General features: G+C 44.5%; 8 protein-coding genes and 2 long non-coding RNA genes across 27 annotated transcripts; 6 read left to right on the top strand and 4 right to left on the bottom strand.

Moving 5' to 3' along the window:
- Positions 1-9927: 9927 nt before the first annotated feature.
- Positions 9928-104613, bottom strand: ANAPC5 (anaphase promoting complex subunit 5). 4 transcript variants are annotated; one of them, XM_033955653.1, is made up of 18 exons: positions 104216-104613; positions 100882-100961; positions 88089-88198; positions 86253-86463; positions 82808-82874; positions 82156-82257; positions 73889-74079; positions 69764-69845; positions 69375-69464; positions 61648-61829; positions 57023-57158; positions 39053-39127; positions 27522-27643; positions 23938-24045; positions 18632-18779; positions 17046-17208; positions 11792-11924; positions 10116-10246 (listed from the first exon to the last, which is right to left on the bottom strand). In XM_033955653.1, exons 1-17 carry the CDS (start codon positions 104414-104416, stop codon positions 11794-11796), a joined length of 2199 nt encoding a protein of 732 aa, XP_033811544.1. In that variant the 5' UTR covers positions 104417-104613; the 3' UTR covers positions 10116-10246; positions 11792-11793. The 4 variants fall into 4 exon arrangements, with proteins under 4 accessions (XP_033811543.1, XP_033811545.1, XP_033811546.1 ...); XM_033955652.1 differs by lacking the exon at positions 11792-11924 and having other exon boundaries at positions 9928-10246; positions 104216-104606; XM_033955654.1 differs by lacking the exons at positions 11792-11924; positions 104216-104613 and adding an exon at positions 104156-104215 and having other exon boundaries at positions 9928-10246.
- Positions 104614-107985: 3372 nt separating this feature from the next.
- RNF34 (ring finger protein 34) lies at positions 107986-175416 on the top strand. Of its 3 annotated transcripts, none has more exons than XM_033956048.1 (7): positions 107986-108176; positions 117644-117862; positions 129589-129993; positions 132483-132542; positions 170579-170680; positions 170843-170912; positions 173739-175416. In XM_033956048.1, exons 1-7 carry the CDS (start codon positions 108171-108173, stop codon positions 173924-173926), a joined length of 1050 nt encoding a protein of 349 aa, XP_033811939.1. In that variant the 5' UTR covers positions 107986-108170; the 3' UTR covers positions 173927-175416. The 3 variants fall into 3 exon arrangements, with proteins under 3 accessions (XP_033811939.1, XP_033811938.1, XP_033811937.1); XM_033956046.1 differs by having other exon boundaries at positions 107997-108176; positions 170579-170780; positions 170883-170912; XM_033956047.1 differs by lacking the exon at positions 170843-170912 and having other exon boundaries at positions 107989-108176; positions 170579-170780.
- Positions 175417-188946: 13530 nt separating this feature from the next.
- On the bottom strand, positions 188947-525302 carry KDM2B (lysine demethylase 2B). 9 transcript variants are annotated; one of them, XM_033955541.1, is made up of 23 exons: positions 525249-525302; positions 516739-516839; positions 499342-499486; positions 493533-493611; positions 480324-480370; positions 440532-440710; positions 433074-433180; positions 419750-419843; positions 415367-415520; positions 402724-402839; positions 377391-377517; positions 351396-351850; positions 314156-314242; positions 286529-286753; positions 285683-285826; positions 255434-255556; positions 251039-251293; positions 243468-243506; positions 238372-239042; positions 235687-235850; positions 233357-233518; positions 204714-204932; positions 188947-190193 (listed from the first exon to the last, which is right to left on the bottom strand). In XM_033955541.1, exons 2-23 carry the CDS (start codon positions 516757-516759, stop codon positions 190012-190014), a joined length of 3795 nt encoding a protein of 1264 aa, XP_033811432.1. In that variant the 5' UTR covers positions 516760-516839; positions 525249-525302; the 3' UTR covers positions 188947-190011. The 9 variants fall into 9 exon arrangements, with proteins under 9 accessions (XP_033811432.1, XP_033811430.1, XP_033811429.1 ...); XM_033955539.1 differs by lacking the exon at positions 516739-516839 and having other exon boundaries at positions 525235-525282; XM_033955538.1 differs by lacking the exons at positions 516739-516839; positions 525249-525302 and adding an exon at positions 500614-500810.
- LOC117365294 lies at positions 440704-461876 on the top strand. The gene is made up of 2 exons (XR_004540396.1): positions 440704-440893; positions 461412-461876. It is a non-coding gene; the product is annotated as an uncharacterized LOC117365294 (long non-coding RNA).
- On the top strand, positions 500977-559072 carry ORAI1 (ORAI calcium release-activated calcium modulator 1). Of its 2 annotated transcripts, none has more exons than XM_033955549.1 (2): positions 500977-501107; positions 556856-559072. In XM_033955549.1, the coding sequence occupies exon 2, from the start codon at positions 556862-556864 to the stop codon at positions 557417-557419; it is 558 nt and encodes a 185-aa protein (XP_033811440.1). In that variant the 5' UTR covers positions 500977-501107; positions 556856-556861; the 3' UTR covers positions 557420-559072. The 2 variants fall into 2 exon arrangements, with proteins under 2 accessions (XP_033811440.1, XP_033811439.1); XM_033955548.1 differs by lacking the exon at positions 500977-501107 and adding an exon at positions 525571-525881.
- A 5228-nt stretch (positions 559073-564300) lies between these two features.
- Positions 564301-595568, bottom strand: MORN3 (MORN repeat containing 3). Of its 4 annotated transcripts, none has more exons than XM_033957267.1 (6): positions 595331-595568; positions 594671-594826; positions 589526-589683; positions 576950-577109; positions 573310-573494; positions 564301-564503 (listed from the first exon to the last, which is right to left on the bottom strand). In XM_033957267.1, the coding sequence occupies exons 2-6, from the start codon at positions 594813-594815 to the stop codon at positions 564435-564437; spliced, it is 717 nt and encodes a 238-aa protein (XP_033813158.1). In that variant the 5' UTR covers positions 594816-594826; positions 595331-595568; the 3' UTR covers positions 564301-564434. The 4 variants fall into 4 exon arrangements, with proteins under 4 accessions (XP_033813158.1, XP_033813157.1, XP_033813156.1 ...); XM_033957266.1 differs by lacking the exon at positions 564301-564503 and adding an exon at positions 565487-566801 and having other exon boundaries at positions 595392-595568; XM_033957265.1 differs by lacking the exon at positions 564301-564503 and adding an exon at positions 565489-566801.
- A 31910-nt stretch (positions 595569-627478) lies between these two features.
- Positions 627479-705161, top strand: TMEM120B (transmembrane protein 120B). The gene is made up of 12 exons (XM_033957328.1): positions 627479-627757; positions 650479-650597; positions 659279-659395; positions 662794-662853; positions 674350-674445; positions 683021-683110; positions 690724-690789; positions 692328-692389; positions 692576-692668; positions 696658-696722; positions 698182-698250; positions 703521-705161. Exons 1-12 carry the CDS (start codon positions 627695-627697, stop codon positions 703629-703631), a joined length of 1011 nt encoding a protein of 336 aa, XP_033813219.1. The 5' UTR covers positions 627479-627694; the 3' UTR covers positions 703632-705161.
- A 15642-nt stretch (positions 705162-720803) lies between these two features.
- RHOF (ras homolog family member F, filopodia associated) lies at positions 720804-733765 on the bottom strand. Its single transcript, XM_033954072.1, has 5 exons — positions 733509-733765; positions 731679-731766; positions 728127-728236; positions 724376-724510; positions 720804-721834 (listed from the first exon to the last, which is right to left on the bottom strand). The coding sequence occupies exons 1-5, from the start codon at positions 733605-733607 to the stop codon at positions 721667-721669; spliced, it is 600 nt and encodes a 199-aa protein (XP_033809963.1). The 5' UTR covers positions 733608-733765; the 3' UTR covers positions 720804-721666.
- LOC117364647 lies at positions 729466-755050 on the top strand. The gene is made up of 3 exons (XR_004540290.1): positions 729466-729527; positions 731583-731756; positions 754347-755050. It is a non-coding gene; the product is annotated as an uncharacterized LOC117364647 (long non-coding RNA).
- Positions 755051-772091: 17041 nt separating this feature from the next.
- SETD1B (SET domain containing 1B, histone lysine methyltransferase) lies at positions 772092-942067 on the top strand. The gene is given in 19 exon segments (XM_033954071.1): positions 772092-774518; positions 774736-774890; positions 775346-775444; positions 775964-776234; positions 790910-791022; positions 797232-797543; positions 797545-798387; positions 848784-849548; positions 876384-876557; positions 876732-876819; positions 876922-877139; positions 891973-892066; positions 894530-894964; positions 897333-898922; positions 917956-918119; positions 923838-923969; positions 928849-928968; positions 932637-932774; positions 941127-942067. Coding segments are annotated over 19 exon segments (5949 nt in total). The 5' UTR covers positions 772092-774454; the 3' UTR covers positions 941301-942067.
- Positions 942068-950479: the final 8412 nt, after the last annotated feature.

The following is a 950479-nucleotide window of genomic DNA, read 5'->3' as shown; positions in this document are numbered from 1 at the left end:
CTGAAACATACTGGAGCTTTCTGGACCCTTATTTGCATAAGACTGGTGGAGCTGTGGACTGTTGTTGGGAGAGGAATCCAGGGATAGAACTTAAACATGTGGAATACAAACTGATCTCTAGTATATAAATTGTTTTATTGATGTTTGAATTTAAACTGGTTTGTTAATCTTGAGTGGAAAGGAGGCCCAGACTCAGGACCCTGTAAGCAGTCACCAGCATGAGGGTCATTGGACCTCTTGAGTCATCTAGGCCAGGGGTAGGCAATTCTGGTCCTCGAGAGCCGGAGCCAGGTCAGGTTTTCAGGATATCCACAATAAATATGCATGAGATGGATTTGCATCTTAAGGAGGCAGTGCATGCAAATCCATCTCATACATATTCATTGTGGATATCCTGAAAACCTGACCTGGCTCTGGCTCTCGAGGACCGGAATTACCTACCCCTGAATTCTAGGCTTACAAATTCTTCTGGTTAAATCAGGGGTGTCAAAGTCCCTCCTCGAGGGCCGCAAGCCAGTTGGGTTTTCAGGATTTCCCCAATGAATATGCATGAGATCTATTTGCATGCACTGCTTTCATTGTATGCTAATAGCTCTCATGCATATTCATTGGGGAAATCCTGAAAACCCGACTGGATCGCAGCCCCCGAGGAGGGACTTTGACACCCCTGGGTTAAATGAAGGATTCATCTTGCTTGCAGACTGCTGGGACATCCTTTGGGATTACTGTGTGGACCCTTATGGATAGTGGAGGACCTCTATCTGCTGCAACTAATATAACAAGTTCAAAGTTGTTACAACACATACAGATTGTGAAAAATTACAGGAGGATCTTGGGAAATTGGAAAACTGGGCATTCAAATGGTATATAAAATTTAATTTGGACAAATGCACTGGTGCATATTGTGAAGAATAACCCAAATCACAGTTACCAGAAGCTAAGGTCCACCTTGGGAATCAGCACCCAAGAAAAAGATATAGGTGTCTTTGCAGACAATACACTGAAATCTTTCACCCAATGTGCATCAGCGACCAAAAAAGCAAAGATACAAGAAATGATTAGAAAAGAGATGGTAAATAAGACTAAGAATGTTTGAATGCCTTTGTATCACTCCACGGTACAACCTCACCTTAAGTATTGCATTCAGTTCTGGTCACCGTATCTCAAAAAAATTGGAGTATAGCGGAATTATAAAAGGTTAAAAAACGAGCAACCAAGATGATAAAGGGTATGGACCTCTTCTTGTATGAAGAAAGGCTAGAGAGGTTAGGGCTCTTCAGGTTGGAACAGAGCTGAGGGGAGATATGATTGAAGTCTACAAAATCCTGAGTGGTGTAGAACAGGTACAGGTGGATTGATTTTATTATCCATCAAAAATTACAAAGACTAGGGGACAGCTGATTAAGTTGCAGAGAAATACTTTTAAAACTAATAGAAGAAATTATTATTTTTTCACTCAAGGGAATAGTTAAGCTCTGGAATGCATTGCCAAAGTATGTGGTACGAGCGGTTAATGTAGCTGGTTTTAAAAAAGGCTTGGACAAGTTCACCTATTGAGACAGACATGGGAGAAGCCACTGCTTGTCCTGGGATCTGGAGCATGGAATGTTGCTACTATTTGGGTTTTTGCCAGGTACAGTATAATCTCGTTATAATGAACTTGCTTATAGCGGACGAGGTCCGCTAGTCCCGTCCGTGCACCTTTATAAACATGCAGAAAATCATCGCATATAGCGGACTCGCATATAACAGACTTTCGGATATAATGGACAACCAATTTGGTCCCCAGAGCCCTTTTTAGCTGTAGTTTTGTTTGGCTATAACAGACATGCAGGCTCCGTCTACAAGGCGCGTGGCGTGCCGGTGATATAGTATCAAAATGCAGCCCAGAAGAAAATGACAAAATATTTTTCTTTCCAGTACAATATGACATAATGCTTTAGAACATCTTTTAGTGTTCTGGTTTTGCAATCATTTCGTGCCATACCAATATTTTGTTGAGTTTTGTTCTTGATGTTGCGATTGTACGTTGTTTTAAGTTGACCTAAATAAAGTTTTTTTAAAAAAATGCAACTGGATATAACAGACTCTGGATATAACAGACTGTTTTTCCAGGTCCCTTGAAGTCCGTTATAACGCGATTATACTATACTTGTGCCATGGATTGGTCACTGTGGAAACAGGATACTGGTTTATGGAACACTGGCTATTCTTATGTTCTTATTTCCCAAATTGAGAGATGTAGGAAATATGTTAGTCTATTAACTCCTTAAATCTTAATACCACCAGACCCACTCACAAACTAAAATTATCCTTTCCTTCATTAAAAGGCATTTCCTGTGCAGGAAAACTAGGGACCTTCCTCCCCTTCAGATTCATTGAGCTCTGGAACAACTTTACCTCCCCCCTCCGGATCCTGAGCTCTCTCCAACTCTTCCGCAAACATCTGAAAACCTGGCTGTTTTCAAAAATGTAATACTTACCCCCATCTTTGGCATCCTAAGCCCCCCAAATATCCTTCTCACTATACCCTTTAACCTTCATTGGAGGTCCTTTCTCTCTCAACTCTTGTAAACCGTGCCAAGCTCTACGATTGTGGAAATGATGCGGTATATAAACCTAAGGTTTAGTTTAGTTTATTTCTATACATTCATTGTTGAAATCCTTTATTTACTATACCACTTTTAACTATGGTAGTACAGCAAGGCAGGGCACAATCTACAATTTCAAGTATAAAATAACAGTAAAGAACTATAGTTTATGAAAGGAAAGAATCATCCATACTTACATCAACATACATTCCTACTTATTCCAGGGAATATGACTGTCAGATTCTGGGAAGACCTTTTATTAATCTAAGAAGGCTCGTTTGAATAACCATGTTTTGACTGCAATTTTTAACTTTATTTATTCCATAAAGCTGGTGCCAAAAAAGAAGAATGCACTGTGACCTACTGAGCAACAGTGGAGGGAGCAGCAGGAGAAAGGAAGAACAGAGAACAGGGAGGAGCTGATAAAGAGAAAGAGCCTGTGAAAGATAAGTGGAGGAAACAGTACATAGAGGAAAAAAGGAGAGAAGGCAGAAGCATTTTAAGAGGGACAGGGTGAGGAGGGAAGAGATGCCTAAGGAAGGGAAAAGGGGGAGGAACTGAAGGGCAGCTGCAAAAAGTGTTGGGGGAGAGTATCTGGAGGGAGGGAGGGAGAAAGGAAGGAAAAAGAGAAATGATATTTGGAGTGGGTGTGAAACAGAAAGAGTGTAGAGTCTGACAAAAGAGGTAAGTGACTTCACTTTTTCCATGGAGAAATAGAGGAGAGGATTTGGAAGGAGCTAGGAATGGGTCGAGAGGGAGTGGAGAGACTAAGGACTGTAAAAGAGGTATGTGTGTGAGGAAATGAGCCAGAAGGTTTGAAAGAGGCTCCTGGGTAGGGGTTAAGAAAAGGTCTGGATGCTAGGAGGGGTTGAAGAATGACAAGAGCGGGTGAAGGAAAGAGTCAGGGGAAGGTTGATAAAGTATTGAAAAGTGGTGAGAACAGAAGATGGAGGTGGGGCAACTGGCAAGCGAGTGAGTGAATGGACTGAGAAAGGAGAGGACAGGGTTGATGGATTAGTGAGGGGGTGTGAGATGAAAATTTGGTAGGTAGTTGAAAGGTAAAGGGGGGGGGGGAATTGGGACTTGGATACCGCCTTTTTGTAGTTACACAATTACACTCAACATGGTTTACCTATATATGGGTACTTATTTCGTACCTGGGACAATAGAGTATTAAGTGGCTAACCCAGGGTTACAAGGAGCAGCTCTGGAATTGGATCCCAAAACCAACAGCTCTACTGCTATGCCACTCCAAAAAGGGAGTGGGGTTGAGGATTGGAGGGAATGAAAGATTACAGATAAGTAAAAAAAGGCAGAAAAGAGAAATAAAGGGTAGATCAGTGTCAGATGCAGAGAAAGAAGGGAAGGAGACAAGGGGAGAAGAAATGGAAAGAACATAGACCTTAGTACAGGGGTCTCCAAAGTCTTTCCTTGAGGGCCGAATCCAGTCGGGTTTTCAGGATTTCCCCAATGAATATGCATTGAAAGCAGTGCATGCACATAGATCTCATGCATACTCATTGGGGAAATCCTGAAAACCCGACTGGATTCGGCCCTCAAGGAGGGACTTTGGAGACCCCTGCCTTAGTAGATCAACACAAGGAAAGGGGACAAAAATCTGATTAGAAAAATAAAATTCCCTTACAACAAAGGTGAAAGTTTGAAAATGTTTTCTTCTATGGGAGTTGAAAAGGGAACATCTTGGTTCCACTGTTTGTGATTGTGGATCAGAACTAGACTGTGTGCTACAGAACTGGAAGTGTAGGATGTATTGTATATTGATATTCTATTTCTGGTGAGAATCCAAATTCCCTCATGTACAGAAGAGGTTGTAGAATAATTCTATCGGTTACCATGGTACTTTTACAGGGTGCCTGAAACTAGCTAGAATGATTCTTTTTGCAAAGACAGCCCCAGGCATTTTCTTCTAGTGTTTTTACAGGAGGGGAGGGGATGATGAATGGAAATATTGCCACCTCAAATATTTCTGTCTGGAAATGCTATTGCTCCTATGTAGGGGCAGTGAACATTTTTTGTTTAATGGGAGAGGCTAAACAAATCAATCTCTGGCTCTATCCCAAATTTTCTAGTGCTAATGCTGGGTTGGGCAAAATATTGATAGGGTTGTGGCCCACCCTATTCTATACTGCTCCACCTCCAGCCCTCTCCTTGTGCTGGGATAATTGAAAGACATGGAAATGGTGGGGGGAGGGAGTGGCACATGGAAGCAGGGTCAGCACAAGGGCTCTAGGCCAGGGCTTCTCAACTTGGTCCTGGAGTACCCCTTGCCAGTCAGGTTTTCAGGATATCCACACTGAATTGGCATACACTGCCTCCATTATATGCAAATTTATTTCATGTATATTCATTGTGGATATCCTGAAAACCTGACTGGCAAGGGGGTACTCCAGGACTCAGTTGAGAAACACTGCTCTAGGCAAACCTTTAGCCTTGCACCACCCCCCAATGTTAACTTTTAAGGCCTTTAGGCAACTCTACTCCTTGACATTTTGATAAACTCACCATTCATATTCACCTCAGTACCATCCTCTCCATAAGAATCCTGTACAAATGTCACCAAATATAAAGCCTATAAATCTTGAAATAACTTAGAGTGAAGCTTAATAACTTAATTCTTCAATCCATGCAACATGGATTGAAGGACAAATGTACAACTGGACACCATATTTTTTTATTTTTTTTTAATCTTTATTGAATTTTCAAAGCTAACAAAAATGCAATACAGTATCTATACAAATAATAGTAATCATATATGCACTTATAATCAATCATCACATTTTCAAATATTAAGGGCTCCTTTTACGAAGCCGCATTAGCGGCTTTAGCGCACGCAACTTTTAATCACGCGCTAACCCGCGCTAGCCGAAAAACTACCACCTGCTCAAGAGGAGGCGGTAGCGGCTAGTGCGTCCGGCGGTTTAAAGCGCACTATTTCGTGTGTTAAACCGCTAACGTGGCTTCGTAAAAGGAGCCCTAAATGTTCAGACTCTTTTACTAAAGTGTGTTAAGCACTTAATAGATGGTACAAACGCATTAAGGGGCTGTGAGGTAGTTTGCTTGTTACCAAGTGTTATGTATTCTGATTTTTTTTCTCAGAGGGAGAGCGGTGTGGGCGGAGAGTGGGGGTGGAAGCATTAGCCAGCAAGCATGTTATCCTTAGTACAAGCAGTCACCGTGTTAAGAATGAGTTACGTTTTTAAAGCTGTTCTTAAGTCGGATTTGTATGCAACTCAGAACTTGTAGATTTTAAGATTCTTGATGCTTACCTCTGCTCCCAGCTGACAAAAGGGCCAACTGTCCCTAGCCAGTGTTCCCTCTATGGAACAAACAAAAATACACTTATGGTGAGTGAGACCTGGAGTGTCAGATATGACCAGTATAAGCAAGAGCGCTTCCACGGTCTGTCAATTCTTCATACATCCCCAATCATCATAATGAAATGCTTTTATAGAAAAAAAATTTTTTAAATGATTTTTTTCTTTATCATAATTATCAGTGCTTCTATCTAAGGTTTTAAAGAACTTATCTTTAAAAGGCTGTATCTTCAATCCATTATAGGTAATGAAGGAACATATCGTATATTCCAGCGTTCCATGCAATTCAATACTCCCCTCTGCCAACGCGTTTCGCAGAGCTTTATCAAGGCTAGGGGCACTAAAAAACATAAACAATCAACCCATTAGGAGATAGAAAAAAGAAAATATACCCAATACAATCTAAATAAACGTGTACTGTGAACTAAATGAAGCACAAACCTGCATAATTGAAAGTATCCTAAATGTATTGACAAGCGGCAACTGTAAAATGGCCGCGGCGTCTTTTTTCACTCACTATTAAAGGGGCCGCCCCTGACGTCATACCTACAAGTTAATAGCTGAGGTCAACCTGTGCTAACCAATCCGAAGATTCATTTAATCCTTCCGGAGCCATGATAAAGCTCTGCGAAACGCGTTGGCAGAGGGGAGTATTGAATTGCATGGAACGCTGGAATATACGATATGTTCCTTCATTACCTATAATGGATTGAAGATACAGCCTTTTAAAGATAAGTTCTTTAAAACCTTAGATAGAAGCACTGATAATTATGATAAAGAAAAAAATCATTTAAAAAATTTTTTTTCTATAAAAAGCATTTCATTATGATGATTGGGGATGTATGAAGAATTGACAGACCGTGGAAGCGCTCTTGCTTATACTGGTCATATCTGACACCCCAGGTCTCACTCACCATAAGTGTATTTTTGTTTGTTCACTTTTTGATTCATACTATACGTTTGTGAGGATGGCCCTCTATGGAACAGCATGCACAACCACACACTTTTTAATGTGGCTGTGCACCATTCATGAATCTGCTACAGGAGAAGTGTAGGAGTCTATGCCACTGGAAATACTGCTCGGTGAAATCCAATGAAGTCACAACTGCGTTCTTAAGTACGTACTTAAGTCGGGCATCTGTAACTCGGGGACTGCCTGTACATGCTAACTGGAGCAATTAATACCTCCAATATAGGAGGTGGTAAGTAGTACTGCACACCAATGGTTACATTAACATACATGGAATGGGGGAAGCCACTGCTTGCCCTGGATCTGCAGCATGGAATGTTGCTACTCCTTGGGTTTTGGCCACCGTGAGAATGCACTACTGGGCTTGATGGACCATTGGTCTGATCCAGTAAGGCTATTCTTATGTTCTTAAGCTGCAAATTATAAAAAAAAAAAAAAAAAAAGAGGAAACACCCCCAAAAGGTGCCACATTAAATCTGAGCTTTGCATGTGGTAAAATCCTGCATCACAACACATTAATCCCAGATTTTAACGTTTAGTAATAGGGCCCCACTGTATCCTGTATGCACACATAGGGCAATTTTCAAAAGCCACACACCTGGACTATTTGAAAACTGCCCTCTTCCCTATTGGCTCTTTGAATTTGTTATAAGAACATAAGAATTGCCGCTGCTGGGTCAGACCAGTGGTCCATCGTACCCAGCAGTCCGCTCCCGCAGCGGCCCTTAGGTCAAAGACCAGTGCACTAATTGAGTCTAGCCTTACCTGCGTACGTTCTGGTTCAGCAGGAACTTGTCTAACTTCGTCTTGAATCCCTGGAGGGTGTTTTCCTCTATAACAGCCTCCAGAAGAGCGTTTGTTTTCCACCACTCTCTGGGTGAAGAACTTCCTTACGTTTGTACGGAATCTATCCCCTTTTAACTTTAGAGAGTGCCCTCTCATTCTCCCTACCTTGGAGAGGGTGAACAACCTGTCTTTATTTACTAAGTCTATTCCCTTCATTATCTTGAATGTTTCGATCATGTCCCCTCTCAGTCTCCTCTTTTTTGCTGATAAATCCATTGGCTCTGCTTTACCTCCCCTGATGCCACCATAGGTGATCATTTATTTATTTTTCCATTTTTCTAGACTGTTCTCCCAAGGGAGCTCAGAATGGTTCACATGAATTTATTCAGGTACTCAAGCATTTTTCCCTGTCTGTCCCGGTGGACTCACAATCTATCTAATGTACCTGGGGCAATGGGGGATTAAGTGACTTGCCCAGGGTCACAAGGAGCAGCATGGATTTTAACCCATAACTTCAGGGTGCTGAGGCTGTAGCTTTAACCCCTGTGCCACACTCTCCCCTAAAGATCAAGCCACACTCTGCCTAATGGTCAAGCCAGTCCTGTGTGGAAAGGATGAGGAAGAACAGCAGAAGGGCAGGAGAAAGGTTGGCCCTGCTCCACCCTGGTTACAGGGGGCCAAAGAATGGAACACACATTGACTCAGTCTCCAGTCCATATGCCGTAACCGTAAACTACCACCTCTTTTGTAAAAAGAAAAGGAACATCTGTAGGACAAGAAGTGATTTTTTTTTTTGGAGGGGGGGCAGAAGTGTTCACTGGAGAGGGCCACTTGGTCATTTTTTTTTTAAGTTGACAGCCCTACATGCATTGCATCGGTTGCAACCCCATTCCTTCTTCTCAGGGATACTGATACTATGATATGCAGAGGGCAAAGAGACTGAAGTGGGGAGGGGATAGAAACCTGGTTTGAGGGACAGAGTTGGACGGAAGAGTGGGAAAAAGGGGATGTTATATTGGAGCTGGGCTCCTGAACTCCAATCATTATACTGGGACCGCATAGTCCCCACTGTACATAAGGAGCAGCTTCATGCTAAACTCCAAATTGTCTTCCAAATTAAGCAACTGACCCCGACCTATGGCTCCACCACAACACCTGACATGGTCCCAGGTTACCTTTAAAACTCCAACAGAGAGACAAAATTATGCCAAAATAAAAAGAAAGTACAGGATATCCACAATGAATATGTATGAGATGGATTTGCATGCACTGCCTCCTTGAGATGCAAATCTATCTCTTGCATATTTATTGTGGATATCCTGAAAACCTGACCTGGCTCCGGCTCTCGAGGACCGGAATTGCCTACCCCTGGTGTATACCAATGGAAAACTAATAAAAAAATGTATATTGAAAAAAAAGAAAGAAAATACAACAGGGCTGGCAGGTTTCTGACCAGGGGTAAACCCTGTCTCTCTGTAGGTAGCAACTTCTGAGGGTGGTGCCTGAGTGGAGAGAGACAGAGAGAAAAACACCCCTCTCATGCACATTAGGATCAACAGGAAGAGCTTACTCCCATGACTAGAACTGCAACCGGATACAAGCCAGACCAGCTTACAGACGGGCTCCAGAAAACCAGATCAAGCATGGGGAGGCCACGAAAGAGGGGAAAGGGGAATCTGGGTAAAAGAGAGGCAGAGAATATAAATTAAGTAAACAAGGCACCCAGCAGAGAACTAGAAAGGGAAAAAGAAAGCAGAAAGGCATGGAGGAAAAGGAAAAGAGAGATGAAAGAGTGCAATAGAGAAGGGATAGGGATCCACAGAGAGCAGGAGGAGACAGAGGCTGTAAGGATATGTGTGAACACAACAGAGGAGCTAGTTTTTGGTGTGAAGGATGAGTGAATCTCTCTTTCAGCTGTAAGTGGTCCAAGGACTGAATGGAAGGAGAAATGGATCAAAGAAAGGACATGTCCCCCCCCCCTTAAGGGTACTCCAACTCTCCCTGATGCCAGTTCTGGTCAGGTGTCCATAGTCTTAGCAGATTGGTTCAGATCACAAGTTGGCTGGAGCTAGGGCTAAGGCTGTAGGCTTGTGTGCTGTCTTCAAGATAGATGGCCACACCCAGATTTACAGCACCCTAAAAGCTTTTTGCTATGCACTTATTCTCAAAATATAACATGCAAAAAATACTTTACTGACTGCCCATAAAATGGCAGAAGTCTACCTTTCATCACAGCTTCCGAAAATGTCATATATGTAGTTGTTTATTCCGATATCAAATGTTTATTTGTCAAACAAACAAAACAATCAGGGAAAGGAAAATCCAAGGAAAGGCTAATTTTACATTTATTCCTCAAAGGCAGTTTATTAAAGATACCCCATGAGAAGGAAGCTCCTGATGTAGCTGGCGAAAAAGCATGGCACACTGGTTTCTCTCTTGTGTCCTTCCCAGGGTATTAAAGAGCCTGGCCTGAACGTAGAGAACATCACGGATTTGTGCTTTGCAGTCCACTTTGGCAAAATATGTTTTGGCTTCATTTAAATTCAGAATTGCCGATTGTAGGGCTGTTGGACAAAGAGAAAAGAATATTTAAAATTCATAAGCTTCAAATAATTTTACCTTTTGACAGGACTGTAGAAACACAGAAATAGGATAAAAACCAAATGGCCCATCCAACCTATTTCCTGGAGGGAAGACAGTGTGTGAGCCTACCTTCCCCCGCAACAGCTAATTTTATTTTATGTTTATTTTGTATCCTTTATTCATTTTTAAACATATACAATAAGTTAAATACAGAGTAAATTAATCTTTTTATCGTCAAATATATTTTATTGAGCACCAAGAAAACAACAATCCAATACAAGAACAAGGATCAACAAGGCAGCTCAAAGATTTGCACCCAATAATCAGCAATCCCACCCCTCCAACCCAACTCACAACCCATCCCTCCCCCCTCCCACTCTCACTGATGCCAAAAAACAGTTGTAATAAAAAGGGGAGGCTAGCAGTTCAAAATGCGGCTATGAGCCACAATTAATCTTTTTATAATATAGACATCACTTAAAAATTTTCAAATATTCATGCTTATTAATACCCTCCCCTCACCAAAACTTTTCCAACAATTTTTCCAACCTTATTTACCTCCCACCCCTCCCCCTTCCCTGGATGTGCATATTATCTAATAACAAACCATAACTATAGAGATTCTTCAAAGGACGTCAATGGGCCCCAAATTAATTTAAAGTTTTCATTATTCCCTAATATAGCAGCAACACTTTATTATTTATAGCTCGCTTTAACAAGGCGGATTATAACCTTACATACATAAAAAAAATATACGACATAAAATTGTACAATACAGAAAACGTTTCAAATAAAGTGATATTGTTGTCATTCTGAAGACATTTGTGTGTGGGGGGAGGGCGGTTGGGGTTTCCTCATGTTGGGCTGATGTCTCATGTCTCTGCTTTTTTGTGATCTGTAATGGATAGGGGGGGATAGGATGGGGGGGGGAGTCAGTTTTGCAAGGTACCTTTATGTTGAATGGTAGAGCACAAATGTTTGGACTTCTGTCTATTTACCAACTTCACTATGATATTGTAATATGGTCTTGCTCTTACCATGTATTTACTGTTTCATTTGTTATTCTTCAAATAAAATAGAACAAATTCAAAGTGAAAAAGAGATGCTTGAATTCTAATATATCCTTAGTAACAAAGTACAAATTTAGATTATTAGGTCTAAAATTTGACTTTTGTGCTAATGCTACTGACTGAGGGAATTGGGCCACAGGAGTTTTGTGTTGATGCCTTTATAACTGGTTGACCTGGAGCACCTCCTCGACCCATTTTATAGTGTAATTTTATCTTACTTGGAGCTTTCAGTTATCATATTCTGGGCCAGATGTCTTTCCCAAAAAAGCCTCTTGGATATCCTGAAAACTTCAAGTGGCTAGGACAGTAAACCAAAGTTATTTAATGTAATTTATTTTTTAGGATAAAATATGATTATTGACTTTTCAATGTAATACAGGATTATTGAATATTCAAATCATTTAAGGCCATACATCTGGCTCAATGCGAAAGGGTCCAAAGGTAAGGATTCCAAACCTTCAAAAAGGTCCGTTTCGCCTCCAGCCAGCATTGGCATCTCTAGCTTCCAAGAGACCTGATTTCTCCAGTGCCAAAATCCCAGTGGGCAATCTGGTAGCCCGGTGTTCTTCAACCTTTTTACACCTAAGGACTGGCAGAAATAAAATAATTATTTTGTGGACCGGAATCGGTTCGCAGACCTGTAGTTGAAGAACACTGGGCTAAGTCGTGGGCAAGACCCCGCCCATCTCTACCCAATCTCCACCCCAGACCTCACCCCATTCATTTTTCATAGATACACACAATATAATTTTATTAACTACACAGAATGGTTAACCACAAAATTAAACTACACAAAGCACACTGACAGCAGATGTAAATTCTCAAAATTGACATAATTCAATCACAAAATTCAAAAATAAAAATCATTCCCCTACCTTTGTTGTCTCCCTCCCTCCATGCTATGCCTTACCTTCTGGCTTGCTCCCGCCTGGCCATTTTATGCCATCCCGGTGTTATCTTCAGGCCGGCTCCCTCTTCCTCACTGATGCAGTGCACAAAGCTGCGGGCAGCTGCTCCTTGCGCGTCCCACGCCTCATCTGGAAGCCTTCCCTCTGACGTTGCGACGTCAGAGAGAAGGCTTCCGGTTTAGGCACAGGACGTGCATAGGAGCCACTGCCCATGGCTTTGTGCACTGAATCAGTGAGGAAGAGGGAGCTGGCTCAAAGATAATGCCGCATCAATCGCACTGTGGACCGGCAGTTGAAGAACACTGTTTTGGGCCTGATGCACATGCTGGTCCTGTGGACCTGCAGGAAATTGCTGTGGACCGGCACCGGTCCACGGACCGGTGGTTGAAGAACACTGTTTTGGGCCTGATGCACATGCCGGTCCTGTGGACTTGCAGGAAATTGCTGTGGACCGGCACCGGTCCACGGACTGGTGGTTGAAGAGCACTGTGGTAGCCGGCATTGCATGAGACATTTATGGTCCACCTTATGCAATTTTTGAAAGAAGAACTGAGCTCCCATCCTAAGGATTCCACAATTAGTTATCTTACCAAATAAAACCCCCAGAGGAGAACTTAAGCATCTCTTTTTTTTAACTCTGCTTCCTTCCCACTCATGAGTCTAAGTTAACTGGGGCCCAGTTGTGCTGCTCTGTCTCAGAGCTCCATCTGGACTTCACACCAGTACATGGAAAGTATGAATACAGAGAATGAACAGGCTCAGGTCAAACAGCAAAGAAAAGGCACAGGACCACTTATTCTAAACCATGGGAAAAACAACATGTTAGGAGAAAACAAGAGATTTAAGAATGCAGAATTAAGAAACAGGAAGGCTATTTTGAAAATTATAACTAGTGCCATCAACATGCTTTATCCATACTGAACTAGTCAAAGCTCTAGGATAAAACTGTTTGGATTTTACACTCTCTTTCTGTTGTGGTACTCTTCGAAGTCAGAAGTGCATTGCAGAACCTCCTTTCCAGTGTAATTATTTATTTATTTGGGTTTTTTAAAATCTTTTTTATTGAGATTTTCAGAATAAACAAACAAGATATAAACAAAACATACAGTAATTAATTAAAACATGAAACCATCTAGTTGTACGTATCACAGTTAATATATAGAAAAATATTAATTTTAAAACAATACAACCAGTATCTCATGTCAAACATAGAAGGCGAGGCCAGTACATATAATTTCAGCTGAAAATATACATGTGAAGCACAGTAGAGAGTTTCCAATGAGCAACACAAAAATTACATAAATTAAAATGAAAAGAAGTGACACAATATATAACTTTGAAATTTTGTTCTTAAGTACTATATGTCAACGATCTAAAACACAATAGGATTGGACAGGGCTCCATACTCTATGGAATGAATTAATAGAATGGTGTTTTCCAACAATAACACTTTCAAATTTAGAAGTTATGCATATAGTGTTCCACCATACAATAAATTCCACTTTAGATAAGTCCTTCCAACAGTGCAAAATATTTTTTATTGCCAGAAACAGCAGGATATTGAGCAACTGAGCATTGGGTTCAGATTTTTTTAACTGCCTTTTCATGAAGAGATTCACCCAAAGTGATCAGGTACTCTTAAGTATTTTCCTTATCTGTCCCAGCAGGCTCATAGTTACCAGAATCACAGACGTTAGGTACACAGGTGAATCCCTTTGGGTAAATTTGGCCAGGGGAAAGGACAAATGCCTGTACCTTGGCATAGTATACAGACCTCCAAGACAACAGGAAGACCGTGATATGGAATTAATCGAGGACATAGAGAATATCACTTTGCAGGGGGACACAGTATTGCTGGGTGACTTCAATATGCCTGATGTGAATTGGAACACAATTTCCTCTGTGACCAGCAGCAGCAAGAGGCTATTAAACTCTATAAAGGGAGAAAGTCTCAAGCAAATGGTTTTGGAGCCAACTAGGGAACAGGCGATTCTAGACCTAATACTTACCAACGGAGAAAGTGTCACAGAGGTCTCAGTGGGAGACATGCTTGCGTCCAGTGACCACAACATGGTATGGTTTAACCTCAGAAAAGGTTTCACCAAATCCAACACATTAACCAAGGTCCTTAGCTTCAAGGACACCAACTTCGAGAACATGGGGGAACCAAGCAGAGACAGATAATGTAGAGGAAATGTAGTCAACACTGAAAGTTACTATACAAGAAGCAACAAACCGATTTATAAAATCAGTAAGTAAACGACGAAGAAATAACAAACCGCAGTGGTTCTCTACGGAGATCTCCAACCTCATAAAAGAGCATTCATCTCCTTCAAACATTCAGGGAAGCAGGACTCCAGGGAAGGCTATCTGGCCAAGTCAAGAGCCGTCAAAACGGCAGTCAGGCAGGCCAAATTGCAGATGGAGGAGAATCTAGGAAAGACCATCAAAAAGGGCAATAAAGCATTCTTTAGGTATATTAGTGATAGGAACAGGAACACAGGAGGGATAGTACGCCTTATGAAACCAGACGGGAGCTATGTAGAATCGGACTCCGAGAAGGCTAAACTATTAAATGAATACTTTTGCTCAGTCTTCACCCGTGAGGCGCCGGGATCCAGCCCTCAGCTACCAACAGGGGATAGCTCGATAGACCCGTTTTTCAACTTCGAGTTTACGCCCAGTAGTGTCTACAGTGAACTATCCAAACTCAAGGTTGACAAAGCTATGGGGCCAGACAACATACACCCCAGAGTACTCAGGGAGTTAAGAGACACCACTATCAACACTCTTCAATCTCTCCCTTAGCAAGGGAAGAGTCCCGCTAGACTGGAAAACGGCTAATGTCATTCCACTACATAAAAAAGGATGCAGGACGGAAGCCACGAACTATAGACCAGTGAGTCTCACATCAATAGTGAGCAAACTAATGGAAACTCTAATCAAACACCAATTGGATACGGTCCTGAACGAGGGGAATCTGTGAGATCCCCGTCAACATGGATTCACAAAGGGGAGGTCTTGTCAATCCAACCTAACCAGCTTCTTTGACTGGGTGACGAGGAAGCTGGATATTGGGGAGTCCCTGGACGTCGTGTACTTAGATTTCAGCAAAGCATTCGATAGCGTACCACACCGCAGGTTGTTGAGCAAGATGAACTCTATAGGTTTGGGTGATACCTTGACTACATGGGTGGGGGACTGGCTAGGAGGTAGACTTCAGAGGGTGGTTGTGAATGGCTCCCCCTCAGAAATGACAGAGGTGATCAGTGGAGTACCGCAAGGCTCGGTCTTGGGCCCAATCTTATTCAATATCTTCATAAGGGACTTGGCTGAGGGGCTTCAGGGTAAATTAACGTTATTCGCCGATGATGCCAAATTATGCAATATAGTAGACAAGAACACAACAGGACCTGACATCAAATCCAAGACCGATAGTATGGCACATGACCTCCTCCTACTGGAGAATTGGTCCAGGACCTGGCAACTAAATTTCAACGCCAAAAAATGCAAGGTCATGCATCTTGGCAACAAAAATCCATGTAAGACTTACAGTCTTAATGGTGAGATCCTAGAGAGAACTGTAGCAGAACGTGACTTAGGGGTAATCATCAGTGAGGACATGAAGACTGCAACTCAAGTGGAGAAAGCTTCATCTAAGGCCAGACAAATCATGGGTTGCATACGCAGGAGTTTCATTAGCCGTAAGCCCGAAGTCATAATGCCATTATATAGGTCCATGGTGAGATCCCATCTGGAATATTGTGTGCAGTTCTGGAGACCACATTACCGCAAAGATGTGCTGAGACTTGAGTCGGTCCAGCGAATGGCCACACGGATGGTAACAGGGCTCAGGGAGCTCCCATATGAGGAACGGCTGAATAAATTGCAGCTCTACTCCCTAGAGGAACGCAGGGAGAGAGGGGACATGATCAAAGCATTCAAATACCTCACGCGCCGTATCGAGGTAGGGGAGGATATCTTCTTCTTCAAGGAACCCACGTCAACACAAGGGCATCTGTGGAAAACCAGGGGAGGGACAATGCATGGCAACACCAGGAAGTACTTCTTCACCGAGAAGGTGGTAGATCGATGGAATAGTCTTCCGATATAGGTAATTGAGGCCAGCAGTGTGCCTGATTTTAAAGCTAAATGGGATCGAAAGGTGGGATCTCTTCACAAAGGGAGGTAGGGGAGGGTCATTGGTGTGGGCAAACTTGATGGGCCTTGGCCCTTATCTGCCGTCACTTTCTATGTTTCTATGTAACTGTGGTACCTGGATCAATGGAGTGTTAGGTGACTTGCCCAGAATCACAAGGCTGGGATTGAACTCACAACCTCAGGGTACTGAGGCAGCAGCTCTATCCACTAGACCAGTGTTTCCCAACCCTGTCCTGGAGGACCACCAGGCCAATCGGGTTTTCAGGCTAGCCCTATTGAATATGCAGGGAGCAGAGTTGCATGCCTATCACTTCCATTATATGCAAATCTCTCTCATGCATATTCATTAGGGCTAGCCTGAAAACCCGATTGGCCTGGTGGTCCTCCAGGACAAGGTTGGGAACCACTGCACTAGACCACCCTTCCACTCCACTCATAAGACCAGACCCCCGTCCCTTATCATACTTAGATAACATCCAAGTGTGCATGGAATTGTCTTCCTTACATGCTGATTTCCATTCATCAGGTACATTTAGTCTATCTGTTGTGTACTTATTTTTTAAGAGGTTTGCATTTACAGCTATTTCAAAATCCCAACACACCTCAAACCTTCAGTTCTAATGCAATATGTTATACTGTACCTTCCGTTTTCTTTTCTAGTGTATAGGAAGCTGCAGACGCAACCTGGCATTTGGCCACTAGAAACATGGCACGGCCTTTGTCCAGTACAGACCCGTGAGCGAGGATCGGTTCTATTGCCATATGCAGGATGTTCAGAGCTTGCTCAGGTATGCCAAGTATTAACTGTACAAAGATAAAGACTTAATTAATATCTGAGGATCTACAGAACTGCTTTCAAAATGTTTTTACAGGAAGAATGACAAGGACTATAGTCCATCCCAACTAAACATCTGACGCATCTCGGTGACACTCAGAATGAACCATTCATGCTCATGCACCTATTCCACGAACAGGACCCTTAATACCCCCCTCCTTCAATGAACTGAAACCTCCTACCCCCTCACACTGTTTCTTCCCCCTACGATTCTCTCTCTCCCTATCCTTTTAACCACAACCACATCGTTGCCTGTAACTTTGATAAATTGATGTGATTCCGCTTGTAATCTCTGATCTTTGTTTAATTGATGTGAACTCCCTGGGTATGGCGGTATACAAGAATAAAGTTATTATTTGACAGCAAATAGAAAAGCAGAAGTGCTGATCCTTGAAAGCATCAAGGGCCTGATATTCAGCCAGTGGCAATCAGTGTTTTGCTGACCACCACAGGCGTTATCCCCAGAAATTCAATGCCGGAACATGTCTGTGCTCCAGCATTGAATTTCTAGGTTTTATGGAATTAAGTGAAAAAATAGCCGGTAAACTGCAATATATTCAGTACTTACCCCCCTTCCTTTTCATTAAACTGCGATAGCGGTTATTAGCGTAGGGAGCCGTACTGAATGCTCCTATGAGCGTCGGGAGCAGCGTGGCTCCCTGCACTAATAACCACTATTGTGGTTTAGTAAAAACAGGGGGGGGGTAATTGGCTATTGAGAACTGCATAAAGAAAGGATGTATTATGTGCTTCCATGGCTGGTTAAGTGCTGAATATTGACACTTAACCAGGTAAATGCTGACTTTGCACCCAGAAACCCCAACAAAATAGCTTGTTCCAAGTTTGACGCTATCCAATTAAGTGCTGGATAGCTCTGAACGAGTCATTTAACCAGCCAAGAGCTATTTCTGACCAGTTAAGTGCTTTAAATATCAACACACACCCCTCCCCAATTTCTAACAAAAATGAGAAGAGCAAAGAAACTTGTGGCTGTATGCACGCACAGTATATTTCACTGACCTGAGACTTAACAGTTTAATATGAGGCAGACAAGTAAAGTAAGGGGTATTAAAAACAATAAGAGAGATTTATGTCTATTTCTTCAGTATATGTCCAAAATGTCTGGCTGGTAAGCAGCACCCACAGAACAAATAATTACCAACCATTCCTCTAAATCCTACACAGTACTCTTCATACACAATAGGCCAGGTCATTCAAAAAAGTGAGTAGCCACTAGGAAGGTCAGCTGGTTTGAGGGGGAGACACTTTCTTTGAAATATTTCACATTTAGATTGTGTTTATTAGGTTAAACATTTATATCTGGGATGGAGAAAACTTCTAAACTGAATGGACACCCATGTAGATTTTGGTTTTCTGCACAGAGCAGCTCACCTGTGAGAAGGCCAAGTTCAGTATATTCTCAGAGGCCAAGGACTGCAGGCGGTACTCCCGGGAAAGGGCCAGTGCCTGCAACAGGACCGGTAGTGCTAAGGTATGGCCTGAGGACCTCCAATACAGCTGTGCAATGGCCACAAGAACCCTAGTCACAAGAATTGGGAAAATGCTTTTATTTAAAAAAACCCCCACAAAACCCTGCCATTTCTGATCTTTTAATACCTTCAGGGATTCGATCACATTAAAAACAAGCTCCTTATTCATGGATTTACTCTGAATGGAATAAGACGCTACTAACTGTATGGTTTTTTTATATGATCATTGGCCTAAATAATTGGTTCACAGTCATTCGTGCGCGGGACAAAGACATGCCGACATTTGAGCCCAGACAATTGGGCGCAAGATTCCAGTGCGCCTCCGGAAAAGGTAATTTTAAAGAGCTCCAACACTTAATAGTGTTTGCACTGCCGTTGGGGGAGGGGGGGTTTGGGGAGGTTGGAACCCAAATAATAAAAAGGAAAGGACATATATAATCCAATTGTAACTCAAAAGTATGCCCTATTGGAATAAACCCAGGGACCCACTGTGACACTACAAAGTCCACTCACTGCATTCTCACAAAGACCCACTCTCACACACAACCCAGAAAAGAATATCAAAAATTGTGGAGAAAAAGCCTCAGTTCAGCTTCATCTGGCAAAAAAACTCCATTTCCAAAAACATAAATAAGTAAGGTCCAAATTAGTGTCAATCAAGACACAGCAGTGAAAGACACAATAGTAGCCCACATGGGAGCCACCAAAAAACATTAGCATGCCAAAACTACAAAAACTTTCAAAAGTGTGAGTGTAGCAAATAGCACATAAAACAGTTTTAATCACAGTCAATGGCTAGCAGGATAAATCAAATAACTTAGCTGCAGACGGTCTCCAAGCTGTCTTCCACACACCCGAATGTTGTCAGCCTGCTCAGGCCCCGCAGCCACTCCTACCCGATGGGGAACTCTCCGTTTCGTGAGCCGCGTCAGGGGAATGAATCTCAGCCTACTGCACCTGCAACTGAAAAGGCTGTTGAAGTGCTCAAACTGCTCACATCCAAACACAAAAGGACTCAGGTTTCTCCCTTTTTGAAGAGGTTTGCTGCAGAGTGTCCCTACGCCCAAGTTTTTCACGTGTTTGGGATATGTGCAGTTTGTACACTTGGGAAGACTCTATGGTCGTTGGCATAGTAGGCTGAAACTATTCCTCTGACACAGCTCAGCGAAATGGCGATTTCATCGTCGGGCAGGAGTGGCTGCGGGGCAGAGTTTGCTGGCGCCGTATAGGTGCTTGGAAGACAGCTTGAACACCGTCTGCAGCTAAGTGACTTTGGTGTTTCCTGCTTGCCTTTGACTCTGTTGAGAATCTAATGTGTGCTATGGACTGTGCTCATACCTGTGAATGCTTTGAATTTTTGGCGTGCTGAATGTTTTGTGGAGGCCCCTGTGAAGGCTACTTCCGTGTCTTTCACTGTTGTTCTGTTAGACACTATTTTGACCCTGTTTTTCTTTGAATTTGAAGTGGAGTTTTTTGCCAGATGAAGATAAACTGAGGCTTTTTCTCCACAAGTTTTTGTTTTTTTCTGATTGTTGTGGTTGGATTTGAATGAACGGGTCTGTGTGTGTATGCAGTGACTGTACCTTGTAGTGTCTCTATGGGTTCCCCAGTTGTTTCCAATAGGGCATATTTTGAGTGGTATAGGGTTATTTATGTCCTTTTCTTAGACTTACTTAGGGTTACATCTCCCCCAACGGCAGCACAAACAGTATTAAGTAAAGGGGGGGGTTTCTCCCCACACCCCATCAGAGCTCTTTAAAATTAACTTTTACAGCGGTGCACTGGAGTCTTGCACGCAATTGTCTGTGCCGAAATGTCAGCGCAGCTTTGTCCGGCGCACTTTTGTCCCGTCACCAAATAATTAGTTTAGTTTTCTCATACACCAGTTTCCAGACATTTAAAATGCTGTTTGTTATTCTGGGGTGGAGGTGTAATACAACCAGCCCCAGGAGGGGAATAGAGCAGGCAGGTCAGTGTGAGTGTATGCTCTCATGCCCTGAGCTGCTGGAACATGTTCTCCCACCCAGCATATAATCTCTGAGGTTTGAAGGTGCGATTATTGTTGGGCTTCCAGGGCTCAAAGGGACGTGCCAGATGAAGCAGAGTAGAAGGCCCAGAAGCAGCGTGTGTAGAGTGATGCAGACGCTGCTGGAATTGGCAGGTTTGTCGGGACCGCGGGAAGGGAAATGGGGGGGACGGTAAGGGACTAAGGGAGCCGGCCAGACTGCGGGAAGGGAAAGGGGGGTAGAGGAAATGCTGCTGCTGCACAGGGAAATGGTGGGGGGTCAGGGAAATGGAGGGGGAGGGAATGCTGCTGCTGTGGCTGCTGATAAAGATTTATGCCAAGATTACAGCAGAGAGACTGAGTGGAACTTTGGGACAGCTGGTACACAAATAACAGGCAGGTTTTATAGATGATATTTAGCAAGATTCAAATGTTGGATTCTATTTGTTAAATAGAGGCCTACAATTCAGATTGTAAATTAAACTCTATATGGACATAATTTTACTTAGAGGAGCTTGGCTAATATAACAAAAGAAGTATGTCTCATACATAGACTTCAGAGTACAGGTTCACATCCTTTATCCAAAACGCTCGGAATCAAAGACATTTTGAATTTTAGAATTTTTATGGGTTTTGGAATGATATGTCACCAATGGCCATAGATTCATATTCGTTGCCTACTGCAGCCCTGCAGGCTTCTTTCTGCTGCCTCCTGCCTTGCTGACATCATTTCCTCTTTCCTTCCTGGCTGGATAGCAGAAAGAAAGACAGACAGCAGGAGGAAGGGAAACAGAAAGAAAAGAAGAAAGACACAGGGGCAGGGAGAGACACAGAAAGACAGACAGACAAAGGGGGGCCAGGGAGAAAGACAGACAGAAAGAAAGACAGCGGGAGGGAGAGAGAGTCAGAAATAAAGACAGACAGACACATATTCTAGCACCCATTAATGTAACGGGCTAAAATACTAGTAAGTTTATAAAGCTTTTTCCATGTTTAAAGCTTGTTTTACAAACAGAAAAAGGTTTTTATAAAATTTCACAGCTGCAAAGGTGCATATGACACAGGAACATGGAAAGTGAGTATCTTTTACATAAGTCAGTATATAGGCATTCCTGGCAAAATGACACAGTGGTGTATGTACATGTAGAGTACACACACATGGTTACACTTTTTTGGAGCAGGTGTAAAAGGCGTGCATTTCTGGCACTCGTTCTGGGTAACTATTTTAGAAAAGGCATATAGGTTGTTAAGTTGCCTTTAGAAAATAGGCTTCAAGTGCCTTTTTGCCGATAGCCACAGCCACCCTCTTATAAAATTAACCCCCGAATATCTACTGTAACATTCCTAGCTCAGATATTCAGTCATCAACCATTTGCTGCATTACCTTAGCAACAAATCAAAATTTCAAAAGGCACCTCTGTCTTTTTCATTGTAAAATATATTTGCTTCGTTTAGAGTTTGAGAAATTGCTCAGAAATCGCTCAGATGTGTCCCAATGCCCAGCTTAGAAAAACTTCCTAAATAAAGGATATATATGTTCAAAAGGGATCCAGCAACAGTGGCATGTATGTAACTGCTACACAGATGACACAGGTTTGATTCCTGGGTCAGTCTTTCCACTCCCCAAGCTGACCAAGGGTCAGATCTCCAGCATTGTGGTGGCTAAATTAGGGTCCATGACTAAAGGGGATACTCCTGGCCAGGGACTATGGCTGTCACAGTTGCACCAAGTGATCTGGGAGAAAAAATAAATTCAGGTAGCTACAAAAACTTGTGCTGCCAGAACGTAGCCTGGTTCCAATTGGACTGGAAACCAAGAAAACAAGAAGAAATGCACCTCCCTCCCCCCAAAAAAGAAATCCATAACATTATTTTTTTTTTTACAGTTTTATTGAGACTTTCTATACTGCTTTTAACTGGCAATGCTGAGCAGAGTGGTGTACAATCTAAAATCAGACAACAGGATTCACTGATCAAAGACACCGACACAAACATTGTCCAAAAGGAGATGAACTAGGAAAGCTGAAAGAGAAAATGACTGAATACAGATGTCAAAAAGAACACGAATTAAACCATTTCAGTCTAAATTCAATTTATGTCCACTTACAATCTTGGCTTGCTGTCTGGAGATTAAAATACTGCAATGAAAAAGGTCTCAGAAAATGCTTTTTCTTTCTTAACAACTCTATATTGAGGAGTGGAGGAAAAACTCAACACCCCACTTATTAAAATATGTTTGAGGACATCTGCCCAGATGAAAAGAAAAAGCCTCGGCTCTCAAGTGAATCATGTATGTTTAGTTCTACCTAATAAACATCAGCGGCGTAAAAAACTTTCACCTATGGAGCGCGTTCAAACACGAGGGTGAACTTGACCACAAAGTCATAAATCCAACTTAAATGTGGGTCCCTCCCATTCCCGCCAACGCTAATGATTGGAGAAGGTGAAACCACAGAACTGTGACTACTAAAACAGCCCTAAAGAAGTGGTCTTATTTCCACAAAAAGTTAGCAGGAATGGGAGGGACCCACATTTAAGTTAGATTTATGATTTTGTGGTCAAGTTCATCTTGGTGTTTGAGCTCACTCCATAGGCAAAAGTTTTTTTTAAAATGGCAATGATGTTTATTAGGTAGAACTAAGGGGAGAGGAGAGGGGGATGTATTAGGGGAAGGAGGGTAGGTGGATGGGGTTTGAAGGAATTTACTTGTTGCAATGTTCTGGTTACCAGGTTGTTCTTCACCTTTACTTGTTGTGTCTCATAGAATTAGCTGGGTGAAAGGGGGGGGTGTCTCACGCTTATTGTAAAACACTTTGAATGACAAGGGTTGCATTGTTCTTGTGGAATCGTATATCATCATCAATAAAAAACATTTAAACATATTAGGTAGAACTAAACATACAGTGGTTCACTTGAGAGCCAAGGCTTTTTCTTTCTCAAACATATTATACTAAGTGGGGAGAGTCAGCGGATAGAGTATTTTCTTTCTTAACAGCATAATATTCATATTTTATTGCCTTCACAATCTCTATTGCTTTGTCCTTCAATAAAAGTGTTAGCGCTGCATTGCAGTGTAAAACCCAGTGTGGGAGTAATGAGCAAGCAGCAAAGGAAACACAGGCAAAGTTAAGTGGTGTTTTGTAGGCAGACTGCGGGTTTTCAGCTTCAAAATTTCATATTCCAGAATACAGCAAATTACGTACCTAATTATCATTTCAGTGTTCTTTATTTTCTGACAGTGAGTCAAGAGAGTCTGTAGGATGCCGTGCGCCTTGGAGGTCTGATTTTGAGCTTTCAACACAATTGCTTTCCTGCAATGAAAACGTCGGGACTCGTGTTACTGCCAGAATTGTTGCAGTTAGAAGAGGCATTATGGGAATATTTTCCCCTGTCAAATCAGGGTTCTTACTGGGAAATATTACAAGGGACTCCAGATGCTGTTTTAGCACAGGCACGTTTGTGAAAAGGAAGACTGTGGTGTGCTACTGTTTTTTTTTTATATAGCTTGGTTGCTTAGTTCCACTGTCTTGGAGATGCTTTGAAGGTATTGAGTTTTGGTGTACTGTGTTGCAGCGTTTCCCATTTCTTAATGCTTAAAGCTGGAATGAAAACAGTTCTGGTTGAATAAGACCTTTTTAAGCCAGTGATCGACTGTAGTCTATGGCGTTAAAGCAGAAAGTAAACTGGACAGACCTGGTGGGTCTTTTAATGGCTCCTACTATATAGTGGAGCTTAACAAGAACCGTCTCGGCCTGCATAGCTTTGTTGCTGCAACAGAGAGAGGTCAAACTAAAGACATCAAATCACTATCACAAGCTTGTATTCAAGTATATAATAGCATTTCTACATAAATACATCACCACCTCACATTTGTTCTAGGCTTTCTGATTTTACTTTGATTTTCCTCTGTGAACTGCTATCAAAGCTATGCAGGATGCCAATATGTTACAGGTACAGTTCTTGTTTTCAAATATCTCCTTCCCTCAGCCCACTTTTGGCTAGTCTGTAACTTCCTTACAGTTTAGTCATGCTGGGGTCCAGGGCAGAAATTAAGGCATGATCCCCTCCCCCAATCTCCCTATCTACCATTATATATAAAACAACTTTAAATGACCAAAATTGAACTGGGATCCCTGAAAAGTTAAACTTGGCAAGTACTGCAACAATGGAGAAATAAAACCAGAAATGCATTTCACTTTGTACTGAACACAATCAGTGGTGTAGCCATGAGGCAGGGGGGAACTGGGCCAACCCTTAGGCCCCCAAACTTAGCCTTTTCTCTTGCTGTGGCTGGCAAGAATCCTCAAACCCTGTCAGTTGAAGACCACTTCCTTCTCCAGTTTGGTGACCAGAACTCTTCAAACTCTGCAGCCAGCAGCAATGTTCTGCTGTGCCCACTGCACATTTAAGTTGAAACAATTTTATTGAACAAGCCAATTAAAAAACCCCATAAAAACAGCACAATGAATACAGTAGAAGATACATTTGTTCAAGAACTATACAGCAATTATCCCCCGGTCCCAATGGCCCACTCCCATCCTCCACCCAACCCCTATCCCCTGCCCCTCACAACAAAGAACCAGAATATAACAAAGAATAATAAGCTACCAGAAGAACCCAGCACAAGAGATGACGTAAGAAAAATGCTGCAGGCACAAGGAAAGAGTAACCAGCAATTTGGTAACAAAGAAAGAACAAGTATCCCAGCCCACCTAGCGGAGGAGGCCTGAACAAGACCAAAGCGAAAGTTTGACATTTAGGGCCCTGGACTCTGATGCATAGGACCTCCAAACCCCCCAAAAAAACACAACAAAAAACTAAAACACATCAAAGACTCAAGGCAAACAAAACAGACAAACAAAATAAACCCCCCCAAAACCCAGAAAATACCAAGCTGGGGAAAGACCGCCAACCCCTCACCGCTCAAGGCAAATTAAGCAGGCAAGGTATTAAGGATCATACTACAGGTTCCCACTGCGCATTTAAAGCCCAATTAAAAGCATTTTATTTCTCTCATAATTTTTTTTTACATTATGGGGACCCTATTTTATTTTTTTCTCTTTCCTTATTTTCCTTGCAATTCTTATTGTAATTTACCATATTTTTTTATTCCCTTATTTTATACTTATTGTAAATCGCTTAGATTTTAACATTTTTGTTTTATATTTGTGGTATATTAAATAAATTGAACTTGGTTTTTACACCTGCATGGAAACGGACCATATAGGGGTGGGGATGAGGCCAACAGTGGCAGCTGGCTGCAGAGCTTAGAGAGTTCTGGCCACCAGACTGGAGGAGGTGTTTAGCTAACAGGGCTTGGGGATCCCAGTTGACTCAGATATTTATATTGTGCATAATCTGGTGCCCACCCACTTTGGCTGCATTCTCCCCCCCAATCAACCGTCTGGCTAAACCACTGAACACAACAGAAAAACATCTGCGAGGCATATATTCCAAGGATAACATATTCCAGTTAATAAATTAAAAACAAAACATTTTTTTCATCTTTGTTGTCTAGATACTATTTTTCCATCATGTTTGATCTCAGTTTGTCTTTTTGTTTGTTTGTTTCTCTTCTCTTTCCAATGGCTCCAGTCCATTTATCTTTTCTTCTCTCTGCCGTCTTGTTCCATTCTTTCCCTTTTTACTTTTCTGCTACTTCTTGTTCATTCAAAATCACCCTCATTCTTACCCTTCTCCAAATCTTAATTTTCCATCTCCTTCTCTAATGCCCTAGTTCTCTTATTTCCCATCTCACTTTTTTCCCAGTCTCTTCTACTGCCTATTACTATGTTTCTATGTCTGTACTCACTATCTTCCTCTCACTCATCTCCTTGCCAATCCCTGCCTCCCCCACATGGTTTTCACCATTTCCAGTATCTCTTCTCCCTCTCCTTCCCTCCACCCTTATAACTCAATATCTCATCTCCCCAACCCTTTCACTCCCCCATAGCATCTTTCTGTCCCACCTGTCCCCCTCCTATTTCCCCCACCCTTAGCGTTCCATCATTTCTCCTCCTCTCTCCCCTGCCATAGTCCAACATTGCTTCATCTCTCTTTCTGCTGTTCTTACCTTATCCAGCATCTGCATTAATTTCCTCCCTTCCCCTCAGGTCTTACAGTTCTCATTCTCTCTGCCCTGCCGCCTTCCCTCCTGTACTTTCTTCCATCCCTGATTTAATCTCTCTCTTTCCGTTCCTGACTCTCCTCCCATCCAGCATCTCTCCTTTTCTCCCCTCTGTTTCCAGGTCCATCATTTCTCCTCCCCAGGTATGGCATTCCCCCAGTCTACCTTCCCCTTCTTTCCATCCCAGTCCTCTCCCTCCCTTCCCCTCTTCTTCCTGTCTACCTTAAAACATTTATTTCCATATGGGGAACACTGTACCATAGCGATTCTGAGTCACTGCCTGTGGTCTCCTCAGAGCTTTCCCTGTACTTGAACTTCCTGTTTCTGCTTAAGCAGAATGTAACAGAATGAAAGTACCAGGGAGGCCACAGGCAATGTATCTGAATTGCTGCCACACCAGCGAAACCCTGGGAAAAGAAATGCCTTTAAGGTAGAGCAGGAAGGTCAGAGGAAGGGAGAGAGATGTTGAACAGAGGTGGGGAAAAGGAGAAGAGATACTGGACCACGAGGCCCCTGGAGTTGTAGGGCCCAGGACATCTGCCTCCTCCCCTTTCCAAATGCCCTGGGTTTATATACCCCATGCTTACTATTAAGTAAAGAGTTACAATCAATCAATAAGATGCTCAGCACAAGTTGAGCTGAACAATGGCTGTCTCGTACCTGTACATCCCCTCTATACTATTGAGGGCTGCAATTCCTGGCACCAGGGATTCCGCTACATGATATTTGCCGTCATTCATGGCTTTGTCAAATTGTATTTTCTGATCAAACAGCATCCAGAGCTCAGATTGCAAAACAAAAACACAGAACCATTCACTTACACAATAACGAGCAAGCACAATTTGTACTGTTTTAGCTTCTACCTCTGGCTCTGCCAAATCCTCTAAGCCAACGTTTGCCTTGATTAAATCCTTATTTATTTAATTTGAAATGTAATGTGAGTTGTTACAAACTGCATCATAACTATTGGGACATGAGTGGTATAAAATACAAACAATAAAATGCTTATATTATTATTACATTAATGTTACAGATTCCTTAAGATACATAGAAATATAGAAAACTGAAGGCAGATAAAGACCATATGGCCTATCCAGTCTGTCCATCCATATCTACTCTCCCTTAGAGATCCTATGCCAGTGTTCTTCAATAAAAGGCTCAGGGACCAAGAGCAGCCCTTGAAGTCCTTGGTGGCGGCCCTCATCATCATTCTGAATTGTGAGCATTGTATTACACTTATGGCTCCTTTTACAAAGCCGCGCAACAACAGCCCCGAAGCCCTTTAAATCTCTATGGGCTTCGGGGCCATTAGCATAGCGCAGCTTTGTAAAAGAGGCCATTAGTGAAGATTGACAACATCTAATTTCGTCCAGTTTTTGACGTTATCGTTTATGCTATTAGTGACTGTACTGTAATTGAAAGTATGTTGTAATTAACTGTACTGTCTCTGAACTATTGGGAATGTTTTATTTGTTAACCGCTTAGTCATAGGCGGGCTAGAAATTTTAGAAATAAATAAATTCTGGCTTTTTTTTCTGCTACTCTTTGCCTCTACCCATGCTCATGGGAGAAAAAGCTGCCAGCTTGAAGGACTAGAGAGCCTTTCTCAGTAAATGAAGAGAATGCTTTTTAAAATGCTTACCTCCCTGAGGATACCCTCAATAAAAACTTTGAAACCAGCCTGTTGGGGCAGATATCATTGACACCTTGACACACACTGGACAGCAGTGTCACAGCCTTGCATGGGAAGTTATCTGGCAGTCTCGCCTTCAGCTTATTTGGAACCAAAGTGGGCCTGACTTAAAAAAATAGTGAAGGCCTCTGCCCTAAGCACTTGTCCCAAGCTTGCTGGAATTCAGATTCAGTTTTTGACTCTGCTATCAGGAGGCTGCTCCACGAATTCACCACCCTTTCCATGAAGAAATATTTCCTCAGATAACTTCAGTGTCTGTCCACTTTCACCTTCATCCTATGCCCCCTCATTCCAGAGCTTCCTTCAAATGAAAGAGACTTGCCTCCTGGGCATTAATATCATGTAGGTATTTAAATGTCTCTGTCATATCTCCCCTCATAAATCTATCAAAACCAAAACATAATAAATCAGTTGAGGAAAGGTTTGTTTACTTCTTTGCATGTACTGTATTTTTCGCTCCATAAGACGCACTTCCCCCCCCAAAAAAAATGGGTGGAAATAAGGGCACGTCTTATGGAGGGAATACTCACTTCCCCCGGTACCTTTTTTTTTTTTTACTTCCCTCACTGGACGGCTGCTCTCTCTTCTGGCAGAGCGGTGCAGAAGGCAGGCACGAGCTTTTCGCGTTCCTGCCTGGGCCAGCGCCTCTACTTAAATGGCTGCCGTCAGTTCTCACGAGTCGGAAGAGATCAGCCGTCCAGCGAGGGAAGTTAAAAAAAAAAAAAAAGGTACCCGGGGGGAGGGGCTGCCTACCAGTACACCTGCTCGTCCAGCAAGGGAAGTAAAGAAAAAAGGTATCAGGGGGGTGGGGCTGCCTACCACTAGACTTGCCTTGTACTCTGTCCTGACCACCACTAGACCACCAGATGGGGGGACAGGGTACAGGGCAGGGTGGTGGGCAGAATTTTTTTTCCTTGGTTTTTCCTCCCGTAAAAGGGGGTGCGTCTTATAGAACGAAAAATACGGTAGTTTCTATATTATCCTTTGCATGATACATTTGTGTATGTATGTAATAAAAAAAATATAAAAACAAAACCAGACTCCCTTTTAAACCCCCTTAATAATAACCATAAATAATTTTTCAGTTCTATGCTTTCTAGTGTTTTGTGTGTTATATATTGATTATTTTTGTTTTATGATTTAGGGCTCTTTTTATAAAGCCGCAGTAGCAGCTGCTGCTGAGGTAATCGAACCAACGCCTACAGGGATTTCCAAGTTTATAAAACATTTGATATACCGCCTATTCAGGTTTCTAGGTGGTGTGCATAAATAAAAAGCATAAAGTACATATTAGTTAGATTAAATTAATAAAATCTGGTGTTGCATAAAGTACATGTAAACAAACTAAATGAATAAAAGCAGACCTACTGGGTTTGTTAGTTTGACAGACAAACTAAGACAAACTGGAACGAATGGAAAAGGGGAGGAAGTACAATCTTGAAAGAAAAGAACATTAAGAGGGAGAAACAAAACAGGGGAAGAGAAGAGAGGCACAGCTTAGCTATTATTTAGTCCTTAAAAGGACTGTTATAGTTCAAAGGCATCAACGAAAAGGAAAGCTTTAAGTTTGGACTTAAAATAGTTTAGGGTTCTCTCTTCTCTCAAATATTTTGGCATGAGATTCCAGAGAGACGGGGCGGTTATTGAAAAGATGTTGGATCGCACAGTGTTAATATGCTGCAGCGAAGGAATGGTAAGCAAGTTCTGCATAAGAACATAAGCATCGCCTCTGCTGAGTCAGACTATAGGTCCATCTTACTCAGCAGTCCGCACTCGCGGCGGCCCCCCAGGTCTGTGACCTGTAGTGATTCTTTACTTAAGACATTTTATCCTTTATAGTACCCCTCTAACTATACCCCTCAATCCCCTTTTCCTTCAGGAACATGTCCAACCCCTTTTTGAAACCCAAAATTGTACTCTGCTCTACCACCTCCTCCAGAAGCGCATTCCAGGTATCCACCACCCTCTGAGTGAAGAAGAACTTCCTAGCATTTGTTCTGAATCTGTCTCCCTTCAATTTTCTTGCATGCCCTCTTGTTTTTGTTTCCCCTGCCAGTCTGAAGAATCTGCCCCTCTTTACCTTCTCTATACCCTTTATGATCTTGTAAGTTTCTATCATGTCCCCTCTAAGTCTCCGTTTTTCCAGGGAAAAGAGCCCCAGTTTCTCCAGCCTCTCAGCATATGAGAGGCCTTCCATGCCCCTTATAAGAACATAAGAAACGCCTTCGCCGGATCAGACCCTAGGTTCATCTATTCTGGCGACCCGCACACGCGGAGGCCAAGCCAGGTGCTCCCAGATGGAGACCCTGGTCACCCGTATCCATCAATGTGTTTTGTAAGGAGGTATACATCCAACTTACACTTGAAACCCAGAATGGTAGTCTCTGTCACCACCTCTTCCGGGAGAGCATTCCAAGCGTCCACCACCCGCTGTGTGAAACAGAACTTCCTGACATTTGTCCTGAGCCTGCTGCCCCTCAGCTTTATCATCTTTGTTGCTCTTCTCTGGACCCTCGAGTGTCGCCATATCCTTCTTAAGGTACGGCGACCAGTATTGAATGCAGTATTCCAGATGCGGGCGTACCATTGCCCGATATAGCGGCAGGATAACTTCTTTGGTTCTGGTAGCAATTCCTTTTTTAATAATTCCCAACATTCTGTTCGCCTTCTTGGAGGCTGCTGCACATTGTGCTCCCGACTTCAATGATTGGTCCACTAAGACCCCCAAGTCCCTTTCTAGGTTGCTCTTCCCCAATACCATCCCCCCCATCTTGTAGCTGAACATCGGGTTTCCTTTCCCTATGTGCAAGACTTTACATTTCTCTACATTGAAGCACATTTGCCATTTATTTGCCCATTCACTCAGTTTGTTCAAGTCCCTTTGTAGTTCTGTACATTCTTCAACAGTTCTAACCCTACTGGAGAGTTTTGTGTCGTCCGCAAATTTTATAACTTCGCACTTCGTCGCCACTTCCAGGTCATTAATGAATATATTGAACAGCAGTGGTCCCAGCACTGACCCCTGCGGGACACCGCTTGTGACTGCTTCCCAGTCAGAGTAGTGTCCTTTTACTCCTACCCTCTGCTTCCTGTCCGCCAACTAATTACAGATCCATCTGTGCACTTCTCCTTCCACCCCATGGTTCCACAGTTTCCTTAGCAGGCGCTCCTGGGGTACCTTGTCGAAGGCTTTTTGAAAGTCCAGATATATGATGTCTATGGGGTCACCTTTGTCCAATTGTTCGTTAATCCCCTCGAAGAAGTACAGTAGGTTCGTTTGGCAGGATCTCCCTTTACAGAAACCATGCTGGCTGGTTTCTCATCAGATTATTTCTTTCTATATGCTCATTTATGCTGTCTTTGATTAATGATTCGGCCATCTTCCCCGGGACTGAGGTCAAGCTCACCGGTCTGTAGTTTCCCGGGTCACCTCTGGATCCCTTTTTGAAGATAGGTGTAACATTCGCTATCCTCCAGTCCTCCGGGACTACCCCTGTTTTCAAGGATAGGTTGCAAATCTTCTGTAGTAACTCCACTATTTCGTCTCTGAGCTCCTTCAATATTCTCGAGTGGATTCCATCAGGTCCCGGTGATTTGTCAGTTTTTAGTCTATCTATCTGTTTGAGTACGTCCTCCTGGCTCACCTCTATTGATAATAATTTTTCCTCTTGATCCACCTTGAAGGTTTTTTCCGGTTCTGGCACGTTGGTTCTGTCCTCTTTTGTGAAGACTGACGAGAAGAACGTGTTTAATCTGTCTGCTACCTCCTTTTCCTCCTTTACCTTTTTTGCCTCCCTCATCCAGGGGTCCCACTTCCTCCCTTGCCGGTTGTTTTCCTTTCACATATCGAAAGAATGGTTTAAAATTTTGTGCCTCCTTGGCAAGTCTCTCCTCGTACTCTCTTTTCGCTGTTCTGATCACACGGTGACATTCTTTTTGATGTTTCCTGTGCTCTTTCCAGTTTTCCTAAGTTTTATCCTTTTTCCACTTCTTGAATGATTTTTTCTTGTTTCCTATCACCTTCTTAACTTCATTGGTTATCCATGCTGGGTCTTTTGTTTGATTCTTTTTGCTCCCTTTTCTAAATCTGGGTATATACAGGTTTTGCGCCTCATTTACCATGTCCTTGAATAAGGTCCAGGCTTGCTCCACCGTCTGTGTTTTCCTGGAGCTGTTCTTGAGTTTTCTCCTTACCATTTGCCTCATAGCGTCATAGTTCCCTTTCTTGAAGTTAAACGCTGTTGCAATGGTTCTCTTCCCCTTTGGCATTTCTATTTCCACTTTGAATCGGATCTTGTTGTGATCACTGTTTCCTAATGGTCCTACTACTTCCACTTCTTGGGTAGGTCTTTCAACCTGCTGAGGATTAAATCCAGTATAGCTGTCCCTCTTGTTGGTTCCTTGACAAGCTGCTCCAAGAAACAGTCTCGTACTGCCTCCAGGAACTCCATTTTCCTTGAACATCTTGAGGCTCCATGGCTCCAGTCTATCCCGGGATAGTTGAAATCTCCCATAATTATGGTGTTTGCGTTTTTACATTCTCGTCTCAATTCAGCCCTCAGTTCTTCATCCATTGCTTCTGTTTGTCCAGGTGGGCGATAGTACAGTTCCATCTTTATCTTGGTTCCCTTTCTTCCTGGTATTTTAACCCTTATTGATTCCAGCTGGTCCTTTGTCACTGCTGCATCCACTCCGGTTGAGTGAATGGTATCCTTTATATAAAGTGCTCCTCCTCCCCCTTTTTGATGCATCCTGTCTCTTTGGTAGAGCTTGTATCCTGGTAGTACTATATCCCATTTGTTTTCTTCGTTCTACCATGTTTCCGTGATTGCTATGATGTCCAGGTTCTCATCTTTGGCCATGATTTCTAGTTCACCCATTTTGTTCTTCAGGCTTCTTGCGTTAGTGTACATACAATTTAAGTCTTGATATTTTTGTTTTTTTGTTACTTTCCCTTGTGATTTGTTGTTCGCACTGTCCCCTTCCTGTCCTGCAGACTCCTGTTTAATGTCTCTTATGTTTTCCCCTTGTAATACGTTCTTATTTTCCTCCTTATGCTCCTTCCCTTCCTCCTGTTTCTTTTCATCTTTCCCTTGTAGTAGACTCTTCCTAACCTCCTCTTGGTTCGTCTGGCTCTGTCGGTCTTTCATCGCCTGTTGTGTATCTTTGGTGTCTTCCCAGCACATTCCCCACCCAGTATCCTTTCGGGATACTGTCTTCCGAATCATCGACGCCTGGTCAACTGTCGGCTTTCCCCTTCTTCTTAGTTTAAAGCTTGTTCTATTCCTTTCCCGACGTTGTTTGCTAATAGTCTAGTTCCCGCTGTGCTCAGGTGTAGTCCATCTCTCCTGAATAGCTTATTCTTGCCCCAAAACAATGCCCAGTTCCTCACGAAGTGGAAACCCTCCTCTTCGCACCATCTCCTCATCCACACATTAATTGATTGTAGTTCCGTCTGCCTCTTCACATCAGCCCTCGGTACTGGTAGGATCTCTGAGAACGCTATCCTCTGTGTCCTCATCTTCAGCTTCCTTCCCAAGATTTTGAACTGTTCGGTTTAGGGAATGAGCAGGGTTTAGGGAATGAGCAGTCTGCTAATGAATTCTGGGAGGTTGCTAGAACGAGGTTTAAATATTATTAATAACATTTTGCAAGTGATTCTGTGCTCTACTGGAAGCCAATGCGCTTTGATCAATAGAGGGGATACATGGTCAAACTTTTTTGCATGGGCATCAGAATGTTTGCTGCACGGTAGCCGCGGCTTTGTAAAAGGAGAGGCTAATTTTTATGGATGTCATAAACTGTATCACGCCTCAGACTGCTTCCTTGCTAGGCAGATTACAAATGTCTATACATATACTTGTATCTTCCCCCCACTATTGAAAAGATTTAAGCAACTGCTGTCCCTTCCTATTTAAGGACACTCTTGTTTTAAGCAAATCGTGTTTCCCCGAAAATAAGATACTGTCTTATATTAATTTGGGGCCCAAGATAGACACTAGGTCTTATTTTCGGGGATGTCTTATTTTTTTCATGTAATGATCATCTCTCCCTTCCTCTCCTTCATCCCAATTCTTCCTATTTCCTTTCTTCCTCCCCTCATCCATCCTCTTGTGCAGTGTCTTTCTATCCCTCCCTCCCATCCCTTGTGCAGCAGAACCCTTGCAGCTTCTACCCCTCCCTTCCTCCCATTCCCCCATGTAGCATCTTTCTATCCCCCCACCGCCCCCGCGCACCCCTGCTGCCCCATCTCTCCCTCCCATCCAAATCGTGAGACAGGAATCTAATATAATAAAGAGCTAGCCGCGCATGCGCACTCCTATTTGCGTGTTCTGTGCGCTGTAGGTATGTGGCCTAAGGAGTGCGCATGCGCGCTAATACGTCACCAGCCTATCGCCTCCACAAGCCAGACCGCAGCCAGACGACGTTCTCCGTTTCTCCTGCTGCCGCCGCCGATCTCCATTTCTCCTTTGCCGCCCACCCCCTTCTCTTCCCGCGGGCACGAATGACGATTCCAGCAGCATGTACATCAGTCTCCACACGCTGCTTCGGGCCCTTCTACTGCCCTGATTTGCTCTGCCGCGTCTCTGATGATGTCATCAGGGACGTGCCAGAGTAAATCAGGGCAGTAGAAGGGCCCGAAGCAGCGTGTGGAGACTGATAAAAGCGCTGCTGGAATCACCACCTTTGTAGTCCGGCCCGCGGGAAGGGGAAGGGGAAGGGAAAGGGGGGGGGTAGAGGAAACGCTAATGCTGCTGCACAGGGAACTGGTGGGGGGGGGAGGGAAATGGAGGGGAAGGGAATGCTGCTTTGGACAGACAGAGAGAGGAAGGGAAACACAAAGAAAATAAGAAAGACACAGGGGCAGGTGCTCAGGGAACTGGTGTGGGGGGGAGGGAAATGGAGGGGGATGGAATGCTGCTTTGGATAGACAGAGAGAGGAAGGGAAACACAAAGAAAATAAGAAAGACACAGGGGCAGGTGCACAGGGAACTGGTGTGGGGGGAGGGAAATGGAGGGGGATGGAATGCTGCATTGGACAGACAGAGAGAGGAAGGGAAACACAAAGAAAATAAGAAAGACACAGGGTAGGTGCACAGGGAACTGGTGTGGGGGGATGGAATGCTGCTTTGGACAGACAGACAGAGGGAGGAAGGGAGACAGAAAGGAAAGAAGAAAGACACAGGGTCAGGGAGATACACAGAAAGACAGACAGGCAAAGGGGGCCAGGGACAGAGACAGACAGAAAGGACAGCGGGAGCCGCGTCAGGAGGGGTGCGGGATGCGGCAGTGGAAACTTTTCCAATGGGTGCAACTGGGCAGCTGTCGGGAACCTCTGATCAGGGGCAGAGCAAGGTAAGAGTATCATAGGGATAAGAAGGAGGAGGGAGGATAAAAAAGGAAGGGATGCCTACTGCTGGACAGGGGGAGAAGGAAAGAGATGCTGATGGACAGGGGAGGTGAAGAAAAAGGAACGGAGGACTAATGTTGGACAGGGGGAGAAGGAAAGAGGTGCTGCTGGACAGGGGGGAGGTAAAACAAAGGGAGAAGGGCTGCTGCTGCATAAGGAGAGCAGTGAAGGGGTGGTGGTGGACACAGTGGAGGTAAAAGGAAGGGAAAATGGACAGGGGGAGCAGGCAAGGGGTGGTGATGGACAGCCAAGGAAAAAGAAAGGCAGAAAGAAAGAAAGCGGCTAAGGAGAGAGAGAGAAAAAAAGACAGACACACACACATATGTTCTAGCACCCGTTAATGTAACGGGCTTAAAGACTAGTACCTTATAACAGCATTGGCAGCAATCTACACAGCTGCTTCATGGCCTTCTATCTCCCAGGTGTAGATTGCTGCCGACGCTGTTATAAGGTATTCCTGTCTCGCGATTTGGATGGGAGGGAGAGATGGAGCAGCAGGGGGGGGGTGTGCGGTGGTGGGTGAAGCGCTGCTGCTGGCGACTAGGGCTTATATTAAGACCTACCCTGAAAATCATGCTAGGAGTTATTTTTGGGGAAACACGGTATTATTAAATTCTTTTTTTTTTGGGGGGGGGGGGTTTGGAGGTTTTTGCCTTTCAACTGTTAGAGATTTGGGGATCAATATTCAAAGAAATTTAAAAGGCCAGGAGTGGCTTGTGCAGTGCTATCAGAGGAATTTAGTGGTGTTTTATTGGCTAGTGTTACTGAATTCCAAAACCAGCTAGTTTGTGTGTGGTCCAAGGCGGATTTTGGGCAGAGTGGAAGCAGCTGGCTAGCTGAATATCAGCTGGTGCCTAGTTAACGTCTGTGTCAGCAGTCATAGAAACATAGAAGATGACGGCAGAAAAGGGCTACAGCCCATCAAGTCTGCCCACTCTGCTTACCCACCCCCTGTCTATGCCCTAATGACCCAATTTCCTTATCTTGACCCTCGTAGGGATCCCACATGGGTATCCCATTTATTCTTAAAGTCTGGCACGCTGTCTGCCTCGATCACCTGCACTGGAAGCTTGTTCCAATGATCAACCATTCTCTCTGAGAAGAAATACTTTCTGGTGTCGCCATGAAATTTTCCGCCCCTGAGTTTGAGCGGGTGCCCTCTTGTGGCCGAGGGTCCCTTGAGAAAGAAAATATCATCTTCCACTTCGACACGTCCCGAGGTACTTAAATGTTTCGATCATGTCTCCCCTCTCCCTACGTTCCTCAAGAGTGTAGAGCTGCAATTTGTTCAGTCTCTCTTCGTTCGAGAGACCCTTGAGCCCCGAGATCATCCTGGTGGCCGTCCGTTGAACCGATTCAATTCTGCGCACATCTTTACTGTAATGTGGCCTCCAGAATTGCACACAGTACTCCAGATGAGGTCTCACCATGGCCCTGTACAATGGCATTATGACTTCAGGCTTTCGGCTGACGAAACTTCTATTGATACAACCCAATATCTGCCTTGCCTTAGATGAAGCCTTCTCCACTTGATTGGCAGTTTTCATGTCTGCACTGATGATTACTCCTAAATCTCGTTCTGCTGAAGTCCTAGTTAAAGTTTCTCCGTTCAAGAAGTACGTCCTGCATGGATTTCCGCTTCCAAGGTGCATGACCTTACATTTCTTAGCATTGAAGCCTAGCTGCCAGGTTGAGGACCAACTTTCCAATGTAAGCAGGTCCTGCGCCATATAATTCTGTATACTGCATTCACTTACTATATTACATAGTTTGGCGTCATCGGCGAATAGTGTTATTTTACCTTGAAGCCCTTGAGTCAGATCCCCTATGAATATGTTGAAAAGGAGTGGACCCAGGACCGAGCCCTGCGGCACTCCACTGGTCACCTCCAATGTTTTAGAGAGGGTACCATTAACCACCACCCTCTGAAGTCTGCCACTCAGCCAATCATTGACCCATGCAGTTAGTGTCTCTCCTAACCCCATCGATTCCATCTTGCTTAGCAGTCATACCCAGATATTCAGTGCTGGGAGTTGTGCATGCACTGACGGTTTGTAAGCCACCCACTGCTGCAGGCTGAATATTGACCCATTTGGGTTTATTACCTTTGAAGGTATCTTTGCAAGCCAATCATGTATGAGAACTCACTGACTGTAAGCTGCTGTTATAGCACAAACAGTCTTTTAACCTGATGAGAGGAGGCATTCCGGGGGATTTTTATGGGCAGAAATAAAAAAATAAGCATGGAGATTATATATTCAACTTTACATGCTTCATTCTCTATAAAATAAAAATTTACCCCTGCAAGCTGATGAGGTTTTCCTTTAAAAATATGTGGCAGGCCAGTGCCGCAAAGAATCTTTACCCTGCATGCTTTGCAAGTGCAAAATACACCCAACAGAACTGTGCAAAACTGGTGTGGTCATTTCAAAATTAAGTTCCCATGCTTGTCTCTTTTTCCTCATATTAATCACATTTAGGCATCGTTTACAGAATTGCGGCTAGCAGTGTCTATGTAAAACTTAGGCGTCTGAAATGTAGGCGAAGGTTTTAAAGGCCTATATTTCAGTTTTTGGAGAATTGCACTCAGCGGCACCTCACACTGCACCTATAGAAATGCCCATTTAGGCATCGCTAAGCACCATTCAATAAGTGCTTATCGCCCAATTAATATATATATATATATATATTTTTTTTTTTTAGCAATTACTGAGCCTGGTACTTCTACTACTTATATAGTACTGAAAGATATACACAGCACTGTACATTTTGACATTTATAGATGGTCCCTGTTAAGGGTATTTAGCAATTACTAAGCCTATTAAGGGTATTTTGCCAATTAAGTTAGGCGCCCTTTATAGAATCAGCCCCTTAATGAACAGAGATTTGACGCTAATGCCGGTAGCACATCTCAAATGGAAGCCTTCACAGAGGATACGCAACAGTAATTTCCCCAAACTGTTTTGACCTAGAAAAAAAACCTAAAACTTAACCTCGTCTACTAATCACTAGGTCCTCCCCCACCCATGCCATTCCAGCAAGGAGTGCAGTCTACCAGCTTCTTTTAGAGAGTGGACTGGGCATTACCTTTGCATGCTGACTACTCGGAGGAAATCTTTCCTTTAAATGTTTCAAAATTTCAGAAGCTGCAGCAAAGCAACCCTGCAACAACAAAGAAACAAAACAAAAACATAGCATTCCTTGGTAAACAAAGCAGGATTCAAAAGTGGACTTAGAATTCTCAGCTATCATACTGTTCAATTTTCAGTAATTATGGATTGGAATCTAACCTGCACGGTGGGACCTCGACCCTTAATCTAGAGGCATAACTATACAGTCAAGTCACATTATTATGACCACCGCCTACCTCTGACATCAGGGACACACAGTCAATGAACGAATACATGTGTTATGCACAGACTTTGTGGGTATATCGGGTGGGATGCCAACAAGTTTCCTATATGTAGCTGCTACACCATGAACGAGAAGCAACCCCCAGTTTAAGAAGATATACAATGATGATTCTATAGACCTAGAAACCTTCTCATCTGGCATCGCTCAACTAACAAAACCTGCAAAAAAATAAACAATCTCCATCGATGATAGCGCCACACAGGAGTCAAATCCCTCTACGACAGGGGTGTCAGACTCAATCACATAAGGGGCCGAAATCTAAAACATAGGCTAAGTCGCAGGCCAAATTTTTTATTAAGATACTTAGGGGTCCTTTTATTAAGGTACACTAACTGATTTAGCGTGCGCTAAACGCGCACCTTAATAAAAGGACCCCTTAGTCTTAGTAAAGTATAGGGTTACAACATCTCCAACCCCATGCCGGCTCTGGTGATGTAAACAAAATAAATAAAAAAGACTTTTCCTCTCTCTTTTAGGTCCTAGTTCATGCCTGCTGTCTAACACCCGCTCTGGCAGGTTACACATTTCAAATCTGACATATTGTAATCACGAAACAGAAAATAAAATTATTTTTTCTACCTTTTGTTTGGTCATTATTCAAATCGTTTCCTTCTTTCACTGTGCTAACCATCCATCTTCCATCTCTGTCCTCCCCTTCCCTCCCCTGGAGGTCTAGCATCTTTCATTTTTTTGTCTCCATCCCCGCAGCTGCAGCAATGGACCCCACCATCCCCAGACCCACCATCTCTCCTTTTCTCACTACCCTGTCATCCAGCATCTCTTCCTCCTTCCCCACCACCCCAGGGTCCACCATCTCTCCCTTTCTCTTCCCAACTATCCTCCTATCCAGTATCTCTATCCCTCTCTTGTGTCCAAACTTCTCTCCCTTTCTGTTCCTTCCCTCCCTCCATCCCATTGTCCACCATCTCTCTCCCTCTCCTCTGTTTTTAGACTCATTATTTCTTCACCTCCCCCCCGCCCTCAGTCCGGCATATGGACATCTCTTTGGATCCCGCCTTCCCTCCCTCCCTGTACTTCTACACCAGGGCCCGCCCCCCACCCCGAAGGCCTGCATGTTTTCCCCCTTCTTCTTCCCAGTCTCACCTTTGAGATTTGGCCGGCTGTTCCTTCCCTCCCTCCATCCCGGCTCCCCGGTCTCATCTTCAAAGCAGCCTGCATAAGATCGCCAGTCGGCTGTAGTGAACCTTGCAGGCTGCCCTCTGCCACGGTCCTGCCCTTCCTCTGTTATATGGGATCACGGCAGAGGGAACGTGCTGCGGAGGTCGACGGCAGCCTGCAAGGTTCTCTACAGCTGACCAGCGATCCTCTGCAGGATGCTCTGAAGATAAGACCAGGAAGCTGGGATGGAGGGAGGGAAGGAATGGCGGGCCAAATTGCAGGACAAATTTAATTACCCTGCAGGCCTGACACTCCTGCTCTATGACAACCTAGTCACAACCAGAGTGATTAAACAACACCCTCACAATCCACCCTTTCCCTGGTTCACCGATCAGCTAAGAACAAAAAAAAGAGAGCTGAGAAAATCCAAAAGAAAATGGTGCAAAACAAAATACCTCGTCGATAAGACTAAATGGAAAGAACTACATGAGCAATACAAACAGGCCGTCCTTGAAGAGAAACAGATTTACTACTCCCAGCAACTACTAAAGTCTCTAAACAGATAAAGAAACCTATTTTTGTTGACAAAAGAGATTTTTTACCTCATCCCAAGGAAATGATCAACTCTTAAACACCAATCTGGATAATGAGACACTCTCTACCTTCTTCGCAGACAAAATTGATAAAATACGTTCCAACCTTGACTGTTCCACCCAACACACTCTTCAACCTTACATCGACCCCCCTCTTCACCAAAACACCACCAGCAATAACAGAACCCATCTGCCACAAAGAACTTAGTGGAATTGCAGACACAATCCGGCCCTCAAACTTCATCTTGGACCCCTGCTCATCACATCTAATAATGTCAGTCAAAGACTCCTTTATAAACTCTATCCTTCCACTCATGAGCACCTCACTACAAACAGGATAAGTGCCTGAAAGTTGGAAATCAGCAATCATAATAAGGTCAACCTGCTGACCCTAAAAAAAAAAAAAAAGCATCCCTTGACTCAAGCACACCAACCAATTTCAAGCCTGTCTCCTGCCCTACATATCTAAGATACTGGAACAAGCAGCACTAACCCAGCTACAAACATTCATCGACAAACGGGAGGCCCTTTCATTCCAGTAAAGCTTAAGAAAACACCACAGAACTGAAACCATCTTACTTGATATCATAGATGACTGCTGGCATCTGCTGGATAAGGGAAATGACATCCTACTTGTCTTGCTTGACCAAGTGCAGCTTTTGATACAATCAATCACTCCATCCTCCTCGCCTGCTTCGTAGAAATCAGATACAGTACTACACTGGTTCAAATCCTTTCTGAGTCAAAGATCCCAAAGAGTACTACTTGGAACTAATCTATCTAAACTGAAACAAATCAAATATGGACTACCACAGGGGGCCCTATTATCCCCTCTTTTCAATCTCTACATCAAACCAGTACTTGACATAACCCAAAACTACCAAATCAAAATCCACTCTTTCGCTGATGACATTCAAACTATACCTACCACTAGTAGCAAATTGTGACACCCAGACCACAACTGCTTATCCGAAATTGAACATTGGATGACCTTGTAGAAACTTCAACTGAACGCTTCCAAGACTAAACTACTATGGATTAGGAAAGAAAAATGCTCCTACACCCGCCCTTCCCTAACCTGGGGATCAATTACCTTGATGGCAAAAGACGAAGTACAGAGCCTAGGAATTACTCTCGACTCAAAATCACTCTCCAAACACATCTCATAAGTAGTCTCTTCATCCTTCTACTTTCAGCTCCGAAAGATAAGAAACTACTTCACGGAACAAGACTTCACCCAACTACTCTAATGCCTTTGTCCTTATATGCCTGGATTACTGCAGCACTTTATTCAACGGTCTTACAGCAAAAAACACCAAATGACTACAGCGAGTTCAAAATGCAGCAATAAGGCTACTGAAAAACCTACAAGCCTATGACCCAGTCTCTCCATCACTGATATCGGCCCACTGGTTGCCCATAACCAAAAGCTGCATTTTCAAAGATCTAGTGTTGGCTTATAAATCCCTCTACAACATGACACCCAAATACTTCTCAGACAAACTTCCTCTCTACACCCCAAAAAAACCCGCTATGCTCCCAAGATGAAATACGCCTACATACACCATCAGGATACTCTTGCCATCTCCAGACAGTCTGGAAATGATCCTATTCCCATTTCTTACCAAACCTCTGGAACAGCCTACCTCCTCATATTAGAGCCCTTCTCGAGGACTTCTTAACTTCAGAAGAGCTGTAAAAACCTACCTTTTTTGCCTAGTCACTCCATCAACCGTTCACCAGCATCAGTACGTAATCCTATATGAAGATATATTGCAACACACCGTATATAAACCCTATATTATAACACTGTGAATGTAAACTGTAACCCATTCTGAGCTCTTTGGGGAGGATGGGATATAAATCTAAATAAATAAATAATAGTTCTCATTTGCAAAGCACTAGCCCCCCTTTTTTTTCCATTATGCTGAGGTGAAATCAGAGTTTTTCTGGATAAAAAGTTAGCTTTCTTTTATTCTCTCCTTCCTCTTTTATGACTCAGATCTCTAAACAGTGAAACTCCTCTTACCTTCTGTTCTGCTTTATAATACGTTGCAGTTATGTGCTTTGGCAAAGCTCAAACAGCACTTCACCCCTACGGTGAGGTCTTTAAACACCACTAAAAGGAAATTCACCGCGTGATATCCTCAATGGGACTCTAATGAACACATTGTCCCTTTCTTGTGAACAAACAAGAATTCATACCTAAGAACTCAGTAAATCAAAAACAAGGCCACAATGCTCCAAGCACTCTAACTGTCAATTTGGCAATTACTAGTCTTCTAATCTTATCTTGTGGTGGACCGGAGAGGCATTATATATATATCTCAGACAAGGAAAGGTATATTTTTATTTAACTTATATTCTGCATATCTACTATGCAATTAATGTTCGATATTCAGCTCTTATATTTCTTCAGATATGTTAAAGGGAAGCAGTCGGCAAGGGAAGAGGTGGGACCGCTGGATGATGGAGATAGGAAAGGAGTGGTGAAGGAAGAAAAAGAAGTGGCAGATAGACTAAACATCTTCTTTTTGTCAGTATTTACAAAAGAGGATACATCCAACGTGCTGAAACCTGAAAAAATATTCACAGGAGATCAAGCAGAAAAATTAACATCAATGGAGGTAAGCCTCAAGGACGTACTTTTCAAAAAGTTTATCCAGATATCTTAACCCAACCCTTCCCCCTCCTCCTAGATAAATTCTCCACCAAAACCTCCACTTAAATAATCTCTTCCTCCCCAAAACACCAACCAAGTATTCAGTTCCCTGAAATGCAACGCAATCTTATTTGTACTCTAACTATAATCTATTTGTTATATCACACAGTAACATACAGTCAATTTAATATCCAATTTGCAAGTTCTTCCGGAATTAATCCAGGTACCTCTCCTCCCTTGTAACCAAAAAAACAAACAAACCCCAAAACTGTTGTAATTTCACTGGAAATGTCCAGTTAGCTCTTTTGTAATCTGCCTTGAACTGCAAAGTATAGGCGGAATAGAAGTCCCTAATGTAATGTAATGTAATAAGCAGATAGATAGATTAAGAAGTGACAAATCTCCGGGCCCGGACGGAATCCACCCTAGGGTTTTGAAGGAACTAAAGGAGGAAATAGCGGAACTAATACAGCAGATTTGTAACCTATCCCTGAAAACAGGCGTGATCTTGGAGGATAGCTAATGTTACACCCATCTTTAAAAAAGGATCAAGAGGTGACCCGGGGAACTATAGACCGGTAAGTCTGACCTCGGTTCCGGGGAAGATGGCAGAAGCACTGATAAAAGAAAGTATTGATGAACATCTAGATAGAAACAAACTGATGAAAACAAGCCAGCACGGCTTCGGCAAAGGAAGATCGTGCCTAACGAACTTATTGCACTTCTTCGAAGGAATTAACAAACAAATGGACAAAGGGGACCCCATAGACATCATATACCTGAATTTCCAAAAGGCCTTTGGCAAGATACCCCATGAACGCCTACTATGGAAACTGAAGAACCGTGGGGTGGAAGGAGACGTTCATAAATGGATCAAAAATTGGTTGGCGGGTAGGAAGCAAAGGGAAGGAGTAAAGGGCCACTACTCTGACTGGAGGAGGGTCACGAGTAGTGTTCCGCAGGGGTCGGTACTCAGACCGCTGCTGTTCAATATATTTATAAACAATCTAGAAACAGGGACGAAATGCGAAGTAATAAAATTCGCAGACGACACCAAACTATTTAGTGGAGTTGAGACTAAAGAGGACTGCAAGGAATTACAAAAGGACCTGAATAAGCTAGAAGAGTGGGCGATGAGATGGCAGATGAAGTTTAATGTAGAGAAATGTAAAGTCTTGCATGTAGGGAACAGAAACCTGAAGTACAGCTATACGATGGGAGGGCTGGTAATGGGTGAAAGTACCCAAGAAAAGGACTTGGGGGTATTAGTGGACAACACAATGAAGCTGTCGGCACAGTGCACAGCGGCCTCTAGGAAGACAAATAGAATGCTGGGTATTATCAAAAAAGGCATTATAACAAGATCGAAAGAGGTCATCCTGCCGTTGTATCGGACAATGGTGCGCCTACATCTGGAGTACTGCGTCCAATATTGGTCGCCTTACCTTAAGAAGGATATGGCGATACTCGAGAGAGTTCAGAAAAGAGTGACACGATTGATAAGAGGTGTGGAAAACCTTTTAAATGCTGAAAGATTAGAGAAACTGGGGCTCTTTTCCCTGGAAAAGCGGAGACTTAGAGGGGACATGATAGAGACTTACAAGATCATGAAGGGCATAGAGAAAATGGATAGGGACAGACTTTCAGAAACTACAAGAACGAGAGGGCATTCGGAAAAATTAAGAGGGGACAGATTTAGAACCAATGCTAGGAAGTTCTTCTTCACCCAAAGAGTGGTGGATGCCTGGAATGCGCTTCCAGAGAATGCGATAGGACAGGGTACGGTATCAGGGTTCAAGAAAGGATTGGATGAATTCCTGAAGAAAAAAGGGATAGAAGGGTATAGAAAGAGGATTAAATACAGGTTTCTGGACCTGATGGGCCGCCGTGTGAGCAGACTGCTGGGCAGGATGGACCCCTGGTCTGACACAGCAGAGGCACTGCTTATGTTCTTATATAGTATTAATACCTTGCTCAATTATCAGTATCAACAATATATTATAAATGTTGAGGGGCATGATCAGCCTAAGCCGCTAGTCGCCCAAAATCGGCTAAGGAAAATATCCATTCCTGAAAAATACGTCCAAAATATTTTTCCCCCAAAAAAATCATCTAGTTGGACGACCAGCCGTTTGATCGTCCAGACCGCTAAGTCCAAAAATTTGTCCAAGTCAAAAACGCCCAGAACAAGACCTTTTGGACGTGGGCAGGGTCAGCAAAGTGATGGACTGGACACCCAAACATTGCACCAGAGTAGTGGGGTACCTTACAGGGCACTGCTGTGAACTACACAAAAAGGGTGCCACATAAACATCTCACAACTCCCTTATAGGTCAGGGTGAGCCCCCCAAAACACCGCCAGAACCTACTAGACCTACCTGTCCACCACCCCAATAGCCCTTATGGCTGCAGGTGCCACTTATATGGCAGTGCAAAAGAGTTTTGACGGGTGCACGTTTCACCATGAATGCAGTGATTAGAGTGGCTTATGGGTCTGGGTCCTCCACTCCATGGTTCACTAACCCACTCCCAATACCACTTAAGCCACCTCTGTGCAGCTCTACTAGGCTTTCCTATGCCAGGCTGCCAGGTGCTGATGTTCTGGAGGCAGATCACTGATCACTGGGGCAGTGTGTGGGGGTCTGTACTTTGTCCATGCAGTGGTTATCTTGTCACTTTGGATACCTTTTTGCCACTTAGACCTGTTTTTACATGGCCTAAGTCACAACGTACAACTTCCGTCCAGGCAGCCTTGTTAAAGTTTCGGTTATACTTGCAGTACGACTAAGTTTAGATCAGCCCACGTCCCGCCCAAATCCCGCCCTCACCACGCCTCCTAAAACACCCCTTTTAGCTCTGGTCGTACAGCAGCATTGACAAGGTCTAAGTCGTTTTTACGTACGTCTAAAACCCGTTTTGATTATAGTCACTTGGACGACTCGTCTTTTAGATCGTCCAAGTACTGATTTAGGAGGGTTTTTAGATGTATTTATTTCTTTGATTAAGAGCCCCATATTCTCTCACTTCTATTTGTATCTACTATGCACAGCACAACAGTACACACCTAATTAAATTAAAATAAAAACCATACAATACGACTAAGTAGTGTACGTACACAGTGGGAAATGAAACACATAAAAATGCTCAGCCACATAAAAGGGATAATTTTATAACTGGATGCCTATGTGAGAGTCCACAAAGCTCTCTATATTAAGACTAGTTTTTATTATAAAGTCAATATCTTTATGAAATAGGCTCCCAAAACCACAGGAACATAAGAATAGTCATACTGGGTCAGACCAATGGTCCAACCAACAATGGCCAATCCAGGTCACAAGTACATGGCAGAACCCCAAATAGCAACATTCCATGCTATCAATCCCAGGGCAAGCAGTGGCTTCCACCATGCCTCAATAGCAGACTTTGGACTTTTCCTCCAGGGAATTGTCAAAATCGTTTCTAAACCTAGCTATGCTAACCACTGTTACCACATCCTTTGGCAATAAGTTTCAGAGCTTAATAGTACAGAAAAGCCCATAGACAAGCAGAGCTGTGGAGTTGGTACACCAAATCTTTGACGCCAATTTCTCTATTTTTCTACTGTCTGACTCCAACTCCTAATGATATTAGGCCTTATGTTTTCTGTTCTAGATTTAAAGTACTGCTAAATATAATTTTAGATCCAGGACAAAGACATGTATATCTAGTATAAAATGAAAAATTTACCATATATTATAAAGTTTTTATTTTGAAGCTAGAGTCGGAGTCAGTACATTTTTACTGACTGACTCCACCCAAAATTACCTCCAACTCTGAGTCCACAGCTCTGTGCACAAGTTTACATCTGCTCCCAAAAAGATATAAATATGCAAGTGTCTCTCTACATGTCGTAGCCACATGTTGTATATAGAGCATATGTACATCACCACTCAGCCCACATTATACCCAGAGAACATCTATGTGAATATCCATGTGTCTATGTACGTGTGCTTGTAGCCACACACTTTTATAGAAGTCCTTGTGTGTATAAAACAGACTCTACATGCAGAAAAACTAGAAATTCACCCACCAAAATGCTCATCCAGAGGGCAATTTTCAAAGTGTTTAACCATGCACAATAAACTTTTGAAAAGCAACCAGACTTATGCTTAACCACAAGGAAAAGGAGTTTTTCTGAGTGCGATGGAAGTAAAGCTTAACCACAAGGAAAAGAGGTTTTCCTGATTGTGACGGAAGTGAAGCTTAAACACAAGGAAAAGGAGTTTTTCTGAGTGCGACAGAAGTGAAGCTTAGCCACAAGGAAAAGGAGTTTTTCCTGAGTGCGACGGAAGTGAAGCTTAATCACAAGGAAAAGGAGTTTTTCCTGAGTGCGACGAAAGTGAAGCTTAACCACAAGGAAAAGGAGTTTTCCTAGAGTGCGACGGAAGTGAAGCTTAACCACAAGGAAAAGGAGTTTTCCTAGAGTGCGACGGAAGTGAAGCTTAACCTCAAGGAAAAGGAGTTTTTCCTGAGTGTGATGGAAGTGAAGCTTCTGAGTGTGACGGAAGTGAAACTTAACCACAAGGAAAAGGAGTTTTTCTGAGTGCGACGGAATGAATACAAGCACAGAGATTTAATTTTAAGATTTCCACACATACTTTTCCTAGCAGGTGCAAACAGGGCTGTGTTATATTATGTTGGGGCTTAGGTCAGAAATTTGGAAGGGCCCTGCAGTCTGTTGGCAGGTTATGCCTTCTTCAGCTTTGGGTGGGCTTGAAGCTCCTTGTGACATGGGGGCTCAGGGCTAGTGTTGCAGGGATGCAGAGGTCTAAGAGTCCCATGGAATTTGGATGGTTCAAAAGGGAAACATCTCTTTGAAAATGAGCTGATAGGTCTGTAAGTATAAAGCATCCATGTGTCAGCAGGCCCTGCTCACCAGTTACCATCACCACTGCTTCGTTTTCCCAGCCCTTTACTTCCGGGGCCTATTTTAAACTTACAGGATTATTCTGGCCAGTGAATAACAGAGTGCTGCTCATCCAAAAGGTCTTTCTCTTGCTTATAAAATTATCAGGAGACCCAATTTCACCATAAAACCTTCAAACTCAAACAACTGAATGCTATCCAGCAACTCTACACCACCTCCAGGTATTTTTTACAAAGTAGATTTTCAAAACATAATAATAAACTATAGAACATAATGTACCAAAGGCTCGATATTGAATGTGGGCACTTGGATAATTGTTCATTAAAATGTCTGCAATACTGCCTTTCACAAAAACAAGTACCAAAACTGTTTACCAATAAAAACTGTATAATCAATGATGTCGGCTGATAAATAGCACTGCTGAAGATTATACAAGTGGTAACTGTGTCACTGCCGATAAGTGCAATTTAGGCCTGCTTTTGTTTTGAATATGCTTGGGACTGATATCTGTAGGCAGTGGTAGAAACAGGATTCAAAGAAATAAGATACAAAAAGGAAGTGGCGGTAGAAGCTGCTTTTGGTTTAAGCAGTAGAGAACCAGAAAGGAAAAATTCAAACTGGGCAGCCTGAATAGCTCTTTATTTGCCATCTGCTGCTGTGTTGCTTTGCATTAAGTGTTGTATGATAACAGGGCTCTCTATAAGTATAGGTGGGATGCTCTTGTCTATAAAAGCATAGTGCTGTACATGATGGTTCTGGTAGTTGAAGGACACATATAAGTAGGGGTGGACTAAGAACTTTCCTGCATAAGAGCATGAAATATAAAGCATTATATATTAGCAGAGCACTTGAATGTCAACATAATATCTATCAAAACGTAAAAAGCAATGTTACTTACCGTAACAGTTGTTATCCAGGGACAGCAGGCAGCTATTCTCACTAGTGGGTGATGTCATTCGACAGGGCCCCGATAAGGACGTCTCACAAGCATGTCTTGCTTGAAGAAACTCAGAAGTTTTGAGATGCCCGCACCGCGCATGCGCCAGTGCCTTCCTGCCCGATGGTCCGGGCGTGTCTCCTCAGTTCAGGTAGCTAGCAGAGAAGCCAACCCAGGGGAGGTGGCTGGGACGTGAGAATAGCTGCCTGCTGTCCCTGGATAACAACTGTTACAGTTAGTAACATTGCTTTATCCCAGGACAAGCAGGCAGGTATTCTCACTAGTGGGTGACCTCCAAGCTAACCTCAATGGGATGGTGGGAGAGTTGGCAACTTAGGAGAATAAATTTTGTAACACTGTTTGGCCAAACTGTCCATCCCTTCTGGAGAAAGTATCCAGACAATAATGAGAGGTAAATGTATGAACCGAGGACCAAGTGGCAGCCTTACAAATCTCCTCAATCAGTGTCGATCTGAGGAAGGCTGACCTTATGGGCTGTGACCTTACAGGAAAGGGGTAATCCAGCCTGGGCATAGCAGAAAGAGATACAAGCCGCCATCCAGTTGGAGATGGTGCGCTTCGATACAGGTCGTCCCAACTTGTTTGGATCAAAGGAGACGAAAAGTTGGGGAGCAGTTCTGTGTGGTTTGGTGCGATCCAAGTAGAAAGCCAAAGCACGTTTACAGTCCAGAGTGTGAAGAGCTGATTCTCCAGGATGAGAATGAGGCTTTGGAAAAAACACAGGAAGCACAATGGATTGGTTGAGATGAAATTCAGAGACCACCTTAGGTAGGAATTTCGGATGAGTGCGGAGGACCACCTTGTCATGATGAAATACTGTGAAAGGTGGGTCCGCCACCAAGGCCTGAAGCTCACTGACCCTGCGAGCAGATGTGAGGGCCACCAGAAAAACCACTTTCCAAGTGAGAAACTTTAGTGGAGCCTTTCTCAGAGGCTCAAAAGGAGGTTTCATAAGCTGAAAAAGGACAACATTGAGATCCCAAACCACTGGAGGCGGTTTGAGAGGAGGATTGACATGAAAAAGTCCTTTCATAAATCTGGAAACCACAGGATGAGAGGAGAGAGGTTTCCCTTGTAGAGGCTGATGGAAAGCCGCAATAGCACTCAGGTGGACTCGTATAGATGTCGACTTGAGACCAGACTGAGACAGGTGTAGAAGATAGTCCAATACAGAGGATAGAGAGGCTCGTTGAGGCTCCTTGGAATTGGAAACACACCAAGAAGAAAATCTAGTCCACTTCTGGGAGTAGCATTGACGAGTAGCAGGCTTCCTGGAAGCCTCCAAGACATCCCTCACCGCCTGTGAAAACTGGTGAGGGGTTACGTTGAGAGGAACCAAGCTGTCAGGTGGAGAGACTGCAGGTTGGGATGAAGCAGTGAACCCTGATGTTGAGTAAGCAGTGAAGGAAACACTGGAAGAAGCACCGGCTCCCTGCTGCTGAGTTGAAGTAGAAGGGAGAACCAAGGTTGCCTGGGCCACCGAGGAGCAATCAGAATCATGGTGGCATGATCGGATCTCAACTTGACCAAAGTCTTTTGAATGAGAGGAAATGGAGGAAACGCATACAGGAAGCGATTCCCCCAATCCAGTAGAAAGGCATCTGCCTCGAGGCGATGAGGAGTGTAGATCCTGGAGCAAAACTGAGGCAGTTTGAAGTTGTGGGGAGCCGCAAATAGGTCTATCTGAGGCGTCCCCCATTTTGCAAAGATCTGATGAAGGGAGTTGGAATGGAGAGTCCATTCGTGAGGCTGGAGGAGACGACTCAAGTTGTCCGCCAGGACATTGTCCTTTCCCTGAATATAGACAGCTTTGAGGAAGGTGTTGTGGCGAAACGCCCAATCCCAGATTTTGAGAGCTTCCTGGCAGAGGGAGGCCGAGCCTGTGCCCCCCTGCTTGTTGACATAATACATGGCAACCTGATTGTCGGTGCGAATGAGGACCACCATGTCGTGAAGCAGATGTTGAAAAGCTTGAAGAGCATTGAAGATGGCTCTGAGCTCCAGAAGATTGATTTGATGGAGTCGGTCCGCACTGGTCCAGAATCCCTGAGTGCGAAGCCCATCCAGATGCGCTCCCCAGGCATAGGTCGAGGAATCGGTTGTGAGAACCTTCTGGTGGGGAGGAGTGTGAAACAGCAAACCTCTGGATAGATTCGAAGAGGTCATCCACCAAATTAGAGACTGCTGAAGAGCAGGAGTGACGATAATGTGTCGAGTCAACGGATCCGACACCTGAACCCACTGAGAAGCCAGGGTCCACTGAGGAATTCTGAGATGGAGTCTGGCCAACGGCGTCACATGAACTGTAGAGGCCATGTGGCCCAGGAGGACCATCATGTGTCTCGCCGAGATGGACTGGCGAGAAGATACAGACTGGCAGAGATGAAGAAGAGCATCCATGCGCTGAGGGGGAAGGAATGCTCTGAGACGTATGGTATCCAGGATCGCCCCGATGAAGGGGAGCGACTGTGTAGGTTGTAGGTGAGATTTGGGAAAGTTGATCTCGAATCCCAAGCTCTGCAGGAACAGAATCGTGGACAGGGTCGCCGAGATGACCCCTGAGGCCAAGGGAGCCTTGATCAGCCAGTCGTCGAGGTAGGGAAATACCTGAAGACCCTGGTTCCGGAGTGCAGCAGCCACCACTACCAGACACTTCGTAAATACTCTGGGAGACGAGGACAGGCCGAAAGGAAGTACTCGATACTACAGATGCAGATGTCCCACCCGAAATCTGAGGAATTTGCGTGAGGCCGGATGAATGGGAATGTGAGTGTAGGCCTCCTTGAGATCCAGAGAGCATAACCAGTCGTTCTGCTCGAGGAGGGGGTAGAGAGAAGCAAGGGTCAGCATTCGAAACCTCTCTTTGACTAGGAATTGGTTGAGGACCCTGAGGTCCAAAATGGGTCGCAGGTCGCCCGTCTTCTTCGGAACAAGGAAGTACCGGGAGTAAAACCCCTGGTTCAGTTGGTCCGACGGGACTGGCTCTACGGCACGAAGCCGGAGCAAAGCCTGAGCTTCCTGAAGAAGAAGGGCGGTCTGTGTCAAGTTGGAAGGATACTCTCTTGGAGGGTGGTCTGAAGGGACCCGATGGAAATGAAGAGAGTATCCTTCCCTGACGATAGTAAGAACCCAGAGGTCGGAGATTATGGCCTCCCAACGAGGATAAAAATGATGGAGGCGCCCTCCGATGGGAAAAACAGGGGGAGGCAGAATGAGGTTGGTTATGCTCTCGATGAAACAGTCAAAAAGGCTGAGTGGCCTTAGGGACAGCAGGCGACTGAGACTTTGGCTGACCCTTCTGAGGAGGCTGCCGCTTCGCCGGTTGCCTCGCAGGCGGAGTTTGCCTCGGTTGATAACGCTGCTGATAAATCAACGGTGGGCGAGAGGGTCGAGACTGTTGAGGCTTAGGCTTCGGCCTAAGAATGGACTGGAAGGACTTTTCATGATCAGACAATTTCTTCGTGACTGTCTCGATGGATTCGTCAAAAAGATCCGCCCCAGCACACGGGATGTTTGCCAGGCGGTCCTGAAGATTCGGGTCCATGTCAATGGTCCGCAACCAGGCCAACCGGCGCATCGCCACAGAGCAGACTGCTGCTCGGGCCGAGAGCTCGAAAGCATCATAGGCAGATTGCATCAACTGAAGACGAAGCTGGGACAGCGAAGCAACCACTTCCTCAAACTCAAACCGAGCCTGGGACTCGATGTATGGTGTGAATTTCCAAAGCACAGGCAGAAAAAATTCCAAGTAGGCGGCAAAGTGGAAATTGTAATTCAGGACTCGGGACGTCATCATCGAATTCTGATAGATGCGTCGACCAAACTTATCCATGGTTCTGCCCTCGCGTCCCGGAGGCACTGAAGCATAGACCTGGCCAGGATGAGACCGCTTGAGCGAGGATTCGACCAGGAGGGACTGGTGAGAAAGCTGAGGACCCTCGAAGCCCTTATGATGCACCGTGCGGTACCGAGCATCCAATTTTCCAGGGACCGCAGGGATAGAGTAAGGAGACTCAAAGCACCTCATGAAGGTCTGGTCGAGGAGCTTGTGCAGAGGGAGGCGCAAGGACTCGGCTGGAGGATGAGGCAAGTGCATGGTGTCGAGGTACTCCTTGGAGTATCGAGATCCAGCATCGAGAGTAATGTCCATGTCATCCGCCATCTGTCTGAGAAATGAGGAAAAAGACAGTTGGTCCGCCGTCGCCGGTTTACGAGAAGGGCTAGAAGAAGACGAGGCTTCGGGTTCCATAGAGGCCTGTGAGCAACAGGGTGAGTAGAAAACCTCGGGTTCCTCGAACTCCGGGCCCAGAGGAGGAGACCCAGCCGAAGCAGCATACCCCAACCGAGGCAATTTCTTCTGGGGCGAGATGGTCGAGTGTCGAGAGGAATGCCTCGAAGAGTGTCTGGATCGATGCCCCTCACGATGCCTGGAAGGGGATCGAGCCTGTCTGTGAGAAACCTGGTCAGAAGCCTCCAAGGAGCAGATCGGACTCGAGGCCATCGATCGAAGAGGCGGAAGAGCTGGTGCCTCCCCCGACGCCACCCATGCTTGATAGGGGGTTCGGAAGAACTCGTCCTGCTTTCTGCTATGCCCAGGACTGGGAGGCCTCGAAGGTGGACGCCACACAGTGTCACGAGGCAGGATAACAGGTTCCAATGGAGGCAAGTCACTAAGGGAAGCCTTCCTCGAGGGGATAGGCTCCAAGGGAGGCATATCACTAAGGGAGGCCTTCCTCGAGGGAATCGGTTCCAAAGGAGGCATAGCACTAACCGAGGACCGCCTCGAGGACCCGGACACCGCTTGCCGCTCCTCCTCGCCGAGCAACGAGGTTGTGCGGTGCGGCGGAGGAGGAGGGGGCGGGCTGCCCCTCGGAACCGGAACTGGGAGGTCACCCTGGATCGAGGCAATCAGCCGGAGTCCCATGGTGGTCATGAGTTCCACAAACTGAGCCTCCAGTATGGACCGCAACGAAGCCGATATGGAGGGATCCGCACCAAAAGGGGGCCCTTCCGCACGGTCTCCGCGATCTTTCGGTGCCGGGTGCTTCTGCTTGCCAGCCTTCGGCACATTAAGCACCACCGGTGGAACTGTAGGGGGCCGATACCTGCTCCGAGGAGACGGAGGAAGGCACCGGCGCCGAAGTCGAAGCTGAAACCGGCGTGAATGATGCCGGTTTCAGAAGGCCCGAAGCAGCCGGGGAGGCAGAGGGCTTCGCCAATGAAGTCGAAGCACCAGTCGATGTCGATGTCGAAGCTGACGGATCCAACGAAGCTTCCATCTTGAACATGGACTCCCACAGCAGACAGCGGCGCTTAAACGCTCTCACTGTCAACGTGGAGCAAGGCCGGCATGATTTCGGGAAGTGATCCGGTCCCAGACACTGTAAGCAGCGTCGATGAGGGTCCGTGAGCGAAATCGCACGCTGGCACTTGCTACACTTTTTAAAACCGGTGATCGGCCGGGACATAGGCCGGAAAAGCTCCGCCGCAAGGTTGAAGGCGCGGGGCCCCAGCCACGCGGCCGACCCGGTGTCGGAAGAAAAAATTTTTTTTTTTTTTAAAAAGAAATAAACAGATGCACAGGAGAGCCAAAAGAACTCAACCCGCAGCAAAACAGAAGGCAAAAAAAGAGATTCAATGGGCGCAAAATTGAAGACAGACTTTTCAGCTCCGCGGAAGAAAAAAAACTGAGGAGACACGCCCGGACCATCGGGCGGGAAGGCACTGGCGCATGCGCGGTGCGGGCATCTCGAAACTTCTGAGTTTCTTCAAGCAAGACATGCTTGTGAGACGTCCATATCGGGGCTCTGTCGGATGACATCACCCACTAGTGAGAATACCTGCCTGCTTGTCCTGGGATAAAGTATGATACAGGCAGTCTCCGAGTTACAGACAAACTGACTAAAGTACGATTCATACTTAAGAACACAGTCGTGGCTTCATTTGATTTCACTGAGCATATTTCCAGTGGCACAGCCTCCTACACTTTTCCTGCAGCAAATTCAGGAATGGCCACATTAAAAACAGTGTGTGGTTGTGCATGCTGTACGTTAGAGGGAACACTGCAGTAGGGACAGTTGGCCCTTTTGTCAGCTGGGAGCAGAGGTTAGGGTTAGGGTTATCTTAAAATCTACAAGTTCTGAGTTACATACAAATCCGTCTTAAGAACAGCTTTAAAAACATAACTCGTTCTTAACCTGGGGATTGCCTGTACTCAAAACATACAAAGGTGAATCAAAAATTAAAGGCAATTGTAAAATTACGCGATAACCGGAACAGAGCTAGCGAAATGTAACATATGTACTCATACAGTGCAACGCTTGGCCTTTAGTCGTGTGGCAACCATGAGGTCAGAAATATGAACGCTCCATTACAAGATAGAACCATTGAATAACATTGTTTTGGCCCATCAGGGACTTCCTTAGGCTCCTCCCCGTGCATCACATAATGCACCAGGGAGGGGCCTAAGGCCTGTGCAATTCACAGGAGGCCGGAGGAGCAGAATGGTCTGACTGGGCACCCCTCCTGGTCCTGACGTAAAGGTACGGTGGGGAGGGGGCCTCGATGGCAGGAGGGAGTGGGCAACTCTCCTGCCGGGTTTTTTCAGGGGTGGGAGGTATTAGCGGGCAGGAGGGAGTGGGCATCCCTCCTGCCATATCTAAGTTCAGTTTGGGGAGGGAGTGGGCCAATGGCAAGAGGGAGTGGATATCCCTCCTACCGTTTTTTTTGGGGGGAGCATGCCTGGAATAGTCACTCGGGGGGGGGGGGGAATGGTCGGCTTTTTTTAATGGGACAGATGGTGCACATTTAAGTTGCGCAGAACATCTGTCCCATTAAAAAAAAAAGCAGAAGCTCTGACAGCAGTGACAGGAGGCTGCATCTCCTGTCATTACTGTCAGGGCTCTTCACTGACTCAATCGCTCACTGAGTTGGTATGCAAATGATTTGCACCTCCGTGCAAATCATTTGCATGCAAACTTGATAGTGAATCAATCACTGTTTGAAAATTGACCAGAGAATCGGCAAACAGCGATTGAGTCGCTATCTTTAGTGAATCTGGCCTAAGTCCTTTAGAGAATCACACCTAGCGACACCTAAGTTTTTCTTCACCCCTAAACACGCCTACTATTTTTTTGTAGAATCGTGCCTAAAAGGATAGATGCCCGTCTCCTAATAATTTTTTTTTTCCAATTATGAGCTTGTTAAAGCTCATAATTGAAGCTAATTTACTAATTAAGTTAGGCACTTATTTTTAAGTACCTCTTAAAGAATTTCCCCCTAAGGGACTACTACAATGCACTGAAACAGAAGATCAGAAACCCAACACTGACCAAAGATCTCCCTCTGGAAACTAGGAGACAACATCCCCAGTTGTTAAACAGGACTCCCTGGCCCAACATCTCACCTGCTCAGCATGCAGTGCAGCCAGGTGACACAGCACCACAGCAAAGGATTCTGTGTTATTCTGGTGTACACCCACGTTTACAGCCTCCAGACTGTTCATACTCAGCAGTATCTGGGCTTGCTGAAGTGCCATGGTACTGCAAAGCAAGAAATATTGTTAGCAAAAGTGCTACATTAGCCTCTGAGTCTATCTGAAAGGGCGAATATTGAGATTATTTTTGCATCTCATTATACTCCTGGTGAGGAGATAAAATAAAACCTGTAACAAAGCTTTTAAGCCAGGTTGACTTTATCTGGCTTTGGCCATTGTTTTAGAAGCATATCTTCATATACCATATATACTTGAATATATGCTGACCCAAATATAAACCCAGGTAACATTTTTCCCCCAAAAAGGAGGAAAAAAGGTTGACTCGAATATAAACAAGTCATCATTTATACGTGGTTGTTGCTACATGATTTTGAGTCAATGTTGATCCATGGCAATCCCATGTCCTGAGCTGTATTCGTTTTTCAGTCAGGTGGCAAATTGTTGCTAGAGGGGAGTCCAATCTTGCTAAGCAGAATGTCCTTCTCTAGTGATCTCTCTCATCCACATGATATGTCCAAATTATGAATGTCAAAGTCCTGTCATTTGAGCTTCCAAGGAAAGCTTAGGTGTGAATTGGTCTTTGGGCAGGCAACAATATAGGCAGTATTCTTTATCGGCATCACAATTTAAAGACATTTGATTTATTCCTCTTGATTCTTCACTGTTTAGCTTTCATATCCAAATGATGTTATTGAAAAAAACACAGCTTGGACAAACTGACTCTCAGTATGTAGAGATATATCTCTGAATCTAAAAGGGGTGAAAGTGGGTAAATAAACAACAATAAATAAGTTGCTTTCTTGTTAGGCTGAGAGTATTATCTCAACGGAAGAAAAAGCCTCAGGTTTGTTCTGGCAGAGCATAAATGCTCAAACCTCCTCTGCCCACATCATCGGCAGAAAACACTTCTGTAGAGAATATACAATTGCCACTATGCTCATCTTAAGTGTGGGACTGAGATGTTATATAGCAACATTGGCAACTGCATTATAGGTCTTTTAAGTGGCGTCTTGTTTACTAGCCAACGTTTCACGGTATACAACCGTTTCTTCAGGGCTTCCTGACTCCCATTTTCTTCACACAGGTCTGTGAAAATAATGATCAAGCAGCATCAGGTGTTCCGGTATACCCATGTTTCTTAACGTGACCCAGAGTTGTTCATGATCTACACAAAGACCTTGATGTAGTCAATGAAACACATGTGTTCTTTTTTCCTTTCAAGAATCCATTTCCCATCCATGGTGTCTCTTGCTCCTGGCATTTTCCTAAAACCTTCTTGTACTTCAGGGAGTTCTTGTTCCAGGTATGGTTGTAGTCTCTACTAAAGTAGAATCTTACTGCAATGTGCTCTCTGTATAACTGTGCGATAATTTTCATAGCAAGGTGTTCAAGCTGGTCTAGTGGGACCACCTTTCTTCAGTATTAGTAAGAATATAGATCCTTTTCAGTCAGCAAAAATGTTGTCTTTTAAATTTCCTGGAATAGCAATGTAAGTATTGTAATAATTGCATCTGATTGTCATAGTACTTCAATCGGAATGTCATCTATGCCTAGTACTTTGGGTTGTTTTGGGGGTTTTTATAAAGCTGCTGCCTTGACATCTTTCATCACCAATTGTTCCTGATTGTAAAAGTGCAGGTTGAAATAGTTTAATCACTTGATCTTTACGGTATGACTCAGTATATTCTTTCCACCTTTTCTTGATCTTCTCAACATCACTGAGCATCAATTACTGAGCATCTTTTAGCATTCCAGTTCTAGACTGGAATTTTCCATCAACTCTTGAAATTAAGAAAGTCGAACTTATTCTTCCTCTAAATATTTTCTGATTCTAGCTCTTTCTACACATTGTTGTAGTACTTCTTCTTATCTTGTGCCCCATTGGAAATTTTCAGGATGTGGTAAGAGTGGTTAATGTAGCTGGTTTAAAAAAAGGTTTGGACAAGTTCCTGGAGGAAAAGTTCATAAACTGCTGTTGAGACAGACATGGGAGAAGCCATTGCTTGCCCTGGATCGGTGGCATGGAATGCTGCTACTATTTGGGTTTTTGCAGGTACTTGCGACTTGGATTGGCCTCCGTGAAAACGGGATACTGGGCTAGATGGATCATTGGTCTGATCCAGTAAGGCTATTCTTATGTTCTTACCTTTTTCTCTTCCGACTTTGACTATTCTACTTTTTTGAGCAATTTTGAAAGTTTCTTCAGTCATCCATTTTGGCCTTTTCAATTTTTACTTTCTCTGAGTACAACTTTCTTGATGTGTTCCTAATTGCAGGGATGTCCAAGTGCCAATTTTCAAAACCATTTTTCTGGACGTCTAGAGGGACTTCTTAGTCACTGTGCATTCAGAGTTTAAAAGGGCGTGTTAGGAGGCGTGCTATGGGCAACTTAAACTTGGACATTTTGCTGTGATAATCAAAGCATTCGCATGATGTCCTAGACAGAACTTAGATGTTTTCACCTAGACCTGTTTTAGAAGCGACTAAGTGCCACAAAGGTTCCCAAACTGACTCGATGACCACTGGAGGTAAGTAGGCATGATCCCTCCTACACTCCATCTCCTACCCCCAAAATTTCTGAAAAAAACAGTACATACTGTCTCTAGACACCAGAATCTTCTATGGGAATGTCTAGTAGAGTAGCATACAGGTGTCTTAAATAGTCTAGTGGGTGGGCTAGTGAACCATAGAGAGAAGGACCAGACCCATAAGCCCCTCTAACCACTACATTTATAGTAGAAAGTATGAGGCCACCAAAACCCTACTCTACTACCATATAAGTGCCACCTGCAGCCATTGAGGGGGTAGACAGGTGGGTACTGTAGGTATTAGGGTAGTTTAGCGGAGCTCACCCTAAATTATAAGGGGGTTATGGCGAGAGGTAAATTGTGACACCCTTTTTAATCCCGACTTCTCAGCCCGACAGGCATAGGCTGCCATAATAAGTGTCCCCTCCTGATGAAGAGTCGAAACTCGAGTCGGGAGGTCATGGAGTTTTATTTGAGTTGATACAGTAGTAGCGTTGCACGACTATACTGCGGTGGAAAGAGTACCCAACCTGAATACATTTAAGGTTAAAGGTTGGGTAAGGGGCAGTAAAATTTGCTATGATGGTCCTGATTCTAACCGCAGTTTGGTGTCATCACTAAACATATGGTTAGGTGGTCTGAGCACTTTTACTAATTCATACTTATATTAAATCATATAAGGGCTGTGATTGATTAGGAGATAGTCTTGTGTTATGTCATTTTTCTATCATTTATTGCATTCCCTTTCCTTTTTCAATTTTCTTTAATTTTGTGATCAGCACAGAAAGCAAACACTTTGGGCAGTATATCAAGAATAAAATAACATCCTATATAATAAAACCCTAAGAGTTTTGTGTTCCCTGCCGCCGTGGTGTGTGATCCGTGGCCGTGTTCCACTTTAGAACCCGGCGGCAGGGAACACTCTGGCCACTCCCCTCCTCCCGCCCTCACACACCAACCACTGCTGCTGGAGGAAGCTGCAGGCACCAGCGGCGCCAGAGCCACATCATCGCTGCCCAGTACCGCTGCCGACGCCGCTCTTCGAAGGAGCCTGGTGAGAATAGCGGCCGCCTGTAGCAAACCTCGCAGGCTGCTCAGCACCTCAGTAGCACGTTTCCTCTGACGTACGCGATCGCGTCAGAGGGAACTTGCTACTGAGGTGCATAGCGGCCTGCGAGGTTCGCTACAGCTGGCCGCTATCCTCACCAGGCTGCAAACGAACATGCTGGACATGGGGAGCAGGTAAGGGGCGCTGATGGGCCGGGGAGCAGGGAAGAGGGACAGGGGGAGCACGGAAGAGGTGCTGATGGGCCGGGGAGCAGGGAAGAGGGACAGGGGGAGCACGAAAGAGGTGCTGATGGGCCGGGGAGCAGCGAAGAGGGACAGGGGGAGCACAAAAGAGGTGCTGATGGGCCGGGGAGCAGGAAAGAGGGACAGGGGGAGAACGGAAGTGGTGGAGCAGGAAAGAGGGACAGGGGGAGAACGGAAGTGGTGGACAGCGGGGGAACAGGAAAGAGGCTGCAAATGAACATGCTGGACAGGGGGAGCAGGAAAGGGGCGCTGATGGACCGGGGAGCAGGGAAGAGGGACAGGGGGAGCACGGAAGAGGTGCTGATGGACCTGGGGGAAGGGAAGAGGAACAGGGGGGAGCACAAAAGAGGTCTGATGGACTGGGGAGCAGGGAAGAGAGACAGGGGGAGCACAGAAGAGGTGCTGATGGACTGGGGAGCAGGGAAGAGGGACAGGGGGAGCACAGAAGAGTTGCTGCTGGACACGGGGGACATAAAAGGAAGGGAGAACAGCTACTGTTGGACAGGGGGAGCTGGCAAGGGGTGGTGGTGGACAGCGGAGGAAAAAGAGACAGAAAGAAAGAAAGACAGACAGACAGAAAGCAGCCAAAGAGAGAGAGAGAGAGAAAGACACATCTATTCTAGCACCCGTTAATGTAAGGGGCTTAAAGGCTAGTGAGAAAAATAATTCTGGCAGAGATTGTGATGATAATAGTACCTTTGACCATAAAGTCGCCAGATTGCAGTTTTCTGTGCGATGCTAATGTCAATGAGTTCTGACAAACTGTGTTTCCAGTGCAACAGATCCAAATCCTTCAGTGCATCCATCAGTTTGTTTGCAGTCTTCCCTGCAAATGCCCTCTGCTGAACCAAGGACTGTATCCCAAGAGAAGCTAGGTACTAGAGTGGATCAGGGAGGATAAGACAGATTAAATACTGAAAACAAAGGCCACAAGTTTAGCTGGTGAATTAATCAATACTGCATGGTGCTACCTTAAGGGTTATTTGTACACTTTGAAATGGAATCTAAGGGCTCCTTTTACGAAGCCGCGTTAGCAGTTTTAGCGCACGCAGCTTTTACGCGGCAAGATCTAATGCCAGCTCAATGCTAGTGTTAGCGTCTAGCGCGGGCAGCAGTTTAGCGCTCGTTAAACCGCTAACGCAGCTTCGTAAAAGGAGCCCTTAGTAGACCGACATCTTGCACTAAATCCTTCTGTGGAATTTCTTTCTTTACAATATTTTGCAAAGGAGATGCCACCATTTATTTTAATTTTTTACATCACTTATTCCCCACTGCAGACAACAGTTAGAACATGGATCACCTTTCATACAATATGATTAACTAGCTCTTTGCAGGTTTTTTGGCTGGCTTTGGTTTTGCTTTAACTAGAGAATGACAAGGGAACAAATTTGTCCTGTCCCTGCAGGATCTCAATATTCCCATTCTGTCTGCATGACTTTTGTCCATGTCCCATTCATGCAAGCTCTGCCTTAATCGCACAAGCCTCAAACACTTATGATTTTTTTAAAATTTAAATTTACACATAATAATAAGGAAAAGATTACAAAAAGAAAAATAGAATTCATAGTTACAAAACCTCTAGTCCACATCATGGGAGAGTAACCTGATCAGTAAGGAAATTAAAACATAATCATGATTAAACACTCAACTATCAATGGTGCTTGAATATTTCATCAAACTCCTATTCCTATTGAAGTCTAATGGTAATTATGTATTAGTTTCATGCAATTGCAAAAATTGTTCAAGCTGTACTGAATCCCAGAATATATATTCACAATCTTTAAATTTCAGAATACATTTACATGGAAATTTGAGATAGAATGTAGCTTCCAAGGCAACTACTCTTGGTTTCAGATCCAAAAAAGCCTTCCTTTTCATCTGAGTTGCCTTGGTAACATCTGGAAAAATTAAAACTCTATATCCATAGAATTTTACATGTTTGTTTTGAAAATAAGCTTTCATTATTAAAGATTTGTCTATTTTCCTTGCACATGTCATCAATAAGGTTGATCTAGTATATACTGTACTCCCCCGATATTCGCGGGGGTTCCGTTCCAGGAACCCCCGCGAATCTTGAAAAACCACGAATACGGTTTTCAGCAGGGGAGACAGGAGAGGGCAGCCGGAGCGGCAGGAGAGAGCAGCCGGAGCACCGGCAAGTGAAGTAAATCACTCACGGTATGCGCCGACCGCCTCTTCCTACACTAAAGTTGGGCCTCACCAATCAGGAACTGCTTTGACACGCAGCACCTGATTGCTGAGGCCCGACTTTAGTGCAGGAAGAGGCGGTCGGAGAATACCACGAGTGATTTCCTTCACTTGCCGGCGCTCCGGCTGCTCTCTCCTGCCGCTCTCTCTTGCCTGGTCATTCGCAGTTGGAAAATACTAGGAATCTTCCAGGAAACCCGTCAGATCGAACTCTATTGGTTCTAATTGATCTGTTCCAAGATCAGCTGAAACTTTTTTCTTCTGTGGGATATAGTAGGAATTTGATATGGGGAGAGCCTCTGCGTCAGTCAATTTCAAAACCTCTTTAAAATATTTACGTAACAAAATATCTGATGTTAACAAATGAGTTTTTGGAAAATTGACTAGGCGCATATTCCTTGCCCTCAACATATTCTCCATGAGTTTAAATCAAGTATGGGTAAGATGTGAATCTTTAACAAATGAAGAGGTAACTGCTTGCAAAGTTGTAATTTGAGATTCAGTTGTTACAATACATTTCTCCAAAACTTTCAGATTATCATCCACATTTCCTGAAAGAGGTGTTGTAGAAAGGGGTTGTTTCTGACCTGCTGGGAGTTCAGTGCTCCGTTCAATACCATCAGAGGAGGTGATTTTGGGTGCCATTTTTCCACGGGCATCCGTGGAGACAGATGCCCCCACATCATCGAGGCCCTTCACCTGCAGGTGAAAAGTGAACCACTACTGTGGTGCATGGCCGCAGGGGCGTGCCCTGAGGGGCATGCCAGGCCCCTTAGGAGCCCCTTTGGAGACGCAGGAGACACAGGAGATACGGGGAGTCGTCATTGAAGATAAGTGTGAATTTACTTTTTTGATTTCTAGCTTTCAATGGGGAAGAGAAAAGTGAAGGCTAAAGTTTCAACACTTATCTTATCTGGCCCCATGGATAGACACCTTGTACCACCTAGTCTGACTGGCCAAAATTGAACTCTGAATCATTCTCAGGGGAATCTTTCAGCCCTTTGGAGCGTACTCCTCCGCCTTCTCCAAATATATCTGGAGGGAGTGACCCATGGATTGGGTCTACTTCTCTTCCGACTGGCTCACCTGTGTTATTAACATCCTCCCTATTTACCTTTGAGTAGATGCCTAAGGTCTTTTCCCTCCAGGAGGAGGCCTTATTAATACAGGAGAGCCGGGAGCAGGGGGAGAGGGGGGCGGGAAGATCACAGTGCCATGATATCCGAGCATTCTTTTTTCACAAACAAAAATGATGTTGCTGAGAGAGAGGGTTTAGTGCTGCATGTGGGTTGTTCTTACACTCATCTCGGGTTAGGCTGGGAACCCGGAATGATAGCTTTCATACACGGAATGGCATAATAGTAATGTGTCTTTCCACCTACTCATGTCGCTAAAAACTACATTGCGCATCATGTCCTGGAATGTATCGGGCATCACGTCCCCCATTAAAAGAACTAAAATTTTGAACCAGTTAAAGACTTATAAAGTCAATATTACTTGCATACAGGAAACCCGATAGACAGATATAGAACATTTGAAATTAGGTCGCTCCTGGGTGGGGCGGTATTTGCAGCCTCTTCCCCACATAAAAAAACAGGGGTGGCGATATTGATTAACAAAACCCTACCTTACACAGCAACACTGGTTGAGAGTGACCTGCAAGGCCGTTATTTGTTACTTTATCTTAAAGTTGGCACTTATTCGTTCTACCTTTTGAACGTCTATGCCCCTAACTTATATGATCATTCCTTTTTTGAACGGCTGACTGCGTTATTGTTAGAGCGGATGGATTCACCGGTGTACATAGCGGGGAACCTTAATCAAGTTCTCGATCAAAATCTCGACCGCTCCAATCCTGGGGACCTCAGAGGGGGAGTGGGAACCCGTGGTATCCCCTATCTCTGTGCGGCCCTGGATCTGGTTGATCCTTGGCGTACACTTCATGTTAATGAGCGAGATTATACCCATAGATCCCGGGCTCATGGGACGCAGACCCGCATTGATTATATACTTATCACTCAACATTCTTTTCTTAATATTGACTCTGCGGGCATTAGTCCCTCAATAATTTCCGATCATGCGTTGATTTGGATATATGTAAATGTGGGCTTTGGGCTGCGTGGCCCTGTGCATTGGTGCTTCCCTAGCTATTTGTTTCAAGATAATCACTTTCGAACGTATTTACAGAATAAGTGGGAGGAGTTCTTAGAATTCAATGGCCAACATTGCCATGCCCCAAAATTGTTTTGGAACACAGCAAAAAGTGGTGTTGCGGGGGGTTTGCATAACTTATGTCATTGCACGCAATCAACAGCTATCTAAGGGCATCCTACGACTAGAACGTGAATTGGCGGCAGCCAAACGTCAATACACTCTTCGTCCATCCCCTGCCGCGAAAGAAAATTGGCAATCTATTGAGACCGCTCTTAATTCTTATATACATGAACGTACAGTCAAAATGTTATTTTATCAGATGTTCAAATATCATAAATATGGGAATCAGTCAGGAAAATTGTTAGCGAATTTAACCAAACAGGCAAGGAGACAGCGTTTTATCATGGGCCTGAAAGATGAATTGGGTCACCTCCAACATAAAACTGATCGGATAGCAGGGATTTTGCTGGAACATTTTCGGCATATATATACAAGAGGGGATTCGAGTTCCGGTCCGCTAATCCCAGACTATATAACCGATTCTGGTATGCCCATCTTGACGGATCAGGAGGTCGAGTCCCTAAACCTACCTATTACTATTAGAGAATTACAAAGGGCAATCCAACATCAACGCAACTATTCGGCTCCCGGTCCCGATGGTTTTACAGCCGAATTTTACAAACTTCTGATCGGCGCACCTCTGCGAGACTATTATAAGCAGGTTATAGATCAGGGGGAGTTCCCCGGGGAAGCCAATGTGGCACTGATTACACTGATTCTAAAACCGGGAAAAGAGGCGACTTCCTCAGACTCTTATCGCCCTATTTCCCTTTTGAATGTGGACATTAAAATCCTAACCAAACTTCTAGTGGATCGCTTATCTCAAACCCTTTCAAATCTCATAGGACCGGAGCAGGTTGGTTTTGTGAAAGGTTGACAGGAGACTCACAATGTCCATAAGGCTATTCTGACAGTAGCACATGCTCAGACCCGAGCAATGTCCATGATACTTCTTAGTCTGGACGCGGCTAGAGCCTTTGACCAAGTGGATTGGCAGTATTTATTTGGGGTACTGGTCTATATTGGGATGAAAGGGTGATACCTGCAAGCAATACGAGCATTATGTGCGTTCCCAAGGGCTTGCTTGTTGGTTAATGATGTTATTACTGAAACTTTCCCCATTGAACAGGGAACTCGACAGGGCTGCCCTTTATCGCCTCTTCTCTTTTTGTTATATTTAGAGTTGTTCCTGCGGACGGCTATTGCAAACACTGGAATAGCAGGGGTGGCCTTTCCAGATCATACGATAAAGGTATTAGCTTTTGCAGATGATCTACTATTTACACTAACCCATCCACGCACTTCTATTGCCCAGCTCCTGCAATCACTTGAGGAATTTCGATTTTATTTGGGTTTTTCCTTTAATTTTCAAAAATCTACAGCATTGGCGATCCCGTCTTCCTTACAGGATACCTGGAATGGTGATTTTCCATTTACCTGGGCCCCTACTTCTATTAAGTATTTGGGGGTGTGGATACCTAGAGAGCTTGCTACTTTATACACTTGTAATATAGCTCCTTTATTAGATGACACACTGAGGCATTTGCAACTGTGGACCACATTCCCCTTATCTGTGGCGGGACGTGTGGCCTTGTTTAACAAGGTAATATTCCCAAAATGGTTATATAGGTTCCAGGTACTTCCACTCTTATTATCCCATGCTCATAACCACCAGCTTATTAGAGGGCTTCAGCACTATATATGGGGTGGGGAAAAAACCACATATGACTTACTTTTGGATGTGCCTCCCACGAGATAGTGGAGGTTAATGGGTTGTTGAATATACACTGGTATGTCCTGGCCTGCCAGATGCAACATATTAACGACTGGTTTAGAGGCATCTCCTATTTTACTGCTACTCGATTAGAATTGTCTCTGGTAGCCCCTTACTACATTAGTAGTTTTTTGCATTCCACTGCTGCGGTATTCCATCCCCTGGTGGCATCTTATCCTGTTTTTGCCCCGGTGAGATGGCCGTGGCACTGGGTATGTAAAAGTGCTAGGCTCTCTTCTGTATTTTCCCCATATTTACCCATTCAAGGCAATTGTGACTTTTTACCCGGTCTCTAAAATGAGACTTTCAGGCTCTGGTCTACTCCGGGATTACAGTTCATATTCCAGCTGTTCAATGAAGCCGGTCATCTGGCATCTTTTTCCTCTTTACAAACCACGTTTGATTTGCCAGCTAGGGACATGTTTGCTTACTACCAAGTTCGACATTATGTCCACTCCTTGCCAGACGACCACTTGGTGGAAGAAGATTGCAGAGAGGCCATATCAGAACTTTTTAGTCTCTCCGCTCAACAATTGATACCACTACGCTTTCATCATGTGGGCATACGGGACGCACAACCAGACCCTAATTTAGACGTTGTGACAGCTTTATGGGCAGAGGACCTGCAGTGTACCTTGACAGCAATGCAGATACAGCGAGTGCTAAAATCCATGAGAAGGGTATCTGCTAATGTTACACATTGGGAACTACAATTAAAGTTTGTACTACATCTGTTTATATCTCCCATATGAGCTTATCGAATGGGCATTACTTTAGTGCACACTTGTCCTAAATGCTCTTGTGTCAATGCCTCTTTGGGCCACATGTTCTGGACCTGCCCACGTATTTCCCAGTTCTGGCACAGCTTGGGACACTACACTACATCTCTGTAGGGCCAACGTTGGACGCCGGCCCCACAAGCACTTTTTGGATATTATATCATTGCTTCGCCGAAACCTAAAGGACTGGCCGCTTTTCTTGCATGGGGGATGCTCCTTGGTAAGAAAGCTATTTTGCCCAACTGGTTGTCCCTTGAACCTCCGTCTTATGCCCAATGGAGATCGTTGATGATTGTACATGCCTCCCTGGAGCGTAGACAACTTGGGGATCTGGATTCTACGCTTGGACAGCAATTTTGCTCTATCTGGGAACACTTTTGGATAGACCTTACTCCACGTGCCGCAGTAGACTTTTGAATTTATGAATTGTCTTTGCTCTCTCTCCTTGTGGCTCTTCTATTGATGATGATGTGTGGGTTTGTGGGGATGGTTGGGGTACTGCAGTATTTTGTGCACATTATTGAGAACCTTGTTGCTTGTTTTTGTATTATTTGATAGCACTTTATTGAAAAACTTTAATAAATATATTTACACATAAAAAACACAGGAGAGCCGGGAAGAGCCTCAGGATGTTTCCTTGAAAGACTTGTGGGCGATTAATACTAGAGTGGAGGGGCTATTGAAGTCGGTGGTAAATCGGAATATTAAATTTTCAGAAGAAGTGGTACATAAATTAGGAACTGTGGATCAAACACTTATGATTTTAAAGTGTTCGAGGCTTGCGCAGATAAGGACAGAGCTTGTGGGGATGGAACAGGGACAGGGAAAAGATGGTATTTGTGAACTGTTCAGATCACATGGACTATTTTTCACCATGTAACTGCAAAACTTAAGCACAAGAACAATGGAGCATGAGAACAATGGATTTTTGTATACTGTCTCAACCTGTAGCTCAGATCAGTTTACAATAACAAAGTAACAAAGCAAATATCCTAAATAACCAAACTCTGACAAGTGACCACCAATGACTAAAGAACTTATCCAAAGATTTAGTGCAAATAATTATTATGCAACCAGGATTTCAGTAGCTTTTGAAAAGTGTTCCATAAGCTCAGCAGCACAGAACCAAATAATTTGTTATGAGAAGATGAGAGCCTCAAAGATGAGACTACAGGTAACTCAAACTTCTTCTTTTACAAACCCTAAAAGAGAATCAGTGCCCCCTAAACCTGACCAAAGAACCTTCACATGAATAGGCTGCACAGCTATCTGAGAAAATATTGGCCAGTGAGAAGCTGCACTTTGAGGCTAGTGTTTTCTCTGTCTCCATCTGCTGGTAGGCGTGTATAACCCACCCATCTAAACTGGTCTGGAGGAATGAAAAGGGACCAGGCATAACTACAGACTAAAGAAAAATGTGTACAAAGTCAGCCTGGGGTAATACACACCGGTAAGCCAAAGTGTACCGTTTTCTTCACATGTTCTAAGAGAACACAGCTCTCCGAGCCCTTTTTCTGCTCCAATATGTAAAGCCAACTCTGGAAAGGAAGGGAGAAATACATTACCCAGAGAACAAAAACTGCTCTACTGTTAACTAAGATTTCAAAGCCGTCGGTGGGAGGATGAGCTTTATATATAACCCTCTGAAATAAAAACTGTTTAGAAATCCTAAAATGAGATATCCCTGTCCCAAAGCCTCACTAAAACATCAGCATTCTCACTGAAATACTTGTAGGTTACTCTAGCGTAATACATTGTTAAGTGCTACCTCTAAGACAAAAGTATGCTATCGCTCAGATTCCTGCTTTATCTTTGCACTAAAGCGCGGCTACCTTACCAAGCAGTGCTGCAGGCACACATGGTCATTGGACTCCTGCGCAATTCTGATCGCTTCCTGCAGGGCAAGTTCAGCCTGCTGACTAAAGAAATATGACATTATTATGAGTTCTGTTAGAAACATAATGCATAGGCTCCAATCTTCTTTGCCACACACAGGACTGGACTATTCTTCAAAAAATAGACAGCCTTATCAACAGCAGAGCCTCCAACTTGTAGCAATATTTAATTTTTCTAACCTGGCAGGTATTTTTCCCTTCTCCTTTGTACTTCCAGGTCGGTCGGAATCAAGGCTGGAATTTGCTACCATGAGCCTTCATTGGTAAATACCTGGGGATCGGGGCTTTTCTTCTCATTTATATCCCTCTCATCCCAATTTAATCCAGTCATTGCACTGAGGAATCTAGTCAGTTGGCAATAATGTTGTCCTTTAAATTTCCTGGCATAGCCTTGTAAGTAGTGTAATAACTGAATCTGGGGACAGGACTCGATATACCACTTTTTTTTACATATTTTAGACAGGTATTTATTTTGTACTTGGGGCAATGAAGTGTTAAGTGGGAATCGAACACACAACCTCAGGGTGCTGAGGCAGCTGCTCTAACCACTAGGCCATGCCTCCACTCCTAATATTCCAGTTGGAATGCCATCTATGCACCAGGCCTTCTTCAGGAAACCTTGCAACCATGAACCTTGAATGTGGCCTTTTAGTGTAACCAAACAAAGAAGTGAAGAGTTCTTCCCTCGATATATGACAAACAAACCAAAAGGCAAGCGAGATGCCCAAAGATTCAACAAACGGGACTGTTTATTAATGAAAGCCTCAATATCCAAGTCACAATCTCTGTACATCTCGCTTGCCTTTTTGGTTTGTTTGCCTTTTAGTATAAAACAATTTTTATTGATGACTAAACAATAAAGCAATAGCAAAATACAACTGGGCTTTTTTTGTCAATAGACCCACATCACCCCCCCACCCCCAAATCTGTGGACAAAAAATATCTCTGGTATGCATGAAAAACTATCAATCTACAACATAAAAACAGACGAAAGAACATTCACAACAGCTACCAAAATAACCAACCCCCCCTCCCCCACCCTAGTAAGACTCTTAACCCTTTTAGGACCAAGGGACATATTTGTCCCATAACTTTAAAATCCTATAAATTTTGATTGGGATAGTCTACAGTTCTAAATTTGATATGTACGGATTCCATATGATACTGCCTTTATGTAAACAAACTGGTTCCGACATTCATTCATTAGCGTCGTTGCTAGATTGACGAGAAGATTCACTTGCCACACTGTCCATAAGCCAGAAGTGTGATTTAAAAAAAAAAAAAAAAAATAATGATATTTCACAAAAAAAAAATCAATTTTTTGGCATCTGCAAGCCCTTTTTACCATAAAAATGTCATCAAACCACAAAAATTGGCCTACGATCCTTATGGTCCTGAAAGGGTTAACACAGAAAGCAAAAAAAGGGATCAGACAGAAACACCAAAATAGGGATAACAAAGGTAGATATTCTCCCAAATAGAATTCCCCAGGGGCCATGAAATATGATCTAGAAACTACAAAGAGAGTATAAGGGATGTGGGAAATACCTAGAGAGAACCCCGATGTAAAAGGTAAACCAAAATACGAAGAGATACAAAAACCCCCACATGCTGCCCCTAGGGGTCTACATCTCCCAACCTATTCAGAAAGGGAGTGCAGGTAAGTCTCCTGTGCCTCCCAAATGATCAACTGAGAAATATGTGCCCTCCAGAAGTGGTCCAGACTTGCAGGATTGTTGCATGCCTTAATAAGCTCAGTTTCCGAATCCATTGCAGAGTCCCCTGTTCCCTAAGGCTACTAGTCCCTAGCAAACCCAATAACAGAAACTCAGGGGCACAGGGCACTACCTGGCCCAATATTCGCTGCATATATGCACATATCCTCTTCCAAAAAGGGTGCACAGTTGGGCATGTCCAAATAAAAAAATGAAATAAAAGTAGCACTTTCCAGAGAGCATTTTAAGCAAAGATCTCTGGTAAGATCGTCCATATGATGAAGCCCTATTTAAAAAAAATGATACCTACATTTTCTTAGGGAGGCACTATAGTAGGTATGGTTCTCAAGCTAGCCCCCACATCACAATGGTCCAACGAGACTCCTAAATCTTGTTCTCAGCTATGTCTCAAGATAACTCCTGATAAGAGGGGAAATTACCCTCAGGATCTAACATGTGTTCTAAAAAGGATATTTCTGACTCCTTAAGAACATAAGCATCGCCTCTGCTGAGTCAGACCATGGGTCCATCACGCCCAGCAGTCCACTCCTGCGGCGGCCCCCCCCAGGTCTATGACCTGTAAGTGATCTTTTTACCTAAAACATTTTATTCCCTAATCATTTAATATCTTGTATAGTAACCATCTAACTATACCCTTCAATCCCTTTTTCCTTCAGGAAATCACCTAATCCCTTTTTGAAACTCAATATCGTACTCTGTCCTACCACCTCCTCTGGAAGCACATTCCAGGTATCCACCACCCTTTGAGTGAAGAAGAACTTCCTAGCATTCCCAAAGGGAAAAAGCTCTGTTCTCCATCTCCGGAGGGAATTCCCCCGAATGGGCAAAAGATCAGAGATCTGCAGATTACCCTCCAAACTGAGGACCAACGTACGCCAAGCATCTCTCAAGGGCCGCACCGCCCAACTTAATCTAAGATGAGATGGAATGAGGCGCAATGGAGCCAGCAATAGGGAAGCAAAATGATACGGAGCCAAAAAAAAGCCCACTCGAAAGAAAGGTGACCATAGTCCTGCCTCCCCCGCAACCAATCACAAAGATGTCTCAATAAGCAGGAATCATTATAAAGCTTAAGATTAGGCAGCCCCAATCCACCTCGCTCCTACCCTCCAAATAACTGGGATAAGGAAAGATTGGGCTTTCTACCTGCCCAACAAAACTTTCAAAGCAGTTTGTATAAACTTGCCAGATCCCCCATCTGTAGTTTCAGAGGGAGGACTTGTAGCAAGAACAGCTCCTTGGGAATACAGACATCTTATAAAGACTAATCCGGCCTGTGAGCAATAACAGGAGGGATGCCCAAGTCTCCAACTGCATCCGTGCACTTTCAAGATGTTCTACATTAAGCTCATATAGATCAGTGATCTGGCTTGGGAGCAATATGCCTAAATCGTGATTTTTTACACATTTTCCAAACTTGAAAAACAGCAATTTTAGGATTTTTCAGGAAGGGGAACATCCAGAAACACTCAAAACCCCACTTTTCCAACCTCCCCCGATGTCTCTCACAGGCTATCAGCCTGTGAACTCACTGTGACCTGACAGGATCCCTGCTGCAAACCTGCTTTCAGCTCTCTCACAGAGCTGTATGAGAATTTCACTGCCACAATGCTGGGAATTGGTCCTCAAAGTTGATCTTTGGGCTGCCAGTCACACTCCTCTGTCTGACCATATCTCCACCTTTTCAGACCAATGGATGCACACTGGGACGGGCAGAGGCGTGAAGACACAGTCGGAAACACTGCCAAGCCTCCTAAGGGCGCCTAACAGCCTGCGCTTGACCCCCACTTAATAGTAAGTGAGACACTTCAGGGACGGCCCTGAGTTCCTAATAAAACTATGTAGGCTGGCCAACAGGTACCCAAAAAGGGATCAGCCTGTCAGCCTGACAGACCGAAGTCTGTGAATTCTCAAGCAGGAAGAGCTTCAAATTCGCAGTAAGCATGAAATTACCTGAAAAGGGGATGAAATTACATTGAATTTAAAATAATAAAATGGGGAGAGTAGAGCACACATAACTGCAGTCATGTGTCCAGAAGGAAAAACTGTAGAGGGCGCTAAACTGCACAGTGAAGTACACCAGAGGCAGAGTGGAAAATCCGTGGTGGATTCTTTCTGCAGCATGCGGGTATGAGGAAATAACCCAGCTGTCTAGAATGTCTCACCTATTGCACTGGAAAAATCCATAACCTACCATTAGAGCAGCTCTTCAGTTAGGTAAACTGCAATAGAGCCAATTATTTTCCATATTCCTCTCTTCTATTCCACGTGGGAACCTACCTTTGTTTCTTAAATATAAAAACTACTAGCATTTGGAGGGGGACAGCTTACTAGTGGCCAAATCTGCAATGCAAGGCAGCCAGGTTGAGAGCAGCATATCTCAGACTCCGTCCGTAGCCATCCTCGCCATTGCTCTTGCTCTCTGCTCCGGTGAGAATCAAACGGTCAAAGTAATGCAGCAGACTATGGGTTGAGCTGAAGACATCTTGTACCCGAAGACTGTTTAAGTAGCTTAAATAATGCTAAAAGGAAGGATGAAACAAGGCAGTCACAATTTAAAGCAATAAGGTGAAACTCCTGAAAAGTGTTTTCTCATGGCTCTATGGATCTTGCACTAAGGCAGTCTGGTTTTCAGGATCTCTCAAATATCCATCAGATACTTATGCTTTGATTAATGCCACTGCATGCAAAGACCCCTCATGCAGGTATCCTGAATACCAAACTAGCTGGCTGAGTTCAGAAGACTGGGTTAAGAATCAAGGCCCTAAGGCAGAAGGTCTCAAGTCAATCCTACAGGGCTCCAATCCCTCCCAACCAGTGTGATTTTCAGGATATCCATTATTAATTGAGTTTTATTTAATCTTTCATCTCCCTGCTTTTAATTTCCTTATTTTTATTCTTATTTTATTTTGCTAGATATGTATATATTTATAATACTGTTCAATTTCTCTATTTTCCTAGGCACTTTAGCTTAGAATGTGAGCCCATCTGGGACAGAAAGGGAAGTTTTTTCATAAGTCGATGCAATTTATATAAATTGTAATTTGCTCAGAGCTGTGGATGTAGCGGAATATAAATTTTTTAAACAAATAAATAATATGCATGAGATACATTTACATATGTTGGATTTAAGGAAGTAAGCCATAAAAAGCACAAAATATGGGTTGGCATCCAAAGTTTATTCAATAAACTTTAGATGCCAAACCATTCTCAGAGGCCCTTTGTGCTTTGACTTGGTTTCCTGTACTTTGGACTCCTTTTCTTTCATTTGCCAGGATCTAAGGAGGCTCAGTCAATAAACACTGAAGGGGTAATTAACTCAACTGCGATGTTGTTGTTGAGTGACAAAAGAAGTAACTGTGACTGATAAGAAAGTCACTCCATAAATAATATTGAAAATATATTTTTTCACTCAATATTTATCAAATTACAGATACAATAGAACTCTGCTCAGAGACATGAAGGCTGATCTCTCCGCCTCACCCACCAATCATTGCAGTGTTCAATAGAAATTCACTCCAAATTATTCTGTTGCTAGCTATTGCAGCTATGCTAGAGCTTCTGTCACAAATTTTATAGTACAAAAAATGTTAGTACTTAGCTTAGACAGATAACTGGTTCCGACGTGCCACGTTTCGGTACTGCGTCAGGGAACCGACAAACAAATACAGTTTAAACTGGAGGTGAAGTCACACTAAAGCACTGTTTAAAGTTGCCATTCAAACCTTGTTGCTTCTAATGGTGAACCAGTCGGAACCAGTTATCTGTCCAAGCTAAGTACTAACATTTTTTGTGACAGAAGCTCTAGCATAGCTGCAATAGCTGGCAACAGAATAATTTAGGAACACACGACGTGGAGTGAATTTCTATTGAACACTGCAATGATTGGTGAGCGAGGCGGAGAGATCAGCCTTCATGTCTCTGAGCAGAGTTCTATTGTATCTGTAATTTGATAAATATTGAGTGAAAAAATATATTTTCAATATTATTTATGGAGTGACTTTCTTATCGGTCACAGGATCTAAAGGAGGCAGCAGACTTAAGCAAAATGAAATCCTGAAATTCCAACCAGCTGGGGGAGGGGAACCCAGAGGACCACTGCGCTAGCGTCTCAGCAACGAAGTTAAAGGTAAGAGGCAGAGGGATTTATAAACACACCACCAAAACTTGGAGGTAACTTTATAAAGAATTTTCTATATCTAAAATAGGTTTCACACACAAAACGTGACCATTATAAAAACTGTACAGAGATATATAAGAGTTGTGTAAAAAGTAGAAACACACCGGGGAATTCTGTATAGGTCGCGCATAATTAGGCACTAGAATGATGTGTGCTACGCACAAATTCCACACCTAACTATGGGCACAAGCATTTATACATGTCAAAGGGTGGTGTAAAAGCTTGCGCAAAACTAATAGCAGTTAGACACAGAAATGCAGATGTTGTATAACACTGCATCAAAATTCTAGGAATGCCTGTGACCCACCCATATCCCTCCCCCCTCTGGAGTTGCACACTGTGAACATTAGGTGCACATGTTTTAGAATAAGATGTAGGACAGATCTGCACATAACTCTAATGACTGTGCCGGTAACTGGGGATTCTATCAGCTGGTTCAACACAGCAGCATAGAGGGACCATTCTAAGGCTGTCCACTGGTGCCAAGTCACTTGAGAAAAAGCATAACAGGTTCTGAGGGAACTGTGTTTTCTTTCATCTCTCCTAACTGCTGCTCTTCCTGGGGATTCTATCAGCTGGTTCAACACAGCTTTCCCTTTCCAGGCTCTTGTCCAGCAGCAGAAGGGGGAAGCCATCAGCGCAATGCAGCACGGTCCTGACGTGATCACCAGCGGTGGATTGATGCTGGCGTCGGAGGATCTCCTGTGGCCTGCCCTCTCTCCCCCTCTCCTCGGCAGACTTGCATTCCTGCAGCTGCGTTGTTGGACACATCGAAGGGAAATTGAACTTCACTTCAGGGATCTGCTGTCGGCAGCGCCTGGCCTTGCCTGTCCAGTGACTGGTGTCATGGTGGTCTTCATTGGAGTGGTTACTGGTCCTGCTTCTTTGGTGGCGACCGGTTAACCTGGTTCTGCAGACTGAACTTACTATCAAGCTGCCTCAGAGACCTTTCTATCTCTTAAATATATGTTTTATTTTTTATTTATCTTCTTTCATTATTTCTATTTCTTTGATTTTTGATCTTGGAAATGTATTTCTTATTTTTATTTTAATCAGGTAGATTGTGAGCCTTTGGGACAGATAGGGTAGTTTTTCTCAAGTACCTAATTTCATTTTAGTTTGATACATTGTAAACCACTTAGGTCAGCAAAATGCAGGAGCAGTATATCAAATCTTAAATAAACATAAACATGATTGATTATGCCATAATTATGCCGGTCTTAATAACTCCATATTGTAACACTGCTACAGAAGCCCCTGTAACTCTGTATTTTAACACCTCGCAGAAGCTCTTTGCAATTCTGTATTGTAACACCTTTACAGAAGCTCATGCAAACCGCTCTGAATTGACTCCCCAGTCTTAGTAGCGGTATAGAAGCTCACAATAAACAATTTATATACCGCCAATACCTCCATGAAGTTCACAGCAGTTTACATAAATAATTATGAAGATACAAATTATTAAATAGTATTACAATATTTAGGAAAAAAATCTTGACACATTCAAAGGCTCACTAAAGAGTTTTCTATTCAAAGACGCCTTTGAACTGTAAAGTTTCCAGCTCCTCTTAGGCTTAAGATCCAAACCATGGCCGAGGACCACTCTGGCCATGATGAACTTCAGTTTGACCCCTTCCCTATTGTTTTAGCCCTTTAGGTTCTCTTTTCTCAAATCATTGTAGTTCAAACACCTTACCTAACGTATTCAATATGTCCACCCTTGTCTCCGTCAGAATGTACTACATGTCTTTTTTTAAAAAAAAGATTTTATGTCTTCCCCCCGTTTTATTGTACATCGCCTAGAAGCCATGATAGGCGATTAATCAAAATTTTAATAAACTTGAAACTTGATTAACAACAAATTCTTGAAATAGATAGGTCTTTAGGTCCTTTTTTAAAATCTTAAAATTAGATTGTTGGTTAATATTAGTCGGAATAGTTTTCCAAAGTTTTGCTACTTGATAAGCCGAGGTGGAGTTAAAAGATCTATTGTATCTTATACAGTGGTGCCTCACACAACGAACTTAATTGGTTCCAGGAGCAAGTTTGTTATGTGAAACGTTCGTTATGTGAAACGCGTTTTCCCATAGGAATACATGTAAAAAAAAATAATTCGTTCTGCAGCATAAAATATGCTAAGATGACATAAAAAAAGATAAATTTTTGGTTATTATTTTTATTTAGATACATCTAAAAACATAATTGTTTTTTAAAACAACACACATTTTTTAAATTTAAAGACAGACTAAGTAGAGTCTAATTTTACAGTGAGAGAGGGCAGAGTCTCAGCGGCAAAAACTGGGACTTAACAGTTCATTTTTTTTTTTTTCTACCGTGTTTCCCCGATGATAAGGCAGGGCCATCAAATAAGACAGCCCCCCCTTTTTAGAAAAAAATGTAAAATAAGGCACCCCCCCGCAAATAAGCCACCCACCGATACCTGCGCTTACCCGAATCGGGTGGTACGGTGGGTGACTCCGTGTGGTCCTTGGCACCCCCGACACGATCGGGGCAAGAGGGAGCTCAAGCCCTCTTGCCCCCCCCGACTCCCCGACACGATCGGGGCAAGAGGGAGCTCAAGCCCTCTTGCCCCCCCGACTCCCCGACACGATCGGGGCAAGAGGGAGCCCAAGCCCTCTTGCCCCCCCGACTCCCCGACACGATCGGGGCAAGAGGGAGCCCAAGCCCTCTTGCCCCCCGACTCCCCGACACGATCGGGGCAAGAGGGAGCCCCAGCCCTCTTGCCCCCCCCGACTCCCCGACACGATCGGGGCAAGAGGGAGCCCAAGCCCTCTTGCCCCGCCGATTCCCCAACTCCCCGACAATATCGGGCCAGGAGGGAGCCCAAGTCCTCCTGGCCACGGCGACCCCCTAACCCCACCCTGCACTACATTACGGGCAGGAGGGATCCCAGGCCCTCCTGCCCTCGACGCAAACCCCCTCTCCCCCCAACGACCGCCCCCCCCCAAGAACCTCCGACCGCCCCCCCAGCCGACCCGCGACCCCCCCTGGCCGACCCCCACGACACCCCCAACCCCCTTCCCCGTACCTTTCTGTAGTTGGCCGGACAGACGGGAGCCAAACCCGCCTGTCCGGCAGGCAGCCAACGACGGAATGAGGCCGGATTGGCCCATCCGTCCCAAAGCTCCGCCTACTGGTGGGGCCTAAGGCGCCTGGGCCAATCAGAATAGGCCCGGGAGCCTTAGGTCCCTCCTGGGGGCAGGGCCTGAGGCACATGGTCGGGTTGGGCCCATGTGCCTCAGGCCCCGCCCCCAGGAGGGACCTAAGGCTCCCGGGCCTATTCTGATTGGCCCAGGCGCCTTAGGCCCCACCAGTAGGCGGAGCTTTGGGACGGATGGGCCAATCCGGCCTCATTCCGTCGTTGGCTGCCTGCCGGACAGGCGGGTTTGGCTCCCGTCTGTCCGGCCAACTACAGAAAGGTACGGGGAAGGGGGTTGGGGGTGTCGTGGGGGTCGGCCAGGGGGGTCGCGGGTCGGCTGGGGGGCGGTCGGAGGTTCTTGGGGGGGGCGGTCGTTGGGGGGAGGGGGGGTTTGCGTCGAGGGCAGGAGGGCCTGGGATCCCTCCTGCCCGTAATGTAGTGCAGGGTGGGGTTAGGGGGTCGCCGTGGCCAGGAGGACTTGGGCTCCCTCCTGGCCCGATCGTGTCGGGGAGTCGGGGGGGCAAGAGGGCTTGGGCTCCCTCTTGCCCCGATCGTGTCGGGGAGTCGGGGGGGCAAGAGGGCTTGAGCTCCCTCTTGCCCCGATCGTGTCGGGGAGTCGGGGGGGCAAGAGGGCTTGGGCTCCCTCTTGCCCCGATCGTGTCGGGGAGTCGGGGGGGCAAGAGGGCTTGAGCTCCCTCTTGCCCCGATCGTGTCGGGGAGTCGGGGGGGCAAGAGGGCTTGGGCTCCCTCTTGCCCCGATCGTGTCGGGGAGGCGGGGGGGCAAGAGGGCTTGGGCTCCCTCTTGCCCCGATCGTGTCGGGGAGTCGGGGGGGCAAGAGGGCTTGAGCTCCCTCTTGCCCCGATCGTGTCGGGGAGTCGGGGGGCAAGAGGGCTTGAGCTCCCTCTTGCCCCGATCGTGTCGGGGAGTCGGGGGGGCAAGAGGGCTTGGGCTCCCTCTTGCCCCGATCGTGTCGGGGAGTCGGGGGGGCAAGAGGGCTTGAGCTCCCTCTTGCCCCGATCGTGTCGGGGAGTCGGGGGGGCAAGAGGGCTTGGGCTCCCTCTTGCCCCGATCGTGTCGGGGAGTTGGGGGGGGGGCAAGAGGGAGCCAGGCGGAGAGAGGGCAGTTAAGCGCAGTGCCTGCGCGGAAGGATGCAGCTCGGGCGACTTCGTTGTGTGAAACGAAGTTCGTTGTACGAATCAAGACATAAAGTTCGTTGTGCGCAGCGTTCGCTGTGCGAGGCGTCCGTTATGCGAGGCACCACTGTATTCTTAGTGTCATTATTTCTCAAATTCAAAGATGGATTATTGGAAAAATTAAAGGAGGGACAGGGAAGATATGATTCAGATGTTCAACCACTTGAAAGGTATTAACGTAGAACAAAATCTTTTCCAGAGAAAGGAAAATGGTAAAACCAGAGGGCATGATTTGAGGTTGAGGGGTGGTAGACTCAAGAGTAATGTTAGGAAATTCTTCTTTATGGAGAGGGTGATTGATACATGGAATACGCTCCCAAGGGAGGTGGTGGAGAGGAAAACAGTGACAGAGTTCAAACAAGCGTGGGATGAACACAGAGGATCTCTAATCAGAAAATAATGGTATATATTGAAGAACTAAAGCCAGTACTGGGCAGACTTGCATGGTCAGTGACCATATATGGCCGTTTGGTTGAGGATGGGCTAGGGAGGGCTTTGACACCTGGGATGGTTTAGATGGGCTAGAATGAGCTTTGATGGAGAAATCAGTAGATCGAACCTAAGCACAGTACCAGGCAGAGCTTTGGGTTCTGGCCCAGAAATAGCTAAGAAGGAAAATTTTAATTAAATCAGTATTTTAAAGAGAGGGTAAGGTTGGACAGACTGGATGGACCATTCGGGTCTTTATCTACTGTCATTTACTATGTTACTATGTAATCTGGAGTTTCTCCAAAATGTATTTTAAATAGTAAAAACAATAGAATTTTATAAAGTTTTTGCCCTTCTGTACAAAGCCAGTGTAGTTCACATAGGTAAGGTGTAATCTTGTCACTTTTCTTCAATCTGAAGATTAATCTAATGGCTGTATTCTGTAGTTTGGAGGGGGTTTTTTATTATAAATTTTGGGCAATCTTGGTGACATTGCAATAGTTCAATTGAGACAAAACTAAAGATTGTACTAATAGGCAGAATTGATAATTATCTAAATACTTTCTAATCCTTCTGAGTTTCCAGAAAAGACCAAAAGACTATTTTATTAACAAGCTGACCTGAGGTAATAGTGAAAAATTGTGATCAAAATGAACTCCTAATATTCTTATTACGTAAGCCAGTGGAAAAATCAATCTTATTTATGGTTATAACTTTAGTATCGCAATTCATGTTAGGATGGTTTAACAAACATATTTTCATTTTATCCTTATTTAAGTTGATAACTCAACATTCAATTCTCTAACAACTTCATGCAGTAATTCAGTTTTAATTTAATATGATCTAACAAACATGAAAAAGGAATGAGAACAGTACTATCATCTGCATATAAAAATGACATAAATTAAGTGCTTCTTAATGCCAATTATTGATTGCTATCATCAAGATCATGAGAGGTATCGAGAAGGTAGACAGAGATAGATTCTTCAGACTAATGGGGACCACAAGTACAAGGGGGCACTCGGAGAAGCTGAAAGGGGACAGGTTTAGAACCAATGCTAGGAAGTTCTTTTTCCTAGGCACTCAGAGGGTGGTGGACACATGGAACGCACTGCCGGAGGTTGTGATAGGACAGAGTACACTACAGGGTTTTAAAGAAGGATTAGATAAATTCCTGAAAGATAGGGGGATTGAGGGATACAGATAGAGGTAGAGATGGGATATAGAGAGAGTATAGATAGAGACCAAGGGGATTTAAGGGTTCAGACAATGATCACCGTACAGGTCATGGGCCTGATGGGCCACCGCGGGTGCGGACTGCTGGGCGCTATGGACCTCTGGTCTGACTCAGCAGAGGCAACTTCTTATGTTCTTAATTTAGCCAATTAAGCAACCTGTACAGAATCCCTTGCACTGTGCCTACTCTTACACGACTGGCATATAGGCTTTCCTGGGGGCATAATTTGGGTGGACCTGGGCAGAGCTGCAATGTATACTGATGTTTTGTAAAGAGAGTACAGTACATGCATGTGAAGCACATGCAAACTTATGCAAAAGCGCTTGTGTGCTTAGCTCTGGGAGCCCCTATATGGAGCCAAGCGTGAAATATTTTATGCATTTTCTGGAAAGACTTACTGCTTCTGCAAAATCTGGGTTAAATTTCAGCAAACTGTTCAGTTCCTTCTGGAGAGAAGCTGGAGAGAGAGCTTTGTTCTCATCACTCTTTAACAGTGAAGCCTGTGATCAAACAATACTGGCGTTATTAGGAAGAAATTCTTTTATAGAGATGCGTGTGAAAAAATTCAGATACCTGGACGTTATAAAAGCTTGCTATATATACTCAAATATAAGTCGATCTGAATATAAGTTGACACCCCTCCCCCCCATAAAAGGAGGAAAAATGGTTGACTCGAATATAAATCGGCCAGCTTAATATTCAAGTGTCCTGCCCCGTCAGGCTTTGCACCCAGCATCCTTCCATCCTCTCCTGTCAGGCTTTGCACTCTGTCCTCCTCCCTGCCCTATCTTCCTATCTCTGCCGATCGCTGGTGGAGGTGCAGCGGGCAGGAGCAAGCTTTCTGAACTCCTGCCCCGCTGCTAACCGGTTGCGCGTATCTACTTAGTCCATCTCAGCGGCATGAGCAGCAGCGTGATTTGGCGCTGCTTCTCGGTGCTGAGCAGCTTCCTTACTGGCTCCTGTGTCATTCTCTACTGTAGTCAACCCATATATCCTATCAATGCCTAAAACCAGCACTAAGATTTCTGGCAAGTTTGAACAGTAACATACCTGCTGAGATAGAAAATATTCTGCTTGCTTTTGGGAGAGGGGCCCAGCACATGTCATCTCTTCTTCACTGTAATATGATTATTTTAAAAATGTTAGCAGAAATATGTACGTATTCATTTTTTTTTTTTCAATTTATAAATTGCCCAACAAAGGTAAGTATAACAACCAAAACAAATAAAAAAAGCAAAGACACAAAAGTAAAACATAATAAAAAAAGAGCTATTCATATCAGCCCCCCCCCCCAAAAAAAAAGAAAAACACATTCAAAAACTAAGGGCTCCTTTTACTAAGGTGTGCTAGCATTTTTAGCGCGCGCGCTATTCCGCGCATTAAAGCCTTAATGCAGCTTAGTAAAGGGAACCTTAAATTATATTAAGCCAGCGTAATTCCAGGATTGTAATATTAAAACAACCAGGGTTTCACATTCCTAAAAACCCAATATTCCCTACAGATCTGAAATTCTGAGGAAGAGAATTCCAATACTTAGGGGTTATGTAAGAAAAGGACCATTTAATTACCTCTATTATTACATTCTCCTAAGATCCAGAAATTCAGTTCCAGCGCCATATCCAGCCACTGGCATTGAATTTCCAGTCATAAGAACATAAGAATTGCCGCTGCTGGGTCAGAGCAGTGGTCCATCATGCCGAGCAGTCCACTCAAGCGGCGGCCCTTAGGTCAAAGATCAGTGCACTAATTGAGTCTAGCCTTACCTGCGTATGTTCTGGTTCATCAGAACTTGTCTAACTTTGTCTTGAACCCCTGGAGGGTGTTTTCCCCTATAAAACCCTCCGGAAGAGCGTTCCAGATTTCTACCACTCTCTGGGTGAAGAACTTCCTTACGTTTGTACGGAATCTATCCCCTTTCAACTTTAGAGAGTGCCCTCTCGTTCTCTGTACCTTGGAGAGGGTGAACAACCTGTCTTTGTCTAAGTCTATTCCCTTCATTATCTTGAATGTTTCGATCATGTCCCCCTCAGTCTCCTCTTTTCAAGGGAGAAGAGGCCCAGTTTCTCCAATCTCTCATTGTACGGCAACTCCTCCAGCCCCTTAACCATTTTAGTCGCTCTTCCCTGGACCCTATTTTTGGCTGGCTAGGACATAGCCGGCTAACTCTCAATGACCAAAAACATACCACTCTTTTAGGTGGTTGTCTATGGCCACTGAATTTAGGTGGTGAACCGCTGAATACTGGCAGTGACTGGCTATGATATGCAACACTGGGCAATTTGGACACTGGGATATTCAGCATAAGATTGTTGGCTATTCCCTACTAAATATCGGTAGATAGCTGTTATGGTGCTATTTAGACATCTGGGAGCTGTTCCAGCACTGAATATCGAGCCCTATGTGTTTAACACAGAAATTAAATGTGGCTACAGTCACCACAGTGCATTAAAGTATATTAAACATCTCTCACAGCTTTGTAACTAGATTCCCTTTATGCATTAACTAATCAAGTAGGAATTCTCTTCCCACAGATTTTAGTATTTTTAATTTAAAAGTGCTTTCAGAATGACAATCACTCTGACTATCATAACCCTCTCAGATATCCATATCTTTGTAAGACCCAGCTACAGAAGACATTTATCCCCCTTATATAAGTGTGGGAGTCATTCTATAAATGGGCACCTGACTGGTGCATATTCTAAAAAGGAAAATAGGTGCTTACTTTCTTTTATAGACTACTAGAGTAACCAGTCATATACAGTATAGGCCTGTCATACAGCTGGTGTAACTGTATAGACCTCTGTCTCTCAAACTATGTGACAAGGTACAGTGGTATGCCCTGAAGAGATTCCAGGTATGCAAGAAATTCCAGAATTTTACTTTAATTTAAAAAAATTCCCTACATAAGTAGAACAGATGACATGCACATTGCGTTCACAAGAGTCTATCAATATTACGAGTGTCTATGTGCGTAAGGATACAACCGCCCAGACAAGCATCATTCTTTGACGTGATTGGTCCTTGAAATGGAAAGTAATTTCTTTTTATTTTTTATGCAGTAGTTACCAATCACGTCAAAGGATCTTTACTGAGAACAGTGGTCAAGAATGGTAGTGAGACATTACTAAGGACTAAAGAGTTGCACGAGGACAGAAATCCCACCCATCCCCACCCGTCCTCACCAGGATCCTCTCCGTCCCCACCCGTCCCCGTCAGGATCCTCTCCGTCCCCACCCGTCCCCGTCAGGATCCTCTCTGTCCCCACCCATCCACGCAAGGAATTACCTCCATCCCCGCCCATCCCCATAAAAAGCAGCAATTACTTCTGACAGGATCATCAATTCCACAGTTTCTTTTGTGTTTGTGCTGCTGTTTTCCTTGTGGAATCTCTTTGGTGGAACCCTTTTTTTTTTTTCTGTTCAAGTAATTAACTTATAAACCCCCTCTTTTACTAAGGCTGACGTGTCTATTCTATTATATGGACGAACCCTGCTTCCAAAGCCTTCCATCCCCGTGGCTAGAGGGGGATCCCCGTGGGAGTCCCGTGGGTTAGGGGGGGATTCCCACGATCCCCATTCTTGTGCAGACCTCTACTAGGGACTCTGCCTTGATAAAGAGTCTCCGCGAAACATGTCAGTGTAACTGTCCCTAGACGAGATCACGGAAGAAAAGCTAAGTACTAGCAATATAAGTCATTAAAATATTTATATTATAATAAGATGTTAAAAACCTTTATAGAACTATAATGGTAAAATGAAATAGAAAGATCCGGTGAAGATCTAACACTTAAAGCTTTGTGTCATGAAAGTTTATTGAACACAGAGTGGTGTTGCTGAGGATCTGAGTGAATTTAAAGAGCATTTACAACAGAGGATACTTTTAAGGAGGTATCTTTGTTGTGCAATAGACAATTGAAGATCGAGTGCTCTTAAAAGGAAAGAGAAAGCGTGGTTTGAATTGATGTATTTACAGGACAGCACTAAGGGGCCGATTCTATAAACGGTGCCTACAAAATAGGCGCCGGCCGCACGTCAATCACCCTTAGGTGCCGTTTACAGAATCGCAGCTAGTGGCGTCTCTGTAAAAAAAACAAAAAACAGGCATCTGAAATATAGGCGAGGGTTTCAAAGCTCTGCATTTCAGGCGTCTATGTTTTTGGAGAATCACACTTAACGGCATCTAAGTTATGCTCCGCCCATAGAAACGCCCACTTAGGCACTAGGCGCTGCTAAGCGCTATGTGATAGGCGCCTGTCTTTTATAGCATTGGATTGGTGCCAATCGCACAATTAAAATTGTTTTTCCAATTATTGAGCCTATTAGGGGAATTTTGCCAATTAAGTTAGGTGCCCTTTAGGCAGAATTTTGGTTTTTACATGACTTTTTATAGACTTACCCCTCAAAGTGCTACAAAATGTTACAGTCCAGTGGATGATGTTATAATATCTGGAAAGCAGGCCTGCAACTAGAACAACTCTACATACATAGCTTGCTACCTTAGAGGAAGATCAAGCTCTTCTTTCCCCATTCTTCCATCTGTGATCTCAGAGTTTGTCATATCCATGTCTGCTTCTTCATTCCCTGCGGCTGTGGCAGGTGCGGCTGCCTTCTCAGCCTCAAAATAATTCTGGAGTGCAGTGTACAGCTTATAGACCTGACTGAAGGACAGCTTGTTGTATGCCAAGATCATGTGACGCAGGAACAAACCTACAGGAAAAGCAAAGAAATTTGTAGAGAATGACACAGGGGCAAATTTTCCATGTCCCCACGGGATCTCTCTATTCCCGTCCCTTCCCCACTCCTGCAAGCTCCGCCCTCATCTGCACAAGCCTCAAACACTTTAAAATCAGAAGTAGCAACATTCTAGAGTTCAGATTGTGATGTCATAATGCCTCATTACACCAATGCCTAAGCTCCGCCCTCATCTGCACAAGCCTCAAACACTTTAAAATCATAAGTAGCAACATTCTAGAGCTCAGATTGTGATGTCATGCCTCATTCCACCAATGCCTAAGCTCCGTCCTCATCTGCACAAGCCTCAAATACTTTAAAATCATAAGTAGCAACATTCTAGAGCTCAGATTGTGATGTCATAATGCCTCATTCCACCAATGCCTAAGCTCTGTCCTCATCTGCACAAGCCTCAAACCCTTTAAAATCATAAGTAGCAACATTCTAGAGCTCAGACTGTGATGTCATAATGCCTCATTCCACCAATGCCTAAGCTCTGTCCTCATCTGCATAAACTTCAAACACTTTAAAATCATAAGTTTTTGAGGCTTGGACAGTTAAGGCCGAGCTTGCAGGAATGGGACAGGGACGGGGATACTGAGAGCCTGTGGAGATGGGGACAAATTTGTTCCCGTGTCATTCTCTACAAAGAAACATTCTGTCACAGAGCAAATGATTTAGTTCTATATATTACTTCTAGTCAGACAGCTTTAAATCAGGTTCACTTATATTTCAGAACAGAATTGAGTGAATGGCTGGATTCAAAAAAGAGATATCAGTGTAGAAAAGACTGGCTGGACACTGAATACCTATTTTGAAAACTTTGGCACTGGTTGCCTATTGAATTTATTTATTCATTCATTTTTATAGCCCTTCCTCCCCAGGAGCCCAGAGCGGGTTACACAGAGTTTTCAGGACAATACATTACAGAGTCAATAACATGCTACAAGATCAAAACACAAAGCTATAGAATCAATAACTTACAACTTATAGAGAATGTGACTAAGAACACATGCTTTGCAGAATCTAAGAAAATAATGGTACATTAAATGTAATATTCTGCATTTGATTTATAAGTCATTGAGTGCTGATGCTCATTTTGAGCTTCCTGGGGAGAACAGTAAAGAAAATTGAATGAATGAATTTAATTATGTTGAAAATATATAGACCATCACGTCCGTTGAGATCTATGATTGTGGGTTGCTAGATGTTCCAACATTCTGCCAAACTCATTTTGAAGAGTCCTTTTTTTCCTAATTCTTTATTATTTTTCAAATCTTACAATAAGTGTAACAATAAATACAACACTTTTTACTTCAATATCACACTTAATATTCTATTAATTTGATCTATTTCAAAATTATTTCCCCCCTCCCTCCTAAACAATCACAATGACTGACATATATAGTTTCTATAATGACCCTCAATTCAATATATCTAAATTTATTATCTTATCAAACCTGGACCTATACTGTGGAATCCTCTTATATACCAATTAAGATTAATCTCAAAATTTCAGCTTGGTGTTCTCTCTCTCTGAACACAACCCACTTGTCTCTGGATTCATCTGTTGCTGATGACAAGGAAATATGATTACTTACCTACCACGCTTGTTTTATGAACCTCTGGTTCTGTCCCTGTAAAAGAATCGCCAAGGTCGTCAAAAAACTGCTCCATATCTTTCAGTTCTCCTTCAGCCATTAGTTTAATTCTAGAACACAGAGAAAAGCAAACACAACAGGAAGGAATTAAAAGAGCTGTATGTCTAACAGCGCTATAGAAATATAATCTAATCAGGATTTCTTAAATCACACTTATCCAGTACAGGTTCAAAGCGATTTACAAGACAAGAGGCCCCTGCAGCATCATGGGGAACAGGTTATACTGTTATAATTAAAAGAGCTATACGTCTAAATGCGCTATAGAAATGATAAATAGTAGTAGTACCCCCAAGAGCTTTGTCATGGAAGGAGAAAAAGGGTAAAGTTGGTCCTTTCAAGGAAGCTGCAGGGGTGGCAAGGGCGCAAGTTCAGTCACCCCAGGACAGTCTAGAGTCGGGGTCTCAAAGTCCCTCCTTGAGAGCCGCAATCCAGTCGGGTTTTCAGGATTTCCCCAATGAATATGCATTGAAATCAGTGCATGCAAACAGATCTCATGCATATTCATTGGGGAAATCCTGAAAACCCGACTGGAATACGGCTCTCGAGGACCGGAGTTTCCTACCCCTGGTCTAGAGCAAGGGTTCTTAATCTGGGGTCTGTGGACCCCTAGGGGGTCAATGGATGAGATTCAAGGGGTCCATGAGGGTCAGATAAAAATTAACATTTATATTCACTATATGGCCCGGTACTGTTGATTTTTCTCGCAGATAACGAGAGAGTAGATGTAATAGTAATGGTAGTGGAAAACGTAGTAATAGTAGCAGATCTGTTTTAATTTGCACAAAAGAATTGTACAGTGGCACCTCGGTTTACGAGTGCACCAGTTTGCGAGTGTTTTGCAAGACGAGCAAAACATTCGCAAACTTGGTGCCTTGTAAACCGAGCTTGCCTCGCTGTACGAGCGCCCCCCCCCCGCGATTCGGCATCCCCCCCGCTCGCTTTGCCCCCCCCTCTTTCCCCCCCCGAGCAGTCAATGACACCCTTTACCCGACTTGGCACCAGTGCCCGAAGATCCTACCTCTTCTGGCGCGGCCTGGGCTGTGCATCGGAAATCCTCCTTCTTCTGGGCTGGGCTGGGCTGGCTTTGAGCATTTGCACATGCTCAAAGCCTTCTGGTCTCGCTCTCTCCGAGATTGAGAGCGAGACCAGAAGGCTTTGAGCATGCGCAAATGCTCAAAGCCAGTCCAGCCCAGCCCAGCCCAGAAGAAGGAGGATCTCCGATGCACCGCCCAGCCGCGCCAGAAGAGGGAGGATCTTCGGGCACTGGTGCCAAGTCGGGTAAAGGATGTCATTGACTGCTCGGAAGGGGGGGGCAACGCGAGCGGGGGGGGATGCCGGATCGCAGGGGGGGGGTTTGGAACAGCGTCGGATTCCTCAAGGGGGGGAGAATGGAGCAGCGCTGGTAGCCTTGGGGGGGGGGGAGGAGGTGGAACCAATCAAAGCAGTTTCCCTTACTTCCTATGGGGAAACTTGCTTTGATATACGAGCAATTTGGTTTACGAGCATGCTTCTGGAACGAATTATGCTCGTAAACCAAGGTTCCACTGTATTTCATAATTATAATGAATGGCTAATGAGTGCTTTTTAGATTAAAGTTTAATAATATTTTGTGTTTGTCATATACTTATGAGACAATCAAATCTCGATAAATAAAGTACATTATATTCACTGCGTGCAAAGTTGTGTTTATTTGAAAATTTCTGGGGAAGAAGGTCCATAGCTTTCATCAGATTCTTAAAGGGGTCTGTGACTCAAAAAAGGGTAAGAATCACTGATCTAGAGAGACAAGATGGCGTCGTAGTGGAAGGATGCTCAGAGTTCTCCTCCTGCCAGAAAGTTTTTTCTTCGTGCTACAGCTCTCCGAGCAAAATTTGTTATGCCTAAGATACGAGGCAGGGTGGCTGTTTCAGCCCGACAGCCGGAACCTACCTTAACAAGGCAAGGACTACTCACGAGTTTCTTCACATCCTCGCCTCGGGGCAATCCTGCTGAGCCAGATGCGAAGGAAGCGTCGGCACTAGGAAGCGAGATCTCGCTTAGTCCCACAGGACCTGCACCTCCCTTGCAGCTGCAAGAGAGGGGAACTTCTGCAGCAATGTCGGCTGTGTACTCTCCACTGCTCCTGGAGCTATCGGGCTTGTCGGCTTCACCAGAACTCGTGGTTGGGAGATCTTTAGTCAATGGAGCTCCAGCGGAGAGAGGGGAATTACCAACATTACAGCCCCTTGTTAGACCCGCTGACACTATTTGGACTGCGTTAATCTCCCTTTACAAGGTATGTCTGGGAGTCTCTCCTCTTGTTCAGGTTCAATCTTTGCGGTTAGAAAAATTTGAAGAGGATTTGAAGTCCCAGGGAGAAAAAGACAACTGGAGGATTATGCAATCTCATCCTCTGTTTCAGGAAGATCAACTTAGAATAGCCTTTTCTCGTGAAAAGAATTTAAAAGACTTGCTAAGTCCAGCACTCTCTACACAAACTTCCAGCTGTACTGCCAGTTTGCTCCCTAACGGGTTTTTTAAATGTGTTTTTAAGTGTTCGTTTTGTGAAGTGGTCGTTCCCACAAAGTTTTTTGTCAACCCTAAGAATGGGAGAAAATTCACTATAGGTCATTTTTTGACCTGTTCTTCTGACCACATCATCTATGCCAGTGTTTTTCAACCGCTGTTCCGCAGTGTGCCGCGAGATGTTGCCTGGTGTGCCGTACGGTCAGGGCCGCCATCAGGGCAGTACCACCAGTCTAGGGAGAGGGGCGGTCCGCCCCACGTGGACAGGAGAGAGCTGGACGGGAGACCCGCGGAACTCAATACATCTCGAGCCGCTAGGCTCGTCTTCTGTTCCTGCCTGCCCTGCAGCTAACATATAGCCGATCGCAAGCGTTCCCCGATGTCAGCGCTGACGTCGGAGGGAGGGCTTAAGCAAAGCCTGCCCTCCGACGTCAGCGCTGACGTCGGAGAATACTTCCGTTCGGCTATTTGTGCGCGGCAGGGCAGGCAGGAAGCAGAAGACAAGCCTCGCGGCTTGAGCTTCGTTTTGCTGAGAAAGTTGCAAAAATGGGCTGGGAGGCAAACACGGAACACAAAAGGGGGGAGGGAGTGCGTTTTGGACACAAGGCATGAACTTGGGAGAGAGGAAGGGAGGGAAAGAGATGCTGAGGTGGGGGAGGGAATGGGTTTTTGGACACAGAAGGCAGGGACTTGGGAGAGAGGAAGGGAGGGAAAGAGATGCTGAGGTGGGGGAGGGAATGCGTTTTTGGACACAGAAGAAATGGACTTGGGAGAGAGGAAGGGAGGGAAAGAGATGCTGAGGTGGGGGAGGGAATGCGTTTTTGGACACAGAAGAAATGGACTTGGGAGAGAGGAAGGGAGGGAAAGAGATGCTGAGGTGGGGGAGGGAATGCGTTTTTGGACACAGAAGAAATGGACTTGGGAGAGAGGAAGGGAGGGAAAGAGATGCTGAGGTGGGGGAGGGAATGCGTTTTTGGACACAGAAGAAATGGACTTGGGAGAGAGGAAGGGAGGGAAAGAGATGCTGAGGTGGGGGAGGGAATGGGTTTTTGGACACAGAAGGCATGGACTTGGGAGAGAGGAAGGGAGGGAAAGAGATGCTGAGGTGGGGGAGGGAATGCGTTTTTGGACACAGAAGAAATGGACTTGGGAGAGAGGAAGGGAGGGAAAGAGATGCTGAGGTGGGGGAGGGAATGGGTGTTTGGACACAGAAGGCATGGACTTTGGAGAGAGGAAGGGAGGGAAAGAGATGGTTGTGTACACGGGGAATAGAAGAAAGGAGAATTTTTGGTCATAGGGAGGGAGTGAGGTACAGATAGTGGCATACCAGGGTGGGGGGGGGGGGCGGTCTGCCCCACCCCGGGTTTACGTCCCAAGGGGGGGCACAGCTGGCCACCCTCCAGTGTTGTCCCTAGGCCGGCAAACTGCGGCTCTTTAGCCACTTGAGTGCCACCGCCGCCATCGGGAACAGGCCGGCGCCAAGTTCTCCCTGCTTTTCCCTGTGGGGCCGGCCAACTCTCGCCACTCGCGTCAATTCTGACGTCGGAGAGGACGTTCTGGGCCAGCCAATCGCTGCCTGGCTGGCCTAGAACGTCCTCTCTGACGTTAGAATTGACGACGGGTGGCGAGAGTTGGTCGGCCCTGCGGGGAAGAGAAGCAGGGAGAACTCGGTGCCGGCCTGTTCCCTATGGCGGCAGTGGCAGCCTATTCCCCAGTGGCGGTGGCAGCATTATAAAATACTTTCTTTGTGTTTATTTGATTCCTATATATTTATATATAGTCAATATAGGCACAGTTACATTTTTTAACTTTTTCTAATGGTGGTGTGCCTCGTAATTTTTTTCATGAAACAAGTGTGCCTTTGCCCAAAGAAGGTTGAAAAACACTGATCTATGCCATCATTTGCCCTTGCAACCTGTGGTACATTGGCATGTCTACTAGACCTTTTAAACAGAGACTTGCAGAACACAAATCTAATTTAAAACATGCAAAAACATCTGCTCCTCTAGTTGAACACTGCATGGATAAAGGGCACAAGTTTAAAGACCTGAAATGTTTTTGCTTTGACACTATTGCACAAACACCATGGGGAGGTAATAGGCAAAAGAAACTCCATCAGACAGAATGCAAATGGATTTTCTCTTTCAATACATTAAAGCCAAATGGCTTGAATAGCTCTATTGATTGGTACGCTTTCCTTTAATAACATCACAAACAGTTTTCTAAAAATGTATGAATGAAGGGCTTATGACGTCAAAGCCGATTTGAATAAAGAGCATGCGCACTTTTGTGTATTTGCCGATGCCATTTTTTGATCTGCAAGGGTAGGTCACGCTGCGAGCGGTGAGTACCGATATTAAGTTTTAAACTTGGTTAAAAGTGTTTTAAAATATGATTGATCAAACAGACTCACATTGTTTATATCTGTTATTGTTGTAGCTCGAATATACTGACCCCAGAAGAAGCCTCAGTGGCGAAACGGGTCCCGTCGGGCCGATAATTCGAGCCCAGCTGACAAGCGACTGCCAAATAAGATAAGTGTCGCTAAAGTTATTTTGCATGAAACATAAAAATTTAATGAGTTTTAAAAGCATTTAAAAAATATTCAAAAAAATTGGTTTTGAAGCCCAATGAAAGACAAAGTGCTGACCTATGCTGATGTCCTAGTCAGAAACTTAGAAATTAACTTAATACATAATGTGACCATTTATTTTTTTCCTCAAAATGGGACAGGACCCCTGGATCCATTCCGGATCCCATTAAATATAGTGCAAAATATAGACAGCAGATATAAATTCTCAAAAGTGACACATTTTGATCACTAAATTTAAAATAAAATCAAGCAACAAAGTTCATGATCTGCAAGCCCTGATGTTAGAGGCAGATCTAGATATTGTCGCTATCACAGAGACATGGTTCAGTGAATCACATGGATGGGATGCAAACATACCGGGATATAATCTTTTTAGGAAGGACAGAGATGGTCATAAAGGTGGAGGAGTAGCTCTCTATGTAAAGATCAATATCCAAGTGACCGAAATGCAAGGGACCTGGGGAGAGGAAGAAGCGATATGGATTGCTCTGAAAAGAGAAGACGGAACTTCTATCTACGTGGGTGTAGTCTACAGACCTCCGACTCAATCGCAGCAAATTAATAAGGATCTGATTGTAGATATCCAAAAGTTTGGAAGGAAAGAGGAGGTTCTGCTGTTGGGAGATTTCAACCTGCCGGATGCGGACTGGAATGTTCTGTCTGCGGAATCGGAAAGAAGTAGGGAGATTGTGGATGCCTTTCAAGAGGCTCTGCTCAGACAAATGGTGACGGAACCCACAAGGGAAAAAGCGATATTGGATCTGGTCCTCACAAATGGAGAGAGTATCTCTAATGTTCGAGTGGGTGCTCACCTAGGTAGTAGCGATCATCAAACGGTTTGGTTTGATATAACGGCTAAAGTGGAGAGCGGCCGCACGATACTTAAAGTCCTAGATTTCAAACGTACGGACTTTAATGCTATGGGAGAGTACCTGAAGAAAGAGCTGTTAGGATGGGAGGACATAAGAGAAGTGGAAAAACAGTGGTCTAAGCTGAAAGGAGCGATAAAAATGGCTACGGACCTTTATGTGAAGAAAATCAATAAAAACAAGAGAAAAAGGAAGCTGATATGGTTCTCCAACCTAGTGGCTGAGAAAATAAAGGCAAAAGAGTTGGCGTTCATGAAATATAAAAAAAACCAAGACGAGGAGAGCAGAAAGGACTACAGGGTGAAACTGAAAGAAGCCAAGAGAGAGATACGTTTGGCGAAAGCACAGGCGGAAGAACAAATGGCTAAAAATGTAAAAAAGGGAGACAAAAATTTTTTCAGATATATTAGTGAAAGGAGGAAAATGAAAAAAGGAATTGCTAGGCTAAAAGATGCTGGGAACCAATATGTGGAAAGTGATGTGGAGAAAGCGAATGTGCTAAACAAATACTTCTGTTCTGTGTTCACAGAAGAAAATCCTGGAGAAGGACCGAGATTGTCCAGCAAAGTTACACGGGAAAATGGAATAGATTCTGCGCCGTTCACGGAGGAGGGTGTTTATGAGCAACTTGAAAAACTGAAGGTGGACAAAGCGATGGGACTAGACGGGATCCATCCCAGGATACTAAGGGAGCTCAGAGAGGTTCTGGCGAGTCCTATTAAAGACTTGTTCAACAAATCTCTGGAGACGGGAGTGATTCCTGGGGATTGGAGGAGAGCGGATGTGGTCCCTATTCATAAAAGTGGTCACAGGGATGAAGCAGGAAACTACAGGCCTGTGAGCCTCACTTCAGTTGTTGGAAAAATAATGGAAGTTTTGCTGAAAGAAAGGATTGTGTACTTCCTTGAATCTAATGGGTTACAGGATCCGAGGCAACATGGCTTTACAAAAGGTAAATCGTGCCAAACGAACCTGATTGAATTTTTTGATTGGGTGACCAGAGAGTTGGATCGAGGACATATGCTAGATGTAATTTACTTGGATTTCAGCAAAGCCTTTAATACAGTTCCTCATAGGAGGCTGTTGAACAAACTTGAAGGACTGAAGTTAGGACCCAAAGTGGTGAACTGGGTCAGAAACTGGCTGTCGGACAGACGTCAAAGGGTAGTGGTTAATGGAAGTCGTTCGAAGGAAGGAAAGGTGAGTAGTGGAGTCCCTCAGGGATCAGTGCTGGGGCCAATCCTGTTCAATATGTTTGTGAGTGACATTGCTGAAGGGATAGAAGGAAAAGTGTGCCTATTTGCAGATGATACCAAGATTTGTAACAGAGTAGACACCGAAGAGGGAGTGGAAAAGATGAAAGAGGATCTGCAAAAGTTAGAGGAATGGTCTAATGTCTGGCAACTAAAATTCAATGCAAAGAAATGCAGAGTAATGCATTTGGGGATTAATAATAGGAAGGAACCGTATATGCTGGGAGGAGAGAAGCTGATATGCACGGACGGGGAGAGGGACCTTGGGGTGATAGTGTCCGAAGATCTAAAGGTGAAAAAACAGTGTGACAAGGCAGTGGCTGTTGCCAGAAAGATGCTGGGCTGTATAAAGAGAGGCGTAGTCAGTAGAAGGAAGAAGGTGTTGATGCCCCTGTACAGGTCATTGGTAAGGACCCACTTGGAATATTGTGTTCAATTTTGGAGACTGTATCTGGCGAAGGACGTAAGAAGACTTGAGGCGGTCCAGAGGAGGGCGACGAAAATGATAGGAGGCTTGCGCCAGAAGACTTATGAGGAGAGACTGGAAGCCCTGAATATGTATACCTTAGAGGAAAGGAGAGACAGGGGAGATATGATTCAGACGTTCAAATACTTGAAGGGTATTAACGCAGAACAAAATCTTTTTCAGAGAAAGGAAAATGGTAAAACCAGAGGACATAATTTGAGGTTGAGGGGTGGTAGATTCAAGAACAATGTTAGGAAATTCTACTTTACGGAGAGGGTGGTGGATGCCTGGAATGCGCTCCCGAGAGAGGTGGTGGAGAGTAAAACTGTGACTGAGTTCAAAGAAGCGTGGGATGAACACAAAGAGTCTAGAATCAAAAAATAAGATTAAATATTGAACTAAGGCCAGTACTTGGGCAGACTTGAACGGTTTGTGTCTGTATATGGCCGTTTGGTGGAGGATGGGCTGGGGAGGGCTTCAATGGCTGGGAGGGTATAGATGGGCTGGAGTAAGTCTTAACAGAGATTTCGGCAGTTGGAACCCAAGCACAGTACCGGGTAAAGCTTTGGATTCTTGCCCAGAAATAGCTAAGAAGAAAAAATTAAAAAATTTAAATTGAATCAGGTTTGGCAGACTGGATGGATCATTCGGGTCTTTATCTGCCGTCATCTACTATGTTACTATGTTATTTTTCCTACCTTTATCTGGTGATTTCATGACTCTCTGGTTGCACTTTCTTCTGATTGTGCATCCTCTCTTTCATTTTTTTCTCTTTCTTTCTGTCTCCCTGTCCCCCCAAGCCACCTTACTTCATCGACCCCCCGACAAGCCAAGCCACCCTGCTTCCCCCAACAAGCCAAGCCACCCTGCTTCCTCGACGCACCCTAGCCAAGCCAACCTGCTTCCCCTACCCCCTGACAAGCCAAGTCACCCTGCTTTCCCCGCCCCCCGACAAGCAAAGCCAGCATGCTTCCCCTGCCCCCCTGACAAGCCTCCACACACCCTGCTTCCCTGACCCAGCAACATCAAGGCACGTGCAGCGAATGCACTGCATAAGCGCCAAGCCTACAAGTCTTCTCTGCGCCCCCCCCCAAAGGCAATTCTGACGTCGGAGAGGAAGTTCCGGGGAATTGACATCGGGAAGAAGGCTTCTGGGTGGCAAGCAGCAGCGGCGGCGGACTGGTGGTTTGAATCGGTGCTGGAGGGAGGCTGGTAAGCAGCGCCGGACCGGGGGGAGGTTTGAATCGGGCACTGGAGGGAGGCTAGCATTAGCGTGGCAGGGAGGGAGGGGAAGCTATCGCCTGTCCCGTTGTCCCCGCGCACAGCTTCGGTATGCTGTCCCTGAAAACGGGACATTTTGGAATCCCGAAGCTGTGTGTGGGGACAATGGGTCAGGGGATCCAAAAACGGGACTGTCCCATTCAAAACGGGACGTATGGTCACCTTATTAATACATCAACTCTACAAAAGAAACCCATAGAGAGAATTCATACAGACCATGCAGGGACAAATCCCTACCTTACGAACCAGTCAACAGACCCTACAGTCAAATTCCCACTGTCTATGCTGATGGATGTGCAAATCAAATGAGAATAATAAACCACTCCAACTACCAATTATCCACTATAAGATAACTGTCTAAAAGACTCTCATTCTGCCTTTCCAGATGAATTCAATTATTCGCAGATCTAGAAGAGGCTTTTTAAAATTGTTTTAGGAAACTCCACTTGGAAGTAATTCTCCGCAAAAGAGAGACCTCACAGGTCAATACAATTCAAAACAAAAGAATATACATTTCACCCTCCCCCCAAGATGGACAAAATAATAAATTAGATCACTGAATGGAGCATTTCAGACAAAGGGTGAAATCACAAGTCTCCAACAAATAACAAAAAATTCTGTAAAATCTTTCTTCATTAGAACGAGCTGCCATAAAAAGCCTACAAAATAATTGAAACATTGTCATCAAACCTGCAGACAAAGGAGGCTCTGTAGTGATTATGGTCACACAGAAGTACAACACAAACAGCTCTCAGACTGTAATAGGAAACTGACAAAGTTGTCCACACAGGATTATACAAAACAATTAAAAGATCCTATCAAGCCACTTTCAAAGCAAGCACAGCTCCATCTATATGCTATTTATGATCTATAAATCCCGACAAACCAATGTTTATGTGTATTAAAATGCTTATATACCACCCTTCGAGTCGTCACCAGAAAGGAACTAGAATAAAAATAGGACAGACTAACAAGAGAGAGGAAAACAAATCAAGAAGTAGCAGCACTAAAGATTTTTTCTCCCTGACGCAGCAGTTTGGGACCACAAAACACTGCAGCATTGAAGTTACTGCGATTGCAATGTTTGATGAGGACTTCATGCTGCCTATTTAATCCTCCCCCCCTTTAAATAAGCTGTGATAGAGGTTTCCACTGCGGCCTGGAGCACTAAATGCTCTGACACTCATAGAATTCTACGAGTGTCGGAACAGCATTAGAGCATTTAGTGCCCCGGGCTGCAGTAGAAGGGGGGGGAGACAAACAATGCAGCCGGCAAGCACTCTGCGAGACACCACTGATCCTCCTATGAATGCCTAAAGGCCTGCGCTCAAACCCCCTGCAAAACACTTATGCAGGCTGGCTAACAGGCACCACCAGGGATTGGCCTGTCAGCTGCAGACCAGAGTCAGCTTCATCTCTATGTAGGCAGAGCTGGACCAAGGAAGAAAGCTCCAAGCACAAAAAATCACCGGTGGCAGGAGGGAGTGGATATCCTTCCTGCTGAATTTTTTAACGAAGGGAAGTGGGGGTAGGGTTGGTTTGGGGGGGTGCCTGGCATTCCTCCTGCCAATCTTCAATTGGGGGGGTGTTGGTTCGGGGGTGTCTGGAGTTCGGAAGGGCAGGGGCAGGTGGCAAGAGGGAGTAGGCATCCCTCCTGCCATTCGTGGTGTCGGCGGGAGGGAGGGACTGTCATCAGGAGGGGGGGCTTTTTTCTTTTTTATGGGGGTAGATATTGTGGGCAACACATGCACAACATATGTGCCATTTAAAAAAAAAAAAAAAGAAAGCAAAAAGCCCCAACAGTTGAGTGACAGGAGGCTGATTTGGGGCTTCCCCTGCCACTCAGCTGTTTGAGCTTCCCCAAACCAGCTCCGCGCATGGTTCAGTCTCTCTCACAATGACTGATCAGACGGGATTCCGGCGAGCCTCTGTGCAAATCATTTGCATGGAAACTTGTTGGAACATCAGTCGCGCTGTTCCAGAGTCAGCCCAAAAAGCAGCCAACAGCGACTCACACGGTCTTAATGACTGTGTTTTGTGCATCTAGCCCTTAGACAGCATGGCCACACATTTTGGTACCTAGATTTCAATGATAGTTGGAGGTGAAAGAAGAATACTGTCCAATTAAGAGTTGCATGAACTGAGGTTTGGGAAAAGAAAGGGAACTGTGTAAGGACGCACAAAAACATGACTGGCAGAGGAGATCCCTGAACATTATTACAAAATATTATTATATTGTATGATTTTGCATTGCTGCTATGAAGCTTGTAAACCAATATTCAAAAACAAGGACTGGAGAAATATGCTCAACAACATCTTACCAAAACATTCACTCACTTCAGTAAATAAAACACCAAGGAAGAGAAAAGAAGTAAAAAACCTCAAATATTACCGGGGACAACAGCCACCGATAACAGCAAAAAGTAAGCAAAAGTGCATTTAAAGTGCATTTAGCAAAAGTGCATTTAGCTCTACTTTTGCAACATCCTCACTGACAGAAAAAAAAACAAGACTTCTTATCAAAGAAAATCAAACCACAAAAACTGTCTCTACATTAAAGATAGAGCTGGTACATCAAAAACTGTAGTGATAGTAAAAGTAGTTTAACTTAACTCACATACACTTCTTCCTCAGTATTTGCGGTTTTATTACTCACGACTTCGATTATTCGCGGTTTTTATCTTGCTGGCTCCACCTCGTACATCATCCCGGAGTGCCGATAAAAAGTTTGGCACTTTTTTCCAGCATTTACAGCATGCAGAGAGAGAAATTTGCTTTTTTTCCAACACTTGCTTCAGTATTGCCTCTCCTTCGGGAATAGGTCATGTCTCCCACCATATTCGCAGTATGGCTACAAATGCTTCAATACTGTATAGTTACTGTCCAATAGAATGCAAAAACTGCATTAAATAAGTTGTTTTATCAAAACAATGACAAATTTGAACAGATAGTTTTATTCGCGATTTCATTATATTCTTGAGGGACTTAACAAAAAGACCGCAAATAATACAGAAAAAATTATTTGTAGGTTTTTTTTTGTATTCACAGCCTAGCTTTGCCCCTAATCTTCGTGAATAGGGAGGGAGAAGTGTAGTCATAGCAGTATTCAAATGAAGAAAATTTTGATCCCCCGAGAGTGGTCATCATAGAGAAAGGTACAGTGAGAGTTGAAATTTTGATAGTGATGGTTTGATTTCATAGATGATCCCATGAGCAGCAGCAGAGATTGCCGCAAAATGATGGCCACTTTCGGCGGATCAAAGATTTTCTTCAGCTGAGTACCGTTAAGACTACTTGAGTCATGTTTGACTACTGTTACTACAACAGTTTTGATGTACCAGCTCTATCTTTAATGCAGAGACAGTTTTTATGGTTTGATTTTCTGTGATAAGAAAGTTTTTTTTTTCTGCCTCTGAGGATGTTGCAAAAGTAGAGCTAAGCTTCAAAAGCACTTTTGCTTACTTTTTGCTGTTATCAGTGGCTGTTGCCCCTGTAATATCTGAGGCTTTTCCCTTAGTTGTGAATAATGCTGTGTCATCCTTAGTGTTTAATTTACTGGAGAGAGTGAATGTTTTCGTAAGAGGTTATTGCTGCAATGATACACTAATTAATCCAAAATGTCCTCTAATTCAAGGATCAGTATTCTAACCTGAGACTACGCTCCATGGAGAAGTGTGTTCCAGCATAGGTTCTGTGATGAAGTTTAGATGAGATAAAACACAAATATTCTATTTGCCTACATTCTGGTGTTAATATCATCAAATACCTTATTTTCACCGAATTGGCCAATGTGGGACAACACTCATCAACAGCTTTCAGCAATCGTGAAAGCGTCATATCAGGACCCTGATAAAGGAAAGATAAGTTAAAAGCTGAGCAAATAAAAATGGATCCACATGCAGAGGTCTATGAAACAGATCACAGAAAAACAAGATATCTAAAAGCCTATATGAGTCCACTATTGGACACATATTAAACATGAAAATGTTAATTTTGCAAGAAAGACGACAAACAGATCAAACAACAAAGGAGAGAAAACTAAAAGAAAATGTATTACAACATGTACAAAATAATAAGGTATTAGGCACCCTATGTGAACCTTCAGCCTTGAGCTATCCCCTCTTATCAACTTACCTACAGCATTCTCTCCTACTCGCTAGGACCACTTTATCAACAAGTGTTTCCTTCTATGGCTGCAGCATCTCTAGCATGTGGCACAGCAACCCTATCATTTTCTTCTCTCTCACTCTGGCCTGCATACCCCTTCCTTTGTCCTTACCCATAGCACACTCAGCATCCCTTCCCACCTCTCTCCTTACTCATCATCTCCTCATTCCTGTCTTCCCCTCAGCATTCTCTTCTCTCTTCAATCCACTCCTTGTTCAGCATCACTCCAATTTTTTGTCCTCTTGCCACAGTACTCAGAAACCCCTTTCTCTACCCTATCATCACTGTTCCAGCACCAGCACCTCCTACTCTGCCTTACTCTCACCCACCCTGCACCCTCTTCCCATCACACCACCAGCTCAGCATCCTCTTTAACCCCGTTACCTCCTCACTCAGGTTTCCCACCTCAACAGCTACCAAGCATTCATTTCCCCCCACTCTTTCCATTCTTATTTTCTGCAGTTCTGGGACTCCTACACTCTAGCTGTTGGCAAGATGAGCACCATCAGCAGCCCAGCACTGCCAATGCAAACATTCTGATACTGTTGAGCTGGCATGTCTGACATACTGATGGCTGATTTTGCAATATTTTACAAATTTTAGAGGTCAATGTCAAGCCTGCCTGAAAAGTGGGTGGGTAGCATGTGGAGATTTCCAGAAATTTTGCTGCCTTTCCTCCCAATGTTGATATTCTATGTTCTCCTAATGGAACTGCAGGCCTTGCCTGTTCTGCAAAAGAAGATATATTTACTATCTAGCCTTAATATTTCAAAACTGGATCCACCTTGAACCTTGAATAAGCAGAAAACAATGCCAAAATTAAACTGGACTTTTTTTTTTTTTTTTTACACAAAAGACACAGAGACTCAAAACCAAAAACCAAAACCAACAGCCTGATATACATTTCCTAAAGAGGATTATGAACCCTACACCTTATGCAACCAGTTCCCACATACTTATAGACACATTTCAGACTGATATTCACCTCTTAACAAATAATGAGCTCTAACAGCTCTTTATAAGTTGCTGTTGTGCAGTCAGATGTAATTAACAAGTTCAGCTAAAAAACATACTGTAGGGCCAAGCCATCTATTAATTTCCTCATGATATGTCAACTTAAACATCTTTAATGCAGTAACAGATTTATATTCTCCATTTTACAGACCAATGCTAGAACAAATTGGATCACAACATAAATATAAAACAAAACATAATATAAAATGATTAATAACAGATAAAATGTAAGTATATTTTACCAAATTACCATATGTAATAGAAGTAGAAAGTGTAATTAAATAGGTTATAACAAATAATACTGGAATTCTAAAAATTCATCTTTTAAAAATGTTCAAATCAAGTCAACTTAATATTGTAAAACTAACATAATTTCATGCAGAAGTGCCCTGTTTGACCAATATTTTGCTTTTGGCAATATTTATAAATTAATAGTGGACTTTGATATGCTACTTAATAATATCACACCAGCTAAATATACCCCCTCTTTTACTAAGGTGAGCTCATCGAATTAGTGCACACTAAACGCTAATGAGTCCATAGACTAACATGCACGTGTTAGCGTTTAGCTAAATCAATTAGCACGCGCTAATCAGTTAGCGCACCTTAGTATAAGAGGGCCTTAGTTGTTTTTCAAATAAAATTGAATAACACAGTGATTGTCTACCCTGACTTTATTATTGTTTTCCACCAGTATAATAACATAACATAAAAAATGTTATTTATATACCACAATACACTGTGAAGTTTGATGCAGTTAACATGAGTTAAGTAGAAGACTGTACACGAGAGGTGAGGATACAAGTACAAATAACATAGGATGTTGACAATGTCAGAATCAAATGTAATAATGGTAATGTAATATGAAAATAAATATTGGTGAGGATATACATACAAATAACACAGGATCATGACAAGGTCAGAGTCAAATACAATTTTGGTAAGGTAATACAAGAAGAACTTGAGTAGATGAACAGTTTCGAATGTCAGTACAGATATGGGGACTCAGAAGGGAGGGGGGGGGTGCCTGTAGTAAGATTTGAAAGAGTCTGAGCATAGAGCTTTTTCGTCTTGAGGAGCATGTGAGACATGCAAAGAGGGCTCTACAAATTCCTAGTAGAGCACTAAACCCTGTGTCCTTTTTGCATGTCTCACATGCTGCTCCAGATGAAAAAGCTCTGTGTTCAGACTCTTTCAACTCTTACTATCGGCGCCCCCCCCTCGCCTTCTCCTTCTGGGTCCCCAATGTATCTATATCTGTACTAACATTCGAAACTGTTCATCTACTCAAGTTCTTCTTGTATTACCTTACCAAAATTGTATTTGACTCTGACCTTGTTATGATCCTATGTTATTTGTACTTGTATCCTCACCTCTTGTGTACAGTCTTCTACTTAACTCATGTTAACTGCATCAACTTCACAGTGTATTGCAGTATAAAAATAAACCTTTTTTGTTATGTTATTATACTGGTGGAAAACAATCATAAAGTCAGGGTAGACAACCACTGTGGTATTCAATTTTATTTTTTTTAAACTATATTTAGCCGGTATGATATTAAGGGCTCCTTTTACTAAGGTGCACTAGCGTTTTTAGTGCACACTAACCCCATGCCACGTGGCTAGAATTAGCGTCTAGCACGTGCAGCATTGAAGCATGCACTATTCCGCTCATTAAAGCCCTAACGCAGCTTAGTAAAAGGAGCCCTAAGTAGCACTTCAATGCCCACCATTAATTTATAAACATTGTCAGTGAAAGAGGGCACTGCTGCATGAAATTATATTTATTTTCTGGGTACTGAATACCAGGCTCTGGGAAATCCATAACGCATTAGAGTCTGCCGGGAGATCATAACGAACCTATATGAAAGGCTAAACGACTGTGTAGTAAAGAGATAAAGCGATCAGAGCGCTCCGGACCTGTAGCAGTGGCAGGATTAACTTGTTCAGCTGCCTTTTCTCTATCAGGCTGATCTGCGTGCATTTGGTCATGTCACTGAGCAGCACCAGCACCGCAATCTTGTAAGGCGTGACCCAGTCCTTAATGCCGAACACGTTGGCGTGCACCACTCCATTAGTCATCATTGGGTTAAAGTACAAGCTTTCATGGACGCTGGCCATAATTGGACCGAAAACAGCCGGTCCCTTTCCCCCTCCACAGTGCACGGACCGTTCCCTCACCGCTCGCAGATTCCTCAGAAAAGGCGGCGGGCGCCCGCCAAGGACCCGACGAATAAGAACTTCCGGTCGCGTGCTGTCGCGTACTCAACCGGGATTGGCTCTCTGCGCTGTCTGCTTCGCGGTGCGTCGCTCAGAGGGATCCGGAGGGGGATAGGGAGGCAGTCCTGCAACAATTGGAGTCAGGAGGGAAGATATGACTTTACGATGTGTGTTTAGGAGTTCAGTTAGACCAGGCTTGTCCAGCCTATGGCCCTGAGAAGATTTGTAATTCATGTGGTGCTGAACTCAAAACGCACAACAAATTTTCCCTCACCCTGCAAAAGAAAAACAAAATACACCTGGTAGTGTAGACAAATCAAAAGCTAGGGTCCTGTCACTCTCTCCTCTCCCTCACAGCTTGTCAGAATCATTCTCTCCGTTCAGGCGATCTACATTACTTTTCTCCAACCAGTCCCTCAGCCAGCATCTATATCACACTTTTTTCCTTCATTATTTTTTTGTCACTTTCCTCAAATTTTTTTTTTCTTCCTGGCACCTCCTTATCCTCTTTCCCTCCCTATTCCCTCTGCACTTTTTGTTCTCTCCTTTTCCACAGACATAACAATGTTTTATACAGTATTTGGAAGCATGGAGTTTAATAGCTCTCTCCCTACTCCCTAAGTCTTTTTTTTAGCCTGTTTTGCTTCTAATTCCCCCTTGACCAAATTTATATTTCCCTACACTCCCCAGCAAGCTGCAATGCAATTTTCCTTAACCAGTTCCTGTTTGATGCAGGTTTAGCTCACCCATCCCTTCACTGCTTCTCACTCTTCTCTACAGATAAGACTTCCTTTTTTTTATAGGTTTAACTCATCTTCAATTTGTGATTCCCTATTGATCTCAGGATTTCCCTGGCTCCAGGCACATTCCTGTTTTATGAAATTGCTTCTCCATCCCCTTTTGCACTGCAGCACTTCCTCTGATGCTCACAGATTCCAGGCCAATGGCCACCTCTCTCTGCCTGTAGAATCTACAGTACATGAGATTCTTTGCCACATGCTCATCCTAAGCTCTGGAAGCCCAGCAAGGATCACAGTTTGAAACCTCAGTTTACAAGTCGAGTGGGAAAACATATTCCAGCAGCCCAGGGCATAGAAGTATTCTGTCATACTAAGCCACTATATTTGGGCTTCCCTACATTATATTGCTCCAGTGGCCAATCATCCAGATCAGGGAACAGAGTTGAGATCTGGGAGATGCCTGCAGAGTTTTACTAAGGGACAAGAACAAGGATTTAGCAATGAAACATGAGGAACGCCAAGGAGCTAAACCAAGAAACACACAGAGTTTATGAGACAATATGTCCCTTCTCTTCCTCCCTCCAACTTTGCCAATGATCTCTTGCCACCTCTTCCTACTGCTGCTGCAATGCTACTTATTTAGGCTCACATAGCCCAGTGTCCTTCTACCTACTGTGGGATATATAATGGGGTATAATATTTTAAAATTTTTATGAGGAATTGGAACCCTGCTACTCTCTATTCCCCTTCAGTTCAGTGCCTGACATAGCTCCTCTCAATACCAGAGCTGCCAAGAGAAAGTAAGTTTTAAAAGGGAGATTTTCAGTTCATGGAATTCCATGCTTCCACAATCTTGTTCACTTTCTCCATTCTCCTGATGAAATACCTTATTTATCCCTGTGACTGCAATGTTGGAAGAAAAGAGCAGATATCCAAAACTGACCCAGCTCAATTAGAAGTATAATGCATTCCTGCTCAGTGATTTTTGGGCTCGCTCAACTGATTGATTCAAACCATGTCTCCAGAAATTTGAAAATTATCTTTGCTTGTTCTTGATTTTTTTTTTTCTTTCTAGTTTCACCTCTTCTGCCACTTCCATCCCTCCAACCTGATCCTCTCGCTTCTCAGAAGCCTTTTTTTTAAACCCCCTGCTCTTTGAACCCCACATAGTTCTTCTCCATGCCCTCATCTCTGTTTTTCTTTCTTCAGCCCATCCCTCACCTATTTATCTTTGTACAGTTACCAAACATCCGGGTTTGTGGCTTTTGGGGACGGGGTTAGAGGCAGAATGGGGTGGGGGCCATGCATCCGGGTTTCTCCATCTTCAAATTTGGTAACCCTATCTTTGTATCATATCCCAATCCCATGCCTCCCCAGCTTGCATTCACGTCAGCACTGGTCTCCCTTTCATAGTCCACATGTTTTCCCTCAGCCTCTCTTCCCGTCACAACCCTCTCTCAGTGCCTATGCTACTCTTGGCTTCCTCATTCCTTTCCCAGATCCTCCCTCAGCACTTTTCCTCTCTGTGGTAGACCTAAGGGAGGAAGCAGGAATTTTGCCCTAGATACCAGCTATGTGGGTACTGTGGTTTCTTGAGTACCCCCAATATTCTTTCTAGCACTGCCCAAACAGAGCTGAAATTTTTCCAATATAGAGCTGCAAGGAAAAACAGGAAGAAAGGTAGTCTCTGTAGCTACTGCTCACACCTCCCCCTGCAGTCCATTGGTCAGACATTATTTAGTTAGTGAATAAATCAATAGGTTGGAAAAGCAGGATGAAATGCTGGTAATGGTATCTCCTAAACCACTGGTCTCGCCTTCCCCTGCAGCTTATTGGCTGACTAAGGAATATCTGATCAATGGGTTAATAGTAGGGAACAGAGAAGAGCTGAAGTAGGTCAAACAGGCTTTATCCACTATGAGTCAGATCTCTGTAAGTTTGAGCAGAGCAGTGTCATCATACGTTTGGCTTGGTCTCATGGTTTAATTTTCATGATACTTGAAACCATGAGATCAAAGTGAACTTCTGGCACCATGTAGCTCAGTCTTGCAGAAAGCTGAGTCACATTGGGGAAGCAAGAAGCCCATAGTTTGTTCTGCAACTGAAACCAGGTGAGAGGAAAGACAGGGTAAAACTTTGGGGGGTGGGGGGGACATGAGAGATAGCAAGTAGACTGGATGAAGGCTGTGGGTAGATGAGAGAGAGAGAAAGAGAGACTGTCTGGGAGGGGCCCACATACTTTTGCTACTATTTTACAAATAAGAAAATACAATGGTGCGTGCTTGGTCCTTCTGAATGTTACAAAATAGAAAATGTGGCCCCTGCTAGAAAATGGTTGGATAAGTTTAGACAGAATGGCTGTATAAAATGTTTTCCTGTTTTAATCCTCCCCTCTTTAATGCATTTCTTCTCTGAGAGGCAAATTGATAGCTACCGCTGGCTTTCATTCAGCTTGAAATCCTACTAGGGCTCTTGGCCAGAATGGAAAAAGAGAAGAGCCAGATGTTAACCCCACTCCTTCCACAGAAGGAAGAAATCTAAGGACACTGCAGTTTATTGGGCCACAGTGACATAGCAGGCAGGCACTTCAAGCCTCTGGAATAACCCGTTCGGCTTAGGGAGGGCCCAGAGCTGTTACCCCGACGACAAGACACGCCTTGTTTGTCTGCCTCGCTCTCTCTCCCGCACCTTAGCCCCGCCAACTTGGTGGGCGGGGCCTTGATGGGCAGAGAAAGGCGGATCCACTCGTCTCCTCCGGCTGGTTCGACTGGCTCTTGATGCCGTCAGTCGCGCGGTGGGTCCGGGTCGTTGAGGCGTGCTGACGTAGGACGTCGCGATGGAACGTTGAAGGCTGTGGCGGATGGTCGTCCGGTGGAGTTCCGTGTCCCGGAGGAGAACCCGCGGAAGAGGTTGTCATGAAGGTAAAAAGGCCGCGGTGTCCGGGAGCTGACTGCGCGGGTTTGGTGCGATAGGCCCTGGCTCGGGACTGGGGTAGTTCGCGCCACAGAGGAGTTCGGGTGCAGCTTGGTTCTTCTTTTCCTGGCCTTCTCTCTGCGGGTCCAGCCAGTCCCCGTTTTGCCCTTCGGTTTCCTTTCCCTAGTGATGCGTTTTAGGTCTTTAAGTACTGTTTAGAACTATTACTATTCTACCCCCCCCTCCCCTCCCTCCGGTACACGATTTCAGCACGTGACTGGAGGTCAACGTACGCCTCTAGTCAGTGGCCACCTTGAGTGAAGACAAGTACAGTTTACATTCACAGTGGTACAATATAGGGTTTACATACATATCTTCATATAGGATTACTTATTGATGCTGGTGAAGGGTTGAGGGAATGACTAGGCAAAAAAGGTTGTTTTTTTACAGCTTTTCTAAAGTTAAGAAGTTCTTTAAGGGCTCTGATTTGAGGAGGTAGGCTGTTCCAGAGGTTTGCTAAGAAATGGGAAGAGGATCGTTATCTAAGTTGTCTGGAATGGGAAAGTGGAAACTCATGCAGACAGAATGAGAGGTAGTAATTTAGGATAACCCTATAGGTTGTATTGCTCTCTTCTGTTCAGGGCTTTGGCATAATTTATCTAAGTCACTGCTTTGAAATCCCTGTGGGCAGTGGCATAGTGAGGGTGAGTGGCACCCCACCCCCTTCCCTTACCACATACCTCTTATTTTCCTGGCTGCCCATGTTGTGTCGGCTCTCCCTCTGACGTAACTTCTTAGGTGCAGGAGCCAGAAGTGACCTCAGAGAGAGCTGACACAGGCAGCGAGTTTGTGATGCTGCTCATGCTAGGAAAATTAAAGGAAGGAAAGGGGCACACGTGTGTGGCAGGGGGAGCAGAGAGGAGGATGAGTGCCGGCACCCCCACCAAGATGGTGCCTAGGGCAGACCGCCCTCCCCTGCTTACTACACCACTGCTGTGGGGCTGTTCTGTATGCATCTTTCAAGAGAGTTGTATAATTTTATAGTAACATAGTAAAGTCCGAAATGGTCTGTTAGATCTACCCAGTGAGGTACCCAGTGTTAATCTGTGCAGGTTACCCCCTACAGTCTTCATTTAGATTTGTAACTGCTGCTGCTGTTATGTAATCCACTTGTAGTGAATTATAAATAGAAGCTGGTTTTCCAATATGAAATGTAATTGAATGTGTTTGTGTTAAGTCTAATGAGATCAACAGTGTGTGAATAAATGACTGTTTGTACTGGGGACGGATGTGAGAGGGAAAGGAATACAAAATGATGGATATTCTGTACAATCTGCTTTCTATGCTATTTCTTTCTTCCTTCTGTCTAAAGTTGCCTTGACAAACACTGGGTAAGACCTATGTGTTCTATCAGATCAGCAACCAAAGGAAACAGAGGCTCTTAGATCAGTTTATATCCCAAATGGATGATTATGCCTTTGTAATCTGTCTTGAAAGAGAGTTCTTGGGAGACCATGGCAGGTGAGGGTTTGCCTGAAGAATCCCACGAGTGTTCACCAAGTGCCTAGTTGTAGTAGTAGCAGCAGCTCTGTGGAACCATGGGCTCCAGGTGTTGCCGTACCTGGACGACTGGCTCATCAAGGATTCCACAGCTCAAGGGGTTATTGTAACGACCCTACGGACTACGTGGTTTCTACAAAGTTTGGGGTTTGAAATCAACTTTTCCAAATCCCAGCTACAGCCCTCTCAGAATTTATAGTTCATCAAAGCTGACCTGAACACTGTCCGATTCAGAGCATTTCTTCCTCAACAACATCAGGATGCTCTATTCGTCTCTGCCACAGGGTGTCTTCCTTGACTACAATTTCAGCAAGACACATGATGGTTCTCCTAGGTCACATGGCCTCTACAGTTCACGTGACTCCTTTTGCCAGACTTCACCTCAGAATTCCTCAGTGGACCCTGGCATCTCAGTGGGCGCAGGCTTGTGACCCACTTTCTCAACACATTACAGTAACTCCTTTGTTGAGACAGTCTCTACACTGGTGGATGTTCTCTTCCAGTCTCTCCAGAGGTTTACTGTTTCAAATGCCCCCTCAACAGAAGGTCCTCATGACAGATTCCTCGACCTATGCTTGGGGGGGGCTCATCTCGACGGTCTCCATATTCAAGGCCATTGGTCCAGCATGGACCATCAGTGTCGCATCAATCTGTTGGAACTCAGAACGATCTTCAGTGTTCTCAAAGCTTTTCAGCATCTTCTTCACGACCAGTTAGTCCTCATTCGGACAGACAACCAAGTCGCCATGTCCTATGTCAACAAGCAGGGAGGAACAGGATCTCTCCTTCTTTGTCAGGAAGCTCAAAAGGTGTGGACCTGGGCAATCCATCACAACACCTTCATGAAAGCTGTCTGAATTCAAGGAGAGAAAAACTGTCTGGCAGACAAATTGAGTCGTCTTCTGCAGCTTCACAATTGGACACTTAATTCCGTGCCTTTCCATCACATTTTTGCTCAGTGGGGAATTCCTCAGATAAATTTCTTTGCATTTCCCCACAACAACAAACTGCCTCTGTTTTTCTCCAGGATATACTCTCCTCACCGCCTTGAGGCAGATGCTTTTCTTCTGGATTGAACGTCTCTGTTCCTCTATGCGTTCCCTCCATTCCCTCTGATTCTCAAGACTCTTGTTAAACTCAAACAGGAGCATGCCACCATGCTTCTGATAGCTCTTCGGTGACTCAGGCAACCTTGGTACTCCCTTCTACTTCAACTCAGCACCAGGGAACCTCTGCTTCTACCAGTATTTCCCTCTCTGCTTACATAGTCAAGGGTCTCTACTTCATCCCATCCTGCATTCTCTACACCTTACAGCTTGGTACCTCTTCACTTGACTGCCTCTCTACAGTTGTCTCAGTCTGTACAGGACATTCTAGAGGCTTCTAGGAAGCCTACCACTAGACAATGCTACAATCAAAAATGGACTAGATTTTCTGCTTGGTGCACCATTCATCACAAGGAGCCTCAATCAACCTCCTTGCCTGCAGTTATGGATTACCTGTTGCACTTGTCTCAGCCAGGCCTCAAATCCACATCCATTTGAGTCCATCTCAATTCAATTGCTTATTTTCATCAGCCTGTCAAAAGGAAACCCCTCTCTGCTCATCCTGTGGTTTCCAGATTTATGAAAAGACTTTTCCATGTCAACCCACCTCTCAAACCACCTCCCGTGGTTTAGGATCTCAATGTTATTCTTGCTCAATTGATGAAGCCTCCTTTTGAACCAATGGAAAGTGTTTTTTTCTCATTGCTCTTACGTCTGCTCACAGAGTCAGAGAGCTACAAGCTTTGGTTGCAGATCCACCTTTCATAGTATTCCATCATGACAAGGTGGTCCTCCGTTCTCATCCTAAATTCTTACCTAAAGTGGTTTCAGAATTTCATCTCAATCAGTCCATTGTACTTCCAGTGTTTTTTTTTCCAAAGCCTCATTCTCATCCTGGAGAATCAGCTCTTCATACTTTGGACTGTCAGCGTGCTTTGGCTTTCTATTTGCAAAGAACTACGCCACACAGATCTGCACCTCAACTTTTTGTCTCCTTTGATCCAAACAAGTTGGGACATCCGATTTCCAAGTGCACCATCTCCAACTGGTTAGCTGCTTGCATCTCTTTCTGCTATGCTCAGGCTAGACTGCATCTACAGAGTCGAGTCACAGCCCATAAAGTCAGAGCCATGGCGGCATCAGTAGCTTTCCTTAGATCTACTCCTATTGAGGAAATCTGTAAAGCTGCCACTTGGTCCTCGATTCATACCTTCACCTCTTATTATTGTCTGGATGCTTTTTCCAGACAAGATGGCCATTTTGGCCAGGCAGTGTTACAAAATTTATTCTCTTGAATTGCCAGCACTCCCATCATCCCATTCTGGTTAGCTTGGAGGTCACCTATATGTTGAGAATAGGCTGGCCTGCATGTCCTGGGATAAAGCACAGTTACTTACCGTAAAACGTGTTATCCAAGGACAGCAGGCAGCTATTCTCACAACCCACTCACCTCCCCTGGTTGGCTTCTCTGCTAGCCATCTGAAATGAGGCCCGCGCCCTTGCGTGGGTGGGAAGGCACTCGCACATTTGTGGTGCGGCAGTCGCAAACTTTCTAAGTTCTGTAAGCAAATCAGCTTGAGAAACTGTCTGCATTGGGGCTCTGTGGATGATGTCACCCACATGTTGAGAATAGCTGCCTGCTGACCCTGGTTAACACTTGTTACGGTAAGTAACTGTGCTTACAGTACTCTGCATCTAAAGGCTGTGCCGTTTCTTAGCTAAGTTTCTAAAGGCCTCTGTTCCTAAAGGCAAATCTTCTCTGTCTCTTTCTACACTGCTTAATAACTAATAACCTCTGTCCTCTTTGGCCTCGAGGTTTCTTCAAATGTCCAAGCAGTGTTTCATAAACAAGCAGCTCTACTTTCTTATCAGAGTAAAGAGCACTGTAATTATAAACATGACATTCTTTTCTCAAGAATTTGATTTCGTAGCAGAACTCTGCTCTATGACTAACATTTTACAATGTATGCAAAACCCTGCTCTCGCAAATATTTCATAGTATATATTTTCTGAAGGGGGGCCCTCTATCTTTACCTCCTCTGCCCTCCTCCATACCTCCTCTGCCCTCTCCCATTTTTCCCTCAATGTTTTCAGCCCCCTCTGCCCTCCTGAGAACATCTTTCACTCCCTCTTCTGCCCCTGCACTACTGCAAGTCCATCTCTCCCTCTTCCTCCCTCTCCATCGCTCTCTGTCCCCTACCCATCCGCCCTATTCCAAGTTACTCTTCCTCTCTCACCCCTTCCTTCTATTATCTCATCCCTAACATCTCTTCTTTCCTTCTGCCATCCCTTCCGAGTCCTCTCTTAAGACTCTCTCTCAAGTCTGCCATTTTTTCCTCCCTGCTTTCTAGCAGCCCCAAACATCTGTCCCTTCTGCCTCCAGTCCAGAACCACTTGCTCACACTCTCTCTTCCCCCACTGCCTTCATGCTACCCTACCACACCAGGCCGCAATCTGGTATCTTGCCCCTTCCTTCCTCAACCTCCTTCAGCTTTCACTTCCCGCCTTCTCGACTCTCCCTCTTTAATCGGGAGCTTTAGCTGTTGCCTCTGCTGCATCCATGCCCCAGAATCTGTCCTCCTCTCCGTCTGGCATCTCTCCTTCCCCCATTCTGCTGCTGCCATAGAATCTACCTTATTTGCCCTTCAGAAGTTACTGGCGGAGCGATTCACATAGGCCAATGACACCAGCATCTCCTTCTACTGCGCCTGCTCCTGAGGAAATAGGAAGTTATGTCAGAGAGTGCAGATCACAGTAGTAAAAAGAAGATGCCGGGGTTGGCAGCCTATGTGAATCACTGCTGCCAGTAACTTCTGAAATGCAAATAAGGTAGATTCTGGGGGGGAGGGGGAAGGAGAGATGCTGACTAGGAGAGAAGGTCAGATGCCGAGGCAGGGGTATGGGGCAGGCAGCAGCTGAAGCTCCCAATTAAAAAGGGAGAGACTCGGAGGAGGGAAGTAAAAATTAGCCACCCCCTAAAGCAGTGGTCTCAAACTCAAACCCTTTGCAGAGCCACATTTTGAATTTGTAGGTACATGGAGGGCCGCAGAAAAAATAGTTAATGTCTTATTAAAGAAATAACAATTTTGCATGAGGTAAAACTCTTTATAGTTTATAAATCTTTCCTTTTGGCTAAGTCTTAATAATAATATTGTCATTTATAGCTAAAGAGACATATGATCAAGAAACTGTTTTATTTTACTTTTGTGATTACGATAAACATACCGAGGGCCTCAAAATAGTACCTGGGGGGCCGCATGTGGCCCCCGGGCCGCGGGTTTGAGACCACTGCCCTAAAGAGTGCTCCCTGAGCCTGAGGCCCTTGCCTCAGTTGGCCTCATAAGGCTGCTTCTGAGAGAGATAGATAGTGTTATGTGGTCAGTGAAGGAAGTTTGAAATGGACCAAGTTGGTCTCATTAAGAACTAGATGTTTTCATGAAAAAAATTTGTTGGAATCTGTCAGTTTTGCTGCAGCCTGAAAACTGTAACCACTGAAACTATTTAGCAAGTTATGGTAGATAATTGAAAAATCCCTGTCTGGTTAGATTCTTTGTATTTTTTTGGGTAGTGTGAACTCCTAATTCTAAGGTCCATAAGACGAATACTATTGCACATTAAAAAGTCTGTGAAATGCCTTGAAAAAACCTGAAAATGATTCAAGAAAACTTATTGAAGGATAAGGGAGGGGGGGTATAAAAAAAAAGGTTCATAATAAATTATAACTTTAGAAACAAAAAGGGGTCCTTTTACTAAGATGCGCTAAACGCTAACATACCCATTATATTCTATTAGTGTTTAGTGCGCGCTAAATCGGCTAGCACGCCTTAGTAAAAGAGGGGGAAGTGCTGTAACTTACACCTTTTCCCCAAAACTGCATTAGTTAACATCCTTTCCTGGCCAAGCTCCACTGGCTTCCGATAATTGCCAGGGTCCACTATAAATGAACCTGTTTAACTTTCAAAATCCTATATGGTATCCTCCCTTCCTTTATCCCTCTTTCTTGGAATTCCTCAAACCCTAATACCACCAGATCCTCCCACAAATTAAAACTATCCTTCCCCTCGCTAAAAGGCATTTCCCACACAGGAAAGCTAGGGACCTCCCTCCACTTCAAAATCACTGAGCTCTGGAACAACCTTCCTCCCCTCTTCGGAACTTGAGCTCTCTCCAAGTTTTCCGCAAACATCTGAAAACCTGGCTTTTCTCAAAAAATGTAAGTCTCCCTCCAACTTAGGAATCAAGGAAACTCTTATATCTTGGCATGCCAAGTCCTCTAAATTTTCTTCACACTTCTACCTCTAACCCTCTGTTGTAGTTCCTTCCTATTTCTCCTACTGTAAACCGCGTCGAGCTCTACGAACGTGGAGATGATGCGGTATACAAACCTAAGGATTAGATTAGATTAGAATGAGTTACGTTTTTAAAGCTGTTCTTAAGTTGGATTTGTATGTAACTCAAAACTTGTAGATTTTAAGATTCTTGCTGCTTACCTTTGCTCCCAGCTGACAAAAGGGCCAACTGTCCCTACCAGTGTTCCCTCTAAGGTACAGCAGGCACAACTACACACCGTTCTTAATGTGGCTATGCACCATTCCTGAAAATGCTGCAGGAGAAGCGTAGGAGTCTATGCCACTGGAAATACTGCTCAGTGAATCAAATGAAGCCACAACTGCGTTCTTAAGTATGAGTCGTACTTAAGTTGGATGTCTGTAACTCGAGGACTGCCTGTATTAAAATTAGCCCTGAATTCATTCCCCAGACTTCCAGGATTTATTACATTCTAAGAATAAGTAGGGAAAGAATGGAGACCATGGCTTATGATATTTCCAATCCGTGTGTGTGTGTGTGTGTAATGTACCGTATTTCCCCATGTATAGGCCGCGGCCTATACATGGGTTTTACAAATCTTTGCAGTGGGTGCGGCTTGCTTAAATGGGGCGGCTTATCTAAAGACATTAAAACTCACTGTTAGATAAGCCGCCCCTTTAGAGGCTGCTTATCCTGAACTTTAAAGAAAAATCACCCCCTTAAATACCTGAGCAAACTGGACGTTGGTGGAAGTATAGAGATTCATTGTTTGTTATGAATTGCAAAGTTAGAAAGTTATGATGTTTTAAGAGTTTGCCCCCCCTAAGAAGAGGAAGCAATTCTTTCTTATGAGACCTAAAATAATTGGGCCTTATTTTTTTTGAGCTTTTTATGTACGTCTATAATCTAGTATCGGCCTATGAGAGAGATGTGGGGTTTTTTTTTTCCATATAAATTTTTATAAATTTTCCATTAGTAAACACCAGTACAAAAATATACAAACAATAACCCGCAGTATAACGGATAATATTAAGCCAGCCACAATGGTTCTTCATGGAGGCTTTAAAGAAGAGAACAAATAACAGGAGAAACTAAACAACCCCCCACCCTCCCTCCTCTGAGAGCTCCAGCATGAAGAATTCAAGAGAGAATACTATGTGCTCTATGAGACAAGCTATCCCATACAGGTGACCGAATATCTTACTGTTTCCGTAATCTAGGTGAACCTTGTTTAGTGTCCAAATATTCCATTTTCAACAATATAAATGTTTCTCCATAAGGTAAAAGTGGGAGTTTCAGAATGTCTCCAATGCAAAAGAATACATTTTCTTGCTAATAAAAAAGCCTTGTGCAGCAATACATTTCCTCCCTTAGATAAGCCCAAGGACCAGACTTGAGAAAACAGCAGGATATCTGCTCTCAAGGAGATTTGTTTACGCAGTATGGTTTGTAAATAGAATCCAATAAAGGGACCAGAAAGTTTGTATCCTTTCACAGGGTCAGAACATATGGAGCAACAAAATTGTTTTAAATTTCAGACAAGCGGGACACTTCCAAGCTTACTGGGGAACCCTGTCAGATGTGCTCAGGACTCAAAGCTAGGATTGACACTTAGTCTGATGTTTCAGAATTCTACTGATTTTGACATTCATGTCTTGTGAAGAGAAAAATAAATTAATAATTTCAGGAAGACTACACTGCTAAAATTGTGCAGTTACCAAGATACAAGAACTTTCAGTTAACCACCTCAGAGAGAGAGAGAAGGAGGATGAGTATAGTGAATTACAGGGTAATGAAGGTTTATTTAGCTTTGTTTAGTACCTCAAATGCAAACACCTTCTGTTACACATTGCTGCCCTCTGCTGGTGGTGAAGAAGCTCTGGGACCTGATGACAGTAGAAGAGTAGAACTGAATGACTAGGAGGTGGATTCCCCTTATACACTGGGAAAGTCAAGACAGCTGTCCTTTGAACACAATCCTCTGATAGCCGTAGCAATGCAGCATCACATTAGCTTATTAAACACAATTGAGAGATACCTTAACTCCTAATGGTTTCCAGGCGTCCTGTTTCTCAGCCATTGCAGCTTTCGTTCCTCTTCATCAGGATCTTGAGGCACACAGTAACATCTCCAGTTAGAATAACTCCCCCAAACCATACATTTAAATAGACATATTTTCTGTCCAGAGCCCATTTTTTAATTCAGACTTTCAAGACTAGCAATCCATGAATATGACTATGGAGCTTTAATCCTTCATGGAATACAAGGCTCTTATCCAACAAAATCTAATAGGTTACAGGTTTCATTTATTTGATATACGTAAAAGGAACCCTTGGATTCACTTATAACACAAATATCTTAGATTCCAATGTTTACATTATATGTGGGTCTACATTTTATTTCAATGTAAAATCAGATTTTTAATTATCAAAATACACTTGGTATTGCTTGGTTGTCAGATTTTCAACATGCACTAATTTTGCTCTCAGATCTGTGGAGTTCTTCAGCTATATATGTGTAAGTGTATTTTGTTGCTCAATCTTCTCTTTTATGTATTTCAGGCGGGGGCTACCTCCATGTGGGCTTCATGTTGTGGTCTGCTGAATGAAGTCATGGGGACTGGTGCTGTTCGTGGCCAGCAGCCTGGGTTTGGAGGAGGCACTGGTCCCTTCAGGTTTGCACCAAATACAGATTTCCCAGCTTATCCTCCTGCGGCAACAGGAGGAACAAATATCGTGTGCAAAGCGTGTGGTCTGACATTTTCCATTTTTAGAAAGAAGGTGAGTATGCAGAGGGTCAACAGCAAGAACAAAAAGAAAAAAAATATAAAGAGCCTCTAAAAATACCTCTTAATGTTAATTGGAGGGGTGTAAAATGAGTACAAATATGCTAAAATTCAAACTGCTTTTGCTGACAGTTCGGACTCTAAAAACAGTGGGGAAAGATTCCTCTTAGCAGCCAGTAGAACTATTTGAGACATGCATAGTGACAGAGTAATTTTTTTGGTTACCAGGTTATGCAGTGGACATACTGTATAATCATCCTCTATTGTTATAGCTGCAGTAGGAGTTTCTTGACATGTAATACCTTTATATTTCTTCTTTTGCAACCCATTTTCTTGCTTGAAACCATTTTCTAGTGCAATGTCTCTAGTAGTTGTTGCAGAAGGATGTCTCGCATTTTTCAACTCTTCCTCCTTCCTAGAAGGCTTTGCCATGCTCCCTCTGTTTTCACATCAGCAAACAAGTTGAGAAGGTGTCTTTCCGAATTTTGTGGTTTTGGAGCTTTCTGGAACCAGGGGTCCTTTGTGTAAAAAAAAATTTTCTCCCAGGCCATTCTTGGTGCTAGAATTGCTGCCTGGCAGCCTTCTTGGAGGCTTTGGATGATGAGGAATCCTCCCAAATGGTTCTGTTGGGAGTGAATTATGTGGTGGATGCTCTTTATGACATTATTAGGGTCATGAGCAAGGCTTCTGCTTTTTTTCTATCTCTGCTCTCTGAATGCTCTGGATCAGGCAGTGGGTGGGAAATTCAGCCTCGAAGGCCATGCTTAGCAGGCTGCCTTTCAAAGGAGAGATGCTTTTTGTTAAGGACCTTGACAATCTTATGGCTAGTGTGCAAAATCATTGTCTGAAAACCTTACTGGATATTAGACTTTGGGCTGCTCAAGGCTCCAGGCAAGGGAATTTTTGAAGATTTCGCTTGTAAAAAATCTGTAATCGAGCAGGATATAATAAGACACTGGATATGTCTTTTATGTAAGTCTGCACAGATGGGAGCATAAGTCTTATGCAACAATGAGACACATGCTGAATAATCCTGGGAATGCAACACAGACTTACTTTCATAGGTAAGAGGGTATCTACTATGGATCAACCAAATAATTTCCATTTTGTATGCATAGTTCAAAAGCTTGAATATGACTACCCTCGGGCGATCATCCAATGCATGCTTCAGACCAAGCCAGTGGGCCTTTTCAGTACATAATGGGCCTGCAGTAGATTGAAACTGTAACAAGGTAACCAGTTAATTCTCCAGAAACCCTCTCGGTTCTGCCTCTGGAATAGTTAGTTATCCCAGGACAAGTAGGCAGCCTATTCTCACATATGGGTGACGTCATCCATGGAGCCCGGATGCGGACAGCCTCGCAAGCAGACTTGCTTGTAGAAAAGTAGAAGTTTCAAGTCAGCCGCACTGCATATGCGCGAGTGCCTTCCTGCCCAGCGCAGGGCGAGTCTCCTCAGTTCTCAGTTTTCCGTGGAGCCGAGAAGTCCGTCTTTGACATTCTGCATTTAACTTTGTTACTTTGTGCCTTCTCTCACCGCGGTTTGTGTTTCTTTTCTTCATGAATCGCTGTGTTAATTTCTTTCTTTTCAGTTAAAAAAAAAAAAAGAGACTTTTCCTCCGTTCGACTGGCGGGGCAGGCTGCTCAGCCGCAGCCTGCGGGCTTTGGTCGCTGTGGCTATCTTCCCTCCTATGTCCTGGCCAACAACGGGCTTCAAGAAATGTAGCCAGTGCCAGCGTGCGATTTTCCCTCATGGACCCACACCGTTGGTGCCTCAAGTGCCTTGGGCCTGACCATAATCCGAAGTCGTGCGAGCGATGTGAAACTCTTCAACCTCGAGCCCTTAAATGTGTCGGATTTTAGTGAAGAAACTTTTCAGGATGGACTCTTCAGTCACACCCTTGACTTCGAGTGCGGCCTCGGTTCCACCTTCCACCGAGGGTCCTCCTGCTTCACGACTCTGACCTTGAGCCTCATCAGACCTTCCTCGTTTGGGACGTCTATTACCTCGAGTAAACATGTTGTATCTTCCCCTGAACCCTCAGGTCAGATAGCTCAGCAGAAAGTTCCGGCAGTGGTCCTCAAGCTTTCCAAGACTTCTAAGTCGAAGCACATTTCCACTGCCACTTTGGAGCCTATAGCCGCAGCAAGTGGTCTGGTTTCAGATGCGGATCCATCTTTGCCAGCTTCTTTCCAGACCATGTTAGAGAAGCAATTTGTTTAGTTACTGACCAAATTTGGGCTGATGCTGTCTTTTCTAATCCAGCCTGGGCAACCTGCAGACTTCCGCAAGTTCGAGCCTCTACCTATGCCTCGAGCTGAACCTTTACACTCTATGCAGGGAGCAGAGTCTTTGTGAGTGTCTGGTCTGGCATCTATGCAAGGAGTACATTCTTTGCGAGTGCCTCGACAGGAATCCTCACACTCCATACAAGGAGCAGGGTCTTTGGGAGTGCTTTGAGATTCCTCCATCAAAACTCCTGAACTTCGATCTACAGCTTCTAACCCTATTCATTCACTGGTAGCAATGCCTGCTTCCATCTCTAGGGCGAAGTCTCCTCGATCCTCGAGACCTGCTTCTACACACCACTCTCGTCGTCGATCGAGGCCTTCATTGAGGCATACCTCCAGGCATAGCTCTTCTTCCAAAGAGCGTCCTTCTTCATCTAAGCCTTATTCCACACCTTCCAGCTCTTCCAGACCATTGACTCCTCGATCGAGGTCTCCGCTTCCAGACCTTGAGGAATCAGCTGCCTCCATTGCCTCGTCCAAGTCTCCATATTCTTTTGAGGATCATTTTCCCGGTGAGGCTTCACCTCCGACCCAGGCCGCCTCGAGGTCATCGAGTCCCTCTCGAGGCAAGGCATTGGCAGATCGGCTGTCTTTCTCTTCTTTTCTTCGTCAGCTGGCTGATGACCTGGAACTTCAATTTGTTGCTGGTTCTAAATACTCTAAGGAGTATCTAGAGGTCATGCATCTCCCTCAACCTCCTGCAGAGTCACTTAAGCTTCCTCTTCACAAGCTTTTGTCTCAGACTTTCACACGCTGCCTGGAGACTCCTTATACCATTCCTGCTGTTCCAGGCAAATTGGACTCCAGTATAGAACTCTGCATTGCAAAGGATTTGAGAATTCGTAGTTGTCTCACCAATCCCTGCTTGTGGAGTCCTCCTTAAAAAGATCCCATTCTTCCAGAGTTTATGCTACCATTCCTTCTGGAAGGGAAGGGAAAACTATGGACAAGTTCGAACGTCGCTTTTACCAAAATGCTATGATGTCCTCAATTATAATTTTAATTTTGTTACTTATCTCAAGTTCCTCATTGATCTTCTTCCCAAATTTCTCAGCTATTTGGATACATAGAAGCACTTCAAATTCCAAGAACTTCTGGATCTCAGGGCTCTCAACAAATTTTTAGTCAAAGAAAAATTTTGCATGTTGTCCCTGGCGTCCCTTTACACCCCTGCTAGATCAGAACAATTGGTTATACTCTCTGGATCTCAAGGAGGCTTATACTCAAATTCCCATTCATCCGGCTTCCTGTCAATATCTCAGATTTCGGGTGGGGAATCTGCATTACCAATGCAAAGTGCTATCCTTTGGCCTGGCTTCATCTCCCAGAGTGTTCACGAAGTGCCTAGTGGTGATAGCAGCAACTCTTAAGGAACCATGGTCTTCAGGTGTTCCCCTACCTAGACTGGCTCATCAAGGATTCCACATCTCAGGGGGTTATTGTAGCGATCCAATGGACTACGTGGTTCCTACAAAGTTTGGGATTCAAAATCAACTTTCCCAAATCCCAACTTCAGCCCTCTCAAAATCTACAGTTCATCGGAGCTGTTCTGGACACTATCTAACTCAGAGCATTCCTTTTGCAACAAGGTTTGGAAGCTCTCCTTCAACTCTTGTCATGCAGTGTCTTCCTGCTCTTCAATCTCAGCGTGACACATGATGGTACTCCTAGGTCACATGGCCTCCACAGTACACGTGACTCCTTTTGCCAGACTTCACCTCAGAATTCCTCAGTGGACCCTGGCATCTCAGTGGATGCAAGCTTGAGACCCACTCTCGACACAGTCACTCCTTCGTTGAGACAGTTTCTCTGTTGGTGGATGCTCTCTTCCAATCTCTCCAGAGGCTTGCTGTTGCAAATGCCCCCCCATCAGAAGGTCCTCACAACAGATCCTTCGACCTACGCTTGGGGGTCTCATCTCGATGGTCTCCGTACTCAAGGCCACTAGAACAGTACGGACCGTTAGTGTCACATCAATCTGTTGGAACTCAGAGCGATCTTCAATGCTCTCAAAGCTTTTCAACATCTTCTTCATGACCAGGTAGCCCTCATTCGGACGGACAACCAAGTCGCCATGTACTATGTCAACAAACGGGGGGGGGGGGGGATGGGGGATGGGATCTCCCTCCCTGTGTCAAGAAGTTCTGAAGGTTTGGGACTGGGCAATCCTCCACAACACCTTCCTCAAAGCTGTCTACATCCAAGGGGTGAAAAATTGCTTAATGGACAACTTGAGTCGTCTTCTGCAACCTCACGAATGGGCACTCAATTCCTCGCCTCTTCATCACATTTTTTCGCAGTGGGGACCGCCTCAGATAGATCTCTTTGCAGCTCCCCATAACCACAAACTGCCCCAGTTGTGCTCCTGGATATATTATCCTTATCGCCTCGAGGCAGATGCTTTCTTCCTGGAATGGACAAATCTTTTTCTATATGTATCCCCTCCATTCCCAAGACTCTTGTCAAGTTGAAGAACGATCATGCCACCTTCGGTGGCCGAGGTAACCTTGGTACTCCCTTCTACTTCAACTCAGCAGCAGGGAGCCATACCTTCTACTAGTTTTTCTGTCTCTGCTTACACAAAGTCAAGGATCTCTGCTTCATCCCAACCTGCAGTCTCTATACCTGACAGCTTGGTACCTCTCAGCATGATGACTCTTCAGTTTTCTCAACCTGTAAAAGACATTTTAGAGGCTTCTAGGAAGCCTGCCACTAGACAATGCTACCATCAAAAATGGACTAGATTTTCTACATGGTGCATCTCTCACGATAAGGAGCCTCAAGATTCCTCCTTATCTTCTGTTCTAGATTATCTTTTGCACTTATCCATCTCTGGCCTCAAGTCTACATCAATCCGAGTCCATCTCAGTGCAATTGCTGCTTTCCATCAGTCTCTTGAAGGGAAACCCCTCTCTTCTCATCCGGTGGTTTCCAGATTAAATGAAAGGACTTTTCAATGTCGAACCACCTCTCAAACCGCCTCAATGTTATTCTTGCTCAATTGAGGAAGCCTCCATTTAAATCAATGTCTGCGGCTCATCTGAACTATCTCACTTGAAAAGTGGTGTTTCTTATTGCCCTCACATCTGATCGAAGAGTCAGTGAGCTGCATGCGTTAGTTGCTGATCCATCTTTCACAGTTTTTCATCATGACAAGGTGATCCTCTGTACTCATCCTAAATTCTTACCTAAAGTGGTTTCAGAATTGCATCTCAATCAATCTATTATACTTCTAGTGTTTATTCCAAGGCCTCATTCTCATCCTGAAGAATCAGCTCTTCATACTCTGGACTGTAAACGTGCTTTGGCCTTCTACTTGGAACGTACCAAACCACACAGAACTGCTCCTCAACTTTTTGTCTCCTTCGATTCAAACAAGTTTGGACATCCAATCTCTAAGCGTACCATCTCCAACTGGCTGGCTGCTGTATCTCTTTCTGCTATGCCCAGGTTGGATTACAACTACGGAGTCCAGTCACAGCCCACAAAGTCAGAGCAATGGCAGCTTCAGTGGCTTTCCTCAGATCCACACCTATTGAGGAAATTTGCAAGGCTGCTACCTGGTCCTCGGTTCATACTTTCACTTCTCACTATTGTGGATATTTTCTCCAGGCGGGATGGCCATTTTGGCCAGAGAGTATTACAAAATTTATTCTCCTAAGTTGCCAACGCTCCCACCATCCCATTCTGGTTAGCTTGGAGGTCACCCATATGTGAGAATAGACTGCCTGCTTGTCCTGGATAAAGCACAGTTACTTACCGTAACAGTTGTTATCCAGGGACAACAAGCAGCTAGATATTCTCACAACCCACCCACCTCCCCTGGTTGGCTTCTCTGCTAGCTATCTGAACTGAGGAGACTCGCCCTGCACTGGGCAGGAAGGCACTCGCGCATGTGCGATGCGGCTGACTCGAAACTTCTACGTTTCTACAAGCAAGTCTGCTTGCGAGACTGTCCGTGTCCGGGCTCCGTGGATGACGTCACCCATATGTGAGAATAGCTGCCTACTGTCCCTGGATAACAACAGTTACGGTAAGTAACTGTGCTTTTCAGGTAATCCTGTTAGATGAAAGTTGCCTTGATGTGATTGATTTTTTGATGTCATCTATTTTCTATGTTCCCAAGGTAGCAGCAATGACGCTGGTTCTTCAAAATCCTGACAAAGACCTCTCGGGGAGTAAGAAATAGGACTGGGGCCCAGGAGCTTGTCTCAGTCTTACCTGCTCTTCAGCAGGGCATCATATGACCCCTATAATAATACTTAAAGCATTCCCAACTACTTTTTTTTTTCTTGATACATTTTAGGCTTACCATGTGTTAAAATCCTATGCTATAGCATATTAAGCCAAAAATTAGGGGCCCCTCTACAAAAGAAAACCTGCAAATTTAAACAAACTTAATGCTATCACATGTTAATGGTCAAATTAGTGTGTGGTAATTGTTGGCATGCCCACTATCTCATACAGTTAACACATTGCTTTGACTACTAAGAAGCCATAGAATCTACTTCACTTAACCATATATGCATTAATTTATTATTATTTATCACCACAATTCATCCCAATTATAAATACCAATTTACAATAATACAATGAGAGCCCTCCCCCCACCATAGCAAGTGTTTCAGGCAATGTCCTGTTTTTTCACAACTTTCTTCTAATACAGATGTTCAGTGTTCCACACCAACATTCACTATGCTGCTTTATCAGTCTTCAACGTGCGACTTCCTGGATCCCGGTCAGAAGACCTGGCTGAAAATACTTTTCATGAGGTCGAATCTCAGAAAACTCCTAGTTGTGCCCATTGTGATGATAACTAATAATAAATTAATGCATATATGGTTAAATGTAGATTCTATGGCTTTTTAGTAGTCAAAGTATTGAAGTAATTGAGGCTGTAGTAGTTGTGTATTTTAGTCCCGCTGTGTGTATATATAGTCATGTGAAAAAATTAGGACACACCATGAAATATTCAATTCTTTCTTAAGAAATGTTCGTATATTGATGTCAGATCTTTTTTGTATTTATTTCTGGAAAAGAAAGTGATATAATTGCAGGTAAACAACACAACTTTTCCTTGATTTACTCATGAAACAAAAGATATCCATATCCATATATATGATGGTCTGCTCAATCTCTCTCCTGCTCCTGGTTTCATCTGTGTGGTGAGGGGCCTGCATACAGTAGCTCAGATTGACTTTGCCAAGCTTGCCTGCGCTCCTATTTTGGCTGTGCCACTTCAGCTGAGCGAAGGGATTAGCTTGCTCTCCCCCTCAAAAGAAAAAAAAAATCTATAGATGTCACCTCATGTGGGGTTCCAACCCAGATTTGGGGAATGACTGATTTTAGTTTCATCTGGTGCATAGCAGTTGTGTTTAATAGCTCTGGCTGACTGTCCTTTTGAATTGTGGCTTTTGATGCTGTTTTATACCATCTTTCTGGCCTCCAACCTCTAATGTTAGCTCTTGCTGTTCTTGGGGCAAAACGAGTCCATTATGAATTGGTATACAGCACAGTGCAGTAATGCTGTGAATTGCACTGATGCATCAGGCTGATTTATTTAAGAGTAATGCATACCTGAGGTTTAATGGACTGTTTCTGATAGGTTAAGGGGCTGGAGGAGTTGCCGTACAGTGAGAGATTAGAGAAACTGGGCCTCTTCTCCTTGAAAAGAGGAGACTGAGAGGGGACATGATCGAAATATTTAAGATACTGAAGGGAATAGACTTAGTAGATAAAGACAAGTTGTTCACCCTTTCTAAGGTAGAAAGAATGAGAGGGCACTCTCTAAAGTTGAAAGGGGATAGATTCAGTTCTTCTTCACCCAGAGAGTGGTAGAAATCTGGAATGCTCTTCCGGAGGGTGTTATAGGGGAAAACACCCTCCAGGGGTTCAAGACAAAGATAGACAAGTTCTGCTGAACCAGAATGTACGCATGTAAGACTGGACTCAATTAGTGCACTGGTCTTTGACCTAAGGGCCGCTGTGGGAGCGGACTGCTGGGCACGATGGACCACTGGTCTGATCGAGCAGCGGCAATTCTTATGTTCTTATTAGACTTGGCTAAACATTTCTTTTTCTCCTTTTCCATAGAGTGTTCTTTGCCCTTTAAAGAGCAGTGTAAATGGCACTTTTCTCTCCATTTTGCATATTAGAATACTGATGTAGTTTTGAAAAAACTCATAAAATCAACAAATTTTATGTAATTTACACACACTATCTTTAATTCTCCTTTTCAAAATTGATCCATAACCTGTTAACTGCATATTATGTATGTTTAATCTGTAACCCGTTCTGAGCTTGTTGGGGAGAACGGAATATAAAACGATTTAAATAAATAAAGATTTGTTTTTTAAGAGGACCAGTTCCCTAAAGAGATGTTATCAATCCTTTTTATAGCATATACCCAAGTCACACGGCTTCCACAGGAATACTTAGGTAATAATCCCTAGTGAACCCACCTGTCTGCTCATGGCAAAAGCTCTATCCATAGAGGATTACTGCCGTTAGAATTGCAAAACAGTTCTATTTACTTCTCCAATTACAATTTTCCATGGCAGGTAGCAGAGTGGGTTGCTTTGTAGTTTCACATGGCAGTGGGTGGTTTCTTGAGACTTTTACTAAGCATAAACCAGAGTAGTGACTCGGGCACCTTGGCATGCAATGCCCAGTTACAGCACTGTAGGCAAGAGCAGTTTTAGTTTTAACAGGGATATTTTATTCAGGTTTTATTTCATTAAACTTCCGTTATAGTTATATTACACAAGTGCTTCTGCTTACCTCACCCACAAAATCCTAAGTTAGAGAGCACATTGATCACTGTCCAAGAACTGAAGCAGAGCGTGACCTAGGGGTGATCGTCAGTGAGGACATGAAGGCTGCCAATCAAGTGAAGCAAGCTTCCTCCAAAGCAAGGCAAATCATAGGTTGCATACGCAGGAGTTTCGTCAGCCGTAAGCCTGAAGTCATTATGCCATTGTATAGATCCATGGTGAGACCACACCTGGAGTACTGTGTGCAATTTTGGAGGCCGCATTACCGAAAAGATGTGCTGAGACTAGAGTCGGTCCAGAGAATGGCAACCCGGATGATCGCGGGTCTCAAGGATCTCCCTTACGAGGAAAGGCTGGATAAGTTACAGCTCTACTCACTCGAGGAACGCAGAGAGAGGGGAGACCATGATCGAGACGTTCAAGTATCTCATGGGTCGTATCGAAGTGGAAGAAGATATCTTCCTTCTCAAGGGTCCCACGGCAACCAGGGGGCACCCGTGGAAAATCAGGGGAGGGAAACTGCACAGTGACACCAGGAAATTCTTTTTCACTGAAAGAGTGGTTGACCGCTGGCATAATCTTCCACTTCAGGTCACTGAGGCCAGCAGCGTGCCTGATTTTAAGGCCAAATCGGATAGATACGTGGGATCTATTCACTGAGTTAGGTGGGGAAGGGTCATTGCGGTGGGCAGACTTGATGGGCCATGGCCCTTATCTGCCGTCTATTTCTATGTTTCTATGTATCTTCTGTTTTCCCTTGCTGTAAATGTTGTTTCTCTGAATTTGTCTTACTTCTTTCTATGTACTTATAAAGTCCCACTAATATACCCATAGCACTGCCTCTAATGCAGCAGTCTCAAACTCAAACCCTTTCAGGGCCACATTTTGGATTTGTAGGTACTTGGAGGGCCGCAGAAAAAATAGTTAATGTCGTATTAAAGAAATGACAACTTTGCATGAGGTGGATAATCCAAAATGTGGATTATCTGAAATTATCAGAAGCAATTAAGGAAAGATTTATAAATTAACATAGAAACATAGAAGATGAAGATGACGGCAGAAAAGGGCTACAGCCCATCAAGTTTGCCCACTCTGCTTACCCACCCCCTGTCTATGCCCTAATGACCCAATTTCCTTATCTTGACCCTCGTAGGGATCCCACATGGGTATCCCATTTATTCTTAAAGTCTGGCACGCTGTCTGCCTCGATCACCTGCACTGGAAGCTTGTTCCAATGATCAACCACTTTCTCTGTGAAGAAAATACTTTCTGGTGTCGCCATGAAATTTTCCGCCCCTGAGTTTGAGCGGGGGCGGAAAATTTCATGGCAACACCAGAAAGTATTTCTTCACAGAGTGGTTGATCATTGGAATAAGCTTCCAGTGCAGGTGATCGAGGCAGACAGCGTGCCAGACTTTAAGAATAAATGGGATACCCATGTGGGATCCCTACGAGGGTCAAGATAAGAAAATTGGGTCATTAGGCTTAATTGCTTCTGATCATTTCAGCTATACACAGCTGAAAGCAGTGCAACATGCAGAAAGTAAAAAACTATCAAAGTATCAACTGCAAGAGACAAGATTTTGAACCAACTATTTTGAGGCCCTCGGTATTATAAAGAATGATTCTTTATGGAAAACTTGTGCCTTAAGTATCCGGTGATTGAGTCTGTAACCGTCTTCAGCTCTCATTTCCTCCAGCACCGGACACATGCACAAGCCGCACAGCCTCCAGTGGTTACCTTAAGTTCTGGAACGTTGCCCGCCTCACTGCTGTAACCTCATGCGAGCGCTTTATTGCGTCTGTACACGATTGTCCTCTCCATTCCATCTCCCAGTCGTGTATAGACGCAGGAAAGCACTTGCGTGAGGTTACAGCAGTGAGGCGGGCAATGTTCCAGAACGCAACTGCTGGACACTTAAGGCACAAGTTTTCCATAAAGAATCATTCTTTATAATACCGAGGGCCTCGCAACAGTACCTGGAAGGCTGTGAGTTTGAAACCACTGCTCTAATGGAAGAAAAATATTTAAACAGTACCTGGCATGTCAGATGTATGACTCTGCACTTAACTCCTTCACTGTAGGGACTTTAACCAATAAGACGACGCCTTTAATAATTGTTGGTGACATCATAATGTGCTCCAGGTACACTCAAGTTATCTGAGTCGGTTGAGCAGACAGTACAGAGGATTAAAAGTAAAAGTCAGCTTTCTTTTATTTAAAAGCCAATTATGTAAGTTTATTGGTGTTAGCATTTTTATGAGCACAGGAGCCCATTTCAGGGTGTGGATGAAAAAAAATTGATGCACTTCTTAAGCGCTGAAGGCAAATTGCCCACAACGTACTCGGGGCATGTGTCAAAAATCGTGACATCATAGCCAATATGGACAAATCATATGCAGTAAGTGTGTGGGAGTTTGTGAATTGCTGCTTCCCGAGATTGGGGGTTGAATCACAATGGAGCTACTGAAAGAATTTGAAAAATAGCAATAATAATTTTGACTGGTGCTGCTGTTTGTATGTTCCTTTTCCTTTTAATGTGCACTGTTATATATTTAGGTTCAGCCATAAAGCAAGTCATTGAGCATCAGGTAGCATGTTATATTCTTGAGAGATATATGACATGTCATGTCTGTCTTGATATTTATTTCCTCAGCATGTGTGTCGGGAATGCAAGCAAGATTTTTGCTCGCTGTGCTCAGTTTTACAAGAAAATCTGCGACGATGCTGTACATGTCACTTATTACAAGAAACGGCATTCCAGCGTCCCCAGTTAATGCAGCTGAAAATCAAAGATCTACGCCAGTACTTGATGCTTAGAAACATCCCTACAGAAAGCTGTCGAGAGAAAGAAGACCTGGTGGATCTTGTTTTGTGCCACTGTGGATCAGGTGCTGATGATGATATGGACACGAGTAGTGTGCATTCATCCAGGTCACAGACTTCTAGTTTTTTTACACATCCATTTTTCTCAACATACTCGGCCAGTTCTCCATCGATGGCATCATCTCAGGGAGAAAACGCTGAAAGGGAGAACCCAGGGAATGAAGCGCTTCCCCAGGTACAATATGATTTTTATGTAGACTTGCTTCTGAAAGTACTTTTTCCTTTACCATGACATTGCTTAACATAAAATGCTTAAACTTTTGAGAGAGGAACTTGTTGGGAAATATAGTAGTCTTAACAGTAAATTTAACTTTTAGGAGGGAGGTAAGAGATTTTATTACAAACAATGAAAACGGACATGCTACTGTTTTCAGACTCATGGTTTAATCTGTGCTACCTTTTAAACTTTTTTTGGGGGGGATGGAATCATCATGCGGCATTGGAGCCTTAAGTTGAAAATACCCTAATGCAAATTGTTCTAGGGCCCAAAAATCCCAGTGAAATAACCCCAGCTTTTTGTTGAAAATATTTAATCGGCCAGGAGCATTGGGCTGCAAAGACATGTCTTGATTTGGTCCCAGGATGCAAGAGCAGATCTCTGCCCCGCCCCAACCTCTTCCCCAACTTTAAGGTAGCCTTTGCTCCTTAAAAGGGCTACGCGAACATCACTTGTGGTCAAGGGGGGGTGGGGTGTCCAGGAGAGTTGCACTGTTAACTCCTGCCCAGTCCTTCACATGTTTGTTATGTTTTAATTAAAAAGTTTAATAGACCGCTTTCCTTATTCAGGCTTAAGTGGTTTAAAATTCTAAAAAATAAAAAATCAAACAATACTATAAAAACAAAGAACTCCATCAGCATAATAGAAAAGATCTAGAGAATAGTTAAGCTCTGGAACACATTTCCAGAGGTTGTGGTAAGAGTGGATAGCATAGCTGGTTTTAAGAAAGGTTTGGACAAGTTCCTGGAGGAAAAGTCCATAGTCTTATTGAGAAAGACATGGGGGAAGCCACTGCTTGCCCTGGATCGGTAGCATGGAATATTGCTACTCCTTGGGTTTTGGCCAGGTACTAGTGACCTGGATTTTAGCCACCGTGAGAACGGGCTACTGGGCTTGATGAACCATTGGTCTGACCCAGTAAGGCTATTCTTATGTTATATTCTTATCCAGTCTCAGTCACAATCACTCAACTTCTATTCTGGAAAGATCCCTTTAAAGACAGGAAAGACTGCTGGGAAGGGAGACTTGTTGTTTGGTAGTAGGATATAAGAGTTCAGTCCTCTATGGTGGATAGATGTTATTGTAAACATTATTTTATGTTTTGCTTTTTCGGACACTGTATCGGTTCAATAAAAATATTTAAACAGGAAAGACGTCTTTACATTGTTACTCAGACTAAAAGCCTCCCTAAAAAGATAAGATTTCATTAAACTCTTTAATTTTATATAGTTCTCCGTGAATTTCATGCAGAAGACTGTTCAGCCAGAAAAAAAGCCCAGTGTGCCTTAGATAACTGTGGCAGGCTTAGCTTGAAATCTTGTAGACCTCGTGTATCCATTTATTTAAATAACAGATTGGTTTTCCCATAAATATTTATGTACCAAAATGGTGCTGACCCCTAGCAGTAGTCGCCAATGGGCAGGTACTCCTGTTCAGTCCAGCGCCACATCCAAAATGGCTCGGGCCCCAAGCAGTAGTTATAATTTTAGATGAAATACTAAACTGGGTAGGAGTGACTGGCATTGCTTTTGCCAGAGGATACCCCCCTCACCAACACACACCGCTAATGATGTTTAAGGTAGCCCTTTGAAGGGGCAAGGGCTACCATAAAAATGGAGGGTAGGAATGGGCAGGGCCTTAGGCCAAGTGAGGGGGGGGGGTGAGATTCTGCTCTGGTGTCCTGGGAGCATCAGAATGCATCCTCGTAGTCCAGTGTTCTCGGGTACGTGGACTAATGCTGCTGGAGAGAGGTGACTTGCAAGCAGTGTTCTTTTACCACAAAATCCAACCTGCTGTACCAGATCCTGCAGGTTGCTGAATCCCACAGGGAATCAAGTAGTGGCAAAAGGTGATTTTTTTTTTTTTTTTTTTTTAACCATACCTTGATGAATTCAGGGAATAGTTTGACCAAGAAGATTATCATGCTCATATATTTTAAGACTGTATGCTGTTCTGTACTTATGGAAAGATTTTTATCTTTTACAGCCTAATTTTACTGAAGGTGGGGAAGGGAAGGTAGAATTAATGGGGTCTGCTTCCTCAAATGGAGAAAGAGAGCCCTCATGTGTTCCCAGTCACTTTCAGGAGGACTGGGGCTGGCCAGTAAGTCACCAATGGTAGACAAGGGCTGTCTTTTTACTTTCTCCCTTTTAATTGTCTTATAGCCACAAGAACAACAAGCTTCAGTAAATCTTATTGTGGTTTTTAAAATTGTGCCAGGTTTTAAATTGTGCTCCGCATTGAGGTGCTGTAAGTTAATCTAAACAGGCGTGATCTTGATCTAGCTTGCTTCTCTTTCGTAAACTGGCATGTCACATGAATTTGTGCTTAAAGTCCTCCATCTCCAGTATCTTTGAATCCATTACTTGTTCTATCATGATTATTTTGCCAGTTGAGTTTGAAATAATTATAGGGAAGTCATACAATTAAATTCATTTTGTGTGCAGGAAAGAAGTGAAACCACCTCCATAATTTACGAAGTAGAAGAAGAAAACAATGAAGGACAGGTGAGAATCAAAGGTTCCATCTCATTTGAAACTCATGACAAAATAGCTTTTTAATATGTTGACCAGTCAGCATACCCTGTATCATCTAATTCAACAGACCTTAGAGAGAGGACGCATGTGGGTCTGCTTTGTGCCTATATCAGAAAAATTTTCACTAAAAACTCTAAAATATACCATAGAATGCTGCGGCCAAGCTCATCTTCGCTAAAAGTAAATTTGACCATGTCTCCCCGCTCCTGGCCAAGCTCCACTGGCTTCCGATTATCGCCAGGGTCCACTATAAATGCGCCTGTTTAACTTTCAAAATCCTATATGATATCCTCCCTCCCTTTATCCCTCTTTCTTGGAATTCCTCAAACCCTAATACCACCAGATCCTCCCACAAATTAAAACTATCCTTCCCCTCGCTAAAAGGCATTTCCCACACAGGAAAGCTAGGGACCTCCCTCCACTTCAAAATCACTGAGCTCTGGAACAACCTTACCTCCCCTCTTCGGAACTTGAGCTCTCTCCAAGTTTTCCGCAAACATCTGAAAACCTGGCTTTTCTCAAAAAATGTAAGTCTCCCTCCAACTTAGGAATCAAGGAAACTCTTATATCTTGGCATCCCAAGTCCTCTAAATTTTCTTCACACTTCTACCTCTAACCCTCTGTTGTAGTTCCTTCCTATTTCTCCTACTGTAAACCGCGTCGAGCTCTACGAACGTGGAGATGATGCGGTATACAAACCTAAGGATTAGATTAGATTACACCATCACTGGGGAAGAGGGTAAAGGGGTTCCCTTCATTTTTTAATGTAGAGATGCAGCTTTCTTTCTTTATTTTTTTTAATTTCTTTATTCTTTTTCAAACTTACATCAAGTGCACAAAAAGAACAACATGAAATACTATCGTATAACACTTGAACATCATACATTATATTCTTAATATGTAAATTAATTAAAAACCCTCCCCTCTCCCATCTTTCTATACAATCATTAAAACTATCATATTCCTTCAAAATTTCAATTTCGCTACATCTTATCTTCCAATTCCCCAACCCCCCTATGTATATTATCAAAGAAAACTGATGCCTATTAAGTACAAAAATCAACCATCGGTCTCCATATCTTTAAAAATTTTTTATAACTTCCTTTCTGTATTGCAATTGCTCTTTCCATCTTGTAAATATGACACAGGGAATTCCACCAAAACGTATAATTTAGATTACTATAATTTTTCCAATTGTTAGTAATATGTTGCATAGCAACACCCGTCATTATCATCAAAAGCTTATTGTTATAAGAACATAAGAACATAAGCAATGCCTCTGCTGGGTCAGACCTGAGGTCCATCTTGCCCAGCAGTCCGCTCACGCGGCGGCCCAACAGGTCCAGGACCTGAGTAGTAATCCTCTATTTATACCCTTCTATTCCCTTTTCCAGCAGGAAAATGTCCAATCCTCTCTTAAATCCCAGTACTGTATTCTGCCCTATAACGTCCTCTGGAAGCGCATTCCAAGTGTCCACCACACGTTGGGTAAAGAAGAACTTCCTGGCATTTGTATTGAATCTGTCCCCTTTCAACTTTTCCGAATGTCCTCTTGTTCTTTTATTTTTTGAAAGTTTGAAGAATCTGTCAAAAAATAAAAGAACAAGAGGGCATTCGGAAAAGTTGAAAGGGGACAGATTCAATACAAATGCCAGGAAGTTCTTCTTTACCCAACGTGTGGTGGACACTTGGAATGCGCTTCCAGAGGACGTTATAGGGCAGAATACAGTACTGGGATTTAAGAGAGGATTGGACATTTTCCTGCTGGAAAAGGGAATAGAAGGGTATAAATAGAGGATTACTACTCAGGTCCTGGTGCTGATGATTGACTTTTTTTCCTCATAGACATACCGAACAGAACAGTATCATATGATATTTCCACATGATTTTCCAATCAGCAGTTTATTTGAGACCAAATTGAATTCCAAAAATTCCTAATGCAGGGGCAATAAAAAATTAGATGATCCAATGTCCCCACTTCTAGATTACAGTGCCAGCATCTATTAGATGGTAGAGATGCAGCTTTCTGTTGTCTAATGTGCGCCGCATACATTCTCTATCATAGCATCTTCTTGAGGGATCTTCGCTTACTAACAATTCAGTTGGTTGGTAAAGTCATCGCATTATACCTGTACTATATCTGCCTTTTTTTTTCCAGCCCTAAGCCATGCCAGTTTGTTTTTTAATTTTGTATTTAAGGAAAACATTTTCTTCTTAACAAATGCATATACATAATTTGAATGTGCTAAGAATATAATATAAATAATTTTAATTCTGATGATCTTAAGGTTGAAAAGGTGATGGCGAAAGCTAGAAAGATGCTAGACTGCATAGGAAGATGGATGGCCAGAAGGAAAAAGGAGGTATTGATGCCCCTGTATAAGACTGGGGAGACCTCATTTAGAATATTGGGTACAATTCTAGAGACCGCACCTTCAAAAATATATAAACAGGATGGAGACGGTCCAGAGGAAGGCTACTAAAATGGTCAATGGTCTTTGTCATAAGACGTATGGGGGCATACTTAAAGATCTCAATATGTATACTTTGGAGGAAAGGCAGGAGAGGGGAGATATGATAGAGACGTTTAAATACCTACGTGACATACATGTGCATGAGGCGAGTCTTTCTTTCATTTGAAAGGAAACTCCAGAGTGAGAGGGCATAGGATAAAGTTAAGAGGTGATAAGCTCAGGCGTAATCTAAGGAAATATTTTTTTTTACAGAAAGGGTGGTAGATGCGTGGAATAGGCTCCTGGTAGAGGTGGTGGAGACCAAGACTGTGTCTGAATTCAAGAAAGTGTGGGACAGGCACATGGGAATCTTTTAGGGAGAGGAGGAGATAGTGAATGCTGCAGATGGGCAGACTGGATAGGCCATTTGGCCTTTTATCTGCCATCATGACTCTTTAACTGGTGCTAGTTTCAAGCAATTTGGAGATGGGGTGTTCTTTTAAAACCTCCTGTATTTAAGGTAGTAGTCTTCATTAATCTTTTAAAGTGGGACCATTGTGGATCCAAACAAGCTAAAAGAGGACTGCCAAATATCTTTCACTTTTTTTTTTTAATATCTTTATTATGGTAACATATCAATGTTGCATGAAAGACGAGTGATATAATTCAGCACAAGAACAAACTCAGACCGTAGTACAGCACATCCAGAAAAATTCTAGAGGTAAAGGGAGAACAATATATAAACAGTATAGGATGCTAATGTCTCGCATCCTCAAATCAACACAATTTCATACAAGAAATATTTCCATAACATAATAAAGGAAAGGAAATAATGAAATGTCTTAGAAGTCGCACCCATGTTGCACATTTTCATACAATCATCATCAGAAACCCTAATCTAGTCAGCCAGAACACTCGCATCCATCCCACCCAGTACCACCATCCCAGCCCCAAAACTCACCAGCCATACTCCCAACAAGCATCACACACGCACTTCCCACACATACTAATCCCCCATCCTGAGTTGCCCATATCAAGGTAAGGACAAATATAGAGGTTAGCATGATTTCCTTCAAAACTCTTGTATTAGTAACAAAAGTTAAGCACTGCTGCCATAGAAACCAGTAACAAAGACATTCAGTAGTCTGTCATGTCCCCTTTAGACTAATTTCAAATCTCACCACTTGCTTCATCATGGAACCCCAGACATTGGAAAGGGGGGGGGGGTCTATGTCCTCTTAAGATAACCACCTTTACCTACAGCAAGACTAAGGTGACAAATCTGCAGGCAGACTGATACCTGACATTCTGATAAGTCATTGATCCCCCAGCAGGAAGGTCATATAGTCCCATGAATGAGGAAGGGCATGTGTCCAAATTGTCAGCCTAGGGCACTTGAGAAAAGTATGAAGAAAAGTGCCCACATGAATTTTACATCGACTACAGTGGGGATCAGGCCACAAATCTATTGGCGAACCCCTCACTCGGGTGAAATAAGCCCAATTCAAGAGTTTAAAATGAGTTTCCTGCAAGATTGAGGCCTTAAAGCCCAATTCAAGAGCTTAAAATATCTCCTGCATCTATTAGCGACTGATCCAGTTTTCGTTCCCAATACCTTGCCAGTTGGGTTATGCTAGAAGTGTCTAGGGTGTCCTTAGCCACATTATACCACAATGATAATTTGTTAAAAGTACTGGGTAATATGAAAAATATTCTTATCCGGTTTAGTACCTTCCACCAGGAAGCCCCATTGCATCTAGAGTTGTACATAATAATGCTTGGCTTGTAAGTAAACCCAAAAATGAGAAGTGGGAAGTACCCACTTCTCTCTTGTTTGGTCAAAAGAAGGAAATTGAATCATGCTCCTGTATGGGTGGAGTGTAAGGGTCTCAGGATACAATCTGGTAGAAGATTTTGGCGTTTAAATGAATCTCTTTTAGGGGACCCTATTATATTGCAAGAAGTGCGGGATTCTATTGTGGAATATATACACATAAATGATAATGGGGAAGTAGGAGATGGGATCCTTTGGGATGCCTTGAAGGCGGTAATTAGGGGTATTTTTGTTAAATGGGGAGCCCGTAAAAAAAGGGATAGAGCTAGGCGCTCTTTGGGCCTCCGTGAACGATTGATGGAATTAGAAAAACAACATAAATCTGATCCCTGTCCCAGGGTATATGAGGAATTGAGTAAGGCACGGTTGGACTTACATCAACTACAACTTGAGGATTTAGCATTTAGGAAGACGCAATTGAAACAGGCTTTGTTTGAGAATGGAAATCGGTCTAGCGCTATGCTGGCCCGATACTTACGAGCCCGTAAGGTTTCCACTACCATACAGTGCATTCGTGGTACAGAGGGGGGACAGATATAGGACTGATAAAGATATTCAAAAACGATTTGTAACTTTCTTTGCAGAGTTGTATGGTGGGGACACCTTGAATAAGGGATCTGAGATTACTGACTTTCTGAACATGGTTCCGTTGCCTAGACTATCTGTTTCGGAACAGGAGGGGTTGGATCTTCCAATAACGGAGGGGGAAGTGTTAGGGGTTATAAAGGGTTTAAAAGGGGGTAAATCTCCGGGCTTGGATGGGCTGCCGAATGTGTTCTATAAGACTTTTAGAGAGCAGATTATTTCCTTGCTGATAAGGGTTGGTAATGGGGTGCGAGATGGGGGCTCTCTGTCTTCTTCCATGGGAGAGGCAGGGATTACGGTTTTGTTAAAACCAAGAAAGGATCCAGAGCAGTGTGGAGCATATCGTCCCATCTCCTTATTAAACGTAGATGCCAAAATTTTGGCCAAAGTGTTGGCTTTGAGATTGGGACGGGTGTTACCGGAACTTGTCCATGTTGATCAGGCTGGATTTATCCAGAGGCGTCAAGTGGGAGATAATATTCATCGAACATTACATTTGATTTGGGAGGCCCAGCAACAGCATAATAAAATGGTCTTACTATCAATAGATGCTGAAAAGGCCTTTGATCAAGTGAGCTGGGAATTTTTGTGTGCAGTCATGGACAGGATGGGCATAGGGGGAATGTTTGAGAGATGGATACGGATTTTTTATTTGGGGCCCAGAGCTTGTATTAAAATTAATGGATTTTATACAGATTTTTAAAATATTTTTAGAGGGACTAGACAGGGTTGTCCATTATCCCCTTTACTATTTGCTTTGTATTTAGAACCCTTGGCTTGTTATATTCGAGAATTGGGAACAATTAGGGGAATTCATTTGGGGGGGAGGGAACATAAATTAGCGTTATTTGCGGGTGACATTCTGTTATATGTGAAGGATCCGGAGGTTTCCTTTCCTGAGATCCTTGAAGTGTTTAGAAAATTTAGAGGTATATCTGGCTTTACAATCAACATGGACAAGTCCGAGTTCTTGAACATTTCCTTGGAGGAGGAGGAGGCAATGTGGTTGGTTGATAACTTCCCGGTGCGGCGAGCAGGGGCTCATATTCGTTATTTAGGTATTCTGATTCCTACTGATTTATCGCGTCTTTATGACCTTAATTATTCTAGGATAGTACGTTTAGTGCGGCTGGATATGCAAACTTGGAAGGGGCTATGGTTGTCCTGGTGGGGACGTATTGCGGTTATCAAAATTAATATCTTACCCCGTTTATTATTTTTATTTCAAACACTCCCTATTGAGGTAAACGATTATTGAAGGTATTGCATAAGGAATTTCGCTTTTTTATCTGGCAAGGGAAGCACCCCAGGTTGAGTCAACAGGTGCTTTGGTCTGCTCGGGAAGACGGGGGTAGGGCAATGCCTAATTTGTATTGGTACTATGAAGCGGCACAACTTCGCTTTATACTTGATTGGAGGATAGCGGTATTTAAGCCTGGGGTTCAAATAGAGCAAAGTTATGTTCCTCATTGTGCCCTACACACTTGGTTGTGGTCTTCTCTGTCGGTGTCTGAGCAGTTGCAGGGACAACGGAATCCATTTTTTGTCATCTGATACGGGTTTGGGGTTCCCTGTGTCAAAAGGAGAGGGGTGATAGAGGGGTTTCTACTCTTGCTCCACTTGCGGGGGAACCGCGGTTTCGTGCAGGAATGGAAAGGGGGGCTTTTCGGAGATGGGAATCTCAGGGTGTTACTATATTTAGGGATGTACTTATTGGGGTTTTTTTTGCCTACTTTTGAGGGGTTAGTGGCTAAAAAGCCAGGGTTGGGGGGTGAATTTTTTGCATATATGCAGTTGAGGCATTTTTTGATTTCGGTTGGTTGGGATAAGGGAATTCCTCAGGGATCTGAACATTTGGAAAATTTATGGGTGTTATTGAGTAGAGTGCCGAGACCGATTTCCATTCTATATAAATTTTTGCGAGGTAGGGAGGTGATTTCCCTTCCTTTCAAGCTACATTGGGAACGGGACCTTCGTCTTCAATTTTCTGTAGAGGATTGGTCCCGTATTTGTGCTGAGGTGCAGAGCTTCTCATTGTATTTTAGTGCAAGAAAATGCATATAAAATCTTAACACGCTGGTATTATACACCTGAACGGTTACATTTTATGTACCCACTGGTTCCTGATTCCTGCTGCAGATGTGGTAGGGGTCCTGGTTCTTTTTTGCATATTTGGTGGGAGTGTGGGGTGATCCAGAAATTTTGGATGCTGGTTACTCACTCTTTGTCAGTGTGGATCCAGGATCCCATACAGATTTTACCCCAGGTGTGTCTGCTCGGGTTGCATAATGTTAGAAACGCTCCTTGGCAGACAAAATTGGTCCGAATGGGGTTGGCAGCAGCCAAATGTTTGATAGCGCAGTATTGGAAGAAGTTAGTTGCTCCATCAGAGGAGGAATGGTTGGAAAAATTACGAAAACTCGCCCAGATGGAATGCTTAGCTGCTCAGCACTATGGTTATTATGAACATCAGAAGCGGACTTGGGACAACATATTTCATTGTATTTGATCCTATCTTTTTGTTGAGTGGGAGGGGGGGATTGGGGGGGAGGGGTGGGGTGGTTGTTTGGGAATCTCTTTGAAGAACCAACAAGGGGACTTCCTCATAGTGTGTATTTTGTTGATTCCTCTTTTTATTTTATTTTATTTTATGATGGGTTGAAGGATTGGAGTGTACTAGTGAACTGTTTACTTTTTATGCTATATTGAGTGGCTGTAGTATTCTACAGTAATGTACTTGTGGTGATTATATTGTTTTCTCTTTATTATAAAATTCTAATAAAAATTGAAAAATAAAAAAAAAGAAGGAAATTGACATCCCCCCTGCCCCCCCCCCCCGCTTCCAAGAGATGAAAAAGAATGGAACAGCCCCTCACTGCTCACAAAGAAAAGAGGAAAACCCCCAATCCCGGAGAGATATGAGGATTACCCACATATCCTAAAAGTGGAGATGCCCATGCGGACCTACCCTGCCTCTTTCGCCACTAGTCCCAGGTAGCTCGAAAGGGTTTAAGAAATAAGATGAAATCGACAGGTAGGGTGAGACCCGCTTTAATATGCAGTAGATTAAGAAAACCATACGAACCGTTGTATCTTAAAATTATTGTCCTTGGCCAACAGGGCCTTGCACAACCTCTTTCAGAACCAAATGCTCGCCTCCTCAATATATTATTATTTTAGCTATTAAGAACATAGTGCATTCCTGGAAGAATTTATCAAAAGTAGAATTCACGGTCTGGTGGAACACTGTATGCATCACTACCAAATTTAAAGGTGCAATCGCAGGAAAACATCAATCAAATGGTGAATTTTTTAAATCTGGAGCCCTGTCCAAAATTACTGCGTTATGGACCATTGATATACAATAATTTAGAATAGTGTTCTTCAACCACTGGTCCATGGACTGGTGCCGGTCCACAGAAATTTCCTGCCGGTCCACAGGGCCGGCATGTGCATCAGGCCCAAAACTGTGTTCTTCAACTGCCGGTCCATGGTGCAAACGATGCATTGTTAATAAGATTATATTATGTATATACAGTGGTACCTCAGTTTACGAATGCACTAGTTTGCGAGTGTTTTGCAAGACGAGTAAAACATTCGCAAACTTGGTACCTCGTAAACCGAGCTTGCCTCGCTGTACGAGCACCCCACCCCCGTGATTCGGCATCCCCCACAGCGATCCGGCATCCCCCCGCTCGCGTTGCCCCCCCTCCACCGCGATCCTACTTCCCCCCTCCCCCCCCCCCCCCCCGAGCAGTCAATGACACCCTTTACCCGACTTGGCACCAGTGCCGGTGCCCCAAAATCCTCCCTCTTTTGGCGCGGCCTGGGCTGGGCAGTGCTTTGGAGATCCTCCTTCTGGGCTGGGCTGGGCTGGGCTGGACTGGCTTTGAGCATTTGCGCATGCTCAAAGCCTTCTGGTCTCGCTCTCAATCTCGGAGAGAGCGAGACCAGAAGGCTTTGAGCATGCGCAAATGCTCAAAGCCAGTCCAGCCCAGCCCAGCCCAGCCCAGAAGAAGGAGGATCTCCGACGCACCGCCCAGCCGCGCCAGAAGAGGGAGGATCTTCGGGCACCGGCACTGGTGCCAAGTCGGGTAAAGGATGTCATTGACTGCTCAGGGGGGGGGGAGTAGGATCACGGTGGAGGGGGGGGCAACACGAGCGGGGGGGGGGATTGGAACAGCGTCGGATTCCTCAAGGGGGGGGAGAATGGAGCAGCGTCGGTAGCCTCGGGGGGGGGGAGGAGGAGGTGGAACCAATCAAAGCAGTTTCCCTTACTTCCTATGGGAAACTTGCTTTGATATACGAGCAATTTGGTTTACGAGCATGCTTCTGGAACGAATTATGCTCGTAAACCAAGGTTCCACTGTATATGAAAAATGAATGGAAAAAATAGTGTTAGAATAAGGACTATGGGGGGCAGGGTCTGGCCCATGACTTAGCCCAATGTTCTTCAACTGCCGGTCTGCAGACCAATGCTGGTCCACAAAATCTAATCTAATCTAAACCTTAAGTTTATATACCGCATCATCTCCATGAGAATGGAGCTCGACACGGTTTACAAGAACTTAAAATAGTGGGTAGAGAAGAAGAAAAAGGATTACATGAACTTATGTGTAGAAGGGGGAGAGAAAGGAGGGAAGGATAAATAATTCTTTTATTTCTGCCGGTCCTTAGGTGTAAAAAGGTTGAAGAACACTGATTTAGAACATATTACTTAAGACATATAGGGCTTCTTTTATTAAGCCACGCTAGCGGGGTTAACGAGTGTGACTTTTTTTCTTCACGTGCTAACCCCCGCGCTGGCCTAAAAATTACCACCTGCTCAAGAGGAGGTGGTAGCAGTTAGCGCGGCCGGAGGTTTAGAGCGCGGTATTACACGCGTTAAACTGCTAGCGCGCCTTTGTAAAAGGAGCCCATAATGATTACTTTTTGTTGGGTTAACATGATGCTCGTTGAGTGTACTCCTTCTTACTCACAATATTTCTCCTTCACTTTGTATTACTTCATGTATGTTATTACATAATCGTATGTATATACTATCATGATTTGTACAGTTAAATGGTAAGTCTGTTAATTTATATCATAATAAAATCTATTAAAAAAACAACAAAACATATGGGTGGCTCCAGGCTTTGATCAAAGTAATGAGAAAAAATTTCTGTACACACAGAGAAAATTCATGAACCCCCTAGAACATTGCCTTCGAAGTATGAACCCTTTTCTTTAAAGTTTATCTCAGACTCGCCTTAAATATCTCGCTGTCTTATCTACCGATGGAATTCACTCCCCTAACATCATGTCCCTTGTACATCAGTCTAGAACTACAAGTATGTATTGCCCCTGATTTTTGTACCCTGCTTAGAAGTATGATAAGCAGAATAACAAAGTTTAAATAAACGTGGAAACTTGGATACATTCAGCCCCCCCCAGGACTTTGCTAAGAATGAGCTTGATGTAGGCAATACGGGCAGTCTTTATCGCGTCACAAGAATCTCCTCACCAAAGCCTTGAACTCGAGTTCATCCCTCCTCTTAATCCATATGGGTAGAACCTGGCGAGGGTACAATATTTTAGGCAGTATTACTATCTTAAGCAATGCTACCCTACCCAAGAGGGACAAGGGTAGCAAGGGTAGGGACAAGGGTAGAAGCTGATCCAACCTGATCAGCTTCTTTGAATGGGTGACGAGGAAGCTGGATGTTGGTGAGTCCCTGGACATCGTCTACCTGGATTTCAGCAAAGCATTTGATAGCGTACCACACCGCAGGTTGCTGAGCAAGATGAGTTCTTTAGGTTTGGGCGACACATTGATCAAATGGGTTGGGAACTGGCTTGGAGGTAGGCTTCAGAGGGTAGTGGTGAATGGCACCCCCTCCGAAATGTCAGAGGTGATAAGTGGAGTGCCACAGGGCTCCGTCCTGGGCCCGATCTTGTTCAACATCTATATAAGAGACTTGACAGAAGGGCTCTGAGGTAGAATAACATTATTCGCCGATGATGCCAAACTAAGCAATGTAGTGAGCAAAAACACAACAGACAAAAATTCAATGGTAGACGATATGATGCATGACCTACTTCTACTGGAGCGCTGGTCTAGGTCCTGGCAACTCAGTTTCAATGCCAAAAAATGCAAAGTCATGCACCTGGGAAGCCGAAATCCATGCAAGATTTACACCCTAAATGGCGAGATCTTGACAAGAACTGAAGCAGAAAGAGACTTAGGGGTGATTGTCAGGGAAGACATGAAGTCTGCAAATCAAGTAGAGCAAGCTTCATCCAAAGCAAGGCAAATCATAGGTTGCATACGCAGGAGTTTCGTCAGCCGTAAACTTGAAGTCATTATGCCACTGTATAGATCCATGGTGAGACCGTACCTAGAGTACTGTGTGCAATTCTGGAGGCCACATTACCGCAAGGATGTGCTGAGACTGGAATCGGTCTAGAGAATGGCCACCAGGATGGTCTCGGGACTCAAGGAGCTCCCATACGAGGAGCAGTTAGGGAAGTTGCAGCTCTACTCACTCAAGGAACGTAGAGAGAGGGGAGATATGATCGAGACATTCAAGTATCTCACGGGCCGCATCGAGGTGGAAGAGGATATCTTCTTTTTCAAGGGTCCCGAGGCAACAAGGGGGCATCAGTGGAAAGTCAGGGGCGGGAAACTGCACGGTGACACTAGGAAGTTCTTCACCGAAAGGGTGGTTGATCGCTGGAATAGTCTTCCACTACAGGTTATTGAGGCCAGCAGCGTGCCAGATTTTACGGCCAGATGGGACAGACATGTGGGATCTATCCGCAAAGATAGATAGGGAGGGTCATTGGAGTGGGCAGACTTGATGGGCCATGGCCCTTATCTGCCGTCTATTTCTATGTTTCTATATTTCTATGTTAAGGGGAGATCCATCCATTTCATACACAGTCCCTTTAGCTGTGTAAGGACCCTTGATATGTTTTGCTGGAGGGATAAAGATAGATCCCCCAAGTACTTAAGTGAGTGAGTCAAGGGCTTAATAGGTAACTCATCATACCACAGCTCCCAGCCTCTGCCACGTAAAGGCAAAACATCCAATTTACTGCGGTTTACCCTAAATCCCGAAAAAGTAGCAAGTAGTTGTACCCATTGTAAATACTGAGGTAAGTTAATGGGAGCACGATTTACATACAGAAGCATGTCTTTGGCGAACACTTAGCCTACGTTCTTGGGATGCTACCCGGATGCCTTCCAAATTGGGGTTCTGCTGTATTCGTGCCACCAAAAGCTCCAGTGCCGATACAAATAATAAAGGGGACAGTGGGCACTCCTGACGTGTCCCCCTCCAAAGTTCAAACAGTAAGGTCAACTTGCCATTTATCATAAGCTGGGCCTGAGGTTTATGGTACAATGCCTGCACTCATTCCACAAATCTACCCCCAATCCCAGATTTGTTTAACATAAAAACATAGTAACATAGTAGATGACGGCAGATAAAGACCCGAATGGTCCATCCAGTCTGCCCAACCTGATTCAATTTAAATTTTTTATTTTTTAAAATTTTTCTTCTTAGCTATTTCTGGGCAAGAATCCAAAGCTTTACCTGGTACTGTGCTTGGGTTCCAACTGCCAAAATCTCTGTTAAGACTTACTCCAGCCCATCTACACTCTCCCAGCCATTGAAGCCCTCCCCTGCCCATCCTCCACCAAACGGCCATACACAGACACAGACCGTGCAAGTCTGCCCAGTAACTAGTCTAGTTCAATATTTAATATTATTTTCTGATTCTAAATCTTCTGTGTTCATCCCACGCTTCTTTGAACTCAGTCACAGTTTTACTCTCCACCACCTCTCTCGGGAGCGCATTCCAGGCATCCACTACCCTCTCCGTAAAGTAGAATTTCCTAACATTGCCCCTGAATCTACCACCCCTCAACCTCAAATTATGTCCTCTGGTTTTACCATTTTCCTTTCTCTGGAAAAGATTTTGTTCTACGTTAATACCCTTCAAGTATTTGAACGTCTGAATCATATCTCCCCTGTCTCTCCTTTCCTCTAGGGTATACATATTCAGGGCTTCCAGTCTCTCCTCATACATCTTCTGGCGCAAGCCTCCTATCATTTTCGTCGCCCTCCTCTGGACTGCCTCAAGTCTTCTTACGTCTTTCGCCAGATACGGTCTCCAAAACTGAACACAATACTCCAAGTGGGGCCTCACCAATGACCTGTACAGGGGCATCAACACCTTCTTCCTCCTTCTACTGACCACGCCTCTCTTTATACAGCCCAGCATCCTACTGGCAGCATTCAGGAAACACTATCAAATGCCTTCTCAATATCTAAACTGGCCCAAACCACCTCAGTATCCCATCCCTTAGACTCTTGTATCGCTAATATGGTCTTACAAAGGTTCAAGGATGCATATCGACCAGGCCACAAATCCCACTTGATCCTCGCCCACCTGGAGAGGCAGATAGTTCAGCCGTTTTGCCAAAATGGCCGCCAGGAGTTTGACATCCTGTGGATGGGCTGGGGAGGGCTTCAATGGCTAGGAGGGTGTAGATGGGCTGGAATGAGATTTGACAGAGACTTCGACAGTTGGAACCCAAGCACAGTACCGGGTATAGCTTTGGATTCGTGCTCAGAAATAGCTAAGAAGAAAAATTTTAAAAATTTAAATTGAATCAGGTTGGGCAGACTGGATGGACCATTCGGGTCTTATTTGCCGTCATCTACTATGTTACTATGTATGTTACTATGATTCAGAAGGGATATTGGCCTATATGACACCAGTTGTTCAGTGTCTTTACCGGGCTTGTGGAGTAAGATGATGTGGGCCATGTTGGATCTACCTATATTGCCTACCACAGATGCATCTGTGAAAATAGATTGCAGAGGCTGCACAGCCATATCATTAAGAATTTTATAAAATTCTAGTCTCATACCATCTGGACCTGGAGCTTTGGGGGTCAGTTTCCTAATGGTCAATCTAATCTCTTCAGATGTGAATGGTTTGTTTAAAGCCCCCAACTGTTCTGCTGTCGAAGAGGGAAAATGAAGGCCCTGAAAGAAGGAATCCCTAGACTACCTGACTCTGGCTATATACAAGGTGGTACAAACTGATCTGCATCCCGAACACTCCCGATTAGCAGTTTCTTATGAGAGGGCGTACCAAGTTAGTCAATAATTTCCCTGATTTCTGAACCCACCTGTACAATTTATATCTTTTAAAATATAAATCTTACTATGCTCTAAGGGTAAGAATCTGATCCAGCTCCTTGTGAAATTCTTGGATTTTCTGTATGGATTTGTCATCCAATTGGGAAACATGAACTCTATGCAAGGCCTGTAGTTCTTGGGATAGTTTCAGCAGAGTGCCCGCCCTAGCTCACCACTTCTCCGCCACATATGCTATAATATGGCCACGAAGAACCACCTTGGCAGCTTCCCAATTGATGGTGGGAGACATATCAGCAGGTGAATTGGTATGCAGGAATTCTTGAAATTTAGCCCCGAGATAAACATGAAAATCTGAATCCCTATATAAATGGGGGGGAAAATTTCCACACTCTGTCCTGCTCCCTATTTAGCAAATTGAGAGTGATCGTAACCGGGGCATGATTGGAGACAGTAGGCACCTCAATTGTTGCTTCCGCCACAGAGGACAAGAGTGATTGGGAGGGAAATATGTAATCTAGCCATGCATACACCTTGCGGGGATGAAATTAGAAGGAATAATCATTCACTGGGGTATAGCACCCTCCAAGTATCTACTACTCCCAACTGATCCATAAGTTAGTTCACTTATCTATAAGCATGATGTGCGTCCTCAACTTGAGGAGGTTTACAATCCAGCAAAGGATTGGTTGTGATGATAAAATCCCCACCTATCAGCAGCTTTTATGGGTTGGGTAGCCTGACAAAATGACCACTAAATCAGTGAAAAAACTATGGTTGTAGACATTGGCTGCATACACATTACACAAAACAACTATCATACCCCACAGCTTTCCCACTACCACAACATATCTGCCATCCTTATTTGCAATTTCCTTGTGCACATGGAGAGGCAGTTGCCTATGCAAGAGAATAGCCACACCCCTCTGCCTCCCATTGAAAGAGGAGTGCCAATTTTCCCCGCCCAACCCCTTCTGAGCTTAGCATGTTCTGTCGCTGTTAGAGGTGTTTCTTGTAAAATGCAGTGCCTGCATGCATCTTTTGTAACAAAGACAATATTTTGGTTTTTTTAACCCAAGGAAAAAATGAAGTATCCCCTAGCTAGACCCCCCTCCCTGCTGTCTTTGGAGAAACCCCTGTCCCACCTTCTATCCCATCAGTGGCAACAACAATAAACCCCCCTCCCCCATCACACAATCCTCCAAGCACGTGCACAACCACACACAATCATACCTAACCAGAATAGACCAAAGCCAGATTCTTGCCTCCCCACCCCCGCCCTCCTTCCTTATCACTGATATAGCATGTCCAAAAATCAGTCTGTGACCTCCGGGGGTTGCCTTGAGAAAAAAAAGGCATAAAAAACATAGCTACTGAGAAGTCCTTCTGTTTGTCCAAAAAAAAAATAAAAATTGGAAATCCCTCACCAAATGAGAGACGATTCATTGAAAGGTCCAAACTTCCATAAATGAAACAAACAGCATAGAATGCATCCCAACTCTTCACCTTGCTGATCAAAATAATACCGTCCAACAACATTGGGGGGGGGGGGGGGGAGGAGGAAATGGCATATAACCAGCATAGGGGATACACTTGTCCTTACTCCATAATGTAGATGATAGTCCAACTCGGGATCCACTAGCATCTTCTGGGGCAGTCACTGTATAAAGGTTTCTAGTTCCTGAGGCTTATCAAAGAAGAGATTTTTTTCCCCTGGTAGTTGAGATGCACCCTGCCCGAAGACCCCTCTTGTAGAGAGTAGGAGTCATTGCTCTCCTGCATGCCGCCACTGCTAATGAGAAATCGTGGAAAAGCTGTTCTCGTACCGTAATTGCTTGCTTTCCCTGTGTTGTTGCAAGATCAATTCTTTATCCACATAGTTAAGGAAGCATATGATCACCGGTCTAGGTTTGGTGTCCTGATCCTTACATGGACCAACCCGGTGCATGCGTTCAGGTGGAAAGCAGATGGCCCCGCGCCCACATTGAGTGCCTTCAGCAGCCAGTCCTCAAGCCATATGCGTAAGTTTCCCTCCTGTATAGATTCCGGCAGACCGACCGTTCAGAGGCTGTTGTGCCTCACCCTATTTTCCTAATCTTTCACTCTGTCTGTTAATTGGAGGACGGTGTGCTCCAGAGCTTGCATGCGGGTGGTCAGTGAATCAGCTGTGGCCTCCTGCTGAACCAGCCAGTCTTCCAGCTAAAGCACCTGAGTGTTGAAAGCTCCCACACTATCCTTAATTTCCTGAATAGTCATTTGCAGTCCAGAAAGTTTGTTATACATAATAGTGGTAAGGTGCTTTTTTAGTTCCTGCACTGTGGCTTCGCTTAGATTCACTGTGGGGGTAATAGGCCCATTGCTGGGGGTGCTCTCCATTGCCATTTTGGAAGAAGGACGGCCTAGGTTATTACAAGGGCCACGTGTTCCTCAATGTGGCATAACCCTCCAACAAAAATTATCCTGGTGTAGCATGGTGGTACAATTTGGGTAGGAAAGGGCAAGGAAATTAGCAGATTAATCGGAGCAGCTCCCGGAGCCTCACCTTGGGTTGTCTAATTAGAACATTCTCATCATGTGACCCCCACCAAATATCTTTCCATGTGGGGATGCTGACCATTGTGCATCGACATCCATACCTTTCAGCCCCATTTCCCCTTAAAACATTTTTTCAGTGGGGGTGTTAAGGAGGTAGGCATTTTTCTAAATGCATTTTCTTCTATTGAGGAAATACCTGAAAATGCAAATAGCTCTCCTTCCCCCTTCCCCTTCCCCTTCCCCTTCCCCAAAATGATGATAGGGGCTGCCCAGAGATCTTCAGGGATTAAAGAACACTGATTTAGTACCATCAACTAATTTGCAGATCTGTGAGGTAAGGCTAGGATGGAGCATGAGAGACCAAGTGAAAATCCTTGGGGTGACAACACAATATAAGTAACCCTCAGGCTTGGTGTACTCAAGTCTGAAAGAAATAATGAAGAAAAAGAAGCCAGTGCAAAGCCTTAAGCTAACAACAATTAGGATCCAGCTACTTGCCAGGAGAGGCATAACACTCCGTCGTGGTGGTTGTCTGGCTATTTAATTTGTTCTAATTGTAGATCAGTCCCTGGTTGCTTTTTTCCTATCTTCTCTTAACTGGTTTTTGACATGTGTTGTCTTTCTCTTCCACTACATCCATCTCTGATATTTTCCGCTTAGGTAGTAAAATAGAAGAAAGCTGTCTATTCATATTTCATTCATTCTTAATATCCAGTTTTCAATCTCTTTTCCTCATCTAGGACCGGGTCCCGTTTGCTAACTTTTCCCTCTCTTCCCCCCAGCCATACAGCTGCATCTCGCTCTTTCCTCCCACCCATTCAGCAGCATCTCTCTCTCACCATGTCGCATTGGCTCTTTCTTCCTCCCATTCAAAATTGCCCCTCTCTCTCAGCCCCCATTGATCTTCTGTCTCCCATCCCTCAACTTCAGTATTGCTGGTCTTTCCTCCCATCCACTCACTAACACCTCTGCTGGGCCACTGCCTACCTAAGTCCACAGTAGTAAATGGGAGCCTCCACCTTACCTTTCTTGTCCTTCCCTTCCACAATCTCCCATGCATAGGGCCCAGAATCCTATGTGCATCACTGCTGGGGAGGGGAAGTTAGCGGTTGGGGCTGGGAAGGCTTAGCCTCCTCAAGACTCTTTTATATGGAGCACCTGTGCTGGGGGGAAGGGTTGGATTAAACTTTTCTCACCTTTATACTCCCTGTCTGTACAGCTCAGCCATTGCTCTGATAATCCTTATCAGACTCGAATATGTCAGGTGGCTTAATATTCAAGTGCCCTGCCCTGCCAGGATCTGCACCCAGCACTCCTTCCCTCCCCTGTCAGACTGCACCCAGCCCCCTTCCCTACATTCCTTGTCAGGGTCTGCACCCTGCCCTGCCAGGTACTGCACCAAGCCCCCTTCCCTCCCTCCTCCGTCAGGCTGTGCACCAAGCCCCCTCCCTGCCATTCACTGCACACAGCCCCCTTCCCAGGTTCTCCACCCTGTTTCCCCCTCCCTGTTCTGTCCATCATACCTCCTCTGCCGCTGGAATCCCTGGTGGTCCAGAGGTGTAGCTGGCAGGAGCGAGCTTTCCACGCTTCTGTCCCACTACTAACCCGGTCAGTCACTACCGCAACTTCCGGTTTCAGCCGCTGACTGGTACCGAGCAGGAGCGACTTCCTGAATGGCTCCTGCGAATTGTAAAATAGCACCTAAGTAGGCACCTACTTTCTTTTCTTAAGTTTTGCTTTTGAAACAAGTGTAAGTCAGTAGGTGTCACTTTTGAGTGGAGGCTGTGAATGCAGCATTCCCAGCTCTAATATGCTGGGAAGCCAAAACTAAGGCTGGAAATAGAAGCTGTGCAATGCTGGGCCATCTAGCTATCTTTTGCTGCGTTCCTTGATTAGTATTTGTAGTTCAAAGGAAACATATTTTAATGAAGCCCAACTCAAATGTAACATCTCAATTTTAATGCAAATACTTATCTGTTTGACCGAGGTTTCTGATGTTGGTCACACTAGCTCTTGAGTTGCCAGATTACTTAAATTTGAATGGGCTGGTAATCACTGATGTCATAATTTTGACATGACTTCAGGCAGTTTACATCAGACAGTTAAAACAAACAAAAAAAAAGCTGTATAATTTAAGTAATGTAGGGTAATGTAGGGTAGTAATTCTAGCCTTGCTACAACTATTCAGATAAACTCTTTCAGCTTCAGGCAGGGAGAAGGCGATTCTTAAATTCCATAAAACTAGAAAACATAAATTTTACTGGCGGATGAAATGGAGAGACGAATAGCTGGGACAAAGTCCATAAATCGCTTCAGAGATGGATTGAGGCCACCTTTGAATATTCGGCTGAACCAGGTGAAAAGGCGTTGTTTTCAAGGGCTCTCGGAGAGGTAGCAAGAATCTGCAAGTTTAGCTGAGAGCTATTGTGTACCTTTCAGTGAAGTATTCCAAGTTTTACAGATAGTTGCAATGTTTATTATAGACACTGAGTAACATAACACACAAGCATGAGAGCTATGACTAGAGAACACTCCTTAGCACGTTTGCTTTTTCCTCATCACTCTCCGCATACGAGGTTTGACAATTGAAGTTCACGAACTTGCCTCTGTGCACTTACGTTGGCAGCACTGAACAAACAACTCGGTAAGGTCTCACAGCTGTGTTCGTGTCGACATGTGGCGGTGTCATCACAAGAATGTTGGAGCTTGAATTGGAGCAATGAACAATCATTAAATTTCTTGTTAAACTTGGCAAGAGTGGAAGTGAAATCGGGGACATGTTCAGTTTTATGGAGAAAATGGCAGTGTACAAATTGTTTTTCTGAGGGGAGAGAAAGGGTCACCAGTGGGAAAAAAGGTCAGGACAGCCAGTAACAAGCAAAACGGACAAAAACATTTCAAAAATTTGTCGAATTGTGTGTCGAAATCGTCGGCTGACTGTGAGAAGCATAGTAGATCAAGTAAACATTGATGATGATTATTTTTAGATACCGCCTAACCCAAAAATGGTTCTGGGTGGTTTACAACAAATAAGCACAAGTCATACAGTGAAGAGTAATTTTAAAAGGAAAACCCAATTCAAACAAAATACAATAAATAAGATTTGGTCCTATAGTAGAAAATATGATTTAAAAGAAAAATGCAATTTAAAAGAATGGTTCTAAGCAGATTACAACAAATAAGAACTGACCATACAGTAAAAATACAATTTAAAAGAAGATACATTGCATGACGGAAGCATAGAATTATTAAACGAAACAACCAGTTAGGAAACAAATTTTTCAAACAGTTAGGTCTTCAGTAGTTTTCTAAAATAAAGATAAGAAGAGGATCCTAGCATAATTTTACCAAACCAATCATTCAGTTTGGTAACTTGAAAGGAGAGTTCTCTCCAGAAATCTTTTGTAACAACATAATTTAGCGGAAGGAAATGTAAACAGACAAACTCTGCGTGTGACCTTATTTGGGTGGTTCAAAGAAAAATGGGAAACAAGGTATCCAGATGACAAACCAAAAATTGATTTGTAACAAATGCAGGCAAATTAAACAAAACTCTGGCCTCAATCGGCAGCCAGTGGAGTTTCAAATAATATGGTGTAATATGCTCCCATTTTTTTCAATCCAAAGATCAATTGAACTGTGGTGTTCTGAACCACTCTCAATTTTCTTAAAAGCACCCAAATAAATAACATTACAATAATCAAGAATACATAAAACGGATGACTGCACTAACAGATGGAATGAAGCTTCATCAAAGTATATCTTAATAGTGCGAAGTTTCCAGAGCACAGCAAAGCATTTCTTCAATGATAGATCAGTATGATGTTCTAAAGTGAGATGTTTATCTATAGTCACTCCCAATATTTTTATAGACTGTTCTATAGTATAGTTAATGCCATTCAAGTGAATTGATGTTTCTTTAATCTTGTCATTGGGGGTTGCAAGAAAAAATAGATAGAGAAACAGGAAAATCTTAACTGAAAATCTTTGGCATGAGAAAGGTGTGTGCAAAAATGGTCCCGAAGGAGCTCACCGATGAACAAAAGCAAAGGAGAGTTGAAGTTTGCCAAGACCTTTTGGAGAGGCAAGACTATGTTTTGGGCTGTGTTATCACTGCTGATGAAACATGAGTGTACCAATATGACCCTGAAACAAAGCATCAAAGAGCACAATGGAAGTCGGCCAATTCTCCACAACCAAAAAAAGTTCTGCCAGTCCAAATCAAGAGTCAAAATGATGTTACTAACTTTTTTGATATTAGAGGGATTGTTCATTATGAATTTGCACCAACTGGACAAACTGTTAACCAAGTTTACTATTTGGAAGTGCTGAAAAGGCTGTGTGAAAAAGTGACCTTTTTGCCAACAACTCATGGCTCTTGCATCATGACAGTGCACCAGCTCACATGGCACTGTTTGTGAAATAGATTTTAGCCAGGAAACACATAGCTGTATTGGAACACCCTCCCTACTCACCTGATCTGGCCCCCAATGACTTTTTTCTTTACCTGAAGATAAAGGAAATCGAAAGGAGACATTTTGATGACATTCAGGACATCAAGGGTAATATAACAGCTCTGGGCATTCCAGAAAGAGTTCCAATATTGTTTTGAAGGGTGAACTAGGTGCTAGCGTCAGTGCATAGCTTCCCAAATGGAGTACTTTGAACGGAGTACTTTGAAGTACGTAGAACTTAATTATCAGACCTCGTAGTGGTTCATACCTTCTTTCAGTCTCGTAATTTAATTTTGTCTTCTTCCTTTCACTAATATACCTGAAAAATGTTTTGTCTCCTTTTTATATTTCTAGCCATTTGCTTTTCCGCTTATGCTTTTACCTGACTTATCTCTCTTTTGTCTTCTTTCAGTTTCAGCTGATATTCCTTTCTGTACTCTTCTTGAGTTTTTGTATATTTCATGAACGCCAACTCTTTAGCCTTTTTTTTTTTTTCACCACTAGTTTGAAGAACCATATTGGTTTCCTTTTTCTCTTATTTTTATTTATTCTCTTCACATGAAGATCAGTAGCCCTTTTTATTGCTCCTTTCAACTTGGACCACTGTTTTTCCACTTCACTTATGTCCTCCCATCCAGTCAACTTTCTTCAGGTACTCCCCCATTCTACTAAAGTCTACATGTTTGAAATCCAGGACTTTTGAGTTTTATGTGGCTGTCCTCCACTTTGGTTGTTATATCAAACCAAACCGTATGATGATCATTACTTCCCAGATGGGCATTTGGACATTAGAGATTCTGTCACCATTTGTGAGTACTAGATCCACTATCGCTTTTTTTTTCTCATGGATTCTGTCACCATTTGTCTGAGCACTAGATCCACTATCGCTTTTTGTTTTTCTCGTGGATTCTGTCACCATTTGTCTGAGCATTGCCCCTGGAAAGGCATCCAGGATCTCTCTGCTTATCGACTTATCTATAGCAACCTTATTTCTATTAAGTTTATTGAGCTGTAATGTTAATATTTTATGTAAATGCATCATCTCTTGTGCACAATTGTAGTTTTAAAAATGAATAAAGAATTGAAAAAAAAAAAATAGCAATCCATCCAGGCATCATTTTTCTGAGCCTCATTATGCCAGTCTACTCATAGATGCTCTTATCCCAGGACAAATAGGCATGATATTCTCACATGTGGGTGACGTCATCTACGGAGCCCCGATGTGGACAGCATTTCAAGCAAACTTGATTGAAGATTCAAGCTTGCTGGCTGCACCACGCATGTGTGCCTCCTGCTCCACTAGAGGGCGCATCCCCTCCTTGTGGTCTCCAGTTCGATTTTTTCCGCTGTGCTAAGAAGACACGTTTTTCTTAGCGCTGCCCTAGTACCTTCTTTGCACCGCGATTTATTACTTTTTTTTTTTTCTTTTTTTTTTTTTTTTAAATATCATGTTTATTAAGACAAGAAACGCATGGACAGCCACTTACATCAATGATACAGCGTAAAGGCAATACAGAAGTATAAGAAAACATAGCAATGTACCTGGGGAATTGAGCCACAGATCATCAGTTCAATACGCCCACCCAAACAAACATAATATAAGCGGGTCATAAGCGTAAACAGGAACATAAGAATGCACAGGTGATGTAGTATGAAAATGATGCCCAACACCCCGGCTAATATCAATCAGCTAGCTATAAGGGATAACAGTGAACCGTCCAGCATCCCTCGCTCAAAATTTCTAATTAGAGAAACTGCAACATCAACAAGGATCCCCAAACGATCCACCACAATCGCACATCATGCATACCCCAGTCAAATCACACACACCACCAAACATACCTCAAACAGCCCAACGGACACACACTTATACGTCTTTATTGTATTCTTGTTGACTTGAGTCACCTGAGCAAGAAAGGAATGGTACTCAATTATGCAAGACTGAAATATACAATTAATTATTCAAATTTTGTGACCTGCTTCACCCTACCCGAGAGAGGAATACATGATGTAAACATGAAAATACAGAGTTATGATATACAGAGTCATGATATACAGAGTCATGATATACAGAGTCAGGATATACAGAGTCATGGGAGACGTGCACGAACACATACAATGCAGGAGCCCTCTCTACTGAGTGGCTAAGCAATCCGAGCTAGAGATTCCCTCCAAAGGGAGCAATAGTGTTTCCAATGGGGCTGGGGACGGGACGCATAAGTGTCCAATTCAAACCGTGCTTGGAGTTGCATCCTCGCTGTCCACATGCAATAGGTCGGAACCTCTTCAGAAGCCCAAAACTTTAAGATGAGTTGTTTGCCCACAAGGAGCGCGTGGAGGATGTATTTGTGGGCTGAAAACTCCAGTCCTTGTTGGTTGAAATCCGTGATATCTCCCAGTAACAGGGTGGGTGGATTCCAGGGTACGGCATGCTGCAAGACAGCCGCCAAGTGGAGCTGTACCTGACTCCAAAAGTGCAGTTTGGGGCAAGTGAAAAATGAATGAACATAGTCACCCTTGTGGGATGTACATTTAGTGCATGTGTCAGTACCCCACAAGCCCATGTGATAGCCTCTAGCTCTAGTGATGTAGGACCTATGTAATATTTTGTATTGTGTTTCCTGCAGGCCCGCGGCCTTCACATGTAAGTATAGGGTTTGAAATAGGGGTTTAAGGTCGTCTATAGACACCTGCATGCCAAGCTCTGTGGACCACTCACCCCCCAAGATACGTAGGCATCCCTCTCCGAAATGATCTCTCCCCGCCTTATACCATGTAGAAATCTTGTTAGAGGCAGTAGGGGTGGCAAGAAAAACCAAGTCCAAAGGGCCACTTCTCCAGTTATCCCCATGCGCACGTGCCCAGGAGTGAAAATAGTGGTGAATTTGCAAATAAGTGTACATGTGTGCAGGGGGTAGGTGCCATGCCATCCGCATTTGTGCAAAGGAAGGGAATTCCCCCCCACCTAAGGCCAAGACATCCCCCACAGTCGTGGTACGGGCGGTTCGATCCCCCAGTCCCGCCAGGCCCCCCACTCCGGATGCAAAGTTAGGATTCCAGAGGAGAGAGAGAAATGGGGATACAGTAGGCGATCTATTCTGAAGAGTTCGCCACCAGCAACATGCCCGCCTGAATGGAAGGAGGAAAGGTAAGATAGTGGAGCGGGGCTGTGCACCCCCTCTCCCCGTTCCATGAAGGAAGGAGGAAAAGGACCAGGGCAAGCAGCATTCCTCTAGTAAGGATTCAGGTGAATAGCGGCGCGATGAAACCAGTTGCTCATGAATCCAGCGAAGGAGTGCGGCTACGTTATATATACGGAGGGATGGCAAGCCCAGGCCCCCACGATCTCGACTCTGGGTCAGTTTAGTGGAGCTCTCCTCCCCCTCCACACAAAGGAGCAAATAATTGACTGATAGGCATGCTCATCTGCACGGGTAACCCAAACGGGTATAGTTTGTAGTGGGTAGAGTAATTTCGGGAACATCACCATTTTAACCAAGGCCACACGCCCCAAAAGCGAAAGAGGCAGCGATTGCCATTTAAGACATAAAGTTTTGATCCGTCCGATAGTAGCAGATATGTTAGCCTCGTACAACTTGAGCGGATCTCTATAAAGCATAATACCTAAGTACTTCAGCTTTCCCGGGGCAATACCTACACCAAGACTCCTACACCATGGCTCCATCTGTGAGCCTCCTAACAAGAGAGCGTCCGTTTTCTCAAAATTAATTTTTAAACCAGAAAAGACTCCATACGCACGAATGAGGGACATCAGGGCGGGCATTGTCCGGTCAGCATTGTTAACATATAAGAGCATGTCATCCGCGAACATACTGATGCGAAATTCATTGGAGCCCACCCTCAGACCCTCCAACTCTACGTCTTGGCGAATACGAGCCGCCAGAGGTTCAAGCGAGAGAAGGAAGAGGAGGGGCGATAGCGGGCAACCCTGACGAGTGCCCCGTCCCAGAGGAAATGGGTGAGAGAGTCCTCCATTCACTAGGAGTTGGGACGTGGGGCGATGGTACAGAGCTGATAACCAGGCGATGAAGTCCCCCTTGATCCCGAATCTGCCAAGCGTCCGAAAGAGATGGGGCCAAGAGACCATATCGAACGCTTTTTCTACATCCAAGCTAGTGATAAGCGCCTTGTCGGAGGTGGCGCGAGGGTGTTGTAACACTGCAAGGACCCGTAAGAGATTCATGGATGCGTGCCTGCCAGGCACAAAACCAACTTGGTCTTCATGGATGAGCGCGGGTAAGAATTTATTGAGACGCGACGCTAAGATGCTAGCCAAAAGTTTTACATCCTGGTTAAGAAGGGAGATGGGGCGGTAAGACCCCAAAGCATCAAGTGGGTGCCCGGGCTTAGGGAGAATAATAATGTGTGCCCTGTTATGTGAGTCTCCGGGAGGAGTAACACCTCGGAGTCCCATAAAGTATTGTTGTAGAGAAGCTAGTGCCGGGGGGTCCAATAACTTATAGAATTCGGGGCCGAAGCCATCTGGGCCCGGAGTTTTGGCCAGCTTGAGCTTTTTAATAGCAGTCTGCAGTTCTTCTCCTAGAATAGGACCATTAAGGGCATGGCATTGATTGTCCATCAAAGTAGGTAGACAGAGGCCCTGAAAGAAACAATCACTAGCAGTTTTGTCATAAGGTTGCGCGGTGTATAGGTCTGTGTAGAATTGCACGAATTGTTCTGTGACGGCCGAGTGAGTAACATGCGTAACGCCTCGTTTATCTTTAATAGAAGTAATGATATGGCGGGTTTTGTGTGGGCGCACCAAGTTAGCTAGTAATTTCCCCGTTTTATCCTCCCAGCGGTAAAGTTTGTATTTGTAACAGTAGATATTACGGTTAGCCCTTTGATCTAACAGGAGGTTAATTTTTTGCTTGACGTCACTCATGGCCTGTTTGGATACGTCGTCCAGACGAGAGATATGAAGAGAGCAAAGGCTGGCAAGGTCCCGCGACAGAGCCAAGAGTTCCCCGTCCCGCTTTTTGTTCAGGGACGCTGTGTAGGCCAGTATGTAACCTCGCATGACCGCTTTAGCCGCCTCCCAGTAGACAACGGGGTCCACATCTGTTGGTAAATTAGTATTATGGAACTCCTCCCACCATTTTTGAAAGAATTCTCGAAACTCCGCATCCTTGTAAAGGAATGGGGACATCCGCCAGATACGCCCCTCGGCCTGAGACCCGAAATGTAAGTCAAGGCTGAGCAGAGCATGATCAGATACAAGAGGTGGTAAGAGGTTCGAGGCTGATAGGTTCGGAAATAGAGAGGCTGAGATTAGAAAATAGTCAATGCGCGAATGAGACATGTGAGGGTGAGAGTAGAAAGAGAAATCAAGTTCAGTGGGGTGTAGCGTGCGCCAAGCGTCCAACAATCCCAGTTCTTTAATAAGGAAGTTTACTCCCCTAGTGAAGTGGCCCCTTGGTACCGGTCTGGCCAGCCTACAATCCCATTGGGGGTTTGCAACAAAATTAAAATCGCCTCCCATGATGACCGGTTGAGGCATGAGGGGTGCCAAATGACCCACCACTGAGGTGAAGAAAGCATGAGAGTAAGAGTTAGGGGCGTAAATATTGCATAAAATTAGAGGTTTGCCCCATAGTTCACCTACCAGAATTAGAAACCTCCCATTGGGGTCATCAATTTGGCTGTGCATGTGAAAGGGTATATTCTTATGAATGAGGATAGCCACTCCGCATTTCCGATTAGTAAATGAGGCCGAGTGTACCTGACCCACCCAGCCCCTACGCAGTTTCCCATGCTCCCCAGAGCTCAGATGGGTCTCCTGTAAGAATGCTATGTCAGTGTGTTCACGCTTAAGATATGCTAAGATTTTTGTACGCTTAATGGGTGAATGAATTCCATCTACATTCAGTGATTTAACATGCAATTGTACCATTGAACTTACAGATATGCATATAGTAAACAGTAAATGACCATAGAACGAGCGGTGGAGGCCGTCCCAGCCAATGCCTCCACTCACTCATGAAATACCGATGTAACTTGCTCAGGCTATAATAGTGACTCAGCTTAGAAAAACCCATACAGTCATCCAGACAACCTGCAGACATACCCCACACACAAACCCGATTCATACCCACATACAATCCCCCATTCAAGCTCACCCATCCCCCCCTCCCCGTCTCTTCCCTCCCCCAAACCCCAGCATGGAAGGCCATGCTAATACCAGAAAATACAGAAAATAGGAAACAAGAAACAGCTCTGGGCCATGCCCTCAGAGGATAAGAACAATAACGCATAGAAAACTTTGTGAGCATGCTGCGTGCTCTGGTGAAGCACAATGAGGCTCCGAAAAGCAGTATCACCCTTGGGAGGGTTCAAGAGTTCAAGCAGTCCCTCTAAACCCCCAAGTACTACCCAACACTGCAGCGCTGAAGCACTGTACATAGATATCTACAGAAGCGGGAATGTATGCTGCAGCGACAGGTCCCCCGGATAACAGAGGGTGGATAGATAGAGAGGTGCCTGCGCCTCGTCGCCCCTATTCATACATACATATCAGCTCGGCGCAGCAGGCATGGCCTCCCAAGGAAACGGGATAAATGCTCCGAGACATCTGTCCCCCTGAGTGGCTGTGCTTCTCCTCCAGAGGGCAGCAGTAATCTATCATGGATGAGGCGAAAGAGCCGGTAAGCACTGGGTTCGCCGTTGCTCCTGCAGCAGGCTAAGTTCCTAGTTCGGGAGCGTGCCGCAATAGGTGAGGTGTTTGGGCACAGCAATCCCACCACGCTCCCGGCAATGCACTGGGTCCCAAGGAATCTCGAAAGGTACAAGAAAAAGAAAGGAAAAGAAATGAAAAAGGGCACCTTGGATTCTCCGCCAAGTATCCACCTTTCACCTGCAGTTAACTTTCCGTCCGGTCCTCTCACCCCGGGTAGGTGTGCCAGAGTTGAGGATAGATCAGAGTGGCAATCGCTTCTGAAGAGGGGCAGGCAGATTGCGGTTGAGGATGCTTGGTCGCCGGCAGGTACCGGGGACACCATGCCAGTGCCGGCGGTGTCGCGGAGCAGTGAAGGTTGTTGATGAAGACAGGGGCACGTGCTGGGTATAGTGCAGCAGCATCACAAGCCATGACCAGGGAACGCATTGGTGATCTTTTAGGCCATCTCTGGCTCCGCACGCGGAGGCGCCGGTAGGTCCTGTATGAATCGCTCCAGATCTCGCGGGGATTCAAAGTAGTGGATCTTATTGTTGTAAGAGACCAGGGCTCTGGCGGGGTAAAGCAAGGAGACCCTTATTTTTCTTTGATAGAGAGTATTGCAATGGGGTGCCATGGCTCGACGTCTTGAGGACACCTGGGGGGAAAAGTCTTGGAAGACCAGAATTTTATGTCCCTCATAGACAAAGCCAGCCCCCCGCCGAAAACAGGCTAGGACACGTTCCTACATGGCGAAGTTAAGGAAGCAGGTGAGGACTGGCCGAGGTCGATGCTCTCCCTCACGCTGGGGGCCCACCCGATGGGCGCGTTCAATCAGGACCTTCTCCCCCGTCTCGCTGAGGCACAACACTCCCGGCAGCCACGATTCCAGGCAGGTCCATAGGTCGACATCCCGAACAGTGGAGGGCAGCCCTATGAACCGTAAGTTGTTTCTGCGGTTCTGATTTTCATGATCCTCCAGTCTGTCCAGGCAGGTAGTTTTTGCAGTCTCCAGGACCCTCAGGCGCTCCTCAAAGTTTGCTGCCCGGTCCTCTTGCTGAGCCACCCGGTCCTCCACCCTCTGTAGTCTGCCCGCTTGTGTCTCCATTGTCTCCCTAAAATCCTCCATAAAGGTTTGGATTTTTGCTAGCTTGTCCTCCATAACAAGAGTTAGGGACTTAGTGAGCTCTTGTATGGCCGCTTCTTGAATTGTAAACATGGGGACCTCGTGGCTGTCCGCCATCTTAGAATCCGTCGGCCTCACCTTCCTGCGCGTGTCTCGCTGCGCCCTTGCAGTCATGCCGGGCTCCAAACACTCCCTGAAAGCGCTCCGTACACTCCGAACACCAACAGAGAAATGTCGGTCCGCGGGGCGCCGGGATCCGAAGCGATTGCGGCGTGCTAAAGTAAGATTTAATTCGGCATGGCCCGGAGCTGTATGGAGGCACGTCCGCTCAGGTACGCGGCATCACGTGCCTTTTTTTTTCTTTTCTACCGCTAAAATTCGCTGTGCATAACAAATTTTTTCTTTCTTCCTGCTCATCGCGCTTTTCACGCCTTTTTCTCGCGATTCGGGGGCTCCCGGATCGCCGCGACCGCGAGGCCTGATTGGCCGCGGCCGCCTGGATGTCCCGGCCCATTACGGGCTTTAAAAAGTGCACCGGGTGCGAGCGTCTTCTATCTCTCACAGACCCGCATCGCTGGTGCATCCTTTGCCTGGGGGCCGACCATCCAACGGAAACTTGCCCCCGGTGTGCAACTTTTCAACAGCGGGCGCTCCGCTGCCGCCGGGCCCACATGGCAGAGCTATTTGCTACCGATCAACCCTGGACCTCGGCCTCGAGATCGGCCCCGGCCTCGATCTCGGCCTCGACTACATCGGCCCCGCCTCGGGACTCGACTTTGAAGACCTCGAGCTCTCATAAGTCCTCGGCCCCGGGTAAGTCCCCTCTTCCTTCCTCAGGTTCCACATCGTCAAAGAAGCCAACCTCGGGGACAATGGCCGGACAGAGTGGAAACTCCTTACCCACGGCCCCGGCGAAAACCCTGAAGACCTCGGGACGTGCCTCCATCCCTCGGGAATGCTCCGAAGCGAGATCGCCCCCGGTGGAGAGCACAGCGGCCTTGGACATGCCATCGATGCTGTCCGTGCCAGTATTCCAGGAACTGCTCCGAGCAATGATCACAACGGAGCTATCCGCTGCTATGGCTCACCTGCAACCGGCCTCGGCCTCGACCTCGCACGCGCCGGACCAGCCTGAGCAACGCGCCGAGACCCCTCGAGGAAAACCGTGCCGTTCTCGTCGCCTCTCCTCTTCATCGATTCCTCTCCGAGGCATTCGAAACGAAAATCGAGACCCCTCTCTAAGAAGGCCCGGAGTTTCCCTCCGGCTCGAGGGCGCACCCCCTCGACTCGATCGGGGGAGCCGCTAAGGGTCACTGAGCTGTCTCTCACCAACCCACAGCTCCTACTGACTCCCCCTCGGTCCGGGGCTCCGGTCCGAGGCCCTAGGCTTTCGCCGAGGGAGTCCAGGGAGGGATCCCCGACCAGGCACCGATCGGTACCCAGAACCCCGGCGTCGTCCCCGAGGGGCTCCTCGAGGCGATGCAGGTCCTCGACCCCGGAGCGCTTCCACAGCGCGTCTCCGGTATCGGACCGAAGGTCTGAGCGAGAACCCCGCTATTCGAGGGAGGCTTCTCCTTCCTTCTCAGCCAAACGGAGGTCTCGGTCACCGTCCCCGCAAGGGGCCACGGGACCCCATCGACCATCCTTCACGAGGTTCGTCCAGGACATGGGACGTGCCCTTGACTTGGACTTACAATCTGACTCAAGGTCCTCCAAGGAATACCTGGCGGAGCTGGATATGCCTTCCCCGCCCCGAGAGTCCCTCCGGCTACCACTGAACCCGGTACTCGGGCAGACCCTTATCAGGAACCTCGAAACTCCTTACATGGTGACGGCGGTCCCATCTAAAATGGAGTCTAAGTACCGGACGGTACCTCACCCGGGGTTTGAGCAACCACAGCTGTCCCACCAATCCCTGCTGATGGAGTCATCTCTGAAAAAAGCTCACCCCTCGAGGGTGTCCACGGCGGTCCCTCCTGGACGCGAAGGCCGGACACTGGACAAATTTGGACGCCGGTTGTATCGGAACTCTATGATGACCGCCAGAGTCCTGAACTACACCTTCACTTTTTCTTCCTACCTGAAGCACCTCATTGGGCGGCTTGCCTCCTTCTCGGAGAGCTTACCCACCCCTCGCCAGACAGAGTTCAGCCTCCTCCTCGAGGATTTTTCCAACCTCAGACTACACCTGTTCCACGCCACTTATGACGGCTTCGAGCTATCTTTGAGAGTCGCAGCCTTCGCGGTGGCCATGCGCCGACTGGCATGGCTACGACTCGTCGATATGGACCCCAACCTGCAAGATCGACTAGCCAACCTCCCTTGCGTTGGGAAGGAACTTTTCGACGACACCATCGAGGCTGCTACGAAACGGTTGTCTGAACACGAACGTTCCTTTGCGTCTCTTGTCCGACAGAAGCCTAAACCACAGGCATCTCGCTCTTTCCGGGGATTACCTCGACGCTACCCCCAGAAGTCCATACCGGCCTTCTCCAGACCACCGCCGTGACGCCCCCAGGCTCACGCTAGGGCTCCACTAAAGTCACAGCCCACGGCGTCGGCGAAGCCATCTCCGTCCTTTTGACGGAATGGGCGGACGGGGGCGGGCCCCCTCCGCACCTCTACCGGACCCCCTCCCCATCGGGGGCCGCCTTCAAGCCTACTACCCTCGCTGGAAAGCCATCACGTCGGACTCATGGGTCCTTGGCGTGATCTCATCAGGATACTCGCTCAACTTTCAAGAGGTACCCCCCGACAGCCCACCGAGCGCATGCCCTCCCAATCGAGCGCAGTTGCCCCTCCTCCTCTCCGAGGCACAGGACCTCCTCCGCCTGCGGGTGGTGGAACCGGTCCCCCAAAATCAAAGGGGCCAAGGGTTTTACTCCCGTTACTTCCTGGTACCGAAGAAGACGGGAGACCTGCGCCCGATCCTAGACTTAAGGCGCCTGAACAAGTTTCTGGTACGGGAAAAGTTCCGGATGCTTTCACTTCCGATTCTTTACCCCTTGATCGGCGAGGGCGATTGGCTCTGCTCCCTCGACCTGAAGGAGGCCTACACCCATGTTCCGGTGCACCCTGCTTGCCGCAAGTTCTTGCGTTTTCAGGTGGGAGACCTTCACCTGCAATATCGGGTCCTCCCCTTCGGCCTGTCCTCGTCCCCCCGAGTCTTCACGAAGTGCCTCGTAGTGGTCGCGGTTGCATTGCGCTCCCGAGGTATGCAGGTATTCCCCTACCTGGACGATTGGTTGATCAAAGACTTGACCAGGGAGGGGGCTATCTCAGCGACCCAACAGACTATTACTTCTCTTCAGTGTCTGGGGTTCGAGATAAACTTCCCAAAATCCCAACTATGCCCCTCTCAATCCTTACAATTCATCGGGGCCGTGCTGGACACGGTCCGCCTTTGCTCCTTCCTCCCTCCTCAGCGCCGGGAGGCATTGGTAAACCTGAGCCGACAAGTCTCGAGATCGAACTCGGTCTCGGCACGACAAATGATGACGCTCCTCGGCCACATGGCCTCCACAGTCCACGTTACCCCGCTTGCTCGCCTTCATCTGCGGTTACCACAGTGGACTTTGGCATCACAATGGCGACAGGATCGGGACCCGATCAACCGCCACGTGACAGTGACTCCTTCCTTGCAAAGATCGCTCCGTTGGTGGGCCGACTCTTCAAATCTTTCCAAGGGTTTGCTCTTTCTCGCCCCTCCACACCACAAGGTCCTAACCACGGACTCGTCGGAGTACGCTTGGGGGGCTCATGTGGACGGTCTCCGCACTCAAGGTCTGTGGTCCGCAGAGGACCATCGCTGCCACATCAACGTGTTGGAACTCCGGGCCATCTACCTCGCCGCAGTGGCCTTCCAACACCTGCTTCGCGACCGGGTGGTTCTCGTCCGTACAGACAACCAGGTGGCAATGTACTACGTAAACAAGCAAGGAGGGACGGGGTCTTGGTCCCTCTGCCAAGAAGCTCTACGGCTCTGGGAATGGGCGATCTCCCAAAACATCTCCCTTCGAGCGATTTACATCCAAGGAGAACAAAACTGCCTGGCGGACAGGCTCAGCTGCCTCCTCCAGCCACACGAATGGTCCCTGCATGCCCAGGTACTGCGACAGGTGTTCGACACGTGGGGGACCCCACAGATAGATCTGTTCGCCTCCCCCGACAATCAAAAACTGCCTCTCTTCTGCTTGAGGATATACTCCCCGGACCGCCTCGAGGCAGATGCTTTCCTCCTAGACTGGGAGGGAAAGTTTCTTTATGCGTTCCCGCCATTTCCTCTGATTCTGAGAACGCTGGTCCATCTGAAGTCGGTAAGGGCCACTCTGATCCTCATCGCCCCTCGATGGCCTCGCCAGCCCTGGTTTTCCCTACTACTTCAACTCAGTGCCAGGGAACCTCTACTTCTGCCTGTCTTTCCCTCTCTGCTATCACAGAGTCGGGGCTCACTGTTACATCCCAATCTTCAGTCTCTTCATCTGACTGCTTGGTTTCTTTCCCCCTGAATCCCTTCTCTGTATCTCAGTCGGTCAGGGAAGTGTTGGAGGCCTCTCAGAAAGTCTCGACTAGACTCTGCTATTCTCAGAAGTGGACTAGATTCTCGTCCTGGTGTTCATCTCACCGCCAGGACCCGGTGTCGGTCCCAGTGTCCTTGGTTCTAGAGTACCTGCTTCATTTATCTCACTCGGGCCTAAAGACCAATTCCATTCGAGTGCACCTTAGTGCGATTGCTGCCTTTCACCAGCCCCTGGAAGGGAAAGGCTCTCTCACTCCATCCCTTGGTCTCTCGTTTCATGAAAGGTCTTTTGAATGTTCATCCGCCATTCAAACCACCTCCGGTGGTTTGGGATCTCAATGTAGTTCTGGCTCAACTGATGAAACCCCCCTTTGAGCCCATGGATAAATGTCACCTTAAATTTCTCACTTGGAAAGTGATCTTCCTACTTGCACTCACGTCTGCCCGAAGAGTTAGTGAGCTGCAGGCTTTGGTAGCGGACCCACCTTTCACTGTATTCCATCACGACAAGGTGGTTCTCCGCACCCACCCTAAGTTCTTACCTAAGGTGGTGTCTGATTTCCATCTCAACCAGTCCATTGTTCTACCTGTGTTCTTCCCCAAGCCCCACTCTCATCCCGGAGAAGTGGCGCTTCACACTCTCGACTGCAAGCGGGCGTTGGCCTTCTACCTCCAACGCACCCAATCTCATCTGACGGCCCCCCAATTGTTTTTGTCCTTCGACCCTAACAGGTTGGGGCGCCCAGTTTCCAAGCGCACCCTGTCCAACTGGTTGGCTGCTTGTATTTCTTTCTGCTACGCTCAGGCTGGTCTCGCGCTGCACGGTCGAGTGACGGGACATAAGATCTGAGCGATGGCAGCTTCGATAGCTTTCCTCAGGTCCACGCCCATCGAGGATATCTGCAAGGATGCCACGTGGTCTTCGGTTCATACTTTCACCTCACACTGTCCAGAAGCGATGGCCGGTTTGGCCAATCGGTCTTACGTAACCTATTTGCTTGAATAGCCAACCTTCCCTCCATCCCGTGTCAGTTAGCTTGGAGGTCACCCACATGTGAGAATATCATGCCTGCTTGTCCTGGGATAAAGCACAGTTACTTACCGTAACAGGTGTTATCCAGGGACAGCAGGCATATATTCTCACAACCCACCCACCTCCCCGGGGTTGGCTTCTTTGCTGGATATGTGAACTGGAGACCACGAGGAGGGGATGCGCCCTCTAGTGGAGCAGGAGGCACACATGCGTGGTGCAGCCAGCAAGCTTGAATCTTCAATCAAGTTTGCTTGAAATGCTGTCCGCATCGGGGCTCCGTAGATGATGTCACCCACTTGTGAGAATGGATAACACCCACATGTCCCTGGATAACACCTGTTACGGTAAGTAACTGTGCTTCGTCAGCAGAGACAACAGAAACAGCAAATGTATCCTCCTTTAAACTCTCGGCAGTCCTTTTGACTTTCTCATGGAGAGTATAACTCTTCCTTTCTCCCTTTCAGCAGAATTACCAGTGGGGGGGGGGGGGGGGGGAGGGGAGGGTGGATCCACCATTTTTATCAATGCTGGACTGAACAGAATTTTCCCATCTTTAATTTCTCATTGTTTTTCATCTCTTATAAAAATAACTGATGTAGATTTCTAATAATAATAATTATATGGATTGAGTGTATAAAGTGAATGTTGATTGGAGCTTCAGTAATGAATGTCCATATGAAAATATGTGTGTGAATTATATTCAAATAGAATTATGTTTTATAGAAAATATATGGGTTGCTGTTTTAATCTTTAGAATAGTGTAATGAAAAATTCAACTAGTAGGGACCGTTGACCTTTTTCTTGCCCCTGGGACTGTTGGCATAGAAGTTATTCTACTTCAGTATCTTTCTTTCAGTTCTTGAGGGCTGGTTACTGACACGTTTCTTTGTTTTAATTTTACATAATGTATTAAGTTAGGTATTAGAAAACTTTGAATCCTGTGTAGCCTGGCTAGGTGACCTCTTAATCCTAGCTTTTTGAAACCTGAATCTTTTGCATTTTATTTTAGAGAAACAGTGAAAGAATGGAAAAGATATCCTCAAAGCTAGATTTTAAAATATAAATCTTTCCTACTTTAAGAATATTTTTATGCTCTTTTCTCTCTTTGTGTGAGTAATATTTTCTCATGTCTTTAGATTAGATTGCTCTGTTAAACCTTAGAAAGAAATGCAGTGTGTCAGTTTCACCGAGATAGAGGAATCCAGTATTAGGGTCAGAAAGCTTCTTTTGATTCATTTTTTAAGAGTACATATCATATGATTTTATATATTTCCAATACTTATTTTAGTTCTTTATAAGCTATTTAAGAATTAATTTTCTTTACAGAAATGTACTTTTTTCTATAATTTTCTTTATAATGTATTGTTTCATAGGTCAGGAATGTCTTTGTCTAGATCAGTGGTTCTTAACCTGGGTTCGACCGAACCCCAGGGGTTCGGTGAGTCAGTCTCGCGGGTTCGGTGGAGGTCAAAGTACACCTCCGACTCATATAGCGCTTCGGTCACGTTCAGTCATCTATCAGTTATTCAGTGATTTTGATCGTGTACTCGGTTTCTTGATCTATCAATCTGTAACTAACGCCTTATATACATCAATCAATTCCTGATCAAAATTTGTGATTTAACTGATAGATGATCGAACGTGACCGAAGCGCTTATGATTCGTGATGATACGCCCCGCTTGTCCATAATTGGCTGCAGGTGATCACGCAACATCGCTTGGCCTATCTGTGCTGCAGGGGTTTTGATGCGCACAGTAGTCGAATTGTAACTGTTGTGATGGTACGTCGTGTGATACCTATCTTAATATTTTAATCCCTTACTAACTACTGTCGAGCAAAATACGAAAGTGGTCGGACGAATATGTACAATATGGATTCACATGTATAACGGAACGTGATGGGAGTCAGCGTCCTAATTGCATGATTTGCAATGCCAAGTTGAGTAATTCTAGTCTAGCTCCGGCAAAACTAAGGGAATAAAGAAGGGTTCGGTGAACACGCATATGAAACTGGTGGGGTTCAGTACTTCCAACAAGGTTAAGAACCACTGGTCTAGATCATGTATAAGAATAGTCCTGTCTTATGGCTTATATGGAAATGCTGACCAAGTATTGGGGGATTGGAGAGATGATGTACCACAGTTATTTCAACAGTATTATACAAGAGGGTGCTCAGCTTTGGCACTTTGAGAAATCCTCCACAAAGATATGGATTAAAGTCTTGTGAGAATATACTCCCTCCACAAATATAAAATATTATTTGTGGAGTTTTAATTATAAAAATAACTGCAATTATTAATTAGCATTTTTCATAGAAGTTGATCCTCCAGGGATTGCTCCCAGTTCCATATGCAGGACCCAAGAGGCAGGCAGAGCTTCGAAGTCTCAATGTGAGGTTGAGACGATGGTGCAGGGATGAAGGATTTAGATTTTTAGCCTTGTTTTCTGTTTAGCTATTCGTTAAGACTGATTGTAATGGAGACTTCACAGCCCACTTGTACTGTAGCGAAAAGTCAGTGTCTCAGTCTCCACCTGCTGGCAGAGGAGTGCTGGAGGGACTAAGACCCTCTTTTTTTTTTTTTACTAAGGTGAGCTAAATGTTTTATCGCGCGTTTAGTGTGTGCTAACCACTAACGCATTCATAGGATAAAATGCACGCGTGGGCGTTTAGTGTGCTAAAAAAGCATATAGCGCACCTTAGTAAAAGAGGGGGTAAAAGAAAGAAAATTTCTCCATAAAACTCTTTTGAATATTTTGCCTGAACAAAGTTAAAAAGCAGTGTTTTGTATGGGATCTTGGAGATGGGTAGTAGGAACTACTTGCTTCACTCAGAGAGGACCCTCTGTTTGTTTTCTATAGCAGCTTCCACCCAGGACAAAACAAATCAAAGCAAGGTTCTAGATCTATTTTGTGTGATACATAAGCTAAAAGAGCAGGGATGGTGGCTTAAAGAAGTACTCTGGATTAGATGTGCAACTGGCTAGCTCTTCCCTACTCTTTCTCACATCAAGCAAGTTGAAACTTGAAATAAGCATGATGCCTTTTTTTTTTTGTTCAAAACCCTAACCAGTTGACTGATAAGGACCGGTGTCAGGTCAAAAGCGCGCCAGGACAAAGGCGCGCCCAGACAATTGAGTGCAGCGCACGCCGCCGTGCCGCTCTAAATTACTGTTTTTAGTGCTCCGACGGGGGGGCGTGGGGGGAACCCCCCCACTTTACTTAATAGACATCGCGCCGCGTTGTGAGGGGTTGTAACCCCCCACATTTTACTGAAAACTTCACTTTTTCCCTGTTTTTAGGGAAAAAGTTCAGTTTACAGTAAAATGTGGAGGGTTACAACCCCCCAAACCCCCATAACACCGGCGCGATGTCTATTAAGTAAACTGGGGGGATTCCCCAACAAAACCCCCCGTCGGAGCCCCTAAAAACTGTAATTTAGAGTGGCGCGGCGGCGCGCGCTGCGCTCAATTGTCGGCGCGCGCTTTTGTCTTTCGCGCCGTTGTCTATGAACCATAAGGACCTCTTAGTTGACCTACCTCAAACTCTGTGATTTCTGGTCATTTTTCCTGCCATCTATGCCAGTCATGTATAGATGTGTATTGACTTTTATCTTTTTTAACCACTGACAAATGTTTGTTTCAGACAACTGGGCTGTCGCGAAAACGGGCCAGAGCATCTCTATCTGACCTGTCAAGACTTGAGGATATTGAAAACCTGAGTGTTCGACAGCTTAAGGAAATCCTGGCACGTAATTTTGTTAATTATTCTGGCTGCTGTGAAAAGTGGGAACTGGTAGAGAAAGTGAACAGACTGTACAAAGAAACAGAAGAGAATCGCAAATCGCGTAGGTTGAGCTCTTCTCTTTCCATCTCCCAACTTTCTGCTTTCTCCTCATCTTGATTGCAGGTTCATAATCTTTCTTCCCTGCTTTCTTTTGTTTCTCCAGTGGAACATCTAGATGGTGATGGTATTCTTGGTGAGTACCTTTCCTAAATATGAGACTACTTTACATGTTTGGGTCTTGTAGTAGTCACTTCATATAGGCCTGTGCTGTTTTCAGCATCAGTTTGGTTTTCTAACAAAACTGGTTGCAAAAAATGTAAAGAGAAGTACCAAATATCAGTTGTTTGCATTCTGAGCCCACCAAAATCCTTAAAGGTGACCCGTTCCCATACCGTAAATGTTTGAAGGCTTACTTCTTTCAGAAGGCTTTTTAAAATTTGTGACGGGTTTTGACTTTATTAGAATTTGACATTATTGCTATATTTTGACAAATTTAATTCTTTCTTTTTTAAAATTGTGTGATTTGTGTATTTGGGGTTGTTTAAAAGAATTGTATGTTAGTATTTTAATATCCGAGTATGTTTGTTTACCTATGTTTAAGTGTTTTCTTCGTAACCTGGCAGGATAGGAATGTTTTAAATAAAAAATTAATGACCCACTGGGACAGATAAGGGTAATACTTGAGTACCTAACTGTAAACCGCTTAGATAATTTTGACAGGCGGTATATAAATACCTAAAATAAATAAATAAAAATACCAGACAGGTGTCTTTACATTGTATTCCATGTTTACTAAATTAACCTCTGGGATGTCATCAAAGTTAATAACTGCCTAAATGATAACTAATCTACTCCTGAAAAAAATATTGTAACTCATCCTAAAATAATTGAAAATGCAGTGGTATTCTACAAATTGGGTACTAATGCACTGCTTTGGACATTGTACCCTATATACTCGAATATAAACCGGGATTTTGGGGCCAAAAAATTAGCCCAAACATGGGGGTCCCAGTTTATATTCGAGCCAGCACCCCCCTCCTAGAATTATTGCAGGCTGCCGCCAGGCTCTACATCCTGCCCCCTTCCCTGCCGATCCCTGGTGGTTCAGAGGTGCAGCGGGCAGGAGCAAGCTTTCTACGCTCCTGTCCCGCTGCTAATCAGCTGCCGCAAGATTGGGTTTCTTTGGCCACTAAGCGGCACTGAGCAGGAGCATGATTTGGTGCTGTTGCTCAGCGACTGGCTTGGGAGGAAGCTGCTCAGCACCAAGCAGCAGTGCTAAATAGCACTCTTCCTGTAGAAACCTGATCTCTTGGCAGCCAGTTAGCAGCGGAAAGCTCGCTCCTGCCCACTGCACCTCTGGACCACCAGGGATCGACAGAGGATGAACGAGGATAGGGCAGGGAGGAGGGGCAGGGAGGGGTCTGGGTGCTGTGCCTGACAGGGCAGGGCACTTGAATATTAAGCCGCTCGACTTATATTCAAGTCAACCATTCTTCCTCCTTTTGGGGGGAAATTGGTACCTCGACTTATATTCGGATCAGCTTATATTTAATAAGAGTATAAATGATAATTTCCTCTATTCTTCCTGGTAGCAACATGGGACTATTTTTAAGGCCATAGTACATGGCTGAGATTGATTCATTTGTGTCCAGGGAGAAATGGAAGACAACAGCTGCAGCTATGGTAACCCCTGATTGCTAGCAAATGGTTTTAAGGGGGGATAAAGTTAATCAAAACCATCTGGGGCTGACTTAAGAAAAAAGTAATAGTGCCCAGCAGCTGATTTTTCTTTCTCTCATAGCCTTGCTGTACAACTTGTCTGCTTCTATACTAAATGCCTTGGATATTGCTGATTTTAAAGGGGCAAGCTTAGTTTGAACTACCAAGTTTGGCATGGCAATGTGGGTATCAGGCCACAGGGGATTATGTCATGGAACATTTTAATACCATTTAAACTCCCTTCTGCACACCAAGCAACAGTCAAGATAAAGTTAGACAAGTTCCTGCTGAACAAGGACGTATGCTGATAGGGCTAGTCTCAGTTATGGTGCTGGTCTTTGACTAGAGGGTTACCGCGTGAGCGGACTGCTGCATGATAGACCACTGGTCTGACCCAGCAGCGGCAATTCTTGTTATGTGGTGGGAGGTTTTTGTGCATGACATACAACACATTAACTTGGAAAGGAGGTATGTTGTATTTCTATAAATACAGACTTTGGTTCTTGCTAAGCAGAGAAATCATAATAACCTTTTTTGAGGTGGGGCCAGAGACGGATTTGTTCAGCCTAGTTGATGATATACGGATTGGGTCATGTCCATAGTGGCTTATCCTGTTCTGTTTTCATTGCTGTGTGTGTGCATGGTCACAAGGGAAGGGATGGTAGGCATGCAATGCATAGGAGAATAGTAGGAAAGTGAGGAGCTAACAGGTACTTTTAACTCTATTTGCTGGTTAGTTTTCAATACAAGTACAAAGAATGTTTTACTATTAATATTTGAGTGGGATACATGACCAGTGCTATGGCTGAGGCTGTATCCTGTTAGCTGTACAACGTAGGTTGGTGTTATCACTTTTTTTTCTTTCCTTTATCATTACAAGTGAGCCAGCAATTGGAGATTTCCATACCTAAAGCACTGGTATACAGGGTTGGTGCTGGGAGGCTGTTTTAGCTATGGGTAAAGCCATCTGCCAAGGGTTGTAAATTTAAAAGATTTCAAGAACGTCTGCTGTCCTTTCAGGCAGCACTATGGGATAAGGATTTGAATTTCTTAATTATGTCGACTGACTTATCTACAATTTCGACGTGTCTTAAAAACGTATCTTTTTACTGAATTTTGAAAATTAGGCATGCTCTGCCTTTCTTCTCATTTTTTTGTGAACCACATAGAACTTAGAGGTATTTGCGGTATAGAAGTGAGTTTTATGTTATGGATTGAAGCCTAGTTGGGTGGTTGTGGTTTTTTTTTTTTCTCAGCCTTTTGCAAAACTTTCTGACCCTATTCTCTTCCTTTCTTGCAGATGGGGAGAAGGCACAGGTGATGACTAATGAGGATAATCTCTGTCGGATCTGCATGGATGCAGTGATTGACTGTGTTCTCCTGGAATGTGGCCATATGGTGACCTGTACCAAGTGTGGAAAGAGAATGAGCGAGTGCCCTATCTGTCGGCAGTATGTTGTCCGCGCTGTCCATGTATTCAAATCTTGAAACTTGAGACCAAAAAAATTGGGCAGAGCGTGCAACTTGTGACTTGTTTGAAGTATTTTAATGATAAAGATGGATAAAACAGTTATAGCCCATGCTTGGATTCTATAGTAGAGCTTTTGATTTCAATAGGAGATGTAAAGTGTGATTCATATCTTTTGGCTAGAATTAATATTGTGTTTCAGATTAATTGGAAACACAGTTTCTGTGGTACACAGGGACCTGAAACCTGCATATGGCATGAAGCCTATCTGCATCGCTTTGCTAAACGAGCAACATACAGAAGCCAACTGTTTTTACAGCTCATTTTAACCAGCAGTTTCCACATCTGTTGAAGCTCAGCTGCTCTGTGTGTATGAGCATAATGTATATAGGCTTGACTCTGGTTTGCATTGTCATCATAATTAGATCTGACTTCATGCGAGTCCAAAAGAGTTGGATCCTCACATGCAGTTGGAGATCTTGTATTGTACATTTGATTCTTTGGACCAGGGTTAGCCCTTCTCTGGTATCTGGTATGAGTTTGGTGCTCTGTTGTAGATAGCGGCTGCTCCTTTTTTTTTTTTTTTTTGGGGGGGGGGGAGAATAGAGATGTGTAACTACTCAGACAAAGAGTAGATGGTACTTTTTTTAATTGGGAAAGGAATGGATAGCTGTATACTACCCCAATTCCTTCTCTAGCTTGTTTCCAAGCAGTGTTCCTTCAAGAACGGAGGTAGGGTGCAGGAGCTATCAGTCACCCCAGCTCCAAGCCATTGCTGATTAGCAAAAATATTAGGAGTATATTACTTCATTTCATTCATACATTAGGAGCAGCTGAGTTTCTGGGTTAAAAACAACTTATGCTGTATTGTCAGCTGTTGCTCTCTTCTGAAGAATACCCCCCTCCTTTTCTTGCTTTGTACACTGTAAGCAGTGTCATTTTTAGGTGAGTAAACTGTTGTACAAATGAAAGGTTGACATTTAGTCTGGTCAATACCAACACCATGCCTTTGCAATAGTGGCTCCACGGAACCTGTAGGGACTAGGTAAGTAAGTATATACAGTCGTTTTCTCTCATAAAGCTGGGCCAAACTTCAGGCGCAGAACTGGAAGTCTAGGTTCAAAGCTTCCCAAAGGCTGGGAAACATTAACTGTGCTCCCTGTCTAACTTTATGCCCTTCCTGTAATACAGTACTAAGCATTTGTGTCCAGTCTTTAGAAGTGGATGTGGTTTTTTCCCCACTAATTTAGGTTAAAATCTAAAATTCAGCACCACCTTCCTGTGGCAGCATAAGTGAAAAGTTTGGGCCCCTGCACTATAAGGAAAATGTGGCATGCTGGCGCCTAGATTCTCTGTGTGCTGGAGGCAGGTATGATCCAGTGCCTCTAAGGGAGTTTTAGGATAGTAGATCCTGTTTTTCAGTCTTGGTTTGTTCTGAGGTTCTACAACTTGTAATCCTGTAATTAAACAGTACTAGTGAAGTTGATAAGGATCTGGGGCAAATGTTTCTGAGTGCTAGAGTACAGCAGTAATGACCAGTGGGACTTAATTTGCCCAACCAACAGCTACTAAAATTGAAGTCCATGTGCTAGACCACATTTGGTTTTGGACAGTGTAGTAATGAAGTGCACAGAACTCTATGTAGATGGCAAGGAGAGTTACATACATGTAAAGACATTCTTGCAGTGTTGTGCTGAAAATGTGATCAGGATCATAGTATTTGTCTGAAGAGAACATTATTAAAATAGGCTGAAAACAAGTAAATGCCAGGTACGTGATGCTCAGTGAGAGCCTAAGCCAGGCGCTTCGAGTGGAGGACGCCTGCTTACAGCGTCTCTATACTAGGCTTTGCCTCCATATATCCCTGTGAGCTGGTGGCCAAGTTGGCTCTGAACCAAAGGCTACTGCAAAATCTGACACCATAAAAACTCTGGATCCTTTTCTCAATTAAAAAAATATTAAGAATGAAAAACCACAGTAATGGTTTCTAGTCTAGATTCCACAAGCTGACACATCCTAAGCATTTGTGTTGCTAATCTGGAGTGAGGACAAGCTTTTTAATTATTCACTTTTTTTAAAAACACATTTAAGTGCAACTATAAGCCTGCAAGCTCGTTTTCAAAGGATGTTATCTTTGAAAAGCAGGTACTAAGCACATTATGTATTTTTACAGTAATTTGAACAAAAGGGGCATCAAGTCTCCCCCAGCACCCCTGTAAGTCTCTTAACTCAATTTTTATACAGGTAAAAAGTAACAGTGTAGAATGGGAGCAACTTTCAAACCTTGTTTGCACTTTAAAAGTTTACTACTCATCACATATAACACAAATACAAAACTACTTGGTCTGTAAATAAACTCTGCCCAGCTTGTGTTTCCAGCGACTTCCCCATTCTTTGCAAAACTGTTAAGAAGACCCATTGTGTGGTTTGGATAAGTCAGCTGAAAATGTCTAGATTCCATTTATTTGATCTGGGCTCTTTTTTTATGAACATATATGTACTAATTTTCTCCAAATGCTGCCTTACCTGATTTGGTACCTTATTTCATGCTTATTCATCTGTTGTGGTCTGCTCTTGTGTGTTACTATTGAGGACACATGGGTATTTTAGTTTGCCTTTTAAAGCTGAAAATTAATCCTAATTGAAGGGCTTAAGTTTTGGAAATAAGCCTTTCAATTGCATGTACTAGTTCTTATCTTAAGTTTACAATAATTGGTACCTGAAGATATTTGTGAACATGTCTGTTTATCTTAATAGTTGGCCCCATGCCCCTCTAAGCTTTAATGGCAACATGCTTTAGTAAATATAGTTAAAGCATGCACAATATTCACCTTGTGTGTAAAACAGCTATATCACACAATAATTGGACTAAACATAAGAACTGCCGCTGCTGGGTCAGACCAGTGGTCCATCGTGCCTAGCAGTCTACTCCCGCGGTGGCCCCTAGGTCAAAGACCAATGCCCTAACAGACCAGCCCTACCTGCATACGCTCCGGTTCAGCAGGAACTTGTCTAACTTTGTCATGAATCCCTGGAGGGTGTTTTCCCCTATAAGAGTGTTCCAGTTTTCCACCACTCTCTGGGTTTGTACGGAATCTATCCCCTTTTAACTTTAGAGAGTGCCTTCTCGTTCTCTCTACCTTGAAGAGGGAGAACAACCTGTCTCTATCTACTAAGTCTATTCCCTTTAGTATCTTGAATGTTTTGATCATGTCCCCTCTGTCTCCACTTTTCAAGGGAGAAGAGGCCCAGTTTCTCTAAACTCTCACTGTACGGCAACTCCTCCAGCCCCTTAACCATTTTAGTCATTATCTGGCCCCTTTTGAGTAATAATAATAATAATAACTTTATTTTTATATACCGCCAGCTATCTTGCGACTTCTAGGCGATTTACAATATAAGAAACTGTAAATACAATAAAGAGAAACTATACGTACAATGAATTAAAGAGTATAGCAGTGTACATCTCGTACAACGAATTATAGAGAATAGCAATATACATCTGATGACATTAATAATGTTAACGACAGTTTGTGTGTTGCAAGGCCAGGAAGTGCCAAGCTGTTTACACAGTAGTAGACATATTCTGTAAATTGAATAGAGTGTTCATGGTTAGTGATTAGGGGTTGGGGTTAAACAGTTTGCAAGTTCAGGTATGTGATGATGTTACGAGGAGGGTTGATGTTCCGGTTCGTAGTACCGTGTCCTTCTTTATGTACTGCAACCAGTGCTGGACACAGTATTCCAGGTGAGGGTGTATCATAGCCCGGTACAGCGGCATGATAACCTCTGATCTGTTTGTGATCCCTAGCATCCTTTTTGCCACTGCACATTGTGTGGATGGCTTCATCGAACTGTCAACCAGCACTCCCAAGTCTCTTTCCTTGGGGGTGGGGTCTCTCCAAGTAATGCCACAGACATCCTGTATTTGTGTATAAGATTTGTTACCGACATGCATCACTTTAGACTTATCCACGTTGAATCTCATTTGCCATGTCGCGGCCCATTTCTCAAGCGTGTTTGTCACGTTGCAGATCTTTGCTACTCTGAATAACTTAGTGTCGTCTGCAAATTTAACCACCTCACTTGTACCAATTTCCAGGTCATTTATAAATATGTTGAAGAGCATGGGTCCAAGCACTAAACCCTGCTGCACTCACCATTCATATCCTGTCTTTTGACAGACCTCTTGTATGCTGGAAACATTTGGCTTGTGGTTCTGTATTTTAAAACTAAAGTTAGGTTTTACCATATTTTTCACTCCATTACTCACTTTTCCCCCCAAATGTGGGTGGAAATAAGGGTGCATCCCATGGAGCGAATACCCAAAGTACCCTCCCCCCCCCGTACTTTTTTTTTTTTTTAACTTCTGGCGCCTTCACTCACAGAGCGCGGCACACAAGGCTGGCTGCCTGCCTGGTCCCCGCTTCCCTGAGAACGGCCGGCAGATGTGGCTGCCTCTTCTCTCTTCTGTTGTTTCACGGGAAGCGATGCAGGACCAGGTAGGCAACCTAGTGCGCTGCTGTGCTGCGTGAGAACAGAAGAGGAGGCAGCAGTGTCTGCCATTCTTGGGGGAAGCAGCAGGGCTCTGAGTGAAGGCGCCAGAAAAAAAAAAAAAGGTACGCGCGAGGGCCAGGCTGGGGCTTGCTTACCTGCTTAATTAAAAATAGGGAGGGAGTGGGTGGTGGAGAGGACAGCCTGCCTACCTACCTGCCCTGTCCTACCACTAGACCAGCAGAGGGGGGACAGGGTGCAGAGCCTGGCAGGGAGAATTTGGTTCAGAATGGTTTTTTTTTTTTTGTTCTTGTTTTCCTCCTCTAAATCTAAATCTAGGGTGCATCTAATGGAGTGAAAAATATGGTATATTAGATTTCTCTTTACCCAGCATGGGGGCTGCTTTTTCTTACATCTACAACGCGATAGTGCAGTGGTTTGCAATAAGTTAAGTTAATCTCCTGTTTGGAGAGGTGAAAGTCACAGAGCTGTTGTCATACTTGTTCCCTGTCTAATAATGAAACATTTGTTAAGAGATTGGCTTGACCTTTTGTGGCTGAAGCAAGTTGCCATTTTTTTGTTCAGTTTAAAGAATGATTAAAGAAATTATCAAAAACCATTAAGGTTTTTTAATTGGTCCTTGCTGGCTGTAGGCAGTTGCTGTACCTTCCCCACTCAACATTTCAATCAAGACTGCATTTAATAATGATCAGATGAAAAGCATTTCACTATTAAAGAAACAAATTTTACATGTAGCTAATTTCTACTGCTATTTTAATGTCATCAATGTAAAAATGTTCAACTTTTATTTTTCAGAAGAGAGCAAACTGTTCTAATAGCCTTTATATAACAGTGGATAATTATAAGAGATTTGGTAATAACATTCCCACTTAAGAGATTCTACAGGAGGTTGTAATTTTGTAAGTGTTGATTTGAACTTAATAAAGGTTTATAATGGATTACAGTATTTATTTGTTTTACCTGGCCTAAGGGTAGGGTCCTTGTTTATGTTTAACTTTTCCGTAGCTGACTTACCTTCATACCAGAGTTGCACAGGGACAGAAATTTCAGCCCTCACCACAAGTAATCTCCATTCCTGCCTAAACTCATAAAAAAAAAGTAGTGTAGCAGGGGTGGGGCTTGAGGTCACATTCACCAATTACCAGTCACCACACTTGGCACTTGCCGAGTGCAACCTCCTAGTCTCACCCCCTGATCAGAAGCGATAGGGGCCTGCCACCATACTGCTGCAGAACCTGTGTTCATCCCCATGGAATTCCTGCTAACACTGGTCCTGTGGACATATTCAGCTTTTAATTTATTGTGAACTGGCTTGTCTCCCTTTGGCACTTGGCGTTCAGACTGATCCTAACTGCAGTGAAACCACAACTTAACTCCAGCTTGTTCTTTTAAGTGCCACCTTGGACACTATGCTAGTCATAATGTATACAATGAAATTTAGTTATCTGTTAATTCCTTTACTTTAGTCCTACTGCACACACCTGCATAACTGGGTTGTATCCCCTTCCATTCCTACCCATAGATAGAAGTAGAGGAACTGATTCATCACCTATATATAAATGGTGGGGCCATGCCTCATGAAACTGCTGGGCTTGGACCCCCCTCAAACAAAGAAAAAAAATTTAGTCCAGTGGACACCCACCCAAAGCCCAAATACATTGTTGGTGGTCAAGTGGCTGAGCTGGGCCTCTCTAGCTGGATGGCCCGCCATGCTTCTGCTCTCCCCCACTCCCAAAAGTGAGTGGGCCAGGTCACTCACCATCACAGGAGACCTGGCCTGAGCACTGGAGATAAAAGTGTTTGTACTCAGGGAGTTTGCTGGACCACCAGGGATATATTTTTTTTAAAAGAGGGGTGATTAGGTTCCCTGGTATGCACACAAGCAGTGGTATACCTAGAAGGGTGGAGCACCACCTCCAGGCAGCTCAGGGGTGCTGGAGCAGTTGCAGTCTGCCTGCTTGTGGCTGTTGGTTCCCTGCACCAGAACGGGAAGTTAATGTCAGAGGGGGCAGGGGCTGGTAAAGGCAATGGCCATGCACAGGCAGACTGTGACCTAATCCCCTACCCTTGGTATACCACTGAACAGCTCTTGTGGGCATGCCCCTGGAAGTCCTGACCCCTTTGGTGGCCAATACTCAACAGTAACAGTGTGCATATAATTTGCATGCTGTTTATGTTGAGCATGTCACTAAAAAACAGACCAGTATTTCTCTAGCACTGGCCTTTTGTTCATCTGCCAAGGTAGCATGCTACAGCTATCCTCAGGTGAAACCAGTTGAGCCCCTGCATGAATCAGTACACTTGCAGGCCTGAAGGTTCCTACAAATGCTGGTGGCCTCCCACCTTTCTCCAGTAAGTAATAGAAGCCTTTGATGGGCCCCTGGCCCTTATAGATACGCCATGTAGAAGGACAAACATTTCATTAGAAAGATGAGCATTTTGTTTTCTGCAAATACCAAAGCAGAACAGTGGACATCTAAAAGGACAAATCGCCAACAAAAAGAGAGCACATTAAGTACCAATTTGGTACTTAATGTGGTACAAAAAGGAGGTCAAAAAGCAAAGTTGCTTACCTTTAACAGGCTCTCGAGGACTGGAGCTCCTGACCCCTGGCCTGGAGGAAGGAAAGCCCTTGCAGCATCTGTGTTTAAATGAGCTCCAATAAATGCAAGGGAGCATGTTGAAATAAGGCTGGACTTTTGGAAGTTGATCATGAACCCTAGTGATAGTAGTTAGAGCCATGGTTTGGATGGTTTATCAGCAAAAAGAGAAAAGTCACTCTGTATGCCTTAACAACAACAAATGTTGATAATGCTTCTTTTGCTGTAATTGAAACTTATGCTAAGAGACATGAAGGCAAAAATACCACCTCACCACCCAATCATTGCATTGTTCAATACAGTATCAAGATGATGATGTTAATCACTATTGGATTTCTAAAAGCCAAGCTGGCTACAACTTTATCGTCGCTTAGAGAGACTGGTTCCAACGTGCCACGTTTCGGTCCTGCTTCAGGGAACCGATGTAGTTTTACTGCACCCGTCAACACTGGGTAATGAAGTCTCATGTAGTTTCAGAAAATCGCATACTGACTGCAAAGTTTTACTCCCTCTTAAAAATCCAATGGCTAAGAGGGAGTAAAACTTTGAAGTCAATATGCGATTTTCTGAAACTACATGAGACTTCATTACCCAATAGTTAAGAAGAAAAAATTTAAATTGAATCAGGTTGGGCAGACTGGATAGACCATTCAGGTCTTTATCTGCCGTCATTTACTATGTTACAAAATATCTGTGCCATTGAAAAAAAATGAAACCCCTCCAAAAAAACTACAGGCAGACCTCTCAGTAACCCAGTTACCGACACCAGTCATTTTTTCCAATAGCTAAAACCCCTGGGGTTTTTTTTTTTTTTTTTTGCATAGCCAAGCGCTATTAGTGCATCAATTGCTTGGCTACTTTGCATGGGGTTTTAGTTAATTTGCATGGCTGGATCAGAAAATGGGTGATACATAGGAAAAACACACCATGAGCCGTTTTGTACATCGGGTTGGTAAAAGCAATCGTCACTAAAGCTGTTAAAACAGGTTTAGCAACGACTGTTGACTTTAATGTATCTAGCCCAATATGAGAAGTTATCTATATTAACTAGCAGACAGCATTTAATTTTAAGTGTCCAACATTAGAGCAAAGAGGTGTAAAAATCTAAAGGTGGGAGAGTAATGTATACAGTATGATTATTTTTGAAAATTTCAAGGCAGAAAAACAATGCGACAAGGTTGTGATTGAGGCGGAGAGATAGGCTGTTTGGGACTTTATAATTTGTAGATAAACAGGAAATGGATCTGGGGAGGGGGTAGGAGCAACAGAAGGTAGGCTGTCTGGGAGGGCCTTAAGTAGACCTATATGCAGAGGTATAACCCCAGCTATTGCAGTGATAAGTCCTGCAATGACCTATACAGGACATTATTTATCATATTCAGGCATAGAGACCATACCTTAGAATATTAACGGTAATATAAGTAAGACCTAGTTTTAGAAAGCACATAGGCACCTATACAAATATAAGTCATGTAAAATGTTTCACATCTCAAATGCCTACATAAATTAGTGTACTTTATGGCTCCACCCATGTACATGCCTATTAGAAGTAGTACACACCATGTCAGATGTATTTTTATGCTGGTTGAAATTTAGAACAGGGCAATTATATGTTTACAAAATTACCCCCCAAAGAAGGAAGAGTCAGTAGAGAGAGAAAGCAAGGAAAAGAGTTTTCAGTCTATACCAGAAATTATACAAGAGCTATGAGAATCTAAATGTGTTTATCCAATTCATCAGATTGTTAACAGAAAGGCAGTAATGCACAAATGTTTTCCAAAAGGAAAGCTAGGGGCCACTATATGGAAAGTAAAAAGGTGGTAAACTCAGGAGCAACCTTGGGAAAAGGTGGTGAAGACAAACAGTGAGGGAATTAAAAATGGAGTGGGATACATACAGCCAAACAGATTCATTATCCCAGGACAAGCAGGCAGCATATTCTATACATGTGGGTGACGTCATCCACGGAGCCCCGATGCGGACAGCTTTTCAAGGAAACTTGATTGAAGATTTCAAGTTTGCTGGTGCTGCACCACGCATGTGTGTGCCTTCCTGCTCCACTAGAGGGTGCAGCCCCTCCTCGTGGTCTTCAGTTCTTAGTTTTCGGTGGAGCCAGAAAGCCCTGTCGTTTTTCTCTCTGTGTTAAAGTGCCTTTCTAGAACCGTGGCTTCTTTATTTTGTGCGGGAGTCGCTGTGCGCCTTTTTTTCTGTCGTTTCGAGTTGTTTTTTTCTTTCCTTCGATCGAGTTCGGCATCCAGGGGCTCCCGGTTTGCCATGGCCGCAGCCCTTTTCTCTATGTCCCGGCCTCTTACCGGGTTTAAAAAGTGCTCTCAATTACCGACTCTCACCATTGGTGCATCTTGTGCCTGGGAGTGGACCATCCTATGGACACTTGTCCCTGGTGTGCCACGTTCCAGAAGCACGCCCTGTGTCGTCGACGGGCCCGCATGGCTGACCTGTTTGCTGTGGAGCAGGCCCTGGTTGCGGCCCCGATCTCGGCCTCAGCCTATATGTCGGCCTCGAAGACCTCGGGCCAGGCGAAGCTGGCCTCGGCCTCGAAGAGCCCGCCTCGACCTCGAGGGCATCGGCGTCGGGTAAGTCCCCTTTTCCTTCTTCAGGGTCTGCGCCGGTGAGGAAGCCAACCTTGGAGTCTCCGGCCATCCATAGTGGGAGTGTTCTTCCTCCGGCCTCGTCAAGGCAGTCTAAGTCCTCCAAGCGTGCTTCCGCCTCCAGGGAATACTCACTCGGGGTCGCCCTCGGTGGAATGCACCGCTGCACCTGACATGCCAGCTATGGTTACGGTGCCTGTGTTCCAGGATATACTTCAGGCCATGATATCCTCGGAGCCCTCCTCGGCGTTGGCCCGCTTAGCTTCGACCTCGGTCTCGCAGGCGATGGACCAGCCTGAGTGTCGCGTCGAGGCCCCTCGGGGCAAGGTGCGCCGGTCTCGGCATCTTTCCTCTTCGGATTCTTTGCCCCGGCCCATGAGGCGTTCCTCGCCTTTGGGACGCCTGAAGCCAAAGCACCGGTCGGAGCGTGCCTCGACCCCATCTCGCCGCTTGGCAAAGCGACCCCAGGACTCCCCCCCCCCCTGAGGCGGGGCCGGTCCCCAGGCTGTCGCGCTGCCAGGGTTCTCCAGGTCTCGGAGTTGTCCTTGTCCAACCCTCGGTTGTTCAAGTTGCCTCTCCGGGAGGCCCCGGTTTCGGGGAGGTCCCCTTCTTTTTCTCGAGGCGTGTCACCTCGGCACCAGGGGGCCTCGGTGCCCCAGACCCCGGGGTACTCGCTTCGGGTGCCCTTGAGGCGTCGGCGCTCCTCGATTCCGCCGCGTTCCCTTGGTGGGGCGTCCTGGATCTCGGGGCAGGAGGACACTGATCGGCCACCTCATTATTCTCGGGAGGCTTCTCCCTCTTTCTCGGCGGCGCCTCGGTCTCGCTCGGCCTCCCCCCTCGAGGGTCGGCTGGCTGATCGTCCGTCCTCCTTCACGAGGTTCGTGCACAACATGGGGACGGCTCTCCACCTCGACCTCCAATCTGACTCCAAGTACACAAAGGAGTTTTTGGAGGAGTTGGACCAGCCTTGTCCTCCTTGGGAGTCCTTGCGGCTCCCTTTGAATCCGGTGCTGCGCCAGGCTTTCTTCTGGAATCTGGAGACCTGCTGTGCGGTCCCGGCCATCCCATCCAAAATGGAGTCTAAGTACAGGACCGTCCCTTGCCCGGGTTTTGAGAAGGTGCAACTTTCCCACCAGTCTTTGCTGGTTGAGTCTTCCCTGAAGAAGTCTCACCCCTCCAGAGTCTCCGCTGCTGTCCCGCCGGGATGGGAGGGGAGGACGATGGACAAATTTGGCAGGCGCCTCTACCAAAATTCTATGATGGCCAACAGGGTCTTGAATTATAATTTCACCTTTACCTCGTACCTTAAGGTACTGGTCAAGTCCTTGCCCGCCTTCCAGGGTGACTTGCCTGCCTCTCGTCGGGCGGAGTTTGGGCGCTTGGTGGACTCTCTCTCGCAGCTTTGTCTCCACTTGTTTCATATGGCTTACGATGCTTTTGAACTGTCCTCCCGGGTCTCCGCCTTTGCGGTGGCCATGCACCGGCTGGCGTGGCTCCGCATAGTTGATATGGACCCTAACCTCCATGATCGTTTGGCCAATCTTCCTTGTTTGGGGAATGAACTGTTTGACAACTCGATTGAGGTGGCCACGAAGCGCCTCTCGGAGCACGAGCGTTCCTTTGCATCGTTGGTGCGGGCCAAGCCAAAGCCCACTCCTCCTAAGACTTATCGGCTGCCGCCCAGGCGGTACCCGCAGAAGCAGACGCCTGCCTTCTCTCGCCCGCCTCCTCGGCGGCAGCAGCAGCAGCGGGCTCCTCCTAAATCTCAGACCTCTGCTGTGTCTAAGCCCGCGCCGTCTTTTTGACTGGTGAGGCGGAAGGGGGCTGCCCCCTCCGCCCTCAACCCCGCCCCTCTTCCTATCGGGGGCCGTCTTCGGGCTTTCTACCAGAATTGGACTCGCATCACCTCGGACGCTTGGGTCCAGACTGTGGTCCGGGAGGAGTATTCGCTGAACTTCCAGGAGTTGCCTCCAGACAGTCCTCCCCCGTCATGTCTGTTTCGAATCGAGCGCAGCTGCCCTTGCTTCTTCTGGAGCCTTGGGCTCTTCTTCGCCTTCGGGCGGTGAAGGAGGTTTCCCTTTCTCAGAGGGGACGGGGATTTTACTCCAGGTACTTCCTGGTCCCCAAAAAGACCGGGGATCTCCGCCCTATTCTGGACCTCCGGAAGCTGAACAAATTCCTAGTTCGGGAAAAGTTCCGGATGTTCTCGCTTCCTGTCTTGTATCCCTTGATGAACGAGGGGGACTGGTTGTGTTTCCTCGATCTGAAAGAGGCCTATACGCACGTGCCCGTCCATCCGGCCTGTCGCCGGTTCCTTCATTTTCAGGTCGGGGACCTCCACCTTCAGTACAGGGTCCTCCCGTTTAGGCTTGCCTCCTCCCCCCGGGTCTTCACAAAGTGCCTTGTGGTGGTGGCGGCGGCTCTGCGGTCGAGGGGCCTTCAGGTCTTCCCGTACCTCGACGATTGGTTGATCAAAGCCTCAACGGAAGAGGGGGTTATTTCAGCGACCCGTCAGACTATTACCTTCCTTCAGAGTCTTGGGTTCGAGGTGAACTTTCCGAAGTCTCAGCTGTGCCCCTCTCAGTCCCTCCACTTTAACGGGGCCGTGCTGGACACGGTTCGCCTCCGGTCTTTCCTGCCTCCCTCTCTGTGGACTTTGGTCTCGGACAGCAGATGATGGTCCTCTTGGGACACATGGCTTCCACTGTGCATGTCACACCGTTCGCGCGGCTGCATCTCAGGTTCCCTCAGTGGACTCTGGCCACTCAGTGGCGGCAGGATCGGGCTCCCGCTTCTCTTCCAATTACGGTGACGCCTTCCTTGAGACGCTCACTCTGTTGGTGGACCAACTCTTCCAATCTTTCTCGCTCCTCCGCATCACAAGGTCCTGACGGATGGACTCCTCGGCGTATGCTTGGGGGGCTCATCTCGAAGGCCTGCGTACACAGGGCCTTTGGTCGAGCGCAGACCATCGTTGCCACATCAACTTGTTGGAGCTTCGGGCCATTTACCATGCCGTAGTGGCCTTCCGCCACTTGCTTCAGGATCGGGTGGTTCTGGTCCTTACGGACAACCAGGTGGCGATGTATTACGTCAATAAGCAGGGGGGTACGGGGTCCTTGTCCCTCTGCAAGGAAGCTCTTCGCCTTTGGACATGGCATTCCGCCACAACATCTTTCTGCGGGCGGTTTACATCCAGGGCGAGCACAACTGCCTGGCGGACAAGTTAAGTCGCCTTTTGCAGCCGCACGAGTGGTCTCTTCATTCCCAGACGCTGCGTCAGGTGTTTCTTCGGTGGGGGACTCCGCAGATAGATCTGTTCGCTTCCCCCCTCAATCACAAGTTGCCTCTCTTCTGTTCGAGGATGTACTCTCCAGATCGTCTCGAGGCAGATGCGTTCCTCTTGGATTGGGAGGGCCGGTTCCTTAATGTGTTCCCGCCTTTTCTTCTGATTCTGAGAACGCTTGTGCATCTCAAGTCGGCTCACGCCACCGTGATCCTGATTGCTCCTCGGTGGCCTCGGCAGCCATGGTTCTCCCTGCTTCTTCAACTCAGTGTCAGAGATCCTCTTCTTCTACCTGTTTTTCTTTCTCTGCTGTCTCAGAGTAGGGGTTCGCTGTTGCATCCCAATCTACAGTCTCTACTTCTGACGGCTTGGCTCCTTTCCACCTGACTCCTTCCTTTGGGTTGTTTCGGTCGGTGAGGGATGTCTTGGAAGCTTCTCGGAAGGCTTCTACCAGGCAATGTTATTCTCAGAAGTGGACGAGATTCGTTACGTGGTGTGCTTTGAATCATGTGGAACCTCTGTCTGCTTCTTTGTCCTCGGTTCTGGATTATTTGCTTCATTTGTCTCAGTCTGGTCTCAAGACAAATTCTGTCCGTGTCCATCTTAGCGCGATTGCTGCCTTCCATCAGCAGCTTGATGGAAAGTCGCTCTCTGTCCACCCCTTGGTTTCTCGTTTCATGAGGGGTTTTTTGAATGTCCATCCTCCTCTCAAGCCTCCCCCTGTGCTTTGGGATCTGAATGTGGTTCTTGCTCAATTGATGAAACCACCATTTGAGCCCATGGATAAAGCTCATCTGAAGTTTCTTACTTGGAAGGTGATCTTTCTGTTTGCTCTCACATCTGCTCGCAGGGTTAGTGAGCTGCAGGCTTTGATAGTGGACCCGCCTGTACTGTCTTTCATCATGACAAGGTGGTTCTGCGCACTCATCCCAAGTTCTTGCCTAAGGTGGTGTCGGATTTCCACCTTAATCAGTCTATTGTCCTTCCAGTGTTTTTTTCCTAAGCCCCATTCTCATCCTGGTGAGGTGGCGCTTCACTTTCTTGACTGTAAAAGAGCGTTGGCTTTCTATCTCCAACACACCCAGTCTCATCAGAAGATTCCTCAACTTTTCTTATCCTTTGATCCTAATAGGTTAGGGCGTCCTGTTTCCAAGCGCACCTTGTCCAACTGGTTGGCTGCTTGTATTTCTTTCTGCTACGCTCAGGCTGGTGTCTTGCTGCATGGTCGGGTTACAGGACATAAAGTCCAAGCGATGGCGGCTTCTGTCGCTTTCCTCAGGTCCACGCCAATTGAGGAGATTTGCAAGGCTGCCACTTGGTCTTCGGTTCATATTTTCACCTCACACTACTGTCTGGATACTTTGTCCAGGAGCGACGGCCGGTTTGGCCAGTCGTTTTTGTGTAATCTGTTTTCCTAAATTGCCAACTTCCCTCCGTCCCTTTTTTGGTTAGCTTGGAGGTCACCCACATGTAGAGAATATGCTGCCTGCTTGTCCTGGGATAAAGCACAGTTACTTACCGTAACAGGTTTTATCCAGGGACAGCAGGCAGATATTCTCGCAACCCTCCCACCTCCCCGGGGTTGGCTTTTTTGCTGGCTATCTGAACTGAAGACCACGAGGAGGGGATGTGCCCTCTAGTGGAGCAGGAAGGCACACACATGTGTGGTGTAGCACCAGCAAACTTGAAATCTTCAATCAAGTTTGCTTGAAAAGCTGTTCGCGTCGGGGCTCCGTGGATGATGTCACCCACATGTAGAGAATATCTGCCTGCTGTCCCTGGATAACACCTGTTACGGTAAGTAACTGTGCTATCTGTGCAGTGAAAAAAGTTACACTTTTTGTCATCTGCTTTTATTTGTTAAAATAAAAAAGGTGATGCTGCTTTTGGTGTATTTATATCATTGCAGCTTGAGGGGTACCTGCGGCTGATGTCTCTATTTGATCTTTCATTCTAGGTCTACATGTACCGGTTCAACCATAACATAAAAAAATATATGTAAGATATTTTAAAAAAATTCCAACCTTGTCTTGAACAGAATCATTTAGGTCTTTACTTTTTTTTTTTTTGAATAAATTGCATATACAAATTCAGCAAAAGGTAAAACCATGTCAGGAAGGTTTACGAAAACACCACCTTACAACAATGGCACTTATGAAGGCAGTTTTGTGTTTTTCTTTTTACAATCAAGAAATAACCATATTATAAATCTTAAAAACAAGACCAACTTTCACATCAATTTAAGGGTGGGGGGGAGACCCAAATCTGATCATTTATCGAATTGGCGCCATAAATTAATTTCACAGGTCATGCTGTAAGAGGAGTGCCCCTCCATTCCCACTGGTGCCAAAGATGAAAACTTGAAATTCTGGAAAAATTAATTCTGTACAGGGAAAAATGATAAAAAAAAAAAAAAAATGAATAGTACCTTACACTATAATTTACACCTTGTTTCCACCTCATGCTTCTGCTACTTCTGAAGTTTATTAAAAGCCAGATCCCAACTTCCATGAATGCACGCTTTCAACAGAAAGTGCCTACCTTGTGTTTCCTGATTTGGAAAGAGATTTCAGATGAACATTTACCTATGAAGTGGAGAATACATTCTCTCCTACAGCAAGTAAATTTAAAAAGTGACACAAAAAACCAACACTGGTATGCATTCAACCAATTGCATATATACTTTTTCAACAATCTTGTACAAAAATATTTCTGCATAATGTATGATAACAAAAAAACGTTTTTGTTAAGAAGGCATAATGTTGTGCATGGTCTATTCTGTAATGACGCTGAACGCATAGATTTAACTACGCAGGTGCTGAAGAATGAAATTTACACGACCAAGCACATGCCAGCGTACTTTGCTCAGAAGAAGGCATAGTCTCTCCTGCTGTGAACATCTGAGCCAGAACAGCTGCCTTCTGAGTTCCTCTTCAATTCAGTGCAAGATGCCTTTGGCTGACTCATTCTGGTGCAAGAATTAATGTTTGCAGTCAGGTTCACTGTGCTTGGATTCCTGATGGTTGTATTTCCAAGTTTCATACTGAAAATAAAATCCTCCATGTTTTCTAAATGCCTTTTCCTCATCTGGTCCTTCAGCTTAACTTTTGCAAGAGTTTTTCTTCCGTTTGTCCAAACTGTACAATCACAGACATCTCTGCTATAAACTGCTCACAGCTTTCCTTTGTTACCTGCTTGCAGTACCTTAAGTCAATTAAACAGATATTTCCACAACGTTTAAAATAGGTCAGGCACTGGTCAGTAACTTTATTGCAGTCTGAAAAACAAAAACAAACATCAATCCATTGTGCACAATATTATAACAATTATTTAAGAACAGCTATTTATATGTGTCAGAGGTGGTTTATTTTACTTAAGCTAGAACTTTAATGGTAAAATTTACAGCCCAAGTGATTGTTATATTTTAATATAACTATATTTTCACATAATAAATTGGAAGATACGTGGCTAGTCTCATTGTTTCCCCAGTTTATACAGTGCTGATGGCAGTAGCTGATTCAGAGAGAGCATAACAGAAAGTGATTCCAACAGAGAATTATATAATCAGCTTGTGTACTTTGCTAATATTAGTAAGGTTCTAAGGATCAAACAAAAATAAGCTGAAAGCTTGTATGTGGATTTAATGCACAGTTCTGAAACACGATCTAGTGCCCAAGACTAAAAGACCATAAAATTCCACTGCAGAGCTACCAATCACGTAGCTTCTATTTCAAACTTTCTGCAACAAATTGCTTGCAGGATGCAGCATTCAGAGAACATGCAAATTATTGCCACGTTATAATGCAGCAATAGTCCTGCAGCTCATTGCAAAATAAGTTTCTTCCTGTCAGAGGGCTAGATGCACTAAAGCCTCCGATTGTCGCTAAACCGGTTTGACTGGTTTAGAGACCCATCGTATTTGCCGACACGATGCTTTAAACAGGCTCAATGTGTGATTTTCTGTATGGTCCTACATTCTCTGATTCTGGCATGCAAATGAGGTCATTAATATTAAAACCAGTTATTCTATCGATCTAAATTTGCATGCCAGAAACGGGTCAATAGGACCGACCCAGAAAAGCTGACAGGTCTACCTGTTGGTCTGCCTGGTTTTTCATTTTGTTTCTATGAGCACAGATACACACACACAAATATCTGGCTCATAAAAAACAAATGCCATGCCTCCCCCCACCACTAGTGATGGCCTCCCTGATGACACCCCCCAGAACCGTGAACAGGGAAGGAGCCTTAGGAGTCTGAGCCAATCAGGGCCTTAGGCCCCTCCTTATGGCAGGCCTGAAGAGCAGGAGGTACTGGGTATTCCTCCTGCTGTCAACTAATTTCCAGGTACAGGGGGGGGGCATGTGGTGATAGGAGGGAGTGGGCATCCCTCCTACAGATTTTGGCTGTTGCGGGGGGCTACTATGGTGGCAGAAGGGAGTGGGCATCCTTTCTGCCTCCAGGTTCCAGGGTGGGTCGTCGGGGGAGGGTGTACGGGCATTTTATTTTTTTTTAACCGGCCAAAAAATAAAATTAAGCCAACAGCGACTCGTATGGCCTTAGCGACCATGTTTAGTGCATCTAGTTCAGAGTGTAAGAAGTGACTGGTTCAGGCATTGACAGGTAGGGCAATATTTAAAAACAAGCTGCTGACATATTTTTTTGCATCAGCCCTGGTAATCAAGCCCCCCCCCCCTCCATCACAAAACTGATGCACCCAACAGCATCTACAACAACCTGAGCCAACTCGATCCTTTCTCCACCAATATCCCTAGTGTCAATTAGAGAATGACACGGGGAAAAAATCTGTCCCTGTCAACGCCCCGTCCCCAGCCCACCATCCTCTGCACCGCCCCGTCACCGCCATTCCCTTTACCACCCCGTCACCGTCATCCCTTTCACCGCCCCATCACCGCCACTGCCATCCCATTCACCGCCCCGTCACCGCTGCATCCATATAAGCCTTAGTACTGTAATATTTAGCTTATTCCTTTCTTATAAATCAAAGTTCCTGCTGCTGAACTAGAGAAAGAGATGTTCAGCTGGCAGGGCTTTGTTTATAAATTTTTATCAACACAACTAATATACTACTTTATCCTAAAGCAAAAAAAAAAATAAATAAATATAATTTTTTTTTCTACCTTTGTCGTCTGGTTTCTGCTTTCCACATCTTCTCATTCAATTCCTTCCATCCACTGTGTGTCTTCTCTCTGCGTCTTCCATTTGCTGTTACTGTGCCTCTCCCTTCACCCCCCCCCCCCAATTGGTCTAGCACCCATCTTCTTCCCTCCGCTCCCCCATAGTCTGGCATCTGTCTTCTTCTCACTCTGTCTTCCACATTTCCCTTCAGGGTCTGTTCCTCTCCACCCTCCTTCAATGTCTGTCCTATTCCTTTCCACCACCACCCTTCCCTCCCTCCTTTACCAACTGTTCCTTTCTACCACCCTTCAGCTCCTCTCGCGTGGCCTATCTACCTTCCTCCCTCTTATTTTCATGGCACGTTACAATGTAATTTGTGCAAGCCACTGGGAGCCTGCGAGCTCGGTCCCTGTCCCATCCCCACAAACCATCTCGCTTCTGTGCCCCTATTTTCCCCATTTCTAATATCTCCCCTATGTATCTGCCATTGCCCCCCCCCCCTGTGTCCATATACCATCCCCATGGCATGTCCCCTTTATGTTTCTGTCCCTATGCCCTTTGCACATAATTTCCCCTCTTTCTGTTACCTTCCTGTGTCCAGATTTCCCCTATCTTCCTCTTCCATACCAGTATGTCTCTTCTTTTCAACCCCATCTAGCTTTTTTTCCCTCTTTCTTCCCCCCCCCTGCTTCTAGCATCTGGCTCACCTGCCTGTCCTTCCCTTTCTTTCCTGCTGTGGGATTTTCTTTCCGTCTTCATCCCCTTGGCCCAGAATCCTTTTCCCTTTCACTCCCTCCTTCCAGTTTGAGCCGGGAACACGGGCGATCGCACGGTCCCCGCAGCCCCCACCCGCCTGCCCAATCGATCCTAGTGTTTAGCCAGCTCTCTCTCTTCTCCTCACCTTAGTTTGTAGGTTTTCTTTTTCGGCGATCTGCACCGCTTTCCCAAAGAGCTGCGCACGCGCGGCTGCTCAGTGTTCAATCTTCTGCTCTGCTGCAACTTCCTGTTTCCGGCTGTGTCAGAGCAGAAGATCGAAACTGAGCAGCAGCGGGTGCGCGGCTCTTTGATAGTGTGTGGGTCGCCGAAAAAGAAAACCTACAAACTAAGGTGAGGAGAAGGGAGAGAGCTGGCTAATCACTAGGATCGATTGGGCAGGCAGGTGTGGGCTTCGGGGACCGCGTGATCCTTCATGCGTCACTGTGGGGACAAGACCATTCACCGCAGCGACTGCTAGTTTTTGTTCCCCGTTTCAGCGGGTTACCCGCGGCTAAACCGCCACCATGTCATTCTCTAGTGTCAATCCTTTCAAAATGGTGGCATCTGACCCTACATGAAATAAGAGTCAGTCTACCAAATTAGGGACTTTCCCTTATTTGGTAGTCTCTGCCCAGTTTTTAACAAAAAGGGGGAAAAAGCTTATTTGGCAGTGATCCTGCTTGGTCCATCCAAGATACACCACTTAGGTTAAAGAATTGCTCCTGCCTCTAAGGTATGAGAGTCTGGGATGAGGGGAGGCATTAAACACCATGGAAAGATTTTTTTTCTTTTTTCGTAGGGGTGTGGTTGAAACATGCAAGGTTTCTGCTAGACACCAGGAACTGATGCAAAAAGCTATTGGGGCAGGCGATCAGGTAGGGTGGAAAAAAGGGTTGTCATTACACACTCACTCCTTTCAAACTAACCTTCTATACTGCCTTACCCCTTGCAAAAAAAAAAAAAAAAAAAAAATTTTTCACAAAAAAGCCATTTCTCTTTGCTCGGTGGGGGGAATAGGTAATAGCCTCTTTACCAATCATTCTAATGTTGTGTGTGGCCATGTTTACTGCATGAATTAACACTCATGCTCATCTTCTTTCTGCATTGCTTGGCCAATAATCTGCATTTTCACGATGTTAACATGGAGCTGTTTGGCTGGCGGTAGCTTTTTGCTTCGGCCCCACTGTACCAGAAATACTATGGGGGCCTTTGGTCAATCCTAAAATTTAGCCCTGTACAAGGCAGAGACTACAAGGGTGTATGTACCTTGACCGACAGAGAAATTATTAATTCATTTTATTCTCTCCCATTCCCCTTGAAAAAAGTCATAATCCAAATATCAATTCAGGATAAATTAATCAAAGTTTGAAATACTTTTGCAAAAAAATAAACATGCATGATGTCAACTCACTACTCTTCATCAGCCTTGGACAGGTCCAGGAAGATAAGGAACTCCCCTTTGCGAACGGCTACTATCATGGATTGTAGAGCATCCATGCAAAAAGGCAAAATCCTGAGTGCCCTGTTGACATTCTTAAAATCCAAAATCAGATGGAAGGATCCCTCTTTCTTGGACAGCACAAAGTAAATGGAATACCTACCAGAACTAAGGCATCCAGCAACTGCAACCTGTGCAATGTGTGCTGGCCAGTGGTTGCCTTTTGCGCCACCCTGCATGGAGAGACCATGAAGAGATCAGAAAGAGGACAAAACTCCAGAAGGTAACCGAATTGCAGAATGTCCAGGACCCACTGGTCCGATGTAATCCGGGCCCAGCTCTAGTAGAAATGTTGCATTCCCTACCCCCCATCCAACCCCCAATGAGCGAATCTGGAGATTTGGGCCCCAAACTTTCATTGGGCAGGACGGACAGCACTGGAAGCTCCCCGACACCCCTGCATTAGCCTCCTCAAAAGGACTGAGACCTGGTCCAAAACCTACCCCTTGTGAAAATGCAAACTGACCTTGATGAGACTGACAAATATCCTTTGAACAGCCTCCAGATGCCCCCAGCAAGACAAATTGGCTCTACTTTCCGGTAACCAAGGACTCCTTTAAATCCCTGCCACAGTGCACATGCCCTGAAAAGGGAAATGGCCTAAGACGTACTTTGGATGCCATATCTGCCGACCACTGAAGGAGGCAAAGAAAATGGTGCTTGGCCATCGACAAAGCCAAGAACTTTGTCAAGTTCCTAACCAATCCTATAGGGTATCATCCAGAAAGGCTGTCCACATGTCCAAAATGATAATGTCTCTCCTGGAGCATCAAGCAAATGCTCTGCCCAGCACAACCAGGCATGTGCCACATAGTTGCCACAGATTTCACCCTTAAGGCCAGAGTGGAAATTTCAAAGGATCTCTTAAGGAGAACCTCTGTTCAACAATCCTTGGGATCCTTAAGGGCCATGCTGCTCTCAACCAGAATCACCATCTTCTTGGTCACTATCGTAACTAAGATAGAAACATAGAACATGACGGCAGAAAAGGGCCACGGCCCATCTAGTCTGCCCACACTAATGGCCCACCCCCTAACTACCTCCATGAAGAGATTCCATATGCCAATCCCATCTTTTCTTAAAATCTGGCATGCTGCTTGCCTCAATTACCTGTTGTGGAAGATGTCCACTTTCAGCCAGCAAAAATGCTCCCGATTCTCCAAAGGCAGATGATAATGAAGAGCCACTACTCTTGCAGTCTTGAGAGGTGCATCTGAATGCTGCCACTGAACCTCAACCAACTCCCTAAGATCCTTGTTGTATGTGAAGGATCTCCCTTCCTAGGAGCAGAAGGGGCCTCCTCCTCCTCTTAAAGACCCAAACGGTTCAATACCTGAGAGGTCAAGAGGGAAAGCTTCTGCCAGTGAAAAATTGGAACTACTGACAGGTCCTCCCCCAATGGAGTTTCCACAATATTCTCTGAAGGACCCTGAAGATAATCTACTTCCTTAAACTCCTCCTCAACTTGAGAAAATGAAAAGAATTCTCGAGCACTCTGACTTAAATGTGGTGCTTAGCCCCATAGGACCCCTGCTGGTTCATAGACCTAGCTCCGAAAGACTGCGGCTGATCAGTAGCATAGTCCCAGCAGGTCCTGAATGATCCAGAGACCCCCCCAAATCTCCTGCCCCAAGGAACCAAGCAAACGCTGCTTCAGGCAGAAGATTTGGTGTAGGAGTAATAAGCTCCGGGGAAAAGGCTCTCCAAAAACATGTCAGATCAAAATTAAGAGGATCCAATGACACAGCCTGCGCACCCAACAAAGCGGCCTTTCCGGCCAACAAAATGTTGGCTGATACATACTGTGTGGATCTTCCCCACCAAGAACCGAGCCTCCAAAGCATCTGGTCCCCTCTCTCTACGTTCCTCGAGCGAGTATAGCTGCAGTTTATTCAGTCTTTCCTCATATGGGAGGTTTTTGAGTCCCGAGACCATCCTGGTGGTCATTCGCTGAACTGACTCGATTCTCCGCAAATCTTTTTGATAATGTGGTCTCCAGAATTGAACACAATATTCAAGATGAGGTCTCACAGATCCATGGTGAGACCTCATCTTGAATATTGTGTTCAATTCTGGAGACCACATTATCAAAAAGATGTGCGGAGAATCGAGTCGGTTCAGCGAATGACCACCAGGATGGTCTCGGGACTCAAGAACCTCCCATATGAGGAAAGACTGAATAAACTGCAGCTATACTCGCTCGAGGAACGTAGAGAGAGGGGGGACATGATTGAGACGTTTAAATATATCACGGGCTGCATCGAAGTGGAAGACGATATCTCCTTTCTTAAAGGACCTTCGACCACAAGAGGTCATCCGCTGAAAATCAAAGGCGGGCAATTTCATGGTGACGCCAGGAAGTATTTCTTCACCGAAAGGGTGGTCGATCATTGGAATGAACTTCCATTGCAGGTGATTAACGCCAGCAGCGTGCTCGATTTTAAAAAGAAATGGGATATGTATGTGGGATCTCTAGCGGGGTGAAGTCTGGGGGTGGGTCATTAGCGTGGGCAGACTTGATGGGCTACAGCCCTTTTCTGCCGTCATATTCTATGTTTCTATTTCTGTATCGCCCTTGGATCACCCTGCAGATGACAACTGAAGGAGAGCTCTGGAACAGGGAAAGCCATTGAATTACCTGCTGAAGCTTCCTCACACATGTGGCACAAGCTGCTGCTAGGAGACAACAAGTGGTATGATGAGCAGGCCACGCAACAGTGCACTTTCCCTGAGGGAGACACCATTTAGCAAACATGCACGTCCAATGTAGCGCACCATGCTGCTTTCCAAAAGGCTACAGAGCTGCCCCCTCTTCCAACTGCAACCCAGCAGGATCTGATTCTGGAAGGTTCACCTTTTATTTAGTTAGGTTCCCCCCAAACCCCCACCCCAAACAAAAACCAACAGCAAATGGTTGCTCTTTTCTGCCTGGGAAAGCCTTAAGGAACCTCCTCTTTAAGGACCCCCCCCCCCCACTCTAAGAAAGGGAGAAGAGACCAAGCAAAACAGTGATGCTTAAGGTTGGAAAGGAGAGTCCTGTAGAAGTGTGTGCACCCCCCGGGGATCTTAGGCCCACAGCAGACAGGCACAGAGAACGCAGAAAGTCTCACCCAATTCTTAAAAAAAAAAAAAAAAAGTGTTCTCAGCTCGATATTTGTTGTTCCTAAGGCAATATGCCCCAGATGTTCAAATTTCAATATTATTATTTTTTTAATTAATTAAAAATAAGGGATAAAAGTAAGTTGCCCAATGGTTCCATCAGGACTGAACTGCACAGATCTACCTACTATCTGCTATGGAGATGGGACAAAGGACTGCACAGAGGTTAGGTGATGTCACTAACAGTTTTCTGTCACCCCATCTGCTGGTAGGAGGGCATATAACCCACTCGTTGGAAATAGTCTGGTGCAGACACTAAGGAACATCAAATACTCCAGTTTCTCTTTTGTTGCTTTATAACCCCTAATAATTTTCTTGTGCGTGTGTGCTTTGCTTTGACATGTGTAGGGCTCATGATCTACACATGAAAGTATATGGCTTAAAGAGAACATTGCCTGGGGTAATTATATTTATTGAGTTTTAAGGTTGCCAAATAGGTAGGTAAAGTGATGGCAAAATATAGAAAAGATGCTTGAGTGCATAGGGAGAGGAATGGCCAAGCAGGAACAAAGCAGCAATATTGTCTCTCTTAGATCTCATTGGAAGAGTACTATGCATAATTCCAGGGCTGTGATATCGGAGTCATGGAGTGGGAAGCAATTTTTGGGTTACCAAAGTTGGAGTTGGTGAAAATGTGCCAACTCCAACTCCTAATAGAGTTAAATTGTATGTCATGCAAATATTATAATACTTACATTTCTTATTTCACAGATAATAATTTGATTAACCTTTTTTTCAGGATATGTTTTACTTTTAGAATATATTTTGATATCAAGTTCTTTGATGATTACAAAAATGAAATATATTTTATGATATTTATATTAGTGAAAGAGGCATCTAGAGAATGACATGGGGACAAAGTTTGTCCCCATCCCTGCCCTGTTCCTGCAAACTCTGATCCCAATGCACAAGCCTCGAATAGTTATGATTTTATATTGAGATCATTTTATTAAAGTAAAAAACAATATTCTGTACAACTGTCATTTTATAAATCACAAATACAGAACAAGGATCAACGAAACCCCTGTCTCCCCTCCCCCTCACAAATATTCCCTCTACTATCAAGACTATTGAACAAGCCAAATTACTACAAAATGCTGAATAGAAAAATCATGCTAACAGAATACCCCAGTCACATAAAGAGAACATAAATGCTAAATCCACCATCCTTTCCAGACTGGACTATTGCAACTCTATCTACCTAAGCCTAACAAAGAAAAACCTTCAAAGACTCCAGCAGATTCAAAATGCCGCTGCTAAGCTTATCTTAGCAAAAAGCAAATTCGACCACGTCTCATCACTTTTGTCCAAGCTCCACTGGCTCCCGATAATCTCCAGAGTCCACTTCAAATGTGCCTGCCTTACTTTCAAGATCCTACACAGCATTCTCCCCCCTTTTATTCCTCTTTCTTGGAATTCCTCTAACCCCAATTCCACCAGATCTACCCAAAAACTGAAACTTTCCTTTCCCTTATAGGAAAACTAGGTTCCTCCCTCCCTTTCAGAATCACTGAGCTCTGGAACAATCTTACCTCCCCTCTTAGGAATCTGAGCTCCCTCCAAATCTTCCGAAAACATCTGAAAACCTGGTTATTTTCAAAAATATAACCCTTCCTCTCTCTGGTTACTCTGTTCTAAATTTTCTCTTTATTTTGTCTTTTCCTATCACTGGAGTTCCTTTCTACCCTAACCCTTGTTAACCGTGTCGAGCTTTGCGAATGTAGAGATGATGCGGTATACAAACCCAAGGTTTAGTTTAGTTTAGTTTAGCTGACCAAAAATTAAAACAAAATCCCAAGAAGCTACACCTTGCATATAGTACAACACCTAAATAGCTATATAAATAAAGGAGTTGGCATCGAAGGTTTAATATACCAACTCCACCTTCAAAAGAATATAAATAGGATGGAGTCAATCCAGTGGACAGAAAGGGAGATTTATTTATAACCACAAAGGTGTCAGCCCTCTTGCAATGGAAAGGAAGCTCTTGGACAAGGGGTCATGGGAGGAGGGTGACAGGGGACATTTGGCGTAATCTAAGGCAGTGTTCTTCAACCTTTTGACACCTATGGACTGGTGGAAATAAAATAATTATTTTGTGGACCAGCACCACTCGGCGGACCAGCAGTTGAAGAACACTGGGCTAAGTCATACCTATCTTCACCCAATCTCCGCCCCAGACCCCGCCCCCATAATAGTACTAATTGTAACACCATTTTTTCCATTCATTTTTCATATACATAAGAATTGCCACTGCTGGGTCAGACCAGTGGTCCATCCTGTCCAGCAGTCCGTTCACACGGCGGCCCTCTGGTCAAAGACCAGCACCCTGAGACTAGCCCTACCAGCGTATGTCCTTGTTCAGTAGGAACTTGTCTAACTTTAGAAGCATAGAAGATGACGGCAGAAAAGGGCCATAGCCCAACAAGTCTGCCCACTCTATTGACCCACCCCCCTTGATTTTACCTCTTTAGAGAACCCACGTGTGTATCCCATTTCTTTTTAAAATCCAGCACACTGCTGGCCTCAATCACCTGAAGTGGAAGTTCATTCCAATGATCAACCACCCTTTCGGTGAAGAAATACTTCCTGGTGTCGCCATGTAATTTCCCACCCTTGATTTTCAGCGGATGCCCTCTTGTGGCTGAGGGCCCTTTAAGAAAGAAGATATCATCTTCCACCTTGATACAGCCCATGATATATTTAAAAGTCTCTATCATGTCACCTCTCTCTCTACGTTCCTTGAGCGAGTATAGCTGCAATTTATTCAGCCTTTCCTCATATGGGAGATCTTTGAGTCCCGAGACCATCCTGGTGGCCATTCGTTGTACCGACTCAACTCTCAGCACATCTTTTTGGTAATGTGGTCTCCAGAATTGAACACAATATTCCAGATGAGGTCTCACCATGGATCTGTACAACGGCATTATGACTTCGGGCTTCCGGCTGACAAAACTTCTACGGATACAACCCATCATTTGTCTTGCCTTCGATGAAGCCTTCTCTACTTGATTGGCAGTTTTCATGTCTTCGCTAATTATCACCCCCAAATCACGTTCTGCCTTAGTCCTGGCTAAGGTTTCACCATTTAGTGTGTAAGTTTTGCATGGATTTCTGCTGCTAAGGTGCATGACTTTACATTTTTTAGCATTGAAGCTTAGCTGCCAAGTCGAAGACCACTGTTCCAATAGAAGTAGGTCCTGCGTCATACTGTCGGGCAAAGTGCTCTTACTTACTATGTTGCATAGTTTGGCATCATCAGCGAATAATGTGATTTTACCTTGAAGCCCCCGAGTCAGATCTCCTACGAATATGTTGAAAAGGATCGGGCCCAAGACTGAACCCTGCAGCACTCCACTGGTCACCTCTGACGTTTTGAAAGGGGTACCGTTTACCACCACTCTCTGAAGTCTACCGCTTAGCCAATCATTGACCCATGCAGTCAATGTTTCTCCCAGACCCATAAATTTCATCTTGCTTTGTCTTGAATCCCTGGAGGATGTTTTTCCCTATGACAGACTCCAGAAGAGCGTTCCAATTCTCCACCACTCTCTGGGTGAAGAAGAACTTCCTTATGTTCGTATGGAATCTATCCCCTTTCAACTTTAGAGAGTGCCCTCTCATTCTCCCTACCTTGAAAAGGGTGAAAAACCTGTCCTTATCTACTAAGTCTATCCCCTTCAGTACCTTGAATGTTTCGATCATGTCCCCTCTCAATCTCCTCTGTTTGAGGGAGAAGAGGCCCAGTTTCTCTAATCTTTCACTGTACGGCAGCTCCTCCAACCCCTTAACCATCTTAGTCGCTCTTCATTCAAGGTACTGAAGGGGATAGACTTAGTAGATAAGGACAGTTTGTTCACCCTCTCCAAGGTAGGGAGAACAAGAGAGCACTTTCTAAAGTTGAAAGGGGATAGATTCCGTACAAACGTAAGGAAGTTCTTCTTCACCCAGAGAATGGTAGAAAGCTGGAATGCTCTTCCAGAGGCTGTTATAGGGGAAAACACCCTCCAAGGATTCAAGACAAAGTTAGACAAGTTTCTGCTGAACAAGAACGTGCGCTGGTAGGGCTAGTCTCAGTTAGGGTGCTGGTCTTAGACCAGAGGGCCGCCGCGTGAGCGGACTGCTGGGCATGATGGACCACTGGTCTGATTCAGCAGTGGCAATTCTCATGTTCTTATGTTCTCTGGACTCTTTCGAGTAGTACCGTGTCCTTTTTCATGTACACACACACACACAATATAATCATATTAATAACACATAATGATTAACCACAAAATTAAAATACACAAAGCACACTGTATGCTTTTCAACATTCATTCCTACCAGAAAACAGATAACCCCAAGCAAAATGCAGGACCAAAAACCAAAAGTACTAATATTTACAAACAAACCCTAAGATGCAAGACTCTCCAAGCAATACAACCGAGGGAAAAAACCCAAATGCATTTCATCCTGAACAGACAGCAGATGTAAATCAATCACTAAATAAAAAAATAAAAGCATTCCCCCTACCATTGTTGTCTCTCTCTTTCCATGCTGTGCCTTGCCTTCTGGCTTGCCCCCTGGTGTTATCTTTGGCCCGGTCCACAGTGCAATCAACGCGGCGGCTTCGGGCTGGCTCCCTGAGTGCTGCAGTGCACAAAGCTGTGGGCAGCGGCTCCTCGCGCACCTCATCTGGAAGCCTTTCCTCTGACGTTGCGATGTCAGAGAGAAGTCTTCCGGTTCAGGCGCAGAATGCGCATAGGAGCCTTTTCCCATAGCTTTGTGTACCTCAGCACTCAGGGAGCCGGCCCGAAGACGCCGCGTGGACCAGTGGCTGCAGAACACTGTCTTGGGCCCGATGGAGGTGCCAGCCCTGTGGACCGGCAGAAAATTTCTGCGGACCAGCACTAGTCCACAGACTGGCAGTTGAAGAACACTGATTTAAGGAAATATTTCTTTACTAGTGTTTAAGCCCGTTACATTAACGGGTGCTAGAATATATGGCTGGCTGTCTTTCTTTATTTATTTATGTCTCTCTCCCTGCTCCTGTCTCTTTCTTCCTTTCTTTCTGTCTCTCTCCCTCCTGCAATTTTTCTCTCTCTCTCTCTCCCTGGCACCCTTTGTCTGTCTTTCTTTCTGTCTCTCTCTGGTCCCCTGTCTGTCTTTATTTCTGTCTGTCTCTCTCCCTAGCCTCTTTTGTCTGTCTGTATTTCTTTCTGTGTCTCCCCCCCCCCACTTTCCTTCGCAGAAGCAGCAGTGATATTTCCCTTCCCCTCCAGATCCATGTGAAGTAGTAGCAGCATTTTCCCCCATCCACCCCCCATTCCCTTCTCTTTCCCCCCCACCACTTTCCTTTGCAGAAGCAGCAGCGGTATTTCCCTTCCCCTCCAAGTCCCTGCTGAAGCAGTAGCAGCATTTTCCCCCACCCCACATTCCCTTCTCTCCCCCCCCCACTTTCTTTTGCAGAAGCAGCAGTGATATTTCCCTTCCCCTCCAGATCCCTGTGAAGTAGTAGCAGCAGCATTTTCCCCCACCCACCCCCCATTCCCTTCTCTCCCCCACCACCACTTTCCTTTGCAGAAGCAGCAGCGGTATTTCCCTTCCCCTCCAGGTCCCTGCTGAGTAGTAGAAGCATTTTCCCCCACCCCCCCATTCCCTTCTCTTACTGTGAGCTGCACTGCTCCGTTCGGCTCCTCCCCCTTCCCTTCCCGCGTGCTGGCCTGCTGCGGCTGAAGGTTTTTTTTCGGCGACTCCTCCTGTTAAAACTCCCCCCCTTCCCGCAACGACCGCTACCGCTCCTGTTCAAAGCGGCCTGCTGAGGTTCACGGCCGGCTGTAACGAACCTCGCAGGCCGCTCTCCAACTCGGTAGCATGTTCCCTCTGACGCGATCGCTTTGAACAGGAGCGGTTGTTGCGGGAAGGGGGGGGAGTCGGCGACGTGCAGGCCGCTGTGAACAGGAGCGGCAGCAGCAGCAGGACCATGAGCCCTCCTCCCACCATCCGCCGCCAGCGCCGCTCCTGTCGCCCGATGCACCTAACTGGCGCATACGCCTCAAGCCGCGGCCACGGACGGACACAGCACACATCAGGTCCCCACAGGAGATGAGCCGCTGCAGCTTGCGGCCAAGGTAAGTGCTGTGAAGAAGGCTGGGGACTCACGCATGCGCACTCATGCGGCCACGGAACTACAGATCATGGAAGCACACAAATAGGAGTGCGCATGCGCGAGTTAGCCTTTTATTATATAGGATAGAAAGGGTGGTGGAGCAGTCTGCAAAGGACATGATGGAGCCATGGCCACTATGTGGATTTCAGGAATGCATGGAACAAGCACAGAGGATCTTTTGGGAAGAAGAAAGAACAGGCTCTGTAATTGAGTTAACTAAATATGTACCATCAGGTTCTATCTCATCAATTTGTATGCGACATCATCATCTATTTACAATGCTCACAAGGCCAGTCTCAGAGATATCCTTTGTATCATAATCATTAATGAGAACAAAACATTTGCTCGAATTACAGCCCCCAATATACAAGCTACAGTGTATTCCTGAAGAAAAAACATTTATTTTATATAAAAAAGGATAATCCCACCAAACCAAGAATTCCTACGTAGATAGTATGGATATACATCTACATTGGGGCTGGATATTGTACCTTTTGCTTTTTGGGCGGGCTACCCATGTCCACTGATGGACTATAGCACAGTTACTTACCGTAACAGGTGTTATCCAGGGACAGCAGGCAGATATTCTTGCATCAGTCAAGAATATGCTGCCTGCTTGTCCTGGGATAAAGCACAGTTACTTACCGTAACAGGTGTTATCCAGGGACAGCAGGCAGATATTCTTGACTGATGCAAGAATATGCTGCCTGCTTGTCCTGGGATAAACAAAAATAAGGGGTGGGGGGGAGGGGAATCTGCCGCTAGGAAGTAAAGGCTGTTCCTATGAGAGCTTACATCTTGGGGAGGGAAGAGTAGGAAGGCCTTTGTGAAGAGGTGTCTGCTAGTCTACAGTAAAGATCAAAAATGTTACAGTTCGTAAATTCTTTTGCTTTTAAATTAACCGAATTCTGGAATGCTTTACCGCTTACATTAAGAAGTTTAGGTTCTTTTGCTTTATTCCAGAAAGTTCCGAAAACTTTTTTGTTTGCTAAACATTTTGGAAATTAACTATTTCAGTCTACTTTTTCTTGTCAAATTTATGTATTATGTATTATGTTTCTGTGTCAGGCAACATCTTATAAATTCCCCCTCCTTACCTGATAAATTGATCTCTGATAAGGAATCTCGCGTGGTGGTTCCCACTGCAGTGAGAAGGTTGATAGACTGATCTGTCACATGGTTACAATAACTGAGGTCGAGCTTAGACAAAAGTGGCATGTGGCGGATCATTAGTCGCAGTGAAGCATCCGTGATATCCAGGCCAGCCATACGCAGCTCCACGATGTTGCGGAATTTACTGCGGTTATCAATCTGACCTGTAAAGACACGACTATAGTGTACAATAATCATGTACAGATTTATCCAATCAGGAGACTTTACAGCAACACAAGTAACATTGCTGTAATACAAGTAAATGGTAAATAACCGAATGGCCCAACCTGGCTGTACAGTCATTCTGGTCTATGTTGGTAAAGATAGGTGCCATAAATAGATGTATGACTGCTTGTAGGACATCATTCCACATTTAAATCAGTTTAGTGGCTTCCCTTCTGGCCTACCAGTCCTTGATTGATGCACAGACAAGTCCCTGTACTTAATGCAACACCCAGGCTCTTCTTTCCCACCATGACTTAATGGTAAAACACACATCTGAACTTGCTACCTAGGCTCAGAAAAAATCCATCCAAAGAGATGACTGCTACCACCAGTGTTAGATCACAAATTGTTGTTACAATAGCAAACACAATGAGCTCAAGATAACACTTCCTCTAGTCTACACCTTCTAGACTGGCAGCACATGGCTAGGTATGTCTTGGTCTATCAGTGAAAGCTTCAGTCACAATAAGTTGACAGTAATCACTCATGCAGCAGAAACGCCAAAGGAAATACCCATAAGCCCCACCTGCTTTGCTCACTGCTAATATCCCAAACATCCCCATACACAGAATTTAAAGGTAAAGAAAACAGCAAACTTTGGTGGAGGAAGAGAGGGTTGTGGAATAAGCAGGGGGAAGGTTGTTTATAGCTATATTTTCCTTTCTGGGCTTTTATGTATACAGTGGAACCTTGGTTTACGAGCATAATTCGAGAAGCATGCTCATAAACCAAATTACTCGTATATCAAAGCGAGTTTCCCCATAGGAAGTAAGGGAAGCTCGCTTGATTGGCTCCACCTTGCTCCCTCCCCACCTCCCGTGGCCACTGGCGCTGCTCCACCACCCCCATCAACCCCCCCTCCCCCGAGGCCACCAGTGTGCTTACATATCCCCCCCGTGAACCAGCATCGCCCCCCCCCCCTCGCGAACGTCCGCCCAAACTGAAGCCCTATTTGGCACCGGCACGCAGCACCAACCCACAAGAGGGGCCAGTGCTGGTAGATCATGCTGCTTGCTGGACTGGGCCTTGAGCATCTGCGCATGCTCAAGGCCTTCTGGTTCCTGCCTCTCTCTGAGATTCTCGGAGAGAACGAGAGCCAGAAGGCCTTGAGCATGCGCAGATGCTCAAGGCCCAGTCTGGCAAGCAGCACGATCTTTGGGCACTGGCACCTCCTGTGGGTTGGTACTGCGTACCGGTGCAAGATGGGGATTAGGCTTCAGTTTGGGCGGGCGAGCATTCGCGAGGGGGGTGATGCCGATTAGCCAGGGGGGAGGAAGGGGGGGGCGTTCGAAATGCCGGTTCGCGGGCGGGGGGACTCACAAATTGAGTCAACGCTAAGTTTGCGAAAATGTTTTGCTCGTCTTGCAAAACACTCACAAACTGCGTTACTCGCAATCTGAGGTTTGACTGTATTTTGCTTCTTATGTTTGATGTATATTGCCTTTTCTTTGTAATGTTGAATTGAGCTTCTAATTTAAAAAAAACCCTCTAAAAATTAAAAGAAACAAGCAGCTTACCTTCTACCTGATTACTTTGGCACACTATTTCTGTACTAGAATTTTTATATTTATTGCCATACTAATGAAACTAGTGAGCTGATCACTTCTTCCTAACTGAGCAACATCAGCTTTTACAACTAGTTATTAATGGCTAGCAGATTGCTTTTTTATTGGTCATAACTATTTAATTATCGTTTATAAATAATGCAACTGTTTCATATGTACCTTAATAAATGATAAGAGAAGGGACTACAATGAATCATTCCTCCTCTGTTCATAAGCTCTGGCTCCATTCCTTTCTTCTAGAGTTCTGCAAGCTATTACATTGATTAAATTAAAACACTGACCTCTGCTATAAAAACCCATCAGGAGCTCCAACTCTGCAAGTATCAAAGGGCTCAGAGCAAGGATTCTTAACCCAGTCTTCAGGATACACCTAGCCAGGTAGCCAGGGAGGTTTACAACATATTTACAATGAATGTGCACGAGTTAAATTTGCATGCACTACCTCCATTCTACCTCATGCATGTTCACTGTGGATATCCTAGAAACCTGAATGAGTGAGTGTGTCCTACAGACTGGGTTGAGAACTCCTGGCTCAGAGTAACTAAAACTTGATGTGATTTGTCAAGACTAAATTTAAATTTCACAGTTTTAATGTGTGTATCAGAAATGCATAAGATGAGTATAGCTGGGTAGAGCAAAATGGCAAACATTTAATTCTGCTCCACATGTTATTTGCTAGTTCCATTTAAGAACAAGAGGAAAGGGATGAGTGAAACCTTTTCCATCTGAATCTGCTCTCCCTCTGGTCACTGGACCGATGAATATCTTTGTGGTTGGCAGAGTTAGTGCACATCAAGAATCCATGAAGGGACCACTGGATTTTTCACCCATGCCGAGGATAGTCTTTGGCCAGAGAAGCTCCACTGAGCTCCGACGCACAGTGATTGTTGGCTGATCCTACTCTTGCAGTAATTGTGATGACCAGGCAAGGTTTGGTGCCTGTCGATGACACAGCATTTGGAAGGTCCGGGTTGAATAAGGGGCTACTGACAAAGGATCCCAAGAAAAGGTTCCCACCTGGAGGACTGGCTTTTCAGGATACCTTGAAAGCCTGCTGCAAAGCTGATGCCCCTGTATAAATTGTTGGTGAGGCCGCACTTGGAGTATTGTGTTCAGTTTTGGAGGCCATATCTGGCGAAGGATATAAAAAGACTTGAAGCGGTCCAGAGAAGGCAACAAAAATGGCAAGAGGTATGAACCAAAAGAAGTATGAGAAGAGACTGGAAGACCTAAATATGTATACTCTGGAGGAGAGAAGGGACAGGGGAGATATGATACAGACGTTTAAATACTTGAAAGGCATTAATATAGAACCAAATCTTTTCCAGAGAAGAAAAAATGGTAAAACTAGAGGGCATAATTTGAGGTTACAGGGAGGAAGACTTAGGAGCAATGTTAGGAAATTCTTCTTCACAAAGAGGGTGGTAGATACCTGGAATGCCTCCGGAGGGAAGTGGTGGAGAGGAAAACGGTGATGGAATTCAAAAAAGCATGGGATAAAAATAGAAGCTCTCTAATTAGAAAATGAAGGATGAAGATAAAGCACAGTTACTTACTGTAACAGGTGTTATCCAGGGACAGCAGGCAGATATTCTCACATGTGGGTGATGTCATCTACGGAGCCCCAGCGCGGACAGCTTTTCAAGCAAACTTGATTGAAGTTTCAAGTTTGCTACACTGCACCACGCATGTGCATGCCTTCTTGCCCACTAGAGGGCGCATCCCACCTCGTGGTCCTCAGTTCCATAACTAGCAAAGAAGCCATCCCCGGAGAGGCGGGCGGGTTGTGAGAATATCTGCCTGCTGTCCCTGGATAACACCTGTTACGGTAAGTAACTGTGCTTTATCCCAGGACAAGCAGGCAGCATATTCTCACATGTGGGTGACCTCCAAGCCAACCAAAAAAGGGCAGGTGGGAGGATGGCAATTTAGGAAAACAGATTACGTAACACCGACTGGCCAAACCGGCCGTCGTTTCTGGACAAAGTGTCCAGACAATAGTGGGAGGTGAACGTATGAACCGAAGACCAAGTGGCAGCTTTACATATGTCCTCCACAGGAGTAGATCGGAGGAAAGCAACCGAAGCTGCCATCGCCCGGACCTTATGCCCCGTGACTCGACCCGGGAGCGTAAGACCAGCCTGAGCGTAGCAAAAAGAAATACAAGCAGCCAACCAGTTGGACAAGGTGCGCTTGGAAACAGGGTGTCCTAAACGATTAGGATCAAAGGACAAAAACAATTGAGGAATCTTCCGATGAGACCTGGTACGTTGGAGATAAAATGCCAACGCCCTCTTACAGTCAAGCGTGTGGAGCGCCGTCTCGCCAGGATGGGAGTGGGGCTTAGGAAAGAACACAGGAAGGACAATGGACTGATTGAGGTGGAAATCAGACACAACTTTAGGTAAAAATTTAGGGTGGGTGCGGAGAACCACCTTGTCATGATGAAACACCGTAAAAGGCGGGTCCGCAACCAAAGCTTGCAGCTCACTAATCCGTCGAGCCGATGTGAGGGCAATCAGAAATACCACTTTCCAAGTAAGAAATTTCAGGAGAGACTTGTCGATAGGCTCAAAGGGAGGTTTCATTAGTTGAGCTAAGACAACATTCAAATCCCAAACAACGGGAGGAGGCTTCAGAGGGGGACAAACATTGAGTAGACCCTTCATGAAACGAGTCACCAGAGGATGAAGCGAAAGAGAACGTCCTTCCAAGTGACGATGGAAAGCCGAAATGGCACTGAGATGCACCCGAACAGATGTCGTCTTCAGGCCTGAATTCGACAGATGCAACAAGTAGTCCAGCACCGAAGACACCGGGACCGAATCCGGATCCAGATGACGCGAGGAACACCAGGAGGAAAACCTGGTCCATTTCTGGGAATAACAAAGCCGGGTCGAGATCTTGCGCGAGGCTTCCAAGACTTCCCTCACCGACTGAGAAATCGGAACCGAAGTCAAGGGGAAAGGAACCAAGCGGTCAGGTGTAACGACTGAAGATTGGGATGCAACAGCGAACCCCGACTCTGAGATAGCAGAGAGGGAAACACAGGCAGAAGCAGAGGCTCCCTGACACTGAGTTGAAGAAGCAGGGAGAACCAGTGTTGACGAGGCCACCGAGGCGCAATGAGAATCACAGTGGCTCTGGATGATTTGAAACGAACCAACGTCCTCAAGATCAGGGGAAAAGGAGGAAACGCATAAAGGAACCTCCCTCCCCAGTCGAGAAGAAAGGCATCCGCTTCTAGACGGTCCAGGGAGTACATCCGAGAACAATACAGGGGTAGCTTGCGAGTCTCCGGGGAGGCAAACAGATCCACCTGCGGAGTCCCCCAGCGGTCGAAGACCTCGCGCAAGACTCTGGAGTTGAGAGACCACTCGTGCGGCTGGAAAAGCCGACTGAGTTTGTCTGCCAAGCAGTTCTGTTCTCCCTGGATATAGACCGCCTGTAGGAAGATGTTCTGGGAGATCACCCATTCCCAAAGGCGCAGAGCTTCCCGGCAAAGGGACCAAGAGCCCGTCCCACCTTGCTTGTTCACATAATACATGGCCACCTGGTTGTCCGTTCGCACGAGGACTACCTGATCGTGGAGTAGGTGGCAAAACGCTCGAGCCGCCAGAAAGATGGCACGAAGCTCCAACACATTGATGTGACAGCGTCGGTCCTCCGCCGACCACAGGCCCTGGGTCCGCAGACCGTCGAGGTGGGCCCCCCACGCGTACTCCGAGGAGTCCGTGGTCAGAAACTTGCGATGTGGAGGGACGAGAAAGAGCAAACCCCCGGAAAGATTCGAAGAGTCGGTCCACCAACGGAGCGATCGTCTCAAAGAAGGAGTCACTGCTATGAGACAAGAGACAGGATCGCAATCCTGGCGCCACTGAGAGGCCAGAGTCCACTGAGGAATTCTCAGGTGCAGTCTGGCGAACGGAGTGACGTGGACCGTAGACGCCATGTGGCCCAGAAGCATCATCATGCGCCGCGCCAACACCACAGGCAGTTGAGAAACGAGACGACCCAACCGAATCAGGGCCTCCAAACGAGGAGGTGGGAGGAACGAACGGAGGCGAACAGTGTCCAGCACTGCGCCGATAAACTGAAGTGATCGGGACGGGCACAACTGTGACTTGGGAAAGTTCACTTCGAAGCCCAGTCATTGAAGGAAGATGATAGACTGTCGGGTCGCTGAGATAACCCCCTCCCTGGTCGGGGCCTTGATCAGCCAATCGTCCAGGTAGGGGAAGACCTGAAGCCCTCGAGACCGCAGGGCTGCCGCGACTACCACCATACACTTCGTGAAGACTCGAGGGGACGAAGCCAGGCCAAAGGGGAGGACCCGGTACTGCAGGTGGAGCTCGCCCACCTGGAATCGCAAGAATCTGCGGAAGGCGGGATGCACCGGAACATGGGTATACGCTTCCTTCAGATCCAGGGAGCACATCCAGTCCCCTTCCTCCAAGAGAGGGTATAATACCGGAAGCGACAACATCCGGAACTTTTCCCGGACCAGGAACTTGTTGAGCCTCCTGAGGTCTAGAATGGGGCGTAAGTCCCCGGTCTTTTTGGGGACCAAAAAGTAACGGGAGTAAAACCCGCGCCCCCGCTGGTCGGGGGGTACAGGTTCCACTGCCCGAAGCTTCAACAAGGCCCTGGCCTCCTCCAGGAGGATGGGGAGCTGGGCCCGATCGTATGGGCGAGCCCCGGGTGGCTGTTCCGGAGGCGTAGCGCAGAAGTTGAGAGAGTAGCCCTCGGAGACGGTCCGGAGCACCCAGGCGTCGGATGTTATCTCGGTCCAAGCCGCATAAAAGGCCCGGAGTTGATCCCCCTATGGGTAGGGGTTCCGGCGTGAACGCGGAGGAGAACCTGCCCCATCCGCACAGACTGTCAAAAGGACGGCGCAGGCTTGGACGCGCCTTGCGCGGGAGGCTTAGGTTGACCTCCTCTCCCCTGATGAGGTGGACGCCGAGGTGGAGGTCTAGAAAAGGCCGGCGTCGTCTTCTGAGGGTAACGCCTCGGGGGTGGCCGGAAAGGTTTTTGCGGCGTGGCCCGAGGTTTTGGTCGGACCATGGAAGCCAAAGAGCGTTCCTGCTCCGACAACCGTTTGGTCGCCGCCTCTAGGGATTCATCGAACAGTTCGGACCCCACGCAAGGGAGATCCGCCAGACGCTCTTGCAGGTTAGGGTCCATGTCGAGGGTGCGCAGCCACGCCAGCCGGCGCATCGCTACCGCAAAAGCCGACACCCTCGAGACAAGTTCAAATGCGTTGTACACCGCATGGAAGAGGTACAGGCGCAATTGAGAAAGGTTGGACATGAACTTGTCAAACCCCTCCCTACGGGAATCCGGCAGGTCCTCCCTATACTGAGAGAGGTCCTTCACCATGCCCCTTAAATAAGATGAGAATGTAAAGGCATAGTTGAGAACCCTGGTTGCCATGAGGGAATTCGAATAGAGGCGACGACCAAACTTGTCGAGGGTCCGACCCTCCCTACCGGGCGGAACCGCCACAGAAACCCTGGAGGGTTGTGTCTTCTTCAGGGCCGACTCGACCAGCAAAGACTGGTGAGATAGCTGGGCCTTATCAAATCCTTTAGGTGGGATTGTTCTATACTTGTTCTCCATCTTGGACGGCACCGCTGTGACTGTAAGAGGTGAAGTCAGGTTTTTAAGGAAGGTCTGAAGAAGGACCTTATTCAAAGGAAGCCTGGGGGTTTCCCTCGGGGGAGCGGGGAGGTCCTGCTCCTCTAGGAACTCCTTAGTGTATTGGGATCCCGCCATGAGGTCCAGACCCAAAGCACGTGCCATGTCCTGAACAAAACTGGTGAAGGAGGACGGTCTGGCGGGCGGCGAGGGGGTTCTCGACCTCTCCGCCGAACAGAAGGGGGAAGCCTCATGGGAGTAGTGTGGCTCCCTACCGGACCCCGAGCCCCAAGAGGCCCGATCCAATGGCCTCGAGGGGGTCGGGGACCGTCCACGTCTCGAAGACCCTCTGGGAGAAGTCCCAGGAGTCCGAGGGACTGAGGCACGCCCCCTCCTCCTCGGCAAGGAGTCACGGGAACCCCCTCGGACGGGAGAACGAAGCAACCTCGGGTTGTCGAGGCGAAGCTCCGATACTCGCAAGGCCTCACCCCTGAGAGGCGAAGAGCGATCACGGTGCAGAGGAGAACCTCGCGACCGCTTGGGCTTCCTCGGACGACGCCTCGCCCGAGGCTTGCCTGAGGGTGAAGAGCCCCGGGAGGACCTCGAGGAAGAGGAGGAGGAGATCCGACACACCTTGCGCACCTTGTCACGGGGCCATACGCTTCTCTCAGGCGGGGCCCCCGAGGCAGAAGTCGAGGGCAAGGTCGGGGTCAAGGTTGGTGCCGCCCCAGTGTCCGAGGGAGTCGAGGCCGAGACCGCCGAGGCCGGAGCCCTCGAGGTCGCGGCTTGCTGCAATTGCTCGAGGGCCCCGGAGAGCTCCGTGGCAATCAGGGCTCGTAACAAATCCTGGAACGCCGGGATCCCTACCATGGTCGGTAGGTCCGAGGCCGGGGGATGCTCCCTGGAGGGCGACCTCGGTCTCGAGTATTCCCTCGGGGCATTAGTGGCCGAATTCCTTGGCGGGGCCCGAGGATGGCTTCTTAGTCGACCCTGGAGTCGAGGAAGGAAGAGAGGACTTACCCGAGGCAGGCTTAAGCGAGGGTGTAGGCTTCGAAGAAGACGAAGGTCGAGGCGAGGCCGAGGGAACCGAGGCCGATGTCGAGGCCGGGGCCGAAGCCGACGTCGAGGCCTTCCCCGGACCGGAGTCGCCCGCGAAGAGCTCCGCCATCCTGGCACGGCGTCGGCGGAGCGCTCTGGCCTGAAAGGTGGAGCACCGATCGCAAGAGTCAGTCGGATGTTCGGGCCCCAAGCAGAGCAAGCACCACCGGTGTGGATCTGTAAGGGACAGTAACCGCTCACACCGGGTGCACTTTTTGAACCCCGACAAGGGACGGGACATGAAACCCGAACAGGCCGGAAACAAGGCTTGCCGCGGCCGCGGCTCACGGGAGCCCCTGGAGCCGACTGAAGAAAAAAACTCGGGTTTCTTTTTTTTTAAACAATCAAGAAAGAAAGAAAAGATAAAATAAAGCACAGCGACCGACTAAAAAACAACCGGACGCGGTGACAGAAGGCAAAATAGCAGAGCTCAATATCCACAGGGCTTCTGGCTCCGCGGAAAAAACTGAACTGAGGACCACGAGGTGGGATGCGCCCTCTAGTGGGCAAGAAGGCATGCACATGCGTGGTGCAGTGTAGCAAACTTGAAACTTCAATCAAGTTTGCTTGAAAAGCTGTCCGCACTGGGGCTCCGTAGATGACGTCACCCACATGTGAGAATATGCTGCCTGCTTGTCCTGGGATAACACCTGTTACGGTAAGTAACTGTGCTTTATCCCAGGACAAGCAGGCATGATATTCTCACATGTGGGTGACCTCCAAGCCAACCAAAAAAAAAGGCAGGTGGGAGGATGGCAATTTAGGAAAACAGGTTACGTAACACCGACTGGCCAAACCGGCCGTCGCTTCTGGACAAAGTGTCCAGACAGTAGTGGGAGGTGAACGTATGAACCGAAGACCAAGTGGCAGCTTTACATATGTCCTCCACAGGAGTAGACCGGAGGAAAGCAACAGAAGCTGCCATAGCCCTGACCTTATGCCCCGTGACTCGACCATGGAGCGTGAGACCAGCCTGAGCGTAGCAAAAAGAAATACAAGCAGCCAGCCAGTTGGACAAGGTGCGCTTGGAAAAAGGATGTCCCAGTCGATTAGGATCAAAGGACAAAAACAATTGAGGAACCTTCCGATAAGACTTGGTACGTTGGAGATAAAAAGCCAACGCCCTCTTACAATCCAGCGTGTGAAGAGCCGCCTCACCAGGATGAGAGTGGGGCTTCGGGAAGAACACCGGAAGGACAATAGACTGATTGAGGTGGAAATCAGACACAACCTTAGGTAGAAATTTTGGATGGGTGCGAAGAACCACCTTGTCATGATGGAACACAGTAAAGGGCGGGTCCGCAACCAAAGCCTGAAGCTCACTAATTCGACGAGCAGACATGAGCGCAAGTAAAAAGACCACCTTCCAAGTGAGAAACTTAGGAAGAGACTTGTCAATTGGCTCAAAGGGAGGTTTCATCAGCTGAGCCAAGATGACATTTAGATCCCAAACTACAGGAGGAGGTTTCAGAGGAGGATTAACATTAACTAAACCCCTCATGAAACGAACCATCAGAGGATGAAGAGAGAGAGAACGACCCTCTAGATGCCGATGGAAAGCAGCAATAGCACTGAGATGCACCCGGATGGATGTTGTCTTCAGTCCAGACTTGGACAAATGCAGCAAATATTCCAGAACCGAGGACACCGGAACCAAATTCGGGTCCAGATGGTGCGAGGTACACCAGGATGAAAATCTGGTCCACTTTTGTGAATAACAAAGCCGAGTCGAGGCCTTGCGCGAGGCTTCCAACACCTCCCTGACCGCCAGAGTCAGGGGGAAAGGAACCAAGCCGTCAGATGTAATGATGGAAGATTGGGATGCAACAGCGAACCCCGACTCTGAGACAGCAGAGAGGGAAAAACAGGCAGAAGTAGAGGCTCCCTGGCACTGAGTTGAAGGAGCAGGGAAAACCAGTGCTGACGAGGCCAACGTGGCGCTATGAGAATCATAGTGGCTCCGGATGACTTGAGGTGAACCAACGTCCTCAATATCAGAGGAAAAGGAGGAAACGCATAAAGGAATCTCCCTCCCCAGTCGAGAAGGAAGGCATCTGCCTCGAGACGGTCCTGGGAGTACATCCAGGAACAATAGAGGGGCAGTTTGCGAGTCTCGGGGGAGGCAAACAGATCCACCTGAGGAGTTCCCCAGCGGTCGAAGACCTCGCGCAGAACCCGGGAGTTCAACGACCACTCGTGCGGTTGGAGAAGCCGACTGAGCCTGTCCGCCAGGCAATTCTTTTCTCCTTGGATGTAAACCGCACGTAGGAAGATGTTCTGGGAGACCGCCCATTCCCAAAGGCGCAGGGCTTCCTGGCACAGGGCCCAAGAACCCGTTACCCCTTGTTTGTTCACATAATACATCGCCATCTGGTTGTCCGTCCGCACGAGGACTACCTGGTCGTGGAGCAGGTGGCCGAACGCTCGAGCCGCCAGAAAAATGGCACGAAGCTCCAACACATTGATGTGACAAAGACGGTCCTCCGCCGACCATAGACCCTGGGTCCGCAGACCGTCGAGGTGAGCCCCCCACGCGTACTCCGAGGAATCCGTGGTCAGGACCTTGCGATGCGGCGGAACGAGAAAGAGCAAACCCCCTGAAAGATTGGAAGAGTTTGTCCACCAACGGAGCGAGTGTCTCAAAGAGGGAGTCACCGTTATCGGGCAAGAAAGTGGATCGCACTCCTGACGCCATTGAGAGGCCAAGGTCCACTGAGGAAGTCTCAGATGCAATCGGGCGAACGGAGTGACATGGACCGTCGATGCCATGTGACCCAGGAGCACCAACATGCGATGAGCCGAAACTGCGGGCATCAGCGAAACCTGGCGACTCAAGCGAAGCAGGGCCTGCAACCGAGGAGGAGGAAGGAAGGAACGGAGGCGAACCGTGTCCAGCACGGCTCCGATAAACTGAAGGGATTGAGTCGGGCTTAACTAAGACTTGGGGAAGTTCACCTCGAACCCCAGACGTTGAAGGAATATGATAGTCTGTCGGGTCGCTGAGATAACCCCCTCCCTGGTGGAGGCCTTGATCAGCCAATCGTCCAGGTAGGGAAAGACCTGCAGCCCCTGCGATCTCAGGGCTGCCGCAACCACCACCATACACTTCGTGAAGACTCGAGGGGACGAAGCCAGACCAAATGGGAGAACCCGATATTGAAGGTGCAAATCCCCCACCTGGAACCGTAAATACTTGCGGAAAGCGGGATGCACCGGAACATGAGTGTAGGCTTCCTTCAAGTCTAGGGAGCACATCCAATCCCCTTCCTCCAACAGAGGGTATAGAACCGGAAGTGACAACATCCGGAACTTCTCCCGGACCAGGAATTTGTTGAGCTTCCGGAGGTCCAAAATGGGGTGTAAGTCCCCTGTCTTCTTTGGGACCAAAAAGTAACGGGAGTAAAACCCCGTTCCCCGTTGTTCTGGGGGCACTGGTTCCACCGCCCGTAGGCTCAACAAGGCCCTGGCCTCCAGAAGGAGAAGGGGAAGTTGGCTGCGTTTGCACGGACACGTTCCGGGAGGATGGTCCGGCGGCGTGGCTGAGAAATTCAGCGAGTAGCCCTCGGAGATGATCCGGAGCACCCATGTATCAGATGTAATCTCGGTCCAAGCCACAGAAAAGGACCTGAGTCGGCCCCCGATTGGGAGGGGGTCCGGTGATATTGCGGAGGGGGCCCGCCCCCATCCGCACAGCCTGTCAAAAGGACAGGGCCGGCTTGGACGCTCCCTGCACCGGAGGTTTGGGCTGTCCCCCTCGACCCTGTTGGGGAGGGCGCCGGGCCGGAGGTCTAGAAAATGCAGGAGTAGACTTCTGCGAGTATCTCCTCGGGGGCGGCCGGAAAGATTTTTGCGGCGGGGGACGAGGTTTAGCACGGACCAAGGAGGCTAAGGAGCGCTCCTGCTCCGACAAACTTTTGGTCGCCGCCTCCAAGGATTCATCAAATAATTCTGAACCCACGCATGGTAAATTGGCCAGGCGTTCCTGTAGGTTAGGATCCATATCGAGGGTACGGAGCCACGCCAGCCGGCGCATAGCCACCGCAAAGGCCGACACCCTCGAAGCGAGCTCAAACGCGTCGTACACAGCGTGGAACAGGTACAGGAGCAATTGAGACAAGTTGGACATGAATGTGGCAAACCCCTCTCGATGGGAAGCAGGCATGACTTCCCAATACTGAGGTAAGTCCTTCACCATGCTACGCAAATAGGATGAGAATGTAAATGCGTAGTTGAGGACCCTGATCGCCATGAGGGAATTAGAATAGAGGCGACGACCAAACTTGTCCAGGGTCCGCCCCTCCCTTCCGGGGGGGACCGCCGCCGAGACTCTGGAGGGTTGAGTCTTTTTAAGCGCCGACTCCACGATCAACGACTGGCGTGAGAGTTGAGGCTTATCGAACCCTTTAGATGGAATGGTCCGGTACTTGGACTCCATCTTAGACGGCACCGCAGTGATTGTAAGAGGGGAGTCCAAGTTCTTGAGGAAGGTTTGGTGTAGGACCTTATTCATAGGAGGGCGAGGAGTTTCCCTCGGGGGAGTAGGAAGGTCCTGCTCCTCCAGGAACTCTTTGGTATATTGAGAACCCGCCATTAAGTCAAGCCCTAAAGCTTGTGCCATATCCTGCACGAACCTGGAGAAGGAGGATGTTCTTGCGGGCGGCGAGGGGGTTCGAGATCTCCCCGCCGAGCAGAAGGGGGAAGCCTCGCGGGAATACCGCGGTTCCCTGCCAGACCCCGATCCCCAGGAGGCCACATCCAGCGACCTCGAAGGGGTCGGGGAGCGCCTACGCCCTGAAGAGCCCTTGGGGGAAGCCCCGGGGGTCCGAGGCACCGAGGCACGCCCCCTCCGTCTCGGCGAAGAGTCTCTCGAACCCCCTCTCGCGGGGGAACGAAACAGGCGTGGGTTGTTGAGGCGGAGCTCCAAGACACGCAAGGTCTCGCCCTCGAGTGGCGAAGAGCGACCACGTCTCCGAGGAGAACCCCGAGAACGTTTGGGTTTCCTCGGACGACGCCTCGCCCGAGGCCGCCCCGAGGGCAAGGAGCCCCGGGAAGACCTCGAAGAAGAGGACGACGATATCCTCCTGACCCGACGCACCTTGTCCCGAGGCCTTACGCTCCTCTCAGGCTGGGCCCCCGAGGTCGAAGTCGAGGGCAAGGTCGGGGTCGAGGTCAGGGCCGTCCCGGCACCCGAAGTCGAGGGTACCGAGACCGAGGCCTGGGCCGTCGAGACCGGCGCAGTCGAGGCCGAAGCCTGCTGCAACTGCTCGATGGCTCCGGACAGCTCCGAGGTAATCAACGCTCGGAGCAAGTCTTGGAAGGCCGGGATCCCCATCATGGCCGGTAGGTCCGAGGCCGGGGGGTGCTCCCTGGAGGGCGACCTCGGTCTCGAGTATTCCCTCGGGGCACTAGGTTTGCCAACCCTGGGCTGGGCCGAGGACGACCCACCCGCTGTCGAGGAGCCCGAGGATGGCTTCTTCGCCGAACCTGGGGCTGAGGAGGGAAGCGGGGACTTACCCGAGGCAGGCTCGGTCGGAGCAGCAGGCTTCGATGAAGTCGAGGAACGCGGCTGGGGCGAGGATCCCGAGGCCGAGGTCGAGGCCGGGGCCGAAGCCGACGTCGAGGCCTTCCCCGCCGCGGAGTCGACCGCGAAAAGCTCCGCCATCCTGGCACGGCGTCGGCGGAGCGCTCTGGCCTGGAAAGTAGAGCACCTGTCACAAGAGTCTGTCGGATGATCAGGCCCTAAACAGAGCAAGCACCACCGGTGAGGATCGGTAATAGAAAGTAACCGATCGCACCGGGTGCACTTCTTAAAACCCGTCAAGGGACGGGACATGAAAACCGAAAAGGCCGGAACGAGCACGGCCCGCGGCCGCGGCTCACGGGGGCCCCCGGAGCCGAACCGAGAAAAACAAGCCGGTAGATTTTTTTTTTTTTTTTATTTACAAAGACGACTGAAAAAGAAAGTAAAGCACAGCGACCGAGCGAAATCACCCAGACGCGGTGACAGAAGGCAAGCTATCAGAGCTCAATTTCCACAGGGCTTCTGGCTCCGCGGAAAAAACTGAACTGAGGACCACGAGGTGGGGATGTGCCCTCTAGTGGGCAAGAAGGCATGCACATGCGTGGTGCAGTGTAGCAAACTTGAAACTTCAATCAAGTTTGCTTGAAAAGCTGTCCGCGCTGGGGCTCCGTAGATGACGTCACCCACATGTGAGAATATCATGCCTGCTTGTCCTGGGATAACAAGCAATAGCAATACAAAGAAGGACTTATACTAAATTTATAAAAATATGGGGGCCATTGACAAAATATTGTAGTGAATAGTCATCACTTCTTCTCTTCTTCTTTTGGCACACCAAAGGGGAGAGGGTGTTGGGAACAATCTTACATAATATGTTACAATATGTTCTATAATATGTGTATATTCTGATTGAAAATATAGATGAAGGTTGGGAGGTAGGGGGAGTTAAATGTATCATTAGATTTTTTTTTTTTTAACTTGAAATATTTTATTAAAATTTTGAAAGTATACAAGCAAAATTGTGGATATCAGTGCACAATCAAACTCCACAGTCTGTGGCAAAACAGTAACATCGCAAACATAAATCACAAAAGAGCAATAACAAAGTACCATACTAAGAATGGATATCCCCTCCAATGAAACTCCACTCCCCCCACCCCACCTCAGTGAACTGAAACAACCCATGTGGACAACTCCCTGTTGTTCCTTCAGGTAGTCATCCCCACACAATCAATCCCCCTTATTCCCCTGCACCCCCAGTAAACTTAAACCAAAGTATCTACCTTGTCCATAATTACAGTCCAAGTTCGAATAGATGAAAAGTAATGCTCATGTCGCTTGGCTATGGAAAGCTCCATGATACACATATTGTGAAACTTCAGAGACTATTCCAGGATAGCTGGTGCCTCGGTTCTCTTCCAATGACTAGCAATGAGACATTTAGCCGCTGCCAAACCTCAACGGCGGAGTTTAGTTTGCCAAGAATAATCACACACATTGTTTAAGCCCAATAAACATTCCCTTGGTACTAAAGGAATCACAAGTTGTAACTATTGTGATAACAACCAACCACACGTTTCCAAAAAATCTGCAAAGGAATACAATCCCACCAAACATGAAGAAAAGTTCCCAAAGCCACCCCATACCTCCAGCATATTGCAGAAGTCCCAGAATACATTTTATGCAACCTAGCTGGTGTATAATACCACCTAGTAAACACCTTATATGCATTTTCCTGGATAAGAACACAAGAGGAGGCCTTGCCCACTTCTACGCAAAGTTGAGTCCATTCCCTTTCCGAAAAGGAACATTCCAAATCCTGCTCCCATTTGTCTTTATATTTAGGATGGAAGGAAACAGAGCCCCTAAAATATTGGTAGAGAACTGAAATGGGCTTAGGCAGACTTCTAAGTTTGATCCACAAATTTTCTAAGGGAGCTGCAGAGTTGATCGATCCCCCCTGTCCATCCCTGAGAATGAATAAAATGTCGGTTTTTGGAGTAAGCCAAAAAATCTCCCTGAGGTAAGGCACAACTAATCTGAAAGGCCTCAAAAGATACCAGGATCCCCTTATGTAAAACATCCCTAGGTCTGAAGCCCTAGACGTCCCCAGCGCAAAAAACAGAGCTCTCCCTACCCGCAGGAAATAAAGGTTCATCACAAAGCGCCCCCAAAAGGGAAGGCACCATCCCAGCTCCCCAGCTCCTCCTCGTCTCACACCATAATTTCAATAGATGCCTCAGAAAAGGATTACACAAGCTCCCCAAAACCACCCTTTCCGATAAAGAAGACCAAAGCCAAAAACGTAGAACATGGGTTCCCACCAGTTGTTGCTCCAGTTGTACTACACTCTTTGCCTCAGCAATGTCCCAATCCAAAAAAAATCACAACTGCGCAGCCCGGTAATACCAAAACAAGTTAGGAAGTGCTCGCCCTCCACAGGGGCGAGGCGACCACATACACTGTCGGGAAAGTCGAGGCGGTTTCCTCTTCCAAATAAACTGGAAAAATAAAGCATGGAGTTCTTTCAACACTAAGGAAGGAACCGGAATGGGTAACGTTTGAAATAGAAACAGTAAACGGGGCAGAATATTCATTTTAATAACTGCTATCCGCCCCCACCAAGACAGCCACAACCCAGTCCACCGCTGTAGATCTCCCCGAACCTACTTAACTATGGGAGTATAATTCAAGGCATACAGCTGAGAAAGGTCATTGGAGATATACCGTATTTTCACGCAAATAACACGCACCCGTATAAAACGCGCACACGTGTATAGCGCGCAGAAATCACGATGATAAGCACAAAAACTTTGGTATAACGCGCTCACGATTATACCGCGCATGCTGCCCGACTCTCCGTTCACCCCCCTGACTTCCGTGCACTGCCCCGCCTCTCCGTGCGCTGTCCCGACTCTCCGTTCACCCCCCCCGACTTCCGTGCACTGCCCCGCCTCTCCGTGCGCTGTCCCGACTCTCCGTTCACCCCCCCCTGACTTCCGTGCACTGCCCCGCCTCTCCGTGCGCTGTCCCGACTCTCCGTTCACCCCCCCCTGACTTCCATGCACTGCCCTGCCTTTCCGTGCGCTGTCCCGACTCTCCGTTCCCCCCCCTGACTTCCGTGCACTGCCCCGCCTCTCCGTGCGCTGTCCCGACTCTCCGTTCACCCCCCCCCTGACTTCCGTGCACTGCCCCGCCTCTCCGTGCGCTGTCCCGACTCTCCGTTCACCCCCCCTGACTTCCGTGCACTGCCCCGCCTCTCCGTGCGCTGTCCCGACTCTCCGTTCACCCCCCCCTGACTTCCATGCACTGCCCTGACTTTCCGTGCGCTGTCCCGACTCTCCGTTCACCCCCCCTGACTTCCGTGCACTGCCCTGACTTTCCGTGCGCTGTCCCGCCTCTCCGTTCACCCCCCTGACTTCCGTGCACTGCCCCGCCTCTCCGTGCGCTGTCCCGACTCTCCGTTCACCCCCCCCCCCCGACGTCCGATTCATCCCCCCCCCCCCCGGCAGGACCATTCGCACCCCCACCCCGAAGGACCGCCGACTCCCCGACAATATCGGGCCAGGAGGGAGCCCAAACCCTCCTGGCCACGGCGACCCCCTACCCCCACCCCGCACTACATTACGGGCAGGAGGGATCCCAGGCCCTCCTGCCCTCGACGCAAACCCCCCTCCCCCCCAACGACCGCCCCCCCCCAAGAACCTCCGACCGCCCCCCCAGCCGACCCGCGACCCCCACGACGCCCCCACCCCCCTTCCCCGTACCTTTGGTAGTTGGGCCAGAAGGGAGCCCAAACCCTCCTGGCCACGGCGACCCCCTAACCCCACCCCGCACTACATTACGGGCAGGAGGGATCCCAGGCCCTCCTGCCCTCGACGCAAACCCCCCTCCCCCCCAACGACCGCCCCCCCCAAGAACCTCCGACCGCCCCCCCAGCCGACCCACGACCCCCCTAGCAACCCCCACGACCCCCCCACCCCCCTTCCCCGTACCTTTGGTAGTTGGCCAGACAGACGGGAGCCAAACCCGCCTGTCCGGCAGGCAGCCAACGAAGGAATGAGGCCGGATTGGCCCATCCGTCCTAAAGCTCCGCCTACTGGTGGGGCCTAAGGCGCGTGGGCCAATCAGAATAGGCCCTGGAGCCTTAGGTCCCACCTGGGGGCGCGGCCTGAGGCACATGGGCCCAACCCGACCATGTGCCTCAGGCCGCGCCCCCAGGTGGGACCTAAGGCTCCAGGGCCTATTCTGATTGGCCCACGCGCCTTAGGCCCCACCAGTAGGCGGAGCTTTAGGACGGATGGGCCAATCCGGCCTCATTCCTTCGTTGGCTGCCTGCCGGACAGGCGGGTTTGGCTCCCGTCTGTCCGGCCAACTTCCAAAGGTACGGGGAAGGGGGTTGGGGGTGTCGTGGGGGTCGGCCAGGGGGGTCGCGGGTCGGCTGGGGGGGCGGTCGGAGGTTCTTGGGGGGGGGGACGGTCGTTGGGGGGGGAGGGGGGTTTGCGTCGAGGGCAGGAGGGCCTGGGATCCCTCCTGCCCGTAATGTAGTGCGGGGTGGGGTTAGGGGGTCGCCGTGGCCAGGAGGGTTTGGGCTCCCTTCTGGCCCGATATTGTCGGGAAGTCGGCGGTCCTTCGGGGTGGGGGTGCGAGTGGTCCTGCCGGGGGGGGGGGGATGTATCGGACGTCGGGGCTCCCTCTTGCTCCGATCGTGGATGCGGGTGCGGGTGGGAGCGCGTGCGAGTGGTCGTTCGGGGTGGGGGTGCGAGTGGTCCTGCTGGGGGGGTGAATCGGGCGTCGGGCGGGGTGGGAACTATGTTTTAAAACTTTCGTATACCGCGCTCACGCATATAACGCGCGAGGGGTATGCGCGGTAGGTAAAAACGCGTATAACGCGCGCGTTATATGCGTGAAAATACGGTAGATACCCAGATATTTAATCGCCTTCGAAGCCCAACAAAACGGAAATCTCCCCGATAAACACTGTACATCATCTGCAGTCAAAGTGACTCCCAACAACTCAGATTTATCCTTATTAACAGTAAAACCAGACACCGATCCATATTCCCCAAAAAGTTCTAGCAAAATAGGGAGGGACAATTCAGGAACCCGCACATACAATAGGACATCGTCAGCAAACAATGCAATTCGGTGTTCCTGATCACCAACCCAAACCCCTCTCAATTCCAAATGCTCCCGAATTTGAATAGCCAGAGGCTCAATTGACAAAGCAAACAAGAGCAGGGAGAGAGGGCAGCCCTGTCACGTTCCCCATTCAATCGAAAAAAAATCTGTATATCCCCCATTAACCCTAATAGTCGCCCTCGGAGACCGATAAAACGCCCGCACCCAGGTTAAAAAGAAAGCTCCACACCCCATCCGCTCCATGACCTGCCATAAAAAGTCCCATCCCACCTGATTGAAAGCCTTTTCCGCATCAATAGCTAATAGAGCCACCTTATCCGGAGTCTGCTGCGCAGCCCAAAGGAGATGTAAAGTTCTTCTAATATTGTCACTAACTTGTCGCCGCTGAATAAACCCCGACTGGTCCATATGTATCAATTTAGGCAAGCACTTCCCCAACCGGAGGGCCAAGACCTTGGCCAAAATTTTTGCATCAGTATTTAAGAGTGAGATGGGCCGATATGCACCACACCCAGAGGGGTCCCTCCCCGGCTTAAGCAATACTGAAATACCCGCCTCTCCCATAGAAGGAGGTAGCAGATTACCCCACCGCACCCCATTAATAACTCGTTCCAGTAAAGGAGCTAGAACATCCCGATACTGTTTGTAAAAATTGTTGGTGTACCCATCTAAACCCGGTGACTTTCCCAATTTCAATTGAGTGATAACCCCTACAACTTCCCCCAAGGTTATAGGCTCATTAAGATGTTCCATGTTGGAGTTCCCCAGCTGCGGTAGATTCACCTTATTCAAGAATGCCGTGATAGACTCCAATGTACCCCCTCCACCTTCCCATATAATTTGGTGTAAAAAGAGAGAAAAATCTTTTTAATGGCCCCCATCAGTACACTGATTAATCCCCTCTACATCCCTGATGCATGTAATAGTGGCTCAAGCTTGCCTCAACTTGATATACCGAGCCAGACGCAAGCCAGCTTTATTACTATACTCGTACACGGTTTGGCACAATCTTAGTCTATAAAAATCAATTTCCTCCATCTGCAAAAGAGAGAGCTCATTATGCACTTTCAGGAGCTGTTCAAACACCCCTGGGTCCAGAGAATGCTGGTGCTGCCTCCCCCAGAGAAATTAAACTCTCCCTAAGAAATAAAGCCCTTCTTTCTCGCACTCGCTTGAGGCGAGCACCCCATTTAATAAAGACTCCTCGGATTACAGCTTTAAGAGCATCCCACAAAATGGAATCACTAACCTTATCATTATCATTATACTGCAAATAGTTATCAATAGCTTCTCCCACCTCACGCACCACCTTAGTATTCTTTAATAAAGACTCTAAGCCTCCAGAAAGTACGGGTGTTCCCTATGTCCCAGAAGCCTTCACACGCTACCCAAATGGGAGCGTGATCAGAAATATGTATGGCTTCAATTTCAGCTGCCCTGATCCCCCCCCCCACTGATTACGATGAGTCCAAATACTATCAATCCTAGCATAAGAACAATGAACAGAAGAGTAATGGGTATATGACCTCTGGGAGGGGTGTAACAATCGCCAACAGTCAATCAAACCCAGGGAGGACATTAAGGCAAGAAAGGCCCAACGAGGGGCTCGTGAAGAGGTCCGAAGTCCTCCCTGAGAATGATCCATCGTCACATTGGGAATGAGATTAAAATCCCCCCCCCCAAATATACTGACCTCACCACAAAGTTCACCAGGTCCTCCTTAAGAGAGGCATAAAAGGCTGCCTGACCCTCATTAGGACCATAAACATTAAGCACAGTAATAGAGCGGTCCTGTAATGTGCCCTGTATCGCCAGGCATCTCCCCCTGGGATCTCGATAAACCTTCTGAACTACTAAACCCAATCCCTTGCGGATAAGAATTGCCAGTCCTCCCACTTTTCTAGTAGTCGTCCCACTTTGATGCGTCCATATTTGCTCAAAATTAGATGATCGTAAAACGCCCACATTTCTGGGCCGCAAGTGGGTCTCTTGAAGCATACAAATATCCCACTGCAAGCGAGTCAATTCACGATACACTATACTGCGTTTACCTGGACTGTTCATTCCATGATCCAATAGTAAGAAGTCCCCCCCTCCCCTCCTGCAAGAAGCCGAGCCCTCAGCGAAGGACCAGCCAGTCCGTAGAAAGTGAAAGTTACCCCAGGTGACTAGCCCAATCTGCTCCCCTTAACTCTAATGCACAAGTAACAGCACGAAGAACAGCAAAATAAGCTAGAAGTAAACAGCAAAAAATGCAAAGCCAATATCAAAGGGAAAGACCGGAGACATCACACCACCCAGTGATACTCCCAGTCCCAACAGTCCAAAAGATCAGTAGAAAAGTACTGCAAGGGCATCAGGTCCCCATTTTGGCCGTGTGCTTTCCCGAGCGCAAAACAGTAGTCCATGTCCCATTCAGTCCCGATGTACTAGCTGGTTCCAGCAAAGGCACTTGCTCAGGAATGTTCACACAACCCAGCTCTCTCATGGCAGACCAGGCTTCCACCACTGTAGTTACTCGCCGAGACCTCCCATTGACTGTAAGCCATACTCCAAAGGGGAAAAGCCAGCGATATTTGTGTCCACCCTCCCGCAAGGCCTGCGTTACTTCCTTAAATGCCTTGCGTTTCTGCAACGTGGACCAGGCCAGATCTTGATATACTCACACCTCCAGCTCTTTCCAACGGAAATGGTGATGGCGTCTCGCCATCTGCAAAACCCACTCCTTGAGGGCATAATCAGCAAAACAGGCTATAATATCCTTAAAACCAGGACCTTTTGCTGGACCCAAGCTCCGGTGTGCCCTCTGTAGATGAATCTCATCAGGCACCGCAGCTTCATCCACACTAAGGAGACTACGACAAAACTCCTGCACCACACTCTTGCAGTCGCGGTACACCTCCCCCTCCGGAATTCCTTTAAAACGCAGGTTACAGCGGCGCGATCTATTTTCAAGATCTTCCACCTGCGCCTGTAAATCCTGTAGCTCCGTGGAGAGGCGAGCCGCTGATTCTTTGACCCCCAATACTGAGGTAAACAACACCTCCACGTGGTCTTCAGAGGCCAATACTCGGGCTCCCAGCTCTCCCACATCCGCACGAAGCTCTGCCAAAGCTGCTTTCACATCCACTCTCACCCCTACCATCTCTTCCTTGAGCTCCCGAAACCACAGCTGAATAGATTTGTGCGCCTCTGCACCAAGCTCCAACTGGACGCCTCGGTCCCTGCATCCGCCAACTCCACTTGCAACGAGGGCCCCGCACCCATCTTGAGCGGCTCTCCAGTACTCCCCGGCACTTCGCTCGCCTGTTTCTCTCCACTATCGCCAAAAAACTTAAACTTGTCCAGTTTTTTCCGAGTCACCATAGCCACGGCAACCGCGGAACGACTCGAAGGCTTTGCTAGCACAGCGCAGGAAGCTTTAAACTCCTTTATTTTCCTCGGCCCCTACGGAGCTCACAATTCAGGCAGTCATACACTAGGATGACGTCACTTCCTCCGCCGTATCATTAGATTTTTATGTAGTAGATATCAAAGTGCTATTGTGTAATAACTTGTTGAATTATATTATTTTGTGCACTTGTTGTCAAATTTGAAAATAAATAAAGAATTATAAAAAAAAAAAGAAAATGAAGGATGTAAATTAAAAAACTAAGGCCGGTATTGGACAGACCTGCATGGTCTGTGTTCCATATATGGTGATTCGGTTAGGATGGGCTGGGGTAGGCATCAATGTGAACTCTACTAATAAGGAGCAGGAGGATGTTACTGGTCAGACTTTACAGTAGATGTCCTGCAAACAACGGGATGGTTGAATAGGTTGGAGTGAGCTTGCACGGCAACTTCAGCATTTGGAACCTAGAACAATACCAGACTTTACAGTCTACGGCCCAGAAATATCAAAGAAGAGACAAGTTAATCTAATCATGTACAGTGGTACCTTGGATTACGAGCATAATCCGTTCCAGGAGCATGCTCGTAATCCAAAATGCTTGTTTATCAAAGCGAGTTTCCCTATAGGAAATAATGGAAACTCGCTTTGATAGGTTCCCACCCTCCCCCCCCACCCGAGGCCAGCAGCGCTGCTCCCCCCCCCCCACGAGAATTGGCATTGCTCCCCCCCGAAGGCCCCCCAGCGAACCGGCACCCTCCCCTCCCACGATCCGGCACCTCCCCGCAGCCATCGGGCACCCCCCGCCGCGACCTGAGGTCCCCCCAACCCACCTGAACCCTCTTCTTACTTTGATGTAGCCTCCGCACTGGCACCAGCATGTCCAGTGCTGTGCCGGTGCCCAAAAATCTGCCTCCGGTGCTGGGCCTTGAGCATGTGCGCATGCTCAAGGCCTGAGAGTTCACGTTGGACGTTCGACGTGAAACTCTCAGGCCTTGAGCATGCGCACATGCTCAAGGCCCAGCACCGGAGGCAGATCTTCGGGCACCGGCACAGCACAGGACATGCTGGTGCCAGTGCAGAGGCTACATCAAAGTAAGAAGAGGGTTTGGGTGGGTTGGGGGGACACGGTCCATCTTCGTTCCTTCCTCCCCTCCCAGCGCCTGGAGGCGTTGGTAAATCTGAGCCGACAAGTCTCGAGATCGACCTCGGTTTCGGCATGACAAATGATGACGCTCCTCGGCCATATGGTCTCCACCATCCACGTTACCCCGCTTGCCCGCCTTCATCTGCGGTTACCACAGTGGTCTTTGGCCTTACAATGGCGTCAGGTTCGGGACCTGATCAACCGCCACGTGACAGCGACTCACTCCTTGCAAAGATCGCTCCGTTGGTGGCAAGACTCTTCGAATCTTTCCAAGGGTTTGCTCTTTCTCACCCCTCCACACCACAAGGTCCTAACCACGGACTCGTCGGAGTATGCTTGGGGGGCTCATGTAGACGGTCTCCACACTCAAGGTCTGTGGTCCACAGAGGATCGTTGCTGCCACATCAACATGCTGGAGCTCCGGGCCATTTACCTCGCCGCGGTGGCCTTCCAACACCTGCTTCGCGACTGGGTGGTTCTCGTCCGCACGGACAACCAGGTGGCGATGTACTACGTAAACAAGCAAGGAGGGACGGGGTCATGGTCCCTCTGCCAAGAGGCTTTGCGGCTCTGGGAGTGGGCGATCTCCCAAAACATCTCCCTTCGAGCGGTTTACATACAGGGAGAACAAAACTGCCTGGCGGACAGGCTCAGCCGCCTCCTCCAGCCACACAAGTGGTCCCTGCATTCCCAGGTCCTGAGACAGGTGTTCGACACTTGGGGGACTCCCCAGATAGATCTGTTCACCTCCCCCGACAATCAAAAACTGCCTTTCTTCTGTTCAAGGATATACTCCCCAGACCATCTCAAGGCCAATTCCTTCCTCCTCGATTGGGAGGGAAAATTCCTCTATGCGTTCCCACCGTTTCCTCTGATTCTGAGGACGCTGGTTCATTTGAAATCGGTGAGGGCCACTCTGATCTTGATTGCTCCTCGATGGCCCCGCCAGCCTTGGTTTTCCCTACTACATCAACTCAGTATCAGGGAACCCCTACTTCTGCCTGTATTTCCCTCTCTGCTATCTCAGAGTCGGGGCTCACTGTTACATCCCAATCTTCAGTCTCTTCATCTAACTGCTTGGTTTCTTTCCCCTTGACTTCTGACCCCTGTATCTCAGTCAGTCAGAGAAGTGCTGGAGGCTTCTCGGAAAGTCTCGATCAGACTATGCTATTCCCAGAAGTGGACTAGATTCTCGTCCTGGTGCTCCTCTCACCGCCAGGACCCGGTGTCAGTCCCCGTGCCCTTGGTTCTGGAGTATTTGCTTCATTTGTCTCACTCTGGCCTAAAGACCAATTCCATTCGAGTACATCTTAGTGCGATAGCTGCTTTCCATTAGCCCCTGGAGGGGAAGGCTCTTTCACTCCATCCCTTGGTCTCTCGCTTCATGAAGGGTCTTTTGAATGTTCATCCTCCTCTCAAACCTCCTCCTGTGGTTTGGGATCTGAATGTGGTTCTGGCCCGACTCATGAAACCTCCGTTTGAGCCTATGGATAAGTGTCATCTTAAATTTCTCACTTGGAAAGTGATCTTCCTACTCGCCCTCATGTCTGCTCGAAGAGTTAGTGAGCTGCAAGCTTTGGTGGCGGACCCACCTTTTACTGTATTCCATCATGACAAGGTGGTCCTCCGCACTCACCCTAAGTTTTTACCTAAGGTGGTGTCTGATTTTCATCTCAACCAGTCCATTGTTCTGCCGGTGTTCTTTCCCAAGCCCCACTCTCATCCTGGAGAAGTGGCGCTCCACACTCTTGACTGCAAGAGGGCGTTGGCTTTTTACCTTCAACGCACTCACGCTCATCGGACGGCCCCCAATTGTTTTTGTCCTTTGACCCTAACAGATTGGGGCGTCCAGTTTCCAAGCGCACCCTGTCCAACTGGTTGGCTGCTTGTATTTCTTTCTGCTACGCTCAGGCTGGTCTCGCGCTGCATGGTCGAGTTACGGGACATAAAGTCCGAGCTATGGCAGCTTCGATAGCCTTCCTCAGGTCTACGCCGATCGAGGATATCTGCAAGGCTGCCACGTGGTCTTCGGTTCATACTTTCACCTCTCACTACTGCCTGGATACACTGTCCAGAAGCGATGGCCGGTTCGGCCAATCGGTGTTACGTAATCTGTTTTCTTAAATTGCCAACTTCCCTCCACCCCTTCGTTATTAGCTTGGAGGTCACCCACATGTGAGAATATCATGCCTGCTTGTTCTGGGATAAAGCACAGTTACTTACTGTAACAGGTGTTATCCAGGGACAGCAGGCATATATTCTCACAACCCGCCCACCTCCCCGGGGTTGGCTTCTTTGCTGGATATGTTAACTGGAGACCACGAGGAGGGGATGCGCCCTCTAGTGGAGCAGGAGGCACACATGCGTGGTGCAGCACAGCAAGCTTGAATCTTCAATCAAGTTTGCTTGAAATGCTGTCCGCATCGGGGCTCCGTAGATGACATCACATCTGGTGCCGGTTCGCAGGGGGAGCGCTAGCAAATCGAGGTGCGCTCGGTTTACGAGGCACCAAGTTTGCAAATGTTTTGCTCGTCTTGCAAAACACTCGCAAACCGGTGCACTCGTAAACCGAGGTACCACTGTATTTTTTAATGAGTATAACTTATGGACAGACTGGATGGACCGTTCAGGTCTTTATCTGCCGTCATTTACTATGTTACTATCTATGTGGCTTGCTATTGATGGCTTGTTTAAGGTTCTATACACTTCACAAAATACACAGTGGGTGACATAATCTTTGGTTGTTTAAGGTAGAGAATGACACGGTGACAAAATTCATCACCGTTCCCGTCCCCGCAGATAACCGCGGGAAACCATCTTCATGTCATTCTTTAAGGAGAGTGGGAAGAATCAGAGTATGAATGGCCACAACCATTGACCCACAAGCTTTGCTTTGAAGAATGCTGGTGTAGAAGGATTGAGGTTGAAATAGACACTAGAAAATGACATGGGATTATTTCCCGCGGTTATCCACGGGGACGGGAACGGTGATGAATTTTGTCACCGTGTCATTCTCTAGTTTAAGGTTCTGTCAGAGCATTTTAAATATTTATCTACTACTGTCTGTGTTAACTAAGCAAAAAGGTAGGTAGTCTTCTTGGAATCCAAGTTAATATGCTGACCTGAGATACAGGGGATTTGGTTAAAGTCAGTTTAGAAATACATCGGAAGTTAAGAGGAACTGAAAAATTAAAGCTCAGAGGAGGAATCTTTGCCTTATCAATTTTTCTAAGCTACCACTTATCTCAGCAAGAGAGACATTATAAGAAGTTTAGGCAGAATTACTGAAACTGCTTTCAGATTCTTTGCTTGTGTCTTATTTTCCACTCTCAAAAAGAGTCCAATAGCCTGTTTGGAGCCTCTAGCCATTTAGATTACTAAATTTGTGTTTGAGCTTCATTGAGATGTAATAATTAGGTTATTTTTTCATCATGGTCAAAATTTATTTCATAAATTCAAAATTAGATACATTGGGGGGAAATTTTAAAGCTAGTCAGCAAAGGAAGAAACTGTTTTTACCTATGCAACCAAGAGTACTACAGATAGCATCATCAGTCTTTATTCAATTTCCTTGCAAATGTATCATTAAGTATTAAGTTATATCCTTTTTGATCCTCCATAGCTTTAAGTAGCAAAATTGTAAGGTCCTTAATATGTAGCTGGGTGTTTCCTGTTTTGTGCATGTAGTGGAATCTTTGCTATTTCCACTTCTGCCTGTTACGTAGAGATATTTTATTTTATTATTTCCAACCCTCCCTATATTGGGGACTTAATAAAAGACAAAAAAAAATTCTTATTCTTTTGTTTTTCACTATTGGGAATTTTCTTTATTGATTTTGGTGAATTTGTCTTTAATCCAAATACAAGTAATACTTTATTATTGAAAATTATGAATATCAGTTTTTGTTTGTTTAAAAAAAAAAAAAGGGGAGGGTGCAAAGAGAACAAGGCTTTCCACAACAAACATTTATCCTGCATTTATACACAGCTTGGTTACTCAGGACAACTGACAGTTTGAATCTTTCAAGGACTAGAGTTGTGCATGGATGAAACAGATTAGGGTTTCTTGTAAATAAGTAACTACCGTATTTTCACGCACATAACCCGCATACGTGTATAACACGCATACGCGTATAGCGCGCGGGAACAAAGCATTGCTGAAAAAAAAAAAAAATCTATATAGCACACACACGCGTATACCGCGCATGCTGCTATAACCTCCTCCCGCCACCCCCGCTTACTCCCTATTCTGGCCTGCGAACTGGCATCCTCCCCCCCCGATCATACATCCCCCCCAGCACCGCAAAGACATCGCTTACCCGATTGGGCACCGGCACCAGCATCAATGCACAGGACGTGCCAGTGCCCAAAGATCCTCCCTCACCTGGGCTGGGCTGGGTGGTGCGATGGAGATCCTCCCTCTTCCCTGTGCTGGGCTGGGCTTTGAGCATTTGCGCATGCTCAAAGCCTTCTGGTCTCGCTCTCTCCGAAATTCTGAATCTGAGAATCTTGGAGAGAGCAAGACCAGAAGGCTTTGAGCATGCGCAAATGCTCAAAGCCCAGCCCAGCCCAGCCCAGGGAAGAGGGAGGATCTCCCTCGCCCCGCCCAGCCCAGCACAGGCGAGGGAGGCTCTTCGGGCACTGGCACGTCCTGTGCATTGGTGCTGGTGCCGGTGCCCAATCGGGTAAACGATGTCTTTGCGGTGTGGGGGGGATGCTGGATCGCAATGAGAAAAAAAAAATTGTATAACGCGCATGGTTATACTCAGTTTGTAAAATCGTGTATAACGCACGCGTTATATGCGTGAAAATACGGTAATGCCTAAATTTGACTAGAGACTAAAATTAGAAATGATCATTACCTGGTCTGTTGTCTGTTGGTGGGGATAAAAGGTCTCTCATCTGAGCATCTTTTAGACCTTCCACCCACTGGACATCCAGAGTTCTGAGTAAAGGACAACTGGAACTACATAATGCGGAAGCAGCAATCCAGGAGCATCCCGAGAGCAACAAGTCTCGAAGACCTAATGAGTAACAAAGAGGCTTTACAAAGAAGATCCCGAGCACTAGATAAAATGACAAAGTTAAAGATTACAAAAATAAAAGCTAATAAGTGTGGATCTGTTACTGAGGAAAGGGGAAAAGAAACTGAATGGGTAAAATAAATACTTTTTTTTTTTCAATTCTTTATTATTTTCAAACTTACAGTAAGTGTTACAATAAATACAACATTTTATACTTCAATATCACACTTAATATATCATTAATATCCATTTCAGAATTAGTCCCCCTCCCTCCTAAACAATCATAATGCCCAACATATAACATTTATATAATAAACCTCATTACATTATATTTAAATTCATTACCCTAACAGATTTCCCCCCTCCCCCCTCCCAGATGTGCATGTTTATAGGGGGAAATAAATACTAAAAAATACAAGCCTGTACATATAGATCCCCTCAGGGAATAGTGATGGGCAGAACCTGCCAAAAGGTTTATTTGTGAAGGATTTGTATAACAGAGAAAAAATCTCAAGAGGAAGATCAGATCAAAGCAGGTAACAACTTTTTCTATGGGAAAACACTTAGGGCTCCTTTTACTAAGCCTCGTTAGGGCTTTAACGCGCGGAATAGCGCACGCTACATTTCCGTGTGTGCTAGACCTTAACGCCAGCATTGAGCTGGCATTAGTTCTAGCTGCGTAGCGTGCGGTAATTTCCTGCATGCGCTAAAAACTCTAGCGCACCTTAATAAAAGGAGCTCTTAAAAAAATGACTCACAGGTATATACTGCCGTTCGCAATCTGGCATTTTGTATAACTGAAGGTACAATCCCCATAATGGGGCAAGTATAAAATTAGCAGATGCAGGGACCTCCCACACTGCACATAGTTCTCCCACTCTTTTTATTTATTTATTTTAACAAAAGACCTCTGTCACAGATCTGTTCACGTATGCAAAACATAACAAAAATCCAAGCTAGAGATTGAATTATCATAAAGGCCCAGATTCTCTGGCACCTAAACGTAGGCACCTAGATTGGTGTGCTTAGCCAATCTAGGCGCCTAAATTTATTATTTAAAAAGCTTCATCGACACCAATAATTGGCAATTAACAACTTGCAATTGATGTTAATTGCATTTAATTGGATGGAAGACACCTAGTCCAAGGTGCCTATCAGAAAGAAGTCGTGGTTAGGGGCGGATCATGGGAAGGTTTCACACGTAGGCACCTGTTTTGGACTTAGCGGTATTTAGGCCAAGAAAACCCAAATATAATATAAATATAATGCTCTAAGGCTAGAATTCCTATCGATGCCTAAGACCACTTTAGGTGCCGCTAGATGCGATTCTATAAAGTGTGCCTAACTTTTATAGAATCATACCTAAGCGCCATTTATAGAATCAGGCCGAAACTATATTGGCACATCTAGCATTAAACATTTTTTCCAGTTTTATTTTCTTTCAAACAACGGGACCAAAACTACAAACTCAAAGGATAGCCTCAATCTTAAGTACTACCTAATTTTTTGTCCATTTTGAAGTGTATATTTTTGTGTGTGTTATGTGTAACATTTTATGAATCTGAAACTCCTAAATCCCATTTTTAGTATCAGAATGGACCTCAAAACTGCAAAATCAAATCTCATTTATCACAGTTTCTGCTAAAACATTTATCATCAGTCCATGATAATCCCTCTATGAATATTTCTTTCATCCACTAAAAATTATTCACTTACCTTAATCTGTAGAAGGAATCCCAGCTCCGACATGACATGTTTCAAAAACTTCTGCTTCAGGGAACTCAGAATTTTTCTGCGTTGAGGTCCATTCCGATACTAAAGAGTGGGATTTAGGAGTTTCAGATTTTTTTGATATGGGATACTTGTGCTTATCTCATTAAAAGTGTAGTACTATTCATGTTTTTATGAATACATACATATGAATTAATTACAGCCCAAAAAAATTAGGCAATATTTAAGGGTGAGGCTCTGTTGAGTTTGTGATTCTGGTCCCCCAGTTAAAAAAAAAAAAAAAGTTTATGTAAAATGTTAGAAACCAATCCTCAACCCCCAAACATATGCAACACTTACATCACTTTACCGGCACCTCCATTAAATTAGTTTCAGTGAGACCCTTCAAACAAATATCATTTCTTTGGAGTAGGCCTTTTTGGCCCACGGCTCTTTACCTGGAAGTCTGTTGATAAGCCAGCTCAGTTGTTTTTTGGATATGTTTGTCCAGCTGAGGTCCAAGGATGCAGGCTGTCTTCTAATAATGCCACTAAGCATAAGTGGTGTGATGGATTTACAGCGGTTTAAATCTATTTTGGTCCACAATCGTTTATCACAGCACCTTTAAAAACCAATATTGTTCATTTTTTTAAATTTAATATTGTTATAATGCTTGCCAAAGCCCTTACAAAATACAGCAGCACTTAAAATCCAATATTCCACTGGATACCTCCTATGCTATTAGGGAGCTCAACCCTAAACGCTAACTATATTTGCTAAAGCCTAGCTAATGAACCAAATACGTTATTACAGAGGGACCCCCCAAAATGTCATTTTACACCTTGAAAAACAAAAGACCTCTTACATGCTTAAAAACTGATACAAAGCTCACAAACCATAAAAATGCATTATTAAGGGCCCCTTTTACAAAGCTGCGTGAATTGAATGGGCTTCGGTGCATTTACCATAGCAACATTATTACTGTGGCTTTGTAAAACAGGACCTATGAATTAGATATACAGTGGAACCTTGGTTTATGAGCATAATTCGTTCCAGAAGTATGCTCGTAAACCAAATTGCTCATATATCAAAGCAAGTTTCCCCACAGGAAGTAAGGGAAACTCGCTTTGATTTGTTCCACCTCCTCCCCCCCCCCCCCCCACTGAGGCTACCGGCGCTGCTCCATACCCTCCCCCTTGAGGCCACTGACGCTGCTCCATACCACCCCCCCCCCCCCCCGCGATCCAGCATCCCTGCCTGCAAACCAGCATCCTCCCCCCCACTCGCGTCGCCCCCCCCTTCCCCATGATCCTACATCCCCCCCCCCCCAACGACATCGCTTACCTCGATTGGGCACCGGCACCAGCACCAATGCACAGGAGGTGCCAGTGCCCGAAGATCCTCCCTCTTCTGGCCTGGGCTGGGCGGTACGATGGAGATCCTCCCTCTTCTCTGTGCTGGGCTGGACTGGGCTTTGAGCATTTGTGCATGCTCAAAGCCTTCTGGTCTCGCTCTCTCCGAGATTCTCAGATTCAGAATCTCGGAGAGAGCGAGACCAGAAGGCTTTGAGCATGCACAAATGCTCAAAGCCCAGTCCAGCCCAGCACAGAGAAGAGGGAGGATCTCCATCGTACCGCCCAGCCCAGCCCAGGCCAGAAGAGGGAGGATCTTCGGGCACTGGCACCTCCTGTGCATTGGTGCTGGTGCCCAATTGGGGTAAGCGATGTCATTGCGGTGCTCGGGGGTGGGGGGGGATGTAGGATCGCCGGGGGGGGGGGAAGGGAGAGACGATGCGAGCGGGGGTGGGGATATCGGATTGCTGGGGGGTGGAATTCATAAACCGAGTCAAACTCGGTTTCCGAGGCACTGATTTTGTGAATGTTTTGCTCGTCTTGCAAAACACTTGCAAACCGGTGCACTCTTAAACCGAGGTTTGACTGTATCTTTAAGTAGTTACACTTGGGGTGGGAGGAAGGGTGGGAAGATATTATTAATATGAAGAGGGTATGGTTACTGGGTAAATAAATGTCGCTATGTTTTATTCTATAATCATTGAATGGGGTGGGAGAAAATGAGTGGTTATATATGTAAGTTGATGTGCTTAAATTGATGTTTTATGTGCTATATATTCATGTATTGTACTTTTCAAGTATGGAAAATCAATAAAGAATTATACAAATGATAATGCTGGAGATTTGCAACCTGGAAGCAACTGTTCATAACCTGAGAGTGGAACTCTAAGACAGGTCACAGAAGATCAAATGAGTGACCATTAGAAGCCAGCGACCATACATATACTAATCATTTGCTTTTAATGTGAAATAGAAGTGACAGTTCAGTATTTTGGATCAACTGCAACACACTGCTCCTTGTTTTAGTTATTCCAAGGTACAGTGTGTTACAGTAGTCCAGTCTGGATAACCATTCCCTGAACTACAGTTCTAAAATCAAAAGGAGTCGACTATCAGCTTTAAATGATGTAGTATATAAGTAGCCAAAACAGGTCTGAATAGTTTTATCAATTTGACACATCATCGTTAAACCAGAGTCCAGTTTTATCCCTAATACTGTCATTTTCTTTTGACCAATAAGTCTACACCCAATACATCCACATCCTCTGGCCACATTTCTTCACTACCCTGTCCACAAGTATTACTTCAGTCTTTTCCACGTTCAAACTCAAACCATGGGCATTCATCCAATCCACAACTTTCAACATGCAGGATTCTAATTTATTTTTCAGATCTTTCTCTATCTATCAACTGAAAAAAACATCATCTGCATATTGTCTAGAATGGAAGTTTGATGACTCAAAAACATTTCCCAATTACACCAGATTAACATTGAACAATAATGCCAACAATATGATCCTTGAGGAACTCCACTTCCTACAGAGGCTTTTGTGGACACTTCAACCCCATTTGATACATGAAAAGTCCTATCAAATAAATAAGATGTAAACCACTGGGAAGACTTTATCACTCATCCTTAGTTTTTCCAATTTCATAAACAACAACTGTAAGTTTACCAAGAACATCTAATAAAATCATGCAATATGTTGCAATGGGTTTGTGTCCCAGGATTCCATAGGGTGGACTACAGTATAATCAAATTACACAAAGAATTTAAATTATGTCTCTTACCATCTGTTCCAGGTTTTGCAGACTCTCATACATATGCACAAGTCTCTGTGAGGGAGGTAGCTAAATACAGCCATCCACACCTCCCTTTGCATGACATGAGCTTCACCACCGTCCAAAGGTAAAGAGTCTGGAGGTGGACTAATAGGTGGAGGTCTTATTACATGGCGCTCCATCTGAATACATTTGGGAGGCGATAAGGCTGGGGCTGGGCGTGTTATCACTCTTGGGGTGCTCCGGAGATTAGGGACAATCTGATGCCTAAGCTCTATTGGGGATCCATTCAGTTCTTTGCTAAACCTGTGCAGTTTCTCGCTACTGCTGAAGGACCGTTTGGGTTCCTCATTTTCACTCTCTGGCTCAGATTTGATGAGCTGGTGGTTCTCGTTTGCAAGGCTATTCTCAGTTTTTTGAATTTCCTGATTCAGCTCCTTGCTCAATTCCTTACTCAGTTCTTTGTTGGGGAGCCTCCGTTTTCGCCTCTTGGCCTTCTTTTTCTCATTTGGTTCCGCCCCCTCAGTGCTAGGGCCTGCTGTTGGAGAGCTGGCTCTTGACTGGTCGCTCTCTCTTGCTTTGGGTGGTGCTTCAGGCATGTCTTCCTCTGGTTCTTGCTTCACATGCCGCAACATTTTGGCAAGGACTGTACGGTCATCTGGAGTTTTCCACAATTTCCTCTACAAAGGCAACATTAAAAAAAGAGTTAAACATCAAAGCGGACAAAAATGTAGCAGCACATACCATAGAATTTATTTGATATACCGCAAATATAAAACACAGGTTAAAATCTCAGCGGTTTACAATATAAAAATGTATATACAAAATAGAAAGAGGGGGAGGGAGACAAATATAGACAAATTAACAAAATTGAAAACGTAGGGAAAGGAAGAGAATGGGTAGGTTACAATAAAAGCAAGGAGTGGGGAAAGGGAAGGAGTGAAACATAAAAAATAAGGATAACATACTGAGCATGGTTGATTTCTGCCCATACCTCTTGGATTTTGATGGAAGTGCCGAAGAAAGGTAAATTGCCTACAGTTATATCTGGAGGCAAAGTATAATGTGCAGAGAAGGAAAAGTACGGAAAATACCGGAGAGTGTAAGTGAAGTGTCGGAAAAAGATAATATGCTATAAATGCATATTGAGTGTTGAGATTAAAGCTTACAGTGTAGCAAATTATGAGCAAGGGAATTAGAGTCCTCTAGGCAAGAAACTGCGCTCTAGGACAGTAAAGGCATAGAGTCCGATCTCCAATCCTCCCAATCTTGGTCTGCCTGGTCACTCAGGCTGGGCATCAAATTCCTTAGCAGTGAGGAGGTCTCCTAAAATGGAATTTCTCCCCAGTCCAAAGCCAGTATATCCGCAGGCAGCACAGAGTGTCCCAAACCCATCAAATAGGCTTTCCAGAGGAGATTAATGAAATCTGTGGTAAACCTCTGTACAGGAGGCCCCAAAGACCCCTGCATGACTTCAGACTGATTTCTCTTGGGCTTCACCACTTCCATGATCTTGCATTTCACATATTCATTGTTCGGGGTCTCTTAAGATTTCTTCACTTCCACCCGGACCCCCTGCAGTTCTCCATCTCTAGAAGACTCAGAAGAGACTAAGCCTGAGGCTCCTCCTGCCCTACCCTTGTGTGCCCTGAGATACATGGACATTCCTTGGCCAACCATTCAGCACAAAACTGGCATGATATGGGGCAGAACAGCCTGCAGAGTCCATCTCAGTCTTTTGAGGCAGATGGAGGATTAAGAAAAAAAAAAAAAAGAGATTGTTTAACCCAAGATGGCTGCCGCCAGCAAATTCAGTATGTTGAAAATAGTCACTCCATACAAAAATATGCAATAGCCTATATAAACTTCTTATCCACTCCTAATCGAACTCTGCTCAGAAACATGAAGGCAGTTATCACCGCCTCACCACCCAATCATTGCAGTGTTCAATATAGATCAAGACTGTTACTAATTATTAATACTTAAGCTACTACTTGTTGTATTATAAGAGCTTAAGAATGTATTTCCAATTTAAGAGACTTAGCTTTTAAGAATGTCTCAGGTTCCGACGTGCCACGTTTTGACTACTGCTTCAGGGAACCAACAGTTAAGTTTAAGCGTTTTTGAACAGGGTGTTGTCTCTGAAACGAGTAATAAAATAAAAGTTAGTTGTAATATTTTATTTAACAAAATTTCTAAAATAACGTTGTTACTACTACCTCTTAATGGCTTAAAAGGAAGGGACTCACCAAAGGCTTTATATGCGAAGCTTTTTCACTCGCGGTTAAATTCCTCTCCATGCTTCAACGGCTCTTAAGCTCTTATAATACAACAAGTAGTAGCTTAAGTATTAATAATCAGTAACAGTCTTGATCTATATTGAACACTGCGATAATTGGGTGGTGAGGCGGTGATAATTGCCTTCATGTCTCTGAGCAGAGTTCGATTAGGAGTGGATAACAAGTCTATATAGGCTATTGCATATTTTTGTATAGAGTAACTATTTTCAACATATTGCATTGACAATTTCTAGCCACTCAATATACAAGTATTGTTTAGTCCATTGGCCCCTGAGTTTTTTTTGATTGAGCCAGCAAATTCAGGGCAAAAACTGTCCATGGGGGGCTCCCCTGAAGTTAAAAAAAATTCTGAATAATAACTACCCCTTAAAAGGAAGTCTGCTGAGAGTAGCTTTAGAGGTGGAATCTCCAGCCCATTGTTTGATCTAGAGCATTCTGTATGCAAAGGCTGAATAAGCCGATGCTTTACTCATGGCATGAATAATGTCATAAGAGAGAATATTGGCTAGTATCTATATAAGAACTAATTAGAAATAATATTAAGATCCTCTGGCAAGTACATAAGAGAGCATCCACCACATAATCCACTCCAGACAAAAGGAGCTGAGGTACTGGCTCCTTACCCTCGCACTCCAGAGGACGTAGCCTGAAAAGACAGGCAAATGTCACAACGAATGCCACTGAAGTTGCTTTGACTTCCAAAGTCAATACCTCAAAAAGTCTCTTGAGAACCACATCTACTCAGTGAGCCAGCATATCCTTGAGCACTATACCGCCTTCGCTTAGAAGAGAGGTGTGCTTAATAACCTGTGCAACCCAAGGAATCCATTTTAGGCTGGGTAAAAATTTGATGGCATTCCTGTACTATAGGGACACAACTGCAAACCCTCTGGAAAATTAAACTGCTCAGTGACTAAGACATTAATGTCCAGATGCCAGGGAAACATAGAAGACTGAACCCTCACTCCACTCGTGAGGAAGAAGTAGATGGAACAGGCTGAGTGTCCAAATTCAGCTCACGCAAGGACTCAGAAATGAGATCCAGCAGAGCCATGGGCTTAAAGAAGCATAGGACTGTGGGATCAGCCACAGGATCCAAAGTTAAAACAGGATCCAAAGCGCCAGACTGCAGGCCTGCGTCCCCCAATATGGGAGGCAAATCTTGAGACAATAAGGGAACAATGGGAGACTCATCATCTGTCCCCCATCAAAAAGATCTCCCAAGTCCTGGGCAGAGGTAGATTGCGAGGCAAATGTATCCAAAAGGGCCGAGCCTTCACATGCAGAATCTGAAGTGCCGTCCGCCTTTGCCATGGAAGAACAACTTTCCTGAACAGCTTTCCACATTAACTTAATGAATTCAGGTGAAAGAGCCTTACCAAGTAGCATAGAAATACCTGAAGATGACTAATTTGTATCTCTTGGTTCTGTGGCTTCCTTGCCCTTTTGTACAGGATGGTCGCTGTTCCTAGGTCCAGAAAAGAAAATGCCTGAACCATTGGGTTAGCCGCCCTTTCTTCAGCCCGAGAGCAGATGCTCCCACCTCTCTTTCTCATGTATTTTAAATACAGTAGAACCTTTCGGGTTAAACCAGGAAATAGAGTGGATGTCCCTAGCGTGAATTCTGATTTGCTATTTTGTATCTCTGACATCAGTAGAGTGGGAGGGTTAAATATAACACAAGAAAACGCCATGGCCATCTTTGTTTTAAACCAGTGGTCTCAAACTCGCGGCCTGTCAGGTATTATTTTGAGGCCCTCGGTATGTTTATCATAATCACAAAAGTAAAATAAAAGAGTTTCTTGATCATATGTCTCTTTAGCTATAAATTACAATATTATTATTAAGACTTAGGGCTCTCTTTTTATCAAGGTGCGCTACGGGGGTTAGCGCGTCAGACATTTCATCACGTGCTAACCCCTGCGGCAAGCCAAAAAACTAATACCTCGTCAATGGAGGCATTAGCAACTAGTGCGGCAGGCAGCTGAACGTGTGGCATTCCGCGCATTAACCGCCTACTGCACCTTGATAAAAGGAGCCCTTAGCCAAAAGGAAAGATTTATAAACTATAAAGAGTTTTACCTCATGCAAAATTGTCATTTCTTTAAGATATTAACTATTTTTTCTGAGGCCCTCCAAGTACCTACAAATCCAAAATGTGGCCCTGCAAAGGGTTTGAGTTTGAGACCACTGTTGTAAACAAACTAATAGATCGGGATGGTGCAGAGCAATGTGATAAAGAGTAATTATTCATTTTAGTTTTAGAGTTTGAATGATATATCCCTAAAATAATGTTTTTATATATGTATAGAACCTTGCAGGGGTCTTTTCTTGATACAGCCTTTCGGCGAAACATGTCGAATGACAGGTCCTTTCCTGATATGAACGGCGAAACAAAAAGATAAGTTTTTAGCTCTTGGAGCTTCTAATAAGTGATCAAATTACTGAATATAGCACTTTAACAAAAGAAGCACTTTTTTTTTTTCAAATAAAGCACTTTATAGAAAAGTTAAAAAAAATATATTAAAAGAATTAACTGCGGGTCTAATGAGGAGGCCAGTGCCGAAAGTACTGTAGCCATTGAAAACACTTGGCTAATGCTGGCACTTCTGAGGACCTTGCTTACATAAATTATTTATATGATACTATTGTGGTTTGAATGATTGATTTAAATATAGTATCAATACGTTTGGCTGCATGATAACTTTACTTCACAGCATTCTCCTTTAAAAACAAACCATATAACTAAAATGCAACTCATGGAATCAAATATTACATGAAAGAAAAAGGGGCTAAAAGGAGTACCTTTTTCCTGAAGAGCTTTTCTTCTTTAACAAGTTTTAGCTGTTAGAAGAAAGGACAATAAAAGCAATGTAGATTAGTCATATAAGTAGATGTGTAAATCCACCATTTTTGACATTCCTTGAAGGCCATGCTTAGTGATCAAGAGAGGGGTGTACTTTATCTACTTAAAAGAGAAAATTGTACAGTGTATGGTACATTAACTGTCTTGTATATAAAGTTTTTTATTGATTTTTTCATATAACAACAAGTGTCATAAATTTTCATACAATTATCTTAATACACTTGATATTTCTATAATGTATTTTATATAAAACATATCTTATATTATTTTTATTATGATTTTACATATTATATATCTGTAATTATTTTTCTTATGAATTTATATAATATACATATTGTTATGATTTTATCAATTATTGTTTAATTATGAACCTTTTCCCCTCCCTTTATTATGTTGTTTTTATTTAAGAGTATCATCTATTATAATATTTTATTTATAATTTATGATAAAGAGAATAAAAAGTCCTCCCTATCCCTTCCCACCCTCCCTTCTTTAATCATTGTCTTATTATGGGAAAAATGAAAATCAGTCATTGCAAAAGTTTGTTAATGGTCCCCAAATTCTCTTGAACTTATCCATATATCCTTTTTGTGTTGCAAATGTACGTTCCATCTTATATATATGGCAAACTGAGTTCCACCAAAAATTATAGTTTAATCTGTCATAATTTTTCAAATTATGTGTTATTTGCTGTACTGCTACTCCAGTTAATATAAATAAAAGTTTATTGTTATTTGATGAAATTTGACTTCGAGCTCTCATTGCAGTACCAAACAAAATTGTATCATATGTCAAGGCTACCGGATTTTCTAACATCCTATTAATTTGAGGCCAAATTGATTTCCAAAATATTAATATAAATGGACAATAGAATAAAAGATGATCTAATGTCCCTGCTTCAAGATGACAATGCCAGCATCTATTAGACTTAGAGCTATCTCTTCTATGTAAACGTGTAGGGGTCCATAAGGCTCTATGTAAAATAAAAAACCAAGTTTGTCTCATAGAAGCTGACAATGTACATCTTAACCTCCAAGACCAAAGTCGTGGCCATTGAGATGCATTAATCTGATGCTTAATCTCAATGCTCCAAATATCTCTAAGACCATTTTTTTTTTTAATGTACATATTCAGATATTAATGTATATCACATTGCGGCCTGGTGACCCATGGAATCTATCTGAAAACATAAGAATTCCATACTATGATAGTTATTAAGGTTTTTCCATTCAGAGAACCCTGTCTGAATGGCCTGCTTCAATTGCATCCATCTGAAATATTGTGATTTATTCAAACCGAATTTATGTTGCAATTGTGAAAACTCAAGCAGTTTTCCTTTATTCATTACATCCTCTAAAATACGAATTCCAGCAATCATCCAATGTTTCCAGATAATTTTAAAACCACCAACTTTGATCTTTGGGTTGAGCCATATTGTTTGATTCGTTGATTTAGTTATTGGAATAGGAGTTAGATTACTTATATATCTTATAGTTTTCCAAGTATCAACAAATATTTTGTGATCCTTATATAACCTTGGCATTTGAATACTGATAACATGATTAAGACGTAAAGGAAACATTAATCTCCATTCTAACCAGAACCAATCTGGTATATGTTCAATGGGCTCTGGGAGGATCCAATACATACCCTGACGCATAATATAGGCTTGATGGTACCTATAAAAATTTGGAAAATTTACCCCTCCCTCCGCAATTGGTCTTTGTAAAGATACTAGAGCAATTCTGGGGTTTTTTCCAAGCCAAATAAATTTTGTTAACATCTTATCCAATTTTTTATAAAAAGACCCCTGAAAAAAAATTGGTATCATACCCATTTGGTAACAAACTATTGGTAATATCATCATTTTTACAGTTTGCACTCTCCCCCACCAAGATATGCACAAAGGATTCCATTGCTCACACATTTCTGACACTTTTTGTAATAAATTTTTTTCATTAATTTTCATTGTCTCATCCACAGTTTTTGTAATCCAAATTCCTAAGTATTTTAATCCTTCTTCTTTCCAAATAAAAGAAAATGAATCAAATAGACTTTTTGTACAATGTACATTGAGTGGAAGTACTTCTGATTTATTCCAGTTTATTTTATATCCTGAAATTTTTCCAAATTTTTCAATCAATTCAAGCAAATTTGGAATGGTTGTTTCCGGATTTCTCAAATAAAGTAAAATATCATCAGCATATGCTGATAATTTATATTCTCTATCTGAATGTGGAATACCCTGTATCTCCCTTACTTGTTCTATAGCTAATAACAAGGGTTCTAAAACGATATCAAAAAGCAGTGGAGATAGTGGGCATCCTTGTCTAACTCCCCTTTGTAAAATAAATTTTTCTGAAATATTATTATTGATGTATAATCTAGCAACAGGGGAGTTATACAATGCTTTTATTATTTGTATAAATCCGGATCCTATACCAAACCATTCCATTGCCTGAAACATGAAGGACCATTCCACTCTATCAAAAGCTTTTTCAGCGTCTAATGAAATAGAGAATGTTGGGTCATTAATGGATTTTGTCAAATATAACATGTGATGTGCCAATCTAGTATTATGAGATGAATGTCTTTGAGCAACAAAACCTGTCTGATGCATATCAATAATGAAAGGGAGAGCTTTAGCCAATCTTAATGCTAATGCCTTGGTCAGAATTTTTCCATCTACATTTATTAAAGAAATAGGTCTATAATTTGAAACCAAAGTGGGATCTTTATTTGGCTTAGGTAAAACTATAGTTATTGATTCAGCCATAGTACCTGTGATATAACCTTTATTTAGTTGTGTCTGATATAATTTTAATAAATAGGGCATTGTAATGTTTTGAAATGATTTATAAAACTCCACTGTATAACCATCTCCACCTGGAGCGGATCCAATCCTAAGAGACTTCAATGCTGTATCTAATTCTTTTAAGGATATTGGCTCTTCTAAACTTTGTTTTATATGTTCAGGAATCTTCGGTCCTTCTATTAACTTCAGAAATTCTAAACCATCTTTTTCCTTTTCTGAATAAGGCTCGGAAGAGTACAATTTTTTATAGAATTTCAAAAATTGTTTTATTATGTGATCATTATGAGATAACATTTCTCTATTCTTATTTTGAATTGCGATTATTTTTGTTTTCTTTTTTTTTTTGCTTTGAGATAATTTGCTAGCATTCTTCCCGCTTTATTTGAATTTCCATAATACAGAGCTTGTTGTACAAATAAATCTTTTCTAATGATTTTTGAAGAAATTTCATTATATTTACCTTTAGCTTTTAACAATTCTTGTTGTGTCAAATAATCCCATTTTTCAATTAATTTTGATTCTAGAGACTTTATCAGTTTTTCTAATTCTGTAAATTGTTTTTTTTCTTTTTTTATTTGCATTGCTGAATAAGAAATAATTTGTCCTCTAATGTATGCTTTAAAAGCATCCCATAAAGTCTCTATGGAAATTTCTTCTATATCATTAATTTGAAAATATTCTTCCATTTTTTCCATAAGATTTGTACAAAAGTCAGTATCTGCAAGCAATGTATTATTTAATTTCCATATAGGTCTATTTCTATTTTGATCTATTATTTTAATTTCAATCCACACTCCACCATGATCAGATAATATAATTGGATCAATGACAGCTTGTGTGACTTGATGTACTAATTGATTAGAAACAAAAATATAATCTATTCTAGAAAAAGTTATGGACTTGTGAACAAAACGAAAATTCTCAACCATTAAAATGAAGTATGCGCCAAATATCTTTTAAATCACAAGATTGTACCAAATTATCAAGTCCTAATGATTTTATAAATCTTCTCGGATTTTTATCCATCAATGGATCCATCACAGCATTGAAATCCCCTGCCACTATTAAATTTGAAGTAGCCAGTGGAAGAATCAATTGTTGTAGAGTTTTAAAAAATTCATTTTGATTCGAATTAGGGGCATATATATTAAAGAGCGTCATGGTGGTATTTCCCATGTCCATTTCTACATATATCCATCTTCCAAGAGGGTCAGCTGCCTTAAACTTAAATGAAGCAGTACATTTTTTATTTATTAATATAGCAACACCAGCTTTTTTTCCTATTGCTGCAGAAAAGAAACATTGTTTGACCCAATCACCTTTTAGCTTTATGGATTCATTATTTGACAAATGGGTCTCTTGTATGCAGCATATATCAGCGTTTTGTCTTTTCAAAAATAATAATGCCTTTTTTCTTTTAATCGGGTGATTGAGACCATTAACATTTAAAGAGATTATCTTAAGATCCATTATATATTAATGTAATTTGTAATATAACAATCCCATCTTCAGTGTTTTTAATGAACTTTATTTTCCCATAAATAAGATAGTTTGAAGAATTGCCTATTTTGCCCATACCCTTAAAATTTAATACCCTCCCATTCCCTCCCTTCCCACCCCATATATATACGATCACTTGGAAACGCAAAATAGATCAGGTCTGACATTACTCCATTACAAGCTAAAAATTATAATTTTATAATTATTACTCCATATTAATAACATAGCATAACATATCATTTTACTAAATAGTTTATAATTGTTTTCTTTTCTATTCACTTTCAAAATACTATATATCCTTTTATTTCTTTATTATATACGGAATTGCCTATATTTGACAACCTCCCACTACTTATGTCTATCTAAGCTAAGGGGTATATCTGATTTCCAATTTTCTTTGTTTTTAAAATATAGTTTTCTATTTTTTTTTTTTTTATGGAGAAGTAATTGCCCTAATTTTACTATGTCACACCTACAAAGCAATATTTTCACCTAGAGACAACACTACAACCTCTCATATATGAATGTCTTTTCTTGAAGGTCTAAATATGGTTGTATATTACTATACAGGTTATTTAAATTATAACATCCTTGTGGGCTGAATTTCTTGGGGTTGTCATACATTGCACCACTATCACAGAAGAGATCACAACACTTATATTTGCTAAAGTAACTTCCACCAGAGGGATAAAATGTAATTCTAAGTAGGTTAGTTTTTTTTTTTTAAACAATTGTATATATTACAGGTGGAGGTGGACTTTATCAATATCTTGTTGTAACATCTTGAAAATCAATAGCCTTCCTATGCAGCGATTTCCAACCAATTGATCAGCAGCAAACAGTAATGAATATTTTCATAGCAATACAGAAATTTAAATATCAGGTCTTTTTATAAGATGACAATAAATAGCTCATTTATGTTTTGCATCCGATGCAGCAGTCTTAAAGTGAGCCAAAAATAAATACAAGAAAGTCATGACCATGAGGGTTGCCAGCCCTTCACCATCTTCTTAAACATGACCTTCCTCCTTCTATCGTAATTTGCAGTGATATCTGCCCTCTTTTTGAATATATAAACTTGTATCATGTCCTGCTCTGAGCTTAGCTTTTTCGATTCTTCTTTATCGTAAGTCAAGTGAAGTGATGTGTTTTCTTTTTATAAGAATTATTACTTATCTGTATTTTTTTTTCAACATGTTCGTTTTATTTTAAACTTCCTTTGAGCTTATGTTTTGTTTTTTGTTTTTTAGTTCCCTTCTGTCTTTCCGTAGACGCAATACGTAGAATTAGTCTTTCTTCTTCATTTCCGGTGCATTCTTTAGTAAAAAGAGAGACTTCCTGCTTATGCGCAGTTTTTTATTTTCTACTCAGCGACTACAGCACTTTTAGCGTTCTCTCTTTTTACTTTCTTTCTTTTTCATTTCTTTTTGAGAGCATAGAAGTAATGACGATAAAAAACATCTTTCAAAAGGCCGTCCCATTTTATCCTTCTGGTCTGCACATACACAGAATTCTCTAGGTAAGTCAATTTTTTTCCCCCACGTCATTTGGCTATTGACGTGTTTGCATTCATTTTAAACATGTTCCATGCTCGTGTTTGATTTCATCGTTGTTTTTTAAAGTAATTTGAAATTTCCAGCATTCTAAACGGTGTATATATTTTTATAAAGTTTTAGAGTTTTTTTGTAGTGAAAAATTAATTTATAATTTATAATGGAATAAATCAAAGTGAAAAGTTTTTGATATCTTTTAGTCTCATTGAAATATTTTAAAATATTCCCAAATTTCTTTTAAGAAGTCATTGGTTGTTCGTATGTGTCAAGGTATTCTGTTAACTTTTTAGGATCTGTAAAATTCTGTGTTTTATTTCCTAAAGTTACCTTCATTACCGCTGGGTAGAGAAGTCCATATCTTGCCCCTAGTGCTCGTAGTTGAGGTCTTAAATCAAGGAGTTGTTTTCTTTTTTGGGCAGTTTCTCTAGCAAAGTCTGGTACAATATGTATCCGTGCATCTAGACATCTTAGATTTTTGTTTTCTTTAGCTAGCTGACATATTTCAACCACATGTTGATATCGTAGTAATTTAAAAATAAAAGTTCTTGGACCTTTTTGTGTGGTTTTTTTGTCCCGGTATTCTGTGTGCTCTTTCTATTTCAAGAGGCATCTTGGATTTTATAGGCAGTATCTTTGGAAGGAATTGTTCTAAGAAATTAATGGGATCATTTTTTTCCACTCCTTCCGGCATCCCAATAATTCTTAAATTATTTCTTTTTTCTCTATTCACACAGTCTTCCAGATTTTTCTTTATTATTTCCATTTCTTTCCAGGCTTGTTTGTTCTGTATTACCTCAGCATGTACTTCTTCAGATTTTTCTTCCAAGTGTGTTATTTTGTTGTCAATTAGATCAACTCTTTTTGTTAGTATGGCAACATCATCAATTGCCTTTTGTAGTTGTTGTTTGATCTCAAGTACTATATCCTTTATTTGTTTTATTTCTGCCATCATATCTTGATCTTCTGAAGGCAACGGTACTTTTGATGGTGTCCCTGGTTCTGGCTTTGATCTTTTGTTACTGCTTGTTCCTGATCCTCCAGTTCCTGTATCTGTTTTATTTTGTTTGCCCGATGCCATTTTCTTCTTATTTATCGTTTTTTTCAATGAAAAAAATCAATTTTGGAGCTTTTATTTTGAAATATTAGCTTGTCTGGTATGGAGCACAGCTATTACCCGACCATTTGCTTGCGTGTCCAAGTTCTAGAATCTACATTAACTGTCTTATTCCACTACAGTGCCTTGTAATAAGGTTTTCATGCCCAGTTGTCTTAAAAATAAATAAATAGTTGTGTTAAAATACAAGTTTGCTTCACAGATCTATACAATATACTCTACTTTCTGAATATTTTTATAATTCTTTCCTGCTGAACGTGTAAGGAACCCAAAAAGTCTGGCTTGCATAAGCCTTCACAACCATCACTCAAAATTTGGTGGAAGCACCTTCTGCAGCAATAACACCTACAATATGTTTAGGAAAAAGTGTCTACCCAACTTTGCACAGTGCTCTTTTAAACTGGTTTAGGATTGTCTGTGAACTGCATATTTTCTATTGGATTTAGGTCTGAGCTTTGATTGTTACAGCTTTGGAGAATATAAAAGAGGGAGTCTCCCAAACACACAGAAGAAAGACAAATTGTATACCCGCTTCCTGATAGTGGGATCTGGTGGCTTCTCAAATTTCCTCTTCCTTCGTAGGTACACCTCGTCAGATTTTCTCCTCAAAATGGAATCCAGGGGCTTCTTCTTGGGGGGCTCTTCTGACTTGCGCTTGGGAGTCTCCTCCCGTTCCATTTCTCGTATCTCTTTGTTATCTCGGTTCAGCTTTTGCTCCTTCAGTAGAGAGCCTGGGAGATTGGATGCATACTTGAATCCTGGTCCTCTTTTTTGCTTGTAGGCCAAAATAAGATAAAACACAAACAACTTTATACCTTGTGTCCAGGGGCTGGATTGAACATAAAACTACTGTCAAACACCCAAATTTAAAAAACTCCTTGATCTCTCATTCAACTGCCTACTTTTAAGGAAGAGATATAGATACGTGCATAAACATTCATATGGGGTACATCAATTACCACCCTCTCCACTCCCAGTTTTAACTTTGATTCAAAAAGAATAAAAGGGCCTATCAGACAGTACTGGTGTTCACATTGCAGTTTGTCTTTGTGCAAACATCTTCACCTTATAACTTCTGAATGGCAGCAGTTAGAGCTGTACTAAGTTAGACTGAATTAAGTTATCTAGCTTTAGTTTCCAAAACTCTAAGCCTTTAATACATGTGGTGACAAATTATCCACTCACTCTGCATCTGGACTAGCTTATTCTACACTCTGTAATTTATGCCAGTTCCGCATCTTATTCAACCATGCATATAATTTGCCATCCGTTTAGCCACCTATCTATTTATTCCAATAACTTGTACTACCCATCTTGTCCCACCTATATATTTCAGCTGTAAGTTGCCCCCTCGGCTACCTACTAAGATGTTTTGTTGTATTGTACAGCGTTACCAACATATCTTTGTTATTTGAATATTCTAATGTATGTCTATTAAGTTGTTTCATTTGTACTGTGCCAATATCAAGAGTGGAAGAGTAGCCTAGTGGTTAGAGCTCCTGCCTCAACACCCTGAGGTTGTGGGTTTTATCCCAGTTAACCCTCCAGTGCTCCAGCTATCATAGTTAGATTGAGAGCCTGCTGGGACAGATAGAACAGTTACTTACCGTAACAGGTGTTATCCAGGGACAGAAGGCAGATATTCTCTACATGTGGGTGACGTCACCGACGGAGCCCCCTAGCGGATGTTTTCGCAAGCAAACTTGCTTGAAGACTTTGGGCATGCGTCTCCTCAGCGTGGCCTCAGTTCAGATAGTTAGCAAAGAAGCCAACCACGGGGAGGTGGGTGGGTTGCGAGAATATCTGCCTGCTGTCCCTGGATAACACCTGTTACAGTAAGTAACTGCGCTTTATCCCAGGACAAGCAAGCAGCATATTCTCTACATGTGGGAGACCTACAAGCTAATGCATACTATAGTCATAGTTGCACTCACTAAATAATTTTTTTGTGAAAATCTCAGACCCTAAACCCGTGACTGGTGATATCACCAAACTGGGGTTCATTGGGGGACCATCATCGTTTTTCACTGTCCCCTTACCATCCAACTTGATGTTACTATAAAGATACAGATTGAAAAAACTTATCTGTCAATCGGATGGTTTGATCCCAATAATGATCCTCAGCGGTGAATAAATTATCTCGTGCTTGTAGTGTACTAAAAATGACTGCTGTTACTCCTCCATATTATGTCCATGTCCCCCTGACTCGAGTTTCGAGAAAGGTCTTCCTCAGGGAAGGACTCTGTTACTAGCTCCCCATACAAACATGGGGCCGAAATCTGGAAAGGATTTCGGCCCCATGTTTGTATGGGGAGCTAGTAACAGAGTAACATAGGCACCAAAGACAAAAGGAAGTTGGGTCACAGGTGCAGCAGTGCGCTCCTTCGGGGGCAACCTCGAGGAAGAGTATTCCCTACATGAGGAGACATGCTTAGAATGAGATCTCGAAGATGCCGACGAGGCGGCATTCGCATGAGACTCAGAGGTAGGCTTCTTTGCCGGCACACCTGAGAAGGAAAGAGGAGACTTACCCGAGGCCGGAGTAGCCGAGGCAAGAGCCTTGGAAGACAAGGGGGATTTTGACGCCGAGGACTTCGAGGCCGAGGCACCCAACATCGGTGCCGAGGCTGAGCTCGAGGCCTTTCCCTCAGGATCCATCGGGCCAAAAAGTTGAAGAATCTTGGCCACCCTCAAACGAAGAGCCCGTGGTTGCACCTAGGCACTCCACATACCAACGATGGGGATCGGTGATGGAGATAACCCGGTTGCACTTAGTGCAGCTCTTGAACCCGGTGCGAGGCCGGGACATAAGAAAAAAGACGGCCACAGCCCTGCGAGGCCAGGCGGCCAGAGCAAGATCGGAGACCCGGTCAAAAAGACACGAAAGAAAAGAAAAATTAACAAAGACGCGAGCACAGTGACTCAAACAAAAATGACAAAGAAAGCCGCGGTGCAAGAGGGACAACGAGATCGCGCGCAGCGAGGGTGCAGTGCTTCTGGCTTCGTGGAAAACATAGAACTGAGGCCACGCTGAGGAGATATATGCCTAGGTCGGGCGGGAGGGGCACGCGCGCTTGCGCGGGCCAATCACAAGCTTGAAGGTCTTCAAGCAAGTTTGCTTGCGAAAATGTCCAGCTAGGGGGCTCCATCGGTGACGTCGCCCACATGTAGAGAATATGCTGCCTGCTTGTCCTGGGATAAAAGGAAATATTTAAGAGTACCTGATTACTATTCAATGCATTGTAAACTGCTTTGGGTGTATCTCTTCATGAAAAGGTGGTTAATAAATCCAAGTAAGTACATAACACATAGGGCTAGATTCACAAAGATAGCGATTCGATCGCTATTGGCTGATTCTCCCAACAGCGATCGATGCACTATCAAATTTGCATGCAAGTTACCGACAGGTCTAGAGCAATTGAGTTTTAGGATTGGTAAAACCCGATGCTAAATAGCAAAGTGATGTTTGTGCATCAGTCGCTTGGATATTTTGCATGGGTCAGATCAGAAAACACGCGATGGGCAGTTTTGTGCTTTGGGGAATCCAATCAGATCCATCGCTAAACTAGTCAAACTGGTTTAGTGACGATTGTTACAGGATCGGTAAGTTTAGTGAATCTGGCCCATAGACAGGATACCATAATAGGCAGCATGAAAGAACATATCATTCATATTTTGCTATCATTTAACACATCTGTTATATGATTGTTCTACGATGCTGTTAAATTTTTATATTTCTGATACTGTTTCATGTTAGCTCTATTACTAGCATTCAATTTGCCATTTCCAAGTTTACCACACTGATTGTCATGCTTATAATTTGGTCATTTTACTACGGTTATACTGTTAACAAAACTTAAGGTTTATGTCAAGCTGTACACCGCCTTGGGTAAAATCTCTTCATAAAGGTAGATAATACATAAAAATGAAATAAACTGTGGTGCTCCAGGGAGGCAAATGGGAGGGAGGCCAGAACTAGGAATCCCATAACACTCAACTCAAGGCTAGAGATAAAACATTGCACTTTCTACTTGTATTATTTAAAGATTATTTTAATTAAACAGGTAAGCATGAGATTATGTTCTTTTGCTGCAGCCAGCATTTTTCCTAGAGAACCCCAGTGTTTCACTTTGTCTCTTAGAGGGTAATTGTCAAGGCGGTTTATCCATATATAAAGGTCCTATTCTCTCACTGAATTGTAAAAATCAACATAAGGATTCTGTTTTGAAAGCTGCTTGCCTTTCATGGATTCACTGCATATACTTTGTGCTACCAGGGAGTTTCCATTTGGGTGAAGAAGGGGGTGTTTTAAAAAAAATCTGCTTGGGCCAAAGATTGCCCTTGCCACGTGTTTCTAATTACATGGTTTCAGTTTTGAAAAAGTGAAATGGCTTACTGCAATCCTCTGTTAACAAAGCAGTATTGAGTTGCATGGCCCTTTATCTCCAATCAGAGAATGACCTGAACATGAAATCACCTCCTGCGACCCCTCCTCCCATACACACACATACAAAAACCTGCGACCCCTCCTTCCATACATACACACATACAAAAAAGAATCCAGCCGAGCTTGTAACACTATAAAATCTACATTCAAGCACACTGGGAGCAATCAACATTCAAGTATCAGTTTCTGCTCTTAGGGTGAGCTGGCAAAGCAATTTCTGCAGTACATCCATAACTCCTGTTTCTCCTATCTGAGATTTCTGCTCTCCCCCACCCCCATTCCTATGCTATACTGTGTACAGCTTTATTCCACTTCATCATGGTAACTTTACTTCAACTTACTTTTAGCGTTATAGTAAAAGCACAGAGCATTCTAGCGCATCAGCACCCCTTACTTAGCAAAGAAATCTACATCTGTATCATTTTAATTATAATAATTAAGAAAAATAACTGGAGGCTTCCAGCAAAAAAAATTACATTTGAAGGCTGCCGTGTACACATTTCTAAACTCACTTTCCCGGATTTTCCTGCATGGTTGCATTTTGGACATTCCCAGCAATTTGGAACTTTGTCATTGACTACACCATCTGACTCCTTGACCTGTTTGAAGCAGAGAAGGAAATGGTTAGTGGAGTGAGTCAAGGCGAGATGCCAGTCACTGCTACCTGCCACATTATTATTCTGTTCTGATTTTAGAGTCACTAACATGGCCAATTTCAGTCCTTGGGTCATAATGAGAGTTTTACGTGCCAAGGACCCTCCGGTGCCTCAATAGCTGTTTCGTCTCTAACAGTCAGAGCTGAAGCACCAGTGAAGATGCTTAGCACACAACCCTTATGTGTTTCCAAACATAAAATGTACACAATCACAGATAATCAAGCAATACCTGTGACCAATTATCAGTTGTGTGTTTTGTTTTAAACAAAGAACAAAAGTTTCACTACATCCAACATATTTTTTTGTCCTAGTGAGCCACTGCACTTCCTCTGGAGGATCTATCCCTGGAAGACAGCTAGGACTGTACCTCCTGCTCTGGCTAAGGCTGAGGATGTAGCAGTCACAGCCCCTGCTCAAGGTGGTGGGGTAAGAACCTCCATTATCATGCAAGAAAAAAAAAAAAGGGGGCCAAACTCATGTCCATGGCCTGCAAAGGCTAGGCTAAACGAGTTGGTATAGAAATAAATCCTATTATGTGGACATAGGAACTGGCACATCTTCACATTAGATCAAGCACAGGACCAACAAGATTATGTCCTTTTTGTAATTTTCTGTTGATTGTTGTAATTGGATATTCCTGAGTTAGTTCTAAAATTTTTAGCAAATGAATAAAAAAAAAAATAATAATTAAAAAAAAAAAAAGATTATGTTTTTGCAAAATAAAAAAAAGGGGGGGAACCCTTCACCCCAACCCAATTAACCTTACTTACCAAAAAGGAGTCTAAACCCTGAAGAAGCACTCAGATTTGTTTTCGGATGCCAGGATCAAAAAGCCCTTCACCACCAGAAACATCAAAAAAGCACAGTTACTTACCGTAACAGGTGTTATCCAGGGTCAGCAGGCAGATATTCTTAACTGATAGGTGACGGCACCGACGGAGCCCCGGTACGGACAATTTTAGAGTGATTGCACTCTAAGAACTTAGAAAGTTCTAGTTAGGTCACACCACGCATGCGCGAGTGCCTTCCCGCCTGACGGAGGCGCGCGGTCCCCAGTTAAGATAAGCCAGCTAAGAAGCCAACCCGGGGAGGTGGGTGGGACGTAAGAATATCTGCCTGCTGTTCCTGGATAACACCTATTACGGTAAGTAACTGTGCTTTATCCCATGACAAGCAGGCAGCATATTTTTAACTGATGGGTGACCTCTAAGCTAACAAAAAGAGGGATGGAGGGAAGGTTGGCCATTAGGAAAATAGATTTTGTAAAACAGATTGGCCGAAGTGACCATCCCGTCTGGAGAATGCATCCAGACAATAATGAGACGTAAAAGTATGAACTGAGGACCAAGTAGCAGCTTTGCAGATTTCCTCAATAGGAGTTGATCTGAGGAAAGCCACAGATGCTGCCATAGCTCTAACCCTATGGGCCGTGACAGAACCTTCCAGTGTCAGTCCGGTCTGAGCATAACAGAACGAGATGCAAGCAGCAAGCCAATTGGATAGCGTATGTTTAGAAACAGGATGACCCAATTTATTGGGATCAAAAAATAGAAAAAGTTGAGGAGAGGAGCGGTGAGGTTTAGTGCACTCCAAATAGTAAGCCAAAGCACGCTTACAGTCCAAAGTATGCAAAGCCTGCTCCCCAGGATGAGAATGAGGTTTCGGGAAGAATACAGGTAAGACAATGGACTGGTTAAGGTGAAAGTCTGAGACAACCTTGGGGAGGAACTTTGGATGTGTACGTAGAACCACTTTGTCATGGTGAAAGACAGTGAACGGTGGATCAGCAACTAGTGCATGCAACTCACTGACCCTCCTGGCAGAGGTGAGAGCAATAAGGAAGATGACTTTCCAAGTGAGAAATTTGAAATGAGCTTTGGCCAATGGTTCAAAAAGAGGCTTCATTAAGGCGGAAAGAACAACATTAAGATCCCAGACAACAGGAGGGGGCTTGAGAGGTGGTTTCACATTGAAAAGCCAACGCATGAATCTGGAAACTAAAGGATGAGCTGTGAGAGGTTTTCCGTGAACTGGCTCATGAAAAGCAGTAATGGCACTGAGGTGGACTCTGATAGAGGTAGACTTGAGACCAGAGTTAGACAAAGAAAGAAGATAATCCAACACAAGTTCTACTGCTAGTGAAGTTGGATCATGATGATGCCGAAAGAACCAGGAAGAAAATCGGGTCCATTTCTGTTGGTAACATTGAAGAGTGGCCGGCTTCCTGGAAGCATCAAGAATAGAACGGACAGGCTGAGAAAGAAGAGAGTGAGACGAGCTCAGCCCGAGAGATACCATGCTGTCAGGTGCAGAGACTGTAGGTTGGGATGTAGAAGGGACTGCTGATGCTGAGTAAGCAGAGAAGGAAACACTGGAAGAAGTATGGGCTCCCTGGAACTGAGTTGAAGAAGGGAGAACCAATGTTGCCTGGGCCACCGTGGAGCGATGAGAATCATGGTGGCTTTTTCCCTCTTGAGCTTGAATAAGGTTCGCAACATGAGAGGTAGAGGGGGAAAGCATAAAGGAATAGATTGGTCCAATCTAGGAGAAATGCATCTGCTGCCAGACGATGAGGGAGTAGAGTCTGGAGCAAAATTGGGGCAGCTGATGATTGTGAGGAGCTGCAAAAAGGTCCACCTGAGGAGTGCCCCATTGAGCGAAAATGGTCTGAAGAGTCAAGGGATCGAGAGTTCATTCGTGAGGTTGGAGAATTCTGCTGAACTTGTCTGCTAAGGAATTCTGCTCTCCCTGAATGTAGACAGCTTTCAGGAATAACTGGTGAGCTGTCGCCCAAGACCAAATCTTTTGAGCCTCCTGACATAACAGGCGAGAGCCCGTCCCACCCTGTTTGTTGATGTAGTACATTGCAACTTGATTGTCTGTGCAAAGCAGGAGTACTTGAGGAAAGAGGAGATGCTGAAAAGCCTTGAGGGCATAGAACATCGCTCTGAGTTCTAGGAAATTGATATGGTTTGTCTTTTCCTGGGTAGTCCTCTGCAATCCAAAGTCCAAAGACCTTGAGTTTGAAGATTGTTCAAGTGAGCTCCCCAGGCATATGGGGACGCGTCTGTGGTGATGACCAGATGATGAGGAGGCAGATGAAACAGAAGACCTCTGGAGGGATTTGAAGATTTCATCCACCATTGTAGAGACTGTCGAAGAGACGATGTCACAGATATGTGTCGCGAACAAGGATCCATCGCCTGGGACCATTGGGTAGCAAGGGTCCATTGAGGGGTATGCAAGTGAAGACGTGCGAACGGGGTGACATGAACTGTTGAGGCCATGTGACCCAAGAGAATTTGCTTTGCAGAGATAGAAAGCTGTGGGAGCACCTGCTGACAGAGATGAAGAAGGGTCTGAAGGCGGTTGGATGGAAGAAACGCCCTCATGAGAACAGTGTCCAGGATCGCTCCAATGAATTGGAGTCGCTGAGTGGGGATGAGATGGGACTTGGGCAGGTTGATCTCGAACCCCAGAATTTGGAGAAAAAGGATGGTCTGGTTGGTAGCCAGAGCCACTGCCTGAGACGAATGAGCCTTGATTAACCAGTCGTCCAGGTAAGGGAAGACCTGAAGATGGTGAGACTGTAGAAAAGCGGCCACCACAATGAGACATTTTGTGAAAACCCTGGGAGAGGAGGCCAGACCGAAGGGTAACACTTTGTACTGGTAATGGCAGCGATTGATCATGAACCGGAGATAGTGTCTGGAGGCCAGATTGATCGGTATGTGGGTGTAGGCTTCCTTGAGATCGAGGGAGCATAGCCAGTCATCCTGAGAGAGAAGAGGATAAAATGTGGCTAGAGAGCATTTTGAACTTCTCTTTGACCAAACATTTGTTGAGATCCCCGAGATCTAATATGGGTCTGAGGTCTCCGGTTTTTTGGGGGACCAGAAAACAGCGGGAGTAAAATCCCTGCCCCTTCTGATCTAGAGGAACTTCTTCTATGGCGTTCAGAAGAAGAAGGGATTGAACCTCCCGAAGAAGTAGAGATGACTGAGAGGTGTTCAAAGCAGACTCTTTTGGAGGACTGTGGGAGGGAAGAATTTGGAAATTGAGAGAATAGCCATGGCGAATGATGTTTAGAACCCACTGATCTGAAGTGATGAGTTCCCAACGGCTGAAGAAAATGGAGAGACGTCCTCTGATAGAGGACGGAGGAAGACTGGCTATGTCCTGGAGAAGAAAGTCAAAAGGGTTGAGTGGGCTTAGGTGGTGCAGGTGGTTTTACTGATTGCTGTTGTTGAGCCCGAGGTTGTTGGCGTTGCTGTTGAAGTTGACGCTGAGGTTGGTGTTGTGCAGGAGGAAGAGGACGAGCAGAGTAGTGACGTTGGTAGGAGGACTGCTGGCAAAAAGAACGAGAAGGTGGAGGCTTCTTCTTGTTCTTCAGCAGAGTATCCCACCAAGTCTCATGCGCAGACAGCTTTTGAGTGGTAGAATACATAGAGTCACCAAACAACTTGTCGCCTAAGCACGGAGCATTGGCAAGGCGGTCCTGGTGGTTGACATCAAGTTCAGAGACTCTAAGCCAAGCCAGACGTCTCATAGCAACAGCCATTGCCGTAGCCCTAGAGGTGAGTTTGAAGGTGTCGTAAATCGAACGTACCATGAACTTGCAAAGCTGTAACAAACTAGAAGTGTATTGGTGGGGGGCGTGGCTTGGACACGCATGAAGGAGGTCGGTTAACAGAAGAGCTCCGTAAAAAAAAGTCCTTGAAAGAATAAAAAGTCGCAAAAATTTGAAGAATTAAGATTAAATTTATGATAAAAATAAACTCGATGGTGTCAGGAAAGCAAAACAAAAACGACTTCGCAGTCTCTGGAAGCAGCAAGAGAGCAAAACCCGAACAAGAAACGGGATCCAAAACCGCAGATCCAGAAGTAATGAAAGAACTTAAAGAAATCAAACAAATGCTTTCAATTCTCACAAAAAAAGTTACAGAATTAACAGATGATGTTTCAACATTAAATAAAAAGATGGATCTAATCGAATTAAAATCTAACGATTTAGAAGAAAGAATGATAACTGTGGAAGAAGAAATTCTAAACACAAAAACTGAAAAAAAGAAAATTGAAATACTTACTAAAGATTACTCGAACCGTGAGAGAAGAAGCAATGTTCGTCTGATAGGTTTACCGGAAGGAGCAGAAAAGGGGAATCCGGTGACTTTTATAGAAAACTTATTACCAAAACTACTTCCTCTACAAACTAAATATCCCATAGAGATTGAAAGAGCACATAGAGTGCCAACAAAGAGATCAGAAAAGCATCAAGGACCGAGGCCACTGATATTTAAACTACTACGCCACCAACAGGTCATGGAAATTTTTCATCTTGCAAAACAGAATAAAAGTTTACAATATCAAGATGCCCGTATTCACTTTGTCCCGGATTTTGCAAAAAGCACAGCAATTAAAAGAAAGAAACTGCTGGATTTGAGACCACAACTACGTGAACTTGGAGCAAAATTTGGTCTTGTATACCCAGCAAATATGAAAGTAACCATAGCAAACAAAACTTTAACCTTTGATAATGCTGAAGAGCTACAAAAATATATACTAAACCAGGAAATACCAATGGTCATCTTAATTTTCTTTATTTTATTATAATTCAAATATTTTGAATGTCAAGTTTGAATGTCTTATAATATATACAGGTAGTGGGAATGATATGTTTTACACTGTATTAAGAAGTGATAATATCACCTTATATTTTTTGAAATTATTGATTGAATATAATAAGTATTAGCATATGAATAACGATATAGAATGTTTTTGATTCTATTCAAAAATTCCTTCAACGATCTTTTTACTAGAAATATGGATAGACTATACATTCTAGAACGGAATGATTCTTCAAATGATAAAGATAAATTAATATATAAGTATACAAGATCTTAGATAAAAGTAATATAATTTATAAACAAGGAATAATAAATAAGAACTTAAAAATAAAAACGAGATATAAGCCCTTAATTGGTTTTAGAAAGTTAATAAATTAACTATTGATATTAATACAAACAGATGCAGTAATGAACAGATCCTATATACTATTATGTGGTTGAATCATGGTTCAGAGCTTTCTTCCTATGGAATGTATGTAAGAATGAATGAAGATCTATGTATGTATATATAATCCACTTCTCAGAAGACAGTACAGGGAGAATAAACCTATTAAAAATCCTTTCTCGTGTTCAATGGAACTACAAATCCCAGAAGACCTTGCAAAAGGAAATACATGTAAAAATAACTCTTAAAACCGGATGAACTATGAATAAATACGAATAAATAAACTACTAGACTTGATAATAAAGGATAAAGGATTACATCGGATGAAAGATCACAAAATAAACTAAAATTAGATCGTCGCTGGAACCGGAACTTATTGCAAAGAACTGTATAATACTCTGGATATAAAAATACGAAGAAGAAAGGAAGAAAAATAATATTTACTTGGATGAATAAAGATAAATAAATGACACATCTTTAACTTTGATATATCTTAAAAAATGAAACTAGGAAGTATGCTATATGAATGAGGTATAATTTCTGTATAATGAAGGAAGGAAACTCTGGAACAAGGAAAAAAAAAAAAAAAAAAAAAAAAAATCACATAATACAAGAATCACACATCTGTGAAGATTTATTTTCCAAAGAAATGAAACATCTCATTATATAATATATAAGTTTAAAAGAAATATAAGGATCTAGAATATATTCATAAACTTATATATTACTTAAAAATATTATAAAGAAATAGAATTAGAAAATATAAAAGTGATATATATGAATTTAAAAAAAAAAAAAGAAAAGAAATTTACAATACTTTTCATATTATTTGAATTAATAAGATATACTAATAGTTATAAAATATGAAAATGATACAGAAAATAATATTTGAAAAGATTAAATTTAACATTGGATAAAAAGGCAAAATGTTTATATATTATATGGATTGTTAATGCTATTTAGTAATATTTGAAATATTTGTGACTTATATCTGAATCTTAACAGGAAATGGACTTTTATGGAGTGTTTTGATACCTGACCTAAGATGCGTGTTGCCAAGCATACACAGTTAATATTGGGGGGGAAGGGAGGGGAGGGAGGGAAGAGGGAAAGAAAGAGAATGGGGAAAATATATTATTACAATGTGTGGATATCTGAAAATAATAAGCATATGATTTCATGTCAAAATTTAAATACAAAAGTAAATGGATATTAAAATTTTTTCAATTAATGTCAATGGCTTAAATCATCCTATAAAAAGGAAAAAAGTATTAGGTTTTCTCCATAAGCAAAACGCAGATATTTATTTCCTACAAGAGACACACCTTTCGGACACTGAATCTAGAAAGCTAACAGAAGGATGGATATCAAAATGTTTTTATTCACTGGCAATAGGGAAGAAAGCAGGGGTAGCGATAATAATAAATAAGAAATGCAAAGCTGATTTTAAATTAATAAATTCTGACTCTTCAGGAAGATGGATACATATTAAAATGGATCTGGGAAATACAACCCTGGATTTATTTAATCTTTATGCTCCTAATTCGAACCAAATGGAGTTTTTTAATCAAATTCAACAGATATTACTACCACTGGCTGCTTCTAACTTAGTAGTAGCTGGAGATTTCAACGCTGTAATGGATCCAATTGTGGACAAAAAACCAAGTAAAATCATAAAATCTTTAGGATTAGATAATTTAATACAATCTTGTAATTTAATAGATATATGGCGTATCCTTCATTTTAATGATCAGGAATATTCTTTTTGTTCTCAGGTCCATAAATCTTTTTCAAGAATTGATTATATATTTGTAACTAATAACATAGCGCAGCGTGTATCAAAAGCAGTTATAGATCCCATTATAATTTCAGATCATGCTGGTGTGTGGATTAACCTTAAAAATTATAATATTGATCAATTTAATTCAATATGGAAATTTAATAATGATTTATTAGCAGATTCAAAATTCTTAGATCTTAAAGTAAAAATGCAAGAATTCTTTCAACTTAATTCTTCAGATGACATTAATATAGAAATTTTATGGGATGCTTTTAAAGCAACAATGAGAGGAAATATTATTTCTTATTCAGCTTTTATTAAAAAACAACTTAAAAAACAATATGAAGATATGGAAAAACAAATTAAATTATTAGAAAATAAATTAATTAAAAAATGGGAAAACAATACATTACAAGAGTTGTTAAAAATAAAAGTTAAATATAATGAGATTTCTTCTCAATATGTGAGAAAAGACATTTTCAATAAACAAGTACAATTTTATGGTAATTCAAATAAAGCGGGAAAATTATTAGCAAATTTTCTTAAAGCAAAAAAAAGAAGATCCAAGATTATTGCAATAAAAGATATACAAGGTAACACACATACCAGCACAAAAGATATTATAACACAATTTCTTGATTTTTATAAAGAATTATACACTTCTAATTCTTATAAAAATAAAGAACAAGAAGGATTAACTTTCTTAAATTCCTTTCTTGGACCTAATATTCCGGATCATATAAAAGGAAGTTTAGAAGATCCTATATCTTTAAAAGAAATAGAAACAGCATTGAAGTTTCTTAGAGTTGGATCCGCTCCAGGTGGAGATGGGTATACTGTTGAATTTTATAAATCATTTCAAAATATCATTTTACCACATCTGTTAAATTTATATCAATATCAAATAAAGAATGAAAATATTTCAGGTACTATGGCAGAATCGATAATTATAGTCTTACCAAAACCAAACAAAGATCCTACTCTGGTTTCAAATTACAGGCCTATTTCGTTATTAAATGTAGATAATAAGCTAATGGCTAAAGTATTAGCACTCAGATTGGCAAAAGCTCTTCCTTTCATTATTGATGTACATCAAACAGGATTTATTGCTAAAAGACATTCATCAAATAATACTAGACTAGCATTCCACTCATTAAATTTAGCAAAAAATATAAATGATCCAGCTTTTCTAGTATCTTTAGATGCAGAAAAAGCTTTTGATAGAGTGGAATGGACTTTTATGTATCGAGCTTTACAATGGTTTGGTATAGGCTCCGGTTTTATTAAAATGATCCAGACATTGTATAGCTCTCCTGGTGCAAGATTATATATTAATAATAATTTATCAACTAGATTTAATTTGCATAGGGGAGTTAGACAAGGATGCCCTTTGTCTCCATTACTTTTTGATATTGTCCTAGAACCTTTATTAATTGCAATAAATAAAACTAAGGAGGTAAAGGGAATCACGTTTTCCAACTGGGAATTTAAACTTTCTGCATATGCAGATGATATTTTATTATATTTAAGAGAACCGGATACTACTATTCCATGTATACTTAATTTATTAGAGAAATTTGGCACTTTTTCTGGATATAAAATTAATTGGAGCAAATCTGAAATCCTCCCAATTAATGTTCATTGTACGAAAGGACTATTTGACCCATATTCATTTATTTGGAAAGAGGATGGAATAAAATATTTAGGAATTATGATAAAAAATACAATTGAAGACACAGCCAAAGAGAATGAAAAACTTTTATTGAAAAAAATAACAGAAATGTGTGAGCAATGGAATCCATTACATCTTTCTTGGTGGGGAAGAATTCAAACAATTAAAATGATGGTATTGCCTGTGGTTTGTTACCAAATGAGTATGATACCAATATTTTTTCAGGGGTCATTTTATAAAAAACTTAACAATATTCTTACAAAATTTGTTTGGCTTGGGAAAAGACCAAGAATCGCTTTAGTATCATTACAAAGACCAATTGTGGAAGGGGGGGTAAATTTTCCAAATTTTTATAGGTATCATCAAGCCTATATTTTAAGACAGGGTATGTATTGGATCCTCCCAGATCTTATCGAAAATGTACCAGATTGGCTGTATTTAGAATGGCGACTCCTGTTCCCTTTATATCCGGAACATCTAATTACCATAACAATGCCTAAGAGATATAAAGATAACAGAATCTTTTTAGATACTTGGAAAACATTGAGATACATAAGTAACTTATCACCAGAACCAATAGCTAAATCTCTAAATCAATCAATATGGGTAAACTCCAGGATCAGAATTGGCGGATTTAAAATCGTCTGGAAACAATGGATAAATGCAGGAATAAGAACATTGAATGATGTCATATCAGAAGGTTCCTTGCTTAGTTTTTCACAATTGCAAAATAAATTTGGACTAAATAAAACACAATATTTTAAATGGATGCAATTGAAGCAAGCCATTCAGGTAGGGTTCCCTGAATGGAAAGATCTTAATACCCAATATAGTTTGCAAGTTGGGATTTCTTGGGACACCAAGCCGCAAAATGGTATAAATTAATATATGGATTTCTAAATAAAAAAAAGAAAACTGGACTTAGGGATATTTGGAGCATTGAGATTGGACAGACAATTTCTGCATCTCAATGGCCAAGATTCTGGTCCTGGAGATTAAGATTAACAAAGTCAGCATCTATGAGTCAAACATGGATATTTTTATTACATAGAGTGTTATGGACCCCAACGCGCTTGCAAAAAATAGATAATACTAGATCTAATAGATGCTGGCATTGTAAAATAGAAATAGGGACATTAGATCATTTAATTTTTTTTTTTTGTCCTTGCATAAAAGCCTTTTGGAATTTAATTTGGCCCCAAATTAACATATTACTAGAAAATCATATTGGGCTCTCATATGATACCATATTATTTGGTACTGCAATGAGAACACAAAGTCCAATATCAGCAAATAATAACAAATTACTTTTAATATTGACAGGAGTTGCCATGCAGCAAATCACACAAAATTGGAAAGATTATACCAAGCTAAATTATACATTCTGGTGGAACTCGGTGTGTCACATTTACAAAATGGAGAAAATATCGGCATTACAACAAGGAAATATAAAACATTTTAAGAAAATATGGGATCCATTGACTAAATATTCTAAAGATCAGATATCTTAACACATTGATAATAATAATATAGGGTTAGGGTGGGAAATATAGAAATAAATATGAGAAAAAATGAAAAAACAAATAACAGGGGAAAGGGATTCAATATATATGATATGATATTGTACATACAACTATAATTATTATAAACTATATATTATGCTATTCATTTATTGTAAGAATGAAAATTTAATAAATAAAAAAAAAAAAAAAAAGAAGTGTATTGGTGAAATAAGGTAAGCTTTCAATCGGGGAGATATTTCTCAAAGGAAGAAAGTTGTTGGATAAGTTGCTTCAGGTAGAAAGAGAAATGAAAGGCATAATTACCTGAACGATTGGCTAGCATTGCATTTTGATAGAGACGCTTGCCAAACTTATCCATGGCCTTACCCTCTTTGCCAGGAGGGATCGAGGCATAGACACTAGAGCCCGCAGTCTTTTTTAGAGTGGATTCCACAAGCAAGGACTCATGTGGGAGTTGAGGCTTGTCAAAGCCTGGAATAGGAATCACCTTGTATAAAGTGTCTAATTTGCGAGGAGCACCAGGGATGGTCAAAGGTGTCTCCAAGTTTTTTATAGAAAGTCTCTCGTAAAATATCATATAGGGGCAATTTGAGAAATTCCTTGGGAGGGTGATCAAAGTCTAAGGCTTCAAGAAATGCCTTAGACTTTTTAGATTCAGCCTCCAAAGGAATAGAAAGAGACTCGCACATCTCTTTTAAAAAAGATGTAAAAGAGGAATGTTCAGGTTTAGAAGAAGGTTCCCGCAGAGAGGGGTCTTCTTCAGCTAAAGAAACCTCATCCTCAGACAGCAAAGGCTCTTCAGAGTCATCCCACAGATCAGGGTCCCGTACCTTAGAACTGCAACCCCGGGAGTCCGGTGTCGAAGGTTCAGTATGCCGGGTTTTGCGTACCGACTTCCCGGATCGCACAGAGGTGGAAGTAATAGGTTGCCGGTGCTGGAAGTGATCAGATAACAGTGCGGGTTCGGTTGTTTGAACAGCATGATGGAGGCCTCTCGGCTCCACAGACAAGACTGGCATGGAGACCGAAGAGGCCAAATGGACCGGTACCGATAAAGTGGAAGCCGACAATAGTGGCTGCTCCACGGCCGGTACCGGTGGCTCAGACTGGACTGGAACTGGAAGGTTTGGTGCCAACAGAGCAGGAAGGAGCTGCTTTAATTGCTCTGTAAGTTGGACTTGCAGGACAGCCGCAATACGGTTGTCTAAGGAAGGCACCGGTATTGCTTTCTTTTTCTGTGGTACCTGCAGTGCCGCTCGATGCTCAGAGGATGAGGAGGCCGAGGAGGATGCACTCACCTCTACAGGAGCGGAGCATTTGCGGGGGCGCCTCGAGGTCGGAAGGACTGGACTCTCTGCCACAGCGACCGGAGGGCGCATCAGGGAGGAAGGCTTCTTAGCCGGCTTACCTGAAGGGTGCGACGCCGGAGCGATTTCATGCGGCGTCGACGAAGTGGGTGCCGGTTTAGAAGCCGCCGTCGGTGTGAATGCCGAAGGATCAGCCATCGCGGCACCAAACAGAAGTTTTTGTTGGATCTGTCGATTTTTCAAGGTGCGCTTTTTAAGAGTAGCACAATGGGTGCAGGTGGAAGCCCTATGATCCGGACCCAGGCACTGGAGACACCAATTGTGCAGGTCAGTCAACGAGATGGGGCGCGCACACCGTTGGCACTTTTTAAATCCTGGCTGAGGGGGCATGAAGGTAAAGACGGCCTCCGCTAAATCGAAGGCGGAGGCTTCGATTGTGGCAACAGGCCCCGCCGGGGCGAACCCGAAAAAGAAGAAAAATTTTTTTTTAAAAAAAAAAGGAAAAAATGAAACAAAGAAAGAAAAAAAGGAAGAAAAGCTTCCAAGAACAAAACACGCGAGCGGGAAGGCAAGGAAAAAACTTTCTTTTTTTCTTTTATAAATCTTTATTCATTTTCTTATGTTACAACAAGTGTTCCAAATAAACTCATTAGAAACTTGAATATATACACTTGATTAACTCATATATTAACATCAAATTTAACATTTCTTTAGAAAATTAATATTATATAAAGTTATAATATTATGCTAGAATCTAAATTTATATAATTCTTATTGAACATAATAATCCCCTACCCCTCCCTCCCTCCCAATCAATAATACATAAAATCAACTTTATTGTGAATTCATTCAAATATTGATATAGTATGTAATAATCAGAAATAAAATCCCACCCCATTCCCCTCTATTCAAATATCTTATCATGGGAAAAGTTAATCATTCATTACAGAAATCTGTTAACGGTCTCCAGATTTTTTGAAATTTACTCACATAGCCTTTTTGTGTTGCAATGGTGAGTTCCATTTTGTATATATGGCATACAGAATTCCACCAGAAATTGTAGTTTAACATGTCATGTTTTTTCCAATTATATGTTATTTGCTGTATTGCTATTCCAGTTAAAATAAACAGTAATTTGTTGTTGCTTGCCGAAATTTGACTTCTTGCTCTCATAGTTGTGCCAAATAAAATAGTATCACATGTCAAGGCTACTGGATTTTCTAACATCCTATTGATTTGAGGCCAAATTGATTTCCAGAATGTTAAGATGAATGGACAATAAAATAAAAGGTGGTCTAATGTTCCGACTTCAACGTGACAGTGCCAGCATCTATTAGACCTAGAACTATCTAACTTTTGTAAACGAACAGGGGTCCAAAAAGCTCTATGCAATAGAAAAAACCAAGTTTGTCTCATGGATGCCGACACCGTACATTTAACCTCAAAGACCAAAATCGTGGCCACTGAGATGCAGTAATTTGGTGTTTTATCTCAATGCTCCAAATGTCTCTAAGACCATTTTTTTGTTTTTTATTTACAAATCCAGATATTAATTTATACCATTGTGCGGCTTTATGATCTGTTGAATCCATCTGGAAACAAAAGAATTCCAAACTATGATAATTAGTAAGATTTTTCCATTCAGGGAACCCTGCCTGAATGGATTGCTTCAATTGCAACCATCTAAAATATTGTGACTTATTAAGATCAAATTTATGTTGCAATTGTGAAAACTCCAGCAACTTACCATTTTGTATTACATCATCCAAAATACGAATACCTGCTATCATCCAATGTTTCCAGATGATTTTAAAACTGCCAACCTTGATCTTGGGGTTTAACCAAATCGTTTGTGTTGTTGATTTATTTATTGGAATAGGAGTTAGATTACTTATATATTTTAGAGTTTTCCAAGTATCCATAAATATTTTATGCTCTTTATATAACCTTGGCATTCTGATACTAATTACATGACTAAGACGCAAGGGAAACATAAGTCTCCACTCTAACCAGAACCAGTCTGGAATATTATCAGTGGGCTCTGGGAGGATCCAATACATACCTTGACGTAAAATATAGGCTTGATGGTACCTATAAAAATTGGGAAAATTTACCCCGCCCTCCACAATTGGCCTTTGCAACGACACTAAAGCAATTCTGGGGTTTTTTCCAAGCCAAATAAATTTTGTCAAAATCCTATTTAATTTTTTATAAAAAGATTCATGAAAGAAAACTGTATCATCCCCATTTGGTAACAAACTACAGGCAAAATCATCATATTAACAGTTTGTACTCTTCTCCACCAAGATAAATGCAAAGGATTCCATTGCTCACACATTTCTGTCACCTTTTGTAATATGCTTTTTTCATTACTTTTCATTGTTTCATCCACTGTTTTTGTAATCCAAATTCCCAGATATTTAATAGCCTCCTCCTTCCAAACAAAAGAGAATGCATCAAATAATCCTTTTGTACAGTGTACATTTAATGGAAGAACTTCTGATTTATTCCAGTTTATCTTATATCCTGAGAACTTTCCAAATTTCTCAATCAACTCAAGTAAATGTGGAATGGTAGATTCTGGATTCCTCAAATACAATAGTAAATCATCTGCATATGCAGATACTTTATATTCTCTATCTGAATGTGGTATACCCTGTATTTCCTTTACTTGTTGGATAGCTAATATTAAGGGTTCTAAAACAATATCAAACAGTAAAGGAGACAAGGGACAACCTTGTCTAACTCCCCTTTTTCTGAAAAAGTATTATTAATATATAATCTAGCAGAAGGGGAGTTATACAATGTTTGTATTATTTGTATGAATCCAGGACCTATACCAAACCATTCCAGTGCCTGATACATAAAGGTCCATTCTACTCTATCAAAAGCCTTTTCTGCATCTAAAGAAACAGCAAAAGTAGGCTCATTCATTTTTTTTGTTAAGTATAACATATGGAATGCCAATCTGGTATTATGAGATGAATGTCTTTGAGCAACGAATCCTGTTTGATGCATACCTATAATATGAGGGAGAGCTTTAGCCAATCTTAAGGCTAATATTTTTGCTAGTAATTTACCATCTACATTTATTAAAGATATTGGCCTATAGTTTGAAACCAAAGTGGGATCTTTATTTGGCTTTGGCAAGACAATAGTTAAAGATTCTGCTATAGTGCCTTTAATAGAACCTTTATTAAGTTGGTATTGATAAAGATTTAATAAATAGGGCAATAGAAAATTTTGAAATGTTTTATAGAATTCTACCGTATATCCATCACCACCTGGAGCGGATCCAACTCTAAGGGACTTTAAAGCTGTTCCTAATTCTTTTAGTGATATTGGTTCTTCCAGTCTTCGTTTTACATGTTCAGGAATTTTTGGACCCTCTAACATTTTCAAAAATTCTAATCCATCTTTTTCTTTATTTAAATAAGTCTCGGAAGAATAAAGAGATCTATAAAACTTTAGGAACTGTTTTAAAATAGGCTCAATTTGTGTAAATGTTTCACCATTTTCATCTTTAATGGCAATTAATTTTGATTTCCTTTTTTTCGCTTTAAGATAATTTGCCAATATTCTTCCCGCCTTATTTGAGTTACCATAATACAAAGCTTGTTGAGAAAATATATCTTTCCTGATCAATTTAGATGAAATCTCATATTTCCCTTTAAGTTTTAACAATTCTTGTTGAATAGAATATTCCCATTTTTCTATAAGTTTTAATTCTAAAATTTTAATCTCTTTTTCTAAATTTAAAAATTGTTTTTTAAGATAAGCCAAATAAGAAATTATTTGTCCTCTCACTGATGCCTTAAAAGCATCCCATAATATTTCCATAGAGATCTCGTCTTTATCATTCAATTGAAAATAATCCTTCATTTTTGTTTGAAGATTCTCACAAAATATTGGATCAGCAAGCAATGTATTATCAAACTTCCAAATTGGTCTATTAGTATTTTGATCTGTAATCTTAATTTCAATCCAGACCCCACCATGATCAGATAAAATGATTGGATCAATGGCAGCTTGTGACACCTGATGTGCCAAATTATTTGAAATAAAAATATAATCTATTCTTGAAAAAGAATTATGAACATGAGAACAGAAAGAAAATTCCCGTCCATCAAAATGAAGTATTCGCCAAATATCTGTCAAATCGCAAGATTGTACCAAATTATCTAATCCCATAGATTTCATAAATCTACTTGGGTTTTTATCCAATAGAGGATCCATAAAGCACAGTTACTTACCGTAACAGGTGTTATCCAGGGACAGCAGGCAGATATTCTTAACGTATGGGTGACGTCACCGACGGAGCCCCGGTACGGACCTTTTTAACTAGAAAGTTCTAGTTGGCCGCACCGCGCATGCGCGAGTGCCTTCCCGCCCGACGGAGGAGTGCGTGGTCTCCAGTTAGGATAAGCCAGCTAAGAAGCCAACCCGGGGAGGTGGGTGGGTCGTAAGAATATCTGCCTGCTGTCCCTGGATAACACCTGTTACGGTAAGTAACTGTGCTTTATCCCAGGACAAGCAGGCAGCATATTCTTAACGTATGGGTGACCTCTAAGCTAACAGAGAGGGAGGAGGGATGGTTGGCCATTAGGAAAATAAATTTTGTAACACAGATTGACCAAAGTGTCCATCCCGTCTGGAGAAGGCATCCAGACAGTAGTGAGTAGTGAATGTGTGAACTGAAGACCAAGTGGCCGCCTTGCAGATTTCCTCAATAGGAGTGGAACGGAGGAAAGCCACAGAAGCAGCCATAGCTCTGACCCTGTGGGCCGTGACAGGTCCTTCCAGTGACAGGCCGGCCCGAGCATAACAGAACGCAATACAGGCAGCAAGCCAATTGGATAGCGTTCGTTTAGATACAGGATGACCCAGACGGTTAGGATCGAAGGTCAGAAAGAGTTGAGGAGAGGAGCGGTGAGCCCTGGTACGGTCAAGGTAGTACGCCAGGGCACGCTTACAATCCAGCGTGTGAAGAGCCTGTTCCCCAGGATGAGAGTGGGGTTTAGGGAAGAAAACAGGCAGCACGATGGACTGGTTGAGGTGAAAGGCTGAAACCACCTTAGGAAGGAATTTAGGATGGGTACGCAGAACCACCTTGTCATGGTGAAAAACAGTGAACGGTGGGTCGGCGACCAGTGCATGTAGCTCACTAACCCTCCTGGCAGAGGTGATGGCAATGAGGAAAAGCACCTTCCATGTGAGAAGTTTGAGCGAGGTAGTAGCCAGAGGCTCAAAAGGAGGTTTCATGAGGGCTGACAAAACCACATTGAGGTCCCAGACGACTGGGGGAGGTTGAAGAGGTGGTTTAATATTGAAGAGGCCTCTCATGAACCGGGAAACCAGAGGATGAGCCGTGAGGGGTTTTCCAAGGATAGGCTCATGGAACGCAGTGATGGCACTGAGGTGGACTCTGATTGAGGTCGACTTGAGGCCAGCGTCGGAGAGAGAGAGCAAGTAGTCCAGTACAGTTTCCACCGCCAGAGAGGTGGGATTGTGATGATGAAGTAGACACCAAGCGGAGAACCGGGTCCACTTCTGATGGTAACATTGGAGTGTGGAGGGTTTCCTGGAGGCATCCAAAATGCGACGGACTGGCTGAGACAGGTTTTCTGGAGAGGTCAGCCCGAGAGAAACCAAGCTGTCAGGTGGAGGGAAGACAGATTGGGATGTAGCAGAGACTGATGTTGCTGCGTAAGCAGAGAAGGAAATACAGGAAGAGGAATGGGCTCCCTGGAGCTGAGTTGAAGCAGGAGGGAGAACCAGTGTTGTCTGGGCCACCGAGGGGCGATGAGAATCATGGTGGCCCTGTCCTTGCGGAGCTTGAACAGGGTCCGCAACATCAGAGGAAGTGGAGGGAAGGCATAGAGGAACCGATCCGTCCAGTCGAGTAGGAATGCATCCGGGGCCAGACGATGTGGAGAGAAGAGTCTGGAGCAGAACTGGGGCAGCTGATGGTTGTGAGGAGCTGCAAAGAGGTCCACCTGTGGAGTGCCCCATCGAGCAAAGATGGAGTGGAGAGTGGGAGGATCCAGGGTCCACTCGTGAGGTTGAAGGATGCGGCTGAGTTGGTCGGCCAGGGAGTTCTGTTCGCCCTGGATATAGACCGCTTTGAGAAAAAGATTGTGGGCTGTGGCCCAGGTCCAGATTCGGAGGGCCTCCTGACAAAGGAGACGAGATCCGGTGCCGCCTTGCTTGTTGATGTAGTACATGGCGACTTGGTTGTCCGTGCACAGGAGAAGAACCTGAGGATAGAGAAGGTGCTGGAAGGCCTTGAGAGCATAAAACATGGCCCTGAGTTCCAGGAAATTGATGTGGTGTTGACGCTCCTGAGGGGTCCAGAGTCCCTGGGTGCGTAGATCCCCTATGTGGGCTCCCCATGCATAGGGGGAGGCATCTGTGGTGATGATCATGGAATGAGGGGGCGGATGAAGAAGGAGGCCCCTGGAAAGATTTGAGGAGTTCAACCACCATTGAAGAGATCGCTGAAGAGATGATGTCACAGAGATGGGATGAGAAAGAGGATCTCTGGTCTGTGACCATTGGTTGGCGAGGGTCCATTGCGGTATCCTCAGATGGAGTCGCGCCAGGGGAACTACATGGACTGTCGAGGCCATGTGACCCAGAAGAATCATCATCTGGCGAGCAGGGATGGATGGTTGTAGGAGCACCTGTCGACAGAGGTGAAGTAGTGTCCGGTGCCGGTCGGCAGGGAGGAACGCTCTCATGAGGTTGGTATCGAGAAGTGCTCCGATGAACTGAAGGCGCTGCGTGGGAAGCAGATGTGACTTGGGATAATTGATCTCGAACCCCAAGAGATGGAGGAAAGAGATGGTGTGATGAGTTGATTGCAGCACCAGTGGTGAGGATGTTGCTTTCACCAACCAATCGTCCAAGTAGGGGAACACTTGAAGGTTGTGGGACCTGAGACAGGCCGCTACCACAATCAGGCACTTGGTGAACACCCTGGGTGATGATGCGAGACCAAAGGGTAGCACTTTGTACTGATAGTGGTGAGTCAGTATCTGGAATCGGAGGTAGCGACGTGAAGCCTGATGGATTGGGATGTGAGTGTAGGCCTCCTTGAGGTCCAGGGAACATAGCCAGTCGTGTTGAGACAGAAGAGGATAAAGTGTGGCAAGGGAGAGCATTCTGAATTTTTCCTTGACCAAACACTTGTTGAGGTTTCTGAGATCGAGGATAGGACGAAGATCCCCTGTTTTCTTGGGTACCAAGAAGTAGCGGGAGTAAAATCCCTGACCTCTTTGGTCTGGTGGAACTTCTTCGATGGCATTGAGAAGGAGGAGGGATTGGACCTCCCTGAGGAGGAGAGGAGTCTGGGAGGAGTGAGAAGCAGACTCTACGGGAGGATGGTCTGGAGGAAGAGTCTGAAACCTTAGGGAGTATCCGTGACGGATGATGTTTAGAACCCACAGGTCTGATGTGATGGCCTCCCAGCGCCGTAGAAAGATGGTGAGGCGGCCCCCGATAGGTTGAGGCAGAGGTAACGAGGGTTGAAGACTGGCTATGCCCTGGAGAAAGGCGTCAAAAGGGCTGAGGAGGCTTAGTTTGAGGGAGAGGCTTAGCTGTCTGGTGAGATTGCGAGCGAGCCTGAGAGTGCTGTTGTTGTTGTTGGCGAGGCCGACGAGATTGCTGTTGAGGAGGATTCAGCGGCCTAGCAGAAAAACGACGTTGGTAAGAAGACTGAGGTCTGTATGGTCGTGTCGGTGGAGTCTTCTTTTTAGGCTTAATGAGGGTGTCCCATCTCGTCTCATGAGCCGAAAGTTTTTGTGTGGTGGTATCTAGAGACTCCCCAAAAAGTTCATCACCAAGACAGGGCGCGTTGGCAAGGCGGTCTTGGTGGTTGACATCTAGGTCAGATACTCGCAGCCAGGCAAGGCGTCGCATGGCAATTGCCAGAGCAGAGGCACGGGAGGAGAGCTCGAAGGAGTCATAGATTGAGCGTACCATGAACTTCCTGAGCTGAAGGAGGTTAGAAATTTGTTGCTGAAACAATGGGACCTTGCGTTCAGGAATGTACTTTTGCAGAGCAGAAAGTTGTTGTACCAGATGTTTCATGTAAAAGGAAAAATGAAATGAGTAATTGTTGGCTCTGCTAGCCAGCATGGCATTCTGGTACAGGCGCTTTCCAAATTTATCCATTGTTTTACCCTCTCTGCCAGGAGGGGTGGAAGCATAGACACTGGAACCATGAGATTTCTTGAGAGTGGATTCCACCAGGAGGCTCTCATGTGGCAACTGGGGTTTATCAAATCCCGGAATAGGGATGACCCGGTATAAACTGTCCAGTTTCTTAGGGGCACCTGGAACAGTAAGGGGGTTCTCCAAGTTTTTATAAAACGTCTCCCGCAGAATATCATGGACGGGGAGTTTGAGAAATTCCTTGGGGGGTTGGTCGAAATCCAAGGCTTCTAGAAAGGCCTGGGACTTCTTGGAGTCGGACTCAAGTGGGATGGAAAGAGCCCCAGACATCTCCCGAAGGAATTTCGTAAAGGAGGACTGCTCGGGTTTGGAGGTGGATTCAGCCATGGAAGGTTCCTCATCAGTGGAAGAGGCATCCTCCTCGGTACCGAGTGGGGATTGCTCCCATAAGTCAGGGTCCCTGATGGCCGGCTCAGTATGGCGGGTTTTAGAAAGGGACTTGCCAGATCTCATGGACACGGTGCCGGGGGATGAAGACCGGTGCCGATCTCTGTCCCGGGAGGAGTGGTGCCGATCCCGGTCCCGAGACGATCGATGTCGATCTTGGGGTCGGGATGGGTCCTCCGCCGTGCAGGTCTGTAGCGTAGGCTGTGCCGATAAGACCGGCATCGAAGTGTTCATCGGTACCGAGGGGGTGGCCACTGGCGTAGTGGTGCGAGGCTCGGGCCGGACCGGTACCGGAAGGAGCGGTGCCAGCAGGGTTGGAAGCAGTTCCTGAAGCTGGTGCTCGAGTTGCTCCTGCAATTTAGTTTGGAGGATGGCCGAGATACGGTCCTCCAATGGGGGCACCGGTACCGTTTTACTTTTCTTCGGTACCATAGGTGCCGCTCTACGCTCCGGTGATGAGGAGGCCGATGAAGAGGCACTCACCGTTATCGGAGCGGAGCGCTTACGGGATTTGCGGGACGTCGGAAGGACCGGTGTCACCGCCGTGGCTGGAGGGCGCTCAAGGGAAGTGGAAGGCTTCTTAGCTGGCTTACCTGGCGCCATCGACCCCGCAGAAGGATCAGGTGGTGTCGATGTTGACGGTGCCGATTTCGGCGGTGCCGTCGACGTCGGGGTCGGATCCATAGCAGAACCGGTGCCGAAGAGGAGATTCTGCTGAATTTGTCTATTTTTAAGTGTGCGTTTTTGAAGAGTCGCGCAGCGGGTGCAGGTGTCAGCCCGATGTTCCGGACCCAAGCACTGTAGGCACCAGTTGTGTGGGTCCGAAAGGGAAATCGGGCGTGCACACCGCTGGCACTTCTTAAAACCCGGCTGAGGGGGCATGAAGGGGAATACGGCCTCAGCGAAATCAAAGCCGGAGGCTTGTATGATGGCAACAGGCCCCGCCGGGGCCTGTTGAAAAATAAAGGAAAAAATAAAGTTGTTTTTTTTTTTTTTTTTTTTTTAGATTAAACAGGAAAGCAAAACCCCGAAGGAAAAAAGCAGAAAAAATCAGAATAACGCGAGCGGGAAGGCAAAAAAGGAGTGTTCAACAGCCGTTGAAACCACATGCGTCTTCTTCGCTCCGCGGAAACGAAGAAACTGGAGACCACGCACTCCTCCGTCGGGCGGGAAGGCACTCGCGCATGCGCGGTGCGGCCAACTAGAACTTTCTAGTTAAAAAGGTCCGTACCGGGGCTCCGTCGGTGACGTCACCCATACGTTAAGAATATGCTGCCTGCTTGTCCTGGGATAACAGCATTAAAATCCCCAACTACTATTACGTTCGAAGTAGCCAGTGGTAAAATCAGTTGTTGAAGAGTCTTAAAAAAATCATTTTGATTCGAATTAGGGGCGTATATATTGAACAACGTCATGGTAGTATTTCCCATGCTCATTTCCACATTTACCCATCTTCCATGAATATCTGATGCTTTTAATTTGAATGAAGCAGAGCATTTTTTATTTACTAGAATAACAACACCCGCTTTTTTCCCTGTAGCTGGTGAAAAAAAACAATGCTTGACCCAACCTCCTATCAACTTATTAGATTCAATAGTTGAAAGGTGGGTCTCTTGTATGAAGCATATATCCGCATTTTGCCTCTTTAAAAATAATAATGCTTTTTTCCTTTTTATCATATGATTTAGACCATTAACATTCAAAGATAATATTTTAAGATCCATTTATATTTTTATAGTACAATTTTCCAAATACAAATAAATAATGATTTTTATTAATAGATTTTCCCAGTACTCAAAATAATTTGATATCCCCATTTATACCCTTCTCCCTTCTATATCCCTCCCTCTCATCCCCCCCACCCAACCCTTCCCATCCCCTCCCACCCCCCTCCAATTAAATACGAAAACTTGGATAAGCAGGATGAGGTTAGGTATAAAATAACTCCCTCAAGCTAATACAGAATGTTTTTTAATTACTACTAGTAAATTATTTCCATCTATCAATTAAATTTTACATGTATCTAGCAAATCTTTTTTTTTTTTCCCCCCCAAATCTATAAATCATAGACACAAATTTAATGTAGCGAAGTTCACATAAGAGATATATTATCTTACCTTTTGACAAATTTAAATATAAATTTCCAATAAAATTTGCAATAATATTTATCCCAGAATCGTCTTTACATATATTATATTAATATCTAGTAATTATATTGTATTATAATTATTATCACAGTATTCGTTGTATTGGACATTTAATTAAATTAATGGGTCTTGGAGGAAGTTTTATGATTCAAAATCTACCATAAATTTATAAAGTACTCCTCCATTAATTTTACCTTCGTTTAGGTTATGAGTGGGAATCAAAAAGAAATATAATATTTCCAGATCAGAATGAAACTACTCTAAACAATAAATTTCATACTCAAATTTTTTTTTTTTTTTTTTTGTCTCAGGGGAGAGTTCTGAGATCATTAGCCCCTGTCTCTATAGATGATTGTTCTAGGGGAAAGTTCTTCTTTTTGGCCATTCTCTGTAATATCTCGAAGAAATTTATGCAGTAGTAGCTGGACCACATTCATAGCATAGCATACTATGAGAGGCTCCCTAGGGTGGCACAGTCTGACAGGCATTGAATGGATTTATAGTAGTTAGGATTGGTGACTGTATGGCATGTTTGCTGGATGCGACCATTTTGTGTGCTTCACAGCTCCTAAGGTCATGCTGGGGGGAGGGCTCCCAGGTGCAGTTCCCGAGTGGAAATTATCTCATATTAAACTATGAAATTGGAGCTCTTGCCTCCCTTGCTGGTTTTGATATGGCGCAAGTGTTTGGTTCCTCTCAAATCCTGAGCAACCTCTGGGAAGCCTGCAGCGGGATGATGCGAGTCATACATTCGGAAGAAGGATATTTTAAAACGCAAATTCAAAACGGAAGTACATCCCTAACAGGAAATACTTCATTTCAACCAATCCTATTCTGTTTTTATACTTCACAATATATTTGGTAATATTATTGAAGACTTCCTCCTCCTCCCTTTTAAGTAACGCTTCCTGTCTATTTATAGCCAATCAATGCCACTCCCACATAAGGTTACCAAATTCATATCCTGTGTTAACATCTCATTCGGATCTCCACTATCACCACGATCTTACATGCAAGTATATTTTCATCAAATATTATTGTGAAACTTTTCATTTATGAAATGTAAGGAAAAAACTTTCAACGGCTGTTGAAAAAAAATTTCTTAGCTCCGCGGAAACTAAGAAACTGGGGACCGCGCGCCTCCGTCAGGCGGGAAGGCACTCGTGCATGCGCGGTGCGGCCTAACTAGAACTTTCTAAGTTCTTAGAGTGCAATCACTCTAAAATTGTCCGTACCGGGGCTCCGTCGGTGCCGTCACCCATCAGTTAAGAATATGCTGCCTGCTTGTCCTGGGATAATGCTGGTTTCTAGGTGCATTGGACAAAAAAGCGGCTTGTCATTTAGGTAATAGTAACAGACAACTTTACCTAGCTTAAAGATTTCCAGCTGGATAATACATAAAATCCCCTTCTCAAGGTCTTTTTAGTTCAATTTTTTCTATTATTTATCAGTCTTACATCAGGAACTGTCCTGGTTGCCTGGAAAAAGGCTGTGACTCATCCTTTGCTTAATAAAGTCTCTTTAGATCCCACATCCCCTACAGACCAGTCTCTAACCTGCTTTTAAAACAGTTAGAAAAGATAGTATTCCAACAACTTTCTTCTCATTTTGAACATTTACTTGTACTTCAACTGCGCCAGGCGGGCTTCTATCCATCACATAGCACAGAGACCATCTCCGCCACTCTCCTCAGTGAGCTGCATGCCACTTTTGATTCAGTAATATTGCCCTGGTGGTCTCGTTAGATCTATCTGCCATGTTTGATTTAGTGGATCACTAACTCTTACTCTCTTGTCTAACTGAAATAGGTCTCTTCGGCTCTGTCTGGTCTTGGTTTTCTTCATTTCTCTCCTACAGAGCTTTCACAGTAACTCATTTTTCTGCTTCAAACTCCAGTCAGATCACCACTTGTGGTATCCTTCAGGGTTCTTTGCTATCCCCAATTCTCTAGCATCCTCCTCAGTTCCTTAGTCATCTTCATACAATCTTTCAACATTAAATCTTTTGTATATGCTGATTTTCTTAGTCTCTCCCTTTTCACCACCATATTTTAATCTGCCTCCCCTCCAATCATACCACTCTGCTCTCTCCACTTGGTTACACAAACATCATCTCTTTCTCAACCCAGAGAAGACTAACTTGTTGGATCACTAGATCCCTCTCTCAGCCCACACTCACCCCGGTTCTTTGCAATATTCCCATCCCTACTGTCAATAGTTTCTGTTATCTTGGAGTCATCCTAGACTCAAAACTTTCCTTTCATGAACATAATTCTCAAACTAGTCAATTTGGTTTCTTAACCCTTTATCAACTCTGTTACCTCCATTCCTTCCTGAATTTTGATTCACTTCACACTCTCGTTCAGGCCTTGATCATTACCAAGCTAGACTTCTGCAATTCCATTCTTTCTGGCACTCCAACTATCCAACTCAAATGTCTACAGACCCTGCAAAATACCGCTATTTGTATGCTATGCCCGCCACTTCGACGACATAGGCTTCCAGTTTTTTTTCATATTATCTTCAAAATCCTCTCTCTGACTCACAATACCCTCCGCTCAGGCCAATCACCCTCCCTCTCTGGTCATTCCCTACACTCCATCCAGAGCCCTCTGCTCTCTGCATGCAAACCACCTGGTTCTTCCAGACCCTAAAAAGGCAAAATTAGAATCTACCAGAAATTCAGCCTTCTACTTCGTTGCCCCAAAACTCTGGCATGACCTTCCCCCTTTTCTATGCCTTGAACTGAGCTTTCCTAAATTCAAGTCCCTACTGAAAGCCCACATCTTCCATACAGCCTTTCACCTAGACACTACCTGACATATCCCTATAACACCCGGACTTGTATGGATGCAGGCGCCACAAGATTTGTTCTTATTCTTTTGTCTGAACTGAATGAATGTGGTTCTTCCCTATCCAATTTTTAATGCCATTCTTTTCATATATGTTACATTTTTAAAATGTAAACCGAAAAAGCGGTATATCATGTCTAAATAAACAAATAAATTCTTAACTCCATTTTACCATATGACAACATTTTGTTTTTGAAAGATCTGATAGTCTACGGATCTATAGCAGGCTTTGGCCCTCCACACATGTGTTAATATACTGGACACACATAGGTGCAGGGTATAGGTACTGGGAAATACAGAGTATCCAATGTTTGATGCACCATAACTATTTTTTCTTTAAAGCCATTATTTAGGCCAAAATTAATTCAGGAAATCAATTAAAACCTATCTCTGATAAATTTATCTGACTCCTTCCTGCCTGTTTTATCTCTGAAATACTTGTATCTCTGACATACTTCCGGATATACCTAACTACTCTCGGCTTACTAATGTAATTGAAAGTATTTTCTGTAACATCGCTGTCTGTGTACAGTCTTTTCCTCTGTAAACCGCTCTGAACTGCTTATGGTATTGCGGTATACAAAATAAAGTTATTATTAATCCAGTCCCTTAGGAGCTGGAAAAGGACTTGTTTCCTTCTACAGTGCATGAGAACTAGAGAACATTTTTGGAGAAGAAAGCTGTAAAATAGTATTTTGGCATTATTTTCTTTCCCTATGGCACTGCTAATGTCCTCTTCCTCCTAACAAACTGGGATGGGCATGGAAAAAGGTTATATATATATATATATATATAAAACAAAACCAAGAGCTGCTGGCATACAGTCAACACTGATCACTGCTGTGGGCCTGATGAAGGGGTAGGCAGCAAATCGTATGTTTGACACCACTGCTCTAACCACAATGATTGCAATTAACAAGGAGTTTCACAATCTGTACCCTCATCAAAAAAACCTGTATGATGTGATACTCGCCAGCGAACTTTCTCAGGAGTAGCCCCCTTGCTCTGGAATTTACTCCTAGAGGGGCTACATCTTACTCCAGACTACCTCTACTTCAGGAAGCAAGTGAAAGCCTAGCTCTTCACTCAAGCCTTTTATAGAGTGATAAGACTATACACTCATTCTGCACCAGGACTAGCTTGCCACACACATTAATTAAATTATACCTTGTTAACTATATAAACAGCTTGTCTTGAGTTTAGCCTCCTATCTGTTTATCCCAATGCATACTGTACCACCCATCTTATCCCCATCTAATATCTGCATTTGACCCCTCAGTTGTAGGATAAGCTGTATTATAGAAAAAACATTTACATCACATCTGTGTTATTTGATTTGTGCTCATTAGATGCTTCATAAGTAGTACAAGGGCCGTTCAAAAAGTATCAGACCTTAATTTTTCTTGTGTATACAAATAAAGCTAAGGAAGCTTGGTGCACGTATGTAGGCGACCTAAATGCACATGCTTGAATTTTTTTCCCACTTACAGAATCTGTCAGTCACCAGCAGACCACCGATGAGTGAAGAAGTGTGAGCGCCATCGGATTTTCGTTTTTGACAAAATGACAGAAAAAGATGAAACAACGCTACTGCATTAAATTTTGTGTAAAACTTGGCGATTCCCAAGTGGAAATGATCCACAAGATTCAACAGGCCTTCGGGGACTAAACAATGGACACCACATAGATAAAGGAGTGATACAACCACTTCAGAGATGGCCGCACATCAGAGGAGAGTGAAACACGTTCTGGTAGGCCCTCAACATCCAGAAATGAAATCATCATTGCCCAAATGAGGACCCTGGTGATGCAGGATCGCCAAATCACGATCAGAGAACTTGCAGATGAGGCGAACATCAGCGTTTTTTCTGTTCATTCCATTTTGACTGTGGATTTGGGCTTCAGGAGAATTTCAGTGAAGTTTGTGCCAAAGCTGCTAATGATCAAGCAGAAGCAACTCTGGAGATCGCACAGGACATACTGGAGACTATGAATAATGATCCCAACTTCCTCAGCACAGTGATCACTGGCGATGAGTCCTGGTTTTATGGGTACAACCCAGAAACCAAGTTGATGTAATCACAATGGAAGCATTCAACATCCCCAAGGCCAAAAAAAAACCAAGACAGGTCCACAGCAATGTCAAAGTCATGCTGAACATCTTCCTTGACCCCAGTGACATGGTTCATCACGAGTACGCACCACGTGGCACAACCATCACCAAGGGATACTACCAAGAGGTTCTGTGTTGCCTTCGTAATGCTGTGAGATGCAAATGGCTGGACCTGTGGGTAGCAAGCAATTAGCAGCTCCATCACGATTACGCACCTGCCCTTTCTTCACATTTGATACGGAGTTTCCTGGCCAAACACAACACACCTGTGATTCCTCAAGATCCCCGCTCTTCCGACATGACTCTGTGTGACTTCTGGCTTTTCCCCAAGCTGAAAATGCCCCTGAAAGGGACCAGATTTCAGTCAAGAGAAGACATCATGCAGAATGTGATAGACCAGTTGCGAGAAATCTCAAAAGAGGAGTTCCAACGCTGCTTCCGACAGTGGCAGCCCAAGGGGACTATTTTGAAAGAAATTAGTATAAGATTGTTGTATCTGAATACGAGTATTTTTTATGAATAAAAGGTCTGATACTTTTTGAACAGCCCTTGTATATTTCCTTTTGAGTATGCATTATATTTCATTTGAATTTCAATGATGTTAATAAAGTATATTTTGGAACTGTTTCATGGTAGTCCTATTAAGTTTCAATTTACTGATTTTGACTTTACCTAATTCATTGTATTTATGTTTATATTTATTTGGTCTTTTTACTACTGTTATGTTGTTAACAAAATTGTAAGTTTTAAGTTGCATTATACCTGCTATACACCTCCTTGGATGAATCTCTTCATAAAGGTGGTTAATAATCCAAATAAAACACCCCCTCACCCAATCAACTTTTCTAACACAGTTGCCCCACCATATGTATACTTTCTAGTGCTCTCAACAGGTCTTTCCCTAAAGGGATTCAGAAAATCAAACACAGCATCCTTCAATACCTGATGCCTATAAGGCTGCAGATGCCTAAACAATCCCAGGCATTAACAGCATATACATTGCATTACATTAGCGATTTCTATTCCGCCATTACCTTGGGGTTCAAGGCGGATTACACAGGAAGTTATCTGGACATTTCCAGAGGAAGTGTAAAGTAGAGCAGGATGATTCCTATGGTGATTAGCTTGTTTTCAAGTATTTCTTGAATAGCAGGGTTTTTATTTATTTTCTGAAAGTTTTGTAGTCTGGAGTTGTGATCAGTACTGGATAGATATTCCAGGTTAGAGGATTACCAGAGGTAAAAAGACATTTTACTGCTTTAGAACACAGCAATCTTCTTCATGCAGCAATTAATAAAGTCAACATTATCATATTACAGTGCATTGTATTCAAAGCAGATAAAATACTAGCTATAGTCCACAAATAAAATGAACCCGTCGTCAAAATGCAGCCAAGGAGTAACAAATCAGTGATGGCAGGAGCTCAACAAAGCCCTAGTGAGAAACCATCACTATTTCTGTCAGATATCTCACCTCCTTTCACCGTTTGTGAAAAGAGGACTATGGGAGGAAAGCACAACATGTCAGGACTAACTCCTTCTCTAATAGTGCTCATTCTGAATCCATTATGGATTAAGACCCACCCTTTAGAGGTTAAATATACAGATGGGAACACGGTAGTTACCCAACTACAGGTCATAAAATTAAAAAAATGTAAAAACTGGCTCTCATTAAATTTCCTAAATTGTGGGAACCTGTGGAGCCCTTCTGTTCCAAAACATAAGGTTATCTTTCTACTCGGGTTTTGTGTTTTTTTTGCAGATAAAAGAATTAATGTGACATGTGACTTATCTACTAGATAAGATGTACAATGTCTATCTTTTGGCAATCTTTATATTTTTAATTTTTGTATTTATATTGAAATATTAATAAAAATGATTTAATCTTTTAAAAAGTGCACTTTTATCACTGCAGTTGCTACTTCACATCTGTAAGAAACTGATTTCAACCTAGTCTGTTTCCTTCCCACCAAACCAGACTTAAAAACCATACTAACACGTGTTGCTGAACCAGAAAATATAGTTTCATTTTCTTGGACTTACCTTAAGGCATCCTGGGTGTATTATTTCATTACAAATGGAACATTCCATTAACATAATATTAAACTTTTGCCCCTCTTGCTCCACTGTATCCTCCTTCCCAGCTTCTCCACAAACCAGACAGACAGCGGTGTGAGGAAGCACCGGCTAAGGAGAGAGACCACAACAAAAAATGTCAGGGTTAAATACTGGAAACTAAGACACCCTGAAATACCATCGGCAAGAGAACAATGAATAGCCTGAGACCCCCCAACAAGTATATAATGTTAGTGCACTTCTGGATCTAGGAAACATAGAAACACAGAAAAATGAAGGCAGATGAAGATCATTTGGCCTATCTAGTCTGCCTATCCATGACATTTACTATCCCTTCCTCTCCCTTAGAGATCTAATATACTTGTCCTAAGCTTCCTTGAATTCAGAAATATTTTTCAGCTCCACTACCTCCACGGGAAATCTTTCCACCACTCTTTCTGTGAAAAAGTATTTTCTGAGGTTACTTCTTAATTTACCCCCTTTCACCTTCATCCTATGCCCCCCCTTCCAGTTTCCTTTCAACTGAAAGAGAATCATCTCATGCAGCATATTTATGCACTATACATATTTAAAATGTCTCTTATCGTATCTCCTCATCCTGTCTTTCCTCCAAAGTATGTATTGAGATCTTTAAGTCTATTCCCATATGCTTTATTATGACAACCAGCAACCATCTAGTGGAAAATAATATTTTATATCACACATACCAAGAGGTATGGACAGCCTTACTTCAACACGAGCTCACCTGCTTTTGGGAGGCAGTGGAGCTTCCCAACAAAAGGGGTCATTTATGGGGCAGCAGGAGATACTTACAGCAATGCATTGTCGCATAATGCATGACTGCTTCATCCTTCCTGGTCCCCCAAACTTCTTCATATCCTTGCAGAAATGGCACGCCCCACATTCTGTACGAAGGCAAGCTTCGCACTTTCGGCATCGCGTTCTCCGTCTGCGGGCCCCAGCGGTCGTACGATTTGCAGCCAATTTCACAGCAGAGGTGGTTCCAATTTTCCCTTTTGGCCTTCCCACAGCCCTGTTCTGTAAAACCCAAAACAAAGCAGCAAGACAAAAATGTAAGACCTGGCACATGTACTTACATTCAAACAGAACAATATGCATTTTGCATTTACAATGGCCAAATACTGCTACTGGCTACATGAAAACAACACAACACAAAGACCTAACACCAGGATATTTGTGAGGATTGTAACACTAATAAAGAGATGCAGTTGTGGCTGAGAGAACCCATATTACTTTGTATTCAATTTTTATTCCAGAAGCTTCCTGCAAAAACTGAGCATGCATTATTTTTTGGGGGAAGGGGGGCTGAGAGCAGTAGCAGCCCATAGAAAGTGCTGCCAACTGCCAGTGTTGGGGAGTTTCTGGTTTCCAGAGGAGAAACTCTTCAGCTGTCAGGGCTTAGGTTCTCCATCAACTCAGTTATTTTAGAGTTGGGGTTGGCAGGGGTGCATGGAGAGCAGTGCAAAATTCTGTGCCAACCATTTTGGGTTCAAGTTCCCACAAAACTGAAGGTCTGGCTATGCCTCAGGCTGGCAAGGGGGGGGGGGAGCATGGAAGAAAGATAGGCCTCTGAAGGTCACATGTTTTCTGTTGCTACAGTCCTGGAGTTGCAGCCACAAACATTTTGATAAACACAGTCCAAGATAATCAGCTCTCTTTCTTTTGGGAGAAGAACAGGATATTTTTAACAAATCAGAGTTTCCATGAATTTATTCACTAAGCCAGTCTGTGGTAGTAAAGGGTCTTCATTCTCTCTCATTATTATCCCAGCATTTGCCCAAAGCAGGGTTTAAAACATATATTCTGGCTGTGTTTCAAATATATCCAAATACCATGGTTGAGAGCAAATCTTTGCGACTACACTGTTGTCTCAGAACCTTCTAGGCATCAGAATTTTGTGGTAATAGTTTCAGCTATTGTGCTGATTTCTTATCATCTTTCTTCTTGAAATTTCTTGTTTTCGATTTCTTCTTTGCAAACAAATATATATTTAATTCCATATATGCTCGTCACAGAAATTGAATAGTTCTCTTGGTGTCAATATTTGGTCATTCGATGGTCTTTGAAGGCTAGTTCTTCTGAGCAGGAACATTCTCTTGCATGCTGATTGTGCTGTATATGCTTTTCAGCATTATAAAAAAGATAAATAGTAGTAGTAAGTTTTAAGTTTATTAGTTTCTTGATATACCATCAATCTGCCATATCTAAACGGTTTACAACTAAATAAAAAAGTTAAAAAGCTCTAGCTGCTAATCTTTTCAATGTTCCTTGGCTTGTACCAAAAAAATTCTATTGTGCTTCAATATTGAAATCGCTTTTATGATTGCACTGGTTGACAAAACTTTTGTAGTTCTTGAATTGAGCAGTCGATCACTCACTGAAATAGTGAATTCTGTTAATTTTTCATTTTTGTCTTCAAAAACTCCAATCAGCTTTTGAATAAATACATGAACGGATATTGAGTCATGTTGCATGTGATCTGTGATGATGCAAATATTTATGACTTGTATGGTATGAGCTTCATTGATGTACTCATAAGCAAAAGAGATGTAATGATGTAGCTTGTGAATTTTCCCAATGAAAGCCCTGTGCTGCATCTTGTACAATAAAAGAGTAATTTTCAGCATAATCCATCAGAATGATCAATTTGCTTTCTTCTAAATTGACTTTCAAGGATTTCAGGTATTCACTTTGATGCTTTGAAATGAAGTGGTGACTTGTCAGCTTCCAAATTTTGTTTGCAAGCTTGCTGAAAAAAAAAATAATAAAAAATAAATAAATCGACCAATATTAGTTTGCTTGTTTCTAGTGTTTCGCAATCAGTATGGACCGATCCCTGCTTCCTCACCAGGACAGATTTGGCATCCTTGTAGCATAAATAGTAACATAGTAAACGATGGCAGATAAAAATCTGAATGGTCCATCCAGTCTGCCCAATAGTTACATGCGTTATAAATACAGTGGAACCTTGGTTTACGAGCATAATTCGTTCCAGAAGCATGCTCGTAAACCAAATTACTCGTATATCAAAGCAAATTTCCCCATAGGAAATAAGGGAAACTTGCTTTGATTGGTTCCACCTCCTCCCCCCCCCCCCCGAGGTTACCGGTGCTGCTTCATTCCCCCCCCTTGAGGAATCCGACGCTGCTCCAAACCCCTCCCCGCGATCCGGCTTCCCCCCCCTGCGAACCGGCATTCTCCCTCCACTCGCGTTGCCCCCCTCCACCGCGATCCTACTTCCCCTCCCCCCCCCTCGAGCACGTCAATGACACTTCCTTTACCCCGACTTGGCACCAGTGCCGGTGCCCGAAGATTCTCCCTCTTCTGGCGTGGCCTGGGCTGGGCAGTGCATTGGAGATCCTCCCTCTTCTGGGCTGGGCTGGCTTTGAGCATTTGCGTATGCTCAAAGCCTTCTGGTCTCGCTCTCTACAAGATTTAGAGCGAGACCAGAAGGCTTTGAGCATGCGCAAATGCTCAAAGCCAGTCCAGCCCAGCCCAGCCCAGAAGAGGGAGGATCTTCGGGTACTGGCACTGGTGCCAAGACGGGGTAAAGTTATTGTCATTGACGTGCTCGGGGGGGGAAGTAGGATCGCGGTGGAGGGGGGCAACGCAAGCGGGGGTAGGATGCCGGTTCGCAGAGGGGGAAGCCGGATCACGGGGAGGGGTATGGAGCAGCGTCGGATTCCTCAAGGGGGGGGAAGGGAGGATCTCCGACGCACCGCCCAGCAGGGCTGTGGAGTCGGAGTCAGAGGAAATTTCGGGTACCTGGAGTTGAAGTTGGAGTCAGAAGTACAAAAAACTGAGGAGTCGGAGTCGGAACATTTATCTACCGACTCCATTTTTGAACTTGGCATACCAATCACGAGCGATTCTTTCAGCTATAGCACCCACTATATACACAGCACAAATGTTGCGAGCAGCTTCTGTGGCCTTAGAACCTTGATTAAAAGCAAAAAGAAGGTGGTGTCGAAAATGCTCATTTCTCTCAACTTGACATTCCATTTTAACGATCTGAAAATTAACCAGTGCTGTGGAGTCGGAGTCAATTTCGGGTACTGGAGTCGGAGTCTGAAGTACAAAAAACTGAGGAGTCGGAAAATTTATCTACCGACTCCACAGCCCTGCTGCCCAGCCCAGGTCGCGCCAGAAGAGGGAGGATCTTCGGGCACCGGCACTGGTGCCCAGTGGGGGTAAGGGATGTCATTGCCGTGCTCGGGGGGGGGGGGCTGATGCGAGCGGGGGGGATGCCAGTTCGCGGGGGGGGGGGGGGGGCGCTCGTACAGTGAGGCAAGCTTGGTTTACGAGGCACCAAGTTTGCAAATGTTTTGCTCGTCTTGCAAAACACTCGCAAACCGGTGCACTCGTAAACCGAGGTACCATTGTACTTGATTAAATTGTCTTATATTTCTGGGCCATAGACCGTAGTAGTCTGCCCAGTATTTGTCTATAGTCTTTAGGTGCCAAACTTTTGGGTTTTGAAGTTAAGCTATTTAGCTATGCCAATATCACTATTGTGATAACCATAGCCTCTTTACCATCAAGGCACTCTGTGGAGATCTCCAGTGTGATTTTGGCCTTTGAAGAATGTATGTATGAATTCAAGTTGAAGCTTAACATGGAAAAAACAAAAAATACTTTTTTGCTACTCCAACTAAACTCAAAAAGAATAGTTTATTATTACATGATTTACATTATCTTATTTTTTCTACTATAAAAATACTGGGAGTCCATCTGGACAGAAATTTGACTGTAGGAACACAGGTTGACGTGGTGGTAAAAAAAATGTGCTTTTGGAAATTATGTTCATTAAGGGCTTGGTTCCATGGTTATGCTTTTCAACTGTTAGTGCAATCTCTGGTTTTGTCTGGATTTGCTACTGTGAGAACGGGCTACTGGGCTTGATAGACCATTGGTCTGACCCAGTAAGGCTATTCTTATGTTCTTATTAGTATTTGCATAAAATACAGAACAAAATCTTATAACACGAGTCATATGTATATATAAAAGAGAGAAAGAAGAAACATTACAAACAACAATTAACATTTACTCATTAACACTATTATAAATACACCTCCAAAATGACCCGTGCCATTTCCCTCCATGTGCGCCCCACCAGTGCTGTAGTCACATGCCTACCCCACATAAGAACATAAGTATCACTATTCTACCACCCCAAAATGATCCACGCTGTTATCCTCCACGTGTGCCCCCATCAGTGCTGTAGTCACACTCCCTCCCTCCCCAAAAAACACTGGTGCCACTATCCTGCCACCCCCAAGATGACCCATGCCACTGCCCTCCATGCACACTCCCCAGCCAACATCATGCTTACCTATCAATTCTTTAAGAAAAAATCTGCTGCCGCCAATGCTAGGTGTTGATCTGGTGCAGGGCCTTGTGCATCTGTGCATGCTCAAGGCCTGCCAGCTTTCGCCCCCCCTCCGAGAATCTCCAAGCATCTTGGAAGAGTTGGGAACCAGTAGGCTTTGAGCATGTATAGATGCTCAAGGCCCTGCGTTGAATCAACATAGTGGCGGCAGCTATTTTCTTCAAGAGCTGATGGGTAAGCGCAATGTCAGCTGGGGGTGCAGGTGTGCATGGAGGGCAAAGGCATGGGTCATTTTACGGGTGGCAGGATAGCAAAGCCGGTGTTCTTCGGGAAGGGAAGGGGTGTGACTACAGCACTGGTAGGGGTGCGCATGGAGGGCAACAGGAAGGCAGGTTTGTTGGTCTTGAATGATTCTGGGGGCACCTCCTACTCCTTCCTTAGTAAATAGTAAAATAATAATAATAATGACTGAAAGTAGATGAAAAGTACATGTATAAAAACATGACTGAACTTTCTTGGACAAAAAAAAAAGTGTATTCGTTTTTAAACCTATATTCTACATTGGACTAATACCCAGACTCTTCTTCCCATCCTTTACCCTCTTCAATATCCTAGGACAAGCAGGCAGCATATTCTCACATGTGGGTGATGTCATTCACAGAACCCGGTACAGACAGTACTAAAGTGTACTGGCACTTTAAGCTTTGCAAAGCTTTGAGACTGCCCGTACTGCGCATGTGCGAGAGTGCCTTCCTGCCTGATGTCAGCTCGTGGTTCCTCAATTCTTCATTTTCCGCAGAGTGAAGTTCTATTGTTTTGGACTCAGTCCAAAATTGCCTTCCCGTCAGCAGGTTTTTCACCTGTTGGCCGCGTTTTCTTGGTTTTTTTTTAGTATAACTAATTTTTGTCTTTAAACAATATATATTGTATTTTTCACTCTACAAGACACACCTGACCATAAGATGCACCTAGTGAAAAGGAGGAAAAAACAAGAAAAAAATAAAATAAATTCTGAACCAAATGCTGCCTGCCTGCCTACCATTAGGCCTGCCCTCCCTGTGCTCTGGTTGTAGGCCGGGACAAGATACAGGGCAGGCCGGCAGAACCCTCCCCCCCCCCCCTTCTACCCTGGTACCTTTTTAAAAAAAATTCCGGCGGTCCAGGCAGGCACACACACACACGGTACCTTTTTAAAAAAATTCTAGCAGTCCAGAGCTGTATCTCCTGCCTCCATGTCTTGCAGCTGTGGCTGAGCGGCGCACAAAGCAGATTCAAGCTTTTTACTTTCCTGCCTGGTCTCGCGCTATTCTCTGATTGAGGTTATAGCAGAATAAAAGTCAATAATGTAATGTAAGTCTCTGAAATGGGCATTAGTGTTCAGGACCGCTTAGTAAACATCCCTTGACTTGGGGAAGAGCTTTTCAGAGGCAAGGTTGAGAGTGCCACTCAAAGATTCACATGACATGAACAAAGTTGAACTCCTCTCACTGGCTCTAAAGCCAAACCACAATCATCTAAATCAGCTCAATAGCCTACTTCGTTGCCTATAAGAGATGTTATCCGACAACTTCGGCCTCTTCCAAGCCACCACCTCAAAAGAGGCAAAAGCAACAAAAGCCTCAGAAATCTCAGCCTTCAGCTCCTCAAAAACCAGCCGTGTCTTTTTGACTTGTTTATGGAGGGCATAGCCATAATTCCCCCGTCTCAACCTCTTCGGAAGTCGACTTCTGTCCTATTAGCATCGCTGGACTATTGTTACTACAGACAGTTGGGTGCTAAGAATCATTCGAGAAGGTTACTCTCTCCATTTCACCACCATACCTACAGGTAAGAGAGTCCTCTTTCACATCTCAACAGACATCACGTCTTCTTCAGGAAATCGAAGCTCTACTTCAGCTCAATGCCATAGAAGTAGTACCTCCTTCCCAGAAAAATCAGGGGTTCTACTCCAGGTATTTCCTAATTCCAAAGACGACGGGAGGTCTCCATCTTACTCTCAACCTCCGAGTCCTCAACAAATATCTCATAAAAGAAAAGTTTTGCATGCTATTCCTGGGACATTATACCCACTTCTAGAGCGAAATGATTGGCTGTGCTCTCTTGACCTCAAAGAGGCCTACATATCCCTAGTTTTTTAGTTTTCAAATAGCTCATCAACACTTTCAATACAAAGTTCTGCCATTTGTCCTTTCTTCTTTTCCAAGAGTATTCACAAAGTGCCTAGCAGTAGTGGCTGCCACTCTACGCTCATGAATTACAAATGTTCTCATAGCTAGACTATTGGTTGATAAAAGCTCCATCATCTCACGCACTATATTCAGCAACACAGGTAACAATAACTTTTCTTCAACTTCTAGGGTTCGAAGTCAACTTTCCAAAGTCTCATCTTCAGCCCTCTCAGGTGTTAGAATTCATAGGAGCCCTTCTAAACACTACTCTTCTGCGGACGTTCCTGCCTCAACAAAGACAAAACACCTTGCTTTATCCTTGCAATCAGATGGCCACGCTACTGGGTCACATGTCGCTCCCTTCGCTCAACTTCACCTAAGGACAGCTCAATGAACCTAGGCATCACAATGGTCTCAAGCCAGGGATCCCTTGTCCCATCAGATCAAAGTCACCTCGCCTCTTCATTATTCCCTTTGCTGGTGGCTGAATTCAGCAAATCTCTCCAGAGGTTTGCTCTTTCATATTCCGCCACATTAGAAAGTTCTTATGACGGACACATCCAAGTAAGCTTGGGAAACTCACCTGGACAGTCTCAAAACGCAGGGCCAGTGGTCTCTTCAAGAATAAACATTCCACATCAACCTGTTGGAGCTCAGGGCAATTCACAATGCTCTAAAAACATTTCAAGATCATGTTTCCAAACAAGTCCTTCTTGTACAAATGGACTATCAAGTGAAGATGTACTATATACTATATGCCAGGAAGCTGAACACATTTGGAATTGGGCAATTCCCTGCAACATATTTCTCAAAGCCATACATGTGCAAAGCAAACAGAATGCCCTAGCAAACAATCTCAGCAGATTTCTGCGACTTCACAAGTGGTCTCTCAACTCCGCAGTCTTGTGCCACATCTTCTCTCTTTGGAGGTCTCCTCAGATAGATCTGTTTGCATCTACCCCACAATCAGAAGTTGCCTCACTTCTGTTCCAGACAGTATTCTCCTCATCATCTTGAAATGGATGCTTTTTTTCTGGATTGGACAAACAAATTCCTCTATGCATATCCCCCAATCCTTCTCATTCTAAAGACTTTAGTCAAATTTAAGCAAGAGTTGGCCATCATGACCCTGATAGCTCCTCGGTGGCCCAGACAGCCTTGGTTCCCCCTACTACTTCAACTGAGTGTCAAAGATCCAATCCCATTGTAGATCTTTCCATCTCTACTCACTCAAAGCCAAGGATCTCTTTTACATCCCAATCTGCCTAATTTCAATAGAGTTTAATCTTTCTTACTCAGTACAAGCTGTCATAGCTGCTTCCAGAAAGCCTTGTACTCAGCAATGCTATCAACAAAAGTTGACATGCTTCATGTCGTGATGTAACCTCCATGATTTAGAGCAGTGTATCACAAACAATGTGCCTCCTGAGATTTCAGGTGTGCTGTGGTACACTGGGGAGGAGGAGTCGGCTGACTGCCTACAGGACTTGCCTCTCATGGTGAGATGAATGTCCTGTAGGCAATCAGCCGGCACCTCTCCTTCTCTCTGACACTGGTGTCTCAGGGCCCATCTGGAGGGCCTTCGCGCATTACGTCATCACGGTGATGTCCGTGCACTTCCAGAAGCCTCAAGTTTGCAGGACACTGACTTAGAGCTTCATCCTCCTCTATTCCTTCAGTATTGGACTACCTTCTCCATTTGTCCAACTCTGGACTTAAGACTTCTTCGGTCAGAGTTCATCTCAGTGCTCTTAGTGTTTTCCATACTCCCTTCAATAATAAACCTCTGTCCACTCATTTGCTTGTATCCCAGTTTATGAAAGGACTTTTCAACTCCAAACCTCCACTCCATTGTTTGGGATCTTAGTGTAGTCTTTGCCAGTCTGATGAAATCTCCATTTGAACCACTGGCATCAGCTCATCTTAAGTTTCTCACAGATACTAAAAGTAAGTACACACTCATTTATTCATTACTTTATGCTGGATTATAAATGTACTTTAAGGACTTTAATTTCATAGTCTCATTGAGTTATTTTTTTTCTTCATTTAGTTTTGTGTCGTAAGCACTGCAGCATTTAAGGTATGTGGATGGTTTGACCGTCCAGGCCTGCAAACTACATTTTTATTTTCTCACATTGTTTCAGAGACTATGGGAGCTCAAGGCAGCCTATGAGCGATCTGCAAAGGGCAGGAGTGTGGGAAGATTGCTCCTGTCCCGAAAACCTGCTAGACCACCAGGTAAGGCTTAAGGGGGGGCTTACAGGGCTTAAAATAGCCCAAATATTTTTTTTAAAAAATTTTGTTTTAAAATCGTGAATAACTGAATCCGCGGATGCTGACACCGTGGATTCGGAGGGGGAAGTATACACATATTTTTTTTTTTTTTTAAACAATAAACATTGGTTGGATCTCTCTTGCCTTTTTTTGTTTGGTTGATTCTACAGTAAGGCAAGATTTTCTCTTTGGTTAGGTGGTTCATTAACAGTGGTGTAGAGAGGGCGGTGGCACGTAGCATTGCCATGCTGCGCACCCCCTACTTTTTCCAGCCACTCCCCACCCTCCCCCCGCATACCTCTTGAAATGTTCACCAGCACAAGCATCTTCCAACTCCTACAGACCTCAGCTCCCTTCTGAAATCATGTCCTGGTCCCACAACCAGAAGTTGTTTAATTTTTGTTCCCTATCCTATTTTTATATTGTTTACTTAAAATTTTTATTGTAAACCACTTAGCTTTACCTTTGGGTTTATATTTTCAGTATAATAAATAAATTGAACTTGAAGTGACATCTGAAGGGAGCTGAGACAGGTTCAAACAGGAAGACGCTGCTCATGCCGATAAATATTTAAAGAGGTACCTGAGGGGGGGGGAGGTGCTCCCACCAAGTTGTTGTCCAGGGTGGTCCACATCCCCTGCCCCCCTTACTACGTCACTGCTCACTAACATTGGTACTGACTGTCAAGCTGCAGGGGTTAAATTTCAGCACACCTTTGAGGAGTTATTTCTCTATTGTCCGACTCTGACTGATATTAGGGCTTAAATTTTTGACATGGATCTAAAAAGTACAGGTAAATGTAACTCATATTCACCAGTACTTTAGATCCAGGAAAATATAGATATTTCTAAGTGGAGCATTTACATTTATAAATTATGTAAAATATAATAAAATATCATAAAATGATAAATTTACCATAAATTATAAAAGTTTTTATTTTGAAACTGTAGTTGGTACATTTTTACTGTTTGACTCCACCCAAATTTGCTTCCGAATCAACACCACAGCCTTGTTATCACACTTTAACATACAGTATATGCCTACATCTCTAAACCTAATCACTTTCAGATGCTTAAACATAAGGCCATGGTAGACTGTATCAGATCTCAATGAAAAAGCCAACAGAACAAGGCAAGTTGCAAAAAATTATCACAGAGTGCAAAGCTTTTGTCCTGCGGCCTTGTCTGAACCCTGACTGACACATTCAAGAGATAGCTTTCCATCTTCAAAAATCTAAACCTTCAACAGAACTACCCTTTCAATAAATTTAGCCAAATTGGTGTATCAGATACTGACCTATAACTTTTAGGCTGGAGTGAACTGAGGTTTGATTTTAGTATACAGTAACTGCCAGAGATGAAATCAACAAACATTTCTTGGTCCTCCCCTTTCAAATCAATTATTAGCAAAGCAATAATTAAAAAAAACATATCGCTGGCATTTATTTTGAAAGTTATACTTGGGTTAAATCTAGCCCAATTAAAACATTTTTTTTTAAATCTGAATGGTGCAAAAATCAAGTAGTTTTCAAAAATCCTAAAAAATGCAAAAAAGAGATGGCCTAGAACCTCAAGTAATAGTTACAGATACCGTATCCATATCTAATTACATATACACTGGAGAAGTGGACACACAGAAAATAACAGTGAAGGGGCAGGTACACTAGTGGCTTAGGTTGTGGAATTGAATCTGAGCACTGCTCATTATGACCCTGGGCAAGCCACTCAATCCCCCATTGCCCCAGGTACAAAATAATATGTAATTCGCTTTGAATGTTTAACTACAAAAAGCGGTATACAAGTCCCATCCCCCCATTTCCTGTACTTCTAAATTTTACAAATGCTAAAATGATAGATCCTTTCAGGTGCTGTCACTTTAAAATCACAGGAATAAAACAAGCCAAAAACAAGAAATCCAAATCTGAAAATACAGTGAGCATTAAAAGCTACTAGTTCATCATTTGTGGTGTTCGTCACCGCAAAGCTCAAGGGCCAATGGCAGCTCTCATTAATCCTAAGTGTGACTCCCCTGACTTCAACCCCCTCCCCTCAGAGCCTTGGTAGTGGTACTACATTCATATCAGTAAGTTTGAGCTGTGTTTTGCCTAAATTCTTTCACTATTATCTTAAGACAAAAAGAAGCTCAAACTTGCTGAGAATCATCCAGGCCAACTGTATCAAAGGGAGAACCCCTCAAGTGTTTGTTTGGGGTTTTTTTTGCTAACATGTCGCCCCAAACTTATGACTAATGATGATGGGTCACTACAGAAGCCACACATTCACTAGTGGGCAGGACTGAAAAATTCAACTTCCCTATTCCCCATATTACAATTAATTAGAAGCCAAATTTTCATTATGTAATTAACCAGATGCTAAATTTAGAATGTACATTAGATACTACAACACAGTCCACAAAGAATTTTCCACAAGCCACATGCAGGCCATATGTTTGACAGTGAAGACTAGTGAGTTAAGAGCAAGAGATTACCCAGATGGGGGGGAGTCTTGCAACCAATTACTATACAATCTATATTCAAACACTACCGTCAGTTTTAATGAAGCAATAGCAATTTTTTCCTTCCAAAGCTCTGATCAGCAGCACAGTTCAACATACAGTAAACACTAAAAATTTTGCACCCTCAAAAACATTACCATTAAAAAAAACCCAACAACATAACATACCTCTCTTATGCAATTTCAAGTTTGACAAGTCATTTTCAGGCCCAGAACATCTATGATTAGATTAAACATCAATGGCCTCATGTGCCTCATTCTAATCTGCCATTTCAAAATATACTAAGAAGTAGAGGCCGACTGAATTTTGATTTCAGTTTCAGATTTAGCACTCAACTGGCCTGAAATCAATGCCTGTGTGTTTTGGGCTGAAACCCAAAACTCACTCCTTCCCATCAAAAAATCACTCCCATCCCATCCCACGTGGGCCCTAACTTAGGAAGGCCTGATGGTCTAATAGTGTCTTCGGGGATAGGAACAAACCCCACTTGTTCCTGAACCATTGCAAAATGACTGCTGGAACCACCTGCAGCATAACAATCTCACAAGGCTGCCATGGGAAGTCTTGGTAGCCACTGTGATGGAACACTAGCACGAGACAGGAATGACTGGGGTTTGTCCTTGCCTCAAAGATGCTACTAAACTAGACCATCTGGTCTTCCTAAGGTAGGCCCAGGGAAATGTGATTGTGAGGAGTGGCTGGAGATTTTTTTGTTCATAACATAAAAATAGATCCTCAATGGTATACATAGAAAACAAGAGATTCTTTTCTTAAGAGATTTCTTAGAGCATATTTTCTGGTATATCTCAGTATCTCATAGTTAGTCTTCTATAGATTCATAATGTTATTCAATTTTCTTTCATTTCTATTTGTATGGTTTATGGTAAGACCTCAGTGACTACATCTGTACAGAACAAAATCTGTTGTCATACAGAGTTTTAATGTAGCTAGCCTCATCATTGGTCTTGCCGCTATTTCTCTTAAATCAAGCATTCTTATATCTTTAGATTCAGTATATCTTTATATATTAGATTAGTAATAACTTAGCTTTCTTTATCTGGGTGTTTTAATGGGACTCCTCCGACATGAACCCATGTTTTGCTATGGCTGTTTCAAGGAGATGCCCCAGTATTCAGATCCGCTGTCAGTCTAGAGTTACTTTAGATTTTTTTTAGTCATGTGTGAGGGGGAGGAGTTTGTTTACTGTTTTGGTTTCTGCCACAACCAAGTGCCAAATTCAGTTTGCAGGCTCAGTTTTGGTGGAAATTGAAGATCCTCTACTGAGGAGCTGTCAAAGAATGCAGAGATGGATTCTATGTAAAACACATCTCCCCCACCCCATCATCAGGAAAAAAATGAAGTCCATTTCATTAGTGAAACTCCTAGGGCTCCTTTTACAACAATGCACTAGCATTTTTAGCACATGCATAGGAGTAGCGCGCGCTACCCAAAAAACTACCGCCTGCTCAAGAGGAGGTGGTAGCGGCTAAGCGCGCGCTAAAACCGCTAGCGCATCTTTGTAAAAGGAGCCCCTAGTGCCATGCTGACTCTTATTATTACAATTCAAACACAAAAACTACAGAAATTCCTATGGAATCCAGCATCTGAATTTATAATTAATGTATTCTTTGGCTACATTTATTTGTAATATTTCAATGTAATTTCTTTTCTATTTTTCTGCTAAATACATACATAAATTACCAAGACCACAAAGAGGACTGAACACGTTGGTACCATGTTATGAAAGCCAGCAATGTCAAAAGGAAAAAAAAAACCCCAACAAGGAAGAATCTATCTTTGACAGCAAACATCTTAAAGGCTTTCTCCCCTCTAAAACTAACCTGGAACCCAGCAAGACCAGTTAAGCCAATCATCGTTTAACTGTCTCACACATTTCTAGTAGCCAGTAGAAAACAACATTTTCAAAAATCCCAAAAGCTTAGAACAATAGGCCGGCTATTTTTAGGGGCGGCAGCTTTACCTGAAAGCCGAGAACTGAAAGGACAGGGAGGCAGAAGTTCATGCCATTTAGCTCAAATCACACCCAAATAAGCTTTCTGTCCTTTTTTTTTTTTCCCCCTCCATACGCCAGTTGCTGGAAAAGGAACTAGCCAACTTCCCCTATAAGAGCCGCACGTGAGGCCACGAGCCCTGCCCTTTAAACGGAAAAGCTCCTCGGCCGCCCACGGTGCACAAAGGCGGCTCCGGCTCGCTCGCTCGCCCCTCCCCGCCCTAACCCTGACCTGCTCCGGCTCCGACTCGTAGTCGTCGTCCTCCTCCTCCTCGGCGCTCACGGACATGGCCATAGCTCATCTGAAGGGGGGAAGAGCCTCGAACCTAGCAGCAAGGAGCAGGCTGCCCTGCTGCATATTCATGAGCTCGAGCCAAGGAAAAGGGCGGGCCGAGCGTCCCACCAATAGCGGCCCGCGGATCGCACAAAGGCCCTACTCCACTGGCTGCCATGACAGGGGGTAGGGGGGTGGGGAGGATAAGAGTGCAAAGAATGCACAGGACTGCGTGGCTGCTCGCAGCATGCATGCTTCTACTACTCGCCTTTCGCAGGCCTACGCTAGCTCCTGCTGCTTGGCAGGGTCACATGTCTACATGGTACAGTAACGGGGGAGCCCTCGCCATTAGATCTGGTTTGCAGCTCCTAGGACACTTACTTTGGGTGCCAGTTCACTTTGGTGAAAGCATGGACCACCGGTTCTAAAGTAACCATACCTAACAGAACATCACCGATGTGCCTGCCGGACCATCTTGCCCCAGAAAATAAACCAAAATTTTTAGGTAGAAGTATGTAATCCCAGAAATGAAATAAGCACTATTAAATATTGTACCTACCATAACATTGATTATATCAATTTTAATTTGAAAGAGCTATTTGAAAAAAAATTACTTATGTAGATATAGGAATGTCTGGGGGAAACCCAATTTTTTTCACATTTAGCGATGATTTATTTGCCTATTTTGATTACAAAAATGTATTTGCTATGGATTCCAAGCAGCCTTAAGTCTGCTTGATAACTAGAATCAACGGCACTGCTTTAGCTGGATAAACCAGACGCCTGCAGATGGTTCTGGTTACTACTGCATCTTTCACAATAGACAAGTACCTAAGGGATCTCATTCAGAAAACAAATCTGCAGGCTATGTCCCACAACGAGAGATTGTCTGTAATATCAAAAATAATATTTCAATGGGACAGAAGAAACAATTTCTATTGTCTCAACCAATCAGACTGGGTAAAGTACCTGTGGCATGCTAAATGCAGGGCTAACTTCCAGGGACAGCTCAAGATCTCCCCCTCCCCCCTTCAGTTCATCTCTCATTCTCCTTCTTACCCCTCCCACACACAGAAAAAATGGCCAGCATCTCTCCTTCCCTTCTTTGGTCCCCCCTCAAAAAATAGTCATCTTTCTTTCCTCTTTATAGTCCCTTCCCTTGTTTAAAAGCGAACTGAAAATCCATCTTTTTGATACAGCCTTCAATCCATAACCATACTCCCCCACTGCTCACTAAACTAGCCAGCAGATTAACCATTCCCCACTCTGGCATTCAGTCTGTCTTGTCTGTTTAGTAGTGCTGCCCGATTCAAATCGGTTCACCGATTCACTTCGGGTGAATCGATTCAAAACAAAACAACAAAATAAATCTGTTCCCGATTCGGCTGACCCTCCCCTCTCACCCCCTAAAGCAGGAGCGGCAGCGCTGCTCTTGATGGCCGGCCGCTACCGCTGCCGCACCTGATTTAGAGGGCGAGAGGGGTGGTCAGTCAGGAAATGCTGCTGTCTAGATTCTCTCCCCCCTTGTGTTCGGCTTCCCCCCTGGCCTCCCCGCACCGTTTACCTTTGAGAAGCAGCCTGCAGACAAGATCGCGATGCTAGCGATCTTTGCGCTGTTTCCTCTGCCGCGATCCTGCCTCTGACGTCAGAGGAGGGGCGGGACTGCGGCAGAGGAAACAGCTCTGAAGCAGTGCAAAGATCGCTAGCATCGCGATCTTGTCTGAAGGCTGCTCCTCAAAGGTAAATGGTGCGGGGAGGAGGTAAAGATGCTGGATGAAAGGGTAGTTAAGAAAAGGTGGATCTGTGGAGGGAGATGAAAAAAAGGAAAGATGCCAGACTTCCTGGGGAGGGGAAGGAAGGGAAACGGAAGGGGAGGACAGAGATGGCAGATGGAAGGTTAGCATGCGGAAAGAAAGTTATCAGAGCAAGTTATCAGAAGACAACCAGAGCCTGGGACCAACAAGATTTGTATAATGACCAGTCAACAAAAGATAAAAAAACTAATTTTATTTTCTGTTTTGTGATTACAATATGTCAGATTTGAAATGTGTATTCTGCCAGAGCTGGTGTTAAGACTGCAAACGTGAGCTAGGATTTAACAGAGAGAGGAAAGGTCTTTTTTGTTTTAGTTTGTTTACACCACAGGCCAGTGTGGTTAGAAGGCAAAGGGGGTGAAGAGGCTATAAAACAAACCCACCAGGATGTTTGAAAAAAAACAAAACAAAAAACAACAACACCCAACTGGGCAGGAAAATCGAATTGAATCGAAAAACCAATTCAATAGGCTGAAACGAATCAAAATTTTTTTCCTGAATTGGGCAGCACTACTGTTTAGAATAGATTATAAGCTCTTTTGAGCAGGGATAGTCTCTGTCGTGACTCTGTACAGCACTGCGTACATCTGGTACTGCTCTAGAAATAATAGTGGTAGTAGCCCACCACTTCCTAAATGGTCATTGTTTCTCCTTACCTCCCTCCAGGCTGCATCGTCCCTTTCCTTTCCCTTCCCCCCCCCCAAAAAAAAAAAGGGGTAGCCATAATTATTGTTTTCCCTCTATTCCCTCTCCCCCTGAGTTGGCCAGCATCTCCTAGCCCATTTCCTACCCCCACCACACTATCCAGCATCTCTCCTCCTTGCTTCAGGGATGCTGCTTGTCTCTTTCTGGGCGGCCCAAACTTTAAGACTCAAGCACTACCACGTTCCTCCCAGAGTAGGCCTCTGCTTATAGCGCCCATAAAACACTCAGGGCAAGATTTTCAAAAGTTTAACACTGTCACTAAACTGTTTTCCGGCAGTTTAGCAGCAAATTATCAAAACGGATTAGCTCCGTCTTTAGCGAGGTTTCTAGCAGACATGCAAATGGACTCTTCAACAATGAAATGAGCCCTTCAGTGGATTCTTAAAAAATACTGAGCCATTTTCAAAAAGTGTCATCCAGGGCGACTGATCCAGGGGTGCTAGTCTGCGTCAGAGACTGCTAGAAAACCCATCTGTGTTGTGATGCAGCGGGAAAGATGCCCATTCTCTCTGCTGCATCACAACACCCCTTCCCTAACATCCTGACCACAATCCCCCCTACCGCAGCAGGAGAAGTACCCTCTCCTGCTGCACTAAATAAAAAAATAATTTTTAAAAAATTCCTGCCCGCAACCTGACCCCAACGTGTGCCCTCCCTGGCAGCAGGAGAGATGCATAAAGTCCCTCTTCCCCCTTACCTGAACATGGAAATGGACATCCTCACCGCAGCTGCGGTCTAGGTATTCCCCTCCCTGGTGCAACTTGGGATGCAACGGGGAGGGGCCCGAGGGTCTGACTGGCCCAGGATATTTAATTCCCCCTCCTATGGGAGGGGCCTGCCTCAGGCCCCTCCCCAGATGAATCAAGAAGGGTCCTAGGGCTCCGATTGACCTGGATGCCTAAGGCCTTAAACAACTTGGGCCAATCAGAGCCTCAGGCCTCTCCCTGGATGCATCAGGAAGGGTCCTAGGGCTCTGATTGGCCCGGACACCCCATAGGCAGGCTAAACCTCCAGTTGGAATAATAAGTAGAACACCTAGAAATATTGGAATATTTTCTTGGAAGTTGAGACCTAGCTGACTTGAAGGAAGATAAGGTGGTCATACAATCCTCATGTTTCTTGATCTTTTGTGTTGCTTCCTCTATATGCTCTCCAAATAGATCATCTCCTACACAAGGAATACTTGAAAGCCAATTTAAGCCTAGATTCACTAAACTTACCGATCTGGGCGATCCATGGCCGAGTCTTGCCAGGCGACCAATTTACAACAGTTCCTGAATTCAAATGATCTGATCGGATGCACGCCCACAAGCAATCCCACGGATTGCTGTAGAACGATTGAGACGAATGTGCAGGAATCATTTCAATCTGTGCAGCCAGAATGGAAGAGAACGTCTATCTAATCAGCACTACAGGGAAGGAGTTCCTCTGCCCACAGAACGTTGTGCAACTAATCATGTTAGGTGCTATCTGTGGCTCTAGTCCACGTCTGTTAACTCCTCCTCCCTCTCTCTCGAGCTTGGCTGCAGTCTCCCGTAGGACAGAAAAATAAATAAAAACAAAAGCTATGGAACAGAACACGCTCGAAACCCGTGGGTTAAAACTGCAGTTTAAAACCACGGGCTCACAGGGCGGCAGACAGCAGTGAGATTTCAGGGATTTCAGTTTTAATTTGATACTGGGATTTCAGAGAGCAGGCAGTCGGCAAGGATGTGAGCGACTGGTCCTCAGTAGTCGCTTCAGTTTGGATCGGCTAGCCTAATCGGTGTTCCTTCTTCTCTTTAGTGAATTGAGGGCTTCCTACTTTGCATGTCATTTCCTCTCATTTGCATGGACGGATCGGATGGAAGGTTAGTGAATCAAGTCGGGGAACGCTCGCAAACTGGTCGGAACACGATCAAGACACGATCGGTGCGTTTAATGAATCTAGCCCTAAGTACACTGGCATCAAGAAAAGATTCTGAGCCTCATTTGCCTGCACATGGCAATGGATATAGAAACATAGAAACTGACGGCAGATAAGGGCCACGGCCCATCCAGTCTGCTGATGTGCGAGAAACATCAAAGGTGGAACATAACATATAGCTCTAGGTCATTTAAGAGATGTTGGAAGGAATTGAGGTGCTCCAAAGAAATATATTGTTCATAGCAAGACATCTTCTGAATAAGTGACTTCAAGTAAAAAGTCATATAAAAATTGTAGTTCAGTATTCTGCAGGCCAGCATGGAACTTTGGAACACTTTATGCTCAAATTTTTTTGAGAGTTCTGCCTTCTCTCCCAGGCAGGGTACTGGCATAGTTCTGGAACTATGAGCCTTTTTTAAACCAGACTCTACAACTAAGGACCGGTGTTGTATTTGCAGCCTATCAAAACCTGAGCAAGATTCTGTACAAGGTATCAAATTTGTGTAGAGTGACTGGGACAGAGACTGGTGCATCCCAGTTTTTAAATAAAGCCTCTTTAATTATGTTATGAAGCGGTATCTTTATGCAGTTCTTATGACATTCCTTGTAGTCCAAAGCATCCATTAGGTGTGCTCGAGGTTTTCTGTTTCTGATTCCATACTTATTGGCAGATCTTGCCCTATCTGTCTTATAAATTTAGTAAAAGACAGACATTCTGGTGGGGACCTTCTGCGGGGAGGTGGAGGAGAAAGCTATGAAGGTATGCCAAAGGACTCTTCTGCAGATAATTCTGAATAATCAGTAGAAGATTGATGGTATAAGTTCTCAATGTCATGTCTTGTGGATAGAGAATGATGAGATGGACACTTGGACAAGTGTTGAGGCAAGCACTGAAAACGTTAAGATAAGCATCGTGAATGTGATGAGGAGATGCACTCTCTGGAAGATGAAGTATGTCTCCAGGTAATTTAGTGTCCGAGAATGGTCCCTTATGTAGTTTTTGGGCATTGCTTGGATTGGGCTGAGACTCGGTGAGTCAAAGCAGGCATTTGCATGGAATGTGACTGTAGCATCCCAGCTAGCTCTTTCAGCAACAGCTCTCCAAGTTGATCCTGCAGTGGTGGCACTGGTACGAATGTGAGCAGGTTGCATCGGGTATCGAGGCACTGGTAACCTCAATGTCGAGACATGCCTCAGAGAAGACACCAATTGAATTGATGGTGATCTGGTCTCAAGAACATTGACGCTTGGAATACATTGATGACAAAGATGCTTGAGACGATGCTGAGGCATGCCTGGAGGCGGGGGGAACATCTTTATGTTTCTTAGCTTTCTTACTATGTTTCCAGAACAAGGCAGCACCGAAGAAGCACAGGTGGAATGAGTTCTCAATGTCATTGGTACTAGTACCAATGCTGGAGTTGTTGGATCCTGAATGTCAACATCTCCAGTCATTTTTGATGCATTCAAAGTTGATCCAAAAAGTTTCTCGTATTGCAGCTTCCTAGCTTTAAGCAACCTCTTCTAAAATTTAGAGCAGTGTGCAGGAACTAGGCACAGGACATACCAGTTATGTGGGTCTGTACGTGAAATGATCCTGTGGCATCGATTGCACTGTTTGAAGCCACTGGAGTCTTAGACATTGAAGGAAAAAATACCAATACAAGATCAAAGGACTATTTAGTCCAGGGAGGTCAAGTAAATAGTAATCCGAAAAAGCATCAATGCTCCCAGATGGAAATCAGGTCAATAAAAGCCTGAAGGTGTAGAAGGCCTGGATGGCGCAAATAGTGCAGAAGAAATAGCAGGGTGTGGCAGAGATCTTTCTAAGTCCTGATCAGAGGGTCTTACATGCAAGCAGACACATTTAAAACTTTGAAAAGTCAGAATAATTAACAAATGACCAGGAAACCGATGTATAGCATAGGAAAATGGGAATTTAGTATTTATGTGAATAGTATACTAGGTAAAGCAAGACCATAAGGAAAATTAGGTATACATGGAGGTATTAAACTGCCTCCATGTTTCTTTCTGTCTCTCTTTGTGTCTTTGTACTGCAGTTTCCCGCCTTGACTTCATAGCTTATTTAAAGCCAGACCTCTCAATCTGGCCTGTGGTAGTTGGAGGGAAAATATAAGGTTTCACATTTTTGAATGCAGATAAGTTATAATATGTACCTTAACAATAATTATTCAAATATGACGTGTGGTGTGTGAGTGAAAGGATTCCTATATGTGTTAGAATGTGTGAAAATGTGTGTGATGGAATGATTTGTACTTAATTTCAAACTTTTTACATTTATAAGATTCAAAAAAACTTTAAGAGGGCCTAAGAGCAACATATGGAGCTCGTTAGGATAAGGCTGAAGGAATGGTTACCATGGAAACCTTTTAGAGCCCCAGGGTAGACAAAGGTCAGCTAGTTTGACCGCCAGCATAGGAATTGGGTTTTCTTTTCTTTCTTGTGTGTGTATCAGTGAAACTTGAAACTGTCAGTTTTTCCAAAGCAAGAGTTCTCCAGACACAAAGGGCTGGTTTGCTCTAAATTTTTAAAGAATTACTGAGAAAGTATTCACAAAAATATAATTTGTAAAACTTTTTTGAGCTTGGTAACTATGTTAAAAGGAATTTCTTTGTTCAAACCTAATGATGGCCTCTGTTGGCTGATTGGTTGATGAGAAGTGATATCATACGAGTCACTGCGAAAGTATATAAGTGAACCGAGTAGGAGTGGTTCTCTGAGCCCATGTTGTTTCAAGAGAGGTGCATGTTTCACGCTTGATTGTATATGGCTCCATTGTACAAATGCCTTTTGAATCAAGATTTCTGTTAAACTTTAATAAACAATATGTGACTGGAAATATTTGTACAATTATCATTATTCCTGGGCACCTACGGACAGATATTAGCACATTACGCTGCTTAAAGGCCAGAAATAGAAATTCAATAAAATGGAAAACTTTTTATACCAAATGAAAGAAAAAGAAAATATCTACAAAAATAAGACTAAATGGAAGGATAAAAATAAATGGGAAGGCACAAAAACACGCAAGTTTGACGCATTTAGAGAAACTCTAAGAAACAGCTTCTCAATTCTGCAGAAAACTGAGAACTGATGGTCTCGCAAGCTGACATCAGGCGGGAAGGCATCAACACACGCACAGTATGGATGGTCTTAAAGTTTTAAGGTGACAGTACACTTTTTGACTGTCTATGCCGGGGCTCTGTGGATGATGTCACCCACGTGAGAGAATATGCTGTCTGTTGTCCTCAGATAAACTAATTTTTTAAAGGGCCATATTATGTCCAGAAGAGTGGGCATTCCTGCATTATTTGGCTAGTGTGTTATGATTAATCTGTGCCAACCAAACAGTTAATGTGTGAATTAGTGCTCCATTTTTTTTGTAGGTCTCATAAGCTAATGACAACATTAGCATAAGGCCTGCAAAAAAAAAAAATCCCTATAAAGTGTCACATTAAATCTGGGCTTAGTGTATGGGAAAATCCCACATTAGAATGCATTAAGCCCAGATTTCATCACACTTTAGTAAAAGAAAGCCTCCCCCCTCCCCCAAAAATGTATCTGAATGTAATTCACCCTTCCATTGAAAAGTCAATAATCATATCTGAAATCTAAAAAAGCTGGAATTGATCAAAAGTCTTTTTCCCCAGTAACTAGGTCACTTGGTAGCTCTGCCTAAGTTTCTTCATGCTCAGTATGTTTTTCTGGCACAATTTTCCCCAATACAATATTATAAATTGAGCTCCAGGATCTATCATTTTCATGTCAGATAGAGCTCTGGCATGCAGAAGTCAAAAAGACAAAACAAATAAAAAAAAGAACATTTAAAATTTGCCACCTGCTACCTTTGTAGATTCTACTAAATATAGTACGATACTAGAAACATGTCTGTCTCATTAGCTGCATGTCACAGGTTAAGAAGCCTTTTATGCTTTGCAGACCCAACATTGGACAAAGAGTAACCGAAACACTAAAATTTATATTTATAAGTTAAAACAAACTATATTTTCCAAAATAACATGAAGAAAACTCCGTACTTTTAACACACCATGATGAAACTGCCTTACAGCCCAATGTGATAATGCATGATTATCACACATTAAGTATCTCGGGCTTATTTTATGCATTAGGGTCTGTGATACATACTGTAATACACATTATTGCATCAGGTTTAAAGAGAGGTATGTGATATTAGGTATAAACTTTCTAGAAATCATCATGAAAAAGTTTCAACATAGAGGGGCTGACTGAGCCCTGTCAGCATTTCTACTCTACAGTCAGGCACCTCTGCAGCCACTACCCAGCATTTGCTGACCAGGAGGGGAGGTCCTCTCTCCTGAGGATTTAACAACTGTGAGTTGCAGAGATCATAGGGCTGACTGAGCCCTGTCGGCGTTTCTACTCTACAGTCAGGCACCCCTGCAGCCACTACCCGGTATTTGCCGATCAGGAATGGAGGTCCTCTCACCTGAGGATTTAACAGCTGTGAGCCGCGGAACACAGCCCGTGGACGTGTGCCCAAGGCCATATGGCCAAAGGGGTTTGGCCAAAGGGGCAGGACATGCCCCTTTTGAGCCCTTTCGGAGCCAGGAAAAGCAAGGAACAGTTGGGAGAAAATTATGGGCAAACGGAAGGCTAAGATCATTTCTTCTTCTAATATAACTGGTCCAATGGATCACCACTTATACCCAGCAACTGGAACACCTCTTGAAGGTAAGATTCAATTACAATCCCAATCTGCCTCTCTCTCATCTGGCAAACCCAAGCCTCCACCTCAATCTGTTTTATCTTTATTGGATAAGGATGATTTTGTTTCCATATTAGGTTTGGACTCACCTTCCCCACAATCTTTTGAGCTGGACTCAAACTGTTCCTCATTGGGAAAACAATTTCTGTCGGTGTCTCCTGTTTCAATGCCCACAGGACCTATTTCTAGGCCCGAGTTGGGCGATAAAACTGTTACGCTTCAAGATGTCTGGACAGTAAGTGAATAGAATTGAGAACTCATTATAGGACACAGTGGTAAAGCTTTGTCAATTTTCGTCTGAAATACCAAATAAGGTGGCTGAGCATGATTCTGAATTGGCTGTAATGGAAAAGAAATTGGATAAAGTGGAAGCATCTGTTTCTGTAATGCAATCCTGTGCTGTTTCTCATGTGAAGGATAACAATTTATTACACTTACAGATGGAAAAAAAATGGAAAATGCTATGAGATCTAGGAACCTCAGATTTCAGAATTTTCCTATCTCTCATTATCTTTCTCCTTTGGAATTACTAAAAATGTATTTGAAAGATATACTTTGTTATACTAAATTAGAAACTTTTTCTCCGGATAACCTTTACTATATACCTAGTGGTTCCAAAATAGTTTCAGAAGAGGGGAGAGATCAGAGAAGGTTATCATACCGCTGTACCGGGCCATGGTGCGCCCTCACCTGGAGTACTGCGTACAGCACTGGTCGGCGTACATGAAGAAGGACACGGTACTACTCGAAAGGGTCCAGAGAAGAGAGACTAAGATAGTTAAGCGGTTGGAGGAGCTACCGTACAGCGAAAGATTAGAGAAACTGGGCCTCTTCTCCTTCGAACAGAGGAGATTGAGAGTAGACATGATCAAAACATTCAAGGTACTGAAGGGAATAGAATTAGTGGATAAGGGCAGGTTGTTCACCCTCTCCAAGGTAGGGAGAACGAGACGGCACTCTCTAAAGTTGAAAGGGGATAGATTCCGTATGAATGTAAGGAAGTTCTTCTTCACCCAGAGAGTGGTAGAAAACTGGAACGCTCTTCCAGAGTCTGTCATAGGGGAAAACACCCTTCAGGTATTCAAGACAAAGTTAGACAAGTTCCTGCTGAACAAGAACGTACGCTGGTAGGGCTAGTCTCAGTTAGGGCGCTGGTCTTTGACCAGAGGGCTGCCGTGTGAGCGGACTGCTGGGCACGATGGACCACTGGCCTGACCCAGCAGCGGCAATTCTTATGTTCTTATGTGTCACCTGATCACCTGATAGTTTAAATATTTCTCAATTCCTGGAGTCATCAAAAGATTTTATAGCCAAAAGAGCAACATTGTTGGTCACCTTTAGGACTGAAATAGAAAAGCAAGCCATTCTTAAATTATATTTTATAAATAAAAATGCCTTGTTTTGTGGTCAGCAGATAAATGTCTTTCCAGACGTCTCTAAATAGACGCAATACAGGAGAAAACAGTTCCCGCAACTCAAAACTCTAGCCTTGGCTTTGGGTGCATTATTTTTTCTTAAGTTCCCATGTAAGTGTTTAGTATCATATCAAAATATAGATTTTTGCTGATCTAGCCCATTTAGAAATTTTTCTTCAAGATAAACCTAAATTAGATATATTGCCTGTAACTAATGCAGAGGTTGAGATTGAATGAAATAGAATGTTTATCTGCCTTAGAAGACTTTGGCATACTGTTTGTTCTTGTTTTCTTGGTGACTCCTACAAGTCAATCAGCCCCCATAATAATGTGGACTTGATATTATATTTTCTTTTAGTTTGATGTATTTTCCTTGAATTTGTTTATTGCCTGAAGTTGTTATATATTGTAACAAACCAATAAATTTATAAAAATAAAAAAAGAAAAAGTTTCAGCATAGAAGACATCATTTGCTCCTGAAAACTATCAGAACTTTGCTCCTAAGCAGGAGTTTGCAAAAGTATTCAGATAATACCTATTGTACAAATATCAGTGTTAATATATAACAAAATTATACTGTTTGCTAAGTGGCACTGAATATGATAATTCCCATACAGTAATTATATATACTGTCTCTGTCCTGAAGAGCTTCCAGTCAAAATTTAGACTGTCTCCATGTCAAGCAATAAAGGAGCAGAGGTGGAATTTGAACTATGGTCCTGTGGAGATTTCTAATCCATTTTATTGAACAGTAAAAGAATATATAAACTGAGCTACTACATACCAGGGAAGTCACTGAGCAAAGATACACAGGCACCTGAAGGCCTGACTTTTACAACGATACTACATTAACAAACCTAGTAATAAACTCGATCTCATACCCCATTCAACCCATGCTAAAACTTCTTGGAGTACTGATTGACAGAGGGTGTACCATGCAACCACAAATCAACAAAATAATAAAAGCATCATTCGCAACTATGAGAAACCTAAGACAAATTCAAAAATTCTTCGACAGGAAACAATTCCTTGGACTAATAGACTACTGCAACATATTATACCTCCTCTGCCCAGTAGCCATGATAAAGCAGCTACAAACAATACAAAATACAACCTTAAGACTCATCTACTCATTGAAAAAATATTACCACATCACAGAGGCATACCACGACTCACACTGGCTCCCAATACAAGCAAGAGTACACTTCAAATTGCCTATTATTCAAAACTATTAACGGAGACAGCCCAGCCTACTGGAACAACCGACTAATTCAAGCCACCTCAACCAGACACAGAAGAACCCACTCACTATTCACACACCCGCCAACCAAAAATGTTAAACGAAGAAAACTATATGACAACCTAATGGCCACCAGAGCGGCAAAACTAGACAGACAACGTGTCTTTTGGGTCTCCATAATGAAAGAGAACATCCATGGCAGACTAAAATACTTCGTTGGGGTCTTGCAGCTGCCAAATGCCTCATAGCTAATCATTGGAAAAATAAAGTTGCTCCCTCTATATAAGATTGGACCACTAGATTTTTGTCCATTGGGAGAATGGAGATGGCGGTGGCTAAACATCGCCATAAGTTCCTAACACGTTCTTCGACTTGGAGCACCATTGGAGCCTTATTGGATGCCCTATAGGGGTTTCTGTGTTCTTTCTGCCTAGCTGGCTCACAGGATGGTGAGTGAGTGTTTTGGGGGGGGTTGAATGGGGGTTGGGAGTGGGGGTTGAATGAGGGGGGATCAGGGTGAAAATAGTAGGGACACTGTGCATTCTTTCTTGTATATTGAACATTCTTAGTAATTGATATCTAATCTATTGCTGTACAAGCTGGTTGTTGTATATTGTTTGTTGTATTTTATGGAAACACTTTACAATAAAAATTTAAATTAAAAAAAAATAAAAAAAAATAGACAGACAAATCACCAATCTGCTGTCTTCGACTACAGACTACAAAACCTTCAAAAAAAAAAAAAAAAACTCTACTCTTCAAAAAATACATAAAACCCATCTAACACAACCAGTTCCTTCCCAAGCTCCACCTACCACACTGTCTACTCCTATTAAATCTAAAATGTTCTAATTACCCAACACGTATTACTTTAATTTCTCGACAATTCTTATGTATTCCACCTATATATCTTTTAACTTCATGACAATTCTTATGTAATCCGCCTAGAACCGCAAGGTAATGGCAGAATAGAAATCACTAATGTAATGTAATGTATTTTTTGCTCCATAAGACGCACTTTTTTTCCACCCAAAAGTGGGTGGAAATCAAAGTACATCTTATGAAGCAAAGGTACAAATTTTGTTACCCTCTCCCCCCCGTAGCATTGTAAAACCCGCCCACCGCCGCCACACCGCCTTTCTAAACCCACCCACCACTGCCGCACCTCCTTTTTAAACCCACCCATCCACTGACACCGCACTGCCTTTTGTTTTAACCTCCCCCTCCCGGTCTGTCCATCCATCTTCGCCGTTCCCCCTTTCTTACCTGGTGGTTCAGCGTCCAGCCAGCTCCTCATTTCCTGGCCAGCAACGAAAAAAAATCAGCAGCACAGCCATCAGAAACAAGCTTTACGCTCTCCTGTTCGGCCCCGCGCTGCTTTCTGAATGGCTGCCATAGGTTCTCACGGGACTCGCGAGAACTTACAACAGCCATTGGGAAAACAGCGCGGGGCTGAGTGGGAGAGCCGCGCTGCTTTGTTTCGCCGCTGGCCGGGAAATGAGGAGCCTGGAAGAGCGAAGGCTGCCACAGCAGGCAGGGAGGGAGTGAAGCTGGCTAGAGCTGATGACAGAATTTAAAAAGGTATGGGGGGAGGCTTGCCAGGAGCTGGCTGGTTGGCCTGGAGTTGGCTGGCTGGCTTGGGGCTGGCTGGCTGGGGGCTGGCTGGCTGGTTGGTCTGGAGCTGGCTGGCCTGGGACAGACTGGATGGTTTGGGGCTGGCTGGCCTGGAGCTGGCTGTCTGGCCTGGGGCTGGGTTGGGGCTGCCTACCATTAGATGTGCCCACCACTAGATGATGTGCCCCGTACCCTGTCCCGGTATACCATTTGGTTCAGAATTTTTTTTTCTTGGTTTTTCCTCCTCTAGAGGTGGGTGCATCTTATGGTCAGGTGTGTCTTATGGAGCGAAAAATACGGTAATCACCAAATGCCAATAACTAGACATCTCAAAAAAAAAACCAACCCAAAAAACCCCCCAACAACAACCAATAGAGTTGCACTCACCTTAATAGCCTTTTTAGGCCAGGCTACAATTGGGATCCCAGAAATTGCAAGATTCTGTTCGTCCTCAACATGCTCTTTCAGGACAGCCTGCATTTTAAAAGAGAGCACATAAGTCAGTCTGATTCATCAGTAACAAAATACCTGTTGCAGTTCCAGCGGCTGGTAATTACAATGCAGAAACTGCTTCCTGGTTTTAAAAACACAAAGCTTCCATAGCAAGTTCTGTCAAGTGTCATCAATTTATTTAGCATTTATATTTATTGACACTGCTCCTGAATTTAGATGGTTTCTCTCTATGATGTGTACTTCATTCCACACCTTGTCTCCAAACATTACAAAGTGATAGCGCTACAATGAGAGGAGCTTCTGAGCATGAGGATAAGCAGCTAGTCATTTAAATTAAATCTTTTTTATTAGGTTAAACATAACAAAGAGAATAGAAGATCCACAATAACAGATGGATGCCAAATGAGAGAAAATAAGAAAATAAAAATCTCAAAGTAATATTATATACCAAACATTTCCTGTTTCTGAACATAGAGGTGAGACTTTTTTTTACTTATAAGTCACCTGTAGAAAACAAATAACCCAAATCAACTGAACATAGCCTCCCAAACTCCCTTGCAGCTAGTCATTTAAAATGGTCCTAGATTTGAAGTAAAGATATATTGCTTGTTCTCTGTATTATTCAGATTCCTACAGAGCTCACTTTTAATGTAGTATGAAAAATATCCCATGTTTCAAAACCAATCCTCTGTGTAAAGGTTTGCCCAGGGAAAACTCTAGCTGTCTGGCTTAACAACAAGACATGCTATGTGAGATCATACCAAAGGCTCCAAAAGAGCCAATTCAGGTCACAAATACACACCAGGGTCCCAGGGAGTAAAGCCTTTCCTTGTTGTTCATGCCAAAAGACCCACTGTGGCTTTCCCAATCCTACAAGGCTGATAATGGTTTTATGAACTTTTCCCTACATGTCTTGATCACATCACTAGCAGTTATTTGTGAGCAGAGCGAAAAAAATATGTTTGATTTGTTTTACATACACTACCTATTAAATCCAGGGAATGTCCCCTCCCCTTTGTCTCCATTTATTTAATAGTGCTTAAGAAACTGCCATTCCTGAAAAAGATCAAGGTAGCGTGATATGTATTTAAAACTTGTGGCTGTGTCCAGCAAGCATAGTGGATTGCAACATAATGTACACAATCAATTAAAATAGCACAAATTAGCATAATACATAAAATAAAATACATTGAGAGGCATTTTCACTAGGATGTCTGTCTGACTTTAGATGTTTTCAGAAAAACATCCAAAAATCAGGTGGAGAAAATATCCATTTTTGAACCTGCAAATGGGCTACTATAAAAAGAGCCAAATTAAGAACATCACAACAAGCAATTTGCATGCAGGAGGGGGTCAGCATTTTTAATAGACTGGCTACACAGACATGCCAGCAGAGCAGTGGGGTACCCTAGGGGGCACTGCTGTGAACTTCACATTAAGGGTGCCAGGTTCACTTTTTCACCATAACCCCTGTACTTCCAAACCTACCTGTCTACCATCCCAATAGCCTTTGACTCAGATTCACTAAAGATAGTGACTCAATCATTGTTGGCCGATTCTTAAACAGTGACTGATTCACTATCAAGTGAACCAGGGCATGCAAACTCACAGACTCAATTGCTAAGTGAGCGATTGAATTGGTGCACAGCCCTGACAGTAGTAACCAGAGAAGCAGCCTCCTGTCACTGCTGTCAGGGATTCTGCTTTTATTTAAAATGGGACAATGTTCTGCGTGACTTAAATGCGCCAAAACCGAAGAGAGTTGACCCCAAAGTATCCACAGAGAAAAGAACCCAGAAAAAAGCAAAAAACAGTGGAATGACGATGTTCCTTAAAAGCACAGTTACTTACCGTAACAGGTGTTATCCAGGGACAGCAGGCAGACATTCTCTACATGTGGGTGATGTCATCCACGGAGCCCTGACGCGGACAGCTTTTCAAACAAACTTGATTGAAGATTTCAAGTTTGCTGGTGCTGCACCACGCATGTGTGTGCCTTCCCGCTCCACTAGAGGGCGCATCCGCTCCTCGTGGTCTTCAGTTCAGATAGCTAGCAAAGAAGCCAATCCCGGGGAGGTGGGAGGGTTGCGAGAATATCTGCCTGCTGTCCCTGGATAACACTTGTTACGGTAAGTAACTGTGCTTTATTCCAGGACAAGCAGGCAGCATATTCTCTACATGTGGGTGACCTCCAAGCTAACCAAAAAAGGGACGGAGGGAAGTTGGCAATTTAGGAAAACAGATTGCACAAAACCGACTGGCTAAACCGGCTGTCGCTCCTGGACAAAGAATCCAGACAGTAGTGAGAGGTGAAAGTATGAACCAAAGACCAAGTGGCAGCCTTGCAGATCTCCTCAATTGGCATGGACCTGAGGAAAGCGACAGAAGCCGCCATCGCTCGGACTTTATGTCCCGTGACCCGACCATGCAGCGACAGACCAGCCTGAGCGTAGCAGAAGGAAATACAAGCAGCCAACCAGTTGGACAAGGTGCGCTTGGAAACAGGACGTCCCAACCAATTAGGATCAAAAGACAAGAACAATTGAGGAACCTTCCGATGAGACTGGGTGCGTTGAAGATAGAACGCCAACGCCCTCTTACAGTCAAGAGTACGAAGCGCCACCTCACCAGGATGAGAATGGGATTTAGGAAAAAACACCGGACGAACAATAGATTGATTAAGGTGAAAATCTGACACCACCTTAGGCAAGAACTTGGGATGAGTGCGCAGGACCACCTTGTCATGAAGAAAAACAGTAAAAGGCGGGTCCGCAACCAATGCCTGCAGCTCACTAACCCTGCGAGCCGACATGAGGGCAAGCAGGAAGATCACCTTCCAAAAAAGGAACTTCAGATGAGCTCTATCCATGGGCTCAAAGGGGGGTTTCATCAACTGAACGAGAACCACATTGAGATCCCAAACCACAGGGGGAGGCTTGAGAGGAGGATGGACATTCAAGAGACCCCTCCTGAAACGAGAAACCAAGGGATGGACAGAAAGCGACTTCCCATCAAGCTGCCAATGGAAGGCGGCAATCGCACTAAGATGGACACAAACAGAATTGGTTTTGAGGCTAGACCGAGACAAATGAAGCAAATAATCCAGAACCGAAGGCAAAGAAGCGGACAAAGGTTCCACCTGATTCGAAGCACACCATGTAGCGAATCTAGTCTACTTCTGGGCATAACACTGCCTACTAGAAGCTTTCCGAAAAGCTTCCAGAACATCCCTCACCGACTGGGATAACTCCAGGGAAGGAGTCAGGTGGAAAGGAACTAAGCCGTCAGATGTAGAGACTGCAGATTGGGATGCAACAGTGAACCCCGACTCTGAGACAGCAGAGAAGGAAACACAGGCAGAAGCAGAGGATCCCTGACACTGAGTTGAAGAAGCAGGGAAAACCACGGCTGCGGAGGCCATCGAGGAGCGATCAGAATCATGGTGGCGCGGGCAGACTTGAGATGGACAAGCGTCCTCAGAATCAACGGAAAGGGAGGAAACGCATACAGGAACCTGCCCGTCCAATCCAACAGGAATGCATCGGTCTCGAGACGATCCGGGGAGAACACCCTGGAGCAGAAAAGAGGCAACTTGTGATTGAGGGGCGAGGTGAAGAGATCTATCTGCGGAGTCCCCCACCGAAGAAACACCTGACGCAGAGTTTGGGAATGGAGAGACCATCGTGCGGCTGCAAGAGGCGGCTTAACTTGTCCGCCAGGCAGTTGTGCTCGCCCTGGATGTAAACTGCACAAAGAAAGATGTTGCGGAACGCCCAATTCCAAAGGCGCAGAGCATCCTTGCAGAGAGACAGGGAACCCGTACCCCCCTGCTTGTTGACGTAATACATCGCCACCTGGTTGTCCATGTGTACCAGGACAGCCCGATCCTGAAGCAAATGGCGGAAGGCCACCATCGCATTGTAAATGGCCCGAAACTCCAACAAGTTGATGTGGCAATGACAGTCTGCACTCGACCAAAGGCCCTGTGTATGCAGACCATCGAGATGCGCCCCCCAAGCATACGCTGAGGAGTCCGTCGTCAAGACCTTGTGATGCTGAGGAGTGAGAAAGAGCAATCCTCTGGAAAGATTGGAAGAGCTTGTCCACCAATGGAGCGAGCATTTCAAGAAGGGAGTCACCGCAATGAGGTGAGAAGCGGGATCCCGATCCTGTCGCCACTGAGAGGCCAGAGTCCACTGAGGGACCCTCAGATGCGGTCTCATGAACGGCGTGACATGCACGGTGGAGGTCATGTGTCCCAAGAGGACCATCATCTACTTGGCCGAGACCGAAGCCCGCAGGGAAACCTGCTGGCTCAGCCGCATGAGCGTGGCCTGCCGAGGAGGCGAACCGTGTCCAGCACGGCCCCGATAAATTGGAGGGACTGAGAAGGGCACAACTGAGACTTTGGGAAGTTCACCTCGAACCCCAGACTCTGAAGGAAAGTAATAGTCTGACGGGTCGCTGAAATAACCCCCTCCTTCGTTGAGGCCTTGATCAACCAATCGTCGAGGTACGGGAAGACCTGAAGGCCCCTCGACCGCAGAGCCGCCGCCACCACCACGAGGCACTTTGTGAAGACTCGCGGGGAGGAAGCAAGCCCGAACGTGAGGACCCTGTACTGCAGATGCAGGTCCCCGACCTGAAAACGAAGGAACCGGCGACAAGCCGGATGAACCGGCACATGAGTATAGGCCTCCTTCAAATCGAGGGAACACAACCAGTCCCCCTCGTTCATCAACGGGTACAAAACAGGAAGTGAAAGCATCCTGAACTTTTCCCGAACCAGGAACTTGTTCAGCTTCCGGAGGTCCAGGATAGGACGGAGGTCCCCGGTCTTTTTGGGGACCAGGAAGTACCTGGAGTAAAAACTCCATCCCCGCTGACAAGGAGGAACTTCCTCCACCGTCCGAAGGCGAAGAAGAGCCCGAGCCTCCAGAAGGAGCAAGGGAAGCTGCACCCGATTCGAAAGAGACATGACAGGAGGACTGTCTGGAGGCAACTCCCGGAAGTTCAGCGAGTACCCCTCTCTGACAACGGTGAGGATCCAAACGTCTGAGGTAATGCGGGCCCAGTTGTGGTAGAAAGCCCAAAGACAGCCCCCGATAGGAAGAGGGGCGAGTGTCAAGGCGGCGGGAGCCAGCCCCCTGCCACCCAGCCAGTCAAAAAGACGGCGCGGGCTTAGACACCGCTATGTCCTTCTTGAGGTACGGCGACCAGTACTGGACACAGTACTCCAGGTTTCGGAGGAGCCATCTGCTGCTGCTGGCGCCGAGGAGATGGACGAGAGAAGGCAGGGGTAGACTTCTGCGGGTACCGCTGGGGCGGCAGCCGATAAGCCTTAGGAGGAGTGGGCTTCGGCTTGGGCCGCACCAAAGATGCAAAGGAACGCTCGTGTTCCGAGAAGCGTTTAGTGGCCGCCTCAATTGAGTCATCAAAGAGTTAATTCCCCAAACAGGGAAGATTGGCCAAGCGATCCTGAAGATTGGGGTCCAAATCGACGATGCGGAGCCACACCAAACGGCGCATGGCCACCGCAAAGGCGGAGACCCGAGAGGAAAGTTCGAACGCATCGTAAGCTGCATGGAACATATGCAGACGAAGCTGCAAAAGAGAGTCCACCAACTGCCCAAACTCCGCACGGCGGGAGACGGGCAAGTCACCCTGAAAAGCGGGCAAAGACTTGACCAGGACCTTAAGATACGAGGTGAACGTAAAATTATAATTTAAGACCCGGTTGGCCATCATGGAGTTTTGGTAGAGGCGTCTGCCAAACTTATCCATCGTCCTCCCCTTCCAGCCAGGTGGGACCGCCGCGGAGACCCTGGAGGGATGACTTTTTTTCAGAGAAGATTCCCAGGCAGGGAGTATCCAGACTCCATTTTGGACAGAATGGCGGGGACCGCATGGGGGTCTCCAAATTCCAGAAGAAAGCCTGGCGCAGCACCGGATTCAGAGGGAGCTGCAAAGACTCCCGAGAAGGACAAGGGAGCTCCATCTCCACCAAAAACTCCTTGGTGTATTTAGAATCGGACTGGAGTTCGAGATGGAGCGCCCTCCCCATGTCATAAGAATCATAAGAAGTTGCCTCCGCTGAGGCAGACCAGAGGTCCATCTTGTCCAGCGGTCCGCTCTTGCGGCTGCCCATCAGGCCCACTACCTGAACAGTGGTCTCTGACTAATTTTACAAATTACCTCTAATCCTATCCCTATAACCTTACCTCTACTCTTATCTGTACCCCTCAATCCCTTTGTCCTCCAGGTACTTGTCCAGACTTTCTTTGAAGCCCTGTAGCGTGCTTCTGCTTATCACATCCTCCAGTAGCGCGCTCCATGTATCCACCACCCTCTGGGTGAAAAAGAACTTCCTGGCATTTGTTCTAAACCTTTCCCCTCTCAATTTCTCTGAGTGCCCCCTTGTACTTGTGGTTCCCCATAGTTTGAAAAATCTGTCCCTGTCCACTTTTTCTATGCCCTTTATGATCTTGAAGGTTTCTATCAGGTCTCCTCTAAGTCGTTGCTTTTCCAGCGAGAAAAGCCCCAGCTTTTTCAGTCTGTCAGTATATGAGAGGTCCCCCATACCCTTTATTAGCTTAGTTGCTCTTCTCTGGACTCTCTCAAGTACCGTCATGTCCTTCTTGAGGTACGGCGACCAGTACTGGACACAGTACTCCAGGTGTGGGCGCACCATTGCACGATACAGTGGCAGGATGACTTCCTTCGTCCTGGTCGTGATACCTTTCTTAATGATACCCAACATTCTGTTCGCTTTCCTTGAGGCTGTGGCGCACTGCGCCGACGCCTTCAATGTTGTATCCACCATCACTCCCAGGTCTCTTTCAAGGTTGCTCACCCCTAGCGGTGATCCCCCCATCTTGTAAGTGAACATCGGGTTCTTTTTCCCAACATGCATGACCTTGCATTTCCCTATGTTGAAGCTCATTTGCCATTTTTTGGCCCACTCTTCCAGCGTTGTCAGATCTTTTTGGAGGTCTTCGCAGTCCTCCATGGTTTTGACCCTGCTGTATAGTTTAGTGTCATCCTCAAATTTAATAACCTCACATTTTGTTCCCGCCTCCAGGTCGTTAATAAATATATTGAACAGAAGCAGTCCCAGCACCGACCCCTGTGGAACTCCGCTCGTGACCCATTTCCAATCTGAGTAATGGCCCTTTACTTCAACCCTCTGTTTCCTGTCCGCCAGCCAGTTTTTGATTCATCGGTGGACCACCCCTTGCACCCCGTGGTTCCATAGCTTCCTTAGCAGTCTTTCGTGTGGTACCTTGTCGAAGGCTTTTTGGAAGTCAAGGTAAATGATGTCTATGGATTCCCCTTTATCCACCTGGCTGTTTACCCCCTCAAAGAAGTATAATAAGTTTGTGAGGCATGACCTGCCCTTGCAGAAGCCATGCTGGCTCGACTTTAGCTGCCCATTTTTTTCGATGTGTTCCCAGATGTTGTCTTTAATCAGCGTTTCCATCATCTTTCCCGGGACCGAGGTCAAGCTCACCGGCCTGTAGTTTCCCGGGTCTCCCCTTGAGCCTTTTTTGAAGATGGGCGTGACATTTGCTATTTTCCAGTCCTCCGGAATCTCTCCAGTTTTTAAGGATAGGTTGCATATCTGTCGAAGTGGCTCAGCTATTTCGTTCCTTAGTTCCTTGAGTACCCTTGGGTGAATGCCGTCTGGACCTGGCGATTTGTCGCTCTTTAGCCTGTCTATCTGCCTGAGGACATCCACCTTGCTCACCTCTAGTTGGACCAGATTTTCATCCTGATCTCCTTTTACGATCTTCTCGGGTTCCGGAATGTTGGTTGTGTCCTCCCTTTTGAAAACTGACGTGAAGAACTCATTTAACCTGTCCGCTATCTCCTTTTCCTCTTTTACCACTCCCTTTCTGTCTCCATCATCCAGGGGTCCCACTTCCTCCCTAGCTGGTTGCTTCTCCTTGACGTACCTGTAGAATGATTTCAAGTTTGTTGCTTCCCCTGCCAGTCTCTCTTCATACTCTCTTTTTGCTTTCCTAACCACTCGGTGACACTCCTTTTGGTGTTTTTTATGCTCATTTTGGTTGTCCTCTGTCTGGTCTTTTTTCCATTTTTTGAATGATGCCGTCTTATCACTTATCACCTTTTTCACTGCATTTGTTATCCACACTGGGTTTTTTGTTCTATTTTTTTTGCACCCTTTCCTGAACTTGGGGACGCACAGGTTCTGTGCTTCGTGCACCGTGCCCTTGAGTAGGGTCCAGGCTTTTTCTTCGGACTCCATCTTCCTTGCGGTATCGTTGAGTTTCTTTCCCACCATTTTCCTCATGGCATCATAATTCCCTTTTTTGAAGTTGAGTGCTGTCGTTGTGGTTCTTTTCACCTTTGATGATCCAATTTCTAGCCTGTACTGGATCGTGTTGTGATCGCTATTTCCTAGTGGGGCTAGTACTGCCACCTCCTTAGCGGGTCCCTCTAGTCCGTTGAAGATTAGGTCAAGAGTGGCATCTCCCCGTGTTGGTTCCGTGACCAGCTGTTCCATGAAACAGTCCCTCGTGACCTCCATGAATTTGGTCTCCCTCATACAGTTCAAGTGCCCGATGCTCCAGTCTATTCCCGGGTGGTTGAAGTCCCCCATCACCACCACACTTCCGCTTTTGCATAACTGCCTCAGTTCGGCCTCCAGGTCCTGGTCGATTTCTTCCGATTGGCCAGGTGGGCGATAGTACAGACCCAATTTTATGTCCGCTCCTGTTCCTCCTGGTAGCTTAACCCATAGTGATACCAAGTCATCCGCCCTTATTGTTGTTTCCATCCTGGTTGAAGGTATGGAATCTTTTATATATAGCGCTATTCCTCCACCCTTTTTGTGTGACCTATCTCTCCTGTACAGTTTGAACCCTGGTAAAGCCACATCCCATTCATTGTCATCAGTCCACCACGTTTCTGTGACTCCAATTATGTCTAGGCCCTTTGTGCTGGCTAATACTTCCAGCTCTCCCATTTTAGGCCTTAGGCTCCTAGCATTAGTGTACAGGCAGTTTAAGTCCCGGTTGTTCGCCTTTCTTGCTGGTTTTCCTCATGATTTGGCGCTCTTGGCGACCCCCTCGTGAGTTGCCAGTCCCCAAGCCTCGTCTCGGTCATCCTCCTCCTGTGGTGTGTCTGTTTCGTCCTCAGCCTGTTTCCTCATTTTTGGTTGTCCCTCTGGATTCCGTTGTTCTCCGTTAGTCCTGTTTGCCAGTTTTATTTGTGTCCTAGACCCCTGCAATTTGTCCTTAGGTCCTTTTTCAAAAAATTCCCACTCAGTCCTGAGCCCTCTTTTACAGTGTCCTCGTTCAAGGTCCTTGGCCCTGGGCATCTGGATTGCGTCCTTAGGTCCTTTTCCCAAAAATTCCCACTCAGCCTCTATCCCTTTTTTACAATGTCCTGAACAAATCGGGTGAAGGAAGACGGGCGACTGTCTGACTGGCCCTCAAGGGGGGTGGTCGAGCGAGACCGAGGCGCCGCCGAAAAAGAGGGAGAAGCCTCCTGAGAATAATGTGGCGGCCTATCAGTGCCCTGCCCCGAGCCCCAAGATGCTCCGCTAAGGGAACGGGGCGGGGTCGAGGACTGCCTACGCCTCGAGGACGGCAGAGGCGAGGACCCCGGGGTCCGAGGCACCGAGGTCCCCCGACGTCGACGCGACACTCCACGGGAAAACGGAGGGGACCCCTTCGAAGCCGCGGTCTCCCGGAGCGGAGCCCCAGACCAGGAAGGCGACTTGAACAACTGGGGGTTGGACGAAGACAACTCCGAGACCCGGAGATCTCCAGCAGTACGACCACCCGGGGACCGACCCCGCCTCAGGGGGGGGTCCTGGGGTCGCTTCGCTGAGCGGCGAGATGGGGTCGAAGCACGCCCCGACCGGCGCTTCAACCCCGTACGCCCTGAGGGTGAAGAACGCCTTGAGAGTCGAGGAGAGGAGTCCGCGGAGAGGCGCCAAAACCGATGCACTTTGCCCCGAGGGGCCTCGACACTATGCTCAGGCTGGTCCAGTGCATGCGAGGCCGAGGCCGGGTTCAAGTGGGCCAAAGCCGAGGAGAGCTCCGAGGATATCATGGCGCTTAACATCTGCAACATGGGCACCGAAAGCATTATCAGGTGCAGCGGTGCATTCCACCAAGGTCGACCTCGAAGATGAGTATTCCCTGGAGGCGGAAGCACACTTTGAGGGCTTGGCCAGTCTCGACGAGGCCGGGGGAAGAGCACTCCCACCATGGACAGCCGGAGACTCCGAGGCTGGCTTCCTCGCCAGCGCTGACCCTGAAGAAGAAGAAAGAGGGGACTTACCCGGAGCCGAGGTCGATCCCTTTGAGGCCGAGGGCTGCTTACTCGAGGCTGAGGTCTTCGAGGCCGATGTTGAGGCTGGGGCCGAGGTCGAGGCCGAGACCGGAGACAAAACCAGGGACGGCTCCACCACAAAAAGTTCAGCCATGTGGGCCCGACGATGACACAGGGCACGCGATTGAAAAGTGGCACACCTGGGGCAAGAGTTGGTCGGATGATCAGCCCCCAGGCACAAAATGCACCAGCGGTGCGGGTCGGTAAGTGACAGCAGCCGATCGCACAGCGAGCACTTTTTAAACCCGGTAAGAGGCCGGGACATAAGGGAAAAACAGGCCGCGGCAAATCGAGGCCAAACGGCCAGGCAACCCGGGAGCCCCGGATGCCGAACCGAAGTCAAAAAACACATGAAACTTCGCAACGAGAAAAAAAGGCGCACAGCGACTCTCGCAAGAAAACAAAGAAGCCGCGGTGCAAGAAAGGTGCTTAGACACGGAGAGAAAAACGACAGGGCTTTCTGGCTCTGCGGAAAACTAGAAACTGAAAACCACAAGGAGGGGATGCGCCCTCTAGTGGAGCGGGAAGGCACACACATGCGAGGTGCAGCACCAGCAAACTTGAAATCTTCAATCAAGTTTGCTTGAAAAGCTGTCCGCGTCGGAGCTTCGTGGATGACGTCACCCACATGTAGAGAATATGCTGCCTGCTTGTCCTGGGATAATGGACTTTATTAAGAATATCAAAGTTACAAGGTACAATAGAATCATCCACATGAAATAAGTTCATCCACATAAAAATAAGGTAATCCACATAAAAGCCTAAAGGACCTAGTCCGCTAAGGATGCAGGACCCAACACGGTCTGCGTTTTGACAACAAGTCTTCTTCAGGGGTCCCTGGGGATCCTATAATGGTAAATACGTAGAAGAGTCGATATGTGGAGAGCCTCAAGTGAAACGCTGCTTGCAACCAAGGCAAAATGACTTAAACGCGCACCATATTAAAAAAGTCCTCCCCCATTCTAGCACCCACGATCCACCATCCGTTCCCCCCCAACCCCAAAACACGGCAGGAGGGGTGCCCACTCCCTCCTTCCACTGCAATGCCCACTCCCCTCATACCTTTGTCATTGGGAACAGGAGGAACGGCAAACACTGTGCTTTAGGCCCCGCCCCAGTGCATCATGTGATGCATGGGGAGGGGCCTAAGGCCCTGATTGGCTCAGATGCATCAGGCCCCTCCCAAGGGAACACACTGGAAGGAAGTGGAGAGAGGAGCAGAAGGGAGAGAGGAGCAGAAACTGCATGTTAGTGGGTAGGAGAGAGAGGAGAGCACATACTGGATGGAAGGAGGGGATAAAGAAAATAGAGCACATGATGGATCAGGGAGACAGATATCAGATCTGAGGGAAGGAAAGGAGAAGAAAGATGCTATAAACCACCTGAGGGACGGAAGGAAAGAAGTCAAAGATGCCAGATTATGGGTGCAGTGGAGGGAAGAAGATGGGTGCTAGACCAACTGGGGGGGGTGTGTGGAGGGAGAGATGGAAGGACGAGGTGGACAGTTTCTGGTAGAGTTATAGAAACAGAGCAGATGCCATATGGAAGAGGCAGAGAGAAGACAAACAGTGGATGGAAGGAACAGAATGACGAGAAGATGAGGAAAGAAGAAACCAGATAACAAAGGTAGAAAAAAATTTCTCTTTTCTTTTGCTTTAGGATAAAGTAGTATTGTAGTTGTGTTGATAAACATTTATAAACAAAGCCCTGCCAGCTGAAGATCTCTTCCTCTAGTTCAGCAGCCAGAACTTTGATTTATAAAATGACAATTATAAAGAATACTGTTTCTTTTTATACTTTAATAAAATAAGTTCAGTATAAAACTATTCGAGGTTTGTGCGGATGGGATCAGATGGTTTGTGGGGATGGGGCGGAGACCGAGCTCGTGGGGACATGGACCAAGCTTGTGGGGATGGGGACCAAGATCGCGGGGACTGGGCGGAGAAGGAGCAAAATTTTTCCCCTGTGTCATTCTCTAGTTTTAACCCAGTTCTTGGGACACACACAACCAGGCAGGTTTTCAGGATACCCATCACGAATGAGATTTGCATACAAATTTCTCATGCAAATTCATTGTGGATATCTTGAAAATTAGACTGGTTGGGTATGCCCCAAAGGCTGAGCTAAGAACCCCTGCTCTTAATAAAAGTGGGGGGAAACTATGAATTGAGAGAAAAGGGCTAAGAAGACACAGCTGAGGTCAACAGGAATTGCTCCTGGGTTTTGCAACGAAGAACACTGCTCTATATCCACACTCTCCATCACAGAAGACTATTCAGATGTTAGCTTCCCTTGCTGGCCCAAGGCAGGAAAGAAAACCTCATCTGACACAGTTTCATTCTGACACTTGCACTAATAGCAATGTTACTTACCGTAACAGTTGTTATCCAGGGACAGCAGGCAGCTATTCTCACTAGTGGGTGATGTCATCAGACAGAGCCCCGGTACGGACGTCTCACAAGCACGTGTTGCTTGTAGAAACTTAAAGTTTCTAGATGCCCGCACCGCGCATGCGCCGGTGCCTTCCTACCCGGAGATCCGGGCGTGTCTCCTCAGTTCAGGTAGCTAGCCTGAGAAGCCAACCCAGGGGAGGTGGGTGGGACGTGAGAATAGCTGCCTGCTGTCCCTGGATAACAACTGTTACGGTAAGTAACATTGCTTTATCCCAGGACAAGCAGGCAGGTATTCTCACTAGTGGGTGACCTCCAAGCTAACCTCAGTGGGATGGAGGGGGAGTTGGCGACTTAAGAGAATAAATTTTTCAATACTGTTTGGCCAAACTGTCCATCCCGTCTGGAGAGGGTATCCAAACAATAATGTGAGGTGAATGTGTGAACCGAGGACCAGGTGGCAGCCTTGCAAATTTCCTCGATTGGTGTTGATCTGAGGAATGCTACTGAGGCTGCCATTGCTCTGACCTTATGGGCTGTGACCTTACAAGGAAGTGATAATCCAGCCTGGGCATAGCAGAAAGAGATACAAGCCGCCATCCAATTAGAGATGGTGCGCTTTGATATGGGTCTTCCCAACTTATTAGGATCGAAGGAGACAAAAAGTTGAGGAGTGGATCTGTGTGGCTTGGTGCGATCCAGGTAGAAAGCCAAGGCACGTTTGCAGTCTAGAGTGTGAAGGGCCGATTCTCCGTGGTGAGAATGAGGCTTAGGGAAGAATACTGGAAGTACAATGGATTGGTTGAGATGAAATTCGGAGACCACCTTAGGCAGGAATTTCGGGTGAGTGCGGAGGACCACCTTGTCATGGTGGAATACTGTGAATGGTGGGTCCGCCATCAATGCCTGGAGTTCGCTGACTCTGCGAGCGGACGTAAGGGCTACAAGGAAAAGCACTTTCCAGTTGAGATACTTCAGAGGGGCCCTGTTGAGTGGTTCAAACGGGGGCTTCATGAGGTGGGAAAGGACTACATTGAGGTCCCAAACCACTGGGGGTGGTTTGAGAGGAGGGTTAACATGGAAGAGTCCTTTCATAAATCTGGCGACCACCGGATGGGCCGAGAGGGGTTTCCCTTGTAGAGGCTGGTGGAACGCCGCAATAGCGCTCAGGTGGACTCGTATGGATGTGGACTTGAGCCCAGATTGAGATAGGTGTAGGAGATAGTCCAGCACGGAGGATAAGGAAGCTCGCTGAGGTTCCTTTGACTTAGAAACACACCATGAGGAGAATCTGGTCCATTTCTGGGAGTAGCATTGTCGAGTGGCGGGCTTCCTGGAAGCTTCCAAGACCTCCCTCACTTCTTGTGAGAATTGGTGAGGGGTTACGTTGAGAGGAACCAAGCTGTCAGGTGGAGAGACTGCAGGTTGGGATGAAGTAGTGATCCTTGATGTTGAGAAAGTAGTGAAGGAAACACTGGAAGTGGTACTGGTTCCCTGCTGCTGAGTTGAAGTAGGAGGGAGAACCAAGGTTGTCTGGGCCACCGAGGAGCTATTAGAATCATGGTGGCCCGTTCGAGTTTCAGCTTGACCAGAGTCTTCTGGATCAGCGGGAATGGTGGGAACGCATATAGAAATCGTTTCCCCCAGTTCAGTAGAAAAGCATCTGCCTCGAGGCGATGAGGAGTGTAAATCCTGGAGCAAAACTGAGGCAGTTTGGCGTTGTGGGGAGCCGCAAAGAGGTCTATCTGAGGCGTCCCCCATTGCGTGAAGATTTGGTGAAGGGGGCTGGAATGGAGAGTCCATTCGTGCGGTTGTAGCAGACGGCTTAGTTTGTCTGCTAAGACGTTGTTCTCCCCCTGGATGTATACTGCTCTGAGTAGGGTGTTGTGGCGCACCGCCCAGTCCCAGACTCGTAGAGCTTCCTGGCAAAGGAGGGCCGAGCCCGTGCCTCCTTGCTTGTTGATATAATACATGGCGGCCTGATTGTCTGTGCGAATGAGGATTACCATGTCGTGGAGTAGGTGTTGGAAAGCTTGGAGCGCATTGAAGATGGCTCTGAGTTCCAGTAGATTGATTTGGTGTAGTCTCTCCGCATTGGTCCAGAATCCTTGGGTGCGGAGACCCTCCAGATGGGCCCCCCATGCGTAATTCGACGAATCGGTCGTGAGGACTTTCTGATGGGGGGGAGAGTGCATCAGCAAACCTCTGGATAGATTCGAAGAGGTCATCCACCAAAGTAGAGACTGCCGAAGAGCAGGTGTGACTAAGATGCGTTTGGATAGTGGATCGGATGTCTGATTCCACTGTGATGCCAGGGTCCACTGGGGGATCCTGAGGTGGAGTCTGGCAAAGGGTGTCACATGTACTGTGGAGGCCATATGGCCCAGGAGCACCATCAGTTGTCTCGCCGGTAGGGTTTGGCGAGTCGACACCGACTGGCAGAGATGAAGAAGAGACTCCATGCGTTGCCGAGGTAGGAATGCTCGGAGTCGGGTGGTGTCCAGGACCGCTCCGATGAAGGGGAGGGACTGGGTGGGTTGTAGATGAGACTTGGAGAAGTTGATCTCGAAGCCCAAATTCTGGAGGAAGTAGGTTGTAGCCACGGCCGCCGAAGTGACCTCTGGGGCTGACGGGGCCTTGATGAGCCAGTCGTCGAGGTATGGGAATACCTGTAGACCCCTGTCCCGGAGTGCTGCGGCCACTACCACCAGGCACTTTGTGAAGACTCTGGGGGACGAAGATAGGCCGAATGGTAGCACTCGATACTGTAGGTGCAGATTTCCCACCCGAAATCTGAGGAACTTTCGGGAGGCCGGGTGAATGGGGATGTGAGTGTAGGCCTCCTTGAGATCCAGGGAGCATAACCAGTCGTTCTGCTCGAGGAGGGGGTATAGAGAAGCCAAAGTCAGCATGCGAAACTTCTCTTTGACCAGGAACTTGTTGAGGGCCCGAAGGTCTAAAATGGGTCGCAGGTCGCCCGTTTTCTTCGGGACGAGGAAGTACCGGGAGTAAAACCCTCGGTTCAATTGGTCTGACGGGACCGGCTCGACAGCCCGAAGCTGGAGTAAGGTTTGGACTTCCTGAAGAAGAAGGGCGGTCTGCGTCGAGCTTGAAGGGTACTCTCTTGGGGGATGGTCCGGGGGGACCCGGTGGAATTGAAGAGAGTATCCTTCTCTTATGATGGTGAGGACCCATAGGTCCGTAGTTATGGCCTCCCATCGATGGTAGAAAAGATGGAGGCGGCCCCCTATGGGAGAGGCCGAGGTTATGCTCCCGGGGGGGGGGCGTCAAAAGGGCTGGGGGGCCTTAGGTACGGCCGGTGGCTGAGGTTTTTGTTGAGACTTCTGGGGAGGTTGTCTCTTCGCAGGCTGCCTCGCAGCAGGCGTTTGTCTGGGCATGTAACGCCGCTGGTAAATCAGGGGTGGCCTGGGAGGTCGAGACTGTTGAGGCTTGGGTTTGGGCCGCAGGATGGACTGAAAGGATTTTTCGTGATCCGACAGCTTCTTGGTAACAGTTTCGATAGACTCATCGAACAGGTCAGCTCCAGCACATGGTACGTTGGCGAGTCTGTCCTGAAGGTTGGGATCCATATCGATGGTACGGAGCCATGCCAGGCGACGCATCGCTACCGCGCTTGCGGCGGCGCGTGCCGAGAGTTCGAATGCATCGAAGGAGGATTGCATCAGCTGGAGGCGTAATTGGGAGAGGGAGGCTACCACTTCCTCGAACTCGAATCGAGCTTGGTTGTCTATGAACGGAGTGAACTTGCGGAGCACCGGCAAGAAGAACTCCAAATAGGAAGAGAAAAAGAAGTTGTAGTTTAGCACCCGTGACGCCATCATGGAGTTTTGGTAGAATTTTCTACCAAATTTGTCCATCGTTCTCCCCTCTCGGCCCGGCGGTACAGAGGCGTAGACCTGGGAGGGATGAGAGCGTTTTAGGGAGGACTCGACCAGCAGGGATTGGTGGGAGAGTTGGGGGCCCTCGAACCCTTTATGGTGCACGATGCGGTATCGAGCATCGAGTTTGCTAGGGATCGCCGGTATGGAATACGGCGTTTCGAAGCACTGCATGAAGGTCTGGTCCAGTAATTTATGCAGGGGGAGCCGAAGCGACTCCGTTGGGGGGTTAGGTAAATGCATGGTGTCCAGATACTCTTTGGAGTATCGGGAGCCCGTGTCAAGGGTCACATCCAGATCATCCGCCATTTGTCGGAGGAATGATGAGAAGGACAATTGTTCCGCCAGCGTCGGTCTGTGGGACGGGCTGGCGGAGGAGGAGGCCTCCAGGTCCGTGGACATCGGGGAGTGACAAGGAGAATCGGGCACCGGTGTCTCCTCGTACTCTGGGCCCCTCGGAGGGGACGCCTCTGATGAGGAGTATCCCCTACGTTGCAGTTTTTTCTGCGGTGACACCTCCGAATAGCGTGAGGAGTGCCAGGATGAGTGTCTCGATCGGTGCCCGTCTCGGTGGCGGGACGGGGATCGGGATCGTCTGTGCATCGCATGGTCTCCCGAGGTCCCCAAGTGGATAGGGCTGGAAGCAGTGGATCGCCACTGGGTTTGCGATGCGGGTTCCTGCGATGCTACCCAAGTCTGGTAAGGAGTACGGAGGAACTCTTCCTGACTATGCCCAGGGCTTCGAGTATCGATCGAAGGTCTGGTCCCATGTTGGCGCGGAGGCGTAATGGGTTCTAATGGCGGCATGTCGGTAAGCGAGGCTTGCCGCGTGGGTATCGCCGCCCTCCCTCGTTCGTCCTCGTCGGTTGTCGAGGTCGAGCGGTGTGGGGGAGGGGGAGGGGGCGGACCGCCCCTTTGGACCGGTACCGGGAGGTCACCCTGTATGGCAGCGATGAGCCCGGGTCCGATGGTCTGCATGAGCTCAACGAATTGAGCTTCCAGCACGGACCGTAGCGAAGCCGATAGGGAGGGATCCGCACCGAAAGGGGGTCCTCCTGCACGGGCATCGCGCTCCTTCGAGGTCGAGTGCTTCTGCTTAGTAGCTTTCGGCACTTTGATGACCATTGGTGGCACTGTGGAAGGAAGAGGTACCTGAACCGAGGAGACCGGGGCAGGCACCGACGTCGAGCTCGTGGATGGTGTCGGGGCGAGCGATGCCGGTTTCACCGCACTCAATGCAGGAGGAGTCGATGCCGGTTTCGCCCGCACCGGGGAGGTATCAGATGAAGTGGAGGCTGAGGGATCCTTAGCTGCGTCCATCTTGAACATCGATTCCCACAATAGGCAACGCCGCTTGAATGAGCGTGCCGTAAGGGTAGAGCAAGGCCCGCACGATTTCGGGATGTGGTCAGGGCCCAAACACTGCAAACAGCGCCAGTGAGGGTCCGTGAGTGAAATCGCGCGTTGGCACTTGCTGCACTTTTTAAAACCGGTGATTGGCCGGGACATAGGCCGGAAAATCTCTGCCGCGAGGTCGAAGCCCGTGGGCCTGAGCCACGTGGCCGGCCCGTTCGACCCGCCGGAGGAAATAATCTTCTCCTTTTTTTTTTTTTTTTTTTGAAAAAGAAAAGAACTGTTAAAAGAAATTAAAAGAAACGAAAACGAAAACGCGGACAAGGAAGGCAAATTTAACTGAATTCAGCTAGCGCATGAAGAAGTTGAACTTCTCAGCTCCGCGGAAAAGAAAGAACTGAGGAGACACGCCCGGATCTCCGGGTAGGAAGGCACCGGCGCATGCGCGGTGCGGGCATCTAGAAACTTTAAGTTTCTACAAGCAACACGTGCTTGTGAGACGTCCGTACCGGGGCTCTGTCTGATGACATCACCCACTAGTGAGAATACCTGCCTGCTTGTCCTGGGATAATAGGGTTGTCCGATCATCCAACTATAACCCTTCTGTGCCCAGGGATTCCCATATGAACGGCTTTCCCATTGAAACACAGAGATGGAACAATTTCACATTGCATTTTGTAAACAGATGTTGCTGCTAGGTATTTTGACACCATGTTGGTAAGACTTCAGCACATGAAGAACACAAAAAAACAAGTAAACATAAGTGACCAGACCTTAAGTTTCCCAAGGCATCTCTTTTAATCAAATAATTTCCCTTTTAGAGAAAGACAGTTTAGTATTGGTCATTAGGTCAAGTGACATGTGCTGTCAAAAAATTCACATATAAAGTGCTTAAAATGAATAGAATGTCCAATGGAAGGCACTTATAATACTCGCCCGACGGCTGCCCAACCGTTTCACATTTTTCATCAGGGGCTGTGCTTCCATGAAGCTATTGCACAATAAATTTTTTTTCAAGCGAAATTCAAATACATCTCCTGAATTATGCACCGCACAGCAAAGATGATAAAGGGGATGGAACTCTTTTCGTATGAGGAAAGACTAAAAAGGTTAGAGCTCTTCAGTTTGGAAAAGCGACAGCTGAGGGGAGGATGTGACTGAAGTCTACAAAATCCTGAGAGGAGTAGAACGGGTACAAATGGATTGATTTTTCACTCTTGTCAAAAATTACAAAGACTAGGGGACACTCAATGAAGTTACAGGGAAATACTTTTAAAACCAATAGAAGAAAATATATTTTCACTCGGAGAATAGTTAACCTCTGGAACGCATTGCCAGAGATTGTGGTAAGAATGGATAGCGTAGCTGGTTTTAAGAAGGGCCAGAACAATTTCCTGGAGGAAAAGTCCATAATCTGTTATTGAGAAAGACATGGGGCAAGTCACTGCTTGCCCTGGATCAGTAGCATGGAATGTTGCTACTCCTTGGGTTTTGGCCAGGTACTAGTGACCTGAATTGGCCACCATGAGAACAGGCTACTGGGCTTGATGGGCCTTTGGTCTGACCCAGTAAGGCTATTCTTGTTCTTATCACAACTTAAGTAGTGCTTTCTTCTTAACTCTCTCATCCTCTAAACTCTGACCTTAGAGCAAAACCATATCACAAGATGAAGTCTGTCCAGTTTGGGAAGGTTTTCAATATCAGTCCATTTATGATTCTGAGCCATAATGGCAACATCCTCAAGAGTAGCGGTCAAGCATTACCTGCAACCTTTGTGAAAATTGTTCGGCTGCTCAGTATTCAATCTTCTGCTCTGACCCAACCGGAAACAAGAAGTTGCAGCAGAGCAGAAGACTGAACTTTGAGCAGCCGCGCGTGCCAGTCGCCGAAAAAGAAAGCTGGCAAACTAAGGTGAGGTGGAGAGAGGAAGCTGATTAAACGATCGAGCCGGCGTGCAGGTGGGGGCTGCGGGGACCGCGTGTTCCCGGCTCACACAAGGAAGGAGGGAGTGAAAGGGAAAAAGTTTCTCTTCCTTGGAAATAGATTCTGAAGTGACCTCATCAAAGAAGACCAGCACCAAATGTACAAGAAATCCCTTAAACAATGTCAAAAGAGCCCAAAAGAGAAAACTGCTACTGCTGTGAGACTCCATTATTGAAGGAATCAACTTGAAATCACAGTTCAAGAGACAGGAAAAGGTTAAATGCCTCATGGAATCCTCAGCCACAACACAAACCAAATTGTGAATGAAATCAGAGCAGACAGTAAGAATTATAAAATTGATGTCTAATGCTGAGGCATTAGAAATAATGCCTCAGCAATACAATTTTCAGAAGTTTTATTTGCTCATGGTAAGGGAGAAGAGAGACTGCTAGTGATGGTGGGGGGAACTGATAGAAGATCTTTCCACCCTCCCTCCACTCCGGCCCAGCCCAGTATGAAATATTTCCTTTTGTTTCCCTCCCCTCTCTCTTTCTCTCTCTCTTCTCCTCCCTCACCCACAAGTCCTGCATCTGGCCCTCTCCCTTCTACCTGCACCTGGCAACACCCCCCTGCTCCGCGGCTCTCTTCAGCAACTCGTCAGCAGTGGTGATCAAGACAAGCTGCCGACATCGAGGCCTTCCCTCTACGAGTCTCGCCCCCCCCCCCCCCCGAAATGACAAAAACAGCCTAATGCCTGGTGTTGGCGTCTTTGACGTCGGGGAGAGGAAGGCTGATAGGCCCGGTAGATCTCCGCACCCACCCATTGGGCATCCTAATACTATACCGACCACCCACCCCTTGGACCAAATCTTCCAATCTCATCTATGAGACCATAACAAATGCCTTCCTTAAATTCCAAAGACTTCTGATCGTTGGTGATATCAATCTCCACCTCGACGACACAAATAACAATGATACATCTGAATTCAACAACTTCCTTACCTCTCTAGGTTTTCCCTCACCCACCCCATCCCCAACCCACGAAAAAGGGCATACCCTAGACTTCACCACCTTCATTGATCTCTGCAGCCTTCGATGTCGTTCACCACGACATCCTTATCTTCCAACTCTCCGAAATAGGCATAAGCTCCACAGTCCTTGATTGGTTCTCGAAATTCCTACGCTTCCGCTCCTACACCGTTAACACAAACGGTTCCTCATCCCCCGCCTGGAAGCCGAAATGTGGAGTCCTGCAAGGCTCACCCCTCTCTCCTATTCTTTTCAACATCTACATGTCCTCTCTGAAACTCCTTCATCTATCCCCCCTAGAAACTCTCTACTCCTATGCTGACGACATCCTCATCCTCCTCGAAACCGACGCGAACCTCTCGAACCTCGCTGAGAACATCTCCACATATATTACGAACCTCCAATCCTGGGCCCAATCTGTACAAATGAAACTGAATGAGTCCAAAACCAAACTACTTTGGCTCGGCCCAATTTCAGATCATTTACCCACCTCTATCCCTCTACCTTCCGGCCCCACTCTTCATCTTGAGTTTTCAAGCAAAGTCCTAGGCATCATCTTAGACTCCTCTCTCTCCTTCAACGATCACCTCAACTCCCTGGTAAAAAAAATGCTTCTTTAGCCTCCATATGTTAAGAAAAGTAAGATCTTGCTTTCATCATTCTCATTTCGCCATCCTCGTCCAATCCACCATCCTCTCTAGACTAGACTACTGCAACTCCATCTATATAAGCCTAACTAAGAAAAACCTCCATAGACTTCAGCTAATTCAGAACGCCGCTGCCAAGCTTATTTTCGCAAAAGGCAAGTTCGATCACGTTTCCCCACTCCTCTCCAAGCTTCACTGGCTCCCAGTATACTCCAGAGTCCTCTATAAATGTGCCTGCTTAGCCTTCAAGATTCTACATGGCGTCCTTCCTCCCGTTATCCCACTTTTCTGGAATTCATCAAACCCGCTCTCTTCTAGACCCTCCCAAAAACTGAAACTATCTTTCCCATCTATAAAAGGTATATCCCGTGCAGGAAAACTTGGAACATCCCTCCCCTTTAGAACCACGGAACTCTGGAACAACCTCTCATCCCCGCTCAGAAATTCTAGCTCCTTCCAATCCTTCCGTAAACGCTTGAAAACTTGGCTCTTCTCAAAAATCTAATCTCCTCCCGTTCTCTAGTACCCTGCCCCTCTCTATCTTCTCAGTCCCTCTCCTATATCCCTTCTTTGTAATTCCTTTCCTCTTAACCTCTGTAAACCGTACCGAGCTCTGCGCATGCGGAGATGGTGCGGTATACAAACCTAAGGTTTAGTTTAGTTTAGGGACGGCAACACGAGTCTATCACGGAGCCCGGGATGGGCTCTGTGATCGACTCACGTTGCCTTCCTGAACTACCGGTTGATCGCAATAGACGTGTTGGGCACCCCTGACTTAGAGCCATAGCGCACGAGAGAGACTCCCACGGGGATGAAAACAGCCTACCTAAATTCTGGCGATGCAGGCATGCAGCTTACAAGTCCGGCGTCGCGGCGGGAAATAGCCATGCTGAGCAGTGAGCTCAGCACGTACACAGATGAAAGCCTTGCTGCCGCCGGACCAATCAGCAAGCAAGGCTTTCATCTGTGTAAGTGCTGAGCTCACTGCTCAGCATGGCTATTTCCCGCCGCGACGCCGGACTTGTAAGCTGCATGCCTGCATCGCCAGAATTTAGGTAGGCTGTTTTCATCCCCATGGGAGTCCCGTGGGCCAGGGGGCGTCCCCGTGCAGACCTCTATCACATGTCATCCTCCGCGCCTCCCATTCTTCAGGAGCGCGCCGCAGCCACTGAAAGACTCCGGCCCGCGTGACACACTACCGGAGCCGCGGCAAAGGTGAAAAAGAGCCGCATGCGGCTCTGGAGCCACGGGTTGCCGACCCCCGGTCAAGTACACTAAAAACTGTTGGACCAATGGATAAATACGTTCAATCTAATCCAACTATAATGCCCACAGGGGATTTGTTTGTCTTGGGGGCCTCATTAAGTGAGGGAGTGCGTTCTACTCCTTCCCCCCCCCCCCACACTTACTCTGGTTTTTCCACTTGAGATTAGTTCCATTAAAGGGACAACTAATGTGGATAAAATACCTGAGGTTTTGAATGCGCCTCTCCAGGCACAACCTTGTGTTGCCAACACTTTTTCAGTAGCAATGATTTGTCCAGATTTGTCAAAAAAATCTGGATGAACTTCAAGATATTACCTTAAAAGATATTTGACATGTGGTGTGAGGACTGAAGAGTGCATTAAGACTACTATACTACAATTACCATATTTTTCGCTCTATATGACATACCTGACCATAAGACGCACCCTAGGTTTAGGGGAGAACCCCCCCCCAAAAAAAAAAAAAAACCCAAAACAAACATTCTGGTGGTCTAATAGTAAGCCGGGACAGGGTACAGGGCAGGTCTAGTGGTAGGTAAGTAGGTAGGTAGGCAGGCAGCCATTCCCCTCACCGGATAGGTATAGTTGTGTACTTGTACCTTCGTCATGTTATTTAAAGTTAACTGCACTGACTACTAGGTAAGGACATCACTGGCTTCCAGTACACTTTTGGATCCAATACAAAATCTTATGTTTGACCCACAAGGCTGTTCATATTGACAAAACATCATATCTATCTAGACCAGGGATCTCAAAGTCCCTCCTTAAGGGCCGCAATCCAGTCGGGTTTTCAGGATTTCCCCAATGAATATGCATTGAAAGCAGTGCATGCACATAGATCTCATGCATATTCATTGGGGAAATCCTGAAAACCCAACTGGATTGCGGCCCTCAAGGAGGGACTTTGAGATCCCTGATCTAGACTAACCATTCCCTACATCCTCTAATCACACCCTTCATTCTCTTGACTCCCACTCTTTTAGTTTAAAACAGTTTTTGAGCCTTTAGATGGGAACTTGTCATCATTGCTGGTATGTAGACAATGGCCTGCAAATGATAGTCAGTCTTGGCCCCCTCCTCTTTGAGAATGTGTCTCATCTTTGTTTGTTTGTTTTCTTTCCTGACTAGGAAATGGTGTTCCTTTCTATCTTTAAAGATAGCGCACCCCCCAGTCTAGTGGCAGGCAGGGCCCCCGGTACCTTCTTTTTAATCCTCCCCCGGTACCTTTTGTTTTAATCCCGGCGGTCTACTGCGCTTTCCGTGCTCCTGCTTCGCTGGACGGCTGTCTCCTGATCTGTTCCCCTACTCTCTTCCGGCAGCAGCAGAGTGGCAAACGAGGCAGGCAGGTGCTTTTTGTGTGCCTGCCTGGTTCCGTGTTGCTCCCTGAATGGCTGCTGTCAGTTCTCACGAGTCCCGCGACAACTGACGGCAGCCATCCAGGGAGCGGCACGGGACCAGGCAGGCATGCAAAAAGCGTGCACCTGCCTCATGCAGGGGGAACAGATCAGGAGGCAGCTGTCCAGTGAGGCAGGAGCGCAGAAAGCATGCTGGACCGCTGGGATTAAAACAAAAGGTACCGGGGGGTGTTGTTATATTTACTACATAAAACGCACCCTTATTTCCACCCACTATTTTGGTGAAAAAAAGTGTATCTTATGGAGCGAAAAATACGATATATAATTTCTCTCAACAGACAGTGGAAAAATTTGGCGAGGTTGATACAAAAATTGACAAATTGGATTCCAGACTGTCTCAAATTTCTTCCAATTTAGCTAATTATCAATCGGTTTCCTCAGCTTTTCTTAAAGCCAGTCTGATTATACACAGGCAATTAGGATTTCTTGAAAATCGAATGAGAGCTAAAACTGAGAAATTAGGTTTTTACCTGCTAATTTTCTTTCTGTTAGCTTGTAGACCGGTATAGTTCCTTACGGATGGGTATTATACCTCACTGCTACCAGCAGGTGGAGATTGAGATTAGGAGTGGAGAAAAACAACAAATAGTTATAAACCACTGTTGGAAAATGTGTAGAAAATAAACATGGTACATAAAACATCCCCACAGTTCACCAGCTAAGCTAGCTGAGCCATAGCCGCTGTTCTTAATGCTCCCCCGGCCCTAGAAAAATACTAGAACCTGCAGAAAAATTCAAAATCGGCACACGAGCAAAACCCACAATTACCGCACAAAGAAAGATAGGGTGGGGAACTATACTGGTCTACAAACTAACAGAAAGAAAATTAGCAGGTAATTTCTCCTTCTGTATCACTTGATAGACCGGTATAGCTCCTTACGGATGGGATGTACCAAAGCAGTACCCATCAAGGATGGGAACCCATCAAGGATGGGAACCCCCCCCCCCCCCGAAGAGCCGACACTAGAACACGTTCACCAAATACCGCATCCCGACACGCTTGAACATTCACACAGTAGTGTCTTACAAAGGAATGCAGAGACGACCAAACTGCAGCCTTGCAAATATCCACTGGAGGCACTAGAGAAGACTCAGCCCAAGAAGCTGCCTGACCCATAGTGGAATGAGCTTTGAAAAATTCTGGAACAGGCTTCTTCTTAAGAATATAAGTGGAAGCAATAGTCTCCTTGATCCAGCGCCATCCCCCTTACGAGGACCCGCTAGAAGGACAAGGAGATGATCAGATTTCCTGATCTCCTGGGTCCACTGCACATAAGAGCAAAGGACCTGACGGACATCCAACCTATGGAGCTGACTTTGCTCAGAAGAGCCCACCCGACTACCCAACACCGGGAGGACTACGATTGATTAACATGAAAAGGAGAAACTACTTCTGGCAGACAAGAAGGAACAGGCCTCAAGACAATCCGCTCCCTAGAAAACTCCAAGAAGGGAGCCCTACATGAGAAAGCCTGCAGCTCAGAAACACGTCTAGCTGAAGTAATGGCCACCAAGAAGACTGCTTTAAGAGTAAGGTCCTTTAAAGAGCAGTCGCCCAACGGTTCAAAAGGAGGACGTACAAGAACTGACAGAACCAGATTCAGATCCCAAGAAGGATCAGAGGGCCGCATGGGAGGCCTGAGCAACTTGGCCGCCCGCAAGAAGCGAAGCACATCAGGAATGGCAGTCAAACGCTGACCTTTCACTAACCCCCAAAAGGCTGACAAGGTGCAAGCTGAACCTGGAGAGAAGACCAAGCCAGTCCCCTATCCAGGCCATCCTGCAAGAGCTCTACGATGTTAGGCAGGGAAGCGCAAAAAGAGACCACTCCATGCACAGCACACCACTCCTCAAATAGATGCCAAACCCTCACATAAGCCCAAGAGGTGGAAAGCCTCCGGGACCCCAAGAGAGTTGAAATCACTTTATCTGAATACCTCTTCTTACCTAGGCGACCCCTTTCAAGAGCCAAGCCGTAAGACAGAAGGGACCCGGATCGAACATTGGAATGGGACCCTGAGTTAGAAGGTCATCCAAGAGAGGAAGAGGATCCGCCACCAGATGCCTCAATAGATCCACGTACCACGGTCGTCAAGGCCAGTCCGGAGCCACCAGAACCACAAGGTCCGGATGGCGAATTATGCAGAGAACCCTGCCCACTAATGGCCATGGAGGGAACACATACAACATCCCCTCTGTTGGCCATTGTTGAACCAGAGCATCTAGGGTCTCGGCCTGACCGTCCCTGCGACAACTGAAGAAACGGGGTGTTTTGGCGTTTACATTTGTGGCCATCAGGTCCATGAGGGGCTGACCCCAAGACTGCACTATTAACTGAAAAGCCACCGGGCTTAGACACCATTCTCCAGGATCTAGCACGTGACGACTTAGGAAGTCCACCTGAACATTCTCTACTCCGGCAAAGTGAGATGCTGATATTTCTTGAAGGTGCAACTCTGCCCAGACCATGAGCAGAGCTGCCTCCTGCGCCATCAAAGTGCTCCTGGTGCTCCTCCTGATGATCGACATGGGCCACCGCCGTGGCATTGTCCGAAAGAACCCTGACTGACTTGATCAGAAAGGACTGGAAGGCTAACAGCGCTAGACAGATGGCTCTGGTCTCTAAGATATTGATCGACCAGGAAGCCTCCTCCGTGGACCAGGTGCCTTGAGCTGAGTGACCTAGACACTGAGCTCCCCAACCAAGAAGACTGGCATCTGTGAGCAGCACTTTCCACTGCGGCTGGTCCAGACTCGCCCCTTGTACAAGATGGGTGGTCTGGAGCCAACAACGAAGACTGCCCCGAGCTAAGCCCAGGAGCGGAACAGGGTGATCCAGACTGTGCCTCCGAGGCGACCACCGTCGAAGAAGAGCATACTGAAGAGGTCGCATGTGGGCCCGTGACCACCTCACCACATCAAGGGAGGCTACCATCGACCCCAAGACTTGGAGGAAATCCTGCGCCCGAGGACACCAGGGCGCCATAAGCAGGCGAATCTGAGATTGTAACTTGCTCACCCGGGCCTCCGGAAGTAAGACCTTCCCCAAGGAGGTGTCGAACAGGACCCTTAGATATTCCAGGCACTGAGATGGAGACAACTGGCTCTTGGCAAGGTTAACTACCCAGCCCAGCAATTGCAGAAACTCCACCACCTGAACCGTGACCCAAGTACTCTCCTGGAACAACTTGGCTCGAATCAACCAGTCGTCCAGGTAGGGATGAACAAGAATGCCCTCTTTTCTCAACGCCACCGCAACAACCACCATCACCTTGGTGAACGTCCGCTGAGCTGTGGCCAGCCCAAAAGGAAGAGCACAGAACTGATAATGTTGCCTCAGGATCGCAAAATGCAGGAAGCAATGATAGGAGGCTACAATAGAAATGTGCAAGTAGGCCTTGCTCAGATCTAGAGAGGTCAGAAACTCCCCCGGCTGAACTGCCAGGATCACAGACTGCAGCGTTTCCATGCGGAAAGAAGGCACGTGAAGAGCCCTGTTGACCCCCTTCAAATCCAGGATGTGCCAAATGGTCCCTTCTTTCTTTGGCACCACAAAGTAAATCAAGTACCAATCTGTGCCCCACTTCCTGTGGAACCACCGTGTGGAAATCTAACAATCTTTGAAAGGTCTGGCGAAAGGCCTGCTGCTTCCATGCCACCTATGAGGGAGAAGTGAGAAAACGGTCTGGTAAGGACTGGGCGAACCCCAGATCACTTCCAGAACCCACTGATCGGACGTGATAAAATTCTCACAGCCTGGCACCCACCGGAACCAAGACGGGCATCGGCAAGAAGTCATTGGGCAAGATGGGTGGCAGAGGATCTGGCGGGGACACTACCTGCACCCTGGCGGGCCCCACAAAAGGACTGCATGTGCTGGAAAAATCTGCCTCTAGAGGGCTCAGAAGATGGATCGGAGGCAGTCCCTCTACCAGAGCGTAAACAGTGGAAATCACGCCCACGCCCAGCGCCACTGCAAGCCAACAGCTAAGGCCTATCCTCAGGCAAATGAGGCACTTTAGAATCAGTGAGAGTCTGAACCAACCTGTCCAGGTCTTCACCAAACAAGAAAGACCCCTTAAAAGGGAACTTTGTCAACTTATCTTTGGACGCCGAATCCACCGACCAAGCGTGAAGCCACAAGGTATGGCATGCTGCCACTCCAAGAGTCAAAGATTTGGCAGAAGCTCGCAAGAGATTATACATGGCATCTGAGAGATAAGAAGCACCCAATTCAATTTTGGCCACTTCTTGCTTTAGCAAGTTCAATTCACCTCTTTACTGTCAAGAACATGCCCGGCCCAACGAAAACACGCCTGAACCACTAGCCCACCACACATCACCTCCTGGACCAACAGAGCTGTTACATCAAAACTCTGTTTAAGGAGGGACTCCAACTTATGTTCCTCCGGGTCCTTCAAGGCTACACTGCCCTCAACAGGCACAGTAGCCAAGACCAACGCTTCCACCACGGGTGACTTCAAAGTGTCCCTATCCCCTTCTGAAATGGGATATAGGCGGGCCATAGAGCGCGCAAAACGAAAAGGGGATTCCGGCACCTGCCATTGAGCGAGCATAACATTCTGAATATCCTGATACATAGGAAAAGAGCGGGAAGCAGAGTGAATCCCCTTAAGCAAGGGGGTCCACCGTACGCGGAAACCGAGAAAACTTGCATAATCAACTCAGTAAGCTCGTTCCGATGAAAAATGTGCATCACAGATGCATCTTCGCCAGCTGATTTTGACTAAAAATAGCCCAGGAAAAATACAAAAAAACCTCTTAAAAACGTCACATTTTGGATTCTAGAGGTGGAGGTGGGGGGAGATAGGACTTTCAGGGAAACCTCTCAAAACCCCCTCTTTAAGACCCCTCAAAATCACTGATTCAGGCTGTCAGCATGTACTCACAGTGACATGTGCTGACTGGGAAAAAAAAACAGAGCTGAAACAGCTTACAGGGAGATCTTCCTGAGGAAGCAAACAAGCTGGACTCCAATTCTACCTCACTGGCTGAACATCTACGGCCACCCTTGGACATGCCATGCAGATAGCTGGCAGAGGAACACAGTCTAGCTCCGATCCTGGGCATAGAAACATAGAAAAAAGCAGCAGAAAAGGGCTATAGCCCACCAAGTCTGCCCATTCCAAGTATCCCCTCCCCTGAATTTACTCCCTTAAAGATCCCACGTGAGTATCCCATTTTCTCTTAAAATCCGTCACGCTGCTGGCCTTTATCACCTGGAGTGGGAGTCTGTTCCAATGATCCACTACTCTTTCGGTGAAGAAGTACTTCCTGGAGTCGCCTCCATGAAGCCATGCAGCCTGCACTTGACCCACTAGCAGATGAACCTAGGGTCACTGCTATTTAATATATTCATAAATGATCTAGAAACAGGGACGAAGTGTGAGATAATAAAATTTGCGGACGACACCAAACTATTTAGTGGAGCTCGGACTAAAGAGGACTGCGAAGAATTGCAAAGGGACTTGAGCAAACTAGGAGAATGGGCAACGAGATGGCAGATGAAGTTCAACGTTGAGAAATGTAAAGTATTGCATCTGGGAAGCAGAAACCCAAGGTACAACTATACAATGGGAGGGATGTTAGTGAACGAGAGTACCCAAGAAAGGGACTTGGGGGTAATGGTGGACATGACAATGAAGCAGGCGACACAGTGCGCAGCGGCCGCTAAGAGAGCGAATAGAATGCTAGGTATAATCAAGAAGAATATTACAACCAGGACGAAAGAAGTTATCCTGCCGCTGTATCGGGCGATGGTGCGCCCGCATCTGGAATACTGAGTCCAATATTGGTTGCCGTACCTTAAGAAGGATATGGCGTTACTCAAGAGGGTTCAGAGGAGAGCGACACGTCTGATAAAAGGGATGGAAAACCTTTCATACGCTGAGAGATTGGAGAAACTGGGTCTCTTTTCCCTGGAGAAGAGGAGACTTAGAGGGGATATGATAGAGATAGAGATCATGAGGGGCATAGAGAGAGTAGAGAGGGACAGATTCTTCAAACTTTCAAAAACTATAAGAACAAGAGGGCATTCGGTAAAACTGAAAGGGGACATATTCAAAACAAATGCTAGGAAGTTCTTCTTTACACAGCGTGTGGTGGACACCTGGAATGCGCTTCCAGAGGACGTAAAAGGGCAGAGTACAGTATTGGGGTTTAAGAAAGGATTGGACAATTTTCTGCTGGAAAGGGGGATAGAAGGGTATAAATAGAGGATCATTGCACAGGTCCTGGACCTGTTGGGACCGCCGCGTGAGCGGGCTGCTGGGCACGATGGACCTCAGGTCTGACCCAGCAGAGGCATTACTTATGGGTCAGCAAGCTCCCAAAGGAAGTGTCCTTTGAGCCCTGATTTGAAGTGCAGGCTGTATAAAGGGTGCACTGACTGGCAGCCAACCCCCTGAAAGCAGACTTTTCCAAAGGTCTGTGATATCTCGTAGTCAGAGCTGTCCCTGCAGGGAACCTCTGCAGAATGAGGGTGAAAACTGTGAACAAAAAGTCTGAATTTTAAAGAAAATAAACACGAGCAGAAAAGACAAGCTCCTACAGCCCAGCTTCTAAGAAGAAAAACTGAATCCTGAGGGGGCAGTGCTGAGGTGAGAGGGGTGGAGCTCAAGTCTCTGAAATTTGATGCTTCCTACAAAGTCCTAGAGGGTATATGAAATTAACCCAATTGTCCCGGAATAAAGTGGGATTGTTCAAGAACAAGGAGATATAACCCATCCGTCAGAATGACACAACTATTGCACTAGAATGCATTTTTGCTTAGACATTTTGTCTATTAATTTTTGTCTGTTCACAATTGTTTTTAATTGTATCTTAGCATCTACCCCTGAAGCAGCGTGAGGGCGAAACATGGCCACGTCGGGTGTCTGTTATTAAATCGCACACTTCTTGTGTCTTTCTTGATGGTCCCCAAAGAAAGGTTTAGAATAACTGAGGTAACGAACTGGTCTTGGGGTATACCACCACCATTATACAACATCAGAATACTAATACTTTTAATTAAGAGTTCTAAAATTTGATTTTATTTCATACTAACGTATGACTTGCTTATCCCCTCAGTTATATGAGAAACTGTTTTCTAGTAAAAAGCATTAGCATCATATCTATGTTCTAATGTGTGCTTATTAGGTGTGTTCATAAGTACAGCATTATACTGACTCTGTATTACAACTCTCTTATTTGAATTTCAGTGAGGGTAAAGGGGGTGGGACTTGATATACCACTTTTTCTGTGTGATTACAAATCACAGGTACTTATTTTGGACCTGGGGCAATGAAGTGTTAAAGTCATAAGGAGCTGCAGTGGGAGTTGAACCCACAAGCACAGCCTCAGGGTGCCGAGGCAGCTGCTCTAACCACCAGGCCACTATATTTTTTTAACTGTTTCATGATAATCCTATTATTAAGTTTCAATTTGCTGATTTTGAGTTTACCTCATTCACTTTATTTATATTTGGTCTTTTTACTTCTATTATGCTGTCAAAATTGTAAGTTTCATGCTGAATTATACCTGCTGTATACCGCCTTGGGTAAATCCCAATAAATAAATATTAATTTTTTTTTTAAAAACCCAACAATAGATAATTGAGCCATTTAAATTATTAAACAGCCCAATACTGTCTGTATAAAAAAAAAAAAAATTATTTATTGGAAATTTCTCCGCATTAGCCATTCCCAGTACTTCTTTAAAAAACTTTCAGGTGACAATAAATGAGTTACTGGAAAATTGACTAAGCGGAGATTTTTTACTCTATTCATATTCTCCATAGATTCAATTTTAAAATGTATCACTGTAGAATCTTAACAGCAGATACCGAGACAGCTTGTAAATTATTACACTGAGTTATTATTATTATATTCCTCTTAAAAAAATTGAATCTGCCCAGGAGGTAGACCACCTGGCCACACCAGAGGTAAATTTGACCGAATTTCTGGAAGATACACAGGATGTGATCCAGACTCGGTCCACCCTGGTGATAACATGCATGAGCGAGATGGATAAGATGTTAATAATGAAACTTTACTTTAAAAACAGGTTAATTAAATTTTGTGGGGATTTAGTTAGGATTTTTCTGGATGTCTCTAGAACCACTCAATTGAGAAGGAAAGAATTTCTGAAATTGAAGAATAGAGTTTTGGCCCTAGAGGCATCTTTTTACCTGAAATTTCCCTGTAAATGTTTAGTTAAGTTACAAGATATTGAGTATGCCTTTTGGGATCCTATACAACTACAACAATTTTTAGTTGCGAGAGAACAGAAATGAGTTTGTTTCATCTAGCTGAGAATATGAGGAGAATTAAATTAAAATAATATCCCATTTAGTAAGGAATGATTCAAGGTTCTCTAGTGCGAACCGAGAATTATTGTCCTTTAGTTTTCTTGAATTTATTTGATTAGAAATAGTAATATGTTCTCCCCATTAATGTGGGCTTAAAAGGAATTATGGATGTATGATCTGATTATGCATTGTCTTGTCTGATTTTTCCTTTTTTCCTTTGAAATTATTGGATATTGTAATGTATTCAAATTATAAAAAAAAAAAAAAAAAAAAAAAAAAGATGCTAAATGATGGTGGTTAAAAATATATCTGGGGAGTGGAAATACTCTCCGGATAAGCTGAACGTTTATTTTAGGCTTGCTAAATAGCAGAGCTAAAGTAAAAAGATAGCACAGTCACATTGCCAGCTTTATCTTCAACACTACAACCTATACAGACAGCAATGCTGAACATATACACCAGTTAGTACTTCATTTAACCTGGTTATTATGCCAGTAAAAACGGAACCCCTTTATCGTAATGTCTTAGCTTTTTCTTTTTCTGTGTTTTAAGAAACTATTTTTCTTAGTGATGGCAGTCAGTTTCCTCAATGGCCATTAACACATGCGTATGATGCTTAAGTTGTGTTGGCACGGGCACATTGCAATATTCATAGAAACATGATGGCAGATAAAGGCCAAAAGGCCCATCTAGTTTGTCCATCCGCAGTAACCATTATCTCTTTCTCTCTCTGAGATATCCCCATGTGCCTATCCCACATCTTCTTGAATTCAGATACAGTCTCTGTCTCTATCACTTCTTCTGGGAGACCGTTTCACGCATCTACCACCCTTTCTGTAAAAAAAGGGTTTTCTTTGATTACTCCAGAGCCTATCACCTCTTAACTTCATCCTATGCCCTCTCATTCCAGAGTTTCCTTTCAATTGAAAGAGACTTGACTCATGCGCATTTACGCCATGTAGGTATTTAAACGTCTCTATCATATCTCCCCTCTCCTGCCTTTCCTCCAAAGTATACAGATTGAGATCTTTAAGTCTGTCCCTATACTCCTTATGACGAAGACTATGCACCGTTTTTACAGGACAGACGGAGGAAACAGATGCTGAAATGATTGAGGAAATCAACCATAGATGTAAAATGGGTAACGTAACGATCATGGGAGACTTTAACTTTCCAGGAATAAACTGGAACCTTGGAACCTCAAACTGCGGCAAGGAAACAAAATTCCTGGAAACAGTAGGGGACTGTTTCCTGGAACAAATGATAGAAGAACCGACAAGAGGAACCGCTACTTTGGACTTGGTCTGAATGGCATAACTGGAAGGACATCGGAAGTAGAAGTCATAGTCCCGCTGGGGACGAGCGATCACAGCATGATCAACTTTAAAATAGGCATCGGGAAGAGGAAACGAACCAAGATTCAAACCACAACCTTTAACTTCAGAAAAGGGAAATATGACAACATGAGAGCCATGGTAAAAAAGCGGCTCAAGAAAAGGACGGATAAACTCAAAACGATCGAACAAGCATGGTCCCTACTAAAAAATACCATCATTGAAGCGCAGAATCTCTACATCCCACAGATATCCAAAGGAAGGAAAAATAAGAACAAAAGAGAACCAGCTTGGCTAACTAAGGAGGTGAAAGATGCGATAAGGGAAAAGAGAAACTCGTTTAAAAAATGGAAACAGGAACAAACAACTGAGGTCTGGAACATTCACAAGGTTGACCAGAAGAAGTGTCACAAGGCGGTAAGAGAGGCAAAAAAGGTCTATGAGGAAAAGATTGCGCAGGAAGCCAAGAACTTCAAGCCCTTTTTTAGATATATAAAAGGAAAAAAAACAAGCACAAGAGGCAGTGGGCCCTCTCGACGACCTAGGAAAGAAAGGGTACATCAAGGAAGACAAACAGATTGCAGATAGACTAAATTCATTCTTTGCGTCTGTCTTTACGAAAGAGAACACTGCAACAATACCTGAACCAGGGAGAGTATTCAAGGGAGAAATTGAGAAAAGCCTCACCACAGTGAATGTAGATTTGGACATGATATACTATCAGATCGATAAACTAAAAAGTGATAAATCCCCTGGACCGGATGGAATTCACCCGAGAGTGCTTAAGGAGCTTAAGGTAGAAATCGGAGAACTGTTACAATCCCTAGCCAACTTGTCAATTAGAACCGGACAAATACCAGACGACTGGAGGATAGCAAATGTCATCCCAATCTTTAAAAAGGGATCAAGGGGAGAACCAGGAAACTACCGACCTGTGAGTCTTACGTCGGTTCCTGGGAAGATGGTTGAAGCACTAATCAAAGATAGCATAGTGCAGCACCTGGATAATCATGACCTGATGAGAGCTAGTCAACACGGTTTCAGGAAGTGGAAGTCATGTTTGACAAATTTGCTTCAATTTTTTGAGAAGGTGAACCAACATATTGATAGTGGAGAACCGGTGGATATCGTATACTTGGACTTCCAGAAAGCATTCGACAAGGTACCACATGCAAGGCTCATGAGGAAACTACAAAGACATGGAATAAATGGGGATATACTAAGATGGATAGGCGGATGGTTGGAAAACAGATTGCAAAGGGTGGGCATAAATGGGAAGTTCTCGGACTGGGAGAAGGTGCCCCAGGGATCGGTTCTTGGGCCCATCTTGTTCAATATCTACATAAATGACCTAGAAGAGGAAACAACAAGTAACATAATCAAGTTTGCAGATGACACAAAACTATGTCGGGCAGTTGGGTCGCAAATAGACAGAGACGCACTTCAAAGAGATTTGAACCAACTGGAGAAATGGGCGGAAAAGTGGCAGATGAAATTTAATATAGAAAAATGCAAAGTGATGCACCTGGGAAGGCATAACAAAGAACAAGAATATAAAATGTTAGGTGTAACATTGGGCAAGAGCGAACAAGAAAGGGACCTGGGGGTACTGATAGACAGGACCCTGAAGCCGTCGGCTCAATGCGCAGTGGCGGCAAAGAAAGCAAACAGGATGCTTGGTATGATAAAGAAGGGCATCACGAGTAGATCGGCGGATGTCATAATGCCGCTTTATAGAGCAATGGTCAGACCACACTTGGAATACTGTGTCCAACACTGGTCTCCCTACCTAAAGAAAGATATAACCCTACTAGAGAGGGTGCAGAGACGAGCCACAAAACTAATAGATGGTATGAAGAATTTGAGTTACGAAGAACGCCTCGATAAACTGGGATTGTTTACCCTCCAGAAGTGAAGGCTGCGAGGGGATATGATAGAGACTTTTAAAATACTAAAAGGTTTCGACAAAATGGAGCAAGAATCTTCGTTATTCACATTGTCAACAGTGACTCGAACAAGAGGTCATGGATTAAAACTTAGGGGAGGCAGACTCAGGACTAATATCCAGAAGTTCTGCTTCACACAGCGAGTGGTGGACGCCTGGAATGCTCTCCCGGAGGAGGTTGTGACAGAGACCACCATTCTGGGATTTAAGGGCAAGTTGGATGCATAGCTTCATGCAAATCACATTGAGGAACACGGGTAAACAAGGTGTCCAGTAGAGAACACCTAGCTTGGCCTCCGCGTGTGCGGGTCGCCGGACTAGATGGACCTAGGGTCTGATCTGGTGAAGGCATTTCTTATGTTCACCATTTTAGTAGCCTTTCTCTGGACAGACTCCATCCTTTTTATATCTTTTTGAAAATGCAGTCTCCAGAAATGTACACAATATTCTAAATGAGATCTCGCCAAAGTCTTATACAGGGGCGTCAATACCTCCATTTTTTCTACTGGTCATACCTCTTCCTATGCACCCTAACATCCTTCTAGCTTTCGCCATCACCTTTTCAACCTGTTTGGCCACCTTAAGATTATCACATACAATCACACCCAAGTCCCGCTCTTCTGTCGTGCACAAAAGTTCTTCACCCCCTAAACTGTATTGTTCCTTTGGGTTTTTGCAGCCCTAATGCATGACCTTGCATTTCTTAGCAATAAGTTTTAGCTGCTAAATTTCGGTTTCTTCATGTCATTCACACCATCCGGGGTGTCTACTCTATTGCCGAAAGAAATTATGAAAACAGGCATTTAATTCCAGAACCAGTACTATCAGCTACAAAAACAGGTAGGTCATTGTGTGACCTGGTCACACTGGCTCATACACATTTCTTTCCCTGAAACTCTTATGGAAGAGAGTTTTATATATATATATATATATATATATATATATATATATATATATATATAAAAGCAAAACCCTGAACAGAGCTCTGTGTCTCTCAGACCTTAGTCTCAAGTAAAGCAGCAACTGGGTTGTGGGAATCTTGGTTTATGCAGCTTTAGTAGATGAGGAATAAAGTCAAACAATGCTAACCCCACACAACCACCCCAGTCAAATCAAGTTGAAAATGCATGCTCTAATCATTGCAGAAAGATACATTCTGCAGAGTAATTGAGGCACAAGTATGACTGAATGTGTGACTACATAGTTGCAGTGTACACAGACTTTGTCAGTGCTATGGCTTATTGAGTTTACCTCACAAAATATTTCCTTTTGCAATGTTGATATAACAGAGTCTTACAAACCTTCATGTCTTCCAGGAGAGCCTGAGGATTCTCAATACCTTCTGGAACACATTTTCTATTCTCAGGTAGCGATTCAAGTTTTTCTACTAGTGCTTTCAGCCCCTTCAGTTCAAACTCTGTGAGATGAGTCCACCTGGTAGCCACCTCTGTTGCTGGGGAGCCCGTTGGTGTTTTGGGATAGTCTATTGGGGTTGTGGACTTCATACTGTCATTTGACTCATTGGACAAAGTCCTTTTGAGATACCTCATTCCAGTTTCTTTTGGTTTTAGTCCTGCTGCCTCCCTCCCTTCAGAGTGTGTGCTATTAGGTGAAGAGCAGCCATCTGCTGAGGATTTCAGGCTTTTTTCCGTGTTGTCATCCTTCTCCTCGTGAGCATGTGCTTCACACGATCCTTCATCCATGTCTACCCAGGAATCAGAGGAAAAACTGTCTATACTGGGTTTTCTGGTTACATCTAGAAGACAATAAAATAAACAGCATAACTTATTCACTTTGCTCACAGCAAAACTGAATAGGATTAGCAATCACACAAAACTTTCACTTTACTGATACAGAAATAACATGCAAACAAAGAAAAATATTTAAAAAACACACACACACACAAAAAAAAAAAAATCAACCTGCATTGGAATTTTTTGTGATTTACTTTTTCTTACAGGTATTTAAAAAAAAAAAAAACCACCGTGACCCTGTCTCGCAGGCTCTTTTATCGTTCACTGGCTGCCCCTAGCCAAACGTCGTGTCTTCAAGGGCCTGTGATGCTAGCGTTCAAGTCCTCACATGACATGGCACCAGCCTACATGATGACCAAGCTTCCTCCGTATATACCGAAAAGGTCCCCCCGCTCCCAGGATTAAATATTCCTCAAAAAGGCCCCCTTGTTGTGCCCTTCAACTGCAAAACGACAAACATTCCTACTCCCAATTCATACCGAGCCACTGGAATCAACTACCCCCACAGATCAGATTCCTTGAAGGACTCCTGAACTTTTAGAAAAGCAATACATACATACCTCATCACCTAACTCTCCTGCCCACAACCGATGGATTACAAAGAAATGTATATTGTTACTAGATCCTTGGTATGTCACGTTAGGATGAAACGTGTATTGAAAAACCTTGCACTATGACATATTATAATCTGTAAACTGGACACATTAGAATCTCGGTTAACAGCACTCTCAACCAACCAGCAAAAAATCTGCAGGTTAAAAAAAAAAAATAATAAACCCTTGAAGCATCAGTGGCAGCAGTGCTGAACTGTAAATTACCACCCCCCCATATCCCTCAAGCACCGAAGACCTACAAGTGATGGCGGTCCTGAGTCGCAAACCCCACCTCCCGACCGACCAGCAGCACTAGTGACACCGTCCTGAGCCGCAAATCCCCTCTCCCTCAAGCCCCCAAAGCAACTGAGGAACCCCCTCCCTACCACCCCGAAGCACCAGTGTGGCAGCAGTCCTGAGCCACACAGCCCTCCTACCTCAAGCGCCTTAGTGGCAGAAGCAGGTAGTTGTCCTAAGCTGCCAAACTCCTTGCTCCCTCCCTCTCTTACCCAAGCACAGCTGGTCAGCAGGAGGCAGTCTCAAAAACAGGCTGTTCGAGGTCAGCCCTGGCAAGGCCTTTCCTCTGACAAGTCACTTCTGTTTTGAGGCTGCCTCCTGCTGACCGGCTATGCTCAGGTAAGGAAGGGAGAAAGGGAGCGAGGGGATTTGCAGCTCAAGACACCGCTTGCTTCTGCCATTAAGGGGCTTGAGGGAATGAAGGAGGAGGGCTTTGCAGCTGTCATGCTGATGCTTCAGGGCAGGGGGGGGGAGGAAATTGAGACTGTTAGACAAAGCTTCTAACACATTCTCAATTAACCAGAAAACCAGTTATCTGGTATCCATCAAGCCCCGTGGGTGCCAGATAGCTGAGATTCTACAGTATTACGTATATTGGTTTTAGATCCCTAATATGAGTCACGTTAGGATAAAAACTTGTACTTTAACTATGGCAAATTGTAACCTGTATACTGTATATTTGTATGTTTAACTTGTAACCCATTCTGAGCTCTTTGGGAAGAACGGGATAGATATATAAATAAATAAGCAAGCAAGCAAATCTCAAACTCCATCTAGCTCTCTTTCCAGGAATGCCTACTTTATACATGTACCATATTTTTCACTCCATAAGACGCACTTTTTCCCCAAAGTGGGTGGAAATCTCGGTGTGTCTTATGAAGCGAAAGTACAAATTTTGTTACCCTCCCCCCATAACATTGTAAAACCCGCCCTCCGTACCACCTTTCTAAACCCACCCGCCCGCTGCCGCCGAACCTCATTTTTAAACCCACCCACCCGCTGCCGCCACACCACCTTTTTTTTTAACCCCCCCCCACTCCAGTCCGTATGTCTACCGTTACCGTTCCTTGTTCTTTACCTGGTGGTCCAGCGTCCAGCCAGCTCATTTCCCAGCCAGTGGCAAAAAATATCAGCAGCGCGGCCGTCAGGGGCAAACATTACGCTCTCCCACTCGGCCCTGCGCTGCTTTCCGAATGGCTGCCGTAGGTACTCGCGAGAACCTACAGCAGCCAATCAGAAAGCAGCATGGGGTCGAGCGGGAGAGCGTAAAGCTTGCTCCTGATGGCTACGCTGATCTGTTTCACTGCTGGCCAGGAAATGAGGAGCTCAGAAGAGCGAAGGCTGCCGTGGCAGGCAGGGAGAGAGCGAAACCGTCTGGAAATGATGGAGGCAGAATTTTAAAAGGTATGGGGGGCTTGCCTGGGGCTGGCTGGCTTGGGGCTGACTTGGAGCTGCCTACCATTAGACGTGCCCACCACTAGATGTGCCCTGTACCCTGTCCCAGCCTACCACTAGACCACCAGAGGGAGGACAAGGTACAGGGAACACAATTTGGTTCAGAATTTTTTTTCTTGTTTTTTCCTCCTCTAGAGGTGGGTGCATCTTATGGTCAGGTGCGTCTTATGGAGCGAAAAATACGGTATACAACTATATATAGGATCACACCATGTACATACTTTCATATACCGCATATACTCGAATATAAACTGACCTGAATATAAACCGAGGTAACCTTTCCCCCCCCCCAAAAAAAAAGGAAAAAAAGTTGACTTATATAAACCAGTGAGGTTTAATATTCAAGTGCATTGCTTTGCCAGATGGTGCATCCTATTCCATCTCCCTTGCTGCTCTCCAGGCTCTGCATCCAGCACCCTTACTCACTCCCCTCGCCTAACGGAAGCCATTCAGGGAATGGTGAAGGACCAGGCAGCAGTGCGAAAAGCTCACGCCTGCCTTGTGCACCGCTCTGCCATAAGAGAGGCAGCCGTCCAGTGAGGGATGTCGCTGCAGCAGTAAGCCGAGGGGCTCAAGCATCTGTGTGTCCCGGCAGCTTCCAGACCTGGTCTTGAGGGGAGTAAGTTCTGGCATCCTTTTCTGCTTTACAGCGCTGGACCACCGGAATTTTAAAACAAAGGTACCGAGGGGGGGGAGGGGGGTTGTTTAAAACATTGCTATTTGCTCCATAAGATGCACCTACATTTCCACCCACTTTTGGGTGGGAAAAAAGTGCATCTTATGGAGCAAAAAATACGGTATGTTCCAAAGATACTGGTAAGTCCAAAAACAAAAAATTGTCTCAGGAGTCATGAAATGATGAAAATCCAGATAAAAATCTCTCAATATCCATATGTAACTGATAGTCTGTACAAATAATCATATGTGGTGTGCAAATGGAATCTTGTGTCGGACCCGAGCTCATGGCAGCCAATTAGCTTAGTAGTTCTGCACGGGCAGGAGCAAAGGAAGGTAGCTCCTGCCGCGATTCACTGCTGAACCACCAGGGATACTTAAGGTATGTGGGAGAGGCAGGAGGGAAGTAAAAATGATTAGAATTAGCTGGGGCAGGAGGGATGCCTCCTGTCCTGGCTACCGCTGGTCCACCAGGTCTCATGGCAGGCCCAGCAGAAGCCTGCAAAAAGGTTCGGGAGGAGGGGGGGAGGGTCAGCGCTGACCTGAATATAAACCGGGACCCCCATTTTTGGGGCCAAAAATCTCAGTTTATATTTAAGTATATATGGCCGTGCATTTTGCACAGCCCACTTAATGCATGTAAAACCAGGTTCTGCATGCAGTAAGCCTTTCAAAAATCATCCTCGTGTTATTTAATTTCACATAAACTTATGTGGAAATTAATGCAATAAATGTAAAAATGGAGCACCCCATCTTTCCACTACTTAATACCAATAGTCATCCCACCCTTGCCTTTGCCTATCTCACATATCCACTTGCTTCCCTTAAAACCCCAGGCTGCAGGCCTTAGCAGAACATTTAAGGATACCAAAAACACACAAGAAAGAATGAGCAGCCTAGGAGATTGGGGTTATCCATCAGATAATCAGGGCAGTCGCTGGGAGCTGTAGAAGTGGAAAGCTCATGGGTACATTAAAATCAGAAACACGAAAGAACAAGCGTCTCTTGCAAAACGTGTATTTTACCTGTACAAGATATGTATAATGCAACACCACAACATTCCATGCCCTTGCCTGGAATTCAGATTTAGGTAGTACGGCCAAACCTAATCCTACGCATCGGGGATATAATAAAACTAAGAAATGTGATTCTGTGCAAGCAGGATCCAATTAGTCATTTGATGAAACACCGGAATGCCAGTTCCCCTCTCAGAAATAAACGTGCGGCCGCCTCCACTACAAGAGCAGCTCGCTGGCGGGAGGGCAGGGCAATTATCGCTCATTCTCATCTACGTTTCCTGCTCCCCCCAACCCAGCAGCTCTCTGGGAGCGGAGAGCCCCGACTCAGGAGATATGCTCTGACCTTGGGGAAATGGCTTCTCTCCATTCTCGCGTGCTGCAGCTGCTTACTGTGCCGTGTTCATCACCCCCCCCCCCCCCCCCGGGTGCATGTGGAGCCGTTCGCGACGGACCGCGGGAAGGAGGCCCCACCCGGAGCCCGGCCTACCACATATCTCGAGCAGCTGCTGCCGACTGTAAGGCTCCGTCGGGGAGCCGGGCCGGGAAGAAAGGCCTCGCGGGGGGGGGGGGGGGTGGAGAGCGCCCTAGGCCCACACCTGGCGGTGGAAGAGACGAAGGTCAGAGCAGCACGTAGAGGAGGAAGCGAATGCAAGAAGCCAGCCCGAGGTGCGATGTTCTCTTTGTCTGTGCAAGGGCCGCAGGAGCAGCCGGAGGCAGCCAGCTGGACACTTGCAAGTCCGGAAGAAAGGCATTTCCAGAGTGCAGCTGACCATTTAGCACCTACTGATGTATGCTAATATATGTTCTGCATATTCAGAAAACCAGAGTGCGTGGGAGTCTCTAAGACAAGTTGGAGAAGCCCTGCACAACCAATGTGTCCTTCTTTAGGTACCTCGGGTTTCAGGCTCTGACCCAGCGAGCATCAGACCAGGGCCTAATATTTTGCAGCTCTTACAGAGGACACCCCACCGTTTCTCTCGCTGCTGGGTTGTGAACGGCCATGGCAGTCTACCAGAATACATGCTTCTGTTGGACTAGTTAGTAAATGATCTACCTATGCTTGCTTTCTATTAGCTAATATATTTGATTCTGCCCAAAGTGAAAAACCTGCCAAGAGGGGTGAAGTAGCTTTAAGAAGAGTGGATGCCTTTAAAAAGTGAATCTTTACTTTTCCTCCAGATCTGTGGTCTCAAACTCAAACCCTTTGCAGGGCCACATTTTGAATTTGTAGGTACTTGGAGGGCCTCAAAAAAAAAAAAAAAGTTAATGTCTTATTAAAGAAACTAGTGTTAAAGCCCGTTACATTAACGGGTGCTAGAAAGCAGCCCCCTATCCCTCTCCCCCTCCAGTTCCTCCCTGACTGTCTCTCTGTGGCCCCCTTCTGTCTCCCCTCCCCCAAGCAAAGCTGTCTGCCTCCCAACACACCCCTCCCCCCAAAGCAGCCTGCTTTCCCTCTCGGCCTCCAGTTCCTCCCTGACTCTCTCTCCGTGGCCCCCTTCTGTCTCCCCCCCCCCCCAAGCAAAGCTGTCTGACTCCCAGAACACCCCTCCCCCAAAGCAGCCCCCTTTCCCTCTCCCCCTCCAGTTCCTCCCTGACTGTGTCTCCATGGCCCCCCTTCTGTCTTCCCTCCCCCCCAAGCAAAGCTGTCTGCCTCGCAGCACACCCCTCCCCCAAAGCTGCCCCCATATTGGGTCCTGTTCTCACCATTTAAAGATTTTTGAATGAATCTGCTGACCATTTCACCTCTTCATTTGATGATCACCACTGTTTGTTTGCCTTTGGTATCTTCGTGGAGACCTTTCTCATGTTGATTCTTCTTGATAGTGCCAGAACAGTCAGTAAAGATTTTCAGCATCATGTCCAGAAAATCAGTGGCTTGTCCCAGTAAGTGGCAGTTCATTTTCTATAGAACTACCTGTCGTCAAATGCTAGCTGAAAGAAATATATTTCAACTCTCTGCTCCCTTAGTTCCTTGCCGCCCCCTTCCCGCGGTCCCGACAAACGTTCTTACACCAGTAGGGGCCGCAGCACTTTAAACACGCTGCTTCGCGGCCTTCCACTGGCCTGATTTGCTCTGCCATGACGGGCAGAGCAAATCAGGGCAGTAGCAGGCCGCGAAGCAGCGTGTTTAGAGTGCTGCGGCCCCTGCTGGAGTAAGGACGTTTGTCGGGACCGCGGGACAGGAAGAGGAGCAGCGGCAAGGGACTAAGGGAGCCGAAGGTAGGGTGGGATGGGAGGCTGATCGGGTGTTTGGGTGTGCCGGGGAGAGGAGCAAAGACACTAACGACCGGCCAGAGAGAGATTCACGCGCATACCTGTGGTGCCCTACATCTCACGGAAAACGGATGCACGCAGGTGGGAGTGAGCATGCGCGGCTTAGGGTTTTATTATATTAGATGACAATTTTGCATGAGGTAAATCCCTTTATAGTTTATAAATCTTTCCTTTTGGCTAAGTCTTAATAATAACATTGTAATTTATAGCTAAAGAGACATATAAGAACAAAAGAATTGCTGCTGCTGGGTCAGACCAGTGGTCCCTCATGCCCAGCAGTCTGTTCATAAGGCGGCCCTTAGGTTAAAGACAAAGCCCTAACTGAGACTAGCCCTACCAGCATACGTCCTTGTTCAGCAAGAACTTGTCTAACTTTGTCTTGAATCCCTGGAGGGAGTTTTCCCTTATGACAGATTCCGGAAGAGCATTCCAGTTTTCTACCACTCTCTGGGTGAAGAAGAACTTACGTTTTTACAGAATCTATCCCCTTTCAACTTTAGAGAGTGCCCTCTCGTTCTCCCTACCTTGGAGAGGGTGAACAACCTGTCCTTATCTACTAAGTCTATCCCCTTCAGTACCTTGAATGTTTCAATCATGTCCCCTCTCAATCTCCTCTGTTCGAGGGAGAAGAGGCCCAGTTTCTCTAATCTTTCACTGTACGGCAGCTCCTCCAACCCCTTAACCATCTTAGTCGCTCTTTTCTGGACCCTTTCGAGTGTCCTTCATGTACGGTGACCAGTGCTGTACGCAGTACTCCAGGTGAGGACGCACCATGGCCCGGTACAGTGGCATGATAACCTTCTCCGATCTGTTCGTGATCCCCTTCTTTATCATTCCTAGTATTATTTTCGCCCTTTTTGGCGCCGCCGCACATTGTGCAGACAGCATCATCGACTTGTCGATCAGAATTCCCAAGTCCATTTCTGGGAGGTCTCTCCAAGTACCGCCTCGAACATCCTGTATTCGTGCTTGAGATTTTTGTTACCGACATGCATCACTTTACATTTATACATGTTGATCCTCTGCCATGTCGATGCCCATTCCTCGATGCAATCCCCCTGCGTCTTCATTACTCTGAATAACTTCATATCGTCCACAAATTTAATCATCTCGCTCATCGTACCTATGTCCAGATCATTTATAAAAATGTTGAAGAGCATGGGTCCAAGCACCGAGCCCTGTGGCATCCCACTGGTGACACTCTTCCAGTCCAAGTATTGTCCATTTACCCCCACTCTCTGTTTCCTATGCTCCAGCCAGAAACCCTTCTGAAAGTCCAGATATATAATGTTGACCGGGTTGCCCTTGTCTATATGCCTGTTTACTCCCTCGAAGTGCAGCAAGTTTGTCAAACAAGATCTGCCTTTGCTGAAACCATGCTGGCTGGTCCTCATCAGACTATGTCTGTCAAGGTGATCAATGATGCGGTCCTTTATCAGCGCCTCTACCATCTTTTCCAATACCAAAGTCAGACTAGAGAGTTGCGTGGGGACAGAAATCCCACCCGTCCCCACGAGGAATCCCATCCGTCCCCGCGAAGAATTCTTTCCGTCCCCACCCGTCCCTATAAACTACAGAAATAGTTATTTCATTTAATTATGCTACTGAATTAAAGGCTCTGGTAGAAACCCATTTACAAATAAGCAAAAAGACTTTATTAATTTGGAAATATTAATTGGGAAGAATACATACTTTGTAAACGGGTTTCTACCAGAGCCTCTAATGTTTATAAATTTTTATCAACACAACTAATATACTACTTTATCCTAAAGCAAAAAAATAAAAAAATAAGAGAAATAGAATTTTTTTCCTACCTTTGTTGCTGGTTTCTGCTTTCCTCATGTTCTCATTCAATTCCTTCCATCCACTGTCTCTCTTCTCTCTGCGTCTTCCATTTGCTCTGTTACTGTGCCTCTCCCTTTCTCCCCCCTTCTCCACCCATCTTCTTCCCTCCGCTCCCCCCATAGTCTGGCATCTCTGTCTTCTCCCCACTCTCTCTTCCCCATTTCCTTTCAGCGTCCTTCTCCCCCCATCTTCCCCATGTCCTGTCAGCATCCTTCTCCCCCCTCTGTCTTCCACATGTGCTTTCAGTGTCCTTCTCCCCCCTCTGTCTTCCCTATGTCCTTTCAGCGTCCTTATCCCCCCCGTCTTCCCCATGTCATTTTAGCGTCCTTCTCCCCCCTCGCCTTCCCCATGTCCTTTCAGCTTCCTTCTCCCCCTCCCCATCTTCCCCATGTCCTTTCAGCGTCCTCCTCAACCCCTTTGTCTTCCCCAGTGCTTTCAGCGTCCTTCTCCCCCCTCAGTTTTACCTTAAGCGTCTTTTCCTCTCCACTCCACCTTTCCTCCCTTTCTCCCTCCCTGCCCCTTACCTTTGTGGCGCTTCCCTGCCCGACTGACAACAGAACAGGCCCGGTCCGACAAACCTCCCTGTCCTGTAGCCACGAATCTAAATTACCTTCTTACAGCAGCTGCAGCATTGAAGCTGCTGTAAGAAAGTAATTTAGATTCGCGGCTACAGGGCAGGGTGGTTTGTCGGACCGGGCCTGTTCTGTTCTGGGCCTGTTGTCGGTCAGTCGGAGGAAGCGCCACAAAGGTAAGGGGACCTGGCTGTCTGTGCACCCCCCCATGGCTGCACCTGGGGCGGACCGCCCTCCCTGCCCCCCCTTGGTACGCCACTGCCGATCGCAGCACACAGCTGATTGGAACGAAAGTCTTCCCGATGTCAGCGCTGACGGAGGGAGGGAGGGCTTTGCTTAAGCCCTCATTCAGACGTCAGCGCTGACATCGTGGAAGACTTCCGTTCCGATCGGCTGTGTGTTGCGGCAGGGCAGGTAGAAAAAAGACGAGCCTCGCATCCAACCACACAGGAACCCCGCGACCCTAGGGGGCGTCCCCACGGGATCCCCACGACCCTAGGGGGGCGTCCCCACGGGATCCCCGCGACCCGAAGGGGGAACCCATGGGTCCTGCGGGATTCCCGTTGTCCCCGTGCAGCTCTCTAGGTCAGACTCACTGGTCTGTAGTTTCCCGGGTCTCCCCTCGAACCTATTTTGAAGATCATCGTAGCATTTGCCACCTTCCAGTCCTCTAGAATCTTTCCCGTTTTGATCAACAGATTGGCTATTAGTTGAAGCAGTTCAGCTATGGTCCCTTTCAGTTCCTTGATGACCCTCGGATGAATGCCATCCTGTCCCGGGGATTTATAATAATAATAATAACAGTTTAAATACCGCAGGACTGTTAAGTTCTATGTGGTTTACAATGATTACAAATGTTACAGATTGAATGGAATAAACAAAGTACAGACTTAGTGATTGTTAGTTCTAGCGATCGTTTGTTGAGGACTAAGATTGTATAGATTGGTTTCCTAAGTGTTTCAGGAACAGATGTACTCAACGGTACAGCACCTGCCTATCTAATCGATCGCCTACACCGTAACCTTCCACCCAGAATAAGAAGAACACTGACACCATTCTCATACCCACCACTCAACGGCACTCATCGTAAAAAGCTTTACGATAACCTCATAGCAACGCATGCAGCAAAACTCGAACCCTCCATAACCAGATTGTTAACCTCAACATCTGACTTCAAAGCATTCCGCAAAGAACTCAAAACGCTACTTTTCAAAAAGCATATTCAAAACACCTAATCTCCTCTTCCACATACACCGACCAGGTTACCCACTCCCTGACACCATATCCTCAACCGACCAAAAATAAAAATAAAAAAAAAATAAAAATTAAAACAAAAACAAAAACCTAATTCATCCTACCGATTCATATTACCTACCAACGCCTGGAAAAAGATTTGATATGTAATGTAATATAACTGCTTTCATCCAATGTTACCAAGTCTATACTCATTCTGTAACTATGTCTTCCCTAAATGTCACGTACCCTCCTGGAAATGTCCAGCTTCTTCTTATGTAATCCGCTTTGAACCGCAAGGTACAAGCGGAATAGAAATCACTAATGTAATGTAATGTAATGTGTTTTTAGGAGTTTCCTGAATTCCCCATAGGTAGTAGGCACAAGCAATTGTTCAAGGTCTTTACCCCATAATGCTGCTTTATGTGCAAAAAGATGTTGGTGATGACTTTTAAATTTACAACCTCTAACCAGTGGAGAAACAAAGTTCGAGTGTGAGCTTCGCTTGTGTCTCTTGGTTGTGAAAGAGAAAAGGTCTGTTATGTATTTAGGGGCTAAGCCACAAAGTACCTTGAAGCAAAAACAACCAAACTTGAATTTCACACTTGCCTCCATCGGCAACCAGTGTAAAAGTCGATAGGAAGGTGTCACGTGATCAAACTTCTTCAATCCACAAAGTAGTCTAACCGCTGCATTTTGAACTAGTTGCAATCGCCGCATATACTTCTGGGGGAGTGCCAAGTAGGCAATGTTACAATAATCTAGTTGACTTAGTATAAGGGATTGTACTAGAATTCGAAATGATGAGACATCGAAGTAAGCTCTGATAGACCAAAGCTTCCAGAGGGTGAGAAAGATTTTGCTGATCAAGGAGTCTACTTGGTCTTTCATGTCAGGTTCTGATCCAGTGTTACTCCCAATATCTTCATAGTGGGTTGAATGGGATAACTAAGGTTATTGATGCACATTGGTGCTTTAGTGTCAAGTGGGTATGGTGATGCTATGAAAAATTTTGTTTTCTCTGAGTTTAGTTTTAGTCTAAATTCAGTCATCCATTGCTCCATCCGATTTAGTACTGTTGCTTTGGGGGTGACTTCTGAGACAGAGTTGGTGAATGTAATAATTATCGTGAAGTCGTCAGTGTAGCTAAATAGTTTTATCCCCAGCTGGGACAGTTGTGCACCCAATGAGGTCATGTAAACATTGAAGAGCAAAGGGGATAGCGGTAATCCTTGTGTCTGAGAGATCGTGATTAAAACAGACTTGGTAGGTGCGTGATATAAGGAAATCTCGAAACCAGTTCAGTACCTCTCCTCTGATTCCGATTGCGTCTAGGCATTGTAACAGTTTTCCATGGTCCACCAAATCAAAGGCAGAACTCATGTCAAATTGCATGATTAGGGCGTTGAGGCCCTTACTGAACAAGTAACGCAAATTGTCCAGAATGGCCGCAATTACTGTTTCAGTGCTAAATAGAGGCCTAAAACCAGATTGAGTTTCGTGCAGAAGAAAGAATTGGTCGAGATATTCCATTAGTTGGGTGTGTACCAATCCTTCCATGATTTTTACCATAAATGGAATAGATGCTACTGGTCTATAGTTGGTTATTGATGTTGCTGATTCTTTACAACTTTTTGGGATTGGGGTTATTATAATATGACCATTATTGGTGAGGAATTTTCCATTGTTTAGGTTATTAGTTAGATAATTCAATAGGGATAATTTAAAGCCTAGTGGAGCTGCTTTCATAATCTCTGGGGGACAAGAGTCCAGGACACAGTATGATTTAAAGCACAGTTCTTTAACCGCCGGTCCGCAGAAAATTCCTGCCGGTCCGTACAGGACCGGCAAGATCGAGGAGCTGTTATTCGCGCAGGGCCGGAGACATAATAGGGAGCCTCACACTGTGCTTTATCCCCTCCCAGCGGCTCTCCTTACAAACGCAGCAATTCAAAAAGGAAGCCTTGGAGCTTTTGCTGAGTCGGCCGCCTCTGATGATGCAACTTCCGCTTTCCTCAGAGGCGGTGCGACCCAACAAAGGACCTGAGGCTGCCTTACTGAATCGCAGCGCTGGCAAGGAGAGTTGCTGGGAGGGGAGAAAGCTGCTGGGCATGGTGAAAATAAAAAAGGGGACAGTTGTTACTGGACCTGGAGAGGGAGAAGGTGAGATGCTGCTGGGAGGGGGGAGGGAAAGGAGTCTGGGAAGCTGCTGGGTAAGGGGGAAAAAGGGACAGCTGCTACTGGACCTGGATAGGGAGAAGGAGAGATGCTGCTGGGAGGGGAGGAGGGAAAGGAGTCTGGGAAGCTGCTGGGCATGGTGAAAAAAAAAGGGACAGCTGCTACTGGACCTGGAGAGGGAGAAGGAGAGATGCTGCTGGGAGGGGGGAAGGAAAGGAGTCTGGGAAGCTGCTGGGTAAGGGGGAGAAAGGGACAGCTGCTACTGGACCTGGAGAGGGAGAAGGAGAGATGCTGCTTGGAGGGGAGGAGGGAAAAGAGTCTGGGAAGCTGCTGGGCAAGGGGAAAAAGGGACAGCTGCTACTGGACCTGGATAGGGAGAAGGAGAGATGCTGCTGGGAGGGGAGGAGGGAAAGGAAAGGGAAGAGAGTTACTGCTGGACAGGGGGAGGAGGGAAGGGAGAAGAAAAAAGGAAGGAAACAGCTTGCAGGGAGATTAGAGGAGGGGAAGGGGAGAGACAGGAATGAGATGGGAAGGGGGGGTCAGCAGAGAAATTGAGAGGGACAAAGATGCTAGATCTGGTGTAGGAGAGATAAAAATGAAGAGGGCAGTGAAGCTGGAGTGAATCGTGTAAAAAGGAGAGAGGGGCATAGGCTGGATGGAAAGGGGAGAGGGGCATAGAAAGAAGACAAATACCATATGGAAGGGGGAGAGGTCAGACAGTAGATGGAAGGGACAGATGCTGGATTGAAGAGACAGAGAGGGCAGACGCTGGAAGGAAGAGAGTGAAAAGAAGATGAAAGCAGAAACCAGAGACAACAAAAGGTTGAAACAAATAATTTTATTTCTATTTTGTGATTAGAATATATCAGATTTGAAATATATATCCTGCTAGAGACATAACTGGGGACTGCAGTATTCTGTTAGCATGATATTTCTATGAACTTGGCTTGTTCAGTTTTCTTGATAGTAGAGGGGATATATGTGAAGGGGAGGGGAGACAGGGGTTTTGTTGGTCCGTGCTCTGTATATTTGTATTTATAAAATCACAATTGTTCAGAATATTGTTTTTTTTAATACTTTAATAAAATACGTTCAATATAAAATCTTAATTGCAGCTTGTGCAGATGGGATCAGATGGTTTGCGGGGACCGAGCTCGCAGAGATGGGGGCGTAAACGGGGTTTTAAAATTTTAGTCCTAGTAGTTTGCCGGTCCACAAAATAATTATTTTATTTCTGCCGGTCCACGGGTGTAAAAAGGTTGAAGAACACTGATTTAGAGTATTTGTTATATAATTTGATGTAGTTATTCCAATCTGAATTGTGGAAGGAACTCCAGATCATGTCCGCTGGTATTTCATTTCTTGGTATATCAATTGATTGATGTTCGTATGCAGCAATTGTCGAGTAGTTATTTCTTAGGTTTTTGATTTTTGAGTCGAAATGTGCTAGTTCATTTGCTGAGGGTAGTTTGGTATTATGCATGGGTTGTGTGTGGCGTGTGTTGTCGAATAAATTTGTAACTATGTTGAACAGTTCTTTTGTGTTGGCTCCTTTTGAGCTAGTATTAGATGAGTTAATTTTGGATGAGTAAAAAGTTTTATGTTTTTCTTTTATCTGTTTGTAGAGTTTTATGTTGGATCTCCAGATGTTTCGGTCTGACAGTTTTTCCGTTTATTTCCAGATTCTTTCTAATCATCTTACTGATTGTTTCATTGTTAGGAGTTCGACGTCAAACCATTTGTTTTATTTGTTTGAGCAGCTTTTGCTCTTTCGTATAGGGGCAATTTTATCTAAGATGGACGTGCTAGTTTTCATCCAGTAAGCATAGAAGTCAACTCCTTCTTCTTCTATCTTCGCTTATAAATTATATTGTGATCAATATTCCTCTGGGTTGATATGGCCCCTTGTGAGGTGTTCTCTTTTTGTCCGTGGGCGTGTCTTAGATTTTAGCCGGGTCCAAATTAGATTGAAATAATAAGTGAAATGGTCAGACCAGAAATCATGAGACCAAGTACCGTCCGAGAGAGAGATGGGAGGGTTTTTGATTTCCTTTATGGACATCGCTACCATATCTAGATGATGGCCTTTTTCATGCATTTGAGTGGGTGAAGGGAGATTGTAATTGAGTACAGAAAAAGTTTTTAAAGTCTTTCGCTTCTGGATTGTCTATGTCATCTAGATGTAGGTTTATGTCTCCTGCGATTAGATTATGTGATGAAGTGATTGAGTTGTGTAGGACAAATTTGCAGTAGAGAGTTGGGCGGGGACAGAAATCCCACCCGTCCCCGCCAAAGTCCCACCCGTCCCCGTGAGGAATCCCACCCGTCCCCACGAGGAATCCCTCCGTCCCCACCCGTCCCCGTGAGGAATCCCCTCCGTCCCCGCCCGTCCCTATAAACTTCAGAAATAGTTATTTCATTTAATTATGCTACTGAATTAAAGGCTCTGGTAGAAACCCATTTACAAATAAGCAAAAAGACTTTATTAATTTGAAAATATTAATTGGGAAGAATACATACTTTGTAAACGGGTTTCTACCAGAGCCTCTAATGTTTATAAATTTTTATCAATATACTACTTTATCCTGAAGCAAAAAAAAAAAAAAAAGGAAATAGAATTCTTTTCCTACCTTTGTTGCCTGGTTTCTGCTTTCCTCATGTTCTCATTCAATTCCTTCCATCCACTGTCTCTCTTCCTTCTGCATCTTCCATTTGCTCTGTTACTGTGCCTCTCCCTTTCTTCCCCCTTCCAAATTGGTCTGGCACCCATCTTCTTCTCTCCGCTCCCCCCATAGTCTGGCATTTGTCTTCTTCCCTGCCAGCGTCTTCTCCCTACTCTCTCTTCCTCATTTCCTTTCAGTGTCCTTCTCCCCCCCATCTTCCCCATGTCCTTTCAGCGTCCTTCTCCCTCTCTGTCTTCCCCATGGCCTTTCAGTGTCCTTCTGTCTTCCACAAGTGCTTTCAGAGTCCTTCCCCCCCCCCCCCCGCCCTTCCCATGGCCTTTCAGCGTCCTTCTCCACCCCTTTGTATTCCCCCATGTGCTTTCAGCGTCCTTCTCCCTCCTCTGTCTTCAAGTGCTTTCAGAGTCCTTCCCCCCCCCTCCTGTCTTCACCATGGCCTTTCAGCGTCCTTCTCCCCCCTCCTTCTCTACCGCCCCGGGTGCAGCACAACCGGCCAGGTCCCCTTACTTTTGTGGCACTTCCCCGACCGACCGACAACAGCCCTGGTCCAACAAACCTCCCTGCCCTTAACCGGTAATTTAGATTCGCGGCTACAGGGCAGGGAGGATTGTCGGACCCGGGCTGTTATCGGTCGGTCGGTCGGGGAAGTGCCACAAAAGTAAGGGGACCTGGCCGGCTGTGCTGCAACCGGGGCGGGGCGGACCGCCCCCCTCCCTTGGTAGCCACTCGAACCGCGAGGCTACTCTCCTTCTCCTTACCTGCCCTGCCTGCAGCACAGAGCCGAACGGAAGTCTTCCCGACGTCAGCGCTGACGTTGGAGGGAGGGAGGGCTTTGTTTAAGCTTTGTTTAAGCCCTCCCTCCCCTCTGACGTCAGCGCTGACTTCGGGAAGACTTCCGTTCGGCTCTGTGCTGCAAGCAGAGAAGGTAGGGAGAAGAAGAGCCGCACGACTGAGTACATCCAGCCCCGCAGGAGCCCCGCGACCCTAGGGGGCGTCCCCACGGGATCCCCGCGGCCCTAGGGGCGTCCCCACGGGATCCCCGTGACCCGAAGGGGGAACCCGCGGGATGCCCGCGGGATTCCCGTCGTCCCCGTTCCCGTGCAGCTCTCTAATTTGCAGAAGTCCTCTCTAGCTTTTGGCCAGCTTTTCGGCGGAACATAGAATAGTATACAAGAAAGGGAGTCTTTAGTTCCTTATTGCTAATTTTACAGGCTAATATTTCTAATTGATTGGTCATTTTGGAATCCAATAGTTCAACTACAAATCCTTCCTTGGCGCCAATTGCTAATCCTCCCCCTCTTCTTCCTTCGCGATTTAGTATGTGGATTTTAAAATTATCTGGTATAAGATCATTTATTATTGGTTCAGCTTCAGACAGAAGCCACGTTTCTATTAGAAAAAGACAGGCTATTTGCTTGTTGATAATCCAATCTTTAATTAAGAATGCTTTGTTCCTAACAGATCTGGTGTTAAGATATGCACAGGGAACGGAAGTAGATGTGATAGGTTTTACTTCCCTTATCCTTTTATTTTTCGGGGTACGTTGATGTCTTCCGTTGCTTGAGATTACCTTGATATGATTTGCTCTGTCTTCCTGTTGGTTGATTATAAACCTAATGGGTAAAGCAGGGTAATGGGATGAGTGTAATTGTGGATAGAGTGACTTAACATCCTTAATGTTATTGCATATTACCGTATTTTCACGTAGATAATGCGCACCCGTGTAAAACGCGCACACGGGTATAGCATGCGAAAAACACAAATTTATGTACAGAAATTTTTATATACCGCGCACACCTGTATGCTGCCCGACTCTCCTTTCGCCCGCCCCGACTCTCCTCTGGCCACCCCGACTCTCCTTTCTCCCGCCCCGACTCTCCTCTCCCCCTTGAAGTCCTGTCCCCACCCTGAAAGCCTGATGGCCCCCTGATGTCCGATTCACCCCCCCCCCCCCCGCAGGACCACTTGCACCCCCACCCCGAAGGACCGCTCGCACGCACCCGCACTCCCACCCCGAAGGACCGCTCGTACGCACTCCCACCCCCATCCTGAAGGACCGCTCGCACCCCCACAGCCTCCCGACCCCCCCCCCCCATGATGTAGAAGCTTCTACCGGTGTCCTGCTGCTTCCTCTTGGCGGTCCCGACTCCCCGACACGATCGGGGCAAGAGGGAGCTCAAGCGCTCTTGCCCCAGCCAACCGCGGCACCCCCGACACGATCGGGGCAAGAGGGAGCTCATGCCCTCTTGCCCCCCCCCCGACTCCCCAACACGATCGGGGCAAAAGGGAGCCCAAGCCCTCTTGCACCGCCAACTCCCCAACAATATCGGGCCAGGAGGGAGCCCAAACCCTCCTGGCCACGGCGACCCCCTACCCCCACTACATTACGGGCAGGAGGGATCCCAGGCCCTCCTGCCCTCGACGCAAACCCCCCTCCCCCCAACGACCGCCCCCCCCAAGAACCTCCGACCGCCCCCCCCAGCCGACCCGCGACCCCCCTGGCCGACCCCCACGACACCCCCACCCCCCTTCCCCGTACCTTTGTGTAGTTGGCCGGACAGACGGGAGCCAAACCCGCCTGTCCGGCAGGCAGCCAACGACGGAATGAGGCCGGATTGGCCCATCCGTCCCAAAGCTCCGCCTACTGGTGGGGCCTAAGACGCCTGGGTAAATCAGAATAGGCCCGGGAGCCTTAGGTCCCTCCTGGGGGTGAGGCCTTGGGCACATGGTCGGGTTGGGTCCATGTGCCTCAGGCCCCGCCCCCAGGTGGGACCTAAGGCTCCCGGGCCTATTCTAATTGGCCCAGGCGCCTTAGGTCCCACCAGTAGGCGGAGCTTTGGGACGGATGGGCCAATCCAGCCTCATTCCGTCGTTGGCTGCCTGCCGGACAGGCGAGTTTGACTCCCATCTGTTCGGCCAACTACACAAAGGTACGGGGAAGGGGGATCGTGAGGGTCGGCCAGGGGGGTCGCGGGTCGGCTGGGGGGGCGGTCGGAGGTTCTTGGGGGGGTGGTCGTTGGGGGGAGGGGGGTTTGCGTCGAGGGCAGGAGGGCCTGGGATCCCTCCTGCCCATAATGTAGTGCGGGGTGGGGTAGGGGGTCGCCGTGGTCAGGAGGGTTTGGGCTCCCTCTTGGCCCGAACAACTAGCAGGGGGGGTCGCCAGGGCCAGGAGGACTTGGGCTCCCTCCTGGCCCGATATTGTTGGGGAGTCGGCGGGGCAAGAGGGCTTGGGCTCCCTTTTGCCCCGATCGTGTCGGGGAGTCGGGACCGCCAAGAGGAAGCAGCAGGACACCGGTAGGAGCTTCTACATGATGGGGGGGTCGGGAGGCTGTAGAGGTGCGAGCGGTCCTTCAGGGTGGGGATGCAGGTGGGAGTGCGTGCGAGCGGTCTTTCGGGGTGGGGGTGCGTGCGAGCAGTCCTTCGGGGTGGGGGTGCGAGCGGTCCTGCGGGGGGGGGGTGTGAATCTGATGTCGGGGGGGGGGAACTATGTAAAAAAAATTTTGTACAACGCGCTCACGCGTATAACGTGCAAGTGTATGTGCGGTACGTAAAAACCACGTATAACGCGCGTGTTATATGCAAGAAAATATGGTAAATAGATTAGTAGGATCAGTAGGAGATGCATGCTTGTAGGTTAAACTGACTCCTTCTTGTCCTAATGGCTATTTGGTGTTTCTGTTACTTCCTGTTCCTATTGCAGGGTCTTCCAGAACAGTTTTTCTCAATTTCTTCAAGCCAAGTGCCACCTAAAGCCTAACAAATATCAACCAAGTACCCCTGCCCAAGTTCTGCCCTAGACCCCACTCCCACAATAATAGTACTAATTGTAATGCAATTTCTTCCATCCATTTTTCATATACACACAATATAATCTTATTAATACATAATAGTAACCACAAGATTAAAAAAAACCACAAAGCACCCTGGACGCAGAGAAAATGTTAATTATCATTTTTTTTTCAAAGAGATAAAGGCAGATGACTTTAAAATATGTAATCAGTAACAACTATAGAAAAATAGACAAATAAAGAGCAAAATATAGACAGCAGATATAAATTCACAAAACTTAACACATTTTGATCATTAAATTGAAAATAAAATTATTTTTCCTACCTTTGTTGTCTGGTGATTTCATGAGTCTCTGGTTGCATTTCCTTCTGGCTATGCATCAAATATTTCTTTTTCTGCCTCCTGCACGCCCCCTCTCGTCCGGACCCCATTCCCTTCCCCAACCAACATCTCTCTGTCCCTCCATGAGTCCAACTTTTCTTCCTCTCTCCTCCACCCCTATTGGCAACATGTCTCCCTCTCTCACTAACAATCTGTCTTGAGAAATCCAGGGATCTCTCCCACTCTTCTACTGCCACATCCAACATTTCCCCCTCTCTCATCCCCCAGATCTTGGGCAGCATTTTTCACCACTGCCCACCACCCCATGCCCATTTCTCCTATCATCCCTCCAGCACAATGCCACATTTCTCCATCACTATGTCCAACATTCCTTTCCCTTGCATCCCCTTCAATCTGCTCTCTCTACCACCATATTCAACATTTTTCACTCTCATTCTTCTATTCCCCATGCATCTCTACCTCACTCCTCTCTCTCTATGCCCAATTTTCCTTTCTTTCTTTCCCCATATGCACCAGCTGTCATTCACACACTCATGCCCATTAATTCTCCCTTTCTATTACCTCCCTCCTATGTTCCATATTCATGCCTCTTCCCTTCTTCTGTGTCTTGTTTGTGCCCCCTCCCTACTTTCCAGCTTTGTCCCACAAGTTGCACACTGGGGATCCTTGCCTGCCTCGCCCGCACACACCCCCACGAAGCCGACCCATCCACAAGCCGCAGGCATCTGCCCCGCCCACCCACACTCCCTCATCTCCTCCGAAGCCAACCCATCCACAGAAGCTGCAGGCTCCGCTAGGGATCTCTATCCGCCCACCCCCTGCTGAAGCCGTTGACCAGGATCCCTCCCAACCTGCTGCACCCCCCTGACCCTGTTACCTCATTGGAGCCAGACTTGCTCCATCCTACCCCAGCAGCAACTCCATGCAGGGATGGCATTTGCAGTGATTCACACGCACGTGGCTGGCCCACAAGCCTTCCCTCTGATATCATTTCTGACGTCTGGGAGAAGGTTCCGGGTCAACAATGCAGTCTGTGAGTCACTGCCTGTGTCCCTACACAGAGGGCTGCTGGGGGGACGAGGGAGGCAGTCCAGCTCCAATGAAGTAACAGGGTCAACTTCGGGGGTGGGGGTGCAGTGGGCGGGCAAGCAGGGAGGAATTCCTGGCAGCAGCTTCGGCAGCGGGCAGGCAGGGAGGGATCCCCGGCGTCAGCCAGGCCACCCTCAAGGATACGCGTACTGTGTGTTGAGAAACACTTTCTAGAACGGTGTTTCTCAACTTATTCAAGCCAAGTATCCCCTAAGTCTAAGAAATATCAACAGTGTCCCGCCCAAGCTCTGCCACCAGGCTCCACCCCTGACCCACACCCCAGAATCGTTGAATGTGTTGCGGAGAACACCCCTTGAGGAGAGGCAACTTTTATGAGCCAATCGTTGAGATAAGGAAAAACTTGGAGTCCTTGAGCCCTTAAAGGCACTTGGTGAATATTCTGGGAGAGGATGCAAAGCTAAAAGACAGAACTTTGTACTGAAAGTGTTGATGGGCTACATGAAAGCTTAGAAATTTTCTGTGGGCAGGATGACTTGGTGTGCGAGTATAAGCTTCTCTTAGATCCAGAGAGCAAAGCCAATTGTTTTGATCTAAGGGGGATATAGAGTCACTAAGGACAACATGTGAAACTTTTCTTTTACTAAGAATTTGTTCAAGTCTCTGAGGTCTAGAATTGGACGGAGACCTCCCGTCTTCTTTGGGATGAGAAAACACCGGGAGTAGAAGCCCTGATTCTTTTAAGCACATGGCATTCAGATGGAGTAGAGATTCTATTTCCCGAAGAAAAAGGGACGTCTGCTGAGGGTTGAAAGAGGATGATTTGGAGGTGAAGTGACAAAATGAAGAGAGTAACCCTCTTGAATGACTTTGAGAACCCACAAATCGGTTGTTATCAGCGTCCAACGTTAAAGGTATAATTGGAGCCAACCTCTGGCTGAGTGAGAGGGACAGCAGCTATGCTCTCCAAGATTATGTCAAAAAGACTGAACAGGTTTTTGAGGAGTTGTTGGTTGAGATTTTTGAGGCTGCTGTTGTTTTTGCTGCTTCTGCTGAGGTGGACAAGGGGCAGAAGGTTTAGCAGAATATCGCCTCTGATAAGAGGAGGCAGGTTTAGATGACTATGATGATGAGAGAGGCTTAGTCTTTGTTCTGACCAAAGAATTCCAGTTCTTTTCATGTTGAGACAACTTTTGCGTGGCTACCTCAATAGAATCACCAAAAAGTGCCAATATTGAGCACTTAAGAGGCCAGGCTGACCACATAACAGTCAGTCCTATTTTTATACAGTAACCCAAAGCTGGTTAAGTGCTCAATATTACACTTACTAGCTTAGCGTTAGCTAACTTCAGAAATCCAGAAATTTGATGCCAGTGCCCAGACATGACCAAGAATTGAATTTCCAGATTGAATATTGGATCCTGGGATGCCTGTGGTTTTAAATATGATTTTTGTTTGATCTTGTTTAGTTTCAACAGAAATAAGCAAATAGAACATGAATGAAAGTTTCCTTGTGGACTGCAGATGCATAGCTAATGGAACCCCTGAAATATTTTTTCATACACAGAGAAACTCTCAATTTAGGTAAACAGATTCTATAATTTCTCAGAACGCCTGAAGAGAATTTGAAGAACCATAGGGATCCCAGGAACCCAGTTTGGGAAGCAGTGCCCATTGAGGCTGTGTGAGAACTATGAAGTGGGGGGGGGAGAGTGCATGTCAGGCAGGATTTGAGAGACTGCTATGGGTATGCATGTGTACAGGGGAAGGGTGTGTGGAATTTGAGAGCTATGAGAGGGGTATTCTGGAAGTGGCGAGAGGTTTGAGAGAGAGCTGTGGAGATATGTATCTGCGTCAAAGGGGCATCTAAGAAAGAGAGGGATGAAGAATTGGGGAGTCTTGTTGAGGAAAGGAGAAAGCAAGTGGAGGTTTCCACCCCTGAGGGACGCAGAAAAAAACTTGGTGTTGAACTGCAGGTGGAGGGAGATAAAGCCTAGGAAGGATTTCAAACTAAGATGGGGATGAGACTGCTGGGGAGGGGGCAGTCTAGCCTGAGGAGGAACAGAGTTGGAGGGTGTCATACCTGGAGCAAGGAGGATTCAGGCTTTTATGATGGGAAACTTTTAAAACAAAAATTTATAAAGCCAGTAGAATTTTCATTCTTGAATCCCTCAGGAACATCAAGTACAATACAATACAATACAATTTCAAAGACATATTCCACTGCAAGCAAAACAGTTCTGTGCAGATTATAACAACAAACATACAACAACCAGCCATTCTAGGAATTTAACAGAAATGTTTATAATCAAGTATAGTAACTTCTTAAAATAAAAAGTTTTCAGCAAGTGAAGAAAACTCATAACACTACCACCATCCACCATGACGATAGAAAACAACTGAAAAAATACCTTCCAGTGAAACTTTTCAATGAAAGAGAAACATATTTGCTGTGTAATGATAGAAGTCTTGGTTATTGATACAGTGAAGTAAACTAAACTGTCATGGTTTCCCTGAACCCTAGCCACTGAAGGATATTTTGCAAACAGTGCTACTCCATCTAAATCGTTGATTCAAACCTGCCCTGAAATGAATATGTTGAGGAAAGTGAGATCCTGTTTCCACCAACAACATTTTGCTGTCCTTGTTCAAACAATCATTCTTTCGAGGTTGGACTACTGCAACTCGGTCTATTTAAGTCTGACCAAGAAAAGTCTTCAAAGACTTCAGCAGATCCAGAATACTGCAGCTAGGCTGATCTTTGCAAAGAGCAAACTGGACCATGTTTCGCCACTCTTGCTACAACTCCACTGGCTCCCAGTAATTTAACATAGTAGATGACGGCAGATATAGACCCGAATGGTCCATCCAGTCTGCCCAACCTAATTCAATTTAAATTTTTTAATTTTTTCTTCTTAGCTATTTCTGGGCAAGAATCCAAAGTACCCGGTACTGTGCTTGGGTTCCTACTGCCGAAATCTCCGTTAAAACCTACTCCAGCCCATCTACACCCTCCCAGCCATTGAAGTCCTCCCCAGCCCATCCTCCACCAAATGGCCATATAAAGACACAGACCGTGCAAGTCTGCCCAGTACTGGCCTTAGTTCAATTTTTAATATTATTTTCTGATTCTAGATCCTCTGTGTTCATCCCACACTTCTTTGAACTCAGTCAGGATCTACTTTAAATATGGCTGCCTAACTTTCAAGATCCTCCATGGCATTCTTCCCCTTTTAATTCCTCTGTCTTGGAATGCTGCGAGACCTACCCAAAAGCTCAAATTATCTTTCCCCTCACTAAAAGGCGTTACCTACATGGGAAAACTAGGGAAATCTTTACATTTCAAAACTACAGAGTAGAGAATGACATGGGGAAAAAATCTGTCCCCGTCACTGCACCGTCCCCGGCCCACCATCCTCTGCACCGCCCCGTCACCGCCATTCCCTTCACCGCCCCGTCACCGCCATCCCTTTTACTGCCCCGTCACCGCCACTGCCATCCCATTCACCGCCCCATCAGCGTCCCCGCAGCATCCATATAAGCCTCAGTACTGCGAAACACAATGAAGACAGAAGAGAGTTCTGCCACTACTACTACTGCACTGAGAATCTGTTTCAGTGCCTCTGCCCTGTAGTAAAAACCGAACATAAAATAAATCAATTAACTTGTCCTCCCTTTCAATGACGTGTCCCCCATGTTCACCTATAGCTCGAATCAGGTCAATTGTGCACACTAAAAATGCAGGAGAATCTGGAACGTGAGCGCAGGCAGGCAGTGATACAAAAACAACAGACACCCGACCAACTGCAGTGTTCCGCCATCGCCCTCCCTCCATCTCACCTTAGATGTAGAGTATGCCGGCTTTCTTTTTTGCCCAGCCGCATGTGCGGTTGCTCATTTGTTCAATATTCTCCTCTGACACAACCGGAAACAGGAAGTTGCAAGAGAGGAGAAGATTGATCAACGTGAGCGCGGCTTGGCGATAAAGAAAGCCGGCATACTCTACATCAGTGGTTTTCAACCTTTTTACACCCGTGGACTGGCAGAAATAAAAGAATTATTTTGTGGACCGGCAAACTATTAGGACTAAAATTTTAAAACCCTGTTTCCGCCCCATCTCCGCAAGCTCAGTCACCTCAGTAACTATAGAAAAATAGACAAATATAGTGCAAAATATAGACAGCAGATATAAATTCTCAAAACTGACACATTTTGATCACTATATTGAAAATAAAATCATTTTTCCTACCTTTGCTGTCTGGTGATTGATTTCATGAGTCTCTGGTTGCGTTTCCTTCTGTCTGTGTATCCTATCTTTCATTTCTTTCTTTCTGCACTCAAGCCCAAGAATTGCCCCTTTCTATTCCCTCGCTCTTTTCTTCCTATGTCCTTAGTGCCCCCGGTGCCTCCTTCCCATGTCTTTAGTGCCTCTTCCTGTCTTTAGTGCCCCAGTGCCTCCTTCCCATGTCCTTAGTGCCCCTTCCTGTCTTTAGTGCCCCCAGTGACTCCTTCCCATGTCTTTAGTGCCCCAGTGCCTCCTTCCCATGTCCTTAGTGCCCCTTCCTGTCTTTAGTGCCTCCTTCCCATGTCCTTAGTACCCCCAGTGCCTCCTTCCCATGTCTTTAGTGCCCCTAGTGCCTCCTTCCTATGTCCCTCTCACTGCCTTCCACACTTTGTCCCAACCCCACCTCTGAAGCCTGCCTGTGCCTGTCTACCTTTCTCCCTCCCTAGCCAAAGCCAGTCTGCTGCCTCCCTGCCGCTCAACAAAAAAAAAAAAAAGCCTCCGTCCTTTTCCCCATCTCTTACCGCCATGCTGCAGCTGCTAAAGCCAGAAGTCTTCTTTCCGACTCAATTTGGAAGTCGGAGAGGACGTTCTGGGCCAGCCAGGCAGCGACTGGCTGGCCCAGAACGTCCTCTCCGACGTCAGAATTGACGTCGGATAGACTTCCTGTCGGCTTTAGTAGCTGCAGCATGGCGGAAGGAGCAGGAGAAAAGGAGAGGCTTTTTTTTTTTTTTTCTTCGCGCGGACCGGCAGAAATTTAACTAGCGGTGCTCTTCCAATTCAAAGGTGAGGTGGAGGGAGGGAGATGGCGGGGACCGTGCGATTTTGATTGCCTCACTGCAGGGACAAGTCCATTCACCACTCCACGGGGCGGTGAATGGCCTTGTCCCCGTCCCGCTGAGGCCACTATTTTTTCTTCCCCGTTTTGGCGGTTTACCCGCAGCTAAATGCGGCTAGCCGCGGGTAACCGCCACCGTGTCATTCTCTACTACAGAGCTCTGGAATAATTTCCCTGCCCAGCTGCGCAACCTGGGCTCTTTCAGACTATTCCGTAGACACCTGAAAACTTGGCTAATTTCAAAAATGTAAATTTCCGCTTCCCCCGCCTACCAACTCCCACTTTTGTAAACCGTGTCGAGTTCTATATTTATAGAGAAGATGCGGTATATAAGCTTAAAGTTTAGTTTATCTGCACCATACAGTGCTGTAACTCCATTTATAATCTGGGACAGTTTAACAGGCATCTAAATGCTCACTTACCAATTAACATTGATGCTTTCTGATACTCTCTGATGAGATGGGATTTCTTTGTCAAACAGTGCACATATCTTTCCAGGACATACCAGCACATTTCATAGTAGAACGGATATCGAAATTTGGCCTGTACCTGAAAGCAAGATTCAGGAGTTTTTAGAGGAAAAAAAAAAGAGGAAGTTATATTGCTTAAACTACAGCATGGGTTCTCAACCCAGTTCTCAGGACACAGCTAACTAGTCAAGATTTCAGGATACCCATAATGAATACACATGAAATAGATCTGCACAAAGTGGAGGTAGTTCATGCAAACATTTACCTTTTGCATATTGTCAATAGCCTGAGAACATGACTGGCTAGGTGTGTCTTGAGGACTAGGTCGATATTCCTTGACCTAGAGGCACTGACTTAACCAACGTCGGGTGGTCACATACAGATGCATAATCTGACAGTAAAATGGTTAGTTCTTTTCATATGCTGTTAAGTGAAGCTCCAGCCACAGTATGAGAACAACCAAAGCTGACACTAGCTACTAACTACACTTCTCCCTCCATATTCGTGGGGGTTATGAGCAAAGCCAGCCTGCAAATACCAAAAAACCGCAAATAATGTTTTTCTATCTTATTCTCAGTGGTTAAATCCCTTGCGAATACCATGAAATCATGAATATAACACTTAATATTCATGATTGTTTTTTTTTAAAAACACGTTATGTATTGCAGTTCTTGCATTGTACTGTACACTTTAGCAAAATTCTCTCTCTGCATGCTGAAGTGCTGAAAAAAAGCTAAATTCTCTCTCTGCATGCTGAAGCAAGTGCTGAAAAAAAAGTGCCAAACATTTTGTCAGCACTCCAGGATGTCATTTGGGGGGAGTGGAGCCAGCAAGATAAAAATCTGCGAAGTTGCGAGCGCTGTACCCGCAAATATGGAGAGAGAAGTGTACCTTAAAACAAAATGGCTACCTTATGAATTTATAATTTACAAACCAATAGGCTGATATACAGCAGTCAGCAATTGTTTTAAGGCACTGATGATCATGAGTGGCATATGATCCAGATATTCAATGCGAGACCTAATCAAAGCACTGCCTCTGAATCTCTAGGTCTTGGCTTGCCCCTGGAAGTTATCTGGGTGCTGGCTGATGTTCAGACTGCTGGCTGGATAAAGTTGGGACGGCTTTTTTTGCTTTGCTAACTTTGGGGTCCTTTTACTAAGGTGCGCTAAACGCTAACGCGTCCATCGACTATAATGAACACGCTAGCATTTAGTGCACATTAAAACGGCTAGCACGCCTTAGTAAAAAGATCCCTTTGTCTGGGTACTTACCTGATTAACAGTCTGAAAATCATGACTAAACAGCTCTGCTTTAACTCCACCTCAAATGAATTGCAGTTATAGAATAAATTTAAAAAAATTAGACAATTAAAAAAAAAAATTCAAGTTTCAAGTTTATTAGGATTTGATATACCACTTATCAAGGTTATCTAAGTGGTTTTTTACAATCAGGTACTCAAGCATTTTCCCTATCTGTCCCGGTGGGCTCACAATCTATCTAACGTACCTGGGGCTATGGAGGACTGAGTGACTTGCCCAGGGTCACAAGGAGCAGCGCGGGGTTTGAACCCACAACCCCAGGGTGCTGAGGCTGTAGATCCAACCACTGCACCACACACTTTCTATTCCATTTTATCATTACTTTTAAAATTTCTTACCCTCCTTCTGTACTTTCCTTTTATATGTCCTTTACTATGCTTATTGTAGTTCTCCCTACTTCCCTTATGTATTGGTACGTCAGGTCTGTTTGTGTTGGTTTTAGTTAATAATTAAGACCCCGTTTTTAATTGTAAATCGCTTTGAATTAATGATATTGCGATACATCAAAATTTTAATAAAACTTGAAACTTGAGAGTAAGGCTGTAGTTACACACCTAACTTTTAGGCACTTTGACTGATATAAATACTCGCCGCATGCACCTGGTAGCGCTATAGAAATAATAAATTATTGTTGCCACTCACATTTAAACTACTGTCAGGAACATAACTGATAGTATTCTACCACTGTTGCTGTTTTCTGGGTCTCGCCACGTCTTGGTAGGTAGAGCCGATGTTTCAGCCATCATGCTTCCGGGTACCCTGAAGTTGGTTCTACCTACCCAGACACGGCAAGGCCCGGAAAACAGCAACAGTCATGACGCCAGCTGCGGAAGCCTAAGAGAACAAGTATTCTATAACATTAGCGTATACATGGGTAGTCACCCCCGTCCATGACCCTCCCAGCTCTACCCGCACCCCTTTGGAGTTGCACACTGGATTTTGCATGCTCAGTTTGTATATACCAAGGGTAGTTGCACACACAACTGCAAATTAGTGCCGAATAGCACCATTAACACCAGTTTAATCCAGCTTTTTCACAATGCATACTAAATGGTTGTGTGTTCTGTGCGCAATTATTATAATTATTGGTTGATAACACCAATTAGCAGTTAATTTAACAAGTCACACATGCAACATACAGCATTCTATAACTTGCATGCACAAATTTGCATGCTAAGCATTAAATTGTATCTGCAAGTTTATAGAATTGGGCTCTCCACCTTCTCCTCAGTTAATCCCATCTAGGACTACTACTACTATTCAGTCAAGGTCTTTCCGTCTTAAGGTCAAACTACTTATTTGTTTTTGTCTTTCCATCTCAACTAGATTATAAGCTCCAAAACAACAAGGACTTTCAATATGGGAGTAATATTATACAACACTGTTCACAAGTGCATGTTTTACATACAGAAAGAGCTCTTCTAAAACCATGTGGCTGAATATCTATAATAATAAAACCCTTAGCGCACATGCACACTTCAAACTCTGTGCCTTCGTATGCACAGTAGAGTAGAACTCTGCCTGCGGCGGTTCCCCCATCGCCCTCCCTCAGCGACGCTGCGGAGCCTGTGAGAGAGCAGGAAAGGGAGCACCAGGTACACAAGGTTTAGGTCCCTGGAAAAGCCCGCGGGGGAGGGGTGTGACTGATCCCCTGCACGGACTGAGCTAGGCACTGAGACAGAATGAAAAACCCGAGGAAGAAAGAGGGGCATGGGGGAGGGATGGGACTCGAGCACCCTGGAGCAGGAGTACAGGGAGAGGGTGCATGCGTTGGGGAGAGCTGGACAAAAGGGGCACTGCAGGCTTTGGCAATGGGAGGGGGAGGAGAGGGTGCAGGCGCTGCAGAAACCCGGGCAGAGGGTGCGGTTACTGCTGCACTGGGACAGCGGGCTCGGGCGAAGCAGCAAAGATGATCGTTGGAGCAATACTGCTGAAGGAACTGAGAAGGGGGAAGGGGCACTTCTGGTGTGGCAAGTGGAAATTTTTTTTTTTACAGCTGATACTGCTGCTGCTCTGTCACTAAACTTGAAATGCTGTAAAAGGATGATGGAGAGAAAGGGGATGACACTGGATGTTGGAAAGGGGAAACAGAGACAAAGGGAGCCATGTTGGATAAGGGGGAAGGGATACAAGGGATTGACAAATAAGTTGGTGATGGATGAGGGAAGAAATATATAGAGAAAGATGGGGTGATTCTTGATGGAGAGGAAAACAGAGACAGCAGCAGAGATGGAATGATGCTGGATGGGGAGAAAAAGGTGGAAATAGGGAAGGTAAAAGGGGCAATGGGAGCCTGAATATGGGTGGGTAAAAGGAAGGGAGAAGGGCTACTATTGGAGAAAGGGAGCAGAGAAAGGGTACTGCTGGACAGGGGGGAAGTAAAAGGAAGGGAGAAGGGCTACTGCTGGACAGGGGAAGCAGGGAAGGGGTACTACTGGACAGGGGCGAGGTAAAAGGAAGGGAGAAGGGCTACTGCTGGACAGAGGGAGCAGGGAAAGGGTACTGCTGGACAGGGGGAGCAGGGAAAGGGTACTGCTGGACAGGGGGAGCAGGGAAAGGGTACTGCTGGACAGGGGGGAGCAGGGAAAGGGTACTGCTGGACAGGGAGCAGGGAAAGGGTACTGCTGGACAGGGGGGAGCAGGGAAAGGGTACTGCTGGACAGGGGGGAGCAGGGAAAGGGTACTGCTGGACAGGAAGAGGTAAAAGGAAGGGAGAAGAGCTACAGGGGGAGCAGGGAAGGGGTACTGCTGGACATGGGAGGTAAAAGGAAGGGACAAGAGACAGAAAGAAAGAAAGACAGACAGGGGGCCAGGGAAAGAGACAGAAAGAAAGAAAGGGGGGCAGGGAGAAAGAAAGAAATACGCCTCAGCACCCCATTGTGCTAAAAGTCTACACATCTATTCCAGCACCCGTTAATGTAACGGGCTTAAAAACTAGTGTGTGTATAAGCACACATACTGACAATATGATGGGTATTTATATTTGTATTCCCAGGGACATACCCCCCCCTTTTTTTACAAAACTATGATAGTGATTTTTAGTGCAGGCCGGCACGCTAAATGCTCTGCACTACTCCCGACTCTCATAGGAATGCTATGAGTGTTGAGAACTGCCCAGAGCATTCAGTGTGCCGGCCTGCAATAAAAACTGCTATCGTGGTTTTGTAAAAGGGGGGATAGTTTACAAAATGCACATATTTTATTAAAAATTCATGCACATAGACATGTACACTTTTTATCCCAGGACAAGCAGGCAGCATAATCTTGACTGATGGGTGACGGCACCGACGGAGCCCCGGTACGGACAATTTTAGAGTGATTGCACTCTAAGAACTTAGAAAGTTCTAGCTAGGCCGCACCGCGCGTGTGCCTTCCCGCCCGACGAAGGTGCGCGGTCCCCAGTTTCTTAGTTTCCGCAGAGCTAAGAAGACGCGTGTTCCAACGGCTGTTGGAAAAATTTTTCTATTTTTACTCGCCTTCCCGCTCGCGCGTTTGTTTTCCTCGTGAACATTTCACATTCTTGTTTTCTTTCTTTTGTTTTTAAAAAAAAAAAAGTTTGGTTTTTTTTTACTTTTTTTCGGTCGGCCCCGGCGGGGCCTGATGGCACCATCGAAGCCTCGGGCTTCGATTTTGCTACGGCCGTTTTTCCCTTCATGCCCCCTTCTCTGGGTTTTAAGAAGTGTCAGCGGTGTGCACGTCCTATTTCCCTCTCCGACCCGCACAAGTGTCTGGGTCCGGACCATAGGGCAGAAACGTGCACCCGCTGTAGTTCTCTTCAAAAGAGAACTCTAAAGAACCGCCAAATTCAGCAGCGGATTCTTTTCGGTGCCGCCATGGAAGTACCCCCGGCATCGACACTGACATCTTCCACCAAATCGGCACCGGTGACTTCAACACCGCAAGATCCATCCTCGGTGTCGCACCCTGTAGGTAAGCCGGCTAAGAAGCCATCCCCTACTGTCCTTGGCCCGCCAGTCGAGCAAGCAGTGAGCCAAGTCCTGCAGACTGCGCGCTGGCCCCGCAAACGCTCCGCTCCCATAGAAGTTACTGCCTCTTCATCGGCATCGACTTCGCCTGAGCGTCGAGCTGCACCGCAGGTACCGAGCAAGAAAAAAGCGGTACCGGTGCCATCGGGACCGTCTTTGGATGAGAGAATAGCATCCATCCTTCAGGTCCAGCTTAAGGAGCAATTACAACAATTGCTCCCGGCTCTGCTGACTCCGAACCTTCCAGTGTCGGTACCTACTGAGCCTTCGGCGCCGATTGTCGACCAGCCCATGTTATCGGCATCGACGTTATCGGCACTGCACAAATCTGTATCTATGCCTATTCTGTCGGCGGAACCAAAGTCGCTTCAGCGTACTGCTTATTCAGCTTCTGATCCGGTACCGTTCTCTGACACCCGTACCGTTGTACAGTCACCGGGTACGGTGTCGACACGGTCAGGAAAGTCGGTACGCAAAACTAAGCATACCGAATCTTCAACTCCCCTTTCTCAGGGCCGTCTCCCATCGGTACGGGACCCTGATTTGTGGGATGATTCTGATGACCCCCCTTGGTACCGAAGATTATTCATCAGATGAGGATGATCCATCGGTGCAGGATCCTGCTAGTAAGCCAGAGCACTCCTCCTTCACCAAGTTTCTTAAGGAGATGTCAGACACCCTTTCAATTCCCTTAGAGTCTGACTCTATGAAATCCAAGGCATTTCTCGATGCTTTGGATTTTGACCAACCTCCTAAAGAATTTTTAAAGTTACCTCTTCACGACATCTTGAGGGAAACTTTTTACAAAAATTTAGAAACTCCTCTAACCATTCCAGGAGCTCCTAGAAAGCTGGAATCGCTTTATAAAGTGATTCCCATTCCAGGGTTTGACAAACACCAGTTGCCCCATGAATCTCTACTGGTGGAGTCAACCCTCAAAAAATCTGCTGGCTCTAGTGTGTATGCCTCTGTCCCTCCTGGCAGAGAGGGCAAGGCCATGGATAAATTTGGTAAAAGACTTTACCAAAATGCAATGTTGGCTAACCGTTCAGGTAATTATGGGTTTCACTTCTCCTTCTACCTGAAACATCTAATCCAACAAGTAGCCTCTTTTCAAAAGTATATTCCTGACCGCAAGCTTCCTGCATTTCAACAATGCACTTCCAGTCTTTTGCAACTCAGGAAGTTTATGGTCCGTTCCATCTATGATACTTTTGAACTCACATCCTGAGCCACGGCTATGTCTGTGGCGATGAGGCGATTGGCTTGGCTTCGTATCTCAGACCTTGATATTAACCACCAGGACCGCCTCGCCAATGCTCCCTGCCTAGGGGATGAGCTGTTTGGAGAGTCTATGGATACCACCACTCAAAAGCTTTCTGCCCACGAGACGAGGTGGGATACTTTATTGAAAAATAAGAAGAAACCTCCTCCTCTTCGTCCTTTTAGACAGCAGCCATCATATCAGAGGCGGTTTTCTGCTCGTCCAGTTCAGCCTCATCCTCCTCAACCTCGGAGGCAACAGCAACAACAGGATCGCCAACAACAGCCGCCTGCCATAAAACCTGTCTCTCAGACTAAGCCGACTCAGCCCTTTTGACTCTCTTCTCCAGGGCATTGCCAGTCTTCCTCCCTCCTGTCCTCTTCCACAGCCCATAGGAGGTCGATAAACCATTTTTCACTCTCGATGGGAAGTAATCACCACCGACCAGTGGTTGCTCTCGACGCAAACCCCCCCTCCCTCCAACGACCACCCCCCCCCAAGAACCTCCGACCGCCCCCCCAGCCGACCCGCGACCCCCCTGGCCGACCCCCACGACACCCCCACCCCCCTTCCCCGTACCTTTGGTAGTTGGCCGGACAGACGGGAGCCAAACCCGCCTGTCCGGCAGGCAGCCAACGACGGAATGAGGCCGGATTGGCCCATCCGTCCCAAAGCTCCGCCTATGTGCCTCAGGCCGTGCCCCCAGGTGGGACCTAAGGCTCCAGGGCCTATTCTGATTGGCCCACGCGCCTTAGGCCCCACCAGTAGGCGGAGCTTTGGGACGGATGGGCCAATCCGGCCTCATTCCGTCGTTGGCTGCCTGCCGGACAGGCGGGTTTGGCTCCCGTCTGTCCGGCCAACTACCAAAGGTACGGGGAAGGGGGGTGGGGGTCGGCCAGGGGGGTCGCGGGTCGGCTGGGGGGGCGGTCGGAGGTTCTTGGGGGGGTAGGGGGTCGCCGTGGCCAGGAGGGTTTGGGCTCCCTCCTGGCCCGATATTGTCGGGGAGTCAGCCGGGCAAGAGGGCTTGGGCTCCCTCTTGCTCCGATCGCGGGTGCGGGTGGGAGCGCGTGCGAGCGGTCGTTCGGGGTGGGGGTGCGAGCGGTCCTGCTGGGGGGGGGGTGAATCGGGCCTCGGGCGGGGTGGGAACTATGTAGAAAAACTTTTGTATCTCGTGGGCTCTTATTAGACTCTCTGCTGTGTCTTCCAGAAGGGAGGATATTTAGTGGGCAAGCCATAAGCTTCTAATAAAAGCATTTATGAGGGGGCGGTCGTTGGAGGGAGGGGGGTTTGCGTCGAGGGCAGGAGAGCCTGGGATCCCTCCTGCCCGTAATGTAGTGCGGGGTGGGGGTAGGGGGTCGCCGTGGCCAGGAGGGTTTGGGCTCCCTCCTGGCCCGATATTGTCGGGGAGTCGGCGGTCCTTCGGGGTGGGGGTGCGAGTGGTCCTGCCGGGGGGGGGGGGGGCGGGCAGGGCAGGGCGGGTAAACGGAGAGTCGGGGAGGGCGAAAGGAGAGTCGGGGTGGCCAGAGGAGAGTCGGGGCGGGCGAAAGGACAGTCGGGCAGCATGCGCGTTATACCCGTGAGCGCGGTATACAAAAGTTTTTATACATATCGTGGTTTCTGCGCGTTATACCCGTGTGCGCGTTATACACGGGTGCGCCTTATCTGCGTGAAAATACGGTAATATTGATATTTTTTCCTTCCTATTCAGGAGTGCAAAAGATGTATGGTAGAAATAAAGATATAAAGAATTACTTAGGGAGGGGGATTCTGGCAAGCAATTGGATATTGTGGAACTGTGGCTGACCATCCTCCACTGTTCTGAATATGGGTTGACCCTCTTCCACACCACAAACATGTGTCTTGTCATGCTGAGTCATTATTTGCTTGCCACAAATAGCACCAAGTATACTCTCAGTAAATGCATGTGTGTCATTTGATATTCAAGAAAAAACCAATAGCCTTTGCCAAGTCGGCAGATTGAGGTCTTCAGATATCCAGGGACTTTTCTGTTGGTGCTTTGCAAACTCAAGAAAAGCTCAGGGATTTTCCACTGCCTGTGTAAAAACACTGGAGGTCTAATTCATATAGAAATTCTTGTCACTGCAGAGAACTTCACAAACTCATAAGGCTCTCTATATCCCCTGGATTTCTCTACAAATGGGGCTGATTTTATAAAATATTTTTATAAATCTGATTTACCTGTAAAAAAAGAGCTTTTGTAAAAATTACTCTATAGTATACAGTACATGGATAAAAGTACACATGGAATAAAAAGTGCATGCTTGTAAGCAATTCAAATGTAAGAATGTCCAGGGGTGTAGTTTGCGTGGAGTAAAACTTAAGAATTGCCGCTGCTGGGTTAGACCAGTGGTCCATTGCGCCCAGCAGTCCGCTCACGCAGATGCCCCCAGGTGCCCTAACCAAGACCAGCCCTACCTGCGTTCGTTCTGGTTCAGCAGAGTTTATAAACTATGTGAATACATTTACACTTTCTTCTAAACAGGTGTACATCTATGTGGCTGTATTTTAAGCTGATTGTTGTCACTTTTGTTGCTTAATTGGCAAAACAGGTCTAATGACCAAAGAGTGGAAGAATGGCGTAATGGTTAGTGAAGCGGATTGAGAACCTGGGGAACTGAGTTCAAATACCCACTGCAGCCCCTTATGACCCTAGGCAAGTCATTTAACCCTCCATTATTCAGGTACAGAACTTACATTGTGAGCCCACTAGGGACAGAGAAAGTACGTACCTGCATATACCGTAATATGTAAACCCTTTGATTGCTTTGCTTGGTAATATCTCTCTTCTCTTATCTCTCCCTACCCTGGGAACTCCGTTCAGTCTTCGGATAAATCTCTCTTATCTGTACCCTTCTCCTCTACTGCCAATTCCCTTTTGCTTTGCTGCACCATATGTCTGGAACAACCTGCCTGAATTGGTAAGCCAGGTTCCATCTCTGGCAGTATTCAAATCCAGGCTCAAAGCCCACTTTTTTGAAGCTGTATTTAGATCCTAACGCTTCCAAATTGTAATACATTATATCCGTTTTTCATTCCCTCTGAAGCTCCTACCCTCTCTACCTCTTTATCCCTTTGTATCCCCCTTCATGAACAGTATATATTGATCCACCCTGTGATCTGTCATAATTAGATTGTAAGATCTTTCAAGCAGGGACTGTCTCTTGCATGTTTAATGTACAGCGCTGCTAATTGCTAATTTTCAGTTGTGATAATCTGTTGTGGAGGAATGGCCTAGTGGTTAGAGCAGCTGCCCCAGAGGCACCCTGAGGTTGTGAGTTTGATTCCTACTGCAGCTCTTTGTGACTCTGGGCAAGTCACTTAATACTTCATTGCCCCAGGTACAAAATAAGTACCTGTCTAAAATATGTAAACTGCTTTGATTGTGTAAACCACACAGAAAACGCGGTAAACAAGCCCGATTCCCTTTACCCTTTAAAGCTGTTGAAAGTTAGCAAATAGCTGCAAAATATAGTTGATCATCACATATTACAATGTTGCATTTATTTGCTGACAATTATGATCAGCAATGAGGTTGCTTAAAATTTCCAGTCTTAGAAGATTATCTAATCTAATCTAATCTAAACCTTAAGTTTATATACTGCATCATCTCCATGAGAATGGAGCTCGACACGGTTTACAAGAACTTAAAATAGTGGGTAGAGAAGAAGAAAAAGGATTACATGAACTTATGTGTAGAAGGGGGGAGAGAAAGGGGGGAAGGATAGAGCTACAATTTGCTGAAAAGCCAGGTTTTCAGTTGTTTGCGGAATAACTGAAGGGAGCTCAGGTTCCGCAGCGGGGTGGTGAGGTAGTTCCAAAGACCTGTGATTTTGAAGAGAAGGGATTTTCCCAGTTTACCTGAATAGTGGATGCCGCATGGAGAGGGGAAGGCTAGTTTAAGCCTTTGGGCAGTTCTGGAGGAGTCGGGACTGGAGGAGTTGAAAGACAGTGGGATAAGAGGAGGCAGGATTCCGTGAATGATCTTGAAAGCCAGGCAGGAACATTTGAAATGGATTCTGGAGATTATTGTGAGCCAATGAAGTTTGGCAAGGAGTGGGGAGGCATGGTCAGACTTGCGTTTTGAGAAGATCAGTTTGGCTGCAGTATTCTGGATTAGCTGGAGTCTTAGAATACTTTTTTTTGATAGATTTAAGTAGATGGCGTTGCAGTAATCTAGTTTGGAGAGGATGATGGATTGGACAAGGATGGCAAAGTGTTGTTGGCTGAAGTAGGATCTAGCTTTCCTCAGCATGTGAAGGCTGAAAAAGCATGATTTTGCCAAGGAGTTGAGGTGGTCATTGAGGGAGAGAGAGGAATAGATAGTGATACCAAGGACCTTGCATGAGAACTCGAGCTGTAGTGTATCGCCTGTGGGTAGTGTGAAAAGTGTGGGCAGGTGTTCAAATTTTGCCGAGCCAGAGTAGTTTTGTTTTAGATTCGTTTTGTTTTAGATTCGTTTAGTTTCATCTGTACCGAGAGGGACCATAAGAACATAAGAAGTTGCCTCCACTGGGTCAGACCGAGGTCCATCTCGCCCAGCGGTCCGCTCCCGCGGCGGCCCATCAGGTCTGCGACCTGTGAAGTGGTTTCTGACCACTTCTATAACCTACCTCAAGTTCTATCTGTACCCCTCTATCCCTTTATCCTCCAGGAACCTATCCAAACCCTTCTTGAACCCCTGTACAGAGTTCAGGCCTATCACTTCCTCCGGAAGCGCGTTCTAGGCACGGAGTTTCATTATGCAAGCTGTAATGTTTTCGTGGAGGTTGGTGAGGTTCTGGTCAGTCTCAAGGAGGACAAGGATGTCATTTGCATAAGTGTAGATTGTTTCCAGGGGGGATAGTTGAAAGAGTTTCAGGGAGGACATGTAGATGTTAAAGAGAATAGGGGAAAGGGGTGATCCTTGAGGGACACCGCAAGATGGAGTCCAAGGAGTGGACATGGTGCCATTTGTGTTGACGGTGTAGGAACGGGAGCGTAAGAAGTTTGAGAACCACATTAGGACGGTGGAGTCGATTCCAATCTCGGAAAGTTGGTAAAGTAGTATGTCGTGATGGACGACATCAAAAGCAGCGGAAAGATCGAATTGTAGTAGGACAGCGAATTTGTTACGTGAGTGTAGTTGTTGTACCTTTGAAATTAGGGAAACTAGGAGGGATTCAGTGCTAAAGCAGGGTCTGAAGCTATGTTGGTAGGGGTGAAGAATGGAGAATCTCTCGAGATAGGAGGAGAGCTGGGTAGCAACTATGGTTTCTAGAAGTTTGGTAAGTAGAGGGATATTTGCTATGGGACGGTAGTTTGATGGTAGGGAGGGGTCGAGATCGGCTTTTTTCAGAATAGGTGACAAGGCAATGTGGCCCATTTTTGTGGAGAACCAGCCTGATAGTAGAGCAGAGTTAATGAGTCTCGTAAGGGAGGAGATGGCCTGTGCAGGAATGTTTTCATAAAGGTGGGATGGGAAAGGATCTCAGTCTGAGGCAGAGTTTAGAGATCTGGGGTTCAGATATGGATTCAAATGTCGTCCAGGATCTATCCGCTGGGATAGGGTTTGAGTCATTGGGAGGAAGAGAATTGTAAGAGACTGCTGAGGGGAAAGAGCTCCTTATGGTGGAAATCTTTTCATTGAAAAATTTGGCTAAGTCGTTTGCGGAAGGAGGGGAGAGGTGGAGTCGTTTTTTGAGGTTAAGTTTCGCCAGATGTAAAACAGAGTACTATTTTGATCTGGTGATTTTATCTCCATAGAAATGCTTGCTTTTTTTAGTATTGTGTTATAGCACTTGATGTTGTCTCGCCAGGATTGTTTGTCTGAGGGGAATTTCGATTTTTTCCATTTCCGTTCCAGGGCTCGACAATTCTGTTTTAGTTCCCTGTGATATGGAAGGTACCAGGAGGCTTTGTGGGAGTGGGAGATAGATTTTGTAGATAAAGGGGCCAGAGCGTGGTAGGTAGTCCCGGAAAGGGTAACCCAATTATGCCAGTTGGACTCTGGGTCTGCACATCCCTCCCCCCAAAGTAACCCCCTTTCTCTCTCCCCCGGCCCCCTGTATTGATCCCCTTCTTACCCTCCCTCCATCCCGGCATCTTCTGGCAGGCTTCTCTTCAAAGCAGCCTGCGATCGTGGTGGCCAGCTTTAGCGAACCTCGCAGGCCGCTCTCCAACTCAGTAGCATGTTCCCTCTGACGCGATCCCGTGCTGCAAGGTTCTTTAAAGCCGGCCACGATCGCAGACTGCTCTGAAGAGGAGGATCAGCGGTGGCAGCGGTAGCGGTGAGCGAGGGCGGGAAGTGTGTTTCCTGCCGAGGACGCAGGCAGGGAAAGAGCTTGCCTGCGCTTCCTCGCTGCAGCAGTTGGTGAGGGTGGGAGGAGGGGAGTGGCCAGAATGTTCTCTGCCGCCGGGTTCTAAAATGGAACACGGCCACGGATCACACACCACAGCAGCAGGGATCACGCTGTTTTAACAGCGCATGCACCGGTAAGCTTTTATTATATAGGATGGTCAATATTCAAAATGATTTAAATGGCCAGAAATCTGGCTAGTTAAATCGCTTGATACATGCAAACAAATATGAGTCCAACATTCATGTCAGCCCAGCTCTCACTAGTCTGTATTTATGGAAGGTCTCACAAAAATTATTTTGATCATTAATAAAGTACAGTAAAACCTTGGTTTGCGAGCATAATTCGTTCCAGAGGCATGCTTGTAATCCAAAGCACTCGAATATCAAAGCGAATTTCCCCATAAGAAATAATGGAAACTCAGACGATTCGTTCCACAACCCAAAAACTCTAATATAAAATACTATATGTACTTTCATTGCAAGACTTCGCTCATTTAGAACAGTCACTACACTCCTGCAGCGTCAGAGAGACAAGAACCATCATCTCAGTTGTGATGATGTGATGCTTGTATACTGTATGCACTCGTATTGTAAGACTTTGCTCGTTTAGAACAGTCACTACACTCTTGCAGTGTCAGACAGAGAAGAGCCATCGACTCATTTGTGATGTGTGTATACTGTATGTACTCAAATTGCAAGACTTTGCATGTATATCAAGTTAAAATTTAATAAAATGTTTTGCTTGTCTTGCAAAACACTTGCAAACCAAGTTACTTGCAATCCAAGGTTTTACTGTATTTATTTAATTGTACAGGAATACAAAAAGAAGTATGAAAAGCAATGTTTTCAAAGGAGAAGGCACGAGCAGATCTTGGTTCTGTCAAATACGTCATTTCTGCAATGGGTTATTTAATTATACTGCCTCTGCAATTTATAATGCTCGCTCTGCCATTACACAGCTCCCAGGGAAGCAGTCACTTCTGTTGCTGGTAATGTCCATGTAAAACAAATATATATTTTTCCGTGTGGAACAAATATAAAAATACAGTGATAACAACCTGCCCCAATCCCAGTTAAAAAAAATATTTTGATATCAAAAGCTTTTTTCTAAAAAAAAAGAAAAAAAAATTCTATCCTTTTTAATTCCATTCTTACAACTCCGTCCTCAGATAACAAGCCCCTTCCAAAATAGCTGCAATAATCTCTCCTTCTTCCAGGACTGGGGCCCACCACTTCCACGCAACACTGGCTCTCAACAGATGTGAGATCCAAACTTAGGTCCACCGGTGCAACAAGACAATCTGAATGACAAAGCCAGCTTCTAAACAAATAATCTATTCACTGATTTTTTTTTCCCCCCACAAATGAAGCCATACTGCTGAAATCATAAGTATGTCCTAACAGAAATACCTTCCCCTAGCATGCTACGAGGAGCATTTTATTAAATAAAATTATAACCTGCATCCTCTACAATTCTGAAACATATACACACACAATAAATTAATTGTGCAAATGACAGGATACAACTGGATTTGTCTATCCCGGGGGTCGGCAACCCGCGGCTCCAGAGCCGCATGCGGCTCTTTTCCACCTTTGCCGCGGCTCCGGTAGTGTGTCACGCAGGCATGCAGCTTACAAGTCCGGCGTCGCGACGGGAAATAGCCATGCTGAGCAGTGAGCTCAGCACATACACAGATGAAAGCCTTGCTTGCTGATTGGTCCGGCGGCCCCGCCCCGCCATGCCGCCGGACCAATCAGCAAGCAAGGCTTTCATCTGTGTACGTGCTGAGCTCACTGCTCAGCATGGCTATTTCCCGCCGCGACGCCAGACTTGTAAGCTGCACGCCTGAAAAAGAAATCATCCGGGTCGGTGTCATGCTCCGGAGATCTACAGCCTTCCTATCTCCCTCTCCCTTCTACCTGCTTCCGGCCACATCCCCTGCTCCGCGGCTCTCTTCGGCAACTCAGCAGCAGCGATCGACACAAGCTTCTGACGTCGGGGCCTACCCTCTGCGAGTCCCGCTTGTTTCAACTTCTTTTTCCACAAAGGCGAGACTCGTAGAGGGAAGGCCTCGATGTCGGCAGCTTGTCTTGATCACCGCTGCTGACGAGTTGCTGAAGAGAGCCGCGGAGCAGGGGGGTGTTGCCAAGTGCAGGTAGAAGGGAGAGGGCCAGATGCAGGACTCGTGGGTGAGGGAGGAGAAGAGAGAGAGAAAGAGAGAGAGGGGAGGGAAACAAAAGGAAATATTTCATACTGGGCTGGGCCGGAGTGGAGGGAGGGTGGAAAGATTCTAGCTACAGGGTGCAGTAACAAAGGAAAAGGGGGGGAAAGCTGAAAATGGAGATAGTGACACAAAGAAGAGAAAGGGTAAGCAGGACCTACTGAATAAGGATAGAGATACAGAGGGGACATGAAGAGGAGGTGAAATAGAGACATAGAAGTAATGCTGAAAAAGTGGGGGGGGGATAAAGACATTGAAAGGGCAAATGGTGAACATGGGGTAAACACAAGGACAGAGACAAATGAAGATTCTGAAAAAGTGGTGAGATAGGGATATAGTGAGATGGACACAAAGAAGGGTGATGCTGGAAAATAGGTGGAATGGTAATTCTGACAAACACAGAAGGGAAATGCTGGATCAAGGAGAGATGGGGCTCATGCAGGATGGAATGAGGAGAAATGCCTTGTTGGCCCGGAACTTCCTCTCCTACGTCAAAATTGACGTCAGGGAGCGGAATGCTGGTCAGCGCAATGCTTCTGCAGGGAAAGCTTGGGACGGCGGTGGCTTGGGGGCTATTCCCCGATGGCGGTGGCAGCAAACTGAGTGGCTTGGGGGAGGGCACGGAGAAAGAAAGAAAGGGGGCAGACAGACAGAAAGAAGGGGGAACAGGGAGACAGAAAGAAAAAGTTGGGGGAGAGAATGAGGTCTGGAGGAGAGGAAACATACAGGAGGCTGAAAGAAAGGAAGAAAGATTGGATGCACAGTCAGAAGAAGAAAGTGCAACCAGAGACTCATGAAATCACCAAACAGCAAAGGTAGGAAAAATGATTTTATTTTCAATTTAGTGATCCTGTATATAGCATTAAGATAAGAAACAATATATGCAGTGTTAGATTTGTTTTATAATGGTTTTGCGGCTCCAAGTTTTTTTTTCTTTTCGAAAAAGGGTCCAAGTGGCTCTTTATGTCTTAAAGGTTGCAGACCCCTGGTCTATCCTTACTATTTCCTATTTACAATGTTTAAAGCAACAGTGTCTCTTAAATTTAGGACATGTAGAGCATAATTTCATAAAATGTCAAAAAAATTACTATTTTATAATGTCAAATCAAAATACTTGAATATAGTTCATTAAATCTTAAATATCTAAATAATATAAGATTGGCAAAAGAATCCCTAACTACTGCAGCAATTTTATCCTTAGAAACATAGAAACATGATGGCAGATAAAGGCCAAATGGCCCATCCGCAACCATCATCTCTTTCTCTCTCCAAGAAATCCCACGTGCCTATCCCAGGCCCTTTTGAATTCAGACACAGTCTCTGTCTCCACCACCTCTTCTGGGAGACTGTTTCATGCATCTACCATCCTTTCTGTAAAAAAGTATTTCCTTAGATTACTCCGGAGCCTATCACCTCTTAACTTCATCCTCTGCCCTCTCATTGCAGTGTTTCTTTTCAAATGAAAGAGACTCAACTCACACGCATTTATATCACATAGGTATTTAAATGTCTCTATCATATCTCCCCTCTCCCGCCTTTCCTCCAAAGTAAGTCTGTCCCCACACACCTTATGACGAAGACCATGCACTATTTTAATAGCCTTTCTCTGGACCAACTCCATCCTTTTTATATCTTTTTGAAGGTGCGGCCTCCAGAATTGTACACAATATTCTAAATGAGGTCTAGCATCCTTCTAGCTTTTGCTGTCACCTTTTCAACCTGTTTGGCCACCTCAAGATCATCACATGCAATCACATCCAAGTCCCGCTCTTCTATTGTGCCCATAAGTTCTTCACCCCCTAATCTGTACGTTCCCTCGGGTTTTTGCAGCCCAAATGCATGACCTTGCATTTCTTAGTATTAAATTTTAGCTGCCAAATTTCAAACCATTCCTCAAGCTTCGCCAGGTCTTTCTTCATGTTATTCATACCATCCGGCATGTCTACTCTATTGCAGATTTTATTACAGCCATTTGCTTCACATACTGAAAATGCTTTATTAAATTACCCTAACAGGGATAGGATATTTACAGTATTGTCATTTTGAGAAATGTAGTTCTGCTTTAGAATTGACTTGATTGTTACATGATGGGATTATAATATGAAATTATAAAGTTTAAAGATTACTGGGCTTGAAAGCCAATTACGTAAATAAGAGAGCCTCTTACCCCCTTAACTGGCACTAAGCTGGCCTCGAGGGACTATTCAGAGGCACTTACTTAGATGGTGTCACTGAATATCCCCTCTAACCAGTTAAACACAAACTGGAGATTGTGTGGGCGGTCTGGGGGCGAAGTTACCCCATCCATATACCAGTAGATTTTCAGATGGGATCTAGAAAGGTAAACTGAGCAAATAGGACTGCATAAAAATCTGTCCTAATTTTTCCTGGTTAAGCCTATCTGGGTCTAAGGTGAATATTAGACTGGACCCAGTAAAAGGGGCCTGTCATGAGCTGTTTTAAAGGAGCTCATGTGATTGGCCCTCCAACCATCCTCTAATCCAGTGGTCTCAAACACGCGGCCCGCCAGGCACTATTTTGAGGCCCTCGGTATGTTTATCATAATCACAAAAGTAAAATAAAAAACAGTTTCTTGATTATATGTCTCTTTAGCTATAAATGACAATATTATTATTAAAACTTAGCCAAAAGGAAAGATTTATAAACTATAAAGAGTTTCACCTCATGCAAATCGTCATTTCTTTAATAAGACATGAACTATTTTTTCTGAGGCCCTCCACATACCTACAAATCCAAAATGAGACCACTGCTCTAATCTGACATAAAGATTCCCCTCCCACACAAATCATTCCTTCCTCCAACCCCTGGTCTGACATAAAGACCCCCTCCTGCACAGAACCCTCCCTCTCTCCAACCTCCCGCCACCTCTGAGACTTATTTAGAGGCGATTCTGATGATCCAGTAGCATGGAGCAGAAGCAGTCTCCACCTTGGCTCCAGGTCCACAACGGCTATGATAACTCCTTAGCAGTAGTCTTACAGTACTTGTTAGGATGCAGCCTTCCAACCTACCTCCAATTTGTCCTTATATGGAAGGCTGCTCCCTAGACTAAGGGATTATTGCACCACTTTGACTCTAGAGCCAAGCTGAGGTGGGAGCAAGAGTGAACTGCTCCTGTCCTGCCCACTGGACTATAAGAGATCACTATCAGGTAAATTCTGGAGGTAGTAGGGATCTGGGGGGATGGTTTGATGATGGATTAAAGTTTGAGAGGTGAAAGGATTCAGTGCAGTGGAGGTGTCGATGTTGGATTAGAGGTTGGAAGGGTACGATTTTTTGCAGAGGTTGGGAGAATAAGGGTTTTGTACAGAATGGAGGTCTTTATGTCAGATTAGGGAGGGATCTGTGTGGGAAGGGGGGAAGTCAAGACAGCCCCCTCCCCCCAAGTTCCGGCTAATACTCAGCCAGGCTGGATAAGTGTGCTGTCCAGTCCTGCTGAATATCAGCTGGGACCCAGATAAGTGCCAGCCGCCAAGCATGCCTGGATATGCCAGGCATTCATTACAGTGCCCAGACATAGCCCTGCATTGAATATCTGGGTCTAATTCAGCTTGTGACTGACAGCATTTAAAAACACAAGGTCTGCCTGTTGGCTGAATATTGTCCAGACTGTATTTATTTTGTAATAATTTAATTATAACATTTAAGTTAATGAATATGGTTTTGTAAAGCAGTATTAATTTGTTAATTTATTCACTTATATTTGTGTGATATGCCTTTGCCCTGTAGGTGCAAGAAATAGAATTCATATGACCCTTGAAATAAGCATTTGTTACAATATTGGGTCTTTTTTTGTTAATTTTAGCTTTTTTTTTTAATACACCTGTGTTTTGTTTGCTTTGAGCAACTGATATATTTTCAGTTGGGCACCTTCACTTTATGGGCCCATTAAGTGTGTGTGTGTTTCAGCACACGTATACTGTACCCACATACTATTTTATAACAGCCATTTTACTTTATATGTAGAAAATAACTTTATTAAATACCCACCACAAGGAATGACAAGCTTTAATTAGGTACGTGGAAAAGACCAAGTTAAGGCTGCCACAACTATATGAGCAAAGAAATGTAAACTCTTGGCTACCCCAGACTGACCAGAAAGCAGGACTGACCAGAAAGAAATAAACACTAACTCCCTCTTCTACGAAACTGGGCTAGCAGTTTGTAGTACGGGGAGCCGTGCTGAATGGCCTGCGCTGCTCCCAATGCTCACAGAGTTTCTATGAGCGGGGAGCAGGCCATTCAGCGCAGCTCCCCGCGCTAGAAACTGCTAATAGAGTTTCGTAGAAGAGGGGGTAAGAGACCAATTTTCAGCCAGCAACAATCAGCATTTTGCTGTCTACTGCAGGCATTATACTAGGATATTCAATGCCAGGTCATGTCCGAGCTCCAGGATTGAATTTCCAGGAACATAGAGCCAGTGAAAACAGTCGGTTAAGTGTGATATTCAGCACTTAATCAGCTAAGAAGAACTGCATAAAGATAGAACTGTTTTATGATGTCCTACTTAAAGGGTTATCTTAACCAACTAAGTGCCGACTCTGCTCCCAAAACATAGTAGCATATGGCAGATAAATACCTGAATAGTCCATCCAGTCTGCCCAAACATACACTCTCTATAACATAATGATTTAATTTAAATTGTTCTTTTTCTTAGATATTTCTGGGTCATAAACCCAGAGCTTTGCCCAGTACTGTGCATAGGTTCCATCTACTGGAGTCTCCGTCAAAGCTCACTCCAGCTCATCTAAACCATTCTAGCCCATCCTCAATTGAATAGCCATATACGGGACACAGACCGTGCAAGTCTGCCCAGTACTGGCCTTAATTTTTCGACATATACCATTATTTTCTGATTAGAGATCTTCTGTGTTCATCCCATGCTTTCTTGAACTCTGCCACCATTTTCCTCTCCACCACTTCCCTCGGTACCGCATTCCAGGCATCAACCACCCTCTCCGTAAAGAAGAATTTCCTAACATTACTCGAGTCTACCACCCCTCAACCTCAGATTATGCCCTCTGGTTTTACTATTTTTCTTTCTCTGGAAAAGATTTTGTTTGAGTATTTGAACATCTGAATCATATCTCCCCTGTCCCTCCTTGGGCACTAACCAGACAGGTGATTTAAACAGCCAGGAGTCTCTCCTGGCCATTTAAAACAAAGATTTTGAATATTGGCCTCTATAAAATCAAGAATTAAAAAAATAAATATACATGACAGCATCTTTTCTAGCCACAATGAAAAACACTGAGATATATTTATAACAACAAAAAAACAAACAACTTAAGAAGCACTGATTTTAAGAATATTCAGACCTACAATATTACCTTACCCAGGCACTATATAAAGGTTTTTTTAATTTATCGGGAGAGTGGGTTATGTTACAGAAAAACTGTACTATCCCCCTGTTTTACGAAGCCGTGCTAGCAGCTGCTGCGCGGTAACGACCCGAAGCCCTTTAAATCTCTAAGGGCTTTGGGGCCGTTACCGCAGCACAGATGCTAGTGCAGCTTCGTAAAACAAGCCCTATATAGCTAAGTCACTAATTTCTGTTTCTGAGTGCACACACAATAAATACAGTAGAATCTCAGTTAACTGGCACTCAACCAACCGGCAAAAAAATCCCCCCCAAAGACCACCTTCACTGCTACCCTTCACTCCAAACACTCCCTCCCCAAAAGGCCACTGTCGCTGCTACCTGCAACTTCAAACTTCCCCCCCCCCCAAGGCCACTAGTGCTGTTACCCTCCAATCCAAATCCCCCCTCTCCAAGGCCACTGGTGCTGCTATCCTCCACTGCCCTGGCGCTGCTCTCTTCCCTTCGTGCCCAAGATGAATGGCGCTGCTGTCCACCCCCTCCCCCCACTGACCGGCATTGCACTTGTATGTCGGTGCTGAAAGAACTTGAAACTGATGTTCTACGAGAGGCCTTGAGCATATGTGCAGAGTTCCAGTCAGTGGGGGCCCTGGGGAGTGGAGGGTAGCAGCACCAGTGGCCTCTGGGGAGTTTGGAGAGGACAGCAGCAATATTGGTCTTTGGGGGCGCTCAAATATAAACCAAGACCTCCCCATTTATGGCCTATTTTTGGGGATAAAAATCTTGGTTTATAGTCAAGTACAGTATACAGTACGGCAGTTAGGCCTATTTTTTAATAGTAACTATCAACCAACCAGAAATTATACTTATCCAGCATCTATCAATCCCTATAGGTGTCAATTAACTGAGAGTCTACTTGTATATCATGCCAGCATATCAGCTAATAAAGGAACTCAAATTTTTCCAAGAGAGCACTGCAGAAAACAAAATTGGCAAAGATTGACTTACAAACAGGAAGCCGCCTTCTACCCCTCGCCTTCAAAAGGTTTTCAGCCACAAGCCTGGGAATATTAAAGATATTAGCACTCAACATTGCTGACAGATTCTCAGCATCATCAATATAGCTGTTATGAATGCAAAGGAAACAACAGAAATGTATACAGTGCTCCCACTATAGGATTTTATATTATGCATATATATTTTTTTATATATTCAATTTGAGTTCCTCGGTATTTTAATATTTACGTTGTAAGTCAAGAATGAGTTTCTGTGATCCGTAATAAATCAATTACTCAATGTGAGCCAGAATTAATTTAGAGAATTTGACATTTGGACTTAAAATCATGACAGTCTTTCGCTGAATCTTTGGTAGGAAATAAGAATCCCCTATATAAACTTCCAGATCTTTAAAGAATTTGGTAAGAGATTCTTTAGAAATCATTCCTTTTTTCTCTCCCTCTACAGTGCTTCTGGGCTTTCCAAAATTAAACAAAGTTCATTTGTTTCTGTTTCAACGCACACGGTTCAGCTTAGACACACGCCTCCACAGCGAGAACATCCTGTCCAGAATATTCTACATTTCTGCTTCTAAAAAAACAGCACTGAAAACATTTGTGCAGGCACTTCTAAACGTACAAGATAGGTCTAACAGTTCAGTTAATTACAGGTGAAGGAAGCATTCTCTCAATATAGAAATGCTCTTTCAAATACAGTACTTAATGGATTATGTAGAAGAGGCTGTGAATTATCCATTCATTGAACTACAGAAATAAAATCTTAGCCACACTAGAAAACTAAAACCAAGTTTTGCAGCAGGACTAGAAGAACTGTGCTCTGTCAATTTCAGATTAAATTGCAGTTCAGAAAACTAAAACCTTTCTTTGGATTTCCCCCTCTGTAAGGGACCACCTTAAGCACACCAACAGAACACTGGAGCAAACCTTTTAGCACAGGATACATGATAGTTGTTACAGAAAAAAAGAGGGTAGGTATTCTAAAAAGACAAAAGAAAAGAATATACATTAACGGGTGCTAGAATAGATGTGTGTGTGTGTGTGTGTCTTTCTTTCTTTCTCTCTCTTTCCTCGGCTGTCCACCACCACCCCTTGCCTGCTCCCCCTGTCCAGCAGTAGCCCTTTTCCCTTCCTTTTACCTCCCCCGTGTCCAGCAGCACCCCTTCCCTGCTCCCCCTGTCCAGCAGCAGCCCTTCTCCCTTCATTTTACCTCCCCCCTGTCCAGCAGCACCTCTTCCCTGCACCCCCTGTCCAGCAGTAGCCCTTCTCCCTTCGTTTTACCTCCCCCCTGTCCAGCAGCACCTCTTCCCCTTAGTAGATGAACCGGGGAGATATGGCTCCCGAATCTGGAGACCCAATCTGACCAGCAGGCTGTCCGGGGGGCTTACTGCAGTTCTATTAACAGGCCCCCCCCCCCATAAGCAGACTTTTACAGAAAATCTGCGATCTCCCGCTAAAGGATCTCCCCACAGGATGAATCTGCAGCACCAGGGCAAGACCCATGCAAGAACAGATCAAATGAGAACTTTTAGAAAATAAAAAAAATCACAAGCAGAAAAGATAGATCCTACAGGTCAGGCTGTAGGAATATAACTGGATATCCTGGGCTAGGTGGCAGCAGATGTACACAGAGAGAGGGGCCAGAAATTGGTTTCAAGTATCCCTACAGTTTCCAGGTTGGAAGAGGTTTATTACCCACTGGCGTAGATTCCAGAGGTTATTGTAAAAGAACATGCATTTATATAAGAAGGGAAAGGGGAAAAGGGATTGGGACTTGTATACTGCCTTTTTGTAGTTTTATAACCACACTCATGAGGTTTACATACAGGTACTTCAAGCATTTTCCCTGTGTTAGTGGGCTCACAATCTACCTAATGTACCTAGGGCAGTGAAGGATTAAGTGACTTGTCCAGGGTCACAAGGAGCAGCGTGGGGTTTGAATCCACAATCTCAGGGTGCTGAGGTTGTAGCTCTAACCACTACATGTCCAGCAGGAGATGCTGGCATGTAGGGAATTACTTTCTAATAGGATGCCCATAAAAATAAAAAGGCACAACTAAGGTTCCCAGATCCAGCCCTAACTACACACATAAATATACCTCTGCTCTATAGGTGTAAATTTGTGCAGGTCCCCTACACATGTACATGTATATTTTATTTAATGTATTTATGCGGTCCTCACTCTTTTCAAAGGTGGAGGTACTTCATCTGTTATTTCTAAAATGAACCCAGCACCCAATTATTAGATTGCACAAAACAAATATTCAATTATAATGATTCAATATTGTATCTTTTTTTAATGACCTCGGTAGCTACTTGTTTCACTTGATACTCAGCCTCATGATTCACTTAAATCAGTGTTATCGCCAACTGTGTGCTGCGAAACGCCAGCAGGGAGGAGAGGCACAGGCGCCAGCTTACAGGATGTGCCTCTCATGGCAAGAGGCACATCATGTAGTCAATCAACCTGCACCTCTCTTCCTCGCCAGCGCTTCTTGTCCTTCACCAACCCCACTCCCACTGGCATAGTGATAACAGGTTCAGGGCTCCATCTGGAAGGCCTCCGCGCATGTGCATCACACATGTACATGACTTCATCGCATTGACATCTGCACATTTCTGGATGCCCCTGCACATTTCTGGATGCCCATGGCCCCGAGTTTAGTGTGCCGTGACTACAAAAAGTTTATGGGACACATCTTCATTGGTCTTCTAATATATCTAAAATATCCTTTTGAATTATAATCTTAAAATCTTCTATGAACTTATCTTTAGTTTGATTGTCTTATGTTTGAATCTCTATCTATTTTCTTCCATTTGGATCCCTAGCCAACATGGGCCATGTTTCGCCAGTACTGCATCAGGGCTTGGTCCTCGTGTTAGCTGCCATATCTCACTAAGCTCCTTATAAAATGTGCATTTATATCACAACTCTACCACTGCTATGCAGGTCCCTTACACATGTACATGTGCATTTTATAAAATGTGCATGTACATTACAGCTCTCCTAAACCACGCCCCTAGATAATGCCTATGCATGGGTCACATTAAAGTCGTTGCACTCTTCATGTGCAATTTTATGAAAGCCCTTTTCTGTGTGTAAAATAGGATTTAACATACGGGAAAAAACTTTATAAGATTACCCTCGACTGAGAATAAACTTAACTCACATGCCCAGCTGAATACACTTGTAATTGGATTTTTATTATTCTTGATTAACTGTTGTTAACACTTGGACTGAAACAGCTTATTAGCAACAGCAGCAGTGTAAAAGGGAGGGAGGAGATGGGACATGAAATATCGCTTTTTACATATTTTAGACAGGTATTTATTTTGTACCTAGGGCAGGGGTAGACAATTCTGGTCCTCAAGTGCCGGAGCCAGGTCAGGTTTTCAGGATATCCACATTAAATATGCATGAGATAGATTTGCATCACAAGGAGGCAGTGCATGCAAATCCATCTCATACATATTCATTGTGGATATCCTGAAAACCTGACCTGGCTCCGGCTCTCGAGGACCGGAATTGCCTACTCCTGACTTAGGGCAATGAAGTGTTAAGTGACTTGCCCAGCATGGGAATCAAATTCACAACCTCAGGGTGCTGAAGCAGCTGCTCTAACCATTAGGCCACACCTCTACTCCACGCTACTTACTGAATATACTGTTTCCTCTGAGCAACAAAAGAATTGCACGTTCTCTTCGTACCCCAAGAAGAGAAAGGCCAGAAGTAGTTTGGAGGAAGTCAGGAAGTGAAAGCCAGAAATAAAAGTTCTTACCCTCGTCCTGTCTTCAATCTCATATATGCGAAGCTGCATAGGAACATTAAAACTATGCAAAATGTTCCCACCAAACACGAGGGAATCTATTGGCGTATAGACAGCATGGATCCACCCTGAAAAAAAAGAGAAGTAAAATCAGACAATGAGGAAGCCTCCAACATGGCTCAGCACATGCAGTCCTCATAAAGATGTAATGGGTTTGTCTTCTGAAGCACTCAGGCAAAAGATTCTAAACTGGAAGCAATGTTGATGGCAAAAAAACTGGGCTTTTAATGTAGATTTCAAGTTAAAACTGTAGTGATAACAAGGAAATAGGGAAGTCTGTGTTAACCTCAAAAGCAGTTAGCTAGAGAAAGGCTGTATTTATGGTATTGTGGCCCTAAAGCTGTCATATTTAAGAAGACGACCCCCCCCTCCACAATTAAATAAGTAAGTAAATTTTAGGCCTATTAATACTACTACTTATTATTTACAAATGCATTTAATTATTTTTCATGAAGCACGAGGCCTCTTGGAATGTGAAGCCCTAAGTTGTAGCTTCTTCAGCTTGTACCTAAATCCAGCCCTGGCTAGCAGGGTCCAGAGTAGACAGGAAAAAAGGCAAAGCTTAGGAAACTCAAAGGCCGCTGAATTTGATACTACACCACTCATCATTCCATGCCCTCAGTGAGGAAATATTCAGCATATAGGAAAAGAAAAGAGGATTTGATTCGACTGTGTCCAGAGAAACATTCATTGCCGTCTCCGACTGCAGTAACTTGATTTTGAAACATGTCAATCAATGAATGCATATAATGACAACCCACTCAAAGATTTTTCAAACTATTGTTTAAATTTATATCATGCTTTATGAAGCAGCTTATAATACTTTTAAAAGACATATTGTAAGCAGCGTGAGAAAGCAAATGAATGAAATGTAGTTGTTAAGGCACTTCCCCTGTCCTGAGGAAGATACGAAACGCGTTGGTGGGGTGTAGTGTAACAACGACATTGCACTAACAAAGCCAAGATATCTAGGGGATAAGAAATGTTCAGTATATTACTTGAAAATGAATCAGAAAGAATGATAAATTATTGAAATGAATGAAATGACTAAGAAAACATATGGAAGAGATAAAAATTCAATGACTTGAAATTTTGGAAATGACTTTAAGCATATTTATTTATTTATTAAAGAGCACAGAAACAGTATGAAAAATTAGAATTAGAAACAGTGTGAAGAATATAAAAAAGAAAAAAAGAGATTAGAATAGAGGACACATTTGGGTGAGCCAGTGACAAGTGCTGCCACATTGTACTGCAGGAACCAACAAGCAGACAAGTGGCATTCTGAGATTCCCCTTATGTCTTTTAAAAGTATTATAATGACAACCGCCACATCAGAAAAGTCACATAGAAACATAGAAGATGACGGCAGAAAAGGCCCACTCTAATGACCCACCCCCTAAATTCTTCCCTGAACTGATCTCACATGCTTATCCCATTTTCTCTTAAAAGTCCAGCGTACTGCTGGCCTGAATTACCTGCAGTGGAAGACTATTCCAATGATCAACCACCCTTTCGGTGAAGAAAGTACTTCCTGGTGTCACTATGAAATCTCCCACCCCTGAGTTTCAACGGATGTCCTCTTGTGAACAGGCTAAGCAGTCATCTCCTGTCACATCACTGCATATGTAGGGTTCCTGGCTGGGTTTTCTAATAACCCTTGTGTATTCACACACATGTATACATTCTGGATACTCTTGGAAGGTATAATGAAACACTTATTTGTTCATATTCCTGAGCCTATTCCCTTACAGTCTCAGGGAAAAAAAACTCTATACTTTTGACTTTTATCTCTCAGTCCAGTAGGCAATATCATTTCACATTCAATTCAACAATTCTTAGTTTTTAGTCAATTAATCAGCTTCCAGCCTTTTCAAAGGACACAAATGGCTTACCTCACCCAAACCAGACATTAGCTGTCTCTTTCTCAGCAGTATAATAAGTCTCTTCAGTACACAGCTTCAACCAAACAGTAATTGGCTTACTTTTGCCAACACCTTTAAGGTCCAAACCTCCAAAACTTATAGCCAGCTTCTCACTCAGCCAGACTCTCTCACAGTCTCTCTGGAGGTTTCTTCCCCGAGACCTCTCTCTCTCTGGAGCCTCTCTCCCACGGGTTCTCTTTGAATGAATTCCAGACTAGGCATATTATGAACCTCTTCCTGCCTGAGTCCCACCCCATGACTCAGCAGGGTAGCCTCTAAATGCAGTTTAGCACCACCTGCTGGATGAGGGTTGAGCACTGAGCTACAGAGAGCTCAGTGCATCCTGGACCCTGCAGTTTATCCACTAATGGATCTGCACTCCCTGCTGCCCATTCACACAATAATATCACCCGTGAAGAAGAATCCCTTGTTCCTTCACAGTTTCTCAGTCAACATCTATCATGGAAATAACTGGAAACCTTGACAGGGTTAGACCCAGGACTGACCATGCTTCAGGGCAGTAGACAGAACTTTGAGGTTTTGCCTGCTCAGGTTTGGGTGCATCATAAAAATAATGAGTCCCATCCCCAAGCTAAAGGGAAGACAGTGGTCACTGATGTGATTACTCCAGTCAACGGAAAGAAAGTGCCGAGTGTTTCACTCTTAGGAAAGGTGATCCCTCCAACAAGGCGCCTCCTCAGTTCCAGATGCAACCATTTTGAGGATGGATTGTATAAGAGGGAGAAGATGGTACATAAGAATTTTGGATTTGATAATAAAATATAGTAGTCTAAGCTCATGCTGATCAGAGATGTTGAAAATGGGCCTCGACAGAGGTGCCTCCAGCCTTCAAAGCAGTTAACAATCCCCAAGGCTGCCAACAGGAACAGGGGTCTGAGACAGGATGATTTCTGGAAAAAGAGAGGGGGAGAATGGGACTTTTATACCACTTTTTTGTCATTACACATTCAAAGCAGTTTACATATGTACAGATACTTATTTTGTACCTGGGGTAATGGAGGATTAAGTGACTTGCCCGGGGTCACAAGAAGCAGCACTGGGATTCAATCCCACAACCTCAGAGTGCTGAGGCAGCAGCTCTACCACTAGTTCACACCTCACTTCAAGGCACGTAACAAGTCTATATAAATAAATCTAAATAAATTGTGAAAAAAACAGGACAGAATAAATATTAGAAGAAAATGAGCAAAAGCCCTCCTTTTTACGTGGAGTTATCTTAAAACTACAGTCTCTCACTGTAAAGCTGAAGCCCCTTATAAGACTAGAGTTAGAAAATGACCAACTACAGTAGCAAAAAGGGAAACAAGACTTGCTGTTCAAATATTAATATATTTAATTATAAATAAATGTACAAAGTGCACACGATATTTCAAGTCCTAACTGGAAGCCTTAGCAGTTCAGTAAAATATTTTTGATCAGTTCTGTTGGTTTTTAACTTGAATGTAACTTGATCAGGATTCAGGAAGGCTTTATGATTTCTGCTTGTACCTATTACTACTACTACTTATAATTTCTATAGTGCTACTATACATACTACAGCACAATACATCAAAACATAGAAGAGACAGTCCCTGCTCAAAAAAGCTTACACACTAGTCAAGACAGACAAACTGGACAAGAAGGTGCATATACACAGTGCTCAGGTGGGGGAATTACAGAGGGAATGATAAGACGAATACTGGTGCTTAGCAGGTGGGTTGTAGCTTGGAATTGAAAGTAGCTTCAAAGAAGTGGGCTTTGAGTATGGATTTGAATACAGCCAGAGATTGAGCCTGACGTATTGAGTCAGGCAGTTTGTTCCACATACGGTGCAGCAAAGTAGAAGGAATGGAGTATGGAGTTGGTCATAGAGAAGAAGGGTACAGATAAGAGGGTCTTTACCAAGTGCAACATAACCATTGTCTCCTTCCTACATACTCTTGGAGTATTGATATTTCCTTACCTAGACAACTGGCTGATTTCAGCTACAACCCAAGAGAAAAACTGCCAAGATATGATCACCATCATAAAATTGCTTCATCAGGTAGACTTCCTCATCAGGTAGGCTTCCTCATCATCCCTTCTCAGACCATTGAGTTTCTGGGAGCTCAAACAGACACTCCTACATCGATGTTTTGTCTCTCTCTTCAAAAAACAATCACGATTTGAACACTAATTCAGAGGATGCCTACCTTTACGTACATTACAACACGCATCCTCATAGTAATTATGGTATGCTGTCCACGGTGCATATTACTCCTCATGCCAGATTGCATATGAGAAATCGGCAATGATTCCTCACAGATCACTGGAACCAACACACAAAATCTCCAATGGTGGACTTGCGTAACCAAGTTAACAAAGGGACTATCATTTCAACTTGCTCCTCATACCATACTTCTCACGGAAGATGCCTCCAAGCAGGGCTGGGGAGCCCCATCTGGGGATGCTAGCAATGCAGGGTGTTTGGTCTACCCAATATCAGCATCACAGCATCAATTATCTGGAACTCCATGCAATCACAGCTTTCCAATCTCAATTACAAAATCAACACATTTGAGTACAAACAGATAATCAAGTAGCTACGTTTTACGTCAACAAGCAGGGAGGCACAGGATCCCACTTGCTTTGTCAGGAAGCTCTGAACATCTGGAAACTGATAACATCTCTAGGTGCACACATAGTGGCAGTATAAATTCCAGGCAAACAGAATCATCTAGCCGACAAACTCAGCAGACAATTGAAGCCGCACGAGTGGTCTCTAAAGAACACGATTATTCAAGACCTCTGATACTTGGGGGCCCCAAACATGGACCTCTTTGAGTCCCTCTCAATCACAAATGCGACAAATACTGTTCAAAGCTTTATGCTCCAAACACAATAGCACCAGATGCCTTTCAAATTCCATGGACGAAACATCTTTTCTATGCTTATCCTCCAATACCTCTACTCAGAAAAACTATCCAAAAGGCAATTTCGGACAATGCTCACTTAATACTCATAGCTCCATACTGGCCAAGACAGGCATGGTTTTCTGCTCTCCGCAACAGAGTACAGCAACAACCTCTTCTTTTACCCAAGGTTCCAGACTTGATAACACAAGATCAGGGTACTCTGCTTCATCCGAATCTATAGTCACTCAACCTTGCGGCTTGGCTTCTTCTTCCAATGTAAATACTTCTCCATTATTTACTCCTAAGGTCCTACACATTCTACAATCTTCTCGCTCAGAATCTATAAAGAAGGCATATTCCTATAAATGGAATCGTTTTTCCCAATGGTATAGATTTTGTAAAATTTCTTCTATATCCTCAACACTTTCACAAGTGCTTCAATATTTGGTATATCTTTCCTCAGCTGGCCTCGCTTTTAATTCTATTTCAGTGTATCATGATAGCATTGATAATCTCTTCTCTCTCAAAATCCTATTCTCAAAAGTTTTTCAAAGGACCAACTCCTGCTTGGGGCTTTAATTTTGAATTCTCTTACTGAACCACCCTTCGAACCCCTGCAACTGGCACAATTAAAATTTTTAACTTGGAAAACTTTATTTCTACTTACTATAACTTTGGCTAGGAAAATTGGAGAAATACAAGCATTGTTAAGAACTCATCCTCATTTCCTGCTGAAGGTTGTATCTCCTTTCCATTTGAATCTAACGATAATTCTTACAACATTTTTTTCCACTGCCTCAAGCTACGCCTGAGGGGCAACAGTTACATTCTTTAGATTGTACAAGAGTCTTTACGATTTATCTGAATTGGACATCCTTTCCAGGCAGACCTTCTCAGATCTTGCTCTCTTACCAGTCAACATCAAAACCTAAACCAGTATCAAAAATGACTCTTCCATCTTGGATAGCTTCTTTTATTCATTTTTGCTATACCAATTCTACTCAGTTGTAGTTCACCAATATTCCTCATATAACTGCTCACTCCTTCCCGCCCAGTTGATGCCAGCTCTTTAGCGAACTGAGCGTGGGTGAGGGGGTTACTGTATATACAATAGGTACAATAGGCGGGAAGCCTGGGGCATGCATGTAAAGCTCTTCGAGAGCTTTCTGCGCTTGGAACTGGCCAGGTTTGGGCGTTGCCAGGGTGACAACACCAACTGTATGACTGAATGATCAACTGTCCAAGGAGAACTACCGTTACAGGTAAGCAATTTCTATCTGCGTGCTAACTGACCTGGTCTTGTCAGAAAAGCTCTCCACAACAGAATTACAGTTTTGATCACCTCCCATTTGGAGGCGGAGCCCAGTGTCCCCTTTCAGTTTTTCTTTTGCAAATGAACTGTGCAGAGGTGTTCTGCTCTGCTTAGTTTTCTTTTCAGCCTAAATGTGTTTTTTCTGAGGCTTTGGTGCCCCGAGACCCCATATTAGGGGGATCCTCTGCCTGGGAACGGATGCAGGTTTCGCTGAGATGGACTGCAGTTCTGCAGGGCAAGCCTTCAGCTAGACCTGGGAAGCCAGCCTGCTATGTGTCTTCAGGGCTCGGGGTCCGTTCCTCTGGGAGCCAGCTCACCTTCTGAGTTTTTCAGATGCATAGTTTGCCCACCTCTGTCCCGCTGGAAGGTTCTGTGAGGATGGAGGTTTCTGTCAGGGTCGGTCTGACTGGCAGCCCGAAGATTTCTTTGTTTGGAGTTGGATTTGTAAACATCTGAAGCAAAAAGTCTTTTCCTTCTCTCTCCAACTGCACTGAAATAGCCGACAGGCAGGCACCTCCACAAAACTGTGAGTATAGCCCCATTATTTCCTATGGGAAAATCGAGGTGGGTCTGAAAATTCCAATTTTAAGGGTTTAGGTCTTCCACCTCCAAAACCCCTTTTTCTGTGTTTTTGAATTTTCAAATAAGTCTCCACAGGCCATTTTTGGTATGATTTTACTGGAGGCAGCCATCTTGGATTTCAATCGATCTTTTTTTCAAAAGCTTCTAGTTGCCTCAAAACCCCTCAATTTTGATTTTAATCGACTGGGCTCCTCAGGGTGTGAGGACACAGTTACTTGTAAAAATTGTGCTGGTTGTTCGGCAGGATGTCCATGTACCACATGCCATAGTGCATGCGAGGGAGGGGCAGGAGCTTCATGCTTAGCCACATCCATGTCCTCCAGGGCTGGTGAACTGCTGTGGATCTGAGAACCCCTTTCTCATGATGACATGAAGCGGAGGCATGAGGAGTCTGTAGAACCCATGAGAGCCCAGCCGGAGTTTCTGCAGGCTTCATTTGCTTCTCCTGCACAAGGCTTCTTCCCAGAATTTGTAAAGTATTCACACTTCTGCAAGTCCAGTTCATAGAAACTGATTGATCACCACACGTACAGACTCCTGAATGGATGCTAACGGAAAAACTGTTGAAATATAATGCTTTGTAAACCTGGTTGAATTGATTCAGCTCTTATTCTGTGAAATCAGTCCTAGAACTGACAAAGTATAGGAGGAATACAAATATTGGCATAACATAAAATAACAGAACATGTATTTGGTTGGTGGTGTCCCACAAAATATAGGCCAGCATCATGTGATTACCCAAAAAAAGATAAAGGTAGTCCCCTGAATGAAAGTACCAAATTGCAAACGGGAGCTGCTACATGCATGAATTTCTTGGCAGAGTATTAGAAGGGTGGTTTGTCATTACCTTCCCCAGCCACACACTCCCATTCCCTGGCTAAGGCTGGATACTCATTTACTGGCCAGCTACCCACAAAAAAATGCTGGTGCAGGATTTGAACTCATCATAGACACAGTAAGCTAGCAACCAGCTGATTGCACCAGGAAGAGAACTTGGGCCTGGTGCACAGTCATGCTCTCTGGAAGAGTGACTCTTAACATTTAACACATTTTCCTGAGTCTGAGGGTAAACTGAACCACTTTCTCAGCTGAATACACCTCTGGGATGACTTCCACCTGGATAAAACTGCTTATTATTCCCATACAAATAACATTAACAAATATATTTACTTTTTATGACCTCTAGTAAACCCAGAGGGCAACTTGAATAATGTTGATGCTTTTCTTACTATAAAAAGATGAGAGAATGCATAATTCTTCTTGAACTTAATAAACACAGGTGTCATTAAAGTGTGTAGGATTCCTACAAGATTTTAGAGGACAGTAATTTCATACAACACAACAGTACATTTGAGAATCATGAAAACAAGACATTAAGTCATAAAGCCATAGGACAAACAAATAAAAATATCACCAAAATTATGCACTGTCATATCTATTACTGCTAACAATTAAACAGATTTCTGTTTTATTGCTTCAGAAGATAACATTTGCCTTTAAGTAATTTTTGAGAATACTTTGTATATAATGCCTAACAGATAAAACAGCAGTGGGTGTGACTATCATGATATAATTGTGTAATTACAGTGGGTTATGAGAAAATAAAAGAAATATTACAGTGCTTCTCATGTTGAAGGAGGTGATTATTTCACTAGTACATCCTAGCTCCACTGCTGTTTTCCTTCTCCCCATTAGCTGAATACAGTGGTGCCTCACACAACGAACTTAATTCGTTCCAGGAGCAAGTTTGTTATGCGAAAAGTTCGTTATGTGAAACGCGTTTTCCCATAACAATACATGTTAAAAAAAATAATTCGTTCTGTAGCATAAAATATGCTAAGATGACATAAAAAAAGATAAATTTTTGGTTATTATTTTTATTTAGATACATCTAAAAACATAATTGTTTTTTAAAACAACACACATTTTTTTTAAATTTAAAGACAGACTAAGTAGAGTCTAATTTTACAGTGAGAGAGGGCAGAGTCTCAGCGGCAAAAACTGGGACTTAACTGTTCATTTTTTTTTTTTTTTCTACCGTGTTTCCCCGATGATAAGGCAGGGCCATCAAATAAGACAGCCCCCCCTTTTTAGAAAAAAATGTAAAATAAGGCACCCCCCCGCAAATAAGCCACCCACCGATACCTGCGCTTACCCGAATCGGGTGGTACGGTGGGTGACTCCGTGTGGTCCCTGGCACCCCCGACACGATCGGGGCAAGAGGGAGCTCAAGCCCTCTTGCCCCCCCGACTCCCCGATACGATCGGGGCAAAAGGGAGCCCAAGCCCTCTTGCCCCGCCGATTCCCCAACTCCCCGACAATATCGGGCCAGGAGGGAGCCCAAGTCCTCCTGGCCACGGCGACCCCCTAACCCCACCCTGCACTACATTACGGGCAGGAGGGATCCCAGGCCCTCCTGCCCTCGACGCAAACCCCCCCTCCCCCCAACGACCGCCCCCCCCCAAGAACCTCCAACCGCCCCCCCAGCCGACCCGCGACCCCCCTGGCCGACCCCCACGACACCCCCAACCCCCTTCCCCGTACCTTTCTGTAGTTGGCCGGACAGACGGGAGCCAAACCCGCCTGTCCGGCAGGCAGCCAACGACGGAATGAGGCCGGATTAGCCCATCCGTCCCAAAGCTCCGCCTACTGGTGGGGCCTAAGGCGCCTGGGCCAATCAGAATAGGCCCGGGAGCCTTAGGTCCCTCCTGGGGGCGGGGCCTGAGGCACATGGGCCCACCATGGACGCTGAAAGGAAATGGGGAAGAGAGAGTGGGGAGAAGACGCTGGCAGGGAAGAAGACAGAGATGCCAGACTATGAGGGGAGCGGAGGGAAGAAAATGGGCGCCGGATCAATTTGTAAGGGGGGAGAAAGGGAGAGGCACAGTAACAGAGCAAATGGAAGACGCAGAGAGAAGAGAGACAGTGGATGGAAGGAATTGAATGAGAACATGAGGAAAGCAGAAACCAGGCAATAAAGGTAGGAAACTCTTTTTTTTTTTTTTGCTTCAGAATAAAGTAGTATATTAGTTGTGTTGATAAAAATTTATAAACATTAGAGGCTCTGGTAGAAACCCGTTTACAAAGTATGTATTCTTCCCAATTAATATTTCCAAATTAATAAAGTATTTTTGCTTATTTGTAAATGGGTTTCTAAAGAGCCTTTAATTCAGTAGCATAATTAAATGAAATAACTATTTCTGTAGTTTATAGGGACAGGTAGGGACAGAGGCGATTCCTCGTGGGGACGGGTGGGAATTCCTCACGGGGACGGGTGGGGACGGGTGGGACTTTGGCGGGGACGGGTGGGATTTCTGTTCCCGCGCAACTCTCTAGTCTGTAGTCGAAGTTAACTGAGTGGTGTTTCATGGAGAACAGTCTACAAATTACTGCTTCCAAAACCTTTTCTAGGAGACCTCAGCCAGTCAGGTTTTCAGGGTATACACAACAGGAAACAGATCTGTGCACTGCCTCCACAGCATGCACATCTTCCTCATACAATACGTATTCACTGAGAATATCCTGAAAACTCAAATGCATTGTAGTGCAAAAGGGAAAGGCCAAGCTGCACATTTTTAGCGCTGAATTTAAGCCCTATGTACCCAAAGACACAGAGAGAAAGGAGGGTGAATCTCTCAACCCAACTCCAAACCCTCCTCCACATCCCAGGTGATCGAGGCAGACAGCGTGCAAGAATTTAAGAGCAAATGGGATGCCTATTTATTGAGTGAAAAAAACACATTTCCTTTTATTTGTTTTAAAAGTAGGCAGACTGGAACTAGGGCAGCACAGGACCTCAGCACATGCTTTCTAAAGGCTGCCACGTCCCTACCAACTCTGACGTAGACACATTTATGGACTAGGTGAGGATGCAGCAGCCTTCAGCGCATGTATATGCTTCGGTCCTGCACTTTCTCAGTATTTGGCTAGCGGCCTACCTGCTGAGTTCTGGCTATTCTATGTGGCTGCCATAGCAAAGCATGGTAGGAAGGAGAAAGGGGAGATGCTGGACCACGAGGTAGGGGGGTGACAAGATGCTGGACTGCTGGAGGGAGGAAAAGAGAAGGGATGGGGGGGCAAAATCTAAGGCTCATCTAGAACATTTAATAGCCTTGCAACAGCCCTATGAAAACTGCTCTCACTAACTCCAGCTAAAGGTACATGCAGGATTTAACCCTTTATTTGGCATTGTTGCTCAGAAGCAACATGTGTTTTCTATGGCTCTTATGGGAGATCAGCATCTCCAAATGCCTGTTACTTGGCACTGTTGCTCTCGTTCAACATCAAGTTATGCAAAGCAGCCATTTCACCATTTGCCAATTAAAGAATTAAAAGTGTGAGGGACTTTTAGCCAGACTGAAGGGAGATGACCCCAGGGGGCACACATTTAAGATGGGGTTGGAATACAAGATGCATTGATTGGACTCTAAGATCCATGCGTGCTATTTTTCAGAAAAAAAATGTCTACCCACAGAAGTGGGTGCAAAGTGTGTTGGTTCTTTGTAATCATACTTTGCCCTTGTCGCCTTATGATGTACTAAAACAGATACAAAATTTCTTATTCACAGTTATAGGGCTGCCAAGTTACCCAGTTTCAGAAGAAAGCCTCTTTCACGAGTCCCGGTTTTGTTCTTACAATCCAAAAGCAGTGTGGTTTTTGTGATGCCTAATTCAAGCCACTGAAATCAGTGCTGCAGGTCTCTAATAAAGTGTTCTTCAACCGCCAGTCCATGGACCGGTGCTGCTCCACAGAAATTTCCTGCCAGTCCGCAGAGCCAGCACGTGCCTCAGGCCCAAGACAGTGTTCTTCAGCCACCAGTCTGTGGTGCGATCGATGCAGCGTTCTTCGGGCCGTCTCCCTCTTCCTCACTGCTGCAGTGCATAAAGATGTGGGCAGAGGCTCCTATGCGCGCCCTGCGCCTGAACCAGAAGCCTTCTCTATGATAGCACAACGTCAGAGGGAAGGCTTCCAGATGAGGCACGGGACACATGAGAAGCCGCTGCCCGCGGCTTTGTGTACTGAATCAGTGAGGAAGAAGGAGCTGGCCCGAAGGTAACACCGGGGGCGGCATAAAATGGCTAGGTGGGAACAGGCAAGAAGGCAAGGCACAGCATGGAGGAGGGAGACAACAATGGTAGGGGGAATTATTTTATTTTTGAATTTTAGCGATTGATTTACATCTGCTGTCTGTATTTTGCACTGTTCAGGAAAAAACGCATTTATTTTTTTTTTCCTCTGGGGTTGTACTGCATGCAGAATCTATATTAGTATATATTAGTACTTTTAGTTTTTGGTCCCATATTTGCATGGGGCATCTGTGTTCTGGTAGGAATGAATGTTGAGAAGCAGTGCTTTGTGTAGTTTAATTTTGTGGTTAACAATTATGTGTTGTTAATAAGATTATAGTGTGTGTGTATATATATATATATATATATATATATGAAAAATGAATGGAAAAAATGGTGTTACAATTAATACTATTATGGGGGCAGGGTCTGTGGTGGAGATTGGGTAGAGATAGGCAGGGTCTGGCCCACGACTTAGCACAGTGTTCTTCAACTGCTGGTTCGCAGACCGGTGCCAGTCCACAAAATAATTATTTTATTTCCACCGGTCCATAGGTGTCAAAAGGTTGAAGAACACTGTTCTAATACATCATAAAGGGTTGTCAGAAATCTAGGACTTGCCTAAAACCTTATACTCCTGGAACTGAGTAATGTGAGAGCTAGCTCACCTATGTTCCTAAGGCCACAAGAAGAGTTGGTTACAAAGCAACAAAACAGTGCTAGAAACATGTTTTCCTCGTCATGTAAAACTGGCTTTTTCTAGCTTAAAGGATCCTTTTAGGGTTATCCTCCTACCAGATTTCTGAGACACTTACCTGATGGGATGAAGAATGTGTAACCTTGTTTCAGTTCAATCCTTTGACATCCATCTGCTCTATCTCCCAGAAAAATATCACTTTGCTTTCCTGACAACACCCATTCTTCATAAAGTTCTAAATTGTGCAGAGTAGGAGGAATCAACCAAAATATCTGAAAATATAACAAATATTCTCACTAGCAAAATATGTACACCAATAGGAGATCTACACAGTTATACATTTTTAATAAAAATAATATTTGAATTCTCCTAGTTCAGTACAGAGGGTGTGAACCAAGTACTATTCCTACTTTCAGTAAGATACTCAGCTGAAAGACTATGGCTGAGTACATTTTGTTCATCTGAGTTTTTACTGGTATGACACCAGCAGAAATTGTTTGGTTTATTTATTTTAAAATATTTACTGTATAATCTGTACCATCCACAGTTCTGGGTAAAGTACAGCAAAACCATATCATAATAATATGCAAATACACATAAAACACTAGCATAACAGATCGCAAAACACACATAAAACATGTGTTCCATAGAGGAAAGGACAAAAAAAAACTGCTTCCTGTAATTAATAAAAGCAAGTTTTCAGACCATGGTATTATAATTTCATCTTTCTCAGAAAAAAAAGCGAATCTTCCGTCAATAATTAGTTTTAATTAAACACAGCTAACCTTTCTGTACTTTTTTAATTAAAAAAAAAAAAAAAAAAAAAAAATGGGATCCTGCCCCCAACAATCTTTTCAAGGCTGGTGGTTTTAAAAAAGGTTTGGACAAGTTCTTGGAGGAAAAGTCCATAGTCTGCTATTGAAAAAGACATGGGGAAAGCTACTGCTTGCCCTAGATCGATAGCATGGAATGTTGCTACTATGAGTTTTTGCCAGGTACTTGCGACCTGGATTGACTACCGTGAAGACACGTTACTGGACTAGATGGACCACTGGTCTGACCCAGTAAGGCTACTCTTATGACATATGGTGCCCTAAGCAAACCTTCTCTTTACATCTCCCCTCCCCCACTCTAACTTTCAAGCCCCTATTCTGTTCACCTACCCAAGACATCATCAAGACAATTCTGTAATAGCTGGCACCTGGAGGTATATACCAATGATAGGTGTCTACGTGCACTAAGAACTATTCTATAAGATAATGCTTAACAATGCTCCCTCTAAGGATTGGCCGGGTGAGTGCAAACGTTTTTTCATGTGAATGCCAAGTTTTAAAAACCAACAATTTTCCAGATTTGCAAGTATTTTTGTGAGCAACACTCCTAGAATATATAAGCAATTGCTCACACGTTCAGTTTAGATGGAACGTAGGTGCCTAAGTGTCATAGCACCTAACTGCAATGGGAATGTACACATGGGTGGAAAATGGGCAAGCCATGATTATATCTCCCAGTTACACACATAGGGGTAAATTCTATATATGCTGCTAAAAAAAAACACTGGTGCCAAAAAAAATGTATGCTAAGCACTATTCTCCCAAGTTGGACATCATTTATAGAATTTGCTTTTTGCCGAGATCCATGGCAAAGTTTTAGGTGTGGGGTTTTATACCAACTGGAACCTGGTATAAATCCTCACGCCTAACTTAGGCTCAGGTCAGGCGTATTCTGTAACAGTATGCACATATTGTTTGAACACCCACAACCTGCCTCCTTTTCAGATCCACAGTAGAATTTATGCACACCTCGTTATAAAATGCACCTAAAAAAATGTGTGAAAATTCTAATTATTTCCAATTATGGCCGGTAATTGCTTTTTACTGCCCAATTATTGGTGCCGATTAGCTCATTACTCAATTAAGTTGCACATGCCCAAATTTGCGCTTGCAACTCAAAGCATCATATATAGAATCTGGGGGATAGTTTATAGAATCCTATAAATTGTGTGTGCCATTTGGCACATTTAGGCACACCAGCCCATACCTGCCATTGACATGACATAAGAGGAAGTGACTAAACATGGGCATACCAATGCTGAAGTACATTAGCATTCTATAATGGAATCTTGGAGACAAGATTCCATTACAGAATTGGTGTTAAGACCCCAAGTATAAAACAGCGCCTAAAAAAATAGGCATCAAGGAATGCAGCGCTCAGCAACTGTCAATCTTTAATTAGGCACCATTTATAGAATCACGCCTAGCAGCGCTTAAATTGGACTTGGGTACCAGTAGGCATCAAAATCTTAGGCGCCCCCTATTTATGCAGGGTTTTCTTGGCCTAAATAGCGTCTAAGTCAAATTTAGGCATCTAGCCACAAAACGCACCCAAGATCCACCCACGATCCTCACATAAACACGCCCACTTTCTGGCAGGCACCTCGGGCTACCACCCAATTAAATTTTTTGCCAATTATGAGCTCATCATTTACTCATTAAAGGCACCTACTAAGTTAATTTAAAATTTAAGTTAGGCACATAGATTGGCTAGGCGCACCGATCTATGAATCTAAATTCAAGCGCTGTTAATAGAATCTGGGCCTAAATACATTGCATCGGGGTGCCTAAACTGAGAAATTTAAACCATATATACTTGAATATAAACAGAGAATTTTGGGCTAAAAATGGCCCAAAATTGGGGATCTCGGTTTATATTCAGGACATCCCTCACCCGCCCCCCTCCCGGACTTGTTGTAGACCTCTGCCGGGCCTGCCATATGGCCTAGTGGTGTTGGCCAAGACAGGAGGGATCCCTCCCATTTCCTGTACTGGCAGATTCTGCCAATTTTTTTTACCTCCCTCCCATCTCCTGTCCGATACACCACTGGACCACCAGAGATTCAAAAAGGTACATGGGGGGAGGCGGGAGGGAGGTTAAAAAAAAAAAAAATTAGCTGAGTCAGCTAGTATAGAAGATAGGAGGGATCCCTTCTGTTACGGCCCTCCATGTCATATGGCAGGCCCGGTGGAGGTCTGCAGGACATTGGGAAAGAGGGGGGACAGGGTGCAGGGAGGGGGGCTGGTTGCAGAGCCTGGCAAGGGAGGGAGAGGGGCTGTGCAGAGCGGGCAGGGAGGGAAGGGGGCTGGGTGCAGAGCCTAGCAGGGGAGGGAGTGAAGGAGGAGGGAGGGGGGATAGGGTAGAGAGCCTGGCAGGGCAGGGAGGGGAGCTGAGTGCAGAGCCTAGCAGGGGAGGGAGTGAAGGAGGGGGGCAGGGCATAGATCCTGGCAGAGCACATGACTATTAACTCCCATATTCAAATCAACCTTTTTTCCTCCTTTTTTTTGGGGGGGAAGGGTACCTTATCTTATACCCGGATTGACTTATATTCGAGTATATACAGTATATCACACACCCACAAATAGGGCCATAATCTATATAGCACGCCAAAAAAATCTGCGTCAACTAGAATGGCGCGTAGCACAATTCTATAAAATGCCTTAAAATTTAAGCACAGGTTATAGAATCACACTTAGCACCCATACATGCAACTAACTTTTAGGCTCGGCTACTTAGGCCAATGAAAACCAGGCCTACATAGCTGCATCTAAGTTGTGCGGGTTTCAGGTGTATTCTACACCCATGTGCATAACTTTTAGGAATGCCCAAGATCCAACCATGCTCCTCACCTAGTCACACACCTTTTTGAGCAGCGCACACATGAATTTATGCACAACTTAGGTTGCGCTATACAGAATCAGGCCCATAATGAGCACAATTTCCAAAAGCTACTCACCCAGAAAAATAGGCGATTTGAAAATTGCCCCCTTCCTGCAGGTAAAAGTATGCACTGATGGTTTTTAGTGTTGTACAGCTGTCATGATCTATCATCTTGCTTTGACTGCAGCTGCTCTTTGCCCCCCACCCCGACCAACTAGTAATGCCTAATAATTGGGCCAGCACCAAATCCTTTCAATTGTTTTAAAAGTGACCACTTGCTAGAAACAGCGCCACCATGCATTGCAGATTATTTTGTCCTGGGTATTATAATGTCAGTAGTGGTGCTGAGCACTGCCAAAGGAGCACATGGCATCCTCAAGTGAGATCTTCCACTCTGGGCCCAGGGCTGGGGAACTTTGTGGGGTGTGTGATGGTCTATTAAAAATGACAGCTTTTAAAGTATACCTGGTGGGCCTTCAAAGCCTGAAAGAGAGAGGTACAGAAAGTCTAAATAAGTGAATAGCAACATCAGACTTAGGGTGCATAGAGGGTTCTGGAGAGAGCAATGCAGGGAATGCGCAAAACATTCTGGGTTTGAGGGTTAAAAATGAGTGGTAGCTAGACTTGTGGGTAGCACTGAGGCAAGACAGCAACAGTGAATTTACACCTGCACGACTGCTGCACTTCAAGAAAGGTATAACTGCCTTATGCAGAAAGCTGGAAGAAACTGTTAACTGTGAAAATCTAGGTCTCACGATAATACCTTTGGCAATCTGCTATCACTTACCTTCCCTCCACGGAAAACGTGATACCAAACGGATGTGCCGCCAAAATCAATATGGAAATCCGTGAAGCAGCCTTTGACGCTCATTAAACAATACCTGTAAAAACAGATGCGTTTGTGTAAGAAACCATTAAACATTTAGCATTCACAAAGCCCCTGAAATCGCGTTTCCTTGCCTTTCCGCTAGGGAAGGCGCGTCTACTGCATGCCCTCCAAAAATATTACACTTCTGCTTTGGAAAGCAATGCCTCTTACCAGTTTCTATTTACTGCCGAAGATCATTCCACAGGAAAGTGTAAGACGCAACAGTCTCGGTGCCACTCAAGTCTACAAATCAATGCAATTCTTTAAAGTGCAATTCTTTAAAATTCTCCGTGGCAGATAGGCAAATGCTTACAGAAACTAGGTTTCCTGGTGGTTATGCCTCTCCTCGGCTGGCCGAGCTCGCAACCAGACGTAGCGTAAAGTTGTTGACAAGACACTCGCTTCCCCTGATCCCAAGGTTGACTCAAAGAGAAAAGTTCTGGATAATAAAATCCCGCCCAGCTCTCTCATTCAATTGCTTCGACTCGTCTTCAAAAAAGGACAAAGATTAAAATTGAGGGGGGGGGGGGTGAAAGACATCTCACCATGCAACAAACACTGACGGTCAAGAGACTGGCTAAAAAGCTGGGCTGGGAAGAAGGAAGGGGGGGGGGAGCAGAGCCGCTGCAGACGTCTCCAACCACCATCTGGGAAACTAATGGCCGAAGCCCAGCAGCAGCCGCGCTTAACCTTTCCCTCCTCCTTTTCCCGAACTTTCAATATAGCTTTGTCCAGGGAGACCAGCGGGAACGGTGCCCCACGTTAAGGCACGGGGGTCTGTACATGCAGACGGCGTGCAAGAGCCCCCCTCCCTCCTCGATGGCAGCCTCGATAGGACCTTCCTGTGTGTGTGCGGACGCTTGGCAAATCAGAGCCACTTCTACTGCACGGGAGCCCGCTGCCTAGCAACTACATCCAGGGCTGGCGAGCGCACAGCCACGGGCTGCTGCTGCTTCTGCTGCCACCAACAGCGTCCAGAGGCCGCCATTGTCCGCCCGCCACACTCGCGTCCGGGGCTTCCTCGCGCTCTGAAACTTGATACCTTTCTCACGAAAGATACTTTTAAGGGGGGGTGGGGCGGCCTCCTCGGCGTCTCTAGACTCAACATCCCCCCTTCAAAATATTAGTCTTTCACTTAAAAAAAAAAAAAAACACCTTTCTTCAAGATCTCTTGGCTAGGAGAAAACACGAAATAAATAACACGCAGGCGGGGAACCTTCAGACGCGTAAAGAGACGCTGTCACGGTACGGCCATGACTCGGGAAATTTTTGTTTGTCTCCAAATGTTTAAAAAAGAAAAAGAAGTCGTTGTAGAACCAACAGTTTCTGCGTGCAGATGCTGAACTGAACACAACGTTGTGTCTACAGACATGCAGAACGGTCAAGCAATGTGTGGTCGACTATTTACCAAATTATTTCTGTATCATCTCTTTAAAAAAGATGAAACCATCTGAGAACACGCATAGCTGTTCTGTTAGCACCTTAATGAAGGATTCAATCTTGAAAATATATGTTTTTAAAAAATCATAAATATATATTTTTCTACTGGATTTCTGGCATTAATAAATGTCACATGAAAATATATATATTTAAAAAAAAAAAAACTAGTGCATGTTGACCACATAGAAGCGTGGGATGAACACAGAGGATCTAGAATCAGAAAGTAATATTGAACTAAGGCCAGTACTGGACAGACTTGCACGGTCTGTGTCTGTATATGGCCGTTTGGGGGGAGGATGGGCTGGAGAGGGCTTCAATGGCTGGGAGGGTTTTTAGATGGGCTGGAGTAGGTTTTAACAGATATTTCAGCAGTTGGGCAGACCGGATGGACCATTCGGGTCTTTATCTGCCATCATCTACTATGTTACATTTGTAATATACCGTAGGTTTTGTTTTGAGGGGATTTTTTACATTCACCATGTAAATCAGATGTGGAGGGGGTGCCTAATGTTCTCCTAGAATTACAGGGTTGCTTTTGTCTGTCAGTGGCAGTTAATGAAAAGCTCTCCTCTTGCAAATAGCATGCTTCCTGCTTGTCAGACTTTGGCACAATGCTTTTGCACTGAATGACCTCTATAGTCAGCCCCTCCAGCCTGCTGTGCGCTGCAGTCACATGAGCTCCATAAACGCCCTGCCCCAGATCAGCTTACAGTACTCTCCTACACCCTGGACAAGCAGCCGCTACTGCAGGGCTGCGCACCGCTTGCCAAAATTATAAGCTTCTGCATGACTGAGTATTACATGGGCTGAGCAAACGCACTTAGTGCCAGGGAATTAGCACCCTAGGGGAACCTTCAGTTCCCCCTCCCTCACACCCACTCTTGAGTTTGAAAGTTAATACTGTATTATGCAGACATTTATTCCCATTCCTATGACTGTCACTGCTTATTGTTTGCTATCATTCCTACTGTTCCTGGCCACCTCCCCTCCCACTCCCCCCCCCCCAAAAAAAAAAAAAAAAAAGCACATACTAGGCTATGGTCTAGTTTGCCTAATGGCTACACAAATACTGGTTGCCAGTTGAATTCAGGATAAAATTGTATTTATTTATTGCTGGTTCATGAGGTTTTGAAGCTGGGGGGAGTTCCCTATTATTTGAATGTTTATGTTGGTGAGTCAGTGAATTTGTTGTATGCAATTTGGATATACAGTGGTACCTTGAATTACGAGCATAATCCGTTCCAGGAGCATGCTTGTAATCCAAAATGCTCGTATATCAAAGCAAGTTTCCCCATAGGAAGTAAGGGAAACTTGCTTTGATATGTTCCCACCCCCCACCTTCCCCCCCCCCCCCGAAGCCAGCAGCGCTACTCCTTCCCCCCCTACGAGAACCGGCATTGTTCCCCCCGAAGGCCCCCCCGTGAACCAGCACCCTCCCCCCCCGCGATCCGGGACACACCCCCTCCGCCGCCATCGTGCACCTCCCCGCCGCCACAAGCACCCCCCCGCCACGACCTGAGATCCCCCAACCCACCCGAACCCTCTTCTAACTTCCAGTGTAGCCTCCGCATCGGCACCGGCACCAGAACCAGCATGTCCTGTGCGTGGGGACAGTGCCCGAAAATTTGCTTCCTGTGCCGGGCCTTGAGCATGCGTGCATGCTCAAGGCCCGGCACAGGAAGCAGATTTTTGGGCACCGGCACCAACGCACAGGACATGCTGGTGCCGGTGCCGATGCGATGGCTACACTGGAAGTAAGAAGAGGGTTCGGGTGGATTGGGGGAATCTCAGGTTGCGGCGGGGGGGAAGGTGCCAGTTCGTGGGGGGGCGCTCGTACAGCGAGGCAAGCTTGGTTTACAAGGCACCAAGTTTGCGAATGTTTTGCTCGTCTTGCAAAACACTCGCAAACCGGTGCACTCGTAAACCGAGGTACCACTGTACTGTAAGTTAATTTCTATACTATTGTTTCTATGAAGTTTTATCTTTCTGATTTTATGAAAATTATGGATGTTAAATTGCAGGTCACCTAGGTAATAGTGGCATATAAATAAACAGATATAAATTGTAGGTTCCACTTGGCGTCCTTTATAGAATCCTGCCTAGTGGCTCCTAGGCATGCTTAGGTGTTGCTAGGCATCCTAGAGGGAGGCCCCGGTACATTAGACCAGGTTTAAACTTGGCCTAATTTACCGGCTCCTAATTTGGATGCCTGACTACGCCTACATCAACCACACCTATTCACTGCCCCTAACCACGCCTAAAGGGCGGGGAGTTTCATGGCGACACCAGGAAGTACTTCTTCACCGAAAGAGTGGTTGACAATTGGAATGAGTTTCCGGTACAGGTGATCGAGGCCAGCAGCATGCCAGATTTTAAGAACAGATGGGATGCTCATGTCGGATCTCTAAGAGGGGATGGGTCATCAGAGTGCGATCTCTCAAAGGGTAGGTAGTGGGGTGGGTCAATAGAGTGGGCAGACTTGATGGGCCTTGGCCCTTTTCTGCCGTCACTTTCTATGTTTCTATGTTACTTTTTAGAAAGCATCTGAGGGCGCCTTAACTTAGGTGTCCTAAGAATTCCACATTAAACTCTTCATTGTTAATTTAAATTTTTTTTCTGATTGGCTAAAAACTGGCGCAATTACACCAGTTAAGCCAATAAAAAAAAAAAATTTGCATGTGGATTCCAAAGTTAGGCGTTGCTAAGTATCCTTGATTAGGGCACCTAACAGCGCCTATTCTGTTACGTCGGATTCCATACCACTAGGTGTTCAATTCCAACTCGCAATCCGGGAGTTACAGAAATCCACAAACTTTTCTGAGCACATGCTCCACCCCTTTAGCCTGAGAGCTAGCAAACATATCCAGTTACCATTTCTGCAAGCAATCCATGCAGAAATCTTTTGCAGTTTCTCTGCTTGCTTTTCATTTAACGTTCGTGGCTTCAGTACCTTGAGAACTCTTCCCAGTGATCCCCTGTTGGAGGCGCCGTTTATAGAATCTGACACTAACTGATTAGTACAGGTTTAGCATATGAGTCATTTCTGCCTACATAATGGGTGGTTGTTAGGGTCTCACGTACTAATGAGAAAACCAGTCATTTTACCCCAGCAGTTAAAATGGCCTTTGCATGTGGGAATAACATATGTAAGGGTACGCTAAGGCTACTTTTTACCGCTGTTTGGTAAAAAGGCCCCAGTGTTAGGCAAACTCACAACAGATCAATAGCAGGTATAACTGACTGTGGCTAAGCGCAACTAATCATACATAACTCACGGCAAGTTACACATCCCCATGTCCTGTCTACTCACCATCCCCCCCTGTAGTTACACACTATTTTACAGAATTGCACTTAGGCCCCGATTCTATAAATGGTTCCTAAAAGATAGACACCGAGCAACGTGGCATGTAGGGGCTGTCAATCTTCAGATAAGCACCGTTTTATGGAGGGTGTTCCTGCAGTTGCCTCTAGTTTCCCGCCATGGGCAGGGGCGGTAGGGGGGGTGTTTGTTTGTTTGGGGAGGCTGTGTGGTGTACGCCTGGTTGTGTGATTGGTTTGTGGGGGCTGTATCTTGTGTAGGGGTTCTTTTGGGATAGGTACTACGTTTGGGGTTTTTTTTATGAAAAAATTTCTGGGGTCAAGTAGGGGAACTGGGCTGTTCTAGTACTTGCGGTGCTCTGTGAGCGCGGAGGGGAGATATCAGCCGCTCAATGTGTTGCTCTTTTGGAGTGGGGAGCTGGTTTTGCTCTGTACCCCACCCGTTTCTTGATTCTTCTACTAGTTTTTAAGCCTTAGCATTGCTTTGGGGGGGGGGGGAGGCCAGCTTCTCCTTCTTTTGGTTCTGGTTTGGGCTTCTTATTTTTCCTGTTCTTTAGTTTTTCCAATGTACACTTGCCAGCACTGTGTTTTCTGCTGGTGCGGCTACTTGATTCTGGCTTGTTGTTGTATTTTTCCCAGCCGCGTATGTTTGTTTGCATTTGTATTTCACGGTTGTATTTGTATTTCTTACCTGCCCTTTGTTACTTTGGTTGACCTCAATAAACATGATTTAAAAAAAAAAAAAGAATTAGAATATAAGAATAGCCTTACTGGATCAGACCAATGGTCCATCTAGCTCTATATCCCATGGTCACGATGGCCAAACCAGGTCACTAGTATCTGGCAAAAATCCAAATAGTAGAAATATTGTACCGACTTAAGAACATAATAATAGCCTTACTGGGTCAGACCAATGATCCATCAAGCCCAGTAACCCAGTTCTCAGAGTGGCCAATCCAGGTCACTAGTACCTGGCCAAAACTCAAAGTGTAGCAATATTCCATGCTACCGATACCGGGCAAGCAGTGGCTTTCCCTGTGTCTTTCTCAATAACAGACTATGGACTTTTCCTCCAGGAACTTATCCAAACCTTTCTTAAAACCAGCTACGCTATCCCCTCTTACCACATCCTCTGGCAACGCGTTCCAGAGCTTAACTATTCTCTGAGTGAAAAAAAAAATTTCCTCCAATTGGTTTTAAAAGTATTTCCCTGTAACTTCGAGTGTCCCCTAGTCTGTGTAATTTTTGACGGAGTGAAAAATCGATCCACTTGTACCCGTGCTACTCCACTCAGTAGGCGTCAAAATCTTAGGTGCCCCCTATATATGCCAGGATTTTCTTGGCCTAAATACTAGCGATAAATCTGATTTAGGTGCCTACAAGCAAAACCCACCCAAGATCTGCCCACAATTTGCCCATAACCATGCCCACTTTCTGGTAGGCACCTTGGGCTAGGTACCTACCCAAAAGTGGTAGGCGCCTACCAGCCAATTAATTTTAATTTTTGCCAATTATGATTTATTATTGCTCATTAACAGCACTAATTAAAAAAATTAAGCCCCCCCTTTTTATCAAGCCGTGTTAGGGTTTTTTTATCACCGACTGCTGCGATAAAAGCTCCAATACTCATAGAATTCCTATAAGCGTTGGGAGCTGTTACCGTAGCGGCTGGCAACAAAGCTGGATTAAAAGGGACCTAAGTTAGTTGCCTACATCGGCTAGGCACGCCGATCTATGCACCTAACTTCTGGTGCCATTTATAGAATCTGGGTCTTAATGCAAATCTGGGTCTTAACTCCAAGTACATCGTTACAGAATTGCCCTTATTAGAAACATTACCCCGGCAGCATCACTAAGCGAGTCTATCTTACTAACATAGCTAAACATTCCATAACACTGGTACACCAAGGGCTCCTTTAACGAAGCCGCGTTAGCGGCTTTATCGCACGCACATTTTTAGCACGCGTTAACCCCCGCGCTAGCCGAAAACTACCGCCTGCTCAAGAGGAGGCGGTAGCGGCTAGCGCGGCTGGCAAATTAGCGCGTGCTATTACGCGCGTTAAACCGCTAACGCGGCTTCATAAAAGGAGCCCCAAGTGTACCAGTATAGTGCCAAAAAGCAATGTTACTTACCGTAGCAGTTGTTATCCAGGGACAGCAGGCAGCTATTCTCACTAGTGGGTGATGTCATCCGACAGAGCCCCGATACGGATGTCTCACAAGCATGTCTTGCTTGAAGAAACTCGGAAGTTTCGAGATGCCCGCACCGCGCATGCGCCAGTGCCTTCCCACCCGATGGTCTGGGCATGTCTCCTCAGTTCAGGTAGCTAGCAGAGAAGCCAACCCAGGGGAGGTGGGTGGGACGTGAGAATAGCTGCCTGCTGTCCCTGGATAACAACTGTTACGGTAAGTAACATTGCTTTATCCCAGGACAAGCAGGCAGGTATTCTCACTAGTGGGTGACCTCCAAGCTAACCTCAATGGGACGGTGGGAGAGTTGGCAACTTAGGAGAATAAATTTTGTAAAACTGTTTGGCCAAACTGTCCATCCCTTCTGGAGAAAGTATCCAGACAATAATGAGAGGTGAATGTATGAACCGAGGACCAAGTGGCAGCCTTACAAATCTGCTCAATCGGTGTCGATCTGAGGAAGGCTACAGAGGCTGCCATTGCTCTGACCTTACGGGCTGTGACCTTACAGGGAAGGGGTAATCCAGCCTGGGCATAGCAGAAAGAGATACAAGCTGCCATCCAGTTGGAGATGGTGCGCTTTGATACAGGTCGTCCCAACTTGTTCGGATCAAAGGAGACGAACAGTTGAGGAGCAGTTCTGTGTGGTTTGGTACGATCCAAGTAGAAAGCCAAAGCACGTTTACAGTCCAGAGTGTGTAGAGCTGATTCTCCAGGATGAGAATGAGGCTTAGGAAAAAATACTGGAAGTACAATGGATTGGTTGAGATGAAATTCAGAGACCACTTTAGGGAGGAATTTCGGATGAGTGCGGAGGACCACCTTGTCATGATGGAATTCTGTGAAAGGCGGGTCCGCCACCAAGGCCTGAAGCTCACTGACCCTGCGAGCAGAAGTGAGGGCCACCAGAAAAACCACTTTCCAAGTGAGAAACTTTAGTGGAGCCTTTCTCAGAGGCTCAAAAGGAGGTTTCATCAGCTGAGAAAGGACAACATTGAGATCCCAAACCACTGGAGGCGGTTTGAGAGGAGGATTGACATGAAAAAGTCCTTTCATAAATCTGGAAACCACAGGATGAGCAGAGAGAGGTTTCCCTTGTAGAGGCTGATGGAAAGCCGCAATAGTGCTCAGGTGGACTCGAATAGAGGTCGACTTGAGACCAGACTTAGACAAGTGTAGAAGATAGTCCAACACAGAGGATAGGGAGGCTCGCTGAGGCTCCTTAGAATTGGAAATACACCATGACGTAAATCTAGTCCACTTTTGGGAGTAGCATTGACGAGTAGCTGGCTTCCTGGAAGCCTCCAATACCTCCCTAACCGCCTGGAAAAACTGGTGAGGAGTTACGTTGAGAGGAACCAAGCTGTCAGGTGGAGAGACTGCAGGTTGGGATGAAGCAGAGACCCCTGATGCTGAGTAAGCAGTGAAGGAAACACCGGAAGGAGGAATGGCTCCCTGCTGCTGAGTTGAAGTAGAAGGGAGAACCAAGGTTGTCGGGGCCACCGAGGAGCAATCAGAATCATGGTGGCGCGGTCAGACCTCAGCTTGACCAGAGTCTTTTGTATGAGAGGAAATGGAGGAAACGCATACAGAAAGCGATTCCCCCAATCCAGCAGAAAAGCATCTGCCTTGAGGCGATGAGGAGTTTAGATCCTGGAGCAAAATTGAGGCAGCTTGAAATTGTGGGGAGCCGCAAAGAAGTCTATCTGAGGCGTCCCCCACTGAGTAAAGATCTGATGAAGGGGAGTGGAATGGAGCGTCCATTCATGAGGCAGGAGTAGACGACTCAAGTTGTCCGCCAAGACATTGTCCTTCCCCTGAATGTAGACAGCTTTGAGGAAGGCGTTGTGGCGATCCGCCCAATCCCAGACTGAGAGCTTCCTGGCAGAGGGAAGCCGAGCCCGTGCCCCCTTGCTTGTTGACATAATACATGGCCACCTGATTGTCTGTGCGAATCAGGACTACCATGTCGTGAAGCAGATGTTGAAATGCCTGAAGAGCATTGAAGATGGCTCTGAGCTCCAGAAGATTGATTTGATGGAGTCGGTCCGCACTGGTCCAGAATCCCTGAGTGCAAAGCCCATCCAGATGCGCTCCCCAGGCATAGGTCGAGGAATCGGTTGTGAGGACCTTCTGGTGGGGAGGAGAGTGAAACAGCAAACCTCTGGATAGATTCGAAGAGGTCATCCACCAAAGTAGAGACTGCCAAAGAGCAGGCGTGACAATGATGTGTTGAGTCAACGGATCCGACACCTGAGTCCACTGAGATGCCAGGGTCCACTGAGGAATTCTGAGATGGAGTCTGGCGAACGGCGTCACATGAACTGTAGAGGCCATGTGGCCCAGGAGGACCATCATGTGTCTCGCTGAGATGGACTGGCGAGAAGACACAGACTGGCAGAGATGAAGAAGAGCATCCATGCGTTGAGGCGGAAGGAATGCTCTGAGACGTATGGTATCCAGGACTGCCCCGATGAAGGGGAGCGACTGTGTAGGCTGTAGATGAGATTTGGGAAAGTTGATCTCGAATCCCAAACTATGCAGGAACAGAATCGTAGACAGGGTCGCCGAGATGACCCCCGATGCCGAGGGAGCCTTGATGAGCCAGTCGTCGAGGTAGGGAAATACCTGAAGACCCTGGTTCCGGAGTGCAGCGGCCACCACTACCAGACACTTCGTAAATACTCTGGTAGAAGAGGACAGGCCGAATGGAAGCACTCGATACTGCAGATGCAGATGCCCCACCCGAAACCTGAGGAATTTGCGTGAGGCCGGATGAATAGGAATGTGAGTGTAGGCCTCCTTGAGATCCAGAGAGCATAACCAGTCGTTCTGCTCGAGGAGGGGGTAGAGAGAAGCGAGGGTTAGCATGCGAAACCTCTCCTTGACTAGGAATTTGTTGAGAACCCTGAGGTCCAAAATGGGTTGCAGGTCGCCCGTCTTCTTCGGAACAAGGAAGTACCGGGAGTAAAACCCCCGGTTGTGTTGGTCCACAGGGACCGGCTCGACGGCACGAAGCCGGAGCAAAGCCTGAGCTTCCTGAAGAAGGGCGGTCTGAATCAAGTTGGAAGGATACTCTCTTGGAGGGTGGTCCGAGGGACCCGATGGAATTGAAGAGAGTATCCCTCCCTGATGATAGTAAGGACCCAGAGGTCGGTGGTTACGGCCTCCCAACGATGATAAAACTGATGGAGGCGCCCTCCGATGGGAAAAACAGAGGGAGGCAGAACGAGACTGGTTATGCCCTCGACGAGACAGTCAAAAAGGCTGAGGAGCCTTAGGGACAGCAGACACCTGGGACTTTTGCTGAGCCTTCTGGGGGGGCTGCCGCTTCGCAGGTTGTCTTGCAGGCGGAGCTTGCCTCGGCTGATAACGCCGCTGATAGATCAATGGCGGTCGAGAGGGTCGAGAATGCTGAGGCTTAGGCTTCGGCCTAAGAATGGACTGGAAGGACTTTTCATGATCAGACAATTTCTTTGTGACTATCTCGATGGATTCGTCGAAAAGATCCGCCCCAGCACACGGGACGTTCGCCAGGCGGTCGTGAAGATTCGGGTCCATGTCAATGGTCCGCAACCAGGCCAAACGGCGCATCGCCACAGAGCAGGCCGCTGCTCTGGCCGAGAGCTCGAAAGCATCATAGGCCGATTGCATCAACTGAAGACGAAGCTGGGACAGCGAAGCAACCACTTCCTCAAACTCAAATCGAGCCTGGGACTCGATGTATGGCGTGAATTTCCGAAGCACAGGTAGAAAAAATTCCAAATAGGTGGCAAAGTGGAAATTATAATTCAGGACTCTAGACGTCATCATAGCATTCTGATAGATGCGTCGCCCAAACTTGTCCATGGTTCTGCCCTCGCGGCCCGGAGGCTCCAAAGCATACACTTGGCCTGTATGAGACCGCTTGAGCGAGGATTCGACCAAGAGGGACTGATGAGAAAGCTGAGGTCCCTCGAAGCCCTTATGATGCACCGTGCGGTACCGAGTATCCAACTTTCCAGGGACCGCAGGGATAGAGTAAGGAGACTCAAAGCACCTCATGAAGGTCTGATCGAGGAGCTTGTGCAAGGGTAGGCGCAAGGACTCTGCCGGAGGACGAGGCAAGTGCATGGTATCGAGATATTCCTTCGAGTATCAAGACCCTGCATCGAGAGTAATGTCCATGTCATCCGCCATTTGTCTTAGAAATGAGGAAAAAGACAGCTGGTCCGCCAGCGCCGGTCTTCGAGAAGGACTCGACGAAGTCGAGGCTTCAGGCTCCACCGAGGCCTGTGAACAACAGGGCGAATAAAAAACCTCAGGGTCCTCGAACTCCGGGCCCGGAGGAGACCCAGCCGAAGCAGAATATCCGGGGCAATTTCTTCTGAGGCGAGACTGTCGAGTGTCGAGAGGAATGCCTCGAGGAATGTCTGGATCGATGCCCCTCTCGATGCCTGGACGTGGATCGAGCCCGCCTGTGAGAATACTGGTCCCCAGAAGCCTCCAAGGAGCAGATAGGACTCGAGGCAGTCGATCGAAGAGGTGGAAGATTCGGTGCCTCCCCAGAAGCCACCCAGGCTTGATAGGGTGTCCGGAAGAACTCGTCCTTCCCCCTGCTATGCCCAGGACTGGGAGGCCTCGAAGGTGGACGCCACACTGTGTCATGGGGCGGAGTAATAGGCTCCAAAGGAGGCAGATCACTAAGGGAGGCTTTTCTCGAGAGAATCGGTTCCAAGGGAGGCATCTCTCCAAGAGGGGCCTTCCTCGATGGAATCGGCTCCAAGGGAGGCATGTCACTAACCGAGGACCACCTCAATGAGCCGGACACCGTCCGCCGCTCCTCCACGCCGAGCAACGAGGTCGAGCGGCGCGGAGGAGGGGGAGGGGGCGGCCCGCCCCTCGGGACCGGAACCGGGAGGTCACCCTGGATCGAGGCAATCAGCCGGGGACCCATGGTGTGCATGAGTTCCACAAACTGAGCCTCCAGAAGGGACTTCAACGAAGCCGATATGGAGGGATCCGCACCAAACGGGGGCCCTTCCGCACGGTCTCCACGCTCTTTCGGTGCAGCGTGCTTCTGCTTGCCAGCCTTCGGCACTTTAAGCACCACCGGTGGAACCATGGGGGTCGGTACCTGTTCTGAGACAGAAGAAGGCACCGGCGCAGAGGATGAGGCCGAAACCGGTGTGAACGAGGCCGGTTTCAGAAGGCCCGAAGCAGCCGGGGAGGCAGAGGGCTTTGTCGACGAAGTCGAAACACCAGTCAATGTCGAAGCTGTAGGATCCAACGAAGCTTCCATCTTGAACATGGACTCCCACAGCATGCAGCGGCGCTTAAACGCTCGCGCCGTCAAAGTGGAGCAAGGCTGGCACGATTTCGGAAAGTGATCCGGACCCAGACACTGGAGGCAGCGTCGATGCGGGTCCGTGAGCGAAATTGCGCGCTGGCACTTGCTACACTTTTTAAAACCGGTTATCGGCCGGGACATAGGCCGGAAAAGCTCCGCCGCAAGGTCGAAGGCGCGGGGCCCCAGCCACGCGGCCGACCCGGTGTCGGATGAAAAAAAATTTTTATTTTTTTTTTCAAAAAAGAAATCAAAGAAAGAAACAAACGCACAGGAGAGCCAAAAAAACCCAACCCGCGGCATTAAAGAAGGCAAAAAACAGATTCAATGGGCGCAGACTTGAAGTTGAACTTCTCAGCTCCGCGGAAGAAAAAGAACTGAGGAGACACGCCCGGACCATCGGGCGGGAAGGCACTGGCGCATGCGCAGTGCGGGCATCTCGAAACTTCCGAGTTTCTTCAAGCAAGACATGCTTGTGAGACGTCCGTATCGGGGCTCTGTCGGATGACATCACCCACTAGTGAGAATACCTGCCTGCTTGTCCTGGGATAATATATTTATATTTGCAAGCAGTGTGGCAATTTGTTAAGCACAACGATTAATTCTTTACATTTAACTTAAACTAAATTTGTCCATTGATTTAGAGCATTAGAATAAAAGGCAATATGGGTCTAATGTGAAAAAAAACCCAACCTTTTAAGGACCCTCAATACCAATTATAAAGTTCTCAAATGCAAAATCAATATCCTTAAAAGCAAAAGAAAAAAGTCACTCTTATTACATAGCTTGAGGTCATTTTATTACACAGCATGAGGTCATTCCCCTCTTTTGGGGTTGTTGTTTTTTACAAAAAAAAAAAAAATCAATACTTCCTCCACTATGAACAGCTCTTTCTTGTTAAAATAGAAAAAGAAATTAAGAGGTAAAAATAATAAAAGCTGATCTTTATTTAAAAAAAATTCAACTTACTTCTTCACCTTAGGGTACTTCATTTCTGAGATGGAATTTGTGGCTTCTGTTTGTTTCTCCTTCAAGTGCTGTGGCCACATATTATCCACCCAGTCGACCAAATCAATCTGCAACAAGTAGCCAAACACAAAGCTATGATGGCTGCAATGGTCCAGTGGACAATTAACGATACTGGGACAAAAAAAACCCCAAGTATTTTAGTGTGAGATGAGAGAGAGAATATCACAGAGCAAAGTTCAGGTGGGAGGGGTACTGGGACTCCTCAGATTCAGACTCAGGACAAGTATTTTAGCACCTGTGATGAAGAACATGGGTAGGGCCCAGGGCAGAAATCTCTTTCCTATCCACCAAGTGCCCTCCCATCCAGCATCCCTCCCTTAATTTTAAAATCAGCTGCTTCAGGGGGGCCCCACATGGGCCAGGATGTTTTTCCCTTCTCCCACCTGGTTCTGAAGTCCCCTTCACCTTTTAAAATGCAAAGGGGTGGCCGCCCTGGCAGCAACTCTCTGGCACTGCCTGTGGCCTCCTCAGTATTGTTTCTTTGGTACAGTCTGCTCCTCTGACACAACTTCCTGTTTCTGCTTGGGTGAATCATGGCAGAGGAACAGCGTGAAAGATGCCACATGCAGGGCTAGAGAACTGCTGCAGTGTCGGTGACCTTGTATTTTTACAGGTAAGGGGAGCAGGGAATGACATCCTGGCCCACAGGGGTCCCCTGAAGCTGAGAGGCCCAGGGTAGCTGCCTTGTTTGCCCCCTCTAATGCCGGCCCTGAATATGGGAGTCATATTCAAAGGTATTTAGTAAACTCCACTGAGCTGGAGAAGGTTTGAGGAGTTCCCAATCGGTATGTAGTGTACATTTATATTTACGTTTATGCTTATATTCATGAAAGGATGGATTAAGTAACAAATGTGGGGTTAATTAGCAATGTTTTAGAAAGCATGGTCACTGTTTAACACTGTTTTTTTTACTAAACGATGCTAGAGGTTTTTAGCATGGGCCAGCGAGGTAAATGCTCAGATGCATCAGAACATTTACCTCAATGGCCTGCGCTAAAAACATCTAGCGCCGTTTAGTAAAAGGAGCCCTAAAAAATGCTTGAGTTAGAGAATGACACAGGGAAAAAATTTATCATTGTCCCTGCCCCGTCCCGTCCCCACGAGCTCAGGCCCCGTCCCTGCAAGCTCAGCCCCTGCCTCTGCCCCGTGAGCTCAGTCCCCGTCCTGCAAACTGTCAGATCCCATCCGCACAAGCCTCAAATAGTTATGATTTTATACTGAACTTATTTTATCTAATATAATAAAATGGTAAGCCGCGCATGCGCACTTCCTATGTGTGCGCCGGTTTTCCGTGAGCTGTAGCGACACATAGGAAGTGCACATGCGCGGTTTACAGTTCTTTGAAAGACGCGGCAGTGGCTACTCTCACGATCCCCGCCTGCGTCGGACTTCCGACGCAGGCGGGGATCATGAGAGGAGCCACCGCCGCGTCTTTCAACTAAAAAAAAAAAAAAAAAAAAGTCAAGACCGATGTCGCTACTGCGGCTGTCGGTGGCTGCAGGCCGCGGAAGCTGTAGCCCGCCGCGGCCGAGCATGGAGACGGGCCGAAGTTTTTTTCAACTTCAGAGATGCTGCAGCAGCTCTCTCTCTCTCCGGTCGTCGGCGTCGTCTTCGTTCCTCTCCCCGGCACACCCGAACCCCTGTTCAGCCTCCCATCCGACCCTACCTTCGGCTCCCTTAGTTCCTTGCCGCCGCTCCTCTTCTCTTCCCGCCCCGCGGTCCCAACAAACGTCCTTACTCCAGCAGGGGCCGCAGCACTCTAAACACGCTGCTTGGCGGCCTGCTACTGCCCTGATTTGCTCTGCCCGACACGGGCACGCGAAAAGAAAAGAAAACAAAATAAAGAAAATGTTGGCCCCCGCCGAAGAAGTGGAAGGTGGAGGAGGGGCGTGAGGAGCCGGAGAGCTGTATGTAAGTGAGTGTGTGCGCGTGTGTATAGCCGAGGAGGAAGTGCAGCAGGAGCAAGGAGGTGGGGAGAGTGGATTTCCCCTACTTGGATGTCAGGCATCAAGAGGATTGGAGTAAAAGCTTTGGTCCTGTGATCCTCACTTTTTTCCTGGGGCTACTGCTGGACAGGGGGGGGAAGCAGGACATAAAGGAGAAGAGCTACTGCTGGACAGGGGGAGGAGGGAATGGGAGGGGTACTGCTGGACAGGGGGAGATAAAAGGAGAAGGGCTACTGCTATATGGGGGGAGCAGGGAAAGGGGGGGAGGTGTTGCTGGACAGGGAGGAGGTAAAAATAAGGGAGAAGGGCTGCTAGCACCCGTTAATGTAACGGGCTAAACAACTAGTTAAAGTATAAAAAGAGACTATTCTGTACAATTGTAATTTTATAAACATAAATAATACAGAGCAAGTCTCCCCTCCCTTTCACAAATATCCCCTCCACTATTGTGAAAACTGAACAAACCAAATTATTACAGAATGCTACATAGAAAAATCAAGCTAACAGAATACTGCAGGCACACATGGCAGGAATAGTGTTAGGGAAGAGCAACTAGGGCAACTTTCCCCCTGGTCAGAGAGAGAGCCCTAAGCCAGCTGGAAGTTAAAGAAGCACAGCCTGGGCTTTGCGGTTCCCAGTTATGTCTAATACCAGCTCTAGCAGGATACATATTTCAAATTTGAAATATTCTAATCACAAAATATTTTTTAACCTTTTGTTGTCTGGTAATTTTATTCTTCAAATCACATTGGTCTCAGGCTTTGGTTTTAGGTTCCTTCTATCTTCATCGTGGCATGGCTGGCTCTTGAAGGTAAAATAGGCGCAAGAAGAGCTGGGGAGGAGATGCAAAGTCTGACACAGGCGCAATTTTTTTACCACAGGAGCAAGACTTTTCACCGCTTCCACGGGGCAGTTAAAGATCTTGTCCCCATTCCTGCGGTAAACCAGTTGCAAATGTCCCCCCATTACTACAGGTTTACTGCGGTGACCACGTTTTACCGCGGTAAACAGTCCCCGTGTCATTCTCCAGCTTGAGTACCTGAAAAATGCTTGAGTACCTGAATAAATTCATGTAAACCGTTCTGAGCTCTTCTGGGAGAACGGTATAGAAAACTGAATAAATAAATGTTTTGTTAATGCTTCAGACATTCCTCCTCATGATGTTGTCGGGGGGGGGGGGGGGTCGCGGTTCGACAGGGCAGGAGAGCTTGGGCTCCCTCCTGCCCGGATCGTTGTAGGGGGGGTGGATTCTGTAACCAGCGTTGTTTTTGACACACACCAGTTACAGAATCCAGCTTTTAGACGAAGGACTGGCTCCTCCTTCGACTAAAAGCTCTTGTTTTGGACGTTTGGGGCTTAGGCTTTTTTTAGGTTGATTATATGGTGTAAGTTTAGACGTAGTGGTGGTCTGGGCGTTTAAACAGCTGAACGTAGAGGCAGGCCATTATCAAAAAAAAACTCCTTTTGGACTTTTTTTGATAATGGACATTTTCCCTGCTTCTACTTTCAACATTTAAGGCCTTAGGCCAAAAGGGGACTTAGATAGGTTTTTTTTATTATGCTCCTCTATATGTATCAAACACATGATATGAAAAGAGTGGTATGATTGAATTTAATGAGGTTGGTTACTTATTTGAATGTTTTATATATCAGTTAGTTTGTATGTATATCAGTTACATACACATCTTAAATAATAAAATGCTAGCCCGCGCATGCGCAGTAGCGAAACGTGTTCCCTGATCCCTTTTCTGTTGGGATGTGGCCGCACGACTGCGCATGCGCTAGATGGCGCGTTGAGGAGTCAATGCAGACCCGGAAGAGCGAAGGAAGCCTCACACTGAGCAACTGTATTTACACTGTGCAACGAGCCTCTGCAACGGTCCCGGGTTCCTCTCAGCCCACCCTTCTCGCGGTCTGGCCGGCTACCTTAGTCCTTTGCCGCCGCCGCCACCCCCTTCCCTTCCCGCGGTCGACAAAACTCTTGCCACCAGCAGCCGCCGCAGCACTGTAAACACGCTGTTTCGCGGCCTCTACTGCCTTCATTTGCTCTTCTGATTCTCTGATGACGTCATCAGGGACACGGAAGAGCAAATCGGGGCAGTAGAGGCCGCGAAGCAGCGTGTTTACAGTGCTGCGGCGGCTGCTGGAAGCAAGAGGTTTGTCGACCGCGGGAAGGGAAGGGGGTGGCGGCGGCGGCAAGGGACTAGGGGAGCTGGCCAGACCGCGAGAAGAGAAAATCGCGTGAGCCACGAAGAGACAGGGAGGAACTGGGAAGAAGGAAGAGGAAGAGGGAAAGGGGCCTGCTTTGGGGTAAGGGTGTGCTTGGAGGCACACAACTTTGCTTGGGGGTGGGAGGAGACAGAAGGGGGGCCACGGAGAGACAGGGAGGAACTGGAGCTGGAGAGGGTAAGGGGCTTGCTTTGGGGTAAGGGTGTGCTTGGAGGCACACAGCTTTGCTTGGGGGGGAGACGGAAGGGGGGCCACGGAGAGACAGGAACTGGAGCTGGAGAGGGAAAGGGGCCTGCTTTGGGGAAGGGCTGTGCTTGGAGGCAGACCGCTTTGCTTGGGGGGGAGACAGAAGGGGGACCACAGAGAGACAGGGAGGAACTGGAGAGGGAAAGGGGCCTGCTTTGGGGGAGGGGTGTGCTTGGAGGCAGACAGCTTTGCTGGGGGGGGGAGACAGAAGGGGGGCCACGGAGACACAGTCAGGGAGGAACTGGAGGGACAGAGGGAAAGGGTCTGCTTTGGGGGAGGGGTGTGCTGGGAGGTAGATAGCTTTGCTTGGGGGGGGGAGACAAAATGGGGGGCCACGGAGAGACAGGGAGGAATTGGAGGGGTAGAGGGAAAGGGGGCTGCTTTCTAGCACCCGTTAATGTAGCGGGCTTAAAGACTAGTGTATATATATATATATATATATATATACATACACATACATACACACTAGTGGCCAAAATTGTTGAAACACTTCGAGTTTTTTGAGATCACAGAACTTTATTCAAATTGTTGTTCCAGTCACTTATTTAATCCTGCAATGTATGATATTTATAAAAATTATTTGATTGTTTATAAACATTACTGTTAATACTTGTGTGGTCATTTTGTTTATTTTTTGGTTAGGAATGACTTTTAGTGATTTGACATCAGAAAGGTAAGCAATCAGTCGTGTTTCTTTTGATATGTACTCGTATTGCTTAGATTTTGAGCACATACAGTACAGTAGGTTGTTTATGTATTTAATTTGATGTCATAGCTTGTGGGTGTTTGTCTAAAGGCACATTGTGCAATATGACAAAACTTGAATTGCTATTTTCATTAAATGTGATTTAATTGAATTAAATGAATATTCATTGTCTAAATACACTAAAATTACAGCTGTATGCTAAATTTTGCAGAAGAGAGTTGACTGGTCACCTAAAAAGAGAGCAACAGCCATAACCTTAAGAAAAAAAGGCTACTGCCAAAAGATTGCAGCCAAAATTGGTCAAGGTGCATTACTGAAATACTGTAAGCGCTCTGAAGAGACTAGAAGCATCAAAAACAAGGTTAGAGGGCCAGAAACAGATTACAACACCTCAGGATAGTCACTGGTCAAAACAGAGGTGTTGGTGTCAGGTAGGATAGTTTGCCGGAGACTGGTGAAACCAGGTCTACAAGCAAGAATTCCTAGGAAAAAGCCCATTCTCAACACAGTTCAGTGTTGTAAACGTTTGAACTGGGCTAAAGAGCATGCCAGCTGTACCATAGAGCGGTGGAAGGTGGCGTTGTGAAGTGATGAGACCCGAATCTCCATATTTGGCAGTGACGGTGTCTGCTATGTTCGTCAGCACCTAGGCAAAGACTGCTTGCTAGAGTATACTACTGCCACCATGAGGCATCCTCTGAGTATGATGGTGTAGGGCTGCATGTCCAGAGATGTTGTGGGTCGATTGCAGGCGCTTGATGGAGTGATAAATGCTGACAAATACATAAAGGAGGTCCTTCAGCTTAAGTTCTTACTCTCAGCCAGAGATATCTTTGGTATCAATCGACTAAGGTTTTTATTTCAACAGTACTTAGATAATCTCAGAGAATATGAACAATTTTCACTTGCCATCGATTGTGAACTCATTTATAAGATGGCAGAAACTCTTGGATTAGTTAACTATCTCACTTTCAATTCAAATACTATCTATCTAATCAGATATTCACTTGTTAACCGAGTCAAGCGAGATGATGCGGTATACAAACTTAAGTCTCGGATTAGATTAGATTCATTTTCAACAGGATGGTGCCCCATGCCACACAGCCAAGAAATGCCTCACCTGGTTCAAAGAGAACAAGGTTGAGTAGCTGGACTGGCCAGGAAACAGCCCAGATCTCAACCACTTTGAAATTAAAGAGAACAGTGGCAGCAAAGCGACTGTCCAACAAACACGAGCTGGTAGCAGCAATAATCAACTCCTGGTTCCACATAATAACACCTTTTGATCTCCAAAGACTTGTGGACACCATGCCAAGAAGATATGAGGCAGTAATCAAGGCTAAGGGATATCAAACACACTACTAGTGAGACTGATGAAGTCATCAGATAATTGGACAAATTATCATTTATTAGCTAGGGTAGCTTATGAACAACATTAGTTTGTGAAATCTGCCAAATATTACTCTGGTCTTGTTAAGTGATTACAGAGTTTCTATTATTAGTCAAAAATGTATGCATTAAATACAATTATGATGTTATAGCCATGTTTTTTTAAGTGTAATGCCTAAAATGCTAGGTGTTTCCACAATTTTGGCCACTAATGTGTGTGTCTGTGAACCGAAAGCCCCCCCCCCAAAAAAAAAATGTTTTTTGTCGTATATTCCACAAAACTCAGCCAATTCTTAAGAATAGTGCATTGAGTCCTGAATTAAGTTGATTTAAATTGTTGTTTGGGCTAAGCTGAAGCAGAGCATCATTGAAAGGTCAAATAGGTCAGTGGCAGCCAAGACTGAGAGAGTGCCTTCGTGGAAAGGGAGAGTACATCAAACATCAGCTTAATTGAAACATATCAGAATACAAAAACTTACTTCTATACCACAGTACCATTGTGTTCTATGCGGTTTACAAAAGAAAAATAAGAAACAGTTAGATGAGATGTTTCAGTTACCTAAAAATCTAGCGAACAAATATGTTTTTAAATGTATCCTAAATTGTTGATAAGTACCTGAGGTCGCAATTAAAGAGTTCAAATCCTTATCCTGGAATGTTGCCTGGTAGGACAGAAGATGTTGGTGGTATTTTTTAAATCTGCATCCTTTAACAGATGGAAAAGTAAAAAGCGTAGGTAGTGTTGTGTGTGGTGCAGTAGGAAATATTTACATCGGCATCTATTTGGCTTCCCCACACAAGTGACCTGTTATAAAATTACCCTCATGGTGCTACTACAATACCATGCTATTTGTCATTTGAATATTTAAAAACCTGTCTTACCACAGTTGGACGCTTGATTACATGTTCCAGTTTGGTATGACTGAACTCGAGACTGATAACATTATACAACTTTTCTCTTTCAGTTTCTGGAGTCTCATAGTATCTCACAAACTGAGACAGGCTCATTTCTATGCCCTTCTGTGTATTGACATCCATCACATCCACAATTCTACGGCTTCCTGTGGGTAAACCAAAAACATTGCAACTTTCATTTCTCTGTGCAGCTGTTCAACCATTTCTTTCACAATGAGAAGGAATGACTCTGACTTTACCAGGCTTGAGACACAAATAAATAGCTCTTATTCTCGAAGACTGTTAGTTATGGGGCTGATATTCTAAGCAAATTATGTGTTTGCCGACAGGTAAGAAACACATAACTCACTTATCCTTATATTTTAAGCCCTTATGCGGATAAAATCTAGCTGTTTAACCCATTAAGGGGCCCTTTTTATAAACCATGTTGTGCTAAAATGCACATAAAATGGGAAAAAAGCTTACTGCAAAACAATACTTTGCCTGTCAGCACAACTCGTGCACTATTTATTTTTTTCTAAATATTTTTTGGGAGGGGCATGCCATGGGTAGAGAATGTGCCCTTTCTAAATATATTTCTAAGGTGCTCTTCAAATACCTTGTCCCACTTTAATGAGTACTTTAAATGGTTCTCTAAACATCTCAACAGACCTCAGAACCACCACTCCTCCGTCCCACAAAAGTGTCCCAACGGGGAGATTCAAGTGGTGAACTCCTCACCGGTCTGTTCAATTTAAATAATGTGCAATTCTTATTATATTTTTTTTAAAAGATTTTTAGTATTCACTTATCTCAGTAATGGTGAACTTTCAGTTCTCTATATAGGCTAGCGGTGAGACATGTTTCACGAGAGTTTCATCAGGGGTCTGCCCACCACCACAGTTATCCACCTCTATCCTTCTGTGTGATCTTACAAACACAGAAAGATAGAGGTGGATAGCTGTGGTGGTGGGCAGACCCCTGATGAAACTCTCGTGAAACATGTCGGGTCTCACCGCTAGCCTATATAGAGAACTGAAAGTTCACCATTACTGAGATAAGTGAATACTAAAAATCTTTTTAAAAAAAATATAATAAGAATTGCACATTATTTAAATTGAACAGACCGGTGAGGAGTTCACCACTTGAATCTCCCCGTTGGGACACTTTTGTGGGACGGAGGAGTGGTGGTTCTGAGGTCTGTTGAGATGTTTAGAGAACCATTTAAAGCAGTGTTCTTCAACCTTTTTACACCCGTGGACCGGCAGAAAAAAAAGAATTATTTTGTGGACCAGCAAACCACTGGGACTAAAATTTAAAAACCCCGTTTCCGCCCCATCTCCACGAGCTCGGTCCTCACAAATCATCTGATCCCATCCACACAAGCCTCAGTTATGATTTTATATTGAATGTATTTTATTAAAGTATAAAAAGAAACAATATTCTGTAGAATTGTCATTTTATAAATACAAATAATTCAGAGCAAGGATCAACAAAACCCCTGTCTCCCCTCCCCTTCACATATATCCCCTCTACTATCAAGAAAACTGAACAAGCCAAATTATTACAGAATGCTACACAGAAATATCATGCTAACAGAATACTGAAGTAACACATGACAGGAATAGTTTTAGGGGAGTGCAACTAGGGCAACTGCCCCCTGGTCAGAGAGCGCCCTAAGCCAGCTGGAAGCTAAAGAAGCACTGCCTGGGTTTTGCAGTCCCCAGTTATGTCTAACACCAGCTGTAGCAGGATATATATTTCAAATCTGATATATTCTAATCACAAAATAGAAATAAAATTATTTTTTTCTACCTTTTGTCGTCTCTGGTTTCTGCTTCCAATCTTTTTTTCACTCTCTTCCTTCCAGCGTATGCCCTCTCTGTCTCTTCAATCCAGCATCTGCCCCTTCCATCCACTGTCTGTCCTCTCCCCCTTCCATATGGTATCTGTCTTCTTTCTATGTCCCTCTCCCCTTTCCATCCAGCTTGTGCCCCTCTCTCCTTTTTACATGATTCATTCCAGCTTCACTGCTCTCTTCATTTTTATCTCTCCTACACCAGATCTATCATCGTTGTCCCTCTGCTTATTTTTCTGCTGACCCCTTCCTATCATCAATCTCTCTACTTTCTCATGCCTGTGTCTCCCCTTCCCCTCCTCTAATCTCTCTGCCAGCTGTTTCCTTCCTTTTTTCATTCTCCCTTCCCTCCTCCTCCTGTCCAGCAGTAACTCTCTTCCCTTCCTCCCCTCCCAGCAGCATCTCTCCGTCTCCCTCTCCAGTAGCAGCTGTCCCTTTTTTTTCCTTGCCCAGCAGCTTCCCAGATTCCTTTCCCTCCTCCCCTCCCAGAAGCATCTCTCCTTCTTCTTCTCCCTCTCCAGTAGTAGCTGTCCCTTTTTTTCCTTGCCCAGCTACTTCCCAGATTCCTTTCCCTCCTCCCCTCCCAGAAGCATCTCTCCTTCTCCCTCTCCAGTAGCAGCTGTCCCTTTTTTTTTCCTTGCCCAGCAGCTTCCCAGATTCCTTTCCCTCCTCCCCTCCCAGAAGCATCTCTCCTTCTCCCTTTCCAGTAGCAGCTGTCCCTTTTTTCCCCTGCCCAGTAACTTCCCAGACTCTGATAGTGGTTTTCTCCCCTCCCAGCAGCTCTTCTTACTTCCCAGCGCAGCGATTCACGAAGGCAGCCTCGGGTCCTTTGTTGGGTCGCGCCGCCTCTGAGGAAAGAGGAAGTTGCATCATCAGAGGCAGCCGCGACTCAGCAAAAGCCCCGAGGCTGCCTTCGTGAATCGCTGCGCTGGGAAGTAAAGGAGAGCTGCAGAGAGGGGAGAAAGCCACTGTCGGAGGCTCCCCAAGATCTCTCCGGCCCAGCGCATGCTTCCGATGCTGATCTTGCCGGTCCTGCGCGGACCGGCAGGAAGTTGAAATGAGTCAATCTTGCCGGTCCTGCGCGGACCGGCAAAAATTTCCTGCGGACCGGCGGTTGAAGAACTGTGATTTAAAGTACTCATTAAAGTGGGACAAGGTATTTGAAGAGCACCTTAGAAATATATTTAGAAAGGGCACATTGACTTTCTAAGGCAATAATCGGCCATACATTTGCAGGCTGAACGGGTAGAGAATGGGCATAGATGCATTATCTAACTAGCATGTTCACATAAGTGTGCTAACTGGCTAATGCGAAGTTAATGCAGGAGCACTTAGCACCTCCTAAATAGAAAGCAGCGAGTGCTCCAGCATATGAGCCCCTTTATCTTTAAAATAAAGGGCCAGCTTTGGGAAAGAGCAGAAGTAGAACTGGTAATTATCCATTTTGTGGTGATATGCACCTGCTAGACTGCCTAACTTATAGATTCCAAAACACAAAAGAACCCCTCATCAATACTGGGCAAGTTTCTCAAATAATATCATCATGTAACTAACCTTTTCAGATAAGTGGTCTACTGTTAAACAGCTTTAGTAGAGCCGTAACATTTGCCACTCCAGTAGAAGCAAGATTCCTTGCTCCATGCAATGTGTTATGATAAAAATTCAAGCATCTTTCCAGCGACATTGTACCGCTGTTGTGGCGCCTTGCTGAAGAGCTTATGAGCACATTTAAATATTTAAAAGCCTTTAAATGTTACATGATGATATTATTTGAGAAACTTGCCCAGTATTGATGAGAGGGGGGGTCTTTTGTGTTTTGTTCTATTTTGAAAGTATTGCCCCCTTGAGTGGACTGTAATTCAAAATCCCCGGTCTGTGTGGATCATAACTTATATATTCAGCAGCACTGCTTAAACCATTGTATTGCAAACTGTGTGCCGCAGTGAGAATCCGGGTGTGCCACGAGACGCCGGCGAGGAGGAGAGGAACCGGCGCTGGCTGACTGCTTACAGGATGTGCCTCTCACGGTGTGAGGCACATCCTGTAGGCAGTCAGCTGGTGCCTCTCCTCCTTCAGCACCCCCCCACCGGCATAATAATTGCAGGCTCAGGGCCCCATCTGGAGGGATTTCACGCATGCGTGGATGTCGATATGATGATGTCACACATGCACGTGATGTCACTGCGCTGACTTCCACACACTTCCAGATGCCCTTCATCAGTGGCCATGAGTTTAGTGTGCTGCGGATTTTAAAAGTTTGCAGGACACTGGCTTAAACAGATAAAGCTGCTGAAAATACATATTTGGGACAATTCTATAAATTGGTGCGTCAGTCTAAGCATCCTAATGCCATATGCTTAACGCCAAGATTCCATTATAGAACACTAGAATAAATTTACATCCTCTTTTGTCATGCCAACGTCAGGCTTAAGTTGGCACATGTAAGTGCGCTAAGTGATGTGCATAATTTATATCATTCTATAATCTACTATGGCACCTGGGAGACACGCCTATGACCTGCCTTTGTTCTACCCATGTGTACATCCTCCTTGTAGTTAGGCTGGACAAGTCTGATCTATACCCTAGAGGAAAGGAGGGACAGGAGAGATATGATTCAGACGTTCAAATACTTGAAGGATATTAACGTAGAACAAAATATTTTCCAGCGAAAGGAAAATGGTAAAACCAGAGGACATAATTTGAGGTTGAGGGTTGGTAGATTCAAGAGCAATTTTAGGAAATTCTACTTTACGGAGAGGGTGGTGGATGCCTGGAATGCGCTCCCGAGAGAGGTGGTGGAGAGGAAAACGGTGACGGAGTTCAAAGAAGCGTGGGATGAACACAGAGGATCTAGAATCAGAAAATAATATTAAATATTGAACTAAGGCCAGTACTGGGCAGACAGTCTGTGTCTGTATATGGCCGTTTGAGGGAGGATGTGCTGGGGAGGGCTTCAATGGCTGGGAGGGTATAGATGGGCTGGAGTAGGTTTTGACGGAGATTTCGGCACTTGGAACCCAAGCACAGTACCGGGTAGAGCTTTGGATTCTTGCCCAGAAATAGCTAAGAAGAAAAAATAAAAAAAAATTTAAATTGAATCAGGTTGGGCAGACTGGATGGCCCATTCGGGTCTATATCTGCCGTCATCTACTATGTTGCTATGTAGATGATTTGGATTTAGTGCACACCTTTTCAGTAGTAGATCATGGTGAATTATATTCAGGTACAGCAGTTTCACCTCGGTTTGTTTGCCTGTAGAGAACAAGTTACAAAAGTACCCATATAATTTTAAGCAATTTTCAATTGGAAACCACCCAGATAGTTTTGCCTTTAAAAGTTGGCTACAAGGTCTACAGGTATTTTGCAGGAAAATTTGTTACTGAAAATCACTTTCAGTAGGGATAATTTTGTAATTGGACACAATAGTATATAAAAGCATTTTGGGCTCCTTTTACTAAGCTGCGCTAGCGGTTTTAGAGCACGCTAAATTTCCACACACGCTAGACGCTAACGCTAACCCCACGTAGCGGGGTACTTAAGTGGGCTCTTATAAAATAGCCCAGGGGTTTAGGCAGCCAGAGCTGCCGTCAATCCCTCCCTCACAATGACTTTGTGCAACTAGTTAACTAGCCCACCCCTCCCCTTTCTGGTCCTCTCTGCAGGCTTACCTTAGGTCCCCGGTAGTCCAGCGGTGAGGCAGGGCAGGAGCAATCCCTTTACAGTCCTGCCCATCAGTCTACGTCAGGGGTAGGGAACTCCGGTCCTCGAGAGCCATATTCCAGTCAGGTTTTCAGGATTTCCCCAATGAATATGCATTGAAAGCAGTGCATGCAAATAGATCTCATGCATATTCGTTGGGGAAATCCTGAAAACCCGACTGGAATACGGCTCTCGAGGACCGGAGTTCCCTACCCCTGGTCTACGTAGTAAAACAATGGCTGCTGCGAGATCCCACAGCAATCTTCACAAGACTGCGAGTCTCACGAAGGTTGCCACGGGATCTTACAGCAGACATTGTATTACTGGCTGGACCACTGGACCACTAGGACAGTACTGGAGGCCCGCGGTGGGTCCAGGAAGGGGGATGGATTGGCTGGCTATTTGGCTGCAGGTCTGTCAGACAGGAAGAGAGGGGAGGAGGGGTCGTTTCTGCCACAGTGCCGGTATATGAATATAAACCATCGGTTTATATTTGAGTCAACCTTTTTCCCTCCTTTTTGGGAGGAAAAATGGTTACCTTGGTTTATATTTGAGTATATACAGTACAAAAGACATACACAGCACACCCACGATGAATATGCATAAGATAAGTTTACATGCACTGACTCTACTGTATACAGATCTCATGCATATTCATTGTGGTATCCTGAAAACCTGACTGGCTAGATCTGTCCAAAGGACTGAGTTGAGAATCCCAGGTCCAAAGAGATCTCATCATAATCCAACTGCTAAGCTGGCATCCTATGTTTTGTTGTGCAATGCTTGTCATGCTGTCACCTTGCCACATTTGTCATGTTATGCTTTACTATGCTTTGTTATGTATGTAAACCTGTAATCCGTTCTGAGCTCTCCTGGGAGAATGGGATATAAAACCAAATAAATAACTCTGAAAATGTTGCAAAATACTCTACAAAAGAAAGGATACTGTGTGATCCAGTTTTGCACTGGACTTTTCCCCCCTACTGAAAATACTGAAAAGTTATTTCTATTTAACACTGATAAATGTGTCTCATAACAGACTCAGTACACACAGGCCCCAGCAAAAGCTTTCATCCAGCAACCTCAGCATCTCCTTAAATTCAGCAATGGGTTACAAACATTACTAGTCAGAATTCCACTAGGGGGCACTCAAGAGCAGAGCAAACCAAAAAAGGCCTTTGAATAAAAAGTTCACAAATATTAATTGTGCCTTGCAATGGACTCCTGAATTTTATCTTGTTGCTCCTAAGGTTCTTAACAAAACACAGAAATTCCTACAAACCTATAAAGCTTGACCTGCAGTTTTCTTTGTCTTTTTTTAGGATTACCAACTTCAAATTCACCCAGTGCTGGGTTTAGCATTGTACACAGGGGCTTCTAGTCTTGCTTTTCTTAGGGAATTTAATTGGGGAATCAGAACTGTAAATCCCTATATGCAACAGAGTAAAAGTTAGGATGCGTTAAGTGCAAAACCCTTGTGATAACTGACGAGAGCATAGTTTTGATGAATCTAGGGCAGGATTGTGATAAATATGTGCGTTTGTTCTGTTCTTATCACTTTTCGGAGAGCTATCATACAGTTAATAGAAACCAAATTTCTCTATCATATATTAATGGTATTCTGCATTATTTGTGTGCCGTTAGCTGCACCTCTTGAAGTAATGATAACCAGTGGCGTAGTAAAGGGGGGGTGGATTGCCTCGGGCACTAGCACCTCTCATTCTTGCCGCCCCCTTCCGTGTACCTCTTGAAGTGTTTGCTGGCGTGAGCAGCACCTTACATCTGCTGCTCACGTCGGATTGACTTCCTGCCCTGACGCAGCCGTAGAGCGAAACGGTGGCATGCCTCGTCAGTTAGGGAGATTGAAATCACAGACAGACCACAGCAGCGTGTATCCGGTAGCACAACATAACCAGATAAGTTTACTTGTTCTTTGAATAAATGTTCAGTTAAGAATTTTCACTGCATTTATTTTGCCAACAATTTAAGAATAACATTCTGAGGGGTTTTTGAGCCTATGAAGTAACGTTCCTATTTAGCATTGCCACAAGATTCGCTCTGGTGGCGTGCGCGGATCTGAGGCTTTTCCCTGTTCAAATAAGCAGTCTATAATTAAACAGATCTTTTTTACTATTTAGTAAATAATGTGATTTGGAAGAGGTATATTGTTGAAATCCCCAACCCCCCTGCGTCCAGGAGCCCACCAGGTACACAAACTTCAGCTTTGACTTTTTATGACTGCAGCAAAAGCACGTCAACATCTGTTCCAAACTTCACAGATCTCATTTCAGTAACCTTAAAGGCAATGTCTGAGGCACATATAACCACTTAGGAAAGATCACCATCTTGATCAAGGCTATGCGTCCAATTAACAAGAGAGGGAGATCCTTCCAAGCTTGCAATTGCTCCCTGGTTTGTTGCAAAAGCACCTCCACATTGGCTGAGTATAAGTTCCTAGGGGACAGTGGTAAGTTGATGCCAAGATATCTAAATGAATTAGTCACCCATCAGAGTGAAAAAGTAGGCCCCAAATGACCCTTTAACTCCTCCGATGATGCTAGCGCTTCTGATTTAGTTAGATTTAAATCAAGACCTGCAAAGTCGTTGTATTCAGAAATATTTTCCATCAAAGCAGGCCAATATTGACAGGGCCTCGTAATGTGTATCAAAATGTCATCCACAAATGCAGCGAGCTTGAAGCAGTGAGAACCAATCTGTACTCCGTGGATATGTGGGTTTGCATAAAGATCCTGAATTAAGGGATCAAGAGACAAAACAAAAAGCAGTGGTGGCAAAGGGCAGCCCTGACATGTGCCTCAAAAAATCTCAAATGGTGAGCAAACATCATTCACATAAAGAACTACTCTGGGAAAGGCGTAAAGCACCTTTATTGCAGACACAAAGCACCCCTCGAATCCATAATGTTGAAAGGTATTGTAATCCCAACGAACACGATCGAATGCTTTTTCTGCATCAAAGCTTATCAACACAGACGGGATCCCCAGTCAGAATCTTGCGCCGATTCTTAGCTATGGATCTTCCTCTGACAAAGCCCATCTATACTTCATGCAAGAGCCGAGGCAATACCTTTGCCAGACATTAGTCAAGACCTTCACCAATAATTTAACTTCAAAATTAAGCAGTAAGATAGGTCTTTAGGAACTAGTTTGAGTAGATCTTTCCCGGCTTGGGTAATACTATTATTTGGGTAACATTTAAGTATTTGGGCATAGCCTCTGCATTGATCATGACAAAATCTTTGTCAGCGAAGGGACTATATGATCTTTCATGAGTTTATAAAATTCAGCCCAGTAACCATCCAAGCCAGAGGCCTTTAGATAAGGGTTCTGCATGATGGCTAATTCTACCTCCTCTTCCAAAACCGGAACATTAAGAGCTTCCCTTTAGTAACTAGAATCAAACTGCCTAGATATAAGCCTCCAGAGAGGCCTGTGTTAGGTGGGGGAGCATATAAGACTTCATAAGAATCTGGAAAGGCCTCGCATATCCTTTGGTCTCCCTTATGGGATCCTTCCCTCCTGATTTTAAAGTTAGGATTTTATTTTCCCCCCCTTGCCCCCTGGGAAATCAATCTGGCCAGCAGCCTACCACTCTTATAGTAGGCCATGGATTTCACCGTGCATTGATGTAACCATTCGATCAATGTGGCTTGCAAAGAAAGCAAGGATTGCTTATTTGCCTTAGCCGGTTGATGACCAAACCTTTGCCATGCTATCCTTACTTGATGCATCAACGTTAAAATCTTCCTGTCTCTCGCCCAATGAACATGAGCTGCATAGCCCATCATCTCTCCTCTCAGTACTGCTATAGCTGTTTTCCAGTAAAGGACAGGGTCACCAACATGACCCCGATTATGAGTAGCATACTCTGTCCACCTAGTGATCAAAAACTCAGAAAAACCCAGGGCCTTGTTTAACCATAAAGGGTTTGACCGATAGGCTCTGTCTCGTATATTAAATTCCACCCAGTCTAACCACACCCAAGCATGGTCGGAAATTGCATTTTGTATTGTAATAAACAAGCTCCGTGATACAAGAAGGTAATCTATACAGGACTGCAAACCATGCGCCTGAGACATATGGGTGTAACGTGTTCCTGCGGGGCAGAACTCTCCACACATCAATAAGATCCAGGACGTTACATAGTTAGGAAAGTCCACTAGCCACCGAAGAACAACTGGTTCCAGCATAAGAAATCCCCTCCAAAATATGAGGAATCTGATTCACAGATAGTAAGATCTTTTGCAGTTGATCATAAAAACCTTTATCATGCTAATTCGGTGCATATATGTTCCCCAATAACACAGATTTCCCCACTATAGTTGCTGTGCAAAAAAACAAAGCAGCCTCCCGAATCAAACGCCCTAATCTGAATTTGAGTGGCCACCCCCCTTGCGAGAGTATAGCTGTCCCACATTGCTTCCCCTGAGCTGAGACCGCTACATGTTTCCACCCACCTTGTTTTCAATTTGGCATGTTCGATGTCCTTAAGGTGCATCTCCAGGAGCAAAACCACATCTGCTTTAATTCTCTTCAGGTTCTGCAAAAATTTTGAACGTTTCACTGGGAAGTTCATTCCACCCACATTCCAAGTAACTATGCGGACCATTATATGGTCGTGATAATTTGTACCAACCAACAAAGAGGTATCCTATTCCTCTCCCCAGGAGACCATCCCGGCCTCTGGCCCCTCAGGAGCAGAAACTCCACCACCCTGACATCTGTAAGATTCCAGCGCCAGTCCACAGGAGAAAGACCCCACTGGACAGCCGTCTCCGTTCCTGCAAAAAAAGAAAAAAAAAAAAAAAAAAACCAACATCCCTGCAACACACTCCCCAACCAGAAACTCTTTCTATAGCTCTCCCTTGTCCAATCTCCCCCTTCCCATTTTCTCTCCAGCCCACCAGTTCTCATCTAGACAATGGGTCACCCCCAGTGCCTACCTTTCTCAAATCCTATGAAGAGACCTATCCGCCCCCTCCCCATGCTCCATTTATAAAGGCTACATCCTATCACCCAAACCACCGCTGTCCCCTAACACCCGGGGCTTGAGCATGGGTAATTGGAGCTGCAGTTGCCTATTAAGCTGCTAGCTTTCACTCAAGGTGTGCAAAATAACAAAAACATGGAAATGATGCATAGGCTGTGAAGCTCAGTGGCAGGGCCATCCCGGAAGACCAAGCCCATGCAAAAACAATCCTTCTGTCAAATCATGCAACAGCCTCCCCATATGACTTCTCATTCTCCTTCCTCCTCCAGATCCCACCAAACACACATCACACTCATAACTACTCCAACATGCATACAGGTCTGGTCATAACCTAGCACCGATCCCATAATCACATTCAAAGCCCACCCTTTGTAAGAAACAACCTAAAAAGATGCTCAATCAAACAATAGCCAGCACTCCCCCTAGGTGAACTCCCTCCCACAGCAAAGCAAACAGGTCTCATGGCCCAGGGCTGAGTCTTCTACTGGCTGGCCTTATTCTTAACCCCATAAACCCAGCCAAGTTACGGTCCAAGCCAGTCCAATGGCTCTCAGAGATGTTCCCGATGAGATCTGCGACTCAGCTCCTGTTCACCCAAGCCTGCCTGTGTCATGTCCATCCAGCAATTCAGCACGTGGCCCAAGAGCATCAAATAATTCTCATGCTAACAGGATCCTAATCGAGAATCCTGTTATACTCACTGTTCCACTGGCTCTATCGGGTTGAGCTCCCTATGATGACCTCTGTTCTTCCCCATCCCACTTTTCCCAGTTCCCTTCAGCGTCTGTTCCTCTCCAACCCACCTTCCCTCCCTCTCCCCCTTCCCTAGTTCCCGTCTGTCCCTCCACACCCCATCTTCCCCAGTTCCCTTCAGCATCTGTTCATCCCCACCCCACCTTCCCCAGTTCCCTTCAGCATCTGTTCCTCTCCACCCCACCTTCCCTCCCTCTCTCCCTTCCCCAGTTCCCTTCAGCATCTGTTCTTCCCCACCCCACCTTCCCCAGTTCCCTCTAATGTCTGTTCCTCGCCACCTCACTTTCTTGCCCTCCCTCTCTCTTCCCCAGTTCCCTTCAGCATCTGTTCCTCCCCACCCACCCCCAGCTCCCTTCAGTGTCTGTTCCTCTCCACCCCACTTTCCCTCCCTCTCTCCCTTCCCCAGTTCCCTTCAGCGTCTGTTCCTCCCCACCCCACCTTTCCTTCCTCGCTCCCTTCCCTTCAGCGTCTGTTCCTCCCCACCTCACCTTTCCTCCCTTTCTCCCTCCCTTCCCTTCATGGTGGGCGATTTCTAAATTTCCTTCCTACGAGCAGCCGGTGCATTGAAGTCGTATGTGGTTGCCATAAAGGTAATCTCTGACGCAACTTGTCCCTGAGACATTCCGCTCATTGGGTTTAAGTCTCTCTCATCTGTACCCTTCTCCTCTACGGCCAACTCCAGACTCTGTCCTTTCTATTTTGCTGCACCGTATGCCCAGAACAAACTGCTTGACTTGGTACATCAAGCTCCATCTCTGGCAGTATTTAAATCCAGACTCAAAGCCCACTTCTTTGAAGCTGCTTTTAATTCCAAACTCCACCTACCTACTAAGCACCAATATCTGTCTTATCATTTCCTCTGTAATTCCCCCAACTGAGCACTGTGTCTAGATGCACCTTCTTGTCTAGTTTGTCTATCTTGACTAGACTGAAAACTCTTGAGCAGGGACTCTCTCTTCTATGTTTTGATGTACAGTGCTGCGTTTGTCTACTAGCACTATATAAATAAGCAGTAGTAGTAGATTTACTGAGCTTTATTCCCATAATGAATAGATAAAGAAACATTAACATAGTAAATGACAGCAAATAAAGATCTGAACACTCCATCCAGTCTGCCCATTAGTTATGCCAATTAAATACTTGATTAATTTCACTTGTCTCTTCTTTGATATTTCTGGGTCATAGACTGTAAAGTCCACCTGGTATTGTCCTAGGTTCCAAATGCTGAAGTTGCCGTCCAAGCTCACTCCAGCCTATCCAACCATTCTGTTTGCAGAATATCTACATAAAGTCTAGCTAGTAAGATCCTCATGTTCCAAGTTAGTGGAGTTCCCATTGATGCCCTCCCCAGCCCAGTCCTACACCAAATCATCACGTATGGGACATAGACCGTGCAAGTCTGTCCAGTACTGGCCTTAGCTCTTTAATTTATATTCTTCATTTTCTAATTAGAGATCCTCTATGTTTATCCCACACTTTTTTCAATTCCATCACCATTTTCCTCTCCACCACTTCCCTCAGGAAGGCATTCCAAAAAACCCTTATAACTCACACCCAAAGTATGCTGAGGGGAAGGGAAGGCTAGGAATCTAGAGCAGTGCTCCTCCACCCTCTCCTGGAACAATAACAAGCCTGTCAGGTTTTAGGATTACTTCAATAGATATGCTTGAGATGGATCTGCATGCAATAGATCCCGAGTGAATTCAAATCTAACTCATGCGTATTTACTCTAGCAATCCTAAAAATCTGACTGGCTAGGTGTTGTTTTCAGGAAAGGGTTGAGAATCAATGATCCAGGATATAAAATAAGAGAAAAAAATTGTCCATGTACCATACAAAAACCTAACATCCCTCACACCAGCTGGTAAGAAATGCGCTTGGCAGTGGCGTACCAAGGAGGGGGGGGGGGGGCGATCTGCCCCGGGTGCAAGCCCTGAGAGGGTGCTCACGGCCTTGGCGTCCAGTTCCCCCCCCCATCTCCGACATCCGGATTTTCCCCCAGCCCCCACGCACCGTTTGCGGTGGAGAAGCAGCCTGCAGCTGGATCGCGATGCCAGCAATCCCTGCCCTGCTTCCTCTGACGTCAGAGGAGGGGCGGGACCGCGGTGGAGGAAGCAGCGCCGAAGCAGCGCAGGGATCGCTGGCATCACGATCCTGCTGCGGGCTGCTTCTCTACCGTAGGTGGTGCGGGGAGGCCAGGGGGGCGAGCGGTCCTTGTCGGGGCATCAGGCCTTCAGGGTGGGGAAGGCAGGCAGGCAGGCCTTCAAGGTGGGGGACAGGCAGGCAGGCTTTCAAGGGAAGGACAAGCCTTCAAGGGGGGATAGGCCTTCAAGGGGGACAGACAGGCAGGCCTTCAAAGGGGGGACAGGCAGGCAGGTAGGCCAGGGGGACAGGCAGGCAGGCAGGCCTTCAAGGGGGGGACAGGCCTTCAAGGAAAGGGATAGGCCTTCAAGGGGATCAGGCAGGCAGGCTTTCAAGGGGGGGACAGGCCTTCAAGGGGGCCAGGCAGGCAGGCCTTCAAGGGCGGGATGTAGACCTTTAAGGGGGGGGGACAGGCCTTCAGGGAGGGGGGGCCCTGGTATGGAAGTACACAGAGGGAAGGGGGGGCTCAAAGAGATGCACATATGCCGGACTTTGGGTGGGAAGAAATAATGGGTCTGAAAATAGAGGAGAGGGAGAGAGATGATGGACCATGGTTTTTAGGGAGGGTAGGAACAGAAAGGGAGAGAAGTTGGACACAAGGGATGATGTAGAGGGGGGATAGAGATACTGGATAGGAGGGTAGTTGGGAAAAGAAAGGGAGAGATGGTGGACCCTGGGGTGGTGGGGAAGGAGGGAAAGATGCTGGATGAAAGGCTGTTAAAAAAAAAAAAAATCCTATTTGACTGGGGCGAATGAAGTCGCTGGTGATGTCACACTTGCCTCGTCAAACTGTCCTGCACCGGTGTGACATCAGAAAGCCAACAGACGTAGAGAGAGGCAGGAGCAGTCTCTCTGATCTTGCAGAGGCGCACCTGAGAACCTCGGAAGATGAAATTAGCAAATAAAAGTTAACACCTTTGCTTTTTCTACACAAAAAAAAAAAAAAAAAAAAGAAAGGGTATTAAGAAAAGATGGATCTGTGGAGGGAGATGAAAAAAGGAAAGATGCCAGAGGGGAGGACAGGGAAGGGAAACGGGGAGGACAGAGATGGCAGATGGATGGTTAGCATGCAGAAAGAAGGAAGAAAGAGACCCTGGCAAGCAAGTTATCAGAAGACAATCAGAGCCTTGGACCAACAAGATTTGAAAAATAACCAGACAACAAAAGGTAGAAAAACTAATTTTATTTTCTGTTTTGTGATTACAATATGTCAGATTTGAAATGTGTATCCTGCCAAAGCTGGTGTTAGACCGCAAACGTGAGCTAGGATTTAACAGAAAGAGGAAAAGTCCTTTTTATTTCTTTATTTTATTTACACCACAGCGCTAGTGTGGTTAGGAGAAGCCGAAGGGGGGGTGAAAAAGCTATAAAATAAACCTACCAGGATGTTTGAAAAAAAACACCCAATTGGGCAGGAAAATTGAATCGAAAAACCAATTCAGTAGGCTGAATCGAATCGAAATTTTTTTTCCTGAATCGGGCAGCACTAGTTTGCACTACTGCCTTAGACTTTAGGACCTGGGATTGGGGAGAGATGGTATCCTCAGTACTTTATAATGCAAGTGAAACGAGGATTTGGTCAGACTTTTGAAGGGTCTGCAGAAGAAAAATATTGTATAGGTCGGGGACATGAGACAGCAGGAAACGGGAACTTTTCTTCCTTTTATTTTTGGGAATGGCAAGGCTGAGGATGTCAGAGAGTTCAGTTAAAATATGTGCTTTATAAGAAAACATAATAATGTGTTTTATAAAGTTTATAAGCATTGCTGGCCTACCCGGTGGTGTTCCTAATGGTGGTGGTGGTGGCAGCGTGTCAATGTGTTGAGAGGAAGAGGTGGTCTGGGTAATTCTGCTGAGCAAACTCCGGGCCCATTTCCACCCCCCAGTTAGTCCACTCCATTCAACTGGTTCACACACCGAGTGGGTCTTTGGGTGTTGTGCCTGGGTAGTTGTTTTGGGATCTCTTCTAGTGGTTTGTCAGTATCTCCTTGTGGTCCAAGGAAGGAAACTTTGTTAAGCTTAGCATTGACCTTCAGAATATGTTTGTAATAGTGCTGCTTGTGTGGCATTAGGCTATGTAGTGATTGAAAGAAAAAAACCAGACCTTTGCACATTTTTGCACTATATGGTGGGTGTATGAGGAGATTCACATTTCCTGCACAGCTAAGTCCTTGTGAAATTACCTTGTTCTTTCTGTATTTGACATCTAGCAAGGTCTCTGTTTGGAAGGAAAGATCTAAGCTTAAAAATGAAGTGGCCAGAAGTTATGGTAAAAGCAGATCGCGTTGCTGGTTTTAAGAAAGGTTTGGACAAATTCCTGGAGGAAAAGTCCATAGTCTGTTATTAAGACATGAATGAAGTGTCTGCTTGCCCTGAATCGTTAGCATGGAACGTTGCTACTCTTTGGGTTTTGACTAGGTACTAGCGACCTGGATTGGTTACCATGAGAATGGGCTACTGGGCATGATGGACCATTGGTCTGAACCAGTTAGGCTATTCTTATGTTATGTTCTCATCTGTAGGGGCCTTTGTTTTCACTTCTTATTTTAATGTATTTTTTTTCTGGGAACTTATCAGTATTTTTTATAATGGGAACAAAAATGGAAGAGAATTAATGTGTGTGAAATGGGGGGGGGGGGTTGTGGAGTAACTAATTTCTTCAGCTAAATAATTCAGTCCACCTCAACCAGACATAGGAGAACTCATGTACCATTCACACACCCTCCAACCAAAATCATCAAAAGAAAAAAAACTGTTCGACAACCTCCTAACACTCGACCCCCAACTCTACAACCTATTGACCTCGACCACAGATTACAAAACCTTCAAAAAAAGAAATAAAAACCCTTCTATTCAAAAAACATATAAAACTGAACTAACACAATCAGAACTGTCCCAAGCATCATCTGCAACTACTCCATATGTACTTCTGATGTCATGACAATTCAGATATAATTTTTGTTATGTTACGTTATGTTTGGAATAATGGTTACATATATGAGGTTCAATAAAATAAAAATTTCACTGCCTTTTTCTATTATGACCATTTATTCCGTTTCATGGTATTACAAAAAATATTTTTTTACATGGGGGGGTGTCAAAAAATGATGGGCCCCGGGTGCCACATAACCCTAGGTACGCTACTGGCTCTTGGTCTTGTGATATATTCTTTTACTATTGGAGAAGTTCACAGACTTTCAAATTTAAATATAAGGAAATAACCTTTTATAACCCTTTAGGCAACAGCCAAGCCCTTCTCTTAAAAAGAGTGGAAAATGCAAAAGAACAAAGTCCCTGAACTGTAATTAGATAATGCTACTGCCTTGGTTTTCTTTACAAGTCTAGAGCCCCAGCTCTTGTGGCTCTGAGTCATTCTCAGTATCTTTTAGATGCCAAACTGCAAACTATAAGCAAAGAATGGAAATAGAAATAAGATATGTGCATTCAGACACGTATAGACTTTTAATACTAGTTTTCCTCTTTGCCTAATTATGAAATGGTTCACACAGTGGACTATATTCAAAAAGGACCCCCCACTCTGTCACTGCCTAAAAAACAAAACCTTCTGGAATAAGGCCTTGTGTAAGCCACTCTACCAGCAAAATAAGAACTGTGTAGTAGTCCAGATTTATTCACTGCAAAAGGCAATGACAGCAAGTGTTGAGTGAAACTACTAGCACTGGTGCAGAAGTATTACAGAATGAGGCTTGGAAAGCAATGAGAGAGGCAATTGGAGTGCCAGAAAGAGGCTTGGGTACGCCAAGAGAAGCAGCCAGAGCACCAGACTGAGGCTTGGAACACTCGTCAGTTGAATACCACCCAAAAATACTGCAGGAGGCTATTGGGGTTGGGAGGAAATGGAGGACTGTGAGTGAGTAAGCGACTCCTGTGAGTAAGAATAAAGATGGAAATGATGGGGATGGAATGGATCTTAGCAGGGACAGATGGATATGGGTTAGATTCCAGTGGGGATGTGTAAAATTTCTGTCTCTGTACAACTCTCTTGTTAATATGCACTTTCTTCAATAACAGAGATAATTTTAGCTGTGAATGGAGGGAGCACTCCTGGGGTGGGGACTGAGCAAAGCAAGCAACCATTCACACATTTTGGCTCCGATTTTATAAAATCCATCTAAAGTTAGGTGCCAATATCGGCACGGATTCTATAAAACTTAGGTGCCCATTAGGTGGCGCTCAGCATCCTAACATTTAGGCATCCCCAATTTATGCCAGGGTTTTCTTCATCTAAAGTTAGGTGCTGATATTGGAGCCTAATGGCACCCAATTCACAAAGAGGCACCATGCCCACTTTTAGTGTAGATGCCTATTTTTTTTATAGGACTAGTTAAGCAACTTTCAATTAAGTCCAATTAAAGCCCATTGTGAGGTGCTGAGTGTCAATATTGGCACCAATTAAACCTATTAATCAATTGGGCAAAGATATTGGCACCTGACTTTAGGCAAACTTTACAGAATCGGGGCTATGTCTTTACAGGCAGTCCCTGGGTTAAGAACGAGTTATGTTTTTAAACCTGTTCTTAAGTTGAATTTGTATGTAACTCAGAACTTGTAGATTTTAAGGTGCTTGCTGCTTACCTCTGCTCCTACTTGACAAAAAAGCAAACTATCCCTACCAGTGTACCCTCTAAGGTACAGCATCACAACCACACATTGTCCTTAATGTGGCCATGCATCATTCCTGAATCTGCTGCAGGAGATTTATAGGAGTCTATGCCACTGGAAATACTGCTCATTGAAATCAAATGAAGCCATGACTGCATTCTTAAGTATGAGTCGTACTTAAGTCGGGTATCTGTAACTTGGGAACTGCCTGTATTATAAATCTATCTGTGTTGTTTTAGAATGCAAAATTACCTGCTGAGAAACAGGTGCAAAAACTTTGCAATTTTCTATCAGACACAGTTCACTACTGCTGCAAACTCCACAGGTTAAAATTACAGGGTTTACAGGAATGTAAGAAATAAAATATACAGCATCCAACAGTGGAAGCCCCTCCAAAAAGTCCCTAAAACATGCTTGTCTTATGTAGAACTAGGTCAGTAATTTAGAGATTAATTCATTTCTAACCCCCTGTGTATATGTGAAACAGACTGTGTTGGTGAGATTGCTTTGAAGTATATCATGATAAATTTTACTGCACATTGGTGGAGAAGGATGATGGAAAAGGATGACCGAAGAAGAGTTATCCGACGCATCAGGAATAAATCAAAATAAGTCCAATAATTTATATAGCTGATTGAATACTGAGCAGTTATGGACTAAAATGTGCTGATAGGAACTATAATCTTAAAATATAATAATTTTAAAAAAAATTTAAAAAAATATTTCTTAGAAAATATATTTGAGAATCTATTGAAACTTAAGTGATCCCAACAAGTTGAATTTTGATTTACAGGGGTATGGCATCATGCTGTGCTGCCATGCTTATCATGCTGCCATGCTTATCATCAAGATCTAGTTTTAGGACTGGGGAAGATAAGGCTAGCTATCAGTGTGTATGAGAATAAATAATTTACCAGAATAAAGGGTGAGAAAAAAAAAAAGAGATAAGAGATTTGTTTCTGTGCACAGGTGTGGTTTGAATGTATTTCTTTGGTACTGGATGTGAGTGATATAAGTGTCTGGAACGAGAAGACAGCCCTCTGAAGTGTCCGAGTTCCTACAGACATTATCTTTCCTACCTGGACAAAATGTCTGAATTCATACTTGTTTTAGTGATTGTCTGTCTTGATTGAATTGCATGCTCCATGATGTACTGACTGTCCATTATAGGGGTAAATTTTATGAAGCATTTTAAAGGCATAAAGCATGTTTTATTCATGGAAAATGTCTCTTAAGTGGCTATTTATGTCTATATGAGAAACTGGAGATAGCAGCAGATTGCAGTTGTAGACAGGGTCAGAATACAAATTATTTATTGAAGGAAACTCCTTAAAAGATCTCACAAACACAGCCTCAGTTGGCCACATTTTACTCAAAACAAGGAACAAGAGTCAGGAAAGAGCACAGTCAATACTGCAGAAAAAAACAGTAGTTGGGCACAAAAGACAGAAGCCAGAATGTGATATTATCCAGAGGCTCCCCCAAAGTGTAAATACTTCTTTCAGTGTAGAGCCTGACAGGGCAGGGCATTTAAATATAAACCCCCCAACCTGGTTTATATTCAAGTTGATTTATTTATTTATATTCAAGTTTATTTATGTTTTATTTTATTATTTCTATACCACTTATACCCTAAGTGATTTATATTCAGGTACTTTATCATGTTTATGTTTATTAACATTTGATATACCGCTTAGGCATATTACAGATCTAAGCAGTTTACAATAAAATACAGGTACTTAGAGCTTTCCTATCTGTCCTGAAGGCTCACAATCTAGCTAAAGTACCTGAGTAAACAATTATTAAAATAGAAAAGATATAAAAAAATTCCAAGAATGGTGAGGGGAAAGGTACAATTCAAATAATAAAAAAAAGATAAAATTAATAAAAAGAATAAAATTAAAATATACAAATAAGTTAAGAGATTAGAGATTGAGCAAAATAAATTCCAATCTGGTGCTAAGTCCAATCATCAATCCGGTCCAATGGTGCTCCACATCCGCAAGGAAGGATCGACACAGAGAAGTGATGGTGGGCTGTGGGGCTGTCCCTGCCAGAGGTGAACAATGGCGGCAATCTGGGTCCAAGAGCAGAAGGTAAAGAAACCGGGAAGAAGAGGCAGGCCACGAAAGGTCATCCAACGCTGTCACCAACCTACTACACACCATCTAGGCAGGCCCCACTGAAGCAAGCCAACAACACAGCCTCCGTCAACTGTCCTTGGTCCTGGCCTGCCAGAAGAGCGGTGCACAACAATCTCCAGCGCTGGAAGTGCAGTCATCAGGTACAATGCATTCCTGCCAGCATGAAAGGGACGCTGCGGTCCCCAAGAATCACTTCAACACAGGGCCCGATGCAAGCAGTGGCATCCACAGAGAAGTCAACAAGCAGAAGATGAGAAAAGAGAGTGCAGGGCAGAACTGGGTCCCAAACATCCTATCTGTCCCAGTGGGCTAGTTAGCACAAAAAGAGCAGCAATAGATTTTCCGGCTGAAATCCTTGAGTCCTCAGAGCCTTAATAATAATTTGGAATGGCAACATTTTTATTAAAATCATGTAAGAATCAGAGTATAAAATTTATAATATGAATGAGTTTCAAAGACATCTGGATGAATGACTGAATCTTGATCCAATAATGTGAGAAAGTCTAGAACATGTGAAACTTCTGTGAACACCATCTTGTTTTAGATGATCCAATTTAACAAATGAGTCTAAAACACATGATTCACTTTTGAATTTCTAACGTTTAAATAACACGCTGGCGCTATTTTGATTTTTCACAGGACAGCAGATCAGGTTGCTGAATGCCAAATTGAAATTGGGCTGCTGTGAAAAATACCCTGACGCAGTGGGGAAGATTGAACCCCACGAAATGCAGACTGCGTTGGTTACTGGAGAGCGACCAGAAGAACAGACCTCAAATTTTGAGACTGAATGCACTTTATTGAGAGCTGAATACACTTTATCAAAACAACTAAAGATAAGTTGAATGTTTTATCTCTTATTTAGATAGAGAAGTGTTTGTAATTGTGAACAATCCTTAAATTGTGATCAACAGAGACCGAACTACTGTTCCTGATTCAGTTTTTTATCATCTCTCTAGCAGAAAATTATTAATAATATTATTTGACTGAAGATACATACAGGTACAATATTAAGATTTTTTAAGAATAAAAAGTAAAGATGAAATAAAAAAGGGAAAGAATAGAAGGATTAGAATAAAAAGAAAAAAAAAAAAGCAGCTAAAGGGTTTTTCTTCTTATGACTGAATAGTGAGTTGGGTGAATATATCACCTTTTGTGACCCGTATGGGTTAATGGCTCTTTTCCCTTAAAGAATATTAAAGCAGTGAAAAGAAAAAGAAAAAAAGGGAAAATATTACGAATATAAAACACCTGCTAAGTAGGTTGATAATTATAGTGGATTGCATGATTGTGATTATTATATTATATGAATCACTATCCCCATCTTTTACTAAGGTGCACTAACTGATTTAGTGCACGCTAAACACTAACGCGTCCATAGAATATAATGGGCAAGTTAGCATTTAGCACACGCTAAAAGGACCCCTAAGTATATTAGTGTAAGCTTATAAGGAAATTGCCAGAATGAAAAAAAAAAAAAAAAAGAACCACTGGGTATAAATGTGTTTTGGTTATGATAGAAAAAAAATTAAACTAAAATAAAATGATCTATACTATGAGTTTCCCTGAATCATTATTTCCTTCCTTTGATTTGAATGGAAACATGTCTTTTTCATATCTGCTACTCACATAAGGCTTTACAGAGTGATTCCATGAATGCAACTATCCTTTCATCATCACATTTCCTCTTCTCTGTTCACATGTGATTCAAACTGCAGGCTGCACTTGAGACATGTTCATTCAGCCACCGCTTGGGTAGATGGGCCTCCAGCCAGAATCTGATGCAAGGATTTCATGGCATCCTCTACAAGACGAAGGCATTCTTTCGAAACTCTGTTTTGATTTGTCTCATTTCAGAGAAAGATTCTACTAGAAGTCAGCTGATAAACAGGTAAAGAAAAAGAAACTTTCCAATGTGTGAAGAGCCTTCACCCAGATGCAATGCTGGTAGTGCTGGAGCACTATCCTTTCTGTATCACAGCAGAGATCCCACAATTACTTAAAAATATAGTGATAGGACATGGGTCAGGCATGCTCTAGTCATGACATCTATTGTCCAGTATCCCCCATTTGGAGTAAATCTGAAGTAAGATGGATGTGCTGAGAGACCGTTCAAGTGGCTGAAGGAATCTGCTCAATTTGTCTGCCAAGACGTTTTGCTTCCCCATTAAATAAACTGCTCTGAGAAGTATGCCATGAGAAGTTGCCCAATTCCCAATCTCTATTGCTTCCAAGCAAAGGGGGTGGAATCCTGTGCCCCTTGTTTGTTCAGATAGAATCTGACAACTAGACTGTCCGTACGGGTAAGGACTATCTATTGGAGGAGACGGTACTGTAATATTTTCAGGGAATTGCACATGAAAATACATTAGCTGGATAGAAGGAGAACTCTTCAGTGCATCAATGTTTACTATGTGTCAAAGAAGTCAACACTTGGGAGGATGCGGTGGCATGCCTAAAAAGAGAAGAATGGTTGTGCTTCTTAGCTTTTTTATGTGCAACAACTCTCAATGTGAAAGGCACAGATGATGAGGAAGTAGAGTTCTGTCTCTGTAAGGAGCCCGACGCCCTATGCTCAGGATGAGATGTTGATTCTCTTCCATCTTGCTGCGCTATATGCCTGGAACAAACCTGCCTGACTCAGTGCATCAGGTTCCCTCTCTGGCGGGCGGTATTCAAATCCAGGCTGAAGACCCTCTTTTTTGAAGCTGTGTTTAAGTCCTAACCCTACCAACCTGTAAACCACCAATATCTCTGTCATTCCCTCTATAGGCCCCTACCATATCCTCATCAGTTCCCTTCTAAACATCTACCTGAACAATATACATAGATTCACTTCTGTCCTGTGTGTCTCTCTTAGATTGTAAGCTCTTTCGAGCAGAGACCGTCTTAAGAGTGTAATATACAGTGCTGCATGCATCTGGCAGCGCTATAAAAATAATAAAATAGTAGTAGTAGTACCTTGTAGATTCACTTGGTGCCAACGTCAATACCTGAGTCATAGAAGACTGGGTATCGGATTCTAAGTTCCCCACCATGCTTGATATTGATGCCGACGGGATACCAAAATGTTTTTCAAACCAAAATTTTCAGGCTTTCATTGATCTCTTTTGCAAGCAGAAACAGAGAACACAACTAATGTCCTGATGTTCAGAACCCACGCACACCAATTATGTGGGTCAGAGCCTGAAATAATCCAATTATATCAAGAATATTTCTTTAAAAGTCACTATACCCTCTGACATGGTGGGGAAAACAGCCAATGCCAAGTCAAAGGGCACAATGGCCTGGGAGGTCTAGTAACTAGGATACTGAAAACAGTCAACGCTCCCAGAAGAAAAAAAGAGCTTGGAGTGGCCACAAACATCAAAAAATGAAAATTTGACAAAAATGAACCAAATTCAGGTAAAATACTAGAACACGATAAAAACAAGAAAATACAGTATGAGGAAAGAGGGAAAAATAAGTACAGGAGTTGAGGAAGGAGGGGGAGGAGAAAGGCCTGTACAGATGCGTACAGGTGAAGACCTCCATAAAACTGGAGGTGAAGCTATAGCCCCCTGAAAACCCCAGAATAATAGGAAAATGGCAATACATTTTACAGGCCTGAAAAATACTTTGAAAAAATTACAGTTCTCACAAACTCCTATCTCTGCTAAAATTAGCAAGCCAAGCAGAACCCATCCTTCATACAGAAGCCAGCAAACATCTGCTGAAGTATCATAATAGAGAAGTCTATTTGTGAGAATAAAATTACCAGCACAGGAGGGAATTACTACATATCTTAATTAAGAATATATATAATTGATTACTGTACAAATAAGGAATGGGCGGTCCTTGCTCGGAAAAATTGGAGAACCTTGATATTAAAAAGACATATGTCGGGAATTAGATTAGGACCTTTTGGTAACAGGATATCATGCGCAGTATGACTTAGGAAAGTAAAAATATTGTCCAATCAATGAAATGACAAGAAAAATGATTATGACAAACTGTGTATGTCCAATAATAATTACACACGTAATATGTACCAACATGGTCTCAGACTGTCAGAAATATATAAAAGGACAGTCTTTTGATAACTTCGAGAGGACAGACACCCAGGTATACTCAAGCTCTTGAAGTATATTATCTGTCAGCTCTATATGCTAAAGGGATTTGCTCTTGTAACCTGTTATTGATTGTTAATAAAATATATATTACTTGTACCAGCATATTGGGTTATCGTAAGGTCAGTTATTGAAGGCCTATTAACAGGGTGGTCTTCAGAATGCACAAACATAGAAGGCAAAAGTTTGACATACTGAAGAGAAAACACAGTTTCTCAGGTCTGTGGAAAACAAGGAACTGATGGTCCCTCAAGCCGACATTGGGTGGGAAGGCACCAGCACACACACAGTATGGACACTGCCTATAGATTTAAAGTGACAGTGCACTTAGTAGTGTCTTTACTGGGTTCCATGGATGATGTCACCCACATATCAGATTATTATGCCTGCTTGTCCTCAAAGAACTAATATATTCCACTCCCATTATAAGACTCCACACACAAAAATACTGTTGAACCAACCATTAATTTACAATACCATAAATAATTTCTCTCCTCCCCAACTTAGTACTTAGTGTGGAAATAAGGGGATAGTAAACAAGATTCCCTGTTTATCCCTTTAGACTTATTGGCTGCCTTTCATACCATTGACCATGTTTTACAACAGAAGTTGAAAGACTGAAATCACTGCTACAGTGTTACGGTTGCTGGAATCTTTTTCTTAGAGAGCGAAGCATTAGAGGCACTTGGCCAAACGAGGTTTCTTCAGCTCACCTGTTGCTTTGTGGCATTTATTCCTCACAAAATGCCACCACTACTTTGTAAAACAATCCCCAATGCCTCCCCCTTTCCCCAAGCTTCTGATATTTTAACACTTTAACCATCTGAGCAGCAGCAGATGGGCAGTGTTGGAGGCGAAGGATCTCGTTTGATGTGACAATGGCAACAACATCGAATTTATATTCCACAGAAGGCCCGGCAATCTACTTCTGTATTCTGCCATGAAAACTTGATGATGTTCATCAAGTTGCTAGGAATTGAACACAAGGCAATAGCATCTAACATAACATCTATAACCAAAAACTGGCTCTTATATGCATAAGTGGCAGCAAATTGACTGAGCACTACACAGCAAGGGGGAAATTCTATAAATGGCACTCAAAAATGGGTATTGAAAAAAATTGGTGCTAAGAGCTATTCTATAAAGGACACATGGCCCATTATAGAACTGCGTGTAGTGACGATTCCTGCACCTAATTTTGGGCGCCAGACTTATGCCTGCTGAAACCTGCTATAAATGCTGGTGCCCAAGTTAAACATGCTGAGGCACTATTCTATAACTATGCCCGTAACTTTTTCAGAACACTTCCGACACATCTATGCTCCTCTTATGGCCATACCCCCTTTTGAGATACATGCTATGAGTTAGGCATCCTGCCTTCTAGAATAACATGCAACCAGATACATGCACAAATTCTAATGAGGGCCAATTAACATCAATAATTGGTTGGTGATCCCCAATTATTGATGGTTAAGAGCTCATTAAAAAATTATTTTGCATGTATATTTTGGAATTTGGGTGCCGTATGTAGAATTCAGGGGGTAAGTGTACACCTAAGCAGTATAAAACAAGAAGGCATTCGCATGGTGCAGCTGTGACTTGCATGTGCAATGTGCGGATTATGATCAGTTACCCACACCCGTGCCATATTTGGATGCCCACAATGATGTGAGGTCTACGGCTGGTGTAACTACAACGTCCTAAATATATGGCATACCAATACAAGGTAACACTAGTATTATTGTAACATAATATGACTCGTTGAATCATGACTCCATAGCGGCAATAGTAACCAAGTCATACTCTGAGGCCTTGCAGATCAGAAATTTCATTGTCTCAGTCTCAACCACGCGATTTGTGCTTATGGGCTTTATACATTACTCCTCCTTGGCCCATCTATACTCTGTATCAAACTAATGAGCTTTATGTGATTTTTGTTGTTGTTGTTTCTTTTGTGATTTTCCCCAAAATTATCATTTGTTTGTTGGGGGGTAACAGCTTGAATCCACTGACTTTTGTTTACTACTCCCTTCCTCTGGTTTAAATGCTTGCCAACTATAGTCTGAATGTCTCCTTTAAGATGTCTTTTTCCTCTAACAGACAGATGTAGGTCATTATCACAGTAAAATCATAAGAACATAAGAATTGCCATACTGGGACAGTCCGAAGGTCTATCAAGCCCAGTATCCTGTTTCTAATGGTGGCCAACCCAGTTCACAGGTACCTGGCAAGATCCCAAGAAGTAAAATAGATTTTATGCTGCTTATCCTAGGAATAAGCATTAGATTCCCCAAGCCATCGCAATAATGGCCTATGGACTTCTCTTTTAGAAAATTATCCAAACCTTTTTAAACCCTGCAATGCTAACTGATTTCACCACTTTCTCCGTCAACGATATCCAGAGTTTAATTACACGCTGAGTAAAGAAATATTTTCTCTGGTTTGTTTTAAATCTACTACTTAGTAGCTTCATTGTATGCCCCCTCGTCCTAGTATTACTGGAAACAGTAAACAAGCAATTCATATCTACCCATTCCACTCCACTCAGTGTTCTATAGACCTCTGTCATATCACCCCTCAACTTCCCCGGCCGGCCCCGCCGTCCCTCTAAGCTGAGCAGGTGTCCTCCAGCTGCATTGCTACCACTAGGGGGTGGAATATTTTCAGTCGCTAAGGACAGGTATGTTCCCTGGAGTCCTGCAGAACTTGCCTGTCCCTCACAATTGAAAAATGTGACAGTAAAACAGCACCCTCTATTGGTGAGACTGTGGGTGGAGGACTCCTGCTCAGCTTAGAGGGAACAGTGCCCGGGCCCTAAGCCATTTTTTCTCCAAGCTGCAGAGCCCTAGCTGCTTTAGCCTTTCCTTATAGGGAAGTCATCCCATCCCTTTTATCATTTCCATCACCCATCTCTGTAATTTTTCTAATTCCACTATATCTTTTTTGAGATATGGTGACCAGAATTGCACTCAGTATTCGAGGTGCAGCCGTACCACTGAGCAAGGGCATTATAACATTTTCATCTTTGTTTTCCATTCCTTTCCTGATAATTCCTTACATTCTATCTGCTTTCTTAGCTGCCGCCACCACTGCACTGAGCTGAGGGTTTCATCATATCCTCAACAATGTTAGTTAGATCCTTTTTAACTTGGTAGTGGATATAAACAAGGTTTTAGTTGCTCCTTGTGAGACTTTGAGCAACCCATTTCATTCTCCACTGCTCAGATATAAACTTGAGGTCTATTTACTACACAATGGTAAACTAGGGTTTGTCAACTCCTTTAAGCCCTTCCATGAGAATACTGACAGACTGATGCTCCCAGGAGGAGGGGAAGGGGACTTAACAGTTCAGGTGGTGGTTAACTTTCTAGGAAAAACACTTTCCAAGTTTACCAAAGCTGCAGTATTCAACTTGCAGAGTAATAAAATGCTTTGCATGCATTTCAATATGATGGGCTCAACAAGCTCTTCAGACAAAATGGGGCAGAGTACCTAAAGAATAAGCTAGTTTTCTACAATACAATACAGTCATTGTTTATATATCACATATACTTTTAGCAAGTTCATTGCAGTTTACAAATAATACAAGTAGAGACAATATCCAGAATAACAAAATTAAAAACCACATTTATCTAGCTATTAACACATATTTTCTAAATAGATATGTCTTTAAAATGTTATAATTAGGCTCAGACATAACATAATTTGGCAAATTTTTCCATGATTTTGCCACTTGATATGCAAAAGTAGCAGTATTTCTTTATTCTCATCTCTGGGAATTGGAATTAGCCCTCTACATGCCTTTGAGGCCTCTAAGATCCTCTCAAGAAGCATCACTATCTATACTAGGCACAAATTTAGGAGTATAACTTGAAAGAATAAATTTATAAGGCCAGCTTTTCATGAATATCAGGCCCTTAGATTATAAACCCTCCAGGTACAGGAAAATACCTACTCTACCTGCATATAACTCACCTTAAGCTACTACTATTGAAAAAGAGTTGTGCTAAATCCATATACCATTTCCTTTTAACTGTACCTGACTGTAACTGAGCCAATGGTACAATGGATAGCACAATTGACTATGGATCAGATTCTAGGTTTGTTATGAAAAGGCATGCACTAAATCCAACTAAGTAATATTGTAGGAAACAAAACAAGCCAGAGCTATATTAGCAAAACATTGCAGGTTCTAGGCTTGGGCAGAGAGGCCTCTTTAAGGTTCTGTAACTGGTCTGGTATGGCTGTGGAATGTCACATTTTTCCAGGTTGGTGATGAAGTGCATAAAAGATTATTTAAGAAACAAATACACAGGAAAAAGGTGTGAATAGGGCAAGGAACACCCCTCAACAACAGATAAATGATATCAGGAGATTGGCTCTTCAGTGGCTTAGTAAGGGGGGGAGGGCGGGGGGCTAGACCACCCCAGGTGCTGTTTTAGTGGGGGCACTGACACCTCTTCGCCCCCCCCCTCACTCCACGCTCATGCCCTCCCTTCCCTGTCCCCCATACCTCTTTAAATCTTTGCCAGCACAACTGCTCTGGCCTGGCTCCCTTTGAAGTCACTTCTGGGTCACAGGGCCAGGAAGTGACATCAGAGGGAAAGGCAACGCTGCTTTTGGATGGTGAAGATTTAAAGAGGTATGGGGTGGGAAGGGAAGGCATGAATGTGGTGTGGAGTGCGTGGAAGAAGCAAGGGGGGCAGAGAGGAAGTCAAGCAGGGCTTACACCACCTCAGGCTTCTACCCTCGCTATGCCACTGTGGCTCTTTATACCTGAAAAGGATTAATGGAGGTCATACATGCTGTAAAGGAGCTGACAAAACAGAGTATTATCCCAAAGTAAGGTGTGGCCTAAAAGGGGACATACACAGGGCTTCTGCACTGTTTTATTAATTTGCCAGTGTCAACAAATAACTTTCTGCCAGAAATTTTGTATGTTCCAGAGTTGGCTGAACTGCACTAGCAGTTTCTATCCAGGCATAGGACATTATCCGAAATGATTAATCCAGCCAATAACAAAAGCCGCAGTAGTGGTTTTCCATTTTACAGAGTTATGTGAAATAGCCTGGCAGCTTTAAACACACAAAGAAAGCTCTATGTATGATGGTTTCTTTTTTTTTCCCAAGGATTAAAAATTAAATAAAAAAAAAAACACTGGAGTTTTAATCAGCTCAATTCTTGAGCCACAAGAATGCCTAAATATGTGCAAATAATACTCAATCTAAAGCATGTTTTCTCATGCTTGATCTGACTTAGGAATTTGTTGTGCCTACCTATGATAACTTTTGATCTAGTGCAGAATTTTTGCACCCTTGTAAATTTTGCATAATAGTTGCACCATTAAAATACAGTGCTACAGTTAATCATTGTTTTGCAAAGCATATACACAGATCTTTTCCAGTTTTAAATGGCACAAATCCTTTGTCTTTTCAATGGATAACTCTGTGTGAGTCAAAGCACTATAACCAAACACATACATCCAATAATCTAACCCAAGTATTCAATGTTATTGCATCATTTCATATTTCACTTTTATAATCAAAAGATGTACAAAGCAGAGTGCAAAATAAATCAGATCATAAAATTAAAAAAATAGAGCTTAGCACAGATTCCGTGCCCAACTTTCGGTTCGAGGACTTACGTCAGCTGAAACCTGGTGTAAATCCTGGAGCACAAGTTGGATGCATAACCCCCGTTTTCCATAGCACTGACTCGTCCATGCCTCTCCCATGGCCATACCCCTTTTTGGATTGCACACAAGACCCTTTAGGCACACAGCGTTACAGAATAATATCTCGGCAGATGCGGACAAATCCATATTAGTGTCAATTAATTCTAATTAGTGTCAATAATTGGTTGTTAGCGCCCACATGACTAATTAGCTTATATGTACAGCTAGCCTCGCAACTTTTTTAGAATCCAGGGACTTTTGTTTTTCTTCACATTTGAAGACAGATCAGGCAGGAGTTGGGAGGAGAGGGAAGGTGTCACTAAACAGCAAAGAATTTGGGTTGTTTTTAGTCAAGGACATGGAGAGTCTATACAACTACAAAATACAATACAGGCATTTCTATGCTGCAGCAAACAAATATTTTTCGTTTGGTAGAGATTTACAAAAATATAAACCTGCCATTTCTGGGATTTACAATGATTACTAAGAAGATATACATTTATTCTGTGAAAATAAACTAACTTTCAACACACTAGCAGTGGAATTACCAAGTTTAAAAAGATACCATAACTGATAATTAAAATTTTACTAATTATCAATAAAAAGAAATATGCTTCAATGAATGTGGACAGAGTAATTCTCAAAAGGCTGCCTAAAGTTGGATGTCAGGCTGCTGCATGCTGAGCACAGATGCTTTAACAGCATTTGCTTAAGTCCACTTTTAAGGTTCAAGCACATAACATAATGGCTGTTATAAATGCTCAATCCTAATTGCAAGCAGCGGGACACGTAGCTGCAGGTATTCTGTAATTACACATGCAACCGCCATTCACACTACTGACCCGCCCATGCTCCTCCCAGGTTCACGTCCCCTTTGTAGTTGGGCACTCTGGAATTTGCACATACAATTTATAGAATACCAATTAGAGGCAGTTCCATGCTTAACTTAATTACTGCCAATATGCACCAATTATAGCCAAGAACCATAATCATTGGCAATTATCAGCTCGTTAGCTAATTAATGAACACAACTTCCTTATTCTATACCTTGTGCACATACCTTTGCACTCAAGTCATAAAGGGCCAAACTCACTAACCTGCCCGATCCAGGCAGGTCCGATGAATTCTCCAAGCCCCAATATGCAGATGGGGATGATCAGAGGAACGCCCTCCCCCCCCCCCCCCCCATCTGCCGGCATGGATCGCAGGTCTGCGATCCCAACACATATATAGATGGTCTGCGCATGCGTCCAGACCAGTGCAGCCGCGACTGTTGGAGATTTTTTTAAACTTCACGCGCGCTGGGTCTCTCCTATTCTCCCCTTCCAGCTCTCCTGCTCTCTGCCGTCTTCCCTGCAGTGCTGCACAGCAGCGTGCAGCCACGCTTTAAACCCACAAGCTCACGCTGCAGAGAAGGCAGCAGAGCTGGAAGATCAGGACTGAACAGGGGATGTGTAACATGTTGCCCTGCTATGGGCTGTAGGCTTTCACTTCATTTCTCATACCAACCCGATCAGAGCAGCGGCGATGTGGCAGGAGAAAAGAAGCAGGGCAGAACAGGGTGGCATTCGGGGAGGAATATCAGGGCAGAGCAGGGCGAGCAGCAGGAGACAGAAGCGGGCAGAGCAAGGCGGCATTCGGTGTTAAGATCAGGGCAGAGCAGGGCGAGCAGGAGACAGAAGCAGGACAGAGCAGGGCGGCATTCGGGGCGAGCAGGCAGGAGATATTGCAGAACAGAGAGCAGAGCTTCCAATCGGAAAGATGTTTTCGACTGATCCCCAGCAGTCGCTTCTTCAGTTGATCAGCCAGCCCAGTCGGATCGAGAATTTTGTGTCCCTGCCTACTTTGCATGCATTTCACCACATTTGCATGCACAGATTCAAAGCGGATCGCAGAAGAGGTAAGTGAATCAGGTCAGAGGGAAATTTGATAGTAAAGGGGTTGCAAACCGATCGGTACACGATCGGTTTGCTTTGTGAATCTAGCTCAAAGTTGGGCACATAACTTTATAGAATTAGAGGGTAAATGTCCAATGAATGTAATCAATCATTCGCACAAAAATAATGGGAAACTACCACCACTTCTCTCTCATCAGTCACTTAGCAACTCATTCAAACTCTGTTTTTAAGCTTAGTAAGCTCATTGGCCTACTTTCCAAAGGAAAAAAGACATGAGATGGCCCTGGGCTGACTCTTAATAACTTATCCAAGCAATATTTAGTTCATGGCAATCAGCAATTATAAAGGTGGCTCCTGAGAAAAGAGGCTCCTGAGAAAATTAAAGTGTCATGGGATAGGTGGCAAAGTTCAGTTATGGATTAGGAATTGGTTATCGGATAGAAAACAGAGGGTAGGGTTAAACGGCCATTTTTCTCAATGGAGGAGAGTAAACAGTAGAGTGCCACAGGGGTCTGTATTTAACTTATTTATAAATGATCTGGAAATTGGAACGATGAGTAGGTGATTAAATTTGCAGATGACACTAAACTGTTCAAAGTTGTTGAAACGCATGCGAATTGTGAAAAATTGCAGGCGGACCTTAAGAAATTAGAAGACTGGGCGTCCAAATGGCAGATGAAATTTAATGTGGACAAATGCAAAGTGATGCACATTGGGAAGAATAACCTGAATCACAGTTACCGGAAGCTAGGGTCTACCTTGGGGATTAGCGCCTGAGAAAAGATCTGGGTATCATCGTAGACAATACGATGAAACCTTCCACCAAAAAAGCAAACAGGATGCTAGGAATTATTTAAAAAGGGATGGTTAACAAGACTAAAAATGTTATAATGCCCCTGTATCACTCCATGGTTCAACCTCATCTGGAGTATTGCATTCAATTCTGGTCTCCTTATCTCAAGAACATAAGAAAAGCCCTCACCGGATCAGACCGAGGTCCATCCAATCCGGTGATCCGCACATGCGGCGGCCCTTTTAGGTACTCCTGATTGGAGACCCAGATATACCATAGCACTAGAAAAGGTTCAAAGGAGAGCAACCAAGATGATAAAGGGGATGGAACTTACAAGATCATGAAGGGCATAGAGAGAGTGGAGAGGGACAGATTCTTCAAACTTTCGGAAAATAAAAGAACAAGGGGCATTTAGAAAAGTTGAAAGGGGACAGATTCAAAACGAATGCTAGGAAGTTTTTCTTCACCCAACATGTGGTGGACACTTGGAATGCGCTTCCAGAGGGCGTAATAGGGCAGAGTACGGTACTGGGGTTCAAGAAAGGATTGGACAATTTCCTGTTGGAAAAGGGGATAGAGGTTTATAGATAGAGGATTACTGCACAGGTCCTGGACCTGTTGGGCAACCGCATGAGCGGACTGCTGGGCATGATGGACCTCAGGTCTGACCCAGTGGAGGCATTGCTTATGTTCTTATGTAACTCTTCTTGTATGAGGAAAAACCAAAATGGTTAGGGCTCTTCAGCTTGGAAATCCTGAGTGGAGCAGAATGGGTACAAGTGGATCGATTTTTCACTATGCCAAATACAAAGACTAAGGGACACTCGATAAAGTTACAGGGAAATACTCTTAAAACCAATAGAAGGAAATTTTTTTCACTCACAGAATAGTTAAGCTCTGGAATGCAATGCCGGAGGATGTGGTAACAGCGGATAGTGTAGCTGGTTTTAAGAAAGGTTTGGACAAGTTCCTGGAGGAAAAGTCCATAGTCTGTTACTGAGAAAGACATGGGGGAAGCCACTGCTTGCCCTGTATCGGTAGCATGGAATATTGCTACTCCTTAGGTTTTGGCCAGGTACAAATGACCTGGATTGGCCACTGTGAAAACGGGCTACTGGGCTTGATGGGCCATTGGGCTGACCAAGTAAGGCTATTCTTATGTTCTTAAGATGAGGTTTTTCAACCCCAAACAATGATGCAAACTTTTGCATTATTTTTCAGATGTAAAATCAACACATATTACATTACATTACATTACATTACATGCTTATATTCCGCCTGTACCTTGCAGTTCTAAGCGGATTACATCAGAAAGATAGCTGGACATTTCCAGGAAGAGAAATACAATTAAAGAAGTTGGTCCTAGTACAACAAAAAAGATATCTGGACTTTTCCAGTAAAGGAATACAATTGAAGGCGTAAGGTCTAAAGCAATTTTGATGAGATGATTCTAAGAGGGGGTGAGAGGGGAAACGGGAGGGATTAGGACGTTTGGGTGAATTTCTTGAATAGTAGGGTCTTGATTTCTTTGCGGAAAGCCTTGAGGTCAGTTGAAGCTGTCAGTAGGTTGGTGATAGTGGGATCCAGTTTAGCTGCATGTGTTGCTAGTAAGTTGTCATACATCTTTTTGCGTTTAGTTCCTTTAAAAGGGGGGAAGGAGAAAGGGGATTGGGTTCTCCTCTGTCTGGTTGAGAGGTTCCTGTTTAGACGGTTGTTTAGGTGGGTGGGTGCCGTTCCGTTTAATGTTTTGAATAACATGCAGTATAGTTTGAATTGGATGCGGGCTTGTATTGGAAGCCAGTGTGAGTCTAGGAAGGCGTTGGTGATGTGGTCAAATTTTCCAAGGGAATAGATCATTCTGAGGGCAGTGTTCTGCACTGTCTGTAATTGTTTTATTAGGTAGGTGGGACAGGAAAGGTAGAGGATATTGAAATAATCCAATAGACTTAGGACTAGGTATTGGACTACGAGTCTGAATTGTTCTTTTTCAAAGAATTTTCTGATTTTGCGAAGGTTGCGCATGGTGAAGAATGCTTTTTGTGTGATTTTGTTAATTTGCACCTGAAGAGTGCAACCTCTGTCTACTGTTACTCCAAGGAGTTTGAGAGTGGGTTGTAGGGGATATTTGGTGGTTTATTTCTAGCTCAGTTATAGAAGGGGTTTTGTCCTTTTCAAGCAGTAGAAATTTAGTTTTATCTGGGTTGAGCTTCAGTTTGTGTTCTGTCATCCATTTTTCCACCGCTTCTAGAGTTTTTTCCAGGATGCCTATTTGGTGGGGTCTTGTGTGTCAAAGGGGAGGAGTATGGTGATATCATCTGCATAGCTGAATGAAGTTACTTTGAGTTTGTCTAACAGGGTACCGAGGGAGGAAATGTAAAGATTGAAGAGCATGGGTGACAATGGGGAACCTTGGGGTACTCCGCAGGGATTGGTCCAAGGCTCCGATATAAGATCCTTTGTTTTTACTCTGTATGTTCTTGTTTTAAGGAATCCTTGAAACCAGTTGTATACTTCGCCTGAGATCCCTATTGCTTCTAATATCTGAAGAAGTATAGTGTGGTCGACCAGGTCAAATGCGGCAGAGAGGTCGAGTTGAATTATCAGCATCCTTCTTCCTTTGCTAAGGTGCTGTCTGGCTATGTCTAGAAGGGAAACTAGCAGTGTCTCAGTGCTGTGGTTCGATCTGAACCCCGATTGAGTTGGGTGAAGTAGGTTGTGGTCTTCAAGGTAGTTGGTGAGGTATTTGGCAACCAGACCTATTAGTTTAACATATAATGGAATTGAGGCGATGGGTCGGTAGTTGGAGGGGGTGTCTATTGGTCCTTTGGGATCTTTCAGTATTGGGGTGATTATGATTTCCCCTAGGTCTTGTGGGAATTGGCCTTCCGCGAGAGTTGTTTGGATCCATTGCAAGAGGCAAGCTCTAAATTTGGAGGATGCATTTAACAGTAAATATGAGAGACATATATGCTCCCAATCGAAGAATTAAATAACATTTTTGTTTTCCTTCTTCAAAAAGATAACCTTGTGTTGAATACATAATAACAGAGTAAATGTCAGCAGATAAAGAGGCCTGCATGGTCAATCGAGTCTGCCCAACAAGGTGGTCAGAACTGACACTCTGTACAATTTTAAACTTTGGCATACTAAAATCTCAATCTCTCTCTGATAATTTTGGTGTACAGACCATGGAAGTCCGCCTGGATATTTCAAGGTTAACAGGGTTGCTAACTATATGCTCCATCTTTGCTTATACCCTATGCTATTAAAATGTTTTACCATGTATTGTGTTGACACTGTGATGTAGCATATAATGCTATACTTTGATTGTAATTTGAATATTTTTACTGCTGTAAATGTCTATTGCTTAATTTTTTACTTATTCTTGCTGTACACTACCTTGACTGAATTTCTTAAAAAAGGCAGTAAATAAATCCAAATAAATAAATGTTTGGAAGAAAAGAATCAGGACACTGCCAAGGAAAAGACAGAGAAGTCACGCTGGAAGATAGGATATGGAAGAATGGAAGACAAAGCTTGAACACCTGCTCAGATAGGGCCTCTATGATCCAGCATAATCATTGCTGGGCTTCCTTGGAGAAATAAAATGATGAAAAAAAATAAATAAATCAAACGTAAAAGAGAGAAAGAACCTGAAAGATGGAAAAATTCTGGTAACAGATGGTACACAGCATAGATTTGTAACACAACCAAAAAAATGACTAAACAAGGATTACATCTCAAAACTAATTAAGCAAATGGCAATTCTGCTTCCTCAAACTGGTGGAAATATTTTGCAAGACTTGTTGAGGTTTTATATAGTCTAAAAAATCTGTGTGAAGGGTGTTGTGCAAAAACCTGCTATGTCCACTTTAGGGACAAAGAGATTTTCTTACTGACATATTCTTTCATAGAGCTGTTCATTATCTATTTATTTATTTTTACCATTGGAAAATTTACTGTGGGCTCCTTTGACGAGCTAGCGGTTTTAGCGCACGCACCGGATTAGCACACGCACTAGCTGAAAATTTATGCCTGCTCAAAAGGAGGCGACAGCAGCTAGCGTGCGCTATTCCGCACATTAAGGCCCTAGCGCACCTTCATAAAAGGAGCCCTGTGTCTTTGGCTTTGTGCAAAATCCTGTTGTCCACAAGAAGTACTACAGTAAAATAAAAGCTAAAGGGGGAAATTCTCAAAGATGCGCCAAAGCTTAGCCAGCGGTAGGGCACCCTTACCGCTGGCTAACCAACCAATCCGGAAGCAAGTACAGTAAAACCTTGGATTGCAAATAACTTGGTTTGCAAGTGTTTTGCAAGACAAGCAAAACATTTTATTAAATTTTAACTTGATATACAAGCAATGTCTTGCAGTACAAGTACATACAGTATACACACATCACAACTGAGCCGATGGTTCTTCTCTCTCTAATGCTGCAAGAGTGTAGTGACTGTTCTAAACAAGCAAAGTCTTGCAATATGAGTACATGCAGTATACACGCGTCACATCATCACAACTGAGCCGATGGTTCTTCTCTCTCTGACGCTGCAAGAGTGAAGTGACTTCTAAATGAGCGAGGTCTTGCAATACAAGTACATATAGTATTTTGTATTAAAGTTTTTGGGTTGTGGAACGAATCATCCGAGTTTCCATTATTTCCTATGGGGAAATTTATTTGATATACGAGTGCTTTGGATTACATGCATGCTTCTAGAACGAATTATGCTTGCAAACCAAGGTTTTACTGTACCTTCATTTACGGCACCAGTATCGCATCTACAGAAGTATGTATGGGAATGTAAGGACCCCTAAGGCTTGCATGGGCATGGCTTGCACCTGGGCATGGCCTTAAGTATCCTTAGGCACCCCTAGGCGCTTCTGTAAGCATGACACTAGCGCCTTAAATGTAGGCTTCTAAAATGCTGGCCTACATTTAAGGAACTATTGTAAAAAAAAAAGTGAAATTCTATAATTGGCACTGTCGTTTCTTAGGTGGCTGCAGATACTGGCATCGATTATTGAATTCCCCCTAATTTCCTAATACATTAATTACTTCACTTGCATATTTTTGTATCTGCTGATTAATGATCTAATTAATCTTAACAGGCTAATTTAGGTCCATTTAATTCATCTCTATTGATAGTTTTGTGAAATAATACAAGTTTGGGCCCATGAAAATGGGACACCAGGAGCTGCAGCTGACTGTTTAAGGTGAGTGGACTTTAACAGGTTCTTGTACAGATTAATTGTGTCAAGTACTACTTGTGTGGTGTGCAAAAACCAGAGTGGAATTGTCCAAATAAGAATGATGTGCACTAAAAAAATGTCCTCCAATTTGTCTGGTAATATGAAGATCTTTATTGTTCAAACATCAAAATGACACATTAAACACTCAATGACTCGACTCCTCTGATTGGTTTTTGGTCAAATCCATTTGAGTGCCAGCATACTTCGTATATCATCATTTGTGATTTTTAAGACTCCTGAGGCAGGCCTGATGGCCGAAACATGTACATGTCGAGTCACTGAGTCGTTCAATGTGTCATATTAGCAGACGAATTGGAGGATACTTTTTTAGTGCACATCATTCTTATTTGGACAATTCCACTCTGGTTTTTGCATATTTGTGTTTGTGGTGGTGTTTTTTCCTCTGTTTCTTTCTTCTTCTACTTGTGTGGTGTGCAATAAACATGATATGGACATGAAATCTATAAAATTTTATACAGTGTGATGTGATGTAACACAGGCCCAGATTCTATAAGTGGTGCTGTTGGAGGCGGCCACCTAAAAAAAACCAGGCAATCGCATGTCAGTCACACAATAGCGACTTCGTAAAAGGTAGGCGCCAGAAATGTAGATCAGTGTTTTTCAAAGTCTTCACTTCCGACGCCTGCCATTCTTGGCTACAGAGGTGTATCATGACTTCTAACGCCACTTCTGGTATTAGCTACAACTACAGTGGCTTTAAGCGCCTCCGTAGCCATGATACCAGTGCCTTTTTTTTTAGGCATCTACATTTTTTTTTTAACACTATTTGGTTTTCCACTTAAGTTAGACACTTAACCTAAGGCGTCTTTTATCGAATATGGGTCACAATTTCTAGAGAATACAATAAATCTTTTATTAGAATGACTATGGCATTATTAAAGGGACATTCATATTTAGACAACAATATGTTAAGAAGCTTTAGAGACAGTAGTCTTCCCATTGTTTTTGTTACGTGTCATTAAAGCACTTTCCATTGCAAATGCAAGCAGTGTCTCACTTCCGGCTCACCACACAATTGTTTCCCACGTACTCACCTTTATAGGACCCCCCCAGGGACCCCTGAAGAAGACTTTTTGTCGAAACGCAGACCGTGTTGGGTCCTGTATCCCTAGGGGACTAGGTCCTTTAAGGCTTTTATGTGGATGATTTATTTTTATGTGGATGGAATTATTTTATGTGGATGATTTCAGTGTACCTTTGGAACTTTGACACTTTTCAAATAAAGTCCATTTAGGAACATCGTCACTCCACAGATTTTTTTGGTTTTCTCTGGATTTTCTTCTTTGTGGATATTTTGGGGTCAATTCCTTTTTTTGGTGTCATTAAAGCAAACAACAATAAACAAAAACTGTGAAAGGTGACTTTCACTGGAAAAAAACTGCTTTTGTCAAAAAATTTGATTTGTATGACATTAAGTTTTTGAGCAATGCCCTTCAGTTGAAAGATGGATGTTCATGCTGCAAGTAACCAGCATACAACATCCCTTTCTCTATATATTTTAGAAGTTCTATATCAGAAGATCCTGTTTTAAAATACTAGCAGACGTTGAGATGTCCAGACATGGACCTCTCAGTTCCTATTTGAACAACCTCTCTATGAGTTCTGGCTTATTTGTGACATCATTTCTTGTTTTCATGACTATCCAGACTACTGCTGAATAATCATACAAACACAAATTGCTATACTTGCTTTCTATTTATATGCATTTTTTTCAGATGTATCTCAATATGAAAACTCATTTAGAACCAAACTATTACATTCTTATAAACACCAAGATCTACAGTTAAAATTAATAAAATCAAAATAACTTACCAACTAACAGCTTTACATCTCTAACACTGAAATCCGGGTCAGGCATGCTACAATGGTAACAGAAAAACAATACTTATAACATCTATATATATTTTTTTAAAACCATTTAGCATTGCAAATGTTTAAACTCTAAAGTGATAAGCATAGAAAGGTAGAAAATGTTGGCAAATAAGGAAAACTTGTAAAGGCCATTATAAGTGTAAAATCAGATTAAATAAGATTAGATTCAACCTAGTCTCCCATTTGTACCAACCTACTGTGCTGCATAGATCCTACTCAATCCACAGTCTTCTTCCTCTTTCCCTCTCTTTCATTCTCCTTCCTGCCATTGTGGATGTCCAGATTTATGTAGCTATGGATACTAAAGTCTTGCATTTTCAGATATAAAGGATTGAGTTTTGTATGCTTTATTGTATTTTATTTAAATAATGACATCTATATGTTATTTGTTTTAATTGTAAGCTTTTCAGGTACCAGGAGTGGGGTATCATATACTACTATCCATTCAGTCATGTCCAACCCTTGGATACTCTGTAGGTCAGTCCTCACCATGCTTCCCCATTTTCCACGGCTTCTTTCAAATGCTTAATGTTCATTCCCGTGTCATTCTTGATGGTATCCAACTAACAGGCCTTTGGTTTCCAACCCTGCTTCCTTTTACCACTTACCATTCTGAGTAGCACCTCCTTTTCTAGTGAATTTACCCTCATCACATGTCCAAAATAGGTCAGTTTCTGTCTGGTAATCTTGCCTTTCAGGGACAACTCTGGGTTGATATGATCAAGAACATCTTTGTTGGTGATCTTATCTGTCCATGGGATTCATGTAACTCTTCTCCACCACCACAGCTCAAAGACATCAATTTTTCTTCTATCTGCTTTCGTGAGTGTCCATGTTTCACAGTTATATGTCGCAATTGGGAACACAATGACAGTGATCAGTCTTTGTTTGATGGTGACTGAGGCATCCTTGCACTTCCATACTTGGTCCATGCTCACCATGGATGCACGCCCCAGTGCTAATTGACACATGATTTCTGCTGTCAAACTGCCACTGTGATCAATGAGGGACCCAAGGAAAATGAAGCTGTCAACCACTTCTATTTCTTCATTGTTGATCTTTACGTGAACTTTCTTGTTGGCAGTAGTCATGATTTTGGTCTTCTTGATGTTCAGGTAAAGTCCCATCTTCTCGCTTTCTTCTTTCAAATTTGAGGATCAACATCTTGAGGTCCTTCTCACTCTCTGCCAGCAGGGTAGTATCATCTGCATATTTCAGACTGCTGATGGTTCCTCTGCCTATTTTCACCCCAACACTCAAATCATCTAAGTCCAGCTTCCTCATGATTACTTCTGCATAGAGGTTAAAAAGGAAAGAAGAGAGGATGCATCCTTGTCTTGTACCCTTTTTGATCCTGAACCATTCTGTATCTCCATACATGGTTTGCACTGTAGCTTCTTGATCTTAGTAGAGCAATATGATTAACCTGATCAGGAGCGCTGGCACTCCTACCTCACTCAGTGCTTCCCAAAGCTTGTCATTTTCAACACAGTCAAAAGCCTTGGTATAATCAATGAAGTACAGGCAGAGCTTCTTCTGGTATTCCTCCACCTTTTCTATGATCCACCTCAAGTTTGTGATGTGATCACAGGTCCTTCTGCCCTTACGGAATCCAGCTTGGGCAACAGGAAGTTCTCAATCAAGGATGTTGTCCAAGCACCTCTGGATGATCTTTAGAAGCACGTTGTGGCATGGGGGATCAGAGCGATTGTCCTATAGTTGGTACAGTTCCTGGCATCGCCTTTCTTCAGCAGTGGGACAAAAACTGATCTTTTCCAGTCCTTTGGCCATGTGCAAGTCCTCCAGATCTTCTGGCATAGTGCTGTCAATGTGGCTCTGCAGGGATTCCATCAATGCCAGATACTTTGTTGTTTGACAGCTGTTTCAGCACCCAATCCACTTCATTTTCCAATAGGTTTGGCTCTGCTTCCAAGTTAATTAGTTTCTTGATATACCATCTATCAAATATATCTAAACAGTTTACAATATAATGCTTTATATAAATAAAAACAGTATTAAAAGAAAAAAATTAAAAGATTTTCATAAACAGTAATTAAATAACTAACATGAAACCAAGAGGATAAGCTCTTCAGGGTAGTACTGATGCATAATTCCACTATGTATTCTTTCCATCTCTGCCTGATAATAATAATAATAATAATAATATTTTATTTTGTATACCGCCATACCCAGGGAGTTCAAGGCGGTTCACAACAGGTAGATGAATTACATACAGTGCGATTCGAAAAAAGAAGAACATAACAAGGCAATCGTGGGGACGAACTCGTTTACATAAACGATTTAGGAGGGGGAAGGGCTAAATACGGGATACATACAGTGTGCTGCAGTAGGATACAATACGGGATACATACAGAGTGCTGCAGTAGGATACAATAGAGTTTAAGAGAGGAAATTAGATAAGAGCATATTAGATGGAAACAGGGGGGGGGGCAACCAACTTGGAGGGGGGGGTGGGAAAGTAAGGGGGGGAGAGGAGGGTTTAGATGGGGGGAGGGGGGGCTAAGGGATAGGTCTGTTGCAAAGGAGGGGTTTCATCAGTTTTCTAAGGTGGAGAGGGGGTAACGTTACGGCGGAAGAGGGGAGCGTTAGGGATTTGGTCCGTTAAAAAGTAGAGTTTTGAGCTTTTTTCTGAAGGGGAGGTATGAATAGCTGTCAAGTATGATTTGGGCGAGCCATGAGTTTAGTTTGGCCGCTTGGAAAGAGAAGGTTCGTTCGAGGAATCTTTTAAGGTGACACGATTTCAGTGAGGGAAAAGCGAATAGAGTTGTTCTGCGGGGGCTCTTCTTATTATAGTTCAGGTTGAAGTGGGGGTAAAGATAGGCTGGTGACATACCAGAAACGGTTTTGTAGCAGATGCAAGAGAACTTAAATAGGACTCTGGATTCGAATGGCAGCCAGTGCAGCTTGTGGTAGAAAGGGGATATGTGATCCCATTTCTTCAGGCCAAAGATAAGGCGGATGGCGGTATTTTGGACCAGTCTCAGCTTTCTGGTGATTTTCTTGAAGGCGCCTAGATAAATGATGTTACAGTAGTCCAGGACACTAAGAATGGAAGATTGGACCAGCAGACGAAAGGAGGCGTCATCAAAGTATTTTTTAATGGTGCGGAGTTTCCAGAGCACCGAGATGCTTTTCTTAAATACTAGGTCGGTGTGTTTCTCCAGTGTGAGATGCTTGTCTAAAGTGACACCTAGTATTTTTAGTGATTGCTCAATAGAATAGTCAAGACCATTGATGTGTATCGTGGTTTCCTTAATTTTGTCATTTGGGGATGCTAAGAAGAGTTTGGTTTTTTCTGGGTTTAGCTTTAGTCTAAACGCTGACATCCAAAGTTCGATCTGATTTAGGGTGAAAGATAGCGAATTTAGAAACTCTGAGGTAAAGTAAGAGAGCGGAATGATTATTGTGATGTCGTCTGCGTAGATGAAAAATTTGAGCTTTAAGCTTTGTAGGAGATTTCCTGCTGATTGCTAGTTTCATTCCCATCACAGTCTATGATGGTTGACTGGCATGCTGAGAAAAGCTTTTTCACTTGCTTTACCATAGCAAATAATTCCCTGGTGTGGCCCTTCTTATAAACTTCTTCGAGGTTCATGCATCAAGCATTCACGAAGTTGTTCTTATTTTTCCTAGCTGCCCTTTGAAAATATGCATTGAATCGCCTCACCTCATTCAACCTGCCCTTATTAGTGATTTGGAGAGTGGTTGCAGTTGACCAGTTCCTACCACATACTTACTTCTTGTATGGCACATGCTTTTGAGCACTTTCAGTGATGATTCCTTTGATCTCTGCCCACAATTTGTCTGCCCCCTCCTTCCTGCCTGAGCAGGTTGAACCTGCTACTCACTTCTATTGCATACTGCACAGTGATATCACTGACATCAAACTTCCTCTACATGTCTCTTCCACAGTCTGACCCTGATTTTGGCTACAAGGAGCTGGTGATCAGATCTACAGTCTGTGCCTGGTAGTGTTTTTGCAGAGAAAATTGATCCCTTCCATTTTTGTTGGCAGATGATGTAGTCAATTTGGTTGCAATGCTGCCCATTTGAGGATGTCCAGGTGTAGAGGTGCCTCTTCAGCTGGGTGACGAATGTGTTGGTGAGTCTAAGCTTCTTCTCTTGGCAAAACTGCACAAGGCAGTCCTCAGCTTCATTTCTCTTCCCTAGGCTGTGTCTCTGATAACCACTCCTGCATCCTCTCCTTCTCCAACTTGGCATCAAAGTCACCCATAATGTAGATGATATCCTTTTTTGGGGTTCTATCGAGTACACTTTGGACATGGACTGCCTTTCAAACAGTTCTAGAGTTTGGATGCATCCAAGGGTCAGCTAGTTCAAAATTTTCTAGAGAGCTCTTTGCACAGACTTGTTTCTCTGAGGAGACCCGATCAGCAAATATGAAAAACATAACCTAAATACCACTGGATCCCAAGAAAAGTGGCACTGCATAAGAGCAAAATTTTAGTAGTCCCAGAAGTTTGTATTTTAAAAATCTATTAGCCTCTCTGAGGGTTTTCTCTTTACCCAATTGTGGGGTTCATTCTCAAAAAAAGAAAAAATGTCCAAAAAGTGGCCAGATGGATGTTTTTCTTACTAAACCTTCCAAATTGCTATTTTTGAAATCCATTTTATTGACTGATTTCTATGCTGCTTGTCTGCAGGGCATCTAAATCTCAAGGGGACATGTGATTTGGGCAGGACTTGGGTGGGCTTATAATTTGGATGTTTTTCTGCAATAATCAAACATTTTACCGGAAGCCGACAGACTATACGCAGGAAACGAAGATGGGAAACTGACAGGGTTGACAGTCAGTCTAGAAGAGGTATGCTGGTTGATTGATAGGCTTAAAAATGATAAATCCCCGGGACCGGATGACATCCATCCGAGGGTAATCAAGGAACTGAAAGGGGCTACAGCTGAACTGCTTCAACTAATAGCCAATCTGTTGATCAAATCAGGAAGGATTCTGGAAGACTGGAAAGTGGCAAATGTTACGCCAATCTTCAAGAAAGGTTCGAGGGGAGATCCAGGAAACTACAGACCAGCGAGTCTGACCTCAGTACCGGGAAAGATGGTAGAGGCACTGATAAAGGACCGCATCACTGATCACCTTGACAGACAATCTCATGAGGACCAGCCAGCATGATTTCAGCAAAAGAAGATCTGCTTGATGAACTTGCTGCACTTGTTCGAGGGAGTAAACAGGCAGATAGACAAGGGTGACCGGTCGACATCGTATATCTGGATTTTCAAAAGGCGCTCAATAAGGTTCCGCATGAATGCCTACTTCAAAAAATTGCGAGCCATGGAATTGAGGGTGGATTAAAAACTGGTTGCCAGAAAGGAAACAGAGAATGGGGGTAAATGAACAATACTTGGACTGGAAAAGCATCACGAGTAGAGTGCCGCAGGGTTTGGTGCTTGGACCCATGCTCTTCAACATATTTATAAACGACCTGGAAATTGATATGACGAGTGAGGTGATTAACTTGCAGACGATACATAAGTTATTCAGAGTAGTGAAGATGCAGGAGGATTGCAAGGGACATAAACACCCTCGAGAAATGGGCTGCGACATGGCAAATGAGGTTTAACGTGGGTAAGTATAAGGTGATGCATGTCGGTAACAAAAATCTTATAAACGAATACAGGATGTCCGGTGCAGTACTTGGAGAGACCCCCCCCCCAGGAAAGAGACTTGGGAGTACTGGTCGATAAGTCAATGAAGCCGTCTGCGCAATGCGCAGTGGCAGTGAAAAGGGCGAACAGAATGCTAGGAATGATTAAGGAGGGGATCATGCTGCTGTACCGGGCCATGGTACACCCTCACCTGGAATACTGCATCCAGCACTGGTCGCCGTACTTGAAGAAGGACACAGTACTACTCAAAAGGGTCTAGAGAAGAGCGACTAAAATGGTTAAGGGGCCGGAGGAATTGCTGTACAGCGAAAGGTTAGAGAAACTGGGCCTCTTCTCCTTTGAAAAGAGGAGACTGAGAGGGGACATGATCGAAACATTCAAGATAATGAAGGGAATAGACTTAGTAGAGAGACAGGTTATTTACCCTCTCCATGGTACAGAGAACGAGAGGGCACTCTCTAAAGTTAAAAGGGGATAGATTCCGTACAAACGTAAGGAAGTTCTTCTTCACCCAGAGAGTGGTAGAAAACTGGAATGCTCTTCCGGAGGCTGTTATAGGGGAAAACACCCTCCAGGGATTCAAGACAAAATTAGACAAGTTCCTGCTGAACCAGAACGTATGCAGGTAAGGCTAGTCTCAGTTAGGGCACTGGTCTTTGACCTAAGGGCCGCCGCGTGAGCAGTCTGCTGGGCACAACGGACCACTGGTCTGACCCAGCAGCGGCAATTCTTATGATCTTATGTTGAGATCCTTGTATTCTGACCACTAAGCTAAGTACTATTTATCAAAAAATATCTAAGTTATAAAGTTAAAAAACAAAATAAAATATAAATTTATTAAGTCCGATGAGGAAAGGACACTTAAAGCCACGGTCTGTGAAACTATTATTGAGTCCCTGGTGGTGTCACTGAGGACTGTGAGATGTTGATACTGGGAAATTCTAATGGTTGCTGTTTCTATAGAGAAACAGCCACCTAATAGCTATAGAAAACATCCAGGGCACAATTTGGACATCTGGGACTAGACCTGTTTTAACAATGAATAAGTTCCAAAAGGGTGACTACACTGACCAGATGACCACTGGAAGGATGAAGACATGACCCCCCCACACACATACTCACATGTTCCGCCCATACCACACCTCTAACCGCCACCTTGAGAGTTATACAAACAACTGAGAAATAGCTGTCTAGAAAATAGGTCTCAAAATACTGAACTGGAAGGTTTTGGTAAGAAAAATGACCATCTTCCCCTATGTGTCATTTTCTGGACATTTTTCTCTTTTGGAAAATGAGACCCATAGGTGATACTTGCAGGCATAAGGGTTATTGGTGTGGTGTACAGTTGGATCCAGTAGGTTTTGGGTGAGTTTTGGATGGTTCATGATATAATATAAGAGGGTTATGATGAGATGTGCACTAGAAAATGACACCGGGAAAAAATCTGTTCCCGTCACAGCCCCGTCACCGGACCACCGTTCCCATCCCTACCGTCCTCTTCACTGCCCCGTCCCCACCGTCCCCTTTACCGCCCCGTCCCCGTAGCATCCACCCTTCCCTCTCACCACCTCACCGCCCTTCAGCGGCCGGAGAATCTCCCTCCCCCTTACCTTCGCGGTGCGTTAGTAAAGAATTGAAACTTAATGGAGGGAAGGCGCGCGGTCACCGATCGCGCGCGGCCCCCCTCCCTCCCTACGGCCAAATCTATCTCTCTCCTTACCTTCACGGCGCTTTCGTAAAACACTTACTGAAGCCGGTGAAGACTGCCTGCCTGCAGTCACGTGTGCGTGGGCGGAAGCTTCTCCTCCAACGCAACCGGAAGCTGCGTCAGAGGAGAAGCTTCCGCTCACACACACGTGACTTCAGGCAGGCAGGTTTCGCCGGCTTCAGTAAGTGTTTTACGAAAGTGCCATGAAAGTAAGGGGGAGGGAGATAGATTTGGCCGTAGGTAAGTAGGTGGGGAGGGGCTGCGCACCTTCCCTCCCTTAACAGTGGGGACAAGGTCATTCACCACTCCACGGGCGGGTGTATGGCATTGTCCCCGTGCCCGCAGTGAGCACTTCCCCCCCCCCAACCGTTTCGGCCCCATCGTGTCATTCTCTAATGTGTACCAGGGACATTTTATGTGAAGTTCACTGCAGTGCCCCCTAAGGTGCACTCACTGCTCTGCTGTGTGTGGCCAGTCAACCAGAAATGCTGATCCCTCTTATATGCCAATAGCTTGTTTTATGTGCTTTTCTTTTCAAACATGGTTCAAAAAGATACAGTAGAATGATGAACTGTGCACAAACACATCTGACAAATGGCCATTTTCAGAACCAAAAATATAGACTTTTCATGTTTGAAAATGATCATGTACACTACTGGATTTGTGTGTGTGTTCTGCAAAACATCTAAACTCTGATTTAGATGTCATATCAAAAATGCCCCTCAATGCTGTTTTCCATTTTTTTCCAATGTCTGTCTTATATTTTTGCATTTTTCTATTGGCCTTGGTAATAAATTATCCACAGATATGTTTTTATCACAGTAACACATTGCACCTTGTATCTCTTTGTAAACTACAATAATATGTACCATTCTAATTTACTATTACCCTGCATTACCACAACAAGCGGTATGATCTAGACCAGGGGTTATCAACTCAGTCCTCAGGATAACCACAATGAATATGCATGAAATAGATTTGCATAAAAATGAGACAGCTCATGCCAATCTATCTCAGGCATATTCATTGTAGTCATCCTGAAAATCTAACAGGCTGGGTGTGTCCTGAGGACTGGGTAGAGTAATAGTGCTGTCTGATTCAGGGAAAAACTTTTCGATTCAATTCAGCCTATTGAATCAATTTTTTGATTTGATTTTCCTGCCAAATTGGGTGCTTTTTTTCAAACATCCTGGTAGATTTATTTTGTAGCCTCTACACCCACCTTTTGCCCTCTCAACCCCACGCCGGCGCTGTAAACAAAATAAACAAACAAAAGAGATTTTTCCTCTCTCTGTTAGGTCCTAGCTCACGCTCGCTGTCTAACACCAGCTCTGGCAGGATACATATTTCAAATCTGACGTATTGTAATCACAAAATAGAAAATACATTTATTTTTTTCTACCTTTTGTTGTTTGGTCACTTTATTATTCAAATCATGTTTATCTTCTGTTAACTTGCTCAACAGGGTCTCCTGCCCATTTGACATTTTCTTCTTTCTCTGTGCTCACCATCCATCTTCCATCTCTGTACCTTTCCTTCCACTGCCATATCCAACATTTCTTTCCTACTATCTACCATCTCTCTCTCTGCCTCTCTATTCCCTTCTATGCAGCATCTCTCCCTTCCTCCCCTCCATTATTATATGAAATAGATTTCTTTCTCTATCCCCATGCACCATCTCTCCCTGCCCTTCACCCTATGTCCAACATTTCTCTCTCTCTTCTCCATGCATACCTCCCTTCCACCATTTCTACTGCTGCTGCATCTCTCCTTTCCTTTCCTCCACCCCATGTCCAACAATTCTTCCTCTCTTCCCCCTTGTACAGCAGCTGCATACCTCCCTTCCATCCCCCTGTGCAGCGGTTTTCTGACTCTCCCATCTCCTTGTGCAGCACTTCCTGAGCACCCCACCCCGAGATCTGACATACTGTTGGGTCTCCTAATACAGCAGCAACAGCAGTTTATGGCTAGCAGATGCAGACTGAATATTTGTGGCCTGCCCCACCAGGGCTTTCCTCTGCCACGTCATCAGTGATGTAGTAGAGGGACGGTCCTGGCGGGGCAGGCCACAAACAAGCCTGTTATATCCAATAATTGGATGTTAACTTCAATTAAGTCAATTATTGAATTAAGTGTTGTGACAGGAATCCCACTAGCCCTTCCATAGACATGGGGGAAGATCCTGTTAGGAAAACTATGAGATATCCTGAAGCAAGTGAAAATCCTGTGCCCAGCCTTAGTCAAGAGCCTGCCCCTTTAAAAAAGCCCAGAGCTCAAACTGACAGCATCCTTAAGAACTTCCCTGTCCCTGCTAGGAGGGTGTGTGGCTTTATGCTGAGGTTTCCATTTCTTGAGCCTCCCTCATCAGACAGGGGTAGGACACAGCTGGAGCATGAAGCTGAACATAAGCTGGGAAGGAAGCCAGTCCTTCCAGCGCAGCAGGAACCAGCACAGAACAGTTCCCCAAACAGAGACTTCCCCAAACTTCTGACTATGAGATGGAAGAACTAGCTGAGGGCAATGCTGAGCCATTTACAGAGAACCAGCAGGAGGAATGTCGAATGGAATACAATAAGGATTGTATTTTGCCTGACCTGGATGAAGAACAGATGGTCTGTGAGTAAGCTGCCCAGACCAACAGTTTATTTTTGATTGAAGTTTCTTTTTCATGTTTTTGGTACAATTGCTGCCTGAGCATTTGTACTAGTAATATTGTGGGGTGTGGCCAGCCATCCAGTGAACTGAGTTTCTAAGCTGCATTTCAGGTTTTAGGTTTTTTTCTCAGCAGTGTGTGCACTGCTCGAAGCTTTGCTGAAAGAGTGGAAAATAAAACCTATGCCTGTCTTTTGGGGAGGGCAACAAGACCTATGGTGTACAGGCTATTTCTCTCCAGCCTGCCTGGGAACCTGCTTCTACCCAAGCAGTGTTATAGGAAGAGCCAGTGTGAATCTGAAAGGTAAAAGTGTTTTGTTTTGAATACTGTGTGGAACTGATAAATGAACTGTTCTTGTTAGGCCAGCTGATTTGAGCCAGAAGAAAAGTTTTGGTTTTTGAAAGCTGGACTTGATTCACTGCACTGTTTGTGTATGTAAGTTTCTCTTTGCGCTTAAGAGCCTATGTGCTGGGTGGCTTACCAAGAGCTACAGGGGATCATGGCACTCAAAGCTCAAGTGTTTGGAACTGTTGAACTTTTGCCTTAAGAAATATTTGTTTGATTCAGGAATCTGTATTTTTGCTCGTGCTATACTAACCATATTTACCTTTTTTAATTAAGTTTTTGGAAATACCATTAAAGTATTTTGTGCAATGACCAAGAAGTATCAGTGTGAAGTTTCTGAGAGGCACAACCTTCATTCAACTCTGGGACAAGGATTCAAAGGAGCAACTAGGCCTAGCTGGGATCCTGTCCCACAGTGTACAATTGACCTCATTTTATAACTTGGGTGGTAGTTGGAAATTTAAGCATGCAAGTTTATAGAATTAGGGGGTAACTGTACAAGTGATAGCAAGCAGTATGTATCCCACACTAATTGCCATATGCAATCCATACCTATTCTCTGCCCATACTCTGCTTAGTTCCTAATCCTAACACAAAATGTACTTAATGCATGAATTAGAACATGCTAACTTCTAAACCACTACAGTTACAGTATGCTTGTCTTCAGATACTGGCTTCTATAACAGCATCAGGAAAATACATTATATTTCTAAACTGGCCAAGATAACATATTTGAAAATGTGCCGACACATAGATAGATTGATGCTGGTTTTCATCCCAATGAGATTTTCAACTTTTTTTTTTCCAGAAATGGATGTTTATGCCCCATGCATTTGGTACACAAACATTCATTTCTACATCAGCAGATTCTATTCTAAAATATTTGTGAACCTGAGATGTCCTAACTTGGATGTTTCAATTCTGACTTCTATGTCCTTTCTAAAATGGAGCCACCCATATTACATATTTTGTGGAACCAGATCAGATGTACCAGTTGTAGTTTAATAAGCACCCAAAAAAACATAAAAGCAAGCCACAAAGAATATAAACACAAGTATCCACAATAAAAAAACAAGTAATATATAAAATTTCAAGTGACCCAACACAAGCCTGTTTCGGCAAAACTAAAAATGTTTTCTTCAGGGGGGTCTTAATGGGTCCTTGGTTGTTTTAAATATTAAAAAACCCAATATAAACGTCACAAAAAATCCAAGCAGTGGTATCTTGGTTTGCGAGCATAATTCATTCCAGAAGCATGCTCGTAATCCAAAGTGCTCGTATATCAAAGCGAGTTTCCCCATAGCAATTAATGGAAACTTGGATGATTCGTTCCACATTGCAAAAACAGGCCTATGTCTTCTTGTGGTCTAACACTTCTCCCTCTTTTCCCTTCTCCTCTCCAACCCAGAATATGTACTCCCCGCACTTTCAATCCCCAAAGACCATCCTTTCCTTTTCTCGCACTCCCGCTCTCACCTCAAGGCCTGCTCCTCCGTACAGGCACCCTCTCAGCCCTCAGCTGCTCCGAGTGTTAAAATTCCAGCAATACCTCACAGTGCCCGCTATTGCTCTAGGTTCCGGTCCCATTTCACGGGCCCATCTCGTTCTGATTTCCCGCTATCGCTGGTCTCTCACCTCAAGGCCACGTTCCGCACTGATTGCCTTTCACCGGGCGTTGGCAACTCCACACAGGACGAGAGAGGCAATAGTAACAGGGTGTCAGGGCTGAAGAAAACGAGGCGGCGGGGGGGGGGGGCCTCGTGTTTCAGAGCCAGAACACAGCAATTCTTCAGTCAAGCTCCACCCCCTTTTGCTACCACTTCCTGCATAAGCTCCTCTCTGCCACTACGAAGTAGCAGAAGGAACCGAGACGCCTTCTTTTCTGCCTGTCCTCCGCCAATCAGGGCTAGAGGGAAGACTTTTTCACAACTCTCTCCGCCCAGGAACATCCAGGCAGCACCGCCCCTACAAGTAGCAGAAGGAACAGAGATGCCTTCTTTCCTGCCTGCCCTCTGCCAATCAGAGCTAGAGGGAGGACCTTATCACAACTCTCCCCGCCCAGGGACATCCAGGCAGCATCGCCCCTACAAGTAGCAGAAGGAATGGAGATGCCTTCTTTCCTGTCTACTCGCCGCAAATCAGGGCTAGAGGGAGGACCTTTGCACAACTCTCCCCACCTAGGGACATCCAGGAAGCAATGTCAGGAGTAGATTGCAAAGCGATGGTGCTGGCTTGAGGTAACGGTTTGGGGGGTGGGCCACGCGGATTATGCACTCGTTGATCAAGTCAACACTCGTTTTGCAAGTTAAAGTTTGCTCGAGTGTTTTACTCGACTTGCAAAACACTCACAAATCGCGTTACTCCCAAACTGAGGTTTGACTGTAGTTAAAAGGCTGCAATCAGGTAACACACACACACACACAAACTTCCAACAGTTCAGTGTTTTTTAATATGCAAGACAGTCAAGGACCCATTAAGACCCCTGAGAAAGGCATTTTTAGTTTTGCCGAAACACGGCCTGTGTCAGGTCACTTGTAAATTTATATATTATTTGGTTTTTACTGTGGGAACTTGTGACTGTTTATATCCTTTGTGGATTGCTTTTATGTTTTTTGGACGTTTATTAAACTACAGCTGTTCCACAATTTTTGTTGTTTTTCTGTTTCATTTTGCTTGTGGAACCCTTGGGTGCTATTTGCATGTTGTTTTGTCATATTATACATTTGACATATTGATGTAACATGCATTTTAATAAGGAAAGGCTTCATCTGTACTTACTTAATCCCCAGTCCATCCTTAGTTATGAAGAGAAGAGGAACCCTAAGAGCTTCTCGCTGTACGTATTCATAGGTGAAATCTTATGAAATATTAGAACAAAAACAAAACTATTATTAAAAAATTATCTCTGCATTTACAAGATTACCTTATTTAGCCCCCACTTTTTACGAACTGTAGTGCGGTTTTTAGCGCTGGATGCGGCAGTAACAGCTCTGATGCGCATAGGAATTCTATGAGCATCAGAGATGTTACTGCTATGGCCGATGCTAAAAACTGCACCTTGGTTTTATAAAAGGGGGGGTTATTTAATTAAAATTTATATGTTGCTCAATTTATGTTTTTTTGGCAGCTTACATCTAAACACAATGTAAAATGCTGACCAATAATAAATCAAGTTAAATATAGGCAATCAATGACATCATAAAACCAAAATAAAATTACATGAATCCAATCATCATAAAATGACACCCCCCCCCTTTTTACAAAACCACATAAGACGTTCTTAGTGCCGGCTGGCACACTGAATGCTCTGCACTGCTCCGACGATCATAAGAGTTCCTATGAGCATCGGAACAGCGCAAAGCATTCAGCACGCCAACCGGGGGGGAGGGGAATTATATTCTTACCATATCAAAATACTCATTCTGACAATCAAATCCTCGAATAGAAATTACTCTGCAATACAGCAGAATATCAAACTCATCATATTCACAGGCTTTGTTTTACATCTTCTACCAATAAAACTTGGTTTTCATGATGACCCCCTCCCCTTTTACAAAGCTGCATTAGGCTTTTTTTTTTTAATTGCCAGCCACGGCAGTATTAGCTCCAAAACTCATAGAAACTCTCGGAGCTAATACCGAAGCAGCCGGTGATAAAAAAAGCCTAAGGTGACTTTGTTAAAGGGAGGGAAGCTGAAAATTTATCTTAATTTAAGAGTATAAAAGTAATGCTTATAAATTTAAATCTGCTATTCATTTGCCTAGATTTATAAACCTAATACTTTAAATTTAAGAGTTTAGTGAGATTTTTAGTATACATTTAGGCAAATTTTCAAAGAGGCTGTATTTGGAGAATAACTCTCAAAGTTAAAAGCATAAATCCTTTGAATATTGGGCACAGTATTATGAAAGACTACATTTTAGTGATCACTTGTAATATACACTGAATGGGAGAAAAGCTTTATGAACTTTATGGAACTAATTTTCAACAGCACATCACCCCCACAATCTGTTATCTCTCTCCTCCCCTACCCCAACTGTGATCTGGTATCTCTCCCTCTCTCTCAACTCTCCCCCTCCTGCTGGACCAAGTGAGGCACTGGCTTAGGACAATGATGATAAAGGGTGCTAAAATCTTAGTCTGGCATCTATTCCTCTTGAAGCTTGAAGGAAAACCAGATTGGGATTTTGGCACCCTTTATCACTGGCGCCCTGAGCCAGGGCCTGGTCCTGGTCCATAGGCTGAAACTTTTTAGGTACGTCAGATTATAAATTCTACTGAATATTTTAGCCCTTTAATTGGCAGAGGGTGAAATGGCTGCTTTACATAACGATGTTGAATGAGAGAAACAGTGCCAAGTAAACAGGTATTTGGAGATGCAGATCTCCCATAAGAGTCATAGAAGACACATGTTGCTTCTGAGCAACAATGCCAAATAACGGGTTAATATACAGCACTGCGTACGTCTAGCAGTGCTATAGAAATTATAAGTACTGGTAGTAGTAGTAATAGACCTGATATTGTTATGTTTGGTGCACTGCTTTTTTTTTTTTTACATCATAGAAACATGACAACAGAAAAAGGTCAAGTGACCCATCCAGTCTGACCATCCACTATCTCCTCCTCTCCTTATGAGATCCTACATGCCTGTCCTACACATTCATAAATTCAGCCTTTGTCTCCACTACCTCATGAGACTATTCCAAGCATCTACTATTTCCTTAGATTATTCCTGAACCTAATACCGTACTTCTGAACTTCATACTATGCCCTCTCACTCTGGAGTTTCCTTTTAATTGAGACTGGCCTCATATGTATTTAAGCCACATAGATATTAAGGCCCGGATTCTGCAAAGTATGTCCCGACAGCTGTAGCTGTCTAATTAGCCAATCGGGATGCACGTTTTTTTTTAAAAAGTGCTCCCCTAGTAAAGGGAGAGACGCTTACAATGTAGGCCAGCACTATAGTTATCGCAGCAAGGGAATCTCCCTGCCACGATAAGTATAGTGGCCACAGCTGCCTGTCTCCCCCCCCCCCCCCGATAGCCAGCAGGAGGGTGTCCAACTCCTCCTGCCGGAAGGCCATCCACCCAACACCCCGATCGCCGGCAGGAGGGTGCCCATAAAGTAGGGGCTACTACAGAAAAGATTGTTTTATGTGCCATGTCATAAAATATGTGGAGTAGTGAAGGAATTAAAAGGAGATTTTGTTGGGAAGATTGTAATAGTCGCGATGTTTGTGAGGGATTAATAGTCTGTCGATGAATGCTGGTATGTTTTCTTTTGAAAACTAGAAGTAAAATTTTAAAGGCGATGCTGTGGGGTTTGTGCAACCAGTGAGTGTGTTTCAAGAGAGTGGTAACATGATCGTATCTTTTTGCCTTGAAGATGAGTTTAACCGCAGTGTTTTGTATTATCTGGAGATGTCCGATTTCTTTTTGGTTTATACCATGGTAAAGGGAATTGCAGTAGTCCAGATGTGTAATAACTAGAGAGTGAATGAGGATGTTTATGGATTTTTGATCTAAACGACTTGAAATAGAACAGATCATTTTTAACATAAATTGTTGTTGTTGGCTGCCTATACGGTTGGCATGGTAAAGACCTGGCAACCAGAGTTTAAGTGACTGGAGCCTGCAAAGAGAGGTGAGTGTGACTCTGGCCAGCCATCTTGCTGGGCAGACTGAATGGACCATACAGGTTTAACTGCAGTCATTTACTGTGTTACATTATCACTTGATATAGTATTTATTGTTGTGATAACAGACTTCTCACAAAGTCAATTTATTATCTGTAACATCATTATATTTAACATTCAGGGGTATGTCTACTACTAGGGTGTTAGGCCCTAAAGGGTGCTTAGTGCGAATAAAAATGCTTAGCGTAAGTCAAGTTAAAGCGCTTTGCAGTAGGTAACTGTTTAGTACACATGCTAAGAGTGTGTGAATTATTTTTCCTGAATTTTTTTTTTGCTGGGGCATGGTGGTGAATAGGAAGGGAAGCGATAACCAGATAAGCCCACATTAGTATATGCTATCTGGTTAATGTCGGCTTAACGAATGAGTCCTTAGCATCTTCTAAATAGAATATGATAAGTTTTTTTTTTCAGGTAATGCAAACATTAGCACGTGACCTGACAAAAAATAAATCATTGAAATGCCCTATATTCCAAATGAACTAGAAATGGGCTTAGGCCCAGATTCTGTACTGTGTGACACAAATTGCATTAACAAATCTGTGCACAGCACAGATTTGCGCTTGCAGCTTAATTCTTGAACTTAATCAGCGCTGATAATTGGCAACTAATACCTAATAACCAACGCTAATTGGCACCAATTAAAAATTAGATACACAGCTTGCTAAGTGCATTCTATAAAGTTGTGCGCATAAATTCTAGTGCGTGAATGTCAAAAGGGGGCGTGGCCAGAGGAGCACAGGTGCACTGTAAGCATTCCTAAAAGTTAGGCGCACTGTTATAGAATAAGCCTACCTGTGCACAACTTAGGTAAAGGTATTTAGTCCTGGTTTTCATTGGCCTAAATGGGTGCGCCTGAGAACTAAGGGTAATTCTATACCTGTTACAGACTCGTGCTAAGCACCATTGTGACCAGCACAGATTTTTTAGACACCATATATAGAATTTGAGGGTTAATGCGTGGGAAAATTCCATATTAGCACGTTAATCCCTTTCCCTACCCTTTAGTAGATATACCTCTCAGTCTTTATGCATATCCATACTGTATGCTCAGTACTCTATTTAACATATCAAAACTACATCTAAGCAATTTATATTTAAAAAGCAAATGAGAGGAATTAGAATTCAGACACAACAGGAAGGCCTAAAAATTACAATTCAATTACAAAATTTGTAAGTATAAAACTGAAGCTAATAAAAACAAGCATAAAAACAATAAAACTTAGCTACAAACTAATTCCATAATTAAGAACACTACAAATAAGATACATAAGGAAGGTAAGGGGCATGCGTACAGTCCACAGGCAAACTGATTTCGAATATATTTTGTTTTAGATCAACATTGAGTAAAAGCTCTCTCCCACAGTGGGTCATACAGTAAGCCTTAATTCCATGAACTGTCTGAAATGTCAAGGCTGGACAAATTGGTTACAACAAAAACATCCTTGGCATCAGGACTAGTGTTCTACAATACAGCTGAGTGTCTCTATCAGAGATCAAACATGCTACATCAACAGAGAAACAAATATATAAGTATGGAAACTGCTGCTTTGCCAATTAAAATAAATCATGTATTACATCTTTCAACAGGGTGGTAAACAAGTCGCTTTCAAAAGAATAACCATTCTCTGTGGGCATCACAGTACAGGCAGTCCACAAGCTACAGACGCCGGACTAAGCAGTATTTCCAGTGGCATAGACTCACACTTCTCCCTCACTTAAGAACAGCTTTACAAATGTAACTTATTCTTAACCTGGGGACTGCCTGCACTTACAAAGGAATTCGTCTTTTTTTGAGCTTATAGGGGAATCTTTGAATCAGATCCCCAGAAAGGATAAGTCTACATGAATTTTAAATTAAGGAACAACCTTTAAGAGGTATAATTAAATAATAATTTGCTTGTAATGATCAAGCTTCTACAGTTAGGAAAGGTCTCTGGTTCATACTGATCATGGATGTGATTAACCAGTTGAATTAGAAATAGCTGGAAATAAAACCTAAAAGACTGGGCTTAATTAGTTTTGAAGAATAAAATATATCGAGTAAAAATGTCATTAAAAAGGGGTATAACCAATTATATTAACACGGGGAATGAAAAGTGCATATGATAGTCCCATATTTGTTCTCTCAGCAACTCGTATTGCAGGAGACAAAGGATACTGTGCTCTAAAAGCACTTTATTTTTTTATATATAATATTTATTCAGATAATTTAAGGAAAAATATTTGCTGGACATTTGATAGAATTAAAAAGGGATAATCAGCTCATAGATCAAATCTATAGTCCAATTATCCTGGGCAAAATGTACCCGATAAATGCTATTCCCCGTGATAATAAAAAAAAAAATCTTATTTTTCAGGGACACACCATCCATCACGCGTGGGAAATCAATCTGAGCGGGCGCCCCCAAAGGCCCTCCACCCCTTCACTAGCCGCACCTCCTCCTTATCTAGTTGCACTAGCTGTCACCGCTGAGTCGCTAGCCTCGCAAAGCCGTGGTCAATGTATTTGGGAATCAAGGGAGTTTGCTCCATGCAGAGCTGCCTCCCATGAACTTCTGGGGCCGAGGTGACCAGCGGCCTGGCCCCTTCCTTTAACCCCCCACTAATCAACAATGAAAACTGCTAATCGTGCTTTGTGGGTCGAAGAAGCCTTAGCGCCCGGCTCGGTCAGTGGCTGCCAGGGGTAGGCCCCGACCTCTGCGTGGAACGCCGAGCGCCCGGCTTTCGTCACCAGATCCCCCTGGAATGCGCGGCAGGCGGGAAATATGAAACTCCCACAACTTTTACACGTGTCCACACCGGCTCCCTAAAAAAAAAAAAAAAAAAAAACACACCACACAACCCGCAAATCAAGGGGCGGGCAAAAGCCAACAAGAACATCGAGGTTACCTTTCCCTTCCATCGAGTGCACGAAATTTCCATTATACGCGCCGCTGCTGAGCTTCTCGTCCAGATTAAAGCTCCGGATGCTGACAATCTCCTCAACGTCCGAGAGGTCTTCGTTCTCGTCGTATCTTCGTCTGCCAATACAGCGCTAGAAAAGAGAAGGGGAAATGATTGGGCTTTTTTTGTTTTCGAAGACAAGGTGTATTTGCGAGTGGGGTAGAAGAGGTGAGCAGAAACTGAGCTATAGACAAGCAAAACCAGTGGAACAAACTGAAGGTCCAGCAACGAGGGAGCTCGTTTCGCCAGTACGGGTTTGCGCCACACACGCTAACACGACAGGTGCACGCCGACTGGAAAGCAGCACGTTTTTATAGCAGCAGCTACAATATGTGAAGCCAAATCAATACAGATCCCCCCCCCCCCCCCCCCACACACACACACACACACACACATATGACTTCTACGAGAATATTTAATGCCCGGTTTACAAAGCTTAACAAATTGGGTGCTGTTTGAGACCAAGCGTTGGTTTTCAACGTAAGCAAACGCTGTTTGCACCCTATTTAAATGAAACACTGCCATATTATTTGGGTTTGAATATGAACTTTTGGATCACACACTGGAAGTCACCATTTCACCTCCTGCACCTATGTTATACTGGGCAACTTGGGTTTCTGTCATGGTTTCCGTTCGAAGCGGGGAAGCTTTACACTGAAAAGGTAGGGTTTTTCTTTCAGCCTGGAAAATGTAGCTGGAGTAGGCCTGCTCGTGTGAGCGAGAGCGAAAGCAAAGGCCATTCGCCGCTGCATCTTCCCCCAGAGCGAAGCTCGAAGTTGTTACTAGAGCAGCGGGAGCTGGAGCGGATACTGGGGAAGCTGCACGTTCACACTCACAAGCAAATGAACACACAACATTCACCCAGGCAATCTGCAACCCCCCGTCCAGAACCCCCCCCTCTCCCCCCGAGCCTTTCTACATAACACACGAAGAGCGACAAATCCGCTCCCTGCAACCGACATTCACTCGCAGATTGTTCAAACAATAAACAAGATGAAGTCAGCCATGTAAAATACTGTATATTCTGCACTGTCTCATTCGCGAGTCTTGCAAATATTACTGTCGTCCTCCCACCTCCTCGCTCTCATTAGTTACAATTCTTGCTCCAGCGGCTCAGTACCCTAGCTCTCGCCTAAAAGCTGTAACGTGCTCATCCATATATTTATTTTCCTCCCCCAAACGTAGAGCTAGAAACAGAGACACAAAACGTCTACACACCAATCTTCTTCCAGATTCTTTCTCTGCCTCCATTTTTTTAAAGGGGGAGATTTCGTCAATTAATTTTCAGCAGCCTGTCCTGCATGTTGTCAAAAATCCAAATGGAAAGTTAACCAACACTTTGCGTTCCGTTTCCAAAGTACTAGGAACCATTTTTGTACACTGTAGTAGTCATGGTGACGTCATAACCTACAGAACGTAAACACTGTTACAGAACGCATTAAGCCTGCGTTGTTTTAGAACTTTCAGGCGGTGGCACGCGCAGGGCGACAACTGAAATGGCCCTCCAATTGGGTGATAAATCTGTTCTTTGGAAATTCTTATTTTTGTAGGTCACGAGTCTGCGCTAGGCATGCACGCAGGCGCTGCTGCTGATTTATTTGTTATGACTGGGAGTTCCTGAAATCTGCATACAGCCTGCACTTTTCTGTACGAGGAGTGATGAGCCTACTGTGCAGAGGGAGCTGGATACCCTTTATGCAGGATATTAGCAGGTAATCGTCCTTCCTTTCAGCCAGGTTAAGTAAGACCTGGAGGCCAGATCAGATAAAATAAAGAGGGCATTGCAATTTTAAGCTTACGAAAGGGAAACCAAATTTGCTCGCTCGACCCTTAATGAATAAACAAATTTGAAAACGTCTATTTACTCAAGCACGGCCGGGCATTTATTTTTCCTCTGCCTTTTAGGCTGCAAGTTCTTGGATTAGTTAGTATAGCAGACTGGTCTGTCTTTTGAATGTAAAGCTAGGAAAACGACAAAAGTAGCATCTACATATGTTTCTTTAAAACGTAATATAGGTATACCTGTAGAGAGGGTTTTTAAAAAATATTAATGCTTTTGTGATTTGCTTCAATGTTTTACTTTTATTGAAGGTTCAGGTATATTTGAAGAAAAAAACAAACAAACCCGATTCGTTCAGATAAAAGCTTATCCCAAAACAAAGTGCATCGTAATTTAAAAAAAATTAAATTGCTTTGTATCATTTCTAGCTGGAGCTACACAGAATAGGAAAGCAGACTGATGCACCTTATAATCAATGGAACAATTGTATCATTAAACATCGATGTGAATCTTGTAATTATTAGAAGCTGGGTTCTGTTCCCTAGAGGTCATCATAATTAACCTCTGTAATCATATAGTTTAGTTAATAGAGCTGCTCAGAGAGGACTCTTGGGATTAGAATGAAAGTAGGTAGGTATCAATAACTAAAGTGAATATGCTGTTACTCTTGTCTACGGATGAAAATCTTCAACAAATGCGAACATGTCTCCTTTTAGAACAAGGCTGGGAGCAAACCAATTCCTTACAGCAAAACGACTTTGGAGGTTAAGGCTTCCATTTGTTTTAAGAAAAACCTACATTTAAAAAAATATACAGTTCTTTATCATTTATTAAGGTTTAATATACCACTCTATAATTCAACCAACAAAAAGGACATATATAATGAATAGGAAAAGCAGTTTGGTGTGTTCTATGTGTGGTTGAGGTTCTTCTAATTTTGCTTTATACTGTAACTGTTTGTGGTACAAGATATAAAGAATGATGTATAATGTGGCTGTAGCTGTTGTTCTCTTAGTGTGAACTGTTAGGAGCTGTTCTAATCCCTCCCCAAATTAGATCTTGTAAACTGTTAACCTCTAATCTCTAACTATGAATGTTCCTTTCAATTTATGGAATTTTTCTAATTCATTGTAAACCGCATGGAACTTCACGGTCCTGCAGTATATAAACTGTTGTTATTATTTTTATTGTTGCTACTATCAGATATTCACTGTTACACTCTGTAATTCGATGTCTGTGCAGTTTCTCTTCATTGTAAACCGCCTAGAAGTCGCAAGATTGTTGGCGGTATATAAGAATAAAGTTATTATTATTATTATTATTACAAGGGCTCCAGTTGATCCAGCTATCTTAAACCGGAGAAAGATAATTCATTATCCACCTTGGCTCCCTGTTTTCTGAACAATAGTTATCTAGCAAAATTATATGTCTGAAAAGGGGATGAGATTTAGAGCATTCCACATAGTATATCTATAATAATAAAACCCTAGCCACGCATGCGCACTTGAAACTTCATGCCTCCGCATGTGCAGTAGAAGAACTGCCGAGCAGGGAGGAACCGCCGAACAGGGAAGCAGCGCAGTGTCAGCAGTCCTGACCCGCCAACCCCCATTCCTTAACTGCGGGCAAGTGATAGAGGATGACGAGCTGGGGAGGCAGAAGGCAGCCGTGGCGGAGTCCAAGGCACAGGCTGGCACCAGCGGCAGCACCCGCACACCATTGGGCGACTTGAGGCTGGGCGTGTAGGAGCCGGAGCTGCTGTCCGTATCACTGTGCAAGCTCCATGTAGTTGGAGTCGCCCGGCAGCAGCAGAGGGCAGGTGCTAGGCGTCTGCGGTCTGCAATGCAATGGTGCGGGCGCACGGAAGGCAGACATTGTGTGAGCAGGGCAGGATTCAGTGGTCGCAGTTGCTGGCGGTTTATCTGTTAGGGGTCAAGCCTTGAGAAAGCTGTTTATGCGAAAACATGTCGGCATCAGAATCCCTAGCTAGAGACCACTTGGTTTAAGCTAAGTATTTGCTTATTTAAAAATTAAATGAATGCATTAAGTTAAAGAAAAAGTCAAGCTCTTAAATAAGATTAAGAAGAGTAAAGTTCAAAAATCAGATCCAATGACGATTAGACACAAAGCTCAGGGCAATGAGAGATACTAAGCCCTGAGTGGTGCCGTTGAGGATCTTACAAGGGTTGTTATAATAGCTGAAAAATTACAGCTATTTTTGGTGAAGATAATTGGCAATTAACATTTCAATTGATATTAATTGGCACTAATTAGAAGTTATACCGACAACTTGGTAGGTGCATGTCAGTTCTAGTGCGCAAATCTCAAAAGGGGACATGGCCAGGGGAGGCGCATGGGTGGATCGTAGGCATTCCTAAAAGTTAGGTGCACTGTTAAAGAATAGGCCTGATCCATACACAACTTAGGCACAGATATTTAGGCCTGCTTTTCCTTGGCCTAAATGGGTGTGCCTAAATGTTATACCTTGTATGGCTGCTAAGCATGATTCTATATATGGTGCATGCATTTTATAGAATAGCACTAAGCACCATTATGAACGGCATCAATTTTTTAGGCACCATATATAGAATCAGGCCCATAACCTCCAGTTCTTTTCATTTACAATTCCTTACAGCTTTGCAAACATCTGCACTGCAATGCAACATACATTTTATTTCTATACTCGGGATGTTCATTTTGCTTTGAAGTGATTATAGGAAGTAGTGCTGCCCGATTTACTTAAAAAAAAATTCACTCTCACCAATTTAGTGAGTCCTGAGTCTCCTGACACATCCGGATCTCCTACAGCAGCAGCTGCGGTGGCGGAGGCCAGCGGGCAGAGATAGGCAGTGAACAGGCAGTGCTTCTGGCCTGCCCCTTTGCTGCATCACTGATGACATGGCAGAGGGAAGCCCTGGCGGGCAGGCAGGCCACAAGAAGCCTGTTCACCGTGCTGCCTCTGCCTGCTGGCCTCTGCCACCACTGCTGCTGCCTTACGAGGCCTGAAAGTTGATGTCTCACAATGTGTGTGAGTTTGGTGGGGGGGAGTTGATCGGGAAGTACTACACAGGGGGATGGAAAGCTGCTGCACAGGGAGATAGGAGGGAGGGAGGGATGGATGGATGGAAAGCTGATGCACATGGGGGAGAAAGGAGAAATGAAGAATTGTTGGACATGTGGTGGAGGAAATGAAGGGAGAGTTGCAACAAAGAGGTAGAAAGGGGTGAGTGGGAGAAATCCTGCATATGGTGGAGGGGAGGGAGAAATGTTGGACATAGGGCGGAGGGAAGAGAGAGATAGTTCATGGGGAAAGAGAGAAAAATATTTCACAAGATAATAGAGGAGAGGATCAGGCCATGGAGGGGAATAGAGAGGTTTGACCCAGGGCACATGGCAGGGAGAGAGAGAGAGATGTGGGATATGGCAGTAGAAGGGAAGATGAATGGTGAGCATGGAGAAAGAAGAAAACATCAAATGGGCTGGTGACCTGGTGAGAAAGTTAACAGAAGACAAACAGAAACTAGAGTCTGGGGCCAAAATGATTTGAATAAGAAAATGACCAGACAACAAAAGGTAGAAAAAATAATTTTATTTACTGTTTTGTGATTACAATATGTCAGATTTGAAATGTGTAGCCTTCCAGAGTCAGTGTTAGACAGCGAGCTTGAGCTAGGACTTAACAGAGAGAGGAAAAATCTTGTTTTGTTTACACCACAGCACTGGCATGGGGTTGGAGAGGGCAATAAGAGGTGGGTAGGTAAAGAGGCTACCCACCCGCCAGGCTGTTAAAAAACAACAACACCCGATTGGGTAGGAAAAGTAAATTGAATTTAAAAAAATGAATTCAATAGGCCAAATCAAATCGAAACATTTTCCCTGAATCAGGCAGCACTAGTAGGAAGCATATCCCTCAAAAGCTACTAAATGCCTTGTCCATTGCTTCCCAATCTTTTTGTGCCTGTGATCCCATGATTGCTGCCAAATAAAATTGTGTGATCCCTACCTAGGTCATGATCCCAAAAGCAGATTTTATGACCCCTTTTGGGTCTAATAAAAAAAATTATCACCTGCAACATTTTTGTTTACTTATTATACATATCTAAGTGGGCTCACAGAGTAACCCACACTACTTTAACAACTCTGACCCCCCCCCCACCCCCACACACAGTTTTTCTAAAGATTTAAAGGTCTTTTCGTATATGCTCCCCAATTCTTAAACCTAGTCTATGATGTTAATGGGGCTGCCTTTCATACACTTTATTCTAGACTAGTGAATTGTATATTTAGCCGTACTCTGAATCACTTAAATCCAGATCATAGACATATTTCAGAATAAAAGCAGGTACCAGTATACCATTTTGGATCTTGAATGGCATGTTGAAAACTAGCCAACACAGTTAAAAGGTACATTAATACAGTGATTCCCAACCCTGTCCTGGAGGAACACCAGGCCAATCGGGTTTTCAGGCTAGCCCTAATGAATATGCATGAGAGAGATTTGCATATGATGGAAGTGATAGGCATGCAAATTTGCTTCATGCATATTCATTAGGGCTAGCCTGAAAACCCAATTGGCCTGGTGTTCCTCCAGGACAGGGTTGGGAACCACTGCATTAATAACTAGATATATGATATAATGTGGCTGTTATTTAATGGTTTTCCTTTTTTCATAGATCTAGGCATTCAGAAGTAGAACTGTTTACTTGAAAGCAATGCAAGGATATCTAAATCTCTCAGCATTACAGAAGAGGATGAACATTTCCAGCTCTAGATGGTATATAGCAGGGGTGGGCAACTCCAGTCCTCAAGTGCCAAAATCCAGTCGGGTTTTCCCCAATGAATATGCATTGAAAGCAGTGCATGCAAATAGATCTCATGCATATTCATTGGGGAAATCCTAAAATCTGACTCGATTCCGAGGACTGGATTTGCCCACCCCTGGTATATAGTATGTATTAAATTTAAAAAGAAATTACACAGGTAATCTTTGTACTGTATGGCAAAAACTATTTCTACTCTTGCATTGCTTTCAAGTTGTTTTCTATTAAAAAAAATGTTGCTGAAACTGAGTTACTAATATACGGGAGCTGATTGAAAAGTAATGAGACTGTTTTGGGGTTTTTTAAGTTCAAAATCACATGACTCCACAGGATCTGACCATTTTTCCTTTTTTCTAAGTAGCATCCCTCACAGTCAATTAATTTTTTTGCAGCGTTTCAAAAGTGATTCAAAGACGTGCAGTAGACTGTTTTTGCAACATCACTTTTAGTGCTGCAGCTGTGGTGTTTTTCATTTCATCATCTGAAGAGAACTTCTGTGCAGTTGTTTTTTCAGGGTTGGGAATGCCCAGAAATCACAGGGCTCTTAAGTCCGGGCTAAACAAGTGCTGTCTCATTAATTTTAGTCAGTGCTGCCAATGCAAAAGCAGCAATATACAGCCAGGCACTGTCTTGGAGCAAAAAACACAGTTTCTTCAGAAAATGTGGTATTTTCTTCTTCATGGCTCCATGCAAATGGATTTTCAGGACATTTGCACAGTAGCCACCATTATCTGTCCATGGGTAACCCAGTGCTGTAGGATCATACTGTGTACATCAAAGAACAGCAGAAGCATGACTTCACCTGGGTCATAATGATGAAGCCACAATTCATCACATTTGATGTCAGGAAATTGTGAATCCTTTCTAACATTCAAACAGTGTTCTTGCACACTTCATCTCCTCATTGCATCTGCTCTTCTGTGAGATTTCTGGGTACCCATCTGGTGCACACGCAATGCATTTTCAGTTCCTTTGTCACAAAATGTTGAACCTGTTCAAATGAGATGTCAAGTGAAGCTGAAAGTTTGCGTAAAGTTAGCTTTCTATCACTTTGCAATGTTGACATCTGTAACCGCAGTGGATGGCTTCCCAGAATGTGCTTTGTCAGTCACTCATGCCTTACCCTCTTTGAAGTGCTTCCACCACCGAAATACTGCAACACAGCTAAATGTTCCACCCTCGTATGCTTGCCATAATATTTCAAGAGTTTCATTATTACTCGTTCCAAGTTTAACACAAAATTCAATCACATGCCTCTAGCGTACTCTCACAGACATGTCTTCTTCATCTACCATAAAAAATTATATGAAGTTCTTTCTTTCAATGTGACCCAACTGCAGGTTCAGAAGCATTGATGTATGTATGAAGAACCAGCACAGCATTGCCACATCTACTTTTTGGAAAGAAAAACAGAAGCAGTCTTGTTACCTTTCAATCAGCCCACACATAACCAATTTTAGAAGCCTTTATCAACATAAAACAGCTTATATGAAAAAAGTGATTTGTTCTTGATGTGAAATACATTTATTTAAAAAGTTCTTAAGAATATAAGGGACCTTTTACTAAAGGGCAGTAAACTCTTAGGGCCCGATTCTATATAGCCCACCTAAAAAAAATCAGTGCTGACTAGTATGGTGCTAAGCATAATTATGTAAATGTTAGGTGCACTGTATAGAATCATGCTTAGCACTGCCTAAGTGGCTTTAGTTATCCCTACTTTAGACACACCCAATTTATGCCAGTATTTTCTTTGCCTAAATACGAGCGCTTAACTCGAAATCACACCTACGATCCGCCCTTAACTACAAGGAAAAAATAGCCAAGGAGGCAAAAAACTTCAAGCCGTTCTTTCGATATATTAAGGGGAAACGACCCGCGAAGGACGCGGTGGGGCCATTGGATGAACATGGAATAAAGGGAGGACAAAGCCATCACCGACAAACTAAACACATTTTTTTGCAACTGTATTTACCGAAGAGGATATATACAATATACCGGAAGCTGACAGGCTATACGCAGGAAATGAAGATGGGAAACTGACAGTGTTGACAGTCAGTCTAGAAGAGGTATGCAGGCAGACTGATAGGCTAAAAATGATAAATCCCCGGGACCGGACGGCATCCATCTGAGGGTAATCAAGGAACTGAAAGGGGTTAGAGATGAACTGCTTCAATAGCTAATCTGTCGATCAAATCAGGAAGGATTCTGGAAGACTTGAAAGTGGCGAATGTTATGCTGATCTTCAAAAAAGGTTTGAGGGGAGATCCGGGAAACTACAGACCTGTGAGTCTGACCTCGGTCCCGGGAAAGATGGTAAAGGATCGCATCACTGATCACCTTGACAGACACAATCTGATGAGGACCAGCCAGCACGGCTTTAGCAAAGGAAGATCTTGCTTGACGAACTTACTGCACTTCTTTGAGGGAGTAAACAGGCAGATAGACAAGGGTGACCCGGTCGACATTGTATATCTGGATTTTCAAAAGGCGTTCAACAAGGTCCGCATGAACGACTGCTTCGAAAAATTGCAAGCCATGAAATCGAGGGTGAAATTCTCATGTGGATTAAAAACTGGCTAGCGAATAGGAAACAGAGTGGGGGTAAATGGACAATACTCAGACTGGAAAAGCATTACTAGTGGAGTGTCGCAGGGCCCATGCTCTTCAACATATTTATAAATGACCTGGAAATTGGTACAACGAGCGAGGTGATTAAATTTGCAGATGATACAAAATTATTCAGAGTAGTGAAGACACAGAAGTATTGCAAAGACCTGCAACGTGACATAAACATGCTCGAGAAATGGCCGTGACATGGCAAATGAGGTTTAACATGGATAAGTGCAAGGTGATGCATGCCGGTAACAAAAATCTTATACACAAATACAGGATGTTCAGTGCAGTGCTCAGAGACCCCCTCCCCCCCCCCCCAGGAAAGAGTCTTGGAAATACTGGTAGACAAGTCAATGAAGCCATCTGTGCAATGCACGGTGGTGGCGGTGAAAAGGACAAACAGAATGCTAGGAATGATTAAGAAGGGGATCACAAACAGATCAGAGAAGGTTATCATGCCGCTGTACCGGGCCATGGTACGCCCCTACCTGGAATACTGCGTCCAGCACTGGTTGCTGTACATGAAGAAAGACATTGTACTACTCGAAAAGGGTCCAGAGAAGAGCGACTAAAATGGTTAAGGGGCTGGAGGAGTTTCCATACAGTGAGAGATTAGAGAAACTGGGCCTCTTCTCCCTTGAAAAGAGGAGATTGAGAGGGGACCAGTGTTCCCTCTAAGCGGGCGGGTGTTGTGAGCAAACTTTTTTCACCGTGAGCCAAAAATATCGGGCGCCAGCAAGTTATGAGCCAACTCGCCCGATTCTCCTCTCGCCGCCCTGCCATCTGCCGTACGCCTCTTCCGATCGTGCGCTGTGACGAGAAACGTGTGCGCTGCGATGTAATATTTTGTGCGCCAGCGCACGCCAGCGCAGCTTAGCGGGAACACTGGTTCAAATGGTTTTATTTATTTCCCCAAATTTATTTTTGTTATACGCATTGAAAATATTTGATATTGCGTTTAAATCAAAATCTCAATAAACTTGAAACGAGTGCCCGTGAGATTGTGGGAGGGTTAAATACTCAAAACTTAGAAGTTTTTGCTACGCCAGCTTTCTGGTATCTTTACATACAGTGGCGTACCTAGCATATGTAACATCCGGGGCCCATCATTTTTTGGCACCCCCCCCCATCTGTAAGAAAAACATGATTTTTAGTAACAAACCACACGTCACACATGAGTACCTAGGAAAAGGCAGCATCTTACATATTGCAGTGAGCAGTACATCAATACACCCATTGTAAAACTAAACAAGCCAGACCAGCACAGATCAATCCTACACTGTCAATCCTAACAGAAAACCATGTCTTTCGAACACACAGAACACAGAAAACACCTTCGCCTAGTAAGGAATATGTAATCACAAACTAACCCCTCCCTCTTTTACAAAACTGTAGTGTGGATTTTAGCTACGGAGGTAACAGCTCTGATGCTCATAAAATTCTGAGCATCAGAGCTGCTACCACCAAGGCTGGTGCTAAAAACGCTTCACAGTTTTGTAAAAGGGGGGATAAAATAAAAATACATAGACAAAGGTTAAATTGAACCAGCAAGAAGCTGGACTCTGCATACAATGCTTCACAGAAACAGTGACACATGTCTCCTAAAGCAATAAATAAATAGAAATTTTTTTCTACCTTTGTCTTCTGTGGTTTCTCCTTTCCTCATCTTCTTGTAACTCTCTTCCTTCCATTCACTGTCTGCCGTCTCTCTTCCCCTATATGGCATCTTCTCTCCTTCTATGCCCCTTCCAGAAACTGTATGCCTCCCCCTTCCATCTCTCCTTTCACCCCATTGGTCTGGCATCTCTCTCCTCGCCTTCCCTCTCCCACACCTCTCCTCATAGTCTGGTATCTCCCCTTCCCTGATTCTCTGGCATCTCTCTCCTTTCCTTTTCTTCCATCTTTCGTTCCCCCTCCATGCTCTCACATCTCCCCCTTCCTTTTCCCTTAGACTGGCATACCTTCCTCCTATGCTCCAAGCCCTGGCATCTCCTTTAATTCCCTCCCTCATCTTCCTTCTCCCTCCAGCTGGGTACCGCAACACTCTTCCCTGCAGCTCTGCACTTCCCCACAATTGCCATGCTTCGGTTCCTCTTCTTCCTTCCTTCCTCCCCCCCCCCCCCCGCGGGACCCTGCGGCACCATCAACTCTTACTCCCTCTAATGTCGGCCCTGCAGCTCCAGACTTCCTCGCACCTTCTCCCCTCCCCCTTTGGATCGCTATTATTTTAAATGTTATAGCCGCGGAGCTGTATCCATCAGTGGAGATGTCTAACCTCGGCCTGCCCCGGAACTCTTACTGCAGCAGCCGCCCGTCTAGGCAGGAACAGGAAGTCACTGTTGCAGTAAGAGTTCCGGGGCAGGCCGAGGTTAGACATCTCCACTGATGGATACAGCTCCGCGGCTATAACATTTAAAATAATAGCGATCCAAAGGGGGAGGGGAGAAGGTGCGAGGAAGTCTGGAGCTGCAGGGCCGACATTAGAGGGAGTAAGAGTTGATGGTGCCGCAGGGTCCCGCGGGGGGGGGGGGAGGAAGGAAGGAAGAAGAGGAACCGAAGCATGGCAATTGTGGGGAAGTGCAATCCCCCCAATGCGTCCCCTTACCTTACCTCCCCTTACCTTTGCGACGCGTGTGTGCGCTCTGAAGAGAAACTTTGCGCTGCGATGTAATATTTTGTGCGCGCGCGCAGGCCAGCGCACCTTAGCGGGAACACTGGAGGGGACATGATCGAAACATTTAAGATCATGAAGGGAATAGACTTAGTAGATAAAGACAGGTTGTTCAACCTCTCAAAGGTAGAGAAAATGAGAGGGCACTCTCTAAAGTTAAAAGGGGATAGATTCCATGCAAATGTAAGGAAGTTCTTCTTCACCCAGAGAGTGGTAGAAAACTGGAACGCTCTTCTGGAGGCTGTTATAGGGGAAAACACCCTCCAGGGATTCAAGACAAGTTCCTGCTGAACCGGAACGTACACAGGTAAGGCTTGACTCAATCAGGGCACTGGTCTTTGACCTAAGGGCCACTGTGGGAGCGGACTGCTGGGCATGATGGACCACTGATCTGACCTAGCAGTGGCAATTCTTATGTTCCATTATTAGGTAGGCACTTTGGACTAGGCGCTACTTTTTATAGAATCGTGTTTTTCAAATTAGGCACCTAACTTTCAATTAAGTCCAATTAAAGCCAATTATGAGGTATTAAGTGCCAATTATTGGCACCAATTAAGCAAATTTATAAGCTACCCCCCCCCCCCCTTTTATAAAACCGTGCAAGAAGTTTTTAGCGCCAGCCAGCACACTGAATGCTCTGCGCTGATCCGACGCTCAGAGAAACTCCATGACCATTGGAGCAGGGCAGAGCATTCAGAGTGACATCCAACACTAAAAACCTTGCGCAATTTTGTAAAAGAGGGGGAAAGTTAGGCGCCTACATTGTCTAGATGAGTTGATGTAGACACTTAACTAGGTGAACTATAAAGAATTTGCCAGTTAATGCGTGCTTAGTGCATTAAAGTATTTTGTGGTATTTTTTTGTTTTCACCCGGTAATCAGAGTATTATTTAATTTTTAAGAAATTGTTTTTGAGAGGGTGTGGCATGGACAGAGCATGATGTGGAAGCATTAACCAGCTGGTGTGTTATGATTAGCATGCCCTAATGGTTAACGCAAAATTAATGCAGAAGCATTTAGCTGATGGAAGATTAGATTTATTTATTCAATAATCTTCTATTAGTCCCTGTAGGATTCCATATGCTAGGTGTTCAATTCCAACCCACAATCCGGAAGTTGCAGAAATCCAACACTTTTCTGAGTGCATGCTCCACCCCCTTAGCCTGAGAGCAATCAAACATATCCAGTTAAGTCCCAAAGCCAAGCCACATACCTGAACCAATCCATGACAAGGAGTTACGGGTGAAGATCCACAGCAACATAAACAATTCTTGAAATGAACTGCTCTGCAAAACATGAACAAGTAATAAACAATCACAAAGGCAACTCAGAAAAAAACATTGAGGAACAATGTACAACTAACCTGTTGTGTGCAATGAGCACCCTAAGGGAGACCTTCGGTAATGCTCATACTCACAGAAAACTCCCCACAGGATCTGTCAACTGGCTGGAAAGCGTTCAAGCCTGTAAGAAGAATCATCAAGGCAGAAAGAAGCAGACTATTCCAAACAATTAAGTGTACACAGAGAAGGCGGGGCATATGGAATCCTACAGGGATTAACAGAAGTTTATCGAAGGTATTAACCTAATCTTCCATTCTGTTACATCCTTTCTGGATTCCATAATCTAGGTGATGTACCAAAGCAATGGTAACATCTAGGTAGGGATAGAAGAGCCTGCCCTCAACACCGAGGTCCCAAAAAGCAGCATCAGAACAAGCCACCACATCCACTTAGTAAAACCGGGCAACGGTATGAAGAGAGGACCATGTAGCTGCCCTGCAAAGTTCATCAGGATGAATCATACAAGACTCCGCCCACAAATCAGCCACTCTTCCAGGGAGTGGATGTTAAGCGAAATCAGTGGCTGCTTGCCACAGGCAGTGTAAGTCAAGGAAATGGCTATTCGAATACATCAAGCGATCGAAGCCTTGGCCACCAGCCGACCACAACGAGGCTCAGCAATCAGGACAAATAGGCAATCAGATAGCCGGAAATCATTAGTCCTCTCCATACAGTGGAGCAAGACCCTTCTGACAGCCAACTTGTGCAAGATCCGATCCTTTTGCTCCAAGCCTGCGGAAAGAAAAGCAGACAAACAAACTTCCTGGTTGACATGGAAGGCAGAATCCACCTTCGGAAGAAAGGAAGGTACAGTACAGAGAAAACTCCCGCGTGCGGAATACGGATAAACTAAACTAAACTAAAACTTAACCTTATAAACCGGGTCTTCAACCAAAGGAAGCTCGACGCAGTTAACAATAAATTTTAAAAATAAAGTAAACTGAAATACAAGAGAGTTATTTTTCAAAATGTTCAGCGAATAAAAAAGTTTTTAGAAGTTTACATAAGAGTTGGAAGGAACTGGAACACCTTAAAATTAGGGGACGCCCTGCACGAAAGAGCCTGAAGCACCGAAAAACGCCATGCCAAGATAATAGCGACCAGACAGTCTTAGACTGTCAGATCCAGAAGAGAAACATCCTTCAGTAGTTTGAATGGGGCCTCTCCAAGGCCTTGCAGGACGATGCTAAGATTCCATGAAGGAAAAAGAAGATACAAGGGAGGTCGCAAATGAAGTACCCCTCCCAGAAACTTGGACACAGCTGGATGAGCAGTAAGCAAACTAGTGCCTCTACATGCTCTAAAACATGAAAAGCCTGCAACCGGAACTTTAAGGGAGGCCACTGTTAAATCCGTTTCAAGGCCCACCTGAAGAAAAATCAGGAGTACCAAAAAGGGAGCCTTATCAGGCTCCACGTGATTCTTAGCACACCACTGTTAGAAAGCCTTCCAGGCTTTGGCATAAGACGAAATAGTAGAGGGTTTCATTGAGCGCAAAAAAAGTCAAGATAAGTACATCCAAAAAACCTTGCTTCATCAAACCCGAGTGCTCAAGAGCCATGCTGTAAGACCAAAGCGTTGTGGGTTCTCCATGGGCATTGGCCCCTGACTGAGAAGATATTGAGGAAGAAGGAGCCGGAGTTTCTTGCCTCATGGAAGACAGACGAGATCCGCATACCATGGGTGATGACGCCAGTCTGAAGCTACCAGAATTACCAGGCCGGGATGTGTTGCTATCTGGCAGAGAACCCAACCGACCAGAAGTCACGGAGGGACCATCATACTTGAGATTGTGAGCCAGCCAGATCCGAACCAAGGCATCGGGCCCGTAGCTTCCTCGCTGTTTGTTGCCTGAAAAAGTGCCTGACCTTTGAGTTCTCTGCTGAAGCCAACAAGGCCATCTGGGGTTGACCCCAGCGCTGTACAATCAGATGGAACACCTCATGTGAGAGGGACCATGCTCCTGGGTCCAGGATCTGTCGGCCAAGGAAGTTTGCCTGAACATTGTTGACTCCAGCCACATGGGCCTTCGAGGAAAACAGAAGATAAGCTTCCACCCAACAGAACCACATGCAAACCTCCTGGCCCAAGAGAGAGCATCTCGTGCCCCCTTGATGATGTACGTACACCACCGCTGTGGCGTCATCGGAGAAACTCACACCACTGTTCCTTTCAGAAGGGGCTGGAGAGCGAGTAGCGCCAGCCAAATTGCCCAAAGCTCCAAACAATTAATCAACCAACGTTTCGGACAAGGAGTCCACTGCCCCTTAATGGAGCGGTCCCCGCAGTGAGCCCTCAACCCAACAGGCTGGTATCCATCATAAGAATCATCCACTTGGAAATCTGAAGAAGCCAGCTGTGGCAGAGAGCCTCCCCCTGAAGCCACCAGCTCAAGCTGCTGCTAGCTGGCACTGTCCAGGAGAGCGGTATCTGAAGGGGAAAACGCTGCGGAGACCACTGAGGAGGGACTCCTGTAAAAAGTGCATGGGTGCTCTGGCCCAGTGGACCACTACCAAGAAGGCTGCCAGAGAGCCCAGAGCCTGCAGATAATGCCAGGCCAAGGGAGCCAGACGGTCCAGGATAATTTTGATCTGTTGTTAAAGTTTCTGTCTCAAAAAGAAATATATGACCCTATCTGGAGACAAAGAGAAAGCCCAGATACTCCAGGGACTGGGAGGACGTCAAACGGCTCTTCCTAAACTTGCCAACGCTTGCAACAGAAACACTACCATCTCCATCGCACTTTCGTACTTCTGAGATGGAACCCGAATCAACCAGTTGTACAAGGAAGGATGGACTTGGACCCCCTGCTGGCGGAAAGCCACCACAACTGCCATCACCTTGGCGAACGTACAGGGCATCATCGCGAGGCCAAACAGCAGAGCTGCAATGAATGGAGCAACTGAATGGAAGAAAATGTGTTGGTTTTTTTTGCCTCAGAAACTTCTCCAAATGAACAGAGTGGAAGATCTTTGGACTGTCAGCTGGCCACAGACTACAACCTCTGCCCCCATGGATCCTTGCCACGCGGTCGTAGCTGGGAAAGGCAGCCTGCGCTTTGAAACCCGGGTGGCTTTCACTCCAGATGTATACAGTCTGTGCTTGAAACCCATGATAAGGTCAGCAGGCAAGCAAACTCCCGGGGGAAGGGACCCCGAGTTTAGCAATGGTGGCACACTGCAGGCTGGCTCCATAGATACACCAAAGTGTCTCTGTGAAGCAGTAGTCCAGCACCACGTCTTTTCCTCCAACAGGGGACCGTGGTCTCAAGGCACTGAAGCCACCAAGAAAACAAACTTTACGCGAAAAAATCAGAAATAGATGCAGAGCAACTGCAAAAGACTTCTGAACGGATTGCTTGCAGAAATTGTAACAGGATATATTTGCTAGCTCTCAGGCTAAGGGGTAGAGCATGTGCTTGGAAAAATGTTGGGTTTCTGTAACTCCCGGATTGGAGGTTGAGATTGAACACCTAGCATATGGAATCCGGAAGGGACATAACAGAAGTGCTCCTGTGTTAACTTTCTGCAGGTACCATGCACTAATGGGAACATTAGCATACAACCTGCAAAAAATAAAATAGAAATATACCTTAAAAAAATAGTGCCATTTTAAATCTGGACTTAGCACATGGGAAAGTCCCATATTATAACACATTAAGCCAAGATTTTACCGCATTTCAGTAAAAGAGCCCCATAAGTAGCAATATTTTAAAAATTGCCAGTTATTTTCTATGAGCTTCAGACACAATCTAAATCAATCCAATTGTTTATTGTGATCTAAAATTAGAAAGCTTTGATATTTGCTAATTACCATCTCTTTTTTAAACATCTTAAACCTTCACTTCAATTTGCAGTCTACAGGAAGGCTTGCTGTATACTGTCTGGGGTGAATTTCTTCAAAAAGGTGGTAGATAAAATTGCAATGAATAAATATGAAGCTAAATTTATCAAATGTTTTCTCATAGATGCAATGGGCGAATACTCTCTGTAAATCAGACATGAGAAAAACATAACAAGAATATGTGGTCTACAAATCCTGTTTGACTACAGGAAATCCACCTAAAAGTACAGTAGTAAGAGTTCAGGTTTGCAAAATTCTGGACCCTACACATACCAAAGATATTTCCAGATCCATCGACTTCTTGACAGGTCAGTTAATCAGCAGTCCGACAGCACTGCATAAACCGCAAAACTATAGAGCAGATTAGCTGATGCCTGAAAAAAGCATACATTAGGCGATAGTTGTTGAAGTACTATACAATGCTTGGAAGTATAACTTTCCTATTAATTATGTACCATATGGTCACAAAGTTGAGCATATAGTTAAAGATTTATTTATTTTTTGGGTGGAAGAATGAAAGGAAAAGAAAAGACACCCAAACACATGGCAAAGAAACAGGAAATCCAGAGACAGTACATTTGCTGTAAATATATTATATCAAATTTTATTGCTTATCTGGGGAAAGATGCTACAATGCTGTACAAATTAACCCTCTCTTTTACAAAGCCCGATAACGCAGGACGCTGTGGTAACTGCCCTGAAACCCATAGGGATTTAAAGGCTTCGGGCTTTTGCCATGCAGCAGCCACTAATGCAGCTTTGTAAAAGGGGAGGAGGGGGGTAAAGCACTGAAAAACATAGGTACTCTATCCCACATGAACATCAGTAATATCCCTAGCAGCCCACACAATATTACGTAATGTTGAAAATGGAAATGCACAAAACTCCATAGATTTTCTCTGATTAATAAATAACCCCCCCAACCCTTTTTACAAAACTGTAGAACAGTTTTTAGCACCAGCCGCGGCGGTAACACTTCAGCCACTCATAGAATTCCTATGAGCGTCGGAGCTGTTACCGCCACGGCCGACACTAAAAACCACTACAATTTTGTAAAGGGGGTGTAAGTAAAAATTTTACAATGATGGAAACAAATTGCTAGAATGGCGATTCTGAAAATATTTGTAAAATATGTCATTTTTTAAAACGCCAAAACTCTGGTTATTCACATTTTTTATGTATACTTCTCAAGCTCTTGTGGGCTGCATAAAATTTAATGCAGATTATCCACCCTTGTTCTAAGAGGCTGATATTCTGAAATGCAAAGTCACTTGGCAAAAATTGGCTTCATACATACTAAGCCCACCGATCAAGTCCCAGCCACTTAGCAACCCGGACCCCAATTCACTATCTTTCCTCCTGATTCGATTTGCGCATGCAAATGAGGGGAAGGGCATCCAAAAGTAGGAAGACAGCGATTCACAAAAAAAATTAAGGAACACCGACTGGGCTAGCCAATCACAAAAGAAATGACTGCTGAGGACTAGTTGCACATGTCCCTGCCGACTCTCCTGCGCATGGGTCTCCTGAAAAAGCAACCAGACAGCTGAGGCACATTTCCTGCTCTCTGCCGCCCCGACTCTCCTGCTCTCTGCTGCCCTTCCTCACAGTGCGAGCCCATGGTTTTAACCCGCGGGTTTAAAGCGGGGCTGCACTGCTGCGGAAGGGCGGCAGAGAGCAGGAGAGTCAGGGCGGCATGAACTTCCTTTTTGGTTTCTGCTCCCAAACCATTAGTCTGACGTCGCGCTGGGCACAAGCTGTGAACTTCTCCTCCGCAGCCCCCCTCGGTTCTCCTGCATCCCTTCTGCAACAAGTCGGCAGCACTCGCACACTGGCGGGAGAGAGGAGACCCGCTGCCGTCTCTCTCTCTTCCCCTTCACCTGGAAGTGCGGGTGAGATCGGGTCGGAACGCCGCCGTAGCCCTTTTGTGGAGTTCGGCTCTGGCTCAGAAAGGTTCCCAGCATATGAGTTTGCTAGTTTGCTGTTGGGGATAGTACATTAGTAAAGTGTAAAAGTTTTTAAAAAGTTCCAGAGGAGAGCATGTGCAGACCATCTACAGGCAAAGAAGATGGTCTGCACAAGCATCAGGATTGCTCTTAAGCGATCCGTGTCTTCGGTGGGGGGCATTCCTCTGATCACCCCCATTTGAATATGGACCCGTCGTGAATTGGTCAGCCTGCCACGGATCGGATGCGATCGGGTAGATTAGTGAATCTCTAGCCCATAGTCCACTACTGTGAAGATTTATGCAAATTACATATTAATGAATCACTATGAGGTTACTTGTAAATGTCTTACTTCCTGGGTAGTTTAATGTCCCATTTTAGTATCCTATTTCTAAGGTTATTAGTGCAGTAGTTTGGCCTGGAAAAATATTCCATAGCTACATACCACAAAAACCACCACTAACCCATGATATAATTCATAGTATGGTGCAGCAGCTCCAATCTGCTTTTTCTTTTCTCATACATTTGACTCATGTTATCTTATACAGTTGTATTCATTTATGTATGATCTATTTAAATGTCAATAAAAATTATTGAACTAAAAAAAAGCATTGGGATTCAAACTGAAAACTACCATATGCTTATGCAACAACATAACCAACTTGCTGGTCTAGGCAGTAAACCCAACAAAAACAGTAACAGTTCATTAAATTGCACTTTCATAAATCTGCATGCTAAGGCCATGTGTGCCATGGCCAGAAATAGGCTGATTTTCCTATTTCTGGAATTAATGGCCATGTGCTAATTGCACGATTAATGTGCGGCCATTAAAAATATTACTGTGAGCCCTTACCATGCCACCCATCACGCTAACCTCACACTACTCAGTTAGTGCATGGCAATGCTCCATGTGTTAAATGATTTGTTCTGTCACTCCCACTCTCCCAAACACGTCACCTTCCTAGAAAATAAAATATATTTTTTAGCATGCATTGTGCACATGCAAATTGCCAAATTTACCATGGGATGCCTCAGCATATCCCACAATAACCCTTTTTAAGCTGTAGTAAGCACACGCCAGTGCTTACCACAGCTTGGTAAATGGACCCATTGTTTGTTTTAAATATGCAGGAGACAATATGATTGAGAGGAATTAAAATGAAGTATAGGGCACCCTTCCTTCCCTCCCTCCCCTGTCAGGCTCTGCACCCAGCACCCTTTCTTCCCTCCTCTGTCAGGCTCTGCACCCAGCACCCTTTCTTCCCTCCCTCCCTTGTCAGGCTCTGCACCCAGCACCCTTTCTTCCCTCCCTCCCTTGTCAGGCTCTGCACCCAGCACCCTTCCTTCCTTCCTCCATCAGACTCTGCACCCTGCCATGGTGACAGGTCAAAAGCGCGTGCCGACAAAGGCGCGCTGAGAAAACTGAGCGCAAGGCGGAAGCACGTGCCGAAGAAAAACAGTGTTTTAAGGAGCTCCGACGGGGGATGTGGGGGGAAACACCCCACTTTACTGAATACAGATCTTGCCGGCGTTGTGGGGGGTCTGGGGGGTTGTAACCCCCCACATTATACTGAAAACTTCACTTTTTCCCTAAAAAACATGGAAAAAGTTAAGTTGTCTCGGTGCACCTGTCGCTGCGCGCTTTTGACTATGAACCCCCTGCCACCCTCCATGACCTATCCTCATACCTCATCTGCCAATCCCCAGTGGAGGTGCAGTGGGCAGGAGTGAACATTCCGAGTTCCTGCCCCGCTGCTAACCAGCTGCGGTGAGATCGAGTTTCTTCGGCCACTGAGCAGCACGAGTAGGAAGCTGCTCAGCACTGAGCAGCAGCGCCAAATCGCATTCCTGCTCATGCTGCTCAGAGGCTGAAGAAACTCAATCTCACGGCAGCTGGTAAGTAGGAAGCCGCTCAGCACCAAGCAGCAACGCCGAATCACATTCCTGTTTGTGCTGCTCAGCGGCAGCCGGTTAGCAGCGGGGCAGGAACTTGGAAAGTTTGCTCCTGCCCGCTGCACCTCCACCGGGGATCAGCAGATGAGGAGAGGGGCAGGGTGCAGAGCCTGGTGATGGCAGCCTGCAATAATTCTGGAAGGGGCATTGGCTTGAATATAAACCGGGACCCCCCATTTTTGGGCCAATTTTTTGGCCCCAAAATCCCAGTTTATATTAGAGTATATACAGTAACTTTTTTTCACCAAGAGCAGCTTTTTAAAACTACTGCTTTCACAGGACACAGATAGGCATTGAAGTTTCAGGTTTCCTGTACATCTTTTTCTCCACATCCTTTCTGCTCATCACCCTAGCCAGCAGTTTAACCATCTTCTCTAACTGTAACTCCTACCCTGGCATCCTATTTGTCTTGATTGTTTAGATTGTAAGCTCATTCGAGCAGGGACTGTCTCCTTTGTAACTCTGTACGGCGCTACATATGTCTGGTAGCACTCTAAAACTAATTAATAGTAGTAGTAGTAAAACTGGGTTCATAATCTTCTAATTCCAACAGTGCCACCTTGCAGAGTTTAAGATAATGACACCAGCAACACATGCCCCATTGCTCATAATATTTTTATTAACAATAAGTTATTTTTACAGACTTTGGTTTTTACTAATAGCGAGATGTTCTGCAAACAAATAGTTGAGACAAATTTGAAGGAGCAGGTAGATAGAGAGAAGGGACTTGAAAACTAGAGGAAGCGAGATCCAGATATAAGGCACAGCAAAAGAGAAGACAGCACGATAATAGTGAATTGATAAGAATCTGAGCTGCAGAAATCATAAAAGCCATAATAAAATATATGAGAATGTGAGGGCCATGACAGAGGGAGTGGTAGTACAGTGCCAGGCATTGAAGCAAGAAGTGAGCAACTTGGATTTAACTGGGAACAAGTCTCAAGGGTTCAAGAAGAGTCAAAGCATTAGGACTGGAAGAAAATTATGTTAGCAGGCTTCTGAAATGCAGCTTATGAACAGTAAATGGGCCAAATAGATACAAGCCGGATCCTATTGGTCCCATCATCATCTTAAAAAAAAAATTAGATTTGCCATGCAGCTTTCTCAAGATTTTTCTTTTGACTGCCAAGACTTCTAATTTTTTGTATAAGAAGATTTGGCTTTTAGCCAGTCCTTTACTCCATAAGGGCTAACCTTTAGTTTCCTAGAGTGCCAAGACCTTTTTTTTTTTGTCAGGGAGGGAGCAGCAGCCAGGCAAGAATTAGATTCCCCCTCTCAATTAATGGCCAGCAGAACAGAAGGAATAAGCAGAGTAGATGGCAAATAAACAATAAGGAAATATGGGGCTCAGCACATGTACATGCTAAAAACCTGTAGTGTCGATATGTAATATAACATTTTGCTGGGAATTTCAACAAAAATACACCTCCCAAGGCTAGGATTCTTGGTCTTAAAGCCAAGAATTATTTCCTTCGCCTCTGAGATTTCTGAGAAATATCAGGAAAAATACAGACATTAGAGCCTACAAACTGGTCATTAATATGGCGGAAATATAAAAGAATATATTCTTTATCACTCTCCAAAGCGAAAGTTATCAACATGCAGACTTCTTATGGTGTGGCCAGGAGCATGGTAGCATTCAAGGTGTGCATGTGATGACACCCTTGCTTCCATGTTGTTTAACTGCTGGCTTGCCTACTCATTTCCACTTTTCTGCCCACACCGGCAATGGATAAGGGAGGTAAAAGGGACAAAACTGGACCATCATGTAAGGGAACACAAGATGTTGTACTATGGGGGAAAGGCTGGACTTCTGTTAGGAGAGGACTGGAAATGGAAGTGAGATGGGGTCCTGTTCCTCAAAGGAGTGAGGGGAGAGGGAGCAGGGTTAGATTAAAAAAGCAGTGAAATGCTGGCTTGTGGGGGATGGATGCAAGTTTAAAGGTTCATCTACAATGCTTAATATCCTTGCAGTGATATGAAACTCAAGAGGTAGAAGCTTAAGGAGAAACATCAATGGGAGAAAGGCTGGAAAAAAAAAAGATTCTATTTAAGGTCCCTGGGAAAAGTATGTGTTTAGCTTAACACCTTAACCCCCTCTAAATTTGACCTTTAATATTTTCAGAGCTGGTGTTAAGACATGCAGAAGTCTAGGGCAGAAGCTGAAGAGAGGGCAAAGACTGTCGAGGTTATGCCCGCCTTCATCTCGAGGCAGGCTTGGAGCCCCATGTGGCATGGGGACCAAGAGACATTCCCATGCTTGCTTCCCCCTAAACACCAGTTCTGAATATTATTTCAATACAATTTTGATATAATTCACAATTGTAACCTAGGTCTTCTTGTGTGTGTCTCTCCATGTCCGCTGATTGTTCTTTGTAGCCCTTTATTTGGCATTGTTGTTCAGAAGCAACATGTGTTTTCTATGGCTCTTATGGGAGATCCCGCGGAAGATTTTTTGAAGCAGTTGCTCTCTTTCTAAAGATATTCCCCTGGGAATACTGAGTTCATTCTTTGAAAAGAATGTCTGGTTCCGTATTGGAGCAACGGATATTTATTTCCACTGCTTGTGGGAGATGAATGGAAGATAAGTGCAAGTTTTTACAGTTTTTTGCTGTTTAACTTGTGTATTTTAAACTGTATCTTTATGAATCTTTTCCATGGAGTTATTTGACCTGGGATGTGTTTTGTATGGCAGTTTATAACTGAACATATAGTTTCTTGGTTGTTTCCTTGAAACACTGAGGTCTTTTTCTCCATGTTAGTTACGTGCCTTTCAGCCTGTTTCCTTCCACTATTAGCAGCTTTATTCTGAATATTTGTTGGTGATTTTTTTGGATATTCAGCTTGTATACTTTTTGATAAATTCTTATGGGAGATCTGCATTAAAGAATGACATGGGGAAAAATTTGTCCCTGTTCCCGTCCCACAAGCTCGGCCCCGCAAACCATCTAATCCCATTCACATAAGCCTCAAATAGTTATAATTTTTATGGTTTAACGCAGACATGGGCGGGCCACATCCGCCTGTTCAGTTTTTTAATCTGGCCCGCCGAATTTGGCAGCCAGGTTGAAGATCTTGACGGAGCTGTCCAGGCGGGCCATGGCCAAGCACTCTGAGCGGCCATAGTAATGCAGACAGTGGACCCCCAAGGGCACGAAGCAGAAGAAACGCACCCAGTGCACCTGGAACTCCCCCATGGCTGGCCACAGCTCTGCGAGAAACATGCGCATGTCGGGCCACTGGCCAGAAGCTGAAGTGATGCCCGGGAAGTGGCTCTTGGTCTGGCCCCTCAATTTAAGAACCCATTTTGGCCCACAAGTCAAAAAGTTTGCCCATCCTTGGTTTAACGATTTTTACTGAAATTCAAAGTACAAAACACAACACAATACAAACCCGAAAACATAACATAAAATCCTCCCCCCCAGCAAACTGCCCTCGACAACTGAAATCTATATCCAAATTACCCCCCAGAGGACTTGGACTCTTATAGTCTTGAGGGTAGTCGAAAAAAGTGAAAACAAGAAAAAGAGCAGAAAAGAAAAAAATAAAATATATATATAGAGAGAGAGTATATATTTCTTACACAACTGATACCACTGCATACAACTATGCAGTTTCCATACCACATACATAAAATCTGAAGATGCCAAAGAATCCACATAATGCTGCAATTGTTTATAAGATAAAAAGTCACCTACAGTTAACACACAAGTGGCCTGAAGATCGGCTCAGGTCCGCACTGCCCTGTTGTCCTGCAGAACATAGGCTAACAATTTGAGATCATGAAAGATGAACCGCCGAAAAACGTTATTGTCCGACCCCGGTGTAAACTGCAAGTTACCAGTAATGGGTAAATATTTAGTGATTCTCGGGTTCCCTCCCCACGCCATGTACAGAGTTGTCCAAATTTTCTGTAGGGAAGAAAGGAGCATGCTCCCTTTAAGATCAGTGGGAATCACTGGGAGCCTGAAATAACGACAATATATTCCAAGGGGCAAATAAGGCTTCTTCTAGGGCAGGGTGTCAAGCTCAGGCCCCAGTATAATTATATTTGGCCCGGGAGAAAATACCAAATGTCTACTAAAGATGGCCCGTTGGGTATGTCAATGTAGGACAGCTATACTATCTTCACGATGTGTGTTAGTTGTTTTTAGCCTTTTCACTTTTATTTATTTATTTATTATTTTTAATCTGGTTTTAATTTATCATGTGATAATCGATTTCTTTAGCGTCCAACCTTTTTATTCAGATCTTTGGGTGTTTTTTTTGTGCCACTTTTTGCTTATGATTACGGTTGTGACTACGGTGCTTGTCATACAAGAAAGGGCCGTCCTAGCCTGCGGCCCTTATGTCTCAGGAACCCTGTCCTCCAGACCCCTCCTCCGGACGAAGCCAGAAGAACACAGAGACATCAGATGCAAAGGAAAAAAATAAACCAGAAAAAATATAATCCCCTACTGATAAGAAGCCAATAAACTCACCCCCCCACCTCTTAGCTCCTCCCCCATAACATGTACAAACCCCATCCGGTGTGACCTCCTTGAGGTGAGAGGGCCCTATAGAGTTCCTCCCACATCTCCCCCCAACACCTGTAGAAAAGTGCAAAAATTCCCCATTTCTTCCCCGCAAATAATATAACAGGAACACAGTAATTATATGGAACAGCAGCCAAATGTCTCAAAAGGAAGATCCCCTCAGCCGTACGAGTGTCCTACTATGTTGTCCTTTCCTGAAGGTCTCAGGGTAAAATAATATATGTCCTGTCAATTAACCAGAAGCTACAATGTTAAAAAAGAGACTAGTCCTATATTAGTAAATATATTTTTTAAGTTATCAGTGTAATTTTACCACAACCCTTCTCTCCCCTTACCACTGAGCCCTCACCTATCCGCCATATGCTCATATAGGACAAGAAAAACACGGTCCCCACCCACGTCTTCACCGTGGAGCAAGGCCGCAGCGAACAGGCCGATCCTGTCTCCAGGAAACGCTTTGGTTATCGCCGGGCGTGCGCCACTGGCCGTAAAATGACTACGCCCACCTCGGCGCAGGCGCATTACGAAGCGCCGGCAGCCCTCACGGCCGTCGTCGGGGCGGGAAGTGGGAGGGGAAAGGCAGGCTGGTTTCTGACCAACGAGCGCAAGGTTGGGCGGGGTGGCAGCGGTGCGTTGTGGGTAACGGGGGCGGGGAAAGAGTTCGGCGTTACGGCTGCTCTCGGGGGTGGCTGCGGTCGCGGCGGGAAGGCGCTCGTTTTAGGAAGAAACGCCGGGTGTGTGTGGGAGGGGTTGTTTTTTTTTCCGGTGGCGGGCGACATGTTTTCTTAGACGCCCGCCGGGGCTCCGCGTGTCGGGCGAGCGGGTCTCGTAGCCGCGGGCGGATTGGTAAGGGCTGCGCGCGAAGCTGATGAGTCTGAACGAGCACTCGATGCAGGCGCTGTCCTGGAGGAAGCTCTACCTGAGCAGGGCCAAGCTGAAAGCCTCGAGCCGCACGTCGGCTCTGCTGTCGGGCTTCGCTATGGTGAGTGCGTGGACCACGGTAGTAGGGAAAGAGCACGAGCTGAAGGCCTTACACCGTAAAGGGGCTTTGCAGCCTCCAGTTTGTTTCCTTACGAATTCTGAGGAGAGGGTAAAGCGAGGATCTCTACTGCACGTCCTTAAAAATCTGCTTACCTTGGGGGAGGGGGGGTGAACGGGATCCGCGGGAGTTAAAACGAGGACCCTCCCCCCACACTACGGGAGCCGCTTGTTTGGGGTGTTTTTTTTTTAAGGCCGTGCGCTTCAGCTCCAGTGGGGTCCCAAAGTAGAAAGCATTTGGGGCGCTGGGATGTCGAAAAAAGCTGGTCACAACAAAATGGAGATAAGACAGCAGGAAACCCGTGCAGTATTCAGCACCAGCAATTCCAACCACAAACAGGACAGAAACCAGCAAGGGTGGAAGTTAGACCGACGACCCCCCCCCCCCCCCTGAGCTAAAAGTGCATGACCTTAAAAAGAAAGCGGCCGTGGCGAGGGATCCTCGTGCTGGGTGGGAAGAGCGGGATCCGCGAGGTCTGAGGGAGTTAAAACAAGGATCCCTGTGGACCCCATGCTACGGCCGCTTTTCTTCTTAAGGCCGTGCAGTAAAGATCCGTAGGGGGGGGGGGGGTCCACCGGATCCTCGTTTTATCCTGTTCCCGAATTCTACTGAACAGTTTCTCCCTTCTTAGACACCGACATCCAGCTCGTATCTCTCCTCCTTCACGAAGCCTTAAACCTGTATGCTCTTAAAATTTAAGCCTGTTGATATGGTAACCTGCAAATTCAGAATTGAGATGCATCGCAATGCAATCCTACACTATACACGGTAGAGAAATATAAACTTTCACCATTGTGTTTAAGAAAATAAAGGGATTTGCAGTTGTATACCTTCTTTTTATGGTTTTACAACCACACTCTAAGCGGTTTACATACAGGTACTTCTAGCATTTTCCCTATCTGTCCAGGTTGACTGGGACAGTGGAGGATTAAGTGACTTCCCCAGGGTCACAGGGAGCAGCGCAGGGTTTGAACCCACAACCTCAGGGTGCTGAGGTAGGATGCTCGGGCTGTTACTGCTGTAGGAGTTAGTTTTAAAACAGTGAACTGTAGATTTCTCAAAAACATACAAATTTATTATGTTTTAATTTGTCAGATTTATAAGGTGGTGATTATAGAATGTTTGAAACAGCTTTTTTTTCTGATAACAATTTCTGAAGAAAGTCTCTAGCAATATGTGGTTGTCTCGCTTTGGAAATTGAATTAGAAACTTTATTGTGCTCTTAGCAGATATTCATGCTGCAGCTGTTGGAGAATTGTCATTTCCTTTAATGCTTGTCCTGTACCTAGATTAATATTGGCTACCATGGGTAACTTTTCATTTTTGCTTCAATGATGCAAATTAATCCCTTGCTTTTAAATACTGTACACCGGAATCTTTTATTATAGCACAGTTAAAATATTTTGCGGTTTATTTTTAAGTCTCTATGGGAATTACACAATTGGGCCCCTTTTACTGTATTTTTAGGCTTTTATACCCATTAAAAAGAAGTATATTTTGTCTTGTTATGATTCTAACTCCCTGCTTCTGTAGTTTTTCTGGATAAAAACTGGAACCCTAATTAGGGTATCAGTTTCTCTGTCAAGAATATTTTGTTTCTTCCCTATATATGTGGAGTCCAAATTATTCCATGAAGTTTTTGATCAGTTTATTGGCCGGTAGGTGTAAAACTAATGCGGTGATCATTTCTGAGATGGAATGGATTACACGTATACCCCACCCCCAGTTGAGATGAGTTTTTGAAAATATAGCTGTGACTTTGATTTAATAACTTTCCCTCCCACTAGGGAAGAAATGTGAGAAAATATTTCACACACAGTTTGTGATATTCTTGAAAATATGGATTTTAGTGAGTGGCTTTCCCTATTGTTTTTAAGGAATGGTCTAAAATGAATAATTATATATATATAGTACTCAGAATTGTGCATGCAATGTAGTTACTTAATGAGCTAATTAGCACTGATAGGTGCTAATTAGTAATCTAAATTATGCATTCATATTTATAGTTGCTATTCTGTAAAGGCATGCATGTGGTGCTGGGCGGACTTCTATTTGTATCCCGTAAATGATGTGATGGTTTGGATAGACTGTAGTAAGCTTCAGTGGCAACTCCAGTAGTTTAAACCCAAGGTATTAGCTTCAACAGTAACTCTAGTAGTCCTGGGTGGACATCTGCAGTCTAGTACCCAGTAATATCAAAGAAAAAAGGTGATACAGTTTAAGCATGAATTTAGGAGTTTAGCTGTTGAGCAGACTGGATGCACCATTCAGGTTTTTATCTGCCGTCATTTACTATGCTACTGTACTATGTAAATTTTTCTGCATGATCTGAACAGGGCGTGGCCATGCGTGGGACATGGGCAGGTTAGGGGTAGTTCTAGGATATGTATACAGTGTTAACAGAATTTGGGGGATCTTCATTTAATATATCTGTGGGGATTTATACCAGGGTTCAGCTACGGTAGTTTAAATTCTCCTACCCAAAATTAGGTGCGGATTGCAGTGCTAAGAATAAAATGGTGCCATTCACAGAATCGAGTCCATTATGTGCATTATGAAATTTATTTGTAAATCTGTTTTTAATGTAGCAATTTATTTTTTGCCATGTACAGTATGAGAAGTGCACAGCAGCCAGTTTGGTCACACAACTGTCACTGGTTCCTTAACAGCTAAAAACAGAACATAGCTATTAGGGGTATTGGTAGGATGGAATATACTTGACTGACAGGCAGCTGTTGTAGATTGGTGGAACATTTTAAATGCTTTTGATTGGGCAACATGCAAACTACTTAACAGATCTGTAAAAATAAGACAGCAGTTATTCTTCCAAAGTCAGATGTTTCTGTTTGTTGACTTTAAATAAAATGTATGCAGAAGTACCTTCTGGACAGAGCATATGCTCACAATTTGCTCACCTGTCTGGCATTTTGTCTTGTGATTTTACTTAGACAAGTCATTACATTTGTAAATATTCCTTAAATTAAGGGGATTTGACCTTTTCTGTATGAAAACAGCTTGGATGAGCTTGGGGTAGATGGGCAAGTGAAAAAATGGTTCAATTTCCTGACCAAGAGAACTTATGAAGTTAGGAAAGGCCAAGGGAAATCTCAACCATGGAAAACGATATGTGGTGTCCCTCAAAACTCTCCTCTCTCACCATCACTATTCAACATATAGTGCCCTTGGCAGGATAAACTTTGGTCCCCATGTTCACACCTACTCTTATGCAAATGAAATCTACCTCCCTATGTGTAGCAAAAGATGCTTTATCCCAGGACAAGCAGGCAGGTATTCTCACTAGTGGGTGATGTCATCCGACAGAGCCCCGATACGGACATCTTGCAAGCATGTCTTGCTTGAAGAAACTCAGAAGTTTCGAGATGCCCGCACCGCGCATGCGCCAGTGCCTTCCCGCCCGATGCTCCGGGTGTGTCTCCTCAGTTCTTTTTCTTCCGCGGAGCTGAGAAGTCTATCTTCAATTTGCGCCCATTGAATATCTTTTTTTGCCTTCTTTTTGCCGCGGGTTGAGTTCTTTTGGGCTCTCCTGTGCGTTTATTTCTTTCTTTGATTTCTTTAAAAAAAAAAAATAATAAAATTTTTCCTTCCGACTCCGGGTCGGCCGCGTGGCTGAGGCCCCGCGCCTTCGACCTTTCCGGCCTATGTCCCGGCCAATTACCGGTTTAAAAAAGTGTAGCAAGTGCCAGCGCGCGATTTCGCTCACGGACCCTCATCGACGCTGCTTACAGTGTCTGGGACCGGATCACTTCCCGAAAACGTGCCGGCCTTGCTCCACTCTGACGGTGAGAGCGTTTAAGCGCCGCTGTCTGCTCTGGGAGTGTTCAAGATGGAAGCTTCGTCAGATCCTGCGGCTTCGACATCGACGGGGGCTTCGACTCCTTCAGCGAAGCCCGCTGCCTCCCCAGCTGCTCCGGGCCTCCTGAAGCCGGCATCATTCACCCCGGTTTCAGCCCAGGCTTCGGCGCCGGTGCCTTCCTCCATCTCCTCGGAGCAGGTATCGACCCCTACAGTTGCCGAAAGCTGGCAAGCAGAAGCACACTGCACCGAAGGAGCGCAGAGACCGTGCGGAAGGGCCCCCTTTTGGTGCGGATCCCTCCATATCGGCTTCGCTGCGGTCCATTCTGGAGGCTCAGTTCGTTGAACTCATGCAAACCATGGGGCCTCGACTGATTGCCACCATCCAGGGTGACCTCCCTGCTTCGGCTTCGAGGGGCGGACCGCTCCCTCCTCCTCGCCGCACAACCTCGTTGCTCGGCGAGGAGGAGCGGCGAGCGGTGTCCGGGTCCTCGAGGAGGTCCTCCGATAGTGCTTTGCCTCCTTTGGAACCGATTCCCTCGAGGAGGGCTTCTCTTAGTGATATGCCTCCCTTGGAGCCCATTCCCTCGAGGAAACCCTCGTTTAGTGACCTGCCTCCCTTGGAACCGATTACTCCGCCCCGTGATTCAGTGTGGCATCCACCTTCGGGGCCATCCAGTCCGGGGCATAGCAGGAAGCAGGACGAGTTCTTCCGAACTCCCTATCAAGCCTGGGCGACGCCCAGAGAAGCACCGACTCTTCCACCTTTGCGATCGACGGCATCGAGTCCGATCTGCTCCTTGGAAGCGTCTGACCCAGTCTCTCACAGAAGGACTCGATCCCCTTCCAGGCATCGAGAGGGGCATCGGTCCAGGCATTCTTCGAAGCATTCCTCTCGACACTCAACCGTCTCGCCTCAGAAGAAGTTGCCTCGGTTGGGGTATGCTGCTTCGACGGGGTCTCCTCCGGGCCCAGAGTTCGAGGACCACGAGGTTTTCTACTCGTCCTGTTACTCGCAGGCCTCTTTGGAGCCTGAAGCTTCGTCTTCTTCTAGTCCGTCTCGCGGACCGGCGACGGCGGACCAACTGTCCTTTTCATTGTTTCTCAGGCAGATGGCGGATGACTTGGACATTACTCTAGATGCGGGATCTCGCTATTCCAAGGAGTATCTCGATACCATGCACTTGCCTCGGCCTCCGGCGGAGTCCTTGCGACTTCCCCTGCACAAGCTCCTCGACCAGACCTTCATGCGATGCTTCAAGTCTCCTTACTCTATCCCTGCGGTCCCTGGCAAATTGGATTTGCGGTACCGCACGGTACATCATAAAGGCTTCGAGGGTCCTCAGCTTTCTCACCAGTCCCTCCTGGTCGAATCTTCGCTCAAGCGGTCTCATCCTGGCCAAGTCTATGCTTCCGTGCCTCCGGGTTGCGAGGGCAGAACCATGGATAAGTTTGGGCGACGCATCTATCAGAATTCGATGATGGCGTCTAGAGTCCTGAATTATAACTTCCACTTTGCAACCTACTTGGAATTTTTTCTGCCTGTGCTTCGAAAGTTCACTCCATCCATCGAGTCCCAGGCTAGGTTTGAGTTTGAGGAAGTAGTTGCTTCGTTGTCCCAACTCCGGCTTCAGTTGATGCAATCTGCCTATGATGCGTTCGAGCTCTCAGCCCGAGCGGCGGCTTGCTCGGTGGCGATGCGCCGGTTGGCCTGGTTGCGGACCATTGATATGGACCCGAATCTTCAGGACCGCCTGGCGAACGTCCCGTGTGCTGGGGCGGATCTTTTTGACGAATCCATCGAGACTGTCACGAAGAAATTGTCTGACCACGAAAAGTCCTTCCAATCTATCCTTCGGCCGAAGCCTAAGCCTCAGCAGTCTCGACCTTCTCGTCCACCGTTGATTTATCAGAGGCGTTATCAGCCGAGGCAAACTCCTCCTGCGAGGCAAGCAGCGAAGCGTCAGCCTCCCCAGAAGGGTCAGCCTAAGTCTCAGTCGCCTGCTGTCCCTAAGACCACTCAGCCTTTTTGACTGTCTCATCGAGGGCATAACCAACTTCGTTCTGCCTCCCCCTGTTTTTCCCATAGGAGGGCGTCTCCATCATTTTTATCATCGCTGGGAGACCGTAACAACCGACCTCTGGGTCCTTACTATCATCAGGGAGGGGAAATAAATTACATTACATTACATTACATACTCTCTTCATTTCCATCGAGTCCCTCCGGACCACCCTCCAAGAGAGTATCCTTCCAACTTGATTCAGACCGCCCTTCTTCTTCAGGAAGCTCAGGCTTTGCTCCGGCTTCGCGCCGTTGAGCCGGTTCCTATGGACCAACTGAACCAGGGGTTTTACTCTCGGTACTTCCTTGTTCCGAAGAAGACGGGCGATCTGCGACCCATTTTGGACCTCAGGGTCCTCAACAAATTCCTTGTCAAAGAGAGGTTTCGCATGCTGACGCTTGCTTCTCTCTACCCCCTCCTCGAGCAGAACGACTGGTTATGCTCTCTGGATCTCAAGGAGGCCTACACTCATATCCCCATTCATCCGGCCTCTCGCAAGTTCCTCAGATTTCGGGTGGGACATCTCCATCTGCAGTACCGAGTGCTTCCATTCGGCCTGTCTTCGTCTCCCAGAGTCTTCACGAAGTGTCTGGTGGTGGTGGCCGCAGCACTCAGGAGCCAGGGTCTTCAGGTTTCCCCTACCTCGACGACTGGCTGATCAAGGCTCCCTCGGCCTCGGGGGCCCTCTCGGCGACCCTGTCCACGATTCTGTTCCTGCAGAGTTTGGGATTCGAGATCAACTTTCCCAAGTCTCATCTACAGCCGACCCAGTCCCTGCCCTTCATCGGGGCTGTCCTGGATACCATTCGTCTCAGAGCATTCCTTCCTTCTCAGCGCATGGATGCTCTTCTTCATCTCTGCCAGTCTGTGTCTTCTCGCCAGACCATCTCGGCAAGACACATGATGGTCCTCCTGGGCCACATGGCCTCTACGGTTCATGTGACGCCGTTTGCCAGACTCCACCTCAGAATCCCTCAGTGGACCCTGGCATCTCAGTGGACGCAGGTGTCGGATCCGTTGTCTCGACACATTACAGTCACTCCTGCCCTTCAGCAGTCTCTGCTCTGGTGGATGACCTCTTCGAATCTATCCAGAGGTTTGCTGTTTCATTCTCTTCCCCACCAGAAGGTTCTCACAACCAATTCCTCGACCTATGCCTGGGGAGCGCATCTGGATGGGCTTCGCACTCAGGGATTCTGGACCTGTGCGGACCATCTTCATCAAATCAATCTTCTGGAGCTCAGAGCCATCTTCAATGCTCTTCAAGCTTTTCAACATCTACTGCACGACATGGTGGTCCTCATTCGCACCGACAACCAGGTCGCCATGTATTATGTCAACAAGCAAGGGGGCACGGGCTCGGCCTCCCTCTGCCAGGAAGCTCTCAGAGTCTGGGATTGGGCGGTTCGCCACAACTCCTTCCTCAAAGCTGTCTACATTCAGGGGAAGGACAATGTCTTGGCGGACAAGCTGAGTCGGCTTCTACAGCCTCACGAATGGACCCTCCATTCCATGCCCCTTCATCAGATCTTTGCTCAGTGGGGAACGCCTCAGATAGATCTCTTTGCGGCTCCCCACAACTTCAAGCTGCCTCTTTTTTGCTCCAGGATCTACACTCCTCATCGTCTCGAGGCAGATGCCTTTCTTCTGGATTGGGGGAATCGCTTCCTGTATGCGTTCCCCCCATTTCCTCTCATTCAAAAGACTCTGGTCAAGTTGAGATCGGATCATGCCACCATGATTCTGATTGCTTCTCGGTGGCCCAGACAACCTTGGTTCTCCCTTCTACTTCAGCTCAGCAGCAGGGAGCCGGTCCTTCTTCCAGTGTTTCCTTCACTGCTTACTCAACATCAAGGTTCACTGCTTCATCCCAACCTGCAGTCTTTCCACCTGACAGCTTGGTCCCTCTCAACGTAGCTCCCCACCAGTTTTCCCAGGCGGTGAGGGAGGTCTTGGAGGCTTCCAGGAAGCCTGCTACTCGTCAATGCTACTCCCAAAAATGGACTAGATTTTCTTCATGGTGTGTTTCCGATTCTAAGGAGCCTCAGCGAGCCTCTCTTTCCTCAGTATTGGACTATCTTCTACACCTGTCTCAGTCTGGTCTCAAGTCGACATCTATATGAGTCCACCAGAGTGCTATTGCGGCTTTCCATCAGCCTCTACAAGGGAAACCTCTCTCTTCTCATCCTGTGGTTTCCAGATTTATGAAAGGACTTTTTCATGTCAATCCTCCTCTCAAACCGCCTCCAGTGGTTTGGGATCTAAATGTTGTCCTTTCTCAGCTTATGAAACCTCCTTTTGAGCCTCTGAGCAAGGCTCCCCGAAAGTTTCTCACTTGGAAAGTGGTTTTTCTGGTGGCCCTCACATCTGCTCGCAGGGTCAGTGAGCTTCAGGCCTTAGTGGCGGACCCACCTTTCACAGTATTCATCATGACAAGGTGGTCCTCCGCACTCATCCGAAATTCCTGCCTAAAGTGGTCTCTGATTTCATCTCAACCAATCCATTGTGCTTCCAGTGTTTTTTCCAAAGCCTCATTCTCACCCTGGAGAATCAGCTCTACACACTCTAGACTGTAAGCGTGCGTTGGCTTTCTACTTGGATTGCACCAAACCATACAGAACTGCTCCTCAACTTTTCGTCTCCTTTGATCCAAACAAGTTGGGACGACCTGTATCGAAGCGCACCATCTCCAATTGGATGGCGGCTTGTATCTCTTTCTGCTATGCCCAGGCTGGATTACCTCTTCCCTGTAAGGTCACGGCTCATAGGGTCAGAGCAATAGGGTCAGAGCAATGGCAGCCTCTGTAGCCTTCCTCAGATCGACACCGATTGAGGAGATTTGTAAGGCTGCCACTTGGTCCTCGGTTCATACATTCACCTCTCATTATTGTCTGGATACTTTCTCCAGACGGGATGGACAGTTTGGCCAAACTGTGTTACAAAATTTGTTCTCCTAAGTTGCCAACTCTCCCTCCATCCCATTGAGGTTAGCTTGGAGGTCACCCACTAGTGAGAATACCTGCCTGCTTGTCCTGGGATAAAGCAATGTTACTTACCGTAACAGTTGTTATCCAGGGACAGCAGGCAGCTATTCTCACGTCCCACCCACCTCCCCTGGGTTGGCTTCTCTGCTAGCTACCTGAACTGAACACCCACAAACTTCCAATTCAGGAAAGCACTGAAAACTCACCTTTTTTCCTCAGTGCATTGACCCTTTCCCATGCAGTCTCCTGCATGGTATCTTCCATGAAATTTCTTTGTAATATCTGTCTCTGTAGCAATTGTAATATTGTGTAAGCCACAATGATTCCTAGCTGACATTTGCAGGATGCAAGAGTTGATATGGTATGGTAATAGTGCTGCTTACCCAATATATTCTAGCCAATCATTGTTCAGAATGTAAAGAAGTGTTCCATCTTTCCTAAAATGAAAGCTTAAGGCAATTTAAATATTTGTAGTTGGTAGTGTAACATCCTGTAGTGATAAAACTTAGATATTTTTAAAAGCTAGAAGTTTTTTTTGTTCAGTTGTACTTTAATAGTGATTGCCTTGTATATCAGTGATTCCCAGACTGGATCAGGGTCCTAAAACCAGGGCTGCTTCCCTCTTTGGACCTCCACTGTGATGTACATGCAGGAAGGTTGGCTAGTATATGGCTTGACAGTCTAATAAGGTCCTGCTCTCTCGTCATGTGTGGACAAAACTGGAAACTCGCATAACAGGCCCTGTGCTGAATGCTGCTTCTGGGTCTATGACTTTCTACTTCTGTTGCCTTCATGCTTTGGATACATGGGAGGTGGAGGGAAGATCTGTTTTGTTTTCATAACCTGGGAAACCTGAATTTTTAAGTTTTAATATAACATCTTATTGGATAAAAGTTTGGGAAGCACTGTTGTGTATGCTGAGGATTGACTCGATTGTGATCCAGCATTTGAATTAACATACTAATCCTTTATTTACATCTCTGTTGCCATGGAGATACTTTCATCCTTATTACTTTTATGCAATTACATTTGATTTAAGTGATTGATATTTTTTCACATGAAGGAAACTTTGTTAATCTGTATATTGTAGGGTTAGGAACTCCAGTTGCTGATTACCAGAGAAGAGGGAATTTCAAACTATCCAAATGTGTGCAACTTTAGCTATAATCAAATATGTACAAATCTACTTTAACATTTTACATTTTAGTCAAAGCTTTTTTTTCCTAATGTGAGGTTGCAACAGTCATATGTCTGTCTTTCTACTTTCTATAAAAATATAAGGGACAAATACAGTAATTTATCATTCTTTTTTAGGAACAGTAAATTAATAGTTTGAGCTTGTGCCTGTACTGACCCCCTACCCCTGTGCTGTAAAACAGAAGGTATCTTTGTATAACTGGGTTAATATTGCTTAGAGAATGACACGGGGAGAAATTTGTCTCTGTCCCCACAGGATCTCAATATTCCCGTCCTGTCCCATTCCTGCAAGCTCTGCCTTAGCCAAATAAACCCTGAACACTTATGATTTTAAAGTGTTTGAGGCTTGTGCAGATGAGGACAGAGCTTGCAGGAATGGGGCTAGAGAGATCCTGTGGAGAAGGGGAAAATTTGTACCCGTATCATTCTCTAATTGCTTATTCAATTACAAATATTCTCCATGTATATTTTTGTAATTTCTTTCACAACCAACAGACATAGGCAAAGCTCACACCCAAATTTTGTTTATCCCAGGACAAGCAGGCAGCATATTCTCTACATGGGGTGACGTCATCCACGGAGCCCCAACGCGGACAGCTTTTCAAGCAAACTTGATTGAAGATTTCAAGTTTGCTGGTGCTGCACCACGCATATGTGTGCCTTCCTGATCCACTAGAGGATGCATCCCCTCCTCATGGTCTTCAGTTCTTAGTTTTCTGCGGAGCCAGAAAGCCCTGTCTCTCTTCTCTGTGTTCTTCTAAGTGCCTTTCTAGCACCACGGCTTCTTTATTTTGTTAGGGAGTCGCTGTGCATTTGTTGATTGATCGTGTATTTTCTTTGTTTCAAAAAAAAAAAAAAAGGACTTTTTATTGTGTTTCTGCTGGTTCCACCGGCAGGCCCTTCTTGGGCCTCAGCCATGCTGCTAGGCCTCGTTTGGCTGCAGCTGTGTTTTCTTCTTCCCTGGCCTCTCTCTGGGCTCACCTCTTGTGAGCAGAATGGCCGGGACCCTTTTTCCTTCATTGGAATTGGACTGAGTAGCATCGATCTCCGGTAAGACCACGAGGAGGGGATGCGCCCTCTAGTGGAGCGGGAAGGCACACACATGCGTGGTGCAGCACCAGCAAACTTGAAATCTTCAGTCAAGGTGGAGGAAGATATCTTTTTTTTCAAGGGTCTCACGGCAACAAGAGGGCATCTGTGGAAAATCAGGGGCGGGAAACTGCGAGGTGACACCAGGAAATTCTTTTTCACTGAAAGGGTGGTTGATCGCTGGAATAGTCTTCCACTGCAGGTGATTGAGGCCAGCAGCATGCCTGATTTTAAAGCCAAATGGGATCGACACATGGGATCTATTCGCAGGGCAAAGATAGGGGAGGGTCATTAGGGTGTGCAGACTAGATGGGCCATGGCCCTTATCTGCCGTCTAGTTCTATGTTTCTATGTTAAAGGTCTCAATAAAGTATATTGAAGATGTTTTTACTTCTTTAAAATAAATTCTTGCACATGTCACTTTTAAATAATATATTTCACGTTAAAGTTTACAGAGGACTTTTGTAATATAAAATATTCATAATAGGGTGGGTTTAATCCTATAGTGTGTCTTGAGCGCACAAGTGCTGTGGATATACCTAGGTGAACTCCTTTTGAGTATTTAGATGAAGTTCCCATGAACTGATTAACCACCCTTTATATTTTGAGGACTAGTTTGTTTATAACATATAATTGAGCAATGACCCTCCTATTGTGATGTGTGTCAGAAGGAATTATTTTCAGAATCTTCTTAGTTATTAAATAAATTATTTAGTTAATAATATATTTAAAGGCTAAGAGACCTCAAGTGAACAAATCCTGACAGAACGGCTCTTTGTGAACTATCTCATCTTTTTATCACAATTAAACATTTTTTCAATTGAATACTTTTTTCTTTTAATCTTTTATAACTTTGAAACTCAGTAATACATGCCTATAAGTATGGCAACATGTCAAGTACTGTACTTGGAGTGATATTGCTCAATATTCAGGCTTGTTAACTTATAAAGCCTAAAATATTTAGTTTTTGTTTGGACCTCAATATTGTAGCAGTACTTGCAGCTCCTGGCTGTGTGGAATACTGTAGCTGTTAAATGCTCTGCTCAATGGAGCATCTCAGTTTCGCTCTAATAAGAGCTTCCTCAGGAGATGTTGAATTGTTAACATTAGTTGCTCATTCTTATCTGGCCAACACTGTCAGAAAAGAAAACCCATCTATTACGGAAAGAAAACTGGCTTAAGCCAAACGGGTCCACAATAATTTACTCAACCTTGTCCACTGTCAAACAATACAACGGGAGAGCTCAGACTGACTAGCAGCTATTTTCAAATCCACCTAAACTGGTTACTAAAAATTAAGACAACCTTAAAAGACTCCTGTCAAAACTAAAGACTACTTAAACTGCCCTAAGAATACACTTATTGTGCTCAATAATATTATTAACTTTAAGGTACTTATTTGGGCCAATCACTCTGCCTAAATATGACAACGGGGAAACAAGCTCCCTTAGTTCACAAAGAACCATTCTGTCAGGATTTGTTCCAAAGACAGACTGCTGTGTACACTTGAGGTCTCTTAGCCTTTAAATATATTAATTAAATTTTAAAAAAATGTATAACTTAAGAAGATCTTGAAAATAATTCCTTCTTACACACATCACAATAGGAGGGTCATTGGTTAATTATACGTTAGCCTGGGCACAGGCTTTCATGTGCAAGAAAGAGGTTTAGAGGACCAGGAGCAGGTCTTTTGGACTGATTTGTATCTGGTATCAACCCCTCCTCAGTATTTTGGTTTTGGATTCTAGCATATTTTTGCTGGGACCATTGCCAATTGCCAGCCAGTATACCAAAACTTCCAACGGCTTAGTTTATTGTTGGTTTCCTAATTAGTTGCCAGCCAGTGTTTTCCTGTGTTATATTTTTGCTCGGCTATCCCAATTGACAATGGAAAAATAGTTCGTTCAACTTACCTTGCAAAAAGCAAATGACTATGAACAAACCAGTTCGCAGATAATATTTATACTAAGACCTCAAATACCCAAGACACTACTTAATTGATTTTGTGTCCTTGCTGGGGTATGTATTCATCATTGGTCTTGTTATCTTTTTTAATGCAGGCAATACCCTAATGCATCAATGTGGTGCTGGAATAGGAATAGAGAAGAGCAATTTCATTTGAAAGGAAGCTCGGAATGAGAGGGCATAGGGTGAGGTTTAAGAGGTGATTGGTTCAGGAGTACTGTAATCTTTTTTACCGAAAGGGTGGTAAATGTGGGGAAAAGTCTCTTTTACAGAAAGGGTGGTAAATGTGTGGAATAGTCTCCCAGAAGAGGTGGTGGAGACAAAGATTGTTTCTGAATTTAAGAAAGCTTGGGATAGGCATGTGGGATCTCTTAGGAAGAGGAGATAGTGGATGCTTTGGATGGGCCATTTGGCCTTTATCTGCCATAATGTTTTTATGTTTGTGTTACCTGGCTAAATTACAAAAATAGAATGGACAAGGAGTTTTTCTAAACCTACATTGTATTTTCCTAAGAATTGCACAAAAACTGTGATGGGTCAAATTTTGAAAGCACTTATGTAGTATTTCAGTGGATAATTTGACATATAAATCGTTACATGGTCAAAGTTATCCTTCCAAAATGAGGGGAGGGTTGGGTTAGGCATTAGGGTATTCTGAGATAGCAGCATTTAACTGTTTAGATTACACATTTAAATGGCTATATTCAGCCAATCGATCTCTTAGGGGTCTTTTTACTAAAGTTAAGCATTGGGAAAGTGCTTTGTAGCCCATAGGTATAAAATAGGATACCCAGCATTTAGTGCATGCTATATGTTAACTAAATGTTGCACTATCTATGCTAAGCTTTAATAAAAAGGCCCCTTAAGTTTGACATCATTTTTTCTAAGCGAGAATATATATATATATATATGTGGCTATTCTGAGGTGTTTTCAAATCATTGGTATGTTCAGTGGTGCAAGATAACACCAAAGTAAAACATTTAAAATTAACACATTCACTGTGTAGCTGAATATTGATATATGTTGTAGTTAAACTCACTAATTTTTTTAGCTAGTGCTGCTATTTAGGCTTATGATTTAAGTACAGCTTCTGAGAAAGGAAGGGGTGTACCAGGAAACCACTGCTTGTTCATTTTTTGTTGCCATCTATAGAAAGCTATTTCCTTTGTAAGTCATATGACCATACCCATTGTTTGCAAGCAGTTGTTTGGTGATTTATGGAAAAAATCATGTCATTAGGTCCTTTGCAGTTCGTAAGATTGCAAATTTTCCCTACATCATCTTAACATGTTTGTGTGGTGGCTTTTTTTAATATCGTAATACAGTATTTTTAAATACTGTACAATAATGGTGCTTTTTGGCTGGAAGAACAGAATGCACCTTATTATTCAAGACTTGCTCTTTTTTGACTCATCTCTATTTATCCCTATTATAGTGCATATATATAGTGGCTGTGAAGGTTTATAAAGAATCTCCATGTGGCTCAATCAGTGTAACTTCAGATGCAAAATACTTTAATTTTTTTTCTGTTCAGATCATCTGATATTTATACAATACAGCAGAAGAATGCCAAAATAAACCTTTGTTTGCAAGAACCACAAAGAACCTTTTTAGTTAAGAAAGGTGTTTGTTGTAATGGATATATTTTGTATTGATGGCATAGCTTGTTTATAGAGCTGGGTATACAAAAGACAGCTATTTTAAAACTGGACATGGAAGTAAGAAACAACAGTGAATGAAAGAAAAGTTTCCAAAGAACTGTTGGCAGTATCAACCCCTGCTGTTAGATTTTGTCGAAAAGAGTTTGGGCAAGTTGTCAGAAACCATAGAGGTCCAAGTTCAATAGATGTTTTGTTGTGGTTTTTTGGGGTGAAATCGTCTAAAGTTCTCACCCTAAATGTAACAATTTTCAAACCAGAAAAAGCCTGTTTTTTTGTTTCAGAAATTGCTTATTTCCAGACATTTCTATGCTGAGTATGTATTTCTTTATGTACCATTAAAAAAAAAAAAAAAACAATCCCTAGAGAAAAACGCACAAGAAGAAGCCATAGGGATGGCTGTGTGGCAATATTCCTAGTAAACTGGCCACACAGACATCCCAGCAGAGCCAGGGGGGTAGCCTAGTAGTCAGTGCAATGGACTTCAGATAAAGGGACTCGGGTATAAATCCTACCTTAACACCCTTATTTTCTGTTGTAAACTCTCCATGAATGCCTAAACACTTACTATATCTAATATACCACTACAAAATTCCTCAAATTTTTAGGTGTTTCCTATCTATAGGTATGGATAGTATTTTATGGCTTTTGGAAGGCCCACAATTTCCACCACCGGTGTTCTCTGGAAGAGATGGACTTGGATTCTTTTCTATACAGTCCACTACACTGACCATTAGCCTACCCCTGGCACCAGCTTGCTGCTCTAATAGGAATGGCCTTAATATCTGAAGCTGTCAGAGTTTATGTACTATCACATCTTTGGGGGGTAAGAGAGGGGTCAGTGACCATTGGGGGATTAAAAGGGGTCATGTCTTAATCCTTCCAGTGGACAGCTGGCCTGATAAGGCACTTTTTTTGACTTAGTTGTGATTGAAATGGGTCCAGATAAAAACATCCTAACTTTTGCCCTAGAGGTTTTTATCTTGTTCCATTATCCCAGGAAACTATCCAAATTCTGGGCCCACCCAAACCACTCCACCCCTTGTAATTTAAATGAACTGCATGTAGGAGGCTCGGTGGGCTACAGAAAGGGCATGAAGGAGAGGCGGGAGTATCCAGTTTAGCCTCTCCTTTGTGCTCTTGGGCTGCAAAAAAGACAGCTAGCCTAGTGGTTCAGGCATTTTTCTTTTATCCCAAGACAAGCAGGCAGCATATTCTCGACATGTGGGTGACATGGAGCAGGAAGGCACACACATGCGTGGTGCAGCACAGTAAACTTGAATCTTCAATCAAGTTTGCTTGAAAAGCTGTCCACGTCGGGGCTCCGTAGATGACGTCACCCACATGTCGAGAATATCTGCCTGCTGTCCCTGGATAACACCTGTTACGGTAAGTAACTGTGCTTTCTGGACCTAGAAACAGCATCCATCCTGCATAAAAGGGCGCAGAAGCCATGGAGCCCAAGAGGTGCAAATTAGTCATATTTGCACTACCTAATACAGCTTTTTCACCTGAATTCATGAATGTGGAAAGCCTTTCAGGAAAGCTGTCCTACCAAGGCGAAGATGGGTGGTGCTTCGGACACTACACATGAGGGTTCAACCCCTCTGGATGCATTTGCTTCGCAGTCTACCACTACCCATGGACTGGGAGATCCTTTTGATGGGGACACAGATGATGATGAGTTTCTCTGTTCCCTTATTGTCTCAAGATGCGCCTGCCATATAGGGGGAGGCTGGCTTGCAGTCTGGGGCTTTGGATCCAGGGATTGATCCCACGGTCCTGCACTTCTTTAAGCTCTGCTGGATCTCATTTCTGAGTCCTTGCATGAGCTGAACTTGGACTCTGTCAGTTCAATTTACTTCCTCCTCCCTTTTGAGTGGAGTGAAGGTTCAGTCTTCCATATTTCCCAGGTAGCTGGACATTAATGTCTTAGTCACTGAGCAGTGGAATTATCCAGATGGGTCCCTCAAGGTTGCAAGAGCCATGTCTCAGCAGTATCTAGTCTAAAGTGGATTCTTTGGTTGCGCACGTTACTAATCTAATTTAGTCATATATACCAAATCTTCTAAAAATAGGAGCTCGATTTGGTTTACATAATTAGATCACAAAGAAAGATCCATTAACATTCATTGGTGCTATTGCCTAAAAAGCAATGAAACATAGTGGTTTTTAATTTGAGGAGGTATTCCATTCCATATCACAGTTAGTAAGTATGGAAAGGAGTGTGAAATTTTACTAATGGACTTGATTCCTCTCAATGATGGAAAAGAAAACTTATTCATATGAGTTGTTCTAATGCCCGAAGATCTCATGGTGTTTAAAGATAAAGGCATCGGAGGAACAAATAGTCCATGAAAAATTTTAAAGGCATATGGGCACATTTAAATTGAACTGTTAATTGAAACAGAAGCCAATATAGTTTCCTCAGCAGAGATAACAAGTGATCAAATTTTTTCTTTCCAAAAATCAGTCTGGCTGCAGCATTTTGAATCAATTGCAGCTGTTTCTCATTTCCTTTGCTTAATCCCACATAAATGGAGTTACAGTAATCCAGCTGTGCCAAGATAATGGTTTGAACCAGTACTGCAAAATGATCTTGATGGAACAGATGACAAATTTTTCTCAGCTGCTGAGACTAAAGAAACATTTTTTGGTAAAATTATTTATCCGATATTGAAAAGAGAGAAGAATCCAAAACAAACCCCCAATACTCTAGATCAGTAGTCTCAAACTCAAACCCTTTGCAGGATCACATTTTGGATTTGTAGGTACTTGGAGGACCTCAGAAAAAAATAGTTAATGTCTTATTAAAGAAATGACAATTTTTCCTTGGGTAAAACTCTTCCTAGTTTATAAAATTTTCCTTTTGCCTAAGTTTTAATAATAATATTGTAATTTATTGTTAAAGAGACATATGATCAAGAAACTGTTTTATTTTACTTTTGTGATTATGATGAACATATCGAAGGCCTCAAAATAGTATCTGGTGGGCTGTGAATTTGAGACCACTGCTCTAGATGAATCTATATGCAAAATATCACCGGAATTAAGGATAATTGAAGATGGCAAATTACCAATTTCTGGGCCAAATCACAATAATTTTCTTTGTTGCATTAAGCTTCATATGAGCTTGAAGTGGCCACGATTGCAATTTAGATATACAAGAGTTTATATTAGCTGTAAAGTTGCTCAAATTAGGATCAACTTCTAGCAAGATGAAGATATCATCAGTATAAGTGAACATTGCCTTGATGGAACTTAATCTATAGTATTTTAATGTAGTTATATAAATGTTGAAAAGAATTGGAGACAACGAAGAGCCCTGTGGTCCATGCAGCAGATGTCTTACCTTCAAAGTTTACCACATAAGAGCGTAATCTGAGAAATCCTTTAAACCAGCTTAGAATGTTACTAATTGCACCTCTTTTGAGCAAATGCAGTGTAGTGGTCAAGGATATACAGGATCACTGAGTGAATGTGGTTCTTGAGACTTTTCGAGGCATTGACTTTGGAAGTCAAAGCAACCTCAGCATCCGATGTGCAACACACTACGTTAGCCTGTCTTTCCAGGCTAAGTACTCTGGAGCATGAGGGCAAGGAGCCTGTTCCTCAGCTACTTTGTCTGGAATGGCTTATGGAGCGGATGCTCTCTAAGACATTTGTGTCATTAGTAAAGCATCAGATTATTCAGTCTCTCCACGCAGAATGCTCTGGATCAGACAATGAGCTGGAGATCCCACCTCTAAAGCTACTCTCGGCAGACTCCCTTTTAAGGGACAGTTATTTGGAAAGGGTCTGGACAATCTTATGTCTTGTGTGGTAGACTGCCGACCCAAAACTCTGCCTGACAGCAGATCCAGAACCTCTAGAGGCTCAGGTCGCTCAATTTTTGTGGCTCCAGGCACTCAGCAGTATTCCAGCTCCATGTCCCAGAGATTCTCCCAGAATTAAAGGTAGAGGTTTTTTTTAACCCAGACATAACCAGTTTTCAGTATCTCGTGCTGTGCCCTCTGCCAAGAAGTCACATGGATGCTAGGTTGGGGAAGGTCCCTCTCATGATAGGAGGCCAGCTCTCTACTTTCTACAGGCCTGGGTTCTGGAAGTCATCCAGAACGGCTATAAGCAGGAATTGGCCCAGACTCCAACAGATTGTTTTGTGGACTCTCGTGGGGTGCCAAGGAAAGGCAACCTGAGTGCAAGTCGCTGTGAAAAGGCTGTTACACATTCAGGCCATAGAGCCTATGTCGCCTGAAGACTCGAGCTTGGACAAATACTTTATTGTGCCAAAGAAAGGCTCTATCAATTGGAGACCCATTGGAGACTTTACTCATGTAAATGCAGCGCTCAGGGTCCCGTGTTTTTACATAAAGACTATTTGTTATGTCAAAGCGGAGGTCACTCCGGAAGAGTTCCTGGCCTCTCTGGATCTGATGGAAGCCTACTTGCATAGTCCCATTTTCCCAGACCATAAAAGTTCCTAAGATTTCATGTCCTGGGACAGCATTTTGAGCTCTCGACTTTGGCCTGACCACAGCTCCCCACACATTCACCAAAGTGGTGGCGGCAGTCCACCTGCGAAGGATGGGTCTGCAGGTGCATTCCTGCCTGGACAACTGGCTGATCTGGGCCTCCTCGTTGTTCAAGGGTCAGTGCTTCCTAAACCCACCCAAGCTCTGCCCCAGATTCTGCCCCCTTTACTAATTGTAAAAGCAAGAAATTCCTAAATCACTCTTTAGCATCTCAGGCAACTTCTCATGAAAAAGAATTTTGATCATTGTTGCTCACAGCTGTTTCTTACAGACATTTTAGAAAACAGCTAAAAACCTATCTTTTCTCCAAATACCTGACTAGCTGACTCATTCAAATATACGATTATGTTCGTTTATAATCTTTTGTAGAGCACGTAGAACTTTTTGGTAACGCGGTCTATAAGTATTATGTTTTTTTCTTTCATTTTTCATATACACACAGCAGTTATAAATTCTCATAACTGACACATTTCAATCACTAAATTGAAAATAAAATCATTTTTCCTACCTTTGTTGTCTGGTGATTTAATTAGTTTCTGGTTGGACTTATTTCTGACTGTGCATCCAACATTTCTTTCACAATCCAGCCCTATCCCCTTTGGGTCCAGGTCTCTCTCACTCCTCTGTTATGGTCTTGCATCTCCATTCTCCCTCGGAGGCCTCTCCCCCTCTGTCTGCACCTCCCATAGTCCAACATCTGCCTCCTATCTTTTCCCTTTGATCCAGGCTTCTCTCTCTGTCTTCTGCTTACAATCCCTCCCCCCCTCAATGTCAAGCATTTGTTCTCCTTTCTTCCAGGTCTTTCTCTGCCTCTCTCTCATCCAGAATCTTTTCATCTCTCTCTCTTTCTTCTAGATACCCCCAAGTCCAACATCTGCCCCCTCTCTTTTGCCTCCCCTTTGTTTCAGGTCTTTCTGTCTCTCACTCTGTCTTCCAGGGCCTGGCATCTCTTCATCTTTCTTCCATTCTCACCGTCTGTGGCCCAACTTCTCTCCCTCATTCTCAAATGCTCCATCTCCGCATCCTAGCTGCATTTCTGAAGTTTCCAACACCCAAAACTTTGCTTCTCCAACGTCCCGCTCCCTTTGCCGCATCTTCTTTCCATGTGTTGCATCCCGCCTTGCCAAAAACAGGAAAATGCGGCAGAGGGAGCAAAACGTAGCCGCTGGAAAGCTTCAGGGCTGGTTCCTGTCAGTGGGAGAAGCTGGTGTGGTAGCTGAACCCCCACAAGCAGGAGAGCGGAGTGAGAGCCGTTTTGGGCCACATGTTGTGCAGGGCTGATGTAAGGGGTACTCAGAGATGGTCATTATCACTCTCCTCAAGTCCAAGAAGCAAACCATGGTCTCTGCCTATGCTAAAGGCATGGTAGACTTTCCAGAAGTGGTGTGTCCAGGTAAGGGTGGAGCCATTTTGAGCTCCAGTTTCTGTGATGTTGACTTTCCTCTAAGCCAGCCTTGACAAGCTTTCCTTCAGGTCCAAGTTGCCAGGTTCTCTTGTTTCAGAGTTTGAGACTGAAGATCTATGCTGTCGTCTCATCCAGGCATAGCCAGATTTTTAAAGGGTGCCCTTCACATCAAATCTCTGGTCAGAGCCCTATTCCCTTCATGGGTTCTTAACATGGTCCTTCGGGGTCTCAGCCAAGCTCCATTCGAGCTGCTGAAGGAAGTGTCGCCGATGGATTTGATGTTCAAGACTGTTTTTCTGGTGGCTGTGACCTCGGCAAGACAGTTCTTGCAATTCCAGGCTCATGCTTGTAGAGAGCCTTGCCTTAAAATCTATGATGCTGGAGTCTCTTTACACACCTAATTTCATTCCTGCCAAAAGTGGTTTCAGTACTTCTTGTCAATCAGGAAGTTTGATTGCTTAACAAACTTCCTGATTGCCAGCATTGCAGTTAATAGGCTCCAAGAAACAGGACCAGATTTTGAAGAAATTGGATGTGCGAAGAGTACTACTTCGATATCTGGAGGTTACCATTGAGTTTAGGCTCTCACCATCTTTTTATGCTGAGTAATCCAGCTAAAGTGAAGTGCACCAGCTTCCAAGGATATGGTTCCAGGTGGAACAACTTGTCGAGACACCAACGAGAGGATCAGCGATTCTGGATCTGATCCTCAATGGGCTGAAAAGACCAGCAAAGGATGTGGAGGTCATGGGACCACTAGGAACCAGTGACCACAACATGATTCAGTTCAAAGTGCAAGTAGGACTACCTATGGGAAAGAGAACCAAGGCAACAACATTTAACTTCAAGAAAGGGAACTATGATGCCATGAGACAAATGGTGAGAAAGAAGCTCAGAAACAGCTCCAAGGAAACTCGGACTGTGGAGCAAGCCTGGTCCCTATTCAAGGACACAGTAAACAAGGCGCAAAACCTATATATACCAAGATTTAGGAAAGGTTCCAAGAAGAATCAGACGAGGGACCCTGCATGGATAACCAGTGAAGTAAAGAAAGTGATAGGAGACAAGAAAAAATCATTTCGGAAGTGGAAAAAAGATAAAACTGAAGGAAACTGGAGAGAGCACAGGAAGCATCAAAAAGAATGTCACCGAGTAGTCAGGAAAGCCAAGAAAGAGTATGAGGAGAGACTGGCCAAGGAAGCAAGAAATTTCAAACCATTTTTCCGATATGTGAAAGGGAAACAACCAGCGAGGGAGGAGGTGGGGCCCCTGGATGAGGGTGACCGGAAGGGAGTGGTGAAAGAGGAAAAAGAAGTGGCTGGTAGGCTAAACAAGTTCTTCTTGTCGGTCTTTACAATAGAGGACACAACCAGTGTGCCAGAACCGGAAAAAATCTTCAGGGGAGATCAAGAGGGGAAATTATCATGCATGGAGATAAGCCTCGAAGACGTTCTCAGACAGATAGATAGATTAAGAACGGACAAAGCACCGGGCCCAGATGGGATCCACCCGAGAATACTGAAAGAGCTCAGAGATGAAACAGCAGAGCTACTGCAGCATATTTGCAACCTGTCCTTGAGAACAGGGGTAATCCCGGAGGACTGGAAGATAGCGATTGTTACACCGATCTTCAAAAAAGGATCGAGAGGCGACCCGGGAAACTACAGACCGGTGAGCTTAACCTCTGTTCCGGGGAAGATGGCCGAATCACTGATCAGGGAAGGTATCAATGAGCATATAGAAAAAAATAATCTGATGAGATCGAGCCAGCATGGTTTCTGTAAAGGCCGATCATGCCAGACAAATCTACTGCAGTTCTTTGAGGGGATAAATAAGCAATTGGACCAAGGTGACCCAGTAGACATTATATATCTAGATTTCCAAAAAGCCTTCGACAAGGTGCCCCATGAACGCTTACTGAAGAAACTGTGGAGCCACGGGGTGGAAGGGGACGTGCACAGATGGATCAAAAATTGGCTGGCGGACAGGAAACAGAGGGTAGGAGTAAAGGGGCACTACTCTGACTGGATAGGGGTCACAAGTGGTGTTCCGCAAGGGTCAGTGCTGGGACCACTGCTGTTCAATATATTTATTAATGATCTAGAAATGGGGACAAAGTGCGAAGTTATCAAGTTCGCGGATGACACAAAACTCTCCAGCAGGGTCAGAACTGTTGAGGAATGCAAAGAACTGCAGAGCGACCTGAACAAACTGAGTGAGTGGGCAAAAAAATGGCAGATGAGCTTCAATGTGGAGAAATGTAAGGTCTTGCACATAGGGAAAGGGAACTCCATGTACAGCTACGCGATGGGAGGGAGGGCACTCGGGGAAGGCAAACAAGAAAAAGATCTGGGGGTATTGGTGGATAACACAATGAAGCCGGCGGCGCAATGTGCAGCGGCCTCAAAAAAAGCGAACAGAATGTTGGGCATTATCAAAAAAGGTATCACTACCAGAACGAAGGAAGTTATCCTGCCACTGTATCGAGTAATGGTGCGCCCACATCTGGAATACTGCGTCCAATACTGGTCGCCATACCTCAAGAAGGACATGGCAATACTCGAGAGGGTCCAGAGGAGGGCAACGAGGATGATAAAGGGTATGGAGAACCTTTCATATGCCGAACGGTTAGACAGGCTGGGGCTCTTTACCCTAGAGAAGCGGAGACTGAGAGGGGACATGATAGAGACTTATAAAATCATGAAAGGCATAGAGAAGGTGGAGAGGGACAGATTCTTTAGACTAGCAGGGACAACTAAAACAAGAGGTCATTCAGAAAAACTGAGAGGAGACAGATTCATAACGAATGCAAGGAAGTTCTTCTTCACTCAGAGGGTGGTGGACACCTGGAACGCGCTTCCCGGAGAGGTGATAAGACAGAGTACAATTCTGGGGTTCAAAAAGGGACTGGATGACTTCCTGGAAGCGAAGGGGATTACAGGGTACAGGACATTGAGCGAATAGGGTATGGATATTTTAGATTAGGTAGGGAACATTTTCAGGTCATGGACCTGGGGGGCCGCCGTGGGAGCGGACTGCCGGGCACGATGGACCCCTGGTCTGACCCAGCAGAGGCAATGCTTATGTTCTTATCTGAAGGGCCATTTCATCAGCATACATTGTTTGTGGGAAACAGTCCAGTTTCAGTGAAGACACGTTCAACGAGAAGTGTTGCTCTGTCATGGGCAAAAGCTAGGGCAATCTCTCCAGTGGAGATTTTACATAACATATAAGAACATAAGAAACGCCTTCGCCAGATCAGACCTAGGTCTATCTAGTCTGGCGATCCGCACATGCGGAGGCCCATTTAGGTACTCCTTTATGGAGACCCGGATTTCCCGTATCCCTCAATATGATTAGCAAGAAGGTATGCATCCAACTTGCATTTGAAACCCAGAACAGAAGTTTCCATCACAACCTCCTCCGGAAGAGCATTCCATGCTCCCACCACTCGCTGTGCGAAACAGAACTTCCCGACATTAGTCCTGAACCTGCTACCACTCAGTTTCAGGCTATGACCTCTTGTCCGTGTCGCATCCGAAAATGTTAGTAATGATGTTTCCTGGTCTATTTTGTCAAATCCTTTTAATATTTTAAAAGTTTCTATCATATCCCCTCGCAGTCTTCTCTTTTCAAGGGTGAACAGTCCGAGTTTTCCGAGGCGTTCTTTGTAGCTCAAATTCTCCATACCTTTGACTAGTTTCGTGGCTCGCCTCTGCACCAGCATTCTTAAGGTATGGAGACCAATGTTGGACACAATATTCTAAGTGTGGTCTGACCATTGCTCTGTAAAGTGGCATTATAACGTCTTCTGATCTACTCGTGATCCCCTTCTTAATCATGCCCAACATCCTATTCGCTGTCGCCGCCGCCGCACATTGAGCCGATGGCTTTAGGGTTCTATTAGTACCCCCAAATCCTTTTCTTGTTCGCATTTGGCTAATGTCACCCCCATATTCGTGTTCTTTGTTTTTCTTTCCCAAATGCATCACCTTGCATTTGTCTAAGTTAAAATTCATCTGCCACTTTATCGCCCACGTTTCCAGCTGGTTCAGATCCTTCTGAAGATCCTCGCAGTCTCTTTGAGAGCCGACCGCCCGACAGAGTTTTGTATCATCTGCAAACTTGATTATATTGCATGTTGTGTCCTCTTCCAGGTCATTTATAAAAATATTGAACAAGATGGGCCCAAGAACCGAGCCCTGAGGCACGCCGCTAGTCACTTTCTCCCAGTCCGAAAATTTTCCATTTATGCTCACCCTCTGCATTCTGTTTTCTAGCCATTTGCCTATCCATCTGTGCACTTCTCCTCCTATTCCATGACTTAGTAATTTACTCATAAGCCTTGCGTGCGGGACCTTGTCAAATGCTTTCTGGAAGTCCAAGTAAATTATGTCCACCGGAACTCCACTATCCATTTGTTTGTTCACCTTGTCAAAGAATTGTAGTAAATTTGTCAGACATGACTTCCCTTTCCTGAAGCCGTGTTGACTAGCTCTTATCAGGTTGTGATCCTCCAAGTGATGTACAATGGTATCTTTAATTAGTGCTTCAATTATCTTCCCAGGAACCGATGTGAGACTCGCAGGTCTGTAGTTTCCTGGTTCCCCTCTTGATCCTTTTTTGAAAATTGGGATGACATTTGCTATCCTCCAGTCATCCGGTATTTGCCCGGTTTTAATTGACATATTAGCCAAGGATTGTAATAGTTCCCCAATTTCTACCTTAAGTTCCTTTAATACTCTCGGGTGAATTCCATCCAGTCCAGGGGATTTATCACTTTTTAGTTTGTCAATCTGAAAGTATACCATGTCCAACTCCACATTTACTGTTGCAAGACTTTCGTCTAAGTCGCCGGTGAATATCTTCCTTGTGTCTGGCATTGTAGTAGTGTCCTCATTCGTGAAGACAGAGGCAAAGAATGAATTTAACCTATCTGCTACTTGTTGGTCTTCTTTAATTGCCCCTTTCCTTCCTTGGTCGTTGAGAGGGCCCACTGCCTCTCTTGCTGGTTTCTTTCCTTTTATATATCTAAAAAAGGGCTTAAAGTTTTTGGCTTCTTGGGCTATCTTTTCTTCATAGACTTTTTTGGAGTCTCTTATCACTTTATGACATTTTTTCTGGTCGGTTTTGTGACAGTTCCAGGCCTCAGTCGTTTTTTCCCATTTCCATTTTTTAAACGAGTTCCTCTTTTCCCTCACTGCATCCTTTACCTCTTTGGATAACCAAGCTGGTTCACCTTTGTTCTTATTTCGCCATCCTTTGGATATCCTCGGTATGTAAAGATTCTGTGCTTCTGTGATGGTATTTTTTAGAGACCATGCTTGATCAACTGTTTGGATTTCTGCTTTACCCTTCTTAAGCTGTTTTCTAACCATGGTTCTCATACTGTCATAATTCCCTTTTTTGAAATTAAAGGATGTGGCTTTAGTCCTGATTGGTTTCCCCTTACCGATGCTAATGGTAAAATTGATCGTGTTGTGATCCACTTGTCCCCAACGGGGCCGTAACCTCTACATCTGCTGTCCTTCCAGTAATGCCATTTATGACCAAGTCCAGGATTGCATTTCCTCTAGTCGGTTCTCCCACCATTTGTTCAAGGAAGCAATCTCCTAACATTTCCAGGAATTTTATCTCTCTACCGCAGATTGACATTCCCAGTTTCCAGTTTATCCCTGGAAAGTTGAAGTCTCCCATGATCGTTACATTTCCTGATTTACATCCATGGTTAATTTTCTCCATCATTTCTTTGTCGGTTTGCTCAGACTGTCCCGGGGGTCGATAATAGAGGCCAATATGTATGTCTGCTTCTTTATGTCCAGGAATCTTTATCCAGAGGGACTCTAGTTTACCATCTACTTCCGTCTCCCCTTCCCTAATAGACTCTATTTCCTCTTGGACATACAGGGCAATACCTCCTCCTTTTTGCCCAATCCTATCTCTTCTGTATAGTTTATATTCTTGCAATGCCGTGTCCCATTCATTTTCTTCATTCCACCATGTTTCTGTTATTCCAATGATATCCAGTTGCTTTCTTTTTGCTAGTTCTTCCAGTTCGCCCATTTTGTTTCCTAAGCTTCTGGCATTCGTGTACATACATTTAAGTTCTGTTCGTGCTAATTTCCTGGATTTAGTAGTCCTCGCATCCCTTTTTATATCCATTTAATCTTTTTCATTGCCTCTTGTAGATTCATTCTGTTCTTCCGCTATGTCTGTGCGGTCGCTTGAAGTTTCCTCCTCAGGATATCTTGGTGCCCGGGCCATCGACTTGTTGTCGACTGTCGGCTCTCCCCTGATCTTTAGTTTAAAGTCTTCTCAAAGGGTCATTCCATGTCAAGTGATCAGATTCTTGGAAAGTGCCCTGCATGACCATCACGGATTTTGATGAAACTTCATATGCAGAGTCCACCATGTCTCAAACGAACTTTGGTAAAGTTTTAGTTTCGCCTGTGGAATATTTGTGGAGATATAGCCGTTTGTTTGACCCCATACCACAATGAAATACAGTACGACAATGACATTCTGACAACTTTGAGACACAATATCTCCCGAGCTGTGTTTCCCAAAAAACTGAAACTTAGCTACCCTGCACAACTTTTTGAGCTCTGTTCATTGCTACCAATAACAATTTTTGCCGAGCACTGATTGAATGCCTGAATTACAGTAAACTTGGCAGAAAAAATTAGTGCTCCAAAAAAAGTCAAAGTTTGACATTACTTAGCTCCCACAATAATTGAGTAATAAATGCGAAATTTGGCGCATAATGTCTCAACGTTGTTTTCAAAAGTACAATTTCAACCTCCAAGCTCTTTCCATTAGTTTACAAATTAAGTGTAAAGTTGCTAATTTGTGTAAAAAGGCCAAAAATAGGGTATTTTCAGCCTGCTTTTACAGAAAAATACCTTTTAGAAACTCTTTCAAATCAGTCTCATTAGAAAGAGCATATTTCAAACCCCCTAGAAAAGTGGACTTCATTTTTCAACATAGTTCTGTCATTTTTAAAGTTACAGTTTTGTATTGACGTAGTATTACTACTACTCTATTGTGTTGGTCCATGGTGACATTGTCACTACCAGTTCAAGAGTTTGAACTGGCAACCCCATCGCCATAGGGGTCACGCCCGATAGCTGTGCAATACCAGCCACGGGTGGGCCACTTCGTCCAGGTTCCCAAGCCTCGCATTTGGTTTCTTTGTCAAGGTTCCAAAGCCTTTTGTTGGTATCTTTCTGGTTCCAAAGCAAATGATTAGGGTGTCTTATCCTTGGTTCCCAAGCCTAAATTGGGTATCTTATATGGTTCCCAAGCCAAAGTGACATCTCCCAACTTTGTCCCCCTTTTTCGGGCATTGTTAACCTGCGTTGAAAAATGAAGCCCACTTTTCTAGGGGGTTTGAAATATGCTCTTTCTAATGAGACTGATTTGAAATAGTTTCTGAAAGGTATTTTTCTGTAAAAGCAGGCTGAAAATACCCTATTTTTGGCCTTTTTACACAAATTAGCAACTTTACACTTAATTTGTAAACTAATGGAAAGAGCTTCGAGGTTGAAATTGTACTTTTGAAAACAACGTTGTACTGAGACATTATGCGCCAAACTTCGCATTTATTACTCAATTATTGTGGGAGCTAAGTAATGTCAAACTTTGACTTTTTTTGGAGCACTAATTTTTTCGGCCAAGTTTACTGTAATTCAGCCATTCACTCAGTGCTCGACAAAAATTATTATTGGTAGCACTGAATAGAGCTCCAAAAGTTGTGCAGGGTAGCTAAGTTTCAGTTTTTTTGGAAACATAGCTCGTGAGATATTGTGTCTCAAAGTTGTCAGAATGTCACTGTCGTACTGTATGTCATTGCAGTATGGGGTCAAACAAATGGCTATATCTCCACGAATATTCCACAGGCGAAACTAAAACTTTACCAAAGTTCGTTTGATACATGGGGGACTTTGTGCATAAAGTTTTATCAAAATCCGTGATGGTCATGCAGGGAGCCCTTGATCACTTGACATGGAATAACCCCAAAGTACTTCTTCATGTTCTCAGCCAGGACTCTCGCTCTCTGTTTGGTGAGGTGTAGGCCGTCCTTTCTATAGTACCTGCCTGTTCCCCAAAATGTTGTCCAATTTCGTACGAAGTCAAAACCCTCATCGTCGCACCATCGCCTCATCCAGCCGTTAACTGCTCTCAGTTCATCCTGTCTCCTTGCGTCCGCTCTCGATACCGGACCTCCCTGACCTTCAGACTCCTACCGAGTAAGCGGAGCTGGTCCTTCAAATCTTCCCTGTTGTATTTCCGTCCGCTAACATCGTTAGTTCCCACATGGATAAGTACGGCAGTATCCTTTCCTGCTGCGCCATCTACAATTCTGGTGATCCTGCTGGCCACATCCTTTACTCTAGCACCAGGCAGGCAGGTGACCAGTCTATCATCTCTTCCCCCCGCAATGTGGCTGTCCACATTTCTTAAGATGGAATCTCCGACTATGATCCCAATCTTCTTTAGTTTGAGGTTCCTCGGGGGTCTTAAGTCCGTATCCATGGTATAAGTCTTGTCTTCCATCTTCTGTGGCTCATCCCCAGATGGTCTATCATCTCTGCTGATTGGATTGGTGCCTCCGTCTGTATCAATTATTCCACCCTCCTGGGATGTTCGGTTGCTGTTCTCAAGCCCTAGGATCTCCACAATCTGCTGGTGGGCGTCCTCGATGTATCTCTCCAATTCCTCTATCACTTCACTGGTGCTGGATTCCACAAGCAACCTCTCCTGCTTGCGCTTTTCTTCTTTATTGATAAGAAGTTCTTCTAGCTCCTTCACAGTTCCCTCCAGCAACCAGACTTGCTGCTTCAGGCTTTCGAGCTCCCTGCACTGACTGCAAATGTATGACGTAGTCCCTGAGGGGACGTAGTCATACATCCTACATCCGGTGCAGAATACCGGAAAGCTCATCTTCTGTTTTCCGTGGGTGCTCATACCTGTTCCTCCTCCGAGCTGCCTGAGCTTTATGTGTGAACCCTCTGCGCCAGTAAGTTGTGTGAGTCCTCTTGCCAATTTGTTGTCCTTAACTTGTCCTTAGGGCGCCAATTTGGTCCACTCTACATACATTTGCTAAGTTTTATTAAGTGGATGTGGCGACGGGGGAGAACTCTGCCTTTGGGTGCTATATGCCGGCACAGTCATCCCACCCTAGATTTCTGGGACTACTTTTGTACGTCTCACTTGTCCAAAATGCACACCTATTGCACTGGAAAAACAGATTAGGTTCTTACCTTTATAATATCTTTTCCAGTAGATAGGTGTGTCATTCGGGACCCCCACCCTGTCTTTCCTGTGCCTGCCTACTGTCTCATTAAGAATATTCTTCTCCAGATCTGTTATTTAGAGGCCAGTAAGCCCTTGAAGAGTAATTTAATAGTGGTGCATTTGGGGTTCTATTTGAACTCCTTTGATGCTTCTGCTGGCATGTTTGTTGCTATGTTTGATTGTTCATAGTTCTTGTATTATTTGGTTTGAGCAGAACAGATTTATTAGTTGGGGAAGTTTTCTCCTATCCCTACTTCACCTAATTACAGAAGAGCTCTTGCAGTGAAATTAGGAGAGTTATTGAAAAAATCCAGAGTGGATTCCTTCTGCAGAGTCTTTCGGCCATGGGGAGATAACCCACTTGTTCAGAATGACACACCTATACTGGAAAATATATTAGTAAGGTAAGACCCTAATCTCTTTATACTGAAGAATCACAGTATGTCAGATTGGGATGTATGACTACCTGAACCTGGTTATTGTATCTGTTTGATTTTAAAAAATAAATGTAAAAAAAACCTGGCTGAACACCCTTCTCACATTAACAATGTACATTTGACTGCAAAAGAGATCAAATAGAATGGATGTTTTATACAGAAATCTTAACATTTAAAATATTTATCCCTTTTGTATTTTGCCAATTGCTGAATAAAAGGATGAGTGGTTTTTTGTTTTTGTTTTTTTAATTCTATGGAACAAAATTTAAATTACTTATAGGGAACCAGTGTTTGGATAAATCAAGTGTTTTTTTTGGTTCATGCAAATAGCTCTTATGTAGACAGCCTTAAGTAATTCTGTTTTTCCGGCTCAATTACTATGATCATGAATATCTCTACTAATCAAGCACAATGCCTTGTAGCTTTGGGCAGATACTTATTCATTGATGTTTTTGTTTTGTTTTTTTCCTTTGCAGGTAGCTATGGTGGAGGTTCAGCTAGATGCGGATCACGTTTATCCTCCGGGCCTTTTGATAGCGTTCAGTGCTTGCACCACTGTGCTTGTTGCAGTTCACCTATTTGCTCTTATGATAAGCACCTGCATTCTTCCAAACATAGAGGCTGTTAGCAATGTCCATAATCTCAATTCTGTGAAGGAGTCTCCCCATGAGCGTATGCACCGCCATATAGAACTCGCATGGGCTTTTTCAACAGTCATTGGAACATTGTTGTTCCTTGCTGAAGTGGTCTTGCTGTGTTGGGTAAAGTTTCTTCCACTGAATAAAAGCCCTAAAAGTGCAGCTTATGATAATTCTACTATAACGCCAGGCCAAGCAGCAGCCATTGCATCTACATCTATTATGGTTCCCTTTGGCTTAGTATTCATAGTGTTTGCAGTTCATTTCTATAGATCACTTGTTAGCCACAAGACAGACAGACAGTTTCAAGAGCTGAATGAACTTTCAGAATTTGCACGACTCCAAGATCAGCTTGATCACAGAGGGGAGCCCTTGCAATCTCCAGGCTCCCACTTTGCATAAACAGTTTTATGTTTCAAACAAACCCCAACCATAAAATTGACTGGACTACTGAACTGTTGACTTAGTTTTTAAAGTGCAATTTTGAAGTACTGTATTCATCGTGTTTGCAAAAGAATAATGTTTTCACCAGAAGCTATTTAAACAACTACCATCTGGAGAGGCACTTCTGGTAATTAAGATGCATGATTCTAAGCATGCATCTACCACTATTTTTCTTTTGTTAGTATGGTATCCACTGAATTGTGTTTTTGTTTCTTTACATATCAAGAAATGTGTCTATCCACTGGCATACCTAGGTAGCTACAGAACAATGTATTTGTGTATATTGTTTATTACTCCTGGTGGAATTCTGCAAGTGCAGAATTCCTTACCCCCCTCAGGACACACTGAATTCTGTGCAGACACAAGCAGTAAAGGAGGAAATAAACTGCTGCCAGCAGGTCACCCGTACCGGCTTAGACCCAACTGTTTGTGAACCATGATCTTACACATGCAGATTTCCACCAAGACTAATATATCCACAAGCATCAATTATGGAATGATGTTTGACACTAGGTAGAAAGAAGTTACTGTTTAGTCTACACACTGACAAAGGTTTTACTAGTTGAAGATATGTTGCATGACTAATTCCAAATTTATTGGAAAAAAAGTCATTTGAATGTGATTGCCAGTGTAATACAAAACTGAAGTATTTCACACCCAGTAGTGATTGCGATATGTTTAAGGGACGGTGAAATCTAAGTTTTTAAGTTGAGGAAATAGTTTTTGTTTTTCAGAATCTTGACCACTTCCTCCTAAGAACCTAAGCATCCCTTTTTGCAAAGCTACAGTAGCAAGTCCAAACACAGCAAATACAACTCAGCCCATAGGAATTAAAAGGCTATACCACACTTGCCACACATGGGAATTGCTACTGCGGCTTTGCAAAAAAGGTCCTGAGTCTAGTATTGTGTGGTGCTTTTGCTCCTTATCACAACCCTCTGCAGATATCATACTGATGTTTAGAAAGTGGAAAAAGTCAACTTAAAAGGAGATTAGAAAATCACAAAGGACTGGGAGGCTGTTTTTGTTCTAATATTTCATAAGATAAATTGAAAAAGTTGGGAAACACAACTGTTTTAAAGAATCTACCCAATAATGTTTTTAAGCTTTATCTAGAAACCATTCTATTGGTACAAATGTCTCAAATGATTTTCTTGTATTTCAACATCTGATAGCCCTGTTTGTCTATAAATATCTGATCTAATTTCTATGCAGCTTAGAAATAACAGAATACAAACTCTGTGAGGTAGGCAGTGTTAAAAATACTACTTGGAGCATGGCCTTTTATTGTCCATCATGCTTTTGGGTGGAATTGAGGAACTAAACATATTCTCTGAGAAGATGCAAGTATCTTGGCATTGTTACTGTCTGTATTTTACTGGCACTTGTATTCATGATTTAAATGTGTTCATGTATTATCATAGGAGGCTCCTATGACTAGAAATTGCGACTAATTTATGCTTTGTAGGTTTTTGCCAGAACATCACAGTAATTAGTGAAGACAACCTCTGCAGTTCTTCCAAACCAAAGTGCCAGTTTTTGTACTTATTTAATATTTAATAAGTCTTTGAATAAATCCTAAGCTATAAAACAGTAAGACTATTCATTTCCTTATTTCAGAAGCTTCTATTCCATATTTAGTATTATCAAACAATTTTGGATCATTAAGGACTGATATTAGTGTCTGAGGATTTGAAGGCGAAGAAACAGTGTGACAAGGATGGCTGTAGCCATAAGAACATAAGAATAGCCTTACTGGGTCAGACCAATGGTCCATCAAGCCCAGTAGCCCGTTCTCACGGTGTCCAAAACCCAAGGAGTAGCAATATTCCATGCTACCGATACAGGGCAAGCAGTGGTTTCCCCCATGTCTATAACCAGCAGAAGAAAGGAGGTGTTGATGCCCCTGTATAGGTCGTTGGTAAGGCCTCACTTAAGAGTATTGTGTTCAGTTTTGAAGACCATATCTGGCAAAGGTTATAAGAAAACTTAAGCAGTCCAGAGAAAGATGACAAAAATGGTAGGGGGTTTCTGCCAAAAGATATATGAGTAGACTGGAAGATCTGAATATATACACTCTAGAGCAGGGGTGTCAAAGTCCCTCCTCGAGGGCCGGAATCCAGTCGGGTTTTCAGGATTTCCCCAATGAATATGCATTGAAAGCAGTGCATGCAAATAGATCTCATGCAGATTCATTGGGGAAATCCTGAAAACCCGACTGGATTCTGGCCCTCGAGGACCGACTTTGACACCTGTGCTCTAGAGGAAGGGAGGGACAGGGAGATATAATACAGACATTTAAATACTTGAAATGTATTAATACAAACCAGATTTTTTCCAAAGAAGGGAAAATGGTAAAATTAGAGGGCATAAATTGAAGTTGCAATGTGGTAGACTTATAAGTAATGTTAGATAATCCATTTTCAAGGAGAGGGTGGTTGATGCCTGGAATTTCTTACTGACGGAGGTGGTGGAGAGGAAAACAGTAAAAATAGAGGATCTATAATCAGAAAATGAAGGGCATAAATTGAAGAACTAAGGCTGGTATTGGGCAGACTTGCACGGTCCCATATATGACAGGCTGAGAAGGGCTTTGATAGGAACTCCAATAATTTGGAACATGAGGATTGTGCTGGGCATACTTTTACAGTCTGTATCCTACAAATGAGGTGGTTTGGATGTCATGTTTCTATGTTTTAAAGCTTCAGGAAAAAGTAATGAACAAATTGATCTGATAAATTGTAATTTGAAAAAAGAATGTTTGACTACAGTGTTCTCCCTAGGGCCTTTTAGCCGGGCGGTCTGCCCAGCTAATTTAGATGACCGCCCGGCTATCATCCGCTCGTGAATTCTGCTGCTGCCCCCTGCTCAACATTTTAAAAAAAACAACAACAAAAAAAAAAACCGGCTTGGAGATTTCACGCCTTAGCCCGTAGCGAACTTATGCTCCCCGGGGCTCTAAAGTGTGCGTGCCGGCTTCCCTTTTCTTCCCTCTGAAACCGGAAGTTATGTCCGGAAGTGGGGGAAGAAAAGGGAAGCCGGCACGCACATGTTAGAGCCCCGGAGCATGCGTTCGCTACGGGCTAAGGCGGCACTAGCCTGCAATTTGTATTTGGTGTGTGTATGCGATGGGCGGCTCCCATTCCCGATTAGGAAGACGGGCCTAGGAAGGTAAAAAATTGCTTTGGGGAAATGCAGCGCCGGCATGCTGCCTGCCGCTGCTGTCATTTTCTATTCTCTATACCAGTGGTTCCCAACCCTGTCCTGGAGGACCACCAGGCCAGTCGGGTTTTCAGGCTAGCCCTAATGAATATGCATGAGAGAGATTTGCATATAATGGAAGTGAGAGGCATGCAAATCTGCTCCATGCATATTCATTAGGGCGATCCTGAAAACCCGATTGGCCTGGTGGTCCACCAGGACAGGGTTGGGAACCACTGCTCTATACCTTGGACTAGCAGCAGCACCGCTCTCTCCTTATTGTAATTTGCCTGACAGCTGCAGTAGTGTTATCGAATCGAATCCCTTCTGCAGCCTCGGGGATTTTGCTAGGCCGCTCCACCTCCAATGATGTAACTTCCTTCTTCCTCGGAGGCCCCGAGGCTGCTAGAGGGAATTTACTCACTAAAGCTACGGCAGCAGTCAGGCAAGTTACAATAGAGAGCCTTTTAATCGGGAGGGGGGGAGTGGTACCAATGGACCTGGGAGATAAGAGGGAGGGGTGCTGATAGGAGGAGAGGAGGGAGTGGTGCTGCTAGACCTGCGAGGTGAGTGGGTAAGGGAAGGGAGAGGAGCCCTGCTAATCAGAGAGGAGATATGCTGCTGGCCCTGGGGGTGGAAAGGGGAGGTGCTGCAACTATTCAGTGGGGGAAACGGAAGTAGAGGGGAGGGATAGGTGCTGTTGGAGCTGAGTGGTGGAGGGAGGTGAGAGGGAGAGGTGCTGCTGGATTGGGAACAGAAGAGAGTGCTGCTGGACTTAAAATGGAAGAGGGAAATCTGCAGCAGGACTGAGGGGAGAGCAGTGGAGGAGGAGAGTGGATAGGGGAAGGGGGAAGAGCAGTGGAGGAGGAGAGTGAGAGGGGAAACAGGAAGAGAAATGCTGCTGCTGCTGCACCCAACTGGGGAGAGAGAGGGCAGGAAGACCAGGAAGGGAGAGGAGAGGTAAGAGAGATGCCAAAACCATGGGAAGGAGGGAAAGGAAAGGCGATACTAGACCATGGAGGGAGAGATGTCAGGGCATGGGGGGGGGAGGAGGGAGATGCCAGATAATGGAGATGGAGGGGGAGAGGAGAGAGATGCTAGGGGAAGGGAAACTAAGGAGACGAATACCAGACCAGAGGGAAAGGAAGGAGAGGAGGTGCCAGAGCCGAGAGGGAAAGATAGGAGAGGAGAGAGATGCCAGACCATGGGGTGGAGTAGGAAGGAAGGAAGGAAAGTAGAAGAGAGAGATGCCAGAGCATAGGGGAGGGAGTGGAGACAGAAAAATGGAGAGGGGATGAAGCTGAAATTAATCATGTATAAAGGAGAGAAAGGGCATATTGAAGGGACATAAAAAGAGGGAAGATGCCGTATGGAAGAGAGAGAGGGCGGAGAGAGGGTGGATAGTGGATGGAAGGGGCAGAAAGAGGGTGGACAGTAGATGGAAGGGGTAGAGAGAGCAGAGGCTGGGTGGAAGGGGCAAAGATAGAGGGCAGATGTTGCATCAAAGGGAAAGAGGACAAACGCTGTATAGAAAGAAAAAAGCAAAGAGAAGATAATTAAAGCAGAAACTACAAAAGGTAGAAAGAGATATTTTTTGTTGCTTTACATAGAATCAAGTAGTATTGTAACTGTATTGATAAAACTTTATAAATAGGAAATGGAAATAAGGCTATTTCTTTTGGACTAAACCCCTTTCCTCAGGTCAGGACAGGATATCATAACAGCTGTATACTGTACTGTCTTAAAGAAAGATTTGGCCTCTGAAAGCTAATTGAAAAATGGATTAGTCCAACAAAATTGTATTTTCTTATTTCTTGTTATTTGTTTTATTTCTATTTGTTTTTAAAGTGGTGATTGTTATGTATCAGTTTTTTTCAAATTTACACCTACTGTCTTTATATTTTGTACAGTATTAGGGGACATGTGTCACTGTTTCTGTGGTGTTGCATTAATTTAACTTTTGTCTACACATTTCTATTTTTAATTTGTGATTATTCCATATTGGGTGAGGGTGTTTCTCTGTTCTGTGTGTATGAAAAGGACATGGTTTTCTGTTAGCACTGACTGTACAAAATCAATTGACTGTGAAGGATCTGACTTGTTTAGTTTTACAATTCGTGTGTTGGTGCTCTAGTGCAGTGTTCTTCAACTGCCAGTCTGGAACAGTGCTGGTCCACAGAAATTTTCTGCCAGTCCGCAGGGCCTGCACCTCCATCGGGCCCAAGACAGTGTTCTGCAGCGATCAATGCGGCGTCTTCGGGCCAGCTCCCTGAGTACTGCAGTGCACAAAGCCGTAGGAAAAGGTTCCCACCCACATCCTACACCTCAAACGGAAGCCTTCTCTCTGTCATATATACTAGGTACACCACTGGATTTAATGACCCTATTCTAACCACCAAATTTCCCTGTCCCACCCCACCCGGCTACTTTTTCATACCACCCGCCTGGAAAAAAATTCTGGGGAGAACACTGTAGTGATTAGTTTTATTGACCCCCCCCCAAAAAAAACAACTGATTCAGATACCTTAAGTTCCTCCTATAGGAAAGGCCTTATGTATCTGAACAAATTGGAGTCTCAGGCCCCTCTCGGTGCATCCCAGGTTGCACTGGGAAGAAGGCCCTCCATTTTGAAGAGGTGGGCCTGCTGGCTTTCTACAAGAAAGTACAAGGGGGGAGCTGGGGGGTTCCTGACCTGACTCCCCCCCCCCCACCAGGGTGCTCTCTCTTGGGGACTTGGTGGGAGAGGTCAGAAGGAGACATGTGGGGGGGTCCAGGTGTTGAGCAGGAGGGAACAGGCATTCCTTCTGCCCGGCTTACTTCGTGTGAGAGTTCTGGCAGGTGGGAATGGGCATCCCTCCTGCTAACCGACTCTGGGGAGTACTGCCGTAGATGCTCAGCTGATTCCAGCAGGGAGATTTCCTTGCTGTGATCAGCTTAATGTTACCCAAGGCCACTTCCAAGTGAAGCTATGCCTAGCCTTGCTTGAGCTTAGAGGATCCTACGCATCTCCCTAGACCTGTGAAAACTGCCTTGGGTTGGTTTTTTTTCTAAAAATGTGGGTCCTGATTGGCTACCAGACGCCTACTGCTGCCTATAATCAGGAAGCCTGTTTATAGGAAGCCCCTTAGCACATTAAACCCCCCCTTTTTACTAAACCATAATAGCGGTTATTAGCGCAGGGTGCCAAACTGAAAGCTCCGCGCTGCTTCTGACGCTCATAGTTCCTATGAGCTTTGGGAGAAGTGCAGATCATTCAGTGCGACTCTTGCACTAATAACCACTATCGTGATTTAGTAAAAAAGGGGGTGGGGGGAGTAAACAGGCCTAACAAAAACTATTCAGATCTTTATGAAATTTAAAATGTCTTCTAGAACAGTGATTCCCAACCCTGTCCTGGAGGACCACCAGGCCAATCGGGTTTTCAGGCTAGCCCTAATGAATATGCATGAGAGAGATTTGCATATGATGGAAGTGATAGGCATGCAAATTTGCTTCATGCATATTCATTAGGGCTAGCCTGAAAACCCGATTGGCCTGGTGTTCCTCCAGGACAGGGTTGGGAACCACTGTTCTAGAAGACTACATTGATACATTAAAAGCATGCATCTAATTTTGTTTCTAAACAGAACAAAAGTTAGTTTTGCAAAAAAGACCTTTTTAATTACTTTGCACGTTTAAATAGCACATATGTCGCCGAAGATGTCTTGCACTGTTTTAGTGGTGGTCCTTATTTCAGAAATTACACTAATTTACTTCAAAATTTTTTGTACAATCATTCTTGCTCATTCAGAAAGAGTTCTTTGGCTTCTTCCAGAATTGCAACAGGATTTCGCACTTTAATCTGAAAAAGGAAATGGAGTTGACATCCAACATACAAATGAGCATAACAGATATTGTATTTTCATATCAGGATGCTCTGATCATATAAACTTATTCTCATCCCAAATTAAACTACTAATACACTAATGGGCTGATTTTTTTTTTTTCCTTCTATACTAGCTCCAAAACTTGGATTTATAATATAATAGAATTTCTGTACATTCCATAACTAGTTCCATGTATAAAATGTTTATGAATTCTCCATGCCTAAGCAGTTATTTAAAACATGCTAGTGTAATTTTTTACATTTCTGTGATATATCAACTGGTCAAATATTTTAGAATTTAAGATGCAATACAAATGAAACACAAATTTCTCAGGATCTTTATTTTTAGCTTAGGATTATACTGAGAAGGATATCCAGAATTGGATGAATACATTTTTAGTAACTAATGGGCCAACACAATAGCATGCAGACCTGAAATCAATCCAACGACAACTTTGCTGTTCAAATAAGCACATAAGAGTTGCCATATTGGGACAGACCGAAAGTCCAATAAGACCAGTATCCTGTTCCCAACAGTTGCCAACCCAGATTATAAATACCTGGCAAGATCCCAAAGAGTACATAACATTAATGGGTCAGACCAATGGTCCATAAAGCCCAGTAGCCCATTCTCAATGTGGCCAATCCAGGTCCCTAGTACCTGGCCAAAACCCAAGGAGTAGCAACATTCCATAAAGAATCTCAAGGAATAGTAAGATTCCATGTGGAATCCTCAAAGAGTAGCAACATTACATGCTACCAATCCAGGGCTTCCCCCATATCTTTCTCAATAACAGACTATGGACTTTTCTTCCAGGAAATTGTCCAAACCTTTGTTAAAACCAGCTACGCTATCCGCTCTTACCACCTCTGGCAATGCGTTCTAAAGCTTAACTATTCTCTGAGTGAAAAAAAATATTTCCTCCTATTAGTTTTAAAAGTACTTCCCTGTAACTTCATCGAGTGTCCCCTAGTCGTAATTTTTCTTTTTTATTCTTTATTTACTCAAGTTTAAACAATTGACAGTATTACAAGTGAAAAAAAGCAAAAATACAAAAGCAACAGAAATAATTCCATTAATAATTATGAATTAAATATCCTTATCACATTTTTAAGGAAAAAATTATTAATTCCAAAGTATAGTTAGTCCTCAATATCTGAAGACAGATCTGTTAGAATAGACAAACAATTACAAACCAAAAAGGAAAATAAAGATGAGGCTTGACAGCCCCTGAACAATCTTCTCTAAGCGGATTTACTTGAATTCAAATCTCATAAAGGAGGAATACTAAAGTTTAGTAGAAATACATTTAGATGACTGCTGCGGCTCATAGAAAACATATCTATTCTCTTTATATACCATTACACATTTACATGGGCATTGCAGGATAAAGGTTGCTCCTAACTGCAATACCTGAGGTCTCAAAAGAAGAAACTTCTTTTCTGAGTAGGCTGAGACACATCAGGGCACATTCTCCCTCCTTTCCCCTCACCTTCGTTGGCGATTTTCAATTTTTTGTGTCCGAGCGGCTCAAGCCTTTAAACAAGTCGCATGCGGCTGCACTGAAACTTCTCTGATGCAACTTCCTGTTTCCGGTTGCATCAGAGGAAAAGTTTCAGTGCAGCAGTGTGCAACTTGTTTAAAGGCTCGTGCCACTCAGAAAAATGAAAATTGGCAGGGGAAGGGAGGGAGGGTGAAGTCTGGACCGCAGTGATCGGGAGGAAGGAGAGGGGGCTGCTGGACCGCGTGATCAGGAGGGGTGATTAACTTATTGCGGGGACAAGGCCATTCATCATTCCATGGGGTGGTGATTGGCCTTGCCCCGTGCCTGTGGCAACCAGGTTTATTTCCACCCTGTTTTGGCGGGCTAGCTGCGGATAACAGTCACCGTGTCATTCTCTAATCTAGAGGTCTGATTCTTATTCTAGCTTCTGACCTAAAAAAGGATGTATTTTTGTCTCTGATGCAATCTTTTCAAGGTCTCTTTGCCTTCCTTATCAGCGCCTTGCATTTGACTTGCCATTCGTTATGCTGTTAACTCCTATTTTCAGTCGGATTTTTCTTCCACTTTCTGAAGGATTTTCTTTTAGCTGTAATAGCTTTGTTCGCCTCATTTGTTAACCATGTCAGCTGCCATTCGGTTTACCTTCCTCCTTTTTTAATACGTGGAATTTATCTAGTCTGAGCTTCCAAAATGTATTTAAGTTGCTGTATAGTCTTGTACTGTCCAAAATGTTTTCCATTGTGAATGTTGGCTTGTAACCCGTTCTGAGCTACTGGAAGGATGGGATAGAAATCGAAATAAATAAATATTTTTAAAAACTTCCAACCATGATGTAAATTTTTTTACTTTTGCAGTTGCTCCTCTATTTCTTTTTTTACCATTCTCTTTGTGTTATCATAGTCTCTTTTTTTTAAGTTAAATGCTATTGTATTGGATTTCCTATATGTACTTTCTCCAGAGACCATAGTAAGTGACAGCTGATAAAGTCCTGTATAACCCATCCAGTCTGCCCAATAGGTACACACATTATAAAGTCATGATTAATTGTTGTTTTTTCCTTTGATATTTCTGGGGCATAGATTATAGAAGTCTGCCTGGTACTGTCCATAGGTCCCAACTACTGGATTTGCCATTGAAACTCACTCTAGCCTATCTAAACCATCTCCAAATTACTGGAGTTCCTGTCGAAACCCTTCCCAACCCATCCAAAAGTGAATAGCCAAATACAGGACAAAAAGGATTCTGTGTAGGATGCCCGTTCTCAGAAGCTGCCTAAGTGGCTTTTGAGAATTGCATCTCCGTTATAGAATCGCATCTGTCCTAATGGACAGATGCCTAACCACCCCAAATCTCTAACCAGTGTCTGTCACAGGCGCCGGTTAGAGAATCGTGTTGCCACTGACCTGATCGCAGCAAGGGAATCTGCCTGCCGCTATCAACTCAGCAGCAACCACAGCGGCAGGAAAACACCCCTTGAAGTCAGGCAGCAGGAGGGATGTTCCTCGCTCCTCCCCCCTCCTGAAGAATCCCCCCGAAGCATCTGCCAGCAGGAGTGCCCAATTCCTCCTGCTGGAACCCCCTAAAAACACCCCTCCCATTCAACTGCGATAGGCAGGAGGAATGCCTACCCCCAGCAATCACCCACCTGCCAACACCCCCCCCCCCCAGCAATCCCCCTAAAGGGGAAACCACCACCCCTTAGACTCAATAACTTATCCACAAATTAACTGAAGGACAAGGCAAAAAAACTCTGCTAATGCTATAACTCACACAGCCTTTCTTGGAGATCCAAAAAAATGGGAGAAAAAAGGCCTCAGTTAAGCTTCATATGGCCATCGAAAAAAAACTCCTAGTTAGAAATATTTTTCAAACTATTTTTTCTTTTAAGGGCTCCAAAACTGCTCCTCCTAAGCAATAGAATTTAGACTTATCTTCCTTAAAGCTAGCATCAAAAAAATGTTGAAACCAGACAATTAGCTTGCTTTTGAGTCCAGTCTGTCCGTCAGTGCTTTTCCATATGCTGTAACTTCAGCATCGTTTCCCAACTGCTACTACTCTATTAATCCAAGCAATAAGTCCTTCCCAGTGTATTCTGGGATGCAACAGAGAGGAGTCTAAGGCCCTGATTGGTTCAGATGCCTAACCCCTTCCAGGGTTTTAGGTAACTGGCCAGAGTCTTAGCCCTCCCTTCCAGTGCATCCCAAAATCACTGGGAAGGAGACCTAAGACTCTGATTGGCACAGGTGCCTAAGGCTCTTCCTATGGGAGGGGTCTTGGGCATCTGAGCCAATCAGGGCCTTAGGATCCTCCCCAGTGAATCCCAGAATGCAACAGGAAAGGTAAGGCCCACCATTTTCCAGTGGTGGGCCTGCCAGCCAGAGGGTGTATGCCTCCCTCTGATTGGACCTTCTGTTTACAAGGTTTGGGGGGTCTCCCCTTTAGGGGGATTTCCAGGTGGTTAGAGTAGTCACCAAGAAGGTGTTCTGGCAGGAGGGAGTGGGCATCTCTCCTGCTTATCACAATTGGGTGGGGGGTGTTTTGGGGGACTTCTGGCAGGAGGAATTGGGTACTCCTCCTGCTGGGGGATGCTTCAGAGGGCTGGCAGGAGGGTGGGGGCAACCTTCCTGATGCCCGACTTTTTTGGGTGGGGGGGGACAACTGCCCTGCAGCCGCTCAACTGATCACGGCAGCGAGATTTCTTTGCCACAATCAGCATAGCAGCTGCATCTATTTGAAATGGAAACCAGCTTTTTGTAGGCCTACATTTCAGGTGCCTATTGTGTCCCTAGGGAAACAAGTAGGGCCGCCTAAGCTCACCCAACGCCACTTCCGGGTGAAACCATGCCTAGCCTTGGACGAGCTTAAGCATCCCTATGCGTCTCCCTCAACCGTGACAGACGCCTATAGTGTAGGTGGCCTGTCTCGGGATGCTTTTTTGTTGTTTTTTTAAACATGCAATCCCAATTGGCTGGTTAAACAGCGGTAAGACACCTACCGCCGCATACAGTCAGGACACCGTTTATAGAATATGCCCCAAACTTGCAAGTCTGCCCAATACCGGCCTTAGTTCTTCAAATTATACCCTTTATTTTCTGATTAGAGATACTCTGTGTTCATCCCACGCTTTTTTAAATTCAGTTTTCCTCTCCACCACTCCTCTTGGGAGGGAATTTCAGGCATCAACCACCCTCTCCATGAAAAATCATTTTCTAACATTATTCCTAATTCTACCACCCTGCAACCTATTTAATGCATTGGCCCACAATATCGGATCCAGCAAAAGAGGGAATAAGTTTCCAATACCATTTTTATTGCAATTTAACTGTTCTTGCATACTAAATGTGAAGAGACAAAATATATTCCTTATTTTGAAAACTGGGCTCGTAAAGTCTCCTTCTGTCAAACTGTGACAGGTCTGGGTGGGTGACTGATTAGATGTCCCTGTTGATATACTTAAGTGCGTCCTTTAGCTCCTTACTTCTGCTCCCAAACTGGGCTGGTAAAGTCTCTCCTTCCACCAAACTGTGACAAGTCTCACACTTAAAGGATGTAAAAGGGGCGGGCCTCTGATGCCAGCAGCACCGTCAGGCAGCTTATTCGATGTCCCCACTGATATCCTTAAGTGTGTCCTTTAGTCCCTGATTGCAGCTCCCAAATTGGGCCCGTAAAGTCTCTCCTTCCCTGGTTTTCGTCTTCCCAGCTTTTCTACTTCTCTTATGTCCTCCCATCCTATCAGCTCTTTCTTCAGGTACTCCCTCATTTTACTAAAGTCCACCTATTTGAAATCTAGGACTTTGAATTTTGTGTGGCTGCCCTCCACTTTAGCTGTTATATCCAATCAAACCATTTGATAATCGCTACTTCCCAGGTGGGCACCCACTTGGACATTAGAGAGACTTTCCCCATTTGTGTGCACTAGATCCAGTATTGCTTTTTCCCTTGTGGGTTCCGTCACCATTTGTCTGAGTAGAGCCTCTTGAAAGGCATCCACGATTATATCAAATCTGATCATGTTATGACCACTTATCAAGTGGCCGCATCACCATTACTACCTCCACAAAATTGTGTGCTCCATTAAAGGACTAGGTCTGAAATTGCCTCATCGCTTGTTGGTTCCTGAACCAGCTCCTCCATAAAGCAATCCTTGATTAACTCAAGGAATTTTACCTACCTAATATGCCCTGATGTTACATTTATCCAGTCAATAACAGGGTCATTTAAATCATCCTTTATTATTGTGTTATCCAATTTGTTAGTATCCCTAATTTATAACATTTTAGAGTCTGACTTCATCCTGGCCAGGTGGATGATAGTACACTCCTATCACTATCCTTTTCCCGTACATATGGAATTTCCACCCAAAGGCATTCCAAGGTGTGTTTTGTTTCTTGTAGATTTTTAATCTAGTCCAGGGGTAGGCAATTCCGGTCCTCGAAAGCCACAGGCAGGTCAGGTTTTCAGGATATCCACAATAAATATGCATGAGATAGATTTGCATCTCAAGGAGACAGTGCATGCAAATCCATTTCATACATATTCATTGTGGATAACCTGAAAACCTGACTTGCCTGTGGCTCTCGAGGTCCGGAATTGCCTACCCCTGGTCAATTCAAGACCCTCCTTAACATTTAATGCTATGCCTCCACCAATTTGATCTACTCTACCACTGTGATATAATTTGTACCCTGGTATCTGTGTCCCATTGGTTATCTTCCTTCCAACAGATGTCAGAGATGCCTCTTATCTATCTTTTCATTTAGTGCTATATATTTTAACTTTCCCATCTTGTTTCTTGGGCTTCTGGCATTCGCATACAGACACTTCACACAATGTTTGTCATTCTGCTTTACAATTTGCTTCGCCTGTAGAAGCGATGGCTCATGGAAGATTTATAGACCTCTATCATAATACTGAGTGGAGTGGAGCAGGTAGATGAGTGTTGCTTGTTTACACTTTCCAAAAATACTAGGACTAGGGAATGTGTAATGAAGTTACCAAGTAGTAGATTTAAAATAAACCAGAGAAAGTATTTCTTTACTCAACATGTAATTAAACTCTGGAATTTGTTGCCAGAGAATGCGATGAAAGAGTTTGCTTGAGTTTAAATAAAGGTTTGGATAACTTCCTAAGAGAAATCCATAAGCCATTATTACGATGGATGTGGGGAAAGCCACTGCTTATTCTTAGGATAAGCAGCATAAAATATTTTTTACTGTTTGGGATCTTGCCAGGTATTTGTGACCTGGGTTAGCCAATGTTAGAATCAGGCACTTGGCTTGATAGATCTGTGGTCTGTCCTTCAAGGTTTGTTTATACACACATTCTTTTACAAATAGTTTATTTTTATAGTTTCTTATCTTCATTAAGGAGCCTCTACACATATCTACATATTTTTATACCTGACACACACGTGCCGCTAATGCGGTGACATTATGACGTGTCCTAGGCACATCTATACATCTGTCCATTCACTTAAAGCAGGGGTGTCCAATGTCGGTCCTCGAGGGCCACAGTCCAGTCGGATTTTCAGGATTTCCCCAATGAATATACATGAGTTCTATTTGCATGCACTGCTTTCATTGTATGCTAATAGATCTCATGCATATTCATTGGGGAAATCCTGAAAGCCCGACTGGATTGCGGCCCTCGAGGACCGACATTGGACACCCCTGACTTAAAGGATTGCTCTATCTAGTGCATTCGCTTTCATTTTTGACTACACACCACGGAGTGTGTAGGTTCACAACTTCAAGGTAAGGGCAATGGTTTTTCGGTTTTCTTTTATATGCCTGCTCCACATGCTAACCATGGTAGCGGATTTTAGTGTTTACATGATGCTGTTTTTCTTGCAGCAATTTTTATCGTTATTACAACAGGTTGGTTGTTGGGTATTTTTTTTAGTTTCTTTGCTTTGTTTTCAAAAGTTACTCTTATCTAATTTGGGTTTGTTGACCGGCCCTTCGCACAGCCTGTACTTTGTTGTCCTTTTGGGGCTTCCTCCTCACCCTTCATGCTCTATATCAGGGGTATCAAAGTCCCTCCTTGAGGGCCGCAATCCAGTTGGGTTTTTAGGATTTCCCCGATGAATATGCATGAGCTTTATTAGCATACAATGAAAGCAGTGCTTGCAAATAGATCTCATGCATATTCATTGGGGAAATACTGAAAACTCGACTGGACTGTGGCTCTCAAGGAGGGACTTTGACACCCCTGCTCTATACCTTACTCTGTTGTCATTCCTTCACTGCAGTAGGACACGTTGGTTTTACCTTCTGGTTCATGTCATTGGTTTTCTGGTAACATCCGTTTGTTTTTATTTCTTCAAAACAAATGTCTACTTTATAGCTTTATATAGTTGCTTTTATATTTTTTGCTTATGCTTTTACTTTCTTTAGATTTAATGTTTATATTATATTTTAACAACAGGCTATGAACAAACTGGTGCAGAATTCAAATTCAAAATGTTTTACTCTATTGTGGTGGACTAATTCATATTAAGAAGAGCACTTAATTTATGGCCCGACGGCTACCCAGTCGTTTCACTCAGTGGTATGAGGAGAGCATACGAAATATTCCACCACAAACGTCTAAATAGACATAGGTGTGATTTTGAAGAGTATCAGCCCCTGAGGAAACTTACCAGTGAAGTTAAGTGCTGTTCTTAATATGAATTATTCCACAATAGAGTAAAAAAAATTTTTGCCTGTACTAAATAATGAATCCTGTACAAGACCGATGATGAACACTTCATCCCAGTAAGGACACAAAGTACATTCCAGTAGTGTCTCGGGTGTTTGAATTTGAATTCTGCACCGGTTTGTTAAATTTATAAGTTGAACAAACTGTTTTTCCTTTGACAGTCCAGATTATATTATATTTTAACACAAGTATGCATGTCACTTTGATTGTACACCCCTATTTTTGTATTTATATTTCATATATTTTGTGTTGCATACATGCCTTATTTGTGTTTTATACATTTGTTTAGTGTCCCCTTAGGAAGGCATTGTTTTACACACCGAAACCAGGATCCTTGTTGGGACTTTTTGAATAAAGACTTATTTGGCTGAAAGGACACCTCCCCTTGCCTTTTTTTTTTTGTTGTTCTACTGTTCTCCTAAGGCAAGGTGTTCTTCTGCTTGCCTGTCCCAGTACGGCAACTCTTATGTTCTAATAATGCCAGTGTTTGGTTCTGTTCTTTTCACTGGAAAAGGTTATTAGCACATTCATTTTAGTAACGATGGCTTGCTTTGATGGATAAATAAAACTGAAATTACCTCTGGAATAGGATAAATTGGAGGAGAAGGTGCTTCTTCACGACCATAATCAATCATTGTTCCACATTTTGGAATATCTTCAACCCATACACCTTCATACAACTGCCCTTTATCCAGGTAGTAGTATTTTCCTGGTCCATGTTTCTTGCCACCTTTCCAGGAACCTTCGTATCTATTTTCATTACCTGAAAATGTTTAGGGACCATGCACAGAGAAAAGAAATCTAAATACAGAATGATTTCAGAGAGCTTAACCATTACATAAAATTAAAATAAGAAAAACTCTTTTAAGAAAGTGGCCACTCAATTAGGAGAGGGTATAGCAATTTCAAGTCCTGAGATTTTAGGCTTGCTTCTGCTACTCAGTCTCCAAATGACCTTGAGCAAAACCCTTTCTCATAATCAAATAACTGTTTCTTTATTAAGCTGTTTAGAAAAGGAGTTAATTGAACTTTATTGTACAATTCCATAGATTAGAATTCCTAGCAGAAATGCAGGCGTTCATACAGTCAAAACAATATGGCAGGGTACAGCCCTGGATTGATGCACTGACGGAATCAGCTGGAATGGTGACATGACCTAGGAGGCTTGTGACTATTTTGGATTATTGTAAGACTTGTGGAGAAGGGCAGTGAAGTAAATAATGTACTACCCAAGAGAGGAGGAAGGAGTGGCGCAGTAGTTAGAGCTAATAGCCTCAGCACCCTGAGGTTGTGGGTTCAAACCCCCACGCTGCTTCTTGTGACCCGGGGCAAATCACTCAATCCTCCCAGGTATGTTAGATAGATTGTAAGCCCACTGGGATAGATAGGGAAAATGCTTGAAGTACCTGTCTGGTAACTGCTCTGAGTGTGGTTGCAAAACTACAAAAAGGCAATACACAAGTCCCAATCCCTTTCCCTGATGTCATAATGCCTCATTCCACCAATGCCTAAGAGCCAACCTCATCAGTGATGTCACAATGGATTCAATGTTCTATACTTGGCTCACTTCTGATATTGTATTGAAGGAGAGTGTGGCGCAGTGGTTAGAGCTAGAGCGGCCTCAGCACCCTGAGGTTGTGGGTTCGAACCCCGCGCTGCTCCTTGTGACCCTGGGCAAGTCACTCAATCCTCCATTGCCCCAGGTACATTAGATAGATTGTGAGCCCATCAGGACAGATAGGGAAAATGCTTAAGTACCTGATTGTAAACTGCCTAGATAACCTTGATAGGCGGTATATAAATACCTAAATAAATAAATTAAAATAAAGATTTTTTTTAAAAATTGATCCCGCAGACAATCACATCCCCTCAGTATCTGGCAGTTGGGCTATATCATTCGCAGTGTGGACTAGGTAAAACAGTTGGAGGGGCATAATTTAAAAAAAAAAAAAAACACGTCTAAGTCCCCTTTTGGTCTAAGGTCTTAAAAGTTGAAAGTAGAAGCAGGGAAAATGTCCATTATAAAAAAAACGTCCAAAAGGAGGTTTTTTTTTTTTTTTTATAATGGCCTACCTCTACATTCAGCTGTTCAAACGCCCAGACTACCACTATGTATAAACTTACACCATATAATCAACCTACAAAAAGCCTAAGTCCCAAACACCCAAAACAAGGGCTTTTAGGCGAAGGAGGGGCCGGTCCTTCGTCTAAAAGCTGGATTCTGTAAAACACAACACTGGTTACAATGATCTGGGCAGGAGGGAGCCCAAGCCCTCCTGGCCCACTGCACCCCAAACCCCCGACTACGTTCAGGACAAGAGGGAGCCCAAGTAAAGAAATATTTCTTTGGGGTTTATTTAAAATCTACTACTTGGTAACTTCCTAGTGTTTTTGGAAAGAGTAAACAAGCAACAATCATCTACCTGCTCCACTCCACTCAGTATTATGATAGAGGAGGGGCCTAAGACAACTGGGCCGATTCCGGTTGGCCCAGGTGCCTCAAGCACACCTCAATAAACCACAAAGGATAAAGTCCTCTCACTTGTAAAGCAAACCAAAAACAGGACTTACTATATTGTCACCAATATGGATCAAAATGCTCTCTTAAGCTCTCAGACACCTGTTGGTCTATCAAGGTCTTTTAAACCAACTCTTGCAGGTATAAGGTATCTTTCATCGAGCTAAGAGCTAGAAGTTTTTACTTTTTTTAGAACTCTTTAACGTGCAAAATAAAGTACTCGTGGGCATTATGTAATTGTTAGTGATATAGATCAGTGGGATATATTATAATTCACATTTTTGTTTCACAGATTAAATTTAAGACTCCAGAGGAAGCCCACAAATGGGTGAAACGGGGCCCGTAGGGTTGTGAGTTGCAGTGCACTAAAGAGAGGACCAGCAATTACAACGCATGATAAAAAGCTAAGTGCTGGTTTCTTCACTTTTAGGTTGCTTTTTAGCATTAAGTATTTATCTCAATACTTTATTTTGCACGTTAAAGAGTTCTAAAAAAGTAAAAACTTATAGCTCTTAGCTCGATGAAAGATACCTTATTCCTGCAAGAGTTGGTTTAAAAGACCTTGATAGATCAACGCAGGCGTCTGAGAGCTTAAGAGAGCATTTTGATCTATATTGGTGATAATATAGTAAGTCCAGGTGCCTCAAGCCCCTTCTGTGAGCGGGGTTTGAGCCGCCTAGGCCAATCAGGCCCTAAGGCCAGCCATTCCGGAGATGGCTGGCCTCTTGGACAGACGGGCTTGGTACCCATCTGTCCGACCAACAATTTTTTAAGGTACGGGGTGGGGGGGGGTCGGCAGGGGGCGGCGGTCTTGGGGGAGTTGTGTCGAGGACAGAAGGGCCTAGGATCCCTCCTGCCTGTATTTTAGTGGGAGGTGGGGGTTAGGGGATGTCACCGGGCCAGGAGGGCTTGGGCTCCCTCCTTGCTGGATTGTGTGGAGGGGAGGGGGAATGGAGAACGCCAGGCCAGGAGGGCTTGGGCTCCCTCCTGGCCCCATAGGACTCAGCAAGGGGGGGGTTGCGGATCACGGGCCAAGAGGGCTTGGGCTCCCTCTTGCCCCAATGCTGTTGGGGGTTCAGGGTGTTGCCGGGCAGGAGGGCTTAGGCGGCACTTCGGGGTGAGGATCACCGGCAGGGGAGATGCCCTGCCGCAATGCTCACCCTGAAGTGCCGCGGTTTGGAGGGGGGTGGGTGATCATCTCTCCTGCAGTGAATGTTGCAGTAGGGGGTAGGCAGGTTGCTGGGGCCGCTGAGCTGCAGCGATCAGCTCAGCGGCCCCTTTTCGGCACTTATACCTGTTTTGACTTGGTTTAAATCAAAACGTATAAGTGCCAACTAGGCAACCTGCCTAAAGTTTTGGTTATACCTGCTGTACGCCTAGGTGCAGGTCGGCCCACCTCCCGCCCTTTCCCCTCCTCTAAAGACGCCTCTTTTTGCTCTATGCGTTTAAAAGGCCTAAGCTGGTTTTAGATACGTCTAAAACCAGCTTTGATTATGGGTACTTGGACGATCAGGCTTTTTGATCGTCCAAGTACCCATTTAGGCCACATTTTAGACTTTTTTTATTATTATTATGAGCCCCATAGGCTTTTTTTGTCATCATGTACTATGCTAATACTGTAGAAGAGCTTCTCTGGTTCAGTAACTGTGTTTAAGTGCTGATCATTCCCCTCCTGTGGAAATCAGTTTAGTTCAACTCACCTAATCGGAGCATTCCTTTGCCACTGTATTTGTCCCCTGCCCATTCTCCTTCGTATATGGTTCCATTTGAAAAGTACATTCTACCCCAGCCACTTCGCTTATCTGCTTTCCAGTCTCCTTCATAATATTCTGTGTCAGAGTAAAATGCAGTCCCATAGCCCTGAAATTAAGTTCAATTTAAATAATTAAAAAAATGTTACAAGTGGTACATAAAACAGTCTACATCTAATTCAAAAATATAGTTAGTGTGCTATTTACTAAAATATGATAGGTATAATAACAATATAAGAAATATATAAAACAAGAGTATAAAAACATAATGGGGTAATTTTATAATGCATTTTCTGTATTTTCTGTATGTAAAGCCTGCTTTTATAAGCAGGTTATATCCCCCAGATAAACTGCAAAAGCCCCATGAGGAGTGAAATGGGATGGGCCCCAGTCAATATTTCTCTCTAAGCATCAGCAGCAAAGGAGATGGTTTGGGAGGGCTGAACAACCCAACTTTTGTTCCTCCCCCAACAAATGTACCATTGGCCCTTGAAAGTGTGCATCTATGTGATCTGCATGAAAGCTGTTCCCAGGGTGGAGTATGCGAGGTATTACGTATTTTATAAGCCATACAGTTGCTGCAAACACACATAACACCTTTTAGAGCAATTCTAAATTTATGTGTCACTGGATCTGAATCTAAAAGCCTATTTCAGAGAAGCCAAAGAGTGAGATTTTTCAAGTTATAATCTAGAACAACTTAAGTTAGTATTGTTTTGTAAATGAATCAAGGCAGCATTAATGATAATTTAGAGCCTCTGAAAGAATACAGACCAAATGGGGAAAATTTGAACTGAAAATTGTCTTCCATCCAGTATGTACATAACAACATAACATAACTTTATTTTTCTATACCGCCTTAATCAAAAGAATTCTAGGTGGTTTCCACAAAAGAGAAAAACTGGACAATCAGTGAAATATAAAATAGTAAAAAATGAATACAGCTTGTTGTATAAAAGACATTAAAAGTTAAAAATTGGTTTCAGAGTACATATACTAGTAACAAAGGGAAGCAGTGGACAGGGAGATGTCCTCGGATTTCTTCTTATTGGTTGGACTTTTCTCTCATGAAAGCAATGAGCAAAGACTTTGATGAATGAGAAATAGGGTTCAAAAAGTGCAAGAGTGAGAAACCTTTTTAATGAGTGAGATTTAGCATCTCTATTTCATAAAGACTAACCTGTGCTACTTTTTTTAAATACTTCTCAAACCAACAACAAAAATGTATACCTTCCAAAACATTTACTTATGCTGTTTAAGTGGTTCTTAAACCTGTCCTGAAGGACCCACAGCCACTTGGGTTTTTGAGATATCCCTAATGAATATGCATCAGGCCAATTTGCATAGAAGAGGTGACAGTCATGCAAATTGGCCTGATGCATATTCATTAGGGATAACTTGAAACTCCAATAAGCTGGGAAGGTGGCGTAGCAAAGGTGAGAAGCGCCCGGGGCGCTAGCATCGCCCCCACCCGCTCCTTCCTCACCCCTACCCCCGGACTTCTTTAATGTTCCCAGAGCAAGTAGCAACCCCCAACCTGCTGCTCGCGTCAGCACCAGCTCTTTCTCTGACATCACTTCCTAGGCGTGGATCCAGGCAATGACAGGAAGAGCCGACGCTAGTGTGAGCAGCAGGTTGGGGTTGCTGCTCACGCCGCAAACGTTAAAGAGATACGATGGAAGGGAAGGGGCATACACACACGGTAGTGGGGCAGGGAAGGAATGGAGGGGCAGAGAGGAGGATGAGTGCTGGCGCCCCCCCCACCAAGATAGTGCCTGGGGTGGACCGCCCCTCCCCTTACTACACCACTGGGCTGGGGAGGTCCCCTAAGACAGGTTTAAGAACCCCTGCAGTAGGTGGTATTGCATAAAAACTTAAGAATTGCCATAATGGGACAGACCGAAGGTCCATCAAGCCCAGTATCCTGTTTCCAACAGTGGCCAACCCTGATCCCAAGTACATGGCAAAAACCCAAAGAGCACCAACATTCCAGAGCTGAGATTGTGATGTCATAATGCCTCTTTCCACCAATGTCTAAGAGTCAACCTCATCAGTGATGTCACAATGGCTTGATTTTCCTATACTTGGCTTACATAAGAACATAAGAATTGTCATACTGGGACAGGCCAAAGGTCCATCAAGCCCAGTATCCTGTTTCCAACAATGGCCAACCCAGATCCCAAGTACCTGGCAAAAACCCAAAGAACAGCAACATTCCAGAGCTGAGATTGTGATGCCTAAGAGTCAACCTCATCAGTGATGTCACAATGGCTTGATTTTCCTATACTTAGCTTACATTAGAACTTAAGAATTGTCATATTGGGACAGGCCCAGTATCCTGTTTCCAATAGTTGCTGACCCAGGTCCCAAGTACCTAGGTAGATTTTATGCTGCATATCCTAGAAATAAGCAGTGGATTTCCATAAGTCATTTTATGAAAGCTAACCTTTTATTCCTTATCTTCTCAGCTACTACTTTTGAAAACCAAAACAGCCTTCTTTTCCTTACTTGCCTCACAAAAAGGTTTGTCGCTCTTACAATTACTCCTTTCAGTTTTGCCCACTGTATTTCCACTCCTTCCAGACGTTCCCATCCAATTCCTTGACGTAATCCCCCATCTCAACAAAATTAGTCTTTTTAAAGTCTAGAACCTTTGCTTTGAATGAGCCCATCTTAACATTAAACCATACCATGCAGTGATCACTGGATGACAAATGATCACCCACTGTAACATCAGAAACACTTTCCCTGTTTGTAAGCACTAAGTCCAGTATGACCCCATCCCACGTGGGTTCCATTACCAACTGCTGGAACAGTTCTTCTTGTAGAGAATCCAGGATCTCCCTACTTCTAGAAGACCCCGCACTAGGGATACCCCAATCAACATCCGGCATGTTAATATCAGATAAAAACTTAAGAATAGCCTTATTGGGTCAGACCAATGGTCCATCAAGCCCAGTAGCCCGTTCTCACAGTGGCCAATCCAGATCACTAGTACCTTGCCAAAACCCAAGGTGTAGAAATAATCCATGCTATCAATACAGGGCAAGTAGTGGCTTCCCCCTTGTTTTTCTCAATAACAGACTATAGACTTTTTCTCCAGGAACTTGTCCAAACCTTTCTTAAAACCAGCTACGATATCCGCTTTTACCACATCCTCTGGCAATGCGTTCCAGAGCTTACCTATTCTCTGAGTGAAAAAAATGTCCTCTTTCACGCAACCGTTCTTTTCGATTGATTTGTTTTTCCACATATCTACTACCATAGGACTATATACCATTATCTCCCATGCCCAGCAACCATGATAAAACAACTACAATACAATACAGTACAAATACAATACAATGCAATACATAGCCATAAGACTTATCTACTTGTTGAAGAAATACGATCACATCACAGAGGCATACCACGACTCACACTGGCTCCCAATACAAGCGAGCGTACTCTTCAAATTCTACTGCCTACTATTTAAAGCCATAAATGGAAATAGCCCAGCCTACTGGAATAACCGACTAATTCAATCCACCTCTACCAGACACAGGAGAACCCATACACCATTCACGCACCCTCCAACTAAAAATGTCAAATGAAAAAAACTGTACAACAACCTCCTAGCCACTCAAGCAGCAAAACTGGACCACCAACTCTCCAACTTACTGATCTCGACCACAGACTACAAAACCTTCAAAAAAGAAACAAAAACCCTACTATTCAAAAAAATACATAAAACCAAACTAACACAGCTAGATCTATCTTAAGCATCACCTGCAATATTCTCCAATCCTTAGCAACTTAGAAAATATCCAGACTACTTCCTTATATACCTCTAAATGTCCTGACAATTCATATGTAATCCGCCTTGAATCGCAAGGTAATGGCGGAATAGAAATCACTAATGTAATGTAATATCCACTACCATAGGACTATCAGGGACCCCTGAGGAAGACCACCTTGTTGAAACACGGAATGTGTTGGGTCCTACGCTCTCAGTGGACTAGGTCCTTAAGATATTTATGTGGATTATCCTGTTTTTATGTAGATTGTTACATTGACTTTTGGAACTTTCAAATCTTCAATAAAGTCAATTTCAGGAACATCGTCACTCCAGTGTTTTTTTTTATTTCTCTTGGATTTTCTTCTCTGTAGATTTCCCAGGGTCAATCTCTTTGTTTACAGTAATTCCTTAAACAGGACAAATCAGACCCTATAAAAAACCACTGACAAACGATTGTGTTTTGAGGAGCTTCCTATAAGTTCCTCTATCAGCGCATTTTCTCAACTGCCCTACCAATGAATTCCATAATGTCACTCCAGCACAACAGAAGGTCATGGCACAAGTTTCGACATATTTTGGATTAACGTCTTTAACAAAGCAGAATTTTCAGAACGCAGCAATCTTTTAGGCTGATAAGTAATCATCTTACTCGTAAAATATTCTGGGATTGTACTTGTTGCATGGCAATTCCTATGGGTTTCATCGCATTTGCCGCATAGGAATTGCCACCGAAGCTCTGTAAAAGGAGTCCTTAATTTGTCTGCATTTGTTCTTTTGCTATGTTTAGTTAAGAGCTTATATACCTCCTTAGAAGAGTATCCGTTAGAAGAAAAAAAAAAAACCAATCAAGCCCCTGTCTGAACAGGTCTGCCTGCTCCTTTCCTGGACTCTATGGATGAGCCTTAGCAGCGAATAACTCTGTCTTATATATGCCCCTTATCAGCAACTATTCACGTCTGTAGATGAGTCCTTGCACATGATCCTATATCCCTCAGGTGCTGCTCCTGTTAACTGGGAATGTGCCTGTATTCTCTCTGTAAGATGTCGTAGGAGAATTTTTCTTTGCGCTCTGAAAATTCAACTTTGCCGCGGGGCAATGTTATCTGAAATATGTAAAAACTTGTGCAATGGCCTTTTGTTGTGCTGGGGTAAAACTATGGAATTCACTGGTAGGACAGTTAAGGAAATGTTCCAACAGAAAGACCTTTAGAAAAATTCTTAAACAGATACTATATTATTTGGTACATCTATGAGATTCAAAAGCCCAATTTCTGCAAATAATAATAAACTTTTATTAATATTAACAGGGGTTGCCATTCAACAGATTACTGGAAATTAGAAAGATTATACTAAACTCAATTACACCTTTTGGTGGAATTCAGTATGTCATATTTACAAAATGGAGAGGGTGCTGGCCATGCAACAAGGAAATGATCATAAGTTTAAAAAGATTTGGGGGCCATTGATTACTTATTCTAATAATCAGACATCTTAAACACCTTGGTATTAGATAAGGTATAGGGAGGGTGGGGTTGGGAAAGATAATAATTGCTAATTGTTTTATTATTTAAAACCCTACACGGAGACAGCCCATCATACCTGAACAATCGCCTCATCCAAGCACCCACCACCAGACACAGAAAAACGCACTCCCCATTCATACCCCCCCCAATCAAGGAAGTAAAAAGAACAAAACTACACGACGGCCTCCTAGCCACTCAAGCCGCAAGGCTGGACAACCAGATCTCCAACCTTCTGATGACCACCCCAGACTAAACTTGATTACTGTAATTCTTTGCTGCAAAACATTACTCAAAAAGAAAAAAAACGATTACAAATTATACAGAACATAGCAATCAAAATAATTCACAATGGTAAAAAATACGACCACGTAACACCTCTGCTAATCAAATCACATTGGCTGCCCATAAATAATCGAATAATTTATAAAATAGCTCTACTTATTTTCAAAACACTTAGTACCAATGAACCACAATTCATAGACCGTTTATTAATACCCCATTCTTCAAATCGCTCTTTACGTTCCGATTCTCAAGAATTATTAATGGTTCCCTCTTTAAAAATAGTAGGGACAAAACGCCACGATATTTTCTCTGTAGTGGCTCCTCTTACTTGGAATTCTCTTCCTCTATATATCAGGAAAAATAAAAATTTAAACCAATTCAAAACCAATTTAAAAACATTTCTTTTTAAATTATCTTTCGATCTCTAAACTCATCTCATTACCAATTTCGAACAGAGCACCTTCAATCCCGTCCCATTGTTTTTCCCTCCCCTTTCAGACCTCTCTCTCTCCCTTTTTAGGGAAAATATTTTTGTAACTTTAATTCCTTATGTTTCTTCCATATGTGTCATAGTCTGTCAATATTGTTTTGTGTGTCAAATTCCTATTAGTTAAAGAAATATTATTTTACTGTTAATTTACCCCTTATTGTGTTCAATATTATATAGTTTAACGATGATTGTTATACTTTGTAATCGCTTTAGTTTGTAATAAGCGATACATCAAATAAATTAAACTTGAAACTTTGAAACTTGAAAACTATAGGACGTTCAGAAAAGAAATAAAAACCACACTTTTCAAGAAATTCCTGAAGCAGCAATAACAACACGACCTCTTCGTAACTTTAAAACTGACATTTGATCTACCCATTACTGCACTAATAATAACAAAAGAATCTCCAATATGACCACCTATTAACTCTCTTACAAACCACCCCACCCTCAACAACCCGCTAAATGTTCTTAAGATCTACAACTTACCTCTCTAGCTAATCATTGTAACTCTGTTTTTTAAATTAACCTTTTGTAATCCGCCTTGAACCGCAAGGTAATGGCGGAATAGAAATCCCTAATGTAATGTAATGTAATGTAATGTAATTAATAAATGGGTGTGTGGGAAGGGATTCTTTTATATTTATATATTTTAAGGATTATAAGTAAGATTGTCAAGTGATTTGTTAAAAATGTTTCTAATTGATTATTATACACTTGTTATAAGATTTGAAAATGAATAAAGATTTTTAATAAGAGAAAATTCTTAAACACAATTGTTCGTTATTGCTTTTTTTTGATCGAAGATTTATTGTTTTGCCTGTCTCCTGCATTTGTTTTAAGCATTATGTGTTTGATTTTATGTAAACAGCTTAGAGTTATACGGTATAGAAATTTTAAAAATAAATAAACAAAACAATACAAAGAAGTACAGTAATACTGACATACGCCACAGGTCACCTTTCTTCACGGCTTGTATGAGTTTAATTGTGCATTAGTAAAGGTTTATGCTGCCTAGGGCAAGCCTAATAGTCATGGACTGCCAAGCACAAGACTTGGCTTTGATTTCCAGGTCAGGTCTTCTGCTCCCAGGCTGAGACGATCTGGAGACAGTGCTCCTCCCCCAGCATCATACAATGGCAACATTTAGTAGCCAGATAAAGGGTTTGCTTTTAGGGATCCAGAAAGGGCCCAAACAACTTTGACTACAGGTAAGCTGGGAGAGAATGTACACCACAGGAGAAAAAAAAATGCCTGGCCAGGTCCTTGTGACTGAAGGCTCGTGGTGCTGCTGCCCTAAAGCATAGTCACAGATAGCGGGACAACGAGAGATGCTTTTCAAAAGGGATCTTTATGCATAGCTATACCAATCTTCATAAACCTCAACAATGGCAGCATTTTGACACCACTATCTGTGACTATGCTTCTTGGCTCTGTGGTGATTTTGTGTCACTGTCGTTTGTGGTGCTGTAGCCCTAAAGACATCCGTTCCAATTGAGCTGAAAACCAAAGGAGCAGAAAGAAACACCAGGCTGTAAACATTAATAACAGCAAAAACAGCTCCAGTAGATGGCGCTTGAAGGAAGGTGTTTCTGCTAAGTCAACCCCATGTAGTGTTAACGAGAGCCTTCTTCAGTTTAATACAATTCTCTCTGGTGTTGGAAACCAAACATGATAGAAATCACCTAAAATAGGCTACTAAAGGTTAACAGTTCTGTAACGGAAGGCTAAACTTATCAACTCTGATGGAAAGTTACATTGATTTGTAAAATCTTTTCACATATTTCAACACATAGATGGATTGATTCACAGCTCAGATAGTGGGAAGGCAATGTTAAACCTGGTAGATCCAGCTGGGAAGAATTCATCCCATGTGATGGCCTTGATGCTTCATGGAGTGGTGTGAGAAAAAAAAGTCAGATAGGAGTGTTCTTTTATGAAATAAAAAAAGGTCCTTTACATTTCAAAGGACATCCTCAATCACTAACATAGTAACATAGTAGATGACGGCAGATAAAGACCCGAATGGTCCATTCAGTCTGTCCAACCTGATTCAATATTAAATGTTTTTCTTCTTAGCTATTTCTGGGCAAGAAAACTAAAAGCTCTACCCAGTACATTGCTTGGGTTCCCACTGGCCAAAATTTCCGTCAAAACCTACTCCAGACCATCTACACCCTCCCAGCCATTGAAGCCCTCTCCAGCCCATCCTCCCCCAAACAGCCATATACAGACACAGACCGTGCAAGTCTGCCCAGTTTCTGGCCTTAGTCAATATTAATATTATTTTCTGACTCTAGATTCCTCTGTGTTCATCCCACACTTCTTTGAACTCAGTCACCGTTTTCTTCTCCACCACCTCTCTCCGGGAGTGCATACCAGGCATCCACCACCCTCTCCATAAAGTAGAATTTCCTAAAATTGCTCTTGAATCTACCAAACCCTCAACCTCAAATTATGTCCTCTGGTTTACCATTTTCCTTTCTCTGGAAAAGATTTGTTCTACCATTAATACCCTTCAAGTATTTGAACGTCTGAATCATATCTCCCCTGTCCCTCCTTTCCTCTAGGGCAGTGATTCCCAACCCTGTCCTGGAGGACCACCAGCCAATCGGGTTTTCAGGCTAGCCCTAATGAATATGCATGAGAGAGATTTGCATATGAATGGACAGACACAGACCGTGCAAAGTCTGCCCAGTTCTGGCCTTAGTTCAATATTTAATATTATTTTCTGACTCTAGATCCTCTGTGTTTCATCCCACACTTCTTTGAACTCAGTCACCGTTTCTTCTCCACCACCTCTCTCGGGAGTGCATACCAGGCATCCACCACCCTCTCCATAAAGTAGAATTTCCTAAAATTGCTCTTGAATCTACCAACCCTCAACCTCAAATTATGTCCTCTGGTTTTACCATTTTCCTTTCTCTGGAAAATATTTTGTTCTACATTAATACCCTTCAAGTATTTGAACGTCTGAATCATATCTCCCCTGTCCCTCCTTTCCTCTAGGGCAGTGATTCCCAACCCTGTCCTGGAGGACCACCAGGCCAATCGGGTTTTCAGGCTAGCCCTAATGAATATGCATGAGAGAGATTTGCATAGGATGGAAGTGATAGGCATGCAAATTGCTTCATGCATATTCATTAGGGCTAGCCTGAAAACCCAATTGGCCTGGTGTTCCTCCAGGACAGGGTTGGGAACCACTGCTCTAGGGTATACATATTCAGGGCTTCCAGTCTCTCCTCATACGTCTTCTGGCGCAAGCCTCCTATCATTTTCATCGCCCTCCTCTAGACTGCTTCAAGTTTTCTTACGTCGTTCGCCAGATACAGTCTCCAAAACTGAACATAATACTCCAAGTGGGGCCTCACCGGTACAGGGGCATCAGTACCTTCTTCCTTCTACTGGCTATGCCTCTCTTTATACAGCCCAGCATCCTCCTGGCAGCAGCCACCGCCTTGTCACACTGTTTTTTTCACCTTTAGATCTTTGGACACTATCACCCCAAGGTCCCTCTCCCTGTCTGTGCATATCAGCTTCTCACCTCCCAGCATATATGGTTCCTTCTGATTATTAATCCCCTATTGCATTACTCTGCATTTCTTTGCATTGAATTTTAGTTGCCAGGCATTAGACCGTTCCTCTAACTTTTGCAGATCCTTTTTCATATTTTCCACTCCCTCCTATAACCAGCAATGGCCAAACAAACTTCAAGCACCATATTAGAAGTAGACCTAATGCTGATCAACTTTGAATCAAATATTAACTCTTGCATTTCCAGATTACAAGCCTGAGCTACATCTGTTCAAATGAAGCTCAATGCGGCAAAAATTAAATTATTGTGGTTTGGCCTGAAAATTGATCTTTTACCTTCTTCGATAACTTTGAGTTCTGGAGATCTTTTGAAGACTGATTTTTCATCTAGGGTATTGGGTATTTTGCTGGACTCTTCCCTTTCCTTTCAAAGTCAGGTGAATCATCTTTTAAAAAAATGTTTCTTTAGTCTTCAAATGTTACGGAGGGTGAGACAGCTATTCTCTAAGCAACATTTTGCTGTATTGGTTCAAGCCATCATTTTGGCTCAGTTAGACTATTGCAATTCTGTTTACATTTGCTCTAGTAAAGGAAATATCAACCGGTTACAATTGATTCAGAATACGGCGGCCAAATTGATTTTTGGAAAAAGGAAATTTGATCATGTATTTCTATTACTGGCTCCCTATTCATCTTAGAATTTGATTTAAATGCGCTTGTATGATATTCAAAATTATCCATGGTCTATTTTTGCCTATAGTCCCTCTAACATGGAATTCTCTTCGGTCTTTTGTTTCAAGGAATTCTCAGAAGTACAAACTTTCATTTCCTTCAGTGAAAGGGATAAAGCTTGCTCCTTTTTGTATAGGTTTAAAATGATTTGGAATGAAATTCCTAGTTATATTCAGGGCAGGATTAATTCTTCGAGGGCCCCTAGGCACACAAATACACTGGGCCCCCTAGCCATACCCCGCCCCATTCATTTACCTGTTTTCTTATTTTCTTTTATTATAAAATTCAAAACAAACAAAGATTACCATAACAGTGTAGTTTTAGTTCTATGCAGGCCCCAAACATCTCTGAACAAATCCCCCCTTCCTTCCTACCTACTTGCCCAGGACTTTAACTCAGAACCCTTTCCATACACATATAAGTGTTCAAATGCATTGTAAAGCAGTAATACTATCCAAAACATAAACCTATAACCAAGTTTGCAACTCCTCTCAACTGCCTCACTCTATGTTGTCCAACTGTAATCCATATGTATGTATAAACAACCAAATCTGTAACTCCTCTAGTACGTTCCACTCCATCTCTCCACCCCTGGGGACTGTCATTAGAGGGGTGCAACCAGGGCCCTTGCCCTGAGCCCTCATGTCACAAGGGGCCCCAAGACAGTGCAAAGCTGTAGGAGGCCCAATCTGCTGGCAGGCTTTGGGGCCTATTCCACTCATCTCTGGGTCTCAGTCTAAAAGTGTCCCTGCTCTCCCCTCCCCCATCCACCTTTCACATTAGAAGCTTTTTATGATTCACCTATATTTTCTAATGATTCTTATAGACAGGCCTTTGGATTTTGTTGGATTTAAATTTTATTGTACATCTTTCCCAAATGGAGCTCAAGGCAAGTTACATTCAGGCACATTTCTTTGTCAGCCTTCTCTTAGTCTGCTGCTAAAATCTAGTCAAGAAAATGTGCCTCTGTCTACCTACAACAAATCCGATTTAAACACCACACTAATGCTCACTTTTCCCATGCACAGCAATGAATGCTTCCCCCCTCCCCTACTTTAAGGCTTCCAATTACTCCCTCCCCTCCCATCAACAACTGGGAGATCTTAGGACACAGTGCCCAGCAGAGAGAGAACACAGCTGGGATGAGCAGGGATGAATGATACAGGCACCCTTAAAATCCTTGATCTTACTTACTTGGCAGGCACAGCCCAGTGAAGCAGAGTTTGAGACCCAGAAATGTGTCATTTCTCCCACCATCCAGGGTCCTCATGAGAAAGGAGGCAGGGAAGGCATGATGCAGCGTGCAGAAAAAGGCAGTCCGGCCTAGTAAAAGGCTGTGGAACCTCAGGAGCTGGTGAGCGGCACCTGCTGAACCTGTTACACTCAGCTCTGCATTCCGTCGCGAGGACAAGAGTAGGTGAAGACACGGGAGCAAGGGCTTTTTTTTTTCTGGTTCACACCCAGTCCACTGATATTGATTTATGCCTTGCTTAGCTAAGGGGCAGAGAGACCTGGCTGAAAGATAGCTGGGTTTGCTAAGACAATGCGTGTCTTCAAAAGGAAATGATGTTTGGGAAAAAAGCACCATTCTCATCCTGGTGAGATGAAGTTTAGGGTAATGTGATAAGCAAAGGTGGAATATTGGCAACCGTCTGTTCTGTTGCAAGTGGTGCTGCTGCTCAGACAAAGCTTCCCTATGACTGCCCAGGCGGAAACAGGAATCTGCATCAGAGGAGAAGCTTTGGGATGAGCACCACTTACAACAAAATGGTTGCTGCCGGGGAGGGGGGGGTGCGTTGCAGATCTTTCCTGGGGGCCTGTCACCGTTTGGGGAAAAAAAAAAAAAGCTGAGTCGTCTTCTTGTTACTTCTTTCTTCAGCGGGTCCCCCTGGTAAGTTCAGGCCCTAGGCACGTGCCTCCTGGGCCTACTACCTGTTAATCCGGCCCTGGTTTTATTAGAACTCTTTTCTCTCTCCAGATTTTTCATAAATCGATGAAAACAATGCTATTTCAACAGTTTTTGGGAAATGGTTCTGTTAATTGTCTTTTGTTTAGTAATTCGCATGTTAGTTAACTGAGTCCCTGTTTATTGAAGTCTTATGTAAACCGAGTCGAGCTCCGACTTTAGGAGATGATACAGTATATAAATCTAAGGCTTAGATTAGATTATTAGAAGCACTGCTTACATGTCGCTTGTCATTTTTCCACCAGCCAGAATATGCTTTCTTATACTTTCCAGTCACCACATTTAGAATACTGTATGTCCCAAACCCATTTCGTTTGTCAAATTTCCAGTCTCCATCATAAACGGCTCCATTATGTCTCCAGATTTGAGTACCTTTACCTGTTACGAGAAAATAAATGATATAATAATTACGTAACTTGACACTTTCTGGAGTACTGGAATAAAACAGAAAATATTATATTAGCTGAGGCGCTAGTGTGGGGGAAGGGAAGCCTGTAAATTCTTCTACTTAAGCCCACTGGTGTAAAAAGGGTGGGAGGCACCTGGAATGGTGGTGCTCCGCCCTCCTCTTGCCCTCTTTTCCGACCACCTGCCCCTTCCCCCCTATCTGTTTAGCTTGCTGCTGACACTTACATAACATAACTTTATTCTTCTATACCGCCATAACCGGATGATTTCTAGGCGGTTTACACTGAAGAAGGCTGGACAATTAGCGAAATACAAAATAGTTTAAAAAGGACAAAATATTTCTTAAAAGTACGATACAAACTTTTACTTAAAATACAATTCATTACTGATAATACTCACATTAAGGAAATTAATCTATCAAACAACGTTGTCTTAATTACTTTCCAAAAAGTACAGTAGGACGATATGGCTTGACAGATACATTTGCCCAACCAAGACTGCTGTTTACCTGCTTGAAACGCAAGGGTCTTATCCAAAAAAGTCTTGTATCTACATCCATTAATTTTTGGATAAGCAAATAAGTATAAGCTTCTAGTTTTCTTCATCGGACTATACAACACAAAGTATGAAAGGAGATAGGTTGGAGATCGTCCCATGATCAGCTTAAAACAGATACAAGAAAACTGAAATAAGACTCGTGCCTCAGCTCCCCTTCCAACATCACTTCCTAGACAAGGGACCCAGAAGTAACATCAGGACAGAAGCGCTGAGGCCAGTTGGAGCTGCTGCTCATGCCAGCACAGAGCTAGAGATATGGGGGGGGGGGGGAAGTGAAGGCAGGCATGTGGTGGGGAGGAGAGGTGCTGGCACCCCCACCAAGACAGCACCTGGGATGGTCCACCCCCCCTTACTATACCACTCCTTTAAGCCAATGTATTAGAGAAACAGAGAAACAAAAGTGAGCAAACCATTTGGTTCTTATCTAGTGTTATCTACTACATTACTATATAGCAGACCCTCAATATTCGCGGGGTTAGGGGCAGAGCCGGCCCGCGAATAGGGAAAATCGCAAATAATTTTGGGGGCCAGCTCTGATCCGCCTCCCTCCTGCGTCCCCGACCTTACCTGCTGGTCTGGCGGCGACATGGGGCAGGAGCAATCTTCTTACGCTCCTACCCCATGCAAAGCCCTGCTGTGAGTTCCTGAGGTCTCACGAGACTACAACAGGACAGGAGCTCCTACCCTGCGTCGCTGCTAGACCACCAGGTAAGGTCTGGGGGATGTACAGGGCAGCGTTTCTCAATTAAAAATCAAGGCTAAAAAAAAAAATTGCAAATAACTGAATTTGCAATTGGGAAAACGGCAAATCGGGAGGGGGGGCGTATTAACAAATGACACTACCTAGACCAGGGGTGGGCAACTCTGGTCCTCGAGGGCCAGAATCCAGTCAGGTTTTCAGGATTTCCCCAATGAATATGCATTGAAAACAGTGCATGCAAATAGATCTCATGCATATTCATTGGGGGGCAATCCTGAAAACCCGACTGGATTCTGGCCCTTGAGGACCGGAGTTGGCGACCCCAGACCTAGACAAAAGGGTGGGCAACCTGTGGCCCATGAGATTAGTGTAACTAATGTCAGAAAACAGCATTAACCAGAGTTTTGGAAATTTTTAATTATTTCAGAATAGCCTCTCTATCAGTTAGTTGCCATTGATAAGTAAATATTTAACTAAAAAATTCTGAAAAGTGAAAGTGTTGGAAGTGGGAATGAGTGGGTACAGCTCCTGCCTCATTAAGAGGGGGTATAAGTGATGGTCAGGTGGGGAGTGGGCCACTAGATATCAGGGACTTTTTATTCTGGGAAGGCAGGGGAGGGAGGGGTGCCACTAGACATTAGAGCAGGGGTGTCCAATGTCGGTCCTCGAGGGCCGCAGTCCAGTCGGATTTTCAGGATTTCCCCAATGAATATACATGAGGTCTATTTGCATTCACTGCTTTCATTGTATGCTAATAGATCTCATGCATATTCATTGGGGAAATCCTGAAAACCCGACTGGATTGCGGCCCTCGAGGACCGACATTGGACACCCCTGCATTAGAGAAACAATTTTGTTGTGGGGATTACAGGTGAAAATTTTTTTTTATATCATGGAGGGGAAGATTTTGCAGGATGAGACAGTGGCAGAGAAAGGAGATGGGGATCAATGTAGACTGCCTCAGACCTGTAAGTACGGACCACCCTGGAGACCGGTGCCTCTCCTCTTTGCCCCCTCCCCGCTTGCTCCCACTATTCTGACATCACCACTCTCCCTCCCAATACCTCTTTACAATTTTGCCTGCAGCAAGCAGGCTGTCTTATACACAACTCATCCCTCCTTTGATATCACTTCCTATGTGCAGGACCAAGAAGTGACATCAGAAGGAAGCCTTAGCCAATGCAAGCAGTGGCTATTCCAGCCTGCTCGCTGCAGGTGAAGATGGGAGGATGCAATGCAGTAATTTTGGGACAGTAGGGAAGAACTGGGGGCACAGCAATGTTGGGGTGGTGGAAAGTGCACATGGGGCACATAAGGTGACGATGCCAGGTGCCTCCTGCTTAGGTGCCAACATCCCTCACTACACCACTGCTGCTGCCGGGAAGGATTGTGTCAGAGGGTTGTGCAACAGTGGCAGGGGAAAAGAGTGGGTATCCCTCTTGCTGCTGGGGTGGGGGGGTGTCGGTGGGTTGTGCGACAGCGGTGGTGACGGGAAGCAGTATGCATCCTTTCCACTGTCAAGAGGGGGGGTTGTGCAATAGCAGCAGGAGGAAGCGGGTGGCGAAAGGGAGTGGCATCCCTCCTGCTGTTCTTCGATTTGGAGTTTGTTTGGGTTTTTTTTTCATTTGCAGGGGCGTCTGAGACAACAAAACTTGCTTTCCTGTCTGTGCCTGAGCCAATCAGTGGTCAGGAACTGATTGGAAAGTAAGGCTACGACAGTTCAGACCCTGCCAGAAAAATTTGTCCGCAAATGTGCTACAATAAGGTTAGGGAATCACCCAGCGATGACAGAGAATTGCCTGGAATGCTCGTTTTAATATTAATGACCATGTACTACATTTGAATGGCAGAGTTGGAGACACCTAGGAAGCTTGGACAAAACCACGATGAGCTGTTCTGATAATCGCCCGTTAAAATACTGCCCCACTAAACCAGCAGGAACAAGTTTAGCGATCACGTTAAAGGTTTGTTAGGTTTTGAGAATCTGTCCCTAAGTGATTGCCTAGGGCTGCACCATTGGAGGAGGATGGGGGGGCAGGTGGCCAGCAAGGAGCTGCATTTAAGGCAAAGCAATAGGTTTGTGTGTCTGTCAGGACCTATCAGCATGTACATTTACTCTCAACTAAGATGGACAGTTTTCAAATAGCCCAGTAATCTTCATTAATTTTCAAGCAGGGACCACAACTGGCAGATTCTGAACCAAGAAAGGCAAACTCTTGGAATATTTTCATCCATTCAATGGTTAATTCTTGCTTGGATTACTGCAATGCCCTTCTTAAGGGCACTACAAAAATAAAAAAATAAAAAGGCTCCAAATGGTTCAAAATACTGCACTAAAAATTGTATTTAACGCAAAAAAATACGATCACGTCATGCCTCTTTTACATAAAGCTCACTGGCATAGGATCACTTACAAAATTCTACTTCTAACTTTTAAAATGAAAGCAAATAGCCAGCCAGAATTCATTAATAATTTGCTTATCCCCTATAATCAAACTAGGTCTCTATGATCTACCGCGCATAATCTCTTTACTGTTCCCTCATTTAAACAAATCAGTACTATGAGGACCACAATTTTTTCTGTTAATGCTCCTTTTCTTTGGAACAGCATACCCAACTACTTGCGGGAAAATACAACACTGATCAAATTTAAGGTAATGCTAAAGACATTCCTTTTCCACGATGCCTTTGTAACCTAAACTGTCCTTTTCAGGACAACTTGGTTTTAAGTAATATCTCCATTTTTATTTCCCCAACCTTTCGTTCTTCCCTTTACGTGTCTTCTTTTCTTTCTATCAATTGTAGTGTTCTAATCCCTTCTTCCCTTCTGTCCCTGTTCGTCTGTGTCCTTAAATTGTTTTTTTCCCCTTGGTTTTAGACTAAATTCTATTTTAATTGGTATATTGTTAAGGCATTTTTGTACACTGCCTACAAGGTTCGAGTGGGTGGTATAGTAAATTTGGAATAAACTTGAAACATTAAAACACACCCACAAAGCAAAACCTAATCCAACTGTTGCTGTATAACCCCCCCCCCCTTCCGAACACATAAACATGCTGGCATTAGCATGATCAAAGTAAAACAGGAATAAATAATTAATAAAATACAACCTGTCCATTTGATGAGTATTAAAGCTAGTTTTAGGAGCTTTTTTACTGTATATTTGTACAGTCATCAATACCCATTGTTGAAAGATAAGTGGGTGGGGGTAGGGAGCTCATGCAGACTAACGCAAAAATGGATTACAAGAGTTGTATTAGTCTAATCTGTTTATTGTTGTATTATTATGTAATGTAAGTTATGCAATGTACTGGAATAATAAGGTAAAATAACACAAAGTAACCCTACGTAAAGTCTTGTAAAGTTATGTAAGATAAATTATGTAAACTTAATGCAAGTTATGCAAGCACGGTAAGGATAATGTAAAGTAACGCAAAGTAACTCCACGTAAAGTTATGTAAAGTTATGTACGAAAAGTTATGTAAAGTTAGGTATGCAAAGTTTGTAAAGTTATACAAATAATTGTATTGTCATCGCCTGGAAATGACCAGCCATCTTCTAATGTAATCCGCTTAGAACCGCAAGGCACAAGCGGAATAGAAATCACTAATGTAATGTAATGTAATGTAATCAATAAAAACTGTTAAACCACAGAGCTAGTTTTAAGGAACAGAAGGCAAATTCACAGTTTCTACTTACCATGTTTCAGGTTGTCCAACCACTCTCCCTTGTATTGATCACCATTTACAAAATAAACCGTATGCCTTAATCCAGTCTTCTGCGCCTTTATATCCCACTCTTTCCATAATGGTTCTATACTTCGGAGATTTTTATAAACGGGCATAATGTTAGCAGCTGTAACAGAAAACACAATGCAGTGAAACAGACCATGTCAAGCTACAGTTGTGCCTTTTGTGACTTAACTGCCTAGGTGGGCTGGGAGCAATTTTTGCATCCTATGTGGTGGTGCTCATACAGCCCCCTGGAAAGGTACTGCAGTGAAACTGGCAGCCCTCGTCTCTATTAAGCCAAGCAAACAGTTTAGAAAGCAACACATCCCATGAGCAATAGGAAACAGGGCTGCATGCATTCACTTCAGAGAGCACTTAACTGTTTCATGGATAGATCTGAAGATAAATAAGTAATCTACGGCCATTTGGACTGTAGCATTCTGACAAAAAGTTAAAACAGATTAAAAATGCAGTAATTTTGTATTTTAACTAAGTGCACCATTAAAAAAATAATGTACATCCTCCCTGTTCTTGCTTAAAATTTGCCATTAATGTACCTCCCCCCTCTTTATTAAGACTTGCAAGATCAAACTGTAACCGAGGGACCAAGAGCCTAATAAACACGTACTTTTACAAATTCTAGGTTACCGTGATTTGGTTTTGCCGCTTGGGCTCTTCCTATTTCCCACCTTTATTATTATATTTGGCACGCCGACGAGTTCACTTAGTTACAGCATCTGGGCAAGCTCAACACACCGAATCCCGTAGGAGCCATCAGCAAGCCCAAGTGGCACGAACAAGAAAAAGGGACGTAAAATTACGGTCTCGCGCTGCTTTCCCCTACCCGGATTCTCGAATCTCGACACCCTGGCTCGTGCGCGCGCGCGCACAGAAACAGTAGCCATGGCAACGCCGGACGCCAGGGCGGGGGGAGGGACCACAGCAGTCGCTGCTGCTGCTCCATAGGTACAGTACGGAGTAGAGAATGACAAGGGCCAACGGGATAAAGTTTGTTCCCAGCTCCACCCCGTCTCCGCAGGCTCCGTCTTCGGCCCGTGAGCTGTCCCCCTCCCCCCCCCCCCCCCGGACTCTGTCCTAATTTGCATAAGCCCCAAGCACATTATTTTATACTGAAATCTTTTTATTCAAGTATAAAAAGGGGCAATATTCTGTAAATAGTAACTGTTTATAAATCACAAACAGAGCCTTCCATTTCGATCTAGTTTTGCAACCTTCCCAACTACTGTATTTAGTTGCCTATGGGCTCCTTTTACAAAGCTGCTGTAAAGGTTTCTATCAAAGCCGGTGAGGTAAATGCTCCGATGTTTATAGGAATTGTATGAGGGTCGTAGCATCTACCTTGCTAATCCAGGAAAGCAGCATATGTTTTTTTTTTTTAATCATCTGGGAAGGTAATTAGATTGTCTTTCATACACGGGTGTATAAGAAAACCTAAACTGTGTAGTGGACAAACAGGAAAATAAATGTCTATTAAATATTGGAAATGTTGCAGAGGGCAGGAATCTGATCAGCAGACAGGACTTGTTGCCACATAAAGGCAAACAAGACACAAATTATGTAATTTAACAATAGTTCATTTAAATCCAAAAGCATCAGCTTATTTTTTTTAATCATGTACCCCCCTTTTACAAAACTACAGAAGCGGTTTTATAGCGCTGGCTGACGCTCTGAATGCTCTGTGCTGCTCCCCACGCTCACTATGAGTGTCCAGAGCAGCGCAGAGCATTCAGCGCACTGGCCTGCACTAAAAGTCACTTGTGCAGTTTTGTAAAAGGAGAAGTTAATTCAGTTGCTACTTGCCTAATATGTATTTTTACATTAGTCTCAAGTTTTTAAAGAATGACATGGGGACAAATTTTGTCCCTGTCCCCATGGACTCCGTCTCTGTCCTGCTGTTAACTGTGGGTACCCCATCCTCCTGTCATTCTCTACCAACAACACGAAAATAACCCCTGGTGTATAATGACACCCTTCTACTCACCTGTCATCTTCCCCAAGTACCTCTAAACTCCCCCCTCCCCCTTCAAAGGGGGAAGGACAGATGGGCCACTAGACTAACAAGGAAAATATTTGAAGGAAGAAAGAGAGAAAGATCAAGGATGGAAGAGAGACCACTAGATTACCATGAAAATACTTTGAACTAAGGGTTGGGTACAAGTTGGATTGGGAATGAGGGAGGTCATTAGATTACTAGGAGGAAGATTTTCAGCTCAGAAGAGAGAAAGGGCCAATGTCAGGCAAGATGGTTGGATTGAGGGAAAAGACTCCTAGATAGAGGATTACTGCACAGGTCCTGGACCTGTTGGGCCGCAGCATGAGCGGATTGCTGGGCACGATGGACCTCAGGTCTGACCCAGCAGAGGCATTGCTTATGTTCTTATGTTAAACCTTGCAAAAACTTTCCTGTGTTAGCCACATCTGAAACTTTTTTGTTTTGTTTTGCATGCCGCAAACTATCACCACACCTACCTTCATTTATTGAGTTAACCTTCTTGCTTAAACCCTGTCTACACTGCAAACCCATTACCTCAATCAGACTGAACGTTCACCCCCCCCCCCACCCCCTTCTCTTTTCAGTGGTCACTGTGGCCTGGGGGGTGGAAGTTCAGTCTGATTAGCAGACCGAAGATCTCAGCATGACATCTGACCAATGGACTGAAGCAGAAAATCCCTCCAGATCCAGCTACTCTTTCAAGGTGTTGAGGCAGGCTGCAGCACCTTTTCCTATTTTGAGTGAATCTTGATAAGCCCTGAAGTGTTTTAAAAGCCTTTTTTTTTTTTTTGTCACACAAGCCATGGTGGCCATCTTGTTTTTTTCCCTTAGATTCCAATGTGCTGGAAAATCACTATCAATTCTCAGCACTTCCCTCTAGGCTAGCAACAGCGCCCTGAACATTCACCAAGGTTATGATGGTGGTAGATGCTCATCTCTGCAGAGCGGGTTGGCAGGTGCATCCATATTTGGATGATTGGCTCATCAGAGCTGTGCCCCACCCGGAGGAGAAAAAGGTGGTTGCAGCAGTTGTCTGGGATGGATTGTGAGCTTCTGAAAGAGTCATTTGGTGCTGACACAGTCCCTGAAATATCTGGGAATCTAATTCAACACGTTGAAGTGCCAAGTCTTTCTTCCAGAAGCATAAAAACAGAAGCTTCATGCTCAGATTACACCCTTGTTAAACAAGCCAGAGCCTACTACATGGCATTACCTGCAAGTCCTGGGGTCCAAATCAACCACATTAGAGGTAGTGCCCTAGGCAAGGACACACATGCGACCCCTCCAGGATTCATCCCTGTCTCACTTGGTCGCCTCAGAGGTATTCCCTGCAAGATCCCCTCCCCTGGACAGTGGAAGCCCAGCACAGCATGAGCTGGTGGCTTCATCCCCAATCTTTGGCAAAGAGGATCCCCATTCGGATCAATTCTTGGGTCACCCTAACAACAGATACCAGCTTGTTCAGCTGGGGGGCTCATTGCAATGGTCACCCAGTCCAAGGCTAATGGACCCTGTCTCAATGGAAGTGGTCTATCAACAGACTAGAACTCCGAAGTAATTTGGATGACACTGTTCCGACTGAAGTATTTGCTGCAGGACAAGGCAGTCAGAGTCTTCTCTGAAAATGCCACAGTGGTGGCTTATATCAACAGACAGGGAGACACCATGAGTGCTCCCCTATGACAGGAGGCAAGTGTTTTTCTTTTGGGCAGAAACTCACCTGCAGGCAATCTCGGTGGTGCACATGACCGGAGTGCTCAATGTTCAAGCAGATTATCTCAATAGGCAGACTTTGGATCCAGGAGAGTGGATGTTGTCTCTGCAAGCCTTCCAGGCCATTATGAACAGATGGGGGTCGCCCAGTGTTCGACCTCATGACAACTGTGAAAAGCAAGAAGGCAGATTGGTTCTTCAGTCAAAGATATGAGTTTAAAGTTATGAGCCCGGAAGTGCAGGTCTAGATGCCCTGAGACGCTTTGGTTTTACGGCATGGCTCTTGAGCATGCAGTGCTAGTCCACAAAGGGTACTAAGAAGTAGTCATTGCTACGCTGCTTAAAGTAAAAAAGCCGACAACAGTTTCAGCTTATGCTAAGGCATGAGAGACCTTTCAGCACTGGTGCAGCAAAGAGAAGATAGAGCTGGGCAATGCCATCATCTGGTCCATACTGGCATTTCTGCAGGAAGGCCTTGACAAGGTAGTGGGGTCCCTTAGGGTTTAAGTAGAAGGACTCTCCTGGTTTCGGGACCAAGAGAAAAGAGCTTCACTAGTGGCCCACCCAGACATAGTTAGTTAAGTTCAAGAAGGGTGCATTGAGACTATGGCCTCCAATTCGAGCACTATTTCCATCCTGGAATCTTAATGTGGTCTTACAGGGACTCAGCAGAGCCCCATATGAACCTTTACAGGAAGCTTCTCTCATAGATGATAGTTAAAATAGTCTTCTTGGTGGCAAGTACTTCTGCCAGGACAATCTCAGAATTGCAGGCCCTGTCATGCAGAGAGCCATTTCTCTAGATCACGGAAGCAGGAGTGACTTTGCAGATGATTCCCTCCTTTCTGTTGAAGGTAATTTTGGAATTTCTTGTCAACCAAGAAGTTAGACTGCCAGCCTTATACCCCATAGGGTCCAAAAATAACCCACTCCAAGGCCATCAAAAGAGTGTTATTGCATTATCTGGAAGTAAACATTGAGTTTTATCTTTTAATGTTAACTAATCAAGTGAGACAAGGCAGACTTGTCTTCAAGGCTACCATCTCTAGATTAATTCATAGACTACCTGTCTCCTTAAAGGAAAACAAGGGGAGTGGCCTTCTCATGGGAAGAAGCTCAGGCAATTCCACCCAAGGAGATTTGTAGATCATCAACCTGATCTTCCCTTCAAACTTTCACCAGCGCGGACTTAGCAGCACGGAAGGATGCTACTTTTGGGTCCTCAGTCCTACGAGTCCTCTTTTCAACCTGAGAGTTTGTGGATTGCTTAGGTAGGTCCCTACGATTCAACAAACCATTCCTATTGCACTGGAAAAAGTGATTAGGTTCATACCTTGATAATATCTTTTCCAGTAGATAGGAATGGTATGTTGAACCCCCCCACCCAGCAACTATCTGATATGCCTGCTTTTTTGTTTTAAGCATCATGGTCAGTTTCACAGTTAAGATTTTCCTGTCACTCACACTATGGGATTATAATGAGTCTTTATATATATTTTTAAAAGGAAGGAATGTTTGAGATCTATATATGTTCAGGCTCTTATGTTCTTGTTTAATATATTTCCTCTCAGAGGGTTATTAATATTTTACTTGCATTACTGTTTATTCAGTTATTGTTTTACATTTATCTGAGCAGATCAGACACTTGATTTTGGGGAGTTCCCCATACTCCTCCTTCTCCTGTCTCTACCTATAGAGCTGTTGACGGCTTTGGTATGAACTGAAGAGGGCAGTAGAGACCGGGGAGCAGCTGAAAAGCTGTGATTGACATCTTCTGCAAAATGTTTGCGTACAGGCATAGACAACCCTACAGTTTAGCATATCATTCCCATCTACTGGAAAATATACTATCAAGGTAAGAACCTAATCTCTTTTTGTGGCTTGACCCCAAGGTCAGTAGAGCTACTTACTATGCATGTTCCAATTTAGTCAATGTTTCAGGATAATCTATGAATACTAACCTTTGATTTAAAAAAATGGACTATGTTCTGACTGCAGCAGAGATATTACATTGACCAGGGGTGTCCAACCTGCGGCCCCGTAAAGTATTTTGTGTGGCCCTGGTCGAGGGCGATGCAGTGTTTTCCTCCGCTGCCCCCGGGTGTTTACCATCTTGCCGGCTCCCTCCTCTGTCTTGCTGCAGTGTTTGCGCGGCCCCAGAAACATTTTTTTTTCGGCCAATGCGGTCCAGGGAAGCCAAAAGGTTGGACATCCCTGACATTGACAGACCGTGCAGATCCCATGGTCTTTCTTCCTGTCTGTGTTGTCCTGTGCGAGTGTGGTTGCATAGTTTTAGTAATGCTTTATGTTTTAGGACTAGGGCTATAAGAATATTATTACTATTTACTCACTATATAATCCTTTTTGTTCTATAAGTGTATTAGGTATCCTTTGAGTTTGGTGTGAGAATTGCGGCTATAAGATTTTCTGTTTTTACTTGCTTTAGTGTGTAACAAACTATTCCTTTTCTATGAGTGAATGAGAATATAAGAATAAACAGAGATAAAAAGAGGAGAGAATTGTATTTGTGCACGGTTCATAGACAAAACCGCGGAAGACAAAGGCGCGTGCCGACAACTGAGCGCAAGACAGAGGTGCGCGCCGAAGAAAATGACAGTTTTTAGGGGCTCCGATGGGGGTTTTTGTTGGGGAGCCCCCCCCCCCCTCACTTTACTTAATACAGATCGCGGCGGCATTGTGGGTGGTTTGGGGGGTTGTAAGCACCCTGATTATACTGTAAACTTAACTTTTTCCCTGTTTTTAGGGAAAAAGTGAAGTTTTCAGTAAAATGTGGGGGGTTACAACCCCCCAAACCCCCCACAATGCCCCAACGCGGCGCGATCTGTATAAAGTAAAGTGGGGGGTAACACTCTGAAAAAAAAAACAGCACAGAAAAACTGAAGAGTCTGAGTTTTGACTGTTTGCATCACTTCTTAAATAATTATCTGATTTGATTTATTAAATTTGATATGCCGCTTGTACATGAGTATTAAGCAGTTTACAATAATAACAGTAATCTTATAAGACTAGCTCTCTCCCATTTCCCCATTTCCCTTCTTACATGATTCCCATCCAGTTTCATTCACATTCTGCATTGACTAAGAAAGCACCTAGTGGCCCTCAGCTCATGATTTCCATGGTTCTTCCCCCCCCCCAAGCCCCCAACACGTTGAATCTCTGTTTCTTTACCTTAGCTTCCTATAGGAAAATGGACCACTTCAGTTTTGGTGTAATTTTAGGGAGGTCAGAGCACATTGTATGTCTTCAAACTCTAAGTCCCTGATCACATGATTTAAAATACAGCAGCATCCGGCGCCAGTTACCTATCTAACTAAAAAAAAAATATAAATTGGCAGCTCAAGAAGGTCAGCACACATTATGAAGTCACTGAAGATTTTGAGAGCTGTCATGGTATTGGTTGATAAATTTATGTTTTGATAGTTGCTCTGCCATTGGCTAGTGGTTATAACCAAATACAAATGTCTGTAACAAAGGAAGATATTAGGGTTTATTGAGTGAGAAAGGAGTAAATATGATTAATGCAGTGGACTAAAAACTGGGTTAATTTCCCACTGCAGCTTCCTGTAATACCAGGGAAGTCACCTAGAAACATTATGGAAGATAAAAGCCAAATGGCCCATCCGCGGCATCCACTATCTCCTCCTCTCCCTAAGAGATTCCACGTGCCTGTCCCATGCTTTCTTTAATTCAGACACAATCTTTGTCTCCACCACCTTTACTGAGAGACTATTCCATTAGATTTCCTTAGATTGCTCTTGAACTTATCACCTAGTCCTAACTTCATTCTATGCCCCCTCACTCTGGAGTCTACTTTCAATTGAAAGAGACTCGTTTCATGCGTATTTATGCCACATAAAGTATTTAAACATCTCTATCATATCTCCCCTCTCCTGTCTTTCCTCCAAAGTATACAAATTGAGATCTTTAAGTCTGTTCCTGTACACCAGGAGTGCCCAATACGTCGATCGCGATCAACCAGTAGATCGCGAAGGCAATGCGAGTTGATCGCGGAGCCCATTGCAGGCTCCGTGATAGACTCGCGTTGCCTTCGCGATCTACCAGGCCAATCAGCCTTCCTCTCCCCTATGTCCCCCACCGCCGCCCCAAGCTCTTCCTGCAGAAGCGTTCTCCCCGATGTTAATTCTGACGTCGGAGAGGAAGTTCTGGGCCAGTCAATCGCTGCCTGGCTGGCCTGGAATTTCCTCTCCAACGTCAGAATTGACGTTAGGGAGAAGGCTGCTGGCCTGTTGCAGCGTCGGAAAACGAAGAACTTGGCAACGACAGCGTATGCGGTGACTTAGGGGCCCAGAAGTCGGTGATAGCTTGGGGGCCTATTCCCAGACGACAGCCCCTGCAGTGGCTTGGGGAGAAAGAAAGGGGAGACAGAAAGACAGGGAGGCAGAACAGGGAGACAGAAAAGACAGAAAGGGAGACAGAAAAGACAGGGAGGTAGAACAGGGAGACAGAAAGACAGGCAGTAAGGCAGAAAGTAAGGAGGGCAGGGAGACAGAAAGAAAGAAAGGGGAGGGGGCAGGGAGAGAGGAAGAAAACGTGGGACTCATGGAAGGACAGAGATGTTGGCTGAGGAATGAAATGAGATCTGGAGGAGACAAAGCATGCAGGAGGCAGAAAGAAGGGAAGAAATATTAGATGCACAGTCAGAAGAAGAAAGTGCAACCAGAGACTCATGAAATCACCAGACAACAAAGGTAGGGAAAAATTATTTTATTTTCAATTTAGTGATCAGAATGTGTCCGTTTTGAGAATTTATATCTGCTGTCTATATTTTGCACTAGGCCCCCTTTTACTAAACCACAATAGCGGATTTTAGCGCAAGGAGCCTATGAGCGTCAAGAGCAATGCGGAGCATTCAGCGCAGCTCCCTGCGCCAAAAACACTATCGCGGTTTAGTAAAAAGGGAGGGGTTATATTTGTCTATTTTTGTATAGTTGTTACTGAGGTGACATTGCATTTTTTAAAGCCATCTGCCTTGATCTCTTTGAAAAAAACCCACAAATTTAAATGATAATTAACATTTTCTCTACATACAGTGTGCTTTGTGTTTTTTTTAAATTTCATTGTTGGTAGATCATTTTGACTTGGTCATTTTAAAAGTAGCTCGCAAGCCAAAAAAGTGTGGGCACCCCTGCCATACACCTTATGACATAGACCATCAACCATTTTAGTTGCTTTGCTCTGGACCAACTCCATCCTGTTTATATATTTTTGAAAGTATGGTTTCCAGAATTGTACACAATTAAGTCTTCATAGCTTTGGGTACAAAAACACATGTTTTATAGAGACACAGAATGGACAGTCCCTACTCTGTGGAGCTTATAATCTAGTGAAGACAGTCCAATGCTATATCACCCTTTTCTACAATAGACCAGAGTTATGTGCATAAAAGATTAGGGCCCCGATTCACTAAAGTCATCAATCGTCTCTAAACCTGTTTTCACAGGTTTAGTGACAATCGCTGTTAAATGACCCGATTCACAAAACAGCCTACCATGTGTTCTTCCCCTCGATCGCTCATTTTCTGATCCAGACATGCAAATTTGTAAAACCCCATGCAAAATAGCCAAACGATTGATTCACTAACATTTGCTTGGCTATTTTGCATTGGGTTTTACAATTCTAAAACCCGACTGCTGTAGACCTGTCGGTAACTGGGAGGAGCCTGAGGTGCCTGAGCCAATCAGGGCCTTAGGCCCCTCCCCATGTATCACATGATGCACCGGGGAGGGGCCTAAGGCCTGCATTGCGCAGAGAGCGGCCGGCAGAGGAGCAGGAGGGACTAAGCATCCCTCCTGCTCCTGATGTAAAGGTACTGGGGGAGGCTGATCTGACCTGACGGTGGGGGAGGGGGAGACCCGACGGCAGGAGGGAGTGGGCATCCCTCCTGCCATATTAATTCAGCAGGAAAGGGGGGCAATAGTAGGAGGGAGTGGGCATCCTTCCTGTAACTTTTTTGGGTTCAGGTAGGGAGGAAGGGGCACTTTGTCTGGGGAGGGTTCACTTAAAAAAAAAAAACAACAACCCTGCAGAAGCCCTGACAGCAGTGACAGGAAGCTGCTTCTCCTGTCACTACTGTTGGGGCTCTTCTGCACCAGCTCAATCGCTCACTGAGTGATTGAGTCGGTGAGTTTGCATGCAAATGATTTGCACCTCTGTGCAAATCATTTGCATGAAAACTTGATAGTGAATCAATCGCTGTTTGAAAATCGGCCAGAGAATAGGCCTGAGTCGCTATCTTTAGTAAATCTGGGCCTAAGTTCTTACCTGGATAATCTTCTTTCTGTTAATCCTCTCAGGATTCTGTATGTATGGTGATCAATCTGTTCCCGCAAATTGGACTTGCAGAAGTGTGAATACTTACAGTCTTGAGCACCTCCCAAAACAACTGAACTCCATTGGAACAGAGTACAAAGAAGGAGAGGAACGGGGAATGACCCCAAATACATTACACATTTATTTTCTGCTCTGTAACTTAGAAACAAGAATTAGAACAACAATTAACAGGAATTTGTATAAAACAACCTGCTGAGTGCAACTAGCACTAACAATAAAGAAGCCAGAGGCTGAAGAATACACTTACGTATACAAGATTTTTTCACATACAGCCATCTGACTGAGGAGATGAGCTCCAGGCCTGGAATCTAGAAACATCTGAGGCAAAAAAAGCAGTCAAAACAGTATATACTGAGGGCAGTCCGTACAGACTTCTGAAATGATTAACAGTGTAGCTTAATAGAGCAGTTTACAGTGATTAAAAATATTCAGACAAGAAATACTAGGGTTACCAGATTTTACATGAGTAAAATCTGGACATATGGCCCCGTTCCTCAGCCCCTGTCCAGTTCCACCAGCCCCGCCCTGTTCCATCCCACCCATGCCCTCCAAACCTCCTCTTCTTGAAATTGGAGCCACGTTTGGAGGGTCTCCAAGCATGTGTGGGTGAGACACGATGATGTCACAGGCATGCATATGACATCACTGCGTTGCATCCGCACATGCACAGATGCTCTGCAGACACGGCCTCAAGCTCGAAGCATTTCAAAACCCGCAGTGCCGGGTTTTGAAAAGCCGTATGGACGCCTGGACAGTCCTCTAAAAAGATGACACGTCCGGGTAAATCCTTACGTCTGGTAACCCTAAGAAATACAATAATCAATATAGTAAAGAAATCAGAAATCTCATTAGCAATACTGCCCCTCCCTCATATTAGAACCCCTACATGCCAGTTTAAATTAACAAGTTTTCAATGCAGCTTTACATTTTAATTTATAGTATTTATATACTGCTTATAGCCTAAGCGGTTTACATTCAGATTCTCAAGTATTTCTCCTATCTGTCCTGGTGGGCTCACAATCTAACTGACATCCCTGGGGCAATGAAATGTTAAGTGACTTGACCAGGGTCACAGGGAACAGTGCTGGGCTTGAATCTGCAACCTCAGGGTGCTGAGGCTGTAGCCCTAACCACTAGACCACTCCATTCTAGGTTAGGGGTTTACCCTAGACACCATGGATTGTTATTATAAAGTTGTGGGGAGGTGATTCTCTAGCCACTGAGGATTGCTTTTATTAAGGGTGGAAGAGGGCAAGGGGTTGAGTCAGCAGGGAGGAGTGTGCCACCAGACACCAAGGAAAGTTGTTTCCAACAGTGCAAAACTCAAGGTTGCTTAAAGTGCATTCCAAACAGTGAGAGAAAATAGATGGCGAAACCAATTGATGCATATACTGTGATCACAAAGATTGTGCACCAGAAACTGGAATAGGCATACTAAATTAACATATGGGAATACCTTAGCAAAATGCTCAAAAACGATCTCTTATATTGAATGCAGAAGTTCACTGTTAACAAATTAAGCAAATACAGAGTGGTTTAATATGATCTTGCTGCTTGAATCCTGAAAGAAAATGCACTGGTGAAGTTTGAATAAGCTATAAATGACAGATACTATAGTCAGGAAAACCATGATATAAAGAGTTGCAATAGTCTAATTTAATTTATTTTTAAATATTGTTGCAAAAAGTATTCCCAAGCAGGATGATCAGATTGGAGGGAGAGAGGGAATGCCACTATACACCCACTCGTTTCAACCAGCTCTTCTACTCCACCCCAGATCTGGAAAAATATTTCCTAAGCACTACTTTCTTTTTTATTGCATGGCTGTGGAATGTTGATGACTGTATTACCATGCATTTTAATTTGGTGTGCACTGTGCAGTAATACCACACTGAAATGATTTGTGCATTGCTTGGCCAGTAAAACCTATGGTAAAACCAAGTAAAGCTTGGTATTACTTTCTACATGGGCCCTGGATTGTAAAACCGAAGGAGAATGACCATACCCTGGGCCTAATTAAATTACTGATCTGAAACTACAATTACTACTATTGCTACTACTATTTCTATAGCACTACCAGATGCACGCAGCACTGTACATTAAACATGCAAGAGATGGTCCCTGCTCGAAAGAGCTTACAACCTAATTATGCCAGACACACAGGTCAAAGGGTGACTCGATATCTGCTACTCACAAAGGGAAATACAAAGGGATGAAGAGCTAGAGAGGGCAGGGGCTATAGAGGGAATGAGAAACAGATATAGGGCTCCTTTTACAAAGGCACGCTAGGGCCTTAATGCGCGGAATAGCCGCTACCGCCTCCCGTAGTGTATTACAAGTTGGAAGGGTTAGAACCTAAATTCAGCTTAAAAAAAGTGATCTTTGAGCTTGGATTTGAATGCTGCCAGAGATGGAGCTTGGCGTGGTGATTCAAGCAGGTTGTTCCAGGCATACAGCACAGCAAGGCAGAGGTGGCAGCGTCAGGAGTTAGTAGTAAAGGAGAAGGATACAGACAAGAGAGACTTACGTGAAGAATGGAATTCCCGGGGTGGGGTGTAGGAAGAGAAAAGAGAGGAGAGATATTGAGGAGCTGCAGAGTGAGTACCACTTGTAGGTCAGTACAAGGAGCTTGAACTGTACGTGGAAGCGGACAGGGAGCCAATGAAGTGACTTAAGGAGAGGGGTAACGTGAGCATAATGACACTGGCGGAATATGAGGCAGGCAGCAGGATTCTGAACACATTGAAGGGAAGAGAGATGGGCTAGCAGGAGACCTGCCAGAAGCACGTTGCAGTAATCCAGGCGAGAGGTGACGAGGGTGTGGATAACGGTCTTGGCAGTGTGCTCAGAAGGGAAACTCTGGATTTTAGTGACACTGTATAGAAAGAAGCAACAAGTTTTGGCAGTTTGTTAGATATGTGAAGAGAAGGCCAGAGACGAGTCAAAAATGACCCCCAAGTTTGTGAGCTGACGAGACAGGGAGGATGAGAGTGTTATCCACTGAAATAGAGAATGTAAGGAGATGAGAGGCAGGTTTAGGAGGAAAGAGGGGTTGTCATGAAAATAACTTGGCATGCTGTAAGAAATGTGCATAGAAATTACTGTCAGAATTGTGGTGGTAATCTGCAACTCTTTGCTAAATGTCACCCTTCTTGTCAGAGCATGAGTGAGAGGAAGGGTGACGTATAAAAAAAACAAACAGCCTTTGAATTGAAACCCTCCCTTCCTGAACCAAACCTCTAATACCTGGTGTTTAGTAGTGCCACTCCATGCCATTGACCCAACCCCTCTGCATTCCCCCACTGGTTTAATAAAATAAAAAACAACATATGTTCTGGACTTGCCCCAATATTCGATCCTTTTGGAATGCCATTTTTCTTTTTGTAGAGCATATTTGGACCATTACAATTCAAAGCTCTCCTTTGTTTTTGTTTGGAGCGGTTCCCCATTATTACCCTTGTTAAAGGGAGGCTGCTGCTTTCCTCAAGTGGACTCTCCTTATTGGCCTGAAATGCATCTTGCTGAAATGACTTGAGAGTGAAGCGCTGAATTACTCTATTTGGCGGTGCCGGATGATTACACTCCTGATGTGGGAACGAAGAGATGTGACGGACTTTTCCTCTCTCCCAGGGCACGTCTTTTGGACTACCATGATTCCCTTGGCTCGCAGCTGATTGCTTAACTGTTGATTCCATGTTTATCTGTATCACTATGTTACAGTTAGTATGCCTGTATAATTTTGTATTATATCATTGCCTATGTTGGTGTTGTACTTGGAAGGAGGACCTTGGGGGGGGGGGGGGGGTTAGGTATGGGGGGAAAGAGGGGGGGAGTTGTGTGTGGGGTTTTGTACAACAAAATGTGAGCTTGTTTGCGTTTCATCTTGTGTAGTTGCTTGATTTTCTTGTTGAGCTCAATAAGATATATTTGAACATAAAATAAAATAAAAAATCCCTGATATCTAAGGCACCCCCTACCCAGGTTGTACCATAGCAAGGCAGGAGCAAGGTTCACTGCTATCTTAGAAAATGGTGGCTCCTATTCTCACCTGGTGCATTCTGGGAAGCACTGGAGCATGTGGTGCAGTGATTAGAGCTACAGCCTCAACACCCACACAAGTCACTAAGGCCTAGATTCACTAACCTTCCCAATTCTATCTGATCCGTGGCAGGCCGACTGATCCATAACGCGTCCTCATGCAAATAGGGCGATCGGAGATGTCAGCCTAGAGGCCTCTGGGAGATTATATCAATCTGACCCTGGCATGGGAAGGCAGATAGACCCTTAGTGCAGGGAAACTGTTTTAAGTAGCCCTGATTGATATATTTCAAGTTTCAAGTAGCCCTGATTGAATCATGGCTAGCTAAAAGGTGTTAATGTCTGATTAAGAGGGTGCTTAGGACAATGGTGCACAGATCAAGCCAGAGACTTAATCCCATCACCATGCTTACAGGTATCTCACCCTCCTTAGCAATTAAATTAACCATTGTCTCAAACAGTTTACAAATTCTAAACAGAAAGATACTGGGAGATACAATATTTTCTCTATTCAGAATAAGATTCCAAGGTATAAAAGCCTGCTCTCTGCTCTATCAAGTTAGCTCTCTCTTTGTCTATGGAGCTATCTCTTGGCTCTTTGCTCGGCACTCTGGTTCTGTCTTGGCTCTCCCTCTCTCTGTCTGTCCTTCCCTTTATCTATGGAACACGAAGCTTCCTAGAACTGCAAGCTTCTATGTCCCTCTCTGCCTCTGACCTCTGTAAGGCAGTGAGACTGCTTGCTCTCTGCTTAAGTGTAATGCTCTCTGCTTAATTGTAATGCTTATAAATATTACTTTTCTGTAAGACTATTTCTATAATATATTCTTTATGCAAACACCCCTGGCTGTGCTTCTTATTTGATTCTATCCCTAATGAAACTTCTGTGAAGGAACTGAACCTGGGACCTGGCGTTTGTCAGTACGCCTTTCACTTAACCCCTACCACCTAATATTGTGGGGGCCACTTTCAAACTGACATTTTGGGGGCTTTGTCTCGGTCCTTCCTGATGATTTCATTTCGGTAAGTAGAATTTAAGTTTTTTTTTATGCACTGTGCAATAGGATTATGTATAGACAGAGTGATATAGAAATCAAAAGTCCTTGCAAAACCCTTAGATTGATTATACGTTAGACTGGATGACACACTGTTGAAAAGTTCCAGTAATATTGTGGGGTTTTATACTTGGTGAGATTTTATATATCAATTGACTTTCTATTTTTGATTGATAGACAGAGTGAGATAGAAATCAAAAGTCCTTTTGGAACCCTTAAATTGTTTTAGACTGGATGACACAATTGTGAAAAGTTTCAGTAATATTTTGGGTTTTATATTTGGTGAGATTTTACTATCAAAAGTCTTTGTAGTCTACCTGTGCCAGTTTGCATTGTATGATTTGCTATTATATGCTTGCTAGGGTGTTGCATGTAAGAATATTTGAGCTGCTCTGAAGAAAAGCAGGGTTCAAAGTGAAACAGTCACTCAATTAAGACACGCCACATCTGTATAACTTTTACTTTGCTTACCTTGTGCTTTTAATTCTATTTCTTGTCAGTCTCTGCCCTGGTGAAAGGCCCAGTGCACACTGGACTGGAACTGGCAGCTGACACCTCTGCTCTTCTATATTTTATCCTGCTAAACTTCTGCCTGTAAATTTCAGGTAGTAACCAGTGGGGGCAAGTGTAGGCATAAGTGTATTACTTATGCCAATGACTCTTGCCTAACATGCTTTACCTCGCTTTTCTACCTATTAACTAAAGTCTCCCTCCTTCATAAGTGGGAGCATTTCATTCTCAAAGGCTACACACCAGTGGCGTACCAAGGGGGGGGGGGCGGAGGGGGCGGTCCGCCCCGGGTACCAAGCCCTGTGGGGGTGCTCCCGGTCCGGTCCAGTTCCCCCCTCTGCGCCGTGTGTCGCGTCTGGAAACAGCCTGCAGCAAGATCGCGATGCCAGAGATCTTTGCCTGCTTCGACTGTTTCCTCCGCCACGGTCCTGCCCCTCCTCTGATGTCAGAGGAGGGGCGGGACCGCGGCGGAGGAAACAGCCGAAGCAGGCAAAGATCTCTGGCATCGCGCGATCTTGTTGCAGGCTGTTTCCCCAGGGCAGTAGCGTACCAAGGGGGGCGAGGGGGAGGTCCATCCCGGGTGCCGCCTTAGGGGGGGGGGTGCACAGCTGGCCCGGTCCCTATCGCGCTCCTACCCTCCCAGCGAAAGCAGTATCGGCGCCATTATCGAAAAAGGTAATGGCGCCAGGCCTTGGAGCACCAAGGCAGACCGCTTCTCCCCCCTCCCAGCCGAAACCCCGCTGACCATCCTATCTCTCCCCCCCCCCAAGTGAACCTTTCCGACCCTCCCAGCGAAAGCAGCAAACCTCCCTCCAATAGCGTCGGCTTTATCCTCCCTCTGCCGCATCACTGATGACGTCATCAGTAACGCGGCAGAGGGAGGAGAAAGCCGCGAAGGAGGTTTGCTGCTCTCGCTGGGAAGGTCGGAAAGGTTCACGGGGGGGAGAGATAGGAGGGTCAGCGGGGGTTCGGCTGGGAGGGGGGAGAAGCGGACTGCCTCGGTGCTCCATTACCTTCTTCGGGCAGCAGCAGCGTTTACAATTCGCTGCTGTTGCCGGCTTCAGGCCTTGTTCTCTGCCGGGTCCTGCCTACTTCCAGTTTTCATGAAGACAGGACCCGACAGAGAGGAAGGCCTGAAGCGGGCAACAGCAGTGAATTGTGAATGCTGCTGCTGCCCGATGAAGTTCAGGACATCAGGACATCGGGGAAGGAGCAGGGAGAAATCGGCTGCTGGCTTGGGGGTGAGGGTAGGGAAAGAATCGTGGAAGTGGAGAAATCGGCACGATGGCTTTGTGCGGGCTAGGGGGAGAGAGAAAGAAAGGAAAAAAATAAAGAGGGGGCCAGGGGGAGAGAGAAAGAAAGGCAGAAAGAAAGAGGGGTCAGGGGGAGAGAGAAAGAAAGGCAGAAAGAAAGAGGGGGACCAAGGGGAGAGAAAGAAAGGCAGAAATAAAGAGGGGGTCAAGGGGGAGAGAAAGAAAGGCAGAAAGAAAGAGGGGGGCCAGGAGGAGAGAGAAAGAAAGGCAGAAATAAAGAGGGGAGCCAGGGGGAGAGAGAAAGAAGAAGGACCAGAAGAAGGACCAGAGACTCATGAAATCACCAGACAAAAAAGTAGGAAAAATGATTTTATTTTCAACTTAGTGATCAAAATGTGTCCGTTTTGAAAATTTATATCTGCTGTCTATATTTTGCACTATGGCCCCCTTTTACTAAACCGCAATAGAGTTTTTTAGCGCAGGGAGCCTATGAGCATCGAGAGCAGCGTGGGGCATTCAGCGCAGCTCCCTACGCTAAAAACCACAATTGCAGTTTAGTAAAAAGGGAGGGGGAATATTTGTCTATTTTTGTATAGTTGTTACTGAGGTGACATTGCATAAAGTCATCTGCCTTGATCTCTTTGAAAACCCGCGGAATATAAATGATAATTAACATTTTCTCTGCGTACAGCGTGCTTTGTGTTTTTAAAATTTTATTGTTGGTAGATCATTTTGACTTGGCCACAAAGGTAAGGGGGAGGGAGGGGAACTGCTGAAAGACATCTAGTAATCCTTGCAGGCTTGACTGCAGGGAATTATTTTTGTAAAATCATGTTTTGTTATGTGACTGGCATTATCTAGACTTTAATTTCTATGAATGAATAGAATGAAAATGATATAAAATTACTTGCTTGTTTTTATGTGCGTGCGCTGAAGGAAAGTGGAGAGAGAGTGGGCTGAGGATGCTGAAGGGAAATGGGGAAGAAAGTGGGGAAAAGACGCTGATTTATAAATTGACAATTGTACAGAATATTGTTTCTTTTTATACTTTAATATAAACAATTCAAGGCTTGTGTGGATGGAATCAGGTGGTTTGCGGGGATGGGGACCGAGCTTACGGGGATTAGTCCAATAAAATGGTATTTTTTTATTTCTCATTATTTGTTTTATTTTTATTTGTTAATTTATAAAGTGGTGATTGTTATGTATCAGTTTTTTCAAATTTACATCTACTGTCTTTATATTTTGCACTGTATTAGAGGACATGTGTTACTGTTTTTTGTGGTGTTGCATTGTATCCAGGGTCTGGTTTCTTGGCGGATCAGTTTAACTTTTGTCTACATATTTCTATTTTTAGTTTGTGATTATTCCATTTTGGGCGAGGGTGTATCTCTGTTCTGTGTGTATGAAAAAGACATAGTTTTCAGTTGGCATTGACTACAGGACCAATTGACTGTGCGGGATCTGGCTTGTTTAGTTTTACAATGTATGTGTTGGTGTTCTAGTGCTCACTGCAGTGTTTAAGATGCAGCCTTTTCCTAGGTACACTCTTGTGGTGCGATATGTAGATTGGTACTAAAAATCATATTTTTCATATAGATGGGGGGGGGTGTCAAAAAATGATGGGCCCCGGGTGCCACATACCCTAGGTACGCCACTGCTACACACAGACAGGGACATTTAGAAGACCATTCTCTCTCAGGAAATATATGAGCAAGGCCCACGAACCAAGGCAGACTTCTGCAGCCTCAAATATGAACCCTTTTGATTTTCAAGAACTCACAGATATTGTACACAAATATTTTGACAATAAAGGGGGTCCATATGAGGGTAATTTTCCAGAAAACACATGGCACGATATTCAGAAACAAATGGTTTCTCATTCTCAGGAGTTTAGAAAGAAAACAGATAAACGCAAATGCCTTTTCATTCAGGGCTTATGTAGAGGACTTATTAGCCTAAGACAAGATAATACTGACTTGAACACTCAGTGCCATCAGCTGTCCAAAGACTTAGATGAGGCACAAATTAATATATCCATGCTAAGAACTCAAATTGTTCAGGCCACAAATACCTTTTTAACTGTAAATGAACAATTAGAAGAGGCCAAGGCAGAATTAAAGTATTTAAAGTCAAAATGTGCCTTACAGATTCTGCCGTCTGCACCTGTGCCACCATCACCATATAATCCATGTAGTCAGTTTATAGAGAAACAGAAAACCATTTTTGTAGCAGGTCAGAGAAAGGGTAAACTAGCTACAGATGTAGAACAGGAAGAAGACCCGACAAACGAAAGTGAGGAAAATTCATTACCAGGCCAGAGCAATACCAATAGTACCCCTTTAAGTGACACAGCTCCAGTAACTGTAGTGCTGCAGGGACATATGAAGGACAGTGACATTGAAAGAATAGTACAAAAAGTGGGACCTATGCCTTTTAACATAAATGAATGGTGCAAATGGGCTACTGACATACTGATTCACTGGGGTCTAGGGAAATACAAAAGGAACAATGCAGATTTTGATAAGCTTATGCACCTAGCCCTGGGTCCACATTATTATAAATTTGGATCTCTTGTTCATCCATACCAATTTGTAAAGATGGGCATCGAACAACTATTTCGCTGCACTTCTTTGCAAGTACTTAGAACTCTTTCACCCCTGCCAAGTGATACACCAGAGCAGTTTGCATATAGAGTGTGGGTAATCAACGTGGTACTTAACGAACATGAACATTGGCCCATTTCCTCAGATTATGGCCAGAGAGAACATAAAGAATTCCTATTAGAATTATTATCTCCCGAGATTACTAAACACCTTCTGTTGTTCTCGGAGGACCCTAAAACTACGCCTTTTGACACTTTACTGCTCAGGATTGGGTCTGTGTGGAATACCCAGCCAGCTCAAATTATTTCAGTCTCAGAAGCTAGAAGGTGGCGTGCTGAGGGAGCACCCCAATACAAGAACACACCACACACAGGACATAGAGGGCATGTCAGAGGTAGTTACAGAAATGCCTCCACTTACATTCCTTTCCATGAGCTCAGAGCACAGACAGAAGCATTAGAAAAAGAGAAAATGAAATGGGAACAGGATCGTCACACAATGCAGATAGAATTGGACAGGATAAAAAGTGATTTAACAGCTAGGAACAACAGTGCTAGTCCATAGGGATGTCCTGACTCTCTGTGTCCGAATGCCAGGGTGACTCAGGCCTTCCCAGCCCAGCCAGACTCCTTTCGCTTACCTGTGGACTCACTTTTGGAGACGCAGGATAAAGGAAAGATGTCAGACTCAGAATTCAGCTTGAGGTATGTGGCACCTTTGATTTTGGACACTTCCGACAGCCCCAATGTTAATATTACCATAGAGGGTCAGGATAAATTAAAATTGATTGATACAGGGGCTAGAATCAGTTTCACAGATAGAGCGCCTCCTACTGGAGATCAGAAAAATATGGAAATCTGTGAGATTCAGGGTCTAAATGACAAAGCTTCAAAGTGTGTGTCTATCCCACAAAAGGAACAAATGAAAGACATTGTAGAAACTACTGCCAGCATGAGTGAGAATACAGGCAAAGAAATAGTTGAAGTGGCTGGTCTTGCATTGGGTACAGGAATTCTAAATGCTTCTAAACCTTTGGTTCATGAGGTTATTCCTGTGCAGTTAGCCACACAGTATAGCATGCTAATGCAGAAGCATGATCGTAGTATAACTCACTCAGAGGTTGCAGCTGTTTCACTTTGGGCACAAGACTGTGGGAAAAGGTACACAGAAATTTTGTTTGAGGGCAAAGATCCTGAACCACAAACACAGCAACCAGTACTTCCTCCAGCAACAGAACTGGTGCCTAAGATGGAGGAGAGGGGTCTGAGTGGACCTATCTCTTTAGCATGTGGCTCTCCAACTGGGTCATTTGCTAATCCAGAGGGCTCTGTTAGGCTCACTATACACTCTCAGGCCCTAACTAAGACTTCAAAGCCCGTAGTACCAATGGCAGCCTCTCACTCTGAAATGACTGTGACATTTAACCCTAACTGTGCATTTTTCTCTGTCCTAGACATGACTAATGATTTTCGGAATTTGCCCCTTGCCTCTGAATGCCAGGACACAACAGTGCAGACAAAAGAAGACAAATCTAGCCTGCACTTGACTTCTGCACCACAGTGCCCACTCCTTCGAGTGCAGTGAGACCCAGGTGGCAGACATGTGGTCCAGGTCGGCCTGAATGGAACATGGACAAAGTTTGCTCTAAGTGACCTTGAGGTTGCTGCTAATTTAAAATGTTTTTTTCTTTTTCCTAGCAGCAGTTCGGATATAGCCATCCCAGACCAATTTTGGCACAAAGATATTTCTAGTGTTTTCCAAGGTTCCTCTTTATCACTGCAGAGATAAAGATGTTCCAAAGAAGATATTAGCTTTATGCCTTTTCTGAATATGAGATGGTTATGATATGCATTATTTATACTACTCAGGTGTTCATCTTTGCTGTGTTTTTCTATAACAATGTGTTTATTTGCAGAGTTAAATTCAGCCCTGAACACTTGACAGATGGAAGATTAATGCCGACGCCTCAAAATTTGTGTTTTATGTTGTCTGTGCTATGTGGTCTGTCTTTTGTCTATTTGTTTTAGTTTAGGGGGTACCCCAGGATACATAACATTGGCCATTTCTAGAGCTCTTTTCCCCAATTTTTTTTCAATAGCCCAATTGCGCAATGTTCTTTTTTCCCTATAATTTGCATATGCTAAATGTAGCTTAGTTAGGGGTTATATTTTTAAGAAAAGGTTTTATTCTATATCTATACCATGTTTATTCTATGCTCCTCATTAGATTCAGTACACATTTCTGACATAATTTTTTATGTATACATTCAGTACAGAATTATGGTTTCTCTGAATTGCCATAAGTTATATGCAGCACACAAAAACATATCTTTTTGGAATGTCTGATTAAGAACCTTAAGTACCTGATTATTGTCTGTCTTTTGCCATAACTATAACAAGTAAATGCATTAATATTGTTACATGTTGCCACATTCAGTACAGGCAACTAGTCTCTCTCTCTCTCTATGCATTCAGTACAGGCAACCTGGTTTCTCTCTCTCTACATTCAGTACAGGCAACATGTTTTCTCTTCCATTTTCTATCTCTTATTTGGATCACACTGGAGTACAGCTGCTGAATGATATCGGGACTCTTTTCAAATCCCTCCCTGTATGCACAGACATCATTTCATCTCAAGGGCGAACACCACCAGTTTCCAGTGACTTGACTGATCCTGTGCAAACATCAGATCCTGTGCAAACATCCTTTCATTTCAAGTGTGAACCTCATCAGTTTAAAGAGACTGCCGGTTCTTGCTGGACTAATTCATCTTCATGCACCCTGACTGCAAAGACTTTTCCACACATGCTGTACACAATGTTTCCTGTTCATCGGATATAGCCACCTTCCTAAGAACGCTTTGCTGTACAATTCCTCCTATTTAACCTATTCTATGGACATTCCAGACTTTATTTCTTGTGCTGTACATCCACTACCTCTTGGAATGTGGAATGAGACATTCCACAAGCTGCTGAACTTTACTGAACTCCATACTTACATTGAACAACTTAAGAAAACTTCCAAAGAAGTGATTCATACTATCACTTTTTAAAATGGACAGATTGCACATTCCACAAGCTGCTGAACTTTACTGAACTCCATACTTACATTGAACAACTTAAGAAAACCTCCAAAGAAGTTAATCATACTATCACTTTTGAAAATGGACAGATTGCACAAACTGTAGAAAATTTGCTAAGAGACGCTCATGTCTCAGTTTGGGAACTTTTCTTTGGGTATTCGCCCACTGCAAACCACGTATTTAATGTTTTAATTCACCCTATCATTATCTTAATTATTGTACAAATTTTGTTATGTATTATTATGATTTTTCTTTGCTGTAAAGTGAAACACATGTACATTTCTTTACAACGCTTATCATACAAGCTTCCCTCTAACTTTTAAGGCAGTTATACATGTATTTCCAGTATCTTTTCTGACACTTGCTAATTTGGTCCTAATTTGGTTTTAATTTGGCATGGCCTATTGCATTACCATTACCAGGGTCAGATATAATATTATCCCATATCCCATACTTAGATACTCTCTCTTATGACATCTTGGTACCTTTATACCTGAACCTCCTGAAAAAGCTTCATCCATTATGCACCGTTCACTCGCTCAACGACGGGTAAGATATAGGCATACTGGGATCCCCGCCCAGATTATGGCCTATACGACCTAAGACAGAGGTTTGAACTCGTAATGGGAACTGTTTACAACCTATCTTCATAGCTTGGAGATTCTGCAAGACAGGGGACGTACTGTTGGAGGTAAGCGAGGGTACCACAAGCTTGCCCTCATTTCAAAGAATAAAAATAAAAATAAAAAAATTATGGGAGATGTCAGCCTAGAGGCCTCTGGGAGATTATATCAATCTGACCCTGGCATGGGAAGGCAGATAGACCCTTAGTGCAGGGAAACTGTTTTAAGTAGCCCTGATTTATATATTTTAAGTTTCAAGTAGCCCTGATTGAATCATGGCTAGCTAAAAGGTGTTAATGTCTGATTAAGAGGGTGCTTAGGACAATGGTGCACAGATCAAGCCAGAGACTTAATCCCATCACCATGCTTACAGGTATCTCACCCTCCTTAGCAATTAAATTAACCATTGTCTCAAACAGTTTACAAATTCTAAACAGAAAGATACTGGGAGATACAATATTTTCTCTATTCAGAATAAGATTCCAAGGTATAAAAGCCTGCTCTCTGCTCTATCAAGTTAGCTCTCTCTTTGTCTATGGAGCTATCTCTTGGCTCTTTGCTCGGCACTCTGGTTCTGTCTTGGCTCTCCCTCTCTCTGTCTGTCCTTCCCTTTATCTATGGAACACGAAGCTTCCTAGAACTGCAAGCTTCTATGTCCCTCTCTGCCTCTGACCTCTGTAAGGCAGTGAGACTGCTTGCTCTCTGCTTAAGTGTAATGCTCTCTGCTTAATTGTAATGCTTATAAATATTACTTTTCTGTAAGACTATTTCTATAATATATTCTTTATGCAAACACCCCTGGCTGTGCTTCTTATTTGATTCTATCCCTAATGAAACTTCTGTGAAGGAACTGAACCTGGGACCTGGCGTTTGTCAGTACGCCTTTCACTTAACCCCTACCACCTAATATTGTGGGGGCCACTTTCAAACTGACAGGAGACACGCCCCCCACCGACTGCACAGATCGCTGGAGAGCGATCCTGACGCATGTGCAGATCATCTTCTTTGCCTGTAGATAGTCTGCGTATGCTCTCCAAGCAAGGAAGAGCTGGACACTTTTTTTAATAGAGCTGGAAACTACTTTTTCGCGAGCCTGTGGTTTTAACCCGCAGGTTTAAAGCGGGGCTGCACTGAGGCATGTTCTGGAACTTAACAGAACACGCCGTAGTGCAGCCCCGCTTTAAAACCATGGGTTAAAACCACAGAGTCAGGGCGTCAGGAGCAGGATAGTTAGGGCATAAAGCAGGGTTTTTGCACAAGCGACTGGTCCTCAGCAGTTGCTTAATTTTGGATCAGCCAGCCCACTCGGTATGCCTGCATTTGTTTAGTGAATCAAGGCCCTTCCTACTTTGTATGCCGATTCCCCTCATTTGCATGCGCAGATCAGATCGTAGGATGATCGGCACAGAGTTTAGTGAATCGGGTCGGAGGAAAATCGGGTCAGTACACGATCGCAAACACGATTGGTGGGCTTAGTGAATCTAGCCCTTAGGCCTAGATTCACTAACCTTCCCAATCCTATCCTATCTGTGGGCGATCCGTGGCAGGCCGAGTGATCCACAATGTGTCCTCATGCAAATGGGGGCGATCTGAGGCACTCCCCCCATTAACTACACGGATCGCTGGAGAGTGTGCAGACCATATTCTTTGTCTGTAGATGGTCTGCACATGCTCTCTGCGCAAGGAAGAGCTGGAAACTATTTTTACTACAAAGCTGGAAACTTTTTTCTTTTGCGAACCCATGGTTTTAACCCGTGGGTTTAAAGCCGGGCTGCACTGCGGCATGTTCTGGAACGGGGTGGCAAGAGCAAGAGAGTTGGGGCAGAGAGCAGGGTGGCAGAGAGCAGGGTTTTTGCACAAGCGACTGTTCCTCACAGTGGCGTACCAAGGCGGGGAGTGGTCCGCCCCGGATGCACGCCCCAAGAGGGTGCACAGCTGGCCACCTACCGGGGAATAGGCTGCCGCGGGGAAAGGCTGCCACTGCTGTCATTGGGAACAGGCCAGCGCCGAGTTCTCCCTCCTTGCTTCTCTTCCCCGCGGGCTGACCAACTCTTGCCACCCGACGTAAATTTTGACGTCGGAGAGGATGTTCTGGGCCAGCCAATCGCTGCCTGGCTGGCCCGGAACGTCCTCTCCGACATTAGAATTGATGTCGCGGGGAAGAGAAGCAGGGCGAACTCGGTGCCGCCCTGTTTCTGATGGCCAGTGGCAGCCTTTCCCCGGCAGCAAGGGAAGCAGCATGTTTCCCAATGGCGGTGGCATGGGGGAGGGCAGGGAGAAAGAAAGAAAGGGGGGTGGAGACAGGGAGCCATAAAGAAAGAAAGGGAGGGGGGACAGGGAGCCAGAAAGAAAGAAAGGGGGCAGGGTGAAAGAAAGAAAGAAATGGGGCACAGAGAGAGAGAAAGACAGACATACAGAAAGAAAGGGGGCATGGAGAGAGAAAGAAAGAAGGGGGCAGGATGAAACAAAGAAAAAGTTGGGGGAGGGAATGAGGTCTGGAGGAGAGGAAGCATACAAGAAGCTGAAAGAAGGGAAGAAATATTGGATGCACAGTCAGTAGAATAAAGTGCAACCAGAGACTAATGAAATTACCAAACAAAGGTAGGAAAAATTATTTTATTTTCAATTTAGTGATCAAAATGTGTCCGTTTTGAGAATTTATATATGCTGTCTATATTTTGCACTATGGCCCCCTTTTACTAAACCGCAATAGTGGTTTTTAGCACAAGGAGCCTATGAGCGTCGAGAGCAGCGTGGGGCATTCAGTGCAGCTCCCTGCACTAAAAAACGCTATCGCGGTTTAGTAAAAAGGGAGGGGGTATATTTGTCTATTTTTGTATAGTTATTACTGAGGTGACATTACATAAAGTCATCTGCCTTGAGCTCTTTGAAAACCCGCGGAATGTAAATGATAATTAACATTTTCTCTGCGTACAGTGTGCTTTGTGGGTTTTTTTAAAATTTTATTGTTGGTAGATCATTTTGACTTGGCTACGAAGGTAAGGGAGAGAGAGGGAGGTGAACTGCTGAAAGACATCTAGTAATCCTTGCAAGCTTGACTGTGCAGGGAATTATTTTTGTAAAATTATGTTTTGTTATGTGACTGGCATTATTTAGACTTTATTTTCTATGAATGAATAGAATGAAAATGATATAAAATTACTTGCTTGTTTTTATGTGTGTGCGCTGAAGGAAAGTGGAGAGAGAGTGGGTTGAGGACCCTGAAGGGAATGGGAAAGAGAGAGTGGGGAGAAGACGCTATTTATAAATTGACAATTGTACAGAATATTGTTTCTTTTTATATTTTAATGTAATAAATTCAATATAAAACAATTCAAGGCTTGAGTGGATGGAATCAGATGGTTTGTGGGGATGGGGACTGAGCTTACGGGGATTAATCCAGTAAAATGTTATTTTCTTATTTCTCATTATTTGTTTTATTTTTATTTGTTAATTTGTAAAGTGATTATTATGTATCAGTTTTTTCAAATTTACATCTACTGTCTTTATATTTTGCACAGAATTAGAGGACATATATTACTGTTTTTGTGGTGTTGAGGTGTTGCATTATATGCAGAGTTTGGTTTCTTGGCAGTTCAGTTTAACCTCTGTCTACATATTTCTATTTTTAGTTTGTGATTATTCCATATTGGGCGGGGTGTATCTGTCTGTGTGTATGAAAGGGACATGGCTTTCTGATAGCATCGACTGTACAGGATCAATTGACTGTGCAGGATCTGGTTTGTTTAGTTTTACAATGTATGTGTTGGTGTTCTAGTGCTCACTGCAGTGTTTAAGATGCTGCCTTTTCATAGGTACACTTTTGTTGTGGGATATGTGGATTGTTACTAAAAATCATATTTTTCATATAGATGGGGGGGGGGGTGTCAAAAACTGATGGGCCCCGGGTGTCACATATGCTAGGTACACCACTGGTTCTTCAGCAGTCACTTGGTTTTGGATCAGCCAGCCCAGTCGGTGTGCCTGGATTTGTTTAGTGAATCGAGGCCCTTCCTACTTTGCATTCCGTTTCCCCTCATTTGCATGTGCGGCATGGATCGGATCGGGTGCAGATATTCTCGTGAGGAAAGTTAGTGAATTGGGTCGGAATCGTAAAGTGGTCTGGACATGATCGGTGGGATTAGTGAATCTACCCCTAATCCTCCACTGCCCCAGGTGGGACAGATAATAATAATAATAATAATAATAATAACTTTATTCTTATATACCGCCACAATCTTGCGACTTCTAGGCGGTTCACAATGAAGAAAAACTGTACAGACAGCGAATTACAGAGTATATCATTGAACATCTTGTGATAGTTCTAGGAAAATTACAGGGTCAGTGAATTACACGGTTTCACAGTGAGTAACTTTATACAATCGGCAGAAATTGAGAGCATAAGTAGGATAGGAGAAAGGAGATTGCACGGTCCATGAGTTACAAGGTGTAAGACTGAAAAGATGATAAAGATAACTTAAGAATGTTGGTGAGGAACTAATTTGTTATCGTGGTCCATTAACGGAGGACAGGCACCAGTGAATGAACTGGTAACAATTAAAGGTGGAAAATTGGCTGAAGAGGTTGAACGGGCTTCTTAGGGGGGGATGTCTGGTTAGGTTATGAATTTCTTAAACAGGGTGGTTTTTAATTCTTTCCTAAAGACACTATAGGATTCTCTGGCGGCATCGGTGAAGTAGTCTAGCCAAGTGTGCAGTCTACCTGCTTGGAATTTAAATGTTCTGTCTAAGAAGGTACGATATCTACAGCCTGTGATATTAGGGTAGGTAAAGAGGTTACGGTTTCTGGTAGGTCTGGTAGAAGAGTGGAATTCAAAGTGTGGTAGTAGGTAGCTGGGGGCCAATCCCCAGATTAGTTTGTAGCAGAGGCAGGAGAATTTGAACAGAATTCTTGCTTCAATTGGTAACCAATGAAGGAGTTTATAGAATGGGCTAACGTGATCGCTTTTCTTTAGTCCGAATATTAAGCGGATGGCCGTATTTTGAACTATTCTCAGTTTTCTCACATTTTTTTTAGGTATCCCCAAGTAGACAATGTTGCAGTAATCCAGGGTGGATAAAATCAGTGACTGAACCAATATTCTGAAGGATAGCGGGTCGAAGTATTTTTTTATGGTTTTCAGTTTCCAAAGGATGAAGAAGCATTTTTTGGTCACTGAGTTTATATGATCGGTCATAGACAAGTGGGTGTCCAGGGTGACTCCCAGTATTTTTATGGTTTTTAGTATTGGGTGATCGTGGCCATTTACATGTATTGTGGTTGCGGAGATTTTTTCGTTTGGGCTAGCTAGGAAAATCTTTGTCTTTTCTGCGTTTAGTTTCAGTTTGAAGTTTAAAGTCCATTTTTCTATTTCGGTCATGATGGATGAGATTTGTTTTGAGTAGGCTGGTGTCACATTTGTTATTGGTATTAATATGGAGATGTCATCTGCGTATATGTAATAAGTTAGGTTATGCCTTTGTAATAAGTGACCTAGGGAGGAGATGTATATATTGAACAGGGTGGGAGATAAGGGGGAACCTTGTGGGACTCCCGAAGGGCTTTTCCAGGGTTTAGAGTAAGTTCCTTCATGGACCACTTGATAAGATCGTTTGGTTAGGAATCCTTGGAACCAGGTCCATACTCTTCCTGATAGTCCCATTTTGTCTAGGCACCTAAGCATTGTTTCGTGGTCCACGAAATCGAAGGCGCTACTGAAGTCTAACTGTAGGATCAAGGCGCTGGAACCTTGGTTGAAAAGGTCGTATAAGAGGTTAAGGAGAGAGCCTAGGACTGTCTCAGTACTGAATCCTTTTCTGAAACCTGATTGGTGGTCGTTTAGGAGAGATAACTTATCTAAGTGATTTACTAATTCCAAGTTGACCAGCCCTTCCAGCATTTTGGTGAAGAAGGGGGTGCTCGCTATGGGTCTGTAGTTGGATGCCATTGTGAGTGAGATCTTCTGGTCTTTGGGTATGGGTGTGATTAGGATGTGTCCCATATTTTCCAGATAAGTTCCGTTATTGAGAGAGTATGTTGCCCAGTTAAATAGATCCCTTTTAAATTCTGGTATTGCATCTTGCATGATCTGAGACGGACATTCATCTAGTAGACAATTTGATTTGGAGTATTTGTTGAAGAGTGCAAGGAAGTTGTTCCAATCTGGGGGCTCGAAATGATTCCAGCTCATGTCGCCACTGGACTCACTATTCTGTGATTTGAGATTGAGTTCGAGGTTGGGTGGAGGAGGGGGTATTGAGGATCTTAAGTCGATGATTTTTTTCCTAAAGTGGTTGGCTAGGGTGGCGACCGTTGGGATTTGATCATGATGGTTCTGTAGTATCTGTGTGGTGTCTGTTAATTTGTTTACTAGTTTGAATAGTTCTCTGCTGTTTGTGTTGGCTGCTCCTATTTTCTGTGCATAACAGTTATAACGCTTTTCTTTGATCAGATTTTTGTAATTTTTCATTTTTTGTTTCCATTTAATTTTATCTTCCAATTTGTCGGTTTTTTGCCATATTCTTTCCAGTTTTCTGAGATCTTGTTTGAGTGCTAATAATTCGGCGTCATACCATTCTTTTGATGCCCTTGTGTTCTTTTTGTATGATTGAAGAGGAGCTATTTGATTGAGTGTGTCTTTTGTGAATTTATCCCATCTAGTGGGGAAATCTTTCTCTTCCTCTAATTTGGGGTGTAGTTCATAATGGGTCCAGAATTCTTTTGGATTGATGATGCTTCTGCGGGTGACTGTTTTTTTCAAACTGGTTTTGTTTATGTGTTTTTCTGTTGAGTGTTTCTTTTGCCAACATAATTCAAAATTGTAGGTATAGTGATCTGACCATATGCTTTTTACCCAGTTTCCTATATGGTATTGTATATTTTGTGCGTCGGGGTCTTTGTGGGAAAAAGTGACGATGTCTAGTTGGTGTCCCTTTTCATGTGTTTCCTCTTTGTCAGGAATTCCAAAGCCCAGGGTATTTAGGAACTAGTCGATTTCTATCACTTCCGGTTTTTCCCTTTGCTCTAGGTGAACATTTATGTCTCCCAATAGTATGTTATATGGGCCTTTTATGGTATTGGACGAAAGGAATTCAAAGAATTCTTCTTTTGCACTTGACCATTTTTTTGAGGGGATGTAGAATAGTGTAGCTATTAGATATTCTTCCAGTTCGGGGTTGGTGATCTTACAGGTGATGATTTCCATTTCTTCAGTGATTTTTGAGTCCATTCTGGTGAAGTCAAAGTAGCATTTAAGTATTATCGCTAGTCCCCCTCCTCTTTTCCAGCTTCTGATTGTTGGGACGATTTTGTAGCCCTGCGGTAGCATTTCCTTCATTATGACGTCTGTGTCTGAGATCATCCATGTTTCAGTTAGGAATATGATATCCGGGTTCTTATGTTCAATCCAATCGTGTATGATGTGTGCCTTATTTCTCACTGACCTGGCGTTCAGATAGTATCCCTTGAAGTTCCTATATTGTTTGGGAGTAGGGGTTTCAATATGTTTCAGTTGTTTTAGGTTTTTTTTTATTTTGGTCTTGTTTCTGTGTTGTTTGGATGCTTTGTGTATGGTGTTGATTGCAGGGATTTGAAAAGGACCAAGTTCAGAGCAGTTAAGTAGGGTTTGGGGGGAAGGGGTTGGTTTAATCTGTTTGGGTGGCCTGTGCCAGGAGATATGGACTGGGATTGGTTCAGGGGGTCTTTCGTCATTACACCGGCATCTATAGTAGGTTAGGTAGATGATGCATAGAATTATCTGTATGGTAATTGGTGCCCTCATTTTGGCTGTGGGTGAAAACAGAATATGACCTTGGTAATGGTTGAGGTACAGTACTGATATGAATATGAATTAGTTATAAAACTTCACAATAATAAAATTTTCACAGTATTCATGCAATGTCATGCAGGTTCGCCTTATCGTGTGTTCGTGTAATCTTGCGGGTTCACCTAGTCAGGCAGTGCAATTGTAAACTTCACAATATACAGGCCAAGTCATGCAGGGTTCGCATTTACATGCAGGTTTGTGTAATCATGCAGTTAACCTAGTCAAGCAGTGTCATGCATGGTCGTGCTAAGTCAGTATAAGTTATTGAGGTTGATAGTTAATTAGTTATACATCGCTAGGAGGCTTTTTGAGGCTGTTGAGAGTTCTGTTGAGACTGATTACAGTGGTGGTTGGTTACTGTGGTGAAGCTCACTAGTCTCCCTGGGCTGCGTTGGGGTGCTTCCCTTGTCGGCGCTTCACGAAGGCGCTCACAAAGGCGCATGCGCCTTTGTCGGCACGCCGAACGGCTGCACGCCGTTGGGGAGTTCTTTTTAAGTCTCCCGAAGACTCGAGGTGATCCGAGGGAGGGGCGGAGCAGGGCTCCCATGCTCCTCTCCTCTCCTGTGTGCTAGGGCAGCTGATAAGGCTGCACCAGCGTTGGGGAGTTCTTTTAAGTCTCCCAAAGACTTGAGAATACCTGTATGTAAACCACTTTGAATGTGGTTGTGTAAGTACAAAAATAGAGTATACAAGCCCCTATACCTTATTTGGTAGGGATAGGTATGCCATTAGACACCAGGAATTATTTTTTAATGGGGAGGATGTGTGTGGTCAGGTTGTGGGTACACCCTAGACACCAGGGATTATTGCAATAAAGTTGTGGAGAAGGGATGCCCTAGTCACTGATAATTATTTTTATTAAGTGTGGAAGAGGGCAAGAGGTTGAGTCAGCAGGGAGGAATGTTCTCCCCATAGACCGCAAAGAAAGTTGTTTAGGTGTAGGGGGGAGTGCATATATGTGGTTGCTTATAGCCCCTGGCCATGGTGAAAAAAAAAATTCTAGAGGTAACTGCAAGCTTCAGGCCGCTATTTAGCTCACAGCTCAAAGTTTATCTAATATACCGCATATAAAAACAAAGCTGTCTGTTTCACCAAAGAGATGTAGTAGGTATAAGCAGAGAGATTTAGGATCCACCCCGCTCCGCCCACATCTCTATCCTGCTCACAACTCCGCCCCGCTCTGCCTCCAACTTCATCAAGCCCCGCCCATAGCGGCACCTGCGTTAGCTCCCCCTTCCAGCGGCAGCAGGAGATGACGTTTTAGGAAGGCCTCTCCTGACTGAGCGGTAACCTAACCTTAATAAGAAGGGGGACTAACGCAGTAGGTGGGGGAGGGGAGGATGAAGACACCAGACGGTGATTAAAAAAAGGGGGGGAGGGTAACTGAGATGGAGCAGTGGCCAAGGAGTAATTTACATATTTGTGTGAGCAGACGAAAAGGCTTGGGTGAAGAAATGAGCCTTTAGGATGGCTTTAAAACCTCACAGATGAAGTTTACTTCCCTGCATTACTGCAGACGCACTTAATGGGCTTCATATGCTACGTATAAGGCGGAGTTAAAGACCCAGCTGACGCATTGCTCCTCCCCCCTCATCCGGGGCCATCCCCCGCAGCTCGGCCTCCTGCACGCTGTGCAACGACCCACAGAAACACAAAGCAGATCCCTCCCCCCACCCCCAACTCGCGGCGCGCGCGCGCGCGCAACAGTCCCGGCTTCCAACTCCCGCCCCCTGTTATTGTCTTCTTATAGCTGCAGTTTAGCCGGAGCCTGGCGACGTAAGCCATGCGCGTGGCTCCGACTGAGCGGCCGCAAGTTGGTGTGCTCGCGAGGTCGCTTAGTGGAAGGGAGCAAGGGCACCACGAGCGTGCAGTCCGCGTCCCCCCCCCCTGCCCCTCCGTCCCATCATGTCACTGCAGCAATGTCGGGCGGGGTGGGAAGAACTGGAGGCTGAGTTTCAGCTGCTGCAGGTAGGGGCTGGCGGTGCTCGTTTTTGTTCTCTGTGCTGCTGCTTCGTGGTGAAGGGAGGAGAGATGGGGGGCTCGCCCTCCCCAAATGGCGAGGGGGAGCCCAAGTGATCAGATAGGGGGAGCCACAAATAGATAGTAACCTATGGGTTTCCCCTATATTCCGTTATTCTGTCCTCCCTTGGTTTGCACGCCGATCGCTAGAGACAGAAGGACTGACTGACTTTTTTTTTTTTTTGGGGGGGGGGGGGAGAGAAGGCCTGTTTGTTTTGTCCCCCTGCACGGGGGTCTTCAAATCTTAGCACAGCTGCTCGTGGCACACACAGTGTAGTAGAGTGAAAGGGCGAACTGGATGGACATTTGTAATCAAATACCCTCGGAGTCAAATTTAGAGCGTGACAATGTATTTAGATCTGTTAAATAATACGTAATCCGTGGAGCATTTCCCTTTTTTCCCCGCAGGACAGAAGTCATGTAAGGTTTGCCCCACTGGCAGCAAAAATAATTGTTTCTAGTAAGTGAAATAACGGCATCTTGCATCTCTGGCCTCGGCAATAGTCTGGAAATCGGTAAGCCCTCCGGGGAAGGAAACGCCGTCTGCACCGGAATAATACAGTAACTTCGGGTTTGGGTTTAGAAAGCTCAGTAACAAAAAGCTGCGTCCAAATACTGTATAGAGAAGGAGTCAAACCAGTAATTCTGTCATGCCTCTTCTTGAAAGGACAACGTCAGGGTATAGGTGACCCAAAAACATGTGCAATAGTGATTTTTGTGTAGTATTTCTTTGATATGCTGACCAGTAAATAACGGCAGTAAACTGTGATAGTCATTTTCTCTAATGACCATTGCTTGTTTGGGTTTGTGTGTCTGTATTTGCTTGTGAGAATTTAACATTGACTGATGGTTGCCTTGTTCTATCTTTGATTAACTTTGGTTTGAATTTGCATTCTGAGCTGTAGCTATTGCTTAGAAGAGAAAAACTGAACACACTTAGGCTTGGTTTATACCCATCAGTATTAAGCTCCTTTTTTTAGGTGAATTAAATCTGTCAAAGGAAAAAGAGAACTGAAATTCTGAGCAGGGCTGTGTGAGTGGTGTGGCTGCACAAGTGCAAATACTGCTCCCAGCCACCCCACTCCTCTGGGGCTAGAACACCATTAAGCAAAACTAGATGGTTACCACTAGGGCAACAGCCAAGAGCCATACAAACTATCAGCTTGTAGAGCCATATAAGCTATCAGTCTGTATGTAGTGTCATGCACAGGGCACGTGGGAATTTCCAAATAGCCAAATTTACTTAGGTAAATGGCTTTTGAAAACTGACCTCGTTAGATAATATGCAGGGGTGCCTGGGACTCTTGAAATTAATTGATGAGGACACAAAGCTGAGAACTTGCCCAAGGCTCCTGATAACCCTGCCTTTCATTTGTGGCAAAATGGGAGAGTCGGGATGCCAGCAGGCAAGTTGCACAGGATCTACTACTGAGTCAGGAAACAGATTGAACAAGGTCTGTTATGTCACTTTTTTTGGCAGCCCAGACACAGAGAACCAAACACATCGTAGTTCAGCTGAGCATGTCTGTATTTTGGATAGGTAGGGACTAAGAGATCATTAAAAATTAAGGTTTTAAAAATGAGATTAACAATGAAACCTCAGTTGCAAAAGTCTTAAGACAGCTAGAGAATGATTAATGATTTAACTTATTCTTTCTGCAATTAATTTTCAAAAATCTGATGAAATCTGTTGCTGGTTAACATCTTGTAACAAGTCATAGTAATACATTTATACACTTTATCCCAAGTAAAACCATTCAAGCTGGAAGTCCCATCACCTGCAGCTGCAGTACTTTTTCGTGAGCAGGATACATATGTGTAAGAGATTATTCAGCCCTGGAAAGCGGACAAAGGGTGTTGGGGAAGGGGTGAGCAAACCAGGATCAAAGGCAGGCTAAATTAGATAGAAATTTTCTGCCCTCCTCTTTCCTATTGTCCTTCCTGACTTGAGGAAAATGAGGTTACTTACCTGAAACAGGGGTTCTCTGTGGACAGCAGGATGAGTCAGCCACCCAAACTTTTCAAAAGCCTAGTCATAAACCTCCAGATTATCCACTTGCAGTATAGCATTCTTGACCCCACTCGAATAGGACATTCCCCAGATCGCATCACAGCCTGGCTAACCAAACTCGTAAACAATCTACTACAGCACAGCCAACTACTTCCTCAAATGAGTCGCATAGGTCTCCTATAGCCAAGGCTCAAAATGCAGAGCTCTCAAATCCTTGAAATTATGGGCCCATTCTGGCATACTAACAAAGCTCCTAGAAGCCTACGTCTGCAAACAGCTCACAATTTATATTAAAATATCCTGTCTCCATTCTTCACAATTCGAGTTTCGCTCACAACATAGCACATAATTTTTTCTGTTAACCTTAATCGCTAAAATCAAACACCAAAATGGAATACCAAGCAGTCTTACTTCAGTTTGCTATATCAGCTGCCTTTGATTCAGTCAACCACCACCTGCTCTTAGCCAAACTAAATGAAATAGGCATAGGAGGTGCAGCTCTAAACTGGTTCAAAGACGTCCTACAGAATAGGAGAAACTTCAACTGGAAAGATGGAGCATTCTCCAGAAGCTGGAAATCCTGTGGAGTCCCTCAAGGGTCACTATTCTCCTCAATACTAGAAAACTATTTCATGAGTTAATTGGGACACATTAAATTCAAGAAAAGTGGAAGTAAAAAAGAAGTAGGGAACTATAGGAAGTGTGACTTCTGTGGTAAGTAAATGAATGGAAACGCTTCTTTAAAAAAATATATATATTTTTATTGAAAGTGAAAAAAGTCACAACCAGACAAAATACGAACTCGGCACAAAAAAATGCAAAAAAGTCCAAATACAAGAAATAATAATAATAATAATAACTTATATACCGCCAACAATCTTAATAGGCAACAAGATCAGCAATCCCACCAACCGAACCCAACTGGGATCCTGAAGGTACAATAGAACAAAAAGGAGCAGGTCTCTGTTCGGCTGTAGAAGCTCAAAGGACAGGAAGGTGCAATTATCAAAGCATCAAGTCCAGTGGCCTTCCACCATTTTGAAATAAGTGTCCCCAAAAACAACCACCCATATCACTTGCCACCAAACATACATCCTCATCTACTCCAAAACAGAACTCAGACACAGCAGAACCACCCCCAACCCCATGGTACCAAGGAGACTAGAGACCCAGTTGGGAACTAGTAGCTGGCTGATAAGAAGGTGTGGAATCACTCCCCCCCCCTCCAGCCACTCGGGAGGACACCAAATCCCGCAAGCTCTCCCACAGGATAACATAGTGCTGCTTAGTCAGATGTGGAGACCTGGCATAAGACCTAATCTCATACTAGGCTAACTCCCGAAGTCTACTCCTCCACTGAGTCACTGGTGGCTGGAAACGCTTCTAAAATGGAGAATAGTGATGTTTCTGGAATCCAGTGGATTACAGAACCCGAGGCAACATGGGTTCACTAGAGGCAGGGCTTGTCGGACAAATCTGATCAATTTCCTTGACTGGGTGACCAGAGAATTGTTTAGAGGGAGTGTGTTACATGTGGTTTTATTTAAATTTTAGCAAAGCCTTTGACAGTTTTCCACACAGGTGCCTAATAAATAAACTGAGTGTCTCGGGATGGGCCACAAAGTAATTGACTGGGTCAAGAACTGGTTGAGTGGAAGATGACAGAGGATAGTGGTCAGTGGAGATTGCTCTGAGGAAAGAGATGTTACCAGTGGTGTGCCTCAAGGTTTGGTTCTTGGGCTTGTTCCTTTTAACATTTTTGTAAGCGATATTTCTGAAGGGCTCTCTGGTAAGATTTGCCTCTCTGCGGATAATACCAAAATTTGCAAAACAGCAGATACCCCTGATTATGTTAATAACATGAGAAAGGACCTAGCAAAGCTTGAAGAATGGTCTGAAATTGGCAATTAAATTTTAATGCTAAGAAATGCAAGGTCATGCTTTTGGGCTGCAAAAACCTGAAGGAACGGTACAGTTTAGGAGGTAAAGAACTTATGTGCACGACAGAAAAGCAGGACTTGGGTATGATTGTATGTGACGATGTTAAGGTGGCCAAACGGGTTGAAAACGTGATGGTGAAAGTTAGAAGGATGCTAGGGTGCTTAGGAAGAGGTATAGCCAGTAGGAAAAAGGAGGTATTGATGACTGGTGAGAGCTCATTTAGAATATTGTGTACAATTCTTGATACCACACCTTCAAAAAGATATAAAAAAGGATGGAGTCTGTCCAGAGGAAGGCTACTAAAATGGTGTGTGTCTTCATCATAAGGCGTATGGGGACAGATTTAAAGATTCAATATGTATACTTTAGGAGAGGAGAGATATGATAGAGACATTTAAATACCTACGTGGTGTAAATACACATAAGTCGAGTCTCTTTCATTTGAAAGGAAGCTCTGGAATGAAAGGGCATAGGATGAAGTTAGAGGTGATAGGCTCAGGTGTAATCTAAGGAAATACTTTTTGACAGAAAGTGGTAGATGTGTGGAACAGTCTCCTGGAATAAATGATGGAGACAGAGACTGTGTCTGGATTCATGAAGGTGTGGGTAGGCATGTGGGATCTCTTATAAAGGTTACTGCGGATAGGCAGACTAGATGGGCCATTTGACCTTTATCTGCCATCATGTTTCTATAAGACATATGGGGACAGACTTAAAGATCTCAATATGTATACTTTGGAGGAAAGGCAGCAGGGAGGAGATATGGTAGAGACGTTTAAAATACTTACATGGCATAGATGCATATGAAGCAAGTCTTTTATTTAAAAGGGAGCTCGAATGAGGGCATATGATGAAGTTAGGAGCTAAGGAAATGCTTTTTTACAGAAAGGGTGGTAGATGCATGGAATAGTCTCCTGGTAGAGGTGGTGGAGACAGACTGTCTGAGTTCAAGAAAGTGTGGGGCAGGTACATTGGATCTCTTAAGGTGACGAGGAGATAATGGATGATGTGGATGGGCCATTTGGCCTTTATCTGCCTTCATATTTCTATGCAACAACAAGAAAATCCTACTATCTTACGCAGATGACATCCTCCTACTCATCATGATTGAGCACAACGCACATAATGTGTCTCAACAAATATCCAGTGGCACAGACAAAATACATACCTGTGCTACACTCAATAAACCAGGGATCTCAAAGTCCCTCCATGAGGGCCGCAATCCAGTCGGGTTTTCAGGATTTCCCCAATGAATATGCATTGAAAGCAGTGCATGCACGTAGATCTCATCCATATTCATTGGGGAAATCCTGAAAACCCGACTGGATTGCGGCCCTCAAGGAGGGACTTTGAGATCCCTGCAATGAGATCCCTGCAATAAACTCAAACTAAACGCAACAAAAAACAGTCCTGTGGTTTCATAGCACCTCTCAAACAGTCCCTACAACAGTTACACTACCCATAGGAACCTCTCTAAATATAGACAAAACCTCTAAAATCCTTGGAATTAGCCATCTTTATCCTATTTTACAAACCCCAAATATCCAATCTATGGAAATAACCTATAGCATGAGACAACTTAAGACTAATCAAATCCCTTTTCCATGACCACCACGTTTGCTTACTGACAGATGCTCATGCTATCCCAACTAGACTATTGTAACTAAACTAAACCTTAGGTTTGTATACCGCGCCATCTCCACAAGCGTAGAGCTTGGCACGGTTTACAGGGTTAGGTTGAAAAGGAACTACAATGAAGGGTTATAGGAAAGGAGCTAGGAAGATAGAGGGACAGGGAACCAAAAAGCGGGAAGTGTTAGGTTTTTGAAAAGAGCCAAGTTTTCAGGTGTTCTATGCTGGCATACACAAACTACAACTGATTCAATAAGGCTAATATTCAAGTTGATAATGTTTTAATCTCGTGTTATTACAGCTGACTGCACTAGTTACTTGTTAACCCTCGTATCTCCTTTAAATCATCATGTGTAATGTTCCTTATAATAATAATAACAGTTTATATACTGCAGGACCGTGAAGTTCTATGCAGTTTACAATGATTAGAAATGTTACAGATTAGGAATGTTACAGATTAAATGGAATAAACAAAGTACAGACTTAGTTATTGATAGTTCTAATGATTATTTGTTGAGGACTGAGATTGTATAGGTTGGTTTCCTAAGTATTTCAGGAACAGATGTGTTTTTAGGCGTTTCCTGAATTCCCCATAGGTAGCGGGCACAAGCAGTTGTTCAAGGTCTTTACCCCATAGTGCTGCTTGATGTGCAAAAAGATGTTGGTGATGACTTAAATTTACAACCTCTGACCAGTGGAGAGACAAAGTTTGGATGTGAGCTTTGTTTGTGTCTGTTGGTTGTGAAAGAGAAAAGGTCTGTTATGTATTTAGGGGCTAGGCCGTAAAGTACCTTGAAGTAGAAACAACCAAATATGAATTTCACGCGTGCCTCCATCGACAGCCAGTGTAAAAGTCGATAGGAAGTTGTCATGTGATCAAACTTTTTTTCAGTCCGCAGAGTAGTCTAATCACTGCATTTTGAACTAGTTGCAATTGCCGCATATACTTCTGGGGGAGTGCCAAGTAGGCGATGTTACAATAATCTAGTTAACTCGGTATAAGGGAAAATGGGATCTCTTAGGGAGAGTAGGAGATATGGGTGCTGTGGATGAGCAGACTGGATGGGCCATTTGACCTTTATCTGCCATCATGTTTCTAGAAGCAGCATAAAATTTGTTTTACTCTTTTAGAATCTTGCCAGGTACTTGTGTCCTGGATAGGCCATTGTTGGACACAAGATACTGGGCTTAATGGATCTTTGGTCTGTCCCAGTATGGCAATGCTTTTGTTCTTATGTTCGTGTACAATGCATGATTCAGTATAAGGGATTCGGAATGATGAGCCGCCAACATTTTATTTATTTAAAAAACCAATTATATACCGCCTAAAGTCTAGAAGACAGTTTACAAAACAGCATACAAAATAATAACAATACTTGACTCTTCGACATCCTCCACTACGAACATGCTCATTTCGTTCACATAAATGCATTGTCCTATAACGAAATCTTTGAGTTTTTAAAAGTATCGCAGAAATGCTAACATCATCCAGGAAACTCAAAACTTTGCAATTGATCCTTCATCTCCCAAAGCCGTAAAATATAAGTGCATATTTAACTCACTATTAACCTACCTCGGTAACCAAGACCTGGAACAATCTTCCAATAATCATCAAAACAGAGCACAACTATCTTGCATTCTGATAACCCCCCCCCCAAAAAAAAACCAAAAACCAACTATTGAAAACCTTTCCCTTTGAGAACATATTCTCCAGAGATACTTAACAAGTTTGCTCACAGCAACCTGTATAGCATTTCTCCCTTTCCAAACATTTCAAGAACGCCCTCCTAAACTACACATAACTCATTCATTCCAAACTACAGTGAAACCTTGGAATCGGAACTTAATCAGTTCCAGAACCCCGTTTGAGTTCCAAAACAATTTTTCCCATTGAAAATAATAGAAACTGGTTTAATCCGTTTCTGGGTCCCACAAACTCAAACACTAACAGGAAATACACTGGATTTTAAGGTAAAATATTAATAAATATTCCAAAGCAGAGTTCGGATTTTGGGGCACAAACACACACATACAATGTGCAGGGCGCTTGAATTCCAAAGCAGAGTTTGGATTCCAAGACAAAAATTTCTACAAAAAAAAGGTTCGGATTCCAAGTCATTCGAGTTCTGGGGCGTTCGGATTCCGAGGTACCACTGTACTTGTCTAGAACTCCTGCCTTGTAATCCAAAATGTCACAACATACCGTAATTCTAATTGTCTACTTAATGTTCCACTCTTCTAAATGTTGTCTATACCCATTTCCTCCGATATCACATACCTTGTATTTATTGCTGTATCCAAAATGTTATGTAAAGTCGCCTCGAACCTAGTTAGGCATAGAGGCCTGAGTTCTGTAAATGGTGCCTAAATTGGCCGGCGCATAGAAAAATGGTGCCAGCCGCATCTCAATCATGCCTAGGCACTGTTTACAGAATTGCACCTAGCGGCGTCTATGTAAAAACGTAGGCTCCGGAAATGGAAGGCCAGGGTTTTAAAAGGCCTATATTTCAGGCGCCTGAGTTTTTGGAGCGTCGCACTTAGCAGCGCCCGAGTCACGCTTTGTCCATAAAAATTGCCCTCTTAGGCGTTAGGTGCATGGGCAGATCAGGGGTGTTCCTGAAATTTGTACACAGTTTTCCTGAATAAGGGAAATCTGCTCCTAATTTAGGTGTGAGAATTTATGCCAGGCTTTGGGCGCTGATCCTGGCACCAAACGCTATTCTACAAACAGCGGCCAACTCTGAGCACCATTTATAGAAGAGTGCTTAGGGCGCATTTTTATTGATGCCCAAATTTGGATGCCATTTCTGGAAGCGAGTCCTAAGTGGAAAGAGGGAGATTCTTTTTTTTTTTTTTTTTTTGGTTCATTTGTTTGTTTTTAAATAGGGGAGAGTGTGACAGTGGTTAAAGCTGCAGCCTCAGTATCCTGAGGTTGTGGGTTCAAAACCACACTGCTACTTGTGACCCCGGGAAGTCGCTTAATCCCCCCCCAATTGCCCCAGGTACATTAGATAGATTGTGAGCCCACTGCGACAGGGCAAAATGCTTAAGAATCTGAATTAATTCATGTAAATTGTTCTGAGCTCACTTGGGGAAAAGGTATAGAAAATTGAATAAATAAATACAAATGAAGAAGTGTGAGTCTTTGCCAGTGCTATTGTTTTAAGATAGCCAGAAGTGACTCAATAGGATACTAGAGTAGGCCTGCAGTGTTACCAAAAACACAATATTATTTTTTATATACCACCTATCGTTGGAGGTTGTCTAAGCCAGTGGTTCCCAACCCTGTCCTGGAGGACCACCAGGCCAATTGGGTTTTCAGGCTAGCCCTAATGAATATGCATGAGAGAGATTTGCATATAATGGAAGTGATAGGCATGCAAATCTGCTCCATGCATATTCATTATGTCTAGCCTGAAAACCCGGTTGGCCTGGTGGTCCTCCAGGACAGGGTTGGGAACCACTGGTCTAAGCCAATGGTTCTTAAACTTGTCCTGGAGGACCCCCCAGTCAGTTGGGTTTTCAAGATATCCCTAATGAATATACATTAGTACAAACAGGGCTTTTAATCACTTAAAATGGTTTCAGCTAACTCAACAATACCTGCTAACTTTAAGAAGCCTGTTGCACTTATTTTTTATTACCACATCATAAATATATTTATATTGCACTGATTTAAATAACATATTACCAAACCACACTCTCTAAACAAATCACACTACACTATTGCTTTCTTTATAAAACAGCTCAATGGGAATACCCCATTGGGCCAAAAAACCTGGACTGGAACAAAGCCTTATCACTACGAAGGTCTAGTTAAGGAGTTGGGTCATTAGCACACAGACTAAATTGGGTGGGTCAGTAGAGTGGGCAGACTTGATGGGCTACAGCCCTTTTCTGCCGTCATCTTTCTATGTTTCTATGTTTATCTGTTTCAGTTCCTTTCAAAACCACATTGTCCCGTTTTTAAAATGATCCCTCGTTCTCTTGCTGTATTTCAAATTGTTATCACAGTCTCATGTTGCTCAACCACAATGATTATAATTTATGTCGTCTGATATCACCATTGGACTCTACAATCGTGTTGCTCAGTCGGCCCAACACAGGGCTGTGTTTCGCTGGATCAGCGTCTTCAGGAGCCGCGACTGCTTCAGGTGTTCAGAGTTACTTCACCTCTGCAATAAATTTCAATTTACTAGTGTGGTTCCATCTACTTATTATCCTAATAATCTACACTTTATACATAACTATCTCAACATATATGAATGAAATTTACTTTTATCATAATTCATTTTATCATATAACAGCATTATAACAGATCACCTCTCTTCCTCCGGGGCTCGGCGTGTGAGCAAGCTCTGCCCCCCAGTAGCGGCCGGGAACACTCCTGATCTGCGGCAGCGTTAACCTAGCGAAGGCACTGCAACCACTGGCTTCGGCCATTGAGAGGAGCGTCCCCCACAGCCACCGCCGCCACCGCGAAGGGGAGGCCATGGTTAGCCCGGATGGCATGGTCGCCGAGGAGCCATGCACGATTAAAATGGCACAATACCTGTCCAAAAAGAGACAAGTTCATCAGGTTTGGCATGCAGGAGGAGGATGTGAACATCTCGGTCGAGTTCGAAAAGGAGAGACGCTGGATCTGGGGCTTCCGGTGTGTTGGCAAGGATTGGATGAAACCTGGTGAAATTTGGCGGCCTAGCAGTGAAGTCATCTCAATCTGGACTTTAATCCGACTGTTCTGATTTATATTTTCACTTTTTTTTCCAGTTTATGTTTTATTGTTAATTTCATTCATTGATTTGCCCCTTGTTTTGTTTTATTTTTAACATTTAAATTTCTCCAAAATTCTATTGCTCAACGGTTCCTCCTTTCTGCAGCTATTCCTATCTCTCTTCTTTTTTACCTTTCAAAGTCCTTAGATCAATGTAGTCTTGTTAGAATGTTTATTTTCTTATTTTTTCTTCTATTTCTATTTCTTACTTTTATTACTCAACTAATTGTTATTTTTCCAGGTACTTCAGTTAGATTGTGAGCCTTTGGGACAGTAAGGGAATTTCTAAGTACCTATTCTTTATTTATTTATCTTATTTTTATTGTATCCTTTAATGTATATTTCTCTGTAAACCTATATTACTTATAATTTTAATGCACACTATTGTCTATTTTCTGTAAACCGCTTAGAATCCTAACGGAGTTTAGCGGTATATAAGAAATAAATTACATTACAATTACATTACATTATGCGGTTCAAAACCTCCGTAGCAACTCTCTCCTCCTCCAATCTAAAGATAGACTACACCTTCCCACCATGCATTGCCTTATGTAGACTCACCTCCATTTACCTAAATTATCTACACCTGTCACTTTCCTTCTCATAACATTCCACTTCACCTCCTTGTTTAATCCTGCTGGTTCAACAGTTTTCCATGGATGGATCAGCCGCTGTTCTTTATGTAATAACACGTCGATCACATTCCCTCCCCTATTCAAATTCACACGAATCGGCACTATAAACCTGACATCACTTACTTGACCCGCCTCAACCCAGTGGCTAACCAATGGCATATCAACCTTACCAAGCCTTAGATTAATCAAGTGCTGAGCAATTCTGAGTTTAATTTTCCTTCTAGTTTGGCCCACATACCACTTGCCACAAGGGCATTTAGTGTTACAATCAGTGTAGGCTTGCAACTGAAATCGCTTGCCAGAAGAGGGTACCATCACTTGCTGCTGTTATATAAGATGAATTATGATAAGGTAAATTTCATTCATATATGTTGAGATAGTTATGTATAAGTTAAACTGTAGAGTATTAGGATATTAAGTAGATGGAACCACCCTACCGTATAGACAGAATGGTTAAGTAACCAGAAGGCAGCTGAATTCAAGAGAACTTTGCTCTTTCCACAGCCAAACCAACCACGTAACTTGCTACTCACTGGTGACGTTGCAGCTTTAACTTTAGCTTTAATTTTTAGGCAAACTTGCTTTGTATGTCTCATCAGCCTTTTGCAGAGCTGAACCAGTTAATGGCAAACTTGCTCTACAGGTTTTTGCAAACAGTTTCCATATTGGCCCTAGGGAAAATAGTAGTAGCATTTTGGAAGCTATGATGATTTTTCCCTAGATAACCAACTGTCTGGGTGCGCTTACATGTATGAACTACGGTATTAGGGCTTTTGAATGAATGAGGCCTTATCACATTACCATACCATATATATCAGTAGTCTCATGCGGCCTGTCGGGTATTATTTTGAGTCCCTCGGTATGTTTATCATAATCACAAAAGTAAAATAAAACGGTTTCTTGATCTTCTCTTTAGCTTTAAATGACAATATTATTATTACGACTTAGCCAAAAGGAAAGATTTATAAACTATAAAGAGTTTTACCTCATGCAAAATTGTCACTTCTTTAATAAGGCATTAACTATATTTTTCTAAGGCTCTCAAAGTACCTACAAATCCAAAATGTGGCCCCCACAAAGGGTTTGAGTTTGAGACCACTGATATATACCTTAGAAGAGAAGAATTGGGGGGGGGGGGGGGCAGAGATGACAGAAATGTTCTGTTGTACAATCAAAGTTTCTCTTTTGAACATGAAACCCTGAGGAGTGAGATTAAGGAGTAACATTCTTCATAGAAGGGGTGGTGGATGCATGGAACAGTTTCCAGGTAAAGGCAAAAATAGTGCCAGAATTCAGAAATATCTGGACTCGCAAAGCGCCACAATCAAACTGGAGTAAGAAGCACACTGGCTAGACTGGATGCACTGACGTAGTGAGGGTGGGGGGGGGGGCGATCTGCCTCAGGCGCGGGCTTTGTAAAGGGTGCAGGCACCCGTCCTCTCCGCCTCCTTCCCACCTCCCCTGTTACATGTGTGCGTCCCTTCCCTCATACCTCCTTTAATTTTTTTCTGCGCGAGCAGCATTACGAATTTGTTGCCCGCATCGGCGTTGCTTCTCTGGCATCGCTTCTGGATCCTGCGCCTAAGAAGTGATGTCGGAGGGATAGCCGACATGACGCGGGCAACATGTTCATGCCTGGAAAATTAAAAAGGTATGGGGGAAGGGAAAGGGGCACGCATGCAGCGGAGGGGGGGTTGTTTTGAAGAGGGTGAACATAAGAATTGCCGCTGCTGGGTCAGTCCACTCACGCGGCGGCCCTCTGGTCAAAGACCAGCGCCCTAACTGATGAGGAAGCAGCACCACCGCCCCGACCTCCACTGACTCTCACCATGCTACTGACTAGATGGCACCTTGGTAGGATAAGATGGCAGGTGGGACTGTATTTCTTCATGACTTTATCTAGCACGACCTTGTTCGCAACTGATTTCAGACCATTCTGTCAAGGGCCAGCTCAAGAAGTTGTGGCGCCGCAGACCAACTTTTGATTTGCATTCCCCCCCCACTTCCCCAGCAATGCCCCGCCCCCCAACCTTGAACCGCTCAAACTATATGTAAATCAGAAAGAAAATGGGAATGTTTCACTCGGTTTAAAAAATATATATAAAAGGAAGAAAGTTTGTCCCTTTCTCCTGGTTGGATCGTCCATGGCAGAGGGGGGTGAAGGTGGCATGGAAGGCTGGAAAGGGTTGGGGGGGGGGGAGGGTGAGACAAAAATGCCAGTGTTGTATCCACACTCTTCATGCATTCAGCGCTGTTACGTAGTCACAGTGGTGTTAAAGAGAGGATGTGCAGCAAAGTGAGGCAGTGATCACGAACAAGTGGAACCGAATTCTGTTTATTAATCGATCATCCAGTGATAAATGGCAGGAATTTCTGCCGAAACAGCAGTGTTTCGGCAGAAATTGCCTGCGACAGGAATTGGTTCCCCAAAAAACAAACGGGCAAACGATCTGCAGAATTTGTAAAATCCAGTCTGAACAAAAGCACAGCAGAACGCAGTACTTTTGTTAAGACTGGATCTTAAGAACATAAGAATTGCCACTGCTGGGTCAGACCAGTGGTCCATCATGCCCAGCAGTCCACTCACGCGGCAGCCCTTAGGTTAAAGACCAGTGCCCTTTACTTGTGTATGTTCTGTTCCAGTAGGATCTTCTCCAACCTTGTCTTGAATCCCTGAAGGGTACTTTTCCCTTACAGATTCTGCAGATTGTTTGGGCTAATAGTAGTGTTTTAATAAATATTGTTTGTTTTCATCACTGATCTACTGTGCTTTTGTTCAGACTGCATCAGGGGTTGTATGTACATCCCAATATATATTTAAAATAAATTACATAAAATAATTTCAGCAGCAAATACACAAAACTATATGTATATCACCAAATTTAAATATATAAAATGTATTACAAATAAAGCTATATACATAATACATCTTTACAAAATCCTGAGTGGAGTAGAACAGGTACAAGTGGATCGATTTTTCACTGTCAAAAATTACAAAGACTAGGGGACACTTGAAGTTACAGGGAAATACTTTTAAAACCAATGGGAGGAAATTATTTTTCACTCAGAATAGTTAAGCTCTGGAACGTGTTGCAAGAGGATGTGGTTAACATAGCTGGTTTTAAGAAAGGTTTGGACAAATTCCTGGAGGAAAAGTCCATAGTCTGTTATTAAGACTTGGGGGAAGCTCTGATTGCCCTGGATCGGTAGCATGGAATGTTGCTACTCGTTGGGTTTTGGCCAGGTACTAGTGACCTGGATTGGCCATCGTGAAGATGGGATACTGTGCTAGATGGACTATTGGTCTGACCCAGTATGGTTGTTATGTTCTTATATGAGCCAAATATAAGACAATCAAGCCATTGTGACATCTCTTATGAGGTGGTTCTGAGGCATTGTGGAATGAGACATTATGACATCACAATCTCGGCTCTGGAATATTGCTCTCATTGGAGGTTCCAGAATTTTGCTGTTATTTGAGATGCTGGAATGTTGCTACTCTTTGTGTTTTGACTCAGTACTAGGGACCTGGATTGGCCACTGTGAAAATGGGCTACTGGGCTTGATGGACCATTGGCCTGACCCAGTAAGGCTATTCTTATGTTCTTACTCACTTTTTAATCAAGTCACACTGCCAAACAGCGCAAGCTAAATGCTGAGCTGCCCAATCTAATCCTATAGGCATTTCCAGAACATCTTGATAAAAGGGGAATCGTTAATTTACATATAAAAACAAAGAAATAATCTCTAATGCACTTTCTTCATAAAGGAAAAGGAGATGGCTTATACTAAACTAAACCTTAAGTTTATATACCGCATCATCTCCACGGATTTGGAGCTCGGCACTGTTTACAAGAACTTAAAATATAGGAAGATAAGGAAAAAAAAAAAGGGTTTACATGAACTTATATATAGAAGAGAAGAGTAAGGGGGATAGAATTACATTTTAGTGAAAAGCCAGGTTTTCAGTTGCTTGCGGAATAATTGGAGGGAGCCCAGGTTCCGCAGTGGGGTAGTAAGGTCATTCCAAAGACCTGTGATTCTGAAGAGAAGGGATTTTCCCAGTTTGCCTGCATAGCAAATACCGTGTAGAGAGGGGAAGGATAGTTTATACCTTTGGGCGGGTCTGGTAGAGTCAGGACTTGAGGAGTTATAAGATAGTGGGATTAAGGATGCCATGAATGATCTTAAAAGCCAGGCAGGAGCATTTAAAATGGATTCTGGAAATCAATGGGAGCCAGTGAAGTTTGGCTAGGAGTGGGGAGACATGGTCAGACTTGCATTTTGCAAAGATCAACTTGGCTGCAGTATTCTGGATTAGCTGGAGTCTTTGAAGACTTTTTTTTATAGGCTTAAGTAGATGGCATTGCAGTAGTCTAGTTTGGAGAGGATGATGGATTGGACAAGGACGGCGAAATGTTGTTGGCGAAAATAGGATCTTACTTTCCTCAGCATGTGGAGGCTGAAAAAGCATGATTTAGCCAAGGAGTTGAGGTGGTCATTGAAGGAGAGAGAAGAATCGATAATGATGCCAAGGACCTTGCTTGAGAACTCAAGCTGCAGTGCAGTGCCTGAGGGTAGTGCGAAGAGGGTGGGCAGGTGTTCTAATTTTGGGCCGAGCCAGAGTAATTGTGGTTTTGATTCATTCAATTTCATCTGTACCGAGAAGGACCAGGAATGGAGCCTCATTACTCAAGATGTAATGTTCTTGTGGAGGTTGGTGAGGTTCTGGTCTGTCTCAAGGAGGACAAGGATGTCATCAGCATATGTGTAGATTGTTTCAAGGGGGGATAATTGGAGGAGTTTCAGGGAGGACATATAGATGTTAAAGAGAATAAGGGATAGGGGTCCAAGGAACGGACATGGTGCCATTTGTGTTGACAGTGTAGGAGCGAGAGCGTAGGAAGTTTGAGAACCACTTTAGGACGGTGGAGTCAATTCCTATCTCGGAAAGTTGATAAAGTAGTATGTCGTGATGGACAACATCGAAAGCTGCAGAGAGATCGAATTGTAATAGGACAGCGAATTTGTTACAAGAATGTAGTTGTTGCACCTTAGAAGGGGATTCGGTGCTGAAGCTGGGTCTGAAGCCATATTGGTAGGGATGGAGGATGGAGAATCTCTCTAGGTAAGAAGAGAGCTGGGTGGCGACTATGGCCTCTAGCAGTTTAGTTAGGAGAGGGATATTTGCTATGGGGCGGTAGTTAGATGGTAAGGAAGGGTCGAGATCAACTTTTTTCAGAAGAGGGGACAAGGCAATGTGTCCCATTTCTGTGGAGAACAGACCCGATAGTAAAGCAGAATTTATAAGCCTGGTAAGGGAGGAGATGGCCTGCGCGGGAATGTTTTCGTAAAGGTAGGAAGGGAAAGGTTCCAGGATGCAATTGCAGGATTTCAGTTTGAGACAGTTTAGAGGTCTGGGATTCAGATACGAGTTCAAAGGCAGTCCAGGATCTATCAGCAGGGATAGGGTTGGAGTCGTTGGGAGACAGAAAATTGTAAGAGACTGCTGGGGGGAAAGAACTCCGCAAGGTAGTAATTTTTTCGTTGAAAAATTTAGCTAGGTCGTTTGCGGATGGGGGGGAAAAGGGGAAAGGTGGAGTCGTTTTTTGAGGTTAGGTTGCGCCAGATGTTGGAACAGTGTACTATTTTGTTTTTTTTGATCTGGTGATTTTATCTCCATAGAAATTCTTCCTTGCTTTTTGTAGTACTGTGTTATAGAACTTGATGTTGTCTGTCTGAAGGGGATTTCGATTTTTTTCCATTTACGTTCCAGGGCTCAACCTGTGGTATGGAAGATACACTGTGGATATCCAGAAAACTGGATTTGCTCACTGTCTCAAGGAATAGGAGAGGAAACCAAATACTGTACAGTAGAATCTCATCTATCCAGCACCCTTGGGGATTGGTGGATACCGGATAGCTGGAGTGTTGTTTGTTTTTTTTTGTTTTTTTTTTTTCTGGTTAATTAAAAATCTGTTTGAAACCTTATCTAACACAGTCTATTCCCCCGCCCCGAAGCACCAGTGTGGCAACGGTCCTGAACTGCAAAGCCCTACTCCCTCCCTGAAGCCCCCAAATGGCAGAAGCAGGCAGTGTCCTGAGTGAACCCTCTTGCTCCCTACCTCTCTCCCTTACCCAAGTGCAGCCGGTCAGCAGGAGGCAGCCTCAAAACAGGTTGCTCGTGGTCAGCCCTAGCAGGGCCTTTCCTCGGATGCGTCAGAAGTGATGCATCAGAGGAAAAGCCGTACCGGGGTTGGCCAGGAGCAGCCTGTGCCTCCTGCTGACCGTTGCGCTTCGGGTAAGGAGAGAGGGAGGGAGGGAGCAAAGGAGTTCGTGGCTCAGGACTGCCGCCTGCTTCTGCCACTTCGGGGCTTGGGGGAGGCAGGAGGGCTTTGCAGCTCAGGTCCACTGCCACACTGGTGCTTCGGGGTGGGAGGGAAGGGGTTTGTCTCAGCTGCTTGGGGGCTTGACTAAAGGAGAGAGTGGGGATTTGTGGCTCGGGACCCTGACGGTGCTTGTGCTTTGGGTCGGGAGGAAGGTATGGTTCGCAGCTTGTAGTTCTTCGGGACAAGAGGGAGGAAGGGAGTTTTTTGGCTTAGGACCGCTGGTGCTTCGGGGGACATTTTGTTTCCACTGGTAATTTTTTTGCTGGTTGGGTGAGTCCCAGTTAACTGTACAAGAAACAAAATCAAATGTTTCAAAAGAAGCCAAGCCGAGAAGCACAATCAAATGTTTCAAAAGAAGTGCAATCAAATATTTCAAAACAGAAACCAAGCCAAATGCAATCCAATAATTGAACCAAGTGTTCCTCAAGCCAATCCCTAGGACATACCTTGGCATTCTGGTTTATTGGACATCCATCACGAAGGCACATGGGAGGTCCGCATAGAACAAAGGCAATGCGTGCAAACCTCTCGTGTGTATTCCCTGTGGATAGCCAGAAAATTGGATTGGTCAGTGTCTCGAGGAGTAGTTAAGAAACAAATCAAACCAAATAATACAAGCAACAAAATCAAATGTTTCAAAACCGAAACCAAGTCAAATGTAATCAAATAATTTAACCATGCATTCCTCAACCCAGTCCTCAGGACATTCTGGTTTTCTGGACATCCATCATGAAGACACATGGGAGGTTTGCATAGAATGAGGGCAACGCGTGCAAGCCAACCTCTCATGTACTCACTGTGGATAGAACTAGATGAGGAAATGTCCCCATTCTGATATCACCCCCACCACCTCCACTAGCCATAGCAGCATCCACCCCTCTGACCTGTAAAAATTTCCCCCTATGTGATACAGCATCTTCTCTACTTTACTGCCCCCCCAAAAAGTTAATTCTCACTTTCTAGCAACATTCTTTCTTGCCACCTTCCCTCTATTCAGCCCTTGCCCCTGAATATTTTCTCCATCGTTTCTCTCTCCAGTAGTCAGCAAGCTTCCAACCTCCACTATCCCCTCCCCCTCCCAAACAGCAGTTTCCACTATCCCCCCCTCCCAGGGGCTCAGACCAAGAGACCAGGCCCCCTTACCTAAAATTTGTAGAGCCTAGGTTTTAATCTTCAGAAAGTCCATGCAGGCAGGTGTAGCAAAGCAGCCCCAGATGGCAGGGCAGCGCCTCGGCTTGGAAGACATCAAGCAGGAGCACCTCCAACAGTTCAGCAAAGGGAGATTGTGGTAGACGATGAAGCACTTTAACTGCTTCAGCCTCTCTAGAAGGCATGTTGGGATTGAATATTGAGCATCCAATACCAGCATGCCTTGCATTGCACCTGACCAGCGGTTCCACCAATCGGAGGCCTGCTCCAGCAACTTGGCGTACCTATATGTCCTCACAGGCCCACTCCCTTGAGGGGGCAAGGCCTTGAGGTTTGTAGGGAGGAGTTGCCAAGTCACATCTGTGGGGAGTTGCATCACTGCCCTGAGGCCGCCAAGCAGCTGCGCACACTTGAGTAAGAGGGAGGGAAGGTGGGAGCGAACTGCCAGCCTATGGGCTGGGTGACGTCAGCCCAGGTGTTTGTCGCCCTGGACCAGAGCCAGCATTAGTATTTTTCATTTAGCGCGCGCTAAAAACGTTAGCACACCTTAGTAAAAGGAGCCCAAAGTTCTACAGTGGTACTAAGGTACCATTCTGTGGTACTTTGTGTGTCTAAGGGCCTGTTTTACAAGCCGCGCTTTAAACCTTTAAATCTCTATGGGCTTTGGGGCCTTTACTGCGCAGCAGCTGCTAGCGCGGCTTTGTAAAACAGGCCCTAAGTGCTTTGAAAATGATCCTCCATGGATTTAAGTCTCTCCCAAAATTTGGAAATCTCTTTGCATTGGCTAGAAAAAAAAAAGCTATTTCTAGCCAGGTCATTTGTTCCCAGTTGGATAATATACATTTTATACTCCTTACTCTTTTCTGATTTCATTCACAATTTGACTTGTGTCCTGCTGGCTGAGGATCTTGGGGGACATTTAACCTTTATCCATTCTTTAAATTGTGATTTTTTTTAAGTTGATTCATCTAATAAGAAAGTCTCCTAGCAGTAGCAATTTTCATTTTTAGTCTCTTGATAATGCCGGAGGAATTTTTTTTTTTAAATTTAAAATTAAGTGGATTTATAACCAAACTGCAAATCCAAATGAAAATGCATTAGAAACATATATGAAAAATACTATAATATGACATCACGTTCATGCCATGGGAAGACGCCCACCACGAATATAAAGAAAAATCACACTGATTGTAAATGGCAAAAAAAAGTCATCCTGACCCTCTTATTCCATTGTTGACTTGAGTTAGTGAACTGGAAAACAGCCAAGTTTAGTGCTCCAGCTTTCCCTGAAATAGAAGATTTAAGTATTAGTCATTTTTGGATATAGCTTGAAATGGAAATTTATCTGCAGTTGTAGTTTGCATTGGAATATCGGAGTGAATGCATTTGAGTTTTGAATTTGCATCTCAAATGGAAAACTGAAGATTTTTTTCCCACTGTACTGTTTGAATGTGTAATTTTGTTTTTCATTCAGTAATGAAATATTTATATGTAGTTAAATGAGCAGATAACATGAGAATATTTAGGATATGTAATTTTTCAGTAATGTGAAGATTTTTGAGTAATTTTCAAGGAAGGATTTTATGCCAATGATAGAGCACTATGAATATTACAGTATTTACATTTCAATCTGATTTTCTGAGGCTTTTTTTTCCTATCGTAAATGATTTATTTTCAGCTTTGTGGGGGTTTTCTGCTTTCTTTTTTTTTTTCCTTTTATATAACCATCCCACTTACCTCAATCATGAAGTTCTTCAGTTCACCATTCCCTGCAGTTTTTTTGGTCTAAACCCCATTAGGCTCATTCCCAAAAATGGAACAGTCCAGGGTGCTACCCAAGCCTATGCTCACGTAGGTTCTTCTGGCCACAACAGGATCAAGGCACAGGCTAACTACAAGATGGGCCTGCTTCTTCTAAGCATGGTAACCTTCTGACCGATATGGACAGAGTTGCTAAGCAGTGACTTTAAGGGAAATCGTTGACTAGCCAGTGATCCTGCAGGCAGGCAGTCGGAATCTCTAGGAGACCTGTTGAATTAGGGAAGCTAGAATGTCTGTTCTATTAGCAGCAGGCTATAAGTCGGTGAAAGAGATATTGGGGCGCACTCACAGGGTGCATGGTGGCCTCTTCTGGGTTCTGCTGGAGATTTGGCGCTTGTGAACGTGTAATTTACTTAGTCCCACTTACACTTGTGACTTGTTGATGCTGCCGCCACTAACACACACAGAACCAGTCCCTGCAGTTTTCTCCCAAACTACTTTAGGAGCGGTGATTGGGTGGAGGGGGAGATATAAAAATTGAGGGTCCACAAATATAATGTTAATCCAGTCTTACCTTTGACCTTGTAAGTATTTATTTATTCAGTTAGGGTTTTTTTTGTTGGTTTTTTTTAGCCTGTCCTCCCAAAGGAGCTCAGAATGGGTTACAAATCAGGCACTTGAGCATTTTTCCCTTTCTGTCCCAGCAGACTCAGTCTATCTAAGGCAGGGGTCTCAAAGTCCCTCCTTGAGGGCCGCAATCCAGTCGGGTTTTCAGGATTTCCCCAATGAATATGCACGAGATCTATGTGCACGCACTGCTTTCAATGCATATTCATTGGGGAAATCCTGAAAACCCGACTGGATTGCGGGCCTCAAGGAGGGACTTTGAGATCCCTGATCTAAGGTACCTGGGGCAGCGGAGGATTAAGTGACTTGCCCAGGGTCTCAAGGAGCAGCAAAGGGTTTGAACCCAAAACTTCAGGGTGCCGAGGCTGTAGCTCTAACCACTACGCCACACTCTCCTCCTTAATCATCAAGCAGATAGCTTTGATATTTGTTTTGAATTTGTACCTTGCATCATATGTTTTAGTTAATGAGTATGGCTCAATGGCTGTGAGGGTGTAGATGGACTGGAGTGAGCTTCAGTAGTTCAAACCTAAGAACAGTACCGGGCAGAGCTTTGGATTCTTGCCCAGAAATAGCTAAGGAGAAGAAGAGAGAAAAAAAAACAAACCCAATAAATTTTAAGATTGAATCAGGTTAGGTAGACTAGATGGACCATTTGGGTCTTTATCTGCCGTCATCTACTAAGTTACTATGAGTGTTTTTTTCTCTAATCTACTAAGCATGGTCTTTACATCTGAACAGATTACATCATGTTTCCTGCAACTAATTCTATGTAAGGGATCCTCTTAACTGTATACATTGATTTTGCTGAAACAAATAAAAGTTATATTTATTGTACTCTGTGTTGGAAAATGGTAGCTCTATGCCCAGAGTAGGCAAGTGAAATAAAATCTTAACATTCACCCTAGGTCTCCGGAACCTAGAACCTTTTACACTCTGAAATATATGTATATTTTTCTTTCAGAGGGGTTTTTCTGCATTGACTTCAAATTCAAAACATCTTTCCCTGACAGGAGGACTTTGTCCAGGTCCCAGAGAGATTTCTGATCCCTGGATGGTGATCCAGGCTCAAAAATCCCAACCTATATCCTACATTGTAACTTGTGTGCCATTATCTTTTGTATTGTGTTAATGCTGGGTTTTAACTTTTTCATATTTAAATGTTGAGTTGCAGGGGAGTCTTACAATTTTGTAAAAAGTCTGCATATTTGTTGTTGCAAACATTTCTTGTGAGGTTGCTTTATTGAATATTAAAAAAAATAACAAACAAAACTGTATATATCTAAAGGCTGTTTAGGTTCTCATGAGTTCTAGAATGACACGGGGACAAATTTGTCCCCATCCCCGTGGGAACTCAATTTCCCTGTCCCGTCCCCGTGAGTTTTGTCACTGCACCTGCCCCATTCCTGTAAGCTCTACCTTAACTGCGCAAACCTCGAACGCTTATGATTTTAAAATGTTTGAGACTTGTGTAGTTGAGGATGCAGTTTGCAGGAATGGGGCAGGGACAGGAAAAAGAAGTTCCGGGGACAGGAAAAAGAGTTTTCCCGGGGATGAGGAACAATTTATTCTAGTATTTCCTGCAAAGTGCAATTATCACACAGCTTGTCAGATTCCTTTGTATGCGTCTTTATTCCCACCTAGGTGGTATATAGTTTTCTCTTGTACACTGAGATGATTTCTTGGCAGTTATTTTTTAAGACTGTTTGTTTGCTTTTTTTCTAACTGTATTTGGGGGTCATTTCTTCCAGGACACACAGAAAATATATAGGCAAAAGCTTGAAGAAGTGAACACCCTTCAGACTGCATGCAGCAGTTCCATACAGAAACAGACCAGGAGCCTAAAAAAGCTGAAATGCAGCCTCCAGGGGTAAGCTGAGCACCTGACGATTTTTCATTGTGTGACTTTGGAACGAACAGAAGAAAAAGCAGGTTGAGTAAGTAGGAACCCTACCAATGTTACCTCCAAAAGCATAGGAAAATAATCCAACTGGGATTCCTTCAGTAATAGCAAGGATCCAGCGCAGAATTCCTCGGCTATCTGCTAAGTATGAGAAGCCTAATATACTTCCCCCAGTGTCATTTAGCAATCTAATCCCTCCCAATCAAGGTTCTGTCCATGGATGGCTTCTAGCAAGTTGAATTCAGATCTTAACAACATAAGAATAGTCATACTGGGTCAGACCAATGGTCCATCTATCCCAGTATCCTGTTTCCACAGTGGCCAATCCAGGTCACAAGTACCTGGCAGAAACCCATACCTCGGTTTGCAAGTAACCCGGTTTGCGAGTGTTTTGCAAGACGAGCAAAACATTCTTGCAAAACGTCTTGCAAACCGAGTGTTGACTCGATTTGTGAGCACCCCCCCCCCAATAACCGTCATCGCACCCCCCCACCCGAACAACTTAAACTTACCCCCCCTGTCTGGCAGGTGCTGCTAGAAGATCTTCCCTGCTTCTGCCGGCCTTGAGCACTCCCGCCCCCTCCACCAACCATTGGCCCCTCCCATTATAATTGGCATCCAAACAGACCAATCGTTTTCTCTTACCGGCCTTCACAAGGGCCAGGAAGCCAGGGGGGTCAGGCTTTAGTGAGCGGGTGAGACACCACCCCTTCAATCCCAACCAATGGTGAGGCGGTAAACAGAAGAGGGCTGCTCGGATTGAAAGGGTAGAGTGGTCAATGGGAAAACGGTAGGACGCTGTGGGCGGATCCCACTGGGTTAGGTGCGGCGCTGTCAGCTGTACCCTTTTTTGTTCGCTTCGGAGCGATCAGAGCTTCAGAGGGTCCGGTTCACACTCCTGCAGTTGAGCAGCAACGTATCCAATTGCCTGGGGAGGAGAGAATGGAGGCGCCACTGAGACTTCCTGGGGGAGTAGGAGTAGTAGTAATGTGTTCGTGGATTTATCCATGGGGAGTGAATGGGGCAATATAGAGCCCGTCTGAGGGAGCAGCAATGTGTCGGGATCTGCTCATGGGAGGAGGGAAAGGGCCTAGGTCTTTGCAAGTGTGTGTGTGTGTGTGGGGGGGGGAGGGCAGCAGCACCGCTGGCCTCGGTTGGGGGGATGGGAACGTATCAAAGCGAGTTTCCATTATTTCCTATGAGGAAACTCACTTTGATATACGAGTATTTTGGTTTACGAGCATGCTTCTGGAGCGAATTATGCTCGTAAACCAAGGTTCCATTGTAGTAGCAAGATTCTGCAACCCCAAAGAGTATCGGGATTCCATGCAGAATCTGAGTAGCAAGATTCTGGAATCCCAAATAGTAGCAACAGTCCATGGCAAGTGGAGGCTTTCCTCTGTCTTCTCAACATCTGTTTTTCTCTTGAGATTATGCCAGGCATGTAAGACCTAGATTGGCCACTGTTGGAAGCGGAATACCGGGCTTGAAAGACCATTGGTCTATCTCGGTATAGCAACGCTTATTATGTTATGCTTTTTGTGATTAACAGTTCTTGTTTATTCAGATCCCATTATGCTTTTTGTGCATTTTTAATATAAATGATCTGGGTCTTATATTTTTCAAAATATTTCTCCCACTCAGATCAGTTTTTATTTGCCTGATTTCTTTTAAAAAAAATCTCATGCTCTCCAGAAAGAATATAAACATTTAGAACAGGGTCACAGACATTTTTTTTACAACTTTTTTTTTAAATCTTTATTTTCATTTTATAGTATTGACATAATATTAGTCAAAACAAGAAAATAATACAAGTCAGTTCAAAGATTAAAATGAGACAATAGGTAATAATAAACATTTACAATTGAAATAAAGGAATCAAGGCAAAATTTTTCCTTTTCTCATACGGCATAATATTAAACACAAAATAAATTTTTACTGGTTGTATCGTTAGACCTCAATCCATGGGGGAGAAAGCTTTAAAATTGCTGAAATCTTAATCAAATAGTACAAAGAAAAATGAAAATGGTAGCGGGAGAGAACATAACCAAAAACCTTATACTTGAGCAGGTTGAGACTGAACTTCTCTCAAGAATTTAAGTTTGCTCTTTAGCAGAAATAAATTTTGTCAGCTGCTGAGGTTCAAAGAAAATAAATCTGTTCCCTTGATAGGTCATTACACATTTACAGGGGAATCTGAGTACAAACGTCGCACCTAACTGCAGAACCCTTGGTCTCAAAATAAGAAATTGTTTTCTTCTCTTTTGGGTCATTCGTGACACGTCTGGATACATTCTCACTATTTTAGTCATAAATGGAACATCTTTAAACTTGAAAAACAATTTAAGCATCCATTCCCTGTCAGCATCTATAGCAAATTGTACAAATAGCGTAGCAGTTGCCGGTATCTCTTCACCTGACCTCTCCAGGAAATTTGTCAAATCCAAACTATCAGCAGACAAATTCTGCTGGTTTGGTTTTTGAACAGATGCTCTAGTTCAGTGTTTTTCAACCTTTTTTGGGCAAAGGCACACTTGTTTCATGAAAAAAATCACGAGGCACACCACCATTAGAAAATGTTAAAAAATTTAACTCTGTGCCTATATTGACTATATATAAAGTAATTCTCTTGAATAGGAATCAAATAAACACAAAGAAAGTATTTTATAATGCTGCCACCGCCAACAACACCGTTGGCGGTGGTGGTACTCAAGTGGCTAAAGAGCCGCAGTTTGCCGGCCTAGGGACAACACTGGAGGGTGGCCAGCTGTGCACCCCCTTGGGACGTAAACCCGGGGTGGGGCAGACCACCCCCCCCCACCCTGGTATGCCACTATCTGTACCTCACTCCCTCCCTATGACCAAAAATTCTCCTTTCTTCTATTCCCCGTGTACACAACCATCTCTTTCCCTCCCTTCCTCTCTCCAAAGTCCATGCCTTCTGTGTCCAAACACTCATTCCCTCCCTTCCTCTCTCCCAAGTCCATTTCTTCTGTGTCCAAAAACGCATTCCCTCTCCCACCTCAGCATCTCTTTCCCTCCCTTCCTCTCTCCCAAGTCCATTTCTTCTGTGTCCAAAAACGCATTCCCTCCCCCACCTCAGCATCTCTTTCCCTCCCTTCCTCTCTCCCAAGTCCATGCCTTCTGTGTCCAAAAACGCATTCCCTCCCCCACCACAGCATCTCTTTCCCTCCCTCTCTCCCAAATTCATGCCTTGTGTCCAAAACGCACTCCCTCCCCCCTTTTGTGTTCCGTGTTTGCCTCCCAGCCCATCTTTGCAACTTTCTCAGCAAAACGAAGCTCAAGCCGCGAGGCTTGTCTTCTGCTTCCTGCCTGCCCTGCCGCGCACAAATAGCCGAACGGAAGTATTCTCCGACGTCAGCGCTGACGTCGGAGGACAGGCTTTGCTTAAGCCCTCCCTCCGACGTCAGCGCTGACATCGGGGAACGCTTGCGATCGGCTATATGTTAGCTGCAGGGCAGGCAGGAACAGAAGACGAGCCTCGCGGCTCGAGATGTATTGAACTCTGCGGGTCCCCCGTCCAGCTCTCTCCTGTCCACGTGGGGCGGACCGCCCCTCTCCCTAGACTGGTGGTACTGCCCTGATGGCGGCCCTGACCGTACGGCACACCAGGCAACATCTCGCGGCATACTAGTGTGCCGCGGAACAGCGGTTGAAAAACACTGCTCTAGTTGGTAAATAATAAATTTTAGTGAGAGGCGGATAGGAGGTTTCGGAAACTTTCAAAACTTCTTTCAAATATTTTTTAAATGTATCCTGCGCTGAAATAAGTGGTAATTTTGGGAAGTTAATAATCCGAAGATTACTTCTTCTAGTCATATTTTCCAACATTTCCACCTTAAAATTAAGGTTTCCACTGTCTTTTACCCAGACCGAAGCCTGGGACTCCACTGTTTTTAATCTAGTTTCATATCCATCCACTTTATTTTCAATGCTGGATATCCTATTTTTCATTTCCAAATTTTCAGACACAACAGAGGTATAACGTGTAGTAAGTTGCTGCATTGAGTTCCCAAAGAGATTTGCAAACTAGATATTGCTTCCCAAATTGTTTTCATATTGAAAACCTTGGGCCTCTGCATTGGTGTCAGTTCAGCACCCAGAACCTCTGGTGAAAAAGTACCTGGAACTTCAGCAGGTGATGAAGTTAATGTCAGGAAATCCTGAGGAAGTTTCTGTCCCAGCTCCTCCGAATGCACAGATAATAGTGGCTTCACTCCTCCTCCTCCTACTGAGCCGACTTCCGAACTCAGCATGCCTGGAGAGCAAACACCCTGGTGCATTTCCTCCACCATCGACTGGCCAAACGCCCCCGAGCAACTCGGAGGACTTGGAGGACTTTGATCTTCAGTCAATCGGACAAACGCCCCCGGGCGACTTGGAGGACTCCGCTCTTCCGGGGTCAGAGATGTTGCCTCGAGGGAGAGCTGCGACGCTTCAGCCAGCGTGTCTCTCCCAGCCGAGAAAGCCTCCGGCTGTGTTGGCGTCCCTCGCTGAAGGAAGGCGTCCATCGGTCCCGTTGCTGCTGGTAAGGATTCGTCAGGGAAAATCCGAATCTTGGATTTTCGTTTCACCATTTCTCCACTTTAGAAAAAGAAACAGCAGTCAGGGAACATCCGTGGCGTCTAGCTCCAGACTCCCGCAGCCATCTTCCTTAGGCCACTCCCTTTTTTACAACTTTTTAAACATTTTTTTCTCACATCCCTATGTGGGACTTTCACAAAAGAGGTTCATGATCTAATTCAGGGTGCTGCTTTGTAAGAAAACCATCTGTCATATTGAAAATCTGCAACAAATCTGTGGAAACTGGTTGGGATCCATTGATTTTGTAAACTTTGCAGTAATGTTTGACTGTACCGTAGGTTGATCCACAATCGGTTTTCTAAAGATTGTGTCTCTGTTCTTCCCAAAATGGACTTTTTTTTTAAAGCAGAATCTCAACTATTGCTGAAGTTGAAACAAACTGGAGTTTGGTTGAATAATTACATCCTTATTCCTGAACCATGATCTCTTGCTTGGGCTCTTGCCACAACATGCAAAGAAAAAACATAGGCAGCGATTCTTTTCATGGTGGCAGACCTGCATGGCATAACGATCGATTTAATAATTTTCCTTCATACTGTTAAGGACTAGATTCTCTAAACAGCGTGTTGTCAGCAGTCGCTTTAAAAGCGGCCACTGTTCGCGTGTCAGTCATACGATGGTGCCATTTTAGAGAATTGCGCCTCCAGCAAAGGTAGGCACCAGAAATGTAGGTCTGGGTTTTTGAGGCCTACATTTCCAGCGCCTGCCTTTGACAATCCCAACTACATAAGCGCTTTAAGGCACTTAACACCACTTCCCGGTGTCATTCACGTCTACAGTGGCTTTGGCACCGTAGAGCACCTACAGAGGCACGAATCTTTTAGGCACTGTTTGGCACCTTGAAAATCATTTAAATGGTAGGTGCCATTATAGAATTTTGACCTAAGTGCTAATAATATAAAATTAAGCAAAAAAGGAAATTTTAACTTTTCTTTGGGGGGGGGGAGTCAAGTAAGATATCTTATAATTTGTAGCAGAGAGAATCACACTTGCTATGACTGTCCCAGTTTGGCAATTCTTACATTTTTATGTGAGCCAAGTATAGGAAAATCAAGCCATTGTGACATCACTGATGAGGCTGGCTCATGTATTGGTGGAATGGGGCATTATGGCATCAGAAATAATACTCAAGGATTAGGGCCCGAATATATCCCTTATTCACTCAAAAACAAGCCCCACACGGACAAACGATACACACACCCAGCAACACTACAAGTCCTTACTTACAACCCACAACATTCACACTCCCCAAAGAGAAAGGGAAAAAGAAAAGAAGTGGAGAAAAAGGCCTCAGTTCAGCTTCATCTTGTAGTGTTGCTGGGTGTGTGTATCGTTTGTCCGTGTGGGGCTTGTTTTTGAGTGAATAAGGCATTATGGCATCACCATCTCGGCTCTGGAATGTTGCTGCTCTTTGGGTTTCTTAAGAACATAAGATTTGCCGCTGCTTGGTCAGACCAGTGGTCCATCGTGCCCAGCAGTCTGCTCACGCGGCGGCCCTTAGGTCAAAGACCAGTGCCCTATTTAAGTCTAACTTTGCCTGTGTATGTTCTGTTCTGTTCCAATAGGAACTTAGCCAACCTTTTCTTGAATCCCTGAAGGGTGCTTTCCCCTATAACAGCCTCCAGAAGAGCATTCCAGATTTCTACCACTCTCTGGGTGAAGAAGAACTTCCTTACGTTTGTACAGAATCTTTTCCCTTCTAACTTTAGCGAGTGCCTTCTCGTTCTCTTCACCTTGGAGAGGGTGAACAATTTCTCTTTCTCTTACTAAGTCAATTCCCTTCAACATCTTGAATGTTTCAATTATGTCCCCTCTGTCTCCTCTTTTCAAGGGAGAAGAGGCCCAGTTTCTCTAGTCTCTCTATTGTATGGCAACTCCCCCGTCCCTTAACCATTTTTGTTGCTCGTCTCTGGACCCTTTTGAGAGTACTGTGTCCTTTTTTTCTTGTATGGTGACCAGTGCTGTATGCAGTATTCCAGGTGGGGGCGTTCCATGGCCTGGTATAATGGCATGATAACCTTTTCAGTTCTGTTCGTAATCCCCTTAAACATTTCTAGCATTCTGTTTGCCCTTTTTGCTGCCGCCACACATTGTGCGGACGGTTTCATTGACTTCTCTACAAGTACTCCCAAGTCTCTTTCCTGGAGGCTCTCTCAGAGTATAGCACCAGACATCCTGTATTCGTGCATATGATTTTTGTTACTGACATGCATCACCTTGCACTTATCCACGTTGAACCTCATTTGCCATTTTGCGGCCCATTCCTCGAGTGTATGTAGGTCTTCGCAATCCTGTGTCCTCACTACTCTCAATTTTGTATTGTCCGCAAATTTAATCACCTCACTCATGCCAATTTCTAGGTCGTTTATAAATACGTTGAAGAGCACAGGCCCAGGCACCAAACCCTGCGGCACTTCACTCGTGACGCTTTTCCAATCCGAGTATTGTCCATTCACCCCCACTCTCTGTTTCCTATCTGCCAACTAGTTTCTAATCCACATGAGTATATCACCCTTGATTCTATGGCTCGCAATTTTTCCGAAGTAGACGTTCAGCTGGAAAAGTGGGCCGAAAAATGGCAGATGAGCTTCAACATGGGAAAATGCAAGGTCATGCACGTGGGGAAAAAGAACCAGATGTTCACATACAAAATGGGGGGAACACCACTAGGGATTAGTAACCTGGAGAGAGACCTGGGAGTGATGGTAGACGCAACACTGAAGGCATCGGCGCAATGCGCCACAGCCTCTAGGAAAGCAAACAGAATGCTGGGTATCATTAAGAGGGGTATTACGACCAGGACGAAGGAAGTTATCATGCCGCTGTATCGTGCAATGGTACGGCCGCATCTGGAGTACTGTGTCCAGTACTGGTCGCCGTACCTCAAGAAGGACATGGCGGTACTTGAAGGAGTACAAAGAAGAGCAACCAAACTGATAAAGGGAATGGAAAATCTCCCATATACCGACAGACTGAAGCAGTTGGGACTTTTCTCCCTGGAGAAGCGAAGACTTAGAGGAGACATGATAGAAACCTTCAAGATCCTGAAGGGCATAGAAAAAGTAGACAGACAGATTTTTCAAATTAAGGGGCACCACAAGTACAAGGGGGCATTGGGGGAAATTGAAAGGGGACAGGTTTAGAACAAACGCTAGGAAGTACTTTTTCACTCAGAGGGTGGTAGATACATGGAACGCGCTTCCAAAGGCTGTTGTGGACAAGAAAACACTAAATGGATTCAAAGAAGGTTTGGATAGATTCCTAGAAGAAAAAGGGATTGGGGGATACAGATAGGTATAGACCATTGCTCAGGCAATGGGCCTGATGGGCCGCCGCGGGAGCGGACCGCTGAGCAGGATGGACCTATGGTCTGCCTCAGCGGAGGCAACTTCTTATGTTCTTATGTGGGCCCTTGATCAAATGCCTTCGGAAAATCTAGATATATGATGCCAACTGGGTCACCCTTGTCTATCTGCCCATTTACTCCTTCGAAGAAGTACAGTAAGTTTGTTAAGCCAGATCTTCCTTTGCTGAAGCCGTGCTGGCTGGTCCTCATCAGTTTGTATCCGTCAAGGTGATCGATGATGCGGTCCTTTATCAGTGCCTCTACCATCTTTCCCGGTACCGAAGTCAGACTCACTGGTCTGTAGTTTCCCGGATCTCCCTTCAAACCTTTCTTGAAGATCGGCATAACATTCGCCACTTTCCAGTCTTCCGGAATCTTTCCTGATTTGATCAACAGATTGGCTATTAGTTGAAGCAGTTCAGCTATAACCCCTTTCTTCCAGGTACTTGTGACCTGGGTTGGCCACTGTTGGAAACAGGATACTGGGCTTGATGGTTCTTCGTTCTGTCCTAGTATGGCAGCTCTTATGTTCTTATGCTTACTTAGTATTTTGTAAAATGTTGTCTATCTAGGGATTTGCTAATGTATGGTCACAGGATTTTAGCTTAGAGTGTTTTTGCTATAAACAGTCCACTTGGACCACAGAAACCATTTTGAAGCTATATTTATGGCAAATTGCTTTTTTGTCCCTCTGCAGGTGCAAGCACACAACTGGTGTGGAAGAAGCCGATTTAATTCAGCAAATAAACACCCATATCAAAGAAAGGCAACATGTTTTCCTTGACATGGAAGCTTATTTGCCAAAGAAAAATGGGTATGTCTTTTTATGCGTTTTTCTGATACTTTGGTTTGTTTTATGATCTAAGGCAGTGTCTCTCAAACTGTGCACCACGGCACAGTGGTATGCCTCGAAGAGATTCCAGGAGATTCCAGAATTTTGCTCTATTTTTTTAAAAATTCCCTTCATAAGTATACACTAGAATAGATGACATGTACGTTGCGTATGCAAGAGCCTGTCAATGTTATGAGCGTCTGTGTGTGTGTAAGGATACAACCGCCCAGATAAGCATCATTCTTTGACGCGATTGGTCCTTGAAAACTAACGGCAAATAATTTTAGATTTATTTTTCAAGCAGTAGTTATTCTAACTTGAGCAACGATACATTCAAAGCTTTGTTACCATTTGGATCTTCGTATCTTTGCAAACTTAGATTTTCAGCTCTGGCAGAAATTACATTAAAAAAAAAAAAAAAAGTGAACGACTGCAGATGGTGGATTATGGAATGCGTGTTTGCTCGTTGACTATCAAGCTGCATTTTGAGTTAATTTGCATACAAAAAAAGCACTTCATCGCACTGACTAGCAAGTCTCTATCTACTTTAATTTCACAGTTGTTAAAATTACCCAAACATAGCTTAAAGAATTTTAAATAACTCAAATTTTTATTTTTTGTTGGTTTTGCGATTTTATAATTTAAATTATAATGTGCCGCGAAAAACATTTGCTCCATTTAGTGTGCCAGAGCTAAAAGGTTTGAGACTCACTGATCCGAGGTTTTACTTAAGCGGATGTGAGACAATTTATACTAATAATATATCTTTTTATATTTGATATGGTAATCGTAGCTAACCTCTTTATGTGAGATGGAGGATAAAAGCAATGTAAAAATCCACTCTAATACTTTTAAAATAGCCCAAGAATGTAATTTCAGCTAACCACAGTGCAGTATTTTCTATGAAGAGATTCACTAACAAAGACTTCTGTAGCCATTGTGCAAAATTTGTCTGAAAGTGCTCCATTTTTTTTAGAAATTGGTAGAAGTTCCTCGGTGTGTTAGCACAAGGTTTTGCTTGCACAACTTCTTACCTCAATTCAAGGATAAGACAGGTTTAAGATCCTATTAATGTTCGGGGGGGGGGGGTGAGGGGGTAATTTAGCCCCTGGAAAGATGCAGCTTCTCCAAGCCATGGACTGAACTAACTCCAGCTATTCAATGATGTGGCACATGCAGCTCCTGGCATTGAATATCCAGGTATGTGCACTGACCCAGAAGTTAACTAAGCATATTTAATTATTCCGTTTTTTATACCGTTCTCCCAAGGGAGCTTAGAACAGTTTACATGAATTTATTCAGGTACTCAATCATTTTCCCTATCTGTCCTGGCGGACTCACAATCTATCTAATGTACCTGGGGCAGTGGGGGGATTAAGTGACTTGCCCAGGGTCACAAGGAGCAGCGTGGGTTTGAACCCACAACCCCAGGGTGCTGAGGCTGTAGCTTTAACCACTGCGCCACACTCTCCCCTCCAGTATTCAGGCTGATGCCCAGTTGAGACATAGTTAGGACAGCCTAGCAGAATGAATCTCTGCTAACTGGCTATTCCAGCCCCGAGAAATGGAATGGGAAGCAATGAGGGAAACAGAAGCCTTGTAGAATGTGGTCATGTGACTTGCCTCTTTTTGTAGTTTTAGGAAATTTAGGGGGGAGTTATTAATGTGGTCTACCATTCAAGATATTTTCTTTCTTTTTTTTTTTTTTTTACAAGACATGGTTATATTGACACAGATCCCCACTTTATGCAATGAGATCTTCTTACTAATAACCTGGGTTAGCAGAAAAATACCATGACTTAATTAATGATAGCTTGCATTGATATTTTTCTCCTAGTTAAAGTAAAAAGAAATGTTTCTATAAATTACTACATATAGCCGTGATTTCAAAGTGAGCCAAGAATAGGACAATCAAGCCATTGTGACATCACTGATGAAGCTGGCTCTTAGGCACTAGTGGAATGAGACATTATGACATCACAATCTCAGCTCTAGTTACCAGAGACTGAAACTGTTCAAACTAAGGAGGGAAATTATTAACATGGGCTACTGTTAAGATGTTACTTTACTGCTAAATGGTGCTATTAAGTCCCTCCTATCTGTGCCCTTCTCTTCAACTGCCAACTCCAGACTCCACCCCTTCTGCCTTGCTGCGCCATATGCTTGGAACAAGCTGCCCGAATCCCTGCAGTGTTCACGGCCCAGTTAAAAGCCCATTTCTTTGAGAGTGCTTTCAACTCCTAACTCCTCTCACCTTGGGTTCTGCATCCACAACCCTATATGTCATGTCTGTCTGTCCAAGTTAGATTGTAAGGTCTTCTGAGCAGGGACTGTCTATAAATGTCAAAAGGTGCAGTGCTGCGTACACCTTTCACTGCTATATAAGTGATAAGTACAGCATAATCTCGTTATAACGGACTCGCTTATAATGGAACCTCGCCTATAGCGGACGAGGTCCACTGGTCCCGACCATGCGCCATTATAAACATACAGAAAATCATTGCATATAGCGGACTTTCAGATATAACGGACAATCAATTTGATCCCCACAGTCGCTTTTAGCTGTAGTTTTGTTTGGCTATAACGGACATGCAGGCTCCGCCTACAAGGGGCGTGGCTTGCCGGTGATATAGTATCAAAATGCAGCCCAGAAGAAAATGACAGAGTATTTTTCTTTCCAGTACAATATGACATAATGCTTTAGAACATCTTTTAGTGTTCTGGTTTTGCAATCATTTCGTGCCATACCAATATTTTGCTGAGTTTTGTTCTTGATGTTGCTGATATGCTTGTGCAGTGACTGTTGTTCATTGATTGTACGTTGTTTTAAGTTGACCTAAATAAAGTTGTGTTTTTTTTTGTGTTTTTTTTTTAGTGCAACTGGATATAACAGACTCAGGATATAAGACTGTTTTTCCAAGTCCGTTATAACGAGATTATACTGTAGTAGTAGTACAGGTCCCATCTTATGTAATAAGTTTTTTATTTTTAAGTTTATTAGGATTTTATATACCGCCTATCAAGGTTTTCTAAGCGGTTTTACAATCAGGTACTCAAGCATTTTCCCTATCTGTTCTGGTGGGCTCACAATCTATCTAACGTACCTAATGAGAACTAGTTATTAATAACCCAAGTTAGCAGTAAAATAACAAATGTTAACACTAGCCCACGTTAAGTCCTCCCCCTTAAATCCTTGGAGAAAAGACATAATTTCAGAATTATACAAAATACTGCAAAATGCACACAAATCAATTTGCTTCCCTAAAAGACCTAGAAACAAGTGTCATTGCTTCTGCACTACTGGTCACTTGTATCGGCTTTTGCTGTGAGAATTCTGATTTGTAGCGTCAGCTAAGGTAAGAATGATGTGTCTTTTTCAGGTTGTACCTAAATCTGGTGCTTGGAAACATGAATGTGATTCTTCCCACTAATCAGGCAAAGTAAGTCTCTCTCTTAACATAATTGCTTCAATAAATGCTTTATTTTTTTTTTGTCTCGATTTGCTTCTTGACTTAAAAGTGAGGCTGATGTTGGCACAGTGCCATGCTCAAGATGGGTTCAGTGTCCAGCTTGAGCCTTCCTCCCCTAGTTTGAGCCAGGGCGGCGGCATAGTGAGGAGGGGGGGGGCAGACCATCCTGGATGTCATCTTGGTGGGGGTGCTGGCTCCTCTCCGCCACCCCCCTGTCCCTTCCCACTCCTCCCCCTGCCAAGCACTCGCCTTCAATTCCCCGACACAGTACCTCTAGCTCTTTGCCGGTGCCAGCAGCAGCTCCAACCTGCTGCTCGCGCCAGCCTTGGTGCTCCCCTCTGACGTTAGAGGGAGAGCCGGTGCGGGCAGAAAGTTAGAGCTGTTGCTTGCGCTAGGGAAGCTAAACAGGTAGGAACGCGCATGGCAGAGGGGGGTGGGGAAGAGGGCAAGGGGGTGCCACCCACCCTTGCTATGCCACTGGGGGGCTGTAGAAACAGTGTTTTTCAATCCAGTCTTTGCACGAAGATAGCACCAGCTGTTTTTAATGAAGGGCCCCTGGTTGCAGGATTTTAGGACAAGAATGATGTGTGGCCTTCAAATGGCTTACTGCCATTTTTTACATTTTTTTTGTTTTGGGGGTTGGGGGTTAGAGAATGGACATTCCTGCACTACTCGGTATACTAACCGATTAGCGCAGGATTAGCGCAGGAGCCCTTGCTTCCTACAAAATAGGTGTCAGTAAGGCTTGGATTCCCAAAATGGCGCCGTTTGGCAGGCCCTGGTAGACAGGTGCCCGAAGGGTGCCTAAGTTAAGTGTTTTAATTGGCCACTAATCTTGCGGTAATTGAACATGCTGTTAAAAACCCCCCAAAAACCCCCAATTCAAAACTAAGTAAGAAAAAAAAAAAGGGGGCACCTGAATTGCATCTACGCAGATACTTACCGGCGCTGAATGTCAAAGGTTAAGGGTGGAGGTTGATGTTCAGCGCTGCTAAGCATGATTCTACGTTGAAGATAGATGCTGGGAATGTAGGCCTATAAAGCCCTGGCCTACTTTTCCGGTGGTGCCCATCTTCGAAGCAAACCGTGGTTCTCAAAACAGCGCTGTGCTTTGAGGTGTCGTGCAACCGGTGTTGTGTTTTTGTTTTTTTTCAGGCACCGGCCAGTTCCCGGCGCCGTTTTGAGAATCTGGCTCTTACCACCTTCTGAAGAGTGGGTTTTGGTTTGATAACATATATAGATGTAAAACATTGGTATGTGGTCTTTAATAGACCCTTTGGAAAATCAGCCATTTAACTGTTTAGTAAAAAGGACCCCTAAGTTTCTACCTGGTACAATGGAAAGTTAAGTTACTTATCCAAGACCACGAGGAGCTGTGTTGGATTTGAACTGTGCTTCCCTGGTTCTCGGCCCACTGCTCGAACCATGAGGCAAGTTCTGTACCCCCAGATTGTGGTTCACAGCATTAGGTGTTTCTGAGAATTGTCGCCTTTAGAAAAGTTGGATGGAGGTGAGAGTACTGTGACTGGCGGAAATCCCCAAACCCTGCAAGCTCAAGATTTCAGGTATCTCTTCCTCTCCCTCCTGCCTGTTGTTGACCCAGCATCTCTCCTCTCAAACTGTCCCCCTTCCCCATTGGTATATTTTTGAAAAACGTATATTCACTTCTGGCGGTCACCGACAGTGAATAGTGACTCTTATTCTGTTCGTCTTCCCTCTGACACCACCTCTTTCTGCATAGATGGGACTGGGTCAGAAGGAAGGTTCTGGGGCTAGCGTGAACAACATGTGGATCAATGTTTACTGCTGGTGGCCTTCGGAAGTGAATAGACATTTTTAAAAGGTATGCCGAAGGGGAGGGGGGGGTTGAGAGGCTGAGAGATGCCAGATTGCCAGTGGGGGAGGGGAGGAAGAAATGTAGGAGTGAAGAGTGTAGGCAAAAAAAAAAAAATTATGCCTGCCCAAAACTGGCAGTTGAGTTGAGGTTTCATAACGTTTGAGTGCCTCAGTCAGAGACCTGTGCTTTGATGTGACAGTAGTTTTTAATAGTTTTATCTAGTAACTTAAACTATTACTTTCCAAGATAACACAAAACATAGTAGTAAAACAGATTTTATCCTGTTTATCCTAGGAATAAGCAGTGGATTTCCCCAAGCCATCTCAATAATGGCCTATGGAAATTATCCATACCTTTTTTAAACCCTGCTAAGGTAACTGATTTCACCACATCCTCTGGCAGTGAATTCCAGAGTTTAATTACAGGTTGTGAGAGAGGTGCTGGGATGTAACACAGGTATAGAAAGCTAACCAGGTAATAAGTATAGAAACCCAACAGGTCGTGCATGTGCAAGACCGGAGGGTTAGGACTACGATGGGAAGATAGGACTTCAATGAGAAACCAAGGTGGCAAGGGAGCCCCTTCTGGTGATTCAGACAGGTCGTGACCTGTTTGGGCCGCCGCGGGAGCGGACTGCCAGGCAGGATGGACCTATGGTCTGACCCGGTGGAGGCACTGCTTATGTTCTTATGTTGTGTGAAGAAATATTTTCTCCGGTTTGTTTTGAATCTACTTCATCACATGCCTCCTAGTCCTAGTGTTTTTGGGAAGAGTAAACAAGCCATTCATATCTCTCCTTTCCACCCCACCCAGTATTTTATAGACCTCTATCATATCACCCTCGAGCCTTCTCTTCTGCAAGCTGAAGAGCCCTAGCCGCTTTAGCCTTTCCTTATAGGGAAGTCATTCCATTCCTTATCATTTTCGTTGCCCTTCCCTGTTCCTTTTCTAATTCTGCTACATTTAAAAAAAAAAAAAATACGGTGACCAGAATTGCACGCAATATTCAAGGTGCATCCGTAAGATAGAGTGATGCAAGGGCATTATAACATTTTCATCTTTGTTTTCCATCCCTTTCCTGATTCTGAATATTCTATTTGCTTTCTTAGCCACTGCCACACATTGAGCCGAAGGATTCAATGTATCCTCAACAATGACACCTAGATCCTTTTCTTGGTCAGTAACATCTAACGTGGCACCATGCATCACTTAGCTATAGTTTGGGTTCTCCTTTCTCACATGCATCACTTTTCACTTGCTCACATTAAACGTCATCCATTATGATGCCCAGTCTCCTAGTCACGCAAGGTCCTCTTGCAATTATTCACAATCCTGTGGCGATTTAACAACTTTGAACAACTTTTGACTCATCAGCAAATTTAATTATCTCACTAGTTATTCCCCTCTCTAGATCATTGATAAATAAGTTGGAAAACAGTGGGCCCAATACAGACCCCTGGAGCATATAGATAGATAAGATGGAGTAACAGGAGTAGGAAAATAAAGGGACTAATTTAAAGAAGTTGCATATGAGATCAGAATGGTGTTTGGATAGGAGTGGATAAACATGTCCTGCTATAGGACTGTACCGTATGTGCAGCCGGTGCCACTCCTTCTGTGTGTGCGACTTACCAAGTTTAATTAGTTCTTCCATTAAAGGCCTGGTTGAAGAGCCAAGCTTTCACCTGCATCCTGAAGTAGAGAGTGTCTTGTGTAGGGTTACCAGATTTTCCTGAAGGAAAATACGAACCCCATGGCCCTGCCCCCAGCCGGCACCCGCACATGTGTGGACGTGACGTCACCGCGTTACATCTGCGCACGTGTGGATTTCTCTTCTCGACGCAATTTTGACAGGAAGCTTTTCAAAACCCGGACGAAGTGCCGGGTTTTGAAAAGCCATCCGGGGAAAATCTGGACATTTAGTAACCCCTAGTCTTGCGTTAAAGTGAAGCCTTTCATAGAGTGTATTCCAGAGTGTGGGGGCTACTCCGGAGATGGCTCACTTGTGGATATCACGTGATGCGATGTCCTTTGGAGAGGGTGTGGTTAGGGATGCTCCTTGATGACTTTGCAAGGTGTGTAGCGGGAGATCCTGTTCTTTAAGTACCCTGGACCATTGCCTTTGAGGGCCTTAAAGATCAGACAGTTTTAAATTTCACCCTCTATTGTATTGGTAACCAGTGAAGTTTTTGCAAAACTGGTGTGATGTGGTCATGTCACTTACAACCTTCTGTTTAAGTCTTGCAGCAGTAAGAATGGGTATTCCTTCCTCCCCAACCCAGATATAAAGGGTGTTTTATTTTTCTAGACCATAAACATCTGTTTATCCCCAGAAATTCCTTGACTTTTCATTATTATGCATCCAGCTGAATTTCATAGACCTAAATGAAAAGCAATTTACTTTCATTTAATTTTGTGCAAAGTTAGAGCTGATTTGCTGATGCCAATGACTTTAGGAGCCTTCGGTGCTGTTTTCAAGGATAGCCAGCAGGGGAAGCTGCAGGTCTTTGCATTGGTCACTGCCTACTTGGCAAGTTTAGTCTTTCGGCCACAGCTGTTCCGCTCGCTCTTGCAGATTTCATGTACAGTTGCAACTGGCAATCTCTCCCTCCCCCCCGGCCATTTAATTAAATCTTACTGTAGCTAGGATCACTTTCACACACCTTTTCTGACTCCATGTGCAGTTTTTCCTTAAGTTAGGCATTACTAGTTTCTATCTATCTGTCTATGCCCCCCCTCCACTTACACCCTCTGCTGTCTATTAAGATGTTTTAATGTGTGTTGTGTTAACCTAGTATGTGACTTACAATACCATTATGTGTATTTGAATATTTTTACTGCTGTAATTGTCTGTTCTTTATGGCCTGCTTATCCTTGTTGAACGCCACTTTGAGTGGCAGTAGATAGATTATATTAAATAAAATAATGCTCCCCACCACTTAGCTTCGTCAGGATGATAACAGTTAAACTCCCAGGGAAATTTTGCACTACTGCGCAGCACAGAACTTATACAGAATTCCACCTGTTCCTTGCAGAATGCTGTGCGGTATGCTTTCCAGCTGCCTCCCTCACTCCCTGCACGCTCTCACTGGCTTCAGCCCAGCATGAGGAAGGAGCTGCCTTGGTCCCCAGCAGTCCCTGCTGCGTGGCTTAAAGGAACAGTCAGGCTCAGAACTGCAGGGGAGTAGTAAGCTCCTCCTCGTGCTGCGTTGAAGCCAGTGTGGATGTAGGGAGGGAAGGAGTGTAATCTCTGAAAACTTTTATGCTATCCGCCTTGAACCGCAAGATATTGGCGGAATAGAAATCACTAATGTGAAAAAATGGTGATTGAGGCATGAGGGGGACAGGAAAAAGGTGGTGGTGGGGTGTGAGGGGAGAGGGGAGGGGTTACTGCTTGAGCCAACCTCAGCTCACTTCTGACATCAACGTCCTGGTTCCGCAACCAGGAAGTGATGTCAGAAGGCAGCTGAGGCCGGCGTGAGCAGCAAGTGGAAGAAGCTGCTTGCGTGGGTAAACATTTAAAGAGGTACATGGGGGCAGAGAGGAGGCAGTGCCCCCCCCCCACGAAGACTGCACGCAGGGTGGTTTGCCTCCCCCCCTCTTACTTGGCCACTGCTCAGACCCACCTGTAGCAGCATATAGCTGGTGGGGATCCCAAAATCTCTCCTGCTAAGTATCTTTTAGAAAGCCGATCCTTGATGGGCAAGTGAGCACCGTGACCAATATGTGCTACTTGCACTGGCCACTGTTTGTCAGAAGGAAGGCTTTGGGGTCTGTGCAAGCAGCGTATGTTGGCTCTCTTAAAGATATTCAGTTGGAGCGCCCAGAGGAGAGAGAGGCCCACCTAAAATTAGGTGTCTGGCTTACGCCCCTGCTATGCGTGCCTACTACTTTTATTTATTTAAATTTGATCTTATTTAAATGAAAGAAAATCACCAATTCCCCCCCCCCCTACCTTACTCCCGTCAGATCAACAAAGTACCAAGTAGATGTACGGGAGGCATAAATAAAGCGACGTTTAGCCGCCACCAGCTCCATCCTCCCCAAGGACAACAGACGCTTAAGCCTCCTGCATGAGTTGGTGCTACAGTATTCTTCCAGTAATTGGCTATTAAACATTATCAATACAAGCAGCCAGTTGACAAATCAATCTGGTTTTAACCCCTTCCAACTGCATTACACGAAAAATCCCCTACACAATACACAGACCCCCCCCACCTTAAAATCTCTATAGTCATAAAATTCCCCCTCCACCTCCAGCCATCCCAATCCAGGTGGTGAAAATTATTATATAAACAGAAAGGGCCTGTGTTCTTACAGCCCCCCTTTGAGAAGAACAACCCTACCCCATCCCTTAATGTTCCAGAGCCCAAATCAGCTGTCAGTATCCTCTATAATAAAACCCTAAGTGCCCATGCGCACTTAGGGTTTTGTGTTTCCTGCCTCTGTGAGGTGTGCTTCCATGCCGAATTCGATTTTCGAAGACGGAGGCAGGGAACACGCCAGCAACTCCCCCCTCCCGCCCTCACTCACCATCACCGGCAGTAGTGAACCTCGCAGGCCGGCTCTGCACTTCAATAGCATGTTCCCTCTGACACACAGGATCGCGTTGGAGGATTGTGGCCTGCGAGGTTCGCTATAGCCGGCCGCAATCCTCAGTAAGCTGCTTTAAAGAAGAGGAGCTGCATGCTGGATAGGGGGAGCAAGTAAGGAGTGCTGCTGGACAGGAGGCGCAGGGAAGAGGGACAGGGGGAGCAAGTAAGGAGTGCTGCTGGACAGGGGGAGCAAGTAAGGAGTGCTGCTGGACAGGGGGGCAGGGAAGAAGGACAGGGGGAGCAAGTAAGGAGTGCTGCTGGACAGGGGGAGCAGGGAAGAGAGACAGGGGGAGCAAGTAAGGAGTGCTGCTGGACAGGGGGAGCAGGGAAGAGGGACAGGGGGAGAAAGTAAGGAGTGCTGCTGGGCAGGGGGAGGTAAAAGGAAGAGAGAAGAGCTACTGCTGGACAGGGGGAGCAGGCAAGGGATGATGGTGGACAGCCGAGGAAAAAGACAGACAGAATGCAGCCAGAGAGAGAAAGACAGACACATTCATCTATTCTAGCACCCGTTAATGTAATGGGCTTAAAGACTAGTTCTAGCTATAAATGCCTAAGCAATCCCCCTAAGACATTTAAGATTTGGCTTTGAGTTCTAGGGGATAGTGCTTGTATATAGGCTGCCCAGACCTCCAAGAAACGTTTGACGCCTGTGGAGGCCATTCAATGACTACCACTTTTAAGACCAGCTGTTTCAGTAATTCCTCAGTGATGGTAAGATCTTCTATGTAATGAAGCGACATAGTTCAGGGGGGAAGGGTGTTATTGGTGCATTTTTCAAAGAATAAACCACCACGAATTCTAACTGTATGGTTCATGCTAGGAAGCCGTGTTTGACCAGGTCCCTGTCTGAAGTCTAGTGTGGATATTAGTAGTCTGTTTCCCTATGCAAAGGATGCTTGGGTTGGTTCTGTAACCCAGCTGTTAAGCGTGCAGCTCTGAAACCTGAGATCCATGAGGCTTTCAGAGTCAAATGCCATTCCTGCTGTGCCAAACAAGTGACCTTGAATTAATGTAGCATTCTTTTCCTGTCCTCTGAGAGATCTGTGCCTTTAAAAAGGTAAAGTGTAGACCACTTCAGAAATACTAAAGTGGGGGGGGGGGATCAGGGAACACTGAATGAAATATTTTTTTTGCTTCAAGCACTGTATAAGAAGGTTTTTGGTAAACAGTGTAAATATTTAGGAATCTGGAGCCTTTATCATATTCTAGATGCAGAGCTGAGAGGCGGGGGAAAACCTCCTGCCATTTGTTCCCCCCACCATGTGAGATGAAAAAGGTAGGAAGGCCCTGATTAGCTCAGACACTTAAGGCTCCTCCGAGGCCTTAGGCATCTAAGCCGATCAAGGCATTAGGCACCTCCCTGTACATCACATGATGTACCAGGGAGGGAAAGGCCCTCCATTTTGAACTGCGAGCAGGATGGACTGAGCTTTTCCTCCCACTCCAACTTATCTAAAAAGGTACGGGGGGTGGATTCGGAGGATGGGGTGGTTCAGCCTCTGGTGGCTGGAGGGAGTGGGCGTCCCTCCTGCCCTTTTTGAGGGGGAGAGGATTTGGGGGGAGGGGCACCTGGCACTAGAGTGGGCCTTTGGTGGCAGGATGGAGTGGGCATCCTTCCTGCTGTTTCGCTGCCGCAGGGTGGGGGGCAGGGAGTCACTATGGCAGGAGGGAGTAGGCATCCCCCCCTCCCAAAAGACTCCAGCAAATGTACTCTCCAGACTCCAAAACTCTTGGCTCCTGTTTGGCTGCTCACTTCTTTGTTTTCAGGTACTGTGCCTGTATAGTCTTTAAAATTTTACATGGACTATTTGTTCCTTTAATATCTTTATCTCTAAACATCATGAGATCTTCGGGCACGAGAACAACTCATATGTATAAACTCTCTTTTCCATCATTAAGAGGAATCGAGTCCATTAGTAACATTTCATGCTCCTTTCCATATTTGCTAATTGCGATATAGAATGGACTACCTCCTCAAATTAGGATTGTATTTTAACTGTTTATCTATTCAGATCTTTTGCAAGACCTTAAAAACCACTATGTTTCATTGCTTTTTAGGCAATAGCTCCAATGAATGCTAATGGATCTTTCTTTGTGATCTAATTATGAAAACCAAATTGAGCTCCTATTTTTAGGAGATGATTCAGTGTATAAAACTAAGAATTAGATTAGATTAGACTTGGTTTCAGGGGCTGAAGACTTTCCAGTGGGTGGGGGTTGATCAGTGGCGTAGTAAGGGGAGGAGGTGCCTGGGGCGGTGGCATCCCCTTGTGCCCTTCTCTCCGCGCCCCCTATTTCACACTCGCACTCTCCCTTCCTGCTCTAAATCATCGCCAGCGTGAGTGGCTTCTCCAGCATTCTCCTCGCACCAGCGTTGGATTTCACTCTGACGTCACTTCTTGGCCCTGTGACTTGGAGGAATGTTGGTGTAGATGGACTGAGGATGAGATAGACGCTAAAAAATGACACGGGATGGTTTCCCGCGATTATCCGCAAGAGTGGAACGGTGATGAATTTTGTCACCATGTCATTCTCTGATTTTAAGCCCTGAAAGATAGACCAGCTTTTTAGGCAGATCTGTTGAGCTGCTAGCCTTACTGGGCTAGCTGCCGAACATCAGCAGATAGCCGGCAAAATGGTACTTAGCCAGCTGGGAGCCATCTCCTTCCGACTAAGTACCACTGAATATCTGGGGGAAGGTGATCTCTATTTGATGGAAATGTGATGCGGTAATAACTGACGTTAAAAGTGTTTTGTTTTTTAAGTTTTATAATCATTAGCTCTATGTAGATTTCCATTTCTTATAACACTCTTTTTCAGATGTACACACACTAACAGCAGTCCACCCACCTACAGAAATATTCCATATGCAGAGAGGACCTCGTATAAAGCAGCTTAATGACACAGGCTCACTTATAACGCAGGAAGTGTTGGAGCCTATGTTGTGTTTTTTTGTTTATTTTCTTTTTGTTCTATATTACACAGTAGGCATTACGTATAAGATATTACATAGAGTACTATTCTATGAATGCTGCTTCGAGATGCATGCTATTTTATAGAATAATGCTTAGCCGATTTCCATGCCAAACTTTGGGTGCGAGGACTTAATGCCAACTGAAACCTGGTATGAATCCTGGCACCTAAGTTAGATGCAGAGCCCCAGTATTCAGTCATACTGCGCACATCTTTAGCGGGCGCCTCTGAGCCACCCATGCCCCTCCCATGACCACACCCCCTTATCAGTTGTGCACTATAAGATTTACATGCAGAATTAGAGGGCGACCAAAACTACTACTTTGTTCATTTTCGGCCAAAACATTTGGCCACTTTGGGTTGAAACAGAAACTGCAGCCCAAACCGAAAAGTACAGTTTGGTGTGTGTGAATGCGATCCAATAAGGCCCACTGGGGATTTTCAGAACTTGCAAGCATAACTGACAACTGGAAGAGCCATTTTTAAAAATACGTCTTAAGTCTGACACGTTCAGATTCCCAAATCAATGTAAATGTAGTTAAATAACCTTGGAGACAAGACCCTTGTGAGAACATGTAAAAAAAAAAATCATAATTACCTTATGCGTACCCAAACTGTGCATAAATAACAAGAACGTAGCCCTGAAATATTTCCTGTTTTGTGTTTCAAGTTTATTTAAAAATTTTATAAACCGCCCAATCGGCCTTCTAGTTGGTGAATATTATCTTAAAAACATATATGGGATAACTATACATCCTTTAAAACAATAATCATTATTAAAAACATTTAAAAACAATACAAAACCAAATGGAAATTAAAAAAAGGGGAGAAGGGTAGAACTACAATTTATCAAGTAAGAAAGAACATATAGGGAAAGAACAAAAGGGGTGGTATCTAAAAGTAGAATAAAACTATGTAGCCCTAAAAAGGGCATTTAGGTCTCGAAAGCATCAAGGAAAAGAAATGTTTTTAAATTTGTTTTAAAATGGTGAAGAGTTGATTCTTCCCATAAGTGAACCAGAATATTATTCCAAAGAGATGGAGCGCTGACAGAGAAAATGGTAGTCCTCATTGTGTTGATAAACTTCAGAGATGGGACAGTTCATGTAATCCTTTTTCTTCTTCTCTACCCACTATTTTAAGTTCTTGTAAACCGTGTCGAGCTCCATTCTCATGGAGATGATGCGGTATATAAACTTAAGGTTTAGATTAGATTAGATTAGATAAAAGATTTTTAGAAGGACTGATACAGATTCTTAATAAAACAGGGTAAAGGAGTCCTCCAGACACTAGTCTACACTGTGGACATGACACCAGCCAGATGCACAATCTGGAGTAATAAACCACATTACCACTAGAGGTCATGGCAGCCATTTTGAGAGTAGAGCCAGCAAGGGCAGGAGTGACTGGAGATCACTCCCTGATTACTGTACTTCCCTAGACTACCAGGGATTGTAAGATGGGCCTGTAGGGGCATTTATAGGTGAACGGGGGGGGGGGGGGGGGGGGGGGAGACAACTCCTGTTTAGAGGGGAGGGAGGAAGACAAACAGGACAAAGCAAGTATTTTCAGCTTCTACCGAAAACATAAAAGTCTGTTTCTACTGAAACCAAAACCACATCCATAGCATATTGGCTGAAACTGAAACGGGCAGAAAGAGGATTTGGGGCTGGTTTTGGCACCATAACCAAAATTTGATCTGCCTCTAATGCAGATCTTTACAGACTAGCAAGATGTGTGCGCAAATACAAATTATTGTAGCACCCAATTACTGGAGCTAATTGGCTCATTAGCCAATTTAGCTGTCCATGCATCTCGATAGTGAGCAGTTTTGCACATGATTTTGTAGGATTTGGGAGGATAACATGGATTTTCTTAGCATGTGGCCAAATGCCTTGGATCTCGACATCCATTTTACAGTGTATCAAGCAAGTATTGTACAAAAGTTGTTAGTTCTTGCAGCGAAGGTGTTGTGGAGATGGTGCCTGATTCGTCATGCTAGGCAGAGAATTATACAGGGGTTCTTCAGGCTGTAATGGCTCCACTAAATGCTTCTTGCAGGTTTGCGTACAAAGATGAATATGAAAAGTTCAAGCTGTGTTTGACAATAATCCTGTTACTTGGGGCTGTAGCTTGCAGATTCATTCTTCACTACAGGTAAGAAATGTTACCGTGTCATGTCAGGTCCTTAAAGCGTGTGGCAGTCCCAATGTATCACTCTTAAGTCTTGGTTTGGTTTCATTTACAGTTTGGTATTTATTAAATCAGTATTCAATAGTGTTGCGAAGGTGAGAGGCACCCGTGATGGAGGTGCCCCTCCCCCCCACCTCAACACACTCCTTCCCTGTGTGGCTTCCCTTCCCCCGTACCTCTGTATCGTTCGTGGCGCAAGCAGCAACCCCGAAGCTGCTGTCACGCCAGTGTCTGTTCTTCCTCTGACATCACTTCCTAGGTGCGGGTCCAGGAAGTGATGTCGCGACAGCAGCTTGGGGGTTGCTGCTCACGCCATGAACGTTACAGAGGTACGGGGGAAGGGAAGCGGGACGGAAGAGGGACGGGTACCAGCTACGTCACTGTCGATATGTCAGAAAAAGGGAGAAACCATGTACAAGGCAGGAAGAGGTCCTAAACGGAAGCAGTTATATAACCGGGGAGCAGAAATCTTGCAGATTTCAAGCTTGTTTTTTGGTTTTTTTTTTAATTTCCTGAATATGTTGTTATATGCAATATGCATTTTTTTTTTTAACCTCTAAATGTGTGTTTATAAATAAGATCTGATTTATTGATATTTTTATCATGGACGTTGCTGATCTTACACATAAAGTAAGAGTTGCACTGATGCCTCCCTGCAGTTGCACCTGTTCTAAACCAGTCCAGGAGCATCTGTGCAGCTGGTGTGTGGCAGAGCTGGCAGAATCGTATTCTAGTTTTTTTAGGTTCAAAAACTATTTCAAGGGATTTTATAAATCTACCGTGTTTCCCCGAAAATAAGACTTAGTGCCTTTTTGGGGCCCCAAATGAATATAAGACACTGTCTTATTTTCGGGGTATGCACATGATCATCTCGCCCTCCCTTCCCTCCCATCCCCCTGTGCAGCAGAAGTTTGCCCAGCTTCTATCCTTACCTCCCTCCCTCCCTTGATCAGAACCCTTGAGCATCCCCATTGTGCAGCCGAACCCCTTCTAACCCTCCATCCTTCCCTACCCGCCGACCGCGAGCGAGCCCTACCTTTAACTGAGGCAGCATCAGACCGGCAGCACTCTAAACAGGCTGCTTGGCCTTGTCCATCGGGGATTTCACTATGCTGCGTTTAGAGTGCTGCCGGCCCGACACTGCTTTGGTTGAAGGTGGGGCTCGCTCACGGTCAGTGGGGAGGGAAGGATGGAAGGTCAGTAGGGGTTTGGCTGTGTGGTGGGGGGGGGCAGGTTGAACAGTTGCCGGCGAATCTGGGAACTAGGGCTTATTTTTGGGATAGGCCTTATATTAAGACCTACCCCGAAAACGATGCTAGGGTTATTTTCGGGGAAACACGGTATGTTTCATTGATGATCCACAGAATTGCTCTCTTGCTGTTTGAAATGGCACTACAGAATTTGAAAAAAAAAAAAAAAAGCTTTTGAATTAGGTTTTTTTATGTTTTGTAAGTTAGTGGGAGGGTTAAGATATGCTTTTCAGGGGGAGGGGGTGGAAGGTTGTGTTGAATTACTTTCCTTTGCATGCCTTTTTCTTTGAAGTGCAAGGAGCAGAGGACTCTGCTGCTCTGTGGTTCCTGTTTCCTGATCAGCACTGAAGTATTAGCTCTGGGCCCCTTTTTTTTTTTTTTAAAGTGATATTTTGTCTGCTCTTCTAAAGTTTGTTCTACAGCCCAGACCTATTTATTTAATTAATTTGTTTTCTATCTCGTTCTCCCCAAAGAGCTCAGACCAGGTTACAGGTTGATATACATAATATACAGTTAACAGGTTACAATTTGCCATAGGTACAGTATAAGTTTTTATTTAGTTTGACACATACTGTTTTTCCCTGAAAATAAGACCGGATCTTATATTAATTTTTTGCTCCAAAAGACGCATTAGGGCTTATTTTCAGATGTCTTTTTTTTTCATGTTGGGGGTGGAGTTGGGGTGTCAGGGAGTGTCAGGGGTGGATCATTCGCGGTCATGAGAAACCTAAGGCAAGTTCAAAAATTATTCGACAGAAACAATTCCAGCTCATGGTCCAGTCCCTAGTCCTAGGTCTCCTTGACTACTGCAACATCTTATCTCCCCTGCCCCGCAACAATGATAAAACAACTACAAACAGTACAAAACACAGCCCTGAGACAAATCTGTTCACTAAGAAAACAAGACCACATCACCGAGGCATACCTTGACTCACACTGGCTCCCAATTAAAGCAAGAATACTATTTAAATTCTACTGTCTACTATTTAAATCCATAAATGGTGACAGCCCAGCCTACTTGAACAACTGCCTAATCCAAACTACCCCAACCAGACACAGGAGAACCCAGACAACATTCATATATCCTCCAATCAGAAACAGCAGCACAGCCGGGCCCCCTTTCAGGCCACCAGCGGGAGACAGCGTATCCAGATTGTTCCCGAAGAGAGGCAGCGTGGGAGCCCTGCTCCACCCCTCTCCCTGACCGAAAGGGAACATTTAAAAGAGCACAGCAGCCAGCCGGGCCCCCTTTCAGGCCACCAGCGGGAGACAGCGTATCCAGATTGTTCCCGAAGAGAGGCAGTGTGGGAGCCCTGCTCCGCCCCTCTCCCTGACCGAAAAGGAACATCTAAAAGAGCACAGCAGCCAGCCGGGCCCCCTTTCAGGCCACCAGCGGGAGACAGCGTATCCAGATTGTTCCCGAAGAGAGGCAGCGTGGGAGCTCTGCTCCGCCCCTCTCCCTGACCGAAAGGGAACATCTAAAAGAGCACAGCAGCCAGCCGGGCCCCCTTTCAGGCCACCAGCGGGAGACAGCATATCCAGATTGTTCCCGAAGAGAGGCAGCGTGGGAGCCCTGCTCCGCCCCTCCCCCTGACCGAAAAGGAACATCTAAAAGAGCACAGCAGCCAGCCGGGCCCCTTTTCAGGCCACCAGCGGGAGACAGCATATCCAGATTGTTCCCGAAAAGAGGCAGCATGGGAGCCCTGCTCCGCCCCTCTCCCTGACCGAAAGGGAACATCTAAAAGAGCACAGCAGCCAGCCGGGCCCCCTTTCAGGCCACCAGCGGGAGACAGCATATCCAGATTGTTCCCGAAGAGAGGCAGCGTGGGAGCCCTGTTCCGCCCCTGTCCCTGACCGAAAGGGAACATTTAAAAGAGCACAGCGCCAACGGCGCTCAGCCATTCGGCGCGCTGACGAAGGCACGCGACAAAGGCGCATGCGCCTTAGTGCGCGCCTTTGTGAAGCACCTGCAGTGACGACAGTTGGATTCTGAAGCTAACAAAATAACAGGCTCCAATCAGCAGGAGCACACCAGCACTTTACGAGAGCGATGGAGGACCCAGGATCCCAGAGGTACTTTCCGGTATACTGCACAGAGTGCAATATGTACGACTACCTCCCCTTGGGAAGGCGGTAGTACATATGCAGTCGGTGTCAGGAACTGGAAAGCCTGAGTATGGAGGTCGTCAGATTGAGGGTCAGGGTCCAGGAACTGGAGGGACTGCGCACCACAGAGGAGATGAGCTGGTCAACCCAGAACACAGATGGAGCAGGCCCCATTGTGGACCAGGTGAGGGACCTCGAGAGATTCATCGAGGAGGCCTATAGGAAGGTGGAGGAACGGGACCAGCAGCTGCACAGACGGATGTCGGCAGACGAGACCCAGGATCCACAAGGCGACACCGGGGAAGGACCTATCGGAGGAACCACGCAAGAGGAGGAGACAGCGACTCACCGGGACCCCGAGGGAGAGACACCGCACTACACCAAGGACACGGACCTGAGGCAGAGGAGGTTGCTGAGGAAAGGAAAGTCTGCTATTGTGGTGGGAGACTCGATCTTGAGAGAGGTAGACAGTCACGTAGCTGGAGGAAGGAAGGACCGGCTAGTGACTTGTCTCCCAGGGGCCAAGACACGAGACATCACTGATAGGATCGAGAGGATCCTGGACGGAGCAGAGACAGAGGAGACTGCGGTAATAATCCACGTCTGAACGAATGATGTGAGCCGGAGGAACTTCAGCATGGCCACACTGACTGACCAGTTCAGGGTCCTATGACGAAAGCTGAAGCGGAGCACACGGAGGATAGCATTCTCGGAGATCCTGCCTGTACCGAGAGCAGATGCAAAGAGGCAGGCAGACCTCCAGGCTGTGAATGCATGGTTGAGGAGATGGTGCCAGGAGGAGGGCTTCCACTTTGTGAGGAACTGGACGTCCTTCTGGGGAAAGAGCAAGCTCTACCGGCGGGATGGCCTGCACCTGAGCACAGCGGGAACTAGACTACTGGCAGCCAATGTGAGGAAGGAGATCGAGAGGGCTTTAAACTGAGGAGAGGGGGAAAGCCGACAGCTGATCTGATGTTGACGCTTCGGACAACAGTATCCAGAACAGATGCTGAACGGGCTGACTGCAGGGAGGAAGCAGAGGGACCGGAGGATCTTATGATCAGACAACGAGGGAAACATCAGGTAAAGGGAGCTTGCTGGGAGAAGACTAAGGGGCATGGAGACACAGGGGGACTGGGTGGCACGAGGGCGAAAGCTGAGGGCAATATAGAGGTACCACAAGGCGAGGGGGATCAAACAGAGGCTCAAGGGATGATAGCCCAGGAGGGGGCCGGTAGGGCTAGAAAACCCAGAGGAAAAGCGGGGAAGTGGGGTGGCGGGAATGTGGGGAAGCTGAAAGCTAAGAGGGTAAAGGCTGAGGGCAAAGCAGAAGCACAGGGAACGGGAGAACTGCCTGAAATCCAAGGGCAGGCGGCCCAGGTAAATGCAGAGGTGGAGGAAAAACGACGGGACCTACAGGACCTGCGGTGCTTATACGCAAATGCAAGAAGCCTCATGGCCAAGATGGGTGAACTAGAAGTTGTGGCCAAGGGCGGAGGACCTAGATATAATTGGAATTGCAGAAACCTGGTGGACAGAGGAAAATCAATGGGATGTGGCGCTGCCGGGGTACAAGCTCTACAGGAGGGACAGGACCCACAAGAAAGGGGGAGGCATAGCACTATATATAAAGGACTCTATCCACTCGGTCGGGATGGATATGGCGACGAAGGCAGAGGGGCTGGAATCGCTATGGGTCAAATTGCCGGGAAACAAGGGTGCAGGCATAAAACTGGGGCTGTACTATCGCCCACCTGGTACGCCAGAAGGAGTCGGACACGACTTGGAAGCGGAACTGAGACAGGAATGCAGGACTGGAAGTGTAACAGTGATGGGGGACTTCAACTACCCGGGAATAGACTGGAGTACGGGTCACTCCAACTGCACTAGGGAAACAGGATTTGTAGAAGCTGTGAGGGACTGCTTCATGGAGCAACTAGTCAAAGAACCGACGCGAGGGGGTGCTACTCTTGACCTCATCCTAAACGGATTAGGGGGGCCTGCAAGAGGGGTAGAAGTGGGAGGACCAGATTCACATTAGAAAGGGGGACACCCATAGTAAGGAGGACCGCAACAACTGCGCTCAACTTCAAGAAAGGGAACTATGTTGCTATGAGGGAAATGGTGGGGAGGAAGCTCAGAAACATCTTTAGGATGGAGACTGTGGGAAGCGCCTGGACCCTATTCAGGGGCACCCTGCAGGAAGCACAAAGAATGTACGTCCCCAGTTTCAGGAAAGGCTGCAAGAACAAGCGATCAAAGGACCCGGTTTGGATGTCAACTGAAGTAAAGAGGGCAATAAATGACAAAAAAGTATCCTTCCGGAGATGGAAAAAGGACCCAATGGAGGAAAATCACCAGGTGTACAGGAAATGCCAAAAGGAATGCCACCGAGAGGTTAGAAAAGCGAAAGGGGAATACGAAGAGGGGCTGGCCAGGGAGGCAAAAAACTTCAAGGCATTCTTCAGTTATGTAAAGAGGAAGCAACCAGCGAGAGATGAGGTGGGGCCGTTGGACGATGGGGATAAGAAGGGAGTGATTAAGGAGGATAAAGAGGTAGCTGAGAGGTTGAACACGTTCTTCTCGTCGGTTTTCACGAGCGAAGACACATCTAATATACCGGACTCAGAGGAGCTCATGAGTGGGGAACAGGCTGAAAAATTGGAGCACATAGAGGTAAGTAAAGAGGATGTCCTCAAACAGATAGACAGGTTAAAATGCGGTAAATCACCGAGCCCGGACGGGATCCACCCAAGGGTTCTGAAGGAACTAAGACAAGAAATAGCGGGCACAATCCAGCATGTTTGCAATCTATCCTTGAAAACTGGTGAGGTACCAGAGGACTGGAAATTGGCGAGTGTCACACCTATCTTCAAGAAGGGATCGAGGGGTGACCCCGGGAACTACAGGCCGGTGAGCCTGACTTCAATTATAGGGAAGATGGTGGAAGCTATGATCAAGGACGGCATTTGCGAGCACATCGAGAGGAATGGCCTACTGAGAACAAGCCAGCACGGATTCTGTAAGGGAAGGTCGTGCCTAACGAACCTTCTGTACTTCTTTGAGGGAATAAGCAGTCGGGTGGACAATGGGGAACCCATAGACATCATTTACCTCGATTTTCAAAAGGCTTTTGACAAGGTGCCACATGAAAGGCTGCTTAGGAAGCTGTGGAACCACGGGGTGGGAGGGGATGTGCACAGATGGATCAAGCACTGGTTGTCGGGTAGACTGCAGAGGGTCGGAGTGAAGGGCCAATATTCTGACTGGCGGGGAGTCACAAGCGGTGTGCCACAGGGATCGGTGCTGGGGCCGTTACTCTTCAACATATTTATCAATGACCTGGAAAAGGAGGCAAAGTGCGAGGTTATAAAATTTGCAGACGATACCAAACTGTGCGGCAGAGTTAGGTCCAGGGAGGAGTGTGAGGACCTGCAAAGGGACCTGGACAAGCTGGAAGACTGGGCAAACAAATGGCAAATGCGCTTTAACGTGGAAAAATGCAAGGTCATGCATATAGGGAAAAAGAACCCGTTGTTCAACTACAAATTGGAGGGGGCATTGTTGGGAGACAGCAGACTTGAGAGAGACTTGGGTGTGCTGGTGGATGCATCACTGAAGCCATCTGCACAGTGCGCAGCAGCCTCGAAAAAAGCCAACAGGATGCTGGGCATCATAAAGAGGGGCATAACAACCAGGACGCGGGAAGTCATCATGCCATTGTATCGAGCGATGGTGCGTCCACATCTGGAATACTGCGTTCAGTATTGGTCGCCGCATCTCAAGAAGGACATGGCGGTACTTGAGAGAGTCCAAAGGAGAGCAACGAAACTGGTAAAAGGGCTGGAACACTGCCCATACGCCGAGAGGTTGGATAGGCTGGGGCTCTTCTCTCTGGAAAAAAGGAGGCTCAGGGGAGATATGATAGACCTTCAAGATCATGAGGGGCATAGAGAGGGTGGATAGGGACAGATTCTTCAGACTGAAGGGGACAACAAGTACGAGGGGGCATTCGGAGAAACTGAAGGGAGATAGATTCAAAACAAATGCAAGGAAGTTTTTTTTCACCCAAAGGGTCGTGGACACTTGGAATGCGCTACCGGAGGAAGTGATCAGGCAGAGTACGGTACAGGGATTGACATGTGCAAGACCGGAGGGTTAGGACTTCGATGGGAAGATAGGACTTCAATGAGAAACCAAGGTGGCAAGGGAGCCCCTTCTGGTGATTCAGACAGGTCGTGACCTGTTTGGGCCGCTGCGGGAGCGGACTGCCGGGCAGGATGGACCTATGGTCTGACCCGGCGGAGGCACTGCTTATGTTCTTATAAAAACTGTACGATGGCCTTCTAGCCACACAGGCAGCAAAACTAGACCACCAACTCTCCAATCACTAATTGCGACCCCTAGACTACAAAACTTTCAGAAAAGAAATAAAACTTTGCTATTCAAGAAATCCATGAAGACTAACTAACACTGTATGAAACATTTCAATCCTCTGAAGCAACCCGCTCTACTCTAACACCTCTGGACATGTCTAGAAATCCTCGTCTGTGATCCGCCTTGAACCGCAAGGTAATGGCGGAATAAAAATCACTAATGTCATGTAATATTATACTAATTTTTGCTCAGACGCATTAGGGCTTATTTTCAGGAGATTTTTTTTTTCATGTTGGGGTGGAGTTGGGGAATATCGGGGTTTTGGGGTGTTTGGTGGGATTTGGGGGATGTTGGGGCCAGTGACAGGAGGGAGTGGCTTTGGGGGGTCAATCTGAACTGGGATTTATTTTTGGGGTAGGGCTTAAATTATGAGCATCTTGAAAAAATCATGCTAGGGTTTATTTTCCGGTTAGCACTTATTTTGGGGGAAAAACAGTACTAAGGATCTAATACCAATATACATAGTATACAGTTTACACAGTTTGCCATAGTTACAGTGCAAGATCTATTAATATAAGTTTTTATCCTAATGTGACGCATATCGATATACCTTAATTATTTGTCTCTTCCCTGGGAGAGTGGGAGGGTGGGGATGAAGGGGTTGGATATTGTTCGTATATGAACCTGTTTGATTGTCTCACTGTATTATGTTTTTGTGTATTTGGGAAATATCAATAAAAATGATTTAAACATAATATTTATTTGTAATCTATCGGCTTTAAGCACTGACGTCTCTCTTCTTTTAGGGTTACAGATGAAGTGTTTAACTTCCTGTTGGTGTGGTATTACTGCACACTAACGATAAGAGAAAGTATTCTCATCAGTAATGGATCCAGGTATTGTACTCCGAGGGCAATGGCGCAGCATCTACTCCCAGCTCTTAGCTTGTATCCTGCATTAGGAATTGTGGTTTGGCCATATCCATGCCTGGTTTATTCATGCCACACATTGCAGCTGTGTGGTTGCTTCTCACTCTTTGGACCAAGATCCAAACACAGGTCTGTGCTATGAGTGGCATTTAGGCTCTTACTAAGGGCTAGATTCTCAAAATTTTGGGTTAAAAACTGATGGGCCACAATCGCAGCCATTATTGTATCGATTAAAAAAAAAAGCGAGCGGGGTGGGGGTTTAGGATGGGGGGGGGGGTCTTTTGGTGGGGTAGTTAGGGACTTTTAGGTTTCCGTAAAGGATTAACACGGGTGTCTTTGCGTTATCAGATGTTTTATTTTGTATTGCTGTTGCGTTGGGGGTGTGATTTTGTATTCTGAAAGTTTCAATAAAAATTTAACCACAAAAAGAAAAAAGTGAGCCATCCTCCAAAAAAACACTCCTGCAAATTAGGTTGCTGGTGATAACGATGGACACATGCGCAGAATAAACGCAGAAAACAATTAAGCCGGTGAAGACAAACAACCCCTCCCCCCACCTGATATCCTATCACCCCCACCCTCCGGTAGTGGGAGAGATGCCCACTCCCTCCTATTGCCAAGCAACGTGCCCCCTATGCCTCCGGAATAATCAGAGCCTTAGGCTCCTCCCTGGTTCTTCTTAGGATGCACTGGGAAGGGGAAGGCCCATCGTTTTGAAGAGGCAGACCTGCTGACCAGAGGGAGTAGGCATCCCTCTGGCTATCCTTCATAAGTAAGGTAGGGGGAGGGGCAGGGGGGTCATAGGAGGCGGCGGGGGGGGGGGTGATGGCTTGCATGGCAGCAGGAGGGAGTGGGCATCTCTCCGCTGCCGGGGGGCGGGGGGCGGTCGGGTTGTGTTGCTTGGTGGTGGGAGGGAATGGACATCTCTCCTGCTGCCAGGGGTTGTTGGGTGGGGGGTTGCTTGACAGTGATGGGAGGGAGCGAGCATCTCTCCTGCTGCAGTGTTGGGTGATGGTGTGATGTGGCAGGAGAGAGTGGGCATCTCTCCTGCCGATCTTCAATTTATTTTTTTCAAATATTTTAACTTGCGTGGAGGGGACGTGGTTTGAGCTGTCAGTGCCTGAGCCAATCAGCGCTCAGGCACAGGTCTGAGCTGTTGCCTTACTTTCTGATCAATCAGCTAATTTTGGCCACAAATGTGGAACAACGAGGTTAGAGAATCACTCGGCAATTGTATAGAACTAGTTGTTTAGCCCGTTACATTAACGGGTGCTAGCAGCCCTTCTCTCTTACTTTTACCTCCTCCCTGTCCAGCAGCACCCCCACCCATTCCCTGCTCCCCCTATATAGCTCCCCCTGTTCAGCATCACCCCATTTCCAGCTCCCCATATCCAGCAGTAGCTCTTCTCCTTTGCAGGAGCCCTTCTCCCTTCCTTTTACCTCCCCCCCCCATCTAGCAGCACCTCTTCCCTGCTTCCCCTATCCAGCAGTAGGCCTCCCTTCCTGTTACCTCCCCCCCTGTCCAGAATCACCTCTTCCCTGCTCCTCCTGTACTGCAGCACCCCCTTACCTGCTCCCCCTGTCCAGTCCGGTGATCTCCAGCCATCAGGCTGGCTCCTGCAGGGAGTCTAGTTCCTGTCCGGTCCCCGCCAGGCGTGCGAGCCTGCTCCGCCCCCTCCCGACCTGCCGGGAATATTTGAATTAGACCCGACGGTTCCTGTTGAGGGAAGCACTCCTCACCGGACTCAGCGGTGAACTCCAGCCATCGGGCCGACATCCGCCTTGTTTTTTTTTTTTATAGTTGAAAGACGCGGCGGTGGCTCCTCTCATGATCCCCGCCTGCGTCGGAAGTCCGCAGGCGGGGATCGTGAGAGTAGCCACCGCCGCGTCTTTCAAAGAACCGTAAACTGCGCATGCGCACTTCCTATGTGTCGCTACAGCTCACGGAAAACCGGCGCACACATAGGAAGTGCGCATGCGCGGCTTACCATTTTATTATATTAGATAAAATAAGTTCAGTATAAAATCATAACTATTTGAGGCTTGTGCGGATGGGATCTGACAGTTTGCAGGACGGAGACTGAGCTCACGGGGCAGAGGCAGGGCCTGAGCTTGCAGGGACGGGGCCTGAGCTCGTGGGGACGGGACGGGGCAGGGACAATGATACCCCTTCTTCATCCCTCTCCCCAGTTCAGTGGGGTTGGCATATCAACAAAATACTATCCCAAAGGCAGAATTTGAACAGTAAAGGTGCCTGGTGCAGCAATTCTCTCCCCTTACTCTCCCTCCCTCTCTTTGTCACCCTCCCTGCCCGGTTGTCAGCGCAGCGCTCACAACTGACTACTCTTTTTGGCTTTGGACCTTCCTCTCTGTCGGGCCCTGCCTTTGCAGAAAGAGAATTTAGGCGGGACCCGGTAGAGAAGGAGGCCTGAAGCCGACAAGACCAACAAAGTGTGAATGCTGCTGCTGACACCGGCCCTCAAGGAGTTAGCAGAGCACTGTACCCATTATACCAACACCCCCCTGCTCCCGGTTGGTACTCCACTGGTACTGCAGGGCAGAATAAGCAGAATTTAAAAAAAAAAAGTTGCGTATTTTATGTTATTAAAACTTGTTATACAGCCTGTTCTTATGACAGGTCCAAGTGGTTTACAATATAAATACCATAAGAGAAAGGAACTCCAGTGCTAAAAAGAACACACAACACACTTCCTCATTCACACCTACACGTAAGTATAAAGATCCTTGTATCCATTCTGTATCACAGAGATCAAATTAAAGAGACCCATTTCAACTAATATATATGCAGTAAAACGGAAAATGTTGAAAATTCTCCCAAAGGCTTGTTTTAAATGCTTTAACATTTGCCTGCAATCTCAATTCTCACGGACACTTGATCAAAAATGTATTAAAAATAGTTCAACAAAAAGATATCTTAATTCTATATTCTATTTCTATTTATTAACCTTTATAAACTCAGGTACCACACTATCCTGAATTAAAAATAAAATTATTTTTTCTACCTTTATGTTCTGGCCATTCACATCTCTGGTTTCTGGTTTCCTCCATCTACAGGAAAGCAGTAGCGGTAGGGCCGAATGGCTGCGGGGCCTCCTGCTAAATGTTGTGCAGCTTAGAGGGAACATTGGTTGCAGGCAAGGGAGAGTAGGAAAATTGAAGGAAAATCCCTTGGTAACCCTAGATGAAGACCTGGTGCTCTAATTGGACAGGTTGAAATGGGATTAGAAATCAAAGGGTCAGGAAGAAATTGCTGGATATCGCCCTCCCTCCCAAGACCGATTGATTTGCGACCCGATTTTCCTCTGACCCAATTCACTAACCTCTATGCCAATCCGATTTTGATCCGTGCATGCAAACGAGGGAGAACGGCATGCAAATGTAGGCAGGCAGCGATTCACTAAAAAAAAAAAAATGAGGGACACCGACTGGGCAGACCGATCCAAAAATAAGCGACTGCTGAGGACTAGTCGCTCAGGTTCTTTCCAACTGCCCTGACCTCTGCCGAGATCTCCTGCCCTCTGCCCCAGCTCCCCTGCCCTTCCCTGCAGTGCAAACCCATGGTTTTAACCCATGGGTTTAAAGCGGGTTAAAACCACGGGCTTGCGAAGAAAAAAAAAAAAAAGTAGAACAGCACCGGAGGCAAGAAGGGGAAGGAAGGCAGAAAGGGACATGGGGCGAGTAAAAAAAAAAAAAAAAAAAAACCCAAAACAAAACAAAAAAACAACTGGACAGTAAACGCATGCGCAGACCATCTACAGGCAAAGTAGATGGTCTTCGCATGCGTCAGGATTGCTATCCAGCGATCCATGTCGTTGGATGGGACGTGCCTCCGATCGCCCCCATTTGCATGAAGATGGTTGGTGAATTGGTCGGCCTGCCTCCAATTGCCCACGGATTGGAAGGTTAGTGAGTCTAGCCCTTTGTTTTCCCTTTTTAAGGGTTTATAGTGCATTTATTTTTAGCTCTAAACAGCAGAGGGAGGAGATAAAGGTAATTGTTTCATTAAAAGCTTTGCATCTGGAATCTGGAGCTTGCGTTCTGAGATGGGGGCTGGATGGAATAGGAAACCCACAGTATTTTGCTAAAAGACGGCTATTTAATTCTAGCTGAGTCTCTACGTCGGTGGTCTTCGCTAATTTATAAGCGAGAGCCATTTTGGGTTCAAGGGCTGACGGAGAGCCGACAAATATCTTCCTACTTGGGGCCATGACACCAATAATACTTCATGACATTCATTCCTACCAGAATACCTGGCCTTGGTCACACGTGCAGAACACAGATGAACCCTATGCAAACATAGAACCACAAACTAAAAAGTCTAGTATACACAAATGAAACCCTAAGATGCTAGACTCTCTGAATGCTTTATAACACCAGAGAAATAGAAAGAAATGCATTTCTTCCTGAACAATGCAAAATATAGACAGCAGATGTAAATTCTGAAAACTGACACATTTCAGTCACTAAATTGAAAATGAAATCACTTTTCCTACCTTTGTTGTCTGGTAACTTTATTTTTATACTCATCTGTTCTCAGTCTGTTTGCTCTTCCTTCTGTCTGTGCTCTCAACTCTGTTTCCAGGGCCTTCTTAACTATTTGCTGTTTTTCTCTTCTTTACTTTCTACCCTACATCCATCTTTGACATTAACTTTCAGCTTTCTTCTGTTTTTCTGCTTCCTCCTCAAATCAATCTATTTTTCCGTATCTTCCCTTCCTATCTATCCATGCACACTAACTCCTTCCTCTTTCTGCCCTTCCACACCAACCCTGTGTGCCATCTCCTCCCTATTCCCATCTATTCATAAACAGAATTTCTTCCATCCGTCTTCTCTTCCCTACCCCTCCTCTCCCATCCCTGTGCACCATGTCCTCCTTCTCTCTCCCCTTCCCTTCCATCCCTGTGTACTATCTTCTTCCTTTCTTTCCCTCTCCTATGGTCTGGGATCTTTATACAGTCTGGATCTCTCTCTCTCTTCCTTCCTCCCTCCAGTGGTCTGGCATCTCTATCAGCCCCTTCCCTTGCTTCCCTTGGATGCCTGGCATCTTTTCTCCCCATCCCCACGTTCCAGCATCTCTTACCCTCCCCATGCTATTCCTTCCCGCCCCCGGCAAGATCCGGTGCTTGCTCATTGTTCTTCCCAGTAGCACAGCTGCAACTCAGTAAACATGCTGCTTTCAGTGACCCAGAAGCTTTCTCTCTGCTACTGCTTCCTGCCTATGCGGGGACAGGAAGCAGTAGCAGAGGAAAGCTTTTGGGTCGCCAAAGGCATTGTGTTTATTTTGGGTCACCAGCAGCGTGAGTGAAGAGTTACAGCAGCGCCACTAGGAACGAAAACAGTGAGCTTACTAGGGGAGGAGGGGAATTCCAGATAGGTGCGCGAACTGCCCAGAAGGTCTCCGGGCTGCCATTAGCTGGTGGGCCTTGAAATGAAGACCACTGCTCTACATTGTGAAACCTTGATGGATTTACTAATTGTAGAGTTTAATTTGGAATCTCCTGCATGTCTTGCTCATGGTGAATACACCACTGCAGGCAAAGAGCATGAAATTTTCTCCCTGCTGCCTTGAATGTTGGCGGTTTCTTCCCTCCCTGCTTGTGGCCTGCTTTCCTCTCTGAATAGAAATGGCTAGTGATTTCCAAAGGCCTTTGTGGCATTTTTACGGTTGCAAAGCTGCTTTTTTTTTTTTTTTCTTTGAATTGCTAGGGGCAGATAGAGGACTTTGCTGCTCTGTGGTTCCTCATTTCCTGATCAGTTCTGGCCTCCTTTTTTTTTTTTTTTCAGTGACATTTGTTTGCCCTTCTAAAGTCTGTTCTACAATCCAGAGCAAACCAAAAAACTCTGTGGAGTGATGATGTTCCTAAATGGACTTTATTTGAAAATGTCAAAGTTCCAAAGGTACACTGAAATTATCCACATAAAATAATTTCATCCACATAAAAATAAATCATCCACATAAAAGCCTTAAAGGACCTAGTCCGCTAGGGATACAGGACCCAACACAGTCTGCGTTTCGACAAAAAGTCTTCTTCAGGGGTCCTTGGGGGTCCTATAAAGGTGAATACGTGGGAAACAATTATGTGGTGACCCCCAGGGACCCCTGAAGAAGACTTTTTGTCGAAACGTGGACCGTGTTGGGTCCTGTATCCCTAGCGCACTACGTCCTTTAAGGCTTTTATGTGGATGATTTATATTTTTATGTGGATGATTTCAGTGTACCTTTGGAACTTTGACACTTTCAAATTCCATTTAGGAACATCGTCACTCCACAGAGTTTTTTTGGTTTTCTCTGGATTTCTTCTTTGTGGATATTTTGGGGTCAATTCCTTTTGTTTTCTACAGTCCAGAGCCACAGTTTGTAATTTCTACTTCCTGTGCCTCTGACTGAATGCGAGCTTCTCAGGGATTGGCATGGTTTTATATATGGGCTTCACAAAACCAGTAAGTCATCTCATTAAAAAAAAGTCAAAAATAATAAACACAATGATATAATAAAACACGTATATTATGGATATAGTAAAACACGTATATTATGTGAATATATTTAGGTAACACCCATTTGGCATAAATAGGCATGCCTTCCAGTACTGCCCTGATTCTGTTATAGCATTGGCATTCCTTGTGCTGCTTTGGAGTTCTATTTCATTGAACCCCTTAGTGGTTTTTTTCTCTTTTGGGTGAAACTACCTGACAACCTTTTCAGCTCAGTCAAGATACTATACCATGAAGCCGTTCATTTATTGCTACCAGGCGATCTGTCCTACCTGTGCAGGCTCCATTCTCAATCTGGCTGCTGTGACTTCTGGCGCTTGAAGTCCCAGCAGCTTTGTTGACAACAGAGCCAACAGGGGCAGGGACAAGTGGGGATCATTGTTGCCCCCACTGCTCCACCAATATTTTTAATGTAAGCCTGGGGGGAGGGGGTCCAGCCCAATAGGTGGTGGTGGGGTCTGAGGAGACCCTCATCTTTGTTCCGGTTTGGGGGCCTTTGGAGGTACTGTATGCTTCTCATGTTTCAGCCTAAACCGATTTCTGTTTTGGCCTAAACCAAGTGACAGAATTGAGTCTCGGGTTTGGTTTTGGTTGGCCTCTAAAGAATGCAGAAAAAGAAACCGCGTAGCAAATTAGGTAGAGTGAAATGAAACACCACAAACAGGCATTCGATAATCCCATAATCATCCTTGTACATACCAGCTACCCTACACTCTTGGAACCGGTTGGCTTTGGGTTGCAGTGAGCTTGTGACAGAAAGCTGTCTCGTTCTAGATCAGGGGTAGGCAATTCCAGTCCTCGAGAGCCACAGGCAGGTCAGATTTTCAGGATATCCACAATAAATATGCATATGAGAAATTTGCATCTCAAGGAGGCAGTGCATGCAAATCCGTCTCCTATATATTCATTGTGGATATGCTTAAAACCTGACCTGCCTGTGGCTCTCAGGACCGGAGCTGCCTTCCCCCTGCTCTAGATTCTTAGGTCTGGAGGAGCAGGTTTTATAATAAGGAATGTATTTCTCTCCCACCGACATATCTGATCATGTTTTTTTGTTTGTTCCTTAGAATTAAGGGCTGGTGGGTATCTCACCATTATGTATCGACATTTCTTTCTGGGGTGATGCTGACATGGTAAGTGGTCATATGACATGTGTGGACCAATGAAATTGCCTGTGCTTTCTCTGTTACAAAGGAATGTGAGCAGCCAGGGCAAAATGGAGAATTAGTTAATGAGTATTTGTTTGTCAGAAAGCTTTGGTCCAGATTACCTTGCTGGAGAGTAGACATGTTCAGTTACTTCCAGTTAGCTATTCTAAAGGAGTACACGATGTGCGTAGAGCTGTACAGATGCACATTTGGAGGGAGTCTCTTCCCAGTGGAGTTTTACCCTCTGGTCAAGATACACGTTTGAGAAGGTGTAATATAGAGAAGTGGTTAAGATTTGAAAGCAGCCTCTTAAAAGGGGGGGGGGGGAGAAGGATTGGGACTTATATACCGCCATTTTGCAGTTAAACAACCACACTTAAAGCTGTTTACATACAGGTACTTCAAGCATTTTCCCTTTCTGTCCTGGTAGGCTCACAATCTTATCTAATGTACCTGGGGCAGTGAAGGTTTGGATGACTTCCCCAGGGTCACAGGGAGCAGTGCAGAGTTTTAATCCACCACCTCAGGGTGTTGAGACCGCTGTAGCTTTAACCACTGCGCCACACTCTCCTCCAATACAATATCAGAAGTGAGCCAAGTATAGAACAATGAAGCCATTGTGACATCACTAATGAGGTTGGCTCTTGGGCATTGGTGGAATGAGGCATTATGACATCAGGGAAAGGGATTGGGACTTGTATACTGCCTTTTTGTAGTTTTACAACCACACTCAAAGCACTTTACAGACAGGCACTTCAAACATTTTCCCTAACTGTTCCAGTGGGCTCACAATCTATCTAATGTACCTGAAGCAGTGAAGATGACTTCCCCAGGGTCACAGGGAATAGCAAAAGATTTGAACCCGAACCACAGGGTGCCGAGGCTGTAGCTTTAACCACTGTGCTCCAGATTGGATATCAGTATGACCAGAGAGGGAGCAATGATGCACCGACTCAGGTGGTTTATTTGTCACAAATGACGAAATTCCAAAGATTGAAGAGGCAGAGGAAGGCTGTGGAGCCCATGAAAGCAACTCATGTATCTGACCTAGAGGTTCTCAAAGTAGTTGATGTTCAGGATGCCCACAATGAATATGCATGAGATAGATTTACATACAATGGAGGCAGTGCATGCAAATTTGACATGTGCATATTCATTGTTTTAGATCTTGAAAACCAGACTTGCTTGGCGTTTCCCAAGGACTGGGTTAGGAACCCTCTGATCTAGCCCTAAAGTAAATGGGAGCAGGCTTGCCTTTGGCCTGTGTCAAGATTTGGGGCCTACAAAGTAGCCAGTTAGATTAGTCTGTTTGGTCTCTTACAACATATGTTCCTCCCCTATGTACAGTAGGTAGGGCAGTAGGGTGATCTTTTGATAAATGTGAATGGGGCCTTTTAATCTGTTTGCCCTACACTACTGGATAACAGAACACTGGCTGTATCTTCTCTCTCGATAACATTGTATATCCAAAAAATGCATTTTAAATAAATCAGTGCCTCTATTTCTTTCTTCTATTGCCGTAGGCCCGATGGACTAATATATCAACTCTTTCGCAATCAGTTTCTGGCATTTTCCATTTTCCAGAGTAAGTGCAGTGTTCTCTGGCACCTTTCTGGGTAATATTGACTCTAAGCCTTGTATTATTTTGTTAAATAAACACAAGGCCTCGGTGCATTCTGCAGAAAACAAAGGCATATACTTTCTGCTCTGCTGGCAGAAGTTATTTGTTTCCTAAATACTGAAGCTCTGTGCTATACTCTTCTCTCTTCAGGCTGTGTACAGTTCTTACAGTATTATTACCAAAGTGGCTGTCTTTATAGACTTCGAGCATTAGGCGAAAGAAATCCTTTAGACCTGACAGTAGGTAAGTAGCGGTTTTATTAGTTAACATTGTTTTAATGTACCATTGTAGTTATTAATATTTAACTCTCCTTCATTTCTCATCTGAAAATTTTTAACCCCTTTATTTTAAAAACTAATGAGCATTTATGCTGGTGAGTTGTGAAACACTTTGATGTACCTTTTTATGTAAAAGTCACTGAAATGTTAACTGCACTAGTTTAGAGGGAGTGAGGGAAGGAGATGGTGAGGTATGTGGGGGGGGAGGGGAAAGGGCTAGAGGAGGAATTGCCGGCAGTTGGCTGTATAGAAAGAGGAGGAGGGGAGTGGTGACACAACAGGAGCTCGGGGTGCAGCAAGGGTGGGAGGTGCCCCCTCTTTGCCCTCTTCTCTGCTCCGCTTCCCTTCCCCCATACCTGTTTAGCTTCCCTAGCATGAACAGCATTGCTGACTTACTGCCCACATCGGCTTTCTTTCTGATGTCACTTCTTGTCATGGGACCCAGAAGTGACATCAGAGGGGAGCGCCAGGGCTGGCACGAGGAGTAAGTTGGAGCTGCTGCTTGCGCTGGCAAAGAGATAGAGGTAAGGTGGGGGGTGAACTGAAGGCACGTGGCGGGGGAGGGGGACAGAGAGGAGGGGTACCAGTTCAAGAATTATGTATTAGTTATAGTTATAGTTTGAATGAATAGTTATAGTTTCTCTGTTTGGGAGGTATTTTGAGAGTTGGAGGAGTCTTTTTACTACTACTATTGATCATTTCTATAGCGCTGAAAGGAATACACAATGCTGTACATTTAACATGCGCTGGGTTTTACTAAACGGCACCAGAGGTTTTAAGCACAGGCTGGCGAGATGAAGGTTCTGATGCTCATAGGAATTTTATGAGCATTGTAGCATCTACCTCGCCGGTCTGTGCTAAAAACCTTGTATTGTTTAGTAAAAGGAGCCCATGGTTATTTCAGAAGTATTTATGATTAAGAAGGGTGGCTGTTATGATTATATTAAGATATATTTTAACACTTTGTTAAAAAAATTTTGATATGGTATTATCTTTTATTGTAACCTGCTTTGAACTTTGTGGTCAAATGGGATATAAATATGTAGTTCATTCTAAAAGTGATCGGAGGTATGGGTGTGGCTATAAGGGTAGATGAGTAGGCCACAACAGCTAAATTTATAATCTACTACAAAGTCAATGTGTGTTTTCCTTATTTTTCTCTCTCCTCCCTCTCTTGTCTTGCTACACTCCTGCCTTTAAGCACACCCCATTAACAATTCTCCTGCACTGGCATAAAACCTCCTCTGATTTGTTACCACTTTGTGGTTCATGTGTACATTTAGCTTTCTTTGTGGTTCATGTGTATATTGAACTCTTATTTCTCTCTCTACCTCCTCCCTCTCTTATCTTCCTACATTCCTGCCTTTAAGCACATCCCATTAACAATTCTCCTGCACTGGCATAAAAACTGTACTGATTTTTTCCAACTTTGTTGTTCGTTCTAAATTTAGTTGCTTTGTAGTTCATTCTAAAAGATGCGGCGGTATGGGTGTGGCTTTAAGGGGAGATAAATATGGAAAATAAGGGGGGGGGTCGTCACGCGATGTGGTGCTAACGAGAAGACGTGCACGCTTTCTGTTCCTGAACCCCACATACTCTCTTTAGCTAATTTCGCTGGGAATTTTGCATTGAATACATCCATCAACAGCTTAACTTCTGTCTTATGCTTGCCCTATCTACTGAGATGGATTTGAGTTTGTATTATGTCAACAAGGGCTCCACGCAAGGAGAAAGACAGATCGAGGCCCGGGGAGACCAAGATGGCAACAGCCGAAAACGTGGAGGCCTCTGTGTGTTCAACTTGGGTCTCGGAAATTATTTTGGAAATGCTGAGCGCCATCCCATTCATCTTTAGACAAAAACTTACAGGTTATAACAGATAAATTCGAAGTTAAGGATGGCCGTCTTGAGTCTCTTAAAGGGGAGTTCTATGCATGCTGCCAAAGAGTATCGGATGCAGAGGATAATGTACAGTGACTTACCTCCTAGAATCAGGAGCTCCAAAATGGGAGAGGCCTCTAAGGGTGAATATTTTCCAAGATTTACTCCCCTACTTGACTTTGGTCCTTATGGAGACTGTCTCATTTCAATCTTCTGCCCTTGGATACACTAGTAACCTCAAGGACAAACAGAGCCTCCAACAGGACCAAGTTTTATCGTGGCCTCATAATAGGGGAGGATCACTAAGGCCACAGTGTAATAAGTTTTATAGTTGGTATTTCGCTGCCACACTATAGCTTGGGGCGGCACTTTACAACCAATGTTACGAATAGAGTGTATGGTGCTGGGGCATGTTGTCTGTTGGCTGCCTGTATATGCAGTTCACTTGTTCTTTTGGCCGGCGGGTGGGGGGTGTCTTCTGTTAACTGTTCAAATGAATGAAGACCTGATGTTTTTTCCCTACGCTGCACATAATTTTATTTGAGTGTATGGGGGAGGGATGGCGGGGGATACCCCAAGAGTCCATACATGGGTAATGGGGGTGGGTTACCTGGGGGATCGGAAAGATTCATTTAAGGGTAGATAGAATGGGGGAAGGGAGAATGGTTTGACTTTTCACATTGTTAGGGGCTTTTCCTATTCTTTTTAATTTTTCTTGCAACCATATTTTTCACAGTTATTTATAATTTGGAGGAGACTTGATTTTGAACCAGTGGAGGGTTGTTTATTTTTTCTTCTTTTCTTTCTCTTTTTTGTTTTTTTCTCTTTTTTGTTTTTTTCTCTTTCTCTACTGTTTTGGTGAGATTTTGGATGGAAGGATATGTTGGGGTTTTTTGGGGGGGCATGATATTGTTTGTTACAAAAATTTGATGTCAATCATTGTGTATTCTATTGTGCTTTTGTATATTCTTCTTGTTAACATCAATAAAAACTGTTAAAACTAAAATATAGAAATTAAATTATATGCAGGTCCTTTCTCTGTCCCTAGTAGGCTTACAATCTAAGTTTGTGTGCCTGGGGGAACAGAGGGTTAGGTGACTTGACCCAGGGTCACAAGGAGCTGCAGTGGGAATTGAACTCGGTTCTCCAGGATCTCAATCCTCTGTACTAACCATTAAGAGCAGTGGATTGAGATGCTGGGAAACTGAGTGCTCCGATGCTCATAGAATTCCTATGAGCATTGGAGCATTTATATTGGCCCACATTAAAAACCTGTAGCATCATTTAGTAAAACTCAGTGCATGTTTTTATTGCTTTCCTAAAATGCCCGATATTAGACAAGTTTCTTATTTTACTGGGCAGAGAATTCCAAAACTCTGCAGCTCTTCCCAGGAGTATCCTCTTCCTACAGGAGAGCAATGTACAATCTTTACAAGATGGTATTACCAATAACAATTCTCGAAGAGCGTAAATGCCTAATTGAATGATATACTATTATCGGATCCATCAAATAACCTGGACATAACCCATATGATATTTAAAAAATAAAAAGCAAGCTTTTAAATTCAGTTCTTGCCTCAATTGGCAAGCAATGCAGTTCCCGTAGTAACGGGGTAACATGATCGACTCTATTGCCCCCCCCCCCAATATAAGTTTAGCAGCAGCATTTTGTAAAATCTGCAATCGTATCATCTGTTTGGCAGTAAGACCTAGCAAGCATATATTACAGCAATCCAATGAGGTAAGTATTAAGGACTGAACTATAACCTGCAGGAAACTTATCTCTAAAAGAGTACTTCATTCTACATAACAATTTTAATATGAAGTATACAGCACTGCATACTTCCAGTAGTACTATAGAGATGATTATTAGTAGTTGTGATTTGCTGAAAGATGTAATAAATAATACTGAAACACAAAAAAACTAAATGTTAGCTGTTTCCTGAGGCATTCTCCCCACCCCACTACCCAATGTTGGTTCAGTTGCAGTCCCCCAAGCCTTACCAGGAAGCTGACATATTTACAGCTGAGCTATAGATGCAGAAATTAATCCCATCTTTTGATGCTTTTTAGAGGGATTCCAGTCCTGGATGTGGCGAGGCCTCACTTTCCTTCTTCCATTCCTATTTTTTGGCCATGTAAGTGAGACAATATGTGCATACCCTTGCCTTTTTTTAGGAAGAGGGCTGGGGCCCCTACCACCATACTCACCTCCCCAGTGTACTTTCACCAGTAGAGACAGGACGTGCCCATTATGGACAGAAGGTTAACGACTATAAGCCTTGCATAAGAACAAATAGGAGCAGTAGTGATCTCTTGGAGTGGTCAAGCTGTGTATGACTGACAGCTGGGAGAGATCGTTCCCTAGAGAATAGTAGACAAATGCAACCAGACAGGCTAGGCTAAATGATTTCATCTAATGTAATGAATACATAGAATTTTTATAAAATAACCACAGGAATACTATGTGTTCTGCAAGTTAATCCTCAAATAAGCTCAAGCCAGGAGGTGCTTGTACAGCTAATTGACCACCTGGAGATAGGTGAAGTATCACAGCAGGTGCTGGTCTGAAAAGACCCTCTTATAGGTTGACTCAAAGAGCCAGCAGCTACATTGGGTTTGATTCCTGGACCAGATTTTTTGTAAGAATTTAAGAACAGCCATACTGGTTAGACCAATGTTTCTGACAATGGCTGATCAGGTCGCAGAAACCCAACAAGTAGCCTATTTACTGGGCTGGCTGTAGATGGGGCAAAGCAGCGTATACCAGGGGTCTCAAAGTCCCTCCTCGAGGGCCGCAATCCAGTCAGGTTTTCAGGATTTCCCCATTGAATATGCATGAGATCTATGTGCATGCACTGCTTTCAATGCATATTCATTGGTGAAATCCTGAAAACCCGACTGGATTGCGGCCCTCAAGGAGGGACTTTGAGATCCCTGCTGTATACGCTACATTTTACAAGTGGGAAAGCTTCAGCCAGTGCTCAGTGTTGATGCCCTACTGGTCAGAATCAGTGGCAATAACCACCTAGCCAAGAACTGTCCCTACAACGGGGAAGATCCCTGAATGCAGATGGGGGATGACCTCTGCTGAGAGGCGGAAGGAGCAGGAAGAAACTGCTGGGCCAAAAGAGAAAGAACTTTAAAAAGTGGTCCATAGCCATGATAAATCCTTGCCAAGGACACATATATTTGTCCCTTATTAATTAGGGTTTCAGGTTTGTTTTTGTTGTGAAAAAGATAGAGGTTAAGTTTGATTTGGTAATATACTGTATACCTTGTATAATCCATAATTTTGAAGTCCTCCCTCATTTACTTTGACAAAAGTTGATAGCAAAAAGATGGCAAGTAAAAGGGTGGGCGTACAGGGAAAGGCAGATGTTTCTGTGCCCAGGTAACAGAAAGGTGCTCTTAGCCCCCGGGAACCTCTTTAGCTCTGAACAAGGACACACAGTTCAAATTCCAGCTCAAGACAGTCCTCCAGGCCCTTTTATTTTGACCTGACAAATGTGTATGTGTATGTTTTTTAAAATATGTGTAGTTTCTTCTGTGGGTGTGTTAAATATATTTGCTTTTATTTTATTTTTTGATTTCTAGTTCTGGCAACTCTATAACGCCATTACGCTGTTCGAGCTGTCCAGGCATGAGGCGTGTAAGGAATGGCAGGTACCCCTGGAATGTGCATGTAAACCCTAATCGTAGAAAGCGATTTTGCTTATTTAAAAGCAAGGTGCCCTCTTCTCCTTTAAGAGCAACACTTATCCCGAGAGGGCACTGACAGAAGACCATTTCACAGTGGAGAACTTCATTAACCTGTGATTTTCTACCCTCCTCAGAAGAAGCTCTCCCTACCTTCCAGCTAAATTTAGCCAGTATAGTGACTTACTCTGTGCTGAAACTGCGCACTGACAAATCTGTGCAAGGCAATTGTGCCCCGACAATTGCGCACACGGACAAGTGCGCGCGCGCCAATTACGCCCCGTCAATAGCGCCCCATGAAATGTGAACATCAATCTGAATCTGCCATACGTGGATATGTGGAAGGCCCCGATTTGCTCAGACTTCAGGCCCCGTCTCTTGGGAGGGGTGGGGCCTGAGGAGTCTGAGCAAATCAGGGCCTTCCACATATCCACGTATGTAAAGGGTTCCCATAATCATCATGCAAATGTTACCCTAACACTAGATAGCAAGTGAATGTTTTAAATGTAGTGGGAAGGTTCCCCCCCCCAAAAAAAAAAAGGTTACTTTGTAACCCTCAAAAAGACAAAATAGTATCCGCTTTAGATTGTGATCGGGGCAGTATGGATTTCAATTGTTGGGGCTCATTTGAAGTATGTCCTCCCATTCAGTGCGCACATTTGTGGGGCACATTTGTTAGGTCACCGCTGACATAGTTGCTTGAAACTTGGCTGCAGCCACCTCAAAGTACTCCAAAATGTCTTCTAATAACACACTGATCCCTTTCCTAAAGATTATAAAGTTATTATTATTATTATTATTATTAAAACATCAAGCTCTTCAACGTCAGCAAACCACAGTACCTGCAGGTATCAGAGTGAAAGGTCCCCTTGATGGCAGGTGTTTCTAGCTAAATGTATCGAACATATTTTTCCCAGAAGCACAAACTGGGAGAAATGTCTGTGCTATTTGGCTCTTAGTGAAGATAGTTTTAGAAGCCATTTAAGCTTAAAACAAGCTTTTTTTGTGTGTGAAAATTGCCTGGACTATTTCTGTACAAACTGGGAATGTAATGCCATTTCATGCCACACTTCTGTTCATGATGAGCTGGGGCATTCCCTAGGGGTAGAGCTGGGGTGGTCTTTAAACTTAGATACATAACGTTTTGATTTTTCAAAGGTTTGTGCATAAAATATTTTCAGACTTTGTGCTGTCAAATTCAGAAGAGGGGTAATAAAAAAAAAAAAAAAATAGAAAATAAAACCAACAACCAAATTAATATGAGTAGATACAAGCAATTTAGTCATAGAAACACACCAGGTACTAGTGACCTGGATTGGCCATCATGAGGATGGGCTACTGGGCTAGATGAACCATTGGTCTGACCCAGTGAGGCTATTCTTATGTTCATGAAGGCAGATAAAGGCCAAATGGCCCATCCAGTCTGCCCATCCACAGCACTCGCTATCTCCTCCTCTGCCTAAGAGATCCCATGTACCTGTCCTACACTTTCTTGAATTCAGACAGTCTGTCTCCACCACCTCTACTGGGGTCCTATTCCATGCATCTACCACCCTTTCTGTAAAAAAAGTATTTTCTTAGATTGCACCTGAGCTTATCACCTCTTAACTTCATCCTATGCTTTCTCATTCCAGAGCTTCCTTTCAAATGAAAGAGACTCACCTCATGTGCATTTATGCCACATAGGTATTTAAACATCTCCCATCTCCCACCTTTCCTCCAAAGTATACATATTGAGATCTTTATGACTGTTCCCATACGCCTTAGGACGAAGAACACCGACCATTTTAGTAGCCTTCTTCTGGACTGACTCCTTCCTGTTTATATCATTTTGAAGGTGTGGTCTCCAGAATTGTACACAATATTCTAAATGAGGTCTCACCAGAGTTTTATATAGGGGCATCAATACCTCCTTTTTCCCTATGCGCCCTATCATCCTTCTAGCTTTTGCTGTCACCTTTTCAACCTGTATGACCACCTTAAAATCATTATATACCATCACACCCAAGTTCAGCTCCTCTTTCATACACAAAAGTTCTTTACCCCCCTAAACTGTACAGTTCCCTCGAGTTTTTGCAGCCCAAATGCATTAAATCTTAACTGCCAAATTTCAGACCATTCTTCAAGCTATGTTGGGTCCTTCCTCAGGTTGTTCACACCATCCGGGGTGTCTACTCTATTGCAGATTTTGGTATCATCCGCAAAGAGGCAATTATTATTCAATAGGCCTTCAACAATATCACTTACAAAAATGTTAGAACAGGCCCAAGAACCGAACCTTGAGGCACACAACTGGCAACATCCCTTTCCTCGGAGTGATCTCAACTGACCACCATGTTGCCTTTCACTCAACCGGTTCCTCATCCCGTTTGTCATTTTGGGGTCCATACTGAGGGCTCTCCATTTTATTTATTAGATGCCTGTGTGGAACACTGTCAAAGGCTTTGCTAAAATCTAAATACACCATATCTAACTCACTCCCTCTATCCAATTCTCTGGTCACCCAGTCAAAGAAATTGATCACATTTGTCTGACAATACCTGCATCTAGTGAATCCATGTTGCCTTGGGTGCTGTGATCCACTGGATTCTAGAAATGTTATTATTCTTTATTTTAAAAGAAGTCAGACTTACTGGCCTGTAAGTATAGCATAGCAAACATCATAAGAATAAAATCCACAATGGCCATGTCTCTGATTATCACCTGCTTGCTTCAAAGATACAAAGTAGAGAATGACACGGGGAAAAAAATCTGTCCCCGTCCCACCATCCTCTGCACCGCCCCGTCACCGCCGTTCCCTTCACCGCCCCGTCACCATCACCACCATCCCTTTCACTGCCCCGTCACCGCCACTGCCATCGCCATCCCATTCACCGCCCCGTCACTGTCACTGCAGCATGCATAAAATCCTCAAACAGGTATGATTTTATATACTTATCTTTATTAATATATTCCCATGGGTTACATACTGAACATGTGCTGGATTCCTCCATTCTTGCAGCACATTCAGGAATAGGATTCAGTAACCCATGGGAATGGACACAGCACACTACTACACTAGTACTCAGATTAAAAAAAAAAAAAAAGAACCAGCTCCCAGCTCAGCCAGACTCCCGTCTCCAACCGGTCAAAGAATTCCCCCCACCCCTGCCGCCGCCGCCCCCAACCCTGGGCAGGCAAGTAGTAGGAAAGTGTGCACCTTACCTCTACTTGTAGCGCCGAAGTTTTCAATGAAATTTCAGCTCCTCCAAGTCTGAAGCAGTGACTCCTCTCCAATCCAGGCAGCGACTCCAAAAAAAAATCCTGGGCTTGCCTCTCAGCTCCGAAATCCCCCGATTTCCAATCGCTACTGCAACCCATTAAATATCATGTGTGGCAGTAGTGATTGGTCCCCTTCTTGAGCAGGAAAGAACTGACTAATGAGGAGCCAGAATATTGAAGGGGGCGGAGTCAGGCAACATGCAAGTCGGGTGGAGAGAGACGAATTGGAGGAGACCACATGGCCGACAAGCATGGTCGCCGGAAAAAAATCAGACACCTGTCCCAAAGTGAACCGAACACACGGTGAAGACCCAGTAAATCGCGGTATGTAGAAGGGGATACATTTGCCTGCGGGGACAAATCTTTTCACCGTTTTTGCGGGCGGTGAAAATTTTATCCCCGTGTCTGCAGTGATTTGGCTATGGAGTCTCCATAGCCCGCAGCCAAACCGCAGCCACGCCGCGGTTCCCCGCGGGGATCGCTCCCCGTGTCATTCTCTAATACAAAGTGTTTGCTCTATACATGCAAAGAAAGTCAGTAATAAATTTAAATTGCCCTAATATAGAATATTTTTCTATAAAATAACTATGCTTTATATGAATCTTTTTGACAATTAATTAGTACTTTGTTATATGGAAAGATATTTTATGAGGGTAACTTTAAATTTCATTACTGGCTTTTTTTTTAATTTGTTTACAGATTGAATACTTTGTGTTCTGTTTCTGAGGTAGGCACTAGCTGAAAGATGGTCATGTCTAGTTTTATTTTTTGATGTTTGCTGTACTATGGGGCTCGTTTTCGAAAAAGGAAAATGGTTTGGTTTTCAGGATTTCCCCAATGAATATGCATGAGATCTATTTGCATGCACTGCTTTCATTCTGTGCTAATAGATCTCATGCATATTCATAGGGGAAATCCTGAAAACCCGACTGGATTGTGGCCCTCGAGGTCTAGGGCGATTTTCATTGCAGCCGATTCTGCACAGCTGTTTCATGGTTGAATTGGCCACAATGAAACCCCCCCACGTACCTGATCTTGTGGAGGGGCTATGCCCCTCGCATCTCTCCACAAGGAGTGTCCCCCACCCCACCCCCAAAGTAGGAGTGCTCCCCTGCATCCCCCCCAAGGTAGGCGCGCCTCCCTCCTCAGCCTGCATACCTGTAGAAAAGTTTGTCAGCATGAGCAACATCTTTGACCCCCGCTCCCCCGCTCGCGCTGGCCTTGTCGCCCTTCTGATATCATGTCCTGATCCCGTGACTAGGAAGTAACGTCTGAAGGGAGCAAAGGCTGGACAAGCAGGGAATGGAAGAGGCACCAGTAGGGTGGGGGTGGGGGGCAGAGAGAAGAGGAGGCATCGGCGGGAGGGGAAGAGAGACACTAGGGTGATTCATCATGGAGAGGACAATTCATCACGGCCGCGATGAAACGGCTCCGGTGAATCGTACCATTCTACTCGCAGCCCTGTTTTTAAGGTACACCGTCAAAAGCGTGCTGGACATTGGTGTGCCGACAATCAAGCGGCGACATTTGCACACAGGAGAAATGCACGCCGCTGTTGTGACCAGTCAGCCTTCCCGTTTGCGCTGTGAGGGGGGGTGTGTGGGTACACTTACAATTGTTTGCCCTCCCATTTCCATCCTTGTGCTTCTACACCCCCCCCTCAGAGCAGAAGAGCGGGGTTTCGGTTGGAGAGCGGGACTTAAGTGTAGTGAACAGGAGGGAGAGCGGTTGTAAATGTAGTGGGGGGTTCCCCCTCCCCCACACACCCTCAGAGTGCAAAGGGGAAGGCCTGAGAGCGGTCAGAGCGGCAGCATGCAACTATCGCCATGTGATTGTTGGTGTGCCAATGTCCGGCGCGCTTTGGACGGGTCACCGTTCTTAAAGAGACAGGCTATTATCTAGAAACGTTCATGCCCAGTGAGCTTTCAGCATCTTTTTTTTCCTGTACATGTCTTTTTTTGTTTATTTCTTTGCAGGTGTTTGTGTTGGCGTTGACTTTTCTGCTGCTTTTCCTCGGGAATTTTCTCTCGACTTTAAAAGTGGTACATGCCAAGTTTCAGAAGAAGAAAGGAATGAAGAAGCATTGAAGTTGGAACAGAGATGCCTTGGACAGTGACATTTTTAAGGAAGGTTTTTTTTTTTCAGTACCTCTACTACTGGACTCTGTGGGCATACTCCAGAAGGACCATTTCTGAAACCTACCTTGGAACACCTGTGGTCCCCCATGTGAACCTGTACAGTGTTGTGAAATGCAGGCATCCTGGTGGCTGTTAACTTCCTGTGTCTATTTAAGATCTCAAACTGCTACCTTCATTTTAACGGGTGCATGCAGCTGTATCTGGGTATATTTATCAGATGGATGATATCTGGGGGTGATAGAGAAGGAACATTAGGTTGTAATGGCTCACAGGTTATGGTATGTCTTGTATTACTCCTGGGGGGAATTCTGCGCAACTGTGCAATGTAGAATTTTTGCAGAATTCTGCATGTCTTGGTTGGAATTCTACTTGGGCAGTTGCAGTGGCTCAACCTTGCTGCCTGTCTCCCTCCCTTCCTCCATGCTGTGATCTAGAGGAGGATATACACAGCTGCACATCCTCTGCCACCTTGGTACTGACTGTTCCTTGAAGCTGTGTGACTGTGCAGAGGCCCTCATGGTGGTTCAAAGAAGGAAGATATGGTTTGATGTGCAGCTTCCTCTTGATGTGCTATCAGGGGGAGGGATATAGCTGAAGAAAGGAGGGGAGGCTGGATAAAGTTGAATAGGGGCTGTGTGCCATGGAATTGGGGCTAAGAATGGTGAGATGGGGGTTTGCCTGGAATCTTCCTGGAAATTAGGGAAAGAGAGCAGGTAGAATAGTGACTAGCAGGGCGAGAGAAGGGAGGGTAACAAATGTTTGGGGTGGGAAGAAAATACTTTAGAAGGTAGTCTGCTAGAGGGTAAAGAACAGGTGAACAGAGGGATTGGGGAAGAAATTGGGAGGTATACACAGTAAATGATGTTAGATAAAGGCTCACACTATCCATCCAGTCCACATAGCAAGGTAGTTGGAGCTGTGCCCAGGCCCCGGTCACCCCAGCTTAAACCACCTTGAAGGAGAGGCAAAGAAAGCTCGAGTGAGGGGGCTCAGAGTTGGAGAAAGTGAAACCTGAGGAGGGAGTATTTATAATAGGGAAATTCTGCACAAGAAAATTATTGGTATGCAGAATTCTGAGGAATTTTCAGGTTTTTGGGGTTGTTTTTTTTTTTCTTTTACCCAGAATTTCTCCAGAAATCCTGCATGTATTGATTGTCTGATTGTGGCTTCAATCCTGAGATTCCATTTCTAGCCTTGACACAAACTGTGAAAACAGCTTTAGGTGTGTGTTTTGAGCTAAGGAACCATGTACGGGAGGAGCTGGGATCTGGGCGGTCTTTCTGCAAGATGCTGCTGCACCAGCCGTCTCTTTGATTCTGAGTACATTGATCTATTTTATTGTTTATTTGCTCACCTAGGGCCTATGCAATCAATTTTATCTACAGAGAAATTTTGTGAGCATCTTATTTCTGATATAGGTTATGATCTCGTATCTCCCAGTAAATGCAAAAAAAAAAAAATATATATATATATACCTCAGCTGCCTGTTTTGTGCTTCATTTATGACTACATATGTTTCATTCTTTATTTTTAATGTTTATATCTACATTATTGTGATATACCCCCCTGATATTCAGACTGTGGGTGATACTTCTACTTATCACTTTTATAGCGTTACTAGACATAGACAGCACTGTACATTGAAATAAGAGACAATCCCTACTCAATATCACTCTACGGTAGGGCCACACCTCGAATACTGTGTGCACCTCTGGTCTCCATATTTAAAAAAACCCCAAAAAAAAAACCCCCAGAATTAGAAAAGGTACAGAGAAGGGCAACAAAAGTTATAAAAGGGATGGGATGACTTGCTTTTGAGGAAAGTCTAAAGCAGCTAGGGCTCTTCAGCTTGGAAAAGAGACAGCTCAGGGGTGATATGATAGAGGTCTACTGTATAAATAAAATACTGAGTGGAGTGGGAAGAGCAGATGTGAATCGCTTGTTTACTCTTTCCAAAAATACTAGGACTAGAGGGCATGCAATGAAGCTATTGAGCAGTAGATTTAAAACAAGTTGGAGAAAATATTTCTTCATACAATGTGTAATTAAACTCTAGAATTCGTTGCTGGAGAATGTGGTGAAATCAGTTAGTGGGGTTTAAAAAAAGATTTGGATATTTTTTCCTAAAATTGAAGTCTATAGGCCATTGTTGAGATGGCGTGGGGGAAATCCACCCCTTATTCCTAGGTTAAGCAGCATAAAATCTGTTTTATTACTTGGGATCTAGCTAGGTAATTGGGACTTGGGTTGGCCACTGTTGGAAACAGGATACTGGGCTTGATGGACCTTTGGCCTGTCCCAGTATGACAATTATGTTTTTATGTGAGCCAAGTATAGGGAAATCGAGCCATTGTGACATCACTGATGAGGTTGACTCGTAAGCATTGGTAGAAAGAGGCATTATGACATCACAATCTCAGCTCTGGAATGTTGCTGCTCTTTGGGTTTTTGCCAGGTACTTGGGATCTGGGTTGGCCACTGTTGGAAACAAGATACTGGGCTTGATGGACCTTCGATCTGTCCCACTATGGCAATTCTTAGTTCTTAATAGAGCTTACAATCTAATTAAAACAGACAAACAGGGGGTTAGGGAGTTTCTCACAGTGGAATGGTTTCTTTACAACTGAGCAGGAGTTGGGACTTAACCAGTGAGCCACTGAATGTTTGTGGCGGCTATCTGTCACGCTGTGTCAGCACAAGCAGTGAGTTTGAATCGCTGCTTCCTGTCAGAGAAGAACTAAAGAATTTAGGCCCAGATGCACTAAAGTCAGCAATCGTCTAATGACTGTCGCTAAAGCGGTTTTGAATGGTTTAGTGCCAATCGGATTTCCCGACCCAATGCACAAAGCGGCTCACTGCATGGTTTTCTACACGACCGCTCATTCTGATTCCCCCTCCATGCAAATAAGGTCATTAATATGGAAATGCCATGTAAACTAGCCAAATGATTGATGCTTTAACATCGAGATCTTCAAAATGATCTATAGTAGCCATTATGTTTTTTGTTAAGCTAATGGAAGGATTAGTATATTTACTGTTATTGGATTATCTGTACCAATTTTCTTTTGCACATATCCCGATCAGGATTTTGTCCGTTATATAGCACTGAGACATTGCTAGCTTCACTTTTGGATCATTTGCATGCTTTGTTTATTAAAGGTATGAGAGCTTTAATTTTACAATTTTACTTGAGCAGTGCTTTGGATTTTGTAGACCATGAAAAATTGCTTGGCTGTTATAGGTATATCCGGAGAAGTATTTCAATGGTTTCAAGGCTTTTTGCAAACCCATACTTATCAAGTTCGATTTGGGGATGTCTTCTAGTATATGGAACAACCCATGTGGAGTTCTGCAAGGGTCCCCTCTTTCCCCACTGCTCTTTAATATTTACTTGGCTTCTTTAGGGTTAAGATTAACTGGTTTAGGCATAAAAATTTAGTTATGCAAATTATATAACTATTCATTCACTAGTCTTTAAGCCCGTTAATGGATGCTAGAATAGATGTCTGTCTTTCTTTTTGTCTCTCTCTCTCTCTCCTTGGCCACTGTCTGTCTTTTTGTTTGTCTCTGCCCCACTCCCATCTCTGCGGTAGCGCCACCAGCTTCCAGCTCCATGGCAGCGAATAAACAAATCCTCATCTTCGACCCACCCAACGAACTCAAATTCAGAGGTTCACCGCCAGGCGGGCAGAGAGCTCGGCTCCTGCGAGCTGCAACAGTGCTCTGACCCAGAGGGGAGAGTGGAGGCAAAGGAGAAGGCCATGTGACCAGGGAGCGGCAGTGGTTGTGGCCTTCCCTCCCCTAGTTCTGTAGCTCGGTCACCGCCGCCTCCTTCTCTCCCCGATGTCAGCTCTGAACATCCACGCGCCACACTCTTTAACATACTGCCAGCCACGGAGCTATGGAGCACGCAGGTAGGAGTGCTCATGCACGCTTAAGGTTTTGTTATTTGTGATTCATTCATTCCAATTTCTTCTGCCATCCCATGCTGTGTAACTTATAGCTACTGTCATTTTAACTGTTCGACAGTGAATGAAGGAATTTAAGTTGAAGCTTAATTCTGATAAAATTCTTTTTTGCTACTCCAACCAAATGGAGTAACACAAATAATTTGATGTTGAATGGGGTTCTATATACCATTAATTCTACAATTAAAATTGTAGGAGTATATTTGGATAACAATTTATCAATGAGTGCCCAGATTGATGTTCTGGTCTGAAAAGGTTTCTTTATTCTTTGGAAATTGCGAGCAATTAGATCCTATTTTGATATTACGCCATTTGGATTATTAGTGCAATCAGTTTTGAATATTTTAGATTATTGTAATATAGTCCATCTTGCAGTTTTTATACAAAAACAATCGACGCAGATTATGTATAAAACACAATAGGCTGTTAGTCTAATTTTTAACTTGTGACACCTTATCAAAAGTTACACTAGTTTTCCGTTGAGGCAAGAGTGATCTTTAAATTTGGATGTATATGTGATGTGGTCATCTAGTTATCTTGTGGAGCATTTCATGTTTGCTAATCCAAGCTGTTGCGAACTTCTGCTTTATTTGTTTTCCTATCTTTAAAAAGTTGTCTAGATAAAAGATTTTCACCGACTACTGTCATTTCAAGCCGCAGGCTGGGATGTTGACCTTCGTTAATTAATACCCATCTCAACTTATTTACATTTTAGGAAATTATTGAAAGCTGCTTTATTTGTAAAATTCCTGGAAGAATTATGGTGTTTAAAATTTTTATTATTTTTAAACCATCAATAACAGCAATAAGCCAATGCACAATCAAGTCGAGCAACAAACCAAAAAGAGACTACGTGTTGTTCCTTCATTGTGGTCCATATGTACAGAACAGTAAAAAGAACCCCCACCACCACCTGCAAGGAGCTCCACTATTGGGAATTCAAAATAAGACTGCAAGCTCAATGTGACATGGCATCGCACAAAGGCGACCAGGGCCCAGATTCACTAAAGATAGTGATTCAATCGCTGTTGGCTGATTCTCTGGCTGATTTTGAAACGGCGATTAACTATCTTGTTTGCATGCAAATGATTTGCACAGAGGTGCAAATAATTTGCATGCAAACTTCCTGACTCAATCGCTTAGTGAGCGATTGAGTCGGAGCAGAGCCCTGACAGGAGAAACAACCCCCTGTCAATGCTTCTGTCACCCGCACAGCGAAGTTATGGCAGGAAGGATATCAGGTCCCCTCCTGCCATCGGCCCCCTCCTTCCCCGCCCATCTGCCGCCAGCTGAAGAGCCTGCTGGCTGAACATCTTTTGGGGGAGAAGGGGGCCTGCTGAGTATTTTCAACATGTAAAACAGTTCATATCTCCATAATGTAATCGAGGGGACCTCCAACCTGAAAATTTACATTTTCTGGCTATCAAAAAAGCCTTTTGAAGCAAAGCAATACCCCTTTATGAAGTCACTGTGTCCGTACAGTAAAGAATAATTGTATGTCCACTGTCAAAGGGATATGTCTATGTGACACAGTCTGCAAGTAATTGGTAACCAATTGCCCAGAAATAGCTAAGAAGAAAAAAATTTAAATTGAAGCAGGTTGGGCAGACTGGATGGACCATTCGGGTCTTTATCTGCCGTCATCTACTATGTTAGATCCTAAATTCTTGAATCCATTCACTGGTCCAAAACATATGCACCAATTTGGCAGGTGAAGACCGACATTGGGCCATTCGGCATGGCAAACTATATGGAGCTGGAAAGCTCAAAAGGGGAGAAACATATGCTTGGAGTGTAAACTTATATTGCTGCATCTGCAAAATGGCAGAGCAAGACAATTTTCTAATGTTTTTCAGCAAGAGACATAAAATATCCCCATTTTATCTGTTCTGTTGCTGCAAGTTCACCATTCTCAGGCCAGCTAAAGTGTCATATTCATTACATTACATTACATTACATTACATTACTGGCTTATATTCCGCCTGTACCTTTCAGTTCTAAGCGGATTACATCAGAATGATAACTGGACATTTCCAGGAAGAGAAATACAAATTACAATTAAGGCGTAAGGTCTAAAGCAATTTTGATGAGTAGATTCTAAGAGGGGGCGAGAGGGGAAAAGGAAGGGATTAGGACGTTTGGGTGAATTTCTTGAATAGTAGGGTCTTGATTTCTTTGCGGAAAGCCTTGAGGTCAGTTGATGCTGTCAGTAGGTTGGTGATGGGTCCAATTTAGCTGCATGTGTTGCAAGTAAGTTGTCATACATCTTTTTGCGTTTAGTTCCTTTAAAAGGGGGGAAGGAGAAAGGGGATTGGGTTCTCCTCTGTCTGGTTGAGAGGTTCCTGTTTAGACGGTTGTTTAGGTGGGTGGGTGCCGTTCCGTTTAAGGTTTTGAATAAAATACAGTATAGTTTGAATTGGATGCGGGCTTGTATTGGAAGCCAGTGTGAGTCTAGGAAGGCTTTGGTGATGTGGTCAAATTTTCCAAGGGAATAGATCATTCTGAGGGCAGTGTTCTGCACGGTCTGTAGTTGTTTTATTAGGTAGGTAGGACAAGAAAGGTAGAGGATATTGCAGTAATCCAATAGACTTAGGACTAGGTATTGAACTATGAGTCTGAATTGTTCTTTTTCAAAGAATTTTCTGATTTTGCGAAGGTTGCACATGGTGAAGAAAGCTTTTTGTGTGATTTTGTTGATTTGCACCTGAAGAGTGCAACCTCTGTCTACTGTTACTCCAAGGAGTTTGAGAGTGGGTTGTAGGGGATATTTGGTGTTTTTTATTTCTAGCTCAGTTATAGAAGGGGTTTTGTCCTTTTCAAGCAGTAGAAATTTAGTTTTATCTGGGTTGAGCTTCAGTTTATGTTCTGTCATCCATTTTTTCCACTGCTTCTAGAGTTTTTTTCCAGGGTGCCTGATTTGGTGGGGTCTTGTGTGTCAAAGGGGAGGAGTATGGTGATATCGTCTGCATAGCTGAATGAAGTTACTTTGAGTTTGTCTAACAGGGTACCGAGGGAAGAAATGTAAAGATTGAAGAGCATGGGTGACAGTGGGGAACCTTGGGGTACTCCGCAGGGGTTGGTCCAAGGCTCCGATATAAGATCCTTTGTTTTTACTCTGTATGTTCTTTTTTTAAGGAATCCTTGAAACCAGTTGTATACTTCGCCTGAGATCCCTATTGCTTCTAATATCTGAAGAAGTATGGTGTGGTCGACCAGGTCAAATGCGGCAGAGAGGTCGAGTTGAATTATCAGCATCCTTCTTCCTTTGCTAAGGTGCTGTCTGGCTATATCTAGAAGGGAAGCTAGCAGTGTCTCGGTGCTGTGGTTAGATCTGAACCCCGATTGAGTTGGGTGGAGTAGGTTGTGGTTTTCAAGGTAGTTGGTGAGGTATTTGGCAACCAGACCTTCTATTAGTTTAACATATAATGGAATTGAGGCGATGGGTCTGTAGTTGGAGGGGGTGTCTATTGGTCCTTTGGGATCTTTCAGTATTGGGGTGATTATGATTTCCCCTAGGTCTTGTGGGAATTGGCCTTCCGTGAGAGTTGTTTGGATCCATTGTAAGAGGCAAGCTCTAAATTTGGGGGATGCGTTTGTCAGTAGATATGACGGGCAGTTGTTCAGGTCGCATGACGCTCGACTGTATTTTCTGTAGAGTCTGTTCATGTCCAGCCATTGCACCTTTGTAAAGTTGGACCAGTGCCTGTCAGCTGCAGTGGCTTCATCTGTTGTAGGGTTTACTATGATCTCGTCTAGGAGGGACGGTGAGTTGTTGAAGGAGGCTCTAATATTGGCGATGTTATTCTTGAAATGGTCCGCTAGTTGGGTGGCCGTTGGAGGGTGGATTCCTTGAGTGGTTAGGAATGGTTGAGTGTCGGTGAGGTTCTTCACAAGTTGGAAGAGTTTCTTTGTGTCTAAGGATTCTGTGCCTATTAGTTTGGAATAATAAGCTCTTCGTTTTTCCTTAAGTTTGATCTTGTATTGTTTTATTAGGTTTCTCCAAGCTACTTTGGTTGGTTCTTGGTTCTTTTTTTGCCATGCTCTTTTGAGTTGTCTGCAGTGTCTCTTTAGTTGAAGAAGTTCTGTGTCGAACCATTTGTCTGAAGATCTGCAGAGTTTGTGTTTTGTCTTTTCTGGGGCTAGACCGTTCAAGGTTGTTTCGCTCAGCAAGCACCACTGGTGAATGAATACATCGTGGTCTATGGAGACGATTACTGGGTCTACTGTGGTCCAGAATGTAGAAGGGTCGATTTTTGGTTGGGTTTTGAAGGAGGTTTTGTGGGTTTCGTGCTTGTTTGTGCTTTGAGTCCAGTTGATGTTGAAGGTGAATTTGAAGTGGTCAGACCAGAGGGAGGGGTGCCAGGCCCCATTGGAGATATGAATGTTCGGTGCGTGGGGGTGTTGTGACATGTAGGCTGCAATATCAAGTTGGTGGCCTTTTTCATGTGTGGGTTGAGGATATAGAATTTGGTAAGAGAGTGCGTTGAGGTATGAAATTATGCCAGAAGCTTGTTTGGAGGATGTGTCTTCTAGGTGGAGATTTATGTCTCCGAGGAGCAGGTTGTGTGTTGAGGTTAATGAGTTCCGGAAGATGAAATCTTCAAGATCGTGTTTTATGGTGTTCCATTTTCCTGGAGCTATGTAGCAGAGGATGCAGGTAAGGGTGTCTTTGAGTGAGTTACTGGAAATTTGGACGGCAAGCAGGTCTGATTGTGGGGTGGAGTGTTTGTCTAGGACAGTGATGGTAAGGTTGTTTTTTACTAGGATGGCCAAACCGCCCCCTCGCTTTTTTTCTCGGCAGACTAATTCAAGTTTGTATCCCTTGGGGCAAAATTCTGTAATGCTTGGGTCCGAGTAGGAGGATAGCCAGGTTTCGGATAGGAAAAGGCAGCCTAGCTGTTCATTAACTATCCAGTCTTTTATTAGGTCTGCCTTTGGGCTGATTGATCTTATGTTCATGTATGCACAGGGGATTGAGAAAAGATGTTTGTGGTAGTTGGGGCTAATCTGTGGGTGAAGGAGGTTCTTGGGTGTATGGGGGAGTTTATGACCCGACTTCTTTGTGTTGGGGGGTGGTTTTCGTCTCCAAGTGGGTGGGATGCTTTCTTGTGAGGCTGTTGTGCATTCTATTAGGTTTCTTGTCTGGTGAAGTTTCTTGGGTGATAGTGTCTGCCTGTATGTTGTTGTCACTATTGGTATTGGTGAAAAGTGGTGGCCTGCTGTTCTCCAGTTTGTTGTGAGTAGGGAGAGAAGTAATAGTGTGCATAGGAGTTTGGTAGTGGGGGGTGACATGTTGTTGGTTAGCGGCTGGAGAGTGACTGTAAGGTACAATGCAGGAGCAAAAGAAGAGAGCTGTAGGAGAACTGGGACTGAGGGCGGTTGAAAACCGTCCAGTAGCCCTTCTCTGGTTGAGATCCGCGTGGTTTCAGTGATCTGGGGGGGGTAGAACTGGGTCGCAACACCCAGTTAAAGTTGGGCAGAGGCAGCCAGATAAGTAACCTGCACTGGTAGGAGGCTTTCAGCGATCCCCGGTGACTGGAGGAAGCAGGGGCTCTAAGGGCGTCGGGCGGAGGAAGGAGGGACAAGATGGCAGAAACTTCCTCCTTCCTCTGCCTAGGAAATCGCTGGGGGGGGGAGGCTTTCGGTGGCCCTCAAGGGCTGAAGAAAAAAATCCGACTCAAAAGTCGGGCTGCGTCGGCGATCCCCGGTGGCTGGAGAGGCAGGGGCTCTAAGAGAGAGCAGAGTCCTCCTGCTTGCACGGCATCGGGCGGAGGAAGGCACACTGAAACGCCCAGACTGATCTGGTAGAATGACAAGACTAGCTTTAGGGCTCCTTTTACAAAAGGTGCGATAAGCGTTTTAGCACGTGCTAACCACGTGCTAAATGCTAACGTGTGCATGTTAGTCTATGGACGCATTAGTGGTTAGCATGTGCTAAAACACATAGCGCACCTTAGTAAAATGGAGTTAGTCTGTCTTGACCAAACAAATGTATCTTGTATCATGTCAGCCATGTCCTCATTCAGACTAGTCAAATCCACTGGAAGATTGATGTTTTATACTTCACTGTAATTGTTCAGTCTTCTTTATTTTGTTAACTGCATAGAACTGTAAGGTTTTGCAATATACAAATACATTTTTATGTTTATAATCCCAGGGCAAGCAGTGGCTACCCCCATTTCTGTCTCAATAGCAGACTATGGACTTTTCTTCCAAGAACTTGTAGACACTGCTACACTAACTGCTTTTACCACGTCTTCTGGCAATGAGTTTCAGGGCTTAACTATTCTTTGAATAAAAAAATATTTCCTCATATTTGTTTTAAGTGTTCCCATGTAATTTCATTGTGTTCCTTGTTTTTTGCATTTTTTCAAAGGGTGAAAAATTGATTTACCTGTTCTGCACTACTTAGGATTTTATAAACCTCAATCATATCCCCCCTCAGCTGTCTCTTTTCCAAGCTGAAGAGTCCTAACCTCTCTAGCCTTTCCTGAACCCCTTTATCAATTTGGTTGCTCTTCTTGGAACCTTTTCTACTATAGGCAGAAGTGTTAGAACTGACTTGAATGTGGTGAGGGTAGGAGAGGGGTACTTTCATGTTTATTTATAAAAGAGTCATGCCCATTTTGTACTCTGAAGCTTTGCTGGATAGATTTTAAACCCTAAAATAAAAAAATGCCTATCATCACTCTCCTTTTTCACCTAGCCTTTGAAAATGAAGCCCAAGAGCAAAGAAGAGCAAAGATCTTCAAGGCGCATTCCCTGCATTCTCTTGAAATAACAAGGCAGACTTATATCTACATGCTTGTCTTCAATTAGCATTGAGCAATGATGACTTGATGGTTGCAAGCCCTGGGCTGGTCAGCATCTGTTATTTACATCAAAGTTTTGTTTTTCAGTAGTTTTATTCAGGGTGCTGTGTTTTAGAGGCTGTTGCTTTGTCAGGGAAGATGGATAAGTAATAGTTAGAAGCAGTGGCGTACCAAAAGGGGGCGGTTTGCCCGGGTGCACGTTCCAAGGGGGTGCACAGTCGGCCAGGTCCGGAACCTCCCACACTGCTCTAAACAGCAACTCAGCGCAGCTGCCATACTTATTCCAGAGCAGAGGCGGCAGCCACGCTGAAGTGCAGGAAGGTCCCGCGATGACTGCGTCTACTGCCTCTGCTCTGGAAGAGGTGACAGGGGGTGGACCGGCAGCTGCAGTTATCACGGGACCTTGCCACAACTCCCTGCGTCTGCCGGCCCACCCCCCCCTGTCATCACTTACCTCTTCTGGAGCAGAGGCAGCAGCAGTAGTCATCGTGGGATTTTGCTGATTTGGATGGAGAAAGGAGCATAGCAGGGCGGTGGAAGGAGAAAAAGGGGGTCAGGATGGTTTGGAAGTGTGGTGGAGGGAGGGAGAGAGAGGGGGGCAGATGCTGATGGAAGTGGGGGGAAGAGAGAGGAAAGAGTGACATGCCAGACCATTGGAGGAGTGAAGGAGAGGAGAGAGATGCCAGACCATTGGAGTGAAGGAGAGGAGAGAGATGCCAGACCAATGGGGGTGAAGGGAGAGATGGAAGGGGGAGGCATAAAGTTTCTGGAAGGGGAATAGAAAGAGAGAAGATGCCATATAGAAGGGGCAGAGAGAGGATAGACAGTGGATGAAAGGAAGAGTGACAAGATGAGGAAAGCAGAAACCAGAGAAGACAAGGTAGGAAAAAATTTTATTTTTTTGCTGTAGGGGAGTTGCATCACTGTTTCTGTGGTGTTGCATTGTATGCAGAGTCCAGCTTCTTGGTGCTTCAGTTTAACCTTTGTCTACGTATTTTTATTCTATCTCCCCATTTACAAAACTGTAGAGCATTTTTTAGCGTTGGTATCTGAGCTGTTACCACTGTGGCTAAAAACCACACTACACTTTAGTAAAAGGGGGAGGGGTTAGTTTGTGATTCCATATTCCATCCTAGGCAAAGGTGTTTTCTTTGTTCTGTGTGTTGGAAAGACATGGTTTTCTGTTAGGATTGACTTTGTAGGATTGATCTGTACTAGTCTGGCTTGTTTAGTTTTACAATGGGTGTTTTGATGTACTGCTCACTGCAGTATGTAAGATGTTACCTTTTCCTAGGTACACTCTTGTGTGACCTGTGGATTGTTACTAAAAATCATGTTTTTCATACAGATTGGGGGTGGGGGTGTCAAAAAAAATGATGGGCCTTGGTTGTCAGATATGCTAGGTATGCCACTGGTTAGCTTATCCTGGAAGCTGAAATACAGTACTTCGGTCCGTTGATGGGTTTGCCTTCCAGGTTTTTTTTGGTAGCAAACTCTACATATGTGTCACCCATATTTATAAAAACAATAAGTTCAGAAAAATGACAGGTGCTTCTAGGCTAATAAGTTACATAGCAGCATGATGACTCACCTTGCCAATCAGCTGGAGGTGAGTTACAGATTGAATTTCTTTCTACTTATACAAGATCCCTATCACCCTTCCCTCCCCCTCCCCTCCATAACTCACTCAAATTAAAACACTGTTCCTCATGTATTATAAAGACAAGTTTACCCAGCCATCATTAAGGTAAGCATTCTTTCCAAACTTGTTCGGGGAATACTACAGTTAATCACATTGTCAGGTTATCCACAATTACTATGCATGAATCCAATTTGCATATACTGGATTTCAAATGTATGCAACGAACATTTATGATTTTGAAGTGTTTGAGGCTTGTGCAGATGAGGATGGAGCTTAGGCATTGGTAGAATGAGACATGATGACATTATAATCTGAGCTCTAGAATGTCACTACTTATGATTTTACAGTGTTTGAGGCTTGTGCAGATGAGGATGGAGCTTGCAGGAATGGGCAGGGACAGAAAAAGAACTTGCCAGGATGGGAAAATGAGTTCCCGCAGGGTCAGGGAAAATTTGTCCCCATGTCATTCTCTAATTAGTGCTACAAACAGTTCAGTCCTACAGGTGTGATAATTTAAGGAATGTTTTAGACATTCAAGATTATTCTTCTATCCCTACCACCCCCAATTCAGTGTTTTTGGCACAGTAGTATCCTGGCAGCGGCTGTTATCAGACATCTTTGCTGTTTCACCAAAGGACTTTATATTTCGCTTAAAATGTCAAACCACTGGCGACAGTGCTGTGTGGCTGACTATCCTGCTGTCCACGGAGAACCTACGTTACAGGTAAGTAACTACACTTTTAGATTCTTGGTCTTCATCCCAGTTCTTGAGGCCCACCAACAGGTCTGGTTTCAGGATTTCATTAATAAATATGCATGAAAGAGATTTGCATGCCTATTACATGCATTGTATATATAAAGTCTTCACATATTTTTTATTTATATACCACTTATATCCTAAGTGGTTTACATTCAGGTACTTAATCCCGTCATTGCCCCAGGTACACTAGATAGAGTTTGAGCCCACCGGGACAGATAGGAGATATGATAAAAGTGACTTGCCCAGCGTCACAAGGAGCAGTGAGGGATTTGAATCCACAGCCTCGGGGTGCTGACCCATGGGTGGCCCTTGAGGACTGGGGTGGAAGACAAGGCCTTAGACCAGCAGTTCTCATCCTAACAGATGCAGCCAGCCAGGTTTTCAGGATAGCCACAATGAATATGCATGAGATAAAATTACATACAATGCATGTAGTGCATGCTAATTAATCTCATGCATATTCATTGTGGATATCTTAAAAACTAGACTGGCTGGGTTGAGAACCCCCTGCCTTCAACTGACCCATTCATCCCTGGGCATTCGTTTTTCTGTGATAAGTTGTTTGATTCCTGTCACTTTGCATCTTATTTCCATTCCTTTACTATTGTGTGCTATAAATAGCATCTGTACCAAGAGGCCATTTCATGAAAGTGTTTATTCATTACCTTAGCCTATGTCAAGGCCTGACTGAAATATAAGAAGTACTAAGGGCTTCATTTACCAACTCTTTGTTTTTAACTATGTACAGAGAGAAAACCCAGCACTGAAGCAGATGTTAAAGAACTTTTGTCCCAGAACCTTTTCTGCTATACCAACTATTTTAAAATATGATTATATAAATCAGGGCTGGAACAAGGGTATCTACCACCCTAGGTGAATCTTCACCATGGCCCATCCCTTCCCCATAGTAAACTCCCCCCTCCTACCTTTTTTTTTGTTTTGTTTTAATTAATATGAAAAATTCTGTATTTATAACAAATTTATGATTGGGTCCACATCTCTCCCCTCCCCCCCGGTTCTCTCTTTTTCTTCCCCTACTCTTGTAGCTTAGCATCTCTGTGTGTCCCCTAGGGGCAGGAGAGGTATTGAACTGCAGAGGTGGAAGAGTGGGAGAGTTTTCCTAGGGCTCGGGCTGGCCTGGCTTTGAATATAGTTTTATTGTTTCTGTCCACTGAATACCGTAAGCATTTTTGTCCTCTAAGAAAACGCCCTGTCTTACTGAAAAATGCAAAATATTTTGAAATTTATAAAGAAAATTATCCTATCTGCTTTCTGTGTGGTTTGCTATTTGTAAACTGCATTCAGTATTGTATCCAGGAGTGTAGCGATTGGGGGGGGGGGGGATTGGGCCCCCTCTAGAATCTCCTTTTACCTTTACCGGCAGAGTTGCTGAGCCCTGCCAGCCAAATAGCTACAGGGCATAGCTCCCCACTGTGTCCTTTCTGCTCTGAGCATGCTGGAACTTCTCACACATGCCTTGAGCACAGACAAGAAGTCCTGACATACTTGGAGCAGAAATGAAACAGCGGGGAGTGGCAGCACTGTAGATATTTGGCTTGCGGGGCTTGGTATCCCCACCAGTAAAGGTACCATCAGCATGCCTGGATGTGTGAAGGGGGAGAGAGGAATATGTTATCCCCCAATCCCCACCTCTGCACTCTAAATTGTAGGGCTGGCTATGCTACTGATTGTATCCAACTTGTTTTTTGACACCTCATTTTTTTTTTTTTTTGCAGCCTGTCCTAACTTCACTAAAGCACTAGAAGCTTTCACTTCTAAACCAGTTGAGGTTTTCCATCTTTGTGCTTTGCTATCTAGGTCTACCAGGGCTGGATTTACATAAAAACTAGGCAAGCTACAGCTTAGAGCAGTGGTCTCGAACTCGCAGCCCGCCAGGTACTATTTTGAGGCCCCTCCTCTGACATCAGGGCTTCTGATAATTTCAGCTATACACAGCTGAAAGCAGTGCAACATGCAGAAAGTGAAAATCTATCTAAACTTCACTTTCTGCATGTTGCACTGCTTTCAGCTGTGTATAGCTGAAATTATCAGAAGCAATTAAGGAAAGATTTATAAATTATAATTGAATTTTACCTTATGCAAAGTTGTCATTTTTTAAATAAAACATTAACTATTTTTTTCTGCGGCCCTCCCAAGAATCTACAACTCCAAAATGTGGCCTTGCAAAGGGGTTGAGTTTGAGACTGCTAGTTTAGAGCGTCACATTACAAAGAGTCCCACACTTCACCCCTACTCCCCCCCCAAGAAAAAATGCATTTGTAAATACTTAAAATTACAGTATGCTCCCTTAAGCCATATACAGAGAGAACTCGGCTCAGCGGCTGGACTCACTTCTGCTATCCCAGTCTTACCAGTCCTTCAATGGCTCGAGGACAATTCAACACCGGAAGCTACTGCTCCCCTCCCCACGCCAGGTCTGGAGAAAAGCTCTCTTCGAGACCACCTTTGAATTCCAAGGAACGAACTTCCGAGCAACTTGCAACGACTTACCACATATTTCCAACTCAGGAAGGCACTGAAAACACATCTATTCTCTTCTCTGACCTCTTTATAACATACTAGTATTTTAGCCCGTTACATTAACGGCTGCTAGAATATATGTGTCTTTATTTCTGTCTCTCTCTCCCTGGCCCCCTTTGTCTGTGTCTCTCCCTGCGTCTTTTTTTCTTTTATTTCTATCTGTCTCCCTGCCTTCTATGCAGCAGCATTTCTCTCACAACACTTCCCTGTGCAGCAGCCACAGCAGCATTCCCTCCCCCCCCCACACCACTTCTGTGTGCAGTAGCAGCAGCGTTTCCCCTACCCCACTTTCCCTTCCCGCGGTCTGGCCGGCTCCCTTAGTCCCTTACTGACCCCCTTCCCGCGGTCCTGACAAACCTTCTGATTCCAGCAGCGTCTGCAGTACTCTACACACACTGCTTCAGGGCCTTCTACTACCCAGCAAATCAGGGCAATAGAAGGCCCCGAAACAGCATGTGTAAAGTGCTGCAGACGCTGCTTGAATCAGAAGGTTTCAGGACCCGTAGCAAGCTCTGGGGGGTTTTGGGTTTTTCGCGGGCCCAGCCGGAGCAGGAGGAGAAGCCTGGGAGCCAGGAATTAAAGTCCGTTGGGGTAGGGGAGGAGGGAGGAGAGCAGCTCCTCTCCCTTCCAGCTCTGGTTCGGCCGCAGCTGACGTCACCTGGCCAGTTCACACTCCGAAGCTGCGGGAGACGCGGCGCTGTATGGCCTCTTCTTTCTGCTGCCGCGAGCGTGGGTTCTGGGGAAGGACGGCAGCGGTGGTGGCAAACTTACAGGAAGGGAGGGAGGGAGTACTATATACTGCAACTTACAGCCTTCTCATAAGATCTTCAGATGTGCTCCTTATAGATTTTGTGCTTCTTGGCTTTATCCTTCAGACGGCAAGAGCCGCCATGGCCGACAGGCACCGCGCATGCGCACTCCTACTTGTGGGTCCCTACAGCACACGGAAAACAGGAGCACGCAGGTGGGAGTGTGCATGTGCGCTTAGGGCTTTATTATATTAGATTCAAATATGTGGTCTATAGCTCTATCATTTCTAATATTATGTAAGCCGCAATGATTCCTAGTTGACATTTGTGGAATCCAAGAATCAGTATGGTACGGTAAAGTAAAGTAATCATAATTATTATTTTTATTGTTGACTATTATTGGTCATTTTATATATTTTGTTAAATTTACTTATCTATTAAATCTAAAATTTACTTCTTATTTACACTTCTCCCTTCGTATTTGCTGTGATAGGGGATTAACAGACTCGTGAATACAGAAAAAACGCAAATAACTTTTTCATATGTCATTCGCTGTTTTCTATTAAAAAGCATTGTGAATATGGTGACACTGCGAATAACATGGTGGGAGACCTGGCCTCTTCCTGAAGGAGAGGCAACACACCGTGAAGAAAGTGCTGGGAATCAGTGATTTCTCTATGCAAGCTGATGTAATTTGGGGGGAGGAGCCAGCAAGCTAAAACCCATGAATAATCGAAACCACGATTGTTGAGGAGGGAGAAGTGTAATTGAGGGGGGGACCTCTTAAATGTTAAGCTTAGGAGCCACAGTATGTATAAATACAGCACTGGGGCTCAGCTACTGCAGTGAGAATCCTCTATCAGAGCAGCTCGGAGCTGAATTCTCTTCAGACCCAAGCCAAAGCCTGTTCTCATCTACTTTACCTTTTATCCTGAAAGGTTACACGAAGCAGCATGCCATGAATGCCCTCTCTGCAGCTCTAGCCCTGATTGTCTCCAGGTACAGAAGCAGAGGCCATGAACTGAAGCCAGGCCCAGTGTTTCCTCACTGCCCACAAGCATCAGAGCATTGCCCTGCTAGAACCATTTGAATAGTGGATGATCTGCTTAAGCAAATTTAACTGTAACCTAATAACACCTGCTTTAAAATAAAGGAACACATAATTTTGAACTCCTGGCAATAGAGCACAATATTTCTACTAGTGAACAGTAAATTTGAGCTGCAGCTTCACTCAATTGGCATAGGCTCACATCTCTAAAATGGTGCAGCCGGTGGCTCAGCATCTGGGGACCCAGGACCATCTCCTGAGTGACGCTATTGGACTACAGAAGCAGAAGATAAAACAAGCCTACCAGATGTGTGCAATTTCCCAGTTCATAACTTTGCCACGCAGCGCATAGATAGGATTAAGAATTCAAATTGCTCTAGATATAGCAACACAAAACCGTGCCGGTGTCTCTTTTGAAGCCATAAATGGACTGGATGAGAGTCTCTTCTAGAGATTCAGCTTTGTCACAACAGTGAGCAAGGATTGTGTTTCTTTCTTGGATGCTTTGATTTTTTCATACTATTTAGAGCAATGGTTGTGGCCTCTTTAAAAACATCCTCTATATTTTCCCGAAACTTAGCAGAACATTCCAGGTAGGCTGCAGCCTTTATCTGGTGATAGGTAGCTTCACCCTAATGGGAGAAACAAAAAAAGGTGTTTTATGTTTTTGTGTTTGACTTTAAAGCATTGAATGGAGTAACACACAACCCATAATGATAGTAGCATAATCAAAGATGACCACTTGAGATTTTACTCATATCAATTTTCAAATGTGCCCTGATACCACTTCTGTCCCCCCACTCATGTTGGCTGGAGCAGGGAGAGAGAAGTCATGTCATCAGTAAGGTAAACTCTAGTGGCCAAGATCTGGAGTTCAAGGAATGAGTCCTCTGCAATGGTGCAGTAAGGGAGGGGGGTGGTCCATCCCAGGCATGGTCTTCCTAAGGGCATGGCACCCCTTCTCCCTCTGTCCCCCCAGCTCCTCTCCTTGACACACATGCATGCTCTTTGCCTTACCCCGTACCTTTTTTTACTTCCCCTGTGATGGCATCGGCACTCTCTCTGATGTCACTTCCGGGACCCATGCTTAAAAAATGACATTAAAGGGTTAGCCGACACGGGCATGCTGGAGAAGTTAAAAACTACTCATACCAATTGAAAAAGCACAATTTGTGTGCGAAACATGTCGGGTCTGATTCCCCAGGGTTGGCTGAGATAAGTACCATTTTAAGTTGGTTTATCAGCAACAAACACATTATAATTATAATATATTTATGAGATAAGTAGTAAAACTATAGAAAAAACAAATAAAAAGTATTGAGCTAAAAACAAATGTGAAGTGACAGCCAATGATGAAGCACCACACTATGCTTCCCGCGATTTGAGCGTCTTTTTTGCGGTGGAGTGGTGGGGCTGAGGCGTCCTTTTCAAACATCATACAATTACCAGTAATATCATTGAATCCAGACCATTCAGTTGAATACTGAATGGAGAAGTTAAAAAGGCACTGGGGAAGGCAAAGGGGTCAACTTGCACTGGCTTCCAATGGAGGATGTGGTATTGGTCTATTTAGCATTACATCAAGAGTTGCCTTCTGCTGTGGCTAGATCTTTGCACTCACAGTCTAAGCATCTGTTAGAAATACTATCATTAGGACAGATACACAAAGTTCCAGTACACTCTCAAACAGTGGTTTAGCAAGGATGAGGGGTGCCCCTCCCCTGGGATATAAATATGTTAAATAAAAACATACATTTAAATAAAATAAATATTGCTGTGCTACACTATAAATCACAAGGTATTAGGATCTCACCTTCTTTTTTTTTTTTTAATAGAACCTTCCTTTTGTTTCAAACACCAGTCACTGGTTAGCTGTTTATCTACCTCAGATCACTGGTACACTAGGCATAAAACGCTCCTTTGATTGTAGAGATCTTCCAATAAAATTTAATACACTTCCCTTCCTTCCCATGAGCCTCTAGTTCAGGAGTGTCAAAGTCCCTCCTTGAGGGCCGCAATCCAGTTGGGGTTTCAGGATTTCCCCAATGAATATGCATGAGATCTATTTGCATGCACTGCTTTCATTGTATGCTAATAAATCTCATGCATATTCATTGGGGAAATCCTGAAAACCCGACTGGATTGCGGCCCTCAAGGAGGGACTTTGACACCCCTGCTCTAGTTGATCACCGCTATGAGAAACAACTTCAACGTGCTCCTCACAACCCTGGCGGCTCTCCCTTTGACATCACATCCTATGCGTAGCTCTCCCTCTGACATCACATCCTATACCCGGAAATGACATCAGTGGGAGAGCTGACGTGGTCACAAGGAACACATTGAAGTTGTTGCTCATGGCGGTGAACAACTTGAAGTATGGGAGGGAAGGTGCGCGTGTGGTGAGGGGAGGAGTGGTGCCAGTGCCCCTCCCCAACTTACTCCACCACCGCTGTCAAGTATTTTGTGCGGCAGGCCCTCATTGTGGAATGTTCTCCTGAAACCAATTTATCAAGCAATTTCATTTTTACTTTTTTGTAAATGTTGGCATATTATTTTCGAGAAGCCTTTTCTCAATATGTGGTGTGATAGTGTTGCTGGGTATGTTTGCTTATGTATTGTGTATGTTTTTATGTAATCCACACAGATTTTGGGATGGGCGGGATATAAATATGTTAAATAAAAAACATACATTTAAATAAAATAAATATTGCTGTGCTACACTAAAAATCACAAGGTATTAGGATCTCACTTTTTTTTTTTTTTTTTAATAGAACCTTCCTTCTGCTTCAAACACCAGTCACTGGTTAGCTGTTTATCTACCTCAGATCACTGGTACACTAGGCATAAACGCTCCTTTGATTGTAGAGATCTTCCAGTAAAATTTGATACACTTCCTGATACCATTTTACAACATCCTGAAAATAGACCGGGTATGCCATTCTATCTCTCCTAAAGCCATCAATTATATGAAGCACATTTACTAAGTAAATCTACTGTTATCTGCATTAACCATTTTCCTTGGCACGGCACATCAAGTCATCCTAGGATGCAAAAGGCTGGCCAAGAGTGCTGTATCGCTTCCTGTAGGCCAGCCCACCATTTGCCCACCATTTGCCATTTGCCAACAGCAAACGCAAGCCCTAAGGGTTCCCTTAAATAAGCGTTAATTTTACCTGGTGATACGAGATGGGCTCCTGCTGAGATGACCTGAGCTTACGCAAACACTCTTCATCCTTGCGGAGGTCTATTTTGCAGCCGATGAGTATCAGTGGAATTTCAGGACAAAAGTGACTGACTTCTGGATACCACTACCAGAAAAGAAGAGGCTGTGAGAGGCGATCCACCTGAAGGCAAGCTCATCACATGTATATTAAGAGTAGTGACCATTAAGAGGTCCTTATGTTACATATATTATGCTATTCGTGGTCTTACATTCTGACTAATCCTCCAAAGTTGTGCTCGAGGCTGGTTACAACATCAATTACAGCAATACAAACGTAAGTAAACTGTGCAGGAAAAAAGCCCAGTCAGGGCGTAGTAAGGGGGGGGTCGTGTTAGAGGGGGCACCCTTCCTCCTCCTCTCTACCCCCTGCCTCTTCCTATTCCTCCCCTCCACAAACGCACCCCCATACCTCTAGTTGAAGTTGTTCGCAGCGATCAACAATGTGCTCTTCGCCACCCCGTTGGGGTCGCAAGGAGCACGTTACTGACAGCTGCGAGCAACAACTTCAACTAGAGGTATGGAAGACGGGAAGTGATGCGTGCGGCAGGTGGGATTGGGTAAGGAGTGGGGGGATGGGGCAATCGAAGACAAGGGCAGGGTAGGGGTGCCACCCCCCCCTCACCCTTGCTTCGGCACTGAGCCCAGTAGTACGCCTAACATAGACTTATGAGACAGTGAGTCTCTAGGTCTAGGTAGTCTATTTGCTTCATAAGCACAGAGTTCAAAACTAGGGTCGAGCTTTTACTGAAACATGCTACAATATGGGCTACACTTGGGAAAGTCCCACATTACAATGCCCAAGTCCATATTTTATATGTCAGTATATTATGTGTTTTTCCCTTTTTTTGCAGGTTCTGCACAGTGGCATAGTGAGAGTGAGTGGCACCCAGGGCGGTTGTGCCCCCCTCCTACCCTCTTCTCCATCCCCCCACTACACTCGCACCCCTTCCCTTCCCCCATACCTCTTTAACTTTCCCGGTGCGAGCAGCATCACCAACTTGCTGCCCGCATCAGCATTGGCTCTCCCTCTAATGTCACTTCCTAGGTGCGGGACCAGGAAGTGATGTCAGAGGGAGAGCCGACGCTGGTGCGAGCAGCTAGTTGGAGTTGCTACTCACACTGGCATGAGCTAGAGGTTTGGGGGTGGGGGTGGGGGCTGGAGTGAAGAGGCGTGCATGGTGGGGAAAGGAGTGGGAAAGAGTGGAGGGGGGGCGCCCCCACCATGACAGCACCTGGGGTGGACCGCTTCCCTCCCTTACTACGCCACTGGTCCTGCACTAATTTTTCAATTAGCATGTGAGATTTGCAAAAAAAGTCACAAAGAAGCACTTACTCCCAAATTCTATAACATGCGCCTAAAGTTAGATACCTACATCAGCACAGCTAGCCAGTGTTGTATAGTAAGAGGGGGTGGATGGTGGACAGCCCTGGGTGCCGTCTTTGCGGGAGGCATTGGTGCTTCTTTTCCTCTCCACCACCTGTGTACTTCTTGAAATGTTCACTGACACGAGTAGTATCTTCCACTTGCTGCTCACACCGACCTCGACTCCCTTCTGATGTCACTTCCTGCCTCTCTGGCTGCCAGGGATCCCCAAGTTTTTCCAGTGGAAGCACTCCTCCATCCAAAGTCTGGCAGTTGGCAGTGCTATTCCTGGGCTGCTGCGGTGCTGGCCTCCTCTTGTACATGCTTGGGTGCTGTGAAACTGAGCATGTGGCAGGGAAGCCCACCCCCTATGTAAGAGCGAAAACCAAGCATGCACAGGGGGCAGACCTCCCTCATGCATGCTCAGTTTCTCAACAACCAAGCACATGCGGGGGAGCGGCCATTGTGGCAGGGGCCCAGGAGAAGCAACACTAAATTCCAGGCTTCGGATGAAGGAGGGCTTCCATTGGTGGAGCTTGGGGATCCCTGCCAGTTCAGATATGTGGGGGGTCTAAGAGTTGTGCAAAATTTGATGGGAAGTGAGTTCCACACATTTGCTATTTGGTAGTTGAATGATTTGCTGCGAGATGTGTTGTATTTTATATCATTCAGAGATAGGAATGATAGGGTCAGGTTGTTAGAGTTACGTTGGTCCGCAGATCTACCTGATAGTTCAGTAAATCTGGGGAAGCTATTAGGGACATCACCGTATTCAGGCAATGTAGGTATGTCCCTGACTGCAAAGGGCTTGTAATCAAACAGCAAGAATTATTAACACATGCGACCCTATGCTATTGCTTTTCATGCACGTAATAGTAGCTAGCGCAGGATAAGCACATCGAGTCCTCACTACCTACAAAATGAGTGGTGTTAAGTGAGCACGTGCTATTTTTTTTTTATTACTGTGCGCTACATCTTTGAGTCACATGTTTTGGGCCTGCCCCACAATCCAACAGTTTTGGAGACATCTTGGCCTATATACCACATCACTTTGGGGAAGGCGATGGCTTCCGCAACCGAGGGCGTTATTTGGATTTTATAATATAGCCTCGCCCAAACCCAGGGAAATGTCAGCATTTATCTCCAGAGCCCTTTTGATGGGAAAAAAAGCCATCCTCACCAACTGGCTCTCCCGTGATCCCCCGTCATATGCACAATGGAGATCCCTAATGATAGTGCACGCAACACTAGAGAGACGCATGGTGGGAGACTTGACTCTTGGCCCAGGTCGCAAATTTTGTCAGGTGTGGGAGCACTTCTGGCAGGACCTCACACCGCGTGCTCGCAGTATACTTTTGAATCTTTAAGATTTTATTCCCACTCTCAGCTGTTGGACTGGCCATGGATTCTTGGGGAGGGGGGATGGGAGGGGAACTGATTATATTGTTGAAAATGTTATTTCCTGAATGGTACTACTGTTTGTATTTGCTTCTTACTGCTGGAATAATAAAAATCTTTTAAACATAATTACTGTGCGCTAATTGCAATATTAGCCTAGGGCCATTAATACAGAAAATAGAAAGTCCATTTTTACTGCTGCAGTACAAATGGCCTTAGAGTGTGGGAAAAATCTGCGCAAGGGCGCACTAAGGTCGTGTATTACCACAACTTAGTAAAAGAACCCTTAAGTGACTTGTCCAAGGTCACAAGACGTGTCGGTGGAATTTGAATTCTGACTTGCCTGGCTTTCAGCCCACTATTTTAATCACGGGGTGACTCCTTCACTTTAGATGTCTGTACATGGCCACCACTGCACATGCACATAGGTGAGGCAGTGTGCAGTTAAGTACACAAACACCAAGAGAGTCACCAGTGTGTGCATTCTTTGGCATAATTCTCTCTTATCAGGCTGGAATATTTCGGATAAACATCTTGGTAATTTTATATTAAGTTCCAACACCTACCTGGCATTTAGAAAATTGTTAAAAACATACTTGTTTGGTAAATTGTTTAACAAATGGATTGTAATTCACTGTGAATGTCCAGTATCTTTACTCTGTAAACCGCACAGAACTGAGAGGTAGATGCGGTATACAAGCATATTGTTATGTTTATGAAGGCTATTAGATGTGGGTTTGTGAACTGAAGTACAGATTTATATGGGTTGGGTTTCTTCTACAACGAAGTTTATCTACTGCTAAATTTAGTACTGTACTTTCTGGCAAGCTACGAGTTTTATGGGTCTATCCCCAGACCTTGCTTTTTCCCTTGCACCGTTCATTAGCCTCGTTAAACAAATCATAAAGTCAGAAAAGTTCACTGTAAAATAGAACCCTACCTTAATTAATACATTCTCAAAGCTGGTAGGATTTGTAACATCGTAACAAATTAATACAATGTTTGCATTCTGGTATGAAAGTGGCCGTAACCTATCATAGTCATCCTGACCTGAAAAAAAAAAAACCGAGAGAGAAAATAGTCAGGACAAGGCGAAAGCCAGACATGATTCTGGAGCAGCAGCTAATCCACAGCAAAAGCCAACAAAAAGAATGAATGTCACACAAATTGTAATCACAGAAAGTGAACAGTGCTGGGGGCAGGGAGGGCCATTTCAAAAGAGGAAGGCTTAATCAATTATCCTATAAAACGCCAAAATCCTCCATACTACTAGTCAGCATTTTCTTACCCTTAATTCTGTCACCCTTCCTCCCTGTCACACCCCTGTATCATGATAATGTTTTATAGCCCAGCTACAAGTAACCTCCCCAGAGCAAATCCTGTTACCCAGTATTCACTGTGTGAACTACCCTTAGTATACATTTCCTTAGTGAGTGATATTGGGGACTGGGGTGGATTTTGTCACATGCACCTAAATTATCCAGTAAACAGAAAGGCAAGAAGTCTGCAAGGTCTGAAAGGGAAAGAATCGTGGAAGCAGACAGGGTGGATAAGAAAGTGGTTCATGCCCACTTTTTTTATCCACGCTGTCTGCTTCCACGATTTTTTCCCCAGATTACCCAGTTTTGGGAAGGAAACTATTCAGCCAGTCCTAGTTTTGAACTAGCATCCTGAAGCAGTGTGTAATTTGTAGCAGTGGCACAGCATTTTTTGGCAATCCTGATTTTACAACGCTTCAAAAGTGCACCATAAGATTACTCCACGTCAGTATCCCCTGAGGAAGGCATTGTTCCAACACGCCAAAACTTGGGATCCTAGTTGATCCTAGTATTGATCCATGATGTATAATGTTTGCAACTGTAATTTTTAATTTACTCCTGTCTTTTCTTCTGACATCGGGAGAAGGCTTGTGGGCCGGCGACGTGCAATCGCTGCACGCTGGCCCTTCCCTTCCATTTGAGTTGCAGTGCAGCAGCAACGGACCTAGGCTAGAGGAAGAGGAATCAGCGGAGGGTAGGCAGGCTTCAGAGTGGCAGGGAGGGAGGAAGGCAGTGTCCGATGCAGCAGGAAGGACAAAGGCTTGGAAGGCAGTGAGGGGGAGGAGATACGAACTCGGGACATGGGAGGGAGGTAGGTCAAAGAACAAAGGCTGGAAGGCAGTGAGTAGGAAAGGGGCACGAACTTGGGACATGGGAGGGAGGTAAGTCAAAGAACAAAGGCTGGAAGGCAGTGAGTGGGAGGGGGCACGAACTTGGGACATGAGAGGGAGGAAATAGAAAGGGATAATTGTTGGGCCTGAGTGAAGAAAGAAAAGAGACTCATGAAATCACCAACAACAAAGGTAGGAAAAATGATTTTGTTTTCAATTTAGTGATCAAAATGTGTCAGTTTTGATAATTTATATCTGCTGTGTGTATGGTGTGTGTATATGAAAAATGAAAGGAACAGCTTGGCAGGGAAGGGAAGACAGGGTACAGAGCCTGGAAGGAAATGAGGGGGCTAGGTGCAGAGCCTGGTATATATTAGTACACAGTTTGGTTCAGAATGGGGTTTTTTCTGGGTTTCCTACTCTAAATCTAGGGTGCATCTTATGGTCTGGTGCATCTTATGGAGCAAAAAATGCAGTACTTATTTCTTTCTGGATCAGGGTGTCTCTGTGTTCTGCGTGAATGAAAAATACATGGTTTTCTGTTACCATTGACTGTGCAGGATCGATCTGCACTTATTTGGCTTGTTTAGTTTTACAATGGGTGTATTAATGTTGTAGTGTTCACTGCAGTGTTTAATATGCTGCGTTTTCCTAGTTACTACTAAAAATATTTTTTATATAAAGGAGGATAGTGTTAAAAATGATTGGCCCCAGATGTCAAATATACTAGGTATGCCACTGAATGAATTTGAATTAATAATTTAAAAGGTACTAGCTCTATGGGTGCAGTGGGTACTGAGCACTCCTATCATTGAGCAAGCTCCTTTACTGTGTCCAGGCAGGACTAATTTGTGCCTTGTTTGGTGCCTCCAATCATTTTAAAAAGTGAGAGCTTAAGAGATGTGAACTACAGCCCAAACTAAACTGCCAGAATCTAAATATCTTTTCCACTATAATTCAAGAATGGATTACTCTTTTGCTATGAATCTTTAATTGACAGTCATCTGTTTAGTCACTGGTAATAACTAAGAGCTGAGTCCTCCAAAACAGCTTGAACAAACTGCTCAACACACGAGTTGCTGCTTCTGGTGGTGACCCGTCAAATGCGAGGACAATAGCATACCAACATTTGCGTGCATGGACAAATGCATGCACTGAATGGGAGATGACCCAACAATTGCGCCCTGACAGGATACTATTTTGTCTTTTTGAGGGTTATGAAGTAACCCTTTTTTTTGAGGGGGGAACCCCCCACTACACTTAAAATATTCACTTCCTATCTACTGTTAGGGTTAGGTTTACCTCACGATTATGGGAACCCTTTTAGTGGATATCTGGAAGGCCCTGATTTGCTCAGACTCCTCAGGCCCCATCCCTTGGGAGGGACTTGAGGCGCATCAAGCCCCTCCCAAGGGACGGGGCCTTGAGGAGTCTGAGCAAATCAGGGCCTTCCAGATATCCTTGACGGGCTGCAAATGTCCTGTGCGCACAATTGTCAAAGCGCAATTGTCGTACATGGATTTCTCGGTGTACCACTTCTGGTAAACTTGTGATATTATTACTGAGCGTTACTGGTCCTTCTTCCGGAATAGGAACCTCAAAAGTGTAAGCTTATGATCTTGCAAATATTCCTCCTTTTCTTGGTTTGTGTTGGCACAGTTTAAGTTCAAACAATTTTTATTGATGACACACATAACAGCATCACATCAGATTTCAGCAAAATAACCAAATACAGCAATAATACAAAGTATACAACAAAGATCCAGTCATCAACAGTTTTGTAGCCCCACAACACCCATAGCACCTACCTCAACTCCTCCCCCACCGAACCTCCTTCCCCCACCCAAACCAATCACTGAGCAAGACACTAAAGGCCACAGCAACTCATCAGAATTCGTTAAGCAAAATATTACGTCCACGGGGATGCAACTGCCCCAAATAAGACCCCCAAGTTTTCAAATAGCACTGTCTCCCCTTCCACTTCCCTCGAACATCCCTCACTTCCCAACTTGCCAGCTGATGGAGCAAATTATGCCAGTGCCAATAAGAGGGAATGTCGGCAGACAACCAACATTGCAAAATGCACTAACGTGCCACCAAACTCATTTTTTGACAGAGCAGAGTGGAGGCAGCAGGCAGAGTGGTGGCACAGTTTAAAGAAAGAGGATCACTAGCATGTACTGTATAAAAGAAAACCCACAGTATTTATGCTCGGTTGTCTTGTAATGTTCGGTCTCTCTGTTACAGGATCTCCTCTAATGGCCCCACCAGGCTCCCTTGCAAATCACTTGGTTCGGGATGTGGAAGATCCAGTCAAAGCAAATAAGCCTAAATGCTCTTTACCTGCAGTGTCATATAGGTGAAGAATAACTTCTTTGTTATTCAGTGCAATACTGCTAGTATACTTCTCAAAGACTGAAGGTGCGTATTGCTGTTAAAATAAAAATAAAAACATGCATTTATGCAACTATATTCACTTTAACCCTTCGGAAAACAATACAAAAAGATATTACTGCAGATGTTTAACTCTTTATTAACAATAAATAACTCCTCACAAAGACAATTTCTCAGTCACTGTCCCTTTAATTTGGAATTCTCTCCCCTATACCTCAGAGCTGAACAAAACTTGCAGAAATTTAAAAGTAGCCTAAAATGCTTGCTTTTTAAAAACGCCTTCAACTGATTTTTTACATACGTATGCACTCACTTCTGCATTATTTTATTCATTTCCCTTCCCTATTGTATTTTCCTTATTTGTATTCTTTCTAAAAAATTGTAGTTCTTCCTTTTTTTCCCCAATGTTTTCATGATACAAGTATGTTTGTTCATGTTTATTATCTAAATCGTTTGTTCCCCAGCTATTTTTAATAATTATGTACAACACTTTGTACCTTTGGATAAGCGTTTAATCAAAATTTAAATAAACTATGAAACTATGTAAAATATTCACTGACAGGCCTCCCACCATCCACAAAGAGGTATTAAGGTGTTCAGGCTAAACCACTGTGGATGGTGGGAGGCCTGTCGGTGAATATTTTAAATACTTCCTGCATTGTTTTTGTGAAGAGTTATTTGCTGGTATTGTTAGATTTTCACTATATCTGAGTTATTTTGGCTTAGGGAGAGGGTGGTAGATGTTTGGAATGGGCTCCCAAGGGAGGCGGTGGAGAAGAAAACGGTGACAGAGTAAAAAAAAAAAAAAAGTGTGGGATGAACACAGAGGATCTCGAATCAGAAAATAATGGTATATATTGAAGAACTAAGGCCAATACTGGGCAGACTTGCAGCGTCTGTGTCCGTATATAGCCATCTGGTCTCATGAGGATGGGCTGAGATGGGTTTTGGCAGCTGGGATGGTTTAGATGGGCAGGAATGAGCTTTGACGGAGACTTCGGTAGATGGAACCTAGGCAGAGTACTGGGCAGAGCTTTGGGCTCCTTCAGGCCCAGAAATAGCTAAGAAAAAGGAAAATTTACATGAAATCAGTAATTTAAAGAGAGGGAAAGGTTGGGCAAACTGGTCGGACCATTTGGGTCTTTATCTGCCGTCATTTACTATGCAACTCTTTATATTTTCGAAAGAGCTAACAAACGGGAAATAAACCCACCGCACAGTAGAAAGATATCTAATCTAACCCCCCCCCCCCCCCCCACAATAAACAAAGAGCCCCGGGGCTGACGCAAGGGAGGAAGATGTGCCACCTCTCCCTGGCATCTCTTCAGAGCCGTCTAGGTGAGACCTTTCAGGAGAGGGCTTGCTTTTGGAGGGGCAGCTCGAGGCTCTCGGAATGGCTCCATCGCCCTCCCCCCCCCCCCGCACTGTTTCCTCTGTACTAAAGACATCCATCATTCATGCCAGATTTATCTCCGGCTTTATACTGAGAACAAACGTGGCTAAAAAAAATAAATAAAAAAGAAACGTGACGAAAGACAAACGCAATTTGCCTATCGAGTACAAAACTGAGTGAAGGATTAGCTATATCGAATATAGATACTGTTAAAAAAATGGTGGCGGTCAACTATCAGCAATGTACCCTGCACCGCCTGCGTTTATAACGTTCACAAGAATCATCGGAGCAGGTACGACCCCTCCCCTCCCCTCCCCCACCTTCCTTTTATTTCACGCGCGAAGGCGCACGTGGCCTGGGCGGGAATTTGCGCGGCGCGCGCTCACCTCCGGGAAGGCTCCCTTGGCGTAGACCAGGAGCAGCGAGGTCTTCCCGCAGCCCCCGTCGCCCACGATCACCGCCTTGACTTCTCGGCCGCCCGCCATGGCTCTGCCGCGGGGAGCCGCCGCTTCGCTCCCCCTCGGCCTCACGACAGCCTCCGCCGGGGCTCGGGGGCTGCCTGGCGAAGCGCCGGAAGCTCCGGGGGAGGGGCGGTGCCTCGCCCGGCTGCGGTCTGCGGCACCGCACGGGAAGAGCCTGACCCGATCCCTTCTGAAACACCAAAGAGCGGCTCCGTTTCCAACCCCCCTCCCCCTACACCAAGGGGCTCATTTTCAAAGCACCCGGATATGGTAAGGGATAAAATGCGGACCTCACGGATCTAAAACCGCACGTCCTTAAAAATCTGCCACATGTAGTTTCTGTCTCTTACAGACCTCTATGACATTTCAGCGCTGACGGATCCTAATACTTTTCCCTCCCTCTGCTGAGACGGATCCGTCAGCGGCAAAATGTCACAGAGGTCTGTAAGAGACAGAAACTACATGTGGCAGATTATTAAGGACGTGTGGTTATAGATCCGCGTTTTACCCCTTTCCCCAGGATACTTCGTGTGTCTTAAGTGCTTTGAAAATGAGACTCTACTGCATTATTTAAAAAAAAACACAAAACCCTCCACCTCCTTATACCATGAAAGATCTGCTTCACTCAGCAACCACCCTCATGACACGAAAATGTGTTCACTGACGATTTGTTTCGCTATCAACCCCCACCTCTCTTAATTCATTGAAAATCGGCTGCACTACCCATCCCCCTCTTACTCACATACTGAAGATCTTCTGCACTTCTCACCCCGTTATACATTTGAAGATATGCTGCTCACCTCTCAATCCTCCCCCCCCCCCAATATGCGCTGAAGAGCTTTGTGCCTCCTTCTACATTAAAGATCTGTTCCAACTTCACCCCTCCCAATACACTGAAGATCTGTTCCAAACTGGTCCTGGGCTCTATAGTCCTGTTAGATCAACTCCTTATACACGGAAGATCTGCACGGCCATCACTCTATTTGTTCCCCTTCCTCAAACCCCCGAGATCTGCTTAAAACTCACGTCTTTACAACAGCTGCTCCTCTATGTCCCCTGGTAAGCCAGTTGCACCTCGTTTCTTCCCCGGGCAGCTCCCCAACCCTGAACGGGTCTTGCCCGGAGTTAGAACCGTAAATTGCACTGGCAGCCGTTTTGCTTATTTTTTTCCGACTACTGGAATATGTGAAACGAATAGAAGTAGACAGAGCTGTGTATCTGCTGGCAGCGTGTCCTTAGCTGACCTTGGGATCTGCCACTTTACAGACCCAGCTTCAGATTCTTCAGTTTTAAATACTGTTCACCATTAAATCAGACAGTTCCCACTAAAAGTTTCAGGGGCTTGGTGGTATTGGTGGAAAACGACTGAGGCAGATGAAAATGAGGTTATACAAGAACAAATATCACACAGAATAAAAAACAAAAAACGGGGGCATAAGAATGACACCACTTTACCTTCTCTGCCCTGTAGCTCATTAAACTGTTAAGGCAGCCAACTTTCAAAAAGAAAATGTTAAAAAAAAAAATCTAATTAAAGGCATTAGTTAGACCTTCAGTCACAACAGTTGCTGGATTTCACAAGACTGATAAAATGGATGAGTAAGAGAAATAACTATTGTACTTAATTACTTGGACAAAACAAAGCAGTCTAAATATATTTGGGATACTAGATTCCTAAAGCTGTATCATCAGAACCACATTTTTCTTCCTTGTGATTATATATGACTGCCCTCTATCATTTCCTTCCAATGCAAGTGTACAGCAGATGGCGTTTGATAACTACTAATGTTTTCTGGTTGCTACTCTGAAAAGAATAACCAGACCCCAGGTGCTAAGTTTCACAACTAATTCTGCATTTCTTTATTTGGAGGCCTTGGATCCTAGTATTATCTAAGAGCTATACTGGGTCAAAAGTCCATTGACTCCAGCCGCCTGATTAGTTAAAGTGCTGGACAGCTCCCAAACAATGGATCAATGTTGTTACTCTTTCCTAAGAACAAGTGTGGGTCCTTATTCCGCCATGCACCCATCAAGATCCTTTTCCAGTTTCAAACAGCCCTGGTAACTGGCATTGCAGGTCCTTACCATGCAAGAAGTTTTATATCAGTGGTCTCAAACTCAAACCTTATGCAGGGCCATATTTTGGATTTGTAGGTACTTGGAGGGCCTCAAAAAAAATAATGTAAATTTTGCATGAGATAAAACTCTTTATAGTTTTTAAATCTTTCCTTTTGGCTGTCTTAATAATAATATTGGAATTTATAGCTAAAGAGACATATGATCAAGAAACTGTTTTATTGACTTCCGGTGACATCACGAAGCATGGTGGACGGTTAGAGTACGAGCTCTGACCTCCGTGGGCAAATCCCTACCTCCCAGGGGTGATTTTGTGCTTCCTACCAGCGCGGGGCTGTCTCATTCGCAGCCCGGAGCGGATCGATCGCGAATTATGCCCTCTAAAAAGCAGAGCGCCGAGGGGCGTCAGCCCAACATGGGCAGTGAACAGGGCGGCCTGCGCCATGTGTGCGGGGCCTCTAGAGCACCCGAGCGTGAGTCCGGGGAGAGCGCGTCTGAGGCAGAGTCGGAGAGGGACGCCTCTCCACGATTGAGACGCCAGGATTGTGTGGCGGCTATCACTAAGGCTGATCTTCAGTAGTGGGCTTACGATATCAAGCAGGAGGTGGCAGCAGTGAAAGGCAAGATTAAAGATGCTGTTAAGGAAATTCGGAAAGACTTTGCTGATCTTCTGGGGAGAGTGGAGGAGACTGAGCGGCGCATTGGGGAATAAGAAGAGGTGGTGCAGGATCTGAGTGGGGCTCTTACGGCAGCCCAGAAGGACTGGCAAGACTGTTTTACCCGCATTGAGGACCTGGAGAACAGGTCCCGAAGAAATAATGTGCGCATCAGAGGGGTGCCTGAGCTGGCTGAGTATCAGGATGCAGTCCATGTGGTCCAGGAGATCAATGGGACCCTTTGCCTGCAGGAGGGGGACACTGCTGGCGTGAGTGCTGGGGTAAAGGTGGATAGGGCCCATCGTACATTGGGACCCAAGAAAGATGACTTCCCCAGGGATATAATTGCTTGTCTCCATGATTTTGTGGATAAAGACCGGATGGTGCGGAAGGCCAGAGAGCTGGACACATTTGACTGGAAGGGGCATAAAGTGGAAGTCTTCCAAGATCTCTCAGCGATTGCTTTACAGCGGCGGTGGGAATTTCGTCCAGTGGTGCAGATTCTGAGAAAGCATAATTTGAAATACCGCTGGCTATTTCCATTTGGGCTCCTGATTATCATCAATGGGGCACATAAAAGGGTTACTACCCTGGCAGAAGCTGCGGAGAGAAAGTCTACAACATGCAGAGGATCCTTCCCTTGGGAAATCAGTGGGCAAGCCAGCGGAGCGATTCCTGTGGCAGGCACGACCAGCACGTTCACGCAAATGAAGGCCAGATGGCCTTACTCGAGATGGCATGGGGACGCCCGCAGAAAGTGGTACCAGACCGGAAATCTGAGGAGGAGCTGTGACTGTAGTGGACTTGTCATGTTTGAAGACTCTTGGATGTCTGGGACCTTGGGATATGGTGGACAGTGTTGCTGTGTGTGGAGGCGTGTCTGGGGGTGTGAGTGAGGGGAATCCAGTAGGGGGGAGCGTTTGTAGTGTATGTATGGTGGGCGAACCTTCTGAGAGGGGGTGAGGGATGGGGACATGGGCTTTGGTGGGGTCACTCGAAGTGGAGGGAGTGGGGCTGGAGGGGAGGGGGGTGGGGTGGAGGGGGCAGGGGGAAGATGGGTGAATGGAGCGGATTTGGTATAATGGATAATGGCAGCTGATAAATTGAGAGTGGGCAGCTTTAATGTCAAGGGTCTCAACATGCCCCGTAAATGCCAGCTATTGTTAAAAGAATTAAAGAGGTTGCGGATTGATATTAGTTTTGTGCAAGAAACCCACTTTCTAAAACCAGGGGAAAATTTGATACAATACAAAGAATATCCAGACCGGGTCTGGGCCTCTAATAGGAAAGAGAGGAAGAAGGTGGGGTGGGTATTTTGTTTGCTAGACATCTTAAACTGGTGCCTGAACAGGAATGGAGGGATGAGGGGGGGGGGTTTGGGTTATTTGGCTGGGTCAGATAAATGGGGAAGTGGTTACTCTGGTGAATCTGTATGCCCCGAATACTCAACAGGGTTCCTTTTTTGATGAGGTCTTGGCCAAAGTACTGTTGGTTAAAAAGGGTTCCTTGCTGGTGGGCGGGGACTTTAATCTGGTTATGGACCCTCAATGGGACTCTACGGGGGCTGGGGGGTACTGGCTTAAGGCGGATAGGAAGCGTCTTAAACATTTTGTTAAAGTCTTAAATGTGGTAGATGGTTGGCGATCCCAGCACTGGATGGATAAAGATTATTCGTACTACTCTCCTATTCATGGGGTTTATACCAGAATAGATATGTTGATTTTGGATAAGGGGTGGGGGGGTAGATTAATTGAGACACACATTGAGGACATTGGGTGGTCGGATCATGCTCCCATTTGGATGGATGTCCGATGGGGAGCATCGAGAGTAGGGGACCGCTACTGGAAATTGAATAGTTTATTAAAGGATCCACTGCTGGTCCGTAAGGTGGAGCAGGTTATTATGGATTTTTTGGAGCATAATGATGTTTGTCAATACTCTCCGATGACGATCTGGGAGAGTCTGAAGGCCGTATTGCGGGGGGAGCTTATATCGATGGCCACATATAAAAAGAAGCTTACATTGCAGAAGGAAAGGAGTCTGAGAGAGACTATGGCGGCAGCTAGTTGATCAACATAAGCAGGGTCAAGGTGGAGCTTAGGATCCGTGAGGTTCGGGCAGAATTGGGGAAGTTGGAGGATGAGGAGATCCAATTCAATCTTGAGCGTCTTCGTTTGCGGTTTTTTAAATCTAGTAATAGAGTGGGGAAATTGTTGGCTCATTGTCTACGCCTGCAACAGACGCAATCTAATATCATGGCTATTAAGGATAGTTCGGGTCAGACGTTGACAGCTGAAGGAGCTATCCACACCCGATTTTGTGAATTCTATCAGCCGCTTTATACGCCAGAGAGTCAGGGGTCGGAGGAGATCGGCAATTATCTTCGGGATTTGGGCTTGGCATCCCTCATGGCTTCTGAGGCGCAAGGGCTGGATGAAGATATTACTTTGGAGGAAGTGCATAATGTGATTCGACAGCTGAAACCGGGGAAATCCCCGGGGTTAAATGAGTTCACGGGGTTATTTTTTAAGAAGCTGTCTACCTTGGTGGCACCATTGTTGGTGCGCTTATATAATGATATGAGAGACGGAGCTCAATTGCCTTTCTTTATGCGGTTGGCGGGGATCACTAGTTTACCAAAGCTTGGGAAGGATGCCACTCAGTGTGGGAGCTACAGGCCGATCTCCCTGTTGGGTATTGATACCAAAATTCTTGCCTGGGTGTTGGCTGATCGCTTGTCTGTCCATATGCCGACCCTTATCCACCCAGACCAGGTAGGGTTTATAGGGGGACGGCAGGCAGTAGATGGGATCTGTAAAGTTTTGAATTTGATATGGCAGGCCCGATGTAGTGGTGGCTCCTGGGTAGCTGTTGCGGTGGATGCCAAGAAGGCGTTTGATCGCGTGGATTGGCGATTCATGGAGGCGGTACTCCAACATGTAGGCCTGGGGGCCCGCTATGTGTCCTGGATTCTCTCTTTGTATAACGGACCCATGGCATGTGTGAAAATCAATGGGGTTTATTCCTCCCCCTTTGAATTAAGGTGGGGGACGAGGCAAGGATGCCCCTTATCACCCTTGCTATTTGCATTGGTGATCGAGCCTCTCGTGCAAAAGATCCGAAAGAGGGGTGAGGGGTGTAACGGTTCAGGGGGCGAGCATAAATTGTCTTTATTTGCGGACGATATTTTGGCAATTGTGGAGGGTTCGGCGGAGTCCCTTAGCTCCCTTCAGGACCTTATGACAGCATATGGGGCTTTATCATGCTTTAAGGCCAATATGACTAAAACGGAGATACTTAATATATCGGTCCCGGAATCGGATATACCCTGTATTAAATGGGTGGTGCCCTTTCGGTGGGTTAAGGGCCCTATACGATATCTGGGTATCCAGTTGGGGGTGGATTGGACATCCTTATTTCAACTTAACTATATTCCCCTGGTGGCGTCCCTGGCTAGGGGTATGGATCGGTGGGATAAATTATATGTGTCTTGGATGGGGCGCATGGAGGTAACTCGGATGTTGGTATTACCTAAATTTTTATATTTTTTTCAAATTTTGCCTATAGAAAACCCTCGAAAGTATTTTCTCCATTGGCAGCATAGCCTCTTACGGTTCGTGTGGGGAAGCAGACGTCCCCGGGTGGCTCAATGGGCCATGTTTAAGTTTAAGGCAGAAGGTGGTCTGGGGATCCCCCATCTGGAGCATTATTACCGAGCGGCTCAGTTAAGAGCAGCTGTTGAGTGGCATGCACCCTCTTTGAAGTTATGGGTGCAGGTTGAGCAGGGAGTGCTGGGTACTTCAGAGGGGGGGCTAGGAATCTTGGGTCGCTTCTGTGGGGGAACTTGGGGGGGTGGGAGCTGGGGACCATCTGTAATCCGTTCACTAACTGGACCATGTGGGTCTGGAAGGGAGAAGCTCGCAAACTACTAGGTAAAAGCAAGGGGGTGCACCTTTTTCCGCTGTGCCATGCCCCTGATTTTGTGCTGGGGAGAGATGGGGGTATCTTTGTGAGGTGGGCACGGAAAGGGTTGCAGTACTTTGGCCAATTTCTGGAGGGGAAGACTATTCGTGCTTTTCCTGAGCTCCAGGCTCTTTATAAGTTAGATTCTAGGGACTTTTTCCCGTATCTCCAAGTGAAAAATTATTTGCAAAGGGCTAAGCAAGCTGATACTGCGGTTTATAACTGTTCGGACTTTGAGTAGTTGTTGGGATCCCCAGTGCGCAGAGGATGCATTTCACTGTTATATAAATGGGTGCATCAGGATAGGGCCTGGAAAGCACAGTTACTTACCGTAACAGGTGTTATCCAGGGACAGCAGGCAGATATTCTTTACGCATGGGTGACGTCACCGACGGAGCCCACGGTACGGACCTTTTTACTAGAAAGTTCTAGTTGGCCGCACCGCGCGTGCGCGAGTGCCTTCCCGCCCGACGGAGGAGTGCGTGGTCCCCAGTTAGTATAAGCCAGCTAAGAAGCCAACCCGGGGAGGTGGGTGGGTCGTAAGAATATCTGCCTGCTGTCCCTGGATAACACCTGTTACGGTAAGTAACTGTGCTTTATCCCAGGACAAGCAGGCAGCATATTCTTTACGCATGGGTGACCTCCAAGCTAACAAAGAGGGAGGAGGGATGGTTGGCCATTAGGAAAACAAATTCTGAAGTACAGATTGGCCGAAGTGCCCATCCCGTCTGGAGAAAGCATCCAGACAGTAGTGAGTAGTGAATGTGTGAACTGAGGACCAGGTGGCCGCCTTGCAGATTTCCTCAATGGGTGTGGAACGGAGGAAAGCAACAGAAGCGGCCATAGCTCTTACCCTGTGGGCCGTGACAGCACCGTCTAGTGACAGACCGGCCCGAGCGTAACAGAACGCGATGCAAGCTGCAAGCCAGTTGGATAGCGTCCGTTTAGAGACCGGTCGACCCAACCGATTTGGATCGAAGGTCAGGAAGAGCTGAGGGGACAAGCGGTGAGCCCTTGTACGATCGAGATAGTAAGCTAGGGCACGCTTGCAGTCAAGAGTGTGCAATGCCTGTTCCCCGGGATGTGAATGAGGCTTCGGGAAGAACACAGGCAAAACAATGGACTGGTTGAGGTGGAAGGCTGAGACCACCTTTGGAAGGAACTTTGGATGGGTGCGCAGAACCACCTTGTCATGGTGAAAAATAGTGAACGGTGGATCGGCAACCAGTGCATGAAGCTCACTAACCCTCCTGGCAGAGGTGATGGCAATGAGGAAAAGAACCTTCCATGTCAGAAATTTGAGCGAAGTTGTGGCAAGAGGCTCAAAGGGAGGTTTCATGAGGGCAGACAAAACCACATTCAGGTCCCAGACGACCGGAGGAGGTTTCAGAGGTGGTTTGACGTTGAAGAGGCCCCTCATGAATCGGGAAACCAGAGGGTGAGCCGTGAGAGGTTTTCCTAGAACAGGCTCATGGAATGCCGTGATGGCACTGAGATGGACTCTGATGGAGGTAGTTTTGAGGCCAGCATTGGACAGTGAGAGCAAATAGTCCAAGACAGTTTCCACCGCTAAGGAGGTGGGATTGTGATGATGACGGAGGCACCAAGAGGAAAACCTGGTCCACTTCTGATGGTAACATTGGAGGGTGGCCGGCTTCCTGGAGGCGTCCAAAATGAGACGGACAGGCTGAGACAGATTTCCTGAAGAGGTCAGCCCGAGAGAAACCAAGCTGTCAGGTGGAGGGAAGACAGATTGGGATGTAGTAGAGACTGATGTTGCTGTGTAAGTAGAGTAGGAAACACAGGTAGAGGAATGGGCTCCCTGGAGCTGAGTTGAAGTAGAAGGGAGAACCAGTGTTGACGAGGCCACCGTGGAGCTATGAGGATCATGGTGGCTCCGTCCCTGCGGAGTTTGGACAAAGTCCGCAACATCAGAGGCAGAGGAGGGAAGGCATAGAGGAACCGATCCGTCCAGTTGAGAAGGAATGCATCCGGGGCCAGACGATGAGGAGAGAAGAGTCTGGAGCAGAACTGGGGCAGCTGATGGTTGTGAGGAGCTGCAAATAGGTCTATCTGCGGAGTGCCCCAGCGAGCAAAGATGGAGTGGAGCGTGGGAGGATCCAAAGTCCACTCGTGAGGTTGAAGGATGCGGCTGAGATTGTCGGCCAGGGAGTTCTGTTCGCCCTGGATGTAGACAGCCTTGAGGAAGAGACTGCGGGCCGTGGCCCAGGTCCAAATGCGAAGAGCCTCCTGACAAAGGAGGCGAGATCCGGTGCCGCCCTGTTTGTTGATGTAGTACATGGCAACTTGGTTGTCCGTGCACAGGAGCAGAACCTGAGGGCAAAGAAGGTGCTGGAAGGCCTTGAGAGCATAGAACATGGCTCGTAGTTCCAGGAAATTGATGTGATGGAGACGCTCCTGCGGGGTCCAAAGACCTTGGGTGCGAAGGTCTCCCAGGTGAGCTCCCCATGCATAAGGGGAGGCATCCGTGGTGATGATCATGGAATGCGGGGGCAGATGGAAAAGAAGGCCCCTGGAAAGATTTGAGGAGTCCAACCACCATTGTAGAGATCGCTGAAGAGACGATGTCACAGAGATGGGATGAGAAAGAAGATTCGAGGTCTGTGACCACTGGTTGGCCAGAGTCCATTGAGGTGTCCTGAGGTGGAGTCGTGCCAGGGGAAGCACATGCACCGTCGAGGCCATGTGGCCCAGGAGGACCATCATTTGTCTGGCAGAAATGGAGTGATGAAGGAGCACCTGACGACACAGGCGGAGCAGACTCCGCTGACGGTCGGAGGGGAGAAACGCCCTCATTAGTGTGGTGTCGAGAACTGCTCCAATGAACTGAAGGCGCTGTGTGGGAAGCAGATGCGACTTGGGGTAGTTGATCTCGAATCCCAGCAGATGGAGGAGAGAGATGGTATGATGAGTGGCTTGTAGCACAAGTGGAGACGTAGGTGCTTTCACTAACCAATCGTCCAAGTAGGGAAACACCTGGAGGTTGTGAGACCTGAGGAAAGCCGCCGCCACAATGAGGCATTTGGTGAACACTCTGGGAGATGATGCCAGGCCAAAAGGTAGCACCTTGTACTGATAATGGCGATGGTGCACCTGGAACCGTAGGTAGCGACGTGAGGATGGATGGATTGGGATGTGAGTGTAGGCCTCCTTGAGGTCCAGGGAACATAGCCAGTCGTTCCGAGAGAGATGAGGGTACAGTGTGGCAAGGGAGAGCATTCTGAACTTCTCCTTGACGAGACACTTGTTGAGGTCCCGGAGGTCGAGAATGGGACGCAGGTCTCCTGTCTTTTTTGGGACGAGAAAGTAACGGGAGTAGAATCCCCGACCCCTTTGTTCCAGAGGTACTTCTTCGATGGCATTGAGGAGAAGGAGGGATTGGACCTCCCTCAGGAGGAGGGGGGTTTGAGTTGAAAGAGAAGCAGACTCTACGGGAGGATTGTCTGGTGGAAGAGTCTGGAAGTTGAGAGAGTAGCCGTGGCGGATGATGTTTAGGACCCACTGGTCCGATGTGATGACCTCCCAACGGCTGATGAAGATGTGGAGCCTGCCTCCGATTGGTTGAGGAAGAGGCAATGAGGGTGGAAGACTGGCTAAGCCCTGGAGAGAGGAGTCAAAAGGGCTGAGAAGGTTTGGCAGGAGGAAGAGCCTTGGCCGGTTGGTTAGACTGGCCACGAGCCTGGGCGTGCTGGTGTTGGCGGGCCCGCCTAGGTTGCTGTGGAGGTGGATTGAGCGGCCTAGCGGAGAACCTGCGCTGGTATGAGGTCTGTGGCCTGTAAGGACGAGCAGGTGGAGCCTTTTTCTTAGGTTTAATGAGAGTGTCCCATCTGGTCTCATGGGCAGAGAGTTTTTGCGTGGTGGTATCCAGGGACTCTCCGAACAATTCATCACCAAGGCATGGGGCGTTGGCTAATCGGTCTTGATGGTTGACATCCAAATCAGAGACCCTGAGCCAGGCTAGGCGGCGCATGGCCACGGCGATGGCAGATGCACGGGAGGTGAGCTCAAAGGAGTCGTAGATAGAGCGCACCATAAATTTCCTTAATTGAAGCAGGCTGGAGACATGCTGTTGGAAAAGTGGAACTTTATGCTCTGGTATGTACTTTTGCATGGCGGAGAGTTGCATTACCAGATGTTTGAGGTAGAATGAAAAATGGAACGAGTAGTTGTTTGCCCTGTTGGCAAGCATGGCATTCTGATAGAGCCGCTTGCCAAACTTGTCCATAGTTTTGCCCTCTCTGCCAGGAGGGGTGGAGGCATAGACACTGGAGCCCTGAGTCTTTTTTAAAGTGGACTCCACCAGGAGAGACTCATGAGGGAGTTGGGGTTTATCAAATCCAGGGATTGGTATAACCCTATAGAGGCTGTCTAATTTACGGGGAGCCCCAGGTACAGTCAACGGGTTCTCCCAATTTTTATAAAAAGTTTCCCGTAAGATATCATGTACGGGCAACTTAAGAAACTCTTTGGGAGGTTGATCGAAATCCAAGGCCTCCAGGAAAGCTTGTGACTTCTTAGAGTCAGATTCCAGTGGCAAAGACAAAGCACCCGACAACTCCCTGAGAAATTTTGAGAAGGAAGATTGTTCAGGTTTAGATGCGGTATCGGGCGCCGAAGGCTCTTCGTCCGACGACGATGCATCCTCCTCGGTACCGGTGGGGGATTGTTCCCATAGGTCCGGGTCTCTGACATCGGTATGTGCGTGTCGAGAGACTGGAGTGGAAGGCTCGGCATGGTGAGTTTTAGACAAAGATTTGCCTGAGCGTACCGAGATGTTACCGGGTGATGTGGATCTCTGTCTGTCTCGGTCCCGGGAAGTGCGGTGCCGGTCAGAGCCGTGGGGAGACCGGTGCCCTGCTCGGTCCCGAGGAGGATCGGTCGTCGGCAAGGCCATAGTCTCGGTATGGGAAGGGAGATGCGGTGCCGAGAGAATGGGCATGGAGGAGTCCATAGGTACCGATGGAGTGGATACCGGTTGGACGGTGTGGGGCTCGGGCCGGTCTGGTACCGAGAGCAGCGGTGCCAAGATCGAGGGTAAGAGCTGCTTAAGTTGCTTGTGGAGTTGTTCCTGCAACTGGTCCTGGAGGATGGCCGCAATGCGGTCGTCCAGGGGAGGCACCGGAACCACTTTTTTCTTCTTTGGTTCCATGGGTGCCGCTCTACACTCCGGCGATGAGGGGGCCGATGACGAGGCACTCACCGAAATCGGAGTGGAGCGTTTTTTGGCTCGGCGTGGAGCCGAAAGGACTGGTGCCGTCCCCGAGGTGGGAGGGTGCTCAAGGGTGGAAGGCTTCTTAGCCGGCTTACCTGGCGCCGGAGGCGCCGATGTCGACTCAGGCGGTGTCGAAGTGGTCGGTGTCGACTTCGACGGTGCCGCAGATGAAGAAGTCGAATCCATAATCGGGCCGGTGCCGAAAAGTAGATTTTGTTGGATTTGACGATTCTTCAAAGTGCGTTTTTTAAGAGTGGCACAGCGGGTGCAGGAGTCCGCCCGATGTTCCGGTCCCAAGCACTGTAAGCACCAGTTGTGTGGGTCAGTGAGGGAGATCGGGCGTGCACACCGCTGGCACTTCTTAAAACCGGGCTGCGGGGGCATGAATGGGAATACGGCCTCCGCAAAATCAAATCCCGAGGCCTGGATCGTGCCAACAGGCCCCGCCGGGGCAGTAACGAAAAATAAGCAAAAAAGAAAGGAATTTTTTTTTTTTTTTTTTTAAATTGAAAGACAAAAGCACCCGAAGGTGAAAAAACCGAAAAAAGAACGCGAGCGGGAAGGCAAAAGGAGGATTTCAACGACGTTGAAAAACACACGTCTTCTTCGCTCCGCGGAAACGAAGAAACTGGAGACCACGCACTCCTCCGTCGGGCGGGAAGGCACTCGCGCACGCGCGGTGCGGCCAACTAGAACTTTCTAGTAAAAAGGTCCGTACCGTGGGCTCCGTCGGTGACGTCACCCATGCGTAAAGAATATGCTGCCTGCTTGTCCTGGGATAAACTTTTGTATCTCGTGGCTTTATGGGAAAATATCTCACTTAGGATACACCATCTAGCAGTGGCTCCTATGCTGGTGGAGAATGCTCTTAAAATGCTGGTCCGCTGGTACATGACTCCGGTTCACCTGAGTAAGATGTCTGTTCAGGGCACAGCCTTATGCTGGAGGGGCTGTGGGGAGCGGGGAACCTTTTTTCATGTGGTGGAGCTGCCTTTCCATTCAGGTCTTTTGGAGACAGGTGTTTAAGTATGTGGGGGCTCTTGTTCAGGTGTCCCTCCAAGATAGAGCGGAGGTGGCCTTATTGGGGTTTCCCTTGGGAGGGGATGATGACACTCAAGATAAGCTGGTACGGTTGGCGTTCACAGCGGCTAGGCTGACTGTGGCTCGCCATTGGCGAAGCACGACTATACCCACGCTGACTCTGAGAGAAAAATTGAGCTGGGTTTGTGAAAGATACAGGCTTTTGGCCCGGTTGACTAGGTGATGGCAGCACTATTATGATATTTGGGGGGAAGATACCTGGAAGTGGAGGGATTGGATGTGGGGAGTTCTGTCAGTTGAATTGATGGACTTGGATTGGACTTGGGCATTGAAGGTTTGTCTTATTCTGGTTATGTGCTTCTATTTGTTAGATGCTGTTCTTTTTCTCCTTCCTTTTCTTCGGGTGCTTTGACACCCATTGGGGGGGGGATATTTGGTTTAAGGGGGATGATGGTTGTGGTATGTTGTTACCGGGGGTGGGAGGGAGGGAGGGGGTGGGGATGACCTCAGTGGGTTTTGCTGTTTTGTAAATTGATTGACTGTACTGTTATTGTTTTGTACTGCTGTGGTGGTCTGAGGTTCTTTGTTATAAATAAACAATTACAAAAAAAAAAAAAAAAAAGAAACTGTTTGATTTTACTTTTGTGATTATGATAAACATACCGAGGGCCTCACAACAGTACTTGGCGGGCCATGAGTTTGAGACCACTGCTTTATATGGAGTAAGTGAAAATACAGTAGTTCTGTGATGGTAAGCAGTGTACCAAAGTATAACTGAATTCTTAATAGCTATCATGATTATATATATATATATATTTTTTTTTGCATACTGAAATGCACATCAGCAGAGAATAAATGCCTCAGGTGTTACAGAAAGAATTAGCTAGAGCAATGAAGGTAAAATGCATACCTTAAAGTGATATGTTGTGCTCTGTGTCTCAAAACCAGACACTGTTGTAAATGGTACCAGGGGAAATAGAGGGTTAAGTAATTTGCCCAGGGCAATAGGAAGCAGCACTGGGATCAAACCTGCAACCCCAGGCTGCTGAGGCAGCAGCTGTAACCTCTAGGCCACACTTCACTCATGCTATATCTGAAGCCTCTTCATGCCCTATCAGTGTGCATCTTTGGTTTATGAAGCTGTATAGAGCAGTGTTTTTCAACCTTATTACATCTATGGACCGGCAGAAATAGCACAGTTACTTACCGTAACAGGTGTTATCCAGGGACAGCAGGCAGATATTCTTAATGTATGGGTGACGTCACCGACGGAGCCCCGGTACGGACACTTTTTACTAGAAAGTTCTAGTTGGCCGCACCGCGCATGCGCGAGTGCCTTCCCGCCCGACGGAGGAGTGCGTGGTCCCCAGTTAAGATAAGCCAGCTAAGAAGCCAACCCGGGGAGGTGGGTGGGACGTAAGAATATCTGCCTGCTGTCCCTGGATAACACCTGTTACGGTAAGTAACTGTGCTTTATCCCAGGACAAGCAGGCAGCATATTCTTAACGTATGGGTGACCTCCAAGCTAACAGAGAGGGAGGAGGGATGGTTGGCCATTAGGAAAATAAATTGTGTAACACAGATTGGCCGAAGTGCCCATCCCGTCGGGAGAAGGTATCCAGACAGTCGTGAGTAGTGAATGTGTAAACTGAGGACCAAGTGGCAGCCTTGCAGATTTCCTCGATGGGCTTGGAACAGAGGAAAGCCACAGAAGCAGCCATAGCTCTGACCCTGTGGGCCGTGACAGCACCTTCCAGTGAGAGACCGGCCCGAGCATAACAGAATGCAATGCAGGCAGCAAGCCAGTTGGAAAGCGTCCTTTTGGAGACAGGGTGACCTAGGCGGTTAGGGTCGAAGGACAAAAAGAGCTGAGGAGACGAGCGGTGAGCCCTGGTACGGTCAAGGTAGTAAGCAAGGGCACGCTTACAGTCCAGCGTGTGCAATGCCTGTTCCCCAGGATGAGAATGGGGTTTAGGGAAAAAGACAGGCAACACAATGGACTGGTTAAGATGAAAATCCGAGACCACCTTGGGAAGGAATTTTGGATGGGTACGCAGACCCACCTTGTCATGGTGAAAAACAGTGAAAGGTGGGTCGGCAACCAGTGCATGCAGTTCACTAACCCTCCTGGCAGAGGTGATGGCTATGAGGAAAAGCACCTTCCAAGTCAGAAATTTGAGTGAAGTAGTGGCAAGAGGCTCAAAAGGAGGTTTCATGAGGGCAGACAAAACCACATTCAAGTCCCAGACGACTGGAGGAGGCTTCAGAGGTGGTTTGACATTGAAGAGGCCTCTCATGAACCGGGAAACCAGTGGATGAGCCGTGAGAGGTTTTCCGAGGATAGGCTCATGAAACGCAGTGATGGCACTGAGGTGGACTCTGATTGAGGTAGACTTGAGGCCAGCGTCGGAAAGAGAGAGCAAATAGTCCAGTACAGTTTCCACCGCCAACAAGGTGGGATCGTGGTGATGTAGGAGACACCAAGAGGAGAACCTGGTCCACTTCTGATGGTAACATTGGAGGGTGGCCGGTTTCCTGGAGGCATCCAAAATGCGACGGACAGGCTGAGACAGATTCTCTGGAGAGGTCAGCCCGAGAGAAACCAAGCTGTCAGGTGGAGCGAGGACAGATTGGGATGTAGTAGAGACTGATGCTGCTGAGTAAGTAGAGTAGGAAACACAGGAAGAGGAATGGGCTCCCTGGAGCTGAGCTGGAGCAGGAGGGAGAACCAGTGTTGGCGAGGCCATCGAGGGGCGATGAGAATCATGGTGGCTCTGTCCCTGCGGAGTTTGAATAGCGTCCGCAACATCAGAGGCAGTGGAGGAAAGGCATAGAGGAACCGATCCGACCAGTCGAGCAGGAATGCATCCGGGGTCAGACGATGAGGAGAGTAGAGTCTGGAGCAGAACTGGGGCAGCTGATGGTTGTGAGGAGCTGCAAAGAGGTCCACCTGAGGAGTGCCCCAGAGAGTATAGATGGAGTGGAGTGTGGGAGGATCCAAGGTCCACTCGTGAGGTTGAAGGATGCGGCTGAGATTGTCGGCCAGGGAGTTCTGTTCACCCTGGATATAGACGGCCTTGAGGAAGAGACTGCGGGCCGTGGCCCAGGTCCAGATGCGGTTGGCCTCCTGACAGAGGAGGGGAGATCCGGTGCCGCCTTGTTTGTTTATGTAGTACATGGTGACTTGGTTGTCTGTGCACAGGAGAAGAACCTGAGGGTAGAGAAGGTGCTGGAAGGCCTTGAGAGCATAGAATATGGCTCTGAGTTCCAGGAAATTGATGTGATGTAGACGCTCCTGAGGGTCCAGAGACCCTGGGTGCGAAGATCTCCCAGGTGAGCTCCCCACGCATAGGGGGAGGCATCCGTGGTGATGATCATGGAGTGAGGGGGCAGATGAAAGAGTAGACCCCTGGAAAGATTTGAGGAGTTCAACCACCATTGAAGAGATTGCTGAAGAGACGATGTCACATAGATGGGATGAGAAAGAGGATCCGTGGTCTGTGACCATTGGTTGGCCAGAGTCCATTGAGGTGTCCTGAGGTGGAGGCGTGCCAGAGGAAGCACATGGACCGTCGAGGCCATGTGGCCCAGGAGGACCATCATTTGCCGAGCAGGAATAGAGCGACAAAGGAGCACCTGATGGCAGAGATGGAGCAGGGTCCGTTGGTGGTCCGAGGGGAGAAACGCCCTCATCAGAGTGGTGTCGAGGACGGCTCCAATGAACTGAAGTCGCTGTGTGGGAAGCAGATGCGACTTGGGGTAGTTGATCTCGAACCCCAGGAGATGGAGGAAAGAGATGGTGTGTTGAGTGGCTTGTAGCACAAGCGGAGACATAGGAGCTTTCACCAACCAATCGTTCAAGTATGGGAACACCTGGAGGTTGTGAGACCTGAGGAAGGCCGCCACCACAATAAGGCACTTGGTGAACACCCTGGGCGATGATGCGAGGCCAAAGGGTAGCACTTTGTACTGATAGTGGCGGTGCTGTACCTGAAATCGGAGGTAGCGACGTGAAGTCGGATGGATCGGAACGTGAGTGTAGGCCTCTTTGAGGTCTAGGGAACATAGCCAGTCGTGATGAGAGAGAAGAGGGTAAAGCGTGGCAAGGGAGAGCATCCTGAACTTTTCCTTGACCAGACACTTGTTGAGGTTCCGGAGATCGAGGATGGGACGGAGGTCTCCTGTCTTCTTGGGAACCAGGAAGTAGCGGGAGTAGAATCCCTGACCCCTTTGGTCTGGGGGCACCTCTTCGATGGCATTGAGAAGAAGGAGGGATTGGACCTCCCTCAGGAGGAGGGGGGGTTGAGAGGAGTGAGAAACAGACTCTATGGGAGGATTGTCTGGTGGAAGAGTCTGGAAGTTGAGAGAGTAGCCGTGGCGAATGATGTTGAGGACCCACAGGTCTGATGTTATGACCTCCCAACGGTTGAGGAAGAGTTGAAGACGTCCTCCTATCGGCTGAGGCAGAGGCAAGGATGGTGGGAGACTGGCTATGCCCTGGAGAAAAGAGTCAAAAGGGCTGAGACGGTTTTGACTGCGGGAGAGGCTTGGCAGGTTGGTGAGACTGTGAACGTGCCTGAGTGTGGTGCTGCTGACGAGGCCGGCGAGGTTGTTGAGGCGGGTTGAGAGGTCTGGCCGAGAACCTGCGTTGGTAGGAAGACTGCTGTTTGTAGGGACGAGCAGGTGGAGTCTTCTTTTTAGGTTTGATCAGGGTATCCCACCTGGTCTCGTGTGCCGAGAGTTTCTGGGTAGTTGAGTCCAGGGACTCCCCAAAGAGTTCATCACCAAGACAAGGTGTGTTAGCCAGGCGGTCTTGGTGATTAATATTGAGGACAGAAACTCTCAGCCAGGCCAAGCGCCTCATGGCAACAGCCATGGCAGATGCTCGAGAGGTCAGCTCAAAAGAGTCATAAATGGATCGCACCATAAATTTCCGGAGTTGGAGCAAACTGGAAATTTGTTGTTGAAAAACCGGGACCTTACGCTCAGGGATGTACTTTTGTAAGGAGGAGAGTTGTTGCACCAAATGCTTCATATAGAAGGAGAAGTGGAAGGTGTAATTATTAGCCCTGTTGGCAAGCATGGAATTTTGATAAAGGCGCTTGCCAAATTTATCCATCGTTCTGCCCTCTCTGCCAGGAGGGGTGGAGGCATAAACACTGGAGCCCTGGGTTTTCTTTAAGGTGGACTCCACCAGAAGGGATTCATGGGGTAGTTGAGGTTTGTCGAACCCCGGGATAGGAATGACCCTGTATAAACTATCCAGTTTTCGAGGGGCACCCGGTACCGTGAGAGGGTTTTCCCAATTTTTGTAAAAAGTTTCCCGTAAGATGTCGTGGACGGGTAACTTTAAAAATTCTTTGGGGGGTTGTTCAAAGTCCAGGGCGTCAAGGAAAGCCTGGGACTTCTTAGAGTTGGACTCCAAAGGGATAGACAGAGCCGCCGACATTTCTCTTAGAAATTTTGTGAATGAGTACTGTTCAGGTTTGGAACTGGTATCGACCATCGAGGGTTCCTCGTCCGTTGATGAAGCCTCATCATCGGTACCGGGTGGGGATTCTTCCCATAAGTCTGGGTCCCTGATATCAGTGTGCGCACGCCGAGATGTCTGGGTGGGAGGTTCAGTGTGGCGGGTCTTAGAAAGAGACTTGCCAGAGCGCATTGAGGCGGTACCGGGAGAGGAAGACCGGTGCTGATCCCGGTCCCGGGAAGAGCGGTGCCCTTCCTGGTCCCGAGGAGGATCGGCCTCAGATCGGGTTGGTACCACAGGATGAGAATGGAGTGGTTCAGCTGAGAGGATTGGCATAGAAGTGTTGAGCGGCACCGAGGGGGTGGACACCAGTGGGATGGTGTGAGGCCCGGGCCAGTCCGGTACCGAAAGAAGTGGTGCCAAGAGGGTCGGTAACAGGTGCTGGAGTTGGTGCTGCAGCTGTTCCTGTAATTTGTCTTGGAGTATGGCCGCGATGTGGTCATCCAGGGGTGGCACCGGTACCGCTTTTTTCTTTTTCGGTTCCATAGGTGCTGCTCCACGCCCCGGCGATGAGGAGGCCGATGATGAGGCACTCACCGAGATCGGGGCGGAGCGCTTGCGGGGTCGGCGTGAGGTTGGGAGGACCGGCGTCGCCACTGTGGCCGGTGGACGCTCAAGGGAGGTGGAAGGCTTCTTAGCCGGCTTACCTGGTGCCAGTGACCCCGAGGAAGGATCGGGCGTCGTCAAAGTAGTCGGTGCCGCCTTTTGCGGTACCGTCGACGTCGCAGCAGGTTCCATAGCAGATCCGGTACCGAAAAGGATGTTCTGCTGGATCTGCCGATTTTTTAATGTGCGTTTCTTAAGAGTGGCACAGCGGGTGCAGGTGTCAGCCCGATGCTCTGGACCCAAACACTGTAGGCACCAATTGTGTGGGTCAGTGAGAGAGATCGGGCGTGCACACCGCTGGCACTTCTTAAAGCCCGGTTGAGGGGGCATGAAGGGAAACACGGCCTCGCAAAATCAAAACCGGAGGCCTGTATGGTGACAACAGGCCCCGCTTGGGCCGGATGCAAAAAAATAGAGAAATCGAGAGATTTTTTTTTTTTCAAAGAAAAAAAGAGAACCCGAAGGGGGAAAAGGAGAAAAAACAAGAAAATAACGCGAGCGGGAAGGCAAAAAGGATGTTTTCAATGGCCGTTGAAACCACATGCGTCTTCTTCGCTCCGCGGAAACGAAGAAACTGGGGACCACGCACTCCTCCGTCGGGTGGGAAGGCACTCGCGCATGCGCGGTGTGGCCAACTAGAACTTTCTAGTAAAAAGTGTCCGTACCGGGGCTCCGTCGGTGACGTCACCCATACGTTAAGAATATGCTGCCTGCTTGTCCTGGGATAAAAAATAATTATTCTGTGGACCGGCATCGGTCCGTGGACCGGCGGTTGAAGAACACTTGGCTAAGTCGTGGGCCAGACACCGCCCATCTCTATCCAGTCTCTACCCCAGACCCCGCTCCCATAATAGTACTAATTATAACACTATTTTTTTCCATTCATTTTTCAAAGATACACAATATAATCTTTTTAACAACACATAATGGTTAACCACAAAATTAAACTACATAAAGCACACTGACAGCAGATGTAAATTCTCAAAATTGTTAATCACTAAGTTCAAAAATAAAATCATTCCCCCCTACCTTTGTTGTCTCCCTCCCTCGATGCTATGCCTTACCTTCTGGCCTGCTCCCGCCTGGCCATTTTATGCCGCCCCCGGTGTTATCTTCAGGCCGGCTCCCTCTTCCTCACTGATGCAGTGCACAAAGCTGCGGGCAGCAGCTCCTTGAGCGTCCCGTGCCTCATCTGGAAGCCTTCCCTCTGACGTTGCAACATCAGAGAGAAGGCTTCCGGTTCAGGCGCAGGCCGCACGTAGGAGCCACTGCCTATGGCTTTGTGCATTGAATCAAGAAGAGGGAGCTGGCTCGAAGATAACGCCGCATCAATCGCACCGTGGACCGGCGGTTGAAGAACACTGTTTTGGGCCTGATGCATGTGCTGGCCCTGTTGACTGGCAGGAAATTTCTGCGGACCGGTGGTTGAAGAACACTGGTATAGAGCACTTGAGAAGACGGTGAAAAACTTGGTCCTAACATTTCTGGAATAATGCAATTTATTATATTAGTTGTCCCCTCTAGGATCAAGGACTCTGGAGTCAAACCAACATTAGATCTGCATTTACTACATTCAGGTTACTTTAGTGGAGAAATTAGCTTATCAATAAATGTATTTCATTTTTGCTCTTAACTGGTTTTCTTTCCCACATCCACAGAATCTATGGGAAAAATTATATTCCAAATCAATGGGAAAATTAAAGCAAAATGTCAAGAAATCTGTTACTTGATTGAAGCTGGAGAAGACATTCAAGAAATTTAAGAGACCCACATTTTGAACAGTATTTGGACTTTTAATGGGGTTCCCTGAGGCAGATATGAAACATGGTCCATGTCAGGACTCTGTCATTCAAGATAAGTCCATTTATAAAATTCTTTACACTGACAAGTGATTTTGAATAAAACATTTCAACAGAAGCATTAAAAATAAGAGTGTGTATATATGCAATGATTGACAGGCAAGACTTTAGCTCTGGGATAAGCACATCTCCTAAGTCTTCCCTAAGCATCCCCTTTTTTGTGTGTGTTTGCCTGTCTTTTTGATTGTTGTGTCCCCCTTTCTTTTTTTTGGGGGGGAAGCCTTGCCTTCTTTATCTTAGGGCAGTGTTTCCCATACAATTTGTTTGGGCCTCTCTTGTTGGGTAGGGCTGAGCTTTTGGCTCTTTGCTGGTTTATTATCATGCTTGCTGTGCTTTCTTCAGTTTCATGCTTTATTTGTGTTACTGTATTGTGTTTTGTCCAGGGCTGTGGAGTTGGTAGATAAATGTTCCGACTCAGACTCCTCAGTTTTTTGTACTTCAGACTCCGACTCCAGCTACCCGAAATTTCCTCCAACTCCACAGCACTGGTTAATTTTCAGATCATTAAAATGGAATGTCAAGTTGAGAGAAATGAGCATTTTCGACACCACCTTCTTTTTGCTTTTAATCAAGGTTCTAAGGCCGCAGAAGCTGCTCGCAACATTTGTGCTGTGTATATAGTGGGTACTATAGCTGAAAGAATCGCTCGTGATTGGTATGCCAAGTTCAAAAATGGAGTCGGTAGATAAATGTTCCGACTCCCGACTCCTCAGTTTTTTGTACTTCTGACTCCGACTCCAGGTACCCGAAATTTCCTCCGACTCCTCAGCCCTGCTTTTATCCATCGATTTGGTTTTGTGTGGCAGATGCCCTTTATCTCTATAAAACTTGCATTTTTGTCATAGCAGGGAGTGGATTTTGGTGTTGGGTGGGAAGGGTTGGATATGACAGGGGGGTGGGAATTGGGGGATGTTATATATCTATTGAACAGTTCTTGTACCTCTGATGGTTTTGTAATTCTTTCTTCTGTTTATTCAATAAAAATTGTTTTAAAGTAAAATATCAGTAACATAAAGGGGTCCTTTTATTAAGGTGTGCTAATTTAGCATACACTAAGGTACCCATGGGTATATAATGGAAGTTTTAGCATTTAGCGTGCCTTAAAAGGACCCAAAGTTATTAGGAGTAAGTGAATTTTTGGCATATGAGATTTTTTCTTGGCATTTTTCTTTTCCACATCAACATTTTGCATTGTCCTCGTTTCTCATGTGCTTCAGTGCAGCACATAATTACAAAATACGAACTAGAAGGTGTAATTGTGGGTTTTGTGAAGGAAGTTTTTTTTCTAGGTGTACATTAGCTTGCCTGATAGACATAGATTGTATGGTGTAATATTACAAGCAGTGACAGAAAAAAAGAAAAGAATACCTCATGTACGAGTATTAAGCAACAACAAAAAAAGCAATGCAGTATACTGTCTGTACAGTAATCCCCCCTCCCCAGAAGTTGAAGTCCTGCATTGCCTTTGTTGATGTAAATTGCAAGATACCAAGATTCTGCACCCCATTTGTGAGATTTACTGGGGAAGCCTAAATTTAGGATGGCAACGATACAAATGTGACCCCTGATGCAGGCGTTCCTTTTCTGCCAAAACAAAAGACCTTGATGTAGTGTTAGATTTCTTTCTAATTTTCTATTTAATAAAATTATATTTATGTTTCTGGTATTTTTATTTGGAAAGTCAAGGGTCCCTCCCTCCTTTGCTTGCTGTTATATTACAAGTAATGCTATTCTTACTACAGTATAACGATACCATATATGAAATTCCATTGATAACTGCTTTGAACTTGAGTAGATGAAATGGTGGATTGATAAAAAAAAGGCTTTTAACGGGGAAATGTGAGATACTACCAGTCTAAGGGAATAACATACATACAAATCAACCATTCAGTTTAAGCATAAATAAACAGCCAGCCAAAGCTTGTGGGTAAAACCAGCCGCAGCTTTGTTTATTGGCAAGGTAGAAGAATAGTAATCTGAGCAATCAGAATAATGCTTAATACAAACCAAAGCCTATCTGCCACGTGCAGCAAAGGAATCTGAACATCTGCCAAGAGCTGCTCCACCAAAAGCAGCAAGAGCAACACTATTTCAGGACTGAGTTTAAACTAAGGCCCAGCCATTTCCACCTGGTTGGGGCCTTGTTCAAAGGACCTCCATTGAAGGCTTGGATCTCCCCAGACATGTCCTCCTTTTTGAAGACACATTCGGGGGACCTAGATGGCTTTTCAAAACCTGGCACTTTGTCCGGATTTTGAAAAGCCTCTAGCAGTGAACGTCAGGACAGCATATTTGCATGCGCTGGTGTGACAGTGACATCACGTGCATACGCGTGATGCCATCGCATTACACTAGCGCATGCACAGATGCCGCCCTGACAAGCAAACACGTTGAGGGGGCAGGGCAGAACAGCATAAATTTGCAACATAGGTGTGCAAGTAGGAGTCTGTACTCTAGGTGAATATTCCCTGGTTGCAAACTGTTGCAGAAGGATGTCAATCATATCTTTCAGCTCTTCCTCCTTTACCATTAGAGTATAGTGCCCTCTTCAGTTTGTACCAAAGCAATCAATATGCACAGTAACAGAAGAAAGCAGGAGGAGCAGGGGGAACTTTCCTCAAACAATAATACATTTCTGTTCTGTAACTCATGAAAAAGAACAATAGTTAACATGAACTAACAACAAAGGCGTACCAACGAACCATGCTGTTGTGTGCAACTAACAGAAATATGGAGCTCAGGAACTCAACAAACTGTCTTCCGGCCAAGGCTGAACCAATGCATGGCTGGTGTTGGAGGGGGGGGAGGAGTGGCAAACAGGGCAGTTGCCCTGGGCCCTGTGGCTTTAGGGGGTCCCGAAGGCCAAATTGTTTCACCACTGTCTCCACCCTTGTCCAGTGTTCCCCTGGCCTTCCTGATCTAACTTTAAGAGTAATTATGGTCTGCAGCGAATCGCCAGCACTGTAGTGATTCTAGCAGGCTGCCCGCAGCCTCTGTTGCACTTTCCCTCTTCTACATTCCTGTCCCACCTCTGTTGTAACATCCTGTTTTGGACTAGACAATATCACAGCAGAGGGAAAGTGCCTCGGATCTCAGTAACCCAGAAGAAGTTGTAACCGTCAATCAGAAATTGGAAAAAATAAAATTATGGTTAGACAAACATGCTCTCACTTAATGTTAACAAATCAAAACTAATGATTTTCCCTCTCAAAGATGGACAATCCCTACAGACCCCCATAAAACTTAATTAAAATTGTGCCTACCTTAAAGCTGTTAGGGGTAACGTTGGATAGCAAGTTTACTTATCACACCCACATTAGTAGTCATTCAGAATGATCCGCTCATTTTCCAAACTACTCGAACCCGCATCTTTGAATACTCTACTTCACTCACTCGTGATCTCCTGTGTAGATTATTGCAATGGCCTCTACAAAGGCATAACTGCTCAGAGCGGGCTCCTGCATTCCTTTCCCCTTCATTGTTCAACAATTCTTTATATAAGATATTTAACCTTTGGCTTGGATTAAGTCAGACAAGTAAAAGATTAGCATTTTACTCCAGAAGGCCTAAGAAATTCTAAGGCAAATAATTTTTTAAAAATTGTCCCCTGTCCAAAGCAAACAAGACTGATTAATGGCAGATCCCTTAAATTTCCAAAGTGGGAATGTGACCATAAAGAAAAAAAAATGCTGGTCATGAAAACTGAACTAGTTCCATATTTTAAAGTTTAACCATGTTCTCAATTGAAACAAATTACTGTGTTATCAGTTGTTCTTTCTATGGTTTTAATATGTAAATATACCTCTTTTCTAAAGAAATGACTGGTACTTCTGCTTCAGAAATGACTTTACCCACTTTCTGTATTTTTCATACTTTGAATCACATTTCTATGATTCAAATGTGGCCTACCTATGGCCCTCTTTTAATAAGCTGCAGTCAAGGTTTCTACTGTGGTCCGGAGCATTAAATGCTCCAATGTTGTTCCAACACTCATAGGAATTCTATGAGCGTTGGCGCATTTAGCATTCCAGGCTGTGGTAGAAACCTCTACCTCAGCTTAGTATTTAAAAAATAAAAATAAAAAAGAAGGGGGAAGGGTGTAAATTCTTTTTAAAAATAAATGTAAATACAGCCTCTAGCTTACTACAGTCCTGAACAGGGATTGGGACTTGTATACCACCTTTTTGTAGTTTTACAACCACTCAAAGCGGTTCACATACAGGTATGTCAAGCATTTTCTTTATCTGTCCTGGTGGGCTCACACTATCTAATGTACCTAGGGCAGTGGAGGATTAAGTGACTTGCCCAGGGTCACAGGGAGCAGTGCAGAGTTTGAATCCACCACCTCAGGATGTTGAGGCCCCTGTAGCTCTAACCACTGCGCCACACTATCAGAAGTGAGCCAAGTACAGAACAATTAAGCCATTGTGACATCACTAATGAGGTTGGCTCTTAAGCATTGGTGGCATGAGGCATTATGACATCAGGAAAACAGCCTGGGACTTGTATACTGCCTTTTTGAAGTTTTACAATAGAGAATGACACGGTGACAAAATTCATCACCGTTCCCGTCCCTGCGGATAACCACGGGAAATAATTCCATGTCATTTTCTAGTGTCTATTTCAACCTCGGTCCTTCTACACCAGCATTCTTCAAAGCAAAGCTTGCGGGTCAGTGGTTATGCCCAATTATACTCTGATTCTTCCATCTCTCCTTAAAGAATGACATGAAGATGGTTACCCGCGGTTATCCGCGGGCACGGGAACGGTGATGAATTTTGTCACCGTGTCATTCTCTATTTTACAACCACACTCAAAGCAGTTTACATACAGGTATGTCAAGCATTTTCCCTATCTGTCCTGGTGGGCTCACAATCTATCCCATGTACCTGGGGCAGTGGAAGATTAAGGGCAGGATTCACTAACCTTACCAATTGTGTCTCGACCATTTTGCAACCCCGACCCGATTCACTCCTTCCTCCCGATCCGATCATGTAAATGTAGGAAGGCAGCGATTCACTAAACAATTTCAGGAACACCGACTGGGCTGGCTGATCAAAAAAAGAAGCGACTGCTCTCTGCCTCCCTTCCCTGCAGTGCGAGCCCGTGGTTTTAACCCAGATTGGAACAAACACGCCCTAGTACAGTCCCGCTTTAAACCCGCGGGTTAAAACCACAGGCTCGCAAGTAACCCTTCCCTGTAGCGTATCCGATCGCAGGCAACAGGAGATATGCCTCTTGCCCTCAAAACGAGAGCCAAAGAAGTGGAGGAGAGTAGAGGGCGCTGTCGCCACAACTCAGGCACCAGAGCCGGGAGGGACGAAAGCCAGAGGAACTAGGATAGGTAAAGTCACAGGTGGGACTTCCTTGCTGGAGCTGGGGAAGAAGCCAGCAAGAGGGAATTCAGGAGAGCAAACACATGCGCAGACCATCTACAGCAGTGATCTCAAACCGGAGGCCCGGGGGCCACATGCAGCCCGTCAGGTAATATTTTGAGGCCCTCAGTATGTTTATCATAATCACAAAAGTAAAATAAAACAGTTTCTTGATCATATGTCTCTTTAGCTATAAGTGACAATATTATTAAGACTTAGCCAAAAGGAAAAATTAAAAAACTATAAAGAATTTTACCTCATGCAAAATTGTCATTTATTTAATAATAACAACAGCTTATATACCGCAGTACTGTGAAGTTCTATGCGGTTTACAAAGATTAATCAAAGGTACAAATTGATTGACTTTAAGAGGGGAGGAAGAAAGAGGGTTAATGACTAACTATTTTTTCTCTGAGGCCCTCCAAGTACCTACAAATCCAAAATGTGGCCCTGCAAAGGGTTTGAGACGACTGATCTACAGGCAAAGATGGTCTGCACATGCGTCAGGATCGCTATACAAGATTGCTCTAGGGTCGGTGTGGGGTGTGCTTCCGATCGCATTAATTTGCATGGGGAGGCTTGGTGAATCAGTCGCCCGGGAAGACTTGGCCACGGATCGGATTGCTTAAGTATAGTGAATCTAGCCCTAAGTGACTTGCCTAGGGTCACATAGAGCAGTACAACATGGAGTAAAACCGTATATATGGGTTTAAGATAAAACCCACACCTAGAGATCTTATTTTCTGATCACTAATCTACATATTCCAGCCAAGTTCAGGGATCACCAGCTCTAACCACGCTTTACTTTTCTACATCTCCATCCATGAAAGGTAGGACAGTTAATATAGGTTTGTTTGGGTTAAAAAAAAAATTTTTTTTTTTAAAGGCACGCTAGCCGATTTAGCGCATGCTAACACATACATTGAATATAATGGACGCATTAGCATTTAGAACGCACTAGCACGCCTTAGTAAAAGACCTCCATAGTAAGAGAGGGCACAGGAATAGCAGCATAGACCATCTAACCTGCCCAATAAGGGGGCTAGGGAAGTACATGCAGGTTACATCCCTCTGTATTTTTTTGAGTGTGAAATTAATGTATATTTTGCTTTACTACTCTTTATTTATATAAAAAAAAAACTTACATACTGCTTTAAACCAAAGCAGTGTACAATAAATATACAAAATATAAAATGCACATCAAGCAACTTATTGCTGCATTACCAGAAGCACACAGCTCTGTACATTAAACACTCAAGAGAAGGTCCCTATTCAAAAGAGCTTACAATCTAATTATGAAAGAAACACTGAACAAAAATGAACATAAGAATAGCCTTACTGGGTCAGACCAATGGTCCATCAAGCCCAGTAGCCCGTTCTCACGGTGGCCAATCCAGGTCACTAGTACCTGACCAAAACCCAAGAAATAGCAATATTCCATGCTCCCAATCCAGGGCAAGCAGTGAATCAATAGCTGCTGTTCACGTATGGAAATAGAAAAGGGAGGAGAGAGTGTAGGGAGTTTGAGGGAACAACTGTGGTGCTTTACAAATTGGTAGGGTAGTTTCTAAAAAGTGGGCCTTTTGATTCCATCCTATTTCTGTAACGATATAGGTTATCAATTGCTGTTTTTGTCCCCATTACCTTCTCCAGCAGGGTGCTCCAAGCATATGCCACCCTCTCTGTAGAAAAGTATTTCCTGATGTTACACCTAAGTCTACCACCCTGCAACCTCATGTCATGTCTTCTAGTACCACTTCTCCCTCTGACTGGTACAGGATTTTCCTTCTTTAAAGGGAAATAAAATTAAAACAGTCAACTGACCTCCATGGCAAGGCTGTAAAGATTGCACTACTAGACAACAGAAAATAATTCCTAAAATTTGAAAATTCACAGAATTCAAGTCTAGAGGGCTTATTAACTCAATTTGCAATGCACAGTAACATGCATTGCCAGGGAATTAGAGCCTATCACTAAAGGGAACCGCAATGAAACAATGCAAGCACTTGCACAGCGCTAGATTCCAAGTTCTGCCAAACCTGTTTTCTATGCCACAGCTATGCAAATTCCGATTGTGAAGACATGCAGATTCAATTCTGCTTTTATATCTACTTTCTCTTGCTACTAGCGAGAACAGCGGAAAACAAAACTGAAACTCTAAAAACACTCGAGTTATATTTTCAAAGCACTTAGACTTATAAAGTTCCATAGTAACCTGTGGAGCTTCATAAGTCTAATTGCTTTGAAAATGGGCCCTATTATCTTATAAAAATGTTAAGAAAAATAACTATCAACTGTATTTTGTTCTATGCCTTTTAGAGAAGATAAGTTTAAATAATTTTTCCCAGAAATAAAGCTTTCACCCTCTGTGTCATAGTTTATAATCTAGTTACCTGTCGTAATTCACTTACGCACTCCAGCATTTGCTTATGGAAGTCCTTGGTAATTCGCAAGTGATGTGATTATATAAAACTTTGCAGTTTTAGTGTATTTGTTTCATCTTGGTATTACATTGCATATGTGGACTGTATCTCATCTAGAACTTTGGCTCGGGAGGTTTGTTAGAATTAGTTAAGAACTCTTGTGTAGACAGCTTCTCAAACCTGTTTTAAAGATGCCAGGCATTTGATAACTGCCAAAACCAACTTTTTTGCTATCTGCTATATTCTCTCTTATGAATGATAGTATATCCAGCAGTGAAATTAAATGGCACGTGTTTTTATCCATTGAGCGGGCATTATCCTGGACCCTGAGGAAGATTTTATTCAGCCGAAACATGGACCGTGATGTCATTGTGAATGAGTTTGTCTTTTATAATTTGTAATAAAACATTTGCATCAACAAAATCCTTCTACAGCATTTTTTCTTTTGGAGCTTCCTTCTTTACTCTGAAATAACTGGGCTTTTGTCACAAACACATCCTAATAGGCCACCATCAAGCTGCCTGGTTATTTTTACCCCACAATCTTTCTCTTTGCTACAGGCTTGCAGGTCCGTGTTAACTAGACTATTGTGCTATGGCAGCTTGGGGCCGATGGTGAAAGGTCCAGCATTAAAGAGAATGCCGCAGTCCCCATAGCACAAGATCAGCATCAAAACGTAGTCTCTAATGCTTAAAACAATGGTATTCAAATTATATGCATACTATGAAAAAGCTAGGGGGAAGAACGTACCTGGCGCATGTACACAAGAGTTTCACAGTAAGCACCACTCTTGTACCCATGCAAGACTGGGACTGCAAGCACGCACTATTGTCCTGCCCCTTTAAATAAGCATAAATTTTTTTTTTCTCACTTGAAAGGCTCACATTTAAGTGAAGAACAGCACTAGTGCGTGCTTGCACTTTCTGTTTTGCTCAGATTTTGTTTTGGCAGTTTATAGACTGCAGACTTCCTTCTGCTTCAAAAGCAACCCTCCTCCCCCCCTTCCCGCGTTGCACTTGCTGAAAAATTGTGTGCACAATGTATGTTCCTCCCCCTTAACTTCCCAATTCTCAACACTAAGTTTTAATCAAATGGTGCCTACATATTTATGTAATTGTCTGGCACTGTATGTCCCAACGAGACAATTAAGATTTTCCACGCAGGCAAGTTTAATTGTTCCATCTGCAAAAAGCCTTCATTAGGAAAATACAAGAAGTGGGTTCTCTTGTGGAGGACCTATGAAGTGGAACAAATTACCGGTATATTTATGACAGTTATAAGATTTGCAGGAATTTAAACAAATGTTAAAAAAAAAAATCTATTTTGTGCTATGAAATATGGTACTTAAAAGCAATGTAATAACTGAAATAGTGGATAAGATATGCACTCTACCATGAAGTATGTCATTTGGTGATAACTTGCCCACACCAATCAAACTTATTTTGTTAATTGTGTACGTACGTTTGTATGTACATTTTGTAACCCACCTTAGATAAAGGGGGGCTAGAAATGATAAACTAACAGCGCAAATACGATTTACATACTATAAACATGGAGAATTGGGAAGTTTTTTTTGTGCTGGTCTGGTGGTATTTTCTGATGCAGTTCCTTACAGCGATCAAGTTCGGAGCATCAGCCTGTTGATAAGAGTGCAGGAAGTCTTGTTAGCAGAGAATTAATCTCTTTCCAGAAGGTAACAGCAGGACAAAGGCTTTGCTGCCACTGCATTTCTATTTAAACACATTCACTTGGCTGTCAGACAGGAGATCCATCCACTTTTAAATGTAAGAAGCAGGGAATTGTCATGGCTTCTTATCCAGCTGCTGCAAGTAGAGCTTGGGTATATCACAACTGAACTGGGATAGCATTAAAAATACAAAAATGTGAAACTTAAAAAAAAACAAAAACAACGACTGGTTATTTCTTTTCCTTTAGGTCTGCCAGACCAATCCAGAATCCACTGAAAGAAGCCACAGCAGTAGGGTTGTCCAGTGGAAAAACTGTGTGAACTGAAAGCTTTTTCCCATGAATCTGTGCTTGATCAGAAAATAACATTTTGGGGTTGCTCAAAGCCACTGATTACATAAAGCTCCATTTTTCTTATATTTGCTATTTTTTTGTAACAGAGAAAATTTAATGGTATTATAGCTATAACTTATGCTTTCACACTCAGCAGCAATATATTGATAAAGACATTTTATGCAAAAAAAAAAAAATCTGTACTAAATAGAAACATAGTAGATAAAGGCCATTACCCATCCACAATCTCCTCCTCTCCCTAAGAGACCCTACATGTCTCTACCTTTCTTGAATTCAGACACAAATCCGTTTCCACCACTTCTGCTTGGAAATTATTCCATGAATCTAGTACCCTTTCTGCAAAAAAATATTTATTTAGATTATTCTTGAGCCTATCACCTCTTAACCTCATTCTGTGCCTTCTCATGCTGGAATTTCCTTTCAAATGAAAGACACCTCATGTATATTTATGCTACATACCGGTAGGTATTTACATTACAGATTTCTATTCTGCCATTACCTTTCGGTGTCTTGGGTTTCCGTGCCTATTAGGTTGGTGTAATGTTTTTTTCCTCTTTTCTTTTAGTAGAAGTTTGTATTGTGTTAATTTTTTTCCAGGCAGTTTTCGTGTGATCTAGGTTGGTTTTTCTCCATTTTCTTTCCAGACGTCTACATTGTCTCTTGAGTAGGAGTAATTTAAATGGATTCTCTCTCCTCTTAAATCTTTCCTCCAAAGTACAGTATACATATTGAGATCTTTAAGTCTGTCTGGCAAGAGGCCTTGTTGCAAGGAGTTGAACAGCACTGCAGGCTTTAATCCAACTATCTCAAGATGACAAAGTGGGTTAGGTATTAGTGAAGTATGTTAAATTTGTTATTTTCCACCATAAAGTGTAGATATTGAAGGTTCATTTAATAAAATACTGCTTGATTTTTTGCATAAAATGTGTTTATCAATGTAGCATTGCTGAGTGTGAAAATGAACGCTAGCACTGTAATACCAAGACATTTGCTCCATAAGCAAACATAGCAGCAAATTTTAAACTAAGATTTATGTAATCTGTGGCTTTGAGCAACCCGATGGGCTTTAAAATTTAAAAAATAATGTTTTCTGATCAAGCAAAGAAATTCATGGGAAAAACTTCAAATTTGCAGTTTTTCCAAGTTTAGGTTTTTCTATACAACCCTACCACAGCAGTTAAGAGGTCAAACCAATAAGTTTCAGAAAATGAACAAAAAATACATTGGTGTTTGCTCTGAAGTTAGTTATTTGGAACTAATCTTACCTTTAAATTAGAGGATTATCTTGGTCAGTAACCCAGAGACAAAAAGAGGGTTTTGATAGTGTTTTAGAAGGTCAAACAAATAAGTTGTTATTGAGGGTTTTTTAGTTTTGATATTGGTTCCCCAGCGTACCTAAGACAGCATCAGGCTAGCTTGTTGTAGAAAGGGGGGGGAGGTCAGGTATAGGCTCTCTCTGTCTCCATCTGCTGGTAAAGGGACATGGCAACTTGTAGGGATTTCTCTGGCAGGACTAGAGGAACCTAGGCAAGTTTAAACTCAAATATTAGACAAGATTTTTTTAAAAAAAAAGATCACCTGAATTATGACAAGGTGGTTTGGGAGATTGCAGCTGACAATTTCAATTTTTGCACTGAAGCACACATGATATCCAGACTCTGGTATTGGATGAAAATATTTATACATTTTTGGCTGCCCTGCCCTAAGAAAGGAGCAGGTTCTCTTGGACTGACTATTCAACCTTGAGCCCTCTGCCCATCCACCATCGAAAGGCCCTCCCTTTAAATAGCCTGGAAATCTACCTACTTCTTCTGGACAAGAGCGATTCCCAGCCAAAATGGCTGTCCAGACTGCCGCAGGAGATCCCAGCAGTCAATCTTCAAATCACTCCTGCTTATATTCCCAGTCTTGGAAGGCTGCTGCAGTAGAGAATGACATGGGGATAAAATTTTTCCCTCATCCCATCCTGGTGAGTTTTGTCACTTTCTCATTCCTATAAGCTCTGCCTTAACCACACAAACCTCTAACACATATGATAGTAAAGTGTTTGAGGCTTGTGCAGATGAGGATGGAGCTTGCAGGAATGGGGCAGGGACAGGAAAAAAATGAGGACGGGAAAGTTCCCCTGGGGATGGGGAAAATTTGTCATCTCATTCTCTATGCTGCAGGAAGTCTTGGTAGCCATTTTGGCTGAGGAATAAGAGCAACTGGGGATTGCTCTTGCCTAGAAGAAAGCACTTGACCACCAGGTCATTTAAAATAAAAAGTATATTCAGGTGGTTGACCAGTCAGCCCTTCTTCAAAAAGGGGGGTAGGGAGTAGTATTGTGGCAATGACTGGCCTGGGAGGACCCATGGAAGTGCCATTTTTGGTGTAAGCTGAAAACAAAGATAAATTTCAACCATGGATTTAGTTTCAACTGGAAGTAAAACCACTGGTTTCAGTTGGCCTCTATTGGGAGTTTCGTAAGAATAGGCTTATGCAGCTTAAGGAACATTGAAAGAAATTTAGAGAGCTTTCTAAAAAGACCACATAACCAAATAGGAGCAGCTAAACAAGGGATTTCTCTCAAGCATACAAGAAAGCTCAGTCAAAATTACTGATCTGTATTTGTGGCAGATAGGACTTACACTTGACAAAAAAAGCACATATTCTTCCCTACTATGCTTAACACCTATAACATTAAAAAAAAAAAATGCCCAGCACCAACTAGAACAAAGCTATTCAAAAGAACATTTACAATATTTATGAAATTGAGGCAATTTAGGTATAAGATTTAATGTCAAATCCAAAAGGAGCATGCAAATCTAGGACAGGTTGGGGACTAAAGAAATTCTGGACCGAAGGATTAAATGTACTCTTATTAATGCTATCTGTATGGCACATTGCAAGAGAAAAAGGAGACAGTCCCTGTATTTTTGGGATCCTTAGCTTTCAGATTTCCTTATGGAGGGCGACCTGCTCACTTAGGTTTACAACTGTATCAAATATTTAAAAAAAACTTATGAAAGCAAGGTTTTTTTTGTCTTTCATAGTCAGCTACTGTATTAAAAAGTTAGGCCATCAAATCAGAGAAACTTAACATAAAAAGGGAAAATGTGTTAGTTGCTCTCATCTGGTTAACGAGCCACAGAATCTCTCAAACACCAGTATGACAAAGGCTATAAGAAAAACATGTGCAGTTGAGGCTATTTCTTCAAGTTCAATCTCATTTATGCTGCGAAACAGAAACAGTAGCTATTAAAAGGGAACGGCCAATAAGCTATCGAAGAGAGTAACTTTATTTCGCAGAGATGCTCGTGCCCCAAGCATATCACCACAATGAACATAACGCAATTGCTTTCACAAAGAAGTTGCCGCATTCAAACACTCGAGTTTTTTTTGTCTCACTTCTATTAAGTTTCATAAAACACAAAAATATCCAATAATTGCTACACACATCAAAAGGTGGCACCAACACTGCAATCGACCAGTTCACCTTAAACTAAGGCTGTAGTACTGTATAAATCAAATAGATTCTAAAGATCTGATTGGGAAAATAAAATGAACCTTAGTAAGTAAAGCAACCCTGAATCTATCTGAAGGTGCAGTAGCTTAAGTGAGAGACCCAAGAAGGTAGGAAGTGCTCATAGCAGCCAAATTGTTCTGCTGCTCTATATTCAGAGAGATATACTGAAATTCACCCCAAATATTCATTCAGTTGTAAGATAAGAAACTAGAGGGATCTTAAGAGAGTCAAGAACTCATTTGGAAATCATTAGGTTAACTTGTCATAGGTCCTGCCCAGCCTGGTTTCGGAGGTGTGTCTTGGAAGCATTTAACTCCTTATGAGGAGAGTACCAAGTGCAGATATAATGAACTCCATCTGTTGAGCTAGCAAGCCAGTCTGGTTACTTGATAAGAACCGTCTTCGATAAGGAGTGGTATTTGAAAGGCACTTGAATTCTGTGCTTGGCAGCGTGGACTAGATAAACCAGTTAGCAGTGGATTATGGCAAAAAAAAAAAAAAAAAAAAAAAAAAAGAACCCCCTTCCCCCCCCCCAAAAAAAAAAAAAACAACCCCACAAAAAACCTATGCACATGAAGAGACAATATAGCCCCATTGTAAGCAAGCTTAGCAGGTAATATGAGAAAGGCTGAAAGATGGCCATGAAAGCCAGAAAAAACACCTTGCACTTCCCCATGATTTTGCCATAAAAAGCACAAAGCCGACAAGCTACGCCTCCTGGGAACGGCCTTCAAACATTTGAATTTCTTCCAAGTGACAGGCTGGGGAAGCAGGATATTACACTCAGTTATGGGAGAACCTCTAGCACCATATGCAAGTCCAAACATCTACTTATGAATATGGTTAATACACAAAACACAGCAGAGAAGATTCACCCCTGCTTTTCTAGTTGGTTTTGGTTGATATCAGTACCAGTGCAAGTTTTACAGTGGAGACAGGAAACTCTGAATTTCCTGTTCGGGCTCTCTAGAGGAGTTTCAAAATATCCCTGTGCTATTTCAGAAAGAAAGAAATGGTGAACAGACACTGCATCCTGCCCACAGACAATGTGATATAGCATTAACCTTCAAAGTGTCATACGCTGATCTTTTCACTCACACACTGGAATTTTTCTGTCAACTTTCAAGAAACCTGAAGCTAGAGTAGTAAATTACTCCCCACCAAAAAACCCCCCAAAACAAACAAACAAAAAAACCCCTCTCTAGTGCTCAGTTTGCTACTGCCCATATCATGTATCTTTCATAAAATAGCCAAAATCCAATCATCTTAAAATATAAAAGTGTCAAAAACTGGGGGTTTTAAAAGGCGACATAAGGACATAATAGCAGCCTTACTGGGTCAGATCAGTGGCCTATCAGGCCCATAAGCCCATTCTCACGGTGGCCAATCCATGTCCCTAGTACCTGGTCAAAACCCAAGGGAGTAGCAACATTCCATGTGACCCAAGGCAAGCAGTGGCTTGCTTCCCCCATGTCTCTCTCAATAACAGACTATGGACTTTTCCCTCCAGGAAATTGTCCAAACCTCTCTTTTAAAACCAGTTACGTTATCCACTCTTACCACAACCTCTGGCAATCCAGAGCTTAACTTTTCTCCGAGTGAAAAATTTTTTCCTCCTATTGCTTTATAAAGTATTTCCCTGTAACATTTAAGAACATGGAGTTTTCATGATTGTTAACAGTTGTCTGGGGTCTTGCCACATCTTAAGTGGAACCAACTTTTCAGCAATCATGCTGTGACTTTTTATTGTGAAGACAGACAACACAATGGCTGAAATGTCAGTTCCACTTACTCAGACGAAACAAGACCCAGACAACTGCAACAGTCATCTACAGAAGCTTAAAGAGTTTTTCCTACTGACAAGATAACAATTCTATGTAATATTTTTCCACCAACCGAGGGCAGCAATTTGGAATTTGACAAAAGTGACCAAAACAGAATAAAACAGGATTTAATTTATTTCAGGGTAAAATTTGTGGCAGACACAACTGCTAAAAAGTTGAACAACCAGAAGAACTGGAAGTTCCCGACAAACACGAGTTTAAAGAACATACTTGACAATGAAAAGCCATACAACAAGTGTCATGCGTTAGGAAAAAGATGAACCAGCAGCTTTAAACATCTCTGTATTAGCACATGATATACAGAGGTTCCCTAAATTGATAAGAGGATGGAGACCAAACATTGAACATGTCAATTCAAAACAGAAGTGAAATGACTTACACAACTCCTACCCTATTGGGCCAACAAAATGGCCCATGTCATTTTTAATCTACCACCATTTACTATTTTTTGTTATCGAATAGGAGGGGCATGACCATCCAACTTCCTACATTCTGAGCATTATTTTAGCATTTTAGCTAAAAAGAGTGTTACTCTATTTCATTAAGTGCCAATCTGCAGAAATAAAATTCTATGTTTTGACATCATTTCAGATCACCGATTGAACCATATCCACATCATTCTCTTTTTGGTTGGGCTGAGACCTTTTCAGCACCCACTTATAAGGTTGGACATACTGGAACTGTAGCCAGATTCTTTAAGTTTTTTGTCATAAAGCTTAGAATGGAAGAAAACTGTCTTGTGGAGCTCACTAAAAGCAGTGGGGGCTCTTGGTTTATAATAGTTATCCTGATCTATGAATAATGAATCAATCTAGCCTATATAAGGAGGGCCAAGCTTGTGAGACTCACCCACCCTTAACTGGACAGCATGGAAAGTTCAAGAGCAAAAAACATAAGAACATAAGCAATGCCTCCGCTGGGTCAGACCTGGGGTCCATCGTGCCCAGCAGCCTGCTCACGCGGCGGCCCAACAGGTCCAGGACCTGTGTAGTAATCCTCTATCTATACCCTTCTATCCCCAAATTTATCCGACTTCAAAAAGACAGATGCTCTCTGCTGAAGAGACTGAACCAGATCATGCCTGCAGCCCAATAACAAGCATAGAGCTTTGAAACTGGGAAATCTAGGTTTTCTGTTACCCAGATATCCACTGTGTGACCTTGGTTAATTACTTAACTTTCCACGCGTCCAGATTAGGACAAGGGATTTGGTAACCTTGTGATATACTCTCTATAGTACACACACAGATAGGCTGCCATAAAATAAGAGTATTTCATGCACCTCGATGTAGTTTTTATACATCTTGCAAAACAGCAGTTATATTTTAAAATACCAAGCCCCTTGTACCATACTGAATATGTATCACACCCTTATTAAAAAAAAAGAAAAAAAAAAAGAAAGGGAGGGGGTTGTTTCAGGTGTTTTCCCTCAATCTCCTTAACAGCTTCTATACCATAATTTCTGCATTCTGAGCATCGCTTGCCTTTTGGTTTCATGGCTCACAGTGGCACAAGAATCTCTCACTTTTGACCTGGTATCTAGTTTAAGTTGCCCGACCAACGCAGCTGTGGATTTCCATCCTTTTCAAGACAGCCTATATGGATGCTCAGCCACACACGGATGGAAAGAAAGCCTGGTGATGACCAAAGGCTCCTGATGCGAACTCTTGACAAAAAGCAGCGCTGCGTGGGAGAGAGAACAAGCACAGCGGGGTGAGCAGTGGCACCTCGCCTGCCTCCGCCGCCCAGGCTCCTTTGTCTGGCTGCTGCTGGCCCTTTAAACGCCTCCCCTCCCCCCTCCACGCTGGCAGACTGCTGCAGAGAGCCCGCGGCAAAACAACAAGCCTATCCGGCCGCCATCTTGCTGCAGCTCCTCAGTGTGCTGCCCTCCTGTTGCAGGTCTCAAAACAGTACACCCCAGTACACAAACCAAAAAAAAAAGGGCAGATCACCATCATCCCCTCCCCTTACCAGCTCTTGCAAAAACCTGCTCGGTGAGAAAAGGGAAAACAAGATAGTTCTTTCCCCCCCCCCCACTACACACAAAAGGGAAAGCAAGAAAGGAAAGCGCCGACAACATGGCGAATGACGCAGCAGCCAACTCTCATTCGCTGCCCTTGGGATCAAGCTTAGGAGTGATCCGATAAAAACCCACCAAAACTGTTCAGATCGTGGCAGGGTTTTTTTTCATGTTAAATAGCAAAACTGCCACTATCAAATGCATCATTTAAAGATCCATTTAAAAAAAAATTGCAATCCTTTCCCCCCCCCCCCAAAAAAAAAAAAGGGACTGCTGACCAATTTCTAACATCAACCCTTACACATTTTTTTTTCTGACCACCACTTTTCCTCTCAATACTATAAACATATTTTTAAACAGGAAACTCTTTTCGAAGTGCTTACTTAGGGTGCAGGCTGGTGCCTTCCCAGCACCCTCCCCACAAAACCAGCAAAGCTGGCAAGCAAGGGTTTCAGGAAAAAAAAAAAAAAATCAGCATCAGCTTTAAAAGAGAACTGTGTGTGTAAAGAAATACGATAGATAGTAAGACACACACATTAAAGGATTTTTTTTTTGTCTGTGCTTGGCCAGAACAGTTTTTTGCGAAGGCCTTGGCTACATGTTTTTTTCCTTCACTGCAAGGGCAAAAGGATTTACTTACCAGCGCGCCATTGTTGAAGTCTGAAGGTGACGTTGGTTTGATTACTTCTTGTTTTTGGACATTAAAAAAAATATAGAATTGTTTTAGTAGTATTTCCCCAGCCTTATCTAAATGAAAAAAAAATAATGTTAGGGCTGTTGGTCTTTAGCTACAGGGCATTAGTGGTGCATTAAGCTAAACCTTCCAAGTGTTGCACAATTATCTTGATGTTGTAGGATTGGCAGGATCATCTTGTCGAGGTTCTTCATCTTTCTAGACTGAGAATCTTCCTCCTCTCCAAGGAAGCTCAGGGTTTATTTTCACAGCTTATCAGTTATGAAAATGGCTACAGTCTTCAAGATACTGACCCTGGAACAGTTGCCTTAACGTTTTATGGAAACACAAAATCAAACTATAGTTTAATTATTTTATAAGTTGCTAGTTTCGACACGTTGCTTTGCTTGAGCAGATCACAAAAGACAAGCATGCAGATAAAAGGAGCAGAAAAAAAGGACAGCTTCAGTTACATTAAAATTACAAAAAAAAATAAATAAAAAAATATATATATAGAACTACAGAATTGATTGGGTACTTACAACGTCAAAGAAAAGGTTTATAATAAGATTTCTTTCTAGCTTTTTCAAGAATTCACCATTTTTAAAACTGGTATTTTAAATCACTGACTTGAAAGAACAAAGGAGTTAAGAAATGGGCAGGCAGTTTTAAGTGTTCACAAAATTATACTTTAAAATGTATTGTTCAGTAATAATACATATAGAGATATAGAAAAAAAACAAACAACCAAACAAACAAAAAACTGTTATTTACTTATTTGAATTCAAATAGTCATTGCTGACATAAGGGTGTGCCCATGACCTAGTTACAAAGATGGACTCCAAATCATAGGAAAAAAATCCGAATCTTTTAATAATTTTCCTTCTTCTTGAATCCTTTAAAATGTTGGCAAACATTAATACACACTTAGCAGTCCTGAAATGGATGGTGGATTCAGACAAAGTATCCCTTTTGGAACAAAGGAAAACCCTCAGTTGGCCACTAATCCCATTGCAGAAAAATGGCTGCCTGATCTGTTGGCCTCTCCTTAGCTGTCTGATGAAGGATGTTTTTAGATCTGCGTCTAATAACGCAAGCCAAATGGAAGCTTCGCGCTGATTGGCTGCCCAGACCTGGTGTTTTTCGGCGGCCAATAACTAAACCGGGGCAGAATCCCAACCAGAAAGCACAATGCGAGACAACACCTGGACGAGTTCTGAGCCAGAGAACTGGAAGACGTTAAAAAAAATGCAGCCCAAAATAAATAAATACTAATTAATTACTACACCAAAACGGAAACTTAAAGTAGGATTGGCTGATGCAACCCCAGGAATTTTAATAAAGCACAAAAACAATTGCCTCCCTGCAGACAAGCTTTATGTGTTTTGGTATTTATCGGTTCCCTCTTTTACAAAAATAAAAATAAAAAATATCCAAAGTGCGGTGAAAAGCTGTGCTGCTTAAAAAACATATGCAAATTCCTAGGAACCAACATCGACAGAGAGCAGCGGCTGGATGGACCTCAGCAGCTCAGCCCGAGGAGCCAAACTTGCACCAACCCCCCCTAGGTCCATCTTGTTTAGAAACAGTTTCGGCTAAGGTAAACGCAGCTCGCAGATTCCACGATCAGCTTAGCGCGCCTGCCGGCAGCCATAAACTGAACAACAAAAGAGAAATTTACACCGCCTGCCGAAGTGGAGGGAGGAGGCTCCCGAGTGGTTTCCATTCCCCAGTTCCAGGGGCGCCTGTCCCACTCTCCCCCCCACGCCCCTCCTCCCGTGAGCTGGGCTGTTATTTCCGGCGCGGCTCGGGCGGTGTGGAATGTGCGTCGGGAATCACAGGCTAGGCCCGGGCTACGCTCTATAGTGGTGTATTGTGGGATGCCTGAGAGCGAGCAGAAGCACACACAGTATGTGTTGGCTCGCAAAAAGGAGGCAGTAGCCTTTAAAACCATGTAATGCAGCCGGAGAAATGTAAAGAGGAGCTTGTCTTTCCGTGGGAAGAGACGATCCGCGACGGAACGCAATGTCTTTCAAACCGGGAGAAAAAAACAGACACCCCGAAGACCATGGCAAAAAGCAGAGTTCAAGTGAGATTCGGTCCCTTTTCTCTCTCTCTCTTCTGTTCTTCTGTCTGTCGTCTCACTCTTTTGCTGAAGACCTATCTAGATTATATATTTCCAGATCCAGACCTTATTGATTTCTGAAACGTATTCTCCCTCCCTTTCTGTCGGTTGTTTTAATGTTTTTCTCTTTGCTTCCCACTCCCCCCCCCCTACCCTCCCGACTTTGGTTCCCTGCTTGCAGGTTGGATCAACGGAATGGAGAACAGCAACCAAGCTAGCACTTCAGGCGAGAAGAGAAGTCACCATTGGAGAAGTTACAAGTTGATTATTGACCCGGCTCTGAAAAAAGGACAGCACAAACTGTATCGCTACGATGGGCAGAATTTCAACATGCTCGTAGGTGTCCAGAAAAACAAACTCACATGCTGAGAAAGATAATGGGGACTAGTTGCAGATCAGCAACTGTCCCTTCCTTCTGGGAGAAATTCTTAAAAAGTTGTGCAGAGCTGCTAAACTGATAGCATTGCCTAAGCCTTTGGAAGTTAACTTCCACTTGACACGCTGCATCAACCTGGATTCCTACAAGTCGCTCATTCCAGAGAGCTTGTTGTGTATGAATGGCTCTGTAAATCAGATTGCATCAATTCCACCCCCCCTGTGACTGGCATTTTCTGCAGTTTGACATGTGTCCGTGTGTCAGAGCTCCAAATGCCTTCTCCACGCTCCCCTTCTGTCCCCTCCCCTTTTGGCTTGATCGGTGTGAATTTTACTTTGTTGCCGCTTTCAGCTTGCAGGATTTAGTTTGATGTTTGTTTTCTTTTAAATTAATGTTTAGTTCTGTCTGTCTTTAGAACTCGGGGATTCCTCCAGTGGATTCTGTCCTAGATCCCAGGATCGGAAGGATATGGACCAAAACGAAAGAGCTGGATCTGCCTGTTCCAAAATTCAAGGTACTGTTTTTTACCCTGGGAACAGATCAACATACATATCATTATTTAAAACAAACACACATAAACACCTTGGCAGGCAATCTGGTATATGTTCGAAAATAACGTTATCCAAGTTTAAAAGATAACTTCTGCACAATTCATGTTGTTTTTTTAACAAACGATTTAAAGTTTACTTTTCTGTGGATCAGTTTTAGCCTAACAAAGATTAATATACACTATTAGAATATACTGAATATTACCAGGATATTTAAATCGACAATATTCATGTTCCGAATACATGAGGGATTTTTTTAGTGATTTGTTCGGGAACACAACGATTATGCTTAAAATAGATTTGTCTACCTTCGTTACTAACCCCAAACAAATCCCCAAACCACAAGAATTGATCCAGAAACGAAAACACTCTTGTTTGACCGTTTTGAAAGAAGACACCCACTCAAGCCTTGTAATTATTTTGTGTACTAGGAGCTATTTGGTTTGTAAAATGTGCATTCTCGCCCCCCCCCCCTCTACCCCCAGATCGACGAGTTCTACGTGGGGCCAGTCCCTCCCAAGCAGGTCACTTTTGCCAAGTTAAATGACAACATCCGCGAAAACTTCCTGGCGGAGATGTGCAAGAAGCACGGCGAGGTGGAGGAGGTGGAGATCCTCTATAACCCCAAGAACAAGAAGCACCTGGGGATCGCCAAAGTGATTTTTGCCACAGTTAAGGGGGCCCGGGAAGCGGTGCAGCATCTTCACAACACGTCGGTCATGGGCAACATCATTCACGTGGAGCTGGACACCAAAGGTGAGTGTTGGGTGGGGGTTTTTTTTTTTTTTTTTTTTTTTTTTTGGCAAGAGAAAAACAAAAGCCCAAAGTGTTTCCGTTCCACGATCGTCGGGTTCAAATCTTTCTCGAATCATATCGAGCAGTGTGTGTGTGAACGTGGTGTGAGTCTGTGTGTGTGTGGATGTTGTCCCTGGACTTTGTGAGTCACGTGCGCTGAAGTGTTGTCTGTTGCTAGGAGACCGGAGCGCGAGGGCTGTATTTTTACAAAACGCTGTTGTCCTGTCACTGTCAGGTTTGCTTACGTTGCCCCCGAGACCAAATTGCCCTCCTTGACACCTCTTTAGATCTCGAGCATTTTAAAGCAAAGGGGCTGGCGGTGTCCTGGGCTAAACTAAGTGCTTAGTTAAGAGCAATTTCACATCTCGGTTGCAAAGGATTTACCCATAACAAACGGCTTTCCCTTTGTCTAGAGTTGACGCGTTAGGAAGCTAGTGGAATTCCTTTTTTTTTTTTTTTGCATAAGTAGTAAAACTGTGATGAATGCAATGTGATTGCTCTGTCTCTCTAAGAAACAGTAATAATACTTTAAAGGTTTTAAAATCTGGGCCTACTGGTAAAACTATTATTTCTCTGGAGCCCATTAAGTTAATTAGATTATACTGCACAAAGAAAGTATCCCTCATTTGGTTTCATTTTTAACTATTTAGGAGTTTTGCCCATGTAGACATGGGATACTTAAAAGCCTTAGACAAAAAAAATGTGCAAAGACCTTTTCATAAGTTTCCTAAATTACAGTGTGCATACGTGAAGCTAAATTAGATACTTTAAAATGTAGTATCATGAAATATTTATGAATTGATGCAGTTTTATTTATTTTTTTCTGGCTTTATTATGAAAGAAATGCGTTGTGGACAGTAGGTTTTATGATGGTCTTTGATTCAGAGAAAACATGGTGTGGCTTTATGTAGTGGTTCACAGTTATTAATTACGGGGGGTTCTACACTTTTTTGTATTTGCTATTAAATGTTCTACCTGTAAGCTTCGTTTGCTCTTATGCGGGTAAAGGAGGCATATCTGCTTTTGGTATTTTAGGATGTATATATAATGATTTATAGCATTAACAATTGCTTAGCAAGTTTCTGCCACATGAGAGAACAAGGGGGTTTGGGTCTAGCAGAGAGACAGCTGCATGGAGCAGAGGAATCTAACTGATTCAGTTAACAAGATGGAATTTTCCAGCATAAGTCAGTCCAAGCCTGTAAGGAACAAACCGAATGTATGCAAAATCTAGCAAAGATAACCCTACCGCCAAGTACAGTCTCTAGTCTATTCTCATCCTTCTCAACCTGTCTGCTGCTTTTGACACTGTAGATCAGACCACACAACCTTCTCCTTGAAATTCTGTCCTCACTTGGATTCTAGGGCTCTGTACCTTCCTGGCTCTCTTTCTATCCCTCGCATCACACCTTTAATGTATGCAGTGGGGGTTCCTCATCCACTGCCATCCTGCTGTCAATTGGGGTTCCCCAGGGCTCTGTCCTAGGACCTCTTCTTTTCTCCATCTATATTCCCTAGGTGCTCTGCTTTCCTCCCATGGCTTTCAATATCGCCTCTATGCTGACGACTCCCAGGTTTACTTTTCTACACCAGAAATCTCTCCAGGAATCCAGACTCAAATCTCAGCCTGCCTGGATGTCCTGCCACCTTTTAAAACTGAACACGGCTAAGACTGAGCTGCTTATCTTCCTACCAAACCCACCTCTCCTGTCCCCCACACTTTTCTATCCCATCCTCCCTGTCTCGTCAGCTCGCAACCCTGGGGTCATCTTTGACTCCTCTCTATCTTGCTCTGCACATATCCAACAGACCGCCAAATCCTGTCATTTCTTTCTCTCTATAACATCACCGAAATCCAATCTGTCCTCTCGGTGCAACTTGCTTCTCGCTGGCCTTCCACTTAACAATCTCTCTCCCTTTCAATCCATTCAAAATTCTGCTGCGCGACTCATATTCTGCCAGTCGATACACCCACATCACCCCTGTCCTCAATTCACTTCTCTGGCTCCCCCATCCATTTCTGCATACAGTTCAAACTCTTACTAACCTACAAGTGCATTCACTCTGCAGCTCCCCAATATCTCTCGTCTCTTATCTCCCCTTACACGCCTCCCTGGGAACTCTGTTTATCTGTCAGGTTTCTCTTAACTGTATCCTTTTCCTTTACTGCCAGCTCCAGACTACGTCCCTTCTCTCTTGCTGTACCATAGGCCTGGAACAAACTGCTCGAGTCAGTATGACACGTTCCATCCCTAGCAGTTGTTTTTCACTCCTAGCCTCCACTTGTTATGCACCCATGCCTAAGAAATTCTCTAGTCTTTACTCATCCTGTTCATCTGTTAATTAGAATGTAAGCAGGGACTGTACACGGAATCTGAGCAGGGACTGTACAGCGCTATGTATGTGTAGCAGTGCCATAGAAATTAGTAATAGTAGTACTGTACTTAGAAATCTCTCAGACATAACAGCGGTTAAAGTAGGACAAGGTCAGCAGTGGACCCAGATTTCAAAAGAGTTACTGTTTCTCAGAGATCATCAATCTACATTAATCAAAGTATTACCTACTATAATACCAATTCCTAAAGTGTCTAGGAAAATAGAAAGTCGTTTGTTATCAATAAATCCCCAGCAACAGAGTGGAAATTAAAATGTTCCTAGAGTAAGTTAAAGACGCACTACCTATAGTTCAAAACCCTATACGGATTCTTTGTTGAAAGCATATATTTAATGGGCCATCAAACGTGTATCTGCATTAAATCAATTTTGCAGACAAAAACCACAGATTTTATAATCATCAGTCCAGACTGTGCAATAAGTCAGGGTGTTTATATTTGAAATATCTTCCCAGTATGGTATATATCTTCATGGAATCACTCCCAAATTATCCATCCAGCATAGAATTAAAAAAAAAAATGTGCAGAAAACGTAACAGCTTTTGAATGAGATGACTTCTACAAACTGTTGTGTTTGCAGCATGTGAATGAAGCGAGCCACAGGGGCTTTGTACTAACTAATATTTTGCCCAACACAGAGAGCTTGGGGGCAGAGCCATAGAGAGGTTTGTTAGGTCCCTCCAACCACAAAGGTTTTCTGCTGCCCCTGAAGATATGAAAGAGTAAATAACATGCATTCTGATGTTTGTATAGCTGATCATACTGTACTCAAAGGTGTGATGTAACTTTTGACAGTGGTTTGGAAGGTAGGACTTCTCAGGCAAAAAAATTGTGGAAAATTAATTTTTCTTTTAATGTTTAACCTCCCCGCCCACCCCATATTTCTTGGTTTGTGCATCCTGCTTATTTTAAATTTTAGTTTCTTTGATACGGCAGCATTTTATTCCTTTTTAAAGCTTTCCAATCAATCTTCATTTACATATGTCCAGGGTTTCCAAACCTCTTTTTATTTTTTTGGAATCCTTGCCTCAATTCTTCCTGTTAATGCAGCCATTGTATCTCGGGTCCATAGAGTGCAGCTCTTGCTAAGAATTCCGATACATGTTCACCCTGAACCTGGCCACTAGGTGTCACTTTGTCAAGCATTGGCAGCAGTTCACTCTGTATTCGAAGGGGGTTGATATTCAGTGCTTAAACCATGCTTGAGCAGGCCGGCCATCAGTATTCAACAGGTAGTGCTGCTGAATATCTGTGCAGTGTTGAGGAAGTCCAGGGACAAAGCTGAGCTCTGGTGATGAATATTGGCTTTCTGATGTGATAGACACTGTATTCCTGAACCTGTGGGTAGTCAGTCCCTTCTCGCAAGAATTCTTTGAAAAAGCTTCTTTTGCTCCGCATCCCATCCCTCTGGGCTGTCCTCTAGTTCCTCAGTTGTTTCTTTACAAGTGAGATGTTAGGAGCCGGTATTTTCTGCTCGTTTTTATTTTTCAATTATATTCAGTTTTTTGGACCGTTTGCGAGGCTTTTTGGTGCTACATAGGATCCCAATCTTGGAAAGGGGATAGATTCCGTATAAACGTAAGGAAGTTCTTCTTCACCCAGAGAGTGGTAGAAATCTGGAACGCTCTTCCAGAAGCTGTTATAGGGGAAAGCACCCTCCATGGATTCAAGACAAGGTTAGACAAGTTCCTGCTGAACCGGAACGTACGCATGTAAGGCGAGACTCAAATAGGGCACTGGTCTTTGACCTAAGGGCCGCCGTGTGAGCGGACTGCTGGGCACAATGGACCACTGGTCTGACCCAGCAGTGGCAATTCTTATGTCTGCTTCCAAGGGGCAGACTGCTTTTGCAGTGTACCCACTTGGACAGCCTGCACTACCAGTTCATGGATTTGGGGACCATTCCCTTGGGAACAATGCTCGCCCCAGGTTTGTCTGCAGTGGGCTTTGGTGCAGGCTGAATGGTTCCATGGCACCTTTTCTGGGATCAGGGCCGACTGCTTCCTCCACCTGTTTACTTGTGTGAGGTCCGGTAGGGGTTGAGATTTCTAGCCAGTTCGTTGGGCCCGAGAGGCAGTCCGAAGACACAAGCAGTCTGGATTCCAGGCTTGTTGAGGCAGAAGTTCTCCCTGTAAGCTGTTTGCAGCTTCAACACTTGCAGCTTCCACTACATCATGGCACAGTGAGTAACAGGCTGACAGTCTGAAAACCAAAATTTGGGAGGGGGGTTCTTAAAATCATGTTTTTGGGTTATGGGGTTAGAGTTGGGTTCTTCCACATCTAACATCCCAAAATAGCTAGTTTTTGGACCCCAGCGTGGCTCCCCTGAGCTGTTTTTGGAGCTAAAATCGCTGCTGCAGTGGCCATCTTGGATTTTCTGATTTGAAAATAAAAGCATCTATCTGCCTTGAAACACCTCAATTTTGCTTAAAAACAGATGTGGACTCCTCAGGCCAGGATACCTTGAATTCATGCCAAATTTGCAATGGATAGCCACATGAGGATCGTCTGTGTTCCCGTGCTGCTTGGCATGTGAAGGGGGGGGGGGGGGGCGTAAGCCACTGGCTTAGCCTCTTCTAGTCCCTTGAGGGGTGTTAGTGCCCAGATGGTGTGAGGGCCAGGAAAAAAGTCCAGGCTTGAAATGGGGAGCAGCACAAGTGCATCCCAGGTGAAGCGCAGCTGTGATGTGGCTGCAAAACCCCAGAAAGGAGATCATGAGCATCCGCAGGGGCCATCTAGATGTCCTAGACAGGGGTTTCCCCCTGCATTCCTCAATATGATGTTTGAAGCTTCCAGGATTTAATAAGGACCGCATGAAACCCTCAGGGATCATAGCCAAACTGGCGCCGGGGGTCCCCCCCCCTTAAGCACAGTTTCCCAGCAACAGTGCCATATGCAAGATGGGGAAGTCCAGTCTGAAGAAGACTGGGCTGGAGAGGGCTCTCTTTCAATGTCTTTACTCTCCCAGTCAGAATCCTTTTGTACCAGGAGATGCTGCTTCAGTTCTAGGCGGGCTGGATCCAGATCTGGTGGAGGTCCCTGATCTTGGAGAGGACCCTACTGTGTGTAGATTGTTTATGCCTTCAGCACTTTTGCAGGTGATCATGGAATCTCTCCAGTAATTAAAGATAGAGACTCCGCAGTCCTCTACTACACAGTGCTTGCTTATAAGCAGCACAAAGGCACAGGCCACCTGTTTTCCCTCTCATCAAGACATTACAAATATGCTCACGGACCTTTGGAAGGTCTCAGAGGGGCCCCTTCAAGAGGCCCAAGCCAAGGTGAGACTATATCTGATATATGCTAAATTTTAACCAGCTCTTTGTTCTACCAAAAGTGGTTTCCCTGGTGGTTGCAGGTTACCAAGCGTACCTCCCTTCTCAATGAAGACAGCATGGTATTAAAGGACTGCCCAGGCCTGCAGGCTGGATTTTGTTCATAAAGTAGCTCCAAGGCTGCGGCCTCAGGTTTAAAAGTAACTGCAGCAACGTATTTTGTCGCCCGGGCTTGCCACTCCTAGTTGCGCTGTGATTTGGAGAAAATTGCTGGGAGGGTTCATCAGTTTCTAATGTCTGTATGGTCCTTTCAGAGTCATGAGCAAAATGTCTGCTTATTCCACTTCTGCCTGCAGGATGCTATGGATCAGACATTGGGTGGCACATTTCTCCTCCAAGGCAAACTTGTGTAAATTACCATTGAAGGGACATTTACTCTTTGGAAAAGGTCTGGATGATTTTATGGTCAGTGTGCGGGATTGCAAACCGAAGTCTTTACAGGACACCAGACCTCAAGCATTTAGGAGTTCAGGTCACGGTACTTTTCAGACCTCCAAACAATATCGCCAGTTCTAGGGAGGGCCTTTGGGCCAGAGAGTTTTTCAAGACCCAGACAAAGATTTGGAGGGGCCAGGTGCTCCCAATCTTCAGGATCCCGCTCTGTCATATCTCCCAAGAAGCAGTTATGACATCAAGCCATCAGCCGAGCCTCCACACATTGGAGGGAGGTTATTGGCCAATTGGGGAATGTGGGCAGAGATAACCATAGCTGAGTGCTGGACATTTATACAGGAGGAGTACTACAAGCTCGAGTTCTTTTGTCCCCTCCTGGACAATTTTCTAGACTCTCCGCCAAAGTCCATGCAGCAGTGCAAAGATGACTGGATCTGGAAGCCATAGAGCCTGTATCTGAGGAAGACTCAGGCTCCAGCTGATACTCAATATATTTCATAGAGGCTCAGAAGACTGGAAGCCGATTCTAAACCTCAAAGCAGTGAATGCAGCCCGTTTCGAAATGGAGACTGTGAGATCGGTGATTGCATCAGTGGCATTACCGGAATCTTTTGCCTCCCTGAATTTGATGGAGGCCTATCTGCACATTCCCAATTTTTCCAGAGCACAGGAAGTTTTGTGATTTCATGGCCTGGCATTACTAGTTCACAGCCTTGCCCTTTGGGCTAGCCTCAGTGCCATGGACCTTCACCAAAGTAATGATGGCTGTTGCAGCACACCTGTGCAGAGCGGGCATACAAGTACATTCATATTTGGATGATTGGCTAATAAGTGCCCAGTCCAAATCCAAAGGCAAACTTGAGGTTCAAAGAGTGATTCAGCTGCTGCAGAAACTGGACTGGGTAGCCAACTTTTGGAAAAGCCACCTGGAGTCAACACAGTTCTTGGAGTATCTGGGAGTCCAGGTTGACACAAGGGAAAACAGTGTTCCTCCCAGAAGTCTGCAGAGAGAGGCTTCTGCATCAGATACAGGAGTTTTGGAGTGAGACTGCTCCGATGGCCTGGCATTATTTGCAAGTACTATGATCAATGGTTTTGACCATGGACATAGTCCCCTGTGCAAGGGCGCACTTGCATCTGCTCCAGGATGTGTTCCTTTCCCGATGGTGCCCATAGAGGGATGTGCTCCAGCAGCAGCCACCTTGAACAGTGGAAGCTTGTTGCAGTCTAGCCTGATGGTTGGAGCCTCAGTCTCTCACCAGAGGAGTTCCCCTTCGCATCTCTACATGGGTGATATGAACGACAGCAGCCTTTATGACTGGGGGCACAATGTGAGGGGTGTCCAGTTCAGGGACGCTAATCCCCTTCCTAGTGGAAGTGGTCAATCAACTGCCATCTACTTGGCTCTTCAGGCGTTCGGGAGCTCGCTGCTGAACAAAGCGATACTAGTTTTCTCAGACAACACAATGGCGGTAGCATATGTCAATCGACAGAGGGGCACCAAGAGTGCTGCTACGTTTAGAAGCGCAGATGCTGTTTTGATGGGTTGAGGCCCATCTCTTGGCACTCTCAGAAGTGGACAATGTGCAAACGGATTTCTTAAGCTGGAAGACCATAGATCTCGCGGAGTGGTCACTCTCTCAGGTAGCCTTCACCTGCATTGTAAATCAGTGGGACACCCGACATTTGATCTGATGGCATTAGCACCAACAAGAAGGCAGCTCATTTCTTCAGTCAAAGATACAAATCAGGAAGTGAAGGTCTGGAAGTCCTGGTGCAATCCTAGCTAAAGGCAGGTCTTCTTTATGCCTTCCCTCCATTGCCCATGATAGGCAGACTTTCGTGCAGGATCATGGTGCACCGGGGCTGTTGATTTTAGTAGCACCAGCCTGGCCGAGATGACTGGTATGCAGACCTGGTCCATCTATGAAGAGATCAAAGTCTCAAACTTCCATGTCTTCCCTGACTCGGAGTCAGAGTCCAATTGCCATATAGGATCCAGAACGCTTTGGTCTTAAGGCATAGCTCTTGAGCGCATGGCACTAGCTCATAAAGGCTATTCAGATGGAGTGGTCTCCACCTTTCTAAGATGTAGGAAAAAGGCGACCTGGAAGTGCTTCCAAGCTTGGTGTGCTCAGAGGAGTGAGGACCTGAGCTCGGCTTCGATCACTGTGGTGCTCGCTTCCCTGCAGGAAGGCCTGGAAAAAGGCCTAGGAGTTGGCTCCCTAAAAATTCAGACTGCATGACTCTTGTGTTTTGGGTCTATGATTAATAAGTGTGCTGTAGCTGAACATCCAGATGTGGCCAGGTTTTTGAAGTGTGCCTTGTACCTCTGTCCTCTGGTGCAACAGCCTTTTCCGGTATCACATCTTAATTTTATTCTCTGGGTGCTAGCTAGCGTGCCCCATGAACCTCTGGAGCAAGCTTCTCTGATAGACCTTACCATCAAGACAATGTTTTTTGGTGGTGATTGCCTCAGCTTAATGAGTGTTGGAACTACAGGCTTTGTCATGCAGAGATCCCTTCCTCAGAATTTTGGATTCAGGCATGGGAAATATTTGCATATCATAAGCTCCACTGCATCCAAACCTTTCATATGTATTTATCCTGGTAGTCCTGAAAACCTGACTGCCTAGGTTGCCTGGACTTCCTCTCATTACATGCTATTCTGGATCCGCTTCAGTCAGGTTTTCGCCCACTGCATTCCACGGAAACTGCCCTTAATAAAGTTTCCAATGACCTGTTCTTGGCCAGATTAAAAGGCTTCTACTCTATACTCATCCTTCTCAATCTGTCTGCCACCTTTGATACTGTTGATCATCGCCTACTCCTTGATATGCTGTCTTTGTTGGGATTCCAGGGTTCTGTTCTGTTCTTGTTTTCTTCCTATCTCCCCCATCGCACCTTCAGTATATGCAATGGTGGTTCCTCTACAGCCTCAAGGCTCTGTCCAGGAGCCATTCCTTTTCTCAATCTACACTTGCTCACTTGGAGCGTTGATCTCCTCCCACAGCTTCCAGTATCTCCTCTATGCTGATGACTCTCAGATCTACCTCTCTGCGCCAAATATCTCTATTGAAACGCAGACCAGAGTTTCAGCCTGCCTGTCCGACATTGCAACCTGGATGTCTCACCGCTATTTAAAACTGAATATGGCTAAACAAAGCTGCTCAACTTCCCGCCTAAATTCACCTGTCTGCTTCCCAATTCTCCATCTCTGTGGACAACACTCTCATCCTTCCTGTTTTGTCTGCTTGTAATCTCAGGGTCAACTTTGACTCCTCTCTCTCCTTCACCGCCCAGATACAACATAGCGCTAAAACCTGCTGTTTCTTCCTCAATAATATTATCAAAATCCAACCCTTCCTGTCTGAGCACACTACCAAAACACTTATCCATGCCCTCATCATCTCGCGCTTAGACTACTGCAACTCACTACTCTTAAGCCTTCCGCTTAGCCATCTCGCTTCCCTCCAATCCATCCAGAATTCGTCTGCATGACTTATATTCCGGGAGAGTAACCACTCATGTTGCCACTCTTCTAAAGTCACTTCATTGGCTTCCCATCTGTTTCCAAATACAATTCAAACTCCTCTTACCGACCTATAAATGCACTCACTCAGCTGCCCCTCACTATCTCTCTTCACTTATCTCCCCTTCCCCACCGTGAGCTCCGCTCAGCTGGTAAGTCCCTTCTCTCTGTGTCCTTCTTTTCAACTGCCAACTCCAGACTCCGTCCCTTTTGCCTTGCTGCACCATATTCATGGAACTTTCTTTTTCTTTTATAGAATATGTTGGGGGGAGGGGGAGTTTTAGGATGTCTCTTAGTGGGAGGAGTCATAAGAGTTCAGACTTTCTGTGTATTTGTTGGTATTGAAAGGGGGGGCTATAGGGGAACAAATGTGTAAGTTTGAAGTTTGTATTTGATTATTGTATGAGTTGCCTGTTCTCTCAATAAAATAGAAGGACACAGTACTACTTGAAAGGGTCTAGAGAAGAGTGACTAAACTGGTTAAAGGGCTGGAGTAGTTGCCATACAATGAGAGATTAGAGAAACTGGGCCTCTTCTCCCTTGAAAAGAGGAGACTGCGAGGGGACATGATCGAAACATTCAAGATACTGAAGGGAATAGACTTAGTAGATAAAGATAGGTTGTTCACCCTCTCCAAGGTAGGGAGAACGAGAAGGCACTCTCTAAAGCTGAAAGGGGATAGATTCAGTACAAACTTAAGGAAGTTCTTCTTCACCCAGAGAGTGGTAGAAAACTGGAACGCTCTTCCGGAGTCTTTTAGGGGAAAACACCCTCCAGGGATTCAAGACAAAGTTAGACAAGTTCCTGCTGAACCAGAACATACGCAGATAAGGCTAGTTTCAGTTAGGGCACTGGTCTTTGACCTAAGGGCTGCTGCGTGAGTGGACTGCTGGGCACAATGGACCACTTGTCTGACCCAGCTGCGGCAATTCTTATGTTCTTATATGTGCCATCGAGGAATTGTCTTCAGTATGTAAGACGGGGTCTCACCAGAGACTTGCACAAATTAGAAGGTGGTGAGAATTCGGTTGAATTAAATATTCATGTACAGTCTTTAAATATTCCCACAGACTCACATGGATGTACAGATTCCTAAGCCTCCAACAGATGGAGTGCAAATACTTTAACCAATCAAACCTCCACACAATTGGGGATATTATGTCATATGCCACTGAGTAGTATGATGTAATATCCCCAGTTGTGTGGCGATTTTTGATTGGTTGATGTAGAGGCTCCTCCCAGATTCATCGTGACTGCCGTGATTAGAAAAGAAGCAACTCCAGGTGCACAGGGAGAAGAATGTACATTGTCTGGATCATTCCTGAGCGGGCTTGACTGTATTTAGGAGAAGACTTCCCAAAACATAGACCACATCGCAGTGGTCTTCCTCACTTAAACTCTAGCTCAGCATATCTGACATGTTGAGATCCTGAGTAAACCCGTAGTGAGCAGATGACCTAATATTACTTTATAGTATAGGGATGTACTTTTCCTGTTCAGTAAACCTGGAACAGGTTCAGAATATTGTCAGGTCAGGCAATTAGGAGAAAAAAGCCACGTAAGTCTATGAGGTAGCAAGCTGGATGTTTGCTGTCCTTGAGCTCGGTTATAGAAGGGATGTGATGTTGACCGGTTGGGTGATACAGCACTGGTAAGTTGAGGGGCTCTTAGGGAAGAGGCTGCTAGACTGCAAGAGCAATTCCATTTCTGTTAACCTAGATTGCACGAAACAAGAAAGTGCAAAGGAAAATTCTTCATTGAACTTCTTTTGGTGACCTCAGAGGGTCTACTCGGTCTTTGGGAAGGGAAGGAATTTAGATTTTTCTCTGGCCTTTTTCAGCAATAGCTCAAGGCAAGTTACATTCAGGTACAGCAGGTATGCCCTTATCCCCAAAAGATTTACAATTTAAATTTGTACCTTAGGCAGCGATGAGTTAAGTGACTTGCCTGAGACCACAAGGAGCCACAGTGGGATTTGATCCCTGGCTTCCCTGGATCTCAGCCCACTATTTCTGCACTCCCCATTCGCCTCTGTGCTGCCACTGGAAATGGTTTCATGAAATTAGACTCTCTCATAATAGATCCCCCAGGTGACGGTGTACAAATCTAGCAGAGTCTACATTTAACTACCTTTGTGTATGTGCAATGAGGTAATGGAAGTCTTCATTTTACTGGATGAAGCTTCTGTTTTCCACTTCCTGCAGTGCTGTGTGGTAAAGTGCTGGACCTGTAGCGATATGTATTGGACCAGTGCACTGTACGTTTGTTCTGTGCTGTTGCAGGTGATGAGAAACCGTTGCTGGGTCCCCCAAAAATCCCCTCAGCATAAACACCTGTCCTTGTATTACAAGTAAACCTGCGGCTTCACTTCCAACATGAATAGCTGTCTGTCTGGGTTGGTAAAGGCTGTTGATCGTGCTTTCCACGCAGGGCCAGAAACATTATCAATTATCTGAATAGCTGCTCAGCAGAATTCATCAGCAAAGTTCCTTGCGTCCCATTTGCATTAATTACTATCAACACTCTTTGGAAGGTTTGATAAGAAGCGGCTACTTGTGCTTGTGGAACATGTGGCACGTTTTGGCAGTCTTAGGGGGGGCCGCATTGAGTGGGAACCATGCTGTAAAATGACATTGTTGGAAACCATATACCCCTTGGCACGGGCAGATTTTATGGTAAGAGGAATCCTTGTATCCCTGGAAAACTCCAGTGTAATTAGAAGAGGTTTAGCTCAAAGTATTCCGTGTAAAAATCCCTGTGAGATAAATTGTGTTATAAGAATGGTCTTTCACAGGGAAAGTGGCAAATGAAAACCTTGCATAATAACTTTTTAACGTGTACAAAAAAAGTAGGGGCCCTTGTACAGAGCTTTAGTAAGCATCAACTTGTATTTGCCATACATAGGAAAAAATGGCATACTGTGTATGTGTGTGTGTGTGGGGGCACTGTGGCATCCTTCAGTAATTTTGCCATGTGCACATGCTAACCATGCAATAAAAATAACTAATTTTTTTTTTGACACGGGTCTGGGCGCAGAAAGCAGGCATGTTCTGTTCCAGTCAGGGCGCGGCAGTGTAGCTGCGCTAACCAATTAGTGTAGGCTTAGCAAACGGGTCCCTGCTGCCTGCTAATGACCGCATGACCATGGAAACATTAGCATGTGACTGTTATTGCAAAAAATAAAAAAAATTGGCCACTTAACCCAGTGGTAAAGACAGCTTTGGTGCTTAGGAATTACCTGCATAAGGGTGCACTAAGACCACTTTTTACCGCTGTTTGGTAAAAGGGTCACTTACTCCCGCCCCCCCCCCCCTTATACTAAACTGCAATAGCGGTTATTAGTTCAGGGAGCTCCGCTGAATGCTCCGCGCCTCTCCCAATGCTCATAGAGTTCCTTTGAGCGTCGGGAGCAGTGCGGAGCTTTCAGCGCTGCTCCCCGTGCTAATAACCGCTATCTCGGTTTTGTAAAAGGGAGGTTTAGTTAAAATACAATAAAACATATCTAGCAATTCTGGTTTCTTTTCCTCAGAACGACAGAATGAGAGAGTGTGGAATACAAATCCTATAAATAAATAACGTTTCCACTTGAGATTGAGTCAGTTTGAGGAGCTGGAGGGCCCTTGATGGAGATCTGTTTCCTGTAGAGGGGTGTAGCTAAAATATTTTTGTTTTGTTCAGTTTCCCTTCTTGTTTATGGGACTTCATTTTGTTGTTGGGTTTTTTTCCCCCCCCAGAAGACTATATCACAACTAGTGCTCAGTAATCCCCAATAGTGCACTTTATTGGTGTGTGAAGGGCAGTTCTCTAACTAGGTGCTTGCAGTGGTGAGATAATTGATAATTCCAAAGTCCCATTCTATAAGGCATGTGCTTGGGCTGTCAGGCATATGAGTGGAGCATGGGTAAGCCTCCAAATAACCTTCTTAACTTATATAATACTATAAGTGAAGCCCTCATAGCTGGTGTAACTGTACCAAGATTGGGCTGTGCTAATATTCTAGAATGGAATAGGCGCCCACGGCACTGCATTATGGTGCCAGCCCTACATTGAGGCACCCACTCGTACAGTTGCCGCAAAATTTGCATTATTTATGACACGGGAATAAAAACTGAAATTTCAGGCTTTTCATGTTTAGGCAAAAATGACATGCCATTAACATTTTCCGGTTAATAGACAAAACCGAGGAAGACAAAGGCGCGCGCTGACAACTGAGCGCAAGATGGAGGCGCGCGCCGAAGAAAATGACAGTTTTTAGGGGCTCCGACGGGGGGTTTTGTTGGGGAGCCCCCCCACTTTACTTAATACAGATCGCGGCGGCATTGTGGGTGGTTTGGGGGGTTGTAACCCCCCTCATTATACTGTAAACTTAACTTTTTCCCTGTTTTTAGGAAACGCCCCCACAATGCGGCGCGATCTGTATAAAGTAAAGTGGGGGGGGGGTTCCCCCCACACACCCCCCCGTCGGAGCCCCTAAAAACAGTTATTTTCTTCGGCGCGCGCCTCCGCACTGCGCTCGGTTGTCGTCGCGTGCCTTTGTCTTCCACAGTTTTGACCTGACACCACATTTTCCCTGTCATTTCAAACGAGTGCTTATCCTTCATTCCCCTCTTGCCCCTGCTGTGAATAGAAGCCGACTCGGACATTCCTTTCCTAGGCCACGGACCATTTTGATTTTTCTCTCTTTGCTTCCCTGTGCTACAGTTTTCTTTTTGTAAGTCTATTGATGCTTTAAAGGAGAGCAGACTTGAGATTTTGTTACTGCTGCTGTAAATTTTTCCAATAGTTTCCCCTGGATCGGTAGCCTGGAATGTTGCTGCTCTTTGGGTTTTGACCAGGTACTGGTGACCTGGATTGGCCACCGTGAGAACGGGCTACTGGGCTTGATGGACCATTGGTTCTTATTAGGGTTCAAGTGAGTATTCTTCCTTTTTAATTATGAATACCTGCCCTTTCACTCACCTGTGTGTCTTGTGCCCTCTGCAGGTGAGACCCGGATGCGCTTCTATGACCTGCTTGTCAATGGGTTCTACACCCCTCAGACCCTTCCTGTGGGCAGCGAGCTGGATGCTTCACCACCTGTGAACGAATTGCTGCAGGTACCTTTTCCCATTCTGTGCTCTTAGGCTGCGAGTTGTGGCCTTAGGAAGGACTCTCCCTGGCTGAAACTAGACAGAAAAGCTAAGATTAGCTCTCTGAGCTGAGCAACTGTCAGGATGAGATCAGGCTCTGTAAGATGGAGGCCAGGTGGGGGTAGTTTTGTATAATATACATGGGTGTTTTGGGACCATGCATGCTGCAGCCATGTTTTAAAAGGGAAACTGCTCGCATAGTTTTCCTTTGAAAATTAACAGCTGTAAATATCTGTTAAATGTAGCCTATTTATTATACTTGATATCAAACAGCCTGAAGTGGTTTGCGAAAATATTTTAATTTTTTAAAGATAGACATAAAAAAAGAATAGAACAATAGAAGTAAAATAATAATACAAATAAAACTCTCTTTCTGCATTCGTGGTTTGTACGAGAAAGTGAAGTGGGGCTAAAAGAGCTTGTGTACAGTTTGAAAATTGAATGGACATGTGCTATTTTCTGATCTATGGACATCATCGGGTACTTTATGATCCTGCTCAAAGTATACTTATGTAATATTGGTGAAGCTCCATTTTATATACTGTAGAATGTGGACATCAAAATTGAGAGGTCTAAGTGGGGATATTTCTGGTTTTGGAATTCTTTAAGGCAATGTTCTACCAACTGCCTTAATCCCTTGTGTAAATCTCTGGCTGAAATGAGCATTTTAAATAACATTTGTGCTTGGCTGAGAGCTGCTGTAAAACCCTTAAGGGATATTTTCCCAGACAGGTGTATTCCCCATCTCACATCAGTCAGGTTTTTTTTTTTTGTTTGGTTGGTTTTTCCCCAACCAAATCATGTTTCCTTCACACTCCCTTGAAATCTCTGCACGGAGTGGCTCCCCACATGTAAATAGCAGCTAACTTCACTGGACCCGATGCTCAAAAGTCCCTGTTAACCTGCTGTAAATTTTCCGATTTCTAAATGACAAGCAGTGCTCAAAAGAACTTTGCATGCAAATGAGGTCCATGGGAATTCTTTCCGATCAGTCAATGGAGAAGGTGACTGACGCATGTGCAAAATAGTTTACGGAAATGGGCATAAATAAGCACATGCACCAGGAAAAACGACTTCGTGGGCGTACATTATTGCAGTGCATCTTAGATGAACGTCATAAATGCCTTGGGGGGTGGGGGGTGGAGAACAATCAGCAAATGTATTTTTTTTATTTTTTTACCTTCTACCTCATGCACTCGGCAGCCTCAGACCTGCTGGTATATGCTTTTAACACACTTGATTCAGACCTGCCGGTAATTTTGCAGCATTAAAGATCGGCGCTTCATTTCCATACTATTCTTGGAGGCAGCCACGGATCATGGAAACTACCGCGCGGAGCCATTTTGTACATCTGAAGCTAAAATACTCGTATGCTAAACTGTTTAGAACTGGTTTAGCGACGAATGTTAAAGACATGGCAAGTTTTGAGCATCGGGGCCACTGTTTATACTTGCATGTGTAAATGCCTCCGTTTATATGTATAAATGCTTCTAAAATAAGGGCCTTAGCCAGGCACAGGAGAGTAATTTTCAGTGAAATCCTCTTCCCCCACATTTTCAAGGCACAAACCTGTTCTATAGTCTGATTAGGAAGGATGCAGAGAGGACCTGAAATGCTGCTCCATGTACAAGTTCATGAGTAAGTTCCTTGGAGGTTTTGAGAACTTCCATTGTTTATACCCGCTCTGAATGGGAATGGGGGTTTCGGGATCCCGCAAGAATTAATCTTTTAAAATTGATTTTTAAAAATTTTTTTATAGTAATTGTAGCATTAAATTTTATTTACTTCACAGCCTTTGAAACTCATGGTGAAAGCTTGGGGGTCTTTGCCAGGATGCAGCAAATTATTACCACACTTAGGGCTCCTTTCACAAAGCCGTGCTAGCGGTTTTAGCGCACACTAAACCCGCGCTATGCGGCTAGAACTAATGCCAGCTCCACGCTGGCGTTAGCATCTAGCGTGACCGGCAGTTTAGCGCGCGCTATTACTTGCGTTAAACCGCTAACGCGGCTTCGTAAAAGGAGCCCTTAACTGTTTTGAGGAGATGTTTCAGAGCATTTAACTAACTTGCCTGAGGGTAGATGTGATAGTGAAAGGCAAAGCTGAGTATGAATGATCTGATTTTATACTGTTCGAGGCATTGCTGGGTGATAGCTTGGAAGAAGAAAGTCATTAGAAGGAGACAGTATTTTTGTTTGGTTGTAATGGTGTTTCCTTGCTAGAAGTTGCTAGAAGCTAACCCTTTTTTTTCCCCTTTAAGATTCATTTTATTCTGACAGAATTTTGATAGATTAGTATTCACCTCCTCTCCCTGCACCAGTGGACATATCTTATCAACCTGCATCCTTTCCTTCGATCTTCTGAAGTAAATCCTGTTATTTTAAAGATTACAACAACAAAACAAGATCTCAGATTAAATTGAATTTAGAGTGATTTCTGGTTGTTCCTTAGATTCAATAGTAACACAGTTAGTCCGTTTGAACAGTTGGCCTAAGTTTTCCCAGACACAGAATGAAGACCCCCCCCCGCACCTCACTAAGGAGAGCCCAAAATAATATTTTTAGCACCGGAGGCCTCCCCACTCTGTTTTTATATGTTATATGGGACAGGTGTGCTCTTGCCCTTTAATCTGAAAATGATTTGGAAATCAGGTTTTAGTACAGGAAGTAAACGATTTGGGTCATTTGCTCTGTTTTCTTGTGAAATAAACTTCCTCCTGCACAGATTAGCCACAGTGGGCCCAATTATTCAAAATGATTTTAACCGGGCAGGAGAGGCTCCAGCTCAATTAAATCACGGTCAGCTGGCCATCTGCTGCTATTCAGCGGCAATTAACAGGATAGTTCTGTTAAATATCGGCTGTAACCGCCTTGGCACAATCCAGGCAGTGCCAGGGCCATCCTGGGGTTGGAGTCAGGGTGGACATGGAAGCACTGTTCCTCTAAGTTGATCAGGGAAGGGAAAGGGAATGAGGACTTGTACACTGCCTCTCTGTGGCTTTGGCGTTTCAAAGCTGACATTCAAAGCGGCGGACGCTGGAGGATTAAGTGACTTGCCCAGGGTCACAAGGAGCAGTGCTGGGAATTGATCTCACAGACTCTGGGTGCAGAGGTAGCAGTTTTTTACCCGTGATCCACCCCTCCACCTACCATGTTTTCAGTAGTGAGGGACATGCAAGCTCTGCAGGACTCCAGGGAACCTGCCTGTCCCTAATGACTGAAAACACAGTTTTGATGCTCCATTCCCTAATGGCAGAAATGCAGTTAGAGGACTCCTTTTCAGCTCAGAGGGAGCAGTGTCTGGAAGTTATACGGTGACCTGTCAAAAGCGCTCTGAACTTTGGCGCGCTGACAATTGTGTGCAAGATGTATGCGTGCTGCCAGTCCCGCCACTTTAAAGCCTTACCGTTACCGCTGTGAGGGTGTGTGTGTGTGGGCGGAACCCCCCCTACATGTACAAGTCCTTACGCTCTTGTTGAGGAGGGTCCCATGACAATGAAAAACTGCCGACCACCAAAATCTGAAAGGAAAATGGAAGTTTTCAGTGTACTTTGGGGAGGGGGGATCTCCCCCAACGAGAGTGCGAGGACTTGTACATGTATTGGGGGGGGTCCCCCCATACCCCTCTCACAGCGCTAACGGTAAGGCTTTAAAGCGGCGGGACTGGCAGCGCGCATACCTTTTGCTCACAATTGTCGGCATGCCTTTGTCGGAGCGCTTTTGTCCTGCGCTCAATTGTTACGATACCAGTTATACAGACACTGGCACTGAATAACTGGGCAAGTAAAGCCACTTAAGAACATAAGTATTGCCCCTGCTGGGTCAGACCAGGGGTCCATCGCTCCCAGCAGTCCGCTCCCGTGGCGGCCCACCAGGTCCATGACCTGTAAGTGCTCCTTACCTAGGATGTTTATATCCCATTTACTCAATGTCCCATAAGCAACCCTCTATCTGTACCCTGCTATCCTCTTCTCTTTCAGGAAGTCATCCAGTCCCTTTTTGAACCCCAATAATGTACTCTGTCCTATCACCTCTCCTGGAAGTGCATTCCAGAAGTCCATCAACCTCTGAGTGAAGAAGAACTTCCTAGCATTTGTTCTGAATCTGTCTCCTCTCAATTTTTCTGAATGACCTCGTGTTTTTGTTGTCCCCTCTAGTCTGAAGAATCTGTCCCTCTCCACCTTCTCTATGCCTTTCATGATTTTATAGGTCTCTATCATGTCCCCTCTAAGTCTGGTTCTTTTTGTTGCATAGAGCTTTTTGGACCCCAGTTCGTTTACAAAAGTTGGATAGCTCTAGGTCTAATAGATGCTGGCATTGTGGTTTAGAAGCTGGGACATTAGATCATTTAATTTTTTTCTGTCCCTATATAAATGGCTTTTGGAAGTTAATTTAGTCCCAAATTAATTCATTGTTAGAAAATCATGTTGCCCTTTCATATGATACTATATTATTTGGTACATCTATGAGATTCAAAAGCCCAATTTCTGCAAATAATAATAAACTTTTATTGATATTGACAGGGGTTGCCATTCAACAGATTACTGGAAACTGGAAAGATTATACTAAACTTTAATTACACCTGTTGGTGGAATTCAGTATGTCATATTTACAAAATGGAGAGGGTGCTTGCCATGCAACAAGGAAAGTATCATAAGTGATACCTTTTTTGATAATGCCCAGCATTCTGTTCGCTTTTTTCGCATTGTGCCGCTGGCTTCATTGATTTATCCACCAATACCCCCAGGTCTTTTTCTAGGTTGCCTTCCCCCAGTACCCTCCCTCCCATCGTATAGCTATACATGGGGTTCCCTTTCCCTATGTGCAAGACCTTACATTTCTCTACATTGAAGCTCATCTGCCATCTATTTGCCCACTCACTCAGTTTGTTCAGGTCTCTCTGTAGTTCATTCCTCAACAGTTCTGACCGTGCTGGAGAGTTTTGTGTCGTCCGCAAATTTAATAACTTCGCACTTGGTCCCTGTTTCCAGGTCATTGATGAATATATTGAACAGTAGCGGTACCAGCACCGACCCCTATGGGACATCACTCGTGACCCCTTTCCAGTCAGAGTAGTGTCCCTTTACACCCACTCTGCTTCCTGTCCCCCAGCCAATTTTCGATCCATCTGGGCACATCCCCTTCCACCCTGTGGCTCCACAGTTTCTTCAGTAGGCGCTCATGGGGTACCTTGTCGAAGGCTTGAATAACAGTCCTGTCTTTGGCCAGTCAGCTATGTGGGTGTGACACTGAAACATTGACTGTACCTGTATAACTTCTGGGTGCTGTAAATGACCCAGATATTACCAGCAGGGCCGTCCCCAGGGTTGTATGAGTGGTACAGGTGCAAAGGAGACAGGGATGAAAAAAATGGCTTCCTGTACATTGTCTCCCATGCTTGGTCATGGTACAATAGGTGTGTGTGGGGGGGGAGGGGCAGTGGAGGGGGGGTACACTCCTAAATGCCAGTGCCTGGATATGGCCCAGAACTGACATCTAAGTTTCAAGTTTACTAAGTGATTATACAGAATACAATAAAATCAAGAGATACATATCATTAAAAATGCATAATGACAAGGACAAGACACAAAAAGGGTAAAAGTGAACTACAATAAGATAAAGTAAAGTAACATAAAGGGGTTGAACAAAAGGAAGGGAAGGGTAAAGTTCATACTATCTAGCTCAGTTCAAAGCAGAGAAACTAATATTAAGAAGAGAAGTATCAATGTTCAAACTTTTTAGCAATCCTTTAAATTTATCAAAGTTAACTTCTTCCCTATTGTAAGTGAGCAAGGCATCCCAATTAGCTGGCAATGATGACCAATTAAAAATACGCTTGCCACTGCTCGCCAAATGTCGACCAGAGTAATTTTATAAGCCCTCTCTACATCCTACAGTCATTCCCTCCCAAAGGTTTGGGACAGATGATTGCTTGAATGATATTATGGGCCGATAGCTATCTTGTGAGGCCAAAGGTTAAGGGATTCAAACACCAGGTGGGTTTTGCACTATATTATCAAGGGCAGTCTTACTGAATTTATTGAAAAGGGAAGCTTTTTCTGACCTACTTTTAAGCTAGGTATTGCTGACAATGCGTAGAATTTAGTATTTCATGATGTCATTTGTTTATATCTAACTTGGATTTTTTTTTTTTCCCTTCTTTATGTTTTTAACCAGTTGAATGATCCCTTGAAGCGACTGAAAGAAACTATGTTTTGTTCAGGGGGAGCCTCTGTTACCCCGAACAGTAGTACGCCCTATTCTCATGATACAGCTTACTCCAGCAGTCGGCAGGACACCCCAAATTCCTACAGCCAGTATACCCCCCAGTCTCAAGGAACCCCTCATACCCCACGCCTTGGGACCCCATTTTCCCAAGATTCAAGCTATTCCAGTCGGCAGACAACACCAGTTTACCATTATGTACAGGAGTCTGGGTACAAGCCTAGGAGGCACGAGACAAAATTTACTGATGCTTATAATCGACGGCCCTAGTCATCGCTATGTCCATAACTCGTCAGTATACAGAGGCTTGGAGCACACATTTAGCCCTTATAAATCTCAGACAGAACCAGTACAATATTCTCTGACTCCTCCCCTGACCCATTCGAGTTCAAACTATAAATCAGCCTTCTCTCCTTACCAAGCGCAAATATATTCCCACTCGGAAGAGCAGACGTATCCACAGACTTCTAGAGACCTTGAATACAGGCGGCCCGCACCTCCTCCTTCGGAGCCGTTTGTAGAACACAGTGCTGCCAGTATTGATTTTGTACCAGTCAAGGACAAGCCAGACGAGCCCCCTTTGCCAGAAGCCGACTGCCCCAGTGAGCAAAGTGGCCGAACTCCTGAGAGGAGTGAAACACCTGGAACTCCAACCATGGAGTCTGAAATGCAGCATGACAGCTTGGACTCGAGGATAGAGATGCTCTTGAAAGAGCAGAGAACAAAGCTACCGTTCTTTAATGAGCATGACTCAGACAATGAGGTGCGGATGGAGGGCAGCCCGATATCATCGTCCTCCTCCCAGCTGTCCCCCATTCCGCCGTTTACTTGCAACCTCCAATCCCATTTCAGAGGCATAACCCCTTCCTCACGCCCTTCTAGCACAGGCTTTGAGGACATTAGTCCCACCCCCTTGCCAGACTCTGATGATGATGAGCCAATACTTGTGACAGCATCTCTTGGTCAGAGTTCACGGACAGCGTCTGAGGCTGGTCAAACGCCCATTGACCAGTCCTCTCAACTAAGCAGGACATGCAATCCAGAGTGTACTACAGCTCCAGAATTACCTCCACGTGATCAAACGCCAACATCTGAAAAAATGGATGAGGTAAGGACAGAATTCTTGAAACAGTTCACACATATGTCACTAAAGCAGTTTGTACCTCTGTGTGTGTGCGTATAGATATATTGATGTGTGTCTGTATAATCATATATAGATACATAAGCAGGCATAAATTATAAATTTATATATAATTATAGAGTTAAACTTTTTAACAGCCATATATTTTATAACTTTTGTTTGAAATGTATAAGTGTCTAATATTTTATTGCGTTTTATTTTACTGGTACTGCTGGAAGTCTGTACTATTTTCAGTGTTGATTTTCTTCTCTAAGTTTGGGTTGAAAAAGGTTGAATCAGTAGCTGGTGAATTTTGAGGGTTTTTGAGCCAGTATCTGAATTCAAGAAAGCCTGGGATAGGCATGTGGGATCTCTTAGAGAGAGGAAGAGAAAATGGTTACTGCGGATAGGCAGACTGGATGGGCCATTTGGCCTTTATCTGCCATCATGGTTTCTATGTTAATGGAAATGACAGCATGACCAGGCCTGGAGCTGAGTCCCACAGAGCATGGACTGAACTTGTCCTATGTTGTTTATGCTGAGTATAATGCTTTTAGCCTACACTTCAGTTTTTGGGTCTTATTTTTTTTTGTTTGTTTCAAGCCTAAACTTGGTGGTCTGCATTCAAATATCAGTCACTCTGGGAATTCATTCTCCCCTGGGAATTAATCTCTATATGGTATTTTATGTTATTTGGGTATTTTTTTAAATGCCCTAGTCCAAGTTGCTGCTTTATTGATGAACTCAAATGTTATCCATCTTGGTGTCTGTCATCTCATGGAGCAGGAAATGAATTTGTTTATGAAAGAAGGATTTTTAGGAAGCAATAATTCCCTTCGGGACACCTAATCAACAATATTTATTTAAATACCATTTCCAGTGCAATAGGTGAGACATTCTAGGCCAGGGGTGCCCAAATGGTCGATCGCAAAGGCAACATGAGTCGATCGCGTTACCTTTGCAATTTTTTTGTCCCTGCTTCTTCCCTGAGCCAGGCCTGGTGCGTACAAGCGCCGGACTCACAAGATTTCACTCCGATGTCAATTCTGATATCAGAGAGGAAATTCTGGGCCAGCCAATCGCTGCCAGGCTGGCCTGGAACTTCCTTCCTGGTGTTAGAATTGACGTCGTAGGTGAAGTCTTGTGGGCCTGGTGCTTGTACGCGTCAGGCCTGGCTCAGAGAAGCAGCAGGGAGAACTTGGTTTGGGGGGGTAGGGAAAGAATCGGGGAAGTGGAGAAATCAGCCTAAGGCTCCCGGGCCTATTCTGGTTGGCCCAGGCGCCTCAGGCCCCACCTGTGGGTGAGGTTTAAGCCGCCTGGGCCAATCCAGCCCCATTCCGGAGCCGGCTGGCCTGCCGGACGGGCGGGCTTGGCACCCGTCCGTCCGGCCAATGTTGACAATGTATGGAGGGTAGGATTTCACGGGTCGGCGGGGGGGGGGGCGATCGGGGGTTCAGAGGGGGTGCGGTCATGGGGGGGGGGATTCGAGGGCAGGAGGGCCTGAGATCCCTCCTGCCCGTATTTTAGTGGGGGTGGGGGGTAGGGGGGGTCCACCTGGGCAGGAGGGGTTGGGCTCCATCCTGCCCGATCTTGTAGGGGGTGGGGGTCGCGTGGCCAGGAGGGCTTGGGCTCCCTCCTGCCCCGAACGTAATCGGGGGTTCGGGGGGGGGCATGGGGCAGGAGGGCTTGGGCACCCTCCCCCATGCCCCCCCTGAACCCCCGATTACGTTAGATAAGGTATAAGTTTAGACGTAGTAGTGGTCTGGGCGTTTAAACAGCTGAACGTAAAAGCAGGCCATTATAAAAAAAAACCTCCTTTTTATGTTCCCTGCTTCTACTTTCAACATTTAAGGCCTTAGGCCAAAAGGGGACTTAGACTTTTTTTGATTATGCCCCTCTTACTGTTTTATTAATTTTCAAGTAAGTGTGTTTTTGCGTGGATCTGCCATTTGTGCCCCATTTTGGCGTTTTGCTTCCATTAGAACGCTTCTTGGCATGGAAGTAGTGCCTAATGTTCAGCGCCACTTATGGAATTCCCCTGTTCACACTTAGGCACTATTTTTGCATGCGCATAACTGCGTACCTGTTTGTGTGCCAGATTTTAGAGTTAGGGAGGTCTAATGCCTTTGCAGTGGCCCTGGCTCTAGTTTCCAGAATTTTACATCCGACCTTAGTTGTTAAAGATGACTGAACAAGAACATAAGACTTGCCAACCCAGGTCCCAAGTACCTGGCAGAAACCCAAAGAGCAGCAACATTCCAGAGCTGAGATTATGATGTCATAATGCCTCATTCCACCAATGTATTAAGAGCCAACCTCATCAGTGATGTCACAATGGCTTGATTATCCTACACTTGGCCCACATAATAATGTAAGAATTGTCATATTGGGACAAACTGAAGGTCCATCAAGCCCAGCAGTGGTCAACCCAGTTCCCAAGTAGTAAAACAGATTTTATGCAAGTACCATAATTGCAATCTGAAGTTTTAATTATGCTTTAATCACCCCTGTCTAATTAAAAAAAGAAAAAGCTAACAAGCCATTATAAAAATGGGTCTGCATTGAGGGCTGTTTCCAAAAGACGTTTTTCTGGGTAAGCGGTTTATTTTGAAGGTCCTCTCTGCAGGTAAAAGGATTCACCAGTGGTTCTTTGAGCTTATGCCACTAACCAGGCTTATCGTTCCTTCTGTGTTGACTGCTGCTGTTTTTTGCAGTCCCCAAAAGCCGCTACCCTAGGTGTCCACATGGGTCACCTAATGGCTATGTCAGCCCCGACTGGAGCTGGTTTTTGCAGAGGCAATATAATCTTTTGGAGAGCAGAAAGAAATATTGAGGGACGAGCATGTTGCACTTAGTCATGTAACACTAAGAGGAGAAGGGAACGATGCTGTTCACGGCCCGAGGTAGCCATCATTTTTCTGAGCTTGTCTCAGTGAATGCACATGTTGATGCCGTCAGCCCTATCCCAAAGGATTTCCCTCCGAATTATACAAGCTTCCATTGTCTCCTCTGGATGTTGCTGCCTCTGATGGTGCAACAGCATCATAACTGTGTTTCATGCAACATTTTAGTGCTTTTGCTGCATATGAATAAGGGCTAAATTTCCAAAAGCTTGGTTGGGACTTGGATGCACAAAAAAGTAGTTATGAGTGCAATTCTACTTCATGCATTCAGTGTGGATGTAGAGCTGCTAATAAATATGCATGTAATTTTATCACACACAGAGAGGGGCATTCCTTAGGGGGAGGGAAGTGTTAAATATTTCCACATTACACTTCCCCCTCCCCATTCGCGGTTTCTGCACTCGCGATTTCACATAATCGCAATTTTTTTTCTGGGGAGGGGGAAAATTTTGAAAAAACATATTTTTTTACCTCCCTGCCGCCTTCCCGGCCTTACCTGGTGGTCTAGAGGGCTTTCGGGGCAGGAGCGATCTTCCTATGCTCCTGCCCCGTGCAGATCGCCATGAGGAAATGGCTGTAGGGAGTTCCCATCGTAATCTCGAGACTATGGGAACTCATAGCAGCCATTTCCTCATGGCGATCTGCACGGGGCAGGAGCGTAGGAAGATCGCTCCTGCCCCGAAAGCCCTCTAGACGACCAGGTAAGGCCGGGAAGGTGGCAGGGAGGTTGGGGTGGGTCAGAGCCGGATAATCGTGGTTTTTCGCCATTCGCGGTCCGGCTCTGCCCGTATCCCCCGCGAATAACGAGAGAGAAGTGTAACTTAAACTTTCAAAAGTTATATACAGAAACAATTTAATCAAGCTCTAATAATAAACATAAGCTTTATATCTTTTGCATTGGGTAATTTGTGTATGTCTGGGGGGAGGGGAGTTAACAATATGGGCTTCCTTTGGTGTTATTTTATTGTTAACTATAGTTATTAGTAACTAGGGGCTCCTTTTACTAGGGTGCGCTAGGGCTCTAACACGCGGAATAGCGCACGCGCTAGACCTTAACGCCAGCATTGAGCTGGCATTAGTTCTAGAAGCGTAGTACGTGGTGTAGCGTGCGGTAATTCCTGCGTGCACTAAAAATGCTAGCGCACCTTAGTAAAAGGAGCCCTAGGTCTCATTGCGTGAAATGGGACCTGTGGTTAAAAAAAAAGAAAAAGCAGCATCTTAATAGTAGCCCACGTTGATAACGTCTCCTCTTAGTGTGAAGAATTTCTGTCTCTGGTAATCAAGAGCTCTTACTCTGATGTCATAATGCCTCATTCCACCAATGTCTAAGAACCAACCTCATCAGTGATGTCACAATGGCTTGATTGCTCTTTACTTGGCTCACTTTTATTACATGTAGCAGTGATTTCAATTTCTACAGACATTCCTTTTTACTTAACTTTCCCCTTAATTAAACCATTAAGAGACATGTTATTTTACTGTTATCCTGGATTGTTAGTAATGGGGCTTTTTTTGCATAAAAATGGGACTTGTGATATGTTCAAACAATTTTATTGATGAAATCCGCAAAACAGCAAAAACAGACAAGATGATATCCAAATCAAGAATAGAACTCTGGAGCAACATCCACAACATAAGAACAGTCATCAACATCGGTGTTTTTTTCTTTTTGTAGGTACATAATACATGTCGCCTACCTAACATAGCCCCCTACATATCTAGTTCCAAAAACACAACAATTCTAACCAGGGCCCTGGTCTCTGATGAGCCCTGGAGTAAGCCATCCATCATCCACTCCCCACAGAAATCGTAGAAGAAACGTACAAAACCATATAACCCCCCTCCCCCACCCAAAAACCCAAATCCAAATGCAACTACTAAGAAGACCCCACCCCTACCCCCCCCAGGTACTCTCCACCCCTCCCCCCTAAAACTCTCCTCCCCGTCAACTGCAAACAGCCCAGCTTAGGACAACCACCTTAAGATGTCACTATGACCCTTGGGATGCAAGGTCTGCAAATAGGGTCCCAGATGTTTAGGAACAAAAGCTTCCTCTTCCGTGACCCCCCAGCATCCCTTGCCTCTCAGGTAGCCAACTGATGCAACTGATTCCGCCAATGCCAGAATGCCGGAGGGTCCTGAACCGTCCAATATTGAAGGATACATTTACAGGCCAACAGGCTCATCTTCCTACATAAAGTCAAGTGGCCCCGGGGTAGATGGCCAAAATCCTCAGGCAAATCCAGAACCAACTGGGCCTGTTCCTCTTCAAAGCAGCCTGAGGATCACGGCCGGCTGTAGCGAACCTCGCAGGCCGCTCTCCATCTTGGTAGCACATTCCCTCTGACATGACCCCTTGCGTCAAGAGGCAACGTGCTACCGAGGTGGAGAGCAGCCTGCGAAGTTTGCTACAGCTGGCCGCTATTCCTCAGCATGCTCCTTTGAAGAGGAGGAGGAGCAGCGGCGTCAGCGGTTGATGCGGGAGGGGGGGAATCGGCAGCGTGTTCCCTGCCTCCGTGTTCTCCTTGCCTCCGTGTTCGAAAATCGAATTTGGCACGGAAACAGAGACCACGGTGGCAGGGAACACGAAATACTAAGTGCGCATGCGCGCTTATGGTTTTATTATAGAGGATGGGTGTCATAGTGTCTAGCATGTGGTAATCATTAGTGCCCCTTCATGAATTCCCCTCTTAGTGCTCTTTATTGAATAGCGCTGAGCGTGGATTTTTCTAGCATCTATTTTTCGGCGCCATTTACTGAATCTGGCTCCATATGCCAATTTGAAAATTGGGGCTAGGTACAAGTATTTGAATCTTATCAAAATAACCCTTTTTAATTTTTCCTCATTTTTATTTTTTTGCCCAATTAAAATTAACCAGTAGTTCCTGTGTCCTTCTCTTTTCTCACCTGCAAGTGTTTGCTTGGGACCTGGGTTGGAAACAGGATACCGGGCTTGATGATCCTTCGATCTGTCCCAGTGTGGCCATTCTTGTGTTCTTATCTCTGCACCAAAAACGTGCTGCTGAGGAATTCACCACAGAGGTGTCTGCATGCAAATTTCTAAAGGGAGAGAGAGAGATCCTGTTTGGAAGGAAGGCGCTCCTTGAATCCAAATGATGTTTTCTTTTTAATTGTGAAACATGCCCAGGAAAGCAGAAGTGGCTCTATCAAACCTACCGGAGCTGTGTTGGGGCCTACCCTAGTCCATGTTTGCCCAGAGCATGCCGGTGTTAATGGCATTGGCCAAAGCACCTTAGTCTTCTGTGCATGAAACGCCTTGTCGTTACCTTTGAGGTACCATCTGCTGCATTCAGTTTGCTCAGTGGTTTGAGGCTGCCCACAGCTTATATAAAACAAAAGAAACAAGGGCAATCTTAGTTGGACCAGGTGTACCGCCATGCTCCATATGTTAGAAATTAAGTGCTAAGTAAACCTTGCTTTCTGGCTGGACTGTTCCCCTCGTGACGCTTGTGCCTAGTTTTTATTTGCTCATAAGAAACCACCATTAATTTAGTCATAGCACAGTTTTGTTTTGGATTGTTTTGTCATTTGAGAGTCTGGTGTATGACTGTATATCATTTTTTTTTTTTAATTATATAGTCCTGTGGGATTTTGAGTTAGCAATATATTTTGGGGGGATAAAAGGAGATAGTTCAAGTTCTGTGATTTTGTTATGAACAGGTAATTGCTGTGGGAGCAATTACCAAGCTCTGTGTGTTATAGCAGAAGGAAATATTAGATTTGTATAACTTCTCATGGGGCTCTTATAATGCCACAAGATGTGTGAATATCTTATTGCAGTCATACCATTGTTATGTTATATGTGGTCTTATATCTCGCCAAATCTTCACTAAGTGGTGTCGCTCTCTCCGAGATAGAGAGCGAGACCAGAAGGCTTTGAGCATGCGCAAATGCTCAAAGCCTAGTCCAGCCCGGCGCAGGAAGAAGGAGGATCTCTCCTGCACCGCACCGCCCAGCCCAGCCCAGCCCAAACCAACGAGGGAGGATCTTCAGGCACTGGCACTGGCACATCCTGTGCATTGGTGCTGGTGCCGGTGCCCAATCGGGTAAGAGATGTTTGGTGCTGGGGGGATGTAGGATCGCGGGGGAGGGGGGGGTGACGCGAGCGGGAGGGGGGGGAGGATGCCGGTTCGCAGGGGGGATGCCGATCGGATTGAAAAAAAAAAGTTATAAAACGCGCTCACGTGTATAACGCGCAAGGTTATGCACGGTTTGTAAAATCGTGTATAACGCGCGCATTATATGCATGAAAATACGGTAATTAGCATTACATAAAAGTACCGTGTAAAGTCAGTAAAGAGTGGGACCTGGGTGGTTTTAAGGTGGTAGAAAAGGTGACAGTCAAAGCCAGAAGGCTGCTTGGGTGCATAGGGAGAGGAATGGCCAGTAGGAAAAAAGATAATACCATTGCATAAGAACTTTGGTGAGGCCTTATTTAGAATACTGGGTGCAATTCTGGAATCCGTATCTTCAAAAAATATATAAACAGGATAGAGTCAATCCAGAGGGCTGCTACAAAGTTGGTCAGTGGTCTCTGTTATAAAGCATACGGGGACAGACTTAGAGACCTCAATGTGTATACTTTGGAAGAAAGGTGGGAGAGAGGGAATATGACTGAAACTTTTAAATATCTGTGTGGTATTAATAATGTACAAGAGGTGAACCTTTATCAAATGGAGAAAAACTGTGGAATGAGAAAGCATTGGATGAAGTTAAGAGGTAATAAATGGCTCAGGAGCAATCTAAGGAAATACTTTTTCTACAGAAAGGATGGTAGATAGATGGAATAGTTTCCTGGTGGAGGTGGTGGAGACAAAAAGACTATCTGAATTCAAGAAAGCGTGGGACAAGCCCATAGAGGCAGAATTGGAGATAGTGGATGCTGCGGATATGCCAAATGGCCCATCCAGTCTGCCCTTATCTGCCATCATGTTTCTATGTTATTGGGAAGGGAAAGGGATTTGTATACCACCTTTTGTAGTTATACAACTACACTCAAAGCTGTTTATATACAGGTACGTCAAGCATTTTATGTGTGATAAAAAAAAAAATGGTGAATGCTACTGCCAAGTGCCATCCAACAGGAAGGCAGGGATCTTCAGTACGGAAAGTGGCACGTCAAACCTTAGTGTGTGACAAGTTTCAACTTGTTCAGTGCAATCCAGTCGGTTGTGAGCTACGATTGAGAGAGGTGGCCCTCTTCTCCCTCCCCCTTTTCCTTCCAATCCAACTCAGATAAATTCCTACTATAACTCAAACATTTCCTTCCCCGTTGCTTGTGATTCCGATAAAATGTTGTAAATCCGTGTTCAGATCGGATAATAATTTAATTGATGTGAACCGCCTAGAACTCTTTGGGTATGGCGGTATACAAGAACATAATAATAATAATAATAAAGTGTGCCAGAAATCATGAATCGCAAGCAACGTGAAATTTTGTTTCAAACTGCAAAAAAGTGCTAAAGAAATGCACAAAAATTAGTTTATGGTGATGCTGCAGTGACCGTGAAGTTGGTTTACCAGTGGTTCAAATGATTGCGAGTCAGTTGAAGACAAGGAGAGATCGAGATGCCCTTCAACATCAAAAACCCCAAGAGTATGTTGAAAGAGTAAGCGAAATGATTTGATCAAACAAGACATTTCTGGGGATCTGAACATCTCTTACGGTTCCGTTCAAAACATTTTAACAGATTTGAACATGAGGCGAGTGATGTGACCTGAGAAATGGGGAAATGGTTTAATTCTCCATCGGGACAATGTTGCACATCGCTTTTGGTATAGCAATTTCTGTCAAAATAAAACCATTACGGTGTGTCCTCATCCACCGGATCTGCAACGTGCGACTTCTGGCTCTTCCCCCAAAGTCAAAATGACCATGAAAGGTAAATGTTTTGAATCGATTCAGGACATCGAGGCAGCCATGACAGCATAACTAAAGTCACGAAAGAAAACTTCTAGAACTACTTCAGAAAGTGGCAAGAATGATGGGATAAGTGTGTTTGAAGCAAGGGGGAGTATTTTTGAGGGGGATTAATGGCAATGTGTCTTTTTACTGTAATGTGTTTTTATTTAAACATTCACCGTATTTTTTGATCACACCTCATATGTGTGTGTGTGTATGTATATATTCGTTGCATACGTCTGTTGATTGTTATTTGTTACCTCTTGATTAATCAAGTGCATCACCTCATGAGTGCCTTGGGAGCGCATGGCTTCTCTGCCCTGACTCTCTAGGGGCAATGTCCCTTGACTGAACAGAACGTCCAACTTTGGCTTTTATCTTTCTGGGCTACAGATCTTCATTATTTATGTGATGTTTGAACATGTAATTAGATAACACATTTTAGACACTCAGATATCATGCCAAAGGGTGTTTTTGTAAAAAGAAGCAACATTATGATTGATGAATAGCTGATCCTAAGTTTTGTTGGGTTTTTTTGGGGTTTTTTTTAAATGAACTGTGCTATTTTCTTGATCATTTTCAGACCCTAAATTAAAATGTAAAACTGTCCTAAAAGGATTCCAAAATAAATACTGTTCAGTATTTGCTTAGATCAGTTAGTAACACTTCTTTCTGCATCTCTTACTCCTCCAGTCACCAGTCTAGTTCTATCCTCTCTCCTTGAGAGAACAACAGGAGAAACCGCCTTCACACAGGTGAAGAGCAAGAAACAACTGCGCTTTCAAATAATTGCGGATAGCAGCATATGCTGGGGTTTTTTTTTGGTTTTTTTTTTACCATTGATGGTGTTATATACCCCCCTTCATGTTTACCTCAGTGTCTTCGCTTCTTGTAAACCTGATTTACTGTAATTTTTGTAAATCTGTTTAATTCTTGTAAATCTGTTTAATTGATGTGAACCGCCTAAAACTCCCTGGGTATGGCGGTATACAAAAATAAAGTTATTATTTTTCATGGTTCAATGTATAACTAAATGGAAAATATGAGCATGTGAACTTATACATCTTACCCATCCCGTTCCAACAACGAGACTCCTGAGGCAGACCCTTCTTGGGCCGAAACACGATTGTGTCGAGCTTTATACAATAAAGAGGACTGAGCAGCAATTGGTCACCTTCATTGTTGTTTCTTGCTCTATCCTCTCTCCTACTCTGGCTTAGGTCTTATGACTTGTCCCCCCTAGTGTGGGGGGCTGACAGACATGGACGAGTTACTCTGGCAACCTTTCATTGCTCTCATGCATTGATCTTCCTGTTTTTCTCATTTTTCCTTCTTTCATCCTCCTTTTGCTCAAAGACGAAGGCTAGCTAGTGTCAAAAGTCCTCTGCCATGAGTCCACCATTGTTTCATTGTTATATTGGAGAAACATACCTATGTCTTTATTATGTTTTATTTGTATACTATTCAGCAGTTTTTTTAGAAAGATAATTTAAAATATCCCACTGCAGTTAAAATACCCACAGTTTAGGAGCAAAAATCCCTCTCTTGCTGCCAATTAAGGTCTGACAATTAAGTTTGCAAACTCAATATAGAAAAAGTGCTACATATCTCATTGCTGATTATCACTACAGTCACCTTCGAAGTACTCCCCTTGAGAAGCTATGCATCGACGTCTAGTCCACCCTATAGAGCAGTGGTCTCAAACACGTGGCCCGGGGGCCACATGCGGCCTGCCAGGTACTATTTTGAGGCCCTCGGTATGTTTATCATACTCACAAAAGTAAAATAAAACAGTTTCTTGATCATATGTCTCTTTAGCTATAAATGACAATATCATTATTGGAGACTTGGCCAAAAGGAAAGATTTATAAACTATGAAGAGTTTTACCTCATGCAAAATCGTCATTTCTTTAATAAGACATTAACTATTTTTTCTGCGGCCCTCCAAGTACTTACAAATCCAAAATGTGGCCCTGCAGAGGGTTTGAGTTTGAGACCACTGCTATAGAGCAATTTTGGAACTCTTTTTCTGGAATGCCCATCAGGGCTGTTGTTGTATTAACCTTGATGTTCTGAATTTCATCAAATGTCTTCCTTTCAATAGTTCCTTTATTTTTGGGTAAAGAAAAGTCATTGAGGGCCAGATCAAGTGAGTAAGAAGGGATGTTCCAATACAGTTATTTGTTTTTGGCTAAAAACTCCCTCACAGACAGTGCCATGTGAGCTGGTGCATTGTGATGCAAGAGCCATGAGTGAGTTGTTGGTGAAAAGTTCAGGTCATTTTCGTCTAACTTTTTCACGCAGCCTTTTCAGCACTTCCAAATAGAAAACTTGGTTAACTGTTTGTCCAGTTGGTACAAATTCATAGTGAACAATCCCTCTGATATCAAAAAAAGGTTAGCAACAACATTTTCACTCTTGATTTGAACTGGCGGAACTTTTTTGGTAGTAGAGAATTGGCTGACTTCCATTGTGCACTTTGACACTTTGTTTCAGATTTGTATTGGTACACTTATGTTTCGTCACCAGTGATAACACAGCCCAAAAACATTGTTTTGCCTCGCCAATAGGTATTGGCAAACCTTGACTCTCCTTTGCTTTTGTTCATCGGGGGGAGAAGGGGACATAAGGTATAGACCTCTGAATGCCACTGAGGGGTATAATGCACTAAACACAAGCCTTTTTTTAATTATGGAAAATAGGTTATAAGGTGGTAGATGCATGGAACACCTTCCTAATGGACATGGTAGGGCAAAATCATTATTTCAACTAAGTTGAATTAAAGATAGCATGGGATAAGCATAGAATTGCAGAAGTAAAAATACCATATTTTTCGCACTTAAGACGCACCTGACCATAAGACGCATACTAGATTTAGAAGAGGAAACAAGAAAAAAACATTCTGAATCAAATTGTGTACTAATATATACCAGGCTATGCACCCAGCCCCCTCAATCCCTGACAGGCTCTGCACTCTGTCCCCCCTTCCCTACCAGGCTCTGCACCGTACCTTTCTAAAACACCCCCCTGTCACCTGCCAGTTAGGAAGCAGTTTTGTTGTGCATGACAACCATCCAAGAATCCTACAGCAGTGAAAGAATGAAAGTAAAAAAAGACAGAGGGGAAGAGAGAGTTGTAAGTACAGGACAGAATGAGAAGGAGGGTGCAGCCTTGTCTTCTTGGATGGGAGTGGCTTATGTGAATTTCCTTGAAGGAGACTGTTACCTAGCATAGGAAGCACTCTTGCTGAATGCCTAGGAAATAAGTCGCAGTGATCCAAGGGTGTCATACACATTTCAGAGCTGTGAACTACTGACTACTCATTTAACTGCTCCTCTTGCCTGTCTCCCTTAGGCTGTAAGAAATTAAGTCTCTGCCAAAAATACACAACCAGCTATACTTGTGCAGCTCTAACATACGCAGGATATAACTGAACTTCCTTTCTAACATAAACTGGAGTTCTCATACAAAGCAAATGCACAGCATGTCACACATATAGCTCCTATATAAGAACATAAGAACATTAAAAATTGCTGCTGCTGGATCAGACCAGTAGTCCATCGTGCCCAGCAGTCCACTTACGTGGCGGCCCTTAGGTCAAGACCAGTGCTCTAAATGAGTCCAGCCTCACCTGTGTATGTTCCAGTTTAGCAGGAACTTGTCCAACTTTGTCTTGAATCCCTGGAGGCTGTTTTCTCCTATAACAGACTCTGGAAGAGCATTCCAGTTTTCTACTATACTCTTGGTGAAGAAGAACTTCCTTATGTTTGTACAGAATCTATCCCCTTTTAACTTTAGAGAATGCCCTCTCGTTCTCTCTACCTTGGAGAGGGTGAACAACCTGTCTTTATCTTCTAAACCTATTCCCTTCAGTATCTTGAATGTTTCGATCATGTTCCCTCTCAGTCTCCTCTTTTCAAGGGAGAAGAGGCCCAGTTTCTCTAATCTCTCACTGTACGGCAATTCCTCCAGACCCTTAACCATTTTAGTCACTCTTCTCTGGACCCTTTTGAGTAGTACTGTGTCCTTCATGTATGGCGACCAGTGGTGGATGCAGTACTCCAGGTGAGGGCGCATTATGGCCTGGTACAGTGGCATGATAAACCTTCTTTGATCTGTTCGTGATCGCCTTCTTTATCATTCCTAGCATTCTGTTTGCCCTTTTCGCCGCCGCCGCAACACATTGCGTGATTGGCTTCATCGACTTGTCGATCAGAACTCCCAAGTCTCTTTTCTGGGAGGTCTCTCCAAGTACCGCCCAGACATCCTGTATTCGTGCATGAGATTTTTATTACTGACATGCATCACTTTACATTTATCCACGTTGAACCTCATTTGCCATGTTGATGCCCATTTCTCGAGCTTGATTATGTCACGTTGCAGATCTTCGCAATCCCCCTGTCTTCACTACTCTGAATAATTTCATATCGTCCGCAAATTTAATCACCTCACTTGTTGTACCAATGTCCAGATCGTTTATAAAGATATTGAAGAGCACGGGTCCAAGCATTGAGCCCTGCGGCACCCCACTGGTAACGCTCTTCCAGTCCGAGAATTGTCCATTTACCCCCACTCTCTGTTTCCTATGCTCCAGCCAGTTTTTAATCCACATGAGTATTTCACACTTGATTCCATGGCTTGCAATTTTCCGAAGTAGTTGTTCATGCGGAACCTTGTTGAACGCCTTCTGAAAATCCAGATATACAATGCTGACTAGGTCGCCCTTGTCTATCTGCCTGTTTACTCCCTCGAAGAAGTGCAGCAAGTTTGTCAAACAAGATCTTCCTTTGCTGATACCGTGCTGGCTGGTCCTCATCAGACCGTGTCCGTCAAGGTGATCAATGATGCGTTCCTTTATCAGCGCCTCTACCATATTTCCCGGTACCGGGGTCAGACTCACCGGTCTGTAGTTTCCCAGATCTCCCCTCGAATATAGGAGTTCTTGTACTGCTCTAAAACAAGCAGCATATAACCTGAAGCTCCTCTCTAACACAGTGCTGGAGTTCTTGAAGAGTGCAAAAAATAAAGCATGTCACCTATAAAACACCCCCCCCCCCCTCGTTGTACCTTTTTACATGCCATTTATAGCCTGGTGGTCCAGCGGTGTATCAGCTGGCAGAGCGAGCTTTCCTTGCTCCTACCTGTGCCGGCGCTGCTTCCTGAATGGCTGCAGTTAGTTCTCACGAGTCCTATTCAGGAAGCAGCGCTGGCCCAGGCAGAAACACGTAAAGCTCGTTCTGCCGGCCGATACACCACTGGACCACCAGGCTATAAGCGGCATGTAAAAAAGTACGACGAGGTGGGGGGACAGCTTTAAAAAGATACGACGGGGGGGGGCCTTTTAAAAAGGTACGATGGGGGGTAAAAAATTTGTATTTTCGCTGTATAAGACACACCAGCATATAAAGTGAATCTTATGGAGTGAAAAATATGATACATATATTTTAAGTGTCAGACCAGTCAATAAGTTTAGTAGCCAGGGAAATTGTCCTCTGGGAGAAGCAGTTCAGCATAGAAACTTTAATACACTGAAATGTAGCAGTGCAGTTAGGGAATTACTCTTTTCAAACATCCTCTTCCTGCTACTGTTCAATTTATAGACGCAGAGCAAACAGGTGTATGCTTCAAACATGCCATTTGCGTGGTAAGTTCTACATGTTTTGCCCAACATGAATTTCTCTCTCACAGCTTGGCTGGCTCTTAGTAATTCAGATGTGCATTTCATTTTCTGTGTTGTAAATTCTACTGTAAAAATATACCTTTTTAAATGGTTGCTATATACGGTGACATCTAGTGACTAAACTGTGTATTTATGGTTTCTATGAGGATGGCTTTCTAGTGGTAAAGAAACTAAGCATAAGAATAGCCTTACTGGGTCAGACCAATGGTCCATCTTGCCCAGCATGCCATCATCTTGGAGGTCAATTCAAGTCACAAGTACCTGGCAAACCCCCAAGTAGTAGCAGTATTCCATGCTACCGATCCAGGGCAAGAAGTGTCTGTCTCAACAGCAGACTATGGACCTTTCCTCCAGGAACTTGTCCAAACCTTTTTTAAAACCAGCTACATTAACCACTCTTACCACATCCTCTGGCAATGCGTTTCAGAGCTTAACTATTTTCTGAGTGAAAAATATTTCCTCTTATTGGTTTTAAAAGTGTTACTCTGTAACTTCAAGTATCCCCTAGTCTTTGTAAATCCTAATGCAGTAAAAAAAAAAAAATCCACTTGTACCCGTTGTTCACCACTCAGAATTTTTAATACTTTCATCATATTTCCCCTCAGCCATCTCTTCTCCAAGCTAAAGTGTCCACTGGTCACCATACATGAAGAAGGACATGGTACTACTCGAAAGGGTCCAGAGAAGAGCGACTAAGATGGTTAAGGGGCTGGAGGAGTTGCTGTACAGCGAAAGATTAGAGAAACTGGACCTCTTCTCCCTCGAGCAGAGGAGATTGAGAGGGGACATGATCGAAACTTTTAAGGAACTGAAGGGAATAGACTTAGTAGATAAGGACAGGTTGTTCACCCTCCCCAAGGTAGGGAGAACGAGAGGGCACTCTCTAAAATTGAAAGGAGTTAGATTCTGTACGAACATAAGGAAGTTCTTCTTCACCCAGAAAGTGGTGGAAAACTGGAACGCTCTTCCGGAGTCTGTCATAGGGGAAAATACCCTCCAGGGATTAAAGACAAAGTTAGACAAGTTCCTGCTGAACCGGAACGTAAGCAGGTAGGGCTAGTCTCGGTTAGGGCGCTGGTCTTTGACCAGAGGGCCGCCGCATGGTCTGACCCAGCAGCGGCAATTCTTATGTTCTTATGTAACCTCTTTAGTCTTTCCTCATATGAGAGGAGTTCCATCCCCTTTATCATCTTGGTCGCTCTTCTTTGAACCTTTTCTAGTTTCTATATCTTTTTTGAGATAAGGAGACCAGAACCGAATGCAATACTCAAGATGAGGTTACACCATTGAGCGATACAGAGGCATTATAACATTCTTAGTCTTGTTTATCATCCCTTTTCTAATAATTCCTAGCATCTTGTTTGCTTTTTTGGGTGCCACTGCACATTGGGCAGAAGGTTTCAGCGTATTGTTCACAATGACACCCAGATCTTTTTCTTGAGCATTGACCCCCAAGGTGGATTCTAGCATCCGGTAACTATGATTTGGATTATTCTTTCCAATGTGCATCACTTTGCATTTGTCCACATTAAATTTCATCTGCCATTTGGACGCCCAGTCTTCCAATTTCCTAATGTCTTCCTGCAGTTTTTCCACAGTTCGCATGTGTTTTAACAACTTTGAACAGTTTAGGGTCATCTGCAAATTTAATCATCTCACTCGTAGTTCCAATTTCCAGATCATTTATAAATATATTAAATAGCACCGGTCCCAGTTCAGATCCCTCTGGCACACCACTGTTTACCCTCCTCCATTGAGAAAAATGGCCATTTAACTCTACTTTTGTTTTCCGATTGATGACTAATTCCTAATCCACAATTGAACATTGCCTCCTATCACATGACTTTTTAATTTTCTCAGGAGCCTCTCATGAATAACTTTGTCATAAGCTTTATGGAAATCTAGATACTGTATACTACCTTAACCTGCTCGCCTTTATCCATATGTTTATTCACATGTTCAGAGAAGTTAAGCAAGTTGGTGGGGCAAGACCTCCCTTGGCTGAACCCATGTTGACTGTCTCATTAAATCATGTCTACATGTTCCACAATTTTATTCTTTATAATTGTTTCCACTATTTTGCCTGGCACTGAGGTCAGGCTTACCAGTGTGTAATTCCCGGATCTCCCCCGGAACCCTTTTTAAAAATCAGTGTAGCATTGGTCACCCTCCAATCTTCAGGCAATTTCAGTGACAGGTTACTCGGCAATTTCATGTTTGAGTTCTTGGTACAATGGCATCCTATTTTATTTTGTTAATTATTTTCAAATGAACAGAATGTTCCAGCCTCTCTTTAGATCAGAGACAAACAGACATAGAAGAGTTGTAAACGATTCCACGAGCCATACTCTGTCCGGTTTTCCCGCTTCTTTCCATTTTGTTCAGCTTTTCTTTTCTTTTTCTTTTTTAGCTACATGTTTTAGACTTACTTTTTTTTTTCTCAATATTTTATACATCAGGTGACCTAGCTCCTTAGAGTTTTCCAGCCGCTCAGAAGATTATAAGTCATAAGGAAATGAGGCCCAATCAGTCTTTGTATAAAGTCTGCAGTACTGTAGCAGGTTGTGAAAATTGTCAAAACTAAATGGGCATGGTGGTGTTTGTGCCATCAGTTTCCCTGTTTTATAAGTCGAGACACTTTGCTTATTCATTCAGTTGTTAGAATCATTTCAGTCACTAGTTTGTGTGATTGGGAATGTAACTTTGAAGGTGGCAGCTTGCTGTTTTAGCAGTCTCATTCTAGCGTTTGTCTGAGCTGCATTTTCTGCATTTGGACATGCTAGAGTGATTCTCCTAGCATAGGATTCACATGATAAATAACACAGTCTTGGCGCGATACACCATCCTTTTATTTTTTTTTTTTCGCTCTTTCTCTTTTGTGATCTTTGCATGGGAGTACCCTAAAGTCAAATAAAAGCTGCACGGAAAAAGATTTGGTTTGAAACTTTTATTTATCCAAGGACAAGCAGGCAGCATATTCTCACTGATGGGTGACGGTACCGACGGAGCCCCGGTACGGATGCTTTAGAGTGAATTGCACTCTAAGAACTTAGAAAGTTCTGGCTAGCCCGCACTGCGCATGCGCGAGTGCCTTCCCATCCGATGTAGGCGCGCGGTCCCTCAGTTTCTTAGTTTCCACGGAGCTAAGAAGTCGCATTTCAACATCTGTTGAAAAATTTTTCTTTTTGCTGCTTTCCCGCTCTTGCGGTTTTCTGACTTTTTAGTCAGTCTCTTTTTTTTTTCTTTCATCGTTAGTAAAAAATATGTATATATACAGCTGATGTTTATAGTTTTTTTTATCCGTATTTTCGCGGATATAACGCGCACCATTGTAAAACGCGCACAGGGGTATAGCGCGCAGAAATCACGATGATATGTACAAAAACTTTTCTATACCGCGCTCAGGCATATAACGCGCATGCTGCCCGACTCTCCTTTCGCCCTCCCCGACTCTCATCTGGTTGCCCCGACTCACCCTGACTTTCGGTGCACTGCCCCGACTCTCCTCTGGTTGCCCCGACTCACCGTTCACCCGCCCTGACTTTCGGTGCACTGCCCCGCCTCTCCGTGCCTGTCCCCCTTGAAGTCCTGTCCCCCCTTGAAGGTCTGCCTGTCCCCCCTTGAAGTCCTGTCCCCATCATGAAAGCCTGATGCCCCCCCTCGACGTCCGATTCTTCTCCCCCCTCGGCAGGACCACTCGCACCCCCACCCCGAAGGACCGCCGACTCCCCGACAACATTGGGCCAGGAGGGAGCCCAAATCCTCCTGGCCACGGCGACCCCCTAACCCCACCCCGCACTACATTACGGGCAGGAGGGATCCCAGGCCCTCCTGCCCTCGACGCAAACCCCCTCCCCCCAACGACCGCCCCCCCCCAAGAACCTCCGCCCGTCCCCCAGCCGACCCGCGACCCCCCTGGCCGACCCCCACGAAACCCCCACCCGCCTTCCCCGTACTTTGTGTAGTTGGGCCAGAAGGGAGCCCAAACCCTCCTGGCCACGGCGACCCCCTAACCCCACCCCGCACTACATTACGGGCAGGAGGGATCCCAGGCCCTCCTGCCCTCGACGCAAACCCCCCTCCCTCCAACGACCGCCCCCCCCAAGAACCTCCGACCGACCCGCGACCCCCCTGGCCGACCCCCCCACCCCCCTTCCCCGTACCTTTGGAAGTTGGCCGGACAGACGGGAGCCAAACCCGCCTGTCCGGCAGGCAGCCAACGAAGGAATGAGGCCGGATTGGCCCATCCGTCCTAAAGCTCCGCCTACTGGTGGGGCCTAAGGCGCGTGGGCCAATCAGAATAGGCCCTGGAGCCTTAGGTCCCACCTGGGGGCGCGGCCTGAGACACATGGTCGGGTTTGGCCCATGTGCCTCAGGCCGCGCCCCCAGGTGGGACCTAAGGCTCCAGGGCCTATTCTGATTGGCCCACGCGCCTTAGGCCCCACCAGTAGGCGGAGCTTTAGGACGGATGGGCCAATCCGGCCTCATTCCTTCGTTGGCTGCCTGCCGGACAGGCGGGTTTGGCTCCCGTCTGTCCGGCCAACTTCCAAAGGTACGGGGAAGGGGGGTGGGGGGGTCGGCCAGGGGGGTCGCGGGTCGGTCGGAGGTTCTTGGGGGGGGGGGCGGTCGTTGGAGGGAGGGGGGTTTGCGTCGAGGGCAGGAGGGCCTGGGATCCCTCCTGCCCGTAATGTAGTGCGGGGTGGGGTTAGGGGGTCGCCGTGGCCAGGAGGGTTTGGGCTCCCTTCTGGCCCAACTACACAAAGTACGGGGAAGGTGGGTGGGGGTGTCGTGGGGGTCGGCCAGGGGGGTCGCGGGTCGGCTGGGGGACGGGCGGAGGTTCTTGGGGGGGGGGCGGTCGTTGGGGGGAGGGGGTTTGCGTCGAGGGCAGGAGGGCCTGGGATCCCTCCTGCCCGTAATGTAGTGCGGGGTGGGGTTAGGGGGTCGCCGTGGCCAGGAGGGTTTGGGCTCCCTCCTGGCCCGATATTGTTGGGGGAGTCGGCGGTCCTTCGGGGTGAGGGTGCGAGTGGTCCTGCCGGGGGGGGGGGGATGTATCGGACGTCGGGGAGTCGGCCGGGCAAGAGGGCTTGGGCTCCCTCTTGCTCCGATCGTGGATGCGGGTGCGGGTGGGAGCGCGTGCGAGCGGTCGTTCGGGGTGGGGGTGCGAGCGGTCCTGCTGGGGGGGTGAATCGGGCGTCGGGCGGGGTGGGAACTATGTTTAAAAACTTTTGTATACCGCGCTCAGGCATATAACGCGCGAGGGGTATGCGCGGTACGTAAAATCACGTATAACGCGCGCGTTATATCCGCGAAAATACGGTACTGTTGTCGGTAGAGCTTGGTGGGGCCTTATGGATCACCGTTTTGGCTTTTCCCCCACTTCATGGCTCTTATTCTGTGCAGGTTTTTCCTGCTCAATTTTCCTCCATGCGGTTGTTTTGTTGTGGAACTTGTCTTCACCGCCATCCTTCTGTGATTTTGGCGTTGTTGGGTCCTCGGCCTAGCCAATTTTTTTCTTATAAGAACTGCTATCTCCGGATCAGACCTTCGGTCCATCAAGTCTGGCGATCCGCACACGTGGAGGCCCAGCCAGGTGTACACCTGCCGCAATTTTAGTCACCCATATCCCTCTATGCCTCTCGTAAGGAGATGTGCATCTACTTTGCTTTTAAATCCTAGAACGGTGGATTCCGCAATAATCTCCTCTGGGAGAGCATTCCAGGTGTCCACCACTCGTTGCTTGAAGCAGAACTTCCTGATATTTGTCCTGGACTTGTCCCCCCTTAGCTTCAGTCCATGTCCTCTTGTCCGTGTCACATTGGACATTGTAAAAAAAATTTTATCCTGCTCTATTTTGTCGATTCCTTTCAGTATTTTGAAAGTCTCGATCATATCCCCTCGCAGTCTCCTCTTCTCAAGGGAGAACAATCCCAGTCTCTTAAGTCGTTCCTCGTATTCCAAGTTCTCCATACCTTTTATTAGCTTCGTTGCTCGTCTCTGCACCCTCTCCAGCAGTTTTATATCCTTCTTTAGGTTCTTTCCCTTGCTTTTTTCCTCTTCAGCGCATTTTCATGTGGATTCTTCAGAAGCAGTTTTCTGTTGGCGCCGCCAAAAATCCGGCATCAGTGATCCGGTGCCCAGCGTACTTTTATTTCTCCTAATTTCTAAGGAAATAAAGATGGTGGGTTTTGGGGTGCTTAAGAGGCAGTGTTCTTGCCCTGTGGTGGGAATGACATGTCTTGGTGTATACAAGTTGATACATCAAATAGGCCCGTAGTTACTCTCAAGTCTGTAGAATGGTTGTTTCAGGGTTATAGGTGGGGGGTGGGAGGAAGATCAAGGGGTATTTTAATTTTATGTTTTATTAATATTTGATATACCGATTAAGCATATTACAGATCTAAGCGGTTACAATAAAATACAGGTACAGTGGTGCCTCACACAACGAACTTAATTCGTTCCAGGAGCAAGTTTGTTATGCGAAAAGTTCGTTATGTGAAACGCGTTAAGCGCAGTGACTAACGACTGCCTGCAGTGCCTGCGCGGAAGGATGCAATACATCGGCAGCGATCGTGGAAGCTCGGGCGACTTCGTTGTGTGAAACGAAGTTCGTTGTATGAATCATGACATGAAGTTCGTTGTGTGCAGCGTTCGCTGTGCGAGGCGTTCTTTATGCGAGGCACCACTGTACTTACTTCCCTATCTGTCCCTAAGGCTCACAATTTAGCTAAAGTACCTATCCTTAAAAACCGGAGAGATCCCGGAGGATTGGAAAATAGCAAATGTCACGCCCATCTTCAAGAAGGGCGCAAGGGGGGACCCGGGAAACTACAGGCCGGTGAGCCTGACCTCAGTCCCGGGAAAGATGATGGAGGCACTGATTAAAGACAGCATCTATGAGCACATCGAAAAAAATGGGCAGCTAAAACCGAGTCAACATGGCTTCTGTAAGGGTAGGTCATGCCTCACAAACTTATTGTACTTCTTTGAGGGAGTGAACAGCCAGGTGGATAAAGGGGAATCTATAGACATCATTTACCTTGACTTCCAAAAAGCCTTCGACAAGGTGCCACACGAGAGACTGCTTAAAAAGATATGGAACCACGGGGTACAAGGGGAGGTCCACCGATGGATCAAAAACTGGCTGGCAAACAGGAAGCAGAGGGTTGGCGTAAAGGGCCACTACTCAGACTGGAAAGGGATCACGAGCGGAGTTCCGCAGGGGTTGGTGCTGGGACCACTCTTGTTCAATATCTACATAAATGACCTAGAGGCGGGAACTAAGTGTGAAGTCATTAAATTTGCAGATGACACCAAACTATACAGCAGGGCTCAAACCAAGGAAGACTGCGAGGATCTCCAAAAGGATCTAACGCGGCTGGAAAAGTGGGCCGAAAAGTGGCAGATGAGCTTCAACGTGGGGAAATGCAAGGTCATGCACGTGGGGAAAAAGAACCCGATGTTCACATACAAAATGGGGGGAACACCACTAGGGGTTAGTAACCTGGAGAGAGACCTGGGAGTGATGGTAGACGCAACACTGAAGGCATCGGCGCAATGCGCCACAGCCTCTAGGAAAGCAAACAGAATGCTGGGTATCATTAAGAAGGGTATTACGACCAGGACGAAGGAAGTCATCATGCCGCTGTATCGTGCAATGGTACGGCCGCATCTGGAGTACTGTGTCCAGTACTGGTCGCCGTACCTCAAGAAAGACATGGCGGTACTTGAGGGAGTACAAAGAAGAGCAACCAAACTGATAAAGGGAATGGAAAATCTCCCATATTCTGACAGATTGAAGCAGTTGGGACTTTTCTCCCTGGAAAAGCGAAGACTTAGAGGAGACATGATAGAAACCTTCAAGATCCTGAAGGGCATAGAAAAAGTAGACAGGGACAGATTTTTTAAATTAAGGGGCACCACAAGTACAAGGGGGCACTTGGAGAAATTGAAAGGGGACAGGTTTAGAACAAACGCTAGGAAGTTCTTTTTCACTCAGAGGGTAGTGGACACATGGAACGCGCTTCCAGAGGCTGTTGTAGACAAGAAAACATTAAATGGTTTCAAAGAAGGTTTGGATAGATTCCTAGAAGAAAAAGGGATTGGGGGGTATAGATAGGTATAGACCATTGCTCAGACAATGGGCCTGATGGGCCGCCGCGGGAGTGGACCGCTGAGCAGGATGGACCTATGGTCTGCCTCAGCGGAGGCAACTTCTTATGTTCTTATGTTCTTATGTACCTGAGTAAGCAATTACAGAATATACTTATTTTTTTAAATTACAAACCCCCTCTTTTACTAAGGCTTGCTAGCCGATTAAGCACACACTAAACGCTAGCATGTCCATAGAATATAATGGACGCGTTAGCATTTAGCGCTCGATAAATCAGCCAACGCGCCTTAATAAAAGGACCCCTAGTTTTTTAAATAACAAAATTCCAAGAATGATGAGGGGAAAAAAAGAGCAAACTGATACACAATTCATAGACGGTACGATATACATTAGTTGAACAAACTGTTTTTCCTTTTTCAGAGGGAAAAAATAAATAATATTAAATCCCAATAAAAGAGAAATAGAATGGGAAGGAATACAATACAAAAGCAGAATTTAAGGAAAAATAAAAGAAAGATGATGCAAAATAAAAGTTAGGTCAGTTCAGGAAGCAGGCTGCAGGTGATCCCCTCGACGCCAATTCAGTATCAGTTTCTCCAAAATCTTCACGGGGTGTCTTGGTAAGGCTCCCAGTTTCTTGAGGCAGATTATAGATAGAATTTAAGACAAAGGTAAGAACATAAGACTTGCCATACTGGGACAGACCGAAGGTCCATCGATCCCAGTATCTTGCTTCCAACAGTGGCCAACCCAGGTCCCGAGTAATAAAACAGATTTTATGCTGCTTATCTTAAGAATAAGGCAGTGAATTTCCCCGAGCCATCTCAATAACGGGCTTCCCATTTAGGAATTTATCCAAACCTTTTTTTAAACCCCACTAAGCTAACTGATTTTTCACCCCGTTCCTCAAAGGCTGAGGAAAAAGTGGCAACCTATGCATATTTTTATAGCAGTAGCAAGTTTACGTCAAGCTTCCAAGTGGATAAACTGCATGGCGGGTTGGCTTTTACTTTAACAGTGGTTCTGTGCCTGCTTGGGAGGTTCCAAGAAGGCACAGGGTAAGTTGCAGAGAGTGTGACCTTAGTTTAAACCACTGTGGCTTCAGAGAGCATAGGGAGGCTAGATGTTTTGAGCAATGGATTGCTGATTTTGGTAGCTATGGATTATCAGAAAACTCAAGACATTTTTATTTGAGGATGCTTTTAGATAAAACTGTCCTTTTTAGGACTAAATCAGCAATAGTCCCTTTCCCCACCTATTGTTTTAACCCTTAAGTGTGCTTTATTATAATTATTGTAATTCAACCCTACTTCCCAAATTATGTGTAGTCAGTATATGTGTCCTATGCTAAAAGTCTACTAACCTAGTATAGCACTGTATAATATTTTAACACCAATTTTTATTTGAGTTTTAAAAGCTTTCTTTTATTAAGGCTGTGCACCGCTTAGAAATTTGAATTAGCGGTCTAAAAAAAATATTTTAATAAACTTGAAACTTGTAACATGAAAGAAGGCCTGGATGCTGGATTTAGTGTTGGTATTATAAGAAGTAAAGGAGGATCGGAAGGTGAAATAGTGGAGGTTTATCAGGTTCTGAATAGACTTGTGGTCTGATCCGGACAGCAAAGGGTTGAAAGTTTAGGTAAAAGACAGAGGAAATAGGTTTGGTGTTGGTGTTGGGCTGTGGGAATTGTACAAGCTCATTGCTTAAAGTGAAAGAATCACAGTTGGGCAGATTGGATGGACCAGTTTAGTCATCTTCTACTGTTGCTTGCCTCCTACTGTCTAATTTAGGGGAGTGTAGGGTGCAGTGGTTAGAGCTACAGCCTCGGCACTCTTGAGGTTGTGGGTTCAAATCCCACGCTGCACCTTGTGACCCTGGGCAAGCCACTTAATCCCCCATTGCCCCAGATATGTTAGATAGAGAGTGAGCCCACCAGGACAGATAGGGAAAAATACATAGAAACATAGAATATGACGGCAGAAAAGGGCCTTCGGCCCAACAAGTCTGCCCACTCAAATAACACTCCCCTCTAAGTTCTTCTTTGAAGTGAGCCCATGTGTTGATCCCATTTGTTCTTAAAGTCAGTCACGTTACTGGCCTCTACCTAAGGTGGAAGATCATTCCAACGGTCAACCACTCTTTCGGTGAAGAAGTACTTCCTAGTGTCACTATGGAATTTCCCGCCTCTGATTTTTAGCGGATGCCCTCTTGTCGCCATAGGGCCTGTAAGGAAGACAATGTCTTCTTCCACCTCAATACGGCCAGTAACGTATTTGAACGTCTCTATCATGTCACCCCTCTCTCTGCGTTCCTCGAGAGAATAAAGGTGCAACTTACCGAGACTGTTCTTCATATGGGATATCCTTGAGCCCTGAGACCATCTTGGTGGCCAATCGTTGAACCGATTCCATTCTTAGCACATCCTTCCGATAGTGTGGCCTCCAAAATTGTACACAGTATTCCAGATGTGGTCTCACCATGGACCTATACAGCGGCATTACCACCTTGGGCTTTCGGCTGACAAAGCTTGAGTACCTGAATGTAAACCACTTAGATTATAAGTGGTATATAAATACTAAAAATAAATAAATAAAATAATTTAATTTTCCACCCTTAAAGGTACACAAAATGACAATTTTGAGTGAATTTCACTTTCTGCTTAATTTAAATGTAGAAATAACACAATTTACTATTTTATATAATTATTTAACAAACGGAGCCAACAGTGAACTGAACTATAGACTAACTATGAAATGTCTCTTGTCTTAAATTTAAGACCACGTAACTGTCCTAGTCATCTTTCAAACTAGATAAATTTATGACTTCTGAAGCTGTTCAGCATTGGCAGAATTTGTTACATTAAATTGAAAGAGCGAGTAAGATTTATACACGAATATGTTATAAATTATATTTTAAGTAAAGTGAATATACAGTATAAAAAAGCACAGCAATGACGGGAGGAAACCAGCTGTATAAAAAGTGCATATAGGATAGTAAGCATCTAATAATAGGGTTATCAGATGTCCGGGAAAACCCGGACATTATCCTCTTTTTAGAGGACTGTCCAGGTTTCCAAGACGGACTTTCCAAAAGCCAGCAGTTTGGGTTTTGGAAAGGCCTGCGCTCCAGCCATGTCTGGAGGACCTTCAACAAACATGCAGGGATGATGTCGCATGCATCCACGCATGCTGGAGGCCCTCCAGACGCGGCCTGGAGGTTGGAAAAAAAGAAATGAGGCTTTTTGGAGGCGGGACTAGAGGCGGAAGAGGACAGGGCCATGTGTTCGGGTTTGTCCGTCGTTAAATATAGTAACTATCTTATAAGGTGGTAAACTACCAAATGAAAGAAGGGACTTTGAAGGTAGCTTACGTCTCTTTTTCAGTCGTGAGTCATGTTTCAGCTACAAACTTCACAGTCTGTTTGTACTTGAGGCAATGAAAAGTTAAGTGACTTGTTCCAAGATCAGAAACAGCCACAGTGGGATTTGTACTGGGCTTCCCTGGTTCTCATCCTGCTGTTCTAACCATTAGGCTACTCTTCCATTTCAAACAATTTTTTAATTATAACAGTCGTTTGAGGCTGCCCAGTGTCACAAACTAATTATTCCAGCAGAGAGACAGAGCATTCTAGCGGAATAAAGGAATGATATTAGAAGATGGAATACAGCTTTAAGGACAGTGACAGGAAGTTGTGGTTCAAGAGGGGGGGGGAAGATATAATGCTACTTGAAGGTTATTAAGAAATGTAGCCAAGAGACACGGGACCTGGCAGCCAGGTGAGGCTCTTGTAGAGTGCAAGAGATGGATATTTATTGCCAATACCTTTCTCCCTATCAGCTGGGTTCCAGCTGTTCTCCATTTTAAACTTTGTGGGTTGCCATTTCCCCAAACAATATGGAACAACTGGAGCCTTCTTTGTAGGGGCAAATGTCATGATTTCCTTAGATAGCTTATGTTACCATAATGTGTGAAGGTGTGGCCACTCTTGCCAACCAAGCAGTGGTATTGAGAGTTTCATGAAGTACTCCTTCAGCCTCAGTCCAGGGAAAATTTACCAAGGTGTATTATCTGCAGCAGGGCAACATACCATTAGGAAGAAAATAAGGGGAAAAATGAAACTGTATCTATTGTATTATGTTCAAGGAAGTGTAGGAGAGGAGGAGATAGTGGATGCTGCGGATGGGCAGATTGGATGGGCCATTTGGCCTCTGTCTGCCATCATGTTTCTGTTTCTATTTATCATAGTAAAGACACTTTGGAAGACAAAGTGGCTTAAAATTGCGCTCTGTCTTATAAATGTGATAATATACTGTTCTTATTGCTTGTGCATTCAGACTAAAATCATTGCAACTTCTCAGTAGCCCAATCTCATCCTTCCTAACCTCCCAGCTGTCACAGAGTGATGTATGGTGCACTTAATTATTTTTGTAATTTTAAAAATCTTGGTTTGGCTTAATCTGCTAAATACAGTGAATCATTAGCAGTATATTAAATATAATAGCAGCAAAACGGTATGTAATGAAACTAGTGTTTGTTGGATGAATTAGCTACAGCACTAATGGCAGCCTGAAGTTCTTTCTTGTGGCCTCTAGGTGTCAGCAGCAATATCAACAGTTTTTTCCAGAGTCATATGTTCCCATTCTTGAATTCCCTCCCCAGCTGTGCTAATTGGCTTTCTCTTGTCCAATCAAATCCCCCCACCTGCTAGAAAAAGCACCAGTCAGTTCTTTATTACTTTCTGTTTGGGGAGGAGAAGGTGAAGCTGTTTTTAATCGGAGGTAAAAACATATTTAGAAAACTGCAGCTCCATCCCTAACATCTTGGAGCCTAGGGGAAAATATTCTTGTGACTATTTTGTACTTACTTGATTTGGTTTATTCTATTTTAGGTATTTTCTTTGTTAGTTTCATTTTTGAGCACACTTTTTTTTTTTTTTAATTGCTTATTTTTATATATGTAATTTTTTATTGGGCTTACCACAGTGACAGACAAAAATTTTTAGGTGCCCAGGAATTTTCTACCTCTATTTCTAATATAGTTCTATTAGAGAACATTCATTTATATTCTGCAGTGGCTTGTTTATTTTGCATTGAAATGCTAATTATATGGCCTCTCACATAGGAGTGAAATCACAAGAAACAGAGGGCTGTGGGAATAGTGTTCTACTAAAACCCCATCAGGCTGATATTCAAAAGGTTACTGAGCCTCTCACCTAAACATCTGAGTTTTAAATACCTAAGGATAATGAAATCATTTTAGTTGAAATTATTCTAAGCTTTCTATAGGTTGAAAATTTATTTAACTCAGGATTAAAAACTGAAACACTTAGGGCTCCTTTTACGAAGCCACATTAGCGGCTTTATCGCACGCACCTTTTTAGTGCGCGCTAGCCGAAAAACTACCGCCTGCTCAAGAGGAGGCGGTAGCGACTAGCAAATTAGCGTGCGCTATTACACGCGTTAAACTGCTAACGCGGCGTTGTAAAAGGAGCCCTTAAGGTTCCTTTTTATCAACCAGTGCCAAAAAGTGGCCTGTGGTAGCCCCAACGCGGGTCTTTCCTACGTGCTGAGGCTGCTTTTAGCCATGCTGGCAAAAGGCGGATTTTTCTATTTTCTGATTAATTGCCACATGATTTCCCCATTAGTGTGTGAGTCTTTACCGCCCCCTTATTTTGTAGACAGTAAGAGCTCTTATGCTAATCAGTGTGCGAGAATGCCCATATGTTAACTGATTTGCATAACTGTGCCCCAAACACCTCTGGGGTAGTGTATTTTAACCTGCAACATGTTTAGGCCCTGATTCTATGAAAGATGCTTACAGTTAGGCACGCCTAACTGATCTAGTTGCGTAACTTAAATTTTTTAATTGACTTTCTTTAATCTATTGAAAAAAAACCATAGGAACAATTCATACAGAAGAGGATGTACAAAGACATTACAGTAGTATACAATGCATAATCCAAATGTCAATTCAGGAGGTCAAAATAATTGCATTCCCAATGGAAGAATTTTCTATTTTCTCTCCCCCCCCCTTTCCCAATAGTAGAAAGATCCATCTCTCTCCCTTCCCCCCTCCAGTCTCCCTAGTCTAGCCCATAAACAAATTAGCTAAAATAGCTACAGTAAAGAAACACATTGTCGCCACAATGACCAATAAATCTGCTTCTTATTTCTTCATTTTCTGTTTGTCTTCTATTAACTCGTTCGCCAGGGTTTCTTGCCCATTTGACATTTTCTTCTTTCTCCGTGCTCACCATCCATCTTCTATCTCTGTATCTTCCCTTCCACTGCCATATCCAACATTTCTGTTTCTTTCTCACTGTCTACCCTTCCTTCCTTCCTTCTTCCCCACCTCCATGCAACTTTTCTCTCTCTTCTCCATATGCAGGATTTCTACCTCTTTGTTGAATCTCTTCCACCCCATGTCCAACAGTTCTTCCTCTCTCCCCCCATCTGTAGCAGCTTTCCATCCCTCCCTCTCATTACATTTACAAAAATGATAAATACAATCTTATTATGTTCATTTCTTTAAGCCAATCAAACTTTGCACAGCAGCTGTCAAGCCAATCCCTGTGCAGCAGCCTTCCATCCCTCCTATCCCTCTGTGCAGCACTTCCTGACCGACACCCCACCTCGAGACCTGACATACTTTAGGGTCTCCTAAAGCAGCGGTGGCGGAGGCCGGCTGGCAGAGGCAGCACTCTGAACAGGCTGCTCGCAACCTGCCCCGCCAGGCCTTCCCTCTGCATTGTCATCAGTGATGCGGCAGAGGGAAGGCCCAGGCCCCTGCTGGTCACCGTTGTTGCTGCTGCTGTTTTAGGAGCCCTGGAGCTATGTCAGAACTAGCTGAATTTGCGAGTCCAATTTTTTTTGCAGAACAAATCTGTTCAAATCTATTTACTGAAGTGAATCAATGAATCGGGCAGCATCAATTAACAGTATCTAGCTGAAGACTGTACAAGCGCTATGTGCTGTGTTTATTTGGCACCTATCTTTTAGGTATCAGTTATAGAATCAGGGCCTTGGGGCTAGATGCACTAAAGTCAGCGATCATCGCTAAACCTGTTTTCACAGCTTTAGCGATGATCGCTTTTACCGACCCGATGCACAAAACAGCTCACTGCAAAAAAAACCCCAAAAAAACTAACAACAAACAGATCGAGAATATAAAGTACAGTGGTGCCTCACACAACGAACTTAATCCGTTCCAGGAGCAAGTTTGTTATGTGAAACGTTCGTTGTGTGAAACGCGTTTTCCCATAAGAATACATGTAAAACAAAATAATTCGTTCTGTAGCATAAAATATGCTAAGATGACATAAAAAAAGATAAATTTTTGGTTATTATTTTTATTTAGATACATCTAAAAACATAATTGTTTTTTAAAACAACACACATTTTTTAAATTTAAAGACAGACTAAGTAGAGTCTAATTTTACAGTGAGAGGGCAGAGTCTCAGCGGCAAAAACTGGGACTTAACTGTTCATTTTTTTTTTTTTCTACCGTGTTTCCCCGATGATAAGGCAGGGCCATCAAATAAGACAGCCCCCCCTTTTTAGAAAAAAATGTAAAATAAGGCACCCCCCCGCAAATAAGCCACCCACCGATACCTGCACTTACCCGAATCGGGTGGTACGGTGGGTGACTCCGTGTAGTCCCTGGCACCCCCGACACGATCGGGGCAAGAGGGAGCTCAAGCCCTCTTGCCCCCCCGACTCCCCGACACGATCGGGGCAAAAGGGAGCCCAAGCCCTCTTGCCCCGCCGATTCCCCAACTCCCCGACAATATCGGGCCAGGAGGGAGCCCAAGTCCTCCTGGCCACGGCGACCCCCTAACCCCACCCTGCACTACATTACGGGCAGGAGGGATCCCAGGCCCTCCTGCCCTCGACGCAAACCCCCCCTCCCCCCAACGACCGCCCCCCCCCAAGAACCTCCGACCGACCCCCAGCCGACCCGCGACCCCCCTGGCCGACCCCCACGACACCCCCAACCCCCTTCCCCGTACCTTTCTGTAGTTGGCCGGACAGACGGGAGCCAAACCCGCCTGTCTGGCAGGCAGCCATCGACGGAATGAGGCCGGATTGGCCCATCCGTCCCAAAGCTCCGCCTACTGGTGGGGCCTAAGGCGCCTGGGCCAATCAGAATAGGCCCGGGAGCCTTAGGTCCCTCCTGGGGGCAGGGCCTGAGGCACATGGTCGGGTTGGGCCCATGTGCCTCAGGCCCCGCCCCCAGGAGGGACCTAAGGCTCCCGGGCCTATTCTGATTGGCCCAGGCGCCTTAGGCCCCACCAGTAGGCGGAGCTTTGGGACGGATGGGCCAATCCGGCCTCATTCCGTCGATGGCTGCCTGCCGGACAGGCGGGTTTGGCTCCCGTCTGTCCGGCCAACTACAGAAAGGTACGGGGAAGGGGGTTGGGGGTGTCGTGGGGGTCGGCCAGGGGGGTCGCGGGTCGGCTGGGGGGGCGGTCGGAGGTTCTTGGGGGGGGCGGTCGTTGGGGGGAGGGGGGGTTTGCGTCGAGGGCAGGAGGGCCTGGGATCCCTCCTGCCCGTAATGTAGTGCAGGGTGGGGTTAGGGGGTCGCCGTGGCCAGGAGGACTTGGGCTCCCTCCTGGCCCGATATTGTCGGAGAGTTGGGGAAGCGGCGGGGCAAGAGGGCTTGGGCTCCCTTTTGCCCCGATCGTGTCGGGGAATCGGCGGGGCAAGAGGGCTTGGGCTCCCTTTTGCCCCGATCGTGTCGGGGAGTCGGGGGGGCAAGAGGGCTTGAGCTCCCTCTTGCCCCGATCGTGTCGGGGAGTCGGGGGGGGCAAGAGGGCTTGAGCTCCCTCTTGCCCCGATCGTGTCGGGGAGTCGGGGGGGCAAGAGGGAACCAGGCGGAGAGAGGGCAGTTAAGCGCAGTGCCTGCGCGGAAGGATGCAGCTCGGGCGACTTCGTTGTGTGAAACGAAGTTCGTTGTACGGATCAAGACATAAAGTTCGTTGTGCGCAGCGTTCGCTGTGCGAGGCGTCCGTTATGCGAGGCACCACTGTATATGCATTTGCAGATGATATTCTACTTCATTTGAGAAATCCAGAAACAACTATTCCATGTTTACTTGATTTGATTGTGAAATTTGGAAAATTTTCAGGATATAAGATAAATTGGAGTAAATCAGAAGTTCTTCCACTAAATGTACACTGTACAAAAGGTTTATTTGATTCATTTTATTTTGTATGGAAGGAAGATGGACTAAAATATTTAGGAATTTGGATAAAAAATACACTGGATGATACAATGAAAGTAAATGAAAAATCTTTATTACAGAAGGTAACAGAAATGTATGAGCAATGGAATCCTCTACATTTATCTTGGTGGGGGAGAGTACAAACTATTAAAATGATGATGTTACCTGTGGTTTGTTACCAAATGGGAATGATACCAGTTTTTTTCCAGGGGTCTTTTTACAAAAAGTTAAATAGTATTCTAAAAAAATTTATTTGGCTGGGTAAAATTGCTAGAATTGCTTTAGTGTCTTTACAAAAGCCAATTACGGAGGGAGGGGTAAATTTTCCTAATTTTTATAGGTATCATCAAGCCTATATTATGCGCCAAGGTATGTATTGGGTCCTCCTAGAACCCATTGAAAATATCCCGGATTGGATATGGTTGGAATGGTGACTCATGTTTCCTCTGCGACTTTGCCATGTACTTAGTATCAAAATGCCTAGGTTATATAAAGAAAATAGAATGATACATGGAAAACTTTAAGATATGTAAATAGTCTAACTCCTATTCCAATACATAAATCAACAAATCAAATGATTTGGCTAAACTCCAAGATTCAAATTGGCGGTTTTAAAATCATCTGGAAGCATTGGATGATGGCAGGCATACGTAAATTGGAAGATGTATTATCTAATGGTAAGCTGCTTGAGTTTTCACAGTTGCAACATAAATTTTGATCTTAGTAAATCACAAAGTTTTAGATGGTTGCAATTGAAGCAGGCCATTCAAGCGGGGTTCTCTGAATGGAGAAATCTCAATAATCAATATAGTTTGGAATTCTTATGCTTTCAGGCCGTACAGTGGTATAAATTGATATCTGGATTTGTGAATAAAAAACCAAAAACTGGTCTTTGGGACATTTGGAGCATTGAGATCAAGCATCAAATTACTGCGTCTCAATGGACACGAATTTGGTCTTGGAGGATGAGATGTACAATGTCTGCATCTATGAGACAAACTTGTTTTTTTCTTTTGCATAGAGCTTTCAGGACCCCTATTTGTTTACAAAAATTAGATAGCTCTAAGTCTAATAGATGTTGGCACTGTCATCTTGAGGCTGGAACATTAGATCATCTTTTATTCTATTGTCCATTTATATTGTTATTTTGGAAATCAATATGGAGCCAAATAAATAGGATGTTAGAAAATCCGGTGGCCTTGACATATGATACTATTTTATTTGGCATGTCAATGAGAACAAAAAGTCAGATTTCTTCAAAAAACAACAAGCTTTTATTTATTTTGACTGGAATTGCCATTCAACAGATTACATTCAATTGGAAAAATCAGAGCAGATTAAATTACAGTTTCTGGTGGAATTCTGTATGTCATATATATAAAATGGAAAGAACATTAGAAATACAGAGAGGATATTTTGGTAAATTTCAGGAGGTTTGGGGACCATTAACAGACTTTTGTAATGAGCAATAAACATTTTCCCATAAGATAATTGAAATGAAGGGATGGGAATGGGTGGGTGGGGTGGTATTTTTTGATATTTTATTAAATCATATAATGTATAAAATAATATATGAATATTTTTGATGTATTGGGGATGGAAAGGGTAGTTAAATTTCATGATTTCCAGATGATATTATAGCAAATCAAGTGATGTTTTACAATTTAAATGTTATTTCCTGTTACACTTGATGTAAGTTATAAAAACGAATAAAACATTTAAAATAGAAGATAAGAATGCTACCATAAAAAAACCCCAAAAAACAGCTCACTGCGTGTTTTTTCCCTCAATCGCCCATTTTCTGATCTGGCCATGCAAATTAGCTAAAACCCCATGCAAAGTAGCCAAGCAAATTGATTCACTAACATTGCTTGGCTTTTCAAAAAAACAAACAAACCCAAAAATGGTTTTTTTTTGATATTGGAAAAAGAACACTGGTTGGTAACTGTGTTACCAACAGATCTGCCTGGTTTTATTTTTTCAATGGAACAGATATTTTGTGTGTGTTACACATGCAAAATATCTGGCCCATAAACACCCCCCCCCCAAAAAAAAAAAAAAAAAGTCCTCCACTGCCGATGACTGCCCTCCCCAATGACTCCTGATGAATGCGGCACCGAGAATTCCTCACGAGAGAAAATTGGCAAGAGGGATGCCACCTCCATGCATATCGTTTGCACGCAAACTTGGTAGCGCATTGATCGTTCCTCCACAATCGGCCAAAGAATTGGCCAACAGCGATCCAGTCGGTATTACTGACTGACTTTAGTGCAGGGGTGCCCACACTTTTTTGGCTTGCGAGCTACTTTTAAAATGACCAAGTCAAAATGATCTACCAACAATAAAATTTTAAAAAACACAAAGCACACTGTACGCAGAGAAAATGTTAATTATCATTTGTATTCGGGATTTTTCCAGAGGTCAAGGCAGATGACTTTAAAATATGCAATGTCATCTCAGTAACAATTATACAAAAATAGACAAATATATCCCCTTCCCTTTTACTAAACCATGATAGCAGTTTTTAGCACAGGGAAAGATTGGCTGGCACAGAACTTCCTCTCTGCCGTCAAAATTGACGTCGGAGATGAAGGCTTCTGGGTCCGGCGCTTGTACACGCCTGGCCTTGTTCGGGGAGGCAGGAAGAACAAGATCGCAATCGACTCGCATTGCCTTTGCGATCTACTGGTCGATTGTGATCTACCATTTGGGCACCCCTGCTTTAGTGCATCTAGCCCTTAGTGTCTCCTTGGTGTCAAGAATGAGCTTGACAGCTGCCATGCAAAGTTTGATTGGCTTAAAGAAGTGAAAAACATTAGATTGTATTCATCATTGTTGTAAATGTAATAATGGGCTTAGTTGTAATTAGAATTTCTTCTGAGTCCTATAGCAATCGGTTTGTGCAAAAAATATGTTGCAATTTAAGAAAGCTGTTGAAAACTCATTTTTTCGTAAAAGCCTTCATGAGTTGTATGTAATATATAAGAATGTGTTTTCTAAGGAAGTATGACAGGATATGTTGTTAGAACTGGGTTTATAGATAGCGATAGGGGGGGGTCAAAATTGATAGGTCATTTTGAAGTTTGTCAAGTTGTATATGAATTTTAAGTATGTTTTATTTAAGCTGATTAGTCTTTTTTTTTAAGTGGATAATAAATAATAAAGCCCAGTGCGAGTTCCACACCGAATCTTCCTTCCACCTAATAGCATGAAAAATCGAGACCCACTGTGTGTAAGAGGAATATTTTTTTAGTTGGGTCTACCACTTTAGTCTTTCCAGAGTCTCCACCTAATATTCCATGAAAATCGTCATCTTTGAAGGGTTTTTTTTGGGGCAGTGCCTGTACGAAACTGTTGGCAATGTAGTTTATCCACTACCTTCAGAAAACAAACGTATCATTGTTGGTGTGTGCACGTGATCCTTGCTGGCGGACCTCCCTTTTGTTGTCTCCACTGCCTTGTTTCAGTGGTTTAAAAAAAAAAAAAAGAAAAAAAAGAGGAAGTGCTTACAGCAAGCAGGGAAAATTTTTCATTCACTTTCTCTCATCTTTCACTCTGTCCTAACCCTGTAGAAGAGAACAAAATGCATTTGAACATTTTGAGGGTGGTTTTATAAGAGGGCCATGTACAGTATGTGAGAAGTTCAGAAAGGGGCCTGGTTGAAGCCTACTTTTTAAAGGCAGTGTAGATATTTAAGGGGCTTTATAAGATAGGTTTCCAGAACAGCACCAATAGCGTACAAATGAAGATATACAAATATAGGGATGAACTGGAGCTCTCTGAAACTTTTGGAAGTTGCAAGAGTGAGAAATGTAAAGTATTGTAATGTAATGTAATGTAATTTATTTCTTATATACCGCTACATCCGTTAGGTTCTAAGCGGTTTACAGAAAATATACATTAAGATTAGAAATAAGAAAGGTACTTGAAAAATTCCCTTACTGTCCCGAAGGCTCACAATCTAACTAAAGTACCTGGAGGGTAATAGAGAAGTGAAAAGTAGAGTTAGAGGAAAAATAAAAATAAAATAAACATTTTAACAAGACAGCATTGATCTAAATACTTTGGAAGGTAGAAGAGAGGAGAGAAAGGAATAGAAGCAGAAGGGGGAGCCGTTGAACAGTAGAATTCTGGAGAAATTTAAATGATAGAAATAAAGCATGTGGGAAGCGGAAACCCGAGGTACAACTATACAATGGGAGGGATATTATTGAATGAGAGTAGCCAAGAAAGGGACTTGGGGGTAATGGTGGACATGACAATGAAGCCGACGGCACAGTGCGCAGCGGCCGCTAAGAAAGCAAATAGAATGCTAGGTATAATCAAGAAGGGTATTACAACAAGGACGGTAGAAGTTATCCTGCCATTGTATCGGGCAATGGTGCGCCCGCATCTGGAATACTGCGTCCAATATTGGTCGCCGTACCTTAAGAAGGATATGGTGTTACTCGAGAGGGTTCAGAGGAGAGCGACACGTTTGATAAAAGGGATGGAAAACCTCTCATACGCTGAGAGATTGGAGAAACTGGGTCTCTTTTCCCTGGAGAAGAGGAGACTTAGAGGGGATATGATAGAAACTTATAAGATCATGAAGGGCATAGAGAGAGTAAAGAAGGACAGATTCTTCAAACTTTCAGAAAATAAAAAAACAAGAGGACATTTGGAAAAGTTGAAAGGGGACAGATTCAAAACTAATGCTAGGAAGTTCTTCTTTTCCCAACGTGTGGTGGATACCTGGAATGCACTTCCAGAGGACATTATAGGGCAGAGTACAGTACTTGGGTTTAAGAAAAGATTGGACAATTTCCTGCTGGAAAAGGGGATAGAAGGGTATAGATAGAGGTTTACTGCACAGGTCCTGGACCTGTTGGGCCGCCGTGTGAGCGGACTGCTGGGCATGATGGACCTCAGGTCTGACCCAGCGGAGGCATTGCTTATGTTCTTATGTCTCGGGACCTTATGTTCTACATGGGCTGATAATGTGGTTCCTAGCTGCCAAAGCTGACACCTTGACAATGGCCTGAGGCTGCTGTTGAATATATGGTAAATATTTTTTCACATCCTCGTGAGCCACTAGGGGGCTAATTCCGTAAGTGACGCCCACGGTGTCAGGTCAAAAGCGCGCCGGGACAAAGGCGCGCGCAGACAAGTGAGCGCAATGCGGAGGCGCGCACTGAAGAAAATCACTGTTTTAAAGGGCTCCGACGGGGTGTGTGTGGGGGGAACCCCCCCACTTTACTTTATACAGATCGCGCTACGTTGTGGGGGTGTTGTGGGGGGTTTGGGGGGTTGTAACCCCCCACATTTTACTGAAAACTTCACTTTTTCCCTAAAAAACAGGGAAACAGTTAAGTTTCCACTATAATGAGGGCGGTTACAACCCCCCAAACCCCCCGCAACGCCGCCGCGATCTGTATTAAGTAAAGTGGGGGGGTTCCCCAACAAAACCCCTCGTCGGAGCCCTTAAAAACACTCTTTTTCTTTGGTGCGCGCTTCCGCTCAGTTGTCGGCGCGCGCCTTTGTCTTCGGCGGTTTTGTCTATGAACTGGCGCCCACTGCATGTCAGTCACAGACAGGCGCCCTTACAGAATCGAAGCTAGCAAGGATCCTAGGTGCTGGAAATGTAGGCTGGGGTTTTACAGTCCTGCATTTCCGGTGCCTAGGGTCCTTGTAGAATTGTGGCCAGCAGTTCCAAAGTCCAGTGCCACCCCTAAACGTGCCACTTCCGGGCTTTGATGTCAGTAGGCGCCGGTCCCAATGGGCACCTTAGTGGCATCTAATTTTTTAAAAATCCATTTAAAATTATTATTTTTTAACGGCCTGATAATTGATTGCGTCACTTAAAACCAAATAAAACATCCAAGTTATTTATGCGTTTTGAGAATCCGGCCCTAGGGGGTCCACAGAGCACAGATAGGAAGCCACAAATGTAGCATAAGGTCTATTGGAAATAAAAAATAATGGGAAAAAAAAGGAAATCTGAAATATATTTATTTAAAAAATTTCTATACCGTTTAAATCTAAACGATTTACAAAATTTTACATGCACAAAAGCTATAAAAATCAAAATCAGACAGACAGACATAAACAAATAAAAGTTTTGGGCATTTATGAACTGATCTGAATAGAAAAGTGTCAATGTGAATCTGTTATCAGACGGTCAGGGGGTTTGACTGTCGCTGCAATTAGAGGTGTCTGTTAAAATTGGCACGTGCAAAATTCCCTATTAAAACAAACATGTAAAACTAAGGACTCCTTTTACAAAGCCAAGCTTAACGCGTGGAATAGCGCGTGCTAGATTGCCGCACGCGCTAGCCGCTACCGCCTCCTTTTGAGCAGGCGGTAGATTTCCGGCTAGCGTGCGCTATAGCGCGAGCTAATCCGGTGCGTGCGTTAAAAAAAGCTAGCGCGGCTTTGTAAAAGGAGCCCTAAGTAGAAAAAAAACCTCACACTTGAAATTTGTGAAAAACATGACAGATAACCGAATTCTTCACACCTGTATGCATCCCTACTTACAGCTAGGTCAGTGCCCAGCAGCCCGCTCACGCAGCGGCCCCAACAGGTCCAGGACCTGTGCAGTGATCCTCTATTTATACCCTTCTATCCCCCTTTCCAGCAGGAAATTGTCCAATCCTTTCTTAAACCCTAATACCGTACTCTGCCCTATTACATCCTCTGGAAGCACATTCCAGGTGTCCACCACACGCTGGGTAAAGAAGAACTTCCTAGCATTCGTTTTGAATCTATCCTCTTTCAGTTTTTCCGAATGCCCTCTTGTTCTTATATTTTTTGAAAGTTTGAAGAATCTGTCCCTCTCTACTCTCTCTATGCCCTTCATGATCTTATAAGTCTCTATCATATCCCCCTCTAAGTCTCCTCTTCTCCAGGGAAAAGAGACCCAGTTTCTCCAGTCTCTCAGCGTATGAAAGGTTTTCCATCCCTTTTATCAGACGTGTCGCTCTCCTCTGAACCCTCTCGAGTAATGCCATATCCTTCTTAAGGTACGGCGACCAATATTGGACGCAGTATTCCAGATGCGGGCGCACCATCGCCCGATACAGCGGCAGGATAACTTCTTTCGTCCTGGTTGTAATACCCTTTTTAATTATACCTAGCATTATATTCGCTCTCTTAGCGGCCGCTGCGCACTGTGCCGTCAGCTTCATGGTAATGTCCACCATTACCACCAAGTCCCTTTCTTGGGTACTCTCATTCACTAACATCCCTCCCATTGTATAGTTGTACCTCAGGTTTCTGCTTCCCAGATGCAATACTTTTCATTTCTCAACGTTGAACTTCATCTGCCATCTCGTTGCCCATTCCCCTAGTTTGCTCAAGTCCCTTTGCAATTCTTCGCAGTCCTCTTTAGTCCGAGCTCCACTAAATAGTTTGGTGTCGTCTGCAAATTTTATTATCTCCCTATTTGGGGAGGAGGAGGATTGTGTCTTTAATGCCTACCGAAAAGCATTGTATTAGATGATTTTTCTTTTAAGGGTTTTTTTTTTTTCTGGGCAAAGAAAAAATAGTTGTCTATGAAACGAGATAGTGAGGACATGTGGCCCGCCCTTCACAGAGCTGTCCAAAGCTTTTAAAGGTCAGATGTTTCAGTCTGTAGGATAGAATAATTTACATTTCTAGAGAACAGAAGTCTCTCAGCTACACCAGTAACCAGAATTGTTTCAGGCTCTTCTCGCTCAGCCAGAGCTTTCTGTCCTTTTCTATTATAGAAACATAAAAAATGACGGCAGAAAAGGGTCACGGCCCATCTAGTCTGCCCACACTAATGACCCACCCCCTAACTTCCTCCGTGAAGAGATCCCACATGCCAATTCCATTTTTTTCTTAAAATCTGGCACGCTGCTGGCCTCAGTTACCTGTAGTGGAAGATTATTCCAGCGATCAATCACCCTTTCGTTGAAGAAATATTTTCTGGTGTCGCCATGAAATTTCCCACCCCTGATTTTCAACGGATGCCCTCTTGTTGCCGTGGGTCCTTTAAGAAAAGCGTGGTCTGCAGACAGATTTGTGACAGAGGCCCAGTGGAAGTTAAGGCTGACACTGCTTAAGCCGTGGACTTGCTGTCTGTATGATCACCGACTGTCGTGGACAACTACTGAATTGGTGGAACAGAAATTCACATTGTCAGCAGCTGACGGTGATACTGCACCAGATACAGCCAAATGCTTTCTTTAAACAGAAAAGCAAGATTTCCTTTTAACATAATGGGGCCTACCTCTTGCTGCTCGGCTCATGTCCCACATCGAGAGGAGGAAAATCAGGGCTTCTAGAGCCAAATATACAGTAGGTCAAGTTTTCAGTTAAAAATGCAAAATAATAATACTTTTTAGGGAAAAGATGTTAAAATATCTCTTTAGGGTATCTATTTGGTATTTTGAAAGCCAGACCTGTTTGTGGCTCTAGAGGACAGAAGTTGGCTGCTTGACAATGCAGCTCCTGATTGGTAAGGCCCGACTTTAGTGCAGGAAGAGGCGGTCGGAGCATACAGCAAGTGATTTCCTTCACTCGCCGGCGCTCCAGCTGCTCTCTCCTGCCTCTCCAGCTGTCCTCTCCTGGTCGGCGGTTTGTGGTCAGAAAGTACCGCGAATGACCGGGACCGTGAACTGCCGACCGCGAATGACCGGGGGAACACTGTACACAACAATGGAGTCGTGAGGATAAGATGTCAAGTAATCAGCCACGGGTCTATAAGCTTTTATAGCAAATTCATCAATAAAGTGACTCCAGAACAGTATACCTGTGGCTGATTACTTGACATCTTTTCCTCACGACTCCATTGTTGTGAGTGCTTCCTTCGTCTTGAGGCCTCCCTTTGGCTTCCTCTTCAGTGTCCACAGAATAATATGCCATAGGCAACTCTAAATACCAGGGCCAAGGAAGAGCCACCTCCTGCCTGTTTTTGGGCCATGCACATGTGCCACTTAAAAGGAACACCACTGTGATACTATGGCCCTTTCAAGTCTTTGAGACTTCTGATTCCCCATGCCCTCTGCTCTCAGGATTTGTTTGCCAAAATCTTAAATTCTGCCCTCTCTATAGGACCCCTCTTTATCTCTCTGCTCCTTGGCCTAACGGAACAATTTTCCAAAGAAGACCCTGCACATGAGTTTGGAGACTGCCTGGATCTCCTTTTCTGGTGATCTGCATGTGTCATGAGTGTTGCTATACCTAGTTATTACATGGACCAAGCAAATGTATCATGGTTCATAGGGAATCTGGATTTCCCCAGAATTAATATGACTACTGCAGTTCTGCACTGGAGAATGGGAAAACCCCTCACCTGGAGTATTACGTCCAGCACTGGTCACCATACATGAAGAAGGACATGGTACTACTCGAAAAAGTCCAGAGAAGAGCGACTAAAATGGTTAAGGGGCTGGAGGAGTTGCCGTACAATGAGAGAAACTGGGCCTCTTCTCCCTTGAAAAGAGGAGACTGAAAGGGTCATGATTGAAACATTCAAAATACCGAAGGGAATAGACTTAGCAGATAAAGACAGATTGTTCACCCTCTCCAAGGTAGGGAGAACAAAAGGGCACACTCTAAAGTTAAAAGGGGATAGATTCCGTACAAATGTAAGAAAGTTCTTCTTCACCCAGAGAGTGGTGGAAAACTGGAACACTCTTCCGAACTCTTTTATAGGGGAAAACACCCTCCAGGGATTCAAGACAAAGTTAGACAAGTTCCTGCTGAACCAGAACGTACACAGGTTAGGCTAGTCTCAGTTAGGGCACTGGTCTTTGATCTAAGGGTCGCTGTGTGAGCAGACTGCTGGACACGATGGACCACTGGTCTGACCCAACAGCGGCAATTCTTATGTTCTCAGACAGTGGAGTAAGATTCATGCCTCAAATCTCCTGTGTACAATTCTGAACACTGCACTTTCAAAAAGATATAAACAGGATGCAGTCGGTCCAGAAGAAGGCATCTAAAATGGTTGGTGGTCATAAGGTGTATGGAGACAGACTTAAAGATCTCAATATATATACTTTGGAGGAAAGGTGGGAGAGGGGAGATATGAGACGTTTAAATACCTATGAGGCATAAATATGCATGAGGCGAGTCTCTTCCAACGGCAAGGAAACTCCAGCATGAGAGGACATAGAACGAGGTTAAGAGGTGATAGGCTCAGGAGTAATCTAAGGAAATACTTTTTTATAGAAAGGGTAGTAGATGTGTGGAATAGTCTTCCCGTAGAGGTGGTGGAGACAGACTGTGTTTGAAAGCAAAGGACATGCACGTGGGATCTCTTAGGGAGAGCAGGAGATAATGGACGCTGTGGATGGGCAGGCTGGATGGGCCATCTGGCCTTTATCTGCTGTCGTATTTCTGTGGTGTTGGTTCTGGGTCTTGGCTGTTCTTTTATTTCTGATGTGGAAGTAGATGTTGAAGTGACAAGTCTTGCCATCCACAGTTGCATCAGTTTGTGGCACCGCAGTGGTTTAGAGCAGTGGTGCCCATCCCAACTCTGTCGTGGAGGACCACCAGCCAGTCGGGTTTTCAGGCTAGCCCTAATGAATATGCATGAAAGAAATTTGCATGTAATGAAGATGATAGGAGAGCAGATCTGCCCCATTAGGACTATCCCGAAAACCCAACTGGCTAGTGGTCCTCCAGGACAGGGGTTGGGGTACCACTGGTTTAGAGGGATGTTGCACTTTTTAGTGAAATGGCTCCGACTGTGGAGCGTTTGGTGCTTTTTCATGAAGTCTGACAGAGCCTGTGGAGTCGTGACAGCAGCACGCAAGGAAAGATTTTGTTTTTGGGTTCTGTTACCTTAATTGTCTATTTTTCTGTAAACCGCTTAGAATCCTAACGGAGTTTAGCGGTATATAAGAAATAAATTACATTACATTAATGTCCACTGGTGAATTTACGTGGCAGCATACTCTGAATATCCCAGTGCAAAAGCTCGTACCTTGTAGCAGAATGAAAGCAGATTGTTTTACTGCTGTAATGGGAGAGAAGGATGGATGAGCTGATTAATCCAAGTGGCTCATGGGCTGGGAGGAAGGGGTTAAATATAAAGACTATGGATTTTCCTAGCATAAGCCTGTACGACCTAACTTGCTAAAACCCTATCTCGGCTCCAATTCCTAGTCTCACCCGGTTAAGGTTTTATAATTATAGCACATGTTGAGAACAGTACATTTTGTTCTGGAACCAGCCCAGCCGGAACTTAGCTTGGATCCAAATGTCCCTTTTTCCAAACATTTATATTAACCTCTGTTGCGCTTCACAGAGGAGTCTGTGAGCTTGCATGCTGCTTTTCTGGGCAATAGACATGAGTAAACAAATAGCATTAAAAAAAAAAAAAATCCTATTATCAACTAAAACTAACACATATGATACTGAATTAAGAACATATCGTTTTGAGAACCAAACTGGATGTTTGGATGTGGTTCCGATACCCACAAGGAGTGACTCAGAATTGCACGCAGAGTAGTGATAAGACTCGGCTGCCACATGGGGTCTTCAGTGCTCAATACGTGGCAGGGTTGAGACGTTCAGGTTACACTGTCCTTATATGATTCGTGGCCCACCTCTGGAGTAGCTGCTTAGTACTGAAAGATATTAAGAACTGGATCAGTGGTTCTTAAGCCTGTCTCAGAGGACCTCCAGCCAGTCGGGTCTTCAAGATATCCCTAATGGATATGCACAACTCAAATTCTTAAAACTAGCTATTAAATATTTAATACAAACAAGTATTATCTGAATCAATTCAATTTTAATCTTATCTCCCACAGTTCATTTCATTACAGTACTTTTTACAACTTACCAATACTTAATTTATTAATAAATATTTGTGAAAAGGGTGGGTGTGGGAGGGAGATAATTTATGTATTTAAGATGACAATAGAAAGAATTTCAAGTGATGTGTATGATTCAATTGATGTAATATGAGTCAATTCAATTTGTTACCTTTGTTTAATCTTCTGTAAACCGCATAGAACTTCACGGTATTGCGGTATATAAGCTGTTATTATTATTATTATTATTAATATTGTGTACTTGATGGAAGATGAAAAATGAATAAAGAATTGGAAAAAAAAGAAATATCAGAATAATTTAGTCAGTGGACCTAATCCCCATCACTCACACACATACTACAGTCATTGTGATTACTTTTATCCAAAACTGGATCTTGGTTAGTTCATGAGTTCATTAGTCCATGATCAGAGAGGCTTCAAACTGAGAGTTTCACAACAGTCTAGCACAGTGGTCTCAAACTCGCAGCCCACCAGGTACTATTTTGAGGCCCTCGGTATGTTTTTCATAATCACAAAAGTAAAATAAAACAGTTTCTTGATCATATATCTCTTTAGCTATAAATTACAATAGTATTATTAAGACTTAGCCAAAAGGAAAGATTTATAAAGTTTACCTCATGCAAAATTGTCATTTCTTTAATAAGACATTAACTATCTTTTTCTGAGGCCCTCCAAGTACTTACAAATCCAAAATGTGGCCCTGCAAAGGGTTTGAGTTTGAGACCACTGGTCTAGCACATGAAAATCACAGTTTCTTAAACACAACCGGCAGGCCTCTGTCCTCATGATGGTCCTGTTCTTCAATTCATAAAGCATTCAGCTCAACACAAGACTGTGTTTTGCCACCTGGCGTCTTCAGGAGCTGTGTTTGCAAGGCTCACCAACATCACAACTTCACCTACAATACAAAATACACTTCCCCCTCTGAATCCGCGGTTTCAGCATCCACGGATTCGGTTATTCGCGATTTTAAACCCCCCCAAAAAATTTTAATATTTTTGGGCTATTTTAAACCATGCAGATCGCTCTTAGGAAATGGCTGCCTTGAGCTCCTGTAGTCTCTCGAGGCTACGACGGGAGCTCAAGGCAGCAGTTTCCTATGGGTGATCTGCACAGGGCAGGAGTGTGGGAAGTTCGCTCCTGCCCCCAAAACTCACTAGACCACCAGGTAAGGCTTAAGGGGGGCTTACAGAGCTTAAAATAGCCAGGGGGAAGTGGGGGTTAGGGGCAGAACCGGCCTGAATATTATTCATGGTTTTTTAATATTCGCAGGCCGGCTCTGCCCCTAACCCCTGTGGATACGGAGGGAAAGGTGTTATTCACATACATTCCCTTTTATTCATACTAAAACCTCACCAAAATCTTTAAAACACCTTTCACTTACCAGTAAACTAAGCATGACTCGAGCAGGGACCCAGGGTTTGGCACAAGCCGGGATCAGCTGACAAGCAGGAAACACACCGTCTACCAGGAAATCAAACTGCATGACCTCACTTCCTCTCCATAAACCTTATGTCCCTGGTCAAACAGCTCCCGTTCCAGTTATAACAACTTCCAGTCCACTTCTTTGTTGAATACAATCATATTCAGCCCCCATTCCTGTTACAACAGATTCCATTCCACTTCTTTGTTGAGTCCATAATGCTCAACCGTATTCCACTCATAAATTAATCTCTGTTTCCTTCTAAGCAGCACCTCAGAAATATTACCACCGCTTGGTAAAGACACTTGAATCAAAACCACAAACCGCATGTGTGTGAAAGTTTGGAATTGAGTGTGAGTGACGGGTATTAGGTTCACTTACTAAATTATTCTGATATCTATTAATAAATTAAGTATTGGTAAGTTGTAAAAGTACTGTAATGAAATGAACTGTGGGAGATAAGATTAAAATTGAATTGATTCAGATAATACTTGTTTGTATTAAATATTTAATAGCTGGTTTTAAGAATTTGAGTTATCCAATAGGCAAATATTAAATTAACTGAAAAAAAAAAACCCCCAAGCTTAGGCTTTAGGTTAATGAATGCTAGGAATGATTAAGAAGGGGATCAGGAACAGATCAGAGAAGGTAATCATGCCGCTGTACTGGGCCATGTTGTGCCCTCATCTGGAGTACTGCGTCCAGTACTGGTCGCCGTACATGAAGAAGGACATGGTACTACTCGAAAAGGTCCAGAGAAGAGCGACTAAAATGATTAAGAGGTGGAGGAGTACAGTGAGAGATTAGAGAAGCTGGGCCTATTCTCCCTTGAAAAGAGGAGGCTGAGAGGGGGCATGATCGAAACATTCAAGATAATGAAGGGAATAGACTTAGTAGATAAAAGACAGGTTGTTCATCCTCTCCAAAGTAGGGAGAACGAGAGGGCACTCTCTAAAGTTAAAAGGGGATAGATTCTGTACAAACGTAAGGACGTTCTTCTTCACCCAGAGAGTGGTGGAAAACTGGAACGCTCTTCCGGAATCTGTTGTAGGGGAAAACACCCTCCAGGGATTCAAGACAAAGTTAGACAAGTTCCTGCTGAACTGGAACGTACGCAGGTGAGGCTGGACTCATTTAGAGCACTGGTCTTTGACCTAGGGGGCCGCCGCATGAGCGGACTGCTGGGCACAATGGACCACTGGTCTGACCCAGCAGCGGCAATTCTTATGTTCTTATGAATATGCACGAAGCAGATTTGCATGCCTGTCACCTCTATATTCAAATCTGCCGCTTGCGTATTCATTGGGGATATCTTGAAAACCCAACTGGCTGAAGGTCTCACAGGACAGGCTTAAGAACCACTAGACTAGATAATGTAGAACAGTTTCCAGATCCAGTTTTCATGGGCCACAGAACAGTCTGATTTTCATGAATATGCATGAGAGAGTTGCACGCACTGTCTCCATTGTGCACTCATGGAAATCCAGAATGCAGACTGGTTTGTTATCCTTTGAGGAGTGGATTTGGGAGCCCCAGATGCAGGGTTACAGAACTGTTTTGGCTCTTGGTCACCAGTTCAAATCTAGCACAGATTGAAAAGGTACCAAAAGTTATTGACATGAAAAAGAATTTGCGAATCACGGACTCAGTAATTTGCGGTATTTTCCGACTGCCACTTCCTTGTACTAAAGTCATGGTTACACCAATCAAGAGCTGCTCTGACATGTTATCTGGCGTGCCAAAGCAGCTCCTGATTGGTGTAGCCTGACTTTAGTAACAGGAAGAGGTGATTGGAGCATACTGCGAGTGATTTTCTGCACCCGCTGGTGCTCCAATTGCCCTCTCCTGCCTTTCGACAGGCGAAAAATCTTATTTGCGGTTTTTCAAAATTCACGGGGGTTCCTGGAATGGAACCCCCCGCAAATTTCAGGGGAGTACTGTATATTTTGGGGGGGGGGGGCAGGGGGAAGACAATTCTAAAACCAGATGCCTCTATATTTATAAACTATAAAGGGTTTTACCTCATGCAAAATTGTCATTTCTTCAACAAGACATTAACTATTTTTTTTCTGAGGCCCTCCAAATACCTACAAATCCAAAATGTGGCCCTGCAAAGGGTTTGAGTTTGAGACCACTGTTCTAGATGGATATCTATGCTTTGGATAAGCAGTTTGTATGGGTGGTCTTATGACTTGGAAGTTTTTCTGCTAAAATCAAACATTAAAGAATATGTCAGGGGCATAAGCTAATGTAAACTCTGGCACTCAGTTAATCCAATTTGCAAATGAAGGTATAAACCAATATCTAATTCAGCTGAAAGAAGTTATCAAACAGCCTTAGTTGACTTCATTTAGTAAACTTTTGTTATATATTCACTGGTCCTCAGCGGGCCACCACACACTCAAATACATTCATAGTGAATGGCTTTACGCTCCCACTCGTCATTGGAACCAGCTGGTTCCAATGACGAGTGGGAGCGTAAAGCCATTCACTATGAATGTATTTGAGTGTGTGGTGGCCCGCTGAGGACCAGTGAATATATAACAAAAGTTTACTAAATGAAGTCAACTAAGGCTGTTTGATAACTTCTTTCAGCTGAATTAGATAGGGGCATAAGCTAGACATATGGGGCTAGACCTGCTTTAAAAAAATAAGAGCCAAAAAGGTGGCCAAACTAATCAGATGACTACAGGAGGGATGTAAGCATGACCCCCCCCTTCCACACCTCCAGTGGTCACTGCCCTCCCCTCCTCACCCCCAAGATGTAAATGAAACAGTTCCTACCTCTTGTATGATGGCTTCAGTCCCAGTAAAGCAGCAAACAGGTTCCTGGAGCAACTTGGCGGCCTGTGTAGTCAAGATATATTGATGAGCATTTTAAGGATTTGTGTGTGGAGAGATATTTAGTGGAATTTATTCTATTGGCTTATGAATGTAATTGACAGAATTGATGTAATTTATGTCCAATGAAATATTATGAATGTTTTATATGGAAACCACTTTGGTTCAAGCGGTTTAGAAATTTTAGAAATAAATATAGAGGTGGAGATTCAGGCCCATACTCCACTCTAATCACTACACTTATGGTGGAATCTGTGAGCCCTCCAAATCCCACTATAGATAATACCTACAGGCATAAGGGCTATTGGTGTGGTGTATAATTGGTCCAGTAGGTTTTGGGTGGGTTTTGGTGGGCTCACCATTCAGGGGTTATGGTGAGATGTGTACCTGGGACTGTTTATGTGAAGATCCCTATGGTGCCCCAATGCTCTGCTGGGATGTCTGTGTGGCCAGTCCAGTACAAATGCTGACCCCCTCCTACATTCCAATGGCTTGTTCTGTGCATTTTTCATTTGGAAGTGTTATTCCCCCCCCCCAATAGTTCAGAAAGATAGCCTCACAGAGCAAAAACACACTCATTTTCAAAAAAAAAAAAACCAAGATAGATATTTTGCAGTTTTGAAAATGGGGATGTTTGGTACTGGATTTTTGTTCTTCTAAAATCAGATTTAGATGTCATATCAAAAATGCCCCTTCACATGTGTACACATACGTGATGAAGCTAAAATTTCTATTTGTCAGATGGGAGGTTTGGGAGGAGTCCATGATCGCTGTCAATCTGCCCCTTTCCCTGACCGTGATGGGAGAACTACTTAGGTCAGGGGGACAGAAGGAGCAGGTACTGTTTCCCCAGAGAAAAAGGCAGCTTCCATCTTTGTAGGATTAAACTTTTAACTCGTTACTAATAATCCAGACAACCACCATGTCAAGGTTGTGATTTGTCATTAAAATTATTGGGATTAATTGATTTAATAATAAGCTTCCAAAATGAACAAAACTACTTTATAAAGAAGCTATTCACACTATTTATATCAATCTTTATATTAAACTATATTTATACATACATAATAATACATTTAAAAAACTTCACATTACATTACATCAAACACATCACTCCAGTGCTTTTCCATTGACAATAATACCTGAGAAAACTTCCACCTCACGGTCTCAAGAGAATTCTTTTACCTCTCACTGATGTTCAATATTTCTACCCTCCGATGTACCACCAGCAAAACTGGTGGAAACAATTAAAAGATCACTTTGAGGAACTTCTTTCGGAAGACATTTAAAGGAATTTTTTTGAACAACGTTATAATGTGTTTCAAGTTTATTGAGGTTTGATATACCGCTTTAAGTACCAAAGCGGTTAACATCATACAAAATTTAAGTAAAAATGGGGAAATCAAAAATACAAACCACAAGATACTACTGATGAGACATGATACAAAAGGGAAACGGGTGAGATTACATTATTTAAAAATTTAAAGGGGGGGATTTGATATAAGATCTTCTCAACTACACTTCTCCCTCCATATTCGTGGTTTCAGCAATCGCGGTTTCAATTATTCACAGTTTTTAGCTTGCTGGCTCCTCCCCCCAAATTACATCAGCTTGCATAGAGAAATCGCTGATTCCATGCATTTCCAGAGAAAGTCGCTGATTCTCAGCACTTTCTTCACCATGTTTTGCCTCTCCTTCAGGAACAGGCTAGGTCTTCCACTATGTTATTCGCAGTTTCACCATAGTCACGATGATTTTTAATAGAAAACAGCGAATAACATATGAAAAAGTTATTCAGTTTTTCTGTATTTGTGGTTCTGTTAATCCCCTATCACAGCGAATACGGAGGGAGAAGTGTATTTGATGGCAATCGAGAATGAAAAGCGGACTTTGAAAGGAGGTACCTAAGAGTGTGGAAATATTGAACATCAGAGCGTGGGGCAAACAAACTCTTGAGACTGTGAGGTGATCAAATGAGTAGTGGCTCTCTCAGGTATTATGTCAATGGAAAAGCATTGGAATGAGGTGTTTGATGTAATATGAAGATTTTTTAAAAATCCTCATGCTGCAGGGGGCTCCAGACCTTCTTAAATCTGGAGGAGGTGCAGCCTATTGGTGAGCTTTGGGACTCCCTTCCAAATTTCTGCCCTGGGCACTAGCATGGTTAACACTGGCCCTAGTTATGATGGACATATCTACAAATTCTATGTTTTTCTAGGGTTACCATATGGCTCCAGAAAAAGGAGGACAAATTGAGACATCCAGGTTTTACTTCTACTAAAAGCAGTGGAAGTAAGGAGGACGGATGCAGACGTCTGGGTTTTTCTTCCTTTGAAAGCAATGAAAGTAAAACACAGATGTCTCAATCCGTCCTCCTTTTTCTGGATCCATATGGTAACCCTATGTTTCCCATTTTTGTATTGATTATTATTCACATGTCTTAACTGCTGATTTGTTCACATTTTTCTTCCTTGTTTCTTGCTTGTTTCAGATTCATCCCTCTTCAGGGGAAGACATGGAGATCTCTGATGATGAAATGCCTGCCACGCCCATCACAAGCGCAGAGTGTGCCAAGTCAATAGTGGTGAACTCTTCGGTCACCAGTTCTACTGTGTTGGCTTCCTTAATGCCCATGCCACCCCCAGGATTCCCTCCTCTCCCCCCACCACCTCCGCCACAGCAAGGCTTCCCGCTGCCCCCTCCTCTTCCTCCTCCACCTCCTCCGACTCACCCGGCAGTTACCGTTCCTCCTCCTCCGCTTCCTGCACCACCTGGGGTCCCCCCACCTCACATTTTGCATCCATTGCCACCATACCATCCAAACTTGTTTCCTGTGATGCAGGTGGACATGATGAACGTATTGGGCGGCCAGTGGGGTGGCATGCCAATGTCCTTTCAGATGCAAACTCAGATGCTAAGTCGCATGATGCAAGGTCAGGGTTCATATCACTACCATCCTTTCATAGGAAATGGAATGCAGTTTGTAAATCTCCCTTACCGCCCCATTTCTATGGTTGCAAATCTGCCCCGTGGACAGCAGTGGCCACCATTTCCTAAGTTTGACCCCTCAGTTCCGCCACCTGGCTATGAACCTAAAAAAGAGGATCCGCACAAGGCCACTGTGGATGGTGTGCTCCTGGTGATCGTGAAAGAGCTGAAAGCAATCATGAAGAGGGATTTGAATCGAAAAATGGTGGAAGTGGTCGCTTTCCGGGCTTTTGACGACTGGTGGGCCAAGAAAGAGCGTTTGGCAAAGGTAAAAAACATTTGAATTATTTCTTTTTCGGTAACCTGTTTAGTAATGAGACTTGGTGGCTGCTTGTTTCTTAACCTTTCAGTAATCAGGAGCAGGAGCAGAGCTAATTGTTCTTAATTAGTGAAACGTTGATGTCCACCCCAATGTGGACCCAACTAGGGGCATGTTTACTTAGGTTCTTGTGCAGAGATAGGGTTACCAGATTTTCCTTCGGGGAAAATCCGGACTCATGGCCACGCCTCCAGGACTACCCAGTTCTGCCCCCCAGTCCCGCCTCCTAACGGCATCCACGCATGTGCGGAGATGACACAGTGATGTCACCGCATTGCGTCCGCCCCTTCCCGACACGTCGGGAAGCTTTTCAAAACCCAGGCAAAGTGCCGGGTTTTGAAAAGCCATCCGGACCTGAAATCTGGAGGTCTTGTAACCCTATGCATAGACCCTGCAGTAACTGTTGAGGGCGTGTCCAGTATTTCCTCTTCAGTCTCCTTAGATGTGTTCCCTAATAGTGCCTTTAGGTGGCGTTAGTTGAAATCCCATTTTACTGCATATTTTGTCTGTTGGTATGGGCTATTTATTGTGCACTTGACTGCAATGTGCAGCCCATACTTTGCCTAGTCCCTGCTCCACCCCATGCTATAGATCTAGTCAAAATAACTTCACACACAACTATTAATGCGCTAACTTCTCTTCTTTTTTCTTTTTTTTTCTTTTTTCAAACACAATGCTAGTACTATAAGGGAGTTCAGATTTCCACCCGGTTTAACAACCTCAGTTCTTCCACTAAACGTGTATTGTACAAAAGGTTTATTTGATTCATTTTCTTTTGTATGGAAGGATGATGGATAAAAATATTGGGGAATTTGGATAAAAAATACGCTGGAAGACGCAATGAAAGAGAATGAAAATTTTTTATTGCAGAAGATAACAGAAATGTGCGAGCAATGGAATCCATTACATCTGTCTTGGTGGGGGAGAGTTCAAACTATTAAAATGATGATATTGCCTGTGGTTTGTTATCAGATGGGAATGTTACCAGTTGTTGTTTTTTTTTTAAGGGGTCCTTTTATAAAAAGTTAAACAGTATTCTTACAAAATTTGTTTGGCTGGGCAAAAATCTTAGAATTGCTTTAGTATCTTTACAAAAATCAATTGCGGAGGGTGGGGCAAATTTTCCCAATTTCTATAGGTATCATCAAGCCTATATTTTGCGACAGGGTATGTATTGGGACCTCCCGGAGCTCATTGATAATACCCCAGATCGGTTGTGGTTAGAATGGCGACTCATGTTCCCTCTACGATTATGTCATGTTCTTAGTATTAAAATGCCTAGATTATATAAAGAAAACAGAATATTTATGGACACATGGAAAACTCTCCAAAATGTTAGTAATTTAATGCCTATTCCAATCTATAAATCAACAAATCAAACTATATGGTTAAACTCCAAGATTCAAATTGGCAGATTTAAGGTCATCTGGAAGCATTGGATGACTGCAGGTATACGAATTTTGGGCGATGTTATTTCAAATGGTAAGCTGCTTGACTTTTCACAGTTGCAACATAAATATGGATCTTCGTTATTCCCAGTACAGCAGTTAAAATATTTTTAGTTTTCTTTCCTAAAGTTTTCGCTATTTCATTTTTTAGAAACTCGATAACTTTTCCCAAAGTTCTCTTCATTTCCTTTTTTAGAGAACCAATGCAATAAATAGTTTATAAATACATTGATAAATAAGTTGATAAATAAGCTAATAATAAATTTGTAGATGACACTAAACTATTTAATGGAGCTCGGACAAAGGAGGACTGCGAAGAATTGCAAAGGGACTTGGATAAAATAGGGGAATGGGCAACGAGATGGCAGATAAAGTTCAACGTTGAGAAGTGTAAAGTATTGCATATAGGAAGTAGAAACCTGAGGTTCAATTACACGATGGGAGGGATGTTATTGAATGAGAGTACCCAAGAAAGGGACTTGGGGGTAATGGTGGACATGACAATGAAGGCGACGGCACAGTGCGCAGCGGCTGCTAAGAGGGCGAATAGAATGCTAGGTATAATCAAGAAGGGTATTACAACCAGAACGAAAGAAGTTATCCTGCCGTTGTATCGGGCGATGGTGCGTCCTCATCTGGAGTACTGCGTCCAATATTGGTCGCCGTACCTTAAGAAGGACATGGCTTTACTCGAGAGGGTTCAGAGGAGAGCGACACGTCTGATAAAAGGGATGGAAAACCTTTCATACGCTGAGAGATTGGAGAAACTGAGACTCTTTTCCCTGGAGAAGAGGAGACTTAGAGGGGATATGATAGAGACTTACAAGATCATCAAGGGCACAGAGAGAGTTGAGAGGGACAGATTCTTCAAACTTTCAAAACATAAAAGAACAAGAGGGCATTCGGAAAAGTTGAAAGGGGACAGATTCAAAACAAATGCTAGGAAGTTCTTCTTTACCCAATGTGTGGTGGACACCTGGAAAGCGCTTCCAGAGGACGTAATAGGGCAGAGTACGGTATTGGGGTTTAAGAAAGGATTGGACAATTTCCTGCTGAAAAAGGGGTTAGAAGGGTATAGATAGAGGATTACTACACAGGCCCTGGACCTGTTGGGCCGCCGCGTGAGCAGGCTGCTGGGCATGATGGACCTCAGGTCTGACCCAGTGGAGGCATTGCTTATGTTCTTATGAATATATTTATAAACTATTTATTGCATTGATTCTCTAAAACAGGAAATGAAGAGAACTTTGGGAAAAGTTATCGAGTTTCTAAAAAATGAAATAGCGAAAACTTTAGGAAAGAAAACTAAAAATATTTTAAATGCTGTACTGGGAATAATGAAGGTTCTATCTTATCTCCCTTATTATTTAATATCTATTTGGCCCCTCTTTTGACCCTCTGTCAATCAATAGGATTTACGGTTTACGCTTATGCTGATGATCTACAATTACTGCACCCCCTTGATCCAAATAACCAAACTGAGATTCAGGCAATAAATCATAAATTAAGTAAAGTTCATGACTGGTTAAACATAAACAAGCTTTCTTTAAATATTTTAAAAACAAATACTCTTCTCTTCTCAGGTAAAGAGGGAGCACAATTAAAATCTCCAGTCATTATTGAAAACATTCCACTTCCATTAATTACAACTACTAAAATTTTAGGGGTATTAATTGACAATAAGCTAACATTTCGTCCTCAAATAAGCGCAATAGTAAAAAGTTGTTATTACAAATTAAGAATAATTAGATCATTGGCCCCTCTTCTAGATATTGGTTCCCTTAACATTCTGATCCATTCACTTGTAATTTCAAAAATGGACTACTGTAACTCTTTATTAAATGGTATCTATCACAAAGATTTAAAACGCTTGCAGCTTATTCAAAATACGGCCATTAAGATAATCTCAGGTGCAAAAAAATACGATCATGTTACCCCTTTGCTCCAAGACGCCCATTGGTTGCCAATCTCACACCGAGTAACTTATAAAATTGCCTGTCTGACATTTAAAACAATGCTGAGCAACACACCAGCTTTCATAGATAGACTTTTGATTCCTTACGACCCCCCAAGATCTCTAAGATCTATCTCTCAATATAACCTTAATATTCCCTCTTTAAAAATCATTGGCACGCGTCGCACCTCCACGTTTTCTGTAACAGCCTCTACAATCTGGAACGCTCTCCCTTTATATCTAAAAATGGAAAAAAACCTAAAAATTTTTAAAAGCAATTTAAAATGCTTAGTTTAACGATTAATTTTATATTGTTTCCCAGTCCTTAAGTGTTTTTTCCTTATATGTTACTCACTTTTTCTATTACAATTGTATTTCTCCCCCCCTTCCCACATGTATCTATGGCCTATGGGTCAATATTTATCTAGTTCTGTACGGTCAGTAGTCCTGTAGATTTTATAGAAAAGTACGTCCAATTGTTTTGTTTGTTTAAATGTTAATGTTTTTACTTTGTACAACGCTTTGAAGAATCGATAAAGCGTTTAATCAAAAATTGAATAAACTATAAGATCCATACCGCCCTGAGTTTGTTAAACCGGGTGACAATCTGAACTCCCTTATAGTACTAGCATTGTGTTTGAAAAAAGAAAAAAAAAGACAAAAAGAAGAGAAGTTACGACTCCATGCTAAGCTAACTTTTACTGCACAGGTTGTTTTAATGCGCTCTTGATGTTAGCATATGTTATAATCTCTGCTGCTTACCGCACCATAGTAAATATGCCCCAGATTCAGTAAATCCAGTTAAGAATCGAAGCCTTGCTATTTTCATTTTTATAGACTTAAGGGGCTCCTTTTACAAAGATGCGCTAGCGTTTTTAGCGCACGCACCGGATTAGTGTGCGCTAGCCGAAAAACGACCGCCTGCTTAGACGGAGGTGGCTAGCGCGCGGGGCATTTTAGCGCGTTAAGGCCCTAACGCACCTTTGTAAAAGGAGCCCTAAGTCAAAACCAAAAAGGGGAGAAAACACAATTCAAAAGGAAGCGTGAAAAATTTGATCCAACAGCAATAAGTAACACGCTTCTATGAAACACTTAAATAAGCTCAAAGTAACTATCAAAAATGTTTCTAATTCAAATTCTCATGTGGAAAGGATGTGCTCAGAGACATGGAGGAAAAAGGGGACAAGTCCCTCCAAAAGCCTCACCACCCAATCATTGCAGTACTTCTACTTGCGAAGTAATAAATATAGTGCAAAGCATCAAATGTTGAGACAACAGCACTTATCTTATTTTGTAAAGTTCTTTGGCCTCCTTTCAACATATGAGAATTTGAATTATAAACTTTTTTGATAGTTACTTTGAGCTTATCTAAGTGTTTATGGCAGTTCTCAGTAGTCCATTTCTGAAGACAAATGGTAAAATTAGTGACCATTTATGATTTTGATTTAAAGCCAGGGCTGGAAAAATCCTGGGAACCAGATTACCTGGGTACCTAAAATTTGACAACTGGTGCCAACAATTCCATGAAAAAAAAAAAAAATTTAAACACAGAAAGAAAGCAAAAACCCCCACGTTTCCCTCCCTCCTTTACAAAGCTGCGCTAGCATTTGTAGCGCCGGCCACCGCCGTGACAGTTCTGACGCTCATAGAATTCCTATGAGCGTCGGAGCTGTTACTGCAGTGGCCGGCGCTAGCTAAAAACCACTAGCGCGGCTTTGTAAAGGAGGGGGTTAAACAGCTAAACTGGAAAAAAAGAGCAAAGGAAGAAAAGAGTGAAAAGGAAGAAAACTTTCCCCTCCATTTTTCCCCTAAAGATATTTGTTCCCCCTGTGCATGTCGGCGTAACAGCCTTTGAAGTTGGATCTTTTGAAATGCATTACTCTAGGTGCCGTCTGGGATGCTGAAGTGTAGATATTTCCACAGCGGTAGGTAAATTCACACCCGCAGCTTCACAGAACCCTACAAACACTGAAGATATGTCTGCATTCAGGTTGTTACTTACTAAGTGGCGTGCGTGACCTGAGTTGGCTCCTGTCGGTCCATCATCGAGAGCACTGGTTCCGTGCGGCTGGCAAAGAAACCGTTCTACAAAAACAGGAGGGATGGAGCCAGTCAAGATAACAGTCAAAAGTGATATGCGTCCACCCTGTGGGGCCGCATTTTTGTTTTGTAAACACTGGCCACGGCATTTAAATAATTCATGTATATTTAGTGCCACTTTCCATGAAAGTTTTTAATTTATCTACATTTTAGGGCAAAGTTGAAGACGTATTTTATTTGAACTGGCTTCTGATCGCTGGATTTTATTGCTTGTGTGCAACTAGTGGTTTTGTAATGACATGAATTCTGTTGGTTTATTATGATTTTATTTGTTTTTATGGATGCTATTTTTGTACTCTTACCCAGAATAAAATATAATAAGACAGCCTTTTTGTTGCTTTGCTAAATTAAACCTCGTAGTTCAACTGACAGGGCTGAATAACACCCTTGCTCCACTCCAACACTACGCAAAAATTTCCAGCTGAAAACTGATAGATTGACAGTTCCTATATTTTGCTTTCTCTGCTAAATGTATATAATCCTTTGAATACTGGCCAGTACTTTTTAGAGATTTGCTTATTTAGAAAATAAAAACGCTTTCATGTTATAATCAACAAATAAAATTGGCAAAGATAGTGTTAATCCATTAAGAACCCTTTTTCTGTTAAGAGTTAAAATCTGCAACTTGACCGGTAGTACTTTGCATGGATAGGCCAAGCCTGCCCATGACAAAGACAGATTTGCAAATGACAATAAAGCCTTTAATGCTGCTCTATATTCTTCCTTCGTCATTTTTCCGAGGTTTTGCTTTCATCACCAGCTCTACTAAGGGCTCCTTTCACAAAGGTGCGCTAGCGTTTTTAGCGGCCGCACCGGATTAGTGCGCGCTACCCAAAAAACTACTTCCTGCTCAAGAGGAGGCGGTAGTGGCTAGCGCGCGCTATTCCATGCATTAAGGCTCTAACGCACCTTTGTAAAAGGAGCCCTAAGTCTATAGAAGCCTTTTTTTCTGTCAGAAATCTTCCAGCTCTTTGCTGACATTTTTCGTGATTCATCTTTCCCCCCCCCCATTTGAATAAGCAAATCAGAGCAGCAGGCCAGTCCAGAGTAGGCAAATCCTGATCCTGCCTTGAATTCCTCTCCCCACTCTTCCACTCCACATACACTGCAGCGTTAGTACCTTCCATTTCACTGGTTTCTGGGTGAGTTCTTTGTCTTTTCCCCTCCTTTACTCCATTCCACTCTAATTTGCAGAAGTTCTTTGGGGAACCTTCACTCCGTTTCCTCTGATTTTGCAGAAGTGCTTCGGGGAATCTTCACGTTTTCTCTTTCCCCATCCCCATATCTGCTTCCTCTCAAGCACTGAGGATGAATGCGTCTCTAAAGAATTTGCTCATAGATGTTGGAAAGCTAAGCTGATTTTATTTTTGACAGTTGGTGTAAACCCTTTACGATCCTTTCTGGATGTTACCCTCACCTGGTATATGGGGGATATTGACTGACAGATATAAACAACCAGGAGTGGAGAAGGAGCCCCTAATGGTTATGGAGAGGGTAGTTGATGCCTGGCATTCCCTCCTGAGGGAGGTAGTGGAAAAGAAAATGGTGACAGAGTTCAAAAGAGCGTGGGATGAACACAGAGGATTTCTAATAAGAAAATACCATATTTTTCACTCTATAAGACACACCTGACCATAAGACGCACCTACCTGTAGAGGAGGAAAAAAACCAAGAAAAATTTTTATTTTTTCTTGGCTTTTCCTCCTCTACACATAAGTGCGTCTGGTGGTATGAGGATGCTTTAGAGACATGGGGGGGGGGAGATGCAGGGAGCTGTGCATGAGGATGCTTTAGGGACATTTGGGTGATGCAGGAGTGTGCATCAGGGCAGTGTTTGAGCACAGGAAGTGCAGGAGTTTGTGGCTCTGGAGCTGAGCATCCCGAGAGACTGAAGGGCTTTCTGCAGCCTTTGTTACTTGCTGCTGGCTTCCCTCCATAAAGAAGGTCCTTGTGCTTCAGACCTCCTTCCTCCCCCCCTTTCTTCTCACTCACTACGAGCACCATGACAATCCCTCCACGGGCCCAGTGGAGCAGCCCATCCCTCTTGTTGCTGCAGAGCCTGGAGTCCTGGTCGGGCAAGGGGGAGGCCTTGGCGACCCCATCACTCACCATCTAAGTAGCAGCAACAGACCTTCTTCTTCCCTCCGCCATGGAGCCGGTGGAGGAGCGACGGAGAGCGGGAGCGTGCAGGGAGAGGGTGTAGGACCGGGCTCTAGGAGCAACCTTAACCTGCGGAAGGGGGCGGAGCTCTGCTCCAGCAGCAAGGCCGGAGGAGGTGCGCGCCTCAGGGGCTACCAGGAAGCGGACGTGGGACATGTTTTAAAAATTATATTCACTCCTTAAGATGCACCCACTTTTTATTGGGGAAAAAAGTATGTCTTATGGAGCGAACAATATGATAATGGGCATTTATTGAAGAACTAAGGCTGGTACTGGATCGACTTGCACAGTCTTTGTCCCGTATATGGTCATTCAGTCAAGAATGGGCTAGGGAGGGCTTTTGAGGCTGGGATAGTTTAAATAGGCTAGAGTGGGTTTCGACAGAGATTCCAGTAGTTGGATCCTAAGCACAGAACTGGGCAGACCTCTAGGTCTCTGGCCCAGAAATAGCTATGAAAATAGACAATTTAATTTATATCATGAATTTTAATTTGTGTACAGTTGGACAGACTAGATCAGTGTCTCTCAAACTGTGTGCCACAGCACAGTGGTGTGCCATGAGAGATTCCAGAATAGATGACGTATGTGTCTGTCAGTGTTGAGTGTCTGTGTGCATAAGGATACAACCGCCCAGACAAGCATCATTCTTTGACATAATTGGTCCTTGAAAACTAACGGCAAGTAATTTTTGGTTTTTTTATGCAGTAGTTGTCCTAACTTGAGCAACAAAGCAATCAAGGCTTTGTTACCGTTTTGATCTTATCTTTGTGAACTTGAATTTTCAGCTCTGACAGAAATTAAATTGAACAGCTCAAAGAAATTGCAGACTGTGGAGCAAACCTGGTCTTTATTCAAAGACACGGTGAACAAAGCGCAAAATCTGTGTATCCCCAGATTTAGAAAAGGATGCAAAAAGAACCGAACAATAGACCCGGCGTGGATAACTAAAGTGAAGAAAGCGATAGGAGATAAGAAAAGATCATTCCGGATGTGGAAAAAGGACAAAAACGGGGAAAACTGGAAAGAGCACAGGAAGCATCAAAAGGAATATCACCGCATGGTTAGAAGAGCAAAAAGAGAATACGAAGAGAAGCTAGCCAGGGAAACACGAAATTTCAAACCGTTCTTCAGATATGTTAAAGGGAAGGAGCCGGCAAGGGAAGAGGTGGGATCGCTGGATGAAGCAGATAGGAAGGCAGTGGTGAAGGAGGAAAAAGAAGTGGAAGATAGACTAAACATGTTCTTTTCGTCAGTATTTACAAGAGAGGACACATCCAACGTGCCGGAACCTGAAAAGATCTTCAAAGGAGGTCAAGCAGAAAAATTAACATCCATGGAGGTAAGCCTCGAAGACGTACATAAGCAGATAGATAGATTAAAAAGTGAAAAATCTCTGGGCCCGGACGGAATCCACCCTAGGGTATTGAAAGAACTAAAGGAGGAAATAACGGAACTATTACAGCAGGTTTGTAATCTATCCCTGAAAACAGGTGTGATCCTGGAGGATTGGAAGATAGCTAATGTTACGCCCATCTTTAAAAAAGGATTGAGAGGTGACCCGGAGAACTACAGACTGGTAAGTCTGACTTCGGTTCCGGGGAAGATGGCAGAAGCGCTGATAAAAGACAGCATCAATGAGCATCTAGAAAGGAATAAACTGGTGAAAACAAGCCAACATGGCTTCTGCAAGGGAAGATCGTGCCTAACGAACTTATTGCACTTCTTCGAAAGAATTAACAAACAAATGGACAAAGGGGACCCCATTGACATCATATACTTGGATTTTCAAAAAGCCTTCAAGGTACCCCATGAATGCCTACTACGGAAACTGAAGAACCATGGGGTGGAAGGAGACGTACATAGTGTCAGTTTAATAAAATGTAAGGATGGTCGCACCCCCACAATGTTAGGTTGGAGGGGTTATGTTTGACACGGCCTTACAATCCGCGGTCCCGAGTTCAATACCTTCACAGAAGTTTCATGAGGGATAGAATCAAATAAGAAGCACAGCCAGGGGTGATTATATAAAGAATATATTATAGAAATAGTCTTACAGAAAAGCAATATTTATAATCATTACAATTAAACATTACAATTAAATAGAGAGCATAGCAGTTTCCCTGCCTTACAGAGTTCAGAGGTAAAGAGGGACATAGAAGCTTGCAGTTCTAGGAAGAGCCAGAGAGAGAGAAAAGGGGGATGGTCTAAGCTTCGTGTTCCATAGATAAAGGGAAGGATAGACAGAGAGAGGGAGAGCCAAGAGATAGCTAGATAGAAAGAGAGAGAGAGGGCCAAGACCCCTCTCCTGATAGCTTGATAGAAAAAGAGACATATTGATAGAGCAGAGAGCAGGCTTTTATACCTTGGAATCTTATTCTGACTAGAGAAAATATTGTATCTCCCAGTATCTTTCTGTTTAGAACTTGCAAACTGTTTGAGACAATGGTCAATTTAATTGACAAAGGAGAGTGTGACATCTGCAAGCATGGTGATGGGATTAAGTCTCTGGCTTGATCTGTGCACCATTGTCCTAAGCACCCTCTTAATCAGACATTAACACCTTTTAGCTAGTCATGATTCAATCAGGGAAACTTAAAACATATCAGGGATACTTAACACAGTCTCCCTGCACTAAGGGTCTATCTGCCTTCCCATGCCAGGGTCAGATTGATATAATTTCCCATAGGCCTCTAGGCTGACACATAGATGAATCAAAAATTGGTTGGCGGGAAGAAAGCAGAGGGTAGGAGTGAAGGGCCACTACTCGGACTGAAGAAGGGTCACGAGTGGAGTTCCGCAGGGGTCAGTGCTCGGACCACTGCTGTTCAATGTATTTATAAATGATCTAGAAACAGGGACAAAGTGCAAAGTTATAAAATTTGCAGACAACACCAAACTATTTAGTGGCGTTAGGACTAAAGAGGACTGTGAAGATTTACAAAGGGACCTGAACAAACTGGAGAGTGGGCGAATAAATGGCAGATGAACTTTAACGTGGAGAAATGTAAAGTCTTGCATGTAGGAAACAGAAACCCGATGTACAGCTATACGATGGGAGGGCTGGTAATGGGTGAAAATAGCCTAGAGAGGGACTTAGGGATACTGGTGGACAAAACAATGAAGCCGTCGGTACAGTGTGCAGCGGCCTCTAAGAAGGCGAATAGAATGCTAGGTATAATCAAGAAAGGTATTACAACCAGAACGAAGGAAGTTATCCTGCCGTTGTATCGGGCGATGGTGCGCCCACATCTGGAGTACTGCATCCAGTATTGGTTACCGTACCTTAAGAAAGATATGGCGATACTCGAGAGGGTACAGAAAAGAGCGACGAGATTGATAAAAGGTATGGAAAACCTTTCATATGCTGAAAGACTAGAGAAACTGGGGCTCTTTTCCCTAGAGAAGCGGAGGCTTAGAGGGGACATGATAGAGACTTACAAGATAATGAAGGGCATAGAGAAAGTGGAGAGGGACAGATTCTTCAAACTTTCGAAAACTACAAGAACGAGAGGGCATTTGGAAAAGTTAAGAGGGGACAGATTCAGAACCAATGCTAGGAAGTTCTTCTTCACCCAAAGGGTGGTGGACACCTGGAATGCGCTTCCAGAGGGTGTGATAGGACAGAGTACGGTATTGGGGTTCAAGAAGGTATTAGATGATTTCCTGAAGGAAAAGGGGATATAGGGGTATAGATAGAGGATTACTATACAGGTCCTGGACCTCATAGGCCGCCGCGTGAGCGGACTGCTGGGCGTGATGTACCTCTGGTCTGACCCAGCAGAGGCACTGCTTATGTTAACAAAAAAGAGAACTACTGCGGATGGTGGATGATGAGATGCATGTTTGCTTGTCAATTATTGGGCCACATTTTGAGTTAATTTGCACTCAAAACCAAGCTCATCCATCACATTGATTAGAAATTCTATCTACTTTAGTTTTACCGTTACAATTACTCGTACATAGCTTAAAGGACTTTAAATAAATAACTCTCAAATTATTTTTTTTTTGTTGGTTTTGCAATTTTTAAATTTCAATTGTATAATGCCCGTTTATCTTCAGCGAGGCCAAAGGCAAGTGATAAAGAGCTAAGATCCAATTGAGAAATTTGTCCTGGAAACCCATATTATGTATGACACAGAAAAAAAAGAGCAGCTCGCCCTATTATAGAAACATAGACATATGATAGCAGATAAAGGCCAAATGGCCCATCTAATCTGCCCATCCGCAGTAACCATTATCTCAGCATCTAAAGACAGGATCAGAGTAGGGGAGCTCGCCTTCCTAGCCAACTAAATGAGATGGCGTGCCATTTTGATATTATCAAAGGTTTGCATATTACAAATGAAGTCCTCCTGGTTTTTATGGATCAACTTGGACAAAACTGTCTGCATTCTAGTGGCCAAGATTTTCGTAAAAATTTAAGAATGACAGTCGGTAGGAGATTTACTTGGCTTCTGCAATAAAATTACCACCGCCAGCCTCCAAGAGTTTGGCAGCGGTTGTCCATCATCAAAGGTGTTAAAAACTCTGCTGAGAAGAAGAGCTAATAAATGAGAAAAACATTTATAGAAGCCGTTCGTAAATCCATTAAGACCTGGGGACTTGCTGGAAGCCCGTATGCCTGAATAACCTGCAGGGTTTCATCTATTTGGCTAGGACTCGAAAGAGATATCACTTCAGCTTCTGAAAGCTTATCCATGTGCAAATCATGCATAAAACATGGAAAATGCTTCCTAAAATGACGGCCTTACTGCTCTGCCCTTAGGCACTGCATAGGACAGGCACAGTCCCTCAGATGCCCTATAGGACTCTGTCCTTTCTTGAACTGCCTATGCTGGGAATGACAATACTTGGTAAAGGTTTCTTGAGTTTTCTCTTTTGCGAGTTACTAGCTCAGTCTTTAAGAGAAGAATCCCAGCCAGTTGGTTCCCAGCCAATTTGCAGTCTGTTTTGAATCAGCAATGTGAAGGATAGACCAACCTAGGGGATCTCCAGAAAGCACTGGTCTCCTCCCCCTTTCTCATAAAGAATTCGGGAACAGAGTTAAAGATCTCAATACATATATTTTGGAATTAAGATGGGAGATATGCTAGAGATGTTTAAATACCCCTAATATGTAAATGCACAGAAGACTAATCCTTTTCAGTGGAAAAACTGTATTTCAGACCTTGGGAAATAGATACCTCCCCGTCTGGCACAAACTCTCCAATATCTTTCTCCTGAAAGTATGGAATTGATGGTTTCTTTGTTGCAGGAGGGATTCCCAGGTGGTGATAATGCACTTCCCTGCAGAGAGTAGGAGGGCTTTATGATGGTGAACTATTAAATTTGCACAAAGGCAGTGCTTTTCCTACTCAGAGTTAAAGGAGATGGGAATGTGTGGTTTTAATCAAAGCGATTTACATATGTTAGACGGTACATACAGTATTTTGTACCTGGGGCAGTGAAGAATTAAGTGACTTGCCCAGTGGGAATTGAACTTGCAAACCTTGTGGTGCTGAGGCAGCAGCTCTAACCACTAGGCTACTCCTCTGGCCGCTGCTTGGATCGGAAAGGTCTTAGGTGCTGTGATGTGCTCTCATGGCACCACCTTGTGGCCATTGAAGGAAATGCCATAGCAAGTTATTCTATCTATACTAAAGCGGCTTGATGATGTGTCCTCAAATAATTTTCTTTATTCGGCTCTAAAATAACTCCAGTTGACACTTTCCACTACCTGGGCATACTCTTTGATTCACATTTGTATTTCAATCCCCAAATCCTTTCATTGAATAAATCATGTTTCTTTAATCTAAGAAAGAGAATGACATGGGGGCAAATTTGTCCCTGTCCCTACAGGAACTCAATTTCCCCGTCTCGTCCTTGCGAGTTTTGTCGCTGCCCCTGCCCCATTCCTGTAAGCTCTGCCTTAACCGCACAAGCCTTGGACACTTATGATTTTAAAGTGTTTGAGGCTTGTGCAAACGAGGATGGAGCTTGCAGGAATGGGGCAGGGACAGGAAAAGAACTCGCAGGGACAGGATGGGGAGAAATTTGTCCCCGTGTCATTCTCTAGTCTAAGACAATTACATACAGTCAGAAATTTTTTCAGTGCCATTTTCTCCACTCTTCTACTGTCTCTTTTCACTACCAGGCTGGACTATTGCAATATTATATATTCTGGTATTTCTCAAGGATCATTGCATAAGCTTCAGACATTACAGAATTGCACACTCTTGGGGATGTAATTTTGGGAAAGCAGGAATGGAGTTGTGATATGCTCACTATTTATAAAATACATGAGTACACAGTGTGGCCGGGCCAGTTTCCAAGTATGAGGGAAAGCCCGGCTCGGACCACAAGCAAGAATTTTGAAACACCTTTTATATGGTTGTAGGAAGGAAAACCTGGATACCGGATTTCTTAGAAAACAGTATCAAGTTTATTAGTGTCCCAAATAAAAATAGGAAGAAAAATATTCACCATGGGCTTCTTAGACTCTGTTACAGCTCAGTCCAGGTGAGTCATATGGGCTTTAACTGAAGAACTGGATAGCCCATCTTAATCAAAAGGAATATAATTCAAATTCAAAACTTTGCATTAGTCCAGTGCCCTCACGGCCTCGTATCCCCTCTGGGATTTATCAGTCTCTCAAGACTATAGCAACTTATTGTTTTATAGCTGAGCACGGCTCATGCCAGCATTTTCACATATCAGCTCTTTTCATAGTCCCACATTCCAACAAGGTGAACTTGGTTTCTTGCTCTAACCCACCCTGCTCCCCAAGGAACCTTCACAGCCTTGCCTGTCAGGCTGTGCGGGCCACGCCTCCCATTTAGTTTGAGGTCTCCAGGCCCACCCGATGTGACCCTTATCTGCTTTATCTCCTGCTCCTGGGGAGTCTGAACACTGTGCTATTTACTGTAGCAATTTCACTCAATTAGGCAGGGCTGCCCCAGCCCTGCTTCAGTTCAGGTTTAAACGGAGCAGAAACTTTTCCCACAGGACAATACTGGACCCTCACACACTATACTCTTCCAGATCCATGTCCTCACCAAACACACTACCCCCAGGGTCACTGTACATTTCCCAATCACACTCTTGGGAACTCTGGCTTTCCATTTCCACATTCATTCCAGGCTTTACATCCCATCCCCCTCCCTGCCGGTTTGCCAAATCTCCTGTGGCATTTCCATGGGGGTAAACTTCCAGCCCTTCCCTCTGGGGTTTAATAGGCAAGTCACTATACCTCCTGTGGGTTATACTGCCTCTCCTTGTGGGCTGGCCTCCTGCAAAACGTCCCTGCTGGGGCTTAGGCAATGTGTTGAAGCTAGGATCAGCGTGGGTTGTTTGGCTTTCCCAATCAGAGCCAGCTGAGTCCTCCCCTTTCAACTCTAACTGACTTTGCCTTTGAGGCTTCTGTGCTTGCAAACTCCGGGGTCTGACTCCACCCCTTTGCAAATTGGTGTCAGGTTTCTCTCTGACTTGGGGAAAGGAGTGATAGGGGAAATTAGTGGTTTTCAGAGCCCTCCCTATCTGGCTCTTGAGCTGTGCTGGGACCTGCCTTTTCTTGCATTCTTTTGGCTGAGCCAGCTGTTCTGGCTCCATGCCGGGTTTTACAGGACCCTGTGCTGCATGTTGGGGAGTTTTAGCAGTAGTTTTCACTGTGACAGGAGCTTCCCTGTCACAACAGTTAGTACACATCCACTTTTATACCATCCTCATTGCAGGTATAAATTTTGCACCAAAATTTATGTGCTGCTGGACTGCTTCTGAGATCTTTTGTAGTTTTTATAAATTAAGCAGCATGTTCCATTATGTACCAGAGATCAATCCAGAGACTTGTGATTTATGCTTTTTTACCAGCAGGTGGAGACAGAGAGTACAAAGTGCTCTGCAATATAGGATACCAGGGCAGCCTTCCCCTTCAGTATTCTATCTCAGCAGCTGGATGGACATAGCCTGTGCAGCTCTCTGATGCTTGCTTCTAGCCTGTTCAGCAGGCTCAGTTGAGCTGAAGGTGTTGTCTGCTGCTCACACATATGGCTGGGGTACACCTGGTGGTGCTATGTTCCTCCCCGCTCTCCCTTTACTACCTGTTGTTTCTTTTATTCGTATTTGGATCTGACTTGTTTTTCTTAGCAAAACAAAAACCTGGCTTGCTAAGAACCACAAAAAAAAAAAATCTGACCGGTACCAGTGATTGAGGGACAGCACAGTGTTCTCGTAATAAAATCGGATCTTCAGGGTCATTATTGTGCAGTGTCTGAAACCATTCTTCCTCCCTCATGACTGTGAAAAGACCAAGACGAGGGAGCCACAAAACTTTGGGAAATGATTCACTTGCGAGAATCATTGTGGGAAGTTGTAGGGAGCTAAAATTGAAGATATTTAACATGATTTGAAAAGTTTAACATGCTCCCTGGTAATCAAGTATTAAGAGAAGGGCAGTCAGTTTCTTTCAGTACTAGGCTGGAGCTGTTCATAAGAAATTGTACAGTCAAAGCTTGTTCCTAGACCACTGGGGTTTGGTTTAGGACTTGAACCCCTCTTTCTGGAGGAAGAGGATGGGCTAATTCAGACTCATTCTTGATTTAAAGGGTTCTTAAAAAAATATTAAATTGTTCTAATTCAATGAAATAATAGTGGAATAGAGAGATAAATAAAATATACATAATCAAGGACAATAGGCCTAATTATTCAGGTTTTCTTCCTCGGTTTCCAAAAGGTTTCAAGTTTATTTAATATTTTTGGGTTTTTTTTAAAAATCTTTATTCGTTTTCATATCTTACAACAAGTGTATAATATTCAATCAAGAATTTTACAAATCACTTGACATTCTTATTTATAATCACCAAAGCATAAAAAGAACCCCTCCCCCACCCTTCCCATCCATTAGGAATAAACCTATTAGTATCGCCTATTAAAATTTCTAGGCAATGTACATAATAAAAACATAATTATATTGCTGCTTAAAAATTTTTGAACAAACTCAGACAAGGACTAACGATACAAATGGAAAGGGGTAGAACTACATTAGTTATAGGAAAGTAACATGTAAGGGGAAAGTACAATTAGGATTCCAACTGAGGTGGATCATCAAAAAAATGTATTTTTCCAAGTAAGATAATTAAACATAAACAGAGAAAAAAAGAAAAGGAGACTCCTAAGGTTTAAAACATGATTTACAATTCAGAAATTGTTTATGCATAAATTGAGTCTGTAGCGCACCAACGGCAGGATGGTGGGGGGTAGTCTACCCCAGATGTAGCGAGTTGGGGTGTGCGCAGTTAAGGGCCTGTGGTCCACATGTCGTGGTCATCGGCTCCACTAGTCCCTGCCCCCAGCTTCCTATTCTGGGACAGGGGACCAGAAGAGTAAACGGCCATGCGCACGCGCAACCCTGTAATGCTTCACGTCCCCCCACTCTCCTCCCGCTGCCTGGAGGAGGGGGTGCTCCACCCCGGGTGGCCACCAAGACAGGTATGCCACTGAATTGAGTAGCCCTAGTTCCCATCTGGGAAAACTATGACATTGGGATACAAAAAATAACATCTGTTGATGCCTCTGTCTGGATGCCTTGATTCCACATAGATTGTAAGCCATCTTGAAGGTTTTCCCTAGGGCGAGATAGAAAATTTTAAATAAACTTGGAAACTTTCCATTCCTTGATTGCTTCCATTTTTTTCTGGGTGATAGAGGCTTAGTTCCACATTGGCATCAAGCCAGCCACAAGTACTTCCTTCGATTCTGCATCCTGGGCAGTCATTTTGAGTTGAGAGTTCCTTGCTCCTTTTTCAAGGTGATGGTAGTCGTAGTGGCTCAATTGCGCAGGCAAGGGATCCGGGTGCACCTCTCTCTTGATGATTGGCTGGGAGAGCCAACTTGGAACTTGAGTCTAGGAGAGCCATAGCCCAAATGAGCTAACTCGTTGAGGGTCTGGGATGGGTCATGAATTATGCCAAGAGCCATCTGGCACCAGCCCAGTACTTGGATACTTTGATGTCCTCTTCATTACCAGTGGGGAGGTGATGCTCTTTACAGAAGAACAAATGCTTGTTACAGGCCCAGAAGGTGCAAGCTGTGTGCCCTGGAATTCCTGAGGGCTTGGGATTATTTGCAACTCCTGGGCTCCATGCCTGCAACACAGGTGGCTCTGTGGGCAGGATCCCACATGAGGCCGTGCTAAGTGGCCCTTCTTTCCCACTGGTCTCTGCAGTTGCAGGAGTTTGAGATACATCTCCCTCTAGGGAGTTTGTTCTGTCAGAGCCTGGCCTGATAGGATAGCCCAGGGCCTCTCTGGAAGTTTCCTTGGATCCCCTAAGTGGCTGGTGATGATCACCAATGCCAACCTTTGAGGTTAAGGAGTCCATTGCTTGAGTCAAGTAGCACAGAGGTGCTGTTCCAAGCTGGAACCGTCTTGGCCAATCAAGCAGTTGAAGAGCATTTGGTCTTACTACATTTCTACCCCTAGTGAAGGGAAAAATAATATGAGTGATATCAGACAGTGCCTTAGCAGTGGCATACACCTTCAAGCAAAGAGAAACTAAAGTGGATTTTCTTAGTCAAAATGCATTGGATCCTGTGGAATGGAAGCTAAGTTCATGTGCATCTCAACTCCTGATAGATCGGTGGGATCGGCTAATATTTTGATCTAATGGCGTCATGGCTAAATTCAAAGACGCTTCAGTTTTCAGTTGCAGGAGGGAACCATGGTTGGCAGGTATAGACACTTTGGTGCAGCCACGGCCCAGCAGGAACCCCTATACATCTTCTCACCTTAGGTGTTGATTGAACTTATTCTGCGTGGGTTGTGAACCTTCCATGCTTGGTATTTCTCATCACACCGGACTAGTCTTGGTATGCAGATCTGGTGCATCTGCTGGAGGGAACCCACTGCTTCTCCCCAGAGACCAAAGTCTTTTTTCAGCAGGGACAAGGCAGAAAAGTATGGGATATAAGAAATTGCATGGTATGTTATCCCAATCCATTTTAGCTTATGAGAATGGGTCTGAAGGAGTCTCTCCTCCTCTTCCTCTAGCAAGAGGGGCTCAGGTTTCGAACCAAACTCCAGTGGTATAAACCAATCAAGGAAAGGAAATTAACAGGTATGAATAAATTTCACATTTCATACTTGTAGTCTCGAGGGAATGGTCTGAAGTTCTTTCAGTCCTAGATTCTGGCTTCTTTGCTATCTTTTTATTAGGACTGTACATTGATTAAAATTTCTAATTGCATAATTAATCGCAATTAAAGTTTTTAATCGTGATTAAAAAGCACCCCTTGTACAGTGCAATATAGAAATAGAAGATATAAATTCTCAAAATTGACATAGTTCAATTAAACTAAAAATGAAATCATTTATCCACGGATGGATCAAAAATTGGCTGGCGGACAGGAAGCAGAGGGTAGGAGTAAAGGGACACTACTCTGACTGGAAAAGGGTCACGAGTGGTGTCCCACAGTGGTCAGTGCTTGGACTGCTGCTGTTCAATATATTCATTAATGACCTGGAAACAGGGACCAAGTGCGAAGTTATAAAATTTGCGGATGACACAAAACTCTCCAGTAGGGTCAGAACTGTTGAGGAATGCAAAGAACTACAAAGTGACCTAAACAAACTGAGTGAGTGGGCAAAAAGATGGCAGATGAGCTTCAATTTAGAGAAATGTAAAGTCTTGCACATAGGGAAAGGGAACCCGATGTACAGCTATACGATGGGAGGAAGGGTACTTGGGGAAGGCAACCTAGAAAAAGACTTGGGGATATTGGTGGATAAAACGATGAAGCCGGCGGCACAATGTGCAGCGGCCTCAAAGAAAGCGAACAGAATGTTGGGCATTATCAAAAAAGGTATCACTACCAGAACGAAGGAAGTTATCCTGCCGCTGTATCGAGCAATGGTGCGCCCGCATCTGGAATACTGCATCCAGTACTGGTTGCCGTACCTTAAGAAGGATATGGCGATACTCGAGATGGTCCACAGAAGAGCAACAAAGATGATAAAGGGCATGGAAAACCTTTCATATGCTGAAAGACTAGAGAAGCTGGGACTCTTTACCCTGGAAAAGCGGAGACTTAGAGGGGACATGATAGAGACTTATAAAATCATGAAAGGCATAGAGAAGGTGGAGAGGGACAGATACTTCAGACTAGCGGGGACATCAAAAACAAGAGGGCATTCAGAAAACCTGAAAGGAGACAGATTCAAAATGAATGCTAGGAAGTTCTTCTTCACTCAGAGGGTGATGGACACCTGGAATGTGCTTCTAGGAGAAGTAATAGAACAGAGTACAATATTGGGTTTCAAAAAGGGATTGGATGACTTCCTGAAGGAGAAGGGGATTGCAGGGTATAGATAGAGGGTTACTATACAGGTTATTTAATGATTAGGGTATATACAATTTAGGTGGTGGAGAGCTTACAGGTCATGGATCTGGGGGGCCATCGCAGGAGCGGACTGCTGGGCACGATGGATCCCTGGTCTGACCCGGCAGAGGCAATGCTTATGTTCTTATGTTTGTTGTCTTGTGATTTTCTTTCTAATCTTCTCATTTCCTGACTCTGGTTCTGCTTCTCTGTGCTCTCAGCACAGTTCTGTCCAGCACTAGCAGATCACTGGGATGATGGGGGGCAGTGGCACCAGCAGCTCGCTGGGGTGGGAGGTATGGGGGCAGTGGCACCAGCAGCAGTACTAGCCGCTCTTTCTCTGGGGGGAAGGAGGCCAGCAGTTCCAAGGTGGAGGGTGGTCAGGGGGAGCAGAGCTGATGTTAGACCTGCTGGGGTCCAGAGTAGAAATTAAGAAGGGGTACCCAAAATTCCTCTCCTCCAGGCTCCTCAATTTCCCCACCCATCAAAACCCTTCCATCTAGTATCACTCTCTCCTTCCCCACCACCCTTGAGTCCATCATCTTTCCTTTTCTCTTCCCAACTGCCCTCCCATCCAGCTTCTCTCCCATCTTCCTCCTCTTCACATTACCCCTCAAATCCACCATCTCTCCCTTTTTCTTCTCAACTGCCCTCACATCCAGCATCTCTCCCTTCTTTCTCCTCCTTCCTTCCTTCCCATTACCCCAAATCCACCATCGCTTCCTTTTTCTTCCCAAATGCTCTCCCATACAGCATTTCTCCTTTCCTCCTACGTCATCCCTCCCGCTCCACCACCCCCAGGTCTACCATCTCTGCCTTCCACTTCCCAAATACTCTCCTATCCTGTATCTCTCCCTTCCTCCTCCTTTTCCTTCTAGGAATGTTAGGGGGGATCAAGCAATGCAGTTCTGGGGGTCTTGTGGGCGGGATGTCCTTCTCTTTTTCCCACATGGTCTGAAGTCCCCCCCCACGTGCTCACCGTTTATAATTCAATAGAATGCTAGTGCAGCAGCTGTTGCACACAACAGCTGAACCCATATAAAATAAAACCAAAAAAGTCCTTTGCATCTGAGCCTGGGGCTAAAAAAAACCTCCTGCCGAGTCCCCACCACAGACAGCTGTTCCTCAGGAGCGAGCCAGCCAGTGCCCTGCCAATGCCGTGACTAGATCCCTCCCCCCAACAATGCTGACATCCCTCTACCCCCTTACTTAATACCCCTCCAAGAAAACCCAAACAAGGTAGGAGAGATGGCTAGTCCATCCCCCCCCAACCTGGCTGCAAGGCCTCCCAACCCTCTTTGATATGGTGGGTCTTTCCCTTTCTGGTGTATCCTGGGATGCACTGGGAGAGGTCCAAAGCCCTGATTAGCTGAGGTGCCTAAGTTCCCTCCCATGGGAGGGTCCTTAGGCGCCTGAGCCAATCAGGGGAAAAGAACAAACGGTCACATTACCTGCATCGGCAATCACAGTTCTACAAAATATAAAAAACTTTATTGATGCTGTGACAACAGACATCCATTCTGTTTTGGAATTTATATTGACAAGGTGCATTGCATTTAGATGATAAGTCCAATACCATTCATGATGCAGCAAGCAGCAGTCTCTTCCTGGTCCTTGCTGCAGCCATTTTGCCGCTTGTAGCGCTATTCTTTTTTAAATTATAAGGGTAACATTCAGTGCATTCCACATTTAAAGGGCAATTCCGTAACCTAGGTGCTGACACTTACATGTGTATTGCATGTGTATATGTTTAGAATTGAGAGCTGCACGGGGACGACGGGAATCCCGCGGGTTCCCCCTGCGGGTCACGGGGATCCCGTGGAGACATCCCCTAGGGTCGCGGGGATCCCGTGGGGACACCCCCTAGGGTTGCGGGGTTCCTGCGGGGTTGGATATACTCGTGAGGCTCATCTTCTCCCTACCTGCCCTGCCGCAGCACACAGCCGATCGGATGTCTTCCATGATGTCAGCACTGACGTCGGAGGGAGGGCTTAAGCAAAGCCCTCCCTTCCTCCGACGTCAGCGCTGACATTGAGAAGACTTCCAGTCGGCTGTGTGCTGCAACAGGGCAGGTAGGGAAAGGCAGTGGCGAAACCAAGGGGGGGTGGAGAGGGAGGTCCGCCCCGGGTGCAGCCTTAGGGGGGGTGCACAGCTGGTCAGGTCCCCTTACCTTTGTGGCGCTTCTCCCGACCGACCGACTGACAACAGGCCCGGTCCGACAGACCTCCCTGCCCTGTAGCCGCAAATCTAAATTACCTTCTTACAGCAGCTTCAATACTCCAGCTGCTGTAAGAAGGTAATTTAGATTCGCTGCTACAGGGCAGGGAGGTTTGTCAGACCGGGCCTGTTCTATTGTCGGGCGGGCGGGGAAGCGCCACGAAGGTAAGGGGCAGGGAGAGAGGAAGGAAGGAAAGGTGGAGTGGAGAGGAAAAGACGCTTAAGGGAAATGGGTAAAACTGAGGGGGGAGAAGGACGCTGAAAGCACTGGGGAAGACAAAGGGGTGGAGAAGGACGCTGAAAGCACATGGGGAAGACAAAGGGGTGGAGAAGGACGCTTAAAGGACATGGGGAAGATGGGGGGTGGGAAAAAGGACGCTGAAAGGACATGGGGAAGACAAAGGGGTGGAGAAGGATGCTGAAAGCACATGGGGAAGACAAAGGGGTGGAGAAGGACGCTGAAAGCACATGGGGAAGACGGGGGAGAAGGACGCTGAAAAGACATGGGGAAGACGGGGGGAGAAGGACGTTGAAAGGACATGGGGAAGACGGGGGGAGAAGGACACTGAAAGGACATGGGGAAGACGGGGGGAAAGGACGCTGAAAGGACATGGGGAAGACAGAGGGGGGAGAAGGACGCTGAAAGCACATGTGGAAGACAGAGGGGGGAGAAGGACGCTGACAGGACATGGGGAAGATGGGGGGGGAGAAGGACGCTGAAAGGAAATGGGGAAGAGAAAGTGGGGAGAAGACGCTGGCAGGGAAGAAGACAGAGATGCCAGACTATGGGGGGAGCGGAGGGAAGAAGATGGGTGACAGACCAATTTGGAAGGGGGGGAGAAAGGGAGAGACACAGTAACAGAGCAAATGGAAGACGCAGAGAGAAGAGAGATAGTGGATGGAAGGAATTGAATGAGAACATGAGGAAAGCAGAAACCAGGCAACAAAGGTAGGAAAAAAATTATATTTCTTTTTTTTTTTTTTTCCTTCTTGATTAAGTAGTATATTAGTTGTGTTGATAAAAATTTATAAACATTAGAGGCTCTGGTAGAAACCCGTTTACAAAGTATGTATTCTTCCCAATTAATATTTCCAAATTAATAAAGTCTTTTTGCTTATTTGTAAATGGGTTTCTACCAGAGCCTTTAATTCAGTAGCATAATTAAATGAAATAACTATTTCTGAAGTTTATAGGGACGGGCGGGGACGGGAGGGATTCCTCGCGGGGACGGGTGGGGATGGAGGGGATTCCTCGCAGGGACGGGTGGGGATGGAGGGATTCCTCGCGGGGATGGGTGGGAAGAGATGGGATTCCTCATGGGGGACGGGTGGGACTTTGGCGGGGACGTGTGGGATTTCTGTCCCTGCGCAACTCTAGTTTAGAATACAAGTATTTAAAGGTGTATATAAAGCTAAATGCTATCTAAGTGCTATGGGGCTCATAATAGAAACTTAAACACGTCTAAAAACCTGCCCAAGTCGTCACTTGGACAACCTAAAAGACAGGTCTTCCAAGTGCCGATAATCAAACATATTTTTGGACGTATCCAGGGAACTTTTAGGCCTCTGAATGCCTCTGTGTGGCCAGAGCTAAAAGAGGCATATCTGGTGGAGTGGTTAGGGGGAGGGATGTGAGCTGACTTAGACTCTGTCGTCCTGCAGGGATAATCAAAGGTTTTATGAGACTTCCTGAACGGAACTTATACGTTGTGACTCAGTCGATGTAAAAACAGGTATAAGTGCCTAAAAGTTATTCAAAATGACCAGATAAGCACTGCAGAGACAAAGTAAAGACCCCCATACTCCCCCAGTGTTCACTGACCCCCCCCACCCCCCCATAAAGATTGGAATAAAAATGTTCATACCTGTCTCCAGAACATTAGCACCTGGTATAGGAAAGCCTAGTAGAGCTCCTCACAGGTGTTTTAAATAGCTGGAGGGTGGGCTAGTGAACCAGAGAGAGGAGGACCCAGGCCCATAAGCCACTCTAACCACTACGTTTGTGGTGGGACATGTGCACCCACCAAAACCCTACAGTACTACCATATAGGTACCACCTGCAACCATAAAGGCTATTGGGGTTGTAGACAGGTGGGTATAGTGGGTTTTGGGGGGCTCACCATATCCTATAAGGGAATTCTGGTGAGATGTTTCTGTGGCACCCTTTTTGTAAAGTTCACAGCAGTGCCCAGTAAGGTATCCCACTGCTCTGTTGCCATATCCGGGTGGCCAGTCCATCACGATGCTGGCCCCTCCCACGTCCAAAAGGTCTTGTTCTGGGCGTTTGGGACTTGGATGAAATTTCGGTCGAGAATATGGCATAAAGATAGACGACCTGGCAGTCGGGATGAACAATAGCCTGGACGTCCAGACAGATGATTCTCTCCAAAAAATAATTTTAGACATATTTTTCCCACTGCCGACTTTGGGCGTCTAGTGCCTTACTTCCAAATCGGACTTAGACGTATCTTTTGATTATGCCCCTCCACGTGTTTAGATCGTCCTTGACTGAAAAGTTGTAACCCCACGCACTGTTAAGCTGTAACCCTATGTGAATATTAAACTGTAATCCGTTCTGAGCTCTCTGGGGAAGACGGGATATAAAACCAACTAATTACCCCCCACCCCCTTTTATAAAACCATAGTGCGGGTTTTAGTGCTGGCCACAGCGGTAACAACTCCAATGCTCATAGGAATTCTGTGAGCATCGGAGCTGTTACTGCCATGGCTGGTGCTAAAAACCCGCTACGGTTTTGTAAAAAGAGGGGGGAGGGGTAAAAAAATAAATTTAATATTGTGCAATTAGACGCTTAAATCATTTTAAAATTTATAACCCATTTAGATCTAAGCAGCAGTTCACAAAAATACATATATAATTGTCCATAAACCATGGCAGGACATAGGCGAGGTTCCCACTTGCGCACTTACACCTGCTCTAGGACTGGTCTCAGTTGAGCGTCTAAAGTTTAGGTATGTTGATAGTTGGTTTTGCTAGTATTCTGTAGTGTAATCTAGGTGCCTACTTTCTGTTATAGAATAGACTCGGAGCACCTTATCAAAGACAGCTAGTTATAGAACTGACTCCTGAATACACACGTTGACTGCTGACACCACAAAATGTTTAATTTAGGCCTAAACTAAAGGTACAGATTATCCCTATAGTAGCTGACTATTGCCCTCCCTTTACCATGCAAAGAGTTAACACAGTAGATGATGGCAGATAAAGACCCGAATGGTCCATCTAGTCTGCCCAACCTGATTCAATCTAAAAATTCATTGTTTTTTTTTTTTTTTCTTCTTATCTATTTCTGGGCAAGAATCCAAAGCTCTGCCCGATACTGTTCTTAGGTTCCAACTAGAGAATGACACGGTAGCTGTTAGTTCTGAGGTGGTTAGACGTATTTCCACCCTAGTGCTATCCAAGAACATCTGCATTTGAAAATAATGCTTGGTGCCCAAACTTAGGTCAGGATGTATTTTGGTCTGGAGCTGGTTAATTAATGATCAGACTTCCCATGGTTCACTGGTCCTCTGGGTATGTGGTTATGACCTATCACTACTACTAATCATTTCTATAGCGTTACTAGACATACACAACGCAGTTTGTCAAAACATAAAAGCGAGAGTTCCTGCTCAAAAGAGCTTACAATCTAGTCAAGAGAGACAAACTGGACAAGGTGCATCAATACACAGTGCTCAGGCGGGGGGATGTCAGAGGGAATGATAAGGCAGATATTGGTGCTTAGCAGGTGGATTGGAGTTTGGGATTGAAAGCAGCGTCAAAGAAGTGGGCTTTGAGTATGACTTTGAATACAGCCAGAGATGGAGCCTGATCTATCGAGTCAGGCAGTTTGTTCCAGGCATATACGGTGCAGCAAGGTAGAAGGGATGGAGTCTGGTGCTGGCTGAAGAAGAGAAGGGTACAGATAAGAGAGACTTAGACAATGAACGGAGTACCCAGGGGAGGTGTGGGGAGAGATGCTGAGGAGCTGCGGAGCGAATACACTTGTAAGTCAGTAAGAGAAGTTTGAACTGTGGGCAGAAACAGATAGGGAGCCAATGAAATGACTTGAGGAGAGGGGTAACGTGGGCATAGTGACATTGACGGAATATGAGGTGTGCAGCAGAGTTCTGAACAGGAGAGAAGAGATGGTTTAGTGCAGGGGTAGGCAATTCCGGTTCTCGAGAGGTCAGGTTTTCAGGATAGCCGCAATAAATATGCATGAGATAGATTTGCATCTCAAGGAGGCAGTGCATGCAAATCCATCTCATACATATTCGTTGTGGATATCCTGAAAACCTGACCTGGCACCGGCTCTCGAGGACCGGAATTGCCTACCCCTGGTTTAGTGGAAGGCCAGTGAGAAACAGGTTTCTGTAGTTTAGGCAAGAGGTGACGAGGGTATGACCTGGGTAGGATACATCCTTCACTTGAGATAACCTCATCTACAAGTTTATGGTGACCCAGTTCCTAGATACTTAGAAGCAGACAGTGTGTGGGGTTGTGCGAGAGCTCAGGCTGTGGTACGTTGACCTTCTTGCTTTTGTTGTTTACAGGCCTCGCTCACGCCAGTGAAGTCTGGAGAAAGTAAAGATGAGGACAGACCAAAACCAAAAGACCCAATAGCATCAAGTCTCTTAGAGAACTGGAACAAGGGTGAGGGGCTGGGCTATGACGGCATTGGCTTGGGCATCGGTTTGAGGGGCGCTATCCGACTACCATCGTTCAAGGTGAGATTCTTCAGAGGCTTTGCACAGTCCTAGCTTTGTAAAGCCCGACTTCCATTTCATATCTGATGCTCATACTAGAGACAGATAAAAGGGACAGCGTAGATGCAGGTACCTGATGTAGAGAACTTAACAATAGTGATGTGATTTTTTTTTAAATATTTTTTTTAATTTCAGGTGAAAAGAAAAGAACCTCCAGAAACCGCCTCTGCAGGAGACCAGAAGCGAATCCGACCCTCTGTGTCTGTTGACGACGAGGATGAAGGTTTGAAAATTATCTTGAATTTTTAAACGAATTGACTTGCAGAAGGAGCTGGTGTCTCCAAGAGTTCCACAAGTTTCTTACCGGGTCGTTTGTTACTTTCAGCAGAGTTAGAGAGGGACCGAGATGTCTCGGACATAACCTCCGACACGTCTAAGAATGAAGCAGATGCACTCAGCATCCGGAGAAGGTCGGCAAAACCCCTTCATCTGGACAGCGAGGGTGAGGAAGAGGAGGAGACCTCTGAGAAAGAGGAAGAAGAGGAATCTTCCTCGGAAAAAGAGGAGGAAGAGAGGGAGAGCTCCCTGAAAGCATCCGACAAGGTGGGTCTGCAGTGGGCTAGCAGCCGTCTTTAGAAATGTCTCTTTGAGCCCTTACAGGTTGTGACAGAGGAAACCTGTGAGTTTCCCAACCCCTAAGAAAAAGGGCCTGGAATTAATTTGCCCTTTTCTATACTGACTCTCATGTAAACACCATATAAATCACTCTGGAATCTTTTTAAAAAAATTTAACATTTGTAACTCACTTATGGACTTCAGTGGTATTACTCCGGGCTCAAAATATCTCATAACCATTAACAGAATTTTGTAAAGAATAATAATTTTCCCATGTTTAGAATTTGATTAGAAGGGAAAGGGGGGGGAACATATTTCTGAATAATATACAATATATTAATACTTGAATGTATAATATGAAATATGGAAAGAATTTGCATTTAAAAATTTATTCATGTATATTTGATTAGAAGGGGGGGGGAGGGGAGGGGATAATATTTTATTAACTAAGAAGTATATAAATTTAGATTTCTGAAATATTAATATGAATATTATATTAATTTTTCTAAATGAAATGTTAACTTAAATATTAATATATGAGCTTATCAAGTATGTATATTTAAATTTATTATTAAATTTATGTCATTCACTTGATGTAACATATGAAAATGAATAAAGATTTACAAAACAAAACAAAAAAAAAATATCTCATAGCCCTAAGCTTTATACACCCCTCCTCATCATTAGTCTAATATATTTTAAGTCTAATATATTTTAAACTTTCATGTGGTCTCAACTTTCTTAAAAGTATAAGCACTTTAATTTAATTCACTTCTACTATCGGTCAAAAAAAAAAAAAAAATCCAAATAAAGACAAGGACCGATATCAAACCAAGTTATATGTTCGCAGGCCACTGGTGAACGTTTAACTCCACTATCTGTTATTGTTATATTGATCTTTAAGGTCACTCATTATAAGGTCACTTGGTATTTGACCGATAATAGAAGTGGGAAGAATGACAAATTCGGCAGTAAGGGAGTCGTCCTCGAGACAGCCAGTAAAGACAAAAAATGTGCATGTCGGACGCATATAAAATCCCCCTGGCTATTGGAAGCTGCATATAATAATGACATAAAAAGATAAGTGAATTAAATTAAAGTGCTTATACTTTTAAGAAAGTTGAGACCACATGAAAGTTAAAATATACTGGACTAATGATGAGGGGGAGGGGTGTGAAATATTTTGAGCACGGAGTAACACCGGTGAAGTTCATAAGTGGGTTACAAATGTAAAATAAGCAAACAAGCATAAAAAGAATCCAGAATGATTTATAAGATGATGATATTGAAGTGATACTCAAGATTATATATTGCATGCTTCAAGAAAAGGATCTGGGTGTCATTGTAGACAATACGATGAAACCTTCCACCCAAGGTGTGGCAGCGGCCAAAAATGCAAACAGGATGCTGGGAATTATTAAAAGGGATGGTTAACAAGACTAAGAATGTTATAATGCCCCTGTATCATTCCATGGTGTGACCTCATTTGGTGTATTGCATTCAGTTCTGGTCTCCTTATCGCAAGAAAGATATAGTGGTGCTAGAAAAAGGTTCAAAGAAGAGCGACCAAGTTGGTAAAGGGGATGGAACTCCTCTCATATGAGGAAAGACTAAAACGGTTAGGGCTCTTCAGCTTGGAAAAGAGACGGCTGAGGGGAGATATGATTGAAGTCTACAAAGTCCTGAGTGGAGTAGAACGGGTACAAGTAGATCGAATTTTCACAACGTCAAAAATTACAAAGACTAGGGGACACTCGATGATGTTACAGGAAAATACTTTTAAAACCAATAGGAGGAAATTTTTTTCACTCAGAGAATAGTTAAGCTCTGGAACGTGTTGCCAGAGGATGTGGTAAGAGCGGATAGCGTAGCTGGTTTTAAGAAAGGTTTGAACAAGTTCCTGGAGGAAAAGTCCATAGTCTGTTATTGAGAAAGACATGGGAGAAGCCACTGCTTGCCCAGGATCGGTAGCATGGAATATTGCTACTCCTTGGGTTTTGGCCAGGTACTAGTGACCTGGATTGACCACCGTGAGAACGGGCCATTGGTCTGACCCAGTAAGGCTATTCTATTGTTCTTATGCACTGCTTATTGGTTCGATTTTAATGATATGCAGTTTCCAGTATTTCAGGATTCTTTGATTTTGATAAATTACCACTCGGGGGGGGGGGGGGGGGGGTCAATAGCAAATGCAATGACCATTTTTATTTAAACTGTGGTACTAGCGCTTCAGTTAGTGTAGGTAGTCAGTGTACAAATGGTAGCACTAGGTATGTAGAGGTCCAGATTAAATGTCGCAAAAAAATTTGCCACTGATAAAATTTGTCGCTTAGTGCTGTTCTTTAAAGGTGTAAATGCTGGCGCGTAAAGTGGGCGTGAACCCCCATTATTCTGTGACAGTGCGTGCATCTGTTGTAAATGCCTTTGACCCTCCTGTAGGCATACCGCCTTCTGAGTTTACGCGTGATCCAATTTAGGCGTCCGTTGTTTCAGAGCAGCAGGAAGCCACGACGGTGCCCAAATCAAGGGGAGGGATTTGTCAAGGCACGCTAGCTGATTTAGCGCACGCTAACGATTAGAGCACGCTAAATACGAAGATGCCCATGATATCCCTAAGGGCGTCTTAGCGTTTAGCGCCTGCTGATCGTTAATCAGTTAACGTCCCTTGATGAATTCCCCCATAAGTGCTCGTTAGCTCCGATAATTAAATCGTTGGAGCTGGTTTACAAGCTGTAGATACTTGGATGTCCGACCGTTAATTTAGTATTGAATCTGGCTTTTAAACAGGTGCGATGCTGATTGGCAGAATTGAAGATCCATTATGACCTGAAATTATGAGATTTACAGTACAAAAGAAATTAAAGGTTTTAGTTGTCTGGTTAGATTCAACATTAAGTATCGAAGATCAAGTGCTGGCAGTGATCAAGTCTGCTTTCTTCCACATGTGACTGTTGAGTAGGCCATGGCCTGTGTTGACTTCTTATGATTTTTGTTTGGTGGTGCAAACCATAGTAATTCAAAGATTGGACTACTGCAATGCTCTTTATCAAGGAATAGCTTCCTCGCAGTGTCGATCACTGCAGGTGGATCGAAATGCGGCGTGTTTGATATGTGGTGGAAGCAAATTTGAACACGAAACACCATTGTTGAAATGGCTTCATTGGTTGCCTGTCAAATTCCATAATATCTTTTTTTTTTTTTAATAATCTTTATTCATTTTTAAAAACACTTTCAACAAGTAAAAATAGAGATAATTAAAACATTGTACACTTTAGACATCACTTAATATATTACAGGATTAATACAGATCAATACCTTCCCCCCACCCACCTTATTCACGATCATTAAGATATCTATAAAATTTTATCTTAGTTTCCGAAATACATTATACATTTTTAAAAACATAAATTACACATATATAACCATTCAGACTTATTTATCAATCCTCAAAAATACCACCCTTCCCCCCAATTACCATCCTTAAAAATAATCAATTAAAAAACTTATATTTCTCCTCCCCCGGATGTGCATTTTATCTAACAACAAAAAACATAACTATAATAATTCTACAAAAGACGTCACTGGACCCCAAATTAATTTAAAGTTTGCAATATTCCCTATCAAATCATTTTCTCATATTTATAGATTAGACATAGACTTGCCCACCAGAATGTAAAGTTGAGACGATCCCAGTTTTTCCAGTTCCTTGTAATCAATTGTATAGGTGTACTTGTCATAATTTAAAAAAAGCATTTTTTATATTTGTCCAGGGGATCTTTGATATGCAAAATTGTACCACAAATTACTATTTCATAAATTAAAGGAATCTCAGATTCTAAAATATTATTATCCCAGGACAAGCAGGCATGATATTCTCACATGTGGGTGACGTCATCTACGGAGCCCCGATGCGGAAGCATTTTCAAGCAAACTTGATTGAAGATTTAAGTTTGCTCTGCTGCTCCACGCATGCGTGCCTTCCTGCTCCACTAGGGGGTGCATCCCCTCGTGGTCTCCAGTTCAAAATTTTCCGCGAGCCTAGAAGACGTGTTTTTCAGGCTCTGCCCCAACTGCCTTCTAGCACCGCGATTTTTTCTTGTTTTTTCACGATTAAGTCGCTGTGCGCGAATTCCTTACCTTTTTACTTGATTCCTGCTTCGTTTTCAACGACCCGGAAGCTTCCGGGTCCCCGTGGCCGCATGGCTAATCGAGCCGCGGCTACTTTCGATTTAATGTCCCGGCCTTTGACCGGCTTTAAAAAGTGCACCCGGTGCGAGCGGCTTCTTTCTCTCACAGACCCGCATCGCCGGTGCATCCTTTGTCTGGGGGCGACTCATCCAACCGACTCCTGCCCCCAGTGCGCTATTTTCCAAAACCGGGCCCTCCGCCGAAGAAAAGCCCGCATGGCGGATCTCTTCACCCCGGACCAACCCCCCACTTCGGCCTCGAGGTCGGCCCTGGCCTCGGCCCCGGCCTTGACCTCGGCCCCGGAAACCTCGGCATCGCCTCGAGACTCGGCCCCGAAGTCCTCGGGACAACAGAAAGCCTCGGCTCCGGGTAAGTCCCCTCTTCCCTCTTCAGGTTCTGTAACAGCGAAGAAGCCAGCCTCGGGGACAACGGCGACGCATGGCGGAAGCCCCATGCTTACAGCCCCGTCTAAGCCCTCCAAGCCTTCGGGCCGTGCCTCCACCACACGGGAATACTCTGATACGAGGTCGCCCCCGGTGGAGCGCACAGAGGCAGGGGACATGCCTTCGATGCTGTCCGTGCCCGTCTTCCAGGACCTACTCCGAGCGATGATCACGTCGGAGCTGTCCGCTGCAATAGCCCAATTTCAATCGGCCTCGACCTCGAATGCGCCAGACCAACCTGAGCCTCACACCGAACAACCTCGAGGAAAGGTGCGCAATCCTCGCCGCATCCCATCCTCCTCGGACTCCTCGCCGAGACGCCCGAGACATTCCCCCTCTGCGGACCGCCGAGGGGCAAAACGTCGGGCTAGAACGACAGAAACCTCGAACCGCCGTACCTCCAAGAAGGCCCGAGGTTCACCAACCCTACGAGGCCGTTCCCCCACACCTCGTACAGGACCACTAAGGGTGGCTGAGTTATCACTCTCCAACCCGCGTATCCTCCGAACTCCCCCTCGGACGCATTCTCCGAGGGAGTCCGGATCGAGGTCACCAACCCGACATCGATCGGTACCCCTAACCCCGGCATCGTCTCCGAGGGGCTCCTCGAGACGCCGAAGATCGACAACCCCGGAACACTCTCACAGTGCTTCCCCAACCTCGGAGCATGGATCAGAGCATGAACCTCGATACTCGAGGGAAGCCTCCTTATCCTTCTCCACCCGGCGAAGGTCTCGTTCCCTGACCCCGCACGGGGCTCCGGGGACATCTCGCCCATCCTTCACTCGCTTTGTCCAAGACATGGGCCAAGCATTGGACTTAGATCTCCAGTCCGACTCCAGATACTCTAAGGAGTACCTGGCGGAGCTGGATATGCCATCACTGCCCAGAGAGTCCCTCCGCTTACCACCTAACCCGGTACTCCAACAGGCCTTCTTCAGGAACCTGGAGACCCCCTACATGGTCACGGCCGTACCCTCCAAAATGGAGGCCAAGTACCGCACAGTACCTTATCCGGGATTCGAGCAACCACAGCTCTCCCACCAATCGCTGCTGGTGGAATCCTCCTTGAAAAAGGCTCACCCGTCCCGTGTCTCAGCAGCGGTACCCCCAGGCCGGGAAGGCCGAACCCTGGACAAGTTCGGCAGGAGACTATACCAAAACGCAATGATGGCCTTTAGGGTGCAAAGCTACACTTTCACCTTCACATCATACCTCAAACACCTCATTGGACTATTGAGAGCCTTTGAGACTGACCTACCGGCCTCCCGACAGGAAACGTTCGGCCTGCTTTTAGAGTCCCTCTCCAACCTGCGCCTTCATCTATTCCACGCGGCCTACGATGGCTTCGAACTCTCCTCCAGAGAAGCAGCCTTCGCTATCGCCATGCGCCGACTAGCTTGGCTGCGCCTGGTCGACATGGACCCCAACTTACAGGACCGGTTAGCAAACCTCCCCTGCGTGGGAAAGGAATTGTTCGATGACACTATCGAGGCGGCGACAAAACGCCTCTCCGAACATGAACGCTCATTTGCCTCCCTTGTCCGGCAAAAGCCCAAACCGCCAGCGCCCAGGCCATACAGGGCCCCTCCGCGCCGCTACCCACAAAAGTCCACCCCTGCTTTCTCGCGGCCCCCACCCAGACGTCCGCAAGCCCATCACAGGGCCATGCCCAAGTCCCAACCGCCCGCGACCACCAAACCATCCCCGTCCTTTTGACGGGACACGCGGAAGGGGGCGGGCCCCCTCCGCCATAGTCCCAGACCACCTTCCCATCGGAGGTCGACTCAAAGCCTTTTACCCTCGCTGGGAACAACTCACGACGGACGCATGGGTCCTTGGCGTGATCTCATCAGGGTACTCTCTCAACTTTCGGACCATTCCCCCGGACAACCCCCCAAGGAATTGCCCTCCCAACAGGACTCAGCTACCTCTACTCCTCTCCGAAGCTCGAGACCTGCTTCGCCTGAGAGCAGTGGAGAAGGTCCCCCCCGACCAACGGGGGAAGGGCTTCTACTCCCGTTACTTTCTGGTACCGAAAAAAACGGGAGACCTACGCCCAATACTAGACTTGAGACGCCTCAACAAATTCCTGGTACGGGAAAAGTTTCGGATGCTCTCACTACCAACACTCTACCCCCTGATCGACGAGGGCGACTGGCTCTGCTCCCTCGATCTCAAGGAGGCGTACACACATGTCCCAGTGCACCCCGCTCACCGCAAGTTTTTGCGTTTCCAAGTAGGGGACTGGCACCTACAATACCGAGTCCTCCCCTTCGGACTAGCATCATCACCTCGGGTCTTCACCAAGTGCCTCGTGGTGGTAGCAGCAACCCTACGCTCCCAGGGCCTCCAGGTATTCCCCTACCTGGACGACTGGCTAATCAAAGCCCCGTCCAAAGAAGGGGTTATCTCAGCGACCCAACAGACTATTACCTACCTACAAAGTCTGGGGTTCGAAATAAACTTCCCAAAATCTCAACTACGCCCCTCGCAGTCCCTACAGTTCATCGGGGCCACGCTGGACACGGTTCGCCTCCGTTCCTTCCTCCCCCCTCCGCGCCTGGAGGCGTTAGTAAGTCTGAGCCGAAGGATCTCCCGGCTGACCTCAGTATCAGCCCGACAGATGATGATCCTCCTGGGCCACATGGCCTCCACCGTCCATGTCACACCCTTCGCCCGCCTCCATCTGAGAATCCCCCAATGGACCCTGGCGTCTCAATGGCGTCAAGACCGGGACCCGATCGACCACTCAGTGACAGTGACTCCTTCATTGCAACGATCGCTCCGCTGGTGGGCCGACTCTTCAAATCTTTCCAAAGGTTTGCTCTTCCTCACCCCACCCCACAGCAAGGTACTCACCACGGACTCGTCGGAGTACGCTTGGGGAGCCCATCTGGACGGCTGCGCACCCAAGGAATGTGGTCAGCACAAGACCGCCGCTGCCACATCAACGTGCTAGAACTTCGGGCCATCTACCTCGCAGCAGTAGCCTTCCAACATCTGCTCCGCGACCGAGTGGTTCTCATCCGAACCGACAATCAAGTAGCGATGTACTACGTAAACAAACAAGGGGGCACAGGATCTTGGCCCCTTTGCCGGGAAGCCCTGCGCCTCTGGAAATGGGCAATCTCCAACAACACCTTCCTTCGGGCGGTGTACATACAAGGAGAACAAAACTGCCTGGCGGACAGACTCAGCCGCCTCCTCCAGCCACACGAGTGGTCACTACACTCTCAGGCCCTACGAGGAGTGTTCGAACGGTGGGGGACGCCTCAAATAGACCTGTTCGCGTCCCCTCACAACCACAAGCTGCCTCTCTTCTGCTCCCGGATATACTCCCCGGACCGGCTCGAGGCCGACGCCTTCCTCCTCGATTGGGAGGGAAGGTTCCTGTACGCGTTCCCGCCGTTCCCTCTGATACTGCGGACGCTTGTCCACCTGAAAACGGTACAAGCCACCCTGATCCTGATTGCCCCTCGCTGGCCACGCCAGCCGTGGTTTTCCCTTCTACTTCAACTCAGTGTCAGAGATCCACTGCCTCTGCCTCTGTTTCCCTCTCTACTGTCACAGGGTCAGGGTTCACTGTTACATCCCAATCTTCAATCTCTTCATCTGAATGCTTGGTTTCTCTCCCCCTGACTGCTCTCCCCGTGTCTCAATCAGTCAAGGAGATATTGGAGGCCTCTAGAAAAACCTCGACGAGAACCTGCTACTCCCAAAAGTGGACCAGATTCTCAACCTGGTGCTCCTCCCACAGCCAGGACCCGGTGTTGGTCCCCGTCCCCCTGGTCCTTGACTATCTACTTCAACTATCTCATTCCGGACTAAAGACCAACTCCATTCGAGTACACCTCAGTGCGATTGCGGCCTTTCATCAGCCCCTGGAAGGGAAAGCCCTCTTGCTCCATCCCTTAGTCACTCGCTTCATGAAGGGCCTGCTGAACGTCCACCCCCCTCTCAAACCTCCCCCGGTGGTTTGGGACCTTAACGTGGTTCTGGCTCAACTAATGAAACCTCCATTTGAGCCCCTAGACAAATGCCATCCAAAATTCCTCACTTGGAAGGTAATTTTCCTACTTGCACTCACGTCCGCACGGCGGGTTAGTGAGCTACAAGCCCTGGTAGCGGACCCACCCTTCACGGTATTCCATCACGACAAGGTGGTACTCCGCACCCATCCAAAGTTCCTACCTAAAGTAGTGTCTGATTTCCATCTCAATCAGTCCATTGTCTTACCTGTGTTTTTCCCCAAGCCCCACTCTCACCCCGGAGAAGTGGCGCTCCACACTCTTGACTGCAAAAGAGCGTTGGCCTTTTACCTCCAACGCACTCAGCCACACCGGAAAGTCCCACAACTGTTTTTGTCCTTCGACCCAAACCGGTTAGGTCACCCAGTTTCCAAACGCACCTTGTCCAACTGGTTGGCCGATTGCATCTCCTTTTGCTACGCTCAGGCTGGTCTCGCGCTGAATGGTCGAGTAACGGGACACAAAGTCCGAGCGATGGCAGCCTCCGTAGCCTTCCTCAGGTCAACACCTATTGAGGAAATCTGCAAGGCTGCCACATGGTCTTCGGTTCATACCTTCACCTCCCACTACTGTCTGGACTCCCTGTCCAGAAGCGATGGCCGATTCGGCCAATCGGTGTTGCGAAATCTATTTGCTTAAATTGCCAACTTCCCTCCATCCCTCTGCAGTAAGCTTGGAGGTCACCCACATGTGAGAATATCATGCCTGCTTGTCCTGGGATAAAGCACAGTTACTTACCGTAACAGGTGTTATCCAGGGACAGCAGGCATATATTCTCACAACCCACCCACCTCCCCGAGGTTGGCTTCTTGGCTAGTTAAGTGAACTGGAGACCACGAGGGGATGCACCCCCTAGTGGAGCAGGAAGGCACGCATGCGTGGAGCAGCAGAGCAAACTTAAATCTTCAATCAAGTTTGCTTGAAAATGCTTCCGCATCGGGGCTCCGTAGATGACGTCACCCACATGTGAGAATATATGCCTGCTGTCCCTGGATAACACCTGTTACGGTAAGTAACTGTGCTTTATGTCCCCAAACTGATTTCCAAAAAATCAGTATCTTAGGGCAATAAAACAGCAAATGATCTAATGTTCCTATGTGTAGGTGACAGTGCCAGCATTTATTACCGTATTTTCACGTAGATAACGCGCACCCGTGTAAAACGCGCACACGGGTATAGTGCGCGGGGAACACAAATTTATGTAATAAAATGTTAATATAGCGCGCACACGCGTATACCGCGCATGCTAAAACCTCCTCCCGCCTACTCCGAACCGACATCCTCCCCCCCCGCTCGCGTCACCCCCCCTCCGATCCGAGATAATCTGATCTGGCATTCCCCCTGCGAACCGGCATCCCCCCCCCCGCTCGCGTCACCCCCCCTCCCCCGCGATCCTACATCCCCCCCAGCACCGCAAATACAACTCTTACCCGATTGGGCACCGGCACCAGCACCAGCACCAATGCACAGCATGTGCCAGTGCCCGAAGATCCTCCCTCGTTGGTTTGGGCTGGGCTGGGCTGGGCCGGGCGGTGTGAGAGAGATCCTCCTGGTCTCGCTCTCTCCGAGATAATCTCGGAGAGAGCGAGACCAAAAGGCTTTGAGCATGCGCAAATGCTCAAAGCCTAGTCTAGCCCGCCAGAGGAAGAAGGAGGATCTCTCTCGCACCGCCCGGCCCAGCCCAGCCCAGCCCAGCCCAAACCAACGAGGGAGGATCTTCGGGCACTGGCACTGGCACATGCTGTGCATTGGTGCTGGTGCTGGTGCCGGTGCCCAATCGGGTAAGAGTTGTATTTGCAGTGCTGGGGGGGATGTAGGATCGCGGGGGAGGGGGGGGTGACGCGAGCGGTGGGGGAGGATGCCGGTTCGCAGGGGGAATGCTGGATCAGAATGTAAAAAAAAAAATTGTAAAACGCGCTCAAACGTATAACGCGCATGGCTTTGCACGGTTTGTAAAATAGTGTATAACGCGCACGTTATATGCGTGAAAATACGGTAGATCTAGAGTTATCTAACTTATTCAGTCTAATTGGGGTCCAAAAAGAACGATGTAACAAAAAAGACCCATATTATCTTTAAAGTTCTTGTATTGATCCTTAAAGTCATTCTTATAAGATCCCTTGGACAAGCTTATATCAACCGAGCAGATCCTTAAGATCAGAGAGTGCGTTGTGTTTGACAACAGCTGAGCAGTTACTTCAAGAGCATCTTCAGTTTCGGTGGCAGGTGTATCATTATTGAGTAATTTGACTGAACCATTAAGGTTGCTCCCTGATAGTCAGAAATTTTAAGAAGGTATTGAAAACAACTTTGTTGGTGGAGGCTTTTAGCTGATTGGATTAGAGTACTGGTTGATATTAATTTTAGATAAACTATGCCGTATTTGTTTTTTGGGTTTTTTCCAATTCTTTATTCATTTTTCATCTTATTTCAAGTACACAATATTACATCAATTGAATCATACACATCACTTGAAATTCTTTCAATTGTCATCTTAAATATATAAATTATCTCCCTCCCCCACTCACCCTTTTCACAAATATTGTAATCAAAAAATATCATACATGTGTTATATTCATAGAATTAATTAAACCTATATTACAACTATATACCACCCCCTTTCCCATAATTATAATTATACTTTCAGTCTAATCATTACAATAAGTTATCAATGGCCCCCAAATCTTTTTAAAATTATTATAATTCCCTTTTTGTATAGCAATTGTTCTTTCCATTTTGTATATATGGCGCAACGAATTCCACCAGAAGGTGTAATTAAGTCTGGTGTAATTTTTCCAATTTCTGGTGATATGTTGAATGGCGACTCCTGTCATTATTAACAAAAGTTTATTATTACTTGATGAAATTTGACTTTTTGTTCTCGTAGACGTCCCAAATAGAATTGTCTCATATGATAGAGCTACATGGTTTTCTAATAAACAATTAATTTGAGACCAAATTGATTTCCAAAAGGCCATGATACAGGGACAAAAGTATAACAAATGATCTAGAGTCCCAGCTTCCAGATTACAATGCCAGCATCTATTGTTTGTTTTTAATTTTCGTATATCAAGCTATGATTATGTTTGTATTTTGTAATAGAATTTTAAAAAACATTTATTTATTTAATTCGATTTATATCCCGTTTTCTCCAGAGAGCTCAGAACGGGTTACAAGGTGACATATATAATAATTAAAACAAACAAGATACAGATAATTAGGCAGTATGGCTCTAGTGGAAGGCATCTAATACAGATTCAACCTGAGTTGGTGATACAGAATAAATATTTTTTTTTTATATATTATTTTTTATTTTCAATTTTTACATAAAGTGTACAAATTATTAAAATACAATTGATATATACACAATATCACTTTTATATCTAATACATTATATTCTAAATGTATTTTATCCCCCTTCCCTCCCCCCACCCTTCTATTACTTTTCAATCATATATTACATATTGTATATCATATTATAGTCTATTATGTAAAAATTATTTTCACTGCCCCCCCTCTATGTGTGTCACAAAGAAGATATTTAAAAGAAGAAAAGAAGAAGAAAATCCTACTAATTATTCATTGCAATATTTTGTCAATGGCCCCCATATTTTTATGAATAAATTTTAAGTGAAGAGGTAGGTTTTTATTGCCTTCCTAAAGTTCAGAATTCCTTTGAGGGATCTGATATATGGAGATAGTTGATTCCAGTATCTTGGTAAGAATTGAGAGTAGGATGTGCATCTGGCAGTTTCTAGTCAGAGGTTCCGGCTAGGGGATAATTATAGCCGTGTTTCCTCCTGGGAGCGGAGGGGTCGGTTCGGAACATAGGGTGGTAGTTTGGCTGATATGTATAACAGGGTGCCATGTTATGTATAAATAAAATAATTATGTTGGGGGTGGATCTGAGATCTGCACCTAATTTTTGGAGCCCAAATCTTGGCAACCTTTATAGAACCCAAAGGATGACGGGGTCACTGCACCAGTCGATCTGTGGACCTAAACTAAATGGTTAAGTTATTCAGCCAGATGGCGGCTGAATATCGTCGTTACCCAAATAATTTTAAAACTCTCCCTCACTCCGCCTCAAATCCAGATAGTACTGGCCGTTCAGTGAGGTTTTCAACCCCCCAAAAAATAACAGATAGAGGAGTTATATGTTCACCAGTGGCCTATGAACATACACTTCCCCCTTCGTATTTGCAGTGAAAGGGGAAAAACAACTCACCAAATACTGAAAAACTGCAAATAACTTTTTGCATGTTATTTACGGCTTCCTTTTAAAAACCCTAGAGAAAATGCTAAAACCGCAAATAAACTGACCTGTTCCTGTAAAGAAAGTGCAGTGATTTTTTTTCTGTGCAAAGCTGCTCCCAGCGATTTTCTATGATGTAATTTGAGGGGCGGAGCCTGCAAACAAAAACCCGCAAATAACCGACACCACGATTGGGGAAACCGCGAATACGGAGGGGGAAGTGTATAACTTGGTTTGAATATTGGTCCTTCTGTCTTCATTTGGATTTATCCCTTATATTTATATTTTAGGGGGAAAGGGAAAAGTGAAGGGAATTGATAAACCATCAGAGGAAGGGCCGACGTGGGCGCAAGCGGCAGTCTGGTATTACTGCTTGCGCTGGGAATGTTAAAGAGGTACGGGGGCATGGGCATGCACGCACGGCAGAAGGGACCAGAGAAGGGGCGGATAGAGTTGGGGATCAGAGAAGAGGGTGGGGGAGGGACACCACCACCCCAGGCGCCTCTCCCCCTCGCTACGCCACTGATTAAAGTCATTTACATATTATATTCAGTTACATATTTTGTTCCTGGGGCAATGGAGGATTTCAGTGACTTGCTCAGAGTCGCAAGGAGCTGCGGTGGGTATTGAACTCAGTTCCCCAGCTGGTTTTAAGAAAGGTTTGGACAAGTTCCTGGAGGAAAAGTCCATAGTCTGTTATTGAGAAAGACATGGGGGAAGCCACTGCTTGCCCTGAATCGGTAGCATGGAATGTTGCTACTGTTTGGGGTTCTTGAATCTTTTGTTACTCTTTGGGATTCTGGAATCTTGCTATTCTTTAGGATTCTGAATGGAATGTTGCTACTCCTTGGGTTTTGGCCAGGTATTAGTGATCTGGATTGGCCACCGTGAGAACGGGCTACTGGGCTTGATGGTCCATTGGTCTGACCCAGTAAGGCTATTCTTATGTTCTCAGGCTGCTGCACTAACCACTAGGCTACTCATCCAATCCACTTTTAAATGCACTCTCTTGGATAGAAATTTTGCTTATCATTCTTGGTTTGTTGACATTTATTTTCCTCCTGCCTCACTTTCTTGACCTGATGATTTCCAGAGCAGCTAGAGTTCCCCCTGCAGGCTGCATCTGGTACTGACACGTGTAATACCGAACTGGTGCTTGGAGGAGGCCTCTCTCCCAGAAAGATGCTACCACTGTTAAACATAAAACACCATAAGACACTGTGTAGATGCCCTTAAGAGTCGGTCCCTGTACTGTGGAGCTTAGAGACTGGACAGACAAGGTTTCAGAATTCTCAAAACTGAGGCGGGGGGCGGGGGGTCCATGTTAACCAAGCAGTGGTTTCTGCCATCTAACGTCTGAGCAGGCCGTGAACGTTTTCCACCTCTTGCTGAGCTTTCTTTTGTGCCATTTTGCAGCAGGAATAATGCACAGGCTAAGCCATAGGCAGTGGAACACTTTTTCGTTTGAGGTGGGGGGTGGGGCCCAAAGGCTCTGCCCTAACCCCAGCAGAATCCTGTGGCCCGACCTTTCTCTCTCTCCCCCTTCAGCTTCCAACTCCCCTACCTACCTTCCCCGTTCGCTGTAATTTTAAATCTTCCAGCAGCCACCGCACAGCATCAACGAGCAGGCCTACCCTAGAAGTCTTCATTCTGCAGCAACGCTGCACGGAGGCGGCTGGAAGATTTAAAATTACAGCGACCAGGAGGAGGTGGGTGGGAGGAGCAGAGCCATAACTGACTCTGACCACCAATTTTTGGGGAGGCCATGGTCCAAAACCTATGGGCTAAACCACTGGTCTCTTAGCATTAAGATCTGCAAAAAACGATTTGTCAAAAGATTTGCCAAAAATAGTGCAAAATAATTGGTCTTCCTTCTTTATGAAAGTGTGTGCTTGGTTTTCAAGGAGGAAGATGCTGATGATGAAGAGGAAGATGAAGAGGAGGAGGAAGCAGATGTTGAAATCAGTGAAAAGGAAGGCGAGCCAGACTCAGATGAAGGTAAATTGAAAGAGAGAGGGGATTATAGTTGATCCCTGCAAGTCCTCCACGGATTAGTAACATTTATTTTTATACTGATAACATTTATTTGTCTGATCAATGACAAGGTGGTTTAAAGTAAAAACAAGCTGACTGGCACTGGTGTTTCTCCTTCTGTTTTGTATAACCAGTTTGATATGTGTAGCTGTGAATCTATTAGATAAAGCTCTAGAAGAGAAAAATTCCACACTTGCATGAGATAATGGCTTCTCTTCAGTTTACTGATTCTGACCTTGTGTAGTTCCTGAGTTATGCAGATGACCTAAGTTTTATTCCCAGGTAAGGTCTTCCATTCAAAGATTGGTTGAGGATGCACCGGGAGAATCTGACATCTTATCCAACAGTGCCACCTAGTGGCCAAAAGACCTAAAGCCTAAACTTGCAGGAAGGTACCTTTGGTGCAAGGTGCAAGTTGCAAGGCAAAGGCTGTTGCAGTGATGACTAGGGTTAAATGAGTTGGAAGGGGAGATAAAAAGAAGGGAAAGGAATTCCTGAGTGCTTGTGGCATCGCATTAACAGTGGCATAAGATGGAATGGAGGCATGGCCTAGTGGTTAGAACAGCTGCCTCGGCACCCTGAGGTTGTGAGTTCGATTCCCACTATAGCTCCTTGTGACTCTGAGCAAATCACTCCCAGGTCCAAAATAAGTACCTGTCTTAAAGATATAAACCGCTTTGATTGTAATCAAGTCCCATCCCCTTTACCCTTTAAAGAGATGCCATTTTCAACCTAGCTGGAATTAAATTGCCAGGGTGTTGAAACTACAACCAACAGATCCTTGATGTTGTCCAGTGGCGTAGTAAAGGGGGGGGTCTGGGAACCATCCTGGTGGGGACGCCGGCACCTCTCCACCCACATGCTGTATTCCACTTCTCCCCCGCCGCGTGTGCGCCTTCACTTCCCTCCCACCGCACCGCAAAACTGCTGCTCGTGCCGGCCTCAGCACTTCCCTCTGACGTTACTGCCAGATCCTGCAACTAGGAAGTGACATCAGAGGAAGAGCCAATGCCAGTGCAGGTGACAGGTTGGAGATGCTGCTCATGCCGGGGAAGCTAAGCAGGTATGAGGGGAAAGGAAGGGGCACGGTGGGGAGGGTGGAGAAGAGGACAACGGGGCGCCTCCCACCCTCGCTACGCCAGAGGTGTCCTCTCTTATTGTTAATATTCTGCCCTTGGGGGGCAAGGATATTTGAGGGGGGTTTTTTTGTAGTTTTTTTTAAATAAAATCTTTATTCATTTTTCAAACTTACAATGAGTGCGTCAACAAGTACAATCATTTAAACTTAGATAAAACACTTAATATTCAGCAATAAATCAAATTATAAAGTTTATCTCCCTCCCTCCCCCCTTTCATATTATGTATTAAACACTTATATCATTTAATAAATACTTTCCTATCCTTCTTACCATTAATAAAAGATCATAAATTCTCCCCCACCCCCTATCTTGAACTTATACTATTAAGGGAAAAATGAAATCTATTCATTGCAATAATTTGTTAATGGCCCCCAAACATCTTGAAATTTTTTGAAACTCCCTTTCTGTGTGGCTATTGTTTTTTCCATTTTATATATGTGACACAAAGAATTCCACCAAAAACTGTAGTTGAGTCTCTTCCAATTTTTCAAATTACTCGTTATTTGTTGTATGGCAACTCCTGTCATAATTAGTAGAAGCCTATTATTCTTAGATGATATTTGGCTCTTAGCCTTCATTGACATGTCAAATAATACAGTATCATACGATAATGCAATCTAGGAGAACCATCATGAGCCGAGCCAGCGCCGAGGGCAGATGGGTCACCCTTCGGCACAAACGGATTAGGGCCTCCTGACGAAGGCCCCATATTTGAGTCTTTGATTGTTGGGAAATCCTGGAGGCCAGGCACTCCTCTTCACGTTAATTTTGTCATCCATAAGCCTTGAATTATATAGTGGTTGGAATTAGCCACATTTCTGAAAAGTAATTTGATTGGCGGTTGAAACAATCATTTATGATTCCTCCCCCACCCCTGATTTATTTTTCAATGAAACAAGCTTTTGCACCTATCTGAAAGCAGCCACTGCTACTCAGTTAATCCTGCTTTTACAAATGTGTAAATCCAAATGCTGCTGGGCTGACCTTCCCACGAATGACATAAATCCCGTGATTTACATGCGATCGGAAAAGTCTGAGGAGTTGCCTAATGGTTATTGAAATGGCCTTTACATATGATTAGAGAGGCAGGGATTTTTAAAACCAAGCTGAATACAGAGCACATGGTGGGAGGGATAAATTTTGCTAGGAAAGTAAGAGGGAGAACGATACCAAAAACACCATGGCTAAGAAACAAACAAATATTTTGCATAATCTGTGTGCTTTTGCTATTATTGTGTTACGTAGGGGATTAAATATGATGATGTGTAATAGTTCTTTCCTTCTGCAGAAGATGTAGCCAGCATGGCTTCTTCAAAAGCCGAAGGGGAATCATCTGAAGAAAGTGAGGAGTCCTCAGAGTATGAGTCGAGCTCAGAATCAGAGGAAGAGGAGGAGGAGGAGGAGGAAGAGGAAGAACCCGAGGAGGAAGAAGAGGAAGTCAAAGATGGAGACATGCTGCTCTCTTACACAGAGATGGAGCCCCTCGTCCCGGAGAAAGCAGAGGAAGACCAAGAGATAATTCTGGAAATGATCCGAGTGGGGCCAGAGGATCTGGAGGAGACCGAGGTGAAAGGGGAGGAGCTGAGCAGAGGAGAAAAAGACCTGAGTGTGGAGCAGGCAGAGATGGACCAGAAGCAGGAGGAACCTCTTTCATCTGAAATTCTTCTTCATCCCTTAGAAGATCAAGAACGCATGACAGCTCTGTCACTTGGAGAACAGCCAGGTACCACATGCTAATTTCCATCAGAACTGTCTCTCATCTGCGGGGATTAGACAACCTTATAATATCAGGAACACATTAGAGAGCTGGCCCAGTGACCGGTGAAATGTTCTGTGTACTACTGTGCTGAGAACTTGGGTTTGATGAAAGTTCAGGCCTTCTGTTTTCTGGCGCCGACTGAGGCTTGGGATACTGCAGAAGTTGCACTCAAAGCCCCTAGAGGTAAAGGCGTCACAGCCAGTCGGTCAGTTGTGATACCTACTGGCTAGATTTAGGGCTTACAGATGCAGGGTTCAGGCAGGAACCTTGTTGCCAAGGAGTGTCACTTGCGGTGAATGAACAAAAATAAGTTTGAAGGGGATAAAAAAATAGAGAATGGGGAATGATTTCAAATCCCACAGGGGGTATAAATAGAGGGAGGTGGAAATACCTGGAGAGTTGTGAATTAAACCTTATGGCTCCAGATCCCAGTTCTGGTTTCAGTTGAACTGTGGAAGCACTTTGGAACAGGATAAAAACGCACACTTCACAACTCCTATAGCTTTAGAGGCTGACCAAAACTGAATCTGTCGCTGAAATTCACCTCTTGGTTTTGGTTGAAACCCAAGCTAAAACAGGCCTGGCTTGGCTTCCCAAACAGCATCGAGTCCTTTTCCTGGGGACCAGACGGAACCCTCTTCCCTTGTGCCTATCTTAAATCCTGGTGGTCAAATGTCCTAACCATATCAAGAGTCGCTCCTGCTCCTGCTTTCTCTGTCATCAAAATGGCTGCCTTGACTAAGGGAAGGCCTAGGAGTGGTAGAAAGGCACCATGTTTGGTTGGAGGGATAGGTGGAGAGTGTGCTGCAATTTTGATCAGGGGAGCAGGAGTTTGGTTGCAACTGAAAATGTGCTGGCATTTTCAGCTAAAACCGAAACAAGGTTGGATCAGAATTTCAAGTTGGTTTTGGTGCTGAAACTGAACCCAAAATTTGGTCAGCCTTCATATAAATGTGTCAAACATTTGCATTAAATATACCCAAACAATCTCAGACTACCAAATGTTGAGTTGTTTTAAGCACATTAAGACAGAGTTGCAAAAAAAAAAAAAAAAAAAAAAAAAAAATGGTTGGGTTTTGTTCCTTCATAGATACACATAGGCAGATCAACAAAAGTGTAGATATCATTCTCATTTGATCGTTGGCTGGCAGTTTGACCTATGCGGGGGATGGGGGAGTGATTTGTATGCTCAGTGGTGATATAACACTAGCAATGCAAACCTGGCAGTGGAATTTAACCCTTTGGTTGTCTGTATTGAAATGCTGTTTAATAAAAGTACTTCTGTGATCTGAAAAAAAATATTTAGAATGAAACGAAATGTAAAAACTAGCGGCTCATCTTTTTTTTTTTTTTTAATTCTTTATTCATTTTTTTAAAAACTTACAATAAATGTAACAGCATTTATAGCATTTTAAACTCCAATACAACACTTAATATTCTGTTAAGATCCATATCAGAATTTGTCCCCCCTCCCCCCTAATCAATTACATTCTTTAAATTCAAGAAAACCTACCATAAACCCCATTCCTATATACCTTATTTAATATTCAAATCAAAAAACCCTTCCCCCTCCCCCCCACCCTGGATGTGCATTTTTAAGGGGAAATATAATATTTAATCATTACAATATTTTGTTAATGGCTCCCAAATCTCCTGAAATTTTCTAAAATTCCCTTGCTGTGTGGCTGTTGTCCTTTCCATTTTATAAATGTGACATAAAGAAGCTGTAATTAAGTCCCTTCCAATTTTTCCAATTACTCGTAATCTGCTGTATGGCAACCCCTGTCATAATAAGTAAAAGCCTGTTATTTTTAGATGTTATTTGACTCTTAGCCCTCATTGACATGCCAAACAGCATAGTATCATACGATAATGCCACTGGATTTTCCAACTTGGTCTTGGAGGATGAGATGTACAGTGTCTGCATCTATGAGACAAACTTGTTTTTTTGTTTTTTTTTTTACTTAGAGCATTTTGAACTAGCGGCTCATCTTCCTAACAAGAATAATGGTAACGTGTATCCAGGATCTCACTGTGCCTTCCAAGGCAGAACTCACACCCCCTCCTCCTAGGCCCCTCCCCTTGCTTCTCCGAGCCATCTTCCCTACTCCTTTTTCCTCTTCATCTTTGATCTGTCGCCTTGAGCTTGTACAGGTTTGTGCGACTCACAAATATTAGATTAGATTAGATCACGCCATCAAGAAAATTGAAGATATAGTTGTGGCAAGCAGTAGCTCTGTCCTGTAAAACATGGGAGATAGTTTATAAGTGTCTTTTGTACCCCAGTTGAACTGGTAATTAAAACCGTGCTGCAATGGATTGTGTTTTTCAGAGGAGGAGTCTGAGCCATGTGTGGTGCTACAGCTGGAGGTGCAGGAGGTCTTGGAGCCAGAGCCCCAAGATGCAGAAACTCCCTACCCTTCGGCACCCTTTGGGGCAACTGTGCTACCTTTGGACACTGAAAGCAGCTATTTGGGTAAATCTGTTGAGAGCGACATGGAACGTCAAGGCAAATTGTTAACAGTGGCCAGTGGGGAGGAGAGTCTCCCTAGGACTCCTGGGAGGGAGATAACTGCACATTTGGATTCTCTCATTGTGGTACCTCCAGCCCCTTTAATGCCACCTTCTCCACCTCCTCTTCCACCATCTCCTGGGAAGGAAGAACTCTCCATCCCTCCAGACAGTTTTCCTGAGCAATTGGTCACAGCTAGGGCATCAATTGAAGATGAACTCCCGAGGACACCAGGCCGGGACATCCTAGTCAAATCCTCAGGAATTCTGGCAAAGTCACAGAGCACAGAAACTGTTCCAGCTACACCAGGAAGTGATGCCCCTCTTACCGGAAACAGTTTAACCCTCAGTTCCCCTCACATTCCCGAGAGTCCCTTTTCATACTTGTCTCAGTCCCCTGGAGTTAATAGCGGTGTTCCACGGACTCCAGGAAGAGATTTCAACTTCACCCCTACATTTCCAGAGGTTGGTGCTACTCTTCCTTGCATTGCCTCTGGCAAAAAATCATCGATTGATGAGCTGGATGAGAAAATGTTTAAAGAACCCCCCAGTGCTTCCATTGTAATCAGCGTGAATACCATCCCCTCTCCTGTTCCCTCTGTAAGTCCTTCAGAAGCAGATTTCCATAAAGAGTTTAGATTACCTCCCGATAACGTTGAATCCTCTGTGGCTTCAGAATATGTAGCAGAACCTAGAATGATGTCAAGTGAGGAGAGTGAGCCTGAAGTGAAACATGATTTGCCCTCTCCTGAATCACTGCCTCCACCCCCGCCATCCCCTCCGCCATCTCCCCCACCGCCTCCTCCGCCTCCTCCTCTGCCTCCACCTCCGCTTCCTGCTCCCACCCCTAAGAGGAAACCAGGGAGGCCTAGGCGGTCTCCTCCTTCGGTTCTGTCCCTGGATGTCTATTCCAGCAGGAACGTCGAACCTTCTGCTGTTTCCATTGCCTTGACGGAGAATTCTGTGAGGCAAGAGTTTTACGATGACCAGCTTGATGATTTGTGCAGAGTGAAAGGTCTTGAAACAGTTCCCCTAGACTTCAGGAATGATGGCTACTCGGACAAGTTGACTTATGAAGCTCTGGTTGAGAAACTTCCACTTAAGGAGCTGGAAAATCAGCGGCCTGAGGACATACGAGAAGAGTATTTTGTTAAACCTAAAAGGCAGTGGGCTAGAAGACCCAGTAAAAGACATGAGGAGATCTTGGCGTTTCCTTCACCCGAGCATCTACCTCACAAGCCTCACTTTAAGCCCCGCTCAGAGTTTGAGGAAATGACCATTTTGTATGATATTTGGAACGGGGGAATAGATGAAGAGGACATCAAGTTCATGTGTATTACCTACGACCGACTGTTACAGCAGGATAATGGCATGGACTGGCTGAATGACACCCTTTGGGTCTACCATCCTCATATCCTTTTTAAATGTGCCATGAATGAGAACAACATGCAGGACCTTCTTTAGGGAGGTACAACCTGCAAGCTTGTCTGGGGTACCTTGAGGGGCCATTCCCAATGGCATAGTCAGACCCGGTATTTTGGATGAGCCCACTATTAACTTGGACAGGTCCTTCCACCCCCCTCACCTCACAGAGATATAAAAATATAATACAGGTCTTTTTTATACCCATCCAACATCTCTCCCCTCTGTGGCGTCCTGACATCTGCCTTCCTGTCTCTCAGCCCTGGCCTTCACCAGTATACATTTCACGTGTCCTGATGCTTTCAGCGATTCATTTCTGCTGCCAGCGCAGGCCCTGGAGCCTTCCATCTTCCGCATCCTATCAAACAGGAAAAGGAAGTGGCATCAGCAAGGATGGGATATTGCAGAGGGAAGTCAGCACCGGCAGCAGAACTGAATTACCCTAGGCATCAGGATACATGCAAGGTATACTGGGTAGGGACAAGGATGAGGGATAGGAGGGCAGATACCGGGATGCCACGGGGGTGAGAGGACAGTGTTTGGTGCTGCACCTGGGTGGACCTGGGCCACTGGCCATCCAACCCCGGTTATGGAGGATTCTGCCAATAGGTATTGTAATATATTATTTTCCACTGAAATTGATATGAATGTGTCTTCCTGACAACTCATAGAGGATGGTTTTTGCTTTGCTCTGGCCATCCCTTAGTTGGGAAATTTTCCCTTTAAAGCTGTAAACCCAGCGATGGTGGTGTGAATAACATGAAGAAAGACCGGGCGAACCTGGAAGAATGGTCTGAAATTTGGCAGCTGAAATTTAATGCTAAGAACTGCAAGGTCATCTATTTGGGCTGCAAAAACCCGAGGGAACGGTACAGATTAGGGAGTGAAGAGCTTATGTGCACCATAGAAGAGCGGGACTTGGGTGTGATTGTATGTGATGATCTTGAGGTGGCCAAACAGTAATAATTTTCAGTCACTTTACAGACAAAACTTATGCTAATGCCTTTGGGATTTCAGACCACTCCTGAGTATCCTAACTCGCTGGGGTTCAATTCCTCATTCCTCCCAACATGGCAGAAGCTTCCTTATATTATCATTTTATTTTCTTATTTCAGAATTTATATGATAGTTTTAATGATTGTATAGAAAGATGGGAGGGGGGAGGGTTTTTAATTAATTTACATATTAAGAATATAATGTATGATGTTCAAGTGTTATACGATAGTATTTCATGTTGTTCTTTTTGTGCACTTGATGTAAGTTTGAAAAAAAATAAAGAAATTAAAAAAAAAATGAATTTATATAATTTAAATAGTTAGATTTAAATAGGTAACTTAGCTTATCCCAGGACAAGCAGGCAGGTATTCTCACTAGTGGGTGATGTCATCCGACAGAACCCCGATACGGACGTCTCACAAGCATGTCTTGCTTGAAGAAACTCAGAAGTTTCGAGATGCCCGCACCGATGGTCCGGGCGTGTCTCCTCAGTTCTTTTTCTTCCGCGGAGCTGAGAAGTTCACTTCAATTCTGCGCCCATTGAATCTGTTTTTTGCCTTCTTATTGCCGCGGGTTGGGTTCTTTTGACTCTCCTGTGCATTTCTTTTCTTTCTTTGATTTCTTTAAAAAAAAAAAAAAAAAAATTTTTACTTTCGATACCGGGTCGGCCGCGTGGCTGGGGCCCCACGCCTTCGACCTTGCGGCAGAACTTTTCCGGCCTATGTCCCGGCAGATCACCGGTTTTAAAAAGTGCAGCAAGTGCCAGCGCGCGATTTCGCTCACGGACCCTCATCGACGCTGCTTACAGTGTCTGGGCCCGGACCACTTTCCGAAATCGTGCCGGCCTTGCTCCACTCTGACGGCACGAGCGTTTAAGTGCCGCTGTCTGCTGTGGGAGTCCATGTTCAAGATGGAAGCTTCGTTGGACCCTTCAGCTTCGACATCGACTGGTGCCTCAACTCCTTCGGCGAAGCCCTCTGCCTCCCCGGCCGCTTCGGGCCTTCTGAAACCAGCCTCGTTCACGCCGGTTTCGGCCTCGACCTCGGCGCCGGTGCCTTCCTCCATCTCCTCGGAACAGGTATCGACCCCTATAGTTCCACCGGTGGTGCTTAAAGTGCCGAAGGCTGGCAAGCAAAAGCACGCAGCACCGAAAGAGCGCGGAGACCGTGCGGAAGGGCCCCCTTTTGGTGCGGATCCCTCCATATCGGCTTCGTTGAGGTCCATTCTGGAGGCTCAGTTTGTGGAACTCATGACCACCATGGGTCCCCGGCTGATTGCCTCGATCCAGGGTGACCTACCAGTTCCGGCTCCAAGGGGCGGCCCGCCCCCCCCTCCTCCACCGTACCGCTCGACCTCGTTGCTTAGCGAGGAGGAGCGGCGGGCGGTGTCCAGTTCGTCGAGGCGGTCCTCGGGTAGTGCCATGCCTCCCTTGGAACCGATTCCCTCGAGAAAGGCCTCCCTTAGTGATATGCCTCCTTTGGAGCCTATTCCCTCGAGGAAAGCTTCGCTTAGCGACTTGCCTCCCTTGGAACCTATTACCCCGCCCCATGACACAGTGTGGCGTCCACCTTCGAGGCCTCCCAGTCCTGGGCATAGCAGGAAGCAGGACGAGTTCTTCCAAACCCCCTATCAAGCCTGGACGGTTTCTGGGGAGGCGCCGACTCTTCCGCCTCTCCGATCGACGGCCTCGAGTCCTATCTGCTCCTTGGAGGCTTCTGGGGACCAGTATTCTCACAGAAGGGCTCGATCCCCTTCCAGGCATCGAGAGGGGCATCGATCCAGACACTCTTCGAGGCATTCCTCTCGGCACTCGACCGTCTCACCTCAGAAGAAATTGCCTCGGATGGGGTATTCTGCTTCGGCTGGGTCTCCTCCTCCGGGTCCGGAGTTCGGCGAGGTGTTTTACTCGCCCTGTTGCTCACAGGCCTCTATGGAGCCCGAAGCCTCGATTTCTTCTAGTCCTTCACGAAGACCGGTGCTGGCGGACCAACTGTCCTTTTCCTCGTTTCTAAGACAGATGGCGGATGACATGGACATTACCCTCGATGCTGGGGATCGAGATACTCCAAGGAGTACCTCGATACCATGCACTTGCCTTGTCCTCCGGCCGAGTCCTTACGCCTACCTCTGCACAAGCTCCTCGACCAGACCTTCATGAGGTGCTTTGAGTCTCCTTACTCTATTCCTGCGGTCCCTGGAAAATTGGATGCTCGGTACCGCACGGTGCATCATAAGGGCTTCAAGGGGCCTCAGCTTTCTCATCAGTCCCTCCTGGTCGAATCCTCGCTCAAGCGGTCTCATCCTGGCCAGGTGTATGCTTCGGTGCCTCTGGGCTGCGAGGGCAGGACCATGGATAAGTTTGGACGACGCATCTATCAGAATTCTATGATGGCGTCTCGAGTCCTGAATTACAATTTCCACTTTGCCACCTACATGGAATTTGTTCTACCTGTGCTTCGGAAATTCACGCCCTACATCGAGTCCCAAGCTCGGTTTGAGTTCGAGGAGGTGGTTGCCTCGCTGTCCCAGCTTCGTCTTCAATTAATGCAATCTGCCTATGATGCTTTCGAGCTCTCAGCCCGAGCGGCAGCCTGCTCTGTGGCGATGCGCCGTTTGGCCTGGTTACGAACCATTGACATGGACCCAAATCTTCAGGACCGGCTGCCAAACGTCCCGTGTGCTGGAGCGGATCTTTTCGACGAATCCATCGAGACAGTCACTAAGAAGCTGTCTGATCATGAAAAGTCCTTCCAGTCCATTCTTAGGCCGAAGCCTAAGCCTCAGCAGTCTCGGCCCTCTCGACCGCCATTGATCTATCAGCGGCGTTATCAGCCGAGGCAAGCTCCTCCTGCGAGGCAACCTGCGAAGCGGCAGCCCCCTCAGAAGGCTCAGCAAAAGTCTCAGCCGTCTACTGTCCCTAAGGCTCCTCAGCCTTTTTGACTGTCTCGTCGAGGGCATAACCAGTCTCGTTCCACCTCCCCCTGTTTTTCCCATCGGAGGGCGCCTCCATCATTTTTATCATCGCTGGGAGGCCGTAACCACCGACCTCTGGGTCCTTACTATCATCAGGGAAGGATACTCTCTTCATTTCCATCGTGTCCCTCCGGACCACCCGCCAAGAGAGTATCCTTCCAACTTGACACAGACCGCCCTTCTTCTTCAGGAAGCCCAGGCCTTGCTCCGGCTCTGGGCCGTCGAGCTGGTCCCTGTGGACCAACACAACCAGGGGTTTTACTCCCGGTATTTCCTTGTTCCGAAGAAGACGGGCGACCTGCGCCCCATTTTGGACCTCAGGGTCCTCAACAAATTCCTAGTCAAAGAGAAGTTCCGCATGCTGACCCTTTCTTCTCTCTACCCCCTCCTCGAGCAGAACGACTGGTTATGCTCTCTGGATCTCAAGGAGGCCTACACTCACATTCCCATTCATCCGGCCTCTCGCAAGTTCCTCAGATTTCGGGTGGGACATCTGCATCTGCAGTATCGAGTGCTTCCCTTCGGCCTGTCTTCGTCTCCCAGAGTCTTCACGAAGTGTCTGGTAGTGGTGGCCGCGACACTCCGGAACCGGGGTCTTCAGATTTTCCCCTACCTCGACGACTGGCTCATCAAGGCGCCCTCGGCCTCGGAGGTCATCTCGGCGACCCTGTCCATGGATCTGTTCCTGCAGAGTTTGGGATTCGAGATCAACTTTCCCAAATCTCATCTACAACCTTCACAGTCGCTCCCCTTCATCGGGGCGGTCCTGGATACCATCCGCCTCAGAGCATTCCTTCCTCCTCAGCGCCTGGAAGCTCTTCTTCGTCTCTGCCAGTCTGTGTCTTCTCGCCAATCCATCTCAGCGAGACACATGATGGTCCTCCTGGCCCACATGGCCTCTACAGTTCATGTGACGCCGTTTGCCAGACTCCATCTCAGAATTCCTCAGTGGACCCTGGCGTCTCAATGGACTCAGGTGTCGGAGCCGTTGACTCGACACATCATCGTCACTCCTGCTCTTCGGCAGTCTCTACTTTGGTGGATGACCTCTTCGAATCTATCCAGAGGTTTGCTGTTTCACACTCCTCCCCACCAGAAGGTTCTCACAACCGATTCCTCGACCTATGCCTGGGGAGCACATCTGGATGGTCTTCGCACTCAGGGATTCTGGACCAGTGCGGACCTCCTCCATCAAATCAATCTTCTGGAGCTCAGAGCCATCTTCAATGCTCTTCAAGCTTTTCAACATCTGCTTCACGACATGGTGGTCCTGATTCGCACAGACAATCAGGTCGCCATGTATTATGTCAACAAGCAGGGGGGCACAGGCTCGGCCTCCCTCTGCCAGGAAGCTCTCAGAGTTTGGGATTGGGCGGTTCGCCACAACACCTTCCTCAAAGCTGTCTACATTCAGGGGAAGGACAATGTCTTGGCAGACAACTTGAGTCGTCTACTCCAACCTCACGAATGGATGCTCCATTCCACGCCCCTTCATCAGATCTTTGCTCAGTGGGGGACACCTCAGATAGACCTCTTTGCGGCTCCCCACAATTTCAAGCTGCCTCAATTTTGCTCCAGGATCTACACTCCTCATCGCCTCGAGGCAGATGCTTTTCTGCTGGATTGGGGGAATCGCTTTCTGTATGTGTTTCCTCCATTTCCTCTCATTCAGAAGACTCTGGTCAAGCTGAGGTCCGACCGCGCCACCATGATTCTGATTGCTCCTCGGTGGCCCCGTCAACCTTGGTTCTCCCTTCTATTTCAACTCAGCAGCAGGGAGCCGGTCCTTCTTCCAGTGTTTCCTTCACTACTTACTCAACATCAAGGATCACTGCTTCATCCCAACCTGCAGTCTCTCCACCTGACAGCTTGGTTCCTCTCAACGTAACTCCTCACCAGTTTTCCCAGGCGGTGAGGGATGTCTTGGAGGCTTCCAGGAAGCCTGCTGCTTGTCAATGCTACTCCCAAAAATGGACTAGATTTTCTTCATGGTGTATTTCCAATTCTAAGGAGCCACAGCGAGCCTCCCTATCCTCTGTGTTGGACTATCTTCTACACTTGTCTCAGTCTGGTCTCAAGTCGACCTCTATTCGAGTCCACCTGAGCGCTATTGCGGCTTTCCATCAGCCTCTGTAAGGGAAACCTCTCTTTGCTCATCCTGTGGTTTCCAGATTTATGAAAGGACTTTTTCATGTCAATCCTCCTCTCAAACCGCCTCCAGTGGTTTGGGATCTCAATGTTGTCCTTTCTCAGCTTATGAAACCTCCTTTTGAGCCTCTGAGAAAAAGGCTCCACTGAAGTTTCTCACTTGGAAAGTGGTTTTTCTGGTAGCCCTCACTTCTGCTCGCAGGGTCAGTGAGCTTCAGGCCTTGGTGGCAGACCCGCCTTTCACAGTATTCCATCATGACAAGGTAGTCCTCCACACTCATCCTAAATTCCTGCCTAAAGTGGTCTCTGAATTTCATCTCAACCAATCCATTGTGCTTCCAGTATTTTTCCCAAAGCCTCATTCTCATCCTGGAGAATCAGCTCTTCACACTTTGGACTGTAAACGTGCTTTGGCTTTCTACCTGGATCGCACCAAGCCACACAGAACTGCTCCTCAACTATTCGTCTCCTTTGATCCAAACAAGTTGGGATGCCCTGTCTCGAAGCGCACCATCTCCAACTGGATGGCGGCTTGTATCTCTTTCTGCTATGCCCAGGCTGGATTACCCCTTCCCTGTAAGGTCACAGCCCATAAGGTCAGAGCAATGGCGGCCTCTGTAGCCTTCCTCAGATCGACACCGATTGAGGAGATTTGTAAGGCTGCCACTTGGTCCTCGGTTCATACATTCATCTCTCATTACTGTCTGGATACTTTCTCCAGATGGGATGGACAGTTTGGCCAAACAGTGTTACAAAATTTATTCTCCTAAGTTGCCAACTCTCCCACCATCCCATTGAGGTTAGCTTGGAGGTCACCCACTAGTGAGAATACCTGCCTGCTTGTCCTGGGATAAAGCAATGTTACTTACCGTAACAGTTGTTATCCAGGGACAGCAGGCAGCTATTCTCACGTCCCACCCACCTCCCCTGAGTTGGCTTCTCTGCTAGCTACCTGAACTGAGGAGACACGCCCGGACCATCGGGCGGGAAGGCACTGGCGCATGCGCGGTGCGGGCATCTCGAAACTTCTGAGTTTCTTCAAGCAAGACATGCTTGTGAGACGTCCGTATCGGGGCTCTGTCGGATGACATCACCCACTAGTGAGAATAGCTGCCTGCTGTCCCTGGATAACAACTGTTACGGTAAGTAACATTGCTTTTTCAGCCTTTCAGTAGAAATTTCCCCTTTACCAGTGCGTTTCGCTTTTTCTTTATCAAGCTCTGAAATCCCATTGGCATTAGCATAAGTTTGTCTGTAACGTGACTGAAAATTACTACTGTGTTGCATTGCTCAGAACATATCCTAATTAAAAGAAGATGGCTTAAGGTGGCCAAACAGGTTGAAAAGGTGACGGCGAAAGCTAGAAGGATGCTATGTTGCATAGGGAGAGGTATTGATGCCCCTGTATAAAACTTTGGTGAGACCTCATTTAGGATATTGTGTACAATTCTGGAGGCCGCACCTTCAAAAAGATATAAAAAGGATGGAGTCGGTCCAGAGGAAAGCTACTAAAATGGTATGTGGTCTTCATCATAAGGTATTTGGGGACAGACTTAAAGATCGCAATCTGTATACTTTGGAGGAAAGGCGGGAGAGGGGAGATATGATAGAGACACTTAAATACCTATGTGATGTAAATACGCATGAATTGAGTCTATTTCATTTGAAAGGAAACTCTGCAATGAGAGGGCATAGGATGACGTTATGAGGTGATAGGCTCCGGAGTAATCTAGGGAAATACTTTTTAACAGAAAGGGTGGTAGATGCATGGAACAGTCTCCCAGAAGAGATGATGGAGACAGAAACTGTCTGAATTCAAAAGGGCCTGGGATAGGCAGATGGGATCTCTCGGAGAGAGAAAGAGATAATGGTTACTGCGGATGGGCAGACCAGATGGGCCATTTGTCCTTTTATCTGTTATCATGTTTCTATGTTTCTATTAGTCCACGCTTATCACTCAGCTTCCCATGGTGTATTCTGCTCTTTGCTTGTTTTCCTAAAAAGGGATCCATTCACAGCCAGCAAGTCTTGTGAAAAGAATTTGTATTGGCCCTTAAGTGAATAAGAAACAAAATATTTTTACAGAGCTAGGGGGAGAGCTGTGGAGTGACCCAACATCAGCTGCCTGTTGTCCAGATGTTAACACAATTAGGGTTAATTAATTGCAGCTGTATGTTGGTCATAGGTACACTGTAGTGTAGCAAGGGAGAGCAGGAGGGATCAAGCCTAGTATCCTGTTTCCAATAGTGCACTTCTCTTCTAGGAAATTATCCAAACCTTTTTTAAACCCCGCGAAGCTAACTGATTTCAACGAATTCCAAAGTTTAATTACACATGTGAAGAAATATTTTCTCCGGTTTGTTTTAAATCTACTACTTAGTAGCTTCATCGCATGTCCCCTAGTCCTAGTATTTTTGGAAAGAGTAAACGAGTGATTCACATCTACCCTTTCCACTCCACTCATTATTTTATAGACCTCTGTCATATCACCCCTAAGCCGTCTCTTCTCCAAGCTAAAGAGCCCTAGCCGCTTTAGACTCTCCTCATAGGGAAATCGGCCCATCCCTTTTATCATTTTTGTTGCCCTCCCTGTACCTTTTCTAATTCCACTATATCTTTTTTGAGAGATGGCGACCAGAACTGCACACAGTGTTCGAGGTACAGCCGTACAATAGAGCGATACAAGGGCATTATAACATTTTCATCTTTGTTTTCCATTCCTTTCCTGATAATTCCTAATATTCTATTTACTTTCTTAGCAGCCGCCGCACATTGAGCTCAGGGTTTTAACATATTTCAAGTTTCTAGTTTATTAATTTTTAATATATCAATGAGTATCTAGCCGGTTTACAATAAAATGCTAAAAATAGAGATAAAAGTAACACTTGTAAAAGTGATGTTTTTAGAGAGGAGGGGACAATGACACCTAGATCCTCTTCCTGGGCAGCAACTCCTAACACAGAACCCAGCATCCCATAGCTATAGGTCGGGTTCCTCTTTCCCACATGCATCACTTTGCACTTGCTCATCTGCCATTTTGATGCCCAGTCTTCCAGTTTCACAAGATTCTCGTGCAATTATTCAAAATCCTCTTCCCTAGCAACAGCAGCAGATGAAGGGTCTCCCGTACGAGGAAAGACTGAGCAAGTTGCAGCTCTACTCTCTCGAGGAGCGTAGGGAGAGGGGAGACATGATTGAGACATTTAAGTACATCACGGGACGGGTTGAGGTGGAAGATGATATCTTTCTCCTGAAGGGACCCTCGACCACAAGAGGTCATCCGCTCAAACTCAGGGGAGGGAAGTTTCGTGGAGACGCCAGGAAGTACTTCTTCACGGAGAGAGTGATTGAGCATTGGAACAAGCTTCCAATGCAGGTGATAGAGGCACACAGCGTCCCAGACTTCAAGAATAAATGGGATACCTATGTAGGATCCCTACGAGGGTCAGCCAAAGGATAGGATCACTAGGGTATAGACTTGAAAGAGCGGGTCAGTAGAATGGCATTATTACTATTCTACTTAAAGGGGACATTAGACTTAAAAGGGAGGGTCGATGGTGTGGGCAGACTTGATGGGCTGTAGCCCTTATCTGCCGTCATCTTTCTATGTTTCTATGAATCCAGAGACCAATGGGATAGCACACATCTACCAGCAGACGGAGATAGAGAAACTGATTAACAGGTGGTCCAATTGGCTGGCACTCCTCCTGTATCTCCAGTATTCTCTATCTCCCAGCAGGAAATGGTCGCTATTCAACTAGCTCCTGAATTCTGGCTGTGACTGGAACTTTATTTTCTCCTGTTGAGGTTTCTCTTCAGTGAGACTGCCATTCTGTTTCTCCTGTTGAGGTTTCTCTTCAGTGAGTTGGCAATGCTATTTCTCCTGTTGAGATTTTCTCTTCAATGAGACAGGGGTGTCCGGCTGAATGGTGCCGGCTTTAGGGGTTACACCTGTTTAAAAGCATTGATCCCAGCACAGACCCCTGGAGAACCCCAATATTTAACTTTACAGAGCATTATGAAATACAGTAAAACCTTGGATTGCAAGTAACTTGGTTTGCAAGTGTTTTGCAAGACAAGTAAAACATTTGATTAAATTTTTAATTTGATATACAAGCAATGTCTTGCAATACAAGTACATACAGTATACACACATCACAACTGACACTGCAAGAGTGTAGTGACTGTTCTAAACGAACAAAGTCTTGCAATATGAGTACATACAGTATACACACGTCACATCATCACAACTGAGCCGATGGTTCTTCTCTCTCTTGACGCTGCAAGAGTGAAGTGACTTCTAAATGAGCGAAATCTTGCGAAACAAGTACGTATAGTATTTTGTATTAAAGTTTTTGGGCAGTGGAACGAATCGTTTGCGTTTCCATTATTTCCTATGGGGAAATTCGCTTTCATATACAAGTGCTTTGGATTACAAGCATGCTTCTGGAATGAAATATGCTCGTAAACCAAGGTTTGACTGTATAGCAAGAGTTGAACATCTTAGTTGAACATTTTTCATGACAAGCAACCATATTCAGTTTTCTTGAAAGCTTTATTTAGAACACTTTAATCACGGAGAATAGGTGTAAGAAGGGGATAGTTCAACATCGGGAGGTTTTGTTTATGCCAATGAGGTGCTTTCCCTTTTAAGTATTGCCTGCAAGTTAATTAACTGGCGGCATACAGGGATCTGAGGCTTTTTCTTCCTTGCAAGAAAGATGTGAGGAACAGAGAAAAAAAAAGAATAAAAAGATTAATTTAGTGAAGTTTTATTAAGATTTCTTGACCCAATCATTGGAGAGAAGAGTCCTTTTGGAGTAGGAGACTAGAGTTTAAATTTCTAGAATTAGAAACCAGACTGGGAGGTATAGTTTTGATAATAGAATTAGTTCTCTCAGCATTCTGCAAATATTGTTTGCTGTTAGTGAACCCCACTACACTTCTCCCTCCATATTCCCTGTGATAGGGGATTAACAGAACCGCAAATACAGAAAAACTGCGAATAACTTTTTCATATGTTATTCGCTGTTTTATATTAAAAACCATTGTGAATATGGTGAAACCACAAATAATATGGTGGGAGACCTGTCCTGTTCCTGAAGGAGAGGCAAAATATGGTGAAGAAAGTGCTGGGAATCAGCAATTTTCTCTGTAAATGCTTGAAATCAGCGATTTCTCTATACAAGCTGATGTACTTTGGGGGGGAGTAGCCAGCAAGCTAAAAACCGTGAATAATCAAAACCGCAAATGCTGAAACTGTGAATACAGAGGGAGAAGTGTATTTACCCTTCTCCATTGAGAATATTGACCATTTAAACCTACCCTCTGTTTTCTGTCTTTCAACCAGTTCTCAATCCATAAAAGGACCAGAAACATAGTCTCAAGTGTCAAGTCCAAGAGGGAAGCATCCCGAAGGGACTCAAAAAGAGCCTTGGTGAGGCTAGACAGCACCAGGTTGAGGTCCCAGTAAGGGAACAGCGACTTAACCGGTGGTCTGATGTGAAGGGCCCCCTTCATAAATCTAGCAACATAGGGATGAGACGCCAAAGAGGAACGACCGCTTGCCCTGGATCGGTAGCATGGAATGTTTGCCTAAAAAAATAAAAGTCCATAGGCCATTATTGAGATGGCCTGGGCAAATCCAATGCTTATTCCTAGGATAAGCAGCATAACATCTGTTTTACTACTTGGGATCTAGCTAGGTACTTGGGACTTGAGTTGGCCACTGTTGGAAACAGAATATTGAGCTTGATGGACCTTTGGTCTGTCCCAGTATGGCAATTCTTATGTTCTTATGAGAGTGAAGAGAGGGGACAGACACCAGATCAAGGGGGGAGAGGTGACAAACAGTGGATAGGAAGGGGGAAGAGGGAGGCAGATACTGGATGACATGGGGGAGGGAGGCAGACACTGGATGGGGGGGATGGGGAGATGGGAAGGAGGTAAGGAGAAATGCTGGACAAGGAGGGAAGAGAAAGATAGAAATGTTGGACTTGTGGTTAGAGCTACAGCCTCAGCACCCTGAGGTTGTGGGTTCAAATCCCTTGCTGCTCCTTGTGATCCTGGGCAAGTCACTTAATCCCCCCCATTGCCCCAGGTACACTAGATAGAGTTTGAGCCCTCCAGGGAAATATGATAAAGTACCTGAATGTAAAACCACTTAGGATATAAGTGGTATATAAATAAATTTTAATCATGTGGGAGAGATCAAGGGGAGGGGTGGCAAGGAGACGAGTGAGAAGAGGATAGTGAGTACGAAGGTAGAGATGTAATAATGAGGTGTAGATAAAAGGTAGCAAGGAATAGTGGGGAAGGAGAGAGATGGGAAATGGGAGTGCTACAGCATGAGGAAAGGAAGTGAAAGTTGAAAAAGAAAGGGGAGAGAGAGGATGAAATTTGAGTGGACAGGGGCAGAAAAGGAAAAAACTAAAAGGGAACAATCAGTATATCAGAGACAGATGTAGTGAGGGAATGAAACAAGACAGATGAGAAAATCCAAATGGAGAGCAGATACTAGAAAAAGAAGTAGCAGAAGACAAAGACAGGCCGAAGAGAAACTGGAACCAACACGATAAAAAAACCAAAATGTCCAAACAACAAAGGTAGAAAAAAGGTATTTTATTTTGAAATTTATTAACCGGAATGTGGTCCAGTGTACTGGTGTGCCTCGGGACAATCAAAGGATTAATTCTGTCCTGGTTGAAATTAAGAGAAGTTGCTTCAAACCAAATGTTGCATCATAAAATAGGCCCTGTCTGCCATGCTATCTTTTACCATACTATGTCTGAGAGTGTGGTTCAGTGATTAAAACTACCTGAGGTTGTGGGTTTAAACCCACGCTGCTCCTTGTGACCCTGGGCAAGTCACTTAATCCCCCCCATTGCCCCAGGTACATTAGATAGAGTGTGAGCCTGCCAAGACAGACATGGAAAAATCCATGTTTTACATGAATAAATTCATGTAAAACATTCTGATCTCTCCTGGGAGAACAGTATAGAAAATTGAATAAATAAATACATCTTTTATCCCAGGACAAGCAGGCAGCATATTCTCTACATTTGGGTGACGTCACCGACGGAGCCCCCTAGCGGACGTTTTTGCAAGCAGACTTGCTCGAAGACCTTCAGACTTGCGATTGGCCCCGTTGTGCGACTTTATAACCGCGGGCTATTCGTCGAAGGGTGGCCAAGATTCTCCAACTCTTTGGCCCCATGGATCCTGTGGGACAGGCCTCAAGCTCGGCCTCGACACTCTCGTTGGGCGCCTTGGCCTCGAAGTCCCCGTCGGCCTCGAAGGCTCTGGCCTCTGGTAAGTCTCCCCTTCCCTCCTCAGGTGTACCGGCAAAGAAGCCTACCTCGGAGTCTCATGCCAGCGCCGCCTCGTCGGCATCTTTGAGACATCTATCTAAGCATGCCTTCTCATGTAGGGAATACTCTTCCTCGAGGTCACCCCGAAGGAGTGCACTGCTGCACCTCCGACCCACCTACCTTTGGTCTCGGTGCCTATGTTCGAGGACATGGCTTTCCTCAGTGGTGAGCCAGCTAGTCCCAACTTCGACGCCTTTGATCTCAGTCTCGACCCAGTCGCGGTCTGACCAGCCTGAGTGTCCCCTCCCCTCTCGTGGCCTCACCCGTAAGATTTGTCAGGTTTCCTCGAGCGAATCTTCCTCCCCTGAGTCGCCGATGACTTTTCGGGTGTCCAGGCCAGGGGCCTGTTTTTCCCCCGCTACTACAGCGAGGCTTGCCTCTTCTAAAAGGCCCTGGTCTTCCCCGCCCTGTCGGGGCAGGTCTCCAACCTCGAGACCATCTACACACACGCTTGTCCTCGAATTGGACTCTAGTGTATGTTCCCCATCGAGGCGATTGCCGGCTTCTAAAGGGCCTACTACAAAGCCAGTTGGGGAATTTTCCTATACCCCCTCTTCTCCGTGGCCTCACCAGCAGTTCCCTCGGACTCCGGGGTCTTCCCTGGTCCATCTTGCACGGGGCCGTTCCTCGACGCCCCCTAGACGCCTTAGTCGAACCTCTTCAGTCTCCTGTTCATGGGACTCTGATGCTCTGGCTTACTATTCCAGGGAAGTTTCTCCCTCTTACTCGGCTGCACCCCGGTCTCAGTCGGAGTCTCCCCTGGAGGATGAATCCTCTTCTCAGACCTCCTCCTTTTCTCATTTCATCTCTGACATGGGCAGAGCTTTGAACTTGGATCTTCAGTCCGACTCCCGTTTTACCCAGGAATACCTGGCGGAAATGGAAGTTGACAATATGCCTTGTGAGGTTCTTCGCCTTCCGTTGCATCAGGTTCTCCAGCAGACGTTTCTCCGGAATTTGGAGACACCATATGCTGTCACGACTATTCCCTCCAAGTTGGAGTCCCGTTACCGGACTATCCCGATTAAAGGGTTTGAAAGTGCTCAGCTTTCCCACCAATCCTTGGTGGTTGAGTCTTCCTTGAAGGTTTACGCTTCCGTCCCCCCAGGCAGGGAGGGCTTTACGATGGACAAATTTGGTCGCTGCCTTTATCAAAATGCGATGATGGCGAACTATGTCCTTAACTACAATTTCATCTTCACGTCCTACCTCCGGTTCTGTATAGATGCCCTCCGCTCGTTCCGGGAGGTCATACCAGAGCCTCGGCATCAGGAGTTTCGTCTTCTCGAGGATACCCTCTCCCAATTCCGACAGTATATGTTTCAGGACTCTTACGACGCCTTTGAATTGTCCTCGAGAGTTACAGCCTTTGTGATTGCCATGCATCACCTTGCTTGGCTCCGGATTGTGGATATGGATCCGAATCTACGGGATTGACTTGCCAATCTCCCATGTGTGGGTCATGAGCTCTTCGATGATTCCATCGAGGCGGCCACGAAGCGCCTCTCAGACCATGAGCGGTCCTTTGCGTCTCTGGTGAAACTCAAACCAAAGGCTCCTCCGGCTCGCCAATATAAAATTCCTCTCCGGAGGTATCCACAAAAATCCACTCCTGCTTTCTCTAGGCCTCCTTCGATACGGCCACTGCAGCAGCAGCAACGTCAACCTAAGACCCAGCCGCCGGCCCCGGCGAAGACCGGGCCGTCCTTTTGACAATTCCAGTCCAAGCCTTTGGGCACCCTTCTTCCTGGAGCCTTCCCCCTTCCCCATAGGGGGTCGCCTCCATCATTTCTATACCCAGTGGGAAAGTCTTACCACTGACAGTTGGGTACTGTCTATCATCCAGGAGAAGTATTCCCACCACTTCAGTCGTGTACCCCTGGGCCTGCCTTCAAGAGAGTTTCCTTCTGCTCAGTCTCAGCTTCCCCTCCTTCTGTAGGAAGCTCAGGCCCTTCTTCGCCTTCGGGCAGTCAAGGAGGTTCCCACGGAACAGTGGAACTCCGTATTTTATTCCCGGTACTTTCTGGTACCCAAGAAGACGGGGGATCTGCATCCGATCCTGGACCTCCGTGCTCTGAACAAGTTTCTGGTCCGGGAACGATTCAGAATGCTCACCCTTCCCACGTTGTATCCCCTCTTGGACGAGGGGGACTGGCTGTGCTCCCTGGACCTCAAAGAGTCGTACACGCACATTCCGATACACCCGACCTCTCGGCGGTATTTGAGATTCCGGGTGGGGGATCTCCATCTCCAGTATCGTGTTCTTCCCTTCGGCTTGGCAGCCTCTCCGAGGGTTTTCACGAAATGTCTGGTTGTGGTGGCTGCGGCCTTGCGCCTCTGTGGCCTGCAGGTGTTTCCCTACCTCGACGACTGGTTAATCAAAGCGTCTTCTCGCAACGAAGTCCTCCTTCAGAGTCTCGGCTTCGAGGTGAACTTTCCCAAGTCTCACCTCTGCCCGTCCCAGTCTCTCGAGTTCATCGGAGCGGTCCTGGACACGGTTCATGTCCGCTCCTTCTTGCCTCAGCCTCGTCAGGAGGCCCTTATCCGTTTGTGCCGAAGGGTGACCCATCTGCCCTCGGCGCTGGCTCGGCTCATGATGGTCCTCCTAGGTCACCTGGCCTCCACGGTTCACATGACTCCATTTGCCAGACTTCACCTCCGTATTCCTCAATGGACTCTGGAGTCCCAATGGAACCAGGATCGGGACGCATTATCGTGACTCCTTTGTTGAAGAAGTCTCTCCACTGGTGGATGCTCTCTTATAATCTTTCCAGAGGTTTTCTGTTTCATGCTGCTTCTCTGCAAAAGGTCCTCACGACGGACTCGTCGACCTATGCTTGGGGGGGCTCATCTGGACGGTCTGCGCACCCAGGATCTTTGGTCCCATGCCAACCACCTGTGTCACATCAATCTTCTGGAGCTTCGAGCGATTTTCCTCGCTCTGAAGGCCTTTTGTCACCTGCTTCGCGACCGAGTGGTGCTAGTTCGCACAGACAACCAGGTCGCCATGTATTATATCAACAAACAGGGGGGCACGGGGTCCAGGTCCCTGTGCCAGGAGGCAATTCGGCTCTGGGATTGGGCCATCCGCCGCAACATATTCATTTGAACTGTCTACATTCAGGGCCAGTGAAACTGTCTGGCAGACAAATTGAGTCGTCTTCTGCAGCCTCGCAAGTGGTCCCTCCACTCCTTGCATCAGGTGTTTGCACATTGGGGGACTCTGGACGTCAATCTGTTCGCGTCCCCGCTCAATCACAAGTTGCCCCGCTTCTGCTCCAGGGTTTACACCCCTCTCAGGATCAAGGCGGATGCCTTCCTTCTGGATTGGACGGACGAGTTCCTGTATGCGTTCCCTCCATTCCCTCTGATTCTGAAGACTCTCGTCAAGCTCAAGTCTTCACATGCCACCATGATTCTGATAGCTCCTCGGTGGCCCTGACAGCCGTGGTTTTCCCTTCTGTTGCAACTCAGTTCCAGGGAGCCTCTTCCTCTGCCTGTTTTTGCTTCTCTGCTTACGCAGAGTCAGGGTTCTCTGCTCCATCCCAACCTCCAGTCTCTGCACTTAACGGCTTGGTTCCTCGAGACTTAATGCCCTCTTTCCAGTTCTCCCAGCCTATGCTGGATGTCCTGGAAGTGTCTTGGAAGGAGTCCACTCGCCAATGTTACCATCAAAAGTGGACCCGCTTTTCTTCCTGGTGTGCTACTCAGCAGCAGGAGCTGCTGTCTGCCTCCTTATCGGCTGTCCTGGATTATCTGTTGCACTTGTCTGGCGCTGGGCTCAAGTCCTCTTCGGTTCGAGTCCACCTTAGTGCCATTGCTGCTTTTCATCAGCCGATTGACAGGAAGCCTATATCTGTTCATCCTGTAGTTTCCCGCTTCATGAAAGGCCTTTTTCACATTCATCCGCCCCTTAAACCTCATCCGGTGGTTTGGGATCTTAACATGGTCCTTGTTCAATTGATGAAACCCCCATTTGAGCCGATAGCGCGGGCTCACTTGAAGTATCTTACTTGGAAGGTTGTGTTTCATATTGCTCTCACTTCTGCCCATCAGGTTGGTCAGCTTCAAGCCTTGGTGGCGGACCTACCTTTCACTTTCTTCCTTCGTAATAAGGTGGTCCTCCATACCCATCCTAAGTTCTTGTCTAAGATTGTTTCTGATTTTCACATCAACCAATTGTTCTTCCTGTGTTTTTTCCGAAGCCCCATTCTCACCCTGGAGAAGTGTCTCTCCATTCTCTTGATTGTAAGCGTGTGCTGGCCTTCTACTTGAAGCGCACCGCTCCTCATCGTTCTGCTCCCCAGCTGTCCCTCTCTTTCGATCCCAATCGCTTGGGTCGCTCGGTTTCTAAGCGGACCATTTCTAACTGGTTGGCCGCTTGTATCTCTTTCTGTTATGCTCAGGCTGGTCTCTCCCTGCCGGGTCGAGTCACGGGCCACAAGGTCAGAGCGATGGCGGCGTCTGTTGCTTTCCTCCGCTCGACTCCCATCAAAGAAATCTGTAAAGCTGCCAGTTCATACGTTCACCTCGCATTACTGTCTGGATGCTTTCTCCAGGCGTGATGGCCATTTTGGCCTGTCAGTTTTGCAAAATCTGTTCTCCTAAATTGTCAACTCTCCCTCCATTCCATTCTGTTTAGCTTGGAGGTCTCCCACATGTAGAGAATATGCTGCCTGCTTGTCCTGGGATAAAGCACAGTTACCTACCGTAACAGGTGTTATTCAGGGACAGCAAGCAGATATTCTCGCAACCTACCCGCCTCCCCGTGGTTGGCTTCTTTGCTAGCTATCTGAACTGAGGAGACGCATGCCCTAGGCAGGGCGGGAGGGGCACACAAGGGCCAATCGCAAGCCTGAAGGTCTTCGAGCAAGTCTGCTTGCAAAAACGTCCGCTAGGGGGCTCCGTTGGTGACGTCACCCACATGTAGAGAATATCTGCCTGCTGTCCCTGGATAACACCTATTACGGTAAGTAACTGTGCTTTCTCAACCATCCTTGCTTTTAGGTCTGCAGCTAGATTTGTGGTGCTATATTAAGACTAGTAGGAATGGCTAGATGGGTGGTGCTAGATTAAAGATTTTTGAGTTTTGCTGAGCTCTTAATTGCACCCTTCTTGAAAGGATAGCAGAGGAAGTACTAGGTACATAAAACCAGAAACCTACAAACTTCAAACTTCTCTGACTTTTCATTTTATTTTCCTGGGGGTTGCTTCTGCCTTTTTCTTTCAGATAAAAGTTGGGGTTGGATTGTTGTTGGGTTTGTTTGTTTTTTGGGTGGGAGGGGGGCTACTGGTGAGGAGAAGCCATTTTAAGAAGTGATTATGGTATTTTTAAAGATACTCCCACTTTCTTTGCAAATGCAATGATTCATAAGATTTGGATTTGAAATATTGAGTGGCTTTTTTGGGCCACAATTGTTGCTGCTTCACTGAAGTTGTGCACTGCAAACCTTTCAGCTAACGGAAGGTTCCAGATGCATTCTTCTGACAATGTCCTGTTCGCTGCCTGTAGATTTTTCCTTAATCACTTCTCACCAACTAGCGTTTTATCCCCCAAGAAGAAGAAGAGAGAGGATGGCTTGCAGGAGCACATCACAGGCAGTGCCCGTAGTGAAGGATATTATAAAATCGATAAGAAAGACAAACTCGAATACCTCAATTCGCGTGCGTTCGCAGATGAGCCTCCGATTGATACGCAGGTATGTAATAGTGCCTTCTGGCACTGATTTTTAAACCTGTCCCGGAGGACCCTCGGCCTCTTGGGTTTTCAGAATAACCATGTTGATTATGCATGTCGAGCATTTAGGTTTATTTCATGCATATTCATTTAGGGTAAGCTCATCCATTTTCCTATTTCATACTGATAGGGTAAAGACGAGAATGACTCAGAGCTAATGCAAGGGTAGAAGGAGTCCTAGGCAAACCTTCAGCCTTACATTCTCCCTTCCAATTAACTTTCAGACCCTAGCCCTCAGCCCTCCCCCAAAACTATGATAACCTCAATGATCCATGACCATCACAACACATCCTATAAAGATGCAGGTTAAAGTATGTGCTGATGGTCCTTTGGGTTTGTGCGGCCTTCAGGACCTATAATTTGACTTTGGCTGCAGCTACTCTTGGCTGCTCCAAGAAGCCGCTGCCCTAGGTGTCAACCTGATGGTTGGGTCTACCCCTGACAGGACCACATGCACTGGGATATAACCAGGAGTAGACCAGATAATCCTGTAAATTTGAGCAGAGATGTGGCCTCTAGTACATATTATAAGTTCTCCAAGGTACCTACTGAGGTTTTGGGTAGAGAATGACACGGGGACAAATTTTCCTCTGTCCCCGCGGAAACGCATTTTCCCGTTCTGCCAAATTCTTTTCCTGTCCCTGCCCCATTTCTGCAAGCGCCATCCTCATCTGCACAAGCCTCAAACATTTTAAAATCATAAGTAGCAACATTCTAGAGCTCAGATTGTGATGTCATAATGCCTCATTCCACCAATGCCTAAGCTCCATCCTCATCTGCACAAGCCTCAAACCCTTTAACATCATAAGTAGCAACATTCTAGAACTCAGATTGTGATGTCATAATGCCTCATTCCACCAATGCCTAAGCTCCATCCTCATCTGCACAAGCCGCAAACCCTTTAAAATCATAAGTAGCAACATTCTAGAGCTCAGATTGTGATGTCATAGTGCCTCATTCCACCAATGCCTAAGCTCTGTTCTCATCTGCACAAGCCTCAAACATTTTAAAATCATAAGTAGCAACATTCTAGAACTCAGATTGTGATGTCATAATGCCTCATTCCACCAATGCCTAAGCTCCATCCTCATCTGCACAAGCCTCAAACCCTTTAACATCATAAGTAGCAACATTCTAGAACTCAGATTGTGATGTCATAATGCCTCATTCCACCAATGCCTAAGCTCTGTCCTCATCTGCACAAGCCTCAAACCCTTTAAAATCATGAGTGTTCGAGGCTGAGTTTACAGGAATGGGGTAGAGACAGCGACAAAACTCACGGGGATGGGACGGGGAAATTGAGTTCCTACAGGGATGGGGAAAAATTTGTCCCCATGTCATACTCTAGTTGTGGGTTCAAACCCCGTGCTGCTTCCTGTGACCCTGGACAAGCACTTAATCCTCCACTGACCCAGGTACGTTAGATAGATTGTGAGCCCACTGGGACAGATAGGGAACATGATTGAAGTACCTGTATGTGAACTTCTTTGAGTGTGGCAGTAAAATTACAAAAAAGCGGTATACAAATCCCAATCTTCTTTTACTGTACTTGAATGTAAACCATCCTGAGTACAGCTGAAAAAGGTGTGAACTGAGTTAATAATAATATTCAAATATGCTGTCTTATCAAATATCAGCTAGGTAAGTTGAAAAGTAACATTCGTAATGAAAACAAATAATTAAAAACAAAACAATGATAAAAAAATTTATATTGGCGGTTTTCAAACCTGGTTCTGATACTCAGAACATGACTTAGGGCTCCTTTTATCAAGCCACGCGTGACGTTTCATCACGCGCTAACCCCCGCACTGGCCAAAAACTATCGCCTGCTCAAGAGGAGGCGGTAGCGACTAGCACGGCCGGCGGTTTAACGCGTGCTATTACACGCATTAAACCGCTAGCGTGGCTTGATAAAAGGAGCCCTTAGTCTCCGTGGAGATAGGAGTTTCCAAGATTATATAAGGACAATAGGATTTTACTAGACACATGGCAGACATTGAAATATATAAATAATTTGGCACCTATTCCAATACTTAAATCCTGTCAGTCCCTCTGGCTAAACTCTAAGATTCAAATTGGCGGATTTAAGGTCATCTGGAAGCATTGGATGAAGGCAAGTTACGCACTTTGGAGGCTGTAATATCAGATGGTAAGCTGCTTGACTTTTCACGATTGCAACACAAATGTGGCCTTAATAAATCACAAAATAACAGATGGTTGCAGTTGAAGCAGGCCATTCAGGAGGGGTTCCCTGAGCGGAAAAATCTTACAAATCAGTATAGCTCGCCGATCTTATGTTGTCAGGTGGACTTCCTGGGGCACCAGGCCGCTCAGTGGTATAAATTAATATCCGGATTTTTGAATAAAAACCCCAAAACTGGTCTGCGTGACATTTGGAGCATTGAGATAAAGCATCAGATTACTGCGTCTCAATGGCCACGAATTTGGGCTTGGAGGATGAGATGTACGGCGTTGGCATCTATGAGACAATCTTGGCTTTTCTTATGACATAGAGCTTTTTGGACCCCTGTTCGATTACATAAATTAGATAGTTCCAAGTCTAATAGATGCTGGCACTGTCGTCTCGAAGTTGGGACGTTGGATCATTTATTATACTATTGTCCCTTGATACTGCAGTTTTGGAGGTCTATATGGGATCAAGTAAATAATTTATTAGAGAATCCAGTGGCTTTATCGTATGATACTATTTTATTTGGTACACTTATGAGAGCTAAAAGTCAATTATCTGCGAGAAATAATAAGCTACTTTTTGTAATGACAGGGGTTGCCATGCAACTAATTAAAAAAACTGGAAAACTGGGATAGGTTGAGTTACACATTCTGGTGGGAATCTCTATGTTATCCCTTTAAAATGGAGCATTGCATGGCCATACAACGGGGATGTTACAAGAGTTTTCTGGATGTTTGGGAGCCATTGGCTAAATTTTGTAAGGAGGAATAAATGAGTTTTATTTTATAGACGTAAACATACACATCCAGGGAGGGGGGAGGAAATGGAATGGGAACTTGATTTAGGGATTTCATGAATAGTTTTATTAAGGTTTTATTTTACTTGTATATCATGTGGGAGGGTGGAGATAAGTTCTATTGTGCTTGTTTTTAAGTATCCGTATTTGTGAATCATTTGTTGCACAATTGTAGTTGAAAAACTTTTTTTTTCCAATTTTTTATTCATTTTTTTCATCTTTTATCAAGTGTACAATATTACATCAATTAAAATCATACATATCACTTCACATTCTTATCTATTGTCATCTTAAGAACATTAATTAAACCCTTCCCCCACCCTCCCTTTCCACAAATATAAATCAAGGATATCATACAAGTGTTATAATCAAAAGTATTGATTAAAACCAATAATATAACAAAAAATCCCCCTTTCCCCTTATTATAAATAAAAACTTTTAGTATAAAAAGGTGTCTAAGTTGAAAAACTTAATAAAGAATTTAAAAGACAAACCTGGTTCTGGAGGCACCCCGGCCAGTTAGGTCTTCAAGATATTCACAATGAATATTCATGAGAGATTTGCAAGCGGTAGAGGCTGTGCATACAAATTTCTCTCATGAATATTTATTGTGGATATCCTGAAAACCTGGGGTGCCTCCAGAAGCAGTAGTTAGAACCTAAGGACAGTACCGGGCGGACAAAAATCAGAGAAAAAAGGCAATTTAATTAATCATGAATTTATAATGCATGTATCTAGTTGGCAGACTGCATGAACTGTTCAGGTCTCTATCTGCTGTCATTTGCTATGTATGTTTGTTACTGATCTATATAATAACAAGGAGGCTAATATTTAACTTTTTCCACTAATTTGGTCTTGGAGAATGGGATGTACAGTGTCAGCATCTATGAGACAAACTTGGTTCTTTTTATTACATAGAGCTTTTTGGACCCCTACACGTTTGCAAAAATTAGACAGTTCTAAGTCCAATAAATGCTGGCACTGTAATCTAGAACCAGGGACATTAGATCACTTATTGTATCACTGTCCCTACATTAAAAGTTTTTGGAATTCAATTTGGCCACAAATTAATAAATTGATGGAAAATCATATATCAATATCATATGATACAATATTATTTGGAATGATGATGAGAAAAAAAAGTCAAATTTCACCAGAAAATAATAAGCTTTTATTAGTTATGACAGGGGTTGCCATTCAACATATAACTAACAACTGGAAGAATTATAAAAACCTAAATTATACATTTTGGTGGAATACAATTTGTCATATATACAAAATGGAAAGAGCAATAGCAATACAAAGAGGGACATATACTAAATTTATAAAAATATGGGGGCCATTGATAAAATATTGCAATGAATAAACAATAGAATTTTTCTTCTTCTTTTCTTCTTTTTAATAATTTTTGAGTGACACACATAGAGGGGAGGTAATTAAAATAATTTTTACATAATATGATATAATATGATATATAATATGCAATGTATGATTGAAAAGTAATAGAAGGGTGGGGGGAGGGAGAGGGAGAAAATATATTTAGAACATGATGTATTAGATATAAAAGTGATATTGTGTATTTATCAATTGTATTTTAATATGTTGTACACTTTATGTAAAATTTGAAAATAAAAAATAATGGGAAAAAAAAAAAAAAAAGAATTTATTGACTAGATGTTTTATTTTGCTTGCAAGATTATGGGATCCTTATTAGAGAATGACACGGGGATATAATCTGTCCCCGTCACCGGACCACCACCCCATCCCTGCCGTCCCCTTCACCGCCCCGTCCCCATCGCATCCACCCTTCCCTCTCGCCACCTCACCGCCCTTCAGCGGCCCGAGAATCTCCCTCCCTCCCCCTTACCTTCGCGGCGCATTAGTAAAGAAACTTACCGAAGCCGGCGGAGACTGCCTGCCTGTGCCTGCAGTTGCATGTGTGTGGGCGGAAGCTTTTCCTCCGATGCAACTGGAAGTTGCGTCAGAGGAGAAGCTTCCGCCCACACACACACGTGACTGCAGGCAGAGGTAGGCAGTCTCCGCCGGCTTCAGTAAATTTCTTTACTAAAGCACCACAAAGATAAGGAGGGAGGGAGATAGATTTGGCTGTAGGTAGGAAGGGAAGGGGCCAAGCACGATTGGTGACCGCGCGCCTTCCCTCCCTTAACTGCGGGGACAAGGCTATTCACTGCTCCACGGGGCGGTGGATGGCCTTGTCCCCGTGCCCACAGTGAGCACTTCCCCCCCCCCTTCATTTCGGCAGGTTACCCGCGGGTAACTGCCACCGTGTCATTCTCTAATCCTTATGCTAAGGGGCACTAATGGATTTAGCTCACATGTTAATGATTAGCGCATTCTAAATGTCATGCATCGCATAGGTATGTGATGGGCTGTGTGGCATGTAGCATGCGCAAGTGCCAAATCATTTAGCAGACTTTAGTAAAAGGATACCTCTGTCTTTGGAAGAAATTGATTTAGATTGGGTTGGGTATTGGGCATTTAGTTTTCTATCTGTTTTACAATTTTTTCCATTATTATTTTATAAACCATTTGAATGAATTTGTTCAGTAAAATAGTATTTTTTAAAAAAACTAACTAGTTAATAATACCCTCCTTTGCCTATTAAACAAGGTTTGTGTTGAATAGAGTTTAATGTTGAACTGTCCTTCCTGTCCTTCCTGTCTCCTCTACAGGGAATGAGTATCCCAGCCCAACCTCATGCTTCCACACGGGCCGGTTCTGAAAGACGGTCTGAGCAGCGCCGGCTTCTCTCCTCATTCACAGGGAGCTGCGACAGCGATCTGCTCAAATTCAACCAGCTGAAGGTCAGTGTGCACATGGGCGTGGGTGTGTGTGAAAGCCTCTCCCTTCATCCAAAGAAGCGACTCGCGGCAATGCACGTGTGCGTGCGATGCAGACTCTGACACTGTTCTTCTGCTACTACTGTTCAACACTTCCGTAGCGCTGAAGGGCGCACACATTTGACATTAAATAGACAGTCCCTGCTCGGAAGAGCTTACAATCTAACTTGGACAGACAGACATGACATAGAGCAGGGGTGTCAAAGTCCCTCCTCGAGGGCCACAATCCAGTCGGGTTTTCAGGATTTCCCCAATGAATATGCATGAGATCTATTTGCATGCACTGCTTTCATTGTATGCTAATAGATCTCAGGCATATTCGTTGGGGAAATCCTAAAAACCCGACTGGATTGTGGCCCTCGAGGAGGGTTCTTTGACACCCCTGACATAGAGGGTTGGGGATTCAGAACCCAAGGTGAGAAGAATTAGGAGGTGAAAGCACTCTCAAAGAGGTGGGCTTTTAACTGGGCCTGAGCATATGGTGCAGCAAGACAGAAAGGACGGATTCTGGAGTTGGCAGAGAAAGAGAAGGGCACAGATAGGAAGGACGTACCAGTTGAGTGAGCTCATGGGGGGGGGGAACATAGGAAGAGAGAAGTTAACAGAGATAATGAGGGGCAGCTGAGTGAATGCATTTGTAATACAGTAAGAGGAATTTGAATTGTATTCGGAAAAGGATGGGAAGCCAGTGAAGTGACTTTAGGAGAAAGGTAACATGACTATATTGGCTCTCTTGGAATATGAGTTGTGCAGCCGAATTCTGGATGGATTGAAGGGGAGAAAGATGGCAGAGCGGAAGACCTGAGAGTAGCGAGTTGCAATAATCTAAGTGCGAGGTGATGAGGGCGTGAATAAGGGTTTTGGTAGTGTGCTAAGAGAGGAAAGGTCAGATTTTGGTAATATTATAGAGGAAGAAGTGGCAAGTTTTAGTGATATGTTGTGTCTGGGCGAAGAAGGAGGGAGAGGAGCCTTGTTCTAAATCTGACTACTTCCAGGGCTTCAGGGAATTAAATTTGTAAACATACTAATTGTCTGTCATTATAGAAAACTGATCATAGCTTTTAAGCTATTCCTGATTATATGGCTAAGAGGATGATTTTATAAGGGACTCTTGAGTGTAAAGAACAGCTTGTTATTTGCTTATATAGGCTCTTAAAAAATGACCTGTGGGGGGAGGGGGGAAAAGGCACTTAAAAGCAGGTGCAGATGTAGATAAATTGTAGTGGCTATTTTATGTGATTGATGTTTTGATGCTTATGCACAGATCCTTACTGGCACAGCACTCCAACCCGTGCCCCAGATGCATCAGTATATCAAATATGGATACACGTAGACACATACCTGCCACGGAGCATGTGCATAGGTGTTTGCCTACTGTCCCCGGGATAATTCTTTTTTTTAAAAAAAAAATATTTATTAATTTTCAAGTCAAACAACAAGTGCACAAAAATATATCATACAAGTAATTCCAATATAGCACTATATATATTATCTGTTTATTGGATGAACAAACCAACCAATAAACTTTATAACATAACAAGGCAGCATGGGGCTCATAATCGAAACGGAAATATGTCTAAAATCCTGCCTAAATCGGCACTTGGCAATCAAAAAGTGCTGATAATCAAAATGGGTTTTAGACCTATCTAAAAGCAGCTTAGGTCTTTTTCCTGCCGCTGTACACCCAAAGGGGCGTTTTAGGAGGAGTGGTGAGGGCGGGATTTGGGCAGGACGTGGGCTGACCTAGACTTAGGGCTCCTTTTATCAAGCTGCAGTAGGCGGTTAACGCGCGGAATACCGCGTGTTCAACCGCCTGCCGCGCTAGTCGCTAACGCCTCCATTTGGTGTGCCGCGGGGGTTAGCGCGTGATGAAATGTACGGCGCGCTAACCCCCGTAGTGTACCTTGATAAAAGGAGCCCTTAGTGGTACTGCAAGTATAACCGAAAGTTTAACGAGACTGCCTAGAGTAGACGGAACTTGTATGTAGTGACTTAGGCGATCTAAAAACAGGTCTAAATTTTCTTAACGGAAGACAACTTTCCTTTTTAATTAAAGTGAAAAGAGACTTTTCTAGAAATTGAAATCATTGTTATATGTAATAATAGTGAGCCAAGTGTAGCGAAATAAAGCCATTATGACATCACTGATGAGGTTGGCTCTTAGGTAGATTGGGGCATTATGACATCACAGTATCAGCTCAGGTTACCAGAGACTGAAATTCTTAACACTAAGAGAGGAAGTTGACAACGTGGGCTACTGTTCAGATATGTTATTTTACCATTAACTTGTGCTGTTTCAGCATAGGTATCATTTTATGTAACAAGACTTAGGGCCAGATTCTCAAAACTTAAGGTTTCCTTTAACGTGCTCACTAAACTGGTTCCAGATGGTTTAGCCTGAATGCATTTTAGTGGCGGATTATCAAAACAGCCTATCGTGGTCTTTAGCGAGCTTTCCATCAGTCTCCGACACTGCCATGCAAATGGGCTCTTGAATATTGAAACGAGCACTCTGATGGATTCTTAAACATCGCTGAGTCATTTGTCAAGAGCGGGCGTTGGCTTTTGGTGACAAAAATTAGTGACCGGTCCGGGGGTGCCGGTGCAGTGCCAGCACTGTTAAAAGTGCATCTTGTGGCATGTGTTTTGATTGTGGCTAATGAAAAAAAAAATTTACGTGATTCTCATAAATTTTAGTCTTTTTTTTTTTTTCTAGTGGGAGTGGTAAAAGCACATTTTTTCAATGCGTATATTATAGCCCCCGTCAGCAGCGAGAGAGATGCCTACTCCCACCACCAAGCAACACCTCCCCAATACCCTCTCGGTAGTGGGAGAGATGCCCACTCTCTTACCACCAACACCCCATCAGCAGCAAGAGAGATGCCCACTCTCTCCAACCACCACGCACTCCCCCCCCCGCCATGCCTCCGATGACCCCCACCCTCCCCCCTTACCTTACTTAGATGCTAGCAGGAGGGATGTCTACTCCCTCCAGCCAGCAGGCCCGCCTCTTCAAAATGGTGGGCCTTCCCCTCCCTGGTGCATCCTGAAGCTTTGATTGGCCCAGGATGTTTAAGGCCCCTCCTATGTGTGGGGCCTTAGGTATCCGGGCCAATGAGAGCCTTAGTCTCCTTCGCTGATGCATCTGGGGAGGGGTCTAAAACTCTGATTGGCCCAGATGCATAAGGTCCCTCCCATAGGGGAAGGCCTGCCATTTTGAAGAGGCAGGCCTACTGGCCGTAGGGAGTAGGCATCCCTCCAGCCAGCCATCTAAGGTAAGGGGGAGAGGGCGGGGGTCGTCAGAGGCACGGGGGGAGTTGCGTTGAGGCGGGAGAGAGTAGGCATCTCTCCCGATGTCAAGGGGATGTCGGGGGGAGGGGGCGGTGTTGCTTGGCAGCGGGAAAGAGTGGGCATCTCTTCCACTGTCGGGTGGAGGGTTGCTTGACTTCGTCAGCTCGATTGTTGTTGGGTGAGGGGGGTTTGCGTTTATTCTGCGCATGTGCCCATTGCTATCACCTGCGATGGGCACATGCAAATCTTCGCTACTCTCCACCAACCTCATTTGCATGAGTGTTTGTTAGAGAATGACTCGCTTTTTTAAAATCGCTACTATATCAGCTGCGACAGCGGCCCATCAGTTTTTCACTCAACTTTTTGAGAATCTAGGCCTTAGTTACTAATAACTGGACTTACTGGAAAAATAACACATCTTAGCAGTAGCCAACATTGACAACTTCCCCTCTTAGTATGAAGAATTTCAATCTCTGGCAACCAGAGCTGATATTCTGATGTCATAATGCCTTAATCTACCTAAGAGACAACCTCATCAGTGATGACACAATGGTTTCCTTCTACACTTCCCCCTCCGAATCCGCAGTTTCAGCATCCGCGGATTCGGTTATTCGCGATTTTTAAACAAAAAAATTTTCATTTTTCAGGCTATTTTAAGCCCTATAAGCTCCCCTCCCCCATTACGCCTTACCTGGTGGTCCAGCGGGTTTTCGGGGCAGGAGCGATCTTCCCACACTCCTGCCCCGTGTAGATCGCTCACAGGAAATGGCTCGAGAGACTACGGGAGCTCAAGGCAGCCATTTCTTATGAGCGATCTGCACCGGGCAGGAGTGTGGGAAGTCGCTCCTGTCCCGAAAACCCGCTAGACCACCAGGTAAGGCTTAAGGGGGGCTTACAAGGCTTAAAATAGCCGGGGGAAGCGGGGGTTTGGGGCAGAACCGGGCCAAATATTATTCGCATTTTTTTTAATATTCACGGGCTGGCTCTGTCCCTAACCCCGTGGATTTGGAGGGAGAAGTGTAATATGGTATTGACTAGGAAAGACAAGAAGAGCAGAGACTGGAGTGATGATGTACAGGAGGCCAAGATTTTATTAAACAATCATAAAACAGTTTGTTTCCAAAAGGACTGATAAGACTGGACCCAACACGGTCATTTTGTTCTGACATGCATTTGGACCCCTGAGGAAGGAGTGTTTCTTTGAAACACGGACCGTGTTGGGTCCGGTCTTATCAGTCCTTTTGGAAACAAACTGTTTTATGATTGTTTAATAAAATCTTGGCCTCCTGTACATCATCACTGCAGCCTCTGCTCTTTTTGTTCTTCGGTTTGATATTTGACCTCAGTTAAGTTGGATTTTTTGTTTGTTGTTGCCTATTGACTAGGAAGAAACACATGTGCCTGTTAGGATGGACAGTTTTGGTTGGAGCTGGGTTCCCTGGCTCCTCCAAAGTTTTCTCAAAAATTAGTAATACCACATCACTTAGATTCTGTGCCTGTACTTAAAATGTGTTTTTTTTTTGTTGTTTTTTTTTTAAATATCTGGTTTCAGTTCCGGAAGAAGAAGCTGAAGTTCTGTAAAAGCCAAATTCATGACTGGGGTCTGTTTGCTATGGAGCCCATTGCAGCCGATGAGATGGTGATCGAATATGTGGGTCAGAATATCCGGCAGGTAATGTCCGCCCTCTGACTGTGTCGGTGATAAGCCAGAGTTCTGATGTAGTTACACTCGGCTGAGCATTTCCATTCATGGAGTCTTCACCACACATACAGTAGAACATGTTCATTCCAGATCTGGTGCGATGGCTCACTGTCAGGGCTGGGTGCTGCCATGTGGAGATGGGGAAGTGGTAGACCTAGAGGACATGAATAATATGCCACCATTACAAAAGATATATTACTTAAATTTACCAAAGGAGGATAAAGACAAAGGGAATGCACTACCAGGAGAATTGGATCTCACTGGTATGCTGGAGACATCTCAAGAAGAAATAGTGACTAGAGCTACTTTATTGGTAACTTTTGTCTTTCTTCAAGATAAAGAAGCAATTATTCGTCTATTCTATAGGACTGATAAGGTGGAATTTCACGGATTCAAAATTTCTATATTTCCTGATGTATCGAAGTGGACACAAGCCAGACGCAAGAAATTTTTGGCTTGCCGTCAGTCTGTTTTGAGTTTGGGGGCAACCTTTCAATTACGTTTTCCCTGTAAATGTTACATTACATATCAGAGTAATAGATATTTTTTTATGAACCTGATCAATTGCAGTTTTTCCTTGAAGGTAAAGTGACCACAAGAATTCCAGAGACCTCTATGGAATCAGCCAAGCAGGCCATTAAATAACTCCAACTGCACTCTTATTTGATTTAGTTTAGTCTTAGTTACTGGAATCCAACTACCCTTGGAAGTGATTGATTTCTTCTCTCCTCAAATTGTGGACTTTAGTCATAGTTACTGTGTGTTATTATTTTATAATTGGTACTTGTTTTCCTTATTTGATTGTTATATTTCTTTTCAAGTATTGATTTATTTGTTAATTTGTTAAAGCATAAATAATAAATTAAAAAATAAAATAAAATAGTACAATGTGAGATCAGGAAGTACTTTTTATGTATAATCAATTTTTATTTTCAAAAAATTTCAAAAACAATCGTCCCAGGCTCTCTGATTACAATACATTTCAGATACATGTAGCGTTGTCTCTTGGTCCTACCTGAACTTGTTAGGCAGTGTTCATCTCCACAGGGAGGAGAAAGACACATTAGTTTAAAGATTTCACGTTAAGCATTTCCTATTTTAACTGATAACAGATGGTGCTTAATTTATGAACTCCAGCTCTAAATTCTCACGAAGAACCTTGTTTCTCCTGTAGAATAAAGTGAGGCATTACGGCCCAGTTTCTACAAATGATTCCTAAGGTTAAGCACCTAACTTAATCGATTTGATGTATTATCCTAAAATACCACCCATTTCAGAATTGGCTTAATCGGTGCTGATAAGTGAAAGCGCCATTAAAAAGTAATTAAAGAAACATTAACAATGAATTAGCTGGTAGCCACCTACCACTTTGAGGTAAGCATCGACTCTGAGGTGACCATGCTTCCTTCTAGGTATGACCTAATTTTATAAAGAGGTTTTTTTACTGTTATAAAACAGCATTTTATGGGGAAAAAAAGGCTGATCAAATTGCCCTCTTAAGAGCATTGGATTAGCAGAGACATACTTTAAAAAATAGTCGAATTCACTTAACTAGAGACAAGCATCCTGGGAATCAAAACAACCCAAAAAGTTCATGTTTATTAAAATATTTGATATCCCGCTATTATAGAAAAAAATCATAACTAAAATAAAAATAAGGGAGTGCCCAATTTTAAGAACATAAGAAGTTGCCTCCACTGGGTCAGACCAGAGGTCCATTGTGTCCAGCGGTCCGCACCTGCGGCGGCCCATCAGGTCCATGACCTGTTAAGTGGTCCCCGACTTTCCTATAACCTATCTCTACTTTCTCTCTGTACCCCTCAATCCCCTTATCCTTCAGGAATTTATCTAAACCTTCCTTGAACCCCAGTAGCGTGCTCCGCCCTATCACAACCTCCGGGAGCGCGTTCCAAGTGTCCACCACCCTCTGAGTAAAGAAGAACTTCCTAGCATTTGATAGGATAGAATGAACACACATTCTTTATAAGTCCAAGCATACTAATTCATTCAAATATACAATACTAGTCTTTAAGCCCATTACATTAATGGATGCTAGAATAGATCTGTCTGTCTGTCTTTCTTTCTATCTCTCTGTCTCCTTAGCCACTGTCTGTCTGTCTTTCTTTCTTTCTGTCTCTCTCTCCTTGGCCGCTTTCCGTCTCTCTGTCTTTCTTTCTGTCTCTCTCTCCTTGGCCGCTTTCCGTCTGTCTGTCTTTCTTTCTGTCTCTCTCTCCTTGGTCGCTTTCCGTCTGTCTGTCTTTCTTTCTGTCTCTCTCTCCTTGGCCTCTATCTGTCTGTCTTTCTTTCTGTCTCTCTCTCCTTGGCCTCTATCTGTCTGTTTGTTTGTCTCTCTGGCCCCCTGTCTGTTTGTCATTCTTTCTGTCTGTGTCTCTCCCTGGCCCCTTGTCTGTCTGTCTGTCTTTCTTTCTTTCTTGCTCCTTGGCCACTGTCTGTCTGTCTGTGTCTCTGGCCCCCTGTCTGTTTGTCATTCTTTCTGTCTGTGTCTCTCCCTGTTCCCCTGTCTGTCTGTCTTTCTTTCTTTCTCGCTCCTTGGTCGCTGTCTGTCTGTCTGTCTCTCTGGCCCCCTGTCTATTTGTCATTCTTTCTGTGTCTCTCCCTGGCTCCTTGTCTGTCTCTCTCCCTGGTCCCCTGCCTATCTCTCTCTGGCCCCCCCCCCCCACGAGAAAACCAAGATTGCTGCCTGCCCCCCAGCACACCCCTCCCCCCAAAGCAGCCCATTTTCTCTCTCCCCTTCCCTGTGCAGCAGTAGCAGCTGCACGCCTCGCAGCACCTCGAAGGACACCCTCCTGCCGTTGCTCTCACCGTCGCACGCGCTGCAAGGCCGCGCGCCACAAATGGAACACGGCACGGAAGCACAAATCACGGCGGCAGGGATAACGCCGTTTCAACTGCGAATGCGCGGATAAGGGTTTTATTATAGAGGATTCTCTCTTCTCTCAGATAATGTTATTGTGATATGTTAATGTTAAATGCAAAAAAAAAAAAAAAAAGGCTTTAAATAATGCTCTGAATTTAGAATAAGCCAATTCTGAACTTAGATATGGGGATAAGCCATTCCAGAAAAAAATACGCAGCCATGTCTGGGTGGATTCTTAGTGGGCGTATCTAGGGGAGGGGAGAGCCAATTTATGTGAATCTAATGAACGCAACAAGCTTTTGATGATATTGACAGGAGTTGCCATTCAACAAATAACGTATAACTGGAAAGATTGTACAAGGTTGAATTATTGTTTCTGGTGGAATTCAGTATGTCATGTGTTTACAATGGAAAGAGCGTTGGAAGTTCAAAAAGGTTTAAGGATGTGTGGGGGCCATTTTTAAATTATTCTAATGAATAATTTACACTTTTCCCAATTTTAATTCTTACATGTGGATCGGGGGGGAGGTTGGATTTCTATTAATAATATATATGAATGATAAGATATTATATTCATGTGGTATATTTTTTGTTGTATATGGAAGTGGGAGGGGGTGGGGGTTATATCTTTTTGTTGTATGATATTGTAGATTTTCAAGTGATATTGTATTCTAATTGTTTGATATTTACTGTACACTTGTGAATTATAAAATGAATAAAGAATTTAAAAAACAAGCAAATTCTCCCCTTTTATCTGTAGGTCATCGCAGATATGAGAGAGAAGCGCTATGAAGAGGAAGGAATCGGCAGCAGTTACATGTTCAGGGTTGACCACGACACCATCATCGATGCCACAAAATGTGGAAATTTTGCCCGGTTTATTAACCACAGCTGCAATGTGAGTATTTTTGTTGGCTTCCGCCTCTTGCAGTTGTAGAATTTAACTATTAAGTCGTGAGGTGAGCATGCAATGAATCCCATGGGTGAGAATCCCTCCAAGGTGGAGTTTTTCAGCGAGGCCACAGATGCGTGCAATACTGTCGTAAACTCATGTCGGATATTTGGCAGATACCTCAATATATACACAATCTTGGGGCCCGGCTGATATGCCTGGCTCAGATATCTTGAGCCCCAGCCTGTTTGTGGCTCCCCACAGCTTGCTAGGTCAGGGCCAGTGTTAGCTGTGCTGGAACCGGGGTAGAAATTTGTTAGGGGGCCCCAAAGCCTATCAGCAGGCTGTACCAGCATGGGGGCCAAGGTCAATTTCCCTGTTTGCACCCCCTTAACACTGACCTTGACTGGGATAGTCTAGTTGATGGCTTCTCTGTCATTATGCACTGACAGGAAGATTCTCAAAACGTGGTCGCTAAACCAGTTCCAGTTCAGTTGCATCCTGTTTGTGTGAGCTTTTTTATTTCCTGTCACACATTTTGGTTACTCCCTTCAGTCCCTTGATGGCTTTCCAGCGTATTGTAATTAAAGGGCTTATTTCCAAAACTCACCGAGTCCACTTTTGACAAAAAAAATTATAGTTTCATATGGAGAAAGGATAATGTTATCTACCAGTTAATTGTTGAGATGAAAAGGGTTTGTTATTTGCCTGCAGCCAAGTTAAAATAAGATTTGCTTCCAAAATCAGCTAAGTTCAGGTGGATGTTAATTTCTAAAACCAGTTAAGTTGACAAAAATAAAATAAAAAGATTTTAAAAACCACCAACAAACCACATTCTATGGCCATAGCAGCCAGTTTTGTCACACGTAGTGACATATTTGGATAAATAGTCAACAACAACAAAAAAATGTTTTGCAGTTTTCATCCGAGTTCAATACTTTTATGTAAAATCTGTTTTATTAGAAGCCTTTAGGAATTCCATCTGGGATCAAGTAAATTGCTTGCAGGAAAATCATGTAGCAGAGTCAGATATCATCATTTAATAACAAATTTTTATTAATCATGACTGGAGTCGCTATCCAACATATCACCAACAATTGGAAGGATTGTAGTAAACTTAATTTCACCTTTTGGTGGAGCTCATTATGTCCTATGTTCAAAATGGAAACTATAAGACCTTTTCTAAAATATGGGGGCCATTGACATCTTTTTGTGATGATTAAACACCAGTAATTTGATTGACATATACACCATGAATAATAGAGAGGGGGAAGGGTGCTTATTTATTGTGTTTACTATTAATAATAATGGGTAGGGGGGTGGGTTATGGTTTATATGTATACAATTGTTGTTTTTCTTGATAGATTTACAAGTGATGTTTTCAAGAATATGTATGATATTAATTTATACACTTGTTGAAAGATTTAAAATGAATAAAGATTTATAAAAAAAAAAAAAAGAAATCACCAAGGAACAATACAAGAGCATTAAAAAGTATATGTGCAATGAACAGCAAATATATTAACCCCACCCCCTCTTACCCTGGATATTACAACAGGCAATAAATGGAAAATAAAAAAACAAAGGTCGATACCGAAATATAAAGCAACAAAAAAGTTCCAAACCAGCAGCTCCATCCTCCATACCCCCTTAACTCTCCCACTAGTACCAAACCCAGAGTTCAGGAACACAGTTTAGAAACAGAAAAAAGAGGGGTCACAGCAAAGTCTGAAGATAGCAAAGTGTGGGGGGGGGGGGGGGTGGAGGTGTCAAGAGAGCCATAGAAAATAAGACCATATGCGGTGCCCCTAGGGAGATGCATCTCCCAGCCTATTCAGTATTTGACTGCGGGCTCTCAGTGTCAGGGATTGCAAGTATGGTTCCCAAAGAGATAAAATTAGCCTCCGTCTTTTTTTTTTTTTTTTTATAATTCTTTATTCATTTTTAAACTTTCAGCAAGTGCACAATATAAGTAATACATAGATTTACTAACATCACTTGATAAATCTATCAAGATCATAACAAAGGTATATATATCTAAACCCTTCTTCCTCCCTCCCTTTCCATACAATTATTTAATTGAATCAATCTTTGTCATATTTCTTTTTTACATTTTTTTTTTTTTTTTTCATTTATATAAACCCTCCCCTTTCCCTTCCAATCATAAATAATGTTAAGAAAATGGTGTTTATTCATTACAAAACAATGTCAATGGCCCCCATATTTCATTAAACCTTTTATAATTTCCATTTTGTATTGCTATTGAACGTTCCATTCTATATATGTGACTTAGTGAATTCCACCAGAAATTAAAATTAAGTCTTGTGTGATCTTTCCAATTTGTAGTAATATGTTGCATGGTAACTCCTGTCATAATCAATAAAAGTTTGTTATTACTTGCCGATATCTGACTCTTTTTCCTCATAGATATGCCAAATATCACAGTATCATAAGTTAATGCTACAGGATTATCTAATAAAGAATTTATTTGATCCCAGATCGAATTCCAAAAGGCTAATATATAGGGACAGAAAAATAAAAGATGGTCCAAAGTCCCTACTTCAAGCTTACAATGCCAGCATCTATTAGACATTGAACTATTTAATTTTTGTAATCTAACAGGGGTCCAAAATGCTCTATGCAAAAGAAAAAACCAAGTTTGTCTCATAGATGCTGACAGTGTACATCTTATTCTCCAAGACCAAATTTGTGGCCATTGAGATGCCAAAATTTGATGATTAATCTCAATGCTCCAAATATCCCTAAGACCATTTTTAGGTTTTTTATTAACCAATTCACTAATAACTTTATACCACTGTGCGGCCTGGTGACCCAGAAAATCTGCCTGGAAGCATAAAAATTCCATGCTGTATTGAAAATTTAAAGTTTTCCATTCAGGGAACCCTGCCTGAATGGCCTGCTTCAATTGCAACCATTTATAAAATTGTGATTTATTCAGTCCAAATTTATTTTGCAATTGTGTAAGTAAACTCAAGCATCTTTCCATTTGAAATAACATCATTTAAAGTTCATATTCCTGCATTTAACCAATGCCTCCAGACAATCTTAGTTCCGCCAATCTGAATCTTGGAGTTTAGCCATATAGATTGATTTGTCGATTTACTAATAGGAATTTCAGTTAAATTACTTACATATCTTAGAGTTTTCCATGTATCTAATAAAAGTTTATTTTCTTTATACAATCTGGGCATCTTGATACTGAGAATGTGACAAAGATGTAAAGGAGACAGGAGTCGCCATTCCAAGTATAACCAATCTGGAGTGTATTCAATGAGATTTGGGAGGACCCAATACATACCTTGACGTAAAATATAGGCCTGATGATACCTATAGAAATTTGGGAAATTTACCCCACCCTCCTTAATTGATTTCTGTAAAGATACCAAAGCAATTCTTTTTTTTTTTTTTTTTCCAATTCTTTATTCATTTTATCAACTTACAACAAGTACACAATATTACATCATAAAAAATAAACATATCACTTGAATTTCTTACTAATATCATCCTAAATATATAAATTAATCCCTCCCCACCCACCCTTCCCTTAAATATTTCAATCAAAAATATCATATAACATACAATTGGGAAAATTATGACAGATTAAACTACAGTGGTGCCTCACACAACGAACTTAATTCGTTCCAGGAGCAAGTTTGTTATGCGAAAAGTTCGTTATGTGAAACGCGTTAAGCGCAGTGACTAACGACTGCCTGCAGCGCCTGCGTGGAAGGATGCAATACATCGGCAGCGATCGTGGAAGCTCGGGCGACTTCGTTGTGTGAAACGAAGTTCGTTCTATGAATCATGACATGAAGTTCGTTGTGTGCAGCGTTCGCTGTGCGAGGCGTTCTTTATGCGAGGCACCACTGTATAACTTTTGGTGGAATTCTGTATGCCATATATATAAAATGGAATGTACAATAGCAACACAAAAAGGATATTTTGGTAAATTTCAGAAAATATGGAGACCATTAACAGACTTTTGTAATGAATGATAACATTTTCCCAAGGTACGATATTTGATAGAAGGGAAAAGGGTGGGTATTATTTTTATTTATCTCATAATGCATATGAATGTGTCAATAGTCTCACTGTATTTGTATGAAATTCTGTTATGGGAGGGGATGGGATGGGAGGGTTTCTATTTAATAATAATTGTTTAGATATCAGGTGTAATACACAATATTCAAGATATTATAGAATATAAATATGTAATGAATTGATATATTTAATGTTTTATATGAGAGTTAATCAAGTGTGTATTTATAAGTTAATATGATTTTATCTAATACACTTGTAATATGCAAAAATTAATAAAGAATTCAAAAATATCATATAAATATTATAAACTTATTTAAAATTTAAAAAACCTTTAAAAAGAAATTTATACCATCCCCCACCCCCTATGTATAAATATACTATCAGTGAAAAATGATGTCTAATTCATTTAAAAAAAACTTACAATAAGTGTACATCATTTACATCATTTCAAACTCCAATACAACACTTAATATTCTATTAAATTCCGTCGTTTATAGGTTAGTCTAGCATCCTGCACTTCCCAATTGATCAACTGTGAAACATGTGCTCTCCAGGTCCAATAAGAGGGGAGGTTTCCAAGGTGGTCCATAGTAACATAGTAGATGACAGCAGATAAAGACCCGAATGGTCCATCCAGTCTGCCCAACCTGATTCAATTTAAATTTTTAAATTTTTTTTTTCTTAGCTATTTCTGGGCAAGAATCCAAAGCTTTACCCGGTACTGTGCTTGGGTTCCAACTGTCCGTTAAAACCTACTCCAGCCCATCTACACCCTCCCAGCCACTGATGCCCTCCCCAGCCCATCCCCCACCAAACAGCCATATACAGACACAGACTGTGCAAGTCTGCCCAGTAATGGCCTTAGTTCAATATTTAATATTATTTTCTGATTCTAGATCCTCTGTGTTCATCCCACGCTTCTTTGAACTCAGTCACAGTTTTACTCTCCACCACCTCTCTCGGGAGCGCATTCCAGGCATCCACCACCCTCTCCGTAAAGTAGAATTTCCTAACATTGCCTTTGAATCTACCACCCCTCAACCTCAAATATGCAATATGGTCTTGTGACCCAATAGACTAAGTTTCTGAATCCATGGCGAGGTCTTCCTCCTCCTAAGAGCGGAAGCTTCTGGCAAGCCCACTAACAGCAATTCAGCAATATCTGCCGCGTGTAAGAACAGACCCTCTTCCAGAAAAGGTGCAAAACAGGACATGTCCAAAAGATATGAATATATGTTGCGCTTTACAAAGAGCATGTAGTCCATTCACCACTGGTTAGGAAACCCATGTGATGGAGCTGTGACAGGGTAATACCTCATCCTATCTTAACTTTAGAAAACTAGTTAAAACAAACCTGTTCAACCGATTTGTAACCAAGATCTCTTAATGCCTTACCATGTGCGCTTCCTACATTTACGCGACACCTCTCTCTGTGTCTTTCACTCTGTCTTACTCCCACTCAACTTGTATCCTCTCCACTTGTACTTGATGATACCACTGTAATTATTCTTCGCTGATTGTCCAGCTCTTCTTGTTGTAAACCGCCTCGAACTACCATGGCTTTGGCGGTATATAAGAATAAAAATTATTATTATCATTATTATTAATGTACGCCCTATTAAAATGATATCTACACTCTCAGAGGGAGGCACTAAAGGCAGAAGTAAGTATGGCTTGTAAGCTAGCCCCTATGTCCCAGTTAAAGAGAGAAATTCCCAGGTCTTGCTCCCAAATAGCTTTCAAGGAAGGAAATTCTTTGGCGGTTTACCTGCTATCGAAGGACGATCAGGAGCAAACGCATCAAAAAAAGCCCCTTAGTTTAGCTCCCAAATGAAAGGCCATTGCGACAGGGTCTAAAGAAAGAAAATAATGTTTAAGTTGGTGAAAGACAAAAGCAGTGTCCCCCAGCCCGGAAGGTCTTGCCGAGAGAACTCCTGATATGAGGGAAAAGCATCCTCAGGATCCACCAGGTGTTCTAAGAGAGATGCGGAAATAGGCAGGCGTCATTGTAAGTCCTGAGATCCGGCAGCCCCAGCCCACCCATCTTCCAACCTCCAAATAATATAGACACAGAAAGCTTAGGGTTTCTGCCTGCCCAATAAAATTTGCGAAGTAGTTTGTGTAAAGTAGCTATATCCCCCGCCCGCAGCCTCAGATGATGCACCTGGAGAAGGAACAGCCACTTAGAAAAGAGAGAGATTTTATAAAGACTAATCCACCCAGTTAGCAATAATGGGAGAGATGTCCAAGCCTCCAACTGCTTCCTGGTAATGTCCAAAAGGTGAGAAACGTTAATAGCATACAATCTGGCAATCCAGCTCGGGAGCAAAATTCCCAGGTATCGAAAAGATTCCTTCACCCATTTAAGTGGAAAAGAGGGGCACCACATCCTACACAAGCTGTCAGAGGGAGACATTGCTTCTGATTTGTCTAAGTTTAACTTAAAATTCGAGAAATCTCCAAACTCACGAATAAGTTCCAATAGAATTGTCATGGAGATCTGGGATTCCAACAGATGCATCAACAAATCGTCCGCGAAAGCAGCTAATTTAAATTTGTGATCTCCCAACCGCACACTCCCTTAATATCCGGATTAGCGTAAATATCCCGTATAGTGTTAAGTATAAAGAGCAATGGTGAGATGGGGGCAACCCTGTCGGGTCCCCCTGCAAATAGGAAAGGGATCAGAGAGGTGGCCATTGAGCCAAAGATGAGCACGAAAAAACCCTGAAACCCATATGCATGAAGTACTACGTAAAGGAAATTCCAACGAACACGATCAAAGGCCTTCTCCGCGTCAAAGCTAACTACCAGAGAAGGCCTTCGATCTTGAGCTACCACCTCCATAGCCACAATAATTTGTTGCATATTACGGACAGTTAAATTTTTATTTTATTTTTTTTAATTCTTCTATTCGTTTTTAAACTTTCATCAAGTGTACAGAAATCATAATAAACACTATTAATTAGATCACTTGAACATCTTATCATTGTATCTTATAAATATAAATGCAACCCTCCCTCCACCCTCCCTCTAAGCCCATTATTCATTATAAGATCATAAACCCTCCCATTAAACCCTTCCCCTCTTTCAACACTAAGTGGTGTATAATTAATAGAAAAATGGCATTTAATCATGACAAAAAGATGTTAATGGCTCCCATATTTTTAATATGTTGCACCTAACCCATTATATGATTCAATTTTAAGTAATAAGATTAGCATAGAATGAAATGCATAGGTTTCTCTAAACGTCAACATTTTTTAAAACTTATATAACACACAACTCGTGCAAGTTTTTAACCAACACTTACATTCAAAAATCTAAGGGCTCCTTTTACAAAGGTGCGTTAGGGCCTTAACACGCGGAATAGTGCACGCTAGCCGCTACCGCCTCCTCTTGAGGTAGTTTTTCGGCTAATGTGCGCTATAGCGTGCGCTAATCCGGTATGTGCGCTAAAAACGCTAGCGCACCTTTGTAAAAGGAGCCCTAAAACATGATAACTATGTTTACGTCACCTCTTGTTGTTAAATAAAGATTTTTTTTAAAAAAAAAAAAAAAAAAAAAGGAAATGTGAACAAAAATATTTTTCAAGAAAAATTGATTTTTCTCAGATGAAACTATAATGGTCAGAGGTTTTGGAAATAAGCCCTTGAATGTCACATTGTGCTAACGTTTTCAAACTCTTTGATCACCTTGGTCCTTTCCCTGTTCTCATCCCCAAGAGACATGCCTGTGGAATATATAGTATAGATTTTGTACATTTTAGAAAGTTGCCTCAACTCAGTATTTTTTTTTTTTGGTCTTTAATAATGTCTGACGGATTAAAAAAAACTTGCCCACCAAAAATTAAAGTTATTAAAAGTTATTAAAGTTGTTAAAAATTAATTTTTGGTGGGCAAGTTTATGCTTAACTTATAGATTTGAAAAAATGAACGTAGATATAATGGGTCATACTAAGAGATTTAAGTTAACCTGGGGCCCTTTGATATCTTTTATGGATGCGTTGTAATTGGTTGTTTTTTGGGGGTTTTCCCCCCCCTTTGATCCTGTTGGTATATTGCACATATACCCAGGGGAGGGAGGGTGGGAGAGAGATATTTATGTCATGGGTTTATTCTCTTGCAAGGTGGGAGGTGGGTTATCACGCTAGGGGGATTTTGATTGATTATAAATGCATATATAAATAATGCTGTTTGTGTAGATACTGTACTGCATTTTTGTTAACTTTGAAAAATTAACAAAAGATTTAAACAAAATAAATAATGTCTGACGGAATCTGTTTCATCTTAACAGCCAAACTGCTACGCTAAAGTGGTCACGGTGGAGTCTCAGAAGAAAATCGTTATTTACTCCAAGCAGCAGATCAATGTGAACGAGGAGATCACGTATGACTACAAGTTTCCAATTGAGGACATAAAAATCCCGTGTTTGTGCGGTGCTGAGAACTGCAGGGGAACGCTGAATTAGGCTGCTCCCCTGAGAGCGCACTTTCCAGCAGTGTCGCCTGGACTATGGAATTCATATGTGCTCCCACTTTGCCAAAAAAAAAAAATATATATATATATATATTTGTATATATGTCGCACTTCAGTTGGGCTCACATGTACAAACGCACATACTCCATTAGGACTGTTTACAAGTCGGGTGCTTTTTCTCTGTTCATATTATTGGAAAGAACCCTAAGGTGATAACCACTCTCGTGGCACCGTACACTCAACACTAACCCTCTGGTCAGTCCTCGGGTGGGACGTGGTACTTTACCTTCCTTCTCTGGAAATGCTGCTACCTTTTTGGCCCCCTTCCCCCATTCCTCCTTTACCTGTTGCCATAACTGTGAAGTGGGGGCTGAAAGGCTCTAGCCAGCTTTTCTAGGCAGGTCTGTATTATGGTGTAAAGAAGATGCCTGCAGTTTTTGTATTTGAGTTTTCTCAGTGTGCAAAGACAACGCCTGGCCAGACCTGCTTTTCAGAAATGTTGCTGAGGTTTTCTGTGTGTGTGTGTGTTGTTGTTTTTTTAGGGGAGGGGAGGGACGGGGTAAGGGTTATTTTGGTTTTTCCACTACTACCTTTTTCCTTCCGCAAAGGCAATCAGTTTTAAGAAGGGCAGAATAAATATACACTTCCCCCTCCGTATTCACGGGGGTTAGGGGCAGAGCTGGCCAACGAATATTAAAAAACCACGAATAATATTCGGGCCGGTTCTGCCCCTAACCCCCGCTTCCCCCGGCTATTTTAAACCCTGAAAGCCCCACCTTAAGCCTTACCTGGTGGTCTAGCGGGTTTTCAGGCAGGAGCGATCTTCCCACGCTCCTGCCCCATGCAGATCGCTCACGGGAAATGGCTGCCCTGAGCTCCCGTAGTCTCTCGAGCCATTTCCCGTGAGCGGCCTGCACGGGACAGGAGCGTAAGAAGATCGCTCTTGCCCCGAAAAACCGCTAGACCACCAGGTAAGGCTTAAGGGGGTGGCTTACAGGGCTTAAAATAGCTTGAGAAATGAAAATGCATTTTTTGGTTTAAAACTGCGAATAAGCGAATCCGTAGATACAGAATTTGCAAATACGGAGGGGGAAGTGTGTGTGTGTGTGTGTGTGTATATATATGTATTTTTAAGTATGACCTGGGTCCTCATTTGTAAAGTGATATTTCTTTTCAGAGAAAACATTTTTATATAGCCATATAAAGGGTGGGTTACAGGCCACCATAGCTGGGATAATGCTATATTTGCATATATTGCTTATTATCTACGGTGTCCATCCTGCTCATTCAACATACACTACTACACCTCCAAGTATTGGTGGTACTCAGCTTTATCTATTAATATGTGGAATCCAAGGTCCGCTCTTTATAAAGCAGTTAATTATCCAGTCAGAGCTTGCAGCAGCCTTTTCTGTAAGAATCTTCCAAACATCCCTTTAATGATTAAGGCACAACAATCGTAAAACTCCTAAGCCTGCACGTGACTGTTCTATGATTTACAATCCTTATCTGCCCAACTTCCCATTTTTTTTAATACACTGAATTCCTGCACAAAGAAACTAGCATGCAAAGCTCTGGATGTGTTCTGTCCGGAGCTGGTGAAAGTCAGTTAACAGTTGGGTAGGAAAGGCCACACTGTCTGAGCCTCTGATGCCCTTTGTGTAATAAAAAGCGATTGGTACCAGGAGCCTGAGCAGATTTTGGCTGGAATTTGGTGCTTAGCTAGGAGTAGACCACACAAAGGTTTCACTGTTTTGCACAAGAGCTAAACGAGCCCTCGAAGTTGGAATTGTAAAACCAGTGTTTTGTGTTTTCTCCTAAAAGATCTACGACCGACTTTGGCTTATCTTAGGGTTGTGTTTGTTACCGACCTACCTGTATTGCAAAGCCAGTGAGTTTTCAGTTTTGATGGGAAGGGCACCTGCATTTAATTCTGAAAGCTTCTTTCCCCATTTGGCATAAAGATTTCACATTAAGTATTTCCTACTTGATTTAAAAAAAAAAAAAATGGTGCTTTGAGTGGTCAAGTGAAAGTTGCAAGTGTTCACTCTTCAGGCATGAACTCAAGCTTTAAACCTTCGCCACCGACCTGTAGAATAAAGTGAGCAACTTCTGTGGCCTTAGCGGGGGATCTTGGCTGGTCGCTACATCTCCATCCCACAGCTTTTGATTGAACTGTTTAAAATAGAAGAGCAGGTGATAAGTGCTTTTTTCTCTTCTGTCTTCAGTGCAATGCATGATGCTTAAAGTGTCACTAAGATTGACTAGTCCTTAATTGTCTTAGAATGGGTTTCCTCTCTTAACTCTTCACGAGACAACTTAGGAAGTAAAGTTCTAGCGTAAATCTCCACCAGTTCTCTGTAGCAGAAGTATTTAGCCTAGGGCCAGATGTACTAAAGGTTTTTCCTCATTTTCTGTCTCTAGATCTGATCCTGTGATCTGATACTGGATTGGCTCTTGGAGAGTTTCTCTTTTCTTTTCCCTCTCGGTTTTTTGGATTTTTTTTTTTTTTTTAACATCTACAACTTAGCCGCTGAGACTGCAAGCTGTAGTTTTTCAAACATATATGGCAAAACTAAAACTGACTTTCCAAAAACAACCTGACCCGAAGGTTTCTATCTTGTACCGATGTGACTCCCTAACTGCCCCATTTGCAGGGCAGTGGAGGGCCACTGAGGAAGGAGAGGGAAATAATGTATTTGGGTCTCCACAACAGTCAGAAATCTCCCAGCTAACTCATTTCCTCACCTCTCATTGGCCTTGTTGCAGGGATATTGGAAATTTTGGATTCTCAAACTCGATTGCCATTCCCAGCTCTCACCCGAGCATCTGGGATTTGCTTTAACGAGTGCTGCTCACGCAAACATCATAGTATTCTTTCAAGAGTCCGTGCCCTTGGTGAGCAGATCTGAAAATCCACTTCGAGAGGCTTGACGGTGTTACTGTTCAGCTCAATGGCCAGAACCGGCACTGAAAGTTTGCTCTCATAAAAATGCTTTTGTTTGAGTAGCAAAACTTTTTTTGTGTATGGGGTAGGATGTAAAAGTGACTGTAAAGCTTTAAAAGCTCATAGGAAAATTTTTCTCTCCCTTTAATCACATTCTTTCATGTGATGGACCAGGAACAAGGCAGAAGAATCTATGGTGCATCGTTGTAGCAGCTGGATTGCTTTTGAATTGAAATGTTGTTTTTCCCCTCTCTCAAGCAATTTCTAAAAGCACTTTTAATATTCTGGAAGCACAGGACAAGATCTCTCTTTTTTTTGTGTGGTTCCTCTGTCTCATAAGGGTACATAAGCTAGCTTCTGTTCTATTTTGGAATGCATTAGATATCTGCCCATATATTTGCTTCCATGTGCTCAAACTTTTCCTTCCACATCTTGCCAAGTCTATTTGCATCATTTCAAAAATCCATTCTGAGATTCCAGGACTGTTAGGTCCCCGTAGCACGTGCAGGACTATTGAGAGATGGGGCAGAGAACCCACCCTGCAAATATTTATATATTGTACAAACTGTTTATTTCTACCAGAGTAAAATGAAAATTCATTTAGAAAAAAAACCAACACAATTTTTAAACTCTTGTCAGAGTATGATAGTTTTCAGTTCTAGGGTATGATCTTTTCAAGATCATTATTGTGCATTTTGTGTATAAAAATAAAATTAAAAAAAAGGTTTTGAAGTAAGAAAAAAAAAAAAGCATTTTCTGTAAATAAGACAGGCAAATCTTTCTCAACATTGTTTCTTGTAGAAACACATTGAATTTTTTTGGTCAATTACTTTGTACTTCAAAAAAGGATGTAAATAATTTATTAAGCTGAATATTGTAATTTTGTGATTTCTTTTTAAAAATATAACAGCTCTAACTCAGTGGCTAGAAGAACATAGAACATTGGGATGGAGCTGGCTGTGGTTTTCAGCTTGTGTCAAGCTTTTGTATCATGTAAATTCTGTATAAATAACGTTTTTTGTTGTTTTTTTTTGGGGGGGGGGGTTTGTCAGATGCGTAGATGAAATCGAAAGCATTAAGAAATAACGTTCACAAAGGGGAAATGCCAATCCTTTGGCTTTTTTCCTTTTTTTTTTTTTTTTCATTTGCCAGTCTGAAACTTAACTTGCAAAATCTATTTATTACAAATGAGGAAATGTGTACAGTCTATTAATAAGAAACCTACAATGTATTTAACTGGATTTCTAATATCCTTCAAAATTTCCTCATTTGGCACTGTAGTATTTGTGGAAAGGATGTGGAAAGGCAGGGAGTCACACTCTAAAGAAAGCGATGGGGCAGGTGATATCGCACCCCCCTCTGTTGCGTGCTGTTTCACGGGTCAGTATCCAATAGTTCTCATTTACAGGGTGAGTTTGGAGGGGGGGGCTCCTTTAAGAAGAGGGGAGTGTGAACTGATTTGCAATAAAAGCGAAATGCGCTTATTTCCTTGTGTTATTCTTTGATATAGAACCTGCTTTTGGAGACTTAAAAGAATCCCGTCTTTTCGTTTTTGAGTCAGTTTATAAATTTAAGAGATGTTTTTTTTATGCACATAGGAGCCGTCTTCACAATGTATCTTGTTTTGGGAAAAAAAAAGTGTTTTCTTGTGGATGTGTCTTGCTGTAAATATTTGTTCATATTTTTGTGAATTCAATACTATGTACCATTGTATTATAGTAACTTTTATAAAGCATACCATAAAGATACTGACTTTTCATACAGATGAACTGTTTTTATTATTATTTTGTAGTTTAATGGGAGACATCTATTCTGCCACTAGTTGTTAAAAAGGTAGCCAAGTAATGATTGCGAATGTCTTTTTAACAACGAGTGGCTCTCGATATTCAGGAAGCATGGTTGGCGTTTATTGAAACACTGGTCTCATTGGCTGAAGATAATTCTGATATCTGGATACGGCAGTGATAACAGGAATATTGAGGGGAGCTATCCAGATAGAGAGCAGAACACAGCTGTCCTAACTTCATCCATAAGAACATGAAAATAGCCTTATTGGGTCAGACCAGGGGTAGGCAATTCCGGTCCTCGAGAGCCGGAGCCAAGTCAGGTTTTCAGGATATCCACAATGAATATGTATGAGATGGATTTGCATGCACTGCCTCCTTGAGATGCAAATCTATCTCATGCATATTTATTGTGGAGATCCTGAAAACCTGACCTGGCTCCGGCTCTCGAGGACCGGAATTGCCTACCCCTGGGTCAGACCAATGGTCCATCAAGCTCAGTAGCTCGTTCCCACAGTGGCCAATCTAGGTCCCCAGTACCTGGCCAAAACCCAAGGAGCAGCAATATTCCATGCTACCGATCCAGGGCAAGCAGGGCTAGTAGATGGCCGGCTGAATATCACCACTGGAGGATAAATTCCAATACTGCGTTAGCACTTTCTGGATAGTGCTACGATGGTCTCTTAACGATATTCCTCGGCGCTATACAGACAGTGTTGTGGAATATCCACGGAGATCAGCAACTAAAGCAAATGTTTAGATCGGTGGTTCTCAACCCTTTCCTGGATGACCACTAGGCCAATCGGGTTTTCAGGCTAGCCCTAATGAATATGCATGAGAGAGATTTGCATATAATGGAAGTGACAGGCATGCAAATCTGCTCCATGCATATTCATTAGGGCTAGCCTGAAAACCCGATTGGCCTGGTGGTCCTCCAGGACAGGGTTGGGAACCACTGGTCTAGATAACAGCTTCTGTCATCCAGATGTTTTGTCTTTTTGAATATCAGGCCCAAGATTTCTTTGAAAATAACTTACATTAAAAAGTTTCAGGAAATGGGAGAAAACAATGTCATTTCATTTTACAGTGTTATCTGTCACAAGATTGTTAGTGTCATAGGCAGCGGGCCACTTTTTTGTTTGGAAGGGCCCCCAAAACTCTGCCCTAGCCCCAGCAGGATCCTGCGGCACATGACCTCTTTCTTCTGCTCTCAACTCCCCCACCTGCCTTCCCCAGTCGCTGTAATTTTTAAATCTTCGGGCAGCCGCCGGGCGGCATCAACGAGCAGGCCTGCCCCGGATGTCTTCATTCTGCAGCGACGCTGCATGGCAGCTGCCTGAAGATTTAAAATTACAGCAGCTGGGAGGAGGTGGTTGGGGGTTTTGGGGGAGGCCATCACCCCTTTGGCCTTCCGTGTTCCGACGACCAGGGTCAGTGTTGCTTAATCCTCAGACTCTTGGCATCTACTGTAATTTTCTCATCTATCCACATCATAAATGACAGTAGATCTGAGCTGCCTAGTAGAGGCTAGAGAAACTGGGCCGCTTCTCCCTTGAAAAGAGGGGACATGATCAAAACATTCAGGATATTGAAGAGAATTGACTTAGTAGAGAAAGAGAGATTGTTCACCCTCTCCAAGGTGGAGAGGGCACTTGCTAAAGTTAAAAGGGATTAGATTCCATACAGACGTAATTGTCCTTCTCCTTTATCAATATACATTCTATTAAAATGTATGTATTTAGGTTGAATATTTTAACAAATATCAAACAGACATGAAACTGCTGCTATAGAAGCCAAAATTCTAATCGGAGTACAAGACAAAAAGCAACCCTGTACTTGAGGCAGTGATGAGCCTGTCTTTGTTTTACAGATAGCCTTGGTGCTTCTTGATTCTATGATAGGTAATAATGCAAATTGAAGTTAGTTCACACTAGAGAATGACACGGTGACAAAATTCATCACCGTTCCCATCCCCGCGGATAACTGCGGGAAATAATCCCATGTCATTTTCTAGTGTCTATTTCAATCTCAGTCCTTCTACACCAGCATTCTTCAAAGCAAAGCTTGCGGGTCAGTGGTTGTGCCAAATTATACTCTCATTCTTTCCTCTCTCCTTAAAGAATGACATGAAGATGGTTTCCCGCGGTTATCCGCGGGGACGGGAACGGTGATGAATTTTGTCACCGTGTCATTCTCTGGTTCACGCATTAATTATTAGAAAGAGGTCTAATCCTACAAAAGCATTTTTCTAACATGAGGTGAGAGATTCTGGCCTGACTATGCTAAGTTTACGCTAGTCTCTCAATCCAATTGCTAAGGAACATGTTGATTACAAAATTGGCGAGGAGATTCAATCATCGTCAAAACTTGTATCAACTAGTCAGACTGAGATTTTTGGAATATGCCTTTAGCAATGAGATTTTGACTATAATAATGTTCCTTGATGAAATATCCCTAGGAGAGATTTACCTGTTGGTACTGACTAGGAGAAAAGCCTTTGTTCAGGGCTTCCATACCCTGTCATGAAGACTCCACACCGAGTCACATTTTGAAGATATCCACACTGAAAATCCTTGAGATAACGCTAGACACTGGCGATCCAGTAGGTGCAAATTTTATTTCCTACACATTTATTGTGGATTTTCTAAAAACCTGATGGGCTGTGAGGTCCTAGAAGCGGTTCAGAAAGCTCTGCCTTCATATGGCAAGTTCTAGATATCCTTATCTTGGACTCTTTTTTTTTGGGTGCCGTCTGCTTTCTAGTTTAATTTTGTTTCTTGTAATAGAGCTTTATGGCTTTTGATACTTTGAAGGAGCATACACGGAGTGGCGTAGCGAAGGTGAGAGGCATCGCTTTCCGCCCTCTTCTCTGCTCCCCCATCCGCTCCTGCCGCTGCACCTTTGCCCGTACCTCTTTAACGTTTCCGGTGCGAGCAGCGACCCCAACCCGTTGCTCATGCCAGCATCGGCTCTTCCTCTGATGTCACTTCCTAGGCATGGATCCAGGAAGTGATGTTAGAAGAAGAGCCGACGCTGGCGCGAGAAGCAGGTTGGGGGTTGCTGACCACGCCAGGAACATTAAAGAGGTACGGGGAAGAGGGAGGGGTGCACGCCTGCATTAGTGGGGGTTTGGGGAAGGAACAGAGGACGAAGAGGAAGATGGGTGCCGGTGCCCCCAGTAAGACAGAGCCCGGGGCAGACCGCAACCCCCTACTTTACTACGCCACTGCGTCCATGAACTTCCATGTTACAAGGATATATGCCGAAAAGCATCAATGGTAGTAATTCAACGACCTATACATTTAGCCCCCTCCCCTTTTAATAAGCCATGGCCAAGGTTTCTAATGTAGCCCAGAGCACTAAATGCTCCAACGCTCATAGAATTTCTTTGAGCGTCGGAGCATTTAGCGCTCTTGGCCGCAGTAGATCCCTCCACTGCAGCTTGGTAAAAAAAAGGGGGTGGGGTGGGTTATAGCAATATTTCATGTGTACACATTGGAATTTACATGTGTGACAGCTCCTAATTAAGTACAGTTTTCAAAATAATTTATTTGCTTCTATTCTGAGAGGGCAATGCATAATGGGGAATTAACAGGAAAACTCCCCTTAGCTGTCCTAGAAAGGCTGACCAAAATGAGCAAATTTCAACCCCTATACAGGCATCTGAACTGGTGTAAATCTGGATGTGTGAATTTTCCCCACATACATGCACATTTCCTTTGTGACATAGGGAATATACATAGAGATTTTAATCACTCCCAAATCACACCTTCTTGATATTTATATGTGGTGAGGATTTACATGTGTAACATGTGTAGGCCTGGACCAGAGTAAGCTCCTCCACTTTTGTCTCAGGCCCATCCAGCATCCAGATGCCCTATTTCGGTAGCCATGGGAGATCCCCAAGATCCACTAACTGAAGACATGTGGAGTCCATCCCGATAGGACAGCACAGCAGTCAGCAGCAGGTCTGTGAGGTGGTCTCGTGGCTTTTCAGAACTGAGCACATGCCCAGTGCCAGTGGAATCAGCTCAAAGGCTGTTGTGATTCAGTGTTGGTTTCTCATTTCTTCAGTTTTTCAGAGCTTGGTGATTTCCAGCAGCTAAGTTATGTTTAATTTTAATTTTGGCAGGGGATCAGGAGGGTGTCAGGTCAAAACCGTGGAAGACAAAGGCGCACGCCGACAACTGAGCGCAGCGTGGAGGTGCGCGCCGAAGAAAATAACTGTTTTTAGGGGCTCCGACGGGGGTATTTATATAGATCGCGCCACGTTGTGGGGGGTTTGGGGGGTTGTAACCCCCCACATTTTACTGAAAACTTCACTTTTTCCCTAAAAACAGGGAAAAAGTTAAGTTTACAGTATAATGAGGGGGGTTGCAACCCCCCAAACCACCCACAACCCCGCCGCGATCTGTATTAAGTAAAGTGGGAGGGCTCCCC

This window comes from Geotrypetes seraphini, chromosome 8 (assembly GCF_902459505.1).
Source record: "Geotrypetes seraphini chromosome 8, aGeoSer1.1, whole genome shotgun sequence".
Lineage (NCBI taxonomy): Eukaryota > Metazoa > Chordata > Amphibia > Gymnophiona > Dermophiidae > Geotrypetes > Geotrypetes seraphini.
The sequence above is the reverse complement of the archived record's forward strand: the minus strand, read 5'-3'. Positions and strand labels throughout refer to the sequence as shown.

Coding starts and splice junctions, on each gene's coding strand:
- MORN3 (XM_033957266.1), bottom strand. CDS start 594,815: ATGCCCGTTTATAAAAATCTCCGAAGTATAGAACCATTATGGAAAGAG. Junction 589,684..594,670: donor GTTGGACAACCTGAAACATG/GTAAGTAGAAAC, acceptor TTCTCGTAACAG/GTAAAGGTACTCAAATCTGG. Junction 566,802..573,309: donor CAATTTATCCTATTCCAGAG/GTAATTTCAGTT, acceptor TCCTTCCAGTAG/CTCAGAACGGGTTACAAGCC.
- RHOF (XM_033954072.1), bottom strand. CDS start 733,607: ATGGCGGGCGGCCGAGAAGTCAAGGCGGTGATCGTGGGCGACGGGGGC. Junction 724,511..728,126: donor TTGAGAATGTATTAATTAAG/GTAGGGTTCTAT, acceptor CTTTTCTGGTAG/TGGTATCCAGAAGTCAGTCA. Junction 721,835..724,375: donor AGCCCATCTCGTATCACCAG/GTAAAATTAACG, acceptor TTCTCCCATTAG/GGTGAAGCTACCTATCACCA.
- TMEM120B (XM_033957328.1), top strand. CDS start 627,695: ATGTCACTGCAGCAATGTCGGGCGGGGTGGGAAGAACTGGAGGCTGAG. Junction 627,758..650,478: donor CTGAGTTTCAGCTGCTGCAG/GTAGGGGCTGGC, acceptor CATTTCTTCCAG/GACACACAGAAAATATATAG. Junction 690,790..692,327: donor TCTGGGGTGATGCTGACATG/GTAAGTGGTCAT, acceptor CTATTGCCGTAG/GCCCGATGGACTAATATATC.
- ORAI1 (XM_033955548.1), top strand. CDS start 525,768: ATGAGTCTGAACGAGCACTCGATGCAGGCGCTGTCCTGGAGGAAGCTC. Junction 525,882..556,855: donor TGCTGTCGGGCTTCGCTATG/GTGAGTGCGTGG, acceptor TTTCCTTTGCAG/GTAGCTATGGTGGAGGTTCA.
- KDM2B (XM_033955539.1), bottom strand. CDS start 525,267: ATGAGCATATGGCGGATAGGTGAGGGCTCAGTG. Junction 499,487..525,234: donor GGATAGGTGAGGGCTCAGTG/GTAAGGGGAGAG, acceptor TCTCTTTTCTAG/CGCTGTATTGGCAGACGAAG. Junction 440,711..480,323: donor AGATGTAAAGCTGTTAGTTG/GTAAGTTATTTT, acceptor GTTTACCCACAG/GAAGCCGTAGAATTGTGGAT.
- ANAPC5 (XM_033955652.1), bottom strand. CDS start 104,416: ATGGCCAGCGTCCATGAAAGCTTGTACTTTAACCCAATGATGACTAAT. Junction 61,830..69,374: donor CGGTACACTTTGGCTTACCG/GTGTGTATTACC, acceptor GATCCACTCTAG/TACCTAGCTTCTCTTGGGAT. Junction 17,209..18,631: donor TGAACTTGGCCTTCTCACAG/GTGAGCTGCTCT, acceptor ATCTTTGTACAG/TTAATACTTGGCATACCTGA.
- RNF34 (XM_033956046.1), top strand. Junction 132,543..170,578: donor AAGAAAACAATGAAGGACAG/GTGAGAATCAAA, acceptor TGTTTGTTTCAG/ACAACTGGGCTGTCGCGAAA. Junction 170,913..173,738: donor AGATGGTGATGGTATTCTTG/GTGAGTACCTTT, acceptor CCTTTCTTGCAG/ATGGGGAGAAGGCACAGGTG.